This window comes from Cervus elaphus, chromosome 10, assembly GCF_910594005.1.
Source record: "Cervus elaphus chromosome 10, mCerEla1.1, whole genome shotgun sequence".
NCBI classification, from domain to species: Eukaryota; Metazoa; Chordata; class Mammalia; order Artiodactyla; family Cervidae; genus Cervus; species Cervus elaphus.
The window spans coordinates 52,778,490-53,895,078 of record NC_057824.1 but is presented as its reverse complement, the minus strand read 5'-3'; the positions used below and the strand labels follow the sequence as shown (position 1 = coordinate 53,895,078).

Genomic DNA, 1,116,589 nt, shown 5'->3' with positions numbered 1-1,116,589 from the left:
ATGTGTTGATGTAGGTTCGTGTACCGCTGTGATGGGGATGGTTTGATGATGAGGGCGGCTATGCGTGTGGGGGTGGGGGCAGGGGGAGAAAAAGGAATTATTTGAGAAGGTACTATTAATACCACGAAATGAAAAAGAAATCTAAGAAAGAGGAAGACATGGGATCCAGGAAAGAGTGAAATAAATCCATGAAAACAATGAAAAGGAAGAGTAACAACTAAGTGTGCGTGTCAGTGACTCAGTCATGTCCGACCTTCTGTGACCCCGTGGACTGTTGCCCGCCAGGCTCCTCTGTCCATGGGATTCTCCAGGCAAGAATACTGGAGTGGGTAGCCATTCCCTTCTCCAGGGGATCTTCCTGACCCAGGGATCGAACTCAGGTGTCCTGCATTGCAGGTAGATTCTTTACCGCTGAGCCATCAGGGAAGCCCCAGTAACTATTCAGGAGACCTAAAAAAAAAAGCATCAGGATGTATCTGAATTTGCTCTCCAAAGAACTGGAAAGCACTGTGAAATTACTGGATTGGAGACAGTATGACATCAGATGGATCTATAAGTCTTATTTGTTCAAAAATGGTCATTTCTAAGGGGTTGAATTAGGAAGGAGTGGGGAGAGTCAAAATGGTCTCTTCTCTGGATATCCTTCTATAGCAGAAACTGTGTATTTCCATACCGTGCAATTCTTTTGTAATAAAAGTAATTCCTTTCTACAAGCAACAGGGGCAGGAGGCGTTGGGGAGGAACCGAGCTGGTTAGTTCCCGTCTCTCCCTGCGTCCAAGTTATCACGATCTGAGCACCTGCTGGGGTCCCAGGGTCACTCAGAGAAATCCTCTGCTGCATACACAAGGCACCCGGTCATCCTTCTGGGCCTCCCCTCCACGTCCAGAGGACAAATGGAACGGTAGCTCTGTCTGCCTTCAAATGTCGCCCAGTGCACTAACTAACGAGTCCTTTCAGGTTTTCCAGAATAAACATGTTCGGTTTCTCCTACGGCTGCCCCTCCATCCGCGCTCCCCTCAAGAAGTCCCAGAGGGTGGGGGTGGGAAGGGGCTCGGAGGCCGCGGGGACCACTTGAGGAAGACGGCTCTTTCTCGACGGCGCCCCTCCCGCCGCGGGAATCCAGAGCTGACGTCCAGCCTCTGCGGGGCTCCTGGCCTGCCTCCCTCTGGACTCGGGTGTGCGTCTGCCACGGTCTGGCCCTGCGGCCTCTGCTGGGGGTTCCAACAGCCTCGTGTGTGTGTGTGTGCGGTAGCAGGCTGTGTGTGTGAGTGTGAGTGTGTGTGTGTACGAGTGTGTGTGTGTGCGGTAGCAGGCTGCGTGTGTGTGTGCGGTAGCAGGCTGTGTGTGTGTGAGTGTGTGTATGAGTGTGTGTGTGTGTGTGCGCGCGTGCAGTAGCAGGCTCTGTGTGTGTGTGTGTGTGTGTGCAGTAGCAGGCTGTGTGTGTGTGAGTGTGTGTGTGTATGAGTGTGTGTATGAGTGTGTGTGTGTAAGAGTGTGTGTGAGTGTGTGTGTGCGGTAGCAGGCTGTGTGAGTGTGTCTGTGCGGTAGCAGGCTGTGTGTGAGTGTGAGTGTGTGTATGAGTGTGTGAGAGTGTGTGTGTGAATGTGTGTGTATGAGTGTGTGTGAGTGTGTGTGTGCAGTAGCAGACTGTGTGTGAGTGTGTGTGTATGAGTGTGTGTGTATAAATGTGTGTGTGGTAGCAGACTGTGTGTGTGTGTGTGTGGTAGGAGGCTGTGTGTGTGTGAGTGTGTGTGTTAGCAGACTGTGTGTGAGTGTGTGTGGTAGCAGACTGTGTGTGTGTGTGTGTGTGCAGCAGCAGGCTGTGTGTGTGTATGAGTGTGTGTGAGAGTGTGTCTGTGTGTTAGCAGACTGTGTGTGTGTGTGTGAGTGTGTGTGTGGTAGCAGGCTGTGTGGGTGTGTGTGTCTGTGAGTGTGTGGGTGTGCAGTAGCAGACTGTGTTTGAGAGTGTGTGTGTAAGTGTGTGTGTGGTAGCAGACTGTGTGAGTGTGTGTGTATGAGTGTGTGTGAGTGTGTATGAGTGTGTGTGAGAGTGTGTGTGCGTGTGTGTATAAGTGTGTGTGTGGTAGCAGACTGTGAGTGTATGAGTGTGTGTGTGTGTGTATGTATGTGTGTGTGTGGTAGCAGACTGTGTGTGTGTGTATGAGTGTGTGTGTGTATAAGTGTGTGTGTGGTAGCAGACTGTGTGTGTGTGTGAGTGTGTGTGTGAGTGTGTGTATAAGTGTGTGTGTGAGTGTGTGTGTATGTGTGTGTGGTAGCAGACTGTGTGTGTGTGTGAGTGTGTGTGTGTGTGTGTGTGAGAGAGAGAGTGTGTGTGTATAAGTGTGTGTGGTAGCAGACTGTGTGTATGTGTGTGGTAGCAGACTGTGTGTGTGTGTGAGTGTGTGTATAAGTGTGTGTGTGGTAGCCGACTGTGTGTGTATGAGTGTGTGTGTGTGAGAGTGTGTGTGTGAGTGTGTGTATAAGTGTGTGTGTGAGAGAGAGTGTGTGTGTATAAGTGTGTGTGGTAGCAGACTGTGTGTGTGAGTGTGTGTATGAGTGTGTGTATGTGTGAGTGTGTGTATGTGTGAGTGTGTGTGTGTATAAGTGTGTGTGTGTGAGAGGGAGTGTGTGTGTGTATAAGTGTGTGTGTGGTAGCAGACTGTGTGTGTGAGTGTGTGTGTGAGTGTGTGTGTGTGTGCGCGCGGTAGCAGGCTCTCAGTCACCGCCCGTTGCACCGACCAGCCTGGGGAAGCCCCGGCTGCAGCCCTCTCCCCAGGACCGGCCGCGGCCCTCGGGGTGCAGGGCCGCCCCGGCCCCGCGTCTGCTCCTGGGAGCGTCCCCCCGGCGCCCGCTTTGTGCTGAACAAGAAGGTGGTCCCGGCTGGAGTGCAGCCTGATCCCACCGGGAGCTCTGGGGCCCGGGGTTGGTGAACCGCTGCCCGGGGGCTGCCAGGGGGAGGTGTGAGCCTTCTCTCGAGAGGGGCTCACCCTGCACCGGCCTCTTCGAAACGGCAAGGACGTGACCAGCAGGGGCCTGTGTCAGAGCTGCGTGGTCAGAAGCAGGCCGTGAAATCCCCCTGCTCCCCGGCTGGTCTGCCGGCGGTGTGCCGGGCCCCCTTTCTCACCCTCGGCCTCCTGCGGCAGCCTCACTGTGTCTGCCCGCGGTCCCCATCTTCAGTCCCGTGCTCCTCCCCGAAAAACTGCAGCTGCACGAGGCAGCTTCAGGGTTTTCCGAGCCCATCAGAAATGGGAAAAATGAGAGAAGGGCTTTACCTGGAGCCAGATCTCAGCTCTGGCCATGGCGCTGTTTTGAGACACTGCGGTGTTGTGCTGAGAGCAAAATGGATTAAGAACGGGAACCCGGGGGAGGATGTGATCCCAGCTCTTAAATGACCTCTCCTTTGCTGTTGCTCCCCCCCCCACCCCACCCCTCCCCTCCAGAGAGCAGTCTCCTCCAGTGAAACCTGCCTTCACCTCCCAGAGAATCATTCCTTATCAGGGAAACTGTCACACTCTTGGGACAGCAAAAAGGTATTTCACAAACTATTGATCTGAGAATTAATATATTGCTTTTTTCCCAGACGCCACACCTCACTGCCACTGTATGTACTCAAACCCCCCAGAGTAGCATCGGGAGCAAACCAGAACCTACCAGGCTTTTAATTACGTTTTACATACTTTATACTTTTATGCTGGCATTGTTCTCTCTGCCCCTTCAAGCTCACACCTCTTAATTTCAGGTTGATTTTTGCCATCTCCCATAGAGAGATGATTCCAGAAAGGCGTAAGTTGTAGCCATTATCCCTCATAAAACACACACACACACACACACACACACACACTCCCTGAAAGGTTCATTTACTTTCTTGTATGCTGAGCACCTTAAATGACCCTTGATTTTTTTTTTTTTTTTAATTCTTGCAGAAAGCATGGCTTCAATCCAGGAGGAAAACTTCCCCACCTGTAGGCTGGTAATGTATGTTCAATAGTTTCCAATTGCTTGCATTATGAAATATGATGAAAGCCATCTATATATCTCATGGGAGGAAAAGATATACCTTGAATTTCGCTCTGAAAACAGTACTGGCGGAGAGATATTTCTGTGTGATATGTGCAAAATGATGGTGGGCCCATCGCTGCAGCGAGCTTAGGGCTTTTTGGTCCACGCCTGGGAGGGCAGGTTCGTGGTGGAGCGGGCAGGCGCCATCTCGCGCAGGAGGCGTGTGTTGAGAAAACGTGGGCTCATTCCGTCACTGCATGTGCCGTGTCCTGTCTGTTTCTTCTCTCCAAGGGGACGGACGACAGTCCCTGAAGCCTGACCACCGTCTCCTTCTCAGTTAATCAGCATTAGGGTAATGGGCGCGTTACATCCATTTTACAGTGCGGTGTACGCGCTGGCGGCTCTACATAAATAATGAATAATCTCAGTAATGGCCAGAAATGCATGTGAGCTATTGCATCGAGCACGTGATGGATGCTTTGTTTGTCTTCAGGGGCTGTATTACCAGCGTGTAACTGATTAGGCTTTGGAGCGCTCTGGGTTACCTGAGGCCTGAAGGGTGCTCCATCAAGTTGGGAGTCCGTTCCTCTCTGCACAGAATTTAACCATGGTTCAATGTTTGCTTTAGGTCCCTCTGTTTGAAAATGGAAAATATTTCGCCCTGCTCATCAATCACCATGCCTGCCAATTGCTTTCCCCCCTTCTCTTTGCGTTTGGAGAAAGCAACTAGAAACACCCAAGCAATGTAAATGGCTCTGAATTATGTCTGTTTTCAACACATAACGTTTGAGCAGGAAAGTCAGGGCTCATTAAAAATATGAATGTGGTAGCTTATAGAATTGGCCACTTTAAACACAGTCGTCTACACACCAGTGGCTCTGAAACTGTTTTATGGTAGTCGGGGTGTTTATGGAGCATCTCACGGTTTCTATGTACATGTCTCTCTGCAGTGTATTTCCCCAAGGTCCAGCTGGGCACAGCACTCACAAGACCACTCCAGCCAACCAGGAGGACGCCATCCGTTCCCGACTGATGTGAAAAGCACCTGTCACTTTGTCTGTGTCGACACCAACGTGTGACAGTTACGTTACGACTACTTAGAAGAATTATACACATTTCTGTGCCTGTACGTATGCTATCCTCTCAGCATAAGCCTTCGAATTGTTTACATTCTGTAAAATTAAGTGCGTTGTTATCTGCTTGGAACTTAACTGTGCGTGGAGTGTTTGGAAGATATGTTTCTCTGACCTTTGATTTTATCAGAGAATCGTGTCCATGGGAAATGTTCCTACTGACACGGCAGAGCTCTTTGTGTATCCCGGAGGAAGGGTACCACTGCTGAACAGCATTAGTGAGACAGCAAATAGGAGGGGAGGAAACTTCCAGGGAGGATGAAAGAAATTTTGCTTTCCTGAAGAAAGGAAAGAGTGATTGGAAGTGAGAGCAAGAACGAACTACGCTTTGTGTGGATCAGACTAGTTAGGGTTGATCAGACAGAAGCAAATGTTGGGAAGAACCTACAGGGTTCAAAACTATTCAGCCCAGAGGACTGAGGCCACGAGATAAACACACAAAATAAACACCCTAATCCCTGTGCAGGTGGAACGGCTTCCTCTGGCATATTGTCTGAGCCACCCACCTCGAGAGCTGCTATAGGAAGAGCAAAATCAAAACCAAACCAAACAAGGACTTCCCTAGTGGTCCAGTGGCTAACACTCCATGTTCCCAATGCACGGGGCCTGGGCTTCGATCCCTGGTCAGGGAACTAGATCCCACATGCCACAACGAAGACTTGGTGCAGCCAAACAAATAAATAAAATGAAAAAAACATATAAAAACTAAACCAAATAAGAACAACCAACAACCACACACACATACCTATGTATTCCACATGTACACATTTGTTTCTTTTAGCATTGGCTTTTGTATTTGGGGGTGTAGAGATTAAATTATGATGTGGAAATCGTCCATAAAGTGTTGAAGTACTTGACTAGGTACCTGAAATATAGCAATATCTTATTGATAACTATTAAGATCCATTGGACCTAAATACCCATATTACTCTGGGTTTCTTTAAAGCGTGCTCTTCCAACCATTTATGACATGTGCAGCACCCAGGAACACCAGCATATCTGACACCTGGAGCCGATCATTTTTAACTATCTCCTCTATATTTCAAAGTTATTTTTAGTAATAATTGTATCAAGCCACAAGGGAAGCCCAAGAATACTGGAGTGGATAGCCTGTTCCTTCGCCAGCGGATCTTCCCAACCCAGGAATCAAACTGGGGTCTCCTGCGTTGCAGGATGATTCTTTACCAACTGAGCTATCAGTGAAGCCCATATCAAGTCAGTAACAATCATCATTTGTTTGTATTTTGGTTTTAAAACAATTATCAGTTATAAGAAATGAATTTTAGTTTTAAAGATAGTGTTCAAATTTGGGCAAATATTTAATGTATGAACCAAAATTTATACTTACTCTCCCCGACCCCTCCAAAAAATTACAGTTTGTGATCGTGTGCACTTTTGTATCTGGCTTCTTTCACTCTGCAAATTGTTTTCAAGGTTCACCATATTGGTGAAATTATCTAAGAAATCATTGACTAACCCAAGGTCATAAATACTTAGTCCCGTTTTCTCCTAAGAGTGACATTATTTTAGCTCTTACACTTAGGTCTATATTCCACTTTGATGTAATATTTGTATATGGTATGAGGTAGGGGTTCACATTTATTCTCTTGTACCAGAATAGCTTTTCATCCCAACACTGTAATTAAAAAGGTGATTCTTTCTGCATTGAATTGTCTTGGCTCCTTTTGTCAAAAATCAATTGACTATAAATTAGGGTTTATTTTGGGACTCTCAATTTTATTCATTTTCTCTGTCTAACTTTATGCTAGTTACCACCACATCTTGGTTATTGTAGCTTTGACCTAAGTTTTAAAATTGGGAGGTGTGAATTTTTCTACTCTGTTCTTCATTTTCAAGAATGTTGAAATAGTCTTTGATATTCTGGGCCCCTTGAATTTCCACATGAGTTTTAGGGTCAGCTTGTCAGTTTCTTCAAAAAAGGAGACTTTGATAGAAATTAAGTTGAATCTATGCATCAGTTTAAGGAGTGTGAACATGGGGTGTCTTTCCATTTATTTAGATCTTATTTAATTTATTTCAATGATGTTTTATAGTTTTCAGTGTATGTCTTCACTTTTTTTGGTTAAATTTATTCTTGGGTATTTTATTCCTTTTTGATGTAATTGTTAATGAATTGTTTTCATAATTCTGTTGTCAAATTGTTTATTGCTAGTACATAGGGTTACAGTTGGTTTTTATATTGATCTTGTATCTCAATGTTGCTGAGCTTATTATTTAAGGTTTTTTGTTTCTTTTTTAGTGAATTCCTTGGGATTTTTCTATGTACAGGAGAATATCATCTGCAAATAGAGGTAGTTTTACTCCGCCCCCCAATCTGGATGCCTTGTATTTCTTTATTTCTTTTTCTTTTTGCCTAGTTACCTTGGCTAGTCCCGTTGGAAGAAGAGCCTAGGATAAGCGTCCTTGTCTTGTCCCACAGGAACCCACTTTTAAAATGAGCCTGTTGTGTTGCTGGGTTCGTGTGTGTTGGGGGCAGACTGTAGAACTAAATTAACTTCCTCAGAGAATACAACATTTATTAAAGTTCAAGTAATAAAAATGTGCTAATCTAAGGCTCACATGTGTATTATTAAAACCCAAGATGGGAATGCAAATTGGTGCAGCCACTATGGAGAACAGTAAGGAGGTTTCTTAAAAAACCAAAAGGAGAACTACCACATGCTCCAACAATCCCACTCCTGGGCATATGCCCAGAGAAGACCATAATTTGAAAAGATACATGCACCCCAGTCTTCACGGTAGCACTGTTTGCAACAGCCAAGACATGGAAGCAGCCTAAGTGTCCATCGGCAGTTGAATGGATGAAGACGATGTGATACATACATACAAAGGAATTCTATTCAGCCATAAAAAAGAAGAAAGTAATGCCGTTTGCACCTACACGGCTGGACCTAGGAGTGATCATTCTAAGTGAAATAAGTCTGATAAAGACAAATACCATATGCTATCACTTATATGTGGAGTCTAAAAAATAAAAAACAAAACAAGAACACACAAATGAACTTATTTCCAAAACAGAAAGAGACTCACAGGCACAGAAAGCAGATTTGAGGTTACCAAAGAGGAAAGGGGGCGTGGAGGAAGGCTGAATTAGGAGTTTGGGACTAGCAGATACAAGCTCCTATTCACAAAATAGGTGACCAAAAAGGACCGTTGTGCAGCGCAGGGAAGTACACCCAGTGTTATATAATACCTATAAGGGAAAAGGGCGTGCGCTGTACGGCCAAAACTTACATGATACGGTCAAACAATTATACTTCAATTTAAAAAACGCCCGACAGTAACCACAGCCACTGTTTAGAGCTTAGACCAACAGAAGATACTTTCCAGGGAAGAGGGGTGTATCGCGGTGTTGTGTAGAGCTGTTGGTGGCAGCTTGTTAATGGAAACGCACCCGCCTTCAGCTGGTGTTACTGGGACCTCCGCGTTCTCCGCGGGGCACGCGCCGCCTGCCGCCTGCGCCCAGGCCGGACGCCCCCACCGCCCCACCGCGGGTGGACCAGGGCCCTCCCGGCCTGCGCCCGTCTCCGATCCCGACTCTCGGACAGCTCTGCGTCCGGTGTGGGCGGCAGACCACGCACAGGCCTGGGCTGCGGCGTCCGTTTCCGCCCACGGGAGACCCTTCACTCCTGGGGCCGGGCGGACTGCGACGGCCCTGGGGGCCGGCTGAGTGCCAGCCTCGCGTCCGTCTGCCCTGTCTGTATGCGGGCTCAGCCCTGCTCCGGGGGGTGCGGGGAGCTGAGGAGGCAGTGCTACGGGGGCTGCAGCCAACCCTCGGGGGCAGCGAGGGCCTGTGACGACGGCTCGGTTCTGCTGTTACTCATCGCGTGGCCCTGGGCCCAGGGCTGCAGCTCTTTTGGTTTCTCTTCCGCGAAACGGAGACAGAGGTGCGATCTGGACCCGCCGCCGCCACCTCGGCGCCCTCCCCCTTTCGCTGTCGAAGGCGAAGGGGGTGCGGCTGTCAAAGGAGAGAGGCCTTGTGAATAAACAGGGCGAAGCAGCCTGCTCCTATCGTTCCTGCTCTCCAGGGGCTCACAGCCTTGAGCTTGTCAAAATATATTTCAAGATGTGTTTCATTTTTTTTTTGCACATATTAGGGGGAAATGGAGAGGGTGTCATTTCCTTATGTGAGCCCAGTACCTGAGAGCCGCTGCTTACAAGGCAAAAAGGAGAATTGTTTCCCAAAGGAAGTGTGTGCTCCTGAAGATGCTAAAGGGGAGGATGCCGCCAGGGTCCCACTGCATCCCCTGGTACCTCACACTCCACATACAAAGTCCCCACCATTATCAGGGCAACCGCCAGGGAGTCTTGAGGATTCATAGGAACAGCGCTCAGCTAGTTACCGGTGGGGTTGGAGGGTGATTACTCCAAGTCACTCCCCTGGCTGGAAGGGTAACTCCCAGGTGTTTCTGTCTCCGGGGGTCCCAGTGGGACCCGCTCCAGCCGGTCACCATGGTAACGGGGTCAATGGCAGACCCTTTTGTCCTTGCCTTCTCTTTCCCATCTCATTTCCTCGCTGCACTCCCGGAGTCCGGGGGCCACTTCCTATATCAATGATATGCCCTTCAGTCTTTGTTTGAGTCCCATTCTGGGGTCCCCAACTCAAGACAGAACAAAAGGCGAAATGAAGAGAACTGACTGAGGGGCTCTCAGGAACCAGGAGAAGCCAGGACCACGTCCATTTTTTTTTTTTCTTGATGGCTCATCATCTGCCAGAGGAGGGGGTCAGCTAACACCAGCCCATCGGCCAAATCCGCCCTGCAGTTCTGTTTTTGTCAAGACTGTGAACTAAGAGTTGTCATCACGTGTTCTGATTTCATGACCGATGTTTACTCTTAGAGAATCTCACTTAAGTTCTTTTCCCCTCAGTTTTATTGAGACGTATTGACATATAGGGCTTCCCTGGTGGCTCAGTGGTAAAGAACGCACCTGCCAATGCAGGAGATGAGGGTTCGCTCCCTGGGTCAGGAAGATCCAGCGTTCTTGCCTGGAGAATCCCATGGACTGAGGGGCCTGGCGGGCTGCAGTCCATGGGGTTGCGAGTTGGTCATGACTTACTGACTGAGCATGAATTAACATATATTATGGTATTAGTTTCAGGTGTATAATTTAATAATTTGATATGTAAATATGTAGCAAAGGGTCACCACAATAAATTTAGTTAACATCCACCACCTCACATAGTAAGAAAATGTTTTTCTTGTGATGAGGACACTAACTGTGCAACTCCCAAGGTGATGAGGGGATTTATTTTAAAAAGGGATTTCCCTAGTGGTCTGGTGGTTAAGACTTTGCCTTCCGAGTCATGGGGTTCAGTCTCTGGTTAAGATCCCACACGCCTCTCTGGCCAAAAAAACAAAACCTAAAACAGAAGCAATGTGGTAACAAATTCAATAAAGACTTTAAAAATGGTCCACATCCAAAAAAAAAAAAAAAATCTTTAAAAAAAGACGTTGATTAATTATGCAGGATGTTGATGTGGGTTGCTTTAAAGATAGATGAAGAATGCTGTCTCCTTTCTAACACGTTGGTGAACTTCATTTGGAGATCTCACAGGTCCGTGTGGGAGGCGTTTTGGGACAGTGTGACCTGGGTCACTCGACCTTGCACAGAGAAGCCAGGCAGTGTGCTTCTGGGAAGCTCTTTTCTGTGCCTGTGAGGAGGCGATATAGTGCCCACGTCACTGGTTTGCTGTGGGAAGTCGGTGGGGATGGTGAGTGAGCCCCGGGGTCTGTTTCCTTCCCCTCCCAACGCCTGCCTTTGACAGGAGGGTGGAGTCAAGCCGTGCTCTGTGTGGCTTCTTTAAAGTTCCCAGAGCCTTTGGTGAGTGTCAGACAAGTGTCAGATGAAAGGCAGTTTATAAATATGAAGTGCTTCTCTGATGCTAATTAAACTTTGTCAAAAGTGATATAAATAACAGCAATAACTTTTTTTTTTAAAAAAGGATAAAAGTGTAGTTTAGGTGAAGGAGTCCCCCTTTCCTACCTGAACTGTGGGGGTGTGGACGGTGAGACACCCACCTTCCCCCCTGAAGGAGAGAGCTTCACAGATTCCAGGGACCAGGGGCACAGACTCTGAGAAACTCATTCCTGCTAGGAAGAGCCCCCGGAGAGGGGAATGGCCACCCACTCCAGTGTTCTTGCCTGGAGAATCCCGTGGACAGAGGAGCCTGGCGGGCTGCAGTCAGTCTATGGCATCGCAAGGAGTCGGACACGACTGAGCCACCCACAGAATGAGAACTTGAGGAGTGGGAAGACCTCAGTTCTCCTGGGGTGGGTGATGCTGGCCAACCTGGGCTTCCCTGATAGCTCAGTTGGTAAAGAATCCACCTGCAGGGGACCCCAGTTCGATTCCGGGGTCGGGAAAATCTGCTGTTGAAGGGATAGGCTACCCGCTCCAGTATTCTGGCCTGGAGAACTCCAAGGACTGTACAGTCCATGGGGTCACAAAGAGCCGGACACGCTGAGCCCTTTCACTTGGACCTCACTTCACGGCTACTCTCCTGGCACCTCTTCCTCCCACCCCTAGGTGGCGCTCTTTCCTCTTGCCTTGGCACCACCCTGGGTGACTTCGTTCACTGCCTTTTTTCCACCTGGACCACCTCCAACCCTCCCCAAAGCCAGTCTCCCCTCCAGTTTCAGGGGGAACTGAGTCATATAGGGAAAAGCACGAATACCATCCATGACCAAACCACCAGTCCCTGGGTCCAGGGCCTTGTCTTTTCATGCTTGGGTCCCCACTGGGCCTGGCTCACGCCCTTCCTGCCTGGATTTGAAGGTCGAAGCACAGGCTCCCACTTGTAAGATGAGGACTTGTCACGTGAAAGAGGAAAAGTTCCCCATCAGAAGATCTATATATGCATAGAATCATGATACATCCCAGGGGTATCTGCCTTGCAGCTCAGTCTTTGCAGGGAGATGTTTTAAAAGCATGGGTCCACAGTCAAAAGAAATCCAAATGAATTTCATTCCTACGTTATGTTTCTCCAAACATATTATGGGGAGTCCACTCTAAAGCCATGCTGAGCAGTCCTCAAAGCCCCAATCCCCCCAGCTCCCACGGTGCCACTGTCCACTCATGCTTCCCAACAATTCTTTCTCAAGCCCTGGCTTCCAGACTCCTTTCCCACCCTTTCCAGCCTGTCCTGTAGATCAGATTCCAGCAAGCAAGAATCCCCTCTCATTAGGCGCCAGAAAACTGACCCAGTGACCACACATTTTTATCAGTTCAAAAGGAGAGAGAATACTTTCTTAATTTGGACCCCATCAGTTGTATTATGTTGTAGAAGAATAGGTTTGGGGACTTCCCTGGTGGTCCAGTGGCTAAGACTTCATGCTTCCAATGCAGGCGGCCCAGGTTCGATCCCTGGTCAGGGAACTAGATCCTATGTGCTTCAACTAAAAAGATGCCACATGCTGCAACTAAGACCCGGCATGGCCAAAATAAATAAAATACTAAAAAAGAATAAGTTTAATTGATCTTGCTTCCTGGGAGAAGGCTTCGTGGCAGGCGAGTCTGGTGCTCCTGGTGGGCTCCTCAGACCACACCTGAGTTTATTCCAGGATGATACAGGATGTGGACTGGCCACACAGAAAGACCCACCTTGTAATTAGTGAGTTGAGGTGACAGGTCACATCAGCCGGTCCTCTGGGGAGGTCAGGGGCTGGAGAGAGAGTTAAGTCACATAACTGATGATTCAAAGAATAATGCCTTTTCAATGAAACTCCAGTAAAAGCTCTGGACCCTGAAGCTCATTGCCCTCGTGGTTGGTAATCAGGTGTGCATGTTTGGGGAGTGTGCAGCGTCTGAGGACACGGAAGCTTGCCTTCGGGCTCTCCCACTCCTCACCCTTGGGTCTCGTCTTTTGGTTGGTCCTCATTTGTATCCTTTATGAAAAAAACAAAAAAGATAATAGTCAGTACATCACTTTCCTGTGTTCTTGGAGTCATTTTAGTGAATCATCAAACCTGGGGGAACAGTAGGGGCCCTGAATCTGTAGCCAGATGGTCAGAAGTGGAGGTAGGGACTTCTCCGGTGGTCCAGTAGTTAAGACTCCACACTCCCACTGCTGGTGGCACGGGGTTTGATCCTTGGCAGATGAACTAGATCTTGAATGCCCCATGGTGCAGCCAAAAATCAATCAATCAACCATATATTTTTAAAAAAAAGATAATTAGCAATATAATTGAAATAAAGAAAAATAAAGGAAGTGCAGGTGGCCCGGGGACTTCTGAGATTGCAGTGTCTGAAGTGAGGACCGTCTTTGCCTCATTTAACACCATGCCCGCTGTCGGGGTCAGAATTGCACTGTAAGGCTTTCCTCCCCTACCACGGCTAAGAGGATACAATTTAGACGCGAACTTGCCCTTTCTGGGTGGAGAAATCACTTTTTAGGGTGTGGCTAATTCATTACTCAAGGACCTAGATTTTCCCCTAAGAAAATCTTCTGCCTTTGTGTTTGGTCTACTGTTTTTGACAGAAGAGGAGGGTAAGGGTGGCCAGTGACTGGGGATTGAAAACCAGGCTCTGATGAACTGGCCGCTGAAAGTCTTGTTTGTGTTTCCCCTCTGGACAGGAGACGGGCAGTCAGGGGCAGGGGCCAGATGCATAAAGAATCCCAACCGTCCTCCAGAGTTTGTGCTGCTTAATGGCTGTGCATAAATACTTCCACGGGAGCCAACAAATTAATGGCTCATAAGACCCTTTAAAGCCCTGCGAGCGGCAAAGAAATGAGAAAGAAGACCCAATTTGTTTGGTTCAGAGTTATTGGGATCAAGCTGGGTTTGGTTTCTTTTGTTTACTCATTTGTTTCCAAAAATAAATTTCGGGAGGACAGATCATTAAGGATAAAAGATGCGCCAGTGCACTTGAAACTGTTTGAGAACCAGGTAGAAAGGCAATAAAATACAAAACGGATTGCCGACGAGGGTTTTTCTAATGCCAAGGACAACGGCGGTAGACAGAAGTACAAACTGTGGACCATTGATCTTGGCCAGATCATGCCACCCACACATCCACCCCCGCTCCCCAGCCACTGGTTTTCCAGGGCAAAGTCAGCGTCAGGTAGGCAGGAACGAAATGCACTAGTTGTGTGTAGAACCTGGGATCTGGGGTCCTTCCGGAACACTCACTTCAGCCCTGCTGTTACTGGCTGACCTGCATTGCGCCTGATCCACTTGAGTCTGTTTCGCAAGGAGCCTTTTCGCGGAGCCTCCGAAAGCTCCACAGCCCCCATAGCGGCAGTCCAGTGAGACCGCAAGCATGTGCATGTCCTAAAAACCTGGGCTGAAACCGTCTGTCTTCCACGCACTGACTCTGTGACCTTGGGCACCCTCAGTTCCCTTGTTCGTAAAAATGCCAATACTAGTAACTCCTCATAGTGGGTTAAATGATAGCTCAGCTGGTAAAAAATCTGCCTGCAATTCAGGAGACCCCAGTTCAATTCCTGGGTCAGGAGGATCTGCTGGAGAAGGGCTAGGCTACCCACTCTGATATTCTTGGGTTTCCCTGGTGTCTCAGCCAGTAAGGAGTCCACCTGCAATGCGTTGAGGCCTGGGTTCTATCCGTGGGTTGGGAAGAGCTCCTGGAGAAGGGACCATCTACCCATTCCAGAATTCTGGCCTGGAGAATTCCATGGACTGTATAGTCCATGGGGTCGAAAAAAGTCAGACATGACTGAGCGACTTTCACTTTCACTAAATTCATGTCCACTGGAACCTCAGAATGAGAGCGTATGTGGAAATCAGGTCTTGGCAGAGGTAGTTAGTTGAGGATATTTTATTTCTTGTTTTTGGCTTCGTTGGGTCTTAGGTGTTGCAGCATGGGGCGTCTTCCGGTGCAGCGCGTGGCGCAGTAGTTGTGGCGCGTGGCCTTATCTGCCCTGAGGCAGGTGTGATCTTAGCCCCCCAACCAGGGGCGGAATCTGAGCCCCGTGCATTGGAAGGCAGACTCTTAACCACTGGACCACCAGCGAAGTCCCTAGTTAAGGATCTTGACATGAGATCATCCTGGTTGGGGTGACCTCTAATCCAAGGATGGGTGTCTTTATAAGAAGAGGTGAGGATACAGAGAGACAGAGATGTGCTCAGAGGAAGGGTACATGAAGATGGAGGCAGAGGCTGGAGTGATGCGTCTACACGCTCAGGAACACGGAGGATCACCAGCGACACCCAGGAGCTAGGGGAGGGGGGACATAGAGTGGAGCTTCCCTTGGGGCCTCCAGAAGGAGCTGACCCGGCTGGTGCCCAGGTCTTGGACTTCTGGTCTCTGGAACGAGGGACCAAACAGACTTCTGCTTTTAGTCACCCGTTTCATGGCAATTGGTTACAGCAGCCCCAGGAAACTGATCTAGCCCTTTAAAGAGAATTGTGGTCCAGTCAGTGAAAAGACACGCAGACATCTGATCAAGGCAAACCCTCAACCAGCGCTAGTTCTTCTCGCCATTCCAGGATGTTGTAAGAGGTAGCATCGGAGCTCCGGGTTGGTGTTTAGCTTCAATCAGCATCCTGATGGGTTCACTGAAGAATGTCCCGGTGCAGGTTCAACACTGTGCCCCAGTTTGGGTTTTTTGTTGTTGTTGTTTGGTGGCTGTTCTGGGTCTTCCTTGTAGCATGTGGGCTCCTCTATTAATTCCTGTGGCACATGGGCTTAGTTGCCCCATGGCATGTGGGATCTTATTCCCCCACCAGGGATCAAACCCACGTCCCTTGTGTTGGAAGTTGAATTCTTCATCACTGGACCACCATGGAAGGCCCTGGGTTTTCACTTTTGAGTTTTTCTTTGGTTTTCGTATGTGTAGTAGACATTGTCGGCGCCCCAGCCATGAGCCCTTGGCGTTCCTCACTTCTGTGCCGTCTGACCCGCCGCTGGCTTGTAGCCGCGGTAGCTGCAGCTCCTCCTGGGAGCGCTCGCTGGCTGCTGGCGCTTGGTTTGCACGTGGGGCAGAGGGGAGCCTCCCAGGAATGCGCTTCCTCCAGTGACTGATGTCACCCAGCTCCTCATCCCCCAGCTGGGACGGAGCTGGGACGGGCCCGCAGGACTGAGCCCCAGCTGCCCGTAGCAGGAAGCTTCTTGGTTCCATGCACAGCACTGGTTTCCATCATGAATGACCACAGGCTTGTTGACTTAAAAGCAATAGACACTGTTTTTCACAGTGTCTGGTGACTGCCAGTATCCTTGGCTTGTGGCCGCACCGCTTCAGTCTCGGCCTCTGTCAACACGAGGCCTGCTCTTCTGTAGTCAGATCTCTGTGCCTCCCTCCTACAAGGATAGATGCACGCGTGCTAAGTCGCTTCCGTCGTGCCCCACTCTGTGGGACCCCACGAACAGTAGCCCGCCAGACTCCTCTGTCCGTGGGATTCTCTAGGCAAGAACACTGGAGTGGGGGGCCATGACCTCCTCCAGGGGATCTGCCCGACCCAGGGATTGAACCTGCGTCTCTTACGTCTCCTGCATTGGCAGGCAGGTTCTTCACTGCTCACTTCCTGGGAAGCCCTACAAGGATACATGTGATTGTATTAAGAGCACACACATAATCCAGGACAATCTCTGTGCCTCAAGACCCTGAACCTCACCATGTTTTGCTGCACTGGCGACAGGAAATAGGACTCAGATATCTCATCGGGGAGTGTGGTGTGACTCAGCCCACTGTACCCTCTCTCCCGCAGTTCTTCCTGGAATCAACTTCCCAATGAACGAGTCCCCGACCCCTCCTCATCTCAGGGTGAGGACCGCACTTCTGACCGTGTCAGTTAACAGAGAGTGACATTCTGATCTGTTCTTTCAAGGAATCATTTACTAATGTCCTACTCACACTTCACTAACAGTTACACTTGCCTGAGTCTGAACAAGGATGTTACATTCTTGGGGGGTTGTTCATTAACTCACAGACATTAATCTGAGGAGGAAGGAGTGACTGGCTTGAATAGGTTTTCGGATAATAATAATCCAGGAGAAAGAAATCAGGGAGAGATCTAAAGGGAACTCCCACATGCTGCCTGAAATGTTTCTCAGCTTCGCTCTCAATGGTTTATGTTTATAAGTTGATATTTCTACGGGGATAGAAGTTTGGGTGGAGGTCACAGGACTCTCATACCTGTGGGTTTTTACCTGAAGCAGGTTGAAGGGGATAAGAAGTGAGAGAGGTGAGCTCCTCCTGGCAGGCCCCGTTGGGTGGCCAAGGGTGAGAACTCCCCCGAGTTCCTGAGGGTGTTTCCTCTGCACCAAGGCTGAGATCACGACCCCATGGCTGATGCTGTCAACTTTCACTGGAGGGAAAGTTATCATACTGCGTTTGGAGATGTTTGTTTGTTTGGTCACTTACTTGCTCATTCATTCTCTTTTCTCTAATGAGCGAAAAAATTGTTAAATTCTATAGGGCTTTACAATTTCCAGAAGTTTCGCACCCATTTGCTTCCCACCCCTATCAAGCCCCTTCTTGCTTCCCTTTCCCCACTGGGAATCACTGGGTTGTTTCCTGTATCTGAGTTTGCTTTTTCTTTGTTATGTTCACTTGTCATTGTTTAGTCGCTAAGTTGTGTCCGATTCTTTGCAACCCTAAGGACTGTAGCCAGCCAAGCTCTGTCTGTGGTATTTCCCAGGCAAGAATACTGGAGTAGGTTGCCATTTCCTTCTCCAGGGGATCCTCCTGACCCAGGGATTGAACCTAAGTCTTCTGCATTAGCGGGTGGGTTCTTTACCACCAAGCCACCAGGGAAGCCAAGCCCTAGGTTACTGTATTTTTTAGATTACACATAGAAGTGATATCACACGGTATTTGGCTTTGTCCGACTTAATTCTCTTAGCATAATGCCCTCCAAGTCCATCCATTCTGCTGCACATGGCGAATTCTCACTCTTTCTTAAACAGCTGAGTAGTATTCCACACTACTTCTTAATCCAGTCGTCTGTTGACGAGCACTTAGTCTGCAGCCGTACCTTGGCTATTGTAAATAGGCCTGCATGAATCTTTCTGAATTAGAGTTTTTGTTTTTTTCAGATGTGTGCCCAGGAGTGAAGCCGCTGGGTCCTATGTTAGTTCTTCATTTTCTCTTCTGTTGGCCAGTCTCTGTGGGGTGCCTGCCCTCCCCCCCCCAAACTCCAGGCAGTGGAAGGGCTTCTTTCAATCAGGACGGGGGAGACTGGAGGGCTTTTCTGCAGAAGTGATATTTAAACAGAGACTCCGGGGTTAGGAGGAGCGAGCTGGTCAGACGACAAGCAGAGACTGGTGTCTCCTGGCAGGAGGAAGAGCGCTCACAAAGCCCTGGGGCGGAGAAGAAAGGGCTCAGGAGTTCATGGGGGAGACCCAGGGTGTGGATGTCCTGGGCACAGGGACGGGAGCCGGAGCCAGAGGGCGAGGCGGGGACCGCTCGGGGGCCCTGCTGCGGGAGGGTCTGCATTTAGTCACAGCACAGTGGGACGATACCCAGAGGACAGGGGGAAGGTCATGACCTGGTACATGTTTTAAGAGCATCTTCACTCTGGCTCCTCCGTGCAGAAAGCATCAGGAACAGGGGAGGGTGGGAGCAGGGAAGCCAGGTCCGGCTCCTGGGTGTCTGGTGAGATGAGCTCATGGGTGGACGGACGGCTCTGGCTGTACAGTTCTTTACGGTCTGAACTGTGCCCCGTTAATTCGTGCGTTGAAGACCTAACCCCAGGACCTCAGAATATGACTGTGTCTGGAGAATGGGGTCTCTAAAGAGGTAATTAAGGTAAAATGAGGTTACAAGGTGGACCTGGGCTTCCCAGGTGGTGCTAGTGGTAAAGAACCCGCCTGCCAATGCAAGAGACGTAAGAGATTCGGGTTCAATCCTTGGGTCGGGAAGATGCCCTGGAGGAGGGCGTGGCAACCCACTCGAGTATTCTTGCTGGAGAATCCCGTGGACAGAGGAGCCTGGCAGGCTACGGTCCACTGGGTCGCAAAGAGTAGGACATGCCTGAAGCAACTTAGCACGCATGTGTGCAAGAGTGGACCCACTCTGACTGTGTCCTCACAGGAGGAGGAGGTGAGGACCTCCCTCATCTCCTCACAGATGCACACAGAGGACAGACCATGTGAAGACACGGGGACAGGCAGCCAAGCAGTGAGGCTGCAGGAGAGACCAGTCCCGCCCACAAGTAGATCTCGGACTTGCGGCCTCCGGAACTGTGAGAAAAGGAATTCCTGCTGGTTAAGCTGCTCAGTGGGTGGTACTTTGTCAAGGCAGCCCAGGCTCCCCCGCCCCTGCAAACTGACCCACGCGGCGTCAGCTGAAGCGAGGCCGGCCCATGCGGCCCAGGCCCCCTTCCTCTCCCCCTGCCTCCTCCGCAGCCTTGCCTCCTCAGTCACAGCAGTCTCCGCTAGAAGGGGAGCGTTGCCCATGCCCTTCCTGCTCCCCAGCTGACAAACGCCATACTCTGGAAAGCCCAGTGGCCTTCTGCACCCTGTATCCCAGAATTCTGCTGCACGGTCTCCTTCCAGAGAACTCACTCGACAATTCTGGGCTGCCCCATCCATTGCCCCAAGTCCCCTACATGCTTACAGCAATTCCCAACAAATGAATGTCACTTCGACATTACAGAGACAGAGCAAATTAGCATTTAGCACAGAAAGGGACTTCTTCTTCCTATTTTTTTTTTTTTTTTTTTTGCAAATCATATAACTCTAAATTACCTTCAATTTCCTAAATGGGATTTGGCTCGAGATTCATTCTGGTATGGAGTAGTCTGTAATGAGATTATATTATGTTTAGGGGAAAACATTCAAATGACCAAGATAATTAATTTTGCATAACAACCAACATATAGCAAGATCTGAAGCTGTAACTCAAAGCCTGCAGCCTGCCGGGGCCCCTGGGGGTGATAATGCTTCTTTCAAAATATAGCCACAAAGACAGTGCCAGGGACCCGTGAAACGTAGAGGTTTTAATGCTGGAAATGCCCGGTTCTTTCTGTTCCGGGGACAATGCTCATCTTTCCTCAGCAGCTGTCATTTACTGTAGGAGCTCTCCTGGGTTTGGGAAGATGAAAGAAAATCCCCAGGCGCGAAGGAGCATCCTGAATGGGTTTTGCAGGGGAAGAATCTTTTGAGGATCAATTCCAAGTATTTAAAATGTTTGGGGCTGTTTCAAGGGCCCAGCGTATGGTAGGATGGAGCATGTGTGTGTATGTGTGCCTGTGTGCGCACGTGCTTGCTCATCTCTTAAAGGAAAGAATAAGATCAAACCTTCTCTGGGTCTTTGAATCCTCTTTGCCAGGTGGCTTTATTCGTACGATATTAGACTTGTCTGAACATCTGGGAAGGATCCGACTCGACAGCAATTTTCTGGTTCTGATTCACTGCTAAAATCACCTCTGAAACAGCCAGGACCTGGCTGCCTGCCTCCTTCCTTGTATCTTTTGGCTGAATCTAAGTCTAACACAGTCCAAGGATATACGTTAGGTTGGGAGCCAGGGAACCTAGATGGTTTAAGATCTGCTTCTCACTGCCTGTATGGTCTCAGAAATAAACTCCTGAACTGACACATGTGTTTGTGAGTGTTCGTGGCAGCACTGCTCACAAGGGCCAAGTGACAGGAACACCCAAGTGTCCGTCAGTGGGTGGCTGGATGGGAAAACTGTGGTCTGTCCATACAATGGAATACTACACAGCCATCAAAGGAAGGAGGCACTGGAAACATGATGACGAATGAGAGAAGCCAGATAGGAGTCGTCGCCTATTTCACAGCTCCTTTTATATGACCTTTTCAGGGTAGGTAAACCCACAGGGACAGAAAGTAGATGGGCGGGTGATGGGAGCTGGGCAGAGAGGGAAATAGGGAGTGGCGGCTTGATGGGTCCACGGTTTCCTTTGAGGTGATAGAAATGTTTCGGTACTAGATGGAGGTGATGTTTGCACAACATCATGAGTGTGTTACACGGACTGAATCGTTCACTCTAAAATGATTCATCTTATGAGAATCTCACCTTAATTTTTTTGGCCACACCTCACAGCTTTCAGGATCTTACTCCTCCACCATGAATTGAACCCTAGCCCCTGCAGTGAAAGTGTAGAGTCTTAACCACTAGACCACTAGGGAAGTCCCGATTTTACCTCAATTTTTAAAAAGTTCCTCCCATCTGTATTTCCCACCAGATCTTGGGGTTCCCTCTGGGAAAATTTCTTTCCCTCCACCCACTCCACTCACCCCCTCACCACTCAAACCCTCATCTCAGAATCTGCTTTAGGGAAACCCAACCTAAGACAGACCCACGTGAACAGAGGAGCAAAAGACAGTGCGGTCACATGCCTTTGCTGAAACCAACATTCCCCTAGCACATGCTGGGTACCAAGCCCTGTTTCCAGGTATTAGAGGTGGACCAGTGAAGCCAACAGGCACAATCCTCTGCTGGTGGGGCTGGCATCTTTCCACTTGGCCTGTTGTTCAGTAGCCAAGGCGTGTCTGACTCTGTGACCTCATGACTGAGCATGCCAGGCTTCCCCTGTCTGTCACCGTCTTCCGGAGTTTGCTCAGACTCATGTCTTTTGAGTCGGTGATGCCATCCAACCATCTCCTCCTGCGTCACCCCCTTCTCCTCCTACCCTCAGTCTTTCCCAGCATCAAGGTCTTCTCCAATGAGTCAGTTCTTCACATCAGGTGGACAAAGTATTGGAGCTTCAGCTTCAGCATCAGCCCTTCCAAAGAACACTCAGGGTTGATCTCCTTTAGGATGGGCTGGTTGGATCTCCTTGCAGTCCAGGGGACTCTCAAGAGTCTTCTCCAACACCACAGTTTAAAAGCATCAGTTCTTTGGTGCTCAGTCTTCTTTATGGTTCAAGGCTCACATACTTACATGACTACGGGAAAAACCATAGCTTTGACCCCATGGGTCTATGTTAGCAAAGTGATGTCTCTGCTGTTTAATATGCTGTCTAGGTTTGCCATAGAGGGGGCGGTTTCTCCAGGCAGGGGTGGGATTTATGCGTCTGCTCCGACGGGGCTGCTCTCTGCTTTGTCACTGTCAGAGCAGCCTTATCCCCGCAGGGCCTGGGTGGAGACTGGAGGAGGCCACCTCAGTGCAGGTTTGATTTGTGCCTGATGCATCTCCCCGCTGCCTCCGGTTTCTTGCTCTTACAAGCAGAAATCAAGTGCATGTTCCACGAAGCTGCCAGCGCGAGGCGGGTCTCATCCTTTATGTATCGTAACCGAGCCCCAGATGCTCTGCTCCCTGGGCCACTGCGGGTGGCCCCGATCTCCTCCCCCCTCGTCTGTGACCCTCCTCTGCTCCTCACACCCTTTCCTGCCGCACCCACCCCCATCTCGCCAATCAAACCGTGAAGACACTAGCTGGTGTTGGCCAGACCCTTCCTCCCCGGGATCCAAGGGCCCCCGCATCCCAGAGCACCTCGTTCTGTGATCACTGACTTTATAGACGCACGTGGAGGTGCGTTGGCGTTCGGTGACGGATATGGAAATTCAATAAAAGGCAAGTTAATTAAAACAGAACAAGCTGTTGCCTGGGGCAGCAAAATGTAACTGCTTATTATGTGACTGGATGTGAGGGTACGAGGGGAGTATAGTGTTTTCTCTCTCTACTGCCTGTGTTTCTAGAGCCTGCCGGCCGGCAGTGGATGGTTGCAGACTGGGATGTGTGTACGGACGTGTACGTGGCTGACTCTGCGTACGGGGTGACAGATGAAGAAAACCAACAGACATGGGCTGCTGGGCAGGGCTCACATCCCTTCTCGTGCTCGTTATAACCCCGGTGCAGACGCAGTGCCTGGTCCTTACTGAGGACATCTGTGTTGCTAATTGCCGTAATAATGCTGTGAAACAAGGTATGCTGTGAGGGGCTGGATTATGTTCCCCTAAAGTCATATGCTTCAGGGGATAGTTAAGGCTATGGTCTTCCCGGTGGTCACGTATGGTTGTGAGAGCTGGATGGTAAAGAAGCTGGGTGCTGAAGAATTGATGCCTTTGAACTATGGTGCTGGAGAAGACTCCTGAGAGTCCCTTGGATAGCAAGGAGATCAAACCAGTCAACCTTGAGGGAAATCAATCCCAAATACTCACTGGAAGGACTGATGCTAAAGCTGAAACTCTAGTATTTTGGACATCGGATGCGAACAGCTGATTCATTGGGAAACTCCCTGATGCTGGGAAAGATTGAGGGCAGAAGGAGAAGAGGGCGTCAGAGGATGGGATGGCTGGATGGCATCACCGATGCAATGGACATGAACTTGTGCAAACTTCGGGAGATGGTGAGGGACAGTGAGGCCTGGCGAGCTGCAACCCATGGGGTTGCAAAGAGTCGGACATGACTGGGTGATTGAACAACAGCAAGTCATATGCTAGAGTCCTAGCCTCTTGGACTTCAGAATATACATGGAGATGGAGTCTTTAAAGAGGTGGTTAAGGTAAAATGAGGTCTTAGGACAAACTCTAATACAACATGACCAGTGTCTTTATGGGAAGAGGAGATTAAGACACAACAGATACAGAGGAAGGGCTTCCCAGGGGGCTCAGTGGTGAAGAACCCATCTGCCAGTTCAGGAGATGCAGGAGACACGAATTCAATCATCCCTGGGTTGGGAAGACCCCTGGAGGAGGGAACGGTACCCCACTCCAGTATCTTGCCTGGAGAGTCCCTTGGACAGAGGAGCCTGCTGGGGTCACAAAGTTTGTGCGCGTGTGTGAGTACACACAGCCCGGCAGCAGCGTCTATACAGGACAGAGCAGGCGAGGACACAGGGAGAAGGCGGCCACCCGCAAGCCAAACAGAGAGGCCCGGGAAGAAACCAACGCTGCTGACACCGTGAACTCCCCGCCTCTGGAATTGTGAGCAGAGAAACTGCTGTGGTCTGAGCCGCCCGGTCTGACCATTTATGGTTGCAGGTGGGCTGGGTGGTCCCAGCCGAGCTCACCTGCATCAGGGGTTGGTTGGGGTCCTCGGAGCAGTGATGTGGCTGTGCTGCCTTGCAGTTTGTGATGCTCCGGCGGGGAGCCTGGGTGTGTCGTCATGGAGACAGCAGGGGAGAGGGACACAGAAGGAGAGAGGATTCATGCACCAGGCCCTGAGGCCTGGGCTCCCGACAAGCACTCCATCACTTCTGCTACATTCCCTTGGCCAAAGCAAATCACGTGACCAGCTCTGCTTCAAGGGGCGGGGAACTAGACCCATGGGAGCTGCTGCGGAGCTAGAGGGGGTGGATTTTAGGAAGGGTGAGGAAATGGGGTCATTTTTGTCATCAACTGAGAGGGTCACTAAACATTTTATTTTGAGAATAAAAACCCGAGATTCAAGTCTGAGTACTTTGGAGGTGGTTAAGAATACTCCGGCCACCTGAGGAGAAGAACTGACTCATTGGAAAAGACCCTGATGCTGGGAAAGATTGAAGGCAGGAGGGGAAGGGGACGACAGAGGATGAGATGGTTGGATGGCATCATCAACTCAATGGACATGAACTTGAGCAAACTCCAGGAGACAGTGGAGGACAGGGGAGCCTGGAGTGCTTCAGTCCATGGAGTTAGACACAACTTAGCGACTGAACAACAACAAAGAGGGACAGAAACACTTCGAAATGAGGGTTAAGGGTCCTTGCCATGAAGCCATCAATCAGAGATGAAGATGAGTCTGATGGGAAAATCTGAATCTTTCCACACACTTCTAGGGACATGGTTTTCCAAGTTGATGCTGTACCCCAGGAAATCTACACATATTAAGTGATGAAGCTGGTGGGAGTCCCCGGCTTGAGTCCAACAGAAAATCCCTGAACTTGGCTGCTAGAGTCAGGATTTTGGGCCTTGGCCGAAATATCACTTTCTCAGAAAGCCCTTGTCTGGGTCCGAAGCCTGAAGAGGTGTCACCACTCTGGTTTCCCTGGGGCTCTCGGCTGTTCCCCACAATCTAGCACCTTCCTCATCTGCTAGATGGCAAACTGCGTGGGGGCAGGGACCTTGCCCATCTTGCTTTCCCAGCTCATGGCAAGCCCACGGAGAAGACCGGCTGCTGGACTTCCTGCCGCCCCCTCCCCTCCCCGGTACCCCCCCTCCCCCCAGCTGCCCGGGAAGAGACGGAGAATAACCTTGTTGAGAAAGTACAAAGTCCTTCCTTGGCAGCCCCATTCCTTACGGGCAGCTTTGGAAATAAGCAGAGATTTATTTACAAGGAAATAAAAAGGTTTGCATTTCTAATGGGCTAGGAACCATTAAGTTGATGCCATCCCCAGCCTGCCTGCCAGGGATGTGAGCGAGACAGATGATAAAACTGTGACCAGCTTTTGCAACTCAAACAAACGACACCCCCGCCAGGCCTGCCGTGGCCCCCGCAGCCCCGCTCTCTGGGGTGTCCTAAAGCTAACAATGGTTTGGTTTATGGCTCTGTCTGAACCCAGTTTAGTCCAGCAAGATGTTTCTCAACAGCTTGGAAATATGCGAGCACATTCCTTGAACACGTGTAATTTAGTTCCAATTGCCACTCGCTGGTGGAACACTGCAAATGAAAATAAACAAGATTCATACTTATTTTCAAGCACGTCGCAATATGAGCGGAATTAACTTTGGTAAATAAGATCCTTCTGAAAAAAAGGATGGAGTTGGTAGGAACTGCTCTGTGCCCGGGGAAACTGATGCTGAGGCTGGAAAGGCTGGAAAGACCCAGCCATCAAGACAGGAATAGCAATGCTCAGGGCGGCGACATAGCAGGAAACAGAGGCTGGCGCAGGGCGGGCTTAGGAGTGACATACGACCCGAGGCAATTTATTTCTCTCCAGCATCTTGCACAGGGAAGTTTAACAAAACCCTCCACAGCTAATTACCGACTCGCTATGCAAATACAGGCAGTGTCCGCAGCACACAATTCATCAAACGGATGGAATCGGAAGACGTCGTAGGACAGCCACAGACACCGGCAGCTGGGCCAATCTTCGTTCGGGCCAAGGAGTGGGTTGACGGCGCCACCTACAAGGAGCTGCATGCTCCTCAGGAACACCCAGACCCGAGGGGCCAGAGGCGTCCGGGAGGCTGTGCACAGACGGTCAAGATGCCCTGGGAAGGACCGGGCTTGTGGTGATCGACCGGGATGGAAGAAGCAGTGCTGGTCCTTTCTGGGGATGGGTGGGACCCAGAGGCAATTCAGGGGACAAGGGTGATGTTTTGATTGAAATTCCGATGTGGAGGAGAAGCTGTAAAGGTCTGTGGTGACAGCAGACGGAGCACGCTTGGGTCCAGCAGAAATCGAGAGGTGGATGGCTCCCAGGATGGGGGACCCGCCGTGGAGACACTGCAGGGAGAGATGACCAAGGCAGGCTGTGTCAGAGAAGCCCCCAGCGGTGGCGGAGAGTCAGGGTTAGGGGACCCGCTTGGTGGGTTACAGCCAAATCCAGAAGAAGAGGAGGGTGGGGGAGGGGTCTCAGCTGACGACACTTGAAGGACACGTCGGGGGTGATGCTGGTCGGGTCCTGGCATCACCAAGTGCTGAGTGAGGCCAGCAGACGGAGCGTCCCTGTTTAGGAAGGACTCGGTCCTCGGGAGGCGGGCTCAGAATGCGGAGACTTGCTGGAAAGACCGTTACAAAGCCGCCCTGGGAATCCAGGTCCCCGATTCTACAGCCAGCGTTCCCAAGATGAAAACAGCTTCCGGCGTAAGCCTGGTACATGGATCCGAAATGAACTCCCTGAAAGCAAAAACAGAAGTTAACGTGTAAAACCCCGGGGCACAGAGCGTCCTGGAGGTGATGGAGGACATCAGGCAAACGAGTGGTTAGCATCTCACAGACCAAACGCTAAACCAAGAGAGAACACACCAAAATCAAACAGAAGCCCAGTGAAAAGACAATTTTCTTTCTTTTTTGTGTGTGCTATTTTGGTGTTATTTTATTTCAGATTCTGACTTCAGGCCCACATAGTTTAGACTCCTATTAAGTTTAGCCTGTTTTCATTTTAGACAGGGTGAAGATGCTCAGAGATTCATAGACACAAGCCCAGGGGTATCCGCAGACCAGCTGGGGGTGAACACAGGCCCTCTGCAATGGCTGGAAGGCCGGCTGTGCCAGAAATACTCGAGACTCCAGGTCAGGCTCGGATAATGTCCTCGGGGTTATGCTTCTCACCTTCATAAGGAGAAGAATTACGATGCTCTTTGCCTCGCGTCCTCAGCTGATGGCCAGAGAAGAGAGGTGATATTTACTATTTTGTCCTTACAAAACACAGACAGGGATGCTGGCCATATATTTGAAGAGCAGGGAGGGACTTAATACTTTGAGATGGGATTTCGGGCCAGGAAAAGTGGACGATTTCATCTTATTTATTAATTTAATGGCGACAGTGGAACCTTCTCCCAAGATTCTCACTGTCATGCCTGCAAAATGCCCAGGCAGGAAACAAGCCATCATTAACTCGGGGCGGGGGCCAGGGGCGGGCGGGGAATTACTTTGGATGTATTAACAAGGCAAAGTCAGGCGAGCTGGGAGCCAATGATAAGCCATTAGCATTCGTTTCTCCTTGGCTGAGTTTAGTCCGAAATGACAGCCTTGCCTGGAGGCTACAAAGCCAGCTTTCAGAGAAATTCGGGAGTGGTCTTTCTTCTCTGTTGTGCTGAGCCGAAGCGTGTCATTTTTCATTTGGTGTTTTAGATGCTCTTTAGTGTACTTTCTCATTAGCTGTGGCTGCCTCTCCCCGGGACAAGACAAGGCGTCTCAGATTCCGGAGAGACGACCTGCTTTCCAAACCCTGGCGGGGGGCGGTGGTGCAGGCGGCCATTTGGCTGTTGGGGTGACACCCACGGGGCTGCAGGAGAGGCAGGTTCTGCTCGGTGACCCAGGCACGCCAGGCCGAAGGAGGGAGGTTTCCCTGATCTGGAAACAAACAGCCTGACCTTAACACTAATGGGATGGCATTGAGTCCGTGAAGCCCCCAAAGAACCGGGAGCCTCACCCAGCTCTCGCGAGCCCTAGGTCACCCTCCAGGGTAGAAACGACCCCTCTCTTTTGACCTGGCGGAGGAGCGGCTCAGACTCGGAGCTCCCCTCTGTGGAAGTCTCTCGGCGAGGCTGTCACCCTCCGGGGCTGGCAGAGCCACCCTGAAACAGGTGTGTGCTCTTAGCTGCCGCGTCTTGCCGGGAGCTCGGAAACCTGCATCCCGCTTCCTGGCATTGACGGATGATCCTGCCGGTGGGGGAGAGTGCCCTGGTCATGCACTGCTGACGTGCTGGGGAAGAATTTACTGCAGAACGTTTACTTTGCGGCGCAGGGCTGGGAACAGAAGGCCACGGGAGGCGCGGGCGCTGCTTCTCCCCATCAGGTGGTCCCCGCGCTTGACCTGCCGTTTAGGACACGGACGCCAGGAAAACACTCCGGGGTCCGGAGGGGCTTCTCTGAGCCTGCAGCTCTGTGGCGGGGCCAGGGTCAGTGGCGAGGCGACCATCAGGGCCGGTTTCACCGTTTCCCAGGCCTGGTCTGGGACCCATTCCCTCCAGTGGGCTGGTGGGCTGTTGGTCTTGGCGCAGCAAAAATGAACAGTGAGAACTGGAGGGAGCTGATGGGTGCTCTGGGTGCAGTTGAATGTCGAGAGGTTCCTTTGCAGGGTCAGCGAGCCCGATGGCCAAGAGCTCAGCGTCTCGCGTCTTAGGTCCTTCCGTCCTCCAGGCTCTGCAGAAGGACAAACACCCCTTCCGGCCCCCGCAGGAGGCCTGGGAAAGCACATCTGCCAAGGGCAGGTGTTAACCACGGACGACCCACCTGTCTCTGCTGCTCTGTAGACCCTCTCCTGGACCCTCTCGTTCCCACCCCATGCTCGGCACTGTCTATATGGGACTTGCGGGGAGACCCTGGGCTGAGGCGGAACTCAGGTTCTGGCAGATGGCTTAGCCTCAGCTGCCCCATCTGTACAATGGGTACCTTGCCAACATGAAAATGAGGGAATGCATTCAGGAGCTCAGTGCTGGCCACGTGGGGGCTGCGGCTGTTAGAGGAGGGTGTGGGGACCCCAGGGAGCAGGAACAATGGGGTGTGACAGAACGGAAAAGATGCTGATGAAAGGGGGCCAGAGCAGAGGGTAACTTCTTGGCCAGTTGACCAGGTCACATCCAACTCCAATGGAGATACACAAACGGGACTCCTTGTGGGTATTCGGGCCTAATACTCCAAGGCCCGTGATTCAGTCCTGTCTCTCTCTGGTGCGGATGTATTAGCCAGGAAGGACCTACACAGCTAGGATTGTAAACCTGTTGGAAAGGAACTCTGAGATGCAGGCAGAGAGCCACATCCGCCCTCCCCGCCTCCATCAGGGGGCCCGCGGAGGGGGCGGGTCAAGTCCAACTTGGGAAAGCAAATTCGAGTTCAGTCCACTGGGGGGCCATTTACTAAATCCCCACAAGCTATGAATCGTGTCCTGGCTCGGAAAAACAGCTCCCTGGCGTCTTCCAGGGCCCACTGCTGTTTATTAACCTGTTGGCGAGCCAATCTTTCACAGCTTTCAGGGACCTGAACACCGCCAGTTCTTGCTTTTCTTTTTGCTTTTTGCTTTTTTGACAGTGAACGTGAATGCTTCCCAGGTTTCCTGTGAAATCCTCCATTATGGGGACTTTGTCATTGATGAGTGGATGTATATAGTCATTGATTCGTTCATGAGTGCTATTATAGTGTGAAGATTATTCTATGTTAATAAACTGTGAGTGAATTGATTCATTCATTAAGTGTTTTATTGAGTACCTACTACGTGCCAGGTTTGTGCTCCGTGTGTGTGTGCGTGTGTGTCTGCTAGTGCTCAGGCACGTCTGACTCCTCATGACCCCATGGACTGTAGCCCGCCAGGCTCGTCTGTCCATGACACTCTCCAGGCAAGAACACTGGAGTGGGTTGCCATGTCCTCCTCCAGGGCATCTTCCCGACTAAGGGATTGAACCGGCATCTCCTGTGTCTCCAGCATTAGCGGGAGGATTCTTTTTATCACTGAGCTACCAGGGAAGCCCACCAGGCTTGTGCTAGGTTCTGGGAAACATGATGAAAAAAAAACAAACAGACTTGCCCATCATCAAGGCACTTACAATTCAGTTGGAATGAGAAAATAACCAAATAATCGCCTAAACGAATGTAAAGTTGCAGATGTGTGTCCTAGGGAAGCTGCATGGTGGCTGACATCCTATTGTGAGAGGCTGCATTGGGCATGGCGCTAGTGGGCTCTTTCTGAGGAAGTTGACAGAGGAGATGGTATCAGTTAGGGGTGGAAAGGGGTCAGAGAGGGTGCGTCGTGAGGGGGTGAGCTCCCTAGGTCAGGCCAGGGAGCTGGTGGTCTGCCCTGGGGTGGAGTGGGCAGGGCGGGGGCAGTGGTGTTGGGTTGAGTCACGTCCCCCATAAAATATGTCGCAGTCCCAACCACAGTATCTGTGAACGTGACCTTGTTTGGAAATAGGCTCTTTGCAGAGGATCAAGTTAAGGCGAGACCAGTAGGGTGGACCCTGATCCAGCAGGAGTGCGGTCCTTACACCAAGGGGGAGTTTGATGCAGAGACTCACACAGGCCACCCCGTGCAGATGAAGGCAGAGATCGGGGTGATCCACGGCCGTGCGGAGGAACGCCAAGGATGCCGGCAAACCCCAGACGCTTGGGAGAGGCCTGGGAAGATCCTCTCTCACGGCCTCAGAAGAACCCAGCCCTGCCCACACCTTGATCTCGGACTTCCGGCCTCCAGAACGCGGAGACCGCACATTTCTGATGTTCGAACCACCTAGCCTGAGGTGACTTGTCACCGTGATTGGGTAAACCATGTGCCTCTCACCATCACTCAGCTCGAGTGATGAACTCATGTGTTCACAGTGACGCCCCAACTTTAAATACTGGTGAGTTTGAAATTTAAGAGAAATGATGCTTTAAAAAAAAAATCTGTTGCTGTGAAAGGAAGAAGGGGAGGCTCCCCCTCCTTGAGGCCCCGGGATGTGGCTGCCGGGCCCACTTCCTGCTCTGCCTGCGGGCTTGGTGCGCAGTTCCTGGGCCTGCAGCTCAGGAGTCGGCTGGTCCGCGGGGGGCCTGTCGGGCATCAGGGCCCGAACTCCTGCTGCTCACCTCTGCTCCCCAGCTCTGCCTGAGACCCACGCCCGGAGGGCAGGGCCCCCAGGATGGGGGTGGAGCGGGCGGCTGGGCTCAGCATGTTGGTTCTCTCTCCCTGGCAAAGGAGGGAGATAATTGCAAATGAAACATGAAAAAAGAAGGGCTATTTCAAGCTGGGCGTTGAGGCTGATTTTTCAGTCCCACCAACTCCAAGACAGATTCTTGTGCGTGTTGTTTATGACTGTTATTATAGGTATAAGATCTTGGAAGAGCACAGAATGTCACCAGAACATTCTTGAAGATAAAAGTAAAAAAAAAAAAAAAAATTTCAACTCCAAAACATGCCCATAACTAACTCTTATCTTTGAACCAGAATAAAGTTAAAAAAAAAAAGATTAAACAATCACAAAGGTATGATTTAGTCCCAGGTTATAAATATTCATAGGAAAACGTCTTTACATTGGGAAATGCTATTATACGATATAATGTTAATTTTATGAAAATCAATTCATTGAGTGCGCATATATTTTTTACTTCTCTCTCTGGCTTTTGCTGACGATTGAAGAATTACAGTCGGGGTGAATGTGTCTTACTTTGACGACTGCCATCTGACAACACAATTATTTCTCTGACGATGCTCCATGAGTCCTCACAGGTAAGAATCGGATGTAGCTAAGGCAGGTGAGCTCCAAGCTGGGTGCTTTTAATTATAACCGTGCTTTGATTGACATCACGCCCTTCCGATACGCAAAGGCCCCAGACGTCAGACCGAAGAGGGAAATGCCTAGAGTGTGAGGGGCCGGGGCTTAGCATGGGTGGGGACTGGCTGGTGCCCACCCCAGGCAGACACAGTGTCGGGTCGGCTGGGTCGTTCTCTCCTTTAAGCCCCCAGCATCTCTGGAAGGGAGGTGTGTGGTTAACCCCATTTTACAGATGAAGAGCTTGAGGTTTTAGGGAGTTAGGGCCTCACTTGTTGGTGTGTCATAGGAAATGCCTGGCCCGAGATGGAAACCCAGGTCCACTTCGCTCCACGGCCTGGCTCCACGTGGACCAAGAACTTCTGTTACCACCTTGGGCTAATAGATATGTCAGGGTGTTCCCCGTCAGGTCCCCTCACCACACTGGACTCAACCCCAGAGCCGCCCTTCAGAGAAGAGTGACAAATTCTGAACAAAAGGAATCAGATGCATTAGGTCGGGGGCCAGAGATGTGTTTAGATGGAGTCCACAGAATCAGTTGTTTAAAAGCTCCGTTCATGATGCAAGAAGTCAACACCCTGTTCCAATTTCCATGAGATGGATCACCCGGTGAAGTTCTTTAAAAAAAACAAACAACAATGGAGCACCATGATGGTGCTGACGGAAAGAAGGGAGGGGGATGTCCAACATGAAGTCACATTTGGAACCAATTTGAGCTCCCAGAGAAAGATCCGGAAGCCTGGCAGTGGGATGGTTACAGCAGTTACTGGCTCGGAACTGCTGGAACCATGACCCTCCTTCTAACCTGGGAAGTAAATGCCGACCGAGCAGCCTTGTTAGGGACCCCGTGTGGGAGGAGAAGGCGAGGTACTGGGGTCAAGAGGGCCACGCCCGCTCCTTAGAGAAGCTCTAAAGGACAGTCAAGCCTAATTCATTTCCAAGAGACCCCGCGACAGATTCTTTCTCATGATCCCCACTTAGGGAAGCCTGGGTTTCGTTTCTGTTTTCATGTCAGCAAGTTAAGAAGCTGCCCCGGGCTGACGGCTGAGAAAGACACTGAGGAAGTGTCGCCTGACCTGAAACACACCGGGACCACGACACAGACCCTTCCACGCTCCCTCCAGAAAGCAGACCGTGAGACCCGAGGGTCTCCATTGATGCCCAGAGAGGGAACTGCGGTCATGACAAGATAAAGGGTGTCTCCTCACCCCTGGAGCCCACGGAGGCTGAAAACATCGGACAAGCTTGCTCTGTGAAAGTGGGAAATGGAAGGTTCAGTCTGGGACTAGAGAGACCTTCCCTGGGTGGAAACGGGCCAGAGAACCAGGAAATCCAGAGAGAAACCTCCCGCTGGGCTTTCCCCAAATCAACAGACATCTCTGTTTGGTGGGACCTCGGACGGTGCTACCTGGAGAGGCAGAGGTCAGTTCAGCCATCCTCTAGGCTGAAGGGAGGAGGTGAGATGGAAGGGCAGGGCTGGGGCCCGTGGAGATGCCCCCATCCCTGTTCATGGGGGAGAAATCCGGCGGTGGGCACAGGTGCCAGGGAGACAGAAGCCAGGTTCCAAAAGATAGAGGCACAAAGACAGGATGGCCGGGGGAGACTGGTGCAGAGGACGGAGGGCAGGGAGTGGGTCAGGACTCGGGGTGGATGGGCCGGCAGCGCACGGCTCGGAATCTAACAGGCGCGGGCGGTGTCCCGGTGAGCGGCCGAGGCTTGGGGCCCTGAGGTCTGCGGAGGGACAAGGGGCTCCTGACCCTGGAAACTTGGGGGTCTCTGTTTCCTTTTGGTGGCACTGGGTCTTTGTTGCTGCACTGGGGCTTTTTCTAGTTGCGGGGAGTGGGGCTTCTCCTGTGGCTGAGCATGGGCTCTAGGGCTCGCGGGCTTGGTGGTTTTGGTACATGAGCTCAGTGGCCCCGAGCATGTGGAATCTTCCTGAACCAGGGATCGAACCTGTGTTCCCTGCAGTGGCACGTGGATTCTCAACCACTGGCATACCAGCGAAATCCCACTTGGGGTTCTTTGACGTTAGTGGGCAGTCAAGAAGACGCTCCTCACTTCTGACACCAAGGTCACTCTCAGTTCTGATGCATAACCACAGAATTATCCCTGAGAGCTCACGCTCTTGGTTACGGTTTATTACAGTGAAGGACAGAGATTAGAATCAGCCAAGGGGACAAAGTCCAGGAGGGGTCCCCACACGGCACTCCCCGTTGTACCCTTCCTGTGATGGAAGCATGGATGGCACTGACCCCTCCCAGCAGTGATGAGTGGTCCCCTTGATGTCCCGAGTCCACTGGGCTCCATCACGTGGTCATGGCTGACTCCCCGTGTCGTTGACCTCTCATGACCCAAAGTCCCCACCATCAATTACGTGGTTAGCCTCCCTAGCATGGACTAAAGCCCCATGGCCAACAGATGTCCAAGTCAGGACATTTCAAGGGCCCAGAGATTGCCTCCCAGGAGGTTACCCGGACAGGGATGCCATAAGACTGGTCTCTGGAGAGACAATCTCCTCTCCAGAAGCAGTCTCTCCTTATTATTTTCAGGTCTCTGACTTGAAGCTCTCCCCCAACCTTGCTCCACACCCAGTTTGGGGGTCTCTAGGGTGGGGTCTTAGCCTGGGAAGAGCAGGGAAACCACTCAAGTCCCCCATAAGAGTAACTGATTATGTAGGGGGTCTGGGATGCAGAGAACATCAATCTACTTCCTTTTGTCTCAGAAGATCTCAACCAGGAAGGAGGAGGAATGTGATTATCTCCACTCAGCAGCGGGACACGTGAGGAACTTTGGAAAACTCATGGATGGTTTAAACCCAGGATTCTCAGACCCGAGTTCCAGCCAAAAGGACCTTCAGACTCCATAAACATCTTCCAGGAGATTTTGTGACAATCATAATTTGCAAATGCATTGCTTCTGATGTGAAATGATTTGCCTATAAATTAATACTCATCTGAACGTTGCTTTTTGTGTGTCATAACAACCAAAACATTCTTCTAGAAGAGCATGGAAACGGCAGAAAATGGAGTGGGCGGACTCTCATGTCCTCCAACAACAGAAGGGTCCCCTGAAGTGCTTCCCCTTGAGAAGCAACGCCCTGTCTCTCAAAGCAAGTGCTGAGTCTGAGCTTGTATCCATGGAAAGGCCTGCAGGCTCACCACCCTGGAATTTTCCATCACTGCCCAGAAAACAACTGTAATTGAATACACAGGTCATCTCCCCTGATAAAGGTAAAATCTCTGAGGGTAAGGGCCGCGTCCATTTCTTCCATTATCACGATCCCAGCCCTCATTGTGCTGCATGGCATGAAGCAGGTCCTACATTAAATGTTACTGGGTTGAGAGCTGGAGGCCAGTTTGGGATGAGACAGTGAGCTTTCCTTGTGGAGACTCACAGGGCAGCACTGGATGGGACCCAGATAAAGAAGAACGGTGTTCTGACTTTTTGTTATTTTCGATGCAGGACTTCTCAGAGCATTTAAGGCCCAGAATCTTTGTGAATCTCCAAGAGGGGGCTCCGTTGTGCTCTGCTTCTTCATACACCACGTCCTCCAAAGTCACTTGATGGTGGAACCTCTTTCTGTGACGCTTGTTGACATTCTGATGGACCGACATTCTAAGAGATGCACTTTGCAGTGGGCAATGGATCGTAATCAGAAGGACAACTCGATTCTGAGAAGGGAGGATGAGAGGAGTTGGTGGGAATGCCTGGAGAAAGCTGCCCGAGTGACCACTGACAAGTGATGGCTGAGTCAGCCCTGGAGAGGGCAGGCTTCTGGGGGAGGCACCAGACCTAGGGAGCCCCCATGGGCAGCCCAGGAACGTGACCATTCCTTCCCTCAACCGACAGATGTTTCTGTATATTTACTATTTCTTTGTAAACAGACAACAGGTAAACAGGTGACGGACAGGGAAGCCTGGCATGCTGCCGTCCATGGGGTCGCAAAGAGTTGGCCATGACTCAGCAACTTAACTGTAAACAGACTGAGTTCATTTTCCAATCACAAAAGAGCAAGTGTGCATGGAAGTTCCGCAGAAGGAGAGAACATGGCTGTCTTGTTAGGCATCATAACCTCAGTTCCACAAATACCTGTTGAGTGAATGAATATGCAGCAAATTACATGATAAAGTAGTTCTACAAAGACATTACATTTCACTGTTGAACCACCTCTGAGAGCTCTCCTCTGGGGACTATTTAGTATGAATAAGAATCATTTGGGGGAAAACGTGTTAAAAATAAAATACAGGTTCTAGATTCCCATGCCTTGTTGGAGAGCTGCAGAATCAGCAACCTGCCTTTTAACAGCCTCCTTGGAAGAAGGAGCTCTGGGGGTTCCTGGTCTGAGAGCCACAGAGATCTGAGTTCAAAACCCAGCTCTGGCATTGATGAGGGGCTGGGGTGGGGGTGGGGAGATGTTGGATGGGTTGGTAATCAGGAGAGGCTTCCTGGAGGAGAAAGCTGAGCTGACATCCAAAGGGGAGGAAGCAGCCAGCCAGGGGGCAGTTGAAAGTGAACGTGTCAGCCGCCTCGGCTGTGTCTGACTCTTTGCGGCCCCATGGACTGTAACCCAGCAGGCTCCTCCGTCCATGGGACTCTCCAGGCAAGAACACTGGAGTGGGTTGCCATGCCCTCCTCCAGGCGATCTTCCTGACCCAGGGATCGAATCTGGGTCTCCTGCATTGCAGGCGGATTCTTCACCATCTGAGCCACCAGGGAAGCCCAGCTGAGGGCATCGTAGTATGGATTCCCCTCGAAGCAGACCATGAGACAGAGATGAAAATACGACATTTATTTTAGGAGGCGACACTGGGAAAGACCACAAAGGGCTGGGGAAGTGGGACAGGGAAGAGGAGCTGCTGATAGAGGTGCACGTGTGTAGAAAGCGGGTCCGGACTTCTCTCATTCAAAGGCCAGGGAGCCGGGCTGTTGACCCACTGACCCCTGCTAACCTTCATCAAGGGTAGGGCTGGGGTTGCTGCTTCAATTCCTGGCAGTCAGGCTGTCTCCACCACCAGCCAGGGGTGAACAGAGCGTGTCCTTGGGATAAACGTGTGAAGTTGGGGGCCTTGTGCGGATGGGCGAAGGGAATGGGCTGTAAGCAGGGAAGCCATAGCCTTTGCCACGAAGAGTGAGAGGTTTTGGTGTCAGGGTGCCTGAAGCTCTGAAGGAAAGCGCTTGAGGAATTTTAGGAGGTTAGTGTGGTCAGAACACTGTGAGGAATGCTGAGATCAGGGGAAGGGAAGCCAGTGATGGGCTGGTCAATATTTTCAGCTGGCTCTTCAAAAAAAAAAAACACTAACCCTCATCCCCTACCCTCCCCCCCCCCCCCCCCCCACCCCAGTCTCAGTTTGTAGTGTTTGTCAATTTTCACGAGGCAAACATTCACATCCTGGCTGATGTTATCCCAAAGGTGAACCCTAAATGCAGAACTGGGAAGAGATGCGAGTCTGGCTCCAGAGAGCGGGTACCAGCCGGCTCTCTCACTCATGATGAGGAGCAGCGGTAAGGAGTTTGGAAAGGAAGACGGAAAACTGTTAGAAGGGTTTTGGGCAGAGGACAGAAAAGATGATCTAATTTATGTCTGTCAATGAGCCCTGAAGCCAGGAAAAAAAAAAAACTGGGGTGAGCTGTAGCATTTAGAAGTAGACCTAAGACCTAACCACATTAGAACCTTGGCAGGGGCACCCCACACACCCCGGTTCTGAGAAGCACAGTTTCAGAGAAAAGGGAGAAGATCCATTGTCAGACGCTCCCACGCTGGTCCGAGACCCCCTCTTCTATTGCTGTTGTTCAGTTGCCAAGTCGTGTCAGACTCATTGCGATCCCATGGACTGCAGCATGCCAGGCTTCACTGTCCGCCACTGTCTCCTGGAGTTTGTTCAGATTCATGCCCATTTAGTCCGTGGTGCCATCTAACTGTCTCATTCTCTGCTGTCCCCTTCTCCTTCTGCCCTCAATCTTTCCCAGCAGCAGGGCTTTTCCCAATGAGTCAGCTCTTCGCATCAGGTGGCCAAAGTATTGGAGCTTCAGCTTCAGCATCAGTCCTTCCAATGAATATTCTCTTGCATTTAGAAAGTCTTAAATGTTTTTCATAAGTTAACAAAGCATGGGGGGAGGCTGCAAATAAAAGCAGATGCACTCCCATCATCATAGGCAATGTGTTCTTTTCCCCGTAGTTCCCCTTCGCCCAAGTAAGTTAAAGCCTCAACACAAGCTTTGGTGACTTTTGTCAGTTTAACTTGGACCTTTAATACTCCTTAAACATATTTTCCTGTAAGTAATAGAATCATGGCAGAGAAATGAAGCTATCTGTCATGTAAACGCCAGCGTGGAAGGACCAGAAGTGTAATAATGGTGGGGGAGGGCAGTGCCAGGCAACCGGAATACCTGTGCAAATGAAAATTGATTTTCTGGAGAATTCCTCGCCTGGTGAAATAAATTAAATCTACATTTACTTCTATTTGTTTAAAAACCTCTTTGTTAAAATAAGTACAGCAGTATATAGACATAATCTAATAAATTAGTGGAGGATAAATTATAGCTAATAACATTCTGCATGGAGAATATACACAGAGGGAACGCAGAGGAGGTAGGCTCCTGGAAGCCACTTAAATGTTTGGGCTAATTCTATTTGTAATGGTAAAACTGACAAACGGATATGTTTAGGTCTCTTCAAGCTTGTTTAATTTTATCTTTTTCCAGATCAGTTTTATTATTATTTTAATTGGGAAAAAATAATCTACCAAGTTTCCACTTAGCCTGAAGAAATACAAGTTTAACTAGGTCTTAAAATTTAACGCAGTTTGAATGGTGCGCTGCTAGGAACAAACCGTCTTTAATGAGAGGAAACTGCATTACCAGCCTTACATGAAAACGTGTTAAATGAAACCTCATCTTCCACCCCGAGCACGTCCTGCCTCTCAGAGTCTCCCTCCCATCAAAAAGGAAATTTAAAAACGCAGTGTTTAGCGTCTAGGAGGCACCCGGCACCGCTATTGAGCGCGGCGGAGGCGGTGCTGGGGTGGGTGGGGCCGGGGGGTTGTTGCTTACCGCCTGCGTTTAGGAATGCGATCGTGTCCCACCATGGGGTTGTTGGTCTGCAGAGAAGTGAAGTCGTTATCATCATAGCCGTTCCAAGCCCACTGAGGAACACGGAAAGAACAAATGGCAGAGGGAACTGTATTTAACACTGCGGTAAACCATAATGGAAAAGAATATAAAACATATATACACACACACACACATATATAGATGTGCATATTGTATATAGATAGATAGATGTGTATGTATATATGTGTGTGTGTATAGGTATAACTGAGTCACTTTCAGTACGTCAGAGATTGGCACAATATTGTAAATCAACTATACTGCAATAAAAAAGAAGAACACGTGAAGGGCAGTCAATTCCACATGCGATCTTTTTCTTCATGTAGGTGTTTGTGGCTATGAACTTCCCTCTTAGAACTGCTTTTGCTGCATCCCATATGGTTTGGTAGGCTGTATTTCCATTTTCTTTGGCCTCAAGATATTTTCTCATTTCTCTTTTGATTTCTTCTTTGACCCATTGGTTGTTTTTGCTTCTGTGGTTGTTGTTCGGCTGCTAAGTCGTGTCTGACCCCGTGGACTGCAGCACGCCAGGCTCCTCTGTCCTCCACTCTCTCTCGGAGTTTGCTCCAATTCACGTCCATGGAGTCTGTGATCCTGTTTAATCTCCACACATTGGTGAATTTTCCAGTTTTCTCCTTGTGGTTGACTTCTAGTTTAATATCACTGTGGTCAGAAAAGATGCTTATGTTTGGGTGGTTTTTATACAACAATAGACAACTGAAACAGTAGGCTACAAAACCCCTTGCCCATTCCCTCTCCCTTGGTAAGAGAATTCTGGTTTTGTTTGGACTGGATATGTGCCTCGCTAAACGCTACTCTTCCAATCTGTTTTACAGCTGGGATGGTCATGTGATACCGTTGAGGGTCCCGAGAAAGCTTTTGCTTTCCTGTTGAAAGAGAACAGTGCACCCCCTTGTCTCCCTTTTCTGCCTAGGATGAGAACATGATGGCTAGAGCCGCAGCGGCCACCTGTGATCCTGAGGGAAAGGCCAAGAGACTTGCCAAGAGACGGATTTTGGCTGAACTGATACATATAGCCGCCTACCTGGACCTTCTTGTTACGGGGAAAAAATACCCCCGTTTGCTTTGAGCCTCTCTAGTTAGGAATTCGCTCTTTGCAGTGGGTGCGTTCCTGACTGGTCCCTGAATTCCTCACCTGTGTTGGGACACTCTACTTGCAGAGCTCATCTCCCCACCACATGCAGGCTCTGGGAGGGCAGGGACCCTATCTGTGTCTTTCACCATCGTATCACTGAGCCTGGCATGTTGGAGGTGCTCAGACATTTGTTAAATGTTGTTGTTAATAAGTGAAAGACACTGACAGATTTCCAAGAGGTTAGAAAGCAGAGTCTCAGAAACATTTCCAGGCTGAAGATGTCGTAGGCTGGGTCGGGCTGGGGGAGGGTCTCTGACCTCCCCTTCCATCACCTCCCGTCCCGAGGTCATGGGAAGTACACTTGTCTCAGTAGCCGGACTGGGGGTAAGGAGGAAGGGTCGCTCACACAGACCCGTGTTGGCAACTTCCTCTGCTGTTTCTTTCCTCCGGTGTTAACAAATGTTAATTTGCCACAATAGTCATTGGCCTTTTAAGTGCCCTTTAGACTACTATAATTTGTGACTTCACTAAAAAAACCAACCTTGTAATTTTACTTGTCTTTGTAGAAAAATCCTTGGAGGAGTGTGTGCTAAGGCAGGGAAAAGCCTAGATAAAATTTTCAATGTGGGGTTCATCCCACTTTGCATACAGATTGAGGCCCTGCGTGTGAAAACACGTACTTATTTTAATGTGAAATTGACGTACCACCGGTTTTCACAGCCGTCTTGTGCCTCTGCGTTTCTCTCTGAAGCTCTGTGTTCACAAAGAGCGAGCTACAGAGTTGACCACACACTCTTAGGTGAGGCGCCCTGGAGTGTAGTTATGATTTCAAGACGCCCAGTGGAGCAGCTTCCCAGGTGGCTCAGGAGTAGAGAACCCACCTGCTAATGCCAGAGACGAGGGTTCGATCTCTGGGTCGGGAAGCTCCCCCGGAGAAGGAAATGGCAACCCACTCCGGTATTTTCGCCTGGAAAACCTCATGGACAGATGAGCCTGGCGGGCTACAGTCTATGGCGTCGCAAGAGAGTCAGATACGCCTCAGCAACTAAACAACAGTAACAATGCCTGAAACACACATGACAATGTAAATCAGCTGTGCCCCAATGCACAACAAAGGTGGAATTTAAAAAAACACCCAGTAAAAATCTGCATTTTAAATTTTCCTTTGAGTCATAGAGAAATCCTTGGACAGCGTGGCCGAGCAGGTGAGACCCGTGAGCCGCTCATACTCAGGCGTTCTCCAGTCTGGATGTGGATGCCTGCCCCCGGCTGCGTGTCACCTGCGTCTCCTTTCCAAATAAATCGTGACTGCACGGCACCGTCTGTCGTGTGAGGTGATCAGACGCCAGCGCGGTCTTTGGGGCTCCCCCACCTGGATTTGGACTTCCCAGGTGGCGCTGGTGGTAAAGAATCTGCCTGATACTGCAGGAGACGTAAGAGACACGGGTTCATTCCCTGGGTCAGGAAGATGCCCCGGAGGAGGAAATGGCAACCCACTCCAGCATTCTTTTTTAATATATGTATTTATTTTAGTTGTTTACTCACATGGCGGCACCAGGGCTTAGTCGAGGCACGCAGGATCTTCTGCCTGTTGCAGCATGCGGGGCCTTTAGGTGCAGCATGCAAACTCTTAGTTGCAGCACATGGGATCAAGTTCCTGGGCCAGGGATCGAAGCCAGGCCTCCTGAATCTCAGCCACTGGATCACCAGGGAAGTCCCCCGCTCCAGTATTCTCTGCCAGGGGAATTCCATGGACAGAGAAGCCCAGTGGGCTATAATCCATGGGGTTGCAAAGAGCCGGACGTGACTGAGCATGCGCACACATGCTCACACACACACACACACGCACACACACACACCTGGGTTTGGATTCCAGCTCTGCCTCTCACTGGCCTGGTGACCCTGGGCAATTTTCCAAGCCTTCCCAGTGCCTCATCTTCCCCACGTGACACATGGGCATACAAACTCTAGCAAAGATTAATTTTGCTGGACCCTGAAAGGCGCTGAGGGCAGAGCCCGGCACAGTGAGTGAGGACAGTGAGTGGTGGGTAGCGCCGGGATCCTTTGGAGCGGGGGGACGGGCTTGGAGCAGCCCTGCAAGGTGGGAGGTGGTCAGGGACATGAACTGTCACAGGGGTCGGGGGTGGGTGGGGCGGGGCTCGGCCCCTCCCCTTGGAAGGACCTGACAGGGCAGCTCGTGAAAGCTCGTGTAGATGAACAATGGCACGTAGATGGAGAGTGTCATCGTAATTACATGATCGTCATCTTGGCAGAGAGCGGAGGCAGAGGCTGGCAGAGCGCCTGCTGCCTTAGATTCACACCTGAGGAGTGTGTGCGTGTGCGTGTGCGCGTGTGTGTGGTTTCTATTAAAAACAGGCTTTACAAAGGCAAAGAAACCACCAGCCCTGGCCTTGCATGAGAGATAACAAGAAGATAGAGCGCGGAATACAAGAGAGGCAAAGCAAATAAAGCTGGTTAATAAATGCACCATAGCCCTTCCCCGAACGCTGAAGTTAAATTTCATCTCCAAATGCTTTGCATAACAAGCACTTTAAGGTAAGGCGGCCCCGGAGAGCTGCGGAATTTCCAGCGACAGGCAAACATTTCTGTGAGGTTGTGAGTCGGGGTGACTTTTTGAACTCCATTCTTGGGGCAGACTTGGACAAGCTATAAAGAGATTTGAACTAATTATTAGCCTTTGCAAGGCTTCCACCGCGTCTTCCTGTGGTTACAGAGCGGCAGCAGGTTGCTCTGAGAGATAAAAGGCTGAGAAAGTGGGAGCTGACGGATGGATACCTGGGACCTGAGCTGCCGTGAAGCCTCTCGGCTCTGCTGAGAGCCCTTGTAAGGCCGTGATCCCTATCTGGAGAGGAACGTCACACCGGGAGGAAATGAACAGTGGGCAACCACAAAGAGAGGACTGCAATTTTAATATAAAAAACCCAGACTTGAAGTGGGTTTTATAATCTGGAGAAACCCACAGGCGTTGAAAGCCGTGCCAGTTCTAAGCCAGCTTCTTTGGGCATCAAGGGGCCCAGAGGGGACCCTGTTGCCCAGTTCTCAGCCCAGACACCAGACCCTAGGAAGCCAGGGGGTGAGGCTGGGGGGTGGGGCACATGGCCCCTTTCCGGAGGGGCGGAAGGAGGTGCTTTTTGCCAGGTCCAGGAATTTGGGTTGCATCCTTGAGTCTTCCCATCAGTCACATATTTCAAACGACCATTTAAAGATATCTGTATGAATGCAACTTGACCACTGTCTCCCTCCAAACACAAAACTTCACTCAGGATGGGTCATGGACCCAAACACAAAACCCAGAGCCATAGGCGCTTCTAGAATGGGTGGGCAGACTTTTCCTATAAGGAGCCAGATGTTAACTATTTCAGGTCCCAAGGACACAGTTCCTCCGCTCTGCCTCTGGTGTAAAAGTGGCCACACACAGCCCGTGAAAATGAATGAGGCCGTGTTCCAATAAAACTTTATGTGTATTGAAGTTTGAATCACGTATATAGTTTTTGCATGTAGCAAAATGTTATCCTGTTTTTTATTTCTTTTCTCAGCTATTTAAAAAAATGTAAAATCATTCTTAGTTCATAAGCCATCCGAGCAGAGGCGGTAGGCTGGATCTAGTCTGAGAGTTATCAAAGCATCAGAAAAAATCTTATGACCCTGACAAAGGTTTTCTTGTTAGAACACAAATAGCACTAGTACAAAATTAAAAATTGGGTAAGTTAGATATAATTAAAATTTAAAGTTTCTGCTCATCACAAGACAGTGGTAAGAAAATGCTTATAAAAAAACATCATCAAGACAAGTGCCGAATGGATAAAATATTGGCAGCATGTAAATCTGACAGACGATTTGTACCCAGAACACATAGAGAATTCCTACAAATCAACAACAAAGGGACAACAACCCAATTTAAAAAGAACCAAAGACTTGATCCGACCCCTTACGGAAGATCTAACAATATAGCCTATACATATATCAAAGTTTCTCAACATCTTAATCATCAAGGAAATGCAAATTATAAGCACAGTAGATACGACACTAAAACAAGGAAGGTAAACGGTAGCAAACGCTGGCAAAGGTGTGGGGAAGACGGCGCTCTCAGAGGTTGCTGTGACAAGTGTGAGACGGTTCCATCCCTTTGGAGAACCGTTTATTACAAAACGAAGCATGTTCACCCTTGTGTGGTGGCCATGCGCCACACAAAACGTGACTTGAACTGTGGCTAGTGCAAGTGAGAAAATGAAGTTAAAATTCGATTTAACTTCAGTGAAATTTAACACTCAAGCAGTGCAATCTACTGTTAACGCTGTGTGCATGCGCAAGTCGCTTGTCATGTTCAGCTCTGTGACCTCGTGGACTGTCGCCTGCCAGGCTCCTCTGTCCATGGGATTCTCCAGGCGAGAATACCCCGCGCCCTCCTCCAGGGGATCTTCCCAACCCAGGGATCAAAATCACGTCTCTTGCATCTCCTGCATTGGCAGCCGACTTCTTCACCACGAGTGCCACCTGGGAAGCCCATAGTTTGGTAGGATGGGTTAGCATCTGAATTGATACATGTTCTAAGTACAAAATATACACTTACAAAGACTTGCTACCAAAAAAAGTAAAAATTTTAATTATAATTTTAACCTTCATTATGCGTTGACGTGATAATATTTTTAATGTGCTGGACTAAAACTACGGTATTATAATTAATTTCTCCCGTTTCTCTTTACTTTTCCTAATGTGGCTGCCAGAAGTTTTTAAATGATGTGTGTGGCTCTCGTGATATTGAGCAGCGCGGGGCTGAATCTTGTCTTGGGTGGTGGTGCCTGAGTGTATGCAATTGTCAAAATTCATCGACCCAAACACCTAAGACCTGTGCATTTTAATAATTATAGTTCAGTTAGAAACGGCACTCACGTGACCTCTGCCCGATGAATTTGTGTATTAGGAATCGGATGGGGGGGAGCCAGTGACGGGAGGCAAGTGAGGAGACGGCTAGGGAGCTGAGGCTTTCCTTTCCGTGATGTGGACACTGATCACACGAGCTGAGGGGGTGAATATTCACTGCCCTTCATGTTTGAAGTTCAGCATAGATTGAAGATCTACTTACATACGCAAGATACATAGATGATATGTGTATACACATAGACGGGCTTCCTAGATGGCTCGTGGTAAAGATTCTACCTGCCAATGCATTAGACGCAGGAGACTCGGGTTTGATCCCTGGGTCGGGAAGATCCCCTGGAGGAGGAAATGGCAACCCGCTTGAGTATTCTTGTCTGGGAAATCCCACGGACAGAGGAATCTGGCAGGGGACCCCATGGCAGGGTCCATGGGTTGCAAAGGAGTCAGATACAGCTGAGCACGCGTGCAGAGAACGCATACATAGGTATAGACATATCACCTATATATAGGTCTTTAATATAAGATATGTAAAGTATACATGTAAAATATGATGCATAATATGTATCTTTAATATATACATATACATGCATATGTATATCTTTCTTTAATAAAAGTCTAAACAAACCCAGTTAGATACTCTCTCTGAGACTTTCTTTAAAATTGAACTTTGCTTGGACTTTTGTCCAAGGAGTTTGGTCTTTCGAATTTCAAAGGCACATTTACACAGAACCACTGGCTAATTAGTTAGGCGCTATGGTGGGAGCCCTTGAGTCTTACAAGCAGGAGGTTTCCCCAGCTCAGGCTGGTGTCCCTAAACCCCCATCTCTCCTTGGGGGAGGACTTGCCTTATCTGAACGAGCCACGGCCACGGCCCCCACGCCCCGGTCCACGGCCTCCTCCAGCAGCCTCTGCCGGGCCCCGTGCCCAGGCTGTCATCAGCCCTAGTGCTCATGGAAACCCCGGCACCAACGTGGTCGGCCCCGGCACAGTTTTCAGGGGAAGCAAACCTTTTGACCAAGAAGAGGCTGTTCCATCGTGCCTGGTGCCACGAGGGACATACGCCCTCTGAACCAAGGGTGGTGGGGCGAGGGGTCCATCACTCAGATCTGTGTCCTGACCAGAGTGACCACAGCTCTGGGCTGGTTCAGGCATAAAGGCCAGATGAAGGCGGGGGCTTTGCACTGTGGTGAGGAGGACAGAAGCCAGCCTGGGCCAGCAGAGGGAGGGGACCTGGACTACAGGAACGACGGGGGCACCGCCATGGTGGAGGCAGACACGAGCGTCACACTCCGCGGACGTGGGCTGAGCGGCGGCCATGATGCTTTCTATGCCATCTTGCTCAGCTACTTCATTTCCGTAAGTCTCTTTTCCTGTCCTGGAAACGGAGGTCATAGTGGTGGGCTGGGAGTTGTGGCCCCATGGACTGTAGCCCACCATCCATTTCTGCAGGGATCATACATACTCATTGGCAGCTTCCCCGGCGGCTCAGACGGTAAAGAATCTGCCTGCAATGCAAGAGATGTGGGTTTGATCCCTGGGTTGGGAAGATCCCCTGGAGAAGGAAACGGCAACCCACTCCAGTATTCCTGGAGAATCCCATGGACAGAGGAGCCTGGCGGGCTACAGTCCAGAGTGGCAAAGAGTGGGACGTGACTGAGAGACTAGGCACGCGTACACGCCACCTGTCTGAGTGGGAACGGGCGAGCCTGCCGAGGCCTGGTGCCACCGCTGGGCCAACAGCATGGAGCGGAGCTGGGGACACCTGCGCCTTTGGAAGGCAACGCCTTCCTCCAGTTCTTGGGGAGCTCGCTGACACACGGGGGGACATACAGTTATGAGCGCCTCTCTGGTCATCGGCCTCGGGGAAGGACCCCTCCCCTGACTGTGCTGGGAGGGAGTTGGGGCCGTGACCACAGAAGAACAAAGGAAGGTGTGGGGAGGAGGAGGCAGCCCAGCTGGTGGCCAGTGACTCTGTGACTCTGCAGGAACCTGGGACCCCTGCCGTTAGACCCTCAGACGAGCCACAGTTCCGGGTTTTCCTTCCCTTTGGGGGTCCTAGTCTTTCCCACCGTGCTGGTTCAGAGTGGGTGTATGGGCTGCGTGGTGGGCACCGAGCAGCCTGGAGCTGAGGATTCAGGCTGCCTTCTGCCCACCTGGGGAGCCCAGAACCAGGGCTGCCCACACGCTCCCCGCCAGGGGCATCAGCGATGTTGCATCCCTTCCCAGTTGTCCTCCTAGCAGGACTAACTTCCAATGTCCACGCACAGGTTTCCAGGCCCCAGAGGCCCAGCGTGGCCTCACCGGGCCCTGGTGCTCGGGAGCTGGACCGGACCTGGGAGCTGAGAGGTAACACGTGGCCGCCTATCACAGACCCATGGCTTCCTTCACGGAACGGCCTCCATCGATTTCTATTTAATAATGACTGATGTAGCTCTCGGGCCCTTTCTCTGATGAATCCAAGCTGTCCGTCAAATGGGAGAGACAGGCCGGGAGAGAAGCATTATTATTCCAAAGCAGAGTCATTAGATTAATAGAAGCCCCAGCAACACCATTAACGTGCAGAGAATCAATGAAGGAGCAGACGCGAGCCTGCCTCCAGATAAGAGAACGGCTTCCCAAGCATGTGTCCTATTTATAGATCATACGTGTTCATTCCACCCGCGTAGCCTTCTTCCCTTGAGCTCTCCCAGGCGAGCTGATTATCATCTTTAAGACTATGTGTCAGCAACATAAGCCACCACCATCATCCGTCTTTTATCTTAGCCCCATCTTCCTCGCCATGCCCACCAGGAACATGAGACAAAACTCTGTTACTTCATGTCAGAGCAAAGACATTTTTCACGACTTTTCCAAAACAAATTTTTACCTCCCCACGATTGATCTTCTCCTGCAACTTGAGAAATGGAAAACTTTTAAGGCCATAAGTAGACAGCAAACTTTAGACATCACTTCCCCCAAGTGGATTTCCCCTGTGCCCTTCTATCCATAAATATTTAGCTTTCCCAAGTCAGAGCTCATCAGCAAGTGGCTTTATTTTGATGGCCTTAGTTTTTATCTTCTGGATTTATTACTCAGAACGGGTGGAGGTGGAGAGGAAGGGGCATTTCTCTAGAGGGCGTTTCTTTTCTAAATGTAAGGAAATGATTCAGCTCTATATTAGAGAGAGGCGAGTGGGGGTGAAGGCGGTGGGGTCGGGAACGTGGGCAGGGAGCAGCTGAGGGCTGCTTGAGAATCAAAGTGTGCGACCAAACTGGGAAAGGACAGAGCGAGCAGGCGGACGGATGAACGTCCGAGTCTACGCACCGGGACAGTGGCCAGCCTCGCAGGTAGAGCTGCCACACCCAGCCCTGCACCTGGCCACACCCTCTCCGTTTAAAAGGCTGGTCAGAGTTCTCTCCAGGTTCACCGACCTGGTTCCAATCCGGTTCTGAACCACTGCTTCTCCCAGCTCCGCCTCCTGCCCGCCGCCTTGTTTTGAATTCTCCCAGCATCTGAGCTCATTGATCACCCACGGCTTGCGTTTCTGTCTCTAGCTTCACCTTGCCCTTTGGACCGGAGGCTTTGATGGAACTCTACAGCTTTCGTCTTGGGGGACTAGTGACTTAGATCAGCTTCCCTCCTGGAAGTCACGGCACACCCATTCTCTCCTCAGTGCCACCCATCTGCCCAGCCAAGTGGGGTTCTCTTGCCTTTCCTTAAAATATTCAGAGGCCCCCAACCTCTGGGATCTAATGCCTGATGAGCTGAGGCGGAGCTGACGTAATAATAATAGAAGTAAAGTGCACAGCGGGGACCCAGGCTCGAGAAGCTGGGGACCATCTCTGGCCTCCTTCCAGTTCTGCTGGGCTGAGCACTTGGGGTTAGTTGTGGGAGCACAGCCCTGGGTGGACGGGCTCCGGGCTGGTTGGCAGGAAATCAGCTGAGTGATCCGGAGCATCTGAAGAAAAGCTGTAGCTTCAGGCTGGGGGCTTAAGGTGGAAAACAGCCTTTGTGCAGGGGTGGGGAAGGGGGCTGGGGACAGAGGGTGGGAGTCTGCTCACTTTAACGTGCTCTAGCAGAGGTCGGTTTCTTCAGGTGATGGCGTCCCAGGCTTCTCTTTACTCTTCAGAACCTGTCTCGTCTTTTCTGAAATGTGATTTATACTGTGTGAGGCACAGGATACACAGACTCACGCCATGCTTACAGTTTACAAGGCTGGTTTCACGCCTTGCTCAGCTTCACATTCTGTCATGTTCCCAGTTCATGCTTGTGTGCACACACACACACACACACACACACACACACACACACACACACACACACACACGAGTTAACTCCATAAAGATTTGAGAGCAGACATTGGGAGTGGAGGTGCAGTGTTGGTGCGGTCTTGAAAAAGCTCGGGGGCAGGCTGTGGTCCCCTGGACTGAGGATCGCCAGATTAAATGTGGATTTCAGGCAAACAAACTCTTTCTTAGCATAAATATTTTTATCCCATCTGACATCCCCGCCTGGAGCCCTGGTTTATGAGAAGAAAAGCTTAGATGAGAATTTACTACTGCCCTGGGGAGAGAAAGAGAGATGTGATTGCCTCCGTCCACATCTTCCCTGGAGAACAAGAGCCCCTGAGACTGAATTTCTCCAATCACAGTTTCTCTGCCAATTTGCTTCCCCATCTCTCCCGAAATTTCCCCCTTTTGAGAGGACTCACCGGCACAGGCTCCGATCTGCCTGGAATTTCCATATAATGAACCTCCTTCACCGTCTCCGTAGCAACGGGGGCCCTACCAGCACCTTTCTCAGCCTGAGCCAGAAACCCTGCAGAACACTCTACTCTAGAAGCGGCTGGCGTCATTTCCCACGAAGGTCTTTTTAAGCAACACTTAAACAAAATTTGGAAACTAGTTCATCACAAGATAACATCTTCCTTTTCATTTTGGGGGAAAAGGCCCACAGATGTTTCTCTTGTACAGAACAGAAATGAGCTAGCTTTCCCTCAGCCCTGCATCTCAGGGCGACCCGGCGTGGACAGAAGTTTAAGGACAGAGGATCCTGGGGGTGAAGACACCCACCTTGGGGAACGGAGGCCAAAGGCCCCCTGTGCAGTGTTGCTCACACGTCGTGCACTTTGAACGACTTTGTTTACCAAGAAATAAGGAACTCACTTAAAAATTATTAATATTAATCAAAGACGTACAATAGGCAGCCAGCACTTTACTGATCCCGTGCTGAGGAGTGTTTCCCCGGAGTGACTCCAGTGAAAGGCAAAGACGCTCTATTTTAACCCTCCTGATTTCCATCATCAGGTACAGGGTCTTCTCACGAGCTTCTGGAGATCCAGGTCTCAGGCAGACGTTTTGGGAAGAGTCTGCCCTCTTGATACACTCCGCTGATTCCTGTTACCCTGAGGACGGTTGCTCCCAGTTCTGGTCGGTACGGGGGTGACGGCCGGGCGAGTGTAGGTGAAGTGGCTCTCGCCTGGGGGCTGACCCCACTCTGCCTGCGGCAAGGAAGAGGGCAGGCTTGGCCTTCGGCTCACCGCGCTGGGCACAGAGGCTGGATTCTAGGGTCTCAAGGAGAGCGACAGGGCCCATGTCAGAACCCCAGAAGCGGAGACAAAGGGGCCCCTCCAAGCCCAGAGGGCCAGGGATAACATTTCTCTGGGAATGAGACATTTCCAGCGTGCATACATTAACATTCACGGCTCCCTGAACGTACTCGGAGTGTCGCCGAGGTCCCGGTTTGGGGAGGCTCTCTCCACCCCAAGTGAAATGCCACTGCTCTGTTTCCTGAACGGAGCTCGCGGCCAGCACCTCGCCTGCCCCGGGACCGCTGAGGCGTCTTAACCAGGTTAAAGGCTCGACGCGGCGTTCCTTCTTGACTTGCATTTGTCATCTCTGTTGATATTTCAGTGTGTGACGGTTCACGCTATGAGTCACTTATTTCCTTCTTGTGTGTGTGTGTTGGTGGGGGGTACTACTAGAAGAATTTTTAAAAAGTCAATTTCCCCCTCCGGTGTTTAAAGCAAATCTCTCTTGCCTGAGGGCATGCAGGGAAAGAGACCCCGGTTCCTTTAGGACCATGGATCCCATCCCTGCTTGCCCCTGAGGACACCTTAGCAAATACAGGGGCCCCGGCCACACCCCAGAGCAACTGAGGAGACCCTTTCAGGGCAGAACTAGACACCCGCAGTTTTTTAAGTTCCCCAGGTGATTCCCATGGACAGAGGAGCCTGGCGGGCTACGGTCCGTAGGGCAGCAAAGAATCGGACACAACTGAAGTGACTTAGCATGCCTGCACTCACGGAGGTGATTCCAGCACGAAGCCAGATATGAACACATGTTTGGGAGTCCTTGTTACTCGTCGTGTGGTCCATGGACCTGGAAGCCGGCTAGAGGAACAATCTCAGGCCCCACACCGATCCTCCCGAACCTGCAGGGCCACCTGGGTCAGAATCCACGCACTGACAAGATTCGGAGTTGATCCGTGTGCTTACTGGAGGTTGGGAACTTTGGCCGACATGCTGATTGGGAGGATCATAGCTCATCGCTGACGAGTCCAAGCCCCCTTGCCCTCAACCCTAGCTAGTTGCTCCCCAACTGCTCCCACCTGTGGGGGGGACATGGACCAGTGATGCTGGCCATCCCAGAGGGACCCTAGAGTCAACTCTGACATCTTCACCGGGACCCGGCACAGAAGGGTTGGTCCTGTGTGGAGCTCTGGTACCAAACACCACCTCTTGGGCCACTAATACTAAGATAATGATGATTAATAATTGCTTTTATTAATAATAGTAATAAATAGTAATACACTGGGGACTTGCCTGGCAGTCCAGAGGTTGAAACTTCACCTTCCAATTCTGAGTGTGTGGGTTTGATCCCTGGTCAGGGAACTAAGACCCCACACATCTTTGGAGCCATAAAACCAAAACATAAGCCAGAAGTAATGTTGTTAACACATTCAATAAAGACTTTAAAAATAGTCCACACTGGGGCTCTGTAATAACCTAGAGGGGTGGAATGGGAGGTGGGAGGGAGCTTTAGGAGGGAGAGGCATATATACACATGGATAACTCCTGTTGATGCAGGACAGAAATCAAACCAGTATCGTAAGGCAATCATCAATCGATTAAAAATAAATAAACATTTAAAAAAATGGTCAATATTTTTTAAAAATCTAAAAACAGCAGTAATATGTTTATGGGAAAACATATTATGTGACACCCTGGAAAAAGGCATGGCAACCCACCCCAGTGTTCTTGCCTGGAGAATCCCAGGGGCAGAGGGGCCTGGTGGGCCTCAGACCACGGGGTCGCAAAGGGTCGGACACGACTGAGCGACTTAGCAAACACTGTGTGACGGGCACTCGGCATCAGGGCCTCATTTCATCCTTCTGGCAAAACGTGTAGGTCAGTGTCACTAGCCCTGACTTACAGATGGGGTGTCAGAGGCTCAGGGAAGGAAGTCACTGGCCCTGGTCAGCTGCAGGTGGTGAGTGGCTGGTTCCCCCTCTACCTGCATACTTTGAAGCCCCACAGTCGGAGGTGAGAATGAACGAGGAGGGGAGAATGGAGGGGGTGTGAGGGGGTGATGAAGCAGGAGCAGGGAGCAGGGGGGTTAGCACTGTTGGTGACAAGCGACGGAAGCCTTGCAGACGCTGACGGAATCACAGACAGCAGTTCGATGACTCGGCTGAAACGTTTAGAAGTGGCTGGACCTCAAGACGTCGTGAGTGTCTTTCTCTCTTTTCCTCCATCTCTCAGCTCTGCTTTCCTCCGTGCTGACCTCTTCTATGGTGGGAAAATCGTCGTCCACCATCGCCCAGAGTTTGCTCAAGCTCATGTCCATCACGTTGGTGATGCCATCCAACCATCTCATCCTCTGTCGTCCCCTTCTCCTCCTGCCTTCAGTCTTTCCCAGCATCAGGCTCTTTTCCAGCGAGTCAGCTCTTCACATCAAGTGGCCAAAGTACCGGAGCTTCAGCTTCAGCATCAGTCCTTCCAGGGAACACCCAGGGTTGATTTGCATAAATGAAATCATGCAATACCGTCTTCTTTATTTGCGTCTTTCAATCAGCATAACGTTTTTGAGGGTCACTACATTAAAATGTGTCTCAGTATTTGTTCCTTTTTATTCCATGTGGTGTTCCATGATACACCACATGCAGTTTGCGGACATTTGTGTTGTCTGCAGGTTTGGGTTATTATTAATAAAGCTTTTGTGAACACTGAGGTACAAGTGTTTGTGTGGACACGTGCTTCCGGTTCTCTTGGGTAGCTTCTGAGAAGTGCAGTTGCTGGATCACATGGTAAGGTTATGCTTAACTTTTAAAGAAACTGTCAAACTATTTTCCAAAGCTACCGTATCATTTCACGTATTCAGCAGCAACGAATGAAGAGTTCCGACTACTGCACATCCTTGCCTGTACTTGCTACTGTCTGATTTTTAAATATTTTAGCCATTTATAACGTGTGTCATAGTATCTCATTATGGTTTTAATTTGTTCCTAATAACTAATACTCTTGAGTGTCTTTTCATGTACTTATTAGTCATTTGTATTGCCACCTCTTTTTAATAAGAAAATTTATTTTTAATTTTTAAAATATGGATCATTTTAAAGTCTTTATTAAATTTGTTACAATATTGCTTCTGTTTTATGTTCTGGCTTTTTGGCCTCAAGGCATGTGGGATGTTAGTTCCCTGACCAGGGATCAAGCCCACACCCCCTGCTTTGGAAGGTGAAGTCTTACCCACTATACCGCCAGGGAAGTCTCTGTACTGCCATCTTTAGTAAAATGCCCATCAAGTCTTTTGGTCACTTTTAGTTTGTTTAGATTGCCTTCTTATTGAGTTGCAAGAGCTGTTTCTATACTCCGGATGCAAGTTCTTTGTCATATATGTGATTAGCAAATATTTTCTCCCAGATGGTGACTTGTCTTCTCATTTTCTTAATGGTGTCTTTTGAAGTGCAAAAGATGTTAATTTTAATGATAGCCAGATTAACAACTGGCTTGTGGTTTTGGTGTCATGCCTAAGAAATCCTTTTCCTAACTCAAACTCTGAAAGATTTTCTCTTGTGGTTTCTCCTGGGAGTTTTATGATTGCAGGTCTCACAGCTAGGTCTGTAATTCACCTTGAGTTCATTTTAATACATGGTATGTGGTAAGGGCCTGAACTAAAATTTTTAATATATGAATATTCAATTGCTAAAACACCAGTTTTGTAAAGACTATCCTTTCCTTTCCCCTGTTGAATTGTCTTGGCATCTTTGTCAAAAATCAATTGACCGTAAATGCGAGGGTTTAATTTCTGAAGTCTCACTTCTGTTCCATTGGTCAGTATTCTGATCCTTGCTTCAATATCTCATGGCCTCGTTTACTGTGATGGCCATCTTTAAGAAAGTTTTAATACTGGATAGTATAGGTACTCCAACATTTTTTTTTTCCCTATTCATAATTGTTTTGGCAAAGCTAGGTCTTTTGTATTTCCACATACATTTTAGGACCAGCTTGTTAGTTTCTTCAAAAAATCCTGCTGGAATTTGAATTGATGTTGCATTGAGTCTATAGATCAATTTGAGGAGATTAACATTTTAACAATAGTAAATCTTACAATCCATAAACATGGAATATGTCTCCATTTATTTACATCTTCTTTAATTTTTCTCAGGAAGGTTGGATAGCTTTCAGTGTACGGATATTCCACATTTTGTTGTTAAATTCATTCTGAAGTGTTTATTCTTTTGTGATGCTATTGCAAATGAAATTTTAAAAAAATCTAATGCTCAAATTGTTCATTACTAATATCAAAAAAAGCAACTTATTTTTGTGTATTGATCTTTTATCCCGAAAACTTGCTAAATTTACTAGTTCTAGGAGGATGTGTATGTGTGTACATTCAATAGGATTTTATACATATAGGATGATACCATCTGTGAATAAAAAGCTTTGCTTCTTTCTTTTCCATCTGAATGCCTTTAATTTGGGGGCCTTCTTTCAACGGTTAGACTCTTCATTAATCAATAAAGAAACCATCTTTATTTCAATGGTTAGAATCAATGGCATGTTGTTGTTGCTTAGTTGCTAAGTCATGCCTGACCCTTAGCAACCCCGTGGACACAGCATGTCAGGCTTCCCTGTCCTTCACACTCTCCTGGGTTTGCTCAAATTCGTGTCCCTTGAGTCAGTGATGCCATCTGTAGAAACGGGGAGACTGGAACTTCCTGCCTCATTTCTAATCTTTGGGGAGAGCACTCAGTCTTTCGCCATTAAGTATGTACTTCATCAGGTAGAGGAGATTCCCTTGTATTCCTAGTTTGTTGACTTTCCCCCTCACAAATGGGTGTTGTATTTTGTCAATTGCTTTTTCTGTGTCTCTGAGATGATTCGCCATCTGAGTGCGCCATCTGTTTCCTGTGAGAACCCTGACTGATAAAAAGTGCTCCCTGCAAAATACAATGTGTGTGATGGAGTTGGGTTGGCTGGTCTCTGCTCAATGAATGATTAAAGTGACTTGATGCCTCTGCTCCCAGCTTTTTGACTTAAAGGGACTTGGTTTTAACATATGTCCACAAATTGTTTGATGCGCCTCCCATCAAAGAGGAAGCCTAAGGCTCCTCCCTCAGAGTGTGGCCTCGACTTAGTGACTCACTTCTGCTGAGCAGGATATGGCAGAAGTGGTGCTGGCTGGTTTCGGAGACCAGGTCAGAACAGGCACGGGGCCGTCCACCTGGCGCCCTCCTTCGGACCGCCCGCCCCGCGGGAAGCCGGCTGCCGCGGGGTGAGGCCTCTCGGGCAGCCCTGCTGAGTGAGCCTTCCGTGCACGCGCCTCCTTGGAAGGGGAGCCGCAAGCCTTCAGGCCTCACAGCCCCAGCCAGCACCTGACTGCAAACCCATGACAGCCCTGTGCCCAAACCCTGCAGCTGAGCCGCTCCCACACTCCTGACCCCCAGGAACTCTAAGACAATAATACTGTTTTCAGCTACTTGTTTTTAATTGGAGGATGTTTGCTTTACAATACTGTGTTGGTTTCTGCCATGTATCAGCAGGAACCAGCCACAGGTACACGCATGTCGCCTCCCCCCGGCCTCCCTCCCGCTTCGCTCCCCATCCCACCCCTCCAGGCGTCACCGAGCTCCCCGCGGCACGCAGCAGAGTCCCGCTGGCTGGCTGCTCCACACAAGGTAATGCATATGTCTTCACGCTACTCTGTCTGTTCATACCACCCTCTCCTTCCTCCAGTAATTACTGTTTCTAAGATGTGATGTGTTGGAGTAATTGTCTGTGCCCTGAAATACAAGAGACACGGCCACTTTTTCCCCAGGATATGTTAAACTCTAAAACTGATGATGGACCCTGCGCGTTTGTTTAGAAGTTAGGTGCCATAAAGATTGGGAATTGCTCTAAGAAGAAGGCTTAGTGAGCAATCCATATAAAAACACTTTGTAGGTGATAAATACCTCATAGATTATTATTCCCAGGAGTGTCATCAGCGGATCCCAAACTACACTCAAGGCCATCTCGTCTCGTGCCCTTCTTCCCATCCCAACGTGTCACTGTTGTTTAGTCACCAAGTTGCATCTGACTCTTTTGCGACCCCGTGGACTATATAGCCTGCCAGGCTCCTCTGTCTGTGGGATTTCCAACATGTCAGGTCTGTGGTAATCCGTGTTCTTCTAAGAAAGGAGAATGATCTGCTGACCAGGTACCTGATGTTGACACATGAGGCCACCTCCCATTTGGCTTCCATCAGTTCCTCTTTCTAGAATCATTGCCAGGAGGGACCCACACACTCTGAATTTTGATCACCTGCGGGAGGCTAACCCGCTTTCTAATTAGACTTCTCTGCCCAGGCACTTCTGCTGAAAGTTTTACCCAGGAGGAAAGATCTGAAATGATCGTGTCAAAGGTTATGGAAGCATTTACACAGCAAGTGAGGTCTCGCTTAATAATCAGCAACTAGAAAAAGAAGAAGAAGAAGAGAATGGAATGTTTGCCTCAGGCTGTCATTCTGCAATGTACCATTTGTCAAAAGTGGAAAGTAAGTTTCTGTTTTCTGCAAAGAGGACTTGCTGCTGCTGATGAGGAAGAGGTCACCATCCACCCCATTTGCATACAAATTAAGAACTTTCTCATCGTTTCTCTTTGCAAGTAGGAAGAAAAGTTGGCTTATCATTCTAAGAAGTAGAAAGCTCTTCTCAGGTAGTCTTGTGTGTCTGTTACAACATTTTGAATGCAAGTGACAGAAGCCCAACCCAATTCTAAGTAGCTTAAGCAAAACAGGTGACTTTGTCTAACCGAACCATGAAAGCAGACAAGAATTTAGCTGGGGGAAAAAGAAGATTCAAATGTCATCTTTCTATCTTATTTCCTCTTTTCTCTAAATTGATCTCTTTGTCTACAAAGCTGAAAAGTGTAGCTTTTCAGTTAGTAGCTCAACAGTGTCCAACTCTTTGTGAGCTGAGGCTCCTCTGTCCACGGGATTTCCCAGGTAAGAATACTGGAGTGGGTTGCCATTTCCTCCTCCAGGGGATCTTCCCAACCCAGGGTTCGAAACTGGGTCTCCTGCATTGCAGGCAGATTCTTTCCCGCTGAGTCACCAAGAATCTCTTTCTTTGTCTACAAGGCCAAACTCATGGCCAAATGGATATCCTCAAACCTGAACTCCACGTCGCATACTCAGTCCTCTGCTTCACGTCACCACTTGTGTGTCCGGCGGGGCTCTCAAGGTCAGCAGCTCATAACTTAGCTCCTGCTCCTCCTCCTGTAAGTCACTCCTCCTCCAGCCTTCCCCTTTCAGGGTAGAACCGATGGCACCACCCACCACCTTCTCAGCCACGCACAAGCTGGGAACTTCAGCGCCATCTCTGAGGTCTCCCTCTCTCTGCCGCTCGGAGTCACTCAGTAAATACCTCTCCAGCCCAGTCATCTCTTCAATTGCCTCCCCACCCCCTAGTGGAGTCATCTTCCCTTCATTGTAGGTTATGGTAATTTCCTTCTGATGCAGGCGTCCCCAAACTCTGGGCCACAGACCGGTACCTCCCATCTGATCACTGGCGGCATTAATTTAGGAATCAAGCGCACAATAAATCAGTGCACTTGAATCATCCCCAAACCATCCTTCCCACCCGGGTCCAGGGAGAAGTTGTCTTCCGTGAAGCTGGTCCCAAAAAGGCTGGGGACTGCTGTTCTAATGGATGGTCTCTCATCATCCCTGACTCCCTCTGACTTTTTCTCCACTTGGTCACCACCGAGATCCTTAAAAACACAGATGGATCCTGCCGGTACTCTGATGCACACCCTCCTCTTACTATTAGGATAAAACCCCACATCCTTCCCAGGGCGTGAGCCTCCCCTTCCTCGTCTGGACCCAATTTCCTCTTTGTTCTCCAGCCACTCTCCTCCTTCCCACCTCACGACTGTTTTGTATTTTTCTTTTTTTCAATTTATTTTTTTAAATTGGAGTATGACTGCTTTAGAATGGTGTATTACAACATGAATCAGCTTTAAGCATATATACATCCCCTCCCTCCAGAGCCTCCCCTCATCCCAGCCCCTGGATCATCACACAGCCCCAAGCTGAGCTCCTTGGGCCACACACCAGCTTCCCACGAGCTGTCTATTTTACACACGGTCGTGTACACACGTGAGTGCTACTCTCTGATTCATCCCCCCCGCTCCTTCCCCGGATGTGTCCACAAGTCCACTCTCTACACCTGCGTTTCTACTTCTATCCTGCAAATTGGTTCATCCGTGCTATTTTTCTGGATTCCACATACATGCATTCAGTTCAGTGACTCAGTCGTGTCCATGGGCTGCAGCATGCTAGGCTTCCCTGTCTATCATCAACTCCTAGCACTTGCTCAAACTCACGTCCATCACATTGGTGATGGCATCCAACCATCTCATCCTCTGTGTCCCTTTCTTTTCCTGCCTTCTATCTTTCCCAGAATCAGGGTCTTTTCCAACGAGTCAGCTCTTTGCGTCAGGTGGCCAAAGTATTAGAGTTTCAGCTTCAACATCAGTCCTTCCAATGAATACTCAGGACTGATTTCCCTTAGGATGGACTGGTTGGATCTCCTTGCAGTCCAAGGGACTCTCAAGAGTCTTCCCCAACACCACAGTTCAAAAGCATCAATTCTTTGGCACTCAGCTTTCTTTATAGTCCAACTCTCACATCCATACATAACTATTGGAAAAACCATAGCTTTGACTAGATGGACCTTTGTTGGCAAAGTAATGTCTTTGCTTTTTAATATGCTGTCTAGGTTGGTCATAACTTTCCTTCCAAGGAGCAAGCGTCTTTTAATTTCACGGCTGCAGTCACCATCTGCAGTGATTCTGGAGCCCAAGAAAATAAAGTCTCTCACTGTTTCCATTGTTTCCCCATCGATTTCCCATGAAGTGATGGGACCAGATGCCATGATCTTAGCTTTTTGAATGTTGAGTTTTAAGCCAACTTTTTCACTCTCCTCTTTCAGTTTCATCAAGAGACTCTTTAGTTCCTCTTCACTTTCTGCCATAAGGGTGGTGTCATATTTGTCTTCCCCTTTCTGAGTTACTTCTCTCCATATGACAGACTCTAGGTCCATCCAAGTCTCTACAAATGACCCAATTTCATATACATATATATGTGTGTGTATATGTGTGTGTGTGTGTATATACATATATACACACACCACATCTTCATCCGCTCCTCTCTCGATGGCCTCCATCACATGGTTTTCCCTCTGTTCAGGATGTTCCTCCCTCTTTCTTTCCCTACTTAGTTCCCATTCACACTTCAGAGTTGGTGCGTGGGTTTTAAAATAAGTCCATGAATCCTCTGATATTCTTCCTTTCAAAATGAAGCCTAACTCCCTCCCTTTTCGAGTGGACTGGACTGGACTCACTCCCGAGGGACAGAATACAGCAGAAGGGGTGATGTGTGCTTTCTGAGGCCAGGTTGTAATGGGCACGGCGGCTTCCTGCTTTCCTCTCCTGGGGGGCCCACTTGGGAGAGGCTGGCAGACGCTGTGGGGACACCCGAGCAGCCCTCCAGTTGGGTCCACAGCCAGCAGACCCTCTGCTTGCGGCAGCCCGTGAGTGAGTCTGGAAGCAGATTCTGGTCCCCAGTCGAGCCTGCTGATGATGTGGCACCAGCCAGCCTCTTGTCTGCAGCTGCACGTGAGACTCAGCCAGGCCCACCCGTCGGGGCCGCGGAAATGGAGACAGCAACAGTTCATTGTTCTGAGGCACGACGTTTTGTGGTGATTTGTTACCTAGCAATGGACAACTGATACGGTCCCTTTCAGTGTTGTTCTCTTTCATGGCACATAGGTCATTTATACTTAACTAGCTATGGAATTCACTCCTTAGAAATGGGATGTCCCTGGTGGTCCAGTGGCTAAGAATCTGCCTTGCAATGCAGGGGACGCAGGTTTGATCCCTGGTCGGGGAACTAAGATCCACCTCGCCATGGAGCAACTAAGCCCGTGCTACAGCCAGAGAGCTGCAACGAAAGACCCCACTCGGCAGAATGCAGATCTGAGTGCTGCAGCGAAGACCCGACATGCCCAGACGCATACATGATACACGAAAAACACTGACGAACAGCTTCTAAAGAACTAAACCTTACATATATAAAAGAGAAATGTCTACTACGGTCTCTGCAGTAGCACTTAGAGGACATGCTCACAGGAGCGAACTTGAGAGCACACACCCCGCCGGCGGTGGGTCAAGGGCATCGGGCAGCCGCGCCGCGCCAGGCGGAGCAGACACCGGGGCCCATCATGTCAACAACCCCTCCTTTGAAAGACAAAATTATCCTTAGTAATAATCACAGACCAAGAACTATTTCCCTGAAACAGCCTTTTGTTTTAAAACAAACAGTGAAACAACTCAGAAATAAACTTTTAAAGATATGATTTGAAGTCAGTGAAATATATCTCTTGTACACACTAACATTTGCACACGCCACACAAAAATATGAGAGCTTGTGGGTCTCCTTCTGTTTTGGTATTTTAAATGTTGAAAACAAAAACTCCAAGTGGTCACAGTGAATGGCAGAATTGAAGGGACTCAAACTGTCTCTGTCTTCACAACAGCCAAGCTACTGCTTATGTTGACTCCACCGCGGAAACCCAGGAGTATGCAGCATCACAGGGACGTGGACCTGAGCATCACCCCAAGGGAGTCCTCACAGTGACGAACCCCGGAGAACCTCCTCTTAAAGTGGGCACACGCAGCCACGTTCCTGAGCGTTGGGGGCAAATTGTACGTCCCTCCACATTGAATCTAAAGTTTATCAGAGGATGAGTCAGACAACTGTGCCAGCCAGAAGCTGTATCCCTGAGGCCCAATGGTAACAGAGGAGAACCGAAACCAATGAAAGGACTTCAGGACGGAAGCACATGTTGTCACAGGCATTATACAGAACTGCCAGTGTCTGGTGATAATAAAAAGCAGGTCAACTTCAAATTGGTTTAATTATTGTTTTCAAATTCCCCGAAGGTGGCACTCTCCTTCCTGGGGCCCCTGGGGAAGATGCCCCCTACTCCCCATTCAGCTCCCCTCCCCACACATACCACTCCCGGGACGACCAAGGAATGATCTGTCCAGTTACGAACTATGTGCAGGACACTGCGGGGTCACATTTTTTCTTCCTTTTTTTAAAAATGGAATTTGATAGGCGTGTCCTTGCTTTATAGAGCATTGAATAGAGCTCCTGGTGCTACCGTAGGTTCTCATGGGTTCTCTATTTCACTCATGGCATCAGTAGTGTATGTCCATCAATCCCAATCTCCAATTTATCTCACACCCTCCACCATCTCCCCTTGGTGTCCACACACTGGTTCTCTCCATCTGAGTGTCTATCTCTGATTTGCAAGTAAGATCGTCTATACCATTTCTCCAGCTTCCATGTTTATTGCTGATTTACGGTATTTGCTTTTCTCTTTCTGACTTACTTCACTCTGTATGACGGTCTCTAGGTCCATCCATGTCTCTAGAAATGAGGGGTCGCTTTTTGAATAAACAGAGCTGGCGCCGGTGGTTTGGAGGCGTTTGTGCCGGACACTCTTTGGGGGGTCTCCGCTGTCAATGCTCCGAGGATGGTGCTCTGGGAGGTGGTCCCCAGGGTCACTCTGGGTGCCCCAGTGCCGCGCCAGTCATGGACGGTACCCCCCAGTCACATGGGTGCAGTTACCCACACCTGTCTTCAGCTGCAGGCTCTTACGCAGCTCACGCATCCCGTGGATGGACTCGGGGCCTGTCTGCAGAAGCCCTTCCAGTGTAAGCGCAGGCTTGTGAGAGGCACTCGGGATGTTGCAGCTTATAGCTCTGCTTCCCAAGCAGAGTCTTTTAAACACATTTAAATATTTCAAATTGTGTCTAAATTTTTTAGAATTCATAAATTTGGAACGGTAACAAGATCATAAAAGAAAAAGCCTGTTTCCGACCAATGGGAGACAGAACTAACTTATTTATATGTTTATCATTTATTTTCATTTCCCACCTGGATAGTCCCTAGAGATTTGATTTCTCATTTCCTGGAGAATCTAAAGACAGAAAGCAGAAGCTGGTGTTAAATAATCTTTGCTCTACACCCGTTCAAACTACCTGCAAGACACAAGTCATTTGTCCTAATGTACAAACATCAATCCAGGGAACATGAAATTTTAACTATCAATAAATATTCCAGCATCCGCACACACAGAGCATCTAATTCCAGCATCAAAATGCAGATAGGCATGAAGAGAGATTTGGATTTATGACAAAAGGAATCTTGTCGGGAAGTCCCTCCCAGAAAGATCTGGGGCTGGGCGTGAAGTATTCAGGATGATGCCTGCTTCCCTCTGCACATTTCTACCAAGTCGGTCCTGTAATCCCGTTTAATTAATAATAAACATTGCAGCATATTCCCCCCGCATTTAAATATGCTTGAAATGAGATGACTGGGTGCTTCTTATAAAAATGCCTTGAAAAATAAACCATGTCAGAAATGAGTGATTTATGATCACTCCGAGTGTCGGCAGGGGAAATCTCAGAAGAGAAGAGAATTGATGCTGCTTCCTGCTGGCATTTCTGCTACCCGACAGGTCTGACGTGCATGAGGCAGCTTTCCCACGAGGGGCTCCCCTCCATCCTCTTATGCTCCCTCTCTTCCCTCCACTCAAAACCTGGGTGTTTGGAGGCCAGACCTGTGGTTATGCTGCAGAACCCGGCGGGGAGCCGGGAAGGACCGCCGAGCATGTGGGGTGCTTTCCACTGCGCTCATCAGCCCTCTTCCGGTTGCCAGAGTCAGAAGGAAGATGGAGCTTTCATTGCCTGGAAGACACTGACTGAGGTGCATTCCACTGTGAAACCTTCCCTGTTCGGCGACCTCCAGGCCAAGGTTCCTGAATGCATCTACCCACTTCACAGGGTGGTTCTGCTTTCGATAACCTATTCTGTTAGGAACGGGAGCAGCGATTTATTGAGCACTTACTGTGTACCATGCACTAAGTTTTTTATGTGAATGATCTCTCTTGATTTTCAAAATTGGTATGAATAGCATCCCCATTTTACAGGTGAGAAAACCAAGTTACACAGCAAGCAAGCGGCCAAGCCAGGAAAGAAACCCAGACAGTGCCTCCAGAGTCCAAACTCAATCCTTTCAATATACTAGTGGTTATTAACAATAATAGCTGGCCATTTCTGAACACCAGAGACCATGTGATGTGTTATGTCCTTTGTGAATATTGTCTCCTTACAAAGCCTATGGGATACAAACTATGCCCAGGTTTGACTGTTGAGGAAATGAGGTTCAGAGAGTGAAGTCTGCTGTCTGAAGAAAGGCTTAGAGCCAGCGCATGGGCCCAGCTGTTTCCAACACCAGAGTGCATCCTCAAGGTACTTATATTGTGTTACTCCTCTTTCCTGAAATGGTCAATGTCATGTTGGTGAGGTCTCTGGGGAGCTGGAACCAGGCAGACCCTCCAGCATCAGCTCTCTTAAATCTGGTTCCTGCTGTTTTTTGTTCCTTTTGCTGTCTTTTCATACCTCCAACGGAGAGAGCCAAAGAACGATGCTATCAAAAATAATCTTTTTTAAAAAATTATTTCTTTATTTAAAAAAATTTATTGGAGTAGAGTTGCTTTACAACATTGTATTGGTTTCTGTTGTACAACAAGGATGTACACATATTTCCACTCTTTTTTGAATTTTATCTCCATTTAGGTCAGCACAGAGCATTGAGTAGACTTCCCCGTGCTAGGATCTCATAAGTTATCTATTTTGTATATATAAAGATGTCCTTTTCATTATTGGGGACTGGAATGCAAAAGTAGGAAGTCAAAAAATACCTGGAGTAACAGGCAAATTTGGCCTTGGAGTACAGAATGAAGCAGGGCAAAGGCTAATAGAGTTTTGCCAAGAAAATGCACTGGTCATAGCAAACACCTTTTCCAACAACACAAGAGAAGACTCCACACATGGACATCACCAGACGGTCAACACTGAAATCAGACTGTTTATATTCTTTGCAGCCAAAGATGGAGAAGCTCTATACAGTCAGCAAAAACAAGACCGGGAGCTGACTGTGGCTCAGATCATGAACTCCTTATTGCCAAATTCAGACTTAAATTGAAGAAAGTAGGGAAAACCACTAGACCATTCATGTATGACCTAAATCAAATCCCTTATGATTATACAGTGGAAGTGACAAACAGATTCAAAGGATTAAATCTGATAGAGTGCCTGAAGAACTATGGATGGAGGTTCGTGACATTGTACAGGAGGCAGGGATCATGATCATCCTCAAGAAAAAGAAATACAGAAAGGTAAATGTTGTCTTTGTGAGGAGGCCTTACAAATAGCTGAGAAAAGAAGAGAATCTAAAGACAGAGGAGAAAAGGAAAAATATACCCATTTGAATGCAGAGTTCCAAAGAATAGCAAGGAGAGATAAGAAAGCCTTCCTCAGTGATCAATGCAAAGAAATAGAGGAAAACAGAATGGGAAAGACTAGAGATCTCTTCAAGAAAATTAGAGATACCAAGGGAATATTTCATGCAAAGATGGGCACAATAAAAGACAGAAATGGTATGGACCTAACTGAAGCAGAAGATATAAAGAAGAGGTGGCAAGAATACACAGAAGAACTGTACAAAAAAGATCTTCATGACCCAGATAATCACGATGGTGTGATCACTCACCTAGAGCCAGACATCCTGGAATGTGAGGTCAAGTGGGCCTTAGAAAGCATCACTACGAACAAAGCTAGTGGAGGTGATGGAATTCCAGTTGAGCTGTTTCAGATTCTGAAAGATGATGCTGTGAAAGTGCTGCACTCAATATGCCAGCAAATTTGGAAAACTCAGCAGTGGCCACAGGACTGGAAAAGGCCAGTTTTCATTCCAATCCCAAAGAAAGGCAATGCCAAAAAATGCTCAAACTACCACACGATTGCACTCATCTCACACGCTAGTAAAGTAATACTCAAAATTCTCCAAGCCAGGCTTCAACAGTACATGAACCATGAACTTCCAGATGTTCAACTGGATTTAGAAAAGGCAGAGGAACCAGAGATCAAATTGCCAACATCTGCTGGATCATCGAAAAAGCAAGAGAGTTTCAGAAAAACATCTACTTCTGCTTTATTGACTATGCCAAAGCCTTTGACTATGTGGATCACAACAAACTATGGAAAATTCTTAAAGAGATGGGAATACCAGACCACCTGACCTGCCTCTCGAGAAATCTGTATGTGGGTCAGGAAGCAATAGTTAGAACTGGACATGGAACAACACACTGGTTCCAAATAGGAAAAGGAGGACATCAAGGCTGTATATTGTCACCCTGCTTATTTAACTTATATGCAGAGTACATCATGAGAAATGCTGGGCTGGAGGAAGCACAAGCTGGAATCAAGATTGCCGGGAGAAATAGCAACAACCTCAGATATACAGATGACACCATCCTTATGGCAGAAAGCGAAGAACTAAAGAGCCTCTTGATGAAAGTGAAAAAAGAGAGTGAAAAAGTTGGCTTAAAACTCAAGATTCAGAAAACAAAGATCATGGCATCTGGTCCCATCACTTCATGGCAAATAGATGGGAAAACAGTGGAAACAGTGAGAGACTTTATTTTTGGGGGCTCCAAAATCACCGTAGATGGTGATTGCAGCCATGAAATTAAAAGACGTTTGCTCCTTGGAAGAAAAGCAATCACCAACCTAGACAGCATATTAAAAAGCAGAGACATTACTTTGCCAACAAAGGTCCATCTACTCAAAGCTATGGTTTTTCCAGTGGTCATGTATGGATGGGAGAGTTGAACTGTAAAGAAAGCTGAGTGCTGAAGAATTGATGCTTTTGGACTGTGGTGTTGGGGAAGACTCTTGAGAGTCCCTTGGACTGCAAGGAGATCCAACCAGTCCATCCTAAGGGAAATCAGTCCTGAGTATTTATTTATTGGAAGGACTGATGCTGAAGCTGAAACTCCAATACTTTGGCCTCCTGATGCGAAGAACTGACTCACTTGAAAGGACCCTGATGTTGGGAAAGATTGAGGGCAGGAGGAGAAGGGGACAACAGAGGATGGGATGGTTGGGTGGCCTCACTGACTCAATGGACATGAGTTTGAGTAAACTCTGGGAGTTGGTGATGGACAGGGAGGCCTGGCGTGCTGCAGCCCGTGGGGTCACAGAGTTGGACACAACTGAGCGACTGAGCTGGGCTGAACTGAGTCTCAGTCGTGCATCCATGTCAATCCCAGTCTTTGAATCCATCCAACCACAACCCTCCCCGCCCCCTTGGTATTCATACGCTTGCTCTCTCCGTCTGTTTCTCTATTTCTGTTTTGCAAATAAGATCATCTATACCATTTCTCTAGATTTCTGAAAACTATCTTGAGGGCCCTTGCCCCTCCCCCACCTGTGAGTGCATCGTTCCTACTCACTCAGTTCTGTCTGACTCTTGGCGATCCCACGGACTAAAGCCCGCCAGGCTCCTCTGTCCATGGGATTTTCCAGGCAAGAGTACTGGAGGGGGTTGCCATTTTCTACTCGAGACCTAGCAAGTTGTTTAGAACAAGGAAGAAAAGTTGGACACTATTAAATGTTGGAGAGAATGAATGGGAAAAGCAATTATCACGCCCTGTTGATGGAGTGCAAATCGATCCAGCCTTTCTAAAGAGCAGCTTGGCAGCACCCACTGAGGCTGAAAACGCATGTGATAGAAGCCCGAAGTCCCACACGTGCACGTACAGTGGCGGTGTGAAAAGAGAAACACTATGGAAAAAAGAAATAGCTTCAGTGTCCATCCACAGGGGACAGACGAGCAAGCCCAGGCGTATTCACACCATAGATGTCTGGACCAAGTGTAGTCGATAAACAAGAGGTAACAGACCAACATGGGTAATTACCACCGCCATAATGTCAAGTGAGAGACAGCAAGTTCCAGGAATCTGAAAGCAGCCCAAACAACATTACAGGTTGTTCATGGGCGCATGGGGAGGAGCACAGAAGCCTTCTCGACGGCCTGCAGACCCACACTCCAGTCCAGAGGTGAGAGGGAAGGCCCCGCCAACGGGGCCTGAGCTGTAATGTTCTGTTCACTTTATATTTTGAGGACACTCAAAAGACCCAGGAGAACCCACGTGACAATGCAGGAGACGTAAGACATGTTATAGACCCAGGTTCAGTCCCTGGGCCAGGAAGATTCCCTGGAAGAGGAAATGACAAGCCACTCCAGCATTCTTACCTGGAAAATCCCACGGACAGAGGAGCCTGGTGGGCTACAGTTCATGAGGTCACATAGAGTCAGACACGACTGAAACAGCTTAGCACATAAAAGACAGGAAATGGCCTTTGTTAATTTAGGGTGGTGATGCTGCTGCTGCTAAGTCGCTGCAGTAGCGTCCGACTCTGTGCGACCCCATAGACGGCGGCCCACCACACTCCTCCATCCATTGGATTTTCCAGACAAGGGTATTGGAATGGGTTGCCATTGCCTTCTCCAGGGTGGTGATGGGCACCTGGGACTTTGTTCTATGGTCTCTGCCCTCTTCTGTGTTTTAAACATTTTGAAAAAATTAAAATGAACGAGAAACTACATCCTGAATTTATCTGACCCTTTTCGATTCATAATGAGTTGTTCTGCAGCAGGTCTGATGGCAGAAAGAGAAGGAACACCCCTCCTAAAATGAGAGAGCTTCTTGCCGACACACCCTCCTCCATGAGGGAGCTGGCTGTCTTTATAGTTACCTCCAGGAGACCTTTTAAAAAAAAATCTGGACATGGTAGGCAATATTGATTCACATATACCCAGAGACACAGATGGGGAGGGGAGGGTTCAGAGCGAAATCAATACATAAAAGCATTTCTTCTGCTTCTGACCTTAGATCCTGTGTGCTGATGGAGGGCCTTGCCACTTATTCTTAAAAGCAGTGTTAAATATTAATTATTAGTCATATGGCTTGGCCCCCAGGGGGGCCACCCTCCCCACCCCCGGGGTTCTCTGGGGGCTCCCGCAGCCCCTCCCCCACTCGGCCACCTGGAAACACGGGCAGCTTTGGATGAGAAATCACCACGATTCTTGTTCTCTCTACCAGCACAACCGCAGACAGGACAATTACGGAAACAGAATTCATTGTTGGAACAGGCTGAGCTCATAATATTAGTGTGGATTGTTTTAAAAAATCACTTCTTGGCCAGGAATTAAAAATAGCTCACTTGCCCCCATCCTCCCCCCCCTTTCTCCCTCTTGCCAGATTTAGAATCTGAGAAACCTTGCTAGGTCACCCCTCGTTGGTATTCCTGTAGCACCTCCTATTTGCAACACGCCTGAGAATCATCCCCTTTAAATACCAGTTCTCTGCAACATTTTTGCGCATGAGTTTCGAGTTATCAGCTTCATTTGAAAAGCAAGGAGATGGAACCAGAGAGGTGACTCCACCGAAACTTGGGACTTTGCCCCCAAATTTGAGAGGAATTTCAGCTCCTTCTCCTTGTTGGTTCCCTTGCAACTATCCATGGTGAATGCTCTGCCACCGTAGAATTAAAGAAAGGAATTCAGTCAAGGCCTTGAGGGTGCTTTGTTTTTTCACAGACATGGAAACTGAGGCCTGGGGAGGGAGCCCAGCCAGGAGAACTCAGGGGCCCGCTGCCCGTCTGAGGCTCTGGCCATGCGGTCTATCAGCTGTGTGGGTTCAGTAGCACCTCTCGCCCCTCCCCCCCAGCATTCATGTCCACCGAGGACCTTGGACTTGACCTTATTTGGAAATAAGGTCCTTGCAGACGTAATCCTTTAGGTTGGGATGCAGTCACCCTCAGTAAGAAAGTTACATTTCTGATAAGAACAAAGAAGGAAGGCCACGTGAAGACAGAGGCAGAGATTGGATGGACAAACATGCCAGGAGCCCCCAAAGCTGGAAGAGGCAGGAAGGGTCTTTCCCTGGAGGCTCCAGAGGGAGCCCCGGGCTGCCGGCACCTTGGTTTCAGGCTCCTCGCCTCCAGAACTCTGAGAGAGCACAGTTCTGCTGTTTGCGGTATTCTGTTACGGGAGCCGCAGGACACTAACGCACCGGGGGCCTGACTGTCTCCATCTACAAGCGCCTTTGTCTTCAGGTGACACATGCTCTTGGCCTCTAGCATTGTACCAGTCAGGAGTCCTGGCGGGGAGCAAGCTGATATCCTCTGTCCCCCTTAGAAAAGCATGTTGATGAAGTCCACGACTTGGGGCTCGCTGGAGTGCATGCGTACTCAGCAGCTCATGCATGTCTGACTCTGCGACCCCAGGGACTGTAGCCCACAGGGCTCCTTTGTCCATGGGATTGCCCAGGCAAGAATACTGGAGTGGGCAGTCATTCCTTTGTCCAGGGGATCTTCCCGACTCAGGGATCAAACCCGGGTCTTCTGTGTCTCCTGCACTGGCAGGCGGATTTTTTATTTGCCGAGACACCTAGGAAGCCCCGGGGATACCTAGCACTAAATCACTATCTAAAAAGATAAACATTTCTATAAATAAATGATGCTTTCCAACCAGGGACCAGGGTTGGAATGTTTCCCCAAAATAAAAAGCAGTTTTTACTTCAGTTTTTTCTTTCTGCTTGCTTGCTTCCTTCCTTCTTTCTTTTTCTCCTCCTCCTCCCCCTTCCATTATATCAGAATACCAAACTACATGTTACATGATTTGGAAATCTAAGTTGACCAGATGTGAGGCAGAGAAAACCACCTGAGCACTTCTTTCAAGTTCACACACACTTTCTGAAAAAGTCATTGCTGAAATCCGGCTGATCCGAAAACAGTGAATAACACACCCGCTCCAATACTTTGGCCACATGATGCAAAGCGCTGACTCACTGGAAAAGCCCTGATTGTGGCAAAGATTGAAGGTGGGAGGAGAAGAGGGCAGCAGAGCACGAGATGGTTGGATGGCATCACCGACTCGATGGACTTGAGTCTGAGCAAGCTCCGGGAGATAGAGAACAGGGAAGCCTGGCATGCTGCAGCCCATGGGGTCGCAGAGCCTGGCACGACTGGGCGGCTAAACAACAATAACACAATAGCAGGCAGACCTCAGGGAGATTTGGTTTGGTTCCAGGACACCACAGGAGAGCGAATGTTGAAATTAAGAAAGTCACACGAATGTTTTGGCTTCCCAGAGCCTAGAAAGGTGATGGTCACACATTTACTGTAGTCTATTAAGTATGAAATAGCATTATGTCTTAAAAAAAATAAAACCAATGCACATGTCTTAATTAAAAAGTTCCTTCTTGCTGATAAATGCTCCTCACCCTCTCAGCCTCCAGCAAGTCATAGTAGTAACTCAGAGATCGCTGTTCACATACCACCATAACAAACGCAGTAATAATGAAAAAGTATGAGAGGTGGTGAGAACAATGAGAACGTGGTACACAGACAGGAAGTGAGCAAAAGCTGCCGGGAAAATGGAGCTGAAAGACTTGCCAGATGCAGGGTTGACACAGACCTTGACTTGGTGGAAAATGCAGTGTCTGCAGCAAGTAATGATGGAGGCGTGCCTGTACACTTGAGTGAAATGTTCCCAAAGGCTCAGCGAGGCCTCCCAACTCCTGGGAACTTGCTGCCTCAAAGCCCTGAAAACTGGCCCCGACCTAATGCCCCCGGGTCTCCATTCACACCAGAGTGCCAGCATCTCTCTGGGTTTTATGTTCGAGAAGCTCTTCCCTAACCAATCCTTCTCAAGTTCCCGTGTCTAGACGGGTCACCTGCAAGTGTCCGGAAACTGCCGCAGGTGGGGTGCGTTTCTAACAGGATCGCGGTGATGCCAGGCTGGTGGTCTCCAAACCACACTCTGGGTGGCCAGGGTTTCCATCACCTGTCACCTGTCATCTCTGGCCGCTGAAGGGCTTCCTGGCTGCCCGGCTCACCTCTCTAAAGTCCGAGTCACTGACACCACCTTAAGGCCGGGCAGCGAAGGACACATTGACGGCGCCTGGCGGAGTACACAGGCTTGGGGAGAGAGCGGTTGAGCGTTTGACTGTTTCGCCTTCTGACTCCCTCTGCCTCCGGGGGCTGTGGAACTGCGTCAGTGATGCAGAGGAAAGGACTGCATGATGTCCTTGCAGATCTTTTGATAAACACACATTTTGAACCTAATCATAATGGTACCATGGGCTTCCCAGGTGACACCGGTGGTGAAGACTCGCCTGCCAACGCAGGAGACAAGAGATGTAAAAGACGTGGGTGTGATGCCTGGGTTGGGAAGATCCCCTGGAGGAGGGCAAGGCAACCCACTCCAGTATTCCTGCCTGGAGAATCCCATGGACAGAGGAGCCTGGCGGGCTACAGCCCGTGGGGTCACACAGAGTCGGACACGACTAGAGCAGCTTGGCACGCGTGCTCAAGGGTGTCGCGTAAAGAAACCTATTATGATCGGAGGCGATGTGAGCTGCCTCAGACCTTGCTGCTCACCTGCCTTTGGACCATTTGCCAAGTGAACAGGCTGGCCCCTTTTCTTCCAGGGCACCGCTCCCCCTGCTTCGAGAGTCAGTGCTGTTGTTTTATTCCTATGTGTGTGTAGGTCCGCTCCATCTCACTGCTGCCCTTCATTCCCCGGCAGTGTGGCTAACTGAGGTGAGGTGGAAACCTTTATGTTCCAGGGCTGGGGGCCACATCATGGGAAGCAATCATAAATTCAGAAATTAAAAGAGGAAATAATCATTACAATAGGGAAGAAATATTACACCCGTCTATGTGAATGCACTTAACCGTCAAACAAAGATCTTTAAGATGATGGAACACGGACTGCACCGGAGGGGAAAAAAAAACAAGAAGGCAAAATGCTGCCGCGATTTATTCTGAGTAATCTCTTGCCTAGAAAGGACCACTTTCTGCTTCATAATCATTTACCAAGGAAGTCGTTGCAAACTGGGGACGAAGGACTCAGGTTTTGGAGACTGGTGTGAGGCCTGGGGTGGGGGCGGGGGTGGGGGGCCCCCACTGCTTTCAGGTTGTGGACCGGCAGCCCCAGGTCAGGTCCAGAGAATCAGGAAGGGGAGTGGGGGGGGCAAGAGAGAGAGAGGTGACAGGGAGGTGCCCACTCTGGCGAGGGCTGAACAGTTCATACCTCCAGACTCGGAGAGAAGAGCTGCTTCGAGAAGGAAAGAATGCTGGTGATCTCACGGGGCCCTCACTGCACGCTGAGGGGTGGCTGCTGCTGTGTTCCAGCGCCCAGGAAGCAGACCTGGGGAGTCAGCCATCTGCAGGGCCGTTCAGCCTGTACTGGCTGGCAGACCTCCGTGTACACCGCTCCTCACCATCTCACCCTCGTTTTGGATGCAGTGGACACAGGTTTTGGAATAATTAAGGAAAGACTAGGTATCCCAAATGAATTTTAAGTCACATACAATTTTTGCCAGGTTTTCCTTAATGCCGTGTGTAGGCCGCCCAATACCCTGATGCTGAAAATGAACTTTGGGGAGGAGGGAGGGGGGATGGAAAAGGGGGGGAGGAGGGAGGAGGGGCAGCCGCTGCCCTCAATATGAGCATCGCTGCGGCTGTCAGAGAAAATGCTTTCAGCCGTTCACCACTGAGGATGATGTTAGCTGTGGGCTTGCCTCCATGGCCTTTGTTATGTTGAGGCATGTTCCCTCTTATGCCCACCTTCCGGGAGTTGTTTTTTTAATCATAAATTTATGTTGAATTTTATCGAAAGCTTTTCCTGCATCTATTGAGATGAGCACAGGGTTTTTATTCTTCAGTTTGTTAATTGATTTGCAGATACGGATTGATTTGCAAATCCTTGCATCCCCGGGATAAAGCCCACCCGATCATGGTGTCTGATCCTTTAATGTATTGGATTTAGTTTGCTTGTATTTTTTTTTTTTTTTGAGGATTTTTGCATCTGTGTTCATCAGTGACACTGGCCTGAAGCTCCCAAATTCAACCAAACATTTAGAGAAGAATTAACACCTGTCCTTCTGAAACGGTCCCCAGAAATTGCAGAGGTAGGAACACTTCTGAACTCATCCTCTGAGGCCTACATCACTCTGATAACAAAACTAGACAAAGATATCGCGGAAAAGGAAAATTACAGCCCAGCATTTTGAGACATTCCTCTGCGACTCTGTGCAGGACGCCTTCTGCTCACACGAAGGTAACTGCTCCCCAGATCCACGCTGTCCTTGAGTTCTGTTTCAGTTAAATGCCGGACACTCACGCACCTCCAAGTTAAACCAGCGAGCCTCCTGCGGCTCCCTCTGCTCCCTGCCCGCCCCGCACGCGCGCGTTTCCATCAGTCACCAAGTATCTCGGACTCTGTCCGCGGCCGCTTGAACCACCTGCAATGGCTCCAAACTGCTCCCGTCCATTGATTCAGGCAGAAAAACCAAGCCAGGCGAGAATGCCCCACGGTCCGCGCGGACACCAGAGCAGATTCAGGCGAGGCTTGCCCCAGCCCTGCTGAACCCTCTTCAGCGGCTCCCTCTGCCCAGCGGGCATCACTCACGCTGCCCCGCAGGACCCGAGAGGCCCTGCAGGCCAAGGCCCCACTGCTCCTAGTGGCCCCGTCCCTCCAAGCTCGCCAGACCCGGCCTCCCGGCCTCCGCGGAGCCCTGCTCCTCCTCTGCGAGTGCTCCCGCGCCGAGACGCCCTCCTCCGCACGGCCCTCACCTCTCTGACCTGCTGCTGGATCTCCTCCAGGCTCCCAGGGCGCTGATGCAAAGGCCCAGCCGGCACCGTGAGGGGCTCCCCGCGGGGCTGGACGGGTGAGGCGGCCTCCCGCGACCTGTCCCCGGGCCTCCCCGCCTCCTCACCCCCTCCACGGCGCGAGCCCCCTCCTCACTATAGGCCCTGCGCGCTGCAGCCGGGTCTGTCTCGGGGCGCCCTTCCTGGCCGGAGGCTGAGCTCACGGGCACAGCCGGTGCTGGCGGAGGGGCTGCAGGTGTGAAGCGGGGCCAGGCGGGGGGCAGTCACCCTGGGGCACTGGAGCCCAACGGCGGTGTTCCTGGAGCCTGTGCGCCGTCCTCGGAGGCTGCAGGTGGAAAACGGGAGGGGGCGTTAGGGCAGGCTCCCGCCTTCCTGCGATTGTGCCCCTCCTGCCGACAGGCTTCCCTGGCCTCACCTGCCGGTTCAGCTTGCAGGTGCGCATGTGCGTGCTCCGTCCTGTCCGACTCTTCGCAGCCCCGAGGACTGCAGCCCGCCAGCCGCCTCTGTCCACAGGGGCGCCCACTGGTCTTCTCCGCTCTGCCGGTTCCACATCCGGGGCCTTGGCGACCCCGCAGGGCCCGCCCCTCCCCGGCGGCTGGGCCCTAAGACAGTGAACAGCTCGGCCGGGAGCACGCCTCCCTGTGCAAACCGGCCAGCCCAGAGCCCGCCGCCCGCGCCTCCTCCACCGGCGCCCACCCTCTGGGCCACCGTCCGCCTGCCCCGCCACCCTGGGAGGTTGCACGAAACTGGGACGGGCCCTGCGCCCCGAGCCTGCGGGGACGATCCAGACCAGCCCACCCTGCTCGGCCTTGATGGGTGTGCAGACGTCTGGCCGGAAACCAGTGACCCACGTGGACCAGCTCTCCCAGGCGGGGCCGTGGCCCCCGGGGGGCGCAGTTCCTGAAGGACTCACAGCGACAGCCTGTCTGCCCGCAGCACTGCCGGCAGCTGGCGAGACAAGCTCCCCACCGAAGGGCGTGCTGGGGGGCGTCCGTCACAGCCCCATCCGCCCGGCCTCTCAGATGACTAATCCGTAAACCACCATTACTAGAACGTTCCCTTGTTCACTTTAGTTTGCTGGATCTTATTTGCATTCACTGCATACCTTTAACCTATTATTTGTCGTCTGCTGATATCACGGGGTACGTTAATTGCAACAAAGGAGAACAATGCCATTGAACGTGTTCACAGGCCCCCTGGAGTGGGTGTGTGAAGTGTTAAATAATTAGGTTATTGATGTTTTAAATGCCTGGTATTATAAATTCTAGGTGGGTTGCTTCGTGATTATTGGAGAGAGCTTTAGTAACTTGGGGGACTTTGGGGTTTTTGAACCTGGGAAGGCATTATATTACACCCCTTAAAATAATGGACTATAGAATGGCGACCCACTCCAGTATTCTTGCCTGGAAAATTCCATGGACAGAGGAGGCTGGCAGGCTACACAGTTCATGGGGTCTCAAGGAGTCGGACAGGACCTAATGACTAACAACAACATAGTTTCCTATGAGCAAGAATGTTGCTCTCTGACCCATTTTAAGGAGCATCTTTGGTTGTTTTTTCACTTAGCCGTCTGGCATATAGAACTGTAATTCATTCTTTTGAACTGTTACATGGGGACGTCCCTGGTGGTCCAGTGGTTAAGATTTCACCTTCCAGTGCAGGGGTGTGGGTTTGATCCCTGGTCAGAAGCTGAAATCCCACTTGTTCTTGTTCTTGGCATGTATATATATATATACATATACATATATATATATACATATATAAATATAAATATAATACATATATATATAAATGGACTTCCCTGGTGGCTCAGATGGTAAAGTGTCTGCCTACAATTTGGGAGACCCGGGTTCAATCCCTGGGTTGGGAAGATCTCCTGGAGAAGGAAATGGCTACCCACTCCAGTATTCTTGTCTGGAAAATCCCATGGATGGAGGAGCCTGGTGGGCTACAGCCCATGGGGTCGCAAAGAGTCAGACACAACTGAGCGACTTCACTTTCACTTTCATATATATATATATATATATGCAATATTATAACAATTTCAATAAAGACTTTAAAAATGGTCCACATCAAAAAAATCCTTAAACTGTTGCATGATATTCTGTAATATGGATGTATAAAATTTATTCAGCTCCTCTCTATTGATGAAAATTAAATTTGCTTCCACTTCCCCACAGTATTAATAAGCAATTCTTTGACATCCTTGGATTGTTTCCATTTTTTCTCCACTACAATGCTGCAGGAATCCTGCTTCCAACCATGCTGCCCCAGACACCCTGGTACACACCTTTCACGCACCACTGATCTGACTCGTGTAGGACAGATTCCCCAAAGTGCAAATACTTGTTCAAAAGACACGCATGTAAAATTTTCATAGCTGTTTACCGTGAGGTTAATTCCCGTAGAGGCTGCAGCAATCACGCCGTTTCACAAGCTCTGTGACCACCTGACTCCCCACATTCTTGCCAGCCTTGGAAGCTGCCACCCTTTGAATCATTTGCTAATGTAACTGATGAAGAAGGGTGTCTCATGACCGATGTAGTTTGGTTTTTCTTGGCAGCTTGTGAATCTGAGCAACTTTTGCTAAGCTTGTTGGGCAATTTGGATTCTGTCCTCTGTGAATTGCCTGTCTCTGTTTTTGGACAGCTTTTCTCTAACGTCTCGGTTTCCTCACCCATAAAATGGGGGAGCAGTAGTACCTACCTCGTGGGAGTTGTGAAGGTTTATTGCCTTAATGCACGTGAGGCCCCTTGCAACACAGGAAGTGCTCTTGCCATCACTGCTGGGCTCCAGGCTGTGGCGGCTTCATCGCTGCTCTCTCTGTCTGGTGGGTGGGGCCAGCTTAGGATGAAGGTGCCGTCGAGGACTGGTGGAAGGCAGGAGCCTGCAGCACTGGGACCCAGACTAAGAGCTAAGCCTGGAGAACTTAAACAGGGGGCAACACCAGTGGGGTGTTTTGGGGTCAAAATGGGGCTGATCTTGAGCAGTAGCCATGGGGAACAGTGTGCATGGAGCACCAACCAAAGTCCAAGGACTTCGCCTCAACAGCATCCCAGTGAAACGGGACTGATTGTTTATCCCCATCCTGAGACTCAGAGACGCTAAGTGACCTGCCCACGGTCACACAGCGTGTGAACGGCAGAGCAGCAACATGAACCCAAGATTGTCTGACCCCCAGTCCCCGACCTCTCTGCTCTCCCGGCTTAAAAGATTGACCTGAAGCTTCTCTGCTGTTGGTGAGGGGCCCTGACCACCGGGCTCCGGCCATAAAGCCCCCGTGGTTGCCTGTTCTTAATTTCTTGGCTAGGGTTTTAGAAAGAAGATGGAAAGCTCCCGAAGTCATTGTGAAGCTTCTTCGTTTCTATATCAAGCAGGCGATGCATTTGTTACCACACTAATTGGAGCAGAAATTAACCGAAATGCTGAGTTTTTAGTAGAGAGTGATTCTGCTGCAGGTGTCAGTAATTAGCGAAGAATGAGTCATTTGATGTTTGTAGACACAGCCTTCTCAACTTTCTGTTCAAAAATAAACTTTGTGGGCATATTGTTCCACACAGCTCCTGCTAATGCATGTGTCTATCTGATGCTGTAATTCAGCATAAATATTTTAAATAAATCAATAACATTGTCCTCCAGTGGCAGTACACAAATGAAATTTTCAAAAACGAAGGGAGAATGAAATATTTTTTGGTGAGAAAGGCAGACACCTGCAAGATAGCCACACAGAAATTACTGTTTTCTTGCACTCTCTTCTCTCTCTCTTTCTTTTGGTTTCTTGGGGGTATAAATAATTTACTTCCAATATCCTGTCCTGAGCAGGGACTGAACAAATAAAGAGAATGTCAGTGGAGATCTGCAGACTTTAGAAACGGCCTCAGAAATCCCACTTAGACTAGGCATTCACTGGTAAGTCCAGGATGGCATTGCTCAGCACAGCCTGAGTTCTGAGATGGGAAGAGAAGGAAGGGAAACTTAAAGACATAAAAGTGCCTTGAAAAGAGAATCTACTCCTTTATCGAACCAACCTGGCTGGCCAACTCTGAGATGTGAGAGCATCTGTGTTTTTCAGCAGGTGGAATTGGAGCTTGGGCAGTTTTTTCCCTTCTGAGCAGTAGTTGTGTACATGTGTGGGTGTGGTGTATTTGCAGGTTTAGGATCAGTGTCTGCATCAAACATAACCTGATAGGACACACCCCTCATCATGGGTACTTGGGTCCACATTTCTCACTCTTGACCATGAAGGGTGCCTGGCCCTTCCTACCACCTGACTGGGTTCTAGAACATTCTCCACTTATGGCTGCCGTGTGAACCATGCATCTGCATGTGGGCAAACCTCAGACTGGCCAGCTGGAACGCTGCAGCCTGTGGCAAGGTGAGGGGACCCTGTCTTTCCCTGACCCGATCAACCATGATGGATGGCTTTTGTGCTAGAGGCTGCCAAAAGTGTAGGGGGTAGTTGGTCCAATGGATTCCCTTCAACCACCCAGCATCCTTAAGGGTAACTAGCGCCATGGATCCAAACACGTGGATGTTTGGGATTTTCCGTGATGAAAAGTCTGTCTCTTTGGAAACAAGTCATAGCTATCATCCAGGAGTTGTCCAGAAGGCAATAATGCACAGTGGTTGGAATATAAGTTTTGGTTTCAGGAAGGCTTGAGTGTACCCATCTATAAAATGGGCTGATAATAGCCCCTCTCTCACGCAGCTGTTGGGAAGATTCTGTAAAATGCTGTTGGTCTGGGGCTTGGCAAAGGGATAGATACATGACTGCTCTGTGATCCCTGGATTATTTCACTCCGAAGAGTCCTGTGGACTTGATCCATCAGGGCCCGTGAGAGGGCTTCCAGCAGCTAGAGCAGGTGAGGGGTGGGTGGACACAGGGCAGGAAGAAGGCTGTTAAGATGAAACAGAAGGAAGAAAAACATCATCCTGTGGTTTGAGATGGTTCTGGGCTCTGGGTGACCGTGAGCAGTCCTGCGTGGAACTAGAGATTCAGTGCTGGAAAAGACTTGGAGAGCCCCTTGGACAGCAAGGAGAGTCATCCTGTCCATCCTAAAGGAAATCAACCCTGAATATTCACTGGAAGGACTGATGCTGAAGCTCCAATACTTTGGCCACATGATGTGAACAGCCGACTCACTGGGAAAAAACCCTGATGCTGGGAAAGACTGAGGGCAGGAGGAGAAGGGGATGACAGAGGATGAGATGGTTGGACGGCATCGCTGACGCCATGGACACGAGTCTGAGCAAACTCCAGGAGATGGTGGAGAACAGGGAAGCCTGGGGGGCTGCAGTCCATGGGGTCTCAAAGAGTGGGACACGACTTAGTGACGAACAACAACAAGGGCAAGGAAAGGCAAACTTCTGGTAAAGGGCCTAGTGCCCCCGGCAGGAAGACGAGTGGGCGGCCATTGCCTTCTCCAGGGCATCTTCCCCACCTAGGGACTGAATCCGCGTCTCCTGCACTGCAGGCAGACTCTTTACCATCTGGGATGGAAGGCCACCAGGAAAGCCCAGTAAAGGACTGGGCACTAAATATGTACGGCTTTGCGGGCCATACGGTGTCCGTGGCAACTACTGGCCTCTACCCTGGAGCCTGAGCGCGGCCCTCGGCCCGGGGCGGAGGAGCGGGTAGCGCTGCTCCAGTAAACTCTGCTCACGCAGAGCAGCAGGGCCTGGCCTGGGGCTGTGGTCGGACCCGCCCTGCTCTCGGCCCTTGTGCTGTCCAGGGGGCCTTCCTGCGGCCGCGCACTGTTCCTTCTGGTCTGTCCCAGTGGTACCCACCCCTTGGCGGTGGAGACCTGGCTCCGGGCCCAACCACACTTCCCGGGCCGTGGGGCTTCGGGAGAGTCGCAGGACCTTCTTGACATCCTATTTCTCTCCTAGTACGAAGTGGACCTTCGCTCCCGCCACCCCCAGCTCCCAGTACCTCGCCTCACCCATTCTCCCCTAGGGGACGAGGTAAGTAAAGGCCTTTGAAAACTTCAAAGCGCCCGGGAATCTAAGATGTTTTGCATCCATTTATCTCATCCAAGGTAGAAAAGTGAACCGCTGGATATGAAAGGCTGGAGAGGAGCTGGGTGATTCATCACCTCACTGAAACCCTCCCAGGTTAAATCTTTTTTTCTGAGAATTTCCTGGGGAGAAGTCAGGGCTGCATTCCAGCTAACAAATCCATTCCTCTGCTTTGACTCTGAACCAAATTCTGGGACAGCATCAAAGCCAGCCTCCCAGGGGCCTGCCTGGGGGCCGTCTGGGCCCCTCGCCCCCCCAAGCCCTCCCCCACTTCAGCTCTGCAGATGGAGCTGCCTCCCCTCCCCAAGGCAGACCCCCTGTACCCCGCTGAGCTCCCCACGGCTGAGCCCCGCTGGGGTGGAAGTCTAGCTCATTAAATCAGGGAATCGAAGCATGTCCCCTGCCCGATTCCTTAGCCTGGAGGGCATGAGGGCACCGAGCAGAGAGGTCGTGTCTCTGGTCCCGAATCGGTTCCCTTTGGAAAGCAGAGTCAGAGGGTGGAGGCGACGAATGGTAAGCTGTGAAGACATCCCTAAACTAAACGGGAGGGTGAAACCTCAGCAAGCCCCTCAGGCTGACTCACCCCGCTCAACCTCCAGGCCCGGGGGGGTTTCTTAAGAAGCAGGCTGTGATTCTTCTTCCGAGAGGAGGCTGGTCCTGGGGGAAAGGGGGCTTGTTAAATGGAAGTAGCTGACCCCGTGGGGACCAGCCTGTGCTGTTTCTACTTGGTCAGGTTCTGCGCCGGGGAAGTTCTTTCATCTATTAAATGGACGGAAGGGACTTCCCTGGAGGTCCAGTGGTTAGGACTTGGCGCTTCCAAGGCAGGGGACCTGGGTTTCGCCCCTGGTCAGGGAACTAAAATCCCACAGTGGTATGGCTTGGCCAAAAATAAATAAATAAATAAAAATGTTAAAATAAATTTAAAAAAAAATGAATAAAAGGAAGGACGGCCTGCATCTCACCAGGGGGCCCTGCCCTACGATGTCATTAAAGGAAGAGGAATCGAGACTTTTTTTAAAACTTATTTTTAATCGGAGGACAGTGACTGACAATCTGTCGCTTTCTGCCCCGTGAATCAGCCGCCGGTTTTCGTGCGGCCCCTCCCTCCCACCTGTCTGGGTGTCACGGAACCGGGCTGGAGCTCCCTGCATCATACCGCAGATTCCCACTGGCGGTCTGTTTATTGTATTGGAGCGTATGTGTTTCAACGCCAGACACAGGCCCAGAGAGCGGCCCTGCAGACACAGTGAGGGAAGGAGACAGGAGGACGTTGGAGGGAATCAGACTCTTGAGCAGGCGGCCCAGTGAGAGCCGTGGTCTGGGAATGCTTGTCTGGAAGCCGGGAACCTCCTTCAGGTCCAGACCAGCTTCTGGAGGTGATGTGATTAGCAAGAGGGGGTTCCGCTCACCCTGGGGGCCAAGGCAGTCTCCCTCGAAGGGAGAGGCCTTGAAGGAAGTGTTGGAGGGACGCAGGGAGCCTCCTCCAAGGGAGTGGGGCCTCTGGACGGGATCTCTGAATTTCTCCTTCCCTTGTCAACAGGACGCTGGGATCACCCGGGGGTCGGCGCAGATTTCTTGGGAGCTGCCAGCTTGGTGAGGGGGGCACTGGTGGGCATCCACAAGGCTGGGCGCATCTCCACAGCCGGCTGCCTGGCTTTGCGCCTCAAATGCCAACCCCGCCGCCTTTGGCTCCCAGACTTGGCTGTGGCTGCCGGGCTCTGACAGCTGCTCAGACAGGAGAGCAGCTCGGCTTAGAAACGCCCGCTGAGCAGGCCTCCCGCCACCTGGAAGCCTCCAGGCTTCCCAGGTCAGGTGCCAGTGTGAACGGCTCCACGTCCCACTTTCTAGAACTTTCCTGAAGCGGCTGGGGTGGCTGCTGTTATTTCTGCCCTGGCCTTTATTGTTTGAGGTCCATTTCCAGAAATATAAGACAGTCTGTGGGTCACGTTCCTCGTTTTGCTAAGTTTTTTTGCTGCGAGGCTTGCAGGATTACTTCCCTCGCATCCATGGCAGTGGAAGCGCAGAGTCCTCACCCCCTGGACCACCAGGCACGTTCCCAGAAAGTTAATTTTTAAAAATTATTTTTAGATATTGCAATAAACTGCACGTGTACTTCAGCATGTCTATTTGCTTCAAGTAAAATCTAAAGATTTTAATTTGTTGTTCAATCAGTAAATTGTGTCCGACTCTTTTTGACCTCATGGACTGCAGCACGCCAGACTCCCCTGTCCTTCACCATCTTCCAGAGTTTGCTCAGGTTCACGTCCACTGACTCAGTGATGCTATCTAACCATCTCATCCTCTGCCACCCGCTTCTTCTTTTGCCTTCCATCTTTCCCAGCATCAGGGTCTTTTCCAATGAGTTGGTTCTTTGAAATAGGTGGCCAAAGTATTAGAGCTTCAGCATCAGTCCTTCCGATGAATATTCAGGGTTGATTTCCTTTAAGAAAGGAAATTTAGTTTAAATTAGCTAATTACGGGGAAAAAAATACTCAGCCCACTGTGTGATGTTCCTAGGGTAGACAAAGCCGTGGAGACACAAAGCAGAAAGTGCATCCCCAGGAGAGGGCTGGGGAATTAGTATTTGACGAGCAGAGTTACCATCTGGGAAGACGATCAAGTTCTGGAGACGATGATGATGAAACCACAATGTGTATTAAGCTGCTGAACTGTAGACTCCAAACCAGTTAAAGTGGTGAAGTCTATGCCGTGTATATTGCTCCAATGCTTAGGCCACCTGATGTGAAGAACTGACTCATTGGAAAAGACCCTGATGCTGGGAAGGACTGAAGGTGGGAGGAGAAAGGGGCAGCAGAGGATGAGATGGTTGGATGGCATCACTGACTCGATGGACATGAGTCTGAACAAGCTCTGGGAGTTGGTGATGGACAGGGAAGCCTGGCGTGCTGCAGTCCCTGGGGTCACAAAGAGTCAGACACGACTGAGCAACTGAACTGAACTGAACTGTTTTAAATGCACACATGACAATCTTCAAAAAATAATAAGAGAAAAGTCTCACGGGGAGTTGTGAGAATTAAATGGTTAGTATATAAAGACCCTCGACGGGTGCCCAGGACAGAGCGGTCCTCGGGAAGTGCTGACTGTTCTTACCCTGTCTTTGGACTGAGACTCTGACAGGCGTCCAGTACAGCCCCCAGGCGTACTTCTCATAGAGCCCAGCAGAGGGCGACAGCTGACACACATTGCAGACTGGGGCAGGCAGAGAGGTGTTTATACTCCATCAAAGGAGCGTTTCATTTTGTCTGTGTTCTCAGCACTCTCGGTTTTCCTTCTGGGGTGGGGTGGGGGGTCACCATCTCCTCCCAGAGCTGTGGAGGGTACACCCTGCAAGAAGCCCAGCTCAAAAAGCAGCTCTTTCCTTTCCATGTGCAAAGGAGGCTCTCTTCGTTCATTCAAGCTCCTGTAATGAAGTGGGTGGTGGGGAGGAGGCTGATAATGAGCAGACAGTACTTCTCAGAGTTCTGGGGGCCGGGAAGCCCAAGATCAAAGTGCCAGCAGACTTAGTGCCTGCTGAGGGCCCTCTTCCTGGTTCATCTCGCTGGGTCCTCACCTGGTGGAAGGGGTGGGGGAGCTCTCTGGGGTCCCTTCTGTAAGGGCACTGATCCCATCATGGGGCTCCACCCTCATGACCTAAGCCCCTCCCCAAAGGCCCCACCTCCCAATACCATCACATGTGACTTGTGGGTGCTGCGGGGGGGGACGCAGACATCCAGTCCATACAGAGGCGCAGAGGGCACATCCCTGACCCAGTCCTTGCTTTCTGGACTGTTCCTTCAGACTGATCTGGAGATTTCTACCCTCCTGCCCTCCTGCAAGGTGGGGGCCACGAGTGCCGTCCAGGCTGGAGCATTTCACAGACCCGCTTCTCAAGCTGTGACGTGCCCGGATGAGCTGAGGAGCTGGATAAAGTGGACTCAGTGGGCATGGGCTTTGGCTGGTCCCTGGAACACCTCTCTGTTAGCAAGTCCAAGACTCTTAGAATGCCACTGGCAACAGCCCCAGGGGATCATGTGGCCTGGCAGAGAAGTGACAGGAGCGGGCTTTCCCTCCCTGGACACTATCCACAGGGCTGGCAGAGGGGACATTTCCAGCCTTGCCACAGCTCCTGGTCAGCGGAGAAACCTCACTGGCCACGGGAGCCACATGGCTCCTTTTATGGAGAGAGCTGGAGCTGGTAACTACGGAGGATGGCGTTTAGCTGTCAGGAGTTCAGGAGCAATTAGGAGCTCACAGCAGATCCCACTCGACTTCATTGCCTGGGGCATCAATAAAGCCCCAGGGAGGGCCCCGGGCCGTAGAAAGTTCCGGATGCACCTCACAAAAACCTTTCTGCATTTCCTTTTGTGGAATGTTCCCTCCTAACAAGGAAGAGATAACGACCCTGTCTCTGCCCAGCCCAAGAATCTAACCAGAACTTTCTTGGGCATGCACTTCGGGGCGGGGAGGGAATGGGGGGAAGGGCCAGGTCTCACTTGCCATGGGGAGGGGGAGTCCTGTGTCCACAAGCCGAGGTCCACATGGCCCCCAACCCCTGTCCTGTCTGTCAGTCTGTCCCTCCCTGGCCAGGAAGAAATGCTGGATTAAGGGAGGGAGGTGATCGCCACGATGGAGGGTTTGTTTCCCTACCTTTCTCACCCACTCAGCACACTCTCTCCCTTTGCTCTTTTAAGAAATATCTGGAATTTACTGAGACCACAGTCTGGTCACCAACTTTGTCTGCCTCAGAGCAGAAACCTGCTTCCCCAATGCGCAGGTGCGAAGAGGCCTTGGTGAAACCAGATATTCCACCCCTACCCAGAGAGAAGAGGGCTTCCCAGGTGGCTCAGTGGTAAAGAATCCCCCTGCCAATGCAGGAGAAGCAAGAGACTTGGGGTCCATCCCTGGGTCAGGAAGATCCTCTGGAGAAGGATATGGCAACCCACTCCAGTATGCCTGCCTGGAGAATCCCATGGACAGAGGAGCCTGGCGGGCTACGGTCCTTGGGGTCACAAAGAGCCTGATGTGACTGAGCACGCAGGAACCAGAGAGAAGGGTTAAACTCGCCAGGTCACGGTTGAAATCAAGGTCTGGCACGCTCTCATCACCTCCTAACACACAGGTCGGGTTCACGGGCGCCTTTCCTGCGGCCCTGTAACACAGTGCTTCCCGAACACTGGCCTCCGTGTGTTCCTCCCCCACGTCTGGAACTCCACAGGATAATAGCGGTTTGGTACCAGAAGTTCCCTTAAATGTTTTGCATACTCTCTCCTGGGTGCCGCCTCAAAGGATTTTAATAATTACCATGTTTAATGGGAAATCCTTCCCCTCTTTTAATCCCCTCCTGCAGGAAGCCTGGTGCGTCTTGGCGAGGAGCCCCCTGAAGAGAGAATCCGCTTGACCTGAGCGGGCAGGTCACACGGGTGGGTGCCTGGCTCTCAGAGACCGCCCCTCCCTCGCCCCTCCCCAGCCTCCTCTCTCTGGTTGGTACCTGGAGCTCCACCCTGAGCAGGATGGGGGTGGAGGCGGGCAGAGAAAGTCCTGCGGCTGTGGAGGGACCCGCAGAATAACTGGGACACGGAAGCCGGCAGCCGCCAGGAGAGGCTGAGGCGCTCTGCAGACTCTGGCTGGGCTTGGCCGGCTGGCACCACCCCCGCTGGTCCCAGGAAGGGGCAGAAGCCCCTGCACGTATGGCCTGGAAAGTCCCCTGAACAGCGCAGCCGTTCAGCCTGGCGCTGTAAGCCCAGCTCCCACACTGATCGGCTGCGTGCCCTTCAGGCGCGGTGAGATCTCTCCCAGGCCCGGGGATGGGTTCCCTTGTGTCCCCAATATGTGCGTTGAGGTCCTGACCCCATCCCTGTGGATGTGGCCTGACCCGGAGATGAGGTCTTTGCAGAGGTAATGGAGTTGGTGAGGCCACTGGGACGGGCTGGGGTCCGGAGGACTGGGGTCCTTTTATAAGTATGGAGATTTGGACCCAGAGACACGTGAAGAGGGGAGAGGATGTGAAGCCGGATGCAAGGGACCCACCGTGAAAACGGGACTGAGGCCACCGCTGACCAGAGGACAGCTGGGGCCTCCTGACGCCGGCAGAGGCGGGGAGGGGTCTCCTGCAGGTCTGGGGGTGAGCACGGCCTTTCAGACACCTGGACTTCAGCCCTCTGGTCTCCAGACATGTGAGGCTGTCAGTTTTCTAAGCCGCCAAGTGTGTGACTCTGGGACTGTCGTGGGATTGTGTGCGACCCTAGAAAAATGCTTAGCAAGCTGCCGGCCAGCAGGGAGGGCTCGAAACTGGCAGCTTCAATCCCCAGGAGACTCAAGGGCCTTTTTCCCAACCTGCTGAATATGAGCTTGACCTTGGAGCTGCACTCCTTCAATTTTATTTCATGATGTTTTACTTTGCTGGCTGGGAGTGAGAGAAGGGCAGGGAACTTGGAGACCCTGAATGTAAATGTATGTAAAATTTGAAATGCAATTTAGATCACTGAGCCAGGAGCCCTGGGCCTCTTGATCTGTCTCGTTTTCATTCTCTCTCCCCCTCTCTGTCTCTATCTGTCCGTCCCTCTCTACACATGCGTGCACACACACACACACACACACACACACACACACACACACACACAGGCTTGCACACAGGGAGACAGCCTGGCTGCCAGCCACACCCACGAGAAAAGGCAGAGAGGCAGGACCAGGCAGGAGGATCGGGCTCCTCTTGCAGCTCCCCCCTGGGCAGGCTACCCCCCTGCAGGTTCCTTCCTGAGTGACCCGTCCACTCTCTTTCCGTCTCTTTGCCCGTGTGCCTCCGTCCCCACCCTCTCCCCTTCCTAACAGTCCCACCTTGCAGAGACTCCTGGCTCCTGTGTGTCTCTTGCAGCATACTAATTAAATGTTTCAAATGGTTCTTATCCATAGTTAAGTGAAGATAAAATTTTAATGATTTAATTAGGAAGCTCAAGGAAAAAAATCATAATGAAGAAAGGCGTTTGCAAGTGTCCTGGGCTTTGAACGTTTCGTGTGATGCTGCGTCTGAGTTGCAGGGGACTGGGGCCTCCCTGGCCCGATGCAGAGCGCCCCCACCCCGCCTCCCACCTCCCGCCTCCCGCTTGTCCCCCGGAGAAGGAGGGCTGTCAGGAGCAGGGCTGGCTCTCACCTGTGTCAAAGGGACCCCGCGGGTGCTGGGCAGAGGGCGCCCTGTAAAGGAGAGACGAGCTTCACTGGGCCCGTTAGCTTGGAAGCCACTGGAAGCGCCTGGCGCTGTTTTTCAAAGGACACTCTGAAACCTGGTCCACTTTCTCGTACCCTCCTGACATTTTCCCATTTTCCCTTCGGTGTGCAGCTCTTATTTTCAACGTGGGTGGCTGATTGACTTCCAGCCACGTGAATGTTCCACGTTTGCCGAAAGAGACCTCTCATAGCATTGGGGTTGGGGTTTGAGCGGGAAAATTAATTGCCTTGTTTGAAGATTTTTGGCATTTGCTCTCTGGAGGCGCCCACATTTCAACGTGTAATCTATTTTAAATGCAAAGAAGCTGGCAGCGAGAGCCGCCCTCGTAGCGCGTTCTTTCTCTGGGGGCTGCTAGCCTGCCCCGCCCATCCCGATGCCCCCCAGGGCGCCCTTTATGCCGCCTTCCCACCTCCCCTGCCGCCTGCACCCATTCCCCAGAGGGCCTCGCGGTGGTCGTTCAGTGGGAACCGTCGTGTCCTGAAAAGCCAGGGGATGGCTGTGGCAGAGGGGGCGCCAGTGTGCGCCCTGCTGCTTTGAGGACCGGCTCTGCGAGTGGCCCCCGGCTGCCCACTCCTGGCTCTGACCCCAAGGGTCCCCCCGGAGTGGTCGATGCCCGCACGCACGGGGGCTCCCGGCCCACCTGCCCTCAAGTCCCCGCATCTGCATCAGATCGTGATGGCAGCAGAGACCCCCTCACCTCCCAGGATTCTCCTGCATTTGGCCCAGGTCTTCACACACAGGAGGTTCCGCTGAAGAAGTTGCTGTGAGTACGGCCTCCCCTTTGGAAACTCTTCTTCTCTGGGCTCACCATTTGTGTTAATCGTTTCTTTCATTTTCTGGGTTCTGATGCTTTGACATGTGTGGTCCTGCTGACTCTAAGGGACCGTCCCTCCAGGGCTGGCTAATTCCTAAAGGTAGCAAACAGCTCACCCGTGAGCACACCTTTCCAAGGCAAACCAACCGACCCAGAGCCTGCAGCCCACGCCTCCTCCACCAGCTCCCACCCTCTGGGCCACCGTCCACCTGCCCACTCCACCCTGGGCAGGTTCCACACAACCGGGGACGGGCCCTGCACCCCGGAGCCTGCAGGAACGATCCAGACCAGCCAGTCCTCCGCTGCCCACCCCGCCTTGTCCACTCCTTCCGCAGAAACCTCAGTGAGGTCTCCGGTCCACACTGCCCCTCTGTCTGTCTCCTGGCTGACCCGGGTGTGACGCTGCATGGCCTAAGCCTCCTGGGTATAAATATCTTCCCTTTTTCTGTCTGTGTGTCTTACCACACCTGGAATCCTTCAGACTTTGCGGAACCCAGCCCTGAACATCTGTCCTGGGGTTTGCCAGAGAGCTTTGAAGGTCCAGATCCTTTTTCCTTTCTTCTTCCCTGATCTATATGGATGACATCAATGGACTAACCTGTCTTTGGCTTCCCATTGGGCTCAATGGATGGGGGCCCCAGTGGAGACATTCATTTTCCTAGAGTTAGCCTGTTCCTTACAGCCAAATTGTGTGACTTTGGGGTTCAACCGACAGATGCATGTCTGCCTCTGAGACCCCACACTCTAAAACAACCTTGGCAACATTGGGGATCATTTCAGAGGGCATTGATTCTGTTGCGTCTGCTTCACCTTCCCGCACGGCCCCATCGCCTTCTTTCAGAGAAGAGGACCCAGGGATGAGCTATTTCTGCCAAAAGCCTTTTCCTGTCATTAATATGTTAACAAATGCTGTCAAAGAACAGTTGCAGTGGGTGGAATTTGCTGTTGGCAGAGGCTGCCTGCTGCCAGACGAGGCTGCGTCTGTTCCACGGGAGCCAGGCTACTTCTGCCAGGAGAGCTTGGCACCAGAGGTCACCGAGCCCGCGGTGGGGCCTACCTGCCCCGCCAATGGTGACAGTGTCTCATGTATGAATAATGCGTCCACAGACCATTTCTAAATGCCTTCTTTGCAGCAGAGGTTTCCAGGGGAAGGGTGAACACCTGCCCACCTTCTACGAGGCCGGGAGGGATGGGAGGGGAGAGGGAAGGGCAGGAATGGAAGCCAAGTGTAGGAGAGGAGGGGACCAGGCGGGATGAGCCAGCTCCCTGCGTAAAGGGTGCTGCGGGACCGACACAGGTTCAAAGGAGATGGAAGCATTGATGCAAGGGGCACCGGGGGACTGGGAAATCGACGGTGGTGCTGAAGAGTCTTCAGTTCAGTTCAGCTCAGTCACTCAGTCGTGTCCGACTCTTTGTGACCCCATGAACTGCAGCACACCAGGTCTCCCTGTCCATCACCAACTCCCGGAGTCCACCCAAACCCATGTCCATGTCCATGTCCATTGAGTCAGTGATGCCATCCAGCCATCTCATCCTCTGTCGTCTCCTTTTCTTTCTTCCCCCAATCCTTCCCAGCATCAGAGTCTTTTCCAATGAGTCAGCTCTTTGCATCAGGTGGCCAAAGTATTGGAGTTTCAGCTTCAACGTCAGTCCTTCCAATGGACACCCAGGACTGATCTCCTTTAGGATGGACTGGTTGGATCTCCTTGCAGTCCAAGGGACTCTCAAGAGTCTTCTCCAACATCATAGTTCAAAAGCATCAATTCTTCGGCGCTCAGCTTTCTTTACAGTCCAACTCTCACATCCATACATGACCACTGGAAAAACCATAGCCTTGACTAGACAGACCTTTGTTGGCAAAGTAATGTCTCTGCTTTTTAATATGCTGTCCACGTTGGTCATAACTTTCCTTGCAAGGAGTAAGCGTCTTTTAAGTTCATGACTGCAATCACCATCTGCAGTGATTTTGGAGCCCAGAAAAATAAAGTCAGCCACTGTTTCACTGTTTCCCCTTCTATTTGCCATGAAGTGATGGGACCGGATGCCATGATCTTAGTTTTCTGAATGTTGAGCTTTAAGCCAACTTTTTCACTCTCCTCTTTCACTTTCATCAAGAGGCTCTTTAGTTCTTCTTCACTTTCTGCCATAAGGGTGGTGTCATCTGCATATCTGAGGTTGTTGTTATTTTAGGGAGTCAATATTAGCACAGAGAATGCAGAAGGGCAGCTGGTGTGGTTGGGAAGCTGCAGATGAGCTAACATGAAGCAGGACTTCCCTGGTGGCCCAGCAGCTAAGACTGTGCTCCCAGCGTAGAGGGCCTGGGTTCCATCATCGGTCAAAGAACTAGATCCCATGTCCACAACTAAAAAAATTCCACATGCCACAACTAAGACCTGTTGCTGCCAAATAAATAAAATAAAAATGGTTTAAAAATATGAAAATGTGTGGAATGGGAAGGACCAAGTGGTTCACAGGAAGGCAATGTATCAGTTAGCTATTGATATTAAATTGCTGCATTAACAAAAAAGACCCTCAAGTTCAGTGGCCTAAAACTGTCATCATTCAAGCTCTCGGGGCTGAAGGTCAGCTGAGGACTGGATGACCCAGGCTGGGCGTGGCCAGGATGGCTGTGATCCCCAGGCCTCTCATTTTCCTACCAAGACAGTGGGCTAGCCAGGCCTGTCCTGCTCCTGATGCTGGCAGAAGGACAAAAGGACAAATGCAGCCGTGCAGGCAGTCTTGAGGCCCAGGCTGGGAGCTGGCTGGGAATGAAACCTCACACCCTCCTTGCTCTGTTGGGCAAATCAGGTCCCGTGGGTGACCCCATGAGCAGAATGTGGGGCAATATTCTCTGCCCACCTTGGAGCAGGAAATGGCAACTCACTCCAGATTCTTGTCTGGGAAATCCCATGGACAGAGGCGCCTGGCAGGCTGCAGTCCATGGAGTGGCAAAACAGACATGAGTGAGCAACAGAGCGCGCACACCTATTACTGGGTGAGTAAAAGCTCAAGACTCTCCACATAAAATATCTTGTCCCCAGCTTGCATTTTCCCAGAAATCATGGTTTCTTTGTAAGGTCCTCTCTGTAATGCCTCTTTGACTTTGCAGTTGTATTCTAAGAACTGGAATGACTCAAATCAGATGGACCTCTAATCCCGGACCTCACAAGTCCAGAAGCCAGGAGGGGAAAACTGTCTCTTTGCCCAGGTCCACATTGAGTATGACACATTTGAACTAGAATCCGGATGTGCCCCCCCCCCAAATGTAACTTGAGTAATCCCCCAGATCCTACAAGGCTCTGTTCAGCATAGGGTCACGTTGGCAGGAACAAGCCATCAAATAACACTAATTGCAGGTAATTCCTATATTGGATCATGTTTCTCTTAAAATATTAAAGGAAATAAAGTTGTAAGCAGTAACAGCTTTCTTTTTAAAAAAGAAAAAAGCTTTAAAAAAATCAATAAACAACTTCCCTAATGAGAAACTCCGGCAAATCAAATTCCACACCTTGGTACATTCATCAGGCCCTGATTGTGAACTTTGATTCATTGGGAGGAACCTTGAACCCCCCAGCGATACACTGTGCTCTGGGACTTTTCTCTCTGATCATTTCAGGGAGCAGGCTATGTGTTCAGGGGGTGACCCCCTATTTCCTGAGCAGCGTTCACGAGTTTTTCACATGGCTTCCAGCCCCATGCCGTTCTAGGTGGGAAACTGGCCGGGAGAAGTAAGCCAATACATCATGAAATGTGCACAGTATTTCTATTTGCTCCATATAAGCTGACGCGTGCTGGGAGCCGACCCCCCTCTTTCAACAGTCTTTAAGTATCATTAAATGGGTAAAACACTTAGGATCCTCATCAGGAGACAGGATAATTGGACTGAGCAGATGAAGGAGTTTCCCAAAGCAAATTCCCTCAGCCCATTACATATTTCATCGACCGGACCCGGGATTCTCTACGGCTCTGTCAGAGCCCGGGGGACTCTGATTTTTCCTGCTTTCACTCCCCAAGTCACAGCCATCTTCCTGGGTTAGCGAGCAGGGTCGGGAGTGGGGAGAGGATTCCCTCCCCCCTCCCCCCACTCACTTTCCCCTCAAAGTGAAGGTGACCACAAGGCTGAGGACACAGGCCCATCACCAGGGCGCTGGCCCCAGAACAAATCTTTGTCCCACTGACTGAGGGTGGAAAGGGGCCTGGTGGGGCTGCGGAGAGGGTCAGAGACGCCCTCTGTGTCCCCGGGGGTCACCAGTCCACCTCCAGGCTGTTCGTCTTGCTGACGGACCGCAGGTGGGGGGTCCCTGTAGGCTAAGCCTGTGCTCCGGGCACTAACTGCTTTTGGATTTGTTTACTTCAAACCTCGGCTGAAGGGAAGAGGGAGGCTGAAGAGGTCAAGGCTTTCCCTGGACGGGAGCATCCTTCACCAAGTACAGAGAAGAATTCTGTCTCCCCATCATGCAGATGGGAGGCCAGACACTGGCCTCTGTGGACCATTTTGCATTGCCAAAGGTAAATAAAAGTTGGGTAGTGGCTTTTGAATGTCTAAGGGGCCTTTCCAGGCATAACTTTAACTATGTGGTTTTTACTTTGTGGAGCTTTAGAATTTAAGCTCCAGTTAAACGTGTGACTCCACTGGACCAGGCGTCTGTATTGGCAAAGCCTCTCCAGGTGGTCCCGGGTCTGGGGAGATCTTAGAACAGCACTCACAGCCCCCCATTCCTCCCACCTCCCTAACCCCCACTTCACCCATGAAGGAGCTTCAGGAAGCTTCTGGTAAACGTGGCCAGAGGGCTTCAGGTGTCAGCAGCGATGAGGAGGCAGCCAGGAAGGCTTAGGTGGGAGCAGCTGACTTGGGATTTCCACCACTAATTTGACTTGATTCTGCTAGACAAAGCGTTGGTAGGAATGTAAACTGGTGGAGCTGCTATGGAGAGAAGAGTATGGAGCTTCCTTAAAAAAATTAAAACAGGAGTACCATACAACCCTGCAACGCCACTACTGGGCACATACCCTGAGAAAACCATAATTCCAAAAGATACATGTACCCCAGGGTTCACTGCAATACTAGTTACAAAAGCCAGGATGTGAAAGCAACCTAAATGGACATTGGCAGATAAATGGAAAAAGAAGATGTGGCACATATATACAACAAAATAGTCCTCAGCCATGAAAGGAAGGACATTGGGTCACCTGTGGAGACATGGATGGGCCTAGAGCCTGTCACACAAAGTGACATAAGTCAGAGAGAGAAAATCCAGCATCGTTACGTTAATGCACATCTGTGGAATCTAGAAAAATGGTACTGATGACCATACACGCAGGGCAGGAACAGAGATGCAGGACATGTGAACATGATGGGATGGGGGTGAGCTGGAGTGGGATTGGCACATACATCATGCCTGAGACAGATGGCCAGTGGGGGCCCGCTGGTTAGCGCGGGGAGCTCAGCTCAGAGCTCTGTGACGACCTGGGGTGGGACGGGAGGGTGGGAGGGAGGCCCAACGGGAGGGGATGTGTGGACACACACAGCCGATTAACTTCGTTGTTCAGCGGAAACCAACCAACACTGTAAAGCAGCCATTGGTGGTGGTTCAGTCGCTCAGTCGTGTCCGACTCTTGTGACCCCGTGGACTGCAGCCCGCCAGGCTCCTCTGTCCATGGGACTCTCCAGGCAAGAACACTGGGGTGGGAAGCCTTTTCCTTCTCCAGGGGATCTTCCCGACCCAGGAATCGAACCTGGGTCTCCTGCATTGCAGGCAGATGATTTACCGACTGAGCTATGAGGGAAGCCCAAAAACTCCCTCCCCGCAAAAGTGCCTGGGGTCCCTCAGAATGTCAGAGTTGAAAACATCCCATCACACCTCTGTTTCAGGTTGTCCTCCCAAAAGGTAAGTCAAAGTCTGTGGAGGTGACCGTGTCTGGTAAATAGGGTCTTTGCAGATGTACTCGGGGTATGATGAGGTCATACTGGATTAGAGTGGGCTTTGATCCATCAGCTGAGCTGGTGTTCTTAGGAAACGAGGGAAATCTGGACACATGACCCGCAGGAGAGAGAGGTCTTGTGAAGACAGGGGCACAGGTCGATTCATCTATAAGCCAAGGCATGTTGGGGCACCAGCAGCTGCCAGAAACTAGGAAAGAGACGTGGATTAACTCTCCCTGGGCCTTCAGGAGGAACCCATCCTGCCAGCACCTTGAACCTGGACTCCTGGCCCCCGGAGCTGAGAGAGAAGGCGTTGCTGTGGTTTTAAGCCACAGCTGGTCATGTTCTACAGCGGGCCCCAGGAAACAGACGCAACGTCCATTTGGGGAGTGTTGGCGCGCGTGCCCTGGGGCTCGCGGCGTAGATGCAAGCTCTTGGGAAGGCGATTTGGGGAGATTTTCCAAATGCCTAAAGCCCGTACTTCCTGATCCCGCTCTTCCTCTCGTGGGAATTTATCCCGCAGATGTATTCACACAGGTCGCCAGAAGCACTGGTACAGCATATTCTTTCCAGCATGGCAGAAATTAGCCAAAAAGGGAAAACAACCCAAGTCAATAGGAATCTGCTTGACTAAATTATGGTGCTTTCACTCAATGAAAAAGAAGGCGCAAAGAGCAACAGAAAAGAGCAAGGAAGTGAAGTGCTGATCGGGAGCAGTATCCAGATCATCACTGCTAGGTGAAAAAAAAATGGAGGTGCCAAAGGAAGTATGAGTCATATCCACTTTGGAATTAAAGGAATCACATACCTGCATGTGTGTATAAACATATCTCAAGACAGAGTTACAGGTGTGGGAGGAAGCATCGGCTCCGGTAACAGTCTCTGCTTCTGGGGGGGAGAAATGGGTGTCAGGACAGGGTGATGACTGACCTCTCCCTCAACCCCCTTTGTACTGATGAAATCTTTCCTTTCTTCGAGTAGTACCTAATTTATTTATTTGTTTTTAATATTTTTAAAGTTTTTTTTTTTTTAATGTGGACCACTTTTACAGTCTTTATTGAATCTGTTACAATATTGCTTCTGCTTCATGTTTTGGTTTTTTGGCTGCCAGGCATATGGGATCCTGACTCTCTGACCAGGGATCAAAACTGCACCCTCTGCGTTGGAAGGCAAAGTCTTAACCACTGGACTGTTAGGGAAGTGCCCCTAATTTTTTTAAACTAACTTTTTTTTTTTTTTAAGTTCTTGCACGCTCCGGTTGGTAATATTATTCTCGGTTCATGAGCTGATTTTCAGTTTGTACAATTTGAAGATGAATTTTGTGATTGTTAAGTGGAAAGGAAAAAAGTCTATTTCTTGCAAGTTGCAACTTCAGGGGGTGGGGGCGGGGTCTAGGGGGCTTTGCGGGATGGTCCATGGTGAGAACGCCACACAAGTCACCCTGCTTGTGAGCGTGCATGCTCAGTCATGTCCGGCTCTTTGCCACCCCATGGACTCTAGCCCACCAGGTTCCTCTGTCCGCGGGTTTTTCCAGGCAAGAACACTGGAGGCAGAAAGGAAAGATTCCACCAGAACAAAGAGGGTTCAGGGAGAGTCAGTCATCACCCTGTCCTGACGCCCATTCCTCCCCGCTCCAGAAGCAGAGACTGCTCCTGCTTGTGAGACCTCTCCTGTTGAGGCTGACAACCCTCGCAGCCCAGCTCACACTGCAGACACAGCCGTATGTGGGTCACCTCAAAAGCCACAACGACACACCCTGCCCTGGCTCGATCAAGGAAGCTATAAGGGCAAGAAGTGCTGGTTTTGCTCCTGGGACCACCCCCCCCCATCTCCAGCCCCTCTCCAGAGCTGAAGAGCATCTTTACTGTCAAAGCTTTGCATGCCTGCATTTGTAATCTCAGCTCATGCTGGTTACTAGTGGCAGGGGGTGGGGGGGAGGGCTGCCAGACTCTCTCCATTTGACAGATGGGGAAACTGAGGCAGGGCAACTTAAGTGATGTGTCCACGATGACAGAGTGAGGGCTTCTACCTGGGTCTCCTGACTATTCTCCTGACTCTCCTAATGCTGAAGCTGAAGCTCCAATACTTTGGCCACCTGATGCGAGGAACTATGCGAAGAACTGACCCATTGGAAAAGATGTTGATGCTGCGAAAGATTGAAGGCAGGAGGAGAAGGGAGTGACAGAGGAGAAGATGGTTGGAAGGCATCACTGACTCAATAGACAGGAACTTGGGCAAACTCTGGGAGATAATTAAGGACAGGGAAACCTGGCGTGCAGCAGTCCACGGGGTCACAAAGAGTTGGACATGACTGAGCAAGTAGATGACAACAACCTATGACTCTGTGCTTTCTCTGCAGGGATGGAATTGGAAAATCAGAGACTGGTTTTCCTGTAACAATTCATAGAGTTCAAAAAATTTTTAAATGTTGCTTTAACCTGATGTAGAATATTCTCCACCCTGACCTGGAGGTCAGGTCACGTGGCTGCTTGGCTCTGAAGCCAGGCCTCCACCACGCTCTGTGGGGCCCCATGACCCGTCCCTCCCAGTTGGTCTGACCTCATCCGCCCTCTCTGAACTCGACTTGGCCCCGTGCCCACCTCCCCTGCCAGGTGGCCTCCCTTCTGCTTCCTGACATGCACCTGTGCTCTGCACGTGTCTCTGCACGTGTCTCTGGCCCCTGCAGCCCCTCCGGGCCCCTGTGAGGCCGAGTGGCGTGTTCCATCTGAGTGTCACTTCTCTCCAAGGCCCTGCTGGCCACTGCCACTCAATCTGCAAACCCACCCTACCCTCCTCACCCCCCTTGGCAGCCTCCTTTCTCCTCATGGCAGCTTCCTCCTAACGTCCGATGTATGGACTTACTCTTCTGTGCATCTCTTCCCCGTTTATGAGCAAGACTGTGTCCATTCCTAAAATTTATCTTGATGCCCCAATACACAGTGTGACTATATCTGGAAATGAGGCCTTTAAGGAGGTGACTAAGGTTAAACTGGGCTTCCCTGGCGGCTCAGACAGGAAAGAATCTGCTTGCAGAGCAGGAGACCCCAGTGTGATCTGTGGGATGGGACGATCCCCTGGAAAAGGGAATGGCTACCCACTCAGTATTCTTGCCTGGAGAATCCCATGGACAGAGGAGCCTGGTGGGTTACAGTCCTTGGGGTCACAGAGTTGGGCGTGACTGAGTGACTAATACTTTCACTCTCAAGGTTAAATGAGGTCATAAGGGTGGGGCCCTGATCCAATAGGAGTGGCAGCCTTATAAAAAAAGGAAGAGACACCAAATCTCTCTCTTCCTGGGTGTCTAGAGGAAAGGCCACCCAGAGGACACAGTGAGAAGGGAGCCATCTGCGAGCCAGGAAGACAGGCTTCACCAGAAACCAACCCTGACGGCACCTTGACCTTGGACTTCTAGTCTTCAGAGCTGTGAGAAAGGAATGTCTGTTGTTTAAGCCGCTCAGTCTGTGGTCTCTTGTCATGGCAGTCGGAGTCAACAATACAACCACATCACCCCGTGAGAACGTCAGCTCTGTGAAGACAGGCGTGTGGCTCTCCTGTCTCTCTTGTATGAACACCTCCTGAGGGAGCACCAAATAAATACTTGCTGAGGGCAGAAGGCAGTTTGTTTCTGGCTCTTCCAGGGAAAGTAGGGATGGGTCTGGGGGCTTCCGAGTGTGTCTGGGCACTATGGGGACAGTGTGGAGTCCACACCTGGTTGGTGACGATCACGGCTTTCCCCAGTTCCTTCTGGGACAGGGTTTGAGTTCTTGCTTATGACCCCACATCTGTTGCCGTGAGTCTTGTCTCTCTGCCTCTCCGCTGGGGCAGTGGCTGAGTCTCTGGCTAATTCAGATTTTCTAGCTCTGCATCACCAGATGTACCAGCTGCCTTTTTATTAGTGCTTCGAAGGTGAAAACGGCCAAGAGCTGCCAGTTACGGAACAGGTGGGTGCCTGTTCCCTTGGTTCCAGGGGCCCCACCTCGGACTCCAGGATGTGCAGATGCCAACCTGGGGACGCCCCCTCTGGGCTGGGAAGCTACCATGTCGTGTGCATCGAGACAGCCAGGACAGCACAGGTCACCCCCTGCCTCACTCCGGACAGCACACACCGTCTATATCCTGTGTCTACTGCCAAAACCTGAGACGTATGCCATATGTCCACCTGTTTCCGAAGACTCTAGGACTGTAGATGCCCGTGTTCGCACACACAGGGAGGTGTGATCATCGCCAACACACGGAGTCTGAGCGTCAGGAGGCCCTGCGATCCTGCCCGACCACATCAAACAGACACGCACGGTGCTGGAGGTGTCATAATTCTAGACGCGGAGCATATGTCCTTGGAGCAGACAAGGAGCTAAATTAATTCTAAAAGCTGGTTGTAAGCTTCTTGCCCAAACGCTCCCTCACCATATAAATAGCTTTTGCGTTCCACGTTTCCTACTGTGGTCTCTCCGGAAGCCCAGATATGTGATTCTGGCTTTATTTTTTTTAGCGCTGAGCATTCTTCAAAATAGCCCCATCTCCACAGAAGGAAACTGGGGGGACGGGAGTGATTAAATGCTAAGCAAGGGGATGTTTGCTCTCTCTGGCTACGAGTCCTTGCCTCCTGCTTCAGCACCTCAGCCCCCGAAGGATGCTCTTCTAAACCTTCTGAGGAGGGACTTCTTGTCCTGGTTCTTTCTTCTTTTCTCCAGGACAGTCTGCATCCCCAAAGACACCTGGAGTCTGGCCCAAGGCCTGCCTCCTGCACCTCTTCTGAGTTGAAGGTTTTCTCCATGTCATATTGACCCACTGGGGCTTCTTTGTGAACTTGAAGTGTGCTGGATTTGGGAGCAGAGCAAACTAGAATCCTGGCAGAAGATGCGAAAGGGAGATGGACATGACTTCCTGGGTGTGTGTGTTTGGGGAGGGGTGGGGGATGATGAAAGAGGGGCAAGGACCCTGGTCTCAGCCTGAGCCGTGAGCTTTGGCCCCTCCCGCCCCCCACCACTCCCCTCCCTCCCCTCCCCTCCTTCCTCTCCCTTCTCCTTGCCCCCTCCCTCCTCCCCCTCCTGTTCCAGGCTCTAGCTCTCCTGCTCACCTTCCCCAGGACCCCCGCTGCTCCACGTGGGTATTAGAAAAGTGTCCCTCTCTGGGTGCACTCATCTCTGTGGGTGCTCGCCTGAGCAAGTGGACAACACCCTTTGAAAAGGAAGAGTCTGTCCTTCCTAAGCAGACGCAGCTTCGTACGTGCATGAACACAGAGCTCAGTGAATGGACGTAGAATGGACTTCAGCTCCACCTGCCCTCTCAGCTAGGTGCCTTTTTGCAGTGCGTGACCTGCACAACAGTCCCAGGCAGTCCAGGAAATGTATTCTTTTCCCCTTAGTCTAGCACAGATATTTCCTATTTGCTCTGGCCTTTGTGACAGATCCTCTTCTGCAAAAAATTGTTGACAATGATGTCTCCCATTTCACATGACCTTACATCTAGAGTTCTTTCATCTAGAGTTGGAGCCCACATTCCATCCCCTTGAATCTGGAGGGTATGACCTTGGCAGAGGTGATGCTATGTGACTTCTGAGGTGAGGTTTAAAAGGTCATAAAGCTCCCTCTTGGTTCTCTTGGGAGGCTCTCTCCTGGCACTCAGCTGCCATACTCTAAGGAAGCCCAACTAGCCCGGGCAGAGAGACCACAGAGAGGTCCTGGGTGAGTGTTCCAGCCGGCAGGACGGGAAGGTCCCTGCCAACAGCCAGCACCAGGTGACAGACACATGAGCGGAGATGGCCCGTGGACCCATGAGCATAAGGAAACGGTTCTTTTCTGCTACTAAGTTTTGCTGCGCTTTTTTTTTCTTCTCTAAACTTATCTCTTTTAATTTATTTCCAGTTGGAGGAGAACTGCTTTACCAGGTTGCGCTGATTTCTGCAGCACACATCCGCATGAAGCAGTCACAGTGTACACACGTCTCCTCCCTCGGGAGCCTCCCTCCCACGTCCCACCCCATCCCAGCCCCGCATTGTCACGGAGCGCCGGTTGCGCTTCCTGTGCCACACACCAGCTTCCCCTTAGCTGCCCATTTCACACGTGGTAATATATACTTCAACGCGGGGTGTTTTTTTTTTAAACTTACACAGCAGTGGTAACTGGCTATCTTCAAAACTCAGCTCTGCTCCTCCATCAAGAAGCCCTCCAGGATGCCTGGGCTGGGTCAGGTCACTCCTTCCTCTGGGTCCCTTCCCCTTGCTCCAGGCTCTTCCATCACACCACTTAACGCTCTGCGTTCATTCCTGCAGCAACTCTGTCAGCCAGGTCTCACTAGCCCCACTTCACAGACGAGGAAGCTGAAGCCTGAAAGGTTAGGAGACACTGCCCAGGTCCAAGGCTGCTAAACTGGCAGGGCCGGGCCTCATCCCTGGAGGGGCTGTGAAAGATATGGAAATACATAAAATGAAATTCATGAGATTGCCTGGTACCAGGTTCCCGAACCTCCTGACATGCACCTGTGGAACTCTTGGTTAAGGACCCCAGACAGAGGTGAACAAAGCCCAGGGTACTCTCTGAATTCAGCACCCCTCCCACAAGGTAAGATGCCCCCCAGAGCTGTCAGGGACTCTGAAAGCAAACCAGACAGAGAGAACGTGGATTTCAGCAACGAGGCCGTCAGCCAGGAACATGGCTCAGACACGTGGCTGAGGTAGCTGCAACCCACAGATCTGGGGCAGCCGGCTCCATACTGAGGCCAGCGCTCCTGGCTACACCAGGTGGGGAGAAACTGGGGTGGGTGGGCAAGATTCACGTTTGTGGAGGTGGAGGCCTGGGAGAGGCAGAAAGCAGCTCTGTGCTCAGGCTTCTCTGGCTCCCAGGATGAGAAATTGGAGGCCCTGGCCTTGCCTTGGTTGGCCTCTGAGCTGCTGCCGTTTCCTCACTGGCAGGGAAATTCACGCATCTGTGAAATGGGGTCAGGCGTCGGAGGAGTAGGGGGCAGGCGAACCACCTCTCTTACAATGAAAGCCTTTCTTTCCATAACACAACCCTTTTATATATTGATTTTGAACATGAGTGGCTTGCATTTTAAGGAAATAGCACAGTGCAGAAACACTGTAAAAAATGGTTTTCAAACAGAATGTAGAATGAGAAGTTCAAGTTTCTTCTCATTTCCAGCTCTCATTTTCTCTCTACAGAGGAACTATTGTTAACCCGGCAGTCTGTTCCTTCATAGTCTTTTCTCCACGAATTTGCGTATGTACAAACATGCTTACGTACATACATGCAGATATAAGGTTTGACGTAAGTGCAATTATGTTATTTGCATTATTCTATGACTTGATGTTCACTGGGCTTTCAAAACCAATTGTCTTGGAGGTTTTTCCCTGTTTGCGCAATTGGCGGTGAAACTCATTCTTTCTACAGCCACATAGTTTTCCACAGTGTGACTGCATCACGGTTTATTTAACCAAGTTCTTGGAAGCTGTTTGGAAGGTTTCCCCTATTTTTTCCTATTACCATTGCTCCAAACCATCAGCTGCTTTCTCCTTACTTCTTTGTGTGTTTGTGCTGGCGTTCCTATGAAACAGCTTGACTTGGCATTGTGAGATTAAGGTTAGGTACACTAAAGTTTTTAGTGATGCTGAGCACAGGGATGTCTACTCAATGCCCTGCATTGACCCATGTGGGAAAAGAATCTAAAAAAGAGTGGATCCGTGTATATGTATAACTGATTCACTTTGCTGCACACAAGAAACACATTTTAAATCAATTATACACTCCAATGAAAATTAAAAAAAGAAGTTTTAGTGACACCGAATTGCCTTCCCCAAATGTTTTCTAGTGACCACTTCCTCCACTTGCGTGCAAGAGCTCATACATCACAGCCTCGCTGACTTCGTTGGTGTTCAGTCGCTGAATTGTGTCTGACTCTTTGCATCCCCACGGACTGCAGCACACCAGGCTTTCCTGTCCTTCACCATCTCCTGGAGTTTGCTCAAACTCATGTCCATGGAGTCAGGGATGCTATCCACCCATCTCATTCTTTGTCGCTCTCTTCTCCTCCCTCAATCTTTCCCAGAATCAGCGCCATTTTCAATGAGTCGGCTCGTCCCATCAGGTGGCCCAAGTACTGGAGCTTCAGCATCAGTCTTTCCAATGAATATTCAGGGTTGATTTCCTTTAAGATTGACTGGTTGGATCTCCTTGCAGGCCAAGGGACACTCAAGTTTTCTCCAGCACAATTGGAAAGCATCAATTCTTCTGTGCTCAGTCTTCTTAAGGGTCCAACTCTCACATCCATACATGACTACTGGAACGACCACAGGTTTGGTTGTATGGAACTGATGTTACCTATTACCAATCTTTTTACTCTTAACCAGTCTAATGGCCACAAACTATCAGCTACTGCAATTTGCATTTCCTGATGTAACTACTTAGGCTGAGCATGTTTTCATATGTTAATTGGCCAATCATATCTCATCTATAAAAGTGCCTATTCCTAACTGTAGTAATTAGGGTGCTTTGGGGAGCAAGGAACGGAAAACCATGACTCAACTGGCTTGAGCGGTAAGGAATTTATCTTCTTATATTAAAAGAGCTGGAGATGGGGGAATGCAAAATGGTGCAGCTGCTTTGAAAAACAGTATGTCTTTTTCTCAAAAAAAAAAAAAAAACAAAAACACATAGAATCACTATATGACGCAGCAACTCCACTTCTGGGTTTATACCCAGAACTGAAGCAAGGATTTAAAGAGACCTTTGTTCACCCATGCTCACAGCAGCATTATTCACAGTGGCCGAAAGGCAGAAACAACCCACGTGTCCACCGACGAATGAATGGGATGAACAGTGTGGTCCGTCCAAACAGTGGGAGGTTATTCAACCTTAAAAAAGGAAGAGAATTCTCACACATGTTACAATGTGGGCGAACCCAGAAGATGCCGTGTGAAATGAGATGCGCCTGTTGCAATGGGACAAATACTGCGTGATGCCACTTACACGGGGTCCCTGGAGGAGTCGGATTCATAGAGACAGAAAGCAGAAGAGGTCGCCAGCGAGGGTTGATGGGGAGTTGGTGTTTAACGGGGACAGAGTCTCAATCTGGGAAGATGAGTAAGTGCTGGAGATGAGGCAGGGGAGGCTTGCACAACACCCTGAATGTGCTTAATGCCGCTGAGCTGTGCAGCTGAAAACAATACACTTCAAAACTATGGTACATTTTATGTTACATGCACTTTATCACAGTTAGAAACAACTTTTTAAGTAAAAACAAACAAACAAATCTCCTGGGTTGGTGAACTCTGCAGCCCAGTGACGTCAGGGAGGCCCTGGTTCGTTCCATCTTCCTGCCTTGCCAACCTTGGGGATGTCGTTGTTGTCTTTAGCCATCTCTCCTCCTGGTCTAAGACCTCTGCGGCCTCTTCAGGTCTCACAACTTCACCACGGTGATAGCAAGCAGGAAAGGGGGCCTGTCTTGGCAGCGTCTCTTTTTTGAGGTTGAGGAAGCTCTTTCCTGGAAGTCCCCTGTCCTCCTCTCCCCCTCCCCCGCCCAGCAGATGGGACAGGTGACTTCACCTGCCCTTCACCGGTCCTGTCTATGGGCGACTGGCCACGGTCAGCCCAGATTCCAGGGCACTAGGGCTGGGCCCTGCCCCAAGCACAAGTCCACGTGGAGGTGGTGACCTGAGCAGGCCCGGGGCCCTGGGATGGGGACGCAGGAGCGGCCACCCCCGCAGGCGGCCAGCACAGCTCGACAATGCCCATCACCCCTTTTAACACTGGGTAATTTTTGTTTGCTTTTGATTTGTAGGAGCTCTTTACATGTGATTAAACATAATCTTTCTGTGAGGGGTGTTAACAATAGTTTTCCTAGTCTGTTGCTTTCCTTCGAGTGGATTGTATTTATGTAAGGCCAGGAGTCAGCTATGGTTTCTCCACTCGTCATGTATGGATGTGAGAGTTGGATTATAAAGAAAGCTGAGCACTGAAGAATTGATGCTTTTGAACTGTAGCGTTGGAGAAGACTCTTGAGAGTCCCTTGGACTGCAAGGAGATCCAACCAGTCCATCCTAAAGATCATCAGTCCTGGGTGTTCATTGGAAGGACTGATGCTGAAGCTGAAACTCCAGTACTTTGGCCACCTGATGAGAACTGACATGTTGGAAAAGACCCTGATGCTGGGAAAGACTGAAGGCGGGAGGAGAAGGGGAGGACAGAGGATAAGATGGTTGGATGGCATCACTGACTCGGTGGACATGAATTTGAGCAGGCTCCAGGAGTTGGTGATGGACAGGGAGGCCTGGCGTGCTGCAGTCCATGAGGTCACAAAGAGTCGGACATGACAGAGCAACTGAACTGAAGTGAACTAAACTGAGGAGTCAGCTGGAAGAATGCTTTTTCTCCCCAAATCTTGATTTTATTAATAATACAGACTCTTTTCTCTTGCTGAAAAACTAAACTGGAGGTAGCTGAGGCCATGAAGCCCTCAGTATTGGCTTTCGGGCTTCAGATGTTTCCAATCAGAGGTGGCTGCTGAGCCAAGCCATCGGGGATGGCAGGTACCTCGGCACTCTCGGGGCACCTGCTGACACAGGGGGACAGCGAGGCGCCGGGGCCACTGCAGCCACACGCGAGGGCCGCGCTGGGGAAACTGCCCCGTCGGCTGCTGTGTTTGTGCCAGGGGCTCCCCTGGGGTGGGGGGCCTTTTCCTTCCATCCTCGGGGTACAAGCGCTATGCTCTGCCCTGGGGACCTGGTGGGGAGCACGCCCCCGGCCTCTCCCTGTGTTCCTGGCTTACTGAGCACAAGCAAACCAAGTAGATGCGACTCTTAAAGAGCTGGATTTGGACAAACCACCCAAGGGCAACAGAGACTGCATTTCTATACAAAGCCCACATAGGTGATTCCGCTGATGGGGTTAACCAGATGGCAGAGCTGACTCGATGATCACAAGTGTACAGTACAGACACATCTCAGGCCATGGGAGCCACGCAGGCCTGGGGCTGGCAGGACGGAGCAGAGAGCAGTGCCTGGCCACGGGCGAGAGAACTGCCCGCCCCTTGTCCTGGTTCCTGGCCCTTGCACACTCCTGGGCGGTGGCGGGATGGACTTCAGGGGCACAGAGAACAAGGGAGATGCTCTGCCCTCTCGTTAGTCTCACCTGACTTGTTCAGAGCCCAGGAACAAGGGGGTTACTTACTGGAGATCCCCGTGCAGCTCCAGGACCCCATCACCTGATTTCTGTGGACACAGGGGCTGCAGTGAGTACAGCTCCTGTCTGTGTCATGAATCCTGTGCTCCAGGTACTGTTCTCCTTGCTTTGCAGGTGTACCAACCTTGAGCTTAGAACTGACACTGACCCGTTTTACAGATGGGGAAAGTGAGACACGGGAGGCCACGTAACCACAGGCAGTGCTGCTGCTTTCACCTTCAGGTCCCTGCCCTCTCTCCTCCTGTTTATGGAAAGCAGAAGCCCCTTTGCTAAAACCCAAGGGGGTCTTCCACGTCCTGACCCATCTGCGGTTGGCAGCTCACCTTCCTTGCCAGCTTTCTGAATCGAGGACGTTGACGACCAAGTGGTAGAATGGAGATCATGAGAGGGTCTGGGGGAAGAGAAGAGAAGGGGTCCTGATACACTGAGGAGGAAAGGTCGTCTTCTGAGGCTGGGGGAGGGTGTGGGGGTGAGACGCCAAAGGCAGGAGCCTCCCCCCAGCTCATGGGGCAGAGGTGAGGCCAGGTTCTAACACGGGGAGGCAGAGCACACGAGACGTGTGGCTGATTTCACACCTGGGGGCCCGTCCTTAAGTCACACTGGCCATCCGCTCTCTAAGCACGGGTGTCAGTGCACCACCTGGCCGGTGTCTGCAATACACCAGGCTGGGGAGAAAGCGCTCTGCTTGCACCCCACCAGCTGCACTTCCGTCTGGGACAGCCAGGAACACCCTGAACCCGTGGGCGGAACCCCGGTGCATGGCTGCCTGCGGGTTCATGCGTTTTTCTGCAGAAACCATGTGCAGCTGGCACCAGCCTCCAGCGCGCACCCTCCCCGAGGTTAGAGCCATTGCTCTCTGTGAACGGCCAGCCCTCAGGTGGGCGATGGCTCTGGACTGGGACGCCGTCTTCTCAGTGATCCCGGAGCTGCAGGCTGGGCCTGTGTAGGAGGACGAGCACTGGGTCAGGCACCCACTCAAATCCTGTGTGAGTCCAGGCTGGTTTCCTATCTCCTCCGCATCCTCATTTGTAAAATGGGAACCGCCTTTCATGTGTGAGGAGCAAATACAGTCATCAGCTTTTCTGGTGGCTCAGAGCTGAAGAGACTGCCAAGCAGGAGATGCGAGTTTGACCCCTGGGTTAGGAAGATCTCCTTGGGAAGGAAACGGCAACCCACTCCAGTATTCCTTCCTGAGAATCCCGCGGACAGAGGAGCTTGGAGGGTTACAGCCCACGGGGCTGCAGAGTCAGCCACGACTCCGGGACTGAGCCCACACGCACAGCCTGAATCACACGTCCGGTTGCTCTCTAGCCTCCTGGAAAGCTGCTCTCTTCTCGTCAGACTCCTCCTCCATCCGGGGTGCTGCCTCCGTGTCCCTGAGTGTGGGACAAGGAAGAGATGAAATCTCGTTCGTTTTACCACCTCTGAGCAGCTGCAGTTAATATCTGGGGGGGGGGTGGTGGTGGTGAAATCATCACCTCGTTCAGGACTGTGCTTTCAAGGATTCTCAGCGCCTCTCCTCAGATGACCCCTCCCGGTCATGAATATTCGAGAGCCTGATGACGGTCCAGTTGCTTAACGCAACCACTGAGAGCGAACATCTGGGCCCCAGAGACACCACACCCGGAGGATATTAGCAGGAGAGGGAGGTGCTGGACACATGTTTCCTCCTTGGCCACATCCCAGCCTAAGCCAGCCGTCCCCAGACGGCCTCCATCTGTGCTGGCCCACAGAGGTGAGAGCGGGTGAGCACTTGGGGCCTAGGCCCATTAATCTCACTGCAGCCCTGATGCCCGAGCACATTTATGGCCCAGTCAGTTCTCGGCCTCATCTCCTTGCAGTCTCTGCTTTTTTTAACTTTCAGCTTCCATATTTTCTGGTGACAAACTAGGTCATATCCATGGCAAAGGGGACTCTACCATCATATCATGCCATCGTTATTAAATAAATACATACTGACCTTAGGTTGCTGATTCATTCTTAATTTGAAGAGGAGGGTCAAGACCTGAAGTGCAGATGGTCAATCCCCCCACCCCCAGATTCCCGTCACTCCCCTCATGCCTCAGGGGCACCGTGTGACTGCTTCCGGTCAATGGGTGGCGACCTGAGGCGGCATGAGGCACTTCCGGGCAGGAGTAGTTGAGAGCTGGCATGAGACGTTCCCACTCTCTTTTACAGAATGTAGGGGCCACGTGGTGAAGTGGAGAGCAGTATGGGAAGCTCCCTGGGTGGCAGAGTCACTGAATGGATGACTTTTAAAACAGACTGATAGAAAATCTGAGGTACAGAAAGGTCAGCAGATCAGGAGACGACCGCCCTCGGAAAGATTGTTTGTTACTCACAGTTCCCAAGAGGAGGGGGCACGCAATGCCAGGCAGGGCCACGCGGGGAGACCCCAGGGCGGCTGGAGGCAGAGGGAGGGAGGGTCAGTGCGGACCAGAGACCTCACTGAGGTTTCCACGGAAGGAGTGGACAAGGCGGGGTGGGCAGCTGAGGACTGGCTGGTCTGGATCCTTCCCACAGGCTCTGGGGCACAGTGCCCGTCCCTGGTTGTGTGGAACCTGCCCAGGGTGGAGTGGGCAGGTGGACGGTGGCCCAGAGGGTGGGAGCCGGTGGAGGAGGGGGAGGGTGGTGGATGGGCTCTGGGTTAGTTGGTTTGCACTGGAAAGGTGTGCCCACAGGCGAGTTGTTTACTGTCTCTAGGAACTAGCTAATCTTGGGAGGGGCAGTCCCCCCAAGATGTGACAGTGTCAGACCAGTAAACAAGGGACATGGTTAATACAAAGACAACTCATGCTGGGCTTTGTGGGAGGGAATTAACCGGGTTATGTTGAGACATGGAGATCTGGGGGTGATGTACCATATTAGGTTAGTGCACTGTTGTAGGAACGCAAGGAGAAGCACAGGAACTTGGCTGTGGAGCTGAGTCTCACACCGCTGTGACATCTAAAATGTTGATCCACTCACTCACTGCACATTCAACCACTGGTCACTGCACATCAGCTGCGTGTCAGGCCCAGTGCTGGGTCTGGACTCACAGAGGTCAAACTCTAGCCCTGCCTTCAATGGAACTCTCAGTCTTAAGAGAAAGTAAGATGCATCGAAGGGTAGGGTGAAGATGGCCAGGATAGAGGCTGGGCAGACCCAGACAGAGGATGGGTCCACAGTGAGGACTCAGGGAGTGAATCCTCCTCAGATGGAGGACTCAAGGAGGGCTTCTCAGAGGAAGCGGTGTTTGAGTCGGGTCTTGATGGAGTTACATAAGAGCTTCCCTGCAGAGACAGTGGGCATGGATGCTCTAGGCGGTCTAGGAAAAGTGGATAAAGGCATATCCGGGCTTTGCAAAGGGTTCAGTGGGGCAAAAATAACTACTTTAAAAATGGGCAAAGAAACTGAATATTTTTCCAAAGACCTACAAATGGCCAAGAGGTATATGAAAAGATGCTCAAGAGGTATATGAAAAGATCCTCAACATCACTAATCATTAGGGAAATGCAAATCAAAACCACAGCGAGATATCACCTCACACCTGTTAGGATGACTATTATCATGAAGACAAGAAATGACAGATGTTGGCAAGGATGTGGAGAAAAGGGAACCCTTGTACACTGTTGATAAGAATGCAAATTGGTGCAGTCATTATGGAAAACAGTACGGAGGTTCCTCAAAAAATTCAAAATAGAATCATCATATGATCCAGTTCTGGGTATATTAATACACACCAAAAAGAAATGAAATTAGTACCTTGAAGAAATACCTGCACTCTCGTTTGTTGAAGCATTATTCACACCATAGCCAAGACACAGAAACACTGTAAGTGTCCAGCAACAGATAAATGGATAAAGAAATTGCAGACTGTTTAGCCTTTAAGAAAGAAACTGTGCCATCTGTGACAACATGGAGGAGCCCAGAGCACACTGTGTTGAGTGAAATAAGCCAGACAGACAAAGACAATTAAAGTAGGGTCTCACTTATATGTACGTGTGTCTCAGTGGTAAAGAATCTGTCAGCAATGCAGGAGACAAAGGAGATGTGGGTGTGATCCCTGGGTTGGGAAGATCCCCTGATGAAGGAAATGGCAACCCACTCCAGTATTCTTGCTGGGAGAATTCCATGGACAGAAGAGCCTAGTGGACTACAGTCCATGGGGTTGCAGAGTCAGACACGACTAAGCACACACACACACACACACACACACTTTGAAAAAGTCATAGAACCAGAGGCTAGAGCAGTGGTTACATGAGAAATGGGAGAAGTTGATCAAAGGGTACGGACGTCCAGTTACAAGATGAATAAATTCTAAGTCTCTAATGTGCAGCATGGTAAGTATAGTTAATAATATTTGAAAGTTGCTAAGAGAATAGATTTTATGTTCTCACCCCCTCCCTCAACACAGACAAAATGGTAACTATGTAAGGTGATGGATATATTAACTTGATTGCGGTAATCACATTGTACACATGTATTAAGTAATTGCGTTATACACTTTTTAAAAGTCACACTGTACAACCTAAATATATATATATTTCTGTGTGTGTCATTAAACCTCAAAAAGCTGGGGGGGAAGAGTTCAGAGCAGCTGGAACAGGAAAGGACCAGGAATATGGTCAAAGACAAGGCTGAAAGCCCAGGTGGGCTGACACCTGAGGTGGCTCTGAGAGGAGGGGCAGGGCTCTGGACTTCCTGCTGCAGGTCCTGAAAGCCTGGGCCGTGGACAGACCAGGGGGTAACATGATGAGATTCGCAGTCACAGCTAATGATGAGATTAGGGTCTCAAGGCCCTCCTTCAGGGGCTCCACCATCAGATTTTTGGGACACTATTGGTAAAGAACTTGCCTGCCAATCCAGGAGACATAGGAGACATGGGTTAGATTACTAAGTTGGGAAGATCCCCTGGAGGAGGAAATGACAACCCACTCCAGTATTCTTGCCTGGAGAATCCCATGGACAGAGGAGCCTGGTGGGCTACAGTCCTTGGGGTCCCAAAGAGTCAGACACGACTGAAGGGACTTAGCATGTACGCACGCACGTTCTCTCCGGTTACAGCAGGAGACAAAAAAAGTCACTTAACCTCCTCTCCTAAGACAGGGAAAGTAAATACTCTCCTCCCTTCTTGTATTTATGGCAGATATAACTAATCAATAGACATTCTTTGGATTGGCGGCCATATAAAGCCTCAAAGTCTTTCTCAACACAATGTTTCAGGCAAGTACAACCCACAGGTCCAGATTGGCACACATGTCAAATTATGTGTCCTTTTTATAGAAGTATTAGTATTTTCATTTGGAAAAATAAGAACTGTCCTAGGGACGCAGAGTTTAATCAGAGGAATAAATCTCTAATGGTAGAATTTTAGTAAGCAGAAGTTTGGAGAAGGAAAGGGAAGTCTATATGATTTCCTCAGATCAGACCTGCCTCACCCAGTCGGAACGTTGTCCTGTGTGGAGACCAAGGACAATTTTTTTGTTTTGTTTTCTCACTTTTCTGCCTCCATTGTCAGCAAAACCGTTCCTGTTTGTTTTCCTGGCCATGGTAAACACCGCGGAGCAGACGGGAGACGTTTCCATGGCAAGCTCCTCCCACAGCATCTTCTTTTGTGTCCTCACAAAGCCCACGATCTGCAGGCAAAGAATAGACTCTCAATAAACATTTATTGATTGAATCTAAATTGCAATTTTGTCTACAGCCCTCTGGGAAGCCGAGCGGAAAGGAAATTCACCCTCATATGGTGCGGAGAGGCATTGACTACCCAGAAACCAATCGAGGACTGCCCAGACTCCGAGATGGTGTCTGTCAGAAGCCACACGTATCAAGACTCATGAGGCCCCTTGGTCAACTCCGGAATGCACACACTCTTTCCTTGGCTCCCTCTGTGTGAGCACCGAGAATAGTAATGGTTTTTTTTCCTGCTCGGCGTCTTCTGACCTGGCCCAACACAGAGAACACTCTCAATGAAAACTTGTGAATGAATGAGACAGTTACTAGCACCTGGAGAGGAATGGGGGGTGGCGTTCCTACCTTCCTCCCCAATGCGCCAGGAGAGTGTGGGGCACCTGGAAAGGCAGCTGGGGTGGGAGGTCGGGGGCGGGGGCTTACATGATAAGCTCAGTTCTGAGCTCCGTGAACTTGGCTCGTGGGCTTTACTTGGGGAGCTTGGGGTTTGTGGGGGCAGACGTTTGTATCCTGGGAGCGACAGGGGACCACCGGGGGAGGGGACCCCAGGGGGAGAGCATCAGGAGAGCGGGGAGAAGCCCAGCTCTGGTTCTGGGGCAGGGGAGGAAGTGAAGCAGCCGCGGGGTGTCAGGGAAGGGACGTCGGAGGGGAGAAAGCCCCGGAGAGGAAAGCAGGGCCTCCAAGAGCGCCTTTCTCACAGGGCAGCAAGGAGGAGAGACGCCCACCGGGCGTGGTGCTACGTGTGGACGGCGCGGCCTCCTCGCCTGGAGCCCAGTCCAGCCTGGAAGCTGTGTCTGGCACAGTTAAAACTGCTCAATTCCTACAGAGACGGAGAACCAAAGACTTTCTCCCATCAGCCAACCTCTTTCTTGGGTTGCCCCTCTGCCCCGCCCTGACCCCCTTCCCCTGGCCCTGAGTCTGAGCTTCGTGATTTTACCAGAGTTTCTGGCGCCATTGCACCGCCGCCGCGGCTGGGCCCGCGTGTGCAGCCTCTGTTCACGTTTCTCTACTCCCGCGAGATCAGGTCAGAGGCCCCCGATGTTCTCGAGGTTCCCCGGATGTTCTCGAGGTCCCCGGATGTTCTCGAGGCCCCTGGATATTCTCAGCGCCCTGAGGCAGGAAGTGGATCAGGGCCCGGTTAACTCGCAGGTGGGACTGCGGGCAGAGAAGGAGCCCGGGACTTCTCCACGTGGAGAATGGGGGCGGAGGGCGCGGGAAGCAAGTGCGTCGTGGGCCAGGAGGACCTGAATGTCTCCATCCTTCGTGCTGGGAGCGGCAAGCGGCCTGCTGTGTGGCGGAGCGCGCTTCTCATGCCATCAGCATGGACGGGGAGCCCACTCAGGGGGCGGTTCTGTCCGCCGAGCCACTGGACGCTGTCACCGGGAAGGTGAGAGACGTCTCCTCACAGCCTCAGCTGCCTGGGCCAGACGGGTCACGGGTGAGGAGCTGCAGGGTGGCCGGGGACAGGCTTGCAGAGCACACTTCCCAGTGGAGTCTGGAGACCAAACCAGAGGGAAACAGCAGGGATCCCGAGTGAGGGGCCAGGGTGTTTGTGCCCCGGCCTGGTGAGAGGCTGCCTCTTGTGGCGCGGAAAGACTGGTTCCCAGGCAGTTCTGGGAATTCACGGCCGTTTTCCAGCAATTCTCCAACAACCGTGAGGCTTTGGCCTTTGGAAATTAGGCTGCTGTGCGTGGGGCCGAGGCAGGAGTCCAGGTGCGGTGGAAGGTCACAGAGAGCGACCCCAACGCATCGAAAGGGGTCCAGGCCGCTTAGGGGTGGAGAGTGGGAGGTTCTGGTAGAAGATTGGACAGGCCAGCCAAGGCCAGACCCTGGTGATGGTTGCAGGGCTTTGTCCTGCCTGCCTGGGGAGCTGTGGAGGGTGCCAGGGCAGCCTATTTGAAAGCTCATTTCCCGCTACAGTGGGGAACGGACTCGTGGGAGAGCGGAGGGTTCGCAGTCAGCAGTAAAGACCCCGCCTGCAATGCAGGAGCCGCAAGAGATGTAGGTTCGATCCCTGCGTTGGGAAGATCCTCTGGAGGAGGGCATGGCAACCCATTCCAGTATTCTTGCCTGGAGAATTCCATGGACAGAGGAGCCTGGCGGGCTATAGTCCAGGCGGTCGCAGAGTTGGACACGACTGAACACCTTAGCATGCAGCATGGGGGGGGGGGGTACTCTGTAGCTAGTTCCCACCCATCCCACCCGCTAGACTGTAGTCTCCAGTTCTGAGCCTGCTGTAACCTCTGACCGTGCTCCTTGTGGGTGTCACAGCAGCTCTGACATCCACCTGCAGACCCTGGGGGCTTTTCAATTGTCTGCAAAATTGTATCCATGCTTCTTTGCACAGTGACTTCCAGGCTCTTGCCATCTACAGAAAGGTCAGTTGCCCCGCCCCCGAATCCTCGGGACTTGCCTTGGCCAGTAGAATTTGTCAGAAGTAAAAGGTGCGAATTCTAAATGTGGGCCCCTTGACGTTTTGCACGCCCTCCTCTCTCTCTCTCCACCCGGCACTGTCGTGTCAGCAGTCCTGGCTATCGCCCGCTGGATAATGACGACATCACTTACTCTTATCTGTTAGCACTCGCTGCGTAACAAACCGTGCTAGGTCGTGTCCGACTCTTTGCGATCCCATGGACTGTAGCCCACCAAGCTCCTCTGTCCTTGGGATTTCCCAGACAAGAATACCTGAGTGGGTTGCCATTTCCAGCTCCAGAGAATTCTCCAGAGAATCTTCCCGATCCAGGGATTGAACCCAGGTGTCCTGCATTGTAGGCAGATTCTTAACCATCTGAGCTACCAGGGGAGCCCTCAGTGCTAACCCTGGGCCACACTGTTTTGCATGTTGTTGTTTAGTTGCTCAGTTGTGCCCAACTCTTTTGTGACCCCATGGACCTTAGCCCGCCAGGCTCCTCTGTCCATAGGATTCTCTAGGCAAGAATACTGGAATGGGTTGCCATTTCCTCCTCCAGGGGCTCTTCCCAACCCAGGGATCGAACCTGTGTTTCCTGCATTGGCAGGTGGGTTCTTCACCACTGAGTCACTTGGAAAATGTAACAAATCACCCCCAAACTAAGCAGCACAAAAACACACCCATGTGTGAACTCATAGCTTCTGTGGATCGGGAGCCAAGGCTCGGCTTAGCTGCGTCCTCTGGCTTGCGGCTGCACCCAGGGTCAGGTGGAACCAGAGTCTTAGCGGGATCGACCAGGGGCAGAATCCGCTGCCAGGCTCAGTTCCCTGTTACTGTAGAATTCAGTTCCTCTCGGGCTGTTGGCTGGAGACAGGCCCCAGGCTCTTGTTGTGTAATTTCACCATGGGGCAGTTTCATAGCCTGGCAGCTGGCTTTGTCAGAAAGAGAAAGAGACAGAGAGCATGTTATCAGGATGTCAGTCAGACTTCTGTATCCTCATCTCAGAAGTGACATCCATCACGTTTGCTCTCATCTAGTCTCTAGAAGTGGGTCAGGGGTCAGGCCCACACTCACATGTGTTCAGTCCTGCCTCTTCTGTGATGCTTCCTCGGACCCTCCGGCATCGCGGACCTCCCCTTGTCTGACCCCGCTGCCTTTGGTGGCTGGGCCACCACTGGGCATTTCTCACCTCCCTCCAGGAACATCTGATCGTGTGTGTTTGGCCCCACCCGGTCTTGGTGGCTCCCTCCGTTGCCTGCAGGATCTTCCTTACCCACCAATCCAGTTCCTCCTTCCCATGAAAGATGCTGGAGCACAAGTTCTGGGCTTTGTTTCCAGCTCAGTGTCCCCCTGGAGAAGGCACTGGCACCCCACTCCAGCGTTCATGCCTGGAGAACCCCATGGACGGAGGAGCCTGGTGGGCTGCCGTCTATGGGGTTGCACAGAGTCGGACACGACTGAAGTGACTTGGCAGCAGCAACAGCTGTTTCCCCTGGCTCACCCAGAATCATGCCTTCCATTTAGCACGAACATCAGGATTGACGAATGACATAACTTTGAGTCCCCTCTGTGTATTACGCAGGTGTGACCTTCTGTAAAAACTTTGAGACCATAGTAAATATGCATATGGTGGTAGGAAGCAAGCAGAATGCTGTTATACCCTTCTGTTACTTTCCCCCAGTGAGACCAACCTGTGTGACTGTTACAACATCCCAACAGGAAATTGTTGCCAGTGCCACATGCGTGTGTTTATGTGTGTATTCGCTTCCACGCAGTTTTATAACTGTGTGTATTGTGTGACCACTGTCAGCCACATCTACACAGTTCCATCAAAAGGACCTCTCATGGGAATTCTCTGGCAATCCAGTGGTTAGGACCCCGCGCTCTCACTTGAGAGGGCCCGGATTCAATCCCTGATCAGGGAACTAGGATCCCACAAGCCAAACATCGCGGCGGTTAAAAAAAAAAAAATCCCTAGTGCTGCCTTTTTATAGCCAGAGCCACCTCTCCTGCCCGCTTCCCCTGGAAGCCCCTGGCAACCACTAATCTGTTCTCACCTCTAATTTTATCATTTCAAGAGAGTTATAAAAATGGAATCATACGCTATGTTATCTCTTGAGGTTTCGCTTTTAGCACTTAGCACAATTCTCTTGAGATCTGTCCAAGTTATCATATGTATCAATAGTTTGTTCTTTTTTTCCTTTTATAACGGAGTTGTATTCCATGGTATAGACACATTGCCATTTGTTTAATCACCCACCCTTTGAAGGGCGTTTGGGTTGTCTCCAATTTGGGGCTATTATGAATAAGCCGCTGTGACCATTCCTGTATAGATTTTAGTGTGAACATAAGTTTTAATTTCCCTGGGATAAGTGCCCAAGAGGACAATAGCTGGGTCGGATGATAAGTACGTGTTTAGTTTTATAAGAGTCTGCCGCACTCCTTTCCAGAGTGGTTGCACTGTTTTGCGTTCCCACCCGCTGTGTGATTCATTTTCTCCACCTCCTCACCAGCACTTGATCCTATCACGGGTTTTCATTTGAGCCATTGGATAGGCATGTAGTGACAGGTCATTGTGACTTTATAATTATGTTTCCTTATTGGCTAAGGATGGTGAGCCTCTTTCCCCATTTCTTATTTACCTTCTGTGTGTCCTCTGTGGTGAAATGTTTGTTCATGCTTTTTGCCAATTTTCTAATTGGAGTGTTTATTTACTGTGAATTTTGTGAGATCTTTTTTATATTCTAGACATAAGTCCTTGGTCAGATATGTGGTTTGTAAATATTTTCCGCTTGTCCATAGCTTGTCTTTCCATCCTCTTAACAGGGTCTTTCATGGAGCAAAGTTTTTAATTTTGATGAGATCCAATTAACCAAATGTTCCTTCTATTAAATGTGCTTTCAAGAAACTCTTTGTCTAGTCCTATATTGTTAAGGCTTTCTCCTGTTTGAATTCTAAGAATTGTATACAGCTCACCTTGAATAGCACAGGTTTGAACTGCATGGGTCCACTTACAAGCAGATTTTTTTCAATAGTAAAGACTACAGGATTGCACATCCTCAGTTGGTTCAGTCCTTGGATGACGAAACTGGGGATATGGAGGTAACTCCTGGATGAAGGGCTGTCTACCAGTAAATTATCATGGATTTTCAACTGGGTGGAGGGCTGGTGCCCCAACCCTCCGTTGTTGAATGTGTATGCTCTGTCACTTCAGTGGTGTCCAATTCTTTGCGACCCCATGGACTGTAGTTCACCAGGCTCTTCTGTCCCTGGGATTTCCCAGGCAACAATAGTGAAGTGGATTGCTATTTCCTTCTCTGGGGGATCTTCCCAATCCAGGGATAGAACCCGTGTCTCCTGCATTAGCAGGAGATTTCTTTACCACTGAGCCGCCAGGGAAGCCCCTGCATTGTTTAACCGTTAACTGTAATTGTATTTTAAGTCCATGGGCCATTTTGAGTTAATTTTGTATAAAGTGTGAGGCTTAGATAGAGGTTCGTTTTGTGGTGGTTGTTATTTACAGGCGTCCAGTTGCTCTTGGAAACAGAAAGGGCAACCCACCCCACTGTTCTTGCCTGGAGAGTCCTGTGGACAGAGGAACCTGGCAGGCTACAGCCCATGGGGTCACAAAAGAATCAGACACGACTTAGCGAATGAGCAGCAGCAGCGTTGCTCTGGTACTGTTTATTGAATGGACTGCCCTTCTTCCATTGAGTTGCTTTTCCTCTTTTTTCTAAAATCAGCTGAATATTTGTGTGAGTCTGTCTCTGGCTCTCTATTTGAGTTCTCTGACCTATGTGTCTAATCCCTCTGGCAGAATTACACTGCTTTGGTCACTGTAACTGTATATTCACGCTTGTGTGCTCAGTCGTGTCCAACTCTTTGTGACCCTGTGGGCTGTAGCCCGCCAGGCTCCTCTGTCCATGGATTTCCCAGGCAGGGATACTGCAGTGGGTTGCCATTTCCAGAGGTAACTGTATAGTAAGCCTCAATATTAGAAAAATTTCTCCCAGTTTAATCTTTTTCAAGAATGTTTTTGCTGTTTGAAGTCCTATGCTTTGCCCCAGAAACTTTAGAATAATCTTAACTGTAAAATAATCTTGCTGGGATTTTGATGGTACTTGTGTTAAACCTATAGATCAATTTGGGAAGAATTGACATCTTCACTATATTGAATCTTCTAACTATGAATGTGGTATATTTCTCCATGTATGTAGGTCTTTTTCTACTTATTTTGTTAGTATTTTGTAACATTCAAGATACAGATGCTGTACATGTTTTGTTAGATTTATACCTAAGTATTTATTTTCTTTGAAGCAACTGTCAATGTTTTCAGTTTCACTTTTCACAGTTCATTGTTATTATGTTGAAATGTGATCGATTTTTGTAAGTTGATCTTTCACCCTACAAATTGCTGAACTCTTTATTAGTTCTGCAAGTTTTTTGGTAGACTCCTTAGAATTTTCTATATAGGCAATCAGGCCTTTTGTAAATGGTGACATTTTCATTTCTTCTCATCCAAGCTATAAATCTTTCATTTCCTTTTCTTGCCTTATATGTACTGGCTAGAACTTCTAGTACTATGTTGAATAAAGTGGTGAGAGAAGATGTCCTTCTTTTGTTTCCAGTCTTAGGGGGAAAACATTTAGTGTTTTACCATTAAAAACAATGTTAGCTGAAAGTTTTTGGTATATGCTTTTTATCAAGTTGAGGAAGTTCCTCTAGTCCTAGTTTCCAGAGAGCTTTTGTAATGAGTGCATCTTGGATTTTGCCAAATGTAGTGGGGTTTTTTTGCATAAATTGTTAAGATCATATGATTTTTCTTCCTTAGCTTGTCGGTATGGGAGATTACATTGACTTTTGAATATTGAACCAGACTTGCATCCTAGAATAAAATTCCATTTTGTTATAGTATAAACTTCTTTTTTACATATTATTGAAATCAATTTGCTAAAATTTTTGTTGATGATTTTTAAATCAAAATACATGAGAGAGACTGGCTTGTATTTTTCTTTCTTTTACCTACCTTTATCTAGTTTTGGTGTCAGGGTAATATTCAGTTCAGTTCAGTCGCTCGGTCTTGTCCGACTCTTTGCGACCCCATAAATCGCAGCATGCCCAGCCTCCCTGTCCATCATCAACTCCCGGAGTTTACTGAAACTCATGTCCATCGAGTCGGTGATGCCATCCAGCCACATTAGCCTCATAAAATAAGCTTAAAGTGTTACTTTCTCTTCTGTTTTCTGGGAGAGATTGTGTAGAATTATTGATTTTTATAGGGATTCCACTATATAAACACAACTTTTTGCAGTCTGCTGGTATTGATGCTTTACCACTTGGGTAAAATGTAAGCTTACTTTCACTTAGGTCTCTATTACTGCCTCATTAAAAAAAATTATATATATATATGTTATGTATACACACACGTATGTATAATATGTGTATGCTTCAGTTATTAAATACAATTTAAGATACTCAAGAGAAGTATAGTCTGTTATATTTATCCCTATTTCTACACATTACAAACTTCTTTTTTTTTCCTTTCTGAAGTACCAAGCTTTCTTGAAACAAATGAAAAAATAGAAATTCTCAGTAAAGAAACAGAAGTTCTATTTTAAAAAGCTTCTGTTTATACCACTTCTTTTACCTAATCTTTAAGGATATGTTTGCCAACAATAAATTCTCTTGGTTTGCTTTCATCCGAGAATCTCTCTCTTTTCCTTGGTTTCTGAAGGATATTTTTTACCAAGTATAGAACTCGCAGTTGACAGCTCTTTCTATAGCACTTGAAAAATGTTGAAAAACTTTCTGCTTCCATAGTTTGAGATGAGAAATCTGCTATCATTCAAATTGATGTCCCATGTAAGTAATGTGTTGTTTCTCAATGTTTTTAATATTTTTTCTTTGTCTTAATTTGCAGATGTGTAATTTTCTGTGTATTTCTTTACTCTTATCCTACTTGAGGTTAGTCAGCCTTTTGAATCTATAGTTTATTGTCTTTCTCCAAATTTGGGAAGTTTTCAGCCGTTATTTCTTTGGATACTTTTTCAGTCCCACTTTTTCTTCTTTTGGGACTCAGAAGCTATGAATATTTATCCTTTTTCACTGTCTCAAAGTCCCTGAGAATCTTTTCTTTTTCAACTTATTTTATGTTTGCATTAAGACTAGGAAGTTTTATTACTGTAACCTCAAGTTTGCTGCTTCTATCCTTTGTCATCTCCACTCTTCTATTGAGTCCATTCTGTGAGGTTTTTTCCTGGTTATTATATTTTTCAGTTTTTAAATTTCCATTTGGCTTTAAAAAAAAAAAACTTCTATTTCTCTACTGAGAATTTCTATTTTATTTGTTTCAAATGAATTTGTAATTGCTTGTTGAGCATTTTTACGATGGCTGCTCTTGGATTCTCTACCCTTCCAACCTCCCGTTCATTTCTGTATGATGCTTGTTGGCTGTCTGTTTCTTCACCCAAGTTGTGATTTTCCTTGTTCTTGCTAAGAAGGGCGACTTTTCCCTTCTGTCTTGGTTGTTGGGAGTATTATATTATGAGGCCCTGGATTCTATTCCGTTTTTCTCTTGAGCAGGCAGTCTCCTCTTTGAGAGGTAGCACGAGGGTGGGCGGGCTGTGTGGCCAGGTCCCAGCTGAGCCGCCTGCCCCATCCCGGCAGCAGTGAGTGCTGACGCCCGCCGCCTCGTTGCGGCTGGGTCGGCAGCGGTTCGCTTTCCCCTTGGCCCTGCAGACACCTTCGCAGTGAAAGCGGAGGGCAGCTTGTGCCGTCTTCCTGACTCTTAGCCCCGCTGCTAGGCTCCCCCGACACAGGGATGGGAGAAGTGGGGACACGAATCCCACTGCTGTGTTGTTGCAGGTGGAACACAGACAGACGCTTCTTACGCTTCTTTGCTGTGTCACGTCCAGGGGTCTTCAGTTGTGAAGGGGAGAACCTGGGAGGCGTGAGCCAGTCAGCTTCATCTTGAGCTGGAAGTTCAGATGTGACATGACCTTTCTATTCTTTCTTTGCAAAATGACTGTTAACACAATAATACTCTGCCTGCCATCCGGAACTGTTCTGAGAGTTAACTAAGATGTACGTGTTTATGAAAGTACACTGGAGACTCTGATGGTATAGAGAATTTTATTATAACGATTTGTTATTTCTGAAAGTAGGGTCTGGTAAGATGTAGCTTGAGAAGAGGCAGGAAAAATAGTGGAGGCCCTCCATCTATCAGTTTTATGTTGGTGAAAGCAAACTTGACAGCCAGAAATCAGCCTTCTCTTGCCTAGGTCCCTGTTTCTTTTGAGTCTGTGGCAACCTTCTCTTGGCGATCAATAACCCAGGAGAAAGTGAGAGGAAGAATGAAGATTAGGGTCATGGCAAGGAGGGAGCAGTAAAGCAGCTTTAAAGAGCCTAATAAACCAGGATAATTGAATGTAGTAAGGTTCGTGGCTGGGACAAGGGTGGTGTCTGCAAGCACCGTTTCCAGGAAAACGATCACAAGAGGTAAAAAAGTGCCGAAACCGGGAGGGAAGGAACAAGTCACAAAGGGGACCCTGAGTGGGTAGGGACAGGCGTTCAGGATGGTCACCCTTACTTAAGGGCGTGGGACAGGGCTACCCCCTGGAGTGGCCCCAGTGTTATCAACCAGGATGATCTGGGTCTCAGGGGTTCTTGGTCCCTGCTCCAGGCAGACAGAGGGTTGTGGACTTCCAGGGTTTGAGTCTCAGCTCTGCCACCTGTGTCTGTGTAGATTTGGGGTAAGTTCCTTAATCCCTCTGAGCCTCAGTTTCTCCTTCCATCAGTTGAAGTTGGCAAAGGTGCCAACCCCAACAGGTTGTTTGAGGGTCAAAGGTGAGGGTGAGCATGAGGCATCCAGCTTGCCCGTAGTAGAGAACCGACGTGTAAGGTAGTCCTCTTCCTGGCTCTGGGCCCAGGAATTGTGACCTCAGTCTAGGCTGATAGTGGGGAAGGAAATGGCAAGCCACCCCATTATTCTTGCCTGGGACAGAGGAGGCTGGCAGGCTACAGCCCACGGGGTCACAGAGAGTCAGACACGACCTAGCCACTGAGCACTCAAGCCAGGCTACAAAGACAGGAGCCCCTGTTCAGTCATTGTGGCTCCTCCGCAGCCATGACCCGCTGCAGGAGTGACGCCTGCCCCCAACGGTTGTCCCCATTCCCTTCCTTCTTGGGACCGGCTTTCCTGGTGTGTGGGCATGAAGGTGTAACGGATCCACCTGAGGCTCTGAGTGAGGCTGGGAGGATGCCTGCTTTCTTGCCGGTTTCTCTAGAGCTTTGCACCAACATGGGCCGTGGAACTGCAGACATGCAGCCTCTGGAGGCACGTTCCGCCGGCCTGGCGCCTCCAGTGTGTTTCTTACATTTCTCTCTGGAGCTAAGTTGTGCTGTAGATGGTGTTGCCCTCCACCACTGACTCAGCCAAGAGGCGCCTGGAGCCCTTTGATTCTGGGGGGAAGATGAAGTCTCTGGAGTGTCCTGAAATTCCCATGTCAGTTCTCTCAACATTAAATAAACACATGGAGTAACTTTTGTTATTTTTATCCTTTGAGAACCAGTGTTTTGACTAATAACGGTAGATAACATATATTGAATAGCCTACCCGCACTGTGTGCCAGGCATATTTCATCTCATTTGATCTCCCAACAATCCGATGGAACAGAATCTCATAGTGTTCCATTTTAGAGATGTGGCACTTGAAGCTCAGAATTTAAGTCATTTGCCCATGGTTAAACAGCCAGCCGGGTGAGTCACTTCCCCAAGGGCCAGAAGCTCAAGTCCCAGAGCAGAGGCAGCACGCTTTGTCTGCTGAGGTCAGACGGTAGATGCTCTCGGCTCTGTGGGCTGGACAGGCCCGGAGCAGCGGCTCGTCTCTGCTGCTGAAGCATGAACGTCATCACGGGCAGCCTGCAAATGATTGAGCGTAGCGGCGTTCTAATGAATCTTTATTTAGGGAAACAAGCGTTGAGCCAGATGTCACTGCGTGCTGACCCCTGGCCTGAAAAGGCCGCTGGATCAAGTCAGTGAGTCAGACAGGAGCAAAACAAACAGAAAAGCAACCCACCCTGGTACGCACCCTAGTGTGTCCTAGCTCCCCTGCTCCCCAGACGAGAGGGAGACCGAGGACGTAGCACAAGTAGCTGCTCTGTGGTCGCCGGCGTCGGGCGGGGTGGTGCCCACGAGCCCCATCGGGGGGCAGGGGCCGGTACTCAGCCTCAGCCACTCGCCGACCCCCACCCGGACACACGCCGGTTTCCAAGCGAAGGCACAGGTCTGGCTTTGAGGGGAGCGTGTGTGTGTGTGTGTGTGTGTGTGTGTGTGTGTGACCTCTGTTTTCTAATATTGTAAATGAGTAGAACAAATCCCCAAGTCCTGTGCAAACCCCAGTAGAAGATGCCCAACCCCTGGCCGTGACCCACTGGCTGCCCGCCTAGGACCTGTGCGCTCTGAAAGCTTCCCCAGCAACACTGCATTTATTAAGTAATAATTCATCTGTTTTCCTATATATTTTATTTATCAAAGACCTCAGTAACTGTCAGGCAGAGTTTCTTATCAGCAGGAACTGACCAGCGGACAAGTGTTACCTCCCAGGCCGGATGATCAATCCGGAGGAACCAGGGAGCCCTGACATTTTAATTATCCGGGACACCGTTATCAGCGGTCAGTCTTGGACGCAGCGCTTCCCATTGTTCACCGGCCCCTAATTGGGACTCTCTGATCTGGTCCCTCCCGGGCCACTCCTCCCTGCGGCTCATCCTCACTGCTTCACTCTGGCGGCTGCCTTTATATTATTCAACAGACCGCACCGCCAGCACCCTCAGAGTGAACCGTTCTCCTCCATGTCCATGCACGGTGTAGCATCCTGAGCTGTTGAAACTAAGAAAAAAGGGTTTCTGTTTGCTGCAGCACCAGAAAAAATATAGAGAATTTTTTTTTTTTTCCAACATAGAACAAAGAATTACTCCAGACCGAGCCAGGCGGTGGACAGAGTTGCTCTTACTGGGGCTGGTGGTCAGACTGCAGAGTTTTGTGGGGGAGTCAGTACTGTGCAAAGTCACTTTAAGTTATTCTCCATGCATCATGTAAAATAGAAAAAAAAATTAAAGTGATGTCCTGGGAAAGTGGAGAAATGAGCAAATAAAGCAGCTGAGGTTAGGTTCACATTTGCTTTTAAAGAAAAGTTCATTTTAGTTGCTCAGAGGCCTGTTGGCTTTCTCGAAGCCTCCTTGAGGCGCGGGAGTGGAAACACCCGCTGCCGCTGGCCCCACCTGCGCTCCCCTGAAGAGGATGCCCCCTGCTGCCCTGCTCACGTGACCTCACCTGGCTGGGCAGGTGGGGCCAGACGTGGGGACTTGACCTCGTGCAGCCAACGCAGAGGGTGACAAGTCGATGAAAGACCTGATGGGATTCCCCGTAGCAGGAAACGCGGAGGGAAGCTGGCGGCTGCCCTGGGCTCCAGGCTGCAAGGCTGGGGGGCATGTGGGCAGCCTGCTCACCAAGTTCTGGCTGACGTCCTGGGGTGGCTGAGACGGGAGGAGGCAGAGAGAGGATGGAGGAGCCCCGTGGAAAAGGAGGCGGTGCTCCAGGGGAGGAGAGGCGAGCAGGAGCCCACCTCCCAGAGGCACCGTGTAAACAGGGCTTCTCCGTGGAGACAGGGCCGCGGGCGGGGTCCTCTGTGTCTTAGAGATCCAGAAAGCTGCCAGGAGCAGAGAAAGTCCTCAGCCGTCTGGAAACCACAACTCTTCAGAGATCCCATGCCGAGGTTTCTGTCTCTGTCCAATAAAGAACAAGCCTAGGAGGAGCCAAGATGGCGGAGGAGTAGGACGAGGAGACCACTTTCTCTCCTACAAATTCATCAAAAGAATAACTGAACACAGAGCAAACTTCACGAAACAACTTCTGATCGCTAGCTGAGGTCATCAGGCGCCCAGAAAAGCAGCCCATTGTCTTCGAAAGGAGGTAGGACAAAATATAAAAGATAAAAAGTGAGACAAAAGAGCTAAGGACGGAGATCCGTCCCGGGAACTCTTAGGCGGCATTGCTTGGGGTAGGGTCCGGGCCCGAGTGCCCTGAGGACAATCGGAGGGAGCTTCTGTGAGTTGCCAACTTGAACTGTGGGAGACCAAAAGAGAGAGAGTAAACTAACCTGCCCGAACACACTGCCAGCCGCTCGCAGAACAAAGAGACCGAGAGGGTCCAGAGAGGAGCTCGCAGGCTGCGGACCGGCCCAGCCCCGCCGGCGGCAGGAGGCAGGGGGGAGGGGAAGGTCGCGGCGAGACACAGGGCGCAGGCACCCGACCGGCGCGGGCGGGGACTGGGGCTGGGGACGCGGAGGGCGGAAGGTGCGCGCACCCGCCTGGCGCCAGCGGAAACTGAGACTGGGTCCGCGGAAGGGAGTGAGTGCGCCACACCTGGGGATAGTGCGCCCATCAAGCCCCTCGCTGCCTGGACCGCTCTGACGGGGAAGGCACAGAGAGCGGGCGCAGCTTTTCCTTCCGCGCTTTTGTGGAACACCCGAGGGCTGGAGCCCTGCGCAGCGCGGGGCGCGCTCCACATAGAGCAGCCGGGAGCCTGAGCAGCGCAGACGGAGAAAGCAGCGCAAGCCCCTCCCGGCAGCGCCAGCCCGTCCCCGCGGCGCAAGCCCGTCCCCATAGCGCCAGCCCCTCCCTGCCCCGCAGAGCGACGAAACTAGCTACCTGAATAAGAGTCCACCTCCGCCCGCCTGTGTCAGGGCGGAAATGAGGCTCTGAAGAGACCGGCAAACGGAAGCCAAATAAACAAAGGGAACCGCTTCAGAAGGGACTGGTGCAACAGATTAAAATCCCTCTAGAAAACACCGACTACACCGGAAGGGGCCTGTAGATATCGAGAAGCGTAAGCTGGAACGAGGAGCTATCTGAAACTGAGCCGAACCCACACTGACCGCAACAGCTCCAGAGAAACTCCTAGATATAATTTTACTTTTTTCTTTTTTTTTTTTCTTTCTTTTTTTTTTTATTTTTTATTTTTTCTCTTTTATTTTCCTTCAAAATCCCCTATTACTCCCCCATTACTCCTTAACTTTCATTTCCATAGACTTTTACGATTTTTTAATTAGGGGAAAAAAAAAATTTTTTTTTTCTTTCTTTCTTTCTTTTTTTTTTCTTTCCTTTTTCTCTTCTATTTTCTATTTTTCTTTTTCTCTTATTTCTTTTAAAGTCCTCTAGTACTCCTCTACTACTCCTTAATTTTCATTTTCAATACACTATAACCTTACAAAAAAAAAAAAAAAAGAAGAGAAGCTCTATTTTTAAACCGAAGATTATTCTCTCCCAATCTTGACTCTCTGTTTTCTACCTCAGAACACCTCTATTTCCTCCTTTCCCCTTCTCCTCCCAATCCAATTCTGTGAATCTTTGTAGGTGACTGGGCTACGGAGAACACTCTGGGAACAGACAGCTGCGTAGATCTGTCTCTCTCCTCTTGAGTCCCCCTTTTTCTCCTCCTGCTCATCTCTATCTCCCTCCTCCCTCTCCTCTTCTTCATGTAACTCTGTGAACCTCTCTGGGTGTCCCTAACGGGGGAGAATCTTTTAGCCATTAACCTAGAAGTTTTCTTATCAGGGCTGTATAGTTGGAGAAGTCCTGAGACTACAGGAAGAATAAAACTGAAATCCAGAGGCAGGAGACTTAAGCCCAAAACCTGAGAACACCAGAAAACTCCTGACTACGTGGAACTTTAAGTAATAAGTGACTGTCCAAAAGCCTTCATACCTACACTGAAACCAACCACCACCCAAGAGCCAATAAGTTTTAGAGCAAGACATACCACGCAAATTCTCCAGCAACGCAGGAACATAGCCCTGAACATCAACATACAGGCTGCCCAAGGTCACACCTAACACATAGACCCATCTCAAAACTCATTACTGGGCACTCCATTGCTCTCCAAAGAGAAGAAATCAAGTTCCACGCACCAGAACACTGACGCACGCTTCCCTAACCAGGAAATCTTGACAAGCCAATCATCTAACCCCACCCACTGGGTTAATCCTCCACAACAAAAAGGAACCACAGACCTCCAGAATACAGAAAGCCCACTCCAGATACAGCAATCTAAACAAGATGAAAAGGCAAAGAAATACCCAACAGGTAAAGGAACATGAAAAATGCCCACCAAGTCAAACAAAAGAGGAGGAGATAGGGAATCTACCTGAAAAAGAATTTAGAATAATGATAATAAAAATGATCCAAAATCTTGAAAACAAAATGGAGTTACAGATAAATAGCCTGGAAACAAAGATTGAAAAGATTCAAGAACTGTTTAATAAATACCTAGAAGAAATAAAAAAGAGTCAATTAAAAATGAATAATGCAATGAATGAGATCAAAAACACTTTGGAGGGAACCAAGAGTAGAATAACGGAGGCAGAAGATAGGATAAGTGAGGTAGAAGATAAAATGGTGGAAATAAATGAAGCAGAGAGGAAAAAAGGATCAAAAGAAATGAGGACAACCTCAGGGACCTCTGGGACACTGTGAAATGCCCCAACATTCGAATCATAGGAGTTCCAGAAGAAGAAGACAAAAAGAAAGGCCATGAGAAAATACTCGAGGAGATAATAGCTGAAAACTTCCCTAAAATGGGGAAGGAAATAGCCACCCAAGTCCAAGAAACCTAGAGAGTCCCAAACAGGATAAACCCAAGGCGAAACACCCCAAGACACATATTAATCAAATTAACAAAGATCAAACACAAAGAACAAATATTGAAAGCAGCAAGGGAAAAACAACAAATAACACACAAAGGGATTCCCATAAGGATAACAGCTGATCTATCAATAGAAACCCTCCAGGCCAGAAGGGAATGGCAGGACGTACTGAAAGTAATGAAAGAGAATAACCTACAACCTAGATTACTGTATCCAGCAAGGATCTCATTCAGATATGAAGGAGAATTCAAAAGCTTTACAGATAAGCAAAAGCTGAGAGAATTCAGCACCACCAAACCAGCTCTTCAACAAATGCTAAAGGATCTTCTCTAGACAGGAAATGCAGAAAGGTTGTATAAACGTGAACCCAAAACACCAAAGTAAATGGCAACGGGACCACACCTATCAATAATTACCCTAAATGTAAATGGGTTGAATGCCCCAACCAAAAGACAAAGATTGGCTGAATGGATACAAAAACAAGACCCCTATATATGCTGTCTACAAGAGACCCACCTCAAAACAAGAGACACATACAGACTGAAAGTGAATGGCTGGAAAAAAATATTTCATGCAAACGGAGACCAAAAGAAAGCAGGAGTCGCAATACTCATATCAGATAAAATAGACTTTCAAATAAAGGATGTGAAAAGAGACAAAGAAGGACACTACATAATGATCAAAGGATCAATCCAAGAAGAAGATATAACAATTATAAATATATATGCACCCAACATAGGAGCACCGCAATATGTGCGGCAAACACTAACGAGTATGAAAGAGGAAATTAATAGTAACACAATAATAGTGGGAGACTTTAATACCCCACTCACAACTATGGATAGATCAACTAAACAGAAAATTAACAAGGAAACACAAACCTTAAATGACACAATGGACCAGCTAGACCTAATTGATATCTATAGGACATTTCACCCCAAAACAATCAACTTCACCTTTTTCTCAAGTGCACACGGAACATTCTCCAGAATAGATCACATCCTGGGCCATAAATCTGGTCTTGGAAAATTCAAAAAAATTGAAATCATTCCAGTCATCTTTTCTGACCACAGTGCAGTAAGATTAGATCTCAATTACAGGAAAAAAATTGTTAAAACTTCAAACATATGGAGGCTAAATAACACGCTTCTGAATAACCAACAAATCATAGAAGAAATCAAAAAAGAAATCAAAATATGTATAGAAATGAATGAAAATGAAAACACAACAACCCAAAATCTATGGGACACTGTAAAAGCAGTGCTAAGGGGAAGGTTCATAGCATTACAGGCTTACATCAAGAAACAAGAAAAAAACCAAATAAATAACCTAACTCTACACCTAAAGCAATTAGAGAAGGAAGAAATGAAGAACCCCAGGGTTAGCAGAAGGAAAGAAATCTTAAAAATCAGGGCAGAAATAAATGCAAAAGAAACTAAAGAGACCATAGCAAAAATCAACAAAGCTAAAAGCTGGTTTTTTGAAAAAATAAACAAAATTGACAAACCATTAGCAAGACTCATTAAGAAACAAAGAGAGAAAAACCAAATTAACAAAATTAGAAATGAAAATGGAGAGATCACAACAGACAACACTGAAATACAAAGGATCATAAGAGACTACTACCAGCAGCTCTATGCCAATAAAATGGACAACTTGGATGAAATGGACAAATTCTTAGAAAAGTGTAACTTTCCAAAACTGAACCAGGAAGAAATAGAAGATCTTAACAGACCCATCACAAGCAAGGAAATCGAAACTGTAATCAAAAATTTGCCAGCAAACAAAAGCCCAGGACCAGATGGCTTCACAGCTGAATTCTACCAAAAATTTAGAGAAGAGCTAACACCTATCTTACTCAAACTCTTCCAGAAAATTTCAGATGAAGGTAAGCTTCCAAACTCATTCTATGAGGCCACCATCACCCTAATTCCAAAACCAGACAAAGATGCCACAAAAAAAGAAAACTACAGGCCAATATCACTGATGAACATAGATGCAAAAATCCTTAACAAAATTCTAGCAAACAGAATCCAACAACATATTATACACCATGACCAAGTGGGCTTTATCCCAGGAATGCAAGGATTCTTTAATATCCGCAAATCAATCAATGTAATACACCACATTAACAAATTGAAAGATAAAAACCATATGATTATCTCAATAGATGCAGAGAAAGCCTTTGACAAAATTCAACACTCATTTATGATTAAAACTCTCCAAAAAGCAGGAATAGAAGGAACATACCTCAACATAATAAAAGCTATATATGACAAACCCACAGCAAGCATCACCCTCAATGGTGAAAAATTGAAGGCATTTCCCCTGAAATCAGGAACAAGACAAGGGTGCCCACTCTCACCACTACTATTCAACATAGTGTTGGAAGTTCTGGCCACAGCAATCAGAGCAGAAAAAGAAGTAAAAGGAATCCAGATAGGAAAAGAAGAAGTAAAACTCTCACTGTTTGCAGATGACATGATCCTCTATATAGAAAACCCTAAAGACTCTACCAGAAAATTACTAGAGCTAATCAATGAATATAGTAAAGTTGCAGGATATAAAATTAACACACAGAAATCCCTTGCATTCCTATATACTAACAATGAAAAAACAGAAAGAGAAATTAAGGCAACAATACCATTCACCATTGCAACAAAAAGAATAAAATACTTAGGAGTATATCTACCTAAAGAAACAAAAGACCTATACATAGAAAACTATAAAACACTGATGAAAGAAATCAAAGAGGACACAAACAGATGGAGAAACATACCGTGTTCATGGATTGGAAGAATCAATATTGTCAAAATGGCTATTCTACCCAAAGCAATCTATAGATTCAATGCAATCCCTATCAAGCTACCAACGGTATTTTTCACAGAACTAGACCAAAGAATTTCACAATTTGTATGGAAATACAAAAAACCTCGAATAGCCAAAGTAATCTTGAGAAAGAAGAATGGAACTGGAGGAATCAACCTGCCGACTTCAGACTCTACTACAAAGCCACAGTCATCAAGACAGTGTGGTACTGGCACAAAGACAGAAATATAGACCAATGGAACAGAATAGAAAGCCCAGAGATAAATCCACGAACCTATGGACACCTTATCTTTGACAAAGGAGGCAAGGATATACAATGGAAAAAAGACAACCTCTTTAACAAGTGGTGCTGGGAAAACTGGTCAACCACTTGTAAAAGAATGAAACTAGAACACTTTCTAACACCATACACAAAAATAAACTCAAAATGGATCAAAGATCTAAATGTAAGACCAGAAACTATAAAACTCCTAGAGGAGAACATAGGCAAAACACTCTCCGACATAAATCACAGCAAGATCCTCTATGACCCACCTCCCAGAATATTGGAAATAAAAGCAAAACTAAACAAATGGGACCTAATGAAACTTAAAAGCTTTTGTACTACAAAGGAAACTATAAGTAAGGTGAAAAGACAGCTGTCAGATTGGGAGAAAATAATAGCAAATGAAGAAACAGACAAAGGATTAATCTCAAAAATATACAAGCAACTCCTGCAGCTCAATTCCAGAAAAATAAATGACCCAATCAAAAAATGGGCCAAAGAACTAAACAGACATTTCTCCAAAGAAGACATACAGATGGCTAACAAACACATGAAAAGATGCTCAACATCACTCATTATCAGAGAAATGCAAATCAAAACCACAATGAGGTACCATTACACGCCAGTCAGGATGGCTGCTATCCAAAAGTCTACAAGCAATAAATGCTGGAGAGGGTGTGGAGAAAAGGGAACCCTCTTACACTGTTGGTGGGAATGCAAACTAGTACAGCCGCTATGGAAAACAGTGTGGAGATTTCTGAAAAAACTGGAAATAGAACTGCCATATGACCCAGCAATCCCACTTCTGGGCATACACACTGAGGAAACCAGATCTGAAAGAGACACGTGCACCCCAATGTTCATTGCAGCACTGTTTATAATAGCCAGGACATGGAAGCAACCTAGATGCCCATCAACAGATGAATGGATAAGGAAGCTGTGGTACATATACACCATGGAATATTACTCAGCCATTAAAGAGAATTCATTTGAACCAGTCCTGATGAGATGGATGAAGCTGGAGCCCATTATACAGAGTGAAGTAAGCCAGAAAGATAAAGAACATTACAGCATACTAACACATATATATGGAATTTAGAAAGGTGATAACGATAACCCTATATGCAAAACAGAAAAAGAGACACAGAAATACAGAACAGACTTTTGAACTCTGTGGGAGAAGGTGAGGGTGGGATATTTCAAAAGAACAGCATGTATACTATCTATGGTGAAACAGATCACCAGCCCAGGTGGGATGCATGAGACAAGTGCTCCGGCCTGGTGCACTGGGAAGACCCAGAGGAATCGGGTGGAGAGGGAGGTGGGAGGGGGGATCGGGATTGGGAATACATGTAAATCCATGGCTGATTCATATCAATGTATGACAAACCCACTGGAAAAAAAAAAAAAAAAAGAACAAGCCTAAATTTCTTAGGGTAAGACTTTATGTGGTGGGATCTTTGTGAGCAGGGAGGTGGGGCGTAGGGATCCTTGCAGTTTGGGGAACACTGACCACAGATCTGTTAGCATCGCGAGGTTTTTCTCTTGCGGAAAAGAGTAAGTGGGATTTCCCTGGCCGTCCAGTGGCTGAGATTCTGTGCTTCGAATGCAGGGGGCCCAGGTTTGATCCCTGGTCAGGGAACTAGATCCTACGTGCTGCAGCTGAGTTCTCACAGGGCAACTGAGACCCGGAACAGCTAATAAATAACTATTTTAAAACAGTCAGCAAGGCTAGGAAGAAGCCTTGTGGGGGGAATCATTCTAACGGGAGTGGGAGGGAGAGCGTGGCAGAAAATCAGAGAACATCTTCCCCTGAGGCCAGCCTGTTCTCAGGAGGGGAGGTGCCCGTCTGCAGGTTCTCCTGCCTCACCCACATAAGGATGGCCAGAATTCAGGGACCGGCACGATGGAGAGGAAGTGAACACAAGTTCTGTTAACAGGGGTTTGTTCTGTGTGATCAGCTGGACAAGCAATCCAGCGAATCATCTATGAAGCAAAAGATGGGGATTTGTGGGGAGAGGTCTGAATCTGGCCTCGTGGTTGCGTCTGCACCTTTGAGTCTCATCCAGGTCATCCTGGGGGAGGGTGTTTCTTTTCAGTGAGCTGTTTCCAGAACACGAGAGGGTGGGGGATTTCTTAACCCTGCTGTTTTTGCAGAGCATAGGACCCAGGTAAAATTCAGCTTTGCCACCCCTGGAGGGGCGGTCACCTAAAACACTTTCATGGTGTATGAATAGTTTAGAATACTGTCGTCTTTGCCTAAAACCATCTGATGGTCCTCTGGGCATACCCCTTCTAGAACCTTCCCTTCTGCCCTGTCCCTGCCAATTGAGGTGGTCCGTCAAATTCCGGAAGGGTTTGCAGTAGGAAGCAAGGGCTGAGCAGAGAGGCTGCCCTGGCGTTTGAGGAAGTCTGCATATCCTTGACGCCATCTCAGGCCCCGTTGTCAGGACGGGAACCTCGGCCTCTGCCCCTCTCCTAACCTCTTTCACCTTAATCCCCCACCAACTTTGTCCCCAACAGCAGACGCTGACCCCCCCATCCCCGTCCGCCACCAGGTTCTGTTGCAAAACCCCAACAACAGACTTGCAGATCTCAAGTCTCTTGACTTAAGTCTTCTTGACTGTGCAAATCTGCCTGTAAAAATATTTCCAAGAGCTGGGTTGCCACAGGATGTGGAGGGTTGAAACCTATTTCCATGTGACAGTAAAACTAATATTCACTGTGATCATTATTATGATGAAGAGCATAACTGTTTAAAGTCCCGTGGGTGTGACTACACGCCAGGTGCTGCTGGAAACACATTACACGTGTCGACTCAAAGAAGTAGTCACAGCCTAGAAGTTGAGGGTTATGTTTCATCTGGTGTGAATTTTTAGGACTTCGCGCCTGGGAGACATCGTCTCAAGTGACCTGAGAGAACTGTTCCAAGGAGGTGGGGTGAGGAGCCAGCTTACACAGAAGTTTGCAACCAGGGGCTGGTAGTCTGAGCATCAGAAGATTACTGTTCATTAAAGAAAACCAGGTGTCCCAAGTTAAGGAGTTTAGCACTTTTCTGTGTACGGGAAGACGCAGGCGTCAGGGCTCACTGAAATCACTCCATTGGTACACCTCTGAGCCGTCTGGGGCCAGCACCCTGCGATTCAGTCTTTCACGCCCTGAGTTCCTCAGTCCTCGTCACAGGCAGTGGCAGCCATCTGATAGCTGCCGCGTCACACATGGTTTTGTTTTTTTGTTTCTTTCCGGTGACTCAGATAGTAAAGAATCCACCTGCAATGTGGGAGACCTGGGTTCGATCCCTGGGTTGGGAAGATCCCCTGGAGAAAGAAATGGCAAACCACTCTGGTATTCTTGCCTGGAGAGAATTCCATGGACCGAGGAGCCTGGCAGGCTACAGTCCATAGGATCGTAAAGAGTTGGACACGGCTGAGCCACTGACACTTTGACTTTCTGGATTCAGAAACTCACATTTGGAGGGCCGGAATAGCTGATGACTGTGACATCTTTGTTTATTGACATGGCAGGACTGATTCGTCAGATCCAAGCATCAACCCTGCAGGGGTAGGTATCTTGTTTTTCCCATTTTACAGAGCAGGAGACTGAGGCACAGGAGCTGGGGTTTCAACCCGGGCAGCCGGAGGCCACAGCAGGCCTTTCAGCACAGCCCTCCACCATGCTCAGGGCTCCAAGGCAGCACCGTCTTGTTTGCCATAAATGATTGTTTCCCCCTTCCTGGCAGCTGGAGCGGAAGGATTACCTGCTGTGAAGTCAGGGCCAGGTTTTGCTGAGACACGTGGGCTGCCGACAGAAGTGATTGTTCACCCAGCTCACTCTTTCTGGACCGGGGCTGGGAACCTGGATTTTCCTTTCAACAGGCTCTCAGATGGAGTTAAATGAACTCGAGATTTCATTAAGATAGCTATTGTGTAAGGAAACCGGGCAGTCTGGCGGAACAGGTTTTGGCTTTGTTTTGCTGTAAAATAGGTACCTATTTTAAAATCAGATGAGTATCAGTTTTGGTGACCCTCTGTCTGCAGGTGACTCACCTCTGTTCTCATCCTGCCCAGGAGGGGGTGTTCCTGCGGAGCCTGTGATCCCGGGTTCACCCTGGAGGTTGTAACGGTGGTGTCTGTGTGTTGACGACTCTGTCCTACTGTGTGTTGCTTACTGGGTTAAGCCCTTCACACACATCGTATCTCCTTCTTACAGAAACCCTGGAGGTGTGTGATGACTAAAAGCTTGGGCCTTGGAGTCACCCCGAAGTTAATTTAAATCCCTACTGGACCGTTTAGTAAGCTGTGGCCTTTGTAGGTTGCAGTCCCCTCTGTAAGTTCCTGTTTCTTCATCTAAGGGTGGACATCCTGAGAGTGTCTGCCTAACACGGCTCTTGTGAGAATGAACGAAACCATGCATATAAATACATCATGCATATAAAGTCATGACCAAATGAGTATTCGCTTTTAAATGGGCATCGGTAGCCTCATTGCACCCAAGAGAAAATGACGTTCAGAGAAGGGACATGACTTGTCCCCAAATCGCAAAGCTAGTTAGTGATGGAGATGAAGTAGTCGGGGAGGGGGGCGGTCTGAACCCAAATCCTGGCTGCAGTAAGCGATGAACAAGTTGAGAGTATTGATGGTAATGGTGATATTGAAGAAGGAATTCATAGGGCCAGGACTCCCATCTCAGGCCTATCTGTGCTGATCATGCTCAGCTGCCTCTCCAGTGGACTCTGAACTCTCTGCTTAGTGCCTGTGGGAACGACGATGGAAGGATAAGACCCCCTCTGGACAGGGGAATCTTGAAGATCACATCCAGGTTACTCATTGCCTAAGAGGAAACATACCGTAATCACCCCTGTCTCTGGACAGGTTTCTGTATCTATCAGGATGTAATCACAGGCTTATGGATTATTAACTGGTTGGAACGTGACCACAAGCTTATTGATTATTAACTGTTTGGAATGTAACTGCGGGCTTATTGATTATTGACTGTTTGAACACATAACACGTGAATGATGGTGTTATTGTACTTGTATTTACCCTACCTTTGTTTATGTAAGTCTCAAGGGAATTGGGATGGTGGGTTTGGACACGTACACATGGGGTATAAAAGATTTTCACAAATGCTGGTCGGGGTCCTTGGCTAAGAGGAGACTCTGCCTTGGGCCCACCGGTGTAATAAACTGCACTCCACTATCTGTATTGTCCTTCTGAGTGAGTTTGTTTCCCAGAACGCATGGCTATAACAATATTATTATTATGACAAGCTGGCAGCTTGGGCTCCCGGGAGCCTGAGCTGATGCCCCGCTGTGACCGACGCCCCGGGAGAGTGAAGTCTGTGGCTGATGGTAACAGCCACCGCTGATGAGGAGGGGGCTTGCAAGGTGATTATTAAAGACTGTCCTCTCATGCCTTACTGTGTTCTCTGTGTGTGCCAGTGAAGCAGAGGGTCTGCTGAAGCTCCCCTGACCCCCCAGAGGTGATGATGCTGTCCATGCCTAAATTTAAATACCCAACACACGTGTTCAGAAATACACACCAGGAACCCACAAGATCTCCCAGAGATGTGTGGGACCACTTGTCTTGATGGTAGTAACAGTGATGACAGAGAGGCAGTGTGTGCTGGCAACAAGTGTAGATTGGGAGAGTCGGCTCCAGTCCTCGGTTCAGAACCTGGCTCCATCACTGGCTGGCTGCGTGACCTTGAGCAAGTTCCCTAACCTCTCTGAGCCTCCGTTTCCCCATCCACAAATGGTGACGATAAAAGCACCCACTGCTCAGAGCTGGGGTGAGGAGGGGATGAGATAATGCTTGTAAAGTGACTAGGACATAACAAAACCCACGACAAAGTTCAGTAGTTGATGGAAAGATGGGTCTGTCCCGGCTCCCAGGGAGGATGGGTCACGTGCGTGTGTGGGCGGCAGGAGGTGAGCTGATCCGAGGCACTGTGTTCATACTGTGTATTCTTTGAGCACAACATGGTGGCAACTTTGGCCTCTGGCCCCACCTCTCGGGAGAAAGTAAGCAGGTAAAGACCTGGCGGGTCCCACAGACGAGCACCCGAGTCCTCCACCCCTGCCCTTACCCTCCCCTGCCCAGCTGACCTCAGCACACATTTGACCCCTCTTTTGATGTGTCCAAGTTCTGCTGCATCCTGGGAAGAAAACCAAGTGCTTAGCTGTGACACTGGCCTATTTCCCCTTTTGTTTAAAAAAAAAATGGTGAGAAACCTTCCCTTCTCGCATTCCTGCACCGTCTCCTCTTGCTCTCCCTCAATTTCTTAGGAATGAAATCACCCAAGATATAAATAAAATGTTCTAAATAAAGCTCTGCTCTACCGCGGCATAAGACGTATCTGTGTATGTATGTGACTGTCAGCCAAAATAAATTAACCTCCAATGGAAGTCATTTTCATGTAATTAATTATTCCTATATCAGCTGAAAGAGACAGGTGCACCACTGATGTGCTTTGCTGGGACTTCTCAATGAACTTTTTAAGAAGGCTCCATTTAAATATGCTGAATGACTGGTAATGGCAGCTATGGCTTTTGTTCTGACACTGTTTCTTGACTTGGAGCCTTCATTTCTCAATTACTGTAAACGGAAAACAAAAGAACTGACATCAGAGGCATTTTTGAAGTACAGGATGTGCTAATTAAGCGGCAGGAACACAGTATCCTCTGTCAGCTGATGTTTGCCTTCTCCAGTTTAAGAAAGGGGTTTAAGCTGTTTGGGGCGTTACAGCAAAACAACTTGTGATGTGGTTAGGTCTGTTATTAGCACAAGTTCTCTGTGTCTTGGCAGTCAAAGCCCTGGCGTAGTAAGATATCTGGATAAGCTGGGGAAACAGCGGGATGAAGATGGCCAGGTGACTTTGCAACTTAGAGAATGAAAATGTCCAAATAAGGACAAGTTGGGAGTTGGTGTCTCTAGTGGACTGCCTTTAGGACTCTTTTCTTAGCCTTTTTCTGAGGTCATTCAAGGCTGATCAAAGAGGGACATGTCATGAAACAGGACAGAATCAGACTCATCAACAGGCCAGAATGATGGGCCTATTTACCAAGTTGCTGTTTTCCAAAATAAATAAAATTCTGTCCTGGGGATAAGAATAATAAAAGCAGCTACAGGGTGTACAAAGATTAACGCCACCTTATGATCTTAACCTTTCTGAGTCATTGGTTTAAGTGTGTCTCCTGTTTACAAGCAACATGTAACTCTATTTTAAATCCAATATGATATTTAATATGTGAGTTTAACCCAATCATGTTTATTGTGATTACTGATATATCAGGATTTAATTCTGTCGTCTGGTTTTGTATTTTTTTCTGTTTGCCATGTTTCTACCCCTTCCTTTCTTCTGTGTACTGATAAGCTTTCTTTATTTTCTTTTGTTTCTTTCACTGTGATGGAAATGACAGCTTATGTTTCTGTTCTTCCTTTGTTACTCACAAAATCTTAAACATAGATACTTTTCTCAAAAGCCTAAAGGAATATAGTGTCTCCTTTCTTCTTCCAAGCAAGAAAAAGGCTTTAGCAAATTCAGCCTCTTCCCTCCCAGTTTCCATGTTTCTGTTCTATAGAAGTTCATATTTATCTTTTGTAAACACAAAAGTAGCTTTTCTTACAATCAATAGTTAACCAAGACTTATCAAGTTACTTAATGATGTTTTTGTTCACTCTAGTTTCCTGTGTCCCACTCCTTCACCTCTTTCTTTTCTTTCTTCTGGAGAATACACTTTTCTTTCTTCTGGAGTACATCCTTTAGTAGCTTTCTCATGTGAGGGTGGGGCCATCTGTGGAAATAAACTCTATTAATCATTTTATATGTGAAAATATCTTTAGTTTGCTGTCACCTCTGAATGATAGCTTATCTGGGTATATTATTCTAGACTTTTTTTTTTTGTGGTAGCTTTCTCATGTGAGGGTGGGGCCATCTGTGGAAATAAACTCTATTAATCATTTTATATGTGAAAATATCTTTAGTTTGCTGTCACCTCTGAATGATAGCTTATCTGGGTATATTATTCTAGACTTTTTTTTTTTTTGCTTAGCAGTTTTATGTTTCTTGGTATCTAATGTTGCTGATGAGATTCTTCCTAATTGTCTTTGCTTTGTGGGCAATCAGTACCCTCTCCCTGGCAGCTATGAATCTTTTTCTGCTTATCCTTAATACTCTGCAGTTTCACTAGAATCATCTGAGTGAATTCATTTGTATTTATCCTACTCAGCACAAGATGTGAAATTTCTAATTAAGGATCCAATATCTTTCTGCAAAAATAAACTTGAGCAAATGGAAAGACATTTCTTATTCTTGTACAGGATGGCTCAATGTCATGAAGGTGTCAATCCTTCATAAAAATACCAATTTTTTTCCCCTGCAACTACACAAGTTGATTTGAGTGCTCAGATAGAAAGATAAACATGCAAAAATAGGAAAGCCACAAAAAGGGCAATAAAGGCTAATGACTCTTCCAGATATTAAAACACATTATATAGCCTCCATAACTAAGAGTGTTGTTTTGGTGCATAAACAGGCAGAAAGAACAGTAGGAAATCGTTCAGAAATAGATACAAGGACATGTAAAAATTTAGTATGTGGTAAATGTGATATCTCAAATCATGGGGGATAGGACAGACTTCTTTTTTTTTTCAAGTATAGTTGCTGTAAAATATAGAAGTTACAGGTATATAATACAGTGATTCACCATTTTTAAAGGTTATACTCCATTTATAGCTATTATAAAATATTGGGTATATTCTCTGTAGAATATATCCTTGTGGCTTATTTTACAAACCTTTTGTTTGTACGTCTTAATCCTCTACCCTGATATTGCCCTTCCCCTTTCCCTCTCCCCACTGGTAACCACTAATTTGTTCTCTAGATCTATGAGTGGCTCTTCTTTGTTATATTCATTAGTTGGTTGTATTTTTTAGATTTCACATGTAAGTGATATCATACAGTATTTGTCTTTCTCAAGACAGACTTTTAAATAAACAGTTTTGTGATATGTATTTGGCCATAGAATCAAAACTTAATCCATTTCTCATATAACAAACTAGAATAAATTCAAAATGGATTAGAAGTCTAATGTAAATAATGAAACTGCACAAGTGTGTGTTTTTTGGTTTTTTTTTTGGATTATGGATGAATTCCTTTACAACTTGGCTATGGCGAAACTCTATGATGAAAAATCTAGATGTAATAAAAAGATTGGTATATTTGACTGCATGAAAAATATACCTTTTATGATTAAAAAAATCAGTGTAAGCCGAGTAAAAACCAACAAATGAGAAAGCAGGGGACAGGAATATAACTTACATTTCAGATAAAGGGTTAATATTCCCAAATATAAAAAGCTTTTTAAAGGGAGGGGTGAAAGCCCACAAACTTGACTGAGAAATGAGCCAAAGATATAACCATATACTTCATAAAAATCAATGCACAAATAGCCCTTTCAGACAAATGAAAAGGTATTCAACTTTACCCTCAATAAGATATATAAAACTGCCCTGAGGTATCATTTCTTATCTTTCATTTTAACAAAAATTTAAGAACAACTGAGTAACACTCTAGGGGAAGATGTGTGCATGCCTGCTAAGTCGTGTCTGACTCTTTGCAACCCCAAGGACTGTAACCTACCAGGCTCCTCTGTCCATGGGTTCTCCAGGCAAGAATACTGTAGTGGGTTGCCATGCCCTCCTCCGTGGGATCTTCCCAACCCAGGGATCAAACCCAAGTCTTCTGCATCTCCTCCACTGCAGGCAGATTCTTTACCCACTGAGCTACCTGGGAAGCCCCCAGGGGAAGATGTAGTGGGGTGCAGAGTGACTACCCCCTGAAGGGAATTGGACAGTATTCAACCAAATACCAAGCATCTACTCTGTGACTCACCAATCCTACTTCAGGAGTTCACCCTGAAGACACAGCTCCACAAATATGAAATGACTTGATGTAAGGCAGTTATTGCAGTCTCGTTTCTAATGCCAGGATGTCAGGGACAACCTAATTACCCATCCATAGACGATGGATTGGATAAACTAGGAATGCAGTAGATTACTAGGCAGGTAGAAAAAACAACATGGAAGATCCGTAAGGTAGAGTGATTTCCAGAATATATTGTTAAGAAAAAAAGCAAAGTTCAAAAGAGTGTTATAATATGCTGAGTTTTGTATGTACATATGTATTTGATTTTTTTTTTTCTGTAAAACAATACAAGAAACAAAAGCAAAAGTTAATGAAAACAGTTACCTAAAAGGTTTAGGGGACTGGGATAGGAAATGAGATTTCTCTGAGTATAACTTTTTACAGTTGGGTTGTGTAGCTATCATATTTATTTTGTTGTTTCTTTGAGTCGTGTCCGAGTCTTTGCAACTCCATGGACTGACACTTGCCAGGCTCCTCTGTCCATGGGATTCTCCAGGCAAGAATGCTGGAGTGGGTTGCCATTTCCTCCTCCAGGGGATCTTCCCAACCCAGGGATCAAACCCATGTCTCCTGCTTGGCAGGTGGATTTTTTTTTACCACTGAGTCACCTGGGAAGCCCCACCATATTTATAATTGTCTTTTATTCACACCCCTTCTCTCTCTGTCTCTTTTTTTTTTTTGCGGGGTCGGGGGGTGGAGGGTGGGGTCTTTGTTATTTCTCCTGCCTTTGCCACCTTGAATTAAGCATTTTATGTGATTCAGTTTACTCTCCTCTATTAGTATGTCAGTTATATTTCCTTTAAGAAATGTCTGTGATTTCAGTATATGTTTACAGCTAGTCCAAGTCTACCTTCAGATAGCACCACACTACATCCTTCCAGCAGAGTATCCCCAATTTCTGTTACAGCATTGGTGTCGTGCATTTCACTTCTTAGTTAGTTGTAAACACCCAATTCATTGTTGCTATTATTATTTTGAAGTTATCTATCAGCTCAATTAAGAATAATAAAATATTTTAAGATTTTATCTTATTTCTTCTCCACTGGTCTTTCCTTCTTTATGCAGATCTGAGTTTCTGCTCTAAAAATCATTTTACTTCTCTCTGAAGGATTTCTTTTTAGCATTTCTTAGCAAGGTGGGTTTACTGGCAATAAATTCCTCATTTTTTGTTTGTTTGAGGAAGTGTTTCTTCTTAATTTTTTAAGTATAACTTCGCTAGATACAGTTTCAAGGCTGGAAGTCTTTTTTTTTTCTTTCAACACATTAAACATTCCACTCCATTCTTTTTTTGCTTGCATGGTTTGTGAAGAGATCTGTGAGGTAAATTCTCATCTTATTCCTCTATAGGTAAAGTGTTTTCTTTCTCTGTCTTTCAAGATTTTTCTCTTTGTCGTTGATTTTCTGCAGTTTGACTGTGATTTACTTAGGTGTAGATGCCTTGGTATGCATCCTTCTTGGTGTTCTCCTGTAATTGTAGTTTGGTGCATGTCATTAATTTTGAAAAATCATCAGTCATTATTACTTTAAATCTTCCTTCTATTTTTCCTGTTTCTTTTCCTGTTGTCCCCATCACACAAAACTTTGTACCGTTTGTAATCATCCCACAGCTGTTGGGTATTCTGTCCCTTGTTGATCTTTCTCTCTGTATTTCAGTTTGGGAAGTGTCTTCTGACATTTTCCAAGCTCAGTGGTTTTCCTTGACCACGTTCGGTCTACTGACTTGCCCGTCAAAAGCACCATCCGTGGAGCTGCCCTGGTGGTCCAGTGGTTAAGACCTCGCCTTCCAATGTAGGGGGTGTGGGTCTGATCCATGGTTGGGGGGCTAAGATCCCACATGCCTCACGACCAAAAAAGCAAAAACATAAAACAGAAGCACTGTTGTAACAAATTCAATAAAGACTTAAAAAATGGTCCACATCAAAAAATCTTTAAAAAAAAAAATCCTTCATTTCTGTTACTTTTTTTTTTTAGTATTTCCCAGTGATGCAAGCAGAGAGATGAAAATGCTAATAATGAATTTCATCTCTCTGCTTACATCACCCGTCTTTTGTTGCATGTTACTGCTTTTTCCATTAGATCCCTCAGCATTTTAATCATTGTTATTAAAACCCCCAGCCTGGTAATTTCAACACCTGTGTCATACCTGAGTTTGATTCTGGTGCTTGTTTTAGTCTCTTCAGACTGAGTTTTTTGTTTTTTTTTTTTCTCCCCTGGCCTTTTATCATGCCTGTAATTTTTTTTTTGAAAGTCAGAACATGGCATATCAGGCAAGAGGAGCTGAAGTGAGCCGGCTTTTGCTTTCATTGTGAGGTTTTCTGTTTACCGGCTGGAGGTTAGGCTGTGTTAATGCTTGCAGTAGCTTCAGTGTCAGAGGCTTCCGTTGCCTCTGGTGTCCTTGCTTTTTTTCTCCCTGTGTCTCTGAGTTTCCCTGGAAACTTCTTTTTATATAGAGTCTGTCTTGCAGATTTCTCAGTTGTAATTCACTATGATTATGCCGGAGCCCTACTGATGTGGTGGTGAGGCGCTGGGGAGCAGAGACATTCTTTCATTTTATGATTAAATCTCAGGCCTTTTTCTGTTTGGGTTTTGGTTGCTTTTTGCTTTTCAGGGGACCTGAGTCCATGGGCTGCAACCTTCAGGAGTGTTTACCAGCTGTTTTCCCCTCAACTTACGTGAGATAGGGAGGCTAGAGTTGGCTTCAATTGTCTAATTGCCCTTACCCTAGATCAGAGAGGGTCTGGAAGTTTCCTTTGAGAATAGGCCTGTGTGGCTGAGAAGTGAATGTTCTGGGTGTAAATAAAAGATAAACTTGTGTAATTGGGGGACCCCCAAAACCGGGCCCTCAGGAGTTTAAATCCTCCAGGAGCCGCTGTTCCCCATAAGCTGTCTTCCCCTGTATTCACCCCTCTCTCCAGCTCTCTGAGCAGAGGTTCGCCCTGTGACCTCAGTTCTATGAGGGGTCTGAGGAGAGCTGTTGCTCGGTTTGGTCAGCAGTGTTTCTTCTTGGGATGATGGGAGTGATAACTGGGGAGGATGGGAACTGAAAGTTGGAAATCAGCTTCCCATTTTCTTTTCTTGCTCTCTTATAGGCTACATAACCTTTTTTTTAATTTTCCTATTGCCATTTTGTTATAGTGCCTTTGATGAAGGCATCTGTTTTATAGGTTTGTTCATTGTTGCTCTAGGTATTATGTTATATATACAAAATATTTAACAGTCTACTGGTGTCTATATTTCGGCAGATTGAGCACATGTAGAAATTTTACTTATTTTTAATATTCCTTTATCCTCCCCTATTATGATAAAGCAATCATGGAGAATCACATCAGTGTTAGAATTTTCGCTTTAGCCATCAAGCATAATTTGGAGATTTCAAGAGGAAAAGTCCACTGTGTTCTTTGTTATTTGCTTGTGTTCTGATATTCCTTCTTTTATCATTGCCTTTCTGTTTATAAAACTCCCTTTAGCTAGTCTTTGAGCATTGTTCTACTGGTGACAGATTCTCTTAGCTTCTAGTCATTCCAAAAAGTCTTGATTCCCCCCATTCCTGCGGGAGTTCCCCTGGATATAAAATTCTGAACTGGCAGTCCTCTTCTCTCAGCACTTGAGAAATGCCGTGTCACTGCTCCTGGCCTCTGTGGTTTCTGGTGGGAAATCCTCTGTTGTCTGAATTGCCTTTTCCCCTTTCGATAAGGTCTCATTTCTCTCACTGCTATCAAGATTTTTTTTTTTTCTTTTCCTTTTTTCTTTTTCAACCAAAGGGTTTTCATAAATTTGCTTGTGATTTCTTTTAGTATACATGGATTTCTTTTAGTATATCCTGTTTAGGGTTTACTCAGCTTCTTGAATCTGTCAATTTGTGTCTTTTGCCAAATTGGGGAACTTTTTAGCCATTATTTCTTTGAAGACTTTTTCAGTCCCACCCATTTCCTCCTCTTTTTCTGGAACTCAGATAGCATGAATATAGATATTTTGTTATCGTGCGGCGGGTTCCTCAGTCTCTGTTCTTGTGTCTGTGTATTTTCTCTGTTGTTCTGATTTGTTCATTTTAATTCTCTCTTCACATTCACTCTTTCTGTCCTCTGCATTCTTCTCTTAAGCCTATCCACTGAGGTTTTTATTTTGATTATTTTGTTTTTCAGTCTTTAAATTTTTATTTTAAAAATTGTTTTCCATTTCTGTGCTGAGACTTTCTTATATTTTCACTTGTTTCAAGTATGTTCATAATTGTCCACTGAAGCATTTTATGATGAGTGCTTTAAAATCTCTGTCAGACAGTTCTAACATCTGCATCATCTCCGTGTTGGCATCTGTCGTAGTTTGCCAGGGCTGTCACAACAAATTACCTTAAACTCGGTGACTTAAAGCAGCAATATTTATTCTTTCGCAGTTCTGATGGCTCGAAGTCCGAGATCAAGGTGTCAGCAGGACTGGCTCCTTCTAGAGGGTCTGAGGGAGAGACTGAGGGATGCTGGCGGCTGCCAGCATCCTTGTCACTCCTTGGCTCGTAGGTGCAATTTCTGCCTCTGTCTTCATATGGCTTTCTTCTTTGTCAATCTCGCTGTGTCCTTACTCCTGTAAGAACAGGAGAGGTGCGTGTTCAGTCATGTCCAGCTCTTTGTGACCCCATGAATTGTAGCCCACCAGGGTCTTCTGTCCATGGGATTTTCCAGGCAAGAATACTGGAGTGGGTTGCCATTCCCTTCTTCAGGGGGATCTTCCCGACCCAGGGATCGAATCCAGGTCTCCTAATTTCAGGCGGATTCTGTACCATCTGAGACCCCTGGGAAGCCCATTTCCAGGGAAGTCATATTCTGAGGTTCCCGGTGAGCATGGACTTTGGGGGGATGCCCTTCAACACAGGACAGCATCTGCTGATTCACTTTTTCTCATTTGAGTTGAGTCTTGTTGGTTCTTTATACGATGAGTAAAATCCGATTGAAACTTGACATTTTGAGTGTTACGTTATGAGAGTCTGGATTTTATTTAAACCTTCTGTCTCAGTACACCTTTTCTAACTCCTTCAGCTGCTGGCGGGGTCCTTCCCTTGTTGCTTCCAGTGGAGGCAGGGGGGAACGCAGGTTTCCCATTTGGCATGCGGTGACATCCGAGGGAGAGGTGTCCCTCGTCAGAGCCGGGTAGCGGGGTGGCTCAGGCTCCCCACCAGCCACCACTGCCACCCCGGCTGGTGAGCACGTGGCACTTCCCCACCCCTTCCTGCATGGTGTCCGCTGTCATCACGTGAGGGGAGCCTTGTTGCCACCGGCCGATGCCGATCGGTCTGATTCTCCTCTCGGCTCTTCTGACGCCACTGCAGCAGGGAGGTGGACGGTCGTGTCGTCCTACCGGGCACAGGTGGACGTTCGGGCCCCGCCCCGTGGTCTCCGGTGACACCATGGGGTGAGGGTGAGAGTTCTGGCTTTCACGCGGCCTTTGCTGGTGGACGGCTGAGCGCAGGTGGGGTCACTGTCTCCTGTGATGTTTGCCTGCAGTTGAGCAGCTGTTGTCTTAAAATTTTCTTTCTAGGCTGCCCCTTTCCTGGTTCATTAGTTAGAGAAAGCCGGCTTTCCTTGGGACTTTTTTTTTTGTCTGTGCCTTTTGGTGCTCCCAAATCGCCGGCTTTTCCAGTGGGATGTACAAGGGGTAGATGAAACAGAGGGAGACTGAAGCAGTCAGAGCTGTGTCTCATTCTCCTTTCCTCAGACCTCTGCCTTCTTCTCTTTACCTTTCAGCTTCTCTCTGTATTTGTTTTCAATATGATGTACAAAGTTTTGAGGAAAAAGTCCATGAATTCTGTCTTTCTGTGAAGTTCCTATTCCCAGGATTTTTTAATTTTTAAAAATCTTGCTTTTTCACTCACTCTTATCTGCCTCGTTACCTTGGTCATGTTCAATGGGTAGCATTCTTTTTATCTCTGAGGATTGTAATCATACTTGTTTTAAATCCATTTCATGTTACTGTCACATTTTCATTTCCTTGGGATTGATGAATTTGTTGCTCATCTCCTATAAGACATGCTTTGGAATTTTCGTTTGAAAGCTCATCTTGAATTGAAGTTCTGTGTGTCTACGGGTACATTTCCCCTCCCTGGGATCGCCCCACCGTGACCAACAGTTTTGCAGGGGTCTCCACCAAGCCCATTGGGTTTCTGAGTAACCAGGGGGCTTTTACTGGGGGCTTGGGTTCTTGCTGCACAGTGACACTGGGCGGGTGTGATTTGACTTAAGCTCCACCGGTGCCTCTGCTGGTTCCTGTCACCTCTGGCAACCACCCTGGGCCATGGGTGCAGTGTTTGAACTCCATTCGTGGATGCGAATGGCCTCCCCAGACTGGGCCCCGTTCTGGGATACATGGAGACCATTTTCTGTTCTCTTTGTCTTGCAGGATTTAGCTCCCAAAGCATCTGTATATTTTTCAAAGGCAGTTACGTCTTAAAATACGTTTATACTTTGTTCATTGTTTCTGTGATTTTGGAATTGGAAAGGAGGAGGGCTGTGTGAACTCACGTTGCCATTTTAATGGGAAGTAACCTCCCCTGCCCACCTACAGCTTCGAAGAAGCAGCTCAGCTTCACGGAGGGTGGATCGCCTTGGCGTTTCGGTTGCTATCTTAGTTAGCTTGTAGTCAGGCTTGGCCTGATAACTGTACTAAGTCTGCATAATGATAACAATACTTTGAAAGGATTATTGACCTATACTTTAGATTTCTCAATCGAAAAGCTTAAATTGCAAAATGACATATTTCAGGCATGTGTTACCTTGGGTAACAAAGGCAGAGAGGCCACAGAGAATCTCTGAACATTGCTGAAGTTCCTGCTCTGGTGCACAATTATGGTATTTTTATAAAATTACAAAGAAAGGAAGAGGATGTGATATTTCTCTCTGAAAGGCAAGTTCTTTTTCCAGCACAGACTCGGGGCTTGTAATCCCCAAGCCCAGGCAGGGCTTCTGCTCTCTGGTCTTTCTGAAGGTTGTTGACGTGCAGTGCAGGTGATCAGCCAAAATGCGTTTGAACGAAAATAGCGATTTCTCCCACCCTCAATCCACTTTCTTTCTGTCCCCCATCGCCACTCCAATTTGGCCGTAATTGTACCGTTCCCATAACAACAGCCAAATAACTGGATCTTTGTGGAGGGCTTATAACAGGGTTGTCCACAAAGCTGCTGGCAGTGCGGCGCGGATCCTGCATATCAGCGTCTCACAAAAGAGGCCGCTGTCGGGGAGGACGCGTCTTGGCAGCTCCGAGTCCAGCTTGCAGCTGATGCTGCCGCCGTGTTTCTGAGCAGCAGCCCGTCTTCCTCCCACGTTCTCCACGGGCACGAGGCCTTCCGATCGCCACTCCCTGGTGGCCTGCCTGGGACAGTTCAAGATGCACGCACAGAGAGACACACAACAGAACTCCTCTGTGTGTGTTTCACCAAATTGCCACAAAAATCGAAGAATCACATTCTCCCTGAAGTCTCAGGGCTGTGCTTCAGGCAGTGTGGTAGCATGACACCAACACCAAGAATGGAAACACGTTCAAGTGCCTCTCTGTATGGAAAGATGGAGAGAGAGACAGAAAGACAGAGAGAGAAACACATACAGAGAGAGGCAGAGACAGAGAACAGAGGAGAGAAAGAGGCAGAAAGAGAGACGGGAAAAAGGGAGGGGACAGACAGACAGGGAGACAGACAGACAGAGGGAGACAGAGAGACAGGAGACACAGAGAGAGAGAGAGAGAGAGAGAGAGAGCACGCTTTCCTTTCCACTGAGCATCTGTGTGGTTTCAGGGAGCAGGCTCGTCGATCAAGGTGGAAGAGCTGGCTGAGTAGCAGCCCTCTTGTCCCGGCCGGCAGGTACATCAAGCCAGGTGTCACGCATCCCTGCCAAGAGCTGTCTCACTCTCTCAGTAATGAATGAGGCAGCCACTGCAGGTAAACTGGGAGCAGAATCCCGCATTCCATCTGAACTCAGAGCTGGGACTTTGCAAATGGAAAGCTCCCGTCCCCTTGCCGGGGAGCTGCTGACACACGAATTGTCTTCATCCAACTCTGGGGTGGGGTGGGGGGGGGGTTGGTGAGAAGCTGAGTCCTGCTCACCTTCAATCACTGACTCTGGGGGTCTGGTGGTAACGACCCTGTCACCCCTGGAGCTGCAGGGCTAGAAGCCTTTGGAGGGAAACTTAGAGCCCCGGGTCTCCCTCCTGCAGAACGAGATCATGGCTGATGCCTCTGGCGGCCCTGGGAGCCGGGCTGGGCTGGGCCAGGGCGCAGCCTGACACCTGGCAGCAGGGTGGGCTCAGAGCTGCTGGCCTCAGGTCGGACCCTTCAGAAGGGCGTTTCAGAAGCATCGCTTTAGATGAAAATTGGGCTTCTCAGGTGGCACTAGTGGCAAATAACCCGCTTGCCAATGCAGGAGACATAAGAGATGCTGGTTCAATCCCTGGATCAGGAAGATCCTCTGGAGCAGAGCGTCGCAACCCACTCCAGTGTTCTTGACTGGAAAATCCCATGGACAGAGGAGCCTGGTGGGCTATAGTCTGTGGGTTTGCAAAGAATCAGACACGACTGAGCGACTAAACAACAAACAGAAGCCCATGGCCCTAATGCCTTGTAGAATGTCACCAACCCACCAGGAAGCTGTCTGTGATTGTTATTTAAGAGAAATAAAAGATGCAGTATTTGCCCTCAGGAAGCTTTAAAATTCCTCTGGGACAAAAAATCTAAAATACCTGAAATTGTTAGTGAACAGCTGTTGTTGCTGCTGCTAAGTCGCTTCAGTCGTGTCCGCCTCTGTGTGACCCCATAGAGGGCAGCCCACCAGGCTCCCCCGTCCCCAGGATTCTCCAGGCAAGAATATTGGAGTGGGTTGCCATTTCCTTCTCCAATACATGAATGTGAAAAGTGAAAGTGAAGTCGCTCAGTTGTGTCTGACTCTCTGAGACCCCATGGACTGCAGCCCACCAGGCTCCTCCGTCCATGGGATTTTCCAGGCAAGAGTACTGGAGTGCGGCGCCATTGCCTTCTACCCAACAGTCGTTGGTGAATGTATATTCAATATTGTGTTTTGGGCTGGCGTCTTAGTCCATGCAGACTGCTAAAATGAACTTACCTTAGACTGGGAGGCTTAAACAGTAAACATTTCTCACAGTCCTGGAGGCTAGGAGTCCAAGGTCAAGATGCTGGCAGATTTGGAGTCTAGTGAAGACCAGAGTCCTGGTTTGTGGAGGGCTGCTTTCTTGCTGGGTCCTCACGTGGTGGAAGGAGCGGGGGACCTGTGGGGTCTCTTTATAAGGGCACTGATGCTGTCGGGCTTCCTTGGTGGCTCAGTGGTAAAGAACACGCCTGCCAATGCAGGAGACACAGGAGATATGGGTTTGATCCATGCACTGGGAGGATCCCCTAGGGAAGTACCTGGCAACCCACTCCGGTATTCTCTCCTGGAAAATTCCATAGACAGAGGAGCCTAGAGGGCTACAGTTCATCGGGTCGTAAAGAGTCTGACACGACTGAGTGACTGAACACGATCCCGTGCGTGAGGGCTCTGCTCTGATGAGCTCGTCATTCCCCATCACCTTGGGGGCTGGGATTTCAACATACGAATTTTGGGACGACATAAGCATTCAATGAGTTGCAGCTGGCATCTTTTAATAATGGAAGTGAGTGTGATGAGTAGATAGAATTGGGGAAGATTTGAGGCAGGCTATGTGGATTGAGAAACTGAATTCTCCCCCTGTTGAGGTGAGGCAGGAATTCTTCCCCTTCTCAGATGAAGACTCTGAGAGTTAAGCTAGTAAAACAAATGAGATTAGAATTTTTTTCATCTTCCTCATCCGTCCTTCTCTGAGATTAGTCATTAGGCGTGGAGGATGGCTCAGAGTTCCATGACTACTAGTCACAAGTCCTTTGTAGGGTCATCATAAATTTGAGAGGTAGGTAGTTTTACAGGTGAGTTCAGGGAAGACGTCCTGGAGAGGGGGGTGACCCTGGACATGCTTCTTGAAGGATGAGGCCGCAAAAGGAGACGTGGCAACAGCAAACACTCATGGTTCCTGCAGAGCAGATCTTCGTGCCCAGCACTGGTACGATCCTTGATGTAGATCCCAGTGCATTTAAGAGCTCTGGGGTGCGGTACGTTTGATGGTTTGAAACTCCGGGTTTTGCTGATGGGAGTTGAGTACTGTGGGTTTGGTGAGTGCTCAGCCGTGTGTGTGACTAGATCACTGGCCAGCCGTCTCCGCGTTTGCCAGCTCCTGACACAGAGAGGATGGCTCAGCTGAGGGAACAGTCAGTCCCGCTCACCGTGCCCTCTGGCAGAGCCACTGTTCCTGAGTTGGACCCGCCAGACGTACATCTGTTTGAAGGCAAGAGAGGAAGCGCCTCTTCCCTCGAGCTTCTCCAAGCCGACCAAGACTGCCGGTTTACTGACGGGGCGCAGCCTTAGGAAACGGAGGCCCATGTTTAATGAATAAAAGGCCGCCTGTGCAGACCTGCCCGATTCCATGCAACACGCACATGGTGAGGGTCTCCCTCGTGGTGGGTGGTGTGGCAGGTGGGAAGGGCACAGGTGAGATTTCTGCCCTCGAGGACCCTTTTTCAGTGTTCTTGCTGCAAGAGAGTGCCTTGCCAGTCATTCCATCACCCTCTGGCTTGTTAACCCAAGTATTTATTGAGCACCAGCTGTGTTCCAGGCACGGCACTGGGTTCTGAAAGTACAGTGTGCTGCCAAAGCAGAGAGATGCTGGGTGGCTTATTTAAAATAGTGCGAGATGTGAAGCCCAGATCTTCTAACAATTTTTTAAAGGGCCAAGATAGTAAATGTTGTTGATTTTATTATGTGACTACTCAGCCAGATCATTTCAGCATGAACACGCCATACACAGTATGTAAATGAATGAGCATGGCTGTGTCCCAATGAAATGGTATTTACAAAAACAGGCATCAGGCTGAATTTTGCCTTCTGGCTACAGCTTGCCAACCCCTGATTGCAAAAGATTATACCCCCAATACCTAGAACCACAGAGAATTAGAATCAGAAGGAACCAGATAAATCTTCAGTTCCTTGCAGAAATTGTCTCTAATTGCAATGTGATCCAGCAATTCCACTCTTGGGCATATATCCAGAAAAAACTTTAATTCAAAAAGATGCACGCACCCCTGTGGTTATAGCAGCACTATTTGCAATAGTCAAGACATGGAAACAATGTAAATGTCCATCAACCAATGAGTGAAAAAAGATGTGGTACATGAATATGGTGGAATGCTACTCAGCCATAGAAAGGAATGAAATACTGCCATTTGCAGCAACATGGATGGACGTCGAAATAGCATTCTAAGTGAAGCACATCAGAAAGAGAAGGACAAATATATGATATCACTTATATGTGGATTCTAAAATATGAGACAAATGGACTTATTTATGAAACAGACTCATGGACATGGAGAACAGACTTGTTGTTGCCAGAGGGGGGAGGAGAGGGGAGGACTGGGAGGGTGGGACTCACAGGCGCAGACTGCCATGTGCAGGACGGAGAAACAACAGGTCCTTCTGTACCGCACCTGGAACGGTAGTTAATGTCCTGTGATGAGCCATGATGGAAGATAACGTGAGAAAGAACACATGTGTATAACATGTATCCAGTTATGTTAATATGCATTATATATAATGTGTATTCAATTATATATATTAATATATATTGTGCATATAATATATATTCATATATATGTGAATCAGACTGAATCACTTTGCCGTACAGCAGAAATTAACACAACATTGCCAATCAATTATACTTCAATAAAATAATTTTTTAAAAATTGTCTCTAGGAAATCTCTAAGAAGTAACTGGCCAGTTCTGTTCAGGCCTAGGGAATGTACCCTATGTGAATCATGTCTGGACAGTTCAGTCATTAGAAAGTCTCTACTGAGTACAGTTTGTTCCTGGATATAGAGAAATTAGTATCTGTGTTCCACATCTACCCCAACACAGTCTGTTTAATGAAAACTCAGAAGTAACCTAAATGACTGTTAGTATAAAACAGACATTAAGGCTTCCTTGGTGGCTCAGACGGTTAAGCATCTGCCTGCAATGTGGGAGACCCGGGTTCGATCCCTGGGTCGGGAAGATCCTCTGAAGAAGGAAATGGCAACCCACTCCAGTACCCTTGCCTGGAAAATCCCATGGACGGAGGAGCCTGGTAGGCTACAGTCCATGGAGTTGCAAAGAGTCAGACATGACTGAGTGACTTCACTCACTCATAAAACAGATAAATAAATCATAGAATATGCATATAATGAAATATCATAAGCAGTTAATAGATCTGTACTTATCAGAATAGATCTCATAAAACAAAAATTTCAGAATAATGTGAAATATTTGATGTCATTTGTACAAAATTGTAAGATATACAAAGCAATACTGGCATTATTTATGATAGCACATATATGTAGAAAAATAAAATCAAGAATTAATGTATTTATACCAAATTTTTGATGCTAACTGCTTCTGGAGAGTGGAGGGAAATAATGGAACTGGTATAGGTGGTAAAGGTAACCTCACTTTCATTTGTAATTCTTTATCTCATTATTAAAATTTTGAAGAAAGGGATAAAAATATGGCCATAGTGGGTTGCTGCTTAATCTCTACTCTCAGTTCTCATCTTGAGAGTGCCAGGGAGCCATTGGAGAGTTTTAAGTGGGCTCTGTGACACTGTCAGAGTTTTAAATGATCCCTCTGTGGTGGAACAGGAGGACTGGAAGGAGTCAGGGTTGGTGTGACTACAGTAGTCAGTGGCTACGGCAGGTGACACAGGGGTAGGCTGGACAAATGTGGTGGTGGCGGCGGAGGTGATGGTGAGGGTGATGGGAGGTGATGGTGAGGGTGATGGGAGGTGATGGTGGTGTTTGGCGGCGGTGATGGTGAGAGTGATGCAGGTGATGGTCGTGGTGAAGGTGATAATGGTGGTGAGGATGGTGGAGGGGGAGTGTAGACGTGTTGGTGGGGGAGGTGGTGGAGGTGATGGTGGGGGAGGTGATGGTGATGGAGGTGGTGGAGGTGATAACGGTGGTGAGGATGGCGGAGCGGGGAGTGTAGACGTGTTGGGGGAGGTGATGGTGATGGAGGTGGTGGAGGTGATGGTGATGGAGGTGGTGGAGGCAATAATGGTGGTGAGGATGGTGGAGGGGGAAGTGTAGACGTGTTGGTGGGGGAGGTGATGGAGGTGGTGGAGGTGATAATGGTGGTGAGGATGGTGGAGGGGGAAGTGTAGACGTGTTGGGGGAGGTGATGGTGATGGAGGTGGTGGAGGCGATAATGGTGGTGAGGATGGCAGAGGGGGGAGTGTAGACGTGTTGGTGGGGGAGGTGATGGAGGTGGTGGAGGTGATAATGGTGGTGAGGATGGTGGAGGGGGAAGTGTAGACGTGTTGGTGGGGGAGGTGATGGAGGTGGTGGAGGTGTGGTTGTGATGGTGGTGGGGCTTGTGATGGTGGCTATGGTGGTGACTGACTGTGCTGGTGGAGATGAAGAGCAGTAGAGGTCTGCAACATACTTAGAAGGTAAAATGAACAAGATTCAGTGATTCTTAGAGTCACTTAGAAATGAAGAATGCAGAACAAGGACACATCAGATGTATTTTGTAGAAGGTCTGGGAATGACCTGAAGTGGCTCTCAGCTTCATTGAACGTCCGTCTCTGTTGACCTGCCTTTTGTAGTTCAGCATCCCAGTGTGCCTCGAACAGCACCATTCAGGCTCCAGAAACACCTCTGCCTTGCACGCGTTCTTGGTTGCCATGGGGGGTTCAAGACAGCTGCACGCGTTCTTTGACAATCTTTCCATCAAGAGATGGGGTTTCTTTCCCTTCCTCCAAGACCTGGGCTGGCGTGTGACTGTTTTGACGAACAACTTACAGGAGAAGTGATGTGGGTAACTTCCTCCCATAGCGTCTTGCCTCTGAAGAGGAATCGAGACTCAGTGACGGATGCTCCATCCGCCAGCCTGGTCCCTGGGGTGCCGTGATGCATTGTCTAGTCGTTGAGGGTATTTAAATTACTCGGTCTGAACACTCCTCCCCATGCAAGAGCTTAAATTCCAACTCACAGGAAAATACATGAGAAGCAAGGGGCAAAAATCTGTCAGCGGTGCTCTTGCTTACTAACCCTCAGCTCATGGAACGCTGTCTCTTAAGTGAGTGTTCAGTTTGTAAACGCGCATGCGATTTCGAGGCTGCACAAAATGAGGAAAATAAGTTGATTTCATGTGGTGACTCTTAAAAAATCTAAAGAGTTCGTTTATGTTATTCTTGTTAACAGTTTCATTGTAAAGCGGCATTTCTTCCCAGGATGAAAGCTTATTGAAACGATGCCTTCCTAGAGCATATGTGCAAACTTTACACTCGGCTAATTTTATATCCGATTAAAACTTAAATGCATGAAGACATCCTTTGGAATAATTAAAGACACTTCAATATAGGCATAGAAATGTGTCCGAGTACATCTGAAATCATCAGAGACGGAGCCGGGGAAATCAATATGGCCTTATGTCATTTTACGGTAATTTAGAAGGAAGCAAAATTTGGCTTTCAAAGGATATGCTTTTCCATTTTGGGTAAAATAAGGTGCATTCTCCATTCAAAATAAGTGCCCCGCTCGTGTAAAGCTAATGTATGAAGGACAATTTATCTCCAGGCTGTTGGCGGGAAAGCAATCATTTAAGGGGCGCTGCAGTTCCCTGGGAAGGGAGCCTCGAAGACAGTTTTGATCCACTGATGAGTGCTGTCTAATACGCTCCCCGAGGTACAGTTTCCCTAAATCTATTAGCCTTTTACAGTCTTCCAGGAAGTGCAGTCTGGAGATGCTTCATCACACTGTATTAACTTGACAACGTAATGGACTGCTCTTTTTATTTTCATAGGAAGTGCTAGGATTTGACCTTGAAACTCTTAACCACACTTTATAATCCTCGGCCCATCCTGGCATGGAGGGGCCCCTAAGAAAAAAGCCCTGGCAAGATTTGAGTCCGTGAGACTTTGGATTTGAAGGATGGAGATAGACGAGGTGTTGGAGAGTGGGGGTCCTGGTGGCTCTGTCTGGATGGATGGGGGCAGGTGAAGAGGGGAAGTGAGTCACAGGCAATCTGTGGGCTCTCACCTTGCGCCAGACGCTCACATCTCAGGACTATCCTGTTTGCTCCTCATGAAGTTGACATTAGTTTTGCTCTATGGATGAGAAAACTGGGGCTCAGAGAGGTTACTGAGGACACCTAGCTACTAGGTGGCAGAGCTGGGATTCAAACTCGGGTCTTTAAAAAAAATTTTTGTTTATATTTATTTTTCATGGGAAGACACTTTATTTTAAACATAGCAGTGTGTGCATGCCAATTCCAAACTCCCAGTCTATTCCTACCCCGACCATCCCTCCTGGTAACCATAAATTCGTTCTCTGAATCTGTGCAACTCGGGTTTTTTTGACTCAGAAGCTTGAGATCTTAAGTGTGATGCTGTAAGAGGTCATGCTGAAATAAAAGCTCTGCTTTTGAGGAAGGTAAGTTGGTTTGGGCTGTGTTTCTGAGTACCTTTGTGTATCATCATGTAATCTTACCTTCACTTACCCAAGCCAATGGCTGAGCTGTCCCTTCCCGATTCTTCCCTAGGAAGACAGGACCCTTCCTTGGGGGCTGAGGACAGTGCTGTTGTTGTTCAGTTGCTAAATCATGTCTCTTTGCGACCCCATGGACGGCAGCACGCCAGGCTCCTCTGTCCTTCACCATCAACTGGAGCTCACTCAAATTCATGTCCATCGAGTGGGTGATGCCTTCCAGCCACCTCATCCTCTGTCATCCCCCTCTCTTCCTGTCTACAGTCTTTCCCAGCATCAGGGTCTTATTCCAGTGAATCAGTTCTTCTCATCAGGTGGCCAAAGTATTGGAGTTTCAGCCTCAGCATCAGTCCTCTCTGTGAATTTTCAGGGTTGATTTCCTTTAGGTTGGACTGGTTTGATCTCCTTGCAGTCCAAGGGACTCTCAAGTGTCTTCTCCAGCTCCACAGTTCGGCAGCCGGCAGTGTGCCAAGTTTTATTTCCTGCTCTGCGTCTCCAGAGCAAGACATTCAGTGGGGCTGAAATGGTCCCCCCATGAAAACCTCCTGGATGCTGAGCCCATTCAGAGCTTCCTTTTGCCTCCCTGGACCGATTGGGGTTTGCTTCCAAACCCCTGGGGACACCCTAAAATACTTGACTCTGCAGAGACCAGTGCCTTTGGATGGCTGAACGGAGATCCCAAGGGTCACGTCAGAGGGGGCCCATCACCATCCCCTGGCGGGTGTGGTCTTTGGCTGGAAGCAGTGTCCAGGTCCATGGTTGGTGCTCCCAAATTTGCTTGCTTCTGCAAGCCATAAAGGCTTTTAATTACTGAAGAATGATTCCTGCGTCCAGCCAATTTATCAGCCTCTGGCAAGAATGAAGAGTCAACTGGCTATGAATCCTACCTGATTACTAATAAGAACTACGTAAAATGACACCAGTGCTGAGGAATGCTCTTGCTTGGGCTCCAGCCAGAGCAGTTCTGGGTGGGCCGACCCCGGCTGAAGACAGCGCCTGCTTTCCCCGGTGCAAGGCAGAGGCTCCCTGGAGGCAGCTGTTCACAGGGCCGTGGAGGCTTGGGAAGCAGGTGCAGATGGTTTCCAGCAGGTCCCCCAGTGAGCCCTCCCCATCCCGGGAGCAAGCTCACTCCCTCCAGGCCACCAGCCCCTTCTCGGGGTGAAGAAGCAGCAGCGCTTCTTCAGCCGGACGCCCAGGTCTTGGTGTTCTAGGGCGCTCACAGTGTGGGTGATGCGGATTGGAGCCCGGATGCCTGGGTTCAAGTCACATGACACATACCCCAGGTGCCCACCGGTGAGTCACTGGACAAACTGGTCGTGCCATATCCGTACAACAGAAACTTGTTCATCCGTAAAGAGGAGTGAAGCTCTGGTACACACGGCAACGTGGATGAGCCTCAAAAACATGATGCTCGGTGAAAAATGCCAGACAAAAAGGTCATGTGTGGTGTGTTTCCAGTTACCTGAAACATGCAGAACAAGGAGGACTGTGGAGACAGACAGCAGACTGGTGTTACCAGCATGTGCGTGCTCCTTTGTGTCCGCCTCTCTGCGACCCCAGGGACTGTAGCCCGCCAGGCGCTCCTGTCCATGGAGTTTTCCAGGCAAGAATACTGGAGTGGGCTGCCATTTCCTACTCCAGGGGCAGTGGCAATGAGGAGTAACTGCTTGGTGAGTGAGAGTTTCCTTTTGGGATGACAAAGTGCTTTGGAACTAGACGGAGGTGAGGGGTGCACGGCATTGGTAGTATACGGAAGGCCACTGAATTTTTCACTTTGAAATGGTTATTTTATGTTACATGACTTTTAGTCCAAAAAAGCCAAAAGCAAAGCAAGTCAGATCATAACGATGCATTAAACAAGGTGGGGAAATGTTTTCCCTTCCAGCAATGGCCAGTAAGACCACCCGGGTTTGGATTCAAGGCCAGTCTGGGTTCTAGGAAAGCCATGCACTCCTGGTCAATGTTCAGACAGCTGGCCTCACCTCTGCTCCCTATTTCTTCCTCCCTTGAACATGGTTGCCCTGTCTAGGCCAGGGGTCCCCAACCTTCAGGATCTAATACCTAATGATCTGAGGTGGAGCTATTGTAATAATAGTAGACATAAAGTGCACAATAAATGCACACCTGACCCCGTGACCTGATCCCATGACCTGATCCCATGACCATCCTCCCTCTCCTCCGCCCTGCCTGGGTCGCTGGAGAAATTGTCTTCCACAAAACCAGTCCTTGGTGCTAGAAAGGCTGGGGACCACTGGTCTAAAGTCACAGGAGCCATTCACTGTGCGGTGATGGGAAGCCCTAGAGGACCACAGGGAGGGTGGGCCTGCCTCTGCGCGGCGGCTGCTGAATCAGCACTAGTAAGGACCCACCGCTTGTCCTGTTGTTATGGAGAAGAATCAGTTCTTCTTTGTTTAATCCTCTCTAAAAAAACAGCAGAAGCATGGATGGGGAAGGCCAGCTGGTGGGATTTGTTCCCCATCCTTGTCTAGACTCCTTAGCGCCTATGAACATTCATGTTCACAGCACCACTCATCCTCTTTCTTATATTTCTTCTCTGCGCGCGTGCTGCCTGCTAAGTCACTCCAGTCGTGTCCGACCCTTTGTGACCCCGTGGACCGTAGCCCTCCAGGCTCCTCTGTCCATGGGATTCTCCAGGCAAGAACACTGGAGTGCGTCGCCATGCCCTCCTCCAGGGGGATCTTCCCGACCCAGGGATTGAACTCGAATCTCCTGCGGCGCCTGCATCGGCGGGCGGGTTCTTCTCTACTGAGCACAAGATCTGTGTTATTTCTTATTATTTATTGTTTTCCTAACACATTGAAATAAACACATTGAAATAAAAAACAGAAGCAATTATCTAGCAAGAGCTTGCTGTGGGGCCCTGCAGAAACTCACAACATAGTGGGAGATGGATCTATGAATGAATACAGGGGTCCCGGGGGTATGCTCCAAGACCCTCAGGGATGCCTGAAACTGCAACTCGTGCCAGACCCTAGTAGTAGTATGTTTTTTCCTACATGTACATACCTATGGTGAAGTTTAACTTATAAGTTAGGCAGAGTAAGAGAATATTTGAATTGCCAGCATCACTACTATGGCACTTTGGGGGCAATTATTAAATGAAACAAAGGTGACTTGAACGCAAGCCCTGTGATGTTGTGGCAGTGAAGCTGATAACAAACACGCTCCTGAGTGACTAACAGCAGGGTACGCGGGACAGAGAGGTGACTCACGTGCCAGAGGAACAGAGCAGGACAGCAGGAGATGTCATCCTACAGACAACAGCGCGCAGATGAAGACTCAGGGATTGTCTAGTTCTCGAATTCTCCATTTAGCATCTTCTGATCGCAGATGACCACAGGTAGCTGAAGCCAGAGAAAGGGAAACCAAAGGTGAGGGGGACAGCTGGGTGGCAGGATCGCGTGGTAACCACAGCACGTGATGAGTTACTGTCGGGGATGCTTGGGAGCCCAGAGAAGAGGCCCCTGAGCCTCTCGCCCAGGTGGAGGGGGGGCTCAGTCCAGGAAGGCCTCTTCCCTGGGCCTGAGCCAACAGTGGGGCTTGACGAGGAGAGTCCTGGGAGAAGTAGGCTGCTGGGGGCGGACAGGGTGTTAAGTGGCGTGGCCTCTGCTGGGAAGTTACCACTGGTTTGGTTTGGCTGGAAGTGCAACATGAGTGTGATCAGGAAAACAGGTGTCAGCACCCATGTTTGCCGCCATCAGACCTCCCTCCACGCTGGACTTGGCCGTGCTAACCTGGCCGGGAGTGTAGCCCACGGGGAGGACCCCAGGGCTGGCCGCGCTGTTGCCCCGAGGAAGGAGAGTGGGAAGAGAAGCAGGGAGGCGTTTGAGAATTGATGCAGGAGAGAAGCAGACGAGATGAGCAGCTCCCATAAGACGGGGGCTTGAGGTGAGTGCGTTCCCGTGAGGGCTGGATTTCCTGCCGGTTGTGCTATGGCTACTGGAGACTCAGTCTCCTTCAAGGCAGGAAAAAGAACGGTGGATTTACCTTGGATTACAGCGAGGTATGGGCTTTCCCTGATGGCTCAGCCTGCAATGCAGGAGACGTGGGTTTGACCCCTGGGTCAGGAAGATCCCCTGGAGAAGGAAATAGCAACCCATTCCAGTACTCTTGCCTGGAGAATCCCATGGACAGGGAGCCTGGCAGGCTACAGCCCATGAGGTCACAAAGAGTCAGACATGACTGAGTGACTGAGCCCAAGATGCACGGTGAGGTAAGATAGGGGATGGAGGTGAAGTGGATGGCTAGAGGATCCCACCATGATGCCCTTGGGTCATCTCTAGCATCTAGGACTTTATCCTGATGGCAAAGGGGGACTTTTGGATCTTGAACAAATGAGCCCCACTAAAGCTCACTTGCTTCTTCTTTAAGATAGAGGTCATAATGACACCTGTCTTAGAGCTTTGTTGTGGGTATTACAGAAAACCACACAAGGAATAGGCCTAGCAAATTTCCTGGCACAGAGTAGCCTCTCAATGAATGCTTATTGAATCTGGACCTTTGTCTGCCCCATGTCCTATTCATCTAAGACCAACCCTCTCTCCAGAGCTGATCCATATTCTGGATCACAGAATGCCCAGGATGTGAGTAACATGATAATATCGTGTTTCAAAACCACCTTTGCTCCTTGAGCCAAAAGAGGGAGCAAAGTGGACATTTTTGCGGGCAGAGGAGAAACACACACGGTCTGTGTCATTCCAAGGTTCCGACTCTGGAGCAGACTCTTTATGAGATCAAGGGCCTGAAATGAGTAACAAAAGGCCCAAGAAACAGATTAAATAAAAAAATAACAAACATGTATTGCATGTCTACCCCCTGTGCCTCTGTGCAGTATCTCCCTTAATCTTTGCCACGGCTCTGTGACGTAATACTTGTATGAGCTCCTCTTTACTGATAAAGAAGCAGCCCGGAGAGGTTAAGTAGTTTGCCCAAGGTCACACAGGCAAGGAAGCAGCAGGTCCAAGACTTGAGTCCAGACTGTTTACCATCGGTCTGAGCTCTTGAGTCATCTTTCTCAGGAAAGCCAGGAAGGCTCTCTGGAAGAGGAGTGAATATCCAAAAGTGCATAAACCACAGTCCTAAGCTGACCTTAATGAGAGCCTATAGACTTAGCATTAAAAAAAAAAGGTATTTATACGTGCATCTTCACCCTCATAATCCATTCTGTTCAGATAAATTAACTGTGCTCAGCAATGCAGAGAGGCAAGGAGCAGCCCCCAGTCAGATGGCTCCACGCACACGCCGTTTCTCTGGAGGGTTTCCTGCAGCCCAGTGACTTCGAGTGTGACCACTGCAAAGTACAAACAGGATTAAAAGGAAAACATCTGTGTTTTTCAAGGCTGCTCTAACTCAAAGACAAACAAACTGTGGAGATACCCAAATGCTCAGTGACTTTTGCTGTGGAGAGGGATGATGACCGTCTGGGCCGGGCTTTGATTGGAAGAGGTGCAGATAATGCCCTGGCATCCTCACGCCTGAGTCTTTTGGGTGGCCCGGAGCATGATGACAGGGCGTGAAAGTATATGTACGATTCCATAATGTCAGATTGAGTTGGAGACCATCGTTTTTTTTTTTTTTTGGTTAAAGTCAGTGAGTCCTTAATATGTTTCCCTCCCAGGATGAAGTCTTTGGGGTTGTAGAAATACTCCAAATATGTACTACTGTTTTATTAACGAATCTCCATCCCATACAGGGCTCTGAACTTCAAAGAAAACTAGCCAGGATTTGATCTTCAAAAGAAGAGAAGAGTCCCCATTAAGATGCTTACATGCCTCAAGCTATGTGCTGGGTCCAGAAAAAGTCTCATTTTGGGAGGAGAAAAGAAAACTTAATTACCAATGAATGAAGCAACTCTCAGAGCATATGGTTTTCGAGTTTGCCAAACTCCAAAGCCAATTTGTTACTTTATTATTATTGTTGTTGTTAATCTTCACTTGAAAGATTTCTTAAACCACTGAGTCAGTCTCTTTCCTGAGGATGCAAAAGCTGAAATGTCTCTGGAAGGCAAAACCGAATGGGATGACAGATCAAAATAATATTTTCGTCATCTATCGACATTCAAGGGTGACTGTAAAGTGTGTCCCATGATGGTTTTTCCCCACTCCTAACAAAGAAATAGCCACTCTCTCTTGTTTGGGAAACCCACTTTGATGCCTCAGAAACCAATCTTTTCTGATTCTGATTCTGTTCTTTTCCTTTGGCAAGTTTCTGCACCATTTTTTGGAAGGGATATTCTTCCCTTGTTTATGCTCCCATGTTTCAGAGAAGACGTCATGGCTGAAGCAGACATGGTTTGCGAAAAGTCCTGCTCTCGGCGAGCCAAGGAAAACATGTTTCTAAAATCTTGCTAGCATTTTAGCTTTGGCATCTTCAAACCTCATATTTCTCCTCTTTTTCTGTCTTTCTCCAACGTGGCTGTCAGTGGACCGTGTGATCTTAAGAGTAACCAGGGCAGAGATGTGCCCTGGAGCTCCGCCACCAGCTGGAAGAGAGTGTGTATTATAAGATTCTTGCTCCCTCCAATTTGAGGGGCAATTTGAGGGGGACAGGGTGCTGCCTGGGTCTACAGAAACTGCCTGTGGTTGGGATTCTGCATGTGTGAGACGAGACATTTGAGAATTGTTAGAATTGCCCAGAGGATGGAGAAACCAGCAGCCCACAGGGCCCTGTGAGCGGGGTTTTAGGACTAAGGAGCAGACTAAGGGCTGTGACCCTCTCACGCTGTTGACACTCAGCTGACTTTTGCATCCCCAAGTGTGCAGGTCAGGCATCTCTTGAGTCCTAATAGTTTCTTCTATGGGCTTCCTTGGTGGCCCAGATGGTACAGAATCTGCCTGCTAATGCAGGAGACCTGGGTTCGACCCCTGGGTCGGGAAGATCCCCTGGAGGAGAAATGGCTATCCAATCCAGTATCCTTGTCTGAAGAATTTGATGGACCCAGGAGCCTAGTGGACTATAGTCTGTGGATCTGCTATTTCATAGGTGGCCAAATCGAAGTGCATTAGTGCTCTCAGGGGGGGCTATGTCTTTAAATGCCTCCTGGACAACGCCCTCAAAGGCCCCTACCTCCTTCCTAAGTGGGTCTTTCTGGAAAATCCCAGAGCATTTCCTCAAGCTGGGGCATCGGCTGGCTCAGCCGCGGTCCTCGCTGAGACCACAGCGGCAGCTGCTGAATATTTTATTAGTCACTGTGTCTGTCTGTGAAGCCTGCATCTGGATGTCATCTTTCCTGTTGTGACACCCTTTCCCTTTAAAGGAGCCACCAGCGATGATGCGTTGTAGTCTGTTTAGAAACAAGGACTCAGCCAGCTCCTAGTCAAGCTAGAGAACAGTCTCCTTTCTGAGGACAGATCTTTGAAAGTTTGTGAAGATTTGGTAAAAGGGAACACTCCCTTCTCAAGGAGAGTTTTGCTTTTAGGAAAGCTCCCTATCTGCCCCTAATTCCCCTGCAGCTAACCCCAGGTAAGAAATTTAAAAAAGAAAATGTGAACCTAGGGGTTTCAAGGGCTTCCCAGTGGCTGAGTGGTAAAGAATCTTCCTGTCAATGCAGGAGATGTGGGTTCAATCCCTGAGTAGGGAAGATCCCCTGGAGAACAAATGGCAAACCACTCCAGTATTCTTGCCTGGGAGATCCGTGGACAGAGGAGCCTGGCAGGGCTACTGTCCATGGGGTTGCAAAGAGTTGGACATGACTTAGCGACTAAACAACAGCCAAAGGGGACTCCAAAGATTGCTTTTCAAAAGGTACTGATTTCTAAGGTCACTGTTCTTGTGCTTTTGTTTTAGAACTTGGGTGAATTAGTTTATTCCATCAAACAAGTGTTTCCTTAGTTGATATTATGTCAGGGACTAAGCAAGGTACTAGGCCTCAGCCTCGAAGAAGACAGCTACCTTGTCATCACAAAACAGAAGGCCCAGTGAAGGAGTCATTCGCTCACTCTTTCATTCACGGCACACAGTTTATTGAGTGCCTACTGGGTGCCTGGCATTGCTCTCGAGACTCGGATACACAGTGGTGGGCAAAACAAACAAAAATCATTCTGAGGAGATGGACATTTTTCAGATAATCACACAGTGTGTATAATTATAAAACGCAATGAGCCCAATGAAGAAAACTTCTTAAAAATACCTTCCCTGGGATTCTATACCCAGCTAAGCCATCATTCAGCAGTCAAGGCTAAATAACAACATTTTCAGATGTACAACAAATAAGAGAGTTTATTACCAGGAGATACTCCATATCAGAAGTGAAAAAGAAGAGAAGTATGAAAAATGAGAAACAGCACAAAAATTCATTAAATACATTGGAAAATGCAATGAATTACTGCTTATCTTAAAATGTTGTTTTTTGTTTTAATAGAGAAAAAATGCAATTAATGAAAACTAGTGAAATAGAACACTGGGATCAAAAAGAAAGGATATTTTTTAAAGCTGGCTTTTTAATTAAACAGATAAAATAGACAAGCTTCTAGCAAGATTTAGAAGTGGATCAGAAAGGCATAAATAAATGCAGGCATAGAAATGGGTAAGCAGAGATACAGTTGAGTTTTTGTTTTTTTTTTTTTAAATCAGGAGGATACAATGAGTAACTGACACCAACAAACTTGGAAGCTGAAATGAAGTGAATTACCTTCTAGAAAATTAAAGACTACCAAAATTGACTCAAGAAGGTTTAAATACACTAAAAAAAAAAGAAAAAGAAATTGAATTGACAATCAAAAATACTCCCACAAGCCATATCCCAAACCCAGTACATACAGATCAGAGGGCTGGATTCTGTTTTACAGATGTGTCCTAACAAAACTTCAAAAAATAGAGAGCTCTCATCTCATGAAAGCTGTTACAGAGACTAGGAAAAGAGGAGAAGCTACTGAGATAATTTTATAAGCTTAGTATAATCATGATGAGCCAACCAGATATTCACGAGGCCACAAAGAAGGCTCGAGCACCTTTGTTCTACCAGCCAGTGCCCTGTTGTTGTCCTGTAAAGAAAGGGAGGCGTCGGCCACCTGGCCCATAGAAAGAGTCAGGAAAAGAAAGGTGGGTTACCATTGCCCATCTCTCACATTAAACTTTGTGTTCAAGTGAGAACTTTGTTTACTGCACAAAGACCTTGATGTCTCGGATGAGATGTAGGCAAGACCCCTGCAGAAGCTGGAATTACAAAGGTGAGGTCTACCAGGTCCATTCTGGTCTATGTAAGTGCAGTTGCTAAATACTATCACGTGAAGAATGAGCAACCCGAGGGAATTCCTCAGCGGCCCAGTGGTTAAGACTCCATGCTTTCGTTGTCGAGGGTGCAGGTTTGATCCCTGATTGGGGGAAAAGATCCCACAAGCCCCTCAGCAAGCCCCAAATAAATATAGGAGATCCAGGACTAATGCTAAACCCAATGGGATCCCAGGACAGCAAGTGAAAAACCAGAAAACTTAGATTCCATACTAATAAGAGATTGGCAATGTTGCGGATATAAAATCAAAATGTAAAATCAATAGCATTTCTCCATAACAATAGAGACCAGTTAGAAAACTTCATAGAAGGAAAAGGCACACAAAACAAATAGAAGAAAAATACAACATCAAACAAATGTGTTTTCAATAACTGTGAATAGATAAATCTTACAAAAACGTCATGAAGAAGGTACAGAATATGACCAGAGGAAAATTTGTTTTGTTAGAAGCAAGGATAAGTCATATGGAAGGTTGTTAATCTTTAATGTATTAATAATAAAGACATTAATTCTACTCCAATTTAATTTATAAATTGAATTCAACCTAAATAGTAATTCTTGTAGAACTTTCCCATACTTACTGAAAATGCCATGTGAAGGCCAAGGCCAAGAGTAGCCTACGATTTGTTGATGAAAGAAAACAGAGTGGGGAACTTGCCCTACTAGGTGTCAAAAGCTCTATAGCGTTTTTAGGTTTAAAATAGTATAATAATAGCACAAAAAATAAGGTAATAAGGTAACAGAATAGACTAGGAAGAAGAGAGGAAAACCAATGTACATGGAAACTAATGTTCACATTAGTGAGGAAAGGATGAAGGCCAATTAATAATCCATATAAAAATTAGTTCCCTCTCCATAATGTATACAAAAATAAATCCTGATGGATGAAAGCTGATATGTAAAAAATAATATTGGAAAACTCTTAATAGAAAATATAGAGAAATATATTTTTGGCCTCCATGTAGAAAAGGATTTCATAAGACACACAAAAAAGTACAAACTACAGGAAAATACGAATGGATAAATCTGATGATAATAAAACAAAATCTCTGGACATAAAGAGACTAAATTAAAATCTTAGGCACAGATGAGGAAAAGCAATAACTGATTCAGATGTGGTTTCTGGAGTATATGAAGAATTCCTACAAGAAAACAAAAACTCAATAGAAGAATGCACAAAGAAAATGAACAAATAATTCATTGACAAGGAGATCTGAATAGCAAATAAATACATGGGGGAAAAGGTCCATCTTACTAGGAGTCAGTCAAGTGCAAACGAAAGCAACAGTAAGATACTGTTTTTCACATCCATCAGATAGGCAAAAATTTTAAAGTGTCACAATATTAAGAGCGTCAAGAATGGGGAGAAACAGAAGCTCTCATTTATTCTGTACAAACACAAGTTGGCACAGATTTTAAAGAACATTTGGTGGTGTCTTGTAAAGCTGGAGACACACATGCCCTATCTCCCTCCAGTTCTGTTTCCAGGTGTGCGCTGAAATGTTTTTAGCAAAGGTGTGGCCTTTTTTTGCCTCACACCAGTTCTCCAACTCTCTGATACTGAGTGTCCTACAATTTATTTCAATTCTGATACTAACTAACTGGAGTTAGTACAGACCCCACAGGTGAACGGTTGAGTCCCTCAAGACTGCCCCCACCTACTTCATGCCAGGCACAAAGTCCCGATTGCCACCTGCTGTTGTTTAGTCCCTAAGTCGTGTCTGACTCTTTGTGACCCCATGGACTGCAGCACACCAGGCTCCTCTGTCTTCTGCTATCTTCTGGAGTTTACTTAAACTCATGTCCATGGGGTCACTGATGCTATCTAAACGATCTCATCTTCTGCTGCCCCCTTCTCCTTTTGCCTTCAGTCTTTCCCAGCAAGAGAGTTCCAGAAAAATATCTACTTTTGCTTTATTGACTATGCCAAAGATATGAGTGGATCACAACAAACTGTGGAAAATTCTTAAGGAGATGGGAATACCAGACCACCTGACCTGCCTTCTGAGAAACCTGTATGCAGGTCAAGAAGCAACAGTTAGAACTGGACATGGAACAACAGACTGGTTCCAAATCGGGAAAGGAGTATGTCGAGGTTGTATAGTGTCCCCCTGCTTCAACTTATATGCAGAGTACATCATGAGAAATGCTGGGCTGGATGAAGGACAAGCTGGAATCAAGATTGCCAGGAGAAATATCAGTAACCTCAGATATACAGATGATACCACCCTTATGGCAGAAAGCGAAGAAGTAAAGAACCTCTTGATGAAAGTGAAAGAGGAGAGTGAAAAAGTTGGCTTAGAACTCAAGATTCAGAAAACGAAGATCATGGCATCTGGTCCCATCACTTCATGGCAAATAGATGGGGAAACAATGGAAACAGTGAGAGACTTTATTTTGGGGGGGTGAGAGGGGCCTCCAAAATCACTGCCGATGGTGACTGCAGCCATGAAATTAAAAGATGCTTGCTCCTTGGAAGAAAAGCTATGACCAACCTAGACAGCATATTAAAAAGCAGAGACATTGCTTTACCAACAAAGGTCCGTCTAGTCAAAGTTATGGTTTTTCCAGTAGTCATGATTGGATGTGAGAGTTGGACTATACAGAAAGCTGAGCACCAAAGAATTGATGCTTTTGAACTGTGGTGTTGGAGAAGACTCTTGAGAGTCCCTTGGACTGCAAGGAGATCCAACCAGTCCATCCTAAAGGAGATCAGTCCTGGGTGTTCATTGGAAGGACTGATGCTGAAGCTGAAACTCCAATACTCTGGCCACCTGATGGGAAGAACCAACTCATTGGAAAAGACCCTGATGCTGGGAAAGATTGAAGGCAGGAGGAGAAGGGGACGATGGAGGGTGAGATGGTTGGATGGCATCAGTGATGCGATGGACATGAGTTTGAGTAAACTCTGGGAGTTGGTGATGGACGGGGAAGCCTGGTGTGCCGCAGTCCATGGGGTCACAAAGAATCGGACACGACTGAGCGACGGGGGTGAACTTTCCCAGCATCAGGGTCTTTTCCAGTGGGTCAGTTCTTCCGGTCAGGTGACCGAAGAATTGGAGCTTCAGCATCGATGCTGTCCCCTGTACACTTCTGTATGTTTGACAGTTTTCATTGTATATGAGCTAGAAGGAGAGAGAAATTATATGAAGACATAACTAATGAGCTGTAACTTACTTAACAGTGAATGAACCCATCCTAGGTGTACAGCCTGATAAATCTTTCCAAGGTAAACACTTCCAGAGTGTAGTACAGAACCCAGCACTGCAGGAGGTCCTCCCAGTGATAGACCCACCCCCTGGAAAGAATAATGACCATTGTGACTTCCATCAGCATCAATGAATTGTGTTTGTGTTTTTATGTTCAAATGAAGGAATCAAGTAGAATCCTACAGTAGATTCTCTTTAGCAGCTAACTGCATTTTCTCAGCGTTGTCTTTAAGATTCATCCTGAGAGGCTGTTTTTTAATCATCCTCAGTGCTGATCCAATCAGAAGGCAGGGGCTCCATGCTCAACGTGATGAAGAGCTCCTTGTTCATGCCCCCAGCCCTGCAAAGCGGCAGAGAGGGAGGGCTAACCCTTCTGAAGGATTTTTTCTTTCTTTCTTGTTTTATTGAAGGATAATTGCTTTAGAGAGTCTTGCTATTTCCTGTCAAACCTCCACATGAATCAGCCATAGGTATACACTGAAAACCATGGCTATTTAGGGAGCTGGTGTCCATCCTGCCGACGGCTGTAGGTGGATTTGATGATGCTCCCAAACCCCGTTCTGGCCCTCAGTTTTCTGACCCCCTTGCCTAAATGTCTGCTTTAAATAAAGTAATAACCAAGTGTCAGGGACTGAGGAGAGGCTTGGAAGAGCTCCCCAACTCAGCCTTCAGACAGCTCACCAGAGGTGTAAAAATAATTAAAGCTGCAAAGGGAGATGCAGATATTATTTTTAGACATACGTCCGAGGTTTGCCTCTCTTCAGCGCCCCGTTCCAAACCCTCACTCGCAGGCTGAGTTTTTAAATGTTAACCCTTCATGTTGTTTCCGTCCGCAATGTTAACTTACAACTCAGAGGACCTGGAGATAAGTTGTTGTAAAAGCAGAGGTACAGATGCGTGCTGGTGGGGTCTCACAGCTGGGCTGGAAGGATGCAGCACTTTGACATTTCCTGACATGTGATCTGTTTCCTGGCACTGCGTGTTGGCGGGCTATGGGCCATCTACCTGCCTCCAGGTGCGTGGGGACCATCCAGATGCCCCCATGGATGGTTCATTTCATTGAAATCTGTCATTGAAATGAATGGACTGATGGGAGTCTCTGCTTAAAACTAGAAAAATAGTGGAGGTTGGTATGAAACACACACAGACACACACAAACTATACAGAACCCAGCAGAATTCTACATCTCTTGTAAGGGAATCATTTTTCACTTCCATGTTATCACTTTGCTTTGTCTGTGACAGTGAGGTTAACTCAAGTTACACACACTCTGGGTGGTTTTCCTTGGAAGATGGATTGCCACAGATGCCAGTCTGAATCTGACCACCAGATCCACTGCCTGCATGGTTAGACTGTTCCCACTGACCTAAAGAATCAGTCCCTGGAGAAGGAAATGGCAGTTTCCATTGCCAGTGCTCTTGCCTGGCAAATCCTATGGACAGAGGAGCCTAGCAGGCTACAGTCCACGGGGTTTCAAGAGTAGGACACGGCTTACTGACTAAACTACCACATGCAAAGAATCTGTACCATAATTTTTAAAATATTCCTGTGTTCATTTGGCTGCCCTGGGCCTTAGTTGCAGCACTTGGGATCTTTGATCTTCGTTGTGTCTTTCGGGGTCCTTAGTTTGGCCTGTGAACTCTTAGTTGCTGCCTGTGGGATCTAGTTACCCTCTCCACCCTGAGGTCAAACCTGGGCCCCCTGCATTGAGAGCTGGGAATCTTAGCCACTGGACCACCAGGGAAGTTCCTACCATGATGGTTTTATTTTTGCGTCCGACAAGTAAAGTTTTAGTCACTCAGTCATGTCCAGCTCTTTGTGACCCCATGGACTATAGCCCACCAGGCTCCTCTGTCTATGATTTTCCAGGAGAATATTGGAGTGGGTAGTCATCCCTTCTTTAGGGGATCTTCCCAACCCAGGGATTGAACCTGGATCTCCTGCATTGCAGGTGGATTTTTTTTTTTTTTTTACTGTCTGAGCCGTCAGGGAGGACAGCACTGATGATCCAGGTAAAACAGGGCACTGTGAGGCTCAGAAAACTCTCTCGGTGAGGACAAGATTAAGAGACAGGCCTGTGGGAATCACAGAATTGCCATGTGGACCAGGAGGACAAGGGTGACATTTGTGGCCCTCATGAAGCTGATTTGCTCTCTGTGCAAGGGCAGAAACTGAGCTTATTTCAACAAAGAACCAAAACTGTGGAAGCATTCATTCCCCATTGGGTTTAACCCAAACTGGATGGTGTCTATTCGCTTGTTACTCCTGTTGGACTCGGGAGGCGAGAGAGAACGACTCCGGAGAAAGGATGCAAGAGCAGCAAGGGGCTGCTGCGATGATGAGATGCCAGCTGAATTATAGACAGTCTGTCCAGAAAGGCGGAGAGCTGGTGCACTTGAGGATTCAGCCGAGGAGAACAGTGGAGACCAATAAATTATTTTGGCTGCTGAGAATAAAAAGCTGTTGGTGGAAAAGGCAGGGAGCAGAGTGACTGGGTAGGAAGGAGAGGAGGATCGAGTTAGATCCAGCTTGGTGCCAGCACCTCTAAAGTTGGAGGAGACAGCTGGCATGGTGGCCATGCCCGAATTCGTGTCTGCAGCTCCTCAGGGCTGCCTGATGGGATCTGGCTTTTGCCTTTGCCATCTGCAGTTAGGAGAGAAAAGCTCCTTTTAAGATTTGAGCCACTTGTACATTTATCAAATCTTGGATCTTCTGGTTTGTGCCTGCACCAGGGATTAACAAACAACAGAATGCCATTAAAAGCGCCCTCAGAAGGTTGCCGACACCTCTGCAGAGTTCTCACTCAAAGTCCACGGACTTCCAGTCTTGTCGAAACCACTGCTAATTAATACCTTCTCACTTCCCCGCTGAAAGCAAAACAATTTACAGTTAAGTCAGGCAGTCTAGGCATAATCACTCTAACACCTCCTATGTATGTTTTGAAACGTGCGCTCACATTTCATGATCCGTTTGTTTTACAAGATGGGTAAACGGCAGACAATTATGGTGATAATATGGCTGAGGTGTTTGGTTTTTATCTCTTTGCAGTAAATTGTGGTTGTTCAAGCCTTCACAATAATGGTTTCCATGCCTCTCCCGTTTTCTTCCTACCACTTGACAATAAATATGCATTCTTTTTTTTAAACAAAAAAGAATGTTAGTTTATTATAATCACATCACCTATCCAAATAGCAATATAATTAAAAAATTTCTTGGTAGGCACGACTGAAATTAATTATACTAACAAATATATTCAATGGTATGTGCCTCTGAAAATAGAATATTAGGTGTGTTAAGTCTGTTGTGTCTCTTTTTTCTATGCAGTGGCAAAAGGTGCTACCTGGGTACTTGGGCAGGCAATTTTGCTTTTAAAAGATGCTATCAAAGGACATGAGGATTTAATTTAAGATTTTTTTATTAGAAGGGAGTGTGTCCCACATATGATTCTAGGCACAGGATCAGGGTTGACAGGCTTCAGAGATTCACAAGCAGTTGGAATGAACATGAAAAATCAAAGCCAGGGCGATGAGGAGAGTTGGACCACGGAGAGCTTCCTAGAATCTTAGACCTGTTCTCTTTATCGCTTGTTCCCTTGAAATGTCCTTAGTCTACTTTTGCCAGAGGCATCCTCAGACTTAAGAAAAAGGAGCCGGGTAGGCTGTTTGTAGAGGTCCAAAAGGATTAAGATTTGAAGGTGAAAGCCCTGTTAGAAACACTTCCCTCAAAACTCTCTAAACAGTTGACAGTAATATTCTCATTCCTTTTGCCCGCTGGCTCTCTCCTGGGGGTGGTCTCAAAACGTTCTTGGAAAATAGTGTTTCAAGAACACACATAGGCAATCTTTGAGTATGATTTAGAGATTACTTTCTGAATTGTCCCCTCTGCAGAGCACATCAGAAAACTATGGTGATGTCACCGTGAGCCTTCCTCCACCGTGACACCAGTGTCATTAATTAGGTTACGGAAACACAGAACTAAATTGCCATTTGGGGAGAGCAAAATGAAATACTCTCTTTTTGTTTTTCTGCCTTCTGAATTTTGAATGCGTTACAGTTGGCCATAGCCAAAGCCATCCTTTAAGACCCTCTGACATTTGAAAGTAAGAAATCTGGGGTCAGACTTTATTCTAAAGCCTTCCTCCCTAGTCCACCAAGAGCGCTGTGGATTTTACAAAGTGTCTTTGTACATATTAGCTCATTTGTTTGTGAACAAGATCCCTAGCACTTAGCACAAGGGTGGGTGGGTGGGAGGCGTGCTGGGCTTGATTTATTATTTTTTCCACTGGGACAGGAATGGAAGCAAAGGGAGGTCTAAGCATCCCGCTTCACAGAGATCTCTGCCCATCTCTCTCCCCTCCATGAACTTCCGATCTGTGTCGAGGCCCCCGCACCGTCACCGCATTTTATTTGGATGTTACTCTTTAAGGCCAGGGTGCTTTCCGTAGCAGTTCTGGGGGCCCCCTCGGAATGCCAGGAGGTGACCCCTTCCTGTGGCTCTGGGGTCTGCCCGTTCTGAAATGTGATCTCCAGTCCTGAGCTCTGATGGGGGAGCGACTTCACACCGCCAAGCCCGCACAGCTGTTTTGTGACTCATGGGAATATCATATTTAGCATGTTTCCCCCAGTGAGATGTATTTATTTAGATGACACATAACACTGTCGGAAAGCCAAGCCTGCGCTGCTCTTACGCTCAGCCTCACAGAGGAGAGTGGAGGAGTGAAAAAGGCAGAAGGAGCTTGTTTGGGAGAGCCAGCTGGCTGGGGAGGCCCCTTGGGCCGTTCGGGCAACGAGCTCACCGTGGAAATCTAAACAGCAGGGAGACGATACTGGGCCTGGAACTCCAGGGCAGAAGACAGAGGAAGTGCTTTGTAGCCAGTTCATCGTAAGCATTTGCGGCTCACAAATATTGCCACTGACCTGGGAGATCGCTGATTGCCCGCAAGCGTTCTGGAGAGGAAAATACAGTCATCTACCACTTGAGCTGATAGGGTGTTTTGGGAAGCGGTAGTAGCATTAGGGCCTTTTTCCACTCTGTAGGTCATCCTCTGGAAGGTAACGAGGCCGTTAGCGCTTGAACAAGCCAGATGGCCCACTCAGCAGACAGCAGACTCCCCCCTCCTCCTTGACCCAGTCCCCCAGTTCCGCTGTTCCCAGCCTTGGCATTACTGAGCTCAGAACATCACCCAAACTTAGGGACTGAGGGGGAAACATGGGAATGAAATTAACATGTAAGTGGCGGGCGACCTTCCCATTTTGTCTTTAACCTTGCTTAGTGATGTCTGGATCATGGGAACTTGGCCAAAGCAGCGTGCTGGGGACAATCACTGAGACCTCCCATTTTATGGAAAGCATCACCTTGAAGTTGCTCACATCGTCTCACCTCCCTCCCTCCTGCTCAAACTGCACAGAATCTTGAGTTCTTCCTGTTTTCCGTCATCAGTTTCCTGGCCTCGTCCTTTTGTCTGCTAACCCTGGGCCTTCTCTGCAACTCACCACACCCACTGCCTTCAGCTCTTGCAAGAGAATATTAAAGAAAACCGGGGCTGGCCCTGATCCTTCAGGAGTCTTTTCTCTACACCTCCCTCTGCAGAAAGGCTCTGTCCCTTCACCACTGGCACTTGTTCGCTGGTCTGTGTCATTCCCCAGCTGTGTCAAGACCGTCCCCATCCCAACTGGTCAGTGGCTCAATTATTTAAAGGGTCTTTAGTGGATAAGATTCCTCTTGAAGTCTTGAAAGTGTAAGGAGGTGTCTTTTGAAACTTGGTAGTAGTAAAATCCTTACTTACCCCACTGTTGTGCCACCACTGGGCATCTAGAAGGGTGTGAGTATATCAGCCAACTCCAGAAGAGGCATGCAATCAATGGGTAGCTGATCATGAACAGTGCAACACAGGAGACAAGCCTTTCCTGCCGGGGTCCCCTTTAGGCTGTTGCAGAATTGGCCTCAGATATAGGCTGCATGGCTTCCCTGGGGGCTCAGATGGTAAAGGATCTGCCTGCAATGCATAGACCCGGGTTCGATCCCTGGGTCAGGAAGATCCCCTGGAGAAGGAAATGGCATCCCACTCCAGTATTCTTTCCTGGGGAACTCCATGGACAGAGGAGCCTGGCGGGCTACAGTCCACGGGGTCGCAGAGTCAGACACGACTGAGTAACTAACACACACTTAAAGGCGATAAGGGAGCCTGTCTTTCAAGAGTCATCCTCCAGCTTCCCTTTTCAACCCACTCTCCAGTCCAGAGCCCTGGTCTGGTCTTCAGCTTCTGGTTCCCTGCACAAAGTCAGGGAACGATCGCTCTGTTTGTTCTATCCTGTAGGGCAAAAGAAATCTCAGTTTTCTGTGGGTGTAGTGAGGTTGATGGTGATAATGAAGAAGAAGATGATAATGAAGATCGTGTTGAAGATGGTGGTGATGCTTTTGGTGATGGAGATAATAATGATGGAGGTGGTACTTGAGATAATGATGATGATGATATGGTAATGGCATCAGTAACTAGAGTACGAGACACCAGTCTTAGCAGTTTGCATTTGTTAACTCATTCAATCCTCCCAACACCCTTATGAGCCAAGTATTTTTTATGATTGATCCCATTTTACGGGTGAGGTAATCAAGGCATAGAGTTGTTAAGTAACTTGCTTAAGGTGACAATAGCTGGTAGAAGCAGAGTCAGGATTTAGACCTAGACACTCTGCCCCAGTGCTCACACTTTTGGCCACTGCACTAAAGGTATAGATGCTCAGAGGCTTTGAGGTGGTAAATCTGGAAACCAATGAACTCGTATTTCTATTATGTAGAACTATCATTAATTAGGTTACATGACCCAACAGTGAGGATGAGATGGGAGTTGAGGGGACAGAGAATCCTACCATGTCACACCCTTTCTCAAAAAGAATCTCATGTAGAAAATGAAGACAAGCAGAGCTGTTTGGGAAAAACAGGTAAGGAGGCCTGGATCCTTGTTCAATGATCTTTCCAAAGACCCTCAAAGTGGCTCTGAAGGCTCTGCCCCGAGGGGCTGCAGAACTTGGATGGAAAATCTCTTGGTTGCAAGTGTAGTCAAGAATACTGGCCACCGCTTATTACATACCTGCTACCTGCCAGGTTCAGTTCAGTTCAGTTCAGTTCAGTCTCTCAGTCGTGTCTGACTCTTTGCGACCCCATGGACTGCAGCACGCCAGGCCTCCCTGTCCATCACCAACTCCCAGAGCTTACTCAAACTCATCTCCATCGAGTTGGTGATGCCATCCAACCATCTCATCCTCTGTTGTCCCCTTCTCCTCCCACCTTCAATCTTTCCCAGCATCAGGGTCTTTTCCAATGAGTGGGTTTTTCCCATCAGATGGCCGAAGTATTGGAGTTTCAGCTTCAGCACCAGTCCTTCCAAAGAATATTCAGGACTGATTTCCTTTAGGATTGACTAGTTGGATCTCCTTGCAGTCCAAGAGACTCTCAAGAGTCTTCTCCAACACCACAGTTCAAAAGCATCAATTCTTCGGTGCTCAGCTTTCTTTATAGTCCAACTCTCACATCCCTACATGACTACTGGAAAAACCATAGTTTTGACTAGACAGACCTTTGTCAGCAACATAATGTCTCTGCTTTTTAATATGCTGTCTAGATTGGTCATAGCTTTTCTTCCAAGGAGCAAGCGCCTTTTAATTTCATGGCAGCAGTCACCATCGGCAGTGATTTTGGAGCCCCCAAAATAAAATCTCTCATTGTTTCCATTGTTTCCCCATCTATTTGCCATGAAGTACCTGCCAAGTACTTTTTTAAAAATGCAATGTGTCTTGTAGCACAAATTCTGTTTTATGAAAGTTGGGGTAAATTTTCCTTGGATATTAAAAAAAAAATCAGTTTAAATCCTCAACACTGCTTTTAGAGTGAGGTGTGACTATCCTCATGGTATAGGTGAGGTAACAGAGGCTCAGCGCAACCAGCCTAAGTTGACCTCGTCTAAAGTGGTGGCAGAGCTGGGGTTGGAGCCAGGATGGAGTGACTCCGAACACCTGCTCTCTCTGGGTGCATCGCCCCGTGGAAACGAGAGCCTCAGCCCCCTCTGTGCACACGCTGACTCAGCTCTCGACCTCGAAGGACTGCAGTAGACCCTCAGGTGTGATTCCTCTGGGCAGCAGGTGGGCGGCCCCATTCCTTCCTTCCCCTGTAGGTTATTTCTGAGCCCACGGCCTTCTCTTCTTGATTCCAGTCGCCACCAGCTTGGTCCAGATGGAGGCTGAGCTGCATCATCTGTGCTGTGATTCCCCTGGCCCTGCCGCGGCGCTCTGAAGGCGGAGGTCACATCTGTGAGCCGACATCCTCTCTAGCTCGGTGGCCATTTGCGATGACACGTCCCCCACGCCTGTCAACCGACGTTCCCAATTTCATCCATGATCTCCTGCAGCTCTCTCAGGTGGACGCCATCTGCTTGCACTGATTCATCTGTGCATACTGCTCTCCAGTCTGGCTTGGAACATCCTGGTATTGACCAAGGTTTGATCTAGTACCTGTCTGCTATAGAAGCCATTCGAATAGCCTCTGTAGACCGAGGTTGGAAGTCCATTCACTCCGTTAGCTGTTTTCTTTTTCATCCTCTCCCCTATAGAGAGCATCTCTACCCATTAGTCGTTCCATTCTTTTAAAAAACGAAGTGAGCAACTGGATTGGTGGTTTCTCCTAGCAGGATATTGACCTTGACTTTGATCAGGAAGTTGTGTTGCTTAGTGACTGAGGGTATCGACTCTGGAGTCAGAGCTGACCTGGGCAGAAGCCCTGGTTCCATCACTTCCCATCTGGGGAGTCTGCCTGATAAGTACCATTTTCTCTCTTTAGGGAACCGCTCCTCCCACACTCCATCACAGGGGTTGTGCTGGGGTCGCCAGTCACAGCACATCATCTCCTTGGCTACAGTGATTGGTCCAGGGATGGGTCAAGCAGAATCCTTTCCCGAATTTTTCTAAATAGATCCTGATGGGGGGGCCATTTCTACTCATACAATCCAGACCTGCTCAGGTCCTTTTTTCACTTCTCCAGTGAGGGTCTCTCTGAGACAGGTAAAACAAGCTCAGAGAATGAGAATCAAGAGATGGGAGGACCTGGGATATAGGGAGTGAGGAGGAGAGTTGCCCACCCCCAGAGCTCAATTTCTGAGATCTCCAGAGCCAGCAGCATCACCTGCCTTTGAGTTACATGAATCAGTGGATCCTCCTTTTCCCCTTGCGCTGGTACACGTGGGCTCCTGCTGATTACAACCAATGTGCCCAGACAAATCCAGCACTCAAGTGAGTTTCCTACTGAATCTCTAGAAGCCTTTCCTCTTTCACATCATTCAAAGACCTCTTTTCTTGTGACTGGTGTGAGAATCTATTGCAAACTGCACAATCCTGGAGGCCCAACTGTCTGTCTATGCTTCCATGGAGTCTCCACTTCCACCTGGACAAGCTTTTCTTTTTCTTTCAGTGACCTAAACTGCTTATAAAGCACTTTTATAAGTTGTGGTTTGGTTTAGTCACTAAGGAGTATCTGACTCTTGTGACCCCATGGACTGTAGACCACCAGGCTCCTCTGTCCATGGGAGTCTCCAGGCAAGAATACTGGAGTGGGTTGCCATTTCCTTCTCCAGAGGATCTTTCCAACCCAGGGATTGAATCCAAGTCTCCTGCATTGCAGGCAGATTATTTACCTACTGAGCCACCAGGGAAGTCCATACGCCTCCATAAATGCCGTCAGCCACTTTCAGGATAGGAATCTACTCACAGGTTAACAAACTTACTCTGTCCAGTCGCTGTTCTTGGCACTGGGAATACACAGATGAGCATGACAAATCTCTTAACCTTCATGAGGTTACATTCCAGGGGGAGAGACACATGAGTGAATGAATAAATACATAATATAATTTCAGGTGACAGTAAGTCTGGCAAAGACAAAATAGATCAAGTCAGAGAGTGACTGGGGGCGTGGATGCCATTTTAGACAGGTGATAGTAGAAAGCGTTTCTGAAGAGTTGACGTTAAACTGGAGACCCAGATGAACCCAGGGAGTAAGCAAATGGGAAGAGGCGTCCAGGTCTGTGTACAGCAAGTCTAATGATCCTGAGGCAGGAGTGAGATTCCTAATAATCTGAGAAAGTGAGGCCAATGGCGTGAAAGTGAGGGGCAAGTCTGGGCATCTATTTAGCCTGTAGCGTGCCTTCCGGTTAATTAGAAAAAGGCACCGGCTCTGGGTAGGACACGACCTGGACAACTGTACCTGGCAGTCATGGAGATAGTCTTAGGGGATCAGGTCAGAGAGAGACAGGAGCCAGTTCATGTAACACAAATGCTGAATTTTACTCCAGAACCACCCAAAGAAATAAAACAGGAGCCACAAGTGTAATCCAAAACTTTCCCATAACCACATTAAAAAAAAAAGGTGAAATCACTTTACTCATATTTTTTTAAACACTTACACAGAACATTAACATTTCAACATGCAATCAATATAAAAAATTAATGAGATACTCGGCATTCTTTTTTCATACTGTTTTTAAAAACCTGGTATATATTATTTTGCACTTACATTGTGTTGGCCAAAAATTTTGTTTGGAGTTTTCCATAATGTATTACGGAAAATCCCAATGAACATTTTGGGCAACCCAATACTTAACACATCTGACCAAGTATTGAATTTTTATCAGAAATATTTGATCAGTATTTAGAGTTCATATGTTTATAGTGAGAAAGTAGATGCCTATATTCAGCTTGTTTAAAACATGCTGAAAGTTTTCCTAATAACTGAATTGGCCATCAGATCTGAAATTAATTAAATTAAAAATTGGCTTCCTAGGTTGCATGGGCCACATTTCAAGTGCTCAGTGGCCACATGTGGCTAGCAGCCGCCATACTGGACAGGACAGGCCTGCGTGTTCTGGGGTCCATGGTGGGGTGGACCACAGGCAGGGACGTGAACTGAATGACCTTTAAGAAGGATCTTTCGGGACTTCCCCAGTGGTCCGGCGGTTAAGAATCCGCCTTGCAATGCAGGGGATGCGGGTTCGATCCCTGCTCAAAGATCCCGCATGCCCCAGAGCAGCCACGCCTGCACGCAGCAAGGACCGCAGCTCACACACTCCGGAGCGCATGTGGCACAATCAGAACCCGTGCACCACGGTGAAAGATCCCGTGTGCTGCAACTAAGACCCGAGGCAGCAAATAAGTGTTTTATTTTTTAAGAAGAACTATTTCTGGAAGCTACATGGAGTCTAGAATGGAAACCGGGAGACCAGCTGTGACAGTCCAGGTGGGGGATGAGGAAGCCTTGCTCCAAGGAGGTGGGGCTGGGGGACGGGGCGCTGTGAGGGTGGGCAGATTTGGGATACCTTCCTAAGGCTGGGCTTGTGGGCATCTCAGGGAGGGATGGAGATTGACCGCAGGGTCCGGGAAGACTTTCTAGGATCCTGATGATGCCCAGCCTTCAAGATCCCTCACTCATGTGGGCTCCTCTCCAAGGTTTGGGTTTTGTGCTGCGCGTGGTACTTGTCAAATTTTACAACCGTGCTAATTTGTGATGACTTCTTTTCTCATTCCAAATAAATACTCACTTTTGTTTCTGATTTGATTAATACTCCCCCCCCCCCCGCCCCATTCCAGATTGAGTAAGCTTCAAAACCATGAAGACTGGGATCAGCCTCTGCTCTGGGATGTACTGGCCCATTTTGAAAATGAGAAAGCTGAGCCTCGAAGAGGTAAAAGTGACTTGACCTCAAGCAAATCGATCAGCTCTGATCACATGTTCTCCTGCATTGAGGCATTTTTTTTTCATCCTGTTAGTTGGCTTGAAACAGTGCTCTGGCTTTTATGGAGTTATTCATTCCTTTCAAGCTCCCTTCATGTTTTCAGAAAGTCCACTTTTGACTGTATTATCTGCATTATCGTTCTAAGTGGAGCAGGTAAGTAGGTAAACTAATTCTTGAGTATGTGTTCCCTGCACTTTCCCCCAGACCGTGAATTTGTTCTGTGATTGGGAAGTGATCTAACGTGATCACCACGGACAGGAATACATCCTGTACTGGGTGGTGGAGAGGATTAAATGAGACACTCCATGTAAAAAAAATAGGACAATGTGTTGTAAATTTTTAAAAAACGCTTATCTTTTTTTTTTTCCCAACTGTGAGGCATGTGGGATCTTAGTTCCCTGATCAGGGTTTGAACCCATGCCCCTTGCACTGGAAGCACAGCATCGTAACCACTAGACCACCAGGGGAAAAATGACCCCAAATGTCTCTATTTTTAAGAGATGCATGATGAAGTGATTGGGGGGAGGATGATAGGAATAGTTCCTCAAGGAGAGACACAGAGATGATGCTGGAGGGAGAGAGAGGAAAAGAGAGAAGGAGGAAGGGAGAGAGAGAGAACACAGACGATCTAGCAGAAATGTGCTATGTGCCTTCACTGTAGTAGTCTTTCAACTTGGCTGTGAATTTGAATTTTTTCCAAGAAAAAGCACAAAAAAGCCACTGACCTTCAAAGCCACTTGACCTTTACTTTCTGCTCAATAAGATATTTGGCTTACCGACGCGGGGTAGTGAAAGCTTTCCGTCAATACCAGGTCTAAACTGGCCTTTTTGCTAACACTGTTAATGTTCCTCTCTCATCATGGTCGCCCCCATCCAGGGCACGGCAGTATGCGGGTGGTGAGTGTCCCGCCCACGTTTTTTATTACCTGAGATGGAATCTCCACCTCCTGGGATTCCCTAGCACATCCTTGCCAGGTGAGGCCAGGGGCCCCCGCTGCTACCTACGTCATCCTTCTGCAAGCAGCTTTTCTCCTTCCAGCTGCTCTCTCTCTCCTTCTTGTATCATTTTTGGCCTCAAAGCCCATCTCATCAATTGCATCCCTGCCACCAGGTCTCCGAGATGCCAGCCATGTTAAGATCTCCATTTGCTGCCAAGGATCCATATGAGCCAGCCTATTATTTAGGCTCCTGGCATCAGGATATATAATCTGGCTTTGTTTATTTGTCCGCTCTCTGCCTATGTAATATCTCATTCAGTGGGTCAGCTTCTGTCTATTCCATTTTTTTTTTTTTTTTTTTTTTTTACGAAGGCTACAAGGCTTTCCTCCTGGCCTCTAGAACAGAAGCCTCATCAATCTTTATCACTCACTGGCTTCCTCCCATCTTATTTTAAGTTTGGAGAATCTAGTGAAAGAAGTGGTGGACCTTTTAAAACTCTTGTAATAGAGCCTATATGAGTTGAGCTGTGAAAGCAAGAGAATCACTTGTATTATAATCAACTGTTTCTCTGCGCGTGTCCTACTCTAAGCTGTAAATTCCTTGAGGACAGGGGCTGTGTCTTATTCCCTAACCCCAACCCTCAATCTGATTCAGGTACCTAATAACAGCTCAACAAATGTCCTTTGATCAAATAAAGATTCCCGGGCTTCCCTGGTGGCTCAGTGGTAAAGAATGCACTTATCAGTGCAGGAGACATGGGTTCGATCCCTGGTCTGGGTAGACCCCACATGCCACGGAGCTGCTAAGCCCGTGTGCTGCGGCTACTGCAGCCTGACCACCCTAGAGCCCGTGTTCCACAAGAGACGCCCTCGCACCGCAACCAGAGTGGCCCCTACTCTCTGCAGCTAGAGAAAAAGCCCGCACAGCAACGGAGACCCTCCCTGCACAGCCAGCAACAAATGAAGAAAATCGTTTTAAAAAAAGAAGCATCCTCATTGCTGTAATCATAACCCCTTGTTAACTGGACAGTCTTTCAGAAGGAACAAGCCATTTTCCTTTAGACATCAGACGGCTAACAATTCAGAGTCCTTGGCCTTTTAAGTCATCAGATGCCATCGTTAAGCAAAGTAGAGTGTCTGCAGGGTACCTTTCTGGGCTTAGGGCCTGGGGAAAAATAGGGAAGGATTCAATACAACCTGTATTTATTGATCTGCTACAGATCAAGGCCTCTTGCGTTCATTCTACAAACTCTATTGGGAGCCAGCATTCCAGGCGCCGTGTAAGGACCAATGACAAAACATGAAGAGCCACTGATGGCTCTTAAGGAGCTCCCAGTGTCTTGGGGAAGAATGACCCAAGCACACAAGTGATCATCAGACAAGACAGAGAAAAATTCATGCCACGAGAAGATGAAAACATTATCAAGAGTCCTGCTTCTGAAACGATCTTGAAAGCTCTCGGGGTAAGACACTGGCAAAATAATACCAACAGTATTTGTGGAACTTGTTGTAACTACCGAATATTTACAAGTTCTGGATTCTCCTCTACCATGAAGCCTGAAAGAGATTCCTCATTTTCTAGAGGAGGAAACCAAGGCTCACGGAGGGACAGTGACCTGACCTAGATCTCCCAGCCAGGGGTTGGCCAAGCCAGGACCTCCTCCCCTGCTTTCTTCTCTTGGGTTGTTGTTTAGCTGCTAAATCATGTCTGACTCTTTTGTGACCCCATGGACTGTAGCCTGCCAGGCTCTCCTTCCATGGGATTTCCCAGGCAGGAATACTGGAGTGGGTAAGTGGGTAGCTATTTCCTCCTCCAGCAGCTCTTCCCAACCCAGGGACTGAACTGGCATCTCCTGCATTGGCAGGTGGGCTCTTTACACCCAAGCCCCCTGGGAAACCCTTTCTTGTTTACCTCTGGGGAACTGGTGTGAGGGGCTGGTTCACAGCAGACTCACCAGTTACCCCCAAAGTCTGACTTAGTTTGCCTGGGGTGTGCTTCTAAAGCCCCCTGAGTGATACTAATGAGAACCATGTGTGTTCATCATATTTTCTCATTCTGTACTTTTGATGCTTTGCTCTCTTGGGAACTTGCAGACCCTGGAGGGATAGTCTCCCAAGGCTCACCAGTTTCTAGAGATGGTAAACAACTCACCCATTAGCATGCCTTTCATATGCAAACCGAATAACCCAGAGCTCATACCCCAACCCCTCCTAGGGGCTCCCACACTCTGGGCCACTGTCCACCTGCCCTCACCAGCCAGGGCAGCTGCCTGGATCTTTTTGATCATTTTCATATTGAGAACCCCGTGGATCTGCATGATGAGGGTAAAGGTTATTTGTTAAAATATCAAGGAGGGGACTTTGAGGACAGCAAAGGGAATGTCACTTCTGCTCAGGGCAAGATGGTGTCTCACTTATAAATAGTAATGACCGTTGAACACCAACCAAAGGAGATGAGAGATTCTGGGAAAAGAGTGCCATCATTTTGGTGTAGGAAACTGAGCTGATGACATCTCTGTTAGGGAGTAAATGAGCAGGAAAGGAAACACATGGAAAGAGTATTTTAGATTTTCCAAGAGCCCTTGACATGGTTCTGCCCCAACATCTATTTTTAAACCTTTAGTTAGCATAGGATGGGGTGGGCAGTGTGGGTTTTTGTTTCTTTGTTTTTTTTAATGGATGAGAAAGTGACTTAGAGACAGGGAGAAAAGAACAGTAATGAAGAGGCAACTCTGGCAGGAGCAGTTCAACTGCCGGGACCCCGATGAGGAGCCCTGGAAACAGTCCCTTGTGAAGCTTTGCAAACAGCCTGGAAGAAGACTTCCCAGTGAAGTCAGCGACTCGGCACACGGCCTTGGACCTTCCTGGGTGGTGGTACGTCAGGCCAGCGGAGATGAACGGCGGGAGGTCTTCAAGGCTGAGCGCCTGGGCAGGAAAGTGGCAAATGAGCTTCACTGGGGCAAACCCGGGTGATGCATCCAGGGAGGGGCAACATGGTGCTGTCAGCCGGGACCCAGGGAAGGGGCCGGCAGGCACCATGCACTTTTGCTGGAACATGTCAGGCCAGACACAAATAGAATACTGGATCTTCCTGGGAAGGGCACCAGGTCACTAGAGGACATCGCCCACTGTCCCACTGCTTCGTGAAATGCCTGTCTTTCACTGTTCTCCCCTCACGCCCTACCCGCTCCTTGCTGGGTGTTCCTTTTAACTTTCCGCGTTCTCCGTTTGCAGCTGTGCTTTTGAATGTTGCCTTGCCTTCTGCGGAGAGTACCGCTGCCTTGTGAGTCCCTTGTTGTTCAGTCACTCAGTCGTGTCCGACTCTTTGCGACCCCATGGACTGCAGCACACCAGGCTTCCCTATCCTTCACCATCTCCTGGGGTTTGCTCAAACTCATGTCCATTGAGTCAGTGATGCCATCCAACCATCTCATCCTCTGTCACCCGCTTCTCCTCCCGCCCTCAATCTTTCCCAGCATCAGAGTCTTTTCCAATGAGTCGGCTCTTGGCATCAGGTGGCCAAAATACTGGAGCTTCAGCGTCAGTCTTTCTGATGAGTATTTGGGGTTGATAGGGCCCCCCGAACTGGTGCTAAAATAATCTCTAATAACTTGCCCACACAGTTGGATATTTAAAAACAGCCACCAGATGGCACTTCCATGGCAGTCTGGTGTTTGAGGCCCCACACTTCCAATGCAAGGGGTGCAGGTTCGATCCCTGGTCGGGGGACTAACATCTCACAGGTTGCACAGCCCAACAAACAAAACAGACCCTCCACAAAACCAATCAATTTTTTAAAAAAATCCAATTAAAAAAATAAAAAGCCAGCAGATCCACGTCGAGTCCTCCCACCTTTGTCTCCATGCCCTTTGTTCTGCCAGCCTTCTCACTCGGCACTTGTGTCTCTAGCTTGTGACCCTGCCTCTTCGGCTGCACCACCAAGAACTGGAGACGAGGCTCCCGCTGTGGCCAGCGCGACCCGCTCTCTGCACACCAGGCTGACCGCCACGGGCTGCAGACCCCCACAGCGCTCAGAGGCGGCCAGGGAGCAGCCGGGAGCCTTGTCTCACATGCGTTGCTGTGAAACCACGTCCTCCCCGTCCTGTGGGTAGCAGATTTATGGAAATGGTACACTTGAAAATACAAATAGCTTGGGAAATGATGCAGACAACCTCATGGGCGAGAGACTCACAATGGCTTATTACGGCAAACTGGGCTGTTCTGCCGCAGTCTTCTTGCTTGTCCAGCCGACAGCAGGATAAATAACTGCTGCATGAGACGGTTTCGGAGGCCCCTTCCAGCGCTCAGATCCTGTGATTCTTGGTCCTCCCACCACGTGTTCTTTGGAGGCACAGTTGGCCCCAGCACGGAGCCAGCCGGGCCAGGAGGCTAACTCAGGTGTGATGGTTTTTGAGAGGCATGCACATACACACCCTACCAAGTGTAAAATGTAAAATAGCTCGCCAGTGGGACACTGCTGGGCCGCACAGGAGCCCGGCGCGGTGCTGGGATGGGCTGGCGGGGTGGGAAGGGGGGACGGAGGGAGGCTCAAGAGGGAGCACAGAGAGGTGTTCTCACAGCCGATTCACATTGGTGTACAGCAGGAACTGATACCACGTTGTAAAGCAATTATCCCCCAATTAAAAAGTAAACAAAGAAGTTAAAGGGAAAACAAGCAGAGGGCGGAGGATGCAGCATTACTGAAAGTTCCAGACGTCTCCCACTATGGGTTGGACGAATGCTCTTTGCTCCTCAGGTGGGCGGAGAGAGCGGCTGCTACCACCTCCACGTTAAAGCATGACTTATTTTTGTTTACTCACTATTTATTATCAAATGAAATGTATTCAGTCTAGAATTCTTAAATTTTTTAATGAAAATGTCACCTATAATCCTACACAGGAGCCATCACCATTAATATTTTGGTGCATTTTCTTCCAATTGTTTTTTAATATTTATCCATCTTTACAGCCAGCCATCCATCCAAAATATACCCATGTATTCCACATTTCTTTTTAGAAAAGAAAAATGGTATAGACAATTTCTCCCACTTATCTTGACCATTTTCCTAGGTCATTAAATATTCTTTGAAAATATAGATTTAATAAACTCACAGTATTCCATGAAGCAGATAAACCATGATGTATAATAATTTCTACTTTTAGACATTTAGGTGGCTTCCGATGTTTTTTTCCTATCACAAACAATGCCAAGATAAGCATTCCTGTATATGAATCTTCACATTTTCAATTATTTTACAGAGATATTTATTGGAATGTAGTCTTGGGCCAAAGAATATGAATTCCTTTAAAGCTTTTCATATACATGTATCACCAGAGCACTTCCCACAGTCTCTATGTGACCCTGCAGTCACGCACTTCTTTTCATTTAATAACTTCTCAGAATGATGGAGTCGATCAGCTCTCAGCTTCGCTCCCTAATTGAATAGAGCACAGGAGAGTGAAAGGTAAAAACACATAATAAATGTTCTACTTGAGGCTGAGATGCCAAGGAGCAGGGGTGGGCAGCGATGACCGTGCGCATAACCGTGACACTCACTGAGTCGCTCACGGTATCCGTTTGCTGGGGCTGCCCTGACAGATTCCAGAGTGGGTGGCTTAGGCAACAGAATTGAGCTTTCGCATAGCTCTGGAGGCCAGAAATCCATGTCCGTGGTGTCAGCAGGTTCCTTCCGAAGGCTCTCTCTTTGGCTGGTGGATGGCTGCCTGCTTTGCCACCTCTTCACTCTTCCCTCTGTGTGGGCATCCTGGTGTGTCTGTGTGCCCAAACTTCCGCTTCTCACAAGCACACCAGTCAGAATGGATTAGAGCCTTCCCTAATGACCCCATGGTAACTTACATCACCTCTTTGAAAGCTGCTCTCCAAGTATGGTCACATTCCAAGGTATTGGGTATTAGGCTTTACCTATGAATTTGGGGGGTGGGACACATAATACCTAGTAGTAGAAGGAATGGTTGATGTGGAGGGCTCTGTATTTCTAATCTGAAGCCTGGGTCTCTAAGGCAGGACTCCTGGACCCTGCAAAGTACTCTTCTTCCAAGTATTGGGTTGGCCAAAAAGTTCCTTCGGGTTTATCTGTACGATGGTAGGGTAAACCTGAACAAACTTTTTGGCCAAGCCAATACCTCCCTGAGTCCACAGGGATTGTCTCTGGGAGACTGTATTTTCCAAGAGGGCTACAACGGTATTTTGCAACTTGCCTGCTCTCCTGTGAGGTGACTTTGCCTCCCCACTACCTTCAGCCCAATCAAGAGAGAGCATCTAATCCTCCCTCTTCTTGAATATGGGCCAGTCTCAACCAATAGAGGAAGTGGTGGCTCATTCTCCAAGCCTAGGTCGTGCGAGGTCATGTGGTTGCCAGATACTCGCTCAGATGCAGCCTCTTGGGACTCAGCTGCCATGTCGTGTGGAAGCCCAACTCACGTGGAGGAACGGCATGAATGCAGTCTGGTTAAGAGCTGTGATCCAGCCCAGCCTGCAAGTAATCCCAACGCAGGCACCAGACATCGATGAGGATATTTCAGATGGTTCCAGTCCCCAGTCCTTCCCTGGCTGCACCCTGATTAAATCCCTGACCCTCAGGACCTGTGAGCAGAGTAAAGTGATTTTTCTTTTCTTTAATACCACATTTTGGGATGACGACACTGAAGCCAAAAGAGGGACCGTGGGATATTCACCGTTGTTCCCCGGGTAAATGAGGGCACTAGATTACTCTCCGGCTCTCACAACCTTCAGTCCACGACTCCTTCCACTATTTACTTTTAAACAAGCATTTGTTTTTTTTTCCAGTGAACCACACACCACTGGGGGCACTGGAGCCAGGAGGAAGTGGTGCTTGCATAAGCCTCTGAGTGCATCCAAGGACCAGCGGATGGACGCTGCAGCAAGGCCGATTACAATTCAGGGCAAGTGAGACCTTGGTCGTAACCAGAGCTTTCTCCAAATGGAACGATCTTGAGGGCTGACAAAGAGGAGCTGAGTGCCTCCGGCAGATGATTGGACTTAATAGGCATTAAGAGCCGTTCTGACTCTCCCTTTCAGCTCTGAGATCCCATCGCTTCCATGTCTTGTTCCCAAAGGGAATTAAGAGCTTTCTTGTATTTGACTTAAAAGTTCCTCTTTTAAACAAGATGCCCTTTGAGGTCCCCTCTGATCCGTTTTCATGAGGCTGTCTGTACAGTATTTTGTCTTGCCTGCCTCCGAAGCAGAAGACTGCAGCCGGACATAGCTTAAAACCCCCGCTCATTGGCTGGGTACCCTGGACAAGTGATGGAAGCTCACTGAACCTCAGTGAAGTGCAGAAACACATTTCCTATCACAGAGATTGTTGTGAGGATTACATATCATGCTTCTATGAAAACTGAGTTTCCCTGATGGCTCAGCACTAAAGAATCCGCCTGCAATGCAGGAGCCGCAAAAGACGTGGGTTTGATCCCTGGGTGGGGAAGATCCCCGGAGGAGGAAATGGCAACCCACTCCAGTGTTCTTGCCTGGAGAATCCCATGGACAGAGGAGCCTGGCGGGCTACAGTCCATGGGATTGCAGAGAGTCGGACATGCCTGAAGCGACCGAGCACCAACAGGAGCATGTGAAAACCAGGTGGGGAGATGTCTATTTGAATCTGTTGTTAAAGTCTCTCTCTTCCTCTAAAGTAAACACCCCAAAACTTCTCAAAGTCTGCCAATTCCCTTCCTCTTTCTATGCCTAAAATAACTAAGGTCCCCTGTTGAAGAGAGCGATGAAGAGAGAGGATAGATAAATAAACAGAAAATATCAACTGCATCTTCCTTAACTTTCTCCAACTGCTCACCAACTAAACGTGCCCCCTGCCCCTCTCCCTGGCCTCCCTTAACAGTGGACTGGATGGCCTTCCCTATTTATGGCCAAACCTGCACTTGACAGGACACTCCCAAGGGTCTGGGCTTCCCTGATGGCTCAGTTGGTAAAGAATCCATCTGCAATGCAGGAGACACTGGTTCGATTTCTGGGTTGAGAAGCTCCACTGGGGAAGGGATAGGCTACCCACTCCAGTATTCTTGGGCTTCCCCTGTGGCTCAGCTGGTAAAAAATCTGACTGTGATGCGAGAGACCTGGGTTCGATCCCTGGGTTGGGAAGATCCCCTAGAGAAGGGAAAGGCTACCCACTCCAGTACTCTGGCCTAGAGAATTCCATGGACTGTATAGTCCATGGGGTCACAAAGAGTCGCTACCCACTCCAGTATTCTGGCCTGGAGAATTCCAAGGACTTGTATAGTCCATGGGGTCACAAAGAGTCGGAACACGACTGAGCGACTTTCACTTTTCACTTTCCCAAGGGTCTTCAGGACCCTGAGCTATCAATTACCAACCCCTCCTTTTGGGTCTCCCTTTCTACAGAAAAGAAACTTCCCTCAAACACCAAATAATCTTGCCAGCTTCTCCCCTCACCTTCTCACTAAACCTCTTGAAAATGTCACCTCCATCTCCCACTCATTCATCCCCCACCTGGGGCTGGTTCTGGCTCCTGCTGAAACTGCTGTCCCAGGTCTGGGAGGACACCCTGGTCACTAAATCCGGGGGTCCCTTTTCCACCCAGAGCTCCTGGACACTCTGCTGTCTTTGCCACTGAAGATTCCCTGAACTCACCCATCTCCCCACCACCCGGACACCACCATTCTCTCCTGCCTTTCCCAAACCTCTTCTCGCTCCTTCTCGGTTTTACCCCCAGATCCACATGTCTAGTGTTCACGTCTGTGTGATGTTGTTCCACACACATCTCACCTCTAACATTCAAAATGGAATCAGTGTTTCTCCCACCTCCATCCTTCCAATTCTGTTCCTCCACCTGTGTTCACCCTCTTAAGAAACGAAAGGTGGTTTTGCTAGCTGCTAAAGCCAGAAAACAGGTGTCCTCTTTGACACCTGCCTTCCTCAAGTATGGATCCTACCTTCTAAATAGCTCCTTAATCTGCCCCTTCTCTGCCATCCCGTCACTGTCACTTCCTATTTTGGCTTCCAATCTTGCCCCACCTCCAGTCCAACCCACCATCCGAATGATGTTTCTTAAAATGTATCTCATTGTGTAACTGCCTGTTAAAAACCTTAAGTAGATGTTCATTGGTCTCATGCTAAAATTCACACTCCGGGCTTCCTCATCTGGTGCTCCCTCTGCCTGAAACGTCCTTCTGTCTCCTGGCTATTGATTCAATTCCCATTTATCCCTCTGGTCTACATTTAGACTTGACTTCTCCTGGAAAACTTTCCTTGATTCCCTCAGGCTTTGAGATCTTTTCTCAGATGTTCCTTTAAGTGCTTTCGCTTATCACACAATTACTGTAATTGCTTGTTTCTCTCTTGCCTAGCACTGGAGCTGGCACAAACCAGGAATTTAATAAACACTTGTTGAGAAGTAAGAATGGAAGGAATTACTTTCCAGTGGGTCTTCCACCTTGAGCATGCATCAGAACCCCCTGAGGGCTCACCCCAAGATTCTGATGTTTGGAGTGGTGCCCTAGAATTTGCATTTCTGACCAGGTGATAATGATGGTGTGGGACCACACATCAAGAACTTAGAAAGGTGACAGACAATTATCCTTAAAGAAGGCTGGTGAAGATTTTGGAGGCTTGGTAAATTTCTGGTGCATGCATGTGTGCATGCTCAGTCACTTCAGTCGTGTCTGACTCTTTGAGATCCATGGACTGTAGCCCACCAGGCTCCTCTGTCTCTTGGATTCTCCAGGCAAGAATACTAGAGTGGGTTGCCATGCCCTCCTCTAGGGGATCTTCCTGACCCAGGGATCCCGTGTCTCCTGCATTGCAGGCAGATGCTTTACCCACTGAGCCACCTGGGAACCAAACTTCTGGTACCTCTCCATTTTTTGCAGCCCCCCCTAAGAAGAGCACTTCATGAGAGAGTTCAGTCTCTGAAAAGATTCTCAGGAAACTGGGTAGGCTCTAAGGTAACCAACCAAAGCATGGGCCCCCATAGGAATCAAAGGCAGCACCTGGTGGCTTGTTAATGGGTTGCTAGGCAACAGAACAAAGGTGAGGGTGAGGGTAGGGTAGGCAGGTGGTGGGGATTTTAGGGTGAGTGAGACCAAGGCATTCAGAGGATAGCCGTCTATCAGAAGGCCATGGAGACCAGATGGAAGGAATCCCCTCCATCTTGCCTTGGTTTGCACGTGGACGGGCACACCATCCCTGTGCGGAGATGTTGATGCAGTAACTGAGCCTCTAATGGGATTGGGGAATATTTTTCTCAGAAGAGCCACTGAGAACCCATGAGGGACATTTCTTAATGAGTGATAGGTGAGAAATGACTCGGGCTCCTCGCCATCTGCTTTTTAAAAATAAGCTCTTTGTTTATTATGAAATACACATTCACATTTGAAATTTTTTTTAAAAGTAGAGAAAAATTATGTAATTCTAAATCCTCTAAAGGAAACATTTAAGTTTGGTATCCGCCCTTTTAGAAAAAAAGAATAAAATGAACATAAAAGGGATTATTTTATTTATACTTGCCCTATAACTTTAAAAGAGGACACTTAACTGAATATAGTGGACATTTCTGTATTGATTTTGTCTGCTTCATTCTTTTAACAGTCACGTGGGATTTTATTGTGTGGATTCACCATATTGTACTCAAACTTCATGGATGGGCAATTAGGTTGCTTTCCATTTTTGCTGTTATTAGCAGTGCTGCAATGGACAACCTTAGGCACACGTTTGTGCATCTGTGAGGTAGAATGGCTAGATCAAAGACAACTTGTATTTAAAGCTTAGTTACAGGCTGCAGGTTTCTCTCCAGAAAGGCTCAGTTCATATCCCCACCCACAACCCGAGTACCCTTTCCCACATACCACCACTTGCCACTGTCAGTCCTTTAACATTTTTGTAAGCCCTATTACTTTAATTTTTTATTTCTTGGATCACTCTCTTTGGGCATTCTTCAAGCATTGAGTTTTCCCTTTGTATTTGTTCCAGACTTGCCTGTTCGTGGGCTTTGCTCATCTTTCTGTTAGGAATTGTTCATCTGTTTTCTGTACTGACATAAATACCATTTATATAGAGTTTGTTGCTTGCTTCTCTCTCTTTTTCCTCCCATGGTCCCATAAGTGTATTGAGTCTACACAGTTGAGTCTCTTACGTTCTAGGAAGATGCATCTTTTCCTTTTAAAAGAGCAAAATTATAATTCTATCATGAAAAAAGTCTTTCCTTTTATCTCATGACCCATTATGGGCAAAAGAAGAGGGGGTAAACAAGCACAGAATGAAGGAAAGGAGGTCTGTAGGGAGGAAGATTGAGAAAAGAGAGCTGTATTCATCATGTTTATTAAGTTTTTGAGACAGCGTGATTCTTCAGCTTTAATTCATATGTGAATCCCTTGGAGATCTTGTTAAACTATGGGTTCTGATAAACTAGCAGGTTCAGGAAGGGATTGAGATTCTCCATTTCTTACCAGCTCCCAGATGAGGCTGATGGCCCATGGACCACATCTGGAAGAACTTCAGTTTATGACAAGTTGAAAATACCAGTGGTCTCAGCGCACAGTACTAACTCCACTTCAATTACCATTTGTTCTGAAAATCCTTCCTCTAAGTAAGCAGGGAAAACCCTAACTTCTTGTTCTGGGAAATAGGAACTAGCCATAGTTCTTTTTTTTTTTTTTTTTAAGAAAAATAACTCTGGTTTCATGGAGTAACATGCCTCCACACCTTGGTCCTTTAGAATACGTATATGGCTAAAGCTTTTAAAATGTGTATAAAATGTTTGCTTCTTGAGACCTCATTGGGCTGGATAAAATTACACTGAGAAATTAATTGGCCCTTTGGGGCAGAAACATTCCAGTCCTGTGCTGACCACCTCCTCGCCCCAGCATTATAGAGGGGTTTCTCTGTAATATGTTTTCAAGAATATCTAGAGTCTAAACATAAGACAGTAACCTAATGGGTCATGTAAGAGGTAACACTGTCTGGTGTGGAAAAAGTCTTAGAATTGGACTCAAGAGAGCTGGGCTCCTGCTTTGGCTTTATCACGGCTACTTTGCGTCTATTAAACTTCCCTGGCTTGGTTCCTTCGACTGTAAAATGAGACGCCATTAGAGCCTCACTTACTCAGGATGATACTGGAATAAAAAATTTCCCAGAGGTATCTCCAGACCTTTTGGAGTAGCAGTGATGTCAATGCTTCTGCTGCAACCTCCAGCATACTGGCTTGGCTTTCCAATTTCCAAGCAAGTTTCCATAAAGTTTCCTCTGAACTGCAAAATCAATCACAGCAAAAGAGGCTCAGGGCACTTTTTTGAGCGTCCAGACGTCCAAGAAGTTGCCCGAGCCACTGAAGGACAGGGAAGCCTGGCGTGCTGCTTTCTATGGGGGTGCAGAGAGTCGGACACAACTGAGCCACCGAACCGCAAGACAGGCACGCGCTGCCATTTGCAAGGAAGGTCACAGGCATGTGTTCCTGGACGAAAGGAAGAGGTTAAAATTAAATGTGGACTGGACTCAGCTGGCGCGCCGAGCTAGGGTGGTTTGCCTCAGGACAAACTGGTACGAGGAAAGGGAAACTAGCGTTTATTGGCTGGGAATTATCTCACTCCTTCCCAACAACCCTGTGAGATGGGACTTGTTCCTTTCTCTTTCCAGGAGCACAGAGGCAGCAGTTTGCCCGGATTCCACAGCTGGAAGGAGTGGAGCTGAGACCTCCAAACCCTCATCCGCTCCACAGGTTCCCTCCCACACCCTCCGCATCTCTGAGCAAAGCAGAGGTGCTCAGAAACAAAGCCACTTCACCTCTTTTGTCTCGCTCCCCGGCTGCACTAGGGGCACACCTCTCACACAGCGTGTGGTGGGGGTGAGTGTGATGCTCCGGCTCAGGGCTGGCCTGCCGGCGTGGTCAACGTCCTGTCGGCACGGCTCATTTTCCTCTCTAGACTCTTACATAATCCTGCAACTTAGAAGAGGCCCAGGGCTGCTGCAAACCTAAGAATAATTGGGGGTTCCCTGGTGGCTCAGTGGTAAATAATCTGTCTGCCAATGCAGGAGATGCACGAGACTCATGTTCGATCCCAGAAAGGGAAATGGCAGCCCACTCCAATATTCTTGCCTGGAAAACCCCATGGACAGGGGAGCCTGGTGGGCTACAGTCCATGGTAGGGTGCAAAGAGAAAGTACTTAGTGACAGAGTATACATAAGGGCTGCGGCAATGGAAACTAATATAGCCCCCCCCCCCCCCCAACCCACCCCTCAGTGCCCTTAGGACACCCTTGGTCCCCAGGGTTCTGCTATGGTATTCGAGTCAGTGCACACTAGTGTTTCAAGGCGGCGTTAGAGAACGCGCTAGCTTTGGGTTGCATCTCACTTTTCAGCCTTCCTCGCACGGTGTGGGAAGTGGGCAGAGGGCAGGCCCTGGGATCCCATCCCGTTCAGAATACACCTCCTCAGCTGGCTGCTGTCCTCGGCCCTCAGTTTCCCCACCTTTCCTTCTCAGGGTCACTGTTCAGACTTAGTAGAGGCTGGGGAGTGCACAGTGGGTGCTCTGAAAGCCGGAGCTAACCCCCGCTCAGAAACCTCGGCCATGTGGCCCTCTGTCCACTCTCCCACCTGGGTCGTCCTCGCCTGGAGCAACAAATGCAGCCCCAAGCAGGGCGCAGGCCCTGTCCGGCTGCCACCACTTACGCGATCGCACTCAGTCATCACAGGCCCCGGGCCTCAGACTGCGTGTCACCTTCCAGGCCCTCCTCCCACAAAAATTCTGGCGTCCCAGCCTCCAGGGCGCTTAGTTCACCCCATAAACTCGGCTAATGCTTACCACATGCGGCGGAGCTCCGCCGACCGCGCCCACCCCGCTTTGCGGGCGCCCAAGGCTCAGAACCAGGAGACTCTTCCCAGCAGGAGACCCTCCCTCTAGAGGACCCTCATCTGGGGGACCCTTGCTCTAGGAGACCCTCTTAACGCAAGGACCCTCCCCCTAAGAGACCCCCCCTCTAGTGAACCTTCCTCCTGGGAGACCCTCCCCCTAGTGGAGCCTACTCCTGGGAGATCCTTACCCTAGTGGACCCTCCCCCTGGAAGACCCTCCCCCTAGCAGATGCTTCCCCTAGGAGACCCGCCCACCCCACGCTGGGAAGCATCCCAAGCTGTGCTCCCCGCCGGCCGCTCATGACCTTGGACGCGCCTCCAAAGCCAGTGTCCACTCCTCTCAACAGGCGGCGGGTCTGCACCCAGAGGTGCCTCTAGTTGCTGGGATCTGAAAACCCGATCCGGCGTGTTTCTCGCTTGCAATCCCGGCAACTTGGCGCCTAACCACCCGAGCGCCGAGCGGGCGGGAGGGGGCGGCTCCCCGGGGTCAGCGGGGAGGGCGGGCCGGGGCGCTGCGAGAGGGGCGCCCACTAGCCGCCCGCCCGCCAGCCAGCCCGCCCCGCGGCCGCACGTCAGAGCCCACCTGCGAGCGGGCGCGCCGGGGCAGGGCGAGGCTGGACCGCCCCCGCGGGAGCCGCCCGGGTCGCGCGTGCAGAGCCGGCGCCAGCCTGCAGTGCCCACCGCGCGTCCCTAGGGGGCGCAGCCGGCGCGGGAAGCCGCCCGAGTGGAGCCCCGGGGCCCGGCGCGAAATTCCAGGCGGGCGGGCGCGGCGAGTTTGAAAGCAGGCGAGGGCGTGGGGGCGGGACGCGGGGGGCCGCGAGCCGCCTCCCCTCGGCCAATCAGCGGCGGCGGCGGGCGCGGGCGGGCGGCGCGTGCGGCCGGGCTGTGAATGGGGCGCGGCGGCGGCGGGCGAGCGAGCGGCGGCGCGCGGGCGGGCGCACTTTCTCCTCAGCGCCGGGCGGGGGCGGCGGCGTCTCCTCAGCGCCCGCCGGACCCTTGTAGAGACGCGGCGCGGCCCGGGCGCTCCGGCCGCGGAGCCGGCGTGACAGGCGTCTCCTCGCGGACAACTTCTCCCCCGCCGCGCCCCTCAGCGCCCGGCGCCCCTCAGCACTTGGACGCCCGGCTCGGAGGCCCCCGCCCGCCGTCCCGCTCTCGGGGCCCGAGGCCGGGGCCGGGGGCGGCGGCGGCTCCTCGGCATGGCCCGGGGCGCTCGGCTGGCGGCCAGCGGCGGCGGCGGCGCGGCGGGTCCGGGGCGGCCGCGGGGGTCCCGGCCCGGTCCCGAGCGGCGGCCCCGAGGAGCCCGCGCGGAGCCGGGGAGCCCCGGCGGGGACGCGGGGGAGCGCGGCGGGCGGCCGGCGACAAAGTTGAGCGCGGGCCGGCGGCGCGGGTGGTGGGCGCTCGCGGCGCTGCAGCTGCACTTGCTCCGGGCGCTGGCTCAAGGTAAGCGCGGCGCGGACGCGGGCCGGGAGCGGGGAGGCGCCCCGAGGGCCGCTCGCCCGAGCCTCCAAGTTGGGAGCCCTTCGCCCCTCAGCGCGCCGGGCGGCGCCCGCCTCTCGTCAGGGTCCGAGGCGCCGGCCACCTGGAGCCACTGCGCGCCCCCCACCCCCAGGCCCCGCCGCCCCTCAGGTCCGGCGCCCGAGCCCAGGGGGAGCCCGGCGGCTGGCGGAGCAGAACTTCGGGTGCCCGCGGCCTCGCCCTCGGCCCCGCGCCGCCCCCACCCGCCCCTGTGGCCCCCGGAGACCGCGCTGGTCTGAGGAGGTGCTGCCCCTTTGCCGGCGCCAAGTGACCACTTGAACGGGGAGGTGGCGTCTCTCCCGAGCCGAGCCTGGCCCCCGAAATCTGGGTTCTTTCCAAGACCCGTAACGTCCCCCCCCCCCACCCCCCGGCCCCCCGAGCATCCCTGCTCGCTGAAGTTTGCAGGTCTGGGGAGGATGAAGGTGGAGGCGGGAGGCGGAGAGGTGGAAGTACCTGGCTGCACGCGCCCTCTCGGTGCGGGCTTTCACGGGGCCGCGGGCGGCTCCAGGGGCTTGGCTTCAATGGTCCTCGGCGACGCGGGAGGCAGGGTGGATGGCAGATGCGAGCACTGAACTTAAATTAGCCATGTTCGGTGTCCAGAGAAGGTGATGTGTGTGTAGCGACGGATGATGGTTTAAATGGAATCGCATCTCAAAGGTCTGATCTCAAAACTATCATCAGATCGTGAAACAGCAGATAACTCATCCTTCTCCTGTGAATGTTAACCTGATTGATCCGCACTGAGGTCCTCCCCTCCCTCTCCCCAAGGCTTTCTTAAGGGCCCGCTCTCGTGTTTTGCTACATGGAAACAAATTGCCATATTTCTGGTTAATTTAACTCTCCTCCATTACTTGGAAAATTTTCGTTTCGTTTGTTTGTGCTTTTTTGCTTAATGACTGACTTTGGTAGAAAAGCATTTATTTAGTCGTTTTGTAAAATGGGATCTGGAGATTGCCAGCGAAGCCAGGTTCAAATGAGGAAATCTAAATCAGTTAGGGATGACCTTTAAGATAGAAAGGGTGTTTATTAAGTTTTCCTTTTTTGCCCGCCCCCCCCCCCCCAAAACAGTGACTTGCACTTTACAGTAAGCTCTGAACCTTAATCCATGTAAAGATTTGTGTACAAGTTCAGAGTGGAAAAATCTGGCTTTGTTTTGAAATATATACATTTCAAGTTTTTATCAGTTTGAAGGCTGTCAGTGTGTTGCTTTTTACAACTGTAATGTTAGTGACATTAACTTAAAACAAGTACTAAGACAAACTTTGTTAGGGAGGAGTATTTTATTCCTCATTGCCAGTTAAAAAAAAAAGAGGGGTATTTTACATTTACATGGTTTATAAAGTGTACAGATCTTTTAGTGTAAAATTTCAAATAGGTTGTCACAAATTTTAAGTTCATTGACAGGTTTCTGTTCTCTGTGCTCTGTGAAATGTGTAATATATCCATCATTTTTTATATCATATTGAAAATTCATATTACAGGGGAGATGTCACCATTTGACAAAAGCTCATGTATCTTGAAAATGAAAATTCTGGGGCTGCAATAGATTTCTGATGGAATGATGAGTTGGCCATATGCATGGGGAATGTATTCTCTTGAATCTTATCAGATAAAATGTAACATTCTAAATGGAACACTTACCACTAGGTTAGAACCAGCCAAAAGTACTATATTACTATGTAGCTAGGTGAAGCAATTCCTAATTTCTCTTTAACTGTTTCCTTCTAATGGCCTTTCATGTGGCTAGGCTTGGCCTTGATACCTTGGGAGAAAATAAGGGCCCTATAGACTAGTAAAAGTTACGTAGTTTCACAACCCAAGTTTTAAGCAAAGTAGGTAATTGACGGTGAAGTGAAACACCAAGTTCATGTCTTCTAACTGTAACTTTTTAATAGTCCTGGAGTTTCTTTCTGCTCAGTAATGATAATTTGAATTACATAGTCTGCTTACTGGTGGGTGTTTGGGACTTTCCTCCATTGCTAAAGAGCCAAGTCTTTTTAGTTGTACAAGGCAGGTGGCAATGCATGCTTTCCGTGTGTTGTCCACTAGGGAGCCACACTTGAGTGTTAGAGAGGGTGCTTTCTGGGGCGGAGGATGGCAGGGCCACATGTGTTATTTGTGTGAAGTCTGTGGTGCCTTAGCTTTCCTGCTGGACGATTACAAGCTTCTTGATTCTGATAATGCTCAGTACTGCTGCTGCTAAGTCACTTCAGTCGTGTCCGACTCTGTGCGACCCCACAGGGGGCAGCCCACCAGCCTCCCCCATCCGTGGGATTCTCCAGGCCAGAATACTGGAGTACGGGTTGCCATTTCCTTCTCCAATGCATGAAAGTGAAAAATGAAAGTGAAATCGCTCAGTCGTGTCTGACTCTTCGAGACCCCATGGACTGCAGCTGACCAGGCTCCTCCCTCCATGGGATTTTCCAGGCAAGAGTACTGGAGTGGGGTGCCATTGCCTTCTCCGAATGCTCAGTACAGCCTTGTGTTAAGGTTGTGTTCATCGAGTGGAGAAGGGTAGGAATGCACTTCTCAGTTACTGCTTGGGGTGGTTCACAGTTCTTTCTTAGTTTCTCCTTTGGAATTATTTCCAGCCCCTTGGACTCATGGTTCTCCAGCTGTGGTGTGTATCAGAATTACTTGGGGAATTGGGTGAACTTAAAGAGAGCCTGGGTGTTCATTGGAAGGACTGATGCTGAAGCTGAAACTCCAATGCTTTGGCCACCTCACGCAAAGAGTTGACTCATTGGAAAAGACCCTGATGCTGGGAGGGATTGGGGGCAGGAGGAGAAGGCAACAACAGAGGATGAGATGGTTGGATGGCATCACCGACTCGATGGACATGAGTTTGAGTAAACTCCGGAAGTTGGTGATGGACAGGGAGGCCTGGCGTGCTGTGGTTCATGGGGTCGCAAAGAGTCGGACACGACTGAGCTGAACTGAGAGAGGGCCAGCTCTTTCTGTTCTTCAGTGAGTCACACTGAAGTGGTGAACTTGCTCCCAGGTGTCCCTGATGATACGCACCAGAGTTTGAGAACCACTGTCTTGGCTTGCTTAGTTTTTCCTCATGCCATCACCTGTTGATTCCCCATGTTTCTCAAATGTGTTTGCATGTCCCAATCACCTGCGAGCTCTAAGCAATATGGAAGGCCGACTCTCATTCCCAGAATTTGTTTTAATTGACTTTTGGTTTGACGTGAGCATCAAGAGATTTAAAAACTCAGGTGGTTCCAGTGCTCAGTCAAGTTTGAGAACCAATGTTTTAATTTTTTTTAAATCTACGATCGCTTGATTTTTCCTTTAACCTTGTTTCTGGCTGATCTTGCGGTTCTGTAGACTGTGCACCCCCTTGCTGGACCACCCATAACTCTAGTGAGCTTTCTACACTTTTAGCTGATTTTCACTTGTTCCATGTTCAAGATCTCAAACTTTGAAATTTCTTCCAGACTTAATTAGCTTTTGAGTCACTCATTCTATTTATTCCTACCGACACTGTCAAGTTCCTGCTTTGTGCTAGTCTGGGGTTTGCATCAGAATCACCAGTGCAATTTAAAAATACCCTCATCTCTCTGGGCTCTACCTCCAACCAGCAGGTCTTTGGAGGGAGAATGTGTGTGTTTAAAAACTCTGCAGGGGATTTCTTGTGTCTTTGTGTTATGGTTTTATCCTTGTAGGCCAGTCTGATGATCATATCCAGTTCTCTGTCATCCATCCTTACCCTGACTTGCTGTGACCTGGCCTCCTACCTGGATTCCTTTTCTTGGGCAAATCTCAGCCTTCAGTAAGGTCTACTCTCCCCCTGGCTTGCTGAAGAAATCTCAAAACAGAGCTGCTTTGGTTCAATACAAATCTACCTTCATTTTGGGCCCTCCTTGCTTCCCATCCTCCCAGAGTGGTTTGTTTCCACTATTCGTCTTATTCCTACACCCACTTCTCCTCACATCTTTGTAATTTGAGTCTCAAGTGGAACTTGAGTTCCAGGCTGCCAGCTTCACCACAGTCTTCATGGTGCCACCCTTAGTAGCGTTCAGGTGCATCTTATTAGCCCACGGCTGGCTTAACAGATGGCAACTGGCCACTTGGTTGGTGGCCATCCTGTAGCTCTAATAATAAGCGATTATCACCCTCTGTGCAGTCTTACGAATGGCCACCTGTACCTCACCTTCCTGCGCCCTTATTATGTGCCAGGCACGATGTGCTTTACAGGTAGGCTCATTTGTTCTTCACAACAACCCCAGGGAGTCAGGTAGCATTTTGTACTCACTTGGCTTACGAGGAAGCCGAGGTCCTGAGCTATTAACTAATTTGCTTAGGGTCTCAGGGCTAGTGGTAGAACCAGATTGGAAGGCAGACTGCCTGATTCACGGTTTCTGTGCATAACCAGTGGACTGGGGGGTCTCCCGTGCAGCCTGTGGCTTTATGGGGGAGGGGGCAGGAGGGGGGACCAGTCTGATCGATACCAGAGGGAAGATGGCGGCTGATGTTTTCCAAACGCTGTACTGAGTTACATGACCTCAAGGTTCAGGTTACCTTATTTACTGTTCCCATAGAACAATAAAAACTACATTAAACAGTCTGGGAAATAGAGAGGAATATGCACAACCCTCTGCATATACCTGTACCTCTCCTATAGTAAAATGACTTGCCGTTTTGCCTTTTCTTTTTGAAGATTTTTTTCCCTCATAATGTAAATACCAAATTACAATTGAGAATGGGATTTTGGCAGTCCGTTGGCAGATTTGAACCCCCCAAAACTGACCACTAGGAGCATACTAACCATTTCTTTGAAAGACACTTGGAAAATGCTCACTCAAGTACACGTATTTAAGTTCCTTAAATGGAAATAGAGAGGTGGGGTTTGTGAGGTACTGATCTTTTGTTAGCAGGCATTTTATCTAACCCCAGTTCAGTTTAGCTACATATTGGGATTATATCTAACCAGAAAGTTTCTTATGTCACCAAATATTGGAGTAAAGCAAAGTCACTCTGGAAAGCTAAATGGGTGATGAAGTGGAATCAAACAGGATATTATACTTTAGTCCTACCTGTGTGTGTGCTCAGTCACATCCGACTTTTCGAGACTCCATGGACTGTAGCCCGCCAGGTTCCTCTGTCCATGGGAATCTCCAGGCAAGAATACTGGAGTGGGCTGCCATTGCCTTCTCCAGGGGATCTTCCTGACCCAGGGATCAAACCTGCACCTCCTGCACTGGCAGGAGGATTCTTTACCACCAGGGCCACCTGGGAAGCCCTCTAAATTCTACCTACTAGTTGCCTTCATATTCTGTCCATCCTGAGTCCTCGGGTTGTTTTCCTGGGGGACCTTGGAGGGGGGAGGGAGTGCCTTCTTCCAGGTGTCCCTGAGGTCAGAGACCAGTAATGTCTGCTAAGTACATCTAAAGACTGAAACAGAGTGAAAACTCAGAAACTGGATTTTGACTAGGCTATGAGTTAAATTTCTGTAAGAAGTAAGGAAAGCAGTAGTTTTGAAAGTAGACTCTTTTAAGAGTCCAAATACATGAAAGATGAGTAAAGTGAGGATGGGGAATGAAAATCAGGTTGAAAGGTATAGTATAAAGAGGAGTTAAAGTACAATTATCTAAAAAATAAAAGTAAAGTTCTCGATGTAAGTTTTATGTTCTGGCTAAGACTTGGGGTAAGCAGTCACTGTTTTTACCTAATGTAACTGGGCATTTTAATACATATATAGTCCCCTTCATTCTAATTTGACTTCCTCATTTCCATAAGGTATTTTCTTAAAATTTACCCTCAGTTTGTAAATCTTTTAATAAAACAGCTTTTATTTTTTATTTTAAAATATTAATTTAAAAAATTATTTTAATTAAATAAATTATTTTAAATTAATTAATTAAAAAATTTATTTAAAAAAATAGTCTCTTTTAATATAAACATTTGTACCTTATTTTGTCACATGGGGCTGCAGTGATGGCATCTCATGTCATTCTTTTGTAGTAGTGCATAGAAGTTAGTCTTATGTTTTTTTAATGATTCCCTGAAATAGAAAAGTCTCTCATAGTTTGATAAATACCACCTGCCAGTTATTGATCCCATACCTGACACCTGTTCTGGAGAAATACATTGTTACTAACCTTGCAGCTTCGCTACTTGGATACTACTCTTACCATGTCCAAATACCGAGTTAAGGATGTATGGGAGCAGTGCTGCAGGAAGCGCTTGCTTGCTGTTTGCTCCTCTGGTGTTGAGGCGGTCTGACCCCCTGACAGGCCGCTCTGAAGACAGACTCATTGCCTTGGTCTGGCTTCAGGCTCCCTGTCCCCAGGGTCTCCTGTGGGTATTGTGGGAATGAGAACAGTTTATAAAGCTTTCCTAGGAAAAAGGTTATGGTGAATGCAAAAGGCATTGGGATAAGGGTTAGTAGACCCAGTTTTTATTTCATTCTGTAACTAACTTGTCTTATTAGCAGGTCTCTTAGCTTCTGAGTTGATTTTTTTCTCACCTGTGAAAGTTGGAGGTTAAACTACACCTTCAGAATTGTCCTGCCATGATTTTTTGATCTGTATTTTGTCACATCTTTTCTGCCCTTTACCAAGCTTCTGTGTCCTCCATCTGGGGATTCTATAACTCCATATGTCTTAGCTCTTAGAACCTAATTCTCTTCATTTTGCTTTTGCTGTGGTGTTTACAATGTGGAAGACAACTAAGATGCAATATGATATTTCTCCTTAGGTGCTGCCATCTTACACATGATATATTTACTCTAGCCTGAAAGTGGTTCATACTCAAAATTTTAGGTTCTCTAAAATGAATTAGTGCCGCAATTTATCAATGTAGACCTGAAGTTTGGAGGAATAAATTTCTTTAAAATGTGAGATGCTTATTTATTTAAATGGCTGGAAGAAAAAAGGGCAAGACTAATTGAAATCTAGGAGGTAATTAATGCAGTGAGAAAATTTAAAAGAGATGAAATAGTGATATGAGAATGTTTGTGTTTGCTGGGCAGTGACCATCAGTAATTGACGGGATTAGTAGATGCTGTCTGTTTCTGGGTGAAACCTAGCTGTGTTGGTTGCCTTCATTAGGGACTTTCAGTAAATCAAATGGTTCTCAAAATTCACAATAATTATTTTTCACTTTAAAAGGCTTAGCTGGCATGCTGTTGGTATACAGACAATGTCTAGTGAAGATAACAGCTATCAATTAAATCTAGTTTCTTAATAATGAATGTCAGTCAGATGAATCTTCTAATGTACTGATATTTGGAGATGAGCTTGTTGAACACGGGCCAGGTCTGTAGTTTCTGCAGTGTTTTGGGGATGCATGAGTGTGTGTGTGTCTCTGTATCTTTGGGGATGTAGGCTTATGAGAATGGGCTAGACTCCTGGGCCCATATTATCACCTAGATAAATTTAGCCTTTGATGTAGTGTTTTGTTGCCTTTTCTCTCTTCCAGAACTCTCCTCTGTATTCTAGACATGATTCTTTATTGTGAGAGGCTTGGAAGCTCTCATATATGTAAGCTTGATTTTTATGAAGATGAATGATCTTTCCAAGAGAAAAAATATAGGAAGGCAACTAAAGAATGACTATGGCATTTGGAAGAGGAATATGGCTACTCAGAGTGATGTTAGTTACCTTTCTTAAGAATTTTACCAACCTAAGCAGGCTAGTTGAGAAAGTTAGATTTCGGGTGAGGAGAGATAGCATAGCTTATATCACATGGGTATAACCTGTTCATGTGTTACATCCACAGGTATCTGTGGGTTTTTCTCTTTAGTGTGAGCCTTAATTTTGTATATATTTGCGGTTGAAGGTCAGTTCTATCTCACCTTCCCTCTAGGTGTTAAATGTGATGCAAAAAGAATAGGGAAGTTTTGACTTTGTGGACCAAGCCCTCTGTAAATGAGTGTCAGTGTTGATTTAATACATGAACCACCAGATGGCAAGAGGAAAAGTATTTATGTAGGATGTAATCTCTAGTTTGTGTAGCTATTTTTTTCCCCTCCCTTCTATGGTACACTGCTTTTCAGCACTTCATGCAATATATAAAATTCTCAGCTATAAGCAAGGTGAATTCATAATACCTTACAATGCAAATCATAGCCAGGAAATAAAGTAGTGGTAAAGTATTACTTGGGAGAAAAAAGACATTTTATTTACATGAGTGCATATGTAAACTGTTCCCAGAGGGAGTGGGTTTCCAAGGATGCAACTTTATGATTTATATTATTGTACAGTTATGCTTTTTCTACTAATTTTTTTAATTCAGTGTTTAGCTCTACAGCAATCTATGATGATTTGCAGAACATAAAAGAAAACATGGCTCTTAGCCTCCAGCATTTTATGTAACACCTTTAAAAGGAGGAGATACATGAGTTAACAAACATTGTGTGTGTTTATGTATTTTCTGGCCAAAGGTATTTTCACTTTATGTGGAATTTGTTTTTGCTCTGTATGTGTGTCCCCCTTTTCTAAGTGTGTCTTCTTGGCTTTTCTAAGGTTTTTTTTTTCCCCCTTAGCTAAGACTCTCTTGGTTGCAAACTAGAAACTCAGTCTGAATGACTTAAGAAAAAATGATTTTATTGAAGGCATCTTGGGGTGTCAGTGTTACAAGAAGAATACTTTGAAACTTGGCAAATTTAGGATTCAGCTCCATCTCTGGGATCAGTTCAGTTCAGTTGCTCAGTTGTGTCCAACTCTTTGCAACCCCATGGACTGCAGCACACCAGGCTTCTCTGTCCATCACCAACTCCAGGAGCCTACTCAAACTCATGTCCATCATGTCAGTGATGCCATCCAACCACCTCATCCTTTCTTGTCCCTTTCTCCCACCTTCAATCTTTCCCAGCATCAGGGAATAAAGTTCTTTGCATAAAGATGAGTCAGTTCTTTGCATAAAGTGGTCAAAATATTGGAGTCTCAGCTTCAGCATCAGTCCTTCCAATGAACATTCAGGACTGATTTTCTTTAGAATTGACTGGTTGGATCTCTTTGCAGTCCAAGGGGCTCTCAAGAGTCTTCTCCAACACTATAGTTCGAAATCATCAGTTCTTCCACACTCAGCTTTCTTTACAGTCCAACTCTCACATTCATACATGACTACTGGAAAAACCATAGCTTTGACTATATGGACCTTTGTTGGTCAAGTAATGTCTCTGCTTTTTAATATGCTGTCTAGGTTGGTCATAGCTTTTCTTCCAAGGAGCAAGCATCTTTTAATTTCATGGCTGCAGTCACCATCTGCAGTGATTTTGGAGCCCCCCAAAATAGTGTCTCACTGTTTCCATTGTTTCCCCATCTATTTGCCATGAAGTGATGGGACCGGATTCCATGATCTTAGTTTTCTGAATGTTGAGTTTTAAGCCAACTTTATCACTCTCCTCTTTCACTTGCATCAAGAGGCTCTTCAGTTCTTCAGTTTCTACCATAAGGGTGGTGTCATCTGCATTTCAGAGGTTATTGATATTTCTCCCAGCATTCTTGATTCCAGCTTGTGCTTCACCTAGCCCGGCATTTCTCATGATGTACTCTGCATATAAGTTAAATGAACAGGGTAACAATATACAGCCTTGATGTACTCCTTTCCTGATTTGGAACCAGTCTGTTGTTCCATATCCAGTTCTAACTGTTGCTTCTTGACCTGCATACAGATCCTCAGGAGGCAGGTCAGGTGGTCTGTATTCTTATCTCTAAGAATTTTCCACAGTTCGTTGTGATCCACACAGTCAAAGGCTTTGGCGTAGTCAATAAAGCAAAAGTAGATGTTTTTCTGGAACTCTCTTGCTTTTTCAGTGATCCAACAGGTGTTGGCAATTTGATCTCTGGTTCCTCTGCCTTTTCTAAATCCAGCTTGAACATCTGGAAGTTCACTGGAGCCAAAAATTCAAAACCTCTCAGGTGCTGTCCTCTTTGTCTTCATCTCTGTTTGCTTCTGTTCCTGTCTTGGGGTCCTTCTTGATGCTCACTGAAATTGCCTTTCTCTTTGTGACTAAAATGGACTGCCACCAGTCTCTGCATTCTTACTGCCTCAGACTCTGAAATAAAGATTGAATTAATGCTTTGGTTGTGAAATAGTCAGGTTTGCATTTTAAAAGCATTATCTTGAGAAGAAAAAAAATTTTTTTGATTGCAAAATTGAGAATGGGTTGGGAGAAACCAGAATGCCTATAGACAAGTTAGACGGTGTCACCTTTTGACGTGAGAGAAAGTTGTAGCTTGGGCCAGGGTGGTAGAGTTGGAGATGAGAGAGGAGGACGGATGGGTTGAGAGAGAAATAGGGGACAAAAGATGAACAGGATTTGGCAATAGGTTGGATACAGAGGCTGAGTGAGAATGTCGGGGGGTAGCACCCAACTTTCCGACTTGCCTGACTGGTTGATTAGGGGAGTCAGTCACTGAGGTTAGACTACCTTAATTTGGGCAGGGTGATCACGATTTTCAGTGTACTAATATGAGGTACCTTTGAGGCATCCAGACAGACTTGTCAAGAAGATGTTTGGATGTTATTTTTGCAGTTAGAGGATAGCTCTGGGCATTTGATATAATTACTTGTGGAGATAATATAGCCTGTTAAGAGGATAGACTTGGCATAAAATAAAATCGACCCCTAAAAACTAGCTGTGCTTCCTTGGGTTGGCTACTTAATCTTCTTTAAGCATTATTTCTCATCCCTGAAGTATACTTGTACAATGTACTTTCTTAATTGTACCTACTTCATATAGCTTTTGTGAGGATCAGTTGATGTGATCACAGATAAGGAAGGTAGTTAGAACCTAGCCAAGTACATAGTACCTCTCCAGTATATGTTAGGCAGTGGTATGGTTGTTTACACTTTCATGAAGAGGAATCATGCCTCATTCATTTTGTCTTTTCCCATAGTTCCGAAGTGTTAGTCACTCAGTCGTGTCAGACACTTTGTGACCCCATGGACTTGTAGCCCACCAGGCTCCTCTGTCTATGGAGATTCTCCAGGCAAGAATACAGGAGTGGGTTGCCGTTTCCTTCTTCAGCGGGCTCCTCCTGACCCAGTGATGGAACCTGGGTCTCCTGTGTTGAGAGAGCCATCAGGGAAGGAACAAGCCACTAGGACAGAATGGGGGCCTGTAAACAGTTGCCGTGGCCAGAGTGTGGTCATGTCAGTGCGGCAGTGACTGCCTGGTTACACTGAAGGAGGAGGAGAGGGACTGATGAGAAGGGGTTTAGTGTGAGGGCCGAGAAAAGGTCGTTGGACTTGTTGATACAGTGGTAAATGTTGATTCTGTTTAGTATAATTTCACTAGAGTTGTAGGACTATAAGGCAGATTGAAGTTGATTAAAGAATGAATGGATGGTGAGAAAATGGAGTCAACAGGTGTTTTTCTCATACAGTTAAAACTCTAGCAAGCAAAGAACTACAAAGGCATTTGAAGTGTATAGTGACAATGCCTTGGGAATATTTATTTTTTCCAATTTAAAAACTGTTCTCAAGGCTGAAAAAAATTGTGGGCTGTTGTCATCTGGCAAAATTGTAAGTAATCATCACAATTCTCTGAAGTGATCAATTCACAGTTTCATAGTTTGTGACTCCTGGAGGCTTCTAGCAACTTGCTACTGGAGCTGATGTAGAAGACTTCCACTCCCACCCTGCTGTAAACACATTGCAACTGTGGACAAAAGAGAACAGGGCAAGTGGGAGCATTCCTGAGCCTGGGGAACCAGGGATCCCAAAGGTCAGAAGTGGAAAGAGAATTCAAAGCCAGGGTATAATTGGGAGCTCAAGGGCAGGTGGTTTTAGATCTGGGTATAGGACCCAAGGGTCTCGTGAAGGAACAGGAGACATGGTCTTAGGTCTGCTTAAAGAAGGAAGGCGGAGTTGGGGTCTTCCAGTATAAAATCTTGAGGGGTGTCCCATGTGTGAAAAGAAGACTAGAAAATCTCACCCACTAGACTGAGGGAGTACAAAGAAACGTGTTGTCCTCCTGAGGTTGTGTGTAACTAGGAATAAAAAAAGCAAGTCCATACATCACATTGAGGGTAGGTTGAAACTTAACATTTCTTGCAGTGTAACTTACCCTCAAGCTAAGAAATTAGCACAAAATCTGGTCCAGAGCTGTGGGAGCCCTCAGAAATAAGTGTGAAGCTGTCCTGCAGAGCAGGGGAACAACCTGGGACTCGATAGAAGAAACCACTCGTGCTCAGGATGGACTTGGAATAGAGCATGCCAGTCACACAAGGGAATGAATCATTATGAAGGAGCTGTGGCAGACGTTATAAATAGGAGAGAGGTGCTCCTGGGACATGGGACAGAAATCACTTGGTTAAAATTATTAGCGATAATAAGACTACAATGAAAGAACATCACAGATTGGGAAGAGAACACATAGATTTGGAAAGGAACCAAGTAGAATTTCTAGAAACCTCAAGTAACCTCAGTGCATAGGTTAAACAGCTGAGTGGATATAAATGAAGAGAAAACTATTGATCTTTGAGGGGTTCTGAAGAAATTGCTTGGGAGAGAGAGTGGAAAATGAGTGGTTAAGACTTATGAAATTTAGTACAAGAAAGTTCACTGTTACCTTCTGTGAGTTTCCTGAAAGAGAAAATAGAATGGGAGAGAGACTCTTCAAAGATATAATGGTTGACATTTTTCCATAGTAAATGCAAGGCTTACTTCTTAGGTTCAGGAAGCACAGTGAACCCCAAGCAAGATACAAACAATTCCATACTAGACACACTGTACCTGAAACACTAGAAACAAGATAGAAGTAACTGGAGGAAAGTCATTGTCTAGACTAGAAAATGTTTTGTTGGTGGCAGACAGTGATAGACTGCTATCTTCAAGGTGCTTTTGGAGGCATCAGCCTGGCATTCTGTATCCATATGAAGTAATAGTCAAGGGTAAAAATGAAACAGAAGTTTTGTAGATGAAGACCTAGTCAATCACTTTTGCTGAAGGAACTACTGCAAGATGTACTTCAGGAAGAGAGAAATTGAAAACTGAAAGAAGGAGTGAAATACAAATAGTGAAGTGCTGTCAGAGGGTTCAGAATCTGGCGGATCAGCTAAACAGAATCCTGGTAGGGCTACGAGTAGGCAGGTCGGTTAAAGTCTGGAATTCAGCTTAGCACTTGGGAACACAAAGATGAAGGATTCAGGCAAAAAAGACACTGGGCAACAGCAGTGATGAATTCCTTGTCTACATGATAAGATTCATGCCACTCTGGACCAATGTTAAGACCTCCATGTTTAGCCAACACATTCCATAGTGACCTCCTTAACATTCTGAATTGGGGTCTTAGCTGTGGAAAAGTAGGACTTGAATCTTAGCTATCAGAGATTCAATGCACAAGGGTAAACTACATTTAACATTTGAAGGAAAGCATACATATGGAGGGAGGACCATGGTTAAGATACAAAGAAGCTCAGTGGATGAGGATAAATTGCAGATGAGAGAGTTGACTTTTGCCATTTTGTGTCAACTTGATATGATTGGCTAGTGGTTTTGACCAACTCCTGGACTTTGAAAATTGCTTAAATCTAGTATCACAGTATTATAAAAACAACAGTCATCTGGATCTTAACTTTGCTGTTCCCTGTGGGATCACAAGTGTGAGAAAGGAAAGTTGTGGTATGCTTTTATGTGGATAGATACTTTATAGCAAGTTAAAATCTATAGTTTAGCATTTTTATTATCTGGAAATACAGCTCAAGAGGACTTTTAGAAACTACAGTTCCTTGTTTTGCAAGTTGCTCTTTCTTGGGTAAATAAACTTAATTTCATCATAGAGACTATTGAGAATAAAAAACTCTAAAAAATAAACAAAACCCAAACCCCATTTGCCCTTCTCCGAAGTCAGCTAGTGAGGAAACACTGGGAGTCTTAACCTGCTCTGACCCCCATCCCCCCACTTTTAGGGACTAAGTTGGGTTGGATGGAGTCCCGTGCCCTGTATGTAATAGTCAGCGTCAGGCAGCTCTTACCAGAATGGTGAGACCCAAATTTTTAAGGCATCTTTTCTAATGGCTGATGTAGCACATGAGAAAACTACTGTACTATGTTGGTATTAAAAAGATGGTGTAGAAGTGAATCTAATTGACATGGAAGGATGTTCAGAATATATTAGGTCAAAAATGAGGTTATAGCATGGTTTGTACAGTGTGATAGCATGTCTTTATTGAGTGCTTCTCAATATGTGCTGAGGCCTGTCTATGCAAGATCTTATCTTGTGACAGTCCGTATTTCGTAGATGCGGAAATTGAGGTACAGGGAGTTTGAGGTCACCACTTAGTAAGTGATGCAAATGGTCTTTGAACGTAGTTCTGGCCCTCTCCAGCACCCCTGCTCCTGCCCCAGCCCTGTGCTGCCCGCTGCGTGTGACCGAGCACGTGTGGTGGGGTGTTTCTGATGCTGGGTCGTTCATTCATGCATCAGTAGAAAAGGACCTGGGACGTGGTGTGCTGGTACGTTGGGAGCACTGGCTCGCGATGACTTTATTTCCTTTTAGTTTCCTCTAATTTCTAATTGTTCTATAATGGCCTTGGGTTGCTTTTGAAATCAGAAATAGCATAAAATCTTATAGAACGGTATAACAGACTAAAGAAGGTAATGGGGATATAATTTTAAGTCAGAAATGGATAAGAAATTACTGTTTTATATTCAGCAAGTATGGTTGAAGGAATAGACTAGTCTGCTTAAAGTGCTTATCTCTCTATTATGGGAAATTTTTCTTTTTTTCTGTAAGTTCTAAGTTTCAAACAATAAGCATTTATAACTTTAAAAAAATTGTGAAAGCAATTATTATTTGCCATAATGTGATATTAGTGAATTTTGGGAGGAATATGGTATTAAAGTAATTTAGTGGTTCAGCCTGAGATTGCATTAATGGAGACTTGAGATTTTGGTGCTTTTTTTCTATTCAAGGAAAATTAAATTATTGTTTTGGGCCTTATTTTGTTCACCTACTTGAAAAAGGCATTCAGTATCTTAAATTACAGGCTTATTGTAAGAACAAAAACTCCTTTGAAAGGTGAGTTGATAAACACATTTGTACCATCGATTTTTTAGTTAGTGATGTTTAATATTTTATGATTCTGGTGTCACTTCTCCCAGTAACAGCTCTGATATCAAATACATTTAATAAGTTTAAATTTTAATGATATTATGTACAAAAACTTTGCAGCATGTAGCTTGTGTTCAATGAAAATTAGTAATTTTAAATTTGTGTTTTATATAAATTATGAACTAATACATATATATTAAATATAAATGCAAATCACAAGAGTATTATGTATGAATGCAGTAGTATAGTTGGCCACAAAAGATGCTGTCTTCTAAGAATGACTCTGGTACCCAGCAGGGAACCCCATTGGCTGTTTTTCTGCTCTGTCATTTCTTGATTTGTTTTCATGGAGTTTTGCAAAGTCCTGCAGCTTCAGAGCTTCTCTGGTTCTTGCTGACCTTGAAGTTTACATGCTTGACTTTTCCTCAGGTTTGTTTTCCAGTATGACTTCCTTTTGCTTAAGCTAGCCTGTGTAGTTTTTTCTTGGAGCAAACAATATTCAGACCTTTTCAGCTTGAGTTTTAGAGCTGGGCTCAAATCCTGGGTTTGCCATTTATAAACTGTGTCACTTTGGGCAAGGTACATAACCTGTCTGTTTCAGTTGCTCATTTATGAAATCAGAAGTTAGTATCTCTTCACAAGGTTTTTATAAGGATTAGAAGAGAAAATGTATGGGAAGGCATAGTAAGCACTGTCAGTAATTTTGAACCGTATTATAAATTAAAATACTGTACAAGTTCTAATAGTAACTATTTCAAGGCAAGCAAAGGAACATGTACTGAATTCTGAATGGGCATATTACTCATTAAATTACAACAAATGGATTTGGTCTTTGCCTGTTTTGATCTTGCTTTCGTCTTAACCACATTCTAGATTAATTGGAAAGTGAAAATTCCCCCCTCTAACCCTGCTTATGGCACTGTTGTGCCTTCAGCTCCTCCTCCGTTTCTGTGGCTTGGCTGCCTCCTGTGGCTGTGCTCCCCTTGGCCTCCAGGCGTGGGCTCTTCTCTGTTCCTGTCCTCTTGGCTTTCTGTTCTGAGGGGCTTGTTCTCCCCTTCCTCACCAAGACCGCTTCCCTGAGTCTCTCCTCCACGTTCACCACAGTTTCTGTGTGTGGCAGCATGTGCGGGCCACGTTTAGGATGTGAGCAATGTTAATAGGTGCCCTTTGATTGTGAAAACATCTAGAAATGGTGCTTTATTAAAGTAGATGTGCCTTTGTGGTTCTTAAGCCTCTTTCTTTCATTTAGTTTTGGTAAGCAAGGAGGCTTAAGGTGTCTTTTCATGACAGGATTTTAGTTTACAATTATGTGTTATTATGTAGTGCTTATTCCTTATGAAAAATTATGAGTGGGAGAAGGATCTACTTTTCTCATCCTGGTCCTTTCTACTTGAGGTCATCACTGTTCTCTGATTATTCTCTCAGTGATAATTTTTGTGTAAGGCAACCACATATGTGTATCCCCCCCGCCACCCTTTAGCATTATACAGATGGTAGCGTACTGTTACATACTTTGGAGACTGGCCTCAGCGTAGTTAGTTTTTCACTTAATAATGTGTCATTTCATGTTAGCAAATACAGATGTATCTTATTTTTAAATACATACATAGAAAATGTGCTTGTAAGTCATTGGCTATGGTGTATTGGCATTATAACATGATGATATCTTGAGTTTTAGAGCTGGGTTCAAATCCTGGGTTTGCCATTTATAAACTGTGTCACTTTGGGCAAGGTACATAACCTGTCTGTTTCAGTTGCTCATTTATGAAATCAAAAGTTAGTATCTCTTCACAAGGTTTTTATAAGGATTAGAAGAGAAAATATATGTAAAGCACTTAACACAATGTCTTGCTTAATATTAATAAATCATAGCTGTTTTTATGCTCCTGAATTTATCAGATCAAATGAACCACTAATGTGTTTCTCCTTCCTCAACGAAAGTAGAATACACAGGAGGCATTACATGTTTCTTGATCTCTTAACTAAGCTTGGTTGTCCTTTTTCTTCCAGTCTATTATTGTTTATATTCTGTCCCGCTCCCCTCCTCACCCTCTCCCCAGTCAATAATATGTATTTCTTTTACTTGTGTGGTTTCTTACTGATCAGTGGTATCCTCCTGCCATTGCATTGTTGCTTTTCAGTTGCTAAGTCGTGCTGACTCTGTGACCCCATGGACTGCAGCATGCCAGGCTTCCCTGTCCTTCACTCTCTCCCGGAATTTGCTCAGACTCATGTCCATTGAGTTGGTGATACCATCTGACCACTCACCCTCTGTTGCCCCTTCTCCCCCTGCCGTCGGTCTTTCGCAGCATCAGGGTCTTTCCCGGTGAGCTGGCTCTCTGCCTCAGGCGGCCAGACTTAGGTGCTGTCATGTGTGCTTTAGTATAAACCTCAGCAGAGAGGGCGTATTTCTGTTGATGATTCTCTGGAGTGAATTTAATGTTGGCAATCACATTTAGTCATGTCACTAGACCGGATGATTCTTCTTGTGACTGGGATTTCAACTGGGATAGAACTGAGATTTGGATACAGATGGCAGAGAGGGTTAAGTGTGGGCCTGAGATTCTAAGGAGGCACTTCAACTGTGGCCCTAGGAGGCCGAGCCGTACCGGGGGAGTGTGTGTGTGCATGGGTGGATGTATGCAGTGATACACTGTTCACTAAAAACTATCAGGAGAAGTCAGAGGCAGTGGGTTCTCATGGGGAATAGTATGCAGGGTATGGTGTGTTTTTATAAAAAAGAAAAAAAATTGGTGTGTATAAACCAGATGAGCTTCCTTACTGAGCTCTTTTAATGTTCTGCTCCAGGGTACAAGCTGTCTAGCTGTGGGAAGCCCCCAGCCTTTTCCACAGGGGAGGCATGAGTCTCACTTGATGGTGTCTGCCAAGCTGTCACACTTGGAGAACTGAGGATTGGTGCACCCAGGAATACTTGTGGACCTTTTAAGGGGGTTGAGTGCCTGTAAGTGTCTAGGGGCTTAACTGCCCAGTTTAAGGTGTTAATTCACATCAGTGTGATTTCATCTGTTCCCACCAACTTGTGTGGCCTAAACAAGCTGGCTTATATTTGAGAGGTTTCTTTTGTCCTCTCTTCGAGATTGCATTTTCTGGCTTCTTGGATTTGATAGGTTTCCGTTACCTGAATAATACATATGTGCACTGTTTGATAATCTTAACATTTTGTCCCCATTGAGTTTCTATCATATGTTGTGGTCATGAGTGAGGGTCTGTTATCTACTCCCAAGGTATCTGGTGATGGTCTGCATGTCCTTGGTCTGTATATTGCCAACTCAGATAGCCTTTCTGCCATGGAACTGTAATCACTGAAAGAAATATATAGATGTAGCAATTGAAATACATTTGAAATGTTCTGTTCAGGGAGTTCACTTTTGTTATGGTTTCTTTACATTAAAAATCTGATTTCCTCCATTTGTCTAGATCTATTCCATTCTTAGAAATTCTTTTTTTTTTTTTCATTTACTTTTCTGCAAATTTGAACATTTAAAGAGATGACAGCTCAACTCTGTACCAAGGCTTTCTGAGAAAGTGAGAGAATGAATTTCATTTTAGAATAGCTCAGAAGTGGTAGAGGGTGTGGTGTGGCAGAATCATAGTTCTTCTGCCTTTTGAAACCAGCCTTCCAGATTCATTTCTCCTTGCCCCATTCTATCTGATGTGTGGGTTTAAGAAGCACCAGATAATTCTGCCTGTTACACAATTTCCCTGTCTCTCCCTCCTCACCCCTTGTACATGGATAAATACACTCAAAGAGTTAGCCATTCTAATTCCAGACATCTTTGTCCTCTTTTGCAGTTGGAGGTTCCTCGCATCCCACCACCCTGCCCCCTGCCATCCCATGTTCTTACCTTACACATAATACCTTGAACTCTATGAAGAAAGCTACAAGTAAAATTAAAATATATGCATTTTTCTATTATACAGAATGAGAACTTGTGTTCCTGTAGTTTGCTGCTTAGCATTCAGAATTGTGTATTTCAGCATCAGAGTTCCTTCTTTAAAAAACTGGCCATGTTTAATATTGAGTTTTTGTTTGTTTTGGTTGGTATATGAACACTCTAAAGATAGAGGAAGCTGTTTGACTAATTTTTGTTGTTACAAATAAGTCATTAGAAATCAAACCAAATCTGTAGTGCCAGTTCATGGTCTTTGTAGACTTTTGTCAAATATCTTACACATTTTAAGCAATTTCTGTTTTACTCATAATTGCAAACATCCCAGAATTACTCCTTCCTGAGGTACAAAGTTTGTTCAACTACTTATCTTTGTTAAGAAAGGAAATAAAAGACCTTTCATATATCTTTTGCTGATTATAGAATAATACCAGACTTTGTTTATAGTGTTAAACTTGACAAAAAATGTTTAAAGTAATTTTGATCTCAGGAATTAGATAAATTAGTACTTTGGTCTGGCTTAGAATTATGAAGTAAGGTTAGGCAGCCTTACTTTAAACCTTGTACTTGATAAAAATTGAATGTTGCCTGTACTTGATAAAAATTGAATGTTGCCTGTGGACTCGGACAGAGAGGATCACAAAGTTCTTGAAGTTTCTGTGTTTTTCTTCTGAAATGTAACTTTTCTAACCTAACATAGGGTCTAGATATGTCTTGCTGTGCTAAAATTTTAAGATACATCAGAGCATGTCTACTGAAGGCTCTTGAAATGAAGATTAAGTGTATTTATTGTACATAAAAAGAATCCTTTTTTTTTGAAACTCAAAAATCTTTAAAAAATGACCTGGAGAAAAGATGATACTACAAAATCTTTTGACAGATTGCTTAGAAGCTTCAAAATCAAAGTCAAAATGAATTAGGAGGTCATCTTTGATTTTCCTGGGTCATTTGATTTGTGTAGATTTCCCTGTCACGTGTAAGGTGCTAATGACAGAGTAGAGTATAGTGCTCGTGATGGGGTCCTGGCTGGTCAGGTGGTTGGCAGTGAGCTTTGGCTGGTTCTGCTAGCCCTGGCTCTGAAAGCTCAGCCCAGGAATGTGAATTGGGTAAGAGTGTCAGGACCTGTCATGCTGTTGTGAGAGGAACTAACCTATGCTATTGCAAGAACTGAAAAAAGCCGTGCTTTCTCCTTAAACAACAACAACAAAGCAGCTAAAACATGAAGATTTTACAGTGTCTTAAGAGCCTCTTGATGAAAGTGAAAGAGGAGAGTGAAAAAGTTGGCTTAAAGCTCAACATTCAGAAAACTAAGATCATGGCATCCGGTTCCATCACTTCATGGCAAATAGATGGGGAGACAGTGGAAACAGTATCTGACTTTATTTTTCTGGGCTCCAAAATCACTGCAGATGGTGATTGCAGCCATGAAATTAAAAGACGCTTACTCCTTGGAAGGAAAGTTATGACCAATCTAGAAAGCATATTTAAAAGCAGAGACATTACTTTGTCAACAAAGGTCTGTCTAGTCAAGGCTATGGTTTTTCCAGTGGTCATGTATGGATGTGAGCGTTGGACTATGAAGAAAGCTGAGTGCCAAAGAATTGATGCTTTTGAACTGTGGTGTTGGAGGAGACTCTTGGGAGTTCCTTGGACTGCAAGGAGATCCAACCAGACTATCCTAAAGGAAATCAGTCCTGAATATTCATTGGAAGGACTGATGCTGAAGCTGAAACTCCAGTACTTTGGCCACCTGATGGGAAGAGCTGACTCATTTGAAAAGACCATGATGCTGGGAAAGATTGGGGGCAGGAGAAGAAGGGGACGACAGAGGATGAGATGGCTGGATGGCATCACCGACTCAATGGACATGGGTTTGGGTGGACTCCGGGAGTTGGTGATGGACAGGGAGGGCTGGTGTGCTGTGGTTCATGGGGTCACAAAGAGCTGGACATGACTGAGTGACTGAACTGAATAGTATCTGAAGAAGTTTATGCAAAGAAACACTCTTTGTGTTGTGGCAAAAGTTATTTTTTAAACCTTTGGTTTAGAAAGATGAATGTGGAGCTGTTTTTGACTGCTTTGTGAGCTTATTTACAGGACTCAAAGGTGGAACTGTGTAGGAGTGTATACAGAGAGGTCTTGCTTTACACCCTTGCCCTCTAGCCTGTTTGCCCCCACCTCCTGTCACAGGTAACCATATTAGCTTCTTTCTTTTAAAGATAATTTTAAAAATTGAGATGAAATTCACATAACATAAAGTTAGCAATTTAAAAGTGAGCAGTTCAGTGGCTATTAGTACACTCACAGTGTGGTGCAGGCACCACCTCTACCTAGCTCCAAAACATTTTCACTGCAACCAAAGGAAACTTGTACCCATTAGCAGGAGCAACCCCCAGGGCCCCCAGCTGTTTCCCCCTCATTAATCTACATTTTGTCAGTCTGCGTTCACCTGCATTTCATATAAATGGAGTCATACAGTGTGAGAACTTTTACTATGGCTTATTTTCCTTAACTATGTTTTCAAGGTTCATTCATGTTGTTGCATGTATCAGCACTCCATTTATTTATTTAAATTTTTTAATTGGAGGGTAATTGCCTCAGAGAATTTTGTGGTTTTCTGTCATACATCAACTAGCAGCAGCCATAAGTACACGCATGTCCCCTCCCTCCCAGACCGCCCTCCCGTCTCCCTCCCCACCCCACCCTTCAGCCTGTTGCAGAGCCCCTGTTTGAGTTCCCTGAGTCATACACCAAATCCCCATTGGCGATCTGTTTCACATGTGGTCTTGTAAATTTCTGTGTTCCTCTCTCCATACATCTCCCCTTCTCCCTCCTCTCCTCCCACCTTGTCCATAGGCCTGTTCTCTATGTCCAATTCTCCATTGCTGCCCTGAAAATAAATTCATCAGTGCTATCTCTTCAGACTCCATATGTATGTGTCAGTATATAATATTTATATTTCTCTTTCTGACTTACTTCATTCTGTATAATGGGCTCTAGTTTCATCCACCTCAATAGAACAGATTCAAATGTGTTCATTTTTATGGCTGAGTAGTATTCCATTGTGTATATGTACCACAGCTTCTTTATATCCATTCATCTGTCAATGAACATCTAGGTTGCTTCCATGTTCTAGCTATTGTAAATAGTGCTGCAGTGAACATTGGGGGTACATGTGTCTTTGTCAGTTTTGATTTCCTCAGGGTATATGCTTAAGTGGGATTGCTGGGTCATATGGTGGTTTTATTCCTCACTTTTTAAGAGCACTCCATTTATTTTACAGGCTAAGTAGTAGTCCATTTTTATGTATGTGCCTTAATGTGTTTATCCATTCTTCCATTAATAGACATTTACATTGTTTCCACCTTTTGGCTGTTGTGAATCATGTCGCTGTGAAAATGTATGTACATGTGTCTGAGTACTTTCATTTCTTTTGGGTATATTCCTAGGAGTAGAAGTGTTGGATTGTGTGATACTCCTCTGTTTGACATTTTGAATAATTGCCAAATTGTTTTCCACAATGGCTGAGCCACTTGCGAGTCTCACTAGCAATGTATGCGTTTTGCTACATCCTTGCCAATCCTTGCTATTCTTTCTTTTCTCTGTAATCCTGGTAAGTGTGAAGTAGTATGTCTTTGTGGTTTTGATTTACATTTCTGTAATAGTTAATGATGTTAAGCATCTTTCCATAAAATCATTGGCATTTGTGTATCATTTTTGGAGAAATGTCTCAAGTTTTTTGTCCATCTTTAAACTGCATTGTCTTTTTGTTGAGCTGCGAGAATTCTAAATTCTATCTGAACCCTTGCCAGATATGATTTGTGTATTTTCTCCCATTTTCTTACTAGTTTCTTTTTAGTGTTTTTTGTAACTTAATTTTTTTGACCTAACAATATAATCTAGAAATCAGTCTATATAAGTACATAGAGTTTCTCTCTCCTTCCCTCACTACCCCCTCTTTGAATAGTTCCTCACTATATGGATATACTGCAGTTTATTCAATCTGTTCCCCAGTTACTTGGGTTCCATTTTCAGTCTTTATTCCAGATAGTCCAAGTTGTGTCTAGCACTAAAAGCTCTTCACCTGCCTCTAGACATGACTAAGCACTTTTGCAGTTGGTTCTTGTATTCTTCTGTAACCTAGTCTGATTTTCAGCCAGGATTTTCCATGTCTTGGTGTCGCCATTGTCCACTGAGTCACCTCAGCTAGAAACCTAAGATTCACCTTGAGTCTCCCTCTTCCTTCTTGATCCTTCCCCATCCCTTGGCATTCTATCCCTTACCTCCAGTCAATTTTAAAATCCTGTGGGTTTTCTTCTCTAAGTATTTCTAAAATCTGCTGTCACTCTTACTGAATTTTCTGCCCAGTTCTTGGTCAAATCCATCCTCCACATGGCTTCCAAAACAAATCTCACCAGGAATCTCTGCTTACAGTGGCTCTTACCAGGGAGATCTTTGTAACCTGAGCCTCGTCTCCTTCTGCTGTGTAATCTCCTGGGGTACATGTGGCCTATCAGAATATTGGGTTGCCAGTAGTTCCAGTCTTCTGCTCCCTTCTCCCCATCTCACTATGTTGTTTTTACCTCCTCTGTTTTTGCAGGTCCAAAGGGGAAGTCCTAAACACTTTCTCTTGACCCCTCTCTCTCCCTTTGCGTTTGGCCAGGCAAACTCCCACTTATTCCTTGAGTCTTAGCTCAGTTATCACTGCCTTTTGGATTTGTGTCCTCCACACAGACAATTGTTTTGATTTCCACAGTATCCTGTGCATCTCCCCACCTTTGTACTTTGCTCGTTAGTTTATCATGTCGGTCTCTTTTCACCAGTTCGAGAACCTCAAAAGATAGGATTATTTTATTCATTATTATATTCCTTACTCCTGGTGCAGTGCCCAGTACATAATAGGAAGCCCAAAAAATACCTGTTGAGTGAATGAATTTGTTGTCCAATTTTTCCTTTACCACCATTTATTCCTGTGCTTATTAAATTTCCAGATCTTGCTGTAAAAGATAGGAAGAAATGATATGGTTAACATGGGCCAGCCTTTGAGTAGCTCATAATATAGTTGGAGATTCTAGAGGAAAATCTCCTGCCAAGTTCTTTCAGCAGTTGATAACCAGTTCCTCGTATTTGTAGAACTGAGGTCCCTTTTGCACGTTGGCTGGGGCCACTCTCTGGGTCTAAGAGGCTTTCCTTCTTGTACAGCCCCTCCGTCTTTAAACCGGCAACAGCATACTGCACTCTTCTCATTCTCTGAAAGCCTGACTGCTGCTTTCAGCCAGAGAAGCTCTGCTTTCCAGGGCTTGTGTGCCCGGATCAGGCCACTGGGACAGTCTCCCTGTCTGTGTGCGTCACAGTGCTCTCAGGCTCCAGAGGGTCGGGTGGGACATTTTTGGAATTCTGCCTGCTGCAGTGCTCAAAGTTTAGTGATGTTTTGACAGATTGGGTAAGGGTTCTGCTTTGGCCAGTAAAGTAAGCCTTTCCCTGCCTTTTAACGTGAGGGTTTGTGTGACTTGTTTGCATTTCTTCAAGCCCCTGGGCGTCCTATTGCTGCGTATATGACAAGGATTTTAGTCATGTGATGTAGCTCATAATGTGGAAATAAGCTTGAGAGAAATGAGCTTAAATGGACTGTTGGTCCCCATAATGAAATCTAGTATGTATTGTTCTAGGGAGATGAGATTCATGTTTCTTTCTTCAATTTCAGTTTTAGATTCAGATTGTTTTTCTTGTCTTTCTTCTCCTTTAGCATTTGAAATAATTGAGTAGGTTGTTCTGATTATAAGCATAATATTGTTTTTCTAAAGTAAGTGTCTTATTGAAATAAACATACAGAAAGGTACACAAATAGTATATCACTTGATAAATGTTCACAAATGGAACAAGCACATGTAATTAATATCCAGATCAAAACATTAGAACATGTACCAGTATTCCAGAAGCCTGACTTCTGACAGTATTCCAGAAGCCTGTCTTATGGTCCCTTTGAAAGCAGTGTTTTGCTTGCCTATTAGTTTGATGAACTTTGTATTTAATCGGTTAAAAAAACTTTTAAAAGAAGCAGGTACAAAAGATAATCCTTAAACTGTTTGGAGCATGGAATAATAGTTAGGAAGTTGCTCTTGCAAGTCTGCTGCAGAGGATGGGACTTAGTGACCAGAGGTGATGTGGGGCTAGGTTCCTTACCTTTTTGATAATAAGAAATAAACTCTCATTGTATCACTGACTTTTAGTTATAAAAATGGGCTTTGCATTCTAAGCAGTAGTGGGCTCTTACTTTTGCTGTTAAGATAGAAACTGGAATTGCTGTTTGGCCTTTTGGTTAAGATCAAGTGTAAAATGGAAAACTGGAAAACTGTTCTTTAGGAAAGTCAACCTAATAGGGTCAATGTGAAGTGGTGGTTGGTTTTTGTATTTTATTTCTAAGACCAGAGATTTTAGTTTTTCTCTTCTATAATTATGTTAAACCTATGCTCAGAAAATAGAAAAGGGCAAAATTATAGAATTTATATGTTTGAACATTCTTCGGAGCCAGTGTTGAAAAGGTAGTCCTTTTCCATGCTAAATTTTTCTATTTTAACATATGGCAAGTTTTCCATGTAGAACTTTCTTTTTTAACAGAACAAATTTTAGGAAGCTATATTCAAGCCTTGTATGATGTGGTAAGACTTTGATAATGGCATATCTATTAGTTTGTGTGTCTTAGAACTTTATTTATTCTCTATATTACCAAAAGAATCCTGGCCCCTCTGGGGAAGACAGCTTCTTAACCTTCTTTACTCATCCACACTTGGGTGATGTTTAAGTGTCACAGGTCCATGTTAAGCCACAGATTCTGATTCGGTGTTCTGAGGTAGAAATCTGAAAACTTAAAGTGATAGACCATATCATAAATACTGATACTGAGGATTCATGATCTAAGTATCAGTAGTTTATTTTTCTAGTTATATATAACATTCCCAGTCTTATGTATAATATCCTGACCTTTGTATGTATCATCTTAACCTATAACTGTGTATTTCTCTAACTTCATGGATTATTTATTGCCTGTATCTATACATGACATAAGTAATTTTACTTATTTTTCTTAATATTCAAAGAATATGAACTTTAAAAATATGACTACATCTTAAATTGAGAATTTTGATCTTACGCTTAAAGCTCTTTTTATTATAATCATATGAAGAAGCTCTTTTTGTGTAACCCTGTTTCCCAGGGACCAAAATGACTTTTATTGTAGATGATAGAATATGAAAACAACTATTTCCATTATAGAACTGAGGGATTAAAATGCGTATCAACAAAATAAGCCAGCTTCTTGTGTAAAATTATTAATTTTGCTAAATAATATAGTTTTATATAGCTATGAAATAGTATTAATCATTGCTGAGTAATGTCTTACACATTTTTACAATCTACATGAATAGTTCTCAGACTTCTTGAATTTCTCATGTTTTGTTCAACTAAGTTTTTGTGAGCAGGATGCTCTTACAGGTGGAGGCTGTGATGAAAGTGGCAGGCTTTTAAAAGTCATGGCTAGTTGCATGAGTCAAGTATATTCCCTTTGAGAGACCTAAGAAAGGCCACCTTGCTTGGTTGATCCATATACATTCTCAGTGGGAGAAAGAGCCGCCAAAGTGAAAATTACTTAGGCCTTCATGTATCTTGTCAAATACCTCTTCATGTAGCAACAATAATGTGGTTAGCTCTTCCACTCCCGATGACTTAGGATTTGTGAAAATGTGACTTGTTCATTAAAAAAAGTAGAGTGTAGAAAACTATAAAGAAAGTAAAAATTAAACAGGAGAAGATAAGACAGTAAAGATCAACAGAAATCTTCCTCCACAGAGATAATGGTTGTTAGCATTTTGGTGAACTTGTTTCTAGGAATCTCTCTGTGCTTACATACATATGGAAAAGTATACACATCCCCAATGAAGTGGGATCAAAGTGTGTGTTTTTTGTTACCTTTCATCCAACAATGTGTTTTCAAACCTGTAAATATAGACATGCACCGTTATTTTCAATGGGGGAGCGCATTCTCCTCCAGTGTGAGTCAGATTTTCCTTCACTCTCTGGTAGACATTGAAGTTGTTTTCATTCTTCTCCATGTTAAATCATAATGTGGTGAATATGGTTGGGTATACATTTTTTCCTAGTTGTCTGTAAATACCTTGGAGTAGGATCACTGCTCCCAGAGTATTTCCGTTTTGTTCCATATCACCAGGTTGCCCTTGAGAAGGTAGTGTTAATTCACACCTCACTAAGTCCTCATTTCTACATCTTTTCACCAACACTGCTTTGTTGGTCTTTTTTGACTATTATAAATCAGAAATAGGCAAACTGGTGTCTTCTTTTTTTCCATTTCATCTTTCATTTTTATTGTTTTAACTTACATTTAAAAATGTAAATGTGTGCAAGATTAGAATATGCACCTAGCACCCAGTTTTTTCACCTAGTGATTTCAGCTCGTGGCTAATCTTGTTGCAGCAACATCCCACTTGCTTCTCTCTGTCCATTCATTTGAAGCATGTTCCAGACATTATCATTTAATCTGTGTCAAATTATTATTTAATACCTCATTTTTATTTACATCTCTCTGTTACTGAGAATGAGTATCCATTTATATACATGTTGGGTGCCAAGTGGTTATTCATTTTAATTTAGTAGTGAATTAGTTGATCTTTTCTCTCTCATTTTATACCAGTTGCATTAGTGTGATTTAGCACTTAGGTTTAATAATCTTAAGATGTTAGAGGTAAAGATAATACTCGGTTCCAGGAAAGTGACTAGACTCTGTGCTGGTCAGATACTGTCAGCATTTGGTCCTCAGTATGACATCTTCAGGATGTTGACAAATGAGTGTGCCCTCAAGAGAGTGATCAATGTGGAAAAAATTATGGAATAACATCACACAGAGGATGGTTGAAGAAGCCTGGCGGGCATCTTTAGTTTGGAGAAGACGAAACCGAGGGAAGAGGGTGATGAATGGGGGTAACTCTGATGATGTATCATGTGGAGGGGTTTTGGGGAGATAAAGAGGAAGAAGCTGCTGATTAAGTAGCAATAAATGATATTTCTTCTCTGGCTTTTCTCCTTGGATTTTACTGATTTTGCTTATACACAGCTGATAAAAGAAAGCAAATGATCCGTTATGTGATGCTTTTGAGTTTCCAGGGAAACCTGAGATGATCTTTGTCAGGTATACACCCAGCACACCCCTCGCTCCAAAAGAGGACTCAACTCTGAGGCTTAAAGTGATTTTGCCATACAAGAAAATACGCTTCAGTAGAAAAAAATTTTCCAGCTAGAAAACTGCCCAGTATAGGCCTAGAATTCCATATCCATCATTTCGGCATAAAGTTTTGAAATATTTTTGATAACTCATTGGAGGCGAAAGTTGACGTGAATGGATATGTCTTTATCCCCCTTGGTGTGAATATTCATACATTTCTTCGCAGAAATAGTAACGTGTTAGATTATATTGTGCTTTGCCATACCCCAGAGGGTGTTGTGTACTGCTGTATTATTACTGATCTAAAACCCAAAGAAATCTGAATTCTAAAACACTGGTCCAAAGACTTTTTGTACCTATAATATAATGGCTGTTTTTTCATATATTGAATGATGCACTGTGTATTTTGGTACCTGATCACTATATGTGTATAAAAAGAGGATGATAATAGTTCCCCCCATTTATCCTTTGGAGGCTATGAAAATAAGGTTAGGATGTAGAGCATTCAGAATAGGATTGCCTGAAAATAACATGTTATAAGTATAGTATTATTACTATTTTTTCCCAATTATTTTTATCAGTTGGAGGCTATTTACTTTACAATATTGCCATACATTGACATGAATCAGCCATGGATTTACATGTGTTCCCCATCCTGAACCCCCCTCTCACCTCCCTCCCCATCCCATCCCTCTGGGTCATCCCAGTGCACCAGCCCTGAGCACTTGTCTCATGCATCCAACCTAGACTGGCGATCTGTTTCACACTTGATAATATACATGTTTTGATGCTGTTCTCTCAGATCATCCCACTCTTGCCTTTTCCCATAGAGTCCAAAAGTCTGTTCTATACATCTATGTCTCTTTTTCTGTCTTGAATATAGGGTTATTATTACCATCTTTCTAAATTCCATATATATGCGTTAGTATACTGTATTGGTGTTTTTCTTTCTGGCTTACTTCACTCTGTATAATGGGCTCCAGTTTCATCCACCTCATTAGAACTGATTCAAATGAATTCTCTTTAATGGCTGAGTAATATTCCATTGTGTATATGTACCACAGCTTTCTTATCCATTCGTCTGCTGATGGGCATCTAGGTTGCTTCTATGTCCTGGCTATTATAAACAGTGCTGCGATGAGCACTGGGGTACACGTGTCTCTTTCAGATCTGTTTTCCTTGGCGTGTATGCCCAGGAGTGGGATTGCTGGGTCATATGGCAGTTCTATTTCCAGTTTTTTAAGGAATCTCCACACTGTTCTCCATAGTGGCTGTACTAGTTTGCATTCCCACCAACAGTGTAAGAGGGTTCCCTTTTCTCCACACCCTCTCCAGCATTTCTTGCTTGTAGACTTTTGGATAGCAGCCATCCTGACTGGCGTGTAATGGTACCTCATTGTGGTTTTGATTTGCATTTCTCTAATAATGAGTGATGTTGAGCATCTTTTCATGTGTTTGTTAGCCATCTGTATGTCTTCTTTGGAGAAATGTCTGTTTAGATCTTTGGCCCATTTTTTGATTGGGTCATTTATTTTTCTGGAATTGAGCTGCAGGAGTTGCTTGTATATTTTTGAGATTAATCCTTTGTCTGTTTCTTCATTTGCTATTATTTTCTCCCATTCTGAAGGCTGTCTTTTTCACCTTGCTTATAGTTTCCTTTGTTGTGCAAAAGCTTTTAAGTTTAATTAGATCCCATTTGTTTATTTTTGCTTTTATTTCCAATATTCTGGGAGGTGGGTCATAGAGGATCTTGCTGTGATTTATGTCAGAGAGTGTTTTGCCTATGTTCTCCTCTAGGAGTTTTATAGTTTCTGGCCTTACATTTAGATCTTTAATCCATTTTGAGTTTATTTTTGTGTATGGTGTTAGAAAGTGTTCTAGTTTCATTCTTTTACAAGTGGTTGACCAGTTTTCCCAGCACCACTTGTTAAAGAGGTTGTCTTTTTTCCATTGTATATTCTTGCCCCCTTTGCCGAAGATAAGGTGTCCATAGGTTCGTGGATTTATCTCTGGGCTTTCTATTCTGTTCCATTGATCTATATTTCTGTCTTTGTGTCAGTACCATACTGTCTTGATGACTGTGGCTTTGTAGTAGAGCCTGAAGTCAGTCAGGTTTATTCCTCCAGTTCCATTCTTCTTTCTCAAGATTGCTTAGGCTATTTGAGGTTTTTTGTATTTCCATACCAATTGTGAGATTATTTGTTCTAGTTCTGTGAAGAATACCGTTGGTAGCTTGATAGGGATTGCATTGAATCTATAGATTGCTTTAGGTAGTATACTCATTTTCACAATATTGATTCTTCCAATCCATGAACACAGTATATTTCTCCATCTATTTGTGTCCTCTTTGATTTCTTTCATCAGTGTTTTATAGTTTTCTATGTATAGGTCTTTTGTTTCTTTAGGTAGATATACTCCTAAGTATTTTATTCTTATTGTTGCAATGGTGAATGGTATTGTTTCCTTAATTTCTCTTTCTGTTTTCTCATTGTTAGTGTATAGGAATGCAAGCGATTTCTGTGTGTTGATTTTATATCCTGCAACTTTACTGTATTCATTGATTAGCTCTAGTAATTTTCTGGTAGAGTCTTTACGGTTTTCTATGTAGAGGGTCATGTCATCTGCAAACAGTGAGAGTTTCACTTCTTCTTTTCCTATCTAGATTCCTTTTATTTCTTTTTCTGCTCTGATTGCTGTGGCCAAAACTTCCAAAACTATGTTGAATAGTAGTGGTGAGAGTGGGCACCCTTGTCTTGTTCCTGATTTTAGGGGAAATGCTTTCAATTTTTCACCATTGAGGGTAATGCTTGCTGTGGGTTTGTCATATATAGCTTTTATTATGTTGAGGAATATGCCTGCTTCTATGCCTGCTTTCTGGAGAGTTTTTTTTTAATCATAAATGGATGTTGAATTTTGTCAAAGGCTTTCTCTGCATCTATTGAGATAATCATATGGTTTTTATCTTTCAATTTGTTAATGTGGTGTATTACATTGATTGATTTGCGGATATTAAAGAATCCTTGCATTGCTGGGATAAAGCCCACTTGGTCATGATGTATGATCTTTTTAATATGTTGTTGGATTTTGTTTGCTAGAATTTTGTTAAGGATTTTTGCATCTATGTTCATCAGTGATATTGGCCTGAAGTTTTCTTTTTTTGTGGCATCTTTGTCTGGTTTTGGAATTAGGGTGCTGGTGGCCTCATAGAATGAGTTTGGGAGTTTACCTTCATCTGCAATTTTCTGGAAGAGTTTGAGTAAGATAGGTGTTAGCTCTTCTCTAAATTTTTGGTAGAATTCAGCTGTGAAGCCATCTGGTCCTGGGCTTTTATTTGCTGGGAGATTTCTGATTACAGTTTCGATTTCCGTGCTTGTGATGGGTCTGTTAAGATCTTCTATTTCTTTCAGGTTCAGTTTTGGAAAGTTATACTTTTCTAAGAATTTGTCCATTTCTTCCAAGTTGTCCATTTTATTGGCATAGAGCTGCTGGTAGTAGTCTCTTATGATCCTTTGTATTTCAGTGTTGTCTGTTGTGATCTCTCCATTTTCATTTCTAATTTTGTTGATTTGGTTCTTCTCCCTTTGTTAGCCAGACTCATTAAGAAACAGTTTGTCAATTTTGTTTATCTTTTCAAAAAACCAGCTCTTAGCTTTGTTGATTTTTGCTATGGTCTCTTTTGTTTCTTTTGCATTTATTTATGCCCTAATTTTTAAGATTTCTTTCTTCTGCTAAGTCTGGGGCTCTTCATTTCTTCCTTCTCTAGTTGCTTTAGGTGTAGAGTTAGGTTACTTATTTGACTTTTTTCTTGTTTCTTGAGGTAAGCCTGTAATGCTATGAACCTTCCCCTTAGCACTGCTTTTACAGTGTCCCATAGGTTTTGGGTTGTTGTGTTTTCATTTTCATTCATTTCTATGCATATTTTGATTTCTTTTATGATTTGTTGGTTATTCAGAAGCATGTTATTTAGCCTCCATATGTTTGAATTTTTAATAGTTTTTTTCCTGTAATTGAGATCTAATCTTACTGCATTGTGGTCAGAAAAGATGACTGGAATGATTTCAATTTCTTTGAATTTACCAAGGCTAGACTTATGGCCCAGGATGTGATCTATTCTGGAGAAGGTTCCGTGTGCACTTGAGAAAAAGGTGAAATTGATTGTTTTGGGGTGAAATGTCCTATAGATATCAATTAGGTCTAGCTGGTCCATTGTGTCATTTAAAGTTTATGTTTCCTTGTTAATTTTCTGTTTAGTTTATCTATCCATAGGTGTGAGTGGGGTATTAAAGTCTCCTACTATTGTTGTGTTATTGTTAATTTCCCCTTTCATACTCACTAGCATTTGCCTTACATATTGTGGTGCTCCTATGTTGGGTGCATATATATTTATAATTGTTATATCTTCTTCTTGGATTGATCCTTTGATCATTATGTAGTGTCCTTCCTTGTCTCTTTTTACAGCCTTTATTTTAAAGTCTATTTTATAATAATCTGATATGAGTATGGGACTCCTGCTTTCTTTTGGTCTCCGTTTGCATGAAATATTTTTTCCAGCCCTTCACTTTCAGTCTGTATGTGTCCCTTGTTTTGAGGTGGGTCTCTTGTAGACAGCATATATAGGGGTCTTGTTTTTGTATCCATTCAGCCAGTCTTTGTCTTTTGGTTGGGGCATTCAACCCATTTACATTTAAGGTAATTATTGATAGGTATGGTCCCGTTGCCATTTACTTTGTTGTTTTGGGTTCATGTTTATACAGCCTTTCTGTGTTTCCTGTCTAGAGAAGATCCTTTAGCATTTGTTGAAGAGCTGATTTGGTGGTGCTGAATTCTCTCAGCTTTTGCTTGTCTGTAAAGCTTGAATTCTCCTTAATATCTGAATGAGATCCTTGCTGGGTACAGTAATCTGGGTTGTAGGTTATTCTCTTTCATTACTTTAAGTATGTCCTGCCATTCCCTTCTGGCCTGAAGAGTTTCTTTTGATAGATCAGCTGTTATCCTTATGGGAATTCCTATGTGTGTTATTTGTTGTTTTTCCCTTGCTGCTTTTAATATTTGTTCTTTGTGTTTGATCTTTGTTAATTTGATTAATATGTGTCTTGGGGTGTTTCACCTTGGGTTTATCCTGTTTGGGACTCTCTGGGTTTCTTGGACTTGTGTAACTATTTCCTTCCCCATTTTAGGGAAGTTTTCAGCTATTATCTCCTCGAGTATTTTCTCATGGCCTTTCCTTTTGTCTTCTTCTTCTGGGACTCCTATGGTTCGAATGTTGGGGCATTCCACATTGTCCCAGAGGTCCCTGAGGTTGTCCTCATTTCTTTTGATTCTTTTTTCTTTTTTTCTTTCTGCTTCATTTATTTCCACCATTTTATCTTCTACCTCACTTATCCTATCTTCTGCCTCTGTTGCTCTACTGTTGGTTCCCTCCAGAGTGTTTTTGATCTCATTTATTGCATTATTCATTTTTAATTGACTTTTTTTTATTTCTTCTAGGTCCTTGTTAAACATTTCTTGCATCTTCTCAACCCTTGTCTCTAGGCTATTTATCTGTAACTCCGTTTTGTTTTCAAGATTTTGGATTGTTTTTATTATCATTATTCTAAATTCTTTTTCGGGTAGATTCCCTATCTCCTCCTCTTTTGTTTGGCTTGGTGGGCATTTTTCATGTTCCTTTACCTGCTGGGTATTTCTCTGCCTTTTCATCTTTTTAGATTGCTGTGTTTGGAGTGGCCTTTCTGTATTCTGGTGGTCTGTGGTTCCTTTTTATTGTGGAGGTTTCTCCCAGTGAGTGGGGTTGGACAGTTGGCTTGTCAAGGTTTCCTGGTTAGGGAAGCTTGCGTCAGTGTTCTGGTGCGTGGAATTGGATTTCTTCTCCCTGGAGTGCAATGGACTGTCCAGTAATGAGTTTTGAGATGGGTCTATGTGTTAGGTGTGACTTTGGGCAGCCTGTATGTTGACGCTCAGGGCTATGTTCCTGCATTGCTGGAGAATTTGCGTGGTATGTCTTGCTCTGGAACTTATTGGCTCTTGGGTGGTGGTTGGTTTCAGTCTAGGTATGGAGGCTTTTGGATGATCTCTTATTGCTTAATGTTCCCTGTAGTCAGGAGTTTTCTGGTGTTCTCAGGTTTTGGGCTTAAGTCTCCTGCCTCTGGATTTCAGTCTTATTCTTCCAGCAGCCTCAAGACTTCTCTAGCTATACAGCACTGATAATAAAACTTCTAGGTTAATGGTGAAAAGATTCTCCACCGTAAGGGACACCCAGAGAGGTTCACAGAGTTACATGAAGAAGAGGAGAGGGAGGAGGGAGATAGAGATGAGCAGGAGGAGAAAAAGGGGGACTTAAGAGGAGAGAGACAGATCTACACAGTACTCTGTTCCCTAAGTGTTCTCTGTAGCCCAGAACACCCACAGAGATTCACAGAATTGGATTGAGAAGAGAAGGGGGAGGGAGGAAATAGAGGTGATCTGGGGGAGAAGAAGAAGAGTCAAAAGGGGGAGAGAGTAATCATCACACTCATGAGTAAAAATGGGTACTGAATATTGGATTATTAAATGTCCAAAATTGATATCAAATACTGAAAAACAAAGATTAAAAATCTAGAGTAGAGGTTAGACTCAAAAATACAATATTAAAAACAAAAACAAAAAATTTAAGAAATATATATGGAGTTTGCTTTAAAAATAGGGTTTTTTTTTGCAAGGTTATAGTGAAATGAAAAGGAAGGAGTAATAGAGGATTTTAAAAGAAAATAAAAGAAAAAAAAGAAAAATTTTTTAATTAAAAAAATAGTAAAAATATATGAAAATGAAAATTAAGGAGTAATAGAGGAGTAATAGAGGACTTTAAAAGACAATAAAATGAAAAGGAGTAATAGAGGAGTAATAGGGAATTTTAAAAGAAAATAAAAGAAAAAATAAAAAAAAGAAAAAAAATTTTTTTTTTTAATTAAAAGTAAAAATATATCTAGGAATTTCTCTGGAGCTGTTGCGGGCAGTGTGGGTTCAGTTCAGTTTCAGATATAGCTCCTTGTTCCAGCTTACACTTCTCGATATCTATAGGCCCCTTCCTGTGTAATCGGTGTTAACTACAGGGATTTTAATCTGTTGCCCTTCTAAAGCGGTTCCCTTTGCTTATTTGACTTCTGTTTGCCGGTCTCTTCAGTGTCTAATTTCCGCCCTGACACAGGTGGGCGGAGGTGGCCTCTTGTTTAGGTTCGCTTGTTCAGTCCTGCTGCGGGGAGGGAGGGGCCCTGCAGACAGATGTCACTGGCATGTGTGGGGAGCACTCACAGTGTTCCGGCCACCCTGGGTTTGCCCCCGCTCACAGGTGTGTGCTTTCCCTGTCTACACTGCTCAGGCTCCAGGCTGCTCTCCAGGGAGCGGGCCCTGTGTTGTGTGGACTTCCTAGGCCTAAGCCGCTCAGATTCAGGTTTTCAGGTATTCCACAAAAGCGCAGACTTGGTTGGGCCTGCGTTTTGTGCCTTCCCCGGCCCCGAGCAGCTCAGGCAGCCAGGAGCTTGATGGGCGCACTCTCCCTGGGTGCATTGTGCCTTATCCCCTCCGTGGTCCCAGCCTCAGTTTCCCTGCGTGCCAGTCCGGTGCGCCTTGTGTCTGTTCTTGGGAGCTGGCCTCTAGCCGCGACTCTCCCGGCAGATGTCGACCATCCAGAATCTCAGGAAGTCTTTGGTTAGAGACTGGGAGCCTGTTTGCAGTTTGGTAGGAGATGCCCTCTCAGGGGCCGAGTTTGCCCCTTTCCCCTCCCCGCTGTCTCCTGCCTCAGGCAGGGGATGGGCTGATCTGCCGCTGGCTAGCTCTTCTCTGGAATTGCTCAGTCCTTCCTTTGTTCTGTGAATGGGCTGGCAGTGTGTTTGGTTAGCGCTTTTCGCTGGTTAATTTTCTCTCTCTCTCTTGCTATCCCACAGTTAAAGTTGCTATCTCACGTTAGCTCCCTCCGATGGCCCTCAGGGCATTCGGGCCTGGTCCTTACCCTAAGCAATGCCGCCCGCTCCTCTCCGTTCAGCCCCCACTTGCTGGTGGTGGATGCGAGCATCTGGGGTACTTTTCTGCTGGGAGTTGCTTTTAGGCATCTAATATGTGGGTTTTATTTATTTTTCCTCCTAGTTAGGTTGCCCTCCAAGATTCAAAAACTTCCCCCAGAGCCGCCCGTGAGAGGGTTTGCTGGTGTTTGGAAACTTTCTCTATTAAGACTCCCTTCCCGGGACGGGTCTCCATCCCTAACTCTTTTGTCTCTCTTTTTCTCTTTTATATTTTATCCTACCTCCTTTCGAAGACAATGGGCTGCTTTTCTGGGCACCTGATGTCCTCTGCTAGTGATCAGAAGTTGTTTTGTGGAGTTTGCTCAGCATTCAGATGTTCTTTCGATGAATTTGTAGGGGAGAAAGTGGTCTCCCCATCCTATTCCTCCGCCATCTTAGCTCCTCCCTCAAGTATAGTATTATTATTCAGTACATGTTTAACATTTCTTCTGAAAATGGGAAGAATAATGTTGAAATGTATAGCTGAAATATTATAGATGTTTAACAAAGAGATGTCTTCCAGAGGCAAGTGACATATTTCAAGATATTTTCACTTCATCTAGTCTGATTAGTGCATTATAATGCTATTTTGAATTATTTGAAATGAAGTAATGTATCATAAAACAGAATCAGGCCTATTTTAAGGTCCACATTTATGAACTCTTTGAATTTTCTTTTAGGCATATATATTGAAGTTACTTGTAAATGATGATGATTTCATTTTAGCTCATGCTACCATCCTAGTTCAAGTGATCTAGGTTGCTTATATTGTAAGCCACACACCAAACATCACACCAAAAGGTAGTGTGGTTTAAAAATGTATTTATAAAAACAACTCACCTGGTTGGAAAAAAAAACAAACTGCAGAAAAACATGTTAAAAAAAAAGTCTTCCTTCCCTAATCTACTCCAAGATAACTGTTACTAAAATTTTTGTGTGTATATTTTTAACCCTCAAAATCTTTATTCATGTTAGCTTATATGTCTTTAAAAAAAATGATACAAATAAGCTTGTATATTCTCTATAACGACCTTTGGGCTTCTCTGGTGGCTCAGTGGGAAGAATCTGCCTGCTGTGTCTGGGTCGGGAAGATCTCATGTAGAAGGAAATGGCAACCCATTCCAGTATTCTTGCCTGGGAAATCCCATGGACAGAGGCTCCTGGCAAGCTACAGTCCGTGGGGTTGCAAAAGAGTCAGTCGGACATGACTTAGTGGCCAAACAACACTGACCATTACTTTTTCACATATGTTTTAGAAATCTTTCTATAAATGCACATATAGATCTTGTAGTCACTGTGCAGTATTCAACATGTATCATAACTTTCATGAATGGTCCTTGATGGACCTTTAGGTTGTTTGTTTTTTTTTATTACACATGATCATGCACCAAATATCTTTGTGTGTAGTTTGACATATTTTTTTGCAAGAAAATCCAAAAGGCAGATTCTTACCATGAAAATACTGGATATGTACGTCTAAACATACTGATAGTGTTGAATTCCCAAACAGGTCTCACCAGTCTATTTACTTTGCTCATGAATGTATTTATCTCCTCTCATGCTGCTGCTAGGTATTATTTATGCAGGTATGTTTTACTTTTTCATTGAAATAATTCATATTTTGTTAATGTCAACTTGAAAAAACTTATGTGTGAGCCAGGCCATTTCTTCATGTTCCAGACAGTGGTTGGTACTCATGTAGGTTCTTAGCTCCCATGTCTTTGAACTACCTTCATGAGGCACTCTAATGACATTGGAGAGAAACAGATTCTCTCTCCTCTCTTCATTGTGAGCTCCTAGTTCATATACTTGTAAAATTAAATGGCTCTATTGAAACATAATTTACATGCCATATAATTCACTCATTCAAAGTGTAAAATTCAATAGCTTTTAGTATAGTCAGAGTTGTACAACCAACCAACAGTCAATTTTAGAACATTCTCATCACCCTTAGAAGAAACCTCACACTCCTTAGCTGTAATCCCTCCATCCTTAGAGTCCTGGGCGGACAGTGGGGTGGTGGTGGTGGTCTCACCTAAGTAGCAGTTAGATTATTTACTAATTTACTTTCTGTCTCTATAGATTTGCCTGTTCTGGACATCTAATATAAACAGAATCATACAGTATGTGATCCTTCTGTGTCTGGCTTCTTTCATTTAGCATCATATTTTCAAGGTTCATGTAGCTTGTGTCAGTGCTTCATTCTTTTCGATAGCTGAATAGTATTCCATTGTATGGATATGGCACATTTTATTCATCCACTTATCAGCTGATGGACAAATACTTGGAAGGTTTTACGTTTTAGGGTTATGAATAACGCTGCCGTTCGACTGTTTGTGTGGCTGTGTTTGCTTTCCTCTTGGGTGTATACCTAGGAACAGAATTTCTGCATCATGTGATGACTGAGGAACTGCCAGGCTGTTTTCAAAGTGGTTGCATCGTTTTATATTCCCACCAACAGTGTGAGGTGCTAACTTCCCCAAATCTGTGCTGGTAATTGTCATTTTCCACTTAAAAAAACAAACTATAGCCACGCTAGAAGCAGAAGTGGTGTCTCACTGTGGTTTTGACTTGTGTTTCCCTGACTGCTAGTGAGGTTGAGTCTCTATTCATGTGCTTACTGGTCATTTACACGTCTTTAGAGAAATGTGTATTTGGATTCTTCGTACATTTTAAATTATTTATTTTTCAGTTGTAACAATTCTTAACTAGTATATGATTTCCAAGTATTTTCCCCCCTTCCTTGAGTTTCTTTTCACTTTTTGATGGTGTTCTTTGAAGCACAGAAGTTTTAAGTTTTGATGTCCAATTTATCTTTTTTTTTTGTTTCTTGTACTTTTGGTGTGATATCTCAACATACATTTTTAGACGGTGAATTTCAAGAAACATGTTGCACCGGTATCCAAAGGGAAGGTGTTTCACTAAGGAAATTCACCGTCACTTGTTGTTACTTACTTTATAGGTACTAAAAAAATCTTTTTTAGTTTGAGAATGTAGCTTTCTTGTGCTTTATTTTGATTAGCAGTAAGCCTCTTTTTTTAAAAAAGCTAAGATGGTGATTAATTTATTGCAGATTAAAAACCACTTTATCCAAACTTATCTTTAAAGTTAATACCTCTGACATTTTTGAGTAACACTAGTTGACACTGAAGTTGTTTGAGCTTTTTAAACCGATTTATTTTTGGTCATCTGCAGGAAGTTAAAATTTCTTTTCTTTATTGTAGTTTTAAATCTCTTTTTTCTGGATAATTAATGTACAGGGCATGGCTTACTGATAAGTATGACTAAGTTGTACAAATTACTCCTAGCAGGGTTCCATCCTTTAATGTCAGTGCTGTAAATTGTTCTCACAGTCTTCCTGTTACTCTGGCATTTTATCTTGTGTAGATACAAATTTTTTGTTTTGTGGGCGAAAGGGATATGGTTCAGTAGGATTCAGGAACTTAAAAATTGCCTTCCTTCACATTTCTAATATGTATTAATAATAACTCTTTCAAATTTCAAAGTGAAGTCAGAGTAATTATAAAGGAATGATAATGGAATCTGTTATCTATTTGGAAAAACAAATTTACCATTTGTTTTAGAAATAATATATTTCTAGACCCTAGAAAGACTCTGCATTTCATAATTAAAGTTAGTAGAAGCTGAAACAGTTTCTAGGAATGTCATATTATGCTGTAGGGACAACAAAACTTTTAAAGAATCTGACATTTATTTATTTGTTTATTATGACAGTTATTTCTAAATAACTCCCCCTCCCCTAAATAGATAAATATTTTTGGTAAATCTATGGAGTTTTTTTTTTTTTTAAATGATTCTCATATCATTGAACCCACTCCAGTGTTCTTGCCTGGAGAATCCCAGGGACGGGGTAGCCTTGTGGGCTGCCGTCTATGGGGTCATGCAGAGTTGGACACGACTAAAGCGACTTAGCAGCAGTAGCAGCATATCATTGAAGGTACCTAAATAATATTAGCATTTTAAATTAAATCTTATCACTCTGACATTACCACTGATTAGGACTGAAGGCTAAATTGAGCCTGGGGATTAGGCTTCACTGTCCAGAAAAGGCTATTCTGTTTCTCCTTGTCAGTATGTCATACTCTTTTATAAGGGCATTGCCAAGATAGGAAGAGGCTGCTCCTTTGGGCAGGGTATTTGGTTATGTCATTCTCACAGGTGGGAGCTCTGTGAATGAGTTCAGACCTCTTAAGAAATTGGGAGCTCTGGATCTGTTGCTCTGAGGGTGCGATTCCTAATGAAGGTCAAAATGCACAGAGCCCATGGGGCCAGTTCCTGGCAAAATCCTGATGCTCAGAAACCACTTGTGGGATATCTGGGATCTTTTACTTTTAAAACCTCTCCTGTCATGCAAATCCCTACCACCAAGATAAGCTCACTTTATCTGCTCTTGTGGCCACATTGCTGAGCACTTTGGAGTTAGTCAGAACAACTTTGAAGAGTGTTTGTATTGGTCAGGATTCAGTTGTAGAGAATAGAATCTAATTCTTACTACTTCAAACAGGAAGAGGTTTATTACAGGGAATTAAATGTGTTTCTGCCTTATCAGTAAGAAGACTGGAATAGCTCTGAGTGAGTCAGTCTACAGTGTTCCCCTAGGTGTGTGTTCCTACTAGACCTGGCTCCTCAAAACTGCTCTCCTGTCCTTTCACTTGTCCTTGTTGGGTGATTCTTCTGTTCCTTAAAGTGTCAATTCCTGCTCTACTTCACTCTGGTCCCTTTTAATCTTAGCAGCTACTACAGTCCAAGCGTGAAAGAAGTTGTGGTGTGAACTTAATAATTCTTCTGTCTTCTTTCCTGTCCCTTTCAAATGACTGCGAGGAGCTTGCAGCACTCAAAGAATGTAGGAAAAAGGAGGCATGAGTCAGCAAAGTTCCTAGGAGCCCAGAGATTCTTAGAATTGGAGTCCAGAAAGTGAGAAGAGTAAGCATGAGGAGGGAAATAAAAACATTGTTGAGACTCCAGAATCAGCCTCTCGGAAGCATTTGAGACCATCAGGGTCCTCTTTACTTCTTGAAAACCTTTCTTCAGAGTCTAGGACATTTCCGTCTCTTATCTCACTGACTGAAGCCATTTCTCTTTCCTTTGTTGAATCCTCTCCTGGCTTCAGGGCTCAGTCCTTTTTTTCTTCTCTTTTTGTGGGTAATCAATGGAAAACAACAGAAACAGTGAGAGATTTTATTTTTTGGGGCTCCAAAATCACTGCAGATGGTGACTGCAGCCATGAAATTAAAAGACGCTTGCTCCTTGGAAGAAAAGCTATGACCAACCTAGACAGCATATTAAAAACCAGAGACATTACTTTGCTGACAAAGGTCCATCTAGTTAAGGCTATGGTTTTTCCAGTGGTCATGTATGGATGTGAGAGTTGGACTATACAGAAAGCTGAGTGCCGAAGAATGTATGCTTTTGAACTGTGGTGTTGGAGAAGACTCTTGAGGGTCCCTTGGACTGCAAGGAGATCCAACCAGTCCATCCTAAAGATCAGTCCTGAATATGCGTTGGAAAGACTGATGCTGAAGCTGAAACTGCAATACTTTGGCCACCTGATGCTCATTGGAACTGACTCATTGGAAAAGACCCTGATGCTGAGAAAGACTGAAGGTGGGAGGAGAAGGGGATGACAGAGGATGAGATGGTTGGATGGCATCACCAACTCAATGGACATGAGTTTGAGTAAGCTCTGGGAATTGGTGATGGACAGGGAAGCCTGGCGTGCTGCAGCCCATGGGGTCCCAAAGAGTCAGACACAACTGAATGACTGAACTGAACTGACTGTGGGTAATCACCTGCCTAATTTATCTCTAGCCTTAATCTTCCCCAGAGGCCTACACTGATTCCTCTTAGATATCTCAGATCAGTCCAAAACCAAACTTTTTTTTTTCCTTCTCCCAATTCTGCCCTTTACCCAGTGTCCTCTATCTTAGTCAATGACGTAATTTATCCAGTAACTCAGGCCCAGAACCTTGGCATTATCCTTGGTCTTCTCTTTCTCATTCTACATGCAGTCCATTAACCACTTGGACTTGAAACTTTCAAAACACACAGTACCGAATTATATAGTTACCATGCCATACATTACAACTCCAGGACTTTTGACTGGAAGTTTTGAATCTTTTGATCACCCTTGTGCTTTCGTCTGCCCCCTAGTCTATTGTTTACTAAAGAAACGAAACAATTTCTCTCCAGATACTGAAGTCTGTGGTGAAATTCTTTGTTTGCTGCTCCCTGCAAGACTGTCTTCTCATTCTGTTCATTTGTTCACACTGTTGCTTCTGATCTTTTTGTTATCTCCATCATCTGAGTTAGCCTGTTTTCTTTAAGTTGTAGTTCTCCTTACAGACTCACTCTTTCAAAGAGTTCCTCTCCATTTGCACCAACCAAAACTGATTTTTAATGTTCTTGCTTTTCCTATATTAATAGCTGTTTTGTACTACTCTGATAATATTTGAAGTAAGTCTTGTGATATTCTGTAGTATATGGAGCTTTATAGGTTAAAGAGCGTATTTAATGTGACATTGGTAGTGCTTGTTTTGTCTTTTTTTTTCCCATTTATTTTTATTAGTTGGAGGCTAATTACTTTACAACATTGTAGTGGTTTTTGCCATACATTGACATGAATCAGCCATGGATTTACATGTGTTCCCCATCCCAACGCCCCCTCTCACCTCCCTCTCCATCCCATCCCTCTGGGTCTTCCCAGTGCACCAGCCCTGAGCACTTGTCTCATGCATCCAACCTGGGCTGGTGATCTGTTTCACCCTTGATAGTTGTTTTGTCTTGAGTAAAGAGTCCGCCTGCTATGCAGGAGACCCTGGTTTGATACCTGGGTTGGAAAGATCCCCTGGAGGAGGGCATGGCAACCCACTTCAGTATTCTTGCCTGGAGAATCCCCATGGACAGAGGAACCTGGTGGGCTACAGTCCATAGGGTCGCAAAGAATCGGACATGGACACGACTGAGCGACTAAACAGCAACAAACATGCAATATATACAGTGAACTTTAAATTGCTGGAGACTTGTGAATACTGATATGCTGTTACTGTGAAGACAGTGACAAGGACTGCTGCTGGAAGACAGACTGTGATAGGTTAGAACGCCTAAATGAGGAAGTTGTGGGAGAGAGTGGGGAGGTCGTGGTGCCGGTCGGATAGCTGGTGACTCTCCCTAAAGCCGCTGCTCTCCTGCTCTCGCTGCTGAGCGGGCCTGCTGAAACAGGAGCAAGTTAGCTTTTCCTTTCGTCTGTTCTCTAATGACTGCGGTCAAGTGTAGCCAGGATACTCTGTCCAAGGTGGTTTTCTGTCCAAAGGACCTGGATATTTACAACCTCCCTTTAGTTTCATTTCTGCCAAATTCTTGAGGGCCCAGGGCCCATCACTAGAGCAGTATTTCCCTATAGCTTGTTTTTTAATTGTATTCTGAATTTGGTTTATATTCCTAAATGGCTTTATATGTTTTTTCTCCCCATGCCCTCAGAGGTAGTTAATGTGCTTCTGAACCACTCGGGTACCATTTTAGTAAATTAAGAATTTAGTTCACTGAATGATACCCCTGTGGCCTGAAAGAGTTAATACAAGTTTCTTAAGTGCCTTATTAATTCCCAGGGAATAATTTATGCATTAGAGTGTAGCTTAGTATCTAGCCAGTTACACACACACACTATGGAATTTTTTTGCCCCCATTTTGGAAAGTAAAATTGAGCCCTTGAAAGCAAATGGAGATTGAGCTTAAATCTAGGACTCCTGCTTCATAAATACTTAAACATGTGTAATGTTTCAGTGAGAGAAGGAGTGTGTTATAATAATAAGGATGAAGCAGGTTCATATCCCAGCTCAGCACTGTACTTCTGTGAGACTGTGGTATGTTAACCTCTCCACATTTTTCTCATCTTTAAAGTTGAGGATCATGCTTATGTTAGAGACAGCACAGGACAATTGTTAAGAACTTAGGTTTTTGTAAAAATTTATTTTTAATTGGAGAAAAGTTGCTTTACAATGTTGTGTTGGTTTCTACCATACAACAATGCAAACTAGCCATAATTATACATATATCAACTCCCTCTTGATTGTCCCCCTGCCCCCACTTCATCCCATCCATCTCGGCCATCGCAGAGGGCCAGGCTGCACTCCCTGTGTTACGTGGCAACCTCTCACCGGCTGTCTGTTTTACAATGGTAGTGGGCATGTGCCAGTGTTACTTTCTCTGTTCGTCCCACTCTCTCCTTCCCCTATTGTGTCCACAGTCTGTTCTCTATGTCTGCATCTCCATTCCTTCCCTGCAAGTAGTTTCATCAGTGCCATTTTTCTAGATTCCATATATATGCATTAATATATTATGTTTGTTTTCCCCTTTCTGACTTCATTCGATATAACAGGCTCTAGTTCATCCACCTCACTAGGACTGACTCCAATTCATTCTTTTTTACGGCTGAGTAGTATTCCCTATTGTATATATGTACCACATCTTCCTTATCCATTCATCTGTCAGTGGACATGACAGGTTGCTCCCATGTCCTAGCTGTTGTAAATGGTGCTGTTATGAACATTGGGGTACATGTGTCTTTTTCAGTTATGGTTTTCTCAGGGTATGTGCCCAGTAGTGGGATTGCTGGGTCATATGGTAATTTTATTCCTGGTTTTTAAAGGAATCTCTGTACTGTTCTCCGCAGTGGCTGTATCAATCTACATTCCTACCAACAATGCAAGAGAGTTCCCTTTTCTCCACGTCCTCTCCAGCATTTCAGAACTTAGGTTTTACTATATAATTCGGGTGCACTGAGTTTGGTTCCTGGCTTCTCTACGTTAACTGTGTGACCTTAAGCAAATTAATCTCCAACTCAGCCTTTTTCACTTGTAAACTGGAATACTACTAGTACCTAACTCATAAGGTTGTTTTGAAGATGAACACCTTGGTAAATGTGAGCTGCTATGTCTATCATTCACCATTATGACTTTTGGTGAGTGATAAAAAGCGCTCTGCCCGGGACATGGCAGCAAGCCCTGAGTAGAGGACAGCTTTGCCTTTAGCATCACTAGCAGCAGAAGGTTCATCTGCAGTGCTCCACTTTTAGGGTGCAGATGGAGTCGGCCCCTCACAGAGCAGAACATTTTGATGCTCTGCCCCTTGTTTCTCCCACTGCTCGCCTCTGTCCTGTCTGCGGAATGCACTCCCTACAGGTTTGTACACGTCCCTGTAGAATTGTGGCTGGCTTGCTTCTCCCCTCCCTTTTGCCCCCTAGGCAGAAGTAACTTGAAAGTGAGCTTTAGTTTTGGCATTTTCTTCATTTCCTTTCTGTATCTTGCGCCTTCGCTACTTTTGCTGCCTCTTTCCTCAGTCTTCAGCTGCCATGTGGTTGCAGTTAGAAGAAAAAGATCCTCTGTGTAGCTGTGTGACGTGGACTTCACGAGTCCTGTGGTTCTGTGATAAGATGGGTCTCACTTAAGGGGAAAGTCACTCTCGGACTCACTTATCTGAAAAGGAGGCTAGCTTCCGAGACAGGAGAGTGAGTGGCACTGAGGCTGGAGAGCCTCGGGTGGGGGAGGAACTCTGGGTTCCTGTAGGAGGGAACTTCACTTGACTCTTGGACCCAAGTGTGACTGACCAGGATGTCCTGGAAGGCGCTGCACTGGTGGGTGTCTGTGAGGGAGCAGCTGTGTGGAGGCAGCTAGAGGACTAGGAGGTGAGGAATATGGGCACGAGGCCTGTGACGTTTTATCTGCTTTTGGGGACCAGAGTACGTCTGTCTTAGAGAGTTCCCTGTTGGTAGAGTTAAGAATTTACTCCTTGAGCATGGTTAGGCTGCAGATAAAGTAGCAGGAGGAGGATGAAGTTTGACTTTTCTCCTTTACGTCTCATGTTTGTGCCATCTCTTTATGGAGCACAATTATGTGAGTTCATGATGTTGGTGGTATATAGATGAGGCACTCCAATAACAGTAAAGTTAGTTTGAGGGTGTGCGCGTGTGTTAGGTCTCTTCATTCGTGTCCAACTCTTTGTGGTCCTGTGGACCATAGTCCGCTAGGCTCCTCTGTCCATGGGATTCTCCAGGCAAGAATACTGGAGTGGGTTGCCATGCCCTCCTCTGGGGGATCTTCCTGATCCAGGGATCGAATCGGTGTCTCCTGCACTGGCAGGCAGTTTCTTTACCACTAGCGCTGCCTGGGTAGCCCTTGGTTTGAGAACGGTAAACTCTTTTGAGTCAACCAGTATATAATGGATAAAAGGGGTGAGTGAGAGACCCCCCAGCCTGGCCAATAACATGATCTAAAAGTAGTAACAGCAGAGATATGCATATGCCATTCAGCACTGAGCTCAAAGAAGAGCTTATTAGTGCTTGTGTGAGCATTTTCTGTTGAAGAGTGTCTGTTGGAGAGGACAGGCATACTCTGATACTGAAAATGGATAAAACTTTTGAAGTCAGTAAATAACTCTCTAGTGTGATTCTGTATCTGCCCACTGAGCATCTGTTGTTACTCCACTGTAGTTCTTCAGTATGGTACACTTATGGGGACAGGTTACAGTGACGAGAAAAGTTAAGTATTTAGTCATCTTGGATGTTATTTTCTTGTAAATTACCAACATGTCATTTTGCTTAATGTTGTTGATAGACTGTAAGTTTGGACTGAGGTGTCTTTCCTGAGACACTGTAGGACTGTGATAAAGTTTCTGGAGTACAAGACCAAGTCTTACTGTGTACTACTAGCCGTGGCCATTTGTAGCCTTTTCCTAGCGATGTTCCAGCTTTAACTTCTATAGTCACCCAACATGTCATGTTAATTTTGCTGTGTTTTACAATGCAGAACCTTGTATCAGTTTATTCACATCTCACAATCGATCATGTATATGGTAGTTTGCTTGAAACTTAAAAAAAATTAATTATACAATTATAATACTCATTTTTCCCCCATTAAAAGTGAAATAACACTGTTTTTGTTTCTGAGGAATTTGGCTTCAGTGGTTTTTGTTTGGGGCTTAATGTTAAAGAGAATTATGATAGAATAGTAAACACAATTAGTGACAGCTGGTTGCTGCAAGGATCAGTAATATCTGATAAGTAGACATTTATTTTGTGATAACATACTCTAGTGAAACTAGAATTTCATCTAGTTTCACTAGATATAAAACTAGAAGAATAAAACCAAATTTGAAAGCAGCTTAGTTACTGCCTAAACAGCAGTTATTCTGAGAGTCTGTTGCCATCTTTTTAAATGGGTAGCCTTGTACTTCAATGGATTGGTTAATCTTAAAGACCAGATGGTAGTTGTATCAAAATTTCATAAAGATTTTATGTGTTTTGCTATCAGCTAAAAGCATTAGAATTTATTAACTAGGAAAGTTAAACATCACCCCAATCCCATTGAGAAAACAAGCATATAAATAATAAGAATAAAAATTGATGAATCATTTTATTTACCTAATAATTTGCTGTCATTATTCACAAAGAACACGAGGTGGAAACTTAGAAGAAAATGAACCTTAACACCACTGTCTTCTCAGAAGAGGAAAAATAGAGAGGAGGCGGGAAAAACATGCAGAGTAACATCCTTATAAGTCCAAGTGTCAGTGATTACAATACATGTAAATAGACTAGGTCATTCAGTTAATAAAGCTTGTCAGATTAGATTAAAAAAAACCCAGGCTAATGAGATGCCAGGTTTACAAGAAGCATATCTTAAAAATAAGGATACAGAAAGTGAAAGAATGGAAAGTTATATTTCAGGTTCTTCCTAATTGAAAGAAAGCTGGTACATAACTATATTGATGGCAGACAAAATAGAGATTAAGGTCAAAGGCATAGTAGAGGTGAAGAAAAGCTCTGCACAATGGTAGAAGATTCAGGTCATCAAATGTAAAGAACTTAGGTACTCTGTGACATACATGATTACATAAGGAAACATACGGAAACAGAAGGAAAATGGCCAAATCCACAATCCTGTGGGAAGTTAGCCCAACTTTCTGAATAATTGATAGAATTGACAGGTAGAAAATTCAGAAATATATAAAGGATTTGAAGAACATGAAGAACAAATTTAACCTAATAGATGTATATAGAATGTTATATACACTTTTTATATAACCCATTCTTTCTAAGCACATATAGAATTTTATTTGACATTAACTATGAATAGGACTGTAAAGCCAGTCTCAACAAACTTCAGATGATTGAAAATCATGTAGAGTATATTCTTGCAACATCATGGGAAGAAGCAATAATGAAAAGATAACAGGAAAATCTCCATATGTCTAAAAATTAAGAAATATGCTTCCTAGAGAGGTGGAATGGGAGGGGTGGAAGGGATGCTCAGGAGGGAGGGGATATATTTATATATATAGTTATGACTGATTCCCGTTGTATGGCAGAAATCAATACAACATTGTAAAGTAATTATACTCTAATTAAAAAAAATATACTTCCAAATGTTTTCTAGATTAATGAAACTTTATAGAAGCACTGGAAGGACAAAAAACAATCATTTAAAATGTTTTCTAGATTAATAAAGTTTTATTGAAGCACTGAAAGGACAAAAAACAGTCATTTAAAAAACATTAACAAATCCCTGTAGTTGAACCCAGTAACTAAAAATTGTCAGCATTAGGGTATGTTTTTCTTAACGTCCAAATTTTTTGATAATTCTATATTCCAGAGATCTCCAGTATGTTGAAAATTCTCCTTTCCCTGGAGCCCAGTGATCATCTAAACTGAATCGTCTACGTCTCTGATCTAAATGGGGGAAAGGTCACTCCTGCTGGTGGCAGGAGAGTGTTGACCAGGAAGCATGGATTTACCGGAAGCGGGATGTTCCCGTGCAGGCTTCAGCTCACAGCGCTCTGGAGACCCCTGAGTCTGCGGTGCGGCTGTGGGCTGGAGACGCGGAGGGGACTTGAGACTCAGACAGCTGAAGTGGGTTAGTTCTACTTCTGTTTTTAAATGATGGTAGCAGAGACACCTGCAGGCCTTCACCGATGTGTTTGAGATTTAACCACCCCTTCCCATGTCCATTTCTGAGGAAAAGAGGGAAGAGGTGTTTTAGATCATTACTGATAGCTCGTGATCTGGAGACCCTCCTTCTCCCCCCACCCCCACCACCGTTTCCTTTTAAAAGGGTTGCGTAGCATGAAAGGATTCAGGCATTCACAACTTCTGAAGAGGCAATGAGTTCTGGCCCATTTTGAAAGAGTGAGGATCTAAAGAAGTACAGACACCAGGTTGAAGAAATTATTTGTCATATCATGCAGGAATACACTGTATTTGGAATAGCTTGTTGAAGTAGAGAGGGTTTGACTTGACCAGTGCATGGAAGGGCAGGTTAAGTGTCAGGGGGATACATGTGCTTTTCTGGTGATCATAGCCTCATTTGTTTCTTTCTTTTTTTTTTTTTTTAATTTCCACATTATCCCAATTTACAGTTACTGTTCCTAAAGCAGTTTCTTTGTTTCCTGTTATTGTTACCTTTTTTGAGTAGAGGCTGGATATCTGAGTGATGTAGATGATGACATGGAAAATGTCAAGACCGTGATAGTAGATTACGGTTGGCTCTTAAACAACACTGGTTTGAACAGCTCACCTCCACTTGTTTTTTCACTATCCCTAAATACATATGACAGATATTTTTCACTAAATACATACTACACTACTACACAGTCTGCAGTTGGTTAAATCACAAATGTATAACCTCATAGAGGAGAGGGCTGACTGGTCTGTAAATTTAAATGCAAATTTTCCTCTGCTTGGGGTTGGCACCCCTAATTCTTGCATTGTTTAAGGATCAGCTGTGTATCTTCTTTGACTCTTCTTAAAATATTGGATTAATCCTGGATAGATACTTGTACATTTTAATGAATGTCTTTCATTTTGGGGTTATTTTGAGAATTGTTGACATTTAGAATAAAAGTTAATATAAATAAGTACCACATTTGGGTTTATAAAATGTACTGAACATGAGTCCCAATTTTTGAAATAACCATAATTTTAAAAAATTAAAATGCTTATTCAGTTCAGTTCAGTCACTCAGCTGTGTCCGACTCTTTGTGACCCCATGGACTGCAGCACACCAGGCTTCCCTGTCCATCACCAATTCCCGGAGCTCGCTCAAATTCATGTCCATCGAGTCAGTGATGCCATCCAACAATCTCATCCTCTTTCATCCCCTTCTCCTCCCACCTGCAATCTTTCCCAGCATCAGGGTCTTTTCCAGTGAGTCAGTTCTTTGCATCAGGTGTCCAAAGTATTGCAGTTTCAGCTTTAGCATCAGTCCTTCTGTGAATATTCAGGACTGATCTCCTTTAGGATGGACTGGTTGGATCTCCCTGCAGTTCATGGGGCCCTCAAGAGTCTTCTCCAACACCACAGTTCAAAAGATCAATTCTTGGATGCTAAGCTTTATTTATAGTCCAACTCACATCTATACATAACTACTGGAAAAACCATAGCTTTGGCTAGATGGACCTTTGTTAGTAAAGTAATGTCTCTGCTTTTTAATATGCTGTCTAGGTTGTTCATAGCTTTCTTTCCATGGAGCAAGCATCTTTTAATTTCATGGCTGCAGTCACCATCTTCAGTGATTTTGGAGCCCCCCAAAATGACGTCTCTCACTGTTTCCATCATTTCCCCCTCTATTTGCCATGAAGTGATCAAACCAGATGCCATGATCTTAGTTTTCTGAATGTTGAGTTTTAAGCCAACTTTTTCACTCTCCTCTTTCACTTTCATCAAGAGGCTCTTTAGTTCTTCTTCACTTTCTGCCATAGGGTGGTGTCATCTGCATATCCGAGGTTATTGATATTTCTCCCGGCAATCTTGATTCCAACTTGTGCTTCATCCAGCCCGGCATTTCTCATGATGTACTTTGCATTTAAGTTAAGTAAGCAGGATGACAATATATAGCCTTGATGTACTCCTTTCCTGATTTGGAACCGTCTGTTGTTCCATGTCCAGTTCTAACTCTTGCTTCCTGACCTGCATACAGATTTCTCAGGAGACAGGTCAGGTTGTCTGCTATTCCTGTCTCTTTAAGAATTTTCCACAGTTTGTTGTGCAAAATGCATATTGAGAGACGTTAAATTTTACTACTTGGAATTAACAGAATAACTCATTCTCTTTCTGCTCTTTGTAAAATAAAAAAAATATACATAGCCCTAATTAGTTGTACTGTGCTAAGTCCCTTTAGTTGTGTCTGATTGTTTACAAACCTATAGACTGTAGCCCACCAGGCTCCTCTGTCCATGAATCCCAGGCAAGAATACTGGAGTGGGTTGCCATGCCCGCCCCCTCCAGGGGATCTTTCTGACCCACAGATTGAACCTGTGTCTCTTATGTCTTCTGCATTGGCAGGTGGATTCTTTACAACTAAGTGCTATCTGGAAGCCCTTTACGAAGTTTCCGTAATGGTTCACCCAAGAATTGACTGTAGTCCATTTCTAAATGCCCCACGGAGAAGGAAATAGCAGCACACTCCAGTATTCATGCCTGGAGAATCCCCATGGACAGAGGAGCCTGGCAGGCTACAGTCCATGGGGTTGCAAGAGTCGGACACGACTTAGTGACTAAGCCCACACCACCACCAAATGCCCCGTGGGTCTGCCCACTGCCCCTGTGCTGTGCTGTGCTTAGTCGCTCAGTCGTGTCTGACTCTCTTCAACCCCATGGACTGTAACCTGCCAGGCTCCTCTGTCCATGGAAATTCTGCAGGCAAGAATACTGGAGTGGGTTGCCATGCCCTCCTCCAGGGGATCTTCCCAACCCAGTGATTGAAATATTACCACTTTGTCATGAATAGAAACCACGATAACTAGGTTAACATACACAGACTGTGTGATCCATAGTTATGGGGGCCGTGTTGGTCCTTGTTTGGTGACGCACCATTCACTGTGGACTCCATACGAAAGATGAACAGAGGCAGCAGTCTGATGTGCTTGAGCTCATCCTGTGTCAGCCTCCGTGCAGAGTTCCCCAGGGTACCTGTGTAGTCCTCATAATGATCCCATAAAGTTGAAGACAGGGATCCAGCCCACAGCAAGGTTGACCAGTTGCTCAAGTAACACATTTTTGTGATAGAATTAGGTTCTGAATCAACATTTTAGACCACTATCACATTTCGCAAAGGTTCACAGTTTTTTGTTTTTTTTTTTAAGACAAAGGAACCCAGAGCTATGGACAAATGGGGACAGTATGATTTCATTTTAGGTCTTATGTTTATGTCTGGAAAAAATGAATATAAGGAAGAGTTCTTTTTTAAGCAGTATTTTTCTTTGGTAATTATCATTTTAGAAATTAATTTTCTGGGAAAAATGTTGGTAAATGCAACATCATAAAAGTTAAATTGAACTGTCCTCACATTTAATTTGTGAGAACATTTTTTGTATCATTTAATGCTTTAAAAGCTCCTGAAAAAATTAATGATCCATTTATATTTTTCATACATATCAAAATCACACATTTATTAAATCACATACAGTTAATCACATTTCATTGGACATTCATATTGACTTTGCAAGTCTGGAGTAGACTGTTTAGCTCTGCTAGCAAAGGCATTAACCCTTGCCCTTATTAAAAACATATCCTGAAGTATAAGAGCAAAATATTGACTGTGTTGTGCTTAAATATCTCAAAGTGAAATAGAGTGAAGCAAAGTTAAATTAAGAAGTTGTTGACCTTAAACTCTCTGTATTTCCTCATTTTCTTTTATTTAACTTGGAATGGGATATGTCTGGCCAAATCTAGTCTTTTTCACTCGTGTGATAATTCACTTGATGTATTTTATTAAGATATAAGATTTTTAAAAATACTTAAGTAACTAAAGATTTCAGAATATTTCATATCTAAAATTTGGTTTTGAGTATCTGAAATTAGGGCTAAAAATCTTTGTTAAAATATAAATGAATTATTCATAATGATAATGGAGTTATTTTTTATATTTATTTTTAATCTTTATTGGAGTATAGTTGATCTGCAGTGTTGTGTTAATTTCAGGTGTATAGCAAAGTGAACCTGTTTTACATTTCTATATATAAAATAAATGATTAATAAGAACTTACTATATAGCACAGGGAACTCTAGTCAGTGCTCTGTAATGGCCTGGACGGGAGAAGAATCTAAAACATAGTGGAAATATGTATATGGAGTTATTTTTAAAACATAGACTGTGGTGAAAATGCACTCCTTGCCATTTGCAAATTTAAACCTTAATGTTTTCACTGTGTTTCCAGTCAGCCTTCTCTCCCATTCTCTACGTCAACTTTCCCCATCCTCTCTGTTCCCGACTGTCTCCCTCCTCATGTGTGCTCTTCATAGAAGGAATAGAAGCCTTTAGTGGAAACACCCCAGACTTCTTACCCACCTGTCCACGTGTTTGTTCTTTTAGGCACCCATCCTTACCATCTGCATCTTAAGGGCTCCTGGTCCTAACTTCAGAAAGGATCCCCTGAATTCATCTATCATGCCCACATTCATTGTCCATGAAATCTGCTATCGTATGCCTTCCATATCCTGACCTTCTTGCCTTGAGAGGATGGGGCGTGGTCCTGTGCAGCACATCTTAGAGTCTTCCCTCTTGGGTGGATTTGATCCAGTAACAATTCCCTTTATGTGTGGTTCCTCAAAGTTAGGAAATTGCACAACAGTTCCAACATCGGGGCACGTCTCCGTCTTGCCTCTCCCCACCCCTTACAATGAGGGCTGCACTGCGTGAGTAGGACACCTCGTAGCTCTTCCAAACAGGAACACTGCTGAAGAAGGAGGGTTTCATGGCCTTGTGGTGTGTCAATTCCCATGACATCTTCATTAGCTTTTACAGACTGTTCTCTTAGTTTGTAAAACTCTTGGTAGGGATTCATCTTAAATATATCTAGTTATAGTTTCTGAAAAATGAGACCACATTTGCCCTTCCCCAGTCATCCTGTACCTCTTAAATTTTTTAGCCTTTTGTGTTTGTGTGTGTGTGTGAAATATAGCACATAAAAAGTGCATAAAGCAGATGTACAGTTCAGCCAGCTATAAAATAAACACCTGTGTAGTCACCACTGAGATCAAGAAGTAGGACAGTGCCGCCTCCTAGGAGTACTCTCTCTCTGTTACTTCTTTTCACAGATTAGGCAGGTATTCCATGAGCTCTGCACAAGTTCCTACGTTGTAATTCATACAAGTTAGGAGACTGCAATTTATTTAGAGTATCTAAGAATCATGGCTTCACTATCTTCACCCGGCTTTGGATTTTAGTTTTCCTTTTTCCAAGTTTAGCTTTCTGTATGTATTCTGAAGATTATTTTCTTTGACCAAGAAGGTGTTTGTAGAGTTATATGTTTTCTATAATTGTTAGTAGTGTAGGATAACTAAATGGAACTTTAGTTTTTACAAACGTCATTTTATTCTGAGATTGTTTTCTGATAATACTTCTAGAGATTCCTGCCATTTTCTTATACACCTGACATGTCTCTGTCTTTTGAACATTTCTGAACTTATTAGAATACCTGTTCAATCATGTTAATCTCCTTAAATATCTCTTCTGTTTCTTTCTTCCTGAAATCATGTGTTTGTAGTCAGAATTTAATCTTTGACAGGCTCAGTACACTCTTGTAGTTGATATACATATTCAGAATCATGGTCTTAGAAAATGTGATGTTTTATGTTTCTTTTTTTTCCTCTTGCTTCACCTCTTTATCAGACTTTTTTCTGTTTTTTCCCCCTCTTCCATCTCTGTTCACTGTTCTCTCTTTCCTTCCTTTCTTTCTCTTATTTGAACATGGTACAGAAAACACAAAACTAAGTTTTAAAACATAGTGGCACAGGTGTCAGATGACCCAGGTGTCATATAGCTATGACCTGAGGGACTGAAGGGAAAGGCAGACAGTTTTTAATGACCTAAAGTGTCAGCACATTGAGGATGGTCTGATAGGTGCCCTACTATTATGTGACCATTGGGCAGGCCCTCCTTGATGATAGTACCTTCTTACAGACAAAAAAAGTTGAGCTAAACTTTCTCTGCTGTTGTATTTATGATTTGTGACTAAGTGTGTTCTTTTTCCTCTTTCATGGTCTGTGTTGCAGTTATGGACAGATGTATTTCTCAATTATATTTGCTCTAAAAATCTATGTATTTAGTAACACTGAATGTAGCTTAATGGAGTTTTAAACCATTAATAATATTCATAGGTTGATGTGTAAGCTGTACCTGTTTGTTTCTGGTGCTGGACGTGGCGATCTTTGACAACTTGTTTCTTCAGTTATTTTAATAAGGGAGGACATTTGGAGCAATTAGCTAATCTAATCATTAAAATGTTCGTTTAAGATTACAGCATAAGTTAAGGTATGACTCATCAAAAAGTTTTTGTACAAAAGCAATCTCAAAATAGAATTAAGTGTTGTCTGGAATTACTATGCAGCTAGAATTTTCTGTAGGATTGAAGGTTGTAGTAGCTCTGAGCGTTGATATTGATTTTGAAAATTAAACCAGTTGGCAGTCATCCCTGGAGGACTTGATTCATGAGACCTTCATGTGTACTTGGGCTACAGTAAATAGAACTGCATCCTAGAGGGAGCCAAAATGTGGATTTTAAGCATTTAATAAAAGCATTAAGCATTTTAACTATTTAATTTCTCTTGCCAAAATACTGGAATGGGTAGCCTTTCCCTTCTCCAGGGGATCCTCCCAACCCGGGGATTGGACCCAGGTCTCCTGCGTTGCAGGCAGGTTCTTGACTAGCTGAGCCACAAGGGAAGCCCAAAAATACTGGAGTGGGTAGCCTATCCCTTCTCCAGTGGATCTTCCCACCACAGAAACTGAACTGGCATCTCCTGCATTGCAGGTGGATAACTTACCAACTGCTATCAGGGAAGGCCTGCAATTGCAAAAGAAGAGTTAAATACTGATTGTTATAGGTAGAGATATGGTACACCATTTCTAAGGCATGATTTGGAACATTAGTGCAGCTTTCCCCCCAAAACATCTAAATCAGAGCCCTGGTTTTCAGACCATCCCTCAGAACTCCAGGAGTTACCGGGGTCCCCTCAGGCATCGCTGTGGGGACAGGGGTTGTGTGTAGGTGTGTAGGAGGGAAGACGCTGCTCCTCCCTACTTTCCATCGAGCTCTGCTTTACTCTTTATTATTTGCCCTCAGTACAAAAATAGAATCTGAGATTTAGCTTAAAGAAAGGCTTACTTTTATGAAGATGAAAAGTTGAAAACTTTGGTACCCTGGGCTGGGGCACCTGTAGTGTTCTGTCTAGAATGGCTTTCCTTCTGTCTTTTCTCTCAGACCTCTCTTCAGTCCACACCGTGCACCAGTGCCTAAATGGGGTAAGTAGCTCTTGTTTGGAAGTGGTCATCTACTGTCCCCCGACTCCTGACAGAACCAGACGGCAGCCCCGTGGAGACACAGCATTAGTTTAAGGGATGGGTATGTGATCAGCCAGGTCGGTTGGCACTCCTTCGGCGCTTTTCTGCAGGACTAGCAGGGAAAGACTGTCTTTCTGTCTGGATTGCTGCCTGTGTGTGGGCTGCCGAGTGGCCACCTTCTTGGCCCTGTCGGGGCACTCCTCTGAGGGACGCAGCCTTTAGAGGGAGCAGAGCCAAGGCACTCGAACCCTGATGACACTCTAGGAATCTGGGTCCCTTAGAGGTAGGAGTCTTCCCCTCCCGGGCTACTTAGTTGCATTGTGGGTACATTCTTTTTGTTGTTAAAGCTGTGTGATTTTTTTTTTTTTTTTGAGAACTATGAAGAGTTTCTTAAGGAAGATGAAACATTAGAACTATACTGTCAGGTCATTGTTTTTTTTTTTTTTAATTTAAGTGTAGTTGATTGACAGTGTGGTGTTAGTTTTAAGTGTATAGCAAAGTGATTCAGTTATACATGTTATATATATTTTCAGATTCTTTCCCCTTATAGGATATTGCAAAATAGTGAGTATAGTTCCCTGTGCCATATAGTAGATCCTTGTGGGTTATCTGTTTTACATTTAGTAGTCTATATATGTTAATCCCAAACTCCTGTTCTACCGTTCCCCCTCTTTCCCGTTGGGTAACCGTAAGTTTGTCTTCTATATCTGTGAATCTATTTCTGTTCTGTATATAAGTTCATTTGTATCTTTTTGTTCCCCTAAGTTCCGTGTACAAATGGTATCATGACGTCTGTCTTTCTCTGTCTGGCTTACTTCAACTAGTGTGATAATCTGTGGGTCTGTCTATGTTGCTGCAGGTGGTATTATTTCATTGTTGTTTTTTTAAACAGATCATCGTTATTAAAATAATAGGCTTTTAGCTTTCCTTTTTAAGTTACTATTATATTTTTCTTATAATGAGTGATTCTTACATCTGGCCAGGAATGCACTTAAGTAAAACATTTTGGATACTGTCTATAAAATGTCTGTTCTCAAAACAGGGTGACTGTGTGATCCCTTAGTGCTGACATTTGACTGCAGAGGGTCTGGGGCTCCCAGTGTGGAATACTGGGAGAACCACGGAGCGCATGCGCCAGTCCCACAGCAGTTCCTGCTGTCACTCTGCAGTGTCTGGGCCTCACTTTCAAGAGTTTTGCAAGTTCAAGACAGTATCTTTACCTTCACACAACTCTTCAGAGGATGCTACTATTCAGGGCATTCTGGAAGTTACTGTAAAAAGGCATAATTCTCAGTAATTAAGCCCCACAGATAGGAATTTTTACTGTAGTCATGACTCTTTAGGCCTTAGGGCAAACCCAGGAAGGTTCTTTGAGTGAATCTTGAGGTCTCCTCCTTGCCTCTGGAGTTCTTGTGCCTGTTTAGACCAGTAGATCCTTTCACAGAGAAATTTTTATAACTGAGATATCACTGTGCTTCGTCCCTTTTACTTCTGGTTCTGCTGTCGTCTTTGCAGGCCACTTAACATCAGGGACCAGAAGACAGGTGTTCCTTCCTCTCCCATGGCCTTCTTAGAATGACACGCCCTCTCTTTAGCATTCCTACCACTTCTGTTGGTTTGTTTCTTCACTGTTAGAATGTAAACCTCAAGAGGACAGAGGACAAGCTAGTTTTGTTCGCATTACATTCTTCACTAGACCCAAAGGAGTACCTGGCACAACAGGTGCTCATTATTCAATCTGTTGAATAAATGAACAAAGCTCCTCGGGTATTTAAATTTCAGTGGCTTGTGGGGCTGATTCTCATCACTTCAGTGCAGAAAACAAGTATTTTAAAGCAGTTAGTCTTCATAGGAACACTATCATGCAAATATGTAACTCTGGGTAGCCTACTCAAATGCCAGGTCCATAATGTTAGTAAATGAGTGTGTGTGTGCGTGCGCCTGTGTGTGTGTTTTGGGGCCAAAACAGATTTTACTTTCGATTCTCCTTCTTCAGCATTAGGTCTCCTTAGGTTTATTGACATTCTTCAATAGGAATAACTGCTGAAGATTCCTGCTGAAACATCAGCTTTTCTTTGCTGTGTGTCTTAAGACATGTCAGAAGTATGTGAGAAGCTACCGTTGGGTTGATTGTCCCAAGTTCTGTAAGCCTGGCCCAGTGCTGCCTCCTCACTCCCAGCCACCTGGCCTGCGGATCCTGGAGCAGCTGGAGGAGAAGTTGTCAGCGTTTAGCTCCATGAGAAGCCCTCAGGAAGGGAAGTCTATGCTCTGTTATGAAATTGCGAGCCCACTGGAAGGAGGGGGGAGTTTTAACTTGGGGAATTTCCATTTTGGAAATGGTTCTGCCTGTGTGTTACGCCATGTACTTACACGGAATAGCAATTCAGCACATTTGAATAGTAAGGGCTAGTTGCCATTTATAGCATGTGTACTGAGAAAACAAAATGAGTTGCCAATCATATCTGCCATCTTTTTGCTTTGGTTGAATTTTAAAGTAAGAAACTTTAAGAAATTTAATATGATCTAAAGATAATCTTAAACGTATACTAAATTCTTAGAAAAAACACATGGTCACTTATCTCTGATACTGACATTATTTCCATAATTACTTAATTGAAAAACCTTTATTGAAACTAGTGCTAACTTTCTGGATGTTTGCAGTAAGAAAATTTTATTTCTCTTGTTATACGTCTATTACTTGCTCTTTGATTCTGTTTTATGTCATACCTACTAGTAAGTTCTCTTATATTTTCTGCTTCAGTGAAGAGAGCTGGTCTTTTCTTCACTTCCATGTATCTTCTCCTCCTTCAAGTTACTTCTCTCACGTCCTCATTTCCTCAGCTTCTCTCTTTATCTTTTGCTTTTGATTCATTCTGTTTACATCTGTGGTTTAACTCTCTCTCATTTATTTATTTTTAAAATTATTTGTGTTACTAGGCGATTTCAAATAGGCTAAGAGCTAGCTATGCTTCCTGACCTCCCCTGTGGCTGCCTCCTTAGACCTACCTGTTGGCTAGAATTCTCCTTTGGTCATGCAAAGTGTACAGACCTTTACCGAATATTTATTAGAGGAAAGATATGTAGCTGGACAAGTTTCTGATCTCAATCAATTAAAACTAGCTAGTGAATTTTTCAGGGTGATTATTTAAAGTGCTATACCGATAATAGATACTGAAATGAAGCCATATGCACAACCTGGCATTTTAAAAAATCTGTTTTAAGTATTTTAGGTTTTTACCTTGGAGTAGATTAATTTTTCAGTGGCAAGCCTCATTTTCTCTACCTTGAGTTATGACCTGGTACCAGGCTTTATTGCAAAAGTCTCAGACCTAAAGGATTTAAGGTTTATTATTGCAATTTTAGAGCAGGATGGAAAGGAAAGAAAAATAATTTTCCTGAGTGAAAGGACCTAGTTCTTACAATAGCATTTTGATCTGAGGACTAGACTGTGATAAATAACTCTCACTGTAGAATCTGGGATGAAATTAACCCCGAGAGAACTTATATATCCCCAAGGCATTAGGTGGCCGATTATGACTCTGTATAATCTGTTTTCACACAGTGTGGTACACAAATATGTGTGTGAGTCGAGTGTAAAGCAGCCTTCCTTTACTTTTTTTCTTTTTTTTTTGACTTTTTGGTGACTCCTTTTAGTGAGGATTTATCTAATACTGCTTGAATCTTCTCTTCTTGGCATCATGGTATTCTTATTATTTGAGTAGGATTTTGATGACTGTGTTTGAACATAAATATACAGCAGAAAATGTGTACACCAAATTCATAATTGTTCTTGGATTTATTCTATCTAGAGAAATGCCATCTTTAATATTTTCTGGTGTTTTACAAATTCCATTAGAACACTAAGGTTTAAAAAACTAAATATAATTTATTCTTTCTTTTCAGACTCAAAGGAATACACAGGATTTAAAATTCATTAACTTTTAGAAAATAAAAGCTTTGCATTTATTTTTTAAACTAAAACATTCTGCAGTATGAATTATAGTTTTGAAACATGTAATTAGGGAAAACAATATTCATTAACAATGGTATACAATTGATTTTTCTCCCTAGAAGGCATTTTATTTTTTTAACTTTTTATTTTTATATTGGAGTATAGTTGATTGACAATGTGTTAGCTTCAGGTATGCAGCAATGCAGTTCATATACATGTACAAAAAATTCATATACATGTGCATTTATATATATACTGTATCTACTCTTTTTCAAATTCTTTTCCCACTTAGATTGTTACATAATGTTGAGCAGAGTTCCCTGTGCCTTACAATAGCTCCTTTTTTGTTACCCATGTAAAATATAGCAGAGTGTACATGTCAGTCCCAAACTCTCTAACTCTCCCTCCCTCCACCCTTCCCCCCTGAAACTGTAAGTTATTCTCTGAGTCTTTTTCTGTTGTGTAAATAAATATATTGGTATCATTTTTTAAGATTCTACATATGTGATATCATACTCTTACCTTCACACGTGTACAAATACATATACATACACACATATTTGGTAAAGAATCCACCTGCAATGTAGGAGACCCCAGTTCAATTCCTGGGTCGGGAAGATCCTTTGGAGAAGGGACGGCTACCCACTCCAGTATTCTTGGACTTCCCTTGTAGCTCAGTCAGTCAGTCAGTCAGTTCAGTCATTCAGTCGTGTCTGACTCTTTACGACCCCATGGGCTGCAGCATGCCAGGCCTCCCTGTCCATCACCAACTCTGGGAGTTTACTAAAACTCATGTCCATTGAGTCGGTGATGCCATCCAACCATCTCATCCTCTGTCATCCCCTTCTCCTCCCACCTTCAATCTTTTCCAGCATCAGGGTCTTTTCCAATGAGTCAGTTCTTCACATCAGGTGGCCAAAGTATTGCAGTTTCAGTTTTCACCATCAGTCCTTCCAGTGGATATTCAGGACTGATTTCCTTTAGGATGGACTGGTTGGATCTCCCTGCAGTCCAAGGGACTCTCAAGAGTCTTCTCCAACACCACAGTTCAAAAGCATCAATTCTTCGGTGCTCAGCTTTCTTTATAGTCCAACTCTCACATCCATACATGACCACTGGAAAAACCATAGCTTTGACTAGATGGACGTTTGTTCGCAAAGTAATGTCTCTGCTTTTTAATATGCTGTCTAGGTTGGTCATAACTTTTCTTCCAAGGAGCAAGTGTCTTTTAATTTCATGGCTGCAGCCAGCATCTGCAGTGTTTTTGGAGCCCAAAAATATAAAGTGTGTCACTGTTTTGATTGTTTCCCCCATCTATTTGCCATGAATTGATGGGACCAAATGCCATGATCTTCATTTTCTGAATGTTGAGTTTTAAGCCAACTTTTTCACTCTCCTCTTTCACTTTTATCAAGAGGCTCTTTAGTTCTTCTTCACTTTCTGCCATAAGGGTAGTGCCATCCGCATATCTGAGGTTATTGATTATTTTTCCCAGCAATCTTGATTCCAGCTTGTGCTTCACTCAACCCAGCATTTCTCATGATGTATTCTGCATATAAGTTAAATAAGCAGGGTGACAATATATAGCCTTGACGTACTACTTTCCCTATTTGGAACCAGTCTGTTGTTTCATTTCCAGTTCTAACTGTTGCCTCCTGACCTGCATACAGATTTCTCAGGAGGCAGGTCAGGTGGTCTGGTATTCCCATCTCTTTAAGAATTTTCCAGAGTTTGTAGCTCAGCTAGTAAAGAATCTGCCTGCAGTGCAGGAGAACTGGGTTCTATCCCTGGGTTGGGAAGGATCCCTTGGAGAAGGGAAAAGGCTACCCACACCAGGATTCTGGCCTGGAGAATTCCATGGACCCACTCCAGTATTACGGCCTGGAGAATTGCATGGACCATATAGTCCATGGGGTCACAAAGAGTCGGACACGTCTGAGCAACTTTCACTTTCACTTTTTGCACACATATTTACATTAAATTCAGAAGTCAAAATTAAATGGAAAGGTGTTTTTGAGATGGCTCACTTCCATCTCTAATCCCTTCACTCATTCCCAATATCTCCTCCAGTTTTTATTAATTTTTCATAAAAATAAGGAAATTTGTATTTTCTTATACAAAAGATAGTATTGTATATTCTCTGTTCTCCATCTTTTTTTTTTTTTCACAATATATCCTGCAGATTACTCCATCATAATATATAGAGGCATTTGTTACTCCTTTTTATGGCAGCCTAAATACTGGGTAATTTTGCATATGTAATTTCATTAGACGCTACAGGATTCCTCTTCATGGGGATTTTGTTTTGTGCTTGTATCAACATTGTTTGACGTTTTCAGTAACCTCTCAGCCTTGCCAGGAGAACAGGTTTTTGCCAGGTAAGTGGGAACCAGTGTTTCAGTGCTGTTCTACTTTACATTTCTCTTACGTGTCTAGTTGAGCATTAAAAAATTATTTAACAGCTTTCTTTCCTGTAAATTGTTGGTTCATTTTTTCATTGCCTATTTATCTGTCAGATTTTTGGTACCCGTTGCTTCTGTTTTTGAAGAAAAAGATTATCTTCTTGGGAGATGAATTGTGAGTATTAAATATAATTTGGTTTCCCATTTGTTTTAGGATGATCTTTTTTGGATGTATGTTTTGAAAAATACCATCTTACAGTTGTAATTTCATTTGCTCTAGATCTTTATGCATGTGTTCTACATAGATGGGGTAGAGAAATTAGGAATTACTTTTCATGTCTGCATTCTCTAGCTGCTTACCTTTTTGGGGTATATTAATATTTCAAACCACCTGTCAGTAACAATGCATTATTTCAGGTCCTATGTTGATTAATCTTCTCACCATATAGCAGAAGACTGCAGAGCCTCTACAAGCTTTTTGTCTATTGTAAACTCATCATTTGTGAAACAGTTGTCTGGTGGTGTTAATTATTTTTGTGGAACGGCATTCCCCTTTTCCCTCTATATTTGTAATATATTTCCATAGTCTGTGTTTCTTGCATCTCCTGCCTAAAATGGGTTTACAATATCTTTCCGCAAAGGGCCAGAACAGAAGTAAGCATTTTAGGCTTTGCAGACTATATGGTGTCACAATTGCTCAAATTTGTTTTTGTAATGTAAAGACAACCTTAGACAATATGTAAATGACTGTCATGGCTGTGTCCTAGCAAATTGATGGGGAGTGGGAGAGGGACAAGAGTGGGCAGGTTTGGCCCGTGGATGGTAAGGAATCTGCCTGCAGTGCAGGAGACCCAGGTTGGATTCCTGGGTCAGGAAAATCCCCTGGAAAAGGAAAGGACAACCCACTCCAGTATTCTTGCCCGGGAAATTCCATGAGCAGAGGAGCCTGGTGGGCTGCAGTTCGTGGGATCGCAAAGAGTTGGGCACGACTGAGCGACTAACACTTTCACTTTTTCACTTTACAGTCTGCTGATCCCTGGTCTTAGCCATTATAATTAAACTTCCCCTCAACTTGTTTCACTGCCTACTTCCTTGCCACCATTTTGAGTAAGTTTAATAAAAATTCCCTTAACTGTAAAATCAGATAGTAGAGTCATGTACCTCCAGGGAATTTAGTATAGTGTTTGGATGATGATGGCGATAAGATTTTACTTGTTTGGTGCACTATTATTGCAGCGCAAATATACAGAAAATTTTTAAAAGAAAATCAGAATAACTAGAATGTGCTTTAATTCCTATTTATTGGATGCTAATGTTGCTGACAGTACTCCCTTTGAGGATGAACTTTGCAGAGAGACTGTTGAACCATGATACCATCACATCGTCAAATCTCTCTGTAGAAGTGATAGTTCTAAGAGCAAATGATCTACATCGGAAAGGAGTCCTGTCATACTCTTGTAGGCGTTATTGTCCTCAACTAAAAGCAAACTTAATAATAATGGCTTCTGTGAGTTAAAAAAAAAATTGAAACAAGTAGAATATATAAAACTTAGTTAACTGTTGAGTCAGGTATGGATATCCTGATCATTTCTGGGTGTTACAAAGAGAAGAAACTATTCCCAAGCCTCTCCTTCCCTGAAAGACAGAAAGTTTTGTTTACCCACTATTGACAAAGATATTTGTCCTCCTGTTAGACTAGTGTTTAAATGAACATTTAAAAATTGCCTGTTGCCCAGCTCACTTTTGTGGGAAACATTTATTCAGTTCCAGCTTTTATCAGAGGAATTTCAAATCCGGTATCTCTTATCGTCACGTTTCCATCCAGTTTTCATGGGGTTGCAGAAGGGCAGTTAGTAATAGGGTATTAGGGGACTGAGTGAAATTAATAATTTGAGAATTAAAAGCAGCCTGGAAGAGTTTGAATCATGGGATGGTAGAGTTGAGGGCATAAACCAGTAAGGACAGGAGGAGAGGAGGCTCATTGCAAGCTCTTTAAGACTTTGACAATCTGTCGTTTGAACCTAAAGCATGTGCCCTTGACCTTGCCAGCCCAATCTTTGCTTCTAATTCATTTCCACTCCTAGAAGCAAAAAGGAGCCTGGTATGACCTGGCAGCTCATCTGTATCTTAACACTGTTTCAAACTTGTCCAAGTTTTCATGAGAACCAAACGGGACAATTAATGCAGAACACTTAGAACAGTACTTGACATAAGTACTGTAAGGGCTGAATAAAAGTCAGCTATTACACATGCAATTTGATTGCTGTTAAAAATGGAAATATCGCTCCTTGTTTCTTCTATTTTATACTTAAAAGTTAAGACTTCTGTACTTGTGTGAAATTGTGTTGTCCCCAGTGTTTATGCATCACTGCACTGCTTCCTCATACCTCATTTAATAGTGTAAGTAGTTTGAAGCACAGTGATGCTTCTTTGTTCATGGATCGTGTACATACGCTTTCCCTCTACAGTGGCAGAGTTGAGCGGATGAGACAGAGATTATGTAGTTTGCAAAGACAAAAATTACTTAGTCTCTGTATGTTTCAGGAAGAACTTGCCAACGCCTGGTATATAGGGCCTTCTGGTCCAAAGTAACAGTGAAGATAAAGTGCTCAAGTGACAGTTTTCTGAAACGACCATTTAGTCTTCATTTCTATTAATCTCATTGAAACAAATGATATTGTATAAAAGGGGATAGTACAAAATAAGATGTTTATTCAGGTTTTTATTTATGTTGTTATCAAAGAGCTGATCTTGAATTACTGTAAATTATTAAAAACATTACCGATTGCAGTAAACTATGTGAATTAATTTAAATGCTTGAAGTTTCTTTTCTTTCATAATAGATGAAAACTGGAACCTATAAAATTTGTGGTACATTTCTTTCCACTTACTAAGAATAAATACGTGTATGCCGTGTAGTAATTTGCTTTCATAAGAATTAGTATTTCAGGGCAGCACTGAGCCTCATCAGCTAACGGTACCAGCTCAGAACATTATTCTAGACATGAGGAGTCAGTAGTATCACCTTCATCCACAGGAGACAGCATGTTGCTTCCCACTGAGGAGGATTTTAGGGACCATCTTTGTTTTAAAATGTATCATTACTATTATCAGAATCACTTAGATTCAGAGCCATAATAAAGACTATGAACATAGGTCTAAGGTAAAATTTGAATTTAGATCTGAGTTTAAATTGAAATATATATGTGACTTCAGAGAGTATGACTTCAGAGACTTGATAGTGTGATTGTTAATTTCCCCAAAGTGAATCTGCTTCTCGAGTATGTGGGTTTTCAGAGCAGTCTCCTTACTGCCAGGGGAATTCAGACAAGTGGTGTTTTTCAGACAGCAAGGCAGATGGCTCTTTTCCTTCAGTACAGGGTGTGCCAACCAAAAGAGACAGCTACACAAATGTTAACCCCTAAGGGAGTGAGAAAACAATTGCTTTCAGTTGTTCTTTATAAGTCTGTAGCTTGACTTCAAAACGGTGTGGGAAAAGAAATCTTTTAAGAAAAGTATGCATTAAATGCACAAGTGTGGCCTGTAATCTCAGTTCTCACTAAAATAGTGGAAGATGATGTAATATAAAAAGGAAACAAACTCTTAGGTCTGATGTTTCTGAGATAATGTGGCAGCATACTGCTTGGGCCTGATAGATTGCTTCCCAATTTCTGTTAAAACATTCGTGTGGATGACAAACGCAGGCAAGTGAACTATAGAGCACACGCCATATGCCAAGATCTGGGTAGGAGCTTCCCAAATGAGGCTGGTGGAATGGATTGAGACTAGTTAGGGATTATATAGCACATGTTCTGCTTCAGAACTATCAGTAGAACAGGCCCCACCCTATGTAGGATAGAATTTGAAGATTGGGAGCAGGTGTTAAAGATTTAAGAGACTTGAAGATTGGAAGCACGTGGTTTATGTTGAGTGAAAGTTTGCTGCCTGTAGATTTTGAGTCCGTCAAATCTGTGGCCTTAACCTGTTGCTTTCCCATCTCCATTTCGTTTCCATTCATCTTCCTCTAAAACCCAACTCCCAGTGTGCAACCCAGTAGCAGGAGCTAAGTGAAGGTGGCTGAGGGCACCCTACCCCCTTGAATGCATGTCACTTAAAGAAAAAGATAGCAAGAGCCATGGGTGCCCATGTTTTATGTATTATGTACCGTGTGCATGACAGCTGACAGGAGTGCATATTAGATCAGGAAGAATTTCTCTCTCCACATGATCACATTAGAAGGAATGTCTAGTTGCACATCGACAATTGAGCTGAGAGTAGAACACATCTAATTTCAATCTGAGTTTCAGTCTGAGAGGGAAAACCTGCCGACATTAGTGGACATTGAGGAGACTAAAGACATGTTTACTTTGCACGAACGTTAGATTTAAATAGCTCTGTCCTCTACAAAACTTGTATATGGCAGATGTCTATCATGTGGTTTCTGAAAAGATTCTAGAAAATAAGGGAAATGAAATAATGACTTTGAAGACATAGTATATCTCTCTGAAAGTGATTGCATATAAGAAACACATTTAGTATAAATATGCAACAAATGCAGTGTCAGTCTCCTGGGACCTTAAAAGATCATGACCTTGAGTAAAAAGGAAACCAGTGAGCCCTAAGGAGGAACAGGATGAGATGAAAAAAGAATTGTCAAAGTTGATTGAAATAAAAGAATGCAAGAAAACAAAAATCACGATAAAATTTAAAATTTCTATCAAGGCACTCAAAAGAAGCTTTGATGTTCCGAAGCGCGGAGGAGCACTGTGGACAACGAGCTTGGGAGCAGAAGGCAGAGAGACAAGGACGGAGACGTGTGAACGGAGCGCAGAGCTCCAGCCTGGGGGACAGGAGACCAGAGCGTTATCAGGGAGTCACGGGGGAGGACCAGAGCGGTATCAGGGAATCACGGGGGAGGACCAGAGCGTTATCAGGGAATCACGGGGGAGGACCAGAGCGTTATCAGGGAATCACGGGGGAGGACCAGAGCGGTATCAGGGAGTCACGGGGGAGGACCAGAGCCGTTATCAGGGAATCACGGGGGAGGACCAGAGCGTTATCAGGGAATCACGGGGGAGGACCAGAGCCGTTATCAGGGAATCACGGGGGAGGACCAGAGCGTTATCAGGGAATCACGGGGGAGGACCAGAGCCGTTATCAGGGAATCACGGGGGAGGACCAGAGCGTTATCAGGGAATCACGGGGGAGGACCAGAGCGTTATCAGGGAATCACGGGGGAGGACCAGAGCGTTATCAGGGAATCACGGGGGAGGACCAGAGCGTTATCAGGGAATCACGGGGGAGGACCAGAGCGTTATCAGGGAATCACGGGGGAGGACCAGAGCCGTTATCAGGGAATCACGGGGGAGGACCAGAGCGGTATCAGGGAGTCACGGGGGAGGACCAGAGCGGTATCAGGGAATCACGGGGGAGGACCAGAGCGTTATCAGGGAATCACGGGGGAGGACCAGAGCGGTATCAGGGAATCACGGGGGAGGACCAGAGCGGTTATCAGGGAATCACGGGGGAGGACCAGAGCGTTATCAGGGAGTCACGGGGGAGGACCAGAGCGTTATCAGGGAATCACGGGGGAGGACCAGAGCGTTATCAGGGAATCACGGGGGAGGACCAGAGCGTTATCAGGGAATCACGGGGGAGGACCAGAGCGTTATCAGGGAGTCACGGGGGAGGACCAGAGCGTTATCAGGGAATCACAGGGGAGGACCAGAGCGGTTATCAGGGAATCACGGGTGAGGACCAGAGCGTTATCAGGGAATCACGGGGGAGGACCAGAGCGTTATCAGGGAATCACGGGGGAGGACCAGAGCGGTTATCAGGGAATCACGGGGGAGGACCAGAGCGGTATCAGGGAATCACGGGGGAGGACCAGAGCGGTTATCAGGGAATCACGGGGGAGGACCAGAGCGGTATCAGGGAATCACGGGGGAGGACCAGAGCGTTATCAGGGAATCACGGGGGAGGACCAGAGCGGTTATCAGGGAATCACGGGGGAGGACCAGAGCGTTATCAGGGAATCACGGGGGAGGACCAGAGCGTTATCAGGGAATCACGGGGGAGGACCAGAGCGTTATCAGGGAATCACGGGGGAGGACCAGAGCGGTTATCAGGGAATCACGGGGGAGGACCAGAGCGTTATCAGGGAATCACGGGGGAGGACCAGAGCGTTATCAGGGAATCACGGGGGAGGACCAGAGCGGTATCAGGGAATCACGGGGGAGGACCAGAGCGGTATCAGGGAATCACGGGGGAGGACCAGAGCGGTATCAGGGAATCACGGGGGAGGACCAGAGCGTTATCAGGGAATCACGGGGGAGGACCAGAGCGTTATCAGGGAATCACGGGGGAGGACCAGAGCGTTATCAGGGAATCACGGGGGAGGACCAGAGCGTTATCAGGGAATCACGGGGGAGGACCAGAGCGTTATCAGGGAATCACGGGGGAGGACCAGAGCGGTTATCAGGGAATCACGGGGGAGGACCAGAGCGTTATCAGGGAATCACGGGGGAGGACCAGAGCGTTATCAGGGAATCACGGGGGAGGACCAGAGCGTTATCAGGGAATCACGGGGGAGGACCAGAGCGGTTATCAGGGAATAACGGGGGAGGACCAGAGCGTTATCAGGGAATCACGGGGGAGGACCAGAGCGGTTATCAGGGAATCACGGGGGAGGACCAGAGCGTTATCAGGGAATCACGGGGGAGGACCAGAGCGTTATCAGGGAATCACGGGGGAGGACCAGAGCGGTATCAGGGAATCACGGGGGAGGACCAGAGCGGTATCAGGGAATCACGGGGGAGGACCAGAGCGGTATCAGGGAATCACGGGGGAGGACCAGAGCGTTATCAGGGAATCACGGGGGAGGACCAGAGCGTTATCAGGGAATCACGGGGGAGGACCAGAGCGTTATCAGGGAATCACGGGGGAGGACCAGAGCGTTATCAGGGAATCACGGGGGAGGACCAGAGCGTTATCAGGGAATCACGGGGGAGGACCAGAGCGGTTATCAGGGAATCACGGGGGAGGACCAGAGCGTTATCAGGGAATCACGGGGGAGGACCAGAGCGTTATCAGGGAATCACGGGGGAGGACCAGAGCGTTATCAGGGAATCACGGGGGAGGACCAGAGCGGTTATCAGGGAATCACGGGGGAGGACCAGAGCGTTATCAGGGAATCACGGGGGAGGACCAGAGCGGTTATCAGGGAATCACGGGGGAGGACCAGAGCGTTATCAGGGAATCACGGGGGAGGACCAGAGCGGTTATCAGGGAATCACGGGTGAGGACCAGAGCGTTATCAGGGAATCACGGGGGAGGACCAGAGCGTTATCAGGGAATCACGGGGGAGGACCAGAGCGGTTATCAGGGAATCACGGGGGAGGACCAGAGCGGTTATCAGGGAATCACGGGGGAGGACCAGAGCGGTTATCAGGGAATCACGGGGGAGGACCAGAGCGGTTATCAGGGAATCACGGGGGAGGACCAGAGCGGTTATCAGGGAATCACGGGGGAGGACCAGAGCGGTTATCAGGGAATCACGGGGGAGGACCAGAGCGGTTATCAGGGAATCACGGGGGAGGACCAGAGCGTTATCAGGGAATCACGGGGGAGGACCAGAGCGTTATCAGGGAATCACGGGGGAGGACCAGAGCGTTATCAGGGAATCACGGGGGAGGACCAGAGCGTTATCAGGGAATCACGGGGGAGGACCAGAGCGTTATCAGGGAATCACGGGGGAGGACCAGAGCGGTTATCAGGGAATCACGGGGGAGGACCAGAGCGGTTATCAGGGAATCACGGGGGAGGACCAGAGCGGTTATCAGGGAATCACGGGGGAGGACCAGAGCGTTATCAGGGAATCACGGGGGAGGACCAGAGCGTTATCAGGGAATCACGGGGGAGGACCAGAGCGGTTATCAGGGAATCACGGGGGAGGACCAGAGCGTTATCAGGGAATCACGGGGGAGGACCAGACCGGTTATCAGGGAATCACGGGGGAGGACCAGAGCGTTATCAGGGAATCACGGGGGAGGACCAGAGCGTTATCAGGGAATCACGGGGGAGGACCAGAGCGGTTATCAGGGAATCACGGGGGAGGACCAGAGCGTTATCAGGGAATCACGGGGGAGGACCAGAGCGTTATCAGGGAATGACGGGGGAGGACCAGAGCGGTTATCAGGGAATCACAGGGGAGGACCAGAGCGGTATCAGGGAATCACGGGGGAGGACCAGAGCGGTTATCAGGGAATCACGGGGGAGGACCAGAGCGTTATCAGGGAATCACGGGGGAGGACCAGAGCGGTTATCAGGGAATCACGGGGGAGGACCAGAGCGTTATCAGGGAATCACGGGGGAGGACCAGAGCGGTTATCAGGGAATCACGGGGGAGGACCAGAGCGTTATCAGGGAATCACGGGGGAGGACCAGAGCGTTATCAGGGAATCACGGGGGAGGACCAGAGCGGTTATCAGGGAATCACGGGGGAGGACCAGAGCGGTTATCAGGGAATCACGGGGGAGGACCAGAGCGTTATCAGGGAATCACGGGGGAGGACCAGAGCGGTTATCAGGGAATCACGGGGGAGGACCAGAGCGGTTATCAGGGAATCACGGGGGAGGACCAGAGCGTTATCAGGGAATCACGGGGGAGGACCAGAGCGGTTATCAGGGAATCACGGGGGAGGACCAGAGCGTTATCAGGGAATCACGGGGGAGGACCAGAGCGTTATCAGGGAATCACGGGGGAGGACCAGAGCGGTTATCAGGGAATCACGGGGGAGGACCAGAGCGGTTATCAGGGAATCACGGGGGAGGACCAGAGCGTTATCAGGGAATCACGGGGGAGGACCAGAGCGGTTATCAGGGAATCACGGGGGAGGACCAGAGCGGTTATCAGGGAATCACGGGGGAGGACCAGAGCGTTATCAGGGAATCACGGGGGAGGACCAGAGCATTATCAGGGAATCACGGGGGAGGACCAGAGCGGTTATCAGGGAATCACGGGGGAGGACCAGAGCGTTATCAGGGAATCACGGGGGAGGACCAGAGCGTTATCAGGGAATCACGGGGGAGGACCAGAGCGGTTATCAGGGAATCACGGGGGAGGACCAGAGCGTTATCAGGGAATCACGGGGGAGGACCAGAGCGGTTATCAGGGAATCACGGGGGAGGACCAGAGCGTTATCAGGGAATCACGGGGGAGGACCAGAGCGTTATCAGGGAATCACGGGGGAGGACCAGAGCGTTATCAGGGAATCATGGGGGAGGACCAGAGCGTTATCAGGGAATCACGGGGGAGGACCAGAGCGGTTATCAGGGAATCACGGGGGAGGACCAGAGCGTTATCAGGGAATCACGGGGGAGGACCAGAGCGGTTATCAGGGAATCACGGGGGAGGACCAGAGCGTTATCAGGGAATCACGGGGGAGGACCAGAGCGTTATCAGGGAATCACGGGGGAGGACCAGAGCGTTATCAGGGAATCACGGGGGAGGACCAGAGCGTTATCAGGGAATCACGGGGGAGGACCAGAGCGGTTATCAGGGAATCACGGGGGAGGACCAGAGCGTTATCAGGGAATCACGGGGGAGGACCAGAGCGGTTATCAGGGAATCACGGGGGAGGACCAGAGCGGTTATCAGGGAATCACGGGGGAGGACCAGAGCGTTATCAGGGAATCACGGGGGAGGACCAGAGCGTTATCAGGGAATCACGGGGGAGGACCAGAGCGTTATCAGGGAATCACGGGGGAGGACCAGAGCGGTTATCAGGGAATCACGGGGGAGCTTCCCCATGCCAGAGAGGAATGTGAGTGAGACTCAGAGGGTGCCCCGAGAAGCAGCCAGAAATAATGAAGAAAGGGTCCTACTTAGGCTATTGTGGCAAAACATTTGAACTTTAAGGATAAAGCAAACCCAGGAGATAAAGGAGGTTACTTACAAGGGAACACCCTAAGTCTGTGCCTCTGTAATTGTGTTCAGCTGATTTATATGTACGTGTGTATATATATATATATGTGTACATATACATGTAAAATCTTGTTTTTTAAATGACTATTTTCAGATGTAAAATAACAGCATTCATGTTCCATTCCTCAAAAAGCTCCTTAGATATGTATTTCATCCATGGAAGAGACCACTCTTGGATTTTAGCTTTTTTTTTTTTTTTTTACTTTGAAGGGAGAACATGGAGTTGTATAGCCTCCTGACCTTTTGGTAAGTTGGAATATGTTTATGCCACGTCCTTTGATTGGAGGTTAGCAGTACAGGCTATCAGACTAGCTCAACTGAAAATTCACCACTCAAACACAGAACCCAAAACAATCCAGCTATATTCCTTAATAAAAAGCTATGTGCCAAATAAAATGACTCAGAAAGGCTTAAGGGAAAGAGATTGGTAAATGTACACAAGGAGAATATAGGTTCCCTTACCCTAAGACAGCATTAAAATGGAACAAAAGTAGTCCTGAAGATGAAATGTGTAAGCCACAATAAAGAAGTGACATTAATTTTTATGGGATAAATTACATCACAATAAACATTAATCACTGGGAATGCAAAGGAAAGCAAAGAGTAATGAGACACTAATGTTAGACAAGAAGTCAGGATGATCAAAGGCATGAATATTCTAAGGGTGAGCTAAGATGCATGTCGAGAGCTTTACCCTGAAAATAGAGATGATGCCTTCTTTTTAGGGCCCTAGAGAATTCTTTTTTCTAGATCATAAAATCTAACTTACAGCAAACTGAATATAATAGAAAATGCATTCGCTAGCCACAATGAAATTTCAAAACCATTGTACATGAAAACTTAAAACAAAAAGTGCTGAGTTCTCCCCGTCTACCCTGCTTCAAGCCATTTCCTAAATAACTCTTGACTGGGTCAAAGAGAAAAGCAGTACTAAGATTACAAAATATTTAGAAAAACTGTATAACGGAAAGTGTATGTTAATGCTGAGATGTGATCAAAGCAGTACCTAGAGGAAAATTAATGTGCTTAAATACTGACATTTCTTAGCAAGAGGGAATAAAAAGCATTTCAGCTCCGACCGAAAAGAAACAGGGGAGTTATTAAAACTGTGCTCTAGAAAACAGCGCTTGAGAAGCTTGTTGTCGCCACAGGAAGGACTGCACTGTGTCCGGGCAGAGCGCCTTCTCTCCCTCCCCGCCGCCTCACCTCCCGTCCCTGTCTTTTGCAGAGCTCTCTTTCCCTGTTCTCTCTTAGGCTGCTGGGGCTCTCCCCAGGTCAGCCGTCTGCTTTGAGCTGCCTTTTCACTGCCACAAGGAGGGCAGAGGGTTTTGTGCGGGGAGCTTATGAGTCCGCCTGTTCTCAGCTCTACGTTTTCATCAGTTTATTGTCGAGCCACACTTGCTTTTCTGTGTTTGTTGACTCTGAGCTGGGAGCTTCTTTTGGCTGCTCTGAGAACTGCTCTTGCCTTCTGTTTGGGGCCACAGTTAACGTTGCTCAGTCTTTCAGGAATCCCTCATGTTTTCAGTCCTGCAATTTTGCTGGTATCCAGGCACCCTATAAAATACTTGATCTGCTGATGGCACCATTTTTGGGCCCAGGATTCTTTAATAACAAAAGTCTTCTGTCAGTGCGTGAGGCCTTTGGTGGGAGAGAGAATAGACACTTGTGCACAGATGTGCTGCCGTTTTGGTTTTCGTTTTTGTGGTGTGTTATCTCCTTGAAGTTCTCTAAGTGCTTATTTTAAAATTTCTTCTGCTTACTGAACTAACAGTTAGTGAGGGGTTGGGAGTGTGCACCTATCCCTGTTGTACACGAGGAGACACTAAAGTCACAATAAGGATTCAGACCAGGCTGGCTGACTTCAAGTCCATCCCAGCTGCTTCACTGACTTTTCTGGGTGTTAGTTGGGTGCCTCTTTTTCATGCCGTTTCCTTACCTCAAACACCCAGTGTTTCGTGTATTCCTGTTCACATCTGTAGGTAACGATCAATGATGGGGTGTATTTCTTTAGCTCAAGTGAGAATTCCCCCCTCACCTCGTGGCAAATACAGGTTCAGCAACAAGGGCTCAACTTCAGATGACTTTTCAGGGGCCAGGAGGGGCTGCTCTGGGGCAGGGGTTTCCCTGAGCTTCCCACGGGGGGAGGCAGCCCTGCCCATTTCCTTTGTCCCTTTCTGCACCTGGCTGTCTTCCCGGTTAGCAAGCGGTGCGCATGCCCACCCACCCCTCCCCCGGAGCAAACGTCAGAGTTAAGCAGTTGAGGTAGGGAGACTCACTCAGCACTCCTACCCTGCCGTTAGTTATTTGGCCAGTTGTCTGTGGCCAGCTCCCTCCCCTCGCCTGCACTGTACTGATAATGGGATTATTCTGAGCTTCTGCTGGGAAACTTGTCAACTGTCACAGGTTCCTTATGTTTCCTTGGATTTGCCATTGTGTTCTCATCAATTTTAGTTTTTCCAGAAATTCACTCATTTATTCCACAAATGTTTATTGTGGAGGGCAATGTGTTGGGCTTTCGAAAATTAAGGTGAACAAAAAGAGAAACAGCCTGTTGTGATGGAGTTTATATGTAGTCATGTGGGGATTTGGGCATTAAACGGATGACTGACTGACAGAAAGCTCATGTTCTGTGAGGGAAAGGTGTGGTGTGCTTTGGGGACACATGGAAGGGCTACTTAGTGGGAGAGGGATTGTCGTGGAGCTCTACCTGGAGTCCGTGACGGTTGACCTGACCTCTGGGAAGAGGAGGAAGGCCTAGGAGGTGAAAAGTAAGGACAAGAGTGCTGCTAGCAGTGGGAAGAGGAGGTGAAGAGACCTTACAGATGAGGGTAGACATGGCCTGTTGGATATTTACTCTAGCTGTTGCTGTGTTTATTTTCATTATATATCTATTCTCCCATTTCATGAAGTGTGGGAGAGAGAAAAAGTTTGGTCATTTGTCTTGATTGAAACAGGAAGTCTCAAAAAAAGTAACCTGGGAAATTTTTTCTGATATAAGCAATAAATGAAACATAAAAAAACTTACATATTGTATGTGCCATGCTATGTATAAATGAATATGAAGGCACTATACCAATACCAGGGCTTCACTCATAGCTCAGTCGGTAAAGAATCTACCTGCAATGTAGGAGATCCAGGTTCGATTCCTGGGTCGGAAAGATCCCCTGGAGAAGGAAATGGCAATCCACTCCAGTATTCTTGCCTGGAGAATCCCATGGACAGAGGAGCCTGGCGGGCTACCGTCCCTGGGCTTGCAAGAGGCGGACACAACTTAGTGACTACACCACCACCACCATCACCATACCAGTACCAAAAATATTATCCTTAGGAGGTGGAATGATGTGACTTTTATGACCTTTTTTATACTTCTGTTTGATTTTCAGCTTTTCTATGAGTGTGGATTGCTTTTGTAGTCAGAAAAAATTTTTCTTAAATTCATGTCTGATTTATGGTTTGACTTATAAGCTCAAACAAACAATTGCTAAGTAATTTTGAGAGAGCAAGCTTTAAATTTAACTTTTTAAAGTTAGGACATGTATGACAGTTTTTAAAATATGTCATGAAGGAGCCAGGCTCTCTCTTCCTGACTTACTATTCTTTTAGTGTGGCTGTTGACTTCACAGTAACTAGATGGCTGCTGCATCTCTAGAAATTGCATCTATATTCAGGCAGGGAAAAGGAGGCAGGGAATTTCAGCTGAGTTTCTCCCTTTTTATCAGAAAATAAGTAGCTGTCACAAAAACCTCACCTGTTGGACTCCCGTTTGCCTGTCACTGGTTAGAACTGTGTCACAGAGCTGTCTGTAGTTAACTATAAGGAAGCCTGAGATAGCAAGTTTTTGTTCTTTGTTTTTAAGCCAGAGCACGTTGCTCTTCAAAACAAAATAGGGTTCTATTAATAAAAGGATGAATGGATATTGGTTAGGCAACTTGCTGTGTCAGCTATAGGAATGGTTGCTTGTAGATGGTAATAAAAGTCAGGAGCATGATTAAGACTACTCAGAGGGAGTATTCAGAGTAAGAAGTGAGAGTCAGTGAAAGAGCCTGAGGAACTTTAGGATCAGAGGAATGTATATTCTCCAGGGAGGGCACTAAGGAGGGACGGTGAGAGTGGTAGAAGGGTCATCGCCTGATGGGTGTGGTATTTTCTAAGCCTCTGGAGAGAGAGGAAGATAGTTTATCTTGTCCTGAGTGCTGAGGATTCCAGAACACCAAGAACTAAGGTGTGAACTTGTTGTTGAGTCTCTAAAGTCGTGTCTGACTCTCTGCGACTCCATGGACTGCAGCGTGTCAGGCTTCCCTGTCCTTTACTATCTCCTGGAGTTTGCTAAGGCTCATGTCCATTGACTTGGTGATGCCATCCAACCATCTCGTCCTCTGTCACCCCCTTCTCCTCCTGCCTTCAACCTTTACTAGCATTGGGATCTTTTCTAATGAGTTGGTCCTTCATATCAGGTAGCCAAACTATTAGAGCTTCAGCATCAGTCCTTCCAATGAATATTCGGGGTTGATTTCCTTTGAGGATCAACTGGCTTGAACTTCTTGATGTCCAAGGGACTCTCAAGAGTCTTCTCCAGCACCATAGTTCAAAAGCATCAGTTCTTCAGCAGTTAGCCTTATTTATGGTCCAGCTCTCACATCCCTACATGACTACTGAAAAAACCATAGCTTTGACTATACCGACCTTTGTCAGTAAAGTTACTATGGTGACTTTGTTGGCAAAGTGATATCTCTACTTTTTAATATGCTGTCTAGGTTTGTCATAACTTTCCTTCCAAGAAGCAAGTGTCTTTTAATTTCATGGCTGCAGTCACTGTCTGCAGGGATTTTGGAGTCCAAGAAGAGACAATCTATCACAGCTTTCACCTTCTCCCCATCTATTTGCCATGGAGTACATCATGCAAAATGCTGGGCTGGATGAAGCACAAGCTGGAATCAGGATTGCCGGGAGAAATATCAATAACTTCAGATATGCAGATGACACCATCCTTATGGCAGAAAACAAAGAACTAAAGAGCCTGTTGATGAAAGTGAAAGAGGAGAGTGAAAAAGTTGGCTTAAAACTCAACATTCAGAAAACTAAGATCATGGCGTCTGGTCCCATCACTTCATGGCAAATAGATGGGGGAAACAATCAAAACAGTGAGAGATTTTAATTCTGGGGGGCTCCAAAATCACTGCAGACAGTGACTGCAGCCATGAAATTAAAAGACGCTTGCTCCTTGGAAGAAAAGCTATGATGAATCTAGACAGCATATTAAAATGCAGAGACATTACTTTACCAACAAAGGTCCATCTAGTTAAAGCTATGGTTTTTCCAGTGGTCATGTATGGATGTGAGAGTTGGACTATACAGAAAGTTGAGCACTGAAGGGTTGATGCTTTTGTACTGTGGTATTGGAGAAGACTCTTGAGAGTCCCTTGGACCACAAGGAGATCCCACCAATCCATCCTAAAGGAGATCAGTCCTGAATATTCACTGGAAGGACTGATGCTGAAGCTGATACTCCAATACTTTGGCCACCTGATGTGAAGAACTGACTCATTGGAACAGACCCTGATGCTGGGAAAGATTGAAGACAGGAGGAAAGGGACGACAGAGGATGAGATGGTTGGAGGGCATCACCGACATGATGGACTTGAGTTTGAGTAGACTCTGGGAGTTGGTGACTGACAGGGAAGCCTGGCATGCCACAGTCCATGGGGTTGCAAAGAGTTGGACATGAGTGAGTGACTAAACTGATTTGCCATGAAGTGATGGGACTGGATGCCACGATGTCAGTTTTTTGAACGTTGAATTTTAAGCCAACTTTTTCACTCTCTTCTTTCACTTTCATCAAGAGGTTCTTTAGTTCCTCTTTGGTCTCGGCCGTTAGAATGGTATCATCTGCATATCTGAGGTTATTGCTGTTTCTTCCAGCAGTCTTGATTCCAGCTTGTGACCCATCCGTTGGTGACCTTGGAGAAAGCGTTTTCAGTGGTGGCCGTGGGCTGTTTAGTGAAGAGGGGTGAAGTCGTGGCAGTGAGAGTAAACGACTCTCAAAGGGCTCTGAGCAAACAGAGGGCGGGAAGGGGAGAGGAGCGGTTGGAGGGAGCTGTGTGCTTGGGAAGCGATATGGACCACGGCCTGATGTTTGGGAAAGGCTTTCTATTGGAGAGTTATATTTCCCAAGGGACATGGACGCTGTTGAGATCTAGAGCCCGGGGGGAAGGTCAGCTTTGAAGGAAGGAAGGATATGGACACAGAGGGACTTTCCATAGTTTGGTGGCAGGGATGTGAGAGGTAACTTCTGATGGCTTCTGTCTTTTCTGGGAAATGAGAAAAGACATCTTCCTCGGTGTTATGAGAGAGATGGCAGATGTGGAGACTGAAGAGAATGGACAGGATGCTTGATAAGTTTTGTAGGGAATTTGGGGGAGAGTGAGATATGGGTAGGTGGGTTGCAGCCCAGTCATGGTTAGGGAAGCTGAGTTAAATTAAGTTCTGCAGTACCAATATGCCCTGCATCGTTATCTTATGGAGGAAAGTATTTTTAAAAATTTAGCTGACATTTCTGACTGATACCTATAAGCACTTTAGAGGTACATAATCATAGATTTGTAGAAAAAAACCTGTTAAAACATGCTTAATAGGTTTCTTTGTCTCTGAAGCAAGTGATTTTTAATAGTAATAACTAACATTTATTGAAGGCTCCACTCTGTCCCAGGTGAAAAGGTAAGCACATTACTGTATGATTTATACAAACTTCACAAGAGAAATCTAGCAGGTGTATTATTGTTGCCATTTAAGAGATGACTAAGCCTAGGCTCAGGTAATTAATAGCATGTTCTAGATCACAAGGCTAGTTAGTAGTAACAACAGGACTTGACCTACGTCTCACTGACTCCAGAGTTGTGTTATTAACTACTGTTGTGTGGATTGAACCACATAAAATTTCCTGTTTTGTAGGTAAAACATGACAGAAGATTGGCAATTTTACGGCTCAACCCCATACACAGTACTTATCCAAATAACTGCCAAGGTGATGGACTGCTTTGTTCTAGGTATTGCCCTAAGTATTTTAATTGCCATAGTCTGTGTTGTTTTGAACTATTTATTCAGTTTTAATTATTTTGATTTTTGAAATCACATTTGTTCTCATTTTTAAATAACATCTTTAGTTTGTTTTCTTCTTTGGCTTTTGTTGGCCTGGATTTGCAGGTTGTGGGATGTCAGGTCCCAGGCCAGGGATTGAACCTTGGCCTTGGCAGTGAAAGCGCTGAATCCTAACCATTAGGCCAGCAGGCAGCTCTGCAGTTTTGTTTTGCTTTTTTCTAAAACAATTTTATTTATCTAGGTCTCTGTTGCGTGCGTGGGCTTTCTCTGGTTGCGGTTTCCTCTAGTTTCTCTGGCGGCTTCTTGTGGAGCACAGGTGCTGGGTGCCCGGGCTTCAGTGGTCACGGCCTGTGGCCTCGGCAGTTGTGGTGCATGGGCTTAATGGCTCCGCAGCGTGTGGGATCTTCCCGGACCAGGGGTGGAACCCACGTGCCCTGCACTGGCAGGCGGATTCTAATCCACTGTGCCACAAAGGACGTCCTGTTTTACTTTAAATGAGTACATTTTTAAAGTGATGTTACCTTTTCCTGATTATACTGACAAATTGCATTTTGCGGTGGTGGGAATCTGCTAGGAGTATTGGCAAAAATATAGAAGAAAACAAACATTACAACTTTAATTTCTCACAACGTAAAAATAGACTAAATTGCAGTAGCTCTAAGCCTGCTTATTTAGTATTCCTTTCTGTTATTTATCTGTTATCTATATCCATAATTTATCTATTGTATATGAATATATATAAAATCGTTATAAGCCAAACCACAGGATAAATATCAGTTTCTTTTAAGACATTTCTTCTGGTTATAAAGCAATTCATACTTATAGAAATGTTAAAAATCAATATATAAAATCATATATAATCAAATATATATAAATTATATATAATCAAGTATTATATAAAAGTGAAATAATTACGTATTTGTATTCTCCACAACCTCTGATTCAGTGAGTGGTAGTCAGTCAAGAAATATGGATTCATTTTTAATTCAGGAGGTTTCTTACTTATTACATATTGTTGACTGCTGATCATCCTGATTCCCTTTTATTTATGAAGCTTGTTTTGAGTAAAGAGAAGGAATTCTTCCTAACTTCTCACTTCACCTCCAACTTGTGAACACCCCCAGGTACCAATGATATTAAAAGTAAACTGTCCACTCTCTCATACTAATAAAATATTCTTAAATAGTATTCTCAGACTTCAGTTAAAAATTTCCATTTAAAACCATGAATTTAGAAATTGGGTGATTCCTTTTTAAATTGAGGTCTCAATCAAAAGGATAAAAGTTACGCCTGTGACACTGTTAGGTACACCAAGCTGGTGGGGGGCGTTTGACCTCTGACCTGCCTTCATTAGTCAGTCGGGTTGCACGCATATCGAAGCCCTTACAGGGTCTGCTGATTGTGCTCCGTGTTGGGGACTCGATCTTAAACTGGAGATTCTTAGTGTTTTCATAGAACTTTTAGTTCAGGTACAAGAATTTTTTAAAGATGGCATGGAAATTAATTATGTGACGGAGAAAAATAATTTCCCCCAAGTTAATTGCACAAATTACTGTAGCCCTAAAAGGTTAATGATTGTCAGACATCTTTGATGCATGGAACCTATTAAATGCCAGTATCATTTGAATAAGTAAGTCGACTAGACCTTCTTGAACAAATAGTCTTAGCCAAAGGACAACAGTACATAGTGCCCTTTTTCCCTGTTTTAGAGGAACACTTTTTAATCTCTGCAGCTAGAGGACTTGAGTCAGTCCTAGTCACAATAGATCCTTACATTTCAAATTAAAACAGTTGACAGAAAGCTACAAAAGTGAAGCAATTATCCTTCAATTAAAAAATAAATAAATTAAAAAAAAACAGTTTATTTTTCAAAAGGTAATTATGATCATGTATTATCCACACTGTACTTCATAGACCTGCTGAGTTATTACTTGAAGTTTGGAAATAAATTTATTTTATGCAGACTTAATATAGACCTTAAAGAACTGAATAGAATTAATGCATAATTATTACTGTGGATATCTGAAATGAAACTTCTTTTATAGCTATTTATGGAAGAAAATATTATATGGTTAATATTTTAATTTTATTTTAAAATGCCAAACTTTATCATGTGTTTCTTAATCTTTGCCTTTTAATCTTTCTGCATTTAACGAATGCCTTTTAGTGATTGCCAGTAATTAGCCAGTTCCAAAGGAATTAGCTGGAATATACTTTTATTTTCAATAGTGGTATATCTTAAAGGACAGTCTAAAGAATAGGAGTTCCTTTAAGAGATACTTTTCCAAAAATGATTGCGTGGTTCAGTAAATTTGGGAAAGACTACGTACTAAATCCTCTCTTTACAAGGCTAACAATGTACATTAACAGACTGAAGGATCTGAGAAACCTAGAGTAAATAAATAAGGTTAGCATTGTCTAACGGAGAAGGCAATGGCACCCCACTCCAGTACTCTTGCCTGGAAAATCCCATGGACAGAGGAGCCTGGTAGGCTGCGGTCCATGGGGTAGCTAAGAGTCAGACGTGACTGAGCGACTTCACTTTCACTTTTCATTTTCACACACTGAGGAGGGAAATGGCAACCTACTCCAGTGTTTTTGCCTGGAGAATCCCAGGGACGGGGGAGCCTGGTGGGCTGCCGTCTATGGGATCACACAGAGTCAGACACGACTGAAGTGACTTAGCAGCAGCAGCAGCAGCATTGTCTAATTCAGTGTTTCCTAAACTTACTCGATGACAGAAATTTCTACTCTTTTGTAAAATTTTATTGACAGACTGTTTGTGACCCCATAGACTGTAGCCCTCCACACTCCTCTGTCCATGGAATTTCCTAGGAAAGAGCACTGGAGTGGGTTGCCATTTTCTACTTCAGGGATATTCCTGACCCAGGGGTTGAACCCACGTCTCTTGTGTTTCCTGTATTAGCAGGCAGATTTTGTACTGCTGAGCAACCTGGGAAGCCTAATACAATGTAAAGTTGATTTACAGTGTTAGTTTCAGATGTACAGTAAAGTGATTCAGTTTGACACACATATATCTGTTCTTCAGATTCTTCCTCCTTATTAGTTTGTTTTCTATGTGTGTGGGTCTAATTCTGTTTTGTTAAGTTCATTTGTATCATTTTTTTAGTTTCAACATATAAGTGATACCATGTGATATTTGTCTTTCTCTGCCTTACTATACTTAGTAAATGGGAGTACCAGACCACCTTACCTGCCCCCAGACACCTGCACGCAGGTCAAGAAGCACCAGTTAGAACTGGACTGGTTCCAAAATGGGGAAGGAGTACATCAAGACTGTATACTGTCACCCTGGTTATTTAACTTGCAGGCAGAGTACATCACGCAAAATGCTGGGCTGGATGAAGCACAGGCTGGAATCAAGGTTGTCGGCAGAAATATCAATAACATCAGATATGCAGATGACACCACCCTTATGGCAGAAAGCGAAGAACTAAAGAGCCTCTTGATGAAAGTGAAAGAGGAGAGTGAAAAAGTTGACTTAAAACTCAACATTCAGAAAACTAAGATCATGGCATCCGGTTCCATCACTTCATGGCAAATAGATGGGGAAATAATGGAAACAGTGTCAGGCTTTATTTTCTTGGGCTCCAAAATTGCTGCAGACAGTGACTGCAGCCATGAAATTAAAAGACACTTGCTCCTTGGAAGAAAAGCTATGGCCAATCTAGATAGCATATTAAAAAGCAGAGACGTCACTTTGCCAGCAAAGGTCCGTCTAGTTAAAGCTATGGTTTTTCCAGTAGTCATGTATGGATGTGAGTGTTGGACTATAAAGAAAGCTGAATGCCAAAAAATTGATGCTTTTGAACTGTGGTGTTGGAGAAGACTCTTGAGAGTCCTTGGGCTATAAGGAGATCCAACCAGTCCATCCTAAAGGAGATCAACCCTGAATAGTCATTGGAAGGATTGATGATGAAGCTGAAACTCCAATACTCTGGCCACCTCATGCAAAGAGCCAACTCACTGGAAAAGACCCTGATGCTGGGAAAGATTGAAGGCAGGAGGAGAAGGGGGCAACAGAGGATGAGATGGTTGGATGGCATCACCAACGCAATGGATGTGAGTCTGAGCAAGCTCCGGGAGATGCTGAAGGACGGGGAGGCCTGGTGTGCTGCTGTCCATGTGGTCAAAAGAGTCGGACCTGACTTGAGCCTGAGTAACTGAGCAGTGATTGATAACCTCTGAGTCCATCTGTGTTGCTGCAAATGGCATCGTTTCATTTTTTATGGCTGAGTAATAGTCCATAGTGTGTGTGCACATGCTCACAAATAGACACACATGTATATGTACATCACATCTTCTTTACCCATTCATCTCTTGATGGGTACTTAGATAGCTTCCATGTCTTGGCTGTTGTAAATAGATCTGCAGTGAATGTTGGGGTGCATGTATCTTTTCCAACTACAGTTTTCTGCAACTATATATCAACGGAAGCTAGAAAAGGCAAGGAAATGGACCCCCTCCCTAAGAGGTTCCAGAGGGAGGGAGGCTCTGGCTGACTTTTGCCCTTTTATATTCATATTTTGGACTTTTGTCCTCTAGGACTGTTAGAATAAGTCACTGTTATTTTTTGCCATCAGTTTGCAATAATTTGCTATAGCAGCAATGGAAAACAAGTACAGATTTGGGTACCTGGAAGAGGGGTGCTGCTGTAACAAATACATTAAAATGTAGAAGTGACTTTGGAAATGGTTAATGGCTGGAGGATTGATTTCGATGTGCATGATTGAAAAAACCTAGGTTGCCTTGAGCAGACTGTGGGTAGAAATATGGATGTTCAAGGCTCTGCTGAGTGCACAGAAGGAAATGAGCAGCTTGCTAATGGAAACTGGGGGAAGCAGATTCTGGTTTTACAGTATCATGGCAGAAAGCTTAGCTGAATTATGCCCTGAAGTTTTATGAAAAGCAGGACTTGTAAGTGATCAGCTTGAAGATCTAGCTGAGAGTATCTCCATACAATGTGCTGAAGATGCGTCTTGGTTCCTTCTTGCTGCTTGTGACAAAATTCGAGAGGAAGTTCTGTCTGTGGCCTGCAGCTTCAGTGCACAGCCTGGAGTTCCAGCCTGCCCTTTCCGACAGCCTGCCCCAGTGGCACACTTTGAATAGCAGGGTTGTGGAGAACCATGTTTGTTTGCTTAGACGGTCAAACATATGTCATACATACAGGAGTTTGAATTTGCTCATCAGTCTTCAACACGTTACCACTGACAATAACGGATCTAATTACAGTGATCCAAGCCAGTATATAAGAACCACACCTTCTCTTATTCTGAAAAGTTTTTTGGTGTTTCTCCCCTGCTAGGTTGAAGAGCGTTTCTCTCCCCTCTGCCCCTCCCCCTGATTCATGCTTACTTTGCACCCTGGGATTGTGCCCTTATTTGGAAATAGGGTCTTTGCAAATGTGATGAAGTTGAGATGAGGTCATGTAGGATTAGGTGAACCTCAATCTAGTGACATTCTCTTATGCAATGAGGGGAATTTGGACCCAGGGACACATAAGGGAGAATACCACATGAAAACAGAAGCAGAGATGGAAATCGTGCTGCCTCAAGCTAAGAACACCAAGGATTGCTGGCAGCCACCAACAGCCAGGAGAGAGGCATGGAGGAGATGCTCCTTCTGAGCCCCCGAGGAGGAACTGACACTGCCGGCAGTCTTGATCTTGGGCTTCTGGTCTCCAGAACTTTGAGACAATGAATTTCTATTGTTTTAAGCTACCTAGTTTGTGGTATTTTGTTTTGACAACTCTAGGAAACAAATCCATCTTCTAACAAGTACAAATTAGGTAAAGGACTCTAGCAAATTAATTAAAAACCTGATTGCAAATGTCACTCTCCCACAGAGCCAATGACTATGATGGCTGTCTTCCAAATTTGGAATTCTGGAGGTGAAAGTTAGTGATGATAACTCCTTGGATAATTCTGAAACCTTTTGTACCAGGTGAGATTTAGAGTGAAGTGAAAAGACAGTTTAACAAAATCAAACAATATCAAACTAAGAAGGGACAAGAAAGAACTAGAAGGAAGGTTGCATAAAGTGGCACCATGTCTTTTGCAATTTGTTTCTTTGCTTGTAATTTTTGCCCTGAGCTGGCCAGAGAAGTAATAGATAGACTCTACAGAAGTCAGCTCTTAAATTACCTTCCCATTATTCTTTTCCTCTGTCCCATCAACCCCCACATGACCTTTGGTCTTTGTGCAGGACTTAGAAATGCACTTTGAATGTAAGCAGTTGGTTATAGCAGTGCTAGGACTAAACAGATGCCTCTTTGTGGAATGGAGTTGTCCCTTGAAATTTTGCTTTAAAGTACATTCTATGAAGTGAAGCTGCGTTTTTTTCTTTTTAGTTTTTCTACCTTAGAATAAAAGAGTTCTTCCCACAAGGAAGTAATTTTACCCAATATGTATTTTTAAAAACTATTTCAAAGTGTATGTATCCAGTAAACCAAAAAAACAGGAATATTAAAAAAAATATTCTCTATTCAAGATAGCATGATATATATAGCCTAAGATTAAAAAAAAAACAACATGCAGTCTTTGCAAAAGAGATATCAGTCAGTGCACTGATGTACCATATTCACCATGGAAGGTGTCAGTTTTATAAGGATGACGGTTGTCCCCACATTAACCCATAAATTCAGCTCTAATCAATAACTGAGCACTTGCAACATTTTTCATAGCAGGCATTTTCAAACTTCACAGAAGAGAATAGTATCGTGAACCCCATGTGCCCATCATCTAGCTTTGACAGTTATCAGCATTTTGACAATCTTGTTATAATTGCAGGGATTTGAGAGGAAGAATGTGTTGTTTTATTTTCTTGGAGAATTTTAAAACAGGACTAGAAGTCATGTCATTTTTGCCTGTAATTAGTTCAGTTTCCATCACTAGGGACTTACCTTTTTAAACATAACTACTGTTCCATTATCATACCGAAAGAAGCAAATAGTGATTCCTTAATGTCATCTAGTTTTCCATCCACATTCAGACTTCTCAGGTTGTGTCCAGAGATGGCTTTTTCCACTTGACTTACTTGAATTGGGATGTAAACAGAAGTCCTTCCATTGATTTGATTATGCCCTTTAAACCTCTTTGGTTGTATAATGGCTTTCCCTCTCTTTATTTCTTGCAGTTTTTTTGTGTGTTTTTGTGTGTAGGGTTGTGGACAAGTGTTGGGGGGTGGGGTGGGTGTTCCAGTGGTATGTGCCTGAGCCTTCTCTTGAAAACCTTTTATTTGAGGTTTTATTGTTCACTGATGATTATTGCCCAGAACCATGATTTCATCAGGGGTTGAAAAACAGTGCATTTCAAATGATAGCATTCTTTATGCTTTTATTAGCTAGTATTCTTTATATAATTTATCCCTCATCAGCTATATAGTTACCCTGAAATAGTTATATTAGAAGGGCAAGATAAATCTTAATTTTTTTTCCTTTAGCAGTTTTCAGAGTAGTAAGCTAAGGCTTGGCTATCTTCTGCTGTGTAACAAATTACCCCAAGATTCAAGGGGTGTAAAACAACAACTGTTTTATTAAACATCATTGTTGATAGGTAAGGGATTTTGGAGGGCTTGGCTGACAGTACTGTTAAACGTGGAAGAAGGTAGGTGGGCTGATCTGAAGGTTCCAAGACCACTTCTCTCATTCTTTTGCATGTGGACATGCAGTTGTTTCAGCACCATTTGTTGCAGAGACAGTTCTTTTCCCATTGAATAGGATGTAGAACACTTGTCAAAACTAAGTTGGCTGTGGAGGTATGGATTTATTTCTGGACTCTCAATTCTATCCTGTTGGTCTATATGTTTATCTTCATGCCAGTACCACACTGTTTTAACTGTTGTTGCTTTGTAGTAGGTTTTAAAATTAGGAGTATGAGTCCTCCGCCTTAGTTCTTCTTTTTCAAGATTGTTTTGTTGTTTGGGACCCCTTTAAATTCCTTTTGGATTTGAGGATTGACTTTTGCATTTCTATAAAAAAGATTCCTGGCATTTGATAGAGATTGCACTGACTCTGCAGATCACTACAGGTAGTACTGATATCTTAACAATATTAAGTTTTTTGATCCATGAACATGAAGTGTCTTTACTGTTATTTGTCTTCTTTAATTTATTTCAGCAATGTTATATAGTTCTTAGTGTACAATTCTTGTACTTTCTTGATGAAACTTATTCCTAGTTATTTATTCTTTTAGATTCTATTATAAATGGAATTGATTTCTTAATTTCCTTTTAGATAGTGTATTGCTGATGTATAGGAATGTAACTGATTTTTGCATGTTGATTTTGTACTCTGCAACTTTGCTGAATTCATTTAGTAAGCCCCAGTAACTTTCTTCAGAGAAGGCAATGGCACCCCACTCCAGTACTCTTGCCTGGAAAATCCCATGGATGGAGGAGCCTGGTAGGCTGCAGTCCATGGGGTTGCACAGAGTCGGACACGACTGAAGCGACTTAGCAGCAGCAGCAGTAACTTTCTTACTGATGCTTGGGATTTTCTACACATAGGATCATATCATCTTTGAATAGAGAGAGTTTACTTCTTCCTTTCCAATTCAGATGGCTTTTTTACCTTTTTCTTGTCTAAGTGCCCTGGCTAGAACTTCCAGTACAGTGTTGAGTAACTGTGGTGGGAGTGGGCATCCTTTTCTTATTTCTGATCTTACATGGAAATCTTTCAGTGTTTCACCTTTGAGAATGATGTTAGTTGTGGGTTATTTTGTAAATAACCTTCATTATTTTGAGAAAGTTTCCTTCTAGTCCTACCTTTTAAAGTGGGTTTTTTTTTTAAAAAATCTTGAAAGGATATTGAATTTTGTCAAATGCTTTTTCTTGTTAATTATGATCATGTGGGTCTCTTAATGTTCTTTGTTCTATTAATGGATGTTATACCGATTGTCTTCTGTTGAAGCACTCTTGCGTTCCTGGGTAAATCAAATTTGGCCATGGCGTATAATTCTTTTTTTAAATTTATTTATTTTTAATCAAAGGATAATTGCTTTACAATATTGTGTTAGTTTCTGCCATATATCAGCATGAATCAGTCATAGGTATACATGTATCCCCGGCCTCTTGAATCTCCCTCCCTTCTCCCACCCGTTCCCATCCCTCTGGGTTGTTACAAAGCTCTGATTTGAGCTCCCCAAGGCATACAGCCAGTTCCATTTGGCTATCTGTTTTACATACGGTAGTGTATGTGTTTCCATTCCACCTCTCCATTCGTCCCACTCTCTCCTTCCTCCCCCTCTTCCTCCCCCACACCCGAGTCCATAAGTCTGTCATGGTATATAGTTCTTGAGATGCTGTCGGGTTTGGTTTGCTGATATTTGTTTTGAGACCCTCATTAGTTTTTGGTAGTTTTATTGGTTTTGCTAGAATAGCAAGTGTCATAGTCTCATCTTGCACATTTCATCACTTCATTGTGGAATCAAGCATTTTGGAAAATAGCCCTTGTTCCATTTAGTGGAGACACTATTTAGAAACTGTAGCTTGGTTATTACTTTTTGGTGTTCACAGCGGTCAGAGCTAGAAAACACACCAGTACACACATACCTATCTCTGAGGTCATACACACATACATATTTTTAGTAATATGATAAACAAATATTTATTTTAAAGTGAAGAACTTATGCTTCTAGATGAAGTGACAGTGTACTAGGTTGTCTTTGATTTTATGTTGGAAAGTATCATACTACTCTTTTGAATTATTCTATGATATAACTATGATAGTTAGAAACAATGATACCACAGTATTTCTATTTACAGAAAGACTACAGAATGCAATTTAACATTTCTTTGCAGTTCTCTTCCTCCTCACATGCCTTTCTCCTCTCCATCCCCATTCCCCATCCCCTACCTTAAGCTGTATCCCTCTGCAGAGACATATAGTCAAAATTCAACTTTTTTTTTGGCTTCACTGAGTGGCTTTGAGATCTCAGATCCCAGACCAAGGATTAAACCTGGGTCATGGCAGTGAAAACACTGAATCCTAGCCACTAGACCACCAGGGAACTCTGCAAATTCAGCATTTTAAAGTAACTTGAAGTAATTATTTTCTCTGTGTGGTTATGCCACCAACTTGTGCAATTTAGTTCATTTTCTATCTCAGTAACTGCCTTTTGTTTGTTTTTGCTTAATTTTGTTTTTAAATTACATAATAGGATTACATGGTTTCATTGTCAACATTGTAAAAGAAGATATATGCAAAGAAATTAGCCCATGTTCTCTTCCTGTTTGTATTTTTACTTTGTCATCTAAGTTGTTGCATTTGTTGGTATAAAGTTCATAATATTTCCCCAGAGATAATCTTTCATTCCTGATTTTTGTGATCTGTATTTTCTCTTCTTTTTCTTGCGAAGGATTTATACACTTAAGGGTTTGTCAATTTTGTTGATTTTTAAAGAACTTGTTTTTGGTTCTTCAAATTTATCTTAGAAAACTTATTTTTTCTATTATTTTTGTTTTATATCTCCTTAATTTCTAGTCTCATCTTTATTATTTCCTTCTTTATGATTGCCTTCAATGTGTTTTCCTTTTATTTCTACATTTTAAAGGCAAATGCTTAGATTTTTGACTTGAGGTCTATCTTCTTTACTAATTTGGCATTTAACTCTCTGTAAACTTTCCCTTAAGTCTTGCATTAGCTGTGTCCCATACATTTTGACCTGATGTGTATTTATTTTTGCTGATATCAAAATCCTTACTAATTATCCTTGTATTTTTCTTTTACCCATTGTTATTTAGAAATGTGTTTAAATTCCAAATTCTTGTGGATTTTTCTAAATTTTCTTCCATTTTTTATATCTAATTTGACTCTATCATGTTTGGTGAATATGCTTTGTATAATTTTGATCTTTTTCTATTTATTATTATTATTATTATTTTTTTGCCTAGTATGTGGCTTATCTTGGAGAATGTTCCGTACTTGAGAAGAATGTCTCTTTTGTTCTTGTTGTTGAGTAGAGTGTGCTATAGATGTTGGTTAAGGTAATTTGGAGAAAGAAATGGCAGCCCACTTCAGTATTCTTGCCTTGAGAATCCCATGGACAGAGGAGCCTGGAGGGCTACAGTCAGTGGTGTTGCAAAGAGTCAGATAGGACTGAACGACTAACACTAAGGTAATTAGGTTGCTAGTGTCTTTCAAGTCTTCCATTTCCTTATTGATCTTTCTGCTTGCTTTTTATCTGTTATTGAATGTGGAATATTGACATATTCGATATTACTGTTGAATTGTTTCTCTCTTAATTTTGTCATTTTTAGTTTCCTGTACTTTAGGGCTCTGTTATTAGGTTCATAAATATAATTGTTACCTTTTCTTCTGAACTGACACTTTTATCACAGAATTTCCCTCTTATTTTCAGGTAACATTTTTTGTCTTAGTCTGTCTTGCCTGACATTAGTAAGCTCTGCTTTACTTACTGTTCGCCTGATTCGTCTTTATCCTTCTGTTTTTGACTTACTTGTGTCTTTGAATCTGAGTGTCTCTTTTAGATAGCATATAGTTGAGTCATTTAAAAAATATCCATACTGTTAATCTGTTTTTTTATTCCAATGTTTAATCCATTTTTATTTATTGTTGTTACTGATGAGATAAACATCTGCCATTTTATTATTTTCTACATGGCTTGTATCTTTTTGGTTCATTCATTGCTCTGTCACTGATTTCTTTTGTGTTAGGTAGATTTTTTTCACCATATATATGTTATTTTCTTAGTTGTTATCTTGGGGATTATAATTAACATCTTAATTTAAAACAATCCAGTTCATATCAATCCTAACATGATTTCAGTAGTACACACAATCTTGCTGTAGAGCTCAAACTCTTTTCCCTACCTTTATACTATTTTTGTTTTACAGATTATGTCTTTATACATTATAAGCCCATTCACATTTTTATAATTGTTCCTTTATATAACTGCCTTTCAAATCAAATAGAAGAAACTCATTAGACCTTCTATCCTCCCCAAATATAATTATTGTCTTTTATATTTATCTATGTGGTTTCCTTTACTGGTGTTCTTTTTGATTTGAATTGTCATTTAGTTTCATTTCATATTGAAGAAATCCCTTTTTAATATTTCTTGTAGAGCAAGTCTGCTACTGACAGATTCTTTCAGTTTTTCTTTATCTGTGAAATTAACTTTATTTTTTGAAGGATAGTTTTGCTGGATACATAATTCTTGGTTGATAATCTTTTTCTTTCAGTGCTTGGAATATGCCACTCAGTGAATTCTGGCCTGCATGGTTTTTAATGAGAAGTAAGCCATTAATCTAATTGTTTTTGTCAGACTACTCTGGGGATGTGGCCTTCCCTGCTTAGTGAGTTCTGACTGACAGCAATAAAAGTGCTTTTTGAAGGGCACCTTTCCAGGGAGTCGAGAACAGTGTTCTGGAAATGGTGCTTTCCAAGGAGGTCCACGCCCAGTGGCTGCAGGGCTACAGGTGTTCACAGTTCCTGTGGCTGTGGGCTGTGGTTTGCAAGGTTGCTAGTTTTTAGGAGAGTTTAGGAGAGGAGTGGTTTGTGGCATTGTAATGTGTTCTAAGCAAGGTTTATCAGTCTTCCTGAGATGTACTCCTTGGATTTTTATTAGCTTTTGGTTAGTTTCCAAAATTTTGACAAAGTTGATTTTCACAGTTGCACTGGCAGTTTCATTGTTCTTTTGGATGAGAGCATTTGCACAGGTCCTCACTCCACTGCTCTGGGATCTCTGCCATTCCCTGACCCCTCCCCCCATATGGATGCATTTTAATAGCAAGTGAAGCAGTAAGACCATGAGTGTTACATACATCATTTACCCATTTCATGCACTTAGAACCAAAAACACAAATGTGTGTATGTAAATCCATAAAATATATATAATATTTGCATCACCCAAAATACATGAACAGTTCCAAATAGTGGTCTCCTCAGGTGGAGGCAGATCTGGAGGTGGGATGGGATGAGGTAGATAGGAGTATGTGTGTTATAATTAAGGGCCAGTTTTATTTTGCAGTTCTGGGTTCATGGGATTTTATTACATTATTATAAAATGTACACAAAAAATGTTATGGTTGTGGTTCTTTCACATTAACACAAGAGATAGGGAATCTATTATGTAATGGAGTTTTATAAAAGAGCTTTGACCTCAGCTTTCAAATCCATTTTTACGGCCAGAAGAATTACTTAGGGCACATATCTCTGTCCAGTCCCACGTGGGACTGCCTGAGCTTGCCCTACCTCCACATGAGGACAAGACAGGGACACTGAAGAAAGGAGCACTGCTGAGAGACGAGAGACGGTCGCACACGGCCCTTTCGTAGGTCCCTGCCACCGCCTTCAGTCTCATGGCCCTCAGCTCCACAGTGTGCTCTGAGGGGTTTCATAAATACAGGGGAACTGTCAGCGAGGCCCCAGTAAGGACACAGACAGTTCTGCTCTTACTGAATCTGTATTTAAAGCATGATGTTTTCTGGTTGCTCAAGCATTTAAGCGATTTTTTTAGAATAACCAAGTGGAGATCTGGGGGAGATACCCCAAACTGTCCTCAAGATGACTTGTGTATAGTATCATGCAGGCAGGATTAGAATGGAAAGGAAACTAAGAAAATGAAAATTTAAACAGTGAACAGTTTTCTATTTTAAAGAATGACTTTTTAAAATAGAAGTGTCAGCACAGAGCGTTGATAATGGGAGTACTGCCACTGGGTAATTTGTATCACTGAAAATCTTTTTGAGAGACAGTATTGGTAGAGTCAGATGGTGCTCCTAAACCTTTTCACGTATGGGATCCATAGGAAATGTTTATTTTATGGCTTGTTGAGGAAAATAGCAAGGCTGCTCGTGGCTACCATAGCTTGAACCAGCCATGGTTCGCTGGTTGTGAAGATCCAACCTTTCTGAATTTGCTTCTTGTTTACCTGTTTGAACTGTGGGGATCGTTCTGCTGACTTGTCATGATTTTGTATCTACTAGTTTTAGAATACAAAAATTATCCCTTAGTTTCTCAAATACTGAAAATGTAACATAACATTTGGATATTGGCCAAATCAGAGGAAATGCATTTGTACAAATGCGTAACCATTCTATTTTATTGTCATTTAACTCTGAATTTGAAGGCCAGTACACGGCATTTGCTAGCAGTTGATAGTGATGCTCTCATGCATTTGTGGCTGTCTTTCCTGGTTTTGTCAAGTGGGAAGTGTGAACACCTGCTGCTATTTGTGCCTTGTACAGGCTATTGTGGAAGAGATAAAGAAGCAGAAAACTGGTCCAACTCATGGACCTCGATTTGGCTCATCACATGTTGCTTTTTTTTTGTGAAATATAAATGATAAAGTGGTGTCATTTACAGAAAATAATATGCAGAGAATAAATGTAAAAAGATCTTAAAGAAGAGAAGGCTCCATGTGGCTTAGTGTCTTGCACTCAGTAGGATATACAGGGGATATGTGTAAGGTCTAATTGAGATTCTTAGGAAAGGATTTAATGAGGACTGAAGAACTGAATTATCAGACATAAAAGATGGTGAAGTCTGGCTATTCAGAGAGTTTTTATTGTCTTCCTAAGAAATTTACTTGGAAGCACAATATTCATTTCTAAAGAGGAAGACTAAGTTTTAGAGAAGAAATTTCTCCTAGATACTATTATAAAGTTTGAGTATTTCTATTATGATTTTATTACATCCCATCTGTGGTAGATGTTTTATTGAAATTATTTGGATGTTATCATCAAGCTGTGACAATGATGTTTTAAAGGTCATACGCAAAACACAATTAAATTTCCCAAGTGAAATAAGAATATGCATTGTGAAAGGCAAATAATTTGAAGTAGTTTCTTTTTTTTTGGTATGGGCCATTTTATGATGACATTTTGAGGGGTTTAAATAGATCACTATGTTGTTTCCTTTTTGATTGCAATTTTCCCTTCACTATTTGTGTAGCTTAAAAATAGAAACCAATGTGTTTAAGTTACAACATTATTGAGTCTTATAGTTAATATAAACTTTAAGTTCAGCAGTAGATTCTATTATAACTGTGAGAACTCACTCATATTATTGTGTCTTTGTATAAATGTGATGGCCTCTGAGTGATAGAGGTTTAACTATGCACACTTTGGTTTATTATAAATGGATAAACCAACAGTTCTATACCTATGTCATTCGCTCACTCATTAGGAGATTGCTAAGATTCCCGTCGTCTAAAATTTTGTGATTTTTATCTTACTTTTTTCCCTCTAAAAGTAACAAATGATTATTTCTTTCAAATGTTTGGAAATAAATACTGGAAAATTTTTAATTATTATTGCCTAGCACAGATTATTTTAATATTTGACAGTGTTTTCTGTTTGATTTGTGGTGCTGACTCATAAATGCCACTGGGAACAAAGGCATTTTGGTTCTAGTAGAAGGATCAGTTATTTAGGTAGCAGCATAATGACTTGGGCAAACAAGAATTTCTTTATAATCATGAGCAAAATAACAGATGATACCTATCTGAATAAAATGAAAAGCACAAGTACATTAAGAAAGGATAACTCAATATCGTGTTAGTTTCAATCGCCCAAAGGTTACTGTCTCTTAAAAATAGGCTGATACTGTTGTTTGTCTCCATATGGATTGCTCACTGGTGTGTACTTTCTGAGAGGGCAGGTGTCCTGCACATCCGTATGAGTACTAGAGTATTGTATTTCAAATTGGATTAAATGGAAATATGTGTGTGTGTACCTATTTATCTCAGGTAATAGAGAATTGATAGCGTTATTAATGGAGCCTGTTGACTTTTCTTTGTTTATCTAAACAACTGACTGGTCTGCCCTTAGGACTGGCATTGTTTAGGGATGTAGTAGTAGTTGGTGGGAAAGGAGTTGGGAGTGATTAAAGTTACTGAGCGCTTCTGAACTGGTTAGAAAGCTGCTCTGGGCTGAAAGCCGGTTGTTTCTTGTCAGTGTTTTACGTGACTGAGGTCGGTTACTTCAGAGTTAGAACAGCTGCCGCCTTGGTAAATGGTTTAATTCTGCCTGGTGGTACAGTGTAAGACCCTTTTAAATGCTGCTGTAATTGGTGTTTAAATAAATATGTTTTGATTGGACAAGAATGGAAAGGCTATTTTGGAGTATTTTCAAAGGCAGAGAAGTTTAAAATAATGTAAACTTGTTAATTTTGTGTTCTGTAATGTATAGAGTAATATTGAGGTTTCAATTTTTATATTAAGTAAATGAAAATATTCACGTAAACCTTTTATATAAGAGGGATTACCAACAAGTGAACGATTCTGAGCAAAAACAGATGGATTTAAAAAATTGAACTAGTTGGCTAAAGACTTGGGTTCTTATCATGGCGTATCTTTGCCTTATCAAGGCCTATCATGGCCTTTTAACTTTGGGATGTTTTAATATCCTCATCGTCAAAGAGGATCTAGTCCAACGCTCTCATTTGTGAAACCTTCCTTAGGCCTGGAACACTTCATGAAGGAAATGAGTGTGGCATTAGTGGCTGTGTGAGTAGTCTGCTGTCACGGGAGCTTGAAGTATGAGGGAGGGGGTAGAGTAGTTGGAAGTAAAGCGTGGGCGTGCCTCATCCAGACTTATCGCCAGACAGGACTGCACAGATTTCACACCATTAGTGCACAAGTTAGGAGCAAGCAGCCACGGGGCCGACCACTGGTTTTAATGCTTATCCCAAACGCTGTGTATTGAACAGCCTTATGGATGTGTACCCTCTCCATTCCCCACAATCTCTACCTTTTTGTTTTGTTTCATACCTGCCTGTCGTCTCTGCCTTTTTTGACTTTGGAATTTTTTGAGTTTACCCCATGTTGGGGTAATATGTAGACATAGAAGGGTTGGAGAGGAGATTGACATCATCAGTTATGCTTATAAGAAAGTTTACTTTAGCCAAACAGTGTGGGGTTGATAGAGAACGGTAGTGTCTGGGTAGCTAATCCTGTAAGAAAGTTAATAGCAGTATTTTTCATTTTATTTCATTGTTATCTTCCTCAGAATAGTTCTGTATGTTAAAATATTTAAAGAAAATGTAGAACAACTTAATCCAAATGTTTTTTGCTCTCAGTTAAAAGTTGATGCTTTGACATAAGAGCTCAGTCAATTACCATCTCACTATGCTTATCTTGGCATAGAACTTGCATGTGTGTATTGCAGTGGACTCTTAGCTTAGAAAATCTATCTTAGATATCCATGTATGCGTGCTCCCATCTCTAAGTCATGTCTGACTCTTTGTGTTCCCATGGACAGTAGCTTCCAGGCTCCTCTGTCCATGGAATTTCCCAGGCATGAATATTGGAGTAGGTTGCCATTTCCTTCTTCAGGGGATCTTCCCGACCCTGGGATCAAACTTGCATGTCCTGCATTGGCAGGTGGATTCTTTACCACTGAGCCACCAGGGAAGCCAGTATTAGATATAGACATATTTATATAAATTGCAACGAGTCAGACATGACTGAGCGACTGAACAACAACATATAAATCTTATCTGCATTGATATGTCTGGGAAAGATTTTCAGATAGCCCAGGGATTAGAAATAAGCCTAGATTTGCACTGAAGTACCAAACGTGTTTCCCTATGTACCACTTGTATCTGGGGGAAACTTGCTTTATTATCTTTTCCTCTCCTACTGCCCTGTCTGGGCACATTGTTGTCAAGTCAAGATCAGATACACCGGAGTTAGACCTTGTTCAAATCTTGTCTCTTTATTCAACTTTGGGCCAGTTCATTAATCCACCTGAGTTTTGGTTTCATTTTAGATCATTGATAGATAGATGATTTTATGGATGTGATGAAACATACTAAAAACATATAGCTTTATCATCCAGACGAGGGTAGTAAACAAGAATAAGCCAATCTCCTAGTGTTTGGATGTGTTTCATCAGAAGGAATATTTAAGGGAAAGCCACCAAAGGCTTCTTGAATGATTGAGAAGCCACACACAACATCCACATATAAACACACAGGTACACAAGGAGATTTATATGTGCAGATGAATACAAACACTGATGTAAACACAAAGTGAATTTAGAAGGTTAATTGATGAATGGGGGAGTTTCCATTTTGTAGAATAAGAACAAACAGGACATCTGTAATGTAAGCATTCCACTTTTATACTAAAACAGAAAAGCAGAAAATAACCTCTTCTAATTTTTATGTCTTTGTGGACAAGATTGAGCAAACTGCAGAGTTGATGAGGCACAGACAATTTGTTGCCAACAGGATTAAGAATCCCAGACGAAAAAGACACAGATTATCCTTTCACCTGAAATTGCTCTTTCTCTCCGTTCCGAGTAGGGGAAACAAAAACCAACACACAGTGAACAGAGACAGGGAATACTGCCTGCACTAATGATGCTTGGGGTGAAGGAAGTCCTTACAAGTTGGCTTTTGTTTCTCCCTTAGTTAACGACCTACTCAGAATTCACTGTGCTTCCTGGAACTTCATATTAAAAATTTCGTAGATCACAGAAGGAATTTTCAAACAGCATAATCTTTGCTGAGAGCCATTACCAAACATTTGTTGTTTCAATGAGTCTTTGAAAACAAAGCTTCTTTGAGCACTCTTGCACTGTGCCAGGCTTCACAGATTTTTGCATCATGGGAAGTGATATTTTGTGTTTGTGTGTGTGACCAGTGCCATGGTTGACTGGTCTCAGCAACCTGCTTAATCTGTGTTGAAAAGATGTGACTGAAAGAACAAAGAAATGAAAGAAAAAATAAGTTTAGCAACAATATGTTTGCATACAGGAATAAGTTTTTCCCAACGTGTGTAACATTGGTCAGTCTCCTTTAATAAAGAAGATTTATTTTCAGGAAACCAGCTTTATGTGAATGATGTGTATATCATAATATTTTATTTACCTATATTTTGACATTTCAAGCTGGGTACTATAAACTGAAGATTCTTCAAATAGCAAACGTTTCTTGGATGATACGTCAGGCTCTGTTCTAGCATTGGGTGTCCAGGGGTATTTAAGAATAGGTCCTTCCTTTTTTTTTTTTTTTTTTTTAATTTTTTTATTAGTTGGAGGCTAATTACTTCACAACATTTCAGTGGGTTTTGTCATACATTGATATGAATCAGCCATAGATTTACACTTATTCCCCATCCCGATCCCCCCTCCCATCTCCCTCTCCACCCGATTCCTCTGGGTCTTCCCAGTGCACCAGGCCGGAGCACTTGTCTCATGCATCCCACCTGGGCTGGTGATCTGTTTCACCATAGATAGTATACATGCTGTTCTTTTGAAACATCCCACCCTCACCTTCTCCCACAGAGTTCAAAAGTCTGTTCTGTATTTCTGTGTCTCTTTTTCTGTTTTGCATATAGGGTTATCGTTACCATCTTTCTAAATTCCATATATATGTGTTAGTATGCTGTAATGTTCTTTATCTTTCTGGCTTACTTCACTCTGTATAAGGGGCTCCAGTTTCATCCATCTCATTAGGACTGGTTCAAATGAATTCTTTTTGACAGCTGAGTAATATTCCATGGTGTATATGTACCACAGCTTCCTTATCCATTCATCTGCTGATGGGCATCTAGGTTGCTTCCATGTCCTGGCTATTATAAACAGTGCTGCGATGAACATTGGGGTGCACGTGTCTCTTTCAGATCTGGTTTCCTCAGTGTGTATGCCCAGAAGTGGTATTGCTGGGTCATATGGCAGTTCTATTTCCAGTTTTTTAAGGAATCTCCACACTGTTTTCCATAGTGGCTGTACTAGTTTGCATTCCCACCAACAGTGTAAGAGGGTTCCCTTTTCTCCACACCCTCTCCAGCATTTATTGCTTGTAGACTTTTGGATAGCAGCCATCCTGACTGGTGTGTAATGGTACCTCATTGTGGTTTTGATTTGCATGTCTCTAATAATGAGTGATGTTGAGCATCTTTTCATGTGTTTGTTAGCCATCTGTATGTCTTCTTTGGAGTAATGTCTGTTTAGTTCTCTGGCCCATTTTTTGATTGGGTCATTTATTTTTCTGGAATTGAGCTGCAGGAGTTGCTTGTATATTTTTGAGATTAATCCTTTGTCTGTTTCTTCATTTGCTATTATTTTCTCCCAATCTGAGGGCTGTCTTTTCACCTTACTTATAGTTTCTTTTGTAGTGCAAAAGCTTTTAAGTTTCATTAGATCCCATTTGTTTAGTTTTGCTTTTATTTCCAATATTCTGGGAGGTGGGTCATAGAGGATCTTGCTGTGATTTATGTCGGAGAGTGTTTTGCCTATGTTCTCCTCTAGGAGTTTTATAGTTTCTGGTCTTACATTTAGATCTTTAATCCATTTTGAGTTTATTTTTGTGTATGGTGTTAGAAAGTGTTCTAGTTTCATTCTTTTGCAAGTGGTTGACCAGTTTTCCCAGCACCACTTGTTAAAGAGGTTGTCTTTTTTCCATTGTATATCCTTGCCTCCTTTGTCAAAGATAAGGTGTCCATAGGTTCGCGGATTTATCTCTGGGCTTTCTATTCTGTTCCATTGGTCTATATTTCTGTCTTTGTGCCAGTACCACACTGTCTTGATGACTGTGGCTTTGTAGTAGAGTCTGAAGTCAGGCAGGTTGATTCCTCCAGTTCCATTCTTCTTTCTCAAGATTACTTTGGCTATTCGAGGTTTTTTGTATTTCCATACAAATTGTGAAATTCTTTGGTCTAGTTCTGTGAAAAATACCGTTGGTAGCTTGATAGGGATTGCATTGAATCTATAGATTGCTTTGGGTAGAATAGCCATTTTCAATGGCTATCAATATTGATTCTTCCAATCCATGAACACGGTATGTTTCTCCATCTGTTTGTGTCCTCTTTGATTTCTTTCATCAGTGTTTTATAGTTTTCTATGTATAGGTCTTTTGTTTCTTTAGGTAGATATACTCCTAAGTATTTTATTCTTTTTGTTGCAATGGTGAATGGTATTGTTTCCTTAATTTCTCTTTCTGTTTTTTCATTGTTAGTATATAGTAATGCAAGGGATTTCTGTGTGTTAATTTTATATCCTGCAACTTTACTATATTCATTGATTAGCTCTAGTAATTTTCTGGTAGAGTCTTTACGGTTTTCTATATAGAGGATCATGTCATCTGCAAACAGTGAGAGTTTCACTTCTTCTTTTCCTATCTGGATTCCTTTTACTTCTTTTTCTGCTCTGATTGCTGTGGCCAAAACTTCCAACACTATGTTGAACAGTAGTGGTGAGAGTGGGCACCCTTGTCTTGTTCCTGATTTCAGGGGAAATGCTTTCAATTTTTCACCATTGAGGGTGATGCTTGCTGTGGGTTTGTCATATATAGCTTTTATTATGTTGAGGTATGTTCCTTCTATTCCTGCTTTTTGGAGAGTTTTTATCATAAATGAGTGTTGAATTTTGTCAAAGGCTTTCTCTGCATCTATTGAGATAATCATATGGTTTTTATCTTTCAATTTGTTAATGTGGTGTATTACATTGATTGATTTGCGGATATTGAAGAATCCTTGCATTCCTGGGATAAAGCCCACTTGGTCGTGGTGTATGATTTTTTTAATATGTTGTTGGATTCTGTTTGCTAGAATTTTGTTAAGGATTTTTGCATCTATGTTCATCAGTGATATTGGCCTGTAGTTTTCTTTTTTTGTGGCATCTTTGTCTGGTTTTGGAATTAGGGTGCTGGTGGCCTCATAGAATGAGTTTGGAAGTTTACCTTCTTCTGCAATTTTCTGGAAGAGTTTGAGTAAGGTAGGTGTTAGCTCTTTTCTAAATTTTTGGTAGAATTCAGCTGTGAAGCCATCTGGTCCTGGGCTTTTGTTTGCTGGAAGATTTTTGATTACAGTTTCGATTTCCTTGCCTGTGATGGGTCTGTTAAGATCTTCTATTTCTTCCTGGTTCAGTTTTGGAAAGTTATACTTTTCTAAGAATTTGTCCATTTCATCCAAGTTGTCCATTTTATTGGCATAGAGCTGCTGGTAGTAGTCTCTTATGATCCTTTGTATTTCAGTGTTGTCTGTTGTGATCTCTCCATTTTCATTTCTAATTTTGTTAATTTGGTTCTTCTCTCTTTGTTTCTTAATGAGTCTTGCTAATGGTTTGTCAATTTTGTTTATTTTTTCAAAAAACCAGCTTTTAGCTTTGTTGATTTTTGCTATGGTCTCTTTAGTTTCTATTGCATTTATTTCTGCCTTAATTTTTAAGATTTCTTTCCTTCTGCTAACCCTGGGGTTCTTCATTTCTTCCTTCTCTAATTGCTTTAGGTGTAGAGTTAGGTTATTTATTTGGCTTTTTTCTTGTTTCTTGATGTAAACCTGTAATGCTATGAACCTTCCCCTTAGCACTGCTTTTACAGTGTCCCATAGGTTTTGGGTTGTTGTGTTTTCATTTTCATTCATTTCTATACATATTTTGATTTCTTTTTTGATTTCTTCTATGATTTGTTGGTTATTCAGAAGCGTGTTTTTTAGCCTCCAGGTGTTTGAATTTTTAACAATTTTTTTCCTGTAATTGAGATCTAATCTTACTGCACTGTGGTCAGAAAAGATGACTGGAATGATTTCAGTTTTTTTGAATTTTCCAAGACTAGATTTATGGCCCAGGATGTGATCTATTCTGGAGAAGGTTCCGTGTGCACTTGAGAAAAAGGTGAAGTTGATTGTTTTGGGGTGAAATGTCCTATAGATATCAATTAGGTCTAGCTGGTCCATTGTGTCATTTAAAGTTTGTGTTTCCTTGTTAATTTTCTGTTTAGTTGATCTATCCATAGTTGTGAGTGGGGTATTAAAGTCTCCCACTATTATTGTGTTACTATTAATTTCCTCTTTCATACTCGTTAGTGTTTGCCGTACATATTGCGGTGCTCCTATGTTGGGTGCATACATATTTATAATTGTTATATCTTCTTCTTGGATTGATCCTTTGATCATTATGTAGTGTCCTTCTTTGTCTCTTTTCACAGCTTTTATTTGAAAGTCTATTTTATCTGATATGAGTATTGCGACTCCTGCTTTCTTTTGGTCTCCATTTGCATGAAATATTTTTTTCCAGCCATTCACTTTTAGTCTGTATGTGTCTCTTGTTTTGAGGTGGGTCTCTTGTAGACAGCATATATGGGGGTCTTGTTTTTGTATCCATTCAGCCAATCTTTGTCTTTTGGTTGGGGCATTCAACCCATTTACATTTAGGGTAATTATTGATAGGTGTGGTCCCGTTGCCATTTACTTTGTTGTTTTGGGTTCACGTTTATACAACCTTTCTGCATTTCCTGTCTAGAGAAGATCCTTTAGCATTTGTTGAAGAGCTGGTTTGGTGGTGCTGAATTCTCTCAGCTTTTGCTTATCTGTAAAGCTTTTGAGTTCTCCTTCATATCTGAATGAGATCCTTGCTGGATACAGTAATCTAGGTTGTAGGTTATTCTCTTTCATTACTTTCAGGACGTCCTGCCATTCCCTTCTGGCCTGGAGGGTTTCTATTGATAGGTCAGCTGTTATCCTTATGGGAATCCCTTTGTGTGTTATTTGTTGTTTTTCCCTTGCTGCTTTTAATATTTGTTCTTTGTGTTTGATCTTTGTTAGTTTGATTAATATGTGTCTTGGGGTGTTTCGCCTTGGGTTTATCCTGTTTGGGACTCTCTGGGTTTCTTGGACTTGAGTGGCTATTTCCTTCCCCATTTTAGGGAAGTTTTCAGCTATTATCTCCTCGAGTATTTTCTCATGGCCTTTCTTTTTGTCTTCTTCTTCTGGAACTCCTATGATTCGAATGTTGGGGCGTTTCACATTGTCCCAGAGGTCCCTGAGGAGGTCCTTCCTTTTAAGGGGATCCTACTTTTGTGGCAGCATTGTAGCAAATCTTGTAACTAGTCCTTATTGAATGATTACAATGTGCCAGGTTTGGTTCTAGACTCTGGAGATAGTGGCAGGCACAGTCTTGCTCCCAAAAGACACTATGAATGTCAAGAGAAAGATGCAGTTGGGGTGGGAAGCTCAAACAGAATTTACAGAGAATCAGCTAAAGTCCAGTGTATGGTGATAACCTGGAGAACTCGGTTGCTCACTCTTTTTGCTCAAGTAAATTCCCTTTATGACTAAAATGTTACTTTCCCTCTGTTCTGTATTATTAATTATGCATCCTCAGTCTTTAATTATAAGCATTTGCTTTATTGATTTTTTAAAAAAAGTTTACTCTGATTATTTCTAAAAGAAGTTATGAACAAATTCCATACAGCAAGCCATTTGACAAATTACAGAAAAATTAATATTTGAATAATGTGAGTATCTCATTTATCTTGTTATTGAAGGAGATTTTAGCCAATTTCTGCTTCCTATATGTTGAATCGATCATTCTTTTTCAGCACCTGTTTGTATAAGCTTGTTGATTTGATCTGTACTTGAATTAACTGTTTACATTTAATATGTTGGACAGATAGTACTATGGATTACTCTATTTATGAGTAATAATTGAGTATGAGTAATAACTACTCTATGAGTAAATTGTTTTATTTTAATATATATTCGTAAATTCTGCTTTTAGAAATTTATTTGCTTTTGTATACTCAACTTTATTCACTAGCATTTGATAATAATGCATTATAAACTGGCAGGGCCATTTATTTACCAAGGTCTGCAATACTTACTTTGTAGTTTCCAGTTTTGAAATAATTAAGCAGTACCAATGTACAGTTCCCATTGCGTTTTCAGAACCTAGCTAGTTAATTAGCTTAAGTGGCTTTGTCAGCCCTATTGATAATCCAGGGCACATAGTGCATGCTTGTCAGGCTGCTAAGAGGGAACATGTAAGAATGCCTGTACCGTGGTTAGCTTGGCTCCCTCCCCACCCTTGAGATATGAGTGGGCTTTCTTTTTCATGACATAAAAACAGAACCAGATAATGTGAACTGACACTTCTGCTTGTGATTAGCATGGGCCTTTTTGTTCAGTGTGGGTTGGTGGTTTTCCAGTCCTTTGCCTTGCTGAGGTTTCACTGATCTTCATATCCTGTGTCCCACCTTTCCTGTGTATGGTCTCTTAAGATTTTATTACATGTTCATTTGGGATACCTTCAAGGCCATACCAGTGATGACTCTGAAGTATTGTTGTTTAAGTCACTAAGTCGTGTCCAGCTCTTTTGCGACCCCATGGATTGTAACCAGCCAGGCTCCTCTGTCCATGGGATTTCCCAGGCAGGAATACTGAAGTGGGTTGTTATTTCCTTCTCCAGGGTCTCTTCCTGACCCAGGGATCAAACCTGTGTCTCCTGCATTGGCAGGCAGATTCTTACTACTGAGCTACCTGGGAAGCCTGGTGACTCAGGAGCCGCTTACAATCCATTTGTCCTGCGTTTGCCTTCTGGTTGGCTGTTCATTTGGGTAGCTGGTCTGGTTCTGCCTCTTGTCCCTCCAGTGCCTTTCAGATACCCTTTGTGGGTGGGGTTTGAGGTGTTGCTGTTTTCTGTTTTCATCAAACTTTATGTAAATCATGGAATTACTCCACAGCATACATTTAGTACAGTTTTACTGGCTTTAGAATCTAGCTTTGGTGGGGCAGTGGTGAATGAAGTGGAAACGGAGAGAATAGGAGGAGAACAAGTAGGAAGAAGCCCAGACTGGAGTTGGGCTGAGACAGACCAGGAGAGCAGAGTGTTGGGGCGACTGTGAGCTGAACGCTGGGCAGCTGCTGGCCTGAGAGGCATGCAGAGAGGCAGGCTCTGTGTGCTGGGAGGATGGGCAGGAGGAGGGGAGTGGAGTGTGGAGTCTGATTTTTGGCGTTCCTAGGTTTATGTTGGTGAGACACCATGTGGAAATCCCCTGTGTGTGCGCTAAGCCGCTTCAGTCACGTCCGACTCTTTGCAACCCTGTAGCTTTGTAGACTGTAGCTTGCCAGGTTCCTCTGTCCATGGGGTTCCCCAGGCAAGAATATTGGAGTGGGTTGCCATGCCCTCCTCTAGGGAATCTTCCCAGCCCAGGGATTGAACCTGCGTCTCTTATGTCTCCTGCATTGCAGGTGGGTTCTTCAGCGCTAGCAGAGTTTAAGTGAATAGAGGTATGTACTTGCTGGGATTTTTGTTTGAGAGTCACATATTGAATACTTGTTAGCTCTGGTGATAAGGCCTATATGAACATGCTCTCTGAGCCTAAATTTCCTCATCTGTACCAGGGGCAAAATAGGATCTTTGTGAGGATTGAGTGAGTTAATGTGTGTAAAGTGCTTAACAGTATCTAGCACATAATAACTAATATTTAAATTCTAGTTATCATCACCATCACAATTCAAGATTTGTTTAGAAAGAGGCATTATTATAGAGTTGGCACTTGAACAGTGTGGCGGTTAGGGAAGCTGAACCCCTGCACAGTCAAACATCTGTATAACTTTTGACACCCCCACCCACAAATTAACTACTAATAACCTACTGTTCTCTGGAAGGCTTACCAATAACGTAAATAGTTGATTAACATATTTTGTGTATGTATTAAACACTGTATTTTTACAATAAAGTAAGCTAGAGGAAAGAAAACGTTTTAAGAAAATCATGTTGTTCAGATGCTCAGTTGTATCGGACATTTTGTGACCCAATGGACTGCAGCATGCCACTCTTCCCTGTCCTTCATTATCTCCCCGAGTTTATTCCAACTCATGTCCATTGAGTTGGTGACGCCATCCCACCCTCTCATCCTCTGTCACCCCCTTCTCCTGCCTTCAGTCCTTCCCAGCATCAGGGTCTTTTCCGAAGAGTTGGCTCTTTGCATCAGGTGGTCAAAGTATTGGAACTTCAGCTTCAGCATCAGTCCTTCCAGTGAATATCCAGGGTTGATTTTAGGAAGATGAAATACACTTATAGTACATATATGTATTACGAAATAGCTCAACTGGAATTCCATCACCTCCACTAGCTTTGTTCATAGTGATGCTTTATAAGGCCCACTTGACCTCACATTCCAGGATGTCTGGCTCTAGGTGAGTGATCACACCATTGTGATTATCTGGGTCGTGAAGATCTTTTTTGTATAGTTCTTCTGTGTATTCTTGCCGCCTCTTCTTAATATCTTCTGCTTCCGTTAGGTCCATACCATTTCTGTCCTTTACTGAGCCCATTTTTGCATGAAATGTCCTCTTGGTATCTCTAATTTTCTTGAAGAGGTCTCTAGTCTTTCCCATTCTGTTGCTTTCCTCTATTTCTTTGCATTGATTGCTGAGGAAGGCTTTCTTATCTCTCCTGGCTATTCTTTGGAACTCTGCATTCAAATGGGAATATCTTTCCTTTTCTCCTTTGCTTTTCACATCTCTTCATTTCACAGCTATTTGTAAGGCCTCCTCTGACAACCATTTTGCCTTTTTGCATTTCTTTTCCATGGGGATGGTCTTGATCCCTGTCTCCTGTACAATGTCACGAACCTCCGTCCATAGTTCATCAGGCTCTCTTGTCTATCAGATCTAGTCCCTTAAATCTATTTCTCACTTACACTGTATAGTCATAAGGGATTTGATTTAGGTCATACCTGAATGGTCTAGTGGTTATCCCTACCTTCTTCAGTTTAAGTCTGAATTTGGTAATAAGGAGTTCATGATCTGAGCCACAGTCAGCTCCCCGTCTTGTTTTTGCTGACTGTATAGAGCTTCTCCATCTTTGGCTGCAAAGAATATAATCAATCTGATTTTGGTGTTGACCATCTGGTGATGTCCATGTGTAGAGTCTTCTCTTGTGTTGTTGGAAGAGGATGTTTGCTATGACCGGTGCATTCTCTTGGCAAAACTCTGTTAGCCTTTGCCCAGCTTCATTCCGTACTCCAAGGCCAAATTTGCCTGTTACTCCAGGTGTTTCTTGACTTCCTACTTTTGCATTCCAGTCCCCTATAATGAAAAGGACATCTTTTTTGGGTGTTAGTTCTAAAAGGTCTTGTAGGTCTTCATAGAACCGTTCAACTTCGGCTTCTTCAGTGTTACTGGTTAGGGCATAGGCTTGGATTACTGTGATATTGAATGGTTTGCCTTGGAAACGAACAGAGATCATTCTGTCATTTTTGAGATTGCATCTGAGTACTGCATTTCAGACTCTTCTGTTGACCATGATAGCTACTCCATTTCTTCTAAGGGATTCCTGCCCACAGTAGTAGATATAATGGTCATCTGAGTTAAATTCACCCATTTGAGTCCATTTTAGTTCACTGATTCCTAGAATGTTGACATTCACTCTTGCCATCTCCTGTTTGACCACTTCCAATTTGCCTTGATTCATGGACCTAACATTCCAGGTTCCTATGCAATATTGCTCTTTACAGCATCGGACCTTGCTTCTATCACCAGTCCCATCCACAACTGGATATTGTTTTTGCTTTGGCTCCATCCCTTCATTCTTTCTGGAGTTATTTCTCCACTGATCTCCAGTAGCATATTGGGCACCTACCAACCTGGGGAGTTCCTCTTTCAGTATCCTACCGTTTTGCCTTCTCATACTGTTCGTGGGGTTCTCAAGGCAAGAATATTGAAGTGGTTTGCCAGTCCCTTCTCCGGTGGACCACATTCTGTCAGACCTCTCCGCCATGACCCGACCGTCTTGGGTGGCCCCACACGGCATGGCTTAGTTTCATTGAGTTAGACACGACTGTGGTCCTGTGATCAGATTGGCTAGTTTTCTGTGGTTATGGTTTTAGTGTGTCTGCCCTCTGATGCCCTCTCACAACACCTACCGTCTTACTTGGGTTTCTCTTCCCTTGGACGTGGGGTATCTCTTCACGGCTGCTCCAGCAAAGCGCAGCCGCTGCTCCTTACCTGGGACGAGGGGCATCTCCTCACGGCCGCCCCTCCTGACCTTGAACGTGGAGTAGCTCCTCTCGGCCTCAAAGCTCCTCACTCCTCAAAGCTAGTGGAGGTGATGGAATTCCAGTTGAGCTATTTCAAGTCCTGAAAGATGATGCTGTGAAAGTGCTGCACTCAATATGCCAGCAAATTTGGAAAACTCAGCAGTGGCCACAGGACTGGAAAAGATCTGTTTTCATTCCAATCCCTAAGAAAGGCAGTCCCAAAGAATGCTCAAACTACTGCACAATTGCACTCATCTCACACACTCATAAAGTAATGCTCAAAATTCTCCAAGCCAGGCTTCAGCAATACGTGAACTGAGAACTTCGAGATGTTCAAGCTGGTTTTAGAAAAGGCAGAGAACCAGAGATCAAATTGCCAATATCCGCTGGATCATGGAAAAAGCAAGAGAGTTCCAGAAAAACATCTATTTCTGCTTTATTGACTATGCCAAAGCCTTTGACTGTGTGGATCACAATAAACTGTGGAAAATTCTGAAGGAGACGGGAATACCAGACCACCTGACCTGCCTCTTGAGAAACCTGTATGCAGGTCAGGAAGCAACAGTTAGGACTGGACATGGGACAACAGACTGGTTCCAAATAGGAAAAGGAGTATGTCAAGGCTGTATATTGTCACCCTGCTTATTTAACTTCTATGCAGAGTACATCATGAGAAACACTGGTCTGGAAGAAGCACAAGCTGGAATCAGGATTGCCGGGAGAAATATCAATAGTCTCAGATATGCAGATGACACCACCCTTATGGCAGAGAGTGAAGAGGAACTAAAAAGCCTCTTGATGAAAGTGAAAGAGGAGAGTGAAAAGTTGGCTTAAAGCTTAACATTCAGAAAACTAAGATCATGGCATCTGGTCCCATCACCTCATGGGAAATAGATAGGGAGACAGTGGAAACAGTGTCAGACTTTATTTTTTTGGGCTCCAAAATCACTGCAGATGGTGACTACAGCCATGAAATTAAAAGACGCTTACTCCTTGGAAGGAAAGTTATGACCAACCTAGACAGCATATTAAAAAGCAGAGACATTACTTTGCCAACAAAGGTCCATCTGGTCAAGGCTCTGGTTTTTCCAGTGGTCATGTATGGATGTAAGAGTTGGACTGTGAAGAAAGCTGAGTGCTGAAAAATTGATGCTTTTGAACTGTGGTGTTGGAGAAGACTCTTGAGAGTCCCTTGGACTGCAGGGAGATCCAACCAGTCCATCCTGAAGGAGATAGGTCCTGGGTGTTCACTGGAGGGACTGATGCTGAAGCTGAAACCCAATACTTTGGCCACCTCATGCGAAGAGTTGACTCATTGGAAAAGACCCTGGTGCTGAGAGGGATTGGGGGCAGGAAGAGAAGGGGATGAAGAGGATGAGATGGTTGGATGCCATCACCGACTCAATGGGCATGAGTTTGAGTAAACTCCAGGAGTTGGTGATGGTCAGGGAGGCCTGGCGTGCTGCGATTCACGGGGTCACAATGAGTCGGACACGACTGAGTGACTGAACTTAACTTTGAACTTATGTATTATGAAAAAATTCTGTATGTGGACCTGTACAATTCAAGCCCATGTTGTTTGTCAGCTGTACATATTGTAGAGAAGAGGGATACCTGACTTGAGCACCTTCACTGCTCTGCCAGGGATCACATAATTAGTAAGTGTCAGAAGAATTTGAACCAGGTCAAACTGTATTCCTAACTACACTTTTCTCTCTCCTTCCTTTGTGAAAATAAGCTCTTCTGCAGAGGCTGTGTAGTGTAGAGAAAAGATAGAGGACAAAATACCTAACCTGCAGGAAGGCTACCCACCGCCGTATTCTTGGGCTTCCCTTGTGGATCAGCTGGTAAAGAATCTGCCTGCGATGCGGGAGACCTAGGTTTGTATCCCTGGGTTGGGAAGATCTCCTGGAGAAGGGAAAGACTACCCCCTCCAGTATTCTGGCCTGGAGAATTCCATGGACTGTATAGTTCATGGGGTTGCAAAGAGTCAGACATAACTGAGTGACTTTCACTTTCACATCATTGTAAGAGAGAAAACCTAAGAGAAAGATGCAGATGAAGCTTGACATTTGAGAACTGCTGGGGAAGAATGAAAGGGGAAAAGGGAGAAGGTCTGAGTGGAGCAGAGACGCCAGAGAGAATGAGAGAGTAGAGAAAGGTCGTATAGTTTCTGTATTTAGGAACAAGAAAGCTTCAAAAAGCACCTGTTGGTTGACATTGTCAAATGCTGCCTGAGAAAAGGCAGTCTGAGTCACTGTTTGGTGTTAACAGATTAAATTTATTTTCCTTTGGAGCTAAAATCAATTGACTAAAAATACAATAAGAAACAGAAATATATGATCTAGTGATGTCAATGAATCAGCAAAAATTTGGAGTTAGATTTATTCTTTTGAGCCCCCCCCTTCTAGTTCATAAGTTTTATCAACAGAATATCCTAGTACCATGCAGTATCTGACATTTATCAGCTTAATTAGAGATCTCATTGGACCACTCAGCTATCTTGTGCATCTGTGATGCTTCTCTGCAAATCTGAAATGCAGTAGATACACTGCCATGAAAAGATGAACAATGTGCCTGGAAAAGCATGCTTTTAATGCAATGATTAGTCTTTTTTTTTTTTTTAACTTTTTTTTCCATCTATTTTTATTAGTTGGAGGCTAATTACTTTACAATATTGTAGTGGTTTTTGCCATACATTGACATGAATCAGCCATGGATTTACATGTGTTCCCCATCCCGATCCCCTCCCACATCCCTCTCCATCCCATCCCTCTGGGTCTTCCCAGTGCACCAGCCCTGAGCACTTGTCTCATGCATCCAACCTGGGCTGGTGATCTGTTTCACCCTTGATAATATACATGTTTCAATGCTGTTCTCTCAGAACATCCCACCCTCGCCTTCTCCCACAGAGTCGAAAAGTCTGTTCTGTGCATCTGTGTCTCTTTTTCTGTTTTGCATATAGGGTTATCACTACCATCTTTCTCAATTCCATATATATGCGTTAGTATACTGTATTGGTCTTTATCTTTCTGGCTTACTTCACTCTGTATAATGGGCTCCAGTTTCATCCATCTCATTAGAACTGATTCAAATGAATTCTTTTTAATGGCTGAGTAATGGTCCATGGTCTATATGTACCACAGCTTCCTTATCCGTTCGTCTGCTGATGGGCATCTAGGTTGCTTCCATGTCCTGGCTATTATAAACAGTGCTGTGATGAACATTGGGGTGCACGTGTCTCTTTCAGATCTGGTTTCCTCGGTGTGTATGCCCAGGAGTGGGATTGCTGGGTCACATGGCAGTTCTAGTTCCAGTTTTTTAAGGGATCACCACACTGTTCTCCATAGTGGCTGTACTAGTTTGCATTCCCACCAACAGTGAATGCAGTGATTAGTCTTATTCATACTAATTCTTGCCATTTTTTCTTAATTCTTTCTGTCTACTTTCTCCACAGTCAGCACGTTATGAGCTGACTGGACCATATTTTGAGAGCAGCAGGTTATGAACTCTGCTGTTGAACTTCTCCGACGTCTGTGAGGGCTTGGTAGGGCTGGAGCTTTGTTCGCCACACATGAGCCCATGGCCTAGATTAGCACCCAGTGCATAGTAGGTCCTTAATCAGTGTCATTTAATCCAGGAATGAGTGAAGCTCCATAGTCAGAACATTTACAAAAAATTTATCTCACACAATATAATGATATACGTAATTGGTGTGTTTCAAAAATAACCAAAAATAGAAAACAGACTATGTAAATTACCAAAAAGTACAATTTCTTTTCACATGAAGTCAGACTTTTATACAGTTGACATTGTGTATGTGCATGGGTGGTGGGCAGGAGGATTATGGAGCCCAACTCCGAACCCTGGGCAGGGTTAGGGCAGGGGTTGTAGACCCCCAGACCTGTGACCCAACCTGACTGAGCTTCCTGGGGTTCCTTCTTGGCAGATTTTCAGACACCCTCCCTCAAGTATTATAATTTGGCATACTGTGGCCATTCATCTCACTTAACAAGAGAATAACTTCCACCCTCTTTAATAAGATCTACACTTTATCTTATTGAAAGACCAACATTAGATAAGAATTGGTGTAGTCTAGGGGTGAAGTTTCCAATGAACTTGATGAGTGCCCATAATATTTCTGGAGCCTATAATATTGATGAAGCAAATATATTTTGAGAACCTACTATGTACAGAATATTTTGGAAAGTAAAAAATGCTTAATGCATATTTCATATCTTGGGAAATCTTATAGCTTTGAACTATTTTGAGAAGTAATTCAAATACCATAAAAAGCACCATTTTAAAGTACAAGCTCACTGATTTTTCACATATTCACAGGTTTATGCAAACATCACCACTAATTCTGTAAGATTTCCATCAGATTGGAAAGAAATCCCATTCTGATTAGAAGTTACTCTCCATTCTCCCTCCTCTCCCCCCACCCTCCATCCATGGGCACTACCAGTATACTTTCTATCTTTATGCATTTGCCTGTTTTGGATATTTCATATAAATGGAATCACACAATGTGTGGTATTTTGCGACTGAAAATTTTCACTTAATGTTTTCAAGTTTCATCAATGTTGTAGCATCTTTCAGCACTTTCATTTTCATTGCTGAATAATATTCCATTGTATGGATATACCCTTTATTTATTCATTAGTTGATGGACATTTGGGTTGTTCCTGCTTTTTTGGATGTTATAAATCATACTGCTTTGAATATTCATGTACATGTTTTTGTGTGAATGTATGTTTTCACTTCTTTTGGTTATATATCTAGGAGTGGAATTGCTGGGTCATATGGTAACCTGTGTTTAACTTTTTAAGATTATGTAGAATTTTAATATCTACAGAGTGCTTTATATCTTTATTTATCATAGTGACTGAGAAAGGAAACTGAAGCTCTGAAAGGTTGGCTTGGCTAGAGAAAAGCTTGCATCTATCACAAATATACATTTAAAATGAGATTCATTGATGTATTGGTTAATTTAAGGAAGAACTGAAACCTAAATATTAGTCAGGAAGGGTAAATAAAATGTGTGATATTCACATAGTGGAAGTCTGTTGCAGATAGATATGTGTGGTGAACAGTTATCTACATAGCAGAAAGTATGTGTGTATATACACACACCTCATCAGAAATAGATTTAAAATCATAGAACATAATGCCTAGTGAAAAACAGGTTGCAGAATGATAGATACAGTATAACATCATTTATGTAAGCTAAGAAAACTGTAAAGAAATAATATACATGGTTACCCACATGCAAAAGTGTAAAAATGGATATGGAAGACATTCACCAGTCTATGTAGTGGTTGATCTGCATCTCTATTTCTGAGCTTTAGAATTCCTGCCATTACTCTTTCCTATATATTTAACAAATTAGTTCCATTACAGGACTGTCAGTTTCTTTATATAAGGGTCATATTTTCTTCACTGTTTTATTTCTGTTGTCTAGCACGATATACCTAGCACATGGATGTGAAAGCATATTTTTGAACGGCTGAGCAAATGAGTATCAGGCCAGTTAAAGTACTTTGGGAAGAAGGTGGGGTGGGACAGATTACATTAGCCGTTCTCCCTCTCTGCTTATTGTCCCTTCATACCTTCATATTCCCCTGTGTTACCGTGATATGAGGCCTGCAGTTACAGAGTAGTTCCGTGTGGCATGGCGTGCTAATAAAGCATATGGTGTGTGCTAATAAGCAGGGGAAAGACACCTTTGCTGCGGAAGTCATTGCTGTCTCCTTTAGAGTATGGAGTGTTTCATGATATCTCAGTAGATTTTATCTTCATTGTCAAGGGAATGATTATGTATCCTATAAATCTTGATGGCTTTGTTGTATCAAGTGTCAAATTACACAGCTTAGGTAGTTGTAGAAAGAAAGATGTCTATGATCAGATTTGGAAGGAGTATTACTAATATTTTTGCCTTTCAGGAACATGTTGGTTTCACCTCTTTGTGTTCACATGGAGGAAGAGAACTCTATTTCCACTTAGGGTCTGTCCCTCCTTTCTCTTTGTTATCTTCTCCGCACAGGAAAAAGAAGGGCAAACTAAGGTTCGGGGCTTAACAACAATATGGTGAAGTTTCTGGTTTCCACATCCCTGTTCTGACTCTTTCCCCGAGTGTTTCGTGGCAGTAAAGATGCTTCTCTGCTCTCCCTGCTTCACAGTAAGCAGGGCAAGCGGGTCAGCCCTGGCCGGACGCATCTGGTCCTGTCTCAGCCTTCCTGGGTGGGTAACCAATTAAGGCTCTCTGTGAATCAGGTCATGAGGAAGGTCATAGGGAGCCTCATTTTTTGACTCTCAGCCCAAGGTGTATTCTCCAACACAGTTCACCAGAACTACAGGGGACTGTAGGTAGCAAATGCTCATGCTTTGATCCCCATCAGTCTGTCTGTGGTTATGCTCAGTTGATTAGAGCCAGACATGATGGTGAAGTGAGCCATACATTTCCTATGTTACACTTCCCACCCCGTGATAATGATAGTCTTGATTTTCTCCATCCTTTGCAATGTTGAAACTTTTTTATTCATAATTATGTCTCACAGAATCTTCAGCCAGCATCTTGGCATTGTAGGAATTTACTCAGCTATTTAGAAGCAATTTGACCTATTTGAACCCATAAAAGCAGTTAAAATCCTGAGGGATCCTGTCAGAGCACATTGTTGATAGTTGCTTTTATATGTGGTGAAACCTTTTATTTTTATTTGTGAAGGTACCAAAACAGTCTGTTTTCCTTCAAATAAATATGTACCAGCACAGGAATATTTTACTTTAAAAATGTAGCTGTTGTATTTAATTAAATCTAAGATACCACTGATTAAAGAGATGCACTGTTTTATGTCTCACTAAAAATGATGCTGCCAGTTAATTGTAAGATGCCATTGGTTAGACGATGCAGCCCCATTCCACGGTATTACAATATGAAGAAAAAAGAAATATGGAACAAATAAATTAAGAAGTGACTTTTCATTTGCAGAATATCTCAGTAGGAGCAGGTTGGTGTATTAACCACTGAATGGTGAGCTTAATGTCTAGAGACTGAGGTAGATTCTAGTTTTGGCTACAGGAGAAAATGTATATAACTTTACTTTGAAAAGGATAGAGATAATAGAGTTTGGCGCAAGCCTGGCCTCTGCCCACCTTTCCAGCATCTTCGCACGACACTTGGTTTGATCTTCCTTTAATTTCTCAGGCCCCCAGCCTTCTTTCTGCCCGTGTCCTTTGCATATGCTATTCTCTCGGCCTAAGCCCTTTCTTGCTTCTTCCTTTGGCCAAGTCCTACTAACTCTTCAAGCTCCCCTGTAAACATTACCTTCTCTGACTCTCCAGGCTACGTTTGCTTGTTTTAGTACAAGAAGGCAAGTATACCGAGTCTATGTACTAACTCCCCCTCATTTCTTGCTAGTGACATTTGTCACAATTGTAATGAAATGTTTATGCAGTTATTTTCTTGTTGCCTTTCAAGATAGTCTCGTTCATGCTGTGTTCCCCCTGTGTTTCGGCGCCGGGCACATACTCTGTGCCTAACTGAGACTTCTTGAGTAAATGAAGTGGCAGTGTCCGACAGGGACACATACTGCTGAGGGTCCAAGTCAGAGTCTGAAGGTGCCCGTTGTGTTTGCAGGCGGAGTCACTGGGTGTGTTAGAAGGCAGAGTGTTAGTGGGAGAGTGTGGGCAGAAGTGTGACTGCAGAATATGTTACAAAGAAGAGCAGGACTGCTCTCTGTAAAACACTGGAACACTTGCAGATAATTTCTCTACTTGATAATACCTTTCCTTGCGTTTTACTAACTCAGTGAACACTGTCAGAATCCTCCAAATTACAACAAGATAAAAAATAAATCCCAACACATGCTACTATGATTTCTTTTCTCAGCGGATAATGGATAGAATGGAATATTCACTTCAGTAAAGTAATCACGGGCAGGCAGTTCAGAGCATTCTGCTCCAGAAGAGCAAAGAGTAGCCCAGATGTTCTCTTCCCCTCTGCTTATCACTTAGCCAAAAGTACAGTCATCTCTCTCTTTTTTTTTAGTACCACTGGCATCAAAAAATACATACTCTTTCATCTCTGTGCTCAACAGAACTTGAAACAGAACCTTAGAAGACCAGCTCTTCACATAAGCATGAAGTACTCTGAAAATCCTTATGTGATGGAGGTGGCCTTGTGAAGACCCTAATTGTGAAGATCTTCCAGGCTGTGTTGTGAAAGGTGCTGTGGGCAGACCCACAGGCGATGCTGCGGTGGTCCTGGTGTGTCCTACTTGTGACAAGTGATAACAGTAACAAATACTTGATGCTTGGGGTGAGTCACCTGTTCTGAGCACTTTACATACAATTTACTCCTTTAATCTTTGCAACAAATTCCACGATGAAGCTGCCTATTCGTTTTTTTCTTTTTTTCAAAATCCATCCAGAAACTGATGCTCAGAGAGTAGCTTGCCCAGGAGGGCAGAATTGGTGTTTGAACTGAGGCCTTCTGGCTTCAGAATCCTTGTTCCCAAAGACCGTGATGTACCTCTGATGGCACTGATTATACAGTCAGGACCTGGGATTGACTGCCATTCCCTTTCCTGCTTCCTTCCTCCTCCCTTTGTGCTGTTTACCTGTTCCCTCTTCACTTCGGGTGAGTGTCTAGAGAAGCCTCAGTGCAGAGGCTTCCAGGCTCTCCCACCTGGGCAGTTACTGTTTTGGAATGTATCCGTTTCTCTGGACACCATCATTGGCTCTGTATGATTCTTTTGCAGTAGGAGCTTTGTTGTGGGTTCAGTTAGTTTCTGAATGCCAGTCACAAATCCTAGTCAACCTTCATCATGTTGATCATTTGAGAAAATATGTTCCTAGTTCTGATAACTGTTTTACATGCACACTTTTGGAAAACCTAATCTGTTTTTAAAGTTGATAACTACCTTGTGTATGCATTAAGTATGGAAGTTCCCAGTGTTCAAGAAATGCACTACACTATTAAAAAAGAATTAACAGCTTTCCCCTAAAGAACAGAACTAAGCTCAGTGTGGTCTGGAATTAATCCCTGCCTAGAAGTTCCACAATCAAAAGGGCAAAATGTGGAAAAGCAAAGATAAATAAGTAAAATTGGAAAGTATGCAAAGCCGTTAGAGATGTGCCAGTGACTCAGAAGTAGATAAGACCAAGAAACTCGTCCAAGCCCCGGGTTGTGATCGGGCAGCCCCAGCACTGGGCGTCTGAAGTGTTTCCCTGACTCTCAGCCCTCCTGTCAGTGGCGCACGGGAGAGCCTTCCATAGTCGTTGCAAAGAAAAGAATGCCCTGGAGGGAAAACAAAACAAAATACTATTTAATATTCAATTTGGTATTCTTTAAATTTAAAAGTGTTTGTAATAATATCACAGCCTGGATCAACAGTGTTGTCATATTAGCATTAAAATTTTCCCATTATTTTTTTGGCGTGGTGAATTAAAAAGTATTGTTTAACCTAAAGGATTTTTAAAGGTTAGATGAAATAGCATTTATTTTGCACAGTTTGATGGATTGCCAGCAGCAGGGAAGACTTTGCAGCTCAGTTGTTTTCATCACCCTTCTGATCCTCTTTTTCCACTTTTCCTTCCTCGTTAATTTTTCTTTCAGAGCTGTGGCCATTTTACTTTATGTAGAAGAGACGCCTAAGCAGTTAGGTGTTAATGAACTCCTCTGCATTTTATGTGTCTGTGTGTCTGCTTTATCATATCTCTTAATAACCTTGCTGATGTTTGGGGAAGAGTAAGGGGAGGTTTTGCTTAATTTTGTGATATACTTTGTCTTGTACAATAAGCAGGATTATAATAAATTGCAATTTTAGAGAATCTGTTATCTCATTGTATTCATTTTAATATAAAGAGAATCTTTATGGAAGAATTTACCGCATCTCAGGAGCAATTATTTTTAAACATAGTACTTGGATTGCTTTATTGCATTGTTGCTTAAGTGGTAGTGCAAGGGAGAAAAGAGTAAAACCTTTTACTAATGATCTTTTTTTACAACAGATTTCCTTCTCTATACTCCCACTTTTAGTTATTTCAATGTTAAATTTACTGTTTGTCAATAAATAATTGTGATGTTCACAATTACAAAGCTCTTAAAATTGCTTTTCATATTTGCTACTTATGATAGAAAACCTTTTGACCTAAATATTTTATGGATACCTAAAATTTCATATTATTGACTTTAGATGTGTAGAGTTTAATTTTTAGTACTGAGCTACCATACGTAAACTGATTATATTATAAAATGAAATCAATAGAGAACGGATATGTTCTACTTTGCATGAATGTCCAAAACTAAAGTACATCTCTAGGCAATGAGGTGGCTTTCCATTAGTTCTCGGTTGGGACCGTATTCTTGTGGACTTGACAGTGGGTGTTATACCAAAAGACAACTCCCATCCCCTAATTTAAGGGTGATGTTTAGAGTACTGTGAGTTTGTGAGAACTTGCTCTCAACCTCAAATAAATAGAGTGCTCCAGGAGCTCCATTTTTTATTTCCGATTTCTGGGCACTTGAGACTATTTTGGAAAGTGGGCAGAAGTTCTTCTTGTAAGTTGATTGAGTTGATAAGACCCTAGAGAAGTGGACTTGTCCCGTAGAGTCTCAATACTGCTTCCCTGCCTCCACAGAGCATCCCTAGTTTGTTATGATGAGCCTGAATAAAAACTAGATAGCTCACGTTTTAGTTTAGATCTGCATTGGCTACTATAAGAAAAACATTTAAGCTGAAGCCTGATAATTAAGTTTTTAATAGAATTTTCAATATGCTAAATCTACAAAATAAGAGACGTATAAAAATAGTCTGAACAGGGAAGAGAATTCTTGGAGATGTGGAGCATGGTTGCTGATGAGTAGAAATAAATAGTAGATTGCATGGTGCTCAAATAGTAAATCGGAAGACATAACAACAATAATGGGGATATAATGAGATATATGTGTATGTATCTGTATTGGGATTTCTGAATTTCAAAATAGAGAAGTGTCTAGTTAACAACAGTAATGGGGATATAATGAGATATATGTATTTGTATCTGTATTGGGATTTCTGAATTTCAAAATAGAGAAGTATCTAGTCAAAATATTACATGTTAACTTCAAGTGGAAGACAGACAGACAGACCCAAGGATTTTGTACCCAGCTGATGGACAGGGAGGCCTGGCGTGCTGAGATTCATGGGGTCGCAAAGAATTAGACACGACTGAGCGACTGAACCGAACTGAATAGTATTACTTAAGTGGTTAAAGGGTCTACTTTAAAGGGTTGGCAGACATACTATTGGTCTAACTATGAATTTTTTCAGAAAAAAATTAAGAAAATATTGAAGGCAGTGGCAAAATCTAGGGTGAAAAACCTGCACATTATTATAGAAAAGAAACAGTGGCTTGTATGCAACCAGTGGAACTTGAATCTAAATAATTGTTAGTTAATAGGTTGTGAAGCTAAGTGCATTCATTGCACAGAAAATACTGTGGAACATAACCAATTTTTATTTTCTTAATAGCACTGGAGTTCTTTTGCAAAACTCAAATACATTATTCCTTTCTATAGCTCTGAGTTCCTATGCATTTCTAATTAATTGATTGAAATATCTACTCTGGCAAGACCTGGGACCAAAGGGAGGAAAGATGGTGATAAACTTGGGATATTTGAAAGTGGGTGAGGAAACAATACAAATATGATAGACTGTCAGTTCTAGGGAAGAATACCAGAAACAATCTGATTTTCAGAAGTAATCATTAAAATAGATAGCATTTAATGAATGTTGCAGTTCTTATTTTAAGTATTTTGTTATCTCATTTTATACTGCATATTTTCAGGGATATTAATGGACAGACCAATCTTACATATCTGCAGAAGTGTAAAGAGCATGCATATAAGGTATAAGATATAGATACCTTAATTTTAAAGTTTTTCTTTTTTTACAATTTCCCCTTTGCTCTTTTTAAAAATTAAATTTATTTTTTTTAATTGAAGAATAATTATTTACAGAATTGTATTGGTTTCTGCCAAACATCAACTTGAATTAGCCATAGCTGAAAAGTCTATGGAGTAATCATAATAAGGAATTGAAGGGAACCGCTGTAGATACAGATGTAAAGAGAAAGTAATACACTGGCTGGTGAGAACTATCTTCCTTTCTGTAAGGAAATGTAAGCACAGATGATGCCAACCTTTTCACTGTGGCAGGGTAGTCGGCTTGGTTTATATCTGACGAGAGAGAAGAGTAAGATTTTTCTGGAGGAGCCAGGACCTGAGTTTCCTGCCTTAGGAAAAGAGAATATATAGTTAATTTTCATGATCTCTATCAAAAGAACAATGAACTTTTGAACAGGTTGGTGAACAAATGGAGTACAGAGCAAGGCTAATTGAATCTTCAACAGGGAGAATTTCTGGAGATAAGTAGATTTCTATGATTTCATGAGATGGGTTTTTGGGGGCAATGAGAACATAAAAATAGTAAATTCAGGAGTGAAAATTCAATTGATAAAGACCCTGAATTGTGTTTTAATCATGAAGTCAATTGCTTTCTATACTTTTTTTGCTTTTGTTTTCTGTACAAAGAATCCTATACGACAGAAATAAATTTCCGGGTGGTGTTGTGTTACAGAATTCAGTAACTTAGATTGGATTTGCTTTGGCTTTTGCTATCTGAATGGATTAGGAAAATTCCTTTTGGGCAACCAGGGACCCGCTGATCAGACAGGCATCACATCATTTTCTTTGCTGTGAAAATTATAATTCAACCTTGGGAAATTTTTCTAATGTTGTATTTTCTGTAGATAATACAAAGAGTAAAAGTAAGTAAAATAATTACTCTGTTTTTCTTCCTTCCTATTCTAAATAATAACTGATTTTTGGCAAATACATATTAATTTAATTTTAGGGATGTTATTTTTTAGTTCATTTTGATCAAAGATGTAAAAAGATCCATTATTTTATGCTCAAAGCTGTGCTAGCCAAGATAGCTTGCTGTAGATATCTGGTATCTTTTCATAAATAGCTATGTTTGGATAAGTCTTTTCTCTGAAATCATTTCCTTAAACACTTAAACCTAGTTAGATCACCCTCAAGTATAAGGGATTTATGAACCATGTAGGTTATTTCAGGAATTCTTTCATACTGATGCAAACAGGTGGCTTTAGTATTATTGTGGAAAGGAAAAAAATGGGAGATTTTGGGGTAGCTGTTTCAATTATGCATCAAAACTTATTTTTTCTTTTTGTTAATAGTCTGATAAGCAATTTTGTTTACCTTTCTAAGAATTTCTCTTCATAATTAATCAAACCCAAAATGTTTAAGGTAAACAGCAAAGTATTTTTCATTGTTTGAAATGGCTATGGCTGATTAAAATGACTTCTATCAAAATTGACTGTATATTAATTATTTAATGAAATAATTACATCCTCAATATGGAAAAAAAATCAAAACCTTGAGGTCTTTGATTTTCCATTCTTGTCATATGTAAAATTGTCAGTTTTTTTTGCAAGTGGTTGAGGAGCTGTAGGAACTACTGAACTAAAGGATACCTTTTCTTTCTACGCATAAGCCGCGGCTCAGCAGCTGGGTGATCTCGGGGAGGCAGGCCTGTGTTATTGTCCAGTGGCATTGACTTACACTTTTACAGAGAGCAAATTTATGACCCTTATCTGGTTAAGACTTTATGAATGACTGGAATAAATCAAGAATTGAATGACTATTTTTCCCTTTGAGCATAAATCTATGATTTGGAGACTGATTTCTGAGTAACTTTTTTGTAGCCAATTTAAATGATCATTTTCAACCACTTTTCTATATTTTGGCATAAAACAAATAACTAAAACATAACTTAATACCAGTGATAGATTGTTCTTCTGTTAAGGAGCTCCTGGAATTCACCTTGAACTCTTATACAACTCAGTAAATGACCTCAGTTAATAGGGTGGTGGGAATCCAATGCCTGGGATTGACTGAAGCAACTATGTATGTCCACCTTTTAGGTGGGAGAGGGAAAATGAAGTATATATTTATTTTTAAAGGTATTTATGATGAAATGTGCCGTTCATTGAGGAAAACAAGTAGATAGGAAAAGGCAGTCATTTCTAGGACATTTGCAGAGTGAATAACTTCTATCACAAGTCCTAGAAAAGTGAGAAAGTATTAGCCCACAATTTCTGAATACAGTTTCCCTTTCCTTCAGGAGGTTGTCTCTAAAAACAAGATGGAAGACATGTCAGCTCACTTGGAAGGAAAAGCTAGAAATAGGTGGGTTTAAAAATAGTTTCATGAACACTTTCCTTCTCCTCAGAAAAATTTTGATTTATAGATGGCATCCTGTAGGTAGAGGGGTTACTTGAAATGGTGTTTTATTCTCAAACGGTCCTTTCTTCGTCTTCCTCCTGTTACATGCAGTTGTATGACTTAAACAGTTAGCAACATGGAAAAAAAATAGTTGGTCAGGAGATAAGCAGTTGATCTTGGCTGTTTTAAAGGGACAGCAAGAGAGGGCTGTAAGTGAAGCGATGCAGCCCCTGGTGAGAAGAGGAGGACCCCCTGGATGAGCAGGTTGAGGATGTGTCTGTTAGGAGGGTTGATTGAGTCATTGTATAGAAGTAAAGCCCTTGGAACAGTACTTGGCACATGGCATTCAAGCAATAGCAGCAGCTGTTGCAGTGCAAAGCAAGGGCTGCCTGTGTGTTTCAATCATTTTGCAAGCAAAGAAACCAAATTTTGGAAAGATCAGGTAATTGTCTAAGGCCGCATAGGTAAGACGTGTCAGAAACCCATTAACAAAATGTTTTAATGTCTCTGGACGTTAGTGTTGTAAAAACTCACAACCTGTCTGTTGATGCTTCTGTCAGAATACCCATGGAGCTCAAATTACTAATGGATTGTTTTCAAAAACTCATCTGCCTATCTAATTATATCTGTAGCCCTGTAGGGGACTCTGCTTAGCTGGGCTGACCATGTAATATTGCCAGGGCTTGCTTGAAAAATGAACTATTATACAATGATTGCCCAAAGCTTCTGGAAGCTAGTGACACACTTGGCCTTCCACGATTGTTTCTTGGGATGAATCAAAACTCCTTAGTCCTGGGATGAAGTTGGAACCACCCTGGAATGAGTGAAAAATCCCAGAGAAGGAAAAGAATATCCCAGTAATTGAATGGAGAAGGGTGGGCTAACTAACTGCTTAGCAGTGAAGATACCTGGTTATGTTGGGAGATAAGCAGGGTGGGTAGGGATGTTGAGTGACCCTACCTTTACTTTCCGGGATTCAGTGTAGTCTGTGCTCCATTCATTGGCCAGCTGGTGGTTGGAGTCCACACTGAGTAGTTAAATCTGAGTGAGTCTGATTCTAATTTACAGTCCAGCTTCCAAAATGGAGGAGATCCTATTCAGAGTATCATAAATTATTTAGGGTAGAGGAGAATTGTGATACAGAGATGGACCGTAGGATTAATACTAGGCCTGGAAAGATGAAAACCAAAAAAAAATTTGATTAAAGAAAAAATCTGACGTTATTTAGTGCCTCTAAGATGCCAGGTCTTGTGCATGATGTTTACTTATTAATTATGTAATTCTCATAAAAATATTGTTAGCAGGCATTGTGGAGACAAGGAAGCTAAGACTCAAAAAACTTAAGTAACTTAACTACTAGGGCTAGTAAGTGGTAAAGCTGAGATTTTTTTTTTAAACCCAGGCCCATTTTAATATATCACATAGCTCTTAAATGCGAGATACCAGAGTAAAACATTAAAAGTAAGACATTTCGGGAGTGCACATCTCATCCTCAATCTTGAACTAAGCTTGTTGCAGGAACCACAGAATTCATGTTTCTCTGGAAATAATGTTTGAACTTGTGATTTGTTACCTGGGCCATACTGCAGAAACCTATTTTATGTGCTTATGGCTGTCTTTCTGTGTCTTGATATGTATATCTATTTCTTTCTTTATAGCTTTCTGTACTGTTGATAAATAAAATACATGTAATTATTATATAAGAGCTTCCCTGGTTGCGCAGCTAGGGACTCTGGGGCCTCTGCTCCTCACCTGAAGCCAGCCCTTCCTGTCAGCACTGCAGGGGCAGGAGCCCCGGAAGGTGAGCTGTCAGGCGTTCGCCTCTGTGCCGGGCGGTGGCCGCCTCCATCCCTGTGTTCACGAGAGACGCAGCGCTGCCGGTGCGTCACTTTGCAGGTATTCCAAATTTGGGAATAAACAGCACTTCCCTGATACATTTTTATGTTCCATTTTTCTTTCCATGTGTGTATTCTTAATAAATTGTTTCTGTGTATTGGAAGTGTGTCTTAATTAGTAATTAAATTCTTTTCATAGCAAGTAACAAAAACAGACTCTAGTCTACTAAAAAAAACACTTGTTCTAAGGCCTCAGTGGTATTTTCATGTGGGGATCGCAGAGTCCAGGCCAGGCACTGGGCTGTGTTAGACAGTGAGGAGCTTCTCTTCTTGTCCGACTCTTCTCTGCCTCATCTCTGTCTCTGCCTTTGCCCCCCTGGCTTTAAGGTCACTTGAAACAGCCTTGTCTTTGCTTGTTGACTTCCTTCTCTCTCTGTTCACTGGTTTGCCCTCGACCTCTGACCACACAGTCCTATGTGGCTGCCTCCCTGCTCATGATTTTTTATCTCCTCAGTTTCTAATGAGCAGATTCTAACCAGAATCTCTGAGCTGTGATTCCAGAATCCCAGAGACAGAACGACCTGATGACTGGCCCACCCTAAGTTAGACAGCACCACTAGTTAGGCATCCATAGGACGTCCATGGTCTGAGGGGCGAGTCCTGCCCTCCCCGCGTGCTGCTGGGGGTCGGTCTTCCGCTGGATCAGGACCAGGGGGAGATTGGGAGGTGCCTGATAGTGGTGCATTAGTCACTGATTATATTTGGCTTTTTTGCTTCTGGCTTTCTGTATTTTACTCCTTTAAACTAAGGAAGCAGTTATCACCACTCATTTTGTATTTTCAAATTAAAATTCACTTCCAAAGTATTCCCAGTAATAAAGGGCTTCCAGAGAACTGTGGTACAAGGAGGACCAGGAGCACACTTACTCTGAAAACTGGAGAAGGTATTTTAAAGCAAACTCGTCTCTTTTACTCACCAGGACCCTAATAGACTGCTGATTGTTTAGCTGGGTAATCTGAAGACACACACATTGGTTTGGTCTATGAGTAAGACTGTGCCTTTTAGTCACATTCTTTGCTGCTTCACTGCAATGAGAAATACCAAAGGTGAGTGCCAAATCAGTTTTTCAGTATTGTAATTATAAAGGCAGTCCATGAAGTGGTGAATGGAAGAATCAAACTCTTACGGTAATCTTTTATTGTAATCTGTTTTCAGTTCTGTCAGAGAAGCAGCATGGCCCAGTGGACTAAGGGGAGGATGGGGAATTTGGAGCTCTGAGAGATAATCTGTTTTGCAACTGACTAGCTTTGTGACCTTGATAAAAGCACATTAACCTTCGTCTACTTCCTCATATGTAAAATGGGATCTACCTGATAGAATGATCAGAATATAGCAATATATAGCAATATATATGACTTGAGCAAACTGAATAATAAGAGAGATTTTATATGAATCAGGAGTGGGTATCAGAAGACTGTGATTTGTAAGAAAATTCTCCCTAGAATTCATTTAAGATCCAACCTCTTCTCAGGCTTTTAAGCTGTGGTTAATTGACAAAAGTTAAAATTTTTTATACGAGTTTAAAAAAATACACTTAGTGGATACTGTGAGAAAAAAAATTCTGGTAGAATTATGATTTGATAACTCAGTAAATCCATGTGAAATACTAAAAAAGAAAAACATGTTTTGCAGGCAGCAGTAAACAAAGACTGTTTTGAGACCTTAGATTTCAGGGTGAATTTTTTCAGTATGAGGATGACAGTAACGCCATTTCTGCCATATTTTTGCTAACTTGTTGACACGGGCATCGTCACATTGGTCTTGGCGTCATGACACCGGTGCTGAGTCGACATTCACACTGGCAGCTTGTCATCCTGCTCCAGTCAGGGATGGCTGTAGGCAGTTTCAGTTTATCTGCTGCTACTGGAATTTTCATGTAGCAGTGTTGAAGGTTTGATTTGTGCTATGGCAGTCTTATGCCTACTTGTGAACTTATTCTCCAGAGGGCAAAGGATCCTGAAAGCTAACATATAAACAAGCTCGACGGATTAATGTAGGAGGAAGAAATAAATAGCAGTTTGTTATATATTTATATTGAATTTTGCAAAGCAGTCTTAGTTATTTAAAAGTACATTTTGCCATTTTTCACACAGAGAAACTCCTCACGTCCAGAGACTAGGTGGCTAGAGATGCAGCATCCAAATCTTATTAAGAACCCCGGTTTCCTAACCTCCCAGTCCAGACTGCTCTCTGAACTGTTGCAGGAGGGTGTTGGTGGACTGGGTCCTGAAACCAACTGGTATGTGCGTTTGAGTAGTGTTTGAAGGAGATATTCTACTCCCTCCATAGTGTAACAGAATTTGCTTATAACTCCCCAATAAAATTGTTTTCCTCCATCTGAAAGAGACTCTCCCAAACCAGTCTGAGGATGGACGCTGCTCTAGGGCTTTGTGGCTGAGCCTCACAGTTGCATGGGTTCACAGCATGTTATTGCTAACTTGTAAATATTCATTTACAGGAAAGAGTGACTAAAATCTTGGCGTTCTTTTATGCTGCTGAGATTTCTGAGTTAAAGCTAGTTTTCTGTTTCTTTTAGAGGAAGGTTTTCCCAAAGTTTCATCTTGGTTGCAAAACATATCCCCAGAGATTCCAGTCAACATAACTCATGCTGACCAGCTGACTCCAAGTATGACAGCACAGTGTTCAGCAAGTCCAAATGAAACCAGGTGGAGGCCAGAGAATATGTCTGCTTTTGTCTGAATTATCTGGTTAACTACTTTGGTTCTTGATTTCAGCTGGCCTCAAATGAATATTAACCCAGAGACACATTTTGTAGCCTTTCATGATACTACAAACATTTTGCCATTACAGTTACTGGTTTATAGCTGGTTGCAATGCTTGATTTAATGCAGCGCTTGCAATGCTTGGTTTAGTCATTTTGATATGTGGGAGGAAGATTTAGCTGGATTAGATTTCTGTTATTTCTTTTCTCTTGAGAAAGATAAGGCAGGTTCTCAGATTGTTGCATATGATTAATAAACTCTCCTCTCCCAGGTATCCCATCACCATCTCTGTCTCTGTTACTATCTCTGTCTTCAGTTTTATCTCCATCTCTTCTTTTCCTCTCTTCTTCCTTATTTCTCCTCCCTTTTCTTTAGGTGTATATTAAACAGGAAAAAAGTTCCAGCGCAATGACTGAGCGAATTGCAACATTAAAGACTGCTTGGCCAAGAACCTATTAATCTTTGTATGAAAGCCTTTAGGGACCAACATCAAATACAAACATGTTAGAAATCTTTTTGCTGTTCCAGCTCAACTGACCCAGAAAAATTTTAAGAGCAATAGTCACTGCTTAACAGAAAAAAACATACAATTGTAAATTTGAAAAGCTCTCATCTTTAACATGGCTCTTATGTATCACAAGTTTGACAACCTTATAGATTCCATGCATGGTGCAGTTGACTTCAAAAATCTGTTTTAAACACAATTTTACATTGAAGTTTTCTGTGTAGTTAGTGATTTATTAATAATTTTAATTTTTGGTAAATAAGTTACTTTGCATGTAAATACTACAATGTATTAAGGAAGTGTTGAGAATTGTTACCCCACATAACTGTCAATTTAAAGCAGTGTTCTTTTTAAGCAGTCAACTGAAGAAAGAAATAATAACAGAAAAGAGGCAAAAACCGTAGATGTGGGTCCATCTTATAACCTGTTTTTGCTGATAATTTTGGCCTGTTTTGTGATGGATTTGTTTTCTTTTCTTTGAAGACCTAGAGTTAGAAATTATGCCTGGTGTGCTGCTTACCTTACCAGGAGAGAGCCAGCATGATGGAGAGAAGACTAGGAAATCATGTTTTCAAAGGCTGTTTTAATGAAGAAGAGTGTGTTAATTTGATTTTTCTTTCATCAGGATCTGTAAGAGAGTTTGTACTTTGTTCCCTTTGATTTTAGTGTGTGAAGTGGAGTTTTTACTCAAGTCCTTTCTTGAGTAGAACTTTTTTTGAGGATGAGTGTTCTAGCCACGCCACCTCGTACTTTCCTTGAGGAAGTTGGCTTCACCACAAGTGCCGCCCAGTTCTCTTGGAGAGCTACCAGGTATTGAAGATCACGTTTCCCCATTTTAATTCTCACAACTAAAGTACTTCCATTTCATAGATACTGATTAGCTCATCCTAGGTCAGTTTTCCAGTTAAGTGACCAAGCTGGGGTTCTATCCCGAGTCAGCTGACCCAACACAGATGGTCCTAATTGCTTCCCTAGATTGCTTCCCCATGAGGTGCGGCTTGCTCCCATCACCAGCCCAGCCGCCTGCGTTGGGGGTTCTGCGACCCCTGGTGGGCAGTAGTGCTGGGAGCAGAGTAGGTTGGAATCAAGCATGTTTTGCCTCCATGTGACCCCCAGTAAACTCAGACACAGGTCAGAACTGACCCACTTCATAGCACTGTTTGTGTTCTCTTGTTTCATAGGTGCGTTTCCTGGAGGAAAGGTGGGCTAAAATTCTAGAGCAATTTTTGAAGACTTTCTCTAATTGTTAAGTTTCTCTCTGGATCCCACTAATAAGAAATGAAGTTGTATCACAAAGAATAAGCTTCCAAATTACATAATTCTTATTCTGATCAGTTAATTGCCATCTCTTTGGCTTCACAAGAATGAAAGATTTCTAACTTATAGTTTAGTTTTGTGATTCCTAATAATACAGAAAGACTTTTGTTAAAATATTACTGATATAAATATTTTCTTTTTCTCACTATTTTATGGAAGATGATGACTGGCAGAAAAGCAAGCTATAATATTATTAAGCATAAAAGAAATTATGTTAGAAATCTTTTCCAGTGTGATTTCCAGACCCACATGTTTTGACATGTGGCTTACTAAGGGGGCTACTCTTAAAAGAGGGAAGTAAAGGTAATTGATCTCTATGCTCTTTTACTGCCCCAACTCTTGACTGTCTTCTGTGGGGGTCTTCTGACTTATTCTGTTTGTTCCCTCCCCTCCCTTAACCTCCCTTCTGTCTGTGGTCACTGTCTGGGGACCTCATCGTTTCTCATGGATTTATGGTGATTACTCCCACACTTAGATTTCTAGGCTCTCTCCTCTATATTTACTTGTTAGCCACAAGATTGTATAGTGAAACTGATGCAGCTTTCTCTCCGCTAGAAATATTAAAAAAGGCAGGACTGTTGCTCTTGACTAAATGTTAGCTTTGGAAATTAGGCGTAAATTATGTTTTAGGTTGTTAATGAGTGTAGCATGATGTGGCTTGCATCCTAAGTTATTTTGAAGAGTTAGTTCCATAATGGTTCCAAACACTTGCATCATTTTATTTTCTATATAATACGGATTTTAACTGTAACACTAATGAGCATGAGGACACTTTGCATTCACTCACGTAAAGCAATTTGATGAGTTAAAGTGAGGTGATATTTGATGGATTCAGTGGGACTTTAGATCAATTTGCATTTCAGTGGTATTTTATGGCTGACTTCAGAAAACTTTTTTTAAATAGGATTTCTTGGTAAGTTAAAGGATTTAGGGGGATGATTATAAAATAATTGATTAAAAAGTGTGCAGTGTTAGTTTTCATTGAACTTAAGCTTGTATGAGTTAAATTTAAAACCTAATTCAATCCTTTTTAGGTTTTATGTTTTCCTGAACCTCTTTTGAAGTATTAGTTTTGTTATACTTGTCATTCTAATCTAATGATGATTTGATGTTTGCAAACTGAATAAATTTGTATGCAAGGAGTTCTGCTGTGTTTTTAATCAATGAAGATTAAAATTTGGCAACTATAATAAGTGAAAAATTTTAAATAGAAAATGAAAATAATGATTATACTTTAGAAAGTACTTTTATTAATGTTCTTGTCTATGAATCACGTAGTATCTTTCTCATCTTTCTATTCTGTAACATTTAGAAGGTGATTGAACCTTAAAAGAAGTAATTACTACTAAATTGTGAGGAGTATGTAAATTAGAACAGAATATTTAAATTAGAACTGAATCCCGGTGCTCACATTCTTCCCCGTTTCCCTGAAACATTTGATCTAGAGTTGCAAATAAAAACCAGAAAGATGCTGGACTACTTTAAAAACTCATCTGCCCTCCCCAGGAACTTGCATAGACAATAGAATGTTCTCTAATGAAAGTATATCTTTACTTCTTTATTACTTATTGTTAAAAAATGTAGGGCTTAAAATACCTAATAGATCTGTCACATGGAGAGTAAAATTCCTGGGTTAGATATCCAAAGGGCAGCAGTTACTGTTCCATCAGTCCAGGAGAGCCTGGGATGGTTTCACATTGCTTTTCTTTCCCAAAGATCTCTTGACACTAATAGACAATTAATACAATCCTTAAAAAATGCATGCAGGACATTTTATTGTAGCTCTTCACGTTTATTGCTCAGTGCCCTTCAGGGGTGAAAGGAGATCTTCCAATGCAAAAAATAGATCTAAAAATTTAGCTGAATGATTAGTAATAAATGATTCTTAAAAAAAAAAAAAAGAACTAACATTGTTATTTCCCAGTATTGAGAGGCCACCTCTCAATAAAAGATGAATGTGATTATTTCCAAGGCTGAAATTTGACTTTTTAAAAACGATGATTTAGCATGATAGCACAAATGTTTAATAGTATATGAAAGGCAAAACTTAAAAAAATAATATGGAAATTTATGAAACCTGTAACTCCTATCAGATGTTAGCAGTTAAAATCAGGTATGATTAAGCAGAATAAAAGCTTACTCACCTAGCTTTGTGGAAGCTTTGACTGAATAGAAGCTTCATCTTTTGTAGTGGTGTAACTTACTAGTGAAGAAACCACATAGCTGATACCTCTGGAAGAGGTAATGTGTTGATAATTGAGAATACCCCTTCTGTGTGTGTGAGAGGCTTGACAGCATCTTCATCACTATCTCATCTGATCCTCTCAATCCTGAGACATTGTTAGAGCAGGTGGGGTTATTTTACATTTACAGATGAAGAGATAGAATAATTGTTATCCAAGGCTACATGGTTAACGTTTGTAACTAAGCTCCAGATCTTTCAAAACTCTCCTTTTCCCCACAGTGCTTTTAAGGTGCTGTATTGTATAGTCCTTTGATTTTATGTATCATATTGAACACTAAGCCAAAAATTTGCTACTAAGATCTACATGACGTTGCTATTTCATATTCTCAATATAACTTTTGCTTATAACATGTAACGAAGATTATCCTTTTATAGTTATGTCGTCTTCCAGCTAAATTTGACGCCTTCATTTACAGACCAAAAGATAGAATGAGCCCCATATTCTGAATCATGTCTTTCTTTAGCCATGGCCTGTTCCAGACCCTCAGGAAGAGAGCAGCCTCACCAGCGTGTGTGTTTCCTGCTGCTGCTGAGTGTGTCTGTGCTGCCCGTGCTGTCTATACAGTGCAGTCAGCTGCAGAGACAGCCCAGCCTCGTGAAATGTCTGTCGGGAAGGCCGCTCGCCCGTGTGTTCCTGCCCCTGGTGGCCTGAGAGAAAGTTGGCTCAGCCCTGGTCAGGAGTCTGGCTCTGGAGCAGCCGACGCCCGGGCTCCGCTCCTGCTGCTGGGCCTCTCTCTCCATTGCCCACGCTCACCTTTGATTCTTTGTTTTCCTATTCAAGTTCTCAATCTTTCTTGCTGTAGAATCTTCACTCACTCTGGGCAACCCTCATGCTCAGTTCTACAAATGCTTATTCTTCACTAGTTCCCTCACTGGCAGTGATGCTGTTGTGGACTTTTTGATTGTGTAGTTCACGGAAGTCTTCAGTTGAGCCTCAGCTGGTTAGCTACAACACAGTGAACTCATTATTTTCAAAAGATGAATAACGTTAAATTTCCCCTGAGTAAACTCCATGCATTTGTTTACATGCCACTTTCTTGCTTAAAACTGATAAATTGTTTCTCAGGCTTTGATTATACATGAGGAGCATGCAAGCTCCAGGTCCAGCTGTTTCACTGGAGACCATTATTGCACTTCTTACAAAACTGTGGTGAAATAGTCATGAATAATATTAACTTGTTTGGAGATGTGGTCAACCTTTCCCAGGACTGACTCAGTGGACAGCAATCAGCTCTGTGCTGTAGATACGGAAGTGGAATCCAAAATTCCACATGTTAATACTAGTCCTGATTCTGTATGGGAATGATACTGAGAGTCAGTGTTGCTAGGAATGTCCTGTATTGGCTTAGCTAATACTTTCCAGTGGGTTTAAAAAAAAGTGTTTCTCCTACTTTTTAACTTGTTTCTTAATCCAATACACTTTTGGATGAACTATCAGACTCTGCTTTATAGAACAGAAAAAAAATTTTCATTCATGCATTTCTTGGTTTTATTATCATGTCATAAACGTATCAGTTTTGTGAGAAGACTGTCAGAATGGCCAGCTCAGCCCTGACTACACTACTACTGAAGAACTCACCCCCACCAAAGGGCCCTTTTCTTGTGCCAGAAGCATCTAGGTGAATCAGAATGGGACATGAATGAAAATAACTCCTAAACCTATAATGGGCTTCCTAAGTGACTCAGACGGTAAAGAACCCGCCTGCAATGCAGGAGACCAGAGTTTGATCCCTGGGTGGGAAAGATCCCCAGAAGAGGGAAATGGCAACCCACTCCAGTATACTTGCCTGGAGAATCCCCATGGACAGAACAGCCTGGTGGGCTGCAGTCCATGGGGTTGCAAAGACTCAGACACAACTGAAGTGACTTAGCAAACCTATACTGTACACTTTTTAAAGTTACAGCTCTATTGAGGTGTAACTGACATACAACAAGCTGAAAATCTTTGTATAATTTAGTAAATTTTGATGTGTATATGTCATGAAATCATCACCACAATCAAAGTAGTGAACACATATATTCCTCCCCTCAGGTTCCCTTGAGCGGAGTGGTAATTCCTCAAACAGGTTCTTTGTGCATGCCTCCATTATCAGTCACTGAATCTGCTTTTAGTCACTGTAGATTAGTTTACATTTTGTAGAGTTTAATTTAAAATGAAAGCATACAATACGTCTTCTTTTTGTCTGGCCTGATTGTTTTGAGATTCATCTGTCTTGTGTGTATCAATTGTTCATTGTTCATTTTTGCTGCCGTGTAAATATTATATTGTGTGGATAGACCATAATTAGTTTATCAGTTCATCTGTTGATGGATATTTGGATTATTTTGAGGTTTTGTCTATTACAAATAAAGCTGGTATGAACATTTTTGCTAAAGTGTTTATCTGGACTTAGGTCTACATTTTTCTTGGGCAGAACATAGGAAGCAGGTAGTGGGGTCATATGGTAAGTATACTTTTTAAGGACACTGTTTCTGAAACGGTTATTCCATGTCTGGTTTCTTCACATTCATGCCGACACTTGGTGAGGTCTTCGAGTTTCCCCGATGACTAGTGAATTTGATCATCTTTTCATGTGCTTATTTGCCATCCGTATATCTTCCTTGGTGAAGTATCTTCAAATCCTTCATCCAGTTGACATTAGGTTGCTTGCTGAATGTTGGAAGTTCCTTATTTTGAAAGCAAGACTATCAGGTATGTGCTTCGCAGAAATTTTCTTCCAGTCTGTGACTCACCTTTCCTTGTTCTTAATAGTTTCTTTTGAAGAATAGTTTTTAAGTTTGATGTGGTCAAGTTTTCCAGTTTGTCTTTTTTTGTGCTTTTGGTATCATATCTATGAAGCCTTTGTCTAATCCAAGATCACAAATGTTTGCTCCTATGTTTTATTTTAGAATTTTTTTAGTTTTTAGTTTATGATCCATTTGGAACTATTTTTTATATATGGTGTGAGGGATGGATCTTAGTCATTTCCTTCTTTCTTTTTGGTAAATGGATCTCTTACTATTCTAGTACCATTTGTTGAAAAGGCTCATGTTTTTCCTCCACTGAATTGCCTTTGTACTTTCTGGAAATCTTTTGTCCATGTGTGTATGAGTTTGTGTTTGTTTTATTCCATTGATCTACTTCCTTCTGTTTACACCAGTAGAATATGGTTTGATTACAGTAGTTTTATAGTAATTCCTGAAGTTAGGTAGCATTAGCTTTCTGTCTTTGTTCTTCTTTTGTTCTCCTTTTTCAAAGTTGTTTTGGCTATCCCGTATAAATTTTGGAACCAGCTTGTCGTTTTCTGACAGAAGGTCTGCTAGGGTTTTGATTGAGATTAGAATCGAATATATAGATCAGTTCGGGGAGAATTGAGTCTTAACAAATATTGAGTCATTCAAACCAGGGACAGGGTCTCTGGATCTCTGAAAATTTAAAATGAGTATCTGGGTTCAAAATGTAAACCACTCAGGATCACTGATCAAGAGACAAAGCAAAAGAAACAGCTCAGGTGCCTCACAGACTGAACAGCACGCTGGAACACCGGTCTTCCCCTCTCCTCAGCTCTGTTGCGCTGCAGCTGACATGTGGCACGCATAAGTGGGGCTTCTCAGGTGGCTCAGGTAAAGAATCTAGCTGCCAGTGCAGAAACTCACATTCAGTCCCTGGGTCGGGACGACCCCGTGGAGGAGGAAATGGGAACCCATTCTAGCGTTATTGCCCAGAGAATCCCATGGGCGGATGATCCTGGCAGGCGACAGTCCATGGGATTGCAAAGAACCAGACACAACTGAGAGACTCAGCATGAACACACTGTGTGTAAGCTCAAGGTTGCAGTATAATGGCTTGACTTAGGTACATCATAAAGTGATTATCACAGTAAGTTTAGTGAATATCATCACATATAGATACAAAATTTAAAAAGTAGAAAGATACCTTTTTCTTTGTGATGAGAACTCAGGATTTTCTTTTATATGTAACACATAGCAGCATTAATTATATTTATTGTGTTGTATGTTATATCCCTAGTGCTTATTTATCTTATGGCTGGAGGTTCATTCCGTTTGACTACCTTCATCTAGTTCCTCCCTTCTGCAACATCATCCCTCCCCCAGCCTCTGGTAACCACAAGATCTGATCTCCTTTTCTATGAGTTTGTTTGTTTTCAAAGTATAATTGACCCACATCACTGTGTTAGTTCCTGGTACAGGACATAGTGATGTGATATTTCTATACATTTCAAAATGATCACCTTGATTAGTCTAGTTACCATCTGTCACCGTAGAAAGATATTACATCTAATTAAACTACCTTCCCCACACTGTACATTTCATACCCATGACTCATTTACTTTATAACTGGAAGTTTGTATTTTTTTTTGACATTTATACTTTTTCATCTCCCTCTCCTCTGGCAACCACCTGTTTGTTCTCTGTACCTGTGAATCTTTCTGTCTTATGTTTGTTCGTTTGTTGTGTTTTTTAGATTTATCATATACATGAAATTATATGGTGGTAGTCTTTCTCTGATTTATTTCACTCAGCATAATGCCCTCTAGGTCCGTCTGTGTTGTCACACATGGCAGGCTTTTGCTCTTTTTCATGGCTGAGTAGTAGTCTGTTCATTATCCATTCATCTATTGATGGGCATTTAGGTTGTTTCCATGTCTCAGCTATTTTAAATAATGCAGTGACATGAGAGTGCAGATTTCTTTTCAAATTAGTGTTTTCATTTTCTTTGGATAATTGCCACGGATGGAATTGCTGGATCACATGGTAGTTCTGTTTTTGATTTTTTGAGAAATCTGCATGCTCTTTTACATAATGACTACACCAGTTCATTTATGTTTACATTCATTTATCTTTACATTTCCATCAGCAGTGCATGAGAGTTCCCATTTTCTACATCCTCACCGATACTTGTTGTTTGTCATCTGCTCTGACAGGTGTGAGGTAATACCTCATTGTGGTTTTGATTTGCATATTAATTGGCTGTTTAGTTCTTGATCAGTTCCCCACAAAATTTTCATTTAACATGAAATGTCTAAATGTTAGATGTCCCACTCAATAGAAACCTCAAGCCTTCCATAGGCATCTTTGTCCCAAAATGCCAGTCAGTCATAAACAGGTGTACTCACCTTGTCTGCTGATACCACACTGAGTGGTGAACATTTTGGATGAAAATAAGAGGGGTTTAAGCTAGAGATACAAAAATATTCAGATCCTCCCTTGATCAGCTATGTCTTGGTTGGAATTTCCTGCAGGAAAGGCAAAGGAATACATGCAACAAAGATGGGACCATTATCAATAAGAGCAACATAATTCTGGTTATGGAAGAAAGAAGTCAGCTATCACAGGTATCTAGATAACCACGCCTCTTATAGAATTGTAGCCTTTCATGTTGCAGCGTCACAGTTTTCTGAAGGAGTGTTGATCCTAGTATGAGACTAAGCTGTGACACAGACAGTGGGATTGCTTATCACCGCCAGAGCTTGGACCCACCAGTCCTGTGTAGTCAGTTATGTAAAGACAACAAATAGAGTGGTGAGGGTCATTGCAGATAAACCACCAGTCCTTCAAAGACAAGCCAGAACTCTCTGTCACTGACGATGTGCCCATGCTGTTCTCTTATGTGGAGAATACAGCCTTACGAGCTAGGGTCGTGTTGTGGTTGAGGACATGAAGTTAGCCTACACGGATTCAGATTACCATTCTGCCTTTGCACACGTGGAGAGTCAATTTCTCTATGCCTCTTTTCTTTAAAGGGTGCAGAAAATTGTAATCGTAGCATGGAGATATTAAAAACGAATACTTGGGTTTGGTGTGCTTGGTACATTTTGTGTTTTTAGCATAATATATTTTTTATCTTGCATTTTGTATGTTCTTGTTGCCCCTGACTACCTGTGAGAGTGTGAACTGTGTGTTCAGTGAACGACTTTTGCTTTACTTTGTGTAAATTATTTGTTCTACTCACCCCGTCTCACCTCTTGCATTCCCTCTTACTTTTTTGATCTTTTCTTTTCACCTCAGTCAGCCTTCTCTTTTACTTCAAAACTAATTTCTTCCAAGAAGCCTGCCCTCACACACCACAAATGACTTATAGATTAGAGGAGGGATGGGAAATATGTTTACTTCCACAACCTCAGAAACAATCTCTCCATATCCAACCTGTAAAAATAAAAAGCCAAATGCTTTTTTCTATCCCAAAGCAAAGAGAAAAGTTTTAGCATTCTATCCTGTAACTTAGAGTTCAGAATATTTTATGTCCTGTCTAGTAGTGCTGAAAGTATTTAATAAGCATTGATAAAAAAATTAACCATTTTCTGCCAATTAACAATTTATTTTATTTAACTTATTTCTGACAATTTTAGACTAGGAATAAGACAAAAACACTAAACAGAGATAATAGTAGCTTGAAAACCCTTTATGTCAAATATATTAAATTTGAAATATTGGAAGGCTAGAATCCAAATTCAGAAGTAATTAAGCAAAATAGTTGACAGATGCCAGCCATGCTAATAAAATTTGTATACCCTGAATATTTTCCAGCTTGTAATTAACTGCACAGATGATGTGATCTGATTTTGTCACTGACTGCTTATTAATGAAGGAGATAATGACTAGTTACAAAATCCATACTGCTAGATGAATACCAAGTTTAAATATTTCCCATACCGCTGGCACCAGGAGGAGTCATACAAACCTTGATATTAGTTTCATTTGTGCTTATTTTCTTCATCTGTGATTGCCAAGGGGAAACAGAATTTGCTAAATTCAGCTTTAAGTGACCTTGAAGATAGTAAATCTATTTTCATTTTTTGGTCAGCAAGCATAATGGCTTTTATTTTTAGATCTTTTTTTAATTAAAATTTAATGTCATCAGGCTAGTGATATCACCAGTGAAAGTTTAAAAAGTGCAAACAGATAATGTCAAGTTCAGTTAAAGCCAAGCAGAACATAATCTGCTACTATGACGTGAAGATCTGAATGCAGGATACTATTAACATAAATAGTTCAATAACAAAAGAGCATTATTCATTATTTTCATATAATGTGACATTTACTTTAATATAGAAGAGAAACACTCTTCAGATGGCGAGTGAATGTCTAAGCATGAACAAGAGATTGTATTAGGTGTTTGACTTCAGAGCATGTTCTCACTAGCGATCATGAGCCCTCGCTCCTGTCTTTCATCTTTTCTGTCAACCAGTGCTGTTGAGCGCTCACTGTATGCAGACCCTACGCTAGTGTTGAGGATATAGTGGTGAGCCAGAGGATTCGGTAATGTCTAAGTAGCTCATACCCTAGAGGGAGGTGGACATAGTCACTCCAGAGGGTCTAACTGTGGTGTTGTGAAGGCAGGAATATTTCATTGTCAGTGATGCTGGAGGTCAAGAAAGGCTCTCTCAAGAATGGATTGCTTAAATTCCAACCTAAAGTTGACTAGGTGGAAAGGGAGGGAAGAGTGTGCAGGAGAGGGACCAGCTCAACGCAGGGTCCCTGTGGGGGAGAGAACAGCCACTGAGTGTACGGGGCCTAGGAAGCCAGTTTCGGGAGATGTGTCTTATGCTGTATTGTAAAGGGAATCCGTTGGAGGGCTTAGGAAAAAGAGGGACCGTGATTAAACTTCAGTTTTGATTAAAAAAAAAAAAAAAAACAAAATGACCAAACGTCTATGACTGCAGTTGGAAAATGGATTGCAATGAGCTGAAGTTAAGTGTGGACTGGAGCAGTTAGGGCGCGCTGAGAGCTGTGTTGCCAGCAAGCGTGGAGCCTGACAGGAAGCGGGAAGTCTGGGCAGAGGCCGTGGGGCAGCCTTTCCCTCCGTGCCCTGCCTCTAATGGGCCTCTGTGGCCCTCGCGCCTCTGCAGAAACCTTTACCCGGGCCTGCTGCTCTCGTGTGCTTTCCCCCTGGGAAGGACAAGTTGGTCTGGTCCTGTCCCTATTTATGAGACAGATGATCGATACCTCCTGAGCCCAGGCCCCAGCTCTTTGCTTTCTCCCTTGGGTGGTCTCTCTCTCTCCAGCAGAACGGTCTTCGGTGTTTATGCCCGTCCGTCAGCTGGTCTGACCTGTGTGACCTCTGCACTTGGACGTCTCGCAGACGCCTCCAGGTTCACAGGCGCTTACTGCCCCTTCAGTGTCCCTTTTCCCCAACTGTTCTCTGCTGCCTCCTCACCGTTTACTTACTTTTGTATCCCTGTGTTTGGGGTAATGCATACTTGTTGAATGAGTGGGGGAATTCAACATGTAATTTCAGGCATAGGTAGTTCTGTTAAGAAGAAGAGGGAAGGCTTTTTCCTTATTCCATCCAGGAATAAGAAAACTCCATTCATTTTACAGGAAAACTATAGTTTTTCAAAGTTCTTTTAAAAGAACCATCCCAGAGGAGTGGGAGGAGTGGTACCTTGATACATGGCAAGAGTGGCCATCTAGGCAGCCCAGCTGGCTTTTCTGTTTGTGAGAATTTGTGTTGGTTTGTGTTTTTTTCCAGAGGTGTTTTGCTGGGGTAGAATGGTCACTGTCTAAAAATTTTCTCTCTTGTTAGGCTGTGTCCTTCCTTACGCTTTGGTTTTTGCAGGGAGTTTTTCTTGGAGATTTTTTTCTCTGGTCCCATTGGTTTTTCCAGGTTGCCATCTTCTTCAGCTTCTGATCTGGGATAAGGCAAAAAGAGAACTAAGAATATACGGCTGTGTCATTCTTTGGGTCCTGGGGTCCCCCCAGCCAATCTTTTTTCCACCTTTCAGAAGCTTTTATGATTGTTTTATTGATTAGGCTCAGAGTTTTTATCTTCACTTAGCACATTTCTCCTATTTCGGAAAAAGTACATGTACTCTATCTTGATTTGGAGCTGGAAGCCAGGAGGCTTTCCTTAATGATTATATATCTTTTATATGTAGTTTTATATCTTTTATATTTAGTTCACATTAAATCAGAATACTCTCTTCCCAGGGTAAAGAAATGTTCAGCCAGTTTAACTTCTATGTGTTTCACGCGTATTTGTCAGTATTTTGGTTTTGGAATTTTTGACAGCTCTGTATGAATCTGAAACTTCGCTAATAATCGCAGTACTGTCCCATAACTTAGGAAGCGTCTGCCGTGCACCTGACACGCTGCCCGCCGTCTCTCACCTTCTCTCAGCCCCTGTGTGTCAGGCTGTGTTTCCTCTGTTTTTGTGCGGGAAGCATCTGAGGCTCATGGAAGTAAATTAACTTAGCTGAAGTCACAAATGAAGAAATGGTTGCATTAGGTTACGAACCAGAGTTTGTCTAATTCTAAACTATTTGCCCTTTGCCTTTATCATACAGTTGCAGAAAATTGGATAAAATCTTAGAGTTAGCAAAATTTCCACCAGCCCTTCTGAAAACAAAATTAAAATTACTCTCTCAATGCTTTGTTTGGCTTGCATTTAAAGTAGGATTTTGAAAATAATATGGGTAAGAACAACCAACTTTCAGAAACTTCATCACGTTAAATACTTTGGATCCATTCAACTCTATCAAGTCTCTGCTTTTAATTTTCTTTAGCACATCGCTGACAATGTATTGTAAAACAGCATTTGTAGAACAAGTTAACAATGACTTTAAGCAATACCTGTTTTCAAACAAGATTAAACTGTATTTGAATTCAATCCCTGAGAAATAATATTAAATCAGTGGCACTGCATAGAATTAGGTAAATATCCTGGGGTATTGTTTTAGCTACAAGTATTTTTGGATGTTAAACTCTAGCGTCAAGTGTGTTTGCTTATGAGATTATTGCTTTACCATGAATTTATTCTCTTCAAATTCTGTTTCAGACTTTCAAAAAGTCTTTATGTGGCTCATCTTTTTAAAGACCGTGTAATCAATAGAACAGCTTTCAAGAAAAATGTTGAGAAAAAGATGGATGGATTTCATGAAGGGAAAGTTAATGAAGTGATGTGAAATATGAATGAATCTGATGTGCTGGGTTTTAGGCCCCTTTTTTGTGCAAGTGACAGGTTACAGAGCTCTGAACCTGAAATCTTATTAAAATGTTAGAGGATGGAAATAGAGTAAATCTCATCTTAAATCTCATCTCTTCTCAGCAGGTTGTAATTCAGCATTATTTGTATCTGTTTTAATATATTAAATGTTACACATTAAACGACTTTAGAGGAAACAATTTTATGTTCAATACTTTAATTACAAAAGTAAAATAACCTAATTGTAACTTTTGAAGCGATTAGCATGTTATGAAGGAAACGCTAATTATTTTTCTGCCAGCAGCCTCCTCTTTGTCCTCTTTACCTCTGCCTACTAATGTTGACATCAGAGAGTTTATCTTTCCACATCTTTTTCCATGCTCAAGTACAAACACACACATACTTACACCCATGTACATTTCAACTGTATTAGACTTCACTAACAGTAATTCTGTGCTCCATAAATGGGACCATTCTCTATACATATGAAGCTTCAAATTGCCTTTTTCCTCTCCTTCCTTCATGATGACAGATATACACCAAAACTATTTAAAATTAACTAAGGGTGTCCCTTGTGGCTCAGCTAAAAGAATTCACTAGCAATATGGGAGACCTGGGTTTGATCCCTGGGTTGGGATGATCCCCTGGAGAAGGGAAAGGCTACCCACGCCAGTATTCTGGCCTGGAAAATTCCATGGACTATATAGTCCATGGGGTCGCAAAGAGTCGGACACTACTGAGCAACTTTCACTTTCACAGTATTTAGTGTCTGTAGTGTGGACAGTCAGTTTATGCAGTCATTCCCTATTGTTGGACATTTCAGTAGTTTTTGGTGAGATTCTCATTTTTGCTTTAAGTGACATTTTCTGACTATTGAAGATGTTGTACATCTTTTCATTTTCTATTAGCCACTTCAGTTTGGTATTTCCTCTTTGTATTACTTGCCTATTTTCCCATTCAATTGTCTTTTTGTGGGAGTTCTTTCTGTATCAGGCATTAACTGTTTGATCATTTATTTTTGAAGTTTGTTTTTTTTTTTACCAGTCTGTAACATTTTTTAAGTGACTTACGGTATTTTTTGCTATAGAATAAATACAAAATTATGTTCTCACAGTTATCTATATTGTCATGAGTTTCCTGTCTTCCCTAGTTCTACACATATCCTCCTAAATGCTCTTAGTCTGAATGTTATTGTTTTACTTTTTTTGGTATGGAAATCTTTAAGTCATCTGTAATTTACTTTTATGTATGGTGAGATGCAGGGGCCAAGCTTTGCCTTTTTCTTGATAGCTAACCATTTATTATGCTAATGGCTTTTAGTAAATAAACCATCCTTTCCCCCTCAAAATTTAAATGCCATCAGTATTCTTTTAAAATATTTAAATGATTACATTTCTTCTCCAGCTTAACCCATTTTCAGAAAGGTAATGACTTTTTAAAAGCAGGATTTAGTAAATTGGAAAGGTTATTTCTCTGTTCTCAAATGTCAAATGCTACCTGATACTCTTCATTGTTGCTGACTGAAATTGAAAGCACAAGAAGGATTATTGCTACGAACAAATCCTCTAATCAGGATGTAACTTAACAATTTTAAGACCCTGGGTAAAAAGGGGAAAATTTGAGATATTCATACAGTGCCTCTACAAAAACAGTAACATACAACTGCTATGAAGAAAGCAATTTATTAAATATAAGAAAGAAATCTTTTTTTCTTTGCAAACATGTGCAGAGAACTTAGGTTCACAGAGGCCTTCTCTCTCCTCCATGGCATAAACTCCATAGGGATGGCCCTCGTGCTGAGGGCACCTCAACGCTGCTCCTCCGGGGGTCTGAAGGCAAGCTCCCCACTTGCCAGTGCTGTTTGGGCTCATCCTTTAAGTGTCCCCTGCACAGAGAGGTCAGACCCAGGCTTGTCTACTTCCATTCACTGCGGGGCATGAATATAAGTCCTTGGGGTTGGTTCTACAGCAGCGTGCTTTCCAAAGTCTTTTTGCTGAGGAATGCTGATTGAGTTTATCCACCATCATACCAGTAATGAAAGGAAAAGTAACTTCAGTATCTCTAATCAAGAGGCAGCAGCATGAATTATATCAATGACAGATTTGAGAAGATTTGGTTGTATATTCCATCACTATTACGATAGAGCATCCTCATAACTAGAAATAGGCTCTTGAAGTCTGTTCAGAATCCTTTGTTCTTATTGTTTAGTGACTAAGTTATGTCTGACACTTTGAGACCCGATGGACTGCAGTCTGCCAGGCTTTCTGTCCATGGGATTATCCCGGGCAGAAATAGTGGAGTGGGTTGCCATTTCCTTCTCCAGTGGATCTTTCTGACCCAAGAGTCGGACCCACATCTCCTGCATTGTGGGTGGATTCTTTACCATGATGCCACCTGGGAAGTCCCTCAGAACCCTTTTAATGGACAGCTTAAATATCTGACAGTAAGACTTAAGTAAATAGAATGCTGTATTCCTAGGATGGAATAGTATGTTGGTACTGAATCTTCTATTTTGATGAATATTTATGGTAGATAAATATTCTCACAATATCATGCTTCATGATAAAGCATCATCTACGTAGATATCCAGCGTTTAAACTCAAAAGATACCAGTAAAAAGACTTGTGGAACTAACTCTTCACTCATTTTCATTTGCCAAATAAAATGGACTAAAATGAAATACTTAGAAAGGTAAGAAAATAGGAGGAAGCCAAGGGAGGAGGAGGTTTTCTAAGGGATGCAGTGGTTAGTGTGGTCAGTTGGTGCAGAGAGCTCCCATCAGCTCAGTCCTTAGAGGTGCCTGTTGGATTTAGCAACAAAGAGGTTATCAGTGGTATAGCCAGACCCAGATTTCCGAAGTGGAACTGAAGGATGGAGGCCAGTAGGGACTGATTAGAAGACTGGAGATGACGTGGAGACAAGGATGCAAGTATCTGATTTCAGTAGGTTGGCTGTAAGGAAAGCAGACAGTACATTAGCTAGAAGGAGATGGTGTAGCGCTAAGGGAGGGGTGTGTGTGTGTAACATGAACAAAACTTGAGCAGTGTCCTAAGTTTCGGGAATAGAGAGTGAAAGGGGATTAGGGAGGTGATTGACACAAGATCCCTAAAGAGATGGGGGAGCATGGAGCTCTACTGAAAAGTGGGGAGCCCCTCCCACTGTGTCGGGAGAGAGGGAGGGAAAGACACATAACAGGGTTCAGGCAGGTTTGGGTCAGAGGTGAAGTAAGCAGGGGGAGAATGAAGACATGCATTTTCTCTTGTGAAGTAAGAGATGCCTTCTGAGGAGAGAGAGGACGTGGGGACTCTGGTCAGGGAAGGGAGCTGCCGAGCAGAGTGCAGCTGCGCAGGACCGCTCTCCCCGTCCTGCTGAGGTGTTGACGTGGAGTCAGAACTAAGTAGACTTACCTCGATTTCCAACCCTGAATATTTGTTGGAAGGACTGACTGATGCTGAAGCTCCAGTACTTCGGCCACCAGATGCAAAGAGCCGACTCACTGGAAAAGACCCTGATACTGGGAAAGATTGAGGACAGGAGGAGAAGGGGACAACAGAAGATGAGATGGTTGGATGGCATCATCCACTCAGTGGCATGAGTTTGGGAAAACTCTGGGAGATGGTGAAGGACAGGGAAGCCTGGTGCGCTGCAGTCCGTGGGGTCGCAAACAATCAGACACCACTTAGTGGCTGAACAACAGCAGTACAACTTAATTTCCATTACCTTTCACCACATAAGATATTCGATACTGAGAATTTATGTGTAATATAGGACTGATTTACTGAAATCTAAGCTAAAGTAAATATTTGATGAGCAGCACATGTAAAATTAAATAGTTCCATCAGCCTTCATGAACCCTGGTCTACCTGATTACTTTCCATTTTGCTCTCTTTCCAATATCAACACTTTTCCTTCAACTGTGAACCAGCTGTATGTGGCCAGTAAAACCAGTGCAATAAGGAAGAGCCTTGGGACAGTACGTGAGACTGTTGCCCTGGGCCGTTGCCAGGAAAATGGACCCCAAGTAGGAGTGTTAACATACTATATAGGTTTCTCTATTTATGAGCTCTGTCTATAATGTTTTTTGTATATAGAAAAAATAATTCATTCAAAGCTCATTAACGTGAATAAACCGGTATCTTGGAACAGGAACAGAGGGCTCAACTTTTTAAGAGTTAGATAATGTAAATCTGTCAAAGGTTATTGAAACTGACTTGCGTGATTAAAATAAGTTACATTTTTGTGTCTTGTCTGTTTAACATATTTGGGGCCTTTGTCATTTCAGCTTTCTTTGGAACGGGTTGAGTGTCCATCTAAGCTCTTCAGAATAAGTGGCCACTTTCCTAAGGATTCTGGGACAGTGGTGCTCTCTCAGATTCTTAGATGCTGGCTGTCCTAAGGATTCTGGGACAGTGGTGCTCTCTCAGATTCTTAGATGCTGGCTGTCCTAAGGATTCTGGGACAGTGGTGCTCTCTCAGATTCTTAGATGCTGGCTGTCCCAAGGATTCTGGGACAGTGGTGCTCTCTCAGATTCTTAGATGCTGGCTGTCCCAAGGATTCTGGGACAGTGGTGCTCTCTCAGATTCTTAGATGCTGGCTGTCCTAAGGATTCTGGGACAGTGGTGCTCTCTCAGATTCTTAGATGCTGGCTGTCCTAAGGATTCTGGGACAGTGGTGCTCTCTCAGATTCTTAGATGCTGGCTGTCCCAAGGATTCTGGGACAGTGGTGCTCTCTCAGATTCTTAGATGCTGGCTGTCCCAAGGATTCTGGGACAGTGGTGCTCTCTCAGATTCTTAGATGCTGGCTGTCCCAAGGATTCTGGGACAGTGGTGCTCTCTCAGATTCTTAGATGCTGGCTGTCCCAAGGATTCTGGGACAGTGGTGCTCTCTCAGATTCTTAGATGCTGGCTGTCCCAAGGATTCTGGGACAGTGGTGCTCTCTCAGATTCTTAGATGCTGGCTGTCCCAAGGATTCTGGGACAGTGGTGCTCTCTCAGATTCTTAGATGCTGGCTGTCCCAAGGATTCTGGGACAGTGGTGCTCTCTCAGATTCTTAGATGCTGGCTGTCCCAAGGATTCTGGGACAGTGGTGCTCTCTCAGATTCTTAGATGCTGGCTGTCCCAAGGATTCTGGGACAGTGGTGCTCTCTCAGATTCTTAGATGCTGGCTGTCCCAAGGATTCTGGGACAGTGGTGCTCTCTCAGATTCTTAGATGCTGGCTGTCCCAAGGATCCTGGGACAGTGGTGCTCTCTCAGATTCTTAGATGCTGGCTGTCCTAAGGATTCTGGGACAGTGGTGCTCTCTCAGATTCTTAGATGCTGGCTGTCCCAAGGATTCTGGGACAGTGGTGCTCTCTCAGATTCTTAGATGCTGGCTGTCCCAAGGATTCTGGGACAGTGGTGCTCTCTCAGATTCTTAGATGCTGGCTGTCCTAAGGATTCTGGGACAGTGGTGCTCTCTCAGATTCTTAGATGCTGGCTGTCCTAAGGATTCTGGGACAGTGGTGCTCTCTCAGATTCTTAGATGCTGGCTGTCCCAAGGATTCTGGGACAGTGGTGCTCTCTCAGATTCTTAGATGCTGGCTGTCCCAAGGATTCTGGGACAGTGGTGCTCTCTCAGATTCTTAGATGCTGGCTGTCCTAAGGATTCTGGGACAGTGGTGCTCTCTCAGATTCTTAGATGCTGGCTGTCCTAAGGATTCTGGGACAGTGGTGCTCTCTCAGATTCTTAGATGCTGGCTGTCCTAAGGATTCTGGGACAGTGGTGCTCTCTCAGATTCTTAGATGCTGGCTGTCCTAAGGATTCTGGGACAGTGGTGCTCTCTCAGATTCTTAGATGCTGGCTGTCCCAAGGATTCTGGGACAGTGGTGCTCTCTCAGATTCTTAGATGCTGGCTGTCCCAAGGATTCTGGGACAGTGGTGCTCTCTCAGATTCTTAGATGCTGGCTGTCCTAAGGATTCTGGGACAGTGGTGCTCTCTCAGATTCTTAGATGCTGGCTGTCCCAAGGATTCTGGGACAGTGGTGCTCTCTCAGATTCTTAGATGCTGGCTGTCCCAAGGATTCTGGGACAGTGGTGCTCTCTCAGATTCTTAGATGCTGGCTGTCCCAAGGATTCTGGGACAGTGGTGCTCTCTCAGATTCTTAGATGCTGGCTGTCCTAAGGATTCTGGGACAGTGGTGCTCTCTCAGATTCTTAGATGCTGGCTGTCCTAAGGATTCTGGGACAGTGGTGCTCTCTCAGATTCTTAGATGCTGGCTGTCCTAAGGATTCTGGGACAGTGGTGCTCTCTCAGATTCTTAGATGCTGGCTGTCCTAAGGATTCTGGGACAGTGGTGCTCTCTCAGATTCTTAGATGCTGGCTGTCCTAAGGATTCTGGGACAGTGGTGCTCTCTCAGATTCTTAGATGCTGGCTGTCCTAAGGATTCTGGGACAGTGGTGCTCTCTCAGATTCTTAGATGCTGGCTGTCCCAAGGATTCTGGGACAGTGGTGCTCTCTCAGATTCTTAGATGCTGGCTGTCCCAAGGATTCTGGGACAGTGGTGCTCTCTCAGATTCTTAGATGCTGGCTGTCCTAAGGATTCTGGGACAGTGGTGCTCTCTCAGATTCTTAGATGCTGGCTGTCCTAAGGATTCTGGGACAGTGGTGCTCTCTCAGATTCTTAGATGCTGGCTGTCCCAAGGATTCTGGGACAGTGGTGCTCTCTCAGATTCTTAGATGCTGGCTGTCCCAAGGATTCTGGGACAGTGGTGCTCTCTCAGATTCTTAGATGCTGGCTGTCCTAAGGATTCTGGGACAGTGGTGCTCTCTCAGATTCTTAGATGCTGGCTGTCCTAAGGATTCTGGGACAGTGGTGCTCTCTCAGATTCTTAGATGCTGGCTGTCCTAAGGATTCTGGGACAGTGGTGCTCTCTCAGATTCTTAGATGCTGGCTGTCCTAAGGATTCTGGGACAGTGGTGCTCTCTCAGATTCTTAGATGCTGGCTGTCCTAAGGATTCTGGGACAGTGGTGCTCTCTCAGATTCTTAGATGCTGGCTGTCCCAAGGATTCTGGGACAGTGGTGCTCTCTCAGATTCTTAGATGCTGGCTGTCCTAAGGATTCTGGGACAGTGGTGCTCTCTCAGATTCTTAGATGCTGGCTGTCCCAAGGATTCTGGGACAGTGGTGCTCTCTCAGATTCTTAGATGCTGGCTGTCCCAAGGATTCTGGGACAGTGGTGCTCTCTCAGATTCTTAGATGCTGGCTGTCCTAAGGATTCTGGGACAGTGGTGCTCTCTCAGATTCTTAGATGCTGGCTGTCCCAAGGATTCTGGGACAGTGGTGCTCTCTCAGATTCTTAGATGCTGGCTGTCCTAAGGATTCTGGGACAGTGGTGCTCTCTCAGATTCTTAGATGCTGGCTGTCCCAAGGATTCTGGGACAGTGGTGCTCTCTCAGATTCTTAGATGCTGGCTGTCCCAAGGATTCTGGGACAGTGGTGCTCTCTCAGATTCTTAGATGCTGGCTGTCCTAAGGATTCTGGGACAGTGGTGCTCTCTCAGATTCTTAGATGCTGGCTGTCCTAAGGATTCTGGGACAGTGGTGCTCTCTCAGATTCTTAGATGCTGGCTGTCCTAAGGATTCTGGGACAGTGGTGCTCTCTCAGATTCTTAGATGCTGGCTGTCCTAAGGATTCTGGGACAGTGGTGCTCTCTCAGATTCTTAGATGCTGGCTGTCCTAAGGATTCTGGGACAGTGGTGCTCTCTCAGATTCTTAGATGCTGGCTGTCCCAAGGATTCTGGGACAGTGGTGCTCTCTCAGATTCTTAGATGCTGGCTGTCCTAAGGATTCTGGGACAGTGGTGCTCTCTCAGATTCTTAGATGCTGGCTGTCCTAAGGATTCTGGGACAGTGGTGCTCTCTCAGATTCTTAGATGCTGGCTGTCCCAAGGATTCTGGGACAGTGGTGCTCTCTCAGATTCTTAGATGCTGGCTGTCCCAAGGATTCTGGGACAGTGGTGCTCTCTCAGATTCTTAGATGCTGGCTGTCCTAAGGATTCTGGGACAGTGGTGCTCTCTCAGATTCTTAGATGCTGGCTGTCCTAAGGATCCTGGGACAGTGGTGCTCTCTCAGATTCTTAGATGCTGGCTGTCCTAAGGATTCTGGGACAGTGGTGCTCTCTCAGATTCTTAGATGCTGGCTGTCCCAAGGATTCTGGGACAGTGGTGCTCTCTCAGATTCTTAGATGCTGGCTGTCCTAAGGATCCTGGGACAGTGGTGCTCTCTCAGATTCTTAGATGCTGGCTGTCCTAAGGATTCTGGGACAGTGGTGCTCTCTCAGATTCTTAGATGCTGGCTGTCCTAAGGATTCTGGGACAGTGGTGCTCTCTCAGATTCTTAGATGCTGGCTGTCCTAAGGATTCTGGGACAGTGGTGCTCTCTCAGATTCTTAGATGCTGGCTGTCCTAAGGATTCTGGGACAGTGGTGCTCTCTCAGATTCTTAGATGCTGGCTGTCCCAAGGATTCTGGGACAGTGGTGCTCTCTCAGATTCTTAGATGCTGGCTGTCCTAAGGATTCTGGGACAGTGGTGCTCTCTCAGATTCTTAGATGCTGGCTGTCCCAAGGATTCTGGGACAGTGGTGCTCTCTCAGATTCTTAGATGCTGGCTGTCCCAAGGATTCTGGGACAGTGGTGCTCTCTCAGATTCTTAGATGCTGGCTGTCCTAAGGATTCTGGGACAGTGGTGCTCTCTCAGATTCTTAGATGCTGGCTGTCCCAAGGATTCTGGGACAGTGGTGCTCTCTCAGATTCTTAGATGCTGGCTGTCCTAAGGATTCTGGGACAGTGGTGCTCTCTCAGATTCTTAGATGCTGGCTGTCCCAAGGATTCTGGGACAGTGGTGCTCTCTCAGATTCTTAGATGCTGGCTGTCCTAAGGATTCTGGGACAGTGGTGCTCTCTCAGATTCTTAGATGCTGGCTGTCCTAAGGATTCTGGGACAGTGGTGCTCTCTCAGATTCTTAGATGCTGGCTGTCCTAAGGATTCTGGGACAGTGGTGCTCTCTCAGATTCTTAGATGCTGGCTGTCCTAAGGATTCTGGGACAGTGGTGCTCTCTCAGATTCTTAGATGCTGGCTGTCCTAAGGATTCTGGGACAGTGGTGCTCTCTCAGATTCTTAGATGCTGGCTGTCCTAAGGATTCTGGGACAGTGGTGCTCTCTCAGATTCTTAGATGCTGGCTGTCCCAAGGATTCTGGGACAGTGGTGCTCTCTCAGATTCTTAGATGCTGGCTGTCCTAAGGATTCTGGGACAGTGGTGCTCTCTCAGATTCTTAGATGCTGGCTGTCCTAAGGATTCTGGGACAGTGGTGCTCTCTCAGATTCTTAGATGCTGGCTGTCCCAAGGATTCTGGGACAGTGGTGCTCTCTCAGATTCTTAGATGCTGGCTGTCCCAAGGATTCTGGGACAGTGGTGCTCTCTCAGATTCTTAGATGCTGGCTGTCCTAAGGATTCTGGGACAGTGGTGCTCTCTCAGATTCTTAGATGCTGGCTGTCCTAAGGATCCTGGGACAGTGGTGCTCTCTCAGATTCTTAGATGCTGGCTGTCCTAAGGATTCTGGGACAGTGGTGCTCTCTCAGATTCTTAGATGCTGGCTGTCCCAAGGATTCTGGGACAGTGGTGCTCTCTCAGATTCTTAGATGCTGGCTGTCCTAAGGATCCTGGGACAGTGGTGCTCTCTCAGATTCTTAGATGCTGGCTGTCCTAAGGATTCTGGGACAGTGGTGCTCTCTCAGATTCTTAGATGCTGGCTGTCCTAAGGATTCTGGGACAGTGGTGCTCTCTCAGATTCTTAGATGCTGGCTGTCCTAAGGATTCTGGGACAGTGGTGCTCTCTCAGATTCTTAGATGCTGGCTGTCCTAAGGATTCTGGGACAGTGGTGCTCTCTCAGATTCTTAGATGCTGGCTGTCCCAAGGATTCTGGGACAGTGGTGCTCTCTCAGATTCTTAGATGCTGGCTGTCCCAAGGATTCTGGGACAGTGGTGCTCTCTCAGATTCTTAGATGCTGGCTGTCCTAAGGATTCTGGGACAGTGGTGCTCTCTCAGATTCTTAGATGCTGGCTGTCCTAAGGATTCTGGGACAGTGGTGCTCTCTCAGATTCTTAGATGCTGGCTGTCCTAAGGATTCTGGGACAGTGGTGCTCTCTCAGATTCTTAGATGCTGGCTGTCCCAAGGATTCTGGGACAGTGGTGCTCTCTCAGATTCTTAGATGCTGGCTGTCCTAAGGATTCTGGGACAGTGGTGCTCTCTCAGATTCTTAGATGCTGGCTGTCCTAAGGATTCTGGGACAGTGGTGCTCTCTCAGATTCTTAGATGCTGGCTGTCCTAAGGATTCTGGGACAGTGGTGCTCTCTCAGATTCTTAGATGCTGGCTGTCCTAAGGATTCTAGGACAGTGGTGCTCTCTCAGATTCTTAGATGCTGGCTGTCCTAAGGATTCTGGGACAGTGGTGCTCTCTCAGATTCTTAGATGCTGGCTGTCCCAAGGATTCTGGGACAGTGGTGCTCTCTCAGATTCTTAGATGCTGGCTGTCCTAAGGATTCTGGGACAGTGGTGCTCTCTCAGATTCTTAGATGCTGGCTGTCCTAAGGATTCTGGGACAGTGGTGCTCTCTCAGATTCTTAGATGCTGGCTGTCCTAAGGATTCTGGGACAGTGGTGCTCTCTCAGATTCTTAGATGCTGGCTGTCCTAAGGATTCTAGGACAGTGGTGCTCTCTCAGATTCTTAGATGCTGGCTGTGCGTTGCTCTTGCTGAGCGTGTGGTTTCTTTCTGCCACCCTCTAGAAGCAGGCGGTTGATACTAGAAGCTGGCAGGTTGGGAGTTATATACCAACATATCAAAAACATGAATTTATTAGTTCATTCTGAATCATAGGGAAATTCTTACAGTAAACATCCCAGGAATAAAGTTAACAATGTGATTGTTGTATCAAAAAGTAAAAAGCAAGAAAGTTATTTGGAAAATGCATTAATAACAAGTCAAAACCTTTATTCCTAAAATGTCACAGTAAGAAAACTCTTAATTTTCTGTGTATTTGCTTCAATACTGAGAGCTCAAAGTGCCTTCATGCAAATATTAAAATTCAAAGGAATACGTCATTGTGTGACTTCTTGGAATTTCCCTTTCTTCATCCACCAACCTGTTAGAAATTCTTGTCATTTACTTTTCCCAAAAGTCTTGTAAGGTTTTTTTGATGAGTCAGATTTTTGTTGCTTGTCCTGCTGAGGTACCCCTTTGGTCTCTCCCTCCTTTTGTTTTGTGGCTCTTTCGGTTTTTGTCTTTTTCCCAGCACAGAGCACATTCCATTGTGAAGCCCTTACTGATGTCAGCTGCCCTGTCCCACCTTATTCAGCCATGAGAAAACTACATGTGACCGGTGTTATTTGTAATGCCACACTCCCTTTGTCCCAGCTTTGCTTCCTCAGCTCCATCCTGCCACTGCGATGAACTGACCTGACCCTTTGCTGGTTTAGAGATTGGGAAATACTGGGCCTGGTTTGTTTTTATCTGTTGGGTGGGTGTTCATAAGATACCTGGCCATTTTGTTGTTCCTCAATCCTGGCAACCCTAACCAGTTCATTTCTTCTTCCCGTCTTTCCCAGTTCTTGTGGGGTGAAGATTCAACTCTTTAGCTGATCCTTGTGCCTTTCCCCAATCTGTTCCCACATATATTATATACATTGTCCCATCCCTTCCTTTCACGCTCCCAATTTCACAACTTTTGGTTGAATCTGAACATGGTGTTCCATTTTTATGATTAGTAATTAGTGTTCCTAGCTGGCCCACATGGTATATTATGGAAGATATTTCTTTTCTTCCCAAGTTTTTTGTGTTTCTATTACTGGTCTATACACAGAAGACCTGTACAAAGAGGATCTTCATGACCCAGATAATCACGATGGTGTGATCACTCATCTAGAGCCAGACATCCTGGAATGTGAAGTCAAGTGGGCCTTAGGAAGCATCACTATGAACAAAGCTAGTGGAGGTGATAGAATTCCAGTTGAGCTATTTCAAGTCCTAAAAGATGCTGTGAAAGTGCTGCACTCAATATGCCAGCAAATTTGGAAAATTCAGCAGTGGCCACAGAACTGGAAAAGGTCCGTTTTCATTCCAATCCCAAAGAAAGGCAATGTCAAAGAATGTTCAAACTACCGCACAATTGCACTCATCTCACATGCTAGTAAAGTAATGCTCAAAATTCTCCAAGCCAGGCTTCAGCAATACGTGAACCGTGAACTTCCAGATGTTCAAGCTGGTTTTAGAAAAGGCAGAGAACCAGAGATCAAATTGCCAACATTCGCTGGATCATCGAAAAAGCAAGTGAGTTCCAGAAAAACATCTATTTCTGCTTTATTGACTATGCCAAAGACTTTGACTGTGTGGATCACAATAAACTGTGGAAAACTCTGAGAGATGGGCATACCAGACCATCTGACCTGTCTCTTGAGAAACCTGTATGCAGGTCAGGAAGCAACAGTTAGAACTGGACATGGAACAACAGACTGGTTCCAAATAGGAAAAGGAGTACGTCAAGGCTGTATATTGTCACCCTGCTTATTTAACTTACATGCAGAGTACATCATGAGAAACGCTGGGCTGGAGGAAGCCCAAGCTGGAATCAAGATTGCCGGGAGAAATATCAATAGTCTCAGATATGCAGATGGCACCACCGTTATGGCAGAAAATGAAGAAGAACTAAAGAGCCTCTTGATGAAAGTGAAAGAGGAGAGTGAAAAAGTTGGCTTAAAGCTCAACATTCAGAAAACTAAGATCATGGCATCCGGCCCCATCACGTCATGGCAAATAGATGGGGAAACAGTGGCTGACTTTATTTTTCTGGGCTCCAAAATCACTGCAGATGGTGATTGCAGCCATGAAATTAAATGACGCTTTCTCCTTGGAAGGAAAATTATGACCAACCTAGACAGCATATTAAAAAGCAGAGACATTACTTTGTGAACAAAGGTCCATCTAGTCAAGGCTGTGGTTTTTCCAGTAGTCATATATGGATGTGAGAGTTGGACTGTAAAGAAAGCTGAGCACCGAAGAATTGATGCTTTTGAACTGTGGTGTTGGAGAAGACTCTTGAGTATCCCTTGGACTGCAAGGAGATCCAACCAGTCCATCCTAAAGGAGATCAGTCCTGGATGTTCATTGGAAGGACTGATGTTGAAGCTGAAACTCCAATACTTTGGCCACGTAATGTGAAGAGCTTACTCACTGGAAAAGACCCTGATGGTGGGAAAGATTGGGGGCAGGAGGAGAAGGGGACGACAGAGGATGAGATGGTTGGATGGTATCACTGACTCAATGGACATGGGTTTGGGTGAACTCCGGAGTTGGTGATGCACAGGGAGGCCTGGCGTGCTGCAGTTCATGGGGTCGCAAAGAGTCGGACATGACTGAGCGACTGAACTGAACTGATTACTGGGCTATCCCTGAACCCTATAAAATTCAGTTTAATATGGCCAGACATATGAGGTGGCTTATCATTTCCTTTTTCGTCTTACAGATGTTCCTCCAAGAGGCAGGCTTCAGTCTGAGCTGCTTATTTCCTGGGCCTTCTGTGCAGCCCCGTCTTAAAGCTTCACAACATGCTCTCCTTCTGCTTCCTTCACCCATCTCCTTTGGGGTCTCCTTAGCTCCCTGGGTTTCATGGTTTTTTCCTTATTTTGCTTCCTGTTTCTTGAAGCATACCTTCTAGGAGTTTCCTGAAAATGCATGTCAGAGATGTACGATTTTAGACACTTTTGATCTTTGAAAATACCTATTTTGCTCTCATACTAGTCTAGGTACGAATTTCTTAATTATTTTCCTTCAGAATTTTCAAAGTGTTGCCCACTGCCTTCCAGCCTCCAGTGATTCTCTTGGGAGATGAGATGTCATCCTAATTCTTGTATCTGACATATAAGAAGATAAAAAAAATAAAGATAAATACTTCAGGATATCTCTCTATCTTTGATGTTTTGGAATTTTGCGTCAATAGACTTGATGTGGTTGTGGCATTGGGCTGGGTCTTAGTGGACTACTTTAATATGGAAACTTTTCCTTTTTCAGAAAGTGTCTAATATTACCTCTCTGGTAACATCTTTCATCTTATGTCCCTCTTCTTTCTTTATGAAATTCTGCTAGAGTATAAGGTCTAAATCTAGAGAGATTTTTACTTATTGTTTTATCCTAATGCCTGGTACCCTGCCTTTATAATGTAAGTACTCTGTACAATAAATATTGAATGAATTTATAAATAAATTCTATTTGGCAGTTAAATCTGGGTTTGTCTTCTAACTGTTTTTGCTCTTCTTTTTACAAGACTTTTTCTTTTTGTGCTGTACACAGGGAGATTTCCTTCATTGATTGTCCCACTTTCCTGCTTTTTTGTCTGCTAATCCATTATTATTTTCAAGAGCCTTCCTTTTTTCTTCCTTTTTTTTTCTTTTTTGTAAATCACCTTTATGTTCAGAGTCCTGATGGGAAATAGAATAATCTATAAGTGTACAGTCTGTCTGGAATTGTTGTTGTTTATGGTATGAGAAGGAGTCCAAGACTTGTTTTTCCACGTGTGTGTGTTTGACACGACGTCACTATCACCGTGATCACCCCCTGCAATCCCTGCGGTGTCACGCTTGTCGTAAACCAGACGACTGTGTGTAGGACTCGTCCTTTTGCCCAAGTGAATAGGGGTTCTATTTTATCGTTCTCTTTCATCTATTGTGCACTATTACCGTACTATCTCAATTATTGTAGTTTAATAAATAAGATTTATATCGGATAATGAAAGTCTCTAAATTTGTTCCTCTTTGATATTGTTTTGATCAGTATTGACCTACCTGTATTTTCATGTAAGTTTGTATAATCAATGTGTCAAATCACACACACAAATACTCTGCAAAGATTTGAATGGGATTATGTTGTCCATAGATGAACTTGGGAACAACTGATGTCTCTACAGTACTATATCTATTAATCCATGACTTTTGTATATTATTCTCTCTATTGTAATTTTTACATTTAGTGATGACATAGGAACCTGAACTTGACATTCCAGGGGTGTAGGCCTCATAGTTCTTTTTCCCACTCCAGGCATCTGTGCTCAGGGCCATTTCCTCATCTCTGGAGCTTCTGAACTCAGAGGGCCATGTGGGTGTAAAACGTTCCTCTCTTTCTGATAGCTTTGATCTAAAAACAAATAAATGCCTTTTAGTATTTTTTAACTATGACTTTTTTGTCAGTTGTAAAAATTATTTGAAAATATTTTGTGTACTTATTTCTTAGTACTATTATACTGATACATTTTTCTCTGAAGGGAAAACATATAAATACACATTTCAAGTATACAAAGCACTTTTTTGGGACAGAGAAATTTGTTTTTCTCTGTTAAAGGAAGTTATAAAAGTTAAAACTTGAAGTGTCTTTTCTATAAATTACTTTTTTTAAAAATAAAAGTTATGTTTTTTTAAAAGTAACATTTATAATATGGTAAGTATTTGCTTACTGCTTGTTTCACAGTATGTTTTTAATGTTTATGGTATGTGTACATATGTGTATATCTAGACACACATATAAAGTATTTTGGCTGAAATATATTTCAATTTTATGGCTTATTTCTTAGTTCAAGTTTTTAATAGCAGATTTTTATAGTCAAGTTAAGTCTTGACCAGCTAAATTGTGCATTAAATTAGTCCTTACCTGGAGAAAATATACATTTATATGATTTTTTCCTTTAGATTTTATGTTGAACTATATTAATAATATCATACTTGAAACTATAAGTATCATATTTGACACTGAACTAATAGTATCATACTTGAAAAATATTCATAGTTGAATATTTTGAAAATGTTCTTTGTGTCGCCAAGACTAATATTATTACTAACTGAAGGTACATTTAGAGGAAGAGTTCTGAAAGGAGGGGCCCAAAGTCCTATAGAAGTTGTATCAGAAAATTTGAGAGTGGTGGAGGCAACTCTGTGAATGAGGCTGCAACTTGGGAGATCCCCGAAGCAAGGTGGAATTGGGCGTCCACTTCAGAGCGACCTGCAGAGGATGCACTCTAGCGGACTTCCCGATTGGCGGTCTGGGGTGGCTTCTGGGATGAAGCGGAGGCCTCGTGTCTAGTTTGTCTCTTGTGTCAGTGGATGGTATTCCCTAGAAATTGTTGTAAGTGTTCCCATTTTTATAATGTGCAAACTCAACTATGAATAAAGCTATTTAAACCAACAAATGAAAATTAGGGGAAGCAGGTATGTAAGACATAATGAATAATTTCCGTGTAATTTGAGATCTCAGCAATTGAAGACTAAGCCTGAGAAGAGATATTTCTATTAGAGATACTCTGGTCTCCCTGACCATTGGTTTTTCCTGTCATGTGATACCTATGGACACTTTCTTTTTGACTGGCCCTCCACCCCTCTAATGGAGAAGGCAATGGCACCCCACTCCAGTACTCTTGCCTGGAAAATCCCATGGATGGAGGAGCCTGGTAGGCTGCAGTCCATGGCGTCGCTAAGAGTCGGATGTGACTGAGCGACGTCACTTTCACTTTTCACTCCATGCATTGGAGAAGGAAATGGCAGCCCACTCCAGTGTTCTTGCCTGGAGAATCCCAGGGACGGCAGAGCCTGGTGGGCTCCCGTCTATGGGGTTGCACAGAGTCAGACACAACTGAAGCGACTTAGCAGCAGCAGCAGCAGCATCCACCCCTCTAATTGCTGAGGTTTGTATGATGTTAGGTTTTTGGTGGGATCAAGTCCCTCATGTACTGGAAACACACTCTTCCTGATTAACCATTTAATGGAGGATGGGAAAGGCCCCGGAAGGGAGGTAGTCCCATTTTTTTTCTTATCATTCGCTTATCTGGCCATTCAGGCACAGGACTTGGAAGGACTGGAAGGAGTGCCTGGTGAGCCGGCTTAGAGCATGGTGTTGGTGTTTACGGAACCATTTTACAGTCTACGGTGGTGCATTCTGGGGAGTCAACACTGAGCTAGCCATAGGTCTGAATATATATACAACGAACCACAGGGGCTTGGTGAGGAGAATTTTATGTTAACCAAACCTGGGACATGTTCACATGGAGCTCGTCCTTCCTGAATAAAAGTTGTAGTGATTTCTAATCACTCCTATTTTCTTGGGCTGATTGTAAAGCATATCCATGGATCCCTGTGAGTGCTACTTCAGGATGTGGTGGTTTTTCTCTTCTCAAATGGGCAGCTGTGTTAGGTGAGGTTTTGTTACTGGCTACGCCTTGACCTCTGCCTCATAGAACGGGGCTGTTGGACACAGTGGCAGTCGTGATTTAACACATGAGCACTCATGGGAAAGTAAGTTTTGTTTAGTTCTTGGGATGTGGAGAGAGCCCGAGGGTCCTCAGGCAGACTCTTAGCTTTCTGTGCTGGCTCTGGGAGCTGTGTTCTGCAGGGCCTGAAGCAGTGAGGTGTTCCGGCTCGGACGCTGCTGCCGCAAACGGAGTAATGGGAAGTGCGGCAGCAGGGCCTCGCGCTTGCTCTGAGGCTGGGTGCACTCTGAGCGCTCACCTGGAGAGCAGAGTGAGCATTGTTCTCTCAGACGGGCTCCTCGCCTCGCTGTGTCCTCACCTCAAGAACTCGGCTGGGTTGTGCCTTGTCAGTCGGACCCCTCAGCTCGGGCTGTGCCTCAGCCTCGCGCTGCTTCTGGCGGGCTTACCCGTCTCCAGCCGCCCCTGCCTCAGGGTGAGGGTGCCTGCTTTTGAGCCATGCTCCATGTCCACAGTTCATGTGAAACTGCTTGTCATTCTTGCTTATCACGTAAAATAATAACTGGCTCCTTTCTATTGTAGCGTTTGCTAGTAATGGCAGAACTATCCAAATGATTGTGATCATCTGTCAAGAGGATTACACCAAGTCTTCCCCCCTGCCCCTCTTCTCTGTAGCAGAGTTGAACTGAACAACATAAAGGGGATTTTCCTAGCTTAGGATTTTGGCTAATGATTTACTGTGTGTTTAAATTGATGTGAAATGACTGGGAGCATTGACTTTTTAGAGTTGGGAGTATTTACAAATCATCCATGGTAAACATTATGAACATTCCAGTTCTTCTTCTTTACTGTCTTTAATTCCTTTGATAAGTATGCTGGTAAAAATCTGTCTCTCTCCATCTCTCTCCATATGCATATAATATATGTGAAAACTTACATGTAGTTGGTAAATGAGATCTTAAGTAAAGGCACCATATGTTGATAAATGTGGTTATACCTGAGTGGTAGAATTTGGGATACTTTTTATTTCTTTATATTTTGCTCTGTGCTTCATGGAGAGCATGTATTTTTAGTAAATCAGTAAAAAAAAATTTATGTAATCACATATTACTTTTATGGTAGAAAAATGGTTTTAAAAATTGCTGACAATTGAAAACTGTAAAATTTGTAAATGGACAGTGTTTAATTAAAACTTTTTCTTCAAATGAAGACTTAATTTTCCTTAGCGTTAGACTTTGGTTTTTAGCTTATGCCGTGGAACAGTGCATGGAAAAATCTGAAAATGCATCACAGGTTTATTAGAGATCTTGCTTTTGTATAATTTTTAGGCTTTCTGGCTTTCTAATTGTTGTACATAGGTGACATAATTATCACTATTACTGTATTTTTTAATTGTGGATTTTAAGCAGTTCTTTGCCTCAGTCATTTATAATGATAAATATTCAAGAAATAAAAAATTATCTTAATATTTTTAAATGGAAAAATTAAAACACAGAGAATCATTTGTTCAAGTATGTTAGTTGCTCGGTTGTGTTCAACTCTTTGTGACCCCATGGACTGTAGCCCGCCAGGCTCTTCTGTCCATGGGATTCTCCAGCAAGGATACTGGAGTGGGTATCCGTTGCCCCCTACAGGGTACTGTCCTGACCCCGGGATGGAACCTGGCCTTCTGCATTGCAGGCATTTTCTTTACTGTCTCAGTCACCAGGGAAATTCAAGTTGTGAAACAGTTTCAGAGAAATGTTCAGCATTTCTTTATTCTTCATGTGATATTCATGTTGCTTCAGAGAAGAATATTTCCTTTTAGTACTAGTGAAATATGATTTTTCCAATGCCTAATAATGTGTTTCCCAGAAGGTTAAAAACAAATTAGTTTATGGAATTTTGGGGGCTGTTTACACAATTTGAGCTTTTCTCTAATTACATAAAGTCTGGTGGCTCAGACAGTAAAGAGTCTGCCTGCAATACAGGAGATCCAAATTCAATCCTTGGGTCAGAAAGATCTCATGGAGAAAGGAATGGCAACCCACTCCAGCATTCTTGCCCGGAGAATTCCATGGACAGAGGAGCCTGGTGGGATACCGTCCATGGGGTCACAAAGAGTCGGATGTGACTGAGTGACTAAAACTTTCACTTTCATGAAATAGTAACAGCATGTTGTTAGGTCTAAAGATAGATTTTTCTGATTATGTACAGGATGATTTTTAAATTTGGAATTTTGTGTCAGTTGATTTCATCAGAAATTCTTTAGAAATTAAGGCACAGTAAATAGCATCAGATTCTGTATACGTCTTCAGTATTTTAAAATATTTGTGAAGAGCTTGTCTACTTAATTGTGATTTAGTTTTCCAGGTAGGGCATATTTCTAGGTTGTTTTTTCAAAGAAAGTTTTTGGTAAGTGTCAATGCCATGCTTTTCCCTTATCCATTGACATTTCTGAAGACTTTGTATTCTCCATTTAGTGCCTAATTATTTAAGGATTCTCTGAGCAGTTTGCTTGAAGTCTGTTTTTCCCTCTTAGCCATTGACAGCAAAACACATCTGCCTGAGTGAGGCCCCTTTGATCTTCAGAGAGCTTTATCTAAAGGGAGATTAGAAAGAAGTCTGTCAGGCATTCTCCCAAGGAAATTGAAAGCACTTCCTAAGATTTCAGATCAGGTGAAGCTTCTCTGAATTAAGACACAGGAAAGTAACTGTGTGTTGATCAATGGCTTAGTCATTGGTTAGAAATTTCAGAGATTTGCTTGACTTGGTATGAGAGAATATTTTTAACGTCATCTCAGGCTCAGAATTTATGCAATAATATTGATGGCCAGAAGCAACATCTTCTCATTAATTTTACTGTATTTAACACTCCTCATGTCCATGAGGACAGAGACTAGCAAGGTTCTGATGGTTCTCAGCCTTGTTGGGGCCTGGTATCATTGGAGGAATTTGCAACTGGGTTTTTCTGAATCGAGTTGAAAATTTTCAGAAACTTATATGCCAACCCCCATTTTAAACAAATACACAGAGAGTGCTTATTTTTTTGTCAGACTCTAGGTTTGTACTGTTTACCAGGAGCAAATCTAACAGGTTTAGGATCTGACAGGCAGTGGGCTTCAGAGAGAGTCAAAGTACTGTCCTCAAAACACTGTTTATAACTATTTAAGATGTCTTGTAGGGCCTCAGTTTTAGTTAAGAAATATAAAGTCTGTAATCAAACTAAGTTTCATTTTAAGACTGTTAATTTAGCCTTTTAAAAAGTTAGAGCTGGGGGTGGCTAATGAGCTGCTAATTTGTGACATAAACTATGTCCGTGAAAAAAGAAAGTCTGCTTTGAGGCTCTCATTCTGTCAGTAAGAAACCTTGGGGAGAAAGCTGAAACTGTATACAGTGGAAACTTTTTATTGAGTTTGGGGTTGTGAAAGGAGAGGAAACTATGAAAGTCTAACAAAAGATTACAGCCTGATTTCTGAAATGAATGGTTGAAAGGACACGGAAAATAAGGGACCGACAGGAGAATCAAGCTTTCCAAATTTCTTTTCAGAAAATTCCAGGCTTTTTATGAAATTGTGAGAAAATGGCTTAGCCTTATGTTCTTCCATTTTGAGCTGCTTGGAAGAAAGTATCATATAAATGCAAATTTCTGCTGTAATAATGTATTCACCTTGTATTATGTGACTAAAGAGTTGGGAGAACCCAGAAGCTATTTAATATACAAAGCACTGCCTATAACATATTCCTTTATTACCTAAAGAGTTTGCTGTGTTTGATAAGTGACTATCTCTCCTTTCTCCTCCTTATTTATACCCCCAAATAGTCTGAGTTGACCAAAAAGAACCTGTCAACCTCATCCAGTTATTGTATCTGTTGGAAGACTATTGGTGGATTAGGACTTTTATTGCTGTCAGTTGATAACATTTTGATGTCCTTCATTTCATTCATTAGTTTAGGAAAACAATTTGGATTTCCTGTACAAGTGCATGCTAATTACTTGAGTCACGAGAAGATCGAGAGAGGTCCAAGGGTCCTATTAATTGCTTTGAGCCTGAAAATTTTCTCATAATTGGTTTGGCAAGAAGAGTCAGTGAGATTAGTTGCTAATGAGGAGATAAGTATGTAATTTTAGCATGATATAAAGCTGTGATTGTCAGTAAGTGGTATTAGGAATCTGGATTATTTTTATTAGACCTTGTTTCTCTCAACAAAATCATTATCATCTCCAGATATTGTAAACTGGGTTATTTCACACTGTTATTTTTAACATGTGTTAATACTCAAACTACAGGTAATTAAAACCTTGCTAAGTAAGGGTTCATTAATAAAGTTATCAATATGAGCAGTCAATTTATATTCTTCAACTAATTCAGAGAAGTTCTGTTTCATGTATTTATACTTTGTTTTCATTTGTCTGAAATGTTTGAAGTAAGTCAAGAATAAGAAACTCCTGTCAACTTACACAGACCAGCTTAGTTTGTGTTCAAGTGAAGGACTGGCAACACTGCAAAGAAACAAATAAAATACTGCTTTTTACTAACCAAGAACAGAATGAGTGTTATGGGGCTTTATTTTGTACAGTCCATTTGGCTTTCTGTTTTTAATATAAAACTTGCCTGATTTTACTAGTATGAAACACTCTGGGACTTTAACCTTCAATTGTAAGGTGAAGTTTCTTGGAAACAAACATTGAAGTATTTTTGACTTGTGAAAAAGGCTTTTTTCCTCTTAAAAAAAAATCAAACTCTTCAAATTATTTATAACCACAGTCGCCTTTACTTGCGGCATGTGTTGCAGTCTCGAGCATTTATTCAGTTTTTCCCTTTTGTAATCTTTATATCCTCCTTTTGTGCTTCGGCTTATGTGAAAGCAGTGCCGCAGTGAACGCGAGTGCTCTCTCATCCTTTGCCCGTGCCGCCTCCTCTCCGGTGTTTGCAGTTAGTGAATTCGTACTTCCCTCCACTACTTTTTTGTTGGTAAAAGGTTTGTCAATGTTTGCATCTCTTGTTTTTTAGATATCCACAAAGTTCCATTTTTAGCTATTATGTTTTCACAGTTTCAAAACACCTTTTGCTGAAGGAGGAAGGATGATAAAGAACAATTGAGTTTCTACATGTTACACATTTTGTGTAAATTCTATTGAGCATCCGGCATATGCCTAGTGTGTTGCTAGGTACTGGGAAGGAGATTAGAAGAATTAATCATTTTTCTGCCTGAAGAGATTTATTACATAATTAGAAGGATGAAGTTAATAAGTTAGAAAAAAATACAAGCTAAATATATGTTTTGAAGGAACAAATACATAAAATTATTTTTATATCTTAGCAGAGTAATTGTAATTGATAATGATTAGTTCTATATTTATTTAAAAATGGTTACTTCCCCATCACAGGGCCTTGAAATAAATAGGATACTACTGTTTGAATTAAGTAGAAGAAAAAAGAATCATTGTCTTACTGAAGTGAAGTTTGTGGAGCACTAGAAAGCTATGAGAACTTAGAACCTGAGCTTAAATTACTCAGTGTATGTTTGAAGAAGTTAAGACCAGTGACTTGCCGAAGTTACATGGCTACTTAATAGTAGAGCCGTAAGAACATGGGGTAATGTACAAGCTACAATATACAAGTTGTTGGCAAACCTAAGGAAGAAACGCTCATAAGTATTATTGATGTAATGACATGAAAGGTCATTTTATTTGACCCTTTCCTTTCCTCCACCTTTGTTCTTCTTTCTCTTGCTACTCATCTTTCTCCATCATTATCAACACCATCAGTGTCATTATCCCTTCTATTTGAATGGCTCCTTATGGCTTTAAATATTTTTATATATACCAGTTTACCTCAGCATTACAGAAACCTGTGAGGTAGGTCAAGCTTGTCTGACCGAAGCTCATAAAACACACCTGAAAATCAGTGAAATAATTTACTGCAGTAAATGAAAAGAGACCTCAAACCCAGATGTCCTTCTCCAAGCCTTCCCCACTGCCTCTCAGAAAGTTGGTTCCATCTCAAATCCTTCCCCAAACCAGGGAATCATTTAGAACATGTGGAAAACGAGGAGTGAAATTGTGTTTAATGCTTATTGTAATTACTTGGCTTGTGCCTTTAAAAAATGCTTTATAAATTTACTTCTTAAATAATCCTTGTAGATTTGTGTTGAATGCACTATTCCTAGTTACATAGTATAAATAAAAATCTAGGTTGGTTTGAAGAATAGCTTTGTGGGGTTTTTAACCGAGGGACCACCCACCTCTAGATGGGACTCTTGCTTGAAGTCAGATGTTGGCAATCCTGGATAATTTTAGAGAAGCCTTTTGAATCTGCGTGCTCTCATGTGCTCATCCGCTGGAGAGGGAAAAGGCTACCCACTCCAGTATTCTGGCCTGGAGAAGTCCGTGGACTGTGCATGAGGTCGCAAAGAGTCGGACGCGACTGAGCGACTTTCACTCATATGTGCTCATTGATTACTACTACATTTTCCCTCTAGGCTCAGCTACTAGCATATCTTCAATTATTCCTTTTTTTTTTTTTTTTCTATCTTTGTAATTACCGTCATTCTACTTCTAGCTTCTTTTTCCTAAATGTAGAACCTTAGTTCCTAAAATAAGGTGCTAATATATTTATATAGGATAATGTTTAGAGAGTGTGGTAGAAACTAGGTGATCATTTTAGACCACTCTATTGTCTCCATTTGGTTTTCTTAGGCTATTTTTCCAAATCCATGTGTATTCTTTGCTTTTCTTATTCGTATATATTCACAGCAGTGAAGGACAGAGGAAGATTCTGGGTTTTTGAGTCAGTGGTTTCAGTTGAAAGATGCCCTCCACCACTTGCCAGCCGTGTGGTGTGATGACTGGGTCCCTTCAGTGTGGGATAGGGAGGCAGGAGATGAGGTCAGAGTGGTGTGGTGTGGGAAGTACCTGATCAGCTGTTGCTGGCTTTGCAGGTGGAAGGAGACGTGGGTCAAAGGAGGCTGACGCCCTAGAAGCTTGGGAAGGCAAGCAACGCTGTCCTTCCTTGCAGCCTCCAGAAAGGAGGCAGCTCGGCTCGGGGTAGCCCAGTAAGACCTGCATCAGACTTCTCAGTGTTTCTCTGGTGTATCTTTTTTCTTTACTTTTCTGTATTTCACTATGCTTGTGCCTTGTGTCTCTTGTAAGCATTACAGATGGGGATTTCTATTTTTTTACCTAGTTTTACAATATTTGTTTTTAGTTGAAGGATTCAGAACAATTATACCTGCTATGATTATTGATATATTTGGAGCCGTTTTTACCACTGTATTGCCACCATTTTATTTTATCCCCATTTGACGTTGTAAAAAACCTTTTCCTATTTTCTTCCACTCCTTTAGATTTAACAAATTATTTTTCTGTTAGTTTTGCAGTTATTCTAAAAGGTTTAATGTGCATATTTAAAGTCTAAAGACTTCACTCTACCACTCCCAAGAACCTCTAAATGATCTTAATTCTGGTCACTTCTCTTCTATATCCTTGTTTTCCAGTATATTTAGTTCTATCTCTTCTTCTTTCTTAACCCCAGATGCAGTCTCCTTCTTGTTGTTTTACATGGTATGGGATTAACTGTGTGTTTACTCTTTGCTGTGCCCCGCTCTTCATCTTGTGTTCTCAGACCATCCTTCTGCGTTTGCAAGTATATATCATTTAGAAATTCCTTTTGACATTGTTTGGTTTTGTTTGCCTTAAAATATTTTTATTTTTGCATTGTATTTGAAAGACAGTTTTATTTGATATAGAAATCTATGTTAACAGTTATTTTCTTTCTGTATCATAGACTGTTCTGTTGTCTTCTGACTTCCCAATGTTGCTGATGAGAATTCTTTGTAAATTGACTTGCTGTTGCTAAGATGGTCTGTTTGTCTTTGGTGTTTTAAAGTTTCATGGTAATGTGCCGAAGTGTAAATTCTTTGTAATTATCTTCATTGAATTGGGATTTGTTGTGCTTCCTGAATCTGAGGATTTATGTCTATCATCAACTCTGGAAGATTTTCTGTCATTATATCTTCCCTCCATGTTCTTTGAGGATTCCTATTACATGTATTTTAGTACTTCTCTATTCTGTATCTCTGAACATTAAAAAAAAAAATTCTTTTTCTATTTGCCTTATTCCACATTCTAGTTACTTTTCTTCTTTTCTATCTTATGCTTCAAAAGTTCTCTTTTCAGCTATATCTAACTTGCTGTTCAGTTAATTATATTTTTTTTAGAAGGTGTATTTTTTCCTTTGTAAAGTGTGCTTGGTCATACTTTGTCTCTTGGTCCTTTCCTGTGACTTTTAATTGCCTATTATTTTTCAAAACATGTTAAGTATCTTGGATTGTTTTCAATGTCTTAACATTCTGTGTATCCTAAATTTTTTAGTGAGTCTCATGATCACATTTGCTTTATGCGTTGACCCTCACTACAATGCTTTCTTTTCTCATATGTTATTTTTATTTTAAGTTTGTGTGTATGGAGATTTTAACTGTAAAAATGTGAAGATTGCATCATGAGGAGACTTTCTCTGGAGGCAATTGTGTTTTCTCTTACTTTGGGACAGCTACTAGGGTGGGACTACTTCAAATTAATTTCTCTGTTTGGAGTGCTTTGGCTTCCTTGGTGGCTCAGTGGTAAAGAATTTGCCTGCCAATGCAGGTGACACGGGTTCAGTCCCTGGGTCAGGAAGATCCCCTGGAGGAGATAATGGAAACACACTCCAATATTCTTGCCTGGGAAATCCTGTGGACAGAGGAGCCTTGTGGGCTTCCAGTCCATAGGGTTGCAAAGAGTTGGACATGACTTAGTGACTAAACAATAAAGTGTGTGCTTTGGACCATACAGATAGAGTCAACTTAGATTTCAATCATTCATTAAGGTCAATTTGTGATTAAAATTCAGACCCCCTCCCCCACTGTTATCCAGAATTTAGACCAATAAAAAAGACTTTTTTATCTTTTCACAGGAAGTAGGGGTCTTTAGTTGCTTTATTATAGCTTCTCACCTTATATGGCCCCAAGGTCTTGTCTTCTGTATTTTGTACAGTCATTAAAAGCAGAAGCTCGTGGTTCTGGGCCACCAGTTTAAGCTGCGTTGGGTCTGTGCTCCATTTATGCTTCATGCTTACTTGTTTTATCCTTTGAAAAGGAGTTCCCTCTCTTTGTGAGCTAAGCTATAAACATAAAAGGAATTTCAAATATTCGTCTTTCTTGGTATATTTTATTGCAAAGAAAAAGCTTTTGAGGAGTCTCGATTAGTTTATTTTCTGCTTCCTGCAGTGTACGCTTGCCACAGCTTCTGCATCAGCGCCTGCTGCTCCAGCTTACAGTTTAATGCTGTACAGACGGTTTCTTTCCTTAAGCTTCATGAACCAACTTCTGTTAGCTTCAGACTTTTCTTCCACAAGCTTCCTCATCTCTTTCAGACTTTACGGACTTGAACAGAGCTGGGGCCTCCTACTGAACTAGGTTTTAGTTTACTGGAATATTGTGACTGGTTTGATCTTTTATCCAGACCACTAAAATTTTCTCCAAGGCAGCAATAAGACTGTTTAACTTTTTTTTTTTTTGTCATTTTTGTATTCACAGGAGTAGCACTTTTAATTTTCTCCAAGAGTTTTTACTTTATACTAACAACTTGCTTAGCTGTTTGACACAAGAGGCCTAGCTTTTGGCTTACCCAGAGTTTGACGTGTCTTCCTCTCTAAGCTTGATCACTTCTAGCTTTTGATTTAAAGTGAGAGAGGTGTGACTCTTTCTTTCAGATGAACACCCAGAGGCCATTATAGGTGTTGTTAATTGGCCTAATCTCAATATTGTGTCTCAGAATTGGGAGGCTCAAAGACAGGGGGAGGGACAGGGGAACAGCCACTCACTGGAGCAGTCGGAACACAGTGGGCATTTGTAGCGTAAGTGTACTGTCTGATATGGGCATATGGCGTGTGCAACCCCATAAGAACTACAGCAGTGACATCAAAGATCGCTGATCACAGATCACCCTAACACACATAATAGTGATGAAAATGTTTCAGATTTTATGAGAATATTATGAAATACTATGAGAATTACCAACATGTGACACTGAGCCCCAAACTGAGCAAATGCTGTTGGAAAATGGCATAGATAGACTTGCTTGACGCTGGGTTGCCATGGAGATTCGATTTGTAATAAAAAATACAGTATCTGTGAAGCGCAATAAAGTGAAGAGCAATGAAATGAGGAATGCCAGGAGTTTCGACTGAGGTCATTTTCTTACAGCCTAAAATGTTTACTGTCTGGCCTTTCACAGAAAAAGTTTGCAGACCTCTGTGCTATGTATTTACCCTGATTTATTTTTCTTTATAGCCTTTAACCCTCTGCCCTTCCTTCTGCCCTTCCCATATGGTTATTTGTTTATTATTTGACTGGCCACTATAATATAAACTTCAAAACAGACTCTGTGTTTTCACCAAAATAATACCAGGTATAGGTAGGAGCTCAGTAAATATTTTGCTGAACCATGAATGAGTTAGCAACATGTGAGAGAGCATTCAGTTTTCCCACATCCTTGTGTGTACCTAATAAGAGATTTATAAACTTTGCCAATATTTGGGTGCAGTGATATCACACTGGTTTTTTTAAATTTGCATATCTCTGGTTACTCCTGGTGAGACTGCATCTTTTTCTGTGTTCTCTGTTTATTGACGATGTACATTTTATCTTGTGTGGATTGCTTGCTAATCCTTTACCTGTTTCTCTGTTTGCTACCATCAGTGATGCTGTGAATCCACGTTGAAGCTGCTTTCTTCTAGAGGGATTGTATTTGCTTTTGCCAGTTGCCTGGGGGCATAGCTACCTGAAGGATACATTTAAAAACTGTTAGCTTGCTATTGTTTTGGACTTCCCTGGTAGTGTAGTGGGAATTTGGGCCTGCAGACCTGCAGGAGGACCCCTGGTGGTTAGAAATTCTCAGGGAAGTGCTTTCCCTTCTAAAACAGTAACTCAGACCTGTGTCCTTGCCTTTTTCTTCTGTACTGGGGTTTATTTCTCATTCACCTTTACACTGTGGGCGAAGGACTTTGTGATTCCAACTGTATTCAGAAGTCTCTTTTGAGCTTACCCCCTTGTAGCAACCATGGACTTTACTGCTTATCTCTGATGCCCCATGCATTCATCGAATCAGAAGCTCTGGGCCACCAGAGTTCAGAGAGATGGTAAAACCCCGCTGCCCTCCTGGAGTATATCTTTCACTTTTTTCCCTGCCGGCTTCTTACCCTCTGCCTGATCAGAGATACATTTTGGAATACCTTTTAAAAAGTATTTCATCTAACATTTTAAATTGTTGTCAGCAGGTACAAGTGTAGGGTATCTGATCTGTCGTAATACCATGGAATAAAGCCTGTCTCTCTTTTATACACCAGCGCTACCCATGTTATTGCTATAGTTTTACAGTATGTCTGGTAGAATATGTTCTTTCACTTTACTGTTGTGCGGTTTATCTTTTTTGTGGATGTTTTGACATTCTTTACATGTCTTAATTATTAATCCGTTCTTATGTTACAAGTTCTGTCTGCCAAATCTGTTGCCCCTTTTTTGGTTGCACAGAAATTTTAATTTCGATGTCATTAAATTCATTGTTTTTCTCTTATGTGTTTTCAGTTTTGTGTCTTTGTAAAGAAGGAATTCTTACCCAGGGTTATAAAATATTTATTTCCCTGTACCTTCTATTAATATTTATATAGTTTGTTTTGAATATATTGATCTTCAGTATGTCTGTAATATTTCTTGTGATTGATATGAGGTAGGCTTTAACTGTTTATTTCCCCAAAGGAAAGCTGATTTGATTAACTGATTCTGTCTCAGTGTATCAGTCAGGGTCCTGGCAGAAAGCAGATTGGGCGAGTACACAGGGATAGTGTCTGAAGAGTTTAATAAAGAGACTTTAACAAATTGTGGCAGCTGAGGGAGAGAAACCGAAAGGAATCCTGCCATACCCTGGAGCAAGGAACAGCTGTTTTTTTCCTCTCCAGGCCTATAGGGAGAAGGTCAGTGGGAGTGGAAAATAGATGTGGCAAGGGTTGAGTGGAGAGGGCCGCCTGCGGGGAGCTGGGACATTTTGCCGATGGGTATTGAGAACTCTGTGGCAGCCCTGTAGAGACAGACCCGGTGTGTGTGGAGGGAGACAGTTGAGGTTCCAGGGCCAGCATGAAGACCTTGATGTAGTTATTTACCCTCACTCCCCACTGGGAACCAACCAGAAGTCACAGAAGCCCACTAATGCAGTCCAGACAGGTCAGTCTCCTGGGCACGGGCAGGGTACAGAAGGGTGCAGCTGGAGAGGTGTGTTAAGAGGAAGATGTTCTGCACGTCCAGTGATTGAGAGTTTTATCTTTTACAATTCTGAGCCTCCATAAACTATATGGCACTGTACCAGGGTAATATGCTGGTTACTGTGGTCAGATACGCTGATTTGAGTCTCGATCTGCCAGGCACTACATGTAGCACCTCAGACAAGCACTTAACCTCTCTGACTCTTAGTCTCCTGAGCTATAAAGTGAGAACAATAAAAATGCACCTACTTACGAGGATTATTGTAAGAAATAAAAGAGCCAATCTATGCAATAAGTTTAGAACCGTGCCTGGCGCATAATAAGTGCTAAGGAAATGTCACCTATGATGATGATGATGGCAACAATGATATTCATGATTTCAAAGCTTTTAAATTGTCTTGTTAATTGCTGTTTCTCTTCCTGTATTAGTTTTACTCTTTAATATAATGCAATTTTGGCTTCTTATTATTTCATATAGCTCAAACTCTTTCATTGTTTTTTCTTTTAAATCTTTCTTCCATGTTTTAAGTTTCTATGGAAGTTTTAGGATTAATTGGTCAAGTTCCTGGGCTAGGGATTATGTTTATCAATGAATTTGTTAGAAACTGACATTTTTACAGTATTAAGTCTTACCATTCTTGAACAGTGTATCTTTTCGTTTATTTGGCTTTGTTCCTCAGTAAAGTTTTACAGTTGTCATAAAGATCTTAAATGTTTCTTTTAGTTTTGTACCACTTCAGTGTATTACTTTTTTCTATTAGATTCTTAAATTGACTATTTTGGAGGTGGATAAAAGCTATTGGTTTTTGTGTTGACTATGTATGTGTCCACTTGCCAAAATTTCTTATTTTTCTGTTGATTACCTCTGATTTTCTATTGTTTATAAATTATGAAACCTTATCTATTCCTCTCCTATATTTATACTCCTATATTTTTACCTCTAATTGCAATATCCAAATCAGGTATTTGGGTGTGGGGTATTAGCAGATGAAACCAAGCTCCTTGTTTCAGCCTTCCTTTAATTGATACCCCTCATATTTGACCATCACATATAAAATTTTCTCTAAATTTCTGGTATATACCCTTGATATGAATTTGCTAAGCATTTTTGTTAGAAATTAGAGTTGGATATAATCAAATGATATCGCAGCCTCTATTTGATAACAATGTTTTTTTCTCTAATAGAGTACTACAATAAATTCATTGGGTTTTTTTTCCTTTTTTCCATTATTATTAAAACATCCTTATATACCTTGGATAAACCGTACATGGTCACAACACTTGCCTAACTTTTATATCTTAATACTTTATTTTTAAAAAGTTACATGTGTTCGTAAGTGTTATTTCTGAGTTTCCCTTCTCATGTTTATCATGTTTATGAATTCAGTTAGTGTTGCTCTGTTAAAATATGTCAAGTAGCTTTTTGAAAAATACTTTTCTTTATCCCAAGACATTTTATATACCATGGGGATTATCTATTCCTTGAAGATTTGAAAAACTCTCCTGAAAACCGTCTGAGTTTAGTGCTGTTTGAATTTCTAGAGTTACATCATTAACTGTTATTAATATTTTAGTTTTTCCTATGGTCACTTGGTCTGCTCATGTTTTCCTTCATTGTATCCTTTCCAGTATATTTTTCTAATATTTTATCCATCCTGCCTAGGTTTTAAAATTAAAGTTAAAACATTTTCAAAACTGATTTGTTTCCTTTTCCAATCCTAGAGTGTTTTATTTGGATGTTCTCTCTTTCCTCTTAATCAGATTTTGCCAGTTTTGTTTGTCATTCCAAAGAACCTAGGTTTCAAGTGTCCTGGCATTTTTGTTTTACTTTCTAATTAGTTTCTTCTTTTATCTTTAATAATTTATTCTGCTTTCCTCTTCAGATTTATCTGTGAGTTCCCCCCTCCCCCTGACTCATTCTGAGCTAAAAACTGACTGAAATTTTGTGTCTTTTCTAAATAAATGTATTATTTTATCTTCTGACTTTCTTCTGACCCTGATTTCGCTGTTTCCTAGTCTTTATTTTGTAAGCTCTAATTGTTATTTATGTATAAAGGAAATAAAAATTTTTCCTTTTTTCTCTTTACCCAAAACATATTTATAAGTGAGGTTTTAAAGTTCAATAGATTGATATAGAGATAGTATTTTTTGTAGCCATGTTTTAATTTTATCTCATTCAGTTCAGTTCAGTCGCTCAGTCATGTCCGACTCTTTGTGACCCCATGAACTGCAGCACGCCAGGCCTCCCTGTCTATTACCAACTCCCAGAGTCCATCCACACCCATGTCCATCGAATTGGTAATGCCATCCAGCCATCTCATCCTCTGTTGTCCCCTTCTCCTCCTGCCCCCAGTCCCTCCCAGCATCAGGGTCTTTTCAGATGGGTCAGCTCTTCGCATGAGATGGCCAAAGTATTGGGTTTCAGCTTCAGCATCAGTCCTTCCAGTGAACACCCAGGACTGATGTCCTTTAGGATGGACTGGTTGGATCTCCTTGCAGTCCAAGGGACTCTCAAGAGTCTTCTCCAACACCACAGTTCAAAAGCATCAATTCTTCGGTGATCAGCTTTCTTTACAGTCCAACTCTCACATCCATACATGACCACTGGAAAAACCATAGCCTTGACCAGACGGACCTTTGTTGACAAAGTAATGTCTCTGCTTTTTAATATGCTGTCTAGGTTGGTCATAACTTCCCTTCCAAGGAGAAAGCGTCATTTAATTTCATTGCTGCAGTCACCATCTGCAGTGATTTTGGAGCCCAAAAAACTAAAGTCTGACACTGTTTCCCCATCTACTTGCCATGAAGTGATGGGACCAGATGCCATGATCTTAGTTTTCTGAATGTTGAGCTTTAAGCCAATTTTTCACTCTCCTCTTTCACTTTCATCAAGAGGCTCTTTAGTTCTTCTTCACTTTCTGCCATAAGGGTGGTGTCATCTGCATATCTGAGGTTATTGATATTTCTCCCGGCAATCCTGATTCCAGCTTGTGCTTCCTCCAGCCCAGTGTTTCTCATGATGTACTCTGCATGTAAGTTAAATAAGCAGGGTGATAATATACAGCCTTGACATACTCCTTTTCCTATTTGGAACCAGTCTGTTGTTCCATGACCAGTTCTGACTGTTGCTTCCTGACCTGCATACAGGTTTCTCAAGAGACAGGTCAGGTGGCCTGATATTCCCATCTCTTTCAGAATTTTCCACAATTTGTTGTGATCCACACAGTCAAAGGCTTTGGCATAGTCAATAAAGCAGAAATAGATGTTTTTCTGGAACTCTCTTGCTTTTTCGATGATCCAGCAGATGTTGCCAATTTGATCTCTGGTTCCTCTGTCTTTTCTAAAACCAGCTTGAACATCTGGAAGTTCACGGTTCACGTATTGCTGAAGCCTGGCTTGGAGAATTTTGAGCATCACTTTACTAGCATGTGAGATGAGTGCAATTGTGCGGTAGTTTGAACATTCTTTGACATTGCCTTTCTTTGGGATTGGAATGAAAACTGACCTTTTCCAGTCCTGTGGCCACTGCTGAGTTTTCCAAATTTGCTGGCATATTGAATGCAGCACTTTTCACAGCATCATCTTTTAGGACTTGAAATAGCTCAACTGGAATTCCATCACCTCCACTAGCTTTGTTCATAATGATGCTTCCTAAGGCCCACTTGACTTCACATTCCAGGATGTCTGGCTCTAGGTGAGTGATCACACCATCATGATTGTCTGGGTCATGAAGATCTTTTTATCTCATTACACTCATTAAAAAGGTTTATATAATTTCTGGGTTTTTTTTTTGAATTTGTGAATGTATTCTTTTGTACTAATATCTGGTAATTTTTGTGAACATTCCAAATTTGTTGAGTGTGCATTTTTCTGTCTCTTAAAACTATCAATTTCTCCTTGTTTTATCTTATATACTACAACTATTGTATTAAGTGCATGAAAGTTTTATTTGCTTTGCACATATTTTATTGAAATGAAAGTCACTCAGTCGTGTCTGACTCTTTGCCACCCCTTGTACTATACAGTCCATGGAATTCTCCAGGCCAGAATACTGGAGTGGATAGCTTTCCCCTTCTCCAGGGGATCTTCCCAACCCAGGGATCAAACCCAGGTCTCCCACATTGGGGGTGGATTCTTTACCAGCTGAGCCACCAGGGAAGCCCAAGAATACTGAAGCGGGTAGCCGATCCCTTCTCCAGTGGACCTTCCTGACCCGGAATTGAACCAGGGTCTCCTGCATTGCAGGCAGATTCTTTACCAACTGAGCTATCAGGGAAGCCCCAAATATTTTATTAGCTCTCTTCTTATGGTCTAGAAAAGATTTGGAAATTTTGTCTTGTAAAGCGTCAGGTAATAAGTGTTTTAGGTTTTGTGCCCATATGGTTTCTGTAACAGCTGCTCAGCTCTGCCCTTGTAGTGTGAAAGTAGTCTTAGATGATATGTAAATGAGAGAGTGGCTTTGTTGTTGTTCTCGTTTGACTCTTTGCAACCCCATGGACTGAAGCACATCAGGCGTCCCTTTCCTTCTCTGTCTCCCAGAGTTTGCTCAGACTCATGTGCATTGAGTCGATGATGCCATCTAACCATCTGACCCTCTGTCGTCCCCTTCTCCTCCTGCCCTGAATCTTTCCCAGCATCAGGGTCTTTTCCAACTGAGTTGGCTCTTCACATCAGGTGGCCAGACTGTTGGAGGGAGCAGCTGTGTTTCAGTCAAACTTTATTTGTAAAAACAGTTGTCCCACTGGTCTCAGTTTGCCAGCTCCTGGCCCAGCATAGGATTATGAAACTCTGAAATTTAGATATTATCTTTCTGCAACATCATCTGTGTTAATCTTTTTGGTAGTCCTAATAATTTGTTAAACTTGTACAACTGTACCCATTTTTGGTATTTCTGGTATCCTTCCTCTTTAATCAGTATTGAAAACCCTTATTTTGCTAAAACATTTTACTTGTATTAATGCATGCTTTCTCAGAAAGAATAATATTATGAAAATTGGTTTGGGTTGGCAGGGGTGGGCATAAATAAATCTTAGAAACTGCAGTAGTTTGTGGCCATTCAAAGCTGAGTCCTACCCAACAGAATCTTACTCCTTAGCATTTAATTTCTAGGGCAGGTCATCAATTAGGAAAGCCTCCTTAGGGGCATGGTAATAAGAAAATGGTAAGGCGTTCAGATTTAGTACTGTTTCCTGAATGTAATGGGGCTTCCCTTCATTCCCTGGTAATATTCTTTAGGATTATTGCAGTATTTGTTTCTGAGATCACATGTTTTTCTCACTCTTACTGTTGTATGGTGTTTTCTCCATCTCTCCTCTGTTATACTAGCTAGAGGCTAGTCTATCCAGCCCCTCCGAAGAAACTCTCTTGGGTTAGTTTTCTCATTCAGGTCTTTCCCAGATCCATTTATTTTTGTCTTTACTTTGCTTGCTGTTTGCTGTCTGATAGTTCTGTAGTGCGTACATGCCCCGTCGTGTCCAGCTCTTTACAACCCCTGGGCTGTAGCCACCAGGCTCCTCGGTCCGTGGGATTCTCCAGGCAAGAGTCCTGGGGTGGGTTGCCCTTTCCTTCTCCAGGGGAGCTTCTCAGCCCAGGGATCGAACCTGCATTTCCTGCACTGGCAGGAGGATTCTTTCCCAGCTGAGCCACCGAGGAAGCCTCCTATCCCTAACTGAATGATTAAATTGTTTTCTGCTTCTCCTCTCCCCAGTTTTACGTGGTATCTTTTCTTCTGATACAAACCTGGTTATATTTCTTTTTCCCCTTATCTTTTTTTTCTTTTTTTTTTTTTTTTTTTTTGGTATGCAGGGTTCTTGATTAAGTTATTTTCTGAAGTTTTTGTAATTGCTTATTTAACTTCTTATTTGAGAAATGATTTAGTATTTGAGGAGAATTTAAAGTATTCTCCTTATTTAACTATTTTGGTTATATATTTTTGTCATGAATTTCAGTTTTATTACATTATCTTCAGAGAATGTGATCTCTGTAATTTATGTTCTTTTGAATTGAGGCTTAGTTTGTGGCATAATATGTAATCAAGTTTTATAAATGTTCTGTGATCATAAAGTGATTTTTGAAGTCTATCACAACGATCATCAGTTTAGGTTGCTTTCAGCTATAGGTAATGGAAAAACAGTTGAAAATGGCTTAAGCAGGAAGGAAATTGAGTATCTGTATAAGAAGAAGCCCTGAAGTCGGGTAATTCAGGTAACTTGTTAAGTGGGGGCTTCAGTAGTGTCATCAAAACTGAAGTTCCTTTCACTTTTCCATTCTCCCCTTTTCAGCTTGGGCTTATGCTGTTAGGCTGGCTCTCCCCCTGGTTTCAAGATGACTCTCGCAGATAATGACCATATAAAGAATAAATGCCCTCATTTTAGTGTGCGTGCATGTGTGTGTGTGTGTGAGTGTGTGAGTGTGTGTGTAAGACCTTCCCCAGAGGCTACTGTAGATCCAACAAGCTCTGAATGATCAGAATTGAGTGATAGGCTCATTCCTAAAGCAGTCATTGGGAATAAGACCACCATGGAGAGTAAGTGCAATAATAATTTGCTGCTTAAGAGTGAGTCAGAGTTGGAGGCACAAAAGTGACAATTGCCTTTCCCAGAGAACATCGATCCTGAGCCACAGTGAGGAAGAGTCAGTGTTCCTAGAGGGAGTTTAAAGCCTGGGGGGGGCAGGGGGTGCAGAGACGGTGACTGGGTGGTAAACCAGCATTCCTGTCTACACAGTGGAGTCCTTTATCAGCTGTAAGCCTGCACAGGCAATCCAGGCAGTTCATTTGCAATATTTATTTCTGCAGGTGTAACTTCAGCATCGTTTTGGCTGTGAATAATTCAGTTTTCATGGAAAGTTTGATGTGATTTTTGTCTTTAATAAGTAATTGCTGCCCCCTGAAAACATGATTACTATAAAATTATCTGTTACTGTATGTCAGATATATGTATATTTTGCTATTTTGTTTATAACTCAGAATCTTAGGATTTTGAGCAGACATTGTGTCTTCTTTATTGTTCATTCAGCAGTGAGCACAGTATTTCCAGAAACTAATTATTAGTAATAATAAAAGGTTCACATCTGGAGATAGACTGAAATGTCTAACTCAAGATGTGATTAGCTACCTACTTTGTTTTTATTAAAAATGTTTTTTCCTGCATATTTTTAATCCAGGGAAAGTGTCTACTATGGAAAAGATTTATTTTAAGACAGCATATAAAAAATAATTGGTTTAACAGCACTGTGTGAATACAAATGAGATAGTCCTATTAAATTTTGGTCACAAAGTATATGTGATAATGCAGCAAAGATTAATACTAATTACCAGTTCAAGTTTGTGGCAAAGCGCTAAATTAATGTGAAGTTGTGGTGTCGCTAAATGAGTCCTGTCATAAAGAAATGATGTTGCCAATTGCACATCAAGTAGTCAAAGGTTAATATATTTGAATAACTAATTGTCAGGATGAACTTTTTTATCTCCCTTGTGCTTACTGCTCTTTCGTTTACTTTCTCTTTTGTTGAGAGAATACTCAAAAATGATATATTATCACTTGCCTTCAAGCTTGATGTTCAACTGAAACCAATTAAATGAAAAGAAATCCATCTTAAGTAAAATTACTTTAGTGTATGTATCTTGGGACTGTTTAGTCTGGTAACTGCTACGTCCTATACTTTGCATCCAGGTAATTTTATATGAATGATGGATTATTGAATTCTTTTAATAGGAAAATAGGCATATTTAAAATTAATAGTCCTTATCACTGATACTGTTCAGTTGCTAAGTCATGTCCACCTCTTTGCAACCCCATAGACTGCAGCACACCAGCCTTCCCTGTCCTTCACTGTCTCCCGGAGTTTGCTCAGACTCATGTCCATTGACTGAGTGGGTGTTACCATCCAACCATCTCATCCTTTGCCATCCCCTCCTTATCACTGATACCAATTAGGAAAAGAGAAATGAATTCCCAGGATTTAACAGCCCTTTCAGGATTGTTTGGTTACTCTTGGGGAAGGGGTATGAATTTTGGTCTAGATATCACATCTGGCATAGAATAAATATATTTACTAGCTGAACAGTATTTACTGAGAGTCTGTGGTTGCCAGTCATTCATGTGTTCTGTACGTCACTTTAAAGGTTGCTATTCCTTTATATTTCTTTAGAGACGTTATTTTGGGTTAAGAATTTACCACGTAGAAAGCTCTGACTTCCTGTCACCTCCATGTAACTCAGTCAGGAATCCAGGTCAGTGGACCCATGAGTGAAGTCCTGCCTGCTCAGACCCTCACCCACTGGGGGTGGCTGGAGAGGGAGAGCGCTGCCTGGACCCACACCCTGCCGTGGGCGGTCTGCGAGCACCGCCTCTTCTACCGGCTTCAGGGCGTGCCCGAGACTCCTGTTCCCCGTGATTCTGGGGTGCTCTCCCAGAGTTTTGCAAGGCAGGGAGCTTCCTCTTTGCTTTGATGAAGCGCTCTCTCCCTCATTTCTAGGGCCTCCTTGGACGGGACTTCAGGGGAGGCCAGGAGAGTGGAGGAGCCCTGCCCCTCGCCCCCACAGGCGGATCTTCTCCTTGGCGTTCGCTCCTGTAGCGCCATCCTGAGGATGTGGCAGATGCGGAAATAAACCGCACCACTCGGCTGATGGCCTTCTTCACGCCGCGTGCCCTAGGTGCGTTCGTCGTCAGCCTCCCCTTAGAGCACTTTATAGACGGCGGGAGGGGAAGGACTGGGGTCTCATCTGGAACTCTAGAAGTTCAGGCGTGTGCTCATGGAACTTCGCTTTGCAGGCATATGTGGCCTTAAGGGAGCAGGATGTGTCCTGGCTGCTGAGGGACGCACACTGGCTTTGGTTCAGGCAGGTCCGTGTGTCTTCCGACCCTGACGCTGCGCCGTGGAGCGCCGTGTGAGGCCCTGCCAGAGCCTCCAGGTGTGGAGCCCGGCCGTCAGTGTTTTCAGAGCGCCCTAATGATTTCAGTGCACAGTCAAATATGAGAGCCACTGGTTTCAAGCTTTGAATAACACATTTGTTGCAATTTTAATGGTAGATGTTACTGAAAAATGTTGAAGTATCTATGAAGTGAATTAAAGATTAAAAATTCTCTTTCCCCTCATTCATAAACCATTGTGATAGCAGTCTTGTATAGAATTACCTAATTTTGCCCGATGAGATTTACTTAGAAAAAGAAATAAACTTATAGCTGTGTCTCTCCTGAAGTCTTTCTGCAGCAACTAATTAAGGCAATAATTAGTAATACTTAGGCATTCTTACCTGAGGTGAAACTTTAGATATTGTCTCATTGTTCCACTGAAAGTTACCTGAGCGTTATGGCTTTTTAAATGAATCAGAGCAATAAATCCAATATTGTTTGCAAGCCAACTGCTTTTTCTCATGTGCCAACAATTATGTAATCAAACTATAAAGTAGCTATTTAAAGGTTTCTTACTCTTGAACAGAATTTAAATTTAAGAATTAGAAATAGTAATTAGCACAGATAAAAGTATCTTATTGACCACCACTTATTTGATGCATTGAGTTCAGGTCCTCTTATGAAATATATTACAGGCATTTAAAGTCCTCTATCCATTACCTTTTATTCCATTTTACATTGACTCCCTGTTGGTTTCTGGATATGACTCAAGGTGTTGGTTTCATTTTCAAAGCCAAATGTGATTTGGACATTGGGCAGGAAAACCCTTAAATTTCCTAAAATAGATTCTTTTTAGGAACTTAAAACACGAGGAAGCCGTAATAACTGCTTATTTAAATCCAGAGCAGTTCCGAAAGTCTTTTCTGTTCATCTCAGACTTTCTTCTCTGCTAAAATTTACTTTGTGTGAGGGCAGATTTGTGAGTTAAAGAGTCATGTCTGTAATTAGAAAGCTGGTGTCTGACAGAGGTGTGTAAAATTAGGTGATCTTACCAGAGGAATGGGTGGACAGCTGATATGCAGAGTGGTTCTACATCAGAGTTCCTCCTCCTCAACACGGTAGGCTTCATCCCATATCTCACAGTTTACATTTGACAAGTGTCCTGTTGCTTTCTGGCTGACTGACGCTTTGTTTGTTACATAACATCCTGACATCCTATTAAGACTGTAATTAGAAAACAAAGCCCCAGCTCATTGACAGTGGCAGACAGAAAGATGCAGCCGTTTAGCTTGCTCTTCTCGATTGAACATAGAACTTAATTCGGCCTTTCATTGCCTAGTGACTAAAATTTTTATATTTTAGATGAGTCAAGAAAACAGTGGGAATTTAATTGAGATTCAAATAATTAGTTTATGCATGTACTGTGTTCCAGGTGATTTAAATATATGTCTGTCTGTCTACCTGCTTGACACGTACTTATCCATCCTTGACATTGCTTGAGAGCTAAAACTCTACCTGAGTTTTTAATATCTAGTCTAGAGTTCTGGTCATTCAGTTATTGTAATAATAATTTTAATGATGCTTATGGATTTTGCTCTCAAGAAAATTAAAAATATTCTTCTGGTGTAGTGTGCTGTTCTCACTACATAATATTGTTTCCTTTATTTCTAATTTATACATTTTTACAAGGACATACCCACACAGATAAAATAGTCATAATCAAGAAATTTGATTTTTCCTGGGATAATTCTTTTATTTAACTAAAGAAAAGGAGAATTATGGGAAGAATTTTGTGAATTCCATCTTTGAGTCAGGGCTTTCGTTAGGGCTTTTCAGTTTCCATTTCTCTCTTGCAAGATTAAAAGAATTATTCTCATGTTAGCTCACAACTACTGCATTTGGTCATCCTTTCTCACTAACATAGCCTCTGATTTGTGGAACGCTGGATTTTCTATAGTAGATCGGCCTGACTCTCTCTGTACATGAATGACCAGACCGAATTGGCACCAAAGTTCCGTTACAAATCCTTCATCCAGCCTTCAGGTTTGAATGGGAAATGTCAATTCAGGAAGCTCATAGTCATCAGATGTTTCAGTGGTTTGATACAGCCAGAGCATACGGAAGAGTAAGTTTCTGTGCAGATTGTTTATTGAAACCGTCCATTTCTGCATCATCCTTAGGTGGGTTTTGAAAAGTTAGGTTCTTCACTAAACTTTTATCCCGTTTAATAGAATTTGGATATATTTCAAGGACTAGAGAAAGCAAACAAACACCTCTTCCCTTCAGTGTTAAAAATAGTTATTACAAAATCTTTTTTTTTCTTACTGCATAAGACTTTTATGCTTTTTTACCTTGAATCAGTATACTTACCTCATATACAATTTTAACAAGCTTTGTTATGCTATTCTGTTATAGTCCAGATTAAAAATAGGAATTTGGGAGGAGGTGATGAGTAGTGCTAGATGGAGCAATGAAAAATGATGGGGGTAATCATTTTTGGAAGAGAGGGGAGGAATTATAATAGTCTGGGGATATTTACTGCTGCTGTTGCTAAGTCTCTTCAGTCGTGTCCGACTCTGTGTGACCCCGTAGATGGCAGCCCACCAGGCTCCCCCGTCCCTGGGATTCTCCAGGCAAGAACACTGGAGTGGGTTGCCATTTCCTTCTCCAATACATGAAAGTGAAAAGTGAAAGTGAAGTCACTCAGTCATGTCCGACTCTTAGCGACCCTATGGACCGCAGCCCACCAGGCTCCTCCATCCATGGGGTTTTTCCAGGCAAGAACACTGGGGATATCTAGGGGTGTGCTAAATATCTCTGAGCCAATAGTAACTTCTAAGGAGATCATAACATTATGCTGTAGTGAGAAAATTAGTGTTGGAAATTATAAGTTTATGAAAAAGGGTTATGTTTTATATACTTTGTTAAAGAAGACAAAATGTATTGGGAAAACCACCAAAACTATTAAAAATTTAACCTAATATTTAAAAAGATAAGAGCAAATGTATGTAAAGTTCACCTGTTTGGACTACCTCATTCACTGTTTTGCTGCATAATTCAGAGATCAATCCATATACTTTATTTGGGAAACATTTGTCATGCACTTATTATGGGCTTTCCTCATAGCTCAGTTGGTTAAGAATCCGCCTGCAATGCAGGAGACCCCAGTTCGATTCCTGGGTCAGAAAGATATGCTGGAAAAGGGATCGGCTACCCACTGCAGTTTTCTTGGGCTTCCCTTATGACTCAGCTGGTAAAGGATCTGCCTGCAGTGCGGGAGACCTGGGTTCAATCCCTGGATTGGGAAGATCCCCTGGAGAAGGGAAAAGGCTACCCACTCCAGTACTCTGGCCTGGAGAATTCCAGGGACTATACTATAGTCCCTGGGGTCACAAAGAGCCGGACACGACTGAGTGGGTTTCTCTTCTCTTCACGATCATGCACAGGCGGTGATGTGGGGATCTCCCCTCTCACAGGTGCCCGCTTCTTGGGCCTCGGTTTCATGTGTGTCTTTATCTGTCTGCAACCCAACCTCTTGCTTGAGTTCCAACCATTGTTTCTTAAACGGTAATGTTTAGCAATGTCCTTCTCTCTTGTGAAAACTTGAGACCTAATGTCACTTGAACACATTTGTGCAAAAAGAGGTAGAGAATAATAGTAGTACACATGGAGACAACACCTATGGGCCAGTGGGCCAGTAAAGCTCAGTGTCCCCTCAGGTGGGGAACTTGGGGCTGATCCAGGAGTGTCTTTAGGGGATAGTTTTTTTTTTTTCTTGTTGAACTGCATAAATTTTATTCTTCCTTATTAAGTGTAGGAATTAACCCATCAGTTCTGGACGAGGAGGCAGGCTTCCTAGCCTTGGTACTGTGCCCTGCCTGTTAGAAGTTGGACTGAGGCCTGCAAATGCCATCTTTTACCTGTTCAGAAAGGCTGTTGACAAAACCCACTGAAATGATGTGAAGTGATTAGCCTCCAACTAATAGAAAAAAATAAATAAATAAATAAAAAAAATAAAATAAAATAAAGAACTTGCTCTGCTATCTCTATTTATGAACTCTTTGGATGGGAAAAAGGACTTCCCCAGATTTAAAATCTGTAATAAAGGCATCAAGAAAAGGCTGCTCTTCGTTTCTCTAAAGTGCTACTACTCAGAGTCACTCCCGGACTTGGTTAAAGGGGATACCACCGTCTGCCTCTCAAGCCTGGAGCTTTAAAGAAAACTCAGTGCCTGACGCCTTTCTCTCTGCAGCCTGTTGATCACAACATTATGTTTTCCTCAGAACCATCTTCTCTGTGCCCTTAGTTCAGGCCAACAGCTGGAATATGTAACAGTTCTACATGCTCCCCCTTGGTTTATTGAGGCTTTCTACGGCACTGACCTAACTATTCCCTTAAAAAGGGTAGTGACGGTGTCATGCTTCCCACAGGGACCTCCGCTGACTCCCCGGTCGTCCGGGTTCTGCACCCCTCCGCGGCCTTAGCTCTCTGCCTTCTCCCCTCCCGCCGCACCTTGGTCTCCGCAGTGGGCTGTGTCCCCCCTCCCCGCCCCCATCGGTGAATTTGCAGGCTCTGCTCTCATTGGCTGGCTGCTTTTAGAGTACTGAAGCCCGGGAAAGGAGAGGCCGCTGTCTCTAGTGTAGATGTAGTCAGCTCAAAATTTCTGTTCTTCTATTCCAGCAAAGTTTTCTACATAGTTAGGACATATAGATCATATTTTCACAGGGGACTGTTACTGTGAAGATCAAATAAGATCTTAACTGTAAAGTTATTGATAAACATTTTCCAAGGCATAGAGACAGTATGACAAAGTGGTTAAGAGCTTGAACTCTGGAGGCACATGGCTTGGTCTTAAATCCCTGCCCTAGCACAGAGTAAGTAGCTGTGTGGCTGTAACCTCCCTGTCAGCCCTGCTTCTTCATCCCTAAAGTGGGGGTGATTCAGTAATTGTCTCATAGGGTTGCTGCAGGAATAACCAAGTCAGCATATCTGAAACTTCAAGGGTAATGCCTAGTATGGAGTCATGTGCTATACATTTTAGCTGTGGTCATTTCTATTATCTTGGTTGCAGCTGTGTTTGTAATTCCTACAGTCTGTTTATGGGATTGTGAATTAAACTGTTCTTTTTGCAAGCATAGAGACATATACATATACACTTTTTTAAAGTTCCTGTAACTTGTCAGGGTATCAAGCCCTATTTTTAACATGTCTTCAGCATTATAAATATAAGAGGAAAAGTTGTCTTACCTACCTTATCTTGTTTTGCTTCCTAATTATAATACATAGAGAAAATAATACTGCTTTGTATTAACAGGTGAGTTGTTTGGAACAAGTTGCTTAGTGAGGGTGAAAATTTAAAATGGTGAGGATTCAGGTCAGGTATAATACATTGGTTTATGCTCAGTAAGTTTCAAATCAATGAATTTTTACATGTTGGATTTCTCTGTTTTATGAAAGAATGCCTGTGCTCTAAATGTTTAGCCTTTCAGTTCGGCTTCATTGGTACATTCTGAAGGCGTAAAGAATGGACCGTTGGTTAGTTTATTTAGTGTAGTGAAGGCATACAAATTCAAGCTAAATCTGGCTAATTTCTTCTACAGGCTGGAAGATAAAGATCTTTTTTACCTCCCGCAGTTAGGTGAGTAGTGCGTGACCAGACTCCTCTTCTGAGGTCACCTGATTTAACTGTGGTTGTGAAGCAGCCATACAGTGTGTCTCCATGTTCGCATTTCTGTCCCTTTATGTTTCTAGCACAGAGTAATTAAATAATTACTGTTGCTGGTCATGCCATTTTTCCCAGTGAAAAAGTCTGCAACAAATACACGAGAGTTGAAATCATTCTAGATTAAGAATGTTTATTGACAGACAAGACAGTACTTATTCCCAAGGCTTTATTTTAATCTATGACTTAAAAGAGAGATCCTGAAAAATATTCCTATAAGCATGTTAACTCCACGTGAGCCCAGTGGTTACTCTCTTATTTTTTAGATTGTTTTGCCCTGAAGACAGGCATCCCTCGGGCGGAAATTGTGAAATAGAAATGTACATAGGGGGACTGGAGCTGCAGATCTGTGTGAATAAATATAGTATCTGTGGGGAATGTCAAGCTACCTACTCTTTTTTACATTTTATTTTTTATTTTTTGATAGATGATGTTTATCACTCTCTTCGTAGCTCTCTGCCGCAGACATCATCGCACCGGTATTATGAGACTGCTGTAGCTTTCCAGTCATTGCTATTCCAGAGTGAGTTTCTGAAGCAGCAGGAGTGAGATGATTTTGCAAATTGCAATATAATACTATATATGATCTTGTCTCAACCTGTAACACACGTATCCTCACAGAAATAACATTTAATTATGGTAATATCCTTCCTGATATCAGACACAGTATGGCGCCTGTTAAGATTGTATTGTTTGTATTAGATGGAGTAAAAAGTGGTTTAAAGTTGAAGGAATAAAATCACATGCCTTGATAAACCCCTTAGATGCTATTTAGGCTGTGGAGAGCTTTTGATTTTGTTTCCTTTCTGTACTCCCCAAATAAAAACGCCAGCAATAATCTGACAGGCGAACACTGTCAAACGCTGTAACCCCATCTAGTCCCCTCCCTGCACGTTTTAATCCCTGGTGGACTCTTCTCAGCTACATGGGCTGTGAGCTTAGGGAGTTCTGCGTGTGACCCTTTCCCCAAAGTCTCCCAGCGACAGATGCAGTGACCTTATCACGCAGACAGCTCTATACAGTTTGACAGTCCAGCCATCTGGTTTATATTGATCATAATTGATTTAAAGAAACCAGCTCTCTGAAAGTTGGTCATTTAAAACGCCAAGGCTAAATTGGCCTAATGTTAATTTGAAGTTTTAAGCCATTATTCTTGAAACTTGCTTCGGACTGTTATGTAAGAAATTAAGGCCTCGTTTCTTGTCTGTGTGAGCTTTAGGGGTGAAAAAAACTCATGGCCTACCTTGGAAAATGTCAGGTTTTATGAAGAATGGTTTATACTCTACAAACTATATATGAGTATGTGCTCATAGTTTGAGTTTATGTCTCTTTTTAGATCTTGCAAGAGCTGCAAGTGTAGGTGGATTTATTTACCAGCTTTCTCAATTTGAGCTCATACTTAACCTCTCTGAGTCTCTTGAGTGTGTAAAATGGGGTGACAGCGGTACCCGTTTCATCGCATTGTTGGGAGAATTCAGTGAGGTTAACCTGCTGCGTAGCACGTAGTAGAAAGACGGCCTTCCCTCCTGATTGCTGATGCTAATTACCCGCTGCTCTTAACAGCCAGCACTTTCCCGTTCTTGAGCCTGTTTCCTCTGTGGCTTCTGGAGCCCTCCTCTCACCTTTCTCCCCAGGATCACTGACACAGTGCCTCAGCCTTTCACCTGTTTGTTTATCTGTCTGCCTGTAAATATTGGAATTTCTCTCCTAAGCGTTATCTTTTGTTTCCCTCACACTCTCCATGGATAATCTGATCACAGCCAGGACTTCGGCTACGGCTTGTTTGTATGCTAAGTGGCTTCCATGAGTTTATCTCCAGCCCAGGTCTCTCTTTTGGGATCCTCTGAAAGGCATTTCCTATCCTGCTTCCAGGGCAGATCAGGCTTTTTGTGGCCGTAAGGGCAGGTAAAGATCAATTTGGGAATGGATACCATTGATCTGAGCCAGCTCTTATTGGTTAAGTAAGAATAGGTGGAAATCCAAAGTTTAATTAAAATGTAGGAGTTTTATACTTTGTTTTTTAAGGTCTGATGTTGCATGTCACACCATAAAACAAGTAAATTTTAGTCAAGTGTTCAATTTCTACAGTTCCTGGTTATGATGATGCCTCTACAGTTTGTTTTGGAAAACCTGGTTTTCTGAATTGCTGAAATTGGGCAAGTGCAGCGGTAAGTTGTTGAAGGTGGGCGTCTTTTCAGATTTATCATGGCCTTGATTCAGTCAGCAGGTAACAGTCACACACGGCCTCAGCTTGTGTAGATGCCGTGTCGAGCCTGCCTGCTCTCTTACAGTTTATTTTTTCATAGGTTGTCACTCAGTAATTCTCTGCCACGGGCAGCATTGTGCCTTTACTGTGAAAGTGCTATAGTTTTCAGTCGTTGTAACTTTTTAGTCATTTTAATAAAGCACTAACTTTATTAAAATGGGGTTTATTAACCAGTTTTTCTTAATGTCTTAGTTTGTTTTTTTTTTAACTTGTGGGACATATACTATATGGGGAAGAGTGTATATAATGTGTATTATGGTTTAAAGAGTAATAGTAAAATGAACACTTAAGTAATCAACTTAAGCAAACAACATTATCAGTGTCCAGAAGCTCTCAGTGGAGTCGTTCTCCGTGTCTCCCTTTTCCCTCTCCCCCAGGAGATGTTTGGTTTGAAAAGCTGAGTTACTTTTCTGCATATGGGTGTGTAAGGGAAGGGCAGTGTTGCCACTGTGGCCTCCATAACTAGAGAGACCAAACTGAGTCTCTGGATCATAGCTGGGCTTCATTTTTCCTGGAGGGTTACAGAGCTTCTTCTGGGGAAGTTAGTGCTCAAGGTCATGAGTGAGTTCTGGGAAACAAAAGGTTTACCATAATCAGAAAACCTGGCAGGGCTGTTGTGTGAGTCAGATGCCTGGCAGAAAAACGCTAACAAGAACATCTCTGTTCTTCTGTTTCTGAGTTCTGTGGTTCTGGCCACCACAACTCTCTACCATAGAGGGAAGTAGCAATCATAGGGTGAGAAGAAAGTCTTCAGTGGGTAAAGGCTTCAAGGTGGGATTGGGCATAGGTGGGGAATTGAGTAGGAACTTCATTCACACGTGGTTAGAATGAGCCAAAGCACAGAGTCTGGGTCAGGCTCACCTGAGCATTTTATATTCAGGTTGAAAAGGTGGTTAAAAAAAGGCAAGGGAGGGAATGGGGTTGGTGGTGATAGCACTCAGCCTGTGTATCTCATTAGTCACATTGGTGAAACTGGATTAATCCTCTCTGTCTCACACTCCTGATTCTAGGATCATTTTTCACTGTTTTCATGATTCCATTTGCTGCTTCTCTGCACTGGACCTCCTGCTTCCTGAACCTCACATTTTCCTCATTTTAGATTACTTTCTTGTTTTGGTGGAACACAGCCTCCAGTATTTTTTGAGATAAACCCGCATGGGAGATGACTTTTTTGAGATATCATTATTCTATCCTCACTTTTAGATTGAGGGACTGAGGATTCTTGATTGGAAGTAATGTTTGTCAGTGACATGAAAGTGTTGCTCCACTATATTCTCACTTCCAGCGTTGCTGTTGAGAAGTTACAAGCCATTTGGTTTCTTAATTGTTTTGATGTGTTCTTGCGGTTTTTCTTAGGCTATTTGTAAGAACTACTGTTTAAAATAATATTCCTCCCCTTAGGCTGTGCCGGATCTTCATGGCTATGCAGCCCTTTCTCTCGTTTCTGTGTGCGAGTTTCTCACTGTAGTGGCTTCTCTTGTGGAGCACGGGCTCTGGGGCTTGTGGGCGTCAGTAGTTGCCGTTCATGGACACGGTAGTTATGTTTCTCGGGCTCTAGAGCACAGGCCTAAGAGCTGTGGCACACTGGCTTAGTTGGGCTGCGGCATGTGGAATCTTCCGAGACCAGAGATCGAACCTAGAATCTGGCAGGCAGGTTCTTTACCACTGAGTCCCCAGTGATGCCCCGTAAGAACTACTCATTTCCCCAATGTTTTGAAATTTAACCGCGATATGCCCAGGCATAACCAGTTTTCTTCCATCTATCTGAGTGCTCGGTGGGTCCTTTAAACCCAGATACTGGTTTCCTTCAGTTCTTGAGAAGTTTCCTTGAATAATTTTGTTAATTATTTTCTCTCCATTCTTTTTTTTTTTTTTTCTGTTCTTTCTTTCTGGGATTCCTGTTATTCAGATGCTGTGCCTCCTGGACTGGCCCTCTATTTCTTATCTTTTCTTTAATTTTACATTTCTTTGTCTTTTTGCTCTACTTTCTGGGAGATTTCTTCAAATTCATTCTCCAACTCTTCCTTTATTCCTGTTACCATGCTGTTAAGTTTTAAGTGTGTGTGTGTGTGTGTGTTTTGGTTCTTTTTATAGCATCCTGTTCTTATTGGTTAGATGCAATATTTTTTCCATATCTCTGAGAATTTTAATGATAGATTTTTTGAGTTTCCTTCTTTCTGCATAGTCTTTACATTCTAATGGTTGCTTTTCTTTATAATTGTTTTTGATTTCTGATTTCTCTGAAGTCTTTCCTTCGATGACTATTAATCCTATATATGTGATTATAATGCCGAATAGCAGGCTGGAAAGTTGATGGAAAATGCTAAGCATGTGGGTGGGACATTTTAACTTGGAGTTTTATTGCAGGATGATCTGCTTGAGCTCTTTTTTGGTCACTTTGACATTAGTATCTTTAGAGAATTCCTGTTGGACTAATTAGATTCCCTAGAGGAGATTACTTCAATCACTTACTTGGATGTTAGCTTTGGTCACTTTTTCTTCCTTTCTCTAATATGCTATTTCCAATTTTCTATATCTGGCAGATGGGAGGAAAACCTGATTAGGATTGTTTGAAATTATAACAATTAAATCCTGAGTGACAGCCTAAGGGACTGGCCTGTGCATAAAATGCTTTTAATGTGTGGACTTTTTGGCATCTATTTTGGTGACCTACAAACATATTTTTGTTTATTTTGTGTTCTTAGATGTACTCTGGAAACATGATGTGTTCATGTAACAGAATTCTAAATAGATGAAGTGTTATTGCAAATTGTTCTGCAATAATTTGTTTTTTCTTGACCATTTCAATTGATCCAGTATATGTACTTCTCTTGTTGATGATAAAATGATTTACTACTTTGTTCTCTAATCTTCCTACTAAACTAAATACTACTGGTCCATAATTATCATAATCTTTATTTTTGTTGAAGTAGAACAGTCCTTTGAACTTTCTGTAATTATAAACTACGTACAAGTTCTCAAAAATAATAGGAGATTATGTTTGAGAAATATTTCTTTTTTTTTTTTTTGAGAAATATTTCTTACTTTTGATGTTTGGGTTCATATTTTGATTTCCTTTCGATTGACAAACATTTGGAAATTTCAAGTATTCAGCAGCCATTTTAACTAATTCTTGGTTGTTGTTTTGCCGTCCTAGACCAGAGATGTATTTTTTTATGATTTTATATGTTTTTATATAGTTGGATTTCTAGTGATAGAAAAACCTTTAATAAAAATTCCATTTATATATAAGCTCATTGTCATTTGCTTACAATGAATTAACCTATTAATGTTAAAGTCATGGTTTTATTAAGTCACTGCCATTAAAACAAAGCTATGAAATGAAAATTCAAGTGTACACAAGGATTGTTAATTGGGGGTTGCTGCTTCAGAATTTTAACATTCATTGTTTTCATAAAAAATTTTTAACAAAATGTTTCACAAGATTTAACAGTATCTAATGCATTTAAAGTCTGATTATATATGCAAAATTTTGATTCACATGCATTTTCAGGACTATATCTATATATTTTGCATGAGCTTATATATACCTATATTTTTTGACAAATGAAAGGACTTTTTGGTACAAATCATCTCCAGCTTCTGATTTTCTGAGAGACTGGACAAATTGTTTATTTGTTCTGTAACATACTTTCCTTAGCTATAAAACTGAGGTGAAGATGTTAATCCTGATTCTACCAAATCATTGCAATATTGTAAGGATTAATGAACGAATGTTTGTGAAATATTTTCTTCTTTTTAGAATTGGAATTACCTAAATAGATGATATTATCATTAATATTATGTATTATGTTCAGTACAGTGGACTAGATAATGATGCCATTGTATCAGCCAATGTTTTGGATTTCTTTTAATTAAAATTACAGGGAGATAGTGGCATGCTTGCTACAATCTTGTCCCCCTCTGCAAATGGCAAGTGAATATTAACACGAAATATTTAAATTATACATAATTACAAGGTTCTGAAGAATTTATCAGCTCTGGGGAAAAATAGGGAGTAAGAAAATATTAATTAAAATTCAGAAATTCCAGCAATTGTATTTGGAACAGTTGGATTATTTGGCTTATGGTATTCATAATATTTTAGTATATTCATTTTTTAGCCAGCAATGATTGAATCTTGTCAAACACAGTATACAGCAGTGAATAATCCACAAATGGATTAAAGAAAACAACTACATTTTATGATAGCATTAAAAAGCATTGAAAGAGATGTGCAAGACTAGTACACTGAAAACTATAAAACATTTTTTTTTCTTAAAAAACATTGTTAAAAGTAAAGAACATCTAAGTAAATGGAAAGGCATGACATGTTTATAGATCAGAAGACTTAATATTATTAAAGTGACATTATTCCCCAAATTGATCTACAGATTAAACACAATTCATATAAAAATCCCAGCTAAATCTTTCTGTCTGTTGCAGAATTCATAGGCTGATCCTAAAGTCACATAGAAATACGAAGGATCCAAAATAACCAAATAATATTGAAAAAGAAAGTAAAATTGGAGGATTTGCACTTCCCAATTTCAGACACTCCAAAGCTACAGTGATCAAAACAGTGTGGTATTGGCATAAATAAAGACATGTTGATCAATGGAGTAGAATTGAAAGTGCAGAAATAAAGCTTTACACTTAAAGTCAATTTATTTTTAACCAAAGTTCTAAGGCAACTAAATGGAGAAAAAAATAGTTTCAGGAAATTGTGCTGAGACAGGTGTATATCCACGTGTAAAGAATGTTTTGGATCCCTACCTCACACCTGTACCAAAATAACTCAGTTTTTTCCTTCTATGGCTAACACTATAAAACTCTTAGAGGAAAACAGGGGTAAATCTTGAGACATTTAGGCATTAGTTTCTTAGATGTTATACTGAAAGCATAAGAAACAAAAAAAAAAACACTCTTGTGGACTGCTCATGGGAATGTCACTTTGGAAAATAGTTTGGCAGTTCTTCAAAATGTCAAAGATACAATTATCATCCAAGCCATCAGTTTTACTCCTAGATATGTATCCAAGAAAAATTAAAATATACATCCATTCAAAAATGTGTGCACAGGTGTTCCCAGCAGTGTTATTCATAATAACCCCAAAGTGGGATCAATCCAAATGTCCATCAGCTGATTAGTAAATAAAATGTGCTATATCCATACCCTTGAATATTACTCAGCAATAAAAAGGAAGGAAATACTTCTGCTTTCTGTAACATGAAAGAATCTTGAAAACATTATATAAGTGAAGAAGTCAGACCCAAAGAACATATTTTTTTTATCCTATCTATATAAAAGGTGCAGAACAGGCAAATCTATATACAGAGAAAGATAATAATTGCCTAGGGATAGGAGTGAGATGGGGAATGGGAATTAATTGCTCATAGAATTGAAGTTTCTCTTGGGATGATGAAATATTCTAAAATTGGATTGTCATAATGATACAACTCATAGAATTTACTAAATTCCATTAAATTATACCCTTTAAACAGCTAAAATTATGATAAATGACATATCTCAATAGAACTTTCTTAATACCCAGCTATTTCATAGTTGTAAGATGATATGAAACAGAAGTTTTCGGACTGTGCTTCATAGACCATTTTGTTTCATGGAGATGTATTTGGGACTGCCATGGGTGATAGGGAAGACAAGTGACAGGGACCTCAGGTGCCCTCAGGCTGCCTTTTGACTTCTAACAAAATACTTCTTCTTTCATTCATTATATAGATTGTAGTTACACATATGATTTTATTTGGAAAATGTACTTTACTGCTTTAAAAAATAATGTGAAGTATATGTTTAGGGCATTAACCACCATTTATAATAATTTGATTTATTCATTTATCTACTACTTATTGAGCATTGAGCACCTCTATGTGCTTTGCATAATAATGTAAGTAAATAAATAAACAAGTAAAATATATAGCATTTCAGGGAGTGATACAACTCCAGATATTTATTTTGGCTCTTTTTTCTATATAGTAAGATACTTGAGTATTAGAGTAATTTTCTTTAAAAAGTATAGATTGTATATAGTTGAAAAAAGTGAAGTAGAAATTATCCTTTTTTCCTACCTTCCTTTGGATTCAGAATTTTAAAGTACAACCCATTATCTTTTGCCTTATTAACTAAAGCCCTTTAATTTTTACTGGTTGCTCTAGGGTTTTCATGTGTATTTGATTTATATTCTGTCTTTAAATACTAACCTCCTCATGTAAAAGATAATAAACGAAAGCAATATGCTTTTGTTTTCCCCTTCCTGCCCTTTGTGCTATTACTATCACATATTTTTTACATATGTATAAACTCTACAATTATTTTTTATTTTTACTTTTAACTGATGGTTACTGTTTAAAGAAATTAAAAGAATAAGAAAAATTAAATTTAAACTTACCTATATTTACCATTGATAGTGCTTTCTATTCCTTTTTGTAGTTTCAAGCTTTTATTATGCTTGTCTTTTACCTGAAGAACTTCCTTTAGCTCTTTTTACAGTTCAAGTCTTTTGAAATCAGATTATCTCAACATTTTTTTATTCTAGTTTTGAATGGCATTTTCACTAGATTAAGAATTGCAAGCTGGCATTTTTATTTATTTATTTCCTTAAAGAGAAGGAATTTCTTCCATTGTCTCCTGACTTGCATTGTCTCTATGGAAAGTCCGGAATAGCTCTTAATCTATTTTCTCTTTTCCTCTGAATACTTTGTAAGTTTGTCACTAGTTTTCAGATGTGTAATTATTATGTGCCTTGGTATGTTTTCTTGGTTTTATTCTGTTTGAGGTTTATAGGCCTTTTGGATATGTGGATGTATGTTCTTAACTAATTTATCAAATTTAAACACTTCACTTTCTTCCAAGACTGCAATGACATCTAAAACATATTGCTTGATGATTTTCCTGATTACTGTGACTATTTATTTCATTGACTCTTTTTCTCCCCATGCTTCAGTCTGTACAGTTTCTAGTATCCTATATTCAAATCTATTGTTCTGTTCTTCTCCTAAGTTTATGTGATTTTTAAGCACATTCAGTCACTTTTTCATTTTGGGCGTGTATTTTTCAACTCTAGATTTTTTCCCCTATATTTTCATCAAAATTCATTGTTTATTTTCTTTTAAATTTCCACTTGAAGTTTTTGCCTATTAAGTCTATCATTTCTGTTATTGCTGCATCTGCTTATATTGCTTGATTTTTCTTCTGGTTAAGTTACATTTTCCTTTAAAAGCATTTATTGTTTTCTTTTTTTCTGGTGGACAGCTAAATTACGTGTGTGTCAGCTTGATCTCTTCAAGTCTGTCTTTTGAGTTTTGATTGGTGAGTGAAAAGTGGTCCTTCCTGTAGCAGTGTTTTAGCCCTCACTCTAATTCATGGTCTTCAACTCAACTTTTACCTCTGGTGTTTAAGGAAGTTTGAGTGGGACTCTGATGTCATCTGACCCTGTATGCACCCCAGTAACTACCCAGCTTATTCCTCTCCAGTTCATTTTTTTTTTTTTGCCTTGTCTCTTCTAATCTCTCCCTACACATGTACAGCTTTTTTTCAGGCGAAGAATCAAAGGGATTGTATGCTTATTTTTGGACTTCTTTCCCTGTAAAACCCCTCCTTTGTTAGTGTTCTCCACAAACTCCTCTCATCTCTGCCCCCCCAGCTGACAAGTCCAGCTGCTTGGGCTCCCATCCCTCACAACATGGTCCAGTAAAGGTCTTCAGGCAGAAATTCTCGGCGGCTGTAGGGCTCACCTCATTTGTCTCCTTTTTCTTGGCCGTCATAGTCTAGTGACAGAAAACAGTTATTTCTCATATTTTGTTCATACTTCTCATATTTTGTCTTCTAGTTTCTTTACCCCAGGAATCCTGGTCCAATGCTAGGTATTTCACAGTATCTAGCAGTCCCTTTATTATTTGTCTTGCTAATATTTTGTCAACTTGATTAGTGCTGAGACTTTCTCCTGTCTGTCATGTATCACTGTGTCTGGAACAAAGCCTAAGACATATTAAGTGGTTAATAAATGTTTGCTGAATGTGTTATTGAATAGATGACCTCTCCCTTTCTCCCATATGTTCTGTATCCCCTACTGGGCGGACGTCCTCCAGTTAGTGTTACACATGCTTCTGTCTCCCCTTGTCTTAAACTGCCATTTCTGGACCTGCTGTCATAATTCTCAACCTGTTTCATTCTTGCTTTCACCTAGTCTTTCTCCAGCAGTAGCATTTGTCAGGGTTACTCCTGGCTCCCCTGTTACTTAAGTGAGCAGACTGTCTCTCTACTTATCTTATTTAATTTCTGGTGGCACTTGACACTTCCTGAAATTCCCCACCCCTGCCCCATCTTTTTCTTTCCTTTTTGTTTTTTTATAATCACAATTTCCTACTTTTCTTCTTCCCTTTTGGGCTATCCTTTTCTTTCCTGATTTCCTTCTGTCTTACCAGATATAAAATGCTGTCAATTATTGGAGCATTGTCTGTGGCCTTTGTCTTTTCTGATTATGCACACGCCTCCTTGGCAATCTCGAATACTTCTGTAACTTGAATTAGCATCCACAAACTGGTGTTTTCCATATATTTTTTTCTGGCCACACTTTTTCCTGAGCTTTAGATTCATGTAGGGAGCTGACTCTTGTCTTCCCTGTCCATCAGACTGTCAAACTCAGTATACTTCAAATTGACCAAACTGATCATTACTCTTGGCTCTCTGACGTTATCATTCTTGAGACTGCAACTTAGACATCTAATTCCAAGAATCCTTTCCTAATTCTCCAATGATTTTTGTACTTTTTTGTCTCAGCACATAGAACCTTTGTATGGAAATTGCCTTATATTGCATTGGCCTTGCCCCAGAGTTGGTTGTTTCCCAAATTAGGTTGTAGGTAAGTTCTTTGATGGCAGGAACTAAAATCTATAAGTAGGTATTTAGTAAGTATATGTTCAGTGAACAAATGAAGAAATAAGATTTACAGGAAATGATTATTTCTTTTATTGAATGTGACAAGTAGTGTTTTTCTTTTGCTCCTAAAGTTACTTCCCTCATAGCTCAGTAAAGAATCTGCCGGCAGGGCAGGAGACCTGGGTTTGATTCCTGGGTGGGGAAGATCCCCTGGAGAAGGAAATGGCAACCCACTCCAGTATTCTTGCCTGGGAAATCCCACGGACAGGCGAGCCTGGCGGGCTACAGTCCATGGGGTTGCAAGAGTCGGACACGACTTAGCGACTTACCACCGCTGCTTAGAGAATAAACACATTTTAAAGTGCAGTAAATCGAGTGTTCTGGTAACAGCTGTGGGAGTGACGGCAGGCAGAGCGCGCAGCAGTGATGGACTTAGCATTTTATGAGAGGCTAAGGGGTGAGGTCTGTGTGCGTACACGTGTGTGTGTGCATGCCTGTGGGGTAATGTGCACACATATGTACACAGCCCATCCTAAAGGAACAGGCAGAATATGAAGTGAGATGAAGTTGCGTTAGATAATGGCATTGTGCCCGGTGACTTGACCGCCCGAGGTGCCAGCACTGGCACGCATACTTGGGGAGGGGCTCTCAGGCCTTCCTAATGGTAGTGCATTCCTAATATTGGTGATGCGCGCTTCTCAGGCCGACCCTGAAGACAGAGGTACTTGGGCTTGAAACCCAGCCCTGCCAAGATGTGACCTAAGGCATGTATTCACCTTTTCATGTTCCAGTTTTCTCATGTGTAAAAATGGAAACGATCTGTAAGGCACTTAAGGGTGCCTGGCACATAATCATTGCTATTGAAGGGTTTGTTAAGTAAATGCTTAAAACTGCAATATTAGGGGTTATTCTGTCATCTCTGTTTTACAGATCCAAAACTGTGGGCCAGGCAGCTGAGTGTCCCAAGGGTTCCTCGGGGAACAGAGCTGACCTTTCTCCAGGTTCTTTTCCCTACACCACGCCTGCATCTTCATGCACCACCTGACCTTCTATTTCACAGCGTGGTCAGGCCCCCACAGCAGCCGCCACTCAGGGCAGGCGTTCTCTCCCATTGGCCCTGGGTGGGATTTCGGGAAGAAAAGGAGCAGGACAGGCAGAGAGGGAGGAGCCCCCAGACACATGGGGAGTGAGCACGTGGGGTCTAAACCTTAGAGCAGAGTGAATGAGTAGAATGAGATCAGTGGTTCTGAGCTCAGGCTGCCCGTGAGGATCAGGACCCTCAGTGCCTGTGAGAGCTCCCCGCGTGGCCCTGAGGTGCAGCCGGGGTTGGGCAGACCCACTGATGCAGACTGGGTGGCGCTCAGTTACGGCTGGTGCCTCCAGGTCTTTCAGGAGACAGCCTGAGCAGCAGTGGGTCTCAGGCGTTTTCGCTGTGCTTGGACCTGGGCATTTTTTTTTGTTTGTTTTCTTTTCACTGCAACTTGAGTTTCACTCTGTGCACCACTGTGCGCTCCTGGTCCTGAGGCAGGCGTGTGAGGTGGGGAGGCAGCTAGAGTGTCAAGGAGCATAACGTTTCACGGGGGAGCAGTCTGGGTGCCCAACGTGTCAGGGATTGGCACAGTAGGTTCTGTTCCACCCTAGGTGTCACCGTAGGCTGCTTGAAATGTTCACTTCACCTGTGTTTGCTGGCCATGCAGTGTTTGGTTGTTTATGTCCTGTGACTGTATTTCAACTGGGTGCTGATATTCTGATCCTTTGCTTAAAAAAGAATTAAGATGGTAGATGGACAATGAAGTGAAAAATTGAAGGATCATCAGTGGCTAGCTTTGGAGAAGGATTGTCTTTATCTTTCTTGCCAGACATTCTTTTTGGATATTCCAGGGCATGTTTTTCTCCACAATGAGTATAGTTTCTTGATGTCTGATAATAATGACCTTTGGCAGTATGGACATCAAGTATCACTGGTGTTAAAAGAGAGAAGTGAACATTTAAAATTTATTTTTAGGTGGATTGTCATTGGTACCACTCTTTTCACTCAGCACACATTTATTTAATAGGTACTGTGTGCTGAGGTGTACTGTGTCACCACCTCAAATACACCTGGGAATATGGGCCTCCCAGGTGGTGCTCATTGTATAGAACCTGCCTGCCATTGCAAAAGACAGCGAGTTTCACCCCTGGGCTGGGAAGATCCCCTGGAGAAGGGCATGGCAAGCCGCTCCAGTATTCTTGCCTGGAGAGTCCCACGGACAGAGGGCCTGGAGGGCTGCAGTCCATACGGTCACGAAGAGTCGGACACGACTGAAGTGACACAGCACACACCCATGCACGCGCCAGTTAAACTCTAGATGCTTGGGAAACATCAGCGAGCAAGTGGGCAAAGACCCCGCTCTCACTGAGCTTTATTAGTGACGGTATTCACTGGGGACCAAGAGTAAGTAAGAGACACGTGCTGCAAGCTGCTTGCTGTGAGGAATAGAAAGAGCAGATGTGAGCGATGGCGTTGAGCGGCCTGCAGTTGTAAATAGAGTGGTTGAGGGAGGGCTCCATGGAGATGGTGACATTCGAGCAAAGACTGGAGAGAACTGAGGGAATGAATAGTGCAGTTGTGTTAGGAAAGAATGTTCTAATGAGTGCAAACACCACATGGGGTGCAGGCTAGAGGTACCTTCCGCAGATTTCTGTGAGCAACTAGAAGGCAGTGGGCTGCAGATGACAGAGGTCAGTAGAAGAAAAGTAAGCTAGAGATCACAGGGGCATGGGCGTCCATGTCTTTGCAAGGATTTTGGTTTTGACTTTGTGTCAGATGGGAAGCCATCAGCATCAGAAGAGACCGGATCCAGCAGAAAAGGACTGGCGGTGAGGAAGAGCATGGGGATGAGAGTGAAAGCGGGGAGCCGGGCCTGGGGCTGTTGCAGGAAGACAGGCAGAGGGGGGTTGGATTGGTGTGTCGGGGTGCTAGGAGGTAGAGCCAGCGGGATTCCACGGTGAACGCGTTGACTGAGATGAGGGGCCAAGGATGATCCCTACCCTGCTTCTTCTCTCTTGGCGTTCACTGCAGGCTGCATCCGGTCATTTAATAAGGTGATGCTGAGTTTTATTTCTTCCACGTTTGGGCATTTTTAAAACACTTTGCTACATTCTGAAAGCTGTGTTTGGAGTATATGTCATCTTCTATGTGTTTACATGGAAATTTATTCTCATCATTCTCATTATTATTCTCCAAGTGGTAATATCTTTACCTATTTATCTGCTCTGAGATTTTGTGTTTGATTTCAGGGCTAAAGTTTTTAAATGAAACATGTAAATCCATGGCTGATTCATGTCAATGTATGACAAAAACCACTACAATATTGTAAAGTAATTAGCCTCCAACTAATAAAAATAAATGAAAAACAAAACAAAAAAACTCTAGTTGAAAAAATACCTTCACTTCTTTGATGTTTAAATTATTTAAAGTTCAATAAGTGGATTATTTGGGTCATTTTACTTACATTAGTGCTTTACATTAAAATTTTCCTGTTAAATGAATATGTAATTAATGAGTAAAATTTGCTAATCAAATTGCCAGGCTCTGTTAAATGCCTGTTGAAATGTTTATTTAGCAGTTATTCCTGTCTCCTTAATATTGTGGAATTCCTTCTAATCCAGGGTTTTCCTGGTAATTGTGAAAAGTGGCAGCATTTCACAATTATTTTTTAAAATGTCTTATGCTAAAAAGGTAGAAAATTATAAAGCATAAAAAATTTAAAGAAGTAAAAGATAAAAATAGAAAATCAACCATAATTTTACCATTCTGAGTCAACCATTCCTAATGTTATTATTTTTCCCATCTTTTTATTTATATGCTTACTTGTATGAATATGCTTACTTGTATGTTGAGATTTGGGGTAAATGTAATTTTGTGACTTTTTCCACACTTAACATCACAATAAAAGCTTCTTTTCCTCTTTTGTTGAAAATGCATCATGTCATTGTAAGAAGTGTGTGATTGTAATGAGATTTAACATTCACCTATTCTTAGAGATTTTGGTTATCTTCACCTTTTAAAAGTTATAAATAGTATTTATATGTATGCACAATTAAAATAACTGTGCATGAAAACCTTTCCTGTATTTTAGATTATTTTCTTAGTGTACACTCTCAGAAATAAAGTGACTGATTTGGAGAAAAGAAACATTTTTGAGGGTCTTTATGCACATTATGAGGTTGTTTTCCAAAAGTTTTACTAATAAAAATGATGCAGTCAATATTGAGCTGTTTTATTTCTAATTCTTCTGATGTTTTATCTCATTGTGTATGTGTTAGTTGCCCAGTCATGTCTGACTCTTTGCGACCTCATGGGGTGTAGCCCACCAGGCTCCTCTGTCCATGGAGTTCTCCAGGCAAGAATGCTGGAGTGGGTAGCCACTCTTTTCTCCAGGGAATCTTCCTGACCCAGGAATTGAGCCTGGGTTTCCTGCATTGCAGACAGATTCTTTACCATCTGAGCCTGTTAGATCCTCTTAAAATTCCTGTGTGGGGGTACCTGTGATGACCCTGTTTTACCCCTGGAGAAAAGGAAGCCCAGAGAGATGGTGGAAACAGTCAGGATTCAAGCCCAGGTGGCCGGTCTTCTCCTGAGCCCTTGCTTTTGCACCCGTTTGCTCTGCTGCTTTGCAGGAAAACACTGCATTGGTTTTCAGTCCCAGATAACTACTATTTTAAAGTTTCTGTTTTAAAAATCTCCATAATTTTATAGTAGAGACATGGTTTCATGTTTTGGTTTACTTGGAAAAATTAATGAAAAATTATTCACATGTATATTATCCGTTTGTAAATCTTGTTTTTTCATGACCGTAAATTGTTATTAACTTGCTATGAAACAGCCTATCCATATTGTGTCATATTTGTTACAAATATTTTGTCTAGGTTTGTGATTTGCATTTTAATTTTAAGTTGGGTTTAATTTTTAAGCTGACTTCCCTGGTGGCTCAGACGGTAAAGCGTCTGCTTTACCCTGCAATGTGGGAGACCCGGGTTCGATCCCTGGGTTGGGAAGATTCCCTGGAGAAGGAAATGGCAACCCACTCCAGTACTCTTGCCTGGAGAATTCCAAGGACAGAGGAGCCTGCTAGGCTACAGTCCATGGGGTCACAAAGAGTTGGACACAACTGAGCGACTTCTCTTTCTTTCTTTGATTGCAGGTTTTCAGTTTTAAAAAAGTATGGTCTGAGAAGATAAATTTGTTTCTTTTATGGTTTCTTCTATTTCTTTGAACCATAGAAACATCATCCAGAAAGTTGATAAATATTTACATATACGTTTTCCCCCTAATTATGGGATTTTGTTTGGAATTGTGTTCACCTTGTAAATCAATTTGAGACTAACTGACATTTAAAAAAACAGCCTTCCTGTAGATAGCAACTCTCTCTATTCAAATCTTTGTCATGTTTAGTGTCTCTTAATGAAGACTTAATACTCATGTGGCTGAAACATGAAATTATGGTGTACAATATAAATAGTGGTATTTTAGGAACAAGGAAAGAGCAGAAGGACAAGATATGTTATAAACCTTATAAAATAGGTTTCAGAGCAAATGTCTACAGACTTACTGTCTGGAGTTTGCATGTTTTTCCAAGTGTGATTTTTTTTCTTTCATTTTATAAGTTGAATATGCTACATGAACATCTGTTGTTTTCTGGGCATGTTTTTCTTTATGTGTCAATGTGTATTTTCTGTTAATGAAACAAGGAAAAAAATATGTGGTTACAACTCACAAATATATTTATAGAAAATTTACTTATCAGATAGATTAGCTTTGGTTGCTTTCAACAGAAAATCCACATGGCTTGAACAAGAGAGAGATTAATTTTCTCTTATATTAAGAGAGGTAGGCAGTCCAGGGCTGGTGTGGTAGGTCCACAGTGATTAGGACTCAGGCTCCATGTGACTCATCACCCTCATGGATAGCATGTCATGCTAGATGGATGCTCTCATCCAACTATCATGCATTTTAGCTTGTAGGAAGGAGGAGAGCCAAGGAACACAGAGCAAATGGTATATACCCAGCTTTCTTATTAGGGAGGTGTCTACTTGCACACTTTCTCACCGGCTGAACATTAGGGATGTGAACAAGATACAGTATTTTGTGCCCGGCTAAAAATCAGGAGTTCTTATTACTAAAGAGGAATTGGAGAATAGATATTGGGATAGATAAGTAGCCATCTCTGCTCCGCTTTACTTAATATTCTCTTTTTACAGACAAACAAAAAGCATTTATTTTATATGTAATAAGAGCAAAGGGAACATTTCTGATACTAATTAGAAAAAGAATCCCTTCGGCCATTTTCACCAGTGAATGTAAAGATTCAGGATGAGACATTGTCAGGCTTGGAAGTTTCCTTGAACCATGTTGTTCCTTTGACATCTGTCTGTGTGTCTGTGGGCTCAGGAGGCAGATGAGAGAACGGAGAGACTGGATTGGCCAGGAGAAGACTAGACCTGAAGGTGTCATAACTTCTTATTCTGCTGTGTTGTTGAATAATCTTGGGAAGTTCAGCATGTCTTGGACTGAGAGCGGACTCTTAACTCTTGGGACCATCCTGAGAAATAGTCCCTTAAGAGGAAAGGCTTCTGCATTTTAGGAAAAGAAGAAAATTTGTTAGTTTTTGTTGTGTCTAAGAAGGAGAGGTAGCCTAATCAGCAAAATTCTGGAGGGCAAAAATTGCATCCTTATGAGTTGTTCAGCACAGGTTCATGTGCATAAGGCCCACATTACCAATTACTTTAAGTTACAAATGCATTGTTAAGAAATCCCAATAGCATAGTCTCAAAGCTATAAATCATTGTATTTTGATCAGTTTTTGAAGACTGAAACAAAACTAATGAAAAGTCTTACCAACAAGGACCTACTGTATAGCACAGGGGACTCTGCTCAGTATTATGTAACAACGTAAATGGGAAAAGAATTTGGCAAAGAATAGATCCATGTACTTGTATAACTGAACTACTTGCTATACACCTGAAATTATCACATTATTAATCAACTTAAATGGCAACCCACTCCAGTACTCTTGCCTGGAAAATCCCATGAACGGAGGAGCCTGGGAGGCTGCAGTCCATGGGGTCGATAAGAGTCGGACACGACTGAGCAACTTTGCTTTCACTTTCTATACTCCAATATGAAATAAAAAGTTAAAAAGTCTTCACTATGTATAAGAGACTTAGCTTTTTGACTTTTGGAAATATTCTTGTAGTATAATTAGAAGGGCTTTCTGCATATGTAATTATTTCATTACTAGTTGTTATTTTATGCTTATAACTCATCAGAAGAGAAATAGTTAAAATATTAAGTCTTCAGTGCACTAAGTTAGAAGAGTGTAAGGAAATTTTAGAACTCTCCTTTGTTCTTACCCTTTAACTCAATATTTTCTTGTTTTTGGTCCACTTTCAAAATAGGCATGTGTGTGTATAGTGCTTAATATATGTATATCTACAAACTCCACCCCCTATATATAAATATATATGCAAACACCTATATGATATATATGTACCTACATACTATATTTATGTAAATTATATATGTACATATTGTGTTTATTGTAAGTCACATGTTTATATATAATGTTTGTACATACACGTACCTATATATAATTACTGTCACGCTCAAAGACACACAGACACACATACTACCTATGTCAAGCCATCCTCCAGGATGATTCTATATCCTTTTAGCCAAAACTGACTTTGATACATGGAATTTATTTGCCACAGGCTAATAATTGAAAGTATAATAAGACATTTTAAAGTATTTTACTTTAAAGGACTGTTATATATTTTAAGAAATAAAGACATAGTTGTCAAACCATTTATGAAAACATGCTCCTGATTTCTAAATGAAGTATTTTTAGAGCCTCCATGACCTCTTAAAGAAGTAGTGTACTACTCAAAATACTTTTGCAAAATGTTCTGAAGATATATTAATCACGGAGTAATAGCCTTTCAAGTGAATCATTGTAGGTTTGTATAAATGATAATTTTGGAAAGTTCATGGAAGACTTTTGTGAAAATCTCTGATTATCTTCTAACAGTTAACAATTTGAAATATATCCAGTATTATACGTTTTTACTTTAAAAGAAATTGATACAAAATCATACAAAGAAAAGCATCACTTTCTTAAGAATCCATTAACTGTAATAGACTTCATTACCTATAATTTGGGGACATGGGAAAACTGCTCACTTACAGAGCTATGAAATGCCATGTTGGGTCAGATCAGCCTGCTAGGAACTCTCTGATGCTGGCAACCAGAGACTGGTTTTTGGTATGTTTGTCTTGGATTATGTCCTGTCAGAGGATTAGGGTTATAAGCAAACAGCCGTGGTTTTTCTCTGTGACCTGTATTGTGTATACCATTCATAAATGTATGAAAACTCTTATTGAACCTACTTACATTTTTAGTCTGAACCATTTCTGGAAGAAACTTATTCCTGAGCAATTGTTTCTGAAAGAATTGCTCTGATGGTCAGGAAATTACAACTTTCAGGTTTATGAGTGTGCCCCGTAATTCAAGCATGTCCATCTTTACATGAAAACTTCAGTTATCCCCAATTTACTCTTCTATTTTGTAGCGCGCTAATGTTTTTGGTCTATCTTTATGTGGGTTTCTTATGTCCTCTTTATTATTTTAGCTTATTTTTGTTTTATTTGCTGCCTCTCCTCTTGGATTGTACCCATGTGAATTCAGTACAGTGTCAGAGGCAGAAATACATCATGGTTCCACAAAAGAGGAAGTCAAGTCATGTTCCATTTCAAATGCCCTTCCTGATGATACTTGTCACTTTTACATGCTTTCTGCAGGAGGTTATTGAGCCTGTTTCATTAGGAAATGCCCCAGGACAACTTAGGGAGCCACGAATATGTCACCATACATGATTCATAGCTCAGAGCCTGTCATCTCTGGAGCAGGCTGAGTTATTATCTGGAGTGTGTTACCTGCAGGTTGTCCATGTTGATACCCACCGCTCTTCTGATAAAGCGCTTAGCTTTTTCATGTTGCATGATCTATTAGCCTGTAACTTTATTACCGCCCAGTGCTTTCTCTTGCTAGCTCATCCAGAGAATTTCTTGTGCATCTCTTCTCCTAGGTCATCATCAAATAAGACCATTTTTCTAGTGGCTGACATTGCAGTTGAAATTGCCTTTTCCAGAAAACAAGTTTCTTGTTACTGTGCTACCTTTACCCAATGACTATTTTTTTCTTAATGGTGAACTCAGTTTGTATTTCACTGGTCTGTTTTAGTGCTTTCACTCTTTTTGGTGCAGAAGACTACCTGGGTATTTAAAGAGCCAAATTAAAGTTACAGTTTTAGGCCCTTTCTTGTCAAGACATAATTAGTCTTTCAAAGTGTTTTAGTGAGGTATTTATGCTTATAGTATTGTTTTTGCCTAGAAGATGTTTGTAAGTTTACCCAATGTTGATATAAGGAAGAGAATATATAATTTTTAGGTGAATAACTTATTTTGTACTATCCTTTTTGGAAAAGAGAATAGTAATACATATGAAGAATTCTTAAAGTGTGAGCCTTTCTACCCAATAATTATACTTCTCAGAATTTATTGTAGGAAATAATAACAATAATAGCTAACATCTCTGTACCACTTGCTGTGTTTTAGATGCTGTTTTAAAGCATTTTACATGTATTAACTAACTCATCATAACCCCATGAGATAGATCCTGTTGTATCCATTTTTTTAGACTAAAAAATTGAGGAACCAAAAGGTAAATAACTTGTCCAGTGTCACTTATCTAGTGAATGGTGAAGCCAGGATGTTATTTTGCCTCTATTAGTCTCAGAGATATGCAGTAAAATATGTGTAATAGATGAAAAAATTTGAATACACTTATATTTCCACAAATAGAGGTTATTATTGAATAAGAAGAAAATCATACAATAGAATTCTCTGAGATTAAAAAAATTCAAGTTGTAGAAAATGCCTTCCATTATGCTAAACCTTAAAAAAGTATGAGACTATTTTTATAAAAAATAGAAAAAGTAATACACATAAATTTGAATACAGATATTACATAAATAAACTACAAAATCATCTAACAGAATATTAACAGTATTGACTACCCCTGGATGTTGGGATTATGGTTGATTTTATTTGTGCATGTATTTTTTCTGTTTCCTAAGTTTTTTTCCATTGCAGACGTTGTTCTACGTTTGGAAAGAAAGGTTGTTCTTGACGTGAGTGGTAAAAAGTCTGCCTGCAATGCAGGAGGTGGAAGAGACACATCTTACACGTCTTCAGTCTCTGGGTTGGGAAGATCCCCTGGAGAAGGAAATGGCAACCGACTCCAGTATTCTTGCCTGGAGAATCCCATGGACAGAGGAGCCTGGTGGGCTGTGGTCCATGGGGTTGCAAAGAGTTGGACACAACTGAACTATTGAGCCATAAAATTAAAAAAAGATTTTTTTCAATAACTAGATTCAAAGTCATTACCTTTGTACCAGTTAAGTAAATAAAAATGCTAAGTGTCGTGTTAATCAGAATCTTCTCTAGAGCCCTTCCGGTGGTGGTTACACGCACACCCTCCCTGTGTTGGCACAGTGATCTTGTAAATAACATGTTGTCCGCATTTGACCGGCAGGTTCATAGTTTCACTGTCTTTTCCTCTAGGGGTTCTGGATGAAGCTGTGTGGTTCCATTGGTTTATCTACATCTATCTCTAGTCTGTGTGTTAAGAACATCAGGTGCAGTTATCTGCTTGCTCTGTTGAGCCTTTGGATGGTTATCTCGTTAGTACAGCATTTATAATAATGAAGCTGTGTGAATAGCCTCTCTGTAGGCTATTTAACTTTACTGTGTTTTGTGTTACAGTCTGTTCTCCTAATCTTGTCAAAGAAAACTCCTTGGATCATAAGATGTTTTGCCTGAGTGTTTGGGAATTTTTATATAAACATCTCAGTTTATTTCAAAAGCAATTGAAGCAAATGGCCTTGTCATATACTATAATTCTAATATATTTAACCCAATTATTTTAAAATCCAGTTTGTTTGAGAATCTCCAAGTTTTCCTTAATAAAAACTGGAACATGGTCTGCTCTTCATTATCTCTGTGCAAGAGGGCACGTTTATTTAACCAACTTACCAGCATTTAGCTTCTGCTTGGATATAGCTTGTCTGAGTTTTCCTTTCGGCCTGTGTACCTCCTTGTTTGACCTTCCACTGTCGTATTTGTGAGCAGATTAATTTCTTATTGCTACCATAGTAGATTACTACACATTTAGCAACTTAAAACAATGCTCACTTATTCCATCACAGTTCTGTAGATCAGAAGTCTGAGTACATCGTGGTTGGACTTGCTTTTCTGCTAGAGTCTCACAAGATCAGAATCAAGGTGACAGTGGATTTCTGTTTCTTCCTGGATGCTCTGAGGGTGAACTGGCCTCCAGGCTCATTTGAGTGTTGTCTGAAATTAATTCCTTGCAGTTGTGGGACTGAAGCCCCTGTTTCCTTGCTGGCTGTCCTCCAGCGGCTGAGCTCTCCCCTCAGAGGCCACCCACATTCCTTCTGTTTTGCATGAGCTTGATTCTTCTTCAAGGTGACGTCCCACTTCCCTCCTGTGGCCCCTCTGCTGTCAGAGTGCCTGCGATTAGATGGGGCCACCCAGGTAATCCAGGATGATCTTCCTTTTCCATTTGCAGAGTCCCTGTTGCCTCGTAAAGTAACACGGTCAGAGGTGCTCAGGGCCCGGGTGCTAATGTGTTCACCACAGAGCCCGTTTGTTCTCACACTCCTTCTCCGCGGTGACCACTGTGTCACTCACAGGAAGTAGTGAGCACCCAGAAAACCAGGGACGGAATCTCGACACATGAGTCTGTAAAAACTAGTTGAGGACTTGTGATAAATCTGCTATTGGTATTTGAGGATTTTAAAGGAAAGTGAATTCAGTGAAGATGGAAAATAAGGAAGGCTGTAGAGAGTAGGAAGTTCCTGGGTGCACCCCTTAAGACTGTATTGAATTTTCATACTCTAAGCATTGAGGGGTTGTAGAAGGTGGGAAGAACTTGATCAATGTGAACAAATACAGTGTAGGACTGGACATGGTTCATATATGTGACAGCAAAGAGGCTACACTGACTAGGTTAAGAATAGTTAATGATATGTACAAATTGTAGAAAGCTTGGAGAGTCATGCAGTGGGATTTAGGTATGATTTTTTAAAATGGGAAGCCACTTCGTTTTGAGTGAGAGTAGTATAAGGAAATGAGTTTCTTAAAGATTAGTCCAGCAGCAGTGTGCAGGATGGACCGAAGGTGGAGCTTGGACCACTGGGGCCCAGGGTCTGGACCATCGTCATCAAGCACCCTGCACGCTGAGCACAGTCTAAATACTGGCATCATAAGACTTTATGATTTTAAAGCATACGCTTTAAGAGGTGACTTCATTAATTCCTTCATTAACGATGAGATCTTTTGGTTTTATTGTATGCAGTAAATCTTCCTCTCTCTCTGGCAGCTTTGATGTCAGTAAGAGTGATAAACTTTTCTCCTGTATCAGGCTTACAGTGCTTCACACACTTTTCTGATAACTATCTTCAGAATGCATTCAGGATAGAAAGAATTGCTTTTTCTATTTGAATATGAAGAGGTGAAATGCAGAAATCTGAGGTTATTTTATCAAGATCATTCGGCATGTCAGTGTCATAAGTAGAATCAAAATTCTGGGCTTTAATTCTGATCCATACCCTATCCTTGCAGCTATTCTTGGAGATAAGTTGAGAGAATCTTCAGATACACAGTTTGAGCTAACCTGAATAATTTTCCTGCTAAATAAATATATGTATTCATTTACTAGTTTTTAAGGAGATGACTTATCTATGAGGCATATGTTAAATACTTTGGAGCTACCTGCATGCAGAGACTTGATCGTCTTGGTGCTTCAGGGCTTGTTATGGGGCCTGGCTTATAGAATGAGCCCTGAGATGCTTATTAAATTGATGATTGATGATTGGGATCACCATGGCTCACCTTTGGAAAGCTGCTTACTTCTTCTTCCAAAGTTCAAGAGGCCTGAAGGTCAGTGGACAACCTGGCAAGAGTCTCACCCAGAGTGCTTGATTTGTGAAGCTCCAGCTGTTAGGCTCACAGCACCCTTTGAAAAACACAGTCTTATTTTAAAATAATTTCCATGTTAATCCCTTTGGTGGAGATGGAATTCACAAGTAGTCACATCAGAGTGTGGGTAGCCTTTTCTAAGGAGATCTGATTAGTTTGTTAAATTCAGACTAGCATTTGGACATGACTTCAGTAAAGGTTACAGGCACTGTTTGGCTCTAAAATTTCATTTCAAAGTAAGAGGTCCCTAAGGGCTAGTTTGACTTATTTAATTATACCGTATAGGACTTGGGTAATAGTTTTATAAAAACCCTCTTCAAGGCAAATTTGTAATTTAATACAAAGTGGTAAATTGGTATACCTTTAACATTTGTATCATGAGACAGATGATATAGATCAGGATTAAATAAAGGGAAAAATTAGGTATCACATTTGAATTAGAAATGACAATATTGGTATACTGCTGAGAAAACTTGGAGTGAAATCACCTGAAAAACACTAAGTGCAATTGACCTGAATGATGTAATTGTTAAAGAGCCACCAAATTTTGCAGAAGCATTTGTAAGTCATAAATGAAACAGCTTTTTTCCTTCTCCATTTACAGTTACTACTGTGCTAGGCACTGGATCCGAGACGAGGCCTGTGCCATCCCAGGGCTTCTTGTCTCGTGGGGAATGAGCCACAGACTCAGGCATGTGTGTCTGTGGGTGCAGAGCGAGCGTGCAGTGAGTACTCAGCGCACGGGGGGTAGCACCAAGCATTGGATTAGTGAATGAATGTGACCCTTCTGCCAAGCGTGTCTGCCTGGTGAAGGGCTGCCAGGCGCTTGAAGTTTAGCACAGTCCCACAAGCATCCTTTACCTTGGACCCTTTACCTCCTCTCTGCAGTGTGTGCTTCTCACAGCATTTATGATACCCCAGCGGGTACAGCCATCAGAATGAATGCAGCATGGGGAGCCTGGGGGCCCAGTTTCCCAGAGCAGGAGGAAAATCTGTAACTGTCAGAAATAAGAATGATCAAATATTAAGTAAGCTGTGACAGTTGTTAACAACCAGTCACCTTTTGATTTGCAGCAATGCAAAACTCTTTTTCTTCTCATCAAGCTAGAAAACAGAAACAAAGGAAAATTCGAATCCTTCCAACAACACAGAAGACTCTACACATGGACATCACCAGATGGTCAATACCGAAATCAGATTGATTATATTCTTTGTAGCCAAAGATGGAGAAGCTCTATACAGTCAGCAAAAACAAGACTGGGAGCTGACTGTGGCTCAGATCATGAACTCCTTATTGCCAAATTCAGACTTAAGTTGAAGAAAGTAGGGAAAACCACTAGACCATTCAGGTATGGCCTAAATCAAATCCCTTGCAGTTAAACAGTAGAAGTGAGAAATAGATTCAAGGGGTTAGAGCTGATAGAGTGTCTGATGAACTATGCACAGAGGTTTGTGACACTGGACAGGAGACAGGGATCAAGACCATCCCCGGGAAAAAGAAAGGCAAAAAAGCAAAATGACTGTCTGAGACGGCCTTACAAATAGCTGTGAAAAGAAGAGAAGTGAAAAGCAAAGGAGAAAAGTAAAGATATACCCATTTGAATGCAGAGTTCCAAAGAAAAGCAAGGAGAGATGAGAAAGCCTTCCTCAGTGATCAGTGCAAAGAAATAGAGGAAAACAATAGAATGGGAAAGACTAGAGATCTCTTCAAGAAAATTGGAGATACCAAGGGAACATTTCATTCAAAGATGGGCTCAATAAAGGACATAAATGGTATGGACCTAATAGAAGCAGAAGATGTTAAGAAGAGGTGGCAAGAATACACAGAACTATACAAAAAAGATCTTCATGACCCAGATAATCACGATGGTATGATCACTCAACCTAGAGCCAGACATTCTGGAATGCAAAGTCAAGTGGGCCTCGAGAAGCATCACTAAGAACAAAGCTAGTGGAGGTGATGGAATTCCAGTTGAGCCATTTCAAATCCTGAAAGATGATGCTGTGAAAGTGCCGCACTCATTATGCCAGCAAATTTGGAAAACTCAGCACTGGCCACAGGACTGGAAAAGGTCAGTTTTCATTCCAATCCCAAAGAAAGGCAATGCCAACGAATGCTCAAACTACCGCACAATTGAACTCATCTCACACACTAGTAAAGTAATGCTCAAAATTCTCCAAGCCAGTCTTCAAGAATATGTGAACCATGAACTTCCAATGTTGAAGCTGGTTTTAGAAAAGGCAGAGGAACCGGAGATCAAATTGCCGACATCCGTTGGATCATCGAAAAAGCAAGAGAGTTCCATAAAAACTCTATTTCTGCTTTGTTGACTATGCCAAAGGCTTTGACTGTGCGGATCACAACAAACTGTGGATAATTCTTCAAGAGATGGGCATATCAGACCACCTGACCTGCATCTTGAGAAATCTGTATGCAGGTCAGGAAGCTACAGTTAGAACTGGACATGGAACAACAGACTGGTTCCAAATTGGGAAAGGAGTATGTCAAGGCTGTATATTGCCACCCTGCTTATTTAACTTATATGCAGAGTACATCATGATAAATGCTGGGTTGGAGGAAGCACAAGCTGGAATCAGGATTGCTGGGAGAAATATCAATAACCTCTAATATGCACATGACACCACCTTTATGCCAGAAATTGAAGAAGAACTAAAGAGCTTCTTGATGGAAGTGAAAGAAGAGAGTGAAAAAGTTGGCTTAAAACTCAGCATTCAGAAAATGAAGATCATGGCATCTGGTCCCATGACTTCATGGGAAATAGACGGGGAAACAGTGAGAGACTTTATTTTTGGGGACTCCAAAATCACTGTAGATGGTGACTGCAGCCATGAAATTAAAAGACGCATCCTTCTTGGATGAAAAGTTATGACCAACCTAGACAGCATATTGGAGAAGGCAATGGCTACCCACTCCAGTACTCTTGCCTGGAGAATCCCAGGGACAGAGGAGCCTGGTGGACTGCCATCTATGGGGTCACACAGAGTCGAACACGACTGATGCAACTTAGCAGCAGCAGCAGCAGACAGCATATTAAAAAGCAGAGACATTACTTTGCCAGCAAAGGTCTGTCTAGTCAAGGCTATGGTTTTTCCAGTGGTCATGTATGGATATGAGAGTTGAACTATAAAGAGAGCTGAGCACTGAAGAATTGATGGTTTTGAACTGTGGTGTTGGAGAAGACTCTTGAGAGTCCCTTGGACTGCAAGGAGATCCAACCAGTCCATCCTAAAGGAAATCAGTCCTGAATATTCATTGGAAGGACTGATGCTGAAGCTGAAATTCCAATACTTTGGCCACCTGATGCAAAGAACTGACTCATTGAAAAAGACCTTGGTGCTGGGAAAGATTGAAGGCGGGAGGAGAAGGGGACGACAGAGCATGAGATGGTTAGATGTCATCACCGACTCAATGAACGTGAGTTTGAGTAAACTCTGGGAGTTGGTGATGGACAGGGAAGCCTGGCGTGCTGCAGTCCATGGGGTCACAAAGAGTTGGACACGACTGAGTGACTGAACTGAATGAATGAATGAAGCAGGGTTGTCAACACAGCTGATTTGCTGACTCAGGCCACTAAGGGAGTAAGTGTAGATAGACGAGAGAAGACTTTGAAGTGAATACTGGATTCTCCAACATTTAGAGATCTGGACAATAAAGAGGAGACAAACAGCGTGGTGGGGGGAGACCAGGGCCCAAGGCGTCCTGGAAGGCGAGGGAAGAAAGGCGGTCAGCGTGCCAGCCACTGCTGCTGCGTCCAGTGAGAGGACGCTGGCACGTGGGCCCTGGGTTCAGCCACTTGGATGCTATTGGAGACCTCAGACAGGCAGTTCTGATGATGTGATACTGATGAAGACCTTACTGGATATTGATGAGAACCCAAAACTCTCTCTAGAGAAGCAGTGGGAAAGAAGAAATTGGAGAAAATGCAGCTGGAGTTTGTTGTAAAGGAGAGTAAAGAGGGGGAGAGGGAAAAGTTAATGGCAGGGAGATACAGGGTGTGTTGCTGGAATTAGGTCCGTGACTGAGTGTGCCGATGCAGGCTTGGGCTTAGATGGGAGCATGGACAATGATAATAGGGGAGAGGGCAGAATCTACAGATACGGAGGCAGGTGGAGCAGACGAAAATAAGGAAGCAGGAGTGATGCAGGAGGTTTGGGGAAAGGTGTACAATATTGTCATGTAGGGGATTGCAAGAGAGAACAGACCAGACCCCAAGAAGAGATGCACCTGAGGTTCGCAATCATGAGTTTAAAGCGAGCCCAGCTGATGTGACTGTGTGTCTCTGTTCAAATACAGTTAGCTGCCTGGGAATAGCAGTTCACATGTATGAGAGTGGATGGTGGGCCTCCTCCACGGATTCAAGCATGAGGGAGGGGTTCTGGGTGCAGTGGGTCAGTTTCTGCCTCCTGCCCTTTCCACATCTAGTGAGCTGTGTCAGGCAGCTTGCTCACTGGTACTTGAGGAGATGCCTTTTCACTCGTCATGTGGTTTAGACCCCACATCCCCCTTTCCTCATCTTCTGGGAGGTTGATGGTGCCGAACGTTCACCGCCCTGCCCAGTGCATTCGGAGCATCGCCGGTTATGAGAGAGCAGAATCAGCTCAGTAGTGTCCCCCGACACTGGGAACCTGGAAAGTGCTCTGTAGCTGTGAGGTGGACATTGTACTCCCGCCTGCAGGAACCTCTGCCCTTGTGTTGAGTCAGGCTTCCTTCCTGTCACCTCTCTCTTCTCTTGGAGGACCGTTTCTGATGGGGACGGCCTAGGGACAGGTCATGCCAGCACAGAAGCATATTTACAGTTGGTCTTCCAAACACTGTTCCCCACTTGCCTGGTTATTTTCTGTCTCAGTTATTTTGCAGAAGATTTCTTCTGCCTGAGATTCCCTAACTCCCTGTTCTCTGACCAATAAAAAAAACAATCACATTTGAAGTAATAACTTGTCCTATATAGTTTTGTTCACTTAAATAAAATTCAAATTTTACCAGGGAGTTAAAATGGGGTTGGGATAGGGATTAATGAGATAATATATACCCACTATCAAATAATTCACATTTTGGCCTTTGTAGGATTTGTTACTTTTACCATCCAATTTTACATCATAAGATTTACCATGGATTTTTATTATGGTGCCTGCTTCACTGTAAATTGGCAGTATTTTTCATATATTGAAGAAAATTTTTAAAGTCAATGTTTTCTCCTATGATTTGATACAACTTCTATTTAATAGTCATTGTTTTTAGATTGAAATTTTATCAGCTTTTCATATTTTCCTTATAAGTAGTAATATGAGTATATGTATTCCATATATATACATGCACATATATATGTGGGGTTTTTTTCATTGTCTGCAGATAGTTTTTAGGTTGAGTTTTTCTTTTTAGTTATGCTTTCCTCTATCACTTTGCTTGGAAATGCTGGATGAAATAGTTACTTTCATTCCTCTTTTTTACCATCATGATTGTTTCCTGCAGTTCCATTTATTTTTGTCAAGTTTTCCTTCATGCCATCAATCTGTCTCATTTGTCTACTGGTTCTGTTTCTTTTGCTTTTTTCACTGCCGTGCAGAGCTACGGATGGCCTTTTATTTGCTTGATTTTCATTCCTGATGCATATACAAACCACTGGAGTATGCAGTTTTGAATCCTATATATGTCTTCCAGATTTAGCTTTATATTATTATGAAGATATTTGTCATTTGGGCAGCTCCGAAAGGCTGCCTTCTTGAGACTCTCTCTGCTTACCTTTCCTACTGTTTTGCAGTTTTCTGCTGTTCCTATTGCAGGTTGTCAGTTAAATTGCTGTAAATCTATCTTCAGTTTCAGTATCCTATAATTACATAAATTTGATTATGAATGGGACATCTCCAGTTTGGTGGCCTGCTCCTGATATTGCTACTGGTCAGTGTCACTAACCTGTTATTTTACCATTTATGGTGAATCCACGTCTTCAGATGATTATTTTTCTCTTTTGTGAATGTTTGTTATACATTCATTTCTGTTAATGTGTCAGTTTAGCATATATTTGTTAAATGCCCACCACGTGTTAGGCACAAGAGTGATGGGGACTCCATGATGCATTGGATGCCCTCATAAGAATCACATTCTTGTATGGGAGGCAGACAATAAGCGAGAGAATACACACCTTATGGAGCCATAGAGCATGTGAAGTGCTACCAGGAACGTGAAGCGGGTGCAGGAGTGGAGCCGAAGACATTGCTGTGGTCAGGGAAGGCCTCCCGGGAAAGGTGGCATCCAAGCAGAGTCCTGATGGATCTGTGGGCTGAAGCGCTGTTCGGAGAAGGGAGCAGCCCCTGGAAAGGCCCTGAGTGGAACTAGCTTGGTGCATCCTAGGAACAGCAAGAAGGTCGGGGAGGTAACGGTAGTTAGCTGCGGCAAGCGGTAGGAGCTGAGGCTGGAGAGGCAGCAGGGGCGATCAGAAGGCTTTCGGGGCATTGGAGAGTTCGGATGTTAAGTGGAGGGTTTGTCCTCCTTAAAATGGAGGATTTTTTTTTTTTTTTTTGGTAGGAAAGGATGGTGAATTTGTTTGCTTTTGTTAGAAAACAAAAAGCAAGCAAACAAGAATCCTCACCTCCATGAGCACAATGTAACCGTCTGGGTTAGGAAGTCAGCGTTGCTGTTAGGCTGTCTGTCCCACCAGCCTGTGGTCTCTCTCTGTTTCCTGCTGCGGTATCACACGCTGCCTTTAGTTGCTGTGTCTCCTGTCGTTTAGTCTTTATTGGTTTCTCTGTCCTTTCCCATTTTCACAGTGTTGACATTTCTAAAGAGCTCAAGTTTATCTCTTCTCCCCTCAACCTGAGTCTGTCCAGTGTTTCCTCATACCCAGTCCAGGGCTGGGATTTTGGCAGATTTACCACCTAATTTATACTGTTCTCAGCACGTCTCGTCAGGAAGCGCGTGATGTCACCGTATCCCGCCAGTGTTCTGCTTGATCACTGAGTCACCAGCGTCCCCTTGGTGATTCAGGTATTTTGTGGGGAGATAAGCCAAGACTCACCACTATTCTGTTTCTCATCAAACCCCCCAAATATCAGCGTCCACTGATGCCTCACTCACTCACCATTACAGTGGGTTCCAAATGGTGTTTTTTTTTTTTTCTTTCAACTTCATTATCCCTTCCTCATTCATCAGCAGGCATCCTGCTGTAAGCAAGAAGTTTCCTTCCCTCTCATTTATTTATTTGTCTTTATTACATCACTATTTATTTTGATACTCAAATCGCCCACAATTTGGACAGTGAGAGCCCCTCAGTGTGGGTTCTCTAGCTTTTGGACAGGACCCTTCATTCTGAATACTTGATTTCTTCTTTCTTTGTTTTTTAATTAATTAATTAGAATTTACTTTGTTTAATTTATTAGATATTATTATTATATTTAATTATATATAATTATTATATATTTATATAATTATTTAATTTATTAGATTTATTTTTAATTTTAAATTAGTTTTTAATTAATTTATTTAATTGCTTCACAATTTTGTGTTTTTTTCTGCCGTACAATGACGCAAAGCCATCCTTGCTTTCTGACACAAATACATCTTCTAGCATCATCATCTGTTTATGCGGGAATCAACACCTCCCTCGTGGAGCCTTGGTTTTTTTTAGTGGAAGATGGAACTTAGACTATAAGACCTAAGTATTTAGTGTATGCATTGCATTTAGGAATCCAGATTTCTAGGAGTTATGGCTAGAAATAATTTTAGGGTTCATCACTGTAAAGATGGCATTGAAAGTGAGATTGGGCCAGCTTGGTTTTGTGTTTTCTGTAAACCATGTTCAGCTGTTTGTGTCCAGGTGAGGTGGGAGTGGAGCATTTGGTATAATCAGTATTGGGGGTTTCCAGCTGTCTGTGAGCATGGCAAGAGGACAAGGAAGTGGGGTGCTCATCAGGGCTTCCCAGGTGGTGCTAATGATAAAGAACCCACTTGCCAGTGCAGGAAACATAAAAGATGCAGATTCAATCCCTGGATTGGGAAAATCCCCTGGGGGAGGGCATGGCAGCCCACTCCAGTACTCTTGCCTGGAGAATCCCGTGGACAGAGGAGCCTGGCGGGCTACAGTCCATGGGATCGCGACGAATCAGGTGTGACTAAAGCGACTTAGCAAGTATGCACGCAAGGGATGATTATAGTGATGGATAGTGGCGTCTACCCTAGGTGGCGCTGAGAGAGGACATGAACAGAAGACTACTAAAGATGTTCTAGAGGTCAGCGGCTTGAAGGTCTCAATGGAGGTTGGTTATTGTTTGGAGGTGTGTTAGCAGGACTGCCTTATTTCACAGCTCCAGTCCTGCAGCCAGGAAGAAGTCTCAGTGGCCCTGATAATGAGGAAGTGAGTCAGGACACAGCAGGGTACTGGAGGCTGAGATTTTGTCAGGGTCTCTAGAGTGTAATCATGGGAGGAAGTGACCAAGTTGGGATAGAGGAAAAGGTCTTCAGCTGTGATGACAGAGAACTGAGAGATGAGTGTGAGTGATGGATCATCTGTGTGCACATCGGGTGATGACAGAGACTGATGACGTGAGAAAGCCTCCATGCTGACATTTTCATCACTGAGGGGAAAGGGTGGCCAGAAGGTCCCTAGCTGATTTTAGCAAGAAGCAAGTAGGGTGAATGGTCTTGTAAGGATAATAATGGCCCCTAAAAACATCCCCATCCTGGTGGCTGGGACCTGTGCGTATGTTACCTTACACGACAGGGAGGATTTTGCAGATGTGATTTCAGTCAGATTCTCGAGATAGGAAGATTATTCTGGATTATCTGCTTGGACCAAATTCCATCACAAAAGTCCCTGTAAGGAGGAGACGGGGGTTAGAGTCAGAGAAGGAGATGTGATAATGGAAACAGAGTTGGGGAGACTGAGAAGACGCTGTGTTGCTGGTTTTGAAGATGGAGGAGTAGGCCCCCAGCCCGGAAGTCCAGAGGCCTCTAGGGGCTGGGAAGGCAAGGAAACAGATGGACTGCAGCCCTGCCGACAGTTTGATCTTAGCCCAGTGAAACCCTTTTTGCACTTGTTCTAACATCCATAATGGTGCGATAGTAAATTTGTGTTGTTTTAAGGCCCTGATTTTGTGGTAATTTGTTATAATAGGAATAGTTGGTAAAGAGTCTGCCTGCAATGCGGGAGACCTGAGTTCGATTCCTGGGTCAGGAGGATCCCCTGAGAAGGGAAAGGCAACCGACTTCAGTATTCTGGCCTGGAGAATTCCATGGACTGTATAGTCCACGGGGTTGCAAAGAGTTGGACATGACTGAGTGACCGTCATTACTGAAGTGAACAGCATGAGGAAAATAATACAAATGATTTAAGGCTAATTTAAATTTGCAGAAACTTTGAGTGAGGAAGAAGATTTGGAACCAGTCATGGCGTAATGTCTCCATAGCGGTGGCTATGGGACGTGGAGAAGAAAACGGCTGATGCCTCCTACACCTCCTACACAGGGCTTCAGGGGACAGCCTGGTGTCAGTAAAGTAAGAGGGGGCAGGGCTATTCAGAGGGAAACTGAGGCTGTGGAGGCATGGCTGACGTGAGTTCCAGAGGGCCTAGAGCCAGTGCAGGGCAGGTGGAGTTTGAATCTATCAACTGCGTGGAGAGGGCCACGTGGGGTTAAAAGTGGCATAATGTCAGATAACTGGAGTGCTTGAAGTCCTTTTGTGGGTGGAGGTTTACAACAAAACAAGCAAACCCAACACAGCTGGTCATTTAGGGTGTAATGGGATCACTCCGAAGAAATGTTAGGTATCAGCGCTCAGTTAGAGCCATGTGTTGGAATCGGTCTGTCGGGCAGTGAGGAGCGGTGGTGAGCACCTCGTCCAGGCCTCCCCCAGCTGCACTTCACCTGGGCTGGCCTGGGGTCTTCCCCCTGCAGACCTAGAAGGCCCGTCAGTGGTTAGAGATGCCTGAGATGCTTCTCTTATTCCCAACCATTCAGGTACTCTGTTCCACCACCAAAGTACAAAATAAAACTCACTAATTCTTTAACAACATTCTTCACTTTTTCCCTGAGTTTTAATGGAATGCTTATAGAGATTATTGAGGCTTCCCTGATAGCTCAGTCAGTAAAGAATCTGCCTGCAATGCTGGAGACCTGGGTTCAATTCTGGGGTCAGGAAGATCCCCTGGAGGAGGGCATGGCAACCCACTCCAGTATTCTTACTTAGAAAATCCCAAAGACAGAGGAGCCTGGCAGGCTACAGTCCATAGGGTCGCAAGAGTCGGACACGTCTTAGTGCTGTCTTTCTTTCTTTAGAGATTATAGTAACATATAAAGAAGAAAAGAATGATTCACTCAAGTAACCAGCATTCCATTTTGGTGTATTTCTTTATTGTTTATTTGATGTGGTTTTACTCAGTTGAAACAATGCTAAATATAAAACCCTATATCTTACTTTTTAAACATAATATATCTCCTAGCCATTTTGCCTTCTTTTAAACATTATTTATAAGCAGCTATTTAATATCAAATAGTACTCCAAATAGTATTCCATCATGTAAATGTCATATGTTTGGTTTCACATATGTTTGGTCACTGTATGGTTTCACAGTTTTAAGCTTTCACTATGTGAGGAACACCTTTGTGGGTAGAATTCTATCCCTAGGAGTATTTCATGAGATAGAGTTCTAAGAATGTAATAACTGGATGAAAGGGGAAGAACTTTTAAAGTCTCTTGAAAAGTATTGTTAAATTATTTTCCCCAACCTTGCACCAGTTTACACACACACTAGTGATTGTACTTAAGTACCAGTTATATTAGATCGAAATGGCACTGAGTTTATTTTCTTGCATTTAAAAGTAATAATGGGCTTCCTTGTTGGTGCAGATGGTAAAGAATGCAATGCATGAGACCCAGGTTCAGTCCCTGGGTGGGGCTGATCCCCTCAAGAAGGAAATGGCAACCTACTCCAGTATTCTTGCCGGGGAAATCCCACGGAGAGGGGAGCCTGGCAGACTACAATCCATGGGATCACAGACAATTGGACACGACTGAGCGACTAACACACAGACACAAAAATAATAATGCAATAAACCATAGTCTTACAATGACCCATTTCAACTTGCCTACGAATGCTAATTATTAACAGATACTTCTGTGTTAGGACATTTTCTGTGGTGTCCCTTACAGATGTTCATCACTTTTTTGCTTAAACATTTCCAGTGAAAGTTCATAGATTTGGTTTCTTTTAAGGCTAAATGCTTATTAAAATTTTAGGCCTTTCCAAGTTACTAAAGGAAATTTGTCTTTTACCATATTATTAACTGACATGGTAGCCTGTAGAAGACATCTATTAATATTAATGACTAGTTCTTAGAATGATTATAAACCATGAGAGACATAAAAAAACAAGTCAGAAAGAATAAAGTAGGGCTAGGCAGAACTTAAAGATTCACTCATGTTTTATAGAGGAAAATAAATGAATACAATGAACAATAGAGGGGAAATAGTATTTCTGTTGTTTATTTGTGATATTATTGACAGTGTACCACCAGTTTTCAAATAGGTAGGCATATAAAGTCAATCATCTATTTCAAAATTACCTTGAATATGAAGTTAGCATATGTACATGACTGAGAAATGAATCTGTAAACTGTGGTAGCTAAATTCATACCTGGAATGTCAGCATTCATTTGCTTCATGAGGGATGCTAGTAAGTCTGTAAAATTACATCTATGAACAAATTTGTGTGATAACATATTTTCTGAAAGAATTATTTGCTTGCCTTATTATTTCCTCTGTGTATAAAAATATAGACAACTGTGCAGAAGGTCAAATATAAATATGATTACAATGTGTTTCTCAATGAAAAAACCTTATTGTACGGTTGATCATCTCTGTTGAATTTTCTTTGGTTTGGAAGTATATAACTGGTATTTGGAATTTGCTGTTAGAATATTCTACCAAACTAGCTCTGCTTCATGTAGCAGTGAATGAATGATTCGTTTAAGAGTCTAACAAGATTTGACTATTGTGACATCTTCTCTGAATATTGGATCTGCTCATGATTGTCAGACCAAAGTACTTTCAGGCTATATGGCTTTCAGCTGATATTAAAATGGATCTTTTGATAAGCCCACATTTTAACTTGAATAATTCAAGGGCACATTTTTGGAGTGATCTTAATCCATTTCCTATGTTAGTGCTTCGTGTAAGGGCTTTATGTACCCTAAATTTTGTATTGAAATGTTCATGGTTTTTTTCTTTGTTTACTTAAGGGTAGTGAGAAATGTGGCAGATTTGATCTTTATTTGAATAATGGGTATTGGAGACTAAATTGGGGTAAATTTGAGTTTTACTTTCTTAAAATTAAAAAAATAATTTACCAGCTATTTGAACATTGATTTGTCTTTGGATATTTTCATAGAGACTTAAATTTTCCTAGCCATTTTCTGAATCTAGCCAGAAGGGAATGTAGGTTAGTCAGAACATACTTAGTGTGTAGGTAATTATATAAGTATGTCTCAGATGGTCAAATATGATATTAATATATTTAAAATTATTTGGATCACTTGTATTTTCTCCCTGTTAGTGTAGATAATTAATGTCATTATTTTGAGTCTTTCATTTGTTCTGGGTACTGACATTTGTTAGAACTGATCTATAACAGAGTTTATTCTTAAAAAGGAAATGGTTTTTGGTTTACTACTTATGTTTATCTGAACAGTGCAAAGTATTGCACATTAATATTTTAAACATACAAAGGATCCACAGGAAATATTTTGCAGTTCAGGTAAAATAAGCTGTCTAGAAATTATGTAGGCTTTTGTTTTAAACTTGATTCATTTATTTGTACTAAAGTAGCACATTCAGTAACACCCCATTTATCTGGTCATTTTCCAGAATAAGATGGAATTTTCCAGGTAACTGATCATAAATTAGTTTTCCAGGTAACTGAATCTTACACCTTCAAGGACTAAAATCTTATAAGTTTAACTATTTTTGATGGAAATCTTTATAAAGTACACACTTTCTGCTTTCTTACTTTCCTATGTTTTCTTAATCAGAGGATCCTCAATGTAATTCAATCTTTCTTTTCTGATGACTCAGGACCACAATTTTTAAAAAATGAGGAAGTTGAGTGTTATGCCTACTTTGAAGTGGTTTTTTTTTTTTTTCTTCCTGATCAGGTTAATAATAAGCTGCCTTTTCCTCTGCTGTTTGTCACCTCCAATACCTCTTCTTTTTCTCTTGGTGGTGTTGCTTTTTGTTCTCCATGGCTTGTGAAACCGGAGTTGTTAGGAATGACTGTTTATGGTAAATCAGAATCGAGGGGGAGCAGGGCAAGAGCCTCAGGAAGCAGGGGTGCTGCTTGGGTTCTGTCCTTCTCATCAGCTGGTCATGCGTTACCTCTTTCTCAGCACTCCTGGACTTGGAGCGCTGTCCAGAAAGGCTGATTGCTGAGGCGTGGCATGTGAGGTCCTACCTGTTTCCTTCCCGTCCCCTTAGAGGAGTGCCCTAAGGGAGCGCCCTGGGAATCGCCCTGGCTTACACGAGACAGCAGCAAACCCTGGGTTTAGTCTCAGACTCCTGTCTCCAAGCCTCGCGCTTCTCTACTGTAACTATGATCTTAACTCCAGGCAATTATGAAGAACATTGTCATCAGTCTTGGTAAATAAAAAGTCTGTTCTTTCTTAAGGGGACTCATGTCATTCCCGCTCTTACCTACTCTGGAAAGCAGAGACTCCCCTAGACTCCCCTGTGCTCTCCATTCCAGGAGTTACTGGCACCTTGCCTGGTTAAGTCCCTCCAGGACCCTCCCTTCTCCCCAACTCTGTTACACAGGCCTGGTTCATGCCTGGTCCTCTGCTGTCTCTTTTCTCTCTTTGTTCTGCACCCTGCTTCTGGAATCACTGTCTTCAAAAAGCCCCATCTGTTTGACCAGTATAAACAGTCAATAATTGCAGAATATATGCGGAGAAAGAGGGAGATGGAGAGACTGTGGGCCATCATGAATACTTGAGGGGCAGAGAGGGAGCACCAAAGAGTCGAAAAATAGAAACACCCAAATACAGGCAGAAAATAATGGAACTGTGCATATGTAGATGTGAGAGAAAGTGATTCAAGTGTTATAGTCAACCTACAGCTTGTGGTGCAGTGTGGAGTAAGATACCATGAAAACCCTGGAGGCATAATAGTATAGACAGGATCGACCTCTCTCCTCAATACAGCACTTACTGCTGATCAAACCCGGATTAGAATTCCATTTCTAATGCAGGGTGATACTAGATGATAAGTTTAGACAGGCCTGAAATATGTGAGCTCTAGTGAATAAACTGAAAAGTCGATTAAGAACACCCATTGGTATATACGGAAGGAAATGGAGTTACTGTGACTTGAAACAGCTAAGGGGTACTTAGCGGGTTCCCCCAGTGACTCAGATAAAGAATCTGCCTGCAAGGTAGGAGACATAAGTTAGTTCCCTGGGCCGGGAAGATCCCCTGGAGTAGGAAATGTCAACCTGCTCCAGTACTCTTGCCTGGAAAACCCCATGGACAGAGGAGCCTGGTGGGCTACAGTCCGAAGTTGGATACGACCGAAGCAAGTGAGCAGCGGTATATGTGACTTAAATATATAAACTTTATTATTCCGAGGATGACGCCAAAATAAACTCTATATGTTCTCTAGACAATAAGGGATTATGGTGTAAGCAGTGTTTTGAATTTAAATATTTGTATTTTTTATCAGCCCAACACACATGCTATATAAAACCAATTAGCACCTTAAAAGTCTATAATGAAAACTAACAGTATCAGGTACTCTGTTTATCCTTATAATGTAAAAATTCATGTTCTGGGAAATTTTTTGTTCTTTTTCACTTTTGATGTTGTTTCTTTGATAGTTTCCTTTTTTTCTTTGTCTTTTATTTCTTTTTAGAACTCTTGTTAGTTTCCCATTGGATTTGCTGGATTAATTACCCCATTTTCATCTGTTTATATTTCCTTTTGTCCGTCTCCTTGCCTCCCTGGTTTCAGCGTCTCATAGTCCTTTTTTTCTTGGCTGTCTGAGGATATTCACCTTTTCCTTCTGCTTTCTTCACTGCCTCTGCTGCTGCTTGTGTCCCTTTTCAATTTTGTCTGTCTTGGTCCTTTGTGGCAAAGGCTTTCCTCAGATGCCTGTAGGTCATGAATTCCTTGCACATGGATGAGACCCAAATGCTTTTTATAAGGTGATCTATCTTATCTCAGTGGCGTCCTCCGGTGTCAGTGTATATAGTTCTTGCCTTTTATTTTAAGTGCTCCACATTTAACTAGCAAATCTAGAAAGCTGTTTGAATTAAGCATAAGGAAAACTTAAGTTCTAGTGATATTAGACATTGCACTGAATTATTATATAAGGCTTTAAAACTTTTGAAAACTTCTTGTTCTTGTTTATAAATATTAATGTTATCTGTTTGCAGCATGTTTAACATGAGAGGTTTTGTTGGGGAAATTGGGAGCAGAGTCTTTGTCTTTTCGTGCTGGGGAGTGTGTTTTCAGGGACATTGCAACTCTACTTCCTCAAAGTTCACCGTAATTCAGGGGTTAACCCTAACCCTAACCCTAACAAATTACAATACATACTGCTTCCGGTAGAGTAACTATCCACTTACCTGGCTCAGAACTCTTCCTAAGTAATACTTCATTGCTGTGATCCTTAATTAGGATAGGATAATGGCTATTTTTTTTTTTCATTCTTACTTAGTTCTTGAGAAATTATTTCATATAAAAGTGATTTAAATATTTTAAACCACTATTTTAAAAAGGCAGATATCATGAAAGTTCAGTGTTTCCATAGAAAAGAGCAGTGATACTTTTCTCAAAATCATTTTACAAATAGACGCTAAGGGTCTTGTAAAGTGAGAAAAAATGTATTTAGCCTTATGATTTAAATTAATAAAATTCACCAATTTATGTCAGAACTGTCGAATAATAAAATATTAAAACTTGGACATCAATTTTCATTAATATGATTGTATTTAAGTGTGGGTAGTTATTTTATTAACTACCACTTTCTGATTCTGCTTTACACACAGATGCTCACACTTTACTCGGGAACGATTGCCACATTAACAATGTAGAACAGGTGGCTCACGTGGTAAGGTGTCCGCCTACAATGTGGGAGGCCCGGGTTCAATCCCTGGATTGGGAAGATCTCCTGGAGAAGGAGCAGTTATTTTATATATTAAAGAAACGATGGTAGGCTGTGAAGAGTCCCTTATCTGTTGGTTTAATTTAAAAGTAAAACATACATTATTCTAATTATATGCACTAATGTTGAATTTTACATTCATAAATTCATGACTCTCTTTCTTAATAAGATTATCTAACTGCTTTATACCCTGTGGCTACAGTGTGGAAAGAAATCTGGCCTGGGAACCAAGAGAGCTGTTCTCCAGGTTGAGTCAGGCTACTTACTTAGCAGTGTGACCTTTCACAAGTACTTAACTTCTCACAGAAGTACTTAACTCCTCTGCTTTAAAGTTTTCTCAGCTGTAAAAGGAGAGCCCTTGGGTTTCCCCTGTTTGTGATACTCCCTTATTATGTGACAAACTATGTCCTCATGCTGCTGCTGCTGAGTCTCTTCAGTCGTGTCCGCCTCTGTGTGACCCCATAGACGGCAGCCCACCAGGCTCCGCCGTCCCTGGGATTCTCCAGGCAAGAACCCTGGAGTGGGTTGCCATTTCCTTCTCCAGTGCGTGAAAGTGAAGTTGCTCAGCTGTGTCCAACTCTTTGCGACCCCATGGACTGCAGCCGACCAGGCTCCTCTGCCCGTGGGATTTTCCAGGCAAGAGTACTGGAGTGGGTTGCCATTGCCTTCTCCAATGTCCTTATAGATCTTTCTTATTAAATTAACATATAATCAACTAATGCAAACATATATATACACACACATACATGTATATTAAGTTGGCTAAAAAGTTCATTTGGGTTTTTCTCTAAGCTGTGTGTATCATGATAAAAAATTTGGATGTTATCAAAGTATATAAAACAAAAAGTGAAATTCTGCTCCCACCCGCACTCAAAACAAAACAGATTAAAAGTCTACAGTGACAGCTAATAAATGCTAACGGTCTCTGTACATTATTGCAGAAATTTTTTGTGTATTTGTCAGTATATAGACACTTAAGTCATAATACAGGTAACTATTTAGCACCTTACTTTTGTCCTCTTTACATCTTTGAAATGATTTTATGTAAATGTATTCCTGAACATATTTATTTTTAATCAATATCTGGTAGCTATAATTTATAGTTTAATAGGAAATTTAATTTTTAATTCTTTGCCTTTTCCTTAAACCTAAATTTCCCCCTTGCATGTTTGAATTGTAACAGCAGACTAATTTTTAAAAATCTATGTATGAAAAAAGTCTGAAAGTAAATAAAGCAAATGTTAACAATGCTTATATTGGATGCTAAATTTTAAGTAATTTTTCCTTTATGCTTTCCTATTTCATATTTTAGCAATTGACGTTTTATTGGGGGGGAATCCATTTTAATAAAAAGTACCATGCTATTATGAAGTAATTATCAATCAGTAGTTGTTTAATTGAATTGTAAAACCATATTCTTTATTGACTATTAAATAGCACCTCATTAAAATATTTTATTGTTATTTTTACCATTCTTTTTATTTTTTAATTGAAGCGTAATTACATATAATAAAAGGCAGAGATTTTAACTATACATTTTGATGAGTTTTTTACCCACTGCACTTGAAATATAAAACATTCCAATAAGCCCGTAAAACCCCCTCAAATCTCTCTTTAATCAATCCATATCCTCCACCCAGGCAACCACTGATCTGGTATCTGTCCCAATGGATTCATTTTTTTCTGTTTCGAGCATCATTTGAATGAAATCCCACTCTCCGTACTCTTTTGTGTCTGACTCTTTCATTATACATGATATCATGTTTATGTGTCTTCATCACTATTTTAAAAACCCTATTCTTAATTCTTCTTAATGTTGAAATAACGGGGCCAAGGTTGCAGAGCTTGGAAGCACTGGAATCAGAACTTGGTTTCAGGTCTGTGTGACCCCAGAGTTCTTTTCTACCTTTCATGTAATCTTCCTTGTCTGACTCCTTTGCACTCCTTTTTGGGATAGCTCAGGCCACTCAAAATCCTTTGGGGACTACATTATACGTCATCATATCTGCTGTTAGTTTCCTCATTGCCAACTTTGGATTCAGGCTTCTTGCATCAGCTGTAGCATTTCCCGCTGTTGCAACGTTTACCGCTGTTCAAATTTTATATTCTCTCCTGTGTTCCCTTTACTTTTAGGAGAAAATTCCTTTACTGTCATCTCATGAAGTTTCAGAAGAGAATTAAAAATTTTAAAAACACATACTTTTAGCCTGTCATCTTTATCTTGGAAGTTCCCCCCTTTTAAAAAAGAAAGGCAGTCTAGGAGTAGGTTTTTTTTAAAATTAGTTCTATCTTTTAAGATTAATGTTTCCTTCTATTAATTCTGAGGCAGGTTCAGAAATACTGAATTTTTTTATTTCCCAAAGATCAATGTAATTTTGACTCCAAGCACCTTCCCGTTGCCCTGTCAGCCAGTTATCCTTATTCACTGTTAAGGCACATGACCCCTCACCTGGAAAGGGAGGTGGTCCTGGACTGTGAGATACTTTGGATGGTGCGCTAAGTAACTTCCATTGTATATTCCATTTATGCGGGAATCAGCTGAGTCCTCATGGTCCCCTCATATCTGCCAACCCAGCTATTTCTGTGCTAGGCTTAGGACACAGGAATTCAAGACGCTTCTCACCCCAGAACGTGATGAACTTGGAGGAGGGCACAAAGGCTCATGCAGGCGCTGATGGAGAGGAAATCACTTTGGTGGCTAGATAATGTTTTAAGGAACAAAAGATGGGGGTGGGGGTGGGAGGCAAGAAAAGAGAGTGAGAGATCCTAGGTGTATTATCCTGTTGTCATGATTTTATGGTAATGGGAACAAAAGGCAGAAGGGATCTCCTTTGTCGATATTTTTGCTGGATTGTTATTTTTCCCCCCATTTCTGTCCTGTCTCCCAAACTGGTATCATCTCCTTCTGCCTTTTCAACCTTGTCACTTATGGGCGTGACTCAGTTTGTAAGAGATGGATGTCTCTGGTTTTGTTTGTGAGTTGAATGCTCTCCACCACCACTGGGGGAACAAGAAGACTCAAGGGGGAGGTTTTCCAGTAGGACCTTTCTGTTGGTTCAAATCACCTAATTCCCAGGTTGATAAGCGTCTCTCCACCAGTTAAGGCCTGTGTGGGAGGGGGTGGCTAGAGCATCCTGTTACTTGTACTTCCAAGAAAGTGGAGCTTGCCTGTGAAGACCTTATCCAGGTGATACTTCATCTATAGAAATTCCTTCAAAGACTTGATGTATACATGATTTACAACATTATTTGAATGTTTGTGTGGAATTTTAATGGGAAAGTGAAAGAGGAGCTGTTGAGCATTTGCCCTTGACACCTGCAGTCCCAGCTGAGGGCTTCTTGCAGGAGTTCTAGGCTGGATGACTGAATCTGTGCTGGCTTTGGAACCTCCGCATGAGAGGTCCCTGGGGATTGGAGACTCGGCTGGAGCTCAGCAGAGGCTAATTTACTTTCTTGGCTCCCTACCCGGGATCACAGGGTCATTTAGAGCAGGGCCACATCTCATTTGTTTCTGAAATCCTGGCAACTGGCATAGTTCATGGCATGTGATAGGTGCTCAGAAAATGATTGCAGACCAATTGATTAAATGAGGCAGTTACCACCACCATCACCATTAAGCACTGCAGTGATCATCCACACCAAGGTGAGTCCTAGGAACAGGTGGGACTGCAAAGAATTATTGCGCACGTCATGTCACAGGACTCATCTCTGTGTGTACAGGGTCCTGACGCGTGAGTGCAGAGTGCTCACTCTGGGATGGTGAGCTGCAGCTTGGCCCAGTGCCGGCGGACAGTGGCCGGCTGGGGAGCACACGCCTTACCTGATGATGGCCGTTGCTGCTCAGCTGTTGCTGGTAGATATGATAACAGAGCTCCCAGACTTTCAGAGGATAGCATGAACTATTCTGATGTTAAAATTTAAATTTGCAGTGTTTTGAGAAACACATAAAACACATGTATAGATCAAATTGGTTCTGTGGGCTTTCACACTGCTCTCTCCAGAAAATCAAACAAGAAGAGAAGGGCAGGGTGCCAGGAATCTGTAAGGGGCAGGTGGAAGAAAAAAAAAATCCCAGCAAGCTTGAGAAAGGGTAATTAAAGAGCTGGAGGAGAACAGTGAACTTGAATCTTAAGAAGGGAAGACTCTCAAGAAATCTGGGCAAGGTTGATGGATATCTGCTATGATATATGCTATGGAGAAGTCAAGTAATTAGAGAAAACAGTGAATCATTCATGAATGCAGGGGGAATGCATATTAGCATTATGCAGCTATTCTTGGCCTGGCATAAATATGGTCCAGACTGTGACTTAAGTATCAGATGAACCAAATTTGTTTTCAAAGTTATTTCCTTAAAGCTTTGACAAAAAAAATGAGTCCAAGTTCATGTAAATTAACTTGACATTTTGAAAACCATTATTCATGTATCCAAAATATAATACTTCAAAGGAGTATTTAAACTGTTTCAAGGAATTCACATGAAACTGTCAAGGGAATCATTCTTGTTATATCTTTACCATGTTAGGATGGGCCTTCGTCTTGTCTGTCTGGGTAAAGTTATGACAGTGGATCCTATTCCAGGAGATTTTATTTTATTGGAAGGAAGCCCAGTTAAAGTCTCATATTAATTTTCTGTCATGGTATCTACCAAAGAACAGATTTCCAAAATCCCGCAAACGTTTGACACAATCATTTCCATTTGCCAAACTTCATCAGTGTTTTCCAAGTGATATATGCATTTTAAGTCAAAATTGAACAAGGTTTATCCTTGAATAGAACAAAATGTGTCCTGTCTAAGGCATTGGATTAATAGATGTTTTCATTATTTGTTGAAATAGAAAGTTTATAGTTATAAATTACTCTGAGTGCTTTTTGCAAGTTGAAAATTGTCTCACTGAACAAACAAAACCCATTTACTTAGTTCCCTCCATGTACTTTCACATGCTGAAAGCCATACAGTTTGGCTTCTTATCGTGACGCTGAAGAGTGTGTAATCTGAGCCGCACACTCATCATTCTCAGTACTTCCATGCCTTCATGTCTTTTTCTGATGTATTGCCCTTTGCCTGGAATGCCCATCCATCCCCAGTCTCCTGTTCTTCTAACCTTTTTTGTGAACTCCTACTTATCCAGCAGGGACAGCGTAAAATGTCAGTTATAGAGGCCTCTACAGCTCTCCTTAATCCCTCCTTATCATCATCCCCATAACATACCTTGTATACTATGAATAGAACACTTATCAAACAGTATTTTTGGTATTTTTCTCTTCCACAAAACTAAGATTCCTAAAGTCTGCATGATTAATTTCTGCATCTAGGCATGTATCTGACGTGAGGGAACTTTTCAACCAATGATTGTTGACTTGGACTGAATCCACTTAGGACAGATACTAATCCACTTATTAGGACATTTACCCTAGTGCATGACTCTGGCAAATAAACCATTAACCCAATGTGTTACTAAATATTTACCTTAACAATGTGATGAAGTGAGTCATCTCACATATTATTATTATGTAATCAAACAAGGGAACAAAAAAGAAGAATTTTCAAAGGAAGAAGGGCTAGGTATATATACATAAACCTTCACAAGCTAATTAATTCAAAAACCCAACACTATTTTAAGAAGGATCACGCTGATTAGATAATTTAATTGTTGATTAAGTAGTCAGTGAGAAAGCAAACCCAGGAATTTTCATGCAGAAGGATAGTTGTTTCTTTAGTAATCTGCAGTCAATTTCTGTTCTGTCATAGCCTGATATTACATAGTTCAGATACGCCACAAGTCAACTCATCATCAAGAAATATAGTAATTGTGAAAGTCCCACACAAGACAACTTAAAACATTATTTTTCTCCCAACACTAGTATTGGAAAAATGATCCAGTGTGTTAAAAAGATCTTTTTAACCTCTGCTTTGTAGAGATCATATGCATAACTCCTTGTTTTATTGTTGTTCACTCACTAAGTTGTGTCCAACTCTTTGTGACTCCATGGACTGCCACACACCAGGCTTCCTGGTCCTTCACTATCTATTGGACATGCTCAAATTCATGTCCGTTGAGTCTGTGATGCTATCTAATTATCTCATCCTCTGCTGCCCCCTTCTCCTCCTGCCCTCAATCTTTCCTGAGCATCAGGGTCTTTTCCAGTGAGTCAGCTCTTTGCATCAGGTAGCCAAAGAAAGTATTGGAACTGCAGCTTCAGCATCCATCCTTCCAATGATATTCAGGGTTGATTTCCTTTAGGATCAACTGGCTTGATCTCCTTGCAGTCCAGGGGACTCTCAGGAGTCTTCTCCAGCACCACAATTCAAAAGCATCAATTCTTTGGCACTGAGCCTTCTTTGTGGTCCAACTCTTACATCCATATATGGCTACTGGAAAAACCGTAACTTTGACTATGTGGACCTTTGTTGGCAAAGTGAAGTCTCTGCTTTTTAATATGCTGCCTATGTTTGTCATAGTTTTCTTCCAAGGAGCAAGTGTCTTTTAATGTCGTGGCTGCAGTCACCATCCACAGTGATTGTGGAGCCCAAGAAAGGTCCTCTGGAGAAGGGAATGGCTACCCACTCCAGTGTTTTTGCCTGGAGAATTCCATGGACAGAGGAGCCTGATGGGCTACAGTCCATGGAGTTGCAAAGAGTCTGATAGAACTGAGCAACTTACTTTTCACTACAGTTGTGGGGTAGGCTTAGTTTTATGTTTTGTTTGTGAGGAGTACCTTCAGGGAAGGCATAGAGCTCTGAAAGGGACCTTTTTAAAGTGTGAATGGAGAAATGAGGAAGAAGCATCAAGGATAAAGAAAGATTTCTAAGAGGGAAAGTAAACATGCATTTACCCTTACTTCAGAAGTTTCCCAGAAGGGGGGACTACGAGGAACCGAGCCAGATCTTGCTGAGGGCCTTCCTTTCCTCTCTTGCTTGTCTAGTTCCTGGATGCCAGAAGCCTCTGGGGGGAAAATTAACCCTCAGCAAGTTTGCGCTTGCTGCTGTTGGGCTCATCTCCACACTGGGCAAACTTAGATGTCGTTCCTATTCGTGTTCCAAAGCTTTCTGCCAAAGAGTGTATCTCTCTAAGCTAACTGAGCTGATGCTTCATTTTTATTTTATTTTCTTAAATTGACAAAGCAATGTTTCTGCCATTAGCAAGAAAAAAATTGAGGTATCACCGTGGAGGAATTGTCATTGAGAGGGCATTTGTGATAAGATTTGACCTTTTGAAGAAATAGATCCCATTTCCCTTGGCCTCCTGTTCTACTCTGAGTGTTTAATGTGATCATTATCTGCTGTGACTGTGAGGGTGAAGTCACAAGGCCAGAATCCTGCCCTGGGGGACAGCCGTTTTCCTGACGAGATGCGCTGTCCGGTCTGAAAGGAGTCCGCGCAGAACGGACCCCAGGCAGGTCAGGTGGGAGGCTGCTGTACTTGACTAATAAGATTTCCAGGGGCCACTTCTAACAGTGGGTAACAAAGATGACGCATAGTCACCTACAGGCAGGTCTGGAGACGTGCAAGACGGTCATTTGCTTACTTCCAAGAAAAAGACTTGGAATGGCATCCGGGGTGTTTCTGTCTGTGTTAAGGATGTTTGCAGACATGCACGGGAATTATAAGGACTTTTTGTTAAAATGTTTTAAATTCTATCGATCATATAGTTTGAATTTCATTTTTGGCTTATTCTGTACAGGAGGATGATCTATTCAGAGCATTTGATGAATATTAGCTTCTACATTACCTCAAAATATCGAGTTATTGATTACCTGATAATAAAACACCGATAGCCATCCGAACTTTATAAACTTTTTATCATTAAGATAGGCTTGATTTTGTTTTTGAAAAATAATCATTTTTTGCTTATAGATTGTTTCCGCTATACATCTATGCTGGTGTTCATCTTCTTTAATTCCTTTTTCAACTGTAACAATTGTACACTTTTTATATTTGAATTATTTTCCTCATAAATTATGTTATCCTTGGCTAAAGGCTTTTCTCTTTAGTAAATGCTTTTGACTATTTGGCCTTTATAGCATCAATTTCATTTTTAAATGCCTATGGAGACATGCTTGACTGCTTATAAATTTTCTAGTATAGTTCTGTAAGAATTCTTCACTTTCCAAGGACCATACGTAGCCGTGTTGGTTCCTAACAGTTTATAACTGCAGAATAATTTAAGAGACATTCTCCTTTTGCAACTTACTTTAGAGTAGAGTGCGTTTTGCCAGAAAAGGCAGTGCAGGAGGGGCATGGATCAAGCAGTCTGGATCCCCCAGCCTCAGAGGCAGTGTGGGCGTCCAGAGAGCGCCGCACGAGGTGCGGCGGCGGCTGTGTGCGGGGCCTGGGCTTTAAAATTTCAGCTTCTCTCCTGCTCAGGGTACACATGCAGTGTGGGTAGGCAGGGGGGCTTCAGCTGAGCGCAGCCCTGGGCCAGTGGAGGAGCCACCAGCGCAAATGCTGATGCCCCCCAGAGGGGAAGGCAGTGTGGCCCCTGTATATATGCATGTAGTTTACGAAGTCCTAATGCTTCTGCCTGGAAATGAGGCCCCTGAAGGAAGGCGCCATACCTAATTCAGGGAGTGGGGAAGTGCAGACACAATAGGGCCTGGGAGAACTGAGAATGTTTGCTGAGCTGCAGGATTAAAACCGCACTTTACAAAGGCGACCTTCCAACAGCAGCCAATGTTAGGAGAAGATTTTGACAGATAACAGATCTTTGCTCAAGACAACACCGCACTGTGCAGAATGAGGCAGATGAGTGGTAGAAAAGGCGTTAGAGAGCAGAGCTGTGTCACAGGATTGACGGAGGGTTAGAAAAGTAGGTGAGGTGCACGGGATGAACGGGATGCCAGCAGGGGCTAGTGTCAGCAGTCACTTTTAGGCCAAGGTGACATTGCAGATTTGGGGGAAAAGGTGAGTATGCAGCTGTTCCCAGAAGCGCGTCACTTCGAGAATGCGCAACATCCTTTACTTCTCATCCTTCCAGTCTTAATTCGAATATTAGTTATTTGCATGTATTTTCCCACTCGGTGTGAATTCCTCAGGGACAAGGGCCCGTTTTGGTATCCTGTGTGCCTAGCACGAGGTTGACAGTACACGCACTGCATGACTATTGAGTGAATGGGCTGGAACCCTCTGGCAGCCGCCTCCCATGGTGCCAGGTGCCTGCTATCCCCTTTGGCTGGTTCGGCATTTCACAGACTCATCCCGGGGGTTGCTGGTAGTGGAAGCAGCGAGAGCAGGATGGCGTTTCTGAGCATTCCGGCCTCTGCTCTGTTCATCTTGGAGGGACCAGTGCAAGTAGAAAGGATCACCAAGTAGTGTCGGAGAGCTGAGCAGTGAGCAGTGGATTTGTGCCTAGTGTGTAATTTTGTTTTGTCTTTGTTCCCTACTTTTGAGTGTATTAAAATGAGGAAAACCTAAATTAATATAATCTATTCACTTAAAGACTTTATAACTTGTGGTATTCTTGGCCTCACTTTTTATTACGAAAATCACTAAACATAATTAGACATATAACTTACTTTTTAGACCTTGGGGTGTAGAGCAGCAGTTCTCCAACTTGAGTGCATCAGGGTCACCTGAAGGGCTCACTAACACCCAGATTGCAGAGCCCTGACTCCCAGAGTTTCTGGTCCAGTTAGTCTGGGTTAGAGGTGATGAGACTGCTGCTCTGGGAAACCACACTTTGATAACCAATGAGGAGGAGGAAGGGACACTGAAAATGGAGTAGAAAAATGTGCGTGTTTGAATCTCTGTGATGCTACATAATAAATGTTTGGTTTTGTGTAAGTTACTCAACCCCTCTAGTTTTCTGTGTCCTTTCCTGTGGAAATGAAGGTCATAATTGACCTCACAGAGCATCAGATAAGATGGTATAACAGAACCATCTTTTTTTAAGTGAGGCTCTGTGAAAATACTGCTTTCGTATGTCCTATGTGTTATGAACTGTGGACATCTAATTGGCAGCCACATGTATGTAGGGTACTCTGTGCAAGGCAGTGGAGGATAGAACACAGGAAGAAAAAGAACAGCAGCATTGTGGACTTTCCCAGACGCCAAATACTTGAAATGATATTAAGAATTCAAAGAAGAAAAGGTTGTGGTGAGCTGCTGGGGTGGCCTTTACCCAAAATTTACTGTGTAAAGACCATCATTTCACAGGAAGACACTGGTTTTTCCTTGCTGTGGAACTGTCTTATTGCAGAGCTAATGTCCTGAAACCTAGAAATCTGTAATTTTGGCACATTTTGAGTGTGAAGTTTATTCTTTTGTGGATCAATCTCAGGTTACCTACTTAGAGTTTGGTGAAATTAAGAGTACAGAATTATTTGTTTTGCCAGCATTTAAAACTCATCTCAATAAGATAGTTGTAAATATAAATATCAGAAAGGTATGTAGTGTCATTTTCTTAGCCTATTCAGGCTGCTGTAGCAAAATACTGTGGGTGGATGGCTTACATACAACAGATAGTTGTTTCTCTCAATTCTGGAGGCTGACGCGTCCAAGATCAAGGTGCTGGCAGACTCAGTGTCCTGTGAGGGGCCCGGTCCTGGTTCATGGGGAGCCTTCTCTGCTGCGGCCTCACCTGATGGAAGGCACAAGGGAATTTTCTGGTGCCTTTTTGTAAGGGCACTAAAATGCCACCCTTGTGACCTGTAGCCTCCTAAATCCCCCACCTTCTAATACTATCGCACTGGAGTTAGAGTTCAACATGTGAATGTTGGGGGGATACACATATTTAGGTCTATAGCAGTCTACTGAAACTTGTAGCCAAACAGGATGGGTGAGGAAAGTCCCTGAAAATCTCAACTTAAAAAACATTACTCATACACAGTTGACCAGCACTAGCGTTTTTATGATTTGTGACCTTCTCCATTCTATATATCTATATCCAATAGTTTTAGATATTTTTATTATGGTTTAACTCTAGTTTTTTAAATTATACTTAATAGTATGTTTAAAAATTCATATTGAATGCAGAACATATTTACTTTAAGTGGTTTAATAGCCCTATATTTAAGATTAAAGTGATAATTTATAGTTAATAATATCATTGATTTAAGTAGAAAATATGGATTAATTTTAGAAGCCAGAGCAATTTATCTGGTAAATAAAAATTATTTTTTACAATAAAATTGAGATTTTAAAACTTACCTTGGGCAAAACAGCATCAGAGTAGCAGATTGAACTTTGGATGGTGAAGTGTAACTATATGTTCTGGCTACCATTATGATGAATATGTTTATATGAAAGCTTTACTGCAATTGTAATACTGTAGATTTTATTATGTATTTTTCAACCGGTGAATCCCAAAGGCCACTTACTACCATATGGGTTCTGTTTAGATTCTTGGCATCAAAAGGGGGATCCTCATCCTTGAAAAATACTGGGAGTCCCTGAGGCGGTGTGTGGTGGTACTCTGGCCCTTCATCTTGACTTGCTGTTTGGATCCTTTGTAACACACGTTTCTTACATTTGTCTTACCCATTTGGCTGTGACTGAATCTCCTCTAAAGCAGGCAAGGTGGAAAGGCAAGAATATTAAGATGTGAGGACACTTCAATACTCTCTTAAGACTCGGATACACGTCAGCCTTAGACCATTGCTTTTTGCTTCCCCCTTTCCCTCTGCTGGCCCTCTCCTCAGAACCTTCTCTGATCATGTCAACCTGTATATTCTTATTGAAGAATTTATTAGAAATCTAACAGTTTCTCCAACCATCCTCTTTCCTTTTATTTCTAAAGTACCAATGGAAGAGTAGATCCAAGAATATGGCCCCCAAATTCTTGAAATATTTCAGTGTGGGACAACTGTAAACCATGTACTACATAATATCAATTTCCCATGATCAAATCAGTATAAATTAACATTGAAATAGATCTACTGAATAGATTAGAGATCCAAGTATATGTAAAGATCTGATATATGATGAAGCTGCAAAAATCAGTTCAGAAAGATGGTTTATTTCTTAAATTTCATTGACAAAACTGATCATATGTCCAGAAGAAGATAATTTTAAACATCCTTCTCCTACTGTGTGTGTGTGTGTGTGTGTATACTATAAATTTCGGGTACATAATTACTCTAAACATTCCAAACACACAAGTTGCAGAGGCAGGATCTGAACCCAGGTCTTTCTCGTGCTGTGCACTACGTCTAAAATGTTGACTCATGTTGTCCTGATACATTTCCTGAAGTAGAGATGGGAGAGAAATGTTTTATGTTGCTCATCATTTGATAGTTCCCATTTTGTTTTATTTTTGTCCTTATAAATGATGCTTATAAATTATGTCTTGATTGATAAGTGGATCCATTATTATTTTCTTAGAACCATTTTCTAGATGTGAAGCAGCTGATTCAAAGGATACTCAGGTTTTTTAAGGCTTTTGAAATGAATTTCCAAATTGCTCTTCAGAAAGGCCATGCCAATTTAGTGATTTGGCTCTTGTGTTGTACTCAGAATCTTACTATTTTTCTATTTCTAGACCATCATTTGTCATAGAAAAGTAATTTCCCCCATCTTCTTTTTATATTGGCAAGTTTTTAATTAACTTAGGGCTTCCTGTGAAGTCTGAAGTTAATATTCTTTTATCCTTCTTATCATCTATTGCAGAGTAATGTATCAATAAGGTCGGGAAGAAAATATCACTTCTTTGACCCTAAATATCTTCTTCTCTAGTGTTAATCAGAGGCCTCTGTTACCATTCGGTCACACAGAACAGCAGCGGTAGGCTTTTCTTTGCGCAGTATCAGCGTATCACCTGCGGGGCGGCCAGATGCCCCTCTGCCTCACGCTGTCAGCGAGCTGCACCCACTTGCTGCTGCCTGATTTCCGTCGCTCTGCATTTCTATTCAGTGGAAGCGCAGTGCATTTCCAAACTGTGTAACAGCATGCACTATATTAAGACTTACTCCTGTGTTTACTTATCTTTCATCCATACACTTCTCTTTGCTGGAATCTAGAATTTACTGAGTTATTTCCAAAGACCATGAAATGTGATTGCTATGAGGTCTAGTCTTCTTGGGAGGATGCAGTCTCTTTGTGGAAGCCGCCACAGGGTTGACACAGTACTATTATTATTCCATACACTTTTTGTACCTCCACCTGTCACCAAGAGATGGAGTTGAAGTAATGACATCTCACCAATTATTTGATGACATAAGTTTTCTTGTGTGCTGCCATATTACTTAAATTTTTAAAATAATATATTGAGCTAAATATTATCCCTTGTGCTGAAGGAAAGTAAAGCTCTTTTCAGAGCAGGGAATTTTATGTCATACGGTATTCAGTGTGAAATAGGATAGAAATGTGTCATCAGTCACAATGCATACGAGACTGAATTTAGAGCATTTGTGTCCTGTGACCACGGTTATCTGGTCTCCATGCAGTGAGGGGTCTTGGTTTTACTTTTTAGCACAGACCTAGACTATTATGGGCTTCCCCAGTGGCTTAGACTATAAAGAATCTGCCTGCAATGCAGGAGACCCAGGTTCAATCCCTGGGTCAGGAAGATCCCCTGGAGAAGGGAATGGCTACCCACTCCAGTATTCTTGCCTGGAGAATTCCACAGACAGAGGAGCCTGATGGCCTACAGTCCATGGACTCGCAGAGTTGGACACAACTGAGCAACTATCACTTAGACTACTACACTATAAATAAGATGAACATTATAGGGCTTGTTTAAATTGACCCTAAACAGTAACAGACGTCTTTCTTAAATGGCTTTATTAATGCACATAGAGGCACCACTCTTTCCTCTTGCCTTTCTGTTTACTGCAGATCAATTACTATGTAAGTGAAGTCATCGCTCAGTCGTGTCCAACTCTTTGCGACCCCGTGGACTGTAGCCTACCAGGCTCCTCCGTCCATGGGATTTCCCAGGCAAGAATACTGGAGTGGGTTGCCATTTCCTTCTCCAGGGGATCTTCTGGACCCAGGAATCAAAATCAAGTCTGAATCATGACTCATTTTTCTTTACATAGGCCAGTTCTTTCCTCAAGCCAAATTTAGCCAGAAAGGAAAGAAAGGAATCTTATTTTGGTGCATGCCACACTAAAATAAAACAATGCAGCTTCATTCATAGTCTCCTTATCTAAAACATATATTTGCATCTAAAACATATCTAATGCATATATTGCATCTAAAACTGCATCTAAAAACATATATTTGTATATATATGATATACACAATATATCTGTTAAACATCAGAACAATTTTCACAATGATGATATTTATAGTCAATGTGAATTTTTAGCTTTACATGTAAGTATATTAACATATATATTCATACATACGTATCAAAGTATTTTGCACATCTCAACATATATGTATATCTCTATATATCTGCATGTATACTAGGATAAGAGAAATAGCATTTATTAAAGTGAAAGTGAAAGTTGCTCAGTCATGTCTGACTCTTTGCCACCCCATGGACTGTATTATGGTCCATGGAATTCTCTAGGCCGGAATACTTGGCAGCTGGAGTGGGCAGCCTGTCCCTTCTCCAGGGGTTGTTTGCAACCCAGGGATTGAACCCAGGTCTCCCACATTGCAGGTGAATTCTTCACCAGCTGAGCTACCAGGGAAGCCCAAGAATACTGGAGTGGGCAGCCTGTCCCTTCTCCAGGGGTTGTTTCCAACCCAGGGATTGAACCCAGGTCTCCCACATTGCAGGTGAATTCTTCACCAGCTGAGCTACCAGGGAAGCCCAGGAATACTGGAGTGGGCAGCCTGTCCCTTCTCCAGCAGATCTTCCTGACCCAGGAATCGAACCAGGGTCTCCTGGATTGCAGGCATATTCTTTACCAACTGAGCTACCAGGAATACAAATTTTAGGTATCTTGTGATGTTTAAGTAAACTCACAATATTTTAGTGCCTAGAATTTTTTTTAACTTATACATTTCAGTACCTTACATTTTCTTCCCTTTCCTAACATAGTCTTCAGATGAATTAATATACTGAGAATCAGTGTATCATGGTGAAGTGAAAATCGTGGTGTTGCACACATTACCAGGGGTCGCATCAGAGCAGTGCTCACATTTGTTTAGTCACTAAGTCATGTCCCTGCTGATGACCACTTGCTTGAAGCACACATCTCATGTCCTCTCCACCTTTAAGAACTTCCTCAGGTATTACTGCATACTTACCTTTATTTCTTCTCTGATGTTATTGAAATAGTATAAGTTGTAATACTTCCTTGCCTACCTATCATATATCAGTCTGATTCTTCTTTGTCCTTAACCCTTGATGAATGACTACTAGAAATGACTTTTATAACATGTAGAGAACAAGCCAGGAGTTTTCTTGTGCTGATTATATCCATCTGACAGATGTGTTCTGAAACTTTTCTTGTAGTCATTAAAATGTGAAGTAAAATTTGAAATGCTTTGTGTGTTATATTGTTATTATAACAAATAATAGTTTAGGAAAGAAAATATTTCTTATAAGAACTCTCATATTTCCTTTTATTTTCATGTTTTGGTATTTCTAGGAAATGTTTTCCTCTATTAAAGGTAAGTACTTATAATTTTTTTTTGCAACACTGCTCTAGAGTATAGTTGAAATGCACATATTAACTTATTTTAAACCTTCTTTTATCATTTATGATTGTTAAAAGAAGTAAAGGTTAAAGTAAATTCTGTAAGTGTTGGGTAAACTCAACCAGCTCTTGATAGATTTTTTTTTTTTTTAGCAAAGTAGCAAGAAAAAAATTATTTAAGGACTTCACATACTTTTGAATCATGCAAATGAAATTTTCTTTTTTTCTGCTTAAAAACCTTTTTCCTTTTTATTCTTTTGCATTTTATTTGTTGTAATGGTAGTTTGCCAGGGGCAGATGTCTTTAGGAGGAGGTGGTGGTGGTGGTGGTTTGGTAGCTCAGTCGTGTCCAACTCTTGGGACCCCATGGGCTGTAGCCCGCCAGGCTCCTCTGTCCGTGGGATTCTGCAGGCAAGAACACTAGAGTGGGTTGCCATTTCCTTCTCCAGGTTTTAGGAGGTACAACCCAGTCAAAAAAAAAAAAAAAAGCACATCTGTGTTTATAATGCAATATGTATTAATATAGGTCATATTACTTTAATATATCAGTACCTGATGGGTATGTGAATTATTTAAAATGAGCATCTGTGTACTATTTTATGGTACTTGAAATAAAATGAATTTTTAATGTTCGTATGTAATACGACCTGCCAAGATTATTGTGGTAAAAAGTTTTCAGATCCAAATTAGGAATCAGCTGCAGTGTTTCTCCCTCACTTTATAGCAAGCCTAAAGTTGGACTCAACCTCCAGTGATGTTTGCCTGCTTTAAAATGGGCTAATTATGCACATATTTATACATGATTATGTTAATAATTTTTGAGTCAGTTAAACTTCAAGCTTGGCTTGCATGCCTCTTCAGTCTTTTTCTTTCTGGAATTAAAGCTATCCAAAAATAGAAATACCAGTTTAGCTGATCTCACTTTCCCCCTGAATTTAGTAGTTTTATATAACAGACAACCTTAAAAATTTTCTTAAAGTTTTTCTTCAGGGAATTATTTAGATTAGAAATTCTGATTCATGTTATCAATCTTTAAAAAATCTTAACTGAGATTAAGTACAGGTGTCATTGAGGTTTCAGTTCGGTACAACAAACTCGTAAGTGGGAGGTCTTACTCTTTCAGACTCTGCTTTGCTGGAAGTCATGGTTACAGACCCTCAGAAGAGGTTTGCTGAAGGAATGCTCTCCAAGCAACTCCATCCTTCAGAGGCTGTTTAGGTTTTTACCTGCTTCTTCTCCCCTCTCAGTAAGGCTGATGAAGCTGCTGTAGTCTGAAAGGAAGACAGAATTTGCTGCTCTCTTGGTTTGTGACATGTATTTTTTCTTTAGGAGAACTTATTTTCATTTTGCTGGATCACACATTTTAGAGAGCTCTCCTCGGTTAAGCTGATTCTGAGCAATGTTTCTGAACTGGACTAACCACAGAGTAGGATCTTACCTTACTCATGGCTGTGAATCATGTTAATCCATTTATCTTAGCTGTCATGCAATTTGCTAATTAAGTCATTCTAGGGGTTAGGGGAAGTGAAAGGCTTTGAAATAATCATTCCATTCTCCGAACAAAGCAGCATCATTTAATGCTCTTGCCCAGTTGTTTTATTCTGATGTCTCATAAACCCAGAAATGCAAAATAAGTTTGGATCTTATTGTTGCATCCATCTTCCTCACTTTATTTGAAGATTGTGCAGAAGATATTTAAATACAAAGTGATAAATTTAGGTTAAAGTTATTTAAAAATTTTATTATCAAACTAAAGCCTGTTAATTGTCCAACGTTTGGAAAATACCGAAAAATATAAAACCAGGAAATTTAAAAGTATCCATGATCCAACCATCTAGAGGTATAATTATTTAATGGATTTCATTTTGGCCTTTTCAATTCATGTTTTTTCACAAAATGTAATTATTACTTTATATTTTGCAACAATAACTGACATTTTCCGAGTGCTTATTTCATAGAAGGCAGTGAACTGAGAACTTTATATGTGTTATCTATTTAATGTTCACCACACACTATTGGACAGTTTTTAATGATGAATCTGAGACTTAGAGAGATTTTACTCAATGTCAAAAAATTAGAAACTTGAGATCCCCAGTCTGTACAAATAGCATAGATCTGCTTCTCCTTCCTCTTCCCCACTGAGAACAACTGTAAACCTTAGAAATTATGCAAGAGGCTAAAGAGAAGAACTCTGAAAGTTGGTAAGAAACAGGCACGCTGGTTTGGGACCTCTGGACTGGAGGCACCCAATAATAGTAGAGCATGTTGCATCCCCAGCCTGCACAAGGACCAGTGAGGCCGGGCATTGTCTGGCCCCCGAACTGGCAACACAGGCAGCTCAGATGGGCCCCTGCCTTCCCCGGTGAGAGAAGAGCGAGCCTCATGTCGCCAGCAAGGAGGGTCAGTAGAAGCTCCTCTAACAGTCACTGGCCGGGTGTGTCGTCTCCTTCCCTGATGGGCCTGAGAGACAGCTGGGCCCCTGCTAAGGGCGCCTGCCGTAGCATTTGGCCCTGCCAGGCAACTCCTCCGTCCTGTGGGTCTGAGATTCCCTTCCCCGCCCAGAGACACAGGCGGGTGAGCCCACAGGTCAGGGAGCCTGGGGAGTACCTTCCTGCCGGGAGGCCTTGAGACGGAGGGCACCCGTGCCTGGGGAAACGCTTTCTGTCGTCTCAGACAGTACCTGTGGGAGCCTCACCGCCCCAGATAAATGAAGCAGACCGAAAGAGCACTGCAGTGGCTCTGAAAATTAGACTGTCATTAAAACCACAGCTCATGAAGGTAGGCCAAGACCCGTACGAGTGACTACCTAGAGAAGAAATCCTCAAGAATATAGAAGGGCTGGACAGCAGAGTCAGTCAATGAGCTGATTGGCCTTTCTAGAACATGCCACCCAACAATGACAGAATGCAGTCTTCTCAAGAGTTCATGGGACGTTTGCTGGCATGGGGCACATCTCAGGGCTTAGCGCAGACCTCAGCACATATAAAACGCTGGACTTAGGCAGAGTGTGCCCTCTGACCACAGTGGAGTAGAACAAGGACTCAAGAGCAGAGAGAAAACTCAAGAGCCTGGAAAAGCTCCAGGCAGGTGAAAGTGAGACAGCATGCTTCTAAGAAATACATGGAGCAAAAAGATCTTAAAGGAAATAATAGTACACAGAACTGAGTGGAAATGAAAACAAGCATATCAAAATTTGTGGAATGCAGCTAATGCAATTCTAAGAGGGAAATGTATAGCACTAAATTTTACATGAAAAATGAGGAAGGATCTCAAATCAATAATCTAAATCCCTACCTCAAGAAATTAGAAAAAGAAGGGGGAGGGGACCTGAAAACCAGCTTAAAGAATGAACATTGAAGAGCAGAAATCAATGAAATTGAAAATAATAGAGAAAATCAGTGAAGCAAAAAGCTGCTTCTTTGGGGAAAAAAAAAACAATAAAATTGATAAACCATTAGCAAGACTGAGAACAAAAGACACAGATCACTAATGTCAGGAATGAAATGGGATAACACTACAGATCCTGAAAGCCATGAAAAGATATAAAGGACAGCTTTGTGTTCATTCATTTGCCAACTGAGAAGAAATGGACCCGTTTGTCAAAAACCACAAACTACCAAAACTCAATCAAGATGAAATAGATATTTTGAAGTTTTACAGCCACAAGAAAATCGATCCAGGGTAGAGGCTGTGGTTACAAAAGGGCAATGCTCAGGATCTCAGTGGGGATGGACATATTCAGTGTATTGGCTGTGGAGAGGGTCGCCTAAGCCTGCACTGTGCTGAAACTGTAGAATTAGACGTACACGCATGCACAGAAATGAGAACAGGTTAAACTGGGGATATCTGAAAATGGTAGATTTTATTTGTGTCAAATCCTGGTCCCAATATCCTGTAGTTTTGCAAAATATTACTGTTGCAGAAAAAACTGGATGAAAGGTATTGAATATCTCTATAATTTCTTACAAATGTGTGTGAAGGTATAATTATCTCAATTACATTTTCAATTGAAAAAATAAAAAACAACTTGTTACTTTTAGTTGAAACCTGACAGTGATTCCAGAACCTATGTTCCCAATAACATGTTTACACCGCCGTGTGATTTGAGACATTGCATTACTAAGTGGTTTTATGCAGTCACATTGATTCACACTATGTGTAAATTTAAAAGTGAGTGTGTATGTGTATGGGTACATTGGCGTTTGCATATGTATCTTCATCAGCAGTGGTTAATACGAGATGATACAGGTTTTTTCTATCACATAGTTTGAAAATTCCATTCAATATTGGCATTGTGGTCACTCTTTAGATTCTAAGTGACATAAACCTGACATGGCCTGTTAGGTAGAACCAACTGAAATTACCTGTATGGTTGTCAAGTTAGACCATTTTTGATTTATAGAAATGGCAGTTTCATATGGTTCAAAGAAATTGCTGGAGCACAGAGGATTTCTCGGAAGGATCTTGGAGTAGGTAACGGGATCACAGGAATAGTGGAGGGACAAGAGAGCTCCAGGGGGTCTCTGAGGCTGGAACCTGGGATACAGTCTCTCTACATGTATCTTATTTTCTTCTTCTTACATTTTGGGTTCTGCGGCAGATGAACATTCGCCAATACCTCTTGCAGTAGGACCATTGGGAGCCTCCCGGGTCTTATGCTAACCTTCCTTCAGTCAGAAAGGAAGGGAACTTCCTTCACTGAGTCTTATGCTAACCTTCCTTCAGTCAGAAGGAAGGGAACTTCCTTCCCTGAAGAGTTTTTGAAGAAATCCTAGGGAGGACTGAGATGAACCTGGTTTGGGTCACATTCCCATCCTTTTCCAAACAGTGGGAAAGGAGCAGTGTTTGGGGAACAGCCCGGCAGTGTGGACGGAAGGTGGAGATTTTTGCTGTATGAAGGGGGGCGTGGAGAGGGAGGCCATTAGAGTGACCACTGGGCCCTAGGAGTGCTGCAGTCCACAGTGGTTATCGGGGCAAGATACCCAAATGATAGTTAAATCATGACTGTAAAAACAGTTTTTAATATGTGCTTAATTGTTATAGCTTTTGAATTCAGTAGACCTTTCCTCTCCTGTTAAAGACAAACCAATCTATATTAGGGACTATCAAAAATATTTTTAAAATAACATTTAAACACGGAGTATTTGTATGTTTTTAATATATATTTTTATTAGGCAAATGTGTATTCCACTCTGAATTCAAATAATCACTTTTTCCTACCACACTTGAGGTCATGTATCTAAAATTGTTTGAAAGCACGCTTTTGACTAATGGATGTTAGAAGCAGCAGCTGAATATTTTAAACTTTCCTGTTGCATACAGGATGTATCTTTTTGAAAATTTAAGAATGAAAATAGAAAGCATGCCCTCTCCCAACTGAAGGTGTCTTCTTTGAAGTCTTTTTAGTCTGTCATTGAGATGCTGAACCTAACTATGATATATAAATAGTCATTTTTATTAATATTACAAAAGGCAGATGTGTGCTTGGAAGCAAAATCCTGAGCGGTACACACTCATGACTCTTGCAAGGGTATGATGTACTGTGATGCAGTCTGGCTTTATAACTCACCAGCACAAGAGAAGCATCAGTTTGAACGAAGCTGTTGCCTGCTTGGTACAGCGGTCATGGGCAGTCTTCTTGTCCACTCTGTTATCCAGCATGGCTTACATGAAGACCCATGTAAACTCTGCTCTGGTCAATTTCCAGGAAAAATAGTTTCTCTGCCAGTGAATTTTTGTGTCTGTTTTGTCAGAAAACGAGAAGATGCATGCTTTGAATTTTTCTTTAGTGCCTTGGGGGGCGGCTTCCCAGGTGGCACTAGTGGTAAAGAGCCTGCCGGCCAGCGCAGGAGACCTAAGAAACGCTAGTTCCATCCCTGGGTTGGGAAGGTCCTCTGGAGGAGGGGTGGCAGCCCACTCCAGTGTTCTTGCCTGGAGAATCCCATAGACAGAGGAGCCTGGCCATCTACAATCCACAGGGTCACAAAGAGTCGGTCATGACTGAAGTGACTTAGCATGCGTCCAGTTTAGGGGTCCAGTTTAGCGCCCAGGTGTAGGAATCAGCACCCTCGGGTGTAAGTCATTCGTTTGTACTCTATTGTGATTCATTCAAGTGTCCTGCAGTCGCTTTTACTTTATCTGTGAAGCCCTGTTGTAACAGAAGTGTTGATTCAATTTACCTGCATATCTGTTTACAATTTCTGAACTGTTTTTGCAATCATAAATATCTGAACCTCCAAAATAACCCTGCAAAGTTCAAATAGAGATGACACTGTGTTTTCTCTTCTTAAAAGCTCATCTGAACAAAAATAAGCCCAGATGAACTTAGTGTTATCGACACAGACTGTAGACTTCACAAGGGCAGGGACTCTTGTTTTGTTCACCACTATGTCCCCAGTTCCCAGTATAGTGCCTGACACTCAATAAATGTTTCAAGGTGATTGATGTTGAATCAACTTTAGAAGTACTGAGCTCCTCAGAACTTGGAAGAACACAGAAAAACTTGTATTGGCAGAAGAGAGAAATGCACAGCCCCAGGAGACCAGAATGTGGCTCAAAGCAACCTGTCACAAGCACATTTCTTTGAAGTCTGGTGTTTTATCTTAAAAACGCTCGCACATTTTAAATTCTACTTCATCGTAGGACTATTTGTTTTATCACAAAAATTACTTTAAATGTTATCCATCATCAAAATAATATCATGCTTCTGGAAAATGCACTGTGTGTATCCTGAATACCCCTAACTAACACATCTCTGTTGCTTTTGAGAAATACAAATGTCCACTTATTTACATTCTATTTAAGTACTATATATATGCTGATGACTTCCAAACATGTGTCTTCTGTGCATCTCTCAATTCATCATCTTAGTTGATGACAATTCTGTCTTTCCAGTTGACTGGGCAAAACAGTTGTCGAGGCATCCACGACTGTTTCTTTCTCTCCCTGTCTACAGCCAGTCTACTTGAAGTTACTGTTGTCTCTGCCATGAGACTGTATTGTGAATTAGATCTCCTGTAACCACCGCCTCTGCCACCACCACCTCTTAAACTGAACAAGGAGTCTATGAGACTGAAGTGACTCTAGTGCTGGTGGCTTTTGTAAGCAAAACAAAACCTAAGCCTGTAAGCGTCTTGAAGATTACGAAATCAAAACCCTAAGGACAGCTGATCACAAACAACCAGCTTGGCTTTACCATAGCCAAGCAAATGATTTCCTTTGCCCCCCCTACTTCATATAGACTTTCCCCTGGCTCTGTTGGGTAGAGTGCTCCTGGTCACTTCCTGTTTGGATTGCCTGACTCAAACTGATTATGCTCAGATAAATTCTTATTTTAAATACGTCTCAGTTTATCTTCCAACATGTCTTACCTGGGTTTGTTCAGGAGCTGTGTCTGTCCCTCCCATCTCCTTTCTGTTCAGGGTCCATGTAGCGCCCGTGTGATCCTATAAACATGCAGGTTGGATCACGGCCGTACTGGGCACTGCCCTGTCCAGTGGCCGCCCATCTAGCTAGGTTGCGGGCTGCGTCCTCACTAGGCCCTGCAGGGCCTCGATGTCCCCTGTGTAGCCCATCCCCTCCTGCCTCCCCCTCTTCCTGGGTCTCTGTCCCCGAGTCTGGCCTCTTTGCTGCACCTCTAGCATGCCTGATTGGTGTTCCTCAGGGCCTCACGTTCACTGTTCCCTTTGCCAGACCAGCTCTTCCCCAAATGGCTGGCTTCTATACTTCAACTGGGTCTTTCCTCAGAAGTCACATTTGCAGTGAGGCCATCCTATGTAAAACTTCACACTTACCACCAAGCATATCCCCGTTTCTCACTTTTTTTTTTTTTTTGATACTTAAAAGTCAGCATTAAAATAACTAAGATCATGGCATCTGATCTCATCACTTCATTGCAATTAGAAGGGGAAAAATTGGAAACAATGACAGATTTTATTTTCTTGGGCTCCAAAATTACTGCGGATGGTTATTGCAGTCATGAAATTAAAAGACACTTGCTCCTTGGAAGGAAAACTAGGACAAACCTAGACAGCATATTAAAAAGCAGAGCCATTACTTTATCCACAAAGGTCCAAATAGTCAAAGCTATGGTTTTTCCAGTAATCATGTACAGATGTGAGAGTGGGACCATAAAGAAGGCTGAGAGCAGAAGAATTGCTGCCTTCGAACTGTGGTGCTGGAGAAGACTCTTGAGAGTCCCTTGGATCTCTTTCTTCCTCAGCTTTCCTCCTCTGCAGAATACATCCCTAGACTCTAAGCTTGATAAAGTCAGGATAGAATGGTGCCTGTTGCATACCAGGTGTGCCAGGAAATCTTCCTTTAATAAACTCTGTGTCCAGAGTTATCAGAATGCTCCCTCTTAACTCTCTCACTCATGTCTTTTTAAAGAAAATACTTATTTAATTATTTATTTTTGGCCATGCAGGCTCTTCATTGCTGTGTGGGCTTTTCTCTAGTGTGGCAAGCAGGGGCTACTCTCTAGGTGTGGTGCATGGGCTTCTCATTGAGGCAGTTTCTCTTGTTGTGGAGCATGGGCTCTAGGGCATGCGGGCTTCAGGAGTTAGGCGTCTTCCCAGACCAGGGATCGGACCTGTGTCTGCTGCAATGGCAGGCGGATTCTTTACTTCTGAGTCACCAGGGAAGCCCTCACTCATGTATTCAGTCAGACCCCTACCACTCACCCTCAAAGTCTAAAGCCTGCCTTATGTTTGTAGGATACTGGGCCAACTTTGTGTCTGAAATACTTCTGAGCCACCGTCTATTAATAACTGTCTGTGGACACTGCTTTCTCCAGGCATCAGAGACAGAACTTCTAGTGGAGACAAGAAGAATGCTGTCTCCTCTCTGGTCACTTCTTTATTCCCACATGGGTGTCCCAGGTCAGTTCTAGAAAGTATAAGCATGGTTGTAGAAGTTGGAAGACCCCAGGAGGGAGCATAAACCTTCCTTTGATGATTTGTTTCCTCTGGCAGGGACTCCTTAAGAGACTTACTCATCAGGATGTGTACTGTCCTAAATGGTGGTTATTGGCCTGACATAATGTCCAGCACATAATAAGTGCTCATTAAACCATTCATGAATCAAGATTGGGCCCCTGAATTTGAATTTGATGACTTGTTTCTCCTGATACAGCTTACACATGGCCTTCACGTATTTACATTCTGAAGCTGCAGGAGATGTTATCAGAGGCAAGGCTACAAAGAGCATGTTTCAGAACGCACTGTTTCTAACAAGCAAGCTAAGTAGGATTTTCTGAATATGGGCTTAAACAAGATTCATTATAGGGGTGGCCTTGTACTGGGAACTGATTTTTATAGGGAACCTGTAAGTTATGAATAGTTCACTCTCTTTTCAAAATTTTCCTTTAAAATTCACATTTGCTTTCATTTTCTTCTGAAAATGGATTGAGAAAGGTTAGTTTTAACGACAAAAATGCCAGTGGGGGCAAGTACAGAGAAAATTTGCAGTCATCATGAATATTCTAGGCCTCTGTCTTTTAACACGCTGCAGCTATGTTTACGTAGTGGATCTGGGACAGAATGCAGTGCTGTGTCTGTACAACACACGGCCTGAAAGCCAGTGTTCACATGGAGAATGTAGCGTGATGTTTGGGGAGCTGCACAGTGTCCTAGCAACAGATGATTCCAAGTGCGAGGCAGAGACTCTCTCCCAGGGTTTCAGACCACGGTGTAAAGTGTCCAAGAATAACTTGTCGTTATCAACCTTGACCCTTAAACCTTTAAAATGACATTTTCTGTTTATTCGAGTAAAATATGCTCATCATGGAAAATAATCTGGAGTCTTTAGGTTTTATGTATAAGAAGTGGTATATAGACCTTTAGTCCCAGCCAAGAGGGTAAACTAGCGTAGACTACCTGTTTCCTGCTCTCAGGAAGAAAGTACAGAAACTCAGGGAAATGTGGGTGCTGAGAACAGACAACAGACCCCGAAGACCCCTTGTGTAGCTGAAGGCTGTATGGACTGTTGTGATCGGCGGGTCTGTGGCTACAGCCGGCGGGGAGGCCAGGCGCGCTGCCGCACTGACGGGCTATGCTGGGTGTGCGTTAGGTTCGGCGCGGGCGAGCAGACTTAGGCTGCTGTCAGATAGAGAGACTCATCCGCCCCGTTCTGTTACAGGGAGCTGTCCAGTTTTCCTACCACCACTCGCTGAAAAGACAGTCTTCTCCACTGTATATTCTTGACTCCTTTGTCAAAGATAAGGTGCCCAGAGGTGTGCTGCTGCTGCTAAGTCGCTTTAGCCGTGTCCGACTCTGTGCGACCCCATAGATGGCAGCCCACCAGGCTCCCCCGACCCTGGGATTCTCCAGGCGAGAACACTGGAGTGGGTTGCCATTTCCTTCTCCAGTGCATGAAAGTGAGAAGTGAAAGTGAAGTCACTCAGTCGTGTCCGACTCTTCGCGACGCCATGGACTGCAGCCTACCAGGCTCCTCCATCCATGGGATTTTCCAGGCAAGAGTCCTGGAGTGGGGTGCCATTGCCTTCTCTATAGGTGTGAGGGTGGGACAAATTGAGAGAGTAGCATGCAGATGTATACATTACCATGTGTGAAGCAGCCAGCCAGCGGGAATCTGCTGCGTGCAGCAGGGAGCTCAGAGCCAGCGCTCTGTGAGGCCTGGAGGGGTGGGATGGAGAGCGAGGCGGGAGGGAGGCCGGGGGGAGGCGACATGCGTGTACCTGTGGCTGATTCGTGTTGCTTTGTAGCAGAAACCAACACAATATTGTAAAGCAATCATCCTCCAATTAAAAATAAGTACAAATTTTTTAAAAAGAGAAGCTCCACAGGCAAAATGACCCAGGACTAAGATTCTAGACGGTATCTGCATCACTGGATTGAGGGGAAACCAGAGGGACTGGGCAGCGGGGATAAATAAAAATAAGAATGGGTCCTAAAAGCAGTCTCTGTCCATACAGAAACAGAAGGTGCAGCAGTCAAAGCAGAACAGAACTTGGTTTCTCTAATGAGAAGTAGGAAGGAGAGGTGGGATGGGGGAGAAAACAGAGAGAAAGCACATCAAAACGGGAAATGGGAAAAAGTAGTCAGAGTCCAATATGGTACTAATTATAGTGCATGTTACTGTAATGTACGTTATAAAGAGACACTCTCAGATGGAATAGAAAAATAAGATGCAAAATGAATTATCTATAAGAAACACACTTCAAAAGAACGGCAGGAAAAGGTTGAAAATAAAAGGATAGATAAGAAATACACAAATAGGATCCAAGAGAAAGTAGCAGTAACTTAAATATAAGGGAGAAAGAGGAATGTTATATCCTGATAAAAGGAGCATTAGAACATCAAGACTACAAAGTCAGTGCAGTCATCAGAAACACAGGTATCTAACAATACAGCCTGAAAATATACCAAGCAGAAATTGACAGAACTGCTGAGAAAGAGAGGGAAAATCAACAATTGTATTTGAAGATTTTTTTAACACACCGCTCTTAGAAACTTAAATCTGCAGTTAAAAAATAAGCAAATATGAGAAACCCTGAACACCACATTAATAAACTTGAGCTTTCAGAAATTCACCTAAAACTGTATAACTCACAGAAATGTGACTTTGGTGGAGGGGGCCTCATGTGGAATGAATATATATTACGCCATAAAGGAAGCTTCAACTAATTCCCAAGCATGAAAGTGATGCAAATTAGCTTCCTTCAATATTGTGCAGTCTAATAAGAAATTAATAACAAAGTGATAGCCCACCCCTCCCATTAAAAAACCCCTTATGATTACAAATTGAATAGCATATTTCTAAATAACCCTTGGGTTAAAAAGGAAATAAAAAATGACATTATATATTTAGAATTGAAAGATAGTAAAAACATTAAATGTAAGAACTGTGGGATATAGTTCAAGCAGTGCTTAAAGGGATTTTACAGTCTGAAATACATTTATCAGTAAAAAAGAAAGGTTAAAAAATAAATGAGCCGGTTTGAGCTCCAAGTCACACGTAAAACCTAGAGGAGTGGGGTGGGTGGGAGGTGGGAAGGATGGCCAAGAGGGAGGGGACACAGGTATACCTGTGACTGATTTGTGTTGATGTGTGGTGGAACCAATACAATGTTGTAAAGCAATTATCCCTCAATTAAAAATAAACAAACTTTTAAAAATGCAAAATAAATAAGTGAGCCAACATTGAACTCAAAAGTTAGTATTAAAAAAAAAGTTTAGAGAAACCAGAAGGAAGGAAATAATAAAGGTAAGCACCAACGACAATAAAATGCAGAACAATAGTAATAATAAATGATAAAGAAGGCTAAGAAAAGCCAAAACTGGATCTCTGAGAGACCTCCTAGAGACTGAACATGAAGAAAAGAGAAGAACGAGAACAAACGATGAGGCTATAGATCAGACATTTTCAGATGAAAAAGTATTGGAACAAATATATGCTAATAAATTTGGGGGGAGTAAATAAAATTAATAAAATTTCAAAAAAAAATGTAAAATGTCAAAACTGTCACAAGAAGAAATAGAGAACGTAGTTAGGTGAATCTATGATTAAACCAGTCTTGGAAAATAGTAGTCAAAGGCTTTTTCTCCCCAAATCTCTAGGGAAAATTTTATAGGTGATTTCTGATAAACTTTTAAATCACAGTCACTTTTTCTCTTTTACCAGTTGTTCCAGAAAATAGAAGATAGAGGGGAAAATATGCTCAGCTTATCTTATGAAACTACTGTAGCTATTGTCAGAAAATCTATGACTGCATATTTAAAAGGATGGGGGGGAAATGATTATCTCAGTGTAGCAAAAGCATTTGATAAGTTTTAACATCAGCACAGTGGTGAAGAATCTGCCTGCCAACGCAGGAGGTACAAGAGACAGGGGTTCAGTCCCTGGGTTGGGAAGATCCCCTGGAGAAGGAAACGGCAACCCACTCCAGAATTCTTGCCTGGAAAATTCCGTGGACAGAAGACCCTGGAGGGCTACAGTCCATGGGGTCACAAAGAGTCGGGTGCTACTGAGCACGCACACACAGGGTTTTAAAAAGTCGGTGCAATGAACATCCTTACAAATAAATACGTGGTCATTTTTGGGGTTATCTGCTTAGAAAGAACGGTGCTCTGGCGTTTACTAACTACGACCTCAGACAAGGTATTTCTACCTTTTGCCTTACTTTCTTCATGAGTTGCGGTGAGGCTTTAATGACTTAAACCTGTAACAGAATTAGAAGAGTGTCTGACACACAATAAATGCTTGGTAAGTGGTAGCTTATTGCTATGGAGTTATTTCTAGAAGCAGAAGCCCTGGGTTAATTGGTGTTAACTTTTATTTTTAAAGACTCATCATTCATTTGTTTATTCAGTGTCTGTTGTGTGCCCACAGTATGTCTTGACATCTAGACAAGGGTGGAGCTAAATGACCACAGTGTCGACAAAAAAGGTAAATAAAGTACAGCAGATGTTACTCGGTAGTAAGTGTCACAGATAACCAAAAAGCTGTGGTTGGTTTTCCTGGTGCTCTGATTCCAGCATGCTCTGCACTCAGGTCTTCGTCTCACCGTTTCATTCTTCCTTTTGTCGTTCCACAAGTATCAGCAAGAGATGGTAACCACAGAGGTTTTCCTCTGATGCGTCTTTGGTTCTTAGTCAAGGAGGGGCTTAAAATGACTGCCCACCCACTGCCTTTATCACACTCTCAATGATTCTCAAGGAGGTGACTGGTTTTTTCCTCTTTATCTTTTAAATTATGAAAGTATGAGAACACACAGGAGACTTGGAAAATACAGAACAAAGTTACATATAGTTATATATTACAATTACTTTTTTAAGTAGATAAATTCAGATTTTTAGTTGGAGCTGCAATATCAAGCTCTCAAAAATTAGTAGAATGAATATACAGAGAAGTTGAAGGATATAGTAGACCTGAGAAGCATTATGAACCAATTCAGCATAATTAAGATTTATGCAACTTTCACACAACAGTAGGATACAAATTCTATTTAAGTTCCCATAGACTATAAACTAGGAGACACTGAACACATCCAAGGACATGCAACAGGATGCAAAAACTTCATGGTCTAAAGGTGTTGAAATCATACACTCTCTTCTTCAAGATGACTGTTAAGAGATTTGTTGTTTGAACCAGTGTCACTAGTGATAGCATATGGATCCATTTATTTACCATATTAATCTTTGCTACTTTAGGTAACTGTGATATGCCATTCCTAATTTCTGGCTTCTTTCTGGAAAGAAGCGTGTTCCTTCTTGGTGCTTCCCTTGCTCTTTGTACCTCTGTGAAAGCAATAATCACCATTCTTATTTGTGTATAACACACATGTTTTTCCCCCTTGCTAGACTTTGGGTGCTTCTGGTCAGGGACTGTGGCTGGTTCACTATGAAATACCTCAAGTGGTTACCATTCAAGGAGGTTCTATTGGATTGGATTTGACCTTCCCCCTTGGTATCATTTGGCCTTCTTTCTGGTAAATATTCAGAATGTCCCCCAGGGTTATTCAGTACTGCATTCCAAAGGACCTCAGAAATGATTTACACCAGCAGTTTGTGATAAACAGCAGACCCTTGGCAGACAGAGCCTTTATAATTTATGACTCCATCTCTGGTGACATATGGATGTGGCCTTTGGCAGACTCCCTGATATGAAATGATTTTTTTCCTAAATTGGCCTCATCTTGGAGTATCTTTGAGTAATACTGTTTACCAGATCCTTTCAAACACCACTCAGATACCAACAAGTTTTGCTCCTACATAGGAGCATATATCTATTTTATGTTGTTAATAAAAACAGAAAATATTTTCCTAAAGGAATTATAGAAAAATTGATTTAGTATCTTTTTTGCTATACAAATAAGCATTTAGTTTAACTTCTCTTATTTATTACTGAATATTTTAGCATGGCATATGTTTTTTCTAGTACCGCATTACTATCAGCAGTTCTTTGGACCTTAATTTTTCCAATTGAAAATTTAATGAGTTTGTATTTTTTATATTTATTTACTATCTAAAACTTATATCTTATTTAGTTCTAAACTTGAGTTTAGAGTTGATGAAAAGGATATAGAGAATACAAAAAAAAAGGTATCAGAAGTGAAAAAAAAGAAACAGGGAAAAGTAAAGTAGGCCCTCAAACTGGAACGAGATGTGAACCTGACAGAAGGGTGCAGAGCCCGGGTCATTGTCCCAGCCGCTGGTTTTAGTGACGTGCTGTGTTGCAGCCAACAGGGAAAAGAGGTCCTTGCCGGTTGCCTGGTTCCCAAGGGTCACCAGATAGAGTCGTTCCTTGTCTCAAAGGAGCGCAGCTGCTCAGGATGCCGGGACCAGAGGCTATGTTTGTCGAGAAGTTTGAAGGGAGGACACCAAGGCTACGTGAGCAGTGTCTCAGCAGCGTCCTCAGCTTGAGCCTTGTGAGGAGTCCCAGGGGCATCTGGTGCGGGCTCTGCTAGAGAGGCCAGGGCGTCTGTGCACCCAGGAGTCATTGGCTTCTGCTCTGCACTTATCGAAGGAAATGCGCACTCCATCAGCATGCTTCACAAATTTGTTCCTTTTGGAGACGAACTTGACCTTAAACTTGTTAGGGTCTGTCCTTTCTTTGTGCTGTACAGTTGACTCTCAGCTCACTGTGTCAGTGGGAACCGTGTCCCTGGTGCCTGTTCTGTGCGGTAAACCATTCTTAACTTGTGTCCTTTGAGGTTGTGTTTTCCTCTGAGGTTGCTTCCCAGAGGCTCAGTCTTTCTCTGCCTTTGGACATAGGACTGTCGCTTTGTATTTATTTATTGGAGTATAATTGCTTTACAATGTTGTCAGTTTCTACTGAGTAGTGTTGACATGTATACACTTGTCATTGTTGCTCAGTTGCGAAGTTGTGTCTGATTCTTTGCAACCTCCATGGACAGTAGCAAGTGAGGCTCCTCTGGCCTCCACTGTCTCCTGGAGTTTGTTCAAATTCATGTCCTTTGAGTTGGTGATGCTCTCTGAGCATCTCATCCTCTCTTACACTACCATGTGTAAAATAGATAGCTAATGGGAAGCTGCTATCTAGGAGCTCAGCTCAGTGCTCTGCGATGACCTAGGGGTGGGATGGGAAGGTGGGAGGGAGGCTCCAGAGGGAAGGGATTTATGTATGCATACAGCTACATGTGTACAGAAATACATGTATGGGCTTCCCTGGTGGCTCAGATGGTAAAGAGTCTGCCTGCAATGCAGGAGACCCGGGTTTGATCCCTGGGTCAGGGAGATCCCCTGGAGGAGGGAATGGCAACCCACTCCAGTGTTCTTGCCTGGAGAATCCCATGGATAGAGGAGCCTGGCGGGCTATAGTCCATGGGGTCTCAAAGAGCTGGACACGACTGAGCCACTAACACTTTTACTTTTCACAGCTATATCACGTCGATGTACAGCATGCCCATCATTTTCTTATCATTCCCTTTTCTTCACAGACAACAGTTCCATCATTTAAGAGAGGCAGGGACAGAAACCACTGCTGCTGCTATGACCAACCTAGACAGCATATTAAAAAGCAGAGACGGTACTTTGCCAACAAAGGTCCGTCTGGTCAAGGCTATGGTTTTTCCAGTAGTCATGTGTGGATGTGAGAGCTGGACTATAAATAAAGCAGAGCACTGAAAAATTGATGCTTTTGAAGTGTGGTGTTGGAGAAGACTCTTGAGAGTCCCTTGGACTGCAAGGAGATCCAACCAGTTCATCCTAAAGGAGATCAGTCCTGAATATTCATTGGAAGGACTGATGCTGAAGCTGAAGTTCCAATACTTTGGCCACCTGATGCGAAGATCTGACTCATTGGAAAAGACCCTGATGCTGGGGAAGATTGAAGTTGGGAGGAGAAGGGGATGACAGAGGATGAGGTGGTTGGATGGCATCACCAACTCAATGGACATAAGTTTGAATAAACTCCAGGATTTGGCGATGGACAGGGAGGCCTGGTGTCCATGGGGTTGCAAAGAGTCGGACACGACTGAGCAACTGAACTGAACTGGCATCCAGTTGGTTTGGGAGAAGCCTTAGGCTGTTTCTTGGCTTTTTTTCCCCTCAGTGTCACTTAATTAATGATTTTGTTTCCCCAGACTGCTCTCTGCTCTCTGCAAGGATTCTCACTGAATTCATGGCTCTTGAGAGGATCTCTCAAGTCCTGTCCTATCTGGGTCTGGTTTTTGTTCTCTAGTGGTAGTTTTATTTGCCACAGCACGCTCATTAGCTCACGTCACAGTCACAGGAGGCGGTGGCCTGGCCGTACCTGCTGCTCGGCGTGCCGCGGCGTGCAAGAACTGTGATCGACTGCACCCGCGGTTCCCTGAAGGCACTGCACGCTTTGCTCCACAAAGTGCTTTGTTTTATTTAACACAAATTAATGCTCTTTATTTTGTTCAGTGATTTTTGTCAATACATAAATGCTTAGAGTTCATTATAATCACAGTTTGCTTGTTTACTTTTAATGTGTGCTTCTTTAATCTGTGGTGATTTATGTGTTTACTGTCTGTAGTATGAATTTCTGTCAGAATATGTACTGAGATATTTGTACTTACAGTACACTCATTTGTTTTACATTTCCCCGGGGAGCTAATGTTTTATATTTTTCTCAAATATATTTATTTAATGAAATGAGGATCTTCTCATTGAAATGTTTATTTTTAAAATTCCAGTTAAGCATTGTATGTCATGCAATTTAATTTACATTTGGGTGGTTGAAGTGGATTATTTACTTAAAAGTAATTGCTGCAGTATCTCTATCTTTCTCTATATTTATAGATATATAAGCTTATTTTAGATACTTTACTGATCTGCAAAATTTTGGTTTTGATGGTATCATTCTTTCTTGTAGGCTATCTTTGTTGTTATGAAGTAGCTTTTTGTTTTAGAGTTTCTTATAAGGGAATTCCCAAGTTCATATCTTTTGAAAAATACCGGTTCATTAAAACCCCTATTTTAAATCAACTTTGAGAACTGTAAGCTCACTGAATACAGCATTCTTGGCAATCAGAGGATAGGATCAAGTTTTTTTTTTTTTAACTTGGACTAGCAATTCTAGAATGAGTTATGAGGAAATGTAAACTGACCTTTTTTTCCCCCTGACCTGTCTTCTTATTGTTGAATTAAATCTGTTGTCTGTGCTTTTTAAGCTGGTTGGTAAACCTCTGCCCAGCCCTTAATAAGTCAGCATTCTTTCTTCTCATCCTGTTATTCCCTCCTCTTACCCAAGTTACTCTCTTGCTATCCTATTAGGAAAATCTTCAAAATCTACTTGTTAAATATCTAAGTACATAGGATTTATTGGCTAACTACCAATGTCTAACCATCAAAGACAGGACACTTAACCCATTAAGGTAAACCTTTTGATCAGCAGGAAATGACTAATATTTTTTTAAAATTCAATTTGACAGGCATTTACTAGATGCTATGTTCAAAATATTGTGGATAATAAGAGGACTAATAAGTCAATAGTCTCATTTAAAGTAACTTCTGTTCTTGCTCTTTTCTATTACTTTGCTAGAATTCATCAACCTAAAACTAAAAGAGCCAGTTGTTTTTATCAGCAAAATGGGTTTATTCAGGAACAGAAAAGCATTGCCATAGAGGACATGTGATCTTTGGGGAACCACAGGCAAGTGTAGAGACAAAGGAGAGGAACAGTCTTTTATAGTGGCGAAGGGGGACTCGTCGTGGCAGTCTCTCATTGGCTGGGCTGTCGCTAGGCTCAGAGAAATTCTCCTTTCCACCTGCTGAGTGGTAAATAGCCTTCCTCTTGTTGGAGATGCAAATGTACGTCTCTTCCTTTTGATGTCAAGGAGGAGTAGGGCGTGAGAGCTGTCTCTGTGGTCCCCTGACTCCAATTTAAATGACGTTTCTGTTTATTAAGTTGTTTAATGGTATTTCATGTTTTTAATGACGATCCCAGGCAAAAACGCCTCGTTGGAAAGGATGTGGAGCCTGTATAGGGGTAGGATGCTCTAGACCCTCAGAGGGCAAGATTATGGGCATAGTGGGCATCAAGACCTGGGCTTGGTGTAGACCTCAGGCCTGGTGGGAGTGACATCTCCGTATGCCCTGAGAGGTGCACAGACCAGGGAGTGAGTAAGGGGAGACAGCAGGAATGTGCCAGAAAGACCACAGGTCAAATGAGACAGACATGTGAGAGGGCCTAGCACATTGCCTCGTGGCTCAGTAGATGGTGGCTTCTATTCTTCTTCTTCTTCTTCTTCTTTTTTTATGATGAACGTTCCTCCGTGAAGATAGCTTTTCATCCGCACCTGTGATGTGACAGGCAGGGCACAGGTACAGAGGATCCCATTGTGAGCTAGACAGGCCAGCTCATTGCCCCCTGGAACTTGTGGGGGATGCCAAGTGCATGGCCAAACAGCGTGTGTGATGGTGGCAGCATACAGCATGCAGTTGGAATGTGTTCTTCTGAAGAGCAGGTGCAGGAAGAATTCCCATTGGAAGGGGTGTTCTGGCTGGAAGGCGGGTGGCAGAGTAGTGGGTGAGGGGACCCCTGTTCCGACAGACGCAGCATCCAGAATGGCCATCCAGAAGGGAGGGAGGTACAGAGCCCCCAGGAACTTGGGGTGCAGCCCGGGTCTGGGACCACATGGGCTCTGCTTAGTCAGCACCTCTAGCTTGCTCTGAAGGCGCCTGGGCTTTATCCCACAGCAGTTGGGGAGCTACAGATTAAATACTGCTGGGACCTGACAAAACACTTAGAAAAATTTCTCTGGTCTCAAAGGGGAGAATGGTTTGGGCTGGTGGAGGAGTTGCTGCAGAACCAGGGGTGATGGCAGAATTAGGGCTGGAAGTAGGCCAGGGGCTGATGCTGATCAGCTGTGACCGGGAGGGCCAGAAGAAGGCAAATAATCCCACAGAGGTGTGGACAGTGGGCAGAGTTGAGACTCAGAAGTCTTCTGATGGGATCAGTCTTGGGGTGCTGTGTACTCTCAGCAATGGGAAATGGGTGGATCTGTTCACTCGAGGGCCCAGGGAAGGGTTGGCTTTAGGAAGCCAAGGTCACTGGACCACAGTAGACCAGCCGTCCACCACGGAACGGGAGCATTCGCTGTGTGCAGCCTGGGAGAGTTGTGGCCACAGTGAGTCTCAGTCCCGCCCAGAGCCTGGTGAACGAGCATTTCCTCCAGAGCCAGCCTCTGAGTAGGAAGCAGGCTTAGCCATTCCCCAGCAAGAACACTGGAGTGGGTTGCCATTGCCTTCTCCAGAGGATCTTCCTGACCCAGGGATCGAACCTGAGTCTCCTGAGTCTCCTGCACTGGCAGGCGGATTCTTTACCACTGAGCCCTCTGAATAAGAAGAATAGTAATCAAATGCTCCTCTCCCCAGGGGTTGTGCCTCATCTCAATTAGCTCAGGGCCACAGCTAAACTGAAAAAGCAAAGACTTTCTGGGGACTTGGCTGCTTTGTGGTCGCTGTGGCCACTAGACACTGATTTCTGCTCTTCCTTTGTTTTCTAAGGCAGCTGGGGACCCTTCAGGCCCCCCACAGCTCTTTGCACTTTCCACTCTCTTGTTCCAGTGCTCATTAAGAAAGAAGAGACGGAGTAGAAGGAAGAAAGGAAAGGAAAGCCGAACGTGTGATAAGCTCAAACCTAGACACTGTTTTTTATCTTTGTTTTTCCTGACAGCTTCATCAATTCTACATGCATTTATTGAATATTTACTAAAGACGGGCTGTATTTTAGGTGTCATTCTTTGCAGAGTTGGCGGTCTGAAGATAGGGTGTGTTGCAGGATTCCTAATAGTCTACTTTGATGAGTAAACTTGATAGACTTGGCTTCACAGCGAGGGCTCAGCTGTCTTTTCAAAGCAGACTCTCTGTGGTCCCTGATTCAACGTGGTTTGTAAATTTCTGCTGTTAACTGGTGCTGGAACCTGTGTTTAGGAACCAGTAGGGCCAGCGTGATGTTCCTGAGAGTGTATGAACCTGGGAAGATTCTTGGCTTCCTTCCCACAGCCCAGACCCTCATCAGCGTTAGACTCAGGGTCCCACCATTTGCAAACAAGATGTCCATTCCCTTGTGTACCATCTCCCTCCACACACACATTCCACACGGCAAAGGCATCTTATGAAGTAGTTGGTGCAACACTGCACTGTCTGGCGTCCTAAAAATCAGAAGGAAAACATTTCACTTAAAGATGTGAAGCAGACCAATTACTCAACCGAATGAAGGAGCATGTGATAAAAGGCAAAAGAAAGTTGAAAAGTAAGTCTACTGAAATGAATAAGAATTCTAGGATTAAGAAGATAAGGAGTTATCAGGCTCACAAATTAATAACATTTTAATAACATTAATAATAAATTAATAACAGAGAAAAGCACTTTCCCTGAATCATAGAAAACATCTGAGCGTGAGCTGTCGTGTTGGAGCCACTTGGCACCTCTGAGTGCTGAGGAGTCGTTTTCCGAGGTGCTCCTTCTCGCCCCCTCCAGGCGGTGTGAGTTTTCACTGCTTTACACTCAGGAGGAGCCCCCTTTGCCTCTCAGAGGACACATCCAGCATCAAGGTGCCGGCCAAGTGGCTCCCAGTGAGAGTTCTCTTCCTGGCTTGATGGCCACCTTCTGGCTGTGTCCTCACAGGGTGGGCAAAGAGAGAGAGCGTTCAGGCCCCCAGGCATGTCTTTTAGGCCCCACCCCCATTCTCATGGCTTAATCTCATTGTCGTCACCTCCCAGAGGCCTGATCTCCAGATACCATCATGATGGTCGTTAGGACTTTAACATCTGAAGTTTGGGGCAACAGAAGCCTCCAGCCCATAGCAGCATCTCATTTAATATATTTAAGCTAAAAGAAATACATTTATCAATTTTCAAAAGGGGGAAAACACCCACATAGGCTATAAACAATGATTGCAGCTGGCTTTTGATTTTTTTCATGAGCAAGAAAAGTAAATCTAGAGATAAACCATAAAATTCCATTAAGTAAGAACTTCAAAGGGACGATCTTCATAAAGGCAGTAACTCTGTTTAGAGAAAGTTTGGGGAATCAACTTATTAATAGCATTCAAAGATATCAAGCTTCCTTTGTTCTTTAAAGTTACGGGAATGAATTAAAAGCAAGATTCCCAGTCTATCATGTATCATTGAAACCCAAAACACAATAGCATTTGTCTTGTTACAGGCCAGAGGAGGCTGTAAATCTATTATTTATTTTTTATTAAAGGTGCAAGCTCCAGAGCGAGGCCCATGAATAGCCAAGAGAAATAGGAGATGAAGCCTTTCATCTTTCTGAGTCCCTCCCCGTGTGTCCTGGTCAGCAGTGATTCAGTGTTCCTGCTTCTCTTATGAATGTGTTTGTTTACCTGGACTCTGTTCAAAGGCGAAGAGAAAAGAAAGGGGAAAGATGAGGAAAATCACAAATCTGACTTTACTTTTCAGAGCAGAGTTAGAGTTGTAATTAGAGACAGTTCCGTTGCCATTTCCAACTCTCGGCAGAATTTTCCAGCAAACCAGTTTTGCTCCAGGCCCTCGTGGACCATCAGAAGAGATGTAGGCTGCTGCTATGCCATCAGACTTCTCTTTTGTGTCCATCCCTCGCCCCCACGTAGGTCCCTCGGGGTCACCGTTGTTTACAGAGTAGGTGGTGGCCTGCCCCAGGTGAAGGCTTCTGAGATTGCACCAGACACCTGGGTCTGACTCTGAACCAGCTGTGGGCACCGGGAGTGAATAAGCTACCCGCTGCCTGATTAGAGAAAGACTGCGCCTTCTTCAGGGGACCTGTGAGCAAGTGCAGAAAACGGGGAGCAGAGAAGCCCCAGTGGACGCCAGGGAGGCAGTGGACGATCCCTGGTGACTTAGCATGGTGGCTTTGGAGGAAGCTCACCCGGGTCGTGGGTGCCATGCCCTCAGCTGTCCAGCAAATAACTTCTTCACTTGAATACCTTGGCTGCACTATGGTAAAGCAGCCAGTATCTTTAACTTGCTAAGAAGAGCAAGTCGTAGTCAATTCTGCCAGTTTCTCCAGGGCAGGAGACATCACGTATACCTGTGTGAACCATGCACAGGCATGTATGTGGCTGTGTTTTGATGTGTTAACCCGTGTGAACCAACTAAAAATAGCGTTTCTTTATTGCCCCGGAAACTAGAGCTTCTATGTTTTGTTCCTGATGCTTCTTTGATTCAGGTAGAAGGTATGAACTTAAACTATACAAGTAGTCTCTGCAAAGCCAAAGCCAGCTGCTGTTTGCGGGCACCACCTAAACCTGCCTCTGGGAAACAGCGCTTTAACTTCCCGGGTCGCTGGCGGGCATCTGAGCAGAGGGTAGACTCGGTGTGCGTCCATTTGCCTGTCCTCACCGCAGACAGACTTCCTGGTCTTTCCTCAGCCTTGTGGCCACCTCCCGACCTGAGTCCCCGTGTCCAGTCCACCTCGCAGAGCCTGGCCACGCTGGAGGGTTCATCTGCCTCTGAGCCCACTCTGCACCAAGTCCAGCCTCCTGTGTCTGGAGTCTCGGGCCCCCCGCAACCCCCCCGGGCTGGCTTGGCATGCCCTTTCCCTGTGCTTCTCTGTGGGTCTGCTGTCCCAGTAACAACCGCGGTGGGAACTGCAGAGCTCCTGGGCTGGTGCTTTTGCACCATCTTACCGAGGAGGAGGAGGCCAGGAAGGAAGGGGGCCAGCCCGGGGGCCCCGACCAGCAGGTCCAGGCGCCAAGGCTTTCCTGGCTGCGGCCTCACGTGCACCCTTCTGTGCAGTGGGTCCTCTCGGGGTCCCCTCCCTCCTGGACCCCCAGGGATGTCTTCCGTCTTGGGTTGTTTGGCCATCTCTGTGTCAGACCCTGTGCCGAGAGCTTTCTGTGTCTGTGAACCTAGAATGAAGCAAACTGAGAATTTCGTCCTTGCAGCAGCCCTGGGAGGAAAGCATTCCCCGTCTTACAAACGAGGGACCTGGCTTGCATTAAGTTTTCATTTGCTTGTATTGTCCTCCAACCATGTTACAAGCTTCATGAGGGCAAAGACTGCAATTTCCTCATTTTCCATGTTCCCAGGTGACCCCTAATATGTCCATACAACAAAGAGGCTTGCAGTGAATGCCTTAATTAATGCAGTTTAAAGGCAACCTCGAGATACAGAGAAAGGATCAGAGGAAGAGCAAGCAGGAGAGCTGGTCAGACGTATCCTTCAGAGTCACCTTGTGAATGAGGAGAAAGAGGTGGTGAGGTTCCTTGCTTTCCCATCCCCTCCCCCTTTTTTGATTCATCTTGTATTTTTTTCCCTGAAGTTTGCATGATTTCCTCCTAAAAGGGAGGCTCTGTGAAAGCAATATCAAGGCCAGTCCTTCAGTTCTAGTCCTTGCTCTGACTTTGCAGTAAAGGAAGCAGAGTCCCTTCAGGCCCTTCTCTCGTCCAGCCCGCTTCCCGTTTTTCCCAGCTTCTCATCTCCATTTAGCTCTGTGGCCTGTGCGTGGCATGGACTTTATTGTTTAGGACCCCAGTGGTGCTGGAGGGAAAGACACACCTGAGGAGGATCGTGGCAGGTAATAAAGTATGTGCATGGGCAGTGGCGGGCTTCCCAGGTGGCACTAGTAATAAAGAACCTGCCCACTAATGCAAGAGCCATAACAGGTGCGGGTTTGATCCCTGGGTCGGGAAGATCCCCTGGAGTGGAGCATGGCAACCCACTCCAGTGCCTTTGCCTGGAGAAGCCCATGGACAGAAGAGCTTGGTGGCCTATGGTCCGCAGAGTCGGGCACTACCGAAGCGACTTAGCAGCAGCGTGGATAGTGGGTGTGCATATAGGAATTTCCAAGCCTGAGGCAGTGGTCTTCCCGAGGTCCCTCTCTGTTAGCTGTACCGAGATGGTGGGGTGGGGTGGGGGGAAAGGTGTTTTGATAAAGACACTCCAGTTGGAGACAGTGGACAAATTGGTGAAAACATCCTCCAGGCCTCTGGTTGTCTCTCCCAGTTTAGGCCTCGGCTGTAGCCACAGGGGCCTTGTATCAGCGCGACCTTGTTTATAGCTCTCGGTCTAATCAGGATTATCATGCATGCCTGCGAGTATGTAAATTTGACAGTTCTTACTCTAAAATAGCGTTCTCCATCTTTCAGGGAGTAAACCGCTTTCTCAGTAAACAAATTTTCAGTTTATTATGTTACCACTTAGAAGCTTTCTTCTTCTTGTGCCAAGTTGCTCTTAAAGGTGACTGATTCTTAAAGAATATTTTATTTACTTTGAAATAAGATTCTGTTAGAACAGTTTTAAAACACAAGGAGAGTCGGCAGTCCCTTGCTGGAAATATGCTAGGCGCTTAAAACACTGATATTCACGTCTGTATTTATGTCTTTGAGAGGCTGTTCCTATCCAATTCATAGCACATATTTCTGATTCACTCACTGAGTCACTTATTTTGTGCAAGGCCCTCCACTCAGGGGTCTCCTTAAAATACAGGAATGAATGAGACACAACCATTCTCTGGCCCTTGAGGCTGTAGACTTTGAGAGGGAAAATAAGCCCAGTACTAAAGTGAGAGGCAGGGAGTCCTGGTGCCCTCTGAGAGGTACAGTGTGCGGGTCAGAGAACCAGAGGAGGTGGCGTCAGTGCCAGCAGACTTAGGCAGGAGATGGGGAGCGGGGCAGGCTTTCCCGGGCACACTGTGGACACGGAAGGCGTGGCGTCTGTGAGCCCTGGGACGTCCAGGCGGAAGTGAGGGCTGAGTGCCAGCAGTCTATCGAGTAATAGGCTAGAACTCGGGTTTGGGGTCAGACACCAGCCATATTTCACCGTCTAGGAGGAACCAAATGCCGGTCTGAAGCAGCTTATGATAGAGAAGTTTCTAGAGTTCATACAGCAGGAAAAGTAAGTTGATTTGAATAATTTTTCCAAAGTATGTTTTTTTGAAGCCAGATTAGAGTGCTGTTAGGGAAAAAAAGGGGGTCTTTGCCTTTATTATAAGACTGTTCAGTGCCTTTGATACGCTTTGTGACCTTCCAGATGGTGATGTATTTTGTGCCATTTCACATGTCCTGGACCATAAGCCTGAGGGGGACACGCCCGGGTGCACCCTTGGGCTTCCCGTGGCCGCCACCACCTTCCGTCTCTGCTGCTGTCTGCCACGCGCTCCCTCCCAGTGTGACTCACCGCTCCTCTGGGCTCCCTTCTGGTTCAGTTGCCCCTCCACTCCCGGACGCAGGTAAAATGCCTCCTGATGGCATTCCTGATGGGGCGGCCGAGGGGCGGGTGATGCAGCCCGGACTTGCTGGGGGATTAACTTCCCAAGAGGTGAATCTTATCCATAGGAATTGGGGGACTGGGCTGGCGGATTTCCCGTGCTCTGTCTCTCTGCTGGCTTCTCCTGAGAACTTCTCAGAGAAGCCGCCTGTGCCTGGACGCATCTGCTAGGTGAGCTGAGGTGTCTCTGAGTCTGTGCCACCCCAGCATCTGGACACCCCGGCACTTAACCTCTGCTCTTGCCTCAGGGCTCTTTCCGCACGTCCTCTGCCCTCGCTTGGCTTCCCGAGCAGAGTGTCAGCATTTACTCCTTGCCTCGGGCTCTGCTTTCCGAGAGCCTGGGCAAAGGCGGAACCCTGCTTTTGTTGCGCCTTCGAGAGCAGTGTTTTCAGGGCTCACTCAGGGAAGCAGTGTGATGGCCACACGGGCTGGGCTGGGGCGCCAAGGATGACCGTCTCCCAGTAATCCAGATGAACAGTGGAGAGGACAGGAAGGACAGGCCATGCCCCGCGGGCAGCTGGTGAGGTGACTCAGAACTGAGGCTAGAGGAGCTACAGGTAAGGGCTTAGGGGGAGGTCTCTCAGAGGGGGCTGAGTGGTGGTGTCAGCTACATGTGGGCGGGTGTAAGCAGAGAAAGATGGGGGGCAGGCGGCCTTGGCGTGGAGGGGGAGTGGACAAGGAGCTCTGGAGAAAGGGATGGCACGGAAGCGAGGATGGAGTGTGCAGCCGCTGAGAACCCTGAGGAGCAGCGTCCTCATGGCGGGAGGTGGGTCAGGCCCCGGACTCAGGGAGGCCCCGCACAGTGGACTCACGCTTACCGGGGGGCTGTGGGCACGGCCGTGTGGCGCCGAGCCCGGGGGTTTGGTAGTGGCGGGGGGAGGGTGGTGCCAGAAGATACCTCTGGGCTGAGGGAAGGGTAAGACAGATGAAACAGGGGAAAAGCAAATGAAATGCAAAACAGATTATAGCCACTTTTGCCTCCAGAGATGTGGTACAGTTTTCGCCAGTGGGGAAATAAATGTCTGTTTCTCTTCACCTTTAGAGATTGGTGCCTGACCTATTAAAGGGAAGACTTACACTGCAGGGCCTCCTCCATTTTCTCGTCCTTAAAGGAGACAGAGTTTGTGGCTCTTGGTTTCAGATGAAACAAGAATGAACTTTTGGATATGCAGATATGGGCTCCTGATTGGGTGGAGGACAGAGAGCTAATTGCTGTGCTGAGTAAAGTGGGGGGAATTGACTTTGGGGTCGGGACTGGCCCGGAAGAGAGGCCGGAGACCCTGCTCTATTGCGCTTACACTCGGTGAAGTGAGAGTGCACAGAACACCTTGGGCCAGCATCTCTGGCAAGATGGAGCAGCCAGAGGGAAGATTTAAGTCATACTGAAGAAAAGCGGGCCACATTCTACTGGGTCAGCATGGATCTGTAGAAGAACCCAGCTGTGGGCCAGCAACTGTGAGCAGGAGCAAGCCTGCCCAGCTGCTGTGACCTTGGTAGCCTGTCTCTCAGGGATTAGCAGCAAAATTGAGGAGGGATTTGGATTTCCCACACTGTAGACACTGTTATTGCAGTGTCCAAGGACAGAGTGACCTTAGCTGTCATCTGGACGTCAGGGGGACTTCTTAATGTTTGTGCAGGCAACGGGGGAGCACTCAGTGGAGGCAGAGACACGGCCCCTTCTGCAGAGAGGCGACATGCGCTGGGAAGTTGCGAGAGAGGCAGTGTGATAAGGATTCCATAGGAGAGTTATTTTTAAAGCAGTGAGGGTGCAGATAGAGTTAGCTGGCCTTGTAGTGAAGCGGTCGACGAAATTGCTAGCTATAGGAGAAGGAAGAGGAGGCGGAGGAGAGGGTGGGGCTCAGTGCAGAGGTTTGGGGTTTCCATCGTGGGAGTGGCCTGAGGGTCCATCAGAGAGGGATTCTTGGGCATATGTGAAATCTTGTCGGAAGGGCTGGTCAAGGGTCCAGACACAAACTCTGCTCAGGAACCTAGGTAGGTGGAGCAGATGACTGAGAATTTAGCAGTCAGACTGACGCCAAGCTCAGAGGAGGGGTGAGGGAGCAGGGAGGAGGGGATGAGGATCAGGGGCCAGAGGGCGTCTACAGGGCTTGAGACTTTCTGCATTTGCTGCTTGTGTTAGAGCTCATCGTAGAAACAGAACCGGTGGGACAGAGCCACAGGAGAGAGACAGACCTGAGGATGGCAGTGTGAGAAGTCCTACACCTGCCGTCTGCAGGCTGGAAGCGCAGGAAGACTGCTGGAGTCGTTCGAAAGCCCGAGGGCCGACGGCGGGGATCCCAGTCTGTGTCTGGCTCAGCAGTCTGGCAGAGGGAGAGTGCGTCCAGCACTCCTCTTCCCTTTGGTTCTGTTCAGGCGCCCGTGGATTGGACGGTCTTCACCCACAGCGAAAAGGGCCGTGCTTACTCAGTCTACCGACTCAAATGTTCACTTCCTCCCCAAAGACCCTCACAGTTTAGCTAGCCTTCTGGGCAGCTTTGACCCAGTCAGGCTGACACGTGAAAGTGACCGTCACATTCCTCCCTGGCCTTCCTTGGATGGAGACCTAGCTTCGCAGGTGTGCACATCAGATCTCCACATCCCGGTTAGGTATGAGCTCCCCTGGAGCAGCGGAGAAGGCAATGGCACCCCACTCCAGTACTCTTGCCTGGAAACTCCCACAGACGGTGGGGCCTGGTGGGCTGCCGTCTGTGGGGTCACACAGAGTCAGACACGACTGAAGCGACTTAGCAGCAGCAGCCCCTGGATCAGAGTCCCTGTCTTCTCCTCGATGTTCTCTGTAGCCGACACAATGCTTTCCATGTACTAAATGTTCAATAAAAATGTGTTGGATGGTTCATTGATCCAATAAACTTATGTCTATGCCAATATAGAATTGCTCTTGAAAAGCTGTGGGTAAATCAATTCTTTGTAAATTGAATCTTATTTCAAAGGTACAAGGGATCTTCAGCATTTAAAGGAAACTTAGGTCAATCTTTGGGAATCCAAGAGTCTTTCCTCATGGATAAGGAAGCTGATCTGTAGAGAGATAAAGTGTCTTGTTGCAATCTGATACGCTGGCCAAAAACAGAGTTCCTTAAAGTCAAGTGTACCTACTTTTTAGGTAGAGCGACTCAGAAGGCCAGCCATGGGGTTTATTGCATTAGATTAATAATATCATAATTCCAGCAGTATTTATCTTTAGTCTGCAGATATTTAGTAGATTTCAGTTAAAGCATTATTTCAGTTATACAATAATGAGTGAAATCTGTATTGAACAGTTTTCCATTTTATGGCAAGTTAATAAAAACAAAAGAATATACAAGCAACCAAAGCCAATTTTCTGGCCAAGAAAATTCGCTTGTAAAAGGCCCCCGACTCAACACACTGAGTTTTTCTTTGGCAGCTTTTGTTGAGCATGTGCTCCTGGGTTCTCTACTGTGGTGATGAAAGTCCTTGAGGCTGTGGCTTAATGTTAAGTGTGAGAAAGATGTCGAGAGAGATTTAGTGAAACCTTTTGGACACCTCACTGATTGAATTATTCATTTAAAATTGATCAGGTTTTATCAACATCTGTATTGGGTTGATTTAGGTTCTTCTTGCTGTGTTCTAGAATGAAGTAATTTATTAGATGAGAGGAACTTGAGAGGAAAAGCACAGCTCCTTTGGATCACTGTTTTGGACGATCCAAACCAAAGCAATAAAAGAATCACAGCATGCATTTCATTTGCTCCCCTTTCTCTTCATAGTCATTTTCACATGACTTCTGCTTGTCAAAAATGATTTTGAAGTTGTCATTTACTACAAAAGAGGCTTCCTTTTCATTTGGGATTTTCGTTTCCTGACAGGGAACAGTGAATCGGATGTGAAGGGCAGCAGTTAATTTGTATTGATACTCACTAACCGTTGTTGTACAGATATCACCTGATTTAATTCTCACAGCTCTGCAGGCTGGAAATTGTTCGCCCCATTTTGCGGATCTCGAGACTCATCGGGATAAACAGACTTGCTCCCACAGTTCGTGCAGCCCTGGGGTGGACTCCTCTTGGTCATCTCTACAGCCAGGGCGCCGTCGTCTAGTTTTCATGTGTGTTAGTGTTGGCTGCTGTGACCACTGTTTTTGGAAGACAATGTGATACCATTTGCATAATAATCTCTTGAATAAGGCATGGGCACGCTAAGTTGCTTCAGTCATGTGCAACTCTTTGTGACCCCATGGACTGTAGCCCACCAGGGATAAGGCATACTATTTGAGCAATTCAAAAAATTATGGATAAATGGGATCTTTAGATCGTCCACACCTCAGTCTTTGTGCTCCTCACAGTCCACACTTAACCAGAAGTGTTTGCTTCCTGGACGAGTCCTGTGGTGCCATGCCCAGATATACACAAAAGTGACAGGAATGTTTGTTTTCATGTTGGTGTGAATATAAGTATGGGATAGAGGGCAAATAAACTATGTGTGAGTTTATAAAATTCAAGACTAAAGCTGACCTCATTCAGCTGAAGCTCCGATACTTTGGCCACCTGATGCAAACAGCCGACTCATTGGAAAAGACCCTGATGCTGGGAAAGATTGAGGGCAAAAGGAGAAGAGGGTGACAGAGGATGAGATGGTTGGGTGGCATCACCGACTCAATGGACATGAGCTTGGGCAAACTCTGGTAGATGGTGAAGGACAGGGAAGCCTGGCGTGCTGCTGTCCATGGGGTTGCAGAGAGCCGGACACGACTGAGCGACTGGACAGTGACGACAACAGAAGCCGGCCTGTGCAGCTTCTGACTCTGCCCCTCGGGTGTGGGGGCGCCTGTCAGTTTCTCCGTCTGTTACGGGTCCTCCTGAGCGAAAGCTGAATGCTAGTGGATTTGAAGTAGAAATGGTCTTTCTTGAATTCTGGCTGGTTTGAAGTTTTTTAAAAAAATGGGGGGGAGGGATCAATTTAGATGTTCTACCTCCTTTCCTGTCTCTGTTTCCTTTGCCTTCCTTTTGATTGAAGTGTAAATGAATAATGCTACAGATGAGACACAGCAGAGAAGGCAGGTTATGGGTAAATTGGAAAATCAAACTCAGTGAAGATTTATTATTTTTAAATTATGTAACAAATTTAATGAAATCTAATGAAGCAAACAAATTTAATGAAAAAGTGAATTGACAATTTAAAATATTCTGTTTAGCTTCTAAAAAATGAATACTAATAAGTTTGAAATCACTAAATCACAGTAATCTACTTTATGCAAGAGAGTTCTGTTAATTAAAATTTAAAGTCTAAACATATTTTGGGCAAGATTGCTATCGTGTGATAACTGTGTGTGATATCCTTCAGTTGCTTTAAATGGTTCTCATTCTCAGCTGCACAGTGAAACCATAAAGAAAGCTTGAAAAATACAGTTGCCTGAGCTCTGCTCCCGGACATTCAGATTTCATTGTTCTGGAGTATGGCCTGGGTATAAGCATTTTGTAAAACTCCCCAGGAGAGTCTAATGTGCTTCCAATGTTAAGAACCATAGATAGTTGTATTATAATCATTATTTAATAATATTTGCTTGTTTTTTTAAAAAATTAGATCTCTGTATTTTAACATTTTGACTTTAGAGTTGTAAAATCTTGAGGAAGGTAGCTCAGATCAACTTACAGGCAATTCAGAATCTTGACCTTTATCCTTAAAGTTTTTGTATTTCAGACGGCAGTTACTGTAAAGATTACCCTTTTCCTTTTGCAGCATCATAACACTGAGTGCCAGGACCTAAGTTTTTGAAACCTCCCAGCAGACCCTTTTTAAACTGTTCTGAGCCTGCAGGCTGTGGCAGGACCTGGCTGTTAATTCAGTACTTCCATCTGATTGACACGGGGAGGATCACTGGCCACCTAGGGGAGGCCCTCCTGTTGTTAACTCCTTTCTGGGTGTCCTTTACGTGTTTGCCCAGAGGCCTCGGCATTGGGCACGCTGTGAAAGTCATACGATTAGAGGAGTGCTTTGCGCTGGCTGCTCAGCCCGACGTTCAGAAAGCAAACTCCAGCAGTGGCTGGCGCGCCCTCCCAGGAAGGACAGGCGCCGGACGTCTTTTCGGTGTGTGTTTCTTGGTCGAATTTGCAGGGCGCCTACTGTGCGCTGATGGAGGAAGAAGGGTTAGTGATGATGATGAGGCCACAGCTGCTGGAAGCTGTTTGTAATCTGCATAACCCTCTGGGCTGGGTAGGTATGTGCGTGTGACTGTGTGTGTATGCACCCACACACGGACATGCTGTGGTGTACATATACTACTTTTTAAAAAAAAATTTGAAACACGAAGTTCATTTTTAAAATGTAAACCTTTTGAATGGGTGATTCTCCAACTTTTGTAGGCATATCAGGATCTGACTTAGTATCAAATTTGGGGTTCAAAGTTGGAGAGGCAATGATTTAAATAAACTTTCTCCCCAAAGCTATTTTTCTTAGAAGCCCTGACACAGATTCCACAGAGTCTATTGATGGTTTCATACAGTAACAAATGAATGTGTTTTTACCATTTGTGGAAATTATAGTTTTGAAACTGGGAAGGCCTGTGTATCACTATCTGCTCTATTTTTGGAAGTAATGGAGGAAGTATTTCAACCTGATTACTGCCTGTGGAGTGAGGAATTTCTTAGTATTTGACTGACCACCTGCTGATACTTTATTTCCTTAGAGCTCCTCAAGTCATTATAAGAATCACCCAACAGTCTGAAATCAAAATGATGTCTTACTGTAAAATGTCAGCTCTCTGTCGTAAAAAGATTACATGCCATTTTAAATATAATTGCCATCCCTCTCCCCTCTCCCTTACACGCAAACATTTAAGAATAACAGAATCCTTGCAAAATGAGTAGGAGCAGTCCAAGGTTCAAGCTTGGCAAATCTGAGACACTGCCTTCCTTCTATTTTGAGTCTTTTACTAGTGCAGATAATTGTCACTCCACTTACTGCCCTTTTCTGTCTCCCTACCTCCTGGTCATCCTGGCGACATTTTAATGATGCTGTTTGTGTGCTGCTGCTGATGAATTCTGTCCAGTGAAGCTTATTTATTCTCCCTTCAGCGAGGGTCCATCCTCTGTTTACTTGTCTTGGTGTTCTCTCTCCTTTCTGAACTGCTACCAGACTTTCCTTTCCCTGCCTTTGTGTCGTGACAGCAGGCTGGGGGAGCTTGCGGGTCCTCCAGTGGGAGCCCTGTGTGGGTAAATGTCACCGCTTTAGACAAAGAAGAGCTTGGCTACGTCGCGACTCGAGACGCAGCTCAGGTCGCCACCCCTTAAATGCCGTGTCTGGCCCTCTGAGGGCGTCTGTTTACTGTGTCCTTCTGAAACACTCGCTGCTTTGGCACCGGGTTTCCAGCTCATTGCTCATCTGTATCCTTGGGATGAAGGTGGGAAGTGGCCAGTGGGGGTGAGTGACCTCGCGTCTGCTCCCCCCACAGGCGCCAGGGGAGCGAGAACTCACCCGTGAGACGCTGTTGGAAAGCAGTGCTGCAGCTGGGCCTTCCTGGGTCTGCCTCGGTCTCACTGTGGGGAGTGCAGTTGATTCAGCATCTGTGACGCCACGCTTGGGTCTAGGTACAAATTTGAGAAGTCTTACCCATCTTAAGGCTTATTTCTTGACATTAAGAACATACTTGTGTAGTAATGCTTTGTTCTCAGTACCTCAGGGCTTTTGAAAGAGGCATTTGCCTTCAGTTATTTCTACCTGGCAGCTACTACCTTGGGCCTCCCTGTCGGGTGTGGAGGACACGGGGACAGTGTAGACCGTCCCCTCCCTTCTTCTGCCCCCCAGGTCAGGAACGGCACGTGCTCCCAGTGGGCAATGACCACGGGTCAGCTGCCCCTTTCATTCAACCTTGCTTTATTTACTCAGGGACCTTGGAGGCTCAGAAGGTACTCAGCTCATTTTTATATAATTCTGCTCATTTAGAACATGATCATTATTATTATTGAAGAAAACTTTGAAGACTTTCTCATGATGGTTTTCCTTCTTAGTCTCAAATTAAATTCATCAGCCTTGCCCAAGATGTGGTCCAAAAGAGGGCCACCGGCCCACAGGGGAGCTCCTTTTAGCTTTCAAGAATGTATGTCCAGACTTAAGCCAACTGTCCTCCCAGCATTCTCCTCTTGTCCTCTCCTGTGTCCCTCCAGCTTCCCTCCCCTTTCTCCTGCTCACTGACCGCTGCTGACGCCCACAGACAGAAACTGGCTCTTTTCAAGAGGACAAAAGGCTGAGTGGGTGAGAACACAGACTTTGCATGAGGTTCCCTAGGCCGGCTCTGCCGCTTCCCTGCTGTGAACCGCGGGCACACCCTCGACCCTCTATGCCTCAGGTTCCTCATCTGTAAAGCAGCGAAAATAATAGTACTTAACATGCTTAGCACAACTAGCTGTTATTGTTATTTCCTAAACAGGCTACTCCAACAGCTTTATTGAGATAATTTAAAGCCATAAAAGACACCTGTTTGAAGTATAAATTCAAAGTTCTTCATATGTTTACAGGGTTGTCCAACCATCACTATATACTAATTTTTTTTTTTTAATTGGTTGGAGGCTAATTACTTCACAACATTTCAGTGGGTTTTGTCATACATTGACATGAATCAGCCATGGAGTTACACGTATTCCCCATCCTGATCCCCCCTCCCACCTCCCTCTCCACCTGATTCCTCTGGGTCTTCCCAGTGCACCGATATACTAATTTTTGAACTTCCCAAATAAACCTTGTCCCTGTTAGCAGTCTCTTGCCATCCTCTTCCTTCCTGCTCTGCTTGCCTTTCCCCAGGTATCCTCTGATCTACTTTGTCTGTATAGATTTGCCTTATTCTGGGCATTCATATTAATGCAGTCATAAACCATATGATTCTTTGTGATAACCACCCTCAGCACAGTGTTTCAAAGGTTCATCTATTTTTCGTTTTACTGCTGAATAATATTACGTTGTTTATCTACCCACATATTGTTTATCCATCATCTCTTGAAAGACACTTGTGTTTCCACCTTTTGGCTGTTATGACTAGTGCTGCTATGGGTGTTCATGTGTAAGTTTTTATGTGGACATGTGTTTTCATATCTCATGGACGTGTACCTAGGAGTGGAATTACTGGGTCACGCGCTATTTCTATGTTTGAAGCTTTGAGGAACTGAGAGACTGTTTCCGCTTTATATTCCCATCAGCAATGTATGAGGGTTACAGTTTCTCCATGTCCTTACCAACACTTGTTCTTATTTGTCTTCTTTGTAAAAGCCATTATAATGGTGGTTTGGGATAGGTTATCTCATTACGATTTTGATTTTTATTTTTGTAATGACTGATGAGCATTTTTATGTGCGCGGTGCTCTCCGTCATGTCTGACTCTTTGCGACCCTATGGACTTGTAGCCTGCCAGGCTCCTCTGTCCATGGGATTCTCCAGGCAGGAGTACTGGAGCGGCTTGCCATTTTCTTCTCCGGGGGATCTTCCCTACCTAAACATTGAAACCACATCTCTTACATCTCCTACAATGTGCCTATTAGCTTAAATATATTGACTGTTAAGAAAGTTGCACTTACTGTTTTAGAGATAATAAATATAAAAAGTGCCAGTTCCTGCTTTAATAAAGTTTGCAACCATGGCAAGAGAGGACAGTTTCTAAGTCAGTACTGTACGGGCAATCTCATTAGCATAACCGTGGGGGAGAGAGTGTCTTAGAATACCAGTGACCAGGTGAGCAGACACAAGTTACTGATCTGGAGTAGTTGCAGCAGTGACTGAGAAAGGAGTGTCTCTATTTCTGAGGCAACAGGAGATGTCTGCCTTAAGGACTTTTGATTGAGGTAAGATTTGTAAATAGTGAAATTCACAGATAATAAGTGTACAATTCAATGAGTTTTGACAAATGTGTAAATTCATGCAGCCACCACCTCAGTCCAAAAATGGAACACTTCTGTCACCCGATCACACTTCTTCATGGCCATTCCAGTCATTCTCTATCACTGTCTGCAACCATTTTTCTGATTTCTTTTCACACAGATTAGGTTTGCCTGTGTTTAAATTTCACATAAAGGGAATCATATCGTATGGACAGTTTTTCTCTCACCCAGCATGATGTCTGTGAAATTCCTCCATTGTATTGAGTTATTGGTTTGTTCATTTTTATCAATGTCATCTGTGTTGTTTTCAATTTAGGGTATTATAATTCATGCCACTGTGACTATTCTTGTAAAATTATTTGTGTGGACATTCTTTTCTCTCAAAGAAATGTAGAGGCCTGAAATTTGTGGGTCATTGAGTAGGTGTGTAGTTTTATAGGAAATTGCCAGACCTCTTTCTCACATGGCTGTGCTGTTTCTACAGTCTCACCAGTCCCTGAGGAGGATGTTACAGGTGCACCATGTATTTGCCCACATTTAGTGATGTCTGTCTTTTACAATTTAGCTGTCATCGTCCCTAATGTCAGATGGTATTAAGCACCTTGCCGTGTGCTTGTTAGCTCCTGGTATCTCCTCCTTTGTGAAGTGTGTGTTCAGGACTTTTGCTCATTTTATTTACATTTTCTGTGTGTTATCATTGAGTAGTAGGCATTCATATTTAATCTGACTTCAAGTCTTTCCAAGATACATGTAACCAGAATATTTCCTCCCACTCTGTGGCTCTCATACTCATTATCTGAACAGTGCATTTGTTTCAAGTTACGTTTTGAGACAGTCTCATCATTTTGCTGATTAGGAAAGTCCAGAGCAGGAAGTTGAGTTACCCAAGCTCAGGGAGCTGGTTGGGGTAGAGGTGGGGTTTGGACCCTGGTGGTCTGCCTCCTGAATCCTTGCTCTAAGCAGCTATGATGTACAAATACAAGTACTTCTCTTTGAGAACCCCTTACTGTTTATGACTTTGCTGAAATCAATAGGTGTTATCTACTTGAATTTAGATATTCTTAAGAAGTTCTTTTCCCATGTAATTTTCTTGGTCTAAAATTAAATCTTCACCATTTAGGTCTCTTTTGAGTCCCAGTTTTATGTCAGTTCACATGTGACAGAAACTCACCAGTCTGCATTAATCAGAGAAAGAGAAATTGTACCTGAGTTTCTTTTCTTGGGACTTTTGGCCTTTAATCTGATTTGGAGTTTTAGGATTATTTGAAAAAATATTTGAGAGAAATATTGTACCATGTTAAAGAAAAATGTTGGTTATTTCTGATAACTCTCCTCTTTGGTTGGTCATACTTTTATACTGCAAACCGTAGAAATGACAATTTAGTACAATTCTACTTTGAAATAAAATACTGGGGAGCTGGAAGCTTATTGCAGTTTAGAGAAATAGGGAAATTGTTTTTATCCCACTGCCTCTTATTATTAATTTATATGCTGAAATAAATTAGCACAGTGCAGGATCAAACCAGTACATAAATACAGCCATTTATGTTTTACCATCAGCTTCACTGTAGATTAATCTCACTGAAAGCTTGAACGGCTTCTTAGGGGAAGATATTGGAAGGGTAGTTTTACCCCATGAGTCCCCTTAAATATGCTGTTAATTCGCATTGATTCTGGAGAAAACAGAGATAATCAGTTTGACTTCCCCCTGACTGAATGCATCAGCAAGCTGTTCACAGCGCCGTTTAATGGAAATCTTGGAGACTCCTCCTGCTTTCCTGTTTCACACACACGGCTCCGAACACCAACAGAACCCTGCTGAGTTCTTTCCAGATGAGCTTTTGAACAGAAAGCGATGACTCTACCGTGAAGTCGAGGTGTGTGCGGTGTATGGTTGGGTCTGCTTTCCCCTGATTTCAGCGCCCCAGAGGAGAACCCGCAGCCGGCCCTTCCCTCCTCCTCTAGGTGGCGCTCAGGTGTCCCGGCCGCGGGCCCCCAAGCCCGCCCCCAGCCAAGCTTAGCAACCGCGGCCACCCCAGCAGGCCAGTCCCCATCCTCAGGGGCCCCTCCAGGGGTGCGAGGACGGCGCCCCGCTCACCTTCCAGACTGGGTCCAGGCCCAGACATACAGGCAGGCGGCTCATGAAAGTTCCCTTCTCAGCTGGGGTGGAGGCGTGCCGTACCTAAAACAACTCTCGTTTGCTGTGAAGGAGGAGACAGTTCTCTAACAAGCCTCCACAAGCCTTTGGGAGCCACGTGTAGCTGAAGCAGCGCAGCGAGCTGGACCCGAGCCTCATGGTTCCGTCCGGCCGTGGACCTCAGCCCCTGAGGAGGCCGGGCCTGTCGGGTTGCTCTGGACGCTGGACGCCCCAGCCGGGCAGGGTCTGCAGCCCTGAGCCGCGCTGCGGGCTGTCTCGGGCCCTGGCCTCCCGGCTGTGCGCTCACCTCCTGTGTTGGCCTTGGCGTGCTGGCCAGCCTCTCGCTCTCTGGGCCATGACTCCTCTCAGCAGGTGAGGGGTGGTGAGGTGATGATGAGCTGTGGCCTGGGGCAGGAGCCCCTTCTGTGCAAAGCTCTGCCCAGACCGGGAAGGGGTGAGGGTCTGGCTGCTGTTGAGCAGAGGTGCTGCCGTGCGGGGTGGAAGCCTGGCTTACAGTTCAACCTCCAGTCCTGCCCCGTCAGAGGCACTTAGGAGACAGTGACAGTGTGAGAACGCCCAATTCCTGTGTCTCATGCCCATCATCATAGGTTAGGTTTATTATGTTTGAAATCAGATCTGTCGATATTTGTTCAGTTGTAGCTACCTTTCGCCCTGAAATTTGTGATACTCATTTATTTTACAAGGCAGAGGTAGAAACATATAAAGTGACATGCAAAGAAGTTGGCTAATTTTTTTAGCCACAGAGTGGGACGGTATATCCTACTATATTTGAAAGTCTGTCGCTGGAAAACGTTTGTTTCTGATAAGGTAGAAGAAAGAGGCCCGAGAATTAGCTAGGATGGCAGAGCCACTGTCTTCCTCTTCCTTCCACTTCCTCTTCCTTCTCTTCTTCATCTACGCTTAGCGTTAGGTGGTCACAAAAAGTGCAGGTTGAAACAGCTAGTCTTAAAACACATAGAAGACTTTTTCCTGAGACAGTTATCTTATAGGATCATCTTTCTACATTGTAGTGTGACCTTTCCATATTTGCAGATTTAACTATAGGAGACCATATCTAATCATATACTTAAAGTTTACCTTAGAAATACATTTAAAATGCACAATTGTTTTAAAAAGATTAATACTACTATTACAAAAAAAGCACAACGTGGTGTGAGATTAAATTACTGGCTTCGATAGGTGTAGTTAATGACCTGCGGGCAGCTGAAATTTGAATGACTGTATTTACTGGGAAAGAATCTTCCACCCATATTTTTCTGAGTAGCTGTTCACAAATGATGCATTATGCCCTGTGCTTTTGTTTCTCACTGGGTTTGAAAAATAAAACTTTCCGTTAGTGGTAAATTCATAAGCTTGGGGCGTGAAAATGTTTGAATTTGATATAAAAGAATTTTTGAAAGGAAGATTAGTGGTTTAAACCAAAAGATTGGTCGCCCTGGGAAATTCAGCTGTCGAGAAAGCTGAGTTCAGTAACACCAGGTCCTCTCCAGCTGATTGCTCCCTCACACTGCGATTCCTAATCTCCCCACTGCACTCCCACCTGACTGGCAGGGCTGATTGCCGCGGCTTGATACTGTCTCCATCACCGGAGCACGGGGGCACCTCTGCTTCAGAACCCCCTTGTTTGTGGCAGGTTGATTCCTCCACTAAGTAGAGGTGGTGATTATTGTTTCTTTACCCATCATCACTTTAAAACAGAGGAGAAGAAGGGAAGTTACTGAACAGGTTACGGTTAGTGGTGGTCGTGGCTGAAGTTCTCTCATTGGCAGCGTTGCAAGAATCACTTGAAGTCTGACTTTCTTAGCACCTGATAGTTGATTCCCAGTCATTCTGCCATGAACGTGTCTGGTACTAGATCGTCCATATTCCACGGGAAGCAGGTAATTACACCCACGGCGAGGCCCCCCTCCCACACAGGAGGCTAGCCTGGAGCCACAGGACATAGCTCTCCTTCGAGCACGTCAGCCTCTGGCTTCCCGTGGAAACGACTCCTACTGAGGCGCATGTCGTGGTTCCCTTCTAGACGAACAGAAGATGATCTTCGTATTGGATAGGGAAAGGTAAATCCATTTACATTTTTTCTGAAAACCTTTAAGGTCCATTTAGGGAAATGACTTCTACATCATAAAACCGAGATGTTGTCTTGAGAGAACATTATGTCCATTCCTTCCCTCTGGATGGACCTTAAAATGTGTATCATCCAGGCAGATGAGGCTCTCTCATCAATGATTTGTGTTCTATTTCGTCATATGTGAAAATGGAAATTTCACAGTTTTTCTTAGTAATTCACTCAGGATTCCATGAATGTTCATTGTACGAATATAGAAGCATACTTAATCTCTGCACATTCCTCCTGAAGAAGGAGAGATCTGTTAGTCATTACCTGGGAAAGTACACACCATACCACACACACACACACACACACACACACACACACACGCCTCAAAGAGTACCAGCTAGAGCGCTGACATTTCCCCAGGTCAGTCTGATAATCTTATCTCAGGGTAACTCAATCACTTTTGTCTTTATGGATCTTTTCAGACTCTTTCTGCTCCATTTAAGGTATATAAAGATCACAAACTTTTGTAGGGATCTGAGCAGACCTGAATACTAACCCGTCCGCTTCTCTTTCTCTTCCCAGAGCTTTTATGTTTTGTTACCTTTAAACCCTCTTAACTTCACGATCTACTCTCTATACTTCAGTGCTAAATAGTTCTAGGTTCAGAAAGATTAACTGTGTTATTCTGCACATCGGTGAATCTACATTAAAGTACTTGTGGTAATTAATCATTTTAATTTAGACGTTTAGTGTTCCAGAATACTGACATAGTTACCATCCTTCTTCCACAATAGATGTTAGAGTCTGGGCTAACTATAATTGGTCAGTCATTTAGACCACAAGGTTTCCGCTTGCCAGCTCTTTGAAACTATTCTCTTCAAAAAAATTTTTTTCTACTAGATCACAGTATCCAGCACAATTTGTACATAGTGTAGGCATATTTGTGAAAAAGTGTTAGTCATTTAGTCATGTATGACTCTTTGTGATCCCATGGACTGTAGCCTGCCAGGCTCCTCTGTCTATGGGATTCTACAGGCAAGAATACTAAAGTGGGTAACCATTCTCTTCTCCAGAGAATCTTCCCAACCCAGGGATCAAACCTGGTCTCCTGCAGGTGGATTTTTTACCATCTGAGCCACCAGGGAAGCCCATGGGCATATTTATTAAACTGTGAATACTTGGAAAACTTGAATTATTATGGTATTTACATTTAGAACATTTATATGTTAAATCAGTGATGACCTGTCACTTATACAACCAAGTCAAGTTCTTGAGCATCTATCTTGAAGCCGTTTTCTTTCAAAAAGATGTGGTTTTTCCCACGATTCTTTCTTGTAGGACACTGGAACAGCATGAAGGCCTTTCTTTCTTTATTGTTGAACATTGTGCAAAGGGCAAGGCATAGGCCTGGAGCTCAGCCCATCCCAAGGCATCAGAGCTACATCCATTGCGATTCAGCTTTATTAGCCTGCTTGGGTCATGACACTAGATGATTTTAGCTGAAATACATAGAAAAAAGGGCTTCCCTGATAGCTCGGCTGGTAAAGAATCTGCCTGCAATGTGGGAGACCTGGGTTTGATCCCTGGAAAGATCCCCTGGAGAAGGGAAAGGCTACCCACTCCAGTATTCTGGCCTGGAGAATTCCAAGGACTGTATAGTCTGTGGGGTCACAAAGAGTCAGACACGACTGAGCGGCTTTCACTTTCACATAGCAAAAAGAGGAAATTGGACACACAGTTGACAATCAGAGCCTGCAATCTGCTTGAATTATAACCTAGGGTGGGTGATGTGTGGCAGAAGCCATGGAGCTCTGGGGCTGGGACAAAGGTTGACTGCTCCAGCCCTTGAGTTAGGTTAGGGTCACAGTGTCGGACACTTCACCCCTGCTCCTGTGCTAGATGGAGGCTGTCACCTCTGATGGGACAGAAGGTGTGCCCTGTGCTCACATTCCCAGTGCTGGTGACAGGATCGTGTGTGGCTCTTGAACAGGAAGTGGTGCGAGGCAGAGGTCCGAGCCTCCCTCTGGACTCCCCTCTCTCCTTCACCCCGAGTGCAGTCCGTCGTCGTCTCTTTTGCCACCTGAATCTTGATTTCGCGCGATCCACGTCTTCCAGCCTCCACCAGCGCGGTCAGCCCTGTGCCCTGACCCGGCCTGCCATCGCCTGTCAGAGCGTTTCCTGGGTTACCACAGGGACCTCCTGCCTGCTCTGGCTCTGTCCACTCCTCCTCCACCCTGCAGCCAGAGTGAACGCTTAACCACACAGCCCCTTCACAGCCTTTCTGCTGTCCTTTTGGGCAGATAGCAATCATCATCATCATAATTATACTGACAGTACTTTAGACCAAGGCCTAGAAACAGGGTGGTCGTATAAGTCATCATTCACACGAGAATGCTTCTGAACGTGAAGTGGGTGCCATTGAGACCCACACAAGGATGACGTGGGAAGAAGGTATGTGTTTGCCTTGCCTGCTTCCGTCACCCTCTCTGAACCTACGGAATGGCTTGCCTTCAATCTTCTGTGCTTTCCAGTGGTACCTGCCATGCTTGCTGCCCCCACAGGGCCTTTGCACATGTTGTTTGAGTTTGAAAACTACTGATCTTTTTGCTGTTAGCTCCTGTCTGGCATCTCACCAACTAGGTTAAATCTCCTTATTATAGACTCTCACTACACTCACTGATGCAATTTAGCAATTTATTTGTTTGAATAAATACCAATAAGAAACTGGTAGTATTGTATTACCAATATACCAGTTATGGAATACAGTAGTCAGCACAATGGCAAAATAAACTCAGTGTATTTAAAATTAAATTAAATTAAATTAAATTAAACTCCTTGTATTTAAATTATATACTTAGTACAGAGGAAACCGGTTAAACATATACAATTTAATGTAAAAATATACTCTCAATTTTAGCAGTGTTAATATGCTATTTGATGTGCATATTTGATATTTAATATGCTTCATTTGAAAAATACAGTAATTTAATAGTTCAGTTTTGTAATTCTACAAATTTATCAAAAATTTGAAGTTAAGATAGGGATTCTTGTGAAGGTTTCTCTATTGAGAAATCTGTGACGTTTAGCACTATGATATAGAGAGTAGCTGGGTTCTGGAACAGATTGTATGCGTATCTGATTCTTTGCGACCCCGTGGACTGTAGCCTGCCAGGGATTCTCCAGACAAGAACACTGGAGTGGGTGCCATGCCCTCCTACAGGGGATCTTCCTGGCTCAGGGGTCAAACCTGCGTCCCTTATGCCCCTGCGTTGGCAGGAGGGTTTCTTTACCACTAGTGCCATCTTGGAAGCCCCTGGAACAGATTACCTGGGGTTTAAATCATGATTTTGCCACATACCGTCTCGGTGGCCTTGAACAAATCAGTTTCCCTCTGCCTCTCTTCACACATCTGTAAAGTGGGTATAATGACGATGTCTGTTTTAGAGGGCTTCTGTGAGAATTAAATCAGGCGATGCACGTAAAACACTTGGAACAGTTTCCAGCACGGTAGACTCAAGTTAACCCTAGCTGTTGCTGTTATTTGTACCGTTATTATATTTATTCATTGAACAAGTATTTATGCTTTTCTCCTGGCACCGGTCTCAGAACTCTGACGTGATTAATACAGGGCAGGGGACTCCGCTGAGTGTAACTCAGGGATTGTTAGGGCGTGTGGGTGGGAGGAGCTCTGTGAACCTGGAGGATGGGAATTCATCCGCGTGCTCCGGGGGGGCTGCGGGGGAGCACCCAGGGTGGGGAAGGAGCACGGAAGGCCCCCTGAGGCGGAAAGGGCTTCTCCAGGTTCGAGAGTCACAGCAAAGTGCACCAGCGTGCGCCTCACTGAGTCAAGGGGTAGGGGGCCTGAAGGACACGCGATGCGGCTGTGCCCCAGGGCTTTTACTAGGAAAACGAGAGGCCCTTAATTCTCCTTGTTTTACTGATGAAGAAGCAGAAATCCACATGTCCTGACCAGGATCACGTAGAGAATCAGGGAGCTAGCACTGGAAGCAAGTCTCCTGTGTTTTGTTTTGTTTTTTCAAATTAAGGAAGCATCGTACAAAAACGGCACAAGTCAGACAGAATGACCTTCTGAGTTCTCACAGGGAGAGCCCCTGTGTGCCCACATCTTGGCGTGCTCTCCACAGCTGCCCTGCTGCACCCACCCCCCCACACCCCCTTCTCCCAGAGGTATCTGTGCTTACTCTGCTCCCCCTCAGCAACGCAGGCCAGGTTCGCCTGGGTTTGAACTTTAGGAACTTCTGCATGGAAGGTTATGCTGTAATCCTTTTCCTGACTGGCTTCTCTCACTACACACATGTCTGTGAGATCCATCCGTGGTGTCGTGTGTTGTATATAGCAGTACTGGGTCCATTACAGTTGCTGCGAGTTGTTCCTCTGTGTGAACACACACGGGTTTCCAGTGTGATAGCCCCTGAATGTCACCATGAGATGCAGCGTGCGTGTGAGACGAAAGCTGGATTGAGATTCATGTCATTTATGTCTGTAGCTTAATACTGCTTATCCTACTTTTTTTTCCAACTAAGTGAAGGTTATATTTTTCTTTTAGAACCAAGGTATATAACCTTGATTGTCATACTTTGAGAGTATGTTGTTGTTAAATCATTGACTCGTGTCCAAGTGTTTCACAACCCCATGGACTGTAGCCCACCAGGCTCCTCTGTCCCTGGGATTTCCCAGACAAGAATGCTGGAGTTGGTTGCCGTTTCCTTCCCCAAGGGATCTTTCCGACCCAGGGGTGGAGCCCGAGTCTCCTGCGTCAGCAGGTGGATTCCTTATCACTGAGCCACCAGAGAAGCCCACTTTGACAGCATAGTGCCATGTTAAAACAAAGGCTTGCATCAGCAGAGATTGCTTGATGTGTGATAAGTAAGTGTTAATCATGAATGGAAGTAACTTAGATTAGCTTGTCAGGTGCTTTAAGATGGTCCTGTCATAGAACATCAGCCTTTTGAAATATTACCTAGGGGACTGCATGTTTCTAGGGGGTGAAGGATAATCTGCTACTTAATTGGGCCAAATGGCCACCGTTTCTACTTTTTAAAATTAGGTCTCTTTAAATACAGTGACTGATTAATTGGATGAATGCCATTTTCATGTGTACTCCATTCAGTTTTTTTTCCTTTCTCTCTTTTTTTAAATATTTCAGATGATGTTGTGCCGTACTTTAAAACAGAGCCAGGCCTTCCACAGATCCACTTGGAAGGGAACCGCCTCGTGCTCACTTGCCTTGCGGAAGGGAGCTGGCCTTTGGAGTTCAAGTGGACGCACAACGACAGTGAGCTCACCACCTACACCAGCGAATATAAGTAATTGATTCCTTGAAAATAAGATTACATTTCACAGTGGTATAAGCAGAGTATTTGCCTTATTGGCCATGAGATCATGGGGTGGGGGGAATGTTGGATTGCATTGGTAATGCATTTAGGATTAAGGGAATACATTTGAACATGTAATCAGAATGTGATTTACTATTCCAATACAGGTTGTATTTACACTTAGGAAGTCTGTCATTATATTTGTAAGAGTAAGCCCCTTAGTGAAATTACCAGACCAAAAAAAGGTGTAGTTACAGAAGAATGCAAATAACAGCTTCAGCTGATGAAACTTGCCATCCTGAGGCAACAGTCCTGCCCACCAGTATTGTTCCTGCCTAAAGAGCATCACAGCTTTCTACAGGGCAGAGCTTCTGGAGTTCTGGTTGCCAGCAAGACTTCCCTGGCTGACTGTGGGGTGGGCACCCTGTCAGAGGTGGGGTGGGCACAGATGGAACTCTGGGAGGATGGGCATGAACACAGCATGGACAGTCAGCAAAAGTGAGCATTCATTGGACTGGGGATGGGGTGAGGACGTGAGGGGCTCAGTACAGGGGACTGAGAGGGGAGGGGTGAGGACGTGAGGGGCTCAGTACAGGGGACTGAGAGGGGAGGGGTGAGGACGTGAGGGGCTCAGTACAGAGGACTGAGAGGGAAGGGGTGAGGACGTGAGGGGCTGGGTACAGGGGACTGAGAGGGGAGGGGTGAGGACGTGAGGGGCTCAGTACAGAGGACTGAGAGGGGAGGGGTGAGGATGTGAGGGGCTCAGTACAGGGGACTGAGAGGGGGAGGGGTGAGGATGTGAGGGGCTCAGTACAGGGGACTGAGAGGGGAGGGGTGAGGATGTGAGGGGCCCAGTACAGAGGACTGAGAGGGGAGGGGTGAGGATGTGAGGGGCCCAGTACAGGGGACTGAGAGGGGGAGGGGTGAGGATGTGAGGGGCTCAGTACAGAGGACTGAGAGGGGAGGGGTGAGGATGTGAGGGGCCCAGTACAGAGGACTGAGAGGGGAGGGGTGAGGATGTGAGGGGCTCAGTACAGAGGACTGAGAGGGGAGGGGTGAGGATGTGAGGGGCTCAGTACAGAGGACTGAGAGGGGAGGGGTGAGGATGTGAGGTGCTCAGTACAGGGGACTGAGAGGGGGAAGCTGGATATCAGGTCTGTGGTGCAGCTTCTCCAGGAAGCATGTGGACTGGCTTCCCAGCCTCGGGACCTCCTGGCAGCGCTTGAGGTCTTCCCAGGTGTGTTTTCCCACCTCGTTTTCTATGTGGGGATGATGCTGGATGCAGTTCTGAGGGGACAGAGAATTACTGACGCTGAACATTCCCGGAGGCCCCAAAGTCAGCAGGAGTCAGCAGTGCTCTGCTCTTCATTAAAGGAGATAAGAAAGAGAATTGACGATCTAGAGCTGTTTCAAGTAGAGCAATGAACTTCTCAACAGGGTGCCTAGCCCGCCATGTACTCTTTACCCCAGAAGTTGTAACATGGTGGTCCGTGAACTGCAGTTAGCCTACCTGGAATGTGGTCTGCATATTTTAAATATCAGTTAATATATATATATGTGTGTGTGTATATACACCCAGTATTTGTGTCTCAGTTGATTGCCAGCATTTAACACTTATAAGATTTCACATAAAATTCTGCTTTTTAGGCCCTCTGGAACAATTAGCAGGCCTGGGCCCCGGGTGCACACAGAAGCAGGTGCCAGGCGACGCTGTGCTGCGTACTGGCAGGGACACCGTTTCTCAGCACGCTCTGGTCCCCACCGTGTAACACCTCACTTGTGGTCCTGTTACCCACCTGCCCTGTGTGGACAGAGGAGTCTGTGTCCTCCTCTTCCATCATTTGGTCTATACTTGAGAGGACCTGTTGTTCTGAGAGCAGTTGATCACAGTAGTTAAGAGCATGTTGAAGTCAAACAGACCTAGCTTTGAATCTCAGCTCACCACCAGTTACATTAGTGGTATTACTTTGAACAAGCTGCCTGTTAGCCCCACTTTCAATAACCTGCAAAATGGGGGTGATCAAGCCTCGTCTGTGGTGTTGAGCATTGAAAGGCTCTCGTGTATGTAAAACAACATACTTTCTGGCCCACAAGTGATCAGTTAATAAATTGTAGGCAATATTATATTTTATTGTAATATGACATAGGGCTTGGTTTATTAGAAGGGGTATAAGAAAGCAAAAAAAAAAGTGAACTTAGGAATGAGAACTGTTACAAGCTTTGATGGCAGATGACTTGGGTTCAAATACTACTATTCAACTTACTATTTGGACAAGTTATCTAGCCCAGTTTGATATTTTCCCATCTGTAAAATGGGTATAATAAAACCCACCCTAGAGGGTTCTCATAAAAATTAAGTGATATGATGTTTCAAATGCCCCAAGAAGAAGGAAGTGAGGTTTCAAAAGAATCCGTCTTGTTTTTCCTCATGAAAAGAAGTAATGATATGGGTGATCCATAACAGCGGCCTTAAAACTGGGGGACATGCCTTGGATAGTGGCAGAGGAATGGTCTCTGGATCTCCAGTTTCCACAGGCATATTAGTTGAGCTGCCTGAGAATGTGCCTTTGTGATGGTACCTGCCCGTTCTCTTTTTGCACCTGCTCTGCATTATCTCTTCCACTTCACAGAAAAGCACACACCTTTCCCAGTTTGAGTCTTCTGTGAAACCACATCTTCAGCACACAAGACAAGCACAGTTTAAAACATTGGGCTTGGAACTTCCCTGGTGGTCCAGAGATTAAGACTCCGAGCTCCCAGTGCAGGGAGCCTCCGGTTAGATCCCTGGTCAGGGAACTAGATCCCACGTGCTGTACCTAAGATTCTGCACGCTGCAATGAGGATCGAAGATCCCACATGCCTCAACCAAGACCTGGCTCAGCCAAATAAATAATTATTGAGGAAAAGTAAAACAAAATATCGGGCTTGAAGAAGCCTCTTTAAACATCCCCTGGGGCTTCTCCCCTTCTCTCTATACGTACTTCTTTCAAGGGCAGAGTGTGACGCTAGAAATGGGGTCTTTTGCCCAGTCTTGGGGTTTTCCTAATTCAGTAGGTGTTCAGCAAGAGTGGTACCGTTTTCTTGTGAACACCCTTCTCTTTTCCATTCTCCAACCATCATCAAAGTATATATTGTGCCTCAAGGAATGTTTATGAGAACTAAGCAGGGAGACATTTGCAAGAAACACCGCGGGCAAGGCGCCTTGTTGTATCTGGGCTGCAAACTTAGCATCAAGGTCCGTGGCTTACACATTTACACAAAATAGAATTATAATTTTCAGGATTTGTCAGAAAGAAAACGTCTGCTGAGAAATACTCTTCTCTGAAGTACACTTGTCTCCATTTCACCTACCCAGAAAGGAGAAGAGCTTGGCAAGGCCTCAGTGGCAGATAGCAACGAGGGCGAGTGTGTGTGTGTGTAAAAAGTTCTGTTCATTTTCTTCAGATCAGTGTCCCCTCTTGATGTAGAAAGACCACACATTATAGGAAAGTTGGTGCTTTATATTTTTTCATTCATTTGGAAGACACTTTCATTAACTTTTGCCAAAAGGTATCATTTGATATTCCAAATCCATATTCATTTTTATTACCTCAGTGTGTTTTGCTTGCTGGTATGCATCAGTTTCTTTGCTACTTGTTTAACTCTATGTTCTCATTAGATTTAAATTAACTGTATGCAGATATGTGGTCAATAACTTTTCTTTTTGTAGTTAATTTCTATCCAGTTCTGTTCATTCTGATAAATAACTTCCCACTCACTAAAATGTAAAGTAATTGGGGGAAAAAAAACCACTTTCACTCAAGAGGCATATCTCCTTTCTAAGATTTTACTGTTCAATGATGATTTTTCAAAATTTGTAATACATATATGTTGTTTTGATTAGCTGTGTAGTAACAATAATTACAATCAATGTAATCCACATGAAATTTTTTTAAGTGCTCAGAATATTTTGGTCAAAGAATATTCTTTTAAAATTACCATTTACTTGTATATTTTTATTTCAGAGAAGTATGTTGGATAATAAATGATGAGTATCTTTCAGGCATGGAAACATGTCACATTAGAATAAAATTCTGTGAGGTGAGTAGATTTAATACTCAAGTTCAAAGAGTAAAAAGAAACCATATGAGAGTTCTCTCTGTTGATTTTTAAGAAATAAATATTGTGGCTATCAAAGTAATTATTTAAATTCCACTGGATACTTTTAAAACTGTGTGACAGTTTTATTTTAAAATGCCAAAACATACGCTGTGCCATTATTATATATGCAACTATTTAAACTTCTCTATGAGAGAACGTCTTTGGTGTCAACTTAAAAATATGCAAGGAGACCAAGCTTTTTGCATGGCTCTTTGCACCAGCAAATTTACCTGTTAGCCTGACACACCCTGGATAATCCCCAGGAAGACAAAGCGCTGTTGCTTGTATTGAAGCAGGATTCATTTTATATATATATATATATATATATATGTTCATTATATATGCACCATTGAAATAAAGTAGATGCTTCACTACCATTTCACCAGAAACTCGTTAAGAAGAGATGGGTTATTCTGAAGCAAAAACGGTTTAGGTTAGACGTGATGAATTATATTCTTTGCACTGAGGGCTTCAGACACTGAGATGGGTTATCAAGGATCCATTGTATTTTGTCATCATTTTTTTCAAGATATAAAACCTGTCTAAAAGTCTTAGGCTATTTTTTCAAATGACTCTTTTATCTGCTTCCTTCCAATAAGCACATTCAGCTGTCATATGTTAGCCTTCATGAGGCTGATGTAAGTCTCAAATTGAAAAACATGGATACTCTATGAAATGGGAGCTGTGTTCCTACCTAGCATTGAGGCCCTCTTTCTCCTCCACTCTGGTGTGGGCAATGAAAATACCAACCCTAAAAAAAGCAAATAATATAAATTCAGCTTTTCCATCTTTGGCTAAATATAACACTTTCTTTGCTGCTTGTGTTACAAACTGCAGGATGAATTTCAGTGAGTTTCAAATATTACGTTAATCACATTGATGCTTATCTCCATGTTTAAGCACAGGTGTGGCTACAGTGGGAAAATGAGAGTGGTTCAGTGATTAAACAAAGTTGCATAAGTGTCATAGGCAGATTTGTATTTTTTGTTTCTCCCAGAAAATATTTACTGTAAATTATTTTTTCTGCTTTGGACAAAAAAAATATTTTGTAATTATATTCAAAATATATGTATATATACATGTATACATATATGTATGCCCAAAATTTCTAGTGCTAGGCACTCCAGCAGGAAGAATAATTGGATACTCTGCTGAAAATCTTATAGTCTCCTTTCGTGATCTGTCTTCTGTTACAGTATAAACAGTAGAAATTTGATTGATATTTATTTTTTATGTCAGTAAAGAATAGGAATGGTTAAGGGGAAAGTTACTTTTTCTTATGTCCTATAAAGGGACAAAAATTCTACAATATCCATAAAATTTAATAAATACCTGGGAATAACCCTTATAAGAAATGAGTAGAGTATGAAGAAAAATAGAAAACCTCACTGAGAGATATAAAGGTGAATTCTAGATAGGAAATCTAAACAGCCGTAAAGCTGGACAAAGTATACGGAATAATTGTTTTCGAGATACTGGACCTCCGGCAGCCGAAGGTGTGATGCCTGAGAGATGGAAAAGCAACAAGGCGAGCCCTCTGACTGCCCGACTCGCCGCCCTGAGGGCATCTCCCGGCTGTGGCGCAGAGACGGAGGGCACGGGGGTGCCGGAGGGTCCGACCCTGAGGAGGGGAGGGCAGCCGAGAGTTGAGAGCGATCAAGGCCGAGGACTGGAGGGCAGAGAGCCATGCAGAGAGAGAGAACTCTGGGGATCTGCAGAGGCTCTTTTTTTGAGTATTTAGCAGATTATCCGCCAGCACACGCATGTAAGGAGACTGCCCAAGTCCAGGAAACCAGGTACCCGAGAAGTGGATGCAGCCGTTCCCAGGCTCACAGAGGGCTGGGCCGAGGGCCTTTTCTCAGCAGCCACTCTGAAAAACCGCATGATTCACAGCATTATTGGATAGGGTAACAGAAGGGTCTTGGGCCTGTAGTAGGGAATTACTAACCCTGGACCAACTACAGCTCTGGTCCTGCCTGAGAAATCTTAAAAGACCAGAAAGGATCAAACTGTTTCTAAGTATCTTTGCAGCAGTGGAGAGCAAAGCTCAGGAATATTTATAGGAATATAAAAATAGCATCAGATACAATACCAGCACCAAACAGGGTAAAATTCACAATGTCTGGAATCCAGTCAGAGATTGTTAGGGATGTAAAGAGGCAGGAAAGCATGATCCAAAATGAGAAAAATCTATCAACCGAAACCAAACCAAAGCTGACACAGACGTTAGAATTAGCAGAGAGTGGGGCTGAAACACGATAACTGTATTCCATGTGATCAAAGTTAAGTAGAGACATGAAAGATATTAAAAGGCAGAAGATATTTCTAAGGATGAAGCCCATAACATCTGAGATGAAAAGCACAATGGGTGAGACTATCAGCAGATTAGACATTGCAGAAGAATATATTAGTAAACTTAAAAATATAGCAATATAATGGGCTCCCCGGGTAGCTCAGCTGATAAAGAATCTGCCTGCAATGCAGGAGACCCAGGTTTGATTCCTGGGTCAGGAAGTTCACCTGGAGAAGGGATAAGCTACCCACTCCAAAATATTAGTAAACTTAGAGCGATATAACTATTCAAGATGAAAGGCAGGGGCTTCCCTGGCAGTCCAGTGGTTAAGATTCTGTGTTTCTGATGCAAGGGATGCAGGTTTGATCGCTGATCAGGGAACTAAGATCCTATGTGCTGTGCAGCTTGGTCAAAAATCAATAAATAAAAATAAACATGAAAGTCAGAAAATAAACGCAATGAAAAGACCATTAGTGAATTACGGGACAACTTCACATGGCCTAATGTATGTACAAGTTGAATCCCAAAGACAGGGGTGGTAAAGTATTTGAATAAATAATGCTGAGAAATGTGTGCATTTGATGGAAACTACAAACTCATCAATGCAAGAAACTAAGCAGATGCCAGTAGTGGAGTTACTAGCCAGTATAATAAGAAAAAGGAAAAGCATCTAGATTGTAAGAAGAGATGTAAAAATGTCTTATCGAAGGTTGCATGATTGTAGAAAATGTGATATTGTCTTTAAAAAACTGCTAAAATTCACATGTGTTTAGCAGTGTTATAGGATACTAGATGAGCATGTGAAAGTGAAAGTCGCTTAGTCATGTCCAACTCTTTGCAACCCCATGGAATACACAGTCCATGGAATTCTCTAGGCCAGAATACTGGAGTGGATGGCTTTTCCCTTTTCCAGGGGATCTTCCCAACCCAGGGATCGAACCCAGGTCTCCTGCATTGCAGGCAGACTCTTTACTGAGCCACCAGGGAAGCCCAAGAATACTGGAGTGGGTAGCCTGTCCTTTCTCCAGCAGATCTTCCCAACCCAGGAATCAAACTGGGGTCTACTGCATTGCAGGTGGATTCTTTACCAACTGAGCTATCAGGGAAGCTATAGATGACCATACAAGTCACTTATATTTCTGTATACTAGGAAAGAATAATCTGCATTTATTAGGATTTATGATTTTTCTAAAATATATAACATTTATTTTGTAAAATGAAAACAAAAATGCTTTTTAAAATATCTTCAAAAATCTTAGGGATGAATATGACAAGGTGTTTGTAAGATTTTTATACTAAAAACTATAAAGCATTGCCTAAGTTTTCTAAAAGAAGACCTAAATAAAAGAACAGATATTCCATGTCCACGTTGTCTAAAAACTTAGTATTGCTGCCATGTCAGACTCTCCCAGATTGATTGATTGCTTGGCCATACCCTTTAGGCTTAACACCCCGAGACAGCACCTCACCACTAAGTCATGAGTTAGACTCCTCTACCTATTTTTTATTTTCAGTTCAGTTCAATAGCTCAGTCGTGTCTGACTCTGTGACCCCATGGACTGCAGCACACCAGGCCTCCCTGTCCATCACCAACTCCGGAGTTTACTCAAACTCATGTCCATTGAGTCAGTGATGCCATCCAACCATCTCATCCTCTGTCGTCCCCTTCTACTCCCGCCTTCAATCTTTCCCAGCATCAGGGTCTTTCAGATGAATCAGTTCTTCTTATCAGGTGGCCAAAATATTGGAGTTTCAGCTTCAACATCAGTCCTTCCAACGAATATTCAGGACTGATCTCCTTTAGGGTTTACTGATTGGATCTCCCTGCAGTCCAAGGGACTCTCAAGAGTCTTCCCCAACACCACAGTTCAAAAGCATCAGTTCTTCAGTGCTCAGCTTTCTTTATAGTCCAACTCTCACATCCATACGTGACTACTGGAAAAACCATAGCCTTGACTAGACAGACCTTTGTTGGCAAAGTAATGTCTCTGCTTTTTTTTTTTTAATTTATTTTTGTATTGAAGGATAATTGCTTTACAGAATTTTGTTGTTTTCTGTCAAACCTCAACATGAATCAGCCGTTGGTATACATATATCCCCTCCCTTTTGAACCTCCCTCCCATCTTCCTTCCCATCCCACCCCTCTAGGTTGACATCTCAGAGCCCCTGTTTGAGTTTCCTGAGCTATACAGAAAATTCCTGTTGGTTCTCTATTTTACTTGTGGTAATGTAAGTTTCCATGTTACTCTTTTCATACATCTCACCCTCTCCTCCCCTCTCCCCACGTCCATAAGTCTGTTCTCTGTTTCTCCACTGCTGCCCTGTAAATAAGCTCTTCAATACCATTCTTCTAGATTCCGTATATATGTGTTAGAATGCAATGTTTATCTTTCTCCTTCTAACTCACTTCTCTCTGTATAATAGGTTCTAGGTTGTCTCTGCTTTTCAGTATGCTGTCTAGGTGGGTCATCACTTTTCTCCAAGGAGCAAGTGTCTTTTAAATTCATGGCTGCTGTCACCATCTGCAGTGATTTTGAAGCCCTAGAAAATAGTCTATCACTGTTTCCATTGTTTCCCCATCTATTTGCCATGAAGTGATGGGACCAGATGCCATGATCTTAGTTTTCTGAATGTTGAGTTTTAAGCCAACTTTTTCACTCTCCTCTTTCACTTGCATCAAGAGGCTCTTTAATTCTTCTTCAATTTCTGGCATAAGGGTAGTGTTATCTGCATATCTGAGGTTACTGATATTTCTGCCGGCAATCTTGATTCCAGCTTGTGCTTCATCCAGCCCGGCATTTCTCATGATGTACTCTGCATATAAGTTAAATAAGTACAGTGACAATATACAACCTTGATGTACTCCTTTCCCTATTTGGAACCAGTCTGTTGTTCCATGTCTGGTTCTAACTGTTCCTTCTTGACCTGCATACAGGTTTCTCAGAAGGCAGGTCAGGTAGTCTGGTATTCCCATCTCTTGAAGAATTTTCCACAGTTTGTTGTGATCCACACAGTCAAAGGCTTTGGCATAGTCAATAAAGCAGAAATAGATGTTTTCTGGAACTCTCTTGCTTTTTCGATGATCCATCAGATGTTGGCAATTTGATCTCTGGTTCCTCAGCCTTTTCTAAATCTAGCTTGAACATCTAGAAGTTGATAGTTCACGTATTGTTGAAACCTGGCTTGGAGAATTTTGAGCATTTCTTTGCTAGTGTGTGAGATGAGTGCAACTGTGGGGTAGTTTGAACATTCTTTGACATTTCCTTTCTTTGGGATTGTAATGAAAACTGACTTTTTCCAGTCCTGTGGCCACTGTTGAGTTTTCCAAATTTGCTGGCATATTAAGTGCAGCACTTTCACAGCATCATCTTTTAAGATTTGAAATAGCTCAACTGGAATTCCATCACCTCCAGTAGCTTTGTTCATAGTGACGCTTCCTAAGGCCCACTTCACTTCGCATTCCAGGATGTCTGGTTCTAGGTGAGTGATCACACCATCATAGTTATCTGGGTCGTGAAGATCTTTTTTGTATGATTCTACTATGTATTCTTGCCATCTCTTCTTAATATCTTCTGCTTCTGTTAGGTACATACCATTTCTGTCGTTTATTCTGCCCATCTTTGCATGAAATGTTCCTGCGGTATTTATAATTTTCTTGAAGACATCTCTAGTCTTTCCCATTCTATTATTTTCCTCTATTTGTTTGCATTGATCACTGAGGAAGGCTTTCCTATTTCTCCTTCTAATCTTTGGAACTCTGCATTCAAATGGGTATGTCTTTCCTTTTTTCCTTTGCCTTTCACTTCTCTTCTTTTCTCAGCTATTTGTAAGGCCTCCTCAGACAACCATTTTGCCTTTTTGCCTTTCTTTTTCTTGGGGGTGGTCTTGATCACTGCCTCTTGTACAGTGTCATGAACCTCCATCTGCAGTTCTTCAGGCACTCTATCTATTGGATCTAATCCCTTGAATCTATTTGTCACTTCCACTGTGTAATCATAAGGTATTTGATTTAGGTCATACCTGAATGGACTAGTGGTTTTCCCTACTTTCTTCAACTTAAGTCTGAATTTGTCATTAAGGAGTTCATGATCTGAGCCATAGTCAGCTCCTGGTCTTGTTTTTGCTGACTGTATAGAGGACTGGGGAAACAGACTCTTGGAAGGCAGAAACAAAACCTTGTATTGCACCAGGACCTAGGAACGAGGAGCGTTGACCCCACAACAGACTGACCCAGACTTGCCCATGAGTGTCTAGGAGTCTCCAGTGGAGACGTGGGTCAGCAGTGGCCTGCTGCAGGGCATTGAGTGCAGCATGGGACCTTTTGAATGATGTCTCCATTATCTTCCTCACCTCCATCATAGTTTGGCCTCAGGTCAAACAACAGGGAGGGAACACAGCCCCACCCATCGATAGAAAATCGGATTAAAGATTTACTGAGGTGGCCTCACCCGTCAGAACAAGACCCAGTTTCCCCCTCAGTCCCCCCTATCAGGACGCTTCCATAAGCCTCTTCTCCTTATCCATCAGAGGGCAGACAGAATGAAAACCACAATCACAGAAAACTAACCAAACTGATCGCATGGACCACAGCCTTGTCTAACTCAATGAAACTATGAGTCATGCTGTGTAGGGCCACCCAAGACAGATGGGTCATGGTGTAGAGTTCTGACAAAACGTGGTCCACTGAAGAAGGGAATGGCAAACCACTTCAGTATTCTTGCCTTGAGAACCCCATGAACAGTATGAAAAAGCAAAAAGATAGGACACTGAAAGATGAACTCCCCAGGTCGGTAGGTGCCCAATATGCTACTGGAGATCAGTGGAGAAATGACTCTAGAAAGAATGAAGAGAGAGCCAAAGCAAAAGCAACACCCAGTTGTGGACGTGACTGGTGATGGAAGTAAAGTCTGATGCTGTAAAGAACAATATTGCGTAGGAACCTGGAAGGTTAGGTCCATGAATCAAGGCAAATTGGAAGTGGTCAAACAGGAGATGGTTAAGAGTTAACATCGACATTTTAGGAATCAGTGAACTAAAATGGACTGGAATGGGTGAATTTAACTCAGATGACCATTGTATCTACTACTGTGGGCAAGAATCCCTTAGAAGAAATGGGGTAACCATCATAGTCAACAAGAGTCCAAAATGCAGTACTTGGATGCAATCTCGAAAACAACAGAATGATCTCTCTTCCTTTCCAAGGCAAACCATTCAGTATCACAGTAATCCAAGTCTATGCCCCAACCAGTAATGCTAAATAAGCTGAAGTTGAACGGTTCTATGAAGACCTATAAGACTTTCTAGAACTAACACCCAAAAAAGATGTCCTTTTCATTATAGAGGACTGGAACGCAAAAGTAGGAAGTCAAGAGATACCTGGAGTAACAGGCAAAGTTAACCTTGGAGTACAAAGCAAAACAGGTCAAAGGCTAACAGAGTCTTTTGTTTTGTTTTTAGTATATGTGCTGCCGAAGCGAGCACTTTTGTTTTGTTTTTAATCTGCTGGGTCCCCTACTCATCAGGAAATGTCCATTTTCTTAAGTGAAACGTAACCAGTTGGTTTTGTCACCAACCAGCCAAACTGAGGGTAACCCCCAACCTGCATTTTCCCACAGAGGACCAAGTCCCCAGGTTGTTCAGTTTCCCAACCTTGTTTCTGGTCATTCCTCCTGGTTCACTGTCCTCTGTGAGCTGCCCAGCTCACAACAACAGTGGGTTATGTTTTGGTTTCAATGAACTAGTCTTGCCCAGTTTGACTAAAATAAGCAGAATCCCTATAATCCCAAACTCTTAACACTTGGGGTAGCTTTCTTATTTCCTGGAGCCCAGGATGTGAATGGTTGGGCACTAGATATAAAGCTTTCAGCCTAATTTTGGCCTTTCTTCTATATTACAAGGCTATATTTAAAGCCCTGGAATTAATAAGTGAGGTTCTCATTCCTAAGGCATCAGGTCCTTTTGTCAATCTGTTTATAAGGAAGGGGAAGATAAACTCTGGCAGGTGAAAGTGGGCGGACTATTCTCATCTCATTCCTGGTCAGAGTATCCATGTTGAATTCCAAGGCTTTCATGGTGCGAGTCTGTGCTGTCGTGTTTGATTTTGATGTCTAATATTAATAGTGTGTCACGAGGCTTATATTCCTCCTGCTCAGTTGTGTATTGTTTATATTTACTTCTGATTTTAATTGACTATCTTTTCAATTCCGTGTGGTCATAGCAGATATGATTCTTTGCAGAGAATTTCTGAAGCAGAATCAGCATTGAACTTTTAAAAGTTCTTATTGGAGGTGATTTGGATTTAGACAATTAATTCCATTTGCCTCGTTCGTCTCATCATCATTGTCGAATCTAAGAACTTTAACCAGAATGACCAAACAAGTGTGTACATAATTGTCCACAAATGCTTCCAACGAGACAAGTGAAAGCTTTTTAATTAGTTTCTAATTCACTTATGCTAATATTGTAACACTTAATAGCCTAGGTTCTCTCTCCATTGTGTTTGGTGTGGATCAGTTTGACTGTGTAGGAACTGACATTTCTCCTCATATTTTAGCCCTTCATAAAACGGTCTTAGATTTTTTAATGTCTCTAGAGAACCTGGCAAAATAAAGAATTAAGTAAACAGATGGAATAAAGGATTTTTAGCTCTAAAAAACCTGAGGTCTTTCACAAAAATTTCTGAGGCTCTGTTCTTTCTGATTTGAGAGGTGTTTGGGCTTCCTTGGTGGCTCAGAGGTTAAAGTGTCTGCCTGCAATGCAGGAGACCCAGGTTCAATCCCTGGGTCAGGAAGATCCCCTGGAGAAGGAAATGGCAACCCACTCCAGTATTCTTGCCTGGAAAATCCCATGGAGGGAGGAGCCTGGTAGGCTACAGTCCACGGGGTCGCAAAGAGTCAGGCACAACTGAGCCACTTCACTTTCACTTTCTCCTAATCACATATCTGACAGACTATTTTCGGCCATGTGTCTGTATTTCCCAGAACGTAAATTTCTGTTTTTCTGTCCCTGGTTTGATGATTGAAGCTAGGAATGGATGAGGAATGAGTGATCCCAAAACAGTGTTCCTGTTAGAGAAAATTACAAAAACCACAACCCCAGGGGAAGATATTTTGGAACTTTTCAGTGTTAACTTTGAAATCTTGAATTAGCTTTTGTAAGTGAATACACAGTTCACATGTAGTTACTGGTCTGTGGATACTCAGCATCTGCTTGTTCTCTGGAGCGCTTGTAGTCCTCAGATTTATGTTCTCAAACAGTACGACAGACACATAGGTGCTTCCTAGCCCAGTCCCAGAAGGGACCTGTCTGTCGCCTCTTTCAACTTAATACAGGTTTTTAAGTAAATGAAATTCAGATTAGAGAACTTTTGAGGCTATAATGTTCCCATTGACTAAGTTCCATCTTTATTATGCTGTTTAACTTCATACTGATTAACTCTTGAATTCAAAACGTAACCCTTAATGTCTAGGACATATTAGTGAGCTGGACAATGCTTCAAAATTTTGGGTCCATCTCTTTCTTAACAAGTTTCAGTCTGGATTTTTCATTTCACTATTTACTTGAGGAAAAAACCAACTATAGATTCATTCCACTTTTGACTGTTGCTGTATTTTAAAGTTTCAAATAGGAAATTTTTAAAAATGAAATTGAAAATACAATTATTTGTCATCTTGTTTCCAAAAATAGAATTGCGTTAGTTCTAAGAAGGATATAAACAGCTTAGTTTTTTTTTTTCCTTAACACTTTAAAGAATGGAAGACTTCCCTGGTGGTCCAGTGGCTAAGACTCTGCACTCCCAGTGCAGGGGGCCCAGGTTCAAAGCCTGGTCAGGGAACTAGATCCCACATGACACAGTTGAGAGTCCTCATGCCTCAACTAAGGATCCCACTGATGCCATGAAGACCCAAAGCACCCAAATAAATAAAAATAAATATTAAAACAAATAACACTGGACTTTGGGCCAGAATAGGAAAGTTTATTATAGAACTTGGTTGTTTATTTTCATGCAAAATATATATTTCCATGCCAGTGTAAAAAAAATTAAAGTTGTGGGGAATAGTCTTGTCTGTGGTGGCATAAAATGAATGTAGGCCCCCCAAAAAGAAAAAAAAAATCTAGTTTAAATGGGTATGAAAAATCTTTCTTATGGATTGAGTTACGTCCCTGCCATTAGAGGGAGAAGTATGGCTTTTCTTTTCTACAAGGAGGATGTAATTTTGTTATTCTGAACTTGATAGGATTCTGCAGACCTGTGTGCTTAGAGCGTCTAACTCTTGTTGGGAATAACTGCTCAGCAGTAACTGTGCTGAAACAGACAGTATTTTGTCAGATACTTTCTAAAATTTGAGTGACTCTTATTAGGGATACTCCTCATAATGTGTTAATTAGCCTCAGTTTCTTGGGGACTATTTACCACTTTAATGATTCTTAGTGGTTAGCCAGGAAGCCATGATTTTTTAAAAAGAGATTATTCAGTGAGGCATTATTGAGATTTTTCTGTGACCATTATGAGTGCCTAGTAACTTAAGACGTTTTTTCAACCAAGATTACGTCAGCTACATTCTGGGGCGTTCCAGGACAGGTCAGTCAAAGCCTCTGTGAAATAAAGGAAGTTGTCACCTGGTCATTGGGTTGCTCTCACAGTCTCAGGGCTGGCTGGACATTGGGCGACAACAGAGGGAAGCGGGCCCACCAGAGCCGGATCGCCCCCATCGCCAGCCCCGTCGGGTCCTGCTGCTGCTGGTACTGCTGGACCCTGGTTCCACCAGTAGAGCCCCCGCCCTGATTGGCACTGGGCGCCTGCCCCGGTCCCCTGACCCAGGGCCCCTTTGTGCCCGCCGCTGTGCCGTTGGAAGATGCTCTTTTAGCCCTGCTCCTGTGTCCCCAGTCCCAGATCTAAGTGTCCAGACTGTGTGTGTGCAGGGGTCATGTACTATCTCATTCCTGTGCCCTGTTAATGGAGCAAAGAATTCTCCAAACACAGGAACACGGTGCAGACCCTGGGCAGACAATGTCATCATCCTTTCCAGGTAGGGCTAGTCAAGCAATTGTTAGGACTGAATTGGACCTAGAACGGCTTCTTAGAGAAAGTTGAGGTTGTCGCCGTTGCCCATTTCTAGTGGCAGTTCAGAGCTGAGGTACTCTACATACCAGAAAGAACATTTAAACCCTTGGGTTTGTTGTGATTTTGTGTTCGATTTTCTTTAATTTGCTCCTCCTGATAATGAACTGGCCCCAGAAAAGGTTCTGTTGGTCTGGTAGATTCTGCTGTGAAACGGTGAATACAAATGTTCCCTGGTGTGGTTTTTTGAAATGGGAACAGGCATTCTCTATATTTTAGTGGCATATGGTGCTAAGATTTTATCATGCTTTCTTACAAAGAGTCAGGAAACTTTCTCTGCTTAAAAGTGTATGTTTGTAAACAATAGGCTTGCGCTGAATATTCCCATCTGTTGGGTGAATATAATTTGTGTAGGAATTCCTGTATTAGGTGGAATACTTTGCAACTTTTTTGTATATTTCTTTCCCTGGTGAGACATTAGACTAAGAGACGGTACAAAGCAGCATATGCCTAATATTCAGTTTTTTATCTGCTTCTCCCTGTTTGAAAGCAGTGCTGTTTTTGTGTATTAGTACATAGGATTACTATAGAAATTCATAAGAACATAAAAGCTATTCAGGTATTGCAAAAAAAATATTAATAACAATCGTATAAATGTGGTTAAGTTGCAATGATGAAACTGTTCTTGTAGTTTTTCAAATATGTACTCCAGTAACTTCTGTTATTTCTTTTCCAAAAACTTTTCTTGATTTTGTTTTAACCTAATCTCAAAACTCTTCCTTATTATAATCACAGTATATAATAATCAAAGCTGCTCATCCTTCTAGTCTTGATTTGTAATTTAAATAAATGGCATTGACTCTTTGTGTTCAGTTTGGTATTGTTCTGATTGTCTTCACTAATTAATTTTCTGTTTGAGAACCATTCTTCAGTATAGAATAGATTTTTTTTTTTTTTAGAATAAAATCTTGAAGACTAAGGCTCAGCAGTATTTTTTCATAAAATATTTTATTAATCTTGCCATAAGATCTCATGATGGTTATCAGGGGGCAAACACACTTTGATTAATATTTGCTTAATACTGAATTACCTGTATTGTCCAAAAGTTTTATTCACTTAAAAATTATGCCTATCATTTCCTTTTTCTGGTTGACTAATTGGACATACTTGAGTAAAAAGATGAACAGTTAGTTGAATATAAGTGATTTCAAGGTATGTGTAGGAATTGAGCAAATAAAGTGTGTGTTACTTGGTGCCTTTTACCTGATGATTATTATTTTTTTTTACATTTCTCTGATTATACTTTGTAAGAGGAAGTATTTTTTAGTTGACGATACCTATTACTAGATAACTAGATATCTATTCGGAGAAGGCAATGGCACCCCACTCCAGTACTCTTGTCTGGGAAATCCCATGGACCGAGGAGCCTGGTAGGCTACAGTCCATGGGGTCACTAAGAGTCGGACGTGACTGAGCGACTTCACTTTCACTTTTCACTTTCATGCATTGGAGAAGGAAATGGCAACCCACTCCAGTGTTCTTGCCTGGAGAATCCCAGGGACGGGGGAGCCTGGTGGGCTGCCGTCTGTGGGGTCGCACAGAGTCGGACACGACTGACGTGACTCAGCAGCAGGTGTCTATTAGCAGAGCATCTTGTTAGAAAAGGATAGCATCATGGTGTCTTCTCTTTTTGGGAAAGTAGGCAACTATTTGATTGGGTTCAAGCTCTCTTTTTCCTTCTTAGGGTAGCACCCTCCCATGTGTGAAAAGTATCCAGAACTCAAGTCTTGCTTCTTGGTGAACATAGCTTAGAAACCAATTAAATGTGCTCTCCTAGGTAGCATGAAAGATTTGAGCTCCGGAGCTGCAGAACTCACATCAAGTGGTCCCCCCTTGTGTCTCCTGCTTGTTTATGGACTTAAAAACATCTTGCATTACTGGGAGCTCAAAGTCAGTGCCCGGAGACAACCTAGAAGGGTGGGATGGGATGGGATGGGAGGGGTGGAAGGAGGGAGGCTCAAAAGGGAGGGGACGTGTGTACCTATGGCTGATTCGTGTTGATGCATGGCAGAAACCAACATGACATTGTAAAGCAATTATCCCTCAATTAAAGTTAAAAGCAAAAAAAAAAAAAATCCCTGAATTATAAAAAACCAGGGCTTTTATGGAAACCATATCTTCTAATTACTTTCCCGCCCTATAATATTTACTGACCTTTTTAGAAAGGCATTGATTTGAAGAATGGTTGTTCATAATCATAGGAATGGGAAATACAAATAAAATAACCTTTTAGTCAATCAGGAAAGACTTTAAAGTTAATATCAGGCCATATGTGTAGAAGAAAGGCAGGTATGTGAAGTGAATGCTGCTGGAAGGCGTCTGCTCTTTGCGGGGAGCAGAGCTGTGCCCTGGCGTCCCTCTCGCTTTGCCTGAATAACACCTATGTCTCATCCCGCGTTGTCTGAACTTTGATGCAGGAGAACATAACACGCTAAGACTGTTGCAGTTCTAGAAAGAATTTTTAGAAATTCTGAGAAAGGGAATTTAAAAAAATAAATAAAAAAGGCCTAGTTTACGTGGAATGCTTTTCAGCTACTTAGCAGTTCTCTTTCATTCAGGCCCTTTTGGGTGACGTGTCTACATGATGGCCCGGGGTGCAGTGGTGAACAAGACAGGTCCAGAACCTCACTGTGGGGGGCAGTCACAGCCTAGCTGAAGAGACACACAGCCATTACGTAACCTCACAGATAAACTGCAGTTGCAGTGAGTGTGTTGGTCAGGAAAGGGGTGCATAGATACTAGTTTACCAAAAATATTTTTGCTGCTAGATACCAAAATATACTAGATTGGATGCCAAGGCTGGCTGTGTAGTTATACAACCATTAACACTGCTTTTTGCTGTTTGGCAGGTACGTTATTCCATCTTTGCAAAGGCTGGATGCCGGGTTTTACCGCTGTGTTGTTCGAAACAGAATGGGAGCACTCTTGCAGAGAAGATCAGAAGTTCAAGTCGCATGTATGTGCACATTGAAAACATCTACAAATGTTAAATAAAACAGTGTCTGTGGGCACGCTAATCAAAATCACCTTTGACCATGGTGGGAATTGAGTTTCTATCTCGGGTTCTATTTGGAAGAGGATAATTGCTAAAATTGGTTGAGAGATAAGTAAATATCGAATGCAGCTGGTCCGACGACGATGGTGGGGCTGGTGAGGTGAATGCCACTTCTTTCAATTCAGGAGATAAGGCTCCGTGGAGGATAGGAAAAATGAGCAAGATGCCTTGTGTTTTATGAATTAGTTGCTCTCAGCTTTTGTTATATTCAGATTCAAATGTTTTTAAAATAAAAAAGTTAAACTCAGATAAAATTTGGTCTGTTCATAACCAGTTCTCTCCAATGATGATTTGTTTAGAAATCCTTTAGCTGCCCAAGTACATGGATAGCGTGTCTCAATTCTGGACTGAGTTAATAATTCTCAGCTGGGCAGACCATTTTGGAGAATGAAACTTTTAAAAGTAACCAGAGGGGATATCAGAACACAGGGGACTGGAATTTTGGTGTAGTGTTTAGCAGAATGGTGGAGAGGGGAGTCAGCCAATTCAAAGCATTTAATACTTCAGCATTAATATTTAGTATTAATACTTTAGTCCAAAATCTGTGACGGGTAGGGTCCATGTAAAGTGGCCTGTAGGCTTTATTATATTCTGAATTTATGACCAAAATGTCTCTTCATTTAAAAGAAAGCAAAAAGTGTTGGCATTTTAAATTGCATATTAATGCATCATAGTAGATTTTAGAGAACTCTAAAGAGCTCCTGAATTGGGTCATGTCAACCAATGATGATGGTATTTTCTCACTTGTCATTTTGACCCCAGTTAAGGCTTGCAGTTTTCAGTGTTACTGTATAAAATAAAATGATTTCTAGTTATTCTACTTTTCCCCTGTAATTTCTAGTGACTGTGTAAGTTGCTGATGCTATACGTGTTTAGTTTTAATTACTAGGAAGGCTTCATTTTTCTGAATTGTGGTGGTGAAGTCACTGAACTAAACCTGTCTGCAGAATAATTCAGAACTTTTATTCAATTGAATAATTGAAAACAATTCATAAATAAAAAATTAAGGTCAGTACTCAAAATATATTTGAATAAGCTTAGAATTTATTATAATATATTAAGTACTAGTTTATAAAATTTAATTTTGGGCTTTTTTCTCCTTAATCATTTATATCCTTGCTATCCTTTATCTCTAGGGCTAGACTTTCTTATCTCGATTTTCTCTATCTCTTTGATAACAAATTTCACTTTAACTATGAATATCGTAATCTGTTTCATTAACTTGTTTCATCTATTTCCTAGACTATTAAATACTGCTTGCAACATAGCAAATAATTTCTTTTGAATCACAAATTGATTGATAATAGAGATCTTTTATAGACTGCTCCAAATTTATATGAATTCCATATCCATGTGTATATACATATATCTGTAGCTACTTATAATGTGAAAATGTTTCAAACCTTTCAGATGGTACTAATTTTAAAACTGGCCACATATACCCACATTGTAATGTCTGGGTTTTTTTTCCTGTGATCCTATTTTTTAAATGCTCTAAACCAGTAGCACAAGCACTGGAACAAAACCTACCTGCCCCGAATTAAGTCAGTAGCATGGGGTTTAGAGAACCCTCCAAAAGTAAACTAATGGTTAAAAACACACTGCTCCCGGAAGACTCTTTTAGGAAGCTTTCAGCCCAGAAACAGGCGAAGCTGAGCAGGGCTGCCTGGGCAGAACCGGCTGCAGAGATCCGGGTGGTGTCCGAAGGCATTTTCTTTTTTTTTCCATTTATTTTTATTAGTTGGAGGCTAATTACTTTACAATATTGTAGTGGTTTTTGCCATACATTGACATGAATCAGCCATGGATTTACATGTATTCCCCATCCCCATCCCCCCTCCCACCTCCCTCTCCACCCGATCCCTCTGGGTCTTCCCAGTGCACCAGGCCCGAGCACTTGTCTCATGCATCCAACCTGGGCTGGTGATCTGTTTCACCCTTGATAATATACATGTTTCTATGCTGTTCTCTCGAAACACCCCACCTTAGACTTTTGGACTCTGTCGAAGGCATTTTCTTAGCGCTTCTGGGGAAATGCTTCATGCAGCAGGAGGATGCTTTCCAACAAATAAGTCAGTATTAAAATCTGTTGCAAACGTGCGCTTGTCCTGTTGAAGCAGCAGCACAAGGCCATGGCGGTCTGCCGACGAGGCATCCGGTGGGCACCCTGGCGGCCCGTGGCTCCGCCGACCCCTGCTTCACCCCGCCCCCAGCCCGCACTCACCCGCCAGCGCTCCTCCTCTGTGGTCTCACTGCTTCATGAGGGCGACGGTGGTGACTTTGCCATAAAATACAGTGGCCATCTTTGACCTCCCTCCCTCTCAAAAAGACTCTTCTGGAACTTAGAAGTCTGGTTTTCCTCTGCAGATATGGGAGACTTCACGGATGCAGACGAGAGCCGAGTGGTCTCGGAAGGCCGCGCGGCCGTCCTCAGCCTGCCGCCCATCAGCAGCTGCCCGCGGCCCCAGGTGACGTGGTTCCGGGAGGGGCAGAAGATTATCCCCAGCAGCAGGATGTAAGTCGCCCCAAATTCTGCAGTTCCAAACACGTCTCACGGCGCCGGTCGGTACCACTGTACGCATTAAGTGTACCAATTAAGCTTCAGAAAGAGTGACCTGGCCTACAGTAGACCTACCTCAGCCTTAATCAAGAGCTATTTTAAGACTGGCTTGGAAATTTTTAAGCAGTTTGAGAAAAGCGTCATATAATGTTATTCTTCAGTATACCACATGCCCTAACTAACGCACCCCACTCACTCTTAATGTTTTTTTTTTCCCTTTTCTGAACGCACTTTTTTGAGACGTCGTTGTCATCCTGAGTTGTGCTGAGCTCCGAGTACTAATTTAATAAGTTCTGGTATTTACTTACAGAGCTGTAGGGTTTTCCCTCTTTTTACTGAGCCACGTTTGATACTACTTTCTCTAACGATAAAACAGTAATTACTGCTTATTTCTCTTTATCCTTTTATCCTACCATGACAGTTTTATTTCCCTCCATCTAATTAGTGGTTCACCCATCTATTGCAGAGCAGTTGCTTTGTGATTAGATAAGCATTATTTCAAGGTGTTCTTGCCTATCTCCCATTTAAGATATTTATCTAATGCCAGATAGTTTCTGCATTTGGAAGCTTTAAGTGATTAAGAAGAACATTTGGGATATATTTCATAAATGGGCATTTTGCAATGTAATTTAAAGATAGTATACTGAATATAAAGGTTTTGAGGATGGACATTTCTGAAAGAATCATGAAATGCTGTAATCTTGGGCTAAATGTCAAATATTTATTCCATCAGATGGTTGCACTCAGGGGGGGAAAAAAAAAAAACCTGTGAGAAGAAAATGCTTTTATTTTTTTCCCAGAAAGGATCTGTGTAAGAGAATTTGCTGAATGGTTTTTCAAATATGCTTTCTCCCCACTTGACCATCCACTCTGTCCCATCTTTAAGACCAGAATCCCCACTCTTCCGCCTGGGCTTCAGAACTCTGTTTGTGCCTACACAATCCTTAAGCTTATTTAGCAAATGTTTCTATCTTGGTTATTGAAAACAGGAAAAATACTGAAATATGTAAAAACCATATTTTAAAATTCTAGTAAAAGTATAAATTACCTTGGGAAATGGGATAACTTCTGTCCTTTTTCTGTATTTTATTGAAACTTGCTTAGGTATCCACCTTTATATTGATTCCAATTATAAAAAATGCCTCTGGAAAAAAAAATGCCTCTGGAATTGGGGTGAAACAGAGACAAGGGATCAGTTTCTCATCCTCTTAGAGGTGGTGGGGCTGAGAGCAAGGCGGCCGAGAGAGATTCCCGTGCAGTGTTCTGGAGGGTCCCGGTGTTGAACACGGTGTGGCTGGGCAGAGGTGGAGTCAGTCCTCGGAAGGGCAGGTGCGGTGACTTAGGCTTCCTCTGAAACCCTGGAGCTTGTAATTAGTGTCAGTGGTGAAGGATTATTTTCATTCAGTAGCATATAACTACATAGTAATTCATTTGTTAATCCATTGTCTAGCTATGTTCCTGAGACAACATTTATTCAAGTACAAAAGGATGCAGAATGAAATAACAACTCTTAATTTTGTAAGCTTCTTTTTTTTTTTAACTTGTGGTTTCTTGCTGAAGGCTGCTTAATTCCTGGTGAGCTAATAATACAAAGATGCTCATAGGACTTTAACTTAGTGTCATAGCAAACAGACAGTCTGCTTACACCGTGAAGCGATTGATAAATCTCCAATCTCAGTAGAGTAATATGCCTGATGGCTTTTTCTTTTTAAGAGATGAGATGAGGCTGATTATGGATATTTACACTTTCTCAAGGCCTTTTAGTTTCATATTTTCCACCCCATCATCACCCCCATATTTATTAAGTACCTGCTGTGCAAGATATCATAAATCAGTACTTGCGTGGTTCTCTTCACAAGTTTATGCATCATTCACAGATGTATTACTTTACACTTCTAATAAAGTCCAGCTCAGACCTCAGATGGAAGAGCGCTTATGTATTGCCTCTGCCCAGATGGTTGGCAGACAAAACTCAGATGGCATTAGATCTGTTCTGGACCATGAGGAGCATCATTTAAAAATGAAACGTTTGGCTCAAGGTGTTTCACACCTATTGAAATAGCTCAAACCTCTCCATCGGCTTTTACCCTGATTCCCTGGGGTCAGCACCCTAACACACAGGAGAGATGGACCTTCATCGAGGGAAGGAGGAACCTCACCTTGCCACCCCTTCCCCACTACGTTTTAACATTATCTCATAACCTTAGAAATGTGAGCTTTAGGCTTAAAATTAAATGACCTTTTTTTTTTTCCATTTTCAAGGGAAACAGTGAGTCTAATGTTTCTCAACTTGAAAAATTAGTTGAATAGTCTATTAATAATATTAACAGCAGCTGTTATTGAGTACACTTTAAACATCTTCTCTAATCCTCAGAGTTGCCTTCTGAGGCAGGTATAATTAGCTATCAGAGCCGAGGACTGGGACTGTTAAATGACCCACCCAAGGGCACATGGCTGACAAACGGCAGAGCCGGGACTCCGACCCAGGTCTGCTGACGCTACATCTCAGGCTCTCTTCTGCACCAGGCCAGTTCTTCTTTTCACTTTATTTTGCCGAACCTTCTTTGTGCTTTTGATTTATTTTTTCCTTACACTGCTTTCGTCTTTTTCCTCCTGTTTTAGAATAGCAGCTTTCAATTTGGAATACTGTAGGTTAGCCTGGGTTTGCCATGAGCCGCAGGCCCGCACAGTCACACACCCACGTCAACAGTGAACATGCCTGTGTGTGTTGTTTGTCCTCCTGTATCGGATCTGTTGGTCCCTATCTTCAGAAATTCCTGACAAAGAGAAGGCAAACGTGGCCTTCTAACTCAGGTGTAGACCTTTGTTTTGGACTGCTTTGTTAAGAGTGACATGATGGTAGATGGCCGAGGGGATCCGGTCATTAGACAGTTGTGTGTCCCACGTTCAAGGTTAGCAAAGAAGGCTTGGTTAACCGTGGGGGTGGTTGCTGTAGCGTTACTTACAGGCTTTGCAGTGTCTGCGGACCATACATGCCAGTGAGCAACGCCCAGAGAGTTCCATCATATTAGTTAAGATGCTCTGGGCTGCAGGTCACAGAGGATGCCTCTGGCTGAGCACGAAGGAAACATGCTGGAGTGTTTAGAGAACTGCAGAGCCTGGCCAACTGAAGGAGAGGCCGGGGCGGCAGCCGGGGCTCCTCCTGAGGCCCCAGGAGCAGGGAGCGGGGCCTCCCAAGGGGGTGCAGGTCCCAGCTCCTGAAATGTTGAGTATGGGAGGTTCCATGGCAAAGGGGCTGAAGGCAGAGGACTCCACAGGGCACTGATAAGGTGGGAAGGCAGGAGTGTCACCTGGAGGCAAGTGTCTTGGGTCTGGAGCAGTAAGCTGAGGGTCTGTGCCGACGACGGGCATGTGCCAGACGTGGCCACTCTTTCTTTCAGCATCTCACCTGGAGACGTTAGCTAGCAAGAGTCACGACCCTGTACTGTGTTTGTAGATTCTGTCTCCTCAAGTGGTTTTCACCTCCCCTGGATCCTGACCATCTAAGACGGCTTTGTGTTTACCGCCCTGCTTGGCCTGGTGCTGTGCAGAGCAGGGATGTAATACTGGAAAAACAGATGAAAGAGGAGTGTGAAGGCAATTCTTGTAATAGTGTAAACATCCTCACCAAGACGTGGGGGCGGGGGGGGGGGGGGAGACATAACAGACCTCAGGAGAAAGTGGTGCTAATGAAGCAGAAATATATCTTGGAAAAGCAAACAATATTTTGAAAGAATTGAGAACAAGATATACTTAGAATTGTGAATTGGTAATTATAGGTTATATTTATCTGAAAAGATGAAAAAAGTGCTTATTTATTTTTCTGATTTACTGAATCCAAACAGTTAGTTTGCAATTTTTGCATGTCAGAGATGAGTATAGCCTTATCTTATAAGTATAGTCTAATTCGATAATAAAATTGTTCTGCGTTATTTCAGCTTAGATGTATGTTCTTTGTTTCCTTTTATTTCTCAAAATATGAAATGTGAATGCTGATGTCATTCAGTAGTTCTCTTACCTCCGGGAGGTAATTTATGTTGGCAGTTATCAGATTAGGGCGCAGAAACTTCTGTGCAGTGCCATTCTTTTGCTTAATTGCAGGTTCTTATGCTCAAACTGCACCCTTAGCCTACCTGACAGGAATGTCTAAGCACAAGGGTACAGGCACGTGTTTTCCTAGGAATGCGAGGTTTATAGACTAAATATTTCAAACCTGGAGTCAGTTTTGTGAGACGACTTGCTCGGAATGAGCTGAATTGTGAAGTATAGGCAGGAAACAGCATCCCAGGTGACTTAAAAACAGTCTGACTCATGATTGTCCGTGCTTAAATATTCGAACATCCATTAACCTATTACCATTTCATTTCAAGTGCTGCAAGAAAGATGTGTTTAAATTAGCACTTGTATTGGAAGTCACAACTTAATGCTTGAATGAAGTAGATCTGGTTGTAATAATATTTTTATAGTTAACCGGGCTTTCAAAATAATATGCTTTTAAAATTTTCATATTATGTTTTATAGGCATTTTGTGAATGTTTATAGAGTATGTCTATACGTGTGAATTGAGCCATATTTGTGTAAGTAAGAAAGACTAGGAGAGGCAAGCTCCAGACCTGCTTCCACCATTAATTCTGACCTTGGGAAGATGACTTACTCGCCTTTGCCTCCATTTTCTCATGTCAGAAATGAGGATGGCACCGTCCGTGACCTCTGGGTCCTCTCTGGCGTCCGCACCAGCAGTGCTCAGGGCCAGACCCGCCTCTCCCCTGCTCTTTCTTCGCTCCTGCACTTAGTAGGCACTTGCCGAGCACTTGTTCTGTGCCAGGCACTGTTCCAGCTGCTCAGGACAGATGGGGCCTGAGGACAGCGGCGCTTCTGCCTCAGGGAGTCTCGGTCCAGGAGACACAGGAGCAACCAGAGGGCGATGGAAGCGAAGAGGGGCATGGAAAGCTGGGCGGGAGAGAGTGGAGCAGGAGCGGGGTGTGGTCAAGGACAGCTCTGTGCAGGTGAGGGTTTAAAATCCTCTTTGTTGAGTTGTAATTTACATACAAGAGGACATACAGATTTTAAGCACACAGGTTGATGAATTTTAGCAAGTGTATACGTGGATATAATCACCCTCCTAATCAAGTTGCCTGGGACTATTCCTACCCCTGGTCCCTGCCCCACTCTGCCCCCTAATTTCATTGTAGTACCATAGGTGAGTTTGCTTATTCTAGAATTGCTTATAAATAGAATCACAGAATATGAAATCCTTTGTTTCTGCCTTCTTTCATTGAACATGATTTCTGTGATATTTTTGAGATGCTATTGGTAAGTATTGCTATTACGTATTTTTTGAGTGCTAGGCACTGTTTGAAGCCTTTTCTCTGTACTGATTCGCTGAAGCCCCACAGCAGCCTGGCGGGTTGTGTTGTTATTAACATTACCGTCACTCTGCTGAAAGGAACAGCAACAGAGAGAGGCCAACCGCTGGTCAGCACTGAGCCCACACTTTGCTTCTGTGCCCCACTGCACCCTCAGGCTCCTGTCTGAAGGAGGAGGAACTATCCATGCACAGATCTAGAGGACGAACATTCTGAGCAGTAGGGTCACACACATGCAAATCCAGTACAAAGCCTGTTGCCTTTGCTAACCTGTGGTCTGGTGCTCAGGGCATTGTGGACAGAGAGTGGGCAGAGAAGGGGCCCAAGAGGGGAAGTGGGATCCTGGAGGTGCCAGAATTTGGGAAGGCATCTGGGTTTTATTCCACATACAGTAGTACATCTTTAGAAGGGTTTGTGGTTTTTATTTTTGTAATTTTTTTTTGAAATTGTGGCAAAATATGTGTAGCATGAAACCTACCTTAACTATTTTCCTCTGTAAATTGTCATTAACTGTATTCACATTGCTGTGCAGCCATCATCACCACCCCATCTTTGGAACTCCTTCATCTTGTAAAACTGAAACTCTGTCCCCATTCACGGCTAACTCTCCATCCCCGCTCCCCCAGCCCCTGGCATCCACCCTTCTACCTTCTACCTCTAAGAATTTGATGCCAGTTATTTTTGTTTAGTTGCTCAGTCATGTCCAACTCTTTGCAACCCCATGGATTGTAGCACACCAGGATTCCCTGTCCTTCACTATCTCCTGGGATTTGCTCAAACTCCTTTCCGTTAAGTTGGTGATGCCATCCAACCATCTCATCCTCTGTCATCCCTTTCTCCTCCTGCCTTCAATTTTTCCCAGCATCAGGGTCTTTTCCAATGAGCTGGCTCTTCACATCAGGTGGCCAAAGTATTGGAGCTTCAGCCTTAGCATCAGTCCTTCCAATGAATATTCAGAATTGATTTCCTTTGAAATTGACTAGGTTGATCTCCTTGCAGTCCAAGGGACTCTCAAGAATCTTTCCAACTTCACAGTTCAAAAGCATCCATTCTTCCATGCTCAGCCTTTTTTATTGCCCAGCTCTCACATCCATACATGACTACTGGAAAAACCATAGCTTTGCCTATATAGACCTTTGTTGGCAAAGTAATGTCTCTGCTTTTTAATATGCAATCTGGGTTTGTCATAGCTTTTCTTCCAAGGAGCAAGCGTCCTTTAATTTCATGGCTTCAGTCACCATCCTCAGTGATTTTGGAGCCCAAGAATGAAGTCTGTCACTGTTTCTATTGTTTCCCCATCTACTTGCCTTGATATGATGGGACCAGATGCCATGATCTTAGTTTTCTGAATGTTGAGTTTTAAGCCAGCTTTTTCACTCTCCTCTTTCACCTTTATCAAGAGGCTCCTTAATTCCTCTTCGCTTTCTGCCGAAAGGGTGGTGTTATCTGTATATGTGAGGTTATTGATATTTGATGCCGCTAGGTCCTTCATATGAATGAAATCATACAATATTTGGTTTTTCCTCATTTTTAATCAGACTTAGTATGTGGGTTAATTGTAGATTCACATGCTGTGGTTAGGAGTCATACAGGGAGATCCCATGTGCCTTTCAGCCAGTTCCCCACAAGGTCGTGAGACCTTGTTGGGCTGTTGTGCAGCATCACAGCCAGGATGTTGAGGCTGATACACTCAGAACACGGAACAGTTCCACTATGTTGCCTGTTTATGTCACAACGCCTTTCCTCCAACCCTGGCCTGCACCCTAAATCCTGACAACCACAAATCTGGTCTCCATTTCTATAATTGTATCATTGAGAGAATGTTCTGTAAATGGAATCATGCAGTCTAACTTTTTAGGATTGACTTTTTTCACTCAGCATAGTTCTGATTGGTTCAGGTTGTTGCAGATATGAGAACCAGATTCCCTGTTATGGTGTGGTTTTCCATTGCATGGACTTATCACAGCCCATATAACCATTCACCTGGTGAAGGACGTTTGGGTTGTATCCAGGTTTTCACCCTATAAATAAGGCTGCTGTAAACATTCTTGGATATGTTTTGTGTGAGCATGTCTTCATTTTTCTGGAATAAATGCCCAGGGACGCGGCAGCTGGGCGTCTGGTATTTGCATGTTGAGGTTTTTTTTTTTTTTTAAGAAAATGCCAGACTATTTCCAGAGTGACCGTGCCGTTTTGTATCCCACCAGTGTGTGTGAATGATCCAGTGTCTTCACTTCCTCACTAGCATTCAATCTTGTCACTATTTTTTATCCTAGCCATCTTGATGGGTATGTAATTATAACTCCTTGTGTTTTTAATTTGCATTTCCCTAATGGCTAATGATGTTGAACATCTTTTAATGTGCTGACTTTAAAAAGAGCCAAATAGAGAAAAACTAAACTTCTTGAAGTGAAAAATACAATCATTTATTTAAAAAATCAATTGAATGGGTGAAAGAGCAGACAATATTACAACTAAAGTAAGAAATATTGTTTTGCTAGACTAAAGGAAAATACTCAGGATAAAGCACAGAAATAAAAAGATGGAAAATACAGAAGACAGGCCGAGAGAGAGAGAGGGGAGAATAATCATCAGTAGGGATCTGATACAGAAGACAGGCCGAGAGAGAGAGAGGGGAGAATAATCAGTAGGGATCTGATACAGAAGACAGGCCGAGAGAGAGAGAGGAGAGAATAATCATCAGTAGGGATCTGATACAGAAGACAGGCCGAGAGAGAGAGAGAGGACAGAGGAGTCAGTAGGGATCTGATACAGAAGACAGGCCGAGAGAGAGGGGAGAGGAGTCAGTAGGGATCTGATACAGAAGACAGGCCGAGAGAGAGAGAGGAGAGAATAATCAGTAGGAATCTGATACAGAAGACAGGCCGAGAGAGAGAGAGGAGAGAATAATCAGTAGGGATCTGATACAGAAGACAGGCCGAGAGAGAGAGAGGGGAGAGGAGTCAGTAGGGATCTAAGAAGAGCCCCAGAAAGGAAGGATGAAGGAAATGGGGCAGGTAATATTCAGAGAGATAATTATTGCAGTATTTCCTAACATGAGGAATCCTCAGAGTCAAGAAACAGAAAAGGTTGCAAGTAAGATAAATAAAACTAAATCCAAATCTAAACTTATTATAGTGTAACTGTAGAACCTCAAAGACAAAGAAGAAGCCTTAAAAGCAACCATACACGTAATTCAGATTTCCTCAAAACATTAGTTAGATGACAGTTGACTGCAATAATAGAGAAGATGATCATACTTGAGGCTACAGCTGTCATCCCAGAGTTTCATATCCAGCCAAGTTAACATCCAAGAGTGAGGGAGGAAGGAAGACCTGTTCAGACTGAGAATTTACGTTCCTGAGAACTTTGCTGGAAGAGCTGCTAAGGATCGGCTTGAGGACAAGGGATGTTAAACCCAGGAGGAAGTAGAATGTTAGAAATATTGGTCATCATTTTATTATTTTCTCTAATTAGGAAATGTTTGGTAATTACAATTTTAACATATTTAAAATAACAGAGAAAGCAGTAAAGATAGCAAGATGAAATAACTCTGGGGGAATTTTTATTGGGAATGGCAAGTATCCATGAGGCGGTAGGGGGGCGGCACAGGTGTTTAAGGTGGGAAGTAACTGAGAATGTTTATGTGCTACAGAAATTCTCTCCTGGAGAAGGAGAGTGTGGGGATGCAGTGAGGTGTGGGCGAGGGGCAGAGTCCTGGAGGAAGCTGGGCAGCACAGACGCTGTGTCCCCAGCACGTGGAGCAGGGCCCCAGCGTGGTGGGGCCCACAGGCTTCGGGACTCTGGGGGGCCCCTCAGAGCTAGAGTAGGGGTCAAGAGAGCAGAGTCAAGGGCAGCGCCCACACAGAGCGTGGATGCCTGCTGTTTGCAGGTGTGCTTGTGGAGAACTGAGGACTTCCTTGTGATTTTTATTTCCTCTCTGAATATTGGGAATAAGTTATAAGTTTAGAGTCAAGTGTGACACGAGGAGAGAAGTGAAGGGATTAACTAATTATCTGGAGAGTCAACAGCAAATCGAGCAACACGCTGGACTTCGGGGACCATCTGAGTGCAGTGGCACCTTGTGGTTTGTGGTCATGGACTGTCTCAGTAAAGCTGAGAGGTTCTGATGCAGTTGCAGAGAAGGTAGTTGGGTTCAAAGAAGCATAAAGTATAGAGCCTGTCACATGGAACTGAGAAACAAGGATGCAGAGGGTTTGCAGGTGGGAAGTGGCTTCTGGTTGTGTGTTGTTTTGGGAGGAAGTGATGGGTGGTCCAGTTTGGCAGAGTCAGAAGACTGTATGGCTGTGGGGTGGAAGAACGCCTGAGTGGGGGACCGAGGGGAAGTGGGTGCCCCGGACACCTCCCATCCTCTCATCCTGTCCTTGGCTGCTCCATCTCGTCCCTTCCACTCGATGGGATCTGGTGATGCAGTTCAGGAGGGTGGCCCGGTTGAGTTCTTGTGGGTGGACTTAGACTCTTAGGGAGTCGGGGGAGGGGGGTATGTGCTGGTAAGGAGTGTGGGAAGAGATAGCCAGTGAGAAGCAATTGACCCGCTAGTGCCCAAGGACATGAAACCCGTGGGTGCTCTGTGTCACCCACACGGCGTTGCATACAGCAGTCGTGTCCTGACACCTGCTTCACGAGTGTCCTGAGTACATGTGGGTGAGGACGTGGCGTGTCTGTAGGCATCTTCTGGGACTTAGGATCAGCTGGGAAGGAGGGCCGGGGCGGAGAGCCTGCTGGGGCCCTGCTGCCTTGGCTTCGTGTGCACGCTCCATGGGCTTTCCACGTGCTGGCTTCTGAAGCCTAGAATGTTCTTTTTGTCATGGTGGTTGTAACCACAGCAGGATGCAGTTGGCGAAGGCCCCTGGGCATGTGCAGGCAGCTGACCCTGTGCCCCTGCTTTGGGACACAGGGCTTGTTCCAGCCGGGGGACCGTTCCTGTGCAGAGGAGGCAGCCTGGGGGTGGGCGTGGGCGTCCTATAGGGACTCCGTTCCGTGTGAGCGCGCAATGTCGTGTTTAATGGCAAGAGTTTAATACTCTGTGTACCGATTTTTCATTTGAAAATAAAATACCACTTCATTTTCCATGAGCAGATCTAGTGACAATAATGCATTTCTTTACAAATATTAGCCTATTATACATCTTAAGTCAGTTGCACATAATTGCATTTCACCAGCTCTACATAATACTTTAATTAAAACTAGGATAATTAAAATACAGTTTTAATGAACAATAAATTCGGAAGTTGCCAAGCCTGGAATGTGTTAGTTGAATCATACCTTGCTCTTTTTTTTAGCTCTTAAATCTGTATCCACATTTTGTTTTGAAACGGCAACAACCATGAGCAAGAGGCATTTTAAAACACATTTATTAGTATGTACCACTAAATAATATGCTTCTTTATGGCTGTCATCTGTCTGTCTATCTCCCTTGCATAAAGTTGGTTGTTTGCTACCAATTATAATCTGTAGAAGCAGGGAAAAGTTTTTCTTTGTCTTCCCCCCACCCCAGTACAGTATTACTGAGATGTATTGACGTGTAACATTGTATTATTTTAGGATGTGCAGCATCATTATTTGATGTATATGTATCACAATAAGTTTAGTTAGTATTCCGTACAACCTATAGTTAAAGATTTTTTCTTGTGGTGAAAACTTAATATCTATTCTCTTAACAACTTTCAAATGTGCAATATAATATTGTAATGTACCAGGGTGTACATCACATCCTTGGGACCTACTTACCTTATAGCTAGACCACCATCACCTGTTTTCCCCCAGGACCCCACACTGGTAACCGCCAATCTGTTCTCTCTTTCTATGAGTTCAGTTTTTTAGATTCTGCATATAAAGGAGACCATACAGTGTCTCTCTCTGACTTATTTCACTTATTTTACTGAGCATAATGTCCTCAAGTTTATCTTCTTTTTTATGGCTGAATAATATTCATATACACATTCATCCGTCAGTGAACACTTAGATTGTTTCTATGTCTTGGCTATTATAAATAATGTTCTTATGAACATGGTGGGAGTATAGATATCTTTTCGAGATATTGATTCCATTTCCTTTGGATATGTACCCAGAGGTGAAATTGCTGGGTCAAAAATGTCTATTTTTAATTTTTTGAGGAACCTCCAAGCTGTTTTCCGTAGTAGCTATGCCAGTTCACATTCCCACCAACAGCCTGTGAGGGTTCCTTTCTCTCCACATCCCCACTAGCACTTGTCGTCACTTATCTTCTGATAATCGCCATTCTGTGAGGGGTAAGGTGATAGCTCATTGTTGTTTTAATTTGCATTTCTCTCGTGATTAGTGATTTTTGAGCACCTTTTCATGTACCTGTTGACCATTTGAATATCTTCTTCAGAAAAATGTCTCTTCAGGGCTTTTGCCCATTTTTTAATTGGATTATTTCTTTGTCTTTGGAGGCCCAGCAACTTAGCTCAGTGTTTGGCCATACTAAGAAGTTAATGTTTGTTGGATGAATGGAAAGTATTTCTTGGGTAAATAAGTAAATAATAGAACTTAGTTCATTCTGGGCACATGCTGTGGGGTCTGCCTACACTAGGCTGGGACTCAGAAAACCAAAGTTTTTGTCTCAGTTTCATCCCTTAGGAGCTGTGTGACCTTGCACAAGACTTTTAACTACTCCCAACAAAGATGATGTGATGGGATATCCCAAATGAAATCGTGATACCTATCCTACCACACACTCTTGGAGTTCTCCCGGGGAACGTTGTTTAGTGGACAGAATCACAGATGTGAAATCCCTTTCTATCTGGTAGAGTAAACATCACGTGGTGGTCTTATCACCATCCCCTCTCTGCTCATTATGCTTTCTAATTATATAAAGAAGCATGCATTAGTACTCAGAGTCAGCTTCCTAATCATCAACTCATTTGGAACTATGGATTTTTTAGGTTGTTTTGCAATGAATTTTCAGTCCTTGGTCAATGGCTCCTGTAGCAGAGAGTACAAAGAGATATGCCTCCTCCAGTGTCCCCTTCTCAAAACGTCTTTGGGAAATTTAAGCCAGTCTCACTATCGGCTGGATAATTAGGGAGGCATTTCTACCTGTGCACCTAATGTATACTTTATTACACAGTCAAAGAGCAGTGGCGTTGATTAGCTTCCCTTTTAGAGTATTGGTGTCCGTGCCACTCTCCCTAAATCCAGGTCATTTACTCATTCACTTATCTGTTCATTTTAAAGCACCTAATTGCGCTGGTGTCATCCACGGAAGTCACTCCTGAAGCACCAAATCCCCTGTGAAGGAAATATGCTTTGGACTCAGGCCAGGGGATCCTGCTGGAGGTAATAAGTCAGGAAGACGTGGTAACACTATTTCATCCGTAACCCAGATGCAGGGCCTGGCCCGCCAGGGCAGCTTCTGGTGACGCTCTGGGATGCGTGTCACCTGCACGTGGATGGAGGGCCAGCCGCCGAGTGTGGTTCAGTAGCTTACACGCACACCTGGGGGCTCTGTGTTGTGACAAGTCTGCTCACGTCTGGTCTTACCCGGCTCTTCAGGCAGAGATGTTGGATACCAGTGTGAGCTCCTCCCACACAAACGAGGAGGAGAAGGAAACTCCAGGAAGGAAAGGATGTTCTTGGAGCCAAGAGAAAGGCACAGGCTGTGTCCTTTGTGGGCCCTCGTGCACCTTAGGGCTGGGCCCTGGGGGCTGTGAGCTGGAGAGGCCAGGGCAGCGGGGCATGGAGAGGATCCCGGGTCACACAGAGGGACGGTGGCCAGCCGAGCTCGGCACGAGGTGCTGGTCCGGTTGGCAGCCTGCGTCCCCGGGCCCCCTCTTTGTGGGAAGAGAGGCAGCCTTTCGGGAGGCGGGGTGCAGTGCCCCCGCAGAGTCCTGGAGATCCTGTATGTGGACGTGGTCGAGGAACGCAGATGTCAACGGAAGCGGTCCTGTGTGCAGGCGAAGAGTTTGAGGAGCAGGTAGGCTTTGCACAGCATTCTGGGTTTTCGAAGAAGAGATGACTTTGAGAGTCAGCTGCACTCTGACCATTTCCTGATTCTGGGCAGGCCTAGTTACTGTTTGGGCAACTTAGCTTTTTCACACGTGAAATGAGGTCAAACCAATCCTGTGAATGTCTGATGTGAAAACGTTCTGCCCATTTGTTGGCTGGGGTTCTGCAGAGGAGCGGAGGGAGCCGGCGTCCCTGGGAGGAGGAAGGTCTGCAGGGGAGGGTAAGTGAAGTGCAGCCCGTGGAGGTGCTACAGAGGGTCCTACATATCTCTGTTCCCTTCTGCAAGACCGCTCTAAATCTTCATGACCTCCCAGTCGGGAAAGCAGAGGAAGTCTTATCACACCAATTTTGTGGATGACTGCGTGGGGGAAGAGAGTAGCTCCATGATTTAGGGTCAAATCTCTGTTAGTGATAGAGCCAGGGATAGAGCTGAGCACCTGAAAGATGCCTTCCAGGTTATTCCTGTGGATGTGGATGGCAGAGGTGATCTCAGCTTGCCCAAAAGGACTGTGATTTGCAAAAGAGGCCTGCAGTGGGCATTTCTCACCCGTTCTCTGACCCCACAGAGGCCTGCAGTGGGCATTTCTCACCTGTTCTCTGACCCCACAGTGGCCTACAATGGGCATTTCTCACCCGTTCTCTGACCCCACGGAGGCCTGCAGTGGGCATTTCTCACCCGTTCTCTGACCCCACGGTGGCTTGCAGTGGGCATTTCTCACCCGTTCTCTGACCCCACGGAGGCCTGCAGTGGGCATTTCTCACCCGTTCTCTGACCCCACGGTGGCCTGCAGTGGGCATTTCTCACCTGTTCTCTGACCCCCCGGTGGCACGTGTAGGCAGGTGTCTTAGGGCCAGTCTGTAACTTTAGTGATGCTCCATTTGTCCATCTGGAAAATCAAAGTGATGATAAACTGGCCTGCCCACCTCACAGGACTGTGATTCTTGTGTGTGATATTCAGATATAGTAACAGATCTCATAGCCTTTTGTGAATTACAAAGTGTCCTGTCTGTGTGATGCAGAATCATTTTCTCATGAGGGCTCATTCTTGGCTGTAATCAGATCTGACCAAAGCCTAGTTAGGTCTAATTGCTGGAGAATTTGCATCCAAATGACAGTTGCTGATCTCAAGGTCATCCTTCATCCATTCAGCCCATCCACCAGTCAGCACTGTGCTAGGATCTGGGGATAAAAAGATCAATACAATGATTCTGCCTCAGAACGGCTCACAATCTAGTGAGTGGATTGTAGCCATTTCATTGTAGTTCATCTTGTACAGTTCTTTTATTAAAAATAAAAAAAGCTTTATTGAGATGTAACTCAATTATCATTAATCCTTTTAAAAGAATATATCTTTGGGGACTTCCCTGGCAGTCCAGTGGTTAAGACTCTGCACTTCCATTGCAGGGGGTATAGGTTCAATCCCTGGTTGATCAGGGAACTGAGATCCTATACACAGCACAGCATGGCCAAGAAATGAAAATTTAAAATAAATCATTTACAAAAAGTATATCTTTTGAACTGTATAGTTCAGTGGTCTTTAGTATACAGTTGACCGTTGAGCAGTGTTGGGGTTAGTCCACATGTAACTTACAATCAGCCCTTCGTATCTCCAGTTCCTCTGACCACAGACCCACGTAGGACTGTAGTGTTTGTTGTTCAGTCGCTAAGTCATGTCCAGCTCTTCAAAACCCCATGGACTGCAGCATGCCAGGCTTCACTGTCTCTCACCGTCTCCCAGAGTTTGCCCAAGTTCCTGTCCATTGAATTGGTGATACGATCCAACCATCTTATCCTCTGCTGCCCTCTTCTTCTTTTGCCTTCAATTTTTCCCAGCATCAGAATCTTTTCAAATGAGTTGGCTCTTCGCATCAGGTGGGCAAAGGATTGGAGCTTCCACATCAGTCCTTGCAATTAATATCCAGAGTTGATTTCCTTTGAGATTGACTGGTTTGATCTCCTTGCTGTCCAAGGGACTCTCAAGAGTCTTCTCCAGCACCACATTTTGAAAGCATCAATTCTTCAGTGCTCAGCCATCTTTATGACCCAACTTTCACATCCATGCATGACCACTGGGATATCACTGTTGAAACATGCCCACACACGGGTGGCCTGTGCAGTTCAAGCCTGCGTTGTCCAAAGGCCAAGTGTATTCAGAGTCGAGCGGTCACCACCACCACCAGGGCATTTTCATCTGGATCTGTAGCTCTCACCACCACCAACCCCGCCCCCATCACCAGACCCCGCAAACACTGACCTCCTTTCTGTCCATACTCATTGCTCTGTTTTGGACATTTCATATGAATGGAATCATACAGTATGTGACCTTTTGACACCTGACACTTTATGTAGTCTTTACTGAGTTGTTTTTTGTTTTCTTTTTTTGCATTTTTTCTTTTTTTTTTTTACATTTGACTGATGATCATTAAATATTTCATTGAATCTTCTTTTTTACTTTCACTGATCATCATTAAATATTTCCTTGGATCTTTTTTTTTCTTTTGTAATTTTCTTGAGCTAAGTTCTGTGTGGGTAAAGACGTGCCTTTTTTTCCTTGAGAAACACTTGCCAGATGCTTCCTTGTGTCAGACACTATGGCAGGTGATAACATCACATTGGTCCCTATTCTCACAGAATTTAGAGTCTGGTAAGGGTAAACAGATGAGAAATGGGCAAATGAACCAATGCATCAAGAGAATCAGCCCTATTCAAGGATATAACATTTAGACCAAAATTTGGAGAGAGAGAAGGAGCCAGTGACATGAAGAAAGGGGGCCACATGTTCTGGGCCCACCGCTGGTAGAAGCTGAGGTGGTGGAAAGCCTGGTGGTCTGAGACCTGAAAGGCATCTGCGTGGCGGCAGTAGGGGGTACCTCAGATGACCACAGGGCCCCGTCGTGCGGCTCTGGAAGAGAGTCTGGGTTTTGTTCTCAGTGCAGTGGAAAGGCTTGGCATGTCATGATCTGATTTGTTTTGTGAAGAATGGGTGCTAACAGTGGAAACAGCATTCTCAGGAAGCTTTTGCAAACATCTTATTTGCAAATGCGGCACTGGCAGCTTGGATTAAGACAGGGCAGAGCAAATGGGGAAAGTGGACGAATTAAAGCTATAGGTTCAAAGTATAATCAACAGTTATAGAATGAATCAGCAATAAGAAAATAAGGATTAAACAAGTAGACTCAATAGGGCTTAAAGATGAATTGGGTACATTGTGGAGTCAGGCTTCTTGTTTCTGATTTACTGAAACAATGACTACTAGATAAGAATGGTTTGAGGTCCTGCTAAGTTTGAGAGAGATGCCTGTGAAGGATCGGTGTGCAGAGATCAACTTTTGGATCAACAATTGGAATGACAAAAGTCTGGAGCTCAAAGGAAATATCTAAGCTTGAGACACAAAATTGGAAATCTATCAGCGTACAAGTGGCATTTAAAACCGTGAGAAGGGGAGAGAGATGTTAGAAAAGAAGAGAAGCCAGCTCTGAGAATGCCAACATTTAGAGAAACAAGCTGCCCACAAAAAGAGACAGCAGGAAGGGAGCAGGCAGCCAGGGCTGCCGACGTCGGGGAATCCCCAAGAAGAGAGTGTCTTACCTGAACGCGGCCCACAGGTGGTCTGAGTGGATAGGACCTGAATTCCAGGACAGACACAATGAGGAGGGGGCGGTGGGGGCGGCAGAGGAGGAGAGGAGGGGAGGAAGTGATCACAGGAGAGCACCAGCACAGCAGAGGAAAGGAAACGGGGGCAGAAAGGAAGACGCGGGGAGAGAGGGAAAGTCTGTCCTTGTTCAGTGCTCCTCACCTCTCGGGCAAAACCTGCACACGCTGGACTCAGCTCTGCAGGCTAGGTGGGCAAAGGTCCAGTTTCCTCGCCGCCGTGGCCGTAAATTGGAAGGCCCTCTGGAGGCAGTGTGCTGTGGACAGGTTAGAAAGTCTGGGATCAAACAACCCTACCAGGCAAGTTCACGCTTCACCCAGGATGATTTTTCTTGGTGTTTCAGTGCTCCATCTTTATCACCGCTGACGGAATTTTACTGTTTTACCTTGGAAGATTATAAATGGGGAGGAGTCCTTAGAACTTATTTATCTTTGAGAGCATGAATCTTTCCTTCTTCAGTCAAGACGTGCCCATTCATTATGAGACAAGGAAAGTTGTTATATCCAGGAGATAATTTATGTCCTGAGGTTACATGTACAATGTGTATACTTTATTTTTGTAGTCTGAGTCTATGGTTTAATGCATGAGACACTTTTGTGCATTACCTATGCTGAGTAACCTTGGGTATTTAGAAATTGTCTGTGTGAAGTCTACCCATTTTAACACATGTCTTTCATTCCACAAAAATCACTGGGAAGTCATTACTGCCTATGATGACGATCACTATTTACCTAAGCTCTGTGGAGCTTCGTATTCTGCCTGAAACCTGTATCATGGCGTGGACTTTACACAACTAATTTACTATCAGTAATCTTACTAACTCTTTCTGATTTTAAAACTAGATATATATGGAGAAATCTTAGTCTGTTTTGAAGTTGCTGTGTATGAGTTAATATTACTGAATTAAATTGTAGTTAAATTGACAAATTTTGTCTGTGAAAATGGATGTAAATCCATACTCATGTTAATTAAAGCTGGAGAGGAAGGCGGAATTGGCGACCTGCCGATGGCTTGTCTCTGGTTGTGAGTGGGGTGTCTGTCTGTTCAGGGCCTGGTTTTCATCTAACACACTCTGTATGAATTTAAATAAATTGTAAAGGCCTCAGATAAATTTTAGTCAGTTCTTTGATCTCATGATGAAATTAAGGAATTGTTTCAGTGATGAAAATTTTGAAAAGCATCTAATGATAAAAAATTTTAAAAAGAATGTAAAAAAATTTATGTCCCCATCTTAGCATTTTCTGCTGTCTTACTGTTCTCAGTATGGTTAGGAAGGATAATACATACAACTCAGAAAGAAGCAATGTAAAGTGGTGGCTGAGAATGTGAGCTCTGAGTTCAGACCCTGGTTCTTCCATTTAATGGTGTGTGACTTCGGGCATGTTATTCAGCTCCTCTGTGGCTCAGTTTCCCCTTCTGTGTGGCTGGAAGAGCACTAATCCCCACCTCATGGGACTGTACAAGCACCCATTCACGTAGAGGGCTTGGCCTGGCTCCTGGATTATATAAGAGCATTGAGACCGTTAGTGGTTCTTACCTCTTTTATTGGGATTACTCGTTTGAAGGTTTCAAATAGTGGAGGAGGCTGTGGTTGCAGTATTCTCCTGGTGTTAGTTCCTTGCAAGTAAATCTTGCAAAGCAAAATTGCATTTTGTATTTCTGATTACTTTCATCCCATCTGGTGGTATGAACGTGATTTCCTTAATCCTTCATGTGAACCACAGTGCAGGTTCTCAAAAGCAGTAGGTAAGATGGGACTCGTGAAGGAGCAGTGAGGCAGCGCCTGTGGGTGAGCTGTGATGCAGCTCTGCCGGCGTAGGGACGGGATCAGACGAGTCCTGCTGCTCTCCAGGAGATGCCCTGTTCAGTTTCAGGAAATAGGAAGCCCCGGAACAGCTCACAGGGTGAGGCTTGGAGCACGGGGACTAATGTTCGCCATCCCCCTTGCTGTGCCTTGCTCCTGACTTCTAAAAGGAACAAAACCAGTTGTTGCTGACAACCCTCTGAAAGTCCACCTGTCCATGTCAAGGCCCTATTTTAGCAAGATGGTGATGGCACCAGGAGGGAGACGGTCTTCACTGGGCTGAGAAGGGAGGGTGCTGACAGGGACGCTTGGAGGCAAGAAGCCCGCAGGCTGAGCATCGGGGCGGTTCATCTGCTGAGACACAGGCCAGCAGTGGCAGGTATTCCGGACCCTGTGGCCTCCGGGTGTGTCTCATGGTCACACACTGTGCTCACGCGTGTGCTCACACGTCCACAGAGACACGCATGTGTGGAACAGATGTAGAGCATGCATAAACACGTCTGAATATGTGTGTGCAGGCCTGTGTGTACAGCATGCATCTTACGTATATCAGACAGCTAGGACATAAGTTTGATTTCAGTTTGGACTTTGAAGGAATGTATAATTAGATTATTTTAAATTAGTGTTAATAAACTACATAGAGTCAAACATTCCCATATTTTAAAATCCGTTTATAATAGTAAAAAGATTTGATTTGTCCATATTTGAAGTAAGATTGTGATACTTTTAGAATAAGATTTGTCATGATAATAAAATGACCCAGAGCAGAGACATGAACATCCCATGTTTCTGTCTTCAAATGAGGTGATTCTAGGGGGATTAATCAAAAATGCAAGTTTACTTCATGCATAGTATTTTTTTCTCCTTTGAGTTTTTAAGTTAAATATTTAGGGAAGTTGAATTTATGTTTGTAGCATATCTCCTTGACTTGGGGCTTGTTCCATGGTTTTTGTTTGTTTATTTTCCGCGAAGTTCTCCTCTTGAGGTTTATGCTGGAATCGAGGGATTTGTACAACAAAACATTGGGTACATTGAGAAAATAAACAGTTGTTTAGACCACATGTCTGGGGAAGGGTGTGTGGCGTGCAGGGTAACTAGCTCTTGCTGGTCTGCCCGGGACTGTTCCAGTTGAGCACCGAAAGTCCCCGAGTCCCGGGGAAACAAGGATGGTTGGCCACCCGACCTGTTGTTTACGGCCACTGTCGTTATGAATTTTGCCATATTATATGTTTTCCCTGCCAGTGTCAAAGGCTCTGCATCTATTAAAGAAGCTGGGAAAGTAGAAAAAGAAGTCTAACCTTAGCTGACTATCCTGTAATTGCTAAGCAAGGCTTATTTTCAGTTGAACGGAACTTATTTTCAAAGCATGTTTCAAAGTGAGAGATTGCTGTCACCATGGGAAGAAGGTGATACGCTTCCAGAGTACGCTAGGCATTGTCAATTTGAGAAAAATTAGCTGTTAAGATGTCCCCTGACCCCAGCATCTCAGTTCAGCCTCGCAGAATGACTGTATAACTGCTCGTGCCTTTTTACGAGCGTTCTGGCTTGTCTCCCGCTTTGTTCCCCACCTGAACCACGTCAGTGCTTACTGAAACGTGCCTGTTGAAATTAGCTCAGTGAGCTTTCCCTAGTTTGCACAGGGAGATAGATGTCTTTCTTTCTTCTTGGTGGAATGCTTGTCAGAAACACACATGCCTTAAAGGGGAGGTAAGACACAAGGTGAGTCGGGCGGGGGTGCCTGCCAAGTGCGTCACTGAGACACTTAGTCACCACGGCTATTGTCATGAGAAATGCCAGGCTGCTAACTGCCCCACAGCCCAGGGCAGCTCCCGGTAAAGTGCAGTCATGTTGTGAAGGAGTATAATGAGAAAGTCTAATCCGTGTGCTCTCTTCTCATATGCACATTTTATTCTGGTCATCTTAATGCCTTTGCTGCTGTGCTTATAAATTTGAAAAATAGAGATGGTATAATCTAGCTTCTGGTATGCTTGAATCTCTTTCTGGGGAAACTTTTTTTTTGCACACTTGAGGGTGTAGATGAAGTCTGCACGAGTTCTGACAGCTCGGCACCTTGCTTTAGGCTCTCAGACAAAGGAGCACTGCCTCCAAGAAATACAAAATGTTACTTTCATAACTTCATGTTTGAAAAATAGCAGTGACTTTAAAGGACAGTGTGCCATTTTCAGGAAGAATAGATAAGAGCCACATCAACAGCAGAATGATTAAGACCTTTGCACCTTTGAGTAGGCTCTTTGGACTAGCTTGGAGATCGCGGACTTCACATGAAAGTAGAGAAACAGAAGAAAGATGCACCGCTCTGAGAAAGAATGGACTTTCTCGCCCAGTGGTGAGAACTGGTGCTTGGGCCCCTCCTCTGTGAAGCAGGTTCCAGGTAGGGGTTCTCTGTAGGTTCTCATCGCGGGCCTGCGGGCGTGTCCGCCAGGCTCCAGCCTCTTCCCCTCCTATCCCGAAGCCCGACCCCCTGGGCACCACGCTTTATGACTAGCAGCCTCACTTAGGGGAACACTTGAGCAAGTTCTGCACGCTCTCTCTAACACTATGGATACGCCACCTGAATGGGCACGTCACCTAAAATAGTGAGTAATTCTGTGGTTACTTTTGCTCCAGTCCCTGCTTCCTCAAGCCCAGCGAGGCTGGGATTCTCTGAGGGCGGGGGCTGGTTTTCCTTGGCCTTCGCACCCGGGACACAGCACAGTGCCGCACACGTGTTGGTATTGGAGGGGTATTTGTGGGCCGAATGAATGAATGGAGCTGGTCTTGTGCTTCACACCCCATAATAAGTTGTCCTCCCGCCTCCTCCCTGACATAAGGCAACAGCAAAGGGCAGCAGGAAGCGGTGCTCCGAGGTTTTCCAGGACCCAGGGCGACCCTGGGAGAAGAGGCCCTTCTCAGACACCCACGCCTGGGCAGTCTGCAGTCTGTCCAGTGCCCGCCAGGGTCAGAAAGCGGTAAAGGGTTTGTTCACATTTGAAATAGGGAGTGTTGTGTTGTTTCTCCTCTCTCTACACGCAGACTTGGATGGATCTGTAGTGATGAAGGCAGTTTTTCAGCTGCTTCGTTAGTGAAGGGCGGAGAACCTAGAACAGCTCCCGCCGTCTCCCGATCCCTCCCTCGCCTCCCTCGTGGAGTCCCCGGGGTCATCACGTTCTCCTTCTCCCCCACCACCGCGGCCGCGGGCCGCAGGAACCCTGACCCACGCCCAGGGCTCCAGTTCCGTCCTTCCGGTCAGCCTCTGCCCTGGAGGGCAGGCGCTCCCCGCAGGCCACACGAGGTCCCGCGGGCGCCCTCCATGAGTGGTTTCCGTGGTTTTCACGATGAAGCCTGCGCTGGAGTCATCCCGGCGGCGGCTGCCCACGCCCGGCTCCGCCCGCCTGCCCAGTCCCTCCGCGGGACAGCAACGTGGACAGTCTGCCCCGCCTGCGCTGGGGCCTCCGTCGCAGGACCTCACACGCGCCGTCCCACTGCCTCGGAGGCCATTCCCCCGACTGTCACCCCTTCTTGGCTTTGCATGTCGTCTTCCTCTGAGAACACTTCCAGGCCGCTGGGCTGAGCCCAGGCGCGGAGGTCTGTGCGGTCCCGGTCGGCGGTGACAGCCTGTGCGCTCCGTGAGGATGGACGCCGTGGCAGTCACCTGTGTCCCCGGGCCCTGACGCAGCGCCTGGCGCACAGGAAGCAGTTGATCGCATTGGCTGATTTATGACTAATATTAATTTTCCTTCCATACTTGCCTATTAAAATACGCTCATGGGGATAAAAAGATCTGAGCGACAGCGTGGTTTCACCGCGGGGGTGGGAGGGTGACTGGTTTATTCTTTCCCGTCTCAGGTCCCGCAGGACGAAAGGGTTGGGTATGCTCACACTCACTCTTACTTGATGGCCCTGAGCCACATAATCACATCTCTCTCTCTCTTTAAACTTGGAGTTGAAGCGGGTTTTTAATTTACTTTTCTCTTTAAGGACTTGTGCTTTGTTAAATGGGTGCTCTTGTAGTTTGGGAAATTGTGTGGTAGAGATTTGTTTTTTTCCATAATGTGCTCCTAGAAGAGAAATAAATGATATAAGAAATAAAAATCCCAATGAATTACGACACATGCAATTTCTTGTGCATATCTCTATACCCTGCCAGGTTATTCTGACCTAACCATGGGTAAATTCTCATTTGAGAAATATATATCCGTGAAATTTATATAGTTCTTCAAATGTAATTTTATTATAACTATATTATTATCAAAAATGCATCTTTGGGACTTTGCAGCTTCTATTTATTCTGTTATTAAAAATGATAACATCACTTATTTCTTTTTTATACAAGTAAAATGTAGAACAACATTTTGGCCTAGAATGATTTTTTAAAGCTAGCCTTTTGAAAAACTGGGGCTAAATGAAAATCTATAAATAGCTGACTCACAGGAGCTGGTAATTCTGGTCACCAGAGATAGAGGCGCATGGAAGTATCACTGATAGTGTGACAGGCATATACTTTGCATTAACTTTGGGGCAGGGGCAGTAAGTAAAAGAAGTTTAAGGTTTAATGTTTCATCAAGCTTTAATACTCTCATTATTGTGTTTTCAGTTCAGATATAAAGGCACATTGCATTGAGATTTTAACAGTCAACGTATGTAAAGTGTCACTTACCTGATTAATTTTATATAAGCTAATTTATTTTAGAAAACCATCCCTGTGGAATTAATATAAACACAATGCAACAATTCAGAGAAAAAGTTAACCATGCACACTTTCTACTAAAACTCCCATATCTTTGTCTTTGTTTCTCCTTCAGCATGTCTATTTACAAAATGAACCATCGTCACCCTGATCTTGTTCCTTTGAAATCTGCCTTCTTCCCCAGCCCAGCTGTACTATTAATGTCCCTGTTGCAACTGATGGCCGCCGTATTTAATTATGAAATATACATAAATGTGGAAAAGTGCACAAAACATAAATGTACAAAGGAAAACATGATATTCAGCAGACACCCACATGGCCACCTGTCATTCCAGTTTGAACACAACTTGTAACCCTCCTGTGGGTCCCTTTCCAGTCACCCCTCCATTCCAAGCCCAGAAGACTTGACCTCTGTGGAAATATGTTCTCGTTGTTCTTTAGTTTTACTGCTTTTGCTTCTTTGGTGGTGGGGGGGGGGGCATTTATACCAAAGGAGTCAGAGTGTGTTCTTTTGTGTGTTGCTGTCTCCATTAGGTGTTACGTTTTTGAGACTCACGTTTTTGTAACTGTGTCTGGCGCATGCTCATTGCCGTGTGGTTTCCGTGCCACAGTTTACCATCCTGTGGTTGCCAGGCCTTCATCTTGTTTGCAATTATGGCTACAGTGGGCGGCCCTGCTATGAATACACAGCCCCCCCGCCTTGTCTGTGGTTTCACTGTCTATGGTTTCAGTTGCCCAATGAGGCCCAAAACCATTAAATGTAAAGTTCCAGAAGTGAGCAGTTCTTGAGCTGTGAATCGAGCACTGGTGTGAGTGGCTTGATGCAGTCTCTCACTGTGCTGCCCGTCCACCGTGGTGAGACCCCCAGCGCCCGCACCGTCTGCTCCTGACATCCAGTCGTGGGCGCTGTCACAGTTCAGCGTCTCGGATCACTGAAGCAGACGGCCCTCCTCCTGACGTGCCATGAAGGCTGATGGTAGCCTCCCGCTGGGTCATGCTGCCAACACCGTTCACCTCCCTTCTCGCGTGAGATGAGGGATCAGAACGTACCGTGAGCCAATTCAGGAGACGGAGACCACGTTTATATAACTTTTATCACCGTGTATTAAGGCTCTTCTATCATCAGTTACTGTTGGTGATCTCTTACTGTGGCTCACTTGTAAGTTGAATGTTGTCATAGGTACTTTTATACCGGAAACAACATGACGCATGTCGGATGTGGTGCCCTCCTAGCTTTCGGGGGCCACTGGGGGTCTTGGACGCGGACCCCGCTGATACTGTGTCCTTGCACGTGCTTTCTGGTGCACGGGGCCACAGGCTCTGCCTGCCTTCAGTTTCATTACATTTTTCAGACTGTCTCTGAACGTCGTAAAGGAAGAAAAAGCTCCAGCTCTTCGTCAATATTCGGATTTTTAAAGATGTGCCGCACTAGCAGGTGTATAGTCACACTCCAGGGGTTCTAACTTCCCCAACACTTAAGTAAGCTAGGTGCGTTCATGTGTGTGTGGTCTGCTCTTGTCCGTGTGTTTGTCAGCTGCATCTCCTCCCTTACGAGGTGCCTGCTTGAGTCTTCAGACCTCCTGCCCGTCTCCTCTCTGGAGGTGGCTGCTCTTCTCCCTGATCTGTAGGAGCGCTTTCTGACACCGGGCATCAGCCTTTGCCTGAGGTGTCTCCTCCTCCTGTGGGTGGCCTTTGTGCTCCGTATGGTGTCTATTGAAGAGAAGAACTTATTATTTTTTTTACCATGGTTACACTCACCATCTTTTCATTTACGGTTGTTTATCGGCCTGAGGAAGGTCTCTTTTCTTGTTGGATGACGAGATGATATTCTCCCAGGTTCTGAGACCCTTACAGTTTCGCCTTTTGCACTGGGGTCCCTGACCTACAGACTGTTGACTTTTGTCTGTGGCGTGAAGGCAAGTCCTGCACATTCTTCCTTTTCTTTCCTTGACACTCCCTTGTTTCCGCTCTTATCACCTGAGGTCTGGCTGTTACCTCCTGCCTCTACCTTGCAGTTCACCTCACCAGGTAGATTTCCCGGTACATCACTCTGGTGGTTCTATATTGAACTAAAGAAAAACAACAACAAAACCCCACAATGTCACTTATTTCATATATGATTGACTTTTGTCTTTTTTGGTATTTAAAACTCCTCAAAAAAAACCTGTTGTTGTTTTAGCAAGAAGAGTTAGCAGCTCATCAGGGAAGAGCAGCTGGCCCCTATGGGGCTCATTAGCATGTCCAGAGCGAGGCCCTCAGCTCCACACACGCCAGGCTGGCTTCTGTTTACTTGTTGGGTCTGAGTTCTCGGAACTGGCCCTGCCCTGAGGACTGAGGGATGGACGTGCCAAGCACCCATCTCCAGTAAGGGGTCAGCACACTCCCGTGGCCGTTAGATCCACACTTGTTTCTCAGGTCGCCGTCTCTGCAGGACCGGGAGATCCAGGAAGCTGAGTGGCGTCACAGGGTGTTTTCTGTGCAGACAGGAGGAGCCAGACCACGTTAGCAGATATTTATTCCGAGCCGTGGTGAGGCTGGACACTTAGTCTTATCCTTACAGCAGTCTACCTGGGGTTCTGTATGCATCCAGGTCCGTCTCTTTTTTTCTTGGGATAGGCTGAGAAACACAGCCAAGTCTTTTGTTCTTTCAGCTTCTCTTTTCCAGGTTACGTGCTGACCCACCCTGTTCTCCCCACCATCAGAGCAGAGTACAGTTGGGTCAACTCGTACCACTGTTATTCTGAAAGAAGCCTTCTTTTCCAGGTTGTGGTATGTCTCGCCGTGTCTCCAGTCCCTGTCCCGCAAGGATAGACATCTATTTGAGTTGAGCGCATCTGGCTTCTCTCTCCTTAATCCTACTACAAAAAGTCTTGTGGCTTTAGGCAGAACAGGCCACTTGCTATTTGAAACACATCTTGTGGCTTCTCGGTTCTTTACCTTTGGTTAATTATGTCATTTCTCTGTCCGGGTTACCCTGTCTCGAGGTCCATTAAACCTATAACTTAAAAAAAATCCTGTTTGGTGACACATAATGAACCTTTTCTCTGAGAGATGTCTCACGGTCACATTTCCTGCTGAAGGGCAGAACCCGCTGGGCCGAGTGTGAACCGCACGGCTCCTTCCTCAGGGCACGGCTGATTTCAGATCGCAGCTGATGGAGAAATTAATCCACCGGCTGACCCTTGGCTAATCAGAATCTTTAAAGAAAGCTGTCCTAGGAAACCCAGACACTGTAAGCCTGTAGAGTCGTTTCTTGGAAGAAGTCACGCATCCTCCTGTGAAGTTACAGGATAACAGAGGAGCCTCCGTGCGTGGAGGAGGCAGCTCTGCAAAGGGCGGTGTGGGCCGGGTGCTGAGGAGAAAGGACATGAGGTGGGAGGCCCGGGGCAGGGCGGGGCGGGGCGGGGCGGGGCGCGGCGGGGCGGGGAAGGGCGGGGAGGGGCGGGGCGGGGAAGGGCGGGGAGGGGCGGGGCGGGGGAAGGGCGGGGCGGGGCGGGGGAAGGGCGGGGCGGGGCGGGGAGAGAGACGGGAAAGCTGTGGCAGCTCCTGGTTCCGAGCGGGTCCCCTTGATGCGGCTCTGCTTCCTTCCCGGGAGATCTGTGCCCTCCTGCTTCAAGGGCAAGGTGGCGAGGTTACCTAGCAGGAAAAGAAAGTCTTCCTCCCAGCGCCTTCCTACCCGAGTCTTTCCTATCCAGAGCTTGTATCTTTTATTTCCTTCATTTTAAAATTAAGGTATAAAACCCATCCATTTTAGGGTACAGTCCAATGAAGTTGGACAAACATGCAGTTTCTGACCCACTGCCACAACCAGGATGTAAACCACTGTCCTCACCCCCAGATGTCCTCATTTTGTGTTCAGCTCTTCCCCACTCCTCAGTCCTTAGCAATCCCTGATCTGTTTTCTGCTCCTATGGTTTGGAATCTTCCAAGAACAGCGTGTAAATGGAATCCTACAGTGTACACCCTTTGAACTCTGACCCTTGCATTTAGCACAGCGCATTTGCACTTCATCTCTGTTGTTGCACGCATAGGTGACTGGTTCCTTTTTATTCCCAAGGAATGTATCATTGTATGGATGCACCTCAGTTTATTATTCTACTCACTGCTTGAAAGACATTGGGGATATTTCCAGTTTGGGCCATTTATAAAAAAAACCTACTAGAAACATTCACAAATGAGTTCTTACGTGAACATAATCTTTTTTTCACTGAGTTAAATTCCTAGAATGGACCTGCTGGGTATAACATAAACATATGTTTAACCTTATAAGAAAGTTAAAGAATCACGTAGCTGCCGCACCAGCCCCATTTCCACGGTGTGAGACTGTCACGGACACCTGATTCTGTGATAACAAAGTGGTTCATCTACTCCACCCAGCCCTCAAACCCTTGAAATAGCCTCCTGGTTCTTGGCCTTATTAGAGATAGGCCAACATGAACAACTCCATCTAAAGTTAACCTTCTAGTGGAGAATTCTTGAAAAAAACTGAGACATCATCAGAAGAGACAGGACATGCAGATGAAGAGGAGAGATGAGCTAGAAACCAGTGCCTGGGTAAGGCCAGACGTAACCCCGTTTGTAGGCTCCAGAACTGCCTCAGTGAAGGAGGTGATGTGGAGAAGTCAGAACACTCAGAAAGCGCTAGGTTAGCGAGCACCCTGGTGCCCCCGCGGGCCCCGTGCCAAGGGCCTGCCCCTCACTGTGGGCCGCGAGTGCGGGGGAGCACTCGCTTCCAACTCTTGAAACAGTTAAGCATGTTTTCTAGGGACATCTTTAAACATTTCTTTGAAGGATTCCAAATGATGTCCTCTTATTTACTTTATTTTCTTACCATTTTTAAAGGATAATTTTTTTTATATGTCCTTTGACTCTGAGACCACTTTTACTGATAGTAAATAAGTACTTAAAGTGCTGAGATTTTTTTTTCTAGCATTTGACCAAACTAAAAGGTAATGGCCCCTAAATTTCAGTGACACACCAAGCTTTTCAGAAAACAAGTTCCAAAGGGGATTGTTTTTATCTACAAAACACCATCTTACGGACACGATACTGACTACACTTGATAGAATGGAGGCGTGAAATGAGAAGGAAGCATCTCGGTAGCAAAGCCCGTGGGAGCGGTTCGCGATCAACAGGCTCACTCACTGCATGGAAACAGCTAAGAGCTGGACGGGAAGATGAGAGGCAAGCGTCAGTTCTCCGAAGGAAGCCTCGGTCTTCCCCCTGGTGTCACATGCTGGCATGTGGCTCTTTTCAGGCTGCTCATCAGCTCACAGGAGAGGCTTACACTCCTCATAATTTATAAGCAAATGTTTAAACATTCCAAAATGAAGATGCTGGCGTACCCCAGTCCTGCTGGCATGTTTGATTCACATCAGTTGTGAGATGCCGTGTGTAGTCTTATTCTGTTGGGTTTTTTTTTTTCCCTGTCTCATGTGATTTTGACTATTATGTTTTCCTAATACATCAAGGTAGTCCTGTCTTACTGTGGAAAGCCAGAAGGTCTGTTGTCAACACAGAGTTCTCTTCAGGTCCACTTTCCCTGCTGCTGGCTTAGCCACTTCTTTACATGTGGACGATAGTTTTCACTTCAAGGGAGGAAAATGTAAATGTTGGTTTTATTTGAGAAAGAAATAGTGGTGATGGTTGTACAGCTTTGTTAATGTATTTAATGCCCATTAAATGCATGTGTGCCGGAACCTTCTCCAGAATAGATCACATCCTGGGCCATAAATCTGGTCTTGGAAAATTCAAAAAAATTGAAATCATTCCAGTCATCTTTTCTGACCACAGTGCAGTAAGATTAGATCTCAATTACAGGAAAAAAATTGTTAAAAATTCAAACACATGGAGGCTAAATAACACACTTCTGAATAACCAACAAATCATAGAAGAAATCAAAAAAGAAATCAAAATATGTATAGAAATGAATGAAAATGAAAACACAACAACCCAAAACCTATGGGACACTGTAAAAGCAGTGCTAAGGGGAAAGTTCATAGCATTACAGGCTTACATCAAGAAACAAGAAAAAAGCCAAATAAATAACCTAACTCTACACCTAAAGCAATTAGAGAAGGAAGAAATGAAGAACCCCAGGGTTAGCAGAAGGAAAGAAATCTTAAAAATCAGGGCAGAAATAAATGCAAAAGAAACTAAAGAGACCATAGCAAAAATCAACAAAGCTAAAAGCTGGTTTTTTGAAAAAATAAACAAAATTGACAAACCATTAGCAAGACTCATTAAGAAGCAAAGAGAGAAGAACCAAATTGACAAAATTAGAAATGAAAATGGAGAGATCACAACAGACAACACTGAAATACAAAGGATCATAAGAGACTACTACCAGCAGCTCTATGCCAATAAAATGGACAACTTGGATGAAATGGACAAATTCTTAGAAAAGTATAACTTTCCAAAACTGAACCAGGAAGAAATAGAAGATCTTAACAGACCCATCACAGGCAAGGAAATCGAAAGTGTAATCAAAAATCTTCCAGCAAACAAAAGCCCAGGACCAGATGGCTTCACAGCTGAATTCTACCAAAAATTTAGAGAAGAGCTAACACCTACCTTACTCAAACTCTTCCAGAAAATTGCAGAAGAAGGTAAACTTCCAAACTCATTCTATGAGGCCACCATCACCCTAATTCCAAAACCAGACAAAGATGCCACAAAAAAAGAAAACTACAGGCCAATATCACTGATGAACATAGATGCAAAAATCCTTAACAAAATTCTAGCAAACAGAATCCAACAACATATTAAAAAAATCATACACCACGACCAAGTGGGCTTTATCCCAGGAATGCAAGGATTCTTCAATATCCGCAAATCAATCAACGTAATACACCACATTAACAAATTGAAAGATAAAAACCATATGATTATCTCAATAGATGCAGAGAAAGCCTTTGACAAAATTCAACACTCATTTATGATTAAAACTCTCCAAAAAGCAGGAATAGAAGGAACATACCTCAACATTATAAAAGCCATATATGACAAACCCACAGCAAGCATCACCCTCAATGGTGAAAAATTGAAAGCATTCCCCCTGAAATCAGGAACAAGACAAGGGTGCCCACTGTCACCACTACTGTTCAACATAGTGTTGGAAGTTCTGGCCACAGCAATCAGAGCAGAAAAAGAAGTAAAAGGAATCCAGATAGGAAAAGAGGAAGTGAAACTCTCACTGTTTGCAGATGACATGATCCTCTACATAGAAAACCCTAAAGACTCTACCAGAAAATTACTAGAACTAATCAATGAATATAGTAAAGTTGCAGGATATAAAATTAACACACAGAAATCCCTTGCATTCCTATATACTAACAATGAAAAAACAGAAAGAGAAATTAAGGAAACAATACCATTCACCATTGCAACAAAAAGAATAAAATACTTAGGAGTATATCTACCTAAAGAAACAAAAGACCTATACATAGAAAACTATAAAACACTGATGAAAGAAATCAAAGAGGACACAAACAGATGGAGAAACATACCGTGTTCATGGATTGGAAGAATCAATATTGTCAAAATGGCTATTCCACCCAAAGCAATCTATAGATTCAATGCAATCCCTATCAAGCTACCAACGGTATTTTTCACAGAACTAGACCAAAGAATTTCACAATTTGTATGGAAATACAAAAAACCTCGAATAGCCAAAGTAATCTTGAGAAAGAAGAATGGAACTGGAGGAATCAACCTGCCTGACTTCAGACTCTACTACAAAGCCACAGTCATCAAGACAGTATGGTACTGGCACAAAGACAGAAATATAGATCAATGGAACAGAATAGAAAGCCCAGAGATAAATCCACGAACCTATGGACACCTTATCTTTGACAAAGGAGGCAAGGATATACAATGGAAAAAAGACAACCTCTTTAACAAGTGGTGCTGGGAAAACTGGTCAACCACTTGTAAAAGAATGAAACTAGAACACTTTCTAACACCATACACAAAAATAAACTCAAAATGGATTAAAGATCTAAATGTAAGACCAGAAACTATAAAACTCCTAGAGGAGAACATAGGCAAAACACTCTCTGACATAAATCACAGCAAGATCCTCTATGACCCACCTCCCAGAATATTGGAAATAAAAGCAAAACTAAACAAATGGGATCTAATGAAACTTAAAAGCTTTTGCACTACAAAGGAAACTATAAGTAAGGTGAAAAGACAGCCGTCAGATTGGGAGAAAATAATAGCAAATGAAGAAACAGACAAAGGATTAATCTCAAAAATATACAAGCAACTCCTGAAGCTCAATTCCAGAAAAATAAATGACCCAATCAAAAAATGGGCCAAAGAACTAAACAGACATTTCTCCAAAGAAGACATACAGATGGCTAACAAACACATGAAAAGGTGCTCAACATCACTCATTATTAGAGAAATGCAAATCAAAACCACAATGAGGTACCATTACACGCCAGTCAGGATGGCTGCTATCCAAAAGACTACAAGCAATAAATGCTGGAGAGGGTGTGGAGAAAAGGGAACCCTCTTACACTGTTGGTGGGAATGCAAACTAGTACAGCCACTATGGAAAACAGTGTGGAGATTCCTTAAAAAACTGGAAATAGAACTGCCATATGACCCAGCAATCCCACTTTTGGGCATACACACTGAGGAAACCAGATCTGAAAGAGACACGTGCACCCCAATGTTCATTGCAGCACTGTTTATAATAGCCAGGACATGGAAGCAACCTAGATGCCCATCAGCAGATGAATGGATAAGGAAGCTGTGGTACATATACACCATGGAATATTACTCAGCTGTCAAAAAGAATTCATTTGAATCAGTCCTAATGAGATGGATGAAACTGGAGCCCATTATACAGAGTGAAGTAAGCCAGAAAGATAAAGAACATTACAGCATACTAACACATATATATGGAATTTAGAAAGATGGTAATGATAACCCTATATGCAAAACAGAAAAAGAGACACAGAAATACAGAACAGACTTTTGAACTCTGTGGGAGAATGTGAGGGTGGGATGTTTCAAAAGAACAGCATGTATACTATCTATGGTGAAACAGATCACCAGCCCAGGTGGGATGCATGAGACAAGTGCTCGGGCCTGGTGCACTGGGAAGACCCAGAGGAGTCGGGTGAAGAGGGAGGTGGGAGGGGGGATCGGGATGGGGAATAAGTGTAAATCTATGGCTGATTCATATCAATGTATGACAAAACCCACTGAAATGTTGTGAAGTAATTAGCCTCCAACTAATAAAAAAATTAAAAAAAAATAAATAAATAAAATAAAAAAAATAAATGCATGTGTGCTCAATCTTGTTTGACTCTTCTGCGACCCCATGAGCTCCTCTGTCCATGAGATTTCTCAGACATGGATACTGGAGCGGGTTGCCATTTCCTCCTCCAGGGGATCTTCGCAACCCAGGGATTGAACTTGTGTCTTCTGCATTGGCAGGCAGATTCTTTACCATCTGAGCCACCAGGGAAGCCCATTAAATACATACAGAACAGCAGTTTTAAAGAAAACAATTCAGTGGAGGAAGAAGAATCTTTTCCACAGACAGTGCTTGACCAACCGGATGCCTGTAGGCAAAAAGAATGAACTGCAACCTGAACCTCACACCAGGACAACAAGAAAAACTGAGAGCATACCAGTAGTGAAGAATCCTTGACATATGGTGCCAAAGGCATGACTCACAGGTGGAAAAAAAAGAAATTGGGTTTCATCAAAATCGAAAAGTTTACTATGTGAATGATGTTGTGAAGAGGATGAAAAGATAACCTACAGACTGGCAGAAGGAATTAATATTTGTAAATCACATATCTTTCGAAGGACTTGTATCTGGAATATATACAGAATTTTCAAAATAACAGTTTAAAAAAATCCAGTTATGAAATGTGTTTCAAGGAAATGAACAGGCATTTCACCATAGAGGATATACAGATGTCAGATAAGCCTATAAAAATATTGTCAACATCATCAGCCATTAGGAAAATGCTAGTTCAAACCACAATAAGATTTCATTATACACCTATCAGAACAACTAAAATTATTAGTGACATTACCAAATGCTGTCAAGATGTGAAGCTGAGTCACTTATGTTGCTGGGAGGTGTGTAAACTGACAGAGCCACTCGGGAAAAAAACAGGAAAAACAAACCTATCACAGAACCCAATAATCACAGGCACTTGGGCACTTACTCTGGAGAACTGAACACCATATGTTCAAGCAAAAATGTGTATACAAACAGAAACTGCAGCTTTATTTGTAATAGCCAAGTTGTAGACACTTCTTTGTAATCAGCCAAAAGTCAGAAACAAAACGAGTTGTCCTTCAGGAGGTGAATGATTAAACCAACCGTGGTTTACCACAACCGTGGAATATTACTCAGCAGTGAAGCGGGATGAGCCATTTATAGAGGCAGCCACTTGAGTGGATCTCAAGGACATTATGCTGAGTGAAGAACACCCAGTCCCCAAAGGTTCTGTACTGTATGGTTTCATTTCTGCGATGTTTTCAGCATGGCGCAGCTGTGGAGGTGGAGAAGGACCAGCAGTTGCCTGGAGCTGGGGCTCCAGGAGAGTTTGGAGGGCCAAGGGGTGGATGTGTGTGTGGAAGGTTAGCACAGGGCCACCGTGATGATGGAACGGCTCAGTGTCTTGGTGGTGGTGGTTACAAAAGTGATGTGTGCACGCTAAACTTGCATAAAACTTGGCAAGTCTTGTCTAAATACAGTCTACAGATTGTACCAATGGCTACTCTGGTTTTGAAACTGTGTTGTATAAGACTTTACCTGTGGGGAAAACTGGATGAAGGGTACCAGAAACTTTACTGTATTTGCATCTTCCTGTGAATCTGTTATTATTTTATATCTCTGACCGGCTTTAAAACATAGTTGTGGAGCTTAATATTATTACTACAGAGTGAATATCTGCAGGAACAATGTCAGTAAATACTCTGCAGCCTCTGAGAAGCTTAGGTTTGCCTCTCCCCCCTCCTACCCCTTCTCTTCCCTTAAAGGGAACAGCTATCCTGACTCATAAGTATGTTAACCAGTTTGTAATTCTTTATAATTTGTAATAATTAATATAGTTAATAGGTGTGCCCCAAGTACAATAATTTAGGTTTTTGACTTTATATAAATGAAATCTTATTCTTTTTGTGTTCTGACATCTTTCACACAACATATTATGAAATTCATGCTTGTTCTAGAAGGTAAATGTTCATTTTCATTACCTTTTAATTTTCCATTGTCTGCACACAGCACGGTCTGTTTATCCATGCTAGTAGTAATAGACTTTTAAATTGTCTCCTTTTAGACTATTATAAACCATCCTTATACATATTCCCCGGTATTCCTGCACATGTGTCTGTTGGGTTTTGCCAAGGAATGGCTGAGTCAAAAAGGTAGGCATGTTCTCAAATTCATGAGGAAATGCCTATTTTTCAAGGCGTTTTTGTCTCGTTGTCCAGTTTTTCCTTTAATGACTTAACATATTTCACTTATTTATAATGTCTAGGTGTGACTTTTATCCTTAGAATAATGATATCTCAAAATACTGCTTTGCTTTTTCTATGTTGTGCCCGCAGTGTCTATAACAGAGCCTGTCAGTCCAGTTCGGTCGCTCAGTCGTGTCCCACTCTTGGCGACTCCATGGTCAGAGCCTAAGACATGGCAAACAGCAGATGGTTTGTTGAATGAATAAATCAAAGTCATGGGTTTTACATCCCAAAGACATCTTTTCCTCCCTTCACGTGAGGTCCACAGTGTTTTTTCTGAGCCCCTGGAGGCCAGATGTATTTTGGAATTCAGAGTTTTAAATATTTCCTTTTTTGGAAGTGTAGCAGTCCATACACTCTATATTACCTAATACCACAAATGTGGACACTGGGAGCCTTGCACCATCAAATGTGTTCACGTCTCTGCCGTGAGACTATGGCAGACTACATGGGGTAAGAACAGACTGTAAATAGCCTTAGAGCAGTTAAGGGAATCGTTCGATTAGTAGAATTTTAAAGGACCTGCCTGTCAGATCACTTGAAGATTATGATGCTAAAAATTACAAAACAAAATTCATAGACCTGTTGCACCTTTCACTACAGCTCTATGCGATGATAGACCAGGTAGATAAGATTGTCCTCACCTCCCAGGTATAACTGAGGCACCAGAAACAAAGGATCTCACCCCTGGGTCCGCTGAACAGCAGAGCTGGAACACAAACCTTGTCTTGATTCTCATATACTTTTTCAACAATGCCGCAACTGCTTCTCACAAAAGCGGCAGTTTCTGTGATTTGTAAATTAACATTTCCAGAGGGGAGGAGGCTTCTTCATGATGAAGCTGTCATCAGTCACGCACGGTTGTGCTGAGATTCGAAACAGAACCGAGGGCAGTGCTCCCGCCAAGGCACGTGTGTGCTCTGGGCCGTCAGGGCCCGCGTTGATGTGCCTGCTGCAGCGAGCGCCCTGACCCCGCGCACACTGCCCGCGCTCGCCTCCAGCGTCACCGCCCTCCCCGGCCTCTGCTCCTCTTCCCTCCCCCAGGTCGTGAGCGCCGCAGCGCTGCCCACTGCCCTGCAGCCCGCTCTCTTCTCGCAGCAGAAGACCCGGAACCAGGCTCCAGGACATATATAGACCTAGCGGCAAACTTGACGATGAAAACAGTGCTCCTCAGGCCGCCACTAGCTGGCAGGCACTGACGCCGAGTGAGCTGCGTGAGTGAAGGACTGCAGGTTTTCAGACTTCCCGTGGGTGGTGGAGGTGGAGTTGTCTCCTCCAGCAGCCCTGAGCCGTGTGAGGGCGAGGCTTCTCCTTGTTCTGTTCCCTAAGACCTGCAACAGGGCCCAGCCCATGCTCTGCACTTGCCAGATACCCACTCACAAATGATTGTTTGCCCCTCTTATTTTTAAGAGTGGTGTGCCTTTGAGCTCTGTTAAAAACAGTGTCAGGCTGGAAGAATCAGATAAGATTTCTGTGGAGAGTTAGGTGGACTTTGACATGCCCTAAAGGAGCACTCGTCATAAACTGTCATCGCGATTTCCGTGTTGTCTGTTCATTAGGATTCAGGGGGCTTGGTGAGGACAGGAAACTCACCTGTGCCTGCTCACAGTAGCAATTCAGGAAATACTTGCTGACTTCAGGTTCCGCCAAGATGCAGTGGCCCCACTGCTCCCAGGTCCTCCCCTCAGAACTGAAATTCAACAAAGACACAGGGTGTCTGAGGGGTAGAAGAGGAGGCAGCCCTCTTGGGGACTGGGGCGCGTAAGGAGCAAGGGCTTGGTGAGTTCCCCGAGCTTCTTCACTGTCACCACGTGTCCCAGACCAGGAGCTGCAGAAACTCATCTGAGCCAGCAACACACACACTCACACAGACATAAACACATAGACACACACCCCACCCCACCCCTGAGAAAAGATTGTTCCTTCTACCCAGAGGACTGGGAGAAGTCTCCACAGGTGTTACCCTTGTGGTAACCCTCTTCTACTCTAGCCAGACAGGAATAGGAAGAATGTCCCCGCCACCAGCTCCTTCTCCTGGGAAAGTTGATGTTTCACCCCAAGCGCCCACCCCCTGCCCCACCAAGCAGGCTTGTGCTCACATCTCCCGTTGGGTGGTGTTGGCAGGACTGAGCGAGAGCCGATTCTCCATCCTCCACCGAGAAGACACAGTGGTGCTCTGAGCCCTCCCCACCAGAGTGCTGTTCGTGGGCTCCGGGATGGAACCCAGCGTCCCCTTAACTCAGTAGCCACGAGGCCGTAAGGAGCCGGCAGGGGTGGGCCCAGGTACCCTCTGCACCTGTTCCGTCTGGGCCCCGTGGGAGGGGAGCTTCAGCCCACCCTGCAGAAGCAGTCGCCCCCACCTCCCGCTTCCTGAAGGCTGTGGGAGGGGCCACACAGTGGGGCTGACCTTCACCCTCACTCAGGAAAAGAGGTCGTGGGAGTCAGAGCCCTGCTTTTGCCAGAGTCGAGTTGGGCGGGTAGCAGAGCAAAGCCAAATGTACATGTCAGTCATGGAACTGCCTCCTAAAATGAAAATTACGTGGGATGCAAAGTCTTATGTATCCAAAGTGTCTAGGACATAATTTGAGATGACATCATACTAAGAACCAGGAACATCACAACTTGAGTGAGAAAAGTCAGTCAGGAGACACGAACCCAGAGGTGAATCAGATGTTGGAGTAACCTGTCAAGATTGTAAAGGGGCCAGTCACAGAAGTACTTTAACAAGGAGTTATTAATTCTCCTCAAATAAATGGAAAAAATAGAAAACTAGGAAAGCTTAGCAAATAAGTTGAAACAGCAGAAAAGGACCAAAATGGAAATTAACTGAGAAATGAAACCAAAATAAATAACCCCCAGACGGACTTAGTGGCAGAGTAGCAAGGACTGAGCGCGGACTCAGGGGGCTTGCAGAAGGCAGCGGGGCAGGTGGGCGGAGCCCAGCGCCCGAGGGGCCTGTGAGCAGAGACAGGTGCTCACAGTATGTCATCAGGGCTCAGAAGGAGAGCAGAATTGGGGGGGGGGGGGCTGGAAAGTGTTTGAAAACATCGTGTCTGAAAACGTCCCAAAGTGAGCCAAAAACATTAACCTAAAAAACTGAGTAAACCCCAAATCAGACAAATGCAAAGAAAAGTACACTTGGACATGTCATAATTAAACTTCTGAACACCAAAGAAAAAGTCTTGAAAGTAGTGAGAAATGACACATTACTTGCAGGGGAACATGAATTCTAATGACAGCAGTTATCTGAAACTGTGGGGTGTTGAAGGAATTGGCCTAACATTTTTAAGTACTGAAAGAAAAGAACTGTCAACAGGAAATTTTGTGTCTGGTGGAAACATCCGTCAGAAGAAAGGGAAATCAAGACATACTCAGGTGATGAAAAACTAAGATTATTTGTTGCTAGCAGAAGTGCAGCTAAAGGCTATTCTCTAAACAGAATATAACAGAAAGAAAGCTTAGAACTTCAGAAAGGAAAGAACACTGGAGTGATAAAAAGAGGAGTGAATTTGATAGACTATTCTGCTTCTCTTGAATGTCTTAAATCATACTTGATGGTTGAAGCAAACACTATAGCATCATCCGAAATGGTGCTCATTATGTGCAGGGGAAAATACTTCAAACAACTTGTTTTTAAAAGTGAAGAAGGTAAAGGGATCTAAATGGAAGGAAGTTTTCTAAACTTCAGAGTGGTGAGTTTTATAGATGCATATAGTACCTCCATCAGCCTCTAAGGAAACCGTTCAAGATACTGAAAAACACTAGAAGTAAATCACTGTATTCCTAAGAAATGTTTCAGTAACCCACAGGGAGATAAGAAGAGTGAAATAGAGTAACAGTCAGAGGAAAGAAACAGAAAAATAAAATGGCAAATTTAAGCCCTAATTTATCAATAATTATATTAAATATAAGTGATCTAAGACATGGGCTTCCCAGGTGGTGCTTCTGGTAAAGAACCTGCCTGCCAATGCAGAGGACTTGAAAGATGCAGGTTCCATCCCTGGGTCAGGAAGATCCCCTGGAGGAGGAGTAGCAGCCCACTCCAGTATTCTTGCCTGGAGAATCCCATGGACAGAGAGGCCTGGCAGGCTGTAGTCCATAGATAGTCCATAGGGTTGCAAAGTGTCAGACATGACTGAGGTGACTTAGCATACACACACGATCAAAGATGTAGATCTGTAGAGTGAATGATAAAAACAGGATCCAACTGTTTGCTGGCTACAGGAAAGTGACTTTAAATGGAATGACATGGGTGGGCTGAAAGTAAAAGAACAGAAAACCATATATGATGGAAACATTAAAGAAAAATCCAGTTATTTTTATGAGGATAGTATTACTTTGGTACCAACATCAAATACAGTATTTAAAAGAAAATAACCCTGTATACCAATCTTTCATACACTTAGTCATAAAAATTCTTCACTAAAATATTAGCAAATCGATTCAAGTAATGTATAAAAAATTATACATCATGACTAGGATTTATTCCAAGTATTAACATTTGAAAATCAGTCTATGTAGTCCATCTTTCTCAATAGGCTAAAGAAGAAAAAAAAATCAAATTATGCAGAAAGAAGACTTGGCAGAATTCAACACCTATCTCTGGTAAAAACTCTCAGCCAACTAGGAATAGGAGATGTTGGGCTGCACCCCACAGGCCTATGAGGCCTGCACTGGCCCAGCTTTAAGACCCAAGAAAGAGCCCAGAGTCAGCAACAGAGCCCCCAGTGGTGGAATGAGGCAAAGTCCCGGGGCGACACCCCACTGTGTGTGGCCCATGGCAGGCAGGACGGGCGGGATGGTCTTCAAGCCAAGGGAAAGGGGAGGTTACCAGTCCTAGGGGAGCTGATGTCAGGTGGGCTCATTAATTACCAGGGGAACCGGTAGAGGGCAGGCCCGTCACCCGCCTTTTGGTAAGAACAGTCACTAGCTGGGGCCTGCCTCAAGTAAGCAGGAAGGTCAGTCAGGGGAGCAGGGTGTGGGTGAAGCAGGCCCTGGTCGGGCAGAGGAGGTACAGGCAGCCAGAGGACAGTCATCTGAGTGACCTGGCCACATACGCCTCGCCCTCCGTACCCCGAACCACCCTTACAGTCTTGGTCTGCCCCTCTCCTGCGGTATCCCTGGGGAGGTGCAGCCAGGATACCACAAATACAGTACAGCCAGGCCACCCCACGGGAGGGGCGGGCCCTGGCTCCAAGGACACATTCCACGCCGAGTCAAGAGTCGGCTGATGCTGGGGCTCCAATACTCTGGCCACCTGACGCGAAAAGCCCCTGATGCTGGGAAAGGAGTGAGGGCAGGAGGAGAAGGGAGCCACAGAGGATGAGGTGCTTGGACGGCATCCCCGACTCGACGGACGTGAGTTTGAGCATGTCCAGGAGGTAGGACAGAAGATGAGAGCCTTTCCTTCCCTGGTCAGTAGTGCCCACGTAGTCACAGTAGCCAGAGGAAGCTGCTGGGGAGGAAACCCAGAGGAGGACGGCAGCATCTCACTGTGGACCCAGCAGCTGGGCTCACCTCGCAGTGAAGCCGGCGCTAGTGCTCAGCCCCGGATAGATCTCCTCCCTCAGACTAGGGACGCGATGAGAGACACCTGAGAGGCCCTCACGGGAGATCGGCAAAATACAAGCATTCAGAGATGATGCCACCCCCACCTCTGGCTTCTGTGCTGGTCTGCAGTTCAATTTAGAAGACTCCGTTTTCAATTTCACAAGGACATGTCCAAAATCACATATACAGTGGCCACCCAGTTTTACCTTGGATGTGTGAATCCCAGCTACTTCATCTTGACTTAAATGTATTCCCTTTCTCAGTGCACATCTGAAAGACCACAAAACAGGCCGTTCCACTCACTACAATTTAGGTTAAACCATGGATAAGCCAAAAGGACCTCCCCTACATGCAGGTTTTCCCATCGTTTCCACTTCTGATCGCAAACTTTTCGGTAGAAAGCACTGATGACTAAAACTCCCGCCCCTCATTGCTGGGTGCTGGCTCCTCCCCGCACTGCATGGCCCAGACCGTGAATGGACTTGAGCCCGCTCTCTGAATTGAGGCGACACACCTGGCCTCAGGACGCAGTGAGGCTCAGGCTCTTGTGTCTCATCGCAGAAAGAACGAGAGAGAAAGTGATAGGTAAGACGCGGATTCCTTTAGAGGGGCACACATTCTGCAGACCGCACGTGGGCCATCTCAGAAGCTGAGGGCGGCCCCAGGGCACGGGGTCATCGCACCCGGGGCAGACACAGCCCACGCAGAGTGTGGGCCGTGTCAGAAGGCAAGAGCTGGGGCGATTGGTTTTCACAGGCTGGGTAACTTCCTAGGCTAATGAGTGGGAGGGTTATTCTCACTATGTTGGGGAAAGGGCGGGGATTTCCAGATCCTGGGCCATCACCCAGTTTGGGGGCCTCTTATGTTTGGCCTAGGAAGCGTCATGGCACTGGTGGGCGTGTCATTTAGGTGCTAGTGCATTACAGTGAGCCTGTGATGAGGCTCAAGGTCTATTGGGAGTAGTCTTCCGCCACCTTGGACCTGGTTGGTTCTAGCCGGTTCATGTCTGTCCTCAGGGGCTGTGCCCCGGCCTCCTCCCGCCTGCGTCCTGCCCCAGGTTCCGCCGCGTCCGCTGACTGCTGGGCCTCCGTTATAGCTTGCTCGGTGCTTCGCGTTGAGAGAAAGCTAAGCAGATCTCAGGGCGTGTTAGTGGGGAAGCACTTGGTAGGCCGTGCATTTCATCGCTCGCGCCCCATCGTCACGCAGGCGCCGTGCGCTTGCTTTTAGCAGCAGGCTTGAAGCGAGCACGGTCACACTTCGCGAGTAGTTATACTGACGATGTCACTAGATAATTTTCTTTCCGAGCAGAACATCTAGGCCGAAGTATGGCTAACACAATAACTTTCATAAATACCTCAATGAACAGAGCTAGAATTTAATATCCACTGAAACATAATACTGTTATAAAATTACATGCACCTCCACCAAACACAGCCAAATCAAGATTAATTTGTTTGTCAAAAAAGTCTGGTCGATTGGTCATAAAGGCTCCTCCAAACTGGCTGTGGTGGAGCTCCTCAGGAAGAGTGGCCGACTGGATTCCTAAAACGCCTCTCCAGGCCAGGAAAGCCATGCCAAAAGCCAGTCACCAGGCCCCACCTCTGGATTTCTCTCTTTTAGAGGTCCCCCAAATAATCAGATTCCCACACAGGACGGGAGACAGTCTTTCCCATTCCCTGCTAAGGCTGCTCCGAACCCACGAGTCTCAGTTTCTGGAGACCAGACAGAGAGAAAAGAAAAATGCTTCCGTTCAATCCACGTGTAGTTTATCAAATTGCTGTAAGTCATAACTAATTTGAGGGGAAGGGCTTCCCCATAAAAACATGGATCAAAACCAGTAACATTCCAGACAAAAGCCATGAACATTATAACCACATTCGCCAATTCTCTTAGTAAACAATCCTTTTGTTAACTTCTTATGAAGCCATTGGGTTTTCCATTAGAATTCTACTTACCTAGGTCAGCAGTGTGATCTGAAACTTACCAGAGATCTGTACTTGTTAAAACATCCTTCCTATGAATCTTCTTGAAGATAAAGCACTTTTGCAAAAGAATCAGAAGAAAACAAAAACTGTCTATAAATGTCATAAAAACTTAAAAAGGCACAGTTAAACACCTGATCACGATATAACTGATAAAGAAACATGGGTGCAATAATCATGACTGATTATAATCTTAACCCTTGAAAACCTTAACGTCTGGAAAAACCCAAGAAGCAGGAAACTGCATTTCCTACATGGAAAATGCAATGCTTTAATCTTCATTTCCTGAGCAGGCAAAAGTAGATAAACTTAGACCAACACCCAGCAACTAATATTCCAGTGTTTTATCCTATTTGAAATGGCCCATGAATTCTCTTCTTGTGTCACTGAGTCCGAGCTGATACCACTCACCGCATGGCAGGCTGATAATCGAGAGACAAGTTGTTGGGGCAAGGAATAATGACTTCATTCAGAAAGCCAGCAGACTGAGAAGATGGTCAGCTTGTGCTCCCAAAGAACCATCTTGCCCGAGTTAGATCCAGCCTCCTTCTGTACTAAAAGGGGAGGGAGTAAAGTCAAACACTTCCTGGTTCCCATCAGCCTCTGGACGGGTCGTGTGAATTTCCTCTTCCTGCAGCCGTTCACAAGTGGGCCTAGTTGGGAGGTTTCCTGTGAGATAAATACAGGTATTTTAGCTTAATGCTCATTCCCTGGGAAGCAGGGTTCCCAGAGATGGCCATTATGTATAATTTAAGCTTATAGGCAGCATCCCTTTAGTGATGAACTTGGAATAGAATGCAGTGCAGGAGACCCCGGTTCAATTCCTAGGTTGGGAAGATCTGCTGGAGAAGGAATAGGCTACCCACTCCAGTATTCTTGGGCTTCCTTTGTGGCTCAGCTGGTAAAGAATCCACCTGCAATGTGGGAGACAGGCTTCGATCCCTGGGTTAGGAAGATCACCTGGAGAAGGGAAAGGCTACCCACTCCAGTATTCTTGCCTGGAGAATCTGACCTGGGTCGCAAAGAGTCGGACAGGACTAAGCCACTTTCACTTTCACTTTGGAAGAGAATACAAAAGGTTCTTCCCTATTACACTTTCAACTTTAGTTTCAAGTTACCAAAATCTAAGAAAGACTATTTTTAGATAGGCATTCCCAAAACATAATTACTTCTAGGGATTACCTACAATTATTAAGAGTTTACCCTAAAAGCTCTTTTCTTCTCCTTTACTCTTAGAGATCATGTAAGATTAAAGTTGCAGAGAGACCAGGTAGTTCATTTAATCTCAAAGGCACAAGAGAAATCCCAATTCCTTCTAGAAAGCTAGCTACCCAGTTACTGAAGGCTCACTCTGTACAGTAGCAGAGATGTTAGAGGCCGTTGTTTGCAAGATGTCTTGGCAGCCACTGTTATCAAGGACAGTCACCACAAGGCCCAGCGTCCTGTGAGCAGCCACCTTGGGCTTTCTGCCCCCAACACACACACACTTTCAAGGTCACCCCGGAGGCCTCTGGGCCCTGCGTGTTGGTGGAGAGCTGCCCAGGCGCACACCCGCGGCTTCCCATTCCCCACCCTGGATTTCCCGACATCTCCGCATTCACGGGATTTTCCTCGGTCTCCCGGCTGCTCCACCGGTTGTTGACCTGTACATAACAGGCTACCTGGCCTTTATCACCCAGCTTTGAGAGTGAGGAGAGAGCCAGGAGTCAGCAACAGAGACAGCTGGTGGTGTACTGGGTGGGGGAACGTACCTAGAACCTATCGGAGGCAAGGTCCTGGGGCGACACCCTGCCTTGTGGGCAGGGCAGCACCTGGGGCAGTCTTTGCTCCCCGGGGGAGGGGATTACCAGGTTTAGGGGAATTGAGGTCAGGCCGGCTCATTAGTTACCACGGAAACTAGCTAGAGGGGCAGGCCCCTCCCCTCCGCTTTGATAAGAGCAGTCACTAGCTGGGGCCTGGGTCAAGGAAGTAGGAAGGTCAGTTAGGTGAGCAGGGTGTAGGTGAAGCAGGCCCTGGTCGGCAGAGGACGTACAGGAAGCCAGACAACAGCTGTCGTAGAGAAGGGAACTTTTAGCTTCCTCAAATTGGTCCAAGCACTTGGTGGGGATGGGGGGACACTTCTGTCACTCATCCATGCATAGCGGGTGGGAATGTAAAATGGTTTAGCCACTATAGGAACAGTCTGGCAGTTTTTTGTAAATCTGAATATGCAGTTACACACAACGCATCAAATGGACACTTGGGCTGTTTTGCAAGATTCAGATGTTCACAGTGAAGTTTTCTGGTTTCAGATGCTCTGCGAAGACCACCTCTTTTTTCCGTGACCTGGGGTCAGCGCATGCGTCGTAAGCGCCTAGAGCGAGGGCATGAGAGGGGAGCTGTGGCAGCTTCACAGGTTGACAGGAAAGGTTTTACTCCCAAAGGTTAGAGGATTTCAGAAGGGAAGCTGCTCCAGAAACTGTTTTAACCGCCTTCATGGCAGTGGGTGCATTAAGAGCTTTAGGACTATCAGTGCGGTAATGATGCAGCCTAACTCCTAACTCCTCTCTGAGTGCTGTGAAAACAAAGCTAACCGTATGATTACTACTTCAGGACAGCCCAGGCTTCCTAAGTGTTTCTTAGGCGCTTTACGCACCTTTCCAACGTCCTGGAGAGCGACGTGGCTCACAGGAGACTGCAGTTGGTTCAGCCCGGTGGTTTGAAAATCAGACCTGGACTCACTCTGGCCCTGCCAGTTCCTGGCTGTGTGACCCTTGGCAGACTGGTTAATCTTTGGGCTTCAGCTCTTACCTGCAGAATAAGGACTGAACAGTAGTGGATAGACCCCAACTGAAGGGTCTTGTGAAGGATAAACGAGGTGCTTACTGTGAAGTGGGTCCTCAGTGCTCTGAGACGCCCGCTTTGCCACTGCTGTTGTCGGTGTTCTTAGAAGCAGGAGCAGTCGTGGTGGTGGAAAGGGGAGTCCAGGGACAAGTTTCATCTCTGCCTCTAACTTGGGGTGCGACTTCTAGAAAGTCACTTTGATCTCGGGCAGCCCTGGCCCGCAACGGCTTGGAGCCGGCCTTGGGTTCCCAGCCAGAGACTGGGCTGCTCACGGAGGTGAGAGCGCTAGACCCTGGCCATCAGACCGGTGGTCAGTGACAAGGGCCCTAGCCCTTTGGCTTTGCAGAAAAGAATTTCCACAAAGATGGAAAGTAGTGAAGCAAGTTATGCGTTTATTAAGAGGAACAGGAGTACAGTACATGTGGATAGGCACACAGGTGGACTTGGAGAGAGAATCACTGAGTCGCCCCCTTGTGGCAGTTTAAATCACTTACATGGGGCATTTCTCCCAGGTTTCCTCTGGGCTTCCATGGTGGCTCAGACGGTAAAAAATCCGCCTGCAATGTGGGAGACCTGGGTTTGATCCCTGGGTTGGAAAGATACCCTGGAGGAGGGCATGGCAACCCACTCCGGTATTCTAGCCTGGACTATACAGTCCATGGGGTCGCAAAGTGTCGGACACCACTGAGCGACTTGCACTTGCACTTTCCTTTGGTCCATCATTCTGGCCTGCCTGGTTCGCAGGCCGTGCTTGGTATGTCTCAGGATCCTCCCATGTGTACACACCCATCTCTCGGCCAAGGTGGACCCTACCGAAGAGGTGTCTGGGTGGGGAGCATCCCCTAGTATAACTCCCCTTTGACTTGCAAGAAACCTTTCTGGACATGTGTGGTTGGGGAGGTCTCCTGACTTCAGGAACGAGAAATAAGTGGTCTGAGCAATTGCCCTGCTGTTCTTGCCTTGCAGTTTAAGTCAATAGAGAATGAATCTCCAATTGCTTTAGCAGGGCTGGGGGGTGGGGTGGGGGACCCATCTGTCTCCTGCCTCAACCTAGCTCTTCAGACCTCAGATTCCTCTTCTAGAATCTTTGCAGGCAGGACATTGCAGATAATATGCAAAGTGTCTTTCCGGGTTCACTTTCTGGGGATTCTAAGGTGATCTTGTTGGAGATACAATGATAAAAATCAAAGCAGTTTTTTTAAAAAGTAAAGGAAACAAGCAAAAAAAAAAAAAAAGTAGTGGTGGAAAGCACGGCCTGTGGGATCTTCGGGGCCTAGACTGAGACTTTGCTCTGTTCTCGGGGTGCGCTGCTCACGGCCATCTTTCGTACCGGGACCGTGGCTTTGTTCAAGGTGGTGGCGCTCTGTGCTTCCCGTTCCTGACCTGAACCATGATTTCTCTAAGGTCAGCAACCGACAGCTGCCAAGGGCAAATCCGTGCCCCACCCCCACCCCACCCCCGGCCAGTTGGGTGTTTCTGTAGATAAGCTTTTATTGGAATATAGCAAGCTCCTCATTTGTGTGTTGTCCGTGGTCGTTTTCCATCTGCGTGGGCAGAGGAGTTGGGTAGCTGTGACAGAGACCGCGTGGCCACAAACCCTGAGCTGTTTACTCTCTGGCGCTTTGCGAGACATGTTTGCCAGCCCCTCCTCTAAGAAAGTGGCCGTCCTCCCAGCCCTCCGTTTCCCAGCTTCCCTTGCAGCCACAGCAAGACGGAAGGCAGGATTCCTTACAGACCCCGCTGAGCCGCGGGGCTGCTCCTGGAGCTCCTTTCCTTTAAAACATTTTTACGGTTGTTGTTCTTGCTTTGTGCCTCAGTGAAATCCAGTGTTACACGCTTTTACTGTTGTGAAACTGGACACATTGCTTCTCCAGGCCTCAAGTTTCTTATCTGTTTCTCATTTAATAATAATGACAAGGATTAAATTAGATGATACATATAAAACTTTTGCTCAGTTTCTTCCATGGAATAAACAATTGGAAATTATTGTTTTTATTTCTGATGAATCCATACATAATTTTATTTTACTTTGAGTCTGTGTGTCCACAGGCACATGTTTGTCAAATTAAATACTTTTTGTAAAAATCATATTTTATTTAGAAATGTTTTGACAGCCAGGACATGTGTTTCTATTGCAAACAAAAACACTTTCAGTTTAGAAATACTTGTTTTGATCATCTGCGTGGAAATGAATGTTTTGTATTTGAGTTAAGCTACAAAATATTTTTGCCAAATGCTTTTGCAAATATATCCGTCCATTTCTTAGAATATTGCCTTGCAGAAGCACCCAGTGGCAATTACGCTTTGAGATGAGCTTTACGGTTTATAACCCATAGCAGATCTAACCTTTGGAAAAGACAGGGAATGACAGCTGGGACAGACAGCCTGGTTACTGTCAGAGCAGTGGCTGGTGTTCTCGCCACGACCCCAGCATCATAGCCAGCACTGGCTGGATGGACTTCCAGTGTGAGTATCACGAAGCCAGAATTAAATGGCATGTTATACTTATGTCCCAAGCATCATACAATATTGATCTTTTTATTGTAACTATAATTTTCTGAGGGCTGTGAGTAAATAGATTTTTTTTTTTTTGCCACAATTATAGTAATCCACTTGAAGCTTACTGTTGCCATTCAGTGATAGTGGCAAACGTTTATTTTTTTATAATAATTCTCACATGGTTTCCCTTCCAGATTTTACACATAGTAAATGAAAAAGTAAGCCCACTGAATCACCTGTGTCTTTTGCTGGCATTTAGGATAAAGAGAAATCCAATAAATCTTTCACGGAGCAGTTCTACTGATATTGGATTATGAGATCATTGTGTAACTTTACAGATAAATCACCAAGCAAACATCACACGGTCAATCTTGTTTAGAAAGTAGGAAAGCACGTCTTCATGGTAAGATTCCACCTTAGATTTAACCCCGTATAACATACCAATATTTTGTTCAAGTTGATTACACTCTCCACTGCAAGACCAGTATAAACTTTACATGAGTAAAACCTATATGACTTGTCTTTGAATTCCAAGAAAATTTAATTTGAAAGTAATACTTTGCATTTATGTAACACCTTTCCTAATGTGTAGTCTCAAAACATTTCAGGAAAAAAAGTACATTAATATTTTAGTCTGCATTTACAGGCAATTCACTGGGCTCATGTTTCTTTATAAGACTCTGTGTGACCCACCAGAAATACTCGAATATAGTGGTTTGTCTTTGTCAGATGGTTTTGTTCTTCAAGGAAGATTACTTGGGAGAAAATTTCTTCAACTTATGATAGAAAAACACCTCTCTCATTTTCTTATCATTTAGCAGGAAGTGCACCGATTTCTCTCAGACAATTAAACTAATGTTTCATACCTTAGAATTACCTTTCAACATGAATAAATTCAAATGTATTTGAAAACCAATTACAAATTTCTGAATTTCAGACTTGTGAGGGACAAAAAAAAAGGCTCGAATTTTCTTAAGTTTTATGATGATCACATAGCAGAGTAGAAATGCCGTGAAATCAGAATGTCTTTGGACGTGAAGAGGTCAGGCTATTCCGTGGAGTGAAAATGAATCACAGGCTCAGTTCTGCCCTGGGATAGACAACCTCCCCTACTTGGCTATGGAAATTTCATAGAACTGCCAAACGTTGGAGATAGCTCAAAAAATAAGACGCCCTCTTCTCTTTTCAGGGACCTATACGAGGAGGCAGAAAAAGTAGAAGATAGATGTGCTCTGGTGGTTTGATATTTTAAAAAGAAACAAGTAGATTATTATCAGACGTGACCCATGTGAGCTGGTCTTACTGATGTTGCTGCTGGAACCTCAGTCGCCCGACACCAGTACAAACGCATATGTGTTGCTGTCAGCTCTGCTTTCAGTGGCCCTCAGAACGTGTCAGAGAAAAAAAATAGGGTCTTGTGGTATTTGTTCTTGTCTTAATTAAGCAGTAAATCTTGGTTTGTCTGCTTACTCATTCTTTCAGCATGTGTCCGGCATGCGCTCTAAGGCCGGTCACGTGTGTGCTGCGAGGACATCCGCGAGAAGCTAGTGGCTGGGGGGCTCCTTGCCTGCCAGATCCACCCTGACCCGGCCGCTCCTTCCCTCCTCCACTCCCTCCCGTTCCTTTCTTTCGTTTATTCCTTCATTCATCAGTATTCTCTTCAGTCCCTGCAACGTGCCAGGTCCTCAGACTACCCGCTGTGAGCACCACTGTTCTTGGTCCTGCTCTAACTTCTAACTGAGTGGGGAGACACGGTACATTTAAATAAATGGTTGTATAAATAACTGTAGTTGCAATTGTAATTTCTGTTCGGAGACCCCAAATGATTTCTGATTTCCTTTTTTCCTTAAAAAATCAGTCTGATTCTAAAACTTTATAGACAACCTAGAAATCACAAGACTGTATCAAGAAAAAATAACCTACCAACTCTAAAAAGAGGACACGATAACTACTCTTAACATTTTGATATATTTCCTTCCCCTGATTTCTTCTTTTTATGTATGTGTGCGTATATATGTGCCCACATGTGTGTGCATTTGTGATCATACTATATTCCCAGTTTTGTTGTTTGCCTTAAGTGATCATTAAATAGTGAGAATTTCTTGTTATTAAATATGCTTAAAATATACTTTAGTTTTACTGAATAATTTTTTATTTTATTTATGTACCTTAAATCATTTAACTGTTTTTCTTCGGATACATATTGATGATGTCATCTCAGTTTTTGTGTTATTTTAACTGATGTGCTGATGAAAGTTTAAATCCTGGTCTCTTTCTTGTTATCCTAGAATAGCATCTACAATTGGAATTACTGGATCAGAGGGTATATTTTTGCCATGCAACATATACGTATCACGTCGTCTGTAAAGCATTATAAAAAATGTTATGGCTTTTGACCCAGTTTATAGAATATATAATATGAAGCATACTCCTGTTTTATAGAATTGTATCAATTTACACACCCATTCTCAGAGTGTGTACGTATCTAGTGTACATGTCCTCAGCATTGAGTATTTTGCAGATTTAAATTATATGTCAATTTGATGGACAAAAGTAGTGTCTTGATATTTTGCTTTAGTATTTTCAGTTGCTTATCATCCAGTTGTACTTCATGTGCCTGTGTGTGATTTGTCTATTTTCTATAATTGTAGTCTTTTTTAATTAAATGAACATAATATAAATAAAGTTTTAGATGGCATTATATATTATGTTAACATGACAATATATTTCCTATATAATGCATTAATATAGATATATTGTTTCTGGAGGGTATTGACAATTTATTACTTTTTATGAATAGCGAAGTATCCCACGCTAATTTGTAATGCTACTTGTAGATCATGCATCTAGGTGCATCAAGATCTGTTTGTTCATCTGTGTTTTATTATGACCTTGTCTTCCTTTTACTAACTGCCTTTTTTGCATAAGAAAATGTTCTAATATTTGTTATTGCAAGTTACCTCAATTACTTACATTTTTTGTGTCCTAGTGTTGCCTCTTAATTATTCAAATGAGTTTCAGAATCACAGTGGAATGTTCACAATTTTTTCTTAAAGATTTTGACTAGAATTACACTAAAAGTATAAGTTAAATTTGGGAAGAACTGACATCTTCACAGTATTATTGGGTTGGCCTAAAAGTTTTCTCCTCCTAAGATGCCATTTAATTGTCTTTAACTTCATTTGAAACATTTTGTTAGATTGTATTGTGACAGTTGTCGTATCAGTATGTGTTTTAAAAAGTCTTATGGTGAATTTTTAATATTTTAATATTGAAGATGGAAGAAAAAAGCAACATTTTCACCATATTATGCTTTATCATTTCAACAAAGGTAAAACACAACTGAAACAAACAGAAAAGAAAGATTTGTGCAGTGTGTGGAAAAGGTGTGTGACCGACCCAAAATGTCAAAAGCAGTTTGCAAAGTTTCGTGCTGGAGATTTCTCTCTAGACAATGCTCCATGATTGAGCAGAGCAGCTGAAGTTGATAGCGATGAAATTCAGATATTAACTGAGAGCAATCAATGTTATACCACTCAAGAGATAACTGACATACTCCAAATACCCAAATCAAGTGCTGACAATCATTTGCGCCAGGCTGGTTATGTTAACCAGTTTGCTGTTTGGGTTGCGCCATAGTGTACATGTGTGTGTATGTGTGCACGCTCAGTCGTGTCTGACTCTGAGACACTGTGGGCTGTAGGCCACCAGGTTCCTCTGTCCGTGGGATTATCCCGGCAAGATACCTGAAGTGGGTTGCCATTTTCTTCTCCAGGGAATCTTCCCAACCCAGGGATCGAACCCAGGTCTGCCTGCACCCCCTGCATTGCAGGCAGATTCTTTGCCTCTGAGCCACTGGGGACGCCCCTAAGTCAGGTGAAAAAAAACAAACAAACAAACCTTCTTGACTCTATTTCCACATGCAATTCTCTACTTATGAGAAAATGAAAACATTCCGTTCTAAGAAACAAATTGTGATGGGCAATGAGAAGTGGGTACTGTACAATAATGTGGTATGGGAGCGGTCATAGGACAAGCAAAGTGAACCACCACCAACTACACCAAAGGCTGGACTTCATCCAAAGAAGATGATCTTGTGTATATGGTGGGATTGGAAAGGGGTCCTTCATTATGAGCTTCTTCCAGAAAACCAAACAGTTAATTCCAACAGATACTGCTCCCAATTATACCAACTGAAGCAACACAAGACAAAAACTGTCTAGAATTAGTCAACAGAAAGTGCAGGGTCTTCCATTAGGATAACACAAGACCACATGTTTCTTCGATGACCAGATAAAAGCTGTTACAACTTGGCTAGGAAATTCCGATTCATCCGCTGTGTTCACCAGACACTGCACCTTCAGATGTCCATTGATTTCAGTCTTTACAAAATCCTCTTCATGGAAAAATTTTCAATTCCCTAGAAGACCATAGAAGGCACCAGAACAGTTCTTTGCTCAAAAAAAAAAAAAAAAAAGTTTTGGGAAGATAGAATTATGAAGTTGCTTGAATTTTGAAAAATGGGAAAAGTTGATGGAACAAAACAGTGAATACACTGTTTAATAAAGTTGTTGGTGAAAATGAAAAATGTGTCTTGTATTTTTACTTAAAAACCAAAGGAACTTTGTGGGCAACCCAGGACGTCTCGAATTTTCTGTTGATATGTGGGGCTGTGTTCCCTCCCTGTTGTTTGACCTCCCTGTTGTTAGTCCTAGTCAAGGCTATGGTTTTTCTAACAGTCATGTATTGATGTGAGAGCTGGATTATAAAGAAAGCTGAGCACCAAAGAATTGATGCTTTTCAACTGTGGTGTTGGAGAAGAGTCCACTCTTGAGAGTGGACTTGAGACTCTTGAGAGTCCCTTGGACTGCAAGGAGATCCAACCAGTCCATCCTAAAGGAGATCAGTCCTGGGTGTTCATTGGAAGGACTGATGCTGAAGCTGAAACTCCAATACTTGGGCCACCTGATGTGAAGAACTGACTCATTGGATAAGACCCTGATGCTGGGAAAGATTGGAGTCAGGAGAAGAAGGGGACAACAGAGGATAAGGTGGTTGGATGACATCACCAACTCAATGGACATGAGTTTGAGTAAGCTTCGGGAGTTGGTGATGGACAGGAAAGCTGGGTGTGCTGCAGTCCATGGGGTCGCAAAGAGTCGGACACGACTGAGCGACTGAACTGAACTGAAGGGAGTGCTGGCCCTCTCTCGCACATCCTCCCCTCCTCTCTCTGCCAAGGGGCTCACTTAACATCTGATGTTCATTGTGGTCCTGGCTCAAGTCCACACTCCTCTGTGTGACCTTGACTATCCCCTCTCTTCTCAGACCTATGTGACCATCCAGTAGTGATGAGAAGTCTTCTTTTGTCTATTTCTACTCATTTCTTGTTCTCTTTACCCAGGATTTGATGATGGTGCTCTGAAATTATAGTCCGACTTTCTCTCACAGAGTATACTGTTCTCTCTTCCTTTAAATCATCTTCTGTATTTAAGGTTATTCAAAAAGCAAAGATGATTGCATCCAATGTAATTATTGTCTAAATTTCTAACCCCTTGTAGGTGCTAACTTCTAAAATAGCATTAAGAAAATTAATTAAAGAATGAAAGAAAATATATTTAATTACTTTCCAATTTATTGATTCTCTAATTATTGTATTATATTGTATATTGAATTTAGAGACTAAAATATAATTATAGGAAAGTAATTTACTGTAAAAAGAGAGCGTTTCATTGCTTCTGATTCCCTAGGGTGTCCAACACTAATAACTAGGAGACCTCTAATATTTACCATTGTAATTTCTTAAAGAAAACTGAAATAACATGGTACGAATGATACATTCATTTTATATTTAGAATAACAATGCTGAGTAAATCCTTAGTTTGAAAATCCTTTGAAGACCTTGAAATGGATATACATCCTCATATTCTTAAGTATAATAGTTACAATATGAGACAAATCCTTTATTTTCTAGCTTTTCCTCCTCTAGCTGTTTTTTACCAACTTTTGTAATAAAACCCCATGGAGTGAGTGAAAGGAATTTAAACCATTTCTTGCAAGGATTTTTTTCTATTACCTTGGAAAATAACAGTGCAGGGCTGTGGTTTTTAAATTGCTTGTCTGCTAATTATAAGAAAAGCCAAGATATTGAAATTTGTGTAGTGCTAATTACTCATCCTCTCTCCCCCACTGTAATTTACCGTGTGTCTTTAGAATGTCAGCCGCTGATTTGGAGCTTCTGTCTCTGCCTTTTTTCTCAGCAATTAGGTTTCATCTTCAACTAATGGGACTGAGCGATGTTTGGCTAACATTATGAAGAATCTCTCTTTAGCTCCGCTTCATTAAAAGTTGACACGAGATCTTAAAAAAGGTTTTGTGTTTTTTGTACCTTAAGGCCATGTGTATTAACATAACTTTCATCCTCCTTTTTTCTTAAATTATTATTGCCTTCCTGCTCTTTGCCCTGGATAGTTTTTGGCCATCTCCATCACCAAGCTGTTGTCTTTTGCCCTAAGCAGAGCAGGCAGGGTCCTTGTTTTCACTCCTAAAGTTGGTGTACAGTTTGTAATGTATCCATCTCTTCTTCCCACTTCCATCCTGTAGCAGGTTTTTCTGTTGTTGTTCCTCCGGCATTTCTATGTGCTAATGATCCTTGAATCTTATTTTGCTGATCATCAGTCTGTGGAAGAGAAAGAAAGACCGTTAAAAGAATCTTCTCAACCCTTGCTTCTGGAAAGATGGAGTAGATGTGCTTATTTTTCCTGCTCAGTACAGCTAAAATCTATAAACTTTTTATATGGAAAACGTAAGGAGAGCCTGAAACGTGGACTGCAGAAGGCAGATTGCCTCGGGACTTGGGGACCCGATGAATGACAGTGGTCGGTTCCCCGAGCTTTCTCCTCACCTCATGTGTGTCGGATGGAAAACCCAGATGCCAGTGGGCACAGAGGAAAGAGCCTTCAAGAAGCCCTGTCCTTTCTAGACAAAGGACCACAGGAGGGTTGGTCTCGCAAGACAGAAAAGCCTTAGCCAATAACCACTTTATTCCATCAAACACGACACTCACAGACTCCACCAATAAAGCGAGTGGAGAGCCTCGACTTCGGCCTTGCCAGTCCGCCTTGGGCAGCTCCACTCCCCTGCCCCTGCCCAGAGAGGTGGGAAAGAAGGCTGAGTGTGCCGCTGAGCCTTCTGTCCCCGCTGGGTGGTCGGGGGTGCCCTGTTGTTTCAGGGGAGACGCACAGGGGCCTGGGCGTGTACTCAGACCTGGCGCTGCTCAGGTCCCTGCTGCCTCCTCACTGGGCTGGTGTCGGAGGAGGCCTGGCAGAGGCTCGGGACTTCCACGTCCACCGGTGGTGACAGGGCGCCCTCCCCACAGCGACAGCGGGGGCTCTGCAGGGAGCAGCGAGGGACCCCGTCCACATCCCACCCGGGGCGGGGTCAGCCGAGGCCACGGGCCGCCTGCACTCCCGCCCCCAGCCCGGCATTCCCACCTGGCACCAGTGAGGGGGAGGTGCTGCCCTCCGCCTGCCGAAGCAGGGTGGGAGAAGCCCGCTTAAACAGAAGCGACCCCATGGACTGTAGCCCCCTGCCAGGCTCCTGTCCATGGGATTCTCCAGGCAAGAATACTGGAGTGGGTTGCCATTTCCTTCTCCAGGAGATCTTCCCAACCCAGGGATCAAACTCCGGTCTCCTGCATTGCAGGTGGATTCTTTACTGACGGAGCTACCAGGCTTAAACAGAAGTGCAATTGCCAAGTCTTCTCCTCAGTGTATGCTTACTTTTCCCTTGTGGCCGGACCCTCCTACCTTGCCTCCTGCAATGCATCAGCGATCCAGATCCTTGCCAGCATTTGGTTATTGCCACTCCTTTTTTTTTTTTTTTAATTTTTTTATTAGTTGGAGGCTAATTACTTCACAACATTTCAGTGGGTTTTGTCATACATTGATACGAATCAGCCATAGATTTACACTTATTCCCCATCCCGATCCCCCCTCCCACCTCCCTCTCCACCCGATTCCTCTGGGTCTTCCCAGTGTACCAGGCCCGAGCACTTGTCTCATGCATCCCACCTGGGCTGGTGATCTGTTTCACCATAGATAGTATACATGCTGTTCTTTTGAAACATCCCACCCTCACCTTCTCCCACAGAGTTCAAAAGTCTGTTCTGTATTTCTGTGTCTCTTTTTCTGTTTTGCATATAGGGTTATCATTACCATCTTTCTAAATTCCATATATATGTGTTAGTATGCTGTAATGTTCTTTATCTTTCTGGCTTACTTCACTCTGTATAAGGGGCTCCAGTTTCATCCATCTCATTAGGACTGGTTCAAATGAATTCTTTTTGACAGCTGAGTAAAATTCCATGGTGTATATGTACCACAGCTTCCTTATCCATTCATCTGCTGATGGGCATCTAGGTTGCTTCCATGTCCTGGCTATTATAAACAGTGCTGCGATGAACATTGGGGTGCACGTGTCTCTTTCAGATCTGGTTTCCTCAGTGTGTATGCCCAGAAGTGGTATTGCTGGGTCATATGGCAGTTCTATTTCCAGTTTTTTAAGGAATCTCCACACTGTTTTCCATAGCGGCTGTACTAGTTTGCATTCCCACCAACAGTGTAAGAGGGTTCCCTTTTCTCCACACCCTCTCCAGCATTTATTGCTTGTAGACTTTTGGATAGCAGCCATCCTGACTGGTGTGTAATGGTACCTCATTGTGGTTTTGATTTGCATTTCTCTAATAATGGCCACTCCTTTTTATTTTAGCTGTTCCAATAGCACCTTAGTGATACTTCAGCATGTTTTCATTTGCATTTCTTTCATGACTGGTGTTTCTGAATATCTTCTCATGTGCTTATTTTCCATCCCATACCCTCTTTCATAAAATGTCTCTTCATATCTTTTGCCCATTTTATTATGGAGTTTCAGGAGAATTCTCTGTGTATTCTAGAGAATGTGTGGCTTTCAAGTATTTTATTACAGTCCACAGCTTGTCTTTTCATTCCCTGAATAGGCTCTTTGGCAGAGCAAAAGTTTAAAATTTGAAGAATCCCAATTTATTGATTTTTATGGATCGTGTCTTTGGGGTCATGTCTAGAACTCTTCACCAAATCCTAAAACCCAGAGATTTCCTTTTATGTTTTCTTTCAGAAGTTTAATAGTTTTACTTTTCACATTTAATCCAACATATTTGGAGGTAATTTTTATATGAGAAGTAGGGTTTAGGTCAGGCCCTATTTTTTTTCTTACGAATGTTTAATCCTTTCAGCACCGCTGGTTGGAAAGACTGTTCCTCTGCCTCTGAACCGCTGCTGTGACTTGGTCACAGAGCAGCTGGCTGTACCTCTGTCAGCCTTTTTCTGGGTTCCTAGGTCTGTCCCTTCACTTTCACTTGTCACTTTCATGCCTTGGAGGAGGAAATGGCAACCCACTCCAGCGTTCTTGCCTGGAGCATCCCAGGGATGGGGGAGCCGGATGGGCTGCTGTCTGTGGGGTCACACAGAGTCGGCCACGACTGAAGCGACTCAGCAGCAGCAGCGGCACGTCTGTCCCATCGACCTATGTGTCCAGCCCTGAGCCAGTGACCTGTGCGCCAGCACCGCGGAGTCTTTATTACTCTAACCACGCAATAAGAATTCAGAGTGGGTACAGTGAACCCTTCCACTTTATCCTGCTTTCTCAAAGTTGGCTCAGCTTCTTCGCTTTTCCATATAAATTTTAGAATAATCTCTTTTATACTTAAATTTTTTTTCCTTAGGATTTTTATAGGACTTGTATTAAACTTATACATCCATTTGAAGAAAATAGACTTCTTTCAATCCATGGAACATATATTTAAATCTTTGACCTCTCTATTATATTTTGTAGTTTCCAGCATCAGGTTCTGAATGTGTTTCGTTAAGATTTATACCTAAATGTTTCTTTTTTAGGTAATTGTAAAAAGGGGATTGTGTTTTTATTTTCGTTTCCATGTGTTTCTCACTACTGTATAGAAATGCGGTTCATCTCTCATGTTGATGTTGTGTCCTGTGACCTTGCTAAGTTCACTTCCTCGCGGAGCTTTCTAAAAAGTAGACTCCTTGGGATTTACCAGGTAGACCATCATGCCCCCTACTAAATAGGAACAATTGTTTTTCTCCATCTCCTATCTTCTTGCCTGTTACTTCCTCTTCTGCATCATTGAGCTGCTTAGAAATTCCACTGCCATGTCAAAGAGGAGGGGCAAGGGCAGAGACACCCTTGTCTTGTTACCAGGCCTACAGGGAAGCGTTCGGTATGTCCCCGTGAAGTAAGATGTCAGCTGTAGGATTTCTGTATATGCTGCTTACCAAATTGAGGAAATTCTTTTCCTAGTTTACTGATAGTTTTGATCAGGTATGGCTGTGAAATGTTGTCAAATAATTTTCCTGCACTTGTCTTTGGCTTCCCAAGTGGTTTGTTTTCATTGTTGTCTCATCTTACAGTTTTATTGTTTTTATTTATTCATTTGCACCAACAAGTGGTTTCCTGTCATTAGAGTGAATTCTTTGTCTTGAAGTTGGTATTTTGCAAACCTTTTCTTAGCTGCTTTCCAGGATGGACAAAACTTCTGCTATCAAAGGAGAATTTACAAAGGTTAGGAACTCCAGGCTGTCTCCTCTTGGTGTTTGTCAGCAGGGTTTTGGATTGAGCTCCATCGCAAGCTCAAGGGAGCAAAACATGTGGCCGATGCCCCAAGTCTTCCACAAGCTTCTTAGTTTTGTGTTATTTTTTTATCTTTTGGTAAATTGTCTTAAAACCATTTGATATATTATTTGAGTACAGAGGAAGAGATTTTATTAAAGCTCTTTAAACATTTCTTATCAACTTTTAATATTGCCTACAATGTCTTTTACATTTTAAATCCTTTCAGGAACAGGGTAGGGCATTGATATTTCTCTAACTTTTCAGTGGCAGATATTGTGATACTTAAAGCCAGTAATATGCTGCAGTTAGTTGTTCCACTGTTCCACATGTATGCATTTTGCTTTCCTTCCCAGCTTTCTTAGAGTTATGTGTGTGTATATATGAGCCCAATCGTGTCCGACTCTTTGTGACCCCGTGGACCATAGCCCACCAGTCTCCTCTGTCGATGGGATTCTCCAGGCAAGAATACTGGAATGTGTTGCCATTTCCTCCTCTAGGGGATCTGCCTGACCCAGGGATCGAATCCATGTCTCTTGCATCTCCTGCATTGTCAAATGGATTCTTTACTGTTAGCACCACCTGAGAAGCCTCATCTTAGGGAGGGAGTCACGTGAAATACTTCTGCTTCCTTCACAATGACTAGCTTGATGTGAGGTTGTCACACACAGGACACACAACTAGTAACTTGTTTGTTCACTGTTTCAATGTTTCCATGCTATTTTAATGAGACAGGAAAAAGCTCATTGCCCAAATCTGATTGTTTTTATTAAAGTTCTCATGTTGGAATCATTAAGGGCAGAAATCTGATTGTTGTCATTTCTAATTTCAATATATGAACAAGTTGTTTAGGGAGAATCTTTCTCTTCTTTCTTTCTCAGGGCTTCACAATGTACTTTTCCTTAAACAGAGTTTTTCAGGTGCTGAAAAGACCCTGATGCTGGGGAAGTTTGAGGGCAGGAGGAGAAGGGGACGACAGAGGATAAGATGGTTGGATGGCATCAGTGACTCCATGGACATGGGTTTGGGTAAACTCCGGGAGTTGGTGATGGACAGGGAGGCCTGGCCTGCTGCGGTTCATGGGGTCGTGAAGAGTTGGCCACAACTGAGCAACTGAACTGAACTGAACTGAACGCAGAGCAGGGCCATCAAAGGCAAAGCCTGTGAGAGTGCTTGCACACCCCAAGTTACCTGCAACCGTGTGGTCACTGCTTGAACAAAAGGGGCTCTCAGGTGATCAGGAGAGCACCCAAGAGGCCGGGGGGTCTGCAGTCTTAGCAGCCACCCCCTCCTCCCTTTTAGTAAATCCCCAGGAATGTTCACACACTTGATTATTTCTATTTTCAAATACCCTTATACTCTCACATAACACAGTGAATACTGCAGCATTAACAAATATCTGGTTGAGATCTTTATTGCTGTGGCTTTGTATAGTAATATAGGGATTTTTCTCTAAAATATAAAGTGCATTTGAAAATTATTCTTTTACCTTTATGTAAATTTCCAACATTAATTTTATTTCCATTGAACTCTTAAGAGGTAGTTTTGTATGCATGACCTATAATTTGATTGCAATTAATATTATTGCTCAGAAGGTAGACTAGCTTTGTATCTAAAAGTCTGAATTAGGTAACTTAAGAAACTTGATATACTTTCTCTTTTATTATAGGAAACAGTATGATTTGATTTTTTCAAACAACATAAAAATATTTTTATATATTTTTGCAGATTTCCTTTTTTCTTTAAAGTGAAAATAATCTCCATTAATTTAGGAGACTGTGCTGTCACCTTTGCTATTAAGGACTCATTTATTCTATAATTAAATATTTATTGAGTACTGGGCTTACACTTTATGGATATATCAGAGAGAAGACAAATAAGGTCCCTGACCTCATAAAGTTTACCTGGAGAGACAGGCAGTTAACAAGTAAGCAGATGAACACACAAGATAATCCTAGATAGCTGTAAATTACATGAGGGGCTTCCCAGGTGGCACTAGTGGTAAAGAACCCACCTGCCAACGCAGGAGACATGAGAGATGAAGGTTTGATCCCTGGGTTGGGAAGATCCCCTGGAGGAGGTAATGGCAACCCACTGCGGTATTCTTGCCTGGAGAATCCCACGAACAGAGAGCCTGGTGGGCTACAGTCCCTGGGGTCACGGAGAGTTGGACGCGACTGAAGTGACTTAGCACGGGACAGCATAAATTGCATGAAGGGCACGAGAAATTTATGTGATGGGTGGTGGGTAACTTTGGTTGGTGGTCAAGGACGTCTGTTTTAAGAAGTTGACATCTGCACTGATTCCTAAAGTGTAAGACTGAGCCAGCAAATACCTGTGGTTAGAATGCTTCCAGCCATGGAGATGGCGGCTTAGAGAGCCCGAAGCAAAAGAGCTGAGTGTGTTGAAGAAGCTGGAGGAAAACGAGTGTGGCAGCAAGAGTCTCAGGATGGGGGGAGGGACGGACCAGGCCCTGCTGCTGGCAAGTCTGGGGGTGGGCAGGAGGTCACAGACAGCCGGGGGCACGGGGACCCCTCAGCAGCAGCCCGCGGAGATGTGAGCACCCCCCTGGGACAAACACCTGTTTTCAGAGCTGCGTCTGGCTGGTCAACAAACTGACGGACAGTGAAGGCATTGTCTTCTCCGTTAGGATAAGAAAGAGGGGTTTTCTTACTTCAGAGTCCTCTGGGAACTGAGGTTCTGTGTGACGTACACTTGGGGTGTTTATCTCTCCACACCAAGAGAAATCCAGCCTCTCAAAAAATGGGGGTATTCCCAAAGAGTTTGAAGTAAGAAAGGATTTCGTGGGGTGTAGATGAATGTTACATATTTTCTCTTTGCTTCCCCTCAGGAATTGCTTCACTCATTTCTCTGGCTACCTTAGACATCTATTTCTTTCTCCCCACCACAGTCTTCTACCATTGAATCGGGCCTGGTCTAGACTTTAGTATTTGCAACAAAAAGGGCAAAAAGAATCTTTTCAAACATGTGTCAGCCCCATTAGAATAAAATGTCATCGGCATCTCAGCAGCTCTCTGTTCCTCTATTTGATCATTGATCGTGGAATCAGAACTCAAGCTTACATCTGGAGAATATACTGGCTTTGAAAGCAAAACCACCCAGCAATTTAATTATTGTATAATTTGCTTATGCTCAGATATTATAGTCACAACCTGTCGCTTATTGACAAGTCATATATCTAGTAACCTTTGTGATTAAGAACCAAAATGAGACCCAGGAGTCAACAAAGCTGACTTTACACAGCCAAAATAAACACCACATTAATTCAGGGCTGGATTAAAGAGAGAGTGCTCCTCAGACCCTAATTCAAAGGCTGTTTCATCTCAGTCCACACACACGCTTGGGATCTCAGGTTAGAAGCGGTGAGAGGCAGGTGTCCAGGCAGCAGCGCGGAGGGGGCCAGCAGCGCGGCAGCCCTGCCCCTGGAGGAGGCAGGGGAGCGCAGAGCGTGGGGCCAGAGTCACCCCACCAGCACCAGACCTCCCCCTGAGGGTGCAGATGACCCTGCAGGGTGGGGGGCAGGAACAGCTCTGGACTCAGGCTCAGACGGGCTTCCCCACCCCACCCATTCCCCACGACAGGCAGCGCAGGGTCCGGGGCAGAGGAGAGTGTTGTTCAGTCACATCCGACTCTGCAACCCCATGGGCTGCAACACACCAGGCTCCCCTGTCCTCCACTATTTCCTGGAGTTTGCTCAGAGTCAGTGATGCTGTCTAGCCATCTCATCCTCTGCCACCCCCTTCTTCTTCTGTCTTCAGTCTTTCCCAGCATCAGGGTCTTTTCCAATGAGCTGGCTCTTTGCATCAGGTGGCTAAAGTATTAGAGCTTCAGCTTCAGTCCTTCCAATGAACATTCAAGGTCAATTTCCTTTAGGATTGATTGGTTTGATCTCCTTGCAGTCCAGTTGCTTAAAATCTCCGAGTTTCACTTTCTTCATTGTAAAATATGAAGGATAAGAATTATTGTTCTTAGAATTAAATGAAATAATATGTGTGAAAAGGACTTTGGCTCTATAAAAGTACAATGTGAAGACAAGCTTTTAAAAAGTCCTTTTCCTGTCTTTGTTTAGGTATTTAATTACTGACTAGTCACTCATCCTGAGACTCAGTTTCCTCCTAAATTGAGAAAATAATTGTACTTTGCTTGCCTATTTCATGCCAGCAAAATAATGTCCTTTAACTGCTTTGCATTCTGTAAACTCTGCATTCTTATGAATGGATGATATTGTCATTCCTGCAATACATTACAGAACAATAGACAAATTGTGAAAATGGTCCTGAGGCCTCCAGAAAAGGTTAAATGTCATTCAGTATGCTTTATTTAAGAAGGAAAAGAACTGTTGTATAATTAACTTCAGAAAATTTTCTCCAAAATCTGTTTCTAAAACAATTGACCATGCTTGAAGCATTGAGCTTCAGATGTCTGGGAAATTTGCTTTTGCAGGATATCTCATTTCCCAGTTATGCCAGAATGAGTTGTTTTGTGTATGTCTCAAATGTGGAGAGGTTCTAATTAAGTGCAAATTACAATGAAATTAATAAATGACACCAATTTTGAGATTTTAAAATGGGCTTTGAGAGAATGCAGTGTAGGCTTAGATTGATAATAATTCAAATCTTTTAAAATTGTGGATCAATATTATATAGCATTAAAACTCAAATAAAAAGTAAATGAAGACTCAAGTAGAGAGACCACTCATCTCTCAGTGTGGTTCAACCTCTCAAATGATGACTTTAAAACTTATTAAATGCTAAGATTGTAATTGTCCTTATTGTTCACTATATAACAAAATAATTGTACATATAATTAATGAGAGATGTTAAACTACCCTAATCACAAATATACTACATTGTCATAAATTCTTCAAATATAATTGCAAATTTCAGGTTTTATTTCACTTTTTGCAGATGAACTGCAGACTGTAAACTAATTAATGATATAGCTATAATACTTAACAGAAATTTTGTTAAAAATTATTTGATCCAGCATTTTCTTTTTTTTTTAATTAAAAAATACTTCATTGCTACAAAATGCTATCCATCCTCTGAGTCTTCAGTGGGTCATGGTAGTAACATCAAAGGTCACTGATTGAAGATCACCCATGACCAATAAATAATAATGAGGAAGTTTGAAATATTGCAGAAATTACCAGAATGTGACATAGAGATGCAGAAGTGAGCAAATGCTGTTGGAAAAATGGCACCAATAAACTTTCTCAAAGCAGGGTTGCCACAAACCTGCAATTTGTAAAAAAAACATGTTATCTGCAAAGTATAGTATAAAGAGGTCTGCCTCTTGTTCATGGTACCTCTATCGACAACCCCAAATCAGCTGAATAGTCCTTCATCCTGATTCCTCAGAAAGTCTCAGGAGTATTGGTACCTTGAGGGCAGAGATAATTCCTGCAATTTGAAACTCACAGAGAAGTTGCTTCATAATCATTTGTTAATTTATTTAAAGATGCCATGTCCCCCATTAGCTCTGCCACTGAGTTCTCACAGGCATCCTGATTAAAGTCAGCCTTGAGGCTCTGAACTCTCATGCTTTGAGGGCCTCTGATTTCATTTGTTTGTTTATGGTGTCATGGTCAACTGCTTGGTCTTGACTGTTGCTACAAGAAGGGGTCAGATTGACTCCACTGAACAATAAAGAACACATTTACTTAAAAGAAAAAAGAACAGAGCTTCAGGAACCTGTGAGACCGTAAGCAAAGATGTAACATTCATGACATTGGAATGCCCAGGAGGAGAGGAAAAAAGAGCAGGGCTGAAAAAGTATTCAAAGAAATAATGACCGAAAACTTCCTAGATTGCGGGGGGTGGGGTGGGGGTGGGGACAAGCCAAACCTGGAGATTCAAGAAGCTGAGTGAATCCCAGATGAGATAAAGTCAAAGAAACCTATTCAAAGACACATCATACTTATGAAAAGTAAAGAGAAATGAAAACTCTTCAGACTGAAAAAAAAAAAGTTGTCAACTGTGAGTTCTATATCTGGCAAAAATATCATTCAGGAATGAAGGGGGGAAGCTCAGACTAAGGGAACTGAGAGAATGAGTTTCTACAACACCTGCCCTGGAAGATCGACCAAAGGAGGCCCTCCAAACAGAGAGCGTGATCCGAGAAGGAGATTTGGATCTACAGAAAGGAGGACAAAGAGCTAGAAAAACGAAACTCAGCAGACTATCCTCCTCGAGAATTTCTTAAATGGTATTTGAAACTCAAAAAAAAAAAAAAAAAAAAAAAGCCTGTACCACAGTCTGAAGTGGTGCTAGATACGTGTAGCGTGCCTGCTCCATCACTCAATTGTGTCTTTTCTTCTTTTCTTCAACTCCTCTTCAACCCCATGGACTGTAGCCCACCAGGCCCCTCTGTACACGGGATTGTCCAGGCAGAAATACTGGAGTAGGTGGCCATTTCCTTCTCCAGGGGATCTTCCCGACCCAGGGATCAAACTCCCATCTCCCGCATTGGCAGGTGGGTTCCTTAGTGTCTGAGCCCCCAGAGAAGCCCTAACTTGACTCTGTCCAGTGTTGAGGCTTCCTAAATAGCAGGCACCCAGGGGCTGCTGTTGGCCCCGGGTGATTCTCCACTCCTTTGCCTCTGTCTGTGTGCTTCTTCAGGACTGGGGACTCCGTATGGGCACACAGTGTACACCCCGCAGCACTCCACACACTCTGGACTCTCAGGAAGTGCTTACAAAGGGCTGTGGTGGGCTCAGCAGCACCCATAGCTCAAGATGCCCAGACACTGTGACATCAAGCAGCCCTCATCCCGGCCCAGGGCCCTCGGAGGCCGGGGCTGAGCTGCAGAGGGTCAGCACACACCCTTGCCTGTCCTTCAGGCCAGGCCAGACCCTGGACCAGAGCGGGCTTCTCACCCACAGGGCCACACACCACCCCTCCTGGCCTTTCTCTTCCATTCTCAGGAAACATTTCCTGAGGTAGCATGGAAAAGCAGCCTGGGTATTGATACTTAGTACTTAGAAATGCCTTTCTCCTTGAAGTTGCTTTACAAGCTTTAAACTTTACTTGACTCTATGGATAAAGGGAGAAGTGACGTGTAATATTGTTTCACACTTGGGAAACAAACAGTGAGGTTAAGTAACTTCTGCAAGACCAGGTAGCACCTCTATGTTTGGAAGCAGTTTGTGATTATGTAGTTTGGTTCTCAGACCTTTCTCAAGCATGTTCAAAAATAAAGGCTTCCATGCTCAAGATTTAGCTTCATCCCTCATGAGTAATAAGTTAAGAATTCAAGATGAGACACTAAATAAGACCAGATAAATAAGTTGCCTCTATGTACTGAGATGTAGACATAAATTCAGATCATTACCCTGGAACTGAGAGAGCACTTTCCTAAAATATTAGAATAACAGTTTCTACATCTTAAATACAAGATTTTGAAAAATAGGATATTTGTTGATAAAAGGACACTTCTAAGGGCTGCTACATATCTTGGGGATTTAACAAATAGGGAAGGTGAAAGCGATTACTTCTTCAGTTTTTTTAATTCACTTATTAGCAACAAAATTAGGAAAATCAGTGAGAGAACTTTACCTGTTTTGTTGACCTAATGATAATACAACATTTCATTGTAAAGCTTGAATTTCAAACATAGACTCTTTTCATTACTGTAGTCTGGAGAATTAGAAAAAGACAATTCATGGCATTTGGAAAGTAAAACATGGTAGATTAAGTAGTTGTCATTCTACGGCACCATCAGCTTGTTATGTCTCAGTGATATTTAATTGTGGTGTGCTGAGGGTGAGGTTAAGAGAAAGCATTTTTATTTAAGTACAGTTGATTTACAATATTCTGTTAGTTCTAAGTGTACCGTAAAGTGAATCATATATATATATATGACATATATATGTTTTAAGATGATTTTCCATCTTATTAGAAGATACTGAGTATTGTTCTCTATATTTTATAGTAAATCCTTGTTGTTTTCCATTTTATATATAGTAGTACATCACTGTTAATCCCATACCCCTCATTCATCCCTCTCCCCAACCCCTTCCACTGTGGTAACCCTAAGTTTGTTTTCTGTGTCTGTGAGTCTGTTCCAGCTTTGTAAATAGATTCATTGGCATTATTGTCTAGTTTCCACATGTAAGAGATGTCCTACAATATTTGTCTTTTCTGTCTGACTTAGTATAATATTCTCTGGGTCCATCCATATTGCTGCAAATAGCAACATTTCATTCTTCTTTTATGGCTGAATAATGTGTGTGTGTGTGTGTGTGTGTGTGTGAATACATACACACACGTATGACATCTCTTTTATCCATTCATCTCTCGGTGGACACTCAGGTTGCTTCGCTGTCTTGGCTGCTGCAAACGTTGCTGCTATGGATGTTGGGATGCATGTATCTTTTTGATTTAGAGTTGTTATCTCTTCTGGATATACACCCAGCAGTGGGACTGCTGGATTATTTAGTAGCTCTTTCTGAGCAATTTAAAGAACCTCCGTGGTATTTTCCGTGGTGGCTGCACCAGTCCTGGCCGGGGGGCTGCTTCCCAGGTACAGCTGTGTACTGCGGAGGCAGAAGGTGGCTTTGGTGGACAGTCTGCCCAGAAGCTCTTTGTTCATCTGTATTAGCTGAGACTTCTGTCTTAGCCGTGTTTTTGTCTCCAGACGTGTGGGCCTCAACAGGTACTTTTAAGTGAAAGACTGTCCTAGAGAGTTGAATCTGTTTTCACCTGATACAGAAATTAATTTTTCTGATTAGAGTTTATTTAAAGTAGAAGACTTCCTGAGCATTCTGAAAACTACTTGAAAATCTACCCTTAGTCTAACTGGAGAGGTGAATGAAGGCAGGGCTTAAGGCGGAGTCTTCCAGGCATCACGTCTAGGAATTTCACAAACTGAGACCCAAAGTGTGTGTGCCTGGGCCTTGAACATGAAGGAACTCAAGTCCCAATGCCTTACTATTAATATATAATGAGGGGCAGGGGAAGGTCGATAGATGGACTTTCTGTTAAGTAACTCTTTGGACTTTTCTCCTTGAAATCCAAAGAGGACTTCAGTTTTGACAAATTCTGTTTTTGTTTTTGTTTGACAAATTCTGTTGTTTTTTTTTAATTCTTAATCATAATTATAGAAGAGGCTGTAGTAAAGGATCCCCTTAAGAGTATTCATGCAGTCATTAAAATTACTGCTATTGCAGAAACTTTAGCCCACCCCTGCTATTCTTTTGCTCTCTACTTTGTCAAGTCAAAAAGGCCTTCACTGGTGGCTCAGTTTATAAGGAGTCTGCCTGCAGTGCAGGAGACCCAAGTTCAGTCCCTGGGCCGGGAAGATCCCCTGGATGCGGGCATGGCAGCTCACTCCAGTGTTCTTGCCTGGAAAACTATGTGGACAGAGGAGCCTGGTGGGCTACAGTCCATGGGGTCACAAAGAGTCGGACACGACTGAGCGACTAACACTTCTTCATTTTCATAACATAAACCATATAGAGAGAGACAGGAACCCCAGGAACAGCGAGGGTAGCCATGCTGAAGAAATGGTCAGTGCAGCTTCTGTCCCTGGGGGCTCCGCCACCCCCAGGCTAAACTTCAGAGCTGCCCAAAGCCAAGACCGCTAGAGAGAGGGAAATTGCCTAGTCCAGCATGAGAGTAGACCGTCTCCTCCTCTGCAAGCATGGTCATGAATGACATCTGGTTTGAAACCACAATTTACTGCTGTAATAAAGTTTCTAAGATTGCTGCAGTCGGAATTCAATTGTATTGAACAGTCAATTGATTCTGGGCTAAAACATGCTTACATTACAGAATAATGACTGGTTTGAGAAAAATAAGGTTGTGTTCAGGCACCAGTGTCTCAGAGCAAGAGGGACGCTTTTAAAATTCTTCAGGGGAAAATAGTGCAGGTTTGCTAAGTCTGCTTGAGGTCATTTCACCTTACATGGCCTTGTGCTTGGTCCTCCCAGCACCCCAGTGAGACCAGCAGCAGGAATTTACACTTCACAGCAAAGAGTCCCGGGGCTGGAGAAGGCACTTCCGGAGAAGGTTTCAGTCCAGTGCTAGAACCCAGTTTGTGAGAATCTTTGCGCTACTGCAGGCAAAATATGACAGAGACTTTCTTTTTAAAGAGTGGATTTAGAGATATGCTTCCCAAAATCCATTACATGGATCAGCATGAAGAACAAAGTTAATGCTTTTGAATATTAAGATAGACAGTACATGCAAACAATGAAATCGGAAGCAGCAGCTCAACTGTAGATATTTCTTACTTCTAGGAAATTAATTTCTTGTAGACTTACTGGTAAGTTTTGAGGCCCAACTGTTATCCTCTACATGTTTTCCTTTGAGGCAGTAAATGAAGTCTTTGTTTTGGTGAGAGCCTTCTAAAATATTTGATCTGAGGTTTGGTTTTATCCATTGCAGCGCAATTATTTCTTAGTTTATTCTTTGTCATTAAATCTGCTCCATGATTGCAAATCAAATTAAAAAATACATACACAAACCTTTAATCCTTCAAAAACTTTAAAAGATGGGTAGTGGTGAGCATTAAACTGTGGGGTCCCCGGTGTTGTCGGGAGCTGGGAAGTTCACAGCTCATGACAGCAGATTCCGGCAATGGCCACCGGGCCCCCAGATCTTCTGGTTTCCGCTTTTCTAGTAAGTGTTCTACCACCAGCCCAACTCTTCCCCTTACTCAGTCTGCTGTGGAGTCTGTATGAGTGCACATGTGTGCTAAGTCACTTCAGTCGACAATTGTTCGCAACCCCAGGGACTGTAGCCCGCCAGGCTCCTCCGTCCATGGGATTCTCCAGGCGAGAATACTGGAGTGGGTTGCCATGCCTTCCTCCAGGGGATCTTCCTGACCCAGGGATCAAACCCACCTCTCCTGCATTGGCAGGCGGGTTCTTTACCACTCACGACACCTGGGAAACCCCTGTAGGGGTGTAAATCATGCCAAATGGTTTTTACTCCCCCACTTTGCTGGATATATTGGAAAGAAATGCCATTTATGCATGCTAATCAAACTGTAATTGCCTGTCTCCATGATAAATAGATCAAGAGTGGGTCTCTGAGTGGCATTATGGAGAATGTACCTTTCAGTCTTCACAGACATGATGTGTTTGTGACAAGAAAGCAGGCTTGACATTAGAGAGACAGCAATGTTTCCCTCCATTAAAGGGAATTGATTTTTAAAATTTCACCTGCATCCTAAGTAGGCATTGGAAAGAGTGTGGCTGGCTGATTGTTTACATGGCAGATAGAGGAGCAAGTTACTTTAAGTTTTAAAAGCAACCTTGTTGCCATATTGATTTAATCAGAGCTCTATTTGCTTGTGTCTGCTGATCTAATGTGTAATCAGGATCCTTAAATAGGAAGTGGTTTCATTCCCTTGCCCTCTGTTCTGGAAAGAAAGTGTGATGTTGGATTTGCCACCAGTGTTTGCCATCAGCTTGTCACCGCCAGGCACCAGAGACGCCCTCAGCGTTATTTCTGTGCTCCCGGCTAGGCTGTTTCTGCCCTGCCATCCTTCTCTTTTTGCCAAGAACACCAGTGAAGAATGACTCATCAGGAATAAAGCATATTAACTAAAGACCTTCATCCATTCAGACTCCACGTCTCTTTTCTGTCCCAGGATCTCATCCAGGCCCCCACAGCACACTTAGTCACCGTGCCTCCTTCAGGCTTGGCACTCTGTGATAGTTGCTTAGACTTCCCTTGTCTGTGATGACCTTGATAGTTCATTTTTTACTCTCTCTCTCTTTTTTTTTTTTTTTTTTGGTGTGTGTGGGTGGGGGATGAGTGCTGGTAATATATTAGGTAGATTTTCCTTCTTAGTATTTAGTCATTCAGCCATGTCTGACTCTTTGCGACCCCATGGACTGTATGTAGCCTGCCAAGCTTCTCTGTCCATGGAGTTCTCCATGCAAGAATACTGGAGTGGGTAGCCAGCCATTCCCTTCTCCAGGGGATCTTCCCGACCCAGGGACTGAACCCGGTTCTCCCACACTAAAGGCAGATTCTTTACCCTCTGAGCCACCCACAGGCTTATTGTTTGATACAAGAGTTACTTATTGAGAACTGCACCAGGAAGGGAAGTGCTCACTGACTCTTAGCTGAGTGACCCAACTACGATTCCACAGTATATCAAAATTACAGTCTGTCTTTTATTCGTGGGTAAAACCTCAGAAATCCTCTAAATTTGCTTTGTGGGGTCCACAGTGAAGAAGGGTCTGGTGACCATGAGGAGAATGGCCAGGAGACCACAGAATCCTGAGTTAGAAAACTCCAACAACTGTTTCTAAGAGTGAAAGAGGGCTTTCCCAATGGCTCAGCAGTAAAGAAGCTGTCTGCAATGCAGGAGACACAGGAGACTTGGGTTCCATCCCTGGGTCGGGAAGATCCCTCGGAGCAGAAAATGGCAATCCAGTTCTGTATTCTTGCCTGGGAAATTGCATAGACTAGGGAGCCTGGCAGGCTACAGTCCATGGGGTCGCAAAGAGTCAGACACGACTGGGCACGCAAGCATGGAAACACACGCTTGAGAGGAAGTCCCTGTTTCCAGAAAGATACCCTGGATCTGTCGCTTGGCTGGGATCTTAGCCCCCCTTGGCCAGCTGGCAGGACACATGACATGAAGCTCTGTCTGCTATGAAGGTTGACCTCCCTGGAATTCCTCTCCACACAACTCTGAGGTTTTAATTATTCTCAGCCTCTGGTGTTCACTGTTCTCTTATCTGAAAAATTCCCCCTACAGTAACTTTCCGTCAGAGACCATGTATTTTATGTCTTCTGTCACTTTCAAGCTTTAGCACAGAGCTGAGCTCTCATGGACGTGTCCCTAAGACTCCCTCTTCTTTCTCCGCCATGTCTTTTTTTTTTTTTCCGCCATGTCTTTTATATTATCCTCAGTTCTGCCTCTGCATGAAGGACTGAGTATTCTTTTTTTTTTTTTAATTTTAATTGGAGGCTAAATAACTTCCAACCCTGTGGTAGTTTTTGCTATACATCGACATGAATCAGCCACGAGAACTGAGTATTCTTGATCCCTCACACCAGCAAAGCAGGCATCCTACACGGAAACAACAGCAAAAGTCTTGTAGTTTATTAAGTATTGCAGCAGGAAACAACCACAAGTTCCCACTGAAATGAATACGTTCAAACATGAGTTAGTGTCAGCAAGATGTGTAGAAAATTTGGTTTAAGAATTGTGAAGGAAATGACTTAGGGAGAATATAAGGTGCCCCTGGACGCCTGACCTCAGCCGTGGGGATCAGCTGCTGGCAGGCTGGCCCGCTTGACAACTCGGTTTAGCTTCTCCTGGCATCACTGCCCTTGCCTGACTGGTGTCTGTATTTATTTTAACAGGTCCTCACACTACTTTGGGTGTTCATGAAAAGTCTGGATATAGGGTCCAATGAAACTGAGTGCTTTTTAATAATACTAAATCACTCACTATTTTGTTTTCAATTTAGAATCAAAATTAACGCTTATGTATTCAGGTGTGAAATTGTTTGTTAGCGCAATGAAATCAGACTTTCACAAAGGGACAGTTTAAAGGCTTGACGTTGGAATCGTTCACGCTAGCACTTTCTCCAGATGCCCACAGTGGCCTTGATTAGTGGCTCCAGGGTCAAGGAAGGAGGATATCCTTTAGGGGATACTTGACGACATCTGGGGGCATTTACAGTTGTCACAGCTTGGTGGAAGGGTGCTACTACTGACATCTTATGGGTGAAGCCACGGACGCTGCCAAACACTTGCCAATTTAAGAACGTCCCCCACTCCCACCCCCAGCCCCCAGCAAAGAGCTACCTTGTCTGTGACCCTAGGTTGACCATAGAATGAGCCTTATAGAATGTTCCAGGATGACTTCTCAACAGTGATTTCCACTCAGCCTGTTTGAATAAGAAGACCTTTTTTAATGACAAGAACTTTCAAGGAGTCTCACATGATTGTTGACCTCTTATTCTTCAGTAATGAAGAAAATGCATAATAATGCTAGCACACACATTCATACTTGCTCACAGAGTGACTGTGGGTTAGTAAGATATCTGCACTCATTTCTGTCTTGTCAACACATTTGAAAAACACAATACCTGTGTTTCTGTGGTGTCAGTCGAGTTCAGTTCAGTCGCTCAGTCGTGTCCGACTCTTTGCAACCCCATAGACTGCAGCACACAAGGCTTCCCTGTCCATCACCAACTCACAGAGCTTGCTCAAACTCATGTCCATTGAGTCAGTGATGCCGTCCAAGCATCTCATCCTCTGTCGTCCCCTTCTCCTCCTGCCTTCAATCTTTCCCAGCATCAGGGTCTTTTCAAATGAGTCAGTTTGTTGCATCAGGTGCCCAAAGTGTTGGAGCTTCAGCTTCAGCATCAGTGGTATGTGGTGGTGATGGTTTGGTCACTAAGTCGTGTCCAACTCTTGTGACCCCGTGGACTGTAGCCTGCCAGGCTCCTCTGTCCATGGGTGTCTCCAGGCAAGAATACTGGAGTGGGTTGCCATTCCCCTCTCCAGCGGATCTTCCTGACCCAGGAATCAAACCCGGGTCTCCTGCCTCCAAGGCAGATTCTTTACTGACTGAGCTACGAGGAAAGCCCTACCAGTGGCATGAGACCTATTGTTTATTCAGTCTCCAGTTAGTGCTTCGCTGCATATGGATTCCATGGCCCCTGGAAGGAAAGCTTTGTCCTCATGGGGGGAGAATGGCCCACCACATGGGAACCATCTTTACTGGGGATTCCTTTGAGACAGAGATGAGCTGGAGAATCCTCCCACTTGGAGCTGAACGAATGGCCGGTCTGGGCGAGAGGAGGGGTGTCCGCGCCCCCACACAGTGGCAGCTCGTGGCCTGTCTGCTGACAGTGGTGGGTGCTCTGCGGGCCTCTCTGTGCCTTCTCGCCAGCTGAGGCGTCCGGCTGCTTTCTCCAGCCCCAGTGAGAGTAGGAGGCCTGGGATGGAGCCAGGGGACAGAAGAGACTATCGCCCAGACTCTGAATCTTCTGGGACTGCCTGTGTCCACTTTTTCAAAGAGCAGATTGTGCAATGACAGCGGGGAAGGACATGGAGGTAATAGAGATGTGAATGAGACAGCTCTAGGAGGGCGGCAGGTGGACGGGCGCCAGCGGGAAGAGCCCTCAGACGCGTAAGTGTCCCGGCAGCAGGGCCGAGAGGACGCGTGACAAGTGGCCCTCTTCTCTGGGAAGGGAGCCAAAGACACCAAGAGTTGTGGCTTGGGTTCCAGCTCTTAGATCATCTGTTCTTACTCACAAAATTAAGGTCCACATTCCTTCCAGGAAACTAGCTAAAGCAAACAGATCAAGAGGCGGCCAGTTGGAAGAGCCTCAGATGTCGGAAGAAGATGCAGGGGAGGGAGAGGATGTATAATCAGCTACTTTGGCAGCTGTGTCCTCCCAAACTCTGGCCTCGGAGCTTTTGGCTTTGGCTTCCAAACTTGAGGCCTTTTCATGGCTGCCATCCATCTTTGAAATACAGCATCAGGGTGTATTTTCAGTTGAGCCTTGGGAGCTTTGGTTTTGATTTTGGTTCTCAGCTCATATTCTCTATGTTTCTATCAAGTAATGTATCAGCTAGCTATTGCTGGATAACAAACCGCCTCCAGACTTAGTTGTTTAAGGGAATATCTTATTATTTTTCATGAGTCTATCAATAGTTTAAGTTTAGTCACTCGGTCGTGTCCGACTCTTTGCGACACCATGGACTGTAGCCTACAAGGCTCCTCTGTCCATGGAATTTTCCAGGCAAGAGTACTGGAGTGGGTGGTCATTTCCTTCTGCAGAGGATCTTCCCAACCCAGGGATCAAACGCGGGTCTCCCACATTGTAGGCAGACGCTTTACCGTCTGAGCCAGCAGGGAAGTCCTCGGCTGGGTGATTTCGCTGATGCGGGCTCACTTACGCATCCATCGCCGTGAATGGGGGGACGACTGGGAGTGGCTGGTCAGGGGTGGCCTCACACTTCTCCCCCATGTGCCGTCATCGTCCTTCCGTGAGGCTCAGTTGGCATGTCTCCTAGCAGCGTGTCCAGAGAGAAAGAAATTCACAAGTGCTTTTTCCAGGCGCTGCGTGTATTATGTTGCCTATGGAGCTGTGATCGCGTAGGTCACACAGCCAAGCTCAGAGTCAGTGTGGGTGGGCGTCACTCCAGGGAGTGGACGTTGAGAGGCAGGTGTGGGGCCAGGAATGCCGTCACTCCGCCAGAACCGGGGACAGACAAGGGAGCCAGCTGACAGCTGCCAGTTGTTGGAAGGACTTTTCTCCCGCATATTCCTTTATGTTTGCTGTTGCTGCTCTAGAGCGAAACATGTCATGTATTTTAATCTTCTTTGTGGTTTAGATCCACCTCGGCAGGCATCTTGACTAGGCGTTTTAAGTGGATAATTTTCCATCTCTTAGTCATTCTGTCACCTACATGATGATGAGAGAAACCCCAGGAATGTAAACACCACTCTCCATGGTGTGTTCAGATGCGCTAAATAAAAGAAGTGTGTAGACTTAAGAAGAAACAGAATGGAATCCCCATGGAGAAAAATTTCCTGGTAATTTTATTTTTAAGATAAAGTAATGGAGGAAGACATGTTTGCTGGACTACATAAAGCCCCAGTTGGGTTTCTCTTTTTCTTTTTTAGGGAGTAGATGATGCAGAATCGTGAAGGAGGGAACTCTAGCCACTTGTGTGTTTTGTTGGTAGGGCATGAAACCACTGGTTTTCCAATTGTTATGATCAAATGAATATAGAAGTATTTATAAACATATGCAAATAATAAGAATACATTTTTACACTTTGTCAGGAGAAAGCTGCCATATTATTTGGGGTTTATTTAGATAGAATAAAATAGGACTTTCTAAAATGCCAAGAAAAGACAGGTAAGATTTTTCTAACACTTTATACGGTGAGTTTTTACTTTATACAGTTCATATTTACAACATCACCATCAGTTCTCTCAGTCTCAACCATTTCTACTCATATATTTCCTTTGGTTCAGTGCTAATAATGATACCTTTATTTTATTTTGGAAAGACACTTCTCTCCTCTCTTCATGTGATGTATTCAGAGGGACTGAGTGGCAAACACTAGTCCTTGCAGTGTGTCTGTTACCCGGTTAACCGAGGCACAGAGCGTCTCAGAATACAGTCGGTGGATGGGATCCGGCGGCAGAGAGGGTGAGGCACCTTCACTCCGGGCTCCGGCAGCTGCCGCGGCAAGCGTAAGGCAGCACCCCTGTGGCAGGTCAGGGTCTAAATTTCGCGGGAAATGAATTTCCAGGTGTGACCAGTGTGTCCCTCTGAGATCAAACCAGTCCCTCCTAAAGGAAATCAGCCCTGAATATTCATTGCAAGGGCTGATGCTGAAGCTGAAGCTCCAGTACTTTGGCCGCCTGATGCAAAGAGCCGACTCGTTGGAAAAGACCCTGATGCTGGGAAGGACTGAAGGCAGGAGAAGGGGATGTCAGAGGACGAGATGGTTAGATAGTATATCGCCGACTCAGTGGACATGAATCTGAGCAAACCCTGGGAGATAGTGAAGGACAGGGAAGCCTGGCGTGCTGGAGTCCATGGGGTTGGACAGAGTCAGACACAACTGAGTGACTGAACAACAAGCAGCATGCTAGTCGCCTTTTCTTAAAGTGGCATCCTTACTTGCGTGGACAGTGAGTTTATCTGGATTGCAGGGTTTCCTAGCATCTGGGGATGCGGTTCAGTTTCTCGCAGGTAATCCCAGGATCACAAGCTTGCATTTTGGTCATTGGTCTGCACACTGGCAAGTGATTCCATCCCTGGAGGTCTATTTCCATAATTAGTAAAACAGACATTAGGCAGTTCAGTGATAAGCGTAAAAGAGTTTGACAAATTTCTTGAAAAGAGGGTTTGGATGACTGGGAACGGCTCCTGTGTGATGTGCTGGGTCTTTAGAGGATTTGTTAATTTATCGCTCTGTGTTTTTCAGCCGGCCACAGAATCTTAAGAACTTTAACAGGATGACAGGAAAATAGTCACTGTGTTGGGAAGGCTTCTAAATAAGCAGAGTTAGACAGCCACCATATTAATAAATTGTAGTATTTCATATACAGGAGAGACTGTCTCTCGAGTTATTTTTCATGATTGATGTGTAGAAGCCACAAGTAAAAAGAAGCGCACTCTTGCCTTCCTTGCATTCGCTGGGCCTTCCTTCCAGAGGTACGGGGTCTCGGCTTCCCCACTCTGGTGGTCCGAGCACAGAGCAGTGAACGCCTGCAGGTGGCAGGCTTCCTCGGCACCTGCGCCAGCTCCTCCACCTCTAACCTCCCTAAGACCTGTGCTCACCTCCCCTCGGTTCCGAGAGCTGCCTCTGTCTCTGGGCCTCCTTGACGCCTGGTGCAGTGACTGGAGGCGAGGTGACCAGTCCAGACGGTGCTCGGGCAGGGAGGGACTTCTCTCCGAGGCATTCCAGAAGCCTGCGGGTCACTCCCCTCCTCTGTAAGAGGTTTAGTGTCAGTCCCGTCCCAGTGTTCACGTCCCGTGGTGACTGTTCTCAGGACAGATGGCTCTCAAACCTGAAGGCATGCCGGAGTCATCCAGGGCACCTGTTCTAGAGTCCCAGCCCCGAGCCACTGACCCAGCATCTCCAACAAGTGGCCCCAGGAATTCACTTTTCCAAAGGCTCCAGGATGTTTCTGATAATACTGCCCGAAGAATCCATGCCGGTGACTGTCGGTCCAGACCTGCCACCAGGCTCGGCGCTGACCAGAAACTCCTTCCTCTTGCCCAGGTTCCCAGGAAGATGAAGGTTCCTACAACCCATCACCTCTCCTTTCTGTCAGGCAGCTGGAATTAAGGAGCCAGAGCCCATTTCCTTTCCCTGTAGCATCTGCTGGTGTTTATATTGTCTTTACGTTTGCTAACGGTTCTCTCCCTGGACAGCCTCCTGCTCCTGCCGCGGAGGCCTCAGTGCTCGCCTGGTGCCCTGTAGGCGCAGGAGAGGATGCCCGCGTTCTCTGACCCGCCTGCACAGGACGGACATCGGCCCTGGCAGAACTGGATCAAAGGGATGGGGACGTTCTCTCTGCACAGCTTAGCTTGAGGAAATATATCTTCCCACATTAATCACGGTCATGACATCTCTATTCAGACTCTGACTCACCTGCAGATGATGTTAAAAATGGCACTCGAATTTAGAATTTGTCTATAAGCAGGCTTCTCCTTAAGTATTAAGTCAGTAATTTGGCAAGAGGGCTGAACATTTCAGCTAAAGATATTATCTGAGATGAGTTGCCATTTGCAGTTTAAATAATGTTTCCCTTTCAAAACCTGATCAAACGAAGTAGCCATTAATTAAGCCCCAGTTCTTTTCTACTTGGAGGAAGTGAGTGTAAACAGCAAAGGCTGGAGGCCAAACCATTTTTGAGAGGTATGGGGTATTTGTTATGAGTGTGGCTGATGTGTGTCTAAGCCACTTCATCTTCTACAGCATGAGTTTTTAACTGAATAGCCTCTCTCTTAAAAATGAATTATTTGAATATAATACCTTTAGGATCAGCCTTCTTTTGGAGGTGCGGCAATGTTTTCCGTCCCCCGTATTCTTTATTTTCTGAGGTCCACCTATGATAGGCTGTTGGCAGAATTGTGAAGAAGCACTGTGTCTTCAGTGACTGGGTCCTTCACTCTCTTTTTGTGTGCGTGTGGGCTGACTCTGGTGGGTGCCTGACACCCTCTCAACCTGGCTTAAGCCCAGCGGGGACTTTGTAACTGGACTGTTGAGGTCTCTTTGGAGTCACAGGGCAGGAGTCCAGCTGGGACTCAGAAGATCTTTCTCTCTTTGCATCTCTCTCTACATTTGCTTCACTCATCTCTTTCGCTCGTGTCCAATGGTTCAACCAGACGTGAACACAGGAAGGGGCCTCTTTGGGTAGAAAAGCCGCTGGGAACTGACCCTGAGGTTCGGGTACCCGTGCTGCTCCCAGCCTCCCAGCGTGGAACGTGGCTGGTGGGAGAACATGGGCTGCTTCCAACCACACGTCCCCGAACACCCGCCCCGCCTGTCACCTCCTGCACACCAGGTGGACATCTAGGCTCTTGCCGAGTCACCGAGGAAGGCGTGATGGAGTTTCTGGGGCAGGCCTCCCCCCACCAGCAGCCCCAAGACTATCTGCAGCATTTTAAGTTTATCCAGCAGAGTCTTTGAGAGGCAGAACTCTAGGAAGCCCCTGTCAGCCCCCCTGCACACCGGAGCTCTGAGCAGAAACGAGCAGCTCCTGAGGGGCCCTGCCCCCCACCCGCCCCCCGCCCCCCTGCAGCGGTCTGTATGGGCTTCGTGCCCCCCACTGCCAGTACCATATGTGTGTGGAACTTATTTTACCAGTCCTAATCAGGAAATGATTAAAACAACTGGTTTTTTTTTTTTCCTTTAAACTACTCTGTATTTCATCTGTGTTATTCTTGAATATTGGATTTATATTAAATAGTAGTTTGCCCTAATTAACTTTAATGTTACAGATTTGTGCCTTTTGAACTCAGCATGCAGATTTATGCAAATTATATGAAGCTTTTAAGCTCAGAGTCCCAACATTTCCATTTACAGTCCCATTTATCTTGTGTCACTATTTCACAAACACACCAAAGAAAGAGATGAACTGTTGGGATTGACATGCTTGATTATTTTAATTTGGCTACTGTGTAAACCAAGAAGCATACAGTAAATGACTTCCTTAAGATAGATGCATATATGGCTGTTGACTTAGACAACCAAGCAATACCCTGCTCTCTGCACTGTAAACCCAATACTCCATCCATTTTCTCAAGCTGTAGTTTGGGTACTGTACTCCAGTGCATATGTGTGTGTGCAATAGGGGCAGTTTTAAATTACGTTTTCATGTGTCTGATTTCATTAAATCTAACTCTCCCTTTTCCCCTCATTCCTTTTCTCCTCTCTTCTTTATCTTCTTTCCTTCTCAATCTCTTCTGCACTTGTCAAAGTTCATGACATCAAAGATCAATGCCCTTTTGATCAGAGTTCACAGGTGTTTCTTCACGGGAAGACATCCCTGGAGAAATATTCTAGAAAAGATTTTGTTACAAACAAGCAAAAAGAATTACCAGGAAACTGTACTTATTAAATTGAGACTGGTTCCCTGCATGGTGATTCCTCGTCATCAGCATTGGTAGTTTGTACTGAGCTTTGGTGTGACATCACTTCTGCTTCTTGAAAGGCATAGAGTTGGTCGTACATGATTTTCCCTCATCAGTGCACATGGCTTGTGTCAGGAAAGGCTGTATTCAAGAATCAGAAACATCCTGGGTGCCATGAATAGGAGAGGTGTACTTAGACACAGAGATGGGGAAAGTCTCGATGTGGGTGTGAGGGGGACTCATGACTGATGGTTTAAACACGACCCTTTGTTTAGTTTATGCCTGGAAGTAACAGCAGGTACATTTGGAGCTGGACATTGTCTGGCCACCTGGGTGAGTTTGACTCAGCCTTTGTGGTTGGGCACACGTGACCAGTGCCCTCTGCTCGGGGCTCTCTGAACTCTACACATTCAGCCCTTTCTCCCTGCCATGTTCCCTCTACCTCTCTTCTTCTGTGGCTTATCAGAGCAATTACAGTTGACTTTTTAATTTATTTAATTAGTGGGGAGGAGCCAAGCAGCTCCAGAGAAGGCAGACGCCGTCTTAAAACACTCATACCTTCCAGTCTTGCTTTATTTCACTAGAACAGATATGCTGGGACACAAAACACCCTAATGCCTAAAAATAACCTCAGCTATGAACAGTTATGATAGTCAACATTTAAGAAGCAATTACCACGCACCAGGAAGGAACGTGCTCGGTGCTTGCTGTATAATAGTTGTTGTGGTTAGATAGAGGGAAGAGGGGAAAGACTGAATATACCACCCTTGAGTGTCACGTAAAGAGGTAAAGACAGTGGCCGGATAAGGAAACCTTCCTGCTTGGATACTGTTGTGTGAAGGTGTAATGCCTGGAGCCATAACCGCGATTACTCAGGACCACATGTAGCCATGAGTGGATCATAAGATGCGTCTCCCCAAATGGTGACATTGTTCAGTCACAGCACCAACCCTGGAGTCAGTATAACCCTCAAGCGTGATGCATTTGTTCTGTATTTGTTGTTCCGTGTGGTCAGTAAAACAAGGACAATTAAAACTGTTCATAAAGCAACTTTATTCAGGCGTTCTGTAACTTGCATCCAGAATCATCCTGTTGGATATCTGGAAGGACAGCCGTCTCACATCTTGTTGATTGCAATGGCTCCTCGTTGGTTCCTTGGAAATTAAGGAGCACACTTAAAAATAATCCATGAGTTAAAGAGGAAATCACATGGAAAATTAGAAAACATTTTTAGTTCAGTGAAAGTGAAAAACATAACATTACAAAATTTGGGGATGTAGAATTTCCAGAAAAAACATCTACTTCTGCTTCATTGACTATGCTAAAGCCTTTGGCTGTGTGGATCACAACAAACTGTGGAAAATTCTTAAAAGAGATGGGAATACCAGACCACCTTATCTGTCTCCTGAGAAACCTGTATGCCGGTCAAGAAACCACAGTTAGAACCTTACGTGGAACAAGTGACTGGTTCAAAATTGGGGAAGGAGTACAACAAAGCTGTGTATTGCCACTCTGTTTATTTAACTGATATGCAGAGTGCATCATGGGAAATGCCAGGCGAGGTGAAGTGCGGGCTGGAGTCAAGATTGCCGGGACAAGTATTGACAGCCTCAGATATGCAGATGGTACCACTCTAGTGGAAGAAAGTGAAGAGGAACTAAAGAGGCTCTTGATGAAGGTGGAAGAGGAGAGTAAAAAAGCTGGCTTAAAGCTCAATATTCAAAAAACTAAAATCATGGGCTCCAGTCCCATCACTTCAAGGTAAATAGAAGGGGAAAAGTGAAAGCAGTGATAGATTTTATTTTCTTGGGCTCCAAAATTACTCTGGACAGTGACTGCAGCCATGAACTTGAAAGAAGTTTGCTCCTTGGAAGAAAAACTATGACAAACCTAGAGAGTGTATTAAAAAGCAAAGACATCACTTTGCTGACAAAGGTCCAAATAGTCAAGGCTGTGGTTTTTCCAGTAGTCATGTATGAATGTGAGAGTTGGACCACAGAGAAGGCTGAGCACCAAAGAACTGATGCTTTCCAACTGTGGTGATGGAGAAGACTCTTGAGAGTCCCTTGGACAGCAAGGTGATCAAGCCAGTCAATCCTAAAGGAAATCAACCCTGAATACTCATAGAAGGACTGATGCTGAAGCTGAAGCTCCAGTACTTTGGCCACCTGATGTGAAGAGCTGGTGCATTGGAAAAGAGCCTGATGCTGGAAAAGATTGAAGGCAAAAGGAGAGAAGGGGGCAGCAGAGGAGACAGTGGATGATAGGGAAAGCTGGAGTGCTGCAGTCTGTTGAGTCCTAAAGAGTTGGACATGACTTAGCAACTGAACAACAAGAAGTTGCAAAAATAATACAGAGTCTAGCTTCTCCCATGGTGACACATTGTATAACTAGTAAAATATCAAGGCCAAGAAAATGATGTTCATGCACCACTGCTAACTGGACTACAAACTTTATTCAATTTTCACCAGCTTTAACATGCCCTCTTTTAAGGTTTCCAGCCAACGTCTATGGGGTCACGCAGAGTCCGACATGACTGAAGCGACTTAGCAGCAGCAGCAGCAGCCAATGTAATTGGCATGTAATTGATATGATTAGTAGTAACACTGTTGGAATAGAAAAGAGAAAAGGTATCATTTATTTGTCTTTTTAGAAACACCCAAAGTAAAGCTTTCAGACATTAATTTGGAAGTTCTTAGGCTGTGGTGATGAAGGATGTATACTTTGCAGCCTGACTATGAGAGTTTGGATCTCAGCTCCACTGTGGACTGTCTGTAATTTTTTTTAGCGAACTACTTAACCTTTCCTCTCATCCTTAGAATAGAAGTATAATAGAGGCTGTCTTGCTGAACTGTTTGTGAGGCTTAAAGGAAAATAATATATGTAAAGCATTTAGAACTATACCCAACATATAAGAGGTTAAATTATAAGAAATAGCTGTTTTTGTAGATCAAAATGGTTGTATATTGGCCATGCCATATAACTTGACCTAAAAGTGATGCATAAATGTTTTCTTTTATTTGTGTTATTACCACCAGTAAGAGAAGTCAATAAGGGCAACTAGTCAAAAATTAGATGTTAAAAAAAATCAGAGAATATCAACTTCTACCATCATAGTATGAGGAACTCCAGTGACCCAGTCCCCAGTGAAACTGGTAAAAAAAAAAAAAATATTTAGAGCTTCTATAAATGTCAAATATAACTGCAAGGGACAAATATAGAAATATCTATTGAAGAGTACCTACAAAAATTCTAGAGGAAAGGTGGGAGTCTGTGGAATTTTTATCAAGTTTGCTCCTTCCTCCTAGCTTAGCAAGGCAGAGGCTCCATTCCAAACTCCCTCAGCCTAGACTGGGGCTCCTTATGCCTCCACCTCCCCAATGAAGGATTTTCTTCCTGTGAGTAAACGTCAGTGTTTCTCATCCACCTTAATTACCTGCTGCTGAGTCTCAGCTCCGGTAACTGCAGTAGATTGGTGAAGGCTTCCCTCTTTCCACCCAACCTCCACTGTGTATTAAGGAATTCACTAGAGGAGTTCAACAGTAGACTTGAACTGGCAGGAGAAGGAATAAGCAAACTTGAAAATATTGATAGGGTTATGCAAGCTGAAGAGCAGAGAGAATAAAGAATGAAGAAAATGAGAGCTCAGAGAAATCTGGGAGAGTATAAAGCACACCAACATATGCATAGTGGGAATATGAGAGACAAAGAGAAAGAAGAGGAAAAAAATTGCAGAAATAATGGCTAAAAACATCTCAAATTTATTGACGAACAATACCCTGTCCATCCAAGATGCTCAATGAAGTCAAAGTAGGATCATAGCAAAGAAACTCATTGTATCTTTATAAACAACTGCATCCTAGTAGAAGTGCTGAAAGTTAAAGACAAGGAGAAAAGTCTTGAAAGTAGCAAGAAAGAAAAATGGTTCGTTACTTTCCAGGAAATTCCAATAAGATGAACAGAGGACATCTCACTAGAAAGCATAGATGCCAGAAAGCAATGGGATAAGATACTTACCCTGCTGGTGATGAGCAGTGGGGGGCCTGTCAATCAAGTATCCTATACTCCACAAAGCAATCTTTCAGAAATGAAGGCAAAGTAAAGACATTCCCAGATAACAACTGAGAGAATTTTTTACTAGCAGACCCTCCTTATAGGAAACACTGAAGGAAATTGTCCCAGCCTAAAGCTAATAACTCTAGGTAATTTGAATCCACATGAATGCCAACAAGGATAAATTCCAGAAATCTACTACTAGGTAAATCACATTTAAACTGTAGAAAGTCAAAAACAAGGAGAAAATTTGGGCGGGAAAAGAGTAGGGGGGAAAAAAAACACCTTGCTAAGCAGGAAACTAAAATAAGAAACACATCAGACTTCTTGCTGGAAATTGTACAAGCAGGAAGAGAGTGGAGTATAATGTTTAAAGCATTCAATAAAAAACCCATCAACCTAGAATTTTGTATCCAGTAAAGTTTACACTTGAAAATTGAAGGAGAAAGACCTTCTAGCCCCAAACCCAAGAATTTGTTGCCAGCAGACCTGTCTGGCAAGAAATGTTAAAAGAAGCTCTTCAGAGAGAAGGAAAATTATACAGGTCAGAAGCTCCAATCTGCATAAAGAAAGGAAGCACATTATAGAGGGAATAAATTAATGTAAAACAGTTTACTTTTTGTATTTGTAATGTAAAACATCAGTATCTAAGAATAGTTACTGTATCATTCCATTTTTACAAAGTTCAAATATAGGCAACCTGAATTACGGTGTGTAGGGATGAACACATAGGCGGTAAAGGTTCACTGGGGTGTGAAGATTGCAAGGGGCACAGAGGTTCTATATTTTGATGTAGGTGATAGTTTCTGTAAGTATTTTTGTTTCATATACTTTTTTATATGTGTGTAATTTCATAATTAAAATCTTTTCAGATAACTTTCCTATATAATTAGCAGTGTGTGTGTATGCACTCAGTTGCTCAGTCTCATGTGACTCTTTGTGACCCTATGGACTAGAGCCTGCCAAGCTCCTCTGTCCGTGGAATTTCCCAGGCAAGAATACTAGAATGGGTTGCCATTTCCTCCTCCAAGGGATCTTCCCAATGCAGGGATACAACCTGAGTCTCCTGTGTCTCCTGCATTGCAGGCAGATTCATTACCTCTGAGCCAACAAGGAGTCCCATATAATTAGCGGTAACCATATAGAAAACATCATGGAAAGAAATTCTCTCAACAATGTAATATTTGAAACAAATATAACAAGACGTGTAGAAGACTTGTATGAGACCGACCGAAACCTTGCACATGACTGTACGTGATACCTTCACCGTGCGTTCAGTCATACGTTCTTCCTGGATGGGAAAACTCGACCCTGCCAGAACCCTGTGCTGGGCTGTGCTGGGCTAAGTCGCTCAGTCATGGCTGACTCTTTGTGACCCCACGGACTGTAGCCCACCAGGCTCCCCTGTCCGTGGGATTCTCCAGGCAAGAACATGGGGGTGGATTGCCATGCCCTCCTCTGTGAGAACACTGTTTCTCTCTAAGCCGATTCACTGGTTGACTTAATGCAATTTCAGTCACATTCCTGTAAGATACACGGTGGAATGTTGACAACATAATACTCAAGTGCTAAAGGTGATATGTAAACCAGAAATAGTAAGGAAAAAGTTGAAAGTAAACTGGGTGGCTCAGCCGTAAAGAACCCGCCGGCCAATGCAGGAGACGTGGGTTCAATCCCTGGGTCAGGAAGACACCCCCCCCCCCGCCCCCCAGAGAAGGAAATGGAACCCACTGCAGTATTTTTTGCCTGGAGAATTCCATGGACAGAAGAGTCTGGTGGGCAGTCCATGGGGTCGCAGAGTCGGACTAAAGAACAACAGGGTAATCACTAGTGTCCAGAGAGGACAGTCTAGGCAATGAGTGCCTCTCACTGGAGGATTTCACCTGGACTAGCTGTGGGTGTGGGGGGGGGCAGGGGGAAGGGGTGGCAGAGGGGAAGCTTTCCCTGGGAAGGAGGCTGAGGCTGACCAAGCCCACAGGAGGAGTCGGGGGGGAGGGACAAGCGGGTAACAGGGTGGTGCAGAGCTCAGGACAGGCGCTCGTGAGGTCGGAAGGGAGACCGCACCAGACGTCGGGTCTGAGCCAGACAAGAGCACGAAAGTGGCGTTTCCAAAGAAGACAGTGATGCAACATTGAGTTACATGATTTATGATACAGTATTAGTATATCATAATTATATTCTGTATCAGTATTACCTATGCAATATTAATAATAAATGATATAACTTTAGTGACAGTGATACAATGTTTAATGATAGGATATGAAATTATACAAGCTGGGCACAAAGCAACATGTATACTTTAGTCATAATTTTGATAAAGAAAAATTGTATGTATATACATGCAGAAACTGAGAAATAATTCCAGATGGTTACTTCAGTGGTTTTTTAATGTGGTAAGAGGAAGGGCATTTTTTACATTCTCCTTTATTTTCTAAATTTTCTGTAATGAATAGGTGTTACCATTTACCTAGGGAAAATATGTATTATTTCAGAAAAATAGGTTCAGTTTTCTCTTGGAACATTTAAATGAATAGTCTATAAACGTTAAAATGCGCTGACAAGGTGATATGGCAAGTACTTGTTAAATGGCGTGGAGTCAGGGCTAGTGCTGGCCTTTTACCTTGAAGACCTTCAGTGTCCGCTTTTCCTCCAAGAACCCTTAAGCTTCAGTGTTTTTTTTTTTTTAAATTGAAATGTATTTCTCAAACTTATGGATCTGGGAAAGAAACTGAAACCAGCTAGCCGTGGGCAGTTGCTTCAGAAATTCTAAAACGTGTTCAGCTTCTTCATGCTTCATGTACTGAACTGTAAAAATTCTGGTTTTGTTACCAACGGGTATCATAAGGTGAATTAAATCTCATCCCTGTTTTATTTGACTGGGAGCAAAAACAAATCTTAAAAATTCAGAAGTGCCTGGTTCAACCATATAATTACTTTGCATAAACTTAGAATCTCAGCTACCATATGCTTTTATTTTCAATACTACTCACAGTATCACTATTATTTGGGTATATGTGATTTGTTATATCTAGACTTTTTCTTTTCTGCAGAAATTCATTCATAATATTATTCTGGTTTAGGGTAAGTTTCCGTATATCAGGGAACAACAACAAAAAAAATCAAGCCTTGTTATAGATGGAGACATACCAGTACTGAATATTTTGGCAGATAGTATTCTAGTTCATGCTCCCAGAATCTAATCACATGGTCCAGTAGGTGAATGCATTAAAGAAGATTAAGGGGAACACCACCTTTTAAACTGACAAAAGGAAAGAAAAGAAAGTTCTTCCCCCTGCTTGCCTGTGTGCTAAGTCACTTCAGGCGTGTCCAACTCTCGACATCCCTATGGACTGTAGCCCACCAGGCTTATCTGTCCATGGGATTCTCCGGGCGAGAATATTAGAGGGTTGCCATAGCCTTTTCCAGGGGATCTTCCCAACCCAGGGGTCGAGCCCCCATCTCCTTTGTCTTCTGCATTGTTGGGTGGGTTCGTTACCACTAGTGCCACCTCGGAAGCCCTGCTTGCTCATAGCTAAACCCTGGTTCAGGAGCAGAAAAAGTCCCTTGCATCCTCCCTTCCTCTTTGCTGGACCAGGAGCAGGGCGATGAGGTTCCCCAGCTTGTGCGCTGGGCAGAGTTCCAGCCTCCCATTTCCCTCCCAGTGATAGTAACATACCCTACAACTCCCAAAGCTTGGAGCTGTCCTGGTGTGAAATAGCAGCAATGCAGGTTTACTTTGGACCAAGTCAGTCCTGTAGAGAAGAAACAGAAATGAAAACAAGATCCCACCTCTCCCAGAAAACCAGCGTACACTGCTTTAACTTACAATCTTGTTAGCATCCAGACATTTTTCACACTTTTTAATACAAAGCTCATGCAGGCTTACAGAACTCGGTAAGACATAATGTGTGTTTAGGGAATAAGACATGATTTATTTGCCAACCACAGAATTGACTAAGTTATTGAACAAAATTGGCAAAAATGTTTTAGTCTCAGAATATATGGTTATTTTGACTGCTTCAATTAAAAATCACTTAATAGCATCAGTTTATCATTGCCAAGGAGGACCAGAGATTTAGTAGGATCTTACAAGCATCTCTAAAGAAGGTGCTTGATTCAAGTGATTAGATGGACAACAAGGAATGTGAAAGAGGTGCTAATTGCATGCAGAAGAGTGAAAACTAAGGCAAACCACTTAATTTCGATGTCTTCTCTCGTGTCAAATCAACACGTATAGAAGTATTTAAATATATAATTTATATGTAATGCTGCCTATAAATACTGAGATAAGAGGTACTCGATGGAGTCACATGCAATAAAATACTCCAGTTTTCGCCATCGATTCACACCTTTCTTTTCTGCACATTTTCTGCCTAAATTGAGGGAAGATGCCTGAGTGTGGTGATAACAGCAGAGCAGAAGAATGTATGTCACGGCCCCCTTCTTGGGTAACAGCCTCGGGTACCTGCAGGTGCAGAGCCTGTCGCTTCTGAGAATTTGCTTTCTCCTTCCAGCGCCACCTGCCTGCCACAGTGATTCCTGGGGCTTCCCCCCTCCCTGTAGCTGTGGCCCCAGAGGAAGCCTGGGGGCCTCACTGTCCTGGCCCAGAGCCCTCCCCCTGGTCCCGGTATGGCTGCCGGCCTGAGGGCTTGCGTTTCTGTTATCATGGGACGTTTAGGCTCTCGCTAACATGAAACTTAAATTTCAGTCAGTGGTTTTCACGTGCACTTCAGTCTTCTGAAGGTTGATAGTCCTTAAGGCATAGAATAAAAGGGCTATAAAATAGGATGATGCCCCTTTTTACTTCCTGTCCCATAAACCTTGAAGTCAGCGCGTCCGTTCATAATTCATCACTGCGGCACCATCGCTCACCCCAGGACGGTGCCTGTAGCAAACAAAGCACGGGGCCAGGACCAGAGACGCCACCCACGAGGAGCGCGTGGGGCAGGGGGTTGGGGGGGCAGGCGTGTGGCTAAGCCCCTGGTGGCCCGGGGGCTGTTTACTCGTTAACCATCCCTGTGGGCTACAGCCAGGGGGCTGAATCGCAGCCAGTGATGAGTCTCTGACCGCCTTACAGACCTCTTCTTGAAATTATTCAGCATTTCCTTGCTGGCAGTGCTGAGCTCTGATCAGACCCTGCCCACAAGCCCTGGAAGGGGGTCTCTGGGGCAAGACATTGGAGTGGACCCTGAGGCAGCTTTACCGGTTGCTGGGCTCCGGCTCCAGACACCTCCCCTCCTCACTGCCTCTGAGGACTGCTCTCTTGTGAAAGCCCTGGGAAAATCGTTTTCTGCTTCCATTTCCTTCCCTGGTTCAGTTGCAAAATGTATGTGGTTATATCTAATTTTTAAAAACATCACGGATGATGGTCTAGAGACTGAAGATAGCATTTCATGTGAGGCATATTTCCAATGAGCAGAGGGTGAAATGAGCTCTCTGCCAGTGGGAAAAGCATCCCTTTTGGCTTCTATGATTTACATTTCAAAACAGCCTTTGGGGAGAAAGTTAACTAATAAACTTTCTAAGTCTCTGCCTACATGATTGAACATACATCACAATTCTTGTTTTCATCTTGCCAAACCTGATGGCCAAGGCTGAAATTGACTCTGTTAACTTGTCTTCCTAAAGCTCTTATTCACTCCTATTAAGGACTGCAATCTAAGTAATGAATTTATTAGATCAATTATTTTAATCTTAATGCATGTTTAGGACTTCAAAGATCCCTTTCTTTTGATTTTCATTCATTTAAATAGTTTCCTGCACATCACAGTTTCCGTGCCTTCACTTTGATACATAATTACTATTCTGCAAGGACTCCCAAGACTTTTAATGTCTTTGGACCTTAGGATTTTAACAGAGTTAAACACAAACAAGAGGAGAAAACAGGGCCATGGAGAAACTGTGTTACTTAGCATTAGGAGAAGTTTTAAACTCTTGGTCAAAGTGTGATACTGTGTTTAAGAAATCAAAAGCATGCTGGGAGATGCCTTCAGAAACATTTACAGAAATTGTTTTGATTTTAGAATTCTAGCATGCATTTATATCATCTGGTATTATACTCATCCCTTGGTATCCTCAGTGGGTTGGTCCCAGAACCCTTACCCTATACTACCCCTCACTTCAGAGCTACCAAAATCCAAAGATGCTCAAGCCCCTTATATAAAATGATGAAGTATATGCATGTAACTTATCAGAATTCTGTCTTGTGCTTTAAATCATCTCTAGATCACTTACAACTCTTTGTGACCTCAAGGACTGCTTACGCCAGGCTTCCCTGCCCTTCACTATCTCCCAAAGTTTGCTCAGCCTCATGTCCATTGAGGCAGTGATGCTATCCAACCATCTCATCCTCTGCCACCCCCTTCTCCTCCTGCAGTCAATCTTTCCCAGCATCAGGGTCTTTTCCAATGAGTTGGCTGTTCGCATCAGGGAGCCAAAATATTGGAGCTTCAGCCTCAGCATCAGTCCTTCCAATGAAGGCCATTCTGTAGACCTCTTTATCTCAGGGACAGTTTCAGCAGCCTGACTTTCTACAGTTTTCTCAGCAGTGAAATGCATGAAGGCACACTCATAAGTTGGTGCAGTGGTGTTTGTGGGCCATGTAATAAATAAATAAGAGATTTAAAATAGAGATTTAAAGAGATTTAAAAAGCCATGTTTTGAAGTAACTAGAACTGGATCCTTCTGTATTTATTGTCTTTTTTTTCCCTCTTTTTACTATATTTAATAACATATGTTGATGAGAATTCAGCATCACCAATAAAATGTTGAAGGAAAGTAAATGCAAAAAAATTAATGATTTGATGAGGAACATCTTTCTTAGAGACTTGATATTTCTAGGCATTGCTCTTGGCTTTCCATTCAAGATTTCTGGCCAAACCATAAACATTAATGGCTTGGCCATGTGGAAATGGTTGTAAAAAATGTTTAAAAGAAGGCTGATCCAAGAGTCTTGGATATTATGCTGGCCAATGAAGTTGGCCCTTGGAGAGTTTTTATTCAACCAACCTGAAGTTCTTTTTCTGAGAAATTCATATTACTTTTTAATACAATTATCTTCATTCATACCCCAAGGATTTACTTAAGTTATAATTGAATATTGCATTTTTAAGAAGGTTTCTTAATTTATTAATTCCTTCATCAAATTTTGCTTGGTGTTGTTCTGTCAGAACAATTTGATTTTACACCAGCTAATTTAGCCTATGTAATATTTCTCCTGAAATTCAAATAGCTTGGCAAGCTGTTACAGGTGGTAAGAAAGAAAACACTTTTATAGGAAGCATTAAAATGTTAAATTGTGAAGTGCAATCATTTTTGCAGTCCTCGGAGGCATTCCATTACTAACCCTCCTGTATCCTTGAGAGAAAAGTTGTGTTTTACTGAAACGCCAGTGCTTTTCTAGTTGCCCTTTCATTTCCTAATGCGCCTCCTTCCTTCCTGTCTCCTCCTATCCCAGAAGTTCTTCCAGGATTGCTGACTAGAATAACAGCAGGACCTGGTTTCTGAGTAACCAAGAAAAAAAGAAAAAAAAAAGTTCCTCGTCAGTGGTTAACAATATTCAGTGAATAATTCAGACGTGATGGAGCAACGTCTCATTTGACAAGACCATACCTGGTCACCCAGCCACCTGTGTGCGATCACCATGGCCTTAGTTGGGGGAATACTAAGGACTGCAAAAATGATTGCACTTCACAATTTAACATTTTAATGCTTCCTATAAAAGTGTTTTCTCTCTTACCACCTGTAACAGCTTGCCAAGCTATTTGAAGGTGATTCTGAAAGGGCCTGCAACCCGGGGAGCTCTCACCAGCCTCCTTTCCACTGTTCACTTGTTGGGCCCAGAGCTGCTTACATTACTGATTACATAGCACTTGGGCAATGTTTTATCTAATTTCTGATAAGGCTTGTTTTATAAAGTGAGTTTGCTTCTGTGGAAATAAACGAGGAGAACAAACAGAGGCTATCGATTGCCCGCTCACTCCAGCGAGGGAGGGAGCCTTGCTTTTGGCTGAGACTCAAAGACCTGTTAGGGCCTGGAGGGCTTTACAGGGAGAGGAGGGGGGCATTGCGGGCCCTAATTGGAGGCCGTGCCTAGGAGGCTGGAGGCCGTTGCCTGGAACAGGGCTCCCCCTGGGTGGTCCTGAGCTGGGAAGGGGGTGGGGGCCACCAGTGACTGGGTCTCAGCCTCCGCAGCCATGGGTGCAGTGGACGTGCCTGGTGGGTCAGCATTCCGTTGTCTTACATGGTCTCTCTTCTGTCTTCAGTCTTTCATTTCATACTGAGAAACTTATCTAGTCACGTGTGAACTGAATATTCTTCAGTGGGAAGTTTTAAATCAAGAAGGATATTGGGATATTTTTAAACTTTACTTTTTAATTTGTATATAGTAACATCTACTCTCCTCAAAGGATGTAGAATCTGACCACCACCACAGTCAAGACACAGAACGTTACCTCCAGACCTCCTGCACTTTCCCGTTGTAGCCAGTGCCTCCCCACAGCCCTCACCCCAAGCAACCACTCATCCATTTTCTGACCCTGTGGGTTTGCCTTTTCTAAACGTCATATGAATGGATATGCAGAGTACGGAGCTTTTTGATCTGGCTTTTTTCACATGTCATAAAGTGGAAGACACATCCATATTGTTTTATGTATATCAATTGTTTATTCTCTTTTTTTAAAAAAAAAAATCTAAACTTTAGGTTTCATCTGAGTTCCACCAGTTTTCCCTAATGCCCTTCTCCTGCTCCAGGATCCCTTCCCGGATCCCGTGTTGTAGTCAGTCGACCTATCTCCTTCGTCTCCTCTGGTCTGGGACAGCTTCTGGGTCTTCCCGTGTTTTCATGGCCTTGGCACGCTTGACGAGGACTGGTCAGCTGCTCCGTGGCACGTTCTCCCACGTGTTTGGTGTTTGCTTGTGATCAGCCTGGGGCTGTGGACCCGGGAGAAAACCGCCAAGTGCAGGGCCCTTTCCCTGGCATCAGGCCTGGGGCTCCAGGAGGCCAGCCTGCCGTATTCCCTACCTGGGGGCCTGGTGCATGTGAAGGGTGACAGGTTTCTCCAGGGTATAGTTCCTGAGTTTTTTTCCTACACCCCTGGAAGATTTTTCCACAAACTGAGCAAACACGTAATGCTCTTCCACACCAGCTCCAGCTCTCTGACAGCAACGGTGTCCAGCAATTCAGTCCCGGGAGCTGAGCTTCCTTTTCCTCTCTGGGTATGCCCTCTCCCAATTCCTGCGTGTATTCCCCTACCCGGAAGCCCTGCAGACCCCTCAGTCTAGGGGTTTTATGGATGTTTTATAACATAAGCATGGTTGAGTAGATCATTGCTCACGGGTAATTATCTCAATCCCCAATCCCTTTCCTCCCCAAACCTGGGGGAATGGAACTGACAGTTCCAAGTTTCTGATCGGGGCTTCTCTTTTTGCAGCCAGCCCCTCTGCCCCCCTCCTGGCCCCCACAATCTTGTAAGCTCCATAGGACCCACCAGGAATCCTATCTTTAGAAGAAAGGACACGCCTATTACCTTTTGTTGTTATTATTCAGTCACTAAGTCATGTGTGACTCTTTCCCACCCCACGGACTGCAGCATGCCAGGCTTCCCTGTCCTTCACGGTCTCCCAGGGTTTGTTCAAACTCATGTCCATCGAGTCGGTGATGCCATCCAACCATCTCATTCTCTGTCGCCTCTGTCTCCTCTTTCCCCTCGATCTTTCCCAGCATCAGGTCTTTTCCAGTGAGTTGACTCTTTGCATCAAGTGGCCAAAGTATTAGAGCTTCAACTTCAGCATCACTCCTTCCAATAAGTATTCGAGGTTGATTTCCTTTAGGATCGACTGGTTTGATTCTCCTTGTAGTCCAAGGAGTTCAAACTTCAGTCCAAGCTCAAGAGTCTTCTCCAGCACCATAATTCAAAAGCATCAATTCTTAGACACTCAGCCTTTTTTATGGCCTAATTCTTACATTCATACATAAATACTGGAAAAACCACAGTTTTGACTACATGGACCTTTGTCGGCAAAGTGACGTCTCTGCTTTTTAATGTGCTGCCTAGGTTGGTCATAGCGTTTCTTCCAAGAAGCAAACGTCTTTTAATTTCGTGGCTGCATTCAAAATCCACAGTGAATTCGGAGCTCAGGAAAATAAAAATCTGTCACTATTTCCACTTTTTCCCATCTGTTTGCCATGAAATGGCGGGACCAGATGCCGTGATCTTAGTTTTTTGAATGCTGAGTTTTAAACCAGCTTTTTCACTCTCCTCTTTCACCCTTGTCTCCCTTATTCAGGAAATCCCAGTTGTTTCAGGAACTCAATTGCCAGGAACCCAGGCAGAGACCAAATGTGTATTTGCCATTGGGTCTCCAATTACTTGGAAGCAAGTCAGTCACTTGGTCCAGCCCACCCTTCGGGAGGGTGGGGTGTTGGGATTAAATTCCTCTTCCTGAAGAACAGTGTCAATGATATGGGCGTGGGCACCTGTTAAAACCACCGCAGCAATCAGTTGATATTCTGAGGAGATATTTTAGGGCTATTCAAATACCTGATTCTCCTTAAATTTTATCATCAGGGGATCTTGCTTGTATCAGTTATTGTGGTGAAGTTCCATTTCCCTCATTCCTTCTACACTTATTATTTTGAGTTATTCTGTAACAATTTGTCTCTTCTCCCCTTGTATTTTTTTTATCCAGTCATTTGTTGTATTATTATGGTCATGGGCATGAATGTTATTCCTTGAGTTATAATCTGTCTTTAATTTGTGGCTCAGATTATTCCAGCCTTGGGAGTGTTTTCAGGTTGGCTTCTGTGTGTCCCTTTGATTTTTTTCTTTTTGCTTAGCACTGCCTTCCTCTCTGGAACCAGGAGCTGCTGCAGGCTCATTTCGTGTATTTTCTGCACCAGCCTCAGAATTGGCCAGGCCTTGAAAGAGTCCTGGTTCCTTTTATTGGAAAGAGGATTCGAAAGATCTGGGTACTCAGTGCACTTGGTGCTACTAGATCGCCACACTTCCAGGCCTCGCGGTGGACAGAGCTAGTACACTGACACAAGTATTCTAACACACACACACATGCACACACATGTGCACACACACGTGCACACGCCCACACATGCACACACATGCGTGCACGCACACACACGCACAGGCGCGCACACACACACACGTCTATGTTCCAATATCTATCTGTGTACATTTTAAAATAACCATGAGTTCATGCAGGTATATCTCTCCATAATCCAGGATCATGGGTTCATTCCGTTTTCTTCCATTTCTTCTTTGTCACTTCTCTCTTTTCTCTGACTTCCATTCTCTATAGTTTGTCTACCCACTTAACCCCAGTGTAGCTAGTTTCAGAATTGCTAACTCATACCCCTGTGAGAAACAAATTTATCAATTAAGCACTGTTTATGTGTAACTCCCTTATCTTCATCCTTGAAATAACCAGTCAAACCACAGTTTTCCAAAGGTAGTTAGGGCACTTCCCTTTTCCTCTCTTCCTTCAGTAAGATTGCATCTCACATCTGTATTTCATTCATCAGCCATTCACTTATCACAGTCTAAGTTCCATCCTGGGACCTTCCAGTAGCTTGGCTGAGTTTTGTCTCTTGTTTAGTCTGCAAGCTTGGAGCTCAGTCTTGAGGACTGGCTGTGGACGCCACAGAAGCATGAGCGCTGTGTCCCCGTAGCACCGCGGTCCCGCCGCCCCAGAACCTGTGCATCCTCTGTGCTCAGCCCTTCCCACCAAACCCCGGCCGCCACTCAGCTGGTTCTGACCACACAGCCGTGCCATTTTCCGTATGTCACATGAGTGGGGTCTTTAGGTCTTGCCTCGCAAAATGTATTTAAAATTTATTCATGCAGTTGTGTTAATAAGCAGTCCATTCCTTTTAATGTTGATCTGTCTTCCATTGTCTGAATGTATCACAATTTGTTTATCCACTCCTCTGCCACAGTATGTTCCGGTGGTTGGGGTGATTAGGAAGAAAGCTGCTATAAGCATTGCCTACATAATCTTTTGTAAACTTACATTTTCGATTCCCTTGGGTGAATACCTAGGAGGGAGTCAGATGTTACATGTTTAATTTTTATGTCTGTGTTTGCAAAACATTTTTTTACCGAGAACATAGAATGAACAGCACCTTTCCTTAGTACGTATTTTGATTGCCCAATTACATGTGTTTTTCTTTTTTTTAAGTTGACTGATTTTCGCTCTTAATTTCCTTGAAAAATTCAGTGTCCTATTGATCAAGAACATTTTTCTTTTGGTCCATACTTAGTGATCTGTTTAATTATTTGGCGGCACCTCTTCTAAACAAACAAACTCAGGTGTCATTTCATCTTTTCTTGCCTTAAAAAAATATGCCTAGTCATTGTACAGAGATGATGGGGGGAGAGAAAGAAAGAAAAAGAGAGGAAGGAGGAGACAAGGGCAGAAGACATCATCTAGAGTGCTGGGGAGGGTGGGGCGGTCATGGAAAAGCCTCGAGGGCGTTGGTGACGCGAGCCTGATGAGGGTAAAATCACACAAGCAGTGCTGCTGCCAAGGGACACAGACAGTGGAAACAGTCAAGTCTTGGAGTCCCGCAGCACCAGAGCACCAAGGCTGGCTGGTCTGAAAATTGATAACAAAAATCGTAAGCACAGTATTTAAGAATAAGCACAAGGTTTTTGTACTTGCTTCGATTTTTAAATAGCAGAATGCAGACCCTTTCGATTCTGGCTCAGTGGTTTAACTCCAGCCCTAGGCAGGAATAAGCAAATATTGTTTCCATGTGACAAGTCTTCAGCTACTATTCAAAACACTTTCTTCATAAAGAACTATAGTCAGGAAACATCATCCAATGACTGTGTATCTGAATATATCTTTGTGGGGCTGTGTTATTTTTAAGCACAACTCAGCCATGAATTGCTTAAAGAAATTGAAAATATTTTTGCATTGAGTGGTTTAGGGAAGAACACTTGATAGACTGCTAATCCTGTTTTGGGGGCTGTGTTTCTGCTATTGAAACCTGAAATGTTCCTCAAGCCGTCCTCTGCTCCCCTCAGATCGGTGGTTTCTAGTGGAGGCGCCTCCTCGCATGGGGTGTCTGTGAGGCGTGTCTGGTCCCCGATGGCAGCCAGGCACAGGGTAGGAGGCAGGCGAGCCTGCCCGCGGCGCTCACGACGGTCCTGCAGGCTGAGGAATGGCTCTGTGCCTCCGTGTCTTCCCCACACCCCCCTGGATGTTTACACAGACTTAAAAACACAAACATTGATTATGATCTGAGCCAAGTACTCCATTTTAAAAATAAGCACATTGTGTTTTTGCAGGGTTTTTAATGTACACTGAAATTCTCCACAAATGCAATTACTGAGTAAATTGAGGGAAAATTGTACTTTGTTTGTTGGGAACTTTACCAAGAGCTGTTCACCATTTCAGCAGTGCCCCCGTGGTACGCGAGCTGTTATTACAGCTCACCTGTATCTGTCTTCATTTGTAGCCATGGCATGCAAGCGTCTAACAGAGGGAACTGGGGATTCAAAACAAGAGACTTAGAACCAAATGCTTTCTAATTAGTAGAGGAGCATTAAGTGTGAAGACACCATGCCTATTACGTTTTATAAAATGTCATTTATTGTCATCCTCTCTCTCTTTTTTTAATTCTTGTAGTATGACCATATGGAATACATTATAAAATTACATACTTAAATTACTGATTTGAGGGGATTGCCTGCTATTTTTTCAGTCTCTCTCTGATACTGTCCCCAGTGGCATATGTGTTACGGCCTCTTGGTTCTTTCCCTTGAGTATAGAGACCAGGCCTGTGACTTGGCACGTGGAGGAATGTGCAACAGAAGCTGTTTCTGGAGGTTCATTTCTCAGCAGCCTGTCCCGTGTCAAAGTAGCACATTACTTAGACACAGCATTCAAAAATAAGCCTCATTATTCCTAAGAATATCATGTATTTCTTTTTCTTCACTTTAATCATGTGTAATTTGTCTTGAAATGTTATTTCAGTGAATATAACTTCCTCTTTCTCTTATTATTTACCATCTGTTATTATTTAGCCTAAATTGTTTAATAGTTTAAATTTTTATTGAGGTATAGCTTACGCATGGTAAAGTACACAGATCTTAAGCATAAAACTCAAGGGATTTTCCCCATATTTTATTATGAATACTTTCAAACATAGAAAAAAATGAATCGAACACCTCCTCACCCACCACCTAGTTTCTACAATCAACATTTTGCTGTCTTTGCCTCATCCGTGTCTCTCTGGTGACCGATGCCTCTCTTTTCCCATGGGTCCATCTTACTGTCTGATGCTTTACAAAGTGAGCTGAGGACATCAGTAACTTACCCCCTAAACATTTCACCATGCTTATGATACCAGACTTCAATATTTGTTTATTCGCTTTAGGTAAGACTTGCATACAGTACACTGCATAAATAGCAAGTGTACCAGACGCTTCCTTTTTACAACTGCATGCGTCTGTGTGCAGGCCCAGACAGGACTGAGAACCACCGTCACCCTCAACGTCCCCTGATGCCCTCCCCAGTCAGGCCTGACTCCCACCCCCAGGGGACGGAGGATGTTATGGATTTTCTCCACAGAGATTAGTTCAGCCCTGGTCTGGGATTCACGGGTGACCCTGGAAACCTCGAAAGGGCACCGTGGGGCCAACACTATTTTTGTCAAACAACTTAGAGCTTACTTGCCCTTCTCCGTCTCATTCTCTCGGAGCCTGGTGGGGTTTTCTGGTTACGCATTAATGTTTCGCGTGGTGGTCCTGATGCTCGCTTTCATATTTAAGTGAGGGTGGTGAGCTAGGAAAGAGTGAACACTTTAAAGCATGTTTTAAGGCAGTGTTCTTCTCAAACCTACTGGACAAAATCACCCTCCCCTTTTATTACAACAAATATTTAATCATGCCCCCTTACTTGCCCGCAATGAAACTCATAGATTAAAAAACCAGCCTACACATATAATTTCAGAAAATCAATATAATGCCTAGTGTTGCTATAAAGGAGAAATAAAAGAAAGTAATTCATAATGAATATGTATTTTAATATGTAAATTGAATGCAGAAGCAGATATGAGAGTCCAGCTGTCTTCTTTTAGGTCAAACATTAAAGAGATTTGCAAAGATGTAAAACAGTGCCATTCTTTCAATTTTTTTTTTCTGTTTTGGAAAATATAATTATTTTTCATAAAATATGATGTTATATATGTCAACATGTAAAGTTAGTTATTACCATTCTTAGTGGATTAATCTGAAGCTGAAGCTGCAATACCTTGGCCACCTGATGCAAAGAACTGACTCACTGAAAAAGACCCTGATGCTGGGAAAGATTGAGGGCAGGAGGAGAAGGGGACGACAGAGGATGAGATGGTTGGATGGCATCACCAACTCAATGGACATGAGTTTGAGTAAACTCCAGGAGTTGGTGATGGACAGGGAGGCCTAGATGCTGCAGTCTGTGGGGTCACAAAGAGTCAGACACAACTGAGTGACTGAGCTGAACTAAATGGATTAATGAATATTTTAAGTGTCTTTAAAATTTAATATGAGAAATATAAATAGATATAATCAACATAAATCAGAACTTTGGGGGGTTCTCAAGTAATTATGATTGTAAGAGATTAATAAAACTAAAAACTTTGAGAACCACTAGTTTAGCCTGTATAGGACTTCATATAAATGGAATCATACAGAAGGTGTAAGTTTTTTGTCCAAAGTTTATTTTACTCAAAATAATGGTTTTGTGATTCTCCCATGTTGTTTCGTTTGTGTGTGAAAAAAAGAAAGTGTTAGTTGCCCAGTCGTATACAACTCTTTGTGACCCATGGACTGTAACCCACCAGGCTCCTCTGTCCATGGAATTCTCCAGGCAAAAATACTGGAGTGGGTAGCCATTCCCTTCTCTGGGGGATCTTCCAGTAGTTTATTCTTTTTTTATTGATAAATAATAGTCCATTGTATGAATATACCACAGCGAGTTTTTAAGTATATCTGTGCCCGTGAAAACATCATCTGGATGGTGTAAAATATTCCCATCATTACTGCCCCCTAGAAGTAGCTGTCATCCTGACATCCACCGGTGTCATATAAACAGACCAAAAGGATGCTGACTTGTGTGTCCATCGTGGCTCACACCGCGTTGTGCCTGTGAACGGTTACTGTGTCTCGTGCAAGAACAGATGGTTCTCTCTCGTCACTTCTCACCTCAGTCCTTGTTCTCTTGCCCACTCACACCTCTACTTTCATTTTTCTGTACTGTCACGTGGAATAGTTCTTAACCCTGCATTTGTGTTAATACATCCAGATGTATTCACTTTAAGAAGGTTATCAGGTGGTTCAATGGTGAAGAATCCACCTGCCAGTGTGGGAAATACAGAGACTCAGGTTCTCAGGTTCGATTCCTGGGTGGGAAAGATCCCCTGGAGGAGGAAATAGCAACCCACTCCAGTATTCTTGCCGGGAAAACCCCTTGGACAGAGGAGCCTGGCAGGCTCCACTCCATGGGATCACAAAGAGTCATACAAGACTGAACACATACACACACACAGAGCACCTGACAACTGCATTTTGCTACCAGTGTTGTCAGGCTGAAGCATCTACAATTGAAATGCATCAGTTCAGTTCCGTTGCTCAGTCGTGTCTGACTCTTTGAGATCCCATGGACTGCAGCACGCCAGGCTTCCCTGTCCATCACCAACTCCCGGAGCTTGCTCAAACTCATGTCCATCGAGTTGGTGATGTCATCCAATCATCTCATCCTCTCTCGTCCCCTTCTCCTCCTGCCCTCAATCTTTCCCAGCATCAGTGTCTTTTCCAATGAGTCAGTTCTTCATATCAGGTGGTCAAAGTATTGGAGCTTCAGCTTCAGCATCAGTCCTTCCAATGAATATTCAGCACTGATTTCCTTTAGGATTGACTGGTTGGATGTCCTTGCAGTCCAAGGGACTCTCAAGAGTCTTCTCCAACACCACAGTTCAAAAGCATTAGTTCTTTGGTGCTCATGAAATGCATGGTCGTGAAATGCACAAAATGCATGGTCATTATAAACTGTTTTATTTTTTCTTCTCTATATCATTGATTTTTTCAAATTATATGTAAAATATGGTTATTTTATATATGAATTTCACTTCAGAAGAGTGAAGTGGGCATTACTAAATATTTGTTGTTTAAAAGGAGTTGATGGATTGGATCCCAAATGGTTGAGAGTACTTCTTGGATCATGTTTTAAAGTATTTATTTTCTTCTTAGCTCATCATTCTTGCTGGAATATTGAACCTAGTAGCAATAACATTATAATGCAAAGAATTAATCATTTGTTTCATAAGAACATGTTTTTAATAAGTGTATCATTTACTAAAAAAACTGGCATTTTTCCAAGAGATGACATTTCTGGCCATTTGGCCAAGATTTGCAATGATGGATAGAAACATCACGTTTAAGGATTGGCATCTTGAACTATGTGCAAGGTTCTAATATTGATTTATGGAGGGCATTATTCCTGTTGTATATAATTATATGTATCTCCTTGATATCTGATTTGCATTGGTTAATATAAAATAAGCAGACTAGCTATTCATTTTTTTCTCAGTCTGAACATTTTCTAAATTCATGCCTCAGGAAGATCTTTTATTCCAAGAAAATAACCCAGGCACCATGAATTGTAAAGTGTATTACCTTATTTTTCACCTTGAGAAGTAAGTAGAATGGTAGCTGCAGGTGAGATGTCTGAAGTCAGACTACCTTGATTTTCATCCTGGCTCCACCAGACAGGTCATTTCTCTGTCTGCCTCCATTTTCTTATCCATTAAATGGGATTAACTGTACCTACCTCATACCAATGGTACCTACTTAATAGGGTTGTTGTAATTATTAAATGGGGTAATAGAATGTGAAACTCTTAGAACAGTGCCTGCCTTTTAGTAAGTCTCTGAGTAGAGAAGATTCAAGACTGTTGCTGAGGAGAACAAGAACAAGAGCAGCCCAGAAAGACGTTTGAGAGAAAGCTTTTCTAGCATTCTTCAGACATTCCCACACTCAGCCAGGCGGTGGAGGCCCCTGGGGTGGGAGACTTACAAGGGTGAGAATTAAGGCTTTTTCTCTTTTTCCATTTTTTGTTACTTTATTGCAATTACCTGTTTTAACAGAACATGACATCTACACCTGCTAGCACATACTTAGTGCTTACTGTATGCAGGCTCAGTTCTGGTCTAAACACTTTATGTGTTCCAATTTATTTCCCCTCCTGGCCACCCAGCGCGGCAGGCAACATTCTTCTTGTCGCTTTACTGAGATGCAAGGAGACAGACCGAAGGAGCACCGTCAGGGGAAGGGACCAGGGTCTGACCCAGGCTATCTGAGTCCCAGGTCTCTCTTCTCTTTTCTTTTTTTTATGATTTTTTTGATAAGGGCCATTTTTTAAAGGTCTTGATTGAATATGTTACAATGTGGCTTCTGTTCTGTGTTCGTGCTTTGGCCCTGAGGGCTGTGTGCTCTTAGCTCCCTGACCAGGCTTTAAACCCGCAGCCCCTGCATTGCAAGGCGGAATCTCAGCCACTGGACCACAGGGGAGTCCCTAGACTCTCTGTTCTCGCTGTTCTCAATTATGATGTGTTGCCTAATAAAATGAAATAAAACAAAAGAACTCATACTTTGGAATTATCTAGAAGGCAACAAAACATAGAGCAAGATAAAGCTACAGTTTTCCTCCTTCCTGGTCACTGATTGTCATAGAATGGCTTCTTATGAAGAAAAAAAAGGAAAGAAGATTTTATTGCACATTTATTTTGAGCCAGTTACTCTTTAGTCCTTTGCATTCGTTTCCCCCTTTTAACCCCCACAACCCTAATAGGTGGGTACAGTTATTATGGTCCGTGTTCACAAGCACGGGGGCTAGAGGTGCCTCACTTGCCTAGGGTCACTCAGCAAGGAAGGGGGACAGCCTGGTGCCATCTCAGGCTCTGGACGGCCGTCTGACCATCACCGATTCGCCATTTACTCTTCGGGTTGTTTAACAACCAGCTGTTTAACTGTATTTGCTATTCTCTTTAAAGCAGCTGTGAATATAGCAGATAGCATCATCCCTCTCCTATACCAGCTATGTATCAGCTGAAAAGCTGGAGCTTTGAAGCTTCCAAAGCATCACAGATCTGCCTCCAGGAAGCTGGAGGGCAGAGGCCCCCGGACTCCAGGAGAAGGTTGTACTGGGCAGAGTTAGTCGATTTAGCATGCTGGTGACCTGTTTCACTATCATTCCTAAACCTTAAATTTCAGTGAAACTAAATAAAAATCAGTAACCTCAAAGACAGTGTTTCATCAAACAGCAAGTCTTCCTTATTAAACCCTCAGCACTCCTTGGCCCAGCGGCAGTGTCTGCGGCTGAGCCCTAATGACTGGACCGTGCAGGCATGCGCCATACATTCGGAACGTCCAGAGTTGCCTCTTGAAAAATCCAGCGCCACTGGGAGTCAGGGGTGAATCACACGCCTGTTCTCACGTGCCGATGGAAGTTTTCACACTTCGCATTGCCTGGAGTCTGAAGCTCCAGCACTCCAATGTAGGAGTGTTGAGAAATGGACGATAAGTGGTCGCCACACCTGCGTGTTCCAAAGCCTCCACGCCCGGCCCTCCGCAGCCTGCTCTTCCTCCCCGGTCTACCCGCTCCGTGACCCACGTCGTCTTCGTCTGCTGCTTCTCTCAGGCTTCCCCGCCCCTCGCTCTGGTCCTGCCGGGCGGCCGTGCTGTGGGAACTCAGGGCCGAATCGAGCAGGCTGCTCACGTGTGCCGAGTGACATCGGCAGAACGGCGACATGGAAGCTGCTTTCCCCGGGTGCCCGAGTGTGGCTTCCGCTGGGCTTTGAGCAGTGGAGCTTTGGAAATGGAACTTTTTATTTTGAGGTGATCGTAAACTCACACGCACTTGAAAGAAAGAATACAGAGAGATTCCATGTACCACTGACTCGGCCCCGATAGTCAGGAGGTCTTGACGAAGTGCACTGCAGTACCACGGCCTGGTATGGATGCTGGCGTTGACAAAGCAACAGTAACTCACCCGTCTTGTTCAGACTTCCCCATTTGCTTGTATTCATCCTCCGGGTGTGTGTGTGTGATTCTGTCACGTGCAGGTGCTTGTATATTCTCAGTCAAGACGCAGAATGGCCCCATCCCCACAGGGGCCCTCCTGCTGCCCTCTGGTAGCTGCGCCCACCTGCCCTGACTCCACCTCGTCGCCCCCACCTCCACACCCTCCACACCCAGCGCCCTGTTCTCCATCTCTGTGACGGAGCCATTTCAAAACCGTTACGTAAACAGAATCACACAGTATATAACCATTTGATATTAGTTTCGAGACTGGACCTCAGCATCATTCCCTTGCGGTCCCGCCGAGTGGCTCATTTTTGCCGCTGAGCAGCGTTCCACGGCGTGGGTGCACCCCCAGTGTGCTCAGTCGTTCACCCACTGAAGGCTGTCTGGGTGATTTATGATTAAAGCCACTGTGAACATTTGTGCGAACACAAGCCTTCACTTCTCAGAGATAAAATATCCAAGAGTACAATCGCTGCATCATACGGTAGCTTGTGTTTGGTTTTATAAGAAATTGCCAAGCTGTTCCGCAGAGTGGCTGTACCATTTCACTTTCCAGCCAGCGGTGTCTAAGTGACCCGTTTATCTGCATCCTCATCAGCATCGGATATTGTCAGTCACTGTTCTTTTATCTTAGCCATCCTACGTCTAGGTCTGTAGTGATACCTCACTGTGGTGTTAACTTGCCTTCGCCCAATGGCTGACTGACGTGGGACATCTTTTCATCTGCTTGTTTGCCATCTTCAAATATCTCTTCACATCATTCGCTCATTTTCCGACTGATTTCTGTTGTTGACTTTCAAGAGTTTTTATATAATCTAGATACTAGTTATTTGTTGGATATGTGGGTTGCAAATACTTTCTCCTAGTCTGTATCTTATCTTTTCAACCTCCCAACAAACTTTGTTGCAGACAAAGGTTTTAAATACTGATGAGGCCTCATTTATAAGCTTTTCCTTTCCGTGGACCATGCTATTGGAATCAAGTCTAAAAACCTTCAACAAGCCCTGGGTCCCAAAGAATTTTTCCTGTATCTCTTTCTAACAGTTTTGTAGTTTTACATTTTATATTGAAGTCTGTGATCCTTTGGGTTAATTTTGTATAGATATAAGGATTAAGTCAAGGTTAATTTTCTTTTTCCCTATAAATGTCCAGTTGTTAAAAACACTGTCCTTCCTCTGTTCAACTTTTGTGACTTTGTAAAAAAAATGCAGTTCATGTTTCCCTATCTCTGGGTTCTCTTTTCTGTCTCGTTGATCTCTGTGCCTGTCCATCCACCGGTGGAGACTCGTGGAGGCTGGGCGGGGCCCAGGCGCTGGTGGACAGCAGGGTCAGCTCCTGTCCATGCTCTCCCCCCCCAACCCCGTTCCTGGAGAAAATCACCACTCATTCCCAGTGGTTCTGGAATCACCTGGGTCATTGCTCTGCATAGGCTGGGTTTCAGGAAATACAGGTCAAGTTAGAGGGTTAGAAATAGTGCGAGGTGTTGGTTTTACGAGCTCCTCGTGGTCTCCAGTGTTGCGCCTTTTTCAGGCCGGGTGGGTTTCTGTTAGGCTGAGGCGTGCGCTCTCGCCGTTAGTAGGTCAGAGCAGTTGGACGCAGGCAGAGGCCCTCGGCTCCGCCCGCCGTGCGGCCCCGGGCGCCGCGGTCAGCTCGTCGCTGCGCCTGCCGGGGCCTTCCGTCCTGTCTGCGGAGCAGGCGGCCCACGGTCCTTCCATCCGCGACACACGCGTTGGTCCTGGTCGTTCCAGCCGATGTTATCAAGTAGTTTCCCGCCTTCCGTAACATTTTTTATTCTTGTCATTTTTTTTTTTTTCTGCTTAATTCTTACACTCCGCTGTTATTGCCTCTTTAAACGGAATGATCTTCAGGTTAGTGTCTCTGACGCTCCCTCTCCTGCAGCCTAGCTGCTCGTCGTGACCAGTGCTGGCACCGGCGCGCTGAGCGAGTCCTGCTCGCTGTCCTGCTCGAGTGTGTGAGCTGCCGCCCTTGTCTCCCTCCCTGTGTCGTCCAGAGCGCCCCTCCTGCGGCGCCCGCCTGTGCCCCCGGCTGAGTGCCAGGCGCTCGGCGGCGGCTGTGATGGTGGATCCAGCGTGCGCTCAGCGAGTGTCGGATGGATACACGGGAGAGTGAGCGAGGGAGCGAGCAAGCGGGCGGGCGGTGTTGACCCTGGCGGAGCTTCTTAGCTTTGGTGGGGACGAGGTGTGGGCAGACGGCTTCAGCCCAGTGTGCGAGGACAGCCATGGATGTGGAGGATGGGTGTTTGGGAGCTTTGGGAAAACCAAGGAGACTCTTGTTTGACATTCATGCTGTGCCCACCTTCTGCTTCCCAATTACACCCTGAAAAGATATTCTGTCGCATCGACGTGCAGGTAATTTAGCGCCTCTGTTACCATCGCCCGAGCAGGCCCTGCCGATTTCTCCGTCTCATCCCCCATGTCTAGCTCCAGGTGATGTAATGAACCCAGCCAGGCCCTTTGCTGTGTAACTTTTCTCAGCTGGGCGCTTTCCTCACCCAGCTCACAGAGGTGTCTTGAGGCTTAAATGGGAATGATATATGATTGTATATAAACCTGGGCTTCCCTGCTGGCTCAGCTGGTAAAGAATCCGCCCGCAATGCAGGAGACCCTGGTTCAGTTCCTGGGTTGGGAAGATCCACTGGAGAAGGAATAGACTACCCACTCCAGTTTTCTTGGGCTTCCCTGGTACCTCAGCTGGTAAAGAATCCACCTGCATTGCGGGAGACCTGGGTTGGGAAGATCCCCTGGAGGAGGGAAAGGCTACCCACTCCAGTATTCTGACCTGGAGAATTCCATGGACTGTATATTCCATGGGTTCACAAAGAGTCGGACACAACTGAGTGACTTTTACACACACACACACACACAAACAGCCTGGATTCTAAGCATACAGTCACAGTGTGTGATTGTTTATATATAATCATTGCAAAATGTATGACTGACCCATAGTAAATGACATAAGAAGAAAAGAAGGTGTTTTTCTAATATTTTTTTCTAGAAGAACTAAAGCAGAGACCTAGCTCATGTGCCAGCAGGCTGGCTTCCTGGACAAGGATGAGTCTGGAAAGGACAGATGACAGAAATTGACCTTGGTTTTCTTACAGAGACCCGTCGAGGTCGTGTAGCAGCCTTGTCAAACCTGCCCTGTAGTGAAGCGTCTCGAAATCTCCATGGTAACACGCAGAGAACTGTGTTGCGCAGAGCAGCGCCTACCTGTGTGAACATCCAGCAAGAGATGTGCATCCTTGCCCACACCCCACAGCTGGCTTCCTCTCTGTGCATCCCCGCGCCTCAGACACCTGCTTCTTCATCCCCAGTCACGGTCGTCTTTTCCTCCAAAATCTGACTCTGACTCACTCCCCCGGCATCTCCCCTCTTCCCCTTGCCTCCTACAGTAGACATGGAGGAGTCTCTGTGAGGCTGCACACTCTGCGTACGAGGAAGACCCTCGAGACTCAAAGCGAGTGTCTTCTCACAGACCTGAACGAAGCCCAGGTGTGATCTTCAAGTGACTTTCACGCCACCCCCACCCTCTTCGTATTCAGAAGGCCGTGCACTCACTCGCCCTCGTTAGCATGCACTTAATAGATTTCCCTGAGCCTTCTTACAAACAGTCTAGTGTTTGAGTAAGACTTTATGGCTGTCAAAGTGTTTACTCACATAATCCGACTTGATCCTCACCTTGTGAGGTAGTTGGGGCCGGCAGCGAGGTTGTCATTTCACAGACGAGGATGCGTCTTCTGACGCGAATCTGCAGGCTGGCGGTGGAGCTGGGGCCCGGGGCTCGAGTCCTCGTGCCTGCCCTGCCCCTGGGGTGCCCTCAGAGCCACCCCTGTGATCTGCAGCCTGGGCTCAGAGTGGGCGCTGCAGAAGTTCTGACCGAGTGCCCGCCTGCAGCTTTTCATGCCCTCTTGCGGTGTGCACCGACATGTTATTTTGCTCTAATTGTCTTAATCTTAGGGACCTTGCATAAAGCTGTCCTATAAGTATTGCTAAAAATATGTGGCAATTGTGAAAGGAGATGTGGGATCCCCCCACCTATCTAAGCGTTAACAGTACCAGTCCTTGTAGAGAAAGGGTCAGCAGGAGATGGCAGACGTTGTTATCTGGTAGCTGGCATTTCCTAACGTGATTTTACTTTACACGAGTAGCCTGAACTCTTTCTTGATAATTCTCTCATCTACCTTCAGGCAAAAGACGGGTTTTGTTTTTCTTTTTATGTGTGCACGTAGAAATCAAATGGCGCCATGCATTTTCCCTGCCATTATGACTACCGTCTTGGTAACAGCCAGTGGCGTATAATAGGAAAGTCTTTCTACCTTTAAGCAAATTTTGTTTTCCCTATTAAGAAAGAAGGTATAAGCTAGAATTTTCTGTACATTGGTCCATATTTTTGTAAAATTTTCTTAAAGGAAATCATGAAAAAGCAAGGTGATAATGTATTTTGGAACAAGCCCTCGTGACTTAGGTTTTTTAAACAATGCCTTTGTTAAGTGTTTTGGACTTTGGACAGAAGGTCTCCTTGAGGAACCCTATCTCCCACTGCACGGTTCTTCACATGGCTGGGCTGAGGTTCATGTTATCTTCTTATATCTGAAAAATATAGGCAGAGGATGTTTTTGTTTCATCCAACAGTTATTTCTACACACGAGCAGACGGCTCGCCTGCGTCTATATTTATGCTCTGACAGCATGAGTGTGTGTTTATTTCATTATAGTCAAGCACATCACATATGTTTTTAGTCAGTTGAAGTATAGTTAGAGCAACCATGAATCTAAGATGATCCATAAACTAGAAAACATTTCATCTTAACAGAATAGACTTGGCTGACTTTAAGCATAAGCTTAAACGAAATGATGAGTTCATAATTATTTAATGTAAACTGAATAAGGCTGAAGGGCCCTGTGGGGTCGATTATTTCAAAGTGCTCCGATGATCACACATCATAGCCGCCCTCCCGGTAAAGCGCTATTCAGGTGGGAGGCTGGCTGGCAGCCCCGTAAAGCACCGAAACGGCTTCAGACCAAAGGGTCCGTTAGTTTTGTAGGTTTAACATCCTTGACACTTAATAGGATTTGGGATTCCAGTGTAGCAGCAGCTTTTATTGCAGACACTTTAATTGAATGCCTCAGAGTAAAATGAAATTAGCAAAGACAGTATTAAATTATGGATGCTCCTTTTTTATCATTTGGATAAGAATTCTGCCCAGTTTCTTTTTCTAATTATATTATTTCAAACTGATTGATATAAAAACTTAACACACTATCTTTAAGACTGGGTATGCCATCTGGTCCGAGAAATTCTGAATAGAACGAGTGTGGAGTTGACGTTGGCCAGATCGCCTCTCCTAAGCTTCGGAAAGGAGTCTCATGTGGGCTGGTGTGGTTTAATAACAGCCCACAGCAAATGCCCATTCTCGAGTGGGGTCAGACAGTCCCGCAGACCCCAGAGCTTCTCGTGACTCTGCAGACAGACGAGGGGTATCTGCTGGTGAAGCCGTGCTCTCCCTAACGTGGCAAGGAGTAAGTGTCCAGTACCTGTTATAATCACAGACAAAGCTAGCTGAATCAGACCTGTTGTGGTTTTTTTTTTTTGGCTGCACCAGGTCTTAGTTGAGGCCGGCAAACTTGGCTTTGTCACAGAGTATGTAGTTCCCTGACCAAGGATGGAACCTGGGCCCCTACAGCGGGAGCACAGAGTCTCAGCCACTGGACCACCAGCAAAGTCCCCAGACTCGGTTGTATTTAAACACCCATGAGTGAAAAATACTTTTTGTATTTGGCTATTGTTGGTCTTGATAGTGCATCCCTCTCTATTTTTTTGGACTTAACTTTTAAGATGATAGGAATCTTCTAACTGAAACAAAATCTAGGGGGAACATTATATAATTAAGGAGCTGAGGCCAGTCCTCTTAGAAACTGTGAAAACAGATAAAAACTATAGGAATGAAATAGTTATTTTTTAACAGGCCACTGATACAAATGCTTCATAAAGGAAAGGGAGAAGAAAGCTGGACATATTTGGGGAATTACTCAGTTGTTCAGTCACTAAGTCGTGTCCAACTCTTGATGACCCCACGGACTGCAGCACGCCAGGCTTCCCTGACCTTCACTGTTTCCCGGAGTTTGTTCAGATTTAATGCCCAGTGAGTCAATAATGCCATCCAACCATCTCATCTTCTGCCGCCCCCTTCTCCTTCTGCCCTCAATCTTTCTCAGCATCACGGTATTTCCAATGAGTGGGCTCTTCGCATCAGGTGGCCAAAATACTGGAGTTTCAGCTTCAGCATCTGTCCTTCCAATGAGTATTCAGGGTTGATTTCCTTTAGGACTGACGGGTTTGATCTCCTTGCAGTCCAAGGGACTCTCAAGAGTCTTCTCCATCAACACAGTTCGTAAGCATCAGTTCTTCAGCACTCAGCCTTCTTCATGGTCAAACTCTCACGTCCATACATGACTACTAGAAAAACCACGGCTTTAAGTATACGGACCTCTGTCAGCAAAGTGATGTCTCTGCCTTTAATTTGCTGTCTCGATCGATTTGGCATAGCTCTTCTTCTAAGGAGCAGGTGCCTTTTAATTTTGTGGCTGCTGTCACCATCCACAGTGATTTTGGAGCCCAAGAAAATAAACTCAGTCACCATTTCCAGTGCTCTCCCTTCTACTTGCCATGAAGTGACGGGACTGGATGCCAGCTCTCTGAAGGTCGAGTTTTAAGCCAGCTTTTTCACTGTCGTTTTTACCCTCATCGAGAGGCTCTTTAGTTCCTCTTCACTTTCTGCCATTAGAGTGGTATCATCTGCATACCCAGTCAGCACAGACATTTATTTAATTTGAAAAATACAGTTGCCCATGAACATAAGTACCCTTCCAAGCTCTAAGTCTGAAGAGTGTAAGGAAAGAGAAGACAGTCCTAAAAATTTCCCAGAGCATCGCAGATTCAGGCAGTGTGTCCACAGCTGTTGCGTCTTCACCGGTTCAGTCACATCATCAGGCTGTTCAAACAGCAGCTCCCTTATCTTACCCACCCATGCAAATCGGGGAATACATACCAAGTAAATAAAGTGTGCGTTCAGATACACACAGCTGTAGAGACTCGCTCGAGTGTGTTAGGTCGTGGATCTTGCCGTCTCTCTGCGTCACATGAGACAGTCGTGGTCACACACGTCGTACACAAATATGATGTCTTTCAAAATTGGACAAGCTGGCACCTCAGTGCAGCGGAAAAGGCATATTGTACTCCTGAATCTCCTCATGATCCTGTCTTGTTCCTCTTCCTTCGAGCTTTCTGTCCATCTTTTGGCTTCTCTCTCTGCTTCCTTCCTCCCCATCTCCTGGTGAATAGCACTTGTGCGCTGGACGGAACCTGCGCAGCCGACCCACGCACGGTCCTCTTCATGGCCGAGGCTGTTATCCGCGATCAGTAACTGCTGCTGGCGACTTGCTGCCCATTAGACAGGCTTCCCGGTGAGCGCCGGTGCTCTGAAAGCAGAGGCGTCCTCCGAAGTGGGCCTCCTCTTCCACAGCCACCCTGCGGAGGCTTTCTCCTCTCTCCCACCTGAAGACATACCAGACACCTTTGGTTTCAGGATCTTAGATTCTGGCCTAGTGGCAGTCACGTATGTGAAGCACAAAAGAAGGAGAGTGGGTTCTGGTTAATGCCCTTAACTCCTCTCCATATGAACGAAGGTACATAAGATCCATCAGATGTCTGCCAAGGGGCAGAACGACTCTGTGTCCCCATGGGTGGACTGGAGGTCAGGACCAGCTACGTGCTTTGGTTAACAGTGAGTTTCAAACAATAAATGGTTTTACTGGTCTTCACCTCTTGGATGTGGAGAATATTTGCTTGCATTAGGGCTAGAGGGAGAGAAGAGGTAAGCTTAATGGTACCCACGTGCTTTACACTTCACTTTTCCTTAAAAAAAAAATTTTTTTTTTTTTAAACACAACTGCCCTGCACCTGGCTTCCCAGGTGGCAGAGTGGGGAAGAATTCACCTGCCAATGGGGGAGACATGGGAGACGTGGGTTCGATCCCGGGGTCGGGAAGATCCCCTGGAGAAGGAAATGGCGACCCTCTCCAGCAGTCTTGCCTGGAGAATCCCATGGATGGAGGAGCCTGCTGGGTTACAGTCCGTAGGGTCCCGAGGAGTCAGGCGCGTCTTAGCACGCAGGCGAGTTCTCCTTACAACTCGTACCTTGCAACTCCCTTGGTTCTTTTTGCTCTTCTCTACCCCCACACACATGCTGGTTCATAAAAAAGGAGTATTACTGGAACTTCATGTCAACTTACTTAAAACATAACAAAGAAAGTAGAAGAAACAGGGGATAAACATGTTCCCTTCCTTTGCTCAAACCAAATTGGTTGATGCCGTTCCCTTGACATAAACATTGCTTCTGTTTGCAGGCTGCAAATAAGAAATGCGACCTCTCTTGACAGTGTATTCATTATCATTAAAATTCCTTCATCCCAGGAAAGACTTATTACTGAAATCATTTTTTTTTTTAATCCCACAAGGAAAACTTTTCTGCTGCAGAGTATGCGCCTTAATCTTCTTTCTTCTTTTCCTCACTTAATTTTAATGTTCTGGCATTGTTTGAATGCTAATGATGATTGACAGAATTCTTTTTTTCTAAACGTAGTCATCTAAATTCTGATTAACTAGGCAAAGCACAAAGAAAATAGTTATTTCAGGTACAGGAATGAAATATTTGTTGCATTTGTAGGAAGGGGAAGGTGCCAGAGCCCAGGAACAAAGTAAGAATGCTCACAGTGAGGGCAGACCTGAGCTTCCCCCTACCCTGCTCTCTCACAGGCTTGAAGAGCGTCTTCTCACCCTAGAGGTGAACTCCACAAGAAGAAGAAAGGAATACCTGTAGAAACTAGTTTGGAAACATTTGCTTTTCTAAGGCAGTGTTGCGAAATCTCTTCTAATTCTCTCTGTATCTCAGGGGTTCCCAAAGCACCTCTGTATAAATAGTAATAGATAATTCCTTTTTTTTTTGAAGCTGGCCCAATTCATAGGTGCCCTTTTTTTAAAATGTGTGTGCATGCATGCTAAGTCACTTCATTCATGTCCAACTCTTTGCGACCCCATGGACTGTAGCCTACCAGTCTCCTCTGTCCATGGGATTTCCCAGACAAGAATACTGGAGTGGTAGCCATTCCCTCCCTTCTCCAGGGGATCTTCCCGACCCAGGGATCGAACCTACACCTGTTTTGTTTCCTGCGCTGGCAGATGGGTTCTTTACCACTAGCGCCCCCCTCTAGCCAGTTCACCATAATATAGTTAGTTCAAGAGGCACTCTTAAAACCCCTGTGAAGTTGACCCACTTGGCAGAAATGTAACGTATCTGCTCTCTCTGCTGTCCTTGTACATTTAGTAGCTTCGTGAACCGCTGCATCGGATTGTTCCTAGACCAGGAGGGCATTTCGCTGGGGCCCCTGCCTCAGGAGCGCGGGAGTTCTCTGCCGTCAGTGTCAGGGGCAGATGGCCCAGCACCCTCCCTCCACAGGTCTGCAGACGCGGGACGGAATGCACGCTGGCTGCTCACCAAGCGCTGGGAGAAGCTCAGGGCTGCTCTGCACCTAGCCAGTAAAGCTGAGGGATCGGCCGCCCTCGGCTCGGGGTCCCTGGTACACGCAGGCGGGCAGGAGGCGGCCAGCCTCAAAGCTGCACCAGGGCTGGCCCCCCGGCCGCCTTGCTCTGCAGGGTCGGAGGCAGGACGCCCTGTGTGACCGCTGGCTCCCAGCTGGAGCCTCACTGGTGCCGTCACAGGCAGGGAGCCCCTCTGCCTCTTGACACCGGGTGAGTGAAGGACGTGGTCCCTGGACCCCCTGTGAGCGGGCCCTCCCGGCAGCCGCCTGGTGGCGTGTGCCCCCCTCGGGGCACGGCTCTGGGCGCTGCTCCTCCCGGCCCTGTGTCCCCACGGCCCTCGCAGCGGCGGCTGCTCCCACAGCTGCTGCTCTGTCTCAGCTCCTTCCTGCTCTCAGCTTCGGACACCTCTGGAGTCAGCACTGTGTGTATATCCCCTCTGCTGACACCCCTGGCACGGCTGCTCTTTCCCTGACTCATAAACATCAGTACGTGCAAGTCTTTACCCCGAGTTCATTCGGCTTCTTCAGAGATGACCCCCGCCCCACCCCGGCTTCCAGCCTGTGATAGAAATGTCTGGCTGCTGGTATGGAGGGGGCACCAGGCAGACAGTGGATCACAATAAACTATGGAAAATTCTGAAAGAGATGGGCATACCAGACCACCTGACCTGCCTCTTGAGAAATCTGTATGCAGGTCAGGAAGCAACAGTTAGAACTGGACGTGGAACAACAGACTGGTTCCAAATCGGGAAAGGAGTACGTCAGGGCTGTATATTGTCACCCTGCTTATTTAACTTATATGCAGAGTACATCATGAGAAACACTGGGCTGGATGAAGCACAACCTGGAATCAAGATTGCCGGGAGAAATATCAATAACCTCAGATATGCAGATGATACCCCTCTTATGACAGAAAGTGAAGAAGAACTCAAGAGCCTCTTGATGAAAGTGAAAGAGGAGAGTGGAAAAGTTGGCTTAAGACTCAACATTCAGAAAACTAAGATCATGGCATCCAGTCCCATCACTTCATGGCAAATAGATGGGGAAACAGTGGTACAGTAGCAGACTTAATTTTTGGGGCTCCAAAATCACTGCAGATGGACTGCAGCCATGAAATTAAAAGACACTTGCTCCTTGGAAGGAAAGTTATGGCCATCCTAGACAGCATATTAAAATGCAAAGACATTACTTTGCCAACAAATGTCCGTCTAGTCAAAGCTATGGTTTTTCCAGTGGTCATGTTTGGATGTGAGAGCTGGACTGTGAAGAAAGCTGAGCACTGAAGAATTGCTGCTTTTGAACTGTGGTGTTGGAGAAGACTCTTGAGAATCCCTTGGACTGCACAGAGATCCAACCAGTCCATCCTAAGGAAATCAGTCCTGGGTGTTCATTGGAAGGACTGATGTTGAAGCTGAAACTCCAATACTTTGGGCACCTGATGCAAAGAGCTGACTCATTTGAAAAGACCCTGATGCTGGAAAAGATTGAGGGCAGGAGGAGAAGGGGACGACAGAGGATGAGATGGTTGAATGACATCACCGACTCAATGGAGATGAGTTTGAGTAAACTCCAGGAGTTGGTGATGGACAGGGAGGCCTGGCGTACTGCGATTCATGGGGTCACAAACAGTTGGACACGACTGAGCAACTGGACTGGACTGAACTGAGGCAGAGAGTGGGCAGGGGGTCCAGCCTGTCACTGCAGCTCCTGCCACCCACCCTCTGCCACACCTAGCACCCCCACATGGGGACTCTCTCTAGGGCAACTTCCCCCTGAAAAGTCAGCTGCACTGGGGAGTTGGCTGGGTGCTGCTGGGAAAGGTTGTATGAAGTCTACGTGTGAACTCCCCACCAATTCTGCTGCTTCCGTCCTGCACCCTGCCAGCCTCCACGGGACCTGTCGTAACTGCCTTGGTTCTGCTGATCCAGCTCGTCTAGAGAGCTTTGCAGGATAGAAACCTTCCCCCCTTACCCCACCTCCCACCCACCAGGACCAGCCGTCCTTTGGGGGAAGTTGACAGAGAGCGACCCCGAGTGGGGGTGCGGGGTGTAGCGGAGGGCCACGGGGATGCAGCGGCAGGCTGTGTGCTGGGCCCTGTCTGTCCCGTCCCCCCAAACAGCAGGCTCTGTGGGCCGCTCACTGTGAGGACCCAGCAGCGGCTCTGCTAAGGAGTCTGGGACCAGCCTGCAGAGGCCCAGCCCGCATCCTGCCACTCGGGGGGTGGCCCACCTAGAGGCAGGTCCCAGAGGAGAAGCCCCAGAGGCTGAGCGAGTCTCTGGAGCAGGATGGGGAGCCGGGGAGGGGTGGCATGGCGGCCGCTGTGCCTCTGGAGAGAAATATAAGCACAGTGGACCGCCCCCGCCCCCAACCATCAGCGACTTCATTTGCTCAGCTTCACTTAACCTGCGGTCAATCGTGGTCTGAAAATATTAAATGGAAAATTCTGGAAGTAAATAATTCATAGGTTTTAAATTGCACGCTCTTCTGAGTAGAGAGGTAAAATCTTTTGCTGTCCTACTCCGTCGCGCCCGGGACATGAATCACTGCTTGGTCCAGCGTCCCCTGACCGATCGTCCCTTGTAGCCATCTGGGTCATCAGGTCAGCTGTCGTGGCGTCCCAGCGCTCGCGCTCGTCACTCTCGTCTCACTTAGAAATCGCCTCAAAGTGCAAAGGTAGTCGTGCTGGCAGTTTGTATATTCCCTCACTGAGCCTAATTTATAAAGTAAACTTTATCATAGATATGTCCGTATAGGAAAAACCATAGTGTGTGTGTGTGTGTGTGTGTGTGTGTGTGTCTGGCTGCGTATTAATACTACCCCCAGTTTCAGGCATGCAGGTATCACCCCCCCCTGTGGATAAGGGAACAGCACTGTGTAGGTATGCTAGCTTGAGCTTTCACAGTGGCCCAAAGAGCTTTGATTCTGGAGCCTCCTGCTTCGGTTTGAATCTCAGCTCCAGCCTCACTAACTGTGTGACTTTGTACAAGTTTTTGTTGTTGTTCTTGTTGAGTCACTAAGTTGCATCTGAGTCTTTGTGACCCCATGGACTGCAGCACGCCAGGCTTCCCTTCACTATCTTCCGGACTGTGCTCAAGGTCGGTGATGCCATCCAACCATCTCATCCTCTGTCGCCCCCTTCTCCTCCTGCCCTCATTCTTTCCCAGCATCAGAGTCTTTTCCAGTGAGTTGGCTCTTCTCCTCAGGTGGCCAAAGTATTGCAGCTTCAGCATCAGTCTTTCCAACAAATATTCAGGATTGATTTCCTTTAGGATTGACTGATTTGATTTCATCTCTGTCCAAGGGACTCTCAAGTTACTTAACCTTTCTGTGCCTCAGTTTCTAATAATAGTGCCTAGCTCCCAAGGTGTTGCAAGGATTATTTAGTAGTTGTAAATTGTAAAGTTGAACAGTGCCTGGGCTATAATAAACATTGTGTCAGTACTTTTTAAACAGAAACACCTGGACCGTGGCTTGTACCATTTGTGACTGAGCTGGTGAGCAAAGCCAGAATTAGTTGAGCAGGAACATAAGGCTGTGAGATCCAGTCACAGTCAGTAGGACTCCAGCTGGTGAATAGGAGTCCGGAAGCAGATTGAACCTCTGGGAACTGGTTTGAATGATGGAGATGCCACAGCTCCAGATCCTGGAAGGGAGCTACGGTAGAAACCGTGTCATGTGGAGCAAGCCTGGTACAGACAGGAGGGGAGGCGGACTTGGCAGTAGCTGCTTGTTCCAAAGCTCCCCCAAGCCCATTGGTCAGGGGCCCAAAGCGGCAGAACCTTCCAGATCCTACTAACGGGGAATGGCTGCAGGTGTGACTCCTGCCTGGTCTTCATTCCTTCAGGACCCAGCCCAAAGCCCAGTGGGACGACGCCGGAAGCTCCCCCCAGAGAGGGGCGGACAGGAACCTGGGGAAGGTGGGGGCTCACACCCAGCGCCCTCTCTGCTGAAGGAAGCCTCCGGTTCTCTGTCTTCGAAAGGGGATCGATTTTGAACTAGACCTTGATCAAGGGGGATGAGTGCAGGATGTGCTCTGGGGATGCAGTTCAATCCGGAGCCTTTGGCCACACATGGAACAAAGCTTCCAGATCCCTGGCATTGCTTGGAATCCAGCACCGACCCCAGACCAGGGTCCACGCGGTCCTGGACGCGCACTCCCGCCCCCTAGTGGCCACACCCTGACCTGCAGCTGCCTGCTGGTGTGGGCGTCCTGCTCCTCAGCCAGAGACAGACCCCGAGTGCTGGGCTGCATAAGTGTTTATGCCTTCCTTTCCTGCATTCTTTTTCCCGTTCTTCTTCAGTCATTTCTAGTGAACTCTGGAATTAATTTTTAAATTTTCCCAAGATGTCTGTTCTTGAAGGTATGCAGTGTATCTTATATATCTTTATATTCACTGTTCCCCTGTCAAGCAGGCTCTGCAAAGAACTGACCTTTATTAGCTGACAAATAAACAGATCACATAGAACAGGACTTTTATGCTCTCATTTTCTTTCTCACTGAAGGTGTCTCATCAGGGACCTGAATATCTCTACTCTCTCTCCCATTCATCCACCCACCCATCCATCCATTCTTCCATCCATCCATCCATCCAGTCACCCACCCAGCCATTCACCCACCCATTCATCTACCCACTCCCCCATCCAGCCACCCACCTGTCCATCCATCCTTCCATCCATCCATCCATCCACCCCACCCACCCATTCACCCATCCATTCATTCTTCCACCCACCCACCTATCCATCCACCTGCCCATCTATCCATCCTCTGTGGTTCTCTATACATCTCACTGTAAGCCCATTTACTTAACATCAGTACCATTGCTGTCTCTTGCCCAGGCTCATTCTCTGCAACCTCTAACACACATACCAGCCTAGCTTTTAACATAGAAAGCTTAATGAATACATGTTATTTGTAACTTCAACACAGTGAAATGTTATTGTACTAACTCAAGGTTTTTTTTTTTAACATGGGAAAGAAAAAGATTCATTTCACAGTGATACACAGAATTGTGTGGGTGAATTTAAAAAAAAAAAAAAAAGGTCAAAGGATTCCAGAATCCTCCAAATGGGACGATGATAAAATTGTCACTAAGAAGAGTGACGTGCTGTTATGAAAAATATCTACCCAAATGTCCCTTTTTAAAGAGTTACTGTAACATGTAAGGGTTATAAGTTCAGTATTTTAGTCTCTTTCTGTAAAAGACAAGTAACGCATTTCTAAATTTGAAGGCAACCCCTCCACTATTACAAGAGCCTGTAAATGATTCATTTACTTAGCTTTAAACCATGTTTTCTTGTATCCCTCTGAAAAGACATGGTCATTGTTAATCATCAGCAGCGCATAAAATATATCTTCTAATGGACGAAAAGCTGTGTATTTGAAGATCTCTCTGCTCCATAAAGAAGAGCCCGCCCAGCAACTGGCATGACCAGCCCTGAATATCCCACACAGCGGTGGTCACGTTAGGTGGTTAAGGGTTCCTGGACCCCGCAGATGGTCTTCCAGGCCCTCTCTGGGTGCGGACTTTAGCCAGAGCCTGGAGCCTCTGTCCTTGCCAGCTCTTACATCCTTCGAGTCGGTCAGTTCTACGGCTGTTGTCAGCAACTTGTTTTTCCTTTAGATTTGGGAAGCTATAAATTGCATCTTTTCTAACCTTCCATTCCTCTGCCACTTAGCTATTGGAAGTGAGATTTAAAGGATAAGTGGGGTGTCAGCTTTCAGAACACTGAGTCTTTAATGGCTGTGTAGCACAGCTCTTCTGGAATCGCAGGAAGGGAATGGGCTGAGCCTGGGCTGGGGGTAAGGGCTGGGGAACAGCGTTTTTGCACAATTGCAGTCACCTTGGAAAACGTGCCCATGCCCGGGTCTGCCTCAGCCTGATTAGGACTGCCCCCCACCCCTCAAAGGGGCGTCTGGGAGCAGGGCCCTTCCTGCCCTCTCTCTGCGGAGCCCTCCCCTCCTCTGCTTCTGAAGCCCTCTTGCTCTGAGGGTGTCCTCCAACCCCTTTGTTTGGGAGCACCCCTCCCGACTTAGCACAAGCCAGGTCTGTCTGGTTTTTAATAAGCACACCATCTTTATAAAAGTACTCCAATATGTTCGCTGAGTTCATTTGACATCTTACAATTTTTGCCTCCATTTTTAAAAATATATAAATTATTTTATTTGCACAAAAACAGTTTGCATGAGAGCGTCCTGAAGGCCTGACCCGCCGGCTCACAGCTGAGGGCGAGGAGCATTGTCTGAGCGCGTGTCGGCCCTTCCTGCTTCTCCAGCCCTCAAGCTACAGACAGCATCCTGGATCTTGTATTTCACGATCCTATTTTAGCTGCTGCTGCATTTTTATTTTAGTATGATTTTTCAAAAAAGGAAAAAAAATCAATATATCAAATGTATCTCAGTACAGCTGGGAATTTTAAAAATAAAGACTAAGTTATCAAAGCAAGAAAATAACGCCTGGCAGGGGACCAGCTTTGGGGACACCAGCTCGCCCGCAGGCACGCCCGTATCTCAGAAGCCGACGGCATCCTCTCCCCGCTTGGCCGGCCTGGAAGGCATCTTCCTGAGACCCCCTGTCTGTTGCCTGCATGAATTCTTGGCCGCTAAATTTGTCCTTTAAGCAAAGATCAATGGGCTGCCTATAAAAGGTTATGATAGATGTTCTGTTGCCATCACTGTTACACTGTTGGGGGTGAACCCTGCCGGGGACGCTCCTGGGCGCTGTGCGTCTGTTCCCTTTCCTCCCTGCAGCGGCCATCCCGTGGGGCCTCCTCGTTCCTCTCCTCACGCGGGTGATGGAGCTGCCGTGAGGTCAGGCAGCTTGTCCAGGGCTGGAGGCATCGCCGACTGCCTCCAGCATCCGCCGGCCGCACGGCGCCCTCCCAGCCGGGGCTCCGCTGGCTCAGTCCTGCGTTGTCCTCCAGTGGACCGCGTGCTCTGTCTGTGATTTTTTTTCCGCCCAGGAGTGTTGGGTGTATGTGTTTTATACACTGATGCCACCTCGTATGCCAGGCCAAACAAGACTTGGCTCTCCGTGTAGAGCTGGCACCTCCCTTGGTGATGCTTGAAGGGGTCATGTCAAGGCTTATAGATCACTGTGTGAGTTTATAACAGAGGGGGGTTCGAGGGCCTAGGAACAAATACACAGTGCCCAGAACTCCTTCAGAAATGGGACCTGAGGAGTGTGGGGTCAGCAAAAAGCAAGAGGAGGAAGACGGCTGACCGGGGACATCTTCCTTGTGTCCCTCCCCGAAGCTGGCATTCTCTCCCCCCTCTTATTTATCATGAAAAGTTGTTGCAGTTCAGTCACTAAGTCGTCTCCAACTCTTTTTGGCCCCATGGACTGCAGCACGCCAGGCCTCCCTGTCCTTCGCCAGCTCCCGGAGTTTACTCAAACTCATGTCCATTGAGTCAGTGACGCCATCCAACCATCTCATCCTCTGTCGTCCCCTTCTCCTCCCGCCTTCAATCTTTCCCAGCATCAGGGTCTTTTCCAATGAGTCAGTTCTTTGCATCAGGTGGACAAAGTATTGGAGCTTCAGCTTTAGCATCAGTCCTTCCAATGAATATTCAGAGTTAATTTCCTTTAGGATTGACTGGTTTGAACCCCATGAAAAGTTAAATTACATTAAATTGGAAAGTGACGCTAATATGTCATAGCCCATCATGTTGGATTGAGAGCCGAAATCTAACCACACACGTGGCTTTCCTGAAGCATCGCTGTGGCAAGTAGTCTGTGTCTCCCCGTGTGATCCAGTTACAGGGTGAAGTCACAAGAGTGATGTGTGCCCATCTCTGTTCTTCCTTGAGTCAGGTACTAAAAATCTGTGAGGCTGACTGATTATACTCGGAATAATATCAGCAAGGACGATAAATCTAACCTTAGATGTCATAAAATGTGTTTCTGGGAAGGTGATGATTCATGATCAAATGCACACACAGACATCACGAGAGAGCTAAGAAATAGAAGTCATAACCTCTGGCTCTAAAAATCACGGACTTTCTGTGAACTCACCCAGCCTTTCTCTGGAAACCAGTAAAATGGAGCTTGACAACTATGTGCCGTCTTTTTTCCTTCTCCGCCTCTCTCGATTTTCTTAGAGGTGTAAGTTCTGCTTCTTGTGATGTTTTGGAGATGAAATTTTTTTAAAAAAAGATTAAAGGAATAAAAAATAGTTCTGTAAAATGAAAGGGAGGTTTGAGTGTGTATAGGCTCATAACGGGAAAACTAATGAGGTCTTTGAAGTATGAGTGAATGGGACGCCTGAAGAGTTTATGCCAGAGTCCACAGATGGCCAGATAAAATGGAAGAGGCTTGAATAGAGAGGGAGAGGTTTTCTTAGCCAAGAAAGAGAATTTCTTAATCAAGAAGGTCGCAAAACGTAGAGGTGGGTCTCCTGCGGGCAGGCTGCTCTCCCTCCCCACCTCCCCGCAAAAGCAAAGCTCCCTCCAAAGATAACACCCTCTTCTGCCTCCCATCCTGGGCGGTGTGGGCCCCCTTCATCCCTGACTCCTTCTTCCGTGGGCCCCGCCTGCTGTGAACATCCTGGGTTCAACCACTTCCCACCGTCTCCTGGTGACCACTGAGGTCCAAGTGCTTGGGTTCGTCTGTGCCCCCCGACACTGACAAAGACACTAGTCATTGCATTTGTTTGTTTTTGTTTGACTGTTGCCAATGCTGAGCTTTTTTCAAGTATGCATTCTTCCGTTTTCGTTCTTAAATGAATTTTATGTTTGTTTTATGTGTTTGGGCAGTTTGCCTTTCAGTCTTCCTGATTTTTTGGTACAACATTCTAAACATTGTGTGGTCCAGTCAGTGCCCCGTTTCTGCTCCGGGAACCCATCCAGGATCCTGCATTTCGTGATGAACCCGTCACATCCCCTTAGTCTCCTGCAACCTGTGACAATTTCTCTGTCTTTCCTTCTCCTTCATGGCTTTTACACCCTTGAAGAGCAGTAATTACTTGCTTTTCAAAGTGTCCCCGAATTTTGGCTTGTCTGATGTTTTCTCATAACTAGATTGGGGTTATTTCTTCAGTCGCTCAGTCATGTCTGCCTCTTTGTGACCCCATGGACTGCAGCACACCAGACTTTCTTGTCCTTTGCCATCTCCCAAAGCTTTCTCAAACTCATGTCCATTGAGCCAGTGATTCCATCCAACCATCTCATCCTCTGTCACCCTCTTCTCCTCCTACCCTCAGTTTTTCCCAGCATCAGGGTCTTTTCCAATGAATCGGCTCTTCACATCAGGTGGCCAGAGTATTGGGACTTCAGCTTCAGGATCAGCCCTTCCAATGACTATTCAGGGTTGATTCCCTTTAGGATTGACTGGTTTGATCTTGCAGTCCAAGGGACTCTCAAGAGTCTTCTCCAACACCATAGTTCAGAAGCATCAGTTCTTTGATGTTCAGCCTTCTTTATGGTCCAACTCTCACATTCATGCATGGCTACTGGAAAAACCATAGCTTTGACTAGACGAACCTTTGCTGGCAAAGTAATGTCTCTGCTTTTTAATACGCTCTCTAGGTTTGTCATAGCTCTTCTTCCAAGGAGCAAACTTCTTCTAAGTTCATGGCTGCAGTCACCATCGCAGTGATTTTGGAGCCCAAGAAAATAAAATCTGTCACTGTTCCCATTGTTCCCCATCTGTTTGCCATGAAGTAATGGGACTGAATACCATAATCTTTGTTTTCTGAATGTTGAATTTTAAGCCACCTTTTTCACTCTCCTCTTTCACCGTCATCAAACGGCTCTTTAGTTCCTCTTCACTTTCTGCCATAAGGGTGGTGTCATCTGCATATCTGAGGTTATTGATATTTCTCCTGGCAATCTTGATTCCAGCTTGTGCTTCATCCAGCCCGGCATTTCGCACAATGTACTCTGCATATAAATTAAATAAGCAGGTTGGCAATATACAAGTTGATGTACTCTTTTCCTAATTTGGAACCAGACCTTTATTCCATGTCTGGTTCTAACTCTTGCTTCTTGACCTGCATACAAGTTTCTCATGAGCATGGCCTTGCCCACCAGAGCAAAATTGGGGTCACAGATTTGGGGATAAAGGGCCAGGGAGGTGGACCTCTCCTCATGTGGCCACGCCTCGTGACATCAGCGTCAGTCATTACTGGTGACGTTAGTCTCAGTCAGCAGCTTAAGGTGGTGTCAGCAAGTCTGTCCACCGAGAAGGTAGGCTCGGCAGAGCTGTCTTTGTCAGAGTTCTTGGCTCTCCTTGAGCTAACTGCCTTTAGCTTTCTTTTTGTATCAGCTGATCCCTTTGTTCTTAACTAACTGAAATGTCCCAACTGCAGATGCTTGCATAATGAAATCACTTTACTGTTATATCCCAAAGCACACGTGAACTGGTCACACCAACCTGACAGATTTTGAGCAAAGGAAGACAGACGCAGAAGGTAATATAAGACACATGACTATTTCATTTATGAGACATTATTATGTAATTAGCTATTTCACATAATAGGGTTTTTCTTTAATAGCTGAAAGTAATATTTTATTACCATGGCCTTTTTTATTTTTACTTTGTGTTAGCTTAAATGAAAACTTTTTTAGAACATATCTACTTTTATTTTAGAGCATAGGGCATGTAATTTATTCTCTTCTCAATATCACTTCAAGGTTATAATTAAAAGCATTAACTCCTGTTCCCTGACCCTTAGAGTCTGCTGAGTTGTTTAATCCTTCTTTGTAAAATTCAGTGACTGGCCTTAGCTCTGCGTTTTGGGTTCTTAGAGCTGCGTTTAAATAGCTTATTTATTCCTGTTGCAGACTGTCGAGGGACTGTCAGTATCCCCGTCTCCTTCATCCTCCTCGCTCACCTGAGGCTCTGGTCACTGAGTTTGACCAGAGAAGCAAGGGTGACCTTGGGGCAGTAAACTGCGCAGCCTCGCCCTGAGATGGGCTCCTGAGGGAGGAAGGTCTGGGCAGGTCCAGGGCCCAGGGCTGCACCCGTTGCGTCTCCTGCCCCGTCTCCCGGCTGTGTCTGCTCCGGCCATGGCTTCCCCTGACATCCAGGAACACCCCACGCCTGTCCCGCCCCAGGGCCTCCTCACGTGGTGTCCACCATCCAGAGTGTCTACCCTGTTTTATTATTCAGTTCTCAAACTCCAACTTGTATCTCCCTTGGAAACTCTGACTGTATTCTCCACTGACCAACTGGTGAGTTCCAGGAGAATAAAACAGCTTGTTGGTTTTAGTTTCCAAGTTGGGACTAGTCCTTTTTCTTTTCTCTGGCATAGGTTTTCCCCCACTTTTTAAAACTTTTTATTTTGAAATAACTATACATTAACAGGCAGTTGCAAAATCATTCAGAGAGGTCCCGTGCATCTTTCACCCATTGGTTATGTTTTACATGACTACAGTGCCCTATCAAGACGGGGAGACTGACCTTAGTGTGAGGTGAGCGTAGCTCCCTGTCCTGTTACCACGCGTGTGGTTCACCGGGAGACTGACCTTGGTGTGAGGTGAGCGTAGCTCCGTGTCCTGTGCTCAGGCGTGTGGTTCACCGGGAGACTGACCTTGGTGTGAGGTGAGCGTAGCTCCCTGTCCTGTTACCACGCGTGTGGTTCACCGGGAGACTGACCTTGGTGTGAGGTGAGCGTAGCTCCCTGTCCTGTGATCACGCGTGTGGTTCACCGGGAGACTGACCTTGGTGTGAGGTGAGTGTAGCTCCCTGTCCTGTTATCAGGCGTGTGGTTCACCGGGACACTGACCTTGGTGTGAGGTGAGCATAGCTCCCTGTCCTGTTATCACGCGTGTGGTTCACCGGGAGACTGACCTTGGTGTGAGGTGAGTGTAGCTCCCTGTCCTGTTACCACGCGTGTGGTTCACCGGGAGACTGACCTTGGTGTGAGGTGAGTGTAGCTCCCTGTCCTGTTATCAGGCGTGTGGTTCACCGGGACACTGACCTTGGTGTGAGGTGAGTGTAGCTCCCTGTCCTGTTATCACGCGTGTGGTTCACCGGGAGACTGACCTTGGTGTGAGGTGAGTGTAGCTCCCTGTCCTGTTATAACGCGTGTGGTTCACCGGGACACTGACCTTGGTGTGAGGTGAGCGTAGCTCCGTGTCCTGTGATCACGCGTGTGGTTCACCGGGAGACTGACCTTGGTATGAGGTGAGTATAGCTCCCTGTTCTGTGATCATGCGTGTGGTTCACCGGGAGACTGACCTTGGTGTGAGGTGAGCGTAGCTCCCTGTCCTGTTATCACACGTGTGGTTCACCGGGAGACTGACCTTGGTGTGAGGTGAGCGTAGCTCCCTGTCCTGTGATCACACGTGTGGTTCACCGGGAGACTGACCTTGGTGTGAGGTGAGTGTAGCTCCGTGTCCTGTTATCAGGCGTGTGGTTCACCGGGAGACTGACCTTGGTGTGAGGTGAGCGTAGCTCCGTGTCCTGTGATCAGGCGTGTGGTTCACCGGGAGACTGACCTTGGTGTGAGGTGAGCGTAGCTCCCTGTCCTGTTATCACACGTGTGGTTCACCGGGAGACTGACCTTGGTGTGAGGTGAGCGTAGCTCCGTGTCCTGTTATCAGGCGTGTGGTTCACCGGGAGACTGACCTTGGTGTGAGGTGAGTGTAGCTCCGTGTCCTGTTATCACGCGTGTGGTTCACCGGGAGACTGACCTTGGTGTGAGGTGAGCGTAGCTCCCTGTCCTGTTATCACGCGTGTGGTTCACCAGGACACTGACCTTGGTGTGAGGTGAGTGTAGCTCCGTGTCCTGTTATCAGGCGTGTGGTTCACCGGGAGACTGACCTTGGTGTGAGGTGAGCATAGCTCCGTGTCCTGTTACCACGCGTGTGGTTCACCGGGAGACTGACCTTGGTGTGAGGTGAGTGTAGCTCCCTGTCCTGTTACCACGCGTGTGGTTCACCGGGAGACTGACCTTGGTGTGAGGTGAGCGTAGCTCCGTGTCCTGTGATCACGCGTGTGGTTCACCGGGAGACTGACCTTGGTGTGAGGTGAGCGTAGCTCCGTGTCCTGTTATCACGCGTGTGGTTCACCGGGAGACTGACCTTGGTGTGAGGTGAGTGTAGCTCCGTGTCCTGTTATCACGCGTGTGGTTCACCGGGAGACTGACCTTGGTGTGAGGTGAGTGTAGCTCCGTGTCCTGTTATCACGCGTGTGGTTCACCGGGAGACTGACCTTGGTGTGAGGTGAGTGTAGCTCCGTGTCCTGTTATCACGCGTGTGGTTCACCGGGAGACTGACCTTGGTGTGAGGTGAGCGTAGCTCCGTGTCCTGTGATCACGCGTGTGGTTCACCGGGAGACTGACCTTGGTGTGAGGTGAGCGTAGCTCCCTGTCCTGTGATCACGCGTGTGGTTCACCGGGAGACTGACCTTGGTGTGAGGTGAGCGTAGCTCCGTGTCCTGTGATCAGGCGTGTGGTTCACCGGGAGACTGACCTTGGTGTGAGGTGAGCGTAGCTCCGTGTCCTGTGATCACGCGTGTGGTTCACCGGGAGACTGACCTTGGTGTGAGGTGAGCGTAGCTCCCTGTCCTGTGATCACGCGTGTGGTTCACCGGGAGACTGACCTTGGTGTGAGGTGAGCGTAGCTCCCTGTCCTGTGATCACGCGTGTGGTTCACCGGGAGACTGACCTTGGTGTGAGGTGAGCGTAGCTCCGTGTCCTCTGATCAGGCGTGTGGTTCACCAGGAGACTGACCTTGGTATGAGGTGAGTATAGCTCCCTGTTCTGTGATCATGCGTGTGGTTCACCGGGAGACTGACCTTGGTGTGAGGTGAGCGTAGCTCCCTGTCCTGTTATCACACGTGTGGTTCACCGGGAGACTGACCTTGGTGTGAGGTGAGCGTAGCTCCCTGTCCTGTGATCACGCGTGTGGTTCACCGGGAGACTGACCTTGGTGCGAGGTGAGCGTAGCTCCGTGTCCTGTGATCAGGCGTGTGGTTCACCGGGAGACTGACCTTGGTGTGAGGTGAGCGTAGCTCCGTGTCCTGTTATCACGCGTGTGGTTCACCGGGAGACTGACCTTGGTGTGAGGTGAGCGTAGCTCCCTGTCCTGTTATCACGCGTGTGGTTCACCGGGAGACTGACCTTGGTGTGAGGTGAGCGTAGCTCCGTGTCCTGTGATCACGCGTGTGGTTCCCCGGGAGACTGACCTTGGTGTGAGGTGAGTGTAGCTCCGTGTCCTGTGATCAGGCGTGTGGTTCACCGGGAGACTGACCTTGGTGTGAGGTGAGCGTAGCTCCGTGTCCTGTTATCAGGCGTGTGGTTCACCGGGAGACTGACCTTGGTGTGAGGTGAGTGTAGCTCCCTGTCCTGTTATCAGGCGTGTGGTTCACCGGGAGACTGACCTTGGTGCGAGGTGAGCGTAGCTCCGTGTCCTGTGATCAGGCGTGTGGTTCACCGGGAGACTGACCTTGGTGTGAGGTGAGTGTAGCTCCCTGTCCTGTTACCACGCGTGTGGTTCACCGGGAGACTGACCTTGGTGTGAGGTTAGTGTAGCTCCGTGTCCTGTTATCACGCGTGTGGTTTCGAGTGACCACCTCTGCTGTCAAGGTGCAGAACTGCTCCCCAGCACAAAGGTCTCTCTAGTGCTGCCCCTTATGGTCACACCTGCCTCCCACCACTCACCCATTCTCTCTTGCTAATGTTTCGGCTTTCCCGGAATGTCACATAAGTGGAATCGTACAGCCTGTGACCTTTTGAGGCTGGCTGGTTCACTCAGCGTAACGCCCTTGAGATGCATCCGAGTTGCGTGTGTTAGTCAGTAGTTCCTTTCTATTGCTGTGTAGTTTCCCTTAGTATGGCAGTAGCAAAGTTTGTTTAACTCTTCACCTGTTCAGAGACACTCGGGTTGTTCTTAGAATTTGGCTATTCCAAATAAAGCTGCTATGAACATTTGCACACAGGCTTTTGTGTGCACTTAAATTTCCATTCCCTGGGGAACATGTCCAGGGGTCTAATTGCTGGGTCAAACAGTATGTATGTTTGTGTTTAGCTTTTTTAAGAAACTGGTAACCAGTTTTCCAGAGTGGCTATACCATTTTACCTTCCCACCTGCAATAAAGGGAAGATGCAGTTTCTCTACATTACCTTTTCAAATTTTAGCTGTTTTGATAAGTATATATTAATATCTCACCATGGTCTCAATTTACATTTCCTTAATGGTGACTGATGTTAAACATCTCTTCATGTGCTCATTTGCCATCTGTATCCCCTCTTCAGTGAGACGCCGCTTCATGCCCTTTGCCAATTTTCTAGTTGGATTGTTTAGTTTGTTTTTTTTTCCTTTGTACTGCTATAGACTTTTGAGAGTTTTTTATATATATTCTAGATATGTATCCTTTGTCAGATCTATGATTTAGAGATGTTTTTTCCAAATCTACACTATGTTTGTTTTTTAGAAGGTTTTTCATAGAACAAAAGTTTTAAATTTTGATGGTCTAGTTTATTAATTTTTTCTCTTTGCTTTCAATGTCATGTCTAAGAAGTCTGCACCAAACCCTAGGTCCCAAAGAATTTCTCCTGAAATGTCTCCCAGAAATTTTGTAGTTTTGCATTTTACATATAATCACTGACATATTATGTTAATTTTCATATAAGATGTATGGGGGCGAGATCACAGTCAACTTTACTTTTCCTTTTGTTATTGTTGTTTAATCACTCAGTCATGTCCGAATCTGTGATATCATGGACTGCAGCACGCCAGGCTTCCCTGTCCTTCACTGTCTCCTGGAGTTTGCTCAAACTCACGTCCGTTGAGTTGAGGATGCCATCCAACCATCTCATCCTCTGTCATCCTTTTCTCCTCCTGCCCTCAGTTTTTCCCAGCATCAGGGTCTTTTCCAGTGAGTCAGCTCTTCACATCAGGTGGCCAAAGTATTGGAACTTCAGCTTCAGCTTCAGTCCTTCCAATGAATATTCAGAGTTGATTTCCTTCAGTAATGACTAGTTTGATCTCCTTGCAGTCCAAGGGACCCTTAAGAGTCTTCCCCAGTGCTGCAGTGCTTCCCCTAGGGATGTCCAATTGCCCCAACCCTGTTTGTTGAAAGGACTCCCCTTCTTCCATTGAGCTGCATTTTCGCCGTTGTAGGGGTCAGCTGGCCGGACCTGCGTCGGTGTGTTTCTGGGCTCTCTAGTGTGTTCTGTTGACTGAAGCGTCTGTTCACGTCAGCACCACTGTTCCAGTAACTGTTATATAGTAAATCTCAGCATCAGGTAGAGTAACTCTTCCTGCTTAAGAATTTCCTAATCTTCCGTATTAACTTTAGAAATATCTTTCCTACATCTCCAAAACTAATTCTGGGATTTTGATAGAAATTGCATTAAACCTATAGGCCTGTTTCAGAGAAGGCAGTGGCACCCCACTCCGATACTCTCGCCTGGAGAATCCCATGGAGGGATTCTGGAGGAGCCTGGTGGGCTGCGGTCCACGGGGTCGCTAAGAGTCGGACACGACTGAGCGACTTCACTTTCACTTTTCACTTTCATGCATTGGAGCAGGAAACGACAGCCCACTCCAGTGTTCTTGCCTGGAGCATCCCAGGGACGGGGAGCCTGGTGGGCTGCCGTCTATGGGGTCGCACAGAGTCGGACACAATGCAAGTGACTTAGCAGCAGCAGCAGCGTGAACCTGTTTGGAGAGCACTGACGTTTTTACTTTCTCAGTCTATGCGCTCAGTATGTCTTTTCATTTATTTAGAACTTTGTTTTCTTTCTTCAGTGTTTGTGGAGTTTTTTACATAGGAATCCTGTATATATTTTCATTTTCATATGAGTATTTCTGTTGAGTAGTTATAAGTGGTGTTATATTTTTAATTTTGATTTTTGCCTGTTTGTTGCTGTTATACAGAAATATAATTGGCTTTTGTAGCTTATCTCATATCCTGAAGCCTTTGCAGAACTCACTTATTAATTCCACGGATTGTTTTTGTGTTTGTTTTCTGTAGATTTCTGGGTATTTTCTATGCAGACTATGCTATCTGCAGATCGAGACAGTTTATGTCTTCTTTGCTGATTTTCATGCCGTCTTATTTGTTTTGTTTGTTTTGTTAATATTTATTTATTTTTTTAATCACTGTGCTGGCTCTTCACACATGCCATCTTATTGATGTCAAATCGTGCCCTTCTAAGGCAGTGGAAGCATCTTCGGACTGATACCTGAGTCCTTTCCATATGACCTTGTCTTTGGTTGCTTCCTCCCCGTGTGATACCAGATGTTCAGGGCTTATCTTGTACATTTCCTGCCCCAGATCCATCATTAATCATTTCTCCAGAAGGCCCTGGTTGCCTTTTGTAGGAGCAGAATTTAGGGACCACAGTCTGGCATTAGGGATTGGAGCCAGCGCTTTAAGCCATTGCGATAGACACGCCCAACCTCAGCCCCTGCTGGAGTGTGGAGCCCGATAAACCCTCCCTCATCCTCTCTGATCTCACCTTCCAATACAGGCTTGTGGTTGTTCGTCAGACGAGTAAGTAAGTGAATGAGTGAGTGAGTGAGTGAACACTCAAAAAAAACACATCTCACGCAATCCCCGCTTGATGGCAAAGCAAAAAATATAATACAGCCATCCAAAAAAGAAGTGTTGTCAAAGCAACTAAACCCACTACCGGCCTCTCCAGAAATTACAAACACAGGCGGAGCGCGGGCTTCACTTCCCATCCTCCCCCCAGCGCCCCTGTCTCCAGCCGGCCTCTTCCCCCGCCCTCCCCTCTGGGTCAGTTCTGGATTTCGGGTTCTCTTCTCAGCATGAAGCCCTCAGGCCCTGTCCTCCTCTAGGTCTCTGCTGTTACCCCAGACGGCTCAAGAGGACCCTGAAGTAAAGGCACATAATCATAAATGCTTTTGATTAAAAATCTTCCCTTTTATTCTTATCACAAATAAATGATAAATGCTGCCAGCATTCTGTCAGAGGAAGTTCTCAATCAGTCTTGCCATAAATTTGAATTTGTGTGATAATGGGAAGTGTGTTGAATATTTTACAGTGCCAGGCCCTATGCTTAGCATACGCGCATACACACACACACACACACACACACACACACACACACACACTTTAAACTCACTTTATTCAATGTACATAACAACCCTGTGAGCTGGGTAGGGAATCTCTCATTTCAGAAGTGAAGAAACTGGAGCCCAGAAAACTGAAGTTTTCCTAGTGTTGCTGTAACATACTAGCACAAACCTAGTGTCTTAACGGGGCTTCCCTGGCGGCTCGGGCGGTGAAGAGTCCACTTGTAATGCAGGAGACTTGGGCTCAGCTCCTGGGTCAGGAGGGTCCCCTGGAGGAGAGAATGAAGGTTTGCTCTCTCACAGCTCTGGGGGCCAGAAGGCTGAAGTTGGTCTCCCTGGCTAAAATCAAGGTGTCGGTAGGCTGTGTTCCCTGGAGGGTCTGGGCTTTTTCCAGCTTCCGGGCACCTGCGTTCCGTGCTGTGGCCCCTCCCTGCATGTTCAGAGCCCCTCGCATCGCACCTCCAGACGTCTGCCTGGCTCAGACGCGCCCGACTCCTTTCACTTTTAAGATCCCGTGTGATTACTTGGACCCACCCGGATGTCCCACCATCATCTCCCTGTGTCAAGATTCTTAACTTAGCTGCATCTGCAAAGTCCCTTTGCTGCGTGAGGTAACGTGTTTAAAGGTTCTGGGGGTTAGGACATGGCTATCTTTGAGGCCACTGTCCCGCGACCCAGAGGAGGTTCACACAGCAAACGCGTGGTGCAGATGGGCTGCTCTTCTTAGCTCTCCTCCCAGCAAAGGCGCCCTCCCCTTCAGGAAACCCCGGAGGGCTTTACCTCTGTGTCACTCTGTCAGGGTTGGCTGTGGTCTTCCACTGTGCTTGAAGCCTGTGCCTGACGCATTGAATCACTCTGGGCCCGGGTGCTAGTTACATGGGGCTTGTGGCGAACCTGGGAGACCTTTGAGAAATGCGGCCGGGGGCCAGGAACAGATGCATCACCACCTAACGAACACCAGCGCGGCTCTCTGCGGAGACGAATGGAAGCAATGACTTTGCATGCTGTTGTGTTCTGTTTGTCATGTAAATGAGCCGCGTGATCAGTAACAGTGGCAAGAAGCAGAGGCAGTTGGGAGAAGTGGCTGGTGTCTCTTTTCTATTTTTATCCCCTTTCCTCCTTTTTATTTTCGTAGGGGTGTCTAGGCACGTGAGTGATATCCCCTAAAGACGCACACCGCCTGCATCTCACAGGTGTGTTGTCATGGTTCATAATGTTTCCGATACACTTAGACTTTCCCAAAATGGCCCTCTTTACATTATGTATGGCTAGACCTTGGGCAGATCACCATTTACCCAGACAAGTCTGAAGTCACTGGCTCATTTTCTCACTTTAGACACATTCTAATGCCCCAAACAAAGGCTATTTAAGCTTTTCTGGGGAGGGTCCAAAGTTGGTAGTTCTTGAGAGAAAACATTCCCTCTCCCCAAGGGAAAGACCGTTTTCACAAACTGTCCTGACCCAGCCGGGCCTCCTGCCCCTGCCTCTTGTTTCCAGGGCTGACGGCTGTGACCCAGAGGACACGGGGCCTTCCGCAACCGTGACCAAGAAGGCCTGGCCTTAGGGTTCTACCAGGATAGGAAAGGGGACCCCCCCCTCCAGCCTACACGCCTCAGGGGTGCGGGGCTCTCACGGGGGTCCCGAGCATCATGGAACCGCTGTCCTCCCGGTGCATGTGGGTGCCGGGACGGCCCCGCGTCCAGCGGGCACAGCTCCACTCCTTCACTGCGTCACCGCTTCCACCAGGACCACCATATGCTGGGCGCCAGCTTAGCCACCGCGGGACCAGACAGGAGTCCTAGAGAGGTGGGGTGGGGGGTTAGAGGAACAGAGACAGAGAGAGAAAGAGAGAGCGGCCCCGGACACAGTAGTGAGATGCCCTGGACAGCGCTTTGCCCCAGGACTGAGGCTGGCCTCCTGGTCTGGGTGGGGGGCAGGTGGCGTAGCCTAGGGTAAGGGGCTTTGAGGAAGGACTGCATCGGGGAGGGGAGCTGGAGGGCACTGGCTTAGAGTCTTGGCTCTTCCCTTTTCTTTGGAAAAGCTAATTCACCTCTAAGAGCCTCAGTTTCCGCCTGTAACATGGGAATCATAGCCAGTTTGGAGTGTGTGCCAACTGTGGTTCTCATTGTTTTTAGACCTTATCTCACTTGTCTCTCACACCTACACTGGGAAGTGGGCCCCTTTATTATGCCCATCAGCAGAGGGGGCGTCAGGATTGCGCCACCACCCAGCAGGCGGGCAGCTTGCTCAGTGCCACAGGGGGTGTCAGAGGGGCCCTGCTCTGCACCCACACCCCGGCTGCTCACCCCAGCGGCCAGGAGGATGAGGGAGACAGTGCCTGCAGACTCAGTCCCGGGCAGGCCCATGGCAGGCGCCCAGAGTGGGGGATGTAAGGGGGCTTCCTGCTCCTTCCGGAACCTGCAGGCACCTAGGGAGAGGGATGAGCAGGGCAACGACTTGGGGGTCAGCCCTCAGGGGCACCGTTCAGACAACCAGGCTCACCCTTGCTGAAACTGGACCCAGAGCACCCCGTCAGAGCTCTGAGGATGCCAGCGTCCGTCTCCCCACTGTGGCTGCCGGCTCAGCTGGTTCTCTGACGGCACCTGTGGACTCACTCCAGCCCCAGGGCCCCCACCAGCCTGCGAAGGGGCCCGGTGACCTCTGCAGAGAATTTGGTATAGGGGCCCAGGGTGTTAAATAACTCCCGACCTTGTTTATAAGTTAGCTGCTCTCTGTTGAAAGTTTCCCACTTCTCTGCGTGTGTCAGAGCCTATGTGTAACCGCAGACAGCTTCTGGGCCCCTGAGAAGGCAGGGAACAGCAGACATTGTGCTTACACACTGATGCTTACACACAATGGTAGTTTTCCGAAGGAAAAGAGGTTACAAGAGAATTGGGTTGTCTTCCTGATTAACTTCCCCTTCACCGATGAGGGTCGTGTTCTTGAGCCTGAGGGTCTCTCCCTGGAGTCTGGGGAGCAGTGTCTCCGAGCCTCTGTCACTGAAGGTCCGCTTTAGCACTTGAGGCTCTGCCCTGGCCAGCTCTGTGTTCTGGCTCTGTGCACACAGCTCCGTCCCTTAATAACTACAAAGAGATGAACAAAGAGTAGACCGCCTTTGTGATAAGCTGGGTTCTTTAAAGAGGAACTAATACTGTGGCCAACTTGAAAGACGGAGGCATGTACAAAAGCCTGTGCCCACTGGCGTTGTCCAGAGTCCCTCTGCCATTGTCAGGTGTTAAAGGAGAGCGCCTCTTTCACGGCCGCTGCTCTGCCCACCTGATCCTGCCGCGAGGACACAATCCTGCTCCGTGGAACCATGCCGAGCAGGGTCAAGTGATCCACCCAGTCTGAGTGCCTTCCTCTGAAGAGAGTGGGGTGCAGAGAGGAACTGGCTCATCTGGAAGCTTCTTCACTGGCCAGCTGCAGGCTTTCCTGACTCCATCTGCATGCAGGAACAGTTGGGTCTACCCCTGCTCTCCACCCTGCCCTGGGAATGGCCCACCTCATGGAGACCACACGGGATCTCTACACACCCTGCCCCGGGAATGGCCCACCTCATGGAGACCGCACGGGGTCTGTACACACCCTGCAGAATTCTTCACCAGATGCTTGTACCCCTGGGTTGCCCACCACCCTGGTCTTAATGGTCTCTTACTTTTGAGGGAGTCTCTTACTTGGCTACTCATTAATTTTTGGCTGAATTGCATACCATTTTTATTAGATTGCTACATAACATGGACTTATCTCAGCTTTGCTCATTATTTTTAGAGGGTCTCTGGGGTAGAGGGGCTGTCACTGGCTCCCTTTCTTTCATATGCCTTTCTGTTATGTTTTTAAATGGCTTTTAGTTTGAGTGGATCTTACACTCTGTTCAGAGTATAAGATGGGTGTTTAGGACACTCTTTGGACCTAAAGACCTAAAAACACACAATCCACACATTTTAAGTCTTGTTTCTTGATCTTTTTGTTTTAGCAGGAAAAAAGGTTGGTTGGAAATTTTTATGCCTTGATCTCAGCACCGCTGAACCCTTCCTCTGTTGCTTCACTCTTTGCTGAATGACTGACCCCACCAGGAATCCTATATGGCTGTTTGTTTGTGTCCGTGCTGACAGTTAGTTAAAATAACAAAAGCCTCCCTGAGCATAAATCGACTAAGGTATAGATCGACGGAAATGCTTTAGAAAACTAGCTAGAAATGTTAAGAAACCCTGCTATCAATAAATATATTTCTGCTGGGCAGAGTCTCCGATGAAATGAATCCCTCACCAGTTGCATCGTCACCCTGTAATTTCCGTGATTCTTTTCCGTCTCTCCCGTTGTTCGGTGTTTGTTCCAGAGGAAAAAGGTCGGTTCTATTTGTGACAGGTCAACACGTGTTGAGAAGCCACTGTGGATTTTCCAGCATTGAAGTCTTGTAAAGTGGGCTTTGCCGTCTGTTTCTCAGATGAACGGATGTGTCTGAAAATGGGCTTTTCCCAGGGCTCTGCTACATCACGACACCTCAGCTCCCTAGCAATGGCTTATAAGTGGTAGTGCATTAGATGGTTCATGACCTTAATCTGATGATTCTATTGCCTGGCCGTGTCTGTGTGTATAGGGAGGTCTGTGAACTAAAACTCTAGTAAGTAGTTGCTATTTAGCACCCCCACAAATAGGACAGTTGTCTGCGTTCTTAGTTGATCACTTAGTGTCTGTGTGCCCCACACCTGGGAGCCGGGCTCAGCACCAGCCAACACTGAATGACTGGCTGTGTGTCGGCCTCATGCCCCTCACTGCCTTGATTGGCATTTCACAGGGTCCTTTCAATGTAGGTACTGTTGGACTTCTTTCACAAATGGAAAAAAAACCACCTAAGGAGCCTCGGGGAACAGAGTCAGGGCCAGATCTGGTTCCAGGCTTCGCTCCATCCAGGTCAAACTTGTCTGAACATTTTCAGGGGTTCGATCTCTGGGTCAGGAAGATCCTCTGGAGAAGAAAATGGCAACCCACTCAGTGTTCTTGCCTGGAGAATCCCATGGCCAGAGGAGCCTGGTGGGCTGCACCCCACGGGGTCACAAAGAGTCAGACGTGACTTAGCCAAGGAGCTTAGCACTCAGTGGCCATAGGACAGGGCCCCAGAATGGACTGAGAGGAGCGAACGTCCCACAAGGCACGGGCCGTGCCGCTCATTGAACGGTGGAGCTTTGGACGGTCCTTCTCCAGGGTCTTCCTCTCAGGTCACCACTGGTCCTTCCCCGACCGCACAAGGGCCTCACTGCACGGCCTGGGCTCTCGCGGGCCTGCAGCGCTGGGTGCAGCAGAGCTAAACTCAAATCCCACTTACTCCTTGTCGTCTATCCTGGGTTTTCCTGTTTCTACCAGTGAACACAACTCATCTCCTCTCTGGGTTTGAAATTTTGAGAAATAGGTTTCCCAAATCCTTGTTCACTTGCCTTTAAAATGTTCTTCTCGCACCCGGGGCAAACAGTCAGCAGCAAGCGTTTACATCTTGACTAAGTAAACATGTCATTCCGGTGCCTTAACATTTATTGAGTACCCAGGGACTCCTTATGGCCGACAACTCCTTAGAAGCAATTTTAGTTCTTGTAATTGTACAAGTAAGGGAAGTTCATCAATTTAGAAGTTGTCTGCCTTGAACTTGCTGTTACACGGGAAGGCTTGGGATCCAGATTATCCCAGGGCACTAAACCTCAGAACCAGCCCATTAAAAAGCTGTTCAATTAACATAGGGAATATTTTAAATGTTTCATTTTTACTTTTAAGGGCTTAAAAACTAATGTTCTGCATTTTTCTGCACTCCCAATTTTTAAAAATATGTAATCGAATTACAATCGAAACCAATCAAATGCTGCTTTAACATTTGCAATAGTAAAGCCACAGACCCAGATTTATACTCTCCTATCTTATGGGCAAAGTTCTTATTTTCCTGAACCCTTGACTGAGTTTTCCTCATAATGTTGTTAGTTGCTTGGTCATGTCTGAACTGTTTGATAATGTGTCAATACAGATCCATGTTTATATTACCATCTGGCTGTGTGTTAAAAAGTGTCAAAGATCAAAATACTTATTGAGAACTAAGTATATATTTAAATCTTTTTATGAAAACAAAAAGGGTGAGTTCCAGTGAAAGTTTTTTTAAGGTGTATTTATTTAGTTTTGGGGTGCTGGGTCGCTGTTGCTGTGAGCTCTTCTGTAGCTGCAGGGAGAGCGGCCGCTCTTCATTGTGGTGCGCGGGCCTCTCATTTCGGCGGCTTCTCTTGCTGCGGGGCACAGGCTGTCCAGTACGAGGGCTTCGGTAGTTGTTGCGCTCAGGCTGAGTTGCTCTGTGGCATGTGGGATCTTCCCTGACCAGGGATCGAACCCGTGTCCCCTGCATTGGCCGGCAGATTCTTAACCTACCTAGACTGTCAGGGAAGCCCACACTGAGCGTTTTGATGAGAGTTATAGAGATTTTGGGAAGCTCTTGGACCTCCTCTCTTTGGGTCCGAAAACACTCTCGCTGCTGCTGTTTAGTCGCTAAGTCGCATCCGACCCTTTCATGACCCCATGGACTGTAGCCTGCCAGGCTCCTCTGTCCATGGGATTTCCCAGGCAAGGATCCTGGAGTGCGTTGCCATTTCCTTCTCCAGGGGCTCTTCCTACCCAGGTATCGAACCTGAGTGTCTGTGTCTCCTACATTGGCAGGTGGATTCTTTACCACGGAACCACTGGGAAGCCCCCAAACCACCCTTAGCACTCTTAAGGGCAAATTATTGTTAGAGTGCTCCCCATTACTTCAGACGGTATATAAATACACCAGCTCTAAGCTCCATGGGACATGGTCTGTGCGTGCCTGGTTCAGGTTGGATTCCCTCCACTGCAGTCAGGCCTGGGAACGCAAATGGTTGCTGACTAGTTAGTGATGCCGTTGTTTGGACCTGTCCCCATGGCAACCCAAGGCAACACAGACCCTCGCTTTCCTTTCCTAGTCTTGAGCAGGCACACCCTGGGCTGTTTGCGTCAGGGACAAACCTGGTGCTTCTGGAACTGATCGACGATGTCCCTCTCGGACAGCAGGTGCCGCGTGTGGCACAGGGAACTTGTCGTCCCTGCGGCACTGGCTGGTGTGGGGGGGCACACTTGACCATATTGCCACTGCCCACCCCCCCGAAACCCACCCACCAAATGCATCAGCCCCGGGTCTGGGAGCCCGCCTCCCAGGAGCCTTTCCCCCGCAGCATGTTTGATCAGTGCTGACGGTCAAAGACCGCCAGCAGCTCCTAGGGGTTTCATCTTTTCTGAAATGGAGAATTCTTCTTCTGCCCGCTGCCAGGAGGATCAAGTGGAAACCAAAGCCCTAGAGAGAGCTGTCCATCCTAACTGGTCTTCTTCTGTGGGACCACAGTGCTCCCTCCGTCCGGAACGTCCACTATTAACGGCAACTGGCCAGTGGCAGCCCCCTGTGCTCAGAGCCAGTGACTGTAGCTTCTCTCTTGTTTGGGTCCAGCACTCCGGTTTCCTGACCAAAGCACGTTTCACCCATACTTGACCAGGTGCTTTCCTTTTTTTCTTATTCTCTGTATCACTGTTCCAATACTTTGGCCACCTGATGCAAAGTGCCAGATCATTGGAAAAGACCCTAGTGCTAGAAAAGATTGAGGGGAGGAGAAGAAGGGGGTGACAGAGGAAGAGATGGGTGGATGGCGTCATCAACTCGATGGACGTGAGTTTGAGCAAACTTCAGGAGACAGTGGAGGTCAGGGAAGTTTGGTGTTCTGTAGTCCATGGGATCACAAAGAGTCAGATACGACTGATTGAACACAGCAGCAGCATTATTCCATGGAATTAGAATCATAAGATGTCGTTTTGAAGTGTAGCATTAAGTTGGGAAAGACTAAGGGAAGAATTTTACATAAAACCATACATATAGTTATTTTAATAAAGTTAAGAGAAAGGAAAATCTCTGGCCTAATACTGTAGTTTTCCTGTTAAAAATCAACGTAAGGTTTAAATTAGTACTTTGGAATTACATTGTAGTGGAGGCTATATAGTTCATAATATGGACAAATTATTGAACTTTGCTTCCCATAATTACTTAGCATACCCTGCATTCATCTTGAGATTTTTTTCTTTTGACAACAAAAGTGATATTTACTATGGAAAATATTTTAAGAAAACAAAAATGGAGAGAAAATAACTTGGAATCTTGTTACTCAGAGCTGGCCACTGTTAGGGACTTCCCAGGTGGCTCAGTGGTAAAGAACCCGCCTGCCAGTGCGGGAGACGCAGGAGACACAGCTTCCACCTCTGGGTTGGGAACATCCCCTGGGGGAGGGCGTGGCAGCCCACTCCAGTATTCATGCCTGGAGAATCCCGTGGACAGGGGAGCTTGGCTGGTTGCAGAGAGTCAGGCACGACTTAGCCCAGCACACACACAACACAGCCACTGTTAACATTTCATGTCTACACATAGGTCGGCTGATATATGGGACTGTTTTTCTATGCACAGAGGATACACGTGTTTTAGTGTTGTTTTTTTTTTTTTTTTTTACCCTCAGTTCAGTTCAGTTCAGTTGCTCAGTCATGTCCGACTCTTTGTGACCCTGTGGACTGCAGCACGCCAGGTTTCCCTGTCCATCACCAACTCCCAGAGTTTGCTCAAACTCGTGTCCATTGAGTCTGTGATGCCATCCAACCATCTCATCTTCTGTCGTCCCCTTCTCCTCCTGCCTTCAGTCTTTCCCAACATCAGAGTCTTTTCCAGTGAATCAGCTCTTCACATCAGGTGGCCAAAGTATTGGGGCTTCAGCTTCAACATCAATCCTTCCAATGAGTATTCAGGGTTGGTTTCTTTTGGGATTGACTGGTTGGATCTCCTTGCAGTCCAAGGGACTCTCAAGAGTCTTCTCCAACACCACAGTTCAAAAGCATCAATTCTTCGGTGCTCAGCTTTGTTTATGGTCCAACTCCCACCTACATACATGACCACTGGAAAAATCACAGCTTTGACCAGACGGACCTTTGTTGGCGAAGTAATGCCTCTGCTTTAATGTGCTAAGTTAGTCATAACTTTTCTTCCAAGGAGCAAGCGTCTTTTAATTTCATGGTTACACTCACCACCTGCAGTGATTTTGGAGCCCAAGAAAAGAAAGTCTGTCACTGTTTCCATCATTCCCCCATCTATTTGCCATGAAGTGATGGGACCAGATGCCATGATCTTAGTTTTTTGAATGTTGAGTTTTAAGCCAGCGTTTTCACTCTTCCCTGCTATTGTATGTGCTGAATCTATATCAGAATGTACTTCACTTCTAGTAATAGAAACCCCGACTTACTGTGTTTAAGCACGGATGAAGTACATTACCTCGTAAAGTGGGAGGTCCAGGCATTGGAGGCCTGCAGGACAGTCCACTGGCCCCACCAGGGCCTCAAGATCAAGGACACGGGTGCTGGCTATTCTCTGCCCTGCCATCAACACGTCAGCCTCGTGCTAAGGTTGTTCCCGTCACGGCCATAAAAGTGTCACCGTGAACATCTATCTGGGACAGCAGGCCTCCTTGTTCACACCTAGTAGCAGGAGAAAAAGCCCGACCCCAGCCAAGGGGTGGACGTCCTGCCCATGAGCTGGTGAGCTAACTTAGGTGTGGCCACCCCAGACCAGTGACAGTCCAGGTCCACGCCGCAGCCCGGCTGGCCGGAGCCTGGTCTCCTCTGCCCGTCGCTCGACCAGGCTGTGTGGCGTGGCCCCCTCCGCACGGAGCTGCTGTCCCAGGGCGGGGAGCGGGGAGAGCTGGACGTCAGCCCCGCTGGTGACCTCACGCCATCACTGACTGTTTACGAACGCGTGTAAGAGTCGTATTAAAGGATCGCGTAGGTCGCTTGCTCGTCATCACACCCAGGCTGCGGGCTGGCTCCCGTTGGCTCTCACAGCTCCGTCCTTCCTCCGGGTTTGTTTACGTGCTCCCTCGTCCCGGGGCTGGAAGCGCGGCCCCCGGCAGCCCCCAGGGAGGCAGAGGTCTGACCGGCCCCTGCACAGTCCTCCCGCTGGCCTCGTGGGGAGTTCCCTGGCAGCTCCTCACTGTCTTCAGCGAAGCCGGGGTGGCAGGCCTGCTGCTGGGAGCGGGGCTGGCTTGACTCCTCATCACGGGCTGCCTGGGGAGGCTTGGGCACCACCCCAGATTCAGGGTCTCCCGGGAAAAAGGACCAAGCGTGCGCGCCTGGTACCCGCCCCACTGTCTTTAAAGGTGCTCTTCTTCTTAAGCATCACAACCATCGCCAGAATTGTGAATTAGTTGAATGTTGTTAGATATTTTAGTTTTCATTTAAAAATCAGTTCCTTTTGTATAAGTGCTCTGTTCAGAAAGAGTTGAATAGGCAGGGATAAAGTCTTCTGGGGAACTGATCCTTATTAATTTAATGTTCGGTAAAGTTTGGGAATTTTTGTGGTATTCTTTTTGGCAATAGATAGATTTCTCTTCACAAGTTTTGACTTTACTACAGAAACTTAAAGCTGGAAGAAAAAATGAGCTTATAGATATAAATTATAATAGATGTAAACTTTAATATTTCTATTCTTTATGTACTTTATTTTCAGTACCCTTGAAACAATGTCATAAATAATACAGAGAATTAATGGATATATTTTGGAGAATAATTCTGAGGAATAATAGGCATATTTGAAATTACTATGGCAAAAATCAGATGTTAAAAAAAAGTTATGATATATTCAGTTTTTAAATTGTACTATTAAATGTGAAACTTCATGTGTAATAAATAATTCGTATTTAATTTTAGGTGCCAGTGTAACATATACTAAAATAAAATGGAACAATTTCCATGGTTCTATAAAGGAATCTATAAAGGAGTTATAAATAATTATAGTAAAGCTTTTGTGAAATATTTTTATGGGACTAAAAATTGAAAACTTCTTAATAGGGAAATTTTCTTAAATGAGAAATGGGGTAAGTTAATCATAGAGACCTCAAATCTAATATATCCTATGGGAACCCTGAATAAGCAGTAACTTCTTAAGATAATCTTAAAAAGTGTCTGAAAATCAAGCGATTTCAAAAAAGGTTTTTGGAGGTAGCAGGAAGAAAAGGATGATTATTATGTTAAAATTTCTCATGGGAAGTTATTTATTTTGCATGTTTTTGGTGTTACTGGGATAGAGATCTTAGTTTACATGACTCTGGAAGGGCTGTGACTATCTAGGATTAAAAGCGAACAAATAAAACTATTCACCACAGAGTCACACGGCTGTGGGAGGTGATATAATCCACTCCAGTGGCCCAGGATTTTTCTAGTGTTTTGAACATGAGGGCATAGGCTGGAGGACTTTCAGTGCTCAGACTGTGAAGGAAGTGCTCTTCAGCAGACAAGGAAAAGATCACTTACCTTTGCTTTTTTGTTTTTTAACACAGGGTCTTATCACCTCCCAACCTCCTTAACAAAGAACGCTTTAACCTCTGAGCCACAAGGGAAGGCCCAGTAAAAAGAATACAGAACTATAACATGGGCAAAGCATACCCATTTAATGAAAGGTCGCTCGGATTTATGGAATTTTTGTCTTTATTGCTTTTCTTCTTCCTCTTTTAAATAAGTAAGGGTGAGAGCCTGTGTATGGGGTGTGGTCGGCAGAACACCAGTCTATATGTGAGAAGACTTAGTCCTCCCTCTGGCATCGTCACCTTGCTGTGTTACCTTGATTGTTGTTCAGTCTGTCAGTAGTGTCCGACTCTTTCTGACCCCATGGACTGCAGTACTCCAAGCTTCCCTGTCCTTCACCATCTCCCAGAGCTTGCCCAAACTCATGTCAATTGAATCAGCGATGCCATCTAACCATCTCATCCTCTGTCGTCCCCTTCTTCTCCTGCCTTCAGTCTTTCCCAGCTTCAGGGTCTTTTCCAATGAGTTGGCTCTTCACATCAGGTGGCTAAAGTATTGGAGCTTCAACTTCAGCATCAGGTCTTCCAATGAATATTCAGGATTGATTTCCTTTAGGATTGACTAGTTTGATCTCCTTGCAGTCCAAGGGACTCTCAAGAGTCTTCTTCATCACCACAGTTCGAAAGTATCAGTTCTTCGGGGCTCAGCCTTCTATATGGTCCAACTCTTACATCTGTACATGACTACTGGAAAAACCATAGCTTTGACTAGACAGACCTTTGCTGGCAAAGTAATGCCTCTGTGTTACCTTGGACAAACTTAACCTCTCTGATCCTTGGTTTTCTCTTTTCTAAAGAGAAGGTGTGTGGGTCAGATGTGTCCCAGGGGTGCCTTTTCACCGTAGGATTGGAGTCTATGAGGACTCGCGGATGATGACCTAGAATGTTTGTTTGCAGCTGAGGGCATGGGGAGAAGGCGCAGGAGGGTGTGCAGCCCTGAGGTTAGTGATTACAGGCAGACTGAGCTGACGGGGTCAGCACGGTGCCCACTGGCCACTCTGCTTCTGCCCAGGGGTCTGGAAGCAGCGGCACAGTGGCTCTAAGGGGGCTCCCTGGGAGTGGAGAATCACAATAGCTCCCGTCGCTGTGGGTCCAGGGTTTGGGGTCCAGTGTGACCAAATAGCTCTGCCTGAAGGAGAGAGGCAGCTCCTCCAGAGTTTCTTCTAACCCGTCTCGTCACGAATTCCCAGAGGAACCTCTAGTGTGACAAGCCCTGGGTGTGTATGTTCCAAAGGCTGTCTTCCCACAGCCGGGGTTGGTAGGGAGGTGGCGACCGGGGCTCCCAGACCCTGGCCGGCAGGAGCGAGTGCATCGTTGGACCTGCGGAGGTTTCAGCCTCCACCTCACTCCTCAGGTTGGCCTGGGGATTCGTCTCTGTCCTCCCAGATCCCGTTTTAACTAAAAAACAAACAGAAAAACCAGCTGTGGACATTTCCTTTACAGTTGGCCTGTGACTTAACGGGCTTTGCGAAGAAGTTCTGTGCATGGGCCTTGACCCTGTCCCTCCCTCTCCCCTGACGCAGAGCCATCTCACTGGAGAACCAGCTGGTGATCCTGGCGGCAGCGGCCAGCGACGCGGGGGCCTACTACGTGCAGGCGGTCAACGAGAGAAACGGGGAGAACAAGACCAGCCCGCCCGTGCACCTGAGCGTAGCCAGTGAGTGCCGCAGCCCGGGGGCCACGGGGGGCGGGGGCGGTGAACGCTGGGTGCAGTTAACAGCCGCCGACTCTCGGGGCGTTTTGCAGCAAGGCTCGCCTCTCTGGCTAGAGGTTATGGCTCAGGGTTGATCCAGTGTCTGTAGCTGCTTTCCTTGAAGTGACTGTGGCAGAAAATGTAAATCTGACCAGTAATTCTGAATGCAAGATCTTATTTGTTCAGGGGAACTTAAAGAAAAAAAATTTTTTTGCTTTCGTACTCTGTTAATGTATGTTTTTTTAACAACTGAACGTCTTTGGGCTTATAAGGAGTTGTATCCATGAAACTTATTTGGGATGAGATTAGGCCACAGGTTGTGTTCTTTTACTTTAATTTTTAAAAACCTTTAGAAAATGTAGATATTAAGTTGTGTTAAAATTAGGAGTGTATCTTAAGAATAACTAAAAGCATGGATCATGAAGAAAATACACACACGTCACAGTTAAATATTCAGTTTATTTAAGGAAGTTTTAGTTTGAGGCAACTCAGTTCACATATTTGGCCTTCCAAAGAAGGCTCCAAAAATTGTCCTTGCAAGAGCTGATTGCCAGAGAAGTGGGGAATGATGAGAAGCGAGAACTCAGAGCCAAACGAGATCAAAGGTAAGTCTCAGAAGTGCCGCCGATGTCTACAGCGAGAAGCTTCATGGTCGGAAAGGCAGGGACTGTGCTGTTGAGAAAACACGGCTGAGAGGTGGTCGTGGAAAATTTCAGAATACTGTGATCACATCCGAACGGAGTGAGTGAAGTCAGTTTGACTGTATGGTGGTGGATTTCATCTCTTTAGAAAGCTCTTTGGAGGAATGGCTTTCCCCTTTGGTGGTTTTGTTTCATAGGTGAGCTTGACCACAGCATCTGCCTCTCCTGGTCCCCAACCGTGCAGTTGCTTTAGGCCCAGCACAGCTCCTGGGAGAGTGTAGCCGGCACCAGGGTCAGGAGGCAGCGGGCACTAACCGAGCGTGCCCTCGCCTGCCCCGCACGTGCCCAGCAAGTGCTACCAGGTGGCCAACACCCTGTCCTCAGCACCGAGATTCCTGGGGACTGAGTCCTCAGCTCCAGCCACAGAGGGCGCAGGTCTGGCCTTCAGCGGGGCCTCTCGGGGCTGTGGAGAGCTGCGTCCACTGATTCGATGTTGGGCTCACAGCGTCCAGTGCAGGTTGCTCTGCTGTTTAAAGGAACCCATGAACCAAGAATCGCAGCAGTAAAAGAATGTGATTTATGAAGACTTTTCAATACTAACAATAAAAGATGGAAACTGTGTTATTAAATAGACAGTGATAACTTTAGACATTTCCAACTTATATCATTAGAACCATTTATTCTATTTAGCAAATCTGATTCAACAGTCAATTGCAATGTACGTACTAGGCTAATAATAGGTCAGATTAGTAGAATTCTGAGTCAGAAACAAAAAAATTGACCTTAGTCTGTTAGAGGAGGGGAAATTGCACAAGTATTCTGGTTAACTTGATGCTGACATCACAAAGTTGTGAAACAGTCCACAGTTCCTAAAGGGCCAGAAAATGAAGCCAATACAGTGGATTTGCAGGTTGCCATACTAACACAGTACCATGCCTTAGATAATTGGAATATGTAAATTTTTTAATAATTTCAGTGTCTAACCAAGAAGCATTTTAGAAGCAGCTCATAAATATTATAATTAACTGCCTTGCATTTTGTTCCCGTGTATATTTTTATCTTTTTGTTGGCACCAGGTAAAATGTGTAGAAGGTGAGAGATATAAGGAAGTGATGATATGGACAGACTTATTTTAAATCTTAGGAGAAGATCTGCATTCTGTCCGCTTTTGTGTTCTTTGCTCTTTATGGGGACCAGATAGAACGTGACAAGTAAGGAGACTGAGGAGACAACCTTGTTTTAATTCTTGAGTGAACTGGCCTGTTGACGTATTAGATTTCCCCAAAAGTTAACCACCACCCAGTCATGCATTTTCTCACTGGAGTTCCATTTGGAAAACCTCTAAAGATCAGAAGTCTTGATAAATCTGCAGAAAACCCCAGAATTGCTTGTTTATTTATTTTTACTATTATTTATTTCTGTTTTAAAATTTTGGACCTTGCTCTGCGGCTTGTGGGATCTTAGTTTCCTGACCAGAGATCGAACCCACGCACTCTGCATGGAAGCACAGAGTCCTAACCACTGGCCCTCCAGTGGGCTGCCAGGGAAGTCCCGGACGTGACTGTTTAAATTTTTCTCCTCTCTGGACTGTGGGGAACACTGTGGGGATGGGGGGCACTGTCGTTTGGGACTCCCCTGCCAGCACCATGCGAAATATGGAGGGTGCATCACCTCCACTGGATTTATTATGGAATTATAAATAAATAATGAATAAAATTTAAATTATAGTAAAAAATAAACTCCATAAATTTATTATGGAACACTCTTGAGACCTGTTCACGCAGACAGTAAGATGCAGTGTGTTCTTCAGACCTAGACATCTTTTTTTCTGATGTAGTCCTCTTAAAAACACCAAACAAGATTGATGAAAAATTTTAGAAACTTGCCAGCCAGCATTTCTGAAGAATCTAAAGATATTACAGCCAATTATCATTTAACGATGATAAATTCTCCCTTGGCATCAGGAGAATAAAGTAGGGAACCTTTCTGTAGTGAATCTGATCAAGGTGGTAGGCTACTGGCAATTAAATTCCTGCTGGTTTGCACTGTAATTAACTTAAAAGTGGAGAGACCCTCGCGGCCCACCTCTTGTCTGCAGTCGTTGTACTAGACTGCTCCTGTTGCCGGGACAGCCTGGCATCCAGCTGGAGCTGCTCCCGGGCCGGCCTTACCTGGACCCGCCCACGCGAGTGGGACCCTGTCACCCGCCGGCAGGAGGAGACGATGTGTTTCCCCGCACAGCTGAGCGCTTCAGCGTAGCCTCACCACCTTCTCAGGGGCTGAACATTTTGGCTACACTGGACGCTTATGGGAAGCAAAAAGGTGGAGATTAAAAATAAAATTTTGAGGCAGCACAACAATCCGAAGGGCCGTGCAGCCCCGCCGTGGTACCCCCGCTGCTCCCCGCCCTCCCCCTTTACGTGGTTAAGAGGGTAAGTCCCCGCGTCCTGCCAGGCGTTTACTGCCTGCCGAGAAGGGGAGGACGTCTCTGGGCCGTCCACCCCTGCTCCCAGGGAAAGCCTGCCGCAATCACGGGGTGGATTCACTTTGAAGTTTTCATGTGACGTGAAGCCAGCAGATGTTAAGGACGTAGGTGGACCGCTGAAGCACCCTGCATGAATTTTTCATGGCCGACTCCCGCAGCTCAGGTGCACGCCAGGAAAAGAATGGGCTGTGTTCGCCCGAGAGGACGCGTTTCCACTCTGAGGTCAAACCCAGGCAAGCTTCATACACCTGTCAACCTGCGCTTGGTTTTCCCTCTGAAGATTTTACATTGAGTTAACTCGTGTGGATCAGATCTTCCAAACTGAATTAATCTGTGAATGAAGAGTTTCTTTTTTAAAAAAAGGAAAGACAGAGTTTAGGAGATGGGACGAGTTCTGCACAGTGATTAACCAATTATTGTTTAAATGCCACCATACGTGCCTTAGACACATCATCAGCTCTGACCTAGTCTTCAGAATGTCCAGCATAATGAGCCTCTCTACTGGGGACGAAGCTTAGGTTAGAAAAGAAATGACTACCTCTCTCCTTCCCGCTTTTTTCACCTCTCTCATTTTAATGTCGCCTCTTCAAACAACATTTGCAGATAGGATATCGTTTCAACTGATCCTCCTTGAGGCTGGCAAACCTTCTTGCTTTTAATTCTGAAGACCACTTAACATTCTTTTGTCCTCTACAATGCTAATTTAACTGCAGACCTCATATACAGTTAGTAGTTGAAAGTGAATTCCTGAGAATAATGTCTGCGAACGTTCGTCCAAGAGGCCTGCCCTCTACAGCATGGCTTTCGTGTGCCCGGATAAAATTCTGTCTTCCTTTCTTCATGCCTCTAACATCACAGCGAGAGAGGGGGCCTTTGAGCATAACCTTTCACTTGTTCTTCGACACAGGCTGGATGCCCAAAGTGATAGGAATGATTTGAAATGTTTTCAGAAAGCAGTCTGGAGGTAGTGTCTTATTATGAACGACCAATTTCAGATCCAGCTATGACTTTATAGGTTACATGGTACCTCACCACCAGAAAGCTCAGAAACATAAAAACAGGAAGTGTCCTTCACAGTAGAATTTGATCGTTGAGCTTGTGTGTGCTAAGTCGCTTCAGTTGTGCCTGACTCTCAGTGACCCCATGGACGGCAGCCTGATGTGTGTACTCTGAGGCTGTGTGAAGTATGAGCGTGTATCACACCAGAAGGTGAAATACAGAAAGGTGAAGACGACGGTGTCTTCAGTACCCTGCGAATCATGACGCTGCGTTCCATCTTAGGTTCGTGTCTCAGGACACAATGTACACTTGGCAAATGGAAACCCACATCGTGCGTGGTCTCCTGATAATGTCCAGCTCTCTGGACAGGCTCTTCAACATCTGATTACAGGGGCAGTTTGTCCTGGAACGTGGCTGATGACGAGCACCGGTGTGAGTGTTCCCATTTGTGTTTCTGTGGCTCCTTAGCGCTAGACTTGTGACTCAGGTCTGTGACTTCCCCCCAGGTGTACTTTGTATCCAGTTGTCTACCCTGTCAGAGTTAGTTTAGTTAAAAACACACAAGTACATAAACCCACCTACCAGGCAAAGATGAAACCACAGCCCTTTGGAAAGTTCTGGAAGCAAACAGATATATGGAGGCATCCTGTCCGCCTTGAAAACGATAGCTTTTAGATCTGCCTGGGGCAGCTTGCGTGTAGGGTGTGGTGGGCCATCCCACTGGCAGGCCCCCATCTGCATGACAGCATTGACGATTACTTCTTTTCTTACGGTTCCAGTTCAAAAACACAGTGAAAATGCCAGTTTTAGTGATTGTGTCCACGGTGGTGGATGAGGTTTGGCATAAGCGTGCAGCTGGGGATTCTCAACCAGACTTGAGAAATAAAGGTCAAGGTGACTAAAAATAGCGAGGCCCTGATTCTCTCCCCACATGCGCAAGGCAAACCTGGGTTGTTTTTTGTCGTCTATTCCTTTTCTCTCTGTCGGACTCCCGTCTCTTCTCATCCCAAACTGTCTTCCTTCCCCCTCCATGACTTATTTCAGTCTAATATCTTCCTTGGTAAATCCTGGGGTGTTGGGTTCAAGCATGAGTTGTAATTTGCCCTCAGCTTTCAAGCACATTTGGGGTGCCCGACATCTCCACTCTCCCAAAGCAGTGCTCCTCACATGGACTACAATGCCCCCCAGGGTGCACAGAGACTTCAGGACGGTGAGCAGTCTTGTGTAATTCTCAGGGCAACTGCTTCCTCATCCCCTTTGTAAGGATCAGATCATCCTGGGGGTTGATTCTCTGGTAGTCCGGTGGTTACGACTCGGTTTTCACACCGCCTGGGTCCAGATTCGAACCTTGGTTGGGGAACTAAGATCCCGCAAGCCACAGCATGGCCGATGATAATAATTAAAAGTTAAAAATGAAAACCAGATCATCCTAAGGATGCCCCAGGTGTCGGGGGACTCTTCTCACCATTGTCCCTCTCCTGTGGGCGTGCGTCCCACTCTTCCTGAATCTTTGGTACAGGCGTCATCTGAGGGAACAAACTCCAGGTGCCAAACAAAGGGGTAATTCAAAGTGTCAGTGTCAGAACTGAGACAGTGAAGTACTCTAATAGCTGGGAAGTAAATCCTTTTATAAATCAGGTGTTTTCAATTCCCTGCTGTCTACACAATGAGGCAGAACCCAAAGGCACTGTCAGCTGACACTTTATTATAAGTAATCTTCAGTGATCGATCACCAAGTGACAGAAAGTCCACTTGCTCTTGGTATGGGAAGGCATTTCCAGACCTTCTGCAGTCTGGGGACCGCCTCGCTCTACCCAGTGAAAAGTGAGTGGAAGGGGCGGTCGCTTCAGGCCGCGTGTTTAAGGGCTGGCAGGTCACCTTCACGCTCCCCCTCCCCTGTGGGGCCCACCGTGGCGGGGCCACGTGGAGACGGTGGAGCGGGCAGGGCGGGCTGAATGAGTGTGTGGAAAGAATAGCCCTGGGGAGTCACCCCGGCTGTGTGAGATTCAATGTGCGTGGGAAGGGGCTTCCCTGGTAGCTCAGGGGTAAAGAACCCGCCTGCCAAAGCAGGGGACACGGGTTCCATCCTGGGTCGGGAAGATCCCCTGGAGGAGGGCATGGCAACCCACTCCAGCATTCTTGCCCGGAGAATCCCATGGACAGAGGAACCTGGCGGGCTACAGCCCGTGGGGTCACAAAAGAGTCAGACACGACTTAGCAACGAAACTACAACCAGTGGAAAACAAAACTTTGCGTGCTAAGCACTGAGATTGCAGAGTTTATTTGTTACTGGAACAAAAAATAGTCTACATATCTAATAAATTACTCTGTGACTTCTAGTATACTCAGAGGAATTTAAACAACTGAGAGATATTTCTATAACAAAATTCCCTCCATTTTCATTTATTTTTTTATATGAGCAAAATTTCCCAGCAGTTATTTCTACAAAAAAGAAAAGGAGGATTAGAATCAGGGTAAACCTTGCTATCAATCTCATGCATGTCCTGTGATTTTTTTTTTCTCTTATATATAATATTCATCAAAATTTGTTATACATGTATTTGGGGGGGGGTGGTGCAAGTAATAATTGTAACAATAGCTGAGTTTAGAGCTTGAGTTTTTTTAAACTCTGGAGGCTTTTGATTGCTGGGAAATTTTTAATTTATATATATAGTTTTCCAGAGGCTGTGATAGGGTGATCAATAAAATACTTTTAATCATTAAATATAATAAATTAGGATAAAATTCTGTTGGAGGAATATAATGGAAACACAAATTCAGAAAAGGAAATAGAAAAGAAATGGAAACTTTATTAAAAAAAATTTAAAAAATGTGTTGTTTAAATGGGTGTTGATGTCTATCAAATCCTCAAATATTTAGGTTCCTTTGGATACATATAACAGAGTACTGCAGTGGTTTATTTTATTATAATATACTAGAACAGTCAAACATTAAAATACACTGAAAATTATATTCTTTTTTTTTCAAAAATTATATTCTTTACACTCCTTCAAATCTGTGTTTAAAAACTTTAAATATCAACTGATGCTATGGAAATGATAAGATAGTTTTTAAAAAATTCTTTAACATTTAAAAAAATCCTTTTACTATTAAAAACTTTTCTAAGCTATATCAGATTTGATCATTTTTAATTTATAAATAAGCTGTTGAGTGACTCCTCAAGGGCACATGTAGAAGGGTGCTCATGCTCCTTGAGATAAAGATAGGTGTTTCACATACGTTTTCCTCCTGAAATTCCACATCCGCCCTGGGAGTTAATGATCCACCCATTCCAAAGCTGAGGGCGTTAAGGCCCTGAGAAGTTAGGCTACTGACAGAAAGCACAAGAAGTTAAATGGAGAGTTGAGAATTCAAATCAAGGTCTGTCTGACTCCCAGACACCCTCGCTGGGGGCCCGGCTGGGCCTGGCCCTTGGTGTCAGCTGTTACTGATGCGGGAAGCCCATGGAAAAGGCTACACGCGCGGGCAAAGTGGCCGCTCCCCGAGGCAGCACCCGCTGTGGTCCGGAGGTTCTCTGTCAGGAGCTCTTTCACACCTGGCCTCAGGGGAGGTGGCTGTGTTTTAAAAAGCGAGAGCTTCTGTTTTGACGCCAGAACCACTTCCGCTAACCATTTAGTCCCGGTAAAGGCCGTGTGCTGTCCGTGCAGACACAGTGTGGAGCCTGGCCCTGTTTTTCAACCAGCTGGGGTCGGCCTGGGTGTCCTGGACTCAGACCCCACTCACCTGGACCCAGGAGTGCTAAGTGGTGGTGCTTCCTTAGTAGCGCGTTGGACACCGCGTGGGCCGTCCGGTAGGGTGTGGCTCGTCTCAGTGTGTTTCCCACAGGCACGGTTTTGCTCCCCCACTTCCCAAGCGTTACTGTTGACCCGCTGGGTGCATTTTGCAGAGTGAGTGAGTGAGACGCCCCCCGGGAGTGAGGGGAGCACGTGGGGGAAGTCCATTCACCAAGCAGATTCTGACCAGCTGGATGCGGTAAATGAACCATAGTATTCATTTACTTCTCCCAATTATAGCATGATTATTTAAGGGCACAAATAAATTAGGCAGTGATTTGCCTAATCAGATTTTTTTACAGATTCTTCCACAAAACTCAACTTTAAGAATTTCTCCAAAAACCCTCTCCTCCTGCCCCTTTACTAACCGTACCAGTTCAGGTGATTATTTTCAGATATGTGTTTATTGTTTGATTGCACTGGGTCTTCACTGCTGCCCTCAGGCTCTCTAGCTACAGCAACTGGGAGCGACTCTGGGCTGCGGTGCACGGTCCTCCCGCTGCGGTGGCTCCCCTCGATGCGGAGCGCGGGCTCGGTAGTGGCTGCACACGGGCTGGGCTGCTCCACAGCGAGCGGGACCCTCCCAGGCGGGACTCGAACCGGTGTGCCCTGCAGCTGCAGGTGGACTCTCATCCACTCCACCACCAGGGGAGTCCCTGTAGCCAGACATTTAAACACACGGCTCTTGAGGCGGTTGGAGAACTGTGAATAGAAGTACCCCTAACGACTTTTACCCTTGACTTTGGGGTCCAGTGTCTTAAACCTAGCCAACAGCCACATCCTAAATTTAGGTAACTGAGAATTGAAGAACAGTTCACTATAGGCTCATAATATGCAAACATAACATTTCAAAACTTAATAACATTTGGAGAGCAACGCAACATGATAACTCAGTATTATAACATTTTAACTTACTATATACTTATGCAGTAAGTGTCTTCCTAGCTCTGACCCCTTTGGGTGTTACATTCACTGAAGCACTTTGCCTGCTTTCCCCGACACGGTAATTGATACCGAAGATAAGGAGTTTTTAGATGGCACAGACAAAGGGGATGGAAAATTGAATTTTCTGTACAATCATTTTATGAACTCTAACATCTATTCATTGTACATCTTGTCTGGGGAAACCCTAAGCAAAGTCATAGTTATCATCTGAGATGAGACCGCAGAACTAGTCGTTAGTTGTAAATGTGGTTTTCTCAATTGTTGAATAAAAATGATGCATACTTCCCAGTACCGTTTCTTTTTATGAATGAGTTCAATATTCTGAATCTGATAATTCAGAAACATCTGTTTAGCTTCTCTTCCTTAGGACTTTTTGGGGTTTTCCAACTCCAGCTTGTAGATTATTTAGATGGCAGAATTGTTGTCAATTTGTAAAATCATAGTGAAAGTCCTCAATCTGGTTGCTGCCTTGAGTAGGCAGCCTGATGTTTGGTCATCTTCTGATAACAGCTCAGACCTACCTTTACCGCTTAGTCATAATGTTTTATTACTGATCACAATAAATGATGTTCTTTTGGCTCTTACAGAAGGCAATTACAGCAGGTAATTAAAATTGTAGATCTTTACATGGTGACTGAGAATATTAAATCAGATCTTAAGAAAATCAGGTAAAATGTTGTTAAAGAGAAAGGCCACTTAGCTGCTATGAAGATCATTACCAGATCCAAAGTGCCAGATTCCCCTGTTTTTCCAAGAACACTTTGTATCTGAGAGGTAAAAAATATGGAATTTATGTCATAAATAATTGGAGCCAGAAACTGATCTTAAGAAGCAGACCCTTTCTGTGTTCTAACTGGTGAGTCCGTAGCAGTGGTCTCTGCGTGTGATTCTTTGTCATTTCAGGCAGTTGTCCTGCCTGTGCCCTCACCTCTCATGGTCTTCAGGAATATCCTGCTTGGCACAAAGTCAGTCCCCACTCTCAGAGCCTCGGGTAGCTCGATATCTGGCAAAGCAGGGCGTCCACAAGTGTGAGAAGCGTGACTTCTGACGGTCAGTGTAACTTGCTGTTGGCCCAGGAACGTCAGGCAAATGTAGCTTCTTACGGTGGATTCCGAGGACTGCTCTTTTCTGTAGTTTTATAGGATCACAGATATGCGAGCTAGGGCTTTTCTGGTTCACCTTAGTTGCAGACGAGAATGGCCGTCTAGGGAGCCTGAAGGATGTACTGTGTGGTTTTCCCAGGGAGCAAGACACAAACAGAAACCCAGAAGAGCAAACCTCCAGTGAAAGGATGACTGTTTTTCCACTTTGGTCCCCGACCTGGACCTGGGAGTAGGCGTCAGAGCTCCAGAAGAGATGAGTCGGTGGGGCGCCCCAGTCCGCTAACCCCACGGCTGGGTTGTCTGTCTGTTTGCCTGCTCTCCTGATAATGGGGTTCGTTGAGCTGTATCCCAGCTGGTATTAAATGACCCTCTGCCTGCAGCTCCCTTCACTTCCCTTGAAAGACTGTCCACACGCTAACATGTCTCTGCATCAGGATGTCACTCAGGGGCTGTATTGACTCAGACAGGGCTGAATCACACCAAGGCTTGCTCTCATTTGCGAGGGTTTCCAGCACTAATGTGCTCCAGAATTCAGCCTGCTGCCTTTCCATTCCTTCAGACTTTGGGAAGCACCCTGATTAGTCAGAGTGTCCTACGAATGGAAACCATACAAACAGGCTGCCCTTTGGTTAATAGCTCATTTAAGAAAGTTTAGTGGTTTACTCAGAAAGACCAAACTCAATAGAGGAAAACATCCTCAGAAAAACTTACGCAAAAAATGTTACCATCATAGAGAAATATAAAATGAATAGGCAATAGTTAGAGTCTTTCATTCCTTTGTTCATTTTCAGCACCACATTAAAAGCATTATGATGGTAACCATGCTCTTATAAAGATGAAGGCAGGAGTTCTGCTCTCTTGAGCTCTGTCCTGGCGTTGAGATCAGCTGGGCTGAATCCACCTCTGAAGTCTGTACCTGAAGGACTGGGTGGGACACCAGTGTGCCCCCACTGGCTTCAGTGCTGACTGGTTGGTGCCCCCACCCTGCTGGCCTGATGGTCATTAGACATCTTGAATCCCTGGCGCGGAAGAGCACTCAGGATGCCAGAGAAGCAGCCGGACCATCACTGCGGGAGCAGCTGGCATCCTCTGCCGTTCCGGAGTCACCCCGTGCTCAGCCCCGAACACTGAGGAGGAGCAGTCAGAAGTGCTGCCGCGTCGTCTCCTTGGCTTCTTTCTCATTTTTCTTCCAAAATGTGTAACCCCCACTTAAGAACTTCAGACGTCCTTCCTGGTATTTTGTTCAGAAAACACTGAGCTCCTAATATCTACCAGGTGTCATACTTGACACTGAGGAAAGTAAATGAGTGGATGAGACGCATGGTTCTTAGGACTCCCCAGCAGTCCAGAGAGGTTAAGACTCCATGCTCCCAGTGCAAGGGCCATGAGTTCGATCTGATCAGGAAACTAAGATCCTACATGCTGCCATACGTGGCCAAAAAAAAAGGACACATGTTTCTTGTCCTTCCTGAGCTCGCTTTTTCTTGAGGAGAGGCAGATCCATGAGCAAATGCTGAGAATACAGTGTGTTAAATGCCAAATGGGACACTTCTCCTCCAGGGCCAGAGAAGCGTTGTTAGCAGAACTCTCGTCTCCCATTGATGGAGGGACGCAGCACCAGTGAGGTGGTCCCGAGAGGACATCCGGGGTTGGACTGCGCTCCGTGGGGCTGGGGACCACTGGAACTGCCGTCCTGGTGGCCGCTCCCCCGGCTTCAAGTCCACATCCCCTGCACCTCCTCCCTCCAGGTGCACTGTCTTCTCCCCCCCAGAACGTGCTTTCCACCAGGCCAGGGGGTTGTCGGTTGCTCCACGCGGCTCGAAGAACGCGTGGCAAGTAACAGGGACTCTAAAGACTCGTGAGCGAGTGAAGCAAACGCACCGCTCTCTCCCCTTCCTCGTTCTTCGCCCCGCGCCGTGGGCCGTTGGCTGTGCTCTCCTGTTCTTTCTTCCTTGATATTTATTGGCTTGGCTGTGTCGGGTCTTAGCTGCGGCACGCAGATTCTCTGTTGTGCCGTGTGGGGTTGTCCGCTGCAGCTCACCGGCTCCGCGGTTGTGGTGTGCGGGCCTGGCTGCCCAACAGCATGTGGGATCCTAGTTCCCTGACCAGGGATGGTACCCACGTGCCCTGCATTGCAAGGCCGATTCTCCGCCGGGGGACCACCAGGGCAGTCCCTGAACCCTCCTGCCCTTGACCTCTGCCACCCGTGGCTTCTCGGGGGCCTTCTCACTGCCTCGCCTCTTGTTCTCCTCCAGCTCCTTGTCTTTAGGTGTTTCAGCTCCTTTGGTCGGAGAAGGCCATGGCACCCCACTCCAGTACTCTTGCCTGGAAAATCCCATGGACGGAGGAGCCTGGTGGGCTGCAGTCCTTGGGGTCGCTAAGAATTGCACACGACTGAGCGACTTCACTTTCACTTTTCACTTTCATGCATTGGGGAAGGAAATGGCAACCCACTCCAGTGTTCTTGCTGGAGAATCCCAGGGGCGGGGGAGCCTGGTGGGCTGCCGTCTATGGGGTCGCACAGAGTCGGACACGGCTGAAGTGCCTTAGCCGCAGCAGCAGCAGCTCCTTTGGTCCTCTCCTCTCCCGCATGAGAGGACTCTCCATTGTCTCATCCTTGGGTGCGATGTTTTGTTTGTTTTTCTGCTGCTCATTTCTCCCTGGAGGACTCACTGATTCTGTGACTTTAACTATCACCTTCGGTCAAATGTTCTCTCCCGACACTTCTCAGCGTTCAGTCCTTGCTAAGTAGAAAGTTGGATGAATGATGTTAAGTTTCCATGATGACTCTAAAATCCTGATTATCTTCTAACTGTTGAATTTCTTTGCTTGACTTAGTAAGGTGCCTGACATAGAAGTCTCACCCCCACGCACCTCCTCAATTATTGATTGTTTTCTGTTTCATGGCTTCTTTTGGCCCTCTGGTCTCCGGCTTCCCTCTTTCTCTCTCTCTCCCCCTCATCCAAGAGATTATGCAGCTACTGGTGACAGGAGGAAAAGCGATCAGGAATTCAGGCCCTGAGAACAGAACCCATGGTACTGCTGGACATTGCCACTTGGAAATTAAATTCCCCTGTGTCCTTCTGCTTCCCGCCTCAGAGTCTGTTCTTCTCTTAAATTCCCGACAAAGTCGTCTCACCTGCTTCCTGTGTTCCCAGCGCTCAGCTGTCCCTGATCATGTAGTTAAATCCCAGATTCTTCCAGAATGCCCATCCATCCATCCACCAGTCCACTGTTTCTTTCACTCAGCACACTTGAGTTCATTCAGTACTTGGTAAGCGGCAGCGCTGTGCTGGCCCCTGACAACACACTGGTAATCCGGGCAGGCCGGACTCTGCTGTCAGAGCCTGCACTGCTGGGGGGAGGAGACACACCAGCGCTTTCACCCGGGCGTCCTAAGCTGGAGGCGGACGTTCCCCACACGTCCTGAGCGTCTGCCCCTTCCTTTTCTAATCCTTCTCCTGCTTCACAAGGTAGGGTTGGTAAAGTAAAAGTGAAAGTCACTAGTCATGTCTGATTCTTTGTGACCCATGGACTGTACAGCCCATGAAATTCTCCAGGCCAGAATACTGGAGTGGGTAGCCTTCCCCTTCTCCAGGGGATCTTCCCAACCCAGGGATCGAACCCAGGTCTCCCACATTGCAGGTGGATTCTTTAGCATCTGAGCCACCAGAGAAGCCTAAGAATATTGGGGTAGGAAGCCTATTCCTTCTCCAGGGGATCTTCCCTATCCAGGGATCAAACCCAGGTCTACCCACATTGTAGACAGACCAGCTGAGCCACAGGGAAAGCCCAAGAATACTGGGGTGGATATCCTATCCCTTATCCAGCGGATCTTCCTGACCCAGGAATTGAACCCGGGTCTCCTGCATTGCAGGTGGATTCTTTACCAACTAAGCTATCACGGAAGCCCTAGGGTTGGTAAAGATGAAGCTAATATGTGCGAGATGTGTGTTGAGGCAACCCTTTTTGTGAGAAGAGTTCTATTAGTGTAGGCTTATATAAAGAAGACATGATAAAAATTTCAAGAGACAGGTTACGTTAGAAATAAATAGATCAGTGGAATCACAGCCTCCGAGCTGTCAGCATCACTCTTCTCGGGAGCGGGGCCCGCCTGCAGGCAGAGCTGACCGAGCCCTGTGACGTGACTCCGCACCCGTGTGTCAGATTGTAACTTAAGAGATGGATAGCTTTACAACTGGACCATTCACATACGTTCTTCATCTCTAAGCCATTCAGTATGTGATCTATAGAAGCTGATTTCCTTATAACTTATGTGTTCTATGTGTGACTCATATACGTGTGCACGAAATGACTCAGATACATGAGTTAGGACCCTCGTCCTAGCCCAGGCTGCCACAGCAAGACGCCACGGACAGGGCGGTTTAGACATCACCTCCCAGAGCCGGTGCAGGGGTGCTTTCTGGTGAGACCTTTCTCCCTGCTTACAGACAGCTGTGTCCTCCGTGCACCCATCGGGGAGGGGAGGGAAGCGATATACCTGACATCTTTTCCTTTCTAATAAGGACACCAGTCCTATCAAACTGGGGCTGACCTCATTACCTCATTTTACCTTAATTCCTTCTGCAGAGGCTTGATCTCCAAAGCTAGTCACAGGGAGGGTTAGAGCTTCCACATACGGATTTTAGGGCTTCCCCAATGGTTCAGCGGGTAAAGAATCTGCCTGCAACGCAGGAGACACAGGAGATGTGGGTTCAGTCCCTGGGTCGGGAAGATCTCCCGGAGAAGGAAGTGGCAATCCACTCCAGTATTCTTGCCGGGAGAATCCCACAAACAGAGGAACCCAGAGGACTACAGTCCATGGGGTTGCAGAGCTGGACACAACGGAGCTCAACACAGCACATGTGGATTCTAGGGGAAGACCACTAGTTCATAACCGCCCCCGATTTCTTCTCCCTGTTGCAGCTTCTTCCCTGAGGTCTTGGATCAGAGGTCCAGACTTCCCATCTGTGGGACATGTTTGCTCCTTGCCTGGGTCTCCTTTAGTCCACACAACACCTTAAAAACCCATGAACCAGTATTTAAGCATTGAGAGAGACTTTTCTGACCTCAGAAACTGTTTGACAAGTTGCCACCTTCACCGGTAGAGCGGTCTCCCTAGCTGAGCACCTCCTCCCGAGGCAGAGGCTTCCCGGGGAGCACACTGTTCTTTGTTTGGGGGAAACATTCATGTGGAATGTTGAATTATTGCAGGTTTAAAGCTGTGAGACGGGCCGCTGTTGCAGAGTGAGAGAGGTCTCTTCATTCTTGAGGGACTTGGGTGTTTGTGTTGACAGACCTGCTCCTTGGAGAGAAATGTTTCTGAACCTCCTGCCCCTGCTCTGGGGGTACCTGAGCTCTGACCCATGGGCCTGGCAGTTTCTGTGATGACGGGGGTCCTCTCTACTTGACCCATGCAGCGTGGTGGCCAGTTCCCGCAGGGCAGGAACATGTCGAGTACTCGAAATGTGACTGGAGCCATTGAGAAAGTGGATTTTTAACTTTCTGAATTTATTTTAATTTTAGTAACCGCATGTGTCCAGGGAGTACCACACTAGACAGAACAGTCCTGTGAGAACACATAACACCGTATACAGAAGGGCTCCCATTGAAACCACCTGCACGCGCTGCCTTTGGTCCCCGTCTGCTCCTGGAAGTGTGTAGAAGTGGTGAGGGCTTGTCGTGACCAGTGACACTCCAGCTCCAGCCCACTCGTTGGTGTGAGCGGATGCTCACCTGAGGTTCACGCGCCGAAGGTCTGCAGCCGTGGAGCAGCTTCCCGTGGGCGGGCTTCTGCTGGCAAAGACGGGTGGTCGGTCACTCCTCTGGGGCAGCTGCACTGCGCGCCTCCAGGGTCTATGATAATCTGAGTTAACGGCGCCCCAAAGAAGTGGTCAGCTCAAGGCCAGTGTGGGGTACTTGGCAAGTGACTGATGACCTCTTACAGTTTCTTACAGAATATCTCATATGCTAGGCATTGGATAGTCAGGGAAGCCAAGGGTGAGAAGGTCATCTAATTAAATAGGTGATTAAAAGAAGCATGTGAGCCGCAAAAGAGGGAAGCCCAGGTCATTACGGAAACCCCAAGGTGGACATCCAGCCCCATCTGGGGGACCGTGGGAAGGTGGTCCCTGAGGGACTGATGCTGACTGAGACCAAGGGTTGAGTAGGAGTTCGCCAGCTCAAGAGTTGGGGAGAAGGCCACCCTGATAAGGGCACAGCAGTGCCTGGGGTCAACAGAGAGCCCTGTTCAGGAAATGCGAACAGCCTTAAAAAACCAGAAGATTCCACGTGGACACTGAAGAGCCGGTGGCCCTGGACCCACATGCCCTCAAGACAGCGGGGAGCTGGAGCGGCTGCCGCTCAAGTCTCGGTCCCGGACGGCCACCCCGACAAGGACGCCAGCCAGGCGCCGGTTACTGCCCTCCTCGTAGCAGGACGTCTTCTGCAGTGCCCAGTTTCTATCAGAAGAGGTGAACGGAAGTCAGGCAGAGAAGCTGGGAGCGTCTCACAGCGGTCGGCGGAGTCATTCCTGCTGCCTGGCTGCTGGGCGCCCTCTGCTCTCCGCTGACTGACGGGGTTCACCTCCATCCAGGATCCTCAGATCAGGGTTCAGTTACCCCAGGGACCCCAGAGATGGATAGGTTTCCGGGAACCAGTTTCTAGCCCCGCATTCACACATGGGCTGTCTCCCAGACTGCTCTGCCTGAGGAACTGTCTACAGCAAAGGAGCAGGGCGTCCCCTCCCTGTCCCAGCCGCTTCTCTCCCGCCACATGAGGGAAGAGGCTCCGTCCCACCCAAGGCTGGTCTGTCTTCGCTGCATTGCTCTGGACTGTCAAGCCCTCCACTTGTCGGACGAAGGGTAACTTCAAACACTCGGGTCCGTGCTAAGAAAGCAAATGCCCTTAATACTGGGTAAGAGATCCTCTTGCCAGTTGGGTGGCTTACAGTTCTTAGCTTTCAACAAAATGGAAGGAGGACCTAGTGAAGTTGTCAGCCAATAGATCATAAAAAATAATGTTTGCTGATAAATTACTGTGTGACTTTTGGCATAGCCATCGGAACAATGTCAAAGAAGTGACTGACGTTGTTACGACGAAACTTCCATTCTCATCTACTTATTCATGAAAATAAGTTTTCTCAGTGCATACATTAATAAAAACAAAGAAACAGGAATAAAATTGATGCTGAACGCTTTCTCATTTTAGCTGGAAGTAATTTTCATCCATGAATACATGAACTAATTAAAAAGAGAACAGTCTCATTCATCTCATTAAGAGATGCATTTCCAGTAGAATTTTACTTTCTATATTCAGTATTTTTCAAAATTTGTAATGATGTATGTTGGTTTGATTTATTAAATATTAATAATAATTATAATGGATAACCAACCTAGAAATTTTTTTAACATACAGAGTTTTAGAATTAGAGGAATTTGAAAAAAATGAAATATCTCTCCTTTCTTATGTAGAGAAGTGTGATGCAATGATAAAAGACTTTCAAACATAAAACATACTACAATGAATAGAATTCTGTCATAGATTGAAGGAGAAAAGAAAAAAAAAACATAAAATTTCTAGATGTTAAAAGGAGATTTTTAAATGAATGAAGGCTGGCATCATTTCACAAAGGGATCTAGATCCCTTTTAGATGCATGTGAAAGTGATCTGAAGGTTTACTTAAAACACACCAGAAATTAAATGTTATTGTTCAGTCGCTTAGTCATGTCCGACTCTTTGCGACCCTGTGGACTGCAGCATGCCAAGCTTCCCTGTCCTTCACCATCTCCTGGATTCAGTGTAACCATTTAAAGTATAAGCTTAAAAGATGTGAAAAGGATACAGTGGATATAGTTTCTCAAATTCTCTTATGGTTGATATGGGCATAAATATATGAAGCCCATGTTCAGTGAAAGTGGTAGTGAGAGGTCTGTGCTTAGTTTGGAAATGAAAGTTGAAACAGGGAAAGAGGTGGGGCAGGGGGTGTGGAGCTGAGGACCGCTGACTGCCCTCCTGAAGGGGCCGGATGGTGGAAACGGGAGGTCCGCTGACTAAGGACAAGTCACAGGAAACTCAGAAGTGCTGGCTGATGTATTTAACAATGTCATAGGGAAAGCGACAGAATAGAATAAAAGTGTCATTAAGTGTATGACACTCTGCTTTACCCTGGACACCCAAGTTACTGGGCTTGTTCAGGACTTTTCTTAAACACCCAGATGATGTTACTATGTAGCCATTCCTGAAAATTATCAGACCAAACGCTAAGTATGGTCCTTGGACAGTAATTATCATATTGTCTTGGCTTGTTAGAAATGCAAAATTCTGAGCTCCATCTAACAGCTACTTTATCAAATTCTGCATCTTAACAGGATATTTAGGCAATTCCTACCCTAAACAGTAAAGTTTGGGGAAACAAAGATTTCTAACATGTTCCCAGGTGATGCTGCTGGTTGAATAGCCGAGTTCTCAAGTGGTGCTGTTCAGAGGTTCTAGAGCAGAGCTGCCCAAAGTGTTCTCCTGGTATCAGCAGCATCAGCATCACCTGGATACTTGCTAAACACGCAGATTCCCAGAGTCTCACCCCGACCCAGTGACCGGCACCTCTGGGGCCACGGCCAGGAATCTTTGGCTCAGCCAGCTCTCCAGATTCTGATACTAAAACTTGAACAGGACTGCTCTAGGGAGAACCCGCATGGACCTGGACCGCTCTGAGCCTCCAGTTAGTTCGGGGAGATGGCTCGGAGTTTGAGACCAGAAAGGACAGCTTAACGAGAGACCTGCTGCCGAAACTGTCGTCCCAAGCGTGACTTGTCTCCAAGCCTGTGGTCACCCGTTCTGCGGCGGGCCCTGGATGCATAACAATGGGGAAAGCCACCTAGACACTGTGAGGAAGGTCTCAATCACCTCCCCCGCCCAGACCAGCAGCCCAGTCTGGCTGACATGCCAGCCGAGGGTGAGGAACACGCCCATCCTTCCTCACGCTGCGTCACTGGAATCGACTCCCTGACAGCCTGACAATGAGGCATCCAAGTCTGCATGGCAAAGAGAACGTGGTGTCGCCACACGTACAGCCAGAAAACGGCCGCGGCATTTGTGGAGGCCCAACTCGGGAGAGCACGCGGCAGCGAGCAGAGGAGGGAGCCCAGCTCGCGTTCCCAAGGCGGGGCGCCTCGAGGCCTGCAGAAACCCCTCACCAGTCAGCGTGCACGGGGGAAGCACCGGTCCAGCCAGGAGCCGCCTGTGGGACTCGACCATCAGGGGCTTGTGCAGACCGGCGCCTCCTGGGCTCTCAACTTCCAGGGCGCTGGCTTAGCGTGGGGCCTGGTGCCGACCCAGACAGGAGGACAGACTCACTCTCCTTGACTGTTGACTTCAGGATTCTGCAGAGCGTGGGCTCACCTGGCTTTGTCTTCTGGACCAAGTTGAATACCCTGGCTTCAAATTGTCTTCTCTTTCGCTACAGATGGGATATGATTTATTAACTTTGTCTCTAGTGATTTTTAAAAAGGAACTTTTATTGTGGAAAAGAAATTGTTAAAATTTTATCACCTGTAAAATAGAACTTGGCTCTTTCTTCTCCAAATTAACTAAAATTGATGATATTCCTTCATTAGTTTTCATTCATTTTTCAGCACATCTGATTTTTTTTTATTCATAATGCTTTTGATGAAAATTAATTAGTTTCTTTTAGAACTGAAACAATACTATCAGAGGCACTCAGACATTGTTATACAAAAAGGCCTTATTATAAAGCCTGGCCTCCTGTCTGAAGGTTTGAGTCTATTTCATAGCAAACCCAGTTCACGATGAAACTGCAGAGGCTTTTTGTTTTTTTCACTGCTGAGGATCCGGGCCTCAGTCTTTCCATCTGTAAAATGAGGAGTCTGAACCCTGTGAAGTCTAAATTTCTGTTTTATGAGCCCAACAAAACTAAATAAACTTTTATAGACGAGTCGTGGGAAGAATACATACAAAGGCTTTTGTGACTATTATGCTGATTAAACATTTTCTCAGCCCTGTAAAGAAGACCAATCGAAAGCTGACTGGTGCAGCTCTAGGATTTTTCCCTGGTTGGGGGGAAACCTCAAACAGGGCCGGGGGATGGGAGGAGGGGCGTGGACTCCATCAGGGGTCAGGCCCTGGACCACAGGGGCTGGGACTTGCTGACCTGGCTCTCGGGGGACAGACACAGAAGCTTGGTGTCTGCACCTTCACTGATCTTCTTCCCCAGATAAATGGCCTCCTACAACTTACTCTCTTTTGCAACAGAACACTGTGAAACCAAACTTCAGCAAACCCAAAGGAAAATCCACTTCTCCAACCATAATTTCAACAGCGAAGAATTTGGAGAGAACCACCTTCGAAAGACCCCTTAATGCCAACAGCAGCCCCCAGCACGAGCCCCACCCACGGAACATCACTGTCCTGACAGCCTGAGAGACCAAAGTCAAACCTACTTTCCTGCTGTGTTTCTGATTTGGTCTGACCGAACAAGAGCCTTAATTCGGATAATATGCGCGATTATGTGTTCAAAATCCATTAGGAGTAAAACCTCCTGAATGAATCCAATCATTACTTAACTGATAAGTGTGCATTTTCCCCCCCAAGAGAAGGGCTTTCCACGTAATACTTGGTCAGCCGGAATATGCGTCTCAGCAGAGCATCCGTGGTCACACAAGATGCAGAGGAGGAACCGGGCTCCGCGGCCTGGCCCAGGGAGGCCGCCGGCTGCTGGGCAGCTTCAGAGGAGGAGGTCCAAGGGCCGGGGCGGGGCGAGGGTGGGATCCCAGCAGGTTCTCGTGGACGTCGGGGTCTGAGCCAGGAGGCGAGGCCGCTTAAGCCAGCTGGTGAAAGAAGTTAAAAACCTCATCTGGGCCTGTCAGTGGTCGGCCAGACCCAGGGAAAGAACAGAGGGACGCGTGGGCCGTGGAGCTGGTCAGACGGCCTGCAGTTTGCTTGTGCTGAAGAGAGGTCCTGGACCTGCCCTAAAGGAAAGCAGGTCTTGACTCGGAGCCCCCAGGCAGTGGGTCTCCCTTCAGCATTCACATGGGATTCTCTCTGCAGTTTTTTCTAAATTTTTTTTTTTACAAGTGCAGACTAGTCAATTAAAAAGAAGCCCCATTTGCAGTGAATATTTATTTAACACTGGACAGGTCGCTTGCTATATGAGCCCCCCAAATAATAAAAGTAAAACATCTGAGTGAATAGGGAAAATTACAGGGTATGTTTAGGAAGTGACTGGATCCTCAGTATGAACAGGCTGAAAGTGTGGTTTCTGGAATAAGTTCAGTAGAAATGGTATCTTATTGGAGCTGCTCCCCTACACACAACTTTACAGAAATCCAATTTAATAATTTTAGACCATATTCCCAGTTACTTGAAGAAGGTTGGGTTTGCATGTCTTGATAACGCGTATATATTTCTGTTTGAAGTAAATGAGAGTATCTTGCACATAGAAGGAGGAAAAAGAGCCCAGAAGTTTTATTAACAGTAAGTTTAGGTTGCTGATAAATGACATGCTCTTTTATTTCCTTGAGCTGAATAATAAAAAGGCTCACAGGGGACACACAGCCAGTCACATGCGTGTGCATACACACACCACACTTAGGCACACACGGGAAACAGAATACGCACGGACACAGCCCTGGGGGGTATGCCGTTAATACACTGTTTAAAGGGATCTCAGTAAAGATTTCCTATAAATTATGTTTATTGCATAAAGTGAGTAGAGTATTAGGTGTGAATTCTAAATGTGCTCGGGGAATTCTACCCTCTGATTTTAAAAAGAGAAGGACGTTTGCCTCAGGAACTTGATTGCCTCCTGATAGGTCATTTCGGAAAATACACGCCGTGTTCCTCTCAGACCACAGTCAGTGCTGCCACACAAGCCACTCTCGCTCGCCCAGCCGCCCTTGCTCCTCACTCTCAGCGCACTGCGGACCCTGAGAAGAGGAGCCAGCTGACCCCCCATAAATTCCCTCCAAGTCCGTGCGTGCCGCCTGGCTCTTACCTCGCTTCCCGCCTGCTTCCCGGGGGTCTTCCTGCTTCCGCTCACGCCTGAAACGCCCCCGCTCCCTGGAGCCGCTCCCCTGGGAGGCCTGGCCCTGTTTTCTCCGGCCCCCCGCAAACTTCTCATGTGTCCTGTCTCACCCTTGCCACCGCCAGGCTCCCACCGGCTCGCCTGGACTCTGCCCAGGCTTGAGCTCCTCTTCCTGCTGAAAGAAACGTACAAAGCTTGGCACCTCCTTGCGTATTTCTTACAGATACTAAAATTTTTATTACGCGTAAACATTTTCAAGGAATATCTGTTATTGACTTAATTGACTGTGGTTTCCCAGGTGGCTCAGTGGTAAAGAATCCACCTGTCAATGCAGGAGCCTCAGGAAACCAGGTTTTGATCCCTGGATCGGGAAGATTCCCCTGGAGAAAGGAATGGCAACCCGCTCTTGCCGGAGAATCCCAGGGGCCGGGGAGCCTGGCGGGCTACAGTCCATGGGGTCACAAAGAATCGGATAGGACTGAACGACAAGCACACATGCATGTCTTAAGTGACTATCATATGCCACTTTTAATATTAATAAAAACAGGACATCTTTTATAATTTCTAAAAAGTGTCTGAGTTCTTGACCAAATCTGAGGGACTAACTGAAAAAAATCCCATATGTGCATGATTATAATTCAAAATTATACAATACATGTTGGAAGTTTTACTTGTTAGAGTGAAAATTATCATTTTATTAAAATGCATTTAAAGCTTGTTAAAAGCAGACAAAGATACTATCTAGCATGAATAATAAGCTTTTAGGAGACAATGTCTCTCTTGAAGACATGATATCGTCTTTTTAATTGAATTATTTGGTGATATTAACATTTTAATGAAGGAATTATCCTATTTTATATTTCTTAAGAAATTGATATTTAATTTCTGCCTCGTGTTAATAATGTTATAAGTATTTAGCATATTTTAAATCTGAGTTAAAACTAATTTATATTTCATATTTCCATAAAGATAGAAGCGTAATATGCTTCGTTGCATTGTGTTTGTATTCTTGCTTTGTCACCAGCATTCAATTTAGTGGATCTATAGTTTGAAAATACTAAGCCCAAGAGAACAATAATTTAGATAAGCAATATCTTTGATGTTAGAATTCGCCAATCATACAGGTGTTGTGAGGATGCGTATTTAAAAAAGAGCCCTGCTCACTAAGCAAGGTCTCCTGGTATTAGGTAGTTGGCACGTGTGGTTTATGGGAAAGTCTCAGAAGGTCTCCCCACAGCCCACCAGTCAACCTTCCTCACAGGAGGCCACTGTGAACACAGCAGAAGGGCCCTTTGGAAAAAGACTGGACACTGAAGCAAAATGGCTAAATGGCTTCTACCACCCCCTGGAGGAAGAAAAACAGATTTAAAGTATGGTTGCTAAAGAATGAGACCAATAAATGAAAAGAGTGCATTCTGATATCCCTGACAGATTTTGACAAATAAGAGAACATGTTCCTAACAGGAAGTACGTGTTTGAAGCTTATTTTAAACCGTTTAATGGTTCCGGTGCATTGAGAGGGTGCTTGTGGAGTGGAAGGTGAGTTAATCTGAGTGAACGAAAGGAGAAGGAAGTGTTGGATGGGAAGCCTGCCTTTTTGTAGATCATCTAGTTAGAGGACAGGCCCTCTCATTCATGATTAACTGTGTTCAAGGGTGTGGGTCGACTCTTGTTTTTCTCTTGGGATCGCTATCACATCATTTTGAAATTTTGATGATGAAAGTGGTTCTCGCTAGTGTCCTCTGTGTAGCAGACCAGAGGGCTGGATGTAGAAAGTCTCTGAGGGACAGCTCCTGTGTTTGGAAGATGCATTCGGAAGACGCGGTTACCACGTTGTCATCAGCGTCACAGTTGGAAACACATCCATTTTAAGAGTCTGGCAAAATGGGTGAGAGGTGCCATTTGTTTAAAAACCTGTTTCTTGAAATTTACTACAACACGTGCTATTTAAGGAAAGAAAAACCTGTTTCCTAAGTCTTTAAATACTACGTTCCTTTGTCATCACAGTCACCTACCCCCAGGATCAGCCCTTGTGAACGCAGAGTGTTAACTTGTGGTCCCACTGAACTGGTTCTGTCTTCCTCCACAGCAGCATGGACGGGACGTGTCTGCCGTTTGGGTGCTGCCCAGCGTGTATGTTGACTTTGCTGTTTGGAAAGATGGAAAGAAATCTCTTGTTCAGACTAAACTTGGAAACAGTTTGCAACCCTGAGTGTAGATTCTGGAGTGTGCTCATTTATTTAACAATTCTGGATGGCATTTACAAAGCGTCAGCTGTTGGGGATATAGCGATAAACAGACTGTCCTTTAGGCCCTCCCAATCTAGTCTGTCTTAGGTTTTACAGCCCTCAGGGTTTTTTTTTTTTTTTAATGAAGTGAATTTAAATATTGAAAACTACGTGAGGAAATTTTTGTAATTAGATTTTGAATATGTGCATGTGTTTATTTTTTTTTAAATAAAGCTTAACAAATTTCTTAATTTGAGAATATGGAATAGGGATTATAACTCCGAGGAATAAAGTACTTGAGGATGATACAGTAAATCTCACTTTCTTAGAAAACTTGTCGGGGCCAAATATGATCCATGAAATGCTAGGGGAGCAGGGGTTCAGGTCTCTGCTCTATCCCTTCCTCGTCTCATGACTCCACACGGGGAAGGTTGCCTTCAGACTCTTGCCAAGCTAGAGGAAAGGGAAGAATGCACTCCCCGGGGTGATGGAGATGAGCACCAGGGTCCATAGGGGACCTGCTTCCTCCTCTCACCACAGTGAACGGACGCAACCTGTCGCCTGAGTCCTCAGCCCAGGAGATGCCTCGTCTGTACAGTGTGCACCAACATGCCTCCAGAGTGTTTGTGCAGATTAAGTCAGATGACATAAAAAGAGCTCCTAAAAAACGGCAGACACTCAGCAGATGTCCGTTATTTCCCCTTATTTCGTTACCCGCATTCTCAGTACATACTTACCGCCATTATCTGTTAGCCACTGAAGATGATCTGATTTTTATAGAGAACATAGCAACCATACTCCCTAGTGCTGACAAGAAGATCTTTCAGTGAGAATGGAATGCAAATTTAAGAAATATTCTGCTCATGATATTTTAAAAAGTCACAAGCATTCTCGAGAACCTATATTTATTAGAAAACATAAAAGTGACAGTGTGGATTTATTCTACAGTATTTTCTACTGAAAATAGAAGAAGAATATTTGAGGGGTTTCAGGTCAAATGAGGGATGAAGATTCTTCATAGCCTCTTCCTCTTACTCCAAATGGTAAAAACAGGAGCAAAGATGGGTAGATGATAGATAATAAATGAATGATAGATAAATAGGTTATTGTTGTTCAGTCACACAGCTGCGTTTGACTCTTCGCAACCCCATGGACTGCAGCACGCCAGGCTCACCTGTCCTTCACCATCCCCTGGAGTTTGCTCAACTCATGTCCATTGAGTCGGTGATGACATCCGACCACCTCATCCTCTGTCTTCCCCTTCTCCTCCTGCCCTCAGTCTTTCTCAGCATCAGGGTCGTTTCCCAAGACTCAGCTAGATAACACAGAAAAAAAGGAAATATGTTATGAAGAATTCCTGAAGAGAAAGAGCAAACACGAGTGCAAGGAAAGGAAGCTCGGAGAAGGCAGGGGCGGCCCTCGAGGCTGGAGACGCTGGGAGCACGACGTGGGCGGACGCAGACGAGGGGTGGACGGCTCTGCAGCGGCTCCACCAGCGGCGCTGTCCACACCGTGGACGGCTCACTGCCCCCGCCCCGCTGTGGCCACAGATGTGTCTCCCCACAGGTGAGAGCTGAGTCCTGAGATTTGTGTGTGTGAGAGAGAGGCCAGTCCTCTAGTTCTTAAGCCAGGAGAGGTTAGGACTCACTCCCAGAAGGCTACCTAGCTAAGCTCGCTGGTCAGCAGCACCATGACCCCCTTCTCTCACTTCAGTGAGTAAATTCTACCGTGAAGTCTCAAAGGCAAAGATGCACACAACACCAGGGGACACTCGACAGCCGCGAAACCCCGTGGAAGAGAGACGACACCAAACTCAGCAAAGGATATTTATGCAAGGAAACATTGAGAGGAGCAAGTCAAATAGAAGATACGTGTTTTACTTTAGGAAACATATAAGGAAACGTTCATCAATAAAAAGCTAGAGATCCTGGAATTTCCCCTGGGGTCTCAAAGCATATCATAAAGATGAAATAATAAATTGTTGATATTGGAGCAGGAATGTACTGTGTTTGGTTATCCAGGGTGAAAGCTATCTTCAACATTTACTTGCTAAATGCAGTTGTTTCCCCCTCCCTGCCTCTGCTCGTGATTCTGTGGGTCATGCAACAGGAGGACGAAGCTGGAGGGTTATCTCCCGCCCACCCGTGGTCATCTGGGTGCTGGGTTGGGAGTCTCCTTCCAGGGTGGCTAGTCCTCATGGCGTCTCATTCTCGGGACCTTCACTGCTGGTGTCTTCAGGGAGGTGGCTCTCTCAGGATGTGAAAGCCGCTCATCAGCTGGGTTACTTTGGATTTCAGGGAGCAGAAAGGCTCAACTCGAACTGGCTTTTAACAACTGGGTGACATCACGTGTGAAGTCCAAGGGCAGCGCAGCGCCTGCTGTGGCCTGTGGCATCACCAGAGCCGGGTTCCTCCCGCCTTCCTCTGTCTCAGTTTCTTTGTTTAAGTAGAATCCACGCATTGTTTCCTTTACTGTCTCAGTAAAACGAGCTGCGTCTCCAGCACTCGTTTCTCCCCTGCTTGCAGGGGCTGGTGATCCCACACGGGCGTTTCTGGGTCTGGGGAGGTTTGTGTGCTTAAAACTTAAGAGTTTTAGTTGGTCCCCTGCTGCTTGGTTGCCTCCAAAAAGAAATGGAATGAGTAATTTGAACACAAATGGGAGAAAGCAAGACTCATTTCCATCCCAAGGAGAACTTGAATGTCTCTACCAGAAGGGCTGTCTGTTAACTTGGTGCTCGTTCAAAACCTTATTTGGGGCTAACACTTCTTTATAAGACGGCTTCGTGTGCCTGGAGTAATTCACAGAGATTGATTTGTAAAACATTCTGAATCAATTAAGGCTTTAATCAGCAAAGTAGCAAACTTCACATGGCTTGTGGACTAATTTTACCATCTCCCATCAAAGTGAACCTAAGCTGAAAAAAGAAAACAATTATGAGGAGGCAATTATCTGTCCTGATTGCTGAATTAGGAGAGTTTGTGTTTACCCGTCCCCACATAAAGGTGGGTACCGTCTGCGGAGAACGGTCCCAGCAGCTGTGGGGGTGACAGGCACCCCTCCTCGCAGACCCACAGGGACTGAGGTTGACTTGGATCCAGAAGACTTCAGCTCTGAGTGACCCAGCGCAAGATAAAAGCTCCTGGGTACGGTTTTGTGTAAACGCTTTTGAGAGCAAGTTTCCAAAAGCTCCTTGCCAACAGCAAGGAGTTCTTGGGAACCCCTTGAATCTCTACATCTCATTTGAATTACTACATCTGCAGATCCATCTACTTACGCAATGATTAGGAAATTGGTTTCCTTTATTTAGACCAGAGCTCAACTGTGGCTTCACATTGGAATCATTCACAAGGGGAGCTTCGGAAAGTCCCAGAACCCACCCAGGCCTATTCCACCAGAATGTCGGGGGCGGGGGAGCCAGGCATGGGCACTTTTTGAAGTTCCCCAGCTAAGTCCAGGCTGCAGCCAGGATTGAAAACCCCCGACGAGACAGCATTTCCAGGATAGCACAGTCTCAGTCTGCGTTGCTATCCCATGGTGGCTGTATTGTTCTAAACTAGAGTAATTTTTGACATTTTATTCTTCTCAGTAAAGGGTGTGTGGCTTTCCAGGTGGCTCAGCAGTTAGAGAACCCACCTGCCAGGTCAGGAGCTGCAAGAGCAGGGGCTGGACCCCTGGGTCGGGAAGATCCCCTGGAGGAGGGCCTGGCAACCCACTCCAGTATTCTTGCCTGGGAATCCCCTGGACGGAGGAGCCTGGCGGGCTCCAGTTCATGGGGTCGCAGAGTCAGACACGACTGAGTGACTGAACGCAGCAACACACAACAACGTCACAGAGGGTGCGTGTTACATGTAGAATTAAAGGTAATTTTTGTGACCTTATCAGACTTTCCCTCCCATATTTACAAATCAGAAAGATCCCTTTCTCAGACACCTTCTAATTCCAGGTTTGGAAAATGTGGTCACCTGAACTATATATTATGTGAACCTTGGATAACCAGTGACTTTCATTTAGTTTCATCCTTGTATTTGTCAGAAATGTCATCCTTTTTCTGACTAAACTGGGATCTGAGATACTGGTGGCTCCCTCCTCGGGGGCATCTGGTCTTAGCCCCGTTTATTCCAGGGCCCCTCAGAGGGAGGGCAGGGAAGTGCTGGTGAGAACACCCAGCCTGTTCGCCATCATCCTCAGTTGTTCCTCCACCTCTGTCTCGGACGGGAAAGCTCTCCTTGGCGGTGCGACCGGAACACCTCAGGAGGAGACCCTGTCGTCCCCACTGGCCCCCAGGGTGCTCACCGCTCACGTCATCTAGCCGCTCATCAGACAGCTTCCTCCGAGAGAAGTTCTGGCAGAAACTTTTCTCAAGGTTTCCATCAGTGTCTCCACACCCCATTGCCAAACGGGTCCTTTTGTTTCAAAAAAAAAAAAAAAGATTGTGATAAAACACGTATAATATAAGATTTCCCACTTTATGCAGTTCTGAATGACGTTGAGTACTTTCCCATTGTTGCTCAGCCATCACCACAGTCCACTTCTGGAATTTCTTCATCTGCCCAAACTGAAACTTTATCCCCTCTACACAATAACTCACTATTCCCAGCACTCATAACTTCTGTTCTACTTGCTGTCTCTATGGATTGGGTTACTCCTCCTCCACATGGATTAATACAATATTTGCCTCCTCTACATGGAATAATACATTTGCCCTTTGTGTTAGACGTCTTTTGTTTAGTATAATGCTTGCAAGGTTTATCCATGTTGTAGCAGGTGTCTGAATTTCCTTCCTTTTTAAGACGGATTAATACTCCAGTGTATGGATGACGCACATTTTGTTTACCCATTCATCCATCAATGGACGTTTGGGTTGTTTCTACTTTTGGGCTACTGTGACTGATGCTGCCATGAACATGGACAGGCGAGTATCTGTTCAAGTCTCTGCTTTCGATCCTTTTGGTTATATGCCCAGAAGTGGACTTGCTAGATCGTGTGGTGATCTTGTTTGACTTTTCAAGGAATTGCCACATCGTCTTCCACAGCGGCTGCACCGTTTATAAGCTGAGCACACCTTGTCTGTGTATTTCCCCCCACATCGCCATTTAGCAAAGTCACATCTCTCCCTAGTGAGGGAAAGAATGCAGAACAGAGGGAGAGAGATAAACGGATCAGGAGTAAACATCTCTCTGCGAAGAAGCCTCTTCCTCAGAATTATCCCCCCAAACATAGCAGCATCTCCTTTGCTCCTACTTGAACTTCATCTCTGGCTGCCAGTCTTCTGGGGTTGTTAGCTTTGTCCACACTTTTCATACGTTTATGCAGCTTCCCAGCACTCAAACCTCTTTCCCTAGACATCAGACAGGAGTGCAAAGCATATACCCTGGCCTTGGACTTGGGCAGTGAAGCGTGTCCGAGGAGACGAGACTCACAGGAAGCTGTGCTGGAGCCACTGTGAAGGGGGCAGGAGAGAGGGGAAGGAGGAAAGGGTGGAGACGGGGGTTTGGGTGGACAGAGCCTCCTGCCGAAGGGAGGGTGGGATTAGCCTTGAAGGAGGGAGTCTGACAGAGAGGCTGGGGAGAGCAGTCCTTCCTTCTCCCTTTGAAGGGATGTTGGAAGGAAATGGTGATAAGAGCGCAGGTTCAGAAATTTTTTTGACATATGACCTGCCGTTTACCCAAACATCTGTCTGCATGCAGAAATGATGGAACTGCCCTCAGCAGGAAGCCAAGTGACCGGTCGCCTCAGTTCTTGACACTCTGGCTTTGTGCGTTGCCTCTGTGTAACCCACATACAACCCAAGACCCTACCACTAGCATCTCTCCAGAAGCTATTTTGAGGGTCACAGGGAAAGGAAGCCGTTGTCGTCAGAAGTGAACAAGTTTTAAATATGCACCTGAAAAACAAAGAGAACAGCAGTAAGCAAGGCAATACGTACATACACCTGAGACGGGGTTCAATGCCTGCCTGCAAGGAAAGGAAGCCACAGTAAAGGCTCAGAAGGCAGAAAGAACAGAACGTGATGACTGTGTTGTGTTAGGTAGATACGTGACAAGTATCACACAGCGTCCTTTTGAATACCGGGAGGCTCATTTCCCTCATCGCGTACAACCACATCAGAACCTCTCTCGTGTCTCAAACCGCTTTGAAAGGCTGATGCGTTCACATATTCATTAATTCAGCAAATATCGATTGGGTGTCTCTCTGCCTAGACCTGTTCCAGGCTCTGGGAGTCTAGTGGTGACCCTGCTCTGATGAGCCCTGTTCTGTGGGGAAGACAGACAGCAGACAAGCCAACAGGCGCCCCACTGCAGCCCTTGCAGAGGTGATGAGTGCTTGGAATGATGAAAGAGGCGGGCAGCAAGCACAGAGGCCCCGGGAAGGAAGGGGATTGTGAGGTTCAGGGGGAGGAGGGCAGAGCAGCGAACCCACCGTCCCTACCACAGGGGAGCGGAGGGGGAGATGGTGAGCGCCATGGACCAGCTGTCTTGAGACGGTGCACACACTCACACAGGAAGCTTTATGGACGCCCCCACCTCCCACTCAGAGTCCATGGGCCGCAGATTAGTGCAGGGGAGAGACTGAGTTTTGATTTGGGGGCATACAGAAACCACGATGTTAGAATGGGGAAGCGTGCCATTCCCTGTGAGAGAACCACAAGACGTGTTTGCTGGGTGGTGATGATGGAGAAACAGTGTGAGAGGGGTCAGGACCCCTGTGAAGGACTTGGTTTGCCAGCTGAAGAGTCTGGATTTGACCCCATTGGTCATGAGAGCTGGGTCACCAAGAGGGTAAATGGCCTGGAGCCCACAGCGCTCAGCTCGGTGCCAGCATGGCAGCAAGGCCGTGGGACCCTGACGGACTCAGGCTGGAGGATGCAGTCATCACCTTCTTCCTCTGCCCTCCTGGCAGATTAACAAGGCACAGTGTGAGACTGTAGACGTGGCCGTTGTAAGCAGCTGTTCATTCCTGGCACTGATGGAAACCTAGTTCTCCAAGTGATGACTCAAGAACTAAGAGAAATTAAGGTCCAGCCAAACACAGAAAAAACATGTTTGGTGATTTTATCATGTTGGATTAAGATGAAATAAGAATTTGTCTTGGTCAATCAATCTGAGGATATGAGTTCAAACTGGCTGAAGATTTTTTAAAAAGGCTTTTAACACAGGAGAGAAAAGAAAATGAACTCTTCATTGAAAGCGTATTTTTCCCAAGCACATTAAGAATTTGATTATTTTGGTGGGAAGGTATATAGAAGCATGGGTCCTTTTGATTAGAACATCTTAAAAAAACTTAAAATACACTTTTGGATCTCTGGGTTATTTTCCAGCTTTGAGATAGTGGGTTATTTTAATCAGTTTTTGGGGAAATAATGGCGTGTTTATTTCTTAGCTGTCATCCATCGACCATGCGTGGTTTTCCACTGCCTGGCGTGTTCTGTCTCCTATTTGCTTTGCTTTCACGAAAGAGATAAATGTTTTCTGGCAGACCATTACTTATCCTTTATATCTTTCTAGAGATGATCAGAGTTCACAGATTACATAAAACCTCTCATAAAAACCCTATTTCGTAACTTGAGAGTCATTTTGGCTTGAACGTTTAGCAGAATGTTAATTCTGGCATATTTAGCTGCCACGATGAAGGATTGTGACTATGTGGCTGTGTAAAGTTTAGATGAGTCATAGGTCAGCCTTATAAACTGGAAGGAAATATAATCAAGTAACCTGACAATTACCCACTAGAAATGTTATCGTTTATTGCTTATTAATGAACAATAAACAAACCTGTCACCAACCATTGATTCTGAAAAAACACACGGCTCAGTTTATTTCAGTGGCTGGCCTCATCTGAGCAGGGAGATTTGTCTCAGGGAAGCGCTGTGATTATTAAATACCATCAAGCAGACCCTTGATATAATGAGATTAAAACTGTCTGTACAGGGGAACTAGACTTTATTAAAAAAGAAAGAGGAAAAGAAAGCCACCTTATCAGAGCTGGCTTTACAGACTGGGTGACATCTGGCTAATAAGTTTGCTCTTTTTGTTGAAAACACAATCTGCATTACTATTAGATGAAATAAAATACGTGGACGCCTTCACAGCCAGGTAATGTAATGTGCTCTGCCTCACTGGTCAAACCCGGTTCTCTCCTCCGTACTTTCCTTCCACGAGAATTTGCTGATATTTTTATGCTGCATTCTACCAGGGTAACCAGTCTAGACGTTCCTTCTGTTTTTAAAATTAGCATGAATGTAAATCTATACTCTTGTCTATTTCTTCAGGAACTAAGGGCACTTAGGTTACATGCAGTGTGGCATGTATCTTTTCCCCATAACTTAAGTTAAATTGTAAACGTTTCTCTCAAGGTGCACCCATAGGGGAGTGTTCAAGAGCTGCTGTTTATGAAAAAGGAATTTATAAAAAGGCATCCTTTTAGCCTTCAGAGTGAAGTCTCTACCTCGCCTGCGCTTGCTGCCTAATATCCTGAGATGAATAAATGATGTGTACAGTACCACTTTTCTGTTTAAGAAAATGTAAATTACTATATTATATATTACATTGTCGAAAGGCACGGTAATACAGAAGGGAGATATGAGGTTGATTGACATTTCTCGTTCAGGAAAAACAGAGCTACCTCTGGTGATTCTTGTAAGGGATCCTGCTTGGTTGCAGAGCATTGTCAGTTGAAGATTTTCTTCAAAAAAAAAAACCAAGTGGGAACTAACATTGTGCATCTTGGCACAGCTGTGCTTTTCATCTCTCCAAGATTTCCATCAGGGGAGCAAAGCCCGGAGGGAAGTGGGGCAGCCGGAAGCCAAGGGCGCTCTGAGCTTTCCCCGTCTCCTCTTCTGGATAACTCCTCCTCCCCCGCATGCTTAGCTCTCCACAGGCCGGGTGCGTTCTCCCTGTCAGTGAGAAAAGGTGGGCACGCTGCTTTTGACTCTTTGACAGGTAAGACTTTGAGACCTCACCTGGAGGAGGACGTGGGCTGTCTCCGGCAGTCTCCTGAACACAGGAAGGCCATGCTGCCCAGCACAAGGGAGAAGGGCTCACATGTGCAGGTGAGGTCAGAAACTAACAGAACACATTGCGTGCAACCTTTAACAGATCATACTTGGATTCCTTTTGTTCCCACGGGGTAGAAAAAGAAAACGCTGTTTAAATAATTTTATTTGAAAGAAATGCCATCTGATATTTATCATTCCCTGAGCATTACAACTTAAGTGTCTCGTGGATTTATTTTGGATCATCCGTCTGCGTGTAATATGAAAGGTTCTGGGTAAATGGAGTTCTGTCATTGTGTCATTAGAAGTAAAAATGATCAAAATAATAAAGGGCATTTTAAGATGCATTTTTCTTTAATACAAAGCCTTTGTCAGCACTCAGAAAAGTTTATGTAAAGCTGTGTAATGCTTTGCTTTCAAGATTCCATGGAGATATTACAATCCATAGACCAGGGTTTCTGTGTTTTTATATATTAAAATTAACTCTCTCATTCTATAGATTTACTCTAATATACCAAGTAGGTCCCACTTCACATTATTTTTACCACTCTGTGCCCCTTTTAAAGTAAGGAAGCTGATCTTATGTGCCAATTTCCATGGAAAGATGACAGTTATGAGGCATAAAATTCATGCTCCAAGAGGGTGTAACTGTTATACCAAACAACCTGAATTTAGAAGGATGCGGTCACTTTTAAATAAATATCTTTTAATTCTTGTCACTCACTGTCATTTAGTGTCAAGGTCACTGCCATTAAGACATTCTCCTTAGACCAGTCTTTCCCTGACCACTTGGGGGAAGTCTCCAGCAGGTACTATTTATCTTTGCTTTTTTTTTAAAAAAAGAAAGTAAACTTCTAATTTTAAATAATATTAGACTTACAGAAGTTACAGTTCGCAGAAAGTTTTGTATACGTTTCATCAGTTTCCCATAACGTTAACATTTTATGTAACCATGATACATGTATCAAAGCTGAGAAATTGACATTGGTACAGTGCCATTAACTAACATTTAGATTTTATTCAGATTTCATGTTTTCCCATTTATGTCTTTTTTTTCTGTTGCAGTGTCTACTTCAGGCTGTCATGTTGCATTTAGTTGTTTGTCTCCTTCGATCTGTAATCATTTCTCACTTTTTCCTTGTTTTTCATGACCTTGAAATTTTGGAAGGATCAGATATTTTGCAGAATTTGATTGGTATTGAATTGAATCTGTAGATCAAACGTGAGAGAATTTGACCTCTTTACAACAACTGATCTCCCTGTCCATGAATATGGTATACTTCTCCATCCATCCATGTCTTCTTTGACTTCTTTCATCAGTGTTTCATAGCTTTTAGCATACAGATCCTGCACAAATTTTGTTAAATTTATACCTAAGTGTTTCTTTTCTTTTGTGTTTGTTTTTGGTGCAAGGGTAAATGGTGGTGGGTTCTTTTTCCCACAGATTCCCATTGTTCATTGCTGGCATACAGGAATGTAGTTGACTTTCATAGATTAATCATGTACGCTTCCATCTTGGGAAACTTACTTATTCTAGGAGCTTTTTCATGAATTCTTTAAGAGTGTCCACATGGACACTCTTTACAAATTACACTATTTACAAATGAGACAGTTTTCTCTCTTTTCTATTTGTATTGTGCCCTTTTCTTGCCTTTTTGTGCAGGTAGGAAATGAATAGATTGTTGCGTAGAGCTTGTGTAGGAGACGTCCCTTCCTTGTTCCTGATCTCAAAAGTCCTCTCACTGCTAAGTGTGATGTTAGCTGTAGGTCTTTATGGACGTCCTATGTTTGGTTAGGAATGTTGTTGTTCAGTCACAGCATCAGGATCTTTTCCAAGAAGTTATTATTGGCTCAGAGTTATTTAGCACACGCCTAAGTAACTGTCTACTAGAGAAGATAATTTTCTTCTTTTGGAAAATTACCCAGGCAGTTTTTGGTGTTCAGTTGCTAAGCTGTGTCCAGCTCTTTGCGATCCCATGGGTTGCAGCACGCCAGTCTTCTCTGTCCTTCACTATCTCCTGGAGTTTGCTCACACTTAATGTCCATTGAGTCAGTGATGCCATCCAGCCATCTCATCCTCTGTCACCCACTCTCCTCCCACCTTCCATCTTTCCCAGCATCAGGGTCTTTTCCAGGGAGTCAGCTCTTCACATCAGGTGGCCAAAGCATCGGAGCTTCAGCTTCAGTGTCAGTCCTTCCAATGAATATTTAAGTTTGATTTCCTTTAGGATTGACTGGTTTGATCTCCTTGCGGTCCAAGGGGCTCTCAAGAGTCTTCTCCAGCACAATTCAAAGGCATCAAAAGGTTAAGAAACTTTCCCTTTTTTACCATTTGTTGAGATTGAGGGCAGGGGGAGAAGGGGATGACAGAGGATGAGATGGTTGGATGGCATCACTGACTCAATGGATATGGGTTTGGGTGGACTCCGGGAGTTGGTGATGGACAGGGAGGCCTGGCATGCTGCAGTTCATGGGGTCACAAAGAGTTGGACATGACTGAGTGACTGAACTGAACTGAACTGAGAGTTTTTATCATGAATGAACATTGAACTTTATAAAATTCTTTTTTCTCCATCTATTGAAATGTACATATGATTTTTCTTATATAGTCTTAAAAGATGAATTATTAATACATTGATTGTTCTTTTGATATTGAAACCACTTTCCAATCCTGGGATAAATTCCACTTGGTAATGATGTATTTTTCTTTTGTACACTTTTTATATTCCTATATTCTGTTTCTAACATTTTGTGGAGAATATACACATCTATATTCATGATGGGTATTCATCTGCAGTTTTCTTTGCTTATAATGTGATTATCTATTTCATGTTGGGGTAATGCTGGCCTCATAAATGAGTTGACATATTCCCTTTCTCTTCTATTTTCTGTGGAGTTGGTATGTTTGGAAGATTTCACCAATGGTACTATCTGGGACTAGAATTTTGTTTTGTTTCATTTTATTTTTAAATGTTTCAACTACAAGTATAATTTTATTAGTAGACATAAGATCATGTTTTTCTGCTTGAGTGAGTTTTGGTCATTTGTCTCTTTCAAGGAATTAGTCCATGTCATCTGAGTTGTCAAGTCCATTGACACAGAATTGTTTCTGGTGTGTCCTTACCTTCTAGTGCGCAAACTATCAGCAGTGATGCTCCCTCTCTCACCCCAGTGTTTTCACTCCGTGTCTTCTCAATCAGCCTGCCTAGTTGTTTATCACTTTTGTTGGTTTTTTTTTTTTTTTAAAAATAACTTTTGTTTTCTTTGACTATATCTCTTTTTTGAAAACTCTTATCGTGACTGCTGTAGTTTACAATACACACTTTAAAATAATTTCTTGTTGGAATACACTTGCCTGTTAGGCAGGCCCTGTGAACCTGGGCCGGGTCGTGGCCTTCACGGCTGTTCCTGTTCCTTCTCTACTTGCCTTGCTGGCCTGGCATGTGTTCCTGGGTCTCTCGCAGAAGCAGAGCTCCCCACCCAGTGGGGTTCCACAGTGTCCTCCTGCTAGTTCTGTTGCTCTGTCTCGTGACTAGTAAGCCTTCTGCGATTTTTTTTGGGGGGGCTTTGGGGAGATGGGTAGGGCCGTGTTGATGCTGTCTGCTGCCACTGCCTTCTCCCAGCTGCTGTAGGATTCTACCGGTGCCTAAAGGCCACGGTTTTGCTGTCCCCCCTGCAGAGAAGGGATTTTGTTCTTGACGGGACAGAAGAGACAGGCCTGGGCGGAGTTTCAGCCAAGGCTGCTCTTCTCCACCCGCCAGCACCAGGAGAGGGCCTTTCTTCAGACGGCCGTCGACCTTCCCGGTGAGCACCTTGTACGGCTCCGGCAGGGAAACCTTGCACTAGGCCATCAGCCGCGTGTGTCCGTGGCCCTCGGGACGGCACGCTCACACTAGCCCACGCGCGGCCGTAGACGTTTCATTACAACTCCTGCTGAAGACCCTCTGGGCTTCAGTCCCGTTCCGTGGTGTCTGTCCCAGATAAGCAAACGCAGGGCTCAGATCCTACTGCTCCCTGGAGGTCCCTGTCTCTTTCCAAATTTGGAGTCAGTTGTTTGCCCTGCAGCTTCAGTTTTCTGGCAGTTTCAAGAAAAATCATTAGCTTGCACTTTGTCCAGCATTTTTCTTGCTGTAATCATGGGAGTGATGCTCTTTACATGTTTTACTGTATCGAATTTCTACCATTTACCTTTCAAGTCACTCTCAGGAAAATCAACACCCCTACACTCAGTTTAATACCTCAGATAATCCCAGTTCAGGAATTAAACCATCTGACGAAACACAGAGGAAATGCTCTTGAAGCTGTTTGTCCTGCTGTCTTCTTAGGCTTCTGTGGAGCCAGCAGCCGGCAGTGGGAGAGGGGATTAGGGTGGCGGGGGGCTTCTCCCACTTCCCCACTTCTGATTCTCCTCTCCCTCTCCCAGCGAGCCCAGCGCTCCCAGGCTGGAGACCCAGGGACAGAGGAGGGAAAGATTGAGTAGAGGTGGGGTTGGGGAGGAATAAAGGGAGGATGCAGGGAAGTTCTTACTTGATCAGGACTTTCTTGCCTGCCGTGTTTTCCCATGAGAGCCCTTGTGAATCTGAGACCCCTTCCTGCTGGGCGTCCCAGCTGTAGGTCCCTCAGCAGAGAAGGACGCGCCTCCTCCTGCCTGCCGGCCTTGTGTGCCCTTCCTCAGCCCCAGGTACCCGGCGTCACGCCTGTACTTTGCTTCCTCTTTCCCTTTCCCGGCCAGGTCTAAGACAGCGCCAGGCTGGCTCACACGTGATCCGCGGAGCACGTCCCCCTCTGTCGGCTGCGTTCCCGGGGCAGCTCTGACACTGGAGGCGCTTTGGCCAGTCGCTCTGCCTGGTCCGCTGTCAGCCGGACTCCAGCCTGCTGTTTCCCCCAGATTGCCCGGGACACGTACCCCAGCTCTGCCAGGGGTCTCCTGCAGCCCCTAGCGCTTGACTCGAGGTGATGAGTGAGGGTCAGATTCTCAGCATCCTGATGACTGTCTCCAGAATGTTTTTCTAATCTCCAGCTCCTTAGGTGCTACTTTCCCAGTCCCTTCAGGTTGCACATGTGCAAAGCAAGTTTTTGACATCCAGTGTCGCAGGTCTTATTTTGAGATCTTGCGCTGTGGAACGAGGGAGAAGTCATTCCTTAAATTTCTCAGGGCCTCAGTAGAACTGAGACAGGAGAAATTCAGTATGGTCGTCCTCTTACCAGCTCTGGTTCTACTTAAGAGAATGGACGCTTGTAGTAACTGGCAGCAGGACATCACTTTTTCTCTGGATGTTATTTTTATAATTTTAAAATGTGAAAACAGATGAATCATAGCATCCTGAGACACTTCAAGATATGGAAGACTACATTTCAGATTTCAGAACTCCAAGTACAGTGCTACCATAGATCTGCAGTGGCCAGAGAAAGGATTTTTCTGAAGGGACATGGACACTCACTGTCTTTTCTTTTGACATGGTGGCACTTTGAATCAAGACGAGACTGTGCCTGCACGTGAAGTAGTTGAAGTTTATCAACATATACTTAAGGCATCCTAATACTTTACTTTCTGGCCCCAAAATGGTTTTGGAGAGTTGAAATATATCCTAATAATAACAGGCATTTGTAAAAAAACAAAAAAGAATTCTACATTGTTCTTTTTGTGAAGCTAAGACTTGTTGAATAAGGTAAATAATTCCTGCCCCCCCCCCCATGGATCTTATGTATACATTTTAATTCTTAGATTGAGAGGCAGCATGCTTGTAGATGAAAGGGCACAGTTAAAAAGTCCACCTTCAGACTTAGAACTGCATTCACATTCTGACCAGAACAGACCTCTAACCAGGGTGAATTGGAATGGTCCCCTGACTTATCAGAGCCCCTGAACCGTTAGGCTCTTCTGGCCTTGAGCTGCTGGGCCTCGTCCCTCTTCCATGGTCCCTGCGCTGGGAGGTCAGCCTCTGAGGCGCGGTTCCCTCCAGATGTGGGGACAGTAATCTGTGTCTGGCAGAGCGTCACGAGGACTCCCCGGGCACAGGTTCCCCGCACACAGTGGGCCCCCAGCAGAGGGCAGCGGTGAGGATGCTGTAGGTGTCGGAGGTCTCCGGCAGAGCCAGCGGGCTCCCACTTCCGCCTGCTTCCCTGGTTTCACATCACTTCCGGGGACGGGGTAAGTCGATTAGAGATATGAACGATACCTGATGGAGACTTTCCTCTGTTTCCCAGTTAAAAAACTTTAGGTGATTTTCCAATTTTAATTATGGTTATAAAAGTATAAAAAATGAGAGAATATGAAAAAAGTAAGAAAAAGAAATGCATCATCACCTATATGCTATCATAGGGGGTTTGGGGGTATATCCTTCCACAGTTTTTGGGAAAATATACAAATGTGTAGAGGAATGGTATTATGTGAAAGACAGTGTTTTATAATCTCCTTTTCAGTTAATGCTATGTCATAGACCTGTTTCCATGTCAGTATGTAACATCATCATAGGATGTCATCGTGCGTATTATCTAAATTAATTTGGAGTAACGTCCATAAGTGGACATTTAGACTACTTCCAGTGAACTGCTGTGATTTGCTTTACACGTGTGTCTTTTCATACGTGGATGGTTTTTGTCTTGGGATACAGTCTTAGAAGTTGATTGGATGCTCAAAACGAAAGCATTTATTTATTTGTTTGTTTTGGCCATACTGCCTCTTCATTGCTGTGCGTGGGCTTACTCTAGTTATGGCATGAAGTTGCCCCACAGCATGTGGGATCTTAGTTCCCCGACCAGGGATCGAACCCACATCCCCTGCATTGGAAAGTGGATCCTTAACTATTGAAGTCCCAGGAAAGCATATTTTAAATGAGGCATATTATCAAATTCACTTGGAAAGACTGTTCTCAGTTACATTCCCATTAAAGCATATGTAATGCGCATATCTCCACGTGGAATTTTAGAATAAAATAGTTCCACATTCTTTCCATGAGAGCATTTTCTTCACATTTTCTCCCATAAAATCAAAGATTCTTTAAAAAAAGTTTTTGTATTAAAATTTTAAGAAATTCAGTTATCTAAAAAATAAACAAAAGCTTTTAACTGCAAACCAAATCCTTTGGTCCTAGTAACTGTGAAAACTGTGTTCATCAGAATCAGCGCGGGGTCTTAGACATTGTCTTGGAGAATCATCGTTCTTTAGAGATGAGCAGCCTGAGGTCTGCAGTCAGGGGGCTGAAGAGCACCCTGGATCCTCTGTCACTTTCCCCATCACCCGCCTCCCCATCCTGGGATAGTCACCATTTTTACTGGCAGAAGAAATATCATTTTTCTCCTAACCTCAGGGGTGCCCTGTGACATTTACATTTTTTTAAATAGATGAGTCTAACATGCATAGAGAAAAGTGTAAAAATCTCAACAGAATGGATTATTAAACACACCTGTGTACTCACCACCTGGGTCAAGAACAAAAAAAGATTTTTGTATTACCATTTTCTAACTCAGGTGACCATAACGAAAAATGTAAAATTGCCCTGAATACTTCTTGGACCGCAACTCTGACATCAGACCATCAATAATTTCACATCAGAACGTACTCAGTGGGTCTCCCCTCTTCTCTTCTCCTCTGGGGGCAATTACTTCTCAGTATTCTGTGTGCAGTAACTCGTCTAGTTTTTAGATTGTCCGCAGCACTGAAAAAGCTTTCAGTAGACTTGGTCTTTGACCATGAAACCAGACCATAAAATCGTAAGGGCAAAACATGGTGGTATGCAAAAGCATGTAACTGAGGGTGCATTGCTGTACACACTGGCCAGAAATCACATATGAGCGGTTTGGCACAAGTTATTGTTTGGTGCCAGCCTTGCAGTTTCTGGATGAACCTGGAGAGACAGCAAGGAGCGGGCACCAGAGACCCTGGCAGGAATCAGAAGCATCTGTGAGCTTACTTGGTGTGGCGGCCAGCAGTGGGGCCTGGGAGCCGAGCCGCATGCCTGCAGCCACTGAGCTCGATGGACGCAGAGGCCGTAGCATCCTGCCTCCCGGAGCAGGTGCTGGGCTGGGCCTCAGAGTTCGGGCGGAGAAGGCTCAGGGTCGGCCGCGCCTCCCAGCTCAGCAGCCGCTCCCACGGCCTCACTGCACCCTTGCCTGCGTGCTCAGGGGGGACACTGGATTTAATCTTGCTGTTCAGTCAATAGCTCTGGCATTATCTTTCTTTTTTGTGGTTAGGGTACCATTTTTCTTTCTTTTCATGCACGGACACAACCTCGCCTGCACTGCTTCCCCTGCGTGTGGAAAAGTTACAGTCTGGACTGTAGCGGAACAGTGCTCTGATTAAAGTGATTAAAACGATATACAGCATGCATAATTAACCTTTGCGCGGCTGTCCCCGCGAGCTGATGCACGGAGCTGATACTGTATCTGCCTGTGGCAGCCGGCGTATGCTACATGACCATTTTTTCTTTTCCTGCAGAATTTTAATCACTCGAGATAAAGAGCCAGGAGAGAGAGATCAAGGCTGTATTAATCCTCTCAATGGCTTTATAATTTCCCTTCTATTCTGCTGCTGGTAATCAAGGAAAATAATGCCACCCTAAGCCTAGACGCCAAGGTCAATCATCCCCGTGCCCTTTGATAGCAAGGGTGTCATTATGAAAAGATTTTAATGAGCGTAAAGGTGGCCATGGCTGGGAGAAGGGTGTGTGGCATGACCCCAGGATGGTCAGGCAGGCCTTTGTTTCTGGCAAAAATAATTTTAAAATATTAGCCCTATTAGAAATACATCCCGGACAGCTGGTCAGGCCGCAGCCCGGCTGCACGCGGTAGCCTCGGGTGATTGAAGAACTGGGGAGTGGGCCGGGCTGGCGGGCGAGGCGGGCTGACCGGGTGATGAGCCAGCGGGTGGCCGGGCGGCAGGACCACGCTCCGCCAGCTCTCCGGCATCGCCCCGGGATGCCGCCGAGGTCAACACACAAGTGCAGCGACGCACAGCTGTGTGGTGACATTTGAAAACAAGGTCCTGTTGTGTTTTTAAGAACATGCAGACAGGTGAAAAACAAAAGTCCTTTCAGCTGACAACCACCTGAGCTGAATTCCCAGCTGGCTGCCGGCGGCTCCTTCCACCCAGGCCTGCTCTTATTCGGCTTCCCCTCGAACAGGCTCCCCTGTGGAGGCGATGTGACCAAAGGTGCCAGGCGGGCGAGAGAACAGCCGCAGGGCAGGCCGCCCAGCACGGTCTGCGGGGCAGGACTCCTTAGGAGACCTCTGCCTTGTGGTCACTCGTCCTGAGCAGGAATGGCCGAGGGGGCCGCGGGCGCGGACTTCAGATCCACACGAGGTTACCGGGGGTCGGAAGATGAGCCTTTCACCCTCGCGGACAAAAGGGAGCCCTCAGCGTCTCCAGCAGGACTCAGCGCGTCTCCGGGGAAACTGAGGGGAGCTGGCCTCCGTGTGGTTCATACACATGGCTTCTAGATCCGTCTCTACAAACGTTACCTCTGCCTTCTCCTGAGAGGCCGCTGTGCCATTCCCCTCCAGGCCAGGGGCGGGCGGGGGCAGCAGAAGACCCTTCCTGGGGCGGAGCAGGCGGGCTGACTGGCCAGCGTTAACCAAGAAACCCCCTCCTCTCAGGGCTTTGATCTCGTTTCTCTCCTTTATAAACCGACCCCAGGCTCTGATTCTGTCCTCCTGGAATTTGTGCACGGTTTCCCTAAGCCTCCGTCTGGATTCTGCACCTTTACGGTTTGCGGTCCCCTGGCCTGGCCTGGCCTGGCGACCCTTCCCCTTGCCGGTCTCCAAGATGGAATGTAAATAGCATTGCAGAGGCACTATCGCCTGCTTCCCTGAACAAAGTCTCTGTGAGGCCTTCACCACTGATGTCACTATTTACAGATGAACCTTCTTTTTCAACGAAGTGGCCTTGACAGGGCCTCTTTTTGAAACCACTTCCTTAGCAATTCATTTGAGCCATTAAAATGAATGAAACTGAATTTAAAAGAAAATATTCTGTAATTTGGACTTTCTCCGCTTCCTCTGAGTTGCTGTTCTGATGCAGGAAACGGTTCAGCGCTCCGGCTCCTGTTCCTGTCGTGTGGTTTCCGTGATGGAGCTTTTGCCCTATTTCCATAGATCAGAGTAAGTGTTGGCTGGACGGGCCACACAGATGTGTTCCTCGTAAGAGATGGGAACGCGGGGGCTACCGCTCTGAGCTACTGGCGTGGCTGGTGAGCCCAGGGGCTTCTCTGCCGGTCCCTGCTGATCCTGGGAAGGTGCCAGGAGAGCCCCCGACAGAAAGCAGATTTATGGGTGGGCACTGGACAGGGTGCTGGGCCCAACCCCCAGCAAACACGCTTCAGCCAGCGTGGCCCCCGCTTTCCTCTGGTTTCTACCTTGACACTCCTTGTAAGATTTGTTAAGGAAGAAAAAAGTCTTTCTTAACAGTTTCAGAGTGAGCACAGCTCTCCTTCGCTCCGTCTCAAAGAGACTCGTGAAGCACAGGGCTGGTCTCCTTCCTGAGAGCCTTGAGGAAGGGGTGTTATCTGGGGAGTGCTCTAAGACGACTGTCTCCCATGTGGTGACCTAGGCGCGTGCGTGTCTGCCTGTGTGTGTCCGTGTGCCTGTGTGTGTGTGTTGTCTGTGTGCGTCTGTGTATGTCTGTGTCTGTGTGTGTATGTGTATCTGTGTATGTGTGTCTGTATGTGTCTGTGTATGTACCTCTGTGTCTGTGTATCTGTGTATCTGTGTGTCTGTGTGTGTATGTGTGTGGCTGTGGTGTGTGTGTGTGTATGTGTATCTGTGTGTGTGTATGTGTATCTGTGTATGTGTGTGCCTGTGTGTGTATGTTGTCTGTATGTGTCTGTGTCTGTGTCTCTGTGTGTGTGTATCTGTGTGTGTGTATGTGTGTATGTATATATCTGTGTGTGTATGTGTATCTGTGTATGTGTGTGCCTGTGATGTGTGTCTGTGTGTGTGTGTGTATCTGTGTATGTGTGTGTGTGTCTGTGTGTATATGTGTGTGACTGTGACTGTGTGTGTATGTATGTGTCTCTGTGTATGTGTGTGGCTATGTGTGTGTGCTGTCTGTATGTGTCTGTGTGTATGTCTGTGCCTGTGTGTGTATGTTGTCTGTATGTGTCTGTGTATCTGTGTGTGTGTATCTGTGTATGTGTGTATCTGTGTGTGTATGTGTATCTGTGTATGTGTGTGCCTGTGGTATGTGTCTCGGTGTGTGTGTGTATCTGTGTATGTGTGTGTGTGTCTGTGTGTGTATGTGTCTCTGTGTATGTGTGTGGCTATGTGTGTGTGTTGTCTGTATGTGTCTGTGTGTATGTCTGTGTCTGTGTGTCTCTGTGTGTGTGTCTCTGTGTATGTGTGTGTCTGTGTGTCTGTGTGTGTATGTGTATCTGTGTGTGTGTATGTGTATCTGTGTGTGTGTGTATGTGTATCTGTGTGTGTGTATGTGTATCTGTGTATGTGTGTGTGTGTATCTGTGTATGTGTGTGTCTGTGTGTGTATGTGTGTGTGTGTATCTGTGTATGTGTGTGGCTGTGGCTGTGTATCTGTGTGTGTGTGTATGTGTATGTGTGTATGTGTGTGGCTGTGGTGTGTGTCTGTGTGTGTCTGTGTATCTGTGTATGTGTGTCTGTGTGTCTGTGTATGTGTATGGCTGTGGTGTGTGTGTATATGTGTATCTGTGTGTGTGTGTGTATTTGTGTATGTGTGTGTGTGTGTCTGTGTATGTGTGTGTCTGTGTGTGTATGTGTGTGGCTGTGTCTGTGTGTCTGTGTGTGTATGTGTATCTGTGTATGTGTGTGCCTGTGGTGTGTGTGTCTCTCTCTCTGTGTGTATGTGTGTGACTGTGACTATGTGTGTGTGTATGTGTATCTGTTTATGTGTGTGCCTGTGTGTGTATGTTGTCTGTATGTGTCTGTGTATGTGTCTCTGTGTGTGTATCTGTGTGTGTGTGTATCTGTGTATGTGTGTGCCTGTGGTGTGTGTCTGTGTGTGTGTGTGTGTGTGTATCTGTGTATGTGTGTGTGTGTCTGTGTGTGTATGTGTGTGACTGTGACTGTGTGTGTATGTGTATCTGTGTATGTGTGTGTCTGTGTGTGTATGTTGTCTGTATGTGTCTGTGTGTGTGTGTGTATGTGTGTATCTGTGTGTGTATGTGTATCTGTGTATGTGTGTGCCTGTGGTGTGTGTCTCTGTGTGTGTGTGTATCTGTGTATGTGTGTGTATGTGTGTGACTGTGACTATGTGTGTGTGTATGTGTCTCTGTGTATGTGTGTGGCTATGTGTGTGTGTTGTCTGTATGTGTCTGTGTGTATGTCTGTGTCTGTGTGTGACTGTGACTGTGTGTGTGTGTATGTATCTCTGTGTATGTGTGTCTGTGTGTATATGTGTGTGGCTGTGGGTGTGTGTCTCTGTGTGTGTGTCTCTGTGTATGTGTGTCTCTGTGTATGTGTGTCTCTGTGTATGTGTGTGGCTGTGGTGTGTGTTGTCTGTATGTGTCTGTGTGTATGTCTGTGTCTGTGTGTCTGTGTGTGTGTGTGAAGCTCTGTTGTTTAGGCTGTCTCATTGCAAAACTGAGATTCCGAGATGCACCCTGCAGGCTGACCAGGGCTCGTGGAGGCCCCAGGACTCTGAGCCCCCAGATCATGCAGGCCTTTGTCTCCCTTCTAAGAAACGCGGACTTTACCGTGAAGGCGCAACAGAAGCCTGAGTCGCTCTTCAGAGCCCATCCCCGCTGTCAGCCCGTAGCGACCGCCCTGCCCAGGGGTCAGGACGTGGGGTTTGCAGCCCAGGCCCCCCTGTACCCGCCGCCCTGGATCTCAGCTCCCTCAGGACACGGGGTTCTCACCACTCTGCGGCCCCAGACTCTTTCCTTCCTCACGCTCCACGGGGCCCCCAGAGTCCTACCTTTTAATACAGACACCATGGAGTCGCCACCCCTACAAACAACCCTGAGTTGTTTCCCGCAGCCAGATTCCACCCCAGCCTCTTAACGAGGGTGCGGTCTCTTCCGGGGGCCTCCTTTGTTGACAGCCCCTATGGGCTGTGTGTCTTTATGCCCCGCCAGCCTCCCGCGTGAGAATGCCTGTGCCGCGCCCACGGGTGTCTGGCGTGTGGAGCGGCGTCTCCTGTACTTCGTGCTGGTTGCTGCTTCCTGAGTTCCCGTGCACCGGCCTCTGACACCAGGACCCTGAGCAGGAGGCAGGACTGACCCCATCTCTCGGACGAGCAGACTCAGCAGGGTCCGCCTGACCCCGCTGTCCTTTAACACCCTCCCGGCACGCAGTCTGTGGGCACCTGCTGTGTGCCAGGCTTGTGTGGGACACACAGCGGCTCCCAGCGGGTGGGGCAAAGAGGGGGAGTTCTGTGGGAGCGGCACAGAGCTTGCGGGGGCAGCCGGGACGTCCCCCACTGTGTGCGGAGAAGGTGCTTAGTCTCCAGACCTCAGTGCGCCGGTGCTATGAGCCCTGCAGATGTCCGAGGGAAAAGGCAACGGCTTTACTACGGAGTCAGGGCGGCCGAGCACCCTGGCGTGCGTCCAGCGGCCACACACAGCCCTCCGTGGAGCTGGGGGCGATTTTGTACGTCTCACTTCTCCAGGATGCTGAATATCATATCTTGCAGTAAACAGGATGGATGCTGCTTAATTATTCAGCTGCTCCTGGCCTGCCTCATCCCCCGACTCCGCAGTGCCAGCCTTCGTCAGCTGTGCCATTTGACGGAGCCTGTCCCCTCTCTCGTTTCCTCCCAGAGTTCCCGGTAAACGACGACAGTGACAAATGCTGCTTAGCGTCGATCCAGCGCCTTCTGGAGGCAGGGCGCCGCACACTGCCTTTGCGCGGTGTTTTATTTTGGATTCTCCCACTGACACCCCAAGACCAGGACTTCAGCGCAGATTGTTGATCCGGGGGCGATGCGTGGCAGAACCCAGGGAAGGCAGAGCCCAGGGAAGACAGAGCGGCGGAGGCCCGCCACCAGGCACATGGTGTGGTGGACGGTGGTCCAGAGGAGAGCACAGCGCCATCCCTCCGGGGCCTCCGGAACCAGCGCACAGCGTGCCGGGGGACGAGGGAGCCGAGGTGTTCACAGCAGCCCCCCGCCGCTATCAGCTGGCGACAGTGGTAGGCGGGACGCCCACAGAGCAGGACCCAGCCCCCAGAGGGACCGCCGGCTGAGGCATTTAGACGCTGGCTCTGGGAGGTGGGCCAGCGGGCACTGCCGCGGGGGGCGGAGGGGTGGACGTGGTCAGGGAGCTGCAGCGCCTGCCGCCCGAGGCCACCGTGGTCCTTTCGCCAGGCTGATGATCACATGGAGTCCCAGCGGGCTGGGCGACTGGCCTCCGGTGACACATGCTGGTTGTTCGTGTTCTCTGCGCCGTGTAAACTCCCTTCCTTTCTGCCCACCCAGGGATTTATCTCGCAGTCCAGCTCAACACTGGCTTCATGGGCTTGGCACGGCCTCCTTCTGGGCTGGGCCTTTTCCACCTGCGTGCTCAGTCGCCCTGTCGCTCCATCATGTCTGACTCTTTGCAGCCTCATGGGCTGTAGCCCACCAGGCTCCTCTGTCCATGGGATTATCCTGGCAAGAGTACTGGAGTGGGTTGCCATTTCCTCCTCCAGCGGATCTTCCCAGCCCAGAGACTGAGCCCACGTCTCCTGCATCTCCTGCATTGCAGGCAGGCTCTTTACCCGCTGAGCCACCTGGGAAGCCCCCTTTCCACCTGATTTTGACCCCAAAGTTGACTCTCGAGATGCCAGGCGACTTGCTTCAGTGAAGAGAAACGGATGGGGCTGGGTGAACATTTCTGTTGGCGTGGTGTGTCTTGAATTCAGACTTTGAGTAGTGAGTAGCCCAGGCTCTGCTGCTATCACAAACGACCCCAGGGTCTAGTGGTCTGTCGCCCACCCATTCAGCGTGCACTGGGGGTCCGCGTGGTGGCTCGGGGCCCCAGGCAGCTTTTGTGCCCCTCCCCCACCCCAAGGGCACCTTCAGGTCACAGGCATGACGGAGACTCCTGCTGGGGCCTCTGCCTGCTTCAGCCTGAAGTGAAGATGCCCGCTCTAGTGCCGTCTCCCTCACCAGGCCTTGTCCCGTGGCCCAGCTCCGTACGAGAAGGCTGGAAGCGCCCAGGAAGGGCGGGCTGGGGCGGGACCGCTGGGTCTCAGTGACCACCAGCAACGCCTTCCCCAGTAAGGGAAGTCAGGATAATTAAACAGTCATGATCAAGGCCCTCCTGGGGCCTTTGCTGGGGATTGCTGAAAGGCTGGAAGAGTTTTGCCTTGGGCTGCAAATGTCAGTTGCTCATTAATTCCTCAGAAATGCCCAGAGCCAAGGTTGCTATTGCTAATAAGATATATGTGTTTGGTTATTTAACAAATCAAAAAAAAGCATGTTGTCATTTAGCAAATCAAAAGAGCATGTTGTCACTGGCATGGTCTTAATGGTTCTTAAAGCAGGTGCCTGATCTCCACTGTATTCATCATATTAGTTGTCACGTCTTTCTGGTCCTATCCCTCCAAGTTATGCTCGGGAATAAATCTTGTTGGCATGAAATATCACCAGAGGGTTGTAATCAACAGTTGTTGTCACAGCTGTTTTGAAACCTAAATAACTAAAAGGATGCATTTTAATGTTTATTTTAATAATTATTTTTTCTTCCCAGCAACCCCTGTGAGATCTGCCGGTCTTGGATCCTGCAAGTTTTCATTTACACTCGGTGTATGCGTTCTTTGCTCTGTCTGGTTGTCTTACAGAAAACGTGACAATGTGTAATTCTTGCCGCCTTCACACTAAAGGTGCAGATGCTTTCCAAATTTTTTTTTTTTAAACGTGATTCAGCCAAAAGGAGACCAACAGATTTAGGAAGGGATATGAATGTGTTTCCTGAAATGAATCACTGAAGTCTGATTTTCTTTTTTCACAGATGCCGGGCCTTCATTTCTTTAATTGGAATATAGTTGATTTACAATGTTGAGTTAGTTTCAGGTATATAGCGAACTGATGTAGTTGTGCATGTGTATGGATTCATCCACACTTTTTTAGATTCTTGTCCCGTTTAGGTCATTACCGAGTCTTGAGTAGAGTTCCCTGTGCTAGTCTGTGCTACACGCAGGCCCTCGTTTAGTCATCTGTTTCACACACAGTAATGTGCGTATGTCAACCCAGGCTCTCAGTTTATCCCTGTCCTGCCCCTTCCCTCTGGTGACCCCAGGTTTGTTTTCTAAGTCTGTGACTCTGTTTTCTGCAGATTTGTACAGATCCTGTTTGATGAGGGAAGAAACCTTTCCTTTACAGCTGTTCCTACGCTGTCCTCACTCAGCGATGTGTTATGAAAATGTGGAAAAAATTCCTTGTTCTGAGTGAGAGGGACTCAGCAGCACACAGCCCGGTGCTGTTTCCATAACCGTGCCCCACGCACAGCCTGGCCTCCGGCCCCGGGACGGAACCAGCAGCGGTGTCCACCCGCCAAGGGCAGGACAGGGCAGGAAGCACAGCCACTCTGGAGGGCGCGTTCTCTTATTGGCCCTGATGTAGAGTAGGTTTACGAAGGCTTTCGAGGACCCAAAGGGAAAATGTACCCAATAAATCAATGGTGATGCATTAACAGACTGCTACTGAATGCATTGTTCACAGAATGTAATTCCCTGATAATGGCATTCTGTACAGTATATCATCGCAAAACAATGGTAATATCACCACAGCAGAAATGACTGATAAATTATACACAAATAGGATCTTAGAATTCTCCTGTAGACCCGATTGGGGTTATCAGGGCTCGTGGAGCAGTAGACTTCATTTTCGCATTGTACAGAGGTACAAAAGACCCTGCACGTACTGTGAGAAGCCATGTTTTACATAGTAAGTTATCGGTGCGGAATCGGCGAGGCTTTCACATCCTCTGACTCCATCTCTTCTTATTCTATATGATAAGCTATGTTCACTTCAGTTCTTTTGTTTTACCTAAAAATGAACCTGTGAGCACTTCTGAAAATTGCAAGAATTTTAAAAGGAACTATGAAATTTGATTTTTTTTAGAGTGGAGATATGGGAGTAGCATAATTGTGTTGCTGTTAATTTTTTAATAATTTTACTCACTGATTTATCTTTGGCTGTGCTGGGTCTTTGCTGCTGTGTGGGCTTTCCTCTAGTTGCAGCGGCCGGGGGCTCCTCTCCAGTTGCGGCGCAGACTTCTCACGCAGTGGCTTCTCTCGTTACGGGCTCTGGGGTGCTCAGGCCTCAGTGGTTTCGGCTCCCAGACTCCAGAGCGCAGCCCCCGCAGTGGCGGTGCATGGGCTTAGTTGCTCTGTGGCATGTGGGATCTTCCCAGACCGGGGATCAATCCCGTGTCTCCTGCACCAGCGGGCGTATTCTTTACCACTGAGCCACCAGGGAAGCCCTTGTTGCTCTTCATTTTTCAATGAGATGTGTTGGTACTACTTCAAGGATCCTGACAAAAATCATCCATAGTCCTGTTGCCCTCTAGGACCTGGAAATTTAGAAGCCCACTAGTAGCTCTGAGCTCTCTGAAGTCTGATAAGAATTGAGACTGAAAGTGATGTCTGATCAATACCTCCAAGATCCTTGAGGACAGAACACGGTGTAATTGAGTGTTTGCACACTTCCTAATACTAAGACAAGTGCCCTGTGTCCAAAAGCACTGGCACCGGTGACGATGGCAGTGAGACCCTGGAGGGACGTGCTGCGCCCTGTCCTGCCCCTGCCCCCGGCATCCAGGAACCAGGCTCTCCCGGGGGTGGGGCGTGTGGCCGGGGCGACACAGAATCACGGGGAGGGCACCGTGGCCGCTTCAGAACCCACCGCGGCCGTGTCCAGAGGGGCGCGTCCTAGAGCAGTGCCAGCGACACGCTCGCCAGACGGTTCCCACTAGAAGGCGGTGACTGTACGCCGTCTCAGAGACGCCTTAGCTCCTGTGGGTCTGTCTTCTAAGACTGCCTGGCCAGCCTCTTACTGGCTCTGTGAACTCCTGAGAACCTCCCAGGAAACCTCCCGCCTTCTTCCTTGCTTTACACAAGTTAACCTGAGTTGGTTTCTTTCGTTTACAATCAAGAACCCCCAAACAATTGGGCGGTCAGTGTTGGCTGACATTTCCAAAGTGCTCAAAACAGAGGGAAACTTGGGAGGTGGTCTGATCTCTCATTTTAAGATGACTCCCAGACATATCCCTTGCTCGGAGTTCTTCAGACTGTTGGCAGCAGAGCTGGAGCTCGGATTCTGTTCGTTTCCTTTGTGGAAGTTCCGACCAGGGAGAAGGGTCATCCTGGAGACCCGTGCTGCTCGGTATGGTGGCCACTAGCCGCACGTGGCCGCTGAGCGCTTACAGTGCATCCAAGCTGCTGCGTGTGTCAGAAAAGAGGAGACTATCTCATGCTTACATTTCTGTGTTGGTCACATTTGAATCATTATGTTTTAGACACACTGGATGAGATAAAATATGTTTTTGAACTTCTTACCATGTAATTTTTCAATGTGGTGATGGTGGTTTAGTCACTAAGCCGTGGCTGACTCTTAGAGACCCCATGGACTGCAGCCTGCCAGGCTCCTCTGTTCATGGGACTCTCCAGGCAAGAATACTGGAGTGGGTTGCTGTTTCCTTCTCCAGGGGATCTTCCCAACCCAGGGAAAGTTACATGTGTGGGTTGGACTCTATTTCTGTTGAACACAGTCAGGAGAGAAGATGACGTCTGAGTCTCGGGACAGCAGGGGATCTTTGCTGGCTATGCTTGAACACCAGTCAGTCTCTGCTGTGGTAGATGCTGCGCAGGTCCCGGGGGCTTCCAGCAGCACACCTTTGTCTCTCCCCTGAGTCTGCCCGGCAGCTGTGGCCGCTCCAGCCGGGCTCCTCTCGTCCGGGCTCACGTGCTGCTCCCTTGGGGACCCGGCTCTGGTGGAGCAGCCAGTCTCTGGGGCCCGTTCTCCTCACTGTAGCAGCTCCAGCGGGCGAGCAGAGACGCCAGCGCCTGCCCCTGAGCCGCTGCCCTGGGGGGCACACGGCCCCTTCTCTCGTGCTCCCCTGGTCAGAGCAGCTCGCACGCCCAGGTCTGCAGGAGACGTGGCAGGGGTGTGAGCCTGCCCGCTGGGAAAACGCAGCCGCAGCGGGGAGGTGGCGAGCGGCTGTGAGCACGTGGCGCGCACGCGTGTTCACTCCCCTCCCACGTGAAGGAGCATCGCACGTTTACAGCGTCCAGGGCAGCCCCTCTTGACCTCGCTTCTCGTGAACCAAAGGGCAGGTTCGTTGCTTCCCTGCTGGTGGAGCAGAGGCAGGGTAATAGGAGCAAAGGCTCCCGTTTGGAAGGTGGGGGCCTGCGGCGGCCAGGCCAGTCCTGGAGGCCTGCTGGGCAGCTGCTCAGAGCCCAGGACGGGTGGAGGTCTTGCTGTCTGCCCTTCACATGACTCTGGATGCCCTCTGGAAGCTGCTCTCCTCTCTTATCCTCCCCGGCTCCCTCCGAGGAAGGTGCTGGAAGAGATGTCCTCCCCAGTGGCAAACAGATTTCTTAACTTGTGTCCTACCCATAGAAAAGGTGGAAGCTGAGGGTCGTCTTCGGTCTCAAGTGATCAGTCTGTTTTAATGCAGGTTCAGAGCGTGCTTGGAGCTTCATGAAACCATTGCTTGTTTTTGAATCTGTGACTCCTGTGGGCTCCTTTTGCACGTAGCGTTCCCGTCACTTTCAGCCCAGGTCCTCTCTCTCTCTACACGTGCAGTGTTTTGAGCTTTTGGTGCTTCTGAGAAATCCAATTTCAGGTCTCTTTCCCAGGGTCTTTTTGTGCAACTAAGGGAGTCCCCTGGAGGGGTCGGGCCGGGGCGGGTGTTTCAACAAAGGGAGTAATAGTCCTACGTTTGATTTAGTCTCTAGAGGAGGCTGGAGAAGGAAATAGCAACCGACTCCAGTACTCTTGCCTGGAAAATCCCATGGATGGAGGAGCCTGGTAGGCTGCAGTTCATGGGGTCTCCAAGAGTAGGACACGACTGAGCGACTTCACTTTCACATTCTTTCTGGAGGAGGCTGAGCCTTAATCGGCAGTCGTGACTTGGTGAGAAGTAGTTCCATTTTCAAATCATTCAGGTCCTGGAATTTGGGGGTTTTCTCAATTCCCTTTCAGTTGCAAAGCAGTGGTCTGTGTCTTGTTTTGTGGTGGGGGCTTTCTTCCCTCTGTGGGGGGTAAAGTTATCCTGTAACAGCAGTTCGCAACGGTAGCATCCTGAAAACAAGTTTAATAGGTACATTTTCTACCTTCTAAGTTATTCCAGGTGGTGTTTGTTATGAGATGTTTCAGGACTGCATCCCTGGGGGTGCGACTTTTCCAACTTCCTCTAAGAGTTTTCTGGCCCCCAGCACCTCGGCCCAAAACCACGCCGTAGATTTCAGCTTCCTGTCACGGCAGCCCTGCTTGTGTGCCCGCTTTCTCGCTAGTCAGCTTTTGCCTCAGTAACCAACAGCCCCCAGATCTCTGCAGCATCCAGCAACCAACATTTGCTTTTCACTTAGGAGTCCTGCTAGTCAGCTGCACTCTGCTGGCTTGGCCACGCTCCCCCCGTCTCCTCGTGCCAAGACTGTGCCTGAATGAGCAGCCGCCGTCTGCGCTGAGCTGCTCTCGTGGTGGGGGACAGGAGCCCAGGGCGGAGTGGAGACCCGCACGACCCCGCACAGCCTCTGCGGGGACCTGGCACGCTGTCACCTTCTCCCACAGGTGACACGGGAATCCAGAGTTATTGGGGCGGGAACACACGCTTCACCTTCTGGGAAGTCATGATAAGGACGGGGAGGAGGTATCTGATACCTCCGTGACTCACAGACGCAGACTCTGTACAGAAACCTGGGAGCGAACCACCAAGGGCAGAAGCACAGGCCTGATGTGAACCATGGGGCCTGTGACTCCAGGTTCCTCCAGCCGTGCGCCCGGCTCCAGCTCCGGGCTGCAGAGAGAGCTCCATGGGGAGTTGCAACACCACCACCTACTCTGCTGTGGGCCAGAGACTCCTCCCCCGCGGATCTCAAGCTCCTCTGGACTAGTAACAAAGGGAATGGCCGCCTCTGCTTTAGGTGGTACCTTGTTGCTTTCTAGGAAGATGCTCTGATTCTCTGCTGAACTGCTGGGTCTGGCAGGAGCAGGCTCCATCAGGAGGGGTCTGGGCTGTGGGCCAAAGGGCACAGACTTAGGAACCAACTGATTCCATTCTGCTCCCATTCTGCCATCTACCAGACGTGGACAGTGAAAGTCCCTCAGTCGTGTCTGACTCTTTGTGACCCCGTGGACTATACAGCCCGTGGGATTCTCTCAGCCAGAATACCGGAGTAGATAGCTGTTCCCTTCTGCAGGGGATCTTCCCAACCCAGGGACTGAACCCAGGCCTCCTGCATTGCAGGTGGATACTTCACCAGCTGAGCCACAAGGGAAGCCCAAGGAACCTGGAGAGGGTAGCCTAGCCCTTCTCCAGTGGATCTTCCAGACCCAGGAATCAAACCCAGGGGTCTCCCACATTGCAGGCGGATGCTTTACCAACTGAGCTCTCAGGGAAGCCAGATGTGGAACACAGGCCATTTTAAGTTTCTGGGTTGATTTCCTTGTCCGTGTAATGAACACAGCAACACATAGTGCTATCGTTAGGATGGTTTGGGGCAACTCCTACCGTGAGAAAGTTCTCTGTTACGTTGAGTGAAAATCTGCCGCCCTCACCCGTGACCCTTGGCCCCAGTCTGCCTCTGGCAGGGGCAGCAAGGCAGCCAGGAGCATGCTCCCCAGCCGCCCGCACCTGAGTCCAGCTCCGCCGCTGCTGGGCGTGTGGCCGGGAGGACGCTTGAGGCTCTGTGCCCGTGTCTCAGCGAGGACGCTTGAGGCTCTGTGCCCGTGTCTCAGCGAGGACGCTTGAGGCTCTGTGCCCGTGTCTCAGCGAGCTGCTCCGCGACTGCTCACAGCCACACGTGAGAAGAGCTGCTGCCGTTACTGTCTCTGTCACCGCTTCCGAAGGCAGCCCTTGCGGTGCCTGAATCCCGTCTCCCTGCCTCCTGCAGCCTCCCGTGTGTCTCCAGGCTAAAGCGCTCAGGCCCCTCCAGCCCCCTGCAGGCGTCCGGTGCTCTGCACTCCCCACCGGCGGGGCTCCCCTCCTGGGAGCCTGGTTCGGCAGCCCTGGTGAAGAGCTGAAGGCGCGGCAAGTGCATGCAGGGCTGGAGGCGCGCTCACAGGGGCGACGGGCAACGGACGCATCCAGGACACGACGGTCCGCGCGGCCTCTCCTCAGCCCTGGCTGCTCAGTCCCTTCGGGCCTTGCTCTGCCCTCTCTGGACACTGGTGAACTCAATGCCGCTCTGACCCTGCCTCCGGGGCACTCACCACGTGAAATCTTTTGTCTGACTTAGATTTTCCTGGTCCAGGAAAGGACTGAGGAGCTCATGGTTTACCTTTGAGAAGCCTTCTGATTCTAGCATCATAACCATTTGTTTTTTTCTTTGCTGTGAGGGTTCACTTCTTATTCTCCGGACTTCTATTTTAATGGTCTGGGTTAGTGATCATACTGAGTGGATCTCTGAAAGTGTTCATTTAATCAATCGGGGAAAGAGAAAGTAACAATTTCCTGAATTTCTTGGTCTTTCAAGTAGAGAATGGGAAAGGAAATAGATGATTTTTTGTGAAATGTATGAAGTGGTCACTTATTTCTTCACTTACGTTTAAAGTCAGGTTTGATCCTTTAGCGTTTATACTGATACATCAAGTCAACTTAGACTTTTTAAAAAAAATTCCTGTCTTTAGATACCAAGTGCACTCTATTAGCATTTGGAATAAAGATAAAATACCCACAAGTATTTGAATGAAACCCGGTTGTCTTAAAGGAAGCAGTCTACTCTAGGACACGAGGTTTACCTGAACGGGGGTCACAGAGGCAGATATTCTCCAGGGATCCCCTGGGTCTCGCCACGGAAGAGGTGAGACCCTTACCCATGCCCTGCGTTTCCCCTCTCCCCGTGTTTCCTCTCTGCTCCTCTCTTAGCTTGACTGCCAGGGACGCCCCTGCTGGTTTCTCAACAGCCAGGCATTGCGGCAGCCGGGACGTTTAAGACACAGGAATAAATTCACTAAGAGACACGGGAACTTTCTTAAGTAATGTCTCCTGAGGTTCCCCTCTCAATATGACAAGGAGTGCTGTAAGTGCTTTAAGCTGGGAGCTTTTCGAGCTTTCCATCATTGGAGTTGGACCAGTTTGAGAAAATATGTACCATAAATAATCTTCAGAGCATTTTAATATACTGCCGATAGTATTAAAAGTCAAAGCTTTCATAAAACTTAATTTACTCCGCCTGTAACTTAAATCTGGAGCAGCTTAACGTGCATGTCTCCTTTTAAATTGCCGCTCCCCCTTCAGCCTCCTGGGGGGCAGGAGGCTGCATGCCTGGGCCTGGAAGTTTGGGGACCCCGTCTCCCTGAAGCTGTGTCCACTCTGTGATGACACCCCCTTGCAGCCTGGGCAGAGTCGGCCTCCTGCCCACTCCTCCCCCCACCACCACCACGTCCCTCTGCTGACTTGTTTCTGAACTTGCATAAACTGGGTTCCTAGGCCACTGACCTTCTTCTTTTCTAATGTAAATGTTTGATGCTATGAATCTCTCTCTAAGCAGCGATTTAGGTGCATCCCAGATTTTTGATATGTTGGGTTTTCCTTTTCATTCATGACAAAATATTTTCTAATAGCCTTTGTGATTTCTCCCTTGACGTCTTGGTTATTTATAAGCGCATTGTTAAGTTCCAGCTGTTTGGAGATTGTCCAGATTATCTTTCCGTTATTGATTTCTGATTTAATTCTGTTCTGGTCAGAGAACATACTTTGCATGATTTCAGTCCCTTTAGATTTATTGAGATTTGGTTTATGGCCCACAGTGTTTTGGCAAATGTTCTGTGTGCACTTAAAAAGAATTTATATTTTGCTATTGTTGGGTGGAATGTCCTGTAAATATCAATTAGGTCCAGTAGGTTATAATGTTGTTGAAGTCTTCTATATCTTTCCTGTTTCCCTAACTTTTTAAAGAACTGACTCATTGGAAAAGAGCCTGATGATAGGAAAGATTCAAGGCCGGAGGAGAAGGGGACAACAGAGGATAAGATGGTTGTATGGCATCACCAACTCAATGCACATGAGTTTGAGCAAGCTCCGGGAGTCGGTGATGGACAGGGAGGCCTGGCGTGCTGCAGTCCATGGGGTTGCAAAGAGTCGGACATGACTGAGCGACTGAATTGAACTGAAGTTTTAAAAAATAATTTATTTTACTTATTGGTCGTGATGGGTCTTCTTTGCTGCACGGGCTCTTCTCTACTTGCGGCAAACAGGGACTACTCTCTGGTTGGTGCGCAGGCTTCTCATTGAAGTGGCTTCTCTTGCTAAGGAGCACAGGCTCTGGGGTGTCCCGGCTTCAGTAGCTGCGGTGTGTGGGCTCAATAGCTGCAGCGCCCAGGCTCCAGAGCACAGACTCAGTAGTTGTTGGGCGTGATGTCAGTGGCTCCATGGCACGTGGGGTCTTCCTGGATCAGGGATCAAACCCATGTCTGCTGCATTGTCTGGAGGCTTCTTTACCACTAAGCCACCAGGGAAGCCCTAACATTCCTTTCAAGGAAATTTTTTAAATGAGAAACAGAAGTCTTTTATATCTACCCACACGTTTACCATCTTGGGGTGCTTCTTATCCCCTCGTGTACGTCCAGCTTTCTGTCTGGAATCCTTTTCTTTCTCCCCAAGGCATTGCTTCCCCCTTTCTGATGGAACTGGTCTGCAGGTCTTAGAGTCTATCCGGGCACGGCAGAACACAGACTCCTCCTGGCCTCGCTGGGCTCCTGGGGGTGCACTGCCTGCCCCTCCCTCCACCCCAGCCTGGCCTGGACGGTGTCCTGCCCTGGACCACCGGTGCGCAGGTCCGCGCCGGCGGGAGACTGGAGGGACTCCCTTGCCGACCTCCGGATCGCGTGTCTGTGCACTTGCCTCCTCTCTGGGGTTCCGCCCACCACCGGTAGCCTCCTTGGCCTCCCCAAAGTCCGAAGTCTGTCTTGTCAACTCAGGAAACCCAAAGGTGTGTGTCTGGGTCCCTCGGCCTGGGATGGACACTCTGGACCCAGGGTGGCCAGGGAGTGTCTCTCCCTCCCGGATCAGTGCCCTGTGCAGCCTGTGGGCCAGCATCTGAAAGTCACTGTTTCACCTATTTCATCTGTTTAAGGTGAGGAAATACACCTGATTCCAGTTTCTCTTTCACAGTTGAAGGGAAACGTCCTTTCCATTTACTTCTTAAGAAAGAGAGCCTTAGCTCTGGTAAAATACACCAGACAGGAAACCGTCATAGCCGTTCTGAGTGTCCAGTTGAGCAGTGTTAAGAGCCTTCGTGTTGCCGTGTGGCCGTCACCAGGAACGTTTCTCTTCCCTCTGACCCTGCCCCTCAACGCCAAGTCCCCGTTCCGCTCCCCAGCCCCAGCTGCCACCCTTCTGCCGTCTGCGTCTATGAGTTTGGTGACTTCTGGCTCCCCCATCTAAGTGGAGTCATGTAGCACGTGCCCCGTGTCCGGCTCCTTTCACCTGGCAGAGTGTCCTGAAGGTTCCTCCGTGTCGTCGCACGTGTCCACCTTTCCTTCCTTATAAAGGCTGAGTTTCCGTCGTGTGGGTGGGCCACGCTGTGGTCGCCGGCTCGTCTGTCAGCAGACGGCTGGGTGCCTCTTCCTTTTGGCTGCTGTGGTGACACTAGTCTTCTCCAGGAGCTTTTAATACTCGAGCTTGTTAAAGCTCTTCATGAGTGTTGATGGCCATCTCACCAGATTGTCCAGTTTGTCTGTACAGGTGTAGGTGACTGTGTGTATGTTTGTCTGAAATTCTTACGAGAAGAAGAGATCGATGCATACAGTTCGTTAGCCAACTGTGATGGAATTCCCGTTCCTGGCCGTTTTCGCTTTCCTCTTTCTCTCCTTCCCCTGTCCCTCCGTCCCTCCTTTTTCTCTCTCCCTCACTCTTGGCTCTCCCTCTGCTCTCCTGCTCTCTCAGCCCCCTCTTTCCCCCTCCTCCTTTGGTGGACGTGAGGCAGCGGCTCCATGTGCAGAGAGAGCCGTCAGCACGCTGACATGCCGACACGGCTAGCAGGGAGCAGCTCCCCTCCCGGGGGGAGCAGGGAGCCTGAGCGGCTGCAACCTGCAGATGAAAAGCAGGACAGAGGCGGCACTTCACTTACTCCGTGAGGAAGGTTATTTTTGGCTGGGGATGATCCAGGAAGCCTCCGCTGGGGTACTGACAGGTGACTTGAGTCCCTGGTTTGGGCGCAGTCAGGCTCCCCAGCGGTGGCAGAGACGTGCTAAGTAGGAGAAGTGATGTGAACAAAAGCAGAAACCTCTCATCATGTCATTCGGGTCTCTTTTCCCAAGAATTCTTTTCAGCGAACTTTTTACACTTCAAAGCAGTATCCAGAGAACTATATACGTGTGCGACAATTAAAATTGGGCAACGAAAATTGCATTTCTTTTTCATGCCCTTTGCCCAGTTTTTGAATGGTTTTAGACATTGTGTATTGCAAATATTTGTCCAATTTTATCATTTGTCTTTTGCTTTTTACATCCTATTGTTCTTAAGAAAATAATTGCTCCCGAAACAAAAAAGAAGCCTCACGGTAATTCTGACTAATGATAAGTCATCTGAATTAGTAAAAAGTTAGAATGACTAATTTAGAGTTTTAGTGTTATTGTGTTGAAGGCATTTTATCACCTTTGACTGTCACACTACGTCTTAGCAATTAGAGCTCTTTGGGAACATGTTTTAATAAATGAATGGTGATTTTATCACAGGGAACTTTTTTTTTTTAACATTTTTCCTTTCTAAGTGCAAAGAGGTTATACTCAACATCTTGTTTATGTTGTTGATTTGCTGAGAAAAGGTTTCATCTTTAAACAATATAGGTTTTTTAACCCAATCCCTAAATAAATTATCATAAATTCTGAATTAAAGGTTTTCTAGTAATACAGAAAGGTGAAACAGCCCATTTGTACCTCATTTTATTATTGTAACAGTATAATTCTAAGTTTCTTTATTTCAACTTTAATCAAGAGAAATTCATTCAAGTATATTTCCCTGCAGTCCTCCCAGATTTACTGTCAATGGCGAGGGGGCAGTGTGCAAAAATTGTCTTGGAAAGCGAAGACATTTACCTCCTTGGTCTGGTGTTGAGAGACCCCGAAACCCAAACCGAAACAAACCTTGATTTTTTAGGACGTCACCCTCAGTTCCCCTACAGAGGTTTCTGTTTTAGAACTTTCCCAGGGCGTCCCCACAGCATACTGGTCCACGCCCGCCTCTGCGTAAGGTCCGCTCAGGTCTCCCCATAGCCCGCAGGCTAGCTCTGTGTAAGAACAGAGTTCTGAAGTCAGAAAGTCCTGTGTGCGTGTTCTGTGTCTGCCTCGCACTGCGTGACTTACAGGCGATGCTCTTCTCTGAGCCTCAGCTTCCTTGTCTGTAAAATGGGCGTGACCGAGGTTCTCCAAGAACATTGGGGGGAGACTGGATGAGAAAGTAGGTGAAGCCCTTGGCTTGTCTGGTCCAGACGTGGTGCCACTGCGTCCACGCACCTGGCCGCCTCCCACTCCACACCAGTACTTTCATCACATTCAGTCGCTCGCCGTGTTCCTAACGCCTGGCTCTGTTGCGCCCCTGGGTTTCTGCTCCCCCTCCCCCAACGGCTGCACCATCTCTTTCTGCCCTGAACACCCTTGTCCACTTGACTGTGGTCTTCAAGTGGCAGCCAGGATGACCCTCGTCCAGGGAATGCTTCCTGACCCAAGGGCCCCCGGTCCCAGGCCTTGAGCTCAGCTCAGCTGCAGGAGATGTCATAGCAAATCCCAGTTCTTCTTTTGAGCTGTGGCTCTGTTGCTCACACTGGGCCTCACCTTATAAATTGTTGGCTGTGCAAGTGGACTCTTTTATTAAAGAAATTAACTGCAAATATCACCCTCCCGGCCTACTCCTCCTCTCTTTGCTGTGCATGCAGAGTCGCTCGGTCATGTCCCACTCTTTGAGATCCCACGGATTGTAGCCCACCCCATGGAATGTTCCAGGCAAGAAAACTGGAGTGGGTTGCCATTCCCTTCTCCAGGGGCATCTTCCTGACCCAGGGATCGACCCCATGTCTCCTGGATTGGCAGGCAGGCAGATTCTTTACCGCTGAGCCGCCAGGGAAGCCCTTCTGTTTGGTGAGGGAACCATTAACTGGAATTTGGTGTTATTTCTTTATGTTTTCCGATTTTCTTACACATTTCCTCCCCCCAAATCCTATAGAATATAGTTTGTGTATTTTTAAATTCACATGAAATTTTCCATTTTACACTGGCTATTCCTCAAACATGTATCAGGCGTAACCGACCTGACAGCGATTAGGCAACGTTGTGAACAGCAAGGGACGGACTCCAATATCAGCCCACTTCTCCACGCCTCATGTCTGTGTGGCCCTGTCCATGGACTGCGTCTTCCTGTCTGTCCCCAGGTTAGCTGTGATCATGGCATAAAGCTTCTTTTTGGAGATAATGCTTTCTTCGATTTACTCATCATTGCTTCTCCCACCCCTGCCTCCTTCTGAGTTTGGTATCCTTACAGGATCTCCTTCCTCAGAAGCCGTCCTCTACTGAAAGTCTGAGAGGATCTTTGCTTCACCTCACTCTTTTGTTCTCCAACTGCTATTTTGGAACATTTTAGCCCACAGAAACGTAAGGCAACAGCATGTGTGTCTTACACCCTTCCCTTGATGCAGAGGTCGCTGGCGTTTCCTCTCTCCCTCCCTCCCTTTCTCTGTCCCTCCCCCGACTCTCACACCACACACACTTTTTTGACTAACGCATCTGAGTGTATTTTGCAGATATTCCCCCCCAAATACTCTAACATCTGTCAACTATGAGTAGGAGCAATCTCCTCCATAATCATAGTACAATTATCACTCTTTAAAATTTAACATTGATTTAGCACTATTATCTAATATATAGTCCATGCCCAAATGTCCCTCATTATAACAATAAAGAACTCTGTAGCTTCCTTCAGTTCTGGCATCCAATTAAGGACGATTCATTGTGTTAGTTCTCACGGCCTCTTCATCGTCTTATCCTTAATCTAAGAGTTCCTGGTCTTTTGTCTGATTTGACATCGACATTTTTGAAAACTCCAGACTAGTTGTTTTCAGAATGTTCTTCAGTCTTGAGTTTATCTGATTGTTTCATCTTTATTGGATTCGGGTTAAACATCTTGGTGATACTATGCCCTTCTCTGTGTACTGCATCAGAGGCCTCTTGATGTCTGTTTGTCTCGTTATTGATGAGTTTTAAGAAAGGGATTATTTGGTTAAATTGAGGCTAACAGATTTTTCCACAAGTGAAGATGCATTTTCCCCTTGTAATTAGTTAAAAGTCTATGTGGCAATACTTTGAAACTATATGGCTATTCTGTTTCCCAGTGGTTTTAATGTTCATTGATGACTCTTGCTTCAATGCTAGTGATTGTTTCTAAACTTTAAGTTAGCATTCTTCTCTAAAGAACTGTTTTTCCTTCTTCATACCTCTACCCTGCAAATGAAATTTAGAATGGAATCATGTGCTGTTTGTATTAACTCAGCATGCTATACAATAATCCTTCAGTTATTCATTCTGATGCTGAAAAGTGGTCCACGTTTGGCTGGTAGGGGTCCACTCAGTGTCTCCTATATTGTTTTAACACATTTTCATCTGATTTTGAGAATTTCTCACTTTCAGGCACAACAAGGTGCTCACCTGGTATTTTCCCTGCTCACAGCCCTGGCATCAGCCATTGTTTCAAGAGCCATGATTCCTTTGAATAGGGTATGGTGTTTAGAAACCAAGGTCTTGGGAAGTGGGTGTGCTCACTATTACTGAGATATTATTGCTTCAAAGCTCTTACAATGGACAGATCAAGAAGCCATATAAGATATATATAGTAAGATAATATAAGATATGTAATAATATGGCATAAGACATATAAGATATATGTATATCTCCTTGCTCTGTCCACTGAAAAAATAAATTCATTTATACTTGTATATATTTTGTGTATATATGATTTATACCTAAAACCATGCACTTCTACTGGCACTTCTAAATTTCAATTTAGATATCACAGGGTTCTTTCTCCCTTTCCCCCACTACAGATTTGTGTCTCCCTTATCTCACAGTGAGAACACTGATTTCTGACAAAATTAATGTATTTATTCATTTCTCAGTCCTGTAATTCACTATATAGGATTCACGCTATATAGAGTTGAAATTGCCAAACCAATACCTACTTTAAAGTCATGAGTAGAATTCAGGATTCCTTTTGTGCATTAAAGATATCGCATGTGTCCCCATCAGTTCCTAGGTTCTAGCCTTTTATGGATTGATTTCCTTTTTTATCCATTTGTCCATCAGTGGACACTGGTGCTTTCACATGTCGCATTTCTACCTGTCTGAGGAGCCTGCATGTTGTTTTCCAGGGGCTGTGCCACTTTGCGTTCCCACCAATAGTGCACGGCGGCTCCCTATTCTCCACATCTTCAACAACAATCATTGCGTGTTGTCTTTTTAACAGTAGCCATCTGACAGGTGTGAGGTGACACCTCGTTGTGGTTTTTATTTGCATTTCCCTGATGACTCGTGATGCTGAGCCTCTTTTCATGTGTCTGTTGCCCGTCTGTATGTCTTCTTTTGGAAACTGTCTCTTCAGGTCCTCTGCTCATTTTTGAATTGGGCTATTTGTTATTTTGAAGTGGCATTGTATGAGTTATTTGCATATTTCAAATATTAACCCCTTATCAGATACATAGTTTGCAAATAGCTTCTCCCATTCAGTAGGTGGCCTTTTCATTTTATTGATAGTTTTCTTCGCTGTACAAAAGCTTTTTAGTTTGATATAGTCCCATGTGTTTATTTTTGCTTTTGATTCACTTGCCTGGGGAGAAACATGCAAAAAAATACTGCTTAGACCAGTGTCAAAGAGCTGACTGCCTGTATTTTCTTCTAGGGGTTTTGTGGTTTCTGGGATCAGGTAGTGGTGGCGGCTGCAGAGCCTTGAGATAATAAAACCACTCAGCTGTGTGCCTTCAGAAGGTGACTTTTATGGTACGTGAATTATATCAACAAAAATCTAAGCATATATATATGTGAGCACCTTGTTTTCAATTACTGTTCTGGAAATCAGTTCATGAAATCCTTCACCATTTCTTTTTTACAAGAGCTGCATTCTCATTGTAACCAGAGTTTATTCTACAGTCTCCTATGTATTGACATCTAAATTTTCAGTATTTATCTAAGTAATGCCACAGTGAATATCCATGTCTATGTTTGTGAATCATTGGGATGATTTTCCTTTCAGTCTTGAATGAAGTCTAGAGATGGATAAAGTTCCAGCTTGATAGTTTGCTTTCTCTCAGCTCTTTGATGCTGTTATTCAGTTTTCTTGTGGCCACTTTATTTTTGCGATAAGGAATCTGCTGCCAGTTCAATTATTCTTTTGTGGATAATCGTTCTCTGTGGTTGTTTTTAAGAATTTTTCCTGTCATCTTTGCTGTCTGCAGTTTCACTAAGTAGTTTATTTCCTCCTGCTTAAGATTCACGATGTTTCTTAAGCCTAAGGAATCACGTCTTTTATCAATTACAAAATTCTCAAGAATTCTTCTCCTGGATATTATTTTTCTTTTTCTTAGTGTAGTCTCTCTTTCTAGAACTCCTGTTTAGACATATCTTGAGCCTTCTTCTTTTACCTTACTTTCTCTCAGCCTCATTTTCATAGTTCCTGTCTTATCTATCTTTGCTATAGTCTGGGGAATTTTCTTGATCTCTCTTCCATTTAAATATTTTCACTTTAGCTTTGTCTTATTGATATGTATCCTTACCTTTGAATTTTTTATTTCAATGACATTTTTCATTTGTAGAAGTTTCATTCCCTGCTTCTTAAAATCTACCCTTTCTTTTCACAGTATTTTATTATTTTTGTTAGAATTTCTCTTTTTTTCTCTTGTTCAATCATTTCAAACTTTCTTATTTTATAGTCTGTCTCAAATTACTCTCTTGCCTCAAGTTCAGGGGTGTAAAGCTTATTTTTGAATACACTGGCTCTTCTGATGGTGGCTGTATTTTGTGTGAGAGAGAGCACTTCTTCGTTAGTTTTAATTCTCCTGTTCGTGAATCGTGGAAGTGTTAACATGGAATAGTTTTGCCTTGTTTGTGTCTTTGTCCCACTGGTTTCATTGTTCTGTTAACAGTTTAAATTAATTTTTCAGATTAAGGAGTCCTACAAAACACAAGTAATATTTCTTTGTCTTTTTGAACTTTCTTATTTTCTGGCATATACTGGTTGTCTTGTTTTTCTCTATCAGACTTAGCTCTGACTTTTCAATTTCTCTTTTATGTTTCATTTAAAACTTAATATGCTTATAAGCAGAAATGAGGGCCATGATAGCTCATTCTGCTATGTAGCTAAAATCAGAAATCTTTAGATTTTTTTTTAGTGGTTTTTTTTTAACATTGGAGCATAGTTGATTAACAATGTTGTGTTAGTCTCAGGTGTACATCAAAGTGATTCACATATACTTGTATCTATTGTTTTTCAAATCCTTTTCCTGTTTAGATTATTACAGAATATTGAGTAGAGTTCTCTGTGCTATACAGTAGGTCCTTGTTGGTTATCTATTTTATTTATTTATTTTGATTTTTATTACAGTATAGTTGATATACAGTGTTACATTAGTTTCAGGGATACAACAAAGTGAGCCAGTTAGGTTATCTATCATAACTATAGCAGTGTGTACATGTAGTCTCAACTCTCAATCTATCCCTCCCCCCATCCCGGCCCTTCCCACCCCCGGTAACCCTAAGTTCATTCTCTATGTCCATGAGTCTGTTTCTGTTTTGTAAATAAGCTCATTTGTACTCTTTTTTTTTTAGATCCTAGAACTAGATCTTTGTAAAAATCTTTAAATAGATTTTTTATTGTAGTAAAATACATGTAACATTGTGAACATTGCTCAGTCAAGTCCGGCTCTTTTGCTACCCAATTCTCCAGGCCAGGATACTGGAGTGGGTAGCCATTCCCCTCTCCAGCGGATCTTCCCGACCCAGGGATGGGACCAGGGTCTCCTGCATCACAGGTGGATTCTTTACCAGCTGAGCTACTGGGGAAGCCCATATATAACATCAATTCAGTTCAGTTCAGTCGCTCAGTCATGTCCGATTCTTTGCGACCCCATGAACCACAGCACGCCAGGCCTCCCTGTCCATCACCAACTCCCGGAGTCTACCCAAACCCATGTCTATCGAGTCGGTGATGCCATCCAACCATCTCATCCTCTGCCGTCCCCTTCTCCTCCTGCCCTCAATCTTTTCCAGCATCAGGGTCTTTTCAAGAGTCAGCTCTTCGCATCAGGTGGCCAAAGTATTGGAGTTTCAGCTTCAGCATCAGCCCTTCCAGTGAACACCCAGGACTGACCTCCTTTAGGATGGACTGGTTGGATCTCCTCGCAGTCCAAGGGACTCTCAAGAGTCTTCTCCAACAACACACACATATATATAACATAACCCTCACTATTTTAACCATTTTTAAGTATACAATTCAGTAGCATTAATTGTATTCACAATATTGGCCAATCATCACCAATATCTATCTCCAAAGTATTTTCATTGCCCCAGACAAAAACTCTATTCCAGTTGCATTAGCTCTCCATTCACTCCTCGCCCACCACTCCTGGTAATCTCTTATCTACTGTCTATCTCAATGAATGTGCATATTTTAGATGTTTCATCAAAGTGGAATCATACAACATTTGTCTTTTTGTATCTGCCTTATTTTACTTAGCATAACGTTTTCAAGGTTCACCCACATTGTAGTATATATCAGAACTCCATTTCCTCTTTATGACTGAATACTATTCTGTTGAATGCATGTCCCACAGTCTGTTCATTCATTCACCTGTCAACATGCGTTTGGGCTGCTTGCACCTTCCGGCTACGGTGAACATTCACTGACAAGGTCTGTTTTAGTCCCTGCTTTCAGTCCTTTAGGGTAATACACCTAGGAGTGGGATTTTGGTAATTTTATGGTTTTAAGTAGATTCTTAGCAAAATGAAATACATCATGAAAGATGTAGCACTCAAACAGTAGAGGTAGAGAGGGTCTTATATCTGGTTGCTTCTATTTGGGTTATCATTTACGATATTCAAGGGTAAGAGCAACAGAGTTTAGCCCTGGAATTGCCCAGTTATTGATACATATTGCTCAGCTGTGTACACCATGTGTATCCAGTATGACTTTCTTTGGATCTAAGATAGCTTGACTGAGTGAATGCTTATATACATACTGCTCATCTTTTATTCTTTTTCCGGGAGGGGTGGTTTGTTTGGGGCCCAGGGTGATGCAGACCAGGGCTAGACTCCTTTCTGCTCCACTGTTAGCCCCGGCCTCTCTCATCACTTCTCTTACTGTGGCTCAGCTTTGCTTTACTTAAACACATACTGAGTGTCTAATTCCCTGCCATGACCTCCTGCCTAGGGGCACCAGCAGATCCCGTCACGCACGGCCAGCCAGACGCCCACCCGCGGTGCAGTCAGGTGTGAACAGGAAGCGTGGGGCCCCGGGGGACAGCACGGGACTCATGGCAACGACCCCAGAGCGTGTGGTGGACGCTTCTGGGTGTTCCGACCCTCGGTACACCTGTTACTCCCACCCGTTCGCAAGCCCTTCTTTCTGTTAAGTATGCTGACAGCTTGTCAGCCTTAAGCTTATAGCGATAGTTGTCTTTTCTCCTCCAAATCAGTTTAATATACTTTTGATGTAATGTCAAAGGGGAAGTCATGCTCTTTTCTAAGAGCATACACAATAAGTGTATTTGCCCTGTGTCTTCCCTGGTCTCCAGAGCAGGCATAAGGAAAAAGCAGCATTTGGTGGGGGGCGGGGGGCGGGGGGGTGGTGCGCATGGCGTGGACCCAGGAGGGAAGGAAATTGGTTTTTGATGCCTTGGAATAAAGAAGGAATAAGCCACATTTGGAAGACATGGTAGAAGTCCCTGTATCTGAAGGTGCCCTTTCCCCAGCGCAGGTCCTCCCGGGGCTCTCAGATGGGCCTACAGGAGGCGAGAGAGAGGCCCGATGCAGGCGGCCGTGCTCTGCTCAGGTGGCCGGGGGTGGCAGGAGACTAGGAAGGCGGCCCTGGGACGGCACCTCTTAGCCCGTGTTCCTCTTGGTTCCCCTGAAGGTTATGTATTCCTGGAACTGGCTTTAAAAACGAACAGGGAATTTCTTGGCACAGGTAATGGAAGGGTCCAGGGGCAGACCATCTTCAGACACGACTGGATCCACACGCTTGAGTCCCTTGAACTGGGCTCCTTTCCACGTCTGGCCCTGCTGTCCTCCAGTTTGGCTCCGTTCCCAAGCTCTCGGATGTTGTCCAGACAGCCGCCAGAGGCTGTAGCCTTAAATCCGGCTTGGCCATGGGCTGGTGCTCTATCAGCTCTGTGGTGATGCTGTGGAGCAGTGTTGGGAGTGGCCAGTGGAGCAGGCGTGAGCGCTGGCCCCGTGGGGGCCTCTCCTTCGGCTGGCCTGGCCACCAGCAGCCCCAGCTGACCTTTAACTCTGCAGTGTGTCCCTCGCCCTCCCAAAGATGCTGAGCTGGGGAAATATCCTGAGGGCAGGGACCATCCGGGCGGTCCCACAGTGCCTGGCGCAGGGTCTGCCAAGTATCAAGTGCGTGTAGACGGATTTGCGCTCTATGCACTCTGAGGATCAGGTTTCAGTTATTTTTCTAGGTATAAATATTTTAAAATTTACCACAGAGAAGCTCAACGATTAGAGAATCCTCTCTTCATCCACACGACCTACGGCTTTATCTTTTGTACGCCTCTCTTGCTTAAAGTCAGGTACTTCTTAATCCATAACAGCCCCTTTTGGATAGAAGTTAAATGCAACCAGATTGAAACACAGCCTTGAAAATATAAAGAGCAGTAGAGGTCATTATGCATCAACACCCCTGGCGAAGCGCCTCCCTTATAGGAGAAGTCGGGGGCCGAGGATGAGGTTCATTTAAAATGTATAAAAATAATGAAAGCACTCAGGGATTGCAAGGCCATCGGAAGGGACTGCTGACGTTGGGTGATGCCAGTGTGCAAGCCCGGAGTTTCTCTGCAGGGAGACAGTGACACGGTGCACGCTCCCCCCTCCCGCTGCATCAGCAGACAGGCGCATTGTTTTCTGGTGGAATGTGCAGAGCCCAGAGCCTCTGTTCTCTCTGCGGCTCGCCAGCCTCAGCAGAGAGAGAATCGGAACGTTTCAGAGACGAGACAAAACCCGATTGTTCTGCTGTGCTGTCGCAGCACCACACCGCAGAACTCTGTTCGGAGCTGTCTCCCGTGAGGCACGTGTTTTAAGCCGTGTTCTGTCTGTAAAGACTCTCAGCGTTGGAGAATCTGCAAGTGTAGGGAGAACAGCTGCATGTTGCCAAGTGTGGCCTCAAGAGGTGGGACCCTTCTGGCCAGGGACTCTGTTTCCCTGCCTTTCTGGACGGTGCTGAACTTCTCCAAGGTCACTCCGAAGCCTCGCCTGACTGTACCATCCTGCCCTATGCATGCTGCCATCCTGGTCTGAAGCCTCCCGGGCCTCTCAGGTTCTGCGCAAACACGCAGTGGGCACATTCCGTGCAGGGTGTTGGGGGAGACATCTCTAATCCTTCATTGTCCTGCAGTCTTAGCCGGGAAGTGGCCTCAGTGTTCATGTCTGGCGTGCAGGTCTCCTGAAAGACCAGTTCTTTGGCCCTTCTGCCCAAACAGCTGATGGCTCTTCCTGTCACAACCATCAGGATCACTTATCCAGAAAAATTGATTATTCAGATCGTTAAATCCCCAATTAGTCAGGAAAATCGGCGCTCTATTGTATTCCGTAAATATGACACCGCTGCGGGGCACAGAGGGCTCTCCAGCGCCTGTGGCCCCTCTCTGCTCAAGTTCACGTGTGCGGCTCCCGTGGCCCCGGCTCTCTGCAGGGTGGTTTGCGGGCCTTATCAGGAGGGCGTCCTTGATCTGTGCCAGCTCCCAATTTTGTGGGAACTGGAGTGGCCCAGCCAGGGAACTTGTGGGGAGCCAGTCTCTTCTAACTGGGACAAAAGTTGAAATGACAGGTATATAAAAAATGGATCAAGTTGAATGTACATACACATGCATCATGCAGCCACTGTGCTCTGAGCTTGTCTCCTCTGCCCAGGGAAGAGCTAGACTTCAGTCCGCTGTTCGTCCAGACGCCAAAGCCTGTATGTATGGTCCCCGAACTCTTATGTTTCAACTTACAGTTTCTCGACTTCAGGGTGATACTCAAACGTGATACACAGTTAGTAGAAACTGTACTCGAATTTTGAATTTTCATCTTCTGCCAGGCTGGCCGGTGACGCGCAGTAGGAAGTCCTCTCGTGATGCTGGGCGGTGGTGGCGAGCTGTGGCTCTTAGTCAGCCCCATGATCGTAAGAGCGAACAGTGGACACGATTACTACCACCCTGGACCCATGCAGCCCTTCTGTTTTTCACTGTCAATACAGTATTCAATAAATCATATGAGATATCCTATTCTTTATTATAATACAGCCTTCATATTAGACAGTTTTGCCCAACTGTAGGCCAATGTGTGTTCTGAATATGGTTATGGGACACTTGGTTGAGCTCTGATGCTCAGTAAGTTAGGGGTGTGTATGTGTGTGTGTGTGCGCACTCAGTAATATCGGACTCTTTGAGACCCCTTATGCTGTAGCCCACCAGGATTCTGCCATGGAATTTTCCAGGCAAGAATACTGGAGTGGGTTGCCATGTCCTACTCTAGGGGATCTTACTGAGCCCAAATCTCTTGCATCTCCTGCATTGACAGGCAGATTCTTTATCACTGAGCCACCTGGGAATCCCCTAGGTTAGATGTAGTAAATATGTTTTCAACTTAAGATATTTTAGACTTACAGTGGGTTTATCAGGAAGCAACCCTGTCATAGAATAAGGAAAATATGTGCTCTTAATGACGGAAAGTGGTGGCAATGGAAACTCAATGACCTACTAAAGTCTTGTAGCTGGGGAGCAGCCCAGGCCAGCAAGTTCTGTACTGGACCGCTGTTTAGTCTGTAGCTCTGTGTCAGGTGTTGGGGGAGGGAGGTCACACAGGATGTGAAAATTATGAAGATGAATTAGGAGCAGGCCCTTCCCTGGAGGATGTAAGGGGGACCATCCATTCCCCTCAGTGTGTGTGGTGTTAATCATCCATCAGAGGCTGCAGGTGAGTGACCTGAGAGAGTCAGACACAGAGTTCCCTGACTGTGAAGTTCTAGATGTGCCTTGAAGGATGGGTGGAAGCAGAGATCTGGGGACCAGGAAGCCTTCCAGGAAAAGGACCAGTGTGAGCAAGGGATTGTGGGTGGGGGTGTGAGCAAAGGATTGTGGGTGGGGGTGTGAGCAAGGGGTTATGGGTGGGGATTGCCCCTCCACTTGGTACAAAAGAAAACAAGCAAGGCTGCAGAGGACTGTGGATGGAGCTGAAGTTTGTCGTGTGACCTCACAGAAGGGTTTAAAGACGAGGAGCTCTGTGGTGACCGCTGTGTTTCAGGAAGATGCATCTAGCACGCGGAGGAGGAGCTGAGGCGTGGCGTTCCTTAGGCCACAGGAAGAGAGCTGCCTTTATTCCTTCCAGATTTTGCTTTCATATGCTAACGTGCATGTTGTGGATTCTGGGAGAGGAGGAGCTCCTACGTTTATTTGATCACAGAACCTTTTTCTCAATGACTGGTACATGGTGGGCCCTCAGCGTCTTGCATGAACCAATAAGCAAGTATTCCACAGAAGCACGGCATCCTGGAGAAGGGCTTCAGCAAATGGAAGGATCAGTGAGAGAGGCTGGCGGTTACACAGGCAATGAAGATGGAGGGACCACTCAAGAGTCAACGAGCTGAAGAGAGCAGAGCCAGCCGCTGACCACCGGCCCCCAGCCCCTCCCCTCCCAGCAGGCCGGGTTGGGGCCTGCCTCTGGACCCTGGGGCCCCCGTGGCTCTGCATGCCGCTGTCCGCCAGCCTCCTCCAGCTGAGCTGAGCACAGGCAGCCAGACATCGTGGAAGGAAGCGGAGGGGAAGCCACGGACTCGGCTTCGCGCTTTTTAACCAGACAGTGTGGTGCCTTTCCGCTACACCATGTTCTCAGGGATGAGAGCTGCTTCTGTGTCGAGGCCTGGAGAAGCCACGCGGGGCCCCAGAGGTGGGGTGGGCGGGGAGCCAGAAAAGGAGGTGCTCTCATCTTTTCTCCTCTTCACTCTCCTCCCTGCCCCCCATTCAGATGATGCTCTGAGGCCAAGGGGGACTTCATGACAGGGGGCCTCTAGAGATGGGGGCGGGGCGCAGCCTGCAGGAGGCCTGGAAGTGGAGACCCTCCGGGCCCACGGGGAGCTCCTTGGTCTGGTTCAGGCCTCAGAGCTGGGGTCTGTCTCTCTCCCATCCACTGCCTTCCTCTCCCACCTTAGCCCACCCCCCTTCATTTCCTCCAGGCCACGTCACCGCTGTGCTAACGTCCTTTCCCCCATAAGCGCTCTTCCCCCAAAGCCTCCCCCCGAGCAGGTTCAGTGATCGCTCACCTCCTTTCTTCCGTGTGGGAGCCTTTGCATGTATGCTACCTAAGGAGCACGTGTTCCAGCCAGGCGCCCTCTGCAGCCAGTCTCGAGTAACATGTGGGAAGCCCTGGTGGCACAGGGGTAGAGAATCCGCCGCCAATGCAGGAGACAGTGCAGGAGATGTGAGTTCAATCCCTGGGTCAGGCAGATCCCTGGATAAGAAAATGGCAACCCACTCAGTGCTGCTGCCTGGAAAATCCCATGGACAGAGAGGCCGGGGAGGCTACAGTCCATGGGGCCCCAGAGGAGTCAGACACGACTCAGTGACTAAACAACAACAATAGCAAACCCTGTAGCCAAGATGTACGACAGCTCAGATGTCCCCAGGCGAGGGCTCTGGGCACTGGGAGCTCAGAGGGAAGACCCTCCCTGCGCTGAGCGGCACCACGGAGATTCTCCACTGAGCCGACCCTGAGTGCGGACGGACACGGTAATAAGGAGGTGGGGGGTCAGGAAACCATGGCGCTTGTTTGAAGAGACCCAAGCTCCTTCATCAGGCTTAGAGGACCTGCACATGGCCAACTGGCAAATTAAAGCCGCAAGTCACACCTTTTATTTCCAAAGCTCTGAAGGAGGGAAAACTAAGACGTCTTGACATAATTTTGATTTCTAACAGACTTATCTCAAAGTTACTTTCCGGCTTATACAGACACCGGCACATGCTTGTGTGCGTACACAAGGCGTGCATGCACACACCACACGCGCACACACACCCCTTCCTGCCCTCAGGTTATATGGTCTCCACTGGAAGATGAGAAGATTTAGGGCTCATAGATTCTGAGCAAAGTCTCTGTAGAACAGAAACAGCTTCTTTTTCAATTCTAGTCTTCTGTTTCTAGTTTTTAAACTCTAGTCTGTTAGTTTCACGGGCCTCCTACAGAAGTCATACTTTTGTAGGGGCTCCCTTCTCGGCAAAGATAACATGGCAGTGTCTCCCTGACTGGGTCACGAGCTGCCTTCCCAGCCCAAACTCAGGGCATGATCAGACACCCCAGGAGTAGGGGGACCCCTTTGTCTTCCATCCCCACACCATGCTGTCTTGGAGCCCTGGGAAGGCAGCTGTGGTTATTCAGGTCTGTCTGGAGGAGGTGACATTGGATGGCCACTTCCACTGAGAGCCTTCCGTTTTTAGCTGGCCTGATTTGTCCTCTAATCATTTTCCACATACATGGCTTCTCACACCCTTTTTCTCGTGAACACATCCGTACCACTAACAGTGTTATATTCTACTTCTTTTCAGATTGATCTGTTGGCATGGAATTATTCTTCTATCCATTATTATTACAACATCCAACGCAATCATCATTAGCTCATTAACTCATAACTATTACTATCATAGCTAATATAATGACTATTAACTAAATATGAATAATTCATGCCACCACTAATATAATTACTATTATTAACTATATTCCATCTCACATGACCCATCTTTGCTGCCTCCTCTCCCCCCTCCTCTCTCTCACCTTGTCCCTGCCTCATCTGACAAAGAGAACAAGCTGGGCTTCCCAGCAGATCCTGAGTCAGATTTCCCTCCCTGGGACATAGTACATGAGTCAGGGACCAGTGAACGGCTGGCTTGTCTGCAGAGGTGACACCTGGGGTGAACGGCTGGCTCTGTGGCCTGTGGGTGTGCACCAGCGCCACTCTTGTCTTCACGTCGGATTTTGTCTTTCCCAAGGTCCTGGGCTCGCCTGAAGCTGCAGGTGAAGAATCAGAGATGGGCCAACATGCCTGGCCCTCTGGACCCTTCCAGCAAGAACAGAACGGGATAGCTGGAGGAGGGGCGGGGTGGCGGAGGGACTGGGGTGCCCCCTCACCCTTCCTGATGAACCGAGAGACTTACTGGAAAGCCTTGATCACGTCGAGGCTTTGAACAAACATTGCCACGTGTTTACGCTCCTTGGAGTCTGTCTCTAAGGGCAGCATCGGCCTTCGGAGCTCTTAAAGATTCCATTGACTCATCAGCTGAAATCGTACTGTTCTGTCAGGCTCTGTGGGGTAGCTAGAGACTGCTGACTTGAAGGAACTTACAGTCTAGCTGAGGACCTCACGGTGTAATTCACTGGGACCTGCTACGTGTCAAAGACTGCATGAGACCGGGACTGCACACACCACTCACATCCCAGACATAGACTGGACCTCAGAGAGGCTGCAGTCCGCCCAGGAAGAGACAAATGAAACAACAGATCTGTGATCAGCGCTGCTGACCACTGGAATAAGCCCTGGGGGCTCTGGGGCCACCAAAGGGGTTGCTAATTAGTCCGAGGGGGTGCCAATTCTGCGAAAGCTTCACCAGGAGACGATTAGCTGACCATCTCAGGATTGGAAAGGAGGCAGTGGGGAGCACCAGGTGAAAGGGCAGTGCGGGGTCCGGGGGTGGCTGCCCGCAGAGGCAGGGGAAACCTCCTTGGAAAGCGGTGGCCTCACCGCGGCTGGTGGCCAGGTTGTGTTCAGGGAGGTGATGGAGAATAGGTCTGGGGCTCAGTAGGGGAAGATGGTGCCGTGCGTACTGAGACTTGTGGACATCACACCATGGGTCAAGGTAACTCATTACAGACTTTAGACCTGTGAGCGTTTTCAGATCTTGCTGGCTGCAGCGCACAAACAAATGAAAGAAGGCTTTTAGCAGCGCGTCGGGTGAGGTGTCAGAAGCGCTTGAACTACAGGTGGCGAGGGGGGGATGGGAGGGATGTGCCTATGAGTTTGTGGGGAAATGTCAGGTCAGCAGAGTTACAACATGCTAATTCGCGGGGCTAAAGACAGGGGAAGGTCTTGTGTGAACTTTTAGCTTGAAACATCTTCGTTATTAGTAGCGTGTTGCGGTGACCTGCGGTCAGTGATTTTTGACATGACTACTGTGTTTGGGCACCATGAGTCACCCCCGCCTAAGACAACAATCGTAACTGATAAACACCGTGTGTGTTCTGACTGCTCTACCGACCGGCTGTTTCCCCGTCTCTCTCCCTCTCTCTGAGCCTCCGTTTCCTGAGACACAACAGTATTGAAATTAGGCTGGTTAACAGCACTGCAGTGACCTCCAAGTGTTTGAAAGGAAGAGTCACTCGTCTCTCACTTTAAATCAAAAGCTAGAACTGATTAAGCTCAGTGAGGAAGGCCTGTCAAGTGCTGAGATAAGTCAAAAGCTAGGCCTCTCGCACCAGAACTTCACCGAGTTGTGAGTGCAAGGGAAAATGCTTTAAAGTAAATAAAAAGCGCTACAGGAGTGAAGACACACATGGTAAGAAATCAAAACAGCCTTATTGCCAATGTGGAGAAAAACTTGACTGGTCTGGATTGCAGACCAAACCAGTCACAACATTCCATTGAGCCCCGGCCAGAACAAGGCCCTCACCCTTCAGTTCGTGAGGATGAGAGACTTGAGGAAGCGGCAGAAGAGGGATCTGAAGTCAGCAGAAGTGGGTTCGTGAGGTTTAAGGGAAGACGCTATTTCCATAAAAGTGCAAAGTGAAGCAGCACGTGCTGATGCAGACACTGCAGCGAGTTTCCCAGAAGGTCTGGCTGAGATAATTGATGAAGGTGGCCACCCTGAACAACAGATTTTCACTGGAGATGAAACAGACTTCTCACAGAAGATGCCGTCCACGCAAGACCTTCATAGCAAGAGGGAGAGTCATTGGCCTGGCTTCAAAGCTCCAGAGGACAGGCTGAGTCTCGTTAGGGGTGAAGCAGCTGGTGACTTTGGGTTGAAGACAGTTACCGTTCTGAAAGTCCTAGGGCCCGTAAGAATTGCCCTTAATCTACTCTGCATGTGCTCTCTAAGTGGAAGAGCAAAGCCTGGATGGCAGCACATCTGTTCACAGTGTGATGTATGGAATGTCTCAAGCCCACTCTCGAGACCCACTGCTCAGAAGAAAAGATTCAAAATATTACCGCTCATTGACAGTGCACTTGGTCACTCAAGAACCAGTGGAGATGAACAGCAAGATGAATGTTTTCATGCCTGTTCCCTGCATGGCATCCATTCTGCAGTCCATGGATCAAGGAGTAATTTCAAATTTCAAGTCTTGTTATTTAAGAAATACATTTCACGAGCCTGTGGCCGCCATTGATTATGATTCCTCTGATAGATATCGGCAAAGTCAATGGAAAACCCTCTGGAAAGGAGTCAGCCTTCTAGACGCCATTGAGAACATTGCGGATTCATGGGAAGAGGTCAAGATGTCAACATTAACATTTTAGAAGGAGCTGATGCTGACCCTCATGGATGACGTTGAGAGGCTCAAGACATCAGTGGAGGAAGTAACTGCAGATATGGTAGAAACAGTAAGAAAGCTAGAATTAGAGGTGGAGCCTGAAGGTGGGACTAAATTGCTGTAATCTCAGGACAAAACTGTCAAGGGTAAGGAGGTGTTTCTCATGGAGGAACAAAGAAAGTGATTTATGGAGCTGGAATCTACTCCAAGTGAAGATGCTGTGAACGTTGTTGCCACGAAATGAAATGAAGGAGCAACAGGGTTTGAGAGGCTGGACAGCAATTTTGAAAGAAGTTCTACTCTGGATAAAGTGCTCCCAAACAGCATTGCATGCTACAGAGAAGTCCTTCCTGAAGGGAAATCAGTCAGGGTGGTGAACATCTTTGTTTTCTTGTTTTAAGACTTTGCCAACCCCGCCTTCAGCAGCCACCACTCTGATCAGTTAGCAGGCATCCATATCAAGGCAAGAGGCTCCACCAGCAAAAAGATTCATCTTGCTGATGGCTCAGATGATAGCATTTTTAAGCAATAAAGTATTTCCTTATTAAGGTATGTACCTGGTGGCTCAGATGGTAAAGAATCTACCTGCAATGTGAGAGACCCAGGGTCAATCCCTGGGTCAGGAAAATCCCCTGGAGAAGGAAATGGCAACTCACTCCAGTATTCGTGCCTGGAAAATTCCATGGACAGAGGAGCCTGATGGACTGCGGTCCATGGGATCGCAAAAAGTCAGACATGACTGAGCGACCAACACTTCCACTTTCACCTTGTTTTTAAGACATAATACCATTGCACACACTTACAGACTACAGCATAGAGCAAACAAATTCATGTGGCTTGCTTTATTGTGACATTCTCGTTGTGGTTGGTGGTCTGGGACTGAGCTAGCTCTGTGTCCAAGTCTGCGTGTGTATGTCTCATACAAATGAAACGTAAACATTTTTAGTGAAGTTAGATCATACTGTATGGACTCTTGTAAACTTGTTCACTTAATATCTTAGTATTTATACAATATTAATACCTACTTTATCACTTTAAGTAGCTGCCTCATTTCCTTTGTAAGTAGACATCACGATTCATCAACCTAATCCTCAGTCATTGGACATTCAGATTGTTTCTAGATTTTCACCATTATAGACAGAATGATGAATATCCTTTTCACTACATCTAATGTGAATATCGAAATTATTTCTTTACAATAAATTCCTAGGAGTGGAACTGTTTTTTAAGCATGTTCTAGTAGAGCTCTTTAATTGCAAAAAAGCAGAGACCCATACAAACCTGCCGGCTCCAGTGTGGAAAAGGGTTCAAATGAACAAAAGGAATGAGAACGTCTCATGGAGCTCAAGAACAGGATGCCCACAAGCCCCTCAAGAGACTAAAGAATAAGGTCCCCCGGATCCGAAGCGCTTCCCAGCTCTTCAGGAGCCAGGCAGCCCTGTCTCCGCTCCTCTGTGTCTCCTGGCTCACTCCTCTTCCTCACCGGCCTGTTTTGCTGACTTCTTTTGCCACCAGACTCAGTATTATATCACAGCTTCAGGGACTGACAGTCGTCTCTGCCTCTCTGATAAAATTCTTAAGAAGGTAAGTCTGATTGGCAGATTCCCACCAGTCCTGATTCCCGGCCAGTTAACTCTGGACGGCCTTGGATTAGGGGCCGAGGCTGGTGAGCGCTGGCTGTGGGCGTCCCCTCCCAAATCCAGGTGCAGTGAGGCTGTGTTTGTATCTTCAGACCTGGCGGGGTGGGAATGACTGCGCCAGGGAAACTGGAGAGTACTGCAGATCAGGGCGGGTCGTTCCCTGCTTATCAGAACACCACTGGGTGTCACGTGGAATAAACCTGTCAGATTCCTCGAGAAAGGTCGGCCCGTGACTGACATCTTCGGGATATTTGTGATACGATGCAATTCGATTAAAATTCTATAGATGTTACTTCATCCTCTTCTAGCTTTAATGTTGTAGAGAAGAAGTCTGGAGGTCTTTGGTTTTCCTTTTTGTTTTCTTGGGGTTGATACCTTGCTTTAATCTATCCTAACTCTTACAAGTTTTATTTCTCCACGAAGCCCCCACATTCCACTGGGACGTGACGGTGTGGCTGTCTTCTTCTTGGTCCTCAGGAGGCCCTTTTAGTTGAAGATGCCAATCGTCTTTGTTCATGTCCGCTGTTAACATGGTCAGCACTTTCCTTTCACTGCCTTCAGCTCTCCCGTCCGGGACTCCTGCTATGCTTACACTGGATCTCCTGGATGAGGCTTCAATCTACTTATCCTCTCCTCAGAATTCTAGGAAGAACGCTCAATTCCAGCCAAATTCACTGATTTGATTGTGTGCACTATTTTGATCTGTTCTTCCGGGCTTCTATCAAATTTTTAATTTTGGCAACTGTTATTCTCATCTAAAAACAGTCTTTTCTGATCTCAGATTATTCCATTTTCATACTTATAGTATATTATTGACTCTTCTCAATGAGTTTTTTATTTGATTCAGATTTTCTGACTCATCTGAATCAATTTGATTCAGAAACTTCCTGAAGTGTTCCATTTCATAAAGGAGATGTTCTTTCAAGTGCTTTAGAATGAAGGCTTCTCATGCCGGCCTTGGCCACGCTTGTGCGGTTCCCCGGGGGGTGAGGGGGAGTCCCTTGGACTTTTCTGCTGGAGTTAGGAGTTCAGATCAGCAAGCTTCTGCCCCAGGCAGGGCTCATTCACACCACCCCATAAGAACTCTCCCGTGCAGGGTAGCAATCCTGATTTTCAGTATTAGTACAGTTATTTCCCTATTTGTTCCTTTGGAAATTTCCATAGGGATTTAAGAAGCACAAAATGGGTGCGTTCAAATCACCTTGGGGCAGGAGTTTGATTTTGTTTTAATGTCAGCATTCAGGGTGACTCGGGGGGGCGGTGACCTCAGAGACTTGGAGCCGAGAGAGGGTGCTCTGGGTGGTCCGTGGGGCCGGCTGTCGGGCAACGAGCGATGCTGGTGCCAGACGTCGGGCTCTTGGGGCAGGGGCTCAGCTTGGCGGCAGTGGCTTGAGGAGTGCGGATGGGACGTGGCGGGAGATGACTGTGTGCTCGGGGGTGCGGCCTTGCCCCTGGGGTGCCTGCCTCGGACAAGTGATGCCCTGGAGATGGGAGCGGGAGGAGGAAGCCTCTCCCAGCCAGGGGTGCCTGCAGCCAGCACAGCGGGGTGGGCCCGAGCTGGGCGTGGAGGCCGGGGTGCAGCCCCCTGGCACGGTGCGACCCGGCCGCCCTGGCCACGAGCCCAGCCGCGGGGCAGCACGCAGGCTGCTGGCGGACACAGGCCCGTGCCGGGACACCCTCCTCGGGCGCCCACGTCCTGCCTGGCTCTCACGAGGACGGCCAGGAGGTTTCCCCAGCGGCCCTGAGAGACAAGCGGGGTGGGGCAGCCCTTTTCCTCGGGCCCGCGGCCCCCCACTTCGTTGGGTGGTTTGCAGCGGCCCCCAGCGGGCTCTCAGGAGCTGTGGCGTGGTAACTCCCAAGTTCACCACGCAGCGCCAGAGACCACAGGGACGACCTTCCCCCATTGCCCTCCTCCTGTCCATCATAACCACCCCACATCGCACGCTGTCTTCCTCCCGAGCGTGTGCAATGGGGAAGGGCCAGGCCTCTCCATAAACAGGCCCCTGTCGGGACCACCGGCCTGGGGCTCTCACTCCTGCTTATGGCCCGGGCCGCGTCCCCGCTGGTCCTCTGGGGACAGGAGCTGGCACCTGTCACCTGCTCCACGACCTGCCCAGTCCCTCCTCCCAGACCGGACGCACCTTCGGTCACTTTAGAGAAATCTGTTCGGCCAGAAGACAATGTCCTCTAATTTCACAAACAGACTGGATTTTTGAGGTGTGTGTGTGTTGTTTTTTGGGTTTGTTTTTTTTTTTTTTGCAAGAATCTAACTTCATTTAATGTATTCAGACGGTGGAAATTGTGGTTGTGACTGAGATTCTTACCTGAGTTAACAGATGATTGTTCCTCATCGCAGAACTACAGGAGTGACCCTTATAAATGAACACATGCTTTGTTTTTCCTTGATTGCTGACAGCCACTGCTGTGAGTCCTGAGTAGAAGAGTATTTAGTGACAACAGCCAGCCTAGTGTTGCAGCAGGAGAAAAAGTAGGAAATTGATGAATTATCTTTCTATTTGCACCTTCAGAAATAGGTTAATTGTTTCAGTGACTGGCTCTGTCTTGATTAGGGAGCATTAATAGCAATTAATGATATAACTTCAAGAAAGGTATAGGAAAATTAATAGAATTCTCAGCCAACATAAATTATAGTCATCATCTACTGTATCCAGAGCCATTACGGCTACAAGGCGAGTTGATTAAAGAGCAAGTGGATTTTTTGGTCTGAATTCTCTAGATAACTGAACAAATCTTTTCTTTATTTTTCCAGTATGAGATTCCCTGTAGTGAGGTAATACTATTATTTAGTTCAAAATGCCTCAATTCTACGACTTAATTAAAAACCGTTCACAAGTTAATTTTATTAATATATGCACATTTTATCTACATGTACAAATATTACTTGATTATGATGATGAGACTTTTTTAGTGAAAAAAAAGAAACTGCCCAAGAATGGCAAAGAACAGTTCGGGTCCAAAAGCACAAAACTGCAAACCGTTTATGTAGCTTGAGCTCTGCCTGGCTGTAGGAGCGGAGCACGTTTTCTTTGGAAAAACCGATAACACAGAGGAGGACAGCAGCGGCAGTGGTGAACATGCAGTCACCAACGCTGCCAACACCCCCGGTCTGTCCCTGGGACGGGGTCCGTGAAGTCACCTTGCATCTTCACATTTGTAGCAACCTCGGGGCTTCCCTGGGGGCTCAGCTGGTAGAGAATCCATCTGTGATGCAGAAGACCCTGGTTCAATCCCTGGGTCAGGCATATGCCCTAGAGAAGCGAATGGCTACACACCCCAGGATTCTTGGCCTTTCCTGGTGGCTCAGATGGTAAAGTGTCTGCCTGCAGTGCAGGAGACCCTGGTTCGATCCCTGTGTCAGGAAGATCCCCTGGAGAAGGGAATGGCAGTCCACTCCAGTGTTCTTGCCTGGAGAATCCCATGGACAGAGGAGCCTGGCGGGCTACAGTCCATATGTTTGCAAACAGTCAGACACGACTGAGTGACGAACACTTTCACTTTTTGGCAGGAGGAGTTGTCTCACTTACAAATGAGGAAGCTAAGACTTGGAGCTGGTCAGGAACTTGTCCACGGTCACCCAGCTGAGCGGGACGCTGAGAGCTGGGGGCCGGGTGGGTGAGTCCCCGGCGTGTCCTCTCAACCGCGTGGCCACACTGCTGTGTAGGGGTTGACTTCTTTGAAGAAGATAAAGTTTGCCTCGCCGGATCCAACTCTGTCCCGCCTGATGCTCTTTGTCAGTGTCCTCAGGAGACGCATCATATTCAGCTGTCCTTCCCAGTGTCAGCGCCAGACGTACAGGAGTCTCCTCAAGAGAGTCTAAGCTGCCTTAGAGCTTTATTATGGGCTGGGAACCGCTGCGTGTATCTTCACTCTTGGTCAAACTATGATCTGGGCAGAGTCAGCCTATATTTGTCCTCTTATCTGTCCTGAAAGTCAAGACTTGCCGCCCAAGTCTTGTTTTTGAAGGTTAACCTCAGGATTCCATTGGCATTTTTAGACAAAGCGACAGAACTGATCTTCTAAACACCTCTGAACAAACTGTTTTATTGCAGTGTTTCCTTTTGTAATGTACTCTGTGAGGGTCATGTGGACTTGGGAGAAGGGGTCAGAGTAATTAGGGAAAGCTTCAGAGGTGGAGGAGTTTGATCTGGCCCCTGAAGGATGTCTGCAGAACTAGATGGCCTCTAAGGTCAGTGGTGGGTCAGTGGGGAGGGGTGGAGGGTTGGATAGGAGCCAGGCGCAGAGCTAAAGCAGCGGGGCATGCGGGCCAGTCATGAGGAAACCAGAATGACCGGAGCTGGGGAGGGGCACTGAGGAAGTGGAGATGGATACTCAGGGTGGGGAACCAAGTGAATCCATCAGTGTAGACAGAGGGGCCCTGCAGTGATGACCGCCTGAAGGCCCCCGGGGCGCAAACAGCAGTTTGTTTCCCGCTCACGTTGCTTGTGCAGCGGAGGTGCGGTGCGGGAGAAGCGTGCTCACTGCACGGCGCGTCCCCACTCCGCCACGTGGGCCTTGTCCCCAGGCTCACTGCAGGGCACAGGGGTCACATGCCGGCACTTGAATGGAGCTGCTTGGGAATGACAAAGATCCCTTCCACTCTCACCTCCTGGCCCAAAGCAGCCACACGGCTAACTGTACTTGACGCCCAGCTCATTGGGAACAGGGAAGGACCCTGCTCTTGTGTCAAGAAGGAGAAGAGAACTCAACATATTGGTGAGCCTCCATAGTGACTCCCACCCCAGGCAGAGGGCGGAGACTGGAAGGGCCGGGTCCTGCAGCAGCTGTCAGGGTCTGAGGGTGACGAGCTGGGTTCTGGGAACATTGGCCTGAGTTCAGCGTTTGAAACGGCCACTCTGGCTGAAGGGTCTCTCAGCCTTCTCTCAGTGGGCTTTTACTTCTGTTACTTGTGCATGGCCTCACCTTGGGCGTCTTCATTGGAGTTAGGGTGGGGTGGGAGTTCAGAGCACAGATGCTAGTGAGAAAGCCCTGGGTCTGTATCCTAGCTCTGTCCTGTGAGACAGGGGTGCTACCTTGTGAGTCTGTTTACTTATCTGTCAAAACTGGAACAACAACAAAAAATACACATGATAATGGGCACATGGAGAATAGCACAGTGTCTGGCCCATGCTAAGCGGTCAGCAGATGTGCTGGAATTATAATCTGAAAGTCTCTGCCTTTGGGGCCCTTAATTCCATCCACGGTCTTCCTTCCCTCCCACTTTTCCTGCCTTTGCCTGTTTACTTCTTCCACACCGAGATTGTCTCTGCTGCCCAATTTGTTAGCCCACTTCTAGCAACCCCTCCTTCCTCCACACCACGATGTCCAAATTTCAGTCATTTCCTGTGGCGTCAGGCCCCTCTTGACCTTCCAGCATACTCAGCTTGCCGAGCTCAGCCCGCCTCCCACCTGCTGCTCCTCTGCGGGACTGAGGCTCCACCAGACTGGTGTCCCCAGGGTCTCCAGACGTGTCAGTGCTGGACTCAGCCCGGGTTTCCCCCTGCCTCTTTCCCCGGGTAGCTGCCCCTCAGCTTGCCTCCTTCCACCCCCTCCTTCATGTTCATGAAGACAGAGTGTTCTTGTGTGCTTTCTTTTATGTAATTGATAACCATGTGAATATAATCCTGACTGGAGAGTAAGATCACCTAGCACAGAGCTCCTCCAATTGAATGAGCACACATGTCACTCAGAAAATTGAACATTCAGGTCCTCATTCGGTGGGTCTGGAGTGTGGCCTGAGACTCTGCCCCCCGCAACCGGCTCCCAGGAGAGTTCTGCCCTGCCAGTCCCAGCTCCACTCTGAGGAGTGGTGAGTTGGCTGATACGTATTGAGAACTCACCGTGTGCTGAGAAGCATGATCTTTTCCCCTCTAAGGAGTGGGAGCCCTACTGCCAGAGCACGGCCCGCAGGACAGGCTTCCCCTGAGAACCAAGCGGTGGGGATCTCAGCTCCATCCTCCCAGACCCGCTGGTTTAGAATCTGCCTTTGAGCAGGCTCCCAGATGACTTGACAGGCTTCCCCTGAGAGCTGAGCAGTGGGGATCTCAGCTCCATCCTCCCAAACCCGCTGGTTTAGAATCTGCCAGGCTCCCAGATGACTTGTGTGCACATGAAGGTTTGAGAAGCAACTTAGAAGATGTAAATAAAAAGGTCTTAAGAATGTTTGTAAAACTGCATGTTGTTTTTCAGTGTTTTGCAAACTGAAAGTATTAATGTCAAATTAAGCTAATTAGTGAGGGGGTTGAAATTAATTAACCAGGAAAGACACTCTGAGGAAAATAAATTTTATGCCAGGCTTAGAAGAAAAATATATTTATGAATGTATTTAACTTGTATTTTTAACATCATTTAGAAGGTCTTATCTATGGCTATTTCTAGTTGTAAAAGAAAAAAATGATTCCTGCATCTGTCTTACTGAATTATTTTTAATTTTTGTTCCATCATTTTTAATGTAAATAGACACAAATATGCATGTATAGTCTTATTTCTTCCCTTTCTTCTACCCGGAAAGGAACATGTCATACTTGCTTTTCAGTATTTGCTTTTTTCAATTATCAGTTCATCTTAGAGATCTTTCTATGTCAATCTATAAAGAGCATCTTTCTATGTCTATAAAGAGCTTCCTCATCATTTTTTTGCTGCTGGGTAGCATCAAACAGTGTGGATGTACTTCCTTAGCATTTTGTTTTTCAAAATGATATTTAAAAGCCCTTTTCATGACAATAACCAGTAAGTAGGAGGTCATAGCCCCAGAGAATAATTGCTAAACCTATGTTAAATTTCTACAGCTTTTCTGACTCCTGTCAGGGAACCAACATATGTTTCGATGAGGGTTATTTTAGGCTAAAATGTTTTTCCCAAACAATCCTTAATTTTAAAAATAAAAAAATAAAGGGAGCATTTGTCATCTGAGAGAGGCATCTCTCACTTTGGGGGGAAGTAATTTTGGGGGGACCCTTGCCTCATATTCTTGCACGTGGGGCAGATTTTACACTCTGTAAGCTCCCCCCTGCCTCCCATCCCGAGTTCTGCCCACATCCACGTGCTGACTGATCCCAGGCAGCTTAAAAGAGAGCTTCATCCTAGCTCCAGTCCCTTCTGTCTCCCACTCTGGGGGCTTGTGGGGCATTTCACTGCTTATAAGCAAGTCATTCCATGGATTGAACAGAGACTAAGTCAAATTTTTAAACAACTAGATGGCACCTCTTATTGGAAGCTGTGGGAGAGTTTGGTGGAAGTGCCTGTCATTTAGTGATTTGCCATAATTACTTTTAGATTTCCTATAAATTCTCTACGAACCTGTTATTCATGCTGTCACACAGAGAGCGGAGCGCCCGCACTGCTTTGAAACTACAGCAGGGACACTCGCGGGGCTCGTTTGTTTGAACTGATAGTTTTGCACTGTCCAGATTTGCTGAGTCATCATCGACCTTCTGCATCTTAAATAGGCCCACACTGACCAAAGTCTTTCTTAATATATTTGAACAATCACATAAATGGGTTTAGGACTTTATTTTTTATTCATCTGCCTTCCAGTTTATGTGAACAGACTTCTTATGTTTCTACCAGCAGTGCACTCCCCTCATAAGGCTCGTGATAATCTATTTGCGAGTATATATCTTCAGCGGGATCTTGGCTGTGTTCTGTACGCTTAATTCTTTATATGCACAGCTTCTGCTTTATGTACTCTCCCTCTTTCTGTCATCAACCTTAGATTTATTGTCGGTGCTGATTTTAGACCAAAATATAAATGAGATTGTGTTGACATAAAAAAGAAAAGAAAAAAAAAGAATCCTCGCTTCCTAGCAGATTGACTGAAGAACCAGTTGGTTTAAATAGATAACCTTGGGTCATATCGGAAAATGTCTTGTTCTAGCTGAGTTCTCTATTCTTGCACCGTGGGACTGACTTATATTCATTTAAGGGAAGCTAGGGCAGACAGGGAAAGAAATATTTTCTTCTCTTAAGATTTCCTGATTTGTTTGTACCTCTGTTGTGACACCCAAGGGTAATTCTGATACAGCAAGTCTAACAAAAAAGAAACGAGATGGGAAAACCGAGGGAGCACTTCTCCGCAGTCGTGAGTCCTCATCCTTCACCATCAAAGCCTCCGCGTGCCCCGGCTCGTTCTGCGGCAGTACTTGCTGTGGTCCTCACCAAGGACGATGACCCACCTCATCCCCAGAGGTAGACAGGGGAGAGGCACACACAGGAGCAGGGGAGAGAGAGGAAGACCGAGCGAAAGCCCAGACCTCACCGCCGCCTCGCCTGTGCGCTCAGACCACGCGTGACGCTGCCCTCCAGGCTGCTCACCGGCTCCTCGCGGGGCCAGGGCTCCCCACGCAGTGTGCTGTTCAGTCGCTAAGTCGTGGCGGGCTCTTTGTGACTGCGTGGACTGCTGCACTCCCCCGGAGTCTGCCCAGGTTCCTGTCCCCGGAGTAGGTGATGCCATCCAACCATCTCCTCCTCACTCAGGATGATGAATCTCCAAAGAGGCTGAGCCCAGAACCTGCCCTGGTGCAGGGCAAGCCGTCAGCCACACCATGTAGGTGAGGGCACAGCCCCGCCTGGCCCACCCGGAGATGAGCTGGGTTAAAGCCCTCCCTCCGTCCTCCAGAGAGAACTGCTCCTTGATCCTCATGTGGGAAAACAACACGGTTCTGTTCCCAGAATCAGCTGGGAATGAATATGGTTGATGGACACGGTTATTCATTTAATCATTTACTTACTATTTATTGATTTGGAACTTTTAGTGCTCACAGTTGCTCTATGCTGGTTAGGACAGAAATCCTACAAGACTTTCTGCCTCCAAGTTTGCTCTCTTCTGAGATGAAATGAATAAGAAGTTGATTACCTAAAGACACAGCAGAGGAAGTGTTCTTCAGTATGTTTGTGTGAACATTAGCGTTTAAGGTGGGAGTGCATAAGAAAACACCGCATGATTGATAAAGTGTTCCTTCAATTCTGGGCAGAACCACCTCACGGCATCTCAGTTTTATGAAACACTAAATATGTAAATGAGAGGTTTTATTGGTTTTTGGATTTCTAATTTGAGACGCTCTGGTTTTATTTAGGACATCAGTCTCATACGGGAAAATGAAAAGAGGGTCATCTGTTGGTCTGTGGGGTGCCCCTTCCGGGAAGGAGCTGAGACCTTGAGAAACCTGTTTCTCAAAATATTGGCCCCTCGATTCTTTATGTTTTCATGTGGCTGGGGAGAGGTGTAAAATATAAAGCTTTCAGTGTTATGTCGTTCCAATCAAGCAAAGTCTTCAAGAAGTAACAGCCCAGGGAGTGTTCGCTAGCAGCACAGCTTCCCAAGCAGGTGTCTTTATAACTAGCCCATGAATTTACCTTGAGCCTCAATTGCAATAATTTCTAGTCTGCGAGTTGAACAATGGTATCTGTAGCAAGGGAAAATAACTTCAATTTAGTCTGGTTCTCTAAAGATCTTCATTGTATTTTAGTTGGGGGGGGGGCACGATTGGGATTTTTCCAGATAACATTCTGTGAGCATACCATGACCCCTTTCTCTCTTATTTATCCCCTTTTTTCTTTCACATGCTTACAGCATTTGTTAAGATAATCTGTTTTCCCCAGAGACTCAAGATTGCATTTCTTTGTTCTGGGTTTTATCTGTCACAGACACTTTTCTAGTTACAGATTCTGTTTGTGAATCATGCTTTGTAGAGAACAGCTGATATTTTAGCAGGATCTGAGCCTGGCCGAGAGTCATAAGCATATCTAAGGAGCAGAGCTGTGCTTCTGTCCGAGAACTTAACACGCAGAACGCTGGTCTTGGGATGAGATGTGATTGTCTTAGGAAAAGATATTGATGTTGACTTAGAAACTGTGAAGTTAGATTCAGTTTAAGCCCCTGTTAGGCACTTCCTGTTTGCCAGAGGCTCCGCGGAGGACAGAGGTACCTGCGGATCACACACCGTCAGGCGTTTACGGGACGGGGCAGCTGTGTGCTGGTACAGATGCCCTCCTCTGAAGGACACACGCATTGCTCTCACTTCTCCCCAGAAGCGGAGTGTGTGAGCTCCCACCACACTCCGGGTGGTGTGAGTGTGCTGGTGGGAGTGTGTGGTGGGAGTGTGTGAGGGAAGATGTGGGTGCGAGTGTTTGCTGAGAGGTGACCCCCGGAAGTGTGGACACAGGAGACAGAGAAGGGAGAGACAGCCGTGTGGGTGCCTCAGGGAACCCACCACCCCGGGGAGGGAAGCCCGGAAAGCCTTCCTGGAGGAGGTGACGTGCTCCCTGACCTCAGCAGATGGGTGGGGGTTCAGGAGGCAGCCGTGCGGGGGGCGGGGCAGGGACGGGGAGGGTTGTTGGGGGGCATGGCGCTCAGATCGGGGGTGACGGTGGCGCTGGGACGATTCACGTGGCCGGTGAGCCAGGGAAGCTGAGCCCTGCCCTCTGTCAGTCAGCAGATGCCTGCTGGACCTCGCCGGGCACCCGGTGCCGAGAGCGTGGCTGGGGCGGCGCCTGTGCTCCTGGCCGTGCTCCCGTGGGGAGAGACAGACAGGCTGGCGCAGCTCGCGGGGGTGGCCTGGCGTGGGAGCCTGGGATGAGCGTGGCAGGGAGGGCCGGCCCGTCCCCGTCAGAGCCCCCAGCCCCCCAAGGCAGGCCTGTCGGTGATGCTCCTGGCCCCCGGACAGCAGGCCCACAGCCATTACAGAAACCTCCTGTGAGTCTGACTGCTTCCCTGGGGCTCGCTTGGTGCTCTTCCTGCAGGTCTCCCAGCCTCTAAGTAGTTTGTGTCTCCTGTGAACCCTGAGAAAATCTCTTTCCTTGGAGCCCCTGCAGCTCTAGGGGTGAGGGTGGTGGGAGAGGCCAAGGCTTCAGAAGGCCCCCAAGGGGTCCTGCAGCTCCCCACCATCCTTGCTAATAGCCTTATAAGGGGATCAACTGCCCCCGGCGGCTCCACGCCCAGGTTGGCATGTTTGGCAAAATTATTCAAGGACATTTCTCATAGAGGCTAAAAGTGATCTATTACTGCTCCTAGGTACACTCTCAATAATTTCAGAACACCATTTGGAAAATGGACCTAATCTCATGAAAAATAGCCTCTCACTCCTCTAACCCACCGAACTGCACATGGTTTTTCTCTTGGTTCTGCGTCTTTGGGGCTTTGCTGGTGGCTCAGTGGTAAAGAATCCACCTGCCCGTGCAGCAGACCTGGGTTCCATCCCTGAGTTGGGAAGATCTGCTGGAAAAGGAAAGAGCAAACCTCTCCAGTATTCTTGCCTGGGGAATCCCAGGGACAGCGGGGCCTGACGGGCTATGGCCCATGGGGTCGCCCATGGACCCCCTGGGTGACTAGAACAACACCAGTGCTGCTTCTGCTGTTAGGCAGTGAGTGCGCGCCAGGCCACTTCAGTCTGCCCCGCTCTTTCATGGCTCTGTGGGCTGTGGCCCGCCACGCTCCCCTGTCCATCGGGTTCTCCAGCAAGAGTCCTGGAGTGGGTGGCCATGCCCTCCTCCAGGGGATCTTCCTGACCCAGGGATCGAACCCATGTCTCTTACGTCCTCTGCATTGGCAGCCGGGCTCTTTACCACTGGCGCCGCTTGGGAAGCCCATTAAGCAGTAGGTTTTGCATTTATATACTTAAATGAGAAGCAGGTTGTCTATCAGCTGTTGTCCCTGGATATGTGGATTGCTCCGGTGTCCAACCACGCAGATCCTAAATCCACAGTCCAGCTCTCCGCTTTACCACTTTGCGCTTATCCCAAAATAAATAAATAAATGAATAAGCCTACTGCAGAGTTGCCTTTCACACCTTCATTTTTCTCTGCCCAGTAAAAAGCCGATGGAAATACATTCTTCGTAACGTTCCATTCATTTCCAAATGTGCAAGTTCTCAAATATGTTATAAATGAGAAGAAAAGAAAAGGCTGGGTTGTTTGTCAAGCTGTCATATTATTTTATTTATCGTCTCTTGTCAATAGGAAAGTCCAGAAGTGTATTGAGATAAAAATGGAAGTACATGTAAAGATAACAGTGTAAATGGGACATACCGCTGTGTTTCCTCCCATTTTTCTTTCCTCCCTACCGTTGGACAGTAAACAAGAAGAACTGAGCCAGCTGGTATAGACTCGTCCGGAGGGAGCAGGGAGAGCTTCTCTGATGGGGTTTGTCCCCATTACACGCCCCCAGCCCCACACGCCCCCTTTCCATCTTCCACTGCACCACCCAGCACCTTCGAGGTTGTGACTGGGCTCTGGCTAATGATCGAGAGAGTCCATAGTGTTTGAAAAGGACAGGAAAACTTTCTTAGCGCCACACACAACAGATTATCAACCCAGAAGCTTTCACAGCCACCTCACCTGTTCAGGGGCTGGGTGAGGAGAAACTAAAAAGTGAGTCTGGGGAAAGTAAAAGGTGGGAGGAACTTTCAATTTAGTGACCATGATTTTTCCAATCAGGACAAAATTCGTGCTGTTTATTTCAGTTTTCAGAATGAAGTGCATCTTAAAATTGCCCAGGTTCTGCCTTGAGAAACTCACCTCTTAGAATACCAGGAAACGATCTGGTTTGCCTGCCGCACATACACCATTTATTGCAGTACATGTTAACAAAAAAAAGAAGAATAATAATTTCTATGGGTTCTTGGAGATTATATATATTATATATACACATATATGGGGCTTCCCAGGTGGCGCCAGTGGTAGAGAGTCTTCCTGCCAGTGCAGGAGATGCAAGAGACAGGGGTTTGATCCCTGGGTCGGGACCAGCCCCTGGAGAAGGAAGTGGCAACCCACTCCAGTTTTCTTTCCTGGAGAATCCCATGGACAGAGGAGCCTGGCAGGCTACAGTCCATGGTGTTAAAGAGTCAGACATGACTGAGCATCTGCGCATGCATACATGTACACATATGTATGCACACACATACATATATCTCCTAGTCTCTTAAAAGACACGTGCCCTGGAGGGTTCAGCTCTGCAGGATTCAAGCTCTCAAGACGCCAGCTCCCTGTGGTGCGCACGTTGAGCTGCTTCAGCGTGCGGGAAGGCACTTAACCCCTTTGCTGGGCCATTTTAATAATGCAGACAAAGATGACAGGCTCCATGCAGTTGCAAAAGCAATTGGTGAGCAGAAAAGCCACTCGATTTTCTTTAAGTGAAATGTCTCGGAGCTGTTTTCACCCGTCTCCCAAAAGGGCACCAATGTACCTAGTTGTGCAAGGAAGAAGGTCAGGAATTCATAAGAGACTGACCAATTAAGTGGTGTTTTTATTGCCAGAAAGCAGTTGAGAATGGGAGGCGGCCGGGGTGCAGAAGCTGAGCCATACAACTGAACGAAAGAGGGGCTCCCGCGCTGCGTGTCTGGTGAGCTCTGTGGACAGTGAGAGGCTTCTTGGTGGAGGTCAGGATTTTTGCTCACATATATATATACAGCCCGCGTTCCTTAGCAGTCGTTCCGCCAGGCAGACGCCAAGATGCATCTTCAGAAACTGAGCAGAAACAGCCTTGGCTGTCTGTGGGAGAACTCCAGTCCGTTTGGAAGAAACAACAGCCTCTGTCTCCTCAGCACCATCACGTCTTTCTCGCCCTTCCTCCACTGCCCCGGCCGCCTGTCGCCCCGGCCCCGGTGCGCTGCTCTGCCTGCCCTTCTAGTTGGAGGCACCGGGCTCCGTCCTGGCTCAGGCCTGTCCTCCGCTCTTGACCCCATGCTCTCACCGCGGGGGCATGGACAGGCCTCCCCACAGGTCAGGACGCTGCCGGGTGGTGAGAGCCCGCTGCCCCGGCTCGAGGGGGCCGCTTCGTGCTCAGCCCCGAGGGCCCGTTAAAGCCGTCTGCAACTGTCTGCCATCTGCTCAGCACAACCGAGACATGTTACCCGTATCCGAGGTTGCAAAGGGTATTTTCTAAAAAGCCGAGGAACTTTGATCTCAGCACTGAGAGCTTTTACACCTCCGGTGTGCTCTCAGCCTCATTTCCTCTGTGGTTCATACAAGTCTTAGACCAGTCGATTTGGAGCAAGGAGATTCCAAGGTTTCGGAAGGTCCTGTAGCCCCACTTATCTGCTGCTTCTGGAGGGAATCCTCGTTTTACCTGAGAACCCTGTAGGTACAGACCCACCAGGAACTGGGGGGCGGAGATTCTTTTTAGTCCTGGGGTCTGTGGCGGCGTCATCGCCCGCCTCTCGCAGAACAAGGTCGCCTCTGGTTGAGTGCATGGACTCGTGCGGTGTGTGCGTCTCGGGCATCTGTGTGTCCCGGGTAGATGTGAGTCAGCCTCTCCTGGTGGAGCCCTTGAGATCGCTGTTTTCCGGGCATCCAGGGAGGGACCCAACTCTGCAAAGGGAACGGCCGCAGCCCCGCTGGGTTGAACCTCTAAGATTCCCTTAGAGGCGAATCCCTAAGATTGAGGCGAGCGGCTGGGCACACTCGGTGGAAAGCAGGACGCAGGAGACAGCGGTTCCAAAAGAAAAAGCCAATCGAGGGATTCGCTTTCTCGGTTCTTCTGGAAAATTCCCCCTTTCCAAGGCGTAGGCGCTTTCTTAAGAGGAAGAAGGCTATACTTCGGAACGAGCTGTGCAGATCTTGGAGAGGATGGGTTTGGGGGACGTGGGTGCTCTGAGCTCGCAGGCTGGCGTGGCATGTCCCCCTGGGCTGTGAGCAGGGTGTCTAGCAGGAGAGGCGGTGAAACCCTGGGTCCATTCTTATATGCAAAACAGATTTATTTGCACATCCAACGTGAGGTTTAGGATTCTAGATGGAAAGAAAAGAAAGCAGTTTTCAGTCAAATGGAGAAGATCCAGGTCTTGTTGGGGCTTATGGGGTTTTATGTCCCCGACTGGGGATCGAACCCTGTCCTTGGCAGTGAGGGCAGAGTCCTAACCACAGGACTGCAGGGAAGTAAGCTTGTTCAGTAGCTGGTTTTAGGTGCTGCTGAACGAGGACTTGCTGTGTTGCCTGTAGATGCGTTCATCAGTAGTAGATACTGCGGCACCCCTCCCTCTGTCTTGGTTGAAGCCTCAGATGTGGAAGCACATGTACAGAGGGACCATGTATCTGGAGGATACCGCGTGTACAGGGGGACTGTGTATATGAAGGGACCGTGTGTACTCAGGGCCGACCATAGCTTACCTGGGCATTCTCACCTGCCAGCGCCCAGCACCCATAACCCCAGCATCGCTCAAGGGTCAACTGTTCACCCTGAAGTGGATTGCTGGGTTGTACGGTAGTCCCATTTTCAGTTTATTTGTTTATTTTTATTTATTTATTTATTTATTTATTTGAGGAATGGGCAGCTGATTTGAGAGGGGTTGTGTGGGTAAGACAAGTGAATGTCTCTCTTGGGAGCAGAGAGGCAGGGACCAAGCGCGGAGGAGCAGCCAGAGGCTGCTGACGAGCCTGGAGACTAACAGGCCTCCCGCTTCCAAAGCAGCCGACTGCCCGCACCGCCTTCTCCCAGGTCTGCGCTCTCAGACCCAGCAGGGCCCTCTGCCGGCTCGGTCCTACCGTTGTGCCTGCATCCAGTCCACCCACACCGCGTGCGGCTCTGTCTGGGAGCATCCCGTGTCCCGTCACACCTCCGCCTCCCACTGCAAACGTGGCCGTCCCCCACGGGCTCGTGGGCTCACCGGGTTGGCTCCCCACGTCCTCCTGTGCGCCCCGCAGTCCCCAGAGTCCGAGCCTTTGCGTCTGGATGCCTGCCGGCTGGCTCCTCCCTTCAGGCTCTCGGTCAGCGCCTCCCGCCTCCCCACAGGCCCCCCTGGCCCGTGTGGCTCGCGTCCATCCCCACTCGGCCGTCCCCTGAGGGCACAGTCTCAACTGCTGGGCATCAGGGCGTCTGCCCTTCATCTGCTGCATCTGCAGTAATTCCACAGCTTAGCAGTTCAGGTAGACTTTGAACTTTTTTTTCCCCCCATCTGAGAGATTCAATCTTCTTTAAATGTACTTTTTAATTAAATGCAACCTGGACAGCTCTCTCCCTCAGCCTCTCTGATGACTGAGGGTTTCCTGGCGGGGGAAGCCGGCTCAGGTGGGGCCCCAGGTCCCCCTGCCAGGAGCCTTTCTTCCCGGGACTACAAAGCATTTGCCTTTCTGCCTTTGAAGCTGCCCCATGCCCACTGCTGCTGACCTCGGCAGAAACCCTCTCGAGCCTGTGGCTCCACCTCCCAGCCACCTCTGCCAGCCTGGGAGACGTTCAGTGAAGACGCTACAGTAAAGTCTCAATTAAGGAAATGCTCAGGGGAAGGAGCGTTCTAGTTAATTTAATTTTTGGTTAACTGAGTACAACCAAACTTTTTATTGGGAGGAGGCGTCATCATGTAAAAGAAAGATTATGAACTTAGGATGAAGGCATTCGTGTTTAAAACCCATTCTCTGCCATCTGAAGTCACGTGACTTTGGGGCTCAATTTTCTCATCTGTAAAAGGGGGATGCTAATGGTCATCGTAATAGCTTGTTGTTAGATTAAATGGGGCAACATTTGTGAATGTGAACATGTAGCAGAGTTGGGCGGCCGTGTGGGAACTTGGTGAAACACGCTTTCCTTCCCGCTTCCCATTTTGTTTTCATTTTTCTAGGAAATAATTCTTACTACACTGGCATATGGTTTTTTAAACATGTTTTTTAATGCAGAACACTGGAGGAAGAGGTAATTTTCCTGGCAGTGGTAATAGTGACTCATTATTGTAGAATATTTATGAAAAATTAACCAATCATTGAGTATCTGTGGAGTACTTATTGTATCTCAGATACTGTGGAAATAGCAGAAATGAAGAGGTCATTTTATTCTTTTAAAAATGCCCAGAGAGTCTTCTTTGCATTTTTCTGCTAAGAATTGAATGTGGGGGGAATAAAATTGGTTGAAATGTCAGCTTGGCAGGTTAAAAATGCACATCTCTGATTTCCTCTCACTTAAAAAAGGAGTAAAAGCTCCCTGAAAAGCAGACTTAGGTCCACAGGACTGGAGATGTTAGTGAAGAAAGAGGAAAAGAGCATCTGGTGGAGGAATAGTAACCTTGGGGCGGGGGAAGGGGGTCTCAGCCTGGGGACACCCAGGACAGACGTGGCCGCCGTGGGGCTGCTGGTGACACAGCTGGAAACGGGGGCCGGTTCATGGTTTGTGTCTGGAACAGTCTGCTCCCTACCTCCCACCCCGTGCAGAGTGCTCAGCTGGTAAAGCAGATGGACAGGTGAGGAGCCCTTCCCTCAGAGGGAACGGCTCCGGAGGAAGGGGCTGTGTGCGCTGGGGTTCGAGGTCCCCCGGGAGCAGCCCTGAGCTCCCCGCCCGATTGAAGCCAGGTTGCCCGTTGACAAGTTGCGGAGCTCACATTTGGGAGGTGCGGCGGGCTGTTCCATTTTCAGTCCCTCTTTGCGGCTCCGTTTAATCCACGTGCTCACTCAGGTTTGAGGATGGGCTGACGCGTCCCAGCCCCAAGTGCAGCCGCTCACCGACTTGTCCTGCCGACCCGACACCTGAGGGGCCTTGCGATCTTGTCGTCGTTGGGGCAGTGAGAGCCACACAAACAGAAGTCCCCGTGCTGTAGGGATCCCCGTTACCAACAGCTTCCTCCTTCCCCCGCTGGGGGTACCGGCCGTGTCCCGTTCGCCCGTCCCCAGGTGCTGTGGGCTGGGGTGGGCACTGGCCCCCGCCTCCCGGGTCCGTGGGCAGTCCGGGGCCTGTCTCCGGAGACCGTCCTCCCGGGCTGGCGGGACAAGTGCTGGCACCCGGCCAGCGGCGATTAATGCCAAATTAGCACCTTGCTCGGCGACCTCCCGGCGCCCTGCCGCTCTCCTTCACTCACACGGCCGTGTGCAAATATTAGCTCCTCGGGTCGTTTCTCCTCATCAGCGCCTTTCACAGATGACAGGCAGGCTGTCCGTGTGACCGCGTCCCCGAGCCCTCGTCCTTTGTCACGGACGTGTCTGTACGCGGAGATCTGATCGCCAGCCCCACGGGCCCCGCGCTGCCGCGTGTGGGGAGGGGCAGGCTGCCCGGGGCTTCCCAGGAGACCTGAGGGTCCACGAAGCAGCCTCCCGTTAGTGTAGTCGATATATAGGTTTGAAAAATGATTTGTTGGTTCTGCCTTAATGTCGTCGATATATAGGTTTAAAAATGGATCTATTGGTTCTGCCTGCAGCAAGCTTTTTTTTTTTCTTAATTCACTTGAACCTTTCATTCCAACATCTCGTACCGGTGAGTCAGTGAGAGCGGGACCCAGCGCTGTGGGACTGTGACTAGAGTGCGGCCCTCTCCTCGTCTCCTCTCTCCACGGCCCTGACGGCACCGCCCGCGGTGGAACCGACCAGGGTGCCCCTCAGCTGCTCGCGTGGGTGGCGCGTCTCTGCAGCATTAGGTCCTCTGGGAAGCACTTTGCATTTGCCGTGATGTCCATTTATTTTTTATGTCCAGTCTCCTCCATCTCCACCCTTTGTTGAAATTCCTATTCTCGAAATGTTTGATCAGTCTTGGTTTTCCCTGGATAAACAGTAGTAATGCGCACCGTGTGTAGTTTAATTTTGATATTACACGTATTTGAGAGAAGAGTTGCAAAACCATCTCGTGATTTTTTTTCTCCCTTGTCACCAGAGGGATGAACTGAATTATTTATAGCTTGATACTCACACTGCAGAGATGGAGTCAGGGTATTTACGCTTCAGATGGAAAGGACTGAGCTGAGCGCTTGGTTCATGGGATGTGTTTGCTCTGAGGTCACATTCAGGCCCATGTAAGAGAGTGGCCACTTCCCAACCACACACGTGCCCACGAGAGGGCCTGACCCACGAAATCGTTGTGGAATTGGATGGTTGAAAGCAGTGGCTAGACCAGGTATCTCAATCAGAAAAGTCTTTAATTGATAAATAAGGTCAGTGGTGGAACATGCAGCCATGTGAAGGCCATCATGAGCAGAGGGGCATCGAGGCCTCTCGGTTCCCAGGGCTTCTGCACAGGACGTGGGCTCACAGGCTGTGGGCTCCAACCCCGGCTCCTACGGTCAGAAAGAGGCCTGACCGGGACCCCAGGGAGGACTCCTTGGGGCTGGGTCGGGTCCGGAGATGCTGGCTCTCCTGTCGGAGTGGCTCGACAAGACTCCTGTCCGTGTCCCACCCTCACATCACATTCCCATCCTCACCCCATCTATGCTCCAGAAGCCCCATTCATGGCTTCCGCTTTCTCTGCCACAGGAGACGCCGGCACGCCTGAAGCCATGGCCCCCGTCATTGTGGTCCCCCCGAGCAACAGGAGTGTGGTGGCCGGGTCCAGCGAGACCACCTTGGAGTGCATTGCCAATGCCAGGTACGCGGCTGGCCCTCCACCTGCCGGGAGTGGCTGCCTCCCCCAGCAACGGCGGACCTGGTCCCACAGCCGGGCTGTGGGCACAGCACATTACGGGCAGATCGCATGGACCCTTCCCAGGCCTTGTTCTGCGGTGTTTATATTGGACGTGACATTTATACTAGAAGTCGGCGCCGTAACTGTGGGTCAGGCAGAGTATCCTCTGAGATTCTGACCGAGGAGCAGAGGGGAGCTGAGGCCTCTGGGTGCAAAGGAAAGCGTTAACCTCTTCTCCTCTGTCGTCCTAGATGTTCTCCGCCCAGTTAGTGGCCGCCCCACACTCGAGTCCCTGGGATCAGGCCTCCCATGTAGCGTGTCCCCTAGCAGTATTTATTTTAAACATTCTTTTCCAGAGCCAACGGAACCATTAGCACTTATGGTCCATTGCTGCTGCAATTAGCTATCCTTGCTCAGCAGCCCTTGAGCAGAATGTGTCATTCGCGGGTGCCGTAGGGGAGCAGAGCTGTGTCTGGATTGATTTTTAAGTGTCCATTGTTCAGCCCACCGTGGTTCCTTGTAAAATGATTATTATTGCCACCTACGCAATCCACAGTTACCGTCACTAACACCCTTCGTTTCCACAGGCCCGTCGAGGAGCTGAGTGTGACCTGGAAGAGAAATGGGATGAGGGTCACCAGTGGGCTCCACGGCTTCGGGAGGCGCCTGACCATCAGCAACCCGACCTCCTCGGACACCGGAGTGTACGTCTGCGAGGCGGCCCTGCCAGGCAGCGCTTTCGAGCCAGCCAGAGCCAAAGCCTTCCTTTCTATCATAGGTAAGGCTCAGAGTGGAAGAGGCCCCACCCCTCAGTCTGGGGAAAGTGAAGTTAACGCCTGCATTCCGCTCACCTGGAGGCGAAGTCCGCCTCCCAGATTAAGCCTGTTCTTCTTTCCCAAGAACATCAACACATTCAATCCAAAGAGTTGATGTTCTGAATACTTCCGAGAAATGTTCTTCTGAACACTTCCAATCGTAAAGCTTGGGAAATAGAGTGTCAAAATCCTTGACATATTTATCGCCTTTGGCTACTGGTCTTTCTGCCACGAGGCTTTTCTATAACTCTTACTTGTCTGTTCTGATCAGTGTTCAGAGATTAATCTATTACCATTATTTTTTTTTACTTTTTGACCCAGAAGAAAGTCAGAAAGTCTTGAATGTTCCCTTTTGTTAAACTGAAAAGTAAGATCAGAGAGGTGTCGTAGGAGCAGGAGACAGGATCAGGCGCGTTCCAACCGCTCTAAACCCTGGGAAACGCCGGTGTTTAGGAGGTGTGTGTGATACGCCGACTGAGGGCATCCTCTGTCTGTTCTCAGGTTGTTAAGATTGCACTGTGTCACGAGGCAGGGCCCGTAGTTCTCGCGTCCCTTAAGCCCCTGTTAGGACCCGCAGCGGCTGTGATCACTGTCATAGTGGCCTGTCCGGGAGTGGTGGCCACTGCCGATGAGCGGTGACCGCGGGGTCGGCCCAGGCGGCAGGGCCCCTGCTTCTCTCTGAGGAGAAGGCAGGTGAGAACAGGAAGGGAAGGCTCTCAGGAGCAGAAAGCCTCTGACAGCAGTCGCTCCTCACGTATTAATCACAGACCCTGCAGTCTGCCACTTTGCAAACTAAAAAAGAACAGAAGCCTGTGCCTTCACAAGAAATTAGGAAGCGTGTGAAGAAATGCTGCATAAAAGGCAGTTCGTGTCACGTGCCTTTCAATCATGAGGAAGTGGCTCTATGGCCCGAGAATGACTGTCAAATGCAGGTGCTGGGAGCCTGTCACCGCTCTGAAAGACACTCGCGGACTTTAGAGGCATCGGCGAGGCAGGTCTGATCACAGACCGTTGCGGATTCTGCACCAGGGGCCGGGCTGGCTCCCTGCCGCCTTCTCACCCACACTCTCCAGTGGTCCAGGCCGCACCCTGTTGCCTGGGGGAAGCTTTCCCTCGGGGGTGACCTTCCGCCGTGTGAGCTCAGCGCGTCACAGGTAGAGCCCAGATTAAAGTCTGTGAGTCTCCAGCAGACGGGGCTGTATTTGTTAAAACATTTTTTGTTGTTATTGTTGTCATTCAGTCGTATGTGACTCTGTGACCCCGTGACTACATGCCAGGCTTCCCTGTCCTTCACTGTCTCCTGGAGTTTGCTCAAACTCATGTCCTTTGAGTCGGTGATGCCATCCAACCATCTCATCCTCTATTGTCCCCTTCTGCTCCCGCCTTCAATATTTCCTAGCATCAGAGTCTTTTCTGAATGAGTTGGCTCTTCGAGTCAGATGGCCAAAGTATTTAAACAAGAGAAGAAATGTATCTCCCTGTGAACTAGAACATTTGCTTCCATCGTAATTCCCTTTTAAAAATATTTAAATCGTTCTCGGGAACTTGCTTCTGCATTTCCATCTGGATTCCAGAGCAGACTGTTATTGTATTCTCTGAGTTGCCACCTCTCTGTATTCCGGCTTTTAAAGGTATACAGACACACTTGGATTTTATGACGTTGATTTAAATCCCCTTTATTCATAAGAATTTGCTGTGACAGGTGGGATTTTGTGGTTGCATCCTGGGAAGGCCCTGAAGAGCCTCTGTTAGTTCAGAGTGATTCGGGAGATGGCAGCCCCGAGCCCCGAGACGGTGGAGGGAGGGGTCCTCGAGGAACTCGGGGCCCGGCCCCACGGGGAACCGTGCAGGCAGCCGTCGCCATGAAGATGCAGATGAAAGGGAGCAGACCCAGGCTGGCTCCCATTGCTGTTTCATGCTGGTGAGACCGGACAGGCGAGCTGTGGCTGCGTACCCCGCCCGTCAGCTCCCCCGCTGGGTTGCTCCATTTCTGAGGTTTAAACAGGAACATGGGGTCTGCCTACAGCAGTGTCACGGGCGCGACTCTCCCTGGAAAGGTGGCCTCCGGGGCTTGGCGATCCGTGTTCTCCTCCTCCTGCCCTGCCGCAGGGTCCTTTTTCTTTTCTGGCCATGGGGCCTGTGTGCTCGCTGTCTGGGGCCTGGGTGCCCGCTGTCTGGGGCCTGGGTGCCCGCTATCTTGGGGCAAGGTGTCCAGTGTGTGGGGTCAGGGTGCCCACTGTCTGGGGCCTGGGTGCCCGCTGTCTGGGGGCAGGGTATCCAGTGGGCCTGGGTGCCCGCTGTCTGGGGTCAGGGTGCTCGCTGTCTGGGGCCTGGGTGCCCACTGTCTGGGGCCTGGGTGCCCGCTATCTTGGGGCAAGGTGTCCAGTGTGTGGGGTCAGGGTGCCCACTGTCTGGGGCCTGGGTGCCAGCTGTCTGGGGCCTGGGTGCCCGCTGTCTGGGGTCAGGGTGTCCAACATGTGGGGTCAGGGTGCCCACTGTCTGGGGTCTGGGTGTCCAGTGTGTGGGGTCAGTGCACCCCCTTCTGTCTGTGGCCAGGGCGTTCAGTGCTTGGGGCCTGGGCGCCTGCTGTGTGGCAGGTTGAAAGTGCTGGAGTTGACCCCCCAGGAGCATGTTTGCCCAGCACCATGTGGCCTGGTGGGGAGAAGGGGGAGCTTGGGGACCAGGAAGATGCATGTCTACCCCTAAAGGAGTGTTAGGCTCCTGAGGCCTATGGACATCTCCTCTCTCTCTCCTCAAGTAGGGGGTTTCTAAGTGTCGTCTCTGAAATTATATCAGGTCCAAGAAACACAGAGATGACACATTCTTCCTTGAAGCAGCGTCCAGCATGGCGGGAAGACTGCCAGAGATGTGGGTCATCGGCCCCCAGGGCACGTGGCCAAGGTGGGGCGGGGGCGGGCCCAGCCTGCGGAGGTCAGGGAGGCTCCGCAGGAGAAGGAGCAGGTGGTCCAGCCCTGCAGATCGAGTCTGAACTTCCCAGCGAAGCGACTTGAAAACCACATTCCCTGTGGAGGAACCAGAACGAGTGGGTGGCCTCTGTGTCGCTCAGGTAAGAACGGACCACGAACTCAACAGCTTAAACTAACACAGACGTATCGCCTCCCGGTTCCCAGCCTCCGAAGGCCACGCCCAAGGCCGCGTTGGGCTGGGCTGTTGTCCGGAAGCTCTGAGAGGGTCCACCTCCCGGCTCGCCCAGGGGCTGGCAGACTCAGTTCACGAGGCTGTGGGACTGGACTTTGTTTCCTTCTGAGCTGTTGGAGGGTCATTCTTGGGTTCTCGGGCAGCCAGCATCCCTGGCCGCAGCCACCTCCATCTTCAGAGTCAGCAGCAGGGCGGATCCTCGCGCCGCAGACCTCTTACCTCCCCTCCTGCCGTCCCTCCCGCTTCTAGCCAGAGAAGGTTCTCTGCTTTCAAGGGTTCCTATGATGAGGATGGGTCCACCCAGTGGATCTAAAGTCTCCCCATTTTTAGACTGATGACCTCAATGATGTCGGCAGAGCCCCCCTGCCATGTGGGGTAGCGTGTTCTCGATCACCGCTGACTGGGGGTGGACACCTTTGGGGGGTGTCCTTCCCACCCCAGTGGACAGAGGCACCAGCGTGTGGACGATGATGGGGAGTCAAGGGCCCACCCTAGGCTCTGCCCCTTCCTGAGATGGTGGCTCTGGGGGTGGGGGGCGGCCGGGGGGCGCCTCGGGGCCGTGCAGTGAGCCCTGCTCAGGACGGGCCCTGCAACTCAGGGCGAGGGGTGCAGGGTGGGGAGAAGCCGAAGCCCAGCGTCAGGGGCGGGAGAGCCCAGGGTGTCCCCGCCTCCAGCTCTGAGGAGCTTCTGCTGATCGGAAGGTCAGGCCCTCCGCCTGTGGCCCCTGGCAGAGGTCAAGGACCCTCGGCATGGCTGGCCTCTCCTCAACTCACTGTGTCCACAGGACAAGAACGTTTTTCTGATGTCTTCATACTGCTTCAAAAGAGATGAAAGTTTAGTTTCAATCCCCAGTTTTACTGGCTGCGGTTGTGATCCGCTTTTAGAAGTCAAGCGTGTGCCTTCATTGGCAGGACACCCTTTCTGTAACAGAGTTGTTGCCGAGGAGCTAGGACACGCTCTTGCCCTGCGAAGTCCGTGTGGGGCCGCCTCGTTCACCGCAGACTCCCCGCCGGGCACCTCAGGCTGTCTCGGCTGACGAGCCCGGTACTCTCCCCGTCTGCTGTCCTTATAGCCGACTGATGTAGCTAAGAGTGGCACTCTCCCCGTCTGCTGTCCTTATAGCCGACTGGTGCAGCTAAGGGTGGAGAGGAGGGTCTCTGAGTGCTGTGGAGCTGCTGGAGGGGGGGCGGAGAGGTAACGGGCGGCAGGGGGGACAGTGGGATGACCATCGGAAGCCGTGAGGGTCTGAGGCCTTCGGCAGCCCCGCGGCTGCTCTGCAAGCTCAGCCACCTGGAACGCTTTCTGGAAAAGGCAGGAGAATCAATAAATGAGTGGGCAGACCTGGCCTCCCTGGATTCTGGCCCCTGAACCCTGCCTGGGGTTTGGCAGCAGGGGAGACAGTGCTCGGCCGGCTCTGGCAGGCCGCCCTCCCAGACGCGCCCAGGAGGCCGTGGGGTCACAGAGCACGCGGAGCCGAGCGCCAGGGAGCTGGGCAGATGGGGATGACAGCACTCGGAGAAGAGCGGCCCTGGCCAGGCACCTGCGGTCCCAGAGCCAGGCCTCTGGTCAGCCTGGGCCAGCCTTGGGTCACTGTGTGAGGACGGCCCCTCATCTCTGAGCCCAGGCGGGCTGCTCCCCGGCACCTGGGAAGCCCCGGACACTGCAGAGCCGGGAGAGCAGCCCCAGGACATCGGTCGGGATGCCAGCCAGCATCTGCAGTCAGCACCTCGGGCTGTCTGGTCCCGTGGGTGCTGAGCATCCTACGCGTGGGGTCTCACCGTCACAGTGTGGCTCCTCTCGGGAGACCCTCAAGGGATGCTGAGGGAGAAAAGCCCGGTCCACACGGCCAGTACCGTGTGGTTCCACGTGTGTAACGTTCTTGAAATGGCAGCAGTGAAGAGACGGAGCGCGGTCGAGGGTTACCAGAGACCCCGGGTGGGACATTGGGGTGGGCGTGCTTACAGAAGGGCGGCGTGGAGGGTGGACCCATCCTGCATCTTGACTGCGGTATGGATGCAGACCCACATGAGTCGTACAGTGCATGGGACCAAATACATACACGTGTGCGTGCACGCTGGAACGCACGGGAGAACAGGCAAGACTGGAGGGGTGGGTGTGAGTACACGAGGCTGCCCCTTTCACTATGGGCATCGGGGCTGGACTGCGGTTTTGCGGGAAACCAACTAAAGGACACGGGGCTCCCTCACTTATCACAGCTGCGTGCGGCTCTCCCGGGGTCTCAGCAAAGTGTTTATGTCGGAAAAGGGAGGCTGCAGTCAATCACAGCAGATGCTCATGTTTTCACTTAGTTCTTTTCCTTTCCCCTCACCTCCCCGTAACCAGACAACAAGGGGTAGGTATTGACTTCGGCATCCGAGATGACTCTAGGACCTGGGCGGGGTGCAGCCGCTGGGTCGTCAGGCGGCCGTCTGTGTCTGCTGCTAGGTGGTTAGTGCTGCTGGCGTCATTACTGATGCAGGAGACGGGGTGGAGTGTGCACGCGTGCGTGTGCACGTGTGCATGTGCACGCGTGTGTAGTTGAAGACCAGCCTGTTGACGGGGAATCTGCAGCATTCTTCGAGGCCCGGTCTACACACATGCAACCAGGTGGAGACTCTGCCCCCATCCAGTGAGTCCGCAGCCATGGCCTCGCCCAGACGGGCTCCTTCCAGCAGGTTGTTTCTGGCTGAGCGACGCAGTAATTGCAGGGCTGACACCTGACCGCTTCCAGGGAGGAACCTTCAGCCTTGCTTCCTTCATCATGTCTCTGAGACACTTAAGTTTTCATTTCTCTGTTTCCTCCTTTAGGTCCCACCCTGTTTAAAGATATAGTCAGTACAGAAGGCAGGCCAAGCTACAGTATCCAGAGTCACACAGTTAGAGTTGGAAACAAACCTGGCTGGAAGACAGTCCCCAGAGATTATCACAAGGGAAATGAATGACCAGCCTTGGTTATCATGATAATGAAGACACTACTACCTTAATACGTGACAAACTTGGCCATGCCAATGTTGAATTCCTGCTGAATAAACCAAGAAAAACACTGTAATTTACTCTCCAAGGAAATTCATTATTTAATACAACCCCTGCTTTTCCGCTGTTCGTCCGACAGCAGGCGGGCGGGCCGGGTGTCTGGAGAGATGCAAGTGGTTGTGTTTCCTTTGCTGCTGAAGATGGATGAGAGGTCCATTAACTTTCTTCTCTTAACTATGATTTTGCCTTCCACTGAAGTATTAAATCTATATTTTGGAGAAGGACTGCTAAGACTTTGAAAAATATGTTAATAGGCTTCCCCGTTCCCTGATACAGGCCGGGCACCTGCCTGTGATGCCTTATTTGACGGGTTTCATGAGTTGTTGTTTAGTTTAGACACTGAAGCAAGCTAGCCTATAAAATACTGTGCTGTAAATATAAACCTTTATGAACCTCATGGGATAGTCCTTCTAAAATGTGAATTAAGATATTCTGTGATTCAGACCCATAAACTGGAAAGTAGCCATTGCCCTGAGTAGTAATTTGCTTTCTGAAACCTTGGACTATAAATTGCCTTTGCCCCCTGCTCACTGAATTCGGAGTATGTGTGCACGGTGGTAGGTAGCTAATGAAGTTTTCAAAAACAGTTCTATAAAAGGAGTTCAAACTCTTTCAGGCTGTAAGGGTCTTCTGAAATACCTCTCTTTGGCTTAGGGGCTGTTTCGGTTTTTTTCTTGTTTAAAGAGCCACCGTATTTTACTGCGGAACCCGAGAGTCGGATATTAGCGGAGGTGGAAGAAAACGTGGACATCGTGTGTGAAGCCATGGGTGAGTAAGGGAAGCCGTGAGGGCCATGCCAATGTTGAATTCCTTGGGGGGAGGCCAAGGAATTGGGGGAGCCGTGGACGGGTGCAGGTGAGCCGTGGGGGTGGGGGAGCCATGGGGGCCTTTCGGGGAGCCATGAGTGGGGAAGCCGCGGGCGGGTTCCCAGAGGCTGTAGGGGAAGCCTCCACACAGTGGAGGAACAAAAGCGACGTCTCCAGGGCAGAGCCGTGGTCTGGGTGGCGACAGGTGGACTGAGACGGTGAGAGAGCAGGCGCTTCGCCTGGAGCAGAACTCCGCTGCTGGGCGTGCGGCTTGGGGAAGGCCTTCGATCCTGCTGAGCTTTTGTCCTCGCCTGCAAAGCAGGGATAAGAATATTTACCCAAAGGAACAGCCAGGAAGCCTTAACGGCATCCATCCCACCAGACAGAGACCAAGTCTTGTCTCCTTGACTCCCTTCAGAGGCTCCGACTCCCCCAGAGTAAGCCTCCCAAGACTTGGGGCGGGAAGTTCGTTCTCATCCCTGGGGTGAGGGGGGCTGCTGACCACGTCCACTCTGAGAGGAGAGAGATCATTCTAACTTCTTGAATAGGAAATCTTCCTGTTTTTCTGGCCTTTCAGCTTTTGACTGACTTTTCTTCCGTCACGGGGGTGATCTGACCTCTTGTCGCTGTGCCTTGACCCCTCCTTGCTGACCATGAGTCTGTTTCACGTCCAGCACACGTGTGGTCACACTAAGCCTCCAGCGGGGACAGGTTTTCTGCGGCAATTTCATAATAAAAACCGCGCAAGTGCCTTGGAGATCGTCAGAGAATGAGAAGGACCTTTTATGTTAAGACCTGTGTGTCTTAAGGGTTTCAGCTCTTCTAAGAACTTGGAGGCTGAGTTTTTCCCAACAGTTCTGGGAATCTTCAGGAAAGCACCCCCTTAGGCGCAGAAGCAGGAAGATGGAGGAGACCCTGTTGTAAAGTCCCTGCCTGGGGTCTGGCGAGGGCGCTGCTCACGGATCCCTGGACAGGCAGCTGCCTCCCGCCATGCAGTGGAGGCCAGATCCAAACCCACGTCCACCAGCTCTCCGTAGCCAGTGCTTAGGCCTGGACCCCAACAGATACAATCAACCTGCAGGGAGGGAGCGGGGCTGCCCCTCAGGGTGTTGTGGAGGGTCAGGGTAGACACGGGCGTCCAGTGTCCGCCCCTCCATCCACTGAGCCTCCTGCAGAGGCGGCTCCAGCCCAGGGTAGCCGGTTCCTCGGGGGCTCCGGCCCCGGCCCCCGCAGCTTCCATGGGACCATGTCCAGCCCCGCTCTGCGCCCTTCTCTGTGACCAGCTCGACCCACACGGGTGGCGCCGGGAGGGGAGAGGAGAGTCCTGTGAACTTCCCGGGGAAATCTTTCCTTACTGTGGCCCCATTGTTCTCACTTCTGTCTAAACACCAGTTTTTTAAGGCCAACAACTCTGTGAAAGTGAAACTATAAAATATTTAGAGTGCTTATAGTTTAGAAACAAGAGTCTGCCATACTGCGGGGATGAGATTTCTGTTTATGACATTAAATTGCCCCCAAATAGAACTATTCCTAGTTCCCTGTATACTAACAATTATTTTTACATAAATGACAATGTTAGGCTCTCCCTTTGACAAGAAGACGCTTTTCTTGCATGATTTCTACAGAGTAAACTGCTTGTTAAGTACAGGGTTATAAATACATACTGAACAGGTCTTTCAACGTTGCTTTGCCATCATATAATTTACTGCTTTCTTTTAATTTTGACAATGAAACCTTAGCAGCATGCGAAGTGGTTATTCTTTATGAAAGCTACATCATGTAATTGCTATTATGAGACTTTACATGAAGTGGTTATGCTTTTACCTGCAAATGAATTTTTTTAAATTTCCTGATTTAATGAAAAGTGACAGGAAACATAATGAAGGCAAAGAACAGAATCTGAGAATACATTATCTTGAAATATTCCGCGACATTAACTTTATTTATTAAAGAAGACATCTTACACCTACACAGTATCATAAGTCAACGGATCCGAGTGTGCCTTTCAGCGTGAATCGTGTTGAGATGTTTTATTTAAATTCATTTTATATTTAGGGAAGCTGAGGCACAGAAGGATCCAAGATCTAGAAATAAGCCAGGTGCTTCTGCATTTTTCCGACAACCAGCGTACTGTGCCCACTGAAGCCCAGGACCCTGCCTCAAGTGCTTTTGTCCGTTCTGCGGACGGCCTCTTTGGTCCACCCTCTTGGGTGGCCTGACCCTTCTTGGCTTCCGGAGGAAGGAGCAGGGAAGCAGTCTTCCCTTTGCTGGTTCTCCAAGGATCTAAGGGAACTGAGAGCAGGGCCTGGTGTGTCCCAGGCAGCAAAGCCCCTGGGGCAGTGCATGGTCACCCGGCAGCCGGGCCGCCTGCACTCACCACACCCACGTGGGGACGAGCGGCAGACGTCCTCATGCTCTTGGGCCAAGGACAGCCCCTTCGTTTAGAGCCCAGGCTCTGCCCCGTGGCCCTGTCCACCGCGTACGCCCGCCTGGCGAGCCCCAACCTCAAGCCTCCTTGCAGGTGGCGAGGCTGCCTGCCGCTGCAGTCTCACTGCTCGGGGGTCTCGGCCGCCCCCGTGACGTCACCCGGATGAGGAGGGGGCAACCGGGAGGGGCAGCTGGGCCTTGAGCCTCCGTCTGACGCTGGCCCACCCCGCCCTTGGGCACAGGCACCGGAGCACCGCCCCCAACCCCGTCATCTCCGCACCAGCCTGGTCTCGGGGCCACGGGGATGTCTCCCGGATCCACAACCTGGACCAGATGCGCCTCATGCACTTGCTCCTTGAGCTGATCCACCAGGCCCCCAGTGCATGGACCAGTGACTGATCCGTGTGACTGATCAGTGCGTGGATCAGGAGTCCATGGATCAGTGACCCCGACTCCTGGGATGGGGTGCTGTCGTCCCGGGCTGTGCGGTGAGCACGCACCCTGGGCCGGGCCGGGAGGAGCTTATGTGCTGACGTGATTGGTCTTCACAGTCACCTTCAAGGGGCACGCAACCTCCTTCCTGAGCCCCAGGGAACTGGGGGGAGGAGGGCTTACCCGCCCTGCCCAGTGGCACAGCTTGGGGAGGGCACCTGTCTCCCACCCTGGTGACCCTTCCCCAACCCCCGCGACACAGAGGCGGGGGCCGCCCTCCCAGCGCTGTCTGAGGTCAGTCACAGCCGTACCCATGGGACAAGGGCACGGCCAGGCCGCAGGGAGAGCTGGAAGGGCCTGCAGCCCCCTCCCCATCTTCATGGAAGATAAGAACACCCGACCGGGCGCTTGGAGGGGCGAGGAGATGCCCAGTGAAATGCCACCATTCTACCTTGGAGTCATTTTGCCTCAGTCCTCACAAAGCAGTTCTTGAAATTTAGTGAGTTTTAAACACCCGACTGTTTCCACTTCTCCACAGGGGTCCCTCCTCCCACCCTCCAGTGGTTCAAGGATGCCATCTCCATCAGCAAGCTCCGGAACCCTCGGTACCAACTGCTAGCTGGCGGAGGCCTACGCGTCCGGCAGCTGCGTCCAGAGGACTCGGGGATCTTCCAGTGCCTGGCCAGCAATGCGGGCGGGGAGGTCCAGACCCACACCTACCTGGACGTCACCAGTGAGTACTGCCCCACCCCCGCCCCACCCAGAGCCTGGCCCCTGGATGGCCACAAGGCCCTGGCTTCCCTGCCCTCGCCCCACGGATGCTAAGAGAACACGGGTGTCTGTCCGGCCCCAGTGCCCACACCCCGGGCAGTTGAACGCGCTGCTCTGTTGAGACGTAGAAGCAAAGTCCCCATCTTTCTGGACAGAACTGGAAAGACTAAGTGAACAGCTCATGGCTAATCTTCTTTTGACCTTTTTTTTACCTGTTTTCCTATATTTATTCTCTATTTTGGTTTTATTGAACAATTATAGTTCTTTCATGAGTTTCTTTTATGATCCCATTAACAGAAATACTTTGGCACTTTGAAAAATAAGAAAAGGTATCTGTGGGTTCTCTTTTTAATCTCCCGTAGTTGTAGTATTTTCTTCTAAAACAGGTAGAGTGTAGTGATTGTGGAATTCTCACGTTTGCCCTGTTTGGAAGCAAAATGCTGATGCCTCCAGGTGCAGGGGCCGTGCAGGAAAATCAAATCACGGTCAGTGTGTGCATGGCCAGTGGCTCTTGGCAGCACTGCCTTGGAGGAGACTAGTGCCATATTGAGATTTTCATGTATGTGTTTTGGTAAACTAGGGGTCACTTCCTCTGACCTTGCCCAGGGTCAAATTTGCCCTCCATTGTGGAGTCTAGGAAACAAGCATCCCTTCAAGCAGTAAAAGTAATATTGGGGTCTTAAGCTGGAAACTGAGTTTTGATCCATTAGAATTACTTGGGGATTCCCAGGCGGCGTCAGTGGTAAGGAATCCATCTGCCAGTGCAGGAGACGACGTAAGCGACACGGGTTCGAGCCCTGGGTTGGGACGATCTCCTGGAGAAGGGAAGGGCAACCCACACCAGTATTCTTGTCTGGAGAATCCCATGGACGGAGGAGCCTGGCGGGCTGTGGTCCATGGGGTCTCAAAGAGTGAGACGTGACTGAGCGCGGAATTGCTTAAGCCTGTCCTGCAGCAGGGGCCGGGGTGTGCGGGGCAGAGACTGGACAGAGCCGGATGTAGCTGCTTTCCGCTTTGAGGGAGGTGGTTTCTGTTGCCACCACTCACCCCTGCTGTCCTAACCTGAAGACAACATGGACAGGTCAGCAGACGTGGCTGTTCACAGGACTCCATTTACATAAACAGGGGCGGGCTGCACTGGGCCCTGGGTGGAGGCCGCAGACCCCGCTCTCATGGGAGACCCAGGGAGGACCACCCGACTCCACCCAGTCTCAGCTCTCTCTTCAAAATGTAGCCAGCTCAGCCCAGGTCACAGGGGTCTCAGGAGGATCAGTTTGGAAATTTAAACGAAAGTGCTACTTAACCTGGTTCCCATGACAACTGGAGCGTGAACAAATAAATACCTGTAATGATAATGCTACGTATCTGTTTTGTAAGTATAGGGCTTTGCAAAATGTTGTTTTTTTTTTTAGTTAAAACACTTTTCATGAAATAAAAATATAGTGTGTAAAACAGTCAGTATCTTTTCCTTCACTTAACAAGCTTTTACTGAGCACGCGTGTCAGTTACTCTGGGCCCATGAGGATCAGGGACAAAGCTAAGATTCTTTTCTGAGGTCATTAGAATCTGGTTATTTTAATGTTCAAAATGGATCCTAGGAAGTGTCAAAATGTCATCTCTTGGGTGATATTTAATATTCACAAATTAGATCTTTCCTTTTTTTTTAAATAATGAAAGCAGCTTGTTAGATTTCTGTAAATAAATGTCCGTCTTCTCTTCAATGGTCATCTGAAAGCTCCCTGGTTCAGTGGTAAAGAACCCGCCTGCTAGTGCAGGAGACATAAGAGACATGGGCTGGGTTTGACCCCTGGGTCGGGAAGATCCCCTGGAGAAGCGCATGGCTCCCCACTCCAGTATTCTTGCCTGGAGAATCCCATGGACCGAGGAGGCTGGCGGGCTGCAGTCCTCAGGGTCGCAAAAGAGTCGGATGTGACTGAAGCAACTGAGCGTGCATGCAGAAGCCTCCTGCTCTCCCCCCCGGGTGGGTGGAGGCTACAGTCGTCCTGAAGGGTCTTCATCTTTTATCGCTGCAGCACTGTCTGTGATGAGTTCTGTAAACACACAGGCAGACGCCTCCTCCAGGCTGGCCTGAGCATTCCCGCCTCACTGTCCACGTCCTCTGCCTAGATGTGGCCCCAGCCTTCACCCAGCTCCCGGTGGACACCACGGTGACCGACGGGACGACAGCCGTGCTCAGGTGTGAGGTGTCCGGGGCTCCCAGGCCGGCCATCGTGTGGAGGAGAGGTAGGCGCTCGCACCTGCCTCAGGAGGTGAACTCCCCCTCACCTGTCCATTCTATGACGAGGAAGCACTGTTGACTGAGCACCCGCCAGGGACCAGATCCTGGGGCGTCAGACGGACGAGACCCCTCGAGCTCCGCGGAGCTCACTGTCCAAAGAAGGGGCACATTTCCCTGCCACGTGCAGACCGCCCTTTCCTCCTCCAGGCCCTGCGTCGGTGCCTCGGGCGGGGTGGCGCCTTAAGTCACGGCGCCAGGTTTCAGCCCCTTTGTGAAGGAGGGAGGTCACAGCTAGGAATACGTCCTTTTGTCATTTTAAGCAAGCTGCTTCCAGCACAGGATCACCCGCGTCCTCGGCAGCTGGACGTGTGCGACACTCAGTCTGACTCTGTTTCGGTTCCTGTGATGCGTGGAGTCACGTCTCGGGCCCGTTGCAGCCCCGCCCCTGCCCGGCCCCATCTGCGACGTTAGGCACGCCTGCCACTGAGAGAATGGCGCACGCGGTCCGTCCTTGACAAGCCCCGGCTGGGTTGGGTCCGTCCCCATAGATCGTGCTGGTGGACTGTACCCGGGGGAAACCTCAGAACGTACACTTTTTTCTCACCCAGACAAGCCCTTGGTGGCTTCCCAACTCTCGAAGGGCGCTCAGCTTATAGACCCAAAGATCTGGGAAGCTACCGATTAATCGGAAAGAGGGGATTCATTCATTTTAGGTATTTTCTTGTTGTCTTTCCTGATTTAGAATGTAATAATAGCTTTAGATAGACAATTTATATAAAGAAAACTCAAAATCAGCCACTCAGAGGAAGCCATCACATTTATGGATGGTAATTTTTTTAGACTTTTTACTTTGTGTTGGAGTTTAGCCAATTAACAGTGTTCTGATAGTTTCAAGTGAACTCTAAGGGCTTTGGCCAAATGTATACATGTATCCATTCTCCCCGCAAACTCCCCTCCCATCCAGGCTGCCACATGAGGCTGAGCAGAGTTCCACATGCCATACAGGAGAAAGACAGCAGAGTGTAGGTGTCCATTCATGGACCATAATTTTGTTAACCAAGTCTCTCAGCATTGGACAGTTAGGGTGTTCTTGGCTTCGGCTAGCCTAATGAATACTAAAGCTAACTGCTTTGGTTACTTCCGTGCATATAGTTTCCACTGTCTTCCGACTATTTCCTCCTTTATCTTCCCGGATGCGGCCACAGCATCGCGTCTCCTCGAATGCGACGGTCCTCACGGTCCCGTTTTCTCTGCTGTCCGCAGGAAACCACGTTCTGGCCAGTGGCTCTGTGCGGATCCCCAGGTTCATGCTCCTGGAGTCTGGGGGTCTGCAGATCGCCCCAGTCTTCATCCAGGATGCCGGCAACTACACCTGCCACGCCGCCAACTCAGAGGGCTCCCTGAACGCGTCTGCCACGCTCACCGTGTGGAGTAAGGACCACGGCCCACGTGGACCGTTCTGTTAATAATGGTCTAATCAGCACATTGTCTGCGCTTGGGGATGTCAATATGCCCTTGGACTCCCTAATCTAATCAAAGGAGAATCATTATTTTTACAACTAATTTAGAGAAATCTGTTGAGCAATTAGTTTTTTCAGCTTCTAAAAGAACAATTAGAAAATGTATTCAAAGATTTAATGGGGACATTTCAGGAGAGATAAAGGTTAACTTTTTAAAGTCAGTAGAGTAGGGGTATTATGCCAAACTAGCTCGAATAACAAAACTGAGAAGTTGGCTAATTTTATACAAATCACATGAGAAAAATGGATCAAGAATTAAAATCCCAGGGGAAGTATTTTCTCCATACTGTAATTAAATCAATTAAAACACTCCTCATATATTAAGTATGGAGGTTTCCTATGTGTAGGAGTGAACTATAACACAGGTTTCTGAAACGCAGAATAAAGTGTTTTCCAGAACCTAGGGATTGGATTACCAAGTATTCAGCTTCACTGACTGATGGACTTTTCCCTCTCTGCTTCATCCGTTTCCATATCACTACAAAATTATTGTTCAAAGCAGCTGGAAACAGTGCTCATTAATAGATTTTGGTAAAGCCATCTATATGAGGAGAGAAACTTTTAACTGCACAAGGGAATAATTTGTTGAAATACCATCCTTGAAGAAAAACTAAAAGAAAACAAAACACTTGTGCTTTATTTCATGTCTGGTTTACATTTGTATGATATAGTTGGTGTCCACTCTGATAAATGACCCTTCCTAATTTATTAGGTGTTCTAGAGATATCACTAGTTTAAAAAAAAAAAAAAAAGCCCCCCCCCCCAATATTGTTAAATATTTACTAGAAAAGAGGTTTTGTTCCACCGGATAACCTAATCTGTCAACCACGTCTGATTCATCCAGTGTCCCTGGAAATCAACCGTAAGTGTAAAAGCTGATGTCTGCATCTCTGTAGGTCATTCTCCAGAGTATTTTGTGGGTCTGCTAGGATGCAAAATTGTAATAACACAAGAATGGCTGGCACAGCCCTGCCTGGCCTGGGGGTCTTCCGAGGCAGCCCGGCTCTGTCCGTCCCAGTGGGAGCAGCAGCAGCACCCCTTTCATAGTCAGGAAAACCGAGCTCCCAGCAGAGGTGTTTCTCTGGATGCCCCACGGGTGAGCGGTCAGGCAGGGACCCAGCCTCCTGACTCCAGGTTCCGGGCTCTTTCCTGCCTCAGAGCAGCGCCCACCTCCAGGGTGTGCGGGGTGGGGACACATGGGGCAGGGCTGTGGAGGGCGGGCGGACGGTCAGGCCTGCACGGAGCCCCAGGTCCCCTGCGCACTGGCCCCGGGCTGTCGGGCAAGAGACCCTGCAGGGCAGAGCACCGGCTTCCCCGCCTGGTCACTGGAGAATCACAGCCCTCACAAGACTGTTGTAGGGATTAAGTAAACCCATAAATGAAAGTGCTTTGCAAAGCCACGAGGTGCAGTGTGGACCTCACCAGAATGTTGATCATCTTGGGAAAGAATCCAGATTCTTCCTCAGAGCGTAGAGCCTGGTAGACACCTGCCTGTGATCTTGCTTCCCGCTTCCTTCTGGAGTGTTCCGAGGTCAGGGGACGACCTGGGGGGTGGGGGGCAGAAGGCCTGCCTGCCTCCCCGAGATGCAGACGGGCTTGCTTTCAATTCCCCGAACATCTCTGAGCGCTTCTGTTTATACTCGTTTTGCCAATGTGAGAGGAAGCGAGGAGGTTGTGATGTCAGATGACCAGTTCGTTACCGCCCCCCACCCCACCCCAGGGGAGGAAGCTCTCAGCCACGTGGTCCTGTCTGAGCTGCAGCTTGTGTCTTTGCAGATCGAACATCCATCGTGACCCCTCCGGAGGACCGCGTGGTGATCAAGGGGACCACGGCCACGCTGCACTGCGGAGCCACCCACGACCCACGCATTTCTCTCCGGTCAGCTCCGTCAGTTACAGCATTAACATTCCGTGAGCTGGGGCCCTGAGGCAGAGATGAGCGGGGAGAATCTCGAGAGCTTTGATTTCAGCCACAGACCCCTGATTACTGCCTCTTACGGTCCCGGGCCCCTTCATTAATCACACAGACCCCATTTTCCACTCCAGCCTTATGTATTATTTACAGTGAGCTGTGTTCCACTTCATGACTTCAATACAGTGTTTCATGATTTTCCTCCCAAGGTTAATACACTATCTGTAAAACATGCTTGTCAGAGGCTGATACTTAATGAGAGAAAAATCCAGCCGGATCGAATGGGATTTCAGCAGTGTTTGCACTGGGGCCGGGCTGGACCCGAGGGGTCCGCTCTACTGCCAGGATGGCTCCTGTGTATCAGGCAGAGAGGGAGAGCCGCGAGGGGAAAGGCCCCGCAGTGATCAACTCGCTTAGAGGAAAACACTCGGAAAGAGGGGAACCGGAGGACGTGAAGACCTGATCAGGGGACGGTGACCCCCGGCCCCCGCCTCTGTCTGACTCAGCCTGGGAAGGTCATGATGAAGAACCTGACCGTCCAGGTGGACACGGGGCAGCAGACACGGGTGGCTGTAGACCACGAGCTTCTTCCCAAAAAGCCGCCACTTGCAGAAGGGCTTTTAATTTTCAGAACCAGCCCTGAGCATGCATCTAGAAAGATGACATGGTCATCCTCGTGTTTCCACTCTGGCCTCAGCCCCAAAAGCATGCAGCTAGTCCCTGACAGAATCGAGGTGTCCCCCTGCTTCCTCACATTCCACTCTGAGCAGAGGGAGAAGGCGGTGGGTGCATAGACACGTCACCACCTGGATGTGGAGCCTCAGTTGTTTTCTCTGTTCTTGGGCAGCGATTGGACAAATTGAGAATTGGACAAATTGAGTATTTCTCTCTGCCTCTCTGGAGTTCCCCAGAGCTCAGAAATCAAGTTTGCCTTCCTTCCAAGAACGTTGAATGCAAAACAAACACACAAAAGCCAACGAGTTAGAAGATTACCTAGAGAATTCTTGGATCCTAGAGAATTCATTCGTTTCTAAAGGACCTGGGAGCATCACCCACAAAGGACAAACATATTTTCTGCTGCCCTAAGGCCACGAGAGAAACCCCCTCAGATCCGTGTGGTTTCCTCGTAGCTTTTAATGTGTGGTTAAACAGAGTCGGAGCTTGCTTCCTGAGAAGTGATTAGGTTGCTCGCTCTGGGCACCCCCGCCTGGACACCCTGAGGGGCGCCAACCCTGAGCGCTGCTCCCAGAGTGAGCAGCGGATTCACCTCCTCCCCGCAGGGTCAGTCCTGCTCTGTCTGCGGGCGGTTCCAGACGAGCCATTTGTCGACACCTGTGCTCTGCGTGCATCAAGCCTTTGAAGAACTGGGCACGTTTTGGAAATCCAGTCCAGGATCTGGGAAAGGAAAGCCAGCACTGTGATCCCATCCAGCAGTGGCCAGTGAGGGGCCCCTGCCCACCCACAGCCCCAGGCTGGACGAGCCCCTAGCGGCATCTACGTTTGAAAAGAAAAGCGTGCTAAAGCGTCATAAGGAATGAAAAGAGAAAGGCATGCAGTTTTTTGTGGGGTTTTTTTTCATTTATTTTTATTAGTTGGAGGCTGATTACTTTACAATATTGTAGTGGTTTCTGCCGTACATTGACCAGGACAGAATGACTGGGTGTTAAGAAAGCATGTTGACGGGTGTGATCCGTTTCTTCAGGAATTGGGGAATTCCACTCTGGGGATTTTTATGCAGCCCTGCCCCTGTCCAGCTGCACTCTGGCCTCCAGGACGTTCCTCAGCGGGAGGGGCAGATGTGGTGACAGTGTGACCACAACCCCTCAGACTTCCTGTCCCAACCCCAGGACCGAGCCGTGTCTGCCCTCGTCTTCACTGTCCTGCTTTTAACTTCAGATCTGCCTCTGTGTTGTGACCAAGACCTTAGGTTGCTTTCCTTTTTTAAGGTGTAATTCACCTTAGGTACCACCCTTTAAAGAGCACGGTTCAGTGGTTCTTACTGTTTACTACAATATATTCACAAGGTTGTGCTGCCCAGGAGGCTCTAGTGGTAAAGAACCCGCCTGCCAATGCAGGAGACGTAAGAGATGCGAGGTCGATCCCCGGGTCAGGAATATTCCCCTGGAGCAGGGCATGGCAACCCACTCCAGTATTCTTGCCTGGAGAACCCCATGGACAGGGGAGCCTGGTGGGCGACAGTCCGCGGGGTCACAAAGACTGGGACATACCTGAAGCCACGCAGCACACACGCATGTTCACAAAGTCATCAATGGCTCGCTTTTTAACAAAGGGTGACAGTCAGCGGCCGGGGTCCTCACTCAGGCCTCTCTGCTTGGCCCACAGCTATGTGTGGAAGAAGGACAACGTGGTCATCGCCCCGTCCAGCAGCTCCAGGGTCGTGGTGGAGAAAGACGGGTCCCTCCTCATCAGCCAGACGTGGTCGGGCGACATCGGGGACTACACGTGCGGCGTGGTCTCCGAGGGTGGGAACGACTCCAGGACAGCGCGCCTGGAGGTGATGTGAGTACCGTGCCTGCGTGCGCACCACGTCACCACTCCTCCACATGTGGTCACACGTGCGGTGGGTCACACAGCAGGGGTCAGAGGCCACCGCCTTGGACCGCAGGCAGGCACACTCGCAGGGTTAGGGGTTTGGTGATCACCTTGGGCCTCAGACACGCACACTTACAGGGTGGGGCTCGGTAACCTTAAAGTCGGATCATGTCCACCCTCAGCTTGGCTGGTTCACAATCGCTTCCCCTCCTCAGTGATCCCCACGACCCTGCGTCCTGATGGACTATTTACCCTGCCTTTCCACAGGATGCCTGTCAGAACCTCCAGCTGGTGAGGGATGGCAGGCCGGCCCAGTGCCCCTGAGAGCCCACTGCTCTCTGAAGGGAGGCGCGCACCTCCCACCAGGACTCACGGATGTGGCGGGCAACTGCCCACCCCGCCTGCCCGGCCTTCCAGGGTGGGGGGCCGTGGGGGCCACACTCACCTCCCACAGCCCCTCTCCTCACAGGCAGGAAGCTGAAGGGCCTGCTGACCAGGTCATCTTTGCAGCGTATATTTGTTGTTGTTCGGTCGCTAAGTAATGTCCAACTCTTTCGTGACCCCATGGACTGCAGTACGCCAGGCTCCTCTGTCCTCCACTGTGTCCTAGAGTTTGCTCAGATCCACGTCCATTGAGTCGGTGATGCCGTTTAACCATCTCATCCTCTGTCCCCCTCTTCTTCTCTCCCCCCTGGAGTGCAGGATGACACAGCTCTGCGTTTGAGGCCTGGCCATGTTTGGCATACCTGAGGCGCTCAGGCAATGCACACTGGTTGAATGAATGTGTGTGTCACAGGCCTCCAGTCGTCCCCCCAGCCAGCCCGCTCAGGCCTCTGGCCTTCCTTTGGGTATGCACGTGCCTGGGCCCCCCACCACTTGAGGGTGCCCGCCCTGCTCAGCCCTGGTCCTCTGTCTTCCTTCCCCCATCCACAGCTCACAGGAAGACCTTCCGAAAAATTGTTGGTGATTCTGGCGTCCACGACCCATGAATCCACGTGACATGCTGTGCTATTCACGGTTAAACTACCTTTGAGAACTCTTAAATCATCCATCATTGGTACCAAATAAATAAGTGTTAGCATTTCATAAAGATTCTGTCAGCAGAAGCCAAATGGCCTGCTTCCAGTGCAGGGCGTTCTTTCTAGTCTGCACAGTTTTTATGTTCTGCTGATTTACATATCTTCCCTGCTATTCACTTATTTGATTTCCTCTAAGTAAAATGCATTTTTTTTCCAGCAAATGTTGCTGTATCTATAAAATAATGGGCTTTCTGTAATGGGAAAACACCTCATCTCCAAATACAGAAATACTGCAGATTCGCAATTCGAACCAATTTAGGTGCGACTGGTTGCAGAGCTGATTTGAGAGACAGCGGTCCTTGTGAATTGTCGGTGTAATAAGCTCTCAGTTCTTCCAAATCGGAATGAATGGGGAAGGTTGTAGGTTAGAGCATGCGTATCTTTAGATCCAATAAGGTCCTAACTCTAGGACGTCGGCGATGACAATAGTGATGATAATAGTCATAACTCAGGATTGCGGGGCATTCGAGCTTCTCAGAGAACTTGCAAATCCAGCGCGTTAGCGTCTCCTGGATTCGCTCGGATGACAACAACCTCCTGTCGCAGGAGTGACTGAGAGCTGCTCACGGCTAATAGTGTCCTCAGAAGAGCCTGAAAGCGCGCTCGCCGGCGTCCCCACTCGAGTTAAAAGCCACTTTGTTAAATATAGAAATTAGGAGCATTACAAGTGGGCTTCTCAGGAGCAGGCCAGCCGCTGGCAGCTCTCCTGTGGGCTTGCTCCAGAGTTGGCGCCCTGGAGCGTCTGCTCTGTGTCAGCCTGGGTGTCGGGAGCTCGAGGACCCTGGTGGGGGCAGAAGCCACCGTCGCAGCAGGGTCACGGGTCACCCCCAAGCGATGCTGGCCTGGGGCCCTCCCCAGCTCGCATGCCGCAGCCTCTGTCTTCTCACCTGTGAACGGGGCACGTTGTCATTTACCTTGAAGGATGGGGGTGAAGTTTGAATGGACAGGCCAGGAGTTCCGCTCAGCAGGGACAGTCAGTCCCAGCTCTTATTATTCCTCACCATCTCATAAAAAAATGCTCCTCTTTACATCAACAGCACCCCCACACACACTGGGGCCAAGAGGTGTCTCTCTTTCACCCTCCTTTATTTCTGCCTGAAGTCTGTGACCCTCGGACGCACCAGGCTTGTCTGCCGTGGAGGCCTGGGTGCCTGGACAGGGGGCCCATCAGTGTCTGAGGAAGGCCCGCTCCACTTAGCAGGTTGAGACAGGTTTGGGTATTTGGTGCCACCAAGGAGGACTGATTTCAGAGGGGTCTGCCTCACCCCCTCCTGGGGGGAGAGGCCTCTGCAGTTCCAGAGGGTCTCATGATGCATCTGACCAATTCACAACAGTCTTGGTTATCCTGGTCACCGGTCGTGTTGGTTGTATCTGTCCTACCAGTTTGCTGGGGCCTTATAGGAAGAAACCGGGTCTGGGGTGGCTGCAGACCCCCGAAGCTTCTTGCTGTTTTGAGCACCCCAGAGGGACCAGACGCCAAGGCTCTGTGGGTTGACTGTTAATCATTTAAAAACCCAATTAGCACTGCATCTTTCCTTCTGAGACCAGAGACTAATTCCTCTGAGCCAGAGTACAGAGGAAAGCCTCATTTACAGAGCGGCTGGAAGACGCGGCCCCGAGGCAGTGGGAGAGGTTTCCTTCACTAGAGCCGCTTCTGAGAAAGCCGTAATACGGAGCGAACAATTTAGTGCCATTTATCAAGAGCTGTCGGGCCCCCTCTGCCTTCATCCTCAGAGTGAAGTCAGAGAAGATGGGTTTGACCGAGGCGACGTCGGTCCGCTCAAGGGGCAGTGCTTTTCTATAGAAAAATGCTCATCGGCCCCTCTCCCTCCAGGGCATCCCCCTGCGGGCGCCCCTTCACCATCCGCTTCCTCTCGGGTCTCTTCTCCAGCTGGTTTTTCCCAAACACACCTCGCTGCCTCTCCTCCCCACACAGCCAGGCCCGGTTGTTGGTAATTTCTGCCGTTACCACGGCCTAGTTCCCCCAGTGGCGAGGTCTCTTCAAACCGCGCGGTGGCTCAGCATGGGCTTCGGCCCCGCGTCCTCGGATCCCTTTCATTTGTCACCCCGTCTGCACGTCTGTGTCGGTGAGTCACTCTGCTCATCGTTTATCTCCTTTCCAAGCTGGCAGAGACATGCTGAGACACCCTATCCTGCTATCAGATAAGATCCTCCGAAATGGATTCAGAATATCGGAAAGCCTCATTTGTTGGCCCGGGATGGGTTAGTCGAGTATTTCACCACGCTTAATTTTCCAGATAACCGAAACTTATCATTTAAAGAAATAGTGTATGTTTCCAATGTATATTAAAGAGTTCTTTGCATTGTGAAACCGGTAATATTGAACACCAGAGATATGCTAGAGAGAATTTTCAAATGGGGAGAGCCTGGAACCAGAAAAAAAAAAAAAAAACACCTGAATTTCCTTCTGACTCGGAGTCCTGTGACGTACGTAAAAACAGCACTTTGCGCCGGCCGTGCTCCGGGGGGTGACCGTGGACTCGGGTGGCGGCGGACGAGGCCTCGTTATCTCCAGATGTGTCCCAGACAGCCACGTCTAGAGCTCGGCCCCGGCTCTAAACGTCTCAAGGCTACTTTGCCTTTTAGGTTCCTAGTCTCCCCAGTCTTTTTAGAAGTCCCTGCTCGCCCGTCCGCCGCGGCTCAAGGCCGCGTTGCTGCTGTTCACCGTGACCCCCTCTGCGCAGGCCGTGTGCTCTTTCCCTTGGTGGCCTTCCAGGGGCCGGGAGGCAGGCCTCCAGGCCCGCGCCCCAGGTGAGATGGATGGACCAGGGCCTTGTCTGAACCGGCCCCAGGACCTCCTGAGCGGACGCTGGACAGGAGGCTGCCTGGAGTGACCGGCAGGCACAGAGTGGTGAGCAGCCCTCCGTCTCGACAGCGCTCCAGCCCCAGGAAGAGAGCCGTCCACTCACCTGTCAGATGGGTTGTTGCTAAGTGCACCCGGTTTAGGCTGAGAGGCATGATCTGACACTGAGCGCAGACCCGGGGTCTTTCTGGCTGTGGGAACATTAGGATCAGACCCCTCGTAACCCCCGGGACAGGGTGTGCAGAGACGCGTGGGCCACAGCCGACTGTCCTCTTGTGCAGAAGAAGCCTGTCCCTTCCCACCGCCTCCTGTCCTGCCCATGCCTCCTCGGGGACAGGAGGGCTGCTCTGCGAGGCTGGTCCCGAGCCCACGATGCGCCCCTCCTCCGGCTGCCGTGTCTTCCCCAGACCCCACCCACGTCAGCCCCGGCCGCCTGCCTCTGAGCACTAACCAGCCTCATCTCACGTCTGTTCTCCCTCCTGACGGTTACACAGAGCGTCCTCTGACAGTTTGTGCCCAGGACCCTTTCTAACGAGCGGCCCTCAGGGTCCCAGTTCCAGCCCCGGAAAGCCAGCGTCACACTGACAGCCAGAGATTCTGGACCCAGGCCTCTCTCACTTGCCTCCCTCCAAGACGCAGTGCAAGCCCTGCGTTTCCCTGCTGCGACCCCATGGCGCCCCGGGTCCTGCCTGTGCCCCCGGCGGCCACTCCCGCCTGGTCCTCCACCTTTACCCCGATCCTCCTGGTCCTCGGCCCCCGCCTCTCCTGCGGGGCACTGCCTCTCGGATGCCGTCCCCGTCGTGGCTCCCCAGCTAGACGCTCCGGGCAGCCAGGGCCGGGGCCACCTCCTGGCTGTGTCCACCCCCCGGAGGGCGGGCTGGAGAGGGCTCTGCTCCTCCCTCCGCTCCAGCAGGGTCAGTGCACCCACCCTCCCCACGTCCCCCGCCTGCCGCTAGGCTTCAGGTGTCGGTGACGCGGGGTGGACGAGGCCGCCCTGGCGGAGGACGGGGGCCCGTCGTCCACATGTACCCTGGCCCTGCTCCACGGGCTCCACGACATTTGTTCAGCTGAAAAGGCTGTCAATCACAGAGGGAGTCGAGCTAGGCGTGATGAGTTCTGCTCGAGTCGGGGGCGGGGGTGCGCAGAGGTCCCCACAGAGGGAGCCTGAGCTCTGGGTGCTGGGCGAGTGGTGGGTTATGGGCTTGGTTGCCCCGGGCAGCGCTGTGCTCTCAGGAGAGCGCCTGGGGGTGGGGGGGGTGGGCAGTGCTGGCAGGAAGGGGGTGCTGCTGAGGCCAGGGCAGCGGCGTGACCCCCGGCAGAGCTCAGGGCTCCAGGCAGCCCAAGCCTCAGGAGCGCTGGTGTTGTGGACAGAGCGGAGGGGCCCCTTTCCTGATTTAAAGCTCGGTTCACAATTAAAGAGAAAACAGGACGGCGTTTCAGGCCTGAGTTCATCCTTCGCGGTGCTGATTTAAAGTCGCGGTCTATGTGAGAAATATTAGTTTGTTTATAAACCACATGGGTGGGTTAGAGGGAGCTGTGTTTCTTAGGTAGCTGCAAGCACATAACAGCTTAATAAATTTCCAAGGGTAATGAGTGCATTTTTTAAATTAAAAATATCAAGTGTAATTATGGCTTTCTGTGCTGGCCTGTGTGGGTCAGCAGTAATTGATGTGTAAGGGAGACCAGAGCTAGCTGGTGGGTGAAGTGGGTCACACCCAGCATCCCCTTTCCAGCCCCCGCCCCCCTCCAGCAGGGGGAGAAGCCAGTCCTAAGGTCCAAGCAGCAGGGCCCTGCTCCAGGGCCCAAGGTGAGAAGGTTAAACACGGGCCTGGCAGCTCAGGATTGCAAGGTCGCCGCCCCGTCAGTGGTAGAAACCACGCGACTGGGTTTTGAAGCTTCATCATCAGTAAATCCCAGTGAAGACCTGTTCTGTTCGTAGCTCCTTCCCAGAATTTATCTGCGTTTCCATTTTATAGCCTTGCTGATGGGTTGTTTACTGTTTCCACGGGTTTTCAGTTAGCGTTTTCACCACAGTTGCCTTTCACTGCCGCTCCCAAATCTCCATTACCAAGCAGAGCGCAGGGCGACAGGATCACTGAGCAAGCCCAGTCGAGAGACGGCCACGCGGTCCAAGGATGCATATGGGCATTTTGGCTGGTGACTCAAATAGCTGGTGTTGGAAACTTCCACAGTCGACCCTGTTTCCCCGGCCTTTTCCTCTTACGCGGCTTGCTGTGTTCCCATTAACAGCCTCTCTCTTCAGAAGCGAATTGGTGACCAAGTTTTCTCAATTAAACCATCTACTGTGTGAAACGGGCACTCCCCACTCGATTTCAGTGAGAGTCATTAGTTGTTTAATCCCTACCAGAGGGATTAAATCAAATTACGTTTGGAAAATAAAACACGTTGTGAATGGTGATGGTTTTTGTTTTTTTGGGAGGGCGGGGGAGGGCGGCAAGTAGTTAGTGTTTGTGTTCAGGGCCTGCTTGATGTTTTCCATTTTCAAAGCATCGCACACCGGAATCTGGCAGGGTAAGAGCCAGGAGGTTGTCACACCATTCTGATACACGCTTTTGGTTTTTTTTTTTTTCTTTCTTCCTTTGTGTCCTAGTGAGCTGCCTCATTCACCCCAGAACCTCGTGGCCAGCCTGAGCCCTGCCCACGGCCACGCCGTGGTGCTCTCCTGGGTCCGACCCTTCGACGGGAACAGCCCTGTTCTTTACTACATCGTGGAGCTGTCCGAGAACAGTGAGTAGGGACGCGGCGGTGTCGCCATGGGCCATAATCAGATTTCTCCCGGCTCTTAACATCTTTAAGCTTTCCTTCTGGCTCAGACCCACACCAGCCAGCGAAATGCTCCAGATGCTTCACGGAGTTTCAAACGGAAACCGCGGCTCAGGCTTCGGGAAAATGAAAGGGCGGCGTGGGCGCCCAGGCGGGCAGCAGCAGGGGTGGCCCCAGGGCCTCCCATGGGCACCGGGGTCTGTGCTGAGGCCCCGGGCCGTGCCCGCAGGGCCGCCGGGTCTGCGTGGCGTGGAGAGGACACCGCAGGAGCGGCCTCTTGCCGTCAGGATCCTGACATAGCCGACTCCCATGGGCGTCGTCTCCTTGAAATCAGGACTGTTTCGGGCGTCTTTGTGCCCTTAATAGGCAGGCTCCCTGGTGGAGTCCCCGAGGATGAGCTTGGTCACAGTCACCGACCCCAGGCCGTGAGGGAGGTGCCCTGTGGCGCCCGGGTTACGTAAAACAGGGCACGGCTTCAAACGCACGCCAGCTGTCCCCTCAGCAGTGTGCGCGGTTGGTCGGCTCTTTGTCAGACATCTTGCTTAAGTAAGAAGCAGGTTTTACATACAGTCATTCATTCCGTTCGTCCATGCATCTGTCCATCTGTCCAGTACTTAGGCGTCTGCTCTGCTCCAGGCACTCTGCTTGCTGGCTGCAGCGCTAACACGGTCAGCCCCAAGCCCTGACAGCAAGGACGTGGTCAGACGCGTCCTCGCGTCCTGCCGTGCCATGCTCGCCCATTGAGGCACCTTCATTCCAAGTGCCGTAGGGAGACAGTGCGGGGGGCCCAGATGGGAGGTGGTCGGATGGCGCCCCTAGCAGGTGGGCGTGGCGGGAGGCCTGGGCAGGCAAGGGCAGGGGGCAGCGTGTCACCTCCAGGCGTTTGGAAAGAGCTTCTGAAGTGAGGACAGCTTTGGGGAGGGGCCGGGACACTGAGAAGGTGACCAAGGGCATCCTCTGCCCCCCGGCTCCCCTGCTGGGCCCACCTGAGCTGGCCACTGCCCAGACGCTTTCCCTCAGAGCCTCTAGAGGAGAAGAGTCCGGGGTAGTGCGCACCGTCATCACGACTGCATCAAGCACTGTTAACACAAACACTCTGAAGTGGAGAAGACCATTCTCTCCAGCCGGCCCTGACTTCGTCTGCAGCCTGGGCCAGGTCAGTCCATGCCACTCTCAGTGGATGAGTCACACGTCTCCCCGCCGAGCAGATAGCAAGACCGGCACTGTCATCTGGGCCAATGATCTGGGTTTTATTTTTATTAGGGAACAGCGCCCTTAAGAAGCCCCTGAACACGCTGGCTAATCACGTTCAGAAAGAGCTGCTTAGCAGCTAGTGTGCTGAAATGGAGATGGTAGTTGGCCTGTGCTGAGGGCTGTGCCAGCCGACAGTCCCCACGTCCCGCTCCTCAGGGTCCTGGCCGCCGCCGGCACCACCTGGCAGGCAGAGTCAGCTGCCGTCCCCCTGGCAGCCGGGGTCCTGCAGGGACCACTATGGCGAGGCTCAGCGGCGGCGGCAGGCGCTGGGTGACACCTGCCCTCTCGACGTGCCAGCGTCACCGAAGGGCCTCGTCAGCGCTTTCATGGAGCAGAACTCTGGAGCTGCCGCCGTAGTGTGTCCCGGCGCCAGCCCGAGCCAAAGCCCGTGTGTGCGGAGCGTGGCCCCTGCAGGCGTCCCAAGCTCCTCCCAGGGAGCTGGCTGTTCTCTGATCCCAGGCATCTCTGCCAGAGGCCAGGGCCCGGAGAGAACTGCCCCGTCCAAGGCCCAGCCCGAGGGACGAGCCTACTGGGCTGAGGCGGGAAGGCCCAGTAGGGCCAGGGGAGCCCAGCGGACCCTCCACGGCGGTCCAGTGGTTAAGACAGCCCTCATCGACTGCACGGGGCACAGGTTCAATCCCTGGTCAGAGACCTAAGGTCCCACAGGCTGTGTGAGGCGGACAGAGGAACAGAGCGAGGGCTGGGGCTCTTGATGGCTTCACAGCAGGGACCCTGCAGACAGGCTGAGGACTCTACGCAGCAGAAGGACGGGGCCCGCTCTGAAGTGCTGGTTGAGTTTGATCAAGACTCATCTCTAAGATCGTTGCAGTCCCAAGGGGGCGAGTGCCAGAAAAGCCTGAGGGACTTTGAGGTGGCCCCAAGGGCAGGTCACCGGGTGGTGACCTCCGAGCCACCTTCAGGGTCACCTGATGCTCCAGGGGCCTGCACTTTTCATTGTTTTTGAGCTATTCTTACAACTCTAGAGTGATCTCGCAACTCTAGAGCTTTCTCCAGAAAGCTCGCAATGATGCAAATAATTCTTGTCCATAGGAATCGTGTGTCCTGGTGATAAGTCATGACCGTAGTAGTTGGTTATTGCTCTGAAGCTACTGGCCAGTTTTGCCCCTTTGTAAGTTCATTTTAGCCTTCCTGATGGTTAGCATGCGTGTATGTTGTTTGAATTCTCTTCTGATACATTGATTGTAACATCTTACTGGTTCCCTCATTAATCAATAGCAGCTAAAATCTTTAGTCTTTGCTGGTTGCACAGGAGATGGGGGTTCCATCCCTGGGTCAGGAAGATCCCCAGGAGAAGGGAATGGCTACCCACTCCATATACTTGCTGGGAAATCCCAAGGGTGGGAAGTCTGGTGGGCTCCAGTCCACGGGGCGGCAGAGACACCTCAAGGGCCCCAAATGTGTTTGTGCTTCCAGCAGCCTGGACACTAGCCCCAGGCCCACTTCTGACCCGGTCTCCAGCCGTAGTCTCTTCCTGCATAGAAGCACTCGTTGCTTAGAGAGCAGAGGCCAGGCTTATGGCGTGGTTCAGGTCAGTCCAGTCGCACAGTCGCGTCCCCGGGGAGGTGGGGAAAGCCTGCCTTCACGGCGAGACCGCTCACGGCTCAGCCCGCTCTCCTCCCGCACGGGTGTCTGTCTGTCTGTCAGCCTGCGGCTGCCACCCCGAGAGTATGTGTAGCCTCCTCCTCCCGCCTTGGTGTCATGAACTTCAAAGCTGACGCCTGGCTGCGTGTTGTCTTCTTGCCAAAGTGGCAGAGAGATTTTGTTCTTATGCTTCAGATTATTTGCAACCATCTTTGAAACACGTGTCACACGGATGCCTTCTCACCGCCTGTGAGAGTGAGGAGGTGGCTTCATCCGAGCCCACTTTCTGCGGGTTTTGCATGTTGAACCTCACAATGACAGCACTTGCTCCCATTTTAAAATCCACCCTCCCTGTTGCGTCGCCCTGTCATCGGCGTGGAGCTGGGCTGAGGTGGGGGGCTTGGGGGCTTGTCTGCTACCCCCGGCTGAGCGCCCCTCCACTTCTGGGCCTGTCCAGGCCCCGCGTCTAGCCGCTCTAGCCAGTGTCTCCTTCTCTGATGCAAACGGCCTCTCCCGTTCAGGGACCACACCCTTCCCAGGACCACGTCCCCTCGTGAGCCCACCTGGGGCACGTCCCGTGTCTCCCCCAGAGCTCAGGAGGCCCAGGCTGGGGGATGCAAACAGCTGACGGTCTCACAGCCTGTTCTTGCCGTCACTCTGGCCATATTCCTTAGCAGGGAATTTCATTTAGTTCCCAAGTTCTCAGCTCTTTTTGTTCTTCACTTTTAAGACAAAACTTAAAACTCTAACCCTGCAGAGTTTTATTGCTTCTCTAAAACAGATGCATCAGAGAAAGCCTTCCCAAAGTGGAGGCTGTGAAACTATTGTAACCGCCTGCTCTCTGGGGTTCTGAGTGAGACAGAAAATGCTGTCCCTTCCTGCTCCTTCTCCTGGCCCAGTGACCATCTCTGACTAGTCTCAACCTCTGCCCCAGCCTTCCTGGGGGAGCTTGGCCCATCCCTCCTTGGGGACCTTGGAGACCTCAGTCTTACCCCCAGGGGTGCCATGAGCAAGTCCGAGTCACAGCATCCTTTCAGAATTGCGCTTCAGTTCACTCACTTAAGGTATGTTTGATGCTGTGATAGAATCACGGAAGATCTCATGGTCTTCTCTCAGGAGTACAGCCTATTCTAAAAATGTTATTTCTGCCAGCTCGAGCTTGAAATTCTAAAGTGGCTCTACAAATTATATTCCTCTCATTCTTTTAATCATTCTTTATCCAGAATCCTCTAGAAGGATCTCATTTAACCTTCACGGAACCAGCTATTATCTGTGCTTCTCCTTTAACGTCTGGATGAGCTGTGATTAAGCCAGGGGAGGCTGTTCCGTGGCCCGGACACGCTCACCTCTGAGTTCTCACGTCCACCCAGAGCAGATGAGTGGCTCAGAGTGGGGATCAATTCCACAGCCCCCGTCCCAGCGGCTTCACCCTGAGGAGCTTGAGATTATGTGTTGTCTGGGCTTTGAAACTGTCTCTGTTGACACCATGACAATAATCTGAGGGCCCTTTAGCATAAAGAAGCAAATGCTATTCATCCCACCAAAGTAATTTCAATAACTCGTTGAGCTGAGCACTGAAATATAGGTCAGAGTCTCTGAAAAACTTGAAAATAATTACAGCAAGCACTTGAAAAATCATGAGGGTGGTTTAGAAAATAACCGTTAAGTATTGACCTGTGCTCATTTCATTTCATTTTTTTCTGCTGCTCTTTTCTTTCCAAATTTTGTAAATAAGTTTATGTTACTTTTTTGAGAGATACATACACATATATTTATATATGTCTATATACATTTAAAAAAAAGACTTACCTTTAGTATTACTGTGTGGATGTACAGTTCTCAGAGTCAATCCAGGTTTTCTAGCGTATGTGATTTCGGAGATTTTGTTAAGGAAAAAACCATTCAGGGCTTCCCTGGTGGTCCAGTGGTTAAGAATTGACCTTGCAACACAGGGGACGTCGGTTCGATCCCTGGTCCAGGAAGATCGCATGTGCTGCCGAGCAGCTGAGCCCGTGTGCTGCTTCCCCTGAAGCCCGAGCGCCACAGACCCCCCTGCTCCGCAACAGGAGAGGCCGCCGCAGCGGGAAGCCCACACAGCACCCGGAGCGTAGCCCCCACTCGCCACAATCACAGAAAGCCCACCCAGCAGCAAAGACCCAGCGCAGCCAAAAATAACTAAGCAAAATCACACGTAAGAAATAAAAACACTCAATGGTGAGAGGACCCCCGCGGGGATCTTGGGCAGGGCCGGTGCACATGGGGCCACGGGCCCCCCAGAGGGGGCGCCGGGTGACCGCTCTTCACAGCTAGTGGAGGTCGCAGCCCCTGCTATCAGCGCACCCCCCCAAAGGCAGCAGGTCCCCAAACAGGAGAGGCTCCCCTGAGCCCCGACAGGAGGGCCCACTCTGCAGAGCGTGAGCTCCAGGAGACCCCGTGGCCTTCAGTCCGGGCTCCCCACGTCCGGCCAGCGTGTGCCGGGTGGCCACACGCCACAGCCCCGCCGTCCTCCCTGCAGGAACCCCGGTGTCCACTGCAGGCCCATGTGCCCCCAGTCCACACCGCCCCGTTAACCGGCCAGCCTTTCCCTGCCCCCCACCTCCTACACATTTTGTTTGAGAACGTTTAGGTTTACAGAACAGTCATGGGGAGAGAGTTCCCCAGATCCCACGCTCGGTTTCCCCTCTCATCAACTTGCCTTCGTGTGGGAACTTGTTGAAATCAGTGAGCCCATGTTGCCGTACGTTCAGATTGTTACCTAAAGGCCAGGCTTTATTCGGTCTCCTCGGCGTTTTGCACATGTCTGTTTCTGTCCCAGGACCCCACCTGGGCCCACACCCCATTCGGGGGCCTTGGGCGTCTCCGCAGGCTCCTCCTGGCCTGGCAGGTTCTCACACTTACCGTGATGTGGACGATGGTGGCAGTCTGGGGAGGAAGGGGAGTGTCGGAGGTCCTCTCACAGTTAGACTGGGGTGAGGGGTCTGGGGGGTAGACCGCGGGGCGCAGCGCCCTCTCACCGCCCCCCCCCAACTACGCACCGCTCTCAGAGCGGCTGCTGCTGTTGATGCCGACGGGCCTGTGACGGGGGAGCTGCAAGTGAGCGTGCACCCGGGTTGCCTCCTCCGCGGCCCCATCCTGAGTGTGCACCGTCAGCCTGAGAAACCCAGAGCGCTTGCGTCCCGCGTCCACACGGCCAGCCCCGGCTGGGAGAGGAGAGTCTCCCCGAGCGTGACCTCCCTGGACCCCGAAGGTGATGGTCCAGAGGACAGCTCCCTTTCTGCATCCTCTCTGTGACAGAGCCCTTGGCTTTCCTGCTGCAATACCGAGCAACTGCCAGAAGTCGAAACAATGAAGTTGTACTAATCCGGAAGTGTCCACGACGTGGGAGGATCAGGCCGTCATCCGTGCCTCCGTCTCCCGTGTGTGGATGCGGACGATGGTGCCTGCTGCGGGCCACCATGGAGCCATCAGCAGCGCCTGGCACGGCAGGTGCTTCCCCCAGAGAAGGGACAGATCCGGGCCCTGGGGTCAGTCAGGCCCTCTGCTAGCTGCTGAGGCTCTGACAGTGACTCAGATGCATCCAGGCGGAGTTTATCTCCTGGGTGGCTGTTTAAGTGGATGCGTGTGAGTGCATGCTCAGTCACTCAGCTGTGTCCGACTCTTTCGTGACCCTGTGGACTTGCCCGCCAGGCTCCTCCGTCCATGGGATTTCCCAGGCAAGAATACTGGAGTAGGTTGGCCATTTCCTCCTCCAGGGGATCTTCCTGACACCGGGATCGACCCAGCATCTCCTACATTGGCAGGCGGATTCTTTACCACAGAGCCCCCTGGGAAGCCCCACTAGGTGGCTGTCTGTTATTATAAAATTCTTACAATAATACTTCTGTTTCAGGAGACACAGTGTGCAGACACTTGTAGCCAGATCAGCAGTGGAATTACAATTAGAAAAATAATAAATTTGCATCTTAATTTTCCTCTTAGCTCTCTCTGTAACCTGGGGGAAGTTGTTTTAATGAAAGCATGTTCATTCTTATTTGTACAAAAAAATACAAGGGACAGCATCAGTGAGGTCTCATCGTTTCATCTACCAAGTGTACAACTGAGGACAGTGAAATGCTCACTGCTGGCAATGCTGTGACAGAACAGTCACTTTCTACAAGCTTTTCATCAGGAAAAATACTAAATACGCACAAAGGTACAGAGTATTCTTGTGTTCGGTTTCAAAAACCATCAATAGTTTACCGTATTCTTTCATCAGTACCCCCACTCTTTTTTGCCAGAGTATTTTAAGAGAAGTGCCAGAGACTTTGTCATTTCATCCATAAGTGATGCAGTAAATACTCAAACAGGGACATCAAACAAAATTAACAGAATCCTTAATATCATCTTACACTCAGTCCACATTTAAGGGTCCCTATTTTAAAAAAGCCTTTCACAGTTGACTTGCTTGAATCAGGATCCAAACCAGGTCCGTCTGCCGCGTTGGTGGCTTCGCCTCTTTCATCTCTTGATCGACTTTCCCTGTTTCTGGCCGCCTGCCCCAGGCCCTGCCTTCCCTCCCACCCCCGTGCCCTGCTCTCCCTGGCGCAGAAGCCAGGGCGCTTCCTGTCCAGCGTCTCCAGGCTCTGGCCGCTTGCTTCCCCCGGTGCCGTCTTGGTTCCTGCATCTTTGTTATCGCCCAGAGACACTCAGCCCCTGGTTGTGTGTGCCTTCTTGGCACGCACGTGTGTGTGCGTGCATGTACTTCCTGGGTGCTGCTGGGCACCCCGTACCTCGTCCCATGAGGAGACAGTGGAGACTGCTCTGCTGTCAGTGACACTGGCCCGCCCAGGAGTCCAGGCGGCGACAGCCCGTATGTCTGGGGAGAAGCTACTTAAACTTCCTGGAGCCTTGGTTTCTCGGCCTGTTAAGCGGGGAGAGAGTGCCTCTTCCTCTAGAGGTCTCATGTGGTCACGGATGTGAAAGCCTCCAGAAGGCAGACAGCCGCACAGACATTAGGTAGTGACAGTGATAATGGTTTTTTTGGCAATTAAGGAAATTCTTTGGAAAGTAGTTTCCTTCCTCGAGTACCTTTAATTGAGAAAATGGTGATGCTCTTTTTTTTTAAATAAAAAAAAAGCTTCCAGTACATTTGGGAAGATTGAAAACCATCAACTTTTTAACCAACAGACCGAGTGCAGGGGTGATTACCGCCTCCTGGTTTCCGGGCACTGGAAGCCAGGAAAAAGGCTCAGTGATGCCCATCTGTGGAGCAGAGGTTTGTTTCATAGCCCAGCTGGGGAAGACTGGAATTTCTTACTCTTCTAGATCAGAGAAGCAAAGGGCATCCCCAAAGGGGAGGGAAGAAGCTATTGAGACTTTTATGGGGTGGTTTCCTCTATCAAAAGGTTCTTCTGCATTCCAGCCCTAAGAGAAGCATCTCCTGGTACTCTTCTGTGAGGACTGGGGGAAAGAATCTTTTAAAGGGATTTTGTGTTATTGATTGTCAGGAACAGAGTTGCTACTTAAATTTTAACACTTCTCAGCAAGCTAGCAATTCCGAAGCTTGTGAATGAGCAAATCCTCCCCAGAACCACTTTTTTTTTTTTTTTTGATACAAATCAGAGTGCCCATGAGATGGATCGGGTTCATTTGTATTAGTTTTCAGTTTAATCTCTCTTCCTGCCAGATCTTTTATCTTGGAGCAGGAGAGGGAAAAAGAACAAATAAAGAATCCTATAGATGCAGCAGGAGGACTGAGCAGAGCCCCAGGGTCCGAAGCAGATTAATAGGCCCTGTTGTCAAATCAGACTCGGCAGCGGCTCCTGCGGCTCGGGTGCACGTCCAGGAGCTGTTCACACCCTGCGTGAACAAATGGCCCCGAGTCAGGGCGCCGTGTGGGGCCAGTCGGGGTCCGGGGGTTGGGGGCAGAGGGGCCTGCGTGGGGCTGGAAGGCGGCGTCCGGGCGCTTCTCAGCCCCTGCCCTGTCGGTTCATCTTTAGTCCACGGGCTGGACCACTGTCCTTCTAATGCTGCCCCTTTGTGAAGTCGCCGCCGTACCTGGCTGAGCAGGTGAGCTGTTTGCTCCCAGACCCTTCCGTCTCTGTAGGAAGAGAGGGATGAAGAGACAGTTTATTGCGTCATGTCGCTCAAGACCCCGCGGGAGCAGACGCACTCTTGGCTTATGGTCAGGGGGTCTTAACGCAGGGAGGAGTGGGGGGAGGGAGCTGAGTGACCAGGGGCCGGCGACAGCGGGGCTAGACTCGCCCGTGGTCACAGGGCCCCGGGGAGCCGCAGAGCCTGGGGAGGGGCTGTGCAGAGTTGCCCCAGAGAAGAGAAGGGGATCTTGGTGTGAAGAGTGCAGACAGCGTCTCCAGTGAGGAGGGAAGAGCCCTGCCCTGCCTGACAGGCCCCCAGGGCACAGGCAAGGTGGGGATGGTCGTGAGAGTCTGGGTGAAGACGGGAGCATCCAGCAGAGTCCCCACCGGGGCCAGGCCTGGGCCAGAGGCATCAGCACGCTGACTGGTCTCAGGACTCACGTGGTATCCCCCACTGTGCTATGTGTACATCAGGTAAAATTTCTCATTGTGGTGAGATACACACAACATGAGACATCCCATCCTAACCATGTCTACGTGTGCACCCAGTTGCGTTAAGTACATTCACAGTGCCGTGCAACCAGTCCGCGGACTCTTTTCATCCCACAGAACTGAAGCTCTGTCCCATTAAACAGCTCCCGGCTCCCTCCCGGCCCCAGCCCTCTGCATTCTGGCCCCGTGAATCTGATCGCTCCAGGCGTCTCATTTAAGTGGATTTTTTTTTTTTTTTTTTTTTGTCCTTTTGTGTCTGGCTTATTTCACTAAGCATATAATGTCCTCACGGTTCATCCATATGGGAGCATAGTTCAGAACTTCCTCCCTCCTCAAGGCTGACTAACATTCCGTCACGGATGGACCACATTCTGTTTATACATTCATCTGTTGATGGACACTTGGTTTGCACCACCTTTTAGCTACTGTGAATAATGCTATTAAGAGCATGAGTGTACAAACACCAGTTTGAGACCCTACTTTCAGTTCTTTGGGGTATGTATTTTGACATGGGATTGCTGGGTCACATGGTAATCCTATTTTTAACTTTTTGAGGAACTGCCACCCCTAGATGATGAAATGGCAACCCACTCCAGTGTTCCTGCTTGGGAAATCCCATGTACGCAGCAGCCCGACGGGCGGACAGTCCATGGGGTCGCAGAGGCAGACACAGTTGAACAACTGAGCACACATAATACGCATTTTCACATAAGAAGGAGGGACACAACTGAAGCACTGTAAGTGGAAGAGCGCAGAGTCAACGTCGGCCTCTGTCTTTTCAGCCGGGTGTCAGCCATCTTCAGGGTGGAACCTGTATCTCCTCTGAAGCCTGACTCAGCGTGCCTGGTTCCCACCAACCACATCCAGTGACGCTGACACTAGAGGCGCGTCTGTCCCCCTCTATGGTGACAGGGAACTCTTTTCTGTAAGGGAACCCGCCCAGAAAACCAGATCACCACGAGCTGTTTGATGCCCTAGAAGGGCCTCGGGCTCCCAAAGCAAAAGGAGACACTGGTGGGAGTTTTTCTATAGTTAGCTGGAGACGCACACGTTGCATTTTTAAAGGAAGCATAAGAGCAGGGGTCCTTGTCAGCGGTAGATCACCTGTATCACCCAGACGCCCAAGCCAGGAAGACCCAAATGCCCAGCTGGTGGCGAGGACTGCCGGCCCAGAAAGCCATTTTGGGAGCAGCTTTATTTGAAATAATTAAAAAGACTCAGCCTTCACGGCCCAATTGGCGCAGTGCTGCAGAGCGTGCGGCTTCCTCGAGGAGTCCAGACTTAGCATGGTCGGCGCTGCGTGTGGGTCAACAGGAGTCGCCTCCGAGGGCCTCATTTCATTCATTTGGGAACAGCTTGTGGCTACTTCTTCACCCATAAAGACCCCGAGCGCGTTCCTGATGAGCCCCAGGCGCAGACTCCTAGTCTTCATAGGCAGGCTTCTAGGTCTTTGCGGAAGTGGCTGTGATGTTGTGTGCGCGCCGTGCAGGCCTGTCTGCAGTCCCAGCTGAGCCTTGTCTGACACCAGGCTCACGAGGCACCCCCGTGTGACAGTCTCAGACGTGGGCGAGCGATCGCAGCAGCGTTTCCAAGGAAAAAGAAGGACAATCTGATTCCCGGAAGAGTCGCCCATCCCCCCGTCTCATTTCACTGGTAACTTGAAGACACAGTTCAGCCTCGGAGCGATTCCGAGTGGACCCGACAGAGGGCGCTTGTTCATCCTAAGGCTCCGCGAGGTGGTCGGGCCAAGAAGCCTGCCTCAACTCTGCGGAGAAATCCCTGGGAGGGGTGGGGGCCGGCAGAGCCTTCTGAAGCCTTGCAGGGGAGAGCTCCCTTGGCCCACAGGGCCGCCCTTCCACACCTACCGAGAAAGCCAGGGGAAAAGATCTCCTAAACTCTCTGTGAGTTTCATTGCGCGTCTCTCCAGCCAGAGCCGCTCAGGGGCGTGGATGGAACGGGCTGCCACGCAGATGGGCGGCAGAATGCATGGCCCATCTGTCTTTCTCATGCTCATTTCCTCTTTTATTAAAATGTTAATGAATATAGTTTTTATTTATCATTTGGTGGCGTGTGCAGCATCCTTTTCTGGGAGACAAATCTGCAATCTGCCACGTGAGCTGACAGAGAGCGTCTTCTCATTATCCAGTGAACACGGGAATGAGGAACAACGCTCTGGTTCCATTTAAACTGCCACGTGCAGGCTGAACAAAAAATATCCCTTTACGTGTAGACAACAGCATGGGGTTGGCAGCGGGCGCCCCCGGACTCGGGAGCGGGCGGCCTGAGTCCAGAGCCGGGCTCACTGGTGCTGGCCACGGGACGGGCACCTCGGGGCGCGCATCCGCGCAGTGGGGCCGACCCCTCCGTCTGCCTTGGCGAGCGAGTGAGCCGGTTTATGCGGACGCACTTTGCGTTCCCTTGTTATCATTCAGACGGGCGCCTGCAGAGGTTCGAACTTGTTCTGCTCCTCCCTTCAGACTCTCCCTGGAAAGTGCATCTGTCAGACGTCGGCCCCGAGATGACGAGCGTCACGGTGCGCGGCCTGACCCCGGCTCGCACCTACCAATTCCGCGTGTGCGCCGTGAACCAGGTGGGCAAGGGCCAGTACAGCGCGGAGACCAGCAGGTGAGCGGCCGCGTCTGCCTCCGCGCGGCCAGGGGAGCCGAGCGCGAGCGTCTCGTGGGGCGGAGGGAGGCCATCAGCGAGGTCACTTCGAGGTCATCGACCTCCGCCCTTAGTGACCTGAGGAGGGGCGGACACGAGTGGGAAGCCTGTAACCAAGAGGAAGCGCAGGGGTTCGCGGGGCGGGCCGGGGCTCCCTCACTGCAGAGGAGAGTTTCTTAGGCCCCTGGGGCGCTCTGACTACACGGGCAGGAGTCATTCCCGATCGCAGAGTCCCCTGTGTACTCGAGATTAAAGAGCTGGCGGTGTCTCTGGGCCCTTTGTGAGCCTGCGGGGCGGAACTCGTAAGCACCCAGCAGGTCCGCGGGAGGCACAGCGAGCCCCGCGTTTCCCCGGTGGTGGTCCTGATGCTGAGTCCTCCGCACCACCACCCCCCACCCACCCGCCCAGGCCGGCAACTGCTCTCAAGCCTGTTCAGATGTGACCTGGGGAAAGGGCTTCATCGCATCTCAGCGCGCCCTCCCCGGCCAGTGGGAGCTCTCGGAGCCTGTGCAGTGGAAGTGTTGAGAGCTGTCAACCACTGTTTTCTAATCGTGGGGGCTTGGTGTGCGAAATATTGAAGGCACTGAAGAAAGCGATTTGGAAGCAGCCCCGGACTCGGCCCGCGAGCGGGCTCGCTGGGGCTGGTGGTCCTTAAAGGGCGGAGGTACCGTGGGCTGCTCAGACAGAACAAGCTTGCCCCTGTGTCTTCCGGACCCATTATATTGATTTGTCCTTCCTGTCGGATCAGCTGTGTGTTTTGCTTTATTCCTCACTCGATTCGAGCACACAGTTCGGCTCAAGATTCAGCAGGACTGAGAAGGGGTGCGAGGGCCCCATGCTCCTGGGGCTCATCTCTCCTCCCCTCCCGCCCTCTCTTTTCAGACTGATGCTCCCCGAGGAGCCACCCAGCGCTCCCCCGAAAAACATAGTGGCCAGTGGGCGCACCAATCAGTCCATCATGGTCCAGTGGCAGCCGCCCCCAGAGACAGAGCACAATGGGGTGCTCCGTGGATACATCCTCAGGCAAGTAGCCCGTGCCCGGCCACGTTTAGGCCTCTGCGAACAGTCCAGTGTCTGTCTTGCTGAGGCGCAAGCTCAGATGTCTGTAGGAGCCCAGCAGTAATCCGGAGACCCAGGCCAGCGGTAGGACTCTCGGGGGTGGTGGGTACTGCGGCCAACAGCGAGAACGAGCGCCTGTGGGCAGCCTCTCGGGGACAGGCTCTGCAGATCCAGCCGTGATGCATACATACCTTCACGGGGTGCAGTTTAGCAGAACAGTAGGGAGTGTTCCAGGCTGGAAGCAAGGCATGCTTATTCCTTGTAAATCCTTTCACTCTTAGGTTTTTACCAGAGGTATGCCTTCTAAAGTATAAGGATTTTTAATTAAAAAGAATACAATTGATTTCATTACAAGCCAGTTTTTACCATGCTAGTATGTTGGGCTGCCAGGTTTTCCGGAATTATCAGAAAAAGATAAAAGCCTGGCTCTTTTACGTGCATTCTCACAGTTTTCCAATGTTGGGAATGAAACCATTATGTTCTAAAACACAGGGCAGGCCACACCCTCCCAGCCGCAGACCAGACATGGCCCAGGAGTGGCCAGTTGGCTCTCTCTGCCCGTCTGGGAGGGGTTTGGCTTCTGAGCACCTCTCATGAACCACGCCAGCCCTGGCTGGGTTGGCAGAGGAAACTGCTTTGCCAAAAACTACTGCTAAGTTTAAAATGGCAGCGAAAGCAATCGGTTTAGTAGTTTGTCAACGCAAGTAAAAGGAAAAAAGTAAAACAGTATTGAAAAGGTAACTGTGAACTCCCTCCTAATGGACTGTGCAGCCATGGACCCACCCGTCACCAGCCTCCGGGGGCAGGGCTGGTAGGTGTCCACCTCGCAGACGCCCAGCCCGCGCCTGTGCTAAACCTGTGGTCAGGAGACACCAGGTTAACAAAGGTCTCACGTGGAGTGATGTAACTCCGTAGCTAAACGTAAAACATTACGAGAGAGTTGCTTCTTTAACTCCATTGTCTGCGTACAGAAGTCAGCTCATCCCCAGCATGTATTTATGTAATCACCCACTCATCGTTTAATACACATTTATCTATACGCACGTAATGGGTGCCTGTTCACTGCTCTTCTCCAGTTGTCCTCAAGCATATGAGTTATCCTCTGAACACAAGCCAGATCATTATCTGCCTGAAGAGGTTCAAACGTGGCCGTCCCCCGGCTGCACAAGGGCCGCGGGGCTGAACCCGCACACAGGGCCCCCTCGGTCTCTGAGCCCCTGGCCTCCCTTCCCTGGTTCACAGAGGAGACTGCTGATCGGCCCCCTGTGGGCAGGGGGCGCCTGTGGACCCGTGGGTGGACCTATGGGCCCGTGGGTGCGTCCAGAGCCTGGTCTCTCTCCCCTGGAAAAGCAGCCCAGCGCTTCCTGCTGCTCCAGCCCAGGTTTTCCTCGCTGCTCGCCCAGCTGTCCCCTGGTCCCCTGCTCATCAACTAATGAAGATAATTGGCCTCCCCTCTGGACCGGCCTCCCCCTCCCATGCTTGTCATCCCATCCGCCTCTGTCTTTTTTTGACCACAGAGAGGAAAAGTTTCCTGGGGCTCCATCTGCCAAGTAAGGACTTTAAAAGTCAGGCCGCAAAGCCAGGCTCGGGGCGTGGAGTTTCCTAACGCAAGCTCTCTGATGTTGCGAGGCCCCGTCGGCCACTGCACACTTCCCTGTTTTGTGGGATTACGACTCTTAAAAGGATTTTCCATGATGGTGTCAGTGGAGGCAAGCGCTGGAAAAGAGGGCATCATATCTGCAGGGGCTTCAGTCCAGAGAGCCCTGAGACGCAGGTGTACCACACAGGCCATGAATATCCCAAGTTTTCAAAAATTAAAGACCCATGCCAAAATGAATTTGCTGGGAAACATTTCCAAATAATCCTCCAGTCTGCAGATCAGCTCTGTTTCCAAGCGTGTACCCTCCGGGGCACAGGACTCCATGTCAGACCAGCAGCACAGTCCACGGAAGAACAAAGTGGAAATAAATCACCGCCGCGGCTCCGGCCGTAAGAAGTAGTTAGAGTGCGTGTACAGTAATAAAATATTCATAATAATGGGCAGGGTGTTTCTTTGAGAGGAACATAGGGGTTATGTCCTTTAAAAACATTCTCCTGTTTATTTCCATGTAAAGAATCTTCTGTTCTCTCTGAGGCAGTCTCCTGGGCAACGTATCCGGCCCTTCAGCAGACGATGCCCCGCGCTTCTGTTATTAATTATGACCTTCCTAGACATTCTGTGAATATTACAAGAGTGCCCTGAGCCGCTGGTCAGAATGGACCACGCTGCCTGCCAGAAGGGAGAGGTGGATTCTCCCTGCCTCATACAGATAGGTCTGGGAGGAGGGGTGGGCAGGCTCAGTTTCAGGGTTCAGAACTCAGGGTTCTCCGTTAGCACACTTCCTACACAAGCCATGTTCCCAGCAGAGAAGTGTTTTTGGGGGTGCTTTAATCCATCACAGCTCCTTTGCACCCGTCGTTTCATCCTATTCTCCAACCGACCCCACGGGATGCCATCATTACCGCGTCACCTTGGGGAGGAGGAAGCCACGGCTCAGAGAGGTGAAGAGTTGGCCTCAGACCTGCCAGCTCGTGAGTCTTCTTCCCGGCTTGGTCTTCTGGGTGGCCGGCTCTGCTCTCCCTGGGACGCATACCAGACAGTGAAGCGGGATCTCCAGCAGCCACGCCCGGCTGTACCCTGCTGGGTACCCGCGGTCCTGGGCCCAGTCACGTGCCAGGCTACTCTGGAGTCTGGTGTGGGTGGGAGCCAACATTTGCCTTTTTTTCAAAATGCCTGCCTGATTGTCCCGGGGCCATTTATTCTCAAAGTCCCCGTTCTGTAGATGGGGAGACAGCTGGTACTCAGATGATGCCATACCAAGCCTTCCTTGCCTAGAAGACAGGCCGTCCTGAGACAGACGCGGTTCAGCCCGCCGTGAGCGGTGCCCAGCCCAGGCGGGGGAGTCCAGCGAGCTGCAGCGGGGTCGGGGTTGCGGGGAGAGGCACAGGTGGGTGTGAGGCCTCTTTCTTGCCCATCGCGGACGCCGCGTGTGCGCCAGCGCCTCCCCCAGGGCCGCTGCGGGCCCGTGTCCTGCGGCTCCTCTCAGGCGCACGGCAGGAAGGCCTTGGGCCTCCGTGCCCTTCATGACCTGCCTGCTCTCGGTTCTCTCTGCCTCCTCCCCAGCAGGACTCACCGCACACAAGCGGCCTGTAGCAGGAAGGGCTCAAAGACAAGTCTCAGAAAACCCTGGTTTTCATGAAGAACCTTTTATTACCGTGTCCGTACATCCTGAGTGCGTTTTCATTCATCACGCTCCTTGGAGAGCTGTTTCCCACTCCAGGCTTGGATTTCGGATTTCCTTCTTTTTTCTGAGGGCGGTAGCCTTGCTGACATGCTGGTTCGAGTGAGTCTGGCTCAGGCCCTTCCCTGCGTCCAGGCCCTGTGGCCCTGGGGACGGCATGGTGGCTGACCGGGACTCTGCAGGGTCTCTCAGCGTCCTGAAGGCGCCTGAAGACCCCAGCCCGCCGTGGGGAGTGGGTGTGTCTCCTGCCCCACGCCAGGTCCGTGTCCTTCTGTACCTCTGCCATCCCCACCGAGCATCGGAGACATGTCTCCTTGAGGAAGGAGCCAGCTCTCAGCTAGAAACTCCATGCCCTTGGAAGCTGTATGATGCCCGAGGAAGTTATTCCCACAGCTCTCACCCCTCAGCTTACCCAGAGGAACCATTCACTTCTGCACACATGATCATGGAAGACATCTGTCACTCAAAGTAATGTTACAACAGTCCTTTCACTGTGCAAATAGCAACTTCCCAGCTAATATGTTTTCTGCGTTCAGAGTCGTGTACATCATTGTTTTAAATAAATGCAACTTTAAATCTCTGCCTTTCGTACACAAAAGAGCCTGCACATTGCCCTCTCACAGGTCCCCTAAAAGCCCCTCTTAGCAGTGGACCCATGTTTTAGGAGTGTGAGCACCTTTGAAAGCCAGTCATTGTGACTCTGGACTTCATGCACCACCCCAGCAGGGAGCTCAGCCCCCAGACACCGAGGGACCACGCTGCCCACTTCCTTTCCTCCGTCGTTTCAGAGTCACTGGAGGAAGGGGTCGCCAGGACTGATTTATAGCTGCAACCCACTAGAAATCTCGTCTGAAAGTTGGGGTCCTGAGTTACTGTACTCCCTGGACGACTGACACTTAAAAAGGGATCATTTTTCCTAAACCCTGACATGGTTGAAGTGTGAGGCCTGTTAGCCCAGAGCTTCTAGTCACTGTGAGATTAGATCAGACCTGCTTAGCGATGGAAGTGGAAGTTGTGTCGTCTGGGGCGGACCTCTGGGCTTTATTCTTGTCTGTCTACCCCTGATCTCCTCTAACCGCGTGGAGCAGCCTCGGGCAAACCCAGCCTGTGGCTCAAGTCATCTCTCTCGGTCTGCCGCAGGTACCGCCTGGCCGGCCTGCCCGGGGAATACCAGCAGAGGAACATCAGCAGCCCCGAGGTCAGCTACTGCCTGGTGACCGAGCTCATCATCTGGACCCAGTACGAGATACAGGTGGCTGCCTACAACGGAGCCGGCCTGGGCGTCTTCAGCAGAGCCGTGACTGAGTACACCCTGCAAGGAGGTGAGCCCCCCAGGCGGCACGGTCTTCTTCACTGGGGAGCAGGATATGCGAAGTTCTGTTGGAGCAAGTGAGTTGAAATATTTTGAAATATTTCAGCTCACTCAATATTTGAAATATTTATTTCTGTTGAAATAAAAATAGAGTGTTCAGTCCTCTAGGGAGCAATCAGAAGGGGATGAATCACATATTTAATTTAATCTCTCCCTCTATTCGTAAGCTATAGCAAAACCACAGAAAGGGATTGGGTATATTATTCTGTCTGCTGCTTTCTGGTTCCTAAGGACGGAATGCATCTCTACACATCCTTTAACGGTCCACTTATTCTGAAAATTCCTGTGGAATTGACTTTTTCGAAAAGGAATAATGGTAAATTTTACAATGAAGGTGGCTGTGGAGTCCTGTGTGAAGCTGTGAACATTTTTCAAAGAGAATGATTATTTAGTATTTTGTTTTTAGCGATGTAATACAATTATTAGTAGTGGGGTTTGCAACTCCATGCTCTCCACCCCCATTTTGGGTTTCCTTTTCCAGTTACACAAGCAAACGATTCACTAGACCCATAAAAACTCCTCCCTACACCCACCCGCCAAAACTGAGCAGGCAGAATGCCATAAAGCCAGCAGGTCTTACATTTATGTGCCAAGACCCAACCCTTGTCATCTCCAGTTAATTCCCCTGTTTTCTGGAGGGTCCGGGTCTCGGCCCCAGGAGGGGCTGGACCCTCAGAGACAGCCTCCACGTCTGACTTCACTTTCAGCGCTCTCCGCAGTAACAAGTAGACCCTCTCTGGACACAGTGGCACACCAAAGCAGCCCGGAGCCTGGCCCGGGGAAGCAATTTTCCCACCAAATCTAAAACCATTTTTCGTTGAGCAGTTTTCCCCTTCCCTGACTCACAGGTGTGAGTTTATTTGCTTAGGCATTTTTATTGTTACCAGGCCTTGACCTTTTTCAAATGATAAGGTTCCTAACTGCCCACGTCTCTCCCCAAGTCATGCCTGAGACCTAATGTTCCTTGATATTACACGCTGTCATTATCATCCCGTATTGATCGGCTGTCTGTTGTCATCCCTGAGCCCATAAATCCTCCTCACGAATTAAGTGCCGTCAGCCCAGCTCTCCCAGTGACGCGCAGAGAGACTTAGCATGCAGGACAGCAGGAAGGGCTTGTGTGTCTGCCGGCACCTCCTGATCACTCACTGGAAAATGAAAATAGCGGAAAACCTGCACTGTTAACGCTTGCTTTAATTAGTCCATTTAATAAAATAACAATAAATCCGGAAACACTTAAAATGACAAATACCGCCGCTGAGAGTCCCCCAGCACTGTTTACATGACGGTTTCCTCCAGTTGCCAGCGCGCTCACGTTCTGTGCGGGGCACAGTCTCCCCCTGGCCCAGAAGGGCTGTGGGGTGCTGCGTCCCGCGTCTGTCCCACCGTCCTGGGGGAAGCTTTAGGGCCGTGAGCGACGTGATCCAAGCGCCGTGTGAGGACGGGTGTCGGCAGGTGTGCAGGGGAGACCGCAGGGGCCCGAGGGTGGGGCAGCCGCTGCAGACGGCAGGGCGCTGGTCCGGCTGTGAGCTGATGAGCTCCCCCGATCGCCGACGCAGAGAGGAGCCACGGAAGTGTGCCGTACAGCTTCACACATGTCCCCTCTGGGCTGCCCCTCCGCCCCGTCCAGCCTGCCACACAAGCTCTCGCTGGGACGTCCTGTCCCATGGGACCAGCCCAGCCCCCTCCTCAGCTCACTGGCAGTTTCTGGGATGAAACAGGGCACGTTTTGCTCACGTTGGGCAGGTCTGAGGTCGCTGGGCTAACACAGGCAGAGCAGCCCTAACATCGGGTCCTCTGAGTCAGCAGCGCTTTTTTCTGGGTGCCCTTGGCCCCTCTGAGGTCAGTGGGGTCCCACAGGGGATTCATCCGGCCTGACTGCTGGCGGCGTGGCTGCCCGGCTGGCATGAGGGGCTCGTGGATCTGGACGCGGCTGGAGGCAGGCGCTGACTCCACGTGGAGCCGTCTCTGGATGCCTCGGCTCGGGTGAGGTTGGGGGAGTCTGCTTCCTCGCGTAGATGAGAACCTGACTTCCGCTAGCTCTGTGAGCAGAGGTGTTCAGAGTCTCTCTCTTCTCAGCTGTTTATGAGCTGATCTTGTGTGCGGTTTTCCCATCTGCATGTAGGCCGGCATCGCTGAGTCACCATTCCTTTGCCTGGGTACTGGGTGGCCAGCAAGGAGCCTGTAACTAAGAACCCCGGCAGGTCTCGGGGCCCCCAGGGTGATCATAATCCACGTCTTTGCTCACTGGAGGGCGCTTCTGACTTTCTGTGTGTCCTTGATGCAGGCTGTGATCCCGCCACCCTCGGTGTGGACTCAGAAATCACGCAGCAGGTGTCTTTTCTGGCGTCTTTCTCACGGCTGACCCGTGTGCTCTGTGCGGTACTGATGCCTGGGCAGCTGACCCGAGCACTGGACTCAGTCAGGTCCATGCTCTGCTCCCAGGCCCTGCCCTGGCCTGGACCCTCGGGCACCAGCAGAGCTTCTCAGGCCGCGTCAGCCTCTAACGCTTCCGCTTTTGTCTGGGGGTCATGCCTGAGCCCCGGGACTGGTCCCCTGGGCTCCACACCTGGCAGATCAGGATGGACACACAGCCAGGGGAGAGAGCCGGTCCCTCAGCACGGGGCTCGCTCACATGGGGTTCACGTGGGGCTCGCTTACACGGGGAACACTCACCATGGGCGCAGACACGCACACCTTTCTGCCTGCGCAGCCCCAGAGCCGGCCCTGGTCCAGAGTCCATAAAGCCTGACTCTTACTACTTATCAGTACCACTTACCTGCCTTTAAGAAACATCTTAGCTCTTCTCTGCCTCTGGTTTTTGTTTCTTTTTTTTTTTTTGCATTTGTAAAGTTCTGACATCTCCACCCACCCTGACTGCTTTAAGGGCAGCTGTGAAGAGAAAAGGAAGCAGTGTGGGTGAAAAGACTGTTAACTGCTGGGCTGTGACACACACCCGCGTTGCTGTCTGTATTCCTCCGTCCGCCCTGACAACGACCAGTACGGACTGTGGTATTTGAATGTCTCCATCTTCGTAGTTGTACAAAAAGAAATTTTGGGGTCAATTTCTTTGCTATTTAGTAAAATCAAGGACACATGTTGAGAAATTGATGTGAGTGCCTCCTATGTGCTTGGGGTCATGCAACAGGCCAGGTCACTGAGAGTGGAGGGGACTCCTGTCTCATGGTCAAGCCTGGGGGCTTCAGCCTCGGCCGCAAGTGAAGACTCACATTTGTTAAACAAGACCGAGAAGGAGAACAGAATCCGGCCTCGTTCTCAGGAAGGCAGTCCCGTTCACCCACACACTCGGCGTAACTGACATGCTCTAGAGGCTTTGCAGCCAGGGCGCTCCCAGGAGCTTGCCGTCACTGGGAAGGCACCCCTGCAGAGGGGCTTTCCTGGGACAGCAGCCCCAGGGAAGTAAGTGTAGCTGCTGAACTGGTTCAGAATGGAGTCCGGCTGCCAGAAACAGACCCAAAGGAACAGTAACGTAAATGAAGTGGGGATGTGTTTTCATCTTTCTGACACCGAAAGAGTGGGCAGTGGGTTCTGTGGAGTCATAGTGGCAGCTTTATGGTCACTCCTTTTTTGCTTTGCCATCTGCAGCACCTGCCTCGTGGTTGCAAACTGACTACTGTGATGCCGGCTATCACATCCACATTCTAGAAGGAGGAAGGCACAGGGTCTGCCTTGTGGCCAAATAATCAAGCATGCCCACTTTTCAGGAACTTTCTTAGAAGTCTCATCTGCCACAGACTCGTGCTTACAACTCATGGACTGTCTCTGTGCCAGAGAGCCTGGAAAGGGTCCCTCAGCTGGGCACATTTCCGTCCGTTATTAAGGAAGGAAGAGGGGAGGGCAAGCAGAGGGCACCTGGCCGTGTCTGCCCGACTCTGTCCGGCGACTCCTCCTGAGCACTCGCCCGGAGGATGTACGGTTTCTAGGTATAAAGCGGTGAGACTGTAGGCACAGCGGCTGCGGGCAGAGCGCCTGCTGGTCCTCATAACCACCCAGACTGGAGTCACCATTCACCGCAGGCCCACAGCTCCCCAGACCCCTCGGCCTCCCCCCGGGGCTCGGCCGCTCTGCTCCGGCAGCCCGCTGTGTGTCCCAGGGCTGTTCGCAGCCGTCGCTGAGAAGGCCTGGGGGGCTGAACTGGCCCCTGAAGCTGAAAAGGGAGTAATTAAAGTGCTGGTGTATTACAGGGATAGGGAGGGGTGACTTACGCGTAAGATTAGTTATTTGTCAGCCTAATTTAGGAAATTATTGGAATGTGTGTACTCACGATTCTGGGGCCGGTCAGGAGACCGTGGAGGAGCAGGGGCAAAGGGGAGAGCCGAGCTGCCGTCCAGCCGGCCTCCTTTTCCTTCCCGTCAGCCGCGTGGTAGACTGGAGCCATTGGGACACGAGTCGTTTATCTCGACTTCAGTAAAAGGCTCCTCTTGAAACGGCGTCAGAATGCCGGGAGACCTCAAGGGGCTCCCATTGCCGTCGGGGGGCGTGTGCGTGTCAGGCGGTCACCCGCAAAGAGGACGTGTGAACAGCGAGGCGTCGGCCCGGCGAGGGCACACGCGGGCAGGAATGTGGGTGGGAGAGCCGCTGCCCGGCCCCCAGAGCACGCGGCCTCGGTCTCAGAGGGGCTTTCCTCAAGGGGGCTCCTGACGTACGATAAGGGGGTCATACCTCTGAGCCCAGTGAACTGTCCCCGGAAGTGCGGAGAACCTCCGTCCACCTGCCACCCCCCAGGTTTCTCCTCAGCCCCGTTTATTGCTGAGATGCAATTAAAGCATCTGTTCCGGTCCACGTCCCGACACTGTGTGCGACCCCAGCCACTCCGAGGCTCCCCTGAGAACCGTGCAGTCACGTGACTGCTTCACCTGTCTCTCACCGTTAGCAGAACAGTTTTTAACAGAAACTGATTGTGGAGCCGAACACCGCGTCAGCATCGACTTGGAACCACTGATTGCCTCAGATGACTACAGTGCTTTCCTCCCTTACTGGATGATTAGAAAGTTGCTGAAGTAGACATTGGCAGTAGGAAAAATGCTCATAATTATGCTGGGTGTTTAGTTATGCGGAACTTAGACTCTCTGGCTTTTTCCTCTTGAAACCAAAAGCATGTTGATTTCTGGAAGGGTTCGGGAGGAACTTCTGGGGTGAACTTGTCTTCCCTTCCACTTGGGCTGACCCCGGTGGAAATGTGACAGCTTGGTTCCCGAGTTCACGTGGTCAGAGCTGTTTTGAGTCTCGCTGCTCCGTGTGTGTGCTGCTCGTGTTCATGCTCACCTGCGTCCGTGTCTGACTCTCTTACGACCTCATGGACTGTAGCCCACCAGGCTCCTCTGTCCATGGGATTCTCCAGGCAAGATTACTGCGGTGGGTTGCCATTTCCTCCTCCAGGGGATCTTCCCAACCCAGGGATTGAACCCACATCTCCTGTGTTTCCTGCTTTGCAGGTGGGTTCTTTACCACTGAGCCAGCAAGAAAGCCCATGTGTAGGTTAATCTCTCACATTGAAAACTTCCTGCAGGGAAGAGAAGGTCATGAGGCCCTGATAACAATGTCTATTAAGTGGGATTGATGGGCAAGATCATGGCAGGTGGGGCATATGAGAAACTAGGAGGTGAGCAAGTTTGTGTTAGATAATTCCCAGGTGTTCAAGTCGTAAGGAGCCAAAGCAGACCAAGCAGATATTTGAGGTGTGTTCAGTCACTCACTCATGTCCAACTCTTTGCGCCCCCATGGACGGTAAGCCTGCACCAGACTCTTCTACCCATGGGATCCTCCTGACGCAGGGATGGAACTCGCATCTCCTGTGTCTCCTGCATTGGCAGGCAGATTCTTTACCACTGAGCCACCTGGGAAGCCCCAAGCCAGTGCGGTTAGCAAGCTTCATCCCTTCCTGAAGTGTTAGTCACTCAGTCATGTCCAACTCTTTCACGACCCCATGGACTCTGCCCTGCCAGGCTCCTCTGTCCATGGAATTCTCCAGGCAAGAATTCCTTCCTTAAATGGGTCCATTAAGATGCAAATGCTGGTTTTTCTATAAAGGGTTCAAAGACAAATTATACTATAAATCATCATTCTTGAGCATGCCAAGATTTTAATTTTTTCTGGTTTTATTTCTTTATCATTTTTCTTCTTGTAACAGGTATTTTTGTGCTGTAATGATTTATTCTGGTTTCAGAACATTACCTTCTAATGAAAGAGAACTATTCCATATTTAGAGAGAAATGGGAAAAAACATTTGGTTACCCAGGTTTCTAAAACATTAGTAAAAGCCCCTAAATGTTCACTTGGGCTTCGCAGGATTTTCTAAAGTAAGGATTATAAATGAGCACTCTGCAAGCGCCATTCCATCTCCTCTTGGGAAATTCTCAATGTAGCGTAAATGACACGGCACGAAAAGATTCGTTTCTCAGTCCTGATGACTTTCTAGACGTCAGGCTGTGCCCACAGACAGGCTAATGTGCAGATTCTCCTAGCATCACCTGAAACACCCGATAGGAAGTGAACAAAGTGATGCGGGGTGTTCCTTTAGGTACGGGCCTAACTTGGTCTTTGAGACCTTTCAGGAAAGGATAGGAATAGAATTCTTCGGGGGGAACCACTGTACGCCAGTTTCCACTGTCCTATGTACTGTCCATTTACGTTCATTGCCTTTTGCGGCCATCCCCCCGCCGTCGTGTGAGAGAGGCACCATGGTCCCTGTTTTACAGAGAAAAGGATAGAAGTTCAGAGACGTAACCAGCTTTCCAAAGGTCACACAGGTTGAAAATGCTGGGAAGTGCTCAAATTTACGCTTTTCCTTCTCATTGTGCATATAAACATGGGCAAAAATTGCTTCCAGATTTCCAGTTCTTAAGTGGGTTTGCAATAGCTTGTGGCTATTTTTTTACCAGGATGAAAAATAGGCACAATAAGTCTATTTTACATGGAAACCCAGGACAGACTCACACACTCACACACACAACTGAAACGAAAGGTTCAGAGAACAATAACTACCCTGACGGTGTATGACAGTTTTTAACATTTTCTGCTCTATTCCATTCTGTCTCATTCTTCCCTTCTTTAACAAATGCAGGCTGCGATCACTAAGCTGAGTTTCTGGTCTGCTGCTAATGCAGTAGTGGCCTGCAGTTTGAAAAAACACTGAATTCAAGCAATACAGGGTGTTTGGTTCAGCTGGCCTGTAGTTCACGTCAGGGTCAAGGTTGAAGCCGGGTACCCAAGGGAGATACTATAATGAAACACCCAACAGGGGTGGTTCTGAGTGGGCACCGAGCCGGGCCAGCCTGGGCACAAAGCCGAGATTCGGGGGCTGGAGGCAGGTGGAGTCCAACACCCGTGTCTGCAGACGGCCTTGTGGGAGAGAAGACTTGCCCTTCAGCTGCCACTGAAACACACAGGGGAACAATCACACCCATCTTAGACGACCGTGCCCGCGTGCCAAGTCACTTCAGTCGTGCCCGACTCTGTGACCCCATGCAGCCCACCAGCCTCCTCTGTCCATGGGATTCTCCAGGCAAGAATGCCGGGCATCTTCCCCTCCAGGGGGTCTTCCCGACCCAGGGACCGACCCCGGTCTCTCGTGTCTCCTGCACTGGCAGCCGGGTTCTTCACCACTGATGCCACCTGGGGAGCGCCAACACTGTGACCAGCGCGCTGTTTTGTGAGGCTTATACTGGGCTTCCCTACAAGCCTGGGAAAGTTTTGAAGGAAGGGGCTGCATCTGATCGATCTTATTTACATCTATACCCCCAAACCCAAGCACGGTGCCTGACACGTCAATCAATGAAGCATAAATAGATGTCTGATTATGGCGAACGCCTGCCGTTTCTATTTCAGTTTCCACCAGTGGGCCAGTGAGTGTCCGTGTTCAGCACGACGCCCAGCCTTCTCTCCCACGGTCTTCTCCTTGTCTTAGAAGATCCCAGGGCCTGCTGGCCTTGCGCCTCCCCAGCCTGCAGACTGGTCCCGAAGGCTTTCCCCTCAGTGCCTGGTGCATAAAGAATTGGGGAAAACAAGTTTGGAAAGGGATACACAAAACTTTTTCAGTGTTAAGGTATTTTCTTACGCAGGACACTTAAAAAAGGGTTCTTGAGCTTCTCTGTGCAAGATCCGTTATGCCCACAAAGTGTCAGGACTGTTTAATGCCGGGAGGACGTGCAGGTGCATCAAAACCACGAGCACTGTCATGGCACAAGAACTCAGCCGTAGCCCTCAGCTCCCCGGATTTAATGACACGGCCCAGCATGCAGATGGAATATATCTGTCCACACAGCAGAGTTGTAGCCCGTGGTTCCTCCACGTCGTGAGCTGCTTCTCCCCTCTCTGAAAGGCAGGTAGTGGTGTAGGCTCACCTGGAGACGGAGACGCCCGTGAATTCTGGGTGGACTCTTCAGTTCCCAATACCTGAGATCATACACGTTCAGGATAAGGAGAATCAGAGTGCGTGGTTGTGGTGGAGATGTAAGGAGTCGGGCGTCCTTCCATGGCGTGGACACTGCTGGGACCAGCCATCCCGCCAGCAGCTCCATCCCCAGAGAACAGAGGATGAGCAGAGGTGAAGAGACGTTTTTCTAGGCGAGGGAGGCCATGAGTGTTCACGTGCCAGGCTGCTCACAACCAGAAGACTGACCTTGCCTTGAGGGCAGTGAGAGATGAGCCGCATCGTGCGGGACACTGAGGTTTCATGGTTTGAAACAGATAAAGTCGCTACGGTATCTCAAGTAGATACACACGAGCATGTTAGCTTACAGAAATGTATGTTGAGCGATGCACTGTCATCTCACTCTGCACTAAATTCAGCTGATTTGACAGCATTGTCAGTGGGCCATTAGCATCTTTAGGTTGGATTCCTCCAGCTGATATGGGGTGAGAAGAAGGAGGCAGACGTCAGTCACTTTCCCCCACGGAGGCCTGGACGCTCACGCCCACCTGGCCCAGGAGACCTTGTGAATCTCCCTGCTGGCGTTTCACGGTGTCACTTCATTAATTTTATTTGACATGTTGTGAATCCCCCAAACATCAGGCAGCTCCATGGCCCGTGCACGTTTCTTCTGATTAACTGTTATTTTAAACCGATTTCCGCTGTTTACATAGATTGCAGAGAAGATGGATTGTAATGATAGTCTAGAATTTACTCGGGGGTCCTGCAGATCAGCTTTGCATAATCTGCATGATGTTGTTTGAGTACTTGAGTGAAATAGCAAACGTGAGCCCAACCGGTGTCTCTCTTTCCAGCTGCAGAGACTGGCTCAGAAGTGCTGACCCGACAAAGTCTCAAATTCTGTGGGCTGTGAAAAGCAGTAGACATTCCTGGAAGAAAAGGTGGAAAACTGTGACTCGGAGTCACCTTGGGTCACTCAGAACAGGCCACCTTCTACCAACCTCATTTCCTCCTGGGGGAGGGTTGCCAAGTTGATAGGTTCAAATGTTATGTTCATTCTGTGGCTTGATTTCCACTCATTGCTTCATTTACTTATCAGTTCTCTCAATCAGCACCCTTGTGGCTGAGATGGAGAACCGTGGATTGGGTGATAAAGTCATTGGGCGGACCCCGAGGACTCAGCTTTGCCCAGAGAGTGTCGTTCACTTGAAGGACCACCAGTGTGAAGGTGACTCCAGCTGCAGAACCCGTCACCCTTCGCGGCTTTTCTTACTCAGCACTTCTGTCAGGGACTCGGAGGGGGTGGAGACATGCCCGTCAAACCTGCAGGTGTCACAGCTGAGAGAGCCATTCAGATGTTCTGTCCCCGAATCAGAAATAAAAATAAACTTGGGTGTTAGATTGATGGCTGAAATCAGGCTGAAACATAAAAGCCAGACGCTGCTCTTCCAGACACACGACCAGCCATGTGACAGCGGAGGAGGGACAGGATGTGCCGATTGTTGCCATAAAGAGCGTTGGGAGGTGAGTTGAGCACAGATCCAGGGAGAGCTGGGACCAGTCTTGTCAGTGACACGTTTCCCAATCAGGGCAGGCCCAGTGCCATGGAATCCTGTTTGGGCTGACTGCCCCTGGAGCCTGGAGGCCAGCTCCAGCTGCCTCTCCGTGAGGGCTGGTGAGGACTCGGGGGCCCCGCAGAGAGGGGGCCCAGCACGGGCAGCTCTGTCCATCCCGTCATGCAGGAAACGGGGGCAGCAGGGTGTTTACTTGGCCCCTGGGAGCCAAGCCCAGCTGGCTAGATTTGTGATTCTCAGATGGTCCAGTGGCTCTGTGGGCAAGGAGACAGACAGGCATGGACAGGCAGCGGCTGTGAGAGGAAAGGCAGGTCCCTTTACAGTGTTCGGCTGGGCACCCGGGGACTGCAGAGAAGGAAGGGGTCCAGGAAGCCCTACTGGCCGCCGAGTGGCCGCCTGTCAGCAGTGGTGAGTGGACTCCTTTAAGGACAAGCTGGTGAACCCCAGGACTGTGGGGGGCTGGAACTATACCCACAGGAGAAGGAGGTACAGAGACAGAAGTTAGGCTTCTCCTTGACTCTGAAGCCATGTAAATATACTTCATCCATTCATGTGTGCATGCGTGCTCAGCCGTGTCCAACTCTTTTGCAACCCCACGGACTGTAGCCCTCCAGGCTTCTCTGTCCATGGGATTTCCCAGACAAGAATACTGGAGTGGGGTGCCGTGATCTACTCCAGGGGATCCTCCCGACCCAAGGATCAAACCCACATCACCTGCATTGGCAGGTGGATTCTTTACGACTGTGCCACCTGGAAAACCCTCATCTGTTCATAAAACTAGGTTATTTTAAAACATTTATAACAGAAATTCTAAAAACCTGAAGGCAATATGAGACAAATGAACATAGCTTATGTTGAGTTGGTGAACTTAGCCAAATAGAAAGTAATTATTTCAAGTAGCTTTGAAACGTGATGGTCTGACTGCCCATCCCTAGCACAGAACCAAAATCAAAAACTGGAGGAAACAGGATCTGCAGCTTTCAGCGGCCATGGGAATGGATGTGCTGGATTCGGTGTTTTTAAGGCACGATTGTGTGAGTGCTGTGAGATAAAGCAAGTAAGTACTATGTGGCTGTCACTGGGAACTGAGATTTTTAGCAAAGTTGAAACCCTAAATTGGAATTGGAAGTATGATGATTTTATCCTCAAAGGAAAAAAGAATTTCTTGTAAAAAGGCCTGGAAATGAGAACCACCCTAGTAGCCCAGAGTTTCCCAGTAACCCCCAAATAAACAGGCTTTCTTGGCTGAATGGGAGATTCCAGGTCAGGAGCAGGCGGTATATCATATAAGCTAATATAATATATAATTCCAAAAAGTGAAGAAGCTTATCAAGCCCCAGTGAGAGCTTGTCAGGAAGACCCCTGAGCCACTTTGAAGAGGCTCCCACTCATTAAAGATGGGATAATGTGAAAATCAATAATAATAACTGCAATGAATCGAAGTGTCCCAAATACATTTCAGTCCGTGGATTCGTAACAGTGTGTGTTTTCAGAGCCACATTGATCAACTTTGGAGAATGCTAGGGGAACTTTTACATGCTGAATTTGTATAAAACTTTCCAATCAAAATCTCAAAATTTTGAGTGAGAAACTTGACCTCAATGGGTGAACACAACGTATTCAATCTGTGGTTTTATTCTTCAGAAGGTGCCGTTCAGATACCATCAAGACTTCTAATGATAACCTCTTCAAGGATTTGAAAGTAACCATTAACAAGAAAGCCATTTGCACAAGTAGGTGGTCGTGAGTGCTGAAGATTATTTATCGCTTTTTTCCCCAGTGAAGAGAAACTTCTGTCTTACTGTTAACCAGAATGGAGACAATTCGCCCTCTTTAAGTTATACTTTAAGGGGGCAATATTTCCCTGGGTTAACAGTTCTTCCTTTCATTTTGACATTACAAACATGTAATGTCAAACAGTTTTTGTGATAATGTGACTGGATTTGGAATCTGATCAAATATTTCTCACAACAAGTATTTTAAAATAATGGGCATTTGTATATATCTACACAGATACTGCTGCCCGTTTTAATAATTTTTCTTTAGAGTTCAAACACTGATTCCTTTAGAATCATAAAACTGATGGTATGTCACTCGTACGTGTTACTGTAGATGGTCTGGGGAGTTCTCTGTGGAGTCCAGTCAGGCGCTAAAGAGTGGCAGTTAATGGCCGTTTTTGGTGCCAATAGCTTTTCCTTCAACAGACCTTCAAAGTGAGACCCATTCACTAAAAACATTAACAGCAATGATAATAATAACACTTTGTTCACAAACTCTTACAAAAACTCTCGGACAGCTGGTAGACTTCACCTTGAAATTAAAACAGGAAAGTTCCGTTTATGAATAATACTGTTAGAAGATAAATGGATGGCACGTGAGGTGACACAGTGACAAACCCAGTCCAGATCATTAAATCAAGGTCACTTCCATCGCAGGTTGGTGAGCACTGATGCACGGCACCAGCTTTAATCCCTCTGAAGAATTATTTTGTCAAAGTGGGGTTCTGATCCCATTTCTTTCACAAAGTGAAAAGCAGGTGGGACCATAGAGTCTTGGATTTTGTTAGATTCATCTGATAAGGAAAGCTATGGCAAACCCAGACAGTGTGTTAGAAAGCAGAGACGTCACTGCCGACAAAGGTCCATCTCGTCAAGGCTTTGGTCTTTCCAGTAGTCATGTACAGGTGTGAGAGCTGGATGATAAAGAGGCAGAGCACTGAAGAATTGATGCTTTCCAACTCTGGTGTTGGAGAAGACTCTTGAGAGTCCCTCAGAAAGCCAGGAGATCAAACCAGTCAATCTTAAAGGAAATCAACACTGAATATTCTTTGGAAGGACCGATGCTGAAGCTAAAGCTCCAGTACTTTGGCCACCTGATGCAAAGAGCTGACTCGTTGGAAAAGACCCTGATGCTGGGAAAGATTGAGTCAAAGAAGAGGGCAACAGAGGATAAGGTGGTTGAATGGCCTGACGGATTCAATGGTCATGCACTTGGGCAAACTCGGGGAGATGGTGAGGGACAGGGAAGCCTGGCTTGCTGCAGTGTGTGGGGTTGCAAAGAGTTGGACATGACTTGGCGGCTGAACGCAGCAACACATGTTTAAATATAAAGAATAACAAAGCGGACTGTATGTATGTAGTAACTTCAGAAATCAGCTTTTCAAAAAGTTGTGATTGAACACATTCTTAAAATTTTCAAATAAATCAGGTTGAAAAAATCAGAAAAAAATAAGAAACATGCAGTAAGCAATATTGATGTTTTCCTTTTTATTTAATTAAGGATTAAAATTTTGGAAAATTCGTAATAGTTATATACTATCTTATCCAGAATATTTTAAAAAATAATTTATTTGAAGCTGTCAAATCCTGTAGTTCTTTCTAATGAGTTGATTTAGTCATGTGGGTTATTATTTTTAAATACTCATGTGACTCAGTGGTAAAAAAAAAAAAAAAAAAATCCACCTGCCAACGCAAGAGCCGAAAGAGATGCCGGGTCGATCCCTGGGTCAGGAAGATCCCCTGGAGGAGGAAGTGGCAACCCACTCCACTATTGCCTGGAAAATTCCATAGACAGAGGAGCCTGGTGGGCTGCAGTCCATGGGTTCACAAAGAGCTGGATATGACTAGGCACACACACTTCAACAATGTATGTAATGCACACGTATAGTTTTCAAATGTAATTTCAACAGTCGTATGTTTTTGAGTGGCCATAAAAAATGGTTTACTGCAATGAAAAGCTGACAGCATCTCCCGGCCTGGGGAGACCCCAGTGGCGGCCCCCTGACAGGACCGCTGTACCCCCACTCCGCCCTCTACTGGCCACTCCAAGAAATCCATCCTCAGGAACCGGAAAAGGCCTTTGTGTTATCTACAACTTGCAAACGTTTCCCGGAGGAAGAGGACTTCTGGGTCTAAAGCCACTCGTGCGGTTCTCCATTCACAAAAGCTGGCTGCTAGGTGCCCCGGAGAGTTGGGGGCTTCCCCACAGGGCTCCTTGTCCCTGACTGTGATAACTGAGGCAGTGTCCAGGGAATCTAGGTCGTGTGTCCTCACTGGGGTCTGGGGGGAATTATCTGGTGAAAATTGATTTTTTTTTTTTTTTGAGCAGTGAAAATCACAGAAAAGCATAATCCCTGTCACTTCACCAGGCCTCCTCACGGCCTGGAAAGAAAGGCACTTCAGGTGCTAATTATCTGGGGAGAGAATGCCCCTGGAGGCCTCACAGCTTCCCAGGAGGGTCGCAGGCCCAGCCCAGCTCTGGATGCGTGGGCCTCCACTGTCCTGCAGAGCAGCGGCTCCTCAGGGGCCGAGCCCTGCCTTTCCCGGAAGGCTGGGGTTACATAACCCTCCTCCGTAATTAAGACCTTTCCACCATAGCAGCTTCTTTATTTGAAGCTCTGTCAAGAAGGATTTACGGGCTGTAGGTCTTTTTCTCACTTGAGGGAATTTTTAATCCCATTGTCCACAAATTTGTGAGTCACTTCTGATGACAGTAATTAGGAGAAAGAGATGCTGAAGGATCCGAGATCAGAAGAGAGCTGAGGAGAATTGTGAGCTTTGACGGGAGGAGGAGGGAGCTTGCCTTCTGAGCTGGGTCAGCCAGGCCGGGACGCCTGGTGTCTGGGCCCCGGGGCGGGGAAGGCGGGGAGGCGCTGACCTCGGGGAGAGGGCCTCTCAGCGTGGCTGTTATGTGACGCAAAGCGAAGTCATTGCTCATTTAGTTTATGCAAAATGCCGTTTTCTTAAGGTGTTCGATCGGTGTGGTCTTGCTTTAGAGAATATATATATACACATTTGACTGGAAAGTTTTATGGAACTTCAGAGTCGGTAATTGGAAAGGAAATCCCAGAACTAAGCCTGCAAAGAATGAGGACGTGAGCTCTCCGAGGAGTCACGGCCGTTTTCAGTTCTTTCCCAACCGCTCTTCATATTCTTTTTTTTTTTTTTTTTTCCGCTCTTCATATTCTTTTGTCCCTTTTCCCTCCTTATTTCCCCTCCCACCCCCTTCCGTCCTCTCTTACACGGGGGAAATTGTCCGGGCAACCCATTGCCGAAGAATAAACCTGGAGCTTGCAGGCAGCACCGCTGTACCGTATCTCGTGGTTTTACGGGCTGGGAGTGGGATCTGGAGAGGCAGTACCTTGGGCTGGCGGCTGAGGGTCAGGAGAGGGGAGAGGGGTTCCCTCGAGTGTGGGTGCCTTGACCAGGAGGCCGTCAGGCCAGGCACCCTGGGGCTGCCCCCCAGGCACCACGCCCAGCCGCTCCAGCACGGTGGCCACAGGGACAGCAGACTCCTTTCTCCTCTCAGGACTCGCAGAAAGGACGGTTCTAGAGATAAGGCGTGGAAGCTGCTAGTTTATTAAGGCCTGGGTCATATTCTCTTGGTCAGAACAATCACAGAGTCTGCATTGAAGTGCCTCAAACAGCACCTCTACGTGAGAAAAGGCATCAAGGATCTGCAGCCTTTTTAAAGTCAGGTTTACTGGGGTATAACTTGCTTACCTTGAGAGCAGCCCCCACCCCCAGCCTTTGGTGCGGTTGCTTCCTCTCCTCCAACTTCCCCTTTTACAGGAATCATAAAAATGGGAAAACCCAGCTTGCCATGTAGCCGGTTGAGTCTGGCCCTTCCCCGCGTCTGGCACTAAGGCTGTCCAAGTTGTTGGCAGGAACGAGCGGCTCCTGCCCTTTCGCTGTGAGCAGCGGGCCATCCGTGGACAGGCCAGGGTGGTTTCCTCTCCAGCAGCTGAAGGGCTTTGGAGATGTTTCCAGTTTGCTGCTGCTGTTGTCCGGTCACCCCGCTGTGTCCAGCTCTTTGCAACTCCATGGACTGCAGCACGCCAGCCTCCTCTGTCCTTCACTGGCTCCCAGTTTACTCAAACTCATGTCCATTGAGTCGGTGATGCCATCTCATCCTCTGTCATCCCCTTCTCCTCCCGCCCTCAGTCTTTCCCAGCATCAGGGTCTTTTCCAACGAGTCAGCTCTTCACATCATGTGGCCAAAATATTGGAGCTTCAGCTTCAGCGCTAGTCCTTCCGATGAATATTCAGAGTTGATTTCCCTTATTGACTGGTTTGATCTCCTTGCTGTTCAAGGGACTCTCAAGAGTTTTCTATTTCTTTCATCATTTTTCAGCATACAGATCTTGCCTATAGTTTGTTAAATTTATATCTATTTCATGTTTTAACTGCCATGTAACTGAATTCTTAATTTCAGTTTCCAGTTCTCCATTGCTTGTGTTTCAAAATATTTTGATCTTGTATCCTGTGATCTTGCTAATCTCGGTTCTAAGTAAATGCAGGAATTTTCTACACGGACAGTAATATTGTCAGTGAATAGAGAGCGTTTTTTGGCTTTGTTTTCCTTTTCAATCTGTATGCCCTTGGTCTCTTTCTCCTGCATTACTGCACCAGCTTGGCCTTCCAGAATAGGAACAGTAAGAAAGACACCTTTGCTCTGTTCCTCATCTTAGGGGAAGGCATTCAGTCTTTCATCTTAAATAAAATGTTAGTTGTAGGTGTTTTACAGATGCCTGTTAGCAAGTTGGGCTTCCCAGGTGGCGTTAGTGGTAAAGAACCCACCTGCCAATGCAGGCAACATTAAGAGATGCAGGTTCGATCCCTAGGTTGGGAAGATCCCCTGGAGGAAGGCATGGTGACCCACCTAGTATTCTTGCCTGGAGAATCGCATGAACAAAGGAGTCTGGAGGGCTACAGTCCAGGGGGTCGCAAAGAGTCAGACAAGACTGAAGTGGCTTAGCAAGTTTAGTAAGTTCCTTTTAATTCCTACTTTGAGAGTTGTAGTTGTTGTTGGTTTTTTCCCTTTAATCTGATAGCTCAGTTGGTGAAGAATCCACCTGCAATGCAGGAGACCCTGGTTTGATTCCTGGGTCAGGAAGATCCACTGGAGAAGGGATAGGCTACCAACTCCAGATTCTTGGGCTTCCCTTATGGCTCAGCTGGTAAAGAATCTGCCTACAATGCGGGAAACCTGGCTTCAATCCCTAGGTTGGGAAGATCCCCTGGAGAAGGGAAAGACTCCCCACTCCAGTACTCTGACCTGGAGAATTCCATGGAGTCCATGGGTTCGCAAAGAGTTGGACACGACTGAGCAACTTTCAATTTCACTTTTCCTTTAGTCACTATTGGAGGTTCAATTTTGTCAAACAAGTTTTCTAAATTGATTAAGATGATCATGTTTTCTAAACTCTATTGATAATGGCAAATTACCCTGATGAATATTCAGATGTTGAACCAGCCTTATGTTTGTAAGATAAACCCTACTTGAATTAGGATAAATTGTGATTTTTACGTATTTCTTAATTTGATTTTTCTAGTATTTTATTAAGGATTTTTGCATCTATGTTCTCAGGCCTGTAGTTTACTTTTCTTTCTTTTTATGTTCACCTTTTTCTGATTTTGATGTCAGCTTAATGCTTTAGAAGGTCTTTTATTTCCTTCTTCAAATGCTTAGTAAAATTAACCATTGAAGATTATATGCTTAATAGTTTTCATTTTTGGAAGTGTTTAATTTTCTATTCAAATATTTGATAGCTATTTGACTACTCAGGTCATAGAGTTCTTCTTGAGTAGATTGGAAGTGTGTTTCTTTAAAGACATTTGTTCATTTCATCTAAGTTGTTGACTTAATGAGCATGAAGATACTCAAAATGTCCTTTTATTCTTTTAGCATCAGTAGAGTTTATAGAGGTGTCTCCTGTTATTGGTGATGTTGGTAATTTGCAATTTCTATTTATTTTTTATCAGTCTGGCTAGAAGTTTATTGATTTTTAAAAGAACAGCTTTTGGATTCATTGTTTTTTTTTTCTATTATTGTTAATTTTTATTTCATTGATTTCTGCTCTTTTTCTTCACTATTTTACTTCTTTTTAAATTTTCTCTTGTAGGTTCTTGAAGTTTAGATTCTAATATAAACATCTAAAGGGTGTTTATTCAGTTCAGTTCAGTTGCTCAGTCGTGTCCGATTCTTTGCAGTCCCATGGACTACAGCACGCCAGGCTTCCCTGTCCATCACCAACTCCCGGAGCTTTCTCAAACTCATGTCCATTGAGTCAGTGATGCCATCCAACCATCTCATCCTCTGTTGTCCCCTTGTCTTCCTGCCTTCAATCTTTCCCAGCATCAGGGTCTTTTCCAATGAGTCAGTTCTTCACATCAGATGGTCAAAGTATTGGAACTTCAGCTTCAGTATCAGTCCTTTCCAATGAATATTCAGGACTGATGTCCTTTAGGATGGACTGGTTGGATCTCCTTGCAGTCTAAGGGACTCTCAAGAGTCTTCTCCGAAACCATAGTACAAAACTATCAATCCTTTGGTGCTCAGCTTTCTTTTTTTTTTTTTTTTTTTTACATTCCTACAAAATCAGTACCTGAAAGCATGCTATCACTTAAGCATCCCCTAAGTACAGGGAGATTTTTGAAGACTTAACTTGGAGTCACAGAAAGTCACTCGACTAGCCATGGTCAAAACTGCATATGACAGCTAAGAAGTTTTAACAAATGCTCAGGTGTCTGAACAGACTAACTCCTGACAGAAGAACACAGAGAATGACTTACACCAAGCACCCTGAATGAGACAAACGATTTTTAACGCAATAAAAATTCTAAACGTGTCATCAACTAAGGGGAAGAATCCAAGGCCCACTTTAAAAAGGGCACACAGATCAACGTCATTTCCTACACAACTGAATGTTAAGTGAAGAGCTCTAACTTTGGGACACTCTGGTAACTTCACAACCTTACAAAATGCTAAGGATCTATTGACAGCCAACAGTTTCGGCCCGGTGTCAGGGCTGCAATGCATCCTGGGATTCCTTCGGGACTGTTCGGGTCCGTGGACATTTAAAACGTAATTACACTTTCGATAACAGGCATTGCAGCGGGGGAAGCTCTCTCGCCTAGGCCCAAGGTGAAGGGAAAACGCGAGCTTTCGTCCGCCCCAACTCCTCAGCGCTCTCAACGCCCATCCGGCCGACTCCTGGCTCCATCTGTCCTGGCTTCTAGGCCTCGTGGCACTGACCCCCTCTCCGTCCCATACGGTTCCCACTTCCCAGCGGGGAACTGCGCCCCTGCGGGGGGCGGTGAGAGGCGACCCCAGGCCCCACCGGTGCGCCCCGCACCCTGCTCCCAGCACCCCGCCCCGCGGGTCGCCCCACGCAGGCCGCCTCCCCGGCCCCGGGTCGCCCCACCCAGGACAGCCGGCGCCGCTGTCAGCGCCCCACGTGCCTCCCGGCCCCACGGCCACGCGTCCCCCGCCGGGCGAGGCGTCCCCCGCCGGGCGAGGCGCGCCCCCGACCCCACCCCGGGCCCCGTCCCAGGTGGGCTCCGGCCCCCAGGCCAGCTGCCCCAGCCCTCGCAGCACGGCTTCCTCCCGTCCCGGGGGCTGATCCGCGTCCCGGTCCTTTACCCGAAGGGCCTCCCGCGCCGCTGCCGGCTCCGTGGTTGTTGGCGGCGGCGCCAGCTGGGGATGCCGGCGACTGAGCCGGGCCCCGCAGGAAGGACGGCACGAACTCGGCGGCGTGGACGTTGGGCACGAAGGGCTTGGCGTTGACGTTGAGTTGCCGGCTGAAGGCCGCGCTGAGGTGCTCACGCTGGGCCTCGGCCGCCGCCGCCGCCAAGGGGCCGCCGGCGCCGCCGCACGGGCCCGGCCCGGGGGCTTCCATGTCCGCCTGGTCCCAGCAGTCGGGCGCCGAGTCGCTGCTGCTGCTGCTCCCGCCGCCGCCGCCGCCGCCGCCACCACTGCCGGGATCCATGATCGGGGGGTGGGGCGGGGGGGGGCGTGTGTGTGGTGAAGAGAGGGCGGGAAATGGAGGCGGGGGCGACGGGCTGGGGAGGAGCAGGCCTCGCTGACCTAGGAAAGCGGCAAGGCAGAAGGGCCGGGGGCTAGCGGCACAATTCCCGGCGTCGTCGCGGGGGCAGCTCAAGTCCCGACTCCGCACTCGCGACGGCGACAGCGGAGACGACGACGTAGACGGCGGCGGCGGCGACTCAACCCTCCTCGTGTGTGCGCGCTGATCTCCTCCCACCCGGCCCCAACCACCTCCGACCGTCTCAGCGCCAACCCCACGCCCGGTGGGGATTGACCCCTCGCTGCCACCCGTACCTTCGCCTCGGTAGTTCTCCGGTGCTCAGCTTGCTTTATAGTCCAACTCTCACATCCATACATGACTACTGGAAAAACCATAGCTTTGACTAGACAGACCTTTGTAGGCAAAGTAATGTCTCTGCTTTTCAATATGTTGTCTAGGTTGGTCATAGCTTTTCTTCCAAGGAGCAAGCATCTTTTAATTTCATTGCTGCAATCACCATCTTCAGTGATTTTGGAGCCCAAAAATATAAAATCTCTTACTGTTTCCATTGTTTCCCCATTTATTTGCCATGAAGTGATGGGACCAGATGCCATGATCTTACTATTTTGAATGTTGAGTTTTTAAGCTAACTTTTTCACTCTCCTCTTTCACTTTCATCAAGAGGCTCTTTAGTTCTTCTTCGCTTTCTGCCATAAGGGTAGTGTCATCTGCATATCTGAGGTTATTGATAGTTCTCCGGGCAATCTTGATTCCAGCTTGTGCTTCATGCAGCCCGCCATTTTTGCATGATGTACTCTGCATATAAGGTAAATAAGCAGGGTGACAATAAACAGCCTTGATGTACTCCTTTCCTGATTTGGAACCAGTCTGTTCTTCCATGTCCAGTTCTAACTGTTGCTTCTTAACCTGCATACAGATTTCTCAGGAGGCAGGTCAGGTGTTCTGGTATTCCCATCTCTTGAAGAATTTTCCACATTTTGTTGTGATCCACACAGTCAAAGGCTTTGGCATAGTCAGTAAAGCAGAAGTAGATGTTTTTCTGGAACTCTTGCTTTTTCGATGATCCAGCACTTTTGAATCCCCAAATTTTGGTATGTTGTGTTTTTCCCTTTTATTAAACTAAAAATGCTTTCTAATTTTCCAGGTGATTTCATCTTTAACTTGTGGGTTACTTTGAAGCATGTTCCTTAATCTACAAGTTTTTAGGGACTCTCCACATATCTTTCTGTTGTTAATTTCAAGTTTAATTCTGTTGAGTCATAAAAGACACTTTTTGTGATTTCAGTTATTTTTCACTTGTTTAGATTTGTTTTGTATGACATAATATATTTCAAATATGTCCATCTCGGTTAAGTTCCACATGTGCTTGAAAAGAGTGTATAGTCTGTTGCTCTTGGGTAGATTTCTAAGTAAATATCCTGTGGATCAGATTCTGTGTGGTGTTGTCTGGCCTTGAAGATCCTTCCTGATGTGCCTTGTCTGCCTTTATTTGTTTTTTGTTTTTTGATGGAGTGTTGAAGTCTCCACCTATCGCAGTAGTTTTGTCAGTTTTGCCTTCTGTACTTGGAAGCTCTGTTGCGTCCACATTCAGGACGGTTGGGTTGTCTTGATGGACAGATCACATCATCGTCATGTCACGTGCTTCTTTATCATCAGTCTTATTGCTTGGTAGGATATTTACTTTGATATTAATGTAATGACAGCAGATTTATTTTAATTAGTGTTTTCAAGTATTTTTTCCCATTCTTTTACTTTTAAGCTATTTTAAAAAGGGGGGGGGGTCCCTCTTTTCTCATATTTCAGACACAGTGACCCTGTGGGCTCACAAAAGGGTAAGACTTTATCATTTGTTCAGCTTTTCCTCATGTTTGATGGGTGTGCTTCCCAGCGGCCTACACCCTCGGCGCAGTAATGCCTGTGGCCGTTTTCAGTCCACAACTTCAGGCTGGTGCTGAGTGGGAAGTGAGGAGGACAGTCTTCCTGGTGTTGTATGGAGGGAGGGACCAGCGACAGCGCAGCCAAAGAAGACGGGAGCGGATGGGCGACTTGGAGTCTGGAGTGGAGGGCTGGGAGGAGGTGAGTCTTTCTCATCTCTGCCGGATGACATGAGATTTTGAAGAAGAGCGTAATGAAAGCTGCAGTGATTTTCAACAGGACCATGCTGAGTCCTCACGTGTTCTGTGCCAAGAGACGCGTGTCTCTTTTTCTGCTCCTGGAGCCAAAGGATCCTCTGGGATTCGCTGTCTTTCCTTTGAAACAAGTTCCTAAAGAACCAGGATCTTCCCATGTGTCCTGCAGAAAGTTGGACGGCACAGCCAGCAGGCCTGCCCCCTCTGCAGAGGCCGTCCTTCAGAGGGCGGCCGGGTCCCGTCTCTGCCATTTCCAGAAGCCCGCTGATTTCCCCCTGCCCTCCGTGTACGCTCTCCACCTCTGCATCCAGCATCCGGGGCCGTCCCCACAGGGACCCGTCCGCTTTCTGAGCCCCCTTCTCCCCCAGCACCCATGTCCAGCCACGCTCGTTATCCTCTCACCACTCACCAGGTTTCTCATCACCGCATGCCTTTGCGGACTCCACTTTCCCCGATGTGAACGCTTTTCTCAAGGCCTTTCCGCCCTGGAAGGCCTGCGCTTTGTCCCAGCCGTTGTGTGGTGCCTCCTGGTCTGAAGCCTTCCGCTGGCGCCTGGAGCAGAGGCTCCGCCTGTGTGTGCACGAGAGGGAGCTGCCTGTGACAACGCAAGTTGAAAGTGAGCGGCTCCCCAGGAATGTGACTTCCTTGGAGGCCTCTGGGCAGGCACGTAATTGGGCTCAATAGCTCTTCAATAAAAGAAATGGAAAGTGGAAATTTTTTTAATGGTGGTTTCTATGGCAGACAAAGAGAAATTTAGCCTCTGAATGGACAAGTCAGTACATGTGAAAAGGGATTTTTTTAATCTATAAAGGATAACTGGGCTTGAAAACAGAATGATATATAACAGGGGATGCAGAGGCCTAGATCAAACCTTGCCTTGATCTCAAATGCTGGCTAACTGAAAAAAAATCAGAGAAAGTTTCTGTTTGCTGTCTATCTTGAGACCCCTGGGAAAGGTTCACCCATGGGTTGAGATGACCTGGTCCACTCTTCTGCCTGTGCCTTTAAGAATTCTCCAACGGAAAGTGAGGGGTAGCCCAGCTCTTTCTTGTTGTAACATCATGATTAGCTGCCAAAACCGCGCAACACCCTCCGGGTTCGCAGCGCCGAGCATGCGGGTGAGTCGTGAGCGGCAGCTCAGGGTCTCTTCTCTCCCCTCCCCCCTCCACCTCCTGCCGGCGTCCTGCTGCCCCCGCCTCCCTGGAGCAGTGCCGACTGCACCCCCGCAGAACGTGCAGGTGGAAGCCGTGAACTCCACGACCATCCAGTTCCTGTGGAACCCTCCGCCTCAGCAGTTCATCAACGGCATCAACCAGGGATACAAGGTACGCCTGGGGCCACAGCCAGTGAGGGGCCGCCCCAGCCCTCACCTCACCCCTCACCCCTCGTCACGGTCTTATGATCGGGAGGGGGCCCCCCGCACCTCGTTTCATCAGGAACCCACGGCGTCCAGTTACAGATAATGTTGCCCTGGGCGGGGTCTCCTTTCGTCCACGGTCTTATCATCAGCCACACTGACTCATAAACTCTAATGACTGGTTGTCCGCAGGATGGTTCATGGGAATTCCCCAGTGGTCCAGTGGTTAGCACTCTGCGCTTTCACTGCCACGGGTGCAGGTTCAATCCCTGGGTGGGGTACTAAGATCCCGCAAGCCGCATGGCACAGCCAAAAAAAAACAAAAAAGGATGGTTCAGTTAGGACTGAGCAACGTTATGAGAACGGCTGTCCATTTAAAATGACCGGCGGGAGACCCGTCCTGGCAGACTGGAATCAGCACACGCACGGACCGCTTCCTCCCGGAAGGGGGGCCTCTCCGAGGAGCGCAGAGCGCGCACCTGAGTGAGGCTCCTACCGAGTAACGACGAGGAGGTGCCCCCTCTGCTGCAGGACGAGTTCCGTGTGTGGAGCCAGACCCGCTGACCGGGGCCCCTCCCTGGGCTGAACGGAGACGCGACGCGCTCCTGCCTGCCCTGTGCCGCGTCTGAGCTGCAGCCTCTGACCTTCAGGGCGGCGTCTGCATGCAGTTTCCAGAGGCACCGCTCTCCTTTCTTTCTGGATAGGCATCTCCTGGTTGGGGCGGGGAGCCCGCCTCCATTTTCCCTGCAGTGTGGTGTATTCACACATCTTCTGCAGTAGCAGCTCAGCCCAAGGGTTCCACCTAGTTTGCTTAAAAACTTGATGATTTCAGATTCAGAGAGTGTTATTTCCTCAGAACACAGTTCATTTCCGCCCCCCGCCCCCCGGCTCCCGATTTGGAGTCAGCTTACTAAAACACTTGTTTTTCACTAGAAAGATAGGCATAGTTGGAAATTTGTCCTGTCTTTTCTTTTCTCCCAGAGGTAGCTACAGTCAGAAGTTTTGAAATCATATTGATCAGTGAAGATCTTACTGGCAAGACCGGGGCATTCATTCAGTGGCTTGGTTGTCAGCTTTCTCTTCTACATAAACACGCTCCTTGTCCTGTGGTGTGTCCATTTTCAGACCTAGCTAGCCCTAGAAGTGTTTGGTGTCAGAGGAATTAAAAGTCACACTCATACATAATGTGGCCAAAACATTAAAATGAGTTCCTTGGGAATGTGTATTTATACTCTATTTCTGGTGACTCAGGTGGTAAAGAATCTGCAGGAGACTCAGGTTCGATCCCTGGGTCAGGAAGATCCCCAGAGAAGGAAATGGCAACCCACCCCAGTATTCTTGCCTGGGAAATCCCATGGACAGAGGAGCCTGGTAGGTTACAGTCCATGGGGTCGCAAAGAGTCAGACACGACTGAGCAACTTCACTTTCTTTCTTTCTTTCCATTGAACTGAGGACTTCTTTTTGAGTCAGAGTACATGCCCATCCAGAAAAAATATTTGTATTGATGTTTCATTGTACAGATCCATTCAGATAACAGGTAATGTCATCTTTACTTCTTAATATTAAATATATATATGTTCTGTAGCATGTGTAAGTGAAGTTGAAAGTTTGAGAAGTGTCTTTTTTCCCAATGTGAGTTAGAGTAGTTTTTTATATACACGTGTATGAAATGCATATAGAAACATACATGTGCCCAGTTGCTCAGTTCTGTCCAACGCTTTGTGACCCCGTGGACTGCAGCTCGCCAGGCTCTTCTGTCCATGGAACTCTCCAGGCAAGAATACTGGAGTGCATTGTCCTCTGCTTCTCCGGGGGATCTTCCCGACCCAGGGATCAAAGTCACATCTCCTGCATTGGCAGGCGGAGTCTTTACCACTGTGCCGCCTGGGAAGCCCGTAAATATACATATTTGTACTCAAGTAGTCTGTGAGATATCTTTTAAAATCAATGTTTTTCAGTGAGATTTTAGAATGACTGTGCCTTCTTCAAAGACATATTATCGCAAAATAAAATTTTGGTGCGGACTTGAGGTGAAATCATGAAATTAAATCTCCTTTTCAACCCCATTCCATCCCAGCTTCTGGCTTGGCCGGACGATGTCCCTGAAGCTGTCACTGTCGTCACCATCGCTCCAGATTTCCACGGAGTCCACCATGGGTACATCACCAACCTGAAGAAGTTTACCGCTTACTTCACGTCAGTTCTGTGCTTCACCACCCCCGGGGACGGGCCGCCGAGCACGCCACAGCTCATATGGACGCATGAAGACAGTGAGTGCCCTCTCCAAGGGTCTCATCAAGACCCCTCAGTCATCAAAGAGGTTGGGGCCGCTGTCATGCCCAGCTTAGCTTCGTGTGGTCTATGGGGTGTGGGTGAGCCAAGAGAAATAAGCTGGGAGCTGGCCAGAGGCGTCTCGACGGCTCAGTTAAGACTCGTAGACGGAGCCGTCTAGGCACTCAGGACCACGGAAGGACTTCCCGCGGGGCTGTGGCTCAAGTGGTTTCAAAGCTCCGTCTGGAGGTTTCGTGGTGACGGACTAGAGGCAAAGGTGATGCAGTCTGGGGAGAAGGCGGATTATCATGACAGCCTGTATCCCAGACGCGGGGCTCGCGCTGGCGGAGACCTGGAGACGTGTCACAAAGAACCGGGGGCTGGTGAGACCCGGGGGGTGGGGGTGGGTAGAAGGGGTTCTCCAGGAGGACTCCGCAAACTTTGGCTCGGGTGACGGGTAGGTGGTGACGACTGCAACCGGAATGTGAAGGCAGGCCCAGGGTTGGGACGTGGGGCTCAGTCGGGACCCGCTCACGTCGAGGCAGCAGAGGGCCTGAAGAAGCAGGTCGGGAGTCCAGCGGTTAGCGACTGTGGCCGTGCTCTCCAGGAAAGGTTGGGGGCTATAACTGAAGCGTGTGGTCTCACCACAGATGGAAAGGCTTGAAAACCTCAGGGCATCTGAGTATGAGGTCCTTGGCAGTTAAACCACCCAAGTGGGTGCAGTCACTTTGGGGCCCGGGGGCTTCAGAGAAGCAGGAGGCTGACGAGGCTCTGGCCCCGCCATGTGCAAGGAGGCTGGTTGGAGACTGCGTGCTGGGGGCACGAGCAGGGGGCCCGGGGTGGGGGGCTCTGGAAGAGGAGGAGGTCTGCTTGCAGGAAGGCCCCTTCTCCCCTGAAGGAAACACAGCTGGTCTCCTTTACGACCGCAGGCGGGTGGGGAGGGGAGCCCCCCGCCCCCATAGTTGAGGGAGGCGGCAGTGAATTCTCAGAGCGTCTATCGGGCACCCCTCGTGGCTCTTCATCATTTGGACATTTCCTTCCATTTCATTATTGAGAGAAGAGTCCAGGGCAGCATCTCAGCTCCAACCACAGCAGGTCCAACTCAACATTGGGCTTTACTTTCCAGAGGACACTTACTAAAAATAACAAGCGGCAAAAGCAGGGAACTTCTTCAGATAAATGAGAGAAGAGTCCTGGCTGAATTCTTTACTTAAAAAGCTCTGTGGTTGCCAGTTAGACAGACACAGCGGACATAAGACTGAGCAAACTCCAGGAGACAGTGGAGGTCAGGGGAGCCTGGCATGCTGCAGACCATGGGGTCGCAAAGAGCCGGACACGACTGAGCGACTGGACAACAACAAAGACAGACACAGACAGTGCAGAAATATCTCATAATGCTGGGCAGCCAGGGAACAGGACCTTCAAGGCCCCGGGCCCCCCGTTAGTACAGAGGAGAAATGAGGAATTTCTTGAGAGTTGAGAGAAGTAGCAGTGACATCATCTTTTTAGGATTTTCTAACTGAACCACCATTTTCTGATAGAAAGGGAGCCTGTTGGTCCTACCTAGAAAGACAGAGCATCCTTGTAGGCGTGGACAGTCTCCCTGAAAGACAGGAGGTAGGGCTACTGTTGGGCTTCCCAGGTGGCGCTAGTGGTAATGAACCCACCTGCCAATGCAGGAGACATAAGAGATGCGGGTTCGATCCCTGGGTCAGGAAGCTCCCCTGGGAGAGGGCATGGCCAGCCACTCCAGCATTCTTGCCTGGAGAATCTCATGGACAGAGGAGCCTGGCGGGCTGCAGTCCACGGGGTGCAGTCAGACACTAGTACACGACTGAGCACATACGGGGCTGCTATCAGCTCTGGGGGTGCAGCCTTTAGAACAGGACCTGGGGCCCTGCATGCCAGCAAAGTGGCCCCCATCACCCCACAGTGACGACGCAGATGGCGCCCTGGCTAGTTCTGCACACGCAGCGGGCCTCCTTCTCCAAAGCTCTAATGAAATAAGAACTGTGGGGAGGGGGTGGGGGTGGGCAGCGCAGTAGAGAGGAAACAGAATATAAATTTAAGCCGAGACGCTGCCAGCTGGTTCCAGCAGAGCTAGAGGACAAGCATATGTGGGCAGGAATCCAGGAAGCAGAAACACTGAGAACATAAAAGGAGCAAAAAGCTTTCTTCACTGTTCTATCGATCGAAAAAAAGAACAAGTCAGTTCAAAAATCCGTCAGAATGTCTTTCTGGAATCTTAGAATTGGAGGAGGACGAGATGGTCTTGACAGCCATCCTATTTTACCGTGTTCCAAACTCAAAAGAGTGAAATTTGTCAGAGTGTGTGAGCTTATCCATAAAGAGTCTTTTGAAAGTTTCGCCCAGATGAGTGAATTTGCTGAGGCTGTTATCATTTTTTTTAAAAAAATCATGAGGTGTGTTCGGAGGCTTTGTCCAAGTACCAACTGGGTACCAGGCGTGGAATTCGCCTTAAAATCCTGCTGTCTCTGCAAGGTTGACAGTGGGCAGAACAGGGCTGAGGCTGGTCGGCTGGAATCCCTGAGCTCGGCCCCTGGACAGACACCAGGCACCATCGACTTCGTGCTCTCCTGTTCTAGGCTGAAAAAGCTGCTCTTTGTTATTATGAGAAAGCTCTCCAAGTGGCCTTGCCCAGAGGTGTCCAGGGGAGGCCAGTGGGAACCTGGTTCCCCGCCCGGCGAGGAGCACCCTTGTCTCTGCTCCGAGCCTGCTTCTGCGCCTCCTTTTCCTCCCCCTGATGTGTCCGCTGCGCTTCTCCTGAAAAAGGGCAGGGGGTGCCTGGGGGGGGGGGGCGCGCCACCGCAGAGAGGTGGGCGGAGCAGGACTGGTGAACTGCGGGCCCGAGGGGTGCCCTCCAGGCGCCCCACGGTGCCTGGCTCGGGGCTCGGGACGCAGGGGACCCCCACTCTCCCCCCCTCGCCGGCCCCCACCCCATCTGACCGCTGCGCTCCAGGGTCTCCTTTCCCACCTGCCCCCCCCCCACGGCATAGAGGGGGACCTCACGGGCACGTGTGACCCGTCACTGTGGGCATCGTCACCCGTCACCTCTTCCCACCTCCTGGGGAGGCGGCCCCGAGGGGACCGGGTGTGGGGGCGCTGGAGCACTCAGCCTGGAGGAGCTGAAGCAGGCGATGGGCTCAGAGCCCCCTGGTGGCCCCTGCGGTCCCTCCAGGGCAGGCAGGAGACCCGGGTGCCAGACCCAGCTCCGGGCTGGCCCCCGCGCATCCCTGCCCTGAGCCTGGCGTGGAATTCTCCAGTTGGAGAAGCGGGGCGGGGTCAGAGCAGACTCCTGACATGCCTCTGGGCCTGAGAGTCCAGACCTGTTTAGCTCACGTCTTGGCCTTTCAGGCCTTTTCTCTCCGGCACTTTGCAAAGCGACAGTAAGCTCTTCTTAGAAACGGCTCTATGTTCTGATGGCATGGTAACTGACAACTGGTAACAACGGCAGCCACGTCAGTCAGCGTTTTTGTGGTGCCGGGGACATGCTGACCGCTTTCGTGTTTTATTACATTTTTTCTCACAATTACCTTGCAGCGTGAGTTACTTTTGTATTCCCTGTTTCGCAGATGAGCGAACTAAGGCTTAGCCACTCTAAGGACCGCAGAGCCGGCCGGCAGGGGACCAGGCTTCTGCCCGGCCGAGCCCAGCGTTGAGCCAACGGCAGCTCTGCTGCGCTGCGCTCCTGCCTTAGGAGGAGGCTATGGTCAGGGAAACTCTAGGGAAACATGCAATCGTTGTTGGAAATTCCTCACGCCTGCCCTGCCCCTGGGCTCCCTGGGAGAGTAAGTGCAGGTTACAGCTTAGATCAGGCTGGCAGGCATCGGCTGGCGACCAGGTATGGCCGGCCCGGCCTCCTGGCCCCACACGAGACAGACACACAAGACTACAGAGGCGTCAGGGACGCTGGGGTCAGCAGCAGCCTTCAGGGTCCAACCACCCGATTGTTCAACTCGATCCGATCAGGAGAAAGAGAAGGGATCTCGTCTGCATCTCCCGCTGCCGGTCTCTGCAGTTCTTGGCAAGGCCAGGGTGAGGCCGACAGAGAGCATGTATGTGACCGTAGCCCGGTCCCCTCTGACACCTCAGACCCTGTCCTTCTGGGTTTTCTCTGGCTTTTCCTGAGGGCTCTGACCTTGGTCCTGGCTCCCGCCTCCTTCCACAGATAGACTGTTCCACACCAATCCAACTGGAGAGAATCAGGCCACATGCTAACAGATGTCTTTGGTTCTCATTTCCAGAACCAGGAGCTGTGGGCCACCTGAGTTTCACGGAGATTCTGGACACGTCTCTCAAGGTCAGCTGGCAGGAGCCCCTGGAGAAAAATGGCATCATTACAGGTAAGGGTCTCTGTGGTCAGAAAAAGGAGAAACAAGTCTGCCCCACACAGTGGGATGGACACAGCTCCAGGCGCCACGGCTGGCAGCACCCAGGTGCCCACGGCCTGCAGGGTGACTGGCACGGGGCCAGTGGAGGAGGGAGGGACCTGTCCCGGGGGCCTCGCTTCCTGCGGGCCCCCCCTGGCCAGGCTGCAGCCTCCGGGTGTGGAGGCTCGGTCTCGTGGGCTTGTTGAACAGGCCTCTGACATCTCTGCCCAGGAGACTCGTGCCCCAGGTGTGTCCCCTCATGGGCCGTAATCTCGTGGCCGTGCAGGGAGGTGACAGCTGAGGAGGCTGGGGCTGGGGCGGGCAGGGAGAGCCGAATGCAGGCGCCATGATGGGGCGGCCCTGTCCCCCGCCTCCCCTGTCCCCCGCCTCCCCCACCCCCGGTCCCGGAGAGCAGCCAAGCCACGCCTGTCCCCTGCCCCGGATGCCAGGCCCCCGGGGCGCAGCTGCAGGTGAGGGGCGTCCAGGGAGCAGGGACCGCCTCCCTCTCCTGCAGTGTGGTCTCAGGGGAACGGCTTGATTTCATTCTGAAGAAGAGGCTTCTGAAGAACGTTCCAGGTTATAGGGCTGAATTTCCACTTAAATCGCGTCATCCACACACAGCACGGGGGTCGGCCCAGGCTCCCCGTCCAGGCCCAAGGGAAGGCTTCACGTCTTTGCTTCACGTCTTCCTGGGGACTGTGCTGCCGGCCAGGAGAAGGCCGGAGGGTTCTGCTTCCTCAGTGGTTAGGTGCAGACAGCTTATCCCGGCAAGTAAACAGCTGTTTGAAAGAAGAAGACGCGTTCATTGAAAGAAGAATGTTTGCAATTCCTTCTTAAGTAACCAGTTAGCTCCCAGTGGGATGCGTGCGCCATGGGCACTGCCCAGCTTCTCCAGCTTGGGATCCGAGTGGACCCCGCCCGCCTCCCGAGCCTCCTGTCCCACGCGGTGTTCACACGGTTCTGTGTCCGCATCTCTCTAACCGCTGGGAACGCAGCAGAGACGGGGCAAATTCGAAGGCTTGCGGCGTGCTCTGATCCTGGGATTGCGACGGGCTCCAGCCGCAGGTTCAGGTGGGGCCTCAGACACAGCCCCCCGCACACAGCCCGGGTTCTGTCCCTGCGCTGAGCTCCCCGCTTCTCTCCCGTTGCTCAGGAAACCTCCCGGTGCCAGCCCGCCCTCTGCCTACCTGCAGGGGGGCCCTCGGCTCACCTGCTCCGACCAGACCCCCTACAGAGGGGAGTGCTCCGATCCAGAAGCTGCCATTAGGGGCACCTTTGCGCCAATGCCGCCTCTGACCCTCACTTTTAAATAGATTCATGAATCTAGATCTGCCCTCAAGAAGCTGTGAATTAAGTCCAGGAAGGGGGAATTTCCCTACTGAAATCAGACCTCCAAAGCCCAGTCTGCTCATACTCTGAGGCCTCTGGGCAGAGGACACAGTGCTGCATGTGTAGGGAAGACGCCCCGCTGTGGACGGGAGTGGAAGGCATGAGACCAAGGTGGGCAGGCCTGGAGCAGAGGAGGGCGGTCGCCCAGAGGAATCCAGCTTCCTGTGGCTTTAAGCTGCGCAAAGCAGGGAAAACAGACTGACCAGCGAGAGGGAAGCAAGCCCAGAAGCACCGAAAGCTGAGCAGCGGCCCCCACGTGGAAGAAGTCCTTTCGGTTCAGCCCCGTGGGGACATCTGTGGCCCGAATTAGCGTGACTTAGAGCTGCAGCTGCCGCTGACTTCAGGGGGACCGGGGCGCGGGGCAGGCAGACCTTTCACCTCCCTTGGCTCGGCCCTGAGGACCCACAGAAAAGGGGTACGTTTCGGAATCCTGGCCCGGATGCCTCGATGGACAGACTCCACCGGAAGGCCTCCCCGCTGACAGTTGCAGCCTCGGCCCCGCCCGGGCCCTCCTAGCACCCGCCCGCCTCTCCCTTCCAGCCTCCCGCCTTGCAGGAAATCCATGGACGTCAACCCCCCCACTCCCCGAGTGGAGCCCACCTCCCCAGGCTGGGCGCCCGCAGCCGACACTCCTGATTGATGATCATCAGTTCCTACAGCTAATAGGGCTTAATGAACCCAATTTCGTGTTTTATTAAACAAATACTTGCAGTCACTGGCAACAGCTACTGTTTGTCATGGAACTTGGCCTTTGCAGCTCGGGCTGTTCAGAGCCGGCCTGGAAGCCCTGGGCTGGAAGCAGGTCTGCAGTGGCGGCTCTGAGGGTCAGCGCTTCAGGCAGATGCTCCGCTCCAACCACGCCTCCCTCGGGGGCCGTTGTCCCTCGTGGTCTGCTCTGTCCTCACCTCGCCCCCCGACTCTGTAAAATGGGCTACAGGGGGAGGGGGCCTTCCCAGAGGCCGGACCCCAGCTTCAGTGTCCCCACAGTCACCCCCCAGGACCCCTCCTTCTGTGGGACCCTCCCTGCCCTGGATGCTCTGCTCAGACACACAGGGCAGCGCCCCCGGATGGACTTGGTTTCCTGTGGGGCACGCCAGCTGCACCTCAAAGGCCTTTTCCAGGTTGAATGGAGAGAATTCTACCAAGTACAATAAAGAAAACCATGTTTGTGTTTGTGGGCAAAGCTGGCCTCTGAAAGCCCCTTTCAGGAAGCGTCTACAGGGCACCAGGTACCATCCCTCCGAAGCCGCGCCGTCAGTGCTGGTCAGAGAAGCTGCCGGGCAGATGGTGCCATAACGTCTAGCCCTGTGGACGGGCCGCTCTGTGGCCCAGACGCCCCGTAGGAGACTGGATGCCGGGAGCTTCCCTGAAGTGCCTGGAAGGAGTCAGCGGGAGGTGGCGGGGGCGTGGGGCGCCCCGCGAACTCCGCCCGGGCTCCCCCTGTACAGGCAGCAGCCCCACAATCCCCGCCTAAACGCTGATTTATGAGCAGGAGGACGCGGACAGACAGCTCGCAATTGGATGTACTGCTCTCTCCTGGAGAATTTACTTCAGCTCAACAGGGAGTCATTTCTGAAGCCCCTCTGGTCATTAGTCTCACTTAGGCAGCGTTTGGAGCAGGTAGAGCACACCCTGGGTGGGGGGTTCTCTCCCTCCTCCCGCCCCGGCCCGAGGAGCGCTCCAGCCAGGCCTGCCTGCACGGGGCCTCGCCCACCACGCGCCCACGCTCCAGGCCTCTGTGCCCGGCATTCAGGCCAGCCTGCTCTCGCTGGCCTTTGCCACGCCCTTTCCCGAGCACGCGAGGGCCTTCCCTTGTGCGTTTGGCTTCACTTGTATCCATGACAACAGCCGCCCACCAGACTGTCCGCTGCGATGCCGTGGAACCCCGCTAATTTTCTGCTAAGGGTGCTGGAAGCGCTGTGTTTGGGCTCCAGGTTGCCATGCAGAATAAGGTGCTATATTTTAGTAAATTTTGATGAAGAACAGCTTCTAGACAAAGAAAATTGTCTGGTGGACAAGGTGGTGACGTTAACAGCACAGATAAGAACATGAGTGTGTAACAGCAGCCTTCTGGTCCAATGTGTGTGGGCCGGCTTGAGCCTCGCGGAGCGGAGGCCCCTCGGACGACCCCCAGGCCGGGCATGCCTCCCCGGCCTGCCGTGGGCGGCAGGGTTCCCAGGGGCCGGCGGGCTGGGAAGGCGATGAGGAGCCACGGCCTTGGTCCCCTCCTCCGTGAGGCAGGCGATGATGCTGCAGCCTCAGAGCGCCGTCCCAGGCTGAGTGAACTCACGCGCGTGGGGCGCTCAGGGCATCGCAGGAATGTCATGGACACGGCGTGTGTGAAGTTACCGGTCCTCACTGCCCGGCCCCTGCCGGGTGGTCTGGTCTTCACTGTACAGTTAGTCCCAAAAGTCTGACTCGGCAGAAAAGGACGGATGGATTTTAGCGCCTTGGGGTGTTCCTGCCTCTGCGGGTGAGGGAGGGCAGGGGTCAGGGAGGGAAGCGGGGAGGAGGCTCTCAAGTCTGGAGTGAGCACCGTCCTCTGCGCGGAGGAGAACGGAGAGCAGAGGGGGCCCGGGAGGCAGCCGGGCCGCGGGCCTGGCTGGAGTCCGTGGTTCACGTGGGCCCGGGGTGGGGACCCGGCGGCCGGGAGTGCAGCTCAGGTAAGCGGGGGCTGCCGGTGTGCGGCAGGGACCCCCTCCGTCCTCCACGGCCTGCTGCCCCAGCCCCCCAACCCCGGCAAGGGTCGCCCCCGCCCGCAGAGGCTGGCAGGCTGTGGGGCGGCTGACGGGCAGCGGCTTCTAGCGTTATTTTTTTTTCCAAAGTGCTGAAGTCCCGAGACACTCTCCTCTAAATTCTTGTTTACCTGCAAGTGCAAGTCTCTCGCTCGATTTATTGCTTCATCAGAGTGAGGAGGAGCCCAGAGCCTCCCGGCGCTTCTGTCCCCGGGCTCACGACCGGAGACAGAAGAACAGCGCTCTCAGCACTCTGCCGCGGCCGGGGAGCCCTCCATCAGCGCCTCCGTCCTCGGGGATGCGCCGCGGTGTCCTGTAATCACAGAACATCCCCGCACGGGGGCTGACTCCGGGCTGCCTGGGTCTTTTTTCTGAGCCCCAGATCGCGATGGGCCCCAGGGCTGAATGAACTGTGATCCTCAGGCCCCGACGGATGAACTTGAGCGTGGGAGTGGGGGGTGGGGGGGACCCGGTGTCGCTCGGAAAACAGGCTCAAGAGGGAGGCAGGTCGAAGCAACGCTCGTGCCTGGGCAGGGGAGAAACGTTACGGCAAAAAGCGCTTTATCAATCATTTTATAAGGGAAAAGTGGCAGCGTTTCCACAAATTAGTTGCAAGCCAGGAGCAAGCCTCTGATTTAGGGCGCCATGTGATGAAAATATCGGCTTATAAAAATGGAAATGTGGATGAAGCGCGCGCATCTTCTGACGAAAGAAGGCTGCACAGAGGACCGCAGGCCAGCCATCCTCTGTCAGCCCCCTCAGCCCCACCCCCCTCCCCCAGCCCCGCCCCACCCTCCTTCCGCAGGCGCGGCGCCCCCCACCCTCGTCCTCTCGCCCTCCCTCTCCCCCAGCCCCTCCCTCCGCCCTCAGCCCCACCCTTCTCCCCCAGCCCCTCCTCCCCCAGCCGCCCCCACCCCCACCCCCATCCTGCCCTAGACCCCAGCCCCATCCTCTTGCCGCCCCCGTGGGTGGGGTGCCCAGATGGAGGGCCCGGCCTGAGTCTCGTCCCCATGGGCTCTGGACTGGCGGCCCGGCTGGGCTCCCCACTGTTGTCAGAGCCCTGAGATGACCGGGGGGCGCCCACCTCCGCCCTGGCTCCCGGGACCCCAGGACTGACCCTGTGCCCCACCTGCTTTCCAGGCTATCAGGTCTCCTGGGAGGTGTACGGGCAGAGCGCCTCGCGGCTCACACTCACCCTCAACAGCTCGACGCTCGAGTACAAGATCCAGGGGCTGTCCTCCCTCACCACCTACACCATCGACGTGGCGGCCGTCACCGCCGCGGGCACCGGCGTGCCCACCTCATCCACCATCTCTTCCGGGGTGCCCCCAGGTCAGTACACTCAGGCCCTGCTGTCCCCGCGGCCGTGCTCCCCGGGCCTCACTCACGCTCCGAGTTGGTGGGCATCTTTGTGCAGAAGTCACTGGGGGCCTTTGAAAGAGGGGTGTCAGCCCTGGGCTCGGATGGTCGGGGGTCAGTGAATTACTGCAGTTAAGACCAAGAGGCACAGAACTATCCCCTCAGCAAATCAGGGGCAGTGTGGGTCTGCAAGACAGAGCAAGAAGGTGGGGAGGAAGCGGGCAGGGAGGGGTTGCAGTGAACGTCGGGGAGCGCGTGCACCCCAGCGGGGCCTTTCTGGAAGTCAGATCGTCTCCCTAAACGTTCACACTCATTCCAGCTTCGGAAATTGCACTCAGCTGTTTCTCTCCAAAGTTTACATTTAAAATGAAAGTGTTTTCCCCAGGAATTCACCAACACACAGGCGTTAGAAAACGTCGTGGGGCCATCGATTCAGTTCTAAACCGGAGACCTTGTGCTCCCCGGAAGCCATCTGGTCGCCTCCTTGGGTCTCTGAGAAAAGCAGGACGGCCCCGAAGACTGAAACCAGCCGTCATCCCCGCAGCCCTCTCCTCGGGAAGCCGGGAGCCCCCAGGGTCCCGAGACACAGCTGTCCGTCCCCTGACGCACAGTCGCCACCGACCTCTCTCTCAGGCAGGGCTTCTCACACTGTCCTGTGTGTCCATCTCCACGCCCCCCCCCCCGCCACCGTCTGTGCTGGGCCAGCTCCCACATGGCCACCCCCTGGGTGTGGGCAAGGTTGCAGAACTTACCCCGGGACGCGCTCCAGGTGGCACCCACGTTGCTGGCCTGGGGCCACACTTGAGCCGATCCGATGTTTTCTCTAAGGCATCTACCTAAGACACATGTCCTTTCTTAAGAAGGAAGTCTTTGGCTTCCAGCGAGATTCATGTATTCCACAGCAGCTCCCAAAGCACACATTCAAAGGTTAGGACCCTAGTAACTAGTGACAATGAGGCGGCAATGATGCCATGTGAGTTAATTCGTTAGAACCAGCTAATGGGCAGCGGCCGGGGTAACACAGAGCATCCCTGGGCGACCAACTTGTTTCCTGGATGGTTTGGACACCATCCAACCGGGGCCTGGAAGTGGCCAGCTGACCTCACCTCCAAGCGGCCTCAGTCCCAGTGTGACCGTGACCAGCACTACCCCGGATGCAGAGAAGGGCTGCAGAAGTCGGGCCCAGCCACGCCGAGTGGACCTGACAGCCTGGCTGGGGGAGGCCGGGGTCCCCAGGAGCCGGGGGTCTGTCCTGGGTCACACCGAGAAAAAGCCTGTGATGACCATCACTTTGGGCTATGATCCATTTGCGGTGCTTGAAGTTGACATCCATTCATGACTGGAGAACCAGCTACAGAACCCAGAGAGCTGACAGATATACAGAAAAGAGTCCCTTCTCCTTCGATTTAAAGAGTCTCCTCTCCAAGTTCATTAAACGTGACGTGGAAAGGACCCCTGAGAGCCCAGCGACGCGGCGTGTGCCAGCACTGAGCCATCACCAGAGTGGTCCTGTTGCCCCCGTGAGAGACCTGGTCTTAAACACCCCGAACACAGCGAGTCCGGACGTCATCCCTCGGACACGGCGCGTCTGGGAGCCTTTCCTGACACTGGTGTCCTCTTTCGTTCCTTCATTGCATCCCGCAGTCTTTCTCAAGCGGTTTTCAGTTGCCCAGTAATGTCAGAGCTCTCCCTGTGAACCCACAGCATCTCACTTTCTAGTGGGGCAGGCTCCCGGGGGCGGACCAGGGGGTCAGCCTGCAGAAGGGCCTCTGTTCAAGGAGGAGGCTTAGCCACAGCCAGCCTCAGACGCGGGGCCACACGCAGAGCCCACCTGCCCTCGTTCAGTTGCCAGAGCATAAGACCACAGGCAGACAGGGACCAGTTCTGCACTTTCACCTGAGTCCGGTTGTCTTGGAAACCAGAGCCAGGAAGCCTACGGCTTGGGACCCGCTCACCTCCCATTTCAAGCTGCCCGGAGATACTCGGGGTGCACACTCCCTCCCCATCCTCTTTCGAAGGCACCAGGTCATTGTCAGAAGGGAGACGGACACTCAGCCCTTTGTGTTCTTTGAGGATCCTTGGAAGGAATGCTGTGCTTCTCACTCTGGCAGTTGTAAAAATAAACCCTGTCTTGGTGTAAAGGCCTGATGAGAGTGGTTGTTGCTGACATGTTTGATACCTTTCCTGAGCTGTAGCAGGATTTAAATCTCCACCTTCCCTCTCTCCTCTATGTCCAGAACTTCCTGGTGCCCCATCCAATCTGGTCATTTCCAACATCAGCCCTCGCTCGGCCACGCTCCAGTTCCGACCGGGGTATGACGGGAAGACGGCCATCTCCAGGTGGATCGTGCAGGGACAGGTATGGTCGCCCTGAAGCTGAGAGCGGCAGTTCCCGTAGAGGAAGGCAGGGCCTGGAGGTGACAGGCAGTTCAGTGATGCCTCTGCCGGGCAGATGAGCCCCTGGCTAGAGCGGCCTTGGGTGGTTGGGGGGGGCAATGGTGTTTGGAGGAGGAGAGCCGGAGTCTGGAGTGGCTGGTTTGCCCGGGGCAGATGTGGGAACAAGAGGGAACACAGGATACTAGGCTGGACTCTTACTGGATAACGGAAGAAGGGATGGTGGGGGTGCACGTTCAAGTCACCGTTCAGTTCAGTTCAGTCGCTCAGTCGTGTGAGTCGTGTAACTCGTTGGGACCCCGTGGACTGCAGCACGCCAGGCTTCCCTGTTCATCACCAACTCCTGGAGCTTGTTCAAACTCATGTCCATTGAGTCGGTGATGCCATCCAACCATCTCATCCTCTGTCGTCCCCTTCTCCTCCCACCTTCAATCTCTCCCAGCATCAGGGTCTTTTCCAGTGAGTTAGTTCATTGCCTCAAGTGGCCAAAGTATTGGAGTTTCAGCTTCAGCATCAGTCCTTCCAATGAATATTCAGGACTGATTTCCTTTAGGATGGACTGGTTTGATCTCCTTGCAGTCCAAGAGACTTTTAAGAGTCTTCTCTGACACCACAGTTCAAAAGCATCAATTCTTCGGCGGTCAGCTTTCTTTGTAGTCCAACTCTCACATCTATACATGACTAATGGAAAAACCATGACTAATGGACAGGGAAGCCTGGCGTGCTGCAGTCCGTGGGGTCGCAAAGAGTCGGACACGACTGAGCAACTGAACTGAACTGAATGGAAAAATCATAGCTTTGACTAGATGGACCTTTGTTGGCAAAGTAATGTCTCTGCTTTTTAATATGCTGTCTAGGTTGGTCATAACCTTCCTTCCAAGGAGCAAGCATCTTTTAATTTCATGGCTGCAGTCACCATCTGCAGTGATTTTGGAGCCAAGAAAATAAAGTCTGTCACTGTTTCCATTGACTCCTCATCTATTTGCCATGAAGTGATGGGATGATCTTCATTTTTTGAATGTTGAGTTTTAAGCCAACTTTTTCACTCCCCTCTTTCACTTTCATCAAGAGGCTCTTTAGTTCCTCTTTGCTTTCTGCCATAAGGGTGGTGTCATCTGCATATCTGAGGTTATTGATATTTGTTCCAGCAATCTTGATTCCAGCTTGTGCTTCATCCAGTCCAGCATTTCATATGATGTCCTCTGCATATAAGTTAAATAAGCAGAGTGACAATATACAGCCTTGATGTACTCCTTTCCCGATCTGGAACCAGTCTGTTGTTCCATGTCCTGTTCTAACTGTGGCTTCTTGACCTGCATACAGATTTCTCAGGAGGCAGGTCAGGTGGACTGGTATTCCCATCTCTTGAAGAATTTTCCACATTTTGTTGTGATCCACACAGTCAAAGGCTTTGGCACAGTCCATAAAGCAGTAGATATTTTTCTGGAACTCTCTTGCTTTTTCTGTGATCCAGTGGATGTTGGCAATTTGATTTCTGGTTCCTCTGCCTTTTCTAAATCCAGCTTGAACATCTTGGAATTCTCAGTTCGTATACTGTTGAAGCCTCGCTTTGAGAATTTTGAGCATTACTTTGCTAGCATGTGAGATGCGTGCAATTGTGCAGTAATTTGAACATTCTTTGGCATTGCCTTTCTTTGGGATTGGAATGAAAACTGACCTTTTCCAGTCCAAGAGGCAGTGATCAAGACTGTCCTGAAGAAAAAGAAAGGCAAAATGGTTATCTGAGGAGGTCTTACAAATAGCTGGGAAAAGAAGAGAAGCAACCAACCGCAAAGGAAAAAATGAAAGATATACCCATCTGAATGCAGAGTTCCAAGGAATAGCAAGGAGAGATAAGAAAGCCTTCCTCAGTGATCAATGCAAAGAAATAGAGGAAAACAACAGAATGGGAAAGACTAGAGATCTCTTCAAGAAAATCAGAGATACCAAGGGAACATTTCATGCAAAGATGGGCACAGTAAAGGACAGAAATGCTATGGAGCTAACAGAAGCAGAAGATATTAAGAAGAGGTGGCAAGAATACACAGCTGAACTATAGTAGAACTATACAAAAAGATCTTCACGACCCAGATAACCACAATGGTGTGATCACTCACCTAGAGCCTGACATCCTGGAGTGTGAAGTCAAGTGGGCCTTAGGAAGCATCACTACGAACAAAGCTAGTGGAGGGGATGGAATCCCAGTCGAGCTATTTCAAATCCTAAAAGATGATGCTGTGAAAGTGGTGCATTCAGCGTGCCAGCAAGTTTGTAAAACTCAGCAGTGGTTTGGTATAGGTTCCCCCAATTTGATGGTATCGTTGGTGGAGATTTTTCTTTTAATTCTTTATCACAGTGAGCTACAGAACAGACTAAGACGATCGTTTGGTACAGTCGGAATGGACGAACCTGCATTTACTCAACAATGTTTATAGCATGTATTTATCTCCAGGCCCCAGTCTAGCATGAGGTACTCAGCGGTGAGCAGAAACGGACGCCGTTTGTGCGGTCAGGGAGGGAGATTCTGTCTCAGGAGAAGGGCCTTCAGGTTGCTGGGAAAGGAACAGGAACTTCCCCTGTGAGGACGGCGTGGAGGACAGACGGCTGGAGTGCGGGGCGTAGGGAGGAGCTGGGGGCCGGTCACGGGGAGCCTGAGCGTCCTTCCTAGGAGGACTTTGCACTTGACTCAGAGCGTGATGGCAAGAGAGCAGGACCCACAGGGCTCATGCATCAGGGGGAGGGTCCCACCAGCCTCCGTGGATCCCACCCGCCCTGATGCACCTTGTTCCACCCAGAGCAGAGCGAACCGATGCCAAGCCGCACGCCGAGACCCTTAGTGTCCTCAGCAAAACCCTGGTGGTTTTCATGACTATGCTTGTGCTCTGTTGCAAGACAATTCGATCCTGGAAATTTGGCCATAAATCAGGGCACGGATTCATCTATGTCTTCAAAACTTTCATTAAGCAACCATTTCTGGAAGCCTCTGCAGGATCCTGACAGTGGGCCAGCTAGTTGGAACCAATCGATCAGTACGGCTGGAACAATTAATTACTTAGGAAAGGATCACTGAAAAAATACATCCCCGGGAAGCGAAAACCAAAACAATGAAAGCGAGCTTGAAAACGCATCAGAGAAAATAAAGGAGGAAAACCGTGGTCCTTCCTGGAAAGCAGAGGCTCAGAGTCGGCCAGACAGAGACGGGCACGCGCTCCAAGGAGCACAGAAGCCAGGAGTCCGTCCTGACTGTTCCTGGACAGCGGTACCGCCGGGCACAAAGGGCAGACGCTCCTCAGGGTGGGCGTCAGGCCAGGCGGGACGGCGGGAGTGCAGATGCCACCTCTGCTGGCTCTGCGCAAGACCTGCGGGCTGCACCCCCAGAGCCAGGCCCGGGAGCGGCCAGCTCCTGTTGCCGGGGCCCGCTCGCCAGGATGGTCACAGCTCGGGGTCAGAGAGGGGTCCTTCCTCTGTCGGTGGAGAGGAGGTGATGGGTGAGCACGTGGCCCCTCTCTGTACGTAAAGTGCACGCGCGTTATGCTTCTCTGCCACAACGGACCTCTTAATACCTGTGTTTTTAATATAAAACATTTTCAGCGTGCCCGGAAGGAACACGCTCCCACACACCCTTCACCCACACTCACCTGTTGTCTATGTTCATCTGGTCCCTCTTTCTGTTATTGCTGGAGTGTTTGATTTTCTTGTTTTGTTTTGTTTTTTTTTTTTAATTTAAAAAAATTTTAGTAAAGTATCTCTGATTTACAATATGTATTACTTTCAGCTGTACAATATTTTTGCAGATTATACTCCATTTAAAGTTATTATAGGATATTGTCTGTATTCACCGTGCTGTGTCTTGTGGTTCAGTCTCTCCGTTGTGTCCGACTCTTTGCAACCCCATGGACTGCAGCACGCCAGGCCTCCCTGTCCTTCACCAACTCCCCGAGTTTCCTCAGACTCATGTCCATTAAGTCAGTGATGCCATCCAACCACCTCATCCTCTGTCGCCCCCTTCTCCTCCTGCCTTCAATCTTTCCCAGCATCAGGGTCTTTTCCAGTGAGTTGGCTCTTCACATTAGGTGGCCAAAGTAATTTTTACAGATTATCCTCCATTTAAGGTTATTACAAGATATTGGCTATATTCACTGTGCTGTACATTAAATCCTTTATCTTATTTATTTCATGCCTGCTAGTCTGCTCCTCTCCTTTTAAATTGATGTATAGTAGCTGTACGATATCACATAAGTCACAGGTGTGCAATACAGTGATTTGTGATTTTTAAAGGCGCTACTCCACTCACAGTTATTACAAAGTATCAGCTCCGTTGCCTGTGGTGTGAGCCGCTTGTGCGCCTGTCCAGAAGCTCTGGGAGACCGCCATCTCCCACTCTCCTCGCTTGTCCAGGCTGTTGGCAGAGCTCACTTGCTGAGGCCCTGGGACTGAGCCGGCCATCGTTATCTCCGGCCCGAGGGTCCCCACGTCCCTTCCTCCACCTGCAGAGCCAGCAGTGGGGCGGGGGCAGGTCTTTCTCAGGCTGCCACTGCCTCTTTCATCTCTCTCCCTGACCCACTCTCCCGCCTCTCTCTTGCATTTTTAGGGTCGATTACACCCACCCAGATAATCCAGGATAATCTCCCTATTTCAAGGCTCTTAACCTTAATCACATCTTCAGTCCCTTCTGTGTGGGGGTGACATGCCTGCAGGCCCCAGAGTCCAGGGTGTGGACCTCCGGGTGAGGGGAGACACCTGCCGGGGGCCTTATTCTGCCTAGAGGCTGCTCTCAGCCTCCTGCACTCCTTTTGTGTTTATGCGGCTGAACCTCTGGGCTCCGTCCCTAGGAATGGGATTTCGGGACCAACAGTGAGTGTAAACTTTCTGGACATTACCAAAGCTTTCCGCTGCAGGTTGTAATGTTGCATTTCTGTCAACTATATATAGAAATTTTTGCCATGCCAAACAAAACTGAAGTTTAATTTATCAATCTTTTCTTGCAGGCGTTTGGACTTTGAGGTCTTAGATAGAACGGCTTTCCTCATTCTCAGGTCATAAAGGAGTTCACCCAGTTTTTACTACCACGTCTGTGATTTCATGTTTGCATTTAGGTCTCCATCCATTTGGAATTTGTTCTTTTATATGAATGAAATGAATCCACTTTTTATGATTTTGCAAGTAGCTGTGTAATTGTCCCAAAGCCGTCTATTAAGAAGTCCATGTTTTTCCTCCTCCTCATTTATAGCATTAAATTCCCATGTGCACGTGGGTCTGTTTCTAAAATCTTTATTCTGTTCTATTAGTCTGGCTGTTCATGCAGTAACTCCACATTATTTAATTAGAGAGGCTTTAAAATGTGTCTTAGTGTGTGGTAAGGTCTTCACCACCCCCACCATCACACATATACACGCATGCACACACGCCCTCACACGCGTACATGCCCTCACATGCACTGCCTGACTTATTTAGCATTTTTCTCACCTTCCTCATGTCTCATGATGTCGAGTCTTTCTATCCACGTACACAGTACATCTTTTCACGATATGTCTATTTTCATCAGCTGTTTTCTTCTTGGGAAAAGTACTGGGCTGTCTCTTCCTACCTTCACTCTGCTCCCCAAAAGGCAGGGCAGCTGGGGGGAATCACTGTGCCCCGAAAGCCATGAGAGGAAGAATGTGAACTTTGTACACCACCCTGGCGCCCCCTTTTCTTGCCCCCTTTCCCAGCTCTGGGGTCCTGGGCATATTTAACTTCTGTGCCAGCCTCAGTGTCCTCACCTATAAAACAGGGTCAGTAGTTCTGTCACACGACCATCATGAGGATTAATGAACGTATGTACATTTTAAATGACATTTTCTGACTCTGGCCTGTAGGATCACAGTTGATTTTGGAATCAATCTTTTTTTTCATTTAATGAACTCTCATGTGTTCTTGGGTTTCCCTGGTAGCCCAGCTGGTAAAGAAACGGCCTACAATGCATGAGGCCCCGGTTCGATTCCTGGGTTGGAAAGATCCCCTGGAAAAGGAATAGGCTACCCACTCCAATATTCTTGGGCTTCCCTGATGGCTCAGATGGTAAAGAATCTGCCTGCAACGCAGGAGACATGGGCTTGATCCCTGAGTTGGGACGATCCCCTGGAGGAGGACATGGCAACCCACTCCAATATTCTTGCCTGGAGAACTCCGTGGACAGAGGAGCCTGGCAGGCTACAGCCCATGGGGGTCGCAAAGAGTCAGACATGACAGAGACAAAGCCAATGTGTTCTAAGCACCTTTACACATTCACTCATTTAGTCCTCATACTGACTATGAGAAGGTCACTGTGACCCCTTCCTGCAGACAAGACCGGAGGGACTGAGTCACACAGCTCAGCCCAGGAGCGGAGGCGGCCGAGCGGCCTGGCCCCCGGCCCACACCTGAGGCTACGGGTGTGTCGCAGCCCCGCCCAGCGCTAGGGCGTCATGGCCAAAAGCTCCGGGAATCTCTCGTTAGTTTGTTAATCCTACTGCCGTTTTTGTAAAGAAGTCACGTCACCTGCTCCCACTGACAGTTTTATTTCTTCCTTTGAAACCTTCACATCGTCTCTTTCTGTTTTTTGCTTCTTTTTATTTATTGTTCTCAATGGACAGTCTAGATCCCCCTGTATCATATTGAATCGGAGCAGTGACAGAACAACCTTTGTTTTATTTCTAACTTTAAAGAAATTCTGTTAAGGTTTTATTATCAAGTCTGACATTTACAACATTTATGGTTGGTTTTGTGGGGAACTTTTGGTATTTTGTTTTTATAGCTAGCTTGTATTGGGTTAAGATAGTTCTTTTCTAAACCTGCTTTGCTAGGAGTTGCTTTGGGGAATTTTAGGATTAAAAAAATCACAAAGAAGTGTAATTTTGTCAAACTATGTCTTGCATGTATCAAGTGGTCCATGTTTTTTTCATCTTTTGTCTGCTGGTAAGATGATTTAGGTTGATGTTCTAATGTTCGCTAGTCCCAGTGTTTCTGAGATAAACACAATTTGATGTTTATAGTGTGTGATTCAATTTGGGTTTAAAATTTTCGTATCCATGTCCATGAGGGAACTTGGCCTTTTCTGGCAGTTGGTTTGGCTCTGAAAATCGAGTTTACTTTCTCACCAGTTTTCATAAATAATGTTGTGATTGCTCTGAAGGGGGAGGTGAGAGGCAGGGGTGCTGACACCCCGACCTCGCCAGCACAGACAGGAACCTGGAAATCACCTTCCCAAGGTTCCTGGGGTTCTCCATCCCAGCTGTGCGTTAGCGGGTGGGCAGATTTTAGCACCCAGACCCTCCCCACCCCCGCCTCGTCAAATCGGCATCTCCAGGTCTGAGGTCCAGGCACCTTGCTATTTGTACATAAAGAAGATGACATGGGTCCCCCGGGTGACACAGCAGGTTAAAAGCTACCATGTCTGCTGCTTTTGGGGGCCTGTCTTGGGGGCCCCGGCGCAGGGCCAGGAGGGGCTGGTCAGTGGTCCAGCCTCTTCTCGGGTCTCTGCCTGGAGGTTCCGAGGCTCCGGTTCCCTGGGGAGGACGATCTGGGCGGGCTCCCTGCCCCTCCCTTCCCTGGGCTGCACCCGTGTCTCAGAGAGGCCCTGGCGGGCAGGTCCACAGGTCGGAGCGCTCGCCGCCAGCTCACCGTCAGCCTGTAGCCGCTTCTTAAAAGTTTGGGGTCGCCCTGAAGTTCATGTTTACCTTTCACCTTGAAAGTATTTCAGAACTACATGAAAGTTGCTAGGACACTGCAAACAAACAACCCTCCACCCACACAAACACTCCACCCGAGTTTTGTCAATTGTCCCTAAATGTCCTCGGTAGCAAAAGCTCCAGCCCAGGACCGCACGTCACACCTGGCCGTCCCCTCTGTCCATCCCGCCACCTGTTCTGGTTCCTCTGTCGTTCCTCGACTTTCATGACCTTGACTATGTCAAAGGTCACAGGCCATTCATTTCCTAGAACATTCCTCAATTTGGATTCATGTATTTCTTCATGATTAGACCCAGATTATGCACCTCTGGTCAGAATGTCACCAAAGTGTCTACGGCCATGCCACCCTGAACGCGCCCGATCTCGTCTGATCTAGGAAGCTAAGCAGGGTCGGGCCTGGTTAGTACTTGGATGGGAGAATGTCACCAAGTGATGCTGCATTCTCTGCACTGCATGCTGTCGTGTTTGCTGTGGTGTGGGAAGGCCCCATCTTTGGTGGAGCTGGTTTTGCTCACTCGATTATGGTGAAGTGCACCAGGTCCCTCCCCTTCACAATGAGTGAGTATTCTGTGGGAGATGCTTCCAGATTGTGTGAAAATCTCATTCTCCTTTCCACTCACCTCCTAGAGAATCATTCCCTGATTAGGTCTTGCCAGAATTAATTAGTGTAACGAAGCGCCCAATTGTGACCTTTCTAATTCAATCATCTCTTCTACATTTATTGATTGGACTTTTATTGTTTTGCTTTTTTCTTTTTAAAGCTTTGTCATCTCACTTGTTCATTTACCTCAGTGTGGACTCATGGGTTCCTATTTTACATGACAGATTATAGTCAGTTTCGATTATTATTTATGTCAGTGCGGGAGGCCCTCCCTGCAGCTGGCTTCTGTGTTCCTCCCACAACTTCCAGTTATTCCAAGACCCTCCTTAATTTCTGGCACGAGATGTTCTAGCTCATCTCACTGCTTCCTCTTCTTTCTCAGCCATTTCTCTGAGGAACTTTGGATCCTGTCTGTGCAGGGTGGTATTTAGAAACCAAGAGCTGCACCCTGGAGGTGCTCACGGCTCCTGGGGTGACCCTGCTCCCAGACCTGCTCCCAGACCTGCTCCCAGGGCTGTGCATCTGTCTACATAGGCTGAGAAGCACTGGCTCACAGCAGCCCCTCCAAATGCAATTCACTGTGTGAGTGTGTGTGAGTGTGTGCATGTGTCTGTGTGCATGTGCGTGTGTGTGTGCATGTGTGTGAGTGTGTGCGTGTGTGTGTGCATGTGTGTCTGTGAGTGTGTGTGTGTGCACGTGAGTGTGTGCGTGTGTGTGTGCACGTGTGTGCACGTGTGTGTGTGAGAGTGCGCGTGTCTGTGTGTGAGTGCAAGTGAGTGTGTGCGTGCACGTGTGTGTGTGCATGAGTGTGTGCGTGTGTGTGTGCATGTAAGTGTGCGTGTGTGCGCATGTGAGTGTGTGTGCACGCGTGTGTGAGTGTGAACGTGTGTGTGTGCGTATCTGTGTGCATGTGTGTGTGAGCGTGTGTGTGTGCACACCTGTGTGTGTATGTGCGTGTGTGTATGTGTGTGTGCATGTGTGTGCATGTGGGTGTGTGTGTGTATGTGTGTGTGACTGTGCAGGTGTGCGTGTGTGTGTGTACGTGTGTGTGTGCATGCATGTGTGTGTGTGTGCATTTGTGTGAATGTGTGTGATTGTGTTTGTGTGTGTGTGTGTGAGTTGTACATGTGTGTGATTGTGTTTGTGTGTGTGTGTGAGTTGTACATGTGTGTGCATGTGTGTGTGTGAGACTGTGTGTGTGCATGTGTGTGCATGTGAGTGTATAAGTGTGTGCATGCTTGTGTGTGTGTGCGCACGTGTGTGTCTGTGAGTGTGTGTGCGTGTGAGAGTGTGTGTGAGTGTGTGTGTGTGTGTGTGCACATGTGTGTGTGTGAGTGTGTGCATATGTGTGAGTGTGTGTGTGTGAGTGTGTGTGAGTGTTTGTTGCTCAGTCGTGTTCAACTCTGTGTGACCCCATGGACTGTAGCCCGCCAGGCTCCTCTGTCCATGGGATTCTCCAGGCAAGAAGACTGGAGTGGGCAGCCGTTCCCTTCTCCAGGGGCGCTTCCCGACCCAGGGATGAAGCCCAGGTCTCCCACATTGCAGGCAGACTCTGTACCCACCAGGGATGCGTCGAGTTCATTCAGCACCATCCCTGTGCTCAGGCCTCCACGTCCACACTGACACCAGCCTGACTTTTCTCCCAGTGCGCTCATTCTATTTACTTACTTGCCGAATCCCCCGTGTGTGGCCGATCCTCTGAGATGACCACCTTCTCTGCACAGGTCCTGACTGGGCTCCTTTGCACGGTGCTTCTGCAAGGAAGAGGGAAGGCTGCCCTAAAAATTTTAGCTTGCAAACTTAAGTTATCAAAATCTGAAGTTAGCCATTCTCTCTCTCTTCCTCCCAGTGATACAAGATTCCAGAATTCTTTAATTCCAACTGAGTCATACTTGTGCCCAGCATTTCAGTCCCACCTTTTTTTTTCTGTATCCCCAAAGGCTGTGATGTCTATTAGCATCTTTTCTTACAGTTGGTGCTTGCTTAGCTTTCACGGCCAGTTTGGCTGCAGCTTCACGTCCTGCTCTGCTGGCCTCCAGGCACGTACCTTTCTCCCCCACACGCTCAGCTGTGCATCGCTCATGCGTCTCTTACACTCTGTCCAGCTCTGCTCTGGCCCTCGGATGGGAGTTTCTCTGGTCTGCTGAATCTTCAGAACTGGAAGTCCCTTCAAAATAGTTTGTCTAAAATATTTTAATATTAACTCAGCAAGTCTAAAAATTCTGGGAGCGGTGCAGACGGTTGGAACTTCAAAACCAGAAAGAAAATGTTTTCCCCTGAAACTCGTTATCCGAACCATTTGTGTTTCAATGTTCCTAGAGAGTAAATGTTCATCTATAAAAAGAAACTTGGATCCAAACCACAGGGGTAAGGATTACAGTCTTTTCCTGGCCAAGAGGAGACTAGAGGATAAGTGTTGACATTTCATCACTCGGCGCCTGGGGGGCCCTGAGCCACCCCCCCGTCCCAGAGCTGACACACACTCGCCCTCTGCAATGACCCCTCCTGCCTCGTGAACGAGACGCCACTCTCCTCCGTCCTCCGCGCTGAGTCCATCAGCAGACCGCCATGTGGGTTATGTTGTGCTCATCCGTTCTCTTGATTGAATTAGTCGGAACTGGTTTTCATTTGTATACTAAGTTATCCCAAGAAAATCCCACGACGATGTGGCGAAAACTAGCATGGATGTCCACTTTGGCGCAAATGAATCCTGCTTTTATTTGTGAGCTGCTCCTAAGTAGCCTCGAAGGCTTGTTACAGCAGGGTGTCCATTCAAAACTCAATGAAGGGGGCTTCCGGTGGCTCAGTGGTAAGGAATCCACCTGCCAATGCAGGAGACGCGGGTTTGAGCCCTGATCTGGGAAGATCCCACATGCTGCGAAGCAGCCAAGCCTGTGGGCCACAACTACTGAGCCCGCGCTCTGGAGTCCGCGCCCTACAACGAGAGAAGCCTCCACGGCGCGAAGTTCATGCACCACATCTGGAGAATAGCCCCACTCGCCACAACTAGAGAAAGCCTGCGTGCAGCAGCGAAGACCCAGCACAGTGGGGGAAAAAATAATAATAGTAATGAATGAATAAGCATCTCTTTAAAGGTCTTGGAAGGCCCTTTGTTGCTAGGCCAGTGTTCAGTTATCTCAGACTGAAGGCAGAACAAACTCCGACCCACCCGGCTCATCTGCTCACACACACACGGCCGCATCTGGGGACTGAGCAGGCCTGCGGCCTCTGAGGCCCTTCGCGACACCCCATCACTCCTCTACTCGTATCAGTACCGCCTTCGTGGCCATCATCACCTTCCACGCTCCATCCTCCAACTCACCCCCGGGAGGGGCCACGGACAAGGCCCCGGAGGACATGTGGTGATGCGAAGGCCGTCAGCACGGGCTTCGGGACCAGGCGGCTGGGCCTGGAGCCCCCGCTCTGCCCTCCCGGCTGGGCGGCTGCAGGTGAGTCGTCTGCCCATGTGCTTTCGCCGCAGAGCAGGATTGACAGCAGCGGTCTCGCGGCTGCTGGAGCGTCAGGACTTGTGGGCGTGCTTGCATGTCCTGGACGTGCCTGGCTCCGTGTTCCGCGGACACAAGAGACTTTACGAGCGGAATCTCCTCTGAGAAGCCCGTCAGCCCCTCAGGGCAGGGGGAGGCCGTGTCCATGTCACGTTGCCCCCCCAGGAAGCCTCGGCACACCCCCGCTATCCCTCTGAGAATGTCCGGGCACATTCCCTGGCCCAGGCAGGCTCCACCTTTCCTAAACTCAGCACCCTGGGGCCCTGGAGACCACGAGTGGTGTATGTGAAGCCTTCTGAAACATTCCACACCTCATTCCCTTCACATGGATGCGGGTCAAGCCCAGGCAGCCGCTCTCTGCGCTCACCCGGCCGCTCATCCGAGAAGCGGTCACCACCTCCTGCCCCATGCCTGGCCACGGGCTGGGATCCCCGGAGCAATGAGGCTCAGGGGCACACGGGCCAGTGAGCTGTCGGCCACTTAGCGATTCATCACGTGGAAAGCAGGGGGATGATTTATAGAGGTTTGCTCGGGGTGCTGGCAGAGGCTGAGGAAGGAGGCCTGAAGGCCACAGCTCAGGTGGCTGCAGAGGTCCACAGAGGGGGTGGCATCCTGGCCCAGCCCCAGGGACCACGGCCGCTGGCCAGGGAGGGCAGAGGGCAGCCGGGTGGCCTCTGGGAGCAAGGACCCGGCTCTGCCAAAACGCTTCGTGATGGGACCACCTCTGCTCTTCTTCCTCTGACCCATGTCTTTGCAGAAGTGTCTTTTGAATTCTGACTGCTTTTTAAGTGTGCCAAGAAGGTTGTGTCCTGGGGTTGTCGCCGGTGAACTGTGGAATCAAAGACCCTCATCCTTGGAGGAGCCCCCTTGAAAGGCCCTGAAATAAGCTGATGCCCAGATGTGGGTTAATAAAATAGTAAATAGCGGCTTTCCCAGGTATCTCTGGCTCTGTAATGCTTCGCTTAATTAGTAACCTTTGACTGGAGAGTGAGCACAGCCTCCCTTCCCACGTTTTCACGGCTCACCACGAGAGGAGAGACTGCAGACGCCATGGTCTTCCCTGCTCCCGCGCCCGCTGCCCACCCGCCCGGAGCCCCTGCACCCCCGCCCATCACCGCCGTGGGCTGAGCCCTGATAGCCTGAGGCACCCCGGCTGCTCCCGAGCCTGCTCTGAGCGTGGTTTTCTGCCATGAAGATGCTGGTGGTAGCGCCTGGGTGCAGATAAAAACTGCTTCCATCCGAAAGAGAAAAGGAAAAAAAAAAAGCCCACTTAGTGTGTATTTGTGCATAATAGTGGCCATTTTCTCAACGGGAACGGTTTCAGGGAGTGTTATGTGCTCGTAAAACCCAGCACGGCCTCTGAGTGCTGGTCCCGGTAACTAAAGAGCAGGGCGGTGGAGGGCCGGTGCCCGGGGGCCCCGGGCAGGGCGCCCGCAGAGGCCCGAGGCAGGCGGCAGGGTGTAGGGCTGGTAGGTGGAGGCGCACCTTCCTTCCGCAGAGAAGCTGGTGGGGGACGGGGGCTCTATCTCCCTCCCCACCCCCCTGAGGACGGGATCCAGGCTGGAGAGTGGAAGCCCAGCCTTTGTTTCCTCTCCTGCTGGCCTACACACTCCCCCAGAGAAAGCCGGATAAGTCCTGTGGCCTCAGGGGCTTGGCTCCCTCAGGGTAACGCTGGGAGAAGGATCCCGCGTTGAGAGCCTCCATGCTGGCTCCATGCTGGCTGAGCACTTAATAGACACAAGCAGATGAGAAAACCGTGCAAGTCAAGGCGAGTGTTTGGACTCAAAGAGAGCGGCTTGAGGCGGCGTGGCTCCGAGGAAGGACTGTCCTGGCCCTGGGAGTGCTCCTGGGATGGGCCTGTGCAGAGTGCAGGGCTCGGCCTGGAAAGTACTGCCATCAAGCCGGCCACCAGGCCAGGCCGGGCCCACCTGCCCACCCGAGGGCAGCGTCCTGCTGATGCTCAGCTCAGGAGGTGCTGGACTTCCGTGGTCTCTGGTCAGAGAACCGAGAGACTGGTTCAGAAAACTGGTCAGAGAAACCCCCCCGGCGGGGGAGGAGGGGTGCTGGCCGGGAGGAGCCCGGCTTGAGTCAGCTGAGTGTCCAGAGCATCCAGGAGCTGGTGGGGGAATTCATTCACAAGGAACCAGGACCAGGCCACACCCGGCTGTTCCGGGCGCCCGCCCCCAGGAGACTGTCTATCCTTTGCCTGTGTATCCGTCCACCCGGCTGCCTCTCACCTCCCACGGCGTGTTCTGTCTCTGGCAGGGTCACAGGTCAGATGTTCTTTGTCTCATCACCTCGAGCTCTGGAGTTGGGGATTTCTAATCACTGATTTCATCTCCTTCTTCACTCACTCGTCACGGGTGGTATCAGGGCTGTCTGCGGCCCTTTCAACAAGGGTCTGTCAGCATTTCAGTTGTCATCAGCCTTCACTGTGGTGGAATTTCTTTTTCACAATAGGAAGGAAAAGAGCAACATTATTTCTGAGCAGTCTGTCACGTGTGCATACGAGGGCTGTCACCTCTGACGGCTCCATCAGGAGTGGCTCGGTCATCAGGTAGATTTGCCGAGGTGGGAACAGCTCGGGTCCCGTGTGACGCCTCTGCCTGAGTGCGAACGTGCTGCGGGGATGGGTGACAATGATAGTCACACTCGGATAGTTCACAGCGTTTATTGTTTGCTTGACTGTCCATAATAACGCCCTGTGATGACTTTCCTCTCTTATTTCTCGACTTTCATAGGAAGTCTGTACAAGATGAATGGTTTGAAGTGGCTTTTTTATTCGTTAAGTCTATCAGGTCCTTTTAGTTCCTCCTATTATGGGACTTTTTAACATACCACAGGAGAAGGAAATACGGCAGCCTAAGGGACAACTCAAGTACAACCGAGGGAAGCACTTTACGACAAATGTCACTTTCAAGAAATAGAGGTCAGTGTCCATATGAATCACACCTGTCAAACTGAATTAAATTTTATGGGAGTTATGTCTTCCTGTTCTTTTTGAGGATCGCTCAGATTCTTTCGTCCTGATTCTCTTGTTGGGATTTTAGATTTGCCTATACGTTTCCTTTTTCCCGTCATTAGGTTTTATATTTGCTTCTTCCAGTCGTCCATTCATCCAGCAAACACTTATTGATTCCCTACTGTCATATTGGTTTCCAGACTCGTGCCACATACCAGATTACAGAGACGGAAAGCTTTCAGTCCCCACCTGCAGAAATCCACAGCTGGGGGCGTGGGTAGGAGGAATGATCGAGACGTAATAATCAATAAAATGAGGCTTGTGAGAATAGTTATGAGAAAAAAAAAAAAGCGTTGCCAAGACAGCCTTGGAAAGAAAATGGGTAACAGAGTGGGATAATCAAGGAGGGCTCCCCGTGGGAGGTGAACTTTTCGTAGGTTGATGGGAAACAGGGACCTCCAGGCAGAGAGAAGAGCAGAGTGAAAGTCACATGGCCCCAGTTGTTTTAAAATGTAAATTTTATTATTATTTGGGTAGAGTGAAGCCAGGGGGTCAAGACATGACTGCCTGGAAAGAATCGTTTGTTACTCACAGTTCCCAAGAGGAGGGGAACGGGATGCCAGGCAGGGCCGCACGGGGAGACACCAGGGCGGCTGGAGGCAGAGGGAGGGAGGGTCAGTGCGGACCAGAGACCTCACTGAGGTTTCTGGGGAAGGAGTGGAGAAGGCGGGGTGGGCAGCTGAGGACTGAGGTTTCTGGGGAAGGAGTGGAGAAGGCGGGGTGGGCAGCTGAGGACTGAGGTTTCTGGGGAAGGAGTGCAGAAGGCGGGGTGGGCAGCTGAGGACTGAGGTTTCTGGGGAAGGAGTGCAGAAGGCGGGGTGGGCAGCTGAGGACTGAGGTTTCTGGGGAAGGAGTGGACAAGGCGGGGTGGGCAGCTGAGGGCTGAGGTTTCTGGGGAAGGAGTGGACAAGGCGGGGTGGGCAGCTGAGGACTGGCTGGTCTGGATCATCCCCGCAGGCTCCGGGGCTCAGGGACCCTCCCAGTTTCTTGGAACCTGCCCAGGGTGGCAGGGGCAGGTGGACGGTGGCCCAGAGGGTGGGAGCCGGTGGAGGAGGTGCGGGCGACGGGCTCTGGGTCGGCCGGTCTGCACAGGGAGGCGTGCTCACGAGTGAGCTGTTCACTGTCTCTCGGGCCCAGCTACCGGGGAGGGGCAGGCCCTGCGGGGTCACCAAGGCCCGATGTCAGGGTCTTCAGTACAGAAGCGAGAGCTGTGGCTGGTCACGTGGGGAAGGCCGAGCAGCTTTGCGGTCGGGTGTCATCAGGCAGCAATGGGCTGGGCGCTGGCCCCGGAGGGGAGGCGGGAGCCAGTGTGAGGCCTGCAAGGCCTTGCTGAGGGGAATGTGTCCCTGAGAACCTGCGTCTCCTGGTCCCTGAGCTCGAGCCAGGGTGTCCCAGCGCTTCGTCCCCCGTCAGCGTCTCCCGGTGGGCCTTCGGGGCTGATGCCCGCATCACGTGAGCAGGAGGCGCGGCTTCTCGGGCTCCCACCCCTCTCCCAGCCCCCTCCCCACACACCGCACTTCATCAGTGCTGGCGCCCAACCCTCGCCGGCCTCTCGGGATCTTAGCAAGTGGTAGGACACCTGCACCTGCGCGTGGAGATGTGGGCAGTCCTGTTTGCCCTTGAGAGAGGGCGTGTCTGAGGGAGAGAAGGGACACACTCGTGAGGGACACTGGGAGGCCAGCTTCTCGTGAGGGATGCGTGGGAGCTGGGTGCCCGGCTCCCTCGGTGGCCCCGGGGAGACAGAGGGAAGGGCTGAGGCCAGTCCCATGCCTCCCCCGAGCCCCAGCTCTTGGGTGGGGGGCTCGGGCCACACACAGTGGGTCTACAGACTCAAAGAAAGCAGCCCCCCAGGGCCCCCCCGTGCAGTGAACAGTCCTGGTCCACAGTGGCTCCCAGGAGAAGCCTCTTCTTGGGGCTGGGGCAGGGGGTCTTTATGGAAAAACTGGTTCCTAGCAGGATATTTCAGGGGGAATGTGAATAAAGTGGTAGAAACCCCAGCACCTGGGGGAGGTAAGACACGGAAGGCTGGGCAGCGGAGGCGGCCCTGGGCCATCATGGGGCCAGGGCGGTGAGCCGGGCTCGGATCTGCGGACGTCAGGGCTGTTCACTGGTGCAGGGGCCAGGGGACAAAGCCTCAGCCTCTGGAACGGTCACGTCGTGATCCTCCTGCCTCTGAAGACAGAAAGAATATGAAATAGTTAAAAGGTGAATGAGTCACCAACTGTCACGATAGGAGGAGGGAGGGAGCCGGCCCTAGGGCTGTTTCCCAGCAGGAACCTCCGCACAAGCTGGCGTCAGGCAGAGCAGGGTGGGCAGGGGAGCTCATGAGGGGCGCAGGCTGCCCGGACTCGGACTCTCGGGAACTGGCCTTGAGCCCCGTCCAGGTCTGAGTCCCGCCCTGGTTGTGCTGCAATCTGCCAGCGGTGCCAGCCGCCCGGCCCATCTGAGCCCCCTCCTCCGTGCCCCCAGCTGCCTCCCTGGGCATCCGGGTGTGGGGACGCCGCTCAGACCAGAGGGCACTCGGGACTGCAGGCTGCTGGGCAGGTGGGTTTTCCTGCTGACTCTGGGGTTCGGCTCAGCAGGCTTCCATGGCGCGGTTTCTGGAGCTTTCTGTCTCCTCCGCTCTGCATAAGAGCAGGGCCCCCCCCCCCTCCTCTCCCCTCCCTGCCCACAGCTCAGCCCCAAGTGCCCCCTCTCTGCTCACCGTCCCCTTGCGGACGAGGTTAATGCCTCTCATCTGAGTGGCCATCGATCCCTGGCCCCTGGGATGCTGAGCTCATCACGGCCGTGGGCGGTGGGGGCGCCGGAGGTCCTGCCCGGCCGGCTGGTTTCCACCTGACTTCTCAGAGGAAGGGGCTGCCAGGGGCAGGCAACTTGGCAGCCCTGATGAAAAACCCACTCGGCGGGGGTGGAGGTTCTGGGACCCCAGGCATTCAAAGGGCAGGCGGGTCTGAAGGAGCCCCGCCTCCTGGGTCTCGGGTGCCAAGTGCCGGCGGATGGTGGGGGCAGCAGCCCAGAGCCTTCCCCAGAGGAGGCGGGCAGGGCGGTGACTCCTGGGGCCTCAGCCCAGGACGCAGGGCTCCCCGTGGATGCTCATGACCGCCCCCGCCGAGCAGCACTGGAGATGTGTGGCATCTCTGCTCTCGTCCTAAGCATTGCAAAGTGCTGTTTGTTAGCTTTAAAAGAAAAAAGAAGCAAAAAAAAAATTGTCAAAACCCCAGCCTCCCCGCCAAGCTCTGATTGTTTTATCTTTAAAGAATTCCTCCGTACTCCCTGCCCAGCGCATCATTAGTGAGCGGATGGTTGCTTCTAGAACACTCCTTCCTGACGGTCTTGAAATCTAAGCGGAGAGCCAGAGGAGCCCAGCAGGTGACACAGGCCTTCTGCTCCTCGTGAAGAGGCTCCCCATCTCTTTAACCCAAGTGTAAACCACTTGTTACAGAAACCCAACCCCCCACCCCCGAGGTCTGGAGCCACAGTTACATTCTCAGTGATCATTTGTTTTGGAGCTCAGCACTAGGCAGCCCATCTCAACAGTGATTTTGAAATTGTGCACGCTTGTTTGTATTAACACATTCATCCGTATGTTAATAAACCGACTGGTCGGGCCCCGAGTTTGGGCTGGACCCCAGTGGGGGTGCAGGGGCTTCAGTGGTGAGTCAGACCCCAAGTGACAACAAGCGGGGAAGATGCCTCGGGAAGGAGGCGTTGGGGTGCGGCGCAGCGCCACGGGGCCCGGGACAGGGTGGGCGGACAGTGAGGACTCAGACTGTGTGGCAGGTGGCTTCTGCTGCAGCTTCGAGGCTCTGCAGCGGGGCCGGCCATGCCCACACCCATGGCCCGGAACGCCGCGTTCCCTCAGCGGGAGGCAGGCCGGGGCCCTGTGAGTGAGCCCACCCAAGGCCCCTCTGTCTGAAGACCGCTGATGGTGTCTGACTCACTCGTCAGGGTCCGGCAGACGCTGTCAAGTGAGGTGCAAAGCTGCAGAAACCGCAGGCCCGGAGGTCACCGTGCGTCGCCCTTCTGACCAGCGTCACGCCCGACGCGGCAGTCTCCTCGTGGCCCCCTGCCTGTCCCGGCTCCAGACGGCCCCTCGGGTGCTCTCCCCTGAGCCCGGGCACCACCCGCTGCTCCCTCGCCCGCGAGCACCGGGAAGCTTTGCCGCGCGCCGTGTCTGAGCGCGCCTGGGTGTGACCAGCCCTGCATCAGGCTCGTGGAAGGTGCTGGAGGGCACAGAACTAGGGCATCAGCTTCTGTGGCCTGTTTCGGCGGGGGGGGGGGGGGTCCTGTTCACGGAGGCGTCCCAAAGGCCCAGATTCGGTCCAGATTCCAAGGATGTTGCCGGCTTCGTGGAGAAGAGCAGAGGGCGGACGTGTTTTCGGGAGGTTCAGGTGTTGAGACGGTGTGATGCTGTCAAATCATGACAGACGGGCCCGCGGGGAGAATGGCGGGTGGGTCCACGGAGCTGGGAAGCACCTGAGCCCCGATGATGTGGCCTCCATTCAAATCCAGGCCTTTTAAAAAAGAGCGGTAGACAGGAGGGGAAATGTGACTTGGATACGCCAGCCTTACAGTTGTCGGTTACACTCCTCAGAACAAAAGGCCCACAGCCAACGTGCAGCACCTCCTGGGGGTCACATACTGAGTCTGGGGAGGCCTGGGCCCCCGAGCGCCGGGCCCTGGACCCGGCTGCCCTCCTCCCGACATCCCTGCCCCTCCAGCCATTCACTGCTTTGCTACCCCCCGAGCCCAGTACCCGCTCTGACATCCTGATCTTTTCCCACCGTGTTCTTGGCTGGTCACCGCCTTTTTGTACTTCTATGTTTTCTCCTTGAGGTAAAATTCATGGCGAACATAAAGTTGACCACATCAAAGTATACGGTTCACGGGTTGGTGCCTCCACCCCCATCTAGGGCTGAAACGTGTCCAGACTCCCAAGGCAACCCTGCGCCCGCCTCCCCTGCCCTTGCGCCCCGCCATCTGCTTTCTGTTCCTGCGGGTCCACCTGTCCTGGGTATTTTATGAGATGGGGTCACGCAGCGTGTGGCCTCCGGGTCCGGTTCCTCTCGGCATCACGCCTGTAAGGCCCGCCCACGGTGCAGCAGGGGTCAGCGCTCCGCCCCTCCCGCGGCCGGGCAGCGTCCATCCTGGGGCTGCACCCCTGTTTCCCCGTCGACCATCGATGGGCATTTGCGTGCTTCCTCCCTGGACTGCTGTGAGCAGAGCATCCGTGAACGTGCGTGCACAAGGGTTGGAGAGCCAGCTTGCACTTCTTCGGGGGGTGGACCCAGACATGAGGTTGCTGGGTCACGTGGTGGTTCTGGGCTTAACTGTTGGAGGACCTGCCAAGCCGTTTTCAGGCTGTGAATGGAGAGGATTTAGAGTTTTGTGTTTGGTTTCTCCGGGACTCACGCCGCCGGCCCCGTGTTTGCTGTTCCCTTCTGGTCCTCCATGTCTCCAGTCCTCCAAGGTCGTTTAAATCCTCACGCCATCCTCCCATGACCGCCTGCCGGCTTGGTTTCTCTGCAGACGTGGCGAGCGCCTTTCCTGTGCTGTCCCTGAAGCCGTCTGGGGGGTGTCGCCCGCTCGGGGCCCTGGCCGGCCCACCTCGGCACTGCCTGCTAGGCCTGAGGCTCTCCGTGCCCCCAGCCCTCCGTCTGCAGGTGTCCCCAGGCCCCCCGAGCCCTGAGCCTGCACAGGCCCCACACCTGCCTGGACGGGGTGCAGGGACCTGCGGAGAACTCGGCAGCTTCCCGGCAGGTGGTGACCGGTGCCCCCGCCCGCACCGTTGCTCTCTCGCGGGGCCAGGACCATTGGTCCACAGGGCAGGCAGCGCGAGTGAGGCGGTCAGACTGGCTCGGGCAGAACTGGAAGCCGCTCGGATGAGGACGGGGATCAGGAGAAGTGTGGCTCGGGGTCAGGCCCGGTGGTCCTGGAAGGGCTGAATATACCTCCTGGGCAGATGGCTGGACGGGAGTTCACGGACAGGGAATAAAATCGGCAGGAGATGAGGGGACAGGCGGGGTTTGGGACAGAAGGCATTGTTGGGTCAGCTGTGCCCCGAGGCAGGCTTTGCCACCCCAGCCAGTTCCCAGGGCAGCAGCGGGGTCCCCTGCACAGGGCCATCCAGACGCCCGGCCAGCGGTGGTGTCTTCGGCGTGTGTCCGGGCAGAAGGCGTCGGGGTAGAAGCGGGAGGCGCAGCTCTGGACGCTCTGTGGGGCCGGGCAGGTGGTCTCTGCCGGGTGGTCCCCTGTCCGCAGGGACAAAGGACCCGAAGGCAGGTCCCGTCCTGAGTCCTCAGTCTGAGTCCCTGGGGCCGGGGTGTGCCCAGGCCCTGACCGAGAGCTGCTGACTGAAACCCCCAGGCCCAGTGGTGGGGACAGAGGGGCCCCGGCTCGGAGGCGCAGGTCGGGGGGAGGGGTGTGCGCTCACGGAACTGAACGCCCCCCGCGTGAGGGGGCGGCCGCGGCCTCGGCCCCGCTCGGTCCAGTGGGTCCCAGGCCCTCCGTCCCGCAGGTTGGAGCGATCGGGGACGAGGAGGAGTGGGTCACCCTCTGCGAGGAGGAGAATGAGCCGGACGCCCAGACGCTGGAGATCCCGGACCTCACGCCCTACACTCACTACCGGTGAGAGCCGCCCGCCGGGGCCCTCTGCCCACGGAGGCAAACCCAGCTGCACTCACTACCGGTGAGAGCCGCCCGCCGGGGCCCTCTGCCCACGGAGGCAAACCCAGCTGCACTCACTACCGGTGAGAGCCGCCCGCCGGGGCCCTCTGCCCACGGAGGCAAACCCAGCTGCACTCACTACCGGTGAGAGCCGCCCGCCGGGGCCCTCTGTCCACGGAGGCAAACCCAGCTACACTCACTACCGGTGAGAGCCGCCCGCCGGGGCCCTCTGCCCACGGAGGCAAACCCAGCTGCACGCGTACGACTGACACGCTTCCAGCCGCCGTAGCGGTAAACTCAGCTTTTCAGGACACGAGATGCTGTTGAGTGTCGTTCCCAGAGAGGCTGCCCCTGCTGCCAGGCCAGCAGCGTCCCTTCCACCAGCTTTGCTGGCTGGGCAGCCGGCAGGCATGGCTGGTCTATCAGGCTCAGTAGCCAAGACCCACATGGTTGCAGATGTAGGTCATTTTTTTTTTTTTATAGAACTCCACCTCTGGGGCATTAGGGTGCTGCGTGTGTGAAGAGCAGACGTCCTTGGAACGCCCTCTGCCTCACCCTCCCCTGGTCCCAGAGGCATGGGTTTCACTAATCAAGCATCTAATGTGACATGTAACCTTTGACTCTTGACCCTGAAACTTATCCAGGCAGTAAATCCTTGGCCCAAACAAAGGGTAGAATGAGGGCAGCTGCTTGAGATGCCATGATTTCCCGTAAGATTGAGGAAAGAGATAGGATTTCCAGTCATCTCAGATGCTGGGTGTGATAACGTCACTGTTCTGCCAGGATGGATGCACTTCATAGAACAAAGACTGAGAATGACTAATTCAGGGAGTAAAAGGGGAAATTACGTCTTTGTGAAGAACACTGTTTCAATACAATACTGAGGTAAAGAACCTACACTCATTTTAACATCCTTCCTAAGTTCAGAGCAGGTGAATCAAGATTCACTCATTCTTAGGGGAAAACATTCAGCATAAAATGAGCTGCCGAGGTCCGTGATCTGCCACGTGAAATTGGCGTGTGGTTTTGTTCCTTCCATTTTCCTGCGTCCCCGCTCCCTGCAGGTTCCGAATGAGGCAGGTGAACGTCGTCGGCGCCGGGCCCTTCAGTCAGTCCTCGCGGGTCATCCAGACGCTGCAGGCGCCCCCGGACGTGGCCCCCACCAGCATCACCGTCCGCACTGCCAGCGAGACCAGCCTGCGGCTCCGCTGGGTGGTGAGTCGGGGCGCGGGGGCGGGCGGGGAGCCTGGAGCTTAGGCATCGCTTCCTCCTGCCTTTGTCCAGGTCAAAGCTAATCTCGTCATTAAACCAAGAAGTAACGCACTCTACAGTTGGTTGTTGGATCTCAGACCATCCCCAGCTGTCTTATTAATTAGTAGCGTTACCCACTGGCTTCTTGGAACCAAGGCATATTCTTTAGGGAAGAAAGTTGACCGTCCCACAGGCTGGATCTATAAGTCCTTAAGCTTGGTCGACACGGAGCAGGTCCAAAGTATTTGTAAGAGAGCCAGCTTGATATTGAATCAGAACATTCACCCACAAAATTAAGCCACAATATATTAAAAGAAATTAAGTCCAGCTAAAGTTACTGACAAAGCTTCCTGTAATTAACAGAGGAAAAGTTCCAGGGAAAGTAAAAAAGACAAAGTCCAAGAATATTCACCCCAGAGTAGCTTTTCTGTGGACTCAGCCCCATAAGACAGGCTGGTGCTTGGGGACCCTCACGGGGGGCAGTCCCGAGACGGGGGCTCACCACAGACTGCCGTCCGCTTCCAGCCGCTGCCGGACTCGCGGTACAACGGGAACCCCGAGTCTGTGGGCTACAGGATTAAGTACTGGCGCCCGGACCTGCCCTCTGTGGTGCTGGCCCAAGTCATCAGTGACCGGCTGGAGCGGGAGTTCACGGTCGAGGGGCTGGAGGAGTGGACGGAGTACGAGCTGCAGATGCAGGCCTTCAACGCCATCGGCGCCGGGCCCTGGAGTGCGGCCGTGCGGGGCCGGACCCGGGAGTCGGGTGAGTCGGGCTCCGGGCCCCCCTGTGTCTCCCTGGAGAAGGACCCGGGAGTCGGGTGAGTCGGGCTCCGGGCCCCCCTGTGTCTCCCGGAGGAGGAGCTGAGCGGGCCCAGGCTTGGGGCAGACCCAGGAGTCGGGTGAGTCGGGGCTCCGGGCCCTCCTGTGTCTCCCTGGAGAAGGACCCGGGAGCCGGGTGAGTCGGGCTCTGGGCCCTCCTGTGTCTCCCGGAGGAGGAGCTGAGCGGGCCCAGGCTCGGGGGCAGACCCGGGAGTCGGGTGAGTCGGGGCTCCGGGCTCCGCTGTGTCTCCCGGAGGAGGAGCTGAGTGGGCCCAGGCTCGGGGGCAGACCCAGGAGTTGGGTGAGTCGGGCTCCGGGCCCCCTGTGTCTCCCTGGAGGAGGACCCGGGAGCCGGGTGAGTCGGGCTCTGGGCCCCCCGTGTCTCCCGGAGGGGGAGCTGAGCGGGCTCAGGCATCTCACTGGCTCATCCTTAACCCCCCCCCTCCCCCCCCGCAATCACCACCGTGTCTTTGTCGACACTCTCCTTGAGTGATTAGGTCAACCTGCCTCAGAGCCCATGACACTGCTTTGCATTTGATGATGGATTCTCCCAGGGGCTGGACTTGTGTTGTTGGCTTTAATTAGGGATGATTTTCACCACCAGTGATTGGAAGGAGGAGTATACGGAGACTCTGACGGGATCTTTATGACGCGCGGTGTTCAGGAGTTCCTCCCGACAAAGTTGTGCGTGTGGTGTGTCAAGACAGTTTCCTCTGCCGCAGAAAACAGACCCTCAAAAATTCCGTTGCTTTCGCACAATGGGAGTTTCTCACTCTTTAAAGACTAAGATGGGTGTGCCTGTTAGTGGGTCCATGGGGTGATTTGAGGACGCAGGCTCTGCCGTCCTGTAGACTAACTGCCATCTCTGCATGCAGATGCCAGAGGGGAGAGATGAGCAAAGGGTGGGCGCCTCTGCCTCTTGACACCTGCCGGGAGACCGCTCACAGCCCTTTGCTTACTGCCAGGAAGGGAGGAGAGCTTCCAGAGGTCCCTCGGCACAATGCTTATCTCCTAGGTTCCATGGACAGACTAGTCAACGGTGGTTTGCAGGACCCTTGCTGGCCTGGTTTGCGCTCGTAAAAACACAAAAAAGAGTGTTGCTGACACTCTTTAAAGACACACATACCAGCTCTTTCCACAGGTCTGAAACAGTGAGGCTTTCCCCTGAAAAAACAACATCTCTGCTTTCAGCTCACCCCACCCCCCACGCTGTCCAGCACTTGATGTATCAGGGGATTGCTTACCCTAGGCCACGTGGGCTGTTAGAAGTCATGCTCAGAATACCTTCCTGACCTCCACCCAAGATGGCTGAGATGAAGGTGGGCAGTCTGAGACAGGCAACTAGCTGCATCAGGCCTTAGCTGTTTCCTCAGAGGCTTCCTGAGCCCCGGGCAAGTCCTGTCTTCTTCATGTCTTATGTTGTATACCTTAATCTTACACATTGTTTCATACAAATCATTTGTAACGTTGACTTAGTTATATAACATTGATTCTAAAGCTAGAAATAAATATTAAAGTCTTTCGTTATTGAAAGAAAGCATTAAAGCTCTAAGTAGAGATTAAAATACCATTTAAAACAGTTTTTCTTAGAGAAAAAAAAAATAAAACACAATCGTTGAGTAAAACACTATGATTGAGGTAATAAGTAGGTTAGACGCTGCAAAAGAGAGAATTGCCAAACCAGAAGCTGAAAATGAGTGAGAATCTCAAAATACCACACAGAGACATTGACACTGGCAGTATGATAGAGAAGTGAAAAGACATAAAGACTAGACTGAGATGGTCCAATACACATTCAGTAAGATTCAGAAAGGATGAGGGGGTGGTCAGGGCAATGAGAGGGAGGAAATACATGGAGATTATGGCTGACAAATCCCAGAATTGAGGTAAGACACTGAATCAGACTGAAGACAGGAATCCCGAATAGAAAAAATAAAAATAAATCTGCACCAAATTGCATTGCCCTACAACTGCAAAATACCAGAGCTAAAGAGAAAATCTTAAAAACATTTGGACCCAGGACAACTCACCTGCCAAGACCATTTGAAGCCAACTTCTCGAGAACAGCAGAGGCCAGAAGACAATGTGGAATAATAATCCTCAAGGAACTGAAAGAAAGTAACTGTCAACCTCAAGCTCTGCACTTACCTACAGACTTTTGTTGAGAAAACAACAACTAAATATCCTGTGAAGGTGAAGAAAGTGAAATTTTAAATGGAAAATAATATTTTGGGAAAAGTTTTCAAAGAACACTCAACAAAGACAACCAATGGCAAAAAGGCTGCCTCGAGAGTGTCTGTTTGTAAAAACCTCTCCAGCTGCTAAAAAGCCATCCTTACAGTGGTCAGACAGAGGATGAGATGGGTGGATGGTATCACCAACTCAATGAACATGAGTTTGAGCAAACTCCAGGAGACAGTGGAGGGCAGGGGAGCCTGGCGTGCTGCAGTCTGTGGGGTCACAGAGAGTCAGACACGACTTAGCAATTGAACAACAACAACAAAAAAAAAAAAAACCAGTGGTCAGAGGTCATCACTCAGCATTTGGTGAAGAGGGTGAAGGGGTCTCCAGGGCACGATGGTGGAGAGTCACAGCTGCTGATGGAGTCAGGAGGGGTCAGAGGGAGCTGGGAGGAGAGGAAGCCTGCAGACTCCTTCTGGAACACAGCAGCACCTCCGAGAAGATAGCCGTATGTGCATGCTTTAAGAAGCTCAGTGCACAGACATGCAGAAAGCCAGCCGTGGAAGCATCACGCAGAACTTCTCAAGCCACATTTACATGACATATCCAGTTTTAACATGCGGTCAAGCTGATTTCATGACATCTTATATTATAAGGGTAAATGAGACCCGTAAAATCAAAGACACTATATGAGGCACAGGTGATGCTGAGAGAGAAGAAACCCTATAGAGGTGAGAGAGCAAATGAAGGAAAAATGCATTTTAAATGGTACTGTTTTTAATGAAAGGGGAGTTTCTAGGACTGTCTCAAAACTCAAGATACCAGGCTGGGAAAGGAGTTGAATCTCCCACAACTTAGGTAATGTGCAAGATTTTTTTCCCCAAATCTTAAGAACATAAATATTTTGTAACCAAACGGCAGTTTTCCCTGGCGAGACTTGAATCGGCTGAAATTCCCATCCTGAGCACTACCGTTTGCTCAGCCTGTCTCCTCGTTGGGGACCCAGCTGCGCTCTGGGCACCGAGGCCGAGCTGCCACGGTTGCCCAGTTGCCCTCACTCTCTGGGGACACGATGGCCTGCCAGTGTGTGGAGGCACCTGTTACCACGTCTCAGAAAGTCATCTGTCACATGTGGGTCTACAGTGAGAACTGGGCCCTTCTGGTCTCCGAGATGAACCGCAGGAGATGGTTAAGGATTGAGAGGTGGCCAGTTTGCGTTGCTATGACAATGGCCTCTCTCTTTGCAGAGAGACGGAAATGTAGAACTTAACGCTAGTGTCTTGATACAGTATACTTGCTCCTCTCACCTGGTTCTAAGTAAAGTGGAAAATGAAGTCGGAAAATTGTAGGTTTACCTTCGCTTTGAATGATAAGTGACACCTTTAATGCACAACTGATGCAACGTGCCAGCTTCTCGCTCACTTGTTTTTTTTTTTTACTAAAATAAGCATATGTGTCAGCAATGTCCTGGTAACCTCCTTGGAAGTTACAACACCGAGGGGGAGCCCCTGATGGGTAGAGGACATGAGTGACGCCAGGGGAGCCCCCATGGACAGTACGGGGACTCAGGGTGGGGTATGCAGCCGGCCTGCTCCCTTCAGGGGGCTGAGTTTACCAGAAACCAGGAAGATTCCGTCCCTGTGACACAAATCTGCTCAAGTAAATTAGAGTGTTTTGTTGAATGATTGAATGATGGAATGAATGACCCTCTACTGACAAAGCTGGGAAGAAAAAGTTAATCAGCCAGGTGAGCTGGCCAGCGTATTCTCTCCAGAACTGTCAGGAAGGAGGACCCCTGTGCTCGGGATGGACAGGTGCCAACAGCGGTGTGTGTGTGTTGTGGGGGCGTCAGCCAACCCACATGGCAGCCAGTCCACGCCTGGGCTCTGAGGACCATCAGTCAGACTCTGAGGATAGTCAGTCAGCCTCGTCAGTCAGGCACTGAGGACCATCAGTCAGCCTCATCAGTCAGGCTGTGAGGACTGTCAATCTCGTCAGTCAGACACTGAGGCCTGTCAGTCAGCCTCATCAGTCAGGCACTGAGGACCATCAGTCAGACTCTGAGGATAGTCAGTCAGCCTCGTCAGTCAGGCACTAAGGACCATCAGTCAGCCTCATCAGTCAGGCTGTGAGGACTGTCAGTCTCGTCAGTCAGACACTGAGGCCTGTCAGTCAGCCTCGTCAGTCAGGCTCTGAGGCCCGTCAGTCAGCCTCACTAGTCAGGCTCCAAGGATCGTCAGACTCTGAGGCCCGTCAGTCAGACTCATCAGTCAGGCTGTGAGGACTGTCAGTCTCGTCAGTCAGGCTCTGAGGCCCGTCAGCCAGCCTCGTCAGTCAGGCACTGAGGCCCGTCAGTCAGCCTCATCAGTCAGGCTCTGAGGCCCGTCAGTCAGGCTCTGAGGCCCATCAGTCAGACTCTGAGGCCCATCAGTCAGGCTCCAAGGATTGTCAGACTCTGAGGCCCGTCAGTCAGCCTCATCAGTCAGGCTGTGAGGACTGTCAGTCTCGTCAGTCAGGCTCTGAGGCCCGTCAGCCAGCCTCGTCAGTCAGGCACTGAGGACCGTCAGTCAGCCTCATCAGTCAGGCTCTGAGGCCCATCAGTCAGGCTCTGAGGCCCATCAGTCAGGCTCCAAGGATTGTCAGACTCTGAGGCCCGTCAGTCAGCCTCATCAGTCAGGCTGTGAGGACTGTCAGCCTCGTCAGTCAGGCTCTGAGGCCCGTCAGTCAGCCTCATCAGTCAGGCTGTGAGGACTGTCAATCTCGTCAGTCAGACACTGAGGCCTGTCAGTCAGCCTCGTCAGTCAGGCACTGAGGACCGTCAGTCAGACTCTGAGAATAGTCAGTCAGCCTCATCAGTCAGGCACTGAGGACCATCAGTCAGCCTCATCAGTCAGGCTGTGAGGACTGTCAGTCTCGTCAGTCAGACACTGAGGACCGTCAGTCAGCCTCGTCAGTCAGGCTGTGAGGACTGTCAGTCTCGTCAGTCAGACACTGAGGCCTGTCAGTCAGCCTCGTCAGTCAGGCTCTGAGGCCCGTCAGTCAGCCTCACTAGTCAGGCTCCAAGGATCGTCAGACTCTGAGGCCCGTCAGTCAGACTCATCAGTCAGGCTGTGAGGACTGTCAGTCTCGTCAGTCAGGCTCTGAGGCCCGTCAGCCAGCCTCGTCAGTCAGGCACTGAGGACCGTCAGTCAGCCTCATCAGTCAGGCTCTGAGGCCCGTCAGTCAGGCTCTGAGGCCCGTCAGTCAGGCTCTGAGGCCCATCAGTCAGGCTCCAAGGATTGTCAGACTCTGAGGCCCGTCAGTCAGCCTCATCAGTCAGGCTCTGAGGCCCGTCAGTCAGCCTCGTCAGTCAGGCTCCAAGGACCGTCAGTCAGCCTCGCGAGTGGACAAGGGGTTGGGGGGGGCATGGTTCCTGCCTCCCGGGCGGTCAGGCCAGGGAAGCCGTCCTTCCAGGCTCAGCGCTCCCAGCAAGTTGCCCTGTGAGGCCCGACCTGCCCCTGGGCCCTCTTTGGCTCCTCCATCTCCATCCCAACCCACCACTTGTGGAGCAACCAGGACGAGCTGGCCAACAACGGAGCAGTGTCTCCTCCAGGGCCTGCACGAGCCCTCTCATTTTTTCTTAAAGACTTGATTACAGCAGCGCCTCATTTCCTGGGGCTGCTGTAATCACGTGCCCCAGAGTGGTGGCTTCAAGCAGCAAAAATATATTCTCTCGCGGCTCTGAAGGCCAGAAGGAGGAGAGAGGAGTGTGTGCAGAGCTGAGCTCCCACAGGTGCCGGGAGGGGTGGTCCTCCCCCCGCCCAGCTCCTGGAAGCTCCTCAGCTGTGGCAGTACAAACCCAGTCCTGCCAGAGGTTGGGGGTCTCCCCACGTTCACGTCTGTCTCTTCTCAGGGATGCCAGTCCTGCTAGAGTAGGGCCCACCCCACCACCATGCGACCTCGTCAGACTAATTACATCCACAGGGACCCTGTTCCCCAGTGAGGTCACATTCTGGGCCCAGAGGGTCAGGACTCAGCATGGGAACCTGAAGGGACACAATTCAACCCACAGCAAAGAGCACGTCAGTTTGGTATAGAAGCTCTAGGAAGCAGAGTTGGGGAGCTGTGTCGTTGTGCAAACATACGTCACTTTCTGTCTTCAGACTGACTGACTACCAGAGGAGCCTTCACAGTGGCTGAGCAGAAAGAAGGCAGTGCTTATGCATGAGGCAGTAAATGAGTGAGTGAATGCGTGAGTGAGGGAGTGAACAAATGAGTAAATGAGTGAGTGAATGAGTGACAGAGGACGTGAAGGAATGAAGGGATGAATGAGTGAATGGATGGACGGATGGATGAGTGAGCCAGTCGGCAGGCTGGTCCTGGGGGTGGTCACTGAGGTGTCACAGCCCCATCACGTGTTATGTGCCCATGAGTTTCGTGAACTTGACATGTTCTCCTTTTCGACCATGGAGGCGCTTGGGGTGCTGACACCCCCTTGGCCTGGTGCCTGTCACCCCCTCCCCACCGAGAGGTGCACCTTCTAAGTCTCCCCTGCCCCCACCCCGGGCATAGATCGTAACCTCCCCTCCTCCTCTCTCCACCTGCCTGAACCCCCTCACAGTCCACATTTAGAGAGGTCTGTGAACTGTGTCTGAAAGTGAGGATTTTGTCTGAGATAAAAGTCGCAGTTCTCACCAGTTAATATAAGAATCAGACAAGCTTATTTTCTCTCTGGGTGGACTCGGGTAGCATGGAGCTCCTAAATACCCAGGATTTATGGAATTTGTTGCTAATATTAAGGAGATTTACATTTCCATGATACCCCTGCAGGTTTAATCTGATCACTGCAAAACGCTCAGAGTGCATTGCTATTTCAAGGACAACTTGATTAGAAGGGTAAAAATTAGACCTTTATTTGTAGAAGCCTTTAGACTTCCGGAGCCAATCTCTTTAACTCATTCCTTGCAGTTCCTTCAGCCGCCCCTGAAAACGTGTCAGCCGAGGCCGTCAGCTCCACCCAGATCTTACTGACGTGGGCCTCGGTCCCCGAACCGGACCAGAACGGGCTCATCCTGGGCTACAAGGTACGTGCTCAGGTGACCTTGCCCGCCTGCCTCCACGGCCCGCGAGCTCGCATGGCCTGTGCATCGCCGGCTCTGGCTGTTTCCTGGACTCCACACCCCTCCTCTCGTCTCCCTCATCACTGTCTGGGGTGAGGGTCGGTCCACCCTGGTCGCGCGAGCCCATGCGAGGCGCTCTGAGCCCGTGTCCTCCCCCAAGACGGGCGGCATGGCGGTTGTGCCTTCCCATCAGCGGTTGCTGATTTTGTAAAATGCCAAGGACGAGTCCTGAGGCCCCTACCCATGTGTCTGCAGGTGTCATCACCGCCCACGTCCGTCCTGGGTGGTGGCCCTGGCATCGAGGCTTGGACACCTCCCGGCTTCTCTGGGAGACCTTTCTGGGCCAGCCCTCTGTGCTTTTACCCAGACCCTCAAAACCCCCGTGTTCTGTTCCGTCCGCTCCCCCAGCAGCAGGACGGACCTTCCTGGGTTTGACCGTGAGGCCCCGTGTGTCTCACACGCTCCAGCCCTCTCCTTGGGCCGTCCGTCTTCTAGATCCCATTCTGTTTGCTCCTGTCCTCACGCCCCACCGCCACCCCGGGGCATCCTGATCACTCCCTTCCCACCCCTTTGGATGCAGCGATCCCCTGGCCCAGCTCTGAGAGCAGCGCCCACAGCCCCACCTGGCCGTGGACAGGCCTCCCTCCCGACCCCCGCCCTTCACAGCCTTCCGGCCGCTGCTCCTGCTGGCCAGCTCCCAGGGGACGAGCTCTGGGAGTGAGGAGCTGGCGGGCTGTGGAGGGGCCGTCTCAGAGTGGCCACCTCTGCAGTGAGAGCAGTGAACGGCCCCGGGGTGGGGTGTCGGGCTCAGGGGTCCCCAGGTCGTCCGAGGCAGGAGGCCCGTCTCCTAACAACCATGCTGCCTAGGTTGGCCGCTGCTCCTTTCACAAGAAGCGGGATGTCTCTGTGTTCATGTTGAGCCCTGGTTTTAGGGGCTGCCACCGGGGACCTCAAATCCTGTAAATTACAGTGAGTGTCTGGCTCGCCCAGCCAGCCAAGGGCTGGGTCATTGCTGCAGCCAACTTCCAATCTCCAGGAAATTGCTGCACTTCCATCTTTCCCCAAAAAACGCCAGCGGTTAGGAATTAGATCCCCATGCCCTCCACCAGCCGCCCTGGGGGAGGACCCTGGTCCTCACCGGTGGTCCTGAGCCCCCAGGCCCCTCCTCACACCGCCTCCCCTCCCTGCCCTCTGTGTCGCCGCTCAGATCCTGTTCCGGGCCAAAGACCTGGACCCTGAGCCCCGGAGCCACGTGGTGCGCGGGAACCACACGCAGTCGGCGCTGCTGGCGGGCCTGGGCAAGTTCGTGCTCTACGAGCTCCAGGTGCTGGCCTTCACCCGCATCGGGAACGGGGTCCCCAGCACGCCCCCCATCCTGGAACGCACCAAAGACGACGGTACGTCGGGGCCATGCCTCTGCCCCCCACCCCGGTTTGCTGTCCCCGTCCACACCCTTTGGATGGTGGTCATTTTCAACTTAATTTTCAGAACACTTCTTCTCCCCTCCTTTCAGCAGAGGAAAATGAAACAAAGTTGTTTTGTGACCACAGAGCGCTCCTACAGCCAGTTTCAGCCAGAGTGTTTACAGGTTAGCCGTGAGCCTGAAAGGCCGGATGGGCCAGGCCAGGAAACCTCAGGCCACTTCTGGTGAAAAGCCCTAGGTTCCCTGGGGTGACCCGCTCTCGTCTGCATAATGAGATTATTACAAGCCCCCTCAGAGTGCATGTTTGAAGGGCTGGGGTGCCCAGGTTCCCAACCCCAGAAACAAGTACCTCTTGACAGTTGTCTAAATCCTCAGGGATGTTTCTCCACTTTGCAGATGTCAGCCACCCAAGGTTAGCTCCTGTACACGATCTTTGTTAACTACACTGTGGCAAATATTCTTCCCCACCTCCCCAGAAAAGCCAGGCTCAGATTCAGCTGAAAGTGAGGCACCAGAGATTTTCTTCAGCATTTTTACTGAAGGAATTAAATCAGCCTGGAATGCGCTCTAACTGCTGAGATGATACCCTCCTCCCCGTTTGCTGGGAGACAGCTCGGGATCTGGGCCCCGCCTGGGTCAGAGGAGGGAGTTCCTCGAGCATCGTCCTTCCTCCAGGGCTGGTCTCAGGGCAGCCAGGGGCTGAAAGGGACCCTGTGACCTGAAAGCCATGTCTTTGCAAAACTGTGTGTTGTGTCCAGGACCACCTGAATGAACAGTAACGGGACATTTAATAACCGTCCCTCAAACTTGGGAAGATATTCTTCCCAAAGCACAGGCAGCAGAATCGTGGACTGATGTCTGTTTTCTGCCACAGTCTGTGATATAAACTTGTTTCCCCTTCCCCTCATTTCATCACGATGCAAGCGATCACCCATGGGGACAGTGAGGGGCAGAAGCCACAGAAGACAGACCAGACGTCAGAGTTTCCCATTTGTGAATCGATCCTGGCATGTGAGCCCGTGGCCTCCTTCCATTTATTTCACCAAAACACAGGGTTCAGAACACAAGTTTATAATTTAAAATACCATTCTCAACTTACTAGCTTGAGGCAAAATTCAGCAGCCCTGCAACGACTGTAACACACGTCATTTTATTTCTATTTGATTGTTCCATGCCTATTACCTCTTGCCTGGGAAGAGTCAGTTCTTAAGTTCCAATGAGAAGTTCCCACGCTGGCCACACATTTACTAGCTTGTCCATTTAAGTAAATATATTTTACAGTGTCTAGGACGCTGTTATTCAGTGGTGCCTGCACACACAGCTAGTTTTTGAATTACTGGTGCACCAGACCGTGAAGAAGAACTATTATATGCATTTGTGGACATCGCCTCTTGATTTTCTGGGACGATGCAGGAGAGGGCTTGTGCATCTAAGAGGAAGGCCATTGTTGTAGCCGTGTTATTTGGTCAATCCCTGTAACCTCCATTGGAAGTTGGGAGGGACGTTCAGCCACCCTCTTCACCTGACACCTGCTGTGTGGACGTCCAGACCGGGAGAGGAATCAGCTCAGAGTGGCGAAGTCTCTACTCTCACTTGATGTGCCCTCTCCCATGCTACTTAGCGACTGTAGCGGCCAGCTTTCGGCAACGCTCAGGACTCCCAGCCTGGTTCCTGAGCGCTGCAAAAGTCACCTTCCCAAAACTCAGAGAGATTCACCCACGAGCAGTGTCGTCAGCAGTCGTGACTGTCCTCGGCCAGCCCACAGGACCCTGCGAAACCCCGCCATGTACCCACGTGACATCCCCGGTGGGGCCTGATTCTCAGGTCTTTTTTTTTTCCCCCTTCAGCCCCAGGCCCGCCCGTGAGGCTCGTGTTCCCGGAGGTGAGGCTCACGTCTGTGCGGATCGTGTGGCAGCCTCCAGAGGAGCCCAACGGCATTATTCTAGGTAAGGGAGCGGCGGGGATCACAGCTCAGAGAGAAATGACAATTAGATTGATTCCATCCATTTTTATTAGATGTCTAAAAGGTTAAAAAAAAAAAATCCCATCCACAGCAGCCTGGCATTTTCTGAGCCGAGAGACCACAGCCCTGTGTCTCCTGCTCTAAGGGTTCTTTGCAGAATGAAATTTACATTCTGTTCGCCCAGAATCTGTTCACGGTTCACGGCAGTACCATTTGTAATTGACCTTCCCTCTGCTCAGAAATAACCCAGTTATTTTGACGTGTGTTTGGAAAACAGCGGGCTGGCTTTTCATAGAAGATTCCCATGGGCCTTGCTCCAGGGTCTGGAAGCATCTCTCTTCTGCTGCAGGGCTTGCACCCAGGCCTTCGAGGAAGTTTTCCAAGTGAACTGCGTGCTTGGGTCCCAGGGAAGCGGTTTGCTTTGAACTTGGTGTTCAGGGGGCCAGCTCTGATAACTTGGGTGAAGAGCCTTAATTTGCCCCAGTTTCCCAAAGGCAGCAAGTTTTATTTTTAAAGATCATCAGTCCGTTGATTTTTTCACCCTTTCACTGTGACAAATCCGGAGCCTCTGATGTGCCAGGCCTTGTGTGTGGGGGTGGGGGGCGGTGGGGAGAGGAGGGCGGAGGGGAGGCGGGTAAGGAGTGAGTGAGACGCTGGCAGGGCAGGTCCTCAAAGGGGAGACATCAGCGACAGGACTGCACGGTCCTGTGTGTGCGGGGTGCGCGCGCTCAATCCCTCCTTCACGTCCAACTCTGCAGCCGCATGGACTGTGGCCCGCCAGGCTCCTCTGTCCATGGGGTTATCCAGGCAAGAAAACTGGCGTGGGGTGCCATTTCCTCCTCCAGGGGATCTTCCTGACCCAGGGACTGAACCTGCTTCTCCTGCATCTCCTGCGTTGGCAGGCGGCTTCTTTAGCACTCAGCCACCCGGGAAGCCCTCGATGTGGGGAGGTTCCACAGAACGCCCTGCAGGGCAGCGTCTCCTGGATCAGGGGCTCAGGGCTGGACGGTGTTTTCAGCCTGGAACTTGAGGATGAGTGTTGGTAAACAAAATATTGGGTCCGCTCGCCCGCAGGCGGTAAAGCCAATCTGACACCAGGCCGTGGAGAAGGCAAGTGCAGTGTTTACTGCCAGGGGACAAGCAAGGCGTCAGGGCAGCTGGTGCTCAAAACGCCCGACTCCCCAGGGTTTCAGCAAACGCTTTTAAAGGCCAGTGGGGGGTGTGATCAGCATGCGCTGTACTGTGGCTGTCGGACAGTGAGGCAACAGGCGGGGTCACAGGGGTTGGCCCAGCACTCCTCAGGCTCCGCAGACCTGGGGGCCGAGTGCTCAAGGTCACCCTGCAGTCAGCGGCTCTCCTGCAGCGGGGGTCTCAGCATCTGTGGGACAGCTGAGGGACAGCACACACTGTTCCTGGGAGCTTCAGAGAGGGGCCCCAGCCCAGGATACAGGGAGCAGGCTGTCCCGGGAAGACCCAGAGGGTCTGCTCCGTCACATGGGTGGGTTCCCGAGTCTTGAACCAAACGCTGCCTTCCGCCTGTGGGAGCATAAACATCCCTGGGGGGTGTGGGCCAGCCGGGCTGTGAACCGCTGGGAAGGTGTTGCGTCGCGTGCAGGAGAGGCCAGCGGCCCAGACCTTCCCACCTGGGCCTTTGAGGGCCCGTGTGTCCCCCGGGGCCAGGCTGGCCCTGAAGTACGGTCCTTCCTCCTCCTCACCCACCACAGACCCCAAAAATGTCTGCTCGGGTTGCAGGTAATTTGACAGTCACACCCTAAACACTGCTTACAAATGGCAGTAAAACATACCACTTACACCTGCTCTCCAGGTGAGGATTGTAAGATTTTGTTTGAAAAAGGGTTTCACTTCATTTAAAAAAAAAAAAAAAGTTTGAAAATCTGTGCCAAGGGAGTCCGCCAAGGACCTTGAGCAGCAAAGGGACATGATCAGATTTGTCTTCTGGACAACAACTGGCAGCCGTGAAAGGGCGAGCAGCAAGGCAGATACTGCCAAGCCCCGGCTTCATTAAGACGGGCCCGGGGCACGCTCGCCATCTGCACGGCTCAGCCCTGTCCTCTGCGGCCCCGGGAGGCGCTGCTGTGTGAGGACGGCACTCCCGAGCCAGGTCACCAAGGACCTGGACATTCTGGCCACTAAAACCACAGCCATCATGGAGGAGCCTCTGTTACAGTGTGCGTCTCAGACCCCGTGCAGCTGAGAGGCCCCGGCCGGCTGGTCTAAGGCCCTGGGGCGCTCATGGTCTGTGGAGCTGACGCTGCTCTCGAGGTGCCCGGAGCCCACACGCAGGCAGGGCTGCCCTCCTCTCTGCAGCCTGTTATGGAAGCAGCAGGACAAACCGTCTGATCACCGCCCACTCCCTGGGAGAGGAGCCCCAGTGTGCTGAGGAACAAGACGCACGTTCGGAGCAGAGATGTGAAGTCCCCCCACCTGGCCCCCCGCGGGTCCCCCCCACCCACCCACACACAAACACACACCCCACCTCGGCTGAGACCCGGCAGTCCCAGTTCTGTGATCATCTCCGTGCTCTCCGCAGCCCTCCCGGGCCGATGAAAATCGGTTCTGACAGCAGCGCTCCGCGGGAGCGGGCAGAGGAAGGCCTGCCCTTCCCTGTGTTAGCACACACAGACACGTGCTCGGCTTTGTGACTGCGACTTTGAGCTGCTTCTTCCAGGACTTCTCTGAAACCCCGGCAGGGCTGCGGCCTCAGCCAGCGCTGGGCGGTGACCCTTCCCGAGTCCCCTGCCAGGAAAGACCCCCGTCCCCGGATGCTGCTCCACCCCTGAGAACCACATCAGAGGGCACCTCCGCCTGCTGCCTCCCCTCCCCACCCATCCCCACCTGGGCCGGGCTCTTCTCCTCTTGGCCCCCAAAGCTTCTGCGCCCAGTCGCCACACGAGTCCCCCAGGAGCCCGGAGTCCCCCGTCCACAGAAGCTCAGCGGCTCGCTTGAGAATCATGTCCCCTGCTTTTACTGGTCTTTAACTTTTTCTGATTGTGAAAGCAACGTGTACAATGATAATTCAGACCACAATGCAGATAATTTAGATACCATTTCACAGTCGTCAGAAGCACAGCAGGTCTGATGGTCCCCAGGAGAGGTGAGGAGGCGGGGAGAAGCCTCACGCGCTCTCCCCGGGAGCACAAGCGTAGCTGCCGAGGGGATGACCAGGGCGGGTGCACCCCCCCACCCAGCCGCCCCGCTCCAGGCCTTAACTCTGAGAAATCCTCACTCCGGTTCGCAGAGCAAAACGCACAGAGAGTCACGGCAGACTGCTTTAAATAACAGGGAATTTAGAAAAGAGACAACTGGACACAACCCAAATGTCCATCAGTGAGGCGATGAGAAGGTGAACCGTGGTCTGTTCATACAGAGAAATCACAGAGACCGTTAAAGTAACGGCCGCGCGCTCCAGGAGGTGCCATGAAAAAGCCTCACAAACATCTGTTGCAGGAAAAACAAGTTGCAAAAACATCCCCCCAGCTCGAAAATGTCTCAGCACCCTTGAAAACTCTGCAGACACGACCAGTTGTCATGTATGAGTACACACCTGTGGTGAAGCTGAAGCTCCAATACTCTGGCCACCTGATGACTCACTGGGAAAGACCCTGATGCTGGGAAAGATTGAAGACAAAAGGAGAAGAGGGCGGCGGAGGATGAGACGGTTGGACGGCATCACCAGTTCAACAGATATGAACTTGGGCAAACCCCGGGAGACGGTGAGGGACAGGGAGGCCTGGCGTGCTGCAGTCCGTGAAGTCGCAAAGAGCCGGACACGACTGAGCAGCTGAACAGCAATGTAGTGAAAGCCGCATGCCGACAGGCGCCGGTGGCCGGGGTTCAGAGCCCACCAGGGCCCCTTTGCTCCTCGCTTTAGAGTGACTGGCCTCCCTGCCCCTTTGTATCCCCAGATCCTCAGTAAGGCGGCCTGAGGTTCCGCTCAGGCATTGCAGACAGACTGGGGTGGGGGGTAGCTCACTTAGCCCCTCTGGGCCAGGCTGCCCGCCTCAGGGGGGACCCGTGATCAGACCTCCCGGGTATCGTGCAGGGCACCGAAAACCCAGAATAGCCAGTGCCGTTCGGCGCCGGCTGGACGCTGTGGCCCTTCCGCACCTCCTCCCTGCTCTCGGACCAGAGCGGTCTCCTCCCCGTTGCTGTGTCTGCACTCAGCGTTTCTCTGTGTCTATCACAGGCGTGTTGCAAGGCTTCATTCTCCATCACCCTGGTGGCTCCAGCGGAAGGTTCCTGCTGAGAGGCAGCTTGGGGCCAGGTTATAGGATGCCCCCAAGGCACTGAGACGTCTGGGCATAGATCTCTAGTCCCGGAGGTCCTTGAAAATCACAAAACCCCAGGTCAGGAGGGGGTCGGACTCTGAGGCTGCGGAACACAGCCCTCCACCTCCCCCGATGCCCTCTCGGGCTGTGAGGCATGTAGTGGTAATTGTAACAAACATTGTCTAGGTAACCTGTCACCCGGATATTATTACCGCCAGCTCACCAAATTGTAGATGCTGCAGAAAGACGGGAAAACAATTTCTAAAGATTCAGATTGGTGTTCACAGGGGAGAAAGGAAAACATCTTTTTTCAAGACTCACTTTACGTCCAGGGACCTAGAGTCGGCGTCCCCACTCCTGCGGCGTGGCCTTCTGAGCACATAAACATCTCTGCAGCGAGAGCTTTTGTAATCTGTATCAAAAACATGTTCTTTCATTTCCGAAAGAGATTAACAGCATGAAATACTGGAGGTGCCTACAGGGAGAAACACTTGCTTATTTGCGTAAATATTTTACCGGGAGAGCTCGCAGCGTTTAGAGCCTTCCTTGGGGGTTCGGGGGGGCCACCCGAGAGCGGTCGTCCCCCCCTCCTCATTTGCTGCTGCTTCACAGTCGCTCAGGTGCTGCGAAGCTCGAGTGACGTGTGTGCTCCTTGGGCCGCAAGGGTCTGTCCCTCCAGACAGGCCGCATCCCCACCTCCACGCGGTTAGAAGTGTTAGGAAAAACGCCGCAGGAGGAAAAAGCCGCCTCTAAGGACCGGTGGTAAAGGCCTTTATTAAGCGTCGCTCTCTGGCAGAACTCCCGGGGGCTGGTGAGTGAGGAGACAAAGGGAGTCTGCAAGGTATGAGGGGTGGGGAGGGGTTTTATAGTCCAGGCCAGGTCTTTTCATATAAGGAAGAAAGCGCGGGCTACAGCGGTGGTCAGTGTCCGAGGGCTCTATGTTGGTACCTGATTGGGCCAGGCTGCAGGGGGCCAGCCCCTGGAAGTTTAGCCAGCCTCTGGAATTTGCCTTGCAGCACTTTCCCGGGGGCATGCCCCGACCTTTCAAGAAGTTGGCCTGCCTGTGGGAGCCGAACCTTGACCTTTGGCTTATTACAAACAAGGGTGTAATTAGGGGGACTCTGCTGAGAATTAGGAGCCCAGCTGAATAGGATCTGTGTTAGCAAACGCGTGGTTTGCTCCACTGTTGTATTTGTCTGCCCCCCACCCTTACACGGAGAGACTGCAAAACCAGCAACCCAGGCGGCATCTGGGCTAGGCTGACGCTTGCCCCCCGGGGAGACTCAGCCACTGTGGGTTCCCTGAGTCAGGAGTGGGCACTACGGGGCCGTCGCCACCCACAGTGCCTTCCGGGGGGTCAGCAGCCCCGTGCCCTCTTTGCGGCTTTGGCCTCAGGGCCCCAGGATGGTCCCCAAACAGACAATGGACAGAACTCTCAAGTGTACACCGTTTGTCTACCCAGGAACCACCCAGTCCTTAGAAGGCCTTGCCACCACCTGGGAGGTCTGCCCTCGACTCTCCAGAGTCGATCTGGGGTCTCTCTGTCAGCTCCTTTGGCCGAGATGCCTCCTGCCCCACCCCCCGCAAAGGCCCCCCATCCTTGGCTGCCTCTTCTCTGACTCTCCCCTACCCACCCCCCCCGGCCTTCCCCGCAGATGGCTCGGAACCCGCCTCCAGCCTGTGGTGCCCGCCTCTTTCCCTCCTGGCTTTCTAGCGAGCGACGTGTCCTCATCTTCCGGGTGACTTTGAGCTGCTTGGGTTTCTGCAGCCCATCGCTTTCCACCTGCATCCCCGTGGGTCGCACGTGGCCGTGCCCCTCTAAATGCCCCCGTGACCCCCGGGACCTTCCACTGCGGCCGCCCCCAGCCCTCTCCTCCCGCTGGGGACCCAGATCCGCGTTCCTTCCTCACGCAGCCACACCCTCTGACCTCGTAGCTGAGACTCAGCTCCTGTTTCTGAGCTTGCTGGACCCGGAATCAGATAAGGAGCCTTTTCCGCCCAAACACCCCCGTCCTGCCTGGCTCCCGATCCATGTTCCCAAGCGTGCGGGCCAGGGCTCGGCCACTGCTCTTGCCTGCTCCTGTGCAGAAGGCTCTCTCCTGCTGGTCGAGCCTGTGTCGAGGTGGGTAGGGGCGTTCATCCTCATGGTCACGGCACTGCAGAACGGGACCGCAGGGACACGGTCCCTCTTCTAGGGCAAAGGACAGGAAGGTGCTCCTAGAGTCCAGGGCTGAGGCGTTTTCTCCCAGGCGCTCCTTGTGACCTGGATCAGAGACCAGCCCAGGTTTCCCATGGTTCTCCGGAGTCTCCTGGAGCCCTCGGGGCCCAGGCAGAAACGCCCCGTCCGTCCAAAAGAGACAGAGGAAAAGGTGTGAGCGGGGGCCGTGTGAAGGCGCCCACACAGGCAGGTGGAGGTGAGGTCCAGGGTCACCCCGGGGTCGTGCCCTGAGGGCGGGGCGGGGAGTAGGGGTGGAGCCTTTGGTGGAGGGCAGACCTGAGCCTGCCCGGGAGGCAATTAGTGGCTCCCGTTTAATCCCCAGATTGCAGCCCACAAAGACATGCCTTTGAACAAAATCTCAGTTTCACCCCAGGATTTTTAGCTCCAGCAGCAGATAATCTGAGCAGAGGTGAAATGTGGTCAAGAACGAGCAATAACAAAAGCGCATCAGTAACCACATGCGAATCCTCGTTAATTCAGACTCTCCGGGTGGAAGGCGGTTTGAATGATCAAGGAGTCTTCATCACACGTGACTCTCCGAGACACAAAGGGACATGTGACCGCCGGCTGGTGGGCTCCGTGAGGGGTGGAGCTGCCCCTGGATGCCCCGTGTTAGCTGCGCGGCCGTGTCCCCTGGGGTCCCTGTGCCTGGGAGGTGCTGGGCAGGTGTTTCTGCTCCTCCCGGCCGTCTCGGGTAGAGTCAGCCTTCTCACAATCTGGAAAAGAAACCTGGTCGACTCAAGTCTACCCAGAAATTCAGTGTGCTCACACGCAGGGCCCAGGGCCCGGAAGTGCATACGCGTGCCTGTTTTTAATGCAGTTACTTTCTGCCTCTCTGAGGGCAGAGGGTAGGGTTGGAGTCCCTTCTTCACGAGGCGTGGTGTTTCCTCAATGGCCGAGCTCACTCTCCCCGGGGACACGCCTCTCTCTCGAGGTCTTTAAAATATTATGTTTGACCATGGTCTTGTTGGAGGTCGGTGTCTGCCTCTGTAGTCTTTGTGCTTGGTCGTGAAGTTCGGTTTGTCTTTGCAGAATACCTTTCCTTAATTCCTTGCTGTAGCTCAATTACTTTCGTACGGGGCACAGGCTGACTTTCCTCTGGTGGCCGGGTGGACACAGGGGTCATCGGCTGTGTCCCGCCACAGACCCCCCAGTCCCCTGTGAGACCTGCTGTAGCTTCTGTGGATGAACCACGTGCCCGCGTGGCTGGTGCTGCCCCCACCACATCTGACCCCCCGGGCGCCCCTCGAAATCTGCTGAACACGGGCCCCGCCCTGTGCCACAGTCTCCTTGCCAATCCCGACAACATACCAATAATGATACAACACGTGGAAGTTGGAGTAGAAGTCCTGAGGTCAGAGCTGGCGTAGGAAGGCGGGTTCGCATCACTGTGGTCGCAGTGGGTGAGCTTCTGGAGAGAGCTGGGGGTTAATACAGAAGAGTATAATGGGGAGAAATGGAGCAATGACGTAGCTGATCCGGATGGCGTGACAGGCAAGGGGGGCTGAGAGAGGAAGGGGGAGGCGGGCGCTCCCCCAGGGGGTGTGCACTGCCGGGCCTGCAGGGGGAGGGCTCTGCCCAGGTGGGCACGCTGACCACGTCGCCCTCTTTTTCCGGACACTGGGTGTCCAGGTGTCTCAGAGCTGGGTCTGCAAGTCCTCTGCCGCTGTAGACGCGGGCGGAGGGACCGGCAGGGCCTGGTCTTCAGGGAGACCTGGTCCTTAATGACATGACTTCGAGCAGCCATGGACCCTTGATGATCAGGGCACTCGGAGAGACAGTCTGAGCTGACGGCCCGCCCGGAGCTGATGTGCAAGCCTCCTCCCGCTTCCTTGACAGCGGGGAGTGCTGTCTCTGGGGGAGCCCCCCACCCCACCCGCTCAGAGCCACAGGGGTGGGGCTTCTGGGAAGCAGGAGCGCTGGGCTGGCAGGAGGAAGACGGATGTGCAGACAGACAGACAAACAGCAGACACAGGGTCTGAGCACAGGCGTGAGTGCCTCCAGGGCTGCCTGCTCCAGGGAGAAGGGCGCTCCAGGCAGGGAGACCCTTGAGGGTCGAGGGCAGAGCTGCTAGAAGGTGGGGGCAGGGGGAAGAGAAGGCACCCACCCTCTGTGCTGCTCCCAAGCATCCTCCGGGCCGGGGGCCACAGGGAGGAGGAGGCTGTGCTCACGTTGAGTTCCGCGAAGGATGGAGAGGGGGCCTAGCGCCCCGAGGCCCCCTTCACCCCGGGCCTGGCTTCCCTCTCAGGGCCCGGCCTGCAGCTCAGACGCCAGCCCGGGAAAGGGAGACAGCGCAGAAACCCAGGGCTCGGAAGGGTGTGCCGGGTGGGGACTGGGGGCTTCCCCGTGGGGGAGGGACGCTGACCAGCGGTCTTCGTGCCCCGACCACCCCCCACCCCCAGGCTACCAGATCGCCTACCGCCTGGCCAGCAGCAGCCCCAACACCTTCACCACTGTGGAGGTCGGCGCCACAGTGAGGCAGTTCACGGCCACTGAACTGGCCCCGGAGTCCGCGTACGTCTTCCGGCTGTCGGCCAAGACCAGGCAGGGCTGGGGGGAGCCGCTGGAGGCCACGGTCATCACCACCGAGAAGAGAGGTGAGACCCAGAGGCCAGACTCAGTGTCAGCCAGTGGTGGGGAGAGGCCCCGTGTGCCTGGGCGGGGGGTGGGGGGTGGCTGCGCCAACTGCGAGCTTATCAAGCACGTCCTGAGTCCTTCCTGGAGCCAGACACAGAGCTGGTCCACACAGCCTGACACTCGCCATAGGCCTGCATCCTCAGCCCTGATCGTCTGGGGTTCAAGGAGAGAGACTGCCCCTCTTCCCCCTCCCCCTTCTCCCCTCCTTCCCACCAGAGGTGCCAGAGCCCCCTGCCGGCTCCTCCCCCGGGAAGCAGGTAAGCCATACTTCCAGAGTCGGGGAGCCAGGAGCCGCAGGGCTGAGTGGCCCCCACCCACCACAAGGGGACAGAGAGCCCCAGGCCCCGATTCTTGCCTTCCCACTCAGAGTCCATGCAGCCCCTGCTGAGGGAGCAGGAAACAGGTTTGCTCAAGGTTTGATGTGACTTAAGCTGAGTCTGAGAGGAGATTCAGACATGAACTCCATCGAGAGCAACCCTGTTCCCCGCCCCAGCCCCCAAGTGCCCCTGCCTCCCAGCAGCCCCCCATCCCGCAGCCCCCGTGGCTCAGCGTGGGGCCCAGGAGAGCCAGGCCCCTTCCCGTGGGCCGCAGGGAGGGGAGTTAGCTCCGGGCCCCTCACAGCCATCCCCATGGGGCTGGCAATCAGCTGCGGCGTCATTTCACCCCGCACGTCCTGACCAGAACCCACACTCGTCAGGATGCACAGTTCAGCAGTGATTCCTGCCCCGTGGGGCTTCTGTGTTGACGTGGATGGGGTGAGGACACCAGCTGGCCGGCGAGTTACCCCCACGCAGAAACGGGTCCCGGCCCTGCTCCCCGCATCCCAGTCCCTATCCCAGAGGCTCAGAGTCGCCCCCAGGCAGCCCGCTCCACAACCTTTATGGGCTCAGGCCCAGGTCAACGTCCAGGGAGAGCAAACCAGTGTTGAAGAGGCGCTGACCCAAAGTCAGAAAGAGGGAGAGTGTCCGGAGGAGCCTGGGAGTGTTGGGAGCGCCCAGGTGTTGCTCAGGATGCCTGCACCCGAGTGCCCATGGGGAGTGTGGACGGGCCCATCCGCAGTCTGCCTGCTTCCGCTCCGAGGGTGGAGCGTGCTGGGACTAAACGGGGTCTCCAGCCAGGTCCGGCCAGAGTCCGGGACCCGCACATCACTGTGGATGACTGCCCGCCCGCCGGCCATCTGAGCTAGGCAGCCAGCGCCCCGGGGCCTCTCGGGGTGCCCCGACCCTGACCTGCTGTCCTCTCGGCCGCAGAGCGGCCCGCGCCCCCCAGGGAGCTCCAGGTGCCCCAGGCCGACGTGACGGCGCGCAGCCTGTGTCTGCGGTGGGTGCCGGGCAGCGACGGCGCCTCCCCGATCCGGTACTTCACGGTGCAGCTGCGCGAGCTCCCCGGGGGCCGGTGGCAGACCTACTCCTCGTCCGTCAGCCACGAGGCCACGGCCTGTGTCGTCGAGAGGTACGGAGAGGGTGGGGAAGGCCCTGCCCGGCGCGCCCCCCACCGGCTCCCGCCTGCCCAGCAGGGAGACCCACACTGCGAGCCCGCGTCTGCCCCCTGGCCAGCCCTCCCGCGCTGGGACCCGGCAGTCCCGAGGCCCACCCCGGCCTCTTCCTGCCTGTCCTTCTGAGCTCTGTCCCTCCCCACTGCCCCCGAGCCCCGGGGCTGACGGGGCTGCCCAGTCCCTGAGGCAGATGGCAGCCCAGCCTGCCCCTGGCACCATGTCGCAGGCCCGGGTCATGGTCAGGGAGACGACCCTCCTCCGTGCTCCAGCCCCGGGCCAGCAAGGCACACGTCTTCCGCCTGCTGCCGTCCGTGGCGCTGCAGTGATGGCCAACGGCAGGAACAGGGCTCCCCGCCCCCCGAGCCGGCCATCTGGTGACTGCTGGGTGCGGGGAGGCCATGGACTTGCTTTGTCCTGGTCCCACCTGGGCCTCTTGTCTGGGCCACACCTGCTTCATGGTGGAGGAGGTGAGGGCTGGGGGGCGTTAAGTCGCCTGCCAGGTTCTTCTAGATGGAACCGTCTAGATGGGCAGGCCTGGGGAGAAGCCGTGGGTGGTGGGGTTGGCGGTGGTCCAGGGCGGCCCAGGGAGACGCCCGGCATCACTTCTGTCCTTCCTCTCAGTCCCAACTGCACCCCTCCCTGCAGACTCACACTCCAGGGTGCCCGGCAGCGGGTACCCCTGTCTTTGTGGGTCTAGAGCCCTTGCCAGGACCTCCTAGGAGGGTGGAGGAGGCCAGACGTTGCTTGTCTAGCTGACCACCTCTCCTCTCCCAGCTCCCGAGAACCCCATGCTGGGTGCTCTGTTACATCCCCGTCCAGCTGCTCGATGAATCCCAGGACAGCTCGGGGGGGGTGGTGTTGGGGGGAAACAGGGTCAGAGGTCAGCCGTCGCCTGCAGCCCCGCCAGCGAGGGGCACACGTGGCCTCCCCCTTCCCCTCGCCAGGCCGCCTGTCAGAGCCCGGCTGAGCCCACTGAGGGGGCGGGTTGGGAACTGGGCCAGGCCTGGAGTGTGGCCCTGTCACTTTCCCACATGTGACCGCCAGCACGGGGCTGAAGGAGAAGGGGACCCCCCAGGTCCGAGGAGCCCTGCTCACCTGGCATACCGCACTCCAGTGCCCCGGGCGTCCAGCCTAATTAGGATGTGCCGCTGGACGTAAATAGCGCCACCTCCTCATGTTAACCGTCAGAAAGAAGGACCATAAAATCCGGCCACCCCTCCTGTCACGGAGCCTCCTAGAATCAGAGCAGTGGTCTGCTGGGGGTTCCCCGTGGGAAAGGAGAGGTCCGAGTGTCAGGACCGACGGGTAAATCTGGTGGGAGAGAGTGTTGCCAGCTTCCTGATGGGCCAGAACCAGGACACACACTTCCTTCCCATCAGCTGGAAGCATGTCACAGGCAGAACCCTGGGGAAGGAATATTTCGTACCACCGTGTAATCTTCCCTCCTCCTTCAGGGTCCTGACAGCTTCTTTTTCTTTTTTTTTAAACACTCATTTTACATTTTTTACTCATGCCAGTTGTGTGAAGTCCGCTAGTGGCCAAAAGTCATATAACATGTAAACAGAAGTTTAAAACAGAAAGTTTAACCACCTAAACCGTGTGCCTGTACCTGGTGACGGTAGGTCCGGAGCGCTGGGGGAGGCTGGGGTCTGGGGACTGATCTCAGTGTCACCGCTTCTGGGATAGTCGCTTCCCACAGAGATGTAACTCAGTGAGGAGAAGGGCCCTGGGACACAGCACGTGGACGTCATGGGTGTCCCTCGGGACAGGGCTGTGACGGCTGTCGCTCCCAGCGACGGTGGGCCCTGCTGCGTCTCTGAACGTGCCATCTCCAGCAGCCTATGGGGAGACGGGAAAGAGAAAGGAATGTTTATTAGGCACCTGCTGTGTGACCAGACTCCTCGAGGCAGGCTGTGCAATAGAATTTCCTCTGGAAGTGCAGATACCATCTCCTCCGTTTCCACAGATGAGCCGAGTGAGACTCCAGAGAAATTAAACGAGGTGCCCCAGTTAGGAGAGGTGGAGCCGGAATCAGAATTCCCGCTTGGCCCTCTTCAAAGCCGAGGCTGGAGGGGGTCTGGGGGAGTGAACAGAGCAGAGCTGCGGGGAAATCGGAGGGTTTGTTCCTCCTCCGTTTTTCAAGTGGTCCTGGAAGTTTTGTTCTACTCAGCAGGGAGCGAGGGGAGGTGGTGATGAGGACAAGTGCTGGGGGTAGAGGGTAGACCAGTCGTCCAGAGGAGCCAGCAGAGGACAGAGACCAGGCTTGGTAACCACGGTTGCCTCTCCAGGGCAACAAGCTTCTGAGTCACTCTGTGCCTATTTCCAGGCACCAAGCAGGGCTTTCCTGCTGAGACAGGGAGACCTGAAGCTCAGTGACCCCCAGGGACACTCGTGGGTCCTCTGGAGGAGGGAAGCCTGCTCAGCGTGGGGCGAGGCCAGGAGCTCTGATTCCCGGTCCCCTGGCCCCAGCCTGTCCGTCTCAGACCCGGGCCCACTCGCCCAGCCATCAGGTCATCCTTCACTGCCCCCGTGATGTGCCCCCGACTCCCTGAGACCTCAGAGGTCAAAAAAGAAAGGGTGGTCTTCAAAGAGCTTGATCTTTGGCCTCAGTTCCCAAAATCCTTAGAGAACAGTGAAGTGCTAAATGTAGTAAGCCACAGGCACTACCGTGTTCCAAATAGCAGCGCCCTAGACACAGTCCACGGGGTCCCCAAGAGTCCGGCATGGCTAAGTGGCGGAGCACGCACGCACAGGTGATCAAAGTGCTGCGTCTGAACACAAGGGTCCCTTCCAGGGCCCCCACCACGTCCCCAGCCTGCGCTGACTTTCACGTGTCCCCTTTGCAACCCTCCTGAGCAACTTCTGGGGCAGATAACGTCCCCCTGCATTCGTTCCTCCAGCGAGCGTTCATTCAGCACCGCCTGGCGCCAGGCCCGGCCACTGGTGCAAGAGCGTCCCTGCAACTGTGAGCTCACGGAGAGCTGCCACAGGAGGTCTCATGCAGGCGTAGATTTCACGCAGGAGAAGGTCTCACGCAGGAGAAGATACGAAAACAGAGGGAGAGGAAAGCTGTCTGATCATGGCTTCCAAAACCAGTCCTCGGTGTTTCAAGATAGCAGAACCCTTTCTCTAAACGAAGTGTTTCCAGAAGTGATCACCAGCCAGATGGACGAGGAGCTGATGTTGGTTGACACAGGCGGAGCAGAGGCGCTGGATGCCCAGAGGCTCACTTAGAATTTCAGGGGTTCGTTGGCCCTCAGCTTGAAAACCACTGGTTTATAGGCTAGATAGGAAGCGAGAAGGCAGGGTTGGTTTGAGGCAGGAGGGCTGTGCTTAGACTGAGGTGAGGAAACTTGGAGCTGGTCTGGATTAAGGGACAGGGAGGGAGCACCTAGAATCACCTGGAATGTTTGGGTCCAGGAAAACAGAGAGGATGACGGGGCCACCGCCTGAGGCAGAGGGAAGGGGCAGGTGGGGTCCTCGTCTGCTCCCCGTGAGCAGGAGAAGCAGCCGGTGCTGAGTGGGGTGAGCAGGAAGTGTCCCCGGGGACTTGGTGAAGGTTTGCGTGTCATCAGCACAGACGCGTTTGTCTGAAGCCTTTGTTGTCAGCGTGGCTCCTCGCTGGGCACACGAGACCCAGTGGATCCGGACCATTTGGGTGGGTGGGTGGATGGAGGATGGATGGATGGATGGAAGGGAAAGAGGAAGCCCGAAGCAGGGGAGCCAAGAAGTGCATTCGTGTCCCTGAAATCTCATCCGTAGGCCAAGGGGAGACATCATTTCACGTGGGCAGTCGACATCATATTGGTCTTACTTAGGGTTGTATAAAAGGACACTCGTCTTCCCACCCCAGCCATTGACCAGTCTTTGCAGAGGGCAGGGGCCTCCGTCCCCTCCTAGAGACCTGGGAATCCTGACGGCTCCACCCCGCAAGCCACCCTGGGGCTTAGAGGGGGTCACGTGGGTCAAGGGCTCGGTACCCCGGCTGGCTCAGTCAGGGAGGGAGGAGGCAGGGGCAGAGCCTAGAGCCCCAGGTCCGTGAAGGCGGGGGAGCAGGGGAGGGGAGCCGGCAGGAGCTCGGGGGTATAATTAGCGCCTCTGGAATCCTCCAGCTCCTGGGAGAGCAGCGATTTGTGCACGCGAGAGTCTCTAATTACAGGAGGTGGCTTCCTCCCCCAGGATCCCTGAGCCTAAGCTCCATCCCCACCGGGAGTTCTGTGCCCCCTCCGACCCCTCTCTGAATCCCCTGTCTCCCTAGACTGATCGTCAAGTCAGTGCTGGGGGCTGGGGGCTGCTCCCCAGCCGTCCCGGGCCAGCTCACTGCTGCCTGGGGGATGCAGCCCCAGGGCACCCCCTCCTGGGGGGCCCCCCGGCAGGGGAGGGGCTCTGCAGTCATCACAGGTCTCCTCCATTTCAGGCTGAGGCCCTTCACCTCCTACAAGCTGCGTCTGAAGGCCACCAACGACATTGGGGACAGCGGCTTCAGCGCCGAGACGGAAGCAGTCACCACGCTGCAGGATGGTGAGCAACAGGGCCCACTTCCTGCTGCTGCCTGTGCACCCCGAAACCCGGGCTCCTGGAGAGGCCTGCTCCCGCCTTGAACCAGAAAGGGGTCACCCACGGGAGTGGAGGGAGCAGCCATGGGCGGTGGGATTCAATTAGCAGCAGAAGCCAGCGCCCCTGCACAGCCCAGGGCTGTAAATCAGACTTCAAGGGCTTCCAAACCGAGGGACGTTTCTTTGATTGGCTTCCAAACCCAACGATCCATTAGCATCCCTGACATTGAATAATTTATAGGGTCATTAAAGATAGATGCCGTGGGGTAGCTGGGTTATAAGAGCTTTTCCCCATTTTTCTCATCCACGAGCCATCCCGGTTTTGCCGCCTGACAAATGCACGAAGGTGACGTGATGGCAGAGAGACCCCTGAAAGCTCCAGGTGCCTTCCCCCCCAGCCCCGCTCAGTTCTGCTCAGAGGAATTGGGCCTGAAGTTCCCTTGTGAGTTCGCTTGACCATCGGCAGTGAGACCAGGCCCGGAAGGACAGGGAGGCGGGGTCCTCAGGCCCACCCGGCGGGCAGGCAGGTGCTCGGGACAGAGGACGGCTGCTGCGTGACGACGCCGAGCCTCGAGCCCAGATGGCGGGCGGGCCGGACCCTCAGCTCACCGCGCGGTGCTTGGTGACAGTCCCCAGGCCCACCCCGAGCTCCCCCTTCCCCGCTTAACACGGGGAGGAACGGCGGCCCGGCTCTGGAGAAGCGGCGCTTGTCCCCTGTGGCGCCTGCGTATTCCCGCGTTAGCACCTTGCCTGAGCGCTAGTTCTTAGAAGGAAGGAACCCAGCCCCTGGCCCGTGGGACAGGGGCACCCACCCGCGTCCCCTCTCAGGCTCGGTCAGAAGGGGCCTCTCTCAGCCCTTTCATATTCAAATCACCTCTTCATCGTCCTTTCCCGAGACTGCAGTTTCTCTTTGCGGTGGTTTGGCCTCGTGCTTTCATCCTGTGTCTCTAAGTCCAGCTCTCAGGAGAGGCGGACAGGCCAGGCTGACCCCAGGGCTGGGGGCCAGTGCTGGGGGAGGGGCTTGGGAGCGCGCAGATGGTTTGCCGGGAAAGGGTTTCTTATTCTGAGGGTACAGAGCCACCGGACGTGGGCAGGAATGCTGGGTCAGGGCCTTAAGCCGGAGCAGCCAGAGACCGAAGGGGCAGGGTAGAGAGCGGTCCCTGGGGCGGGGGTCCTGGAGCGTGGCCAACATGGGCCTGTCCCAGTCTGGGCCTGGAGGACAGGGAGGCCTGCGGGGTGCAGGGGTCGCTCAGAGCAGCTGAGTCAGAGTGGGGAGCAGGCTGGGGGTGCCGGACACACAGGCGAGGCAGGTGGGGAGAAGCCCTGAATCCATCTGCTCAGCGCCTGTTTCTGAACACTGACTCTGTGTCGGGTCTCAGGGTGTCATAGTGGGGCCACCCTGAGAAGGCCAGTCCGTCTGCTGGGAGAGGGTGGCCCAGGCCCGGCAGGGGCAGCAGTGGTGGAGGGTGGGGCACGGCCTACTAGACGTGATGGACACTCCAGAGAGCAGGGCGGAGTCAAACCGGCATGTACCCCAGAAGAATGACGCCCCTCCTCCTCTGGGGGGTGACTCCCGAGGAGATCAGGGAACTGCAGGAGCACTCTGGGCGCCTTGGCTATGGAGAGACCCAGACTCTGCGTGCGTCCAGGGGGGCGGGTCCGTGGGAAGTGAGGTCGCGGAGGTGGTCCAGGATGAGGTCCCTCTCTCCTGGACACGGGCTGGCAGGCAGGGGAAGGGCGACCCCAGGGAGAAGGGAGTCGCGTGCTGGCTGGTTGAGAGCAGGCGGGGACCGGCCCAGAGTGCTGGCCCCAGCTCGACCTCTAACCCCTGCTGCTTCCCTCTTGCTTCCAGTCCCCGGGGAGCCCCCACGCTCCGTGTCTGTGACGCCACGCACCACCTCGTCTGTTCTGATCCAGTGGCAGGTAAGGCCCGGGGACCCCACGGTGCTCTGTGAACCCCGCTCCCTCAGGGGTGAGCTCGGCGGGCACCCCACCCCCAACCCTGGGTCAGGCTGGCGAGGCCTGCTGGTGTACCATGCAGGGCCGTGGTGTGAGCGTGACCTCCCAGGCGGGAAGTCCGGGGCCGTGGTGTGAGCGTGACCTCCCGGGCGGGAAGTCCGGGGCTGTGTGTGAGCGTGACCTCCCGGGCGGGAAGTCCGGGGCCGTGGTGTGAGTGTGACCTTCCGGGCGGGAAGTCCGGAGCCGTGGTGTGAGTGTGACCTCCCGGGAGGGAAGTCCAGGGCTGTGGCGACCTGCAGAGGGAACCGGGGCTCGGTGTGTTGATGGGGGGGGGGGGCGGTGTGGTCAGGAGGACGGCCAGGTGGGCCCAGCGCACAGCCCGTCTGGTGGCCGAGTCATCCTAGGCCATCTCCCCTCTTCTCTGTTGCTAAGTGGCAGCTCCTCGGGGTAACAGCAACCTTTCACTGTGAACAAAAGACATTTCCAAGTATCCTCCGGTGAACTGGGAGCTCACCGCTGTGGCATCCCACCCTTTCCAGCCTCCCCAGAGTGCTGAGACTGGATGGGGACCCAGGAGGCTTCAGCTGTCCCAGGGGAGCCACAGCCGAGTGGCCCTCGAAGCCCCGGGAGAGGGACAGGGCCTGGCCTTGGCCTGCAGGCCAGTTTGCCGTAGCAAGTCTCTGACCCCAGAGGCTTCTCTGGCCCCAGGTTCCTCCTCCGTAAAAACAGCAGTTCTAAGGTCCCCTCTGAGGCCACTGTGAGGTCTCTGGTCCACGGCCCATGAGACCCCTGACGTCCATCAGGGTCTCTGGTGGGAGGTGGGGAACATTCAACGTGGAAACTCAAGGTCCCAAGCACTTCTCGTTCCACTGTCCACTAACACGATCAACCAAGCGCAGATGGTCGTCCGGGTGGCGCTGAAGTCTGCCGGGTACGTGCTTGGCCTCAGACGTGGGTCTTGCTGCCCTGTCGCCAGCTGAGCTCGGGGCTGTGGCGCCTCAGCCGCCCCCGACATGCGGCTGTGGACGCAGCGCCGGCTGTGGGCCCAGCCCTCCCACCCCCGGGCTGCGAGCGCTCAGTCCCAGACGCCCTGTGAGGCGGCGAGAGCAGCACGGAAGGCGCTGGGCGTGCCTGTCCGTCAGCCGTCGTCCTTCAGAGCCCAGCAGGACAAACCCATTGCAAGAAGCCTGAGCAGGGGGTGGTCAGCATGATGCATCATGGAAATAAATGCCTGTCAACCGCCAGGCGATTGAAGCATAATTAAAATTATGAGCAATTTACTAAATCAGAGCCAACAGAACAAAGGGACAAGGTTTAAATATAGGTCTGCATTCTGGACGAAACGCTTCACCTGAAAATCTTTATTTTTTAGTAATTTGTTTAAAACCTCAAGTACTGCCTATAATCCCAAGGCCGCTGACCCACTTAAGTGGGCCGTCCATCAGATTTGATTCCTCTTAGTAGGATGATCAACATCCAAAACTCAACATTCAAAAAACTAAGATCATGCCATCCGATCCCATCGCATCATGGCAAATAGATGGGGAAACAATGGAACCACTGACAGACTATTTTCTTGGGCTCCAAAAATCACTGCAGATGGTGACTGCAGCCTTGAAATTAAAAGACGCTTATTACTCCTTGGAAGAAAAGCTATGACAAACCTAGGCAGCATATTAAAAAGCAGAGACATTACTTAGCTGACAAAAGTCCATCTGGTCAAAGCTGTGATTTTTCCAGTAGTCATGTATGGATGTGAGAGTTGGACTATAAAGAAGGCTGAGCGTCGAAGAATCGATGCTTTTGAACTGTGGTGTTGCAGAAGACTCTTGAGAGTCCCTTGGACTGCAAGGAGATCCAACCAGTCCATCCTAAAGGAGATCAGTCCTGGGTGTTCATTGGAGGGACTGATGTTGAAGCTGAAACTCCAATACTTTGGCCACCTGATGCGAAGAGCTGACTCATTGGAAAAGACCCTGATGCTGGGAAAGATTGAGGGCAGAAGGAGAAGGGGACGACAGAGGATGAGATGGTTGGATGGCATCACCGACTCGATGGACATGGGTTTGAGCAAGCTCTTGGAATTGGTGACGGACAGGAAAGCCTGGCGTGCTGCAGTCCATGGGGTCACAAAGAGTCGGACACGACTGAGGACTGAACTGAGCTGAACTCAGTAGGATGATCCATCTGTGCCTTTCCCGGGTCCAGCGCTGCTGGAAGCTGAGGATTTGTGCATATGTTCTAGACAGCGCTGGTGCTGTTCACACTGAGGACCGCTCACACTGGGCATTCCTATCTCTGAATCGATCACGTTTAAGCTGGCTGTTCTGAAACCTCCAGCGGGTCACACAGTCTGTGACTCACATGCATCTCCTCTCTGGTCCCCTCTTCCACCTTTTCTCTGAGTGGACTTTGAGGCTGTTTTCTAGCAATGTTAATGTCCTAAGGGACAGATTGCATCACGTGCGGTGGACTCAGGGAGGGGCGACTCGGCTGTGCAGGGCACCTTCCTAAGAGTGTGGGGCAGCCCCCGGTCAGAGGGGACAAGCAGGCCCGGCCTCTCTGGGACCTCTCCTGGTCTTTGTTGCTTTCTCACCGCCCGCTCTGTTGTCTGTGAGGACCAGCTCCAGCCCCGGGCTCTGCGCACCCAGTGCCCCCATTCCCTGCATGAACTCCACATGCATCAGTGTGAAGGCCGGAGGGGAGCAGCCAGAGGGAGGTGGGAGGAGACAGGATGGCCGGTCCCCCCACCCGTTGGGGCAGGAGGGTCATTATCCGGGTGGCACGTCCGCAGGAATGCAGCTCAGGTGTTACCGCTGCTGGGCTTTAAGGGCAGGCACCTGGAGCCGGTCCTCTAGGGCCGCCTGTGCCCGCTGAGCCATAGACTCAGTCCAGCAGGCGTCAGAGGGAACCCCCGCTCTGGGCTCCACGGAACAGAAGCGGTGGGAAGTCCCTGCCTCGGGCCCCAGGACGATGGCAGTGGAAGTCCCGCTCTGCCTCCGGCTCACCGTGAGACCCCGGACTCTGTGTCCCCCCACCCGGCCCGCCCTGTCTGGGAAGGCCCGCTGAGCTGGTCCCAGCCTGTCCCCTGGCACTCGGCCAGGACTGGGGCACACGGTGAGAGTCCCAGCTCTCATCCTCTTCCTGCCCGCTGGAGTGAGGGGTCAAGGCCAGTGCACTCCGACCAGGTCATCTGCACTTTAACAAGGATCCCTTTTCCAAAACTGAAAAAACACCCTGGGTCCCTGCAGACCGGGTGCTGGAATCTCTGATTTGCGGAAGGCAGGGTGAAGCACCTCAGACGCTTATGTCATAGCTCAGGGCATCTTATCAACCTGCGGAGCCGGTCAGCGATAGAGGCAGGGCTGGGATGCAGGGCTGGGGTGCAGGCAGGGCCCTCTGCAGCAAGGAGCTCCGCTGACCTCCCGGGGGCCTCAGCCAGGCGCCTTCACTGCAGGGGGACTTGGGGGCGGGGCCCCTCCCTCAGGGGTCACAGCTGTGGGCAGCCTGGGAAGCAGAGGGTCAGAGGCCCTGCGACCACTCAGCCTCACTTGGGAAGGGCGGTGGAGAGCGTGTCACTGAACCTGGACCTTCTCTGCACAGCTTAGGTGTCAGGTGGGAAAACCTCTCTCCTTTTATTCTTACGCGAAGACTTTTCCAACTCTTCCATCTGTTGTATTTTTTTAAGAAGGGGGTGAAATAAACTTTCTCTTAGGTGTTGTGATAGTTGTGCTTGAAGGAAGCCTAGGAATGAGGACTGTAACTTGTCTCAGCTGTAGCCAGTAAGAAAACCAGGGCTAGAGTTGGAGTGACAGATTGTGGCTTCCGTCCTTATGAGGAGATGCGCGTGTGTGCATTACACACACACACGTTTGCATGTGGCATCGATTAGTAGTAAACACTGCATGGTGTCTGCCTTTACCTCATGGAACCAATTTTTAAATAGGAGAGGGGTCACGCAAAACAAAAACCCTTAAAGCTATCTGAACCAATCCTATGAACTCAAAGGGGACAGATCTTAAAAAAAAAAGAGTGTATCAGAGGATCTGAAACACTGCCGTCCTCAGGGCAGGGAGGCCCCGGGCTGGGGCTGGACAGGAAGCAGAGGGACCGCCCAGCATGCTCAGGCGTGCCCCTGTTCAGGGGTGTCCATGCATCTCCAGCATGGAGGACGGAGGTTCTATCCATCAAAATCAGAAAGAAAGAAAAGGGCAGAATGAAATAGAAACTACAACTAGAAACAGAGCCTCTCTCCTGCCCCCCCGCAGGCAGACCCCCAGGTTTCACCCCTGTTCTCACCTCCCTTCCAGAGAGCACACAGCTCCCCGAGTTCCTAGCGCTCTGGTCGTTTTGGGAGGCCTCGTTTTGGGAACGGTTGGGGCAGAGGGTAGCAGGCTCGCTGCTGGAGGAAGTGGTCCGTGTTACGGTTCAGCCCGGGGCCCGGCCGGACGGGCGTGTGCCTCGGGGACGCTGCGTGCCCGGCTGGTCACCTGCCCCGCCCACCTGCCCCATCCAGGTGACGCGGGGATCTGAGCAGGTCCACCTTCACTCTCACATCGTTAGTTCTACAACCGTGAGGTGAGTTTAAAGATGTCGCCACCTGTGGGTGTCAGGAAAGCGGAGCGAGCACTGATACCCTGGAAATATCGGGGTCTGGTTGCAGACCCGCACAGGAGAGAGAATCCGGCAGTAAAGCAGCTCACACGACTGTCTGGTTTCTCAGTGTTTGCGAAGATGATGTTTAGCAGTCCAGTGTCGTCCAGCTGGGCTTCCTGGGCTCCTCTGACCAGAGGGACGCGCGTGACTCCTGAGGACGTGGAGAATCCACTCCAGTTTTCCAGGCTTGAGTGTCTATGTTGGGACTATGTTGAGTGTCCGTGTCTATGATGGGAAGAATGACCAGCCACGGCACTTTCGGTGCGGGGATGGGGCCGGGGGGGCAGAGGACTCAGGAAGTGGTGGGAGAGTGTGTCGGGGGCTGCGGCCTGCCAACCCCTGGGCTCTCGTGAAAACGTGGTGATTCCGGCTCGTGCACGAGTGTGTGGGGGCGTGGGAGGAAGCGCCCTCGCTGTGTGCGTTGCGCGCTGGCGAGTGTGAGGGCAGAGAGCTGTCCTCTCCCGTGGGGGCCCCGAGTTTGGGACTGAGAGCAGCCAGAGGTCACGGAGAATGGACTTAACTGAACATCCGGTCCCCGCGGGGCCGCCTGGGTTCAGGGACTGGGGACTGAAGGGCGTGAGTTTGGACAGCAGAGCGCCTGGAACCAGTCACCGTGTCCTCCCACAGTTCCCAAGGCCAGAGTCCAGGGTCAAGGTGGTGGCCGACTCTGCAGACACAGGAAAGCCTGCTGCCCGCCTGCCTCTTCCCGGCCTGTGGCGGCCGTGGCAGGCCTTACCACTCCTTGGCTTCTGGACGCTTCTGTCATTCTCGACCTCTGCCTTCGCGTGACATTCTTTCTGTGTCAAAATGTCCTCGTCTTATAAGACTCTTCGGGTCTTTTTCTAGCCTCAGCACTTGTTCAATAATTGCTAGATTCTATATTGCCTCTTAAAATGTGCTTTGTCTTCCCGATCCGTCACGCTGAACATCTAGGTGTCTGTGTGAATCAATTATCTTATTACCCGATGGCGTTCACGAGTCCCGAGTCTGCCGATTTGTTTGCAGGCAATCTTTCTGTCCGCGCCCTTCAAGCTCGAAGGCCATCCTATTGTCTTGGTGGCATTGAAAAGACCCAGAGAGGATTGGTCTTGGCGTTTTGAGGGCTGGGGGAGAGTTAGTCCCAAGCTCACGTTGGTAGATCTCAGGATGGCGCACATCTGAGTGTCCATGTGGGGTCAGTTTCTGGAGTGTGATTGCTGTGTTAAAGACCTGGGCAAATAGAACGGAACGACCCTCCGGGAAGCCCACCATCGCCTTGGAGTGCTCCCCTCCACCCATGTCCTCTTCCCAACTTGATTACGTCTGCAGAGACCCGAATCCAGACAAAATCACGTTGCGGGGACTGGCAGTTAGGACTCAGCATGTCTCCTGGGGGAGCACAGTTCAACGCACAACAGGGGGGCTTGCCTACGGAAGCTGTGGTGTCCGCTCGGGCACCAGGACGCTCTTGGCCCATCTGTCCGGATGCAGTTTGGGAGGTTCGGTCCTGACCTGCTGAGGACCCTAGGGGGGAGCAGAGCCCCTAGCCCCCAGCACCGGGGTCAGTGCCACAGCCTTATTGGGGTTCCACGTGGAACGGGACGGCCTTCCTTCCACGGACAGACCTGTCACCAGCTGGGGACGCCCTCCCCAGGCTTCCTTATCAACAGAAACCAGTCAAAGGGGAAGGGGAAGTCGGGCCGGGCCCTCCCTGCGCGGCAGTGGTACCGAGGGGAGCGGTTGCAAGGTCCTGGGCTCACACACAGGCTCAGACTCCCCCACCACCCGACCTCGTCTCCGAGCCACCTGTCAGCCGCCAGCCGCCTTCCGCTGGGTTCTGAGGAGTCAGACGAGCCCCTGCCCCACCATCAGACACTCTTACACCAGCTGAGGTGGCAGTGGGCAGTGGGGGGGGCGTGTTCTAGCCCTACACCTGTCAGGCGGGGAGGGGGCCACCTGGCAGGCAGAGGGGTCAGTGAGGGTCCCAGTGAGACGGCCACAAGCCCGGGTGGACAGGAGGGTCGGGGACTGAAGGGATGGGGTGGGGCCAGTGGTGGACGACGCAGGGCCAGGCCGCATCCGCGGCCCCCTTCGGTTCTGGGTCTGCCGGGAACGGGCAGCTTCCTCTCCGTCTGTGACCTGGGCCACAGTCTCCAGCCTCGGCCCTGGGGCTCGGGTGTCCTGGCTGGACAGGGAGACACGCCCGTGTCCACACACGCAGGACCAGGAGGACTGGGTTCTGTCCCCGGATCCCCTCATTCCTCATCATCAGTGGGACACCTGCCTGTCCTCTTGCCATCAACCGAGGCCCCTCCGATTGTCTTGAACCAGCGACCCCCCGCCTTCCCACACGGCTGGCCAGCATGCAGCCAGGCCCCTGACCGTGGTGTCTTTGCAGCCCCCAAGGGACGAGAGCCTGAACGGCCTCCTGCAGGGCTACCGGATCTACTACCGCGAGCTGGAGTACGAGGCGGCCCCCGTCACCGAGTCCAAGACGCTCAAGGCGCCCTCGGCTCTGCGGGCCGAGCTCACAGGTGAGTCCCCTGCCCCCCACCCCACGGCAGGGCGGTTCCCGTAACCACCGTGTCTGCCCACCCCAGGCCTGCTGGGAACAGCCGTGGGGGCCCGAGGGGGTGCGTCTGCCCCCTCCCCAGCACCCCAACGGTGTGCAAGGTCCAGGGCTCAGCAAGGGGACCCAGGAGGGCTGCCTGGAGGAGGAGCCATCTGAGGGGGTTGTCGGGGTAAAAGAATGTCGCGGAGGACGTGAGGGGAAGAGGGTGACGCAGGGCCCGGCACAGCTCGGTGGGGGGAGGCAGGGGTCAGCCGGCCAGGGCGGGGTGGGCTGTGTGCCCTGGAGGGGGAGTAGCTGGGCCTCTGGGGTCAGCGGCGCTGCCCCACGCGGAGCAGGCCTGGGGGTGCTGGGGCCCGTGGAGCCCCGGCCTCCCCCTCCTGCTCGTCCACCCCGAGGCACTCTCCCCTCCTGCTCCCTGGGGGGAAGGCCGAGAGATGCCCCCCAGCACCGTCAGAGAAGACACCTGGGCCCCTGGCACCCGCGTGCTGGGGGCGGGGGCCGGGCGCCCAGGGCACCAGGTCCGGCTCTGTGTGGGTCACACGCACTGCACTCAGCCCCCGGCGCCCCGCCGGGGTCAGCGAGGGGCTGCAGCTCGGCCCCGACCCCACCGGGGGAGGACCTGGCTCCGCTGAGACCCCCGCTCGCAGCGTCTCCCCAGGTGCCCCTTGCCGACACCCAGCTAGCCGGGCCTGTCCCTCTGGGCTGAGTCACGCAGCCCCTGGAGTAAGGGGGCACGGGGTCTGTGCTCCTGCTCACTGTCTGTCCCCTGGTCATCCCCGCCGGCCTGGGGCGCTCACCTGAGCACAGGGAACCGGACGCGGCTGCCCCTGGACCAGCCAGGCCCCGTGGCCCCCCGTGCCCGATGCCAATTCGACCCGTTTAATCAGAGGGGAGACCCCCCTCCCCCTCATGGGCCAGGGGCCTGGCTGTTTCAGGAGGCTTCACCGGGGTCCCAGTGAGCAGACGGGCGTGTGGTGGCCCACCGCTTGGGAGGCGGAGTGGCTTCCCGGCCAGGCCTCCCCCACCCCCTGCGTCTGCGGCTCCCCCTGGCGCCGGCGGTCCCCCGTGCTGACGGCCTGTCTGCTCGCCCCTCACAGCCCAGAGCAGCTTCAAGACCGTCAACAGCAGCTCCACCGAGACGACCTACGAGTTAACACGTGAGTGACTCCACGCTCAGCTGGCGCGGCTGGGCAGCGCCCTCAGCCTCTCGGCAGACCGAGTGAAGACCAGCTCAGATTCCCGGCTCTCATTCCTGGGGTCCCCCCACCCTGTCCCCCGCCCCCCTAAAATGCTGCTTCTTGATGGGCCAGAACCGCCGAAAGGGAGTTTCTAGAGACACAGGCTGGGCAGGGGTTCCCAAGAGCTGTTCTCAGAGTTTGGGAGAGAAGGAAGGTCAGAGGGCAGCTCTCTCCTCTAACTCAGTCGGCTTATCTTTAACCCCCTTTTTAGTTGTGGATTTACCGTCTTCACCACTGTTAACGTGCATACATTGTTGTGCACCCGTCCCCACCGCCTGCCTCCAGAACCCTCTCACCCCCCACCCGAGACTCTGCCCCGTTAAACACTGACGCCCCCCACCTCCCCGCCCCACCCCGGGCGCCCACCCCCAGCCTCCTGTCTCTGTGACCGCGACCCCTCCAGGGACCTTGCAGCAGGGGGATCGCCCAGCGGGCCCCTCTGTGTCCACTGGCTTCAGGCCTAGCGTCCTCCTCACTGCAGCGTCGGGGTCTCCCCTCCTCTCAGGGTGGGGGGCGGCCACCGCACGCACATGTCCAGCACTCATCCATCCGGCCTCTTCTCCTCCTTATCAAACCGCGCTGCTGCCCCTTGGATTCCGGCCAGGGTGGGTTTCAGTGACCGAGTGCAAGGCTCAGGGGCCGAGCTGCAGTTCAGTCCAGTGCAGAGCGGCCGCTGGATCAGAGAGCGGGTAACACAGGGGAGGACGAGCCGGCCCTGCCAGGCCCCGCGGGTGCCGGCGCTCTGCCAGCCCGTCCGCCGTCGCCCCGGCCACCACCCGGGGCACCCAACCAGCCCGGCAGCCGGGGCGGGGTTCACAGGGCTGTGCCCTCCCCTGAAGCTCCGCGTCATCCATCGTGCGCCGGCTCGCCTGGCCCCTCCTGCCTCGCTGTCTCCTTGTCTGTCCACCGAGTCGCTCCTGGGCCGGGCGTCTCCCAGATGTGGCCTCTCCAAGGGGTTGAGTGAAGAGTCAAGTGCAGGCCTAGCCCGTGACGAGGGCTCCCTCCCGGGGTCTCCACCCAGGTCTTTCAGTCTCGGGTTATGAAGCATGAAGGGGGTGCCCTGGCCATGCCCCAGCGTCCACTCTGCTGCGTCTCTGTGGATTCCTGGCAATCACACGAGGCCCCGAGTTCAGACGGAGCCAGCCTGGTGGTTTCTCAGCAGCAGAGCTCGACCGCGGGGGCAGGATCTTGACCGTTAAATGTATCTGTGTCGGCAAACCAAGGCCTGTGAGGTCTGAATGGCCACGTCCTAGGAAGAAAAGGGCATGAGACGCCAAGTCCATCACGCAGGCCAGGCAGCCAACATGAGCTCTGTACCACTCAATGTGGCGGGAACAGCTGATTTTTTAAGCCAGAACTTTCTGGAAGGGTCTCGCAGTCGCATGACTTTCTAAAGGCCCCACGTATGTGTCTGACTACCTGAGCGCATGGTTCCTGCAAACCGTACCTCCCAGAGAGGGCCCCGCTCTGCAGAGGTCAGCGAATGCGACCCCAGGCCCTCCCGGCATCACTTCACGGAAGGGGGTCGAGGGTCTGCCCACGTGGTCGAGCAGCGCCAGGGTCTTGCTCTGTCTGCTCTTACTCTCCAGAGAGGTTCCAGACCAGAAGGCAGGCCCAGGTCAGGCTCTGTGTCCTAGACTCGCTCCCTTAGGCGAGGAGCTTGTTGCCACCTCGCCCCGAGTGCAGGACGGCTGTGACTGCCTCCCCGGGGTCACGCGAGGGTAGGGGGCGCTGCCGGCCGGAGGGTGGCCAGCCCCTCACAGGCTTCTCTCTGCAAGAAAAGGCTCTGTCATCCCCAGGGGGCACTGGTCATGGAGGGAGATTTCTAAGAAAGGGCAGGGCTCCTGCCTGCTGACCCTGTCCCCTCGCCCTTGCAGATCTGAAGAAATACCGGCGCTATGAAGTGGTCCTGACGGCCTACAATGTCATCGGTGAGGGCCCAGCCAGCGCGCCCGTGGAGGTCTTCGTTGGCGAGGCCGGTGAGTCCCGCCCGGAGCTCAGGGGCCAGCACTGTCCCCCACGTTGAAGGTCGGGTTATGGGGCTTCAGGAGGCTTCTGGTCATGCTGGGAAGAGTCCTCGGCCAAGGACTGGGTATCCTGGTGGCCCCACGAGCGATCCAAGTCTTGCTTTTGAGACCCAGGGGTGTTTAAGGTCTGGAGGCATCGGATTTAGCAGGACCTGCTCTAGGGGGGCCATGCAATCATCCCCGTGGGGATCCAGGAGTGCGGGACCCTGGTGTGGGAAGGGGGACGTCTGTCACCCACTGTCTCTGGCCGGACCTGAGCACTGGCCCGGCCCCAAGTCAGCCTGACCACCTGTAACAGCCTCTCCCCCGTCTCCAAAAGCCACACAGATCCACGTTAGTCCCCCTTTCAGATACGATGTGGCCCCTAGGTTTGTTTCCAAGGACGGTCCCCTCTGTGGGGCTGACGCACAGGGAGACGTTGTATCCCACATTAAGATTGGAGTGTGTGTTTGCCCAGCCCCCCACTGCCCTGGAAGGAGGGGGTCACCTGCCCTCTCCCCGCAGAAACCCCATGCCCCTGGGCATGCACGCATGCACACACACACACACACACACACACTGCCCCACAGCCTGCCCTCCCCCCGCAGAAACCCCCCCCTGCCCTCACACACACACACACACACACACACTCACACACACACACACACACTGCCCCACGGACAGCCGTCTTCTCTGACCTTAGCACGTAGCCAAGGGTTCTGCTCGAATCTGCGGGTGCAGAGTTGGGAGGGTGAGTGGGGTTGGAATGGCCCAGTGGACGGGGACCCAGGCTTTCGGGGGACGAAGGCTGTATACTCTGGGCCAGCCACAGGACACGTCAGATGACTGCACAGTTTGGAGAGGTTATTGTCAGAAATGAGCCAGCACTGAGAGTCTCTGGCTTAGCAGGGTTTTTCTGGAAGACTCACACGGTATTTTCACATAGACAGGGGTAAACCAGGTGAGCCCACAGGAGACAGCGGAGGCCACCCCGGCCTCTGCACAGGAGTCTGTCGGCAGAAGGGGTGGAGGTGGGGGCCGGGCACTCCAGGTGGGCATGGGCCTGGCCACAGAAGAGCCCAGGCAGGCGGGGCGGACGCGGCACATGCCGTCCGCGAGAGCAGGGCTCTGGGCCCTGGCGGGGCGTCGTGCAGGCAGCTGTGCCAGCCCTGCTGCTGGGCTCAGGGTGCGCACGGCTGGCCGGCCAGGACCTGCAGGGCTGACCCGCCCTCCCGTCAGCCTGCACCCCAGAGAGAGGGCCAGCGGCGGGGCCCGGGTGCTCGGGACAGGGCCTGCGTCCCAGGACCCATGCAGGCGTGCGGAGAACAGGGCTGGAGCCCGGGCAGGAGACCCGGGAGCAATGGGGCTGTAGCAGCCAGCCGGACGGCCGTGAACGGCTGCCCGCCTCCGGGCTCGCGTCCTGGGTCTGTGGTTGCTTGTCTGTGGTTGCTGCAGCAGGCGTCAGACTCGGTTCCTTCTCGTGGGGAGGACTCCCCTCTGGGTGCAGACTGCATGTTTGCTGTCGGTCCATCGGTGGACGTCTGGGCTGTCTCCCCCTTTTGGATGTGGGGGTGGAGCTGCTGTGAACCCAGGCGGGCCAAGTGTTTCTCCCAAGTGGCAGGAGGGTGTCCGTCGGCAGCGTCTGTGGGTGGGCGGCCTCCAGTCGGGGATGCAGGAGGCAGAGCCCAGAAAGAGGCCAGGCTCCCCGCCTCAGCTACCGCCCCCCCAGGTCGGGCAGACGTTCAGCCCCGGAGCATTGTTCAGCCATCCGTGTTTACACCGCAGAGAACGTTCTGGAAGGAGGACGCCATGCTTCCAGCACTGCTGCCCCGTACCCGTGGCCGTCCAGTCGCTGCCTCTCGCAACCCAGGGGCCCTTGTAACGTGTTCCTCCTGACTGTGAGCAGTGCTGCTCTCAGGCCTGCAGAAAATAAAGCTAACTGGGGGCAGTTTCCATTCCGCGGCTGGATGCTTCACCGTCCAGACCACTCGGCAGGAAATGCTCAGACTTGTGTGAAAGCTGCCCGAAAACAGCGTGTTTCCCCAGTCAGACCTGCAGGTCTGAGGGTCACCTCTGCCAATCCCCGGCTCTGTGATGCTGGGCCCGTCACTCCACCTCTCTGAGCTCTGGCCCTGAGGACCATGGTGCAGAGGGAAAACCTGCAGGCTGGGAGGGAGGAGACGGGGGCCCTCACCCCGACCCTGCCCCCAGGAAAAATGTCCTGCCCATCCTGCCTGCAGGATAAGTGTCCAGGACTCTCCTGGACCGGGACCGGTCAGTCAGCGGTGAGCAACGACACCCTGTGCAGACTCCTGGTTGGTCTCGTCCTACAGACCAAGACAGGCTGAGAGTTAATGGTCTTCGGGTCCCCTCTAGCCTGAATATGTTAATTTTTAAATCCTTCTAACCTCAGAGAGAAAGGGTAACCTTTAGGAGATCTCTCACTGAGGTTGATTTCTGAGTCCAGGCGTTACAAATTGGTAAACATAGTACATTAGTAAGGACTACAGCTTGCAAGAGACAGAAACCCAAAGAGGCTTACGCTGAAAGAATCTGTCATTAACTCACGTAACAGAAAAGTCGAAGAGCCTGGGCGCAGCTTCAGGCGTGGCTGGATGCAGCAGGCTCACAGGCCCTCCCTGTGCCCCCGGCTCCTCCTCCTCTCAGCTCATTCCCGTCTCAGGCAGGCTGTTGGTCAAGCTGGCCCAGTGGCTCCAGGCAGCAGAAAGAGAGCTTCCTCCCGCAGGGAGAAAACACCTCTCCCCCAGGAGCCCCCCGGGGGGGCAGACCCCAGAGGGAGAAGCACCCCCAGGACCCTGCTTGTCAGAAGGATGGCATGAAGGTGTGAGCGCCAGGAGCAGGTCCCTGGAGGGCATCGTGGGTCTGTGATGACACCCCTGGGCGGCTCTCGGGTCACACAGGCTCCCCCGGGAGAGACGGACATCTAAACGCATCAGCACAGGTGACCCAGCAGCCCTCCGTCTCCAGGGGGACAGAGCCCACACTGGAGCAGCGCCCCAGCCGCCCGCGGGCGAGGGCACCCCGGGGACCCACCGGGGGACACCGCACACGCTCCTGGCCGGCCGTGCCCTGCTTTCACACCGCCCGCTTCGTTTCAGCTGCCAGACCCTTCACGTCCCGTATTTCCTCCAATTCTAGAAACAGTGAAGCTGCGCCCGGGGAGTGGGCAGATTCCCCACGTCCCGCCGTCTGAGCTCAGGGCTTAGACTCCCGTGCAGGGCTTTCCCCGCAGCCTCCAGCCCCGTTCCTGCAGCCTGGAGGGCACAGCATTGGTTTTTTGGAAGAGGGTTTTTGTGACCAGTTTCCTGCTTCTTCCCGTCAAGCCTCCCTGGAGTCGTATTTGGTTCTGGCTCAGCAGTAAGATGAAGAGGAGAGGGGAGGTGACAGAGGAGAGGCAGAGGCCAGGGCCCCGAGGGGCGGCCGGCGGTCGGGGCGAGATGTGCTGGGCCGGAGAGACGTAGGGGGCTGAATTCCCTGCCCCCTCCCCAGGCCCCGGGCACCTCACCACGAGGGAGGGGAGGAGAGCGGCTCAGAGCCAGGCAGCCTGGGTTTACGCGAAGCCGCGTCCACAGTCCTGCTGAGCGCATGGCCTCTGGCCGGTCGCCGGATCACTCTGGGCCTGAGTCTTCCCGTCTCTGTAGCCTGCGTCCTGAGTCACTCAGTCATGTCCGACTCTTGGTGACCCTATGGACTGCAGCCCACAGATGTTTCTGCTGGGAAATGCCGCACGGGTCATCGGCCAGACTGGTGTCCAGGGGGAGACATGCAGCCTGCTCCGGGGGACTGTCCAGGGCGGGCGCCACCCCACAGTGGGGCCGGGCAAGGGGCTGGATGGTGAGCAGTGCTGCCCGAGCAGTGGGCAGCCCCCGCGCTCCCAGCCCTGGCCGTGTACCAGACGCCTTTGCAGATGCTGCTTCCTTTCCTTTCCACACTACGAGCACACAGAGGCCTATCCAGCCGCTGCCCTGTAGCAGAGGTTCTGAAAGGCTCTGGTGCGGGGCCCCAGTGAGCCCAGGGCCACCCAGGGTCTGCAGGACCCGCGGTCAGGAGTGCGAGAGTCAGGGCCCAGGAGCCAGCACCCCCTTCACCAGCACGTCCACGCAAAGCCAGGGGCAGCCGCTGTCTTCCCTTGACACCGGATGGTCACTTTGACGGCCGGCAAGCCCATCCAGGGGCCAGTGGAGCTGGACAAAGTGCTGGTCTCACTGCTTCTTGGGACCCGCCTGCCCAGTCCAGCCTGCAGCTCCCAGCTTTGCAGGGCTTCCTGAGCACTCGGCCAGAATCCCAGAAGATTCCAGAAATCTCTGGTGTTCCACCACCACTGCTGGGTACAAGGAGCCTGCCAAAGTCCAGAAGCATCTCTATCACCGCCCTGGTCGGCCCTCCCTACAGGCCAGTGGGTGACGGCTGTGGGTCAGCATCGTCTGCCCGGCCAAGTCGCCCAGGGGAACCTCTGCCCCGAGCCCATCCCGGCCCCCGCCTCCAGCGCCATCCACGGCGTCCACGTATCAGCTCACGCCAGACTGCCGGGCCAGCAGGCTTCTGCAAATTGATTTCATGTGCTTTAACACAGCATTGTGAGCCGACGCTCACATGCACCGTCCTCCACAGATAGTGAAGTGGGGGAACAAAGAGATTACAGCCTATCAGACGCCCCACCGAAGGCTTCCAAACCGAACCCTTCATGACGAACAAGGATCCCTTGGGGGGTGTAAACAGGGCGTCTTCCTGCAAGTCTGGGGTGGGGAAGCCCAGAGGCTCTTCTGAGCTGAAAACATAAGTCTAGAAACCAGCGTGCTTTGCTGTGTTTACGTTGATTTCTGTCTCCCCGGCTGTGTCCTCATCAGGGAAGTCCTTGGTACCGGCAGTGTTTTTCGGGCAGGACGGCCTGGGGGCTGTGGGCCTGCCCCGCCGGGGATGGCGGTGCAGGTGGGCCCGCCGCCCGGGATGGAACCGGGCCGGGGCGGGGGAGCTCTGCATCGCACATGTCCACCCCCGAGCCGCCGTGGACCCTGGCTCTGCCGCACCTTCACGAAGGGAACCCGGGGGCAGTGGACACTCGCACACGGCCCTGACCCACCTCCGGGGTGACGGCGGCGCCCCACTTTGCCTTTCCCCATCTAATTGTGCCACAGTCATTTCGCGACAGAGTCGCCGATGGCAAACATGCAAAAGACATTAACTTTATTTATGTTTTGGATTATTAATGCGGCTGTTAAAATTCCTCCAGTTAGTTTTGATTGAATTGTTTTTCTGTGTGATTCTGTTGTTTAATGGAGCGGTAAATAAGAATTTCTGATAATGAGGCCGAGCATCTGTCACAACAACCTGGTGTGGGTTATTAACATTTCCATTAGCGGCGGGGTGGGCCACGGTAACACGGAGCCGCACAGTTAGAGCAGAATGAATAGGTGGTGTCAGGCTGAGTGCGTGTTAATTACTATTTTATTCTGCACTGGGGGGCAGCGGGGAAGGGGCGACTCGCGAAGGTTGTCCTCTCCGCGGAGGCCCCCTCCAGAGGGACCGCGCCCTGGACTATCTCCCCCGATGGTGGCCATCCATTTGGTTCCTTCCACGTGTGGCCGTAAACAGACGAGTCCAAAGGCAGCGCCCGGGCCATGGGCAGGGCTGCAGGGGGTGAGGGGAACTGGGCTGGCACCCTGCCCCCCACGCAGCCAGGCGCCCCCCGACAGCTCTGGGGTCCAGCCCGTCGTGGAGTTTGCCGGGAGGGGGGCACCCAGCGGGGAGAAGGGAGTGGTTCCCAGGAGGCAGGGGACAGACCCGCCGGCGGGAGTGCCAGGCAGGGAGAAACGTCCCCAGAGGTACACGTGGGTTGTCTGCGTTGTTCCCAGCTGCCCCGTGGCTGCTGGCAAGGCCATGGCCACGGGGCCCTGTCAGTGACCTTTCACCTGCACAGGTGACCCTGCTGACTCCAGCCCAGCACGGTAGGGTGAGAGGAGGACCAGAGGGGTGGGTCCTCCCCGGGGGACATGCGGCCATGGCCTCTGTGCTCCGTCCCCAAGGAGGAACGGCCGTGGGCCCACAGACGTCAGCTCCCCCCGGAGGCAGGGCTGCGTACCCCAGCGTCCTGAACTGCAGACAGGATCACACACACCTTTGTTTTTCTTTTTTGGCTGCACTGTGGTGTGTGAGATCTTAGCTCCCCAACCAGGGATCGAACCTGGGCCTCCAGCAGTGAAGGCAGAGTCCTAACCACTGGACCGCCAGGCCGCTCCCACAGATGGCCTTTGTTTTCCCCGAGTTCCACATGGAATTTAGCGTTTCCCTCGGTTATGGTTACTGGAAAAGACCCTGATGCTGGGGAAGATTGAGGGCAGGAGGAAAGGGGGCAGCGGAGGCTGGGAGAGCATCACCGCCTCAGTGGGCGTGAATCTGAGCAAACTCTGGGAGACAGAGAAGGACAGGGAAGGCTGGGTGCTGCAGGCCTTGGCATAGAGAAGAGTCAGACAGGACTTGGCGACGGAACAACTGCAATTCGGTTACGCCTGTGACGGCCGGCAGCGCGGGGTCTGGGGGGCCCGGGTCCCCCAGCCACAGGGCCGCCCCCCACCCGATGCAGTGAGGTCGGAGGCTCCTGAGCCGTCTCTGCTTGTCCCAGGCGACCTCACGGCTCAGTCACACGCGCGTGGGTTACTGTGTCACCTTTGTTCTCAAGCGCGGCTGTGTCTCGGTACAATCGCTTTTCTCTGGGGTTCTCCAGATTTCACTGTATGCACTTAGAACCATGGTTCTGAGACGGGTCCGTGGTCGTCCTGGCAGGGGCGGGGCCTGGGAGCCTGGGTGGGCGGGCTGCTCGGCTGACCCTCCGCTCTCCGCCCCGCAGCCCCCGCCCAGGCCCCGCAGCACGTGCAGGTGAACCCGCTCACGGCCAGCCAGCTGGAGGTCACGTGGGAGCCGCCGCCGCCTGAGAGCCAGAACGGGAACATCCAGGGCTACAAGGCAAGCCCCTCGCGTGGCGCGGTCTTCCCTCCCGGCCACCTGTGGACGAGGGCCGGCGGCCTGGACGCCCCCCCAGCTCACGGCCGCCCCCAGCTCTCGCCACCCTCTGCGTCCTGCGCCAGCACGCGGCAGCCCTCACCCGCAGAGCAGTGGGCACCGCCGAGGGGCTGGACCAGGCTCAGCCCACCTCCCCCCGGGCCTGGGGGTGGGGGGAGGCTCACTGTGGGGCCAGCAGGCCCTCTCTCCCAGGCCAGGCCTCTCCTCGCCCTGCACCCCTTCGGGGAGCCTCCACCGCCTTTGCTGACGGTGCAGAGGGGGCCCTGGGGAGACCAGGCCTTGCCCCCTGCTCCGCCCAGTGTCACTACAGGACGCTTCCCGAGTCTTGACTCAGTAGGTCCAGGATGGGGCCCGAAAATGTGCATCTGTAACAAGCTCCCCAGCAGGCCTGGTTCCTGGGGACCTCAGTTTGAGAACCCTGACACTGACCTGTTCTGAGTCCACGTTAACTGAATATTCCAGAAGCGGGCTGGAAGGAAGGCACCAGGCCATTCCCGTAAAAGCATCGGGGATGAGCAGTCACACAAGTTGGTGGGGGGCAGGGAGCCCCTCCCAGGGTTTCACCTCCAAGGTCACCCCTGCGGAGGGGGCTGGGACCCCCTGAGGTCAGCCAAAACCCTCCTGAGATAAACAGCCCAGGGCTGTCCCTTGCACACCCCCATCTTCCCCCCAGGGTGAGTCTCCTTGTCTGGCCTGCTGAGCCCCAAGTCAATCAGTCCTCAGACTATGGGCTCGCCTGCCCTGATGATGACTATTGGGCCGATTAAATGTCCCTCTAAGAATGATTTTCTGTAGCTGTTTTGTGAAAAGAAAGGCCTTCTTCCGTGGCAGGGCTGTTAACAATGATTGATGAGGCAACAGCAAGTCCCCTGAGCCTGGAGGCAAGGTGCTATCTGTGTATGTCCAAAGCATGTTCCCTATTAATAATTTCCCCAATAATAGTGTCCTGAACACACGCTGAACGTGGGTATTGATCTCAGTGTCCAGGTTAGTACAGCCTCTTCAAGCAGAGCGCCTCACCGGCCAGTTCAGAGCACAGAAGCTGGAGTGCGTCCTGCAGGAGGGAACGAGCGTAGTTAACCCGCCAGGGCCGCTCCAGCCTGGCCAGCCGTGTGGACGCTGGAGAGTCAGCCCCCGGCCTGCGAGGCCTCTGCCGCTCTGCACATGGGTCAGCGGCTCTGACCGCCTAGCCCGGGTTACACCCACGGAGCCAAAGCGGATCCATGGGTCAGGGCTCTCTCTGGGCGGTCTGGCTGGCACTGGCTTGGGGCTGTGGTTCTCCGCCAGCTGTCAAGGGAAACAGTTCAGATGACCTTACAAACCTCCGTGTGTGGGCATCATGTTCGCCCATGAGCACGTAAAAACCAGACACAAGGAAACAGAATCAGGAGAAACACGGGCTACCCAGCAGCGCTGAGCCCAGCATGGCCCTTCTCCTCGTCATCTGAGGCTGTTTAACGTCCACAGCATTGGGTCATGTTGGTCGAAGCCTTCCATGGATGTTGGGGTTAAAATGTGGGAGCCTCGAGTGAAGCTGGGGGCTGGTGATGTCCACAGGCTGGATCGGGGGCTGGGTCAGTCTCCCCTCGGTCCAGAAGCCTGGTCCTAAGGCACCTTCCTGGCAGCCACCTCCGTCTGCAGGCCCCGTCTACCTGGCCTGGCCTCTGCAGAGGACCGCTCGCCCCCCAGGAGCACTGGGGTCCCCCCTCCCAGCTTGGCGGCCACCTGTCCCCGGGCTGAGACGGGGCGCCACCCCTCCGAGCCGCCCGGCCTCCAGCCTCTGCTCCCCCGACAGATCTACTACTGGGAGGCGGACAGCCAGAATGACACGGAGAAGATGCGGGTGCTGTTCCTGCCCGAGACCACGGCCAAACTGAAGAACCTCACCAGCCACACCAAGTACCTGGTCAGCATCTCGGCCTTCAACGCCGCCGGCGACGGGCCCAGGAGCGCGCCCCAGCCGGGTTGCACCCACCAGGCAGGTAGGAGCAGGCGAGCCTCCTGCCGACCACCCGGGTCACCCCCCTGCCCCGCCGCTGCTCCCTGCCCCCCCCCAGCTCCCCCAGCTCCCCGCTCTGCCGGTCCTGAAACCCAGCCCCGTGTAGCCGGGGGTTTCTGGGCCTGACCCACGTGGTGTCCCCGGTGCCCAGCCTGGGCCCGCTGCATGGAGCTGCTTGCTGTAAGCCGCGCAGGGCGGTGGGGGCACAGGCTTCCAGCTGCACGAGGCCTCATCCCTCGCAGGCAGGATGCGCCCCAGGCCCCTGGGGGGCTTCTCTCAGGTCCAGCTCCCAGAGCGGGGATCCCCTTGTCTGTTGACCCCGGCTGCAGTGTGGGCCCCCTGGCGCCTCAGCCGCAGAGCCCCCCGAAGCAGCTGGCCTGGGCTGCACTGCCAGGGTCACGCTGCCCGTGTCCTCCTCTCCTCACCCAGGGTGTGTTCTGAGCTGATCGCTCACTCTGCTGGTGACTCGGAGTCCCCTGTGGCCTGGGGGGCTTTGTGAGGCCAGCCAGGCCTCCCAAGGGAAAGGCGGCTGGCCCTGGGGTCCCGGGAGCTCCGAGGGGCTCCGTGAGATCCAGAGGGTCAAAGTCCAGCAAAGTAGGTTCGGGAGCCCACGGGATACAGACCCTCCTCTCGGGGCTCCCCAACATTCTGTGGGTTCAGTCTTCCTGGGAACAGGGGCTCCCAAGCGCTTTGCCCCCCACAAGATGACCACAGCCGGATTGTAAGGGCTGCGCCCTCGGGGCCTATCCGGCGGTTCCTGCAAGGCCGGGAAGGGGCCTTCGTGGACTCTGAGCGGGAAGCAGGCAGGCGGAGCTGTGGGGCTGAGAGTGGGTGGGAGGCAGGGACCCTCGGGCACCGTTGGCCCGGGCGGTCGTGGGGCCACAGGACTCTCAGGGACGGGGGAGGGCAGAAGCGAGGCAGGAGGGGCTGGTTTAGTGGGCATTGCTCATCTCCGAGGGGAACCAGGCTGGGGCACATCAGTCCCCACACGGTGGGGGAAGCTCCGGGCTCCAGTCCAGGTGGACGGGGGCCTTGGGTGGGTCAGCCTGCTCCCCGACCCCCAGCCGGCCTCTGTGTCTGCTGGGAAAAGATGTCTCCCCACTCAGGCTGGCCCGTGAGCCCCCCCAGCTCCAGACCAAGAGGGACCATGAGATGGTCGGGCACCGGGTGATCTCAGATGAGGACAGGGTGGGGGTGTCCTCTGGGGCCTCCAGCCCCCCCCCCAGAGGGAGAGGAGAGGAGGGCAGAGCCTCCACCCATCACCCACCACGGAGCCTGGCCCCCCAGAGGAGCAGGACTGGAGCTGACAGTGCTATCCCCGCTGCGTCTTCTGTTCCTGTTATTCATTTTTACACCTTTGTCACTGTGCCTCTCAGGCTCCTTTGTGCTTAAACACCGTCATTTCCTCTGCTCCTCTCGGGAGGGTTTCGGTTTCCAGTTGATCCTGGGAGGTTGGGGACGATCAGTAAATCTCCTTTACACCCTGCGTGGCACTGAGCCTGTGCCGAATTGAAAATAACATCTAATAAACATCTCTGTTCCGGGCAGAGGCATGGACACCTACGTAGATGATCTCTTGCTGTAGAAGGAGCTTTAGTGAACATCCTGTCCTATTCCTCCAGCTCCCGGGACCCCCAGCTTTTTGACGTTCTCGGAAATAACCTCCACCACGCTGAATGTCTCGTGGGGCGAGCCCGCAGCGGCCAACGGCGTCCTGCAGGGCTACCGCGTGGTGTACGAGCCGCTCGCGCCCGTCCAAGGTAAGCCCCGCGGGGCCTGGCACCCACCGTCAACGCGGGAAGAGGCGGGTGAACGGGCCGAGCGCGGCTCGCGTTCCGACAGCCGCCCTCCTGGAGCCCCTGACCCGGGTCTTCACCGCCTGCCGCTCCTGCGGCCCCAGGGCTCGTCCCACCCGGGCACCGCCAGCTGGAACCACGTGGGCAGCGTGGCCGGAGGAGGCGCTGGGCCCAGACGCTGCGCCCAGGTGCTTCTCCGGGTTACCCTTCGTTCTGACGTTAACTCATCTAGGGTTTTTTGGGAGGTGCACACCGTGGGCTTGCAGCATGTTCCCCGACCGGATACTGAAGCTGAGCCCCCGGACCCAGAGCACACACTGAGGGCTGAGTGGGCCTTTCTCTCTGCCCCTCTGCGTGCCCAGGACCGCGGTGCAGGGGAGGGCAGGGAGCCCTGGTCATAAACGCAGACAGACTGTAAAAGTTACGGATTGTTTAATGTCTAGGAGGGAAAGATACCACCCACACGTCTGATGATCCTGGCTCTCCACTTAAAGCGCCGCGATAAACGTTTCCTTTAAAAATAAGCACATTCAACTAAAACAGGGAGTTGATGTGAAGAAGAAAATTTAAGCCCTAGATTTTATTTCATCACATCTCAACTGCCGTGGACTCCGAGATTCATGGTTATTTTATGAAGTGCTGAGGAAGAAAAAAGGCCTCCAATGCACTCCGGCCCAAGCCTCATGTGCAGCGCCGGTCCCGAGCTGCATCCCAGATCAGACGTGGACGCGTGAGGGGCACGCGTCTCAGAGAATCGATGAACTTTGGTAAATGGCAGGACAGGCGCTGTGTGGACACAGTCAGTACAACAGCCAGGAGGTCAGCCCCACTCAGTCTGGGGACAGGCAACCTGGGCGTGGCCGGGGTTGCGGTCACAGCCCCAGCAGCCCTGGAAGAGACAGGCCAGGATCTGCTCATTCAGCGGCCAGGAAGGGCCGAGAATTACCGGACTCTGGCGTTTTGCTTGCCCTGGTGAATGGGGCCGGGGACTCGGTGCTCGGTCACGCGGCCGCTTCCCCCCCTCCTGTCCGGAGCCCAGGTTCCTGACCGGCAAGTCCCAGGCCCCGACTCCCACTTGTCTGTCTGGTGCCCAGTCCAGGGCTGGGGCTGCTGCCCGTGACCGTGATGGCGACAGTGACTGGCAGCACCCAGCCCGGCCCGCGGAGCCCCGGGGCCGCCTCTACCCCCAGAGCTGCCCTGAGCCAGGCCCACCCGCCCCCCGACAGCTCTGGCCCTGCTCCTGCGGGAGCGAGGCTGACCTCAGGCCTCATGCCTCCCGCAGCCGCCTGGCAGCCAGCACACACCCCATCCCTAGGGGCAGAGCTCAAGGCCCGCCACCCGAGTGCCGCCCTGGACCTGTGACCTTCCAGACGCGCCCTGCTCACCACCAACCTGGGCCGCTTCTCAGGATCCCACCCAGAGCCTGCCTGGACCGTGGCTGCTCCCCGAACCCCTGATTTTCCAGTCACACACCGAGCCCAAGCCCTTCCGGCCTCCACAGCCCGCGGCCCGGGAAGGTGGGGTCTGCCAGGCGGGGCTGCGCAGAGGCCGTGCCCAGGGCGGGGCAGGGCTGCTGGTGACAGCCGTGGGGCTGAGCGCGGGAAGCCCTTACTCTGGGCTCGGCTGAGGGCCTCACACTGGCCAGCGCTGACTGCCACCGGAATAGCAGCCACCTCGGGGCAGGCGGAGGCTTAGGAAGCGTTTGCACACCCCGAGTCCCCACACCTGGCCCGCGCCTCCCCTGGGCCCCCCAGTTCCTGGATTATGTATCCCCCTTGCTTAGGGCAGCTGCCAGTCTGACGGGCATGTGGGCCTCCTGAGTGGGGGGTCTCCTGGAGAAGCCCAGCCCCCTTCACTGTGGGATCCGAGATTCCCACAGGGACCCATGGAAGTGGTGACGGGGGCTCCAAACAATTCCGATACGTTCACGTGTCTCCCGGAGACGTGGCTGCAAACACAGGGGACCCTCAGGTGTCTTCATTCTATGTCGGCTCTCTGTGGTAGCTGGCTCCCCGTGAAGACCACCGAGGATGTGATATGTACGTTTACACACGCACACGCACGTTTGCAGTGAAGACAGTAAACAGACGTTGTGAAGCAGCGCCCTCGCCCCAGCTGACCCTGCGTGCCCCGCCCCAGGCCCAGACCTGGTGGGCTGCATTCAGCCCAGGGAGCGGGGGGCACGCGTGGGCCCAGTGCTGTGGACCCCGGGCCCCAGGAGAGCAGCCCTCGGAGTGCCAGGCCCTGTCTTGGGAATCTAATTCCATGGAAGAGCTATTTTTGTGTTTTCTAAAAATGTCTTTTAAATGGGGGAAAGATTGAAGCCAGGAAGAGAAGGGGGCGAAAGAGGATGAGATGATTGGATGGCATCACCAACTCAACGCACATGAGTTTGAGCAAGCTCCAGGAGATGGTGATGGGCAGGGAGGCCTGGCGTGCTGCAGTCCATGGGGTCACAAAGAGTGGGACACGGCTGAGCTACTGAACATCAACAACAACAAAATGTTTTAAATGGAAGCATTTTAGGGAATTGCACCATGAGCCTTTGTAGTGCAGGGCACGGTTTTAAAATGGACTAAACAAGATTCTGCCGTGGTTGGGACGGGATGGAGGGGGGGGGACAGAGTTCACAAAATCTGTGCCTGGAGTTGGTTCTACTCTAAGGAGAAAGAAAGTTGTTGTTGTTTTTTTATAACAACAAAAAAAAAGGGGCGGAGGCTGCTCTGCCAAAAAGACTATACATCCCACAGGACCCCCAGCATCAGCTGGTGACGTGTGTGTGGGCTGTCCCGGACTGGGAGCCCTGTCCAGAGCGATGAAGCTGAGGGGCAGTTTCGCTGGGAGAAACGGCCCTGCTTCTCCAGTGAAAAGCTCCAACCAGGCAAACGCTGCCAGACTTGCTCTGAAATAATTGGGAAGAGAATGATTTAGCTGAGCGAGTGTTTGATAAAAGGCGTGATGTGAACGCAGTAAGCCACGAGAAGGGACCCTGGGACCAGCAGGACTGGAGGGATTTGCTCCAGCGACTTGGAAGCTGGACCCATTTTGCACAAGGACGCACTTTTTGGGCTCTTCTGAGGTCAAGGCCGCCCCAGGACTCCAGGTGTGGAGAGCACCAGCCATTGACAGCGAGGACACTCAGGCGGCCCCGTGGTCTCGGGACGCCCAGCGGTTCTCTGTGTGGGGGATGCAGAGGGCTGGACCCTGGACCCTGGACAGCAGGCACCGGGCCCAGCTTGTCCACACGCTCTCTGCTGACCAACCAGTCCTGGAGCCACCGCAGCCTGACGCCCCGCCAGAGGTGCCAGACAGCCGTCGGCGGGTTGGAGGCCCTCAGGAGTCCCACAGTACTAGAGTTTCCGTAGCTTTTTTGTTCGAAAAAAACAAACTTGTTTTTTTTTGAAAACCTCATTTTCAAACTTGTCATGAACCCTATTTTCCCTTCTGGAAAAGGCTGCATTTATGTATTTTTCAGGATGTATCTTCCTCCCAAAATACTGAAGCTCTGTTTTCTTATTAAATGCCGTGCAGCCAGCATCACCCCCGCTCCGTCCCCGTATCTGAGGGCGAGGTCTCCGTGCTGTCCAGGTCTCTGGACAGAGGCACCACTGCCCACGGTGACAGGTTCTCCATCCTCGCGTCAAGTCCCGGGCGAAGCTGTGCTTGTGTGTGGCCGAGGCCCTTACAACACAGGGTGGTCCCCAGTGGCCGGGGGGCAGGGGCTGCACCTTTAACCCCCAGAAGTCTTCCCGAGTCTTCCTCTCCCGCGATCTCTCCTCCAGGACTGAGTCGGGGAGCCCGAGGTCGCCTCCGACGTGACACAGGACTTTGTGGGAAGGGACCCTGCAGACCCCAAGGCCCTGCCGTGTAGGTGGTGCCAGTCGCCGGGGGTCTCTGCCCCCGACGTGACCGGCAAGCCTGACCTCCTCCTCCCGACTGTCGTCAGGGCGGTTCTTCCCTTGTCAGCACCCGCTTCTCAAGCTTAGGCTCTAATTGCACTTATCTGTGCTGAAAATTGGCCATTATCACCGCTTAAACGCCGCCTAATTGTAAGAAATACTTCCTTAGCAGACCGAGGGGCCTCCGTGTTGTTATCAGAGCCCGGCAGGCAGGCGGGGCTCTGGGCCCCTCTGAATCATCCCCTCTCCCCGTTCCTGTGGCTCTAGGGGTCAGCAAGGTGGTGACCGTGGACGTGAAGGGGAACTGGCCGCGCTGGCTGAAGGTGCGGGACCTCACCAAGGGCGTCACCTACTTCTTCCGCGTGCAGGCGCGGACCATCGCCTACGGGCCCGAGCTGCAGGCCAACGTCACGGCCGGGCCGGCCGAGGGTGAGTAGCCAGCCCCCTTCGTCCACTTACCGGTTTGTCTGCACTCCAGCGAGCCGCCTCGGCCGCTCAGAGCTGGCTTCAGCTCGGGTCTCTTTTGGTCCTGTTTTCTTCCCGTTTTTTAACTTTTGGCCGTACCCTATACCGTGTGGGACCTTAGGTCCCCGCCCAGGGATCAGCCCAGGGCCCCCTGCAGTGGAAGCACAGAGTCCTAACCGCCGGGCCCCCAGGGGAGTCTCTTGGCCCTGTCTTCAAAAGCACGCATTAATGCAAGTGTCTGCACATGGACGCGTTCAGTATAGACAAGCAAATTCCGAGGTGTTAAGCATGTCAAGTTTGTATTTCTTTTCTGGGAAAAATATTAAGACAAAATAAGTGCGTTCAATTCAAGATACACAAGAAAAATTTGAAGTTTTCACGCATGAGGCTGAGTCAAGGTTTCCACTTCACAAATGACCTTGGCCTCTGTTTACGGAGGTGCTTACGGAGGCCAGGGCAGCGGATCCAGGGGCACCTCCACGCCTCACCTCTCTTGATCCTCCGATGGACCCTGTGAGGCCTGCGTCGGCCCCCACCCCACCCCCACTTTCTAGAGGAGGAACCTGAGACTGAGCTGGTGGCCCTGCCTGGAGGGCCTCTGCGGGTGAGAAGTCCCCAAAGCCCCCTGCTCTGCTCTGCCCACAGGGTCCCCAGGCTCCCCTCGAGATGTCTCAGTCACCAAATCCACCTCTGAGCTGACCCTGCAGTGGACGGAGGGCAGGCCGGGCAGGACACCCACCACGGGCTACGTCATCGAAGCCAGACCCTCAGGTAGGGCGGGCGCCCCCCCGAAACTGTCCCCGCGTCTGTACAAGGGGGACACGTCCAGGCCGCAGGCCCGCCTGGCACAGTGTCTCCCTGACGACAAGGGGACCGAGGGAGTGATGCTGAAATGAGAGCCTCCCTCTCACTCCCCCACTCTCTGTTTTCATAACCATAACTGTGCTCATAACCTCAAGGGCATCAGACCCACGACAAGGTGGCCACATGAGCCCAGTTGAGGGGAGGGTAACTTCACGCGGATACATGTGCTTGAGGACTTAGGGCCCCTCGCACACGCTCTCGGCTCACCAGTGACACCCGCGAGTGGCTCAGAGACAGGCTGAGGGTCTCAGTGGGCCGCGTCCTGCTCGTCCCCCCGCTGTGAGCCTTCCTGCCAGGAGTGGTACCCCTGTCACCTGCTGAGAGCGAGGCTGAGACCCACCCGCCCCCGTCTGCCCCGAGAGGGCTCTCCCCTTCCTGCTGTTCGGTTAATACCTTTTGTTGTTGTTCAGTCACTCAGTGGTGTCCAACTCTGCGTCCGTCACCCGCTCCCGGAGCTGGCTCACTCATGGCCCTCGGGTCAGTGATGCCACCCCACCGTCTCACCCGGTGTCACCTCCCTTCTCCCGCCCTCAGCCTTTCCCAGCATCAGGGTCTTTCCAGTGGCTCTTGGCATCAGGTGGACAAAGTGTTGGAGCTTCAGCTTTTAGGAAGGGCTTACTGGAAAATGAACTGCCGATGGGTTAAGGCTGGCGTTAGGGCTGCGGGTGGGTATCACGCACACAGGAGCACCGCACGTGTTTACCACGGCCTTCAGACTGCACAGCTCAGGATGGACCTCTGGGGGTGAGCGTACCTGGTGGGCCCGCAACACGCTCAGAAAGCAGACCGCCAGGTCCCTCCCGCTAGAGGGAGTCCAGTTCTGGGCACGTTTCCGACTAAGGTCTACAGCAGCTGTTAGACCAGGAGGAAGGGCCCTGAAGCTGCAGACCCCTCAACGTCACAGGCGCCCCCCTCCCCAGCAAACTGGTTCTGAGAGGTTCCTAATTAGAAGTGCCTTCTGGAAACTTCTAAGGAGAAACCTGGTCCATAAGCCAAGACGGTTTCTATGAAACGTGAATGATTCTTTGGCTCCGACCAAAGAGTCCGGGACCCGGCCAGTTTCTGATGAGGAGGGTGTCCGTCCTGTGCTGGAAACAGAGGCCCCCAGTCTGTGGCAGGCCCGGGCTCAGCCAGCGCCGGGGCTGAAAGGGCCCTGGGGTCTGGGCCCAAACGAGGCTGTGGAGGCCGTGCTGACCTAAAGATAGCAAGCTGTTCGCCCCTCAAATCCAGCGGTTACCCTGCTCGCTCCCCAGGCCCCCGCGGTGTTCATGGATAGAATTCTGGAGATCCAACCATTTAGATGGGAAAAAATTTACATATGCTCTTATCTTCACTAACCTCTAACTGAAAGTAGCACTTCCTTCACTTATAAACACACATGCGTTTCCCCCGCCGCTGTAACCCAGCACCAAACACAGGGTGGCTTAAGTAACAGGGACGGGCCATCTCTCAGTTCCGGAGGCGGGAAGCCTCAGATCACGGTGTCGGCAGGGCTGGCTCCCAGGGGGCCGAGGTGAGGAGTCCGGCCCAGCGCCTCCCCCGGCTCCCGGCGCGTCGCTCACAGCCTCTGCGGCAAAAGCATCACCCAGGCCCCGACCTTCCTCGTCAGCTGGGCTCCTCCCCGTGTTCCTGCCTGCGTCCAAATGTCCCCTCTTTATTTTATTCATTTACTGTTTTGGACGCGCTGGGTCTTCTTTGCTGTACGGGAGCTTTCTCCAGTCGCAGAGTGGGGACCACTCTAGTTGCGGTGTGCGGCTTCTCTTGTTGCAGAGCATGGGCTCCAGGCACGCGGGCTTCAGTAGTTATGGCCCCCAGGCTTCGTTGCTCCGTGGCATGTGGGATCTTCTCAGAGCAGGGGTCGAACCTGTGTCCCCTATACCGGTAGGTGGATTCTTAGCCACTGGATCACCAGGGAAGTCCCTAATTTCCACTTCTTAGAAGGACCCCAGTTCAGTTCAGTCCCTCAGTTGTGTCCGACTCTTTGTGACCCCATGAATCACAGCACGCCAGGCCTCCCTGTCCATCACCAACTCCTGACGTTTACTCAAACTCAAGTTCATTGAGTTGGTGATGCCATCCAGCCGTCTCATCCTCTGTCGTCCCCTTCTCCTCCTGCCCCCGATCCCTCCCAGCATCAGGGTCTTTTCCAGTGAGTCAGCTCTTCCCATGAGGTGGCCAAAGTATTGGAGTTTCAGTTTCAGCATCAGTCCTTCCAATGAACACCCAGGACTGATCTCCTTTAGGATGGACTGGTTGGATCTTCTTGCAGTCCAAGGGACTCCCAAGAGTCTTCTCCAACACCACAGTTCAAAAGCAACAGTTCTTTGGCACTTAGCTTTCTTCACAGTCCAACTCTCACATCCATACATGACCACTAGAAAAACCATAGCCTTGACTAGACAGACCTTTGTTGGCGAAGTAATGTCTCTGCTTCTTAATATGCTATCTAGGTTGGTCATAACTTTCCTTCCAAGGAGTAAGCATCTTTTAATTTCATGGCTGCAATCCCCATGTGCAGTGATTTTGGAGCCCCCAAAAATAAAGTCTGACACTGTTTCCACTGTTTGCCCATCTATTTGCCATGAAGTGATGGGACCAGATGCCATGATCTTAGTTTTCTGAATGTTGAGCTTTAAGCCAACTTTTTCACTCTCTTCTTTCACTTTCATCAAGAGGCTTTTTAGTTCCTCTTCACTTTCTGCCATAAGGGTGGTGTCATCTGCATATCTGAGGTCATTGATATTTCTCCCGGCAATCTTGATTCCAGCTTGTCCTTCTTCCAGCCCAGTGTTTCTCATGATGTACTCTGCATATTAAGTTAAATAAGCAGGGTGACAATATACAGCCTTGACGTACTCCTTTTCCTATTTGGAACCAGTCTGTTGTTCCATGTCCCCAGTCGTATGGAATTAGGGCCCACCCTCATGACCGCATCTTAATTAATTACATCTGCAGAGACCCCATTTCCAAACAAGATCACCTTCTGAGAGCCTAAGGATCAGGCCTCGAGGGTGTGAATGACAAGGGGATGCAGTTCAGCCCACGACAGGTGAGAAACCGCCTAAGGCACTGCAGTAGCTGTGAGGCTGCGGGCAGCAGGAGTCATGGCACGTTCACATCACGGCCAGCCGGGGAGAGACTCCCCCGGATCCTTCACACTCAGCCTTACACTGGAATTACATCGTCCGCGGACCCCGCTTGACCTTCTTATCCAAGGCATTCGTGATGAAGCCAAGATTGCCGAGTTCCTTGGGATGAGGGTGTCACAGAAATCCACGTTTCTCTACCACATCTTCCAAAGACCACATGGCTTACCAAGGGTGCCGGGAAGACCCATGTGACCCACACCTTCCTCGCAGCCTGGAGACGGACATGGCTGTGAACTTCCAGGTCCCGCCAGGCGCTTAGCATCACCCGTGTAACTCGTTTCCTTTTCTGTTGTAATTCACACATCTGAAACCACTCTGAGATGGGGTCCTTCAAAGTCAGCCGGCTGTCAGAGAGTCCACGCACCGAGAAAAGATAAGGAAGCCTTGGTCTTGAGCAGGGGTCCCCGGGTCCTCAGCCTCCATGATCTAATGCCTGATGGTCTGAGGTGGAGCTGATATAATCACAGAGAAACAAAGTGCGCAACAAACGCAGTGCGCTTGAGTCGTCCTGACACCCCCCCGCCTCCACCCTGTTCATGGAAAAACTGTCTTCCAGGAAACCCATCCCTGGTTCCAGAAAGGTGGGGGATGACTGGAGAGGAGATGCGCCCGAGACGCTGCCCGAGTTGCTTCCTTCCACCTGAAACTCATGTCCCTGAAGAGAGGGAGAGGGCCCAACGGACGTGGGCTGTCACCGGCCACCGGAGGGGCCATCGGGGGGTGGAAGTGCTCTGTGTGAGGACCGCGTTGATGTCAGCTCCCCGGTTGTGCCATGCTGCAGATTCCCAGGGTGATGCCCTCGGGGGTCACTGGTAAAGGACACTTGGGGTGCTGAGCCATTTCCCACAGCTGCAGGGGAATCCACAAGACTCTCAAAAAGTTTAGCTTAGAATTTTATAAGATCCCCGTGGATGGTCTCCTCACCCTCGTCAGCCAGCACACCAGCATCTGTCTGAAATAGGGGTCTCGCATCAGCGGTCAGCCTGTAGGGAACATAACTCAGCAGCACCCAGGCTCGGACGCTGGAGTCTTAGCCCCAGTGAGCGCTTGGGGCCGTCCTGGAGCGAGGAGACAGATCCACAGGCCGCCCGGGGGGCTGGTTAATCTCCCCTGGGGTTATCCTTGCTCATCCACCCGCCGAGATAGAGGAAACAGGCTGCTCATCCGTCAGGAGTGCAGCTTTAGGGGGTCTGGAAGGCAGTTTAAGAATTAGCGGGATGTCACCCCACACCCCGGGGCCTCACCCCGACACAGGCTTCCTGCCATCAGCTGGCCATCCGAGCTCAGCGGGTCAGCACCAGGATGTGGAAGCTGACTCTCAGGGACCAAGTCATGACAGGAAACTGACCTGGAGACTCTGCTTCACTTCCTCAACGTCGGAAAGCGGGCTGCCAGCAATTTCCCTTCTCCGGTGGCCGACTGGACCAGGGCAGGCTGACCGGCTCACCGTCCAGGCTCTGAAAGTTGAGAAAGACGCCCTCTGCACTCCAGGGTGGAGGCTCGCAGCTGCTTGGAGTCAGATGAAATGCTGTTACAGATTGTCAATGTTTAAATACCTTGCCGGTACCGTGAGCTTTGGATCTCAGCTGTCATCTGTTACAGGCCTCATTACACAGAGGATTAAACGTGGCACCATCTCGCTGCCGCCCCCCGAGCCCTCTGTAGGGTAGGGGAGTCTGAAGGGAGCTTGGTTGTGGCGTGTGGGCCCCTGGGACAGGGAGTTTTTGCTCGGAGGCTGCCCAGGGTCTGGGAAGACTGAGCCCATTTGTGGGAGGCCCCGGGGCCCCCAGGATGCCTGCTGTTCACCCACCAGTCTCATCTCCATCTTGCCTTGAAAGGCACGGAGCTTGCCCACTTGGCTGGTCTGGAGAGGGCAGCCAGCGGGCCTGGACAACCTGGGCAGGCGGCCGTGCATCCTTGTGGGTCTGCATTTAACTGCAGCCAATTTTGCTGATGCTCTGGCAGTGATCAAGACCATCCCCAAGAAAAAGAAATGCAAAAAGACAAAATGGCTGTCTGAAGAGGCCTTACAAATAGCTGAGAAAAGAAGAGAAGCGAAAGGCAAAGGAGAAAAGGAAAGATATACCCCTTTGAATAGAGTTCCAAAGAATAGCAAGGAGAGATAAGAAAGCCTTCCTCAGTGATCAATGCAAAGAAATAGAGGAAAACAACAGAATGGGAAAGACTAGAGATCTCTTCAAGATAACTGGAGATACCAAGGGAACATTTCATGCAAAGATGGGCACAATAAAGGATAGAAATAGTATGGACCTAACAGAAGTAGAAAATATTAAGAAGAGGTGGCAAGAATACACAGTTGAACTATAGTAGAACTATACAAAAAAGATCTTCATGACCCAGATAATCATGATGGCGTGATCACTCACCTAGAGCCTGACATCCTGGAGTGCGAAGTCAAGTGGGCCTTAGAAAGCATCACTATGAACGAAGCTAGTGGAGGTGATGGAATTCCAGTTGAGCTATTTCAAATCCTAAAAGATAATGCTGTAAAAGTGTTTCACTCAATATGCCCGCAAATTTGGAAAACTCAGCAGTGGCCACGGGACTGGAAAAGGTCGGTTTTTATTCCAGCCCCAAAGAAAGAATGCTCAAACTACCACACGATTGCACTCATCTCACATGCTAGCAAAGTAATGCTCAAAATTCTCCAAGCCAGGCTTCAACAGTACATGAACCGAGAACTTCCAGATGTTCAAGCTGGTTTTAGAAAAGGCAGAGGAGCCAGAGATCAAATTGCCAACATCCATTGGATCACAGGAAAAGCAAGAGATTTCCAGAAAAACATCTACTTCTGCTTTATTGACCAAGCCAAAGTCTCTGACTGTGTGGGTCACAACAAACTGTGGAAAGTTCTTCAAGAGATGGGAATACCAGACCACCTGACCTGCCTCCTGAGAAATCTGTATGCCTGTCAAGAAGTAACAGAACTGGACATGGAACAAGTGACTGGTTCCAAATAGGAAAAGGAGTACGTCAAGGCTGTATATTGTCACCCTGCTTCTTTAACTTTTATGCAGAGTACATCATGAGAAACACTCAACTGGATGAAACACAAGCTGGAATCAAGATTGCCGGGAGAAATATCAATAACCTCAGATATGCAGATGACACCACCTTTATGGCAGAAAGTAAAGAACTGAAGAACCTCTTGATGAAAGTGAAAGAGGAAAATGAAAAAGTTGGCTTAAAACTCAACATTCAGAAAACTAAGATCATGGCATCTGGTCCCATCACTTCATGGGAAATAGATGGTGAAACAATGGAAACAGTGACAGACTTTACTTTTTTGAGCTTCAAAATCACTACAGATGGTGATTGCAGCCGTGAAATTAAAAGATGTGTACTCCTTGGAAGAAAAGTTATGACCAACCTAGACAGCATATTAAAAAGCAGAGACATTACTTTACCAACAAAGGTCCATCTAATCAAAGCTTTAGTTTTTCCAGTAGTCATGTATGGATGTGAGAGTTGGACTATAAAGAAAGCTGAGCGCTGAAGAATTTATGCTTTTGAACTGTGGTGTTGGAGAAGACTCTTGAGAGTCCCTTGGACTGCAAATAGATCCAACCAGTCCATCCTAAAGGAAATGCTGAAGCTGAAACTCCAATACTTTGCCCACCTGATGCAAAGAACCGACTCATTTGAAAAGACCCTGATGCTGGGAAAGATTGAAGGTGGAGGGGAAGGGGATGACAGAGGATGAGATGGTTGGATGGCATCACCGACTCAATGGACATGAGTTTGAGCAAGCTCCGGGAGTTGGTGATGGGCAGGGACGGCTGGCGTGCTGCAGCCCGTGGGGTCACAAAGAGTCGGACACCACTGAGCGACTGAACTGAACTGAACTGAAATCTGCTGATGCTCTGACATAAACACACCAAACTGAACAGCTACTAAGGAAATTCGCACGGGGCTAAAACACAGACTCCCTCTCAGTCCTGGAGAAGGGCGGTCAGCGAGCATGGACTCGTCCCCAGACCCCGCCGGACAGTCCTGCTGGAGGTTCACTTCTCCGGTTTCGAGAAGGCTTCCTCCCAGTCGGTGTTGCTAAGCTCTGGGGAAGGCAGTGGGAACTGTGCAGAGGGCATTTGCAGCTGATTTATTTACACAAATTATTCCGAGGCGTTTTACTGTGTAGATCAGGAAGGCTCATTTACATATTTACACAATAGGCGGGAATGGCACTGAAGGAGCTATAAATATATTTTCCTCTCCAAAGCAGCCGTGAAATATACATGTTTAGGATGTACCAAATGCAAGGCAGACATTGTGTTGCTTTTTTCGCAAATAACGTATTTAGCCTGGGGATAGGCGTGGGTGAGATGGATTATGGTTCCTGGTCCCTGGGTGGCTGGGGGGGTCTTCCCCCCAAACTTTCAGTCCTCCTGGGAGCCCCCCAGGCCCCGCCCACTCGTTCTGTCCACTTGCAGTTTTTGACTGCAGGACTTTTCAGCTGAACAAAGGAAAACATCAGTGCTTTGCCGAAGGTTTAAAATCCATGGAAGTTGCTGAGTCAGCGCCCTCAGCCCGAGGGCTGCAGCTATAGTTCTCACCAAGCCGCCGGCCTGTGTTCACGCCCGGCTCCCTCACGGCCCCCGTGACAGCCCGTCAGCCTCTGCGGACGTTTATGCCGGGGCAGGGCCCCCCCATCACAGGCCATCCTTTGCATTTCAACATTCATCTCGTGTGTCCTGCCTTAAACAAGGACCAGATAAAATACGTTTTTTTTAATCAGATGTATTTAGCCTCAAGTTTAATCCCCACCGTGTCAGTTAAGTTTCTGACGCAGACCATTTATACCAAGAGAAATGGCAGCGTTCAAGCAATAAACAGGCCTCCCCGGTGACTCAGTATTGAAAAATCCGCCTGCCAGCGCAGGAGACCTGACCTGGGCTGAAGATCCCCTGCAGAAGGAAACGGCAACCCACTCCTCCCATGGACGGAGGCGTCTGGTGGGCTACAGTCCGTGGCGTCGCAAGAGAGTCAGACACAACTTAGCGACTAAACAACAGCAAGAAATAAACAGCTGCCAGGCTCAGAGCTGCAAGCCGACGTCCCACGCCCGTTGTGTGAGTTAGTGGCCCCAGAAACCTCGGGCCGTGAATGACAGTTTCATTCAGTGTGGAGACTGTCTGACTGTCCAGGAAATCAGACTTTTGTGTTGGCGTCTGCCTGCGCTTCTGGGTGTTGGGGGACCCACGGAGCGCAGACCCCAGGATGTGCCTGCGCCAGGCAGGGCTCCAGTCAGGAGGGAGGTCTTCCTGGTTCCCGGTGCTGAGGATGGAGACACAGGCCTCTTGCCACCGCCAGGCGAGGAGGAGGTGCTGGCCCCGGAAGCGAAGAGTCGCCTTGCTCCCCTCCGAGAAACGAGCTGGTCAGGGGGCAGCCTGTGTGGACGGAGGGCGCTTGCTTTCCTCAAGGCCGTTCAGAATTAGCCATCTTCCTTTTTTAGGGAACAAACACTGCCACAGGGCGGCCCAGACCAGGAGCTTCTGTCTTTAAAGGAAAACCAGCTGGCGGGGCCGCATGGTGTAGGTGGACAGCTCTCCTCCCGAGTCAGCGGGGATGGAGGCGTGTGACCGGAGTGCAGTTTGTCCGGCAACATTCTGCAGCATTCATTGCTCAGCGGCTCCCCACCCTCTTACTCGCTCTGGTGTCTTCCCAGCAGTGTCTCAGTAACGGGAGTCCAGGCAGGTGCCGGGGGTCCGTGAAGGGGGGCCGGGCCCAGCAGACACCGTGGACACCCCAACACAGACATCACGTGGCCCCGGCCTGAAGGTCAGCGTGACCACCAGGAAGGTCAAAGGCCTGATGCCGTCTGTAGGGCTGGTCCTCAGCCCCGGGGATGTGGCTTTGGGAAACACAGCCACTGTTCCCCTCAGACCAATCCAAGCTCCCTACGAGGGCGGGAAGGGGAAGCTGGCTGGGGTCTCCAGGGCACCCAGCAGGGTAGCCTCATCTGGGGTCTGAGAGCAGGCCAAGCACATCCCCAGAAACACACAAGGGCCTGCACTCCCCTCAAATGTTGATCGAGATGGACATTCAAGCCCAGGGATTATCCTGGTGTGTGGAAAATCAGTTGCACAAATCTCATTATGCTTAATAGTTCTGTAATGTTATTTTCCCCCCTAATTTGTAGACATACTTTTCTCCATCATTGATTTATTGAGATATTTAATGACACAGTACGAATGAGGGAAACGGTTGGCAGTGGAGAGACAGAGTGGACGTCCCAGTGGCCACCAGGGGTTTCTGCCAGCCGTGATCACGGCATAAGCATCAGTGTGAGTAAACAGCCAGAGGGTTACATGTGGAGCTGAAAATGCTGAGTATGCTGGTTTTGGAAAGGCAGAATTAAGCAGAACAAAAATGCAAACTTTTTTCTATTAATTCAGAAGGAAATTCTCTCAGTATGACTCCCCTCCTCCCAGCGTTTTTCCGTGTAAAGTAAATCGTCTTGTGTTGAGATTCTGTATCAATATTTTAAAAAGTTTTTATGAAAAATACACATAATTCCTGGAGCTATGACAGAGCATTTAAAATAAAATGTGGCCTCTGGGTGACGGGAGAGGAAGGGGAAATGATTTTTTTTTTTTTTCCTTTAAGTAGCAGGAGAGCTTTACAGAAATCTTAGTGCCAAAGACACTCAGAGAACGCGCTTCAGGAGTGCTCGAGCTGCTGAGGACAGTCTGGGAGTACCTCTCGTGGTCCTGTCGGTCCCTTAAGTACAGTGGCTTTAGGCACTGTCCAGTGTATTAGGGCCTGTGTTTTTTCTCTAGTCTCTTTCACAGCATAAAACTGTCTTCTTAGAGGGAAAACACCACACGATTCATTCAATGTTTAAAGCTCTTGGAACAGTGACTTGCTCATAGTAAGCACTAAATAAATAGTGGTGGTTATTACTTTATTGAAAACTTGCTTGGGCCAGGCCCTGTGAAAGGCTATGGGGGCACAGAGATGGAAGGATGGATGGATGGAGGGAAGGATGTGTGAATGGAAGGACAGATGGGTGGATGGAGGGATAGACGGATGGATGGGTAGATGGAAGGATGAATGGATGGAAGAAAGGAAAGATGGATGGAGAGAAGGAGAGAGGGGAGAAAAGAAGGAATGAAGGAAGAAACGGAAGAGGTAAGAAAGGGGAGGTGAATCATGTCAACTGATATTTATTGAACTCTTGAAACACTCAAGAGCCCGTTGGTACAAACAGGTAAACATAAAGAAGTGTCCTAAAGGCCCATAGATGGACACTGCCATCTCTTCCTAGAGCACAGGAGTGGGTCAGGGCTGTCCTCCAGAAGGTGAATCTGAAAGGGTGAGATGACCTTGTTGGTTTTTCTCCACCCCCACCTGTGGACTTATCAATCACTCATTGAGACCAGAAATCTCATCTGGTTCCCTGCTGGCTGGAACAGGGCCTGAGCAGAGCATGAGCACTTTAGTGTTTGTGGATCGAACGGGTGGGCGAATGGACGTGGAGGGGAGCAGGGCCTCCCGAGGTCTCCAGGCGAGGGACTAGGGCCTGCAGAGAAAGCGCACCCTTCACACCAGAAATAGACCACAGAGAACAACTGTGCGTGTGAACCCTAATGTTCTCAGAAGGAAGAGGACTCTTAAGCGATGACTTGCCATTTGGACGTTGTTAATGGTAATGGGTGTCTTGGTGGGAAACTCCTATAAATGTGAGCATTATAAATAGTCATCGCGCTCCCCCTGCTGCCTGTGCCGAGGTCTGTGCCTTTCAAGTCTCGCCCGCATTCATTCCTTCGTTAACCCGTGACTACACGCACTTAACCCGTGCACACTCTAAGCCCTGTGCAAACACAGACTCCCACGCGGGTGATCTCCTCCTGTCGACCGTGGGGCTGATCCTCTCGAGCCGCTGGTGTTCCGAGGTGTGTGATGAGGCTGTTTCCCAGAGAGCCGTCCGCCCTGTGAAGCAGGCACATTCAAATGCGCTGTTCCTCTCCAGATCGCCTGCTCTTTGTAAAAGATCACCTACCTGCTCCTATAACAGAATTTATAATTCAGGGAGGATCAGTACTTCAAACGAACAGCGTGGGCCCAGAGCCCACTTTTTACTGAACGAGCTCCTTAGAGACTGGATTTCGCCAGCACTCGCGGGGTGCACTGCTTCCTGGGCACTTCCTCAGGACTGACTCGTTCAGTCCCCGAGGCACACCTGTGATGTAGATGTCCTTTGTTGCCCGCGTTCCACAGTGAGGCACAGAGAGGTTAAACACTCTCCCTAAGGTCACACAGCTCACGCGTGGTTGAGGCAGGCTTCGCACCAAGGCTGTCTTAGCTGCTTCCTTTCTCTCTGCGTCTGATTTTCTGGCTTCAATTTCAGTTTTATTAATGTCTTCCTATATGTCAGGGTTTAAGGAAATTCAGTATGTATTTTCATTGTGCTGGAACACACGACGTATTCACCGTCTTAGCCATCCATAAGCTTGCAGTTCAGTAGCATTAGGTACGCCCACGTGGTTGTGCACCATTGTCTTCAGGGCATGTTCATCTTCCCAGACCAAGGCTCTGTCCTCATTAAATCACATCTCAGCCCCTGGCACCCGCCCTTCTCCCTTCTGTCCCTGTGGATTCGCTCTGGGAACCTCCTAGACGTGGAACCGCACAGCGTTTGTCTGTGCGTGACGCAGCATCACGTCCTTGAGGTTCATCCACGCTGTGTCAGCAGCTATGAGAACGTCCCCCTTTCTGAGGCTGGATCACACTGCTCTCTGTGGCTGGACGGACCACATCTTGTTTATCCATGCCTCTGTCGATGGGCACAGGTTGCCTTCTTCACCTTTCGGCTCCTGTGAATAATGCTCTATGAACGTGGGCGTATAAGTTCACAATTCAGCTGTTGTTCATCTGCTCAGTCGTGTCTGACTCTCTGCGACCCCATGGACTGCAAACAGTCAGAATTCAGTGTCTTTTAAAATCTATACTTGTGTCTGGTAGCTCCCGGGCAGAGACTAAAAACGACTGGTCTTAGGGCAGGTTTGACATCCTTTGACTCCAAAGGATGCTCAGACTCGAGGAAGGCACTTCGGGGGTTTGGCTCGGGAGGTGAAGCCAGGTCCCCAGGTGAGGGGCCGAGGACCCCGTGGGGTTGGCCCAGAGCCCCTGCCTGCATCTCCGTGCCAGCTGCCCCTCGGCGCCATCCTCCCGTGAGAGAACACGACCCGCTACTGACTATCGAAAGCCGTACTGGGCGCACTGCAGTGACCACCCAGACAGTGTAGACGGCCTCGCAGCATCACCCCACACCTGGGAGCTGCCTGGTGAACGAGGCTGCTGTTGAGCGTTTTCTCTTTGACCCGACTGCGGGATTGTCACTTCCAGTTTGAAGGCAGTGGGGCCGAGAACTCAGAGCAGAGGCTGGTGCGCGTGGGTGCCCCTGGGCCCATGGGGGCAGGGACACGTGTCCTCCGTGAGTCGGGATAGGGGAACTTAGGGGATAGGGACACGCAGTGGGCAGGGACAGCAGGATGTCCCAAAAACAGCCAGCACGCTACACCAAAGAGGAGGCAGTCAGAAACCAGAGGCCCGGAGGATGTCAGGGAAAAACGCTTCCGCCCAGCTTGCAGCCTTGGCGGAGCCTGTTCATGAGGGCGAGGCCCCGGCCCGAGCAGCTCACCTCCGTCCCCCAGGAGGGAGCTGGGGGCTGAGGGCAGGGCGGGCAGGGTCCACCCGCAGGGCCTCCATCCAGGAGACGGGCGCCCTGACCTCCGTTCTCGCCGCCCTGCAGACGAAGGCCTGTGGGACATGTTTGCCAAGGACATTCCGCGGGGCGCCACGTCCTACACCGTCAGCCTGGACCAGCTCAGGCAAGGAGTGACCTACGAGTTCCGGGTGGTGGCCGTGAACCAGGCGGGCTACGGGGAGCCCAGCAGCCCCTCTGCCACTGTGTCAGGTAGGAGCCCCGCCCGAGGACCCCGGGGGGCGGGCGGACGGCGTGGGCCCCGGGCACGGCCGTCCCAGAGGAGACGTCCTGGCCGCGCTGAGCTCCTCTCGCCCTCCGTCAGAGCCAGGGCCTCAGCTTGAGCTGGGCAGGGTCCCCCCAGGGGAGAAGGCATCCCCTGCAAAGTGCAGCCTGAGACCCTCTGTTAGCAGATGCGTCCTTAACTGTTGAGCCGAAAATTGAAAAGCAAAATCCTGCCCACCCTGCCCCTCCCCAGCCGCCACCAGGGAGAGCCTGAGCCCTTGACACTTGGGTGTGTCAGCCCAGGCATCCTTCAGGGATGCCGGCCCAGGGGCCCGGTGCGCCTGGCGTCAGATTGGAGGCCGAGGCCTGCCGGCTCCAGCGCCAGCCCCCGGCTCTGCCGTGTGGGGAGCGGCAGACACGGAGGGGGCAGCCAGGCTCCTGCACCCGGAGCTCAAGTGTCTGTGGCGACAGACCCTGTCCTCACCAGTGACGAGACGAGGGGTGTGACCGCTGGGAGGAAGTGACGGCCCTGGGCCTGGTCTTGAAGGGTGCTGGGGGATGGCCGCAGGGAAGGGAGAGCCTGCACGAGGCTGGGGGTGGGGAGCAGTGAGGGGCCCGGGGGGACTGGCTGGGGGACAGACTGGTCATGTGGCCTGGACCCGCTCCTGGGGCCCCGGGCGCGGGTGAGGAGCGGGCCTCCACCCCACCTGCACCTTAGGGTCCCCCCTCGGGAACACTTAGAAAACAGCCGTGCAGGGCCCCACCCCGGACAGCAGTTGCATCATGGGGGTCACGGGTCTGGGCCTGATGATTTTCTAGCTCTGAGGTGGTCCTTCCATGCCACTGAGATTGCGAGCCAGGCTCTAGAGGTGGGGTGGCTGCAGACCGACCCCCTGGAGCCGATTTGAGAAGGGAGCTGGTTGCAGAGACGTTTGGAGGTCGCAGGCAGATTCTGGGCCAGAAACCACGAGCCTTCCCTCCAATCAAGACAAATATGTTCCCCATCCCCGTAGTCACATCTGTTTAAGCTGCTGACTGTGCTTGTTTAAATTGGAAACATCCTTCATCATTTCCTTGAGTGAGCCTGGAGGGAGGGGAGCGTCCGTGGGCACCCGACCCCGCGCCTCCTGGTCCGGGAGCACCGTGGATTCCAGGGGCGCTTGGTGAGAGGGACAACCCAGGGACCACTCACTTGTTTAATGAAAAATAGGTAGAAAGATCAAATTTACCTCTTCTACTTTGTCTTTATGAAGAAACTTGTAAACACACCCCAAAGTAGAGAGAATGGAATAAGGAAGCCCATCACTCAGTTCAGCAATTCAGGGTTTGCCTCCCTTGACCATGTATAAGAAATTACAAAAAGCAGCTCCAAACGCACAGGGCTTGCAATTCCGCACACGCAGAGGGGACGGCAGAGGCTGGTTCCCACGTAAGGACACGGCTCCCGGTCCTCGGGCCCTTGGGCACCGTGGCTCACACGTCGCTCTGAAATCCAGGTCGTGTGTGTCGGACCTAAAGCGCGGTTGCCTGCCAGGGCTTCCCCCCTGTGCTGTCGCGGCACCCGGAGCGGACGTCCCCTTGTTCGCAGGGCGCACACGCTTCACGTCCGTCCACTGAGACCCTTCTGGCGGGTTTCTGCTTCTGGGCGCAGACCTCGGGGCGCCCGTCCTGTCCCGCATGTCCGATGCCCCCCACAGGGAAGCAGGTGGAAGGCACGAGGGGTCCCCAGAGCCATCCAGCACCTGGCACAGAGCAGCTCCCGTCTCTCTCTCCTTAGTAAACAGAATAAGAGATGAGGAAGAAGACACTCCTCCTTCAGAGTAACTCTCAGTTTTGCTGGGGGCGCGAAATACATAAAACACATAGAACACAGCCCCAGCCTCCATGGGTGGGGGCCCTGGCGCGGCGGAGGAGGCCGACAGGTAGCAGCCAGGCGCCCCCAGCCGCAGCGGGTGAGCAGAGGTTCCCGGGCAGGTGTGGGCACGCCCAGCTCTCGGCCCGGAGGGGTCGGTCACGGGGCTCCCAGGCTTAGACTGAGCGCTCCCAGGCTCGCAGGCGCAGCATTTGCAGGAGGGGCTGACTTTCCACCCAAGAACTCCCTGTGATGTCAAGGATTCAGCAGGGGTTCTGGTGGCAGCGGGAATGGAGGCGGCCAGGGGATTTGGGGGTGTCTGGGGAGAAAGCCCCCATACTGGGAGAGAGGAGCAAGGCCGGGCACTTCTGTTCCTCCCTCCCCATAACCCAGACAACTGATGAAACTGGGAGAATGTAAGCTCACTGGCCAAGGCCCGGGGTGGGGGCAGCGGCGGGGAGAGGACCCCAGGCCCGAGAGAGACAGCGGCCCCAGAGCCTCTACTCCGGGAAACCGGTGGATCCGCCCAGGACAACCCGGACCAGACAGGGGCGCCCCTCCCCGGTCACGGCAGGGACAGAGCTTCCGTCCCCGTGACCGTGCGTCTGTCGCCCTGCAGCTCAGGTGGAGACACCGTTCTACGAGCAGTGGTGGTTCCTCCTGGTGATGGCGCTCTCCAGTCTGCTGGTCATCCTGCTGGTGGTGTTCTCGCTGCTGCTGCTCGGCCAGAGCAAGAAGTACCGCAACTGCGGCGCAGGTGGGGAGCCCCGCCTCCCCGGGGGCTGGGGCCGACACGTCGGGGTTCCCCCTCCCGGGTCTGGGGTGCCCACACCACGCGCACAGCAGGCTTCCCTCCGGAGGCAGGAAACGGGAGCTCTGGGCACCGGCGTCCGGCCGGCTCTGCCCTCGCGTGGGCCGTGTGTCCTTTATCATCCGGCCCTGAGAGTCTGTTTCCGCTTCTGCAGCTGCTCAAATGCAGGAGTGGTTTCTAGTATGATTAAAAAAGTGGAAAGTGGGAGAATGAAATGGCAACCCACTCCAGTACTCTTGCCAGGAAAATCCCATGGTCGGAGGAGCCTGGTGGGCTACAGTCCATGGGGTCACAAAGAGTCGGACACGACTGAGCACACACTGATTGCTATTTTTATATCATATCTCCTTCCACTCAGAGATTTAAAGGTGTGCTAACTTTAACTGGTAAATTTAAACACATGGATGCAGTATGTAAACACTGCTAGGACCTTCAAAAAAAACGTGGACAGTGTTCGAGATTTGAGGAACGGCCCCTTCAGAATCATGGGAACAGTGACCCGGGCACGGCTCAGTCGCCTCAGGACGGTTACAGCCGGGTCTGTGGTCCAGCCCTTCTCACTGACGGGGTGCGCGCCGGGCCTGCATGCAGCAGGTGGGGTGCTGCCTAGGCCCGCACCCCAGCTCTGAGCCCTCTACTGGCCGGGCCCCGTGTTCCCGGCACGGCTGGGCCTGGCGTGCAGCAGGTGCCCCGTGAGCGTCCACAGCTGAGAGAGTCACCGTCACTAGAAATGGACACGTGAACGTGGGCAGAGCCAGCCGTGGAAGGGCACAGACAGCGTGGCTTGCTCTACAGGAAGGTCAGGAGCAGCCTAATGGATGGATGTTTCTAGAAGGCAGGACGGTGGGTGTTCTTAGTGCAGATGTATAGACAGGGAGGGAACCTTCCAGGGTGCTGGAAATGGTCCTCTGTGAAAGGGGCTCTCAGATGCCCCGACCGCAGCCCCCAGCACCGTGGTCCCTGCACCAGGAGGGTTAATAAAGCCAGGAGGCCCTAAAGTGCCTGCCATTTGCTTCTGTAACGTTGAGCCATTCATCCCTCCAAGAAAGGATTTATTTTTTTCTGTGTAAATTCACTTCTAACAAGTGTTCGTAAATCAGATTTGATTCCTGCGGGATTTACAGTGTATGAATGGCATGTCATTTTCCCGAGTTAATGCTATTACAGAATCCCTCGTCTGGTGCTCAGAAAGTCTCCCTGCCTTCCCTCCTCTCCCTCTCCATCTGGGAAACAGACCGCAGAGTCCAGTCTGACCCGCAGCTTCCAATCCTCAGCCTCACCCTGGAGCATTCATTTAACATCATCATTGATGCCCAGAAAAAAAGAGAGAAAAAAAAAAAAATGTCCACCAGAATGTCTCCCTGCCTGCCCAGGAGACACGCAGAGCCCAAACCGCTGTGCCGCAGCCTCGTTCCACCCCTCCTGGACGGCACTCTGACTTGTACAAGATCAGACTTCCTCTCTGGTTATAATATTCACCTGCTCACCTCCCATCCACCCGAACCCCGACGCGCGGGTGACTTCCTCTTTCATTTGCTGCTCTCTGTGGGCAGTTGGCTTTCCCCATTGCACACAAGTAGAACACCGAGGCGCGCGGAGGGCTGTGGGGTCCCCGGCGGACGGGCCCCTCGGGATCAGAACTGCTGGCGAATTTTACAAAACACGCGTGAAGTCCCTGGCATGTGCTCGGGCAGTGTCCCGGGGACCGGGACGTTATCAAGAGCAAGGCTGTGTGCATCTCCCTGGGTCTGTGCCCCCGAGAGCTCACAGCCTAGCAGGGGCGGCAGACAGGCCCGCAGGAGGCCAGCCAGCTCTCAGGACGAGCAGAGAGGTGGCGACGGGCCCCGCACGCAGAAACGGTGCAGGGTGGAGACCTCAGGGGTCCTGAAAGCCCTCTCTGATCTCACCACCCTTGAGCTGCGATCTGAAGGAGGGGGTGGGTGAGTAAGTCGGGGGTGGTTGGGGCGGGGCTCCCCAGGCAGGGGCAGGGGGAGGTGGGAAGGGCAGGGGAGACCAGCCTGAGCTGGGGGACAGCTGTGAGGACCGCCTTTCATGCCCAGCGAGGTTGGGGCCGCCAGGAGCGCTTCATGTCCCCTGGTTACTTACAACTTCGGTCTGCTAGCAAATTGTAGGGTATGCTTTGATATGTACTGATGGACTCATTTTTAAGTGATTTTTAGTTACAGACACTCACAGACATGTGTGACCGTCACCACAGTTAGTTCTGGAGCATGTTCCTCACTGCAGGAAAAAACCCTGCACTGTTGAGCCCTCACCCTCTATACATTTACTCTCCACTCACTTCCTTGTTTTGACTATGAGCCCTTATTATGAAATTTATTGAATATCCTCAATGATGTAAAAAAAGTTCATGCACTCTATTCTTTAATAAGACACTGAGTTAAAAAACAACAACAACAACAAAAAAAAAACCTTGATTTTGGCATCAAGGAAGAGAAACACCCAAATGCTAATGGCGTTTTGCTCCGAGGTGGATGTGTGGCCTTACACCCCAGCCTGTCTGCCTGCCCAGGGGGCTGACTCGGGTCGCCAGGCCCGGGGCTGGTGCAGCAGGCGGTCAGGAGCACCCTGGGCACCCACCCTGCTCGACAAAGCTCAGGGTCTGGGCCCCAGACGCCCACTTCCTGACGCGTCTGCGCCCTCCCCGCCACCTGTAGGTAAGAGCATCTCCAACATGGAGGAGTCCGTGACCCTGGACAACGGGGGGTTTGCCGCCTTGGAGCTCAACAGCCGCCACCTCAACGTCAAGAACACCTTCTCGAAGAAGAACGGGACCAGGTAGGGTAGCGGCACCCACCCAAGGGCCCATGCCCACCGGTCCCCCCCGAATCCCAGGGGCAGGAGGGCGGGTGTTAGGGATGGTTTGAGGACGTTTCTAGAGATAAAGAAGAGTCTGGTCTCAGGTGTAGGGACCTGGTCTTGGGGGACCTCCGGCCCCGGATGAGGGGCAGGCGTCACTGGAAGCACGGGCGGCCTGGGAACTGCTTGCGTGGCACCGAAACGGTGCCAGAGGCTGTGCGTGGCTTTCCTCTCCACGCAGCCGCGGTGAGGCCAGGAGGCGGGGCTGACTGGTGTCCGCGTCCCGCAGGTCCCCGCCCCGGCCGAGCCCTGGCGGACTGCACTACTCCGACGAGGACCTCTGCAACAAGTACAACGGCGCCGCGCTGACCGAGAGCGGGGCCCTCCAGGAGAAGCCGGGCGATGCCACGGAGTCCGAGGTGGGTGCCCGCCCCCCCGCTGCCGGCTCCGGCCCCTCCCGTCCCCCCGGGGCCCTGCCCTGGTCTCAGCCGTCTCCACACACACACACACACACACACACACACACACACACAGAGGCTCGGAGCAGGCAGAGCCGGGACAGAGCGCGCCCCTTCCCGGACGGGGAGGGTCCACGCTCGTCTCTGGTGCGCGAGGCCACCTCCCCGGTCAGTCCCTGGTCCAAAGTGGGCGTCGGGTTCGCAAACCTCGCTGCGCTCTGCGCGCAGAAAGAGACCCAGCCGGCCTGGAGGTCACCGGGGAACGTGGTGGCCTCTGGACCCCCGAGGGGTAACGGGGGCCCGAACCCACCCGACTGGTAGAACCTGGACCCCCGCCCACCCCAGGGGGGGGCTTCCCCTCCTGCTTTGGTCACAGCAGCGCTGGGTCAGTTAGCCGGCTCACCTGAGCGGGGCGGGAGCCCCGGGACCAGGGAAACCCCGCCCCTAAGGGGTGTCAGCCTCCAGTGTGACCCCCAGGACCCCGCCCCACACATCCTGGTGCCTGGGCATTCACTGCGGGGCTGAGCCCGTCCTGGGCGAGGTCTCTGTATTGGGCAGCAGGGGACATTCCCTGGAGGGAGCCGTGGGGGTGCCAACAGGGGCCCCACTTCCCCGGGGAAGCCCCTTCCCCAGAGCACGTCTCACAGTCAGGAGCGAACCCACTGAGTGGGTAGGGAACTGGGTGCCCAGTCCTGACCACGGGGTTTCAGAGACGCTGCGACAGGGACGGAATTCGCCGAGCTGTTTGCCAGACACGCAGGCCCGCCCCATCGCTTGGCATTCATACTCTAAATCAATATTTAATCTAAAGTAAGTCTCACCTTCATTTTGACCTGAGTTTAGGACTGATTGCGCCCTCAGGCTCAATTAAATGGCTTCTTTCAAACTGTGGTTTGTGTAGGAGCCACACGGGGCCGGACCGCAGGCGGGGGCCCGGCGGACGCGGCCGCTCGGCCTCCGAGCTCCATGGACGCGGGCGCCTAGTGCCTGTCCGCGCCACAGCCTGGGCTCGTGGAAGCGGCAAGCCGCCCTGCGGGCCTGCGGGGGGAGCAGTGTCCACGCGAGGGGCTGTCTGTGGAGGGAAAAGCGAGAACGCTGAGCCCAGCTTCCTGAGGAGGAGGCTGTGGCCTTTTCCAGCCCCTCGTCCCAAAGGCGGCTCGACGGGAAGGGGTGGGCTGCGGACCAGCACTCCCCGGGTCAGCGGTCAGAGACGGCACGCGCCCCCGCCTTCCCAGGCTCTCAGAGCATTGTGAAAGATGCTCACAGCGGCCTGTGCTGCCCCGCGGGCTTTACAGCTCCACGCAGGATAAGCGCTAACTGAGCACTTCCTCAGCCAGGCCTAGAGGCAGGCGGTTCTCGTCCTTGTCCCTAGGACACCGCTGAGGCCGAGGCCACCCCCCCCACACACCCCCTCCCTCAGCTTCCAGAGCCCACTGACCCCGCCCCTCCGCTCTTCTCCCGCCTAACACCCGGGCCACAGAGGCCATTCCCAGCACTGCCAGGACTGGACTCATCGATTCTGGACTACTTGTTCATAAAAGCATGCTCAGAATGGGTTAAACGCGGGCCATTCAGTCTGTCCTCTCACAGGTGGGGGTGTTTTGGGAGTCAGATCCAGCTGATTCACATGGAGGATTATTAAATGTTTGCAGGCACTAGGCCTATGCATGCATGTGTGCATACATGTATGCACACATGCACATATACAGACATACACATGCACACGGGGAAGAAGGCAGCCAGAACGGAAGAAGGGAGGGGGGTGAGGGGAGGAGGTGAGAGCGACGTGGAACGCACGCTAAATCCTGCAAGGAGGTCGTTCGGATCCTCACGTAACAGATGGGAGAGCTGAGGCTCTTGGAGGTTTTGAGTGTCTTCCCCAGACACACGCTCCTGGGTGGACCCGGATGCAGACCCAGGCGGCGGGCTCCCTTCCATCCCCCCCGCCAGGCTGGCTGAGTTCTCCGCGCCCGGGACGCGTGGCTGAGCGAGGGCGGGCCGTGGCGTGCCCGCTGCCTGGAGGAAGAGGCTCCTTCCATGATTCCCACAGATGCTTTACGGGTATTAACACTTTCTGGTTCTAGAAAGTTGATCAGAAGTACAGACGCCGTCTCCATCGAGGTGTGTCACCTTGAATCTGGGGTTCCAGGCCCCCTGAAGCCTGTGGTAGGCGGGCGCCTCCCGTGAAGGCTCTGGGAGTCCAGGCTAAGAACTCATGTTCCTGGGCTCCCCGTCTGCTCCTGAGTTCTCGGGTAGACGCAGTGAGGCCCGTCTCTTCCCCCAGAATTCTGTGCTCTGTCATCTTGCTGGGGGCCCAGCTTTGAACCTTACGACCTGGGAGAGTTGTAGGCAGATTCATGGGGTCCCCACAGAGGGATCTTGGAAGTGCCAGCTCCGATGGGAGCCTTTCCTTTGAACTAGTCTGGTCTCTTAACCAGACTGAGATGTCATTCACACACCGCACAGTTCACGTCTTCACCGTATTAAATATTTAGGTGTGTGTTTTTAGCTTCCTCACATTTATGAGCTTCCCAAATTTTCTGCTGTTAGCGGTTTTTAATTTTATCCCGCTGTGGTCAAAGAACATACTTTGTGTATCTCCAACCCTCTTCTATTTATCGAGGCTTGTCTTGTGGCGCAGCATCTGGCCTGTGAGGCAAAAACCCACTTGAGAAGGCCGTGTCGCTCTGCTCTGGCTGCGGGGAGGGTCCGTGTGTGTCTGCTGTGTCCGGTTGATTTATCGTGCCGTTCAAGCCTTCCACACTCTCGGTCTGTCCGCCATCTGTCAACGCACTGAGGTCTCCAACAGTTCCTGTTGACATTCTCTATTTCTCTCTTCATTTCCGGCAGTTTTAATTTCCTGTATTTGGGGGCTCTGTTTTAGGTGCGTGTCTGTCTGTAACTGTGGTGTCTTCATGATGGACAGACCTTTTTATGAGTATCGCATGGCCCTCTTGGTCTCTAGTCACAGTTTTTGTCTCAGAGTCTATCTGGCCTGACATCGGTACGGTCACTCCAGCCCTCTGTAGGTTCCTGCTCACATGGTGGATCATTTCCATCATTTCACTTTCAGCTTGTCTGAAGCCTTGGATCTGAAACGTGTCTTTTGTTGGCAGCATGAAGTTGGATCACGCTGTCCTTATTCATCCTGCCGATCTATACCTGTTCACCGGATTGTTTAATCCATTCACAGTTAATGGAATTGCTGCTAATTCCAGAACTGACACCTGCCATTTTGGTGTTTGCCTTCTATGAGTCTCGTGTCTCTATCTCTCTATTTTTTCTTCACTCATTTTGTCATTGTTGTTAAGTGGCTGTTTTCTAGTGTATATCCGGTGAATATTTTAATTCCCTTGTTTTGCTTTTACTGTATTTTTTTTTCCAGTTTTTTCTATAGTGATTGCCCTCGTATTAGTATTTGCTTTAGATTTATTCTAAATCTCAGTGACATGTAGAAACTTTATTCTTGTATAAATCTATTCTCTCCTCCCCTATTTGTGCTTATTATTATACATATTATGTCCATATTTGTGACAGACCCAAGGAAGCATTTTTCTAACTGTACAGAATTTTGTATCTTTGAGAGGAGAAAGGTGAGCAAGTATGAGAGTTTATCATATTAACCCTTCTGTTCCCGATTTTTGGTTCTCTTCATTTCTCCCCACCTTTTTGTGCCACTAGATTTATGTTAATTTCTATGTATGATGGACCCAACAGTATAATTATACAATATAATTATATACCTCATATTTTAGGAAATTGCTTTTTAAATCAGATGAGAGAAGAAAGGAGACTAGGTACTTATACTGCCTTTTATAATTCCCTATGTAATTATCTTTGTTGCTACTTGTGTGTGTGTGGGTTTGATATGCTGTCTGGCGTCATTGGCCTTCAACCTGACCATCTTCCATTAGTATTTCTTATAAGGCAAGTCTGCTAGCAATGAATTTTTTCTGTTTTTGTTTATCTCAGAATGTCCTATTTCATCTTCATTTATGAAAGTAGTTTTGCTAGATAAAAGATTCATGATTGACAGTTTTCTTTCAACACTCTGAATGTGTTAGCCCGTTGCCTCCTGTCCTCCATCTTTTCGGACCAGAAGTCAGCTGTTAACATAATTTGATTTTTGTTGGACTGGATGAGTCGTTTTTCTCCTTTCGATTTCAGGAGTTTCTTTTTGCCTTTGTCTTTCAGAATTTTAACTGTAACTATGATGTGTCTGGGTGTGACTCTTGTTCCATTTATCTTACTCGTGGTATATTGAGCTTGTTGAGTATGCAGTAGTTTTTTTTTGTTTGTTTGTCTGTTTGTTTTGTTTTTACCAGAATTGGGAAGTTTTAAGTCATTGTTACTCTCAGTATTTTTTCTGCTTCTTTCTTTCTTTCCTCATCCCGGTATTCTCATCACATACGTTACTACACTGAGTGCTTTGTCACATTTATCAGCTGTTCTGTCTTTTTTTTATTTTCATTGTTTTTCAAGTTGCATAACCGACTCCGTTATTCTTGCCTGAAAAATCCCATGGGTAGAGGAGCCTGGTGGGCTATAGTCCAAAGGGTCGCAAAGAGTCGGACGCGCCTGAGCGACTCACCATGGCGAGCAGTCTCTGTCGTCCATCTTCAAGCGCCCTGACTCCTTCCTCCGTCAGCTCAGAGCTCCTCTTGAGTCCCCCCAGTGAATTTTACATTTTGGTTTTGGGATTTTTCAACTCTGGAACTTCTCATTTGGTCCTTTTAAGTCACTGCTATCTCTCTATTGATATTCTCCGCTTGGTGTGATAGTGTCAGCATACTTTTAATTCTTTAAACATGGTGTCCTTCAGTTCTTTGAACATATTATAATAGCTACTCTGAAAGTCTTCGCCTGCCAGTATCTGAGGCTCCTCAGAGGCTGCCTGCTTTTTTTTCCCCTGTGTATGGATCACACTTTGCTGTTTTTTGAAAACAAGAAAATATTTTAAATAATATCTTGTATTCACTTTGAATACCCGTATTCAACCCCCCTGGTTGTTGTCCTTGTTCGCTTATTTGTTCAGTGACTCGTCTGGACTAGTTAGGGAAGTCCATGTCCTCAGCAATGTGTCCGCTCTGATGTCACCCCTCCGAGGTGCGGCCTTGGGCACACGTGTGGTTTCCGTGACAACCAGGGAGACTGAGGTCTCAGCTAGGCATCCCCTGTCTCTTGTTCTCACCTCCCCATTAAGGTTCTGGAAGGCCCACCACAGCTGGTATCACACCCAGCTCTTAACCTCCTCTCCCTGCCAGCTCTATTATTTTTGACAAGGCTCCAGGGTATAAATTACTCCACAGTTGGATCCAGTCACAGCCCAGCCCGTCTGCAGCCAGCAGGATGTTGTTAATCTTTGAATTCTTCTCTAAGCCCAAGAGGGCTCCCCGTGTCTGTCTCTTTGCCTGGTCCTCCCTGCTAAACCTCTGGCGGGTTTATTGCTCTCCTTGTTACTCTCAAGGACTTACCTCTTCATTTCTCGCCCCTGAGGTCTCCACAGTCTCCAGCAATGCCCTGAGGCGTGAAAAGTGAGAGTGTTAGTCACTCAGTCCTGTTTGGCTCCTCCTTCCATGGGATTCTCCAGCAAGAATACTGGAGTGGGTAGCCATTCCCTTCTCCAGGGGATCTTCCCAAGCCAGGTACTGAACCTGGGTCTCCTGCGCTGCAGGCAGATTCTTTACCATCTGAGCCACCAGGGACGCCTGTCCTGAGGCATGGTCCAAATAAAGCTACCCCCCTGCAGCAGAGCGGGGAGCTCTCTGTTCTGAAGGGCTGACTGCCGCCATGAGGACCTCGGTGTCACAGCACCGAAGCTGGGGTGGGGACAAAGGCCCCCTTCTCCACGGTGACCAGTGAGGCCCTGGGTGGGGATGGACGCCCCTGGGCTTCTGGCTGTGCCCCGCCCCCCCTGCGTGGAGCTCCTCCCACCAGCCACGAGGGTGGGGCGTGCAGGGATCAGTGTTCTCAACCCGCCAGCCTGGTCCCAGCCTCCAGCAGCCCGGGTGAGGAGGGAACCCCAGTCCTCCCGACCACGCCTCCAGGAATACCTCTGGAGACTGGAGCTGGGGATGAGCAGCTGGCTGAGAGATGCCGGCGGCTTCCTCCTCCAGGTCAAACCAAATTTCTGGACTAGGAGTTTTAGGGGAGGGGCCCTGGCTTCTTGGCCACATGTGCCTCCCCCCGCCCCCCACCGCAAGTGGAACTTCCATCATCCTGGCTGGGGGTAGGGGGAGCAGGTCAGAGTTCAAGCAGCTCACACTCTTGCTCTTCTTAGTGATTTTAGACTTTCTGCAATAAATCTTCCCCCATTTGCTATATGCCCTTGGCACCATTTCCAGAGACTCCAAATAATTGTTGATAATTCGATTTTCCCCCAGTTGAATCATTGTTCTACTGTGGGGAGGACCTGCTGCTTCTTCCAGCCATTCTGGAAGTATTTTTTGTATCAGTAGTTGGTTGACGACCCAGGTAGGGGGTCCCCTGCCCATGTTTACTGTCTACCCTCTCCTCCAGAGCCAGAAACCCTGTGAGCTCTCAGCCGGAAAAGCTCTTCTGCAAAGCTAATACTTCACTAAAAAAAAAAAAAATTGTGATGCTGTCATTTTCTCCCTGGGGTGTTTTTTAACCGTTTTCAGAAATATTACTCAAGTGACAATTCTGAGAACCAGCTCACAGGTGCAGGAGAACCTGCCTGATCAGAGCGGCTCTGAATTAGACCACTGGCCTCGCAGGATACACGCTGTGGCTCTTGATGTTTATCCACTTAGAAATAAGGGGCTTTTTCCCCGTTTTATCGCCCAGCAGCTTATGAATTATATCAGGGCTACTGTTCGAATTGCATTTTAAAAATTATTTTCAAAATCCACAGAAACAGTTTTCAAGGTCTCTCTGGCTTCAGCCAACTTAGACCAGCCCCCTCGCACTTAATTAATCCTCTAATAATATTGGAGTCTTTCATCTTGCTAGCACAGCACCAGAAGTCCTGAGATTATCTCTGTTAGCTGCTTGCCAGGCATCCACGCGCCTTTAGAAACTCATGGTCAGGTCTGCAGGCTCATCCAATCACAGGCTGGCCTTCCTTGGTTTCCTGGGAAACGGACTCACATCGCTACTTCATATCACACAGGAAACTTGAAAAAAAAAAAAAAAAGACCCCGAAGCGTTTCCTTTCTGTCAATAATTCTAACTCACTAAAATACATCCTCATTAAAAAATAATAATGTCATATCAACAATAAACAGAGCAGGCAGCAGGACGGAGAATGACATTTTAATCCTGTGCTTTCTCATGGAAGCAAAAGTGAGACCTGAACAGGAGCCCCAAGGCCCTCACCCGCACCCCTGTGTGTCCCGAGATGGGGGCACGTTCGCCCTCTCCCTAGAGGAACAGCGAGACGCTTAGCCTCCCCTGTCCATTCTGCACGATGGCTTCGTTCTGTCCCAGCGGCTTTGGGGGCCGCTTGGTGGGCCCACAGCCTCGTCCCCCAGGGAAGCACTCAGCTCTTCCAGGAGCAGCAGGGAAACTCGCAGGGCGGGTTCCGGTTGGCTCACTGACCTTGAACCTCCACAGGCCGCCCGCCTCCTCCACCAGCTGCTCTGGGACCCCAAGGGGAGGGGGTCAGGTCCCTCCGCACTGCAGAGGGAGGGGCTCCAGGACATTGGACAGCAGGCACCACGCTCGATTAGGGCCTCTGTCCTAGGAGACCTCCCCACGGAGGTTAGCATGGATGTGGCGCTGCCCGGAAGCACGTGTCCCATGGAGGACATCGTCTCCTCACCCTGACTGAGCTCACCATCAGACCCTCGGTCTGGGGGCCTGTGCCATAGTCTAGGGCAGTCTGCAGCCTCTGGGCCTTCCACACCCCCGGGCGCTGCTGCATTCTCCACAGGGGACACAGGGCATCCCCTGGGGGCTGTGTATACCTGTCCCGGGAGAGGATGGGTTGTAGAGCTGTCCCGGGAGGGGTTGGGGCGTAGAGCTGTCCCGGGAGAGGATGGGGTGGAGAGCTGTCCCGGGAGGGGTTGGGGTGTAGAGCTGTCCCGGGAGGGGTTGGGGTATAGAGCTGTCCCGGGAGGGGTTGGAGTGCAGACTCCCCTGAAGCAAGAGTGCAGTGGATTCGTGTCCTGGGACCAGCTCAGGCCCCGGGAGGGTGGGGGAGCAGAGCCTCTGGGAGCAACGAGCTGGCTCCCATGGACACGCTGAGCTCTCCGTGGTCTCGTGGAGTCGGGCCCTGGGGTGGTCCACACCCAGGTGGTGGGGAGAGAGGGAGGCAGGGTGGGGTGGGAGGAGGGGAAAGGGAGAGAAACAGGTGAGCGGCACCACCCCGCCTTAGACGGCCACTCCTGCTCCCCGCTCTGCCCTGCTGCCGTGGCTGCCCCCCCACCCCGTGGCCCCCACCCCGCCCGTGGCCACCCCCACCCCCGTGTGTCCCTCCCCCACCCCGTGGCCCCCTCCCCCCTCGACACCCCCACTCTCCATGGCCGCTCCTCCCTCCAGGGGCCGCCCCTTCAAGACCACCCCCATACCCTCCCACGTCAGCACCCCCGTCCGCGCCCTCCTTGAGCCCCGGGCCTCCCCCTGTGCCTGGCCGCCCGGCTGAGCCCGCCCCGCCCGCCCACAGGTCACGGACTCGGAGTCCGAGGACGCGCCGCCCCAGCACTCGTTCGTCAACCACTACCTGAGCGACCCCACCTACTACAACTCGTGGAAGCGGCGCGCGGGCGCGGCCCCGCACAGGTACGAGGCGGTGGCGGGGGCGGAGGCCGGGCCGGCCCCGCGCGCGGTCGTCACCACGCAGAGCGCCGTGTTCGCGCCCGCGGCCCGCGGCGCCCGGACTCCGCTCACCGGCTTCTCGTCCTTCGTGTGAGCTGAGCGGCGGCCCCGGCACGGCCGTGTCGAGACAATCACCCCCCAGAACTGGGCTCGAGCTGGGTTGAGAGGATCTGACGCTGATGGTTGATTTCACCCCCTTGTGAACACGATTTCAATTAGGAACTTTTTTTTACTGGCTTTTTGTAACATCGCTGCAGGAAGCAGGTTTCTTTGTTTTTCTTTTCTTTTTACGAGAAGGTGTGTTTCGCCGGGTGCAAGAGCTGGACACCCCGACCTGGGAAGGCCTGAGCCCTGGGGGCCCGGCTTCTCCATCGTGCGGCCTGGGAAGGCTGGAGAGAGGGGGACGGGGGTCCTCCAGGCCTCTCCCCTCTCTGCTCTACCTCCTGCCTGAAAACCAGCGCCCGCCGGGGTCTCCTGGCACTAGGAGCAGGTGTCTGACCTGGGCCCGGAGCCTCCCGACCTTGTGCATCCGTCTCTGAAATGTCCTCACTGGGCAGTTTTAGGCGAGGAGCCGGCTTCACAGTTCCTGGCAACAGGGCGACAGAGGCCAAGGTTCATTCCAGGGGTGAAATACTCGGGGCTTTCCCACCTCGGTCCTTTCTTTCGACCCCCATCGTCCAGCAGCGGGAAGCGTCCCAGCTGGGAGCCACCTCCCGCCCCCGCCCCGAGCTCCCTCCTCCTGAGCACACAGCACAGGCCCGCCCCAAGGAGACAGCGGCCGCAGAATCGCTCGTCGTGTAAGAGGTGTGCATTGTTAACCAGAGTATTTTTTAAATCTTTTTATCTTTTTTTAAAATATGTCACATGAAATGAATGAGTCTCAGCTGTCTGCAGGTGCCTTTCTATTCATTGTTTAGCTTTGTCCGCGGGAAAGACAAAGAGCCACGGTGTCTCCGAGTAAAGCAGAAGGGCTCTGAGAAGACGGGGTCCCCGGTCCCCCCCACCCCACCCTGTGCCCCCCAGGCCCTTCCGCGGGCGTGGCCGCATCCTTCCTTGGCGCACTGCTTTGGTCCCATCCCCCGACCCCAGGCCAGCTCTCTCAGCCTTAAGAGGTTTTCTGGAAACCTTTTTTCCCTTTAATTGTTACCGTTTTGTTTTCGTTTCTTTTTAGCTAAAGGGAAGTAGCATGAGCTGCTCTGAAAATGAGTCCAAACGGTAGCTCCGCCTCCAGTGCCTCACATCACCTTGGTGAAAGGTGTGGGAGGTGCAGTGGTCGAGCCCCCAGCCCTGGTCCCAGTCTAGAATTTTCCAGGGTGTGTCCGCAGGGCCTGTGGGAGGGCCCCGCGTCTGGCCTGGTCAGCGGGGGCCTGTCCACACCCCCAGCATAGGAGAGCAGGGCTGGTCTGTCCTCCTGCATGGCCGGCCTGTCACCGAGCCAGCACCTGGCCAGCGCCAGCAGGGAGCCCGTCTCGGGGCCCGGCCTTGGGTCTTGTGGTCTGTGAGGTCTCTCCCTCCCTCTTCCCACCTCCTCAGGGCAGAGGGCCATCTTGACCCTCTGCTTTCAGAGTTGCTGGGTGTGACCCCAGGAGACCAAGAAAAGTTTGTGTTGTGTGAGAAGAGAAAAAAAAAAAAAACCTTTTCTGTTTTAGAGTTTTGTGTTGGGTAAAAAACCCCTTTCCAGTTTCTCCTAAAGTAGAGGTAGGAGGTGTGGAAAGGTTCCTTTCTCTCCCCCTTCCCCCTCTCTCAATCCCTCTTTTCCTTCCTTCCTTCTCTGAGTGGAGGGGAAACGTTCTAAACCAAAAATCCTGGATGCTCCGCCCAAAGCCTCCCCTGCAAAGACTCACCCCCCAGCTCCCTGGACAGGCCGGCCTCCGTCCTCTCGGGCCCCAGACGGGGAGTGGACAGGAAGCCGTGAGGCTGCACCTCGAATTTCTCGGGAGACAAGCAGTGGACAGAAAACATGGACACACTCTGCCTTTGCGCTCTGCTCCCTAAGCCATACGGAGCCTTGCTGTAGGGCGGGAGAGTGCCGGAATGTCCGGCACCAGGACAGTTCGGCGTGAGGTGTGTGTCCTGCTCTGGGGTTTCTGTGACAGCAGCACGTTTTCCCCAGGCCCGCTATGCTTCCTTCTTCTCTCTGCTCAGAGCCAGCTTCTTTGGGACGGAACCGTGTGTCCGAGGCCGCAGCTCACGGCTGCCACGGCATTGGCACGTGTGCCTGGCCCGGTGGCCCCGGGGCTCTGGGCTGTGGGAGCCGCTGGACCCAAGGGAGAGCTGGGTGTTTCTGGTTAGATTTCAGCTTCCAGACAGTGTGACATTGAGAAGCGTGGGTTCCTAACCTCTCCTCTTGAGGGAGGAAAAAAAATCACATGATGGGGAAATGGATGTTGGATTTTAATCTTGGTTCTAAACCCAGGACGGGCTCCATTTCTCTAACGGAGGCAGGAGGCATGTCCTCTCCTGCCTGTTCCCGTGGTGATGCCCTGCAGGTGTCGGGCACTCGGCCTCGAGGGGGACCCTATCCAAGGCCTGGCAATGGGCAGGCGGGCTGCCCTTTCCCGTGAGGACCACAGCCGCGCTCTCTGCCTGAGCAGCAGAGATGGGTTTGCCCAGGGCTCCCGTCCCCTCCGCAGACTCCGGTTTCCCCCCCCTCCGCCCGGGGCTCCCAGGCATAGGTTTCCAGGCCTCGGAGCAGCAGGGCGGGGCCGTGGACAGTCCCCGCACCCCGCGGCTGTAGAGCACATCTCCTGGATCTCCTGCACCTCCTCCCTCTGAATAAGTCGGCCCAATGTGAGGCCTCCCCATCCCCGGCCACGCTTTTAAGGAGCCCTCGGTACACGCTGTCATGGAGGAACATGAGCCATGGGGCAGCGTCGGGGGAGACCGTGGCGGGGGGGGGTGGGTGGGGGGGTGGGTGCGCGCTCCGCAAAGCCCTGGTGACGCTGCCCTTGCCCTTGATGCGCCCAGACCGCCGCATGGTGTTTGCATAATGGTTCTAATGGTTCATAGCATGGTTTTCGGTTTTTACAAATTCCTGGCACACAGCGTAGTTCTTCTCCCAGCGAGTCGTCAGTCTGCGTATCCAGACGCGGCTCTCTGGCTCAGCATCTCTGCCGCGTGGATCGTCGGAGAGGTGGGATCCGGTGGGGGGAAACCCTGGGACTGAGCCGGTCGCCTCGTTCCCTGTCAGCCGCACCTGCCGGTTTATCGGGGGCTTGGGTCAATCCTGAACTTTTCCCGGCCACATTTTCTGGAATTGTGCAGAAAACTAGATCTCCTTTAAAAACAAAAACACTTGTAGGAAGACAGAGAGGTGCTATGGGTACGATTTTTAATAAAAGCGTCATTTTGTTCCTTGTGCACCTGTGCCTTTCTTCAACGAGTGTGAACGGAGCGACTCGGGGGTCCTAGGGCTGAAGGATGGACCACTGAAAGGCCAGCCCAGCACCATGTGGGGGCCATGTGGCCCTGCGCCTCCCGGAGAGGCAGGTGTGGACGCTGGGGGCCTGTGAGGTCGGAGGGGCTCAGCTGGAGCGCTCCCAGGAAGAGGCACGCCCGGGAGCAGCCTGGCCAGGTTGCCAGGGCCTGAGGCAGGCGGCGTGGGGCCCGCATCCCCCGGAGTGGACAGTGGCCACCCTCACCTGCCCCCGGCACGCCCTCTGAAGACCCCACAGGTGCCGAGAGGGAGACTGCTCCAGGCCAGCCGAAGACTGGACTCAGGGGAGGCGCTCCGGCCCCTTTGCGAGGGTCCCACCGGCTCAGGAAGCCCAAGCGCCTTCCCGCCCGCTCCAGCTGCTGTGTGTTCCCAGGGTCCGCCGGGAGGGACTCAGCTTCCCCCTCATCCTCAGGGCCTCCCGGCCTCAGAGGGTGGTTCTCCAGGCGGCGCTTAACACTCCCAGTGCCCACGCCACTCCCAGGTCCGGGAGGACAGACTCTCTGGGAGTCGGGCCCAGGCACCCAGTTTTCGGGGGTAAAGCTGCCCAAGTGATTCCAGGGACCGCCGAGGAGGACATGCGCTGGGAGGACCGGGCTGGGGGGAAGGAAGGAGAAGCAGACCGCGGTTCTGACGTCGCTCCGGAAGCATATGCCGCCGCTGACGGCCAGAGGTGAGCCTTCTGTGTCTCTCTTCTTGCACATTGTCCACCTGCTTCTGCCCTGCCCCCCATAAATGTGAAGTTCAGGTCAGCCCACATTCCCGCGTTGGGGACGCCCCAGCTCCGTGTGAAGGGCGCCGCCTGTGTTGAGCGGCCCGCCCCGCGTGTCCTTGTGCACCCCCGCCCCATTCGTCCGTCACAGGCTCCACCAGGCCCGTGCAAGGGGGTACCACGGGGTCCCCACAGGCACAAAGAAACATGCCCAGCGTGAAGCCGTTCACCCCAGGCGGACACGAGGCAGCCGCAGGGTCCAGAGCGGGCAATCGGGGCTGCAGAGCGGGTGGAACCTCTGAACGGCCCGCCTTCCCGAGGACATCGGCCTCCCCCCGGTGTCCCCCTCCCGCCCCCCGCCCCTGCCCCGGGAGGCAGGGTCACTGCATAGAGCTCAGGACCGGCCTGGTGACCTCGCCCACACAGAAGGGCGCCTGGAGCCCCGATTTCCCTCTCCCGCGTGCTTCCCTCCTTTGTTGAAAAGAAAAGTGCAGGCGTTCCCCTGCAAAGCCTGGCCGTTGTTACCGTTATGTTGTTATCGCGTGCGTGCTCAGTCGTGTCCTACTCTCTGTGACCCATGGACTGTAACCCTCCAGCCTCCTCTGTCCATGGGATGCTCCACGAAAGAATACTAGAGTGAATTGCCATTTCCTTTTCCAGGGGATCTTCCCAACCCAGGGATGGAACCCACATCTCCCGTGTCTCCTGCATTGGCAGGTGGAGTCTTTACCACAGGGCCATAGGTAGGTTCATTTATGTCATGTTTTAGATTCCACATATTAGTGATATCATGTGGTGTTTGTCTTTCTCTTTCTGACTTACTTCACTTAGTATGATAATCTCTAGTTGATCTGTGTTGCTGCAAATGGCATCATTTCATCCTTTTTCACGGCTGAGTAATATTCCACTGTATACACGTACCACATCTTCTTTATCCATTCCTCTGTCAATGGACACTTAGGTTGTTTCCACGTTTTGGCTACTGTGAATTGTGCTGCTGCGAACATGCATCGTTTTGAATTAGAGTTTTGTCTGGATATATGACCAGAAGTAGGATCGCTGGATCATATGGTAACTTTTCATACTGTTCATGGGGTTCTCAAGGTAAGTGGTTTGCCATTCCCTTCTCCAGTGGGCAACGTTTGGTCAGAACTCCCCACCATGACCCATCTGTCTTGGGCGGCCCCGCAGGGCATGGCGCATCATTTCACTGAGATGGATGAGGCTGTGAGCCATGGCGTGCTGCAGTCCCTGGAGTCGCAAGAGTCGGACACGACTGGGCGACTGAACAACAAGAGGGCAGCTCTATCTTTAGTTCTCATGAGCTATTTTTAAATGGCCCAGCCAGGAGCATCCTAAGACAGTATCGCTGTGCCCACACACCCAGAGCATTTGGGGGGGCTCAGATAAATGATAACAGGGACCAGATGCCCCCCTGCATATGCATGCCCTCTCCTCCCCCACACCTCATCCTCCTCCCCCGACCGGGAGGCAGTGATGATCTCAGCCCAGCAGTGTGCCTCCTGGACCACTGGGCTCTGGGCAGAGGGGCTGAGGGCACTGGAGCCCCGCAGCACCAAGAAAAGGCAGTTCCGAGGTGGTGACCAGGCCTCCGCGGACGTCCCGAGGAAGCTAAAGTTCCGCGTGGCTGTTGCCGACTGCTGTGATGCTCACAGATGGTGTTAGAGGCCTGGCTTTGCCGTGAAGTGGAACCATTTTCAGACCCTTCATTCAGAAGCACAGGCGCTTGTGCAGGCCTTCTGATCAACCAGCCCGTTTTCCGAACATGATCCGTTCGCCAGACGCCTGTTTTAAAAAACGATTTGAGCACGTCCACGGCTTTGCTTGTACAAGTGCCTTAGGGTTTGCCAAAGTCTCTTTCCCTTTAATAGCTGGAGTCAATTAACAGCCAGCATGGGCAAGAATTCCAAGCTGTTAATTCTGGACTCTGCGGTCTTAGAACGTCCTGCTTCTCCTCAGATAAGACAATATTCTGCAGTCATTAAGCAAACCACGACATTATGGGGTTGAATCTGATCCAGACTCAAATAGTTTAATAAAAAATTCATATTTCTAAGGCATCTTGAACATGTTTCTGTGGAATTTTCCAACCAGCCACCAGCATAATTGACCTACTGACTTGAGAGGTCCAGGCAGCACCATGGAACCCTCAGAGGAAGCCCAGAAGAAATCCGATGGAGCCCTGGAGTCTGCGGGAACAGTCCTATGCCCTCTCGGTCTTTGGGAATGTTTTTTCGAGATTGTTGAAGGCTGAAAGACTGGGGGCTTGCAGCTCCAGAGACGACGGGTAACAGAAGCCAGAGACTCAACGAGACCTCTGGGGGCATCTCTGTTGGAGAAAGGGGGCCACGCGGCCTCCCAGGGACCCCCAGTGGGGGGGACCTCGTCTGCATCTCGGGAGCCCACCTCACCATCCACCTCAGTGGCACCCCCCCCACAGTGTGGGCCCGCCCTCCATAAAGCCCAGAGACGAGGCCTTCCCCACCCAGACATCACCCCGGGCAGGAAATGAACCCTTCTACGTCCACAGAGCGCAGCTGTTTCAGTGAGGCAGACTCACACACAGAGATGCAAAGCAATCTCCAGGTTACACTGTTCTGGGCAAGACAGGTGTGCTCCGACGTGTGTGTGTTCACTGGCACACGTGCACACACACACGTGTGCAGAAGGTGGAGAGCCTCTCTCTGGAAAGATGACTGGGACTTGGGAACAGTTTGCTCTAGAGAGGGGACGGAAGGAGAGGAGTTGGGGTGGGAGACTAACCCTGGCGGCCTTTGTGTCTCTCTCACCAGGTACATCTATGATCCTCTCATGTTAAGGGCGCGGGGCTGCAGCCCCGAGCTGCCTGGGCGCCCCCAACCCCGCCCCAGCCCCCAGCCCCTGCCTTCTCCCAGCACCCAGGGCGGCGAGCACCAGCAAGCACTGAAGACAGCCGGCCACTTCCCAGCTGAGTGGTCTTGGGGGAAACAGTAGCCCTGTCTGCTCTTTTTTCCTTCTGATATAACTCGGTCACTGTGAGGCTTAAGCGAGAAAAGGGCGGGAAGACAGTTAGCAGACTCCGACGTTAATGTTGGTGGTTTATTCCTGGGGTCGCCGCCGCCACCATCTCAGGGGACCTTGAGAAGGAAATGGAGGCCAACCTGGGGTATGGGCCGGCCGCCCTGGTGTCCACAGGACGGGAGCAGGGGACAGGCCACACCATGCCCGCGGATAGGTTCTAGAGAAAAACAGCCCCATTCCAAAAAGAATTCACTGAGGTGGTTTCAACCAGTTCACACTGAAATTGCACTGGTGGGCAGTGTTTCATTTCAGGACAACTTATGGTCTTTTGCAAAGAAACGGTACTCTGTGTCAGTCCCAGCTATCGTTCAGAATCCTCTCTGTATTGACAAGCGTCATGTATCTTTTTAACCCATTTTTGAAGTTTCAGAAATACATACTTCTCTAACTCTCAAGATTTGCAAACTTAAGTGGCTAACCCCCTGTCTCCTCCTTTGCCCCATCACGTCCTCCTGGTCCTGGCTTTCTGAGTAGCCTTTAATTCCAATCGTCTTTCATCACGTCAAGGACAATCACCACTAAATTTCGTGTCTGAATTTTCTGTTGCCTTCGAGTGAATCAGAATCCAGCTTGTACTAACACTGGAAATGCACTGGAATCTCAATGAGGCTACGCAGAGTCCTGGTGGCTATTAGCAGAGATGATTGGAAAGCAGGGAGATGGACGTTGGGCAGGGGGAGCCCACGCATAGATGAGGTCGCAGTCCGCACGACTCCGATGCCCATGTCTGCTCTCAGAGAGGGGCCGCCTTTGCCAGATCCACCACCAGCCAGCTCGTCTCTGCTCTTTGATGTGCTGCTTCCATCCAGCCGATGGGAAGAGACTGCTCACTCGCCAGGCCTCAGGAAAGAGCCAGTTGAGCAGGAGGCGGCTGATAGAGGATGAAGTCATGGCAGGCTGAGCAGGATCCAAAGGCTTCTGGGGTCACCTGCTTCCCCCAGACGCACAGGCTTTGCATGGCTGTCTTCCCAGCTCACAGTTTTCCTGGAGCTAAAATCCCACATCAGCTGCTGTCGGAAGCCCAGGCTTACACCAGCTAATTATAATGTAGATTGTGACTGCGTGGGCTGTTTGTTGTTACTCAGCCACCCAGTTGTGTCTGACGCTTTGCGACCTCATGGACTGCACCACACCAGGCTTCCCTGTCCCTCACTCTCTCCCGGAGTTTGCTCAAACTCATGTCCATCAAGTCGGTGATGCCATCCAACCATCTCATCCTCTGTCACCCTCTTCTCGTCTTGCCCTCAATCTTTCCCAGCATCAGGGTCTCTTATAATGAGTCGGCTCTTCGCATCAGGTGACCAAAGGATTGGAGGTTCAGCTTCAGCCATCAATCCGTCCAATGAATATTCAGGATTGATTTCCTTTAGGATTGACTGGCTTGATCTCCTTGCTGTCCAAAGGAGTCTCAAGAATATTCTCCAGCACCACAATTCAAAAGCATCTATTTACATTTCTCTAAATCAAAACACAACTGCATATTAAACTCTGTTTTCCAGAATCATATTCTCTCACTTCTCCAGCCTGTTCAGAGGTCCACACAGGAGCTGTCATAGGATTCTTTCAATATTTAAAAATGACAACCAAAAGTTACCTCTTCTCCCTAACTTCTTCAGCTGTGTAGGCTCTTTGCTTCCCACTGAAGTGACATCCGTGTGAAATAACAGCCCCACACTGGGGACACTGCCATGGGGCCTGCAAAAGACACTCTCTGGATTCACACCTAGGCCCTGTCATTACTGGCTTCATGACCTGGAGTCGGTTCTCCCATCTGTAAAACATAAGTAATACTCAAGAAATGGTAGCTATGAATGTCATCATTGTACTCGATTCTTAAAACACTAACAAAAGGAAAGCTAAGTATTTCTTAGTAATCATTCATTCATTCAAGACATCAGTGTTGAGCTCTTTACAATGGTCCATGTACTTGGGATCCTTCAGTGAACAAGACAAACCCGCCCCACCCACCCACGGGATTGACTTTCAAGTAAGAGGAGCCAGGAATAAACAGCAGGTGTAATTGAAAGTAAGCTGTGGAGGCTGCTTGTGATGATAAACAGGAAGGGATGCAGAAGGACTTCCCTGGTGGTCCAGGGGTTGAGATCTGCCTTGCAGTGCAGGAGATGCGGGCTTCAGCCTGGTCAGAGAACTAGGATCCCACATGCCACAAAGCCACGAAGCCCATACACCCCAACTACATTGTCCACACCCCACTGACAGAGTCCACACCCCACCCACAGGATCCACACCCCGCCCACAGGGTCCACACCCCACCCACAGGGTCCACAGCCCACCCACCGGGTCCACACCCCGCCCACAGGCTCCACACCCCGCCCACAGAGTCCACACCCCACCTACCGGGTCCACACCCCTCCCACAGGGTCCACACCCCACCTACAGGGTCTACACCCCACTTACTGGGTCGACACCCCGACCACATGAAAGATCCTGAGTGCCGTAACTAAGACCTGATGCAGCCAAATAAATAAATAAATAAACTTAAAAACAAAATCTAGTGTGCTATGACAGAGTTTCAATACAGATTCTTGACACCAAATAAACAGCCCATAAATAGCTCCACATTAGTATGGCCAACTGGTTGTTTTCAGCATTTTTTTAATGTGGACCATTTTTGAAGTCTTTGTTGAATTTGTCACAATAATGCTGCTGGGATTTTTTGTTTTGCCTTGTTTTTTGTTTTTATGTTTTGGGGGATTTTTTTACCACAATGCATGGGGATCTTAGCTCCCAACTAGAGATCAAACCCACACCCTCTCTATTGGAAGGCAACATCTTAACCATTGACCCACCAGGAAGTCCCAGACCAACTGATTTTTGACAAAAGTGTAAAGGCAATTCAATGGAGAAAGGAAATTCTTTTCCAGAAATAGTTTTGGAGCAGTCAAACCAAAATTAGAGCAAATACACCAAAGCTGAGCTTCACCTGTGTCTCCTCCTAGTGGTTATACACTCCATATCAACATTAACTCAAAGTGGATTCTAGATTTAAGTGTAACACATAAAATTATACAACTTTTAGAGAATGTTGTATAACATAAGACATCTTAGGGATCCACATCTAGGTAAAGAATTAGACTTGACACCAAAAGCACAAAAAGAAAAAAAAATCGATAAATTGGACTTCATCAAAATTGAAAAGATTTGCCTTGTGAAAGACCATGTGAAAGAGGATGAAAAGACACGCTACGTGCTACAAGAAAACACTGGAAAATCACATATCTGACCAAGGGCTCATATCTAGGATATATAAAGAGCTCTCAAAATCGAGAGTAAAATAATTAATAAAAATCAAGGGAAAAAATCGAAGTAGAAAATGGGTTAATGCGTAAAGAAACATTTCACCAAAGATGTTCAACATCACTGACTAGCTTTAGGGAAATGCAAATTAAAGAGTATGATCAGCCATCAATACACACCTATCAAAGCAGCTAAAATAAAAATACTGCCAATACCAAATGCTGGTGAGTATGTCGGAAAACTGGATGTCTCCTAAACTGCTGGTGAGAATATAAATGTTTCAGCAGGGCCGTTTCTTGAAAACACTTTAAAAAAAAAAAAAAAGAAACCTTTAACACATGACCCAGCAGTTGCTCTGTTGGGCATTTATTCCAGAGAAATGAAAACTTACATCATCACAAAAACCTGCACATGATTGTTCGTGGCACCTTTATTCGTGATAGCCAAAAAAAAAAAACCCTGAAACAATCAAAATATCCCTTAGTAAGTGAATGTTTAAGTCAGCTCTGGTACATCCATACAGTGGAATACAATTCAACAATAAGAAGGTTGAACAGCTGATGTGAACAGCATGGATGGGTCTCAAGGGTTTTATGCTGAGTGAAAAAAATAAAAACGATCTGAAAAAGCCACATACTGGGGACTTGCCTGGTGTCCAGTGGTTAATACTTTGCCTTCCAATGCAGGGGCTGTGGGTTCGATCCCAGGTTCGGAGAGCTAAGATCCCACATGCCTCGTGGCCAAAAAAATCAACACATAAAACAGGAACAATACAACATTTAATAACAAATTCAGTAAAGACTTTAAAAAGTGGTCCACCTCAGAAAAAAATATTTTAAGCCACAAACTGTATGATTTCATTTACATAACGTTCTTGAAATGAAAAAATTATCAAGATAGAGAGTAGATTTGTGGTTGGCGGGAGTTAGGAGGGTGGGGATGGGGAGGCAGGAGTTAGTTTATAAAAAGGCAGCAGGAGGTGACTGAACCGTTCAGTGTCGGGATTGCGCTGGTGGTCACCCAGATCTTGAATGTGATAAAGTGAGTAGAAACAGGTTTCATCCATGTCAGTTGCCTGGTTTTGCTCCCACACCGTAGTGACATGAGAGAGCCGCTGGGGAGGACTGGGTTGCGGTGTATTCAGGTTCTCTGTAGCTACTTTGCAGCTTCCGGTTCATCTATGATCATTTCTGAGTAAGTTTTAAAAATCACAGTGAGGCACCCCGACACATCTACTAGGAGTTGTTGTTTAGTCGCTCAGTCGTGTCCGACTCTTTGCAACCCCATGGACTGTAGCCCACCAGGCTCCTCTGTCCATGGGCTTCTCCAGGCAAGAATACCGGCGGGTTGCCATTTCGTTCTCCAGAGGCTCTTCCTGACCCAGGGATCCAACCCCAGCCTCTTGCACTGCAGGCAGATTCTTTACCCTCTGAGCCACCAGGGAAGCCCCCAAGGTCACCATCACATTGTAAACTTGATGGAGGTTTGAACTTCACAGTCGTCATTGCAAACGAGGGGGGCCGCGATGAAACTCTATTTTCTGTAACTGAACCGGCTCTCCTTCCTGAAACCCTGCGCCATCTCCCAGCATCCATTTGACTCTCGAGAATGTCCGCAACCCCCTCCAGTTCCTCCTGCCGAGGAGAAAGGGGGCAGATGGGCTGCGGGGCTGTCTTAGCTCATTTCACTCCCTCACGCGCCCTTAGGCACACTCAGCCTGGGGCTGTGCTGTCCAGCACAGGAGCCCCCATCACATGTGGCTACTTTAATTAATTAAATGCTTAAAATGTACTTCCTCAGAAAGACCAGTCACCATTTGGGGGTTCGGCATCACTTGTGGGTAACGCCCGCCGTTCTAGCACAGATGATGGCTCCTTTCCGTCGTCAGGGACACCCTGATGGACAAAGCACCTTGACTCACAGCTTCTCTCTCCATCACAGGTGTGGGATGTGGTGGATAATTGTCACAGGAAACTGACTGGACCTCTACCCCTCACTGGGACGTTTTTGGGGGAATACTGAAAGGTGGGTATGTTTCCAAGTCATTCTCCGCAGCGGTCGGGACACTTTGGTCTGCCCAGCTAATTCTGGTTATTGGGTCTTCTGTCTTGGGCCACTCTGAAGTAGAGAGGTGGAGTCAGGAAAGCAAAGAGGAAAGAAGCAAGGACCCGGGGCAGTTACTGGGTCCCCATGGGTGGAGAGGGTATGCCTGGCCGGAGGAGGGAACGGGGCCCTTTGCCAAGCCCCCGGCCCAGATGGATTCACAACTCTGGAATTCTTTCCTCATTTCCTGGAAGCCACATCTGTCCTCCGCTCTGGGGAGACCATATTCATCTCCATCCAAAGCTGTCTCGGCACCGAGAACGCCGAGGCACAGCCAGGAGCGTGGAGACTCTTTCCACGATAAATCCATCCACTGCGGCTCAGCCCCACTTCTTGGACGAGTTTGCAAACACAGGCGCCAGCTGGTGCTGACTTTTCGGGCTGAACCTCACAGACAGCTGTTGGAGACGCTTCCTTTCCTATCCCTGCGTGGGGATCTTCACTGGCCAGGAGCTGATGGTTTCCATTAATGCCTGAGCTCCTTCGGGACGGGCTTCCCTGATGGCCCAGATGGTAAAGAATCCAAAAGACCTAGGTTCGACCCCCTGGGTCAGGAAGATCCCCTGGAGAAGAAAATGGCAACCCACTCCAGTGTTCTTGCTTGGAGAATCACGTGGACGGAGGAGTCCGTGGGGTTGCAAAGAGTCGGACGTGACTTAGTGACTAAACAGCAACAATAATTTGAACCCCAGCTATGTGCCGGGCCCTGAATCAGGGACAGGGCTAGGGTTCATATTTCCAGAACCTTCTTGGACAGGGTGATAGCTGAAGGAAGTCTTGAGAAATGAGTGGCCCCAAGTAGAAACTGATGGGGGCAGAATCCCAGAATCCGCTGGGGTCTCGGCCGGATGTCCCCCAGGCCGAAGGGTGAGTCCCGACATGGGGCTGCTCCTCCCGCCAGTGCCCTGGACCAGAAGCGAGTCAGACACAGCCTCCGTGAGCTGACAGCTTCCTTTCCCTCCCTCTAGACCCGAGACAGGAGTTAATCACAGCTAATAGGCTTGAAGCCCTTTTTCATATTCATTGTTCATTTCATACTCGGATGGCTTTGAAAAATACCGTTTGGCGCCTTGCAATCATGCCAGCATCTAAGATGTGGAAAATTTGCCTCTGAATTGAGATCATTTTTAGAATGTAGAGACAAGTTAACGCAGAAATACCCACACCCATGGTGGCTCCCAAAATACAGTTTATGTCTTTGCTGAAGTTAAAACAGCCGTACGTGAAGGCAGCCAGGATCTGAACGGGTTCCCGTCTGAGACTCCAGGCCTCCCCGGCTGGGGGCCTCCTGTATGGGGCATGAGAGGTCCCGGGCAGACCCCTCCTGTCCGCTGGTCATGATAACAACGTTTCTACCATTGGCTACTAACTTGTCCCATTCCCCTCCCACCCCTGGGACATGGGGAATGACACCTTGGGAACCCGGCCAGCAGGTCCCAGCAACTCAGAACCCAGCAGTGGGAGGCCCCATGTGCGCCTGCTCAGCTGTTAGTGTTTCACCTGTGCCTTTGAGGCAGAAGGGGCCAGAAGACAGCATCGTGAACCAGAGTGGAAAGTCTTAGAAGTGAAGATGAGAGGGCCCTGGGAGGGCAACCGCAGTCTTGTGCCCCGGGCCAGAGCCAGCTGTGGCACACTCGGCCCAGGTGACAGTCAGGAATGTCCCAGGCAGCCTGAGGCCCGCCCTGCAAGAGGGCCCACCCCACGACAAGTGGTGAAGACCCCAGACCACAGCTTGTTTCCTGGAGAGCTAGGGGCTTAGACACCCACCTGCACACCAACGCTAACCCTCCCCCTAGAATTCAGACACCAGTCTCCTCTCCTGCACAGTGAAGACTTCAGCTCACCTGATCTTCAGGTCCTCGGAAGATTTATATTCAGAGGCTGGATCTGCAAAAGCAGGAAAGTCAATTCAGGCTTCAAAAACGTGTTTAGAACCATCGTGAAACAGAAGTCCTTTTCTTGCTCCGTCTGGGCTTCCCTGGGGGCTCAGACAGTAAAGAATCTCCCCACAACGCAGAAGACTCAGGTTCAATTCCTGGGTCGGGAAGATCCTCTGGAGAAGGAAATGGCAACGCACTCCAGTATTCTTGCCTGAAGAATCCCATGGACAGAGGAGCCTGGTGGGCGGCAGCCCGTGGGTTCACAAAGAATTAGACACGTGAGCAACTAACACTTTTCACTTTCACTTTTCTTGCTCAATCTAAGGGACCAGAGTATCTCCTGCTGTTTTAATTCACCCGAACCCTCCCCATCCACCCCCATGCTTCCACAGTTCTGGCCAACAGAGGTTTTGTCCTAGACGCACCCACATGTCCTGTGGGCACTGGCTGCACCAACATGTAGAGGCTGCCTGGCCGTGACTGTGCTTCGGATGTTTCCCCTCGTCCACCGCCAGGGAGCCCTGCTTCTGCAAAACATGGAGAAGGAAGGGGCCTGGGATGATTCGTGAGGGCAGAAGAGTCTGCGGCCGCCGGGGAGGGGAGAGGCGGCAGCTGGGTGTCTCCACGTCCAGGAGCTGGAGCACGTGGACGGCAGGGGCGCTGGTCCAGCAGCGCGGGCGTAAACAGCCACGATTTTCTTCGCCCTTTTTATAGACCATCGTGTGAAGCCAGATGGGCCCCATCTGCCTCCTCCCCGGCCTGCACTTTATTAGGACGGCCTGAAAGGCTCAGAACCCACGTGAGCTGAGAGCAGGTATAAAAAGATATGGAGCTGGAAGTTACGACCCAAGGCTTTGGTCATCTGTGGCCTCCACACACCTGCTGGCCAGGCTATGAAGCGTGGAGGCCCGTCCAGCTGGGCAGGCGGGAAACCCAGGCAGCTACAGGCAAGCTGGGGGGGCAGGGCTGGGGGAACCCTGGGGGACTGAACATTGAGGGGTCGGGTCACAGGGCTGGGTCCTGAGCTGGGGTCTCCCGATGGGATTCCTTATCCTGTTCCCTTGCCTTGTGCCACCACTAGTCCGGCATTGATGAGCAGGACGAGCAGGACTCAGTATGCGCTCGTTCCAGGCGTGATGCGCAGAGACAGGCTGGCTCCCAGGGAGGCCTGAGCCGACACACGGGCCACACGCTTGATTTACTGTTCTGCTTGCAAGTCTTACTGATGTTTGAACTAGGGCATCTGCGTTTCCATTTTGCACCAAGCCCTGCAACTTTGTGTAAATGCTCCTGGGTGAGGAGGAGGCACATAAGCAGGAAACAAATCAACCAGCAAAGAAGCAAGATAAATACAGACAGTGATACACTGGGAGGGAGAACCACAGTGGACCCCAGGTTAGGGAGTGGGGGCTGGGCAGAGGGCGGGGGTTGGCTTGGGTGGAGGGCACACATGGGGTCAGGTGTTCTAGAAGGCCCCTCGGAGGAGGCAGCCTTAGGAAAGAGTGTCCCAGGTGGAGGGCCAGAATGGGCTGTGTGAACCCAGAGTGAAGGCCAGGGTAGCTGGGGTGCAGAAAAGTCAAGGGAGGTAGGGCTTTGTAGATGGGATGGAGCTGGGCTGTGATTTCTCTGCTGTGAGAAGCCACTGTACGGCGGCGATGGGCTGGGACATATGCACAGGGCAGAAATCGAGGCAGGGAGGCCAGCGAGGAGGCTGAGGTCCTGGCGGGAAAGAGGATAGCAGACAAGGAGAAGTTGACTGGACTTGAGAGATTTGGGACTTGCTGCTGGATCAGATGGGGTGTGTTTAAAAACAGAGTCAAGGACAGCGTTTAGGGTTTGTGTCTGAGCGAGGGGGCAGAGGGCAGGGGCACTGATGGGGAGTCGGGAGGAACAGTCTGACGGGGACAGAGAAGTGTGTTTGGCCATGTTGGGTTAGCCGTCTCAGGGAGACACTTGATGCCTATACACACCTAGGCACAGACTATCCTGAGAAAGGAAAGGTTGTTGTTCATTCGCCCAGCTGTGTCCAACTCTTTGTGACCCCCTGGACTGTGGCACACCAGGCCTCCCTGTCCCTCACCATCTCCTGAAGTTTGCCCAAGTTCATGTCCATTGCATCGGTGATGACATGCAGCCATCTCATCCTCTAATGCCCTCTTCTCCTTCTGCCCTCAGTCTTTCTCAGCATCAGGGACTTTCCCAATGATTCACTGTTTGCATCAGATGGCCAAAATACTGGAGTTTCAACTTCAGCATCAGTCCTTCCAATGAGTATTCAGGGTTGATTTCCCTTAAGATTGACGGGTTTGATCTCCTTGCTGTCCAAGTGACTCTCAGGAGTCTTCTCCAGCACCAGAGTTCGAAGACATCAATTCTTCGGTGCTCTGCCTTCTTTATGGTCCAGTTCTCACAACTCTACGTGACCACTGAGAAGACGATAGCCTTGACTATATGGACCCTTGTTGGCAGAGTAATGTCTCTGCTTTTCAACACAATCTCCACTTTTACATAAACCCTAAAAGAGCCCTGAAAGTAACCAGTGGGCCTCCGTCTCACACCCAATCACCCCAGCCCAGCACAAGAGACTCGGTAGTAAATACAGGATGACATCCCATGAGATACGGGACAGTCCAGCACAATCTCACCCACAGCTCTCAGCATCCTCTTGAGATAGTTATTTCGCTGGCCCTGGGCAAGCAGAGGTGCCCTAGTTGAATTCTGAAAGGCAGAGTTATTTTTCTTAGCATCCAGCCTTGGACACATTCAGTAGCCACTTAATAAACACATTTCTTTCCAGCAGGTGGACCCCTAGAGGTGAATGAGCCCCTCGGGCACTAGTCGCCAGGGAATGTCTTGAGGGGGTCTGTAAGAAAACCCTGAAGAACCGTGGGGTGACCCTCTCCAAGGGAACACTGCTGATGACCCCCATCTGAGTTCTGGTCCCCAATCACAAGCACTAACCAGAACATGAGGAGTTGAATTCTAAAAGGTAAGCAGGCTGGGCACTCAAATTCCTGGTAATTCTCAGGGTTGTGTCATCTTGGAACTTCTGTTGATTAGGAGATAAGTTTATATACGGTGAAATGCCCAGGCCATAAGCACACCGTGAATGAACTCTGATAAAAATATATACCAGGACTTCCCTGCCTTTCCAGTGGTTAGACTTCATCTTCCATTGCAGGGGGTTCAGGTTTGATCCCTGGTCAGGGAGCTAAGCCCACATGCCTCACAGCCAAAAACCCAAAACGTAAAGCAAAAGTGATGTTTTGACAAATTCAGTGAAGACTTTTAAAATGGTCCACATCAAAAAAAAAGTCTTTAAAACACACACATTTATACCGGCATGACCACCGCACCACTCAAGATATGGAATAGTTTCATCGCCGTGGGAAGTTCCTTGGGGCCCCTTTCAAGCCAGGCTGCACACCCCCATGAGGAACCACCATTCTGACTTCTATGACTATAGATTAGTCTGGCTGGCCATTGACCGTCAAAAATTGGACTCATCCAGTCTGTATTTTCATGTCATTTGTCCCCTTTTGTTACCAAGAAAGTGTCCCTTGTATGGATGCTTACCCCATCTCCTGGGGGCAGACACCTGAGTTGTCCCCACTTTGGAGCTAAAACCAACCCTGCTGACACCATCATTCTCAAAAAAAGCCTTTTGGGGGTCCACGTCTCCATTTCCTTGGGATTGATCTCTAGAGGTGCACGCATCATAGGATTTTTTTAAAGGACCGTGGAAGTGGGACTTTCTACCCAATCCGGGACAGCTTCCGCCCACTCAGCGCTGACACCATTCTAAAAAGATAATTCGAATGTTCGCTGGGATGCATCCACCCCCGTCTCTCAGCTGAGGGGTTTTACCATCTCCATGTGCCCACTGTGCTCAGAATTTAATTAACTGAGGAGAGTGACACCAGGACCGGCTTGGAACGGCTGTAACTCTGAGGGGTTTATGGCCACATATTAAAACCAAAGCCATGGGGAGACTGGCTCGGAGCCAGACAGATCAGCAGCAAGAAGGGTAAAGATGTGTCGAAAATAAAATTTAATTTTCCAGCTGTGGTTACGAGCAAGCTGTTTTCCGGCTTGGCTGTGGGGTCGCAGCCTAACGAAGGAGGCCGGCCCAGAGGACGCGCCGGAGGCGGGTGCACAGCGGAGCGGGGAGGACGTGGCCGGATCTGCCCCAGGGCATGGCCCCCAGGGAGGAGGCCGGGTCTGCGTCCTTCTCTGCCTAAGTCCGCAGGGTCACAATCAAGGGGATCGCCCGGAAGGTAGCTAACTAGATGGCTTTTCACAACAGGTCGGGCAGAGCAGGGGCTGATTCTGTGTCCACCTTGGAGCAGGGACGGCAGAGCCTGTCCGTGGTCAGAGCAGCTGCAGCCCCTGCAGAGCCCGGCCGGCCTCCGCCTTGGTCTGTTGCACCCTCTGAAGTCCAGGCAGGCCTCCGAAGGAGTTTTCCCTCGTTTGCAGTTTCTGAAGACAGACTTGCCAAGCGTGGTCTTGGGCAAACACGACTCCCCTGCCTCTCTGCTCTGGGGTGATGACAGGTGGTGACAAGTGGGGAGACGTCCCCCTCTCGACCTTGAACCCCAGCATGAGGAGGCTCTAGTGCAAAGAGAACTGACCCGGGAATCTTGCGTACGCACCCAGGATGGAACGGCTGGGTCATATGGCAAGTCGATGTTTAATTGTCTGATGCACTGCCCGTTTCCCCGGCGTCTGTGCCGTTTTCCATTCCCACCATCAGTGGGTGATGTCTCTGATTTCTGCACATCTTTGCCAATTCTTGTTTGGTTGTTTTTAATATTTATTTGTTTGTTTTTGGCCTCATCCGGCCTCAGCTGTGGCCCATGAAACAGGCTTCTCTCTCGTTTCGGCACGCGGGCTCACTAGTTGCAGCGCTCGGACTTAGTTGCTTGGTGTCGTGTGGGATCTTGGTTCCCTGACCAGGGATGGAACCCATGTTCCCTGCATTGGAAGGCAGATTCTTAACCACTGGACCACAAGGGAAGTCCCCCTACTCTTATTTTCGTCTGAGTTTCTGATCCTAGCTGTCCTAGGTGTGTCCTGGACACACCAGGTGTGTCCTGGTGTGAAGTGGTATCTCGTTGTGGTTTTGATTAGCATTTCCCTGACGGCCACTGATGTTGGTTCCTAAAGTTCTTCCCAAATTCCAAAGTCCTGTGATTCTAAACTGTATTTTATAACATGTTTATCTTGCAACGGGGGGGTATGAAAGAGGAGTCTCCCAGTTAATTTCTAGGACATCTTCATGGGTCCCTCACGGCGTCACAAAGAATTTAACCTGCCCCTTAAGTCTGGCCCTTCCTTGCCCTCAGCTTTGGGAGGTGATCTCAGAGCCCTGGGAATGTCATGCCTGAGAGAAGTGTTCATTTTGCCCGAGGTCCCGTATATGTGCTAAGCAGCCTCCAGTCACGCCCAATTCTTTGCTCCCTGTGGACTGCAGGCTGCCAGGCTCCTCCGTCCGTGGGATTCTCCAGGTGAGAGTACCGGAGTGGGTCGCTGCGCTCTCCTCCGGGGATCTCGGGCCACAGCAAATAGTCAACGTGTGAAATAGGCCTGGGGCTTTGAGTCTGGTGATGTTAACCTCCAGAGGGGCCACGCAGGGAGTCGGTCAAGCCCAGCACTGGCGTCTGGTGAAAACCTTGGCTCAGGGGAGCTTCCCCAGCTGGCGGCGCGTGTTGTCACACGAGCCTGGTGGGCTGCAGTCCATGGGGTCACAGAGTCAGACACGACTTAGCGACTGAACAACAACCACAGAACAGAAGCAGAACAGATAGAGGACGGCGAGAGAGGGGTTGGATGAGGAAATTCGCTCTTTGTACCTTTACTCTTTAGATTTATAACAGATGAATTTAGAGTTAATTTTCAGTTCAGTGTCCCTGTGTGGAATAAAACCCAAGACTGCTAACCCACAACACAAACATTTTAATGGGTTTTCTTTATTGTTTGATGTCCAGTTCGTAATTGACTATCCCTTTCATCAAAACAGGCTGTCACTACGGGCTCATAGAGGTGGGAATTGCAGTTGCTTTGTCAGAAGTCACAGAACCGTATCAGAGGCCCAAGGCCATCTGTGTAAAACATGGGGGAGTGGGGTGCTGACCCCCAAAGCCACATGCCTTCTATAGAGACCTCTCTTGCTCCACCCGTGAACTAGACTTTGCGGAATTCTGGATTCCTTTTCACCCTTTGGCCATCAGCATAATCACAGCAAATGAACACAGGCAGTGAAAGTCCTCAGTAATGCACAAAATGACCCAAATTTCTAGGGAGTAGAGACATAAGAGCGTAACAGTAAAATCCTAAAACCCTCTTCGCTGGATTTCTCTAATCTGTTGATAAGAGCAGCTGACAGGTTTCTGGGGAGCTGCTGAGACACGGATGATAAAGAAGACTTGAGATCATTTTTGAGCCAAACAAAATAATGTAATTAATATTAACTAGCTGCTTTGTGAACCCAGAGTCAATCCTGCTCAGGTTAGCCCAGCACCTCCTCTGCAAGATTATTTTTTCCACTCAGAGTTACATTCACGGCCCTGAAACCATGGTCTCTGAGCTGGATATTTGGGAAGATGTCCAACAGCATGGTGACTGCAGCCTCCTTCCTCAGGCGGGATAGGGGACAAGGCAGGGTCATTGGCTAGACCCAGCCTGGGGGCGGCCGTGGGGAAAGTAAGCAGCAGAGAGATGGCTGATAAAGGACAGCGAGCACTGCATCTCGTTGCTCATCGTGTGGTTCATCAGTGGGCTTCGGGCTGTATGCAAGGCGGCACTTTTTCCATCTGCTCCAGGTGTCTGTTTGTGCCCGCAGAGACCAGGACCTTAACCCGGATTGGACCCACACACCGCAGCACCAGTGGGGGTTCTCACGTCCATCTCCAGGGTAGGGTTTGCGGGAGCGCGTTGGCGCAGTGGTTGGGGCTTGACTCTGGCTCTCAAACTGATGGAGGCATCCACTCTGATAAATACGTGGGGCCAGAGCCAACACCACACACACCCAAGTGGGGGCTGACCAAGAACTCACCCCAGAACTTCGTGCTCTTGCAACGCCCACCACCAACGAGGTTGAAGACGGCAGCAGCACAGAGACCCTGAGAATCAGCCAGAAGCACGTGCTTCGGCTTTTTTCAGCAGCTCATCGAGTTCATGTGCCATAGAATTTACCACTTTGTCGTTGTCCAGTCACTGAGTCGTGTCCGACTGTCTGCAACCCCGCAGGCTGTAGCACACAGGGCTCCTCTGTCCATGGGGTTTTCCAGGCAAGAATTCTGGAGTGGGTTGCCATTTCATTCTCCAGATTTACCATTTAAAGGGTGCAATTCAGTGGTTTTGTTAAAAATTTTTATTGGCATACAGTTGACTTAACAACTATATGTCAATTTAAAAATTGTGTTTCAAGTATACAGCAAAGCGATTCAGTTATATACATATATATATATAACTGATTCATATATATGAATCACATTGTTGTACACCTGAAACACAATTTTTTTAATAAAAATATAGTTGTAAGTCAACTATATTTGACTTCCCCGATGGCTCAGTGGCAAAGAATCTGCCTTCAATGCAGGAGACGCAGGAGACAGGGATTCGATCTCTGGATCCGGAAGATCCCCTGGAGGAGGAAATAGCAACCCACTCCAGTCTTCTTGCCTGGAGAATCCCATGGACAGAGGAGCCTGACGGGCTACAGTCCATGGTATTACAAAGAGTCCAACACGACTTAGCGACTAAACAGCAACAGTACATATGCCCATTTCCCTCCCAATCCCAGCCCTAGGGCTAAGCTCATTGAGAATATAGTTTGCTGAGAGAAGTGAGCTTCTGGCGGCAACACGAAGCAGAGGGAGTTTCTCTCAGATGAAAAAGCAGCGTCTCCTGGGCACGTGCGGGAAGAGCTACAGCCTCCCTCAAGGGTGGGGCCCAGGTCAGGCCTTTGGACCCCACACTGTGCCTGGACCTCAGAGGCGACAGCCGGTGATGTCCCCGGGGTGTGGATCTCAGCCCAGACCACCCCAGAGCTGGTTCAGGGGCAGACGAGCAAGCTCCAGACTCAGAGGGTCCGTAGGAGCTGGCGCTGGGTGTCTCTTCCCACCCATCTCTGACCCATGCAGCCCCCCAGCTCTCTGTGCCCCCCGGGAATTCCAAATCCCAGAATCGACTTACAGAAGAAGCCAGGGTGGGAGCTGGTCATCAAAATGCCTCTCGTGTTCCCACCAGCCAAGCAGGATGGGAACTCAGAGACACACCTGAGCTGACGTCAAGACCCTGAAGACACAGGACATTTCTGAAACACCCGAGTTGTGGATGGAGACCCCCCTCCACCGCACCCCTACCACATGCAGCAAAATAAATAGTAAACGGAGACGTAGCCTTTGCAGAAAGAAGAATTTTTAACAGATATATGAGGCCGTCAAAACCAGGGAGTCTTATTCAGCCAAACGATTACAGCCTGGGTTTTATTTCTAAGCGTCTTTTTAGCATTACGCTGTCACCTATAATAAGTGGCTTTGCTTGAGCAAATGGTGGAGGATCCTAATTGGCCCTGGAGAAAGGATTTTTCATACGTCTCAGGGGCGGAAGGATGAGCAGCATATGCAGTTACACTAATGGCTTCATTTTTTAAGATCCTGAGTATTGTTTATGTGCGGTTCTTATTTTATTGCTCGCAGATTAACAATTGCTCATCCCAAGAGAGGGCTGTGCACGAACCGGGGGGCCGGGAGGCACCCTGCGTTCCTGGCTGTACCCCGCCTCCCTGATTGGTTTTTTCCCGGGCGCTGAGGTCAGTGACTGGCTCTGATTTCTGCCGAGTCAGTTTGCTGTGACCTGCCTTGTCCTCCCTCCTGAGGTTCATTATGTCTCCAGATGAGAGTGGGGGCCCCAACACAGAGCTGATCTCAATGGCAAAAAAATGTATCTCTCCTTCTCAGGCTTCCTCCCTTCATCTTGACTTTCGGCTCCCCCCTCGTCTGGCCAAGGTCTGTAATCAAGAGTCACGTGGCTCCCAGGCCTCTGTCTGGGTGAGATGGGGAGACCTTGGCGGTGCTTTCTCTTCAGAATCCAGAGTTACTGTGGGGATGGAAGGACTTTATTCTCAGCCCCATTTCTTGTGAAACGCCTTCCCTGTTTTAAAATAGCCCTCCCTCCCGGAAATCTGCTAAATGTCTTCTGTCTTCTGGGAATTTATTTCATATATGGTTCGTCTCATGGAAAGAGAACTCTGCCTCCAGGTACCCAAAAGTAAGAGCAAAGTTCAAACAACTTCCCCTCAAAAACCTCTTTTTTTTTTTAACCAAAAGAAATGTATTCTCTCCCAGTTCTGGAAACCACAAGGCCAAATTTAAGGTTTCTCAAACAGCTGGCCCCTTCTGGAAGGTCTGAGGGAAACATTCTCCGTACTCTTCTCTCATCTTCTGCTGGTTGCCGTGATCCTTGGTGTTCTTTGGTCTCTCTCTGCCTCCTTTTTCACGCTGTCTCTCCATCTGTATCTCTGGGTCTCAGCTATCGCTCTCTTGCAGCGCGTGCTGGGGGTCGGCAGTGCCCGCCGCAGGGACGGGGGCACTAGCAGCAACAGTCCCTGAAGGCCCCTTGGCACAAACCCTCCTGGAGGTCGCCATTACCTCTACCCTCAAACCCCTTTTCTTAAAGAGACAATCATCTCTGGTCCAATTTGGAAAGAGAACCGACGTCAGGCACCTCCACTTTCCCAGCACTTCAGGTGTTTATTCCCCAAATGCAACACGTGGTGCTGTGAGCTCGTGAGCACGTGAACGTGAAGACTTGTCCCAACTCCAGCCTGGCACGAGGGACACCCTCCCCTAACGGTCATTAAGAGAAAACAAAGGCCCGTCTAGTCTGTTTCACTTTTTCTATTTCCTATTCAGTGTTCCCATTTCATTTAGTTTGTGTTTCCCAATTTCTCCATCTCTTCTTTTTATGTTCTTTCTCGAGCCTTTATCAAGCATTAGAAAAGCTTTTCTATACGTATATTTAAGTAATATGTATAATATATATATATTTTAGAAAACATGAATTTTTGCCTAACTCTAAAATTGGCATATTGGGAAAAAAAAGAAAAGAGAAAACAAAGGCCACCAGGTAAGCCCAAAGTACTGACCGGCGGGACTAAGACCCCGGGGAGGAAGGGAAACTAACACCTCTGCTGTCCGTGGCTGTGGAGAGAGCGTGGTTGATGAAACCAGCACGCAAGCAGCACAGGGAGTCCAGAGATGGTCCTTGATCCCTTTGATAATCTGATCTCCACCTTTTGAGACCCACATGCCAAATACTGTTATGTACAAGCACCCCTTAGGTGCCCCTCAAACCCTCACCCCTGTAGCATCTTCCCAACTTAGCCTCATGGCAAATAGAAGGGGAAAAAGTGGAAGCAGTGACAGATTTTATTTTCTTGGGCTCCAAAATCACTGTGGACAGTGACTGCAGCCATGAAATTCAGAAGATGCTTGCTCCTTGGAAGGAAAGCTATGACAAACCTAAGCAGCATATTAAAAAACAGAGACATCACATTGCTGACAAAGGTGTGTATAGTCAAAGCTACATGGTTTTTCCAGTAGTCATGTATGGATGTGAGGGTTGGACCATAAAGACGGCTGAGCACCAAAGACTTGATGCATTTGAACTGTGGTGTTGGAGAGACTCTCGAGAGTCCCATGGACTGCAAGGAGATCAACCAGTCAACCCTAAAGGAAATCAACCCTGAATATTCATTGGAAGGATTAAAGCTGAAGCTCCGATACATTGGCCATCTGATGCAAAGAGACAACTCATTGGAAAAGTCAGCTGATGCTGGGGAAGATTGAAGGCAAAAAGGATGAGGGGGTGATAGAGGATGAGATGGTTAGATAGCATCACCAACTCAATGGGCATGGATTTGAGCAAACTCATGTTTGGTTTTTTTGCCTTGGGGTCACAAAATGGCTGCAGCAACACCAGGTATCACTACTGTTTGTCTGTAAAACAGAACAATGCCTTGTCCTCAGTCCCTGGCAGGGTGGCTGACTGTGGAAGGATGCCCCAAATGAAGTGAAGTGAAGTGAAGTGAAGTTGCTCAGTCGTGTCCGACTCTTTGCGACCCCATGGACTGTAGCCTACCAGGCTCCTCCGTCCATGGGATTTTCCAGGCAAGAGTACTGGAGTTGCCATTTCCTTGGCAACCCTAGAAGGGCACCTGGCCATGTTCTCTATCCAAACGCGTCACACGCTGGCTAGGATTAACCTGGCGACAGGTTACATTGTGGGGACCCAGAAATGTTCATAGTTCCGCTCTGAGATCAGCAGGCTGCTTCAAAAGGGAAAACAACAACAGAACTGGATGCCCTAGAAAAACCTTAGCGCTGCAAGTCACAGTCATGTAAGTAGATGAAGTGAGCGGCCCCCCGTCTCTATCCGCCTGGAGCCGGATGGCGGCAGACACAGGGCCCTCGCAGCAGCGCTGTCAGCTGTCTCATCGGTCCATTTCCATCCCGCGGTTACAATGCCCGGCAGGGGACGGTGGCGCCCACTGAGATGCTGCTTTCCATTTTCTCAGCGATGCTTGCACATTCATTTCCTTGGAGTTTTTACTGTTTTTGTAGGATCATTACCTGTCTCCAAAGTGCATCTGGGCCATTGTCCGTGGAGAGCTCTGGCTCAGATTTTGCCCAGGACAAAATTGCCAAGGTTGTTGGGACTGGCAGTCAGGAAGGCACTAACCCAGACGCATTCTCTCCTCCTCGTCCGCTCTCGTTGTCAGTCCATCAAGTAGATTTTCCATCACCGGCCTAAATTGCTACTTGCCGCAGTCCCTTTGCCTCCCAGAGCAATCCCTTCTGCCGCCGTGTCTCAAGAGGCCGCGTCCTTGGCTCCTTCTAACCAGAACAAAGTGACTCGTTAAACTGTCCCATCGCCTTTCAGAATGAACGTGGCCGCCTAGGAATGTTTTTCTGCGTTTCCTCCTGGAAATCATGCATTAGGAGCAAGGAGAATTTCAAAGCCCTATAAACTCTATTTTCGGGGAAACCAGAAAATAGATACAGTCCACAGAGTTCAAAGTACGTGTACAGACTGCCAAAGCAGGACCCGACAGGAGGGGAGGAAGTGAAGAACGCGGGGGCACCACTGGCAGTGAGGAATGCTGTGTTTCAGATGAGGGGTTCAGCAACAGTGGGCGTGGGGGCTGGGGCGGGAGGCGGCGGGGGAGCGTCCTTGGACCAGTTTTGTTCGGAGAAGCAGAGGAGGCCAGACTGTAAAGCCTGGATGACAAGAGGAAAATGCAACCCAAACCACAATGAGATGTGATCCCACACCTGTCAGAATGGCCTGCATCAAAAAGAACACAAATAACAGATGTTGGGGAGGGTGTGGGGAAAAAGGAGCCCTCCTCCACTAGTGGTGGAAGTGTAAATTAGTACAGCCACGGTGAAGAACAGTATGGCAGGTCCTCAAAAAAACTAGTTACTATATGACTCAGCAATTCCATTCCTGGGTATAGACCTTGGGGAAAAAAAACACTGATTTGCAAATATACATGCACCCTAATGTTTATAACAGCATTATTTACAATAGCCAAGGCATGGGAGCAGTTCAAGTGTCCATCTACAGATGAGTGGCTAAAGAAGGTATAGAATATACATACAAGGGAGTAATACTCAGCCATAAAAAAGAATGAAGTGTTGCCATTTGCAGCAACAGGGAGCCACCTGGAGGACACTATGCTTAGTGCAATCAATCAGAGAAAGACAGATACCGTATGATATCACTCGTATATGGAGTCTAAAAAATACAACTAGTAAATCAAAAAAGCAGCAGAGCCACAAAGAACATACTGGCGGTTACCAGTGGCGGGGGCGGGGGGGGGGGGGGGGCAGTATAGGGGTGGGAAGGGGAAAAGGGTTATTGTGAGATGACGCGAAATCAGGGGGGTGAAACTTTGGAAAGACACTGTAGGGTTTAAAGATTCACTCAATTTAAAAACAGAAAATGGGTGAGAAGTCGCCCCACTCTGGCAGGAGAGAAGAAATGCTCTCCGGCGGGCTGACACCGTTCTGCGCTCCCCTAAGCGCTAACCACTGAAGTCCCGTCTCTCCTTCCCCGTTGTTAACGGAGCGCCAGCCATGAGCACGTGGCCGCCCGCGTGCCCCCGCCCCCCCCCCGGGCGCCACGTGGTCACGTGGTGCTGAGGGACCAATGGGGTGCGAGCGGGAGGGCCGCACGCTGGTGCCTGAGGGAGCCGCCTGTGGTGGACTCCCGCGTCTCTCCGTCTTTCCGAAGGCTGGCCCGCCGCCGCGGTCGCAGGGCCGGCTTCCCCCGCCCCGCACCCTGCATGGCTCAGCCGTGGTCTGAACGGGAGCCCAGGGGTCGGCCGCGGCCCGGCAGGAACCGAGGCCAGTGCCGGCGGGCTCCGTGGGAATGCGGGTCCTCCGACCCCTCAGCGCCGAGTCGCCCCTCCAGGGGCAACAGAAGCTTTGTGTCTCCAGGCCGCTGTTCCGCCTGCGCAGTCTCCGGTGAGCTTCCACTGCTTGTATTTCATCCAGGAGCCCAAATTTCCGAAGAGTTTGCCTAGAAAGCCTCAACTGTTGTGTAACTCAGAGATACCTTCTCTGCAACACCCCCCACACACCCCCTTACCCCCGCCCCGTCCTTACCCCCAACCCCCACCCCACCTCTACCCTTACCCTCACCCCTACCTCACCCTTACCCTCACCTCTACCTCACCCTTACCCTCACCTCTACCTCACCCCTACCCCCACCCTTACCTCACCCCTGCCCCCACCCTTACCTCACCCCTACCTCACCCCTACCCCCACCCCACCCTACCCCTACCCTCACCCTTATCCCACCCTTACCCGCGCCCCCAGCACGGTTAGCTGATGTCTCCCGAGTTCTCTACCAAGTCTAAGGGCTCCTTCACCCATGCTGGGCAGCCAGACACTCGTTCATTGATTTTCTGAAATCACAGCCTCTTGGTTGTGAAATGTGTTTCTGGTTGGAGGATGTGCTGGTTTCAGAGAGAAACAAGCAGACCTGATGTCCACAGTCCGTGCTTCTCAGATGATGTTCTTTCTGTAGGAAAAAAAGTCGTTTTCTTCTCCCCAAATGCAGTCTTAGCCAAATCATCGTTGTATAAAGAGTTGAAAACCAGCCTGATTGTGGTGGATTCGGCCCCCCCTCCTTCCTCAGCCAGCATCAGGGATCAGAAGAATCCTTGTTGAAAGCGTGAGTCTCCCAGCCTCTGTGTGGCCCACGCGGACCCCTTGATCCCGTCACAGTGCGTAGAAGTCACAGACTCACAGCTAATGTTCACGGCAACCCGTGGAGAATCTCACAAATGTTTTGCTAAGTGATAGGCAAACTGGGGGCAAAACGTACATACTTGCATTCAGAACAGGCAAAACAAACCCTAAGTGGTCGAAGCTGATCAGTATTTGCTTCTAGGGATGCGTGCTGAGAGAATGACTGGGTACTGGAAAGCTCTAGATCTTGAGGGAGGCCTGGCTCACACAGCTGTATGCCCTTGTCCATGCTCATCAGATGGCGAGGAGAACTTGCGTGTTTAACTGTATGTAAATTTTACCTAAAAAAAAAAAAATGCAGCAGACAGAAAATGTGGGGCTGAGGGTCCGCAGAGCATGCGGTCTATTGCTGCTGAACCGAGTCGGGGTGGGAGGTGACAGTGAGAGCTGAGCCTGGACAGACGGGGGCGGGGGGAGACGACCACCGGGCTCCCCCAGGTGCCCCTTGTTTTGTATTAACTGGGATGCACTGAGCTCAGTCTAAGAGCCTGATGCCGCCGACACTGTACAAGCTTTGCTTTATTGTGCTCACAGATACTGTTTTTTGTTTTGTTTTGTTTTTACCAACTGAAGGACCGTGGCCCCTCCGAGTCCAGCAGGTCTGTGGGCACCATTTGTCCAATGGTGTTTGCTCCCTTCGTGTCTCTGTGTCCCAATGAGGTAAACCGGGCAGCGTTTCAAACTTTTTATTGTTATTTTCAATATACTTACAGGGACCTGTAGTTAATCTTTTTTCATTTTTTGTGATTTGCATTCTTTTTAATTGACAAATAATTGCTTTACAATGTCGTGTTGGTTTCTCTCTGCAACAAGGTGAATCAGCTATAAATATACATATGTCCCCCCCCCCTTTGCATTCAATCTTTGATGTTACTATTCGAATTGTTTTGGGGTGTTGTGAACTGTACCCATGTAAGATGGTGAGCTTAATTGTTGACATGACAACAGAAGATTTAGAAATAACATAAACTTAGTTGATAAGGCAGTGGCAGAGTTTGAGAGGATTAGATTTTGAAAGTAGTTCTGTGGGTAAAATGCTATCAGACAGCACTGCAGGCTACAGAGAAATTGTTCATAAAAGGAAAAGTCAATTGATGCAGCAGACATCATTGTTGTCTTATTTTAAGAAATTTCAGCATCACCCCGCATCAGTCAGCAGCCACCAACACTGAGGCGAGATCTTCTGCCAGCAACAACTTTAAGACTCGATGAAAGCTCAGATGATGGTTTGCAGATGGTTTACTGTTTTATAGCAGTATTTTTAAATTAAGGTATGCCTATTGTTTTTTTAGATGTAATGCCATTGCACACTTAATAGACTACAGTGTAGTGAAAACATAACTCTTCTGTGCCCTGGGAAATCACAGACAAAACCCAAGTGACTGGGTTGACTGCCGTGGTCTGGAACGGCCCACAGTCTGAGGGCTGCTGCATTCTCGGAGGATAGTTGTTTGTCGCTGTGTCAAGGGGGCACTTCCAGCTCCTCACTGTGAACCCTGCTGTGAATTCTGGCCGCCCGGACCCTAGCCTCTCCTCTGGGTCTGGGGAACCAAGCAGAGCAGCCTCTGCCTCCTGCCAGGCCACCTGGAAAGTGGGCAAGGGCTCGTTCCCCGGGCTGTGGTTTCTCCAGTCTTGGAATCGGTGCCAGGAGCCCAAGGAAAAGGGACCTGGTGGGTCCATCCTGCCAGGAGTGGCCACGGCAGAGCTGCCGTGTGCAGTGTTGGGAGCCAGCCACTGAGGCAGCCCCAGCGTGAGTCATGCAAGTGGGGCCTGGGGTGGGGCTGCAGTGTCTTCCCGTGTGAGTCCAGGCTTTGTTGCTTATTTAAGTTGAAGTAGAGTTGATTTACAGTCTTGTGTAGTTTCGGGTATTCAGCAAAGTGATTCCGTTATGTATACATACCCTTTCTCATTCTTTACCATTATGGGTTCTTACAAGTTACTGAGTACAGATCCCTGTGCTGCACAGGGGGGTCCTTGCTTTTTGGAGTTTGCGATGTGGTCATTGGCAAAGCTTCCTCCAGGGTTTGAGCCAGATTCTGTTTCTGTTGCCCGTAACTCAAACCCTCAGTCCAAACACTCTTCTGCTCTGAGGGTTGGTCACTTGGGTTTGAAGGTCACCATGGCAGAGATGTCAAGAAGAGATGAAGGTTGGAGTTTGAAACCCAGCTCCCTCCTTCCCGCATCATCTAACCATAATGAGATCCTCGTTTTCCTGTCTCTGGGCCTGCTCACCTAAGAATTCGAGTTCCGGCAAATGATCTGATGGTCTCGTGTGCACATGTGCAGTCGCTCAGTCGCGTCCACTCTTTCTGGCCTCACAGACTATATAGCCTGCCAGGCTTCTCTGTCCATGGAATTCTCCAGGCAAGAATACTAGGGTGGGTTGCCATTTCCTCTTCCAGGAATCTTCCCAACCTTCCCAATCTTCCTCCTCCAGGGGAATCTGCCCAACCCAGGGATGGAACCTGCGTCTCCTGTGGCTTTTGCGTTGGCAGACGGGTTCTTTACCACTGAGCCTCCTGGGAAGCTCTCTAAAGCCCTCACCTGGTGTTAGAGACGTGATGATGTGTGTAACTAAGAAGTCATTCCCAATAGTATTCGATGCCTTCACTCAGCTGCACAGGGCCATGGCACTGTCCCTGTGCTGATGGGGTGGGGAACCCCCTGGGAGAAGCAGTGTCTCTGAAGGTCCCAACAGCGATGCCACAAAGGCTCTCTGTTGCCTGCTTTCTCTCTGCCTAAGATGCCCACCCTCACCGCTTGCCAAGACTTTGCCCCAGAGAAGGGAGCAAGACTGGCCCCCAGAGGGATCATGACCCGTCTGGTCCTCAGAGCTGTGCGAGAAGACACACAGCTGTCTGTTGTCTTAAACTGCCTGGTTTGCGGTCATTTGTTATGGCAGGAGATAGTACAATGGCTGGGTGTCACCTCACATCGATGTGTCCAACACCTAGCCCCAGGTCTTCCTCCAGAGCCTCCCCCTCCAAGTTGATGTTGCCTTCTTTCCAGCTGCTAAGCCTGAAACCTTAAAGGCACTCTTGACTCTTAAGATTTCACAGTCAAACCATTAGGATCTCTTGTGGCTCCCCCTTTGAAGCTGGTGGTTGTTTAGTTGCTTAGTCGTGTCTGACTCTTTGCAACCCCACGGACTGCAGCATGCCAGGCTTCCCTATCCTTCACCATCTCCCAGAGTTTGCTCAAACTCATGTCCGTTGAGTCCATGATGCCATCCAACCATCTTATCCCCTGATGGCCCCTTCTCCTTTTGCCCTCAATCTTTCCCAGCATCAGGGTCTTTTCCAATGAGTCGGCTCTTCTCATCAGGTGGACAAAGTATTGGAGCTTCAGCTTCTGTCCTTCCAGTGAATATTCAGGGTTGATCTCCCTGTTGTTCAAGGGACTCAGTCTTCTCCAGCACCACAATTCAAAAGCATCAATTCTTCAGCGCTCAGTCTTCTTTATGGTTCCGCTCTCACATCCATACATGACTACTGGAAAAACCATAGTTTTGACTGTCTGGACCTTTGTCAGCAAAGTGATGCCTGCTTTTTAATATGCTGTTTAGGTTTGTCATAACTTTTCTTCCAAGGAGCAAGCGTCTTTTAATTTCATGCACTTTGAAGGTATGAACCCAGAATCTGAGCACCTTCCTCTGCCTCCACATGCTGGATTTCCAGGTCCACCAGCTCGTCTGTCTCTGCCCTTCTCTCTCTCTCTCTCACCTGCTCTCATCCATCCTGTTCCAGCCTCCTTGCTGTCCCCCTAATGCCCCGGGGCCTTTGCACAGACCACTTCATCTCCTTGGGACATTTGTCCTTGACAGCAGGATGGCTTGACACCTGTCCCCCTTCAGGTCTTTGTTCAGATGTCCCTTTCTCAGTAAGGTCTCTCTTGACCACTCATTCCAAACATCAGCCCCACCACAGCATCCCCATCGCTTCATCCTGCCCCCGTAACGCCTCCCATCACGTTCTGTCCTTCCTTCCTGTGCTGTTTGTTTATTGTCTGTGTCTCTGGCTAGAGTGTAAACTCGAGGCCGGCAGGAGTTTTTACTTTCTGCATTCTCTGATCTATCACCCAGAGCGTGCCGGATTCAATAAATATTTGTTGAATAAATATGTGGGAGGAAAAGTGTCAGCTCTTTCTTTCCTCACAAAGTGCATTTGCGGGGATCACAAAATAAATGAAATTGTGTGGTCATCAAAACACATTGTCTATGCTGTAGCATTTTGAAATATGAAGATCTTCAGCTTTGCCAAAATGGTTGTCATTTTTCCCCCTCTGATTTGCCAAATTGAGAAGCCTCCCCGCTTTGCACCATGCAGTGGATCCCTTGCATTGGCTCCATTGCAGTGGAAACACATTGGGAACAGTGGTATTTCTCTCCCAAGTGCAGTCCCAGACAACCATTGCCAGAGGCCCCACCAGGAATGCCTGCAGCCCTTCCACGTACTCCCGAGGGGTTACAGTTAGGGGTTAAGGGTTAGGGGTTTGTGTTGAGGTTAGGGGTTGGGGTTAGGGGTTAGAGTTAGTTTTTATGTTTTTTGCTATTAGTACACAGAGATAGTTCCATGGATTTTATAGGGTATTCTTTCCATTTTTACAACCCCATATGTTGAAGGTAGTGTGTGTGCTCAGTCGTGCCCAACTCTTGGCAACCCCATGAACTGTAGCCCACCGGGCTCCTCTGTCCATGGGATTATCCTGGCAAGAATACTGGAGCGGGTTGCCATTTCCTCCTCCAGGAGATCTTCCCAACCCAGGGACTGAACCTTCGATTCCTGCTCCTGCATTGGCAGGTGAATTCTTTACCACTGAGCCACCTGGGAAGCCCCTCTTGAAGGTAACCTTCTGTACAGATCTTTCGGCTGGTTTTTTCATCCTGGACTGTTTCTGAGATTTATCCATATTGATGCATGTGGCCACAGTTCCTCTGTTTAATTGCTGCGTAGTCCTTCACTGGGTGAAGAAACGGCAGTCCTTTATTAGTTCTTCCGTTGTTGGGCGTTTAGCTCATTTGCAGCTCTGAGCAGTTACCAGCAATGCTGGAATGAGCCTCCCCTACACGTCTGTCTCCAGGGCTCATGGGTGAGGAGGGCTTCTTCAGTGTGTTCCTCGGATGGACTTCTTGCATTTCTGGGGTGGGTGGGGGGGGAGGAAACTGATAGCCTAGTGTGCCTCTGGAGGACACTCTAGCTCAGTCTTGCCCACTTTTTTAAAAAAGTGATGTTATCTTTTAAGTTTCATTCCATCTCAGGATTTCCCTTCCATTTTTTTTCCTTGCACTTTTACTGCAGAAAAATCTGAGGTGCTTTTGGCTGATTGCATCTCCCCAGTGCCCTTCAGCAGGACCCCCTGGTCTCTGTAGTTCCTGCACATTGGCGACTGGCTCCAGAGACTGATGAGACCCACGATTAATCCCTTCGGGAGGACACGATGTGGTGAATGTGGTGTCCTCCCTTCCTCACTGCACGGTCGAGACTCTCCAGTGCAGTGTGAAGTCACAGTGACAGCCACCACCACTGTTAGGTCCCTGACTCCAGTGACAGTGCTTATGGGGGACTGCCACTGAGAAGGATGCTGGGGGTTAAGCAGGGATCAATGTATTTTATTAGGTATCTGTGGATAGGGTATCCATGCATCCTATCCCTGTTTCTTTGGGCGCCTTTTTAAAAAATTAGAATGGATACTGAAAATTTTCAAATGCCCTTTCAGCATAAAATGATGATCTTTTCATTTCCCATTGAATTACATTATTTTATTAGATTTCCTCGAATTGTTCTTATAGTCCATAATAAAGTTCTTGGTTGTGATGTATTTGATACTGTTACTCGATTCATTCACTAGTATGGTATTTCATTTAGAAATTTTGCATCTGCACTCACGGGTGAGAGTGGCTGGTAGTGAATTATTATCCGTACTACTATTATCGTTCATGGTAACCAGTGGTGGTTCTATGTCTGCTTCTACTGCAGTCTGCCAGGTATTAATATCAAGCGTATGCTCTTCCCAAGAAAAGAAGGTAACAGATTTTCTACTTTTTCTGTTCACATGCTGCTTGGCTGTTTTGCTGTTCATTTGCTAAGTCATGTCCAGGTCTTTGTGACCCCATGGACTGCAGCATGCCAGGCTTCTCTAGAGTTTGTCCAAACTCATGTCCATTGAGTCAGTGATGCCATCCAACCATCTCATCCTCTGTCACCCCCTTCTCTTCTTGCCCTCAATCTTTGCCAGCATCAGGGTCTTTTCCAATGAGTCAGCTCTTTGCATAAGGTGGCCAGAGTATTGGAGCTTCAGCTTTAGCCTCAGTCCTTCCAATGAATATTCAAGGGTTGACTTCCTTTAAGAATGACTAGTTAGATCTCCTTGCTGTCCAAGGAACTCTCAAGAGTCTTTTCTCCAGCACCATAATTCAAAAGCATCAATTCTTCAGCACTCAGCCTTCTTTAGTAATTTCCTGAGAAGGTCTCTCAGAATGATGTCTTCTTAGTCAAACACAGTTTTGTGGGTAGTCTTTACACTTCAAGCAAAGTTTGGCTGGATGTAAAACTGTAGCTCACACCCTCCTTCCATGAGGATATTGTAAGTATTCCTCAGTCTCTCTCAGAGTGTTCCTGGGACAACTGGAGAAGGGAATGGCAGCCCACTCCAGGATTCTTGCCTGGGAAATCCCATGGACAGAGGAGCCTGGCAGGCTGTGGGGTCAGAAAGAATCGGACACGACTGAGCAACTGAAGAGCAAACAGCTGTGACAACATCTGAGACCTGCTTGGATTTTATTTTTCCTCGTAAGTGTCTTCCTTAGCTAGAGCCCACTAGGCTCCTCTGTCCTTGGGATTTCCCAGGCAAGAATCTTGGAGTAGGTTGCCATTTCATCTTCCCAACCCAGGGATTGAACCTGCATCTCCTGCATTGGCAAGCAGATTCTTTACCACTGAGACACCTGGAAGCCCCAGATAAGTTCTAATCTGAATTTTTAACAAGTGTCCCAGTTGACGGAAAGAAATCTTTGGGACCACACTTTGAGAAATATCTAGAAATTTTTCATCATTGAAGGAAGCGACTTGATGCAGAGTCAAAGATAAGTTCCAGTCAGTCCAGCACCTGGCACCATGCTTGGCACACACAGATGGCTCTGTAAACAGACTGAGTGGAGCAAGTGGGGTTTTCCTAGGTCTTCTGCTGAGGAAAATGCTAGAGGAAAAGTGTTTGTTAAATCAAAAACTAACAAACATGTCAGCTAGGACAGTTTAGCCCCAGCCGCTAGCCAGATAAAGCACTGTTTATGAAGGCAGCTCCTAGGGTCCTTGGTGAGAAGAGATCAGAGGCAGGACCAGTGGTTTGTCCAAAAATATCTCTTAGTCGATCTTCAGGACTTGAAAACTGAGGGGGAGGAATTGTCTCCAAAGGTATGTGAAGATGCCTGATGAAAAAAACACAAGGCTGCATGGAGCCCTCCAGTGAGATGAGAAACTGGCTTTGTTTATAGTAGCATGAAACAACCGCCGATGAAAAACATCTTTAATTCATTAAAAGATCAAAGACTGAAATGTAAGACCTGATACCATATCCTAGAAGAAAGCATAGGGAGGAGCTCCTGAGTGTTGGCCTTTGGAATGTTTGTTTTTGTTTTTTCTTTTTTAACATGATTCCAAAAGCACAAACAGCGTAGCAGAAATCAACACATGGGACTACATCCAACACAAATGTTTCTGCCTGGCAAAAGAAACAGTTAACAAAATGAAGAGAGACCTTACAGGATGGGAGAAAAGTTTTGCAAACCATGTATCAGATAAGAGACTAATATGCACAATAAGCAAAGAATTTACAGAACTTAATAACAACAACAAAACCCATCTGATTAAAAATGAGCAGGAGAACAAAATAGACATTTTTCCAAAGAGGGCATCAAAATGACCACCAGGCCTATGTGACGATGTCCCACATCACTAACCATCAGGGACGTGCAGATCGCCCAGGAAGTATCACCTCACACCTGTTGGATGTCATCACTAAGCATGTATTATACCAGGATCTTGTGGTCAGATTTATCAGAACTGTCAGAGTTCGTCTCAGATTTATTTAGTAAGTAACCCTGTTGTAGTGATAAGAGTATATGCCATGTGATCGAAATACCATCCAAGGAATATCTAATGTTGGCATTTTCTTTTGTTGTTTAGTCACTAAGTCATGTCTGAGTCTTTTGTGACTGTAGCCCGCCAGGCTACTCTGTCCATGGGATTCTCCAGACAAGAATACTGGAGTGGATTGCCATGCCCTCCTCCAGGGGATCTTCCTGACCCAGGGATCAAATCCGCTTCTCTTACGTCTCCTGCATTGGCCGGCGGGTTCTTCACCACCAGCACCACCTGGGAAGCGCCGCGGTGCTCTGCGATGTGAGCCCAGACAAGTGAACACAGCCCTGGACCCCGTCAGAGAGCATCACTGATAAGCACCGCCCGACTTCATCCTTGGACAGTCTTGTCCTCCTGACATCAGTCTCCATTGTTACGCTTCATGTTATGTTTCTTTGACCTTCTTGTCACAAGCCTTCAAGAAATAATAAATATCTTGAAAGCCAAGACTGACATGAGTGGACAACGGTGATAAATTTATGTCAAGATTCCGACATTGGCCTGTCTTTCAGACAGGATAATGAAGGTGGGTGCTCCCAGGTTCCATCTGACTGTTTACAAAGCTTCTCACCTAATCACACATCTTCCTCCTATACCAGATTAGGAGTTTATAGATGAAAAGGTCAGCTGGGATTAGGGGCTTTTTAACTCATGCAATCAATGACAGCGACCTCTCCAAGTTTATTTCCAACTCAAAGATGGGCAATTATATGAAATTTATGCTCAGCGAAGAAGAAAAGCAATTATAATGATTTTTGCATGCATTTGAAGAGTATTGATGCATTCCCCACAGGTGTGTGGAAGCTAATTAGCATTTCCATTAATATTAGTTACTGATTACTGTTTACTGAGCACCTCCTCCGCGCCAGGTCCCGTGCTTGGTGCTGCAGATAGAAGCGACCCGGTGCTGGGCGCGGCGGAGCTCAGGGTCTCCTGGGAGAACCAGATGCTAATGAAACAGAAACGGACGTTTCACAAACTGTGATGAGCACAATGAAGGAAAAGCCACGGCATCCTGAGAGAGTGGGAGGGACGGGGCTGGGGGCAGCCCAGAGCAGGGACCCAGGTGAGCTGCTTCTGAGGAAAAATATGAGCACAAAAGCATCACAGTGGAGAGACAGCCTCCCCTGGGTCATTCTGTAGCCATTCAGGGCTTTGTGGTGGTGTTCAGTTTCTAAGTCACGTGAGACTCTCTGCATACCCATGTACTGCAGTACACCAGGCTCCCCTGTCCTTCACTATCTCCTGGAGTTCGCTCAGATTCATGTTCATCAAGTCGGTGATGCCATCCAACCATCTCATCCTCCGTCATCCCCTTCTCCTCCTGCCCTCAATCTCCCAGCATCAGGGGCTTTTTCAATGAGTCTGTTCTTCCCATGAGGTGGCCAAAATATTGGAGCTTCAGCATCAGTCCTTCCAATGATTATTCAGGGTTGGTTTCCTTCAGGATTGACTGGTTGGATCTCCTTGCAGTCCAAGGGACTCTCAAGAGTCTTCTTCAGCACCACAGTTCAAAAGCATTAATTCTTTGGCACTCAGTCTTTTTTATGGTCCAACTCTCGTATCTGTACATGACTTCTGGAAAAACCATAGCTTTGACTAGACCAGACCTTTGTCATTAAAGTGACATCTCTGCTTTTTAATATGCTGTCTAGGTTTGTCATAGCTTTGCTTCCATAGCTTCCACTTTTTCCCCATCTGTTTGCCATGAAATGATGGGACCAGATTGTAAGCTGCTGAAGACTCCTGACCTGATATTAAAAGCAATGGGGAGCTTTCTGTGTGTGTGTTTTAAGCAGCTTTGTTGGGCTACAGTTCATCTATTTAGTGTCCAGGGTCAGTGGCTCTCCAGATATCCAGATATGTGCAGCTGTCTCCATAGTCAACTTTAGGACATTTGCATCACCTCAAGAAGAGGCCCCATACACTGATGATGTAGACATCAACGCACTGTTCCCCACCCCCATTGTAGCCCCTGGCAACCACTCATCTCTTTTCCGTCTCTATGGATTTGCTGCTTCTGGATATTACATGCAAATAGAACCATACAATATGCGGTTTCCTCCGAGACTAGCTTTTTTCACCGAGCATTGTGTTTTCAAGGTTCATCCATGTTGTAGCACATGTGTCAGTTCTTCATCCCTTTTTATGGCTGAATAATATTCCCTCATGAATAGATCACATTGTGTTTTTCCTTTCATCTATGGACATGTGAGTTGTTTCTACCTTTACTGCTGCTACTGCTAAGTCACTTCAGTCGTGTCCGACTCTGTGCGACCCCATCCCTGGGCTTCTACCTTTAGGCTAGTGTAAATAGTGCTACTAGGAACTCGGGTGTGCAAGTTTTCATGTGGATGTATGTTTTCATTTCTCATGGGCGTTTAGGAATGGAACTGCCGGGTTGTATGCTAACTGTGTTCAGTCCCAGAGACACCAGACTATGCCAGACTTTTCTGCAGTGGCAGCACCGTTGTACTTTCCACCAGTGGTGTGTGAGGGTTCCAGTTCCTCCACATCCTGGTGGACGCTTGCTGTTGCAGAGTGTTTGATGTACCTGTTCTGGAGGGTGTGAGGAGGTATTGCACTGTCTTTGGGTGCTGTTAAGTTCGCAGAAGCCAGGATCGTCCAGGGCTGTGTGTCTAGTGCTGTAGTTCTCAAACTCGGAGGCTCATCAGTATCAGGCAGGGAAATTAAAACGCACAAGACAGCGTGACTCCCCTGTCTGACTCTGCAGGCCCGGGGTGCCAGTAACTGCATTTCTAGTGAGTTCTCAAGTGGTGATGCTGCTGCTGCTCCAGACACCAGACTTGGAGAACCGCTTTGCTAAACTTACCGGAGCCCTGGGTAGTCATTATTCAAATTCATTTCATGCGCCTTCACTCATCAAAGGTCGTCTGCATAAAACTTGCACCACCCTCCAAGCAGCACAGAGTCTAAACTACAAGTTGTTTGCCCAAGTTGTGGTCCAGGAATTTGGAGTCAGCTGTGGGCTTTCTGGCGTGGCGCTTATGGTAAAGAATCCACCTGCCAATGCAGAAGATGTAAGAGACAGGGGTTTGATCCCTGGATTGGGAAGATCCCCTGGAGGAGGAAATGGCAACCCAGTCCAGTATGCTTGCCTGGAGAATCCCATGGACAGAGGAGCCTGGCGGGCTACAGACCATGGAGTCCCAAAGAGACGCCTACACGACCGAAGCGACACGCACGGTTGGAGCAGAGCCTGTTAAGACCCCCAACTGAGCATGCGCGAGCGTGCGCCCAGGGACGTTGACGACAGAGGGCGGAAAGGCCACCCTCAGGTGGTGACTTGGCTTAGCTGCGCTTGCGCAGAACCATCCAGCCAGCCCCTTATCCCATCACCTCCCCCACGCGCCTCCCATGCTGCGCTGCTTTATCCCACAGTCTGTTATCCCCTTGCTTTCGGGGCGGCTGGTCTGAGACCTGTTCTGTCTCCCCACTCGGCCGCCTTGCAAATACCCGCCTCTCTGTGCTGCAGACCTCAGAGTCTCCACGCTTTGATTTGCTCCGCGCGCGCGCGCGCAAGCGGGCACGCCAAACCTGGTTCGGAAACGTCAAGAGAGGAGGCGAACAGTCATCAAGACAGTATGGTACTGGCACAAAGACAGAAATATAGATCAATGGAACAGAATAGAAAGCCCAGAGATAAATCCACGAACCTATGGACACCTTATCTTTGACAAAGGAGGCAAGGATATACAATGGAAAAAAGACAACCTCTTTAACAAGTGGTGCTGGGAAAACTGGTCAACCACTTGCAAAAGAATGAAACTAGAACACTTTCTAACACCATACACAAAAATAAACTCAAAATGGATTAAAGATCTAAATGTAAGACCAGAAACTATAAAACTCCTAGAGGAGAACATAGGCAAAACACTCTCTGACATAAATCACAGCAAGATCCTCTATGACCCACCTCCCAGAATATTGGAAATAAAAGCAAAACTAAACAAATGGGATCTAATGAAACTTAAAAGCTTTTGCACTACAAAAGAAACTATAAGTAAGGTGAAAAGACAGCCGTCAGATTGGGAGAAAATAATAGCAAATGAAGAAACAGACAAAGGATTAATCTCAAAAATATACAAGCAACTCCTGCAGCTCAATTCCAGAAAAATAAATGACCCAATCAAAAAATGGGCCAGAGAACTAAACAGACATTTCTCCAAAGAAGACATACAGATGGCTAACAAACACATGAAAAGGTGCTCAACATCACTCATTATTAGAGAAATGCAAATCAAAACCACAATGAGGTACCATTACACACCAGTCAGGATGGCTGCTATCCAAAAGTCTACAAGCAATAAATGCTGGAGAGGCTGTGGAGAAAAGGGAACCCTCTTACACTGTTGGTGGGAATGCAAACTAGTACAGCCACTATGGAAAACAGTGTGGAGATTCCTTAAAAAACTGGAAATAGAACTGCCATATGACCCAGCAATACCACTTCTGGGCATACACACTGAGGAAACCAGATCTGAAAGAGACACGTGCACCCCAATGTTCATCGCAGCACTGTTTATAATAGCCAGGACATGGAAGCAACCTAGATGCCCATCAGCAGATGAATGGATAAGGAAGCTGTGGTACATATACACCATGGAATATTACTCAGCCGTCAAAAAGAATTCATTTGAACCAGTCCTAATGAGATGGATGAAACTGGAGCCCCTTATACAGAGTGAAGTAAGCCAGAAAGATAAAGAACATTACAGCATACTAACACATATATATGGAATTTAGAAAGATGGTAACGATAACCCTATATGCAAAACAGAAAAAGAGACACAGAAATACAGAACAGACTTTTGAACTCTGTGGGAGAAGGTGAGGGTGGGATGTTTCAAAAGAACAGCATGTATACTATCTATGGTGAAACAGATCACCAGCCCAGGTGGGATGCATGAGACAAGTGCTCCGGCCTGGTGCACTGGGAAGACCCAGAGGAATCGGGTGGAGAGGGAGATGGGAGGGGGGATCGGGATGGGGAATAAGTGTAAATCTATGGCTGATTCATATCAATGTATGACAAAACCCACTGAAATGTTGTGAAGTAATTAGCCTCCAACTAATAAAAAAATTAAAAAAAAAAAAAAAAAGCAATGGGGAGCTTTCTGTGTGTGTGTTTTAAGCAGCTTTGTTGGGCTACAGTTCATCTATTTAGTGTCCAGGGTCAGTGGCTCTCCAGATATCCAGATATGTGCAGCTGTCTCCATAGTCAACTTTAGGACATTTGCATCACCTCAAGAAGAGGCCCCATACACTGATGATGTAGACATCAACGCACTGTTCCCCACCCCCATTGTAGCCCCTGGCAACCACTCATCTCTTTTCCGTCTCTATGGATTTGCTGCTTCTGGATATTACATGCAAATAGAACCATACAATATGCGGTTTCCTCCGAGACTAGCTTTTTTCACCGAGCATTGTGTTTTCAAGGTTCATCCATGTTGTAGCACATGTGTCAGTTCTTCATCCCTTTTTATGGCTGAATAATATTCCCTCATGAATAGATCACATTGTGTTTTTCCTTTCATCTATGGACATGTGAGTTGTTTCTACCTTTACTGCTGCTACTGCTAAGTCACTTCAGTCGTGTCCGACTCTGTGCGACCCCATCCCTGGGCTTCTACCTTTAGGCTAGTGTAAATAGTGCTACTAGGAACTCGGGTGTGCAAGTTTTCATGTGGATGTATGTTTTCATTTCTCATGGGCGTTTAGGAATGGAACTGCCGGGTTGTATGCTAACTGTGTTCAGTCCCAGAGACACCAGACTACGCCAGACTTTTCTGCAGTGGCAGCACCGTTGTACTTTCCACCAGTGGTGTGTGAGGGTTCCAGTTCCTCCACATCCTGGTGGACGCTTGCTGTTGCAGAGTGTTTGATGTACCTGTTCTGGAGGGTGTGAGGAGGTATTGCACTGTCTTTGGGTGCTGTTAAGTTCGCAGAAGCCAGGATCGTCCAGGGCTGTGTGTCTAGTGCTGTAGTTCTCAAACTCGGAGGCTCATCAGTATCAGGCAGGGAAATTAAAACGCACAAGACAGCGTGACTCCCCTGTCTGACTCTGCAGGCCCGGGGTGCCAGTAACTGCATTTCTAGTGAGTTCTCAAGTGGTGATGCTGCTGCTGCTCCAGACACCAGACTTGGAGAACCGCTTTGCTAAACTTACCGGAGCCCTGGGTAGTCATTATTCAAATTCATTTCATGCGCCTTCACTCATCAAAGGTCGTCTGCATAAAACTTGCACCACCCTCCAAGCAGCACAGAGTCTAAACTACAAGTTGTTTGCCCAAGTTGTGGTCCAGGAATTTGGAGTCAGCTGTGGGCTTTCTGGCGTGGCGCTTATGGTAAAGAATCCACCTGCCAATGCAGAAGATGTAAGAGACAGGGGTTTGATCCCTGGATTGGGAAGATCCCCTGGAGGAGGAAATGGCAACCCAGTCCAGTATGCTTGCCTGGAGAATCCCATGGACAGAGGAGCCTGGCGGGCTACAGACCATGGAGTCCCAAAGAGACGCCTACACGACCGAAGCGACACGCACGGTTGGAGCAGAGCCTGTTAAGACCCCCAACTGAGCATGCGCGAGCGTGCGCCCAGGGACGTTGACGACAGAGGGCGGAAAGGCCACCCTCAGGTGGTGACTTGGCTTAGCTGCGCTTGCGCAGAACCATCCAGCCAGCCCCTTATCCCATCACCTCCCCCACGCGCCTCCCATGCTGCGCTGCTTTATCCCACAGTCTGTTATCCCCTTGCTTTCGGGGCGGCTGGTCTGAGACCTGTTCTGTCTCCCCACTCGGCCGCCTTGCAAATACCCGCCTCTCTGTGCTGCAGACCTCAGAGTCTCCACGCTTTGATTTGCTCCGCGCGCGCGCGCGCAAGCGGGCACACCAAACCTGGTTCGGAAACGTCAAGAGAGGAGGCGAACAGTCATCAAGACAGTATGGTACTGGCACAAAGACAGAAATATAGATCAATGGAACAGAATAGAAAGCCCAGAGATAAATCCACGAACCTATGGACACCTTATCTTTGACAAAGGAGGCAAGGATATACAATGGAAAAAAGACAACCTCTTTAACAAGTGGTGCTGGGAAAACTGGTCAACCACTTGTAAAAGAATGAAACTAGAACACTTTCTAACACCATACACAAAAATAAACTCAAAATGGATTAAAGATCTAAATGTAAGACCAGAAACTATAAAACTCCTAGAGGAGAACATAGGCAAAACACTCTCCGACATAAATCACAGCAAGATCCTCTATGACCCACCTCCCAGAATATTGGAAATAAAAGCAAAACTAAACAAATGGGACCTAATGAAACTTAAAAGCTTTTGCACTACAAAGGAAACTGTAAGTAAGGTGAAAAGACAGCCCTCAGATTGGGAGAAAATAATAGCAAATGAAGAAACAGACAAAAGGATTAATCTCAAAAATACACAAGCAACTCCTGCAGCTCAATTCCAGAAAAATAAATGACCCAATCGAAAAATGGGCCAAAGAACTAAACAGACATTTCTCCAAAGAAGACATACAGATGGCTAACAAACACATGAAAAGATGCTCAACATCACTCATTATTAGAGAAATGCAAATCAAAACCACAATGAGGTACCATTACACGCCAGTCAGGATGGCTGCTATCCAAAAGTCTACAAGCAATAAATGCTGGAGAGGGAGTGGAGAAAAGGGAACCCTCTTACACTGTTGGTGGGAATGCAAACTAGTACAGCCGCTATGGAAAACAGTGTGGAGATTTCTTAAAAAACTGGAAATAGAACTGCCATATGACCCAGCAATCCCACTTCTGGGCATACACACTGAGGAAACCAGATCTGAAAGAGACACGTGCACCCCAATGTTCATCGCAGCACTGTTTATAATAGCCAGGACATGGAAGCAACCTAGATGCCCATCAGCAGATGAATGGATAAGGAAGCTGTGGTACACATACACCATGGAATATTACTCAGCCGTTAAAAAGAATTCATTTGAATCAGTCCTAATGAGATGGATGAAACTGGAGCCCATTATACAGAGTGAAGTAAGCCAGAAAGATAAAGAACATTACAGCATACTAACACATATATATGGAATTTAGAAAGATGGTAACGATAACCCTATATGCAAAACAGAAAAAGAGACACAGAAATACAGAACAGACTTTTGAACTCTGTGGGAGAAGGTGAGGGTGGGATGTTTCAAAAGAACAGCATGTATACTATCTATAGTGAAACAGATCACCAGCCCAGGTGGGATGCATGAGACAAGTGCTCGGGCCTGGTGCACTGGGAAGACCCAGAGGAATCGGGTGGAGAGGGAGGTGGGAGGGGGGACCGGGATGGGGAATACGTGTAAATCTATGGCTGATTTATATCAATGTATGACAAAACCCACTGAAATGTTGTGAAGTAATTAGCCTCCAACTAATAAAAAAAAAAAAAAAAAAACATGATATCCAGGGGAGGAAAAAAAAGAGAGAGGAGGCGAGACCGGGTGGAGTCGAAAGGCGAGTGGGAGGTGAGGGGAGAAAGGGGAGAGACGGGGAAGGAGGTGGAGAAGGAGCCGCGGAGGAGGGAATGCAGCGGGGAGACTCGCCTGGATTAAAACGCCGAGACCCGTCCCCGGATGCTCAGAGCACCTTCACCAAAGTCACCCAACATTGCAAACAACCAAGATGCCTTCGGCTGATGCGGGGGTACTCATGGTTATTCCGGTCAGCGGATTATTATTCAGCACTGAAAAGAAACGAGCTGTCACTCCTTGGACAGGCATGGAGGAGCCTTAAATGCGTACCCCTGAGCGAACGCAGCGAGGCTGAAAGGCTCATAGACCGTGATGCCAAGTATAACATTTTGTAAAGAGCAAAACTATGGCGATAGTCAAAGATGAGTGGTTGCCAGGGCTTGGGAGAAGGCAGGAGGCAGCAGGAATAAGCGAGCACAGGGGATTTTCAGGGCAGTGAGAGGACTCTGCCTGTCATGGTAGATACCTTTGTCAAAACCCACAGGTTGTAAGATGTGGAAACGATAGACTCAGTTGATGTCAGTGCAGCAGTATTGGTCCCTTAGTTGTAACGTCCCACACTGATAGGATGTAAACAGGGGAACTTGAAGGCAGGGGCTCTGCAGCACGGGGGTGGGGAGGTCAGGTCCTGGTCTGGGGGCCCCAGAGCAGCAGGATGGAAGGAGGCAGCCCAGATGTGGGGAGACTTGTGGGCGCAGCCTGGGAAAGTGAAGGCATTTCACACTGGCAGCTTCCGTTTCAGGTGGAGAAGGATGCAAAGTCATTGTCTTAAAATGGGGGTGGGGGTGGGGTTTGAGATTCAAAACAGTCGTGGATCAGGAACCAGGGAGCTGCTGAGAGGACCTAGTGGAGGCACGGGGGGGGGGGGGGGGGGGGGGGGCGGGGAGAGCCTGAGGATACAGGAACTCTAACCTCACTAGAAAATGGGCATTTTTAACTGCATCTTAAAGATGCCTTCAGGCGCTTTCCTTCTGAGTTCCCCTCCTCCCCCATGACAGGGGACCCTGAAAGACCCCCCAACTGGGAGGTGTGCTTGTTTGGCATTTCAGGGAGGTAGTCATTTCCTTCTGTGTTTTCCCTAAATGGTCAGCACCCTTCTGGCGCTCAATTTATCACATAATGGTTTGTTTCCAGACGTTTCTACCCCTAGAGGCCCTGAGGGCCAAGTCAGTACTTTCTTCACATTTTTCTTCCAAATGTCTGGCAGAGTGGAGTTGTTACCTTAGTATCTTGTCACCATCGCAGTATTTGACTTTTGTTAATTAGTAGCGAACATTTCCTCACATCCTTAACAACAGACATGTCCTTCATCAAGGGTCATCCTGGCTCTGGTGTCACGACCCAGATCCTTCCTGGAGGAACAGATCTGGGTGGTGCTCATGGTTGATCCCACATGGTTCTCAGAATAAGTACGCCCTGCTTTTTAACAGTTTATTTTTGTTGGGGTGAAGTTCACATCCCGTAAAACTGCCCACCTCATAATGAACAGCTCAGCGGCATTTAAGTCCACTCAGGATTGTGCGACCACCGTCCTTAATTCTGTGACTTTCTCGTGTCAGAAAGAGACCCTGTGCCCATCAGTCACACTGCCCACGCCCACCCCATGACAGATGCTAACGTGCTTCCTGTCTCATGGACTTACCGGCTCTGGGCATTTGGGTTGATCTGCCTCTTGGTTGGTGTAAACAGTGATGCTGCGGGGACGTCGCTGGTGGTCCAGTAGCTGAGACCTCACCTTCAGTGCAGTGGGCTATGGGTTCAGTCCCTGGTCGGGAAGCGAAGATCCCACTTATCTTGCAGCTCAAACTCTAGAACATAAAAGCAGTATTGTAACAAATTAAATGGGGACTTTTAAAAACAAGGATGCTGATGCTGTGAACTCGCATGCAGCCGCCCTGCTTTTGAAACAGACGCTGACCTGTGCCACTCTCCACTCACCCCACCCTGTCCTTCTGTCCCCCCGCCAAGGCTCCCAGCCCAGTTACCACCAACGCCTTCAGCAGGCCTTCAGGGAGGGAGACGGGTCACAGCGGCCCTGCCCCTCCCCAAGACTGCTCCCAGACCCTTCCCAAGTCCTTCAGTTTCCATCCGCAGAGGTGCCACTGGAGAAACCCTGGTGTTTCTGCAAGGCAGGGAGGGAGTGAGGGGGACACAATGGCCTTATGCTGGGCCTTTCATTTGGTGACGTGCTTTTTATCTTCTGAGTGCTTTGTCTCAGCTGTCCCTCCACATTCACACACCCAGATGCACCTCGTTATTTTTAGCTGTTTAATGAGCTCCTCTCCTGTTGATGGGCTAGTGGGAGGTTTCCCATTTTTCACTCACTCAAGTAATTTTGTGACAAATATCATTTAAATGCTTCGTCCTCATAAACGCACCAGGATTGCTGCCTGCCGAGTGGATGCTACGCGAGGTCTCGGTCACTGGAAACGTGCCTTGTCAGTTTGAATGGACTCCACCAGTTCCCCCCACAGTCCTTGTCCCAGCGCTCCGCTAGGACAGCCTGCCTCAGTTCTTTTGCCAACACTCTAAATTCTTCAATGTGATGCTCCTGCAAACCCGGGGAAGGGAAGCAGCACTGAATTCTTGTTTTCATCTGCATTTCCCTGGCTAGCAACCACACAGTTGTTTGTAGGTGGGACTAAGGCAGCTGTTCTCAACTAGGGGTGATGGGATGCCCTCCAGCATCAGCATAGCCAAGTCTGGAGACGTTTCTGATTGTCAGGCTGGGTGAGTGGGGCTTCTGGCCTCTAGAGTGTGGAGACCTGGGATGCAGCTGACCATCCTGCAGTGTACCCCACAACAAAGAAGGTCCATGGCGCAAAGTGGAGAAACCTGGAGAAGAGAAATACATGGTCTAAAACCTACCCCTGTAACTGAGCGCGCCCTGGAATAGCGTGTGGGGTTTTTATAGAAAACAGTGATAATGAGACATTTCTCAGCAAAGCTTATCTCTGTACACGAGTTGTGAGAGCTGCCCTGTTGAATGATGTCCACAAAGGTGGTGAGGACTTCCTGTCCATGGCAGTTAGCAACACGATTGCCCACGTGTCATTCTGCATCTCCAGCCTCAAGCAAGAAGAACCTGCTCAGTGGGATTTGCAGCCTGCAGCCCCTCACTGACCACAATGCTCTTTTGTCATCTGCTGTCCCTCCCCCGTGCCCGCTGTGCTGGGCACATTTCCCACCTGAACAGTTCCAGTCATTCCTTCACTTTGTGTGCCTTGCCTTTATTTCACAGGCAGGTGTTCGAAAATGCCTGTTAAATGATTCAACATTTTCTGCTACATAATGAAAATTTATTCCCCTCCACTTTCCCAAATCATCTTAAGAGTAAGAATTAACTGTTTGGGAAATAAATATTTATGCATATTATTCCTGACCTCTGCCTCTCTTCAAATGGCAAAGGAAAATTCTGCACCAACCTGACAAAAAAAAGCAGAACTTAAAAACAAACTACATGGCATGAAAATCCCCAGGATTAACGTCCACAGGCAGAATCTTGGAAAGGGCCGATCTCCCTTGATTTTCTGTAATGAAATTCCTCAAGTAATCAAAAGAACAAACATTTAGAAGAACAGTGGACCGAAGTATTTGCTCCTTCATAAGCTTTGTTAGTAATTCCCACATACACGCCCACGGTCATCCTATGGAGCTGCTCTAATAAAACATGGTGGCCGGCAGAAACGTCATATGGTTTCAGCCCTTTGCTCTCTTCTGATGTGCGAGTGAATGTTAATCGAGGAGGTGGACGTGGGGACTGGGGGTATGTTCACCCAGATGGAGCCCCGTGCCTCCGTTCATGGAGAACAGGACGTCCCGGCCAAGGCTGCTGTCCGTCTGCAGCACTTACTCTCCAGGGGGTTTGAAACAGTCAGTGCTGCTCTCAGAAGTGGGTGGGGTGATGCTGGGAGTCCTGTGGGGGAGCAGCCTCCCAAAGCTGGTTCTCATGCGGGTACATGTGCCATTGCTGTTAATACATTCTATACAGCTGATGAGCTTTTTGTTGTTCAGTCATTAAGATGTGTCCACCTCTTTGCGACCTCATGGACTGCAGCACGCCAGGCCTCCCTGTCCTTCACCATGTTCCAGAACTTGCTCAAACTCATGTCCATGGAGTCAGTGATGCCATCCAGCCATCTCATCCTCTGTCGCCCCCTTCTCCTCCTGCCCTCAATCTTCCCCAGCATCAGGGTCTTATCCAGTGAGTCGGCGCTTCACATCAGGTGGCCAAAGTGTTGGAGCTTCAGCTTGAGGAGTCTTTCATAATTTCTTGAACAGACCATTTTTGCTGATTCTGTAAGTGTTTACGTACCCTGGGGCAGACTGAATCACTGGTGTGGCTTCTTCCCTCCCCTGTAGTTTATTGTGCATCCAGATCTTGGCCACGGCTTCATGAAGGGCAGAGTATTCTCTTAGCACTGGACACTGAGTTTGGCCACGTGTCACGCTTTGGCTTATATGGGTTAGCAGGCGATGCTGAGGCTTAAAATGTGCCTATCCAGTGCAGTTGGGCTGCACACTGCTTGCCTCTGGGGTCCAACTGACCCAAAGGTAAGCACAGAGCAGGCAGACTCTGGCCAAACACAGCCGAACCTAGCGAGATCAGCCAAATCCCCACCAACTGGCAGACACTTGAGCCAGAAGTAAGTGCTTGTTGCTGTTCACAGAGAGTTCGGGGCCTTTGTTGTGTGCCTAGTCGCTCAGCCGTGTCTGACTCTTTGCAACCCCGTGGACTCTTCTGTCCGTGGAAATTCTCCAAGCAAGAATACTGGAGTGAGTTGCCATGCCTTCTTCCAGGGGATCTTCCCAACCTGGGTCTCCGGCATTGCAGACAGATTTTTTTACCATCTGAGCCACCAGGGAAGCAGTTGGGGGCTTTGTTACGCAGTATGATTGTGATAGTAGCTGACCAATACACTCCTATAGTATTCTCAAACTCAGGGTGCAAAGATGAAGAGTTTAATGACAGGCCCCAGTGTTCAAGGGGCTTGAAGTTGAGTGCGGGAGCAGACTGGTAAACTGGTGCAAAGCTGACACAGGCGCTGTTATAAAAGTATGAGCCAGAGGTGTAGGGACCTGGAGGCCGGGCAGGGGCTCTGCTGCTTCCAGGAGATCATGTTACCAAGTCCAAGCTCGAACTGCTCGCCACATGACAGACCAGTAAATCCTGGCATGAGTTGTTGGGACAAGGAATAGAGATGTTACTCAGAAAATCAGCAGACTGAGAAGATGGTGGACTCGCGTCCCAGAGAACCGTCTCGCCCAAGTCGGAGTTCAGGCTGCTTTTATGCTAGAGGGAGGGGCTGAGGCTGGCTGCTGCAGACTCCTTCGCTCCCGTGATTGCGCTCGTTGCTGAAGGCACAGTGTCTCTAAACCTCGCACAAGACCAGTTTTATCCTCTGCTCTGCCACTTGCTCTGTGTCTAGTTGCTCAGTAACATCTGACTCTCTACAGTCCAGGGACTGTAGCCCACCAGGCTCCTCTATCCACGGGATTTCCCAGGTGAGAAGACTGGAGTGGGTTGCCATTTCCAACTCCAGGGGCGTCTTCCCGGCCCAGGGACTGAACCCAAGTCTCTTGCATCTCCTGCACTGGCAGGTGGATTCTTCACCACTAGTGTCCCCTGGGAAGCCCCTGCCAACATTTACCCGTACGTAAATGGAGAAGTGTTAGACCCTGAAAAGTCAGAGCCTTGAGAACGGGCTCCCCTGTGTATTTCAAGCTATAGACAGTTTTCCTTTTTTTTTAATTTATTTTTAATTGGAGGATAATTACAATGTAGTGTTGGTTTCTGCCATACATCAACACGAATCAGCCACAGGTGTATATATGTATGTCCCCTCCCTCTTGAACCTCCCTCCCACCTTATAGGCAGCCTTCTTAACTGGTAGCAGAAGGTTAAAGTGAAAGAAAGAGATCCAGCATGGGAGTCGAGTTTGTTCTTCCCTATTAGGATAGGGGTACCCTTCTTAGGGAAGGCAACTCAAACTGAGATTTATCAGGCAGCTACGGGAGGGGAAGGAGCTTTTCAGCAAAGAGAGGAGATACGTGCAGTGTCCGTGGGTCTGCTGGCATGCAGTCTGGCTGGAGTGTGGGATGTTAGGGGCAGGCAGACTGACATGGGGCCAGAATTGGGGGCCTGCACCCCACTGCAACCAGACCCAACAGCCTCTTCTAAAGTCCTCTGGAGAGAATCTGGTGTAAAAAGCTGAAAGTGATCAGAAGAGAGACTTTGATATAGGGGAAGAAAAATTCAATGTGAAATCCTGCCGTAATAAGAAACACAGCCACCCTAGAGAATGCTGGCAACTCCAGAGGAGACCTGACTTTCAGTTTGTGCCTGATACAGACAGACTGATAATGTCATCCTGACAGATGACAGATAGTGTCAGACTGACAGGCTCTAAAAGGCAGCAAAGAACTGGAGAAAAACACAAGGAGGATAAAAAGCTTACAAGTGGGCTGAAATCTCCCAGACAGAAAAAATGAAAAAAATGTCAGCTGACTGAAGTGTAAGTTTCTACGAGGGGCAAGACGTCCCCTGCTCACCGTGCATCGTCTGAGACAACGGTGAGTGTCTGAAGAGCTCGCAGGGCCGGGCACCGGACAGTGTGTGGAGGACCCAGGGGCCAGAGAAGAGCGCCTTGCAGTTCACAGTGTCTGGGGCGGTTCCCTGGGGAGGTGTCCCGGGAAGGACCGAGGCTCAGACCCACCGCCCACGGGGGAGCCCAGCAGGCGAGTGAACGCACGCGGCAGGCTCGGGTTCGGACAGCAGGGCTTGGTGGGGACCAGGGCTTACAGCCCCAAAGGGCAGCTGCTGCTCCAGCCCCTTCCCTACCTGTTGGCAGGCAGCTCTGAGGACCCACAATGCTGATGCTTCCAATTGGTTTCTGGGGGGGTCAGAAATTTTACTGGGATGTCATCTAATGTGTAAAAGCTGTTAACTAGTTCAAATTAAAAAAAAATAAGCACTGCATGTGTCAAATTAAAACCCCAAATAGATTCAGTCCTGACTGCCGGCCAGTGGTCAAAAGCGTTCATTTAAATCCCAAGGGGAATGGAAGGACTCGCCACCAGGATGAGGTTTCACAAATAGCCACATTTTAGCTGAATCCAAAAGCCGCCTTTGCATCAGGAGTCAGACTAGGAGAGGCTTTCTGAACCCCTGGCAAGAAGCACACAGAAGCGGGGAGCAGAAAATGCCAGCCACTTCAGAGTCGTGATGAAGCGTCTGCACCAGGTCCCGAAGATAAGGCACAGATACAGCAACTGCGTCCTCCTCCAGATAGGGCTTCGTGGGATCTGGGGGATTGCTGGCTTTGGGTTTCGGGGCTTTAGAAATACCGTTCAAAGGAATAAAAACAAAATCGCATTTAGTTATGAATTTACTTGAGGATTTCCCTGTATTTTCTGAATACCAGCCTCTTTCACAGTATTATGTCATTGTAGGAACCATTGCAAGGCTTCCTAGGAGGCTCAGTGGTAAAGAATCTACCTAACAATGCAGGAGACATGGGTCAGGAAGATCCCCTGGAGGAGGAAATGGCAACCCACTGCAGCATTCTTGCCTGCGAAACCCCATGGAGAGGGGAGTCTGGTGGGCTACAGTCCATGGGGTCGCAGAGTCTGACGCAGTTGAGCATGCACACACACAAGAACCACTGCAGGTGTTTTAACCATTTCACAGCTTTTTCTTGGTCAGAAGAGCAGGGCCACTATGAGTTTTTTGGATCTAGGGGTTTTCTGTGGACACTGGTCCTTTACACATGGGGGAAGTGAAGGCTTGGAAGGTGGTTGTGGGAGATAGTAGAAAAGTCATTCAGCGGGTCCCCCGGAGCACAGAGCAGTGGGTACGGTAGGTCCTTGGGGGAAATACAAGAAGTCAAGCACAGGTGGCAATTCCAAGGACTGTGACTGGGAGTTCCACGCGAGGACGATGGGACACCTGGACGGCTGCTGTCCTTCTGGACCACGGCCAAGGGTCTCAGGTGAAAAGAGGAGAGGATGCTCTGACATGGAGCCCAGAGGGTGTACTGGCCACCCTGGGCAGAGTGGGGGTGATGGGGACCACTGTCCCAGGGACCTCTGGCGTCTGCCCATCCCTGCGTCTGCTCAGGGTTTTCTGGGAACAGCAGCTGCTGCTCATCCCTCCCTCAAATCTCCTGTAAAGTCCTCTTCCCACCAACTCTACCCAGAAGCTTGTAGGGCAGAACTCAGACATGGAGTTCTCAGCCTCAGCCAAGGTGATCAGGTAACTCTGCATATAGGAAAGTGAAGTCGCTCACTTGTGTCCAACTGTTTGTGAACCTGTGGACTGTGTCCATGGGATTTTTCAGGCAAGAGTACTGGAGAGGGTTGCCATTTCTTTCTCCAGGGGATCTTCCCGAGCCAGGGATCGAACCCAGGTCTCCCGTGTTGTAGACAAATGCTTTGCCGTCTGAGCCACCAGGGAAGTCTGGAGTTAAAACACTTCATGTGGGTCTGCATAACTTTAAAAGCATATTTAACACAAGTAATTGTATAAACATATTTATTTCATGAAATGTAGGGAAATAGATGGGGTTTTCCAAAACTATAGAAAAGGCTAGATTTATTTAAAATTTAAAGTAAAAAAATTTATATTGAAATATACCTTGAACTTCAGCTATCCATTATATCCTAAAAATGGGCACATGGACAAATGTTGTTGTTCAGTTGCTAAGTCATGTCCAACTCTTTGTGACCCCGTGGACTGCTGCACACCAGGCTCCTCTGTCCTCCACTGTCTCCCAGGATTTGCTCAAACTCATGTCCAATTGAGTGGGTAATGTTATCCAACCATCTCTTCATCTCTCACCCCCTTCTCCTTTTGCCCTCAATCTTTCCCAGCATCAGGGTGTTTTCCAATGAGTTGACTCTTCAAGTCAGGTGGCCAAAGTATTGGAGCTTCAGCGTCAGTCCTTCCATAGAATATTCAGGGTTGATTTCCTTTAGGATTGACTGGTTTCATATCCATGCAGTCCGAGGTTTGGACTTGTTACAGTCTACCCAAAAGTTGGGTAGATGTTTGATGTTCTTGCAGCTTCGATTTCAAAACTTTACTGTTTTAGAAACAAGTCTTGTGTTTTATTCTAAGTGAAAAGATGGGAGAGGTGGTTTCAAGCGCCATCTGTGAGCATCTCTGCACAGACATGGAATTGGGGAGAGAGATGGGTAGACTCTTCTGGAAGATGGGGGACAAGTCAGGCAGGGCTGTGGCTTTGTGCTGTAACACTAGTTTTTAAAATAGAAAGGAGCCCCAGCATGTCATTTTTGACACAGCAGTGGTAATTTATGACTGTCATAAAGCGCTGCCAAGTGTCATCTGGAGACAAATTTGAAGTCTCCCTATTTCTTTTTTATTCTCCTATTTAACTTGTATTTAAAATTCAGAGTTCAGCATGCTTCCCACCTTTGAACAGTGGTCTGGGCCGCATATGCTCTGAGCCATGGCTAAGGATGACAAGCATGTAAAATTGCACAATTAAAAACCACTTAAAACTTCATAGTGGTCAAGCCTCCTTGGTGGCCTGAGTCATTCTGCAAGTGACAGAGCAGATGGAGGAGAGGCAGACACAGCCATTCAAGCTCCAGCCGGCGGTTGGGGGACCTCAGGGGCCGGTTTCTACCTCGCCTCCCAGTCGGACGGCAGCCAGACCGAGAGAAAAGACTGGACATGTGGGCAGTGAGGAAACAGAGGCCCAGCGCCCTGCCACCTGACTGGTAAAGGTCTTTTGGTCAACGCCAGTCCACAAGACCTAGAGCGGGCTGTTTCTTCAAACATGCAGACACCAGCGCAAAGCTACAAGCAACACCAAGAATCAGGAAGACAGGACTCGTTCGAGAGAACAGAATAAATCTCCAGTATCTGACTGCGGACATCCCCAGGCCGTGACATCTGTCTGTCATGAAGAGGCGCTCAGCGAATGGGGAATAGAGGGAGGTCATTGCCTGAGTCACAGGGGAAGCTTTGGGTGCAGGGGTGAAATGGATCAAGTCAGTCTGGTTTCGTACAAAACAGCATTTGCTGCTTTGTGTAACCAAAAAGTCCAAGGGCAGTCCTCACCTTGGTCCGGGGTTGATGTCGTCAGGCCAGGCCCAGCTCCGTTGCTGATCTCTGCGTTCACCATGTCAGCTTCTCTGCGGATCAGAATTGTCTTTGCAAAAACAACAAGACATCTGAGCAGCAGAGCTGCACAGCTCGGGAAAAGGCTGCAAGCACGCTGCACACGAGAAAAGGCCCTGCCTTGTTTTGCAGCCGCGTAAATCAGATGCCAGCCCCAGGGTCGGAAGTTTCCCTGAACGGGGAGGTTGGTTGTGACAAGGCCCAGTGGGGGTGGGGGCAAAGTGGAAGTCACAGAGAGAAGAGAGACTTTGTATAAAAGTGCAGGCAAAAAGAAAAGAAAAAGAAACAATATTAACACATAAAGAATGGCTTACCTTATAACACAGCTAATTAGAAGATATAACACAAGAAGTAATTCCCTAAAAAAGGCAGGGACAGCCCAACCACAAAGATAAAATACCTAAGAATAAAATATGCAGGTTCCTTATGAAGAGAACTTTAATACGCTCCTGGGGGCTCAGAATCAGCCTAGAATAAGAGGGAACATATATCACATTCTTGCATCAGAAGATCTACAGAATGACAGGCCCACACTTCCAAAATGACTTCCAAAATCAAATCTACCATCACCCTATCACAATACCAATAGATTGTGTGTGTGTGTCCAGTATTCTTGAATGATGTCAAGTTGGTGTGGAAAACCGTTGAAAACAGAAAGGAACATCTGAAAAGAGAACAGCCCTACCAGATATTAAAACATATTTTAAACCCACCTTCTCTAAAACACTGTAGGACCTACACGTGAGTAGACAGAAGAATCAATGGAACAGAATAAAAAGTCCAGAAATAGATGCAAACATTTATGAGAACTGCGTTTATGACAGAGTTGGTGTCTCAGTAGTGTGAGCACAACTGTGTAGTCATTCCCCCATCCACAAAAATAATAAATCAGAACAAAATTATTTTTAAAAGAAAGCCACAAACATAATCAAGAAAAATGCTAGGGTATAAAATAATCTTGGATTTGGGGAGCTGTGTATCCACGATATAAATTCAGAAACTGGAAGAGAAGGAAACAGGTTTGATCACGTGATACCAGTAATAGTGACTTCTATGTGACAGCCCACCCTAAGCAGACTCGTGAGACAGATGACACAGTTAGAAAAACATCTGCCATTCATATCACAGAGGTCTAAGTTCCCTAGTAAGACACTGGTGGCAGAAGTTTTCTAAGGACAAAGGCTATAAAGGTTCAGAAACGAGGAAGTTTAGCATAAAGAAACCAGCAGGCACTTTGGCCATTTTGCCTGGAAATCTGAGCCAGATCCATCCGGTCATTACAAGCATTTCCTGGTTTCCATGTTACCATGGCAACCACTGGCTAAGCGTTCTGCCACCACATGATCAGGCCCTCCTTCCCAGCAGCCAGTTCTCAACAGCAGCGCATCCACTCTGCCCACCACTGTATGCACACACGGCTGTCTGTGTATATGCACATGTGTAGACCTACACACACACACACACACATACACCTAGTTGGTTGTGCATTAAAAATATATCTGGAAGCATATACGGTTGCTGCTCAATATTCACAGGCATGGGTTCCAGGACCCCCTGTAGACACCAAAATCCACGGATGTTCAAGTCCCTTAAAGTCGATGGTCCTATACAGTCACCTCACCCCCACCCCTCTATCCGTGGTCCTGCGTCCGCACGTGTGTGATGACAGATGACATCAGTTGCATCTTGAGAAAAGAACTAGGTATCCTGAGGCGGGCTGGAAGGAAGATTTTCACTAGGTCCTATTTTGTAGCTTGTAAATTTTGAACCACATAAATGTATTATCTAGGGCTTCCCTAGTGGCTCAGAGGTTAAGAACCCGCCTGCCAATGCAGGTGACGCGGGTTTGATCCCTGGGTCGGGAAGGTCCCCTGGAGGGGGAAATGGCCACCCATTCTGGGATTCTTGGGTAAATCTCATGGACAGAGGAGCCTGGCGGACTGCAGTCCGTAGGGTCGCAAAGAGTTGGACATGACTTAGAGACTAAATGACAAGTGTATTATCTATACACAAAACTGTTCATCATCTTTAAAGAGAAAAAGGTTTTAACTTTAAAATGTATACTTAGGGTGGTGGTTTTTAAATTGTTCATAATGATTTCCATAAAAAAAGACCCTCCCTAAGTGGATGAGAATACATGAACTTCCCTGAAGTACACAACAGTCAGTTGAACAACACTGGTTACGGTTCTTTCAAACACTGGTGTTAAGAGGTGTTGCCGGGAGGAATAGAGGAGCCTGCTCACTTTCTCGGCACGTGTAACGGCCGGGTTTTGCTGAGGGGGCTTCTGTCTGGGCCGTATCCTTAGAGCAGGCTGCTAACAAGGCCAGTGTTATGAGGTCAGTATTCGGGGGAATTGTAAGAATACCGCTCACCCCTCCAGCCATCCTTTAACTCCAAGCCAGCGATCCAAGGGGTCGCCCCTTAAGAGGGCAGATGTCTCTGTAAATCGTGGATCATTACCGGCAGAAGGACGAGGCTCCGGGTCTCACTGACTGTGGGTCAGTGTGGTCATGGTTTTAATGGGCTTTGCCTAATGTGGCACCAGGCGTGCATGCCGAGTTGCTCCAGTCATGTCCAACTCCTTGCAACCCCATGAGCTGTAGCCCACCAGGCTCCTCTGTCCAGAGGATTCTCCAGGCAAGAATACCGGAGTGGGTTGCCATTTCCTTCTCCGGGGGATCTTCCTCGCTTAGGGGTCAAACCAAAATCTCTTAAGTCTCCTACATTGGTAGGCAGGTTCTTTACCACTAGCACCACCTGCAAAACCCGTGTGGTCCCACTGGTCTGCTCTCACCGGGCACCAGTGCCCACAGCAAGGCAGCGGGAGGAGGCCTGGGCAGCCCCGTGAGGTCCGCTCACCTTGTGTGATTCTGCCAGCCTCTGACCCCTTCCATGGGCTCAGTGCTTCCATCGGGAATAAATGAAACTTGTCGAAGGTGTCTGTGGTCAGCGGAGTTGAGCGCACAGCGTGCAGAGCCTGGACAGAGCCGGGCTCTGGGTGAGACCTGTCCCTCCTCGTTCTCCTGTGCCCACCTGCACCTCTGAGCCCCGGGCCTGTTCTCTGCTGGTGGGGCTGCGATTCAGTCAGGATCTAGATGTTAGATTGCGGGTGTGAGGAGTAGCCCAGAGGCTGAAGTCAACCTTCACCTCCTGGAATCAGCATTTGGGAATTCGCCTCCTCGCTAAGATGCGTGGTGTGTGTAAGACCCCCTTGCAGGGGCCTCTCGGAGAGTCCAGGGGTGTGGGTGGGCAGGCAGTGACCGCCCAGTCCTGTTCTATGGATAAGGAGCAAGCAGCAGCAATGTGCCCACCTTACCCAGGAGGAGCTGGGAGAGATGGTATAGTAGCTGGCATTTGTGTCCTCAGGCGCTCGGTCGTGTCTGACTCTGAGACCCTGTGGACCGTAGCCTGCCACGCTCCTCTGTTCATGGAATTTTCTAGGTGAGAATACTGGGATGGGTTGCCACTTCCTCTTCCAGGGGATCTTCCTGACCCAGGAATCGAACCCATGTCTCTTTATGTCTCCTGCATTGGCAGGCAGGTCCTTGACCACTAGAGCCACCTACGAAGCCATGCAGCAAATTACCCCTGAACCTCAAAACTTTAAGTACCACATATTGATTATCCCACATGGTTTCTAGGGGTCAGAAACCTGGGAGGGGCTTGGCTGGTGGTGCTGGCAAGGGAGTGGGGCAGGATGGGGTCTTATGGGCACAGTCAGGTTCAGCTCAGTCGCTCAGTTATGTCCGACTCTTTGCAACCCCGTGAATCACAGCATACCAGGCCCCTGTCCATCACCAACTCCCGGAGTCCACCCAAACCCGTGTCCATCGAGTTGATGATGCCATCCAACCATCTTATCCTCTGTCGTCCCCTTCTCCTCCTGCCCTCAATCTTTCCCAGCATTAGGGTCTTTTCCAATGAGTCAGCTCTTGGCATCAGGTGGCCAAAGTATTGGAGTTTCAGCTTCAGCATCAGTCCTTCCAATGAACACCCAGGACTGGTCTCCTTTAGGATGGACTGGTTGATCTCCTTGCAGTCCAAGGGACTCTCAAGAGCCTTCTCTAACATCACAGTTCAAAAGCACCAATTCTTCAGCGCTTAGCTTGCTTTATAGTCCAACTCTCACATCCATACATACCACTGGAAAAACCATAGCCTTAGCCAGGGCTGAAGTCAAAAGTTTGATCGGGCTGGCAGATGGGCTTCCACGTTCCCAGACATGACCATCAGCTCCCCACCAGGTGAGCCCCTCCAAAGGGCTGCTTGAGACGCGGCAGCTGGCTCCCGGCAGCATGAGGGTCCGGAGAGGGGCAGCAGGATGGGAACAGCAGTGTCTTCTATAACCTGATCCAGACAGGACAAGCCATCGCTTCTGCCGTGTTCTCAGTCCCCCAGGCCCGCCTGGGGCAGCATCTCCTGCTGTAGGTAGAATCTGGGCTAGAATTTTCCCGATTCCAGTGACCCATATTCTTTCTGTTACACGTGGTCGGTGTCCCCCTGTTGCACGTGAGGTAAGCTCTTTGAAAAGGTGGTGTCTAGAATTCACATCTCCGTGTTCTGCGGGGGTTTTTAGTAGGTGTGGTTGTGTGTCCTCTTTGTTCATCCACCTACTGACTCTTGCTGACCCACATGGGCGGACCACCCCCACCCCGGCTTCCTGCAGCCTTCGTATTCACCTGCTGGGGAGGGGGGATTCAGGCAGCAGAAACCTCACCAGCATCAGCTTCGGTTCTCTTCCAAGTCCCTTCTCTCCACAAAGTCACGGGAGAGTTACTTCCTCACGAGTGACGTGAGGTTCTGGGGTGTTGATGCCACAGGGCTTGCACCCAGTCTGTTTTCTGTCTAGGACTTAGTTCTTTCCAACTTAAGGTTCAACGATTCGATGCGGTGTCCCTGCCGTCCCTCACCCTCGGGCTGAGGGCTGCACGGGAGGCCCTGTAGTTACGAGTGAAGGTTTAACAGGAGGAAAAGGAACGCGGTCAGTTCTCCACAGTCTCACCCCAGAACCTGGATGATCTTCTTGCCTCCCTACTAGAGACCATCCTTACTCCATGGGTGAAGAAATGGGGGCAGAGGCCCCTGAGATGACTTGCCCAAGCCGCAGGCAGTGTGGTACTGAGTCCAAACCTGTGATTTCCACTTTGTGTCACTCAGCCGTCTGTCGGATAGATCAACAGATCGCTTTCATGGCTAAGAGGCTTGTTCCTCTAGCTCGGTGCTCAAATTATAACACGGAATCTGACCAAAAGACAGAATATTTGAAATCAGAGCTGTCATGTAAACTCTTACGGCGTGTAGGTGCCATGCGGATGTTTATCAGTACTAATGCAGTCGCCTCCACGTTGAGTGCTGGTGAATGTGATTTTTCTTCCTTCTCTATGTATTCTTAAGCATACTGTAATTCTTCTATTGTTTGGAGCAACTGCTCTTTGCACGAGCAGGCTCCATCCCGAGTGAGGCGTCAATACTGATACAGTGGTAGGGCGTGAAGCGTTCACAGTACACATTTCACATGCATGTTTTCTTCCCTCTTAATATGTTTGGTTTCAGTTTTCCCCACTCTACATGCCATCAACTGTTCTTCTGTATTATTGTTTCCCAAGGGCCTTGGTAAAAATCTTATGTAAATAAAAAAGCACCCAGTAAATGCATAAAGGATGAACAAATGAATTAATCCATCAGTTTTCTGGACTGAGATGCCACAGAACAAATGAAACATATTTCAAGGAGAGAATTCTTCTGAAAAAGTGTGACCCTAAGGCGTTCATTCTTGCGTGTGAGAGAGACAGAGAGGAAGAGGCAGAGAGACGGGGGGAGACCCACACCCCACTGCTGGGTGTTTTCTCTGCAGAGTCTGGGGGACACTGTAACGTGGTGAACAGAAAGGGTCTGAGATGAGAACGTCACCGACTGTCAGTTCCCCGGAAGAGGACTCACCCGCTGGCCAGGCAGCGCTCGCTTTCTTACCCACGACGGTCAAATCGGAGCCCAGCTCGTCAGCGTGTCCGGGGGTCTCAGGTGAGGGGTAGAGTTGACGTGTGTGTGATTTTCAGGTCTAGGCTTCTGTCCGTTTTCCTGCGACTGCTCTAACAAAACATCACACGCTATGCAGCTCAAAACAACAGAAATGTCTCCTCTCATGGTTGTGGAGGCCAGAAGTCCAAAATCCAGCGTCGGTAGGACAACTCTCCCTCCCAGGGCTCCGGAGGAGAGCCCGTTCTTTGCCTCCTGCAGCTTCCAGCAGCTGTTGCTGCTCCCGGCTTGTGGCCACGTCCCTGCAGTGTCTGCCTCTTGTCACACTGCTCTCTGTCCCTTGTAAGGACCCTGGTCACTGGACTTGGGGGCCACCCAGATAACCCAGGATGGTCTCTTCATCTTAGGATCCTTAATTACATCTCCAAAGACCTTTTTTTTTCAAATAAGACCACGTCCGCAGATTCCCAGGATTAGGATGTGGACATATCTTTGGCGGGGGGTGGGGGGTGCATTCAGCTTACCACGTGTCCTCAGCGGTTTACGGTGGGTCTTTCAATGGGGCAATCATAGCAGGACCCGGCAAAGCTCTCACAGGAACAGCTGAGGCTGATGGGCGCCCTGAGGAAGGAGCTGGAGGGAGTTTTGATGAAGCCACCCTTGTTTGATGAGCCCGTGCTCGGTCCAGCTGAGCAGGCTCATGTCCTGGACTGGGCCTGTGTGAGAGCCTGTGACTCAGATAAGTTGATTTTGAAGAAGTTACGGAAGCATCTCTGGAAGTGACATCAGAGGGAGTTGCTGTTGGGATCCAACACCTGGTGGTTTCAGCCACATTTCTAGGTGTCAGCGCCATCATGCCACGAGGCAGGACCTGGAATGGCCAAGCTGCCTCTTGGGGCAAGAAAACAGACCCCAGTTATCCTACCAGGAAGGATCGTCAGACTCCCCCTGGGCGCACGGGAGCAGAACGAGGAACCCACTTCTCGGCGGACGGGAGCCGCGAACCAGGGGCAAAGCAGCCCCCTCTTGTTGGAAACCCGCAGGGGTGAGGCCAGGGGCTTCTCCCTGGACTCAGCGCCCTAAGGACGAGGCTGCCCCTGGGCCCACAGCTGCCTCCTTGGGGAACAGGAAGGTTGGACGGTTGGGTGTTTGCCCAGAAGGTGGTATTGGGGGTGGCAGAGGCTGACTGGACAAATGTAAGTCTCCCTCCCACCCTTCCATCCACCAGGGAGGGGTTGCCCAATAAGGAATGTGAGACCCGTGCTAGGAAGCAAAGAAGCTGCACTTTATTTCCACACCAGAGCGGGGTCACACCTGAGATGCTGCAGGGGTTACATGCTAACAGCTCACCTGAAGGGGCAAGAGGGGGGACCGGGGCACCTAGACTCCAGGACAGAGGGGCTGTCCGAGGGCCGACCCGGGCTCGGCAGGTCAGCTAAGCACCTAACCGAGGGTTCCTGTTTGAGGGCTGCTGGCAGGAGGTGCCTGGTGTTCGTCCTGCAGATTGGGGTCTGCAAGAGAAGTGGGCTTTATAGCACAAAGCTGTCCCACCTACCTTCATCTCACTGGGGACTGTCTCCACTATTTGTGGCACACCCGGGGTGGCTGGGGCTCTACATAACCAGGGGGAGAAGGAACGCGCTCCAAGCCCTGAGTCTCTGGCAACACCGCCGTCTCCGGGGTGAGCTGCCGACGAGGATCCAGCGAAGGCACAGAGAAACGGAGAGGCGCGGCGCTCCCAGGAGGAAGTCCTCCACAGCCCCCACCGCTCCGGGAGCACTCCTGGGGGAGGGTGTTGGGAACGCTCTGGCTGGGGCTTAGCACCCCTCGGTGCCCAGAGGTGCCAGCCCGGCCCCACCTGCCCCCCATCCTCGGTGTCCATCCTCCTCCACCTTCCACGTAGCTCTGTCTCTGTCCTCTCGGGTGTTCGAGACTGCCCACGATGCCTGTGTCTTCAGAGCGTCAGAGCTTCCCTGCCCTTCTCAGAGTCCATTTTCTCCAGCTCATCAGTGAAGGGGTTTCTTCTTGGAAACGCGGGGAGGTATCAGCACTGCCCGCTGAGCTTTCTCTAGAGACGTGGATGGTGGTGTCGCCCCGGCTGCTCCCGGAAACCAGAGGGCGACAGGGCAGGGCTGGCGAGACCCTCTGAGCCCCACGTCTGGAGCTGGAGTGGTCCTGCAGGCTTCACCCGACCGTGTTCCCAGTCGAGGACGACATACTCAGCCCTGGGGGGGTCCTCGTGGGTCCCCCTGACACATCACTCACTCCCTCCCCCGGCAGGTGGAGGGGCCACAGAGAGTCACAGCACCGCTTGGGTTCCTGCCTCCGAGACACCCTAACACCTGAGAGAGAAACCAGTGACCAGTGGGTTCGTCTCTTCATCTGAAACAACTGAAAGTTTCCACTTAGATTCACACCCGATGTCGCCAACCTCTCGACAGGGATTAATTTACCACGACGTGGCTTTGTTCACAGCAATGAGGTTTTCCTACAGAGGCAACTGAAGGAGCAATGCTGGGTCTCTAAGTGTCGGATTCTGTCTGTGGGGGCTGGGTGGACTCTAACGTAAACTGTTTCAGACGCCGCACTTTCTGCTGAGCCTCATGTTCAAAGCAGCATTAGTCACCATGGACAGGAAGTGGAGACAATCCAGGTAGCAGATGAACGGATAAGCAGCGTGTGGTCCACACGTTTTCTATATGGTATTTTATCAATAGTGTATTCCATTTATACATAAATGCGTATATAGATGGAATATTACTCAGCCTTAAAAAGCAGTGAAATTCTGACACCTGCTACCACACGGATGGACCGTGAGGACGTGATGCGCAGTGAAATAAGCTCGATACAGAAGAGCAGACACTGCGATTCCGCTTCTCTGGGGTCCCTGGAGGAGTCAGGGTCACAGGGACAGAAAATAGGAAGTTTCGTGGGTGCCCGGGCCTGGGGGAGGAGGGTGGGAGGTTAGTGTTTAATGGGCACAGAGTCTCAGTTTGGTGAAGTGAGATGGTTCTGGAGATGGAGATGGTGATGGTACAGCACTGTGAGTCTGTCTACCGCCGCAGAACTGGTCGCCTAACAGTGGCTGAGGGTGAAAGTCGCTCAGTCATGTCTGACTCTTTGCGACCCCACAGACTGTACAGTCCATGGAATTCTCCAGGCCAGAATGCTGGAGTGGGTAGCCTTTCCCTTCTCCAGCGGATCTTCCCAACCCAGGAATTGAACCGAGGTCTCCTGCATTGCAGGCAGATTCTTTACCAACTGAGCTATCAGGGAAGCCCTGATAAATGGTTAAAGTGGTCAGTTTCATGGTGCATTTATTTTACCACAATAAAAAAAAAGTTAAAAGCAGTTATCTGTGAGGAGCAAGACTTGGGGGTGGGAAGACTGATTTCCCTTATAAGCCTTGTGATACTATTTGAGTTTTTAACTACAATTACATGATACTTTGATAAATATTTTTAATTAAAAGATCGAACACAATAGGTGATATCTTTTAGTTGGAAGAAAAGAAAATCTATGGAGGAATATAAACTGTCATCACTGTTCCACGTCTCTTATCTCGCCGGAGGAAACAGTGTATTCTTCTTCCCTGATGGATTTGGCAGAAATGCTGAGACGGTCTGCGGTGACTGGATTTTATATCAGAGCTCCTTCTCTTATGAAAGGATGATGCTTTTACTTCACAGTTTTCAAAGTGCACTCACAGAACCATCTTATTCAGTAGCACACCTTTGCATTAGGATCCGGAGGTGTTTGTTACCCTCATTTTAAAGATAAGGGAGCTGAAGCTTAGATTAATTCTAAGTTCCTTGAGTAGAAGACTTCTCGGTACACAGTCAGACCAAACTCTGCTTAACATTACACAAAATAGTGAATTTACCAAATATCAGTGGTCCCCTTGAGCACCGTCAATTACCAGCTCTAAAAGTAATTGACTATTAGCAAAATGATTAATTGATCGGTCTATCATCATTTATCATCTATCTTACCATCATCTATCACTTAGCTATCCATCATCTATCATCTGTGTATCATGCATTTATCACCTTTTTTGTTGCTGTCACTGTTTAGTCCCTCAGTCGTGTCAGACTCTGTGACCCCACGGACTGTAGCCTGCCAGGCTCCTCTGTCCATGGGATTTCCCAGGCAAGAATACTGGAGTGGGTTGGTATTTCCTTCTCCAGGGGATCTTCCCCACCCAGGAATCAAACCCACATCTCCTGCTTGGCAGGCGGATTCTTTACCACTGAGTCACCTGGGAATCCCATTTATCATCTATTATTTACGTACATACACACACACACACACACATATTTATCATCTATCATCTCTGTATTATTTTTCACTTACTTACCTATTGTCTACCCTTATTTATCATCTCACTGTATCTATCATCTGTCTATCCTATCACCTATCTATCCATCTATCTGTATATCATTTATCTAATATCATCCATGTATCATTGTTGTCGAACCCAGGTTCATGTACCCGACTCACAGTGAGGCCAAACTGAAGCATCAGAGTTTAGAGCAGAGAAAGGTTCATTGCAGGACCAAGGAAGGAGTATGGGGGGCTTGTGTTCAGAAGACTCAGAATTGGGATCCACTTGGCAGTCCAGTGGTTACGACTCCAGGCTTCCACTGCAGGGGGCACGGGTTTGATCTCTGGTTGGGGCATTAAGATCCCGCATGCCCCTCAGTGCAACCAAATAAAAAAGACAAGACTTGAAGTCCCTGATGAGTTTCAGGGAAGAAGTTTTTATAGACAAGATCTGGGGGGAGGACTGCACGGTGTGTAACCCTCTTCTGATTGCTTGGTGGTGAGGGAACAGGGATGTTAATCATCAGCCAGTCTGGGGTCCCTAGGCTTGTGCCCAGCCTGCAGTGACCATCCGCCATCTGGATGGGGGCCTTGGTTCCTGCAGAAGAAATCAGTGATCCATATCAAGTGGTTATCCACGTGCCTGAGGAGCAACCAGGAAACGCATCTTTGTGCATGTCTCTAGTTAGTAACTAAACCTGCCCTTTGGAGGTACTCCCCCGATGGCTCAGCAGTAAAGAATCCGCCTGCAATGCAGAAGACACGGGTTTGATCCCTGGGTCGGGAAGATCCCCTGGAGAAGGAAATGTTTACCCTCTCCAGTATTCTTGCCTGGGAAATCCCATGGACAGAGGGGCCTGGCGGGCTACAGTCCATGGCGTCACAGAGAGTCAGACACGACTTAAGTGACGAAGCACACAGACATGTACGCACTGCCCTTCGGAGCTCAGAGAAGGTCTAGGAGGCTGAAAGTCCTACAAACAAGAAATGGGGGACACAGAAAGGCTTAATGGTCAGGAGGGCCCCTGCTTGGTTTCCGTCACCCTCCTGTTTGCTTCTGCTCCCTCTAGAGGGAAACAGGTGTTGGATGAGAAAGGAGTTTAATCTGTCTAGAGGGGAACAGGTGTTTGGAGAGGCGGGGTTAATCATAAACTCATCAGAGGACTCGGTGTCATTATCCTTCATCTGTGTAACTATCATATATTACTCACCTATTTATCACAGATAGGTCAGTCTCCTATGTATCACCACTAGGGTGACCCAACCTCCTGATTTGCCTGAAATAGTTTATTCCTGTTGTCCAGGGCAGCACTTGTCTAGGTTTCTGACTTCTAACTCCACAGGACTGTAATCACTGCGGAAGAGTAAGCCCAGGTGGGAAGGACTCGTCGTGTATGGAGCTTCAGCCCTCACCTCATCCAGTGGTGTGTGCAACGTACGTGCAGGAGATGGAGTTTTCACCCACATGTGACAGACATCTGAAAGGCGGTCTGGGATCATCCACCCTGTGCTTCCTCACCTTTCCAACAGAAAGGGACACCTGTGTTTCTAAGAGAGCATGTCGAGGACCCCCAGAGGAAACAGTGGGCTTGCTGCTAGACGGAGTGAACTCAGGAGAGGCTGCACCGTGCTCACTCCACCTTGGGGCTGGTGGTGGTGGTTCTGGCGCTGTGTCCAACTCTTTTGTGACCCCATGGACTGCGGCGCGCCAGGCTTCTCTGTTCACTATCTTCCAGAGTCTGCTCAAACTCATGTCCATTGCGTCGGTGATGCCATCCAACCATCTTATCTTTTTGTCGCCCCCTTCTTTTCCTGCCCTCACTCTTCCCCAGCATCAGGGTCTTTTCCAATGAGTCGGCTCTTTGCATCAGGTGACCAAAGTATTGGCGCTTCAGCTTCAGCATCAGGGTTGATTTCTTTTAGGATGAACTGGTTTGATCTCCATGCTACCCAAGGAACTCTAGAGAGTCTTCTCCAGCACCACAGTTCAAAAGCACCAGTTTTTTGGCACTCAGCCTTCTTTATGGTACAGCTTGGGTTGAAGGGAAGTAGTCGGTGTAGCTGCCTGTGCTTTGACCTGCAGAATGTGTGAAGCTACCGTTCCAGCGGTTGGTGAGGCTGGTGACAAATGGGGAAGAAAATATATGTAGGTGTGTGTGGGATTTATATGAGGAACAGAGACTTGAGCCCCTCTTGGTGAGTGTGTTAGAAGCATCACTCCTGCTGTAGCAGTTTGGAGGCTCATGGGGCAGATCAACACCTAGTTACGTATTTTATAGTGGGGTAATGTCTCTTTATTTCACAACACACTCTTAATAACAAACTGGAAATGAAAAGCGAAAATGCATGTTTAGGAAGAACCAAGGACTGAATTTCCACGTCTGCAGAAAGCTGATGACAAGTACATACTTGCTTGTCGACACAAAATGCTTGTCGACATTTACCACTCACCATGATGCTGGAAAGGATTGAGGGCAGGAGGAGAAGAGGACAGCAGAAGATGGGGTGGTTGGATGGCATCACTGATGCAACGGGCATGAGTTTGAGCAAGCTCTGGGAGATAGTGGAGGACAGGGAAGCCTGGCGTGCTGCTGTCCGTGGGGTTGCACAGAGTCGGACACGACTTAACGACTGAACAACAACAACAGTAGGGGTCATGGGGACCGCACTCCTCCCGTGGAAGCCAGAAGAAAGGCCCACCTGCTGGAAACACTCCAGTGTCTACTTCGTGGGATAATTGAGCACAGCCTTCTTACAATGACCAAGATGGCAGCGCAGCCTCTGCAGCTGCAGGAGGTCGGTTTCCGTGAGACTCTTGGGAGCATGACTTTTCGTTTAGATCAAATGAGTGTTCTTCTAAATCAGTGTGGCTCATCTTCACGCCCCAGTTTTACTGCATATCTGTAAAAAGTGAAGCAATAGCTGTTAAAATGTCTATTTCATCAGAAGAATTTCACAAACAGTTAAATGATGCTGGTATTGTAGCAACACCATGAGATGTTTCAAATAGAAAATCAGTTCATTCCAATATTAGTGTGGTCTTTTTCATCCAGTTCACATAATCAAAGTAAAGCCTTTGAAAAGTCATCTCTTTGAAGGCGAAACCTCTTAAAAAATCTTTGAAACTTCAGTTTCAAATCTGAATCTTTGAAAATTCAGTTAAAAGCTTCAACATTGAAGATAAAATGATTTGGGGGACTGATCATATAATACAAAATTTTATGAAGAATAATGTCGAGGTAAAAATAGCAGTCTTACTAAATTATTAAAATCTGTGCAGCAGAAGCATGCTTGGAACTGGTTGTGGTGCCCACATAATTGTTTCAAATATGCAGCAAGATTCTACCAATAGAGATAGAAACTGTGCCTGTCACCGTTTGCAAACAGCTTTGTATTCACAGAGTAACTCAACTACAAAATCATTTCAATGATGTTGATGCTAAATTTAAAAGAAAAAATTTCAGAACTTTCTCTCTTTGCTTCCCATCATCAGTGCATTTTAGAAATGTTTCAGTTGAGGGAAAAAACTATTTCATTTAAGCAAACCAGTCAGTCCTAAAAGAAATCAACCCTGAATATTCATTGGAAGGACTGATGCTGAAGCTGAAGCTCTAATATTTTGACCACCTGATTCAAAGAACTGATTCATTAGAAAAGACCTTGTTGCTGGAAAAGATTGAAGCCAGGAGGAGAAGGGGACGACAGAGGATGAGATGGTTCGATGGCATCACCAACTCAATGGACATGAGTTTGAGCAAGCTCTGCGAGTTGGTGGTGGACAGGGAAGCCTGGCATGCTGCAGTCCATGGGGCCGCAAAGAGTCAGACACGACTGAGCAACTGAACAACAACGGTAGTGAGGGTTTGTTTTGGGGTTTGGGGGGGTTTGCTTTAAGTTTAATAAATGAATCCTCCAAATTTAGGGCACAGTTTTCCCCAAGTACATTGGAAAGTTTTAATTAATTATGGATGCCAAAAGATCTTTCAAACTTAAGGATCTCAGCAAAATGCAGTTATTGAAAATAAAGTCTGTAATCAGGAAGGTATTGAAATTTGTTCCCACAAAAGTAAGCAAGGAAATAAATGATGAGTTCAAACCATGTCCAGGATTTAATTTTAAAATTCTAAAATTGTGATTGGGAATTTCCTAAGTTTGCAGAATCTTAAGATGGAGCCCCTCTACTTTTTAATTTGATAAGTTAACAGTACTTACAATTTTGCAGCATCTTTGATTAGTGAAACACTCAAGAGAGTCATGTAATAAACTCTCATCACAGATATTTTTTAGTCTTTATTTTACATTGGAGTAGAGTTTGTTTACAGTGTTGTTTTAGTTCAGGTGTACCGCAAAATGATTCAGTTGCATTTAAACACATGTGTATTCTTTTTCAGATTCTTTTACCATATAAGTTACTACAGAATATTGAGTAAGAGTTCTCTGACCGGTGGGACGTAATACCTCTTTGTAGTTTGGATTTGCATTTTTCTGGTGATTAGTGATGTTGAGCATCGTTTCATATGCCTTTTGGTCATCTATATGTTTTCTTTGGGGAAATACCTATTCAGATCTTCTGCCCACTTTCTGATTGGGTTGTTTGCTTTTTTTAACATGGAACTGCATGAAATGTTTTTATACACTGGGGATTAATCCCTGTTGGTCACATCATTTGCAATATTTTCTCCCATTCTGTGGATTGTCTTTTCATTTTGTTTATGGTTTCCTTTGCTGTGCAAAAGCTTTTAAGTTTAGTTAGGCCCCACCTGTTTATTTTTATTTTCGTTACTCTGGGAGATGGATCCAAAAAGATACTGCTGCAGTGTATGCCAAAGAGTGTTCTGCCTGTCTTCCTCTTAGAGTTTTACAGGATCTGGTCTTACATTTAGGTCTTGAATCGATTTTTGAGTGTATTTTGTGTGTGGAGTTAGAGAATGTTCTAACTTAACTCTTTTACGTGCAGCTGTCCCGTTTTCCCAGCGTCACTGACTGAAGAGAACTTCGTTGTGCGCTCTTCCTTCCGCTGTTGGAAACTGACTGCTGGCAGGTGTGTGGATTCCTGCTGGACTTCCCGTTCTGTTCTGTGCCTCTGTTTTTGTCCCGGGACCACACTGCTGTGATGACCGTAGCTTTGCGGTACACTCTGAAGTCCGGGGGCCTGACTCCTCCAGCTCCATTTTTGTTTCTCAAGATTGCTTTGCCTACTTGGGGTCTTTTATGTTCCCATACAAATTTTAAGATCTCTTGTTCTGGATTTGCAGGGGGGAAGAAAGCCATTCATATTTTGATAAGGATTGCATTGAGTCTGTAGATTCCCTGGGGCAGAATAGTCATTTTGGAAGTATTGATTCTTCCAATCCAAGAACGTGGTAAATCTTTCCATCTCTTCACATCCACTTTGATTTCTTTCATCAGTGTCTTATAGTTTTCAGGGTACAGGTCTTTTGCCTCCTTAGGTAGATTTATTCCTAGATCTTTTCTTCTTTTTGATGCAGTGGCCAATGGGATTGTTTTCCTTAAATTCTCTTTCTGATCTTTTGTTGTTAGAATATAGAGATACAGTATCTTTCTGTGTATTAATTTGGTGTCCTGCAACTGTACTGAAGTCCTTGATGAGCTCTAGTAGTTTTCTGGTAGCATCTTTAGGATTTTCTATATCTAGTATCATGTCGTCTGCAAACAGTGACAGTTTAACTTCTTTTCCAATTTGAATTCCTTTTATTTCCTTTTCTTCTTGGATTGTCGTGACTAGATGGACTGTCATTCCAAAACAATGATGCGTAGAAGTGGCGAGAATGGACATCCTTGTCTTGTTCCTAATCTTAGGGGAAATGCTTTCAGCTTTTCACCATTGAATAAAAGGAGGTATTCTGAATGGAAGCAAAAAAGAAAGTCTCTGTAAATTTTTAGACTGAAATATTTACACATTTTACCACAAAAATAATAAAATTGTTAATAACCTCCACTTATCAGAATTATTCTGAGCCTACTGGATACCTCAGCACCTGTAGAGAGGAATGTTTTTGCAACTTAAAATGTTATGATTGACTGGGAAAAATCAATGGAAGGTGTCCACAATTTCAAATGCATTAGTCATAAAAACCACCTTGAGGAAGATTGCAGGCAATTTTATGAAAAACAAAATAGAACAATATTGAAAACCTTCCTTTTTCAGAAAAATACCAATGAGATAGTATTCAAAGTAGAGATGGCTAAAAAATTGAGGAGATATGTGAATAGCTGCCAAGAATAATTGTTCTTCCTATGTTATTATCTAGTGTTAATTAATATAAAGATTTTAAAATTCTTTTACCTTTTTAATGCATGTAGATTTTGGTTCATTTTTTTACTATTTTTTAAAGAATTACTTTATAGCTGCCCCAATACATGAGACCAATTTGTCAGTCAATAAGTAAATAATTTTAAAATTATTTATATTTTAGCATCACTTTTCAGTTTCAAAATTTTTCCAGTCTGGACAAAAAAAGTCATATGGATACCCCATCTTGTAACCTTTCTTGTTCCAGAGTAGATCTAAGGCAACATAAAAAGACATGGAACATCCCAGCTTTTAACCTTACAATTATTAGTAAATCACTAGGCCTCACTAAAGATTTTTGGAGTTCTTTTCAGGATTTGTCCTGCTTTTAGTTAGGGTGACCAGTTTCAGATTCAAATAATTTTACCTTGATTAGCTTTTATGGTAAATAAAATTAGGGTGAAAACTAAATAGGTTTTATGTGATTTCATATTTAATCATTTATCTGACTACTCCTTACCACCAGGAAACAAATTATGAATGTGGCTCAAAGAACATCCATGTTTAGGTGCCATTCAGGTAGCTTACTGTATGCCTTTTTAATCTGAAAGTCAGTCAATCCAGCTGTTATTGGACCCCTCCCCATTCTGGAGGGCGGGCAGTATGACTTTCCAGAATATGATGAGGGGGGACACAACAAAGTCCTTTATCAAAACAGTTGGGTAGAATTGTGTGATTTTGTTCAGAAACAAGTCCAGTTTGTCCTCAGGAATCTCAAAGTCTGAGAGTGGGAAACAGACTTTTGTCTGTCTCTGTCTTCCGGCATGAGTTGTGTGTTAAGGACAGCGGGAGCTTCTGAGGCTTAGGCAGAGGCATTTTACAGGAATAAACTGTTCAGCGTGGAGTTAGGGAGTGAGTGAGCTGAGCTGTTGGAAAACCAGTGAGAACTTGCCCCAGAGATCAGAGCCTTCCCCTCTTCCCTTTGAGCTACAGAGAAGAGGGTTCTGGGATCTGCTGAGAGAAATTAGGATACAAATGAACTTACAAGTACAAAACAGTAAGAGACTCATAGACTTAGAAAACAAGCTTGTGGTTGCCGGGGGGGAAGGGATGGTTATGGAGTTTGGGATGCTCCTGTAGACACTGCTAGATTTAGAATGGATAACCAACAAGGACCTGTTGTATAGCACATGGAACTCTGCTCAATGTCATGTGGCAGCCTAGACGGGAGAGGGGGTTGGGGGAGAGTGGATATATGTGTATGTATGGCTGAATCCCTTCGCCATAAATTGTTCACCTGAAACTATCGCAACACTGTTAATCCGCTGCACCCCAGTACTCAAAAAGAGTTGGACATGACTGAGCAACTGAACAACAATGACCCAATACAAAATAAAAAATCCCGCTCCCCCAAAAATAAAGAGGCAATTCACGCTTCTACCCTTGGAAGAATGGCGGGCCTGCTTGGGCACCTAAAAGAATTTCAGGAACCTTCCCAAAGACAGCTTGTTTCAAGCCAAGTCTTAGCCTGGATTTCCCCCAGAGCTTAGCCCCGAGATAAGGATTGGAGTCCACATCATTCTCCTGGAGGAAAATGTAAAAATAATAATAATAGATAGCAATATTAAATAATAATAAATACTCCATTGAGCATCGTGGACCCAGGGGGTTCCACCCCACTCTGGGAGACTGTCTGGGGGAGGAGGCTCCTCCCCTACCCTTCTCTCCTCTGGGAGAGGTCTTGGAGGGTCATGGAGCTGGAGTGAGTTGCCCACCACCTTCCACCAGTCACTGAAGTCAGCTCTCGGGGGTCGGGGGCTGTTAACACCCCAGAACGTCTAGCTTTGTTGGATGAGTGTTGATCAGGCTCCCAGGTACATTTGGAAGCTAGGGGTCCCTGCCCACAATGACCACCCAGTGGCATCCGTGTGTGTGTGTACCATTGAGTGGTCTGCTGGTGATGGATGTGTGTGTCATTCCCATCATTTCGTCTTTACAGACACTGCTGCTATGAACGTCCTCAGCCAAACCCTTCTGAATATCTGAGCGAGGTTCCCTCCAGGATCTGCACCTGGAATTAGAATTGCTGTCTGGCGGAGCGCGGGTGTCATGAACGGCTCCAGGTCTTGCCAGATGGCTTTCCAAGATCGTTGCCTCTCACTGTCATTGTCTTGGCAGTGTATGAACATTCCTACTGATTCGCATTCGCACCAGTGTTTCCTGGAGTCAGCTTTTCTAAATACTGCCAACCTGGTTAAGCGTGACTTTCAGCGCATGGCCACGATTACTGATGCGGTTACTGATGTTTGCATACGCCTTTTGTCTAGTGATGTCTTTTTAAAAATAGTCTGATGTTGAGTGCTTAATTCCTCAAGTCATGTGTCCATGTGTGTGGTCTAGGAAGGTGTGTGTTGGGTCGGGGGAGTCTTTGTTCACTGTGAGAATTTTTGTCAAGGAAAATTCTTCAAGCTCCCTAGGAGGATATTCATGATGACAGTTATTAAGTAGTGCTTTTTTATGGAGATCCTCATAATGATTTGAGCCACTATAATACTGAAGTTATACATAATAATATCCTGATTACCACCATCACAATTCCTTCACATTTACTGAAGTTTTACTGTTACTGTTAACCTATATTTGTATTCGTTAAACCACACAGTTACCTGTGGGATCTGAACAGTACCAGTTCTACATGGTTGCATCAGATTCTGAATAGTCACCTCATACTTTGATCACAATCCAAGATTACCTCATCATGTGTAGCTAGCATTTTGTTCTAATCCATCTCTCTCATATCAACACATCAGGCGCAACATCACCATCTGTCATAAACAAACCCCTTCTTAGTTTCCTCATTAGATTCAAAAACCAGAGAAGAGAAACGGCTGAGGAAATCCCAGCAAGCGTGTCCTGTGTCATCTCAGCCCAAAGGAACTTCAGATCAAGGGCTTCAGTGGCACAGCAGGGTGTTTAAATGAACGGGTAACCACTGCTGAAAGGGAACCTGGGCAGTGAAGGGCTGTTTCAGCAGGTCCAGGTTGTCCAGACCACCATGTAACAGGCTTGGCTCTTGCCTGCCTCCTGGGGGCTGTTCTAAGCCCTTAGCACGTCCTGGGTGATCCAAGTACCTCTGTTTATCTGGGGCCTTAAACTGTGCCGGAGAGTCTATGCTAGTGATGGGATATAGGGTGGGGCCTCGGACCACACGGTGTCGGCTTGACCACTGGAAGGACGGGAGACCAGGTCCAGTTACATAGGTGGTCATCCACACCTGTGCAACTGACCTCCAGTAAGAACATTAGGACAGGGCTTCCCTGGTGGCTCAGCCACCAGGAGATGCTGGTTCAGTCCCCGGGAAGATCCCCTGGAGAAGGAAATGGGACCCCATCTAGTGTTCTTGCCTGGGAAGTCCCAGGGACAGAGGGGCCTGGCAGGCCACAGTCCATGGGGTCGCAAAGAGCTGGGCACGACTTAGGGACCGAACAACAGCAGCTGAGAACTGCGGACGCCGAGGCGTGGGTGAGCACGCTGGGCGGCAGGGCCCCAGACGTGTTCTCACCCTCCCCTGCTCCCTGCGCGGCCCCACTGGGATAGAGCGCTACCCCTCACGCCTCTCCCCTTTGCTGATTCCAACCGGTGCTTTTTTTTTCTATTTGCTGTAATAAACCATAACTGTGATCATAACATCTTTCCTGGTTCGTGAGCCCTTCTGCTGAGTCACTGCACCCGAGGGTGGTCTGGGAGAACCCACGTGGGACCCCAGCGCCGTGCAGGGCACACGCGCAGTGTGTGAGCGTGAGACCCAGAGGCGCCGAGGCCCTTTTCCTCCTCCACGGCCTTTGTTACCGCTCTCAGTCAGCTCCAGCCTCCGTTAACAAAAGTACCACAGACGGGGCGGTTTAAACGAGACAGTGGTTCCACACCGTTCTGGAGGCTGGAGGCTGAAGATTGGGGTGCCAGTGTGGTCCAGTTCTTGGGGAGAGCTGATGGCTGCCTTCTTGGTGTGTCTTCACGTGGCAGAGAGAGAGACACTAAGGAAACAGACTATCTCCTGTTCTTAAGGCACCAGTCACATTCACAAGGGCTCCATCCCCTGACCTAATCACCTCTCCAAGACACCGCCCCCAAGTTCCGTCACATTGGGGATTTCAGCACATGAACTAGGGGAGCACATATTCAGTCCATGGCAACCACTAACCATGGATGTCCCTCGTGTGTGTGCTAAGCCACTTCAGTCGTGTCCAACCCTTTGTGACCCTGTGGACCGTACCCCACCAGGCTCCTCTGTTCCTGGGATTTCCCAGGGAAGAATACTGGAGTGGATTGGTGTGCTCTCCTCCAAGGGATCTTCCCAACCCAGGGATCAAACCTGAGTCTCTTACGTCTCCTGTATTGGCAGGCAGGTTCTTTACCACTAGCGTCACCTGAGAAGCCTGGATGTCCTCCACCTGCCCCTGAATGCCAGGGTCTAAACCCCATGGGAGCCAAAGTTTCCTCAGTTGCGGTAAAGAAGTCCTGGACATAACATTTACTATAAATAGACCTGCCTTTTGCTTCTGTCAGCTAAATTCGTGACTCTTCATTAATTTCAAAGAGTTGTTTTAGAATTGGCCCAGCCTCATAGATAAGCATCCTTTAGAGACATGTATTGTCAATTCTTTCTCTTACTTAACCTATTTAAATCCTCTAATTAACAACATCTTTTCAGGCAATAGATTTGTATTCTTTGACCCTCACCTAAGAGGCCATAACTTCAAAAATTTCAACAGCAAATGAGCATAAATTACATTGATTATGCATCCTCTTTTCTTCAGCTCTGGTTAGAAAGTTCGTTTGAATTTGAAGAAAATTGCATGGAAAGTGGAATATGTATTTAAGCGAGAGAAATAGATCACAACTAGATACAGAGTATAATCCTAATTTGTTAAAAAAAAAAAAAAAACACCCACCATGTGTAGATGGGAATAAGTGTGGAAGGAAAAACTTCTAGATGATAACCGTGGACATGTGGCCTTTGGGAACCTGAGATGGGGCAAGTGTAGCGGAGAACTGAATCTTAAACTTTATTTAGGTTCAGTTAATCTCCGTGTGAATAACCACCTGTGACCACTGGCTTCCCTGTTGGACAGCACACGGAGTCAGCTTTGCTTGTGCGTCTGGAAGTTGGTGCTGGTGGCTGGACCGCCTGGGTGACCTCGCCGTGGGGACTCTGCCGGCCGGGGCTAGTTGGCCTCCTCATGGCCTGGCAGCTGGGTTCCAGGAGTAAGCGCCCGCAGAGGACCAGCAGGAAGCTGTGTCACCTTTCAGGACCTGGGCTCAGGGGTCAGACACTGTCCCTTAAGGGCTTCCCTGGGGCTCAGACTGTAAAGAATCCCGTGCAGTGCAGGAGACCTGGGTTCTATCCCTGGGTCGGCAAGATCCCCTGGAGAAGGGAATGGCTGCCCACTCCTGTGTCCTTGCCTGGAGAATCCCATGGACAGAGGAGCCTGGCAGGCTACAGTCCGTGGGGTCGCAAAGAGTTGGCCACAACTGAGTGACTAAGACTCTCACTTTTTAGTGTCACTGATGCCCTAGTCACAAGCAGACCCAGATTCGAGGTGGGGGGAACGCAGATCCTGTGCCTTGATGGAAGAGCCTGTGTGAAACTGTAAGAGGGCATGGAATGAGAGGTGGTTTTGTGGCAAGAGGGAGGTTAATTTCAGAATGGATCATCTATGACTGCCCCACAAACCACCGGAAAACAGAGTACCATAACAATTATTTATTTTGCTCACAATCCACAGGTTCAGACAGCTCATCTCTGTTCCAAAGAGCTTTAGCTCGGGCAGTTCAGTGGGGGACACAGGATCCACTTTCAAGGTGGCACACTCACGGGGCTGGCAAGTTGGTGCTGGCTGGTGGTCGGCAGGGAGCCCAGCCGGGGGTGTGGTTGGGTGGGGCAGGTGTTGGGTCCTGGCTCCTCTCCATATGCTCGCTCCCACCCATGGCAGCTGGATTCCATGGTTGAGCCACCCATGGCGGCTGGGATTCCATCCCAGGACAGGATGGCGTTCTCGTGCGGCAGCCTTGGGAGTCACAGAGCATCCCCTCCATTGTCCTCCGCTGGTCGGGGCTGCACCCGGCTGGACCTCGCTCTAGAGGAGGGGCCACAGGCCCTTCCACTCAGTCAGGAGCATGGTGAGGGGCGCCCGTGGGGTGGGAAGCCCCGTGGCAGGCGTCTTGGCAGAACGGGAAGGTGAGAGTCTGAGGCGCCGGCTCGTCCTGTGCCTGGACGGTCTCTTGAGGATGCGGCAGGCGCCGTTCACGGTCGCTTCCTTTCCCAGCGAGCACTGCCCTCTGCAGTTGGCGGACCCCGCGCCCACTTCCCTCCACATCCTGCGAGGCCCAGTGCCCGTTTCCCTTTGCTTCACCTGCTCGTGACCTGCGGCCGGTGTTGTCTAACTGTCCCCTTTACCCCAAGGAGTATAAATACTTCCCTCTCCCAAAGAGAAGAACGTGGCCCAGTTAGGCTGCTGCCAGAGACAGGAAAGAGGCACGCTGGTCAGCATTTTCACATACAGGTCCAAGATAAAGAGAGGTGGCCGTTTGTACCAAGTAGGAAAAAAAACAACAACTGTAGGGTTTTTTCCCATATGAGCTATTTCCAAATCACTGCCCATTTCCGTACCTGGTCAGAAACATGTAGGAACTTCGCTGGTGGTGCAATGGTTGAGAATCCATCTTGCAATGCAGGGGAGGTGGGTTCCATCCCTGATCAGGGAACTAAAATCTCATGCTAGGGGGCAGTTGAGCCCACGTGCTGCAATGACTGAGCCCGAGGGCCATAACTAGAGTCCACACACCTCGATGAGAGATCCTGCGTGCCAGGACTAACACCCGGTGCAGCCCAATAAGTAAATAACAGGTATTTAAAAAAAAAAAAAAGAAAGAAACCTTTGGGAGCTTTTAAGAAGCACCGCTTGCTTTGACATCCTGGCAGCTTCTGGAACATTTCAGGAGCCCGTGCTCATGCATTTATCTCTGCCTGGAATTGGAGTGTCTGTCCTTTTCCTCCACCTTTTGCCTGCTCTCTCCCGTGTGCCAGGCTGAGATGGGTGCCCCTCTCTGTGTGACTTGTCACGGGGCAGGAACTGTCACTGTTGTCATTGTTCGTTGGGGACAGAGACGTGTGAGAATGATTCAGGGCTGCCATATATTAATTTAGTCCCTGAAGTAGCTCTGCAGAGGACTGGGTTTGAAGTTTGATAAAATGAGTTCTCGGACACATATATCTTTTAGAAGTTGACATTTTCTGTAATAAGCTCAAGGGACATTTTCAGCAAAGCCTGCCAGAAGATGCCAGGCTGCAGGCTTTGGGGGCGCTCTGCTTCTCAAGTCTCCCCAGCTCCTCACTGCAGAGGAGCTCAGACTGGGGGTGACAAGGGGCTGCTTGTCTAGGGTGTGGTCTAGGGGTCGCAGGAATCCCTGGGTTGGGGGCTCTCCGAGCCTCAAAGACACCTGACTCTGTTACCTGGAAACCTCCGCATAAATGCTTTCCCTGCCCTTGCTGCTTGGTCACTGTAACATTTCAGAGCCCAGCTCTGCCCACAAGTGGGTAGAAGCTCAACAGATGGTTGCGCCCAAGCTGGGATGCAGTATAGCCACATCCTACACACATTCGCCTTGGTACTGTGGGTGTCATCAGCTGTGAGTGGGTGTGATCCTCACGTCTATAGATGCTTGTTTTTCAGCCTATGCACTCTAACCACTCTGTATATACCTGAAACCATGTATCAACTATGTGTATATTACTATATATATGCATTGTAGAATATATAATGCAGTTAATATACTTACAGTTACAAAGTGTTACAAATAATATATATATGCAAGTATTGATTGTGCAAATTACAATTATATAAGATACATTGATTTAGAATACTTATTTTAAGGAATGGCCTGGCATAATTGTGGGGATGGGCAAGTTAAAATCTGTAGGAGAGGCCAGCAGGCCAGAAACTCAGGTAGGAGTCGATGCTACAGTTTTGAGGCAGAAGCTCTTCTTCTCCACGAAATCTCAAGCTTGTGCTCTTAGGCCTTCAGCTTATAGAGAATCAGCCAGATGAGGGAGGATCATCATTTACAGAAGTCAGCTGACTGTGCGATGTTCCCACTTCCTCCCAGAGCTCTGGAGCAACACCTAGATTTGTGTCTGCTTAGATGCCTGGGTCTTGTCGCCCTGAAGGTGGACACATCAAACTCACCATCACGCAGATGGGACATTTCCAAGCACAACGTTAACCGAACCACGCATGGTGACTTTAAAATCAAGCTCTGAGAAAAGGGAACTATCCTACACCGCTGATGGTAAAGCAAGTTGGTGCGGCCACCGTGGGAAGCGGTGTGGGTGTTCATCAGGAAACAAAAAACAGAACTACCACACGATCCATCAGTCCCACTCCTGGGCGCATATCCAGACAAAACTCTAATCCAAAAAGACACACACACCCCTCTGTTCACAGCAGCACAGTTCACAATAGACAAAACATGGAAACGACTTACGTGCCCAGCAACAGATGAATGGATACAGAAGCCGTGGCACATATGTGCAATGGAATACTACGCAGCCATGAAAAAGAACAAAATAACGCCATTTGCAGCAACATGGATGCGACTAGAGATTATTATAAGTAGGTCAGAAAGAAAAAGACAAACACCATACAATATCACTTACATATGGAATCTAAAATATATTAATAACGCAAATGAACCCATCTATGCCATGGAAACAGGATCACGGACACAGAGAACAGACTGGTGGGTGGGTAGCGGGATGGACTGGGAGTTTGTGGTTGACAGATGCAGACTGTTAGATACAGGATGCTTAAACAACAAGGTCCTACCATACGGCACAGGAAACTGTAGTCAGTGTCCCGTGATGAACCACAGCGGGAAAGAATGTGAAAAAGAATGTGTGCGTGTGTATATATATGAAACTGAATCACTTTGCTGGACAGCGGAAATTAACACAATGCTGTGAATTAACAATACTTCATTTAAAAAAAACCAAACTCCACTATATACACAGCTAATTAATACATCGTATACCTACGCATAATAATAATAGTCAGAGATTTATGATGTCAGTATTGTTTTGGGGGGGGCCGTTATTTCAGCCAAGTGAATAAATCAGGAAGTGGTTAAGAGCAGAGAGGTAAAATGTATAGTTTTTGTGGGTTTAAGGAGCAATATATATCTATAATATCTATACCTCACTTAGCAATCTTCATTTACTTCTGAAAAGCCCTGCCCCTGAGTGAAAAGCTATTAGGTGAACAAATGTTTCCATTATTCACAGTAAAAATTGTGATGTGTTCCATCCTGGACCCAAATATCCAAACAGTTTCCACAGATAAAATACAAATTGAACAAGGAAAACCCAGTTATAAAGAGTAACGCTTTAAAGTAAATAGATACAGTTTGTCCGTAAAATAAAGTGTGTAATAAAGTTTTAGTGTATTTGCTCTTTTGTCTTCTTTCAGCACTTTCTTCACCGATTTTTCAACCTTCTGGGACACCTGGTGACTCAAAGTGAACTTAAAAATAAAGTAATGATGCATAAAATCACCTTGAGGGCAAAATAAAGGCAAAACACGAGAACTGTTCAAAGCTGAAATGTGGAAATACGGCTTCCACACAACACACCAAAGGCTAGTTGAAAATAAGACCTTCCATCCCACTCAGCTGGTGAATACAGGAAAGCAAAATATGTTGGTATGTAATTAAAATTTATTATAATTTATACAGTTGTTCTCCAATGAGAAACTGTATAAAGTAAGTTTTCTGACCTTGCTTGAAACTGGCATGTCTAAATATGGCATCTTTGTAGCATGTTTATTTAGTGTGCTTTTGATGAAAAGCATCCCGTGATACACGTGTACACACACATGCACACACAAGGAGTCATTTAAAAAAGCACTGTAACTTTTACTTAGAAAATGAACTTAGGACAGCCGAGAGGAAGCGATAATTAGGGAGTCTGGGAAGATTCAGTACACAGTGCTGTATTTAAAATGGATAACCAGCAGGCACCCCCGTACAGCACAGGGAGTCTGCTTAATGTTACGTGTCAGCCTGGATGACAGGCGGTTTGGGAGAGAATGGATGCATATATGTCTGAGTCACTTTGCTGTTCATCTGAAGCTACCACAACGTTGTTAATTGGCTATACTCCAATACAAAGTAGAAAGTTTAAAGTTTGAAAGAAATAAATGAAAGGTTTGTGGGGTTTTTTTTTTTTAAGTGCTGTAGCTTTTAAGAGCCATTATGGTTGAAGTTCACACACTGAGGCATCATTGTGTGATGTCCATGTGTGTGTGCTTGCCAGTTCGAAGAATACTTCTCAAAAGATAACAGGGAGCTGGTAACAGAGGCTGCTTCTAGGGAGGAGGACTGGGAGACATTGATAGGAGGGAAATTTCATTTTAACTTAAAAACCTTTTTTGAAAAGAACGGAGAAAAATGTACAAGGATACCAGCAGGAGTCCCTGACTGGGTGGGTCCCGACGGCCTCAAATGGAAGCACACGATGGAAAGATTTCATGAAGAATAATTTCCCTGCAACGCCATCCTGTGGAGAGAGAGTGACCGCACCACACTCTGAGATTCAGTTTCGTGAAGACTGTCCCTTTCCCAATGTTGATGTGGATTCACAATATTGCCCTGTGCAGATGAGCCCTTGGGGCAGACTTTTTGTCATTCCGTGCTCCGTCCTCTTCCCAGAGGGCAGAGCCCACCTCCCACCACAGCAGCTAAAAGTGAAAAACATGTGCATTCCAGCCTCCCTTGCAGCTAGGCTGGCCCAACTCCTGTCCAGGGGGTCATCAGAGGAGATCTGCTGAAAGAAAGTCCCCGGTCAAGCAGGGCATGAGAGAATTAAGTCCTCTCTATTCTTTTGGACATGAGTGGGTAAAGGTGTGATGTCTGGAGCTGTGGTAGCCATGTGGTGACCATGAGGAAAATCACCTAAGGAAGAAAGCTGAGGACTCCTGAGCAGAAAGAGAGAAAGGACCCAAGTTTGTGATGTCTTCATGGTTCCACTGAAATACCCAATCTCGGAAGGACTTACTGTTGGACTTCTTCCAGTGAGAGAGACTAAATGCCTATGTCATTAACTCTGATTGTCCTGAGCCGAACTGAACAGAGCCTATGTGCTCAGTTGTATTTGGCTTTGCGACGCCATGGACTGTAGCCTGCTAGGCTCTTCTGTGCATGGAATTTTCCAAGCAAGAATACTGGAGTGGGTTGCCATTTCCTCCTCCAGGGGATCTTCCCAACCCAGAGACTGAACCTGAGTCTTCTGTATCCTGCATTGGCAGACAGATTCTTTACTAATGCGCCACCTGGAAAGCCCCTGATTGTCCTAAACATCCTATTTATTTAATTAAGTTTTCAGTTACTTGTAAAGTATCCTAGCTGATATAGCATGTCATAAAATTTTTAATAATTGTTCTAGATATATCATTCTGATGAATGTGAATTTATTTCACTGTGATATATTTCCTTTGTAGAATCAGTCAGCAAGAAATAAAAGTTTAAGTAGTGTGTGTTTTATTAGAGGGCCAAAGTCTACCTGAGTGCTGAAGGATTGATGCTTTCAAATTGTGGTCCTGGAGAAGACTCTTGAGAATCCCTTGGACAGAAAGGAGGTCAAACCAGTCAATCCTAAAGGAAATCAACCCTGAATATTCACTGGAAGGACTGATGCTGAAGCTGAAGCTTCAATACTTTGGCCACCTGATGTGAATAGCCAGCTCATTGGAAAAGACCCTGATGTTGGGAAAGATTGAGGGCAGGAGGAGAAGGGGATGACAGAGGATGAGATGGTTGGATAGCATCATCAATTCAATGGACATGAGTTTGAGCAAACTCCAGGAGACAGCAAAGGACAGGGAAGCCTGGCGTGCTGCAGTGCGTGGGGTCACAGAGTGTCGGATACAGCTTAGCGACTGAACAACAACAAAGTCCAGCCAGTGTTTATGTCCAGGTACCTACATAATGCTAATCGTGAACAAATATCTTTTGGGAGAACGTCTCTTTGACATTTATCACTTCTAAAATTTCTTAAAAGTAACATGTATTTTATCACCAAATCACACGACTCACAGATCTCTTTACAGGTAGCTGTCATTAAGTAAACCATGCCTTGAAAAACAGTTCCTGTAAGTCTGTTAAAGTCTGTGTGCATCCAACCCTCCTGACTTGCCCTGCCTTCATCTGCTCCTTCCAGTAGGTGGAGAAACTAACAGTCTCAAAATTGGGACACTTGGGTTTGAATCCAAGTTCTGGTGTCCCAGTCCTCGCTAGCTGAGCTTAATCAAGTTAGTGAACTCATTTGTGCCTCACTCTGTTTAGCCCTCGGCATGGAAAAGATAAGAATCAGCCATGAACGTGACTCATTAACATCCCGGGAGCTGTCTGGAAAACCCCGTGTGTCGTGATGCTGTGTGCTTGTCACGGTACCGTTTTCAACACCTTAGCTGCAAGTAGCAAAAAACTCAACTCACGGAAGCTTTACTCACTTAGCAAATAGATAGGTGGTGGCTGCCCTTAGCGTTAAAGAGTTGTCGAGAGTCCAGGATCACTCCATCCTTTGCTGCTTTCATCTTCACGATGTGAGCTTTTTGACCTCGTGCTTCCTGTTTCACGGCCACAGGATGGCTGCTGCAGCTCCAGGCATCGTGGCTGTGTTCCAAAGCAGGAAGCAAAGGGGGCAGTCGCAAAAGGTTGTTCTCTGAAGTGATTCTCTTTTATCACCACCAACAGAAGAGCTTTCGTTGACGTTTTTCAGCATGTTCCCTTGGGACTGTGATATATGACAATCCCTTTGTGGCAAAAAAAGAAAACTGGGAAAGCAAACATCTGGTCATGTTCCATTTTCCAAAGTGGAAAGTAAAAAGGAAGGGAGCTGGCAATGGTTGTTGTCTGATAGTGAGCATCCTTTTTTTTTAATGAATTTCTTTCTTATTTACTTATTTGGGGCTGCGCTGGCTCTTCATTGCTCTGCACAGGCCCTTTCCAGCTGCGATGAGTAAGGGCTCCTCTCTCGTTGCGGTGCGCAGGCTGGTTTCTGCCGTCGCGGAGGCTTCTCTGGTTGGGAGCACAGCCTCCAGGGCATCTGGGCTCTGTAGTTGTGGCACGCGGGGCTCAGTGGCCCCTCAGCATGTGCCATCTTCTCGGACCAGGGCTGGAACCCATGTCCCCCTGAATTGGCAGCCGGATTCTCAACCATCTGACCACCAGGGAAGTCCCGAACATCTATTTAAATTAGGGTCCATCCCAAAGGTAACAGCAACTCCCAAACACTGGTGAAGTAGGTTGGTGTCATAGCCCCAGCCACAGAAAGTCAGGGTTGGTAAACAAACTCCCATTGAGCATTTGTTAATCACCAGTCAACGTACAAGACAGGGGAGGTTTCAGTCTTCAAGAAGCGGAGACAGGAAACATATTGCTGTTAAGTAAAACGATCATTTTAAACTGTGATTCACACCTCGAGGGCTTCCCTGGTGGTGCTGGTGGTAGAGAATCCGCCTGCCACTGCAACAGACTTGAGAGACTCAGGTTTGATGCCTCGGTCCGAAGGATCCCCTGGAGGAGGGCGTGGCAACCCCTCCCGTGCTCTTGCCTGGAGACCCTCTGTGGACACGGGAGCCTGCTGGGCCACAGTCCATAGGGTTGCAGAGAGTCAGACACAACCGAATGGACTTAGCACACACGCGCACACACACACATACACACACACACCTTGAAGAAAACGAAAGACGGATGCCAGAAAGGTGAATCACTCTGGCCAAAATATAAAATAACAGTGGTGGAAAATGGTACCGAACACCAAACGTTTTTCTCAAAAATCCAGTCGCCTTCTAATTGAAAGCGACATCATGGCTTTGCTCCCCTCCCGAGATGGTGCTCACCCACTCCTCTGAATGTTCCTTTCATTTAAACAAAGTTTTCTAGGCGTTCTATTCTCTTTGACACCCAGCGCAGCTCGGTTCAGGAATGAGTTTTACGATCATTATTCATTTAAGAACATGTGTTTCCTCTCCACGGGGAGGCCCTGCTTCCCGCGCAGGTTTCCTTTAGACGATTTTCTTTGAATTTTGCTTATTGATCCTACGAAGAATTCTGGGACTTCTTTGGGGACTTGGCTTGTATTCAGCATTGTAAGAAGAGGAGCCGGGAATGTAAATACCATTGTGAAAAGAAAAAGGACACACGGCAGGAAGCACGGTCTCCTGCAGGAGCATCCGTCTGCCCGGATGCTATCCCTGGGACGAGGTGCGTTCACTCGCTCGGATTATGTGAGCGCAGCCCGCTGTCAGGGCGCCCACGGCCAGGTGAGTGAGGGAGTCTGAGAGCGGAGAGTGATGCCATGAGTCATCTCGTGCGGCCCTCCTCTTGCGGCAGACACCCTCAGATGCGCGGACCCAGTTTCCTGGGACCAGGTCCCATGGAGGGGAGGTCCCTGTGGATGAGGAGCCGACGTGGTGACCCAGTTGCCTTGTGCGCTTTCTTGTAAAACCATCACCCATTGGTCCTGATGCTGCTTCTGGAAGCGCTGCCCTCCCCTCCTCCTGACATCTCTCCGGCAGACGGCAGTCAGAGCTTACAGGCCATTCCATCTCAGCTGCCCGTTGTCGCTTTCAGCAAGAATTCGACGCCGTTGAATCCAGCACCCCAGTCTTCGGTCTTCATCCTCTTTGTTTCAGTTGTCCGACTCTTTGTGACCCCATGGACCGCAGCACGCCAGGCTTCCCTGTCCTTCACCGTCTCCCGGAGCTTGCTCACACTCACATCCATTGAGTTGCTGATGCCATCCAACCATCTCGTCCTCCGTCGCCCCCTTCTCCCGCCCTGTCTTTCCAGCATCAAGGTCTTTACCAGTGTTCAGTCGCAACGCCTGGTACGGCCGATCACCCCCTTCTCACCCAGCCGCTTCCTTCGTTTGGATTCAGCCCAAACCCTCTGGGCTTCCCTCCCATGTCTCTGGCTGAACCACCCCCCCTCCTTTTGCTGCTGCTGCTTCTTCCCTCCCTCCAGTCTCCGGGGCTCTGTCCCCTAGTGATCATCTCTTCCAGGCGAAGCCCATGGCCCCAGATGTACACAGATCCCCAGCCCCGTCCTTTCCCAACCCTCGGATTCAGAACCCTGCCTCCTCCCCCCTGCCTGCTGCCTAGCAGGCTTCCCACCTTCATCGGGCTGAAAAACAGCACTCCCAGCCCGCCCCACACCCAGCTGTCTCTGGGCTCCTGTCTTGGTTACTGCAGCGCCATCCTCCTGTCGCTCAGACGCCAGAGTGAGGGCTCATCAGTCAGAGCTGCCCTCTGCCCTCCAGGGGTGTCCTAACGAGACACCTTCACCCTGCTCAGCTGCGCCCTCCTGTAATCTCCCAGGAAGTCTCCATCCACACAGACACTGCGCGTAGGGAGACATGGGCGCCGCCTTCCCAGACTCCCGCAACCCTCACAGCTTTCTGCTGACACGTGTCCCGTGCCCCCTCGTGCAGTACCTGTCTGCGGTCCTGCCTAGTCTTCCCTAGGAGCATACAGAGCCCTTGAGGACAGGGGTCATCCTGCACGTGTGTTCAGGCGTGTCCGACTCTTGCGACCCCATGGACTGTAGCCCACCAGGCTCCTCTGCCCATGGGGGGTTCTCCAGGCAAGAATACTGGAGTGGGTTGCCATGCCCTCCTCCAGGAGATCTTCCCAACCCAGGGATTGAACCCAGATCTCCCACATTGCAGGCGGATTCTTCACCGTCTGAGCCGCCAGGCATGTTCATAATCGGGCCCTGTAAGCATTTCCTGAGGAGGTGGTTATGAGTCCTACCGGTTATAACACAGTCTTTTTTTCTTTTTTCTCCTTTCAGTACTTTTAAGTTTATTTTTAATTGGAAGTATTATGTTGATTTACAATGTTTTGTTAGCTTCGGGTGTATAGCAGGGTGCTTCAGTTATACGTGTGTGTGTGTGTGTGTGTGTGTGGTGGTTCTGTCGCTAAGTCGTGTCCGACTCTTGCAACCCCACGGGATGCAGCCCGCCAGGCTCCTCTGTCCATGGGATATAAAATGTGTGTGTGTAAAAAAAAAAAAAAATGTGTGTGTGTGTTGTTGAGTCAGTAAGTTGTGTCCTACTCTTTGTGACCCCATGGACTGTAACCCACCAGGTTTCTCTGTCCACAGGATTTCCCAGGCAAGAATGCTCGAGTGCATTGCCTTTTCCTTCTCCAGAGGACCTTCCCAACCCAGGAACTGAACTTGTGTCTCCCTTCATTGGCGGGTGGATTCTTTACCACTGACCCACCAGAAAAGCGTGTATATATAGTATATGTATATACACATACGCACATACATGTATAAAAATTTTAAAAGTAATATATATTCTTATCTATATGTAACTGAATATATATATATATATATATATATATACACACAGGTAACTGAATATATATTCCTTTTCAAATTCTTTTCCTTTATAGACTTTTACAAAATAATGAGTATAGTTTCCTATACTATACATAATTCAAAAAGATACATGCATCTCAATGTTTACAATTCACAAGGTATAGAAGCAACCCAAATGTCCATCAGCAGATGAATGGATGAAGAAAGATGTGGTATATATACACAATGGGATATTTCTCAACCATTAGAAAAATGAAATAATGGCATCTGTAGCAACACGGATAGACCTAGAGATGATCATACTAAATGAAGTCAGAGAAACACAAATATCATATCGTATTGCTTATATGTAGAACCTAAAAAAATAAAAAGAATGACACAAATGAACTCATTTACAAAATGGAAGTCAGTCTTAAGTACCAAAGCCTAGGAGTGACTTGGGAAGGGTACTGGCAGTGGTGTCTGAGTGCTGGTGGAGGAGGGCTGGACTCACGAAGACCACCTTCCCAGAGACCATCATGTCCTTGAAGAGAGGACAGGGTGGCCACATAGCCCTTGTTGATGCCCCAGTCAGCTGTAGCGTTCACAAACCCCTTTCTCTAAATTGTTCCCTGTGATCATTTCTCATCTAGGACAGAGTCTTGTTTTGTGTGCTCTTCTCCAGCAAAATAAGCATCTGTTCCCCCAACAGAACAAACATCAGCAGTGCTTGATCAAAATGGGACCTTTTTCACTAAGCCAGCTAGAGACCAGCCCCTCCGATGAGCTCCAGAGGGCCCCATCCGTCTCCAGTTTTAGAAAACTGAAAACTCCCGTGGGCCACTTTTGTACCTTTTGTTTTCAGTGGATTTATACATTTTTTAAAAATCAAGGGCCAAGTTAATCCCCATCTCTCCAATCTATTGCTTGGTTCTTGAACATGATAAACTACTTGAACCACAAACACACATAGGAAACTAATGTCATTATGTTGCATATTCTTTGGATAACAGGGCTTCCCTCGTGGCTCAGATGGTAAAGAATCTGCCTGCAGTGCAAGAGACCTGGGTTCCATCTCTGGGTTGGGAAGATTCCCTGGAGAAGGGCATGGCAACCCACTCCAGGATTCTTGCCCGGAGAATTCCATGGACAGAGGAGCCTGGTGGGCTACAGTCCATGGGGTCACAAAGAGTCGGACATGATTGAACAACTAACACACACTTTCTCTGGATAAATTCACTCTTTCCAGAGCTGAATCAAAAGTCGAATTGATACAACAGAGACTTTTTTTAAAAACACTGAAACACAGACACAGAATCAGTGGGCTTTCTCAGATGGAAAAAGCTGAACAGGTTACGACCTGGTTCTCAAGCAGACTGTCCAGAAAATGTTCTAATTGGGGAAAACAGCCGTGAGAGTCTGATGCTCCCAGCACAAAGCCGCCCTGACCGCTGAACTCCTGTTTTTCATTCCTGTTTCTGTGACTTGTAAGGGATTAAATGGGAGCTAAGAGCTCGGAAGTTAAAAAGGTGAGCATTCTTCGGGGGTGGTTCAAGCATCATCCTTTGAAAGATTCCAATTGGTGAAGTGACACTTGTCGTCAGGGTGAGGTGCTGAGGTCTGTGACTCAGTTGCACTTGCACAGAACAACCATAACCACACCTTTTCCCATTACTTCTCCCCACGCACCCCACACCTCTGACCACCCTGCTTCTTTATTCTTCATCGCGTGAATACCGCACCCCCTGGGCTCAGGGAGCCTGGTCTGGGACCCGTTCACCCCTTCACTTGGCTTCCTTGTGCATAACCCCACTCTTTGCCACAGACCTCACTCATTGTCTCAGCATCTTGACCTGCTGAGCCCTGGGGCAAAACCAGCTGGGTCTGGTGACACAGTCCTGCCTTACCAGGGGCTGAACAAGTCGGTGTACGTGGAAGCCAGTGATGCTTGCTCATTGACTTATTTATCTGTTGGTCCTGCCGGGTCTTACTTCCTGGAGTAGGAAATGGCAGCCCGCTCCAGCCCTCTTGCCTGGAGAATCCCATGGACAGAGGAGCCTGGCGGGCTGTAGCCCGTGAGGTCGCAGAGTCGGACGCGACTGAGCACGTGTGCAGGACCCAGTTCCCTGACTGGGGGTTGGACCCAGCCCCCTGCTTTGGGAGCTCGGAGTCTTAGCCCCTGGACCACCAGGGGAGTCCCAAGGCGCTTCTTTATCGTCAGCTTGTTGACTGCTCTTGTGTTCTCTGATTTGTCCGAGACAGCCAGGCTTCCACACCACTGTCCATGGTTTATTCTTGAAGATAAAGCCCATCCAGAGCCTTTCTCTCCCTCTGAGTTGTAAGTCGTGTGGGAACAGGGACAGTGATTCTTCTGTAGTAGAAATTCCAGCATCTTGAACTGTGTAACCACGAGCGTCTTATAACCATTTTTGGCTGGTCAGAAATCTTCTGAGATCTAAAAAGGCTTCCTTATCTGTACCAAAACCCCAGAGAGCATATACATTAAGAAAATTACCCTTCTAAGGACATAAATGTCCAGAGTGGCACGACCGCTGTTTCTTTAAAATGAGCCCCACATCCTCAAAATTGCTGAAAGGCAACAGCCATGAACCTATTTTTGGAAAGCCTGGGATCACAGAATTTCAGACTTCCAGCAGAAGCCCATGAGTTACCCAACACTGATGTTTCAGGAAAAGAAGGAGAAACCTCCCAGCCCTGCCTTACTGCAAGGCCACTAGAGTTCAGAGCATCACAGAGACGCACCCCAGGGATACCCACCTTTGAAGGTCTTTTAGGACCAGGCAGCATTGCTGCAAATCAAGAAAACCCCACAAATAGAAAGTTGTGGCAAAAAATACCAGAAGTGACCACTTTGTCCACCTCATAACCTTGAAATCTAGCAAGCCTGGAAGGTAACTTCTAGATGAAGTTCCAGCAGCTGCAACAGGTAACTGCTAAATGATGCAGCAAAAAAAGCTATTAGGATGAGTTAGAAAGGCGGGCCTGAAACAATGGAATGTTTCATTGTGATTTATTTAGGGAGAAATATGACTATTAACAAGATACACATTTAGTGAGCAACCATTGAAAAATAGACACCCTACTGAACTCGATTTATCGAATACATAAAATTTTGGAATTCACAGTTAAATTTCTATTTAAATCCATACGTAGAGAACATACATATATTTTTCTAAAGTTTATCTTTTTTTCCCTGATGTGATTCTTACCGTTTATTGGGTCGATGATAATTACACACTCACAACATGACTTGTCTGTTAACATTGGTTATAGCTTTGAGTGGCATGAAGGAGATTTGTCAGCAGAAATCCAGCTTAAGTGTCAGCAAGATGCTGGCTAGGAGCTTCAAATGGCAGGGCCTCTGGGTTTGGTAAAAAGTAGTTTAGGCTTTGTCAGCCGCGTGGTCTCTGTCCAAATACCTGTCTTTGCTGTGTAGTCTGAAATCAGCCAGAGATGACATGTAAGCCAGCGATACATGTACAGACGTTGAAATTTGAATTTCACATGCCACGAAGAATTTCTTTATAATTGTATTTGTTTGTTTCTGACCGTCCTGAGTCTTCACTGCTGCTGGGGCTGTTCTCCAGCTGCGCCGAGCTGCTCTCGTCGTGAAGGGCAGGCTTCTCATTGCAGTGGCTTCTCTTGTCGTGAGCCTGGGTTTCGGGGCAGGCCAGCGTCAGCAGCTGTGGTGTACGGGCTTAGTTACTCCGCGGCACGTGGGGTCTTCCCAGATGAGGGATCCAGCCCATGTCTCCTGCCTGGGCGGGCCGCTTCTAACCCAGCGCGCCACCCGGGAAGCGCACATGCCATGAAAGACTATTCTTCTGTTTGCTTTATTCTGGGTTTTTTTTTGGAGGGGGGTGGTTTCCAACCACTTAAAAATGTAAAAATCATTTTTAGCTCACCGGCTGTATGGGTGGAGATCAGGTTTAGCCAACAGGCCCCATTGAACCATTTCAAGGCCACAGCGACCCCAGCAAGGGGAGTGACTGAAATTACACCTTTATGGACAAAGAAACCGGGCCTGGGGGTATTCAGTGACTGCCTCAAGTCAGACAGCCAGGGATGGCAGAGCGGTGGGTGGGAGACACGCGTCTGCCTCTGCGACCCGCCTCTGACGCTGCGTCAGGTCCTCTCGTGACCGTACACGCGGTGCATCGGTCCGTCGTTTCACTGCCGGGGTACAGGTGTCATTGCCGAGTGCACGCTCAGTCGCTTCAGTCTGGCCCTGCAACCCCGTGGACTGTTGCCCACCAGGCTCCTCTGTCCATGGGATTCTCCAGGCAAGAATACTGGAGTGGGTTGCCATTTCCTCCTCCAGGGGATCTTCCCAACCCAGATATCGAACCCTCATCTCCTACGTTGACAGGCGGGTTCTTTACCCCTACTGAGCCACGAGGGAAGCCTCAACATGATGTCATTAACTATACGAAAATCTCCTTCAAGTGCTGTGTTTTATTTCTGACACCTCTGAAGTTTACTGTGATTGAATTCATTAACAAGGAAGCAGTGGTTTGCGGTCAGTCCACTAAATAGCCTGCAACAGCCGATGCTTTATTTTCACGGGCCTCTGGTTCAGACGACATTATCATTGTAATTATTTACTTGTTTGTTCACGTCGTACAATGTTCCTAAAAGGGTCTTAGGTAACTAAGAGTGCCATAAGCTCATAAATTAATGAAGTTGTGATAAACGAGTGATGTTAAATCTTTAAATATAAGCCATAAGGCCTGGGGCAGGCTCCTGCGGGGTTATTAATTTGATTTCTTTCTCTTTCCGACACTTAAGAAAAATCATTTGCTCATGGGAAAAGCCAAAGGTGGACTTGGCAGCCTTCCAAGTCACGACCTCAAGTTTCTGACAAGGTGTTGACAGTTCCCTTCCACGGACATGTCCTCATTGCCCCCCGTGCTCTCCCGGCTACGGCAAGTTATTTGAGAAATTCCGAGAAATTCCAAACATTTACCAGACCCAACCCTGATGTTCAGGGGACTTAACAACCACAGGAGAAACCAGTTCCAGATGAATCCATCACTTAAGAAACGTCCCTGCAGGAAGAACTAAGACCCCACATGCAAGAAATGTCACCACAGGGAGAACTAAGACCCCACATGCAAGAAATGTCACTGCAGGGAGAACTAAGACCCCACATGCCTTTCAGCCAGAAAACCAAAACATAAGACACAGCAATACTGTAACGAATTCAATAAAGACTTTAAAAATGGTCCACATCAAAAAAATCTTTAAAAAAAAAAAGGAATTGATTATGTAGTAGAAGAAAATGTAACTGAAGAGGGGATCGATATATTTTTTTTTTTAATTTCACTGCAACCGTATTTACTTGTCTTCAGTTTTTAGAACACAGGCAGCAGTGAACTGCGGCCTCAGGACCTTTGAACCTGCTTTTTCTCCTGCTCAGGACAGTCTCTTCTTTACAGAACGGGTCTCATCCTGCAGGTCTTGGCTTGAGAGATATGCCCTGAGCACCTATATAAGGCATTTTCCTTTTGTTGGTGTGTTTCACCAAATTCTGTCCCCTTGTTTACAATATAATTACACACCTCACTCGTGGTTTACGTTCTTACCCGTCTTTTCCTCTGAACTGGAAGCTCTAAGGGGGCCACGTCTGCTTGTTTGCTCACCACTGTTTCCCCGGCACATGGCAGATGCTCAACAGATAGATATGGAATAAACACATGACTGAGTGAATGAATGGAGACGAGCAGGGAGGGGGGACCGTGTGGGTGGGCTTCAGCCTTGCTCCCTCGCCCCAGCCCCAGACGCAGAGGTCAAGGCTTGCTCGTTTCACTTGTGGGTGTTCATGGGATTTCCTGCTTTATTCGATTATCTATTTATTTGTCTATTTTTGGCCGTGCTGGGTGTTCGTTGCTGTGTGGCCTTCCTCTAGTTGTGGCAAGCGGGGGCTACTCTGGTTGCAGTGTGTGGGCTTCTCATTGCAGTGGCTTCCCTTGTTGCAGAACAGGGGCTCTCGGGTGCGTGGACTTTGGTAGCTGCAGACGTGGGCTCGGCAGCTGTGGCTCCCGAGCGCTGGAGCACCGGCTCGGAGGTGTGGCACCCAGGTGTAGTTGCTCCGTGGCCTGAGGGATCTTCTCAGACCAGGGATCGAACCCGAGTCTCCTGCATCGGCAGGCAGTTTCTTAACCACTGGACCACCAGGGAAGTCCTCTGTTTTGACTTCTGAAAGCAAAAATCACGAGGCAAAGAAACAAAAAGAGACATTGGCCTTGCTAAACTAGAGAGCTCGTTTCACAGAAACTTTGTGGAAAACGAGGTCATCTGGGTCAGCTGAGATCTGATCACAGACATACCCTAAAGCTGTAGCCGTGAGTTTATAGTGTACTACCGACTCGGTGAGAGAGAAGCGGACCACTGTGGATGAGCAGAGGGCCCAGTCTCAGACCCACACCTAGGTGGTCACCTCGTCCCTGACAAGGACACCGCTGCAGTTCAGCGGGAAATTCTGACAACTGCCTCACCATCATACTCCAAAAGTATTTTACTTGAGGTAGGTCATAGGTCATAGATCTACTCAAGACAGGAAAAACAAAAAAGAAAACACGGCACGCTATCGTCAGGACGCTGGAGCATGCAAAGGTTTCTTAAAGACAACCCTGAAGGGGCTCACCATGAAAGAAAATTCTGACATTAGACTTCATTAAAACTAAACCCTTCTCTTTATCAGAAGCACCGTTAAGGGTCGGAGCAGACAATACACAGACACGGATGAGATAGTCTCCTTGCATATGTCTGACAAAGGAGCCATGTGTAAATATAAGTTAAGAAGAGAAAGATAAGCAATCCAATTAGAAGATGGGCCACAGATTCGAACAGTTCACAAAAGAAAATATCAACTACTCTATCAGTAGACAAAAGCATTTTCAGCAGGGAAAAGCAAATTACAGTCACAATGAGATACCATTACAGATCCAGCAGAATGGCTAAGATTTTTTTAAAAAGGAAAAAAGAAGGAAAAAAAAGACTGGCAATGCCATGCATATGTTAGCAAGCATGGGAAATAACTGGAACCTTGATACACTGCTGGTGGGCATGTAACGGGTAAAGCCACAGTGGCTAATTGCTTAGTGTCTGCTAAAGCTATCTGTCCTCCTGGGTGGCTCAGTGGGAAAGATGACGTCTGCCAGTCCAGGAGACGAGGGTTCAATCCCTGGGTTGGGAAGATTCCCGTGGAGGAGGAAATGGCAACCGACTCCGGTGTTCTGGCCTGGGAAATTCCATGGCCAGAGGAGCCTGGCAGGCTACCATCCATGCAGTCACAAAAGAATCAGACAACTGAGCACGCACACCACGAAAACTGTCTGTGAGATATTTGCCTGCTTAGCAACTGTTCATCAGAAATGTCTGCTGGGCTGCGCAGAGCGACTCAGCAATTGCCCCAAACTGAAAACACCCCATCAAGGCCAGAATGGACAAGTAATGCTTGGCATATTATACAACGGAACACTAAATAGCAATAACAATAACGTGACCCAGACTTGTGGCTGAGGAGGAAGGCGGGACAGGCTGGGAGTCTGGGTTAGTAGATGCGAACTATCACACACAGAATGAATGGACGGCAAGGTCCGGCTGTCCCCCACAGGGAGCTGTATTCCATGTCCCTGCACGTTGATGCCTTAAACGGTAATGGAAAAGAATATAGAAAGGAATGTGTGTGTGTGTGTGTATACACACACATATGTATGTATAACGAATCACCTTGCTGTACAACAGAAATCAACACAACAGTGTAATTTAACTACATTTCAATTTTTAATATTAAAAAAAAGATCGTGAAAAATAATAGCTTGGATGAAACTTACAGAATTTCCCTGACTGAACGCCACCAGACACAAGCAAGGACTCAGTGTGTGGTCCCAGGCGTGAGAAACGTGAGACAGATAAAACCCATCTCTGACGACAGACTGCAGGTCGACGGTCACTCTGCGGGTCAGAGATGGACTAGGTGGAGGCCCCAGGGTTAGGATTCTAGGAACGTGGAAGTGTTCTGAGCTTTCTGATAGGGTGATGGTTACATGCACACACAGACACACACACACGGTGTATGCTCGATGTTAGTACATTTCACGGCATATATGTGTTAGACTGCCATTAAAAGGTGGGGTTTTTTTTAAGAGAAGGAAGAACTCACGACAGAGTTTGAAGGCGAGCATTACCTTCCTGTGTGATTGGATTCAGAAGTTGGCAGACAGGAAAAGGAGGGTCTCCAGGCTCTGTGGACAGTGATTCCATTGATGGAGACACATGGGCAGGAAGTGGGCTGGCAGGGGCCGTTTGCCATTATCGGGACCTGTTGATTTTGAGGTCAAGCCAGGGTCCCTGAGGAGAAATGCCCAGCGGACGGGAGGGGACCCACGGCAGGGGCTGGGGTCACAGCAGGAGACGCAGACTCTGAAGGAGGGGCTTGAAAACATTGGAGGGAAAGAAAGCCAGCAACATGCTCACATTCAAGATTGGTCCTCAGATGAAGTCTACAGCCAGGCAGAGAGAAAATACCCAGGCCGTCCAGGGGGTGATGTTTGCAGAGGGCACCAAGATCTTGCATAGAGATGGACCGAAATGGAGCAGAAAGGGATGTGCCCGCCTCTTCCTTCTTTCTTTTTCTTTTTCTCTTTATCTTTCTTCCCTTCCTCCCTCCTCCTTTCCCTCCCCCCTTCCTTCTTTCCCTCCTCATTCCTTCCGCATTGCCTTCCTGGGTTCTTTTCTCCTGCACCCCACTCATCACAGCCCTCACATCCGGGGAAAGCCATTGGAGTTTGTTTCCTATGCACGCTCACCTCAATTTGTTCTGAATTCCTTTCATTCAAACTGAACAAAGACACAAACATTAAACACACACACACACATAGTTCATGGATTGGGGAATACATTCACTCTTCTGTACTAACCCAGAGATGGGCTGAAAGGTCATTTCAGATAATTATCACCCTGATAATTGAGCAGATGGCAATCACCAAATCCAGCCTTCCCCACCTGTCAGCGTCTCTGTAGCTAATTCACCTTCATGCCTGGGCAATTTATTCTAACTAGATTCCATTTCATGATTGCAACTTATATCTTTGCTTCTCGGTGTGCCCCAGAAACTGAATTTCCAAACGGTTTGTAGCCATGAGAAGCTGTTCCTACAGAACACAGGAAAACTGGCGTGGGTCCAGAGACCTCATGTCCTCTCGAGACCCCAGAAATAGACCCAATCATGCCTTTTTTCATGGCCGCCTCTGTGTCTTTGAGCTGGGCCTCTCCCCTCTATTGTCCTCATCCCTAAGCCTCAGAGGTCTGTCCTAAAAGCTTCTGCAGAAAAGGTGTTCAGTCTCTCCCCATGTCTTAGTGAATCAAATCCAGAGCCTAGAAAAGCAACTCAATCACAGTCACAATCCTCCTTAATCTGTCATCCTGGAGACCAGCCGCCTCCCTTATCTGTTTTTCTGCCTTTCCCTTTTTTGTTTGGCTCTTTTTATACGGATTCTGAGGGAGTCGCCTGCTGGGGAAAATTCACCTCTCCCCAGGAAAGCAATCACTCACCATCGCAGGTGCTCCCTCTGCGAATGGGTCATTACTTTTCAGCAGGGATGTGAATAGTCCATTTACTTTGAAGAAATTAGAGAGAGTGTGGAGGCAAAAACATATAATCACTTAATTTGGAGCAGATCCAGAACTGAGTATAAGCACCTTTGATTTAAAAGGAAAAAAAGCAATTAAAGGCAGTTGGCAGAAAGTTCTTTCAAGTCAATGAAGTCACTCAGTCAGCCCATTAAAAATGACTAGCTTTTGAAAGCCTAATTTGATCTCAAGTGAGAAGAGAGGATCAGGGCGGGGGAGCAAAGATTGGCATCCGAGAGAAGGAAAAAAACTAAAACCAAATGATAGATCATTTAGAAATTTCCATGATCTCATTGGTTTTCTACTTGTGTTCTGTTTTCCATTCAAGGAGACTAGCCTGCTTGGTGTGGGGAGGGCGTAGGGACAGCTCCCAAGACCAAAAGCCAGACACTTACTCTCCCAGCCTCCCTTGCAGCTCAAGCTCAGACCGAGCGTTGCAGGAAGGAAGGGCCCGCGAGAGTGGGCTCTTGTCTAACTCTTGACAACGAATTGTCCTAGAAGACACACGCGCTGGCGAAGCAAGGCCTTTATTGGGAAGGGGCGCCTGGGCGGGGAGCAAGCAGGGTATGTGAGGTTCCTGCCTGGGTTGTCTCTGGCCAGTCTTCCTGCTTGGCCCACGGTTGGTCTGACTCGGGTCCTTGCTGGTGCTGTGACCATCACTGAGCCAAGATGGATTCCAGAGAGAAGGATTCTGGGAGGTCAGTGTCTCGTCCCTCCGTTTGGCCCCTCCCAGATTCTCCCAGTTAATTTTATGAGACATGTTGCAGGCTGGCATCTCATGCCTCTTTTGGGCCCCTCCCAAATTCTCCCCGATAGTTTTCGGCAGCAACGCAACATTCCTATCAGGACCTCCTGTCGTGCAACAACTCATGCAAGTGGTTCTCATCACGCCTGCCCGAGGCGGGCAGTTTTGGTCCGCAGGGCCTAACAACTGGACGTGCACCCCCCCACCCCCCGATCAGCACCGCCCGGTGTCCACCCCTGAGCCGGCAACCCCCGACGCAAGGGCCAGGGAGCCCCCCGTCCTTCTGAGTGCCCTCCCCAGGACCAGGTCTGAAGTGTGCACAGCGCATTTCCCCAGCGTGAGACCACGTGTCGTCTGGGACAGGGAGCATCCGTGGAAAAAGAGGAGGATGGGAGGAGGGAGGGACGGAAAACCAACAGACTAGGAACGCTTTGCTTCAAGGTGAATGAGAGCGACTGGTAGCAGAAGGGGCCTCAGGAGGAGTCCCTTCTGGGAAAAACCAGAGATTTGCTCTCAGTGGAACTCCCTTCTCTCTCCCCAAGCTGGCCCGAGCGTCTCCTCTTCGTGTCCCGATGCCCACTCAGTGCTGCCCACTGAGCCCTCAGGCCCCTCACCTCCTCCCCCAGCCGGAGTCGAGCACTGTGCTTATAAACTGAACTACGACTGCGTGGCGGCCCATCGCCGTGAGAGGCCAGCACGCCTCGTCCAGCACCACTGGGGCAGAATGTGCTTTCTGACTCAGAACTTCGCAGTTTCCTGGAGAATGCACCCCGTAGGCTTCCTATCACATTAAAAACCCAGGAGGACATGGGGCAGCAGTCTGTAATCAAACCCATTAATATTTTTGCAGGAAAGTATATGAATATTCAGAGTAAGCGGGGAAAATAATGATTATAAATAGCCTCTCATCAAGTCAGGTCAGCTTTTGCAGCTAAAAGAATCCTAAAAATGTCCAGTCTGCAGAACTTTTTGAGTTTTGGAGTTGCATGTAAGGATTATGTGTGCTAAGTCGCTTCAGTTGTATCCACCTCTTTGCGACCCCATGGACTATAGCCTGCCAGGTTCCTCTGTCTGTGGGATTCTCCAGGCAAGAGTCCTGGAGTGGGTTGCCAATTCCTTTTCCCCCAATAGGGCCATAGAAGCAGGGGAAGTAAGTGAAGCAACCGGCGGTAACCAGCGGGAAGCAGTGAGGCCTGTGAGAGCAGACGTGCTGGTCCCGCCTGTGAATAGCAGCTGCCAGGTCCGGGCATGGGATTTCCCCGCCGTTGGGGGGTGTCTGGTGATGGGAGACGGGCACAGGTTGGTCGGAAGCAGTCACTGTCGTGGGGATGGTGAGCTGGGGGCGGCGGGTGGGGTGATGAGTAAGGTACACGCAGACACAGCACATTGGAGCCGAGTCCCGGGAGAGACGCAGTGGCGGCTTGTGTCTCGGTTTCTTGTTTGTGTGTATTTCCACTGCATGTGTGTAGCTGATCCCCTCTGAGGAATGCTGAGTTGAAAGGACCAAAATTCAGAGTTTTTGATTGAGCCACAGGGCATCAAGCTTTTAAAACCAACTTACAAACTTGAATAGCCTTTCACATCAAGACTCAGATACAGTACATGTTTCAGTGGTGACATGATCATCTTATCAAAATCATTCAACTTTTAGAGAAGACATTTAAAATGGAAACTTTGGAAGTCAATTGACCTGAGCCCATCAGAATGCTTTATCCAAGAAGCACACATTTGACCGGAAAGTCCCACACGTAGGAGCGTGTCTTGAGGTCATAACGGGACCATCGGACATAAAGGAACATGTGGTCATATTAGCTGCATCAGAGAATAACCTCAATGACTATTGATAGAAAACTGATGAAACAAATCATGGCATAAGCATGCAAAGGAAGACCTTTCACAGGCATAAAATTATGCTGTAGTTCAGTAATCATTGAAATGGAAATACGGCCATGAAAAAAAGCAGTATGATATTATGTTTGTTTGAAAAAGAAATGTGTGTGTGAAAATGCATGCACCTTGAAAAACAGGCCTGAAAGCTTATTCAGCAAAATGTTATGAACGGTCATTTGAATGTTAGGATTACTTGCAATCTATTTTTTCTTTTTTTATATATATTTTGTAAGTTATTTGAAATAAACACAAATGATTATAGTAACTTATGAAAATAAAGTTACTAAAGGGTGTGTGGGTAAATTTCTCTCACCATTTCAATGAATAATTGATCTATTTTGTGGCTCATGTTTACTCTAAGTTATAAATTCCCAAAGAGTGTTTTTCTTCCCTTCTTTCCATAGCTCCACACACAGCGCTGCAGGTAATAAAAACTCCATTATGACTGTTGACTGACTGGGTATTTAGATGTCAAGTGCTGAAAATAGCTAAGACCCAAATTGCACAGCTGAGCCTTTGGCACTCCAACTTTCATAAGTGAAAACTAAAATCTCCAAGTCATTCCATTTTATTATAAATGAACCCTCCCCACAACTCCCCTTCAGTTGTGAAATCTTGCCAAAGAGTGGATTATGATCCCATCTCCCAGCTCATGGGAGAGTTTTTAAAACTACTTGATGGCGTTATTATCCTGCAAATTGTGATGAGGGAGGCAAAAGTGAATGAGGTGTTTGGAAAAGCCGTGCGTGGTCCCGCGACTTCTGTTACGGGAGCAGGGCCTGGCTGGGCACCTTTGAGAAAGGTACTTTGCATCCCCAACTTCCTCACCATTGTTTCCACTGTCTGTATCAGTCAGCTATTGCTGCATAAGGAACACCCACAAAAATCTCAGGGACCAAAAAAATGCACGTGTTTGTCCATCTAGGCTGGGCTCATCTGGAGAGGTTCTGCTTCTTCAAACTACAAGTCTGGCTGGCCCCTCCCTGCCTTCCACCTGTAGGATTCAGGCTCTATCCCATGCCTTCTGGATTCACTTTGGTTCCAGGTTAAAGAGACAGAAGCTTTTCAGGGGAAGCCTGTCTTTTGTCAATGATAGAAGGTCAAGAGTTCACGCCCAATCTTGCAAGCACGCTTGCAATGGCCTGGGTCATCCCATTGGCCAAAGCCAATGCCCAACATCCACGGGGCAGGGAAGACTATAGCAAGGGTGCATGGTAGGAAGCCATGACCCGTGATTCAACTGACCAAGCTCTCACTCTCTTGGAAGTCTTGGAAGTCTTGGCGGGGAAAGGGCACTCCCCCAGTTGGGATAGGCATGGCTTTTCTTGTCTCTTAGTCTTAGGGACACAAAGGGACTTCCCAGCGTGTACAGAGAGCATCCTTGGGGGCTGAGGGGAGACTCGAGTCCACTTCCTCTCCACGTGAGACCACACACAGCCATTGGTACAGTGGGAGGCAGGAGGCCCGTCCGTGGGGCTCTAATGATGGGCACCTGCCAAGGGGTGTTTCCGTTTCTCCCGAATTGTCAAGTAGCAGCAGTTACCACACTAGTAACTCCTTGCTTTAAATCTCCAGGGAAAGGGTGTGCAGTGTCAGTCTCTCAGGTCATCAATTAGGCTGGGTTCTTGGGGACTGTTCATCGGGATGTACACAAACGCAAGCGATTTTAGGAAAGTTGAAAAAAAGAGTGGGTGGAAGGGAACTTCTTCAGCCTTTAGTGACCAACCAACAGTGCTTCAGTGGTAAAGAACCCGCCTGCCAACGCAGGAGACACAAGAGACGTGGATTCGACATCAGGACGTCAGGGTCAGGAAGATCCCCTGGAGAAGGGAATGGCAACCGGCTCCAGTATTCTTGCCTGGGAGATCCCATGGACAGAGGAGCCTGGCGGACTATAGTCCACAGGGTCGCACAGAGTCGGGCACGACTTTGCACACATGACATCAAGGCGGCTTTCTGCCTTTTCCTCCCAAGTCTGGACACCAGCTGGCCGTCGGTGTGTCCACTGTTTCCCAAAGGAGGAGGAGCACACAGAACTCCCCTGGGGCTTAAACATGGCCGGGTGAGAGGGAAAGAGGGAAGTTTTAAGAAATAATACAAAGCAGTGAAAAAGAGAGTCTAGAGTCTCTGAGGGAGGCTTGAAAATAGGGCGGTTCAGGGCAGGGTCTTCAGACCCCCCCGGCCTGAATATCACCGGAGGTTCTCAGGCCCCTCTCCAGACCTGCTGAATCAGAAACCCTGGGGATGGGACGCTCTGTGCATGTTTTTAAAGGCCCCCCGCCCCCCACCCGCCGGGACATTTCCGGAGCCTCGGGTGGTGGATGCACTGGGGGAGGGAACAGCATTAGCAGAGATGGGCGGGCACTGTGTGGCCGGGGAGCGCTGGTGTGCTGGGCGTGTCATCACAAATTGATGGCCGTGTAGGTGAAAGAACAGAAGTGGGTCCGCTCCCTGTTCCGACGGCCAGAAGCCCAAGATGGAGGTGTGGGCGGGGTGGGCTCCTTCCGAGGCTGCCGGGGGAATCTGTTCCCTGAGGTCTGGAGGTGCCCCAGCACTCAGGGCCTGTCGGGGAAGACTAGGAGCACAGGAGTGACAGTGTGAGGGAACCTGCCTCCTCTTGGTGGTGAGTGGGGCTGGCAGCACTGAGTCCTGGCCACATCATTTGCATCATGAAGGCCAGGACGGTTCCTCGACTTTCCCAATGCCTGGACCAATACATCTCCTTTTTGTTGAAGTCTTTTGGGGGTTTTTTGTGGGTTTTTTTTTAATATTTTTTGTTGTTGTTTAGTCACTAAGTCGTGACCAAGTCTTTGCAACCCCATGGACTGCAGCCCACCAGGCTCCTCTGTCCTTGGGGTGTTCCAGACAAGAATACTGGAGTGGGTTGCCATTTCCTCCTCCAGGGGATCTTCCCAACCCAGGGATCGACCCAGTGACTCCTGCATTGGCAGGTGGATTTGTAACTGCCAGACAGCCAGGGAAGTCCCATTCATAGCTATTTTAGCCATTTGAATTTGTCAAATTGAATTTCTGCTTCATGTGATTGAAACCTGTACCTCTAAGGATTGAGATCCAGGACTGAGATCAAACAACCAAATCACCCTCTGACTTATGTTATATTGTATATAATACGTCAATATTAATTTACATCATTTTGCAGTATCCACTATGGACTCCACTTTGAAGAGAACACGAGCCATCAGCCAGTATTCTTTATGTTCCTGTTACGTCTTTATTGAATTGCAGCGTTAATTCTGTTAAGCGTGATTGCCAGCATCCTGAACAGAAGCTGCTGAGCGATGGCTCAGGTCTTACGTTCATGCATCTCTGTTCACTGAGTGTCCAGAGCAGCCCTCTGGCCTTAGCAACAAGACAGCAGAAAGGGCAGGAGACACCTCCAGCAGTTCACCTGCTGCAGGAAGTAAGTTCTCTCTTGCTTCCTGAATTTCAAGGTGATTTTTCGCCAGCCCTTCCACTGTGTGAGAGTCTCAGGGAGTGAGTGTCCACCCGCGGCCCTTGTTCCTGGCACAACCTCAAGGTAAGGGCACCAAAGGTGTCAGAGTGCCGCATCTTCAGGGGATCAGCCACAGCCCATAGACGACAGACAAGCCAGAATTAAACTCATCCCGACACATGCAAGGCTTCACGGATAAGCAAAAATTACTTGTGGCCTTTTGACATCTTAGACTCTTTATATTCTTGGTTTATTTAGATGAGAATGTTGTCGCTGTTCAGCCGCTCAGTCGTGCCCAGCTGTTTGTGACCCGGTGAGCTGCAGCACGCCAGGCTCCCCGCCCTCCACCACCTCCCAGAGTCTGCTCAAACTCACGTCCGTTGAGTCGATGATGCCATCCAACCATCTCATCCTCTGCTGCCCTCTTCTCCTCCTGCCCTCAATCTTTCCCAGCATCAGGGTCTTTTCCAATGGGTCGGCTCTTTGCATCAGGTGGCCAAAGTATTGGAGCTTCAGCATCAGTCCTTCCAGGGAGTATTCAGGGTTGATTTCCTTTAGGATTGACTGTCGGAACAGAATAGATGCCATCAAAGAATAAAGCTGAGACTCTCAGAGCTTAGACAAAACGTACAAAGCTGAGTCTGCTAGTGCAGACAAAGGGGCGCGTGTCCCAGCGGGAAAGCGCTGAGCAGAAACACAGGGTTTAGATTCCGGACAGGGGACCCTAGGGGTCGTGCTGATCACAAGACTGACAACGGCTGCCGCGCACAGAACAAGGCCAGAGGTCTGTGCACAGCGGGTCAGCACCAGCCCCGTCGTTCCCTGGTCTGGAAAACATCTTCACCCCAGACTGAAGGGGTCGGGGGTTAGTGGGAGTCAGGGGTCAGTCCTTGTGCACCGTCCTCTGTCAGCGGTAGTGGCCAGGGGCCAGTTGGATGATCTGGCCAAGCAGTGCCCGGGAGTGGAAGTGTTTCACACACAGCATCCGTTCACTTAGTCCACGTTTATTGATCGGCGCGTTAGAGAGGCTTTGTCCATCGTCCTGTCTTAAGGCCACACCCCCGGCTCCCCGCCCACCATCCGATGTGCTCATCCAGCGGCTCCTCCACCCCCAGCTGCAGCCGTGGGGACGTGGGTCTGTCTTGCTTCCGGCTGTGTGTTCAGTCCTCAGAAATTAGGTGCCCCATGCCTGTTTCCCAGAGGGAAGCGGCACCTCAGGTGCTGAACAAAACCAGAGCTTCCAGAACAGACACGGTGTGATCAAACAAAGCCAGAGGCTCTGTGTTTTAATAAAATATCTTTTAAAACCCTGTGTTATAAAGCAGAGGGAAATGAGGACTCTTGTCACTTGTATCCTGCTTGGGAAGGCAGACAATCAGCATCTGTAAGCATTTTTTAAGATTTTTTTGATGTGCACCATTTTTTTAAATTATTTTATTTATTTATGTTTTGGCCATGCTAGGTCTTTACTGTTGCACGCAGGCCTTCCCTAGCTGTGGCCCGCAGGGGCTGCTCTGGGTGGCGGTGCCCTGGCTTCTCGTTGCAGAGGCTTCTCTTGTTTCGGGGCGCAGGCTCCAGGGCATTCAGACTTCAGGAGTTGTAGCACACGGGCTCGATAATTGTGGCTCACAGGCTCAGTTGCTCCGCGGCACGTGGGATCTTTCCGGACCAGGGATGGAACCCCTGAACTGGCCAGGCAGATTCTTATCCTGTGCCACCAGGAAGAGTCCGACGTGAACCGTTTTTAAGGTCTCTATTGAATTTATGACAATATTGTGTCTGTCCTGTGTTTTGGTTTTCTGGCCACCAGGCCTGTGGGAGCTTAGCTCCCAGACCAGAAATTGAGCTCTCACCCCCTGCAGCAGAAGGGCGGAGTCTTAGCCTCTGGACCACCAGGGGAGTCCCTGTAAACATCTTAAATTCTCATTCCCCCAGTCTGAGAGTTCTGACTCTCTAGTCCCACCCCCCAACCCCTTTGTGTATAAACCGCGCCCTCGCCGGGAATGACTTTGTGAAAAGCTGAAAACAGGCCTCAGGCCCCATCGGCCACGTGCATCCCCGGGGTCCCTTGGAGCACAGAGCAGGCGTCCAGTGCCCACGGCCCTCGTCACCCGCGGCCTCGTTACCTTCCTCTGTCGCGGCCACGTGCTGACGCATAGCCAAGGCCAGACCATCCAGGCAGCAGCCATGACCTGTTCCCACACTTCACGAGCCCAGAGAGGGCTGTCCCCGACCTGCCCTGGTCTGAGGGTCTGCAGCCCCCACCCCACCAGGGGGTGTCCAGTCTCAGCCCCGCAGGCTGGAAAGTCTGAGCCAACAGTGTGAGTGTCAGCTCGGCCGGCCCCGGTGATTAGGGGAACAGTGGTGATGGAAGGACCCTTAAGAGCCAGTAACTCCTGCTTTGAAAAAAAGAAGAATTATTTATTTTGCTGAGCCAAGTCTTAGTTGTGGCCTGTGGGATCTAGTTCCCTGACCAATGATGGAACCCTGGATTTGGGAGAGTGGAGTCTTAGCCCCTGGACCGCCAGGGAAGCCCCCGTAACACCTGCGTGGCCACTTTCTCCTGCAAAGCTGAGCTGCTCTGGAGCCAGGCTGACTGCAGCCTCCGAGACACAGGCCCACTGCACGACGCAGCTTGGGCCCTTCCCACTGCTCAGAGCTCAGGCAGACCCCCTCACATGGGAAGATCAGGCAGACCTCCCCCTCCGCCCAGGCTTCTGTGGGCCAGGCGTTCGGTTTCAGCAAAAGCTCGGTAGCAAGCTAATAGCAGCTTTTCACAAGTCATTTTATCTAGTAGCTACATCAAAACCACAGGCCCCAAACCCCAAAGGGTACCTCCTGCTGAGGGCTGCCTCCCTGCGGAGCCCACCGGCTCCAATTAGGCAAGATGCTCGTGCCTGTTCTGCGTGCAGTATCTAGAGAGGCCGCCCGGGCGCTGGGCCCCCGGGATAACCCTGATCGGTCAGCAGTGGTAGCAAACGGCAGGGCGTCTCACCCTATAGCTCCCTGCATGCGGCTCCCAGAGTGTGGAGGGCAAGCTGCTAATTCACAGTTCACCAACTTCAACGTTCATCTCATCCCAAAACAGCCCCCCAAGTGACGCACATAATAAACCCCACGGTACGTTTACCCCTCCCCCCACCATGCCTGGTGTCCCCTCCCCCACAGCACCAGGTAAGATGGGCATTTAGGTACCTGTATCCACAGGCTCAGCGGTGAAGCATCTGCTTCCACGGTGAAGAAGATACGGATTCAGTTCCCGGATGGGGAAGATCTCCTGGAGGAGGAAATAGCAACTCACTCCGGGATTCGTGCCTGGAGAATCCCATGGACAGAGGAGCCTGGCGGGCTGCATTCCATGGGGTCGCACAGAGTCAGACACAGCTTAGTAGTGACTAAACCAGCACCACATCCAACGGGGAAATCAGAGTTTGAGGTCCTTCCTCCCAGCGTGTTCAGACAGCCGTCTGGGCCCTCAGTCCGCCTCTGGGACAGGGAGTCTTAACCACTGCACCACAGGGAGATCCCTGTGGGCAGGTCGCCTGATGCTGGGAGCTTCCGTTTTCTTGTCTGTCTGCTCCGTAAGGCAGAGGTGACCCCTCCCAGGGCTGCTGTGAGGCTGGGATGATGTCACCGATGGAAAGTGCAGCCAGCAAGGACCTTGTGCGTTATTTGGGAATTCCCTGGTGGTCCAGTGGTTAGGACTCTGCGCTCTCTTTGCCAAAGGCCCAGGTTCAATCCGTGATCAGGGAACTAAAGATCCCACCAGCTGTACAGTGCAGCCAAAAAAAACGGACCTGGTACATTGCTGCCTCTCAATATATTATTTGCCTGCTTATCGGTTTGATGAAATTTCTATATCTAAACCTCCCGATTTTCCATGAAGTCTCACTGTTCTTGCTATTTCTCTGATTGGAAATTAAATTTCTAAAGCACATCTCAAAAAATAATTCTTGCCGGCCCTTGGTCGCAAACATTTTCTTCCTCTGCGTTCTTCTACAAGCTTTGTAGCATGAGCTTTCATGTTTAGGTCTGTGTTTCTTTGGCTGCACTGGGTCTTGGTTGCAGACTGGGTCTGCATGCAGGCTTTGTCTGGTTGCGGCGACCAGGGCTACTGCTGGTTGCAGTGCTGGGGATTCTCACAGTGACAGCTTCTCTAGTTGCAGAGCGCGGACTCGGGGGCGCATGGGCTTCAGGGGTTGTGGCACACGGGCGTAGTTGCTCCGAGACATAGTTTATCTTCCCAGACCAGGGATCGAACCGTGTGCCCTGCACTGGCAGGCGGACTCTTACCCACTTACACCAGGGCAAGTCCCAGGTCTGTGTTCCTTTTTCAGTTAATATTATGTATGCCCTGGTGTTCCTGGCGAGCTACAGTCCCTGGGGCCGCAAAAGAGTCAGACACAACTTAGCGACTAAACAGCAGCGATCTTATAGACAGTAGTGTGTTACATGTTAATCCCAACCTCCTAACTTATCCATCCCCTTCCTTCCCCTTTGGGACCAGACGTCTGTCTTCCGTGTCTACAGGCCCGTCTCGCACCACTTGTTGAAGAGAATATTCCCACTTGCTGATTTGCTTTGGCATCTTTGTCACAAATTAATCATATATGTATGGCTCTGTTCCTGGGCTCTCTATTCCATCACACTCCAACAGAAATAGAACCCAAGCTATAAACGTAAGTAACGGGTATAATTTTAAATTTTCTAGTAACCACATATTAAAAGGCAGGCAGCTATTGGGCTGCTATATTAATAACACGTAATTTAGTCAACCAGTACCCATATGTACTGTTTTATGAATGAATCCAGCCTGGCAAACACAGCGATGGGGTGTCATGAAATATGTATCAAGTAAAATAAAACAGGTTCAGTTGGTCCATAGGCTGGCGCCTCAGCTGAAAGCCCAGCCCACGAGCTGTGACTTTCAGTGCAGTGTTATGTGAAGCGTTAGTGTTAGTAGCTCAGCTGTGTCCAGCTCTTTGTGACCCCATGGACTGTAGCCCGCCAGGCTACTCTGTCCATGGGATTTCCCAGGCAAGGATACCCTTCTCCAGGCGAAGCTATGTAATCAGTGCTAAACATTTCCTCCCAGCCTGGCTCGGTAGAGCAAAGAGCAGGATGCTAGATCCATAATCAATACCATGAGTAATACGAAGTTTATTTAACTCTAAGAGGCAAGAAATTGTTAAAGTCTGAAATAAATCTTAAAATAAATGTTAGTTAAAACTAACCTATGATATCCTGTGCCAGCCTCATGGATTAAGTTTCTGGAAGCAATCGGATAAGACTTACTGGTTAAAAAAGCAAAGATTTAAAAAAAAAAAAAAAAAGCAAAGATTTAAGGGAGATGTAACATTAGGAGGACAAAGATCGTGAATAAGCATGTCTTTAGAATTATTGATTAAGTTAAGAAAAAATAAACAACAGAGACATAACAAACTGCTGGACTAAGCATCACTTTCCTGACTCCAGCTCCCATAAAAATGGCAGAAAATATAATTTTAATGAGAGCAAATACATAATAGTACTAGACTGTAGAAGACTTTTATTTTATTGAAGTATAGTTGATTTTACAGTGTTGATTTCTACTATACAGGAAGATGATTCCATTATGCATATGTATACATTCTTTTCATATTCTTTTCCACTGTGGTTTTCTGAAGCATCTATGTGTGTCTTTACTGGGCTGCCTGAGATCCTAGCTGCGGCGCCCAGGGTTTTCTCCGCATCAGATGGGCTCTCGCGTGGTGGCACCTGGACTCCCGTGGGCGGGCTCTGGAGCGCACGGGCTCGCTGCTCTGACTCCCAGGCTTAGCTGCTCTGCGGGATGTGGGATCTTAGTTCCTGGCCAGGGATCGAACCCGGGCCGCCTGCATTGCAAGGCAGATTCTCAACCACCGGACCTCCGGGGAAGTCTCTCCTTTGTGGTTTATCGTGGGATATCGAGTCTAGTTCCCTGTGCTAGATAGCAGGACCTCATTGTCCATCCATTCTCTATGTAATAGTTCGCACCTGCTAACCCCAACCTCCCTGCCCTTCCCTCTCCAACCAGAAGAGTTTGTGCAGATTAGAAAGCGCACAGAACATGATCTATGGAGGGAGAAAAGACGACAAAAGCAATAGCCCGTAAGCAACAGGAAGGCTGGCGATGTCGCTGAAGGATGTTCCAAGCCCACAGCAGAGCTGGGATGAGAACCCAGGGCTTCTGGCTCCACCCACTGACTTCTCCCTCACATTCCCTCTCTCTGCCAAATGTTTGCTGAAGTAAGTTAGTATTTTAAAAGTGATCTCAAGTTACAATACTTTGGCCACCTGATGTAGAGAGCTGACTCATTGGACAAGACCCTGATGCTGGCAAAGATTGAGGGCAGGAGGAGAAGGGGGCCACAGAAGAGGAGATGGTTGGACGGCATCATCCCCTCGATGGAGTTTAGTTTGAGCAAACTCAGAGAGACAGTGAAGGAAGGGAAGCCTGGCATGCTGCAGTCCATGGGATTGCAAAGAGTCAGACACGACTGAGCAACTGGACAACAAGTTACAAAACTTACAGCACACGGGGAGCTCAGCTCGCTGCTCTGTGATGACGTGGAGGGACTGGACCTGGGAGCTGGGGTGCGTGGGCGGGGAGGTCCAAGAGGGAGGGCTGGCTCTGTACACTCCAATAAGGAAAACTTTAAGTAAAACTAAGATTAGAAGAAAAAAAGAAAAATCCGCCCATTAAAAAGCATCGCATAAACAAGGTCCTACTGTGTAGAGCGAAGAACTATCTTCAGTGTCCTGTAATAAACCGTAATGGAAAAGAAGAAAATAACAGTAAATAGCAATAAAAAATAAATAAAGTTACAACAGGAAAAAAGCATCCCAGTTCATTACCACAAATAACATTTCTTTTACATTATCCCATATTCAAGTATATTTTACATATGCTTTTTTGTAAGAGAAGTAGGCCTACAAGTTTTTGTCCTGTTTTTCATTTAACCTTATATAACATATTTGCCATCTTGTCACTGAATCTTCACAGCTATTGTTTTTAACATCTACATAATATACGTTGATTATGATTTATTTTCTTTTTTCCTTCTTTTTGACCATTTGGGTTGTTTCCAATTTGTGCTATTATAAATAATGCTGTAATTGACATCTTTATTTCCTTGGCTGAATTTAAATCTGCTTCATGAATTAAAAGCAGCTGAATTGACTTCTGCTTCATTCCTTTTTGAACAGAAATGGAATGTCCTGGTTTCATAACAAGGAACAGTCTAAATTTAGGTTTACAGATCGGGATATATGACAAGCCACAATCACAGTGGCAGAGTTCCTAAAGCGTTTCAATGTCTATTCAGCTTGTCTGTTCCTCTTTTGGGAATGCAGTGCGTCCTTGTTGCTCTGGTTTACAAAGAATCTCAAGACAGATAACTTTACCCTTGACAGGACTAATTCGGTCTTCAACAGTATGACTTCCAGATGCGTTACTTTCTTCAGTTCTCTCTGCACTTGACCAAGGTTAAGGTCAACTATGAATGCATAATTCTCAAGTCATTTAAAATACTTGGTAACACTGACAGGGTTTCTGTTTTTTCACAAAGCATTTTGTGGCTCCAGAAAAATAGTGTATAGTGATATTACGGCAGAAATGGGGTGCATGATTTTTTTTTTAAATAATTCGAGGTTTTAGAAATTTTGAATATGATACTGAAAATTTTAAACTCAACAAATCAAATGAGTAGGAGATTAAGAGAACTAAAAATGGATTATCTCCTGACTTCCCTGGAGGTCCCGTGGTAAAACACTGTGCTTCCACGGTGGGGGGACACAGGTTCGATCCCTGGTCAGGGAACTAAGATCCCACATGCCGTGCGAGGCCAAAAAAAAATTATGGAAAAAAACTAAAAATGGATTACTTCCTGAATAATTGAACCAATCCAAAGCCATCTAACGTGAATTTCATAAGTAGAGAATGAAAAAACGGAGAAGAGGAAAAAAATTAATAATAAAATTGTCCAGACTTAAAAGACACAAGTATTGGGGTTGAATAGATTCACCGTAAGTTGATCAGCATGCATGAAACAGAGATGCAAAACCATGGAGTGAAGAGAAAGTCCTAAAAGATTACAAAGCAGGCAGGAGAAAGGGGAGAAAACAGATTGCCCACAAAGGACCAGGAATAAGGTTCTGCCCCTCTCACTGGCAACAGTGGATGCGAGAAGATGAAGGAGCGGCAACCTGAATAGTCTGACGATAAAATTACCCGGAATCCAGCATTTCAGACTCAGTCCAAAAGCAGGACTTAAGTGTGAGATCAAAATCAAGACACTTCCAGACATACTAGAACTGAAAGTATTGACCATCCATAAATCTCTTTTGAACAAATTTGTTAAGGATTTGCTCCACTAAAACAAGCAAAAATAATGAGTTTAAGAAGGCAGGCAGCACAAGATGCAAGTAACTATATGAGAAAAAATAAAATCACTCCCAACAGTCATCTCATGAGCTCCACGTGTAGACGAATGAGAGAACGGAGAGGATGAAAAATTACGTCTGACAATTCAGGAGGCATAATATTTTTAAATGTGTCACCGAAAACTTTAAGCTGAAAACATACCAAGAGAATCCCACTTGGGAAAGGTGTGTTAGCAAGAAGAGGAGGAGGCTGGTAGGAAATGAGAGGAGTAAACTTATGTGAAAGGTCTTGTCTTACTGAAGAGAAAATAAAAAATCTGATTAACTCTGGACATGTTTTAAATTTAAGAACAGTTATTGGAAAAATAGAATTATATGTATAACTTCTTAATTTCAAACCACTGGAGGAAAAATAATAAAACATGATATGGTCAATCTTCAAAAGACAGGAAAAAAACATAAAATAAGATGGGGAGAATGTGTTAATATTAAAACATATTGGTACTAGCAGCAAGTAAAAATCTGTTAAGTTCTCCTATTAAAGAGAAAAAACTGTTTAGAACGTATCAGATAGTAGCCGGCTACATGTATTTGAGACAAATGACACAGAAGTTTGCAATTAAAGAGATAACAAAAAGATGGCTTCTAATTAACCTTAAGAAAACAGGTAATTACTATGCACTTTAAGATATATGTGGAGTAAGATGGAAATTTTACTTTAAGTTAATTCATAACATAATTTTAATAATAAGTTAATTCATAACATAACTTTAAAACCTGCTCGAGTTAGTCCAAAATTAAAAAGGAAGACCAAAACTCAGTGAGACCAAAAATTATCCATCATCTCAAGAATTTTAAAAAGTAAGCTGCAAAATAAACTAAAATGAGACAAGAAGGAAATATTAAACAGCAGAAATTAATTTTTTAAAAATAGACAACAGGGAGTATGAAAAAGTCAAAAGTCCTCTCTTTGAAAAGATAAAATCAGTAGAGTAAGATCAGTGGTTCTCTGGCAAGAAAAAGAGAATGAATAAACATTAAGGGTTGAATAAGATAACGTTTCTACAGATATTTAGACAGTAAAAATAAGAGCGAATTTGCTAATGGGAGCAACGTTATACACTTGAGAATTCAGGCGACATTTACAAATACATAGAAAAACACCATGACTCACCAAAACTGAGACAAGAAGAAACAGAAAATCAGCATCGTTTTGTAACTATTAAACGCAGTCTTCCAGCCCAGCGCAGGTCCAAACCAGAAGGGAGATCTAATGCTCAAACAGGCTTGGAGTTTTGATAATATCTCAAGTCAGACATGTTGATTTGAGATTGTTTTTGCATCTAAACTGACCTGGGAATGCCTGTCCTGTAAGAATGAACCCAAAACTCGTGGGCTAGCCAGATTTTTACTGGGAGGCCAAGGAAAGTTACTAAAACAGCAAAAAATTGTTAAAGATTTGTTTTAATTTTTGTCTGGAATCATGTTTTCCTCATCACCCTGGGTATAGATGGCCCCTACTAATTTCAAGATTTTAAAAATTATTTTCCAGAGTTATTGGCATATAATTGACATACAGCGTTGTATAAATTTTATATAATTTTTACTTGTTTATTTATCTGACTGTGCTGGGTCGTCTTCGCTGCGTGCTCTCTTTAGTTGCAGAGTGGGGGGCTCCGCTCTAGTTGCGGACGCAAGCGTCTCCCTGCAGCAAGGGCTTCCTTTGTTGCGGAGCACCAGCTCTGGGCGCTCGGGCTTCGTCGCCCCGCGGCGTGTGGGTTCTTCCCAGACCAGGGATAGAACCCGTGTCTCCTGCACTGGCGTGCATGCTTCGTCGCTCAGTCCTATCCAGCCCTTTGCGACCCTTTGGACCCTAGCCCGCCAGGCTCCTCTGTCCATGAGATTTTTCAGGCAAGAGTACTGCAGCGAGTTGCCATTTCCTCATTCAGGGGATCTTCCCGACCTGAGGACTGAACCCATGTCTCTTGCGTCTCCTGTGTTGACAGGTGGTTTCTTTACCACTGTGCCAGTACCATACTGTGTGACTACTACAGATTTACTGTAAAGTTTTAAATCAGTAAAGTGCGATGCTCGGAATTTCATGGCAGTCTGGTAGTTAGGACTCTGCACTTTTGCTGCTGAAGTCCTGGGTCCAGGCCCTGCTCAGGGAACTAAGATCCTGAAAGTCTCAAGGTGTGGTGCCCCCCCCCCCAAAAAGTGCGATGCCTCAAGCTTTGTTTTTTCTCAAGATTGTTTCAGCTCTTAGGGATCTTTCGTGGTTCCACGTGAATTTTAGGGTTGGTTTTGTTTTTTTTTTTTTTCTTGTTTCTGGAGCCTAGTTAAAGGGCTCTTTCAGAATCTACAGTCTGACTGACTTTGGAGGACTTACTTCCAGGGGTTCCCAGACCACAGCCAAGAAGGGCGGGAGCCAGTTCACGGGCCACTTCAGGGTCCACAGCCAGGACCGCAGTCTGTACGCCTGACACCTGAGCCACGGGCGGGCCTGGCTCCAGCTCCCTTGGCATACGGTGCCAATGCCAGGACCAAGCCATACGGGGCTGAGGCCAAGTCCTCGGGGGTACAGAGTTGTTTCTGGCTCTGTAGCTGGGACCGTGGTCAGCAGATCCATTGCCAGGTACGAGCCTTCCCTCTCAAAACCCTCTCCTCCATCTAGGACTGCACCGAGCTTTTACAACCTCATGCCTGGATCCCAGAGCTCCTGCAGGAGCACTTTTGTAGGTGGCAAAAAAAGTGAAAGTGTCAGTTGCTCAGTCGTGTCGGACTCTGTGACCCCACGGACTACAGCCCACCAGGCTCCTCTGTCCGTGGGATTCTCCAGGCAAGAATACTGGAGTGGGTTCCCACTTCTTTCTCCAGGGGATCTTCCTGGCCCAGATATCAAACCCAGGTCTCCTACGTTAGCAGGCAGATACTTTATACTGAGCCATCAGAAAAGTCAGCCAAGTCTTCTGACTTTTCCCCAAAGTCAGAAACCTACATTCTTATTTTCCCTGATTTCTGTACATTGCCAACAAAATAAAAATAATTTTTTGATACTTCCCTGGCACTCCAGTGGTGAAGACTTTGCCCTCCAGTGTAGGGAATGCAGATTCGATCCCTGGTTGCCTCTGGGCCAAAATCAAAAAAAAAAAAAAAAAAGAAACAGAAGCAGTATTCTAATAAACTCAATAAAGACTTTTTAAAAATGATCCCCATCAAAAAGAAAATCTTTGAAAAAAGTTTTTTAAACCTACGATGAGCCAAGTGAAACTAATGTATGCACCTGATTCCGAACAGACATGAAACCTCTGATTTATGGCGAGGTCTAATCAGAGATAAATCACAGGGCGGTTAAATTTCCAGGCCAGAACTTTGGATCCAGCAGAGAAGGGGAGGTGGGGCTGGAAACATGAGAGGCACAGTCATCTCTTTGCCATGGAAACCCCACGGGAGAAGGTTTTTTTTTTTCCCCTGTATTAAGAGATCAATGGGAGATTAATAATAATCCTCTACATTGGTAGAGCACTTCAGACTCGAGTGCTTGCTCATCCCTAATCTCATCTCATCCCTGTAACGGCCCACGAGCTCGTCGAGATCACCCGCCGCCCTCTGACCCGATGAGAGGGAGGTAAGCGCTCACACGGGCACACTCGGAGAAAGAGGAGACACAGGAAGGAGGCAGGAGGACCCAGATCTCAGCGGAAAGGCTCAGGATTAAGTTCGTTCTCCCCAACTTTTCATCTGCATCCTTTTATCCTGTGTCTGTCTGACAGGCGGTCCTGGTCCGAGGTTGCAGGAGGCGGATGGAGAGTGTTCATACTGGGCAGGAGGGGCTCGGCAGGGGTGAGGTCAGGACTCTGAGCAGTGTCAGAGAACACATCTGGCCAGATTTGCAAGGAAGACACCACCGGCTGGCCGAGGACCGTGACCACACCGATCGCCACCATCTCTCCCCACGCCTCTGACCGCCCTGCTTCTTTATTCCGCATCCCGTAAACCCCCCAGCCCCTTGCCGTGGAGAAGGGAGGCTTGACATTTGTCTTCCGTCTCCTCGCTTGGCTGCCTTGCTAGTAACTCCTCTCTATGCTGCAGACCTGGGTGTCTAAGCAGTTTGACCTGCTGTGAGTGGGCAAAACAAATCCGGCTCAGTAGCGCTGACACCTGCTGCAATGTGGACGGACCCTGAGGACACTCTGCTAAGTGAGCTGTCAGTCATGAGAAGACAAATCCGTGTGATTCTGTTACAGGATAGAGTCTTCTAAAGACGAAGGCTGGTGCCGGCTGCACAATACCATGAATGCGCTTAACTCCACTGACCCTTACACTTGGAATCGGTTAAGATGTGTTTTAGCACAATTGTTAAAGTTTTTAAGTGGGGCGAAGTCACGGAGTGGATGCGAGCCCTCTGGCCTCAGCCTCCCTCTGCTCCCACTTTGGGCTTTGCCATTTGACCCGAATTCCTAACCCACTGGTGATACTCTGCTGGTCTACACCTGGGGAGGTTTGCCAATTCTCTTTCCCCTCCCTGGGGTTCTGTCCCTGCTCTATTCTGCCTTTTGACCGAACCCACTCGAATGCCGTGAGATGCATGGACGGCATCATCGACTCAATGGACGTGTTTGAGCCAACTCCAGGAGGTGGGGAAGGACAGGGAAGCCTGGCGTGCTGCAGTCCATGGGGTAGCACCGAGTCAGACGCAACTCAGCAGCTGAGCAACAGACAGCTCAAGCGTCAGCGGCCTGGGTCCTCCCCCATCCCACCACCCGCCGCCTGCTCCGAGGGCTGCTGCTCTCTCTCTGGGCGCTCTCTTCGTCATGCCTGTATCTCTACAGCCGTCCGCTCACATAATGTTGTCCGCGCGTTTGCTCAGTCTACACGTCTCCCCAGTGGACGTGGGCTGTGTGGGGCAGGGTGCCTGCAGGTATGAGGGTAACTGAGCATTTTGTCAGCCACTGGGGGCTGAGAGTGAAGACCCAACTATTTGGAGATAGAATGTCATTAAAATGGGATTATAGGGACTTCTCTGACTGGTTCCAAATAGGAAAAGGAGTACGTCAAGGCTGCATATTGACACCCTGCTTATTTAACTTATATGCAGAGTACATCATGAAACGCTGGGCTGGATGAAGCACAAGCTGGAATCAAGATTGCCAGGAGAAATATCAATAACCTCAGATATGCAGATGACACCACCCTTATGGCAGAAAGTGAAGAGGAACTAAAAAGCCTCTTGATGAAAGTGAAAGAGGAGAGTGAAAAAGTTGGCTTAAAGCTCAACATTCAGAAAACTAAGATCATGGCATCTGGTCCCATCACCTCATGGCAAATAGATGGGGAAACAGTGGAAACAGTGGCTGACTTTATTTTTGGGGCCTCCAAAATCACTGCAGATGATGACTACAGCCATGAAATTAAAAGATGCTTACTCCTTGGAAGGAAAGTTATGACCAACCTAGATAGCATATTAAAAAGCAGAGACATTACTTTGCCAACAAAGGTCCGTCTGGTCAAGGCTCTGGTTTTTCCAGTGGTCATGTATGGATGTGAGAGTTGGAATGTGAAGAAAGCTGAGCGCCGAAAAATTGATGCTTTTGAACTGTGGTGTTGGAGGAGACTCTTGAGAGTCCCTTGGACTGCAAGGAGATCCAACCAGTCCATCCTAAAGGAGATCAGTCCTGGGTGTTCATTGGAAGGACTGATGCTGAAGCTGAAACTCCAGTACTTTGGCCACCTCATGCGAAGAGCTGACTCATTGGAAAAGACCCTGATGCTGGGAGGGGTTGGGGGCAGGAGGAGAAGGGGACAAAAGAGGATGAGACGGCTGGATGGCATCACCGACTCGATGGGCATGAGTTTGAGCAAACTCCAGGAGTTTGTGATGGACAGGGAGGCCTGGTGTGCTGCGGTTCATGGGGTCACAAAGAGTCGGACATGACTGAGCGACTGAACTGAACTGAACTGAACTGAACTGAACTGAACTGGAGGTCCACTGGTGGGAACTCTACGCTTCCACCGCAGGGGGCACAGGTTCGATCCCTGGTTAGTGAACTAAGATCCCGCATGCCAGGTGGTACCCCCAAAACAACAGAAAATAAGTTTAATGGGATTATGATGGCCGTAAACACACACACTGTGTGACTTGGTGGTGAATCTCCTTCCTCCATTATAAGCAGAGCAGAGGGTCCTAGGCTGGTGTCCCTGCAATTTGGGGGCATCCCTTGGGGCCATCAGGGGCTCAGGAGGGCTCCATGGAGAGATGATGAGTGGGTTCCTGGCTGGGCCCAGGCCTAGGATTCCTAGTAAACTGTGTCCAGTGGGGCAGGGATGCATTCTTAAAGAGAAGTTCCTGTGTATACACAGTGTGTGGGAAACTGGGGTGGGGGCAGGGAGAATAACAGAGACTTTCAGAAGGCATCCCTGGACACCGTTGTGCACCTCACCTGACCCGACCCTTAGAAGGGCTTGGACCAGATTCCCAAGGAAAGGAGGCTCTGTAGTGAGCAGCCACAGAAATACATTTTCTTTAAAGTGATATCTCCACTTTGACCACCTGATGCAAAGAACTGACTCATTGGAAAAGACCTCGATGCTAGGAAAGATTGAGGGCAGGAGGAGAAGCAGATGACGGAGGATGAGATTGTTGGATGGCATCACCGACTCGATGGACGTGAGTTTGAGCAAGTTCCAGGAGTTGGTGATGGACAGGGAGGCCTGGCGTGCTGCAGTCCATGGGGTCGCAAAGAGTCAGACATAACTGAGCAATGGAACTGAACTCCAGGAATATTTAAAAGCCCATTGGAAAGATAAACATATAGACAGAAAGAAGAAACGAGTTCAGAAATAGGTTCGCATATGCATAGTCTGTTGATTCACTGCAAAGGTGCCAAAGGGAGAGATTGCCTTTTCAATAACTGGTGCTGGAACAATTGAACATCCATACAGGGAAAAAGTTAATCCTTGCCTCACACCGTATGCAAACTTTAACCCAGAAAGGATCAGAGACCTAAATGTAAGAGCTAGATCCTTGAAACGGCCAAAGAAAAACACTCTTCAGTGTTTGTCTGACTTTGGAGTGGGCAGAAATTTGTTAGATGTAACAGCAAAATCACAATCCTTTTTTTAAAAAGGTGGTAAGTTAGGCTTCATCAAAATTAAAAACTTTTGCTCTTTGAAAGACACCATTAAGAAAGCAAGAAGATAAGCCACAGAATAAGAGGAGATATTTGCAAATCATACATCTGGTAACTTGTATCCAGACTATATAAGAACCTTCTATAACCCAAAGGAAAATGAATGAAAGAGTTGAATAGACATTTTGCCCCCAAAAAATCATACAAATAGAATGTATTCATGTAGTTAAATATGTATTTGCACACCCTCTCAATCAAGAAACCATTGACATGCACTTTTTTTTTTTTTTTTTTTTTTTTTGCTTCCAGGAAAACCTCTCGCCTGGTACCCACTTCATCCTGGAACATTTAAGACGGTGTTAATTCCACGGTAGCAGCAGCTTCCTTGACCGTCCCCTGTAAGACTCACAGCCACAAACGGTAAGAATCGCATCCGCCTGGTGACTTGGGGGGTCTGTGAGATGAAGCTGGAGGAGCCAGGTGGGCCTTAGGGCTGCTGTAAGCAGTGACGTGTCTGTCTGTCTAACTCCTGCTCTCCAGGGGGAGCCGGGACAATCCTGATTTGTTGCGTTCACCACTTTCCATGGTGTAAATACTCCCGTCCTGGCTCATTTCAAGCTAAATGACGTCATGACGTCACCGAACCCAGAGTTGGGAAGAGATGCGTGTGATCAGCCCTTCTGAGTAACCCACACCCGTTCCAGCAATGAGATGCCGCTTCACACATCTCATCAGCAGAGCACTAAGCCAGACAATACCGAGGGTTTAATATGAAGGTGCATTATGGTGGTGGGAGTGGAAATTGGTTCACCCACTATGGAGAGCAGGGCGGTATTATTTGGTGGGATGCTTGTAGACTGCAATCCAAAAATGTGTACGATTTTCTACCTGGAGATGTGTAAACAGAGCTTCTTGCAACATTGTTGGGAAGAGCCAGAAAGTGGTAGCAACCTAAATGTCCATCAGTAGGAAAATGTATAAGTAAACCATGAAACAGTCGTTGAGCGGAAGAATGCGCTACAGCATTCTTAAAATTAATACGCTAATGCATGTATCAAGATGGCTGTATCTTGGAAAACATAATGTGGAATAGAAAATCAAGCTTTAGGATGTTATGTGATGTATAACATAGAACTTCTGTAGAAGTTTTAAATGCATAAAATGCTTCCTGGTGATATGATACAGAGATATATATTCATTGAAACATGATGAAAAATCATTTTAAATAGAGTAGACAAATACATCTGAAATTTATGATAATATTGCTCCTGGGGAGAGAGAGAGGAGCTTGCAGCTGGGAATGGATGTAAAGGGTACTTCATCTTTATTATATTATTCTAGCTCCTTTAAATATTAAAAAATAGTGATTTGAAATAAAAATGACAACATATTAATGGTTTAAATTCTGTATTCTGACAAATAGGGCATCGTACTGGTTACATTTTTCTTTATGTTTCTTGATATTTCAAAAAGTCCTTCAAAGCATCAAGGCGTGATCTCTTTGTGACATGAGATTAACTCCATCCCTGTTCACTGGCAAGTCCCATACACCAAGTCCTCGGGCAGAGCAGTGCCACTAGAACGTGACCAGGTGGGTCCTCTCCTCTCAAGTGATGTGCCCCCGACTCCAGAATGCCCCTCCTGACTGCCTCCTCTGAGCTCCTGGTGGCGTTTCATGAATGTACCTTTGGTGACACTTGTCACACTGATTGTACAGTAATTTAATGTTTCCAGCTGGAGCTGGCGTCATCCCAAAGGTTCTCTTCACGTGTCTGAGTTGGAAAGACTCAAACAGCTGGGAGCTGGGGTGCCTGGGGTTTCTGAGACATTTCTACCTTTCTAGACAGATCCACGGATGATGAAGATAGATCGGTAGATGCAGACAGGTAATGGCTAAATAGGTAGATGGAATGAAGATAGATATAGATGAATGAATGATAGATAAAGATGGATGATAAATAAAGACAGATAGATTCCAGTATCCTTGCCTGGGAAATCCCATCGGCAGAGTAGCCTGGTGGGCTGTTTCATGGGGTCGCAACTGAGTGACTAAACAAAACAGACAGACAGGCAGGCAGACGGCTGTAAATGTGGAGATAGAGATACTGTGGTATGCTATAAATGTATCCTCTCTTGCTCTAGAACCAATTGCTACACATTCAGGAATTCTGTGAGCTGGTCACCAAACCATCACTAACTTGAAATTGATGGTGATGAGAGTATTTCCATCACAGAAATAAGCTATACATCAGATCTGTTTTTGAGAGAGAGCAAGCTTGTCTGCATCACTGGGTGTGGATAAAGAAATACTTACTTTCTCCATTCTGTGTAAATATATCCAGTTCTCCTGGCTTTGTCCTCCGAGCCAAGATGAAAAGGTGAAGGGGGAGGTAAAACCCCCTCCCACTGTCTTTTAGGGAACAGTCACCACGTCTGCTGAGGGCGGTCACCTCACCCCCGCGCTCACCGAACCTCTAGCAGCTCCAGAGGGAGCAGCCGCCTCTGCAGTGAGCTGAGGCCTCGCCACGAAATCATCCCCTGATGTCTGTGCAGAGTCAGAGGAATAGAGAGGAAGTGATGATTAGTTACACTTCTGTTGAAAAGTCTTCACTTAAAACTGAAAGAAACAAATGCCACAACTGGGGAGAAGGTTTAAAAAAAAAAAAGACACTGAGCAAAAATAGTTTCCCCTCTGTTGAACTAAAACTCCCCATGCCTTCTTTCAAAAGGACATCTTAAATCCAAGATTGAAATCAAGGACTTGTCTTTTTTGGTAATTGTACTGGAATATAGTTGACTGACAATGTTGTGTTAGTTTCCAGTGTGTGGCAGTGATTCGGTTATACATACACCCACTCCACACATCAGTCATTACGGAATATTGATTAGAGTTCCCTGTGCTATCCAGCAGGCCCCTGTGGGTAATATATAGTAGTGTGTGTATTTTAATCCCAACTTCCAAAATTTATTCCTACCCCCAACACTTCCCCTTTGGTAATAATAAGTTTCTTTTTGAAATCTGTGATTCTGTGTTTAAGTTCACTTTATCATTTTTAAAAATTAGAATCCACACATGCGTGATATCATATGATAAATGTCCTTCTTTGTCTGACTTACTTCACTTAGCATGCTAACCTCTAGGCCCATCCATGTTGCTGTAAATGGCATTGTTTCATTATTTTTTATGGCTGAGTAAGTTTCCATTGTGTGTGTGCATGTGTGTGTATATATGTGTATATAAAACATCTTCTTTACCCAGTCTTCTGTCGATGGACATGTAGCTTTCTTCCATGTCTGGGCTACTATGAACAGTGCTACTATGAATACTGGAGTGCATGTATCTTTTTTAATTATAGTTTTGTCCAAACATATGCCCAGGAATGATTGCTGGGTCGTATGGTAGCTCTATTTTTAGTTTTTAAGAGACTCCCAGAGTGTTCTCCATAGTGGCTGGACCACTTTACATTCCCACCCTCGGTGTTGGAGGCTTCCCTTTTCTCCACAACCTCTCAACTGTTTGTGGACTTTTAGACAATGGCCATTCTGAGTGTCAGGTGATACCTTACTAGCCTTCGTTGGCATTTCTCTAATAATTGGTGATGTTGTGACCGTCTTTTCATGTGCTTTTTGGCTATCTCTGTGTCTTCCTTGGATAAATGTCTATTTAGATCTTATGCCCATTTTCCGATTGGCTTGTTTGTTTTTTTGACATAGAGCTGCATGAGCCGTTTGTATATTTTAGAGATCAGTCCCCTGTGGGTTGTAAAGTTTGCAAATATTTTCGCCCGTTCCGTGGCTCGTGTTTCATTTTGTTTATGGTTTCCATTGCTGTGCAAAAGCTTTTAAGTTTAATTAGGTCCCATTTGTTTTTTGTTTTTATTTTTATTCCTCTAGGAGGTGAATCCAAAAAAGATACCTCTGTGATTTATGTCAAAGAGTGTTCTGCCTGTGTTTTCCTCTAAGAAGAGTTTTATAGTCTCCGGTCTTCCATTTAGGTCATCGACCCATTTTGCGAGTATTTTTGTGTGTGGTGTTAGAGAATGTTCTGGTTTCAGTCTTTTACATGTAGCTGTCCAGTTTTTCCATGTGCTGGATCTTGAATGACAACCCAGCAGGACCGAGTTGTCCATATCCTGCACTTTCCAAGGAAAGGGCTGATCTCGACCAGGTCCAGGGAGATGACCTTGAACGTCAAGGTATTTCCAGCCTGACAGGAGTTCCTTGGGGGCCGTGGGCCACACCAGATTGTTAATGCCGACAGTGTGGCTCATGAAAGGGGTCTTGGGCCATACTGTACCTGTTTGACCTCTAGAGGGGCTGAAGACTGAACAGCTAAGGTCAGCCACACAGACAGTCCATCCTTATGCGACTGACCGCCAGCAACACACCTGGAAGGCAAGGCCTGGGTGGGCTGCCCTGGCTGACACCATGTCATACGCGTCATCACACATCATTATCGGGAGAACTAAGAGTCGTCCGTTCCGTTCCACTGGGAAAAGACAGAGGGACGCCTGCTCACGGTCTCGCCTGGACTCTGTCCCCAAGTTCTTTTACCTTTGCCGATTTTCATCGATATCCTCTTGCTGTGATAAACCGTAATTGTGAGCGTGACTGCAGAATTGAAGGGGGAGGCCCCGTGGAGACAGCCCTCAGGGTTTCTGTCCAGCTGTTTTACATGTTCTTTCATTTGCTTTTCATTCCCCGTTGAGCCCACCTGTGGAAAAGCTCGCCCCTTTCCACGTAACCAGCACTTTCTCTCATCTCCACGCTCTTCTTAGCACTAGGGTTAGCCGTCCAGGATTTACGAGCGTGTGATCGTGAAATACGAGGGTGAAAAGCAGTAAGGCGCTCAAATGGCTGGGGGGGAAAGCCAAGATGGTGCTGCCCACAGTGAGCAGGCGGGGGCCCTGGCGTGCAGGAGCTCATCCGATGGGGTGACCGGCGGGCGTGTGGACTCTCTATAGGAGGCTGTCCTTCAGGGCCGTCCCTGAGCGCTGGCAGAAGTGGGGGCGCCACAGAGGTCAGACTGCGGCGGCGCCTGGGGGGCAGGGGCCGGTTAGAGCGGGTGACGGCAACATGTGTGGGTGTGTGTGGGGTGTGTATGTGGGTGGAGGTGTGGGTGGGTGTGGGGGGTGTATGTGTGTGGGGGTGTGTGGGTGGGTATGTGGGGGTGTATGTGTGGGGGGGGTGGCTGGGTGTGTGGGTGGGTGTGGGGGGGTGTGTGGGTGTGGGGGGGTGTGTGTGGGGGGGGGTGTGGGGGGGGGGGTGCGTGTGTGTGTGGGGGGGTGTGTGTGTGTGTGTGTGTGGGGGGGTGGCTGGGTGTGTGTGGGGGGGTGTGTGGGTGGGTGTGGGGTGTGTGTGGGTGTGGGTGGGTGGGTAGGTATGGGGGGTGTATGTGTGTGTGGGTGTGTATGTGTGGGTATGTGGGGGTGTATGTGTGGGGGGGGTGGCTGGGTGTGGGGTGTGTGTGTGGGTGGGTGGCTGGGTAGGTATGGGGGGTGTATGTGTGTGGGTGTGGGTGTGTGTGTGTGGGCATATGGGGGTATATGTGTGGGGGGGTTGGCTGGGTGTGTGGGTGGGTGTGGGGGGTGTGTGGGTGTGGGGGGTGTGTGTGGGGGTGTGTGGGGGGTGTGTGGGTGGGTATGTGGGGGTGTATGTGTGGGGGGGTGGCTGGGTGTGTGGGGGGTGGGTGTGGGGTGGGTGTGGGTGGGTGGGTAGGTATGGGGGGTGTATGTGTGTGTGGGTGTGTATGTGTGGGTATGTGGGGGTGTATGTGTGGGGGGGTTGGCTGGGTGTGTGGGTGTGTGTGTGGGGTGTGGGTGGGTGGGTGGGTCGGTGTGGGGTGTGTGTGGGGGTGGGTGGGTGGGTGGGTGTGTGTGGGTGGGTGGGTGTGTGGGGGGGGAGGTGTATGTGTTAGCCACTCCACTGCGTCCCCCTGCACTAGTCCTCCTGGGTCACCAGCTTTATCTTCTTGCAAGGTGTTGGCCTCAGATGGTTGGCCTCAGCCGCAGGCTTGCCACAGCCTTTGCTGGTCTAGGCTGACCCCACGCAGCTCCGCTGACCCCGCGGGCCACCAGTCAGGAGTCCTGGCTCACCCCTCTCAGGCTGGCCCTCTTGGCCAGATCAAGTAGATCAAGTAGAATTCCGCATCATGGACTGACTCCAGTGGCAAGGGTTCTGATGAGTCAGAGATTGAAGGAAAAGTAATAAAACCCAGTGGTGGAGATTCTGCCTCCAGAAGCTGGCCATGCGGGCCACGTTTTGCTCCGTGAGGCCCCTCCTGTGTCCTCTCCCCCCGGCCCCCCGCCTAGGTCCCTCACCCCCACCCCCGACCCTGACTCTCCGCAGCCAGGGAACCAAGGAAACCTTTCTGGTCTTACAGGTGGAATGCCTTTTCTTTTTTTTTTTTTTTTTTAATACTTTTCATCCTGTGTTCCCCCCCCCCCCACCCCCACCATCTCTATCTGCACATGAGAGAACTTTGAGGAGAGAACTTTGAGGCCCAGGCTTTTGAAACCTAAAGCCATGAGATGACTTATCTTAGTCTCTTCAGGCTGTGATAACAAGATCCCTCAGCATGGGTGGTGTTTATTTCTCCCTGTTCTAGAGGCCGGAAGTCGAAGGTCAAGGTCAGACGGGTTGCATCATGGTAAGGACCACTTCCTGGTTCGTAGCTGGGGCATCCTTGCTGAGTCCCCACGTAGTGGAAGGGGCCGGGGTGAGGGGGAGCTCTGTGGGGTCCCTTTTAGAAGAACACTAATCCCAGGGGGCTTCCCTGGTGGTCCAGTAGTCAAGAATCTGCCTTACAGTGTAGGGGCATGGGTTCAATCCTTGGTCAGAAAGCTAAGATCCCACTGACCTCGGAGCAAATAAGCCTGCACACCTCGAGAGTCTGTGCCCCACAACGGAAGACCCCCCCCCCATGATGTAACAAAGACCCCGTGCAGCCAAATGAATAAATAATTTAAAAAAAGAAAGAACACTAATCTCATCCGTGAGGACTCCACCCTTAACCCCTCCCCGTTGAGGCCTCACCTCCCAGTGCCGTCACCTTGGGGGCTAGGGTTTCCGCACAAGGTGCGGGGATAGAAAACCCCACCCACAGCTGCGGCTCTCTCTGTCTCTCTGCATTCCTGCTTTGCAGTCTTCCCTTGAGGCACCCCAGGCAAGGTCGAAGGAGACGTCAGGCATGAGAAAACGCTAGTGACGGTTTGAGATGGGAGGGGAGGGCTGTACAATGCTGTGGATGTTCCAAATGCCACGGGATAGCACACGTCAGAAAAGTCCACTCTGTGTTATGTGGGCTTCACCCCAGTGAGAAAAAAGAAAACAAGGAGGCCTTAGTCATTCGGAAACATGATCCACCTGCATTTTCAGCATCACCTCCCAGCCCGGCCAGCTGGATGAGCTCGGCACCTTTAAATCTACGCTCGCTAATTGGAGCGCATGCAGGCTTCTGGTGGTGGCGACAGACTCTGTATGATTAATTTAGCAAATGTCACGGTCAAGAGGACAAGCTGCGGAGGAGCCCCCGGGGGCAGGGCCCGGGGTCCACGGCCTGGCTCAGCCACTTCCGCAGGGTGTGACCTCGGCAAGGACTTTAATTTTTTTAAATCGTTCATTTATTATTAACAGCCCAAGAGGAAATATGTGACTCTTATTCAATCTTCTGCATTTAACTTTTCATGTCTCATGAACTTTCACCCTGGGAAATGTCAAATCCAGCCACGCAACATCCAAGCAGAAGTCAGAATGTCCCCAAACGTTAGAGATATGAACCACAGCCTTTAGACACAGTTCCGGGCGTCAGAGATAATGTAAACGCTCTGTGCTTTGGTGTCTTTGTTGGCGAGTCGGGGGCCCTGGCCCGGGCTGTTCTGTTTCTCTCCCTCCTGACCCACCGCAGCAGCCTCCTGGCCGGCTCGCACATGCCTTCCCCACTCCATCGTTCCAGCTCCCTGGCTTACAACGGTCCATGGCTTCCGTTGTTCTTGAGACTCAGTTCAGAATCCTCACCACAGCCCCGGGGGCCCCCACCCCAGCTCCAGTCCCTGTGGGCTTGTCCCAGTTTCCCCCGAGGCTGCTCAGACACGCTCACCACTTCTCATGAGCCACCCATGGCCAGTAGCCGCTGGACTGGCTCTCCTGCAGAACGATGATGAGACTTCCTTACCAGCTGCTGTGAGTATTAGATGAGATAGGCGTTAGGAACACACCCAGGGATAGAAAGGATGCACGAGAAAATCTGCCTTAAAAAAAAAATTGGACACGTCACATAATAGATTTCCTAAAAAAGAAAAAAATTGATGTTGAGGAAGAAAATTTTTTAAACAGAAAGGCTCATAATATATCACAGAGAGAAAAAAAGAGACACCCAAGTATGCTCATGAGTATGCCACTGGTTTTGTCAAGGTGCACGTTTGTAGTTACACACGAATATATAATTTTATAATTATCTATAAATCATGGACAACCTGTAAGTACATATAACTGATGAGTGTATGTGTGGGTGTGTACATATTTTTAAAACCACAATGTCCGTATCAACATATTATTAATAGTAGTGGTTATCTCTGGGTCGCAGAAAGCATAAAGCCAGATATTTAATCTGTGTGTTTTCTGTGGGTTGTTTTTTGTTTGGTTTTGATTTTTTTTTTTCTTGCATTGAGCACAAGTTGTTTGTAATTAGAAGGTGAAGTTGAACACCCTCCTGTGTGATACTGTATTTCTTATCTTGGACAAATAGTACAGGATTCTTGAATCTGTGACAGCTACTGAATGTGTTTAATATTTTGAATTATAGATAAACAAAATAATCTGCTTTAAACTGAATAGAAAACGGTTCCTAGCTTAAGCCATCAGACTGTGAGAAGTTGTTAAAACCACTGTATCCTGGCAGACATCTGCAGGCTGGGAAAGTTAAGTTGTCGCCAAGTCTGATTTGCAGGGAGAGACTCCATTGGGCTTGTTGGTTTGGCGCCCTTGGATCTGCCCTGGTTCGAGCGAGGCTCAAAGGGGGCAGCTCTCCCTGGACCTGGGGTTCCTGAGCCGCCCGGCCGCCCGGGCGCCTGGGGAACTCTCTGCGGAGCGGGACGGGAGGCCCTCCTGACCGCATCACAGAGACCTGCCTGGAAAGGGACGGTGCCCAGGGGTGGTGGTGACCCAGAAGAGAGGCCAGGTGGGGGACGGGCTGAAGGCCGCGGGCAGGGGGACACAGGCCCCGGCGGGGGTGGTCGCGGGAGCAGCACAGGTCAGATCCCCGGCCGGACAGACGTCCAATCTGAGTGCAGCTGAGGCCGCCAAGGCAGGGCCTGTACGTGGAGACGCAAGGCCCAGGCTGGGCACTGGGAAAGGCCAGCCTTCTGTGGCCAAGGGCGTGAGGCGGCAGGACACATGAAGTACATTCTCTAGGGAGAAGCCAGCCGGGGGAGCGGGCGGCTGGGCGGGTGGGCAGGCGGCCATTCCAGCGGCCCAGGAGCCGCCTCCGCAGACGGGACCCCCAGGACTCGAAGCCGAGCTCCAGCAGGTCCCCGCGACCCCCGCCGAGGACGCACACCGCCCTTGGCCTGACACGGCTTCTCTGGAGAAACGCCCTTTTCCTCAACACCTTCGTTCACGTGCCCCCCACGGGTGTGTGCCAGCCCCCAGGGAGACGGGGTCCCGGTCCAGAGCCGCCAGCACAACAAGATGTAAAACCCGGAGCTTTCCGTTTAAATGGACGAGAGCCGTTCCTCCTGGTCTGCGACCTTCTGCATGAGTTTGCATACAAAAGCGCTCAGAGCAGCCAGCCAGGGTGGGGCCCCCGGAAGATGCAGCCCTTTCCTCCAGGACGATGTCACTCTGCACCATCGTCACCACTGAGACGGGCCCCGCAGGTGAAATCAGTCCCGAGGTCCTGACGCTCCACCATGTCCTCCAGTTTCACCCTTCTCCATCTTCCCGGCCGGGTCAGCGCCTCCCACGTTCTCCAGAATACTCCCGGCGCCCCAGGGCCAGGGCCAGTGCTGTGTCCTCTGCGGGGCGGCATCGGATTCTGACTCTGGTCCCACTCAGTATTTCCATTCCTAAGCTGCCTGGTTCCCCCATGAAGCCAGCCGCTCTCAAGCTTTACAGTCACGACAGCAACCCTCATCTCCACCAGGTCCCCCGCCCAGGACTCCACAGATCATCCCAGAACGCTTGGTCGTCTGAGTTCCCAGGCTCCATCCTCAGACCATCATTCACCCTGTGTCTCATGGTTTATTCTCCTCGCAGTCTGCGAGCCAACACCAGATGCCAGGGTGATTTTTTTTTTTTCCCCTCCCAATACTGTGGAGGAAAAACAGATCTTCCAGATGTGGGAGCCCCCCTGACAGTTCAGAAAATAATGGATGGGCAGGAGTCTGGATTCATCAGAACATGAAAGCACGAGGCTGGCCTCCCCACTCAGCCTCGTCACCTGAGCCGTCCCGGAGTGCAGGATGACCCTAGAATCTGGAGACAGGAAACCCTGGATGTGTCCTTGTCAGAGCTGGGCGCCCCCAGGGGCCACGGGACAGGTGCAGAGGGAGCTGTTGGCGGGACTGTTTATTCAAGGAGAACTTGCACGGCCAACGAGGGCTGTGGTCCGGTGCATCTGAAGAGCCGAGTCCTGTTCCTGCTGCACTTGCAAGGCCCCTGGTGGCCAGGTGGGCACAGCTAACCCAGCCCATGATGCTCTCAGTCCTGGCCCCCGGCTGCCCGGGCACCCGCCCCTGCAGGGCCTCTGACCTCTGACCTCCCTGTCTGCCTGCATCTCAAAAGCAGGAAAGGGAGCCGGCAGACAGGTTCCAGCCGCCCTCCTCTTCCTCCTGACCCTCCCTGGTTCTCAAGACCCTCATCCAACGCCCCAGGCCCCTCCCCCTGAGGAAACAACCTGCCCCCGCCCGCCCCGAGATGACTGAGACCCCTCAGGTCTGCGCTCCGGCGTTCCCCCTGGGCCCCCACCCACACCTGTGCCTCCATCGCCCTCCTTCCACACCGCTTGCCACCGACTAAACATCTAAACCGTCTCCAACGTGTCCCCTGAACTTGGTCGTCAAGAAGTCAGTCCAGGCCACGAGCAGAGCATTGCCCGGGGGGACCGTGGGTGGGGAAGAGGGCGTGGAGGCCGGGCTTGCGGAAGAGGCGGCATGTTCTAGATCTGCCTTCTGGGCGAGGTTCCATGACTCCACCTATCCGTCCAAATTCACAGAACCACACACCAGGAGAGGACGGATTTCTGTCCGCACGGTCACAACTCGGTGGCACCGCCTTCAGTTTGAAGGAGTGTGTGGTCCATCATCCCGGGACCTCCCTGGCGGGTCAGCGGTCAGGACCCCACGCTTGCACCGCAGGGGCACAGGTTGGTCCCCCAGATGGGGAACCACAATCCCACGGGCTGCGTGCTCAGTGCAGCCAAAAAAAGACAAGGAGTAAGTCACTCATGTTCCGAGACGAGCACTTTACCCTCAAACGACTCTGCGCCTTCCAGCCGTCACATCGCAGATGCCACTCCTGTAGAAGACAAGCATAAATATTTCCCTCCCAGCCCATTTTGCACGTTCTCTGCTCACCAATTTTCTCCTCATTTTCCCCTCAGCATAGATTCTCCTCGCTTCCCTTAATAAGCTCCGTTCTATAATTAGCCCGCTCTGATAATTCTTTTATCATGTATGTGTTTTATTTCTAAAATACTCACTGCCGTGTGCTGTCCCATCACGCCGTAATTCCCAATTCCCTGACCACCATTTTCACAGTCTTACAGTCTTAATAATGTTTTCTATTTCGGTCGTGCCTTTTTTTTTCTTTCTTTCTTTTTGTCTGACGAACACAAAAGTGCTCTGCAGGCATTTTATATCCCCGGGAGGTAGTTAGGGGAGAGAAAGAGATTTTGCAGATGGGAAAATACAGGCGCAGAACGTTGCGTGGGGCACTGGTCAGGAACATGGTGTTGAGTGTTAGCCAAAGCTCGGCTCAGCTTCGCAGCCCAGGAAAGGAGGGGTCCAGTCACCCCAGCTCCTCTGCCCGCTGCAGGCCTGGGAGAATCTAAAGTCAGCCCGTTCAGCCTCTGGTTGGGGACCAGGCCTGGGCCTCTCTTTCCACTGCATGCTTTCGTGCTTAGTCGTGTCCGACTCTTTGCAACCTCAGGAACTGCAGCCCATCAGGCTCCTCTGTCCATGGACTTCTCCAGGCAAGAATACTGGAGTAGGTTGCCATTCCCTTCTCCAGGGGGTCTTCCCAACCCAGGGATCAAACCCAGGTCTCCTGCACTGCAGGCAGATTCTTTACTGAGCCACCAAGGAAGTCCTCTTTACAGGGTGGAGCACAAAATCACGTCCCCTTCACCCCCCTCGCCCCCACTGAACACAAGAGACTCCACTGGGGGTTAGGGTGGAAAGTGACCAAAGATGGAAATGTTATGAGCACACAGTGCTTCCCCAGAGGCAAGTACGGGGGTTTCTCCAAACCCAGAGGCTGCCTCTATAAGTCCCCTGACGGCGGTTTTGTGAGCATACAGTCCCCCCACCCCCGCCCAGGGGCTGATCTGATGCTAAGACCCACCTTCAGGCATTGTTCCCCCAGCCGCCACCCCCTCAATAGCTTGGCGGATCCAAGTCTTTCTCTCAACAAGCACAAGTCTTCTGGGTTGTTGAACTGTCCCAAGTTTTCCTCCTTTCTGGAAATACTGGGTTGGCCAAAAAGTTTGTTTGAATTTCAGTAACATCGTACAGAAAAACACAAACGAGGTTTTTGGCCAACCCACTACGTCATCCCAACACACAAAGTCGGCACCTAACAGGGTCAGGCTTTATTGCAGGTGGGGCGCATCGGGTCAGACCACACGCACACAGCTGGAGGGCTTTGCAGCAGACCCGACCACCTGGAACCAGTCATGGTGGCGCTAACAAGCTCCCTAACCGCCACCCGAACTGTGAGCTCCGTCCGGGGTGGACACTTCACACCTGGCGTTGTTACGGATGCAGGCCCAGTGTCACTCCAAGAATAAGCTGATGAGCTGGGATTTGGACCACAGACCACACTCCTCCTCCTGCCTTTCCTTGGCATCATAGACACGGGACCTTGCTGGAATTTGCAGGGGAGCCTTCCGAGTCTCTGGACTCCGGAGTGTCACCACCTCCCTCCAGTCTTGCACAGGTTGTGTTCTCCAAAAGTGTCCATGGCTTCATCTCCCATCCCAAATGCTCTTCTTAAAACATCAACTTGACATTCCTCCCCTGGAGTGACGGGGACCATGTCCTTCCCCTTGAACCTGGGCAGGTTTGGCAGACTAGGCTTATTTACTCATTCATTTTGTTGTTGTTAAGTCACTAAGCCATGTACAACTCTTTGCAACCCCATGGACTGCAGCACACCAGGCTTCCCTGTCCATCACCAACTCCCGGAGTTTGCTCAAACTCATGTCCATTGTGTCGGTGATGCTATCTAACCATCTCATCCTTTGTGTCCCCTTTCTCTCCTGCCTTCAATCTTTTCCAGCATCAGGGTTTTTTCCAATGAGTCAGCTCTTCGCATCAGGTAGTCAAAATATTGGAGCTTCAACATCAGTCCTTCTAATGAATCAGTTCAGTTCAGTCCAATCACATCTGACTTTTCAACCCCATGGACTGCAGGACGCCAGGCTTCCCTGTCCATCACCAACTCCCAGAGCTTGCTCAAACTCACGTCCACCGAGTCAGTGATGCCATCCAACCATCTCACCCTCTGTCGTCCCCTTCTCTTCCTGCTTTCAGTCTTTCCCAGCATCAGGGTCTTTCCCAGTGAGTCAGCTCTTCGCATCAGGTGGCCAAAGTATTGGAGTTTCAGCTTCAACATCAGTCCTTCCAATGAATATTCAGGGTTGACCTCCTTTAGGATGGACTGGTTGGATCTCTTTGCTGTCCAAGGGACTCTCAAGAGTCTTCTCCAACGCCACAGTTCAAAAACATCAATTCTTTGGCACTCAGCTTTCTTAATAGTCCAACTCTCACATCCGTACACGACTATTGGAAAAACCATAACTTTGACAAGACGGACCTTTGTTGGCAAAGTAATGTCTCTACTTTATAATATGTTGTCTAGGTTGGTCATAAGTTTTCTTCCAAGGAGTAAGCGTCTCTTAATTTCATGGCTGCAGTCACCATCTGCAGTGATTTTGGAGCTCAAAAATGTATTCTTTCACCGTTTCCACTGTTTCCCCATCTATTTGCCATGAGGTGATGGGACTGGATGACATGATCTTAGTTTTCTGAATGTTGAGTTTTAAGCCAACTTTTAACTCTCCTCTTTCACTTTCATCAAGAGGCTCTTTAGTTCTTCACTTTCTGCCACAAGGGTGGTGTCATCTATGTTAGGAAAAACGCCGAGGGAGGAAAAAAAACCACCTCTAAGGACCGGTGGTAAAGGCCTTTATTAAGCGTCGCTCTCCGGCAGAACTCCCGGGGGCTGGTGAGTGAGGAGACAAAGGGAGTCTGCAAGGTATGAGGGGTGGGGAGGGGTTTTATAGTCCGGGCCAGCGTCCAGGCCAGGTCTTTTCATATAAGGAAGAAAGCGCGGGCTACAGCGGTGGTCAGTGTCCGAGGGCTCTATGTTGGTCCCTGATTGGACCAGGCTGCAGGGGGCCAGCCCCTGGAAGTTTAGCCAGCCTCCGGAATTTGCCTTGCAGCACTTTCCCGGGGCATGCCCTGACCTTTCAATCTACATATCCGAGGTTATTGATATTTCTCCCGGCAATCTTGATTCCAGCTTGTGCTTCATGCAGTCCAACATCTCGCATCATGTACTCTGCAGATAAGTTAAATAAGCAGGGTGACATTCAGGGTTAATTCCCTTTAGGATTGACTCCCTGCTGTCCACGAGACTCCCAAGAGTCTTCAGCGTGAGCTCCACCTGTGTGCTTCGCCTGGCAGCCTCACTCAGATTTTTTTTTTTTTTTTTTGGTTTATTTTTATTCTCACTCAGATTTTAAACACTTAAGACTCTGCTTTAGGGACATCCCTAGTGGTCCAGTGGCTAAGACTCTGCATTCCCAGTGCAGGGGGCGCAGATTGCATCCTTGGTCAGGGAACTGGATCCCAGCTGCCACAACTAAGAGATCCTGTGTTCCGATACTGAGACCTGGTGCAGTCAAATTAAAAAAAAAAAACAACAGAAAATTAAAAACCCTTCTTAAAGACTCCGCTTCTCCGTTTTAGGAGGGAGATTCCTCCTGTTTCGTTTAGGAGAGAAATTCCCTGGTTTGCTTTGAACTGGAGGCAGCACCTGAGGTGATGTCCCCCAAAGGCGCCAGGAGGACCCAGGAGGCATTGGCGCCCACTCCGCCCGCTCCCTGTGGCCTGCGCCTGTGTGGACTCCGGGGCAGGAAGGAGCCATCCCGAGTTAAAGCGCCCACCCCCACCCCCCGCCCCATTGTGTCAGGTCCAGGGCCCTCCCAAATCCGTTCGTGAAAAGCCGTACCTCTTCACCACAATCCACAGCACACACTTGCTTTCCTGAAGCCTCTGGAATGTGCAGCAGGCAGATAAAATTATGCCAAGTCTAAGATCACTTTGACACTTTCAGAGTTTTGTCGGGAGATGAAAGGCAACCACTGAAAAAGAAATCGCACGTTCTGTGCGACCGAGAGTGAGAACACGGCGGGGTCGGCAGACGTGTGTGCACGCTCAGTCACACCGTCGTGTCTGACTCTCTGCGACCCCATGGACTGCAGCCCGCCGGCCTCCTCTGTCCATGGGGTTGTCCAGGCAAGAATACTGGGGTGGGGAGCCATTTCCTCCTCCAGGGGATCTTCCCAACCCAAGGATCGAACCCGCGTGTCCTGCGTCTCCTGCATTGGCAGGCGGATTCTTTACCGCGGAGCCACCTAGGTCAGCCGGGGCAAACCCCAGATCATCTATCTTCACGTCCAGGGCTATCTGTCTCGCACTTGCAGCTCAGCCTACACATCAGAAGACCACCCTCGTTCTGTGAGGGGGACAGAGGTGACTCCCTGTGAGGTGTTTTTCCCTCCTAGAGACGAACAGCGCTCCTCCCCTTTCTTGGCTGCGTTGGGTCTTGGTTGCGGCATGCAGGACTTGGTTGCAGCACACCACCTTCTTGCCAGTTGGGCGCTGGGGCTTAGTTCTGCAGCGTGTGGAATCTTAGTGCTCCGACCAGGGATCGAACCCACGTGCCCTGTATTGGGAGGTGGATTCTTAACCGCTGGACCCCCAGGGAAGTTCCAGTAGCCCTCCTTTCTATGAAAATATGAGGAAAAGAGCAGGATGGGGCCCTCCGCCATGCATCCGAGGCTCTTCACAGCCGATTTCACCCCTCTTCTGTGCAGGCGCCCCATGTTCTGGCCACCCCCAGGTGACCTTTCTGCTCCCCAGGCCCCTCACTTTCCAGCCTCAGGGCCTTTGCACGTGCTGTCCCTCCATCACAAATGCCAATCTCTCCCTCGTCTAATTGGGAAAATCTCCTACATCCTTTAAGACCTCATACAAATGTTACCTGGTTTCCAGAGCATTCTAACACCTGCCTCCCCAGCAAGGTCGGCTCTTCTGGCATCTGTGCCCTATGTGAGTGTCCATCTCTGCCTACACGTTGGATCCCCAGGGTTGGGTCCACACATAAGACAAGTTATATAATCAGCAAGTGTTGTTGTTGTTGTTTTTAATGAGGAAATAAACACATCCAGCGTGTTTTGACCTCGGCCCCCAGAGGGATTCTGCACAGTCCGCGGCCCGCCCCCCGAGGGCTCAGGTCTCATCCTTCGTCTTCTCAGAGAGGAGTGTCTCATTGTCATGGATGGCAACTCACACACGGTGCAAATAATCACCTCTTCGAGTGGCCTTGGGAAAGCTTCTGTTTGAGCGCTCCACAGCTGTCTTAATGGAAGGCTCCCATGCAAATAAAGAGTGCGGCGGCAAAATGTCAGGGAGCTCAGCCCGGAAGCCTGAGCCCCTGGAGGGTCAGAGGGGCCAGGAGGGGCCTTGGGCCCTTATCCGACTCCCCGAAAACCAGAGCACCTTCCTGCCCGCCGCCACCTCCTGCTCTTCTGTCCTCTGTCCTCAGGACGCTCTGCGTCTGCCCAGCTTGGGACACACAGCTCTCGCATGACCCTTCCCGCACCCCTGCGAGGGCGGAGAGCAGCTCTGCATACCCCACCTCCCCGCGCTGAGCCAGGGCAGGGGGAAGGGAGTGAGTTTGGTGGAGCCAGGGTGCAGGTGGGGGCTGCCTCCCGCGGCTGGAATCAAACGGGAGCTGAGGGGCCCCAGGGCAGGCGGGCCACGTGGAAAAGCCACGTGGGTGAGGGGGGGCATAGGGCTGTTGGCATCTCAGTGTGACGAAGGCCTCTCCACGGGAGGGGCAGCCCGCGTCCTGCCAGCGAGGGCGTCAGCCGCCTCCCTCTGTCTAAAGGGCAGTATGCTAGGGACTTCCCTGATGGTACAGTGGAGACCAGTGCGGGGAACACGGGTTCGATCCCTGGTCTGGGAAGACGCCACATGCCTCGGGGCGGTTAGGCCCGTGTGTCACAACTACTAAAGCCTGCTCGCCCAGAGCCCGCTGTCTGCAGCACGAGAGGCCACCACGGTGAGAAGCCCGCGCCCCGCAGCAGAGCTCGCCACAGCCAGAGGAAACTCAGACTCAACATGAGGTGCTGGAGCGGGGAGTAGAGAAAGGCGTGAGTCGGGAACCGAACTCCCAATTCCGAGTCCATAGACAAGCTGAGCGACCCTGTCCAGAGTGTCAGCAGCCCCTCCCCCACCGGGGACCCCCCCCCCTGCCCCGCCGCCGCCGTCAGAGGAAGGTGGGGTAGCACCTCAGTGGTTTCCAGCCCATGGGGCCTCAAAGCTCACACCATCAAAGATCAAAAAGACCCACGTTTCCGAGAAAGATGTCCCATGGGCAGAGAGAGCACTCTGACACTCCTGTGATGATCACAGAGCTCTGGTTTCCAACCTAGATTTTTATCTGGCGCCAGCAGGGAAGACGTTCTGCTTCTAAGTCAGATGGTATCTGAGCAGGGGCCTTGGGTTCAAACCCAGCCCCTCCCATCCAGAGCGGTCTTAGGGCAAACTGTTGAAACCTCTCTGGACTTCAGTTTGCCAGTCTACAAAGAGAGTGTCCAGGAGGGGGCTGATGGTCGTGTCCGCACCGGGGCAGAGACGTCCCTGTGAAGACCAAACGAGGTGACGGTACCCGGCAGGTAGTGAGTACCCACTAAACACGGCTCGTTTTACGATCTCGCACGTGGAACGGGAATGACAGACAGCTACTTCAGAGGTAGCTGATGTAGGGACTTCCCTGCTGGTTCAGTGGTTGAGGCTCCAAGATCGCAATACAGGGAGCCCGGGTTTGATCCCTGATGGGGGAACTTCGATCCCACATGCCACCAAAAAACTAAAAACAAAAGAAGTACCAGTTTTCATCCATTCATTCAAGATGATGAACAAAGCAAATTAAAATGCCAATGGCAGGTCGCACCAGCAGGCCAAAAAGTAGTAGTTGATTTAGCCACTAGGTTAAAAAAGATTGCTAGCTATATACTGATAATATATAAATAGATAAACTAGTCGGTTTAACTATGTAACATAAAGATGTGGCGTCTTCGGCCTCAGCCCCGCAACTTGCCAGGCTGCCGCCCCCAGCCCCGATTCCTGGGACGCCAGAGCTTTGCTGAGAAAGTTCTAGATGCTCTCTGCTCACCCCTCACCTGCCCATTCTGCCCCCGCCTCCTGATGCTTCGTTTCTTGGCCACCAGCTCATAAAGCGTCAGCTCCTTCGGGCGGAGATGCCAATAAACTCCGGGCTTATGACCCTACAGTTCCACTGAAACCCTATCAGGCGGGATTTTTTTTTTACTCCAGCAAACAGAAGATGGGGGTTATTTTATCTCACATTATAATGATTAGCTTGGGATAGTTGGTTTTTGTTTTTTTAATTTTTTGACCATACCATAGAACATGCAGGATCTTCGTTTCCCAACCAGAGATGGAACCTGTGCTCCCCCCACCCCCACCGCATTGGAAGCGCGGAGTCTTCACCACTGGACCACCAGGGATGTCCCTTGGGATGTTTTTTATTTCCTTATCAATGTCAAAATGAGGGATCACAAACTTCCATCCCCCCGGCAGCCAGGCAGTTACCGTAAATAAGGGACCGCTTGGAGGTGGTGGGGCCTGACACCGCTGGTTCGCCGTGTTGGTCTTGCTGCTGCCACGGACAGAGGCTTTGGCGCCGGGGACAGCGGGGCCCGGTGGAAGCCGAGGCTAAGGCTGGAGACCCGTGCAGCCTCTGTGTTGTAATTTGCGGGTGATGGCCCAATTTTTCTAGTTTCTCTGATTTTTCATATTTTTGCATAAATTCCCCCAAATTTTAAAATACTGGCTCAATTTTTTTTTTTTTTGACACTGTAAGTCAGAGACAACGTAACTGCAGACCAGATTCAGCTCCTGAGCCATAAGCTTGAGAGACTTCATTGAGCCTCCTCCAGCCAGTCCACGCCTCCAGCGTGTGTGGATGGGCGTGGAGAGTGGCCAGGGTCCCAAGGCGCGATTGTCGGGGGCGTGCACTGCCCAAGGGCACCCACCTGAGAGGCAGCCTTTTCTTTCCCCGGGCAGCGAAGACTTGTCCTGTGAATTTCAGCAGCCGTCCAGCAGAGGGCAGTACCATTTCACGGTCTGACACAGTCAGCCCATCACCCGTGCTCCACAGATGGATGTGAAGTGTCTTCAGGCTGGGGTGTGTCCCCCTTCAGACTCACCCAGGGCGGGTGTAAGGACCAGCAGCGGTCCTGAGCAGGGAGGAAATTGCAATGGAAGGCCCTGTCCATTCTGGTTGGTTGCAAAGTGGGAAGTTCCAAATACCAAGCGTTAGTGAGGTTGTGGAAAAAACAGAACTGGGGGTGGGGGGCTGCCAGGGAAGGGCAGGAGGAGTGTAAATCGATACACCCCCACTTTGGAAACTTTTTAGCAGCGCCTACCCAAACCGGACATACAAATACCCGTGACCCAGCAACTCCACTAGGCGTGTGCCCAACCACACACTAACATACGTGCACCCGGAAACGTGTAGAACATCCATGGGCACGCCCTTTCTGAGAGCCAAAACTAGAAGGAGGTCCAATGCCTATTAGTAATGGAAAAAATAAAGTGTGTATTTGCAGGGGTGGATACCAGACAGCAATGCAAATGAACCAGGATACAGAAAAATCTCCTCAAAGTAATGCTAGGTACGTGAAGGCAGCCGCAGAAGAGTGTCCTGGGTGATTTCATTCATATAAAAGGCGAACAGCAGGCAGGGATCAGCTGTGCTGTCAGGAGCCGGGATGGCTTAGGGGTGCCTGGTGGTGACCTAAGGGGCACATGGGGATGGGGACTGTCCTGGGGTGCTGGTGAGGTTCTGGTGCTTGACCTACTGGTGATGACATGGTTGTTGTTGTTTGACCTCTAAGTCGTGTCTGGCTCTTTGCGACCCCATGGACTGCAGCATGCCAGGCTTCCCTGTCCTTCACTATCTCCCAGACTTTGCTCAAACTCGTGGCCGTTGAGTTGGTGATTTCATCCAACCATCTCATCCTCTGTCCTATGTCATCCCCTTCTTCTGCCTTCAATCTTTCCCAGTATCAAAGTCTTTTCCAATGAGTTGGCTCTTTGCATTAGGTGGCCAAAGTATTGGAGCTCAACTTCATCACCAGTCTCTCCATTGAATATTCAGAACTGATTTCCTGTAGGATTGACTGGTTGGATCTCCTTGCAGTCCAAGGAACTCTCAAGAGTCTTCTCCAGCAGCACAGTTCAAAAGCCTCAATTCTTCAACGCTCAGCCTTCTTCATAGTCCAGCTCTCACATCTATACACGACTACTGGAAAAATCATAGCTTTTACTATATAGACCTTGGCCGGCAAACTGATGTCTCTGCTTTTTAAGTACACTGTCTAGGTTTGTCATAGCTTTTCTTCCAAGGAGCAAGCATCTTTTAATTTCATAGCTTCAGTCACCATCTGCAGTGATTTTGCAGCCCAAGAAAATAAAGTCTGTCAGTGTTTCCATTGTTTCCCCTTTATTTGCCATGAAGTGATGGGACTGGATGCCATGAACTTCACTTTTGTGAGTGTTGAGTTTTAAGCCAGCTTTTTCACTCCCCTCTTTCACCCTCATCAGGAGGCTCTTTAGCTCCTCTTTGCTTCCTCCATTAGAGAGACGATGTGGATGGGGTCCCTTTGGGAAATCCACTCATGCACCGTATGCTTTCTGTACACACGAGTCCCACACATGAGTGTCACAGCAGAGAGCCCCAGGTGTGCGCTGGGCAGGGAAGGGCTTCGGAGGAGGAGAGGCAGAGGAAACCTCCGAGTTCCTGCATCAGCGGCTCCGGGTGTGACGTTCACTCCAGAACTGCCCAGGGTCACAGGCGTCACTCTACTGCTAGGGAAAGCCAGCATCCTTGGACGGGTCGTGTCGACGACGGGTTGATGCACAGGATGGGGTTTGGGAACCAGGAGTCCTTGCTTCTGAGATGAGAGTTTGTGTGCTGGTCTTTTATGTGGCTCCCGGGAGATCCACGAGGGAGACGGAGCCGCCAAGGGAGGGCAGGACTTGGAGGCGGAGCCCGAGGCCCCTGGAGCGCAGGTTAAACCTCGAGGTTTGTCCAGACAGGCAAGGGAGCTGGGCTTTTAGAGTCCCACACCCATCAGCACTTGGCCGAGGGCTCGCCTGGAGGATGAAGACCCCCTGCCGTCTGCGTGGGCAGGCCAAGCGGCTCCAGTGCAGGCGTTCCAGAGCCAAGCATCCCTTGGTGAAAAGAATCACGGGCATGTGGGGGAGCCCGGGGACCTTGGGTCCAGAATCTGACCTCCCCGCTTTCCCTGGGTGTCTCCAGTTCAGAGTGGGGGTGGGAGGCTTCCTGTCCCGCTGGAATCACAAATCACCTTCATCAGGCCCCAAGGCGGTGCTTCCTTGTTCAAGGGTATAGAGAGCAAAGAAGAACTAAAGAGCCTCTTGATGAAAGTGAAAGAGGAGAGTGAAAAAGTTCGCTTAAAACTCAACATTCAGAAAACTAAGATTATGGCATCTGGTCCCATCACTTCATGGCAAGTAGATGAGGAAACAATGGAAAAAGTGACAGACTTTTATTTTTGGGGGCTGCAAAATCACTGCAGATGGTGACTGCAGCAATGAAATTAAAAGATGCTTGCTCCTTGGAAGAAAAGTTATGACCAACCTAGACAGCATATTAAAAAGCAGAGACATTACTTTGCCAACAAAGGTCCATCTAGTCAAAGCTGTGGTTTTTCCAGTAGTCATGTACGGATGTGAGAGTTGGACCATAAAGAAAGCTGAGCACTGAAAAATTGATGCTTTTGAACTGTGGTGTTGGAGACGACTCTTGAGAGTCCCTTGGACTGCAAGGAGATCCAACCAGTCCAACCCAAAGGAAATCAGTCCTGAATATTCATTGGAAGGACTGATACTGAAGTTGAAGCTCCAATATTTTGGCCACTTGATGCAAAGAGTGGAGTCACTGGAAAAGACCCTGATGCTGGAAAAGATTGAGGGCAGGAGGAGAAGGGGACGACAGAGGATGAGATGGTTGGATGGCATCACTGACTCGATGGACATGAGTTTGAGTAAGCTTTGTAAGTAAGTAAGTTTGTAAGTTTGAGTTGGTGATGGACAGGGAAGCCTGGCGTGCTACAGTCCATGGGGTCGCAAAGAGTCGGACATGACTGAGCTACTGAACTGCACTGAACTGATATTGGTTGCTTGCAGCATTTGGGTTTCCTCTGGAAAACAAGAGGCCAATGATGCTTTCAAATTGCCGATGCTGGGACCTCCCCCATGGTTCGGTGGTTAAGACACCGTACTTCCAATCCAAGGGAGGCAGGTTCGCTCCCTGGTCAGGAAGCAAAGATCACACATGCCATCTGGCCAAAAAAAAAAAAGGAAAAGAATATGCCAGTATCTTCATAGTAACTGTTTTTTAGAAACCAAACAAATTGCCAAATCCAGCCCAGAAGTCCTGCCCCGCCTTGGCTTCCGGGTCTCCCTTACAGACTTGCCCAGGACGACGACCCACGGGAACACCCTGCACACACAAACTGATCTCAGGGTTTGCTTCTGGGAACCCGAAACTCAAACGGAGAGGAGAATGGATTCCAGCCACTGAGAGAAGTGGAAAGCTGAGACCCAGAGCGCAGGCCTCCTGCCTCCCCCACACAAGCCTGTGGATCTGGTTTCTGCAAACAGAGCGAGTTGCTTGCAACAAGTTTGTCATCACTTCCAGGATCTGCCCTTACTCAAGTCATACTGTTTTCATTGGGAACAGAGACAAGTCCCTGGCGTGGAACTCAGCCGCGCTTTCCCACAAAAATACCAGCGGCCACTCACCATCAGCGAGTGTGACACCGTGAACCAAGCCCGCCCCCAAAGAGCCCTCTTAGCCCCTGCGTCGCCCAGCGTGAGTCTGGCAGCCGCCCATCTGGATCCTGGCACTCTTCCTCTAGTCCGAGGGGGAAGAGAAAGTTGTCCTCGCCCAGAACCAAGGCTCCTCCACAGGCCGGAGGCCTGTGTGTCATCCGAACAGGCCCAGGATCCAGTGCTTCCCGGCCGCGCTCCCCTGGACAGGCAGCTGGCCTCCCCTTCAGATGTCCCCGTCTGGGTCACGGACCCAAGGACGCCAGCCTCAGCCTTACAGCAAGTGTCACTCAGAGGATATTCACCGGAGGGCTTCCCGGGTGGCTCAGTGGTCAAGAATCCGCCTGCCAGTGCAGGAGAAACAGGAGATGTGGGTTCAATCCCTGGGTTGGGAAGATTCCCCTGAAGGAGGAAATGGCCACCCACTCCAGTTTTCTTGCCTGGAGAATCCCATGGACAGAGAAGCCTGGCGGGCTCCAGTCCATGGGGTCACAAAGAGTCAGACTTAGCGACAGATCACACACACGTAGGCATATGGAAAGGTGCTTCACGGCACTAACCATCCAAGACACACCAAGAAAGGTCTCAGTGCGATACCAGATTGGGCAAAAGTAAGCTCTCTCCCAAGCTGCTTGGAAATCTGTTTGGTAGCATCCGCCGGAGCTAGTTACACATAGCTCCTGTGCCCCAGCCGGCTCCCTCATTCCCAAGCAGAGGAAGGGCGTGGACCCACCCAGAGACACGTTCAAGCGCGTCACTGCGGCTTTGCTCGTAACAGGCGAAAGCTGGAAACAACTCAGATGTCTGTCAACGGTGGATGGGGAAGTAGCAGGTGGCGGGTACAGCAGTGAGAGTGAGCAAAGCCCCCTCCTGCAACACGTGTGACCCTGACATCCGCCGCACTGAGCAGAGTTAGAGCCTGTGTGCGGCCAGAGCCCATTCAGATCAGGTTTAAAGACAGGCAAAGCTGTCGTAGTCCGTTCACGCTGCTTTAACAAAGCACCGTGGACTGGGCACCTTGTAAACATCAAGAATTTACTTCACCCAGTTCTAGAGGCTGGAGGCCCCAGATCGGGGTGCCAGCGTAGTTGAATTCTGGTGAGGACCATCTTCTAAGGTTGCATGCGTGCTCAGAAGTGCCCAATTCTTTGCAACGCCATGGACTGACAGACTGTAGCCCTCCAGGCTCCTCTGTCCATGGGATTCTCCAGGAAAGAATACTGGAGTGGGTTGCCATTTCCTCCTCCAGGGGATCTTCCTGACCCAAGGATTGAACCCATGTCTCCTGCATTGGCAGGCGGATTCTCTACCACCGTGCTACCTAGGAACCCCTCTTCTAAGCCTGCAGACGCCTTCACATAGAATGACCACACAGCCCAGCAGTTCCACTCCTGGGTGTACACCCCAAAGAACTGGAAGCAGGAACTCAAACAAAACCGCGTGTGGTAATGTCTATACCAGCATTATTGACCACAGCCAAAAGGTAGGAGCAACCCAAGTGTCGGTCAGTTGATGAGTGGGTAAACCAAATGTGATACGTCCATACAATGGATTTTTTTAAATGTATTTGATTGACGTATAGTTGATTTATAATGTCATGTTCGTTTCGGCTACACAGCAGGGTGACTCGGTTACAGGCATGTATTCATTTCCATTACGGTTTGTGCAGGATGTTGACTCGAGTTCCTGGTGCTCTACCGTGGGACCCTGCTGCTCATCCCTGCTGTGAACACGAGTTTCATCTGCTCAGCCCAGCCTCCCAGCCCCTCCCTCCCCGCCCGCTCTCCCCCTTGGCAGCCAGCCGTTGTTCTCTACGTCTGCTACTCTGTTTCATAGATGAGCTTGTTTGTCCTACAGTTGATGTTATTCCTCCTTAAAAGGAATCAAGTGCTGATACACGCTAGAATGTGGTTGAACTTGAAAACGTAATGCCAAATGAAAGAAGCCAGATCCCAGAGGACATACATGGTATGATCACACGCCTATGAAGTACCCACAGTAGCAAATCCATGGAGACAGAAAGGAGATGCGTGGTTTCCAGGGGCTGTGGGCGGGCGGGGGAGGGGGGACGTGAGGTGAGTACATCATGGGCGGGGTTTCGGTTCAGGGTGATGACAGAGTTCTGGAACCCCATAGCGGCGATGGTTGCACAATTTTGTGAATTACTTCATGCCACCAAAGTGTGCACTTTAAAATGATTCGGATGAGAGATCTTTTTATGTTGTGTGCCTTTTGCTGCGCACACAGAAAGTTAAACTGAAGTTACCGTATGACTCAGCAATTCCACTCCAAGGTGTAAAGCCTGGAGAATTGAAAACACGTGTCCACACAAAAAGCTCCCTGCGAACGTTCGTAGCAGCATGATTCATAACAGCCGTGAGGTGGAAACCATCCAAATAACCATCGCATGAGGAATGGGTGTTGTGATTTCTTAGGGTTACTGAAACAAATTACGGCAAAGCAAGTGACTTAGAACGATAGGAACGCACCGTCTGGCAGCCCCGGAGGCCAGAAGTCTGAAATCCAGGTGTCGGCAGGGCTGAAACCTGTGGGGGAGCCCTTGCCTGCCTCTTGGGGCTTCTGGTTTTGCTGGCAGCCCCTGGCATCTCTTGGCTTGTAGCTGCCTCCCACCAGTCTCTGCCGGTGTCGTCACGTGGCCACCTTCTCTCCATGTATAAGGACATGGTCATCATGGATTAAGGGCTCACTCCAGGATGACCTTATTTTAACTGATTCTTTGGCAACGACTCTATTTCCAAATAAGGTCAACATTTCTAGGAACTAGAGGCTAGGACTTGATTTCTTTTTCCGGAGGACACAGTTACGCTCCTAACAATGTATGAACTAAATGCGGTGTATGTACATGATAAGACATGATCCAGCCAAGGGAGGGGATGAAATACTGACACATGCTTTATTGTGGGTAAAACCTGCAGGCATGATGCCAAGTGGGAGAAGCCAGACAACGAAAGGCCATGTAGCGTACAGTTCCATTTATGTGAAATGAAATACCCAGAACAGGCAAATCCATAGACGCATAAAACCGCTTACAGAGTTTGGGGGAAGGGGCAGAATGCAGTGACTCCTCAAACGGGTCTGGAGTTTGTTCTGGAGGTGATGAAAATGCTCTGGAACCAAACAGAGGCATCATTTGCACAACTTTGCAAATGTAATAAAAACTACCAAATCGTGCACTTTACAAGGGCGAATTTATAGTGACTGAAGCAATGAAATGGAAAGACACTTGCTCCTTGGAAGAAAAGCTGTGACAAACATAGCATATTCAAAAGCAGAGACATCACTTTGCCAGTAAAGGTCCATATAGTCAAAGCTATGGTTTTCCAGTAGTCACATACAGATGTACGTAGCTCAGTCTGCAAAGCGTCTGCCCACAGTGCAGGAGACCTGGGTTCAGTTCCTGGGTCGGGAAGTTCCCCTGGAGAAGGAAATGGCAACCCACTCCAGTATTCTTGCCATGGACAGAGGAGCCTGACGAGCTACAGTCCGTTGGGTCACAAAGAGTCAGAGCGACTGACAGACACACACAGTGGCATTACAGGTGATTCTGATCTTCCTCTTCTTCTTCCCTGTATTTTCCCTTTTTCCCACAATAAGTCTGAATGCATTGTTTTTATAAGAAAAATATAGTGTGGGCCTTCTTTGGTTGAAAGCCACAGAAAGTAACTCACACTAATCTAGACAAAAGGAGGGAAGGGTGTTGGAAACTGAGACAGAGGGCAAGACTTGCCCACCCAGCACCCATTCTCTGCCTCTTCCTTCCTAGCAGAAGCCTGGTGTGCAGGGCAGGAATGTGTCCAGGTAAACTGCACTTCTTCAATTCAGTTCAGTCGCTCAGTCATGTCCAACTCTTTGTGACCCCATGAACCGCAGCACACCAGGCCTCCCTGTCCATCACCAACTCCCAGAGTTCACCCAAACTCATGTCCATTGAGTCAGTGATGCCATCCAACCATCTCATCCTCTGTCGTCCCCTTCTCCTCCTGCCCTCAAATCTTTCCCAGCATCAGGGTCTTTTCAAATGAGTCAGCTCTTCAAAGCAGGTGGCCAGAGTCTTGGAGTTTCAGCTTCAGCATCAGTCCTTCCAGTGAATACCCAGGACTGATCTCCTTTAGGATGGACTGGTTGGATCTCCTTGCAGTCCAAGGGACTCTCAAGAGTCTCCTCCAGCACCACAGTTCAAAAGCATCAGTTCTTCGGCACTCAGCTTTCTTTATAGTCCAACTCTCACATCCATGCATGACCATTGGAAAAACCATAGCCTTGACTAGGTGGACCTTTGTTGGCGAAGTAATGTCTCTGCTTTTTAATATGCTGTCTAGGTTGGTCATAGCTTTCCTTCCAAGGAGTAAGCGTCTTTTAATTTCATGGCTACAATCATCATCTGCAGTGATTTTGGAGCCCAAAAAAATAAAGTCAGCCACTGTTTCCCCATCTATTTGCCATGAAGTGATGGGACCAGATGCCATGATCTTAGTTTTCTGAATGTTGAGCTTTAAGCCAACTTTTTCACTCTCCTCTTTCACTTTCATCAAGAGGCTCTTTAGTTCTTCACTTTCTGCCATAAGGGTGGTGTCATCTGCATATCTGAGATTATTGATATTTCTCCCGGCAATCTTGATTCCAGCTTGTGCTTCCTCCAGCACAGCGTTTCTCATGATGTACTCTGCATATACGTTAAAGAAGCGGGGTGACAATATACAGCCTTGACGTACTCCTTTTCCTATTTGGAACCAGTCTGTTGTTCCATGTCCAGTTCTAACTGTTGCTTCCTGACCTGCATACAGGTTTCTCAAGAGGCAGGTCAGGTACTTCTTAGTTTCCCTTAAAACTGGGGATGGTCATGTTACGGCAAATAAGATATAAATGGAAATCCACTGGGTTGGAATTCTGGGAAAGATTTAAGAGTTTGGCCATGCTGGCAACGTCCTTTGACCCTTCCTCCGTTCCTGTTTCTGCTCTGTGGACTATCACTGTGATGGCTTGTGCCTCAGCAGCAGTTGTGACCATATGTGACCTTGAGGATGGAAGTCACATGCTGAGGAGGGCTGGGGCAAAGAGGAAGAGTCTGGAACATTGGTGACTGTGGAACCACCGGCCAGACTTGGGCTGCCTGTTGCCAACATTTAAGCCACTGGTGGCTCAGACGGTAAAGAATCTGCCAAAGCAGGAGACCTGCGTTGGATCCCTGGGTCAGGAAGATCCCCTGGAGAAGGAAATGGCAACCCACTCCAGTGTTCTTGCCTGGGAAATCCCATGGACAAAGGAGCCCGGCGGGCTACAGTCCATGGGGTCACAAAGAGTCGGGCACAACTGAGCAACTGACACTTTCAGTTTTACTTTTTCCTGCTGCCCGCAAGCTCATCTGTAACTGATCCAGTGCTTGCTGGACCACTAGGAATCTGAAGACCAGGCTTGGAATGAGCAGGAACCGAGGCAGCTCAAGAGTTAAGAAGCAAGAACCATATCCACAAAGCTATGGATGACTGCATCACCATCACATGATGATTCTCCTTCTCGAGGGAGCAGCAGGTTAAGAAACAGTCACTGGTCTCTGAAAACAAACCACACCCTTTCCTGGAAGCGAAACTATAGGTTGGGATGAGGACAGAGAACACACATGTCTATAAATTTACCTTCAAAAAGTCCCACTTTGGAGATTTTGCTTGCTTACTCTTAGGATATTTCCAGAGAGAAATTTACCCTCTCAGTGGCTCAAATAAAACAAGATTTAATGGGTGCATGTGCCCACATTTCCCCACCACGAAAGATTTCTCCACCAGGCTGAACTAGAAACCGTCGGCAGTTGCTTGTGCCCAGACCGCCAGCGGGTGAGCCTTGCCAGCTCAGAGGTCCAGGATGTTTAGACAAGTAATGAAGCCGGTCTGCAGCAGAACTGGAAGTACCATGGGGTGAATGTGAACATGGCTTCACATGCTGTCAGACAGGAAACAGGAGGCTGGCAAAGCCCTTTGGAGTCCTGAGATCTTCATCTCGCAATTTGCAAAAATATCTGAGTGTGAGCTAACCCACAAGGCGTGGGGGCCTGACCCTAAGATGGAAGGTCCCTCAGGAGGAGCAGGGAAGGGTGGGGGAGAACTCCACTCATTTCTGGCCTCTTTCTTCTTTTGCCCCAGATTCCATTTACAGAGGAAAAAGCATCTGGTTGGGTCTCATGTGGGTCTAGACCCCCTTGGGCTTGAGGATGGCAGACTCCTGGTTGTATACCCCACCCCACCCTCCCTCCACCAAACTGTACCCAGTGGGAAACGGATTGGCAGTACCTCAGGTGATATCAGAGAAAATGGACAGCTGGGAAACAGATATTTTAAATTTTTAAGTCTGTACATTTTAAAAATATTTTTATTTATTTATTTGGCTCTGCCCGGTCTCAGTTGGGGCATGTTCGATCTTAAGCTTTGGCATGTGGGACCTAATTCCCTGACCAGGGATGGAACCCGGGCCCCCCTGCATTGGGCATGCAGAGTCTTAGCTGCTGGACCACCAGGGAAGTCTCTAAGTAGATAAATTTTAAATTAATTTTTCCTTTAAAAAAATAGAGTTTCTGTGCCCAGAAGAATCCTGTGTTGAAGTCAACCTGAACACCACTGTGATTCTCTCAGGTCACACAGAGGTAAATGAAGGGGTCCCAGCACTGGAGTCCCAGGTCTAGACGGAGAGCAGCAGAAGGGGGCTGCTTTACTTTTGAGCCTCCAAACCAGAGGAGGCTTCCTGGAGGAGGTGGCATTTGAGTAGAAGATGGGAATGAAGATAGAGATTTGTACTAAAGGATGTGGAGCTCTGAATGTCATACTGAAGTTTTCTGTGGAAAATGGGGTGTCCGTGAAGGGTTTTGAGCAGAGAGAGAATCTGGGTCTTGTCTCAGAGGCCATGTAGAGATTAGATTGCTCCAGTGGGAGAGATTAAAAGTTAGGAGACCCATAAGAATGTTGCATCATTCAGATGAGCAGCGATAAGGTGCTGCTTTGGAGACCAGGGAAACTAGGGTAATGATGCAAAACCACATTCCAGGGAGCTAGACTGGGCAAGTCTCAATGAGTAATTGGATGTTGAGGGTCAAAAGGGAAATAATACAAGGTTTCTCTCCTGGGTGACCTGGTGCATGGGGACGCTGTGTACCCACCTGGGGACTCAGGAGCAGCGTGAGTGGGGAAGAAGCCGAGGTTGATTGGGGTCAGGTAGGACTTGAGATGTTTGAGATGTTTCCTGATGGAAATAGTCCACCGACAGTTGGAAATCTGATCACAGACAGACTCAAGAAGAAAATGTTGGCCATCATTACTTCTGAGTACTGAATTATGAATGATTTTTGTTTGGTTGTTTTTAGGACCCTGTGTGTTGCTTGGCATGTGTTACTTGTCTGGTTATCAGAGAAAATATGCTTTTTTTTTTTTTTTTAAGATAGTAACAGGGACATCCTTGGTGGCCCAATGGTTAAGAATCCCCTTGCCATTCAGGGGACTCGGGTTCAGTCCCTGGTCGGGAACTAAGGTCCCGTATGCCGAGGAGCAACCAAGCCCACGGCCACAGCTGGAGAGTCCGCGCCCCTCGACCAAGAGCCGGGTACCACACCGAGACCCAACGCGGCCAAGCAAATATTTCTAAAGACCGTTAATCATTCACAGAATGGTTTTATGTCTATATGTATGTATCTCGGCAGCAGCAGACAGGTGGGGGTCTGGGAAATCGGGACGCTCACAAACAGGACAGACTCAGGAACACGATTCGGAATCAGCCAGCTCAGCCCGGCCCAGACAGCGCCATGGCCCGACACCTCCTCTTTGCTGGGCTCTGGGAAGCAAGGCAGTGACCGTGACAGGTGCAGTCCGCATCCTCAGAGAGCCCGAGGACTGGGGAGGAGCTGGGACAGGAGAGACGCACAGACAGCCCACTTTGCAAAATGAAACCAGCAAGGAAGCTCAGGTTCTGGAAGCTGCACAACTGGATGGCTGGCTGGGCAAAAATTCTGCACTCTGGGCTTCTCTGGTGGCTCAGTGGTAAAGAATCCACCTGCCAGTGCGGGGGCGTGGGTTCAGTCCCTGACACGGGAGGATCCCACATGCGATGGAGAAACTGCTGAGTCTGTGTGCCCTTGAGCCCAAGCTCCAGGACAAGAGATGTCGTCACAGTGAGGAGCCCGCACACCGCAACGGAGCGCAGTCCCCACCTCCACAGCTCGAGAAAAGGCCAGAAGGCCCAGCACAGCCAACACAAAATAAATAAAATTTAAAAAAAATTTCTACATTCTCGTAGGCTCTGGGAGAAGAAGGCAGGGATAGCTGGTCCCTGGGAAACTGCTTGGATCCACAGAGACTATTTATACCGGAGGAAGGGCATTCTCCTTCCTGGGAGGATAAGACTGAAGAGGTGACGTCTCTGGGTTTCAGCCGAACATCTGACAGAGGTGCTCCCGCTGCACTTCTGGGAGGGGCTGAGGGGGTTGAGTGACACAGACCCAGAGAAGGCTCATGGACCAGATGCAGAGTTGTGACGAATGGGTTGATGGCAAGCGGGAGGAAGGTCTTGAGATCTCATGAGTCTCCTCTCGGATCCATCCTGTTCATCATTTTTGTAAAAAAGAAAAAGAGAAATAGATGTTGGCTCAGGATCAAGGACTTAAGCAAGCAAGCGTCTCTGGAAAAAAGAACCAGAGGCCCTTTGTGGTGGGGAGCCCCATCACCGGGTATGTTTGAGCAGCCCCTAGAGGACACTTTCCATGAGCAGGAAGACCAGAGTCCAGTCCTGGAGGAAAGGGGATAGTGGCAGCCCCTACCATCCTTTCCAACACCAAGTCTCTTCTCGTCTACAAGCGCCCTTTGGAGCAACCACCTCGAAGCCCACCATCTTGGCAAACCCAGCGTGTTCACCACTGAGCAGTGGGGTTCTGGGAGGCACAGGGTCCCTGCCGTCAATCTTATCTGGCTTCCTATCCGAGCCGCACCTGTTCAGGTGTGTGCCCTCGAGACAAAGCACTCCAGCCCTCCCTCCAGGGTCAGCCGCCCCCCACCCCCCACTTAGTCCTCTTGTCTGTGCTGTGTTCCCACCTGGCCCACCCCACGAGGCCACCCCATTCTCAGCTCCCTCTTTCCTCTGAACCACCCCCAGCAGCCCCCCACCCTCCAGCCCTCGTTAGCTGTTCTGTAAACCACGACACTCAGTTCTTTTTCTTCTCCTTGGCTTCCCGTCTTTGCAGTAAGACCAGGGGCTCTTTGCAGACGAGAGCCCAGCTGCTGCTTCTGGGGATGACTCGGGGCCCCATCTTGCTTGAGACACACCCTTGGGGAGCGCGTGTTGTTGTCTCGAAGGCAGGTGCTGCCTGGGAGTTTGGGGTCATCCCAACAGAAGAGCTCACGGTACTTCCCAAGTGACACCGTGGCCCATAACTCCAGCCTGGATTGGCCAGGACTGTTGTCACCGGGGAACAGGGGAAAGTCTAAGGAGGCTGTCGTTCGCGCAGATCAGCGGAGCTCTACCTTCTGTTTCACAGCCTCTTTGCTTGCTGCTTGCCCGTCCCCCTCCTCAGAGCTTTCTACTCCCATTTACCCCTGAGGTCCCTCCACCCAGGCGAGGTCAAAACTCCGCCTTCTGTCCATCCCAAGCACAGGGCGGCTCTCCTCGGTAGTGCTTGCTCATGGTTTCCATGCATTTGGGCGATGCTTTATCACCAACTGTTTTCCTCGCCCTGGAGCTGTGTCCCCAGCACTTAGCCAGCCGCCTGTCACACAACAGTCAATCAATAAAGGCTCGTCCAGTAATTGAATGAACGCTGTCTGGTTCCATCCAATATACGTGACCCTTCCACCAGTGTCTCTCCAAGCCATCCTGTTAGAGGATTGCTCCAGGAGGGGTGCTGGCCTGGCTCACAGCCCCCCATTTATCCTGGAAGCCAGAGGGCAGGGGAGGACCCCCTGGGAGAGCCCCAGGTCAGTCCTGGCAGCAACAGCCAGGCCGATCGGCAAAAAGTCGGGGAGGAGCCGCTGTGGGTTTTCTCAGCTCAGCTCTGTTCAATTCCCGTCCTGCACTGCCATCTCCAGGGCACCGGGGCACTCCGAGATGATCAGAGGTGTGGCCAGCTTGGCCGGAACCGCACAATCACCCTCATAATCAGAGCATTTGATCCGAGGAAGGTCAGAGCACTGGAGAAGGACTTGCTCGTCGCTGCTGTGCAGTGGTGACGCCCAATGCCTGTCTCCTACTCCACAAGCGGGAGAGACCACGGGGCCAAGACAGGAAGTGCCCTGGACCAGCACTTATCCCAGGGCCATGTGCCTGGCAAGCACCCAGGCTCATGCAAAGTACAGATTCCCTGGCAGTGGCCTGGGGTGGGGCCTGGGAGTCTGCATTTCTAACAGACGTCTGATGCTGGCGCTGCTGGCCTGACCCAGCAGTACATCTTGACGTCCAAACTGTGGTAAGGGCTCTAACATCAGCATCCCTTGAAGGGTTTTGCTGCTCACGATGCTGTCCTCATCTGGGCAGCGGCAGCATCACCTAGGAGTCTGTTAAAGATACAGAGCCTCAGGCCCCACCCCAGACTTTCTGGATCCGAATCTGTATTTAAATCAGAGCCACAGGTGATTCACAGACACAGTAAAGTCTGAGATGCTCTGCTCAAGAACCCCGGCCCTTAAGACCAGCTGCATGTTGAAACCATCCGCCGAGCTTTTAAAAAATGACCCTGATGTAATCTGTATTGGCTACAACCTGCATATCAGGGATTTTTTTTTTTCAACTCCCCAGGTGATTCTAACAGAAAACAAAGTCCAACTGCTCTGCTTTCTATTAGAATAGCTTATCGATATTTTATTAAATTTTGCTAATAGTTTTCTTAATATCTATAGGAAATTTTTTTCTCCAGGGAAGATACAGAAATAGCCAACAAGCACAGAAAAGATGCTCAGCATCAGTAAGCAATAGGGAAACGCAGGAGAAAACCACAGTGAGATGCCACCTCCCACCTACTAGGATGGATATCATTGTATCAGTGGACAGTAAAAGGTGCTGGTGAGCACGGGCAGAAGTTGGGACCCTCGCGTGTTGCCAGTGGAATGTAGAGTGACGCAGGGCCGCTATGACAGACAGTCTGTCAGTCCCTCCAAAAGTTAAAATGGAGCTGCCACAGGACCCCGCAGTTCCACTCCTAGCTGTTTACCCTAAAGAACTGAAAATGGGGAATCAGATGTTTGTTCGCGAAAGTTCTTTGCCGCATTACTGACAACAGCCCAAAAGTAGACACAACCCAAGTGTCTGCCAACAGATGAATGGATAAACAACATGTGGTCTAGCCACACAATGGAATATTAATCACCCACAGAAAGGGATGGAGTGGTGTGATGCATGCCACGCTATGGATGACCTTGCAAACATGATAAGCTAAGCTAGAGGCCAGACAGGACATAGTAACAGCAGTGCAGGAGCCCTGTGACGTGACATGTCTGGACTAGGCAGAGTCATAGAGGCAGACGTGTTGTCCTGTGTCTTCAGAGAGCCGTGAGTTCTTGGACCTTCTTCCAGTCTGTCGCAAAGTGGCCAGGGTCCTTCTTCATCAGCTAAAACATCTCAGTTTCATCAAGAAAATTCCTCATGTCTTCCAGTTCTTAAAGGAAGAATAATCTGTCCTAAAGACTTGGCACATTCTTTAGTTTACTCCTGGGGAATTTCATCTTTTATTGTAAAAGGGATCTTCTGTTTTTTCATTTATTTAATTGGAGGATAATTGCTTTACAGTGTCATGTTGGTTTGTGCCACGCATCAGCATGAAGCGGCCGTAAGCACACAGACCTTGTATTTTCTAAGGAGGTGTTATTTGTATGTAGAGCTGCTATTGATTTTTTTTCCTTTGCTGTGCACCCACCCTTCTATTTTTAATACATATTGATTGATTGATTGATTTGGCTGCGTCGGGTCTTGCAGCATGCAAACTCCTAGTTGAGGCATGTTGGATGTAGTTCCCCGACCAGGGTTGAACCCAGGCCCCCTGCCCTGGGAGCACAGATCCCGAGCCAGCGGACCACCAGGGAAGTCCCCGCACCCGTGTGACGGCAGCTCCCAAAGGCCGCAGGGAAACTGGCCGTTCTCTGAGACATGGCGTAAGATAGAGCTGGCGTCATGGACAAAAATCTCCAGTGAGTGCTGTGTGCGCTGAAGGTCCAGACTTGGGTCTTCCTCCCACTGAGTTTTAGAAAACATTAACAGGTGACAAGTCTACGGAAGCCACTCCTGGATGCCGTTAGAAGGTCAGATTGCTAAAGAAGTTTCTAAAGACACTTCCAATTTCTCTACTTTCTTGTCACGGACCAGTAAACAATGGACAGACCAGGAGCGGTCCGCAGACAACATTTTGAGTGTCATTGCTTTATTATTTTTTTTTTATATTGGGGTAAATATTGTGGTCATTTCAGATGAAGAGCAAAGAGACTCAGCCATATATATGCATTTATCTGTTTTTTCCCAAATCCCACTTCCATCCAGGCTGCACGTAACGCTGAGCAGAGCTCCACGTGCAATACGGGAGGTCCTTGTGGGTGACCCACTTTAAATCTAGCAGTGTGTACGCGACCTTCCCAAACTCCCAAACTATCCCTCTCCCCTGCAGCCTTAAGTTCATTTTCTAAATCTGTGAGTTGCTTTCCCGTTTTGTAAGTAAGTTCATTTGTAACATTTCTTTTTAGATTCCACTTATAAGGGATGTCCTTCTCTGTCTGACTTACTTCACTCAGTATGACTGAGTATTATTGCTTTAGAGCTGGTCTCCAACTTTATTAAATGTTAGAATTCCAAACCTATACCCTGTAATATGTTCTCACGCGTTCAGTTACCAAATTCTGTTTGTTACCGCAAGATCATACTGCTTATGCAAAGTACAGGAACCTGGATTATTAAGTTACATCGTGTGTGTATGTGTGTGTGTGTGTGTGTGTGTGTGTGTGTGTGGTAGTAGACTTTTTATTTCTAAAGCCAGAAAGAAATGAAGAATAACAGGACATTCCAGAGATAGATATACTAACATATCTTGATATTGAAATAGCTCCTGGATTTTATCCAGATGTGAGGGAGTGAAACACTGCCAGAGGAAACTGAGCCAAAAATAAAAGTTTAAAAATTCTGAGCAAATTACGGTTTGGTGACGAGGGACACTGGAGTCTTTAAAAACAGGCCTCAGAGAAGCTGTCTGCCGTCCCCGTGAGCTACCGTCACAGCAGCACGCTCGGCCTCGCGGCTCCCGCAGCAGCAGGAGAACTGCCTCCACGTCTGCGGCCCTGGAATTAACACGCCGGCCCCGTGTCTTCGTGGCACTACTCAGGACTAGTGCTATCTGGGACGCCACCAGTTCCTCCACTCTGCTGGCAGGGGGACAAGTCACGTGCGGCAGGGACACCGAGTTTTCCTGTTGGATCCTGGGGACCCCCAGTCACACCTGGGCCTCCCCATCCTGCTGACAGGTGATGAGACTTGTGGATCCCCTGCAGTTAGCCTCCCCGAGCATCTCTTTTTTAAGTCAACCATTGGTGCCACTGAGGAAGGCGAGGCTGCCAAAGCGTGTGTTCTTTCCAAGATGAGGTGTGATGTAAACACATTTTGTTTTTTGTTTTAATATCTATGTATTTGACCACACCAGGTCTTAGTTGCAGCATACAGGATCTTTAGTTGCAGCATCTGGGATCTAGTTCCCTGTCCAGGGATCAAACCCAGGCGCCCTGCATTGGGACCACAGAGTCTTAGGCACTGGACCACCAGGGAAGTCCTCAGACATGCGGATTTTAATGACTCCTCACGATTGCCCCTGGGGGACTCCACAGTTGACTGAAACCTCACACTTACTGCCTCATTAACCCGTGACAAGTTTGGGCGATGGGGGAGAGGGCTGTCATCAGTGGAAAAAACAATCCCATCTGCAGCTTGAGTCCTGGTTCTCCCTTCTGGAGCCTCTATTTGCTGATCTTTAAAATGGGTCCAAGGGTTGCTGGGAGGACATTGATGACTACATGTCTGTTGCAAGCGGCAGTTAGGAAGGCTGGGTACACTTGCATTAAACTCATAGGTTCCTCTTGGGGGCTTCATCAACGCTTCCTGCAGGCTGAGCCCCAGCTGGAGGCTGCAAAGGCAGCTGTGGGTGAGACACACTAGACTCTGGGGAGTGGACGAGACAGACAGTGAACTGCAATCCGAGTGATAAGGGCTGTGAAGGCGCTAAAACATGGTCATGAACCCGAGGGCAGTGCTCCAGAGGCCTCCAGAGAAGATGGCTCAGCCACAGCTGGGTGGGGAGGCTCTTGATCCTGAAGCCCCTTCCCTGTGGCTGGAGCCAAGGGCGCTAGGACAGATGGAGGGGCCTGGATCACTCAGTCCCAGCCTGGCTCCACCCTCTAACCCCGGGCAAGTCACTTCGCCTGGAAGCATCATTTTCTCAATCCCTAAAAAGAGCTAAGATCACCTGTGTGTAGTGATTTTTTTCTTTTTAATAACTAAGTATTTTTAAACTATTTATTTGGCTGTGCCGGGCCTTAGTTGTAGCATGCAGGATCTAGTTCCCAGAACAAGCACAAACCCAGGCCTCCTGCATTAGGAACACAGAGCCTTACCACTGGACCATCAAGGAAGTGCCTCAGTGTAGTGATTTTTAAAACATGACTCCAAAAGTTTTTGACACTCCTCCAGCCAAGAGGTCGGTCTCCATCACCTCTCCCTGAAGCTGGGCAGATTTCCAGTTGCTCCGACCAACCACGTATGACTGTGACTTCCAAGGATATGTCTTAAAAGGCCCTTTCCACCTGGCTCCTTTGGCCACCCTGTTATAGCCACGCTTTCCGGGAAACAAACTCACTCAGAAGGACAATGCAGATAGTGGAGTGCAGTGTATTACACCGGCGGGCCCAAGGCAGAGTCTCCTCTTAGCCAAGGACCCCGACCAGCATTTGTGAAAATCTTTTATACCCCATGTGTACACGTCCAAACCCACCACCCCAATTCCCTTGAGACTTACATAAACAAAGGAAGGGTAAATACAACTACAATAACCCCATCATTCACGTGTTATGTGTTCAAACAGTCAATAATCAATAAGCCCGCAGTTACATTCCAAATAGTTAATAACCGATAAGCCTGTGCTTACATTCTGATAGGTAGTGTCCGGAGGCAGGGGTGATTAGTGTCTGTTTTCTCTTCAAGATTCCCCTGCCCAGAGCGGGGTCTTATCCTTCCATTGTCATTCCCACAGGCGCTAAGCACAGAGTTCAGAGTCCACTGGAGAGGTGGCGGCGCACAGACAGGCCTGAGATGGAGTCCAGGCCCTATGAATTCCTTCTTCAACCCTGCTTTTTGCAAGAAGTCCACCTTCCCTGAGACCACCACGCAGAGGAAGCCACAGCTGGGCAGCCCCATCTGAGCCTCCAGCTGATAGCCGGCATCGCCTGCCAACCTGGACATCCAGCCCCATCCAGCCATCAGCTGCCCACACCTCCCCACCATCTCCTCCTGGTCACCGCCCGAGACCCGCCCCCACCACCCCCAAGTGAGAACTGCTGGGCTGAGCCATCAAACTGTGAGTCAGACAGGACGGTTGTCTTACACTAGTAAGCTCAAGGGTCATCTGTCCCCTGGTTTTAGTGATGGGAGCACCTCTCTCTCAGCCCTCACTTCTGAAAACTCTTTTGCTCACCAGCTTCTACCACCGCGTCTTTTTTCTGTTCCTCAAACACACTGCGATGGTTCTGGCCTCAGGGTGTTTTCCATGAGCCATCCTCTCTCTCCCTTTTCCTGGAAATTCCCCTCCCTTCCCCCATCTTCCATGGCCTCTCCTTATCTCCTAAGGTCTCTGTTCAAACAGCCAGCCCTCAGAGGGCTCCTTGGGTCACCTGATCTAGATTAGATCTCAGATCAGGAGCTGCTGTCACATCCACAGAGGCTTCTTAAACACTCATCCAGCATCTGCTAGTTTTCTGTTTGTGTTTGTTGACTGTGTCCTCTGCCAGACCCAGTCCTGGAGAGGAAAGCCCTCCCCCACTTTGATCACCTGTGCATCCCCCGCTCCTTGCATAAAGTCTAGCACAAGTTAAGCATGGATCCGTGTCGATTAAATAAATGAATATACGAGAAGGACACGCCACGAGGAAAGGAGAGGGACATGCATTTCTGTCAGAAGAGCAGAGAGAAGTGAGGAGGGTGGTGAGTTCCAGGTAAGACACCTGGTTGGGGCTCCAGGGGTTTGAGATGACACAGGCATGATGAGAGGGGTCCAGCCCTTTTAAAACAGAGGATATTTCACAGCGTGAAAATTAGGCACAACTTGATCTGATTGGGGAGGTATGGGGGGAGGAGATGGTAAAAGACATGTAACATACAGTTTACTTGCCCTAACTGTTTTTACGTATACATTCTGCGTGTGCATGCTCAGTCGTGTCCGACTCTTTTTGAGCCCATGGACTGTAGCCCTCCAGGCTCCTCTGGCCATGGGCTTCTTCGGGCAGGAATACTGGAGTGGGCAGCCATTTCCTCCTCCAGGGGATTTTCCCCAGCCAGGGATCAAACCGGTGTCTCCTGTGTCTCCTGCACGGCAGGCGGATTCTTGACCACTGAGCCACCAGTTCAGTCCAGTCGCTCAGTCGTGTCCGACTCTTTGCGACCCCATGGAGGGCAGCAGGCCAGGCCTCCCTGTCCGTCACCAGCTCCCGGAGTTTACTCAAATTCATGTCCTTTGAGTCGGTGATGCCACCAGGGAAGCCCCTTAAGTGTACAGTTCAGTGGCATTAAGGATGTTCACACTGCCACCCTCCCCAGCCCATGTCCGTGAATCTGCCTATTCCAGAGACCTGGCGGATGTGGAATCAGAAAGCCCGTGTCCCTGTGAGTCTGGATTATTCTCCCCAGCCCACTCATGTTAGACAGCACATACTGTGACTAACACACACATAACACGCATTCTGCTCTGTTGCTTAAAGTGGAACAGCAATTCCACTGCGTGCACACACCGCATTCTGTTCACCGTTCACCAGCACGGGCGGACGGGCGTGTCCAAGGCTCTCTTCAGGGCCAGGTGGACCCTGCCCCGGGGGAGGGGACGGCCAGTGCGGGCCGAGGACACAGCCAGGGAAGGCCAGCACTTCACCCGCACGACCACCAGCCTGTGCACAGGCGAGGGGCGGGGCCAGGTCACAAGGCCCGCCGCGGCAGGGGAGGACCGGGCGGGGCGGGGCCCCGGAGCCCAGCCCACCCTTCCCGGCCGCCGGCCGCCCCTTCCCGGCCGCGCGGCCCCGCCCGGCGCAGCCCCGCCCGGCAGCGCGCAGGCGCGGGAGGAGCCTCGCGGCGGCGCGCGGGGCGCATGCGCGGGAGGCGCCGGGCACGGACTGCCCCGCTCCCCGCCGGGGTGTGAATCCGCGATCCGGGCTTTCGGTCCCGCCGGGAGTTCTGTTTATAAACACACGGCGCTGGCCACCGGCGAGGGGTGAACCCTAAAGGTGGTGGGGTCAGAGGTCAGCGGGGGCGCCGGCCAGGAGACCCATCCGTTCGCCTTCTCGGGCCGCAGGCCGTGCGGCGTGGCCGGCCCAGCTGCCCTACCGGGGTCTGGGACGGCCCGGGGGGAGGGGGGGGGGCGCCACGTGGTGCGCACGTGGTCCCGCCTGGCGCCGCCACCGCCCCTCCCCCATAGCGCGGGCGGCCCCGGCGCCCCCTAGCGGCGGCCGGGGAGGGGCACGCCGCGCTGCAGTCGCGCCTGCGCACAACGCGTCACGCCGCTCCTTCCGGTCTGCGCCGGGGCCACGCCTGTTACGTCACCGTGAAGCCGGCTGCGCGTGTGCCGGGGACGCACGTGTGGGTCTGGTGGGGGCTCAGGGCCCCGCCCAGGTCGGCCCGCTCAGACCGTGAGCAGACCTTGGGCCGCTGGGCGGTTTTGATAACGCTGGGAGTGAGTGTTCGCCGGCTGGAGGCTGTGCCCGGCCTCAGTTTAGCTTCCCCAGGGCCCGGTGCCTGTAGGTGCGGTGTAAATGCTCGGTCAAATCAATGAACGGAGAGCGAGTTGATCATTAACTCTTCAGGAAATGCTGTTTCAGATTTTTTGTTGTTGTTGTTACTTCGCCTACTTTTTGTAAGTTTTATATATGGGATTGTGCGTGAAAGGCTTGGGCTTCCCTTGGTGGCTCTGTGGTAAAGAATCCACCTGCCGATGCAGGAGACTCAGGTTCGATCCCTGGATGGGGAAGAGCCCCTGGAGGAAGAAATGGCAACCTACCCCAGGATTCTTGCCTGGAGAATCCCATGAACAGAGGGACCTGGCGGGCTGCAGCCCATGGGGTCACAAAAGAGTTGGGCACAACTGAGCGACGAAACAACAACATGAAAAACAGTTTGGCTCAGAGTTAGCACTGAGGGCTTCCCTGGCTCAAAAGGTTAAACTGCCTGCAATGCAGGAGCCCTGGGTCAGGATGATTCTCTGGAGAAGACAATGGCCACCCATTCCAGTATTCTTGCCTGGGAAATGCCATGGACAGAGGACCCTGGTGGGTTCTGGGGTCGCAAAGAGTCGGACACGACTGGGCTACTGACGCTGCGCTGAGCCTGTGGTAGCTAGTGTTGTGGCTGTTGGCTTATTTTTTGTCGTTTTGAGTTTATTCTGTTAAGTGTAAAAACTTTGAGCTGCGCCTTAAGAGTTTAAAAAGACTTTTCCCCTTCTGCCGTTTTATCCTAAAGCCTCATAATTGCCATTGCTGGTTGCTGGGTAAAATTGTTTCTCAGAAGTTTACCCACTTCCGTGTTTTGAAAATATCACAGTATGTGCCAGGACACTGCCCCAGGCCCCAAGGAAGATGGATCCCACCTTGGTAAGAGGAAACCTAAAAGTGGTTACTTAGAAAGGAAATCAGCAAGTACTTACCCTAAAGGTCAGGCCGATGGCGCTTGTGTAACAGCTGGGAGGCATAGAGTGCGTATTTACACACTAACATTTATTATAAATTTTACTAGTACAATGCATGCGCAGCACCCTTCCACAGACGGGGAGCTTTTAGAAAACAGACACTTGTTTTCTCACAGTTTGGGGTGGAGTGTGCGTACTCGGTTGTGTTCTTCTCTTTGGGATCCCATGAACTGTAGCCCACTGGGCAGCTCTGTCCATGGAGTTTTCCGGTCAAGAATACTGCAGTACGTTTCCATTTCCTTCTCCAGGGGATCTTCCCGACCCCGGGATCAATCCGTCATCTCTTGCATCCCTTGCGTGGGCGGGCGGGTTCTTGACCACTTGCGCCTCCTGCAAATCTGCATGGGCGCTTATTTCCTCCGAGGCCTCTCTGCTGGCGGGGGAGGGGAGGTCTTCCTGTCCTCACGCGCTCCTCCCTCCGGGCGTGTCTGCGTCCTGACCTCCTCTTCCAAGGGCGCCAGTCTCGGGGCTAACCTGGTGACCTCGCTTTGCCTTCCTCTCCTCTGCAGAGGCCTCGTCTGCAGAGAAGGTCATGCTGCGAGGCGCTGGGGGTGAGGGTGTCCACCTATGAGTTCACAGGGGACACGGTTCAGCCATCACAAACGCCCAGTTTACAGATGACGCTGAAGTAGAGAAAGGCCACGTCACACGCGTGAAGCCATGTAGCTAGTAAGGGACAAGCCAGGGCTCACGCCCAGGGGGCCTTACTCCCTGCTGTTGGGCTGGACGTGCTGTGTGTGCCCCCCGCCCCGACCCCAGCCCCAGGGTCTTTCGCTGAAACACTAATCAGCCAGGTCCTGAGGGTCCTCATGGATGGGGGTGGCACCCTCATTGGAAGAGATCCCAGAGCGGTATTTCTCACCCTCCTCCGGCCCCGCCCACGTGAGGAGGAGGAGAGAACGCCGCCGACTACAGAGCAGGGGGCAGGTTCTCACCAGACGGTCGCTAAACTGACACCTTGGCCTTGGGCATCCTCACCTCCACCCAGTCAGAGATAAATGGCTGTTGTCTAAGCCACCCAGTCCATGGTCATTCTGTTAGAGCAGCTGAGCTGACTTAAGACGCTCCCACCGTCAACCCCCGCTCTAGCGCCTCGGAGAACTTGCCGTGAAACACTGCCGTGGTACCGTGGGGCCGCCGTCGACCGTGTCGGCGCTTCGCCTGCAGACACAGTCAGCGCCGGGCACCCGGCCTGAGTTCCCAAGGACGCTCCGGTGCTGACGGGGCTCGGCAGTGGTCAGACGAATGAAGGCAAAGGGCCCGGGGCGGGGACACCTCCCAGGACAGCCGCCTTTCTGTTCACCCCGGGAACAAACGCAGCCCCAGGAAGCGCCCAGCACTGTGGGCCCCAGGCGGACAGTGGTTTCCAGGCCCGGGTGGGCCGGGTTGCTCTCCTTCCTATTTAATGGCCCCCTCCCCCCACCGCGCCTGGTCCCCTCCTCGCACGTCGCAAGCCCACCTCGCTAGCCCACCTTGCTCGTGTGGTCACAGGAGGCCCCGCTCAGCCTGCCCACAGCCTGGCCGAGCATCACGTCCCTGTCCCCAGGCCTCGACTCGGCCCCTCTCTGCCCCTGCCTCCTGTTTTCTGCTGGGTTTCACAGGAGAAGGGCTTCCCTGGTGGCTCAGTTGGTAATGTGGGAGACCTGGGTTCGATCCCTGGGCCCGGAAGATCACCTGGAGGAGGGCATGGCAACCCACTCCAGTATTCCTGCCTGGAGAATCCATGGACAGAGGAACCTGGGGGCTACAGTCCGTGGGGTCACATAGACGCGACTTTCATAGGAGAAACCGGGTCTGCCGGCCCCAGCGCTTGGCGAGGCTCGGATGCTGCTCCTGGGCCCAGGCGGTGCGCACACCACGGGCCCAGCCGCAGCCCAGCAAACAAAGGCCCGGGCCCTGGAGCCTGCGCAGTGGTCTGTTGAAACCTCGGGGTGGGTCCCTATTTCTCTCTCCCTTTAGTGCCTCCGAGGCCAGAAAAGGAGTCAAACAAAACCTCTTTTCTAAGCAGAAAGAATTTTCTAGAGAGTGAGAGGAAGAGCTACGCCAAGTCTCCCAGCCCCTCTCACCAGTGTAACACGAGTTGCCTGCCTGGGCCTCCCAGACCTACCGACGGGAACAGCAGTGCCCCGGAGAGGGGTCCGGACCGCGCCCTGTTGCCCTGGCGACCCCAGAAGGCCGCAGCAGGAGAGCCAGCAAAGGATCTTAGCCTGTGTGCACGCACCGCGCCCCGCCCCCCCCACCACCTTGTGTTATTTTGAAAACCAACACGACCCAATTAAATGATGTGTTTGTTTTTTTAAGTAGACACACAGATCCCATCTCCTTTCTTTCTCCGTCACCTTGAATTTCAACGCCTTTGTCTTTCTCCTGCTGTTGCAGCCTGCCGTGACCAGCAGTGAGAATGAACCCTGGTGAATGAGGAATGATAGGCCTTCCTCACTCCTGTGTAAGCAGGAAGTTTGGCTTCTCTCTGTAAACAGAGGCCTTGGCCCAGCCCAGAACCCCAGCAGGCCCAGTCCCGCCAGAACCAGGCCTGTTGTCTCTGCCATGTCCAGACTGTCCTGTTACAGAGAGAAATGGCCTTTTCATCCAGACACTGGGGCGCTTTTTCAGGCAGGAGGAGCAGCAGTCCTGGATGTTTATGCCTCTGAGCACAGGCACGTTCTTCATTAAAATTTAATTCAAAAGAAAAAAAAAAAAAGCTGGCTCAGAAGGCATCGGCATGTCGTCCGTTTAGATTTGAGGGCAGAAGTCCGTCCAAAAGCCATGCAGAGCGTTAGCCTGGAAAATCAGATGAATGAAGAGACAGCAGTTTGCGGAAAGGGCCTCCTCCTCAGCCTGGCCGCGCTCGGCAGGGGCGTAATTGCCTGCACAGATTCTGGCCTGCCTGGGCCGCAGCCTCGCTCTGCGTTAGGCCCCACCTTGAACGCGACCTTGGGCTCTGAGCACAGGCCGTCCTCCTCCTGTCCTAAGCCCCTGCTAAGTCCTGGGTCCCGTCGGGCAGGTGTCATTTTCCTGTTTTACAGCTGAGAACAGCAAGGCTGCCACGGGCCAAGCAGGGGCCCTGGTCCAGTCGCAGAAACAGGCCACTTAGCACGGATGTAGGGTCGAAGCCCAGGGCCACCTTGCTCCCGAGTTCCACGCTCCTTCTCCTGAACTTGGCCACTTGAATAATGTAAGATAACCCGCTTTCGGGCAGTGGGGGCACGGGGTTCACATGCTGCTGCCCAGGAGACCAGGGAACAGGGTCTCACATGATACCATCAATGCAGGGCTTCCACCCGAGAGAGCAGACGCTCTTCTCGCAAAGAGAAACACGAGAGTTAAATCCTGGCTCCTGACTTACGCTCGGCGAAGCCCACCCTTTCCGCGGGCGTAACCAGGCTAAACGCCTGGCATTCATGCCCTCTCAGGTGGTCTGGCCTGGCACGTGCCGTTATCCCATTGCAGGGGAAGTTGCCAGCATGGCAGGTAAAAAGTATTTCTGGACCTTCACTATGGTGAGGGTGGTGGTTGTTTATTTTTTCAATTAAAAAAATAATAATAGCACTGTCCTAGGAGAGATGATTATAATGATAGCTCTAGAGGTTCCAAAGGAGCCATCACACCAGAGAAGCTGGGAGAATGTAGGCTACAGCTGAAAGCCCAATCACTGTGATTCCAGAAAGCACTAATGTCTTTGATGGCCAATCTAAAAAAAAAAAAAAAAATAGAATGCTTCAAATAATTCCACAGTTTTGCGTTTTGCTTTATGGTTTGCAGCACAAAGCAATGCACAGGGGCCCACCCCAAAAATCCAGAGACCTTCCTCCCACCCCATTCCCAGCACAGGTTTTTATTTTTCCCAGACTGGAGATTAGCAGGAAGCCACACCTTTGAGCTAACGTCAGAATTCACCATGAGAACTAACAGTGAGGAAAGCCTGGTGCTTAGGTTCTCAGATTGCCCCCCTTCCCCTCCTGTGACCGTCCCTCCAAAGCACTGGTTTACACTGTTTTACAAAGAGTAATTGATCAATGCCTGTGCTGTGCAGTTACTTAAAGTGACATCCACTAAGGATTTCTAATAACACTGGGAAACACCCCGTAAGGTGAAGTGGATAAAGCAAGATAGGGGATCAGGCTTGTGCGTGTTCTGCAGAAAATGTACCCAGCTTTTAAAAGTCATCAGCGGTGAAGTCATGCGTGTGATTAGTTTTCTTTTTGATACATATCTTCCTAATTTTCTACATCGAGTGAACAGACGTTGCATAGTTGCACCGTGGCATGTCGTTTCTTCAATGAAATTTAGCAGAAACTGGGTAACTCTCTCCTATTCTTTTTCTCCCATATGGGGCCTTTTTCTGATGATTGACTTTCGTGGTCCATTTACGGTCCTTTTATTTAATTCTTGCTGTGGCTGCTGGTTGCTTGGTAACAATCATTGTTGCTGATTGCCTTTTCCTCATCGGTACTCTGGCAGTGCTGCATTGCGGAGCAAATCGGTGTGAAATGATTTCAAGCCAGGGCAATAAAGGAAACTATCTGACCTCAATTATCATATTTTCCACCTTAGGAGACGTGGCTACCCTGCCAACTTCTCAAAACGTTGCATTTAATAAACGTGCTAGAAAGAACGACGGGTCGTGGTTCCTGGCTCTCACTCGCATGCCCAGCTGTGACAGTCTCTCCCTGAGATGCTGCTGGCCTCCAGGACACTGTCCCCTCTGCTGCAGCACATGCGTTCACGGGGCCTACCTAGCAGCCCCTCCCCACTCCTCTTTCCTTCCATGAGAACCCAGATTTTTGTCCTGAAACCATCTTTCTATCAACTTCAGGAGAGCCAGGGCTCAGCCTCCTGAGCGAGACTCACAGCTGGGCTGAGAAGAGCCCGGTGGTCACAGAGCCCTCGCTGGGAAGTGGTTTAGACAGAAGCGCCTGGTGTCTTTTTGGCCATTAAGACACGAGGTGGGGTGGGCTGGGGTCCTGAGAAACGTGTGCTCCTAGAAAAGAGATGCGGGAAGCAAAAACGGTCTCCGCATCCTGGTTTGGGAAGATGGGGTGCCCGGGGGCCTCAGGTAGGCCTGCAGCCACCTTGAAATCAGGAGAGTCGATCCGTCAAGGACAAAGGAGGCCAGTGCTGGGAGGCCCTGAGCCCAGCTGGCATCGCTGAGTCCACCAGTCACCCCAGGGCCGCCCTTTCTCCTGAGTTCTTGTCGGTAAGGTCGGAACCCTCCTCCATGCTGGAGCTGTGTTTTCTATTACTTGCAGTCAGAGCCTCCTGTCTGAGCCGGCACCGACGCTGAAGGTTTGCCTGACAGGGAGCCCCCTGCTTCCCTGCTCATGGGGTAGCCCAGGCCCCCGAGACCGTCCCCAGCACTCACCATCCTGCCTGCGATCCTGGGGCAGAGACCACGAGTGCCCGGGTCCACTGTCCCGAGTGTCCCAGTTTCAGATGGTCAGTTACACGGTTGTTGTTATAAACTGAGTTGTGTCCTTGAGAAATCCAGCAGCTGAAACCCTACCCCTTGTAACTTGAAGTGGGACCTTCTTTGGAAATCGAGTCATCGTAGATGTGAGAGTGTTAGTCACTCAGTCGTGTCCGGCTCTTTGCAACTCCATGGATTGTAGCCTGCCAGGCTCCTCTGTCCTTGAATTCTCCAGGCCAGAATACTGGAGTGGGTTGCCATTTGCTTTTCCAGAGGATCTTCCCGACCCAGGGATTGAACCTGGGTCTCCTGCACTGCAGGCAGATTCTTTACCGTCAGAGCCACCTGGGAAGCCGGGTAGGACTCAAGTCTATTGTGATCAGTGTCCTTATAAAGGGGAAGTTGGAGACAGGCACACAGGGAGGGTGCGGTGGGAAGATTGGAGACATGCTGCCAGGAGCCCAGGAACTACCTACCAGTTTTGGAGGGGGGCAGGGTTTAGGACAGACAGACCCTCCCCGGAGCCTTCGGAGGAGCGCGGCCCTGCTGACTGCTGGATCTCAGACCCCAGGGTGTGCAGGAATAGATTTCTGTTGAAGTTGCTATGTTGGTGGTGCTTTGTGACGGCGGCCCTAACAAGCCCACGCAGACATCCCGCTGCAGGAGTGTCTGAGGGGGAAGGGGCCACTTCTGGCCACAGGTGACCAGCGGTGGTGGCCCTGGAGGGGCCGTGGAGGAAGGGTGGAGTGTCAGCAGGCAGGGATGCTGTGTGAGGAGAGGGCCTGAAAGATGCGGAGAAACTCATAAGCTAAAAGCACACTTACAGATGACCCCCGTTACCTCATCTGACTGCAACGAGATCCGGGCAAAGGATCGGCTCAGCTCGAGGGCGTCGGGCTCCTCCGAGAGGGAGGATCTTTCCACCCTGAGTGGCCACAGAAGAGGTGGCCTGGCATCTCGTACACTAAGGTGCCCATCCCAGTACCCCCAGACACACCAGTGGAACGACGGAGCACTCAGACGCAGACCGCATGCATTGTTGTCCAGTCATGTCTGACTCTTTTCAGCCCCATGGACTGCAGCTCACCGGGCTCCCCTGTCCTCCCCCACCTCCCGGAGTTTGCTCAGATTCATGTCGTGTGATAGTCAATGCCATCCAACCATCTCGTCCTCTGTCATCCCTCTCTCCTCCTGCCCTCAATCTCTCCCAGCATCAGGGCCTTTTCCAGTGAGTCAGCCCTTCGCATCAGGTGGCCAAAGTATTAGAGCTTCAGCTTCAGCACCAGTCCTTCCCTCCAGTGAGTATTGAGGGTTGATTTCCTTTAGGATGGACTGAAACACGTAACTGATGGCATCGGTGGCAGTGCAGAGACATGGTTTTCAATCAGTGGTGCTAAGAAAGTCAGGTATTCACGTGGGAAAAAAAGAAACAGAACCCCTGCCTCACATTACACACACAGGTCAGCTCTAGATAGATTTAAGAATTAAATGTAAAAGGCAAAGCTACAGAGTTTGAAAAAGACATTTGGGAGACCATCTTCATGACTTTGGGACAGGGAATGATTTCATAACAAGTTATTGAACAGAGACATATTAATACATTTTTAGAAAGTGTTACAATTAACATCCGGCTTGCCTGGTGACTCAGCAGTAAAGAATCTGCCTGCCAATGCAGGAGACATGGCTTCAGTCCCTGGGTCAGGAAGATCCCCTGGAGAAGGAAATGGCAACCCACTTCAGTCTTCTTGCCTGAAGAATCCCATGGACAGAGGAGCCTGGTGGGCTACAATTCATGGGGTCAAAAGGAGTTGGACACAACTGAGCAACCGAACGCACACAGACTTCACCACCATGCAAAGTTGTTAGAGCTTAAAACTGATCAAGGATTCAGAATACAGCTTATGATTATCGCTATCATTCACATTTTGCTTCATTAGGTTTTTGTTCCAACCTTGCATATGTTACAAATGTAAATTTTTCAAAAATGACGCATTGAAAAATTTTGAGCGAGGGAGAATTTTTAGGTGAAATTTATGCAGATACTTTTTTCCTGATTGTCCAAGCAAAATATATACTAAGATGACAGTTATTCTGAATATGGTTCTGATTCAGATGTGAATATTAGATCACCAGAAAGACAAAAACCTTAGTGACTGATTCTGATATGAAAAGTGAAAATGAAACTCACGGTGCTGGAGAATGCTCCACTGCTTTTACAGAAGAGTGGATTGAAGACAACATCTCAGTAAAATTAGAAGACTTTACGGGTGTGTCAGGTGTAACTACTGAATGTAATAACCCCCAAAGTGTTAGTGAAATAACAGAATTAATTTGGGACCAGCCAAAATAAAATTCACCAGCCACATGTGTTAGTTTCTGCAAAAATGCCCTCGTCACTAATGAGTTGTCTCATTAAAAGCATTTATCATAAATAAAAACAGCGATAAATTAAAATGAAGAAGTTGTTCATCAAAGGATGATTGCAAAGAAAAAATGGAGGTGAGAAGGCCAGTCTCAGAGCAGTGGAAGATACCTGGACCAAATATAGCCAAGAAAAACCAGTTTTCAAAATATTTAAAGAACTTCAAACTGATAAGGAAAAACAGACAACCCAATAGGAAAAAAAAAAAAAAAGGGCAAAAGACTGAAACCAGCACATCACAAACAGGTGAATCCAGAGGACCATAAACGTGTGAGAAAGGTGTTCCACCTCACTGGGAGTTACCTGAGTGCCCGTGAGAATCCTGGGACATCTGTTTACCTTCCAGCCTGGCAAAGGCCTTGAAGTCTGATGGAAGCGAGTGATGGCCACGACCCCGAGCCACGAGGGCTCTGAGACAGCACAGCCGCGAGCACAGGTGGGCCCGGCGACTCGGGAAAGCTCTGCGCCGTTACCTGGGAAACTCGCCCTTCACACATTCGGTGACTCACAAATCTACTTCTGGATGTGCAACCTCGAGAAGCGGTTCTCAGACTCGAGCAGACATCAGAATCCCCCGGAGGGCGTCGGGGCCCCACCTCCAGAATCTGAGTCAGTGGGTGTGGGGTGGGACCCCAGAGTCTGCATCCCTAACAGCCTCCCTCCCAGGAAACGCTAACCCTGCTGCTATGGGGGCCACACTTTGAGAACCGCCTGGAGAGACGTGCGCTCCGTGCCCCAGGAAACACGTACAGGAACTGTCCTTGGAGTTGCCGCTAAAACAGTCCCATCGGCAGCTGCGTGGGTCAAGTGTAGAGTGAGTGAAAGTCACTCAGTCGTGTCCGACTCTTTGCGACCCCATGGAATTCTCCAGGCCAGAATACTGGAGTGGGTAGCCTTTCCCTCCTTCAGGGGATGTTCCCAACCCAGGGATTGAGCCCAGGTCTCCCGCATTGCGGGCGGATTCTTTACCAGCTGAGCTATCAGGGAAGCCCAAAAGTGTGGAACATTCATATAATAAAATCCCGTAAGTCATTGGCAATGAATGAACTACCCCCACCTGCACAATACGGAAGTCCGGTTTGACTGTAAAAAGCCAGACATGACAGATCTTGCAGAGTGTTTGCTCAGTCGCTCCATCGTGTCCAACTCTCTGTGACCCCACAGACTGTAGCCCCCAGGCTCCTCTGTCCATGAGATTTCCCGGGTGAGAATACTGGAGTGGGTTGCCATTTCCTCCTCCAGGGGATCTTCCGGACCCAGAGATCGAACCTGTGTCTCTTCAAGTCTCCTGCATTGGCAGGCGGGTTCTTTACCATGGAGCTACCTGGGAAGCCCTTGTGCAGTACAGTTCAAATCATAAAATGTTAAAAAGTAAAAAAAAAAAAATCAAGTCACGTTATTCGGGGTTGCATGGGTATGTGATAAAGCTCTATGGAAAAGCAGGAAAACTACATAGAGGTCGGTGCCATGGTTTTCTCCGGGGGGAAAGAGAAAGTGATGTGACCAGGGCAAGAGCGCCAGTCATTCAGTCATCGTCCCGGACCCGGCCCTGTGGACCTGGGCCTGGAACCTGCGCTCCCCGCGTCTGTCCAGCCCGCTGCCTCCCCGGCAGGACCCTCCAGTAGGTGGCGCTAGACCAAGGCTGGAAGAGGACGGGAAGCAGGGGCCCCTCTGCACCCCCACTTTGGGTCTACACCTGCTCCTTAGTCCCATAAACTCTGTTGTAGCAGCGCCTCCCTGCCGCCGCATCCTCGGCTCATTCGGGCGGCAGCAGCTTCTTGTCTGCCGCTCTTCTGACGCCCACAGAGACAACTCATATGGCCCCTGGGGACCCCCGGCACAGCCAGCCCCCTTGCGTTTCCATAATCCCAGTCCCTTGCCCCCAGCACCACCGCCAAATGATCCGTCTCGTTCAGTCACAACCTCCAAGAGCCAGAACTCCCTCTGGACCCACTCAGGTACACCTAGAAAACCGCTTTGTGCCTAGTTCTTGGTCCTTCCCATCAAGTTCTTTCTGTTAATGTAACTCAGTGGCTCTTGTCTTCACTCATCATCCCCTCCAGGATGGAGGCTGCGTGCTGTGCAATGAGGGGGCCTCAGGCAGACGGGAGCTGCATCTCCCCTTTCTCCGAGCCGTCTGCGGGGATGGCCAGCCGTCCAGTTCGTGCAGGGCTGAGGAGTCAGTCACCCGGGACGCAGGGTGTTTGGGGCTGAGATTGAGAAAGTGTCGGTAGTGAGTCGGTTATCCTGTGACTTCATCCAACACGTTAACCCTCGTTATGTCTTATGGCTGCACTTGGCTCCAAGAAAAGCTGGGAAATGTGGGTTTAGCTGGGCTCGTCAGTACCACCCAGGAAAAAGCAGAGCTGTGTTACTTAGGGAGAAGGGCAGAATGGACTGAAGGGAGGCCGCTGGTGGTTCTGCCCTTTTAACTCCAGGCTGAGCACCACGCCCCCGAGGGCACTGCCTGAGACAGCTGTCGCCAGGGTGGTGACCTGAAGCCGGGTCCCCTGGCTGGCCGTGGTCTCCCTTAGGACGAGACGCCCCTTCTGCTTCCTTTCTGGCAGCTTAGAAGGGAGGATCGTGCCCGTCCTTCCGGGCTACCTCAATCCTGCGTCCGAGGGGTTGGCAGTACCTCTTCCCACCACGTCACACTCGGCAGTTTTACACAAGTTCTGTTTTCCTTTCTGCATTCACAGTCAAACACGGCTCTATCTGAACAGGAAGCAGGGTTTTCAGTTCTTCCTTTTGAGAGGGGTTTAGGAATCTCGGTCTTGTCTTTTCATCTTGTATTTACTTGGTGCTCTTCTCGGGCGTTAATTATCATCGCATCCTGGTTTATTCTGTGTATCCTTCAGTGCCTGCATTTACTGGGCTTTCCTGATGGCTCAGTGGTAAAGAATCCACGTGCCAGTGCAGGAGATGGGGGTCCATTCCCTGGGTCGGCAAGATCCTCTGGAGAAAGAAAAGTGAAAGTCCCTCAGTAGTGTCTGACTCTTTGAGACCCCATGGACTATACAGTCCATGGACTTCTCCAGGCCAGAATACTGGAGCGGGTAGCCGTTCCCTTCTCCAGGGGATCTTCCCCACCCAGGGATCAAACCCAGGTCTCCCACATTGCAGGCGGATTCTTTACCAGATTAGCCACCAGGGAAGACCAGGCCTGGAGAAGGGAATGGTAACTCACTCCAGTATCCTCGCCTGGGAAATCCAGAGGAGCCTGGTGGGGTCATGGGGTCCCAAAGAGTCAGACCCGACTGAACGACTGAGCATGCATGAACACACTCCTGCGTCTCTTGCTCTTAGCTTGGTAGGGAAACCCTTCCCAGGGAGGATTTTCAAAGCCAGTCCTTCACTGTGCTGACTCACCTGAATTTCAACAGCCCGCTGCTTGTTCTTTATGACAACAATAAACATAAAAAGAGGGAGGCAATATCGTGTCTTGAAGATTGAATCTTTTGATTAACTGAAACTTCATAAGACTCTTAGCCCACGTGATCTTCCCCTGGATGCATGAGTCGGTTCAGCCAAGCAGGGGCGGGGTGATGGTTAGGGCCCGGGCGGCCAGGGGCTGTGTGCCCTGCACAATCCCCGTTGTTCACCCTACGCCGTCGTCGAAGGCAGCGAGTCCGCATGGTCCCTGCCAAGCAGGAGGCTGGCCTCTGCTCTCCGGCAGCCCAGCGTGTTCGGTGCAGCCACGCTCCTTGGACACGGCCGCGAGCCAGGCTGGACGCCAGGGCTTCTCAATTCCCTTGCCTTCTCTCCGATACAGGCTTCCCTCTGGATGTGGGGGAATTTTTCCTTTTCTCCAGCTTCAAAGCAGGAATTAGGGGCTTCCCTGCCGGCTCCGTGGTAAGGATTCCGCCTGCCAATGCAAGCGTTCAACCCCTGATTGGGAAACTAGGATTCCCCCCTACCCTGGGGAAACTAAACCCACCAGCTGCAACTAGAGAGAAGCCCGCAGTGAAGACCCCACACGACGGAACTAGGGCCCAACACAGCTGAACGAGTAAATGAATATTAAAAAGTCGCCCCCGCCCAGCACCCTTTGACACCACGGAGCATTCCAAGGCAAGCCATGCGCAGTGGGGTGGCGGGGTGGGTGGCGGGGAGAAAGGTGCTGAGGTGGACCCTGACGTACAGATGACCCTTGGACGGAAACAGGATCTGAAGGATGGGCGTTTAAGCCAGGTTTGCAACAAGCCAGGGTCAGAGCCAGGCCTCTCCCTGGCCGGGGAGGGCTCCCCGGGGGCCTCCGAGCTCAGCCGGGAACGTGGCCTGCGGGGAGAGGGGGGTCCAGGTGTGGGAAGTCGCCCTCCTCAGGAAGGTGCCACTGCCTCATCCGCGGGTCCTTGTCCCCGCGCCTCCCAGACAGCAGCCCACTTGTCACTCGAGGGTAAGAGTGTGGGCATGGAAGAAGCTGCCCATGGGCTGCGTAGAAAGGTTGCTCGCCATCTTGACTTCAAAACAGAAACAGACTGCCAGAGATGGGGAAAGCAGGAGACAGGGAGGGACAAGTGAGGACCCTGGGGTTAGCAGACACACGCTGCTGTCTGAGCAAGGGTCAGCTACACTCAGCAGGTACAATCTTCTAGTGAGGATAAACAGTGGGTCCCCGTGCCACGTGCCTGAGACTAACACTACGCCAGAATCCTAGGGGATCTTCCCAACCCAGGGATCGAACCCAGGTCTCCCACATTGCAGGCAGATTCTTTACCATCTGAGCCCCAAGGGAAGCCCAAGAATACTGGAGTGGGTAGCCTGTCCCTTCTCCAGGGGATCGTCCCGACCCAGGAACCGAACTGGGGTCTCTTGCATTGCAGGCAGGTTCTTTAGCCACTGAGCCATCAGGGAAGCCCTAACAAGGGAAGCCCATTGTAAATCAACTCTATGTCAATTAAAAAAAAAAAAAAAAAGGATGACCTGACAGTAGGGTTTTTTGTTGTTTCTGTTTTGTTTGCATATTTTTGTTTTTTTTTGGGGGGGGGCAGTTTTGGTAGAGACCTGAAAGGGCAACTGATGTTCTAAGTGCTTTGTTCGAAATTCTCTTTATTACAGTGTTTCTTTCTCTTCCCAGCTACACATTGAAATCAGATGATAAACACTCAAACGAGGACCTGAATGTTGTTGTTGAAAGTTGCCTTTTTTGACCTAGAATTGAAAGTCTGACTTTCCATATTATCTCATCAGATCCCAAACAACCTTATTTACTACCTTTAAAAAAAGATATTTATGTATTTTTTAAATTTATCTGGCTGAGCCGGGCCGTAGTTGTGGCACACAGGCTCTCCAATTTTCTTTCCACCTACTGCCTTTTTTTTTTTTTTTTCCCAAATCACTGACGTTCCCCAAAAAAGATGGTTGTGTACTGTCCAGGTCACCAGTGGGGGTGCTGCCCCACGAATTCCTACCACGTCCCTAAAAAGGAAGAGGGGATGGTGGTGGAAATTCTCTTCAGTCTCTGGCAGGAAAAGGCCAGTTTCCTGGGAGGAATCAGTTCGTTTTTATCTTCTGAACAGTGACTCTTGTAACCAAACCTGTTTCCTTCTTTGCTGGGGCTGTTAGGAAGCTCAGAATTAAAACCAGCATTTATCTTTACCAACTGCCTTAGACTTTAAGGTTTGTACTTTGTGCACTGACTGTATCTGTGGCTCGATCTTGTTTTTTTTCCATGACTGTTTCCCTGTTTTCCAGTTTTCCCACTTATTTTTTTTTTTTAGTTCAGATGAATTTAGACTCCATGAGATACAGTCAGTAAAAGTGGGAAACGGACTCTGGGAAACTTTAATGAACAAATGACCCAGTTTTTAAAAATAAATCGCCAGGGGGAGAAAAGGAGGTGGGGGAAAACATAGACTAAAAGAGATGAAGAGAATCCTCACTCGTTGGGAACGTCCAATTCGGCAGTCACTTGGGAAAACGGTCTGGTAATTTCTCTAAATATAGCTGCAGTGTGTAACCCAGCAGTTCCATCCCTAGGAGAGAAACGGAAGCGCGTGCGGACAAGTGGTGCATGAATGTTTTTAACAGGCACTCATAAAACCCCACCTGGAAACAACCCGTGTGTCTATCAGACAGTGGACTGATGATTTTTTACAGTGGTGTATTTATTCAGTGGGCTTCCCGGGGGCTCAGTGGTCAAGGATCCACCTGACAATGCAGGAGACAGAAGAGACTCAGGTTCGATCCCTGTGTCGGGAAGACCCCCTACAGGAGGAAATGGCAACCCACTTCAGTATTCCTGCCTGGAAAATCAGTCCCATGGACAGAGGAGCCTGGTGGGCTACAGTCCATGGGGTCTCAAAAGAGTCTGACACCACTTAGCAACTAAAACAGCAACGACAGTAAATTACACCTTAGTTGAAGTAAATTATCCTTCCATGAGGTTACTTAAAAATGAAAGTAAAAAATAGGAGAGAACGCTGGCTGGGAATCGTAAGCTGTTAAAAGCCAGAATTAGGCTTCTTTTTGGGGTGACAGTGTTACGGTCATTTCTTAATCTTTTGTCTACACTTGTGTTGTTGTTTATTTTGTTTTTGTTGATTTATTTGCTACGCTAGGTCTCAGTTGTGGCCCTCAAGATCTTCGCCCTTCATTGCTGCACGCGGGGTCCTTTAATGGTGTTGGAACGCTTAGTCACAGCGTGTGGCTTCTAGTTCCCTGCCCAGGGCCCCCTGTGTTGGGAGCCTGCAGTCTTAGCCACTGGACCACCAGGGAAGTCCTGTAGTGATATTTTTGAAACCAACTCTTTATCTTTCGGGGATCCACACTGAATTATAGGAAATGATATAATGCCTAAGACTGGCTTCAACATAATAGAGGATTTGGGCGGCTTGTGGATGAAACGAGGCTGAGTTTACACAGATCCGGGCTGCAGCTGGGTTTGGGGTGCGTGGAGGTTTGTGTTATTATTCTGTCCTCTTTTGTCTGTGTGTTCAACGTTCCGATAACTGAAAGTTTTAAAAGAGGGGCCTAAGAGTCCTCGAGAACAGGCCGAGTCGGCCGAGTCCCTGACGACATCCACTTGGAATGAGGAGGTGGACCAGCTATTGTTTGTCTGCCCGGCGGCCCCGCCCCCGTCCTAACAGGAACCAGACTCACTCCCTGGACGGGCCAGCCCCGCAGGATAGACTGCGTGCCTGCCTTCCAGGCTCATCCCCGCCTTGGGCCCAGGCCTGGGCACAGACCCTCTGCGAAGCCCTTCAGTGGCTTTCTCCTGGGGATTCCAGCATCCTTCGGAATGATGCAAGAACCGGGAAAGGTTGGAGCCGGTTAATCCCAGCGTGGGCAGTCCTAGGAGACCAGCCTTGGGGTTTTTGCAGCTAACTCCCCAGGGCCCCTCTGCCTCCAGCCCTTTCTGAAACCCGGATCTCGGCTCTCTCGAGTTCTGTGATCAACCTAGCATCGTTCCAGCACATACCCTTTTTGTTGAAGTTGGCCAGAGTCAGCTTCCATGGCTGAGAACCAAAGCGCCCAGCGGAGGAAGCAGCAAGCTCACCAGATCATGGGTGTGCCCTTTTCAACCTCTCCATCCCCCTCAGCTGACCCTCTGAACTTGAAAACTCCCACACGGTGGTCTGATAGACAAAGAGGAGGGAATATACTTGATACAGAGACACCAGGTTGATAGCACGGTCTGCTAACACAAACCCAGAAGTGAAATGAAGTGAAACTCGCTCAGTCGTGTCCAACTCTTTGCGACCCCATGGACTAAACAGTCCATGGAATTCTCCAGGCCAGAATACTGGAGTGGAGAGCCTTTCCCTTCTCCAGGGGATCTTCCCAACCCAGGGATCGAACCCAGGCCTCCTACATTGCAGGCGGATTCTTTACCAGCTGAGCCACAAACCCAGAGCATTGTCATAATTAAGGCAGAAACATCTATTGGGACAAAAAGGTTACATTGGTCTCTAACAGCCCCATCCCACAGGAATATGATACGAGCCACAAATGTGAATTTTAAAAATTAAAATTTTTAACTTTCTAGTAATTGCATTAAAATGGTAAAAAGAAATAAGTGAAATTAATTTGGACAGTGCATTTCATTTAGCTCAATGTATCCAACATATTACCATCTCAAACTATAACCAATATAAATATATGAAATACTAATAATACCATTTTGGTTCTTTTTTTTTTTCTTTCTATAATCAATGCAGTTTTGTGTGTGTGTGCTCAGTCACAAAGTCTGACTCTTTGCGACCCCATGAACTGTAGCACCCCCCGCCAGGCTCCTCTGCCCACGGGATTTCCCAGAAAAGAATACCGGAGTGGGTGGCCATTTCCTTCTCCAGGGGATCTTCCTGACCCAGGAATTGAACCTGCATCTCCTGCTTGGCTGGCAGAATCCTTACCACGGGGCCACAAGAAAAGCCCTGATATAGATATACAAAATACTAACACTTTGCTTTAAAAAAAAAACAAAACCAGGCCTTTGAAATCGGGTGTGGTGTGTCTTACACAGACAGCACGTCGCGCTTTGGCTGAGTCGTGTTGTCAGTGCTCAAAAGCTATAAGTTACAGAGCGGCTCTACGTCTTCCGTCGGGGGTTTCTGTGTATGTTCTGAGCCGAGCATCCTTAAAACGGCCGGCTGTAACCTCAGGATGGTACCAGCAGCTCGGCAGTCCCAGGCGGGTTCTGTCTGCCGTGGGGACATTGCACCAGGATGATACCACCGACTGGACGCTCAGAGGGCCCAACTCTAGGCAGCAGCTTCAAAGATCTGATGTGACCTGTCCACCAGGTACAGAGGGGGCTCGCAGGGCCCAGCGGACCTCTCTGCAGAAGAGCAGGCCCCGAGCTCTTGAGCGAGTTGCATGAAGCTTATGTTGGTCTATGACACAGAGGACTGAATGGTCAAAGCTACTGTTTTTCCAGCAGTCATATATATATGGATATGAGAGTTGACTCATAAAGAAGATTTAGCGTCGAAGAATTGATGCTTTCAAACTGTGGTGCTGGAGAAGACTCTTGAGAGTCCCTTGGCCAATCCTAAAGGAAATCAGTCCTGAATAGTCCTTGGAAGGACTGATGCTGAAGCTGAAGCTCCAATACTTTGGCCACCTGATGCAAAGAACTGACTCATTGGAACAGACCCTGATGCTGGGAAAGATTGAAGGCAGGAGGAGAAGGGGACGACAGAGGATGAGATGGTTGGATGGCACCACTGACTCAGTGGACATGAGTTTGAGCAAGCTCCAGGAGTTAGTGATGGCAGGGAGGCCTGGTGTGCTGCCGTCCACGGGGTCGCAAAGCATCAGACGTGACTGAACTGAACAACATTAACAACAGCGTAACACGTTACTCCCACCCACGGAAGAAAAAAGCTAAACGAGCTGAAGCATGAAAACTCTTCTCAGATACATCAGAGAAGTGAGGCCACAGGCAAACTGCCACCCCAGGTTGGAGGGAGAGACGGACGAAGGTGCAGAGTCACAGCACACCAGAGCAGAGGCCAGAGAACAGGAAAGGCGGGGCCCAGGGCCAGGCGGGCAGGTCGAACGCTCCTGGGGGCCCCGACACGACCAGGAGTCTTATCACCCGAAGCTCTGCCGGGTTTGCACAGTAAAGACCCCGCGCTTCCTTTGTTCCCGGGAGAACAGGCATCGTGTTCTTCCTGTTCTCTGCAAGGCCTGCTGGCTGAGCAGGTTCTGGGGGCTTCTGCAGAGCTGGCCCTTGGGCTAACAGCCTTGCTTTCCCCACTTCCAAGTCTTTTCTTACAGAACACTCTGCATCTCTTGAGGTCACAGGAGTGACTCTCTCAGTGTCCCCCCCAACCGCCCTCAGCCCATCTCACAGCAGAGGAAACTGAGGTCCAGAGGCCAAATAACTGGTCTGGGGCACAGAGCTAGCTGACGGCGGAGCTGGCTCCTCTTCCCCTGGCACTGGCATGCTGCTTTGTCTTAATTTTGTTTTAATATTTATCTATTTTCACAATAAAGATATTATAAAAATCAAGAAATTTAAAGTTAAATAAAAATTTAATTAAAATTAAAATTAAGACATTTTTCTTAAAAATTAATAAATTAAAAACAAATCTTAGGGACTTCCCTGGTAGTCAGGTGGTTAAAACTCGGTGCTCCCAATGCAGAGGGCACAGGTTCAATCCCTGGTCAGGGAACTAAGATCCCACATGCCAAAAAAATTAAAAAAAAAAAATTTTATTTGTCTATTTTGGGGAGGGCTTCCCTTGTGGCTCAGCTGGTTAAAAATCTGCCTGCAATATGGGTTTGATCCCTGGGTTGGGAAGATCCCCTGGAGAAGGGAACGGCTACGCACTCCAGTATTCTGGCCTGGAGAATTCCATGGACTGTTTAGTCCATGCAGTTGCAAAGAGTCGGACACAACTGAGCGACTTTCACTTTCACTCTATTTTTATTTGGCTGCACCAAGTCTTAGTTGCGGCAGCATGCGGGGTCTTTAATTGCAGCATGTGGGATCTAGTTCCCTGACCAGGAATGGAACCCGGGCCCCCTGCATTGGGAGCTTGGAGTCTTAGCCACTGGACCACCAGGGATGTCCCATGCCACTGTGTCTCAACGTGGCAAATCCCCTGGGCTCCAGTGAGCTTCCAGAAAACACAGCCCCACTACGTCTCAGGAGGGACCCTAAGCCGAAAGCACCCCACTGGGTCAGCCCTAAATTCCTGCCCCATAGACACAGTGAGATAGTACACGTTGATGGTTTAGCTGTTACGTTTTGGAGCCCTTCGAGATTACACAGCAATGGATGAGTTTTTTTTCCCCCGAGTGCCCACACCCATGTGCCTTGTCGAGAGTAGTTTTCACCCCAGCTTTGTTTGAACAGCTTTTCTCCGGGGTCGAAGTCAGACCTATCTTTTCCTGAATTGGCATTCCAGAAACGTGGACGGACAGGTTCTAAACTATAGGGTGGCCAGAGGAGGCTGTAAAAGAAAATCAAGCCAGGCTGCTGTAAGTGAGCTGAGGACGCAGAGGCCCCCTCTCTGGTTTGGGGGCCTCAGTTGGGTGGAGAATGTTTCGTGGAGGATTATGCTGCCTGCCTCTGTCCTTGGGAGTGATACAGAGCTGCAGTCCCTCTGGGTGGTGGTCAGAGGCCCATCACCGTGGGATGTTCACCAGCACCCCCAGGACGCTGCGAACAGACAGGAAGCAGCACGGGGGGTGTGGGGAGGGTCCGAGAAGGAAGTGACACTGAGCAGACAGGAAAAGGAAGGGGTGCGGAGAACACAGAGCGTGGTCTGGCTCCCCCGGTCATTCCGCAGATCACACAGCAAGCCCCAGGCCCCAGAGGCTGCGAGTGCGGGCTGGACGCTGTCAGACTCCGAGGCGTCTAAGCCCCACTCGCCCGCCTGGAGACTCAGCCAGGACTGGGGGGACCCTGTCTTCTGATGGGGCCTCCCTGCCGCTGCGTTGCCCTTAGCCACCCCCGCCCCACCTCAGAACAGCAGTCCTTGGGTCCCTTTAGCAAGAAGGTGGGCCCATCGGTGCTCCCTGGGGTGGGGGGTGGTCTCGTTGTCCAACTGCTCTGTGCCAGCAGCACGTTGCCGTGATTGCCTGACTCCGGAGGACGAAGGGAGGACAGGGCAGAGTCAGTCCAGCGCCAGCCCCACCCCCAGAGCAGCACGGCCCAGGACTCACTTTGTGCGTCTGCATGGATCACACAGAAGCCGTCAGCCACGTGGATCTGCAGAGCCAGCGCTTAAATGTGGCTCACACCGCCTGTCACAGCGGACGGTTTCATT

General features: G+C 47.6%; 1 protein-coding gene, 2 long non-coding RNA genes and 3 other non-coding genes across 12 annotated transcripts; 3 read left to right on the top strand and 3 right to left on the bottom strand.

The window, feature by feature from the left end:
• Positions 1-12,458: 12,458 nt before the first annotated feature.
• Positions 12,459-12,531, top strand: TRNAW-CCA. The gene has a single exon. It is a non-coding gene; the product is annotated as a tRNA-Trp (tRNA).
• Positions 12,532-110,970: 98,439 nt separating this feature from the next.
• On the bottom strand, positions 110,971-111,960 carry LOC122702057. The gene is made up of 3 exons (XR_006343171.1): positions 111,838-111,960; positions 111,626-111,720; positions 110,971-111,152 (listed from the first exon to the last, which is right to left on the bottom strand). It is a non-coding gene; the product is annotated as an uncharacterized LOC122702057 (long non-coding RNA).
• An 83,562-nt stretch (positions 111,961-195,522) lies between these two features.
• Positions 195,523-936,350, top strand: SDK1 (sidekick cell adhesion molecule 1). 7 transcript variants are annotated; one of them, XM_043915389.1, is made up of 46 exons: positions 367,142-367,291; positions 463,792-463,990; positions 483,252-483,411; positions 501,824-501,930; positions 504,397-504,544; positions 648,909-649,042; positions 746,970-747,081; positions 747,705-747,895; positions 754,809-754,892; positions 758,328-758,522; positions 760,688-760,804; positions 762,063-762,230; positions 764,096-764,198; positions 766,575-766,751; positions 773,299-773,435; positions 785,371-785,518; positions 786,440-786,580; positions 791,038-791,219; positions 814,400-814,515; positions 816,626-816,818; positions 821,085-821,183; positions 826,475-826,666; positions 828,931-829,052; positions 850,443-850,552; positions 851,656-851,806; positions 852,368-852,605; positions 859,790-859,905; positions 861,149-861,338; positions 863,212-863,310; positions 872,237-872,431; positions 873,722-873,923; positions 878,384-878,487; positions 880,375-880,445; positions 887,515-887,650; positions 888,786-888,845; positions 890,804-890,905; positions 897,798-897,913; positions 899,766-899,952; positions 901,592-901,729; positions 905,932-906,093; positions 906,775-906,900; positions 919,918-920,082; positions 922,566-922,703; positions 925,436-925,556; positions 925,867-925,996; positions 934,662-936,350. In XM_043915389.1, the coding sequence occupies exons 1-46, from the start codon at positions 367,277-367,279 to the stop codon at positions 934,905-934,907; spliced, it is 6,543 nt and encodes a 2,180-aa protein (XP_043771324.1). In that variant the 5' UTR covers positions 367,142-367,276; the 3' UTR covers positions 934,908-936,350. The 7 variants fall into 7 exon arrangements, with proteins under 7 accessions (XP_043771322.1, XP_043771326.1, XP_043771327.1 ...); XM_043915390.1 differs by lacking the exon at positions 367,142-367,291 and adding an exon at positions 463,351-463,656; XM_043915387.1 differs by lacking the exons at positions 367,142-367,291; positions 463,792-463,990 and adding an exon at positions 195,523-196,069.
• On the bottom strand, positions 371,534-371,605 carry TRNAC-GCA. Its single transcript has one exon. It is a non-coding gene; the product is annotated as a tRNA-Cys (tRNA).
• TRNAG-CCC lies at positions 497,615-497,687 on the top strand. The gene has a single exon. It is a non-coding gene; the product is annotated as a tRNA-Gly (tRNA).
• LOC122701938 lies at positions 541,183-547,633 on the bottom strand. Its single transcript, XR_006343151.1, has 3 exons — positions 547,534-547,633; positions 547,125-547,180; positions 541,183-541,280 (listed from the first exon to the last, which is right to left on the bottom strand). It is a non-coding gene; the product is annotated as an uncharacterized LOC122701938 (long non-coding RNA).
• Positions 936,351-1,116,589: the final 180,239 nt, after the last annotated feature.

What these genes read in the sequence shown, in the direction of transcription:
- SDK1 (XM_043915387.1), top strand. Translation starts at nt 195,826, where the DNA reads ATGGCCCGGGGCGCTCGGCTGGCGGCCAGCGGCGGCGGCGGCGCGGCG. An exon ending in GGCCATCGTGTGGAGGAGAG is followed by an intron (nt 760,805 to 762,062) that starts GTAGGCGCTCGC and finishes TGCTGTCCGCAG; the next exon opens with GAAACCACGTTCTGGCCAGT. An exon ending in TGCCACGCTCACCGTGTGGA is followed by an intron (nt 762,231 to 764,095) that starts GTAAGGACCACG and finishes GTGTCTTTGCAG; the next exon opens with ATCGAACATCCATCGTGACC.